Raw genomic sequence first — 963,653 nt, 5'->3', positions numbered from 1 at the left:
GAATTAATCAATCAAGAAAATTGAAGAGGAAAAGCCAATAAAGAAGACAATAAAAATAATATAGTAATAAAATAATATAATACAGGAAAACATACCAAAGGCTAGTCAATAATGAACACATTGTTAGTGGTGATGGTTAAAGCCAATAATAGTTCAAAGTGTTCTTATACAATGGCTCATGTGATATTCTACAAAAATGTAAAAACAATGTTTTTTATGATATTCTATGAATTAGCTCCCCACAAATGACATCACATACTTAATGTAAAGCTCTACACTTAGTTCCAAGTTATGGAGGTTCGGTTTAGAAAAAGAAACATGGTGACGATTTACCTTAAAATGACTCAAAGATCAAACTGTTCCGGTTATTCTTTACTCCCATCAGCGCATAGGTCACAAGAGTGCAGCCAATTCCTGGCTCAAGTTTACTTAGGATATGTAAGAAATTTGGTACTTTGATTACTTGTCATAGGAAAATGTATGGACAGAATGAGAAAAGCCTGAATGGTTCTAGCTATCAATCTTTTACTGTCAAAATGTATTTCACATTGGCTCTGTCTTTGTACTTGGCAGTAATGAACTGTGGTCTTCCTGGGCCTGCTGTTTAGGATGTGATGTGTCCCTATATAACTAAGCTGCTATTTTAATGTGATGAACATGTGTCCACTGGAGCTATTTGTAGACACAGAGGAAACAGGACATGTTGTCCTTTGTGTTTTTCAAATGCATCATGGGAATGTGTGCGGCTATGTTGAGAGCTAACTCTGCACTTAACACCTGGATCAGATTACTGCGATGTGAAGAGACAGAGAGAGACACAAAGATCAATGAGTGAATTATTCATCAATTCACTTTCTCCTGACTGTGTGTGTGTGTGTGTGTGTGTGTGTGTGTGTGTGTGTGTGTGTGTGTGTGTGTTATACTGTGATTGATCATTCCTGGAGACTGGATTGTTATCTGAGACTGTCCAGTGTCCTACAAGCTGCTGTGTCTTGTGTCCATGGCTAGTTAAGCTTGAAACGCACCCTCTTTCCTATGACCACATTGATTCTTTTGTTGTATTTCTTCAGTAAAGACAGTCAACCACTTCTTCCACTCCTCGCTTCTTTGCAATCTTCTGTTCATCTCTGTTTTTCATTAGTTCTCCCTTGCTGCTCTTCCCCTTCTCATTTCTTCCTTTTACTTTTGCGTCTCTGCTCTTCTTTTCTCCTTTCCTATCCTTCTTTGTCTCCTCTCATCATAACTCTATTTTCCCTCCTTTCTTCTCTTTTCAATTTATTGTCATATTGCTTAATTATGGTTTAAAGAGAAATGAAATTGAAGTTTATCCTAAATCGTTTTATGTAAGCAACAGCCAGTGGAAATTAACACTTCCTGCTTTCCTTATGATATGTTTATATTGCACAGCAACTATAATTTGATGATTGTCTATTATTTGAGACTTTATCATTCGAAGTTTATTTGAGAATTCATGTTATCAGGCTGTTTCTGCAACCACTATGCAGTTATAGCAGATTTAGTACACCAGTGCATCCCAGCTTTCATCACACTGTGAATAAGACCTACATTTCTGAACGTACAATAGTGAAATGGAGATATGAATATGAAACTTTTTGTATTCAGTAGCTTTTTTTAGCTGACTTCTTTTGCGGTCTGCAGGTAAGCTGCTTTTACCCAGGGTTTGACATTCACACACACTCACACACACAGTCCCACCTATAGTCTAATGTCCTTTGAACCCAGTTTATAACCTGGACTTGGGATTGGGATCAATGGTGCATTGCAGAGGCACACACACACGTATGCTCACACACAAACAAAGGTGGAAAGACCCATAACGCCAGCCTTTTTGATTCCTCTCTGGGCTTTCTGGCTCCCATCTCATTTCCTGCACCATTATTCACCCCACCAGTACTCCCAGTAGTGATGTGGTCATCTAAGCCTTTGAAGCAAAGCTCTTTACGACAGCCTTGTCCACTTTAGTGCTGCAGGTTTGTCATGCATTAACCTGCTGTGTAATGACCCATGGTTTCCGATTAGAGCCACAACACTGCAGGGTGCCATTGATCAAATCCAGAATGCTTGTGCATAGGTGACTTTTTTGGCAAAACTGTAGGGACATGCTGGGAGTGGAAGGTGATATAGATAATATCATGAGGGCAGTATAATGGTTCTCTCTTTCTCTTCTCTCTTCCTATATATTTATCCAGTAATTTGAATTGTTTGTTTGTTTTGTAACATCTTAGGCTATATTTTCTTCATGGATTTGGCCATAATTCCGTAATATTACTGTTGTGCTCGCCAAGTTCATTGCTGTGCTCAGGCAAGAAAAACTCCTTTAAAAAGAAATATAACGTCTGTATGTTGTAGACAGACTCACTTCCTCGTTCATCCTTTAACTAGTTCCTTCCGACATCAAGGCTCCAAACTCCTGTTGTACTGTTACTGCTTTGTTTCTACTACTGTGTACTCTTTGTAGCCATGAACAAGCTCCATCTGTTGGGATGATCATGGACATCCTGTCATAACAGCCTGCTCTCATTTCAAAGTCGTCAAATACCACTGCTTTTGCAGTGGTTTTGTCGTAGGATCTGTTCACTGGTGTGTAATAACATTGCGACTCACTTGACGCCATCCAGCAACGTTTCATGTGCACATGAAAGGTGCCTTTTGGCATTGTGCTCTCATGCCGAAAGCGGGCTGAGAACGGGCTGGACAGGTAGGAGAGAAGGTGAATCAAACAAACCCCAAACTTTCATGCATGAGTCTGGTGTTTGCTTCCCTTCTGAATGTGATGTTTTGTCACACAGACTTGTCCTGTAACTCTGCTGTGCTGGATGCAAATGTGGGTCGGCCTTTCTCCAGTTTACAGTCTACAGTTCCTGACAGAATAAGTAGTGTTTAGCAGTGCAACACCAGTGCTGTGTCTGTTTTACATGTATAGTTTTTTACGTGTATAGTTTTATATTGAAATGAATGTAATGGTTTGAAACAGCAATGCATAAATACCAACTGAAAGAAGAGCCATCAGAATATGTGCTGAATGCCACAGCAGTATTTATAGTGATGTAATCACTGAGCTTAGAATACATGAATGACCTTTGAACTTAAGTCAACAAAATGATTAAAATCAAATAAATAATGTGTAGCTCTACCTGTACTCCAGTCCAGAGAGTGATGGTGATGCACCCAGAGCTTTTTAGGAACTGCCCAAAAAACACCTCAGTTCAGCTGAGAAAGAAATCCTGTGTCAGAATCAGAATCATATTTTTGAAGCCTGCAATGAGGTGACCAATGTGCTGATGGAAGAAGAAAATAAAGGAGGAAGCGGTGTCAGAAGGAAGAAGGGTGGGGTGATACATTGGTAACAAAACATGGGATTGACCCCGGGAGCCCAGTGTTTGGTATTGTGTGAACCTGAGTGTCATTTGAGCATATGTTGTCACCATGTTTCATTTTCTAAACCTCATCACAGAAACTTGACTTGCGACTGTGACTCACAGGTAGATTAGGTTTGATTCCCGGCACCCCCAGGCAACATGTCAAAGTATCCTTGGGCAAGATACTCAAACCCAAATATTGCTCCAGATGCTGGGCCATCTGAGTGCGAGTATGTATGAGTGGTTCCTTAATAGCAGGTGGCACCTTGTACAGTAGCCTTAGCCACCAGTGTGTGCATGTGTGTGTGAATCAATGAATGTGACATGTAGTGTGAAAGCATGAAAAGGTTGAAAGAAAAGTACTATACAAGTGCAGTCCATTTACCATTTTAACCTGACCTCTATGACTTTACCTTATGTGTATGACTTCATTTAAGGTATGTTCTGTCATTTGTGGGTTGTCACACAAACAGTTGCCTTGATAATATACATACTAAAAGAAAAAAGCATGAAGAATTTGAACTTTCGACTGCTATTCGGAACAATGGGCCTCATTCACATCTTCAAAAGTTTTTTTCTGAAATTTGTTCTTAAGAAAAGTCTACATGTTACATGATGTGTGTGTTTTTTTTAAAGCCTTTTTGGGGGATTTTCCATTGATTTGATAGGACAGATACATATATTAGTGTGAAAGGGAGAGAGAGGCGAAGACATGCAGCAAAGAACCAAGGGTGCGATCGAACCTGCAGCCACTGTGGCGAGGACTCAGCCTTTGTACAAGGAGCGCCCGCTCTACCAGATGAGCCACTGGGTGCCCCTCATTATATTTTCTTAAACCTCACCTGTGTTCCTATAACAATGGATCCCACTGTCCTTGTAAGTTGACAATGCATGCCACTTCATCCTAATTAGCATTAACGCTCTACAGATCCCCATTAAAGACCATGAGACTGCAGTGCTGTGTGCACACTCAGAGACCTGAGATGAAGAAAAGTTGAAAGTCTGCAGAGGATAAAGCACTGCACTCCGAAAAGAAAAAAAAAAGGAAGCACATTTTGTTCTGTAATAGAGGTGCTCCTGCAGGAAGTGAATACCAAATCAGCTGTCACATTTAGTAGCATCAGGAGCAGATATGAAATCACACAAGAAGATGCCTGAGTTGCTAAAAATACACGTTAATGAACCACCCGACCTGCAAACTGCAAACTTTCTGCATTACAGCAGCACAGCTGAGGACAGAGACGAGCACCACAGAGTTGTCTATGACGTACGTGTGTGTGTATTGAGAGGTATACAGAGAGAGGAAGAGAGGATGAAGGCAGACAATGTCAGGCAGTGTGTCTATAAGATATTAATAACTTTCTCTGAGCGCTACTTTGTTACTCTGCCTTGCCCATGAGAACCACCCATGATATTTTCTAACATAATCAATCACTAACTATTAGACAGCATGGTTCCCATTTATATAACTTAACTGAGGTGTTTGTGTTGTGTTTATTTAAAAAGGCCATGATGCTTTTTTTAAATAATGAAAATAATGATGAAATCTTATAAATGATAAAAAACATTATTGTAATATAAATCTGACAATATTATACAGCTGTAGAAAATAATAATAATAATAATAATAATAATAATAATAATAACTTTATTTATATAGCACCTTTAAAAACACAGTTTACAAAGTGCTTTGACAAACAAGGCAACGCCAAGGCTGTAAGCCCCAGAAATGAAAACAATTAAAGTAATGCAATAATGCCGAGAAAAGGTAGACAAGAGTGAGGGCAGAATTAAGTAGGAGGTTTGAGGCAGGGACATATTAGAAAAATACAGTAACAGTAATGAGTAGTAACGATAGTAATAATGAGCAGGCTCAGGGCAGAGAAAGTAAAAAGATAAATTAGAAGCTAAAATTAAAAGAAGAGCTAAAGGACACAATAAAAAATAAAAGATTAATAAAAATACAAATAGAAAGAATTAAAAGACGACATCACATAAAGGCAAGTCTATAAAAATGGGTTTTAAGAAGTGATTTAAAAGAAGTCACCGAATCTGCCTTAAACACACTATCTCATTATTCTGCACATACATGTTAATACACAATGTGCATAAAAGTGTTCTTTTTTGTATGTAGATTCTATTGTTACCTAAGAACAAATCCCGAATAAGAAAACATTGATGAATGTCAGAATTGTCACTAAAACTGCATAAGTGGGTTTTAAGAAGACATTTCTTCCTAAGAACTATTGGTGATTGAGGTACTTAGATCTGTCTCACTTTTATTTTCAACAATATCCCACATGATTCAATGGTGGTAGATGGTAGATGCTTCTCAAAAGTTATGAAATCAGGCTGGTTGTTTGTTTGGATCCCTGGAGCAAAGAGAAATATGGGTTAAAGGTGAAATCACCCAAAGCAAACTGATGGAAACACAGGCTCTCTGTCTCTCTCTCTGAGAGAGGAGAAGAGGAAAAGGAAAAGAAAATCATATTCACTCTGTGACTGAAGATGTTTTTAGGCTGAATTAAAGCTCCGCAGATATCTGTTCTCCTGCTTCTCAAAACTCTATCCTTCCAAAGCAAGAAAAGATGAGACAAGCTGAGCTGTTTCAGTTTTTGCCTTGTTACTGTGTTTGTTGTCTGGCAGATGCTGTCGCTTTTTCAACATTAATATCAGTGCCATACAAGACCTGCTCCTCTGGAGAACAGTGCTGAAAGTTGCTGCCGGATTATTGTGAAACTAAACCACTGGCATTGATCGCAGTCAGAGGGAGAAAGCCGAGTCATTGTTTTTCGTTTCAAAAACGAATGGTATTTATCCAAAATGCACAAAAATCCAGAGTAGCTTTCTATGATAAAAGCCCAAAGTGACATTTTTATGATCATTTTTGGCATTCTGATGTTGGTATATTTCATCATGCAGCTGTAAACTGTGTCGTGGCTTTATTATTTTGGTTCGGCTGGAAGCGGAACACTGTGTTTTGGTCCCACTTTTGGATTTGCTGTGGACGCCAATTGGCAGCTCTGGTGCTGGATGATTTGCAATGCAGATCCTGTGTTTTTTCTTTCCCTCACACACACAAACAAATGAGCAGTGCCTGCTGCTGAGTCACATGGCTCAGTCTACCATGCATGCTGTTCCCCTGAAGCTTCCCACCATTTACTGAGCACTTTCTCAGGTTAATGTTCCAGTGCTGATCCCTGACAGCCTCAGACGACAGGGGAAGGAAGAAGAGAGGAACTGAGGATATGTGAGAAAGAAGGGGACCGTGTCAGAGATGAAATGAGGCCACTGCTCAGTCCCACTGGAATGTGTCTCACTCACAATCAGCTCAGTTTATATACACTTCTCTGTGGCTTTGAATGAAGCTCATGCTATGCCTGTCCTCTATATGCCAGAGGTCAAGGGACATCCTTTATTTCAAGGCCAATCCTGAAAGCTCCAAAAGCTGATATAGTGATCTGGAAGATTATGAGTCTACAGCCATGAAAGCAGCTCTGATACTCCTTTTCCATCAACATGGAAGCGGCCAACTTCATAATAAAAATGGGCTGGTTGGTCCATACTTGTTTTGTGATAAAAAAAAAAAAAAATCTGTACTTAATAGAGCAAAAGTTCATAGATGATCGATGTAATCCGTAATTTTGCTGTGATTGTTATGCATTGTGCAATGCCTTCCATGGATGGTACAATCTTGATGACATTGGCTCCACTCAAAACTGGTGGAAATGTGGGCCGGTTTACTAGATGGCACCAAGGTTCCAGGAATAATGAATGGAACCAATTCTGGAGCCAGGTCTAATTTTGTAGAAAAGGCGTATGGGAGGCTGTAAGTGTATGTCACAATAAGTCACAATTTGAACTACCTGCTAGTTTCACCATACTGACATACTTATAATGATAACATGGACAAATACAAAGCCACATTATTTTAGGAGCTAATAGAAAGTCTTTTCATTGGAGTTTTATCTTGTATAATTCCATGTAACAATTACATGTTTAAACAAGATGCTTTCAATACCAAAATCTTGTACTACTGCATACAAATTCTGCTTGCATATGCAGACATATGCAGAACTTGTGATATCTCTGGATTATCTCTTCAGGTTCTTTTTAGATGACAGCTATATTAGGTGGGCTTTGCTTCTTTGAGGCATGCTGGGTCGTTGGTCTGTGAAAATGTTGAATGCTGAGTGTTTAATAGAGTTCTCAGCTCAGTGCTGGCCCCATCGGTGTGTATTTTAGCACCGTCAGCACACGTGGCATTGCCTCCAACAGCCTGCATTCTTACGTTAATACGTGGCCCCTTTGGTTCTGGATGTTGACATGTAACGATTCCTAAAGTTTTTTTTTAAGTAATATTTGAATGACTGTGCCACTAACCACTAACAACCATTTATGTTATTCATTATCAGGCAGAAACTGGAGGGGGTTGGGGTGAAAATGCAGCAGTGGGGGCACAGAGGTCATCCAGGATGGGCCTGACCCCTGAACGCCTATTCTAAGTGGTGGCCCCAACCAGCTGACATTGCAATACTTAGAGCCCTGCATGGCTAGTAAAAGTAATGAGGAGTAATATGCAGGCTGATCTACTATGATGTGGTCTCTTATTTCATCTTTATGGCAGAATTTTCCCCCTCAGGCCGTCTGTTTCAGTTATGGTTTGACAGCTTGGCGTAGCGCCTAATAAATGTGCCGGCTATTTCACCACTGTGGAAGTGGCCATTGTTTTACTGGGGCCCAGAAGATGGAGAAGGTCCAACATCATTACCATTACCCTAAGGTGATCCCACACCAGCTGAATGAAGAATGACCTCATTGTTTCGCTACACTGTACATACAGTGTTCGGACACAACACGCAACCACTTGCTGTATGCTTTGGCCATAGAAACAGTTTGAGTGGGGACTTTCTCATGAAACACCCCCAACTGTTGAGGAGTCAAGTCACACTACATTATAAATTATGAAAGTCTTTTAAGCCATCATGTTGCATTATTACAGCATTATTTAAGGAAACCAAAAACAAACTTTCAGATCCATCACTCTCCATCTCAGTTTTAGCCTCACAAAGGCACCAAAGGTTGTACAATGACTCAGTATAGCAAGCTTCCTTTGTAACTTCCTGTAGCTCATGGTTTAGCAAGCTATACTTCTCTGATGGACAGCCATGGGATATGTAGTCCTCATTCAGTCCCAAACCTTTGAAATACTGAGGCACATTATGATGTGACTCACAACATCACAGAGTTACTGATGACAGTGACCTCAATGAAAATTTTTGTTACTGGAGGAAATCTATGCTACTCATGCGGACATAAGAGCGGACTTTGTGGGACAGAAAACCAAAATGATGAGCTAATAGAGGCTAAAATGCTAGCTAAAGGGGAACAGCAGAGATAATGTGGGTTCGTCACTACAGGTAGTTTATTCAATCCAGTGGTCTCTGGCCCCAAAGTTCATCTCTCCTCAGTTAGTTATAGTTGCTAATCTAGGGGGCTAATGTCCTGGTGTAGCCTTAGTCAAACTCAGACAAACATTTTAATTGAGTTACGTAAAATTTAAGTTGGCGAAGAAAACTGTAGGAGGCTCCTGCTGCTCCTTCTGAGGAGGTTCAAAAATCCTGTGGCTCAGGAGGTAGAGCAGGTCATCCAATAATCTGAATATTGACGAGTCGATCCCCAGATCCTCAAGGCTGTTTCAAAGTATCCTTGAGCAAAATACTGAACCCCAAATTGCTCCTGTTACATGTGATGTGTGATTTAGAAAAACTGAAAAGCAGGTAGCACCTCAGCCACCCGAGGGTCTGTTTTCAAATACCAACATAAATACAGATACCCCTCTTTCTATTAAACTCATTATATGTAATGCACAGCACGCACCACTAGAGCTCAGTCTCTGGTCTCTACTTGTGGAACAGGCAGCTGAGCTGAAAGCCACAGAAATACCTAGTGTTGGAAGAGAACAGGGTTGTAAACAGCCAGACACCAGCAGGCAGAGAGAGATTATTTTTTTTAACCAACTGGAGTTGGTGGTTTTTGCAACAGTGGAGATTACGAGCAATAGCAACCAAGATGGTTTGGTTGAGTTTTGCTTCTGTTGCATGTGAATGAAGTGTGCTTTATAATGAGTTAACAAGGCAATAAAGCCTCGTCAGACAGCTCAGTTCAAAAGTTGTACAGTTGTATTTCTAAGTTTAATAAGGAAAATAGATGTGAGAAAATTATTAACTTTTATTAACATTTTACTTACTTTTATTTACTTACATCGACACATACCGTATATCTTGGTGAAACTTAAGGTTAGTATGCAGGTATGAAATATTACATAATGCCAAAGCTCTTTGAGTGGTGGAACAACTAGACAAGCACTAAACAATTGCCATTTACCATCCATTAAACCAGGCTTCAAAATACTTGATTTTAAGTGCTTTAAGTTCTCCAAGGACCTTTATTGAAAATTACATTTTAGAGTAACACGCTACCTCATGCATACTTTTCTCTTTTGAAATGATTGTAAGATTTACACATACTAATCTGAACCATTGTTTATGTTGAAAGTATTGATTAGAGGAGCTTTAATCTTTAAAATGAGTAAAAAAATTCCATGGTCCCTGATGACACAATATAACACTAAAAGCAAAGACAACACAAAATACTGTATCAACATCAAAGTTTTACATCAAACTAATTTTGAACATACTGAGCCCTTGTTTGGTTGTCACTCAAATGAGAAAGTTGACTGGGACACGCCCAAAGATAGACTATCAGGAGGAGGTGTCATTCTCTTTGAGCTGCACATGCTGCTATTTTTAACAGATAGCTGAAACAACCAAGAGGTGGGAGAGAGAGAGCGAGGGAGAGAGAGAGAGAGAGAGAGAGAGAGAGACTTTGGGAGTCATATGACCTGCAGCTCATTCCAGAGATAGTGGTGGACAGAGCGCTCACTCTGAGCTCCCATCTGTTCTTACAGCAGAGCTGCAGAGCGTGTCAGGGATGCGTTGAAACACCATCAGAGGACTCTGAACAGATTTTTGGAGTATTGTCAATAATAACTATCACTGAAGGACATAACAACATATCACATTTGGGAAAACAGCTGAGTGACAATGCCAGAGGAGAAAGGTAATGGTGACCTTTAATAACCTTTAATAGGCTATTTTTGGTGTGTTAACCCACCTGCCTGAGGAGAGTCTGGAGCGAAGGATTTGCTTGTGTGAACCAGGACTTACCTATAACCATTTCAGCCCTGTCTTCTGTAGACTCCTTTACCACAGTAAATGATAGTTAACTATAATCTTCTCACAACTCAAAAATATGGAAATCATCATGAGTGTGTTTGTGGTTACAGCATGAATGTGTGTCTTTATAAGTCGTACTTTACCTGCAGCCAAACAGGCCTCCTATTATGTAACGGCAGTCAGAAGTGTACAGCACTTTCTGTTTGAATGTGGTGTGTGAATGTGAAGGACAACAACAAGCGTGCGGTAGCAGACTGAATGCTTATGCTGCAGATTGATGTGCTGCCTGCCTGACTGCAACATCCCTGGCAACATAAGTGTTGTCTTGGTCGCCTGCCTGCATCTCTAATACTGGGAGCTCAGCCATCTGGGCTGCTTACAAAAGGGTGAGGGCTAGTTGCTAAGAAGAAATCACTATGATATTCCTTCAATGATTCACAGTGTGTCTTTGCTGTTGCATAATGCAGTTGTAGTGACCTTTAAGGGCTTTCGTGTCTTTTAATTTCCTCTAAGCCTATTTCCATAATATATATTTTTATAGTAATTTATAGGTTTCAGGGTGAAGATAGGCTTTGATGTTGAGGATGTACTACATTGGTCATATTTTTTGGTTTAAAATAGTGTAAACATGGGTGTATTTAATGTGACAGAGAACAGAATTTGTTTGTGATTTAAGACAAAAATGCTGGCACCCATACACAGTTTGGCATGCACTGTTTACAGATCCCCTGCCAGTGGTGGGAGTATTTTGAAGTACTACTAGAATGTAAAATACTACATAATTGAAGTAAAAGTCCTGCATTAAAAATTAGGTAAAGTCAGATGTAGGGAGTGTTTGTTAGGGCAGTGGTGGCTGAGTCTTTGGGGACTCTGCTTCAGAACCTGGACGATCTCTGCTTCAACTCTTCGCATTAACAAATTATGGAGTGTGGACTAGGAGCTGGAGAGGTGGCAGCTCGCTTCTGGGCACTGCTAAGGTGCTCTGTAAGACACCAACCCCAAAAGGTGGGGCGACATCCTGTGAGCCTGCACCTCACTCTCACATCTCTCCATACATAATGAATGTGTACAGGTCCTGTTTGCAAATTATTGAATCAAATGATGGTGAAGGAATGACCCGCCTTACTCTCCCTGTGATTGGCTACAACTTGTTGCCTTTAGTGGTTGGTTTAGGCAGTAGGAGTGGGATTGGTTAGGGTAAGAATATCAGGGTAAACCAGTCTGAGGCAGAGTAAGGTAGTGCAAGGTGGGTCATTCCTTCACCATCCAAGGATTTGAAAAGTGCATCCTGTTTGTGCATGTGAATACTCAACAGTAGTAAAAAGTCAAACTTCCCCTTGCCAGATAAATAAAGTATATCTTTTTTTTTTTTTATAACTATGTTCAGCTAAGTTTTTATTTGTATTTTTTGGGGCATTTTTGCCTTTATTAGATAGGACAGATTAACAGTGTGAAAGGGGGAGAGAAAGGGGATGACATGCAGCAAAAGGCCACGAGCCAGACTCAAACGCGTTGCCGCTGCGGCAAGGACACTGCCTTCATTCATGGGGCACCCGCTTTATCCACTCAGCCACTGGACACCCCAAGTTTTTATTTTTTTGTATTAACGTAACTCTACAGAGGGCCAAGGTGAGAACAGAATTAAGAAAACCCAATTTCACTTCAATTAACTTTTGTAATGATGCTTATTGCTAAATCCAACCTTGGAATCCAACCTTCTTCAACAGTCCATTCAATTTGTATCCACAGTCATAGCATTTTTTTCTTTTAATTTGGTAATGTCGTTATTTATTTAATATTTCAGTTTTTGGGGGCCTCTGTGGATTGAACATTGCCAGAACGAGACAAGTTAACAGAAGCATGGAAATGCTACAGTTGATTCAGACATTTTATTAACAATAGCATGGCGGGGGGAGGGTTAAATGCTGAGACCATTTGAGACATTTTGGAACATTTTCTATTATTATAATTTTGGTCAAATTACATTAGAAAATATTTTGAAGTTTTTTTGTATGTTAGCAAGTTAATTGTTGTAAATTTTTGTTAAAACCATGAAAAATTCACGTTAACAGTATGTCTTGTACTAGTTGTAGTGAAGTAAAAAAACAAGATAATTTTCCCTGAACAAAACTAGGCTTAAAAAACCCCTTACCTGCAAAATGACCATGTTACCTTGAAATCATGAAGAAAACTGATTTTCTCACACGTTTGCATTGTGAGGGTGAACATTCTTCATGAATTGTATTAAACACCAAAATATATGTAAAACATTGGTTTACAAACTCTGACACAATTTGTACAGTATGATCCAAGTTTTATTTATCCAATTGTATGATCAATGCTTTCCAAACACATGCACTTTTGTTAAAATGTTATGATATAAAACACTTCTGCCTACAAATAGAGCACCCTGAGCATTCCTGAGCACACAAGTGTGTTTGAGCTTCACTTGGGCGAAGATCAAAGGTGTTCGGCTTTGCATGAGACTGTTTGTACTGATGTGTTTTAAATTGTGACGTTATAGTGAAAATGCTGTGTGTGGAAAGCACTGAGCATGTGATTGAATAAATGAGACTTCATAACACAGGGTGAGTACCTGATATACAAATGGTCATTTTGTGATGAAGTATTTTTTTAAATACTTGTATTTACTACTGTTGACCCTTACACACTTGCTTATGAAAAGTAGCACCTCTGTTGGTTCCAATAAACATATCACAAACATGGCCTCTCCTCTCCAGAGACTTGTCCTTGTTAAAGCTGATCCAATGTGAAGTTTGTGGCTGTGTGTTGGTGTCGAAATGTGGGGCCATGACAGGATTTTGTTCGGAGCAGACAGGCGTGTGATTGCTGCCTTCACAATGTGATGAAGCTTGTAAAGTTTGGTGATGAGGACATATCAGCGACACACTGACTCACCCACACGTACACATACAAACACACACACACGGGCCACGTGGTTCCATACTAAAAAACACACACGCTGTACATTGACATACTGGACAGCAACACATGCTTCAACATGGGGCGCTTTGCTTTCTATTTAAATATTTTGTCTTTAAATATGCTGCTGTGCACGTACACATGTACAGGTATATAGTCGAGACATTGAATCAGTGCACACAAACAAACACATGCTGCTTTAAGCGTTTGGCTGTGTATCAGTCTCAGCCAAGGACAGTGCATCCTGGCTGTGTGATGTCATGGCTGGCTGGCTGTCAGCAGTCAAAGCGACGCCCGTCACTATTCTGGACCTGCCAGTAAACAAACCATGTGTGTGTCCTCGTCACTGTACTAACATTACCCTGCTCACATTTTAGCTTTCAAAACACTGAAATCAAAATGTGTTATATTGCTCTTTGTTACATTAGTCATATTTATTTATTGCAATTCCTGGAAAATTTCTCACCAAGCTGCTCATTGCCTTTGTGCATGTTTTTGAAAGAAGTGAAGCAAGCTCAAGGTTTAAAACTTTAAATACTTATGAAAGGTGTCTAAATGCAGCACAAGAAAAGTGCTGTCGTTCCAGCTTTCAAAGGTTTAATTTACTACTCTCTCTGCAGTAGCAGATGAAACATTCAGCAGTGTGAGTAATGGGGTCTCTGTGTGTCCACTGCATAATGTCTCTTTGTGCACTTTAATGTCCTGTGGTTGTTGATAATGGTGTGTGTGTTGCACTGGCCTCTCTCCCCTAGGTGCAAAACCTGCAAAGGCATATGCGGCGGTTTGCACACCAGCTATGCTCAAACAGCTGACACAATGCTTTCTACAGACAGCCTCTATTGATACATCATGCTGTTTTTTTTTTTTACAACTCTTTCATTCCTTCCTACACTGGCCTTTGTGTTCCTCCCAATCAGCTGTGTTGCTGATGAGCAGTTATTAGATTAGCACTGCATCCTTCACACATTTATACAGGCGAGCAAACACATATGCACTGTAACATGCTCAGCTGTTCACTGGTTCTGCTGCATCACACTGTCATACAGCACTATCAGACAGACAGGTTCATCATGACAGCATCGTATCCACTTTCTCTTTTTTGTTTCCTTTTTATAAAAAGATGTTTTGCCATGTCATTGTCTCTGTCTCCATCCTTGTCTAAAAATTACTTCAGTCCCCAGGCTCATTCTGAAGTACTTCTTTTTGCTCTTGTGCTTGTTTCTGTCTCTCTCTCTCTCTCTCTCTCTCTCTCTCTCTGTGCCAAATCTCAGAGTGCCAGCTAACATAATCACATAAGAAAAAGGTTCTGTAAATCGACATTTTTGTTATGCTGGGAGTCACAAACTCCCAATTAAGTAAGTTAATGGGTAGGGGGGTTTGGGATTTTCTCTGATTCAGCCACAGCATCAGCAATAGTCCTGGATCTCAGTCTGCTGCGTTGGACAGGGTTTAGGTCAAGGTTCTGTGCATGCCAATGAAGTTCTTAGGGCTGTATTTAACCCAAGAATATCTTGATTGATCTCGATTGAAATTCCGCCTTCTTTTGAACCAATCGGTTGATGTGAGATTTAAAAAAAATTTGCCCGTTATCTCTAGGTGAACACAATGCACTGAGTTCACTCTTCCTGAGAGGGTTGTGTGTCCATCAAAGCATTTTTTTTCCTCTCGCTGGGTACAACATTAGCATTTGCACAAGGTGAGTAAACCCTGCATTTGGGCAAGTGGAATAAGTGGAATGCTTTGAGTGTGAAATAAATGTGATCACCAATGTAAAAATAAACTACTCACTGTACAATTTTACACCTGAGCTGCGTGTGTCACTCCGTCTCACCACTAAGCGTGGAACAGGACTGAAGAGATAAAATCTGATTCCTGGAAGGTGACTACGCTGCTTACTTTTAGCTATTCAAACTAATAGAAACCCATAAAATGTTAAGCGAAGTAATATTCTCACCCCTGTTTTCTTAAATAAACAGAAAAATACAACTGTACACCTTTTGAATTCAACTTTCTCTCGGTCACAGAAGACTGAGGCTTAATTGTCTTGTTTAGTCATCATAAAACACACTCCATTCCTACTTGACAGAAACAAAATAAAACACATAAAACACACCTAAACTGTTTTAGTTACTCTTCCTAGTAATCTAGTCAGTAAGACCACTGTTCCAACAATCACCAGCTCCAGTGTGTACCAATTGTATCCTTAATTCACCACGTTAGATGTAAAAAACGTGCTGTTATTCCCCATGGTTTCTCTCTGCCTGCTGTCCTCCGGCTGTTTTCAGTCCTGGAGCTTCTCCCTCCACCACTAGGTGTCACTGTGTCTTTCAGCTCAGCTGCCTGTCCCACCAGTAAAGATTGGAGACTGTGCTGTGGTGGGGCATGTGGTTCACCACATACAATGACTTTTTGTTATTTATGACTGTATTGAAAAACATACCTTTGGAATTTCTAAATATACTGTTATACTGTGGTAATGCCCAAACATACTTGACACTATAGAAGGTAACTCTGGGGTTGATGATGCCATCATAATGTTCCTAATCTTATATATCTGTGTTGGTCTACATGCAAGAGAGAAGCAAACTATTTTCAGTGCAGGAGCTAACATTAGCCATCCTGCCACTCCAACAAGAGCTCTGGTGCAATAGTATCCCTTTCAGAGGCTTTAGAATAAAATCTTCAACTGCAGTATCTTTTAGGAGACTTTGTGATAAATCCATCCAATGTATCCATTTTCTGATTAAAAATAAGGGTTGGAAAATGTGAAACAAGTGTTGAAAAACAACAGCTGTTTACCAGCTGGGAAAAGAAAGCTTTAGTGGACACACAGCCTTAACACCAGTGATTGTTTGACCAATAAGAATTTGGTTGGACAAGAGCATATTGACTAGCCAATCAAACAACCGACCAGAAATTTTCAGCCCTACTTCTACACCACACCAAAAAGCACATCTCTTTCTAGGGTTAGCTCTGGGTACAGGAGCTTTGTATTTCCATATTTTAGGTCATATAGAGAGGATCCAACTGGGGTTAAGACACAGCAGAGATGCTAATCCAATTTACTATCTGAAATCAAAAGAGGAATAATATGGTATTATTCTGATTGGACCTCATAGTGTTTGACTTGAGGCAGCTCTATGGAAATGTTCTAGTAGAACAGCTGCAGTACAACACGTGGGCTCATATCTGTGGGCTGTGTTTGACATCCATGTGGAACAAGTTTTCACTGAGTCATCTGTCACACTAGTGGCAGGAATCATATGTTTTAACACAAAGAGCACATTCATTAGAAAGCACACCAGTTTTCATGTCTTGTTTCACTTTGGGCCATTATTGAAAATTATGACCAATTTAATCATGTTGCAGTTACTATTCTGGTTACTGTTATAATAAATAATATTGTATAAGTAGTATTTTTTTAGCAGTAGCACCAGCAGTATTAGTGTATCCAGTTTCAAAACATGCTTAGTAGTTACTACTACAACTTACTTGGTAGTAAGTGAGTTTACTTGGTCCCACATCTCTCTGTTTATGCGGCATGCTCTTGTCTTTATAAGGACTGAACCAACAAGGGTGCACTGGTGTCATTTACCATGGAGGTCAGAGGTCAGCTTTCTGTAGTGCTTGACCTTAGGGTCAGAGATCAAATGCTGTTAAGCTCAGATTGCAGGTGTGACTGCACAGGTGGATGTCTTTGAGGTTAATGTTTATTCTGTGTGTATCTAAAGTGCTGTAGGACCTGTATTCAGTGAACTGGGCTTTTAGGCTCACTTCATGTCTTTTACTTGGCATCTACAAAATGTGTGATAATGGAGTGAGTTTTCTGGTGGGCTGTCAGACAGGAAACTCCTCAGCAGTGAAGTAATGACTGTATAAAGGCAGGGCCAGGTTTCAGCAGGCTCTTAAAAACGCAACAGGTTAATCATATTATCTAGGTGCAAGACCTGGACAGGATGTGAATACAACCAGTAAAAGAGTTTTTACTCTTAAATGTAGTTAACAGGCCTTTAAAATGTTCCTGGGCTAATATCTGCCATCCATGCACTTTGTTTCTTTGCCTCTTTGGGGATAAATTTGATATTATAGTAGCTTGACTTGAAAGAACCTCAAAACTTAATGGAAGTTGCAGACATTATATAAAGAGGAAAGATATGTCATTACATAAGTTCAAGCCATATAGCTAAGCAATGTTAAATCCAGATATTAGCATCAACAACGTAAAAGCAAATTTTCCAATTTACAATGGGAAAAAACGGAAATATACTATAGGTTTTTTTTTTTGATAATTTCTTTGCCAACTTTTTATTCATTGAGAAATTAAATAAAAAAGTGCATGACCTAGTTTTGTTTCTAATCAACTCATCCTTTGGGGCGCCTGGTGGCTCTCTCTCCGCCTTTCACACTCAAGCTGTCCTGTACATTAAAGGCAATAAAAGCCCCTAAAAAAAATCTTTAAAAAAAATCCTCATCCTTCAACTCCGAAGATGTAGCAGGATCAAAGACAAATGTAATTTTATAATAAATCCACCTTCTACCTTCTTAGTTTTTAGTGGATTCAGTATGTTGCAAAGGTGGCTAGTATATGTAGCATATGGTGTATAGTCCAAGAGCCACAGGTGAATGTATTAAGAGCCCTGGATACAGGGTTAAAAGCGGGCCCCATTCACTTCCATGAAAGTTGCTCAGTGGAAGCCAGCACAGCTCTACTTCTATGCGATGAAATTACCTGGATGATCAGCGCTGCTTCTGCGTCACTGGATCCATCGAGCATATGCACTAGAGACTTCCACCAACTGAGCCAGCCACTTCTGCTAACGTTAATGGGGATAAACTGATTAAATCTTGTGATTCTTAATGCTATCGGACCAAATGGCCCAAATCCTGATAGTGAAACAAGTAATTCTGGGGGGGGTTGTGACGCTCAAAAAGATTTATCCACTGCCTATGTAAATTTTTAGGTCCAATAGCATCATGTGATGAACTTGAGAGTTGTAATTACACTATTTTGCCTTTACGAAAATTTGCTTCAACGCCTGGCACGCTTCCTGGGGGCCTTGAGTCACTCAATAGTTCTGCCTGCATGTGACTCCGAAAGAAATTCTCCTTCTGAAACATTACAAAAAGACAACACACAGCATAATGTTCAATACAGTAGTTAGTAAGCTAGCAAGACAAATGTTGAACAGGGGCTTGATGCAAAATTCAGAGTGTATGAGTTGTCTGGAGATGGTATTCAACATGGAGGTGATTGGCTAGCATAGTGCTAACTCCAGAAACAGTGCTAAATAACGGCATCAGTGCTTACAAAGCTAACATCTTAACTGGGGTGGGGGGGCTGGGGCATGGGTGCTACACTACTGAGACACTGCCATCTTGATATCAGCAGCAGACTAACTGCTGTAGGAGTGCAGTGTAAAACGGCAGTGATGAGCTAGCTGGTGGGATATACACATGTGCTAACATGAATACACCAGCTTCTCTGTGGTTTACCACAACAAACCACAGAGAAGCTCAGATAACAACACACAGAGGAAGCGTGACTTCATTCACTGCTCAGGACTCCACTACTCCACTATATTTTTAAATAGCAAATAAGGGTTTGCTGCTATTCATGTTTTGAATGTCATTTACAGAAAGTTTAGTCTGTGATATATGTGTGAGGGCTAAGTCTTTGCTAATTAGCTTCACGTATTAGTATTAGTAATCCATGCCAATTTTATTGGGCTAGCTTCAGTGCATTTCAACACAAATTAGAAAGCAGTGATAGAAAGTTATTTTCTTCATTTGTTTTCATGTGTTTACTTATAAGAAAGTGACAATCCCCAAGGTCAACAGCTCAGCCGCCATGAAGTACTCATGCTGTGGTAATGTGAACATTTGGATACCTCACCCACTCCAATTGCCTCTGCAGATGGTTCACAGCAGGAATGCTGCAGAGAACCATGGGATCCCCGTGAGTTGAGGGAGCACTCTATTTTTAGGAGGTGCTATTGCATGGCCTCTTGAAATGGCATTTGACATATAACTGCATGTGTGTTTCACTGTTTTGTGGCCTATGGTTACTTTTTACATGTACCTTAAAAGACTATTTATGTTTAATTACCAACAAAGCTGTTGCAAGAGATACTGTAGAACTTTGTTTCTCAATTAGTTTAGCTGTCTGAGGTTCTCAACTTCAATCCCAGCAGCAAACACATGTTCTGTTGAAGTTGTTTTTTAGCCTTTCTCAATAATTGTTGGTCATTGAGTTGAATAAATGTATAGGTTCTTTCTAATGGTGAATCACAGAGAGATGCCGCATGTCTATGTTTGTGCAGTTGTATGGTATGTGTGTGCAGGTGGTAAACTGCAAACCTGTGACAACCTGGTCAGTGTGTGTTCCCAGAGGCTTCCAGTGGTGTGACTGTACGCAGCACAGACATGTAGTGTTGCATTGCTCAGATAGCTCCCTGCCTGGCTCCGACCTTTGGTACAACAAAATCAGTAGTGGCTGTCAGCCAGAGAACAGACACCAGCAAGGCTGATTGATGATATGGACAACTGGTCCTGGAGAAGACAGGGCACCGACATGGGTAAAGGGGTTGGGAAGAGAGAGGACTCCATGCTGCTGCGCACAGCACTGTCACTCTCTTTCCTACATCATAGAGAGGAAACACATTACCTGCATTCATCACCTATGTCCAACTGAATTATTTGCACTCCCTGTTTCCTTGACCTCCTCGACTTCATCTTTTTCATCAAAACTGTCTTCATTCTTTGTAAGCACAGAAATGATAAGGCATTTAGGGTTTAAACTTTGACCTTCATGCTACTAGTTTCTGAAAGGGCAGACATCCACTGATCATAATGTGCCTCTGATATGGAGGAGTGCACTTTTGTATTCACACACAATTCCAAAATAGATTTTTTCTTGCGTGCTTCATAATGGCGCCCTTTCTTTATGATGCGCTGCATGTGGGTTTTGTTTCAGTGACAATATGTCAGCATTAACATTAGCTAGAAAGCTAAGGTGACACTACATTAACAGATGGTTGACTACACAGTGAACAAGCTTATGGTACGGTGATAAAAGGACAACACTTACCAACAACATTCAATGTCCACCGGCTGATCTGCTTCCTCAGATGAGCTTTTCAGTTGTTTTTATGACAGTAGCCTGGCTAAAAGATTCTTTTTTCTGATTCTGATTCTGAAAAAAAAAAGGGCAATGACAACACCAGTGCCTTTCTGAAAGGTTAAGAACCTTTAAACTAGCAGTGCAGAGAATGGCCCCACAAACATGGCAGGCTGCTCTGAAAAAAAAGATGCAGGGTGCAGACGCCAACTCCCCATAGGGAACAATTGAAAAAAAAGAAGACTCTTGCACTGAGAAAAAAACATTAGGTGGACATAGGCCCTTGCCACATGCAAATCTCTGCCCAGCCAAAAACCCAGAAAGGACCATTGACTACATTAATAATGCATGTAGCTACTGTGATGTCACCCATTTGTTTGTGGACTTCCGTTTTAAAACTTTGAGTTTAGCATTTCGCCTGTCGTCATCTTGATTTTTGAAACAGAAGTTCTTGAGCTGTGGAAGAGTGAGAAGTGGATCTGACTAAAAGACTATTGCAACCAAGCCCCCAGGAAGTGTGCCAGGTGTTGATGCAAATTTTACATAGTGGCCAAAAGTGGAATTACACAGTCGGGGTCGGTCATGTGATGCCCACTTGTCCAGAAAGACTTCCCCCCATTGACATACATCGGGAAAGAGACATCTATAAATCAGTAAATATTTTTTTGTGAGTGTCAAACCCCCCCATGAAATGACTACTATCACTATCTAGATTTTAACCATCCAGTTCGATAATATTTGGAAAGTCTAAAAGACCAGCAAGATTAATTCTTCTAGACTGCAATTCAAGCTAGCCAAGTCGGTGGCTCTACAGGTGGAAGTTACCTGCTCTGGCACACTCGGTGTGTTTGGATGCGGTGAGTCTCTAGAGTGCATGCTGTATGCGCCAGTATATCTGGGTATTTTAAACAATTCTACACCCAGAAAAAGACGTTTTCTGCTTCATGCACCAATGAGCAGAGCTCATAAGAGTGAACAAGGCCCCGCCCCCATGGCTGTATCCAGACCTCACTGTAATAGAGTGGTGAAGGGATGACGTATTTTTGTAGGCCAACCAGGAAGTTGGCATTGCACTGGTTCCCTCGTCAAAAACCTTTATGGGATTTTTGAATGGGATTTTCAATTATTGCCAAAAGTAAGCTCTGTGACGAACACGCTTTATGATAAGTTTATGATACTTACAAGTTTTGTTCAACATGATAATCCTTGCAGATGAAAAACACTTTTGTGTATCTGAAGCGTAAATGAAATCGCCATAAGCAAAAAGCTATTGTTAGGCTATACATGAACTACATCCTGGTTGCACGACTCCAACGTCACCACTACAAACACTGTAAAAAGACGTTAAAACATGATTGAAAAATATTATAAACATATACTAAATCTACAAATTTGAGTGTGACTATATAAAGCTGTAAAGGCAGACAAGTGGGTTTAATAAGTTTCTGTGTCCATTATGATGATGTCTAATGTCCCATTTAGCCACTTGTCATTAACCACCTTTTTTAAGAAGAGTAAGATCTTAAAAAATTTTTAAAAAATGGGTTTAAGTGGACATATTTTATGTTGCAGAACAAAACTTCTAAATATATTTAGCATGTGTTAACCACAGACTTTATTTAACGCATTTTACTGAAAACCCATTCAAAAAACCCAAAGACTTTAAGATGAGGGAAGTGCTCAAGGTTAACGGACTTCCGCGTTTTAGGACTCATTACTTCACCACTCTATGCATTCATGGTAGCACTGCCTTGCAGACAGCCTGTCACTCTTAGCTGCCTAGCCCCTAAATATATGTAACTAAACAACTGTACCGTTTTCATGAATGGCAGAAAATTAGCCACAGAGACCAAAACGTTTTTTTTTTTTTTTACCAGGCTGTTAACATGTTTATTTTTGCTGTTAAGTTGGGCATTTTAACATGGGATCTGTGGCGAGTGTGGAGTCAGCCTCAAGTGGACATTGGAGCAACAGCAGCGTTGGCTTTTCAGCCATGGAAGTTGCTGCTTGAGAGAGACATGGGAGCAGCAAGTAGACATGGTTCGTGCAGTGCACTCATTATTAATTTAGTCAGCTAATTGTATCAAATATGAACAGCAAACTGCTCAACACTAACCCATACCCTCTGACAGATTATTGGTGCCTTATCACAGACCACCACAGAAGGTTACTTGCAGCCAGAATATCTGGAACAACTCACTGGACACTGGACTGGACTTCTACATATGGTCCAAAAGACCATCTCCTGTCTCCATCTCAACCCCACCCTCCTCTTCTGTTTGCTGTTTGAAGAGGAAGTAAAGACACTGGATCCCCCACAACAGGTGCAAGAGTACAGCAATGCACGCTGGGCCAGATCAGAAGGCAGAGCCCCTCCCTGCTCTCCTGGGAATACCAACCCCTGCTGCCACCCTCCTCCCCACCCTTTCTCCATTCTGGACTGTTGTCTTTTCCAGATGGTTGCAACCAACCCAGCCGCAGGCCTTTTTTAAGAGAACTCAAGACTTTCCCCTCCTAAATTCTTGTCTTTATTGGTTAGCATGCTCACATATCCGCTCAATAAAGGCCCACCTCCTACCCACAATCGAATCTATAGGCAACAATGTCCAAAATTCCTATTCTTGTCCTAATTCAATGTGAAAGTCAGCACATTTTTAAGCCAGAGATCAGATTGTAATCAAGACATATGGATTGGATAAAGTATCTCTGTGGATTTTAGCATCACCCAAAGAAAACTTCATGAATATATTTTGATTATGATTGTTAAACTCAAGAATGTTCAGCATCACCAAGGGACATTTTTCACTTTCTGTTTGAATCAAAATCAGATTATAGAATTAGACTTTTAAAAATCAGCGGCATAAGACAAATACAATGATGGAAGCTTATCATCCTAAAGAGATCTAAGGGGGGTTTGGGAGGCTGTGTCTGTTTTGGATACACAGGCTATAAAGCTGAAACATGGCTTTGTTCCCCACGGTTGATGAGAGGTTCTTGTAAAACTTACTGAGGAATGTGTTGCTCATGTAGCCCCGGATATGCTGCTGGCTGTTTTTACTCTCCTGTCAGTAACCCCCAGCCAGGCAGGTCACACATAGGCAAGTGCTTCTGTGGAAGCACTTTGGGAGAATTAGAATCCTAATTCTATTATAGAACACGACTCAAGAATATTAAATGGAGCGTGAGATTGACAGGCGGTTTAGCGCAATGTCAGCAGTGACGCACGTAGGATGATTGGGGTGAAGGGTAGCCTGAGCAGGAAAGCAAAGCTATTGATTTACTGGATCATCCGTGTGCCAACCCTCCCTGCTTCCTCTCGCTTTCTTTCTTTTCTTTCTTTTCTATTTCTGCTCTCTGGCAGTCATATTTAAGTCGTAATTGCTAATCAGTGACTCTAGGATCCTCATTGAGTGCTTATCCTTTTTACTGCTCACCACCTTGGATCTGTTGAACTGCACTACGCTAATCCCGTTGCCTCTCCGGGGCATTCTTGCTCCCTTGTTTCCTAACTTTCCCAGATCCTGGCTGCAACCCTGGCTGTGCCTGAACGTGGTGAAATCTGTGCTGGCGCTGTAACCCTGCCTTTGGTTGTGCTTGTGCTGTGGCTGCACCCGATACTGTACCCCACGCTTGCCCATCGTGGTCTTGTTCCTGGTTGCGCCGATGCCATGATCATGCCTTTGGACACCTCCCTATCAATATACGCATGAGAATCTTATCATCACCCACAATATCATCATAGAGTGCATTTGATAATTTCATACCTATCGTCATTGTAATATGACATGTGTATGTTTCCACTATTGCTGTGCCTCTCTCCCCCTCTGTCTTTCTCTTTCCTTTTTGCCCAGTTGTATTTTATTTGTTATTTACGACATCTATTGCACATCTGTCCGTCCTGGAAGAGGGATCTCTCATCATCCTCTGCCGCTCTTCCTGAGGTTTCTTCCTTTTTTTTATCCCAGTTACAGGGGCTCTTTTTTGGGAGTTTTTCCTTGGGTGATGTGAGGGTCTAAGGGCAGAGGGATGTCGTACACTGTAAAGCCCTCTGAGGCAAACCATGTTTTGTGATAATGGGCTCTATAAATAAAATTGACTTGACTTGACCAATGGTTACAAGTTTTTGGTTGTGACCAAAACAATTAGATTGTGATTTCAAGTGGATGAAATTACAGTGTGGCTGGGTTCAGCCTGAGCGATAGGGTGAGGAACTCTTATATCCTGCGGAAGCACGGAAGTAGAGCCACTTCTCCTTTGTATTGAAAGAGGCCAGTTCGGGCATCTGATCAGGCTGCTTTCTTGGCCACTTGCGTTAAAGGTGTTTTTGGCACATCCAACTGGTAGTTTTTCCCAGGGCAGACCCAGAACATGCTGGAGGGATTATATATCTGGATCAGGAGGAGCTGGAGAGTGTTGCTGGGGAGAGGGATGTCTGGGGTACTTAGCTCAGCCTGCTGCACCGGTGACCTGGCCCTCAATAAACAGATGAAAATTGATGGAGAAACTACACAAAAAATAATTAGTACCATCTTGGGATTGGATGACTGTAGCTATAATATAGCAATCTGCAACTTAGAGCAAATGTGTGTCAGAGTTGTAAAGTTTGGGGCCCAGTGGTCGGCCTCCATGCTCAGACCACACCCATGTCTAGACTCAGCCTTTATTTTGTTCTCAACCACACGCTGTAAAGTTGCAAGACTGCATCTTGCATGGTTGAGACATTATGGTGTTGAGACGTTATTGTGTTGTCTACAGACAGACACAAACACCTGACAAAGTACTTAAAGTGGCTTCTGTGTTTCTCTGGGACCACATTTTGCCATGGTAACACAAACACACACACACACAATTAGGCCTTCAGTTTGGTGTCAACTGCCAATATCTGTCCACAGACAGACAGACAGACACAGACAAACATAAATAGGCCTAAAAAAATACTCAAAACAACTTAGGTACATCCCATTTCCTTATCTCGCATCCATGTTTCCCTCACTCACGTCTCTTCCTTACGTCTTAGTCCAACCACAGGAGATGTGAGCGGAGGAGCTGAGGAGGAGATGTGAGGGAGAGACGAAACTTTAGACAAACAAGATGTCCTTTTCTCTGGAGCGTCACTTGAAGTGATGTCTGTTTCTGATGACAGCGGCAGCTGATCACAGCTGGATCAGCTGTCTGTTAGCTTTATTAACAGATGTACAAACTTCTGATGTACATATATATATATTATATATGTGTGTGTGTGTGTGTGTGCATATGCATATGTCTCTATTGATATTCTGATCTTAAACTAGTTATTTTACAGCCCAGAATATGATCATGGTGTCTTTGTAACACTGGAAATTATTTATTGAGAAATTGGCATGTCCTTATGTCCTTGGATCTTGATCGGTTTCCGGGTCAAGTGATCAAGGATAGAGGATGGAGGAGTCAAGGAGGGATACCCCTTGGATACCCCCTGGAATGTACCCCCTCTGCGGTGGTTCATCTACTCGGACCACATTTTACCATATTGACAGATACACGCACGCGCACACACACACACACACACACACACACACACACACACACACACACACACATACACACACACACACACACACTTTCGTTTTGTCTTTTATTTTATCAATTTTATCATGTGGTATGCTTGTAATGACAACATTGCACTATGTTACCTTTGGTGCAAAAACGCACAGTAGTGCCAGAGGAATAAATGATGAAGCCAAAACAGCACCTTTGCACTAAAATGTGCATACCTCAATGACTAAATAATTAACTTCAAATAACTTGTGGAATCTGAAGAAATATTTAGCTTATATTTATATATTTTAACTCATATTTTCACATCTTTAGGATCAAAATGTTGTGTGTTTTTATTTTATAGATCTGTTGAAAAACCCTGTCTGATTTTGTCTTCTTTAAATTTCAGAATTAGTTCAGAAATAGTTTTGTCAATAATTATGGTTTACTGACTTAAATAATCTTTTAGCTGAGGTTGCACAGCTTTTAGGGATATGAAGCATTGAAAGATACTCAAAGAAATGACATCACAATAAGCAATGCTTATTGCACTTACCTGTGTAGTCATCAGCGGACCAAAGGGTTAATAGCAGAAATTCAGTATTTTCTGTCATGTTTAATGTGTTTAGAAGGAAATCAATGATTTTGTGGCTAAATGTACATTTTATTTCCCTTATTATATAGTGCAGAGAAGCAGTTGCTTTAACCCTTTGGCTCCTGAGCAAATTGGCTTGATTTCTCCTAAGCTTTCCTAATTTTCTAAATCTACTTATTTCTTGCAATTTGTGAATTGTTTCTGATATTTATCATTGCTTTTTTCCCCATGATTTTGAAAGAAATCACACCAAGTGCCACAAGTTGTGAAAAGAGTTTTAAAGCAGTACAGGTTTCAAAGCGTTAATTGAACGTAAGTCAAAATATTTTGGCAATAAATCACCCAGTGAAATGAGCAAACCTGAAAGTCAGATGCCCACAGGAAAAAAAGGGGTCTTGGTAAGCCTCCAGCAAGTAGTTCTGTTTGGCTCACAGCTATTATCTCTCTCTCTCTCTCTCTCTCTCTCTCTCTCACACACACACACACACACACACACACGCACACACACTAAATCAATTCATTTGATTAACTCCCCTCTTTTGAGCCTAATTACCAGTAACCATGAGGCCTGATGAAACCAGTCTGATGACGCAAATGTTTCCTGAGAACACAAAAAGCCTTTTATTGGGTTGTCAGTGTGTGAGCGTATTCTGCCAGGGTTATGATGGAGGGGGAAAAAGGAGAGATTTTCTGATCATTCTGTTCGGATGGAGATGTGAGGCCCTTACATTTGTGTGATTTCCCTTAAGAAATGTCATTGTGCTCTGTGGGTTTTTCGATGTTATCACTTTTCTTGGCACAAACTCGCCTTCCTCTAAAGAAACACCAGAGTGAATGCTCAGAAAGGGACTGTGAACTTGTCAAGGTGATAACATTTATACAACATCAATATTCGACTTTCTAGGCTGTCCACTCTGTGTGTATGCATGCATATAAGTGTGTGTGTGTTTGTTTAGTTATACATCCATACTCACACACAAACCTGTCTACTCAGTCATATAGTGGGGACTTTCCAAAGTTGGTCCTCACAACTTAAATCATTAAATTTTACAGTTAAGACTAGGTTTAAATGCACTCTGTGAAAATCAGAGCATGTGAGTTATCTGGACTTTTTCAACATGCCGGTGGCTGAGCCGGTGGCTAGCAGCTAACAACACTAACTCCATAAACAATGCTGACCAACGGCAACAGGGCAGGGAGATCCAAGAGGCCTTAATGGTCTTGGTCCTAATTATTTTCTCCAATCTGCTTTTATCTTATGAGCCCTCTCGCAGTGGCATTTTAATAGTCCCCTCACTGTGTGAGGTACCAATCTGCTTGTATGAAAAGTGCTATACACATAAAGTCTGATTGATTAATTGATTGATAGATTGATTGATAGATTGAACAGAGTTAACCAGGGGGATGGAGTGTTGGTGGGAAGTTTCCACAACATGCTGTCCTGATATCAACATTTCTATTGTATGAGTGCAATGCAAAGAGACAGAGATGAGCTAGCCAGTGGAATACACACAACAACAAACCACAGAGAAGCTCGGATTTCGAAACATACACAGCAACATATTTTCATAGAATGGTTTGTATGATATCCTACACACACAACAGTTTTTATGATATCACACAAATTAGCATCCTAAGAATGACATTGCGTCCTTAATGTACATTTATGGAGGTTAGGTTTAGGAAAACAAACATGGTGAGGATGTACCTTTAAAATTATTCATATTTAACTCAAAGTTCACATTGTTCCAAACACATGTCTCCAGGGGAAAGTCAAGAATTTTTTCTACTTCCTTATATGGCTGCTCAGGACTGCCTCTTTTTTTACTCTCATCAGAACATAAGTCAATCGCAGCTTTCAAAATACATAATATGGTTGCATAACTTTATGTAGAAAAATGTACAGACAGTTCATGAGAGCAGCCTGCTCACAGAGGTAGCGTGACTGATTTAAAAGCTAATGTTAGGGTTAGGCATGTCGTGCTTAAGGTTATGGGGGTTAGGGTTAGAAGGCCTGGGTTAGGCATTAGGGGTTAGGGGGTTAGGGGGAAGGGGTAGGGGTAGGGTAGGGGTAGGTCGGTTATGGTGAATTAATGAATTTAAGAAACTGCACTGTCCCCTTAAGTGTGTGTGTGCATGTGAGTCAAACAAATAAAAAACTTTTTCCGAGTTGATATCCCAAGTGATGACCTGGATATATTTGGATTAAAGTAATGCTTTTTTGTACTGAAAAGTATAAAGATAGTGTTTGAAACCTAAAGATTCAATTGAGGACAAACATTCTGTATAAATAAAAGGGTCACAAATAAGTGTTTGGAGAGCCGGAGCTGATGCAGTTATTTTTGGATTAAAGCTACACACAGGAAATTTAGGTGTCAGATATTTCAATGACAAAAATATCCCCCTCAAAATATCCTGTGTTTTCCCAACCATTATTTTCTTTTCATAGTGGAATAGCTTTTAGAATATGTGAATTTAATTGCTGATTTACGTTCGTAGATCATGTCAATTCTAAGTGCTATTTTGTAGGCAACTTCACTAGCTTGAGTTTCTTGAAGATATTTCTCATCTCAATTATCATGACCTGGATGACTGAGAATCTTCACAAACATCATGTAAATTGTAGCACTTTAACTTTCCTCTTGAATATTCTTTAGTTTGGAGTGGCCCATCATAAAACATGGATATGAGGGAAACCCTGAAACAGGATATAACTCAATGTACTCATCAGATTCAGCATCATGTATCAAGACTGAAAATATTGGCACTTTTAATGTTGTGTTAAACTTGTATTATGTAATAGCAGATTTTATCCACTTTAACTTTGCATCAGTAGCCTTTACAGTTCTGGTAGGTCTGCATCTGAATGACTGGCTCATGGAAAGGGAGGGGGAGGATGAAGATGAAGGAGCAACTGAGAAAAAAATGATTTATAATGTGTAAAGCTGACCAAACTGTCCAGTAGATACTTTAAAGATTTATCACCAAATTCAACAAATCCAAACGTCACTTTGGCTGTTCTTGTCATTGTTTGTGACTCGATGTCCTCCTGAAATATATGCCTGTTACGAGAATAAGGTCTAAAATGGACCTCTCCCCGTCTCCATCTGCCTCCTGCAGTGTTTCAGCAGCAGGCTGTCCACAGCCCTCTGGAGCAGCAGAAGCAGAAGCAAGGAGGAGGAGGAGGAGGAGGAGGAGGAGGAGGACCTATCCCCTGTCAGAACTGTGGGAAGCCATGTAAAGGGGAGGCGCTGCGGGTCCAGAACAAACACTTCCACATCAAATGCTTTGCCTGTAAAGGTATGTAAGAGCCAGCTATCACCTCTCACCCCTGCACTCTCACCCCACGGCGCTCAACTCTCACCAGCTCAGAATAGACACAGACTGTCTGAGATTTAGGTTGTAAAGTAGTAAACATACCCTCTGAGGGAGATCAGCACTTTTTAAGGATGCATGGGACAATAGGTAATTATGGATCCTTTGTGAATGTTCAGCTGAAAAGTATCAATATCTGTATTTTTGTACATCAGACAAATTACTTAAAGAAGTAAATTAACCTTAACATGGGCCATTAAGGAAAAATCAAAGAGATGTAAACTTTTTTGACAGAAAAAAAGACACTAAAGTAGATATTGTACAAGTGGAGAAAAGGGGATTCAGTTTTTTCTTCTTTTTTTTTTTAAACGACATTAATGAAGATATTTCATTGTAAAAGAGAAGGTACTAATATGAAGCTTTTGAAGCAGACAAAAGAAGTGCAAAAAGATATACAATGCCAATTATAAAAACGTTGAGACGCTGTGTAAAATGCAAATAATGACATTATTTACTTTTTCGGGGACATCCCTGCTTATCGCAGCCAGACAATGAGACACATTGTTCACGTATTCCAACAACATGGCTTTATAGTAAAAGAGTGCAGCTACTAGCATGACCTGCATGCAGTGGAGACCTGATTCCCTCTAAACGTGTGGAGTTCGGTACAGTCGCTCTGATGCCAGCATAGAAAATTACAGCAAGTAGAAATAAGTAAGAGCACAAGTATTAAGAATATTAAATATAAAATAGAAATATAGTAAGTAGTATAGTAAAAAATAATTAGTTAACGATTAACAGAAATTAAACTTATATGTAAAGAATAAAATAAAGTATAAACATAAAGAAATACAGTAATAGACAATTGGCATTGATATGTGAGTAGCATATGAATATTTAAATTATAATATAGATAATGTGCCAAGTGTGTGAAATGTGTAAAATATGAATATATAATATATATGCTTCAATGCAAAGTATAAAACTCGTATGTAAGTTAAAAATATAAAAAATTGTGCAAATATATGTGCAATGCTACAATGAACAACACAGATATACATAAGTAAGAATAACAATAAGAATATATCTTTTACAGAAAGCATGTGGTAACTCAAGACATTTAAGGACATTAGGCAGTGCAGAATTGTTTAGCAGTGTAAGGAAGTGGAAAAAGTTGAAAAATTTCAGTTTAACTGGCGATAAAACTCTTAACAAAGAAAAGAATGATGGGTCAGAAAGTTTCCAGAAAAGCTCTAGGATTCCTCCTCACTTCCTCCAACAATACAAGTACAAACATCAATGAAGAGCTTGCTTGCAAAGTCCTGTAAACTGATGGAGACAATGTTAGGCCGTCTCTACTTGCTACCCTGAAAACAGTGACATGCACGAGAAAGGGCTGACAGAGGCAGCATCGCAAACTGCACCTGCACATTTCTTTGGCATTGAGTTTAATTTTTTTGTGATTTTTGAAACACATTCTCATCCCAAGTCGTCACCTTTCGCTGCTTTGTCAGTGGACCTGCACATCTACATATTATGCTCTAGGTATCCTTCTTCATTTGCTATTTATGCACATGCCAACCAATGTCAGGACGTCAACAAAAGCACATGATTAGGCAACAAAAGCACACGGCAACCAATGTCACCCAAAATCACATGGCTAAATTAGGCTTCAAAGGCATGGGTGGTTAGGTTTAGGTAACAGACGGACATAGTTAGGTTTAGGGAAAAGAAACTTAATGGTTTGGCTCTACAGAGGAACACCAAACTCCTGGGCAAAAGTCTGGGGTTTGTCGGACCCATCCACTAGCCCTCCAACCGGCACTATAGGAATTAGGACCGGTTGGAATTAGTAATTCGGGGTTCAGTATCTTGCCCAAGGATACTTTGACATGTGCAATGCTTCAATGAACAAGGATACTTTGACATGACATGACCTTCCGATTTGAGGACAATCCACTCTACCTCTGAGCCACAGCCGCCTCCAACTGACAACTGACATCGCCTTGCTCGGTAGCTTCTGGCCAGGGGCTTATTAAAACTCAAATGGTTCTGTCTAGCTGTGTTACAAACCGATGCCGCCTGACAGCATCATACCACCATGAAAGGTGGCTTTTGATGTCGGTATATTATGCCAAAAATTAGAACAGGCTGGATTTTTGACATGTAGCTGTACACCATTGGGCAATGTGCTAATTTTGAGCGGACAGAAAGCTGAAGAGTCCAAAACACAAGCAGCTATTTTTGCCAAGTAGTGGTCCATTATTGTTAAATCATTTGTAAAGTCTAAATATATTATTATTGATAGTTTGGCCTTAAGAGCAAGAGAGAAAACACTGATGGGTCAGTCAGGTCTGATTAGTTACAGAGAGTGGTGTGGATTACATTTTGTGTGTGTGTGTGTGTGTGTGTGTATTGTGTGTATGTGTGTGTGTATTTTGTGTGTGTGTGTGTGTGTGTGTGTGTGTGTGTGTGTGTGTGTGTATTTTGTGTGTATGAATGAGTATGTTTGAGAGAGGGTGTTGGTGTGTGAGTGTTTATTTCTGGTTGGGCGGCTGCAAGTGTCAGATGGTTGAAATGACTGGGCGTGGGGGTGCTGGATTTTTTTGCTCTCTACATGTGACTGTGCTTTATTGGAGTGTGTGTTTGTGCTCCTCCCAGCCCTGGCTCTCAGCACAAGCCTTGTGTCAGACCACTGTTGTTGTCAAAACATACTCCCGTTGCTAGACTACGGCTAGTGTCGCTACAGCGTCGGCAGCTTCCTGACTTTATGGCCTTTACTCTTAAACTGACCAGCAGACTCTCTGTCTGTACAGTCCTCCTCCTCCTCCTCCTCCTCCTCCTCATCCTCCTCAGACAGGCCTGAGTTTAAGCCCAGCTTGTAACAAAATGGAATGATCCTTTAACTGTAGGAGCTCCTTAGTAGAACAGCTGCTCTTAACTCTTGGAGAAGAGAGAAACAAGAGGTTGCTTGGTCAGCTAGCTATTAGAAAACAGCTCATACAGGTAAAGAGAGCTTATGTTGTGAGCCATCCCCAGAGGTGGAACGTTCTGTTCTGTACCTGTATACAACTGTACCAGAACTTTATGTCTGTTTTATGGAATCTGAATTGAAGGTCCAGTGTGCTGGATTTTGGGGGAGGAATGGCAGAAATGGAATTTAATATAATAAGTATGTTTTCTTTCATGTATAATCATGCGAAAATAAAAATGGTTGTGATCGTGACCTTAGAATGACAACTTGTAATGTGCACATGCTGTATACAGTGATCTAATCAGGTTTAATCATCTGGTCTGTTGGTTTTGGAATTATTCCTGTGGATACGTAATTCAGTGCCCAATAAAAACCTCCTGAACAATGAACACTGAAGAAATTCTAACCAGGAGAGGTTTCAGCTGGCTGTAGTCTGTAGTCCTATCTGCTAGAAGCCACTAAGTCTTCCCAAATCCAACACACTATTACTTTAAAGCCACTATATATGGAATTTGAAAATGTCTGTTTTTAGTCTCCTCCATGGTAAATTGTCCTCAGTGGTTATGAAAAAACACACTGTTCAAGACAGTAATACATGCAACTATTTTGTTTTAAGATACAGCCAACAATGTTTCACAATAATCAGCTTATTTTTAATTTGTCACTGCTCATTAAAGAGGCCTGATGGGAAGAAAATACCTAACTTTACATGACTTGACAGTGCGTTGTGGTTTAATATTATGCAGCTATTAAGGAATGGGACTCTAATGCCTGGGCTACACTGTATGTGCAAGCAGCACATGGGGGCAATATCGCTCAAGTGCTGTGGAGTGTAATGCTTGTGGTGTTTACACTGGCACCATTGTTGCTGTGGCGCTGCTGCAGAGCTGCTGTAACTACTGTATTTTTACAATAAAGAGCACAAACTTCACTCATTTATGAAGCTTTGCAGACACTGCATTGTCAGCAACGCAGTCCTGAAAATATTTTACACTAAAATGTCTTGTTTCAACAACTGAAGGGATTCTGTTGACAGCAACATTGTCAGAATGCTTTTATTTTGAAATGGAAACAGGAAAGGTTGAGTAAAACGGATATATTTGTATTTCTTCATCTCTGTGACAGATAAAGACATTTTGAACTGTAGTAGAAAGAGGCACAGTTTTTTTTTTGCTGATGACATTACGCGGCATGCAGAAAAAATCGGCATAACTTTGTTTCTTTAAAAATTAGCCATGATTGTTAGTTAGGTGAAAACACACGTACATGGGGCCCTAAAGTGTGTCACACTCACTACTTTGGCATCCGTATAGTAATATGAAATAAATAAATCAAGCAATCCTTAACGGGTCTCTGGCAGCAAGGCAACACATATAGTGTACAAAAGATGTCTCTCCTTACTTCATACCACCCCACTGCTCGTTTGGTTGTTACTGCGAAACCCCACCTCAGTGAGTTAGCAGCTTGCCTTGAATCAGTTTGAATATACAGAAGTTAGCATGCTACAACAGTCTCAGTTCATTGCAATGAAAACAATACCCGTAAAAATGGCTGCTGCTCTGACCATCCTGCTATGCCGAATAGAATGGGAATGTCAGTTATACTCTCATTGTGATTCTATAGTTTGAGTCTTCACACTGAGCTTTTATCTTTAACTTAAGAAGAAATAAGCAAATTATGGTAATTACACACCTCAGTTACAAATTACTCATTCAAAGTCATTAGGTGTTGATAGTTTACAGTCATTATTTCACAGTTGCTTGAGGTCATGATTAAAGGAACACAGAGCAGTTTTCTTCTGTGGGAAAAGTTGCTTGGCTGGTTTTCTAAAGAGACTAATTAGGAGGCGTAGGGCTGGATCATTTTATGTCAGCCATTCAGGAGATGTAAACAGTCAGAGGAGCTGCGCACTGCATGGCTGCTGCTCACTCCACCCACTTTACACAGAACATGCCCGGCCATTCCTCTTGTCCATTAATCCAAAGCATGAGTGCATTAATTGAAAATCAAACTGATCTGGGTTATTATCCTGATTACCCAAGGCCAGGGTGGGGAGTCTGGTATTAAAACATCCAGATGTGGACTGATGGGAATCTAAAAGTGCGGGATGGAAATAAGATAAATCTGAGCGGGCTTAGATGGCCCTATCTGCATTTCAGACCTGAACATCAAAGACATGAAAAGACATCTGACCCATAGTCAGCAGCCAACTCCAACACACTGTAGTGTTTTTTTTTCAACACAGTCTTTATGGATGTCAGATGTTAATAAAATCAGGTGAAATATCTTCCCCTTTACAGCCCATAAACACACACACTGTGTGAGGGTGTAGCTCACCTTTTCCCCACTGCACTCTATCAGAGATCTTAACATTAACCTGGAAGAGAATCAAGTCAATGACCCCTCACTAAACTACTGTATTACTGCCAATTACTACCAGTCTGGGTGTTAGCCAGCAGGCTAACATTGCCAGCTCTGAGGCTCCTGTAATTAACACCGGGCAGAGAGGAGGGCTGGATTCATACGAGTTAATGTTAGCCTCTTTAGCACTGGCCTCATATCAAGGTAGCTCTGCTCTGCTAATAGGAAACACAACCTCAGTTTGTAGCCACACACACAGTTAGCTGAAATTTTTAAGCCTCTGAAACCTGAATCAACATCTGTTTTTTGTGCTGACTCGGATGCTTTTCACAAGTTATTTAAATTTTTGAAACCTAAGCAAATTGGTTTGATTTCTTCGAAAACATGGAGGAGAAGGCAATAAGCATCATGACAAGAAATGTCGGAACAGAAAGAAATTAATAAAAGGGTGACAAGATCATGACCTGAAATTGTTTTATATAATCAGAGAAAATATCAAAAACTAAAAGAAAATTGCCAAGAAAACTATATTTAGAATTATAATTATACTACTTTTATATTTAAAAGGTATGTTACAGAAAAACATATTGATAGAAAAAAATGTCAAGGAAACTTTTTTTTTTATTTGTATAGTTATATATTTTAGAAATGATGGTGTTTTATTATTGTTTTTATATTATTACTGTAATATTTCATTGATTTTCAAGAATTTTGAGGGGTCACTTTTTTTTAGACATGCCCGGGGGCCAAAAAAAGGGCCCCGAGCACGTTTAATCACTTATTCATTAAGTGTATCTTGGCTTAGGCAAAAAAAAGTAAGACATGTTAGACCAAACTTCAAGAAGTACGTCACTGCTGGAACCGTGGTCTTTTCATTAAACTCAGATGTCTCTGGAGTAGAAAGACACAAATACCTTTGAAATTGGTGCTACGTGACCAGAGAAAAGAGTGAAAAAGGGTGTTTCTGTTCAAGAGACAGAACACCTTCAACTACCAGAATGCACCGCACCATGCCAGACCAATAAATGCTCCTGCTGGTGGGTGACATAATGCAAACTCGCACATTTGACAAAATAGTGGCCAGTTGGTAACAAACAAACAAAAACTGTATTCCAGTTAAATAGTGAAATAAGACATGTTTCCAAAAACATTGAGCTGAGAATCTTGATTTATATTTGATCAGTGCTGCTTACGTTTACTGTTTGATCAGATTTCGGTCCAAGTTTGAAAGAGAGAGAGGAGTAGGTGTGGATCTGCTTATATACTTTTTTGTGTTTGCAGTGGCAGCATGGGTGGTGGACAGTATGAAAATGCCTATGTACAGCTTGTAGCCTCTATAGCCCGAGAGCCAACGAAACTCCACGGAATGACATGTTTTGCATCATCCAGCAGAGCTTTGCTGGGGAGGAAACAGGGATATCTAGGCACTGGTTAGATTGAGGGGGGTCTACCACAGTTCATTGACACATACTACCCACATTATTATGATACAAAGATAGTTGTAAATTAGTGAAGTTTCCTTTGAAGGCACAAGAGGTTGGCAGATATTGTTTTTGGCTCTGTAATGTGACATATTTTAGACTAAATGCTTTCAAGCAAGTGCAATTTTCTGTATCTGCCCCCTAATTCAGGATAATCTTTTCATCTTTTTTTTTTTTTTAACATAATAGAATAAACCAAGAGGCAACCTACCAGTTGAATTAGGGACATTTGATATTTCAGGTGTGCTTTATTGGCATACAGTATTAATATTTCAACAAATAAACACAAACTGTTAAAATCCACTGGACCCATGATGGGACCATCAGGCGCCATAGGGTCCCATTTTAGATTAGAAGTGTTTGAATACAGTTCAAGTACACGCATTTGGAAGGTGGATTTATTGGCAAGCGGTGCCACTAAACTTGGGTACACATTACAGCAAGGTGCATCAAACAGTTTAAAAGTGAAAGTTTTTTTTTTTGTTTGTTTGTTTGTTTGTTTTCTAGGAATTTTGTAACTATTTCGTTGGAAAAAACAGTCTTACAACAAGGTCCATTTAGTGGTTGTACTGGACCTTTTGTTCATATTACATGGTCTTTATCAGCTGATGGACTTTGCTCATTTGCCATACCATATTACAAAATGTCCATTTTTTTCCAGTGTAACTGAATCATGGTTATCTTACTGTTACCCAGTCACCATTGTGTGATGTATTTAAAAATAATCCTACATTGCTTCTTTAAACTTTGGAGCATTTGATGAACACTAATTGCTGTTTTCATGTTAGCTGCTGTCAACAGCACGATGTGCGGTTAAGGAAGTGTGAGTTATTTAGGTCCCCACCGTGTCTCCATGTATCCTGTTATGTCTGCTTTAAGCTGACACCATCACTAGCAGACAGCTGCTGAGAAAACCACTAGCAAAACAACCTAGACAGACTTTGATTTATAATCTGCTTTTGCTTTGCTGCTGATGAAGAACCATCACATCATCCACATAGCACTGGAATACTCAAATGTGAAAATATGTTGTCACACCCGAATGTCATCAAGCCTGCCTGAAAACAATGAATATAGAGTGTAAGAGTTGGACTGGTGATGTTGAAAGACTCCTCCATATCAGACACACTCTCCCTCTGACCACATTCACAACACACCCTCACAAACAGGAGTGTTATCTTTTATTGCACTCTACTTGCTTTTCTTTAAAGCTGAAAATGGTTTTATTCATAAACTAGGTGTAGTTTGCCAAGCTAGAAAAACAGAAGACAGATGCACATCTTTTGGGAAAACAAGCTTTCTGCTTATAGAAATAGTTCATCTCTGCCTTGAGACAGTAAATGTTACTCGGAATTTGGCTCAGGATTCAGAAATCCTGAAGGTATGTTCAGTACTGTTATAAATGCAGGCACTCTTCTTTCTATATAGGGCATAGTTCGCATCAACAGAGCTCAGTGTCCACGCTTCAGACTTGAAGCTTCCAGTCAACAGTTGGATGTAAGTGTAAGCAGACAGTTAAACCGATATGGCGGTGTCTTTTACCATGAGGAGCAACTGTGAGCAAGCAACAAACCAACAGCTTCCCAGTTCATACATTACTGATATTTGCCATACTATACTATACTATACTATACTACATTTTGACTTACTATAAGTCGCACTGGTGCTTTGTGGTCACAAAATGCGACTAAATAATTGCCATTGGAACTCTGCAAATATAGACACACACCTCACCTGCTTACCCTACCAGTCATTAAATTTACAGCTCTCCAGTTCATATATTAATAGTGTTTGCAAATCGCAGTAGTGCTCCATGGTGGCAGAATGTGACTAAATAATCATAGTCTGGAGCTCTGCAAAAGCCCTGCTTTGTGTATGTGTCTGTGACAGGCAGAGAGCTGTAGGAGAGAGCAAGAGAACCAAAATGCTGGTGGCATATAAAAACGATGTGACACTTGATGTTCGCGATGGAGTCATTTTAAATATTGCACTCTGAAATTGCGAGGACTTTTAGCAAGAGAACTGCGGAAGCAAAACACCAGACCAAAACCAGTCACATCTTTGATTATAAGGGTGATCAAGACAATTGAGTAGTAGTCCATAGGCAGCCATTCATATTATGTCAAAGACCATCCTTGAACAGAGATAGTGGTGACTATTTCTCCTCCATATACTACAAATGTGAGTGAATGTCCAGATTAAGTTTATGCAATGAGACCTTACCATTTCTATTTGTTGAATGAAGACCATGAAATGTTGTTCAAATCTAGATTAATAATAAATATAATACTTTTAAAGAAAAGTTTAATCATGGCATTCTCAAAACTCATCCGCAAAACATAATCAACCTCTTAGAAAAATGGCGAGTGTTGTGTGATTTAACCAGATTTGTCAGTCGAGAAGCTCACATATTTGATCCATTATGTAGCTTTTACCTGCCATTCACGTTGTTTAATGTTTTAAAGTATGTTTTAAAGTACAGTTTTTGGGTCCAAAACCATGTTATGGCCATTGAATTTACCAATCAATGCTATTTTGCCTTTGAACAGAGGTATTGTAGAACTCTAAGAAATTTCAGACATGGAGTCAGTGAACCTGAAGAGAAAGTTAGAATGATTTTTACTATGTCAGGTGACATTCCAGCTTTGTCTGTTTGAAACAGTTGGCATTAATTTGAGGTTTTGACAGATTTATGGACTGCATTGTTTTTGTACAACTACCCAGCCTCAGTGTGTTTCTTCATGGAAGTCAGCTCAATAAACACACGCTGCTGGCCACATGTTGAGATCCTGATGGTTGGATCAGGGATGTTATAATAGCAGATGGTTGTGATGTTCTCAGTAGGGTGTTGGCTATTGGATTGTCTCCTTCTTGGAAGCCGGCTGACCAGAGCAGAGCCAGGGGGAATGTGTGTGTTCATCATTGGGCCAGGGGTGTTGACCTCACACACACGTGTTTGGGGGAAACGAAAGCATCAGCACAGGCCTGAGATGAGTTGAAGGGCTTTTTACATTCATTGCATATTGTGCATGATATATGTAGATGATTGCTATTTATTTTGTAAAGTTTATGGAAATTAAAGTTTTGTTGTTGTTGTTGTGGTTTGCACGGGCCTTTCCAGAGATTACCTGTGGTGTCTTTGCACAGTTTAGGTGCTCTTTTTGGCTGAATGAGTATCACTTCTACCAGTAGGCCTACCTAGAAACATTTGTTTAATCAGCTTACCACAGACTGGTTCCGGACCTCTGATTCACCCCCCAATTTGTTCAGTGATTCAAATGGTCTGGTCTGCGCTCATTGTCTGTACATCTGGAACTAGAATGAAAATAAGTTTAGTGTGCTATCCATGACATTTTGGTAGTTGGTGTGATTGGTTGCCCTCTTTCTAGATGCTCAGTCTTTTAAAGGATTATTAAAAAAAATGTGGGATGAGCTCAATTTGGGTTTTATCTCCGAATTAGATGTTTAAATAATCTGGATAAACTTTCATCTTGTTTACTCAAACTAGTATCTAATGAAAATGAAGAACATAAAACATAAAACCTCACAAGATTCACTTCTCACTGAAAATACTCATCTTCTAATAAGATAGTGCAGACCAGTGATTTAGACAATAGACAGACCTCTCCTGCCTGTTGCCTCATTGGAGGCCTGCTTGCAATTTAGCTCAAGTATAGCAGGACTCTGGACCACCGTGAGCCCATTTGACCTGTCAGAAGGATCAACCTTGATTTTTTTCTTTCATGTACAGTCCCATAGCTAGTCGGATCGATGCCAACAGGCTGAAAACTGGACAGTCAAGGTCATGGAATAGACTAGTGAATGACAACACCCCACACACCCCCCATCCCACCCCACACACATGCACATAGATGGTGAGTCATTGTAAACCATGAGGTGCAGTCAAGGTTGCACATTCATGGCAGAAAGCACATAGCACATGTATATTTAACCCTGCTCACACTCACACACGTGCACAGTGGAAGTCATTGTGAAACATGAGGTAGAGTCAAGGTCACACTCACGGAACGTAGCACATCTCTATTTTATATGACACCATGTCTGTCTGTAAATTGTGTCTCTTGAGGTGTATTTTTTTGAGAGACACAGTTTCTCAGGCTCTCTTTTACACACACACATACACACACACACACACACACACACACACACACACACACAATCACTGGGCAGGCTCTCTCAGTCATGCCTGTGCTGCGATTTAGATTTAGATTGTCAAAATTACATCTATCTTACCTTACATGTAAATTAAATTGTCTCCTGTATTTTTCTCCTCAGTAGAGGGCTGGGCTGATTATTATCCTCAAATTTGGCACAAATGTGCACTTGGACTTTGTGATGAAGTAATCACATTTTGCTGGTCAGTGTTCAAAGGTCATGATCACTGTGACCTTATTCATTCTTGTGAACACGATATGTCAAGAATGCCTTGAGGGAATTTCGTTAGATATGGCAAAAACATACATTTAGACTTAACAGTAAATTAGATTGATTAGATTGGTGGTCAAAGGTCAAAAGTCAGGGTCACTGTGACCTCGCTTCTGATTAATTCTCGTGAATTCGACAAAACAAGAAGGCCTTGAGGAAATTTCCTCAAATTTGGCACAAACACCCACACTTGGACTCAAGGATCAAGTGGTGAAAATTTTGTGGTCAATGTGACCTCACAAAACATGTTTTCACCCAGACTCAAGAATATATATGCTAAATGTGATAAAACTTCACACTAATGTCTTATAGGATAAAATTATGTTTTGTTTTGTTTTGAGTATTGATGTTTTATATCTAAAAGGTCAAAGGTCAACTTCACTGATCATTAAGGGTGTAAATCACTGGTTTCATCATGATATGATATTTTACATATTAATACTTTGGACCAGGATATGATATTTGCAGATATTACAAGTTTACCACGATAGGATTTCAGTTTGATTCGATTTAGGGGCCTGCGAATGATATGGATCGATATTATATTCTCATTTATGACAGTTGATTACAGGAGAAGCTGCCACCCCTGTCTTTGCTTTTGGCCAGAAAAAAAAAAAAAAACATATACATAACTGGAAATAATTAAAACTGGTTCATTCTGTTTGAAGACAAACTTTCCCCAAAATCCTCAAAACGTGGATTAACAACAAAATTATTTCACTTAAGTATAAAACTCAGTAGGATCATATACAAAACAACTGTCTTTTGTAGAGCACATTTCCCCCACATATTCATATGTTAACATTAGTAGCGTAAACCTATGGCATTTTACATTGCAGAAATTAGCTTAGCAGCTAGTGGGCTTTGCCCTTACTCATAACTCTACTAACCAGTTTACTATTATTTATGCTTTGTCCTACTCACCGCTGGTTTAAGCCCCTGCAGTTCCCGACAGAACAGCAAGGATGATTTTCAGTCTACATGCACATTTTTTCAGTCAACATTGCTGAAACAGAGTAGGTAACATAACGTTAGCAAAAAGTCAGTGAAGTGGCCGGCAGGTACATTGTGTTTCCTGAGTACGGCTTTTGTTTACATATGACGCGCACTGAAAATGAAACATTTCCGCACTGATGATTTATTCCTGTGTAAATAATAGAAATATATTCTCATCATCTTTCTCTTGGCTACTCGCCATCATCTGCCGGATGCTGTGTGACGGTGACACAGACTTTCAAAATAAGGGTGCGCCTCAAAGAGGATGATATGGCTCGATGTTTACACTTTGCATCAATGTTAGGTAATCGTTGCTCATTTAATCGATATATCGATACAGATCGATGGATCGTTACACCCCTGCTGATCATAATGTTTTGCAAAAAACACTTTTCTAGCCATCACTCAACATCATCTTTTGTGTGAGTTTTTTCTTAGGTTATGTCAGGGTCTAAGGGCAGAGGGATGTTGTACACTGTAAAGCCCTCTGAGGCAAACCGTGTTTTGTGATAATGGGCTTTATAAATAAAATTGACTTGACTTGACTTGACTTAACTGCAGAGCAGAAGGAGGACAAATTTGGTCAGATTGTGAATTGGTGACACTAGTCTTGGGTGTCCATCTTGAAACTGTGCAGACTATATCGACTTTCTGTGCTGGTGGGTTGACGATGTGAATGAAGCATCTGTATTTTTGAATTTGTAGCTTATTTGGAGCAACATGCATACTTGAAGCATTGCCAACTGTAATGGCTACAAATGAGTCTGGACAGACATGATACCCCAAATGTAACTGCCACTTGACTTGTTTGCAAAGACATAAAACAGTGAGGCGGTAGTTCTAGTTTGGTATAATGACACTTTTTGTTGATACCCTAACTTAAATGATATAATTTTTAACAAAACCTCTACAAAACCACTTTTTAAATTTTCAAATGTAGTAAAAGAGCTTAAATTTTTAGTGTTGTCTTAAGGCAAGCAGTCTCACAAAAGCACACGGGTAATGGCCTAAAAATGCTAAACTTTCATTTCAGTCTTTAATGTCTGTTTGGTCAAGTAAAGACAGAACTCACAGATTTGAGGTAAAGTTGATATAGTTAACATGTCAGCAAACTGTTGACAGTTTACACATCTATCAGACACAGAGTTGCAGCTGAAGAAATTCTCACACCACAAACAACTCCTTTTGCATTTACATAGCCATTTGATGAATTGTTCTGTGATGGCTAAGCTTACCACACAGCTCATACATGGCTACTCCTCCACAATCAGTTCACTCAATGCACACTCATTGTCTCAAGGCCTGTCCTCTACAACTTTATGAATCCCACCTTACAAAGATGGCGACAGCCAGTCGGGAGTTGGTCAGCCCGAGAGCAGTGATCATGAACTAACCAACTAATTATATTGACTTGTGGAAAATATGTTGTTTGGCGGGAGGCTTTCTTTTAAACTGAACAGAACTGAACTGAGAGACTGAATATGTGACTGTGCTTGAAAATATAAAACCACTGATTCAGCCACTTTCAGTATTAGTGAAGCATTACATCAGAAATCAGTATTTTGTAAAACAAATAAGATTACAAATCTGACGCTTGGTGCTCGGCACACATTTGGGTTGCTGCCAAAGTATTTAGTCTTGATACCCAGCTCTAGTTTCAGCTAAATTACTTGCATCATGTCCAAACCACTGAATCCATTTCTCTTTTCTCCATAGACCTTGTTTGTACATGAGTAAAAGAGATGCAACATATTTTATTTATCAATCAAACCAGAGCAAATCTGTTGCACATCCATCCATTCAGGCACGTAACATCCACACTAATTCTACATGCTGAACTGAAAAGTAAAAACTCTGGCCGTCAGATCCTCCAGTGCGGAGAAAGCAGATTCAGTTGAACAGTGAATTCCTCTGAGAGCCTATGAGTGCATTCACATTATGTAAGAGGCTTCATGGTGCATGAGATAAGCCTTCAGAGATGGAAGTAATCAGTTTCCTGTGAACTAATCTGCCTTCCAGCCTTGGAAAATGTTGTAGTCAAGTTCCTACTGCAGTGTAACCTTTATACCTTCTTAACAGTGGTAACCTGAGAAGCACCAGAACCCCACTTAGCACTGTCATTGCTTGTAATTATGCAGAATTAGAGGTGATCCTTTATTTTTTTCAAGATTTTCCTGGTTCTGAATCCACTTATCTACACTACTGGGCTGTTACAGAAAACCACAAGGTCTCCTGCCTTCAAAGAGCTCCAGAAACACACTCTGATTGGTTTAATCACACACTACCTACCACCCACACCCACAGTTCAAAAGTTCCAACCCTGCTGGGATTCATGGACGTTTTATCTCACTGAAGCAGTGTAGTCCACACGTTCTGTTATCATAAACTGAGTTTCTGGACAAAACGACAATTAGATGCATTGTGATCTCATTTGCAAACGATGCCAAGTGTGATGTTAGCACACACCCTCTGTTTTCGTGGACTTGAAATTGTTTTAAAAATAATGATGAAATCACTTCTTGAACATAACATTCACATGAATTTGAGAAGGGCTCAAAGCAGGTCCTAGTACTTTTGTACTACAGGATACAGATAGTGTGTCTGTAAGTTTACTGTTGCTTTGCTGAATTGTAAGTTGTCACTTTAACGCTGAGGATTGTATCCTGGTCAGGGTTGAAAGCCTTTTGGACACCAACTGTGTCCTGTAAAGACTGTATATAAAATGGATGACATGACAGCTTTCCAAAAGTGAAGCCTAAACATCTAGATTACCCCCTGGTGACTGGCTGCAGTAAGGGTCACACAAAACCTCTCTATGTTCAACACGTTCTCATCCCAGGTTGTCACTTTGCAGAGGACTCTCATATCTACATATTACGTTTTAGGTATCCTTCTGTGTCTGCTGTTTACGTTCTGGGATGCTTCTGTCATGATGTCAACACAAGCACAAGGTGGGATGATGCTGCACGTGGTTATGTTTAAGCAACAAAGAAAACAAACTCAAAAACCACACAACAAGGTAAAAACATAACAAAAATATAGTTTAATTTCAGGTGGGCTTTAATTCGACGGTAGAAGCTTAGAAACATTTCTGTGAGTAAAGAAAGAATTTATTAGAGGTGAGGATTTATCAGTTTCTGTGGTTGCCATTTGTTGAACAATTGTTTCTCCCAGAGCAAACTTCTCAGTTAAACCTGACTTCCAAATCCGACTCTGCTTCATTGCTTCAACCTCTCCCTGCCTTTCAACGCGTCCCACATGGATGAGGGATCAGGGAAGGACAGATAGGAGAGATTAGAGCAATGAGAAAGGGGTGAGAGGAAGACAACTTTGATGGTCTCCATTAGTGATGAAGGACAAAACTGAATGAGCGTCTTCTGTCTTCCTCTCACTTATGTAATGCACCCAGATGCACTTGTTGATATGCATTACAAGGTACTTTGTCAGTGACTTTGCCTTACTCTGTAGTGTATGCACTGTACTGCTACACTGCAGATGAAAACAGAATAGAATAGAATAATAAAGTCTGTAATGCTTTCTGCTGGGCTTAGCTCTATATATGACAAATGGGTTCCACCCTGAGCTTATACGGACTCAGCTGCTGAGCTTCTTAAGCAACTAATATAATACAGTATATTATAATTATATTATACTGTTGTATTGTATTATATATATAATACAGTAAGAAGAGGAGTGTATGTGCCAATTGGCAGCGCAGGTACAGATATGCAGAGACTGAAAGATGAGCTGATGAGAAGCTGCACTCTGAGAGAAAATCTTCTCCATCTCCTCCAGAACTCTGCTTGTCTTTCTACCGCACACAGCAGAGCTGTTTTTATATCTGTTGGTTCAAGTCCAAGTCAAATCTCAAGTATCTAACCATTCATGGCCTCAAGGTTTTTTAGTCAAGTCAAGTCAAGTCAGTTTTATTTATAGAGCCCATTATCACAAAATATGGTTTGCCTCAGAGGGCTTTACAGTGTACGACATCCCTCTGCCCTTAGACCTTCACATCACCCAAGGAAAAACTCCCAAAAAAGAACCCCTAACGGGGGAAAAAAAAAGGAAGAAACCTCAGGAAGAGCGGTAGAGGATGATGAGGGATCCCTCTTCCAGGAAGGGCAGACGAGCAATAGATGTCGTAAATAACAAATGAAATACAATCATGGCAAAAAAGGAAAGAGATAGAGAGAGGGGGAGAGAGGCACGGCAATAATAGAAACAGATGCATGTCATATTACAATAATGATAGGTGTGAAATTATTAATTGCACTCTATGATGATGTTGATAGAGATGATAACAGTCTCATGCATATGTTGAAAGGGAGGTGTCCAAAGGCAAGATCACAGCATCGGCGCAACCAGGACCAGACCACAATCAGGGCGAGCGGGGGGCACAGTATCAGTACAGCCACAGCACGAGCACAACCAAAGGCAGGGTCACAGCATCAGCACAGCTATCACCACGGTCAGGCACAGTCAAGGTTACGGCCAGGATCCAGGAAAACAAGGAAACAGGGGAGCAGGAATGCTCCCGAGAGGAAACAGGATAAGCGTAGTGCAATTCAACAGACCCAGGCTCTGTAATCGCGAGCCCCAGGTAGTGAGAGTACCACATGGCTATCACAGAGCTAAGCTAAGCTTGCAAATGGCAATGCAGTTAACAGACATGCATGATTTCCGATGGCGGCATTGAGAGAAGGAAAAGGAGCTCAGCGTATCAGAGGAAGTCCCCCGGCAGGTTAAACCTATGTCAGCCTAACTATGGGCTGGTCCAGGCAGCCTGAGCCAGCCCTAATTATAAGCTTTATCAAAGAGGATGGCCTTAAGTCTACCCTTAAAAGTTAGAACGGTGTCTGCCTCCCTGACCGAAACTGGAAGATGGTTCCATAGGAGAGGAGCATGGTAGCTGAAGGCTCTGGTTCCTATCCTACTTTTGGAAACTTTGGGAACCACAAGTAACCATGCTTTTTCAGAGTGCAGTGATCTTGAGGGTTGGTAAGGAACTATGAGCTGTGACAGATAGGATGGAGCCTGACCATTTAGAGCTTTGTAAGTAAGGAGGAGGATTTTAAATTCAATTCCTGGATTTCACAGGGAGCCAGTGCAGAGAAGCTAAAACAGGAGAAATATGATCCCTTTTCTTGCTTCCCGTTAAAACACGAGCAGCAGCGTTCTGCACCAGTTGGAGAGACCTAAGAGATTTGTTGGGGCAACCAAATAATAGGGAGTTACAGTAATCCAGTCTAGAGGTGACAAATGCATGTACTAATTTTTCAGCATCTGTTTGGGAAAGGATATGTCTAATTTTTGCGATGTTACGCAAGTGAAAGAAAGCCGTCCTTGAAGTTTGTTTTATATGGGAGGCAAAGGATAAATCCTGATCAAATAAAACTCCAAGGTTCCTTACAGTTGTGCTAGAAGCCAAGGTTTTGCCATCTAGAGAAATTACATTGTTGGAAAATGAGCTTCTGAGGTGTTTTGGGCCAAGAACAATAACTTCAGTTTTGTCTGAATTCAACATCAGGAAATTACAGCTCATCCAGGCTTTTACATCCTTAAGACATGTTTGAAGTCTAGATAGCTGATCAGTTTAATCTGGTTTCATAGATAGATATAATTGCGTATCATCAGCATAACAATGGAAATTTATAGAGTGTTTTCTAATTATGTTGCCTAGAGGAAGCATATACAAAGTGAAAAGGATTGGTCCAAGCACCGAACCTTGTGGCACTCCAAAGCAGACCTTTGTATGTGCGGAGGGTTGATCATTGACGTGAACAAATTGGGAACGATCTGATAAGTATGACTTAAACCAGGCTAGTGACGTTCCTTTAAGGCCAATTAAGTTGTCAAGTCTGTGCAGTAAGATTTGATGGTCAATGGTGTCAAATGCGGCACTGAGATCTAATAGGATTAAAACAGAGACCAGACCCGTGTCAGAAATAAGTCGTTATTAATTTTTACTAGTGCCGTCTCTGTACTATGATGAACTCTGAAGCCTGACTGAAAGTCCTCGAATAAACTGTTGTCTTGGAGAAAGTCACAGAGCTGATGAGCAACCACTCTCTCAAGGATTTTAGAAATAAAGGGGAGATTAGATATCAGTCTATAGTTAGCTAAAATCTCAGGATCGAGAGTGGGCTTCTTTAGAAGAGGTTTAATGACAGCTACTTTAAAAGACTGAGGTACATGGCCTGTTAATAAAGACGCATTGATTATATCTAATAAAAAGTTGTCTAATAAGGGCAAAACTTGGGGGGTCTAGCAGGCATGTTGATGGCTTAGATGCAGAAATCAAAGTATAGAGTTGATGAAGGTAATTAGGGGAGAAATGGTCCAGATAAATTTCAGGCCTTGCTGCCATATCCAGGCTATCTGAGTCCAGGGTCAGGTCAGTTGAGGGCAAGAGGTGATGGATTTTATCTCGAATAGTTACAATTTTATTATTAAAGAAATTCATAAAGTCGTCACTGCTTAGGGCCGAAGGAATACAAGGCTCTATGGAGCTGTGACTCTGAGTCAGCCTGGCTACAGTGTTGAAAAGAAACCTGGGATTGTTTTTGTTTTCCTCAATTAATGATGAATAGTTTGCCCTGGCATGGCGGAGGGCCTTCTTATACACTTTAAAACTGTCCAGCCAGACTGAATGGGACTCTTCCAGTTTGGTAGAACGCCAATGTCTTTCAAATTTTCGCGATGTTTGTTTCAATTTGCGAATCTGGAGGTTAAACCATGGAGCTAATTTTCTTTGTTTCATTATTTTCTTCTTGAAGGGTGCAACAGTGTCGAGAGCTGATCGCAGTGAGCCAGTAACATTATCGATGAGACAGTCAATTTGAGAATGACTTAAGTTAGTAGTAGTGTTCTCAGTCGCTGTAAGACATGGTAATGATGTCAAAGCAGAAGGAATTAGTTTCTTAAATTTAGCCACTGCTGAATCAGATAGACATCTAGAATAGTAGCTCTTACTGAGAGGCTTGTAGTCGAGTAATAAAAAATTGAAAGTTATTAAATAATGGTCTGACAGAGCAGGAATCTCAGGAAAGACTAATAAATCTGCAATATCGATGCCGTATGCAAGGACTAGATCGAGGGTGTGATTGTAGCGGTGGGTGGGTTTATGTACACACTGACTGAAGCCTATTAAAATCCAAAAGCGTGGAGAAAGCAGAACTAAGGCTATCACTATTAACATCCATGTGAATGTTAAAATCCCCTACAATAATAATTTTGTCTGATTTGAGCACTAAACCACTAAACTTGATATAAGCTCAGAGAATTCACATAGAAATTCAGAGTATGGGCCGGGGGCACGGTACACTATGACAAATAGAATTGGCTGAAGAGTTTTCCAGGATGGGTGAGAAAGACTAAGAAAAAGGCTTTCAAATGAATTATAGTTTAGCTTAGCCTTAGTGTGAATTGCTAAGCTTGAATCAAAAATAGCAGTGACTCCCCCTCCTCAGCCAGTGTCCCGTGCAACGTGACTATTTATATGACCAGGAGGAGTGGATTCATTCAGGCTAACATACTCTTCAGGACAAAGCCAGGTCTCAGTGAGGCATAATAAATCAATATGGTTATCCAATATTAAATCAGTGACTAAATGACCCTTGGTTGATAAGGATCTAACGTTCAAGAGTCCGCATTTAATTCTCCTGTTATGATGCTGTTTGACAGGAGATTAGTTAATTTTTATGAGATTTTCTTGTACAACTCCCCTTTTGTTTATTTTAGCTTTAAACAAATGAAGTGGTTGGGGGACAGGCACCGTTTTTTATAACATTTAGATTATGGGTGTGTGACTGTGCTAGAAGCTCAGAGAAGCGTGTAAGACTGCGACTCTGAAACCTGGTCCCAACTCTGGTTTGTCATGGCTTTGGGCCTCTAATAAAATCGGTCAGATTCTTAGAGAGTAGAGCGGCTCCATCCAAAGTGGGATGGATGCCGTCCCTCCGGATAAGACCAGGTTTCCCCCAAAAGGAGTGCCAATTATTAACGAAGCCCAACAAATAAACTACACTTGTTACAGGTACCACTAACACTGAAGGAGGCAGAGGAGTAACTAAACATCTGACACACTGAGCAGGAGAGAGCAGCAGAAGAGGGAGAGGAGCAAGGAGAAGCCATCGCTAACCAGAGCTAATGCTAATGAAGCTAACCGGCTAACAGTGAGAGAGCGGTTGTGAATACACAGGGGAAAACCGCTGAAAGGAGGAGACAGCTGTGAGTGATTAAGTAAAACTTATGTGAGTTTTCAGTCACACATAGATAAAAGCAGTCGAAGTAAGGAACAAGTTTAGAAGATTAGCTGTGAATCGCTCGTAGGAGCAGCTCAGAGACGCTACCAGAGGCACAGACAAGATGATGTAACACGCTTACCCGCAGTACGTCAGCACGTCGTCCAAAAAAAACAACTTTAGACAACTCAAATCAAGTCAAGACTGTAGTCTATCAGAGCAACTCAGATGGCAATCTTCTCTAGTAATTCAAAATAAGTCTAATAAGTTTCAAATAATTTGAATAATTTGAGGACACAAGTCAAGCCTAATGTCTGTCAGAGAAAATCCCAAGTCATATCCCCACTCATCCAACAAAAGTCAAAGTCAAGTCCTAAGGCCGTCAAAACTTGTCAAGTGAGATTTCAAGTCTTTCAAGACCAAAGAGTTCTATTTGGCATCTGAATCTGCCTCTCTCTCTGGGTATTTGGCTAACCATCTTTGTAAAGAGGGTTTGAGGAAGGTTCTATCATGAACTACATTCAGGTGGTTCCATGTTAAACAGGTGATAAATGTAGTGCTTTTAAACTTAAAAATGTCATGAATTTAACCTTTTATTTCTCATTTTGACAATGACCAAAGAGGTAATGACAATGTGCCCGTTTTGGGCCCATTTTTTAACTCATGTATCTTATCCATCCAGCTTTCCACCCTGCTGGTGTTTACTCCATCAGCACAGAGAATTATCTTTTCGTAGACAGGTTGCCAGACATCTAGACCGGATGTAAGGGAGCCGATAGCAGCCACTGGAAAGTATGTTGTCCACTTCCTGAGAAAACATTCCTGCTCGTATTGTTGTGGTTGTTTTATTAGCATGCCGTAACCCCTTCCAGGGCTTGATTAAAAAGTGAAATGGTCAACATCCTGGTTGTCCAACAAGTTGGTTAAAGTTTTTAACCAGATCAAGGGGTGGGAGAATTGGAATATTACACAACTATTGGGAAAATGTTGACATTTTAGTCAGAATACAGAATATTTCGGCCAAAAGTTGACCTTACACCACTTGAAATAGGCAGTTGTATGGCATAACCGCAAGAAATTGCCTTTACTGCTAGACAAATTGAAAAGCTGCCCATCACTTCAGGCTTTATACCTCCTGTACAGAAACATAACAGATTTAGAGCTGTTCTATTTACTGTTAACAAAACTGACTGAAACAAAGACATCCAGCAACAAACAATATACTTTGTGATGGCCAATATTTGAACCACATTAAATTGTGAATGGCTGTCAGTTTGTTTATATTTAATTCTAATTGTGTAAAAAGTAAAAATAATGAAGTAAATTATATAAAATGAGCCTGGTGTCATGATAATGAAGAGGGACTGTGAGAAGTCAGTGAAGTTATTGTCATGGTGGCCTACACAGTAGCCTACTCAAATCAGCAAAATGCATCCAGTTTTCATACGAAGACCTTTGCAGCTTGTAGAAACTTAGACTGGCTCAGGTGAGTCAGCGCGGCACAGTGTGTGATTTGTAAAGTGCTTAGTAATGATACAGAATGAGGATGTTGGAGGAGTTTAGTGAGGTGAACCTTGATGCAACCTCGGTGACCCAGGCCTTATAACACAGTGCACTGCACATGGTAAAGACAGGAAAGACCCTTTGTGGAAACATTCACAGTGACGCTCATAATAGTAATAGTGCAGTGTTTTTCAGAGGGGGGCAGGCATTGTCTTTAGCTCATAGCACTGTTGTACATTGGTAGAGTCTTACAGAGCTTCAAACCTGGCCATGGGGTGGAATCTCAGTCGACTGAGATAGTTTTAAGTTGAGCGGTTGTTCTTTTGTTTTGGGGTTTTTATTTGCGAGTCAACATGGTATGCAGTGTACTTCTAGGGACGTTTTGGCAGACTTTGCTGCAGAGTGATTACTCTTGACTTTCACGCCAGGTCCAGTTCTGTGTCCTTGCATCTGTCTTATTCTGGTGAATGACATATCTCAAGAACACCTTGAGGGAATGTTTTTAAATTTGTCACAATTGTTTACTTACTGTCAACAATTAATTGATTGGACTATGGTGGTCAAAGGTCAAGGTAACTGTGACCTTGTGTCTATCTTGCGAACTGATTAGAATAATATGTTTGAAGGTCAAAGGTGAAAGCCATACCTCATGACCTCATAAAACAAATTTTTAGCCATAACTCAAGAATTCATAGACTAAAATTTTACAAAAATGTGGAATTACATATAATTATGATGTTCTGACATTTTATATCCAAGAGGTCAAAGATCATCTTCACTGTGACATAATAAAGTACTGAAAAAACACTTTTCTGGCCATTATGCAATGTCATATCTCAGGACCTGAAGGAAAGACATTTGGTCAGATATTGAATTTGTGACACTGATCTTAGATGTCCACCTTGAACATGACTGTGGAGATCTTCTGTGCTGCTGGTGGAAGATGTGTGTGAAGCATCCTTCATCCTTTTTTACTGACAGATACAATAGTGTTTTTTTTTTTAACTTGCTATTTAGTGTCTTTACTGTCAACATTTCTGCGGTCAGTAGCAGTAGCAGCAGTACATCATTTACTTTGTTTCACTGGGCAGAAAGTGGGCCTCGGTTGCACTGCTGGTTGTAGCTTTCATTTTGTGTTGAATTGTTGAGTTGAGTTATGTGGCAGCATCATGGACAACAATTCACACCGAAAGCTTTCTGAGATCTGCGAAACCCTCCTTCACTCTGCCTGTAACAGTGCCTGGGTGTGTCTGAGCCTGTTCTTCGGAATGTGTGCACATCCTGCAGTATGTGTCAGGGCTGTGCATGATTTCATCCATGTTTTGTACACGTGTCTTCTCATACCTTCTCACATTCCTGCAAATGTGTGTGTTTGTGTGTGTGTGTTCTGAAAAGCATATGTAATGTGTGTGATCTCACCCACAAGCCACAAATGTCTCTTACCTCATACCCTCACACACCCCTGCAGGGGACTGTGTGTATGTGTGTGTGTGTGTGTGTGTGTGTGTGTGTGTGTGTGTGTGTGTGTGTGTGTGTGTGTGTGTGTGTGTGTGTGTGTGTGTGTGTGTGGTTCACTTAGCAGTTATGGAGCACAATACCAACTAATGCAAACACCTCTCATTTATCTTTGCTGTTGTGTTTTCCATTTAAAAAATGGAGGGAAGAGGAGTGGTAATGTTTTTGCTAAAGGAGTGGAAAAATATAGACTTCCCCTGAGGGCATGGCTGGTCTGTGATGTCATGTGGTTGCCAATGGTTACTGCATGTACACATTATGTGTTCAGGAGACGATGATCTAGGGTTCCTGTCATGTATTGTGAAGAGCCAGACAATAGACACAGTGCAGTCTTTACACACACATGCATATGCACACCCACATGCATGCTTGTATAATAATGCATCCATTATAAAAAGTGTGATGCTGTAGACTGTGTTAACATGCTCGAAAAACAGTCAAACATGTCAGATTGGCTCTGCTTACTAAAGAGCCTCCTCTTCTTTTTACTGCTTTTCAGTATTGGATAGTATGGAATTCATGTTGTCATTTAAGCACAGTCTAATAAACATACCACTACAGATTTTACTTTAGAAGAAAAGAGACACTAATGTGTGCATATCCAGTCAAAATACACACAGGTGCAGGACAAAACATGTATTTACTGCATAAAAATAGAAAAAGGTTGACACACTGTTAAACCCAATGGGCAATTTTTATTTTTTTCACAATGCATTGTTTCGATCTACAAGATCTCCCTCAAGATCTTTCGAGTGTGGGCGGCAATCAGCCAAAACTATTATCAACTGCTGAACAACAAAGAAGAGGGACAATAACTACAAACACCACAAGAGGGAGACTGCTTAGCCATCGTACCTCAGTAAACAGAAAAAACATTAAAAGTTCACAACCTTTGAAAAAAAGTATATTTTACAATGTTGAATGTATTTGTTTAAAAAAAAAAATCCACATAAATTATTGGGGACTATAGTCTGATGTGGACAAGATAAAATTTTACATTAACAAGAAAACAGCAAATAGTATATGCAGGTATATATATCAGGTCTCCGCACATACAGCATGGCAATGGTTTGTGTAAGGAAAAAAGGGGACAATATGTCAGGGGGGCGTTTATTCTTGGGCAGCATATGAAACAATCATGCCTAAAGAGCATTCTAAGAGTCTGTGTGCTAGCAGCTCTGGGAGGCTGCACTTTGATACAGTGGTGCATTCACCTTATATTCACTAGTAAGATACAAACATCATAAAAACACAAAAGGAAGACAATGAGAATTATTTAAGAACTCATAAAACACCTCCTTTTTGGAAGATGATGCTGGCAATGGCAACATGCAGTGTAGTTTTGCAGCAACTTGTTTTATTGTCACTAATAAACTAATTTTAGTTGATCTATGTGTGACAGAGCTCCAAACTCAATCTAAAAACTTCTCAAAAGGAGTCCTAGCTCAGGAGTCATTTACGGAAATTCTCACAACAACTCAGAGATGTGGTTGATGTGGTTGCTTGGTATGATGCATTCTTTTAAAGATGTGATTGGTTGTCACAGACACGCCTCTTTGTGAGCCCTCAAGGTGTGGACACCCAGTGTAAATAAAATGAACTGCATCACTATATGAGACTGAAAGGGCTTTTTGTGTGATCAAACTACAGAACTGCAACATTTTTAAAGTTGCAAATCTCTCATTGATTGATTCATTTTTGGCATCATATTGTTACTTTGTTGGTTGGCAGATGTGAGCGCATCTCTAGTGAGATCAACCACAAACATTCTCCCTGTACCCTCTAATCTGTGGCATTTCATTAAGTCATTCTCTTCCAGTGTTTCAAGAATATTTTTAAATGTATTCTGCAAAAACTATTCTCTATAATGTTTCCTCTTTGTCTTTTCACCTTTTTTCCCTTTGATTAAGAAAGTCTTAAGCCACTTAAAAGTCCCCCTCTTTACTCCTAAGACACTGTGTGAATGACCTTAACTTTTTACTATGATCTAGTCTTAACTTTCAGGAGAAATTCTAATAAAATGTGATAATTTTAAGAATTTTCTCAGATTTTTTGTCATTTTGTCAACTCTTTGCAGCAGGAAGCTTTGTGAATATGGCCCAAGATGCCTCTCCTCATTGTGGTCACGTTTTGCACAATGGCTTTGATTTTGGAATTAGCTTGAAGTCATTGTTGCACTGGAGGAATTTGAATTTTCTAGGTTTATTTTTTAAACATGTTCACTTATGAAATTTAATGATCCGTCCTCACTGTCCTTCCTTCCCTTCTTCTGTCCATCAATCTCTTTTCTCATTCTCTTTTCCCTCTCCTTACGATACGACTTCATCCTCCCTCCTTCCCCCTGTTCTTCCCTTCTTTTTATACAGTATGTGGTTCTGAACTGGCCCAGGGAGGCTTCTTTGTGCGGCAGGGTGAATACATCTGTACTCTGGACTACCAGCGACTGTACGGGACCCGCTGCTTCAGCTGCCAGGACTTCATCGAGGGGGAGGTGGTGTCTGCTCTGGGGAAGACCTACCACCCCCGTTGCTTTGTCTGTGCCTCCTGCAAGTAAGAAACAGGGATATGGGATTTATTGCATTCATGAGTTTAGCTGCTTCTTCACTCATAAGACATGCAAGTTATCTTTGACTTTTACAGCAGTGACTTGTGACAGGGTTGACCTCAAGTCGACATACAGGTATTATGAATTTGATGTTATAATGAAGCGTAGGGTGTGAGTGGGAGGTCAATAATACAGTGGAGAACATAGTTGGTCTTTTTTTTACCTATATATAAACATACTAAAAGTCAGTGGAACCAGTATGCCTTCTAAGGGTTTCTCCCAAACTATTCTCATTCCAAAGTGTCAAATACCGTTGTTTGGTCATTGTTATCCTTGTCAGACATCAACTAAAAAAGCCAACCTTTCAGGACAGTATTATAAGCCTCTGGACGGCGTCAATTGATAACAGTACAGGACAGTGATGGTTTGAAATACTGCCAGATGTTGTGCATGTTGAGCCAAACCATGATGGTTTTTTTTTTCAAGCCTATTCATGTGCTTTTGTTGCACGAGAATTGATCACGAGGTGTTTTTGCAAATGTTGTACATTTATACTGCAAAAGACTCTAAGCACCTAACAAGCAGAAACTGTACATTTGCTATGAGAAAATGAAACTGTGTTTTGAAAAGACACAACACATGTAACAGGTGTAAATTGACACGGCATCCCAGAACATCAACAACAGATGCACCCAGGATACCTAACGCATCACATGTATACGTCAAAAATCTACTGACCAAGCAGTGATATGTGAAGGTTGGGAATGACGATTATGATATTGCTCCAGTTTTTTGGTGCATAGTAAAGGTCTCAGTATGCCTCAAACTATGTGCTTCTCAGCTTGTGAAACAGCATTTAATTTTCATTTAAACATCAGAATTGTGGGGGCTGTTTGAATAAATCTGATGATCCCGTCCACTTCACTCAGTGATTAGTCAGCTGCGTGGAGGCAAGAAAGATCCTCTCTCTAAAGCTTAGTTTGCTTCATTTTTTTGAGGATCCTAGCAGCAACATTCTTTATGGGCTGAAGTTGGCTGACTTTTTGTTTATGTATCACTAATTAAATTAAACTCACACACACAACCTAACATGTGTATATGTGAGTATGATCAGTGTTGTTTCTCAGGCCTGGAAAGGTAATGAGAGTCTCTCTCAGGCAGGAATTCTAAGCGTGTGGTCAGTCAGTGCAGCCACTTAGCCCAGTCCCACAGCCAGTGTTAAGTGTCTTTTGAACTGGGGCTGGGTTTTCTGTGGGTGTGTGTGTAATCATACCTCTGTGATCCCCACACTGAACCTGAGATCAGAATGTTCCAGTGCAGCATTGGAGGTCTATAACGTGATCATCAAACTACAGCATTCCTCTTATAAAAAATATTGCTTTTGTGGTGGAAAACACACAGGCTTATTGTCCAGACTATTAAAATAGGGCTGAGAGAAAGAGAGCAATGCTGCCCTCAACTGTGTGTGTGTGTGTGTGTGTGTGTGTGTGTGTGTGTGTGTGCGTGTGTGTGTGCGTGTGTGTGTGTGCGTGTGTGTGTGGGTGTGTGTGTGTGTGTGTGTTTGTGTGGGTGTGTGGTGTGTATGTAGCCTCTGATATGCAAGTGCTACCTGACAATTCAACTAAAATTGCAACTATACATGTATTTACCTTAGTGGAGTGAACTGGAGTCACATGATGTATACTTGAGTCACAGACTTGTTTGCATTTTGTCTTTACCTGACAAAATCAAAAAAGACCTGCAACTGGTCTTGAACTTTTACACCACTGACTTGTGCCTTCACTTGCACTTGAGCCTTTTGACTTGACAGTACTTGACACCATCTCCTTAACCCAAAGAGTAAAATATATTTTTATTTAAAAACACAAAGTTGCTCATGGGGGAAAGGCATCTGAAACCAGCACGAGAAAAGTAATGTTACACCAGCTTTCAGTTTTTTTCTTAAATAATGTTCAAGTAATTTTTGTGTGCTTTTTACTATTTTTTTCTAATTTTTGAGTGATTTCTTCTTTCGTTGTCATTGCATTCTTCCCACATTTTTGAGAGAAATCAGGCCTCAGGTTTGAAAGGGTAAACATATAGTTAGTGAGCTCATGATGACAAATACACATTTTAAAAAGCATTCATGATTTTTGTAAATTTAACATTGGCATTACATTTGTTTAAGAGCACATTATGACTTTTAGGACCTAAAACTGGATGAACTTTCATCCATGCCGATACAGTGAGGTATCACAACAAAACACATCTAAAGCACAGTCGAATCAGTTTCAACTAAATATTATGTAACAATACAGACGCACTTTTTGAGTTGAGACTTCCTTTACACATAAGTCTGGGTGTTGCCCCTAAAATACACTTCTCCTGACCAAATATGATGTCACCAATGTGGTTTATTGGACACACTCCATACCTCTCTGCCAGTTTGGGAATGTGATTGGCCTGATTTGGGATACATGGTCATGTCAGCTCATTTAAGTGCGCTCCATTGGCTGATATGTGGCTGGATTTCTATGATTTGTTGTTTTATATTTTCATTTCTTTCTGCTCCATACATCCATGCCTCTCCACAGTGACACTGATAACATGCTGGTGATTAGCATATAATGTTCACCATGTTCACCATCTTAGGCATTTTATGCTTCAGTTCAAAATAGTTTATTTAAACACTAAATATTTATTTATTTATAACGTTTATTTGATAGGGACTATGTGAATAAACATAGTACAACTTCAGCCTGCTAGAAAAAAGCTGTAGTAACTGATGCCTCACGTATATTGCTAGTTCCCAACTCCTGTCCCTAGTTAGGCTTTTAGTGAGGAAAAGAAGAAAAAAAAAGGGGGAAAAAGAAGGTGATATCAAGTTTACATACAATAAAGTGAATTCAAATAAGTTTCAGATTAACACTAACCCTAAAATACTGCTGAGGCTGATGGGACTGTAAGAGGTTTTGCAGGTTCTCTGACCTGATAATAGCAATAGCACTCAATTTAAAGGGATTGCCACAGTTTCAAAACTCATCTGGAAGGAAGCACAAATATCTGAACCAAATTTCTATTCAGCATTCTATCTAGTGTTTGAGATATTTCAGTCTGAACATTACCTGTAGGCTTAAGGTGGCCCTTAAAAAGTCAGTGGATTACTGAAGTCATGGGAATCATCCTCTGGTCACAGTCAATGTCACATGTACAAAATGTCATAACATCAATTTAGAAATCCCACACATTGTCGTTTTGTTTTTATTGCACATAAATAAGGCAGAGGAAGTTAGAAAGCTTAAAACCTGACTTTTTGACTGTTTTACATGATGAACCTATAATCCGAGCCCAGTCTGCCTGGATGTCTTCCTCTGTCAGTAGCTGGCTGTGACATCAGCATGACAGTAGCTCTAATATCATATTAGCGAGCAGCAGGAAGCAGCACGTGGCAGCCAGTCAGAGCGCTGCTCTGCCAACACATCGTCACTCCTTATCTACTTGACTTGGTGACAGCAGCTATGCAGCAGCACAGACAAACAGCCACAAGACATTGTGTCATTGTAATGTCCCTCTCAACAGTGTAATGGCATTTGTCTCTTAAGGGATTTTGCAGGTGATTAAAAAAACGATGAACTAGAGACAGTGGAGGGGAAATGGCCTCTTCATTACTTCCTACCCCCTACTTCTGGCAGCCTCGCTCAGACCAACCTTCTCTTCTCTGATCTCAACTACACACCTGTAAAGATTTGTGACCTCATCTTGCACAGTTGTGACGCTATAGCGGTGATTAGACACATAAACAATTCACAGAGTGCTAAAAACCTGTCTTTAGGTGGGTTTCCATTAACCCTCAAATTGAAATTGCGGATATAAAATACGCCCAATGGAAACATGTCAATTTCGAAAAAAATGGAAACTTTTTTTGTCTTTTGTAGCTCACATGATGCTATGGCTATGTGCTTGTCAGTAGGAACTGGCTCCCTTGGCCTTACAAAGCTGCTGATCCACCTGAGACAGCTGTGTCCAGTGATAGTCTACATGTTGTTTCAGAGGTGTAGAATAACTTTGTAAGCTTTGAGAGCACAGAGCACATCAGTCAGCATCCTCTAATGCTCTAACAATCTGTCTGTTTTCTGTTTGCAGACAGCCGTTCCCCGCTGGTGACCGGGTGACATTTAATGGGAAGGAGTGTATCTGCCAAAAGTGTACCGAGCCTCTCCCTGCCAACAGCCCCGCACCCATACAGGCTGTCCATAGTCAGTACTCTGTTTCTGTCTGTCTCTCTTTGACTGTGTCTCAAAAGTGGACTTTTGCATCATGTACAGTATGATTTATCACAAGGCTCTTTGTCATAATTTTTTGTTTCATCCCTTAAGTTGGCATCTTTCTAAAATTATGTAATTCCACTTTCAGAAAACCAAATGTCCAGTGTTCAGTTCATCTTTATTTTATTTTTTTTGCATTGTAGAGGAAACTCTTCCACACAGAGAAAGTCAAGTCTCATTAAATCTCAGTATGTCCCGTCCTTCCTCTGCAGACTGCTGCGGCTGTGGGAAGGAGTTCAAGAATGAACAGTCTCTGGTAGCGTTGGACAAGCACTGGCACCTGGGCTGCTTCAAATGTAAAGTCTGCAACAAGGTGCTCAACGCTGAGTACATCAGCAAGTAAGTCAGTATGGCTGCCATACATGTTGTCAGATGATGAAAATATAATGTTGTTATCATATTTGGAGTGCTGCTGAGTGCTGTCAGCTGTAACACACTGCACAGAGGACTCTTCTGACAGATGTGTGTCCTGTGTTGTTCTGTCAGGGATGGAATCCCCTACTGTGAGATGGACTACCACGCCATGTTTGGCATCCAGTGTGAGAGCTGCAAGAAGTACATCACTGGCAAAGTCCTGGAGGTAACATCACACCACTGATGGCTGACATTCTACATTCATTTTAGCTTTGTTACTAAGTCAGCACATTCAGCTGAAAAGACGTGTGTTTACCAGCTGAAAGGGTCTGAAGAAAGACACAAGATGCTGTTGAATGTTATCATGAGAGGACAAGGTCCTTACCAACACTGAGGACTCAAAGTCAGGATATCTCATAGTTCTGCTTTGGTTTTCTTTGGATGCCTCCACACTGGCGATAGGAGGAACTGGAGGCATGATTTTTTCAGGTTGTCCGTCCATACATCCTGTTCTTGTGAAGATGTTGTCTCAAGAATGCCTTGAGGGAATTTCTTCAAATTTGGCACAAACATCCACCTGGACTCAAAGATGAGCTGATAAGAATTTGGTGGTCATAGGTCAAGGTCACTGTGACCTTGTGTGTCCATTCTTTTGAAAATTATATCTCAAGAAACAGCTTGTGGAATTGTACTCAAATTTGGCACAAACATTCATTTTGACTCAGTGATGAACTGATAAGATTTTGGTGGTCAGAGGTCAAGGGTCACTGTGACCTTGCACCCATCTCATTATGAGGATCACAATTTCTTAAGTACACACTTTGGGGGAATTTCTTTAAATCTGGCATAGGAACATAGAGAAAGGGAGATTTTGGATTTAGATTGTGCACAGAGGGAAGATGTGTGTGAAGCATCCATGTTACCACAGACATGGATGTAAACTTTAAGCAGAACTTGTGCACATTGATGTGTGGCATGCAAATGTGAGGCAGTAACTCTAGTTTCAGACTGTCAGACTTGTCAGAGCCAACTTTATGGAAGTGCAGCATTAAATTGTAGGCGTGCCCCTCTGAATGTAGTTCTTTCTGGGCTCTACCAATTCTGCGTAATTTCGCAGAATGTATGTTGTTATTTGACATTCTTCATATTTCTCCTTCTCACATTTCGACTGAGCAGATTCCAGCGCTGACCCTATTTCCCCAAAGTGAACATTAAAATTTCATCACATCTTATGCACTACTAATGCAGATACACGAAATGTTTCTAGAATTTGCAGCCCAGCTCTGCATTGACATCATCAGGAACATATTTTCCCTCTGAGTATGAAAAGAGTGGTGCAGAGGGCAGCTCCGCAAGGCTAACAGGGGGAGCTCTGCTCAGATCAACCATTCGTCCCTCTGTAGCCAGCTGTGCGTCAGTCCACAGGGGACAAGCAGCCAAACACAGCCTGCTCTGCTGCTGGGCCTGCTGGATATTCAGCACAATCTCTCTCTGTTCCTCTCTCTCTCTCTGTTTGTCTGTCTGTCTCTCTCTCTCTCTCCGGCTGTGGGATAATAGCTTTGGCCTCACTCTTCTCTGCACACATACATTTTACCTCTCCTTGCTATCTGTCCTGCTCTGTCCCTCGGGCAGGTCACCTGCTCAGTGTCACTCTCTGAGGTAGCACTCCATCTCTGTGTGCTGAAAACAAAGCCACACAGCTTCCTGTCCTCTTGTTGTAGAAAACATCTACAGCTACAGGAGAGATTACACACTCAGCTGTCTCTTTGGAACACATCAGTGTCCACTGCTTTACTTTTTTTTAACCCTTGAAATCTAGATATCAGTTTTGTTGTGCTGCATTCACACACCTTTCACAGGAATTTAAACTTTTAAACCCTGAGGAAGTTGGTTTGATTTATTTCGAAAACATGGGGAAAAAGGCAGTGAGCAACTTGGCAAGAAATGCTCCGTAAACTGCAAGAAATTAGTTGATTTAGCTCTTTAACTTTTTTGAACACAGTTTTTGTGTTCAAAAAAGCTTGGGAGAAATGTACAGAAAACTATATACGTAATGATCATAATTAGATTTTTAAAATATAAGGCTGCTATCTTATGATCTTCATGTGAGGCTTTTGTATATAGCTTGTTTGCAGACAGTCTGGACACAGTCAAGATCACAGGAGCTTCGAAATACCCATATGAGTCATATCACTATAAAATCTTGAGATAAGCAGGAGAACAATCAGGAGCAGGGCTGGCCTAATACACGTTACAGGGGCGTAGATTAATGTTCACAGAGGGCGGGGTTTAACATATGTGACATATGACGTAATATTGTAAGAATATGCGTCATATATTCTTACAATATATAAGAAGCAGGGGTGGGGCTTGTAAACGTGTAATAGGGGCATGGTCCTAATAATTGTAAGGGGTGCGGCTATAACAGTATATCAAGGGCAGGGCTTAGAAGACGTTACAGGGGCGGGGCTTAAATTATGTAAGAAAGGCGGAGCTTTTAAATGTGTAACTGGGGCGGGGATTAAAATACGTCAAAGGGGCATGGCTACGTGGCTGTCGATGTGTGTATATTTATACACACATCAACAGAGGGTATTAATCACTTATGATGCAGCATAGATTCTTAAAAATGCATGAAAATGATTACACTTTGCTTAACCCCAACAATGTAACAAATATGACGAAGCATAAATTATTATAAATGCATTAATATGTACCTCACTTTATTAAACACATACAATGATAACTTATGATACTGCATGGGCTGTTAAAGCACACTTTGAGTCCTTACTACAGCTGATTGTTGATGAGTGTATAGGAAAGTATAAGTATTTATAATGCAATGTAAGCCCCAGCATTCAACCTCTAGTTTATAAGTAGTCAGAGCATCCATAAAACCCTTGCAACTTATATTTCATTACAAGTCCCATCTAGAATGGTTTATGACTGTTGACATAGTGCTCAGTTAGTGTTATGCGTGCATATTACACACAAGAGTAAAGGTGTGACAGATTACACTGAACCATTCTTTGTCAGAAATCAAAATCAGATATGGAGATGTGATCGTCATTTCTCGTGTTTATAAGTCTCATGTTTGTATGGTCACCTGTAATATCTTTGTCTGTTAGAAGTCCTGTTTCGAATTGGTTGTATGAAAATGTTTATTGACATTCTTATCATGGTAAGCAGTGAGAAGTGTTTTTAGTAATACATAAATATGTTGCTCTGCTTAGTTGTAACTATAAAAACTCAGTATTGTTGTGCATGTTGTGAACCACTAGGAATGATGACGTCTTTTTTTTTCATGAGTTGAGGCCCAAATATAGTGTACAAACCCACTTATCTGTGTTCTGTGATACAATTGCGCCTAGTCACATTTATATTTACCATTCAAATAATGCCCATAGCTACAATGTACCACACACTACAGACTTATGTGCTTCAGTTCAACCTATAAGGTTAGTAAATAAAAGTGAAAGCAGTCAGGTATGATTGGTGAGTGGTTAAAAAAGGCACAATAAAACTGAGGAAGTGTGAGACAGGTAGGAGTCAGTGCAGTGGAATGTTTCTGAGAGAAGCAGTTTGTTGTTCTGCAGGGATGGAGGGATGGAGGGACTGACACGGGATACTCTCTTTGGGAGGAAAGAGGGATGAGAGAAGGAAGAGAAGAAAGCTTTTAGATAGGGGGTCTTGGAAGCTCCTATAGTGACCTGGGAACAACAGAGCTGCACTATGGGAACAAACAACAATCCCACTCTCTCACCCTCTCTCCTTCTTTCATTACATGGCACTCTCTCCTGCTCTCTCCTTTCATAATCTTCTCTCAGGTTCCTCTGTCTGCACAGAAACACAAACGCAAGAAATGAGACACAAGTTGCTCTCACTGCTGTGTTTGTGTGTGAATAACATCCTCCACTTGTGTTACTTACAGTGTTCTGTCAGGCTATCAGATGTATACTTAAGCAATATGTAGGACTTAAAAAAAGTCCTGCAAACTTAAAAAAAAAAAAATGTATATATATGTGTGTATATACAGTTAGCCTTCATCCCAGCATGCCATTTATTTTTGTAAAGAAAACTAAATGACATTGTTATTATTAAAGTCTTTTTTTCTTCTAAGATACAAACTTTATAAAAATCTTGCAGGTTAAGGGCACCTTAAAATGAACTATTTTCACAGAGCCCTTACTCTTTAAACAGCCTCATCCTGCATTAGAAAATAACACAGCTACACACCCAAATAGCTAACAGAACAATGGCCAAGCATCAGGGAGAAGAAAACACTGAATATGTCAGAAACAAAGAAAACTATTGAGTATGTATTATTGTATATAATAATAATTATTGTATATAATTAGATTATCAGGGAAACCCATCTGTGAAGCAGGACTGACAGGAAATAATCAGCTTAAAATTCATCACTTGTTTTACACAGACTTCCTTCAGTTGTTGTGTTTACTAATTGAGTTCTTCATACAGTTTATCAGTTGTTCTGTACTGTTTTTGTTCTGCATTAAATATGATATGAAATATCCACAAAATATATCACTTAGTCAGGGCTTGTTCCTTTTCTCAATAATATAAAAGGGGTCCCTTTTTAAGGAAAAAGGTTGGGAGCCACTGCTGTAAAGCCTCAAGTGGCTTATTTCTGTTATAAAATGTTACTACATATACCTGTCAATTTTTCATAAAATAAACACACAGCAACAACAACAAAATGCAATAATTTATTGGCAACAAATGATCATTCTTCTGCCATGTAAGGCTTTCTTTGTTTCTGTCACCAACATTTTTTTTTTTTTTTTTTTTTTTTTGTTCATTCGTTGAAAATCAGCATTGCATATTTCTGACTGGTCTGGTCCTGGTGGGTGATAAATAATTAATGGCCATTGCTCTCTTTAACCCAGCATCCCATATGACAGTAGGTGAGTATTTCACAACGTCTTGGAATTTGAGTAACGCAATCATAATCAAGAACCAGAACTGTCTGTTCTATACTTGTCCCTATAATGTCTACAGCACAAAGTCCATCAAGCAGCACTAAAAGCACCTGTACCTTTAAAGCGCGCGCGTGTGTGTGCTGAGTATTCTGCTTCTATTCTCCTGTCATTACCTCAACCCTTAAAAAAAAGAAAGATGGGTTTCGAGTTTATTTTGATGATATTAAATGAAACTTCATGCAAACTCATAAAAACATTAAATCAAGCTTTCTACGGTGTAATTCCTGTGAGAGATTCTGTGCTGGGCTGCACTTGGACACACTAACAGTGAGACTGAACATTCAAAATGTCATGACATTTGGTTGAGATCAAAGAATGTGCTTTGTGTGGATGTATGGAGTCAGTCGTCTGGAGCTGGCAGTGGTGGAGGAGGTTGAATTGAAGCTTTGCTGTTTGTGCCTCCATCTCTGGCTCTGTGGCTCATCGCTGTGGCATTTATTTATTGCTGTTTCCAGATATCACCTGTCAGTCAGTTAGTATTAGGAGGTGCTGTGGTGTCTCTTTCTTTGGATGTGCTGTTAGGCTCACTGCACTGTACCGGCATTATGGGGTTAACTTGCCAAAAGGTTGATTGCAGAGCACAGTGGTTTACATCAGCAATGAGAGCCAAGAAATTTAAACAACAGGCTGAGCAAAGACTCTCAGTTTCATATAACAGAATGATGGAAATGATTGTTCTCTGTAGGACAAGATAAGTAAGATCCCAACAATAAAAAGAGGTTTGAGGCATTGTCCATGAATGCTCATGTTATCTTACAATACACACCACTGTGAACTCACTTTGCACTTGACAAGATCAGTGGCAAATGTGCTCAAAGTTGAAACTTATTGAACTTTGAGACAGACATAAAATCTAAGATCTAAGATAACACTGGCTTGAACACTGTTCAGTGTTTTCACTATCTCCGTGAGAAAGCAGCTCATGTTGTTGCAAAGTTGATCATGTGTAGGTACCTCTGATTACTTTGTGTCATAGACCTAAAAAAAGCTAACTACATAGTTCTTATGATTGTTCTAGATAAGCTGCAAATGTGAAGCTTGTTAGTCTGAATGTTCAATTACAAGATTGTTCAATGATGTTTAAAAACACCTTTAAGATATTAACAACTAATTCAGAAAACTTTCAGAATCCCATTTGTGTTTTGTGGCAGGCTTTAATGGCTGTTGGTAGCTGCTGGACAATTCAGTATCGCCAGGAAGAGAATTTTTTCTTTTTATGCTTGAAGCAAAGTGCTTGTCAGATCATAACCATGTGTTCTCATCGGACGTGGCAATAAAATTTGCATTACTCTCGAGAGTAATGCTAGAATGCTTTGTTTTGACTCACTTCATACACAAGTTATGCACCACTAATTAACTGTTTTGTGAATTTAAAAGGCTACTGTTAATGGCTGTTTTTTTGGGTTGTGCTAACTTGATAGTACAACCAATTGCTGTAAAAAAGAGAAATGTTTTGTCAACTTACCAGACCTCCTCACTCACTTTCCTCCGAGTGAGTGGTCAATTAGGGAAAGTCCTGTGTTTTTTATGACTCCACCACCCCAACATTGGTCATGTGACAGTAACCATCCAAAATATGTCGGTAATGTACAAATTACTGGCTCATAATTACATTGGACACGTACAAATTTTGCTGTTTTACTTTATGTAGAAATAGTGCATGAGAATAGCCTGGGTATGTTTAACAGTACAAGTACCAGGTAATATAAAAGCTTGAACTGGATATGGACTGAGTTTCTGTTTTGTTGGATTAGCCGGTGAATCAGGTAATGGAAATATTTATTGTTTATTTTCCATTTTATTTCATATTAGAAAATGTCCCAAACAGAATTTGATGAAGGTTCACTTGTCTTGATGAAAGACTGGCCAAGTCTATGAAAAGCATAACGGATTTTCTTTGTGTGTGTGTGTGTGTGTGTGTGTGTGTGTGCACACGTGTGTGGTAGCCATGCCTGGATCTCCAAAATCCATTCCAATCTTCCAAATGGATCACCCATCTCACCTGGCTGTTTCTGCATTTACAAGCTGAGCATATTGACAAGGCATTAGAGAAAAGTCATTTTAAATGTGAGCAGATGCTCTGTATGTTATTGGATAAATAAAGAGGGAGCAAAAGCCTGACAGCTCATTGCAACCTCACCTGCCGCTCCATCACTTGGCTCTCCAAGCTCTTTATCACAGCTGTTTCAAAAACCCCAAACTCTGCAAGAGTCTCAGCCACAAACCTCGTACAGCTACAGCTGGTCAGCCAGGGTTTACCTCCCCAGTAAAACTTCCAATGACCAGCTTTCAAGTTCACCCCCCGCTATAATCATCCTCAGCCCCTCCTCTTCCTTGACTTATCAGTCCCTCAGGACATCGAATACAATTATTTTCCCTCACACAGCCTTGGATTGTGACAAAGGAAGGATCTGATTGTGGTGCTATCTCTTTTCCGGCCCTCTCATACTTTCCATGTTTTAATTTCAATTCAGTTCCAGCCTTTTTACACAAGGACTCAATATTTCTAAGTCAACTTCCTCTTTTCTCTGAGTCTCTGTCAATCATACCTGTCTCTGTTCAGTTTCACTTTGTTTAAAGAATGACTAATAAATCTACCTTATTCTTTTGGCATGGCCTCCACAACATGCTGCCAGTTTTCAAGCACATGACCTCTGTTTTTCTCCCAATAATACCTGGAACTGGAATCTCTCCGGTCAGTGGTCAGTTCTACATGTCTCTGGTTGCTCCCTTGCTCCATCTGGTCCAAATAAACATAACACAGGGTTGTTATTGAAGAAATAGGGTGTTGACGTCCTGTTCTCTGGTAGTATTCCATATTGAAATGAAGCAGCAAAGTGGAGGGACCTCTGAGGAATGGTGCGTAATCAGGCCGCTATTGGAAAGAGATGGGATGATTTTTGGGAGGCAGAGATCAACAGATATCACGTGACTGTTTTGCAAGAAAAAATTAATGACTTCTTTGCAAAAACCATTCATCTTGAGTCATTTAGTGAATTATCAAGTCCATAAATCACACAAGTTTTAAACAAGAAAATCTGCCAACAGAGTTTGATAATTCTACTTCATTCCAGTGATACATAACACAGCACAAAACAGAATATTAGTATTTAGAGTATTACCACTGAGAAACTGGAATGGTATTCAGATAACCCAACAGACTGATAGAATTGTTAACCCTTTGAAGCCTGCAGTGGCATCACTCTTCTTGGACTTCTTTAAGATGGCGTCACAAGTATTAAGACCTTTGAACCCTGAGCAAATTAGTGTGTTTCCTTTCAGAAACATGGGAAAAAGGCAATGTGCAACTGCATTACCAATGTTTTTGTAAGCAACAAGTAAATAGAAAAATATTTTTGAAAAAGAAAGGGAAAAAATATTTTATTATTACCTTTTTTTCTTTTTCTCTTTTTCTCATTACCTTCTTCCCATGTTTCTGAAAGAAATCAACCCAATTTGCTCAGGTTTCAAGGGTTAAAAAGGAGTGGTTTGGGGAAGAATATCTAGTTTTGGACGAAAGATTTGTTAGTCAAGTCAAGTCTATTTTATTTATGCCCATTATCACAAATCACAGTTTGCCTCAGAGAGCAACAGTACATTGCTCTGTCCTTACAACCTCACAGCAACCAAGGAAAAACTCGGTCCCTGGACTAGATAAAAAAATCTGGTCAAGAAAAATAGTATCTCAACCCAACTGCAACAGCAGAGGTGCCCTTGAATAAGGCACTTGGATGATTGCTCATTGTTGTTCAGGTCTTCATGAGTTCAAAGTGCTGGATCCCTAGCTTAAACCCAAAGGTTACCAAAAGCCGACAAGCATTCAGAAAATAACTGTTCAAAAACAAAGAAATACAATACAGAGGAACGCCCGATGCAGACCTGAACAGACTCGAGGATTATTAGACTGACACAGTCCCTAATATAAAAGAGAGAGCATAGTAACACTGGCAGCAGCACTTTGGACCAACTCTTGTCCCATGTTGGGTATGGGACTGATACAGAGAGAGAAACACAATGTTGAGCTCACATAATCAGGATAGTTGGACCAGGCGAGAGTATCAGTGATGATCACATATGAACCGTGTATTACCGACACATCCGTCCTCGCCTCATGCTGCCTCGTGGCTTCTTACTCAAACTCTAGATAACATATCAGAGCCCTCTAGCTCCTAAATGTCAAGCCATTTAATATCAAGTTAGTTGGAATGCTTTGATACCCTCCTCACTCTTGCACCACTCTCTGCACTGGATTCACCTGCAGTATTCCTTATTCATCACAAGTGCTCCACCTTGTGGCTAAACAACACACAACCTTTGTGTGGTGTCGTCAGTAGCTGGTGGCACTTGAATCAAGTTCTGCTAATTGGACTCTAAATTACAGTCAGCACTTCTGTGGTCTGATTATTCATGCTGCATCAGCATTTTAATAAGCTAATTATGACTTCTGTAGGACTGTGCCTTCAGACGCACGGAGTAAGGTTATGTATGTGTGTCTACATGTGTTGTCTGTGTTACATTGGTTTGTCCTTACATATGCAGGTACATTAAATTTCTATGATTCTCAAAGAACTGCTAATGATTCAGTTAGGCTATGAATGATAGTGTGGAAATTTATGGATCCCTTGGAGTCTGACAGTCTTCTGTGAAACTGGAGGAGCTTTGTCAAGTCTGATCAAATATTCTCAGATGATGTCACCAGGGTTATTGGACTAGAAGACTAGAGAAATTTAGCACAAAAACAAAAAACACAAACTTGTGGTGTGGAGTTTGAAAAATATAAGCCTTTCCCTGGCACGGAATGCCTTATGAAATGATGCATTCGAGTTGTTTGCATTTTTGGAAGTGTATGACACTATTTTTATACTAGGGATTAAAAGTCCAGATATCTGGGCTCTTTTGTTTCAACTCTAACCTTTCTTTTTTACCTTTCCCTTGTAAGTTTCCCGACTTTATCGAAGTATAATGCTTAAATGCATGAGCAGCCCTAAAAACACCAAAATGTATGCTACATGGTCATAAAATGTTCTTTTTTCCTACTCAACAGGCTGGAGAGAAGCACTACCACCCCACATGTGCCCGCTGTGCCCGCTGTGAGCAGATGTTTGCAGAGGGAGAAGAAATGTACCTGCAAGGTAAAAGCACTTCAAATCCCTTCAAGTCTGTTCTCTATCTGTAAGATATTTCAGTGACTTTGTGTGATTAACAATTGACTAATCTCTGATGTACCGATTACCTCTACACTTGCTATTAGTGTGTCATGGGACACAAACACTGGTCTGCTGGTGCAAAGTCCAGTGCTTGAACCTATCTACCGACCCTTCTACCTGCCCCTATTGGACTTTCTCGGTCTTTATACTGTGTCTGTTGCTCTGACCATCTAACAATAACATGGATGGGTTTGCATTGGTTTTAGTGTAAAGCCCACTGTGTATACATCATGTGATTTTGGGCTATCTCAGACAAAAGATGACCATTGTGATAGAAACATGCTGATATCTTTGGTCGTAGCTCTAAAACGGTGGTTCTAGGTCACACAGTGAGAGAGGTTCAGCTATTGTCAATGACAGCCTGGATCTGCAAATACTTACCAACCAACCAACAGAGATGCAGCATGACATGATGGATTCAGTAGAACTTGTCATTACACAGTCTGCATACGTCAAACTTGATGTTGTAATCAAGTTTATTAAGTTCCATGTCTCACAGTGGAGCTGCACTAAACTTTTAAGACTGCAAAAATCTCAGTCTTCAAAGGCTTAAGAGTGCATGGTGCATCTGTATCTGACAGTGAGGGCCACAGCCCATGCAGCACTTTATGACGGTGGCACGGAAATATTGATTGATTGATTGATGATTTCAAACTCTTACTATTTTATAACTTTTTCTCTTGGTGTCAGAAGATCTGAGATCATTGATATTGCTGTGCCATGCTAGAGGAAGATAGCCCCTCAGAATTCCTTACACTTATCAGGGCTATTCACGTCACCAGCAAACAGTACAGGGCTTTCATGAGGAGCATGCATGTATATGTAGTAGCCTATCTTAACACTTTAGAAAAAAGCCTTCTTTAAATCCTTCCCGCAATGCAAATGATACTCAAGCCACACGTCCATTATCCCATGCAATAAAAAAAGAAAAAAATAGGATATATAACTGAAAACCTCGCAGTGAAACAATTGGCGGCACACTGACGACACAGGTCAGCACAGAGAAACGAGTCATTCAGCTCATCTGGGGAAATGTTTGAAATGTCCGCACAATTATTGTACAGTGGTTTATTCTCTGTCATGCTGTAAATTAAGTCGTGGCAAAAAGAGGGATGCCAGGTGGCTATCCAGCGTGTCCGCACTCGGAGTTGCAACGACTGGTTGCTATCCGACTGTTGTCGCATTTGTCAATGATCTTATGGTCTCAGCGGGGCCAAAATGATGTTGACTAAAGTCGCTGCCTCAACAAGATTATTTGTAGGTTGTTGGGAAGACATCTGTACAGTTTCCCCCCACTTACACTTCCTGGTATTACTCAGCCTTCCGGTTTCTACTGAAATGTGTTCCGTTTTAAATGAAAATTTCCACTGTTTTTATGGGAGCATTTCACCAGTGTGTGTGTGTGTGTGTGTGTGTGTGTGTGTGTGTGTGTGTGTGTGTGTGTGTGTGTGAGAGAGAGGTTTTCACTTGTGTGCGTGTGTGGTTTTCAGTTGTATTTGTGTGTGTGTGTGTGTGTGTGTGTGTGTGTGTGTGTAAGGTTTTCACTTGTGTGCATGTGTGGTTTTCAGTTGTGTGTGTGTGTATGGTTTTCAGTTGTGTACGTGTGTGGTTTTCACTTGTGTGCGTGTGGTTTTCACTTGTGGGCATGTATGGTTTTCAGTTGTGTGTGTGGTTTTCAGTTGTGTGTCTGTGTGGTTTTCAGCTGTGTGCATGTATGGTTTTCAGTTGTGTGCATGCATGGTTTTCAGTTCTGTGTGTGAATGGTTTTCACTTGTGTGCGTGTATGATTTTCAGTTGTGTGTGTGTGTGTGTGTGTGTGGTTTTCAGTTGTGTGCATGTTTTTTTTCAGTTGTGTGCATGTATGGTTTTCAGTTGTGTGTGTGTGTGTGTGGTTTTCAGTTGTGTGCATGTATGTTTTCACTTGTGTGCGTGTATGGTTTTTCAGTGTGTGCACGTGTGGTTTTCACTTGTGTGCTGGAGGGGTTTTAGTTATGTGCATCTGTGGGTTTTTTTCAGTTGTGTTCGTGTGTGGTTTTCAGTTGTGTGTGTGTGGTTTTCACATATGTGCCTGTGTGGTTTTCACTTGTGTGCATGTGTGTTTTTCACTTGTGTGTGTGTGTGGTTTTCAGTTGTGTGTGTGCATGATATTGGTTTCATATGTGAATGTGCAAGGTAATTCTGAATAATGTTCCACACGGCCCCTCATACATGTGTGCGTGAGTCAACAAAACAGCTGGTGCTCTGCCATGAGTGCTCTTTTTAGTTTAAATGTTGTTAAACTGCTAGCTTCACTTGCCACTGTAATTGAATAGATTTAGTAATGAAGATAGCTTTATATAATCATGACAAAATGTCAGTGCAAGAAATGTTGAAATGAGTCATGCATGTAATTTGGAGTTTTGTTCATCTCATTTTGAGGAAAGGCTTATAAATAATGTGATTGGTTAAACAGATATAGATAATGGTACACTCGCTCATCCCCACTTCTGAATGGATGTGAAATGTTGGAAACAATCACAGTGTGACACTTTCTGTTTTTGTCTCTGTGTCTTCAGGATCTTCTATCTGGCATCCTCCATGCAGACAAGCAGCCAAGCAGGAGGAGAAGAGCAAGGTGAGGAGAGTGTACTGGCTTGCAGTTCTTGCACTGTACCAGAAAGCAATATATTGTTTCATACCACCAAGAAGTTTTAGTTTAAGGATGCTTTTAGACATTTTTCTGACAGCTTTTATCATATCTGGACTAGAAATTGGTGACCCCTGAGCCTCTCTCACACGGACACTTCTGCAGCCGTCCTCTGGATTCTGCATAGCATAAAACAGTATTGGACCAGTAATGCAAGCAGTGACGTGTTGGTATTTGGAATATTTACCAAAAGTCACCAGATTATTTCAACTATGATATGTTCAGTATGTCAATCCTTAAGCTAAATCAGTCCCTACAAGGAGGATGTGATTAACCAATCATGATGAAGAGAAGGACTTTACTTGACAGTTCGGGACAAATAATTGTCTTACCATTGCACCAGAACGCTGCAGCCTCACATCCAGTATCTGCCCTTCCTCCATCTCAAATCCTCATTCCTCATCATAACCCCTCTCCCTCCCAGAAGCAGGTGCGGATACAGCTCAATGATGGCTCAGAGCAACAGGTTGGTGCTCCTGTACATCCCTGCACCCCTTGAACCCCACTCAGCCCACAACCATCTGCTGCATGGGTTGATCTTAACCGTTGACACCATACTACTATATTTGCTTCATACTGAACAGCAGCCGCACCCACAGGCCACCTGCAATAAGGACCTGTGATTGGTCAGTGACTGATGATGCTGATCATCAGTCTGTGCATGCTCAGGGATCCTGCAACAAATAGAGATGAGTGATGTGTGTCAGCACTTGCATCTGCAGGATATATTAGATGTCTCTGAAGAGGGGAACACACACACACACACACAATTTGACAGACACAGCGGATGTTACTGATGATAATGCAGCACGTTGAAGATCAAAGTCACAGTGTTTTATTCTGAAGGGGAAAGTCCACTCTGTCTTCAAATTGTGTGCTTAAACAGTAGCTGACCGGTGCTGATGGTCCACGTCTGGCACAGCTTCACTAATAGCAACACTGTGTGAGACCTGTGTGCTGTTTAAACTTGATCAAATCAATTTGCTCTCTGGTGAACAAAACAACACTATTGCTGTCGCTGTGACGTTGCATCTGAAGTTAGTATCGTGAATGCAGTATCTTCAGAACACCTTGAGGGAATGTCTTTAACTTTGGCACAAACGTCCACTTGAACTCAGCAATGAACTGAGTAGAATTTGGTGGTCAAAGGTCAAGGTCACAGAGATGTTGTCTGTCTCCTCATGAACTCAATATCTAAAGAACACTTAAGTTTCCTCAAATTTGGCACAAATCTTCTCTTGTAATCAAGAATGAACCTATTAGAATTTTATGAGCAATGGTCAAAGGTTAAGGTCACTGTGACATTGTCTATCTCTTCGTAAACACATTATCCAAAGAATACCTTCATGTAATTTCTTTAAATTTGGCACAAACATCCACTTGGACTCAACAATGAACTGATTAGAATTTGTTGATCAAAGGTCAAAGATGAGGGTCACTGTGACGTTGCCCCATCTCCTTGTAAATGCGATAGCTAAAGAGCACTTTGAGGGAGTTTCCTCAATTGGACACAAACATCCACTTAGATTTAACAACAAACTGATTAGAATTTGATAGAAAAACTTCAAGGGTCACTGTGACCTTGCATCTTTCTCATTTTCATGAATGAAATATCTTAAAAGGGACTTGAGGGAGTTTCCTCAGATTTGGCACAAACATCCACTTGGGCTCAATAATGAACTGATTAGAATTTGCTGGTCTAAATGTCAAAGATCAAGGTTATTGACCTCATAAATATGTTTATGGCCATAACTCAAGAATATGAACAGATAAATATGGTGAAATAATGCTATTATAGTTGTATACTTTCACTATGACATCATAATATTCTGCCAAAACACTTTCTGGCCATTATGTTTTAAGTCGGGGACAGAAGGAGAGACATTTGCCCAGATACTCAATTGGTAATACTGATCTGCTGATGGTGGTGGTGGTGGTGGTGGTGGTGGTGGGGGGCATCCACATTTAAGCTGTAGTGCAACTTGAATGGTTCACAAAGGTGTACAATCACAAGGCAATAATTCTAGTTTAATTTTTTTGTGGTATTTTGTGGACAAAAAAAAATCTAATTTGTAAATTTAAAATTATAGTGAAAGAGTTAATGCATGACAAAAAAATAACTAACCAATGAACATGCAGCACTGGAAGGTGTTTAATGTGGTCACTTAAAGAAAAAAGTGGATTTGAAATGAAAATCAGAACCACATAATTCTTCACACAAGGCATGACCTGAAATAGATGAACAATTAATATGTACTAACTTCTCTCTCTCTTGCTCTCTGTCATCTCTGTCACCTCCCTAAACCTGTGTTGATCCAATATATTGAGGCATTATGGTGTATGTGTGTGTGTTTCAGGTGACCCGGACTTCATCTGAGAGCATCACCTCAATGCCAGCATCCAGCGCCTCAGGCTCTCCCAGCAGAGTCATCTATGTAAGACTGCAACACCTATATTCACCATCAGGGGCAGCAGCACATAGTTCAGCTTTTTCAGCAGCCTTCTCTATACAAATGATCAGGAGTAGTTGTTTTATACAGTTTTGTACAAGAGCATGTGTTGAAAACCACAAGGTTATGCATAAATGATGAATCTTCTCTCCGCTACCAGGCCAAACTAGGAGAGGAGATGCTAGACTACAAGGACCTGGCAGCCCTTCCAAAGACCAAGGCCATCTATAACATCGACAGGCCTGACATGCTGTCCTACTCTCCATACGTCAGCTACCCGTCTGAGGAGAGGCACTATGGAGAGGTAGAGCCTCACAGCTCTCAGAATTCCAGTACTTTCTTTGTCTCTACATTTTTAGAAGCATGTGTGCATACCATATTTATATATTATACAAGGGCAAATGTGAAAAGTGATGGAAGAAGTCATATTTATTAGTTAGGTGAGAATTGCAAAACCACCATGTAGAGATGCTCTATTATGTCTTGCATTCAGAACTTGTCAAAGCACAAGTGTTGTCAGCTAAACAGTGGCAGACTGAGGCTGTGCGAGGGGAACAGGCTGCATAAAGAAGGGCACCCAATGTGGCGCTGCATTGCATTTTCCCTACTGTGTGCTAAACTCATTATGCTGGATGGCCACTTTGTAAATTGTATATAAAAGCAGTGAAAAGATGTAAAATGCCAAAAGATGTAGCAGGATTAAGGGACGAATTTCAAATGTATTCTGATTTTTTAAACTACTCTTAAAAAATGACAAATAGATCTACCTCGTACCTTGAAAAGCAAACTTTTTTTGATCAGGGCCCCTCAAATCTGAACCTTGAACCACACAAAAAGGACATTTAGAAACAGCTTAACAAAAAATTAAGTCATTTAATGTAAAACATTTAAATTTAAATGACCTCAAACACATCTTTGGGATTTCTGTATCAACACTTTCTGTTTTTAATTAGCATGCAACAGTATTCATACCAAATATCTGCACTTGGCTAATGATCTAATTCTGGCCCGTAGCAGCTATTTTAATATATAACTCATTTGACTACATCCAACATATATTCTCGTTTGTTTATACATTATGTGTTGAAATCAGCGTGATGGTAATGTCTGTTTTTCCAAATGGTTTGATTGATCAAAAGACATTTCTCAGGTTTCAACACTTTTCTTTCTGGCGCATATGGAAACCTGACTCAACTGAGTGAACTCCCTTTTGTCTGCTTTTGTTGCATTTTACTTTTCATTGTCTCATCTTGCCATCCCTCCATCATTGACCCCCACTCTAACAACGAAGTCAGTTACAGTCATTCATCAACCCTGTGCTTCATTCTGTCTCACAGACACAGTCATTCCTGTGCAGTGCAGTCACACTCTCACAGCCCTGAGTCTGCATAGTCAACAGTGTACTTTAGGCTCACTTAATTCAGGTCATCCATCTGTCAGGGATGACCTCACAGTGGATGTGCTGACTCACTGACGCTAAGTGATCACTCTCATGGTTAACTCATAAGCTCTCATATGAGTTTGTCTTAATCATTGGCTCTCTCCCCCTCTTTATTTGCAGTCCCCCCAGCTTCTTTCTCCTACTCCTACTGAGGTATTATGATGCACCGTGTCTCACTGTCAGTGTAACACACCCTCCATCAGTGTAACATGCCTTCTGTGTGTGTGTGTGTGTGGTTGTGTGTGTTATTGTGTTGTTGTTGTGTTGTTATATTTGGGAACACTTGTTTGAATTAGGGGCTTGTTCAGGGGAATGAAGAGCTCTTACAGGTTTGATCTGTGTTTTAATGCCCCGTACAGAAGATTCTGTTTCAATTAACAGTCAGTTTAGTAAACCCACTGTTCATCACTAGGTTTCCACTAACTCTCAAATTGCACAAATTGAAATCGTGAATATAAAATATGCCTAATGGAAACATGTCAATTTTGAAATTACTCCCGTTTGTTGCAGAAAAAATTCATGCAAGGTGAGGTGGTATTTCAGGCAAATAGAAAAAGCCATATTTCGCAAAATTGCAAAGGACCTTTTATAGGTCACCAGGCTATGTGCTTGTCAGCAGGAACTGGCTCCCTCGGGCATGATGCAGCAAGCGCTACAAGAGGTGTTATAGCATCGCATAATTCTTCAAAAGTTGAGCAGATCATCCGAAAGTTTTGAATCCACAATTCCTCTGTGAAATCGTGGACTATCACCTCCCAGAAATCCCTCATATATGGCCACTCCCATGTATAAGAAGCTCACCTTTCCATTATCACTCCATAACACGCCTATGTGGCCTTGGATTGGAAATAATGACAGCTAGTAATAGCAATAGAAATAAAGCTGCTAATGTTTTGAACATAAATCACATTCCTTTTTGGGATGTTATCACCAGAGGAGAAGTCGCAGAACATCACTCAATGGTGCACAGTCATCTCACAATTGTATTTTCAATTTTATCGCATTTTGAAAATATCACTTTGAAAATATCACTTTGAAAAGTTTTTCGAAAATCTGTAATGGAAAACAGCCTACTGGCTTCAAAAACTGTGTTAACTCATGTTTGGAAACAGTCTGACTTTTTTTCTTTACTTTATGTGTTTATGTGTTTAGGGTGATGGGGAGAAGTCACCCCGTCAGCGGAGGCCCTCCAGCCCCAGCTCGAACAGCTCCCTGGGTGGCTATGGACGTTACACCCCATGCCGATCCCCCCAGAACTACAGCCGACCAGGTATTAGCCTCATACACATATGACTTAATATCCATATTTTGCTGTTCTTGTGTGAAATACCTCCAAGTTTGAGTTTGTATCCCATAATGTTTGAGGGATCACATCATCTTCCATGCATACTCTCTCTTCTTTTTCCTCTAATACCTCTTTTCCACCAAATTAGCTCTGGTTCTTGAACTGATTCAGGATTCTTGTAACCGTGGTGCTGTATTGCAATCAGCCTGCATTTCCTTCAGTTTTGAAGAGAACCAATTTTATCAAGGATGTATCATCAACGGAGGAAGATACACAGTTCTCAACATTACCCACAAACTTTTGTTCTGTCGTTATTGGTTTTATCCTAAAGCAAGCATGAACCAACTCTTAATGAGACCACAAAACACTTTTTTCTTTTTCTGATGATTTCTCACATAATGTCTTTATAGTTGCCCTCTTCATCTTCTATTTCCAACCTGCAGAATATGACCCGTTCACTGAGGTCATCAGGATTCGCACTTCAGGTCAATGAAAAGCTGCTGTATTTTGGTTCCAGCTAAGAACATATTTATTTTTGGTTGAAAAGCTCAGAATGGTTCAAAATTAGTTGCAGGAACCAGAACAAAACCAGTTCCACGTTATTGGAAAAGGGGTAGTTAGTGGAGAATAGGGAACAAGATGGTTTTGGGAAAAAAAATGGTTGCTTACTGTATTTAGGACAAAACATGTGCTGCAAACATTCCAAATGATTTACTACTTCCTGTATTTTGAGAGTATTTCCTGCCAGTGACCAAACCCAAAACCAGACATTAATTGGTATGGTCCTCTATGGCAACTCTTGCATTACACTGCCAAAAGCCATGATCTGATAATTATGTTCATTCTTGTTTGATACATTGTGTACAAGTACTAAAAAAACATTCACCTATCATTGCTTAAATTAAAATTATGTTTTTGGTGTCTCAGAAACACTTCTAAAAACTGAACTGACCTAGACTTACAAACATTTTGCTACATTCAAGGACTTTATAGTTAATGATGAAGCTTCCCGCACAGATTTGTCGGCAGAAAGGAGGATGTTTCTGGGACAGGAGGTGACAAAGCTGCTTTATGACGTACTAAACCACAGAGTAGAAGTTATTCTGTTATCTGTTTTACTGGCAAATGTTTAAAGGGGAAATTAACACAAAAATGAGAACATTTTTGTAGGCTTTACTTATACTGTATATGCAAATGTGGTGAATTATCTAGGTTATGTGTGCAGCAATAGTATGCAAAAATCAATGCATATCATAAATTTCATATTTCTAAATGTGCCATTTGAATAGTAGGCTGCCTTTACAATTGTATCCATTCACTTAGCATGTTTCTTGTGATCTGATTGGACATTCAGGGCCAGAGGTATACCTTGGCAGTAGACCCAGCAGCCAGGCCCGTGACTCCAGTTCCAACTCTTTACCTCCAACCCTCATGGGGTCCAATAAGCACCCCTCAATCTGGGCCAGGGACTTATCGTCCCTCCCTGTGTACTATTCTGCTGGAGCTGAAGGGGGCAGTGGTGGTGGTGGCAAGTGCTCACCCACACCAGTAGGTGGCAGTGCAGGCTTGTCTTATCAACTTAACCCCACCACCCTGGCCATGTTGCAACAGCACAACTACATCCCGTACTTCAGAGGTATCAAAGCACACTGAGACTGATACTTGGTCCAATACAGACAGTGGACGACTGTGTGGCTGGAATCATTGCTGCTGCCAAACCTTAGTTGTTCGCCTTTTCAAAAACTACCAAAAAGCTTGTATTTGAAAGGAGAGTCAAAGTGCCCCAAAAGTTGATTTCCAATGTGTACATAGAACAGAATTGACACAGAATAGATGCATACAAAATTGAATGTAGGATCAAAACCATTATGAAACAGGTTTCTCCACAGCAGCAAAGTGCCGGTCTTCTGTATTTGACTGAGACCAAAGGTCCTAAAGAATGGATTGCTGTGATACAACCACTGAACTGACCTCACTTGACATGGGCTGTGGTGAAGCACCAAATTAACCATGTGTTAGAAACTCACACTCTGGGTCTCTGGGTTCACCATAGACCAATGCGTCATAATGGGAAACAGAACGCCTGACTTGGTGCGTGCCACATTTTAGTCTGTAACTACTGTTTGATCACTTGTGAAGATTTATTTTCCTTAATTCCTGAACCAAAGCCATGAAAATGCTGATGCTGTTCACGATACCACACGTTCCTGAAATCAACATCACAAACCAGTACAGTGCACATTCCCCTTGCTTTCAATAAAAGGCTTATCCGGTACTTCATCTTCTCCCCATCCCCTGATCTCCCTCACCCCTCAGGGTTCAAACAGGACCCCCTACCTGACCTTAAACCTAGGACATCCCTGCATCTCAGTTTACCTCCTCCTAACGGTAAAACCACCAGTAGTCCTTTTCTTCTCTGTGTCTTCCCTCCCCTAGTGGAATGGTTAACAGGTTTTGTGATGTTGTCCGGTATCGTGGTGTTGTCAGGTTTCATGGGGTGCATCAAGGAACATTGGCAGGACCACTCAGAGTTCTCATTCTGCCTGCCCTGTCCAGATGTGTTTGTGGACGTGGTTGTTGTTGTGCATGGTTTAACTCGACCCTGATACATCTGGTATTAGGACAAAGGTTAGGGTTTAATTTTTGTGCTTGTTTGTTCCAATTGTTGACATAAGTGTTTGCCTGCCTTTGACATTTAATCTGCCCTGCTGTTTCTCCTGAATGATTGCTTGTTTGACCTTTTTTTCTTTGCTGTTAACCTTGTCTGGTCCTTGATGTGAATCCGAAGGAGAGGGCAGGATTTGTGTTTGATGACTGATAAAAAGACACATTGAGATTTTCAGGCAAGATGATGACAATGATTGGTTAAGTCTGTTGCTTTGGCAGAACTAGAAGTGAGTACGTTATCAGTTAAGGCATTCCTTGGAAAAAAATGTATTATTTTAACTGCGAACCGAGGAGATAAGATGCAGGGATTGGAAACACATTACAGAGACTGTGAACCTTGAACACAAGCCATTTACAAATGTCATCATCACTAATTGTACAACAGTAGAATTAGTAAAAATACATAATGACACAATTTAGAGGAAACTATAAAATTTTATTCTTATAACTAAATTTGTAAATAAGTTCTTTAAATGACCAAACAAACTCTAAAAACCCTGTGATGTTTTGTAAGCGTGGCTTTAAAAACAATTTTTGATTATTTGATCTATTTCTTAAATCAGTTAAACTCAATTTTATGAATAAAACCCATTATCACAAATAACAGTTTGCCTCAAAGCGATGTATAGCATATGACATCCCTCTGTCCTTAGACCATCACAATGTATAAGGAAAAACTTCCCACAAAACAACTTTGACAGGAGGAAAAAAATGGTAGGAAGAGCAAGTAAGGAGGGATACCTTTTCCAGAATGGAGAGAAATCCAATAGATTTTGTGTATAGGCATCAGGCAGGACCACGGCACCAGCATAACCACGACCCAAAATCCAGGGGCAGCCATGATCTGTAGACACCTGCGAGACAAGGAAGCACAAAGACCCCAGAGAACAAGCTGAGTTATAGCTGAGAAATAGGACATAAATGTTTGCAAATAGAGAGGAGCTCAGTGTAGGAAGTGCATAGGAAGTCCCCGGCAGACTAGAGCTGTGTCCCAATTCAAGGTCTGCATCCTTTGGAGGACGTAGTCTATGTGGTCTACGGAGGCACCGCATCAACAGTTGTTAAACAGGACAGTCTAGCCTTCGGAGAATTTCCTGGTTGCGTCACCGGATGTTCCCGCCATGGATTTATTATAAGGAAGTCTGGATACAGCCGTGTGGGCAGGGCCTCATTAATTCCTATGAGAGCTGCTCAGTGGCGCATGAAGCAGAGAAAACTCTTTTTCCGTCTTTAGAAAAGTGTAAAATACCCGGATCTACTGGCCCGTAAAGCATGCGTAGAAGTGATTAACGACAGCCGAACACGGCTGAGTGTACCTGAGCATTGACTCTGACTCACTGGCTCACTCAGACAGATGACCCGAGTGCTCGAAGCGAACAGCGCCGGTGCACGAGCATTGCTCTCGTAGTAGCTTAGCTTATTAGCAACAGCAGCTAATCGGCGGTATAACGACAGCGCTGTCGGTTTTAATCTTTACGTGATTATCAGATAATGGTATATTTATCTCTCTCTCTCTACACACACACACACACACATACAAACACATATACATACAACTCATCAGGGAATCATATCGTAATCATGACTGGAGAAATCAAATTAACAGAATCAGAACGTGTTGTGCACATAAAAAGGTAATAAAAGGTGGTGCCTTGGAAAAATGCCCCGTGTATTAATACACAGCTCAGCTTTAAGTAAATACTACGTTCAGTACCTTTTAGTAACTGTCACTAGTGCTCCACGCTGCTCACTGATTACTGGTAGTTTGAATACAGACCGCAGACTGTATATACAGTCTCTGATACAGACACGGTAAGACATCCATATTACAGGCTTTACAGCCAACAGCGTATGGATGTGTTGTAAGATGGTAAAAATGACGAATTACAGCAAAAATAGCCATTACTACGGCTGATACGAAGCCTGTGCTGTGTCAGAAACTCTTAGAGTTACATGTGCGTTCTCATGGTGGAGTCCCACAGGTCCGATGCGCATTCATTTTATGTCTGGAGAAACACAGAATTCCAAGTCTTTTTTTACGCCTTTAGGACTTAATGTTTTTAATAATGGCTATAAAAAATGCGTTCTGAAAAGTCAACATGTCTCAAAAAAAATGATCCAGTGATTTAAGGAGGTCTCTTTCCCAATGTTAACAAATGGGGAAAAGTCTTTCTGGGCCAGTGTGCATCACGTGACGCTGTAGTTCCACTTTTGGCCACTATGTAAATTTTGCTTCAAGGGGTGGTGCACTTCCTGGGGGCTTGGTTCCTGCCAGTTTTGCCAACTTGGCAACTTTAACGCTATATCTAGCGACTTTCCAAACCCCCTTGGCGACTTAATTTGTAAAAAGCGACCAGCGAAAAATCGAGTGACTTTTTTCTGGTAATTTGGGGAATGATTGTGTTGACAAAGCAAATATAACGACTTGTATTGACAAAGTTACAGCAAAAAGCATCTAACACATCCTGCTCCACGTTTCACATTACAACCAAGCTCACGAGAGCCAAGTACAGCAAGGGCGGCTGCCGTCTCCTTCTCTCCACTCACACAGCACTCATGCAGCCAGTCTGACCAGCAGCCCCACAGTCCCAACCTGCACCAGATTCCGTGACCGCTCTGACCGAGAGCTGCCAGCCCTGCAAATGAATCACGCATGTACAGCTTACGACCAATCACAGATGAAGATTTTGTACAGTTACAGCAGAGACGTTATTTTTTTGTTTAAATATTCTTTTTTTTTTAGTTTCACACCCCAAAATCCATCACACAGTTCACTCTGTCTCAGTAAGTCTCACTCACACACTCAGTCAGTTTCTTGTCCCCCTCCTCCTCTGGCCAAATATAAGCTACAAGACCACGTTTTTGTTTTGCTCTGCATTCATTAGGTCACTAAAAAAAAAAAAAAAAGCTAGCATTATAGTTATATGGCAAAAGAAACAAGCTTGTAAATACATAGTAGTAATAGTTTGTAAACTACCTGGTCAGCCTTTGCTATTAATTTTGCCTCTCTCAGAATTTCATATTATGCAAATTAGTTGATGATGTCATCTAGCTGCTTCTAGCAACTTTTGGGAGAGCCAATAGCGACTGTCCTTACAGAGGAGTTGGCAACAGTGGTTCCCGCCCTTACCCTCATGTCACAATTGATTTTTGCTGTCAAGGCTTGCCAGAGAGAGAGAGAAAGAGAGAGAGAGAGACAGCGAGAGAGAAAGAAAGAGGGGAAAAAAGCACTAAAACCAACAAAAGAAAGAAATGATGGAGCCAGAACTGTTGCTTTTATTTTTTGAATTTATATTTCACTGGAGGAGAAGGAGAAGCACCTCTGTTGGCTTCAGCAGCTGATTTATCTCCGGGCAGCAGAGCCTCGCTCAGCAGGTAGAGCACTCCTGGCAGCACAGTGTGGCACCGAGCTGTCTCTATATTTCCATAGCTAGTATGCTAGGTGATTACATGTTAGTAATACTAACGTCACATATTATAAAAAAAATTCTGAGTTAAATCTGTGAATTTTGTGAAATTGAAGGCCACGAAGGATAGTAGCGATGTATCCTCCAAACAGAGGTAAAAGAAGGCTGCATTTGTGGACTACATTTGAAGGAGCCTTCGAATTCGGACAGCCTTCGTGTAGCATTGTGACGTAATTGGCCTTCGAATGCAGCTTCCGAAGGATGCAGTCCATTAATTGGGACACAGTTTAGGCCTATTTCAGCTTAACTAGGTGCTGTTCCAAGGCAAGCCCTAACTATAGGCTTTATCAAAGAGGAAAGTCTTAAGTCTACTTTTAAATGTCAAACATTTGAAGTAGGGCTTTAACCTTAAAATTTGTCTTACCTTTACTGATCATTTTTCCACCTGTACTGTCCAAACAAAGATGTTTCCTCACATTACTTTAGTTTATGGCACGGTTACCCGTTTAGTGCAGCTCATTAGTTTTCCCCATTGTGTAAGTGAGCACAGCTTTAGTTATGGACAGGGTAAAAGGGCAAGCAATTATCTTATCACACAAGACTGTACAAAGCAAGGCCCATTGCATTCAGATGCTACATTTTGAATTGAAACAGGTCCTTACATTTGGAATTTACTTTTTTTCTTTTGTTTGTTTGATTTCTGTTTTTACAGTGTGGTATTTTAAATCTTGGATAAAAAGTAAGAGCCCTAATTCAGAGAGTGAAACCGTTCCTAGTACCAACAAAGTTCTTATGTAAGGTGAGAACTTTTGCCTGGAAAGACATTTCATTTATGTACTCTACCTTACAGTAGGAACACATTTTTCTAACATATGCCTGCTTGGATCTTTGCTGGTTAAAAGGAAGAGGTAGAGAGGGAAACAGCATGAGCTTCCACTCCCAACATTTGCACAGAAAATTATGAACACGCGGTGCAGGGTTTTGCAGGGTGGAGAGGCTCAGAGGGGAGTTCTCCAATGGGGAAGATGAAAGAGAAGAGAGGACAGAGGAATGAAATAGCCAGAGCAGGCCGAGTAGTAATTTGGGGTCTGGCTGCCAGTTGCAGTGGCATGAAAGGCAGTGTGCCACTGGACTGGTTTAGGCCCTAGTGGTTCCTAACACACCGTGAAGAGGACTATTTGTTTACATGCAACAGACTCTTGCTTTAATGAGCTATCAGGTTTCCTCAGAAAAGTCACTTTGGTAGGAAGACATTACTTAGATGTGTTCCCTAATACTTGTGTTGAGGGAAAGTTTGAGAAAGGACCTTGCAAAGATTAATAATGCATGTGTTTCGTCTGTTATATCTTGTTTTGTCAGTGGTTTTTGATGAATGATTGCCCTCCACCTTTTGTTGAATGTATAATATGTTGACATGAATTATAAGCCATCTCCTCCCTAAACTCCCCAAGCTTTCAACAATTCCTCCTTTAGCTCCAGATGTTTGATGGAGTACCTGCCCTACATTTAGACCTACACTTACACTACTTCGTTGTGTAGGTGTGTGGGCATGTGTGTGTGATTGTGTGTTTGTGTAGGAGATCACTCAGACCAGCACTAACAGCACTGCTCTGTATGTCAGTGATCTCATCCCCTTGCTCCCAGTTCACTGCCAATGGTTCCTCTGTGTCTGAAGGGAGGAGAGTGTGTGTTCAATCAGCTAACACTCTTGTTTCTTCCTCCAATCTCTGGATGTAGAGCATTTATCGCTTTTGGCCCTTATGGTGTCAGTGACTCCATCACCCAGCCTGCCTGTGATGTAACACAATAGGGTGGACCCTAGTTGTGATCATAGATATACAACACACACATGCATGCAGCCAGCAAACTCACACACAGCAAACACATCCAAACAGGACACATGTAATGTAAGCCTTAGACAGGATAACAGGTCACTTTTTGTCAAATTACATTGATACCAACACTTAATAAATGGACTGCACTTGTGTAGCGCTTTTCTAATCTCTTTGACCACTCAAAGTGCTTTCACACTACATGTCACATTCACCCATTCACACACAGATTCACACACTGGTGGCCGAGTCTACCGTACAAGGTGCCACCTGCTACTCAGTAACCATTCAAATGCACTCACACTCCAATGATGCAGCATTGGGAGCAATTTTGGGCAGCATCTTGCCCAAGGATACTTCAACATGTTGCCTGGAGGAGCTGGGTATCAAACCACTGACCCATTGATCAGAGGACGACCGCTCTACCTCTGAGCCATAGCCGCTCCCTCATATAATAACAAAATAAGATTATAATAATAAAAATTTAAAAAATCAGAAAGACTGTGACTTTGTAGTGTAAACTTTTATTTGATTAGAATATCCAGGATCATCCATCTCTTCCAGATAACTCATTGCTCTAGACCTAGTGTTACCACGAACATGACATATTAGATGTCATCTCTCTCTCTCATTTTATCCTATTAGACTTTTGTGTGAACTTTGTCATAACTAGTGATTGAGTTCCTACTGTTATGGCCAAAAACATGTCTCGTGTGGTAACAGTGATCTTGACCTTTGACCTTCAACAACAAAATTCCAACCAATACTTTCTTGAGTCCAAGTGGAAGTTTGTGCCAAATATGAGTGAATTCCCTGAAGGTGTTCTTGAGATACCAGTTTAACAAGAATGCTGCCCCAGTTGTGACTTTTAAGAAGCATGTTGATGTTTTGGAAGCAAAAGAGGCATGACGTCTATAATGTAACATTATATAAAAGTGGTAGCGTTCAAGATTCTACAGGATGATTTTTTGTGTCTCATCACTGAACTCCAGTAGTCCAATAAGATTAAAAAAAGGTAAGAACTTGTAACCAAAAACTGGAGTGTAAAAGAACCAGGTCTAGGCACTCAGGATGGTTTCAAAAGCAGAAAATGCCTTTAATTAATAGGGCTAGAAACGTTACAATTACACCAACGTGTATCAGCTCGCACCTTCTTCAGGGTCCATTGCACCAGTGGTTTAAGGGACACCAGAAGAGCTCCTGTTGTCTTCCTTTAGTCCGGCAGTATTCTTTACCAGAAAATCAGTGAATATGTTTCAGCAAAGTAAATATAATCACAGTGAATGGCTGGGTTATCAAGTCACCTGCATCAGTGTAATAATCACAGCTTGATATTTGAGTGTTATCAATATGCTTACCATAACACTGACTTTTTACCCCCCAACACCCACTGTTTCCTCCCAAACCCTTTCCCTTCTGCCTTTCATACCTAATGTACCCAACTCCATCCCCCACTGGAGGTAGTGAAAGTGGTCGGAGTACCCCCAGCTTATCCACCTATTCTGATGGCAAATCCCCTTCCTCTACTTCTACATACGTGGCTGCTCCCCGCCATTTCCACGTACCAGGTAGGCTATAACCGCAGAGCTTTGCTTGAAGCTCAACTTTAAATTTTTTCTACATCTGTACACATAGTTAGTGACTGGCTGTCACCAGTGATACGAAGGTGATTTACAAGGTAAGATTTGTCGGAGCTGGCCGGTGCTACGTTATGATGGGCCAGTCAGTGTTCAAGGGGCGGGACCTAAGAAGGGGTCAGGTCTTGTCAGAGTTTATTTTTCCGCTTTTGATAGAGACAGACTTTTGCACATGACTTGTTCAAGTCAGGACTAGAATTAGTCATACCTATGAGCGTAATTCTGAGTTAGAGAATATGAGTGTACATATTCTGAATTTGCTTAATCACTAATTTGTTCTCATTAATTTTATGGATTGTATTCTATATGTCTTTAGGACTCTTTTATTCTCAGTATCCCTACTTTTTTAAAGCATGTCTTCTTGTCACATTAATGATCTGTCATGAAATGAATAATTTAGAATTAGAATGACACTGCATTGAGACAGGTGTTGACAAAAGTATATCCCTCATGACATTCATTCCCACAGAGGAAAATCTGGAACAGGCCAGGAAAGTTCCCCACATGGGTGGTTTTATTATGAGTCATGTTTGTGCTGTGGTTTAATATGTGCCACTTGTTACCTAATAGTAACTCAACCCCCCACTTCTGGCTTGAGTGCCTCCTTCCTGGAATGTGAAGAAAATCTCAAAAATGGGCAGGGCTGGGAGGGGGCCAAGACACACCCAGTCACCCAGTTGTGCCACCTATCGATCCTCAGCACCTTCCTGCCCCCCACTCACAATAAGTAGTCAGCTGGTGAGGGGGTAGTGACAGGGTGGCGACAGGGGGGTCGGGCGGCGATGAGGGCATACTCCTGCTGTCAGGATCAGGCAATAGCAAAATTCAATTACAAAAGCAGGTATAAACCTTTAGAGGGCAGCCAAGGTGCATATTTATACACAATATGTATAATCTTAATAATTTGCTCTCAAATGTCAACATTTGGACCTTAATCTATCAATCGCACTGCTAAAAATATTCTTTAGTGATTGAAAATCACTTAAGAATATTAATACAAGATGATCGTGCGGTTTCTGATATTATTCTTCGACCGTCATTGAATTGTTCTGCACCAAATAACGCCCACACTTCAACAAAGAACAATTCATTGATATATTTGGACTATATTGCATGAATAATATCAAAGTGCTGATGTTTCTGCTGTGCAATATTAAAAATGAAAAATGTCTTGTGTTGAATCAAACTATACTGCAGCCCCGTTTTGCTTCTTCAAAATATCTCATCCCTCAATAACTGCTAACTCATGCTTATTTTTTCCCATTCTCTCTCTTTCTTTCTCTCCCTCCCATGTTGGCTTCTTCCATTTTCTTCCCTCTGCTACTGTTCACATCTTCAGAGACTCTGGTCAAAGATAATATCTATAGAAAACCCCCCATCTACAAACAGCATGGTACAGTCTACTTCCTGTTAACACTTCCCACTCTGGTCTGGTCTCTGCACGATGTGTTGCATGTTGCCTGTCTGTCATCTCAAGAGTACTGCACCCATTCTATGTTACAACCCAGACAAGTGCTCAGTCTATCAAGGTTGAACATTGACGAAATAGTTTAGATTTTTTGAAGTGTGGTTGTATGGGTTACTTATCCATAGTCAGTATATCAATTACCGTAAATGGACTGTACTTGTATAGCGCTCTTTAGTCTTATTGACCACTCAAAGTGCTTTCACACTACACTGTCACATTCACCCATTCACACACACACAGGGTGCTACCTGCTACTCAGTAATCATTCACATGGACTCACTCTCCAATGACGCGGCATCGGGAGCAATTTGGGGTTCAGCCCAAGGATACCTAGACATGTTGCACGGAGGAGCCAGGGATCGAACCACTGACCTTTTGATTAGAGGATGACCAGCTCTACCTCTGAGCCACAGCCGCCCCGATAGATGTCAGTCAGTAGACCCTAGTTTAGAGAAGCAGGTTGGGGCCTGACATGGAAGCTCAGCATTGTACTGCTGTGGAGGGGTCAGTAACAACATTTATTAGCCACCTAAAGAAGTCAACATCAGTTTCAATATGCACAATATCAAGAGTATTGTCAGGGCTTTACCTTACCTTCAGAGAAACCCACTCCGATCAGGTAGCTGTTAGAGCAGGGATACTTAAATTGCATTGCTTGTGAGCCACTTTTGCAAAATGACAGGAGGCCAGGGGCCAGTCACAGCAGCCCCATACATGTTTCTCGGATTTTAGTTAATTTCTAGGATTTTAGTTTGCTTCTTGAATTTTAGGACATCGGTAGGATTTTAGGATATAGCTAGGATTTTAGGAGATCGCTAGGATTTTAGGATATTTCTTGGATTTTAGGATATTTCTAGGATTTTAGGACATTTCTAGATGTTTAGGATATTTCTATGATTTTTGGACATTTCTAGGAAATGAGGACATCTCTACAATTTTAGGGCATTAGGGGCTTAGCTAGGACCTCTGTCGGTGGGTGTGGGGGAACCTCCACTTCCACTTTTATATTTGCTTGTTGTTTATTTCACTGATAAACAAGCTCTATTTCAGTGCTGTTCTATGGATTCTGGCACCGTATGTATACCAAAAGTACATAAAAATTGTCAGTATAAGTCACTTTATTCTTATTGTGAATAAGAAAAATGTTTGGAGGCCACCCTATCAGGGGCCCGATATGATATATATGATAAGCTGGGTGGATCACTGCTCTAGTAGTGCTATACTACAGAAGTATGTTTTGTTGGTGACCCATCCACCATAGTACAGCCTGCTTCTCTTAACAACTGACTGACACTTAATGTCTGTCATAAACTGACTATGGATCATACAACTCTCCCTCAAAAGATCTGAACTATCCCTTTAAGATTGTGGGCAACATTATGATAAAACAAACTAAAAAAATAAAACAGAATTTTTCAACACAAAAGTTTTGATCTAGGACAGCAGAGCATTGAGCCTCTGCAGGCTCAAACATTTCACTTGGTTGCATTTCTAACCACACCCTATCAGTGATGCTTTTCATTAGGTGACTCTGTGACATTACTGACTGGGGTGTTGCTAGAAAAGAGAGCTCTTCCCTCTAATGTTATTTTAGTATCTGATGTGACAATGCAACACAGCAACACTGGGACTATTCATTGTTATAATCCAACCCATTTGGGACCAGCTGTTGGATTTTGGGCTCTCAGTTGTTCATTAACCCACCTGGTTGCTGCATGTCTGCACTCATCTCACCAGCTCACTTGTTTTTCTGTAGTAGTGATGCTGTGACTGTGTCCACTGTGAGTGTTTGGGTATATGATTCACTTTGTATGGTGGCTGTGTTTTACAGATCACAGTTTCAGTGTCTTCTCCCTAACTGTTGTCTGCGTGTTGTAACTTGGTGCATGGTTTTCACTGTAGTTGCCCTCAGGGTGTGCGTGACAGGGTCACCTAAACACATCACAGATGATTCCAAGCAATTTTTATCAGTGATATCATCCAGAGAAATATTTATCTTTATGGAATATGACAAGTCAATCAGCTGCATATTGCATCTTCCTACAGATAAACTGGCTGTCAGCATGACAAGGTGTGTGCTGTCTTTCACAAAAAAAGGGAGAAAAAAATCTAGTTTATTTCAAGTATAGAGCATTTCTAACAGTGTCACCCTGGAGCTAAGGAATGGACTGCGCTGTCTTTTGTGGCAATGTGGCCCTTTGGTCAAGTTATGTGTTCCATGATAAGACAGACTTCACTGAAGTTATGCTCCTATTTAGTATGCGCTGTACATGCTAATGCTTTAACATGCAGTATGTTCGGTGATCATTTAGTTAACCCTTTAAACCCTAAGAATATTAGCTTGATTTCTTAGAAATAGAAAGCATAGAAAGCTGGCAATAAGCAAATTAACACTATACCCAAATATTAGTAAGAAATTAGTTAAAAGTTACAAGAAAATTACCAGAGATTAGCAACAAAAAAGAATGAAATGTCAAAGAACAAAAACAGGAAATGACCTAAAAAAAGGGCAAGAACATTTTGATAAAAAAAAAATATATTTTTCCTAACCTAATTTAAATATTTAATTTTAGCAACTATAAATATAGTTTATTAATTTATTTAAAAAATATATTATTCTCCCGCTCACTGTTTCTCTTTTTTTAAGCTAATTTTCAGGCCATATTCAAGTTACCTTTTACAATTTCTTTTTGTTTATTGATTTTAATTTTATGCCATATTGATAACTGCCTTTTTTTGCCACATTTTTTAAAGAAATCAAATTGATTTACTGAGGTTTCAAAGGTTTAAATGCCTGAAAAAAGGCATATGAATGCAGCAAATTGAAATTGATGTTGATCCTGCTTTCAAAGGGTTAAGATATCTTGCTCTGGTGACCAATGGGTCAGACTCCTTAAATGTCAGTGCAGCCTTCAGAGTACAATGTTGACACAAATGTTCGCAGTAGATAGCGTTTGCAGCTGATGACGTCATGGTCCGTTGTGATTTTTTTGTCCAGTTAATACTACAGTGCACATGATCCAGCACGTTAATATCTGACTGTTTTACAGCTTCTAGAACTTCCTGGCAGGATGGGGAGGATAGCAAGGTGGGTCTGTGTGTGTGTGTGTGTGTGTGTGTGTGTGTGTGTGCGTGCGTGCGTGTGTGTGTGCGTGTGTGTGTCTTTATCTGTCTCTTATCAAGTAACTTTCATGACCTTTACAAATACTGTACATCCATTTACTAATAAACTAACTCGTACTTTGCCATCATCCATCACTTCTTTCCATATTTCTGTCTGTCCTTCTCTCTATCTGTCTGTCTGTCTGTCTCTCTTGCTCTGTCTCTATATAGAGGACCAGTTGGATGATCTTAAAGAGTGAGATTGACGGACAGATGGGTCCAGAAGACCTGGACCCCCGTAAATCCACCTGCAGTCTGCCTACTGACACCTCCCAGCCTAGTGAGTTGCAAATCACAGGTTCAGTGTTCACAAGCATAACATGAGAATGGATAAAGATTTTTTTTTCAATTATCTTGGCAGATTTCCCCTACAATAAGTCTGCATCCTTACCCGGCTATGGAAGGAATGGCATATACAAGGTGAGCTGTCAGTTTGCCCCTGATTATCTCAACCACAACAATGTGCTCACAACTAAGATAAGTAGAGAAGTGGTTCAACTTTGGATGATGTTTATCACACACAATTTGTTTGCTTTTGTTTTCTCTTCCAAAAAAATTTGACTAATTTAGGGGCTTTACTAATCTGTCTCATCATTTGACCCTTTTGACTTATTTTTCCTGCATTTTGAGATCTTAGGAAGTAGTTAAAAGATTATCCAAACTAAAAGGAACACTGATCAGAGCTATTAATATAAATCACAACTGTAATGAACCATATTTTTTTCAAAACCCATCTTTTACCATATACAAATTGTAATCTAAACCTGTGAAAATCCTACCTGGCATCAGGATATACATATTTCCACCAGGCCAACCTCAGCTCCTTCCAAGGTGCTTGCAGACGGCAAAAATGAGGTAAAACACTCATTTATATGATGTTGGTAAAAAGTCAAATTATTGTGTTAGTCTGACTGACTTAGATAATACAGTTGGGGGAAATTTACTTTTTCATGTATACACCTTGATCGGACCTGAACTGGCCTAGGTGTTTTGGGCATGCTCCATAGTCCCCGTGCTATGCTTTGACCTGGAAGTCAAACAGCATTAATTCATAGAAGAAAGCCAGGAAAAACAGAAGAAGAAGAAAAAGAAGAAGAAGACGGGGAAAAGAAACTAAACAAGACATGTTTTACTCTTCGCCCATGGAACCTTTTTGCCATTGGCTACCTTGTTTGGTGTGTGACATAATAGGTCAACCTAAAGAAGGTCCAATAGCAACTAGCTGAAAGGGGGCATATCTCCACCTGTCGTGGCAGAGTTGGACATACTTCTGTCAACAGATGGATTCTCTCCCAATGCTTGTATACTGGGACAAGGATAGAAGCCCAATTAAATCGCTGATTAACTGTAGCTCCACTTAATTGTTCATCAAATCATACTGACTGACCCCAATGAACACCGACATGTGTAACAGTAAAGTCGTTCTATATACTCAAAGAGTCTCTAGAGTTTTCCCTATGTAATTTATTGTGGGGAATGGGGTGTGCCCATCACCAAACCCAGCACAGCCACTGATTAGAGGAGCTTTAAATATTTGGCTGCTTCATCAGTGAGAGCTGTCATTGATTGAGCTGTATGGAGGGTCTGATGTCGTGTTTGAGAACACCGGGCGGTGCTGTTCCTTATTCCAGCTCTTACCAACCCTGCTAAACTACATAAACCAGCCTTCATCCTGATAGTGTATGTTTAGACCACACTTTACTCCCCTGCACATCCACCAGCCCAGAAACTGTCCTAATGCCCCCTGGCTAGGGGGCATTAGTTTCAAAGTTAGTTTCAAAGTTAGTTAGTTTCAAAGTTTCAAAGTTTCCCTCCATTGAAAAAGAAAAACACCTTCACCAAGCTGTTCTCTCACAGTTTGAGTATCATATTTCACAGGGAAGGACAGGCAGACAAAACAGAATAGAAAAGGAAATTAAAGCTCAGGAGCCATGATGTATGTAGATGAATGTAGGGAAGGGTGATTTTTTTTTGGTCAAATGTGGAGCTAAGTAACATTATACATGCAATACACTTTATCTTTTTGTGCAAGCACATTACTCATATGCAGAACTAGAAAATACACTACCTGCAGAAAATGCATGTGAATACTGGGTGCTAATATACATTGCAATATTGCTAAAAATACAGAAATGTGAGATGAATTTCATGAAAAATATAAAAGCCCAAATGCATTGCAGTTCACTGCTGAAAAACCTGGAAGTTAACATGTGAGGCTGGCACTGTACCTAAAGAAGCTAGGAGCTGAAATACATCTCTGGAGAAGCTGGATGCTAAGCTGCAGTACGGTGTTAACATTTTTAAAGCGGTTTGATATTAAGCCAAACACTTGACCGGTTTACAGAATTTTACCAGGTGTCACTCAGAATCATTATGTTATACTGAGAAGCAGCTGCTAAATCAAGTAGGAAATCTGATAAAATGCTGTAAACCACTCTGGTCCAGTGTTAATATCAAACCAATCAGTCCAACCCTACACTGTAGTACAGCAGCTATCTATTAGTTGTAACTTTAAGCAGTATCATTTAGCCATTTACCACACTGACAGTGAATACTCACATGTCATATGCCTGAAATCTCAGTGTAAAGCATTGGTTAATAAACAGCAAAAAAGCTTTTCTGCATTTTCCTGTTTCTCATCTAATGTGACAGAATGCTTCTTTCCTCCAAAAGGGGCTCAGGCCTTGGCATTCGGCACGTGGTGATGCAATGCCATAAAGGTCCTGTTTTGCACAATGGATTTTTGAATGAGCTACATAACAAACATCCACAGGGATGTGAGTCACTACAGCAGCTGACTGAAAGTTAGTGTCTCTCCCCCCACATATCCATGAGTTTTGGGGCAGATCCTCAGAACGAGCATGAGTGTCTGTTATAATTTTGACCTTAATTATCAGTAGTCTGTCACTAGCATCATAGACTCCACCTTTAAGGTAATAAATGCAATCCCTTTGCCCGTTGTGCATTACTTTATGCCAAGATTATTCGACATTTAAGCAGTAATGGGGCTCTAAGTGACGTAAACTCACTATCAAAGTGATGTGTCACACTCACATTTATATTTGTCAGCCTAAAAGAATAGGAGCAAACGAAGGGCAAAGCAGCGACCAAAAGTTTCAGATGTATCTTGGCTTTAATGAGGACTGTTCTTGGCAAAATGGAGCAGGACATATGAAGAATGATCTAGCTGCTCTGTGTTTACATGTGTTTGTGCTCCTATAGGCTCCTGAGATGGTGGAGGATGAAGTGGACCCAGACTCCCAGAGCTGGGGAGGGATGAGAGGTGGGACTGAAAATAAATTAAATGTGTTTATCTCTTGTCTTTGTGCTGTTTAAGCTAAATTTAGTGGTTTGCAAGCTTTTTCAGTGTTGAAAGACGCATCAGCTAATTGCCAAAAATACATACAATGCAGTCTGCAGATATTTGGACAGCGAGACATTCTTAGCCTGTTGGCTCTACTCCAGCACTTTGGATACGAACGTCAGATGTTAAAGTTCTGACTTTAAGCTTTACAACTCAATGTTCATCATATCTTTGACTATCTGCTGCCCAGACACTTTCAGTGGGCAGGAACCCCCTCCCCCACACACACACAAAAAAAGACTACAATTTTGTGTGCACAGTGTTTCATAGTTTGACCTGCTGTTTCATACTGAGGAGAGCATCTTTACCAAAGTGCTTGGTCTTACATTGTGTCCTTAGCCTAGGTTGATTATCCTTGGCACAGCAGAGGCACTCAGCACATTATGGAAGCCACAAAGACAGTTTTTGATTCTGGCCTTGTTATTCCAAAGAAAGTTCTTCTTCAGCTCTGGAAAACATCAGAGATTCCCTCAGTATGGCACTGGTTTAACAACTTTCCACTTGGAGGGAATGAGGTTTGGATGTCATTGTAAAGATCTTGGCCCCCTTCACTGGAACCAAGTCCAAACCAAACTTGACACTTTTCTTATTACAAGTTGTAGAATCAGACTGTGCTGTACTTATTTCACACTTTATTCACATTTAATCTAGTTATGGATGTTTTTCTTGAAAATGCTATGCAGAAGTCAAAGTTACTTTTGTTCAGTGGTCATGGAAGTATTCAGATCCTTTACTAATACCAAAAGTACTAATACCAAACTGTGAAAATACTCTGTTATATGTAAAAGTTCTGCATTGAAAATTAGACTCAGGTAAAGCATGTAGGTAAAAAAAAAAAAACAAAACTCACAAAAAGATTCAAAATTATTTAAATTGCCAATTAATTTTCAAACATTTGGCAGATTGGTTGACTGACTAATCATTTCAGCTGTGCTATAAACTGTTTGGTCGTTTAATTTTTAACAAAACATCAAATTTATAAACTCTTATGTTTTTTAAATGCAAAAATCTTAATTTGTAAACCAAAGCTTTGAGTTTATTGTTGTGAAGTAAAAAGTTCAATATATCCCTCTGAAATTTTGTGGAGTACAAGTATAAATTGGTGGGAAAACAATAGACTTGAGTAAAGTAAAAGTTCCTCAAATTCATGCTTAATTGTAGCACTTGAGTAAATGAACTTGGTTTCCCCAACCACAGCTTTTGTTATCTAGGTTCTATGTGCATGATTTTGTACCTATGATTTTTTTTTTTTTTTAACAAAGAACCAGATATATTAATCATCTTTTGTACAGATGAATCAACCAGGAGCAGTTAATTTCCCTCCAAGTCTCAGATGAGCTCTGGCGTTAGTCACCAAAAGTTGTCCATACAGAAGAAAACAGCTCTCTTACTTCAAAATAACACTAGAATAACTTGACAACTATACTGGTGTAATGGGTCACAAATTCAATCCCAAAAGAGATTATCTATCTCTAGTTAATAGTATTAGCGAAAATCCCAAACTAACGTGAGACGGCCCGTGTCGTCCTTCCTTTAATTACAGATCTAAGGTCAGTTTACAATCCCTGATTACATTGTGAGCAGGCCTGCAGAGCCCTGCAGTTCTGGCTCCAGATCAGTTACAGTACCGGCGGTAACAGTGTAGAGCGGTGATGTCATTTTTCCAGCTGCAAAATTATTGGCATATGTTTACAAGTGTGTGTGTGTGTGTGTGTGTGTGTGTGTGTACAGTGCCAGCTGTTTCATAGGCAGACACAGAGTTGAAAGGATGCCAGCCTCATAACTGTGTGTGTGTGTGTGTGTGTGTATGTGTGTGTGTGTGTGTGTGTGTGTGTGTGTGTGTGTGTGTGTGTGTGTGTGTGTACGTGTGTGTGTGTGTGTGGTATTTGTAATGCTTTTGAATCTTTGAAACCCAATATTTCTGAGGAGGTTTGAGTCCACAAGGTGTGGTTTATTTTCAGGCTCTCGTGGTAGTTTTCATAATAGGTCTGCTATTTTAATAAAAACATGTTGTTCCACCACATTAATTCTCTCTTTCTCTTCTTTCCTCCCTCTCAGAATACAAGGTAAAATTTCCCTCATTTGTTAATGCTTTACAAATAATACTCTTGGCAGCTTTGTTTAAACAATGGATTATAATTGTATATCCCCACAATGCTTACTTTGTGTGTGCCAGATCTACCCTTATGAACTTCTGGCAGTGACACATAGAGTGAAAGTGAAGCTTCCCAGAGAAGTGGATCGCACCAGACTGGAGGTAAGCTCTCATCTTCTGCTCTGTTGTTTCCCTTCTCTGACCACAAGGCACTAAAAAGCATTGTGTTGAGTGACCTCAATCAGAGTTGTGCAGTTTGGGTAAAGCAGCCACACAGCCAAGCCACATAGGATTAAAGTACTATCCAAAGCATAGGGAGGTGAAATTTAATTTAAGAAGTTCATTTAAAAGTAGGTATGTGGACAGGGATGTTTTTAGTTAACATTTTGTTTTGAGCTGTCTTTCATGATTTTAATTAGGTAGGCCTCTAAAGGGCGCAGTCAGTTTGTTTCCATGCACAGTTTAGTGGAGCTTCGGTTGTAGCTCCTTGTCCCAGTATACAAGCAAAGAATCCAGTTATTAATCAAAGTATGTCTGACTCCACCATGGCAGTTGGAGATATGTCCAACAAAACTGACCATCAGTCAAACAACAATATCCTTTTTAGATGATTTTAATTCTGGGCCTGTGACAGCCACATGACGAATGCGTTTGAACCAACAGTCTTCTTGAAGACTGTCAGTCAGTTTTGTTGTACATTGCTTTTTGTGTCATGTACCTGGAAGAGTTTTTCAGTTGCGCTTGGGAGTGTGCTCCTTTTTTCCGTGTGAGGTGGAGGTATGTCCCCTTTCAGCTAGTTGCAATTAGATCCTCTTACTGTTGACAAGCAGTTAGCAAGCAGCAAAAAGGTTACATGTCCAACAGTAAAATATGGACTTTTTAACTTTTTGGCACTGTACATTTCTTATGTACTATAAGCTTTACTTGTACCTTCATCTTGTTTTGTTTTCTTCCTTTCTTCTTCTTCTTTTGTTTTTCTCAGCTTTCTTCTAAGAATTTTTGCTATTGCCTGGCGGGGGGGACTAGGGGGCATATAGGCCAGTTCAGTCGAGGCGTACACATGAAAAAGTGAATCCACCGTCAACCATTATCTAGGTGTGTTAGTCCATCTTCAAGAAATTTGTTTAGTACAATTTCAGGCGGACTAGCATGTTTACATGTATTTTAAAGGTCTAGTTTTAGTCAGGCTAACATAATAATTTGCTTTTTCCTAACATCATGTAACATGTAACATCATGAGTCTGAGCAGTTCTATGTCAAAAGTGAGTCCAGACACAAAATATAACCAGAGAACATCTTGCAATAGGATCACGGCCATGTTACAGCAATCTGCGACCTAAAATAAGAGTGTAGAATTTAGGTGGCAATGGGCCCTTCCATACCTCCCATCCCCTCCTCCTCCTTGTTATTTTTTTCTCTGTATGTTTTAAACCGTGCAAAATGAATAAATACAAAAATACAAATAGAAATACAGTCAGCTAGCCTCAGCCAAACACCTATAAAGTTCTTACACGGTTGTGACACGATCGCAGTGACAAAATCTGCCCACAGACAGACAGACAGACACTTGGCAAGATATTAAAAACCACTTCTGTTTTTGCTTATTCAGGTCCTCTCCTTTCCTGCTCCTTTTGAGTTGCTGGGAAATCAGCAACATATCTGACAAATGAGTGTTGATGACATCAACAAAAATTCCTGTCCCAAGTCCTAATAAAGATACAAGCAACTAAGAGTGCTAGCTTACAGTCCAAACGCTGCAATATCAGTACTGCAGAGTCCACTTTAAGAGTTTCTGGGTCATCACAAAGTCTGGCCTCTGGAGCAGGAACCTGTTGTAGAGCAGAAACTATAACCAAACCCATACAAAGTGTGAGAAAATGTTCCACAGTTCCTGCCGAGGAAAGAGACCACTAATTGCCCAATTTGCAGGTTCCCAGACATTCTTCATGTAATATGTTAGTGAACCGTGAGGATGATATTTAAATGGCTGATGATCATTCAGTGAGTTGCCCTGTCAGTAATGTAACCTACAATATGAATGCTCCAAAAGACTAAAGCATGCACATAAGATGTCTTGGGTCACTAAAGCTGCTTTTCGAGCTGTCTTTGGGTTCAATCTCAGCCTGTTCCACCTCTGGCCACACTCAGTGTGGCCGCAAGTGCCGCATCCTTGAAAGTTTAAAGTGATATGAGCAGTGTAGCAGTGGTTTAACAATCACAGGTTTACTGAGGGTTGAGTTATACTTTACCCTGCCTAAGTAAAGACTAAAACAATAAGAGTAGATCAGATAGAAAGGAAAGACAAAAATTCTAGTTATAATAACTTTGTTGTGTAACACTTTAAAAGAAATCTAAATTTAGCAGTATTATATATTGTATTCTGTCATTTTACTCACGTTATTATCCTGTCAGCATGGCAGGTAACAAATGAAAGAGTTATGGATGTTTTTCACTTCACATTCCTTCCTCTGTTGGTCAGAATGGAAACCAGGTGATTGGCTACCACACAGCAGTAACCTGCCTCTATCACTATTATCATAGCAACGCACAACTACTGTGCACAGTGCAACTTAAGCTTTACAATAACGTGCCAACTGCTTTTGTTCTGGGTCTTAATCAGTCCCATGCATGTTTTGTTCCATGGTATGTTTCTGACATTTACAGAGGAGTTATGTTTTCAACATGAGCCAAGCTGGGCTTTGGATAACAGTTTTGTTTGGAAGAACTTCTGAGGCACAGAGTTTGGTGTTTTAAACCTCAGTAGAGAATGCACTATAACGCCTGCTTTTGTTTGTGAACACAAACATGATCTTAAGATTAATTTCTTCAATGTGAGTTCAATGTAAGGGTAAGCTGCTACTGATTTACCGAACAGCAGACGTCCATCCATCCATCCATCCATCCATCCATTTTCTTCTGCTTATCCGGGGTTGGGTAGGGCAGCAGCCTAAGCAGGGAAGCCCAGACTTCCCTCTCCCCTGCCACTCTCCCAGGGGATCCCGAGGTATTCCAAGGCCAGCTGAGAGACATAGACTCTCCAGTGTGTTCTGGGTCTTCTGCAGGGTCTCATACCGGTGGGACGGGCCCTGAACACCTCACCGGAGAGGTGTCCGGGAGGCATCCTAATAAGATGCCCGAGCCACCTAATCTGGCACTTCTCAACGCAGAGGAGCAGTGGCTCTACTCTGAGCTCCTCCCGGATGACCGAGCTCCTCACCCTATCTCTAAGGGAGAGCCCAGCCACTCTACGGAGGAAGCTCATTTCGGCCGCTTGTACCCGCAATCTTGTTCCTTTGGTCACTACCCAAAACTCGTGACCATAGGTGAGGGTAGGAACGAAGAACGACTGGTAAATCGAGAGCTTTGCCTTTCGGCTCAGCTCTCTCTTCACCATGACAGATTGACGCAGAGTCCGCATTACTGCAGATGCTGCACCAATCCATCTGTCGATCTCCCGCTCCATCCTTCCCCAACTCTTGAACAAGACCCCAAGGTACTTAAACTCCTTCACTTAATGCAGGATCTCCTCCCCAATCTGGAGAGGGCACTCCACTCTTTTCTAGCTGAGAACCATGGCCTCGGATTTTGAGGTGCTGCTTCTCATCCCGGCCGCTTCACACTCGCAGTGACCCAATCCTGAGGTCACCAAACCGGACCCCCTCAACACCCTGATAGAAATTCTGTCCATAAAAGTTATGAACAGAGTCGGGGACAAAGGGCAGCCCTGACAGAGTCCAACCCTAACTGTAAACGAGTGCGGACCAAGCTCTGGCACCAGTCGTACAGGGAACGGACAGCCCGTATCAGGGGGTCCGATACCCCATATTCCCGGAGTACCCCTCACAGGACTCCCCGAGGGACACTGTTGAATGCCTTCTCCAAGTCCACAAGCGCATGTGGACTGGTTGGGCAAACTCCCATGCACCCTCAAGGATCCTGCCAAGGGTTCAGAGCTGGTCCACAGTTCCACGACCAGGACGAAAACCGCATTGTTAAGTTAAGAGAAGGATCACCATCGTGGCAGGAAGACGCTAATCTTGACTGCTGGTAGAAAGCAGTGTGTTAATCCTGGTCTCCAATCTCAAAGTGGAACCATCCATCCACCCTAAAGTCTAATTGATAGTGGTGTAAACACCATCACCAAACACCAAACAAGCAGTGAGGACAGTTTCTTAAAATTAGGACCTGCTTTATGTTTAATGTAGGACTTTTGCACTGAGTATATTTTCCTGCTGTGTTTTGCTTTGTCAGAGACACCTATCTCCTGAGGATTTCCAGCAGGTTTTCGGCATGACCCTGGAGCAGTTTGACCGTCTGGCTCTCTGGAAGAAGAACGACTTGAAGAAGAAGGCACGCCTATTTTAGACCGAAAAAAAAAAGCATCTCAACAAGCATCCGTCCTGTCTGGGAGGAAGCAGATAAAAAAAACCAACCCATTTGACATATCTATATATGCAGCACCATGATAACCCTACTTTCCACCTGTAAAACGCCATGCCATCTGCCTGTGATGCCACGGAGAGGCGCTCCGTTTGGGAACATTTTCACACTGTTGACTGACAACCTTTACAGAAGAGGACGAGGAGTTGCGTTTGCATGGCCTGTATTGATACTCCTTGCCTTCCGTGTGGTTTCTGCATCCTCCCCCACCCATTCCAATGCTTTCATACACCCTGCACTGTAAAATCTGACAGCTTGATTTTACTTTTAAATCTATGAAACTGATTGCTGCAAAAAAATGCAACTAACTATAACTAGTCGTCTTAATTTATGTTAACTTTTTTAAGTTTACTTAAAAAGTGATTTAATTAATTTTGTGAACTTCAAAATGAAAAGTTTAATTAAATTAATCTTTCTAAGTTTTAGCAACTTCAGTAAACCAAGTTTACTGTGCCTTATATTATATTCTTCTGGCTGCAAACTCAAATTTGTATTTTCTTAAACATGTTTAAGAAAAAAACACTTGTAGAGCTCCTAACTTCATTATTGGCAAAATCCTCTTTGTCAGGATAAGCTTAAGTCACACTAATTTGGTTTACTGAAGTTGCGAACACTTACAAAGAACAAGTTAATTTCACTTGCAACAACTTCACAATATTAAGTAAACACAGTTGTATTTAACAATTAAATATAAAGTTAACATAAATTAGAATTAATAGCTTTTCTTTTTTTCCTTTTGTAAAGATTATTTAAAGTAAGATCAACATGTCAGATTTCACATTGTGGCAAAACAGTTGCTTACAAATTACAAGCAAATTTTCATGCAGTCCTTCGCCCATAGCTCTGTGCCTCTGACTGGTTTCTGTGCGCCTTTTCCTACTCTGTTATTCTTATCTCACCTCTCTCTATCTCTGAGTTTTTCATTAGTTTGTTTTTATGATCTGACTGGTCTCTATATATCATCTGTTTGCTGCTCCGATTTTCTCTCTTGCTGTCTCTACATCATTTTATGTTTTCCTCCCTGCATTGACTGAAGCCAGTTAATTTTATTGAAAGCCCTGCCATTACATAAGGACAGTGAAGAAACTGCAGGCTTGTACACACTTACTGTTCAGGCATGTCAAGGCCAAAGAATGGGATAGGAAACAACTCCAGCTGTGATCTTTGTTTGCAAAAACTGTCAAAAAGCACCTCATCATACACTTTTGTTTTCAGTTTTCCTTCATGTTCTTTTCTATCAGAGAAGTTGGGAAAGACTAGCCGGGTTGTTTTGATACGCGGTTCCATATCTTCCACAAGCATCTCGTAAATCAGCACAGATAGCAGAGCACAGGCTGGATAGGGGCCACAACATGGCAGTGAATCACACATGGGAGGGGAGGATAAGGAGGGTCCCTGCACAAAGTATACAGTTTCAGGGTTTCAGGGTGTGCAAAGATGTCAAACATGCAGGACTGCCAGTGTGACATGCACTCACATCAACCAACAAATTAAATTATTTTTATAAGCTATTTTTGACTTCTGGAAAGGATCGTTAACCCTTTGAAAGCTGGAGCAACATAACTTTTCTTGTGCTGTGTTCAGATGCTTTCATAAATTTGAACCTTTTTACTTCTGAGCAAATTGGTGCAATTTCTTTGTAAAAATGGAAAATGAAGGCAATGAGCAACTTGGTAAGAAATGTTCCACAAATTGCAAGAAATTAGTAAATTCAGAAAATTATAAAAAAGCTAGGGGAAAAATATAATCATCATAATTACAAATTGAAAATTATGTTGCAGAATTATTATCATTTTTTAGCACTTTTTCCAAGTTTGTGCCTTTTTTTTTCTAAATTCAGGTAATTTTTTTAACTTACTTTTTACTGATTTCTTACTATTTTTTGGGTCATTTCGTTTTCCATTGCTAATTTCCTTCTTTTCATGTTTTTGACAAAAATCAAGCCAGTTTGCTCAGATTTCAAAGCGTTAAACAAATCATGAGATGCAGCTGAGAGACATCATGATTTAGTTGGCAGAAAGAAAAGCCCAAGCATACTTTGTTAAGCTTCACAGACCTGCAGCGGCACTTAAGCATAACAAGTGGGGTCTTGCTTGACTTCAACCTCATTACTCTCTAGGTGTGTCATATCCTCTCGGACAGAGATTTAACTCTTTCTGTGTCTGTTATATGAGAGCATTGCTGCGTACAGTAAAAGCTCCACTTAAGCTGAAGTCCATCAGCTTTGCTCGATGATTCCTGAACCGTACATGGATCAGTTTGCCAACCTACATACTGCAAGATGTGTGTGAGCATATACTGGACATATAGCAGATATATCTGTCTGTGTACAAGCCATGGTGTATAACTCTTTGGGCATGCATGAGGTTTGGAAAATGGGGTTTGTCCACTGACCTCAGATCAGAAATGTATGAAAATGTTATCATCAGTGTGGTTTGAGTGATTATTTTGTGGTTAAACTGAATCAAATGAAATGCCTGGGTCAGCTGCTTACATTAACCTGTGTTAGATATTTATTTAATAGCATTAAGGATGGGATTTTATTTTGAAAACATAAGGGTGTAGTTCAGTGACTAGTATCACAGAGAAGAGAGCTTTTGAAGAGAAACATATCAAATTTTGAGTTTAATCTGAGTGTCAATTTTACTCCTGTAAGTAACACACTAACTGTTGTTATAAAGCGTCATGTCCTCTTTCTAATATTCATCTGCTATTAAAGTGCTTTATCCAAAATACTGAGTCACTACGGCCTGGAGTGTTTGACTTTGTTCGATGAATGTCAAGTATTTATTACTGATGAAATGACAATACATTCAATCAAAGTGTGTAACATAGAGGTGTGTGGATATGTGTATGTCTCTGTAGCGGAGATAGCTGAGGCTGGAGGCTGGAGGCTGGAGGCTTGAGGCAGAGTGTTTTTGGTTGTTCCTCTGTATGTCTGTCCATCCAGCCAATTCTCATGAATGCGATAGCTTTAAAATGCTTTGACTAAGAAGGTCACTGTGACCTCACCTATCTTATTCTTGTGAACAGGATTTCTCAAGGGAACCTTGAGGGAATTTCTTCAAATTTGGCACATACGTTCAAGTGGACTTAAGGATGAACTGATTAGAATTTGGTGTTCCAAGGTCAAGGTCATGGTGACCTTGCATCCGTCTCATTGTCTTGAAGGCAATATCTGAAGATAGCTGTGAGTAAGTTTCCTAAAATGTAGCACAAATGTCCACTAAACCCCAAGAACAAACTTATCCAAATCTGGTGGTCAAAGGTCACCAAGACTTTATAAAATATGTTTTTGGCCCTAACTCAAGAATTAATTCAATTAAATTTCACACAAATATCCTGTACGATATAATGATGAAATTCTTACATTTCGTACACAAAAGGGTCAAAGGTCAAGTGTGACATCATAATGTTCTGCAAAACATTTTTTGTTTTCCTGCCATTCCTAAAATGTACATCTCAGAAACAGAAGAGAAGACATCTGGTCAGTTACTGACTTTGTGACTAGTCTTGGGTGTCCACCTTAAAACTGTGCTGATTGTAGAGATATTATGTTCCAAACACACACACAGATTAATAATGGATTTCTACTCTAAATACACTCATAAATCTTTCTTTTTTAATATTAAGGGACTTTATTATGTAGGATTTTTTCTCCAAATCAAATAAAAATCAAATATAAAAAATGACAAAAAATGGTCTGAACAGACCTTTTATCAACAAAATAATGTGAGATTATTTATATGGTTAACTCATACCAATTAATAAAGTGATGCTTTGAAACACATTGCATGTATTTGTTATTGCAAATCAAAATATCCTAAATCTCTGAAGTATTTTTGGGAAACATTATGTTGAAAACCTCCACTGATGACTATTCTGTGAGCATAATTCATTCAAATCTTTATATACAACTTGGGAAATCAACAGAGGGACACCCTTATTTTCAATTATGCTGAGCATGAACAAAGACATTAAAAACAATCCACATGCAAACAAATAGCAGTTAAAATAGAAATAAAATCATACAAAACAACAAACAAACAAAACAGCTAAAAATAAAACTACAGCATAACATATTTTTATGGTGTAGAAGTAGTATGAAGTATAGATAGAAGAAGTATAATTAAAAGCACTTAAAACACTCAAACAGCCGTAATCAATAAGTTGCATTTTAAAATGCCCATTCCTATGGACGCATATTTTTGAGAAATCCTGAGTAAAAGCTATAAATCTTAATCTGTGATATTAAATATGTGTCATTGATAGAATATCTCAAGTTTATGTTCAACACACTAAACAAAAGTGATGTACTTTAGCAATATAATTTATAGACTCTGCCTTGCATTTCCTCCTTTTCTCATGGTTGGCCATGCTTGTTAATAAAGGGGCAGTGTCTCTCCTGAAGTCCACTGTGGATGATGTAGAACACTATAATTAGCTTACAGATATCCCATCAAATAAGTCTGTGCATTTGGGTGGAGTCAGATCCTAGAAAATGTATGACCATTGGAATGAAAGGGGGATCTCAATGGACTAAATAAAGTAGAAACGTATCAGGACAACCTACTGACCTCTCTGCAACATGTGTGTCTGACTGTCTGGTTCTTAATCAATGGACCTATTTTTAGCAATGTTGCCATGTTTCCAGATGTCAGCAATTGCTTTGGTGAGCACAGTGTTACATCACTGATATCCAATGGTCAGACAACAAAAATAAAACCCATACACCAAAGTTTTAAGTTAAGAGAGTCTGTAAAACCCAGTCTGAGCTTGTTCAAACATGTTTAAAACTGTCATTAGAAAATCTGCCATGCTACAGATGTGTTTCTATACAGCAAAGCCCACAGTGGGAATGTAGCTAATGCGATGCTACATTACAGTGGGTTGTGAAGGACAACCCACCCAGACTGGATGACACAGGCAGAGAGACCTTTCATCTGTGAAGGCAAACAGGCCTCTGACCCTGAGACATGTAGACACCACTCACACTCTGTACTGTAACATTCACAGAGTGTAGTTCTTTAACCTTCACAGGGACAGAGTGCATAATATAATAAAATATATGGTAATTGTAGAAGAATGAATGTACATGTCACAAAACCACATTAATGAAAGTTTTTGTCTTTAGATCTGTGGTCTTGAAATATATTTCTGTAATCATTTGACATTTATTATCAATAAGCAAAAACAAAGCACAGTGTCTAGACAGTGGTCTAGTAAATGATTTTAGTTTTTATGGCTGATTTGTTTCTAAGTTGCAGAAATATGTTTGTCTTGTTATAATTCTAAAATTTAGTGTTGACTCTCATATGATATATTTTGGCTGGAATGACCTTTCTTGTAGGATTGTCATTTAAATAATGATCAGAAAATGAATTAAGAACACATGTAAATCCACAGAAATATTATTCAAAAATATTACTATTACTATTATGAAATGTTTTCTCGTCATGTTCTCTCGATGCAACTGGTTACTTTCAAGGCTTAATTTGTTTCTCTTTCATAATATCCTGCTTTAAAATCCTAATAACCACATTTTCATGAACTTGTTTTATCTAATTACAGTAAATCTAAACTGGATGTACTATTTCTTCGGGAAACTCCAACACGTTGCTTTCATCAAGGTTGTGTTTGGCTCAAGTGGCTGAACTCACACACAGTCTCCAGTTCTTAGTGTGTCCATGTCCTTTGCTGTACGATTGTAGTACTTTGCTTGTCTCTGTTGGTTATGTATGAGTGCTGCTTTAATGTCCATCACCTTTGGCCTCAAAAAACTCTCTCTGATGGGCAGCAGAGGCCTTGTCCTTCTACTTAAGAGCCTCTGTGCTAGACTTGCATTCAGCCCTTGTGTTGGGGTGTTCCTATGTTCCAGTATGGACCGGTATGGATCCTGTCCAGACATTTTTGTCTTCTTCATGAGCTGCTTGGCTGTCTTCACAGCTGATTCTGCCTTCCCGTTACTTTACGGGTAGCCAGGTGAGGACGTAATGTGAGTGAATTCCCAATTTTGGCTGAATTTTTGTTAACTCTCTGGACGAATACTGGGGCCCATTTTAAAAAATGACAACATCTGGAACCCCCTGTCTGGCAAAGTGTGCCATAACTGTGCTGGACATTGTGTCTGGGAGGTAATCAATTTCTCAAAAGTTGGAAAAGTAGTCCACTGTTATCAGATAGTCTCTGCCTTCAACACTAAAGAGGTCAGTACCCACTTTGTCTCTTTCTGCTGCTTACGATCTACTGACCTGCATATGTCACACATTGTCGCAAATGATTTCATGCGTTCATTCATGCCTGGCCAATAAATGCATTCTCTTGCCCTTTTCAAGCATTTTTCAATCCCCAGATGTAATGAGGGAATCCATTGGATGATGTCCGCCTGTAGTGATTCAGGGATGACAACTCTCTCTCCCCTGAAAACAAGTCCATCCTGGGTGCTCAGTTCATCCTGAAAGGAAAAGTAATGTATTATGCCAACAGGTACATCTTTCTTGTTTTGTTCCCACCCTTTCTGTATGGTGTTGATCAGGGTCTGCAGCTTTCTGTCTGTCTGTGTTGCAGCATGTACATCACTCAGCCTCTCTGCTAAGATTAGTACAAAAGCCATCATGCTCTGCTCAATGTGTTGGCCAGTAGCATGTCATGACCTGGAACGTAGGTGACATTTAGGTCATATTTTTGCAGTCTCAACAACATTCTCTGAAGTTGTTTCGATGTATTCCACAGTGGTTTTTTGATGTTATTTGCAAGTGGTTTGTCATCTGATTGTGCATTAACAGGTCGGCCATATGTATACTGATGGAACTTTTCCATTCCAAATACTACAGCGAGGCACTCTTTTTCAATCTGGTCATAACCCCTTTCTGCTGGTGTTAGTGCCCTGCTCCCATATGCCACAGGCCTGCCATTTTGTGTCAAAGCTGCTCCCAGCCCGGTTCCACTGGCGTCGCACTGCAGTGTCAGCTCCATCTCTGGCTCATAGTATTTTAAGACCAGTGTTATTTTGTCTTTTAATCTCTTGAAAGCACTCTCCTGCACATCAGACTACTCCCACAGACTCTCCTTGTGTGTGAGCTGCCTCAGTATCTCGCAGTCGTCTGTTCATAAAACTTGGCTAAATAGTTCACCATCCCAACCAGTCTCTGGACGCCTTTAACATCTGTAGGTGGTGGCATGTCTGTGATGGCTCAAACCTTCTCAGGAGCGGTTTTCAAACCCTCAGCTGTGAGAAGGTGTCCGATGTAAGGCACCTCCTGCTTTCTTGATGTTCCTCTCTCTGCTTCTCTGAAGGAACTGTCTGAGTTTGTTGTCATGGTCTAAGACTCACACTCTGCACTGTTTCACCTTCTCCTGTCATGAGAACATCATCCGCTATGATGTGGATGCCTGGCAAGCCTTCCAGTGCTAGCACCAGCTTGCCTTGAAAAACCTCTGGCGCTGGGCTGATACCAATTGGCAGCCTGAGCCATCTATATCTCCCAAAAGGTGTGGCAAAAGTAGTAAAGTAGCTTGATTCTGCTGCTAGCTTCATATGCCGGAATTCATGTTTTACATCACAAACAGTGAAAACTTGTGCCCTTTACATGTGTGGCAAAATATCATCTATAGTAGGCAATGGGAAATGGTTTCGTTTCAGAGCCCTGTTTAAGGGTCTTGGGTTGATGCACATTCTGGGCTTTCCATTTGGTTTCTGCACAGATACCATGCCACTTATCCAATCTGTACTGCAGTCAAATGGTGCAATAATCTCTCTGCCTAGAAGACTCTGTAGTTCTTCTCGTAGGGGTTTCATCATTTCTACAAGGACTCTTCGCTTTGGGAGTTTCGCAGGTTCGACAGTGGAGTCAGTGTCTATTTTGTACTCTCCTCCCAAACATCCATCCCCTGTGAACACATCCTTGAACTCCCGCTGGAAAGCATGAACCACCTCCACCACTTGTCCCTCTATAGTCTTGCTGTGCTCATGGGAGATTTCCATAGCTGTACACACCTGTAGGCATTTATCCAGAGTCAAACCATCCTCTCTGAGCAGTCTTTCTCTCCAACTCGAACTGTGTGTGCCACAAACGACCTTGATTTCTGCCAAAAAAAAAAGCGTTATCTTTCCATAGTCTCATTGATTTTAGGTGTGCAATGTTCATCAAACCTTGCCATCATAAGATCCACAGTCCTGTTTGCTGTACTCACACCGCTCATTAGCATTTTGCAGAGCTCTCTCCCACATTCCCCGATGAGGTAGTGAAATAGCATCACTCTGGCAGTCTCGTCCACGTCTGGCATTGCTAGTCCCATGTAAAGAGTAAGCTCCTCTCCATAATTTCCATCCATAATTTCCAAGATTTCGCCAGGTTGTTTGTGTCCATATCTCACTGTGCAGGCGGTTTTAATCCCTCCATGTCTCGCTCGTGAACACGTGTGTCTTATTCCACACTCTCGTCTGGACCGCGCCTCCATAGTTACGGTGTTTCACGCTGTAAATCAGCTGTTCGTCAGCTGGACCGCTGCCACCATTTTTCACTTTGCTCTGCCTCTTCCAGACTATACAAACTGGACGGTTGAGTATTACCCTTACTCACAGGGAACTTTATTCACTCTCTGCAACTCACTCTTATAATACAATCTTTCTTATCGCAGGTACACCAAGCCCCCAGGAAGTGCGCCACCCCCTGAAGCAAAATTTATATAGTGGCCGAAAGTGGAACTACTGCCTCATGGGATGCACACTGGCCCAGAAAGACTTTTCCCCATTTGTTAACATTGGGAAAGAGACCTCCTTAAATCACTGGATAATTTTTTTTGAGACATGTTGACTTTTTAGAACACATTTTTTTATAGCCATTATTAAAAAAATTAAGTGTGTTTCTCCAGACATAAAATGAATGCACATCGGACATGCGCGTGTAACTCTAAGAGTTTCTGACAGCACAGGCTTTGTACCGGCCGTAGTAATGGATATTTTTGCTGTAATTCATTATTTTTTTATCACAATTAATCATTTTTAAGATTTTACAACACATCCATACGCTGTTGGCTGTAAAGCCTGTAATATGGATGTCTTACCATGTCTGTATCAGAGACCGTATATACAGTCTACAGTCTGTATTCAAACTACCAGTAATCAGTGAGCAGTGCGGAGCTCTAGTGACAGTTACTAAAAGGTACTGAACGTAGTATTTTTTTTAAAGCTGAGCTGTGTAATACAACACGGGGCAACATTACAAGGCACCATCTTTTATTACCTTTTTATGGGCACAACACATTCCGATTCTGTTAATTTGATTTCTCCGGCCGAGATTACAAAATGATTCCCTGATGAGTTGTATGTATATGTGTGTGTGTGTGTAAAGAGAGATAAATATACTATTATCTGATAATCACATAAATATTAAAACAGACAGCACCGCTGTCATTATACCGCTGATTAGCTGCTGTTGCTAATAAGCTAAGCTACTAGGAGAGGAATAAGCCTGCACCGGCGCTGTTCACTTAGACCACTCAGGTCATCTGTGTGAGCGAGCCAGTGAGTCGGAGTCAATGCTCGGGTACACTCGGCCGTGTTCGGCTGTCGTTAATCACTTCTACGCATGCTCTATGGGCCTGTAGATCCGGGAATTTTACACTTTTCTAAACCTGGAAAACGAGTTTTCTCTGCTTCATGCGCCACTGAGCAGCCCTCATAGAAATGAATGAGGCCCCACCCACACGGCTGTATCCAGACTTCCTTATAATAAATCCATGAGGTACATCAACTGCGCATCTGCCGTGCTTCAACTAATGCAGTCCATGTGTAAACAACATTAATGGACAATCCCATTGTTACAGGTGACAGGCTCAACATCCTGATACTCTGGTACCACACCTGACTCAGTTTTTAGAACAATATGGAGACCTTGTAATTCATCTATAGATAGACAGGTAATTTGATAAAACCACTGATTCCAATATTCACCTGAATAAAGTTTTTGATCCACCCCATAAAGCCTTTGCGGCAATTCTTGATTAGTTTCAACTAAAAAAAAAAAAAAAGAAAAGAAAATAGGTAATTTAATATCCATATAAAATCATTTTCTGATGATTTATGCCATGGTTGATCTATGATAATTTGGACTGAAACTGTACAGGACAGGCGTGTGAAGGTGGGGAAGTTGGAAATACTACATCATGAATGAAGGCAGAGGGTCCCTCATAGCTCTGAACCAGACAAGACCCGCCTCCTGAAGCGCCGCCTCATATTAGTTGACTTAGGCGTCAGTCACTGCTGGGGGCTGACAGGCGCACCCGCCCTGCCTCTATTGTCACCGGCGCGAGAGGAATATTTATTCAACATGGAAAAGAAAAAGGCCGACGACAAAGGTAAGCTGCTGCTGCTGCTTTGAGATTCATTTTACTGCTTCACGTTTGACTCTGAGGTTGTCTGTTTGTTGGTTTTTAGTGTGGTTTGTTGTTGAAGAGCTTTTGGCCCGTCCTTTTGTGTGTGTGTGTGTGTGTGTGTGTGTGTGTGTGTGTGTGTGTGTGTGTGTGTGCTGACTCAGTTAAGGGATGGAGAGGATGCATGTTGGCTTTTATTTCATGTCCAAATGTAAACACTGGCCTATCTTGCATAGTATTAACTTATATTCTTGTGGGGACTTGTGTGTGAAGAGCTAGTCTGCAATGGTTTATAGTCCCCTTAGTGTAATTTGGTATTTTTATTGGTCTCATTAATAACCCCATGGTGTGATTACAGGTCTTCAGAAGGTCTGTGTGGGTTTTATTTTGCGACTTTTATGGTGAAAATATTGTCTGTGTATGTTAATAACATGATTCTATTACTACAATATCACTACAACACCTAATGACCATAACCAGGCTGTTTCATTTCATGATATTGTGTTCATGCATCTGACTCAAAATTGTGTTGATCAGATGCAGTTGGAGAGTACAGACTAAGTAGACAGTCAGTATAAGTCAGTCCAAAATACAGACGTGTCAGTGCTGAGAAGGGGACTCTAAGTGGTACAAAGGACCATGTTGTAGGAGAGGAGAGGACAGGAGGAGGAAGAGGAGTGTGATTAATTGGCAACCAGAGGGTGTGTGAAGCCCTGGGCTGGAGACTGCAGGCTGCTCCCAGCATCAGCTGGCCTGCAAAAGGAGGGGGAGGCAGGCAGCTGGGAGCTGGATCTCTGTCTGCTCCTCCTGCTGTGTCCTCTGTGACCCCCACACAACAGTGCACAAGGTCTTTATTGAGAGGAATTGGGAAAAATAAACACATTGAATGTATTGAGTCATTATGGATATCTTCATTTTTAGGACTTAATGACAATTTGTGAGGGTTTGCCAAGCCTTTGAGTGAGCCAAGCAACACCCCACCCCCCCTTGATTTAATGCAACAGACTGTGGATGGAGGAGGGTGTGCCAACAGCTCAAATCCAATTAGTCAAATACAATAGAACAAGCCAACAGCAAAAGCATGGGATGCAGAGTAATTAGACTGAAACTGTTGATAGCAATCAAAAAAATAAGACAATGAAAATGACTTCTGCAGCATTAGCACCATCAATGATTTTCATTAAGTGCCAGTTATTTTCTTCATTAAACAGTGAATCATTTGTTCTATGAAATGCCAGAAAACTTAAAATGAGAAATTAAAGTGTGCATCCCATCGTATATGAAGGTTGGCAATTAACTGACGAGTTTATACTGTATATGTAGGGGTTGTAACATCCGTAAACATAATAAGAGCCAGAAAACGTAAGAAACCACAAATGTAATACAAATCTGCAGCTTTTATTGTAATAATCCCATAAAGGTAATACATTTCCCACAAATGTAGTAGTTTCCGACAACAAATGTTATACAAAATTTCCTGCAAATGTCCAGAAAAGACTATATGATGTCTGCAAAAGATATCTATACTATGGACAGAAAAGACATCTATGTGATGTACAGAAAGGACATGTATGTGATGTACAGAAAAGACATCTATGTGACGTCCAGAACAAAAATCTATACGTCCAGAAATGACATCCATATGTTGCCTAGAAATGACATGTATACATTGTCCAGAAATGACATTACACTAGAAATTACATGTAAACACTTTCTAGAAAAGCCATTTATACGACGTCCAGAACAGACATCTATATGATGTCCAGAACAGACATCTAAACAACGTCCAGAAAATACAATTCCTTGTTATGTTTGTGGTAGGACTGAATCTTCAAAAACATTAATTCGCTGTCAGCTGAAGCTACCAACTACCAAGACTTTATATTATATATCATATCATCACTGATCATCTATAATTTAGGCAATCACTTATTGATATAATGATGAAATGATATAGTTTAGGCAATCATTTTAAGAAATGCAAAAGAAACAATATTCACCTGTTACAATATCAGGATGCCTGACGATAGACTGGAAGTATATTCGTCAAGGAAAATTAAAGTTTATTGGAGGGCAGGAAGTGGTGAAGTTTATTTTCTTCCTCTGCTTTAAGTCTGTGCAGACATAGTCAGACACTGCGACAGCGCCGCAATGGACAACTGCGGTCATTGCATTTAAAAGAAAATTGATGTGGAATGTCTGTATTGCAAGGTACAAGGTACAAGGTAGATTTTTGTCATTTTTCTTAAACGTAATTTAAGAAGAAATTAAATTAAAGTTGATCCCAAATCCTGCTACATCTTTTTGGCATTGAAGGAGGAGTTGAGTCTCACAGCCTGGGGAAAAAAGCTGCTCTGTAGTCTGGTGGATCTGCAGTAGATACTTTCTTTCTTTCTTTCTTTTCCCAGATGGCAGAAGGGTGGACAGACTGTGGCTGGGGTGGCTGCTATCCTTTGGGCTATGTGCAGACACCTCATTTCACCGAGGTCACTGATGCTCTGTAGATGGGAACCAGTGATGTTCTAGACAGTTGTAATCACCTGCTGTGAGGGCCTTTCTGTCCTGGACCATACACAAACCGTGCCAGTTTGTGTTGTTTCCAGTCAGTGTGCTTTCTATTGCTCCTCTGTAGAAGTTAACCAGGATCTTGCTCTGTAATTTAGCCTTCCTAAATTTCTTTAGGAAGTAGAGCCTTTTTTGTGCTTTTTTAACCTTGATGGTGATAGTGATAGTAATTCCAAGGAACCTATAGCTGTTCACCTGTTCCCCCTTAGCTCCACTGATGTAGACAGGGGTGTGTGTCTTCTGCTCCTTCTTTCTAAAATTAACAATCAGCTCCTTGGTTTTACTGACATTGAACAGTAGGTTGTTCTCTGTGCACCACTCTGCAAGATTGTTGATTTCTTTCCAGTATGAACTCTCAGCGTTGTTTATAATACGGCCAATGATGGTGGTGTCGTCTGCATACTCCGCAATTACTTGAGTCTTTGCCGATATTGACCATTTTAAGTGGTGGTGGCCTTGAAATTGGCGGTGGCAGCTGTCTCCAAAATTACTATGCAGGAAAAAACCTTTTGGATAATGATTTAGTTTTGTAGAATACTTTTTGGATGGTATATGTTCCATAGTCTCCACTTGTCATATACCTTAGCTGATTTGGCTCTGCCCTCAATATGAATTCTAAGAACTATTTACTTGTTCAGCCTTTTGTCTTTTAATATTCCTCCTTTATTGTGTGTGTGTGTGTGTGTGTGTGTGTGTGTGTGTGTGTGTGTGTGTGTGTCGCTGAGGTATTTCCTGGTTGCTTGGAAGGCCAGGCCAGTTTCACCACAGCCACTCAGTACGTGACAATGGACAATAGCAGGCAGACAGATTATATACATCCTGGTGGCTTGCAGAGAAAACAGAGCTGTGAGCCAGCAGTGTGACCTGCAGACACACAGAGGAGAGAGGAGCTCCAAGCCAGACAGGAAAGAGATAGGCTGAGACCAAAGGTTCAGTGGACACTTTGTAGTTCAAATGATGTTTTTGTTTTTTCCATCCTGTCTGGCATAAAGTGAGATTAGTGATATACTGTATTTTTGTGTGCACACGGATCATGTAGAATAGTTTATACGTTATGGTTTTATGTTTCCTATAGTCTTCGATGGACAAAAAATATTAGTAAATGTGGACAACTCTTTTCCAAATCCAAAAACTATGTTATCAGGTAAAACGTGTGGAGCTGCTCAATAGACAATGAATGGTGAGAGATGTTCTGGGTGATCCTGAGAGCAGATTGGGGAATACCCGGAGTGCATGGGAACATCTTCTGTTTCAGACCTGAGAACACATAACGGAAAAAAAAATCATTTAAGTATTAAAAAAAAGAAAACAAGCATTCTGTGGGTCCACAAAATCAGCCTTCCTTCCTTTGTCTATGGAGCAGCTCCACACTAAATACTAGATGACATCACAAGTTTGAGAGTTCCTGCTTTGGTTTCTGGCTTTGAGATCAAGTAGTTCACGTTCACACATATTGACTTAACTCTCCTAGGTCATAGAACTAACATATTGGAAATCTTCATTTAGGTGGTGTCCCTTTAATGTTGATATCATAGCAGAAAAAACAGGTGATCATTTAACACTGAAGCATATTTAAAGTTTGGGAATCTCTAACATTAGACAGCTTTGTTGAGCAGGCAAATCACCAAAATCACCATTTCACCATACAAAAACAAAACAACATATAAACATGCTAATTTACTGTATATCAGATCTGGTCAACCTCAAATATGTCAACATTATCAATGTAACAACAACATGCAGAAATTAACTAAGTGCTTAGTCATCTAAATATTAAACTCACAGCGGACAGCATGCTGCTAACAGACAAATAAATAAAGTGCAAAATCAACAGTGTGAGTTGTCAGGACAATCCCATTTAACTGTACTACTTGGACTGAATACAGTTGTGTTTATTTTGAACAGAGAAATATTTCATCCATAGCATGTTGAACAGTAGGCCTGGATATAATATTTTATACCTTCATACCTTACTGAAATTTCACAGGGTGCAGCGCTACCCTTTACCCCCCTTACTTTGAGTACATTACTGACTTTCATCTTTTTGGACAAATAAATACACAATAGAAACCCATAAAATGTTATGGAAAGTAATATGCTATTTTCCTTATTAAACAGAGAAATACAACTCTACACCTTTGAATTCAACTTTCTCTCAGTCACAGAAGACGGATGAGGATTAATCGCTTCATTAACTCATCATAAAACACACTTCAGTCAAACTCGGCAAAAACAAAACGAAAGTTATCTAAACTGTCTTGGTAACTCTCGCTAGTAATCTAGTTAGGAAGTCCACTGTTCCAACAATCACCAGCTGCGGTTTGGTTTAAATAAATCCTTAATTTACCAAGTTAAATGTAAAAAAACATGCTGTTATTCCCCACAGTCTATCTGCCTGCTGGCCGCCAGCTGTTTACAGTTCTGTAACTTCTCCTCCACCACTAGGTGTCACTGTGTCTTTCAGCTCAGCTGCCTGTTCCACCAGTAGAAACCACAGACTGAGTTTCGGTGGTGCCTGCTGTGCACTACATACAATGAGTTTGATAAAAAGAGGAGTGCCTGCATTTATAATGGAATTGAGAAACATACCTTTGGGAATTCTAAATAATCTGGTATACCATGATACTGTGATACCACCCAAGCCTGTTGAACAACATTGTACTAATTCGTCTAATATATAATTAGGTTTTTGTTTGTATTCACTTGTATTCTCTGGACCATCTGATAATCTCCCTGTAAATCTATTTTTCTCTATAGATCTAAGATAACCCACCATACACTCACAAACATGCTGCTGAAGTGACCTTGGTTATATCAGAGTTCAGATGGGGGAAAATCTCACTTTGAGTAACAACAAATTTTTATCGATAAATCAACATGAAATATTTGGTCTTGCAAAACTCTGTATTTACAGCCACAGGCTCTGAGTATGTTACATAAGCTTTGAGTTCTGACAGCTGGTTGCATTATTCTAAACCTGTCAATACATTTGGCCTTGCTGATGACATCATCACCACTGGACATCTGGCTCCAATGTGTGTGTGTTGAGATGTTATGGTAATAATGTGAGCTTAGGTTTCATGCACAGTCCCATTGTCAGTGTAGCCCATGATGTGTTCACTTAACAGCTGCTGCCCAAAATATTCTGAGTTCCATCATACAGAAAGAGGGATTATTTTATAGCCTAGTTCTCAAGTTGTAGCACTGTGGTGTTATTGTCAAAGTCCTAACATAAATAATTGGTATTACGGAACGTTTCTATTTTCACTGTAGCAAAGGGCACGAGGATTTCTGGGGTGCAAAAAACACAGACAGCACTTTATTGACAAAATTTTGTCCTCTGCTTGTGTTGCATGGATGTGTTTAGAGAACTGGATAGAGCATTGGATACAGGGCGCTGTTCTTTGAAATGTGAGTTGGTCAGGGGCGCATGAAGTCAGAGTGGTTAAACTGCTGCATATAAAAGTACCCAGATGATGCAGGGATGACTGGTACTACTCCTGCACTATGCGGGCCCATGGAGCAGGCGCACCAGAGACTTTTGATGCCCAAGCACTGCAGTGCATAATGGCTAACTTTTGTTAGCCAAATATCTAACTTCCAGTCTAGTGCTCTGCTTATTGATTGAGGCTAAATTTATTTAATCCTGGGGTGCAGTAGCTCACCTGATAGAGCGTCCACCCCATGTAAAAAGGCTATGTCCTTGCCGCAGCGGCCACAGGTTTGATTCTAGCCCACAGCCCTTTGCTGCATGTCCTCCAGTCTCTCCCCCTGTCAGGATACACCTGTGCTATCAAATAAAGGCAATAAAAAGCCCCCAAAACTCTTAAAAAAATAAATAAATAAAATTTAAAAAATAAATAAATATATATATATATATATATATATATATATATATATATATTCAATCACACAGTTCTACTAGACTTTCCAAATGTTCTCGGACCCAATGGATCAAATCCTGATAGTGTCGCTGGTTGTGAAGCTTAAAAAAAACAATCAACTGATTTACTGACATCTCTTTTCACCCTTTAAGTCAGTGGGAAAAAGGATTTTTGGGCCCCAGAGCATCATGTGATGGTGCAATTACAGTTTAGCCACAACAAAAATTGGCTTTACCAGCTCTCTATTTTGTAAAGTGTTTCACTGAGGGAGGAGCCCAAGCGCCCTCACACACACACACACACACACACACACACACACACACACACACACACACACACACACACACACATCAAGGATGGTTGTCATGATTCCTGCATTCTCCTCCTCCCCCTCCCTGCCAGTAACTTTCCACTCACCTTCCTCTGACCTGCTCTACCTGCTAGCCCCGCCCACTGCTGCAGCCTGCTCTCCCCACAGCTGCCGCTCATCAGCACTCTACCCGGTATTTAAGACACTCCAGCCCACACACTCATTGCCAGATCGTCCTCTGCAGCATGCATGTCTTTCCAGCACTCTCCAAACAGATCATCAAGTTTGTTTTTGTGTACCTTGACGACATCTTGATCTTCTCTCAATCCTGGCAAGACCATGTTCATCATGTCCAGACAGTCCTGCAACGCCTGCTACAGAATTCATTGTTCGTCAAGGCGGAGAAATGTGACTTCCACGCCGCCTCCGTCTCCTTCCTGGGCTACATCATTGGGCACAACCGGATGGAGATGGACCCCGCCAAAGTCTCTGCCGTCTCCGCCTGGCCTGTTCCTGACTCACGAAAACAACTCCAGCGCTTCCTGGGCTTTGCGAATTTCTACCGGAGATTCATCCGGGGCTACAGCACTGTGGCAGCGCCTCTCTCTGCACTCACCTCACCCAAGATCCCGTTTCGCTGGTCCCCGGCCGCTAACGAAGCTTTCCTGCATCTGAAAAAACGCTTCAGCTCGGCACCTATCCTCCTCATCCCTGACCCCGAGAAGCAGTTCGTGGTGGAAGTCGACGCCTCAGACGTTGGTGTGGGGGCCGTCCTTTCTCAACGCTCGGCCGACGACGGGAAGTTGCATCCCTGTGCCTTCTTCTCAAGACGTCTATCCCCGGCTGAGCGGAACTATGACATCGGGAACCAGGAGCTGCTGGCGGTGAAGCTGGCCCTGGAGGAGTGGCGCCACTGGCTGGAGGGTACCCAGGTTCTGTTCTTGGTTTGGACTGACCACAAGAACCTGGAATACATCAAGTCGGCCAAGAGACTGAATTCCCGCCAGGTCCGGTGGGCCCTGTTCTTTGCCCGGTTCCTCTTCACGCTCTCCTACAGACCTGGTTCCCGGAACGTCAAACCGGATGCGCTGTCCCGGCAGTTCCTGGTGGGGGAGGATGAGGAGGTTTCCCGTTCCGACAGCATTCTCCCTGCTTCCCGTCTCCTGGCCGCTCTCACCTGGGAGTTGGAGGAGCGGATCAAGACAGCACTGGAAGAACAACCGGGTCCCAGCTCCTGTCCACAGAACCGGCTGTTTGTGCCACAGGAATTCAGGTCTGAGGTTCTGCAGTGGGCCCACACATCCCGTCTGACCTGTCACCCAGGGGTCGCTCGGACTAGGGAGGTCCTGCAGCGACGCTTTTGGTGGGCTACTCTGGATCAAGACACCAAGAACTTTGTAAATGCCTGCCCGGTCTGCAACCAGAGCAAAACGCCTCGCCAAGCTCCTGCAGGCCTCCTGAAACCTCTCCCGGTCCCTCATCGCCCCTGGTCCCATCTCTCCTTGGACTTTGTCACCGGTCTGCCACTGTCAGACGGCAACACTGCAATCTTGACGGTGGTGGACCGGTTTAGCAAGATGGCTCACTTCATCGCTCTGCCCAAGCTCCCCTCCGCTAAAGAGACTGCAGAATTGATGCTGCTCCACGTCTTCCGTCTGCATGGCCTGCCTACTGACGTGGTGTTGGATCGAGGGCCTCAGTTTACGTCTGCATTCTGGAAGGAGTTCTGCCGCCTACTGGGGGCGTCCACCAGCCTGTCATCCGGATACCACCCCCAGTCCAACGGCCAGACAGAGCGAATGAACCAGCATATGGAGACCACTCTTCGCTGCAGGGCATCCAACCAACCCACTTCCTGGTCCTCCCAGCTCCTTTGGGTGGAATACGCCCACAACTCGTTGGTCAGTTCTGCCACCGGACTCACACCATTCCAGTGTGCTTATGGCTTCCAGCCTCCCCTGTTCCCGGCCCAAGAAATTGAGACTGCTTACCCGTCAGTGGATAACTTCATCTGCCGCTGTTGCCGAACCTGGTCCCAAGCCCGGTCTGCACTCCTGAAAACCGCCGCCCGTTACACCTCCTCTGCCAACCGTCGCCGCTCCCAGGCACCTCCATATCAGGTGGGACAGAAAGTATGGCTCTCCACCAAAGATCTTCCCCTGAGGGTGGAGTCCCGGAAGCTGGCTCCCAAGTTTGTTGGTCCCTTCCTGGTCGAGAAGGTGGTGAATGAGGTCGCGGTCCGTCTCAAGCTGCCCCGCTCCATGCGCATTCACCCGACCTTCCACGTCTCCAAGCTCAAGCCTGTCAGGGAGAGCGCTCTGCAGCCCGCCGCCCGGCCTCCTCCTCCTCGTCTCATCGATGGCGCCCCTAGCATTCACCGTTCGGCGCCTTCTTCGCTCTCGTCGCCGGGGACGTGGCCTGCAATACCTGGTGGACTGGGAGGGATACGGCCTGGAGGAGCGGTCCTGGGTCCCGGCTCGGCAGATCCTGGACGACCAGCTGATTGAAGACTTCCACCGTCGCCATCCTGATCAGCCCTCCCGTGCCGCTCCTGGAGGTGGGTCTTCTGTCTCTTCTCCTCCTCCTTCTCCAGTTCCCGGTCCATCTGGTTTGGGGTCCTGCACGAGGGGTCCCGACTCGCCGATGAGGGTTGTTCCGTCCTCGGACGATGACGACGACGACGACGGCGGCGGCGACGTTGTTTCCATGGGGTCCGAGGAGTTCTAGCCCTCCTCCTGGCCCCTCCGCCCGCCCGGTTTCGGTGTCCTTGGTTTGGGACGTCATGGGCCGTCCCTTGAGGGGGGGGGTCTGTCATGATTCCTGCATTCTCCTCCTCCCCCTCCCTGCCAGTAACTTTCCACTCACCTTCCTCTGACCTGCTCTACCTGCTAGCCCCGCCCACTGCTGCAGCCTGCTCTCCACACAGCTGCAGCTCATCAGCAATCTACCCGGTATTTAAGACACTCCAGCCCACACACTCATTGCCAGATCGTCCTCTGCAGCATGCATGTCTTTCCAGCACTCTCCAAACAGATCATCCGTTGCCGACTCTGCCTGTCCCCGACCTGCTCTCCTCGCCTGACTCCTCGTGAACCTACCTGCCTTCTGTCCCCGACCACGTGCTCAGTTTCGGCATTCCGGAAATCTGACGGATTCCCTGGTAAAGACCTCTCTGCTCTGCTTCGACGATTCTCCTGCCTGATCCCTGCTGGTACTGTTGTTTCCGTGGACGGACTTCCCGGTAATCAACCCTGCCTGCCCTCGACCACCTCTCCACTCGATCCCCGACAACGCCACACACGTGTTGTCGGCTCACGGAGCTACGGGGTTTCCTCGTCACCAGCCACAGTGGGTACAAGCTTCGTGTCTTCGCTTCGTGTGATTCCCAGAGACATAGCTAGGGCTCACAGCTCGAAGAACGAACTCTCAGTCTGTATCCTGTTTTCCATTCGTGTTGGTTTTAATAAAAGTTATTACCAACTGCCAGTGAAGTGTACTGTACTGCATCTGGGTCCTCCATACACCCGTTACAATGGTTATTTAAAGCCAGTAAATATAATCAGCCCAGTGCTAGATAAAGTGGGGGGAAAAATCCATCCATTCATCCAATGTGTCCCTTATGATTCTGAAATCCCACTAATTTGTGAGGGAAATGACTTTATTCTTTGATGTTGGTTTGCTGGACAAAAACTCCTGACAATGAAGGTCACTGATAAACCCCGCAGATATGTAGAAGAGGCCCTCTGAGATGCTAAGTCATCGACAAAAGTGAGGTAGTCAGCACTAGCAGCTAAATCCAGAGCAGACTGATTATGAAGCTCAGATGCAAAGGCCTTGATTAAAAAAAAGTATGTTTTAAGGTGTTTTGTTTAATAATTATATTGAAGCACTTAGATAAAAATACTGCACTGGTGTGTTATATGACATACACCGATCGACAGGTATATGGTGACATACATAAAGTATTGGGGGATGCATTATAATATCAGAACGTCGTATCAGCAGATATTGGCTTTTGGAACCGACATTCTGATTTCTGATTGTTTTTGTTTTTTTGTTGTTTGTTTGTTTTCATAGTTATTGTTAAAGTGAACATGTACAAAACATTAACTCCAACTTAAAGTATTTTTTTTTATTTTGCACAGTGAATTGATATTACATATACTGTAGTGGAAAGCATTGTATTTCATGTCTCCATCTGCTAGTGGGCCATCTTCATAAGAGTATGCAGAACATGATTTTAATTCCACAACAGAAGAGACCTGATGATCAGTAACATTAGGTGGGGAAAAACTGGATATATATTGATATCTGTATCTGTTATCTGCCAAATGAGTTGTTACATAACAGCATATCGGATATCGGCAAAATCCGAAAAACTCTTTGTTTTCAGGACTGCCCCTCCTCTGACCAACTTTTCACACTGCAGAGATTTCTATATTATATTATCATACTTTCTAGCGAAATGTCAAAATTGAATAAGCTGGGGTGCTGATGGCTGAGTGGATAAAGCAGGAGCCCCATGAATGAAGGCACTCAAGGCCCTTTGCTGCATGTCATCCCCACTCTCTCTCCCCCTTTCACACTATTGATCTGTCCTGTCTAATAAAAAGGCTAAAATGCCAAAAAAAATAATCTTAAATAAAAAAAAATGGATAAGCAAGAGATAAGCTGATATTTAAAAAATTAAAGCAGATTTCATGGGGCAGATTTCATAGCTTCTTTTTTCCCTCACCATCCCCATCGTCTTCCTTTTGTTCATCTCCTCCCTTTGTCTGCCCCACCCTCCAGCTCAGTGTTCATCCACTCAAACTGACTCTCCACTTTCCTTTTGTCTCTGTTTTCCTCTCCCCCCTCTCCTTCATACTGTATTTGTTTCCCTCTGTGGCTCCCTTTAGGCCAAAATTCCCCACCTGCTGTCTGTCTCCAGTCAATATCCTCCCCCTCTCTCGCTCTCACTCTCTTTCTCTCTTTTTCTTCGTCTCTCTGTTTTGTCTCTGTTTCTCTCTGTTTCCCACTCTCTCATTGTGTGCAAACCTCTCTCTACTGTCACAGGCCCAGGTGTTTGCCTGCAGGTGACGACACTGCCTGTATAGTCAGAAGTCATGAAGGAGGAGAACTCATTTGGGTAGTTGGTTGTGGTGTGCGTATGTGAGTGTGTGTGTCTGATTTACATTGGCACATGCACTTATACCTATTGGTGTTTTTATGTGACTTACTTGTGTTGTCATTCGTTACACTAAAGATGTTTTGGTAGATAGCAAACGTTAGATGTTACTTACCAGTCTAAAGAAACGTTGTGAGTTCAGCATCAAGTAGTAACTTTTGTTACTCTCCAAGAGCTGTCTCCAGCATTGGAAGCCACACCAATATTTACTTACTATGTCGCTTCTTTTCTTTGCCGAGGATTGTTGCTTCTTTTGGTTAGCTGCTAGTGATGGGGAGAACGCTCGTTTTCCTGGAGCTTCTGCCATCGTTGTATTTCTTACACACTTATTCACTGAGACTGTAACTTCAATCATTGACTCTGGTGTTGTGCCAGGACTGCTTCCCTGTCGATATGTGTTACCACTCCATCTAAACTTGACCCAGACTCTTAGCCCTAACTTTGACCACCAAAGGGGATGCTATGCATTAACAGGGAGGAGGCAGTATTTGACAGGGGGACACATTTTGTCACAACACTGGCTCAACTTGTTCATCCTCTCCTGCAGCACACTAGAGGCTACAGTGAGTCACTATCGCCCCTCAGGCCAGGAGGTATTATTACAGATTGGGAGGGCCTGTCTCTGGCTGTTTAGCAGAGAGATCTCTGCAGTACAATACATAGGCATGTTGGACATAACGTTAAATGTGTGACTTCTCCCACTGTTGATAGGGTTAGTTAATTTTTTGAATGTTTTTAACTAAAATTATGTCCAGATCTTACATAATGCACCTTTAAATAAACAGATCCCATATTATATGTGTCTATCATTAGCTAGCCAGTAAATTTCATCCTAATTATCATGGCACATGATATGGGACACATGCTATGACATTCTGATGTCAGCATGACTGGATAATGAAAATGAAAAGTATTAACGTGTATTACACAAAACTAACTTAACTCATATAAATGTGCACTCAGAGCACATTGTAACAATCCACCATGGACTCTGCACTTCCTGTTTTATTTTGTTAACTTTGGATTTTCCTTGTTTTTCTTAGTTTTAACAGACAAAGGTTTCATCATGCTGTGCACTGAGGGAAGTCATCATATTCTTGCTGCATCTTGTCTGTTCCTGCCACACAGCTGCTTCTTCAGCTGTGATGAAATAACTGCGCAGAGTTCACAGACGATCTGACATCAGAGGTCAAACATAATGATGAAGTCTGCTTCTAAATTTCAGTTACATAGCTGAGTAAGTCTTGGCCTGATACGGTCCCTGTGAACAGACAGGCTGTATGTGAATGCTGTGTCTGGATTTCTCTCTTTTTGCCTGTCAGAGCTTGTAAGGAGACAGACGAAATGCATGATTGCAATGCCTGTGTTACCAAGCCGAGGTTCTGAACTTCAAGTCGGGACACGGCTGGCATCTGCAGTGCACAGCTAATATGTTTGGATAGTTTAGCGTCTGTCAATACAAGTTCAGCAAACCATCAGTTCCTTTCTTTAGCTCACACTCTGCCCTCTCTCAGGGAGTATCAAACTTCAGTTTTTATTTATTTACTCTGACGAGGCATAAATCAGACACACTCTACACCCAGATAAAAAGGGAAAGGAGAGTTCATTTAAGTTAGAAAGTAAGTTGAGGATCTAGTAAATCATTTCAGTTTACAAAGGAAAAGCTTGCATTGGACTTTCAGTTTGAGGAGACTCTTCCTTATTACCCTTCACTGTAAGCTAATTTATACTAGTTGAGTCGCTGATATCCCACTGTATTATTCATTCATACCATTGTCAGTATCCCCTTTTTCCACAGAGATGGGGCTATAAGTTTACAAGGTCCCGTCTTTGTGCCATTTTTGTGGGGTTTTTTTACACAGAACCAAACAACAGCGATATCAAGCTCCTCCAGTATGTGATTTTAGACAGCATGCCGGCATCGCAAAACACAGCAGTTTCGACATAAACTGACTTGTCTGACATACAAGATTTATGCTGGCAGCATTTACTATACAATAACAATAACCAGTAACCTGTCAGTAGCAATCATTTAGCATTTCAGTTATATGGCGGCTAATCTTGACCTCTACTGGAGAGTAATTGTAGTATTTGTATTTGTCATTTTTAAAATACTTTTAAAGAACCCAAACAAGCTCAACCAAGCCCATATTAATACACATAACATAGAGTGTGTGTACAGACACAAACACATCCCTAGGCCCTACACCTAACACCACATATACCCCTCAGGAGATGAAAACATGATATAACAGGAACCTAAAAGCTGTTATGTATGACTGGAGTGTGTTGGCACTGGCTGCTTGTTGTGATCCTCCACTTCTTCAACAAGACACACAGAGCAGAAATCATTAGACAGATGAGGACTCGTGCTCTAAGGTAACATGGTGGTGCAGAGTGATTGTGTATGTTCTTGTAACTGTACAGAGATCGGATGCTTCTCAATGTACCTCGCAGAAGGTTGAAGAAAATGTTGTGACATTCCGCCTGTTCTCTCTCTGCAAGATAGTCTCAGAAGTGTGTATATGTTTTACAGTCGATTATTTTAGTTTTTCATTTGCCTGAAATGAGGATACGACTGTCTTTGGTATTCTAAATGGCTAAAAAAACATTAAGCAATATTTTTTATGTAGAATTCCTAAAAAGATTCAGTGATATGGCCTACACTCTAGGAAAAACATTTTAAGTGCTCTGGAGAACTTTTTTAGACCTTTTCTTGTTGTCTAAAGTTCTTTGGAGAACTGAATGCAAAACAATTTGTTCTTAAAGTCACACCTCAGCACTTCAGCACTTTGAAGAACACTTTGATGTTTAACAAGGTGTTTTTAAAGACATCTTCTTAAAGCTGATGATTGTAGTATCATGGTTGTTTATGTGCTGTTTCATTTCAGTTAATAGCAGGAATTTATCTAAAGCACCAAAGTGCTTTAGAAAACCTCTAGACAAAAGGTTCTTTGTTGAACCTAAAAAGAAGAACGTTTTAAGGTTCCACAATGAACCTAAACAGCTTAAAAAAAATGGGTTAATGGTTCTAACTTGAACCTTTATTTTAAGAGTGTACAGGCAGTAAATTATTATCACCACACAAGAAGGATATACAACTACGGTAATATATTAATATATTTATTTATGTCATAATTGTACATGTACATACACACACACACATGCACAAACAACAACAACATCAACACTAACTCACTGGAAAAGATAGATAGATAGATAGATAGATAGATAGATAGACAGATAGACAGATAGACAGATAGATAGATAGATAGATAGATAGATAGATAGATAGACAGATAGACAGATAGATAGCTAGATAGATAGATAGATAGATAGAAGTGAGAGTAGAAGTGTGTGTAAAGGCCGATCATGTCAAGAGATGTAACAGATGAATCCCCTGTGATGTGAGTCACTGTCTGAGGGGGTATGAGCTGCTTGCTTAGGTGTTCACAGGTTCACAGGGGAGTCTTTGTCTCACTCTTCCTCTGTCTTTCTCATCCACTCTATAAAATATGTCTGTCCATCGTCCCTACAGACGGTTTCTAAAAATTCACACTAAATAGCAGGGAGCACTCAGGCACAAACTGAACCCCACAGTCTGTCGTTTAACTGCAGCAACAGAAATAACTTGTTATAGTTACACAGCAGCAGCAGTTGCTGATACACAGTGTCACCTCTTATCGCCATGTGTTCTCCTCTCTTTATCTCTCCTGCATTCTGTTCTCACAGGGAGATACAACACTATAAAGTCATGATTAGAGACAGAATTATCCAAAATCTGGGCTAAAACACACACTCACACACATGCTCACACACACGCACACTCACACGCACACTCATACACACACCACAAACCTGACCACTAAGCCTCTCCCACATGTAAGCGATTGGGAGTAAGGGATGAGGAGATGGAGATAGAGAGATGAGAGAGCAATGGATGGCCTCAGCCACATCCAAGGAAAAGCAGAGAGAGAAAATTGGTGTGGCTTGGGTTTCATCCAAAGTAGATAGATTTAAAGAAAAGCGGATGGGTTTTTTTCTTTACTTATCTTGAAGGAGCAGTGTGATGCCAGCAGTTAGGGTGGTGTTCACCAGCTCCTGCTCAAAGCGGCTGTGCTGAATGATTCACACATGCTCAGTAAGGATAGGAATTGATACAGTTTTGTTGATACAGATGCCATTGTCAACTGTGCCCGTTCAACTTGACTACATGTACATCAACTCAACTTCTTTTTTTCCATTTAAAGGCTTTATTGGCATGAGAGCTTTAAAAAACAATTTTACCAAAGCATCAAAGTCTAACTCGACCAATATTTGGATTATATACAAATCAAACAAGCCAAAACACACATTAAGTAATAGGTAATAGGTAATAGGTATAATTAAAAAAGCAAATGTAGCCGCAAGCAGCAATTAGTAGTTATAAACAAAGTGGGGGAAAGTAACTTCAACTAGTTCAATTCTGGATGAGAAAGTGACATTAATCACATACTTCTCCCAACAATCACACTTTCAAACTTATGCAATTTGAGCAGCATCCATTGGATTCTAAGGAAACTTGACAGGTCTGTTTGAACATCTTTACACGTCTCCAGTGAGTTTCTTCAGGATTGGTTGAAGTGATCTTGAGTTATGAGCTAAAATATTATAGGCCACGCCCACTTGTACCAATAAATATGACACTATACTTTCCCCTAGAGCATGATGGTTTTTTAGGAACAAATAATAATAACAAACCGGCACAAACTCGATCAGGTAGGAGCCTTTCCAGCTTTAACCCTTATAATGAACATTTTACATGGACCAAGTTAACAGGCATCATGTGAAAAACTGATAATTAAAGGGTTAAAATTCTGATAATGAATGAATATACAATCTGACTAACTGATGTTGGTTGAAAGATTTAACTAGTTACATGATTTATATATATTATTTTTGTAGCAGTTTTTGCCTCTAAAGTAAGTGAGGAATAAAGTAAGTAATTAGGGCCCCAGCACCGACTGGTGCGAGGACCCTATTGAAATTGAAGGAATTCTTCTCTTTGAATTGCTTTTTTCAGGGCTTTAACATACTCAAAAACGCACCAAAATTTGCAAAATGCCTCAAGAGCGCCCCCTAGAAGACTTCAACAAAGGAGTCCGGTATGTATCATGTAGAGATACAAAAATTGGGAGGTGTCTGAAGCATCACATGACAAATAATTTTTTTCTGATTGAGCTTCTCCTACAGCTTTTGCTGGATTGACATCAAAATTTGTAAATCCTATCTTCAGGTGGGGGCGACCCTAGTTTGTGAATCATTTGAGTTTTCGTTTAATAGTGTGGACTTTATTAGGTCATGAAGTTATGTTTCGCCACCAAACAGGAAGTAGTTTTTAACCCCGTTGTACATGATCCAATCTGCATCAAACTTCACATGCTTGATGAGAGTCCCGCCTTGAACACATCTACATGATCATTTTAAGCTATAGTGAGAGTGCCACCTATTGGCACAGGAAAGTTTTAAAGTTTTAAACTAAGAGGTCCAGCTCCTAGCAGGTTGATTTGATTGATCTCAAAATTGTGTCAAAAAGTCTTTAAGAAGTTGATGCTTAAAAATGAATCATGTGAGTTAAATGGTGTTCCTGTGATGCCACGGCAAATTTTGATGCTGCAACATTACATAAAAAAGTGCCATAACTTGACCCCAGATGGTCAGATCTTAACCAAATTTCACTCATTTGTTGAGAGTCTGGGCCTGAAGACATCTGCAGTACAATTTTGAATCAAAATCATAGCGCCACCTAGTGGTAACAGGAAGTAACTTTTTTTACACTTCGATTTTTCCCCTGTAGCAGGATAACCCCAACAACCTCAAATTCACTTTGTATATTGCAAAGACCTTCATGATACACAGATATCAAAAGAATTTTCATCATTGCCATGGTAACGCATTAATCGCCATAAAACAGGAAGCACTTTTGAGGGCCATGGCATGCACCAAAACTCAAGTGTGGCAAAAGAGACATCAGAAGTCTTTAATTGTGATATCTGCTATGATTTTTTTGCATTGATGTGCTAGAATGTGCTCTGTAGCACCCCATACAAAATTTCAATGAAGCAGCCCCAGCGGACTGTTTCACTTAGAGCTACGGAACTTGGGAGGCATGTGTAGATGTAACGAAGTTAAAAATGCACTTCATTCTCAATATATATTTTCAATCTATATTTGAAAATTTTTAATTATTTTATTTAAACATTTTATTGGGTGTTTGTGAATTTTATCTCAATTAGTTGTTTTTATTTGTTGTTATTGTAATTTTCCTGTAGAAACTGCCTCTTTTTGCCCTTCATGGCTCCTGTACCTCCTGAGCTTCCGTAGCTCCTCCTCTCTGCCCTCACAATGCTGCTTCGCATTGATGAGGGTAAGTTGTGTGAGAAAATGCTCCGACATTATTTTGCTATTTACATGTTAAAATGAGCTATATAATCCGTAACCCTTGGTGTGTGGTGTTAACAGTTGTTAATATAATGATATACAGCCGATTTGTACTGTTCAGAACAGTTTTATTAGCAGTTTGCACGATGTTTTCATGTAACCGTTATTGCCATTATAGTAACCGTTGCAATACTGTGTACCGCCAGAAGTCACATCCTAATGTAGAGCAGGAGATTTTCCACCTTATTCATTGTTAAAAATTTGTTGTTTAGGAGCTGAGGTGCAGACAGATCAACAGAGGGCAAATTGTGTGTTTTGTGTCTTCTGCAGATATGTTTTTGTTTGATTTATGTTGTATTTTCTGTTGTTTCTGTTTAGTCCCCCCCTTCATCTGTGCATTTTTACCTTGTCCACCAGGTGTCACTGTTTGTTTCATGAATATACTCTTAAATGTTTTTGGGTGATTTGTTAAAATAATTAATTAGAAAATTCATGGTTTTCAGTCATATTTGGCCTGGCTTTGCAAATAATTTAATAAGCAATTTGTATATTATATTAATTACATATTTATATGTAATTTTATTGCATATGTATATATCGTTAATAGACAAAGACAATGCTGCTTCGCATTGATGAGGGAGCTGAGGTGCAGACAGATCAACAGAGGGCAAATTGTGTGTTTTGTGTCTTCTGCAGACCAAATTAAATTCTGGAAACCAGTCCCTGTGTCAGCCTTCATATGTGCCTTAGCCACGTCTGTTACATAACACCCCAAGACCTCCAAAAAAGCCTCTTGGAGCCATGCACTAAACCCAACAGAAAGTCCGCCATTTTAAATTTTGAATTCATATTTTTTTGTAATTTTAACCTTTGTATCTTAACCTACTTCTCCTACAGATTTCATCTGACAGCAGTATTTCCTAAAGTTGGTGATGTTAAATTGAGAGCCATTTTAGATTTCATCAAAAGCTGTTGCTGTTCTGACAATCTTCACCATAAAACAGTAAGTTGTGTTTGAGGGGCTAAGGATGCTTAAAAGCTCACGAAACTTGGCATACACATCAAAAGTCCTGAAATGTGATATTTGATATGATCTTTTTTGTTTTGATGTGCCAAAATGTAGCACCCCCTACTAATTTTCAACGAAGCAGCCCCCACGGACTGTTTAACCTAGAGCTATGAATCTTGGGAGGCATGTGTAACACACCAAGACCTACAGAAAAGCCTCTTGGAGCCATGCCCTAAACCCAAAAGAAAGTCAAACAATTTTAAATTTTAGTGCAATTTCTTTCTCTTTCTAGTAGAGCCAGACCGATTGTTTAATTTACTAATTATTTTTTTAAATTTATTTAGATCATCAGGGTAAAAGGAGAAATATTCTGTAATTTTTTTCCCATGCTTGTTGCTGTCAGTAACCGCAGATCAGCGCTGTAAGTGGCAGATCACAACACACACACACACACACACACACACACACACACACACACACCTGCTAAAGTGTCTTAGCACATCTCCACCCGCAGCACTACATGGAGGCAACACTAATTCACTACTATGTGCAGTGTTCCCCTTTCTCAGAGAGACATGGTCGCATCACTTGACGTCCTGCCAGTAGCCTCGACATGCGCGAGGTGCGAGGGCCCATCCATCGCTGCTTACAGCTTTAATTTGGATTTTTTTTTCTTAATCTGACACTGCAGGAACAAAAAAGCATCACTATTAAAGCTGTTGCTACCCAACAGTGCCTACCCATTCAGCAAAAATAACAAAAATTGCCAAAATATCCTAATAAACTAACTAACAAACTGACTGACTGATTAACTAATGTTAAGTAAGCAACTAACCAGCAAACTAACAAACCAACCAGCTCTTCAGTCACCCCAACCAATAAAATTAATTTCATCAAAGTGGACTACATTATTTTAGAGATTTGTATCTGCTGAGTCAATGTCGGAAACAAAGTGCAAAATCTGCTCACGTGTGATGTGTCGCTCCACTAGGCTACATTGCTACGTTGCTATAATTTATTTATTTATTTTTTTTTTCTTTAATTTAATTTGACACACAACTCTACGACAAAGAAGCACTTATAAAAATTGGGAAAAGTTGTGTGGGTTTGGACTGAATGCAGCAGACCGCTAGAGGATCTCCAGCATCCGCATATGCTGAGCGGCCAGTCAGACCAGAGGGGAGAAATGAAACCGAAAGTGCCGGACGGAGAGAGGGAGGAAAGCCTGCAACAGGGTGAGGCTAACCCGACTGGGACGAAGAGCTGTTCCTCTACCAAGCCTTCTTTTGGCTAATGTCTGGTCGCAGGAGAATAGAGATGTGATTGAGGCTCACTTAACAACAGGAGATCAGGTAATGCTTTGTGCATATCATCACAGAGACATGGTTAGCCCCTACTATCCCGGATCAAGCTGTTGCAATGGATGGGCAGACCTTGTTCAGAGCCAACAGGACACAAGATGCAAGATGATCATGCTAATTCAAAAAAATGCACTGCAGGAATTTAAACTTTGTTTTAAAAAATGCCTAATGAATCCTCCTTGTACCTTGCACATCTCAGCCTGAAGTCACAGTCTAAAAGGCTGATAGACGTGGAAGGTGTTAGATTTACATTGTGTCATCACATTTTTTCTGCGCTGCCTCATACACAGCTGTTATTCTCTTTGGGTGTTCAGTGTACATATCACACACGCACACACGCACACATGCACACGTGCTAATGCAAACATACACGCACACACAGACACACAGACACACAGACACAGACACACACACACATACACAAACAGAAGTTGCCTCCTAAACTGTAAAATAAAGAATGTAGATAATAAAAAGTAGAGGCATCATCTGACCCTTCAGTCACCCCTCTCCTGTCTCCTCGCAGCCACACAAATGCATCAATGTAGGTCAGACCACTGGCCTAGACTTGTTAACAGGCACACTATAAGGTCCTTGAATGCCTCACTCCAAACAACATCTGCTTCCCCTCACCCAACAGCTCCAAAGCTCCCTTTTGACTGGGAGAGGGTGTTTTAGAAATAATATTGATTTTTCAGGTGATCAGAGGCTCCAGTTGGGTGTGAGAGTAGTTTGTGTATTCCACTGCTGTTACAAAGTGAAACAAAGGCAGTTTTTTTTCACCTGGGAGCCTGGTGTTCACTTCACTTATTAATGTAGGGCCAAACTATGATGCTTGTTTCTAAAACTAATATTGTCCTGTTGTTGAACAAGGAAATAAACGTAAATACAAGGTGTTTTACCGATGTATGTTTATTTTGAATGAGATTGGATGAATCTAAAGAGGGGAAACTGTATAACTCCTGTGAAAACTGAAGTGTATTTTGAAAAGTCACAATACATATTACAGGCATAAATTGACATGCTGTCACGGAGCGTAACTAGCAGATGCTAGAGATACCGGGCATATCATATGTAGATGTAAAAGTCAAAGCAGCGATAGCTTATGACTGGGATGAGAATGTGTTGGTTTGGCACCTTGTAGGACACCTTTCACATTAGATTTAATAATTGTATTTATCATTGATCTAAAAAATATTGGCTAATTCAACTTTGAGGTACAGGCAGACTGTATATTTATCCCTAAACCACACAGATTCTAAACATACTATATAATTTGATTAGTTTTGTCCTCATATGGGGTTCCTTTGATTTTCCTTCACTTAGATCTTTTGTTCAGTGGTTTGCCTCATTGTCTTGCTCCACTGCCAGTGGGATTCTATAAGGGATATACGGCAGCTCTGCCTTGTTGTTTTAGTCTGATCACAGATAAAGGCTGTTTATTAAAAAGCCTGCAGGGTGAAGACACCAGAAGCAAGCATCACTCCCCCACACAGAAAGACTTTTAACCCTAATAACACCCAGGGAGACAAAGCAACACACAGCCAGCCCGGGACAAGACGCACACACACACGCGCACACACACACTCATACACACACACAAACACACACACACACACACACACACACACACACACACACACACACACACAAAGCTCAGCTCATACCTACTGCCTGTGCATTCCTTCACACCAGAATAGAAGTTTCTGTAAAGGCTGCAGCTACACTGACTGGATGGAATGTGATGAGGCACATTCATGCTGTGGTCAGAAACTCTTCCTGCCCACTGCTTTATGGGAATAAAAGGCCGGCCTGAATTTCTCTGGGTGTGTGTATAAAAGTGTGTGTGTGAGACGCAGGTGTTTATTGTAACTTCAGGTCTTCAGAACCTCAGATTTTCCTTTTCTCAGATTTCTCTTCTTTTATCTTTCTCTGTCCAACATTTTCTTCTTTTTTGACATTTCTACCTATGCGCACACCAACTTATTTAGGTTTGCCCTGTCCAGCTGTCCATTGGTGTGTGTGTTTGTGTGTATGTGCGTGCATGCGTGTGGTGTGTGTACATGTCTCATATCCAGTTCATACTGGAATTTCTTTTCTGTAGCTACTAGCAGTGTAGCATGTCTCTTTCTCTTGATATTCTTCCTTTTTTCTGTCATTTATTGTATTCTTCATATTTGGGGGGATGGAAACTTCATTACTTGTCTTTTGTTTTGCATGAAATTGGTGAAATATTATTAAACACTATTGAACATAATTTTCAAAACCAAAAACCAAATGTTCTACTTTAAATGAAAGCAATATAACTTTGGGTGAGGAAGAGAAGGAAGGAAAAGGGGAAATTTTCACTCAAGGCTGTTTAAACCCAATGGGTCATTGGTGACCATGAGAGGAAATGGCTTGTGACAGATTTATGTCACGTCCTGCTGCGCTGAGTCACTCATTAAATTTCACCAGCCATCTGTATGAGTCCATTCCTTGTTCTCAGCTGCTCATCCCTTATTCTCACAATGCTTTACTTCATAATTCAGTCACGACTGGCATCTGTAAAAATGCACCTTTCTTTTGTGCTGCCATGGGTGATTATGTTAAGAAAATATCTTTAAAATGGTGTTTCATTGCTTGAAGATGGCCGTTTAATAAAACAAGGCTATATGCAGTAGAAAGACACAAATACTTTTAAAATTGGCCTGAGAAAACAGAGAAAAAAAGGACGCTTTTGCTCATTCAGTTCACAGTCAACAGCTCTGGTGGACGCTCCTGCAGTCAGCATGCCAATGGCCAGCTCTTTCTCAATCCAAAGTCGTCATATACCGCTACTTTTGCAGTGCTTTTGGTGTAAGATCCCGACACCAAAAGTCACCTTTTGCGTCTGCATGATATGCTGCTGGATGTCATCAGCTGAGAATGTGGCCAAACCGAACTGTTTACAGTGTTGCCATACCCAGTGAATGGCTGGATGGTACCTGCTGTTTCATCATGATACACCGTCAGATGACGTCAGGTAGAAATGCTAGCGATAACAACATAATATAAGGAGCACAAAGGTCCCTTTATGGGGTGGTGGATGGATCCAATAAACCATGGATTTTCATGTGAGAGTCAGATGTTTCCTCCCCTTATGGATGTGGTGTTTTTTTCTGTATCTTACCATGTGCCCTTTTGTCTTAACCTAACCATCCCTGCCAGCATGAGTATTCAAAACATAACCAAGTGCAGTGTCATCCCACCATGTGCATTAGTTGAAATCAACTAATGCACATAACAGCAGACATATGTGTACAGTCAAGCAAAAACCAGGAACAAGTCGCCAAAGGGGCATTTTGAGTTATTTACAGTTTCTGAAAGTGTAGTTTCTAAGCTTTCCAATGATGTCTAACACATGGAAATCTGAAAATATTTAAAGAAGATGTGGCCATTTTAATGTAGGCACTCCTCAAACTAGTTTTGTGAGAAATCCATCCAAGTTTCTGAAAGACTCTCACCTACATGGGGAGCCAGGTAACAGTGGTTGCTCATTTGCATTACATTTACATAAATCCAACCCCCTACCGGTCTAGCTATCAGTGACATCTGGTAACCCACAGGACAGTCAATACTTTATTTATGTACCCATGGGTGTGTTATTCACACATTATTCAAGCACATTATCAGGTTGGTGTGTTATTCAAATAAATAGCAGATGCTCACAGTTTCAAAATACGTATCATTGCATTTTAAAATGACAATACTGAGCTAGCTAGCTAGATAACTTGGACATGACTGAAACTCACAGTGGATTATTAAAAGATAGCTTTAAGCATGAAAAACAGTTTGTAATCCCTGTATGTGACGTTGAATGAACTCTAACTTAACGTAGATAACTTGGACGTTAATGAAAACTCATCCCATAAGAAACTGAAAAGTATTCCTGCAGACTTAATTGCCTCTGATCAGATAACAAGTTTTGGGGTTCTTTCTTTTCATTGCAGGCTTCTTGGTGGATGTAGTCATCTCAGAAGTAACTACTGTACGCCTGTTCGCCTCAAGGTGTGCATTTATTCTCATGTCCTGCCACTCTCTTTCAGCTGCTAAAGAATTCATCTGTATGTTGTACACATATATACATGTGTGATATATATGTGTGTGTGTGTGTGTGTACCTGTGTAACCCTAATCCACCATGCACCATGAAATGCACTCTTGCATATACTTATTTGTCAAGTGTAGAGCTGTATTGTGGTATAAATTAAACCAATCTGAACTGTGTTGCTGTCTGACAGTGCTTTTCTTCTTCATTGGCATACCCACTGCAACAACACATTGAATCTATTCTCCTACTCCACTAATGTATGAGGGGTTGTGTGTCTGAAAAGAATGTATGTTCCCATACACCACCCAAATATTGTGTGAGAGGAAGACATGTTTTGAATTACTGAAATAACTCTTTAGTCAATCCCTTCATATAGCTTGTTTTTTTTCTGTAATTTAGAAGGAGAAGAGCCTTAGTGAGGTTTCAGTAATAACAAGAAGTAAAGGAGTTGAAGCTATTGATCAGATAGTGTTTCAGGGCTGAACACGCTTGGTTTTCCTAACATGAATCATGTGTCCTGATTTGGTCTTACATGGTCCCAGCTCTGTTGTGGGTTGGGTTTTTTAGCTCTCTTTCGTGTTCTTGTTGATCGCAGTAGCTGTATGGTGTCTAAGGTTAGATTTTTAGCTTTAAACTGGTGTTTCATTTTCTCAGTAATTCTTGGACGAGCAAGAAAGAAAGCTGTAGTGTGTACAAAAGAGAAGGGATGCCCAAATCTTCAAACATTAGTACTACTGCACTGAATCAGGATCTAAGGATTGCCTTGAAAATAATCTTCATTTCTGTGTGAAAAAAATTCAACCTCTGTATTGATCCTGTCTAGGGACAGTGAACATGGGCTTATAGGCTTATAGTGTTGCTCTGTGGCCTTAATTTGTATTTATTTTCTTGTTTTTGTGTGTGTGTGTGAGCAGGGTGAAAACTCAACATTTGTTTAAGTAGTTAGATCATTGGTCTCTGTAAAGGCTAATTGAAAAAGGCGGGCAGATTACACAAAACATGCAAACATTCTCTACGGGACACGAAAATAGTTTCAGCAGTCTAGCAGAAACAAACTGTAGCTCACACCAAAGATTCACCATTAGCTTCATGTTTTACTGCTGACTTGACGTCCAGCTCACCTGCCTGTCTCCGATACATGTAGCACTGTTTGTCCTGTATTGTGCCCACACAACAGACATGGCATCTTTATGTTTACCAGCTCTTTCTCATCTGCATTTCTTCAGGATCTGAGTCTTTTTTTCTCCCTGGGTGAAAGTTCAGGTTTGATTCTTTTGCTTTAAACTGCAAACTCAACTTGTGAAATAAACGCACAAAAAAAACTCTGACTCATTGTATATTTAGCCCTGTAAAGTAATAGTCTTTGTTGTGTTTAAGGGATAGGTGGATGAAGAAATTAATTTGTCTAACATGACTATATTTAAGTTGGTTACTTTTTGATTATTTACTCAGATGATTCATTACTTTTGTCGTTGGTTTTATTATAGTATCTCACAGGCATCAAAAATGGGTTCAAAGGCTAGAAGTAAATGAGGGTGCTAAACAGCTAGCCAAGCCCAGATCAAGTTTGCACTTTCAAATCAAAATTCATTGTTTTTATAAAAAAAAACTATTATTATATTTATAACATAATAATAATTATGAAACATGGAAGGATGGAGTCAGGTTGAAACACTGCCGGCAACAACATAAGGATTGCGAGGGCGTTTATGGGGTGGGCAGGAGAGGTTGAACAAACAACTGAAACAACAACAACAAACAACTGACTTTCACATGGGAGTCTGGTGTACGCATCCAGTCTGAATGTGAGGGTTTTTTTCTGCATCTTACGAGGTGCCTCCTATTCCTAAACCTAACCATCCGTGCCTGCATGTTTTTTATTGATGGTCCGCTTTGGTTGCCATGTGGTCATGTTGTTTATACATACATACATACATACATAGTTTATATGTGCAGCATAAATCCACCATGTCCAGTCGTTGACATCACATTAGTGCCATCCTGGAGAATAAACAGCTGACGAAGAAGGAAAACTAAAATGTCATATGTGGACGCAGATGACAAGGCGGCGCCATGTGACGAGTTGACGAGTATTAGAATATGTTGGATGAATAGTGAAAAGTTGATGATTAGACCCCATCATGGTGTGTATATTTAGGGGGTAGAGATGCTGTGGGTAATTTAGGAACATTTCCCCAGATGGTGGGGGTGGAGAGAGAGATGCTGACAGATGAGGATGATCGAATGAGGACCAGGACTGAGCAGCTGATGTGCTGAAGACTGGAGGTGAATGGGGAGAAGGGTCACATTTGTTTATCCTGAATTGACAGCAGCAGAGAGGAAAACAATTTGACAACAGTTAGTTAGTGACAGTTATTGCTGTGCCTACCATTATTGCTCCGCATCTCTCTCCCTCTCCCTTCCCCTCTCTCTTTCTGCTTCCTTTAAGTCATTACTGTATTTTGATTGTTATTTACAACATCTATTGCAAGTCTTTCCATTCTGGAACAGGGATCCCTCCTCAGTCACTCTTCCTGAGGTTTCTACCATTTTTTCCCCCCGTTACAGGGTTTTTTTGGGGGGAAAAATGGGCTATCATATGCTGTAAAGCCCTCTAAGGCAAACTGTGTTTTGTGATAATGGGCTTTATAAATTGAAATGCCATTTAATTATATTAAAACAAAGTGCAGGGGCCTTCTGGCATTAAATGTACACTATTGTGCTTAGAAGTGTATGTCATATTACATAAGAATAAGGCACTTGGCAATTGTAAATGCAAACAATAAAGGCTACTTTACACAAGTGGGTTCTAAACGCGACGGTAAATTTATTGATTGAAAAAACTCGACGTGTGCTCTCTGCTTGACTCATTGAAATGGCCCATCATTTCCCTGGACTTAACGAGTGACCGGCAAAAAGACGAATATTTAACATCTATTCTGTGTGATCATTGTGTAGTGACAGCATGAGCGCTGAGGGAGAGGCGACTATAAACAAACAAGGACACGTTAGCGTGTGGTGTTAAACTTATAGGCTATAATCGCCTCAGGTGTTGTTTATTGACAAACCAGGAGCCGCCCCACGGGCTGAGACACGTTAGGAGATTAATTATTCCCACAAAGTAATGATAACCATAAGTGTCTCCTATTATTATTGTGCGTCTGGCCCCAGCTCTAAAGCGGCTGGTCGTGTCAATTATAATGTAGCGGTGAGCCATCATTAAATAGCCTACCCCATGTTGAAGTTGTGAAAAGTTTAATCTCAACAGCCAAACTGCAGGTTTTCCTCCCTTATACTTGCTATAGCCTACCTATGTCATATTTTTATTTAATTAAGCAAGGGACTTCAGGTCATCTTCACTCACATCTTTTTTTTTTCTTTTTTTTTTTTTGTCGTGAGTGATGCTAGTCCTATCTTGCAAAGTCGTATGCTTGATGTGACTAGACAAATAGGTTGGTGAAATGTCGAGTCTGGGCCTGCATGTTATCACTAATATTGATCAAGGTTGTGGTATTTTTAAAATCATCCTGAAGGGCTTTGAAACTTCAACTGACACTGCCTTACCTTTTCTGCTGGATCAGCCACTGAAGCAGTCCTCTGTTTCTCCTCTGTGTCTGTGGCACTGCATGTAGAGGCTTCAGTGTTGATTGATTGGCTGTCACTGGCTCACTTGTGCCAAGTAGCCAATCAGTGAGGGATGTGCGTGGGACATTTTTACACAACCAAGAGAGTGGTGACTTCAGGCAGAGACGGCTGCATCAGAGCCGAAGGAGCGCATTTTAAAATACATTAATTAATTTTATCGGTTATCGGTGAAAAAAACGGCCGATGCCGATGATCGCAAAAATGCCGAATATTGGACGATATTATCGGCCAAGCCGATCGATCCCTAATATGTAATATTAGGGATTATTGGGATTCATGGGAGTGCACAGATCATTTGTTCATTTGTGCCACTTAAACATGTGAAGGCCAGTCAGTCATTTTCTGTAACCGCTTGTCCTGGTAAGGGTCGCGGGGGGCTGGAGCCAATCCCAGCTGTCATCGGGCGGAAGGCGGGGTCGACACATATAGACAAACAACCATACGTACTCACAGTCACAAGGGCAATTCAGAGTAACCAATTAACCTGAGCTGCATGTCTTTGGACTATGGGAGGAAGCCGGACACCCCGGAGAGAACCCACACAGACACGGGGAGAACATGCAAACTCCGCACAGAAGGGCCCCCGCCCAGACCGAACCCTGTTCCAACCAGGATTCGAACCAGGGACCCTCTTGCTGTGAGGCAACATTGCTAACCACAAAGCCACCGTGCCGCCCAACATGTGAAGGCATCTCATGTAAGTTCAGCTCCATTGGAAATGGTGGCTGAGACTGCGTGTCCTCTGTTCTCTGGAACAAAAGTACAGCCATGTGCCTTCAACTCCCAGGGTGCTTATCTTTTGCACCTTAGTGTGAGTTCCGTCCCATGGATCCATCTTGAAACATGATTGGCTTACTACTGCGACTCCCTGCAAGTCCACGAAGCTAGAAGAGATGCTTCCACTGATCTAGGTCGTGCTCCAGAACCTCTCCAGGGGAAGGTTGTGGAGGACCTGCTACCCCCTTTACCCCACTCTCAGACCTAAGCTCACAGCAGAAGCTGCAGCCTGGCCGTAGCTCTACTCTCAAGCCTACAGAGACCTTGAATAAGTTAGAAAGCCTGCAAACTAACTTCTCAACAACAAGGAGATTATAACCGAGTAAGCACCGAACTGTCAGGGCTAGTTGTAGGACCCAAAAGGAACACAGGGACCAGACAGAGTCTTTCAGAGGCTTTATTAGCACAAACGGAGCAATTCTCAGTCTCAACAATGTCAACAAGGATGAATGTCCACTTCGGTGATCCACCGAGCTGAACCTCAGAGCGGGCTGAACCAATGGCGTGGTTTGGGCAGGGAACCCACTGGAAGAGCAGAGCAGGTGAGTTGAGCAGAGCAGCCGAGTCCACTCCAACAATGGCGGATCTTGCTGGAGAGCAGGCTCGCTGAGTTCCTCCTCTTCTCGGGAAGCAGGAAGGAGGAAGGCGCAGATCAAACTCGGAGTCGTGATTCAGAAGGCAGGAGCAGGTTAGTTGGGGACAGGCAGAAATGGCAACAGGCAGGCAGGAACAGAACGCTGGATAGTCTCTCATCACAAAAAACAATCTGGCAATGAGAGTGAGACACAAGGCAGGTTATATAGCGGAAGAGGAAATGAGCAACAGGTGGAGGTGATTACCGCTGACGAGGGTGCAGCCAGGCAGAGGGAGAGAGAGAGGGAGGCACCGCAGGTGGATGAAGGAGGCTGCAGTGGAGCAGACGTGACACCGAGCTCTGTCTCTGTAAGGACACCAGGACTAGCCAGCCTCCTTGGATATCATTTTAACCTTTTGGGAATGGTGCCCAATGAAGTGATTTAATGTAAATTGTCACATTACTTAACATACAAACAAATAATTAATTTCTTATTTTTATTTTTTATAATTTATTTATATAAAAAAAATTATAATTATTTCTTTTTTAAGAAATTATTGTTTTATTAACAATTGGTGACCCTTTTCGAGGTAAAGTCCCAACAGTTGGCAACCACTGTGTGAGGTGTAATACCAACAAGTATACACACACAAATTGGGAAAAAAGTCAAATTGAAATATGCAGAAGCGATGAAGACAGAATGACGCCCAAAGTGCCTTCTATTAGTAAAATCAGGAAATATGTTTTGTACCACAGACTAAATAGGAGTTATTTGTTTCATTAGCCTTGCCTCCCTTGATTCCATCCTCCTTCATCCACCCTTCTTTCCCTCTACATTCATCCCTCACTGAGCCATGTGGCCTGTCAGAAGTCATGGTGTGTGTGTGTGTTTGTTTTTGTGTGTGGTTACGCGACATAATTTCACATCTGCTCCTGTTTGAACTGGCCACTGGATCTGTATTGTGTGCTTGTGTGTGTTTGGGTTGGTTCCATTCTGAGCATGTGGAAAAGCAGCCTGTCATAAAGACATCTGAGCGGAGGATGCTGACTTATACTATCATGTTCACATCAAGGACATAAACCAAGGAATACTTTAGAGTTTTGTGAATACAGAGCTGAAGTTGGGAAAGCTTTTTTTCTGTCTTTCGGTGCTTTAAGAGAATGTGTGGTTACTGCAGCAACTACAGCACAACTTTGTGGCAACCGAATACTTTTAAACATAGACTTCTAACAACCTGCACCTTACCCTACAAGTTGCTGCTAACAGCCTGTACTCCTCTCATCACATTATGCTGCAGAGTGGGTCACAGCTCAGAGTAGAAGGATAGTTTCCTGTATGTTTGTTTGGCCCACACTGGATAATAATCCTCGAGGGTGATGTCGCTCTAATGAAAGATTTGCTCTGCGTATTTTGATGTTTTAAACTCCAGGTGATAAGGTGTACATTCACGGGGATTCAGATAGCAGTAAAATTAACTCTGTGTGGTTGCTGTGGTTACAATGGTCACATGACAAGCAAGTTGTAGTATTGTTAATTGTTTTTCACAAGCTCATGTGAAATGTGCAGTGAAATGTAGAATGGCATACTCTTGAGGCTGTGCTAAGATGGCTAGTGTGCAATAAAGACAATGAAATATTGCAGCTGCTGCTCCTTCAGCAAGGTGGTTTTGCATTAAGTCACTTTCTTCTGTCACCATTTCATCATCCTGAGCAGGTCCCTTGCGGGGCTCAACAGAGGAATCATTGTCCTGGAAACACAGTGCCAGTTCTTTAGAGCTCACCACTTAGCTCTGCCCACCCTCTCCTTCCAATGTCAGTTTTTTTGCTAATCTTTTGTTTGTGTGTGTGTGTGTGTGTGTGTGTGTGTGTGTGTGTGTGTGTGTGTGTGTGTGTGTGTTTGTGTGTGTGTGTGTTTGTGTGTGTGTGTTCCTCTGTTCTTCATCGTCATTCTGTGTCCCCTCCAGTTTCATCATTAGGTCTGGGTGTCCAAAGCTTCAGCAATGTTTTTTCAATAGCCTTTTACTACTGTTTACTGTTTCAACCTGATGCTGACCTGCTGAATTTAATGCAGATACAACAGGTTCTGTAAAGTCAAGTCAATTTTTGTAATATATAATTATGTAAAGCTCATTATCAAAAAATCAATATTTGCCTCAGAGGGCTTTACAGCATACGACATCCCTCTGTCCTTAGACCCTCACATTGACGAAGGAAAAAGCTTGGAATGTGAACGAGCTGAAATATACACACTTTGACAGCTCCTCTGCTGCCTGAGCTTGGGATGCCCTCACCCTCTCATTATACTGTCTGTTTTCACCATCAGCTCCAACAACCTCTACAGTGATTTTTTAAAGCAGTTCAGCTCCCAACCAAGATTTAGAGAGCTCTCTTGAGTTTTTTTTTCAGTTAGGTGATGGGGGAGTTTAGGGTTAAAGGTCATTTTAAGGGTAAATAGCAGTCTTAGGTTGTAGAAAGCTGTTTTTAGGAGGGAGATGAAGCATTGTTTTTGATGCACTGAGGGCGACTGTACTTTGATGGGTTAGTTAGAGCTGCAGATTGTTTTAGTTTGGGGGGGATTTAAAGGTTTTTTGACAGTGTAGATGCCATTTTAGAGCTAATAATGAAGGAAAGGTTAGAGTTATTTGAGGGGGAGTTAAGGACTTAAGGCTTTGAAAGGCCTTAGTGTTATTTAAGGAGGACTTTTGACAGAAATGAAACCTCTGACTCAGATTACTTTTTAGAATAGTTCAAGATGTGGCGCTACTTTGGACTGGGAGGGGCTGAAGGGCTTTGTGCGATTGGTGGTGGAGTTAAGAGCAATCCTGAGAGTTAATGGGGGGCCGAGGGATAGTTTTGTCTGTTTTAAAAAAGAAAAAGTCCTAATGGGAGAATGGACTGGAGCCAGTGACCTTTAACCTCAAACACACAGACTTTCTTCACATTTAACCTTTACACTCTTATTCTGAGCACCACTCCCAGCTGTAAAGACAGAAGTAAAACATTTCAAACAGAGTTACTACACAGAAGTAACATGTAACTTGTAAAATGTTCTGTCTATAACAAAGTAAATGATATTCAATGTCAAACAAGAAGGATGGGAATTAAATGAAGTCAAACTGTACTATTTACAGTTCCCTCTACTCAGCAGGCTGACATCCATCTCTCCCCACATCTCTATTCCCCGCCTGATCAGGTAATTATCCTCCAAGTGGAGCTCCTCACTCTCACCTGGTAATTACAGGTGGACAGCATGCAGCCCTGTCATCCTTTAATGGAATATTCTTTTTGAGGGTTAGAGAGCTTTAAAGGTGAGGAGGAGCAGTTTGTACTTGATGCGGTGAGGGATGGGGAGCCAGTGGAGGTTCAGGAAGATGGGGGTGATTTGATTGTGGGAAGAGGGTTGAGTGAGGAGTCCAACAGCAGAGTTTTGGATGTATTGGAGTTTATTCAGAGCTTTGGAGGTGGAACCACAAAGAGTGCTGTTGGACGGGCAGTGACAAAGGCATGAATGAGGGTTTCAGCGGCTGAGAAGGAGAAAGATGGGCAGAGACGGGCAATGTTACAGAGGTGGAAGAATGCAGTTTTCGTAATATGATTAATGTGGGGTTCAAAGGTGAGGTTTTGTTGAAGATTACGCAGTGTTTGAGGATGTGAGTGGAGGGAGACAGGGTGGAGTTATCAATGGTGACGGAGAAGTGAGGGGACTTTGTGAGGGATTTTGGGCCAATAACAGTGAGTTCAGATTTGTCAACATGCTGCAAAGAAACAAAACACTTCAAAGTAAACAGTGTGATTAAACACTCACTCACTGTGAAAAGTCCTGCGTCCTTATTTGACTTAATTTCCCTGACAGGCCAGTCTGTCAGCATCTTGTCTGCTGTGGATCAGACTGCACACACAATCCTGTATGACCATATGGACACAGTCATATGACTAATCAAGCCTGCACACACACACACACACACACACAGAGAGAGAGAGACACACACACACACACACACACACACACACACACACACACACACACACACACACACACACACACACACAAAGAGCTCAGTGTCTCTGGTGAGGATGATGATAATAATGATGATGGGACTTCCAGACCTGGACACTAGAGCAGGCTCACTCCTCAACTGTGTCGCTTTGTGACTTGAGATTTATAATAGCTTGACGTCAACATCCCTTATACACTTCCCGTTTAGAAAGGTGAGCCTGCACTGTGTGTGTGTGTGTGTGTGTGTGTGTGTATGTGTGTGTGAGAGAGCGTGAACTAATACTTTTTACACTGCTATCACAGTGATATTTCATATCACTGTGATAGCACATACATAGCAGCACTCAAATACTGCTATGTATGTGTGGACAGACATAAATGTGCATTCTGCAAGGAAAACCAGCAGCAAAATCAGCAGGATTGGACAGCCAAACCACTATATTCAGAGCAAAGTACTGTCTACACACACTATTACATCCAAATGGTCACTTTGGGTGGTATTTTCTTATCCTGCTTATTGGTTTAACTGGACTGGACTTGCTGAGCCTCTACCATATGGAAAACAGGCACAAGCCAGATTTTGAAAGACACACGTTGCTAAATGATTGTGCTTTCTACTGGATGTGTTGGGAGAGCAACACACACGTTTGATGGCAGTGTTGATTCTCTGCAGCCTGTTGTAACACAGCCAGCAGGAGTCTGGGCTCCAGAGGAATTCCTCCAGTCCTCACCCACATTCCAGCCTGATAGCTCTGAAACGGAATACAGCACAGTATCTGTGTGTTCAAGCACTTTCCCTAAAGCCCACACACTCAGAATGCAAACATTTGACATTAGCAATATGTTATTAACAATAAATCAAGGCAGTGTTTTTATTCTTGGTCTATTTCCATTTTCCATTTCTTCCATTTTCTGCTCCTGTGTTCATTCTGTTATCTGTATGCTTTTGCAAAGAACGTGCAAGATTCAGCCATACAAAGATCCTGCCTCAAATGAAGTCCAAGATGACTCATTTAGCTCCATTTGTTTACAAGTCAGAATACAAAGAGGTCCAGACTGCAGTGGAGCCCAGCTCCAGCTGTTTCTTTGTTTGTGGGAGTTAGTACCGGAGAACCACATCTTCATGGAGCACAATAACCAGTGAGATACAGTAATAAGATACCACCGTTTTAAAGCCACGACCAAAGATAATGCCACGTTTCATTTTTTGTCTGGAGCAGCCTAAAATCACAGTGTATACTGGACTTCACTGTTTGACCACTGTTGTGACCTACATCTACCTACCAACCAATAGAAATGCCATGACTGCATCTACATTCTCCTCCTCCTCCTCCTCCTCCTCCAGTTCAGACTTTTTCTGACAAACATAAATGCCACTATAGTGAGGGCTTGACTTATGTTCGTTTTTATTCTTCTCTTACCATTACAGTGGCATAGATGGATGACGTACACTGACAACATTTTGTTCTGACATATTAATGTGGATTTATGTACATTATAGCCTGTGATTCAGCAGGCCTTATCATTGCACAGTCTGCATATATCAAATTTGATGTCGTACCTAAGTTTATTAGATCCATGTTGCACATTGTAGCTGCACTGAACATATAAGATTGCATAAATCTCACAGCCTGTAGGAGTTTAAGAAAGCTGATCTGGCCAGAGGTGTAATCTGGCTGCTACACTGAATACACTAGCCACAGAGTCCGCTACAGAGTGTGGTGGTCCCTCTTGGGCTTTGTGAGTTCCGACTGGAGATTTGCCGGGAACTGTACTAAGTTGGGGTCCCCCTCTATGTGCTAGCTGGGAACAGGAGGCCTTCTCTAGTTCTGTTGTTTGGCCAGTTATGGGGATGCAACCTGTGAGAATGCTTTGCACTGAAACAAATGTTGAGTCCCCCTCTGGTGTTGAGGTACGCAGATTGTAGTGAGCCTTCCTTTCGGGAGATGGACTGTGGTGATTGGGGGGGGCGGGGGCTGTCTTGTCACAAGAGGGTAAGGCACAGCGATGGACAGCAGCATATACAAACTATGGGGTCTGGCCATCTGAGCCTAATTTGGCTAGACTATAGTGCCATGATTTGGAGCTGGGCACATTGTTTGAAACCTTTTTTGATCTTTGCAACTGAAAAACATACAACTGTTAAATCTGACCCAGACAGTTTCCAGGTTGGATGAAAATAACCCTTGTATTTATGGAACATTCAGTCGGTCTCTCCTTCTCACTCTTTGAAAAAAGTTGTGGCTGCCAGGTTGGGTTTAGCATCCCATGCTTCTGGGGGAGCAGGGAATAATCTGACAACACAAAGGGGATGAGTTTGACTAAATGTAGAGGAATTGCTGGAAGTTGCCTGGTTGGGGAGCATGTGTTGAAGTTTGACCTTAAAGCAAAGTGGCTTACCTTTACCTTTAGATAGAAACATTATGCGGAAAAGCTATTGCTCAAACAATTCACAGCCTTCTGAATAACCTTTGTGTAAACTCAAACTTTAACAAGAACACACGCACGCAAGCATGCGAACGCGTGCGCACGCGCACACACACACACACACACACACACACACACACACACACACACACACACATTTGCATAGTTATTTTCTCATGAATGTACACAACCAAATCCAGATCCCTAACAGGTCTCTTCACCCTGTTTCACTTGCCAGTATGTGTGTGTGTGCATGTGTGACTGGAGAATGTGTATTTATGCGTGCTGAGAGGTGTGCAGGTTGGCTGCTGTTTTGACAGCCGTGTCTTTTTCTGGGAAGAGGGAAACACTGAATCAAAATACGCTGCCGACACAGTCCTTCCTTTTCATCCCCTTTGTTTTTGCTGCTCACACTTATGACCTTGCTCCATGTAAGTTGGTCCACTTTGCTGACTTGCTTTTAGCCCACTGTCATTGAGGTTCAGCTGGTAGTGTGTTTGAGATATTAGATATCCCTCAATGCCTTTCTCTGCTACCTAGCCTTCCTCGGTCTCTACACTCTCTCAGTGACCGACGGGGATCAAAAAGCAATCCATGCGTTTACAACCATTTAGCCAAATTATACCCAAATTAGCTTTATGCTACTGTAGTGTTTTCAGTTTTGAAACAGAAAGTGTGCCCATATAGTCAGAAAATTCCTCTCGGTGCTCTAATTGACATTTCTAACATCTTATTCTGTGGAGCAGCTCCAGACACTGTACTCAAAGATGTCATGAATTTGAGTTTTAGCACAATAGCTTTTGGATTCAGGAGGAAGTTGTTCTAATTTACTGTTTCTCTGGGCCGTCTTCGACCATAGGGATGGCATGTATGAGTCCTTTAAGGGTGCAGATTCAGCTTCCAAAGGCTGGAAAGAAATAGCATGACGCAACTGACTTGGTAAAAGGGGCTGATATGCATGCCGACGGGGTCATTGGGTTATGAGACACAGAAACAGAGGGATGTGGGAGTCAGGTGATCTGAATGAGGCACTTGGCAGACAGGGGGAGAATAGCAATAACGGTTGGTAAGATGTAAGAACTTGGGGAAGTTGGACTGTGGATGGAAGGCAGGACAGAAAGGCAGAATAATAATCACAACTGAGGAAGCCACTGTGATGGGCACTGACAAACACAAAATCATTCAATCAGTCCTAGTTGTAGTTCTTGTCAGAATTTGGTGTAGCCCTGCATCTTTGGTTTCCCATCAGCCCCTGACAGCACTCCACCCCACCAGAGGCTTTCCAAACAATTAAGACAAGGCTTGTTTTGCCTGGGATGACAATAGTTTTTGGTCAAGACTTCAGGCTTTTGCACAGTCTGTTTTTTTCCATTCAAGATTGTTGCATGTCTAGCTCTTGTGCATTCTTCAAATAGGTGCGACACCTGCGTTTTTATGAATACTATAAGTAACATCAGTCCTCACCATACATAGCAAAAAATCATTCTGTTTAAACATTTTAACCCCTTAAATGCCAGTTTTTATGATTAGAATTTGATTTTTATTTGAAAAAAAACCCACAAAAAGTGAATTTTTTTCCATCCCATACATGCAAAATGGATTATTTTTTTGGATGGGATTATCAGAGCCTGGGAGTGTTAAAGCCTGGCAGAAACATTGATTTTGATCCATTTTTGTTTTTGTGCAGTGTCACATTGTATAATAAGTGCAACACCTGTGTCCCTTAGTGTAAAACCTCCCAATAAAGACTGCCATAGAAATATTATATATTAATGTATTATTCCATTTAAAAAAAAAAAAAATATATTATTAACTTCAGTTCTCACCATAAATAGCAAATATTTGTTATCTGTTTCTGAATTTTAACCCCTTAAATGCCAGTTTTTGTGATTAGACCTGATTTTGTATGTACCTTTTACTGGCCTAATGCCTTACTTTGCTGTAGAAAAAAAATACACATTTTCTTTTAAGATTTAATTTAACAATAAAAAAAAGCAAAACATAAGAACAAGCTGATTATTAACAAGATTATTATTAGAACATTATAATTACAATTAATAATACAACAGAATTATTATTAGAACATTAGAATTTGGCCTGGTTCCAGGTCGGCTCTATCCCCAGCCAAAGCACCAAGGCATTATAGGCTGACACATCCAATATGTTGGCGAACAGCGATATGGGCCAGCGCCTTGTCATCCACCTGCAGTTATAGGTTCTGACAAGCTGCAAAAAAAGAAAAGAAGAAAATGAATAAATTAGTCCTATAAATTTTTTTCACATTATATATCATTCATTCTGTACCCGATATAAATGCAATAAATTAATGCACAGAATAAATAAAGCATGACATATTTAGCAGACATGCACTATAAATTAAATAATAAATAAATAAAAAATAAATACCTTATCCAAGTTGTCAACAGCCCCCTTGCAATAGGTGTAATCCAGTACAATTCTGGGCTTGTGGTGCTCTGCTTCCGAGACCGAGGCATCCTGGTGTTTTGAGCTGAGCAGAATGACGTTTTTTCCCCGCTTTGGGATATAGCTGACGGCCGTGGTGTTCTGGGTGAAGGCGCAGCGGGAGGAATGGCACTATCCAGGAGCTGCGGGGGTAGCTCCGGCCTGTTGTGACGGATGGTCCCGACCAAGGCCATCTTTCTCTCCCTCAGTAGCTCCATCGCCAGCTCAAAGGACGTGAAAAGATGATCGATGGGGATGGTGTGTCCACTGAGCCCCTCAGTCTGTCAGGTCCATCACCACCTGCTTGCCCTGCTGCTTCTCTGGTGGGGCGTGGGGGGTTGCTTTGTCCAAATACGGCTGCATGTTCCAGGCGTGCGCTGTGAAGACGTCGCAGCTTCAGACCATATTTTGCCAGTTTGCTTGGCATATACTGCCTGAAAGGACAGTGGCCTCTGAAGCCGACCAGTTGCTCGTCAACACAGACATGGGTTGAAAGCTGTTGGGAGCCGCACCAACCACTTGCTCCACACGGAGCCAGCTTGTCAGGGTTACGGGCCCGGCGTGCTGGTCGGATGAGCCGGACGTCGAAGCGGATGGTGTGGCTCAGCAGGTTGAACCTATTCTCCGGCATTGTGGCACGGAAGATGGGTCATCCTGTGTGTTCAACCCACAGGCTGCGAGTCGATTCACCATGTGTGCGAAACACACCAGCCAGGATGAGAAGTCTGATGTAGCCCCTGATTTCGGTGGCATTCACATCCCTCCAGTCACCACTGACACGCTGCCCCCTCCAGGTTGGTCATCCTCACAATAACCTGGATGATCTCATCCGTGACAAAAAATCAAAACCCCCAGGTTGGCTATCCCGGAGATGGCATAGCGTGTGATGCTGGGACGAGGGGTGCCAGCTGGCCGGTATTGGACTGTGTCCTTATTAGTGGGGGACCAGGTTATATCACTCCTCAGCTTCCATCCAGGTAAGGTCCCACACGCTGTGTCTTCCTCACAGCCCCCAGCACATACTCCACATCATCCTCTGTGTCTCCATCTGAGCTGACTTCATCGGAGCGGTCTTCCTCGTCCCCCAGCCCGAGGAGGCTGATGACTTGGGAAACGCTGTAGCTCCGTCTGCTCATCTTGACCAGGTAGGATGAAATGAGACCCCATCCAACAGACACATACATGTGTTTATCTGCGATTGCACCTGTGTCAACCTTTTGTTTTAGGTCACTTAGGTCACTGTGGGTAAACTGTTCAAGTCCCACAAGATGCAAGATATTTTTATTATTGACAGAGGGCATGTGTAAAGTTGTGTGTGTAGGTGCATGTGTAGTTCACCCCAAAATATACACCCTTAGCAAAATATATGTCATATGCATGAACACAACCAAAGTTATCCACAAAAAACAGTCCAAAAGGGTAAAAAAAAATACCCCAAGGGACACAGAAGGGCTAGAAATAAATCTGATCTCACAATCATGTTTGCAGACTGACTCCAAAACTTGAGTCCATCATAAAAAGTTTTTAGAACAGGTTTGATTGTCTGCATCTGTCATAAGCCTTGAGAGAGTTGTCTGACAAAGAGACAGTGAAGAAAATGTCACAGCAGAGGAGCGGAGTGTGCAGTATCCTTTCATAACTCAGATGGCTCACTTTTAACAGGTTGAAGAGTGTCATTCAGGTGGATGATGATGACAGGGAGGAGGATGAGGAACGCGCACACAGACAGAGAAAGTGAAAGTGTGGAGACAGAGAGGAGGACAGCTCAGTCTCTTCATGTAGCTGCGGTGCCAAATGCAAGATGCAGCCAGAACAAATAGAACAAATGCAATAAATAGAACAATACAACACATTGGATTCAGTGTACAAGGTTTCTGTGAGTAACTTTTTTCCATTTTTTGTAATATTGGTTTAATAATCACATCTGAAAAAAGATGTGACCAGACTCACTGCAAAAGGCCTCTGTGATGTCCTTTACAAAAATACATTTATTAATACATGTTATGGTACGAAGTTAAATAAACACTGCTGAAAAGAGCAAGTAGAAGTACTGATGTTTTGCTTGATTTTGACTTAGTGATTCATTGACAAACACCCTTGCACTCAAAGGAAAACTGTGAATTGCCAAAAAACAGGTACTGTCGTCACGTTAAAACTGTGGTGTTATTTGTGAAAAACTGCTCTCCCCTCGAACATTTATGCTAGGGATGCTCAGTTACTCTGTTCAACTGCATTTTCTGTTAATGTTTCTCTAATTTTGGTCTGATGTCGTTCTGGAGGAGAAAACTGAATTTCGCTCACAAAAAATTCTTCGTAAACACTGAAAAAAATAAAATTTTGTAAAAAAAAAAACAAAACAAAGGACATGATCTAAATTTCCTAAGAGGGACCAAGAGCAGAGCAGTAGTTTGCTGAAAAACAAGACAAGTTGATGACTAAGGCAGGGAGCGGTCATTACGGTATCTCAGTCTCTTTAATTTCATCTCAGTCAGAGGGCCAATCACTGATGTCACTGTTGACTTTTACAACAGAGCCAAACATCTATCCAACTGGAGATTTCACACACACACACACACACACACACACACACACACACACACACATACACACACACACTTGTATACACACAAAGAAGAGTTGCAGTACAAATGCTCTGACACTGTAATCCATCCATTCTTTCATCACTCATCTCTTTAACACACATGCTGAACACACACCCCCTCTCCATCATCATATCTCACCCTGATAAGAGTCTCATAGCTCTAGCAGAAATCCTCCCACTGGATTTCTTCACTGCAATTAACTGACGTTCAGGTCATGTGGCCTGCATACTGCCTTGCTGAGCAACACAATGAACAGGGCTGTGAGGAATGCCACCTTCTTCTGCCCATAAAAACAGCCTAAACGCAACCAGTTTCTTGTGTTTGAGAGTCACTAATGTCGGTCTCGCCTTATTATTTTCAGATCTGCAAAGTGAGTTTTAAGAGCTCAAATCCGGAGGGATTTAGGGTTCAGATTAGCCCACAGTTTATTTTCACTGGCATGTCTGAAGCAATTGTCTGTTCTTATTCCAAAGTCCACACTAAAGTGGTGCCCCTTTGACAGTGCTATAGGCATAACTGCAGAACGCCAAAAATTACCTTTCTCCTGTGCTTGAAACGCCGTGGACAGCATCATGTGACAAGGGGGCCGGACAGAACCAGTCGCAATGTTATTATATGCTGCCTCCAGCTTCTGTAGGATGGCAGGATGGCACATGCTGCATCTGCATGAAATGCAGCAGAATGGCATCAGATTAAAACACTACCAGTAGTGGTGGTGGATGGATCAAACAAACCCTGGACTTTCATGCAGGAGTCCTGTGTTTGCTTCCTGTTTTTTTTTTTTTATATTTAGTTTATTTACACATATCTAGAGATACATGTTTTTTTTTGGTATCTTTGTCACCTTTTTCACCCCTGATGACTTTGCACCCCTGTGTTTTCTTTAAAGACAGACTCAATGTGTTACAAATGTTAGTTTGCCAATGCACTAAGAATAAAACATACACCTAATTCACATTATTTCACATTTAAATTCAAACTCTTCTTCATCCACTTCTACACCGGCCACCAACACATACGGTACTTTAGCTTTAGGTATGCTTATATGCTTATAATTGTGTTGTTTTTTTTTGTGAATGAATGGAAAAGGACTTAAAAAGCACTGTCTGCTATGCTCAAGAAACTAAAATGTTTCTTTATAATATGAATGATACATACTAACAGGTAATAATACATACTTATACTATAGCATGAATAACACATAGCTAACTCTAATTGGTTCATTAGATTGCAAAAAAGCACTTTGTCTAGAGGTCACATTGCGATTCAAAACTGTTTGAATTTTTTTTCTTAATCTCTTTATTTTTAGGTTACTAGGAACAATCAGTGTGGCAGAATGGTCATTCAGAGAAAGCTGGATTCATACCTCAATGGGACTTTAACATAAGGATGATACAGTGGGACAGTAAAAAAGCTAGCAGAGCCTCAAAGCCACAGAAATTCTTTCCAATCCGGACAAAATGTCAATAAAATAAAATAAAGTTGCAATATGTTCACTACTGTGCACAATACATGCACACACACACACACACACACACACACACACACACACACACACACACACATACACACACACACAAATATTCTCTGCAGGGTGAGGTCAGTTACAGGAACATTATGGTGATTATCCTTTAGGGAAATACACTTTAACCATGCCATGCTGCAGTTCTCCTTTAACAGGAGGAACTGAAAGGTGAGCCGGGACATTATTCTTCCTCTCCATACTGTTCCCTCCCTCAGTATCAGGTTGCTCACTGAAAAAGTGCAGTCCCGAAGAAAGAAATGAAAAACACAGCATTCCCCTTCCCTTCCTCCTCCTCCTCCTCCTCCTCCTCCCCTCGTGGCAGATGGGATATTGAACTCAGAATGGCTCCTTCCCCCAGGGATGTGGGGAATCCACAGCTTATGGTAATTAAGTGTTATTCGGAAAGCTTGCCTCTTACTCTTCTTTATTGTTTCTTCACCTCTCCCCTGTATAAGGCAATTTGACTAAAGCTGGTTTAGAGCAGTTTGAAAGTGGTTTGAGGTTACAGGGTTAGAATTCTTCTTCAAGTTTCAAGTATAAAGTTAATTTCAAGAGGGCACTAATACATTCGTCCTTGATCCTGCTACATCTTTGGAGTTGAAGGTTGAGCTGATTAAAATCAGCAGCTTCTATGAAGATTCCATCAGGTTGGTTAGCCATGTTGCTGCTGATGGCATCATTCAATTCCTGCAGTGCATTTTTTGAAGTTGCATCAGAGTATTGTGTCTTGTCAGCTCCCAGCAAGTTCCGTCCATCCAGTGTAACAGTCCGATCCCGGATGTTCGGGGTTAACTATGTCTCTGTGAAGATGTGCACAGAGCTGTCTCTGATTTCCTGTTGCTGAGTGAGCCTCAATTGCATCTCATCCACTTTATTCTCCTGTGACTGGACATCAGCCAGAAGAAGGCTTGGTAGAGGAACTGCTCTCAGTCCAAGTTGGGTCAGCCTCGCCCTGATGCCACCTTTCCTCCCTCTCTTCTACTGGTGCTCGCCGCTTGGAGTATGCTGTTGATGGAGATCCTCTCACGACCTGCTGCATTCAGGCCAAACCCCACACAACTTTTCCTGATGTTGATAAGCGCTTCTCTATTGTAGAAAAGTCGTGATTCAGCAGAAGGGGCGATGGAGTGAAAAAAAAAATGCATGTGCTGCCGTCGTCATAGCACCAACAGATGCACATGCCGGCACAGATGGTTAGGATTAAAGGGAAGAGGCACATGGTAAGGTTTAGAAAAAATCATCACATTGAGACGGGAAACAAACACTGGAATCCTGCATGAAAGTCTGGGGTTTGTCGGACCCATCCATCCACCATCCCTCCCACCTGCCTTTTTGGTATCCTCATGCTCCTTATATTACACCACTACCAGCAGGGTATGAAAACACAGTGACTGGTTCTGTTCTCATGCAACCCTGTCCAGTGGCGTTTTCTGTCATGTGAAAGGTGCCTTTTGGCGTCGTGGACTTGCACCAGTTGTCAAATGGTGCTTCTTAATGAGTCCGGAATGAAAACGGGCAGGATATAGTCAAAAGCAGATTTTTAAAAAATCTTGAAATTTTGATTTCTAATATCACTAAAGACAATAAGCACTGAAACTGGGACCACTGTTGTCAGTCAGTCCTACTTCTCAGACTTTTCCAAAAGGCATTTTGTTATGAAGGCAAAAGTAGGGCAACTCTATGTCATTGTCATTGTATTCTAACTATTTCTTTATCCATATCTGTTGTTATACTGCTGTGTGTTTCATCCTCCTATCCTGAAAGTAACCTATATTCAAATGTTTATAAACTATATTTCCAAAAATAAGTATGAGCTAATGGAAAGCCACTTGTGACAGACTAACCATACACACAGAGTGGAGGAGGAGGAGGAGGAGGGAGGGAATAGCAAGAGGAAAAGTGGCCTTCAAGTGCACTCAGGTAATCTCATTTTGAGACTTGTGCATGTGCAATTGCTGTAAATACCCTGTGACAAAATGGAACATGTACTTTGAAAAAGGAGAAATGCAAACCAGACAAAAATAAGATGTATTCTTCTCCACAGTTAATATTATTACTTTTCACTTTTACTCATGTAACATTGTAATAGGTAACTTTAACCTCTACCAAAGTCATTTTCCATTATCTGTACTTGTACTCAGATATTGCTTTCATATACTTCATCCATAACTGTGGAGGCTATTTAGTTTGTGTATTAGGCCTATAAAACGGAATCAAACCAAATATTTCGTCTGACCCTTGATCAAGTTATAAATCCACAAACCAGGCAGGGAACTGTTTTTCTTCCGATTGTCTTTAAATGCAGCTCCAGTATCCATGGGACGAGGCAGTTTGCTGAGAGATTTGGAGAAATAGAGGGGAGGAGGGAGCGAGGGAAAGGAAACAGGGGAGGGAGGAGTAGGAGGAGAAAGATCTTGAAAAAAGTTTGAAAGGAACAGAGAGCTGTGTGAGTATGCGGCCTTGTTGAAAAGAACTAAGTGTTGGAGTCAAGTGAAAGAGCACAAACAGTTTTACAGTCTCTGTGTGTGTGTTTGTGTGTGTGTGTGTGTGTGTGTGTGGATTATACCGGTACCTGCTGCAGTGTGTCGTCGAGCGGATTCGATGAGTTTGACTTCACGATGAGGAGCGACCCCGTTCTGTTCACTTCCAACAGGGGTGAGTGGCTGTTTTTTCAACACCAAAACCTCTGTACCGTTATTTTCTTTTCTTTTTTTTAATTTATTTTTTGCTCATTTACAGTAATGCTTCCATAGGATATTAAAGCGCGTGACAGCAGTTTAAAGTGACTTTATTTATCTGCAGCTCCTCTCAGCGAGTATGAATCAATATCTACAAGTAAGGGCAGTGTTTCCATGAGCTGCTGTTAACATCTGGAGTTATCCTCTGTAACTGCTTAGTATCCTCACTTCATTCTGAGCTAATAGACAGTAACGGTATGGATTTGTGCTTACCTGTAGTTTTTATGTGGTATTTCATCGCATGAACTGTATTTGGAATATTAACTCTTTGAACCCAAATTTGTTTCAAAAACATGTGAAGTAAACTATGAGCAACGAAATAAAGAATGACCCTACAAAATAGCAAGAGATTAGTACAATACAGGAAAAGTACCTAGAAATTATAAAAAATTAAAAAATAAAAAAAATGATAAAAGAAGTTGAAAAACGTCAAAGAAATACCCTGGAAATGTGCTTCAATAATGTAATTTTTCTAACATAATTTTAAATTGGCAATTATGAAAAGAATTAATATAGTTTTTCCCTAGCTTTGTTTTTAATCCCCCAAGCCCCAAGACACATTTCTTGCAGGTTGTGGCACATTTCTCACCAAGTTGCACATTGCTTTACAATCATGTTTATAAAAGAAATCACATCAATTTGCTCAAAGGTTTAAAAAGCAGCACAAGGAAAGCAAAAGTGTAGGGTTAAACTTGTAGTTTATTTCCCAATGTTCTATAACATTAAGGTTTTTTCAAAGGGCTTAGTGTGTGAAAAGTAATGACTTAAATATACACCATTGTAAAACTGCAACGGTTTATCTGATATTTATCTCTGTTTAACATGTTTGACTTTTTCAGTAGGCTGTTTCTATCTGTGTTTTGTGCATCGCTCAAAGCCCGCGTGCACACACACTGGAAATACCTCATTAAGGTCAAACTTTATGTAGAGCACATTCACGAGACACCCAGATGATGTCTTGTCAGTGCTAAATCTGATGAGCCAGTGGTGAATGTCAGCTGAAAAGCCTCAAATGAGATTTTTTCCCCTCAAAGGATAATTTGTCCAGCAGAATGGGAGGGGCAGGAAGTTCAGGAGGAGAGACTGTGGAGAGACAGTTGGCTTTAGGCATTGTCGTTGAGGTTGTGGTCCATTGTCATGTGACTGTAGTATGGTCTTCACTCCAAACTCCATTCAATCACTTGGCAATTTAAATTTTGCCCAACCTACTTTATGCACAAATGCACTGCTCATAAAAGTGAAGAGAGATCTTTTATGTGTAGGATTAAGACCTTGTTTTATGAGCTGTGCTTTTGATGCAGGACTTTATTTGAAGTGAAACTTTTCAGCTCACTTCAGGCTACTCATTGCTGCTACCTACCACAGTAGAATCTGGTGGACGGAAGATTAACAGGAAAGCTGAAAAAACTTGCATGTCACATTGAAGAGCAGATGCTTTGTTTGGAAGTATCCAAGACAGATTTTATCTTGAGACTTCACTTCAAAATGGCAGAAATAGCAGTCATCAAATTGCATTATCTGACAGAATTTATGAATACAATATGCCAAGATTCATGTTACACCCCCCCACCCCCAAACTAACTAAACTTTGGGACACAGCCCACTGTATCTTTCCCCTGCTTTTCCAGCCTTGTAACCTGAAAAGCAAGTCTGGTTTTCATTACCTCAATGTAGCTAGACAACAGTATCAGATACATCAACAACGCATATTATGTTGAATGCTTCAGTGTAATATAAAATAAGGGATCAGCAGTTTTTTTTAAATGACTGTAAATAATGAAAGAATCTCTGCCTTTAGCATCTGCTTCATGGCTGAACTGTAAGGTATAAACTTGAGGGTTCTGTCCTTGTCCCCATATGACCTAGATTTAAAAAGAAACAAACTGTGACACTTAAGACCTGCTAGTTTACAGCAGCAGCAGGAAAAAGGTAAAGCTACATCAGTCAATCTAACTCATGAACACCTTTTTGGTTTTGGATTGGACTTTTAGGCTCACTTAAATATTTATTGGATAAAATAAATTGATAAACCTGTAAGACAGGGATACTCAACTTACTTTGCTTGGAGGGCACTTTTGCAAATTGGCAGGAGGCCAGGGACCAGTCTCAGCAGTCCCAAGCATGTTTCTATGATTTAAGTACATTTGTAAGATTTTAGGGTATTTCAAGAATTTGAGGATGTTTTTACAATTTTAAGGGCATTTTAGGGTTTTAGGAGGGATCCAGGATTTTATCATGTTTCTGGGATTTTAGGACCTTTCTATGATTTAAGGATGTTTGTAGGACTGAAGGACATTTCTGTGGTTTTAGCACAGTACTAGGATTGTAGAACATGTCTAGGATTTAAGGATTTGTCTGGGATTTTAGGACATTTCTAGGATTTTACAATGTTCCTAGGATTCCAGGACATGTCTAGGATTTCAGGACATTAGGGTCTTAGCTAGAATCTCCGTCAGGGTTTCCGGGGGATCCTCCACTTGCCCTTTTTTCATAAGCAAGCTCTATTTTGATGTTAGTTTGGGATTTTTTTATCATGAATTAGAAAATGGTCGGCCGGCCACCTAGCACCCTAGTGGGGGCCAGATTTGGCTTGAAGGGTCTAAGACCTACGTATTTTGTCCATGGGTAATACATAGTCTCTTACTTTCCCTGTGCAAGTCATAGTCCATCCACCTCAACAGCTTTAATTAATAAAAGTTATTGAAGTCCTGCCTTTCATCCACTTAGTTGATTTGCTATCAGATTTCCCAGCTCAACTGAAGCTGCCAGTGCCCAGTGTTCAGGTCAGCATTGGGGTAACTCCACACCACACCCAGAGGTTTCCTAACATGATCCTGGAATGACAACACAAATGCTACATATTTCCACTTTCTCCTGCTTGTAGCAGTGAATGCAATCCCTACAAAAACAGGGCCTCTTCTAGCAGCTGCGGGGTATCGGATACCCCGGCCGTGCTTCCCTGCCTGTCATTTGGTGAGGTTCTGACAGACATTTATTGTGTAGATTAGGGCTGGGTTAAACAATTATTTTTGTAATCGATTAATCTAGAAAACAGTTTTTCGATGCATTGATTAATCTAACGATTCATTTTTAAATCCGATTCGATTCGATTTCGATTCGATTATCTCCCCATAATTTGACCTATAAAGCAATTAATGCTAATTTATCTCCATGAATAAAAAACATATTTCTTCTTTCCAATATATTTTTATTATAAAGTTCAAAAATGAATTGTATTAAACAATACAACAATAAAGTGCACACAGTTGTAGTGCAATGGAATCTTATAATAAAAAAATAAAATAAAACTTTCTTTCAATAAATAAAACTGCAAAAAACACAATCTGAACCAACATCTTATCAACATAAAATAAATAAAAAATAACAGCAGCAGCTGCAACAGCTGCAATATACAAAACAACACAATGTGTGACAGCAGCAACTTAGCCTAATCATTTAAATCTGTGAAATAAATAACAAATAAATTCAAGTATTAGGCCTATTACAGTTAAGTGAACAGTAGTTTAACTTTTAGTAGTTACTGGAGCTCCCAGGACTTAACAAAGAATAATAAAATAAATAAAATTTTCTTTCAATAAATAAAACTGTTGCGCAAAAAACACAATCTGAATCAAAACAGAACCAAAAAAGTCGCTTGAACGCGGAGTCGGGTCTCTGTCTGTCCGATGCGCTGCCGTAACCAAACCAAAAAAACGCCAAAACAAATACGCTTCATTTGAAGGTTCTCCTCTAACAATTACAAACAAGGAAAGAAAAAAAGTTTAAAACTTACGGTGTCTTCTCCTCCACACAAGCTCCCGGGTGCCTCCTCTTAAGGTGCTGGTGTATCGCGGTAGTGCTTTTATGGTAAGCCATCTCTATCTTGCACAGGTCACAGACCACCGAATCGTTCCCTTTAGGTGTAAAGTGCTCTCATACTTTTGACATCTTATTACGACATCTTTTCTTCTCCCCCGACTCGCTGCTACTCGATGCCGCGGCCGCCGCCATTTTTTGATTCTGAGTGACGACGCATCGACGTGCAGTTCTTGCGTCGACGTATTTTCATCGTCCCAGCCCTAGTGTAGATGCATTGTAATCGCCTCCGAGCAGCACATGAGAATGTTGCAGATCATGTGTTAGTTTTGGATTTGGCTAAAGGTTTGACCAGTGTACGTTTATGACAGTCAATATTCAGCAATGTGATAGTTTCTAAACCTGGCTAGTTTACCCAAAGCAACAACACGTATAATACCTGTTAAGACCTTGGATTATACTTTTAGTTACCCTTGTACTCAGATAGCAGTGTAATGTTAAGCAGAAGTCATGGTTCAGATCATACTTCAGTTTGGAATCACAGTTTGGTGTGAGTTTGGTACAGTAGAAAGAAGAGGAAAGGCATGAGGATTTGTCTCTCTTCATTTATTGTAAACAGACAGTACTGCTTGTGTTAAAGACAGACACAATCTTCTTGCTTGGGATTGAATGGCTGTGGATCAACTGGTAGACCAGGTAGTCCTATAATTGGAAGGTTGACAGTTTGATCCCGAGCTCCCCAGCTGTCAAAGTATCCTTGGGCAAGAAACTGAACACCAAAATGCTCCTAATGGCTGCTCCATCGGTGTGTCTGAGTGAGTAAAAGCAGGTGCCACCATGTACGGTAGCCTCGTCCACCAGCGTGTGAATGTGTGTGTGAATGGGTGTATGTGATGTGTATTGAAAGTGCTTGGAGTGGTCAAATGGCTGGAAAAGCGCTTTACAGGTGCAGGTCCATTAAGGTAGCATTTTGCCCACTGGCAACCATGGTAGGCCTATACTTTAGAAAAAGGGACACTTGAAATGTAATTTGTGTAATACACTGTACAAACACTATAAGGCAACAGATCACAACAGGCAATAGAAGTGAAAAGCAACTCTTATGCTACGGATCTAAAAATACCAAAATACATGAACAATCAAACTTGTGCATTAAGTCAAGTCAAGTCAATTTTATGTATAAAGCCTATTATCACAAATCACAATTTGCCCCAGAGTTCTCAACAGCATACAGCATCCCTCTGCCCTCTGCTCTTGGAACCTTACAAAGACTAAGGTAAACCTCCCCCCAAACAAACCCTCTAAGATAGAAACCACAGGAAGAGCTACTGGGGAGGGATCCCTCTTCCAATGATAAAATTACAGTAGTATATGACAAAATAATACATAGGAAAGAGAGGGAGGGAGAGAGAGAGGTAGAGATGCACAGCAACAATGATAGCAACAATAAAATAACATATATCAATAGTAATAGAAATATGACTATTAATGAACGTAGTTTATGGTAGTATGTAGTATATTTTACATACATATTTTATATGTATTTGACAATAATAATTATGTGTGTATAGTAATAGTTGAGGTATGACTAATAATAATGGTAGTAGTAGTAGGCGTCGGGCAGGACCAGAACAGTGCAACCATGACCCATGATCCAGGCGCAGCTGCAATCCAAAAAATCTATGAGACAAGGGTATGCAAAGGCTCCGGAGAAGAAGCGGTGTTAGTGATATGCCGTAATAGGACCTAAATGTTTGCAAATGAAGAGGGAGATGAGCTCAGTGTATTATAAGAAGTCCCCAGCAGACTAAGCCTATGTCTGCATAACTAGGCGCTGGTCCAAGGCAGGCCTGAGCCATCCCTAACAAGAAGGAGTGTCGATTGGCACATCTGGGTGATGTCTTTGAATGTGCGGGAGCATTCACATACCCTACCACAACGTCCTTGTCTTGTACACAACTCTATCTATTGCTGGTGCAACTGACTAAGGGCGACTAATGAGCAGAACAGAAGTGCAATAGATGTTGAACACTAAAATAACAGTAGTAATAGCGAGAGAGAGAGAGAGAGAGAGAGTCAGGAAGAGCACTGGAGGAAGAGGCAGGGATGCACAACAACAATAATAACGATAAATGCCCGATAAAGTTCCACAAAAATGTAATCTGTAAGGAAGTTCTGCTCACATTCTGCCTCCAAGAATCAAAAAACCTCAGTGGTTCCATAAAAATGAACAAGTTGCAGTTCAAACTTTGCCGTTATTAAATCTGGTGGGTTTGAGCCCTGAAAAGGCCAATTTATGTACTGGTCTATTGGACCCTGTCACGCTTTCTCTTCCTTTCACTTGAGCTGGTGGTGGAAACACAGCAGGCCACTTAGGCGAGTCAAGAATCCCTTTCAGCAAGTCCTCACTCCAGATCTCTCCCATTTACAGGGTGCCATGTTTTGGGGGCAAAAATGCACAAGTGTTTAAGTGTTTATTGCCATTTATTATTGCCCCTTTTCCTCACGGAAACCCTGAGTTGAAGTGCAATTAATTAGGGTGTATGTGATGTGGGCAGAATGGCTACATGGTGTCACCGTTCTGGCCCACTTGGCCCATTTGGTTCTGCTTTGGAATTGGGGGCCACGCTCCCTCTCTGCCTTGTTCTAAAGGCCCATTTGCTCCAATAATGATTGAAGTTTAAAAGCTTTCACGTGTGAGCCCTGAGGTTTTGGTACGGTGGGGAAGACGGATCCCAGAAGTGAAGAGGAGAGATGAGGAAAAATGAGTTTGTAATCTCTCCTTCCATCCCTCCAAACCTCGCTTGTCAGTAAACTGGCATTGGGGAACAGAAACTTAAATTTTGGGTTGACTAATCATAGCCCTGCCGGCCTTCGCCCTCTGTTAGTATCCATCTGGAAAAACACAGAGAAAAGGAGGGTGATGTCAGGCCCACTGCTTAAATGCAACTGGCAGCCAGTCTACTAATTCAACATCATCAACCAAGTATTCACCTCTTCTGCCTCCAAATGTAAAAGTAACAGTTGAAATAATCCTCTTTAGTCATGATAGTTACCTTAATAATAATAGTAATTTAGGTCAATTAAGAGGGGATCATTTGTGATGAGCCTCAGCAGGCGCCTTTAATACACTTACTGTTGCAACAGGATGAGCCTGTTAGCTTGTTAGGCAGTCTGTCTGTCTTGGGTAAAGCTTTTAGGATTACATGAGCAAAGCTGGATTGGCAGTGTGCCATGATAGGGTTTGGTGTAGCTAATAAAGTGGGTGGGGGTGATGTGGGGAATGTGGGGGTTAACACAGCAAGAAGTCTGCCAGATTAAGGAACAAGAGACAACAACAAAGGAGAGGCTAAGGTATGGACAAATGGATGCACCTGTGAGCACATTTCCGTGCGTTCATGTGAATTTGTTTTTGTGGTATTCTGACTATTCTGAAAAGCACTATATAAGTCCTATCTATTATTATTATTATTATACACTTGTCTAGCCATTATCATTTAGCCACTAGGATTTGGAATCACCAGAGGTCCCATGCAAACCAATTAGGGCTGGGCGATATGGCTAAAACATAATATCACAATAGTTTGAGGCTATATTCTGATACACAGTTGTATTGTTCCTGTGATATTGACTATTATTAGTCTAAATAAACACAACAATATGCGTCGGTCTCCAACTTTATTCACCGTTTGTGCTATTACATCTGTCACTCTGGCGCACTTTGCTTACGTCATTCAAACACACAGCGGTTACCATAGCAACGTTCAGAATACTACATCTCCTTTCTTTTAAAAAAAATATAACGGTGAATGCAAATAGCTACAGCTGCCAACAATATTATAGCATTATCATTTCAAACCTTTTGAACTTAGTTTAGCTACTTCAAGGCAATTATATATGTATATATATATTTTTTTTTATCAAGGTGTATAGGCAGGATATAACTGAAACAGAACATGCCAGTAGTGAATTCAGTTTTTTTTTTTTCAACATTTCTGTAAACATTAGCAATACCACATATTATGTTTGCACTGTTAACTCTGGTATATTTTAACTGCAGGGTCAAATGAACACTTCTAACATTAACAACGTGGCATACTTTCACATTTGAATTTTTTATTTTTTTTTTTTCACAGGTCCAGTCTATCTCTTGGTTTCACTATGCGACCTGACTTAGTGATGGTGAAGTCCAGGGTTTCTTTTAGGCCTGTTTGACCCTCAGTGTCCTGCTGCCTAGTCATTGGCTCAGCATTCTCAGGATCAGGGTCACAAGTTGGTGCTCCTCGATCTGTGCTGTTTTCAGTCTTTACGAGGTGACGTTTGTTGCGTCTGAGCACATGACCTTCGTTTGTGAGGATGTTGTATGACCTCTCTGTGCCTGCTGAGTCTAGAACTGTTGCAGGCTTCCAGTTTCCACTTGGCAGCTGGAAATGGATTGTGGCTCCAGTTGGCAGGGCAGGCCGTGTCTTTGCAGTCCTGTCATAGTACAGTTTCTGTCGTATCTGACAGGTTTCCCTCCTGCTGCGAACTGTGCTGCGGCAGACAACCTCTGGTTCAAGTTGTTTGTCAGTGGTCGGGAGGATTGAACGCAGACGCCTGCTCATTAACAGCTGCGCTGGCGATTTCTGTCCATCAACGGGGGTGTTTCTGTATTCCAACAGACTCAGGTAGGGGTCTGTCCGCTGTGCGTGCGCCTTGTCCATGAGGGCTTTGGCTGTTTGGACAGTCCTTTCAGCTAACCCATTACTCTGTGGGTACAGTGGGTTACTTGTGATGTGCTCAAAGTCCCATGCACGAGCAAAGTCTTTGAACACTTGCGAGCTATAACAGGGTCCATTGTCGCTGATTAGTGTTTGTGGTACTCCGAACCTAGCAAACATGGCCTTGAGTTTTTTTATGACTGTGTTGGATGTGAGGCTGGTGATTTTTTCCACCTCAAAGTATCTGCTGTAGTAGTAAACAGCAACGATGTAGTCGATGTTGTTCCACATGAACAAATCTGTGGCGATCACCTGCCAAGGTCGCTCTGGAATAGGATGCGATATCATCGGCTCCTTTTGGATGGAGTTGCGTCGCTCCAGGCAGATGTTGCAGGATTCTACCAACGCCTCTATCTGTTTCCCCATTCCAGGCCAGAAAAGAACATCTCTTGCTCTTTGTTTACATTTCTCGATCCCTAAATGTCCTGTGTGAATGCGTGAAAGCATTTCTGCTCTGAGTGAGTGGGGCACGATGATTTTTTCCCCTTTTAGAAGGATGCCGTTTGTTTCTGATATCTCATCCCTGTGATTCCAGTATGCTGAAATTGCAGGCGGACATTTCTTGTGCGACTCGGGCCACCCTGACGTGATGACCTGCCTCAACATTGAGAGCTGCTCGTCTTGCGCTGTGGCGGCTCTGATCTCTGCCATTTTGTTGTCACTTACTGGTGCATTACTGATCACGGTATGTATTTGCAAGTCCATACCTTCACTCAGTGAGTTCTCACTGCACTCGATGGGCTTTCTGGAAAGTGTATCTGCGACTGGTATTTGTTTTCCGGGCTTATGTGTTATGATGATGTCGTACCGCTGTAGCTGCAGTATCATTCATTGCAGTCGTGGGGGAGCTGCTGCCAGAGGCTTTCGCATGATTGACTCCAGCGGTTTGTGGTCTGACTCGACAACCACCTGTCGGCCGTAGATGTACTGGTGAAACCGTTTGCATCCAAACAGCACTGCATACAATTCCTTTTCTATCTGAGCATAATTTTCTTCGGTCTCAGTTAGTGCTTTGGATGCGTATGCGACTGGTTTCTCTCCTTGGAGTAGCACAGCTCCCAGTCCACATTTTGATGCGTCAACCTGCAGCCTAACATCCTTTGTGTGGTCAAAGTATGCGAGTACAGGGCCAGGTTCCTGTGTCAGCAGGTCTTTTACTTGTTGAAAAGCAATGTCATGATTTGAGTCCCACACAAACTCATTGCTCTCTTTTAACAGTTGTCTGAGGGGAGCTGTTGTCTCCGAGAGTCTGGGGGCAAACCTGGAGAGGTAGGTGACCATGCCCAGTATGGTCTCCAGCTCTGCCTTGCTGTGTGGGGGGGCCATTTCTCTGATCGCCTTGACCTTGTTGGGGTCAGGCCGGATGCCTTCTCGTGTCAGTCTGTGACCAAAATAGCTCACCTCCGGCACACATATGATGCTCTTGTCCTCGTTGAGCTTTATCCCCTTCTCTCTAGTCCTCTCCAACGTGGCACGCAGGTTTGTGTCGTGCTCCTCCTTGGTGCGGCCATATACCAGGATGTCGTCCACAATAGCTGCGACGCCCTGAAGCCCTTCATAAGCCTCATCCACCCTTCTTTGAAACTCATCCTGTGCAGAAATGATTCCGAAAGGGAGTCGCTTGAACCTGTATCTGCCATAGATGGTGTTGAAGGTGGTCAGCAGGAATGACTCATGGCTTAGTTTGATTGTCCAATAGCTGGATCTGACATCTAGCACGCTGAAATATTGTGCTCCGGCTAGTCTCGGTGTGATGTCATCTAGAGTGGGAAGCGGATAGTGTGGTCTCTGTATGGCTTTGTTTAGGGGGCGAGGATCAAGGCACACCCCAAGCCTTCCAGTTTTGGGCTTTTCCACTGCCACTAAAGCGTTTACCCACTCAGTCGGCTCTGTCACTTTTTGGATAATGTCCATTTTCTCCATTTCATCCAGTTCATCCTTGAGCCTGCCGCGGAGAGCGTATGGGATGCGGCGGGGGGGGCACACCACTGGTGTAGCTGAGGGCTTGAGGTGAAGGATGCATTCTCCGGGAAATAGTCCAATGCCCTTGAACACATCGGCAAACTCTGTTGTGGTGCTTATGTGTGTTTCTGGCTGTACTTCGACTGTGTGTATCAGTTTGACTATGTTTAGGTCTAGACAGGCTCTCAGACCCAAAACAGGGGGAGCGTTTTTGACATATGCTATGTCAAAATCTAACATAGCTATTTCATTTTTGTATCTGCATGTTAGCTTGCAAGCCCCTTTAACTTTGAGCCTCTGTCCTCCATATCCTGAGATGACACTGTCTGATGGGCCTAACATTACACTTCCAAACATTTTGTGGAACATGTGTGCTGGTATCACATTAGCTTGAGCACCTGTGTCGGCTTTGAACATCAATTTGTGCCTCGCTTTGCCTATTTCTACTTCTGCAAATGCCTGTTCTCTGGCTGTGTTTGCATGTAGTTTTGTTATAGTGTCAATGTATAGCTCAGGTGATGTTTGCTCTGTGCAGTCTGAGACAGCATGCACTTTTTTGGGCTTAAATTTTGCCTGTCTCTGTGATGTTTGTGTCCTACAGACCTTAGCAAAATGGTTGAATTTCTTGCATTTGTTACATTGACGTCCTTTTGCTGGGCAGTCCTCTGTGCGGCTGTGCTCTCGCCCACATGCACCACACTCTCTGCTCCTAACGGCACTGTCACCGTCTGTCCCGATGGTTGTTTTGCGTCCATGGCGTGCTTGTTCGGTTTTAGTTATCAAGTCAGTTAAGTCAAGTCAGTTTTATTTATATAGCCCATTATCACAAAACATGGTTTGCCTCAGAGGGCTTTACAGTGTACGACATCAGTGTTCGTTATCCTCCTGCTAACTGCATGCACGGACTGACTAGCCACATTAGCAACAGGGCTAACCATTGTCTTTAACTGTTGCTGTGATAGCTCATGTGAACGAGCAATGTCAATAGCTTTCTCTAGCGTGAGGTCTGGACCGTGGCAAAGTAGCTTTTCACGTACTCTTGGTGAGTTTATGGCAAAAACAATGCGGTCCCTAATCATCTCGTCGCTATTGGGGTAACTGCAGTCTTTCACTAGCAGCCTTAGTTCAGTCACAAACTGATCAAAACTCTCATTTTCCCCTTGTGTCTTTTTGTGGAACTTATATCGTGCAAAAATTGGGTTTGCTTTTGGCGTCACATAGGCTTCAAACCTGTCGTAGTACGTCCTCAGCAGTTTCCTTTCCTCCGTTGTAAGAGTCCATGTGTTAAATACGTCGCGGCCTTTCTCACCGATCCAAAGTAGCAAATAGCTGCACTTCTCCTCCTCTTCTTTAGCATGTAGGGGACCCGAAAACATCAGCTCAACATGCTGGCGAAACTTCCTCCAAGTGTCGGGAAGGTTAGACGAATCCCAATCCATCCGTGGCGTGGGGACACCTGTACTGTCCATCTTCCATCGGCAGGTCGATGCGTACCAAGATTAACTGACACCATGTATTGTTCCTGTGATATTGACTATTATTAGTCTAAATAAACACAACAATATGCGTCGGTCTCCAACTTTATTCACCGTTCGTGCTATTACATCTGTCGCTCTGGCGCACCTTGCTTACGTCATTCAAACACACAGCGGTTACCATAGCAACGTTCAGAATACTACAACAGTTAGTATCTTGATATTTTGAAATCTCCTGTAAACTACAGAAGATTACTAAAATATTAAATTATTGAATGAACTGCAGTTACAATAAGGTTTAATAAAGTAACAACTGCTATGTAATAAACTTAAATAAAATATGTTATAATAAAGTTTATTAAATACTGTCATAATAAAGTTTATCAAAATACTGTTACTGAAAAGTTTATAAGACTACTGTTAAAATAAAGTTAAGTAAAGTACTATTATAATCCACTTGAATAACCTGTTGTTATAATTAAATAAATCAAAGCAGAACCACTGGTGCTTTTACTTTGAAGCACCCGGCTTGTCTCAGGCTGTAAGTATTTATGTTTTTGCCGAGAACTTGAGGCTTCTAGTCAACAGTTTGATGTCAGCAGTTAGGAGGGACTTAAAATGTTACTGTGGTACAGTTAAACAAAAGGGTTCATTCACTGTGGGCTGGAAATAAACTAACAGCTCTTCCAGTTCATATATTTTTGTGTTTGGGTCTTTGACAGGAGAGAGCCATAGGAGACAGTGAGAGAACTGAAATAACAAAGTGAGTCTCGTGATGGTGGTGAGTCTTGTGTTGGTGATTTAAAAAGTATTGGGAACATTTATACTCGCTGTTTGCAATATAGTCAAAATACATCCTACATGGAACAAGCTGCCATACAGTATATTCAATACATCGCCAACCCCAAATACTAACATGATACTTAAGTCATGGTACAATATTATTGCGATTTTAAATGTTTTGAATATGCTGAGTATTGTGATAATATATTTACATTGTACTGCAAATATGTCCCCACTGAAAAACTTAGAAAATAAAATAAATAAAAAAAATAAAAAACAACATTTACTCATAAAATTGCAATGTTGTATTGATATTTTTTTAAAAAAAATGTATATATTTGAAAAAAAATATACTCCAAAATTAAAATAAATGAAAAAATCACACTACTGTTTGCTGCTGACTTAGGAATGAAAAAAAGTTCAGACATTTGGACAGTGACGATTTGTTACCATTCTTGTTCGGAAAGAGGAGCTGATCAAAATGCTCTGAGGTCAGAGTGCTCCTCTGTACAGAGATGATGTCTCTCGCCATCGAGACAGCTCTTTCTGCTGAGCTACAGACTACACAGGTACCTTTTAGACAGCATGGCCAGCAAAGGATAGACTTGCTCATTTGTTTTCCACCAGCCTAGTGGGTCCTCTGTGAGAGGCAGCGTTGTGAACTCCTAGTTTCTTTTCACCTCCTCCTCAGCTATGGCAGATTTTAGTGGGACTCCAACATCCCCACAAGTGTGACAAAGAAGGCTGCTCCCACAGGACTTGCTCATCTTTGATGGTATGATGAGGGTTGGGGATCCTCTTCAGTGCAGCCAGGTTTTGGGCTTCTGGCTAAGAGACACACACACACACACACACACACACACACACACACACACACACACACACACACACACACACACACACACACACACACACACACAATCAGTCAGAGAGACATAGAGAGACTGAAAATAATTATGTAAAATATATCTTAACGTGTGCAGCAAATATGTTGTTTCTCATTCTTACAGCAAGGCAGTGGTAGCTGTATAATACTATTTTTGTTAATTTATCTTGAAGTTTTAGCTACATCTTTAGCACTAGGAATGCAGTATTAGTGCAGCAGGGATATATCTTTAGTGTTAAGAATATATTATACATGAACATTGACATGGTTTTCTACCTAAAGGTTATAGCTTCAGCAAACACTTGATGATATGTAGAGGGCATCTTCTTTTTTACTGCACTGGCATATTGCTTCTTGAGGTGTTTAATGTGGCTTTGGTTGATGTCTCTGATTAGCTCTGAGTCACTGATGTTGCCCTGTGTCTCAGGGAGCAGCTGTTTGAGCAGCAGTGCTATGAGTGATAGAGCAGGATTCTTTTCCTCAGACATCACAGTCGTCACCACTTGCATCGATTTCAGGGCCTGGACAGTTTCTTGGGTGCTCCCAATATCCATCTCATTCAGGGTGAAGATGTGCTACTCCTTCTCAAACATTAGTCCGTAGCTTGTCGATGAATGAATGAAACTTGTTCATCACCACATGACTAGCACTCTTTCTAATGACAAAATGTGCGTAAAATTGTTGAATACAGAATACACTTTTTTTAAAAAAATAAAATAAACACATGAAATTTAGGAAAAAATAAAACAATATGGAAAAAATGTAAACTGATTTAATAGGGCCTTACAACACATTAGATGTATATGGATGTGTATATAGCTGGAATCGAGTCTGTAGTTCATACACTGATAAACAAGAGAACTGTTAAGTCACATAAGGCTTAGCACTAATATCTCATTCAGTCTTGTAAATTAGCATAACAAACTCATAAAATGTCCTGGAAGGTATATTAAAGAATTACAACCAGTAACCTTCTGAACTCTGTTTCTCTCTTTCACCAAACTAAGACTAATATTAGTGTAACTGCCTTGTTAACTCATTCTAAAACACACTTTATATCAACTTGACAGATACAAAATAAAAATCACCAAAACTGTCTTTGTTAGTTTTTTTAGTATGTCCATTATTTTGACATTCACCAGCTCTGGTTTGGTTGCTAAAAACCCTTACAACAAGTTTGATGTAAAAATATGCTGTTTTTCCCTGCAGGCTCTCTTCTGTTGTTGACCGCTGACTGTTCACAGTCCTGTAACGTTGTCGCCACCTCTCAGTTATTTTTTTTGGCTCAGCTGGCTGCTCTTGCAGTAGAGACTGGCCTATGGTTGCATGTGCTGTGCAATACATACAATATAGCCTCAACACAGCCTTTCAGTATGAGTTTAACAGAAAGATGAACTTCTGTATTTTTGACCATATTGAAAATTATTTGGAGTGGGCTCTCTCATGTAACAGTCCATGGGACACGGTGTGTCTCTCTCTCCTAACACAGAAAACTGTCGCGATGAGAGCTTGTTGCTCCCTCAATGCACAGGTGAAGCTGTGACCCTACCTGACGGTCAAGCCATGAAGTGCACGGTCTCTCTATCACCCAAGCTCTGGAGCGCAAAGTGTTGGCAAGGTGTCTGTAATCAGGCCAACCAAAGCTGCGATTATTTGCTGTTGATTAATGGCAAAGCTCTGGAGTTCAGAAAATGGAATTTGGGACAGCCCTAAAAATGATATCTTAAGGATTTCTTAATACCCTGTTATTTATCATCATAAATACTTTATACTGTTTTAAATCAACATTAATGAAGAAACTGTAGTTAGTCTGGATTGGAAATTCACCCCATCATGGATTATGTCATCAGTTGCTAAATGAATGATCTCAGTAGGTTTGCAGCTCCCATAACCTCAGTAATCAAAGAGTTGTGTACAATGTGATGCTCATTTCTCTCACACCCAGGCTGCTACCATTCCCAGTCCCATCAGGAAAACCACGTCCTCTATTCCCAGCAGAAAAAAGAATCTAAAAGCTGGTGCTTCAGTACAGCTCCCCTCCTCCGCTTCACCCCATCTCCCTTTCCTTGGCCTGTGGTTTATAACTGAGCAGCCTCTAATTATCTGTTTAAAGAGATACCAAAGGGAACATCATCACTGTCCTTGCTGCTGGAGAAGCCCCTTTTCTCCCTCCCTGTTTCCTCCTCTTCTCTCATATCTTCTGTAAACCTCTGTCAGCACTGGCCTATACCTCCGTCTCTAACCCATACGTCTCCCTCCTCTTTCTTTAGATCAGGCTTTTGCAGATGTGTATTTGCGGTCAGGGGAACATCTGCTCATACAGTGAACCACCTGTGCTGTTCAATAGCAGTCAGCCCCGCTTTGTGATGTTCGTTGGGCATGTCCAACCCTCATAATTACAGACCTGAGGAATCGGGAGAGAGAACGACAGCTTGTCTTTCATCATAAACTAATGCAACATTGCCCTCCTTCTGATGTGTTCACAATTTTCCCTCTCTCCTCCAAGGCAAGGCTCTAAAAAGCCAATAGGAAACATTTATGCTGCCGATATTGCATGAGTTTTACAGCTTTTCACCATCAGTACAGACCAAATATAGTAGTATATAAAGTCGTTTTGCATTATAGCAGTAGAATATGTAGTAATAACTGTATCACTGCACTGTATCCCAACAGCAAATTAATGTCTGACTATAGCATGTGCATCACACAATGTGGCTTCTCTCTGTCCTCATTGAATCCATTATATATGCACCTCTATTACATCTCATAAACAAATCATGTGAATATCACCAACCTGCCCAGGGACTACGGGTGGAAAATAGCAATAAAACCTGGTACAGTGCATCTCTCCTTGTTTTATATAAGGTTCGTTTTTTATTATGCTATGTCCCTGTCTAAATAACATGACATATCATTACATTACATCAGCTATATAACAAGACCAGACTGGTCATTAGCTTTGGTGTAAAGTTCAGATTACCCAGAACTTAACAAAAGTACTTTAAGCGAGCTGTCATATTTGTCAACGTTGGAAACAGTGGATGTTTTCACTGATCAACCTGCGTGTGCCTGAAAGCTTATTTAAAAGTGTCCTTTGACAAATTAATGCTCTCCAGCGATGTCTTGCTGTATTTTGATGGCTCATTGGAGGCAGTAACCATGACGAGGCCAGACCATGAACCAACCTCAGTTAACAACTACCATCTTACTGTAACTCTAAACCTACATTGCAGTTAAGTTTCCCAGAAGCACAGAAGGTGCTCACTGACAATGATTTAGTGGTTGACTCATTAAATGGTTTGAGCCTCTAATTAATCTGTTGACTTCATCAGCAGGATGTTCTGCCTGGGAAAGACATCTATCACCTGCAACGAAGAAGCACAATACAGCTCAATTCAGCTTAGAAATAGAAAAAGTATTTGTACCTTGATGCCCTATTTTGTCTGGAACAGCAGATATAATTTCAGTTTTTAATTTGACCTGCCATGGCATGCAATAGAGACAATAGTGAGATGACATGCCATCTGCTGATCTGTCTTTTAATGTGAATTTTGGATGATCTGTAGCTTTACTGTAACACATTCTGACCTCTAATTGTATTCCTAAAATAACCACCCGAACGGGGCATGTGGTTCAGTACTGTATTTTCTTTGACTGAGAAGGTGTAGGAATCGAAGAGTGTTTCCTGGATCTGTCGCCCCAAAACCACTGATGCTGTTTTATTGGTTTTGCACAGATTAGACTACCGGTATGTTTATGGCAGTAAAACTCAGAAAAGCCATATTATTATAAGCTAACATGTTGTTGTCAGTGCAGTGCTCTCCTGACACTCTAAAAATCCCTGAGTGCATTATTGCAGTCTTTTTTTCTGATGTGTTTATTGAGCAAGTTAACATGGCAGTGCTGATAACAAAAAGATATATATTGTGCAGCCTTCGTTACCATCATGCATTGGGTAATGTTAACAGAAAGTGGCTGTGTCTGAAATTCCTCTATACTATGAAATGTTGTCGTGCTGTTTTGATCCCACTCCAGCTTGACTTAGCCCTTTGTTTCCATTACTTACTTCCATCTCTCCTCTCGTGCGCTGAGCTGAACTGCCAGTCGGAGTCATTTCATTCACCGACAGGCTGCGGCATTGATGCTGGCGATTCACCGTGCTGAATCTGTCAGAAAGAAAGCAGACAAATGTCAATGAGGGCCAACAATGTGGGACACACCGCAGCGACAAGGTCCATGAATGCTCATCGACGGCCCAACAATGATCATCGGTTTGGTGTGTTAGGGCCTTAATAGCCAGCTCTATCTTCAACAAGCTCTCTAAATACAAATTGAAAAATGCATTCAAAGGTAAAGACACATCCCTTCCTCACCGCATCACTTTTACGACAAAGCTCAAACTGAGTTCAAATAAATTCAAATAAATTTCATGTTACCCTGTCTAAACTTGAAAGGCTGACAGCCCTGTGATGTGGGGATTTGCCTCAGTACGTCTTGTTTGGATGTATGATGAAATGAGCAAAAATGCGTTAGGAAAATAAACAACCTTTCTCACTATGCTGCCAGTAATTTTTTTTAATTCTAAGAACTTCACTTTTGGTATTGTGTGTTTGTGGTCCAGCCAAGAGTCAGAGACCATCATGATGTTTGTAAACCCTCAGTTATCCAAGGAAACAAGAGCACATAATGAGTGACAGGAGGCACGGCTTCATGATGATGAGGCTTTGCAATTAGCAGGACACATATTTGTAAAAGAAACTGGATTTAACCAACTTTAGTCACATTTAACCCTTTGAAACCTGGATCAATGTCACTTTTCTTGTGGTGCACTTAGAAGTGTTTCTTTTTGATGTTCATGTAGTTTTTTAAATACATGTATGCTTTTCTTTACTGCTATATGTGTAAAAAATCATTTTTTGAGAGAAATCAAGCCAATTTGCTGAGATTTCAAAATTGTTAAAAAAGTATTTTATGTTGTGTGTGTGTGTGTGTGTGTGTGTGTGTGTGTGTGTGTGTGTGTGCATGTGTGTGCATGCGTGTGCATATGTGCGTGCGTATGGAGGCAGATCCCAATCTGAAAGCTTGTCAAATGCCCAGACTAAACATAGATACCTGAAATACACACACACACTCAGAGTGGAATAGCATCTGTCGTTGGGTTGTCAATCACAACAGCTGTATTCTGGGAAGAGAGCAGTAAACCCTCCTCTCTCCAACCTGGCTAAGCATTTTTGCACCGAAACAACAACTGAGCCACAAGGTCTCAAGTTCTCTCCAAGACCCAAACATCATCCACACATGCACGCACGCACGCACGCACGCACGCACACACACACACACACACACACACACACACACACACACACACACAGGAAAACCCCCTTTGTTCTGAGCTCCGGGAAGTTTCAATAGCTCACAGTGAAAACTAGGTATTTTAGCAGGTTTGTGTCTTTTTGTGTGTGTGGGTGTAAGGATGATCTGTTTTTTTAAGAGCTCCTATCATTAGTTTTGACACAGCCAATGTGGTTAGAGGCCAATTTAACAGCTAAGAATTTATCTGACTTAAGTATAATTGAAATAATATGTGGGAGACATGTTTGCAAATATCAGATCACTGATCAAAATGTGGTTTATCTTTAGCAAAAAATGTATTTGCACTATTCAACCCAAAGTATGCACAAAAGCATGCATATTCATGTTCAATGGAGTTGGAGTGAAGGATTGACAAAAAGAAGGAAAGAATAAAGTAAGCAGATGAGAGGTGAGCAGTTGAATGACAGACAGAGAGAGGGAGTGAGATTTTGAAGAAAGGGCGTAGGTGGTTTGTTAGCATGATGAGGTATTTTCTGCTCGCCCTTGGGCCCTGTTTAAAGGGTGGTCCATCTTGCTCAAGGCCACTTTATTCTTTCCCCTTTGGTGATGTGGAGTGCTTGCTCAAGGTTTTGATGACACAAACACATAGTTACGCCATGTGTCCACCAGAGCCACTTGGTCAACCTTTCACCAGATTTCAGAATCTGGCTGCAAGAATTTGCCACCATTCATCAGTATGGCCACAGCAGTAGTGAAGTTGACCAGTAATAATGGGCAGTAAGGCCCGGCTCTTGGTTGGTGTTCCATTTCACCCAAAAATCTTTAATAGGGATGAAGTAAAGGCTCTGTACAGGCCAGTCAAGTTCTTCCATTCCAAATAGAGAAACTGTATCTTTATGGAAGTGGCTCTGTGCACAGGGGCTATGTCATGTTGACACAGAACAGGGACAAACTGTTGGAAGAACACAGTCTAAAATGTCATTTTTCACTGTAGCAATAAGATGTCCCTTCATTGTTACTATTTGGCCATACCATGAAGAAAATGGTCCCAGACAAAAACTACACATGCACCTATCTATAGAAAGTACCTTTGTAATTGTTATCTGGTGGAAATGATGAGCAAAGCTACAGAAAAAAACACGAGTTTTTGTAAATCATAATTTTCCTTTAAAATCAGGTCATGAGTCTGACTTAAATTCAGAGTTCAAGGCAACTTACATCATGTCTCATTCCCTCTGTCTCTTTTTTTCTACCACATTTTGCGCATCACTCTTCCTAGCATGTTCACCTCTAACTCACTCCATACCTCCCTCTCCTTTCCTATCTCCTGTAGGATAATTAGATTATGTGGGGAATGTGTGAAAGCTGTGAAGGCTGTGAATGCAGTCACGGAGCTGCTGTCCAACACCCCAACGTCTGCTGCTGTCCAACACCCAAATGTCTGTTGCTGCTATCATAATGAATTATGGTTGTATTGGAAACTTATATAATCTCTCTTGGAGGATTCATTCTCGTAACACTGAGATATTCTGCTAAGAAAAGTTTTAGGAGGAATCTTCTCCACCATGTGCCAGCTAGCAGCAGTCTCACCTGCTGTTGGTTAACCATAGATACCTGTGTGATGGGCAGAGTGAAATATGATCAGATCTGGTTTTTAGACAAGTTTTGAAGAAGATCTAAGTTTGTTGCATCACCACATATACCTGGCAGAAAGGAGCAAGAACATCTAGTGCCTGATGAGAAGATTTATTGGTGTGTTCTAATCCTTAACCAAGGGTCCAATATGTGGTGGAGGGCTAGTTAGTTTTAGAAGACTGGGTCTGTACGGAATCAACCTCAACTTATGACAACATATCAGAGCTGCACATTTCTTGATATAGAAAAGTCATGACTTGTTGACTCTGAAGTAGAATGAAAGATTTTCTCCTGTAGCTCTTGAGTATACATATCACTGGTGCTCAGACTGCAGAGTAATCGACACCTACTGCTCACCGGACTTAGAGGCCATGACTGTCCAGTGCTGACCCTTCTACCTGCCACGTGAGCTAACAGTAGCCATTGTGACCGCTGTTTACATCGCTCCCTATGCTAATGTTAGCATGGCACTTGGCCAGCTTCAGCTCATGGTAACCAAACAACAGAGGGCTCATCCAGATGGCGTGCACATCATCGCAGGGGACTTTAAGAAGGCATGCCTCAAGTCTGTTCCCGCCAAATTCCACCAACATGTCAAGTGTGCAACCAGGGGAGAAAACACACTTGATTACGTTTATTCCAACATCAAGCATGCTTACAGAACGACCCCCCTCCCCCACCTTGGACTATCAGACCACCTCTCTCTGCTCCTCTTCCTGGCCTACACCCCCCTCAGGAGGCAAACAAAACCAGCCACCCAGACCATCAAAGCCTGGCCTGAAAATGCTCTTGCCCAGCTGCAGGACTGCTTTGCCTACACGGAGTGGAGCATTTTTGAAGATCAGGACCTGGACACATACACCGAGTCTGTCCTCTTCTACATCAGGTGCTGTGTAGAAAATGTCACAGAGGAAAGACACATCCGGGTCTTCCCAAACAAGAAGCCCTGGATGACAAATGAAGTCCAGACCCTGATCAGACCTCGAAACTCGGCCTTCAGGACGGGGGACAGAGCTTTCTATAGCACCACCAGAGCTGACCTGAGGAGGGGCATTAAACAGGCCAAGGACACGTACAAGAGGAAAGTGGAGGGATACCTGACGGACAACAACCCGCGACAGATGTGGAGGGGCATCCAGGCCCTAACCAACTACAAAGGCCAGCCCTCTCCCACATCCTCCAGCAGCAGCAGCACCCTGGCAGAGGAGCTGAACAGCTTCTTTGCCGGTGCTGACAGAGATCCTCACTAAGCTCTTTAACCTGTCCCTGACACATGCCATCGTCCCCACATGTTTGAAGGCCTCCACCATCGTCTCCATTCCCAAAAAACCTGCCATCCACAGTCTGAATGATTATAGACCCATTGCCCTGACGTCTGTAATCATGAAGTGCTTAGAGAGGTCAGTCTCCCAGCACATCAGAGACTACCTCCCTCCCTCCTTCGACCCACACCAATTTACATACAGGGCAAACTGGTCTACAGAGGATGCCATCGCTCTCACACTCCACACAGCGCTGACCCACCTGGAGAACAAGAAGAGCTACGTGAGGATGCTCTTTGTGGACTACAGCCCAGGGTTTAACATGATCATTTCGGACATTCTTTTCACCAAACTGCTTCAGCTGCAGATCCCCCTCCCCACCTGCATCTGGATTAAGAACTTCCTGTCGAGTCGCCCACAGTCTGTGAGACTCAGCCCTCACCACTCCTCCACACACACACAAAGCACCGGTTCCCCCAAGGCTGCGTTTTGAGCCCTCTACTGTACGCCCTCTGTACACCCACGACTGTTTTCCAACCCACCCAACCAACTGCATTATTAAATATGCAGATGACACCACCGTGGTTGGACTCATCCGTGATGAGGACGAGACAGCGTACAAGGCCGAGGTAGCAAAACTGTCACTCTGGTGCTCAGAGAACAACCTGACCCTGAATGTCCATAAGACCAAGGAACTTATAATGGACTTCAGGAAAAACAGACAGGACCACACCCCCCTCCTCATAAATGGAGAAGGGGTGGAAACTGTCACCACCTTCAGGTTTCTGGGCACCTACATCTCTGCTGACCTCTCCTGGACGTTCAACACCAAGGCCCTGGTGATGAAGGCTCAGCTGCGGCTACACTTCCTGCTTGTCCTCAGGAAGAACAACCTGGACAGGAAGCTGCTGCTGGCCTTCTATCACTCCTCTGTGGAGAGTGTCCTGACGTACTGTCTGGGTGTGTGGTACAAAAGCTCCACAGACATGGACAAGAACACAGTGCAGAGGGTCATAAAAACGGCAGAAAAGATCATTGGCTGCCCTCTGCCCAGCCTGAAACACATCTCCACATCCTGCCTCAGGAAAACCAAGGCCATCACAGGAGACCCCTCACACCCTGCCCACCCGCTGTTTGAAGTGATGCCCACCGGAAGGTGCTCCAGGTCAGCCAAGTCTCACACCAGCAGACTGACCGACAGCTTCTTCCCCTGGGCCATCAGGACTGCCAACAAACATGGATATATACACACAAATCACTCACAGATGGACTCACATAATACGCAACCCCCCTTTTTTTAACATTGTTTTTGTCGTCAAGCAGCACTTACTGGTAGTTTTCATGGCCTTGAAATAAGACTTGGAAGATATCATAGTATTATGGTATGTCAGATAAATCAGGTATTTAGAAATCCAGAAGGTATGCTGCTCGATACCATACCTCCTCTTTCTATTAAATTCATTGTCTTCACGCACCACCACAGCTCAGTCTCTAGTCTCTACTGGTGGAACAGGCAGCTGAGCTAAAAGACACCACAACATCTAGTGGTGGAGGAAGAAGTTATGGGACTGTAAACAGCTGGCAGTCAGCCGGCAGAGAGAGACTGTGGGGAATAAATGGTAAATGGTAAATGGACTATACTTGTATAGTGCTTTTCTAGTCTTATTGACCACTCAAAGCGTTTTAACACTACATGTCACATTCACCCATTCACACACTGGTGGCCGAGGCTACCATAAAAGGTGCCACCTGCTACTCAGTAATCATTCACACACACTCACACTCTGATGATGTAGCATCAGGAGCAATTTGGGGTTCAGTATCTTGACCAAGGATACTTTGACATGTTGTCCAGAGGAGCTGGGGATCGAACTGCTGACCTTCTGATTAGAGGATGACCCACTCTACCTCTGAGCCACAGCTGCCCCAATAACAGCATGTTTTTTTGCATCTAACTTGGTGAATTAAAGTCTGGGTAAAATGAATTCAGAATATTTGTACAACAAATTCTAAATGTTAAAAACTGGAGTTAGATGGTTTTTTCACCATTTTCCTGTTTTAAGATTTTTTGGGCAGGCCTAAAACCGTAGCTCGATGATGCAATGAAGCTATACTTAGCATAAACCCACCCCTGACAGTGTAGCAGTATAAAAATGAGAAGCATCATTAGCATAGTCCCTCAATTGGGACACGCTCCCAGCGGTTCAGATTGGAGAATACTGTGTATTTTTTCATGATTTTGAGACCTTTTACATACGTGGCAATTTTTTGGGTGATTCAAATTTGGTCAGGTGTGGGTTAGGGTTAGGGTTAGGGTTAATAACACATCTTTCTGTGATGTGACAAACTCAGAACGGACTTTACCTGGACTTTAAGGCTTCATTTCCAAACCAGATCTGGTGATTGTTGGAGCAGTGGACTTACTAACTAGATTATCAACAAGAGTAGCCAAGATGGTTTGGGTGAGTTTTACTTTTTCTGTTGAGTTTGAGTGTTTTTTTTATAAGTTATGCACCGTTAGAGCTGCACACATATACCATCTTCATCTGTGTTATGTTGTGATATTTTAGGCAGTTACACAAATATGTGACATTACCCTATCCTGTTGAAAATGTGTCAAAACATCGCTTGCAACATGTTTGGACTGCAATCAGTGTTTGTTTTCATTTATATAGAAGTTTCTTTATGTTATAGGTTAATGTGCTATGAGTAATTAATTTTGTGTAAAGCTAAATTTTGGTTTGAATTGAAGCATGTACGTTTGAGTAAGCATCCCCCTGCTGAAGTGCCCTTAAGCAAGACACTGAACTAGCTCTTGCCTTAAACTGTTACATTTATTTAGGGAGTCTTCCAGGAGCAAGTTAATATCACAGACACACACACTAAGAGGTAGGGTTGTACCCAACTCAGAATCATGCCAGTCAAATCGGATTTGGCTGTTCAATAGGAATATCTGACGATTTATTTTGTTTAAAAGTTTGAATGGGCTTCTTGGTATGCTCAGTGTGACAGGGGCAAGAGCCAGAGAGTTTGACTTTTTAAATTTCTGTGAGCTGTATATTCACCACTTTTAAGTAGAAGGTCTCTCCTCCTCTGAACCGTAGCCTGCATGTTTGCAGAGTAGCATGAATGTCAAGAGCCTCACTCCGCTGCAAAATCCGGGGACCAAAACATCCCCAGAAGTACACTGCACAAAAAAAAATCCACTGTTCAACTTAAATTGATCTCAGTTGACTGAGGGTCTGCGATGATTCGAACTTGCAGGAGGCAGCCCTACTAAAAGGCTTGCTAGCACAGCTAGAGGCTGTGACTGGATTTCATTAGTTCAGTAAATTTCCCATGTTGGCCGGGTTGTCACCCTGCCTTAGCTTAACTACTTTTAATTCCAACTCCCGCTGCTGCTTAGAGTGCGGGCCAGGGTAATATCAGTGTGATGCAGGGTTCTTTTAAAAAGAACATGGGAGCTCAGTTATACCTGACTTCACAGAGGTGCAATGCATAAATTATTATTAACTCCACCACTCCCTTCAATCTGCAGCTGCTTTCCAATTTGATTTTGTCACCTTTGATTGAATCTCTTGTTTACAATAAGCTGGAGTTGCACAAAAAACAGGCCAGGACCCGGGTTTGAGAGAGTTACTTGTTATCTGAGTGCCTTTGTCATGCTGTACAGAGAGCGTGGCAGCTCCTAGTCATGGTAATGAATTCCATGTGGTGCCAGTCGTATCACAACAGATAGCAGCAAGAAAGTGTAGACCAAGGCACAGTATAATACTGCATACACATACCTCAGCTTCTCCATATATTTGGACTCTCTGCCATTGTTTGGCTCTCTGCAGAGTGGCTGCGGTGTATTTTCCACTCATAGCTATAATTCAGCAGTAAAATGTCCATCAGGTCTGTCTCCCTGGCTGCCCACTTCTCTCTTTATAGAACTGGGTTTAGCTTTTGTTCAGTGTCTGTTTAATGTGGGATTACAGTGCAGGAGATAATTCAGTGTTATGACTGATTCATAAGAACACTGTGGCCTTTATTTGTGTGGTTAAGAGTAACAGCAGTTTTTAGCACATCCTGGTGGCTCTTGTGATCATGTCATTAGGTTATTAGCTGGTGGTATTAGGCTGCCATTCTTCACACATATGAGTTTGCATTATGTCAGTTAGCACCAGTTTCAAAATTATTTGCATCTCTCTACTGCAGAGACGTCTGAATTTTGACAAAAGGTCATCTATCCAGCAGTGAAATACTTCTTTACAGTCAAGTCAAGTCAGTTTTATTTATATAGCCCATTATCACAAAACATGGTTTGCCTCAGAGGGCTTTACAGTGTACGACATCCCTCTGCCCTTAGACCCTCACATCACCCAAGGAAAAACTCCCCAAAAAGAACCCCTGTAACAGGGAAAAAAAAGAGGAAGAAACCTCAGGAAGAGCGGTAGAGGATAGTGAGGGATCCCTCTTCCAGGACGGACAGACGAGCAATAGATGTTGTAAATAGCAAATGAAATACAATCATGGCAAAAAAGGAAAGAAAGAGAGAGGGGAGAGAGGGTGGGGGGTGGGGGGGGAGGCACAGCAATAATAGAAACAGATGCATGTCATATTACAATAATGGTAGGTGTGAAATTATTAATTGCACTCTATGATGATGTTGAGAGAGTTGATAACAGTCTCATGCATATGTGAAAGGGAGTTGTCCAAAGGCAAGATCACAGCATCGGTGCAACCAGGACCAGACCACGATCAGGGCGAGCGGGGGGCACAGAATCAGTACAGCCACAGCACGAGCACAACCAAAGGCAGGGTCGCAGCATCAGCACAGCTATCACCACGGTCAAGCACAGTCAAGGTTACGGCCAGGATCCAGGGAAACTAGGAAACAAGGGAACAGGAACACTCCCGAGAGGCAACAGGATTAGCGTAGTGCAGTTCAACAGACCCAGGCTCTGTAATCGCGAGCCCCAGGTAGTGAGAGTACCACATGGCTATCACAGAGCTAAGCTAAGCTTGCACATGGCAATGCAGTTAACAGACATGCATGATTTCTGATGGTGGCATTGAGAGAAGGAAAGGAGCTCAGCGTATCAGGGGAAGTCCCCCGGCAGGTTAAACCTATGTCAGCCTAACTATGGGCTGGTCCAGGCAGCCTGAGCCAGCCCTAATTATAAGCTTTATCAAAGAGGAAGGTCTTAAGTCTACCCTTAAAAGTTGAAACGGTGTCTGCCTCCCTGACCGAAAATGGAAGATGGTTCCATAGGAGAGGAGCATGGTAGCTGAAGGCTCTGGTTCCTAACCTACTTTTGGAAATTTTGGGAACCACAAGTAACCCTGTGTTTTCAGAGCGCAGTGATCTTGAGGGTTGGTAAGGAACTATGAGCTGTGACAGATAAGACGGAGCCTGACTATTTAGAGCTTTGTAAGTAAGGAGGAGGATTTTAAATTCAATCCTGGATTTCACAGGGAGCCAGTGCAGAGAAGCTAAAACAGGAGAAATATGATCCCTTTCTTGCTTCCCGTTAAAACACGAGCAGCAGCGTTCTGCACCAGTTGGAGAGACCTAAGAGATTTGTTGGGGCAACCAAATAATAGGGAATTACAGTAATCCAGTCTAGAGGTGACAAATGCATGTACTAATTTTTCAGCATCTGTTTGGGAAAGGATATGTCTAATTTTTGCAATGTTACGCAAGTGAAAGAAAGCCGTCCTTGAAGTTTGTTTTATATAGGAGGCAAAGGATAAATCCTGGTCAAATAAAACTCTGAGGTTCCTTACAGTTGTGCTAGAGACCAAGGTAATGCCATCTAGAGAAATTAAATTGTTGGAAAAGGAGCTTCTGAGGTGTTTTGGGCCAAGAACAATAACTTCAGTTTTGTCTGAATTCAACATCAGGAAATTACGGCTCATCCAGGCTTTTACATCCTTAAGACATGTTTGAAGTCTAGATAGCTGATCAGTTTCATCTGGTTTCATAGATAGATATAATTGCGTATCATCAGCATAACAATGGAAATTTAAGGAATGTTTTCTAATTATGTTGCCTAGAGGAAGCATATATAAAGTGAAAAGGATTGGTCCAAGCATCGAACCTTGTGGCACTCCAAAGCAGACCTTTGTATGTGCGGAGGGTTGATCATTGATGTGAACAAATTGGGAACGATCTGATAAGTATGACCTAAACCAGGCTAGTGACGTTCCTTTAAGGCCAATTGAGGTTTCAAGTCTGTGCAGTAAGATTTGATGGTCAATGGTGTCAAATGCAGCACTGAGATCTAATAGGATTAAAACAGAGACCAGACCTGTGTCAGAAGCGATAAATAAGTCGTTATTAATTTTTACTAGTGCCGTCTCTGTGCTATGATGAACTCTAAAGCCTGACTGAAAGTCCTCGAATAAACTGTTGTCTCGGAGAAAGTCACAGAGCTGATGAGCAACCACTCTCTCAAGGATTTTAGAAATAAAGGGGAGATTAGATATCGGTCTATAGTTAGCTAAAATCTCAGGATCGAGAGTGGGCTTCTTTAGAAGAGGTTTAATGACAGCTACTTTAAAAGACTGGGGTACATAACCTGTCAATAAAGACGCGTTGATTATATCTAATAAAAAGTTGTCTAATAAAGGTAAAACTTCCTTAAGGAGCTTAGTTGGGATGGGGTCTAGCAGGCATGTTGATGGCTTAGATGCAGAAACCAAAGTATAGAGTTGATGAAGGTCAATGGGGGAGAAATGGTCTAGATAAATTTCGGGCCTTGCTGTCATATTCAGGCTATCTGAGTTCGGGGTCGTTTACAGGATAACCTACATTTCAAAGCACTATGGAAGAAGAAAAGAAATCTTGCCGCTGCTGCCATGGAAGCAGAGGCAGCCAAAGCACACTCAACTGCACAGGAAAAGATGGAAATAAAGCTAGAAAAGGTACGCTTAAAGGCATCTGTGGATATGTTGAATAAAAGGAAGCAGCAGCTGCAGTTACAGCAGAAGCAGAGGCACTGGAGATAGCTGCTGATGTTGAAAGTGACTGACTTCGCTGTCTACATTTGAATTTTCTAAAATTATCACTCCCTCTAGCCAGGCCGCCAGCTTGGTCTGCATCGCAGGTATCCCAGCATGCTTTGTGCAGGAACTCAATTGCTTCCAATACAAAATTAATGGGAGTGGATTAGAGCCCGGCAGACATGGGATTTTTGAGACCGATACTGATTTTATGGTGGAAAAATTCAGTGATTACCAATAAGGCGACAGATTGGTGATTTTTTGAGCTGGAATGAAAATAGATAATTTCTATATGGATTGTGCACTGATTTTGCACCGATATGATTATGCAAAAGTACTTAGAAGGCTGCTTTCTTGAACAAACAACTTTTGTTAAACAATTTACTTATTGAACATTACACACAAACAAAAAATAATAAATAAAAATAACACAATCAGTACTGTATGTGTTCAGCATCAGTCTTCACTGACAATTCAAATGAAAAATATAAAAATAAAATACACGTCAGTACTGTATGGTCTTTGCTGACCATTTTAAAAAAATACTATAAAATAAATAGCTAAATATACATCAGTACTGTTCAGTATCAGACAATTGCTGACTATTGTAATACAGTCAGTCAATTAGGGGCAGGTTGTAAAACACGAAGCAGCTTCTCAGCATTTACACCTGCCAGGGCACAGACACTTTTTTTGCTATGACGATGGCAGTGCATGCACATGCAGCAGACAGTAGCTCCTCAAATCCTTTTTACTATATTTTTCTATTTTTTTTCCACTCCACGGCCCCTTCTGCTGGAGCATGACTTTTCTAAAATAGAGAAGCAATTATCAACATTGGTAAAAGCTATGTGAGGCTTGGACTGGATGCAGCAGGTCATGAGAGGAGAAACCAAACCGAAAGCACAGGACGAAGAGAGGGAGGAGAGCTGGCATCAGGGCGATGCTGACCTGACTGTGCCAAGAGCTGTTCCTCTACCAAGCCTTTTTCTGGCTAATGTCCGGTCGCGAGAGAATAAAGTGAATGAGATGTGATTGAGACTCACTCAGCAACGGGAGATCAGACACTGCTCTGTGCACATCTTTACAGAGACATTGTTAACCCCTAACATCCAGGATCAGGCTGTTGCACTGGATAGGCAGACCTTGTTGGGAGCCGACAGGACACAAGACTCTGATGCAAATTTGAAAATGCACTGCAAGAATTGATTGATGCCATCAGCAGCAACATGCCCATGCTGATCGATTCTTCATATTAGCTGTTGATTTTAATCAACTCATCATTCAGCTCCAAAGATGTAATAGGACCAAGGACAAAAGTAATTTTGTTTTTTAAACATTGTTTAAAAAATGACTAATAAATCTACCTTCTACCTCTTACCTTCTGTGCCAGACCTGGTCAAATGCGATTTATTAATTATAACAATGTATAGTTCTCCCCTTTTGTCAAGAATGTTGCTCCATCTCTGTGAGGAGGTTGCCGGTGCTGTGATTTGGTTGTTACATATTTGTACTCAGGGACAGAAATTAACACCAGGCAAGTGCCAATTATGGGTAGATTTTCTCTTTTAAGATTTCCTCTCTTTTATCTATATCTCAGAAGGTTATCCACCACACTAGTGGGCAAAAGTTTAGAGATTAATTGCAGAATTTCTATAGTTAATTGCAATTAATTGCACTTTCTTTTGCATGTTTTCACTTCCATTATTTTGCATTACAAAGCAGTTTTGAAGTCCATATTAACAAGGTAAAGCAAATCTTACCAGATTGTCTTGATAAGGAATCAAATGGCAGCAAAAAATTGCATGGGACTAGCATCAAGTGGGTATGTCTGTAAAGGGCAGACTCATGGGTACCAACAGAACCCATTTTCATTCAGCTATCTGGAGGCGAGAGGTTGTGACCCCTGTTAAATGGCCATGCAGTTTTTCCATCTCCAAAATGTAATCTCAATTTAGAGCGTTATTCCACCCGCATGACATGGTTGGTTCCACTGGATTCTTCGGGCCTTTTGATTTCATATGATAAGTATCATCACTGTGATCTGAAATTCATCCTGGTACAGCCTCTAAAAGACCTTAATCACATTGCAATTAATGTGGTAAAGCTGACAGCCCTAGTGTTTACCAAAATAGTCATATTATGAAAAACTATGCTGAGTCACTGCCATGCTTCGGTGTCATGAAGGCGTGCACAGCTCTGTTGCTCCTAAGCTGCTCCTGAGCAGCAAAACTTGACTGTCTTATGCTCCTCCTATTTTGCGGCACTGTTTACTGTTCAGGACATCAGCTGATCCGCTAAGCTATCACTTAAACAAAACAAAAATGTATATATGTTTGTAACAAATGTAACGATATGATACAACAATATATTTGGCTGGTGGAATTTCTTCATCTGTCAGCCACCTTGGCCGGTCAGTCAAAAAGTTACGTTCAGACACTGCTTGTACTTTCTTAGCTCATAAGCTCACCCTTTCCTAATGAATAAACCTGTAGACAAACCTAAATATTATCTGTGGAGCCTTGGTGAAAGAAAGTTGTTCACCTGACTGTTGAAGTACATAGCTGATGTGCAGAGCACAGTACAGTTTGTGGCTCACAAGAGAATTGGTGTACTTCATATTTCTGCACCTTGTTGTTGTGCGTTTGTTTTATTCTGGTTTATTTCTGTTTTATTACAACTTGGGTCTGATTTTCAAAATAATTTCCTCTTGAAATAAGACCAAGTTGGGATAGGAGTAAGTATGCCAAACTGGTACAAGTTATGAATGTAATGACATAAATTATCACATTTGCATGTAAAGACTTTGTGGTAGTCGACTTTATTTTTGAATTAAATGTTAAAAATTAAGACATTTTTTAAAAGGCATTGCATTTTCTGAAGGGTGCATATTGACTTGTTTTGGACTTAAAACAAAGTTAAGAACTTGTTGGCTTGACTGGGGACTTGGTCTCAGGGCTTCAGCATTCACTGTGTCCCTACCTCCCACCAGTTTCTGGCTGTAGTATACAACCTGTCTGATCATATGACTGCCTGTGCTAAACCTACAATTACTGTCAGCCAGGCCTTTGCATATTCAGTTCACTTTGAGCCCAGCCTTTTTTTTTTGTTTTCACAATTTATTTTTTTTCTGCCATAATTAAGCATCTATAGTTTGTGCCCTGTTCAACTTCATTAAATGCCTTTTCTTGCTTCTAGCAGTTAATGAGTTAAAGATTACTAATGTGTTTCTAACAGATGTGATAAATATCTTCAGTGTGTGAAATGCTAATGTATGTCCTGTGGTTGTGCTGCAGCGATGGAGGAGTTGGTTTGTGAGCTTCGTCTGTTCCTGGACCTGTTGGACAGGGAGTATCTGAGCGCTGGGGTTCGAGAGAAGAAGATGCACCTCTCCAACATCCTGCACAGAGTCCTCTCTGAAAAAGGTGAGATTACAAGTCACACTGCACCATGAAACTCTTCAGACACACTGTGGGGATACCTGGAGGTGGCAATTACATGATAAGATACCTGATAATACCTGTATTCAGTAATTTTCCAGCCCAGATCTTTTTGAAAGGTTCAGAGCTGTCACATGCTGAGAGGGTGAAGCTGTTGAATAAATGGGATCTCACTGTTAGAGTCGAGAAAACTAAAATAATTTCTAAAGGACAGATCTTTTGTTTGACTCTTGCCTTGGTATGTTCAACTCCACTATGTTAGCTGGAGATATGCCCCCTGTCAGCTAACTGCTATTGGACCTTTTTCTGGTTGACCTATTACGTCACATTCCAAACAAGTTAGCACACGGCTAACGGATTGCAGGTGGAATAGATAACTTTTCTGCACGTACATTACCTTTGTCTTACTTTGTTTTCTTCTCTTCTCTTCTGTTTTTTTTCAGTCGGACTAACACAATGATTTGACTTTTCCTAACATCATGTAAACATATTGAGCGATACAAATGCATTAGGTTTTGAGATGTCACATCGGACTCTGGTAAAATCTTTAAAGCAGTTTGCACACACAAACTAATAGCACTCGTTGAAGCTTCCAAAAAATGTACTGTAGTTTCATCATGTTAAACACTGCAGTGAAGAGACATGTCTTCCAGTCTATTTCAAACCTTATATCTTTTTGGATCTGCTGTCTCTCTTTGCCATTTTTACTGGTGCTGTTTAAGTCCCTTTAAGGTCAAAGGCAGATCTCTAAAAGACATTTCACTCTAGTTGATGTTTTTTTCTTAAATTAAGCAAGAGTATTGAGTTGAGTTGAGTGTGTTGACTTTTGAAAATTAGGCTCATCTGTATGAATTCAAGATTGTTGTTGTGCTGTAAATACTGTGATGGGTAAAATAAAATAATTTAATCAAATTTAAAAAAATTGAAATCATGAAAAAAGTACTTTCTTAATGTAAATGCAGAAGGTCAGTTTGTAATTTCATTTCCCAGTTTAGGTTTCACATTGTATACCAAAAAAAGTTTTACTGCTAGTGAAAATTAGAGTTGGAAATTAGAGATCTCATGCCTTAAGTAATGTCAAAGTGCCAACTTCAGTATGAGAATGAAATTGTAATGGTAGTTTTATAATTGTTCAACTGTAAGTTTTCATTTAGATTATTATCATACCTGAAATGGAAAATGAAATTTCAAATTAATTAAGTTCTTGGACAGTATTAGGAGAGTAAAAGTTGCATTTAAAGAGACTATAACCGAGCCATCATGAGTGCCATGCTATATTTGAAAGTAGAGTTTTTGCTTTTTGCTCACTCTTTGAACTTAAGTTCTTCCATTTAAGTTCTCATCAGCAGCATGATGTAAAGTGTAGTTTTGATGTTGACAGAAAACCACCTTCACACTGGCAAAGTAGCACTTCTTGTTGTAATGTCAGGGAGCAAATGTTGAGAACAAATTGATGTTTTATTTTATCCAGTTTGAAACTACTGAAATTTAAAATCCTTAATTTCAAAGTTCCTCCTTGCCGTGCCTGCTGCATATGTATAGTTGAGAACATTCTCTCATTTTCTGATCCTTGCTCCTCCCTCTCAGAGCCTTTATTCAAGACAGAGATCCACAGCGGTCTGCCGGCCCCACCTCAGATGCCCCTCCCTGAGATCCCTCACCCCTGGCTGGTAAGACTTCTTTCTTCAGCCCATGTCCTATAGTCTCACATAGCCACACTTGTCTCCACAGCGCTGTGTCAGTGCTAGGGAAAGGTCTGGAATCCCTACAGTCATCTTGGTGCAAAACAGTAGCACCCAGATAGTGAGATGGGAGAAGAATAGCTCATACCCATCATCTACATCTGGTGAATCTGACCACGTGACCTATGACCTTACAGTGCCTCAAGCTAAAGAGTTACCCAACAACATTTTGTCCTTCAGGGAACACCACAGTCCTTCATGCTTAGTTATGTCCTTTCATAGTCTTCTTTCAATTTTTAACCACACCCTATTGTATTGTATCATGAAGACACACGTGCATGTTGGGTTGCTGTATGTGTTTTGAACATCTGACTGAACAGAGGTGTCTCTCCATAACTCAAGTCAGTGCAAAATTACTGTGTTTCCGCTGCTCGCTCTTGTTCCTACTTTATAAGTTTGGCTCAGCCAAGCTGTAACTCTCAGGTTAACAACATAAAGTTTACTTATTGTCATGGCAACACTGATAAATTCTGATTTGAATGATGTAGTGCAATTCATTTGCCAGTCATAGAACAGTCTTGATTCATGGTCTACTTTCTAGCTATTTCCAGAGCTTTCAGTCACATCTCAAGGTCATTGTCATGATGGTGATGATGAAATTAGACTTAAGTCAGGATTACTTTTTCAAATCCTGCATTTTGCAAGCTGCGCAGTCAGAACTAGGTTACACAGATATGGTGCAGTCCTAAGTCTTATCCTTTTCAGGTTGCGGGAGGGCTGAACCTTCTGGCTGTGAGGTGAAAGAGTTAATCACTGCATCACCATGCTGCTTTTTTATAAGCTCAAGTTGCTGAACATTGTTCAATAATAAAATGTATCGTCCGTCCTCATTTTCTGAGCCTTTCTTAGATCAAGCTTTGTTTAACTTGTAACTTGTAATTCAATGTTGTGTTTATTTATCTGCAATATTTGCAAACAAAAAGTATCGAAAAACTGCTTTTACATTTATTGAGGAGCACATTACAGAAGTGTTGAGTAGCATTAGTAGCTAAATGTTGTAATGTGGATTGGTCAAGTCTGGCTGATCTGCTTAATAAGGTCAGTATTGGGACAGTACTGATCGCGCAAATCAGTATGTCCCGAGTCTAAACGCAAGCAGCTGATTTTAATCCATGGTTGAGGTTGAATACTCAGCCGAAGAATGAGTAAGTACAAACATCCCCCATCAGGTCAAGGAAAACATTCAAACACACATCTGGGATTTTTTAGTCACACAAATGTCTGATTTAGTGATACAGTGGGACATGAAAGCCTTATGTGTGTGTGTGTGTGTGTGTGTGCGCGCGCGTGTGTGTGTGTCTGGAAATCACAGTCGAGGTTTTCCTGGAAAACTAGCTGAGTCAGGAGGGTTGATGTATCGCTATTTGAGTTTGTCTATGTAGCAACCTTTGTGGTCTTGGTATTTGTCGCAGTTAAAGATGACGTTCTTGGCCGATTGTGATTTTTGACCCGCCTTGATATTCTGTCTTTCTAAGAACAATAAATGACAGCATGCACAATAATGGACCGAAACAGGAAAGGAAGTTGGAGACAATGAACAAGATAAAGTGCAGATGAAACTGTTTAACCCCTGTTTAGCGTGGTTTGAACGTGTCTAAAGCAGATCATGCTTAGAATGTTATGTTCAATAAAGCTGGCTGGGAAGTGCAGTTTGAATAGACAGGAGAGATGTGGCAGAGAAATGAAGAGTGTGGAGGAGGAAGAGACAGACGGCCTTGGCCACAGTCTGTCTGTGACCCGTCACGTCTCAGTGCTGAGCCAAACCAACATTCGCTGCAGAGCCTGTGGCTTTAGAAACTACATCAATGCTCCGTCAACCCCAAATCTTGTGGCAGCCATTTTGATTACTCATTGTTATATGAGGAATAACTAATCTGGAGTACTTTTGTGGAGATATAATGCCATTATAAATGTATAGTATTGTGAGAGTGTTATTACACTAATTGTAAATGACTCAATTATAATATAAAATGGATAGAACAGACAGGGTTTTTTGCAGTGCTCTTTTTGTGTAATAAACACAAAAGAGGAATAAATCAAATTGTACAGACCTCCATTACTGGTCTACTCAATGCGCAGTTGATGTGCAAACACTCCGTTACTTCCTGACCACCTCTGAAATGTATGGTGCAAGATATTGACAAAGCAAATATTATTTATTGTATAGTTCAATTCCATTTATTAATAAAGTTACAAATCGCAATTTGCCTGAGAGGGCTCTGCAACATACAAAATCCCTCTGTCCTTGGACCCTCACAGCGGATAAAAATAAAAAATGTTAGAAACCTCAGGAAGAGCATCTGAGAAGGGATCCCTCCTCCAGGATGGATAGGCGTGCAATATGTCTTGCTAACAAAACAGATCAACATAATAAAATTGATGAAATGATATAGAGAAAGAGAGAGAGATGCATAGCAACAGCAATAACAACTGTAACAATAAGAATAGAAATAATGATAATAGTTTATGATATTATATATATGCATATGTTAATATATGACAGCATATTTATATGACAATTATATCACATGTGTATACATACAGTAAAGGTATGATAATAATATATAATAATAATAATGGCAGTAGTAGTCAGCGTCAGGCAGGACCACAGTGACAGTGCAGCTGTCACTTACGATTCAGGCGCAACCTTGATCCAAGAAAACCTGCAAGACAAGGGTGCACAGAGACCCCGGAGAAGAAGCCGAGTTAGTGACACACAGTAATATGATATGAATGTTTGCAAACAAGAGATAGAGGGAGAAGGAGAGATGAGCTCACTGTATCATAGCAAGTCCCTCAGCAGACTAGGCCTATATCAGCCTAACTAGGGGCTGGACCAAGGTACGCCTGAGCCAGCCCTAACTATAGGCTTTATTAAAGATGAAAGTCATAAAAGAAAGTGGAGATGGTGTGTGCCTCCACTGAAAGATGGTTCCATAAAAGAGGAGTGTGGTAGCTGACGGCTCTGGCTTCCACCCTACTTTTGAAGACCTGAGGAACCACAGGTAAGCCTGTGTTCTCAGAGCACAGTGCTCCGGGAGGATAAAAGGGTACTATGAGCTCTGTAAGATATGATGGAGCCTGACCATTCAGAGCTTTGTAAGTGAGAAGAAGGCTTTTAAATTCAAGTCTGGTTTCACCAGAAGCCAATGCAGAGAAGCTAAAACAGGAGAAGATACATGATGTGCATAAACTAGCATGTTGCTGAGCACACAGAATTGTTTCCCAGGGTCAGACTTGTAGAGTCTTTGATACGCACACAGACACACACACACACACACACACACACACACACACAATAATGTCATTAGCGATCAAGAGACCCTGCAGGATATTGTTTAATCAACAGCAAGGGGGTCCTAAATGTAGCGACTTTCTCTGGTCATTTGGGGAATGACTGTGTTGGCAAAGCTCTGCAAAAAGCATCTAACATATCCAGCTCTGCGGTTCACATTACAACTGAGCTCACAAGAGCCGAGTACAGCGAGGGCGGCTGCTGTCTCCTCCTCCTCTGCGCTCTCACAGCACTCATGCAGCCAGTCTGACCAGCAGCCCCGCAGTCCCAACCTGCAGCGGACTCTGTGACCGCTCTGAGAGCTGCCTGCCCTGCAAATGAATCACGCGTGTACAGCTTACGACCAATCACAGATGATGATTTTGTACAGTTACAGCAGAGACGTTATGTTTTGTTTGAATATTCACTCTTAGTTTCACAACCCAAAATCCCTCATGCGGTTCACTCCGTCTTATTCGGTTCCTTGTCAATGTCCTCGTTCCTCTGGCCAAATATAAGCTACAAGACCACTAGTCACTAAAACAAGAAAAGAAAAAAGCTAAAGTTCTAGTTATATGGCAACAAAAATGTTAAGACATAAATACTTAGTTTGTAAACTACCTGGTCAGGCTTTCCTATTAGTTTTGCCTCTCTCTGAATTTTTTATTATGCAAATTAGTTGATTACATCATCTAGCTACTTCTAGCTATTTCCCTTACAGAACATGGATGTATGTTACAGAATAGCTGACAACACTGGAGATGAGGAAATACAAAAGTGTCTGTTTTACTCCAACTTCCTTGCTTCCCTTCAAAGCAGAAGCCCTCTGACTGTGTCTCTCTGGACAGAATCCCATCAGTTGCCGATACAATGCATTTTATTTTGAAACATTTACAGGACGGGGTACTCAGCTGTGCAGGAACTTAAGCAACTTAATAATTGATTGAAATTTATGCTTAAAAATATGAAAATACAGCACTCATAGCAGCAGGCAGCGATGTTGCAAAAAAGCACTAATTTTACTGTCAGATGTTTTGCTGAACTGCTAGATTTGAGGTTTGTTACTGAAACAAAGAGTAACTGTTTTGCTACTCCTTCTAAAAGTGACTTGAATTTGACATAGTTTTATTTATTTTGCTGTTGGATTGCTAAATGTAGATTGCACTACATTCCTTTTACTTGAATGGAACAAGCTCTTGCATTAATTTTATTTTGGAGACACTTTATATCAGACTGTAAAAAAAAGATTACCAGTTAAGACTGAGATATTTTTTGTTGGGGAATAATGCCTTGCAGTGTATACCCCGTCATGATTGAAGATGATTAAATAAAATATTGAAATATAAATGAAAAAGTTTTAAATGTTATTTACGGTAAATTTGTTGTTATATTAATCGAGTAATAAAAAAAAATATCGAAAAAATCGATAGATTAATCGGTTAATTGAAAAAATAATCGATTGATTAATCAGATTAATTAATTGACCCACCCTGTGGCCTTCTCCTTAGTGTGTGTGTGTGTGTGTGTATCAAAAAAGAAAAATAAGATTTATGTAGTACTACATTTGTAACCTATGTTAGTATAATTATTATTATTAATATTTTTTTATTATTATTGCTCCACATATTCATGGTCATCAAAGGACTTTTAAAAGAGAAAAGAAAATCATATTTATTTAACATTTTTTGAATATGATATTTTAAGCTTTAGCTCTGGTAAAAGACATCTCTTCATTCTGTTTTCAGTCAGGGGCTGACACATTCTCCTGAAAAGCTCCTTATAATCAATCATCAAATTATATCAGCTCACACACCTGCAGACAGTAAGGACAGCTCTTTTATCCGTTTCAAATCCAAAATGTTGCCATATTGGTGCAGTTTTAGTCTTTTTGATAGACCAACTCTGCCATGCCAACACCAGCTGCCTCAGCTCAGCAGTGAATTACACACCACCTTTATGACATTAGTTGCTCCATTAGTAAAACCCTACATGCATGAACATTATTATAATAACCATGCTGTCATATTGCCTGTTACAAACGCAATTTGAGTTTGATTAAGTGCTGTAACTTAGACTACTTTTGAATTGCCAGATACCTATGCCTAATGACAAGTGCCGATTCAACGGGTTTCTATAATCCAAACAGGTTTATGCTTGTACACCAGACCGGGCTGGCAAAACTACAAAATTGGGCCAGCTCTAGACCTCACACACACACACACACACACACACACACACACACACACACACACACACACACACACACACACACATTTTGTGTCATATATTTTTTGTATACAGAAATCATTTGACCAAATCATTTTGTCCAACAGTTAACTGTATTATTTCCTTACCAGACTACAGAAATAGCTACAATTTTCCCTCAGTGCTTTATTAAGTCACTGTGATCACATCATGTGTTAGAAAAAAATCTTGGCATTGTAAAAAGCCTTCAAAAGCACTTGAGTGTAGGAAAAAGTTGTGAAATAGGTTTTCCATTCGTGGCCCAGTTTCTCAGCGGGGACTTTTTCCAAAGAGTGTCAAAGCTGAAACAGTTCTGGCCCTCAGGATCAACCGGGCTGTGGGCATGTGTCACTTAGTAAAGTCCCACAGTTTATCACAGTTAAGACTTAATCAATCTCCAATTTGCCACTTATTTGATTTCCCCAGTGACAAATTGTTACGCTTTTCAACATGAACTGTTAAATAACCTAATTTCCTGTCTCAAGTCAATGAGACAATAGTGCTGATGTCACTGAATGGCTGGCTGTGGTTGACCAAGCCACAAAGTAGGGAAACCCCACTGAGGAATTAAGTCAAACATGAAAACAGATTCATCAGCACTAAACAGAGGCCAAAACATGTCATGCAACAAAGGTTTCTGAAGGCATGCTAAGGCAGACTGATTTAACTCAAACTGTGTGATTTAGAGCAACTCTCCCTGTGCATGCAGTCTACAGCTCGACAAAGCACAATGACACATTTACTTGCTACAATGTATTTCCCTTTCAGGCTACAAAAATCCAGCAGGCCTACATTTCTTCCAAATACAAAGCTGTTGGTCTACGGCCACCAACATGGCATGACTTGCAGTGTGTAAGAGGTGCTTCGGGAACATGGTGCATTCAAAGATGTCTCCAAACCACCACTGATACCAAACAATACAGAAGAGTGCATTTGAACTCCGTGTGGAGTATTGGCTGAATTTGAATATAAAGCTTGAGCTGAGACACGTATTTAACTTCAGAGGGGCTCAGAGAGGAGGGGGCTGTCTGATTCAAAATGAGAAGGGGAGGAAATTAATTCCAAATGGGACTCAGACTGCAGTGGATAACGCAACTTGGCTGGTGTGTATACAGGATATCCATCATATGAACACACTTCTGTACGCTGGTTGACTTGCGTAACGAGGGAGGGTCTGCTTGGGGGAAGGCGAGGGAGGAAAGGAGGAAAGGAGGAAAGGGTGGGGGGTGGCACCACTTTCCAGCATCAACACAGATGGAAATCATTTGTGTCTCAACAAGAGGACTGGTCCACATTCTCCTCGAGTGAAGCCAAAGTGGAGCCTTGCATAGCCCACAGGATGCAACTGATGATGTGACTGGAATACTGACATCAATTCAACTGTTGCAGAAAGCATTAGTGCTAAAACAATTAGTACAAATTTCAAAACATTCACTGGATGCAGCCTCTTAAACGTGAGGATTTGTTTCTGTTCTCTAGTTTATATCATCAAATGTTTTTTTTTTGCACCAAATGAAAAGTGGGATTCTTGCCAGTAAGAAGTGCAGGTAAACAGCTGTGTCATAACACAGAAAACTACCAGGAACTGATGTGGACTTTCAATGTTTTGCAGTTTTATATGAAGCTTGACAGTTGATCCCCAGGTGAAGCAGCATTTAGTTTGCCTATTCAAGGCAGGAATATTACACCAATATGCTGCCTCACCGTTTCGTATATAATGTATGATCACAGAAAGGGGGAACAGATTGGTCTCGCCTCTGAGACGGGAATGGAGGTAATGACAGCCCAGAAATGAGGTCTGTGTAAAACGTGAAGCTGGAAAGATGTGACCATGTAGGGTGAGTGTGACGATTTGATGGCATGTTTAGACAATAAGTTTTTGTATATTTTCTGAATTAATTTCTAATGCAACATAGTGAAAACATTCTCATTTCTCAACATGGCAGTTAAGCAGTAAAATAAGGGTGTGCAGGTTAATACTGTAATTGTGATTATTGGTGGAAAATAATTTCACTTAGCTGGACTTTTAGGCAGAATGATAGCACTCTGGGAGAAGTTTTGTCCTACGTGTCTGTGTGTGTGTTATGTTTAAGCAGTAGTGCCCAAGTTCCATCGATGTGACTTTTCACTCACTTCTAGAACAATGTATTGATGCCATTCCAGATACTTCCAAAGCTTTTCCAAAGCTGTTGAACCACTAGCTCCTACTGGCTCCAACCAGCTCTTATTGACCCACATTTACACCTCATTGTGAGGTGAGAGAAATGCAGGAAACACCCAACCCAATCTCTTATTTTTTTAGTACAGCCGGCAAGCTGGCATGTCCGCCAGTAACGGCACTCTGGTGAATATGCTTTTCCTGCAAAAGTGGGAGCGTGAAGAATGTAGCTTAAAATGAGAGTTGTGAGAAAGATTTTGTTTTGTCGGAGGTAACACTAGCATGGGTGGTTCATGTGTTGGAGGTGGAACACTTAGATGTATATCACAGAGGTTGCCAGGTCTTGAGCTTGGACCAGGCCTTGAGTCCTGCAGAGAGGGGATTTTTGTGTGTGTGCGTGTACACAGTATGTGTCTGTGAACACAGTATGTTTGTGTTAGCCTCCCCTAGTTTGGTTTGTCTTTTGTTTTCATGTCTGCCTTTTCCAGTGCTTTCTATGTTTCTGACTGTATGCTAGTGTGTCCGTTTGTGCAGTGTGAAGGGGGTCCTATGTCAAGAGTGTGTGTTTGCTAATCAGATGACATCTGGGTTGAGTTGCTCTCCCTCACAATGAAGCTTTCAGTTGTGCTGCTGGACAGCTGCCACTGTTGCAACCACTATGTGTATGCTGTGGTTTGCTATCACAAAACTGCAATTGATAACCCAGAATTATGAACAAAGAGTATGTCTGTGTATGTGAATAGTCGACATCATGCAATTGCTTTTTCTGATTAGATGCATCATTAGAGTGATTTTAACATACAAACAAGAGTGAAGACTCACTTGGAATATTGCATTCATTTTAAATGAAAGAAATATTCTTGAGTGACCGACTATAACTAGAAAATATAAATATCCTGTATGATATACATACTGTTTGCTCTTTGTGTTTTCTTCTCTTTCCTGCAGTCTGACATCAGTTCACAGCCCACTGACTTAGCCTGACCTCATGCTTAAGCTTTAAAAAATGTATTGTGGAAGGGATGTGCACACAGGTATCTGTCCACATCTTCGCCACTCTGCCCTTTCTATGCCTTTCTGTTTTATAGCAGGTCTCTAAAGGTTTGACAAGGATCATACCCTTGGATACTGTGCTTGAATAAGAAGAGGGCAATAGCTTAGTAGTAAGAGAAGTAGGTCAAGAAAATTGAAGGAGTAACACCCCCCTTTAAATATCTACCGGCCATGTGACTTTGAGCGTGGCACTTCACCTCCAGTTGCACCAGTAGGGAGGTGACCAAAGGCCAAAAGCAGAGGACTGTGGTTGCACTCTGGAGCTCCCAGATGTGAATGTGTCGAAACTTGAAGCTGGGTTTTTCTGGAAAAGAGCACAGGCCTCAGCAAACCCCACCTCAGGATAAATAAAGCCTTAAGCAAAACCTTTTTAGGGGGAACCGAAGATCCATGCAGCTTCTTCAGTTCAGAACTTTAGAGGCTTCTTTAGTTCTAAACTGAAGAAGCCGCTCAGATGAGAAGTGAAGCATGTTAAAGAAACTCAAGCAAGTCCAACTGCCTACAATATAGCACTTAGTAGGAAGCAGTTGAATTGTTGATTCTCTATGTATGAGCTGCTGAAATATTAGAAATACTATATGAACTCTGTTATGAAAAATTTCAAATAGTGTGTAAAAAAAGCAAAATAAATAAATACACCACATATGTAAACACTGTCATTCACCAGCACAGAACCGACCAAGTCACCAGTTAGGAGTCAAAACTGGTTTAATTTAGCAATGTTCACCCTCAAATAAAAATAAAAAATCTGCCATGATTGGCAGCAGCTGGGAAAATATGTGCTTCCACATTGGGTAATTTGCCAAAAATCATTGGAAATGTATTTTCCCTTTCCCTTTGTAGTTTGCTTCTCATAAAGGTGTGGCTTTCCTGTGTCCACTCAGTTTATCCATTCCGTCCCTTTGGCACGGTGACAGAGACATTTATTCATGTCCTCCTACGCAAGACAAAAATTGATACTTGGTATAAATGTTTTGATGTGAGTTTCAGGCCAGGGCAGAAGGAGCAGACAAACCTCCCATTTAAAGTCCAAACCAAGGTCAGGACTCCTTTACCACCACCTAATTACACATTATGACTGAGGAATTCTGACATTTCTGATATGCATCCATGCTCATGACCTGCACATGCTGCTGTTATTCTCCTTGTAGCAGAGCTTGAAACCCTTCATGTAATTGCTCATAGTGGGTTAAGAGTTCCATGGAGTACAACTTTTTCTTTACTTTTACCTCACAAATTTAACAAGAATAAAACTGAAGAAAACTCAAAAAGGCAAACACAAGTAGCACATAAACTATCCCTGTGTCTTCATGTATCAAAATGAATCAATAACTCATGGCAAATGTAATTGGAAAACCTTCAACAAATTTTAGTGACTTGCATGCTGTTAAAGCAAGATGGTGCTGCAGTTGCCTCAGTGTGTTGGTGTGCTCTGTTTTGTCCCACTTGTCTCTCATCATCATTGGAACTGACCATTTGCTAAACCCTGCCCCCTTGTGATGGTCCGTCAAGCTGTAGGGGCCAGCATGGAGCTTACATTGCAACTAACTCAACTCCTTAATGAAATATGTTCTCTCTGTCTGCAGAAAAAACAGGTTAAAAAGATAAAGTTAGAGGCTGAAGTCTAATTTACAGATCACAGTGTAAAAGTGAACCACCACATCATGGCGATTAAGACAGGAGAAAATGTCAATAAAAGGAAACTTTGCAAAAAGCCGACCAGCTGTCATCCCAGTGTGGTTTTTGGTCAACTAGTAAATCTGTCAGTAAAGATAATTTTGTGTGATCTTCAGTATTGTCTTTGTATTTTGCCTCCACAGTATATACTAGCACAGTATTTATTTCAGCTGTGTATATTACACCTCAGCAGTACATATTATACCTCACTTTCATGTCTTTATTTTAAGGGAGAATACCTGTTTTTAACAAGCCACACTGCCTCTCCCTTGTATGTTGTTATTGTATTATGTCACTTTAAATCTATGGTGTACGGTAGCTCTATGGGAGCACCCTCAATTTCGGTGTACCAGTACAATGACAATAAAGATTACTGTATAATTTTCACAAGGATAATTTAAGTTCCATTCAGTCTAATCTCCTTTGAGGCAGATGAAGGCAACTTTGTGAAGACTGACTGTGGAGAGCCTATCCAGGTCTGACCTTATGCTGGAGATCTTTGAAACATTTGAAGCTGATAAGACTTAAAGTGCAGAGAGATGATGACCTTTGTGTGGTGGCAGTTATGCAGTGTGTGTTTGTGGTGAGCAGAGGGGTGGTATGCATATGACCTCAGTGACCTCCTTTAAGTTTCAATGAGTTGCAGCATAATTGATGCACAGATGACATGATGGGGCCAGGCTGTTGTTTTGAGAAATGAAAGCAAAAAGACAGTAAGACTGTGAGTTTATTTGCGTGTCTGTGTGTGAACCCAGACACACTCTCCTCACCACGGTGCCTCTCAGCTCTGAGTCATTAAATAGCAGAGCAATAGGATCACATTCTCTCAAGCGTAATGTATTCTGTTGCATGCAGGGGAAAATGCTTACCCAAACAATCTGCTTCTGCATGATTATTAATGTTATTGTTGCTGAAAAGTCTTGGAGAGGAAGTCACTGTGATGCGAGATATGAAGCCGCAGACCTCGTATCAACAATCCTCCACCAGCAACACAAACAAGTCTACTTTCACGTCCACCTCACAAACCTGACATTGTTCTTTTCTGTTCGGCTGTCAAGTCTGCAGCTTTCATTGTTTGCACTTCTCTGCCTTCCCTTCCCTCTGTCTTCCTCTTGCGGGATTTTTTCTATTTTTAGGGCTTGGGTTAAGGAGCAGAAAGCTGGTAGAGCAGGAGCTCAGGAGGGCAGCATTTCCCTGCCAGAAAATGAGTTCACCCAAGTTGCAAAAAATATGATAAGGTTTCTGCTCGGGGCCACTCGACTTCTAGATGGCGGGAAGAGGAAGAGCATTAATGTATTGACTGTGACAAGAGACAGAGGAATAAGAAAGTCAATTTTGCATTCGGCAAAGTGAACTAGGAATACCATAGATTAGCAAAATGTAGAATGTAGTCCAGATCCAGACCAGGTGATGGTTCTATCCAGACCGTGTCCAACTTCTGATAAATTACATGAATAATTAACTTTATGGAGTGCTGTTTTTTTTCCGATACTGAACGTCTGACGGGCTCATCCAGTTAATGCAGCAGTAGCTATATATATATACACACACACACACACACACACACATCTATATATATATATGTATATATATATACATATATATACATATATACTGTATATATGTGTAGATAGATAGATAGGCAGATGGTTAGTCAACTCAATTTTATTTAAAAAGCCCATTATGACAAATCACAATTTGCCTCAGAGGGCTTTACAGCATACGACATCCCTATGTCCTTAGAACCTCACATCAATTAAGGATAGATAGATAGATAGATAGATAGATAGATAGATAGATAGATAGATAGATAGATAGATAGATGGATAGATAGATAGATAGATAGATAGATAGATAGATATACACAATGTACAGAGTGTACTGTAATATACTTAAAATATACTAAAATAATAATGATATATATGTATATATAATGAGAATTACACAGGAAGGAAGGAAGAAATATTAACTGTCACAGTTAACCCTGTTTCTTTTGAAAACATAAGGAAAAAGGCAATGAGCAACTTGGTAAGAAAAGTCTCACAAATTACAAGATATCATTAAAAGATTACAAGAAAAAAGAAAAGAAAAAAAGTTGTTTTTTTTTTTAATTGCCTTAATCGCTGGCTGACATTCCTGTCTCTAAGAGGCTGCAGCAGGCCAAGTTCATACTCACTTTTCAGTAAGGGAATAAACAACGCTACAAAGTTAGACAAAATTTTGACAGCATGGCCAGTTGATAGGAGCCCCTTGGCCTCTGACCTGCAGATATCTGAATGAAAAGGGGCTGTGTGGGTACCCATGAGTCTCCCCTTTACAGACATGCCCACTTTATGCTAATACCATGCAGTTCTTTTGCTGCCACTTGATTCCTAATCAAGACAATCTGGTAAGATTTGCTTTACGTGGTTAATATGGACTTCAAAACTGTTTTGAAATGCGAAATAATGGAATTTAAATAATTGTTTGACAGCTGTAAAAAATTACTTTAAAAAGGGAGAGAAAAAAACAGAGGGACATAGCCACAAAACCATATTTTTAATTTGTATATGTAATTCTAATCTCTGGCTAATTTTGGGCAATGTCTTGTGAAGTGGCTCATTGCCTTCTTTCCATGTTTCTGAAAGAAAGCAGACATATTTGCAGATGCATACTGCATGTAAAATTAAACTTAAGAAAACTATAGAATTAAATAATTAAATACATTGGAAAACAAAAATCTAACATTCTGCAAGCTTTTTAGGCCTATAAGAAAATGACAGTTCATTTCTGTAAAAAAGACTTGTTTAATCTTCTCTATTTTAAGGAAGCCTGTCACTGTGCTGTGACATGCACACACACACACACACACACACACACACACACACACACACACACACACACACACACACACACACACACACACACACACACACACACACACACACACACACACACCCTCTGTGCTTAGAAGTTGTTGAGGCTGCACGTCAGCCAAACTCTCTTATGAATGTTCCACGTTGTTAAAGCACAAGATGCTGACATCACTGCGCAGTGACGCCTGATTGGGTCAGCTGTAACAAATGGCCCATAGCACACAGACTTTCACAACAGTTACAGTTATAGAGTTTCTCCTCCTTAAAGCTGGCCTGGCAGTGGAAACTCTGCGATGCCACCAGTAAATAAACTGAAAAGAGGAATCACAGGGGTTTTCCATGAGAGGAAAGAAGTCAGGAGCCATCACAGGTCATGGTCCTTTCACAGACACTCACTGTCCAGTGTTTCCAGTGCAGTGGCGGCTGGTGAAAAATATTGTTGATGAAGCTGTAGTCGGCTTAGTCAGTTTCATTAACCATCCCAATACCATTTATCACAAACTTAAAGACACTGGTGCTCTGTGAAATAGTCACTGATTATTTAGTGCCAATAGTGAATAATTGAGGCTTTCTAACATAGAATAATAATCAGCATATTGCACAAACACACATTCTCCATTTGCATTTTAACCCTTCAGAAACTAGATCCATAACAGTTTTGTTGTGGTGCGTTCAGACGCCTTTCACCAGCATTTAAAGAAAATTGTTTTTTTTTAGCTTTTGAAAACATGGGAAAAGGCATAAAACAACGTGGCAAAAAATGTCTGGAAAAAAAGTGAAAGCTGACAATTGACTGAAAATTTGTTTTTAAAAAGGGGTAACAATATTTACAAAATTATCAAAGAAATTTTTTGGGGAGATAATTTTCTTGTTTTTTTTTCTTTTTTTGTTTGTTTATTTTTCCTTTACTATTTGTAATTTTTTACCTTTTTCTCGCTAAATTGTGGTCTATTTCTTAATAGCTTCTTATTGCCTTCTACCCATGTTTATGAAAGATCAATCAAGTCAATTTACACAGGTTTTAAAGGGTTAAACGAAAATGGTGAACAGCTGACTAATTTATTTTTACACCTAACATCTCTAAGAAAGGATGTCAACTGTTACCTTAGTGCCCCCTTGTGGTGGAGCTGTGCATCTGTGCAGCTGTGCTGTTTAACACATACAGAGGTGAGGTGACTAAAAGGTCAATGTAAGAGGTGCACCATCAGCTGGAAATTTGGTTGATATTTTCCAACGTGGCAGCCAGGCCACAAACTGTCTCATAGCACAGATAAACGGTACACAAAAGTATGTTTCTGATAACATTTGAGAAAAAAAATAGGCAATGCTGTAACAGAATCTTGATCTGTCTTGGCCCCATAGCAGTTTGATCACACACAAGCAGTGATGGACATGACGTGTTGATCTTATTTTTTCAAAGACTAGGAAACAGATTGCCTCGAAGTAAATATAACTATTTATCTTAATTTATGTTTACTTTATATCTAATTGTTAAGTTTACTTAAAATTTATTTGTATTTACTTAATTTTGTGAAGTTTTTGCAAAATGACAAGCTTCCAAGTTTTATCACCTTCAGTACACCAAGTTTACTAAGCTATAAATCTGTATATACATTGAGAAAAAAGAACTTCTAACTAACTCATTGGCCAAATTGTCTTTTTCATGATCAAGTTAAGTCAGACTAACTTGCTTTACAGAAGTTGCTAACACTGAGAAAGAACAAGGTCATTTCACTTGTAATTTTTAAGTTGCACCAACTTCACTAAATTAAATAAATACAGCTAAATGTTGTGATGTTGTTAAGATCAACTTATATTTTATTTTTTTGCAGCATAAGAGGAGGAAGGACACAATGTTTGTACAAACTGTTTGTCTCATGGACATCTTCAAGAAAATAGGGACAGTTTTAGCAAATATGGCACAATGTTGTTTTCATTGAAGTTATCATGATCTTGTGAAATCAGTGCCACAAAAATAAAAAAAAAATCTCATCTGATTTTGCCGACAGTTGGTGGATCAAAATTTCCAGAGTTTCTGATGACATAGAAAAACCATAGGAGGTCATCCGTATGCTTGTTCACAGTGTTCAGTGCAGGACTGTGAGACCTCCACCTTTTTGTGGAAGTTCTGGGAAGCGTGTGCCACCACTTGATCAGGCACAGTGGTTGCTTGAATGACCTGGAGAAGAAAAATACAAATCCTCCAAGGTCTGAGAAAAGAGAGTGATCGTGGCGATGTGTGATCTGTGCTGAGCTCTTTGACTTTAGTTTTCCACCAAATCTTTCAGAGATTTTGAAGAAGAGATCATATTTAATTTGAGCACGATTGAAACTCCATATCATCCGTACCTGGGTTCATTAACTCTAAAGTCAGGTGTCTCTATACCATCTCAGTCTGCTTGGGGCAATAAATGAATTGCCCTCAACACTTTTTTGTGAATTTTTCTGCTTGTAGATACCTGTTTTCCCTAAACACACTGTAATTTGCAGAAGTAAGAGAGCAACCTCCACCAAGCAAGCCTAAGGGCATTTGATCTGAGGTTTATATTGCACACAGTGCTACACAAATACACAATAGAAACCCACAAAATGTTAAGAAAGATAATATCTTCACAGCTATTTTCCTAATTAAACAGAGAAATACAATTCTACACCTTCTGAATTCAACTTTCTCTCACAGCAGACTGACTAGGCTTAATTGCCTCGTAAACTCATCATAAAACTCACCTCAAACTCAACAAAAACAAAATAAAACTCTCCCAAACCATCTTGGTTTCTCTTGTCAGTAATCTAGTTAGTAAGTCCACTGTTTCAATCACAAGGTCCGGTTTGGTCCAAATAAATCCTTAATTCACTGCCAGCTGTTTACAGTGCTGGAACTTCTCTCTCCACCACTAGGTGTTGCGGTGTCTCAGCTGCCTCTTCCATCAGAAGAGACCAGAGACTGAACGTAGTTTAATAGAATGAGGAGAACCTGTATTTATGACAGTATTGTATTTATTGACAGAGCTTCGAGATTTCTAAATACCCTGGTATACCGTGATACCACCTAGGCCTAGGAATCACTATAAATGGGTTGAAATTTCTTAAAATTTCTTTACTCATGGAATGTTGAGTTGTTGTAACAGTTCAAACATTAACGAATCAAAAGCAGATGAAGTGTTCAATAAAATATAAATTATAAGAACTGTTAAAGTGTCATTTCATGTGATGTGCTTTTGTTCCTGGTGCAGCCTCCAAACAGCGGCCCTCCTCCTCTGCCCAGCTCCTCTTTACCTGAGGGCTACTATGAGGAGGCGGTTCCTTTAAGTCCTGGGAAGGCTCCTGAATACATCACTGCCAGTGAGTGACAGATTAATTTACAATTCACATCACTTATATGATGCTCTTACTCATAGCTAAACATACAGACAGTAGTTAATGGACAAGCTTCTGAAATACAATTTTTTTTGTTACCATGTAATATAGTGATATAATGTATATAAGGCATTATATGTAAAACAATAGTAATAATAATAATTTATTATTAATTTGTTAAAAATAATAATTTGATTTTTTGCTTATACAGCACCTTTCAAAACTACAGTGCTTTACATTAAAACTAAACACATTTGTACAGAAAAGACAGAAAAAGGAAATTAAAACATTTGGCCATTGTGCAGGAGAGGAGAGAAGCCAAAAATGACTTATGGAGATATCTCCCCATTGAAATAACTATATTCATTCATTAAAGGAAAAACATAATAATTGTTCAAAATATTAAGACTATGAAACAACAAAAATTTGGTAAAAATGTAAAAATGACAAGAAGTTTGTATTTACAGGGTGAAATGCATTGGGAAGGAATTGATGAAGTGCTATGAGTCTTTGCAAATTAGATGCCAGTTTAGGAGAGACTTTAATGAAGACACTAACTCAGACGGCCTGATATCCTTGGGGCAGGTCGTACCAAGGCCTCGGGGCCCTGATTTCATTAGCTCTGTTGCCTTTAGTCCTCAGCCTGGACAAAAGACCTCTGCCTAGGGGTCTCATATTACACAATGGTTTACAAAAGATTAAAATGTGGAGCCTGCCTGGCCATGAAGAGAAAGTAATCTGTAAAATCTTAGAATCCATCCTGAAACAGACAGGGGGACTAGGGTCTGTTGGTTCTGGTTAAAAGACTAGCAGCTGAGTTCTGTACAGTCTATTGTTTTTGGAAAGAATTGTCAGTTTCCTTCTGCACCTCTCTCTTAGACTATGAGTCAGACGCCATGAGCAGTTCCTATGAGTCGTATGATGAGGAAGAGGAGGATGGAAAGGGCCAGAAGATGCGTCACCAGTGGCCGTCTGCAGAGGCGTCCATGGATCTGGTGAAGGACGCTCGGATCTGTGCGTTCCTGCTGCGAAAGAAACGCTTCGGCCAATGGACCAAACTCCTGTGCGTCATCAAAGATAACAAACTGCTGGTGAGGGACACTTTTGTACATGTTTGCACAGCCAGGCACAGTGTTTGTGTTTGGTTCATCCAGTTTAACTGTGGCCACCTTTTCTCTCTCAAGTGTTACAAGTCCTCCAAAGATCACACCCCTCAGATGGAGCTGACCCTGTCAGGCTGCAGCATCACTCACATCCCAAAAGACGGCAAGAAGAAGAAGCATGAACTGAAGATTGTTCACCAAGGGGCGGATGCGCTGGTGCTGGCCGTGCAGAGCAAAGAGCAGGCTGAGGAGTGGCTCAAGGTGACATAATCAATCCCAAAACTAATCTTGTATATTTTCTACTGTTCCTGCCATATTGTTAGCCTGGTGACCATCCTGATGACGTGAGCTCAACATTCTGTTTCCCATAACACTTTCAGTGGGCAGGAGTGCTGGCTTTGTCAGACAAACTCCTACAGCCAGACATTAGCACTAGCCTCCACTACACATAAATGTTGTTAGACAGCAACAGAAGATCTAAAAAATACAATTTATTTATATTTTCCCTTTGTATGTGACAACAATCCCCATGAGGTCGTCTTGATACATTGGCGTTGCAGCAAACTTCGGTCATTAATTAAACCAGTATACAGCTGTTTATTGATTGGCTAAGGCAAGCAGTAGTGAAAATCTACAAATCTCTGCAGCAGCCTAACTTTGCCCTTATGATTGCTGGCAAAAACAGTCTTTGCATATTTAGTCAGGTGGCTTGATATTGAAAACATATGAAACTGATAATACTAGAACAGTTGTCAGGGCCTGTAGTAGTTGGACTTTTTGGATTTTTATATTTTGTTGCTAGAACCACTTGGTGTTTAGCATTCACTTATCTGGTATTCCCCCTTTCATTGGTGTTTTTCTGCAGCTTTTTCCAATTTTTTGTCCTTCTCTCTGGAACTGGACCCAGAAGCATGAAACCTCAATAACAGTCATTCTTGCATTTCTTATTACCAATTTAGATCATGGAAATAAAGACTCCTTTCAGTGTTGCCCACCCTCGTTGAAACATCCAGCCTGTGTCCTCATGACAAAAGCGAAGTCACATGAGATTGCAAATATGAAATGGAAATGAAGGACAAAAAGAGGAAGAGCAGGTAAAGACTTAGGAGAAAAGGGAAGGGTCAGGAGGCCAGGTGAGGAGAAGGGAGGAGAAAATTACAGTAATGAAGAGAAGAACAAAGTGGGAAGAGGAGAAAAAAAGTACCTGATGGTTTTCAAAGGCCGCTAGTTACAGTAATGATTGTTCCAGATGTGTGCTAACACTGTGTTTTTGGAATACCCATCTCCATATTGTGTCCTTACTTCATTCTTTTTAACCTTCCCAATTCTTTTTTAATGCATTTCTCTTCATCTTCTCACTTTCCATCTTATTTTACCTCTTCTCCTGTTCACTTTCTGCTTCAGATTGACCTGATATTCCTTATCTTGGATTCAGTACGCTAACCTGATGTTAAAAAAAAGTCAAATTCTTGTATTAGTCTGACTAAAGCTGGAGTTAGTTAGTCCCACTTAATTAACACTTAGTTGAATTTCTTGAAGTCAGTCTAACACACCTATAATGTGGTTGGGGGTCAATTTACTCTTTCATGTACACTCTTAAACCAGACCTGAACTGGACTAGGTATTCTGAGCATGCTCCATAGTCCCTGCTTTGACCAGGAAGTCAAATAGTATAAATTAGTCGAAGAAAGTTGTGAAAAACCGAAGAATTAGAGGAAGGGAATTAAACAAAACAAGTAACATGTAGAGTACATGTGCAATGTACAGCACCAAAAAGTTAGCAGTGGAATTACTGTAAATCCCAGGGATGGGGCTTACTGTGTGATTAAAAGAATGGTTTGGATTTTTTGAAATGCTGCTGTATGAGGTACTTATCCATAGTCAGTGCATTACCTACAGTAGATGTCAGTTGACAAGCTCCTAGTTTGGAGAAGCAGGCAGGAGTACCACCACAGATGCTCTACTACGTACTGCTGTAGAATGAAGTTAGCAGCAAAACTTGTTTTAGCGACCTACCAAAAGGCCTTCCTAAAAATACTGGATCAGTTAAAGTGTACGCTATAGTAAGACTATTGTCACTGCTTCACCTTGCTGACAGACAGCATTTTCCTTTGGCACTACATTTTTTTACCTGTCGAACTTCCAGCTGTTTGGGTCAGAAAGTGCAGTTGCGCAATCACAGTGAACCAAAACCTTACATCAGCACTCCACCTGCAAGACTGATACACCTTGGAATTTGCTGTTAACATTCCTCTCAAGAGGATTATGTAAAACCAAATAAACGAGAGAGACCCTTGCTGGAGAGCACTGCTGTTCCCAACCATCAGGTAAAATAACGCTTAACGCCTACAAATAAATGAACAACTCATAAAACAACCAGTGAAGTGTGAAGCACTAACATGATTCAGACAGACCCTGAAGTGGAAGCAGTAGCTCTATGGGTCTGTGGGCACACATTGACCCACAGTTTACACACTTCTTTTCTTTCTTGACAGTTCTTTTTTTACCTCCAGTTTCCACAGAACTTTCCTCTCTCTCTTTCATTCTCTTTCTCTTTCAGCCCATGCAGTCTGCTTCTGTAGAAGTTCTTCTTCTGTAAACTCTGATTGATAAGGATATCCATTTGTTTCCACAGTGAACGGCATTTGGCTGTTGCTTTTGTTATTGTAATTGTCCTGTATTGTTGTCTCTTCCCTACAGCTGAAAGTCTGACCCATCAGCTGACCTGTGGTGTAGGCACAGCTGCGCTTATTTGTAGGCTCATAAGGTTGAGAAAATGTAGTGCCAAAGGAAAGCGCTGTCTGACAGTGGCGTAAAGCATTGAAAAAATATTCTCAATGAAGCCTGATAATGATCTTTTTGGGTAGACTTTTTTTAAATGGCTAAAATCTATTTTGCTGCTAACCTCTGTCTACAGCAGCACAGCTGTCATGCTGATACTCCTGTCTGCTTCTCCAAACAGGGAGCGTGCCGACTGCCATGTGCTGTTGGTAATACATTGACTATAGATAAGTACCTCATACAGCCCAACTTTAAATTATCCAAATTGTCTCTTTAAGGTGCCAACCAAAAACCGAAACAGCCCCCAGTCATCTCTACTGTGGGCTATTTCAAAGAAGTTAAAACAAAACATGAAGAAAAAGAAAAAGATATCCATTCACCCCAACAGAACGACAGTGACTGAAAGCATTGTCCATGGCCCTTTACTTTAATTTTCTTTCATAAATAGAGCAGCCATTCTGCACTCCTCTAGAATTCTGCAGAACAAACCACAACAATACACACACAATGATTTAAGAAAGACTTAGTTTTCATGCATCAACTGTGTGTGGTGAGTGCAGCCAAAGGCAAATGGTTCAAGCCAATAAAGCATAGAGAATGGTTTTTCATCATTTTCATGGAAATAATCAAAATAACTTCCAACAAAAAGCCCTATATTTGCTGTCACATGACTGAAGCTCTCACTATTGGTTAATAATAACGACTTAATCGTTTTTGTTTGTTTGTTGTTTGTTTTCCCTAAATAGATGTCAAATGAGTATAGGCATAAATACTTTTTAAACTATGTTGATTTGCTGTAACTGGAATCAGTTCTAGGATCTTCACTACACTTAAGTTAAAATAGTTCCATGTATGCAGGCTTAAAGCTAATTTTATAGCATAAACTTTGCAGTCCTGGGACCAACTCAGTGCAGCAATAACTGGCAAAAACCGGCACATATTTTTATTTGAAGTAGTGTTTTAGCACCCAAAACTACCACTCACAGCCTCACTAATTCCTCAAGTTTGATTTGTAATACATCATCAGACCCATTTAGCACCCAGCTCTAGCAGCATAGCTCTCCAGTGGAAGATAGACAAGATTTTGCAGTCTGACCCACTCTGCAGCCTCAAAACTGCTCTCTGAGCCAAACCCATGGAGCCACAGTCTGTCATTTCCCCCGTGCAGGCCAATTATGTTCCCTCCAAGCCAAAACCAGTGAGCTGAGGAGCTCTGCACAGCGAGAGAGCATTCAGAATGCTTGTGGACAAAGACGTGTGTGTGTGTGTGTGTGTGTGTGTGTGTGTGTGTGTGTGTGTGTGTGTGTGTGTGTGTGTGTCATAGAGTGCATCAGCAGTTGGTGGTTCAACTGAAATCTTCTTTCCCGCACCCGCCACTCATCTCCACCGTCACATCACACACCTAGGATTAGCAGATCTAATAATGGGTTGCCAGATCCGCCCAATGAGGTCACAATACTGCACACTGGCGCCCCGTCCAGAGCCCTTTAGATCCCATTTACCCCTGCTGCATCTTATTTCATAAGATTAAAGAGACATTTATTAGTATGATAAACCCCCTGGGATAAGCCATCTCGTTTTCAATTAGGGTCTCAACACAAACATATAGAAAATACAGTATATGATGCAAAAAACGCAATATAAAATACACAGACAAAAACTCTCCTAGGCTGGTCCACTCCAAAACTCACTGACTACCCCCAAAATGCCAAAATACATTTGGTAAGTAAATGTAATGACTGTGACATGCAGTGTAAAAAGCACTTTAAGTGGTCTGAAGACTAGAAAGTTGCCATACAAGTGCAGGTCCATCCATTACCATGCAGAACTTTAAAGGCATGTCTCCCAATTTCTTTAGAAATAATAACAACAAAGAAAAAAGGATACTGTGTATTCACTGGACCAGGGATCATCAGCAGAATTTTTCTAAAGTCCAGAACATTTCAAAGCAGATAGTGTGGGGTCTGGACTTCTATCATAATTAATTATTTAAATAATTATTGCTGAATAATATTGTATTATTTTAATAATAATAAAAATGCTTTTATTTATATTACTTATTTCTATTTATATGCTCTAATTTAGGTTTGTGGCCATTCTTGCAATAAGTATCAATAAATCAGTCGTCATTTTTTTGTCACATGGAGACAATACATGGAAACTCATAATTTTGTCCTTTTTGCGTCTTACATATTGTCTGATGCTTAATAATTGTCCATGATTCCGGATGTTTCTGGTAATCCAGATATATATCTATTATACGGCTGGGTCCAGACCTTTGAATCTGTCCCCCCACTAAATTAACTCTGACTGAGCACCATGGCACGTGCTTGAGCTACTGAACAAAAAGACGGTGGGCTCTTTGGACCAGCTCCTTATGTAGAAGAAGACAAAAACACAACAATGCTTATTTTCAGGTGATTATACTATACTGAAAGCTTAATTAGGAATATTATATTCCATTTCCTCCAACAGATGTCCTTAAGTCCTACACACTGGAACCTTGAACCATAAATGCTCTGTATTGATAGATTTTTAAGAATTCAATTGACATTGTAAAACTTGGTTGTGTCCAACGTGTGTAGCAGAAACCCCCTCCCTCCAGCAAACCCTACACAACATGCATGCTTTCTCTCCCTCCTGTTGTCACCCCATTGCATGCTCCCTGGCTGCTGTTCACTAACATGACGGCATTTGAAAGAGGAGGGAGTTTTTTATGCATGTGGCCTGCATTATCCCTGGCCTGCTTCCCAGGCTGAAGCAATGAGCCTCCTAAATATCTATCAATGGTGTAAGGAAATATTTTAGGATTTTTACACTTTCCCAGGTACACATGCTGGAGATCAGGATGTGTGTGAGTGGGGATGGTTTGCTTAATAGCCTTGATCAACACTAATGTAGTGTACGACATGAAAATTTGTACTATTCTTAGAATATCTTCCGAATTCTGCTTTGTCTCTGTTGTCACTTTCCAATGAGAGCTCCGATGCAATTTCAGCCTTTTCAGAGGATTTGTAATTGGAAAAGCATTGTCTTTCTGGAGACATTTTACAACAACAAAGTCCAATAATGAATATCTTCTGTGATTACATATCCATTCACTTGTGATGAAAGGAGTTGTCGTCATTACCCGTAAAAGCTTACCAAGTCCAAGAGGTTTCCCATGATGCATTGGATCAAGTCTGTAGACTAATCTAAGGCTGTGTTGTTGTGTCCAAGCATTTTTGTAGGGTGTATAATGAGCAATCTATGAATACACGCTGTATGTATAATATTTACTCCATAGACATAGAGATGGGCAGAAAGTATTACAGTGTAAAACAGTGCAGTATGTAGATATGTATACATGCACATTCATTACTTGGTCTATCCCTGGAAGTGGAGAGTGTGATGTGCCATTGCAGACAGGATCTGAATGGAAAGACTAACTTTTTAGACAAAAGTTTTTACATCTTTTTCCCCTGGCCATCGAGGCCAAGAAAGGCCTTTTTTTCTTTGGTATTTATGGTCATTCCACTATGTGATGCTGACATCACTACAGCATGCATACACTGATAGCCCAGTTTGTCCTGAAAAAAGATAGTATAATATGGTTGTGCATCCCATAGCTGAGGACAGCAGGTGGACCAAAACCCAGAGGGTGAGCAGCAGCAGCATGATCAGATCTTCTTCCCTCATGTTTTCCAGGTGATGAGAGAGGTGTGTGTTAATGGAGCTGTAGACTTGGATGGAGCTGGAGCTGGATCACCAGTGCACAAACCTGAACTGGAGAAGGTAAACACCCTGATAGACTGATAAGTGCTGTTATCCTCTTGTAGTGGTGGACACTGAGAGCTACATCAGAGCCCCCCACCCTGGCACAGCAATCACAAGGCCAGCCTAATGATTCATCTATAACATGCTGCACGTTTTTAACAATGTGCACTGCCATCCAACTGCTCTGTGTGTGTGTGTGTGTGTGTGTGCTCGTGGGTCCTCCCTCACTGTGTGTGTGTGTGTGTGTGTCTGTGTCTGTGTGTGTGTGTGTCTCTATGTGTGTGTGTGTGTGTGTGTGTGTGTGTGTGTGTGTGTGTGTGTGTGTGTGAGTATGTGTTATTGCCTTTGTCAGCTTGTCTTCTGTCAGGAAAGTACTGTTTTGTTCACTTTGTACCTCATGTGCATCTAATCTTCTTCTGTTTGCTCTTCCTGACTGCCAGAAGGCGTCATGTGACAGGCCAAGCTCTGATGGTGAAGCACCTCATGAGAATGGACACAGCGAGTGCAAGGACCAAGGTGAGAGTCCACTTAAAATGTCCAGAGGGACTTGTAAAGGTGTAAGGCTTTTTAAGGACTCAATAAGGGAATGATTGAAGCAAGACCCAGATATAATGCCATGAACCCGATGGAGTTCATTAAGATTATTTTACTGACAAATCATCTGTGTATCTGCATGACAATAAAAGGTAGCAGAGATGTCTAAATTAATATGTTCAGGGATTCAAAAAATTGACTCACATAGGAAAAGTTATTCGGATGGAGCCAAGGTGAGGCTCACAGTGTCCTTATTCAGGATCAGTGCATCAGAAAACCCCCACAAGAGTTAGAGATACAGCTATGTCATACAAGCACATAGAGCCACAGAGCCAGGGTCTCCATACATTTCATATATTGTTACAACTGTACATTTGCTTTGAGCCTTTTGTGTTGCCCTTTTGAGTATCGTATGTTTGTTGTAGTGAAATAAAAAATCCTTGCCCTTGGTCCTGAAACTCTTCAGCTTATTCAGTCCTGAAGGGAAAAATACTAATTCTGTGTCGATTCGGGGAACCGTGAGTGAGGGAGGACCCACGAGCAAACACACGGACAGGTTGACGGAAAAACAATCAATGTGTTTAATTAGGTAAATGATGTGGAAGGGAATGGTAGTGGGGGAAGGAAGCTGTAACCGCCACCGCCGTAACGTCCGCTGCCTCCTCCTGGTCAGGGAACAAGGGGGGTTGATAACCAAGACAAGCCATGAAAGGCAACATACCCGTGGCTTAGCAGAAGAGAGAGTTGTGGGCCTATTCAATCTATGGTACAAAGGTGTGCCAGGAAACAGGGTGGTGGGCAGCGACGCAACGCAGAGCCGCCTCCAGGTCCTGGTTAGCCCGCCCTGTCTGGCTGTTGGTCTGAGGATGGTATCCAGAAGAGAGGCTGGCTGCTGCGCCCACCGACTTGCAGAATGATCTCCACACCTGCGATGCAAACTGGGGACCACGATCTGACCTAATGTCCAAGGGTAATCCATGTAGCTTGAAAACATGTTCAACTAGCACATTGGCAGTGTCGAGAGCTGAGGGTAACTTCCGTAAAGGCACATAGTGAACAGATTTGGAGAAGCGATCAACAATAGTCAAAATCACCGTGTTACCCTCAGAGGGAGGCAAACCTGTGACAAAGTCCATGGCGATGTGGGACCAGGGACGACTAGGGATGGGCAGGGGGTGCAGCAAACCAGCCGGAGGACGATGAGAAGACCACCACAAACTCTCTGGTTTCCCTCTCCATACTGGGCCACCAGAACTGCTGACGCAGGAAGAGGAGTGTTCTCTTGGCTCCGGGGTGGCAGGTGAGTTAAGAAGAGTGACCCCACTGGAGAACAGGAGAACGGGCAGACTCAGGAATGAAAAGAAGGTTGGGGGGTCTATCTCCAGGGTTCGGTTGATCGTGCTGAGCCCGTCTCACCACCTCCTCAATCTCCCATTTAGCAGCGCCCACAATACAGGAAGCCGAAACGATGGGATCAGACTTGCAAGAGTCTGAGTGGGAAAAGTGAATCCTTGAAAGGGAGTCTGGTTTGGTGTTGCGGGTGCCAGAGCAGTAAGAGAGGGTGAAATGAAAACGACTGAGGAAAAGGGACCAGTGGGCTTGTCGGGGTTGAGGTGCTTAGTGTTACGAAGGTAGGCGAGATTTTTGTGAACCGTCCAGATGATGAAAGGGAGCTCGGAACCCTTCAGCCAGCGCCTCCACTCCTGCAGAGTTAACACCACCGCCAGCAGCTCTCTGTCGCTGACGTCGTAATTTCTCTCCTCTGGAGAGAGGCAACAAGAGAAGAACGCACAGGAATGGAGCTTCTGGGTCTTGGGATCTCTCTGGGAAAGGACCGCCCCCACACCAGTGTCAGAAGTGTTCACCTCCACCACAAATTGCAGGGACAGGTTGGGGGGCATAAGCACAGGGGTGCTAGTAAACAGTGACTTTAGTCATGTGAAGGTGAGATCCGCTTCAGGAGTCCAGGAGTATGGGATTTTAATTGAGGTGAGTTGGGTCAGAGGAGCGGCCATCTTGCTATAGTCGCGCATGAAGCAACGATAGAAATTGGCGAACCCAAGGAAGCATTGCAGTTCCTTACGGGAGGAGGGAGTGGGCCACTCTGTGACGGAGATCTTGGAGGGGTCCAGCTGCAGTTGCCCCTTGGCTATGATGTAGCCAAGAAAGCTGACTCAGGGGGAGTGGAATTCACAACTCTCGGGCTTTACGAAGAGTCGATCCTCGGAGAGCCTCTTTAACACCAGCCTCACGTGCTGCCTGTGTTCCTCCAAGGTGCGGGAGAAGATGAGGATGTCATCAAGACAGACAAACACAAACTGACCAATCATGTCTCTCAGGATGTCGTTCATCAGGGCCTGGAAAACAGCGGGCGCATTAGTCAAACCAAAGGGCATCTCCAGATACTTGAAGTGGCCAAGGGGAGTGTTGAATGCGGTCTTCCACTTGTCTCCTTCCTTGATGCGCACCAAATGGTAGGCGTTACAGAGGTCCAGCTCACTGAAGATTTGAGAGTGGCTGAGGGGAAGAGGATACTTATTTTTGATGGTAATATCGTTGAGACCGCGAAAATCAATACATGGGCGGAGGGAAGAGTCCTTCTTTTTAACAAAGAAGAAACCAGTGCCTAAAGGAGAGGAGGAGGGGCAAATGAGGCCCGCTTTCAGTGAGCCCTGGATATAGGACTCCATGGCCTCTCTCTCGGGACGTGAGAGGTTGTAAACACAGCTCATAGGAAGGGGGGCTCCGGGGAGGAGGTCTATGGCGCAGTCATTAGGGCGGTGAGGGGGTAGAGACAGGGCTAGCTCCTTGCTAAACATCGAAGCGAGGTCGAGATACTCAGGGGGCACTCAGGACAAATAAGGTGGGACTGGAGGAGATACTGAGTGGAAGTGGGCCGGTGATGCGGAGAGGAGACACAGGGAGTGGCATTGGAAGCTCCAGCCCGTGATGAGGTCTTTCAGTCAATCTGGGGGTTGTGGGCCTGGAGCCAAAGTAAACCTAAAACTACGGGAGTGAGGGGAGATGGGAGAATGAAAAAAACTGAATAGTCTCATGATGGTTACCTGACATGCTGAGGGAAATTGGGGAGGTGCAATGTGTGATGGAGGCGATCAGCCTGCCCCCCAAGGCGATAACCTTTTTAGGATTCTCCAGGGGCTCAAGGGGAAGACCTCTCCTTTCAGCCCAGTCAGCATCCATAAAGTTGTCATCGGCCCCTGAGAGGAGGTTTGGGTCAGCAGTGCGCTCTCTGTCACTGGTGTGTAGTGTAGTAAAACAACTCCACATTGGTTTCGAGTCACATGACATGAAAGCTTTTGCAAAAAATGCTGAATTGTCATAAATCTTAATATAAATTAGAAAATGCACTCAAATTAATTAAAAATGATCTTGCAGTCATGAGATACAGTGTCTTTTTAAAATCAGTAAATGTAATGTATTTCCATAGTTTTCAGCACATCAGTTTGAACTAGTATTCATTTGTAGATTCTGATTTGGGTACATTGTGTGTGTCTTTGGCGGGGGGGGGGTTGCAAATTGAACGTAATTTACAAAGACCTTTGACACCTACAAGGGTCTGATTAAACCAAATGCTGCTGATTCTAAACTTGTGGCTGTTGATAGAACAGTAATTCAGTGGCTCTTTCTCTTTCTTTTTCTGTTGCACAGTATTGTAAAATCATCCAAACATAACAAAAAAAACGTGTAACATCTCTCTTGGTAAATTCTCATGTCTAGATAATGACAGGAAGGAACATTAAGTCTTCAGGGGGCCTTCAAGTGGGATATTACACAGTGTTTTACCAATTACCCAGGATTCAATTCATATTCTCTGTGTCTCTGTCTCAGGAAAGGGAAAGAAGAACACAAAGTTGGAGCAAAAGACTGGGACAGTGGGGAAAGGGGCAGGGAAGAAGATCACTAAAATCATCGGGCTGGGTAAGAAGAAGCCGTCTACAGATGAGCAGACCTCGTCAGCTGAAGAAGACGTACCCACATGTGGTGAGACAAAAACATTCAACTCATTATCCTACGGGAATCAGTTTGCTTCAGATGAAGTTTGTCGTCTGAGAGAGAGAGGGGAAGCATGTGAGACAAAGGCCACCTGACCTACAAAACAAAATTGCAAAGAAGCAGAAACAAAGATGGCTGAATGAAAGATGGTCACAGAGAGGTCTTTGTTCTCTGAGAGTATGGTCAGTCAGATGAACAATAGAACAAAGGAAATGTGGGGATTGCAATCTATGAGTTTCAATGTGTTAAGAGTATGTTTAAGGCCAAATTCAAGATATATATGCACGATCTGTGTCTATCCTAATAGAGGCACCAGGTTTCTACGGAATAAAGCCAGGATAAGGCATTTTTCATTTCATGTCTTAAAGAAGTCAACTGTTTCCTGTGCTGGATAGTTTGACATAAAGTGTTTGATATGGTTAAGATCTGTGAAAAATGTTGTGACTTTTTTCCTCTGACTTTGCTTTGTTCGACAGGCTACCTGAACGTGTTGTCCAATAACCGCTGGAGGGAGCGCTGGTGCCGCCTAAAAGACAACCAGCTGCTGCTCCATAAGGACCGTGATGACCTGAAAAGCCACATCGCCTCGCTGCCCCTCCGAGGCTGCGAGGTCAGCCCCGGCCTCGATCACAAACACGCCTTTGCCTTCCGCTTGCTTCGTAATGGCCAGGAGGTGGCTGTGCTGGAGGTGAGCTGTGTTCCATTAATCCTGGTGACCTCCCAATGGTCTGTTTGATCTTGTGTATGAGTAGGTGTGTTTTTTCCTCTGTTGACTGTCAAACATTCATCGGGACAGACATGCCAGGGAATATATGAAAGCATAGTCATTAGTACAAGCAAACACTGCTTGTCATGTTTCCCTCTTATTCTCTGAGCTTCCATTATGTGGACAAACATCTACACCTGCCAGACACTTTTCTTTGCTTAGTGTTTTATGTTGTTGGTGTATATGAACTTTCTATTTTGCCGTTTTGTTTTAATGCCTCCGAGTCAGCGATAAGTATGTCCAGAGGCATTATGTTTTCAGCTTGTCTGTCCTTACATCTGCCCTTTTGTGAACACGGTATCTCAAGAACATCTTGAAATCAAATGCCAACTTCAATTTATCAATGAATTGATTTAATTTTGGTGGTCATAGGTCAAAGTTCAAGGTCGTTGTAACCTTGTTTGTGTCATTCTCGTGAATTCAGTATGTCAAGAACGTCTTTAGAGAATGTCTTCAAATGTGGCACAAAGATTTACCTCAACAATGAACTGATTAGAATTTGGTGGTCAAAGGTCATTGTGACCTTGTGTCTGTCTAATTTAGTAAACATGATGTCTCACGGAGGTCTTGGGGGAATTTCACCAAATTTGGCCAGACATCCAATTGGACAAGCTGATTGGCTCTTGGCCAAAAGTGGCAATAACTCAAGAATCCATTCGCTAATTATGACAAAATTGCACACTAATTTCTAACAGGATATATCAGGACATTTTATATCTGAAAGGTCAAAGGTCGACATCATCACTTTCGGCATAAAACACTTTTTTTGCCATTACTCAACATTATATCTCTGAAACAGAAAGAGAGACACTTGGTCAGATACTGGATTGGTGACACTGATCTGTAAACTGTGCTGATTGTAGAGATCTTCTGTGCTGCCAGGGGGAAGTTGTGTGGGAAGCATCCATGTTTTCACAGACATGGATGTAAATTGTAACAGAAACTTGACTGTGTGCAGAGGCATTAATTGTGGGGTGGTAATGGTAGTTTGATCCTCAAGTCATCCGCACGCAATCCTTTGCTGGATATTTGCTTCTATTTCCTTTCCCTTTAAAACTGCATCATTTCTAAGCCTTTGATGGATTATAATATGCAGGAGGTGGACTGTCCCTAAAACAACCCAAAAGAGCTCTAAATTTGAGAAAATTATATAAATGGGTCTTAAAATCCGTGATGAAATAAAACTCTTATCAAAACATTAGTTTAGATTGCACCTTGCTTTATCTAAAAGATGCAACAGGAATTTTCATTTTTTTATTATTTCATCATTAGGCTAATTCCTGTACCTTTATTCTTTTCCTCAAGGCCTCCTCCTCTGAGGAGATGGGTCGCTGGTTGGGGATTTTATTGGCTGAGACTGGCTCCACCACAGACCCAGCCACCCTGCACTATGACTACATTGACGTGGAGACCACCGCCAATGTCATCCAGCTGGCCAAACAGTCCTTCTGGTGAGGGACACCAGTCTCTCCAGTGATAAAAACCCAAACCTAAATTGTTGTGTGCGTGTGTGTGTTTCATTCAGATGGCTCATATCATGATTGTGTTTTTTTACATGGTGTCCTTTTCATAGTGACTGTCACAGTTGTGAAAAACATGATGTAAATGCTAAATATTCAGCTCTTACTGTAACTAAAGGAAATGACACAACAGCTTCTATTAATCCAAGGGAAGTGTCTGATTGTGTGTGTTTAAGCACTGTGACATAAAAATCTCATAGATGCACTTAATTTATGAAAATATTGAATTTGGATGTTTTCTGTTCCCAGTTTCACCAGTAAGCGTGCTGTCTCACCTAACCCATACCTGGATAACCCAGTCAATGGCTACGCCTGTCCCACTGGTATGGCTCTGCACTATGATGATGTGCCCATTAATGGAATGGTAAGAATACACCACCCATAACAAGTAAACTAAAGCCGTTTAAAACAGGAACCCATTAAGCTATTTTTCTCATTTTCAGCTAAAGTCTGTTGTGTTTCTTACTCTCTTTTGTTTCTACTGCTTTTCACTTTCCTGTGTAGCATTAAAGGTGCTACATGTAATATCTTTATTTCATAGGCATTATGTTTTAGGGTTATCTGTCCTGTTCTTGTGAATGTGTTATCTTGAAAATGCCTTAAAGGAATTTCTTCAGATTAGACACAAACGTTCACTTTGACTCAAAGATGAACTTCAACTTCAACTAGAGTTTAGTGGTCAAAGGTCAAGGTCACTGCAACCTCACAAAACATGTTTTTGACCGTAACTCGTGAATTGGAATGCTTATTTCACACAAATGTTTTATAAGATATAATGTTGAAGTGGTGATATTTTATACCCTGGGGTTAAGGTCAACTTCACTGTGACATCATAATGTTCTGTAGAAACACTTTTCTGGCTGTTACTCAAAGACATATCTCAGGAACAGAAGAGGAGACATTTGGTCAGATACTTAATTTGTGAAACTGATCTGTAAACTGTGCTGATTGTAGAGATATTCTGTGCTTCGAAGAGGAAGATATGTGTGAAGCATCCATGTTTTTACAGACATGGATGTAAACTGCATGTGTAAAGGGACCATCACACTTAGACACCTCGCTAGAAAAGCATTGCCAGCAAAACCATTGTTTCCCTATGGTACATGCGCACATGTCAGGCGCTCCTCTCTTGCTACTGTGCGACACGTTTTTCTGCCGGTTTTTTAAAAATATTAAATAATGTAAATATAAATAAATAATAATAATAATAATAATAATAATAATAATAATAATAATAAATATAAAATAATGTTAAAATATTTTTAACTTTTCAGCTCAAGAGTGGAACCACTTGTCAATGTTACTTTTGGCCATGTGCACACAGTATGCACACAGCCCCGCTCCAGTGTTGCTCCAGATTCACTTCCAAGGTGTATTTGCAGTGGCTGAGCCTGGTGCGATGTGTCTTGGTGTGATCGCTGCTTAATTTTAATGGTGTGTAGAGACACACAACCATGTAGCAGTAGTTTTAAATAAGAGTATAGAGTCACAGCTGTGCTCTGCTGGATACAGAGGCTGACTGCCTGAAAATGCCCAGGTCTTAAATGACACATGTAGCACCTTTACTCATATACTGCAACCAACTAACTCTATACTGCTATCATCGCTTTTGATCTTTTATGTATGTCTCTTTCCTTCTCATTCTCCTCTCCTCTCCTCTGCTCTCCTCTCCTCTCTCCTCTCCTGTCCTCTCTTCTCTCCTCTCTCCTCTCTCTGCTTGCTTGCATGCTTGAGTGCTCCCCTGAGGACCCGGAGGCGCAGTACTCCAGTCCCAGCACAGTGGGGTGCCAGCTGAAAAAGGAGATGTACTATGAGAACATGCCCTCACCCAAGCCGGACAGCCGCTATCCTCCCAAGCCTTCCTCTTGTACTTCCTCCACCTCTACCAGTCACTACAAAACCCCTGTTTCTAAAATCTCCTCTAAGTTCCTCAGTGCTGATACTAAAGCTAAAGCTGCTGCTCAGGTGACTAACACTCTGCTCACTAATCACTGCTGTCCTGTCCTCTAGTCTCATCAACCGCTCTATAATTCAGTCATTTGTGTCAGTGTACTTTCAGTGTTCCATCAGTGTGTCATTATTACAGGTCTCCCAACCCCAACTATCAAAACTGTTACACTGCATAAGGGCCTCGGTAACACTGAAACTTTGTTAAATATCTGTGACTTACTGAGGAGCCCAAACACAGCATTGTTTTCACACAAAACAACACTGGCTCTATGTTTAATTGAAAAGGCACCTGCTAGACACATGTTTAAGGTAAGATTTGTCTTTATTATATATTTACATATATAATGACAGAAGTAACAGCAGTTGCTGATCAAGTATTGTGAAATAAGATAAACTACAAATATACACCTCTGGCTGGTTTTAGGCTGAATTTAGGGGGAAGTGTGTCTGAAATGATGCGCAAAACATCAGGAATGTTTCTCTTTGATGGAACACTGTAGCTCTAAAACACGGTTGTACTTGGTTTGTATGTTTTACTTCATGTTAAGTGTTAGATAGTTTTTCAACTTTATAGTCATGAAATTGAAAAATGATCATTTATACATATTTAGGATTTTTGGTGTTAAAACTGTGAATAATTGACAACTATAACAGCTGTAATCATTATTGAAGTTACAGCAACCACTTTTACACAGAGATGGTGCTATAGGGCTGCAACGAAGTCCCTTCTTTATTCCGCCTTTGCATTTTTACACAGAACCAAACAACATCATTCCGGTATGTGATTATACACTGCATCACATCATCCCACAATCAAAAGAAGCGTGATGGGCATGACAATGCAACACAACACATGCGTCAGCAGCGATTTCTAACCAACAATAAACATGTCAATCAAAACCATTTGTTATATGGCTGCTGATCTCTTCCTCTGCTCAGATGGCAAAGAGCTCTTGTATATCATTGTTTTCCTTAATTTACAGATGCGGCCACTTTTATGAATATATAATGCATTATCAAAACATCACACCCATGGCCATGTCTTTCTGGCTTTGCTTTTTACACCGACCTTGTTTTGGAGCTGTTACCACCTCCAGTCATGATTCAAAGGAGAGACCACTCAATCCTCTTCACAATCAGATGTTATATGCATGATAGTCCCACTTTAAACAGGCTGGAAAAGCAGCTAGAAAATACTGTAAGTCTAGAAACCATATTCTAAGGCATAAACAAAGTAGTAATGACTGCAGTGTACTGTGGGCCATCACACACTGATTTATGTTGTTCTGTGCAGCCAGTTTGCAGCCAGAGAGCCTCTAGCTGAGAGGAGCCATTTGATGAACACTCCCGTAGATACAATATAAACATAATTGTCACCTAATTAGTTGTTTTAGCTATATAACTTGTCAGGAAAATCCATGCCTACAGAGCAACATTTTCTTTCATTCAGTCATGTTTGTGTCTACCTATAAGTCCAATATTTGCAGCTGTAGCAGAGCAAATGTATAATATATAATATAATATATAGTTATATACAGTATTTAGATATATAAATAAAACACTGAGCTGAAAGAGGCTTGAAAGCCTTGTGGAGATGAGAACTGCAGAGTTTCTGCAACAACCTTTAGTCCACATAAAAAATGTATTTACATTTGTTCATAGGGAAAATATCAAGATTGCAGCTGTAATGTGAGTTATGTTAGTAATGTCCGTCTGTCATTTATGCCATCCAAATGTTTTGGTGACACTTAACAGCCCTGCTGACACATTTTCTAGGGGGAATGTCCCAGATGATGAGTCCCCCTAAACCACTTTCCCACTGCAGAAAAAAAACCCCACTAACAACCGCTATCATCTAGCTTTTTAATGTATAATCAGCAATCACACCCAGGTCACATGACTCTGCAATAGACGTAGGTATTTATCCCCTCTGGCATTGATGGGAACACAACACCCAACAACACGTTAATTTTAGCCTCTTAAATGGCGAAATGCAATGACCAGCTGACACAAAATACAGTCCATCGTTTCCCAAGCAGCATTGAACCAAATTAGTCAGAACCAAGTTAAAAAGAGAGACAGAATAATTAAGATATATATAAAAAGAAGTAACCTCTGTTCAATTTTCACAGACCTCTAGCCATGCTGCTTTCTGCTGTTTACTGGTGGACCCGCCTGTGACACACAACATGACACACACACACACACACACACACACACAGACCTCACACCTAAAAAACAACACACACAGAAAGGTATATTTGTCTGCTCACAGAGCCATGTACAATCAATTACTTAGGCTTGAGGAATCCAATGCGCTTTTATTCTACATAATGATATAACTCGGGTTCATCACACAAGTATCAGCTTTTTAAAATACTGTATATCTGCAGTGTTTTCATAATCAAGATCAGCTTTGTTTGCTAAGCATTTTTTCCAGCCTATACAGCTTACTCTGATTATAAGAACACTGAGGCTATTCTGCTCTGGCTTTACTGGACAGCTTAGCAGATAGCTAACATCCTGTCCATAAAATAAAGACCCAGGAAACTGGAGTTGAGTTGAGTGCTTAAGTATGGATATCTTTCTTTTGTAAAACTGTGAAAACATGAAAAATATAATTACAAACGGCTCATACACATAAACATTGCAAATAACAAAATATAGCATAAAGCTGTTGCATAAGAAAATAAACAATCTCAAATAAGTACCATAAAGGCCCACTTAGCATCCAAGCTAATTTTAGCATTGTCCATTAAAGGCAGATGCTAATTTCAGTCAGCAGCTTTTACAACTCTACACAACTGAAAACACATAATTAGCCTTTCCATATGTGCGCTGCAGTATGAAGTTCCATGATACACACAAAAATATTTACAGACTTTGATCTTCAGAGAAGAAATGGTTGAAAAGTGGCAGGTAACTGCTACATGTGGTCTTAACATAAAGTGAAACTTAACTGAGCTACCTACGACAAGCAAAAAGGGACATAAAACATGAATGCATTACATTTTTACACCTTTAGGTGTTGCCACATGTCAATAAAGTGGGCCAGAACAGAGACTATAAAGTATTTTCAAAAGCTGGTACTTTTATGAAAAAAAAAAAACAAACAACAGCTTACATTGTCTATATAGTCAAGTGTTGTGCAGAAATTAAACTGCTGTCCTTTTAGCTGCATCATAATTATTAAGGTTAAGGGTTTGATTTGGTCCGATATTTGGGACTTTGTCCACATGTATGTACTTTATATACAATGCCATATTAACTTCTCTGATATATTTGACAATTCTCTCTCCTTGTGTATCCTTGTTGTCCAATCAGCTTAAGGGAAAGAAGGGGACAGGAAACAATGGGGTGGCACTAAAGCAGAAGGCGGAGTCAAAGAACCAGCCCAAAAAGAACGGAGTCAATGGGACCAATGGGACAGCTTCTCTTAGACGCAACAGCTCCAGTAAGTGACAACAGAAACTATGCTGACGGTTTACATTCTTTTTTTTGGAGGACTAAAGTGTTGATATCGGAAGAGCTCATCAGACTAATACAGGAAGACCAAGGACAGAAAATCGACTCTTCAGTTCTTCAAAAATCGAATCTGAATACCAGTTTTCCCTGTCATTTCTGTGTGCGCGTTAGTGTCAGACAGTCTCTGTCTGGTTCCCCAGCTTCACCACCACTGACTGCCTTCTAGCAAATCTCTGCTCCACAGCACTTTGGAAAAATGCAGGATTACAAGTTACAGTTGGTTTAAATAGGGGGGAGTAAATAACTGAAAAACTTAAAAGCTATGTTACCCTCGAGACAATTCTTCTGACGCACGTCAGCCAGACTCAAACCCCCTGCCAACGTTGAGGTAACGCTCAGACTGGGAGAAGGTGGAATGATTGGGAGAGGATGGAATGTGGTTGTGTTAATGTGTTAATGCTTGTGGTTCATAACAGTGTGTGTGTGTGTGTGTGTGTGTGTGTGTGTGTGTGTGTGTGTGTGTGTGTGTGTGTGTGTGTGTAATGTGTGAACGAGCAGGGTTGTAACCACTTGAGTAGCTCATCTTCCTTCAAGTGTTAGAATAGAAACACTGAATACATGTCATTTGGGATTTACGGTTTGCCACACTGTTCCATATTTCCAGTGTCAGATCAGTGTACTGAATGTGGAGATGTCAGTGGCGGTTTGAGGGAGTGATTTCTAATTAAATCATTCATATACATGCACATGCATACAAATGTTGGATGGTTCCCCTCAGTGTATTTTCCAGCTCTGTGGAATGAAGAACTGCTTCAGGCTGTGGCTGGGAGTTCACTGGGTTTCTGGGCAGTTCCCTGATGATAGAGCAGTTTTCATGCACATGTTGGTCTTGTCTTGGAAAACCTCTTCTTTTCAGACAATGAGGAGAATGCACAGGGGTCTTCGGGTGCTACATGACCAGAGACACAGAGAAAAGGAACTGTGGCACAGTTTTTTTCACTCTTTTCTCTGGTCTGTAGCACCAGTTTCAAAAAATCTTTGTGTCTTACTGCAGAGACAGCCTGGTTTTATGAAAACACCATCAGTCCAGCAGTGAAATACCACTTTAACCCAGTTTTGAATTCTTCACTGGACTTCACTTGATTTAAGTTTTAACAATTAACTATCCACAATTGCAAAACCTGAAACTTTGCCAGATCACATATTTGCAATTTTGCTGAAAGACTTTCTGAATATCGTATAAATTACACTTTGCTTATAAAAAACAAAAATAAACACAGAAGGGATCGGAAGTAATAGAATAATCAGTTTATTACAGCTTGAGAAGAAATTTTTACTCACCAAGTTGTGAGATTATCATCAAAAGAAAGTCGATGGAATAAGAAACTAAATGTTAAGCAGTAAGTCTCTGACGACTCTTGAGGGATGGCTCTGCCCTGCAAGAGTGGAGTTACATGACAGTTATGCCTTTCTAACAACATGGAAGTAGTTCCTTTCCAATTCCCACAACTTATGTCGAACTGTTAAGAGCTTTTCCACCAAACATAAATTGGTTTAGAACTGAAGAGTTGGTTCTCAGCTGGAACCAAAAAATAGCAATTTTTTAACCTTAAGCACAAACTAGGGCTGTCCCAAATACCAGAGCTTCTGCATTAATCAACAGCGAATAATTGATGGGTGGGATGACAGACACTGTGCTGACACCTTGCACCCCATAGCTTCTGTGGCGAGAGGGGGTGATGAGGTATAAAAGTTTTTGGTCAGATGATACACTAAACCGACAACGCCACCTGGGGAGTTTCACCCCAGGAAATAGGTTTCATCCAAATTCACCGTTAAGGCACGCAGTTCGTTTCACTCAAGGCAGGAGACACGTTTCTGTACAAACAAGCATGCTCTTTATTTTAACAGTCAATTTAAAACGCTAAAACACCACTCACACAGGGACAAATCAGGGGGGACTAATTTAAAGCTGAGGCTTACCGGGGTGCGTGGGCTACCGACTGATGCGGAGGATCCCCAATCAAACATATAAACACCCAAACACACACGTGACGGTCACACACAGCACACACTCTGTGAGGATACCCAAAACCCAAGGGAGCACGGCACACGAGAAAAGGGGGGGAAACCACGCCACCAGGTCACCACCGCCACCACCGGACCTCAGCAACTAAAGGGAAAACAAAAGTAAATTAGTGGGGTCGCAACAAAATTCAACAAACAAATATCCAAAAAAAATTATACAAATCAGAAACTAAACAACACAAACTACCAACCACAAACGAAAGAAATAAAGACAAATACTGAAAGAATATCCCTCTGCCCAACCAAAATGTCAAAACCCAAGAAATTAACAAATTAGGCCAGCAGGCAGAGAAACTAAATAAGTAATGAGAACAAAACAAAGAAATAAACAAATGTGGGGAGGGAGCTAACCCCACTATTCAATCACTGCATTCAAATTGTTAAAATGATGGAGATTAAAACCTTGCAAACAGGGAAAACAAAACAAAAGAAAACGGAAACAAAGCAACGCAGAAAACAAAATAAAACAGAGACAAAGCAGCAGCGGTCCCCCGTAGCTGGCGGCTATACGTCGCTTTAGTTCAAGCCGCAAACCCGGTCCGCCGGTGCTGACGTCACTCACGCACCATCGGCAGACGTCACTCAGGCACCATTAGCTGAGGAATAGGGATCTGAGGACCCGATAAATTTATCATCACTAAGTTTACATGTGCATAAGAAAGGCAAGGAATGCAGGAAGCTACCTACCAGTTAGCAGATCGACCACTATGACACACGCACACCAAAAGAAGAGAGAGAGGGTACCGCGCAGCTACCAGCGTCCACCTACAATCAGGCTAAAGTTAGCCGCGGTAATGACCAGTAACCGTGTAACAGGCAGAGAGGGAGACACTCACCACAGCAGGCCATTCAGGTGACACGCACACGAGCCTGGGAAGCACCAAGTCGGCCACTCTGCAGCACAACACACAATCATTAGCTCCATGCTACGTGAAAAGCAGCAGGTGAGCAGACAAGCCGCGTTACCTGTCCGAAGCAAAACGTCCGGTGCGGAAATGACATCACCCGTCAGGAACAGCGAAAGAGAGAGCTGGCAGGGAGGGATCACCCCTCTTATGGGTGAGGGCACCTCCGGTGGTTGGCTGTGCCATTGCCAATGAGGCATGACAACTCACAGCAGTCTGTGCTGCCACACTTCATTGTCAGGATGGGGGAGGGAGAGACCGTGTGCTTCATGACTTCACTGTCAGGTTGGAAGAGATCATAAGATGGTGAGAGAAAGACTCCGTAGGCCACAGAGCTTCAGTGTTAGCTATGACAGCTCCCGGTGTGCCTCCGACTGTTTGACAGCTTAACACTTAATAGTTTGTTAAGTTAAAACTACTCCGACAGTTATCAGTATAATAGTCTGTGTCCAGAGTTTTAAATTAATCTGTTAAATTTCTTTGTGCAATCTGAAATGATCATCTGCTCTGTGCTGCAGGACAGAGCTCCACTCAGGGTGAGCTGCAGGGGGCTCACGTGTTTGTGTTCCGGTGCTGCTCACACAACACCGAAATGGTTTGTCAATAAACGGTTAATAACCGTGTTCCTGTCACCATGTGTGTGACAGGCGCAGCAGCAGGATCTCAAACACTGAAATGGCATTCTTCCTCTGAAAAAAATTGTACATAAATGTACATATATATTTTTTAAAAATTCTGAATGCCTATATTGAAAACCAAATACCTACCCAATTAACGAATAGCTGAATATTTGGGTCCAGCCCTACTGCAAACTGAGGACACCAGTGGGTGTCAAGTGAAAAATCATCAGAACATAAAGAGTTTGCAGTGGTCTAGTGGGTTCATGGTTATTTTTTAATATCTGTGATTATAGAGCAAAATTTCTCAGATAATTACTGTAATCCACCACTTTGTTACTACTGTTTACTTGTGTTGTGCAATGCCCTCTGTTAATAACACATCCATGATTACTATTGTTCCATGCAAAACTTATGAAAATGTGGGGTGGTTCGCTGGATAGCACCTAGAGTCCAAGAATCCTGAACAGAGGCGGTTTACACACCAGGGCTAATTTGGTGGAAAATGGGTATGAGACACTGCTGAGGGTGGAACTTTCAGTTGCTAGCTTGTCTAGTTCTGCAGTACACAGGGATCACCATGTTTCTGCTGTCACCTTGATTTAGCTTCAACAAAAAGTACCATATCTCTGTGATTTAATACAACCAATGCAAACATTTTCAAAACAATGATTATGTACAAGCCCACCTCCCTCCACTATATGACTTTATACCCTTCATGAATACTTATGCAAACACAACTTCTTGTCTTTCCTCCAACATGAGTTACTTTATGTATTACAACTCTACACTCTCTGTCAAATTATTCTTTCAATTGTTGGTCTGTCATCTTGCAAGAAATACCAGATAAAAGAGGACAGCTCATTGCAATTCTAGTAAAAAGACAACAAACGTTACTGTCAATATCAGTCATCATATCCCACTGAAATGCATCTGTTGGAACTTTTTAAAATAACACATAAGACAACATCAACAAGCCCACAGTCACTGCACTTTGTGAGATTATTATCTCAGTCATGTGTTGGTCACCTTGCAGGAAGTAACCTCTTGGATTCAGCTTCTTCACACCAAATCTTTGTTGTGCAGGTGCAGACCAGTGTAAGTATGGGAAGAACCGTGTGGAGGCCGACGCCAAGAGGCTGCAGACCAAGGAGGAAGAGCTGATGAAGAAGAAGCAGGACATTAGGAACCATCTGACCCAGCTGAAAAAAGAGAGGAGAGACCTACGCACTGCGCTGGAGGCTGCTGCTGGTATGAACAGCTTCCATTTATGTTTGGTCTGAAATCTAAAGGAGCAGGAAAGTGAAGTGTTCTCCACACAACATCTCTCCAGCTCCCAGTTTATTAAAGTAACAAACACTCACAGAGAGTTTGTCTCCTCCTCCAATAGCCAAACGCTCGCATGCAGCGTTGTCAGAGCGACTGAAGAAGGTGGAGCAGGACTGCAAGCAGAGGGAGGAGGAGCGGGTAAACCTGGAGCTGGAGCTGACGGAGGTGAAGGAGAGCCTGAAGAAAGCCCTGAGTGGTGGGGTCACCCTGGGCCTCACCATTGAACCCAAAGCTAGCTCCTCTGGAGTCCAGGTCAGGAACACCTGCGACCTGTTTCATGTGTGCTGCTGTTATACTGCGGTCAAGTCAAGTCAAGTCAATTTTATTTATAGAGCCCATTATCACAAAACATGGTTTGCCTCAGAGGGCTTTACAGTGTACGACATCCCTCTGCCCTTAGACCCTCACATCACCCAAGGAAAAAGTCCGGAAATAGAACCCCTGTAACGGGGGAGAAAAAAAAGGAAGAAACCTCAGGAAGAGCGATAGAGGATGATAATTCTTCTCTGTGTGTGTGTGTGTGTGTGTGTGTGTGTGTGTACGTGTAGTCACCAGCGATGTTGCGTCGGACCCATGAATCTTCTCCATTCTCCAGCTGTGACACCAGTGACACAGAGTCCTGCTCCCTGCCGGTGAACAGCGCCTCTCTGCTGCGTCGGCAGCAGGGCAACCAGAAGGCGTCACCAGTTCGGGGACACGTCCTCAGGAAGGCCAAGGTCAGAGGTCACTCTGCAGACTGAGTGCGACTAGCTGTGTCGAAAAACTTTCTAATATCAGGCCAGTTGTGGCGGTCACAGCTGTAGGTAGATACTATCTTTCTATCTAGATAGACAGATAGATATATCTATATCTATAAACTGTGTGTGTATATATATATATATATGTGTGTGTGTGTGTGTGTGTGTGTGTGTGTGTGTGTCTCACTCTCTCATAGATATAAATGCACACAACCAAATAGCATAAATTATAGTTTGGTTTAAATTTAAAGTATGGTTTATTTTACTTCAAAAAATGTTTACCCTTTATTCTGAAAAAGTGACAGTGGTTAAACGTGTGTGTGTGTGTGTGTGTTTGTGTTTGTTTTGCAGGAATGGGAGCAGAAGAGTGGCACATAAACCAGCAGACCCTCACATCAGTCTGACCTTCATGTCTTTCTTCTTTAAAGAAATTGTTTATATATTTATTTGTTGATACTGTCAGAGCGTGTTGAGGAGCACACAAGCATCATTCACGTGAACATAACCGTCACTGGTTTTTAGTATGCTGTCAATAACACAACATACACATACAACCTTTTTAGTTTTATCATTGAGCATGCTGAGTGTACTAAATTGTGCAATTTGTGTTGTCCGCTGTACTTCCTTCTTGAGCAACCACATTCTTTTCCTTTTTGTTCAAATCTGTTTGACAGTTTGGGTTCAGAAAGGTCAAACCCAAGTATTTATTTGTAAATGTTAGAGGAAATACTAGCTTCCCTTTATTTATGCTGATATATTTAAAGTTTTTTTTTGTTGAATCCCATCCCTTAAACCGTTGATGGTTCTCATTCATGGCTGTCAGCATCAGCAAGCAAAGTGCCTCACAATAATCATTCCACACACCAGTTGAGGGACACTGCAGCTGCTCTGTCAGAAAAAACACAACAGACTGTGAGGTTCATCTATACTGCTGGGAGACAGTGTTAACATGTTTAACCCTTTGAAACCTGGATTGACATTATCGATATGATTATGATATTATTGACAGTATCCCAGGTCATTAACAATGATGTTAATTGTTTTTACTTTGTCACAGTCAGGACAGTGTAAGGACATTTTCACAAACAGAAAGTGATAAATTATGAAATTGATAAACCATGAAATATGTATTGTTTGAGTCCCTTGTCAACTTACTTACTACTTACTACTATGTTCTGTATCTGTGAGGGTGCTGAAGCTTCAAATGTCATTTTTTGACTGAAAAATGTTGTAAGAGTATTTCCACAAACACAAAGGATGCTGTTTTTGCACTCCTGTATTGAAATACAAATATGAGATCAGGTAAGGAGGACTCTTAAGATTACTTGTTACCTGTTATCAAGAAAATGAGAAATATCCTCCAAACAAGCCTGGCTCCAGACGTCTGAGCTGCTGCCCACATCTTTGATTTGGAGCTGTCTCACTGATATCTGTTTCCTCCTGGCTAGAAAAATCAACCAGTACAAGCTCCAGAGCTCCACTCATGAAACATGACACAAACATGAATAAGATGGAGGCAGCTCTACAACTGACAACTTCAACTTGATTTACGTAAATTCCCAATAGATGAAACAGATGGTGGTCGCTCTCTACTGATTGGTTAGGACCAAACCAGACTAAACCCACTTTAACATCAACTCAAAGTCAGACCACAGACTTTATATATAAAGATGGACAACGCATCCCCACTGACCTCCGCTATGGTTAAATGAAGGCAAAATATCCCGAATACAGCTGCTGACATTTTGCGCTGGTGTCATCATTTGAAACCAGAGTCTGCGCAGTAGCGATCTCCGCAGTCGAGGAGTTCCCAACAAAATCTCAAGCAGCTCAACTGAACACAAGTGCACAGATTGGCACACACAGCTTTCAATCATGGCTGAAAATCTCCTTTATGTAAAAGTAAATATCTAATTAAATTGATCATAAAAATTATCACTTGATCGTTGAAATGATCATTTTTTTTTATCAATTTCTCATCAGGGTGATGAGAACTACTATCAGTGACAGAAACTATCTTTGGGGAAAACATTTTCCGTGTACTTTGAGTTTTTAGTTTGGCCATGAAGAGGCGGGCTTCATGACCTGTACTGCAGACAGACACCAGGGAGCGATCCAGATGTTTTGGCTTCACTTTGGGGGAACTCCCATGTTGTCCATCTTTATATACAGTGTGTTTGTGTCAAACTGATAAAATAAGTAACTAGTGATTAGCTAATAGCTACAGATTTGGCAGGCAACTGCTAACTCAGTATTTAAAACTAGCAAATGAAATGTACCTAATCACCTGCCTCTAACTGAAACCTGCTGTGCCTCTTTAAATACTCCTTTGGTGTGATGATGATGATGGCTGTAATTAGGCTGCAGTAAGACTCTGGCATGGTGTGTGTGAGCATCTGCAAAGCAAGGCAGGTCAGGCTGAGGCGTGGCCCCCTTCAGATTTGGCATTCGCTGGAAATTTTGAAACCTCAACTGCTGTGGCTTACAATTAGTCCCTCATCCAAGAGCCTTGGTCCAGCTCCTCTGATCACGCCACTGCTTCACTGTAGCCCTGTCATCCCACTCTGTGTGTAGTGTGTGTGTGTGTGTGTGTGTGTGTGTGTGTGTGTGTGTGTGTGTGTGGGTACACTCTGAAAATGCCTCCATGGCACATTCCAAACCCATCAACATTACACTGACTGAAATAGAGGCACATGCTATAAACTCAAATTGCTGTTCTGTTAAATTAAAGACTGTGACACACACAGACATACACACACAAATATTACATTTTATGGTGCTTTTTTTCTGTTCCACTGCTCCCGCTGTGTTCTGCTTGTGGTCATGTTGATACTTAGTTATACCTGGTGCTTTTTTGGGATTGATTGTTGCTGCCAGTTTCTCCACATGCAACACATGGGCACCAACTGCTCCTCGCTCCTGTAAATATTTTGCATCCCGTTCTTGTTCTCAGAGTGATGCCCCATGAGTCTGCCAGCTGTAGCGTGTAGTCAGCATGTTAGGATAATGACAGCGTGTGGGGAGTTTTACAAAAAAGTATTTCGTTAAGTATTTACTTAATTCTGATACCCTTTTGGCTCAATGAGGCTTAGAACTAAGCAACATGTCTGATGTCAGGAAATGTGAACCTGCTGTACATAGCTATGTTTTTTGTGGGGGATGAGGGGTGGGGTGTGGGGGGTGTGGGGTGGGGTGGGGGTGTCTCTTATGCATCAGTGTTTATTTTTGCACCTTATACATTTTCTACTCTGTTGTATATCTCAGACAGTCTCCACCTCGGGGACAGACATGCTTGTTCATAAATGAATAAACCTTCTGACAAACAGCCTCACTGACTGTGTGCCTTATTGGAGGGTTCTAATGAATATTACTCAAAACAAAACTCTAAAATTGTCCCTTATATTTTTTTACTCACTTTACTCCTGTTGAGAAAAAGTTATGGAATTCCAACATATACATTTGTGGACATGTGGGCAAACTCCGTCCTCTGACGATGTGATGAAAGCTCTAGAGCAGCAACTAAATGGACCATGTGGTGGGATTGTTTTCCTTACTGTTCTTTCAAAAGAGTGGAACATTTAAGGCAGACTGAACAACACAGTGACAGCTCTTTCCTGCAGTCAGATATATCACGTCACTATCACATATACAGCAACATACTACAACATTGTAAGGTTAAAGATATTACTGATGAATCCCACTACACGTGTTACTCATGTGGACTACTTTTATTATATGTACATGTGCACATTTTATTTTTAGGATATTTCACACAAGTTACAGCATATGCATTATTACCTTATCTTTAAGACTGAAAAATTGAAAGAAACTGCATTGTCTTCTTATTGATGTGACTTATTCATATATATATATACAGAAATAAAAAGCCATTGTGCTTTGTCACATAGGAAACATTTCACATATGAATTCATGGTGAAATGCTTTAAATGTCCCTGCTGACAGTTTTCATGGGGATTCAAGAAAATACAGGGACAGAAACTTTGGCCCTCTGAGGATGCGTGGTTGACACTCTTTCTAGGTAAGGTACATTATTTGAAGTGATGTGATTGGTTTTCCTTTTGTGAGCGTGCGAGGTGTGGACACCCAGTGGAAATCAAATGAACATGGTCTGAGACTGTGAAAGTGTTGTTCATTGTTTGAGTGATCAAAGTGCTGATGGAGGCCTGAGGCAGTCATTTGTGCTGCAGTTACCAAATATAATAGTGTTGTGATCACTAATTTATATGGTTACAGCGTTGAGTTGGAAATGTGAGTGCATCTTTAATGAGGTTGACCACAAACAATCTTTCCACACCATCTGATGTGTATGTTGCATTAACTCACTGTCCTCCAGCATTTGGAGAATATTTCTTCAACCTCTTGTTTTTCTGCTGTTTTCTTCTATGTTTCAGAAACTCTTCAGCCTCTCTAAAGACCCCCTCTGTACTCCTAACAGTTTTTCACCTCAGGAGCTCTCTTGACAGCTAAGATGTTTTGTGAATTACTTTCATCTTTCTGACGATCTTTAAGGAGAAACTCTTTAAAAAACACAATTCTTCACAAGAATTTTCTTAACTTTTTCCACTAGGAAGCTTTGCGGCTCCAAGCCTCTCCTTTCGTCAAGTCGCTCTGTTGTACTATAATTATTACCAGCAGGGGCGGATTTAGTGATTTGGGGGCTTTGGGCCCCAGACAAACTGCCTTAAGTTTCCCTTTCTCTAACTGGGAATGTTGGTTTGTTATTGGCAGCTGTAGAAGACGTAGAACTACTCAAACACAGCAAAAGTTTAGGTCAAAGTCCTGCATTCAGTAGGGGTAGCCTGGTATCAGCACAGAGTACTTACATTTACCTGAAATTTCTGGTATTAGGTATATTACTGTGTGGGCCCTTTGAGTTGGGGGCCTAATAGTGAAGTCCACCCATGATTATTATAATTTTTCTCTTATTTTCTCATACAGGGTCCACCCAGCTATCATGCTGTTCTCTACATCCTCAATATAACTAATGTGGACTACAGCACAAATATGTATCTTTTCAAGTTTGCTCTCCCAGATTTAAAACATACAGTGGAACATACCATTATCAAATGAAACCCTAACCTTCCACTCTTTTACTTCATCGATCAATATATCATTTGAATATCCACTGTTAGCAGTGGATATTCAAATGATATATTGATCGCCAAACTGGAAATGTCCCCACTTTTCATTTCAGAAATGTGGTCACCTTACCTAATTTCAATTTGCCCAATTTGAGGGTTAATGGAATCCTGCCTATAGTGCACTGCATTTTGTCAAACTTCTCAGTGTGAATGCACTTGTGCACTCAAAAGCAAGTATAAGTGCACAAGCTTTAAATGACACCCATATTACTCTTGCACTCATACAAATACACGTCAGTTTGACTTATTTAAAAAAAATGCCTCTAGAACATGAAAGTGTCAACATGGGCACTCAAACGTCAAGATTTGGACCTGAACTGATCAACAAAATACACAAATACACATATATATTGGCTTTCAGCTGAAAAAAGTGCTCGGGGGGTTTAGCTTTTCAGCTATTAAACTTGTATCACCGTACTTTACACTGCATAACAAAGGACAAATTTGTACTTATAATTGTTCTCTGGGGTGAGTTTGTCCGTTTAAAGTCACATGTATTGTTAAATTATTGAAGAGGAAACAGGAATATTCAAAATCATTTTGTTTTGCACTTTTAATACATCTCCATACATACCTTTTCATGTGCAATAACAAAATAATTGGACAGCAAAACAGCTTAACCGTATGAGACGTAACAACAGCACAACAGCATGCCATCACTATGACTAAACCTTCACAAAATGCTTCACCTTTGTAATCCAAAATCTAGTTTTGTTTTTATTATAAAAGCTATAAACATTTCCATGACACAAAATACTGTACATTTCACAGGTCAGTTTTTTCTTTTTCCAATGTTTCTTACAAAACTACATACATTTGGAGACATACAGTACAGAAACTCCCTCTTACATATGCCCCCAATGGGATAATTCAATCTAATTGCAATATTTTCCTTTGAGACACTTACACCAAAACACACCATTTTTGGAACAATATAAAACATTTGGTTGCACATGCAGAATGACGCCACTATCCCAATCTGAAAAATAGTCCTTAAAAAAATCACAATCTGTAGGTTCTTGGAAGAAATAATCAAAGCAGACATCCAAACAAAGAGAACCATCAGTTGGCTGTGTGGTTTAAAGACTGGGCATTAAACTTTATGGGACACTGGGGACCTGATGGCCTTTGGAGCTGACCTCTGACCCCTCAGCTTTAAGGAAAAATGCCAGACTTAATGTTCAGACAACAAACAGTAAACCCACCACAGCTGATTGCATCCAGCTGCAGTTAGAACATGTTGGCCAGGAGTTAATGTGCAGGACAACACTTGAATGTGCAGGAGGAGACCCAGTAATGTTGGAAAGATGATCATCAATGTTTCCCACACAGCAGTTGGTGAGGAGTTCTCTAATCTAAGACCTAGAGTCAAGAGACTCAGCACAAGATGAGTTCATTGAAAAGCGCTTTGATGAAGCAGTTCTAATTATGTAAAGAGAAGGCTGGAAATACTTCAGCCCCCCTCCACTAAACATTTTTTTCTCATGTTTATGTCCCTATGTCTTCAGATATTTTTCTTATGTCAACATATTCCATGAAAAGACAAAGTTAATCCAACTTTCACTCAAACAGGATGAAATAGTGCATTTGTTGGGACAACTATCAGTCACAGGTTAGTGCACATTTGGTCCATTAGCAAGTGTGTATGGCAGGATGGTGAGTATGGGACTGAGTCCAAATAAACTACAGTGTTCATGGTGATGACAGAATGGATCTCCCAGTGCAACTCATAGTGACAGTGGTGGCTCAGAGGTAGAGTGGGTTGTTCTCTTAAAGGAGGGTCAGCAGTTCAATCCCTGGCTCCTCCAGGCAACATGTCAGAGTGTCTTTGTCAAAATATCATTCGGCAAGATACTGAACCCCAATTTGCTCCTGATGGCTGTTCCATCAGTGTGTGAGTACGTGTGAATGGTTGAAAACCTCAGGCACTTGTGTGTGAATGTGGCTTGTAGTGTGAAAGTGCTTTGAGTAATTGGATGACTTGAAAAAGCTCATGATGCAGTCATACATGTTTTGAACATACAATGGAAGTCGATGGCACAGAGAAAAAAGATAAACACACGTTTGATCATGGAAACAATTCATTGTCTTTTCATGGGATTTGTTGAAACATGAAATATCACAAGAGTTATCATTTAACAACAACTATAGTGTTTGACTTGTTCATGATTTGGAACTCCACATTGAGGAAATATGACTCGGTGTGACTGATGACCATAAGAGAACATCATCATCCTCCATAGCTGATCCATGAAGCTCTACTTTAAGGCAAAGCCTACTGCTGCACAACTAATGTTACTCATGACTTTCATTCACCCCCACCGACACCCCTTAAAGGGCAATTTTCCCTCAGTTACAGATGCAGTATTATGATTTATGAATCTCATACGGATGGAGTGATATATGATTTTATTGCGGAGTGGGATTAAAAACATCCTTATGAATTGTAATGTTTGGGATAATCATGAATATTGTGTCCAGCAGCAGCCAGACAGACTGCTAGGAAACCAACAATGACCAGGACTCTGCAAAAAAAAAGAGGCTGCGTGCACGCCAACCTCAACACACACTAAAGATCTTCCTGAAGCATCGACACATTTAAAATCCAAACGATGTTTGATGTTAAGTGAGGCAGAGAACAGCTGGCTGGATAGATCAGTGGTTCTGTAGACCAGTTCAGAGAACATCAGGCTCTCCACCACTAAGACCAACATTAAACCAACTTCACTGGCATCAGTAGCTACTAGCACTCAAGCTGGTGTGACAGTCATCCACTTCAGATTCAACAGAGCGACTTGAAATATCCTCCTGATCCTCACTTCTCTTCCACATACTTCCTGTTTGGAGTCACACTTGCAGTGATTTAAATGATTCATTTTGCCTCTGCCTATAATGACAGTTAACTGTAAATAATCATGAATATGTTGATCAAAGAGAATATATAGCAGGCTGATGTCAAAACGAAAATATATATAAAAAGGGGATTTTAAATTAGCTTTGAGGAATCTCAAAGTTTAAGCATTATATTAATTTAAATAAATGTATTTAATTTGCTTTTATTTAAAGCATTCAGGATCTCTGTGTGTAGCAACAGATGGAAGGCTGTGTGCACATGAAGAGGTCAGTCACACTGCTGCAGTTTGGAGATGGGACTGTGGAAACTCAAATGCATACAATAAGGAACACTGCCATGTGAGATAAAGAGGGGGAATATTAATAAACAATAGTCTTGGAATTGCAATTTAGCATTTGAGTTGAATTGGTTACACATTCATGGGCAGCAGAAGATTTGAAGCTTTGCCAAGTTGCACTGTTTGAGTGAATGTAAAGATTTTGGGACATATTCACAAAGTGGAGAGTTCATTGTTCGTACTCATTTCAGTGGTCGAACTAAAACTTACGTACAAAATAAATTAGAGCCCAACTAATACATGATTTCTGAAGTCAATATGTAAAGTGATATTTATTTTAAGACCAACATTTTGTCAGTCAGCTTTAATGACTTACCGTTTCTTTTTTTTTTACACAAAAGAGATTTCTGTATCTCACTGTGGTCTCATTTGGAATATGTAAGAAACTATCAGGATTTACCAACAAATGGAAAATTCAGAATTGTGACTGTCACTGTGTTGTTCAGTCTGCCTTTTTTCAGTTGAAAAACAAACTCTCCATCACCCTCTGCTGGACAGATGGTGAAACAACAACTCTGTACCTGCATAAAACTTTAATATTCTTTGGCATTTCTTTACTTACATTTCTTGTTCCTTATTGGATGACATCAGTGCTCAAACTGATAGAACAATGCTAAGCTACTAACAGCTCTATGTCAGCCTGTATCTGCGGGACCCTGATATTGAATGCCTTCACTTCAGAGAGCTAAACCATGGCTCAACCCTGCTGCTTCTTCTCCTTCCATTGTAGGCAGGAAGAAGGAAAAAAAATGTCAGAGAATTGAGAGTTTACTGAAGATTTATGACAATGTGTAGTAAAATAGGGCCTTGTAGGGAAACTTGAGGTTTTCTTGATGTGGGACTGTATGAGGTACTCCTCCACAGTATTACCTACATGGAGAGTAGATGGTTGATGGCACATTCCCAGTTTGGGGAAGCAGACAGGAGTACCACCACAGAAGCTAGGCCATGTACTGTGTAGATGGGGGGTTAACAGCAAAATGCACAGCCATATATACATATGTATATATATATATATATATATATATATACATATGTATATATATATATATATATATATATCAACAATTTCTGACCCGAAAAAGCTGACCTGTGGCCTCATACAGTGAACAGCACAGTGGCGCTTATGTGTAAATAATTTCTATGGTTGACAAAATGTAATGCCAAAGGAAAGGGCTGTCTGACGGCAAGGTAAGCAGGTAAAAATATTCTCAATCGAGCGTATAGAATCATTCAGTTTTTTGGGTAGGACTTTCTTGAGGTGGCTAAGTACCTTTTGCTGCATAGCTTAGCTTTCATGTAGGCCCTCATGTCTGCTTCGCCAAACAAGCAGTGTGCTGACTGCTGTCTGCTGTAGGTAATACACTGACCTCATACAGCCCCATCTCAAAAACTGTAAAATGTTAGACAATTCTCAAAGCTATCTCCTACTGTGTTAATGTGTCTTGCTTGTTGAACTGAAATAGCAAACAAAGTTTTGCCTTTCGTAAAAATCCTGAAAAACATTTACAACAAGAGTGAATATTTGTGTTACCCATCAGTACCACACTATCAAGTTTTCATCCAAAAAAACTACTTTTAAACATTTCCAGGAAATGTAATGTTCTCATTCGCATTTCTATTCAGCATAAACTAACTTTTGCAGTGTCCATGTTGGGACTTTAAATCTTAGATTAACCTGCTGCAATAACACTAAAATATCTCTGCAACTAGCAAACATTTGTTAGCATTTTAGTTCGTGTAGTAACAAGATGGATACAAAATACTATGAACCCACAGCGTTGTTTTTCACCGCTCTCCCTTTCCTAATGTGAAAATATAGGCTTCCTTTTGTTCTTAGCCCTGGTATAAAAATAAACTTTGTTTCCAGTGGTGCATTGTTTGTCTTTGCAATGTACATATACACATGGTCACCATGAAGGAAGCCAGTAGTTTCGTCCCACCTGGTGATTGTAGCAAACAGCTATCATCACTTTACTTCCTGACTACAGACAGATCACTACGAGGCGTCTCGGGATATCCAGCCACTCTCAGTGAGAAAGGTGAGGATGCGCTTTTTGAGGACCTTGTCCAGGTAGCTGGGCAGCCGGCTCTTTGCCGGAATGCCCTGCCTCTTCTGCAGGTGATCTTTGATGATGATTGTTTTGACAGTGAGGTAGCGTGCTGGGCTAAGGTTCAGAGAGTTACACAGCACCTTCTCTCTGTCCGACAGCAACTCAAAGCCCGTCAGATTCTCGATGGCCGTGAACTCACCATCTTTTCCTTCTTCTTTAATCCCAACTCCGACCCCCAACCCACCAGCGATACCTCCTCCTCCTCCAGCTCCACCCCCGAGTCCCATCCCAGAGCCGAGCCCGCCCCCTCCTCCGCTGCCCCGTTTGGAGGTGACCACACTTTTGTTCTCCTTGCGTTTCTCCCGTTTGTGGCGCGCTGCTTCATATTCAGCGGACTCTTCCAGGCGGGTGATGCCATTGCGGCGGTATCGCTGCAGCTCACGCACCTTGGCCCTCAGCACGCGCTCTTTGTGCATGTTCTCAAAAAAGTCCTCAAACTCCCGATGGGCCATGAACTGGCAGAGCCCCCGCAGTCTGACCCGCTGCTCCTTCTCCTCCTTGGTGATCTTTCTTTTGGGCGTGCTGGGAACAGGACCTGATCCCACTGCTGTCGTGGAACCTAAACCGATTGCACCACCACCAGTTCCTGCACCTCCAACACCACCAGCACTGCTTACAACTCCCAGCACTCCTGGCTTCTCCTTCTCCTTGTCCTTGTCTTTTTTGTCTCGGCCCAGGAAAGATGGTACCAAGTTGTAGTCTCGGGCGATGTTCTTACGCCGCTGGCGTTCTCTCAGCTTGCGCACGTACATATCCACATGGGCACGTTTCATTTCAATTTCCACATCCTCATCATCGTAGTTGACAGACAGCCCGCTGATGAGCTTCTCAGCGTCCTGGTCATATTCAATCTCATAGTCGTCACGTAGCGGCATGTATCCCAGCTGCTGCTGCTCAGCCAGGCTGATATCCAGTGGGGGGAGTGGTGTGGTGAGGCTCGGAGACAGAGGCCCCCCGCTCGGGCAGGTGTGGTCCGTCACCCGGTTGGGAATGCTGTCAGGGATGCAGGCTTTACCCAGGTTCCCGTGAATGTACATAGTGACGTAGTGTTCCATAACTTCCTGTGGAGTTCGGGATGCTCCAACGTGGGCAGCCATGTCCTCCTGAAAGACAACACGCAGGAAGTTGTTAATAATGAGCAGAGTGTAAGTGTGCGTTTCCTCTGGTTCCCCCACAGTCCAAAGACATCCAGGTTAGACTAACTGTCACCTTTAAATCCAACCGGTGACCTGCTGGGGGGGCAGGGGGTTGGCTCTCACCAAATGTCAGCTGGGAATGAAAACCTTTGACTTTGGGAGTGTTGGTTGGATAAAACTAGCAATCTGGGGATGTCACTCTGGGAAATTGTGATTTTTCTCCATTTCTATAAACATTTAATTATGAGGATCAGAAATGTAATATTTAAAATGTAATAATTATAATGAATTGATTATGTAATCTAGATCATCAGTGCACATCATGTCTGCTAAAAAAATGTGAAATTGTCAGCAAATATCTATCTATCTATCTCTCTATCTATCGATAATGAAGTTTACAATAATAAAGATAAACCTTTGAAACTGTGAGGTGTACCTTGGTTTAAGATTACCGGTTGCTTTTTTAATTGAAATCAGAAGAAAACAAAACAGGAAAAGCAAAATAGCATTTTTAAACAAGAACCAGTATAATGCCACAAAATTAGAAAATAAATATCAACAAAGTACCAAAAAACAAAAAAAAAAAACAACTACAAAACAACAAAAAATAATAATAATAGTGATGCATTTGGCAGCTATGAGTTCACATATCCAAAAAGGAGAGGGCTGAAGTAAAGAAAATTATTTAATCCCACCCCTTCTTTGTACTGAATGAATGACTAAATTAATACATATGTTTTATTTCTGTTTCTGGTCATTCGCGTGAAGCTCATGGAATTATTGAGACACAATAACTAACAAAACAAACATCCCTGCATGTTAACACACCATCATCCAACAACACAAAACATGTCAACCAAACACAAACACAAATATTACCTAAAAACAGCAAAAATACAGCAAATATACCAACACACACACACACACACAGCGCCCTAAACACATAACACACAACCAAACAAGACAAAATCTACATCTCCATCCATTCGTGCCAAACACTGTATTTTTGATCCACTTCATAATCCACAGTTTCTTCTTTCCAATGCATATAGAAGAAATTGTGCAGAAAATGCAAAACATTATGAAAAATGTATTTGATTAAAGCTCCATTCTCAATACCTTTCATGTCTAAGTCAGCAACATGAACTTTTTACAACAAAATCCTTAATCAAGATATACAGAAAAAGTATAGAATAAAATTAATTTTGCTTTCCAATTCATGTAGCTCACTATATATACAAACTTGTTCATCTTCAATCACACCTCTTTTGTCTTACAGTCTGAATATGTAGTTGCCACATCCTAACTGTGTGCAGAGTGCTCTCTGACTTTGAGGAATGAGTCACAATAACAAGCAGACCAGCAGAAGGTACAGAAAATATTTCATTCCTCTGTTGGATCTTTTTCATAATGTTCCAGACACTTAGAACACCAACCTGAACATGTCAGTTGCAAAAACAAGCACTTTAATATGACATATATTGAGGGTGGACAGCTGCCTGTAGGGATCACATGCAGCTTGTTTCTCGCTGTGTCTGCAGTGGTTTCTCTTAATACTGGACCAGTTTCTAAAACTGCCTCCATTAGTCTCTTAGTTAAAAAAAAAAAAATAAAACATCTAAAAATAGGATCCATGTTGCACAATACCATATCATTTCCCTTCAGGTTAAGTCAACTAAATAATGAATGATTGTTTACTTGGATTTATTTGGAGCTCTTCTTTTAAGGACATGCACATACTTCTTTCAATCTGTGCCATATTAGCCTCCATAGTTCCTTGCATTACACTTACATTTTTTAAAATTAAATACCTGCAAAGCTGAGCATTGCTTTACTATATATAGACGAAAATAATTATGAACTAACTAGAAAATTTATATTGCAATAACAAGAATGAAATGCTGCTGTAAAAACAAAATCAAAGACAGTGGTTTTCATAAAGCTTATGAAAAAGAATGTGATGTAGGTCATGAACTGTATTTATGAATATATAAGTAAACAGGTAGGCTCAGGGCAACACAGCTGTGTAACCTGCTTGCAGTAAAACGTACTGTAAGTAGTAGTTTCGTTGAGTTCCTCGTTAAAGATTTTGGTTTGTTCCCACAATTCGTATTTTCTTAATCTGTCTGTTTATTCTGTTTCAGTGTGTGTTCAATGACGTGTCTGCAATGAAAACGAATTTCCCATTTACTACATAATTACCTGAAAACGTTTAGTCACTACTAACTCATGTATTTGGTAACGCTACTGCTCGCCCCTTTTTCCTCAGTGACGCATCATTAACGCTTTATTGTGGCATCTAGTTTAATATTGTAAACGATATAAAAAATAAAAACGGTGGAGCTGTAAGAGTCATTAAGTTGACGCCTTGCCCGCATTTAATGCTCAGTCTTTCAGTTTTGACGACACTAAGCTACATGGAAAAACGGTCTGTCATAAAGGTCATTAAAGTTAGCGGGAAATTATCGTTTATAGCAAACTTTCACTGAGATATTTTCTCGGTAAGCTTTTTCAAACTCTGCTCTGTGAGCACACTGTGTGGTGTGGAGGGAAAATGAGTTTAGTAACTTAAAGCTGATGTACCCAGTTTCCAAATCCATATTGTTCGATAGCATCGAGCAGCGACTGCTCTTCCCTGCCAGTCCAGCCTCCCTCCGCCTCGGTCCCCCACAGAGAGAAGCGGCCGCCGTCGACCTGCTGATAGCCGTGCCATCTCCGGTGGTTCCCGATCTCCGCGCCCGCAGAGAAGCACTCCGGACACAGCTCGATGTCCGGGCAGTCGGTGCAGCGAAGCCGCAGGTTTGTAACATCTGCGAGGCAGTTAACGCAGTACTTCTTCCCCAGGTCGGCCATGTTGGCTGGCTCTTGCTTCTTGTTGTTGGAGACAGAAGTGCACGCATGCGCAGCGCGAATTTCACAGCGCAGCCGCCTTACAGCTTGCTCATTAATATTAATGAGCAGCGCCTCTGATTGGCTCTCGGTCCCAGTTTCCAGGACAACAGAAACCAAACCAACAGTGTCATTACTGAAGTACAGGAGCCCTATAGCTATAGGAACATTGAATAATGGTTTGGGGTATTCTTCTGCTATTGAAATGGATGAAGAATCAGGAAATGAGATGAAGACTGAAATACTGATGTCCGCAGATTTCTTCAGTGAGAAGGACAATACTCCTGCTCCTGTCAATATCAGTGAAAATGAAGGTGTCCCAACTGAAATGGTTGCGCTAGGTCATGATGAGGAAAATTCTGAAAGTATGAAAGCCGCTGAGGAAGCCCCTGCTGAAATAGCAGCCACCTCTGAGCCAGAGGAGAACAGAGGAAACAAGTTCCCTGCCGTTGATGACCTCACTATAACTGAAGACTTGTTTGTGAAGATGAAGGAGGACAATGGACAGCTAATGTTTCACGAGGAGAGTGTTGTTTTTGAAAACAGCAATGATGGTGATGGATCTCCCAGACTGCATCTGGAGACCCCAGAGAGACGGAACATCCGTCCTACACAGGAGGAAGACCAAGCTGAAGAAGAGGAGCCTGCTGCTGTTCGTATACACATAGACGATATTAACTATGAAGAATACATGCAGTTCCACCAGCAGTTGTGTGAGGACCGTGAGACCGCCAGCCTAAAGTGCAGCCTGCTGCACATCAAACTGGCTGAGTTGTTTAACAGGAAGGCCTGGGATGAGCCCCAGCTGGAGAGGGAGGTACCTGAATCAGAGCAGCTGCTGGAGTATGAGAGGAACATCAGCATCCTGACTGAAGTGAAGCAGCAGATCAGTGCGGACACAGTGACAGCTCAGCAGCAGGCAGAGGAGCTCAGGGTGAAGTTCCAGGAAAAGCTGGATAAGGTTGGTCTCATTGTCAGGACCTGTGCAGCTAGCTTTTACTTTGTTTTAAAATTAAATGCTTGGTATTTGGAAAAGTGACAACCTTGTAGTTGAAATGACTGAGATGGCATAGAATCTAAGTTTAAAAGTATTTTGGGTGGAGCAGGGACAATATACTCATCTGCCAGTACTAGTTTCTCACTAGTCTTAGGTGCCAGTGGATAGTCTTTGTATATGTTTTGAGATTTTTCTTAACTGCAATGCTACTTCGATTCTTATTTTCGATTTTTTAAAGTCTTATTTCATTGTTACTAAGTAAAATCTGACAAGTCGATATCAAAATAATCTTGGAACTGACCACCTTTACAAAGGAAAGTAAACTATAAATCTTGATTTATAGTATACTTTACATCAAAGTGTTACGTTTACTTGAAATGTAGCTGTATTAACTTAATTCCGTAAAGTTGTTTCAGCTTCAAAATGACAAGTGAAATTATCTTGTTCTATGTAGGTGTCAGCAACTTCAGCTCCAAGTTAGTGCGACTTAACTTGATCATGACAAAGAGGATTTTGCCAATAATGAAGTTAGGAGAGCTGTGAGTTCTGTTATGTTAACATGTTTATGAAAATACAAATATGAGTTTGCAACCAGCAGAATACAGATGAATAGCATAGCAGACTTTGTTTGCTAAAGTTGCTAGGCATAACTTAGAAAGATTGATTTAATTTAAATTGTACAGTCATCTCTGTCACTGTGTTTGTGACTTTGTACTTAGGCACTTGCCTGTATTTGCATGAATTGTTGCGATCACAATATTGCTAATATATATAATTAACTTATGGTCAAATTTTGCAAAAGGCCAAACTGGTGGCACCCACCGTTGACTGATTTAAAAATGATTTTGCACACGCAGTTCAACATTGTTAAGAAACAAGTGTGATGGTGGGACATTTTCTGGTTTATAGTCTGCTTTTTGTTATGCCACACTAATTGTTTTGCATTTGTGTGCTGAGCCAAGCCCTCTCTAAAGGCCAGTATCTTCAAAATGCAAAAAAATATTAACAACCTTTGGAAACTTTTAATAAGCTTGGTCCAATAATGATCCACAAAAGAGAAATCAGACCTACAGTTTATGAGATGTCCAAAATGTGTTTTTTAAAAAAATTAAAAATGCACTTGTGTTTTGAATTTCAAGTCAATCCCACCTACAGTGTGAGGAGATTGACCTTTCCAAAACTGAAATTTTAGGCCTTAATTGTAGTGTCCCCATCTAGCCGATCTGTGTCATATTTCTTGAGCAGAATTTGGACACAACTTCCAGCCATTAGTGAAAATTTCATGTGTCTATGTTTTATCATCTCACAGGAATTTGTGAAAACATTTTGGAAGAAATGACAGGGATTACTTTTTTGTCTGTATATTGTTAATTTTTAGGAAAACCCCACACAGTCCTTTAACATAAATAAACTAAACTGTTTTTCACCTCCATTAATGTGTAAAGATGGAAATGATGGAGTGCTCAGTAGCTAAGTTGGTAAAACAGATGCCCCATGTACAAACACTGTGTCCTTGCTGCAGCGGCCGTGGGTTTGATTCCAGCCTCGGCCCTTTGCTGCATGTCACTCACTCCCTCTCTCTTTCCCTCTCTCTCTCCCCCTGTCACACTAAAGATGTCCTGTTATCAAATAAAGGCAAAAAAGCCCCAAAAATAATCCTAAAAAATAATAATAAAGAAAAAGATGGAAATGGTGAAGTATTCTGTAATTAATATTAATACTGGATCTGGGCTGAGCCCCGGATGTCCTTAAGTCCTATAAAAACTTCTGATAATAACTAATAACTACATTAACTTTTACATTATGTTAATGAAACAAAGAAAAAAATAAGTTTTGAAACCAAATGGTCTTCATTCCCCTCTTGGGAAAAGGCATGGGCTGTACACATGTTGCTATGCAGTGAGCTGGGTAAAGGTGACATGCACACTGAACCATGTAGATATCGCTCCCACCTTGTAAATGGGAATGCATTATGACAAACAAAGAAAATCTGAAAAATGCAACTGAGAAGTCTGAAATAAATAGTGTAATTTGAAAACATGTAGAGAGTGTAGGATACCCTTAACTTAAATTACATCTGAAACATTTAACAAATCCTCAGACATGGCTCCTCAGATGCATCCTCATGATTGCACTCAGACATCTTGTTATTCAAAATATATTTAAGAACCCAGATTCGGGGAGCTGCACAGATGGGCACCATTGACTGTGTGTTATGGTGTCATCTTGGTCCGCAGGTGGAAAGTGAATGGCAAGTGTTTGTGGCACTGAAACAGGATGTGGCTGTGACAGTTCTCAGCCGACACCTGGGGAAAGAAGTTGCTCAGGCCAAAGTTGAGGTAACCCTGGCAACAGAGAAGCTTTTGCAGGACAAGCTGATCAAGGAGCACCTCAAGCACATCCAGCTGAGGATAAAGATCCACAGGCTGGAGACAGAGCTGCGTGAGGGGGTACAACATGCCAGAGACCCCATACAGCTGCAATTTGAGCAGCTGCAGGCTGAGAGGCTGGAGCTGAGGAAACACATTGAGAAGCAAAACGAGGAAGCTGTAAAGATGCAGAAAAAGATCAGCAGCAACGTAGAGGTAGGCTGAAGAATCCATAGATTGCTTCAAAGTATTTTTTGTTGTTGCTCCACAGCTGGTGGGGGGTGTTCAAAGGACTAAATACTTGAAAAGTGATGTAGTTTCAGGTTTCATGGTTAACCGATTAGCCAAGATTGCTTAATGAGTGATAAAGAAGTTGCCCGCGGACAACCGAGGGATCAAACCCTGGATCCTTGTTTTAAGAGATGTTTCCACAGCTGTAATTTCATTGGTAATTTGACAGCGATATTTCAGTGAGAAAGTCCCAAGATAGCAAGATAACAAGATAAAAGTGCAATACAAGTACAGTCCATTTACCATTTTACCATTTACCTTGTACCTTGTACCCTGTATGAAGGGAGAAGAGAGACAATGGCCAATGGCTCAGCTCAACCTGGTATGACAGGTTGAGCTGAGCAGTTTGTCAGACTACTGATATCAAATAAAATCTACAGTTAAAGGCTCAGTTAAAATCCTACAGTAAAGACAGCCATCATATTAAACAAAAAAATCTGTTAGTACTAACCATCTCATTCTTTTTTTGTCAGGACAGGGGCTGAATAATTCTCCAAATTTTGATTTTGGAGAAAGAAAAAGAGCATAGCTGTTTTAAATATGGTGTATGTAAACATTTCTGCTACTGGGGTCTCTAAACAGTAAGTATTGCTGGAAAACTTGAGAGTTGACAGCCAAATACTCTACTTTGGTTCTGCAAACAATTTGACCAATATTTGATTAATGTAGCCATCAAGATTGAATGAAAATGTTAACATGTTAAAACATGTTGGTTGTGTTCCTTATAAATAAAGAAATCCCACAAATCCCCCAAATTATTAGTGGGCTTTTATGACCCTAACACTAACCCTTTGGAAAATGTTGTTCCTCTGCCTCTTTTTCCTAAAGACTGGCCTGCATCACAGAATCTGATTTCAGATGTTAGCTTTGTATTTTCTCCTGCTCTATCAGCTCCTGTCCAATGTAAAGGAGAAGCTTTTCTGGGGTCAGTCGGAGGTCCAGGACAAGCGAGAGCAGCTGGCCTGGCTGGAGGCCATAGTGTCCAGGAAGAGGGACGTCCTGACCAGGACCAGGCAGGCACGCAGCGGCCTGCAGAGAGACAACCAGAGGTTGAAGGAGCAGCAGGGACTGCTGGGGAACAGGGCCCTGCTGCAGGACTTTGAGGCCACTGTGGATGCCTGCAACCGCCTGAAGGAACAGCGGGAGGGTCTGAAGGGCCTGCAAGCTGAGATGGTCTTCAGTTGTGGCAGACAGAAGAAGAAGCTAGAAACAATTAAATAAATGAATGGACAAATGAGTAAAATGAACATTTCAAGGTGCGATCAGACACAACATCAGCCAGAGAAAAAAAAACAGATTAAATAGACGATGGTCATCAGACATTACGACTGGCTGTTTTCATTTTTCATTTATTTAATTAAATCTCCATTTAATCAGACAGTCTCATTTAGATTAAGATCAGCCAAAGATCAACCCCTTAGAACAAGAAGCATTCAATAAAACACAATCAGCAAATCAGGAGCTGCACAGGAACAACACAACTACACAGTAACTACGCAGTTATAAGAAATGGTTTCAAGGATAATACAAACCATCAGATAAGAAAGCTTTAACATCTCTGACGGGAATGTAGGACTGTAAATTTGAGTGTAGCTTACAGTATATTCCATTTAAAAGTACCTGATCTGATCTAGTACCCGAAAGCAGCTCTGCCAACATGAGGGATGTCTGAGGATCAGTAGGTGTGGAGCGTGCACTGTCACTGTCAGATTTCATTGACATGAGTGATGTGAGGTAGTTTGGAAGTTTCAGCAGCAGAGCTTTATAAATGAATAACATAAGATGAAGAATAAAATGGTAAAGAACAAGAATTATAATAATAAAATTGCATTTTTAGTGTTCTAGAAAAAAATAAATGTAAACATTACCTGTCCTAAACAATTGAATAATGGCAAGGCTTAAGTTATTCTTTATTGTTCTTATTGTCAATAAATTCAATGGAAAGACTATATCACATCAGGGACAACTGCAGAATTATTAGCCAAATAAAGGGATGGGGAAAAAAGACCAAAGCCAACAGTATGTTGTGTTGTCTACTCAGTATCTTCTGACTTCTCAAGCCCATTCATTCCTACTGAAAATGTTTGTCTTTCGCAATGGCGCAAAAATCACATATATAGTTTGATTATTTAAAAAGGCTCAGCTGTTTATTATATCAACTGGTCACTACAGTTTTTATAAAAACAGACAGGAGGAAATGGTGCATTTGTTGGAGACTGTTTTCAGCGGGGGTATTAGTCCACAATGGATCGATCCTAGGTCCCGCTCCCCTTAGTTATTGTTGCTAGTTCAGACAAGACATGACCTAGATGGTCATCCTAAATTTCTGACACTGTCATAATTTGATCCCATGCTGTCTTCGATCACAAGACCGTGACAACGACCAATCATGAACTTCCCACTGTGCGATGTAAGAATGCTGTTTTCGAGCCACGACCAATGTTTGCTATGTTTTTGCCATCTCTTGCCTGAGACAGCCCAAAATATCCCAGTGTATACAGAGCTTAAATCACACTAAATCTAAAAATGTGTTTATCATGTTTGTGTGTTCAGATTTCACTGAGTTAGGTCACAGTCACTGTTGCAGCTGTCATGGTTTACCATGTTGGCTAAAGGGCTCAAAACTACAATTACCAACTTCCGTTGTTTTTCCCAACATGACACGGTATGCCTTTTGTTTCTCTCTGAGGCGAGAAGTGGATCAAGTTTTTATTTTTTGTCAAGATGTGTTTAAAAGTAAAAAAAAAACTAAACCAAGACATCTTTCAATGTTAATCAATTTATTCTGATACTGTGACAGTTTGGACAAAGGTCCATGAACATAATTATTCTAATTTACAGATAAAGGTATCTTTCTTAAGATTCCTCACCTCATTCACAGAACCAATTTTAAACTCACAATAAGGAAAGACAATTGAGGAGTTCAAGATTATTAGGATGAATACCAACAGTTCAGAATCCGCACTTCTCAATTTGTAGATGGATTTTACATCATGGCTGACCCACAAAGTCTCAAAATTAGAGGGGTTAATAATTTTTAAAAACCTTTTCTGCACCTCTCTCAGTTCAGATTTATGGTCGTGGGGGAAGACTTGAAAGCCTCGGATTTGGTCAAGTTTTGTTTTTAACAATTTCTGACAATGATGGACTGGATTGGATTGATGGCAGGCTGTAATTCTACAGTAAAGACTGTCCTGTGCCAGACAGAGTATAAGTGAAAATGTATCTGTTAAAAAGTGGTGGTCCAAATACAAAGTTCAGTTCAGTTGGATTCTCGTCTCTCTGACTCTCTTTGACCAGTCTGCTGTTCCTGAGCTCCTCCATCACTTAGGGCAACAATACAAATTCCACTTTGTGTGTTATAGCATCACTTCTAGTGGGCTTTGGCCACACCCACCAACGCTGGCCTGAGGGTACGACCGTGAAGCTTGTAGCCTACTTTGGTTACTATGGCAACAGTTCCAGGCTCTTTGCCCCCCACAGGCGCATGGAAGAGGGCCTCATGCTCGTAGGGGTCAAATTTCTGTCCATCTGGATTAAGCTTGACCAGGCCGTGCTTGGTGAAGACCTTTTGGATCTGGACCTCAGTCATTACCAGGCCGTCATACAGGTTCTTCAGGTGAGGGTTCTGGCTCGTGACCTCCTCCTTGGGCACGCTCTCTGTGGCCTTCTCCAGAATGTCAGCCACCTCCAGCAGGTCCTTACAGAAGCCCTGGATCCCTGGGAATGGAAGACAGTTTCAACAATATTCAGCATACTTTAAATCGCTGACTTTGTATCATAACTGATATCCATTTATAGTCTAGTCACTAGGCTTGCGGTATGTAATATATCATAGCTTCATACTTCCTGAAATTCCACTGGACTACACAGTGTTTGATGGTATAAATGTGTGGTGCTAGAGAATGAGCTCTGGTGGTGCATACTGTGCACTACATACAATAAGTGTAATAGAAAGAGGAGCACCTGTATTTATGACAGTATTGAAAACCAAACCTTCAGGATTTCTATTTTTTTTATCTTAAAATTGTTTTTACTGTAGCTAAATAAAACACACTGTTTGATATCTGATATCTATTAACAATACATTACACACATTTATTTAAAGTTCCTCTGATATCAGAAAGCTAGAAAGAAAACCTTAAAAGTTAAAGCTTCATTGTAAGGCTTATTGACAGGAATAAAAAAAAAGACCCATAATATAGTATAAAAGAATCCACACGTAAATTCTAGTATTTAAACAGTGCAAATTCATGATTTAAGTAAACAGCCAACCACCTCCTTAAGATGTGCTTTTATCAAAAAGACAGAAGTTGAAACATCCATTAGTTGGGAAATACAACTGCAGAATATCTTATCTAGATATTTTCTGCAGGATTTATCCATGACAAAGCCCATGTAAGCTGGTGGATCCTGTTGAAATATGGGAAAAAGGCGGGGCTAAAATGGGAGCGTATTTACCATATAATTTAGCATCTTCTATCATCTTCTGACTCCTTGTCCGGAGGTTTTCTGTGTCTGCTAAGGCCCGCTTATACTTTTCCTGGAAACACAGTAGAAATAGAAAGCCAGGGCTTAGAAAAGCAAAGACTCTGGCACATGGCCAAGACTGGAGGCATGACACCAAAAAAGGCTGTAAGGAGAAGAACTTCAGCAGAAGTGAAACTAACATAAACTTACTTTCAAATAAACTTAAAGTAAATGTGATTTCAGCAAGTAAAAGTACACATGCAAAAAGGTTTAAATGAATTCAAAAAATAATACAATTAATCATTAAAATAAATAAAAAGATAAAGTAGCAATTCCTCATACATACAAGGTAGATTTGTCATTTTTCTTAAACATGGTTTAAAAATAAATTAAATTAAAGTTGATCCTGAGGAGTCTCGCAGCCTGGGGAAAAAAGCTGCTCTCTATTCTGGTGGTTCTGCAGTGGATACTCTTGTATCTTTTCCCAGATAGCAGCAGGGTGAACAGACTGTGGCTGGGGTGGCTGCTGTTTTTTGGTATCCTTTGGGCTCTGTGCAGACACCTCACTTCGCTGAGGTCACTGATGCTCTGTAGATGGGAACCAGTGATGTTCTGGGCAGCTTTAATCATCCGCTGTAGAGCCTTTCTGTCCTGGGCCATACACGAACCATGCCAGTTGGTTATGTTTCCAGTCAGTATGCTTTCTATTGCTCCTCTGTAGAAGTTAACCAGGATCTTGCTCTGGAATTTAGCCTTCCTAAATTTCCATATGAAGTAGAGCCTTTTCTGTGCTTTTATAACCTGGGTGGTGATGTGCGATGACCAAGTAGGTTCTCAGTGATCGTAATTACAAGGAATCTATAGCTGTTCACCTACTCCACATAAGCTCCATTGATGCAGACAGGAGTGTCTTTGCCTCCTTTTTTCTAAAATCAACAATCAGCTGCTTGGTTTTGCTGACGTTGAGCAGTAGGTTGTTCTCTGTGCACCATGGACTCTCATCGTTGTTTGTAATACAGCCGATGATGGTGGTGTTGTCCGCATACTTCACAATAGAGTTCTCATGATGTCTGGAAGTGCAGTGTGAACAGGAGGGGGCTGAGCACCCAGCCCTGGGGGCGCTTTGGTGTTGAGCACTAATGTAGGGGAGGTAGGGCTGGGCAATATGAGAAAAGTCGAATCTTTTTTTCGGATCAGTTGAAATTGATATATATCACGATATACATTAAATCACTATTTCTGTCATCTTAAATGTTACCTTTTACTCCTAAGTGATATATGAAGATATCATGAGGTTAATTTTGGCTTCCATATTTATTTTCTGTCAGACGTTGAACGTGACAAAATATCCTGTAGAACAGGCATCACCAACTGGCGGTCAAGTTACTAAAATTTCCTACCAGCAAAGGTCCAAACCTCATACCTAAAATCAAGGAAGAGGAAGACACAGAGTGAGCAGAGCAGTAGGACTCAGCAGCAGGGAGCGTGGACAAGATGGGAGAACACACTGCATCGTGGGACCACCTGGTATAACATCACGCAGGCAGACTTCCATCGAGTCCGGTTCCTGGTGCAGGCAGTCTACGATGCCCTGCCAAGCACAGCAAACCTCCATGTCTGGGGGGAAGAGTGTGACTCCTTCCTGCCGGCTTTGCTGTGGAAGAGGCCCGTTAGAACATCTCCTTAGCAGCTGCCCAAAGGCTCTTGGGGATAGACCAGGTGCTAAAGGCAGTTGCTGAGAGCTTTGCCTCAGCCATCAGCACCATCACGTCTCAAAAAAGGCAGTCACCTTCATCAGAGCTGGAGAGAAGCCCCGGGCACAGGCAAAAACAACAACAGGCCTCCTCCACGCAGCCTCTGACTGGCAGCTGCAGGTCGACCTGGGTAAGCAGCTGAAGTTTCCACAGCACATAGCCCCAACATCACCCAAGCCAACAGCTTGCCAGCATTGCCAGTGAGAGAAAGGGTGAAAATAAGGTGATGTGCCTGTGGCCCAAGGCCCCCAAAACAATACATCTACCCCTGGCAATAGTAATGAGAGCTCAGCGCGAGCGGCTGGATGAGACACAGAGCAATGCGTCATGGTGTTTCTAAATAATTCCATCCAAAGTCAGATTAAACCTGAAACTAACACAAAGTAGTCTGTAGATTGCACTTTCCACCTCTGTAAATTTGGCTGTTTCAGAGACTTTGGTGCTGGAGAAGTTCCTCTCTGTTTGTCTGTCTCACTGCGCTGCTGTCAGAACATCAGGTGTTTGATCCTCAATAATGAAATGCTGTGATAGCACATACGACTCGGTTGTCAAACACTCAGCTGTATTTTAGTCAAAGCTGTTCGCAGTGGGACTATTTTTATTATCACTGGCTGATTGTGTTGTCCGTCAAACATGGCTGGAATGCATTCTATCGACATTCTATCGTCTACGTCTCATATTTCAATCAAAGAAAAGTTATTTCGTGATTGATACCGTTATTGTTTTATCGCCCAGCCCTAAAAGGACATGTGACTGCCAATCCGAACGCTCTGGGGTCTGCATGTGAGGAAGTCCAAATATCCAGTTGCAGAGTGTTGTACTTAAGTCCAGAGTGTTAAGTTTTCCAATCAGCTTCATGTGAGAGATTGTGTTGAATGCTGAGCTGAAGTCAACAAACAGCATCCTGATGTAGCTTTTCTTATTCTCCAAATGAGTGAAAACTGAGTGAAGAGCAGTATATATGGCATCCTCTCTGGATCTGTTAGTTCTGAAAGCATACTGGTGAGGGTTCAGGCTGACAGGGATGTTGTCTCTAATGTACTGGAGAACCAGTTTCTCAAAGCACTTTATCAGGATGGGGTAAGAGCCACAGGGTAGTAGTCATAAAGACAAGACACAGAAGACTTTTTAGCTACAGGAACAATGATGGCTGTCTTGAGGCAGGAAGGACTAGTGTCTTGTGAGAGTGAGATGTTAAAAATGTCAGTTATAACATTAACAAGCTGATCAGCACAAGTTTTTAGTACACGTCCAGGAATGTTGTCGGGGTGGCTGACTTGTTTATATTGACACTCAGCAAGAGTTTTCGCACATCTGCTGTGGTCACTGAGAGTGGCCGGTCCTCTGGAGGCGGAGTAGACTTCACAGCTGGGTTCTTATTGAGGACGTTTAAGGGAGCATAAAATGTGTTGAGCTCGTCCGGCAGCATGGCATCACACGTGACGGGGGCACTGACATTTTGGTCCCCTGTATATATGAGCTCTGGAACCATGATTTTTCTTTTTTTGCATTAAAATGACTTACTTGAAAGAAATAGTTGCAGATTAATTTTCCAATTAATCAACTAATTGTTTCAGATGCACATGTATATTTTAAATATTTTTGGTTTGTGTGAAAAAAATCTTAATTTTTTAAGTAATTATCCATTAATAGCAGTGGAGTACAAAGTACAATACTTCCTTCTTAAGTGTAATGGGGTAAAAGTGGAAAGTGGCATAAGATTAAGATAACCAAATAATGTAAAGGTAACTTCAGATTTGTACTTAAGTACAGTATTTGAGTGAATGTACTTCAGCTCTGGTCAGCAGAGGGACGATCAGCAACTGAAATCAAAATAACAGGGATCAATAGACCGAGTATAGTAGTATCCCTTTACCCCTGCAATTTAATAATCCAGTCATTATAATTCCTCTAAAACCCTCATCTAAATTTGATTAAATGATATTACTGCATGCTTAAATGTTCCTCAAATGTAAGTTTAAGTTTATTCAAAAATGTGTGGCCTGTGAAGTGAGATGTTTTTGTCTTATCTGCTCTGGACCACTCATAAAACTTTCTCTTATCCAGGAGAAAAGCAAAAACAAGAAAATATTGGTGAATCCCAAAAAGCAATGGGTACTAACAAAATGGGAACAAATCCTGGATACTAGTAAAAATAAGAGAAGATTTTTGTTAGTATATAGTTTCTTGCATTAGGCCCATTGTCCGCTTTATGTTATGAGGCCCATGTAAATGAACTACATTTAGTTATCATGTCTGTTGAATACTTTTGTAAAGGTGGTACAGATAAAACTAGGGTTAATTAATGGATGAAACCAATAAATCCTGCATTCAGAAATGAAGAGTGTTTGTTGTGTGCAGCCACACATCAACTGATTTCAATTTGAGCTAGGGGTCCACAGATTATCAGACTGGGCGATTAGCTGGGCGATATTTGGCATTTTGCCGATTATTTATATCTGTGTTTTACTTTAATGGTTGCTGAGAAAATTAATAAATTAAAAAGTGCAAGGAAAGCATCAGCATGGGAGGACTTTTATTTTGTTAAACCTCAGGGAACTAATTTTATTTATTCTTTTTTAAAACATTTTTTTTTAAGTTGCTGGAAACTTGCTGTCTATGATGTTGAATGTTTCAGTTTTGAATAAACATTTGTTGCTTGTTGTTTGTTGTTGGCATTTAAACAAAGTACTGTGAGTTTGTTATATTCCCAAGTCTAAATACTGACGGAAAGATCATCGGTCTCATTAACTAGTAATTATTAGTCACATAATGTCACTGAAAATCATTTGCATTTTTAGGATCAAGCACTGACATGACGGTAGAAGCTTGTATGCCAGTGAAGTTAACAGTGTCACTGTTTGGGTAGCTGTTCCACCTTGAATGCTACTGATTGTTGTTATGGTCATCAGGTAAAATTAGGGTCCAACAAAAAACACAAAATGTGAGTAATTCTTTAGACTACTGTCAGCAGAATAATGCAGTCACAGATCTGAAGCAATAATTATCTCCAAGCCTGGCGACCATGCTTCACTCTCAGACTTACTGTCATGTCCTTGAGCTGCACCTCCAGCTGGCTCTTCTCCTCCATCAGATGTTTCTCTGCTGCACTTTGCTCCGGCTTCTCTGCCTCCTCCTCTGGCCCCTGGCCATTCTTCTGCTGGGTGGCAGTGCATAACAACCGTGGAAACCTTCTGAGAGAGAGAGAGAAAGAAAGAAAGAGAAAGAGAAAGAGAGAAAGAAAGAGAAAGAGAAAGAGAGAGAGAGTGAGTATTTTTGAGTTTTGGACTGCTGGTTTGACAAAACAAAAGATCACCATGGGCAAAATTATTAGGTTTTTCAATTATTAGTTAGTTTTAGCTCTATCACCAGAGGTCCCACGATACCAAAGTCTCAATACAATATTACTGTGTTTTTAAACATGTTGCAATATACTGAGTATTGCCAAAATGTATATATTGCAACATATTGCTTTTTATTACCCCTTTTCCAAATGCAAATTATGTCCCCAAAGAAATCTTATTGGTTTTATCTGTTTAAATAAAGCATTCCAGCTGTTTATCTCACTTCAGTCATTTTTATTGCAAGCTACAAAAGCTTAACTTGTACTTGTAATACTGTCATTTATTTTTTGAAAAAATCATTACTTGGCATATGTGTATTGATATGATACTGCCACACAAAATTATTGCAATGCAATACTGTACTGACCCCCCACCCCCACGTCCCAAAACCACTAATTTAGTGGTAGTGTTACACAATGTTCATTCATCCGCTGCAAAGTTCAAATTCTGTTAAATTGCTCAGTGCTGTCTCAGAAACTGGTCCATTATAAACTGCATCAACATTCAAAACCGCAGTTACAGTAACAGCAAGAGCACTGCTTCCACAAAGAGTAAAAACTGAAGGATTACTGTACATGGTACAGCACTGAAAAATAAGTGTCCAACATGATATACTAAATTGTATGCTTATCTACAGTATTATTTACAGACAGGTGCAAAAGCTGAAATAAATTAATAAAGAAACAGCATGCAGGGTATGAAGGCTCAATGAATGCTTTGAGGATTATGAAAATGATGTGAATCACACACTATAAGATCTCAACACAACTCAATACCTATGGGAGAGTTTAGGTGAAGCCTTTGATCTCATCTGGAAGTACTATTATGTTTCCTCTCCAGAAGTCAGGGTATTTTGGTTGTTTGTCCAGACTTGCTAATTGATGGTATTAGACAGCTTAATGAACACAGCTGACTGTACTTACTAAGAATCTTATGCAACCATCCTCTGCATGATTCAGTGAGACATGTCCACTTAATTGTAGTCTGATAACAAGTGTAATATATTATATTATATTATGTGTAATTGTGTAGAATAGCCTATTTGCAGGGTTCCCACACATTTTCATTGACAAAATTTAACTTATCAATGACTTTCTATAGACCCATAATATTTGTTCTGACCCCACTTACCTCACCTTTTTCAGGTAACATCAGATTCAAGCTCACTTCAAAAATAATTTCAACATGTGGTAAGTGATGAGAAATCAAAGAAATGTAAATAATGGTAAACAAAACGTCACACGTCGATGCATGATAGGGTTACATTATGTTCACAGCTACAGAAAACAAAATTGCCATTATGTTCTTTTACGTGGAAGGATATCCATGAAAAGCTGCAACAATTTCATTACACATAACAACTTTCAATGATTTTTACTAATTCCATGACTTTGACAGGCCTGAAACATGTAACTGTGGAATTCCATGACTTTCTCCAGTTTTCAATGACCATGGGAACTCTGAATTTCACAATGAGTCAGCTTGTCATCATCCTTGAGTGGCCCGCAGAACAGTGTGGAGACATTACGCCAAACTTCAGTCGCAGATAAGACATTTCATGTCATGGAAGCTTTAAGCAAAATGTCACTAACGATTAAAGAAACATTAAATTATCAAATTTAGGAATGACGTTTGGTTTGGCATTATTTCCGTGTACGAGCAGAAACAGCACTAAAGGAAGTTAACGTATTGTGAAACGCATTTAAGCTGATATCAAAGAAATATATGAGAACACACACACACATACACGAGTCAAACTCCACAGAACAGTGTGAGCGATGTGTTAACACACTGAAGCAGCGTTACATCTCTCTCTTCACCATATGTCACGTGACGTAACTATCCTTCTGGTTAACAATGACAATGACGCGCACTACATACTCTTGTTCGTATTTAATTTAACTAAGACATCTCCAACACACACATACACACACACCGGTCTATACTGGTTTAAGGGTATATTTTCCGCATGAAGGTCAACATTACAGACCGTAGTCGGTCATGAAAGCTAACGTTGCTAGCTGCTGTTCGGTGATTCTGAGCTGTCAGGGGCTCCTGTCAAACCGAGCCAAGCGCTTCAGTAACGGCCACATTTTAGAAAAAGTAGTCGATACTTAAGTGTGTTACCTTCTGAGCGCAGGTGACGCTGTAAGCGAGTAGGTCTGTTTCACTGCACGAACACACCAGCTCGCCATTTTCACTGAGCTCCACTGTGCAGTTACAGGCTCCTTGTAACACACGCTGACGGGTCACACAAAGTTGATGGCAACCGTGTACGGGTTGAGCCAATCAGAAGTCAGTGTGAGGAACGCCTCTCCCCTTTTGACCAATCAGATTCAGAGAAGTGTTGACGTAGCCATAGTTTGGTTGAGTTAAAGTTAAAGGTGAAACCTACACATGTGAACTGCCAAAGGCACTGATGACAGTGCTTGCTTAGTAAAAAAAACTATCACACAGGAGGCCAGGGAGTTTTCAAGAACAGGAGAGAGTAAAACATTTGAAGTTTCTGGGTTTTTGGTTTGATGAAGGAATTAGGTGGGCTGTACATATTAGTGGACAAATCTAAAAAAGTACCTGATGTAATTAGGTGTTTTGTTGGAAGCAAGTAGGGGGCAGATAGAACAGCTTTAAAGGCCATACGTACTTTTTTTTTATAATAGCGCTCTTTCTATTTGCACTGGCCCTTTCCTGTATTTTAAATGCTACTCAGCAATTTCCCTGAGTATAGGTAAAGTTTCTTTACTGGGCCTGTCTGTTTTATGCTGCCAAGACCTTTTGCTGTCTGTAAAAGAAAAACAACTGAGCTGAGAGAGCTAAGCCGTAGCTAAAAGTTGAAGAGGCTAAAAAGCTCAGTAAATCAAGTTTAATCCAGAGACTGTATACATAATAGACACAGCCACTATCACATCACCCACTGTTTTGTGGACTGTCGTTTTGAAGCCTCGAGTTCAGCATTTTTGTTATCAAAATACAAAAAAAAAGTTTACATAATTGACATAGACCTACTATTATGTCTATGCCTAGTTCAGTTTCTTTTTCAAACAAAATAAGTTCTACCTCCTAAACATAAACCGCTTTCATTTTAGGGCATAAAGAATAATTCTGTCATTGTAATTTATTAAAAAAAAAAATGAATAAAAGAAAGAAAGGACAATAGGAATAATCATAAATAAATACCACAAATAGAAAGCAACCAGGGAGCTGGAGTAAATCATAATTTGACATAAGCGTCACAAGTTACTCTTGTGTTCCTTCGCAATAGTTAGCAATAGATAGCAACGCTATGTATGGTGATCAACCCAGTCCCATTTCAGTGCTCCTGAGGCACGCTCACTGGTAAGTTGATGAAATGACTACATTTTTGGACATTTTAATGCATAAGTATAACTGACATGACACTTATGTAGCCTGCTTTAGTTATTCTTATCTTGAGATAATTACGTAACTAGTTAATGTTGTGTTGACAGACTGTGTGGGGAAAAATACCTGTTGTGAACAATGACAAAGAGAAGAGCTGGCGAAGTTGGCTACTTTATTAGCAGGCAGGCAAAAAACAAATCTGCACTTCAGCAGCTCCTGGTGAACACTTGTGTATTGGCGCCCTCTATAGGCATTACCAAGTTACACCATAGTGCCCTCTAAACAGCAGATTAGATCAGAACAGATTCTTCTCAACATTTTATTTGCTATTTTTTTTTAAACACCACAGTTAGTGTTTAGTCAATACTAAAGTTACAGTGCTAATGTAACTTGGCTAGCTAGATGTCAGTTGACCTAACATTGCATTCATCTTAAATTAATAGTCCTTACTGGTTTTTGTTTGCCCACATAGTTAATATCCTCTTCTTCAATTTATTTAAGAGTTAGCAACATTTACTTGCGACCATATTAGTAGAAGCTACATATTAACTGGTAGCTTGCTCTACTAGATTTTATGGGTAAGGTTAGCTTTTATCTAGCTCAGTTATTTTAAGACAACTCAGTCATTACAGGTCAGCAGCATTTACATTCTTTTTACTGGCTGATCACAGTAAAAGAAAGTAAACCTGAATGTAACGAATTACTTCACATATTTTTCTGCTAAAGAGTTGACATGTTAAAGTACGGGAGACTTTGATGAGCTAGCAAACCAGCTATCTACAAACAGTTCACAAAGCAACAACAAATGTAACTGTCAGTTATGTCTGTAACATCCAAAATGTATTACTATGTCACTTAAATCATTGAGGAAGTTTTAAGATACATTCAGGACCTTATGTATTTGGACACCATTTCTGTTTCTGTAATCCCTATGAAATATAGGCTATGATATCCATCCATCCTACATTGTCGTCCGCTTATCCGAGGCCGGGTCGTGGGGGCAACAGACTGAGCAAAGCACTCCAGATGTCCCTCTCTCCAGCAATGCATTCCAGCTCCTTCTGGGGGACCCCGAGGTGTTTCCAGGCAGGTTGAGATATGTAATCCCTCCAGCGTGTTCGGGGTCTACCCCGGAACCTCCTACCAGTTGGACGTGCATCCTGATCTGATGCCCCAGCCACATCAACTGGCCCCTCGAGGGCCAGAAGCAGTGGCTCTACTCTAAGCTGCTCCCAGATGTCTGAGCTCCTCATCCTATTTCTAAGGCTGAACGCAGCAACCCTACAGAGGAAACTCATTTAGGCCGCGGGTATCCATGATCTCATTCTTCAAGCATCAGTTCATGACCATAGGTGAGGGTTGGAACATAGATGGACTGGTAAATCGAGACCTTCGCCTTCTGGTTCAGATCCTTCTTCACCACAACAGTCTGATGTTGCTCCTGCATTACTGCGGATACCATACCAACACGCTCCATTCTATCTTCACTCGTGAACAAGAGCCTGAGATACAGTACTTGAACTCCTTCTTGGGGCAGCACCTCACCCTCCACCCAGAGGGGGCAGTCCACCGTTTTTTCCAGCAGAGAACCATGACCTCAGATTTGGAGGTGCTGACTCTCATCCTGACCGCTTCACACTCGGCTGCAAACCACCTCAGTGTATGCTGAAGGTCATGGTGTGATGAAGCCAAATGAAACACATCATCTGCAGAGAGCAGAGATGCTATTCTGAGGTCCCCGAACCAGACCCCTTCCTCCCCCCAGCTGCTCCTTGAGATCCTGTCCATGAATATCACAAACGGAATTGTTGACAAGGAACAACCCTGGCGGAGGCCAACACCAACTGGGAACATGTTTGACTTTACGCCAATTATGCGGACACAGCTTTCTCTTTGGTCATACAGGGACTGGATGGCTCGTAGCAGTGACCCTGGCAACCCATATTCCGTCAGTACCCCCCACAGGACTTCCTGAGGGCACAGTCATAAGCCACGCAGGCTGCCATAAGCAGCGCAGGCTGCAGCGTATCATCCGCTCTGCTGAGAAGGTCATCGGCTGCAGTCTGCCTTCTCTCCAGGACCTGTACGCCTCCAGGACTCTGAGGCATGCAGGTAAGACTCCTCCCACCCTGGACACAAACTCTTTCAATCACTCCCCTCTGGCAGGAGGCTTCGGTCCATCAAGACCAGAACCTCACGCCACAAGAACAGTTTCTTCCCGTCTGCCACCGGCCTCATAAACAAGGCCCAGGTCCCCCACTGACGCACTCTCCTCATAGACTGTACGTTACATTAATGTGTTCATTAATGCACATCACCGACACTGCTGCTGGTCATGCGGCACATCCACACCATAAAATTGCACTCAAACCTGTATAAATGTGAATTTCAATGTAAATATCAATATATATCTTGCACTCCAAACATTCTTGTATATAACTTTAATTCCATGGTTCTGTTTCTTACACTGTTACACTGTTACTTGTGTTACTTGTTTTGTTTTGCACTGTAAGACTCGTACTTTTTATATTTTATATTTTATATTTTATATTTTATACTTGTATCTTCTATTTTATCTGTTTTCTTTTTCTATATTTATGTTGCACCAACCCACCAGAACAAATTCCTCGTATTGTGTTAACTATACCTGGCAATAAATCTTTTTCTGATTCTGATTCTGATTCTTCCACAAAGCGCATGTAGACTGGATGAGCAAACTCCTACGACCCCTACAGCACCCTCACATGGGTGAAAAGCTGATCCACTATTCCACAACCAGGATGGAACCAGCATTGTTCCTCCTGAATTTGAAGGTTCAGCAATCGGTTGGAGCCTCTTTTCCAGCACCCTGGAGTAGACTTTCCCTGGGAGACTGAGCAATGTGATAAGCCAGTAATTGGAGCACAAGCTCTGGTTCCGTTTTATAGAAATGGGAACCACCACCCTGGTCTGCCACTCCACAGGCACTATGCCTGACCTCCATGTGACACTGAATAGGCTGACCCTCGGCACTGTAGACTGGTTCTAGGGACATGGAACATCACCTCTCTGGTGGGGAAGGAACTGGAGCTGGTGCAGAAGGTGGAGCTGTACCAGCCAGATGTAGTTGGGGTCACCTCCATGCACAGCACTGGTTCTGGAGAGGGGCTGGACTCTCGTCTTTTCCAGAGTTGCCCAGGGTGAGAGGTGCTAGGCAGGTGTGGAGCTATGATATTAAATGGGGTTGAATATTTTGTATGTCAGCTGTATGATGATGTCATCTAAATTTGATTTATGGTATTCATGCATTTTTAAAACATTCCTCAAATATGAAACTTATTTTTCCTTATGTTGCACAACAATTTGTAGACTGTTAAAGCAAAATATTTTTTCGCTTATCTTAATCAGAATGCTCTCGACTACTTGTAAACTTTTGAGCAAAAACATTGGTGAATCCCAAAAACTGATCGGTACTAACAAAATAATAACAAAGCCTGGATACGAGCAAACATAAAAGAAATTTTTTTCATATATTGTTTCTTGCATGAGGCCCCTTAGCTTAAAAAAGTAAAATTTCAGCTTCTGTGTACAAAATCCAGGTAGTCTATTGTTAAATTATATAATTTAGCTGTTAGTATGTTGTTCATGTTACTTTTAATAAACTGGAAAAGCGTTATTGAAATGTTCTGTATTTCCATCAAACTGTTTTTAGCAGAACAGAGCAGACATTTAAAACGAAACAAATCATTCTACTTGTCAAAACCTTTAAAAATGGACTTGAGGTACAGCCATGGGTGATCTGGTGGGAAATCTTCATCTCCATCTGCTGCCGTAGCCGTTATTAACACTGCATAACCAAATACAAACGGCTGACTTCTCTGCTCTACCTGTCTCTACCGATGAGCTTCCCAATCTGAGTAGCACATGGGCGAGGTCAAGGTACGGGAATGTCACTACAACAAACACACCACATGCAGAACTGCATGATAACAGTTTGCGGACTTTTGTGTTTTAGAAAAGAAAAACAATCATCCTCTGACTTCACATCAAATGTAATGAGTAACAAGAGCCTTCATAGAAAGGTAGTGCAGTCAAAAGTACAATATTTGTCGTTCAAATGTGGTGGAGTCAAAGTAATAACTTTGAAAAAATTTTATATACTCAATATAATACAGATACTCAAAAACTGTACTTAAGTGCAGTACCTAAGTAAAATGTACCTTGTTACTTTCCACCACTGGTACACACACATATGTTGCCACGGATACATGCATACATTTACATACATACTTGAGTTGTGGCATTAGCTGAATAGCAGCAGGATAGATCAGAGAACTGTTGAATATACTTTATTGAACTTTTCATGTTTTTTTTCTTTTTTTGCAGAGCTGAATGTTGTTCCATTGTTATCTGTTGTGTAAGTAGATCGGAGATGTGAGGTATGGTTTTTGTTCTTATTTTCCATTTTAGCAGCTATGTTTTCTTTGTGACAGCTGGGGTTACAAGTAGAGGTATTGTGATTTGTGTTGAAAACAGGCTGAGTATATCCAGTTTGCTGTGTATGTAGACAGAGGGTGATAGTGGAATGTTACAACCAAGGAATGGGCAAAATTGGTGGTCCCAGAGATGAGAATTGGTGAACAGTGTCAGTGAGAGCATAGAGGTAATTATCACATGTTCAGTGTACACTGAGTGCTTATGTCTGATCTGGCGCATCCCATTATGCATCTTGTGCTGTGTCCTGTAAATGATCCTGTATAGCCTTATTTTGAAGATGTTTATGACAGATTTTATTCTAGAAGTGGTTATTGGGGTGGTAAAGACTTTTTCCCCATTTGTCTAAAAGAATGCCAAGTGCGTCAATAGAGTCTGTGGAAGATAATAGTTTATGCAGTTTCGAGCAGCACCCCCTGCAGGTAATTTGCTGGTAGTGCAGATGTTTGGGGATTGGGGCGCTAGTCCACCTGAGCTGATGAACCAGCTAGTTTACAAAACTGGGCTGTTCATTCTGCGTCATTCTCTGGCAACTCTATCTGCTCCAACCTGGTCCATTGCTTTGGTTGATTCTTCTTTTTTGGGCATGCAGCATCTTCATACACCATTTTCCATTCAACATTCAAAAAATATTTTCATTTTTGACCTTCATCCTTTTGTCTGAACTCTGAGCCAGTTCATGGCGAACTTTACTCAGCATAACATACCAAGTCAAGTCAAGTCAGTTTTATTTATATAGCCCATTATCACAAAACAAGGTTTGCCTCAGAGGGCTTTACAGTGTACGACATCCCTCTGCCCTTAGACCCTCACATCACCCAAGGAAAAACTCCCCAAAAAGAACCCCTGTAACGGGGACACCAGTACCAGTGCAGACCTGGTTCCTAACAATACTCAAAACCACACTAGAAAAAAAGTTCACAGTATATAAACCAGTCTGATAAAACCAACAGACATACAAGTTATGGGAGTGATTTATTCCAGGATGCAGGTTGAGTGCACTTGATGAGGTCACACAGTTATCAACAGGTCAAACAAACCCATTAGAAGGAGTAAAAGAATCAATGAAAAACAGTGTGGTCAAAATTACATGGTCGTGTCATCAGCTGTGAAACTCCACTATTATACTGGAATATCATAATTCCCACTTTCCCCTTTTTTAAGGTTAGGGGCACTGATATATGACAACACATCACTAATAAACTAAGAACAAGTTGAACATGAGCAGAATATGTACAAAAGTTGAATTAAGGTGTAAATCAGAACGAGTGACTGTGAGCTGCTGCCTGCCTATTAGATACAAGGCAAACTGAAGGGTGAAGTTAGTGCTGATGGTAGCATTGGTAGTCTGTGAAGGCCTTTCATCCAAAGACCTTTGGTTCAGAGTCTGTAGACTTGTTTAGTTGCTGTACAGTCTGTCTTGACAGCACCAGGTACATCATTAGTGCAATCAAAAAAACAAAGACTCCGCAAAAGGCAACTGAAACAGTAACCAGTGTTTACACGTACTGAGAAAATCTGGGTGTATCAAAAATATCCATATACATAGTCATTGTGCAGTTGTGAGTTACTTTAGAAGACAAGGAAATTATCTTCAGTTGACAATATAGACCATAAAATTATCTTGCTCATAAAATTACACAGAAAGTACCGAAAACAGGTTCATGTGAAGCAGGCAATGGGGTTAAGGAAACTGGAAACAGTGGGAATTCTTCAAATTCAGGAATCTCAGTGAACATTTGCTCAAAAACTAACTGCAGTGTATTTTGGTAGGAGTGTAAAACAAACACATGTCAAAGGGAATTTGTACAAAGTGGAGATTGTTCATATTTACACATTTACATACAACAAACCTAACCTTTAAGGAGACATGATTCCACTGTGGGCTATGCCTAATATAGGCTGATAACTTAAAATACATCAACTACACCATCCCTCCATGATGGCAACCTTTGTTTCCAGGGGAACAAGTCTGCTTTGACCCCTGATCCAGAGAGTGTGGGGAAGAAGAAGTGGAAGGGGCATACTGGTACAATACAACGGGAAGTGTCATTTAGCAGACTCATATCTGCTGTTTGAGGCACCATGGGACACACAATGAGTGCCTGTAAAGATGGTGCTGATTTAAAACATCCACTCAACAACTTCTGTAAATGTGTAAATTATAAATGGGTATGTATGCAGAGAGAGTCTAAAAATATGATGAATGCTTTGTTGATACACAGTGTATTCCAAAGAGGCTGAGTGCTCCAAGTACCTGTGAGTAGGAAATTCAGAAAACGAAACACTGCCCTCTTGTGTTTACATTTTACACTTGCATCGTACATTCTATTCTGAGACAATTATTGCCTGTGAAGAGAAAGTGCCAACCATCTGTGGGAAGAAAGGGAAAGATGGGGGGCGGGGGTTTGTTACCTTTCTTGTGCTGCTATCAGACACATTTCACACATTTTTAAGCCTTGTTCCCTGAGCATATTGGTCGATTTCTTTTAAAACATGGGAAAAAGGCAATGAGCAATTTAATAAGAAATGTTTCACAAATTTAAGCAAATTTGTACATTTAGAAAATTAATTTTAAAAAGCTAGGGAAAAATGCCCCCCCTCAAATGTTTTATGAGGTAAACACCGGATCCTAATCAATTCATTCTCTTGAGTCCAAGTGGACATTTGTGCCATATTTGAGGAAACCCCCTTGAGCCCATCTTTAGATATTGAGTTCATGTAAATAAGACAGATGGGAGACAGGTCACTATGACCATGACCTTTAAACACAAAATTCTTATCACCTCATTGGTGAGTCCAAGTGAATGTCTGTATCAGAGAATGAGAAGACTGCAATGTCACAGTAATCTTCACCTTTGACCACCAAAATCTAATCAGCTCATCCTTGAGTCCAAGTGCAACATTTAAAAAAAATTCACTCAAGGTTCTCTTCAGATCTTGCGTTTACAAGAATGAAATCTATCTGCCATCCACAAACTCAGGTCTCTTTCAGTCAGACCCCACAGACTGCTCCTACTGTACCATAGCATTATTGAACCAATCCTCCTGTACTGCACCTCCTGTTATTTCACAATGCTCACCCTCAGCAATAGAAACAAGCTACTGAAAATCACCAACATTTCTTCCAAAACAATTGATACCCCCCACTCCTATGACCACTACTAAAACTGCTCAAAAGCTACTAAAAAAAACCTATTGATTTAATCGTGTTACATAATTAATATATTTTAAGCACTGTTTTGAGGTCATTGCCCTTTTTGTCTTCTTTTTTATCAAATTTTTACTAATTTTCAGGTAATTTGCTTTTAGTTTTTACTAATTTTTGGGTAATTTCTTCTTTCTTTGCTCATTGTCTTCTTTCCATGTTTTTGAAAAAAAAAATCAAGCCAATTTACTCAGGTTTCAATTAGTTAATACACACTACCCTTATTGCTTGGAAATCATGTTAGCACACCTGCCTTTGGCCACCCACTACCTTTCAGTAGCTCAGTTCAGCCCTGTGACTGTGAAGATTACTGGAAACCAGTGCAGTGAGACATGCTGGCTGATTCAGAGTGTCTACAAGTAAGAGACAACATACACAAAGGTTGTCTTTGCAAAATAAAGACGTGAGAGTGTCCTGGGTGTAACACCAGCAAATACCCCCCCACCCCGAATAAAAAAAAAAAAATCCCACGCGCTGGAGAAGAAGGGTTGAGGAGGACTTGGTGTGGAGGTTGAACTGTCCAAGGAAAAAGACGAAAAGGAGAGCTGAGAGGAGGAAGGCGGAGTGGAGTCCCTGTGCTCGTTAGCCAGCTAGGCTAGCTCGTTAGCATGGTCATGGCAGCCATCAGCTGGTCAGGTAACTGTGCATTTCTCTGGAGTTGATGCTCAGGACCACACCAGAATGGTTACCTGGCAATAAGAGGAAAGTAGAAACAGCACACTGATGAACAAATGAGCAATGCTAAAGAATAAAAAGTCCAGATCAAAACACTGTGGGCAGAAATATTTTACAGTAAAATTTCTTTTACATTGATGCATCTATCAATTGGGATTCTAAGCGTCATATCATAGAGTACCACTTCTAAGACCTAGATGTGTCAAAAGCAAATCACCGCTGCTCAAACAATAAACCATTGTACATAAATGCATGCATACAAATTACAGCACATCATCTACATACAATCAAACAGATCAAGTGAGGGATGCACTGATGCCATTTTTTTAAAATACCAATAACAGATGCAAATATCTGAGGATGCCAACACTGTTAGATGGTCATTTATGCCTGTTTATCAATTTAGCTTTACCTGCCTCAAAATATTTATACCAGTAAACCATGGAACACAATTTCACTTCTACTACACACAAACCTACCACTTCATTTACTTTTTATTGTTTACATCTTCACAGCTATTAAACTCTAAGCCAATTCAATTCACTTTGAAAAGATGATCACAATGTTAGAAAAGCATGACCAGCCTAAACACATTGTTTTGTGGCTATGGCAAAATATCAGAGCTGGTTAATACAACCGTTCTCATTATAACTATCTTAAGCTATTACTTAATGATAAGATGACCTAATCATACAGGCTGATCAGCTGCAATCACATCCCTCCTTATGTATTATGCTTTAATTGTGATGATTTCTTTCCTACAATACTTATAGACTAAGTTATAGACTAGACAGTAGCAACACAAACACACAAATATTTGTTCAGCTGCCCATGCTCTTGATTTATTTCAGTAGGCCAAGATCTGCTCCTCTCATTACGATAACCTGTTTGGCAGCAATAATCATTAATATCATTACAAATCATATGTGAAGGGATACATTGCCTATTTTCTATGAGCTTTGCATCAAAACAATGTGGGTAGTATTTGTAGAACTGATGCAGAATGCTGCTGCATGTGTTCTAATGGGAACCAAGAAAGGGGACCATATTTCTCCTATTTTGCCTTCTTTGCACTTGCACCTTACAAAGGTCTACATGGTCAGGCAGCACTTGATCATGGTGATAGCTGTGCTGGTGCTGTGACCCTGCCTTTGGTCGTGCTCATGCTGTGGTTGCACTGATACTGTACCCCGGGCTCGCCCTGATCGTGGTCTTGGTTTTGCCACTAATGTGGTCCTGTCTGAAGCTACGCCTGTGTTGTGGGTCCTGACTGCACCAATGTTGTGATCGTGCTTGACACAACCCTCTACTGCCATTATTATGAGCCACGCCTCCATTATATGCATGGGACTCTTATCAACACCCACAATATTATTATAGAATGCATTTAATAATTTTACACCTATCGTTACTGTAATATGACATGCGTCTGTTTCCATTATTGCTATGCATCTCTCCCCCTCTCTTCTCTGAACTGTGGTAAACTTTTAACCAGTGCCTGGGTATCCCCGCTTCTCCACACTGCGAAACTCTGCCGGATGACACACATTAATGAAAAACACATTATATGGTGGAGTTTCACTGTCTCTCAGGGCCACCTTTGCTCAAACTACAGGCTGTACATCCACATCTTCGCATTACTTGCCACCCATGCTGCCATGGATGCAAAAAGTATAGACTCATTCAAGAGATAGACTCACCACTCTCTCTCTATCAAACTTGGACCAAAGTCTGATCAAACAGTAAGACTAGGCAGTGCTGATCAAATATAAATCAGGATTATGTTACTGCACTGCCTTTTTCTCTCCTAAAATGTTCTTAGAGACATGTTTTAGTGCCCTTTTTAGCTGGAATAGCGCAAGTTTATGAACAGGGAATAGGTGCCATACTGCTTCCTGCACAGTGAAAATGGAGGCCTAAAAAGCTTTGATCAAACAGTAAAACTTAGCAGCGCTGATCAAGTGTAAAGCAAAATTCTGTTATCGAGTTGCCTATTTCTCATCTCAAATCTTTTCAGACACACGCTTTAGCTAACTGTTTACCTGGCATACTGAGCCTATAAAAGATGTGGTGCTACTTATACAAGCACACATTTTGAGCTAAACTGTTGAAATGAATGAAAACCCAATAGTGGAATGAGTCATTTTGCAGGGGTGGCGACGAAAAAATAAATAAATCAATAAATTCATGCACTGACTTATAGATGTTGCTTTTCACAATGTACATTAAGTCTATTTGAAAAAGTATGTTTGGGCCCAATGACATCACATGTAGGACCTGGAAATTGCAGTATGGCCACTACAAAAATTAGGGCCAGGAAAGCAGCTCACCCTTGCACCCACTTGCGGTAGTGCTGCAAAAACAATCCCCTGTGGTCCAACAAGTATTTTCTCCATAAGCCATAGGTAAAATCTATGAACTGAGTGGGAACTTGTGGGTGGCACCAGCAAACAAACGCTTCTGAGCATATCCAGTGGGCTGCATAACCTGGATGTACACCTGAAAGATTAAAACCTATTTTTGGCGTATTTGCCAGGCAAGCAATTCTATCAGAATGAATAGTGTCATTCTGGCATCAAGGTATTATAAATCATTGTGCCCAACTGAGCAGGCTGTTCTCACAAACTGTACGTTTTACTACAAAGGATACTTTTGTAAACCCAGATTAGCGCATATCCCATGTATTTTATGCGAGCTGTGATCACACATTGGATCACAACCAATGAACTGACAAGAGTAAATGTAATGTAATTTTATTTAGACAGGGACAGTGCACAATAAAACATTAAACTTACATAAAACAAGGAGAGATTCATTGTACCAGGTTCTAGCAGAGCTGCTATTTTCCACCTGTCATTCCTGGGCAGAGCCTGGTGTCAGAGAACCTTACCGAACTACAGCATGTTGCACACTCACAATGTTCATACTGACAGCGTTGCTGCTGTGACGCTTCTGCAGGGCTCCTTGCTGCTATAAGTACTATATTTCCGCATTTCTGAAGTTGTGAAGCTCCTTGCATTGTTAAAAACACAGTCCAGCAAATGTTTCACAATAAAATGCCTCATGTCAACGACTGAGGGTTTTTTTGTCAGCAGAGATGTTGTCAGGACTTTTATTTTGAAAAAATTCAAGTGCAACAGATGTATTTGTATTTCCTCATCTCTGTGGCAGATAAAGACTTTTAAACTGTAATAAAAGGTGATATGGAGTCATTATAATTATCAAACCAACATTTTTACTGTTTACATTTCTTCCGGCTCGTCACTGCCGCCTCTTGCTGTGAGACTGGAATACGGCACATTCACAACTGAACAGGCATCACCAGTATTTTGTGTAGTTTAAAATTGTACCAGCGTATTTTGATATCAAAATGCCTACTTGCTATGTAAAATACATATAGGTCAGAAGGTCTGATATTTCATAGTAAATTTGCAAGTCCTGGGCTCATTATAAAATATCTAAGTAACTAATATTATCATTATTAATTAATTATTATAAATATCTAAATAAATAGTTAACCCCATACAGTGACATCATGTCTATGTCCATATCAGGATGGCACAATCGCATGATATGGCATATAATTATGATCTGATCTGAGTGTGCTTGCCAGTGTAGCTGATGACCATACAGTGCCTTGTAACCAACCTCGGAGGCAAAAGTAAAGATTTTTATGAGTTTCAAAGGCCTTTAGTAATAGCAGTGATAAGGATAAAAGGGGTTTCCTCCAGTACCTTAGTGTGTGTTAGCTGCTGGTGTTAGTGGCTTGAGTTAGTAGCAGTGGTTAGTGGTAGTCCTTATAAGGGAGCGGAAGGCGGGGCTACCTCCTGCGTTACCTAGAGTCTGTGAGTCAAGGTCGTCATCGATGAACTCCTCCCCCTGAATGATGTGCTGGGTGTCCTCGCTGTGATTGACAGGGCTGGTCATTTCCTGCTCCTTCTCATTGTGCATCTGGGCATAGACGTTGCGGTTGCCTGGGAGCTTCCTGAAAAACAGTGGAGGATAGGCATCCTCAGTCCTAAGCCAAGGACTGTGGGATTTGTTGTTTTCGTAAGATTCGGGCTGTAGTTTTGCACTGCATGGTTTAAATAAAGTGACTTTTTGGTGAATGTTTGTGCTCTGACACGGGGAGGTGCTGCTGCATTCCTAATGTGAAAAGAAAGCATGCAGTTACATAAGGTGCCATATACAGTAAATCATCAACCGTAAATTCTTATGCAGTCTACTAAGGTCAGGACTGCAGGCAGGTCAGTCTAGTACCTTCACTCTTTTACAATGGTAAATAGTAAATTGTAATGTCTAGTCTTATTGACCACTCAAAGCGCTTTAACACTATGTCACATTCACACCCATTCACACACACATTCACACCCTGGCTACCGTACAAGGTCATTCACACACACTCACACTCTGAGGACGCAGCATCGGGAGCAATTTAGGGTTCAGTATCTTGCCCAAGGATACTTCGACATGTTGCTCAGAGGAGCTGGGGATCGAACCGCTGACCTTCCGATTAGAGGACGACCCACTCTATCTCTGAGCCACAGCCTCCCTATGAACCCACGCTGTTGGAACAAGTACAGAGTATGTCTCATTGTCTTGTTGAAATAAGTAGGGATGTCCCTGAAAAGACGTCTGGACAGAAGCATATGTTGCTCCACAACCTGTATGTGGCTTTCAGCATCTGTCCCTTCACAGGTGTGAGAGTTAAAGCCTTTACACACTGAGTCTGTTTGTTTCGTCTGAAATTCTGACTAAAAATAAATACGACCTCATGTGTGCCAATCACGTTAGCACACCACTCAGAAACTTTGGTCCCTCTGTTTACTGAGAATGGTTTTCCAAAGTGTCATGAGCCCATGTAGTGATATTCTTTATATAATCAGATTAGTTTATAATTCACTGCAGTGTGGGGGTCCAAGGTCACAGGTATTTAATCGGAATGTTTCCATGCACAGTTAAGTGGAGCTACAGTTATAGCTCAAGTGAGCTATTTAATTGGACTACTGTCCTTGTCCCAGTACACAAGCACCAAGGGAGAATCCATTTATTGACAGAAGTATGTTTGAGATATGCTCACTTTAAGCTAGTTGCTATTGGACCTTCTTCTGGTTGACCTATTACAAACAACAAACAAACAAGTTAGCAAGCGGCTAACAGGTTGTATGTTTAAAAGCCTGGCACAGGGACTATGGAGCATGCACAGAATGCCTATGCCAGTTCAGGTCCAGTTAAGGCCTATGAGTAAATGAACCCCCAACCACATATTTTAGTGTGTTAGTCCTACTACCAGAATTTAAATTTAGTGCAGGCTCAGTCAGACTACCATGTTTGCATGTACTTCAAAAATCCAGTTTTTGTCGAACTAACTCAATAATTTGACTTTTCCTAACATCATGTTAACATACTGAATACTTATTTTCAGCCTTGTTCCTTAGCTGCAGAGATTTCTTCAGCTTATCCACATTTGATGATAGCGTGGATTGCAGACAGTGAAACCCTCAAAATCCTTGAAATTGTGCTTTAAGAAATGTTGTTCTGTGAAACTGTGAAAAACTGCATAGGCAAACAGTCCAACAAAGTCATCATCCTTGTTTGTGAACAATTGAGACTTCTGAGGATGCCCCATTTGTTCCTAATAACTAGTTACCAATTAACCTGTTTAAAGTAAAATGTTACAACCAGGTGTTTTTTTTTTTGCATTTAGCAATGTTCCTTGCTTTCGATGCCCCTGTCCCAATGTTTTTGGAACATGTTACAGCCATCAAGTTTAACAATAAAGTTTATCATTATTAAATATTATATTTCATATAGGTCAAAAAAGACTTTTTAATTGAAGTTTAAGACAATCTCCCAACTTTACTTATTTGTAATTATTTATTTAAACATTGGTAGGGATAATTCTGTCCACCCAAAGAATTTGTCGGGACATAAACCATCAATACAACACAAAAATTTGCTGCTGGCTTATAAACATTTTCTGTCATTGCAGTACATTTACTCTAAATACTTAATTTGCTCGTATTGATTAAACCACCTGTCTGGCAGCAGAGTGATGTTGGCCCTGATCACACGGTATGTTTTTTTTTATTTAACTGTTAATTGTGACTGTTGCCGGTTACATGGAGCTTTATGACTTTAGCAAATGAAGTCACCATGAGCAGAACAGAAAACAGCAGGTCTGGGGCGTTATTTGAGGTTTTAGTTTGTTTTCATTAATGTCAACTGTGTTGATGGTTTGTGTTCAGCTTGCTCATTTTTAACTTTGCACTGATATTATAGTTTTAACATCAACTTATCACCATCATTTATCAGTTTGAAGATACTCTATCTCCATACTTCTGAGATCAGAAAACACTGATTCACAGGACCACAGCTGTCTAATGGCTGGGATCATTAAAATTTGGTGGGCTAGAAACGACACCTAGATATTTTGGCGTAGCATCGCTTATATTCATTGGATGGGGAAAATGCTTCCATTTTCATTTTTGGTTAGATAGGGTGTGTTTTTTTGCTGTAGAGACTGGTCTAAATATAACACAAAAAGGTGCTGTTGATTTCTGGACTAACTGACATGCCACAGCTCTTTTACATGACCCGGCTCACCTTTTGAACTTGTACAGGATGAAAGAGCTGGTGGTGATGATGCTGATTAGAAAAATGATGGCTAGAGCCCACACACCCAGACCTCCTGCAGCTCCATGGTAGCCTGGGGTGATGATACACACAAACCAATAAAATGCATTGTATTTGGACAATACAAAAGTCATTTTAATTTAGAAAATGCTGCTATAAACAAATTCAGCGAGTAGAGTGAGAAAAACTGAGATCTTCAGTCAATACCTAAAGGAGTGAAGGGGCAGAATACTCGAAAAGATTTCCCTCCACATATAACAGGACCACTTTAATCTCAGTGATGGATGCTCAGGTGGATAAATAGCAAAGTATGACACAGACAGATTTAAACTGAATAAGATTTGAATTTGCTCTGGCACTAGGAAGGGAAAAGGCTCAGGAATCAAAGAACACTGAGGTAAAGCATCCATAAGAAAAGCTGCAGGTATGTGGTTCATAAATGCACCAGTCTCTGCTGCTGGAGCTGATGAGTCACTAGCAGTTAGACCTTGGAAATAAATCAATAACATGCAATTATCATTAAAAAGCAGACTACACGGGAAGTAATGCAAATAGCATCTCAGTATGAAGCACCTGCATTGGGGTCGGCCAGCATCACCAGCACTTGTAGACCTCCTCGCACCACAAAGCTCACATTGTTGTCGTTGAAGGCTTGTATGATGGCTGGAATACGCTGAGGAGAGAAAAATAGGTAAATATTTGTGAACAAGGCATCCCTCCACGCGTTTGTATGCCTCCGCACACCAAACAAGTTGCACTTTCAGTTTACATCCATGTCTGTGAAAACATGATGCTTCAAGCATCGAGGATGTATATAATAAGCATAGCAAGGTGGACATTTGTCTAAGTTGTATATATATTATATGTATACATGTATATGTTGTATGAGGTCACCTTGACCTCACAAATTTCCCCTCTCTGGACTAATAAAGGATGAGCTTATTTTATCTTTGACCACCAGATTTTAATCAGTTCATTCTTCAGTCCAAGAGGATGCCATCCATCCATTTTCTTCCGCTTATTCGGGGCCAGGTCGTGGGGGCAACAGGTGGAGCAGAACATTCCAGATGTCCCTCTCCCCAGCAACACTTTCCAGCTCGTCCTGGGGGACCCCAAGGCGTTTCCAAGCCAGAGGAGATATGTAATCCCTCCAGCGTGTTCTGGGTCTGCCCCGGGGCCTCCTACCAGTAGGACGTGCCCAAAACACCTCCCACGGGAGGTGCCCAGCAGGCATCCTAATCAGATGCCAAGACTGCCTTAACTGGCCACTTTTGATGTGAAGGAGCAGCAGCTCTACTCCAAGCTCCTCCTGAATGTCCGAGAACCTCACCCTATCTCTAAGGCTGAGCCAAGCCACCCTGCGGAAGAAACTCATTTCGGCTGCTTGTATTTGCAATCTCATTCTTTCGGTCACTACCCAGAGCTCATGACCATAAGTGGGATGGAACATAGATGGACTGGTAAATTGAGAGCTTCGCCTTCCGGCTCAATTCCGTCCGGTGGAGCGCCCACATTACTGCAGATGCTGCACCAAACTGCTTGTCCATCTCATGCTCCGTTTTACCCTTACTCATGAACAAGACCCCAAAATACTTGAACTCCTTCACTTGGGGCAACAACTCTCCCCCCACCCAGCGGGGACAGTCCACCGTTTTCCATCAGAGAATCAAGGCCTCAGTTTTGGAGGTGCTGACTCTCACCCCGATTGCTTCACACTCGGCTGCAAACCGCCCCAGTGCATGCTGAAGGTCATGGTGTGATGAAGCCAACAGAATCACATCATCTGCAAAAAGCAGAGATGCAATTCTGAGGTCCCCAAACCAGACCCCTTCCATCCCCTGGCTGCACCTTGAGATCTTGTCCATGAAAATCAAGATCAGGATCGGAGACAAGGGGCATCCCTCACAGAGGCCAACACCCACTGGGAACGTGTTTGACTTCACGCCAAGTATGCGGACACAGCTCTCAGTTTGCTTATACAGGGACTGGATGGCACGCAGCAGTGACCCCGGTACCCCGTAATTCCGTAACACCCCCCACAGAACACCCCGAGGGACACAGTCATAAGCCTTCTCCAAGTCCACAAAACACATGCAGACTTGATAGGCAAACTCCCAAGCCTTGCAAGGGTAAAGAGCTGGTCCGTTGTTTCATGACCAGGACAGAATCTGCATTGTTCCTCCTGAATCCAAGGTTCAATGACAGGTTGGAGCCTCTTTTCTAGCACCCTGGAGTAAACTTTCCCGGGAAGGCTGAGCAGTGTGATACCCTGATAATTAAAGCACACTCTGGTCCCCTCTTTTAAAAATTGGGACCAGTACCCAAGTCTGCCACTCCACAGGCACTGTTCCCAACCTCTGCGTGACACTGAAAAGGAGTGTCAGCCAAGACAACCCAACAATGTCCAGAGCCTTCAGCAATCTTATCCATACCTTGCACCTTGCCACCGAGAAGTTCTAAGAGGACGAAAAAGCCATTTTCAGATATTGCATTCATGAAAATGAGATGGTTGAAAGGTCACAGTGACCTTGACCATTAACCATCAAGATCAAATCATTACATCCTTGAGTCCACTCAAACGTTTGCGCCAAATTTTGAGATATTCCCTTTAAGGTGTACTTGAGATATCATGTTCACAAGGAGCAGACTAATGAGGTCACAGTGACATTGACTTATGACCACCAAAATCTAATCAGTACACCAAGTGAAGGTTTGTGCAAAATTTAAAGAGAAATTCCCTCAGGGGGTTGTTGAGGACTTTGATTATGTGTACAGCACACAAAATATAGTTTCATGTGCAGGCAGGACTCCTCATGATGAAGTTAAAGCATATTTGTTGCTGTAAGGATAACAGAGCAAAGTTTGACCCTTTTCATCTCAACTTTTCACCTACTGTCATATTTTTCATCCCACTACAGTTTGCAGGCCTGAAAATTTTTCAGAAAATAGGAAACTATTGTGAAAATAAAAAAAAATAGTGACTCTGTGTGCTCCAAAAGTTGTAACTTGTACAGCAAACAATAACTTGCTGCCTATGCTTTTCTGAGCATGTACGTACCTTGTCTCCAAACATGCTCCTCTTGGCTGGTTTGCTGTCCAGAGGGAGAATGTACAAGTCAGCCCTGGTGGGGAGGCCCGGCTTCACCACTGTCACCAGGGACTCCATAGGGACACCTGTGGTCTGAGGTCAGAGCTTTAAGGTCAGTCAAAACTTAAAGCTGCAATCAGCAATATTTTATATCAACAGTGAATCAAATGATACAACAATGAATCCAATGATAACATGTAATGCGACAGGGTCACTAGAGCTGTGGCTCTACCAAGCACTGTAGTTTAATTTGGTACACATTTTCTGCGTGTAAATGGACTGTACTTATATAGTGCTTTTCTAGTCTTTTCGACTACTCAAAGTGCTTTCACAGGACATTTCACATTCACTCATTCACTCAGTAATTGCAGAGGGTACCTTACAAGGTGCCACCTACTAGGTAGTAACCATTCATACGCATACACACTCTGATGACGTGGCATCGGGAGCAAATTGGGGTTTAGTATATGATACTTTGACATGAGGACATGAGGAGCCAGGGATCGAACTGCTGACCTTCCGATCAGAGGACGACAACTCAGTTGCCCTGTTTCCACAATGAAAAGCTGTGGATGGTATCAGTTGAACTGTTCCTTATCATTCCCATTTTTCGTCACTCCTCTGTTGGGGTACGTAGCACACTGATACTAAAAGGTAGAGCTTGAAACACTGCAGTCTGTACGCTCAGAGCTGAGCTGTGGCTGCTTTACCTGCTGCAGCAAAGATGCTCTATGTTTGCAGTAACCTAGACTGCACAAAAACTGTATTGCCGCACCTGTTTTTGCTCCAGATTTTTACAGGTTGAAGTTAGATTCATACTTTATTGTCCTCGGAGGAAAATAGTTTTCTCATCTAAGACTTTATGCACACAAATGACTGTCATGACAACCTTTTTAAAAAATTAATGCTACTGAACATTTGTTCTTTTCTAAGATAACCAATCCCCCTGACAGGTATCATGATGAGATTAAACAGCATGCTTACACAGGTGTGCCTTGGGACAGACAGAATAAAAGCATCCCAAAATCTGCAGTATATTATAAATTTTTGGACTTTTTTCGGGTTTTTTAGGATTCAACATGACACAAAGAAATAATTATTTCCATATCAGTTTGCTGTTTGATTTTTAACTCTGCTCCCCTGATTTTAGGAACCTGTTCCTAGGCTCATCTGGAGGCGTGCTCTAGGTGGAATAATATTTGACTTGTGGGTCTGCCCGAGGGATCCAAGGGTCCCCGACCTACAGAGTTTATGGCTGAACTTTTAAAAGACTTGCTGAGACTTGAGGGGAAACACAGGCTTGACAGGGCTCACCGTGCACTGCATGCTAAACCGAAGGAGGGTTAGCCACCACGGCTGATGGTCATCAGGGTAACATGACCCTGCCTGTCCATGCCTGTGCTAATGTGAAATTCACCCTGCTACTTCGCACATCACCATGACAAACAGCCAGATCCATAAGTTTGAGGACCTCTACCTGGCCTTGGAGTTCATCAACAAGCGAGTTAAGAGGAACCTGGATCCAGAGGATGACTAACTTTGGAGTTTACTGGCCCTCATTGAACTGGTTCGTGTTATTGAGGCTAACAGCTAATGACTGCATCCGCAGCATGTAATATCAGCTGTGTGCTGTACTGCTGCTGTCTCTGTTTACAGACTTGGGTACAGTATTGATTTTATGTTGATGATAACTATCTGTGCTTTACTCGGGGCATGTAGGTGCTGATTTTTTTTTTTCATTATTTGTTACTTAAAATGCCATTGCTGTCTCTGAAGAATATAGTATCTTTGAACTTTTTTTTATCTACGTGTGGGACCCACAGTGATGCTAGGCAGATTAATGGTAACCCCCCTATTTTCATTTAATATTATTTTTTTATACATGAAGCTACAGCTTTAATTCTCTACTGTGATGGTTAATGGTAGAAATGAGTGAAGTTCAGACAGGCACAGATGACAGCTAAAAGGGTCCTTTTGGGGGTATGGTGTAGAGGCGCGCATACGTCAGAGTGTGTGGACCGAGGAGGAACTGTGTCACGAGGCGAATGTGTTTTTGTTTTTTGCACCTGTACCTGAGACAGAAGACACATTAAAAAAACTTGTTAAAACTCATGCACGCTTGGAATCTCTTTCTGTCTGAGTGTGCAACATATGGCATCTTTCCGTTTCATAGTTTCTCCTTTTACTTTTTATATGACAGCTCATCTATACATTCCCTGAGGTTGTTTTGTAGTATGATTAAGCTACAGGTAACGGCAGTGTGGGGAGAGGTAGCACGCATCATTGTATGGATGCTTCTGCTAGAAAAGAAGGAAAGGGGGGCGTTTTGTTCCGAATTGGGGGGGTTGTTCTTTCAGTTAGTTCCAAGGGGGATTGGGTTGGTACCTATTCTATACTTTCAGATATATATGTGTTGTACTTACTGTGCTTATATAGGTGGAGTTATTTATTTATTTTTGTACTTTTTTTTCTGTTTCTTACATTCTTGTCACATGTTGAAATTTCTGCCTCCTGATTGCTCAACTTCAGAGATCACTGTCCAGTGTAGGTGGGAATATTAAGTTTGCTAGTTTGAACTGTAAAGGCCTAAACAATCCAATTAAACGTAAAGGTTTTGCATCATCTACTCCACCTTAATGCTCATATAATTTATTTGCAGGAAACTTATTTGAGAGTATAGATAATATAGACAATATTAGACTGAAAAAGGGCTAGGTCGGGTAACTATATTTTTCCTCCTTTTCCAGTAAATCAAGAAGTGTTGTGATTGTTTTACATAAATATATTGTCTTTGTTCATGTTAAAACAATCTCTGATTCTGCTAGTAGATTTGCATCATTTTAAGGCAACCCTTCTGTCTTCTTCTGGTTATTTTTCAACCTTTTGGACTGTTTCTTGTGGATAACTTTGGTTGTGAACATGCATATTGCGTACATTTTGCTAAAGGTGTGTATTTTGGGGTGAATTTTGGTATTTCAGGAAAAGAAAGTCTTTAACATAAAGTAACGAAAAAAGATTAAAATAAAAATCATACTGCAATAACAGTGTATTCAAAAAATATGTTTTAAATGGGAGTAAATGAGATAAAAAAATGCCGTAAGGGACACAGGTGTGACAATTTTATTTACACAATGCATTAAAATCCCTTCAAAATTGTGTTGTTTTTTTTTTGTTTCAACTAGATGGTGCCATTTTCTCATGTACATTTATCTACTGCAGAGAGGCCATGTCAACATTTTTCCATTATTATTATATCATGCACTGCAGGCCAATTCAAGAAATATCTAAAACTAAAATGATTTGAGTGTGTTCTAGGGATGTCATAATGTGGTGTGCATGTGTGTGTTGAGGAATTTGTGTGTGTGTGTGCATGTCTGTTTGTGTGTGTGTGTGTGTGTGTGTGTGTGTAGCCAAAACGCAGCCACTAAAATCTTGGGAAGTGCAATGTAAAATGATGAATGATGGATGAGACTTGCTTGTGAGTGTGTGTGTGTGTATGTATGTGTTGTGTGTGTAAATAATCAGCGTGTTATTGTTTGAAAAGTAAAAGTGTATTTTTGCTTTATTTCTAGAGCAAAGTAAGGTATTAGGCCAGTAAAACGTACACACAAATTCAGGTCTAATCACAAAATCTGGCATTTAAGGGGTTAAAATTCAGAAACATGATAAGTATTGGCTATTTATGGTGAGAACTGGAGTTACTAATACTATTCATAAAACAAAATTGAATGATACATTAATACATAATAATTCTATCGCATTCTTCATTGGGAGTTATTTTTTGCCCTAAGGGACACAGGCTCTAATAACCCCACCCCCCAAAAAATCAATTTTGCATGTATGGGATGAAAAATAATTCACTTTTGGTGTTTTTTGTTTTAAATAAAAATCCAGTTCTAATCACAAAAACTGGCAAGGGGTTAAAATTTAGAAACATAATGATTTTTTTTTATGTATGGTGAGAACGGCAGTTCAAAAAGTATTCATAAAAAGAAAAAAAATTGTAATGATACATTAAAACATAATATTTCTATGGCAGTCTTTATTAGGAATTATTTTTTGCCCTGAGGGACACAGCTGTCGCACTTATTTGAGGGATGCACAAGGGGTAAAGGAGGCTCTTGAAAATGTGTACGCTCCCAACTGGGACAATGAATCCTTTTTTAGACAGTTTTTTTCAATGCTACCAGATTTGTGCATATATAACTTAATTATGGGAGGGGTCTTTAACTGCTAGATAGATCCTTCTTCGTCCACCTCAGCTGCTCAGTCCAAATCAACCAAAGTGACTGAGGCCTTTATGAATGAGTTCAGTGTGGTTGACCCTTGGCATCTCTTTAATCCAGTTAAAAGACAACACTCATTTTTCTCGCATATTCACCTCACCAAAACTCACATAGACTTTTTTAGTGGACAACAAGCTGCTATCATCCATCTCTGACTATAAAGATGCTGTGTCGAACCATGCCTCTGTTTCCATGAATGTTTATTTCCAGAAATGTATTAATCCGAGACCACCATGGCACCTCAACACACATCTGCTGAACAACTTTGTCAACCTTGTCTCTAAGTGGATTGATTTCTTTTTTCAGGTTAACAAAGCTCCAGAGGTAAGAGCTTCTGGGCAACAATCAAGTCTTTTATAAGGGAATAAGATTATTTCTTACAAGGCCTATCAGAAAAAAAGTATGAAAGAGAAATAAGCCAAGCTTTCTCAGCACATAGCTCTTTTAGACTCTTTATATGCAACATCGAAACTGCTTGATTTTTATAAGGAGCGAATGTGTTTGCAAGCCAAATATGATCTTACCATGTCACGATACACCACTAAACTTTTACTCAATTCAAGATCCAAATTTCATAAACAAGGGGATAAGACTAGTAAACTACTGGCTCATCAGTTATGTCGAATATCTGCATCGCAGTTGAGCCCCTGAATTGAGACTGGTTCAGGAGTAACACTGATAAAACTTTTATGGAATTCTATAAGTTGCTGTACTCATCTGATTGCTCTCATGTTTTTACAGATCTGGTCTCCTTCTTCAATAAAATTAATACTCCTACTCTGGAGCAGAACCTGGCCAAGGAACTTGAATGTCCTATCACAGCAATTGAGCTTGAGGCTGCAGTGAAGTCATTGCAAAGTGGTAAAAGCCCTGGCCCAGATGGCTTTCCAGCCAAATTTTATAACACATTTTGGAAGCAGCTGGCCCTATACCTGTTAGAGATGTTTATTGAGTCTTTTAATATAGGCACACTCCCCCCAAGCTCTAAACCAGGCTTGTATTTTGCTGCTTTTAAAAAAGGGTAAAGATCCATTATTATGCGGTTCATATTGTCCCATTAGCCTGCTGAATGTTGATTTCAAATTGCTGTCAAAGGTGCTAGCCAGATGCTCAGAGGCCGCTCTACCTTCAATTATATCCCTAGACCAAACTGGGTTTATTAGGAGGAGGGTATGAGGCTATGGTATTACAAGGTATTTAATGTGGTTTATAATCCTTCCTCAACTGCTCTGCCAGAAGTCTTAATAACTCTGGATGCCGAGAAGTCATTTGACAGGGTAGAGCGGGCTTATTCATTTTTTATTTTGGGGAAATTTGGATTCATGGAAAAATTTGTTTCATGGGTAAAATTATTACATGCATCTCTACAGGCAGCTATTAGGACCAATTCTGAATACTTCCATTTATAGTGCTCTACAAGGCAGGGGTGCCCATTAAGCCCTCTTTTATTTGCCATTATGATGGAGCCTTTGTCCATCACTTTGCGGTCTCATCCTGATATCTGTGGAATAACCAGAAGTGTAGAGCTGAAGGTGGCCCTGTACGCAGATGATCTTCTGCTGCTTTTGTCCAACCTATCTCGTTCCATCCATGCAGCCCTTTCAGTCTTGGATGACTTAAGTAAAATTTCTGGATACAAACTAAATCTTTTGCAAAAGCGAGGGTTTGCTGTTAACAGGGAGGTAAGGGAGTACACACTTAAAAATTTACCATTTAAAATCTCTAGCTCTGGCTTTGTCTATCTTGGAGTGCATGTAGCTGACACAATGGTTGATCTTTATAAGAAAAATCTTCTCCCTTTGCTTACACAAATTAAACATGAATTTGAGCGATGGTCCCTCTTAAATCTGTGGCTGCTAGGATCAGTACTGTCAAAATGAATATTTTCCGCGCTTTTTATATTTATTCCGGTGTGTTCCGATCTTTATTCCTCTTGCATTTTTCTGTAAAAGTAGATAGTCTTATTCTGGATTTTATTTGGAACAAGAAGTCTCCGAGGTATGGCGGCTTGGTGGTGTGGTGGTTAGCAATGACGCCTCACAGCAAGAGGGTCTCTGTTCAAATCCAGGTTGGGGCAAAGTTCAGACCTTGGGGTGAACCTTAGGTTTGCACGTTCTCCCCATGTCTGCGTGGGTTCTCTCAGGTCTCCAGCTTCCTCCCACAGTCCAAAGACATGCGTGTCAGGTTAATTGGTGACTCTAAATTGCCGTAGGTGTGTAGGTGTGTGACTGGTTGTCTGTCTATATGTGTCAGCCCTGCGATAGTCTGGCGTACTGTCCAGAGTTGTAACCCGCCTCTTGCCCAATGACAGCTGGGAGAACTGATAGGCTCCAGCCCCCCCGTGACCCTTACAAGGACAAGTGGTTACAGACAATGAATGAATGAAAGTCTCCTAGGTTGCGCCACCAAGTCTTACAGGCCCAAAGCTTTGGGTGAAATGACACTACCTAATCTCTTGTACTATTATTGGGCAACGAAAATAAGGTTCAATATGAGGATATTGAGGCTCATTTGATAGCCTTGTTGTACTCACCTCTTCATTCTTCTACTTCTAGTTATACCAAAATGTGATAGTGGCCTTCTGCCTCAAAACTTCAATTTAGATGCCATTTCGGCCTGCAAACACACTCTGTCGGTGCTCCACTTGCAGCAAATCATATTTTTCCTTCATCTTTACTGGACAGTACTTTCTCTATATGGGCTAAGCTGGGCATAGGAACCTTAAGAGACTTGCATGTTGATTCTATATTTGCTTCTTTTCAACAATTGGTAAATAAGTTTTCGCTTTCTAAAGGACATTTTTTTCATGTATCTTCAGACTCGACATTCTGTCCTTAGCTCATTCCCAGAATTCCCTGTTTTTCCTAATCCCTTAGATTTTGAGGTGTTTCTGAGCCCCCCCCCTCATTGAGGGGGGCAATTTCTTCTATTTATTTAAATATTTTTAACCTTTGTTCAGGCTCCTCCAATGTACTGAAGACTGTTTGGGAGATAGAATTGGGAGAGATTATTCCTGATGAAGTTTGGGAAGAAATCTCAAAGAGGGTAAGCAGGTCTTCAGTTTGTGCTTGACAAAGTATCATGCAATGTTGGATCCTACATCGAGCTCATTATACTAAAGCTCGGCTTGCAAAAATATATGATACAGTGTCTCCTCTCTGTGAACAGTGCCAAAGAGCCACAGCAAATTACACACACATGTTTTGGAGCTGCCCTTCTCTGAATAGATTCTGTTTTGAAAACTTTGATACGTTGTCCAAGGTAACTGGGAGCGATATTGCTCCTAATGCCCAGATCTGTTTGGTGTGTGGCCTTTTCCACTTATTCTCTCTCTGCTGAAAGGACTTAATAGCATCCACAACTCTGCAGGCCAGGAGGTTAAAACTGTTAAAATGGAAATTCCCAGTGCCATCTACCTATACAAACTGGGTTAAGGAGGTGCTTTATTTTCTTAAAAGAAGTTAGGTTGACTCTGACTGGTAAGGCTGTATCATTTGGAAAGACCCGGAATCCTTATCTGTCTTATGTTTACAGCACAAGATGTCAGATTACTTGCTGAACTAAGCATAACAGTGATGTACTTAAGTGTGTTTTCTTTTTTGTTTGTCTGTTTTGTTTTTTTTTCTATTAACTTATTTATCTATGTAAGTTTGTTATTGTTATTATTTTTACTTACTGTTATTCATTTTTGTTATGTTTGCCATTTTGTCCTTTATTAAATAATTAATTTATTCTTTTTGTCATCTGTTTTCTTTTCACTGGTCTGCAGGAGTAGGTGCCAGGGCAAGGGGGTTGTTTGTATGTTGTTTGTTGAATTTAAACCAACAATTTACAAACAGATTATTGAATGAAAGAGCTGTTGTTATTTCCTATGTGAAAATGCAATAAACACAGTGTTAAAAAAAAAAAGAATTCTGGGATTGTGACATGTCTAATTTCCTCTCCTTGGTCCATTATTGTGACAGTGCATTATGAACACTAACTTAAGGAAAGCATAATTTTCAAACATCATCTTAAAGTCCTACCTTGACGAGTATTTTGGTGACCACCTGTCCAATGTCCTTTCTCCATTCTGGGATGTTTGGATTGAAGCGGTCCAGGTTGGAGCTGAAACTCAGAGGGATGACCTGGACGTTATCTGGAATAGAGCAGGGGAGTAATTATCGATCATCAAAGTGAATATTAGACTGGATCACTGCAGCAGTATAAAATAAGCCACAGATATTGCATATTGACTGCTGAAGATTTAACAGATGTAGGTTGAATGGACAAATTTGCAGTGATGGCTATCATCTTAGAGGGAACTTATGTGGATAGATCAGGACTTGGAGATGTGTATTGTTAGCATTAACAGATGGACACAGTTTCCCAAAACATGTACTGACATTGGGCATACAAGGATGCAGAAGAGTGTGGACAGGAAGCCAAATTAATTTGAGCAGAGGCAGACTGTGCAGTTACACTTAAAATAGATCACTGTATCTGAAGTGGATCCCAGACAGACAAAATTAACCTTCCTCTAGTGTTTCATACAACACTGTATTGATTAAAAGATTCTGACTTTCAAGGCTTCATAACCTCACTCTTGCTCTCCTTCATCCTGACACACCTTCCTGTACTCTTCGGTCTTCCTCCTCCATGCTTACTACACGTCCTGCCCAGAGCTTTCAGCCGTTCTGCCCCTCATGTTTGGAATTCTCTCCCACAAACCATCCTTGAAATCTCTCACTATTTTCAAATCTCACCTCAAAAATCACCTTTTAAAACTTGGGTATTCTCTGTAATTTACTGTTGTTGAACTTTTATGTATTTTTTTTTTTTTCACTTTATGGTAAATGGTAAATGGATTGTACTTGTGAAGCACTTTTCTAGTCTTATTGACCACTCAAAGCCCTTTCACACTACATTGTCACATTCACCCATTCACATACATTCACACACTAACGTACAAGGTGCCACCTGCTACTCAGTAATCATTCACACGCACTTGCACTCCGATGACACGGCATCGGGAGCAATCCGGGGTTCAGTATCTTGTCCAAGGATACTTTGACATGTTGCCCGGAGGAGCTGGTGATTGAACTGCTGCTTTTTGGATTAGAGGACAACTGTCTCTATCTCTGAGCCACAGCCACCACCAATATATATATTGTTTACTTTGTTTAGTGACATTTATGATATGTGATTTTATGGTGTTTAATTAGGGCCCAAGCAACTAGCGGTGCAAGGACACTCTTGGAATGCAAAGAATTATTATTTTTCTGCCAAATTAATAACATTTTTGGAGGCCTAAACATGCTCAAAGACTCATGAAAAGTGGTACGCTCATCTGGCCTGGCGAAAAATTTTGTAAATTGGTGGTTTCAGAAACTGTTGTGGCAAAGTGGCTCCACAGCGCCCCCTACCATGTAGGCCCAAAGCCCAGTTTAACCTACTTTTATGAAATTTGGTACACTTATATGTATCATGGCCAGATGCACAAAATTGATTTTGGGCCTTTTACTTTTGCCATCTTGTCCTACAGGATTAATCCTTAATCCTAACTTTTACAGTTTTCTCATGGCGAGGCGTACAATTTTGATGTCTCGCCATAAAACAGGAAATTGTTGTAACTGTTGTGTGTACTTCTACATGACAACTATTACAATTATTTATAGCGCCCCCTCCTGGCAACATGGAATGTCATGGAAATTACATGCTGTCTTCTTTGATGGACTGCTCCTACAGATTTTATCCGATTGACCTCAAAACTGGTGACAAAACCTTTAAGACCTTAATGATGCCTCCCTCTGAAGTATAGGTTTACCATGAACGCTGTTGCCATGGAGGCCCAGTGGTCTCCAAAGAGACAGTTGTTGTAACTTTACAGTTGTGTAGCTCTTTGTATGTTAAAGCCCTCAAAGAGGCAATTCATTTAAAAGAAAAAAAAAAAAAATAAATGAATGAATAAATAAAATAACTAAATAAATAAATAAATAAATACATAAATAAATAAATAATTCCTTCAGTTTCAAGAGGGTCCTTGCACCATTCAGTGCTCCGGCCCTAATAATTCCTTCGGTTGCAAGAGGGTCCTTGCACCGTTCAGTGCTCGGGCCCTAGTAATTCCTTCAGTTTCAAGAGGGTCCTTGCACCGTTCGGTGCTCGGGCCTTGATAATAATAACGAACGTCATAGGTTTGATAATGGTCCCGCCCTGAACACATTTCTATGACAAAATTACTAGTCATGATAGCACCACCTACTGGCCACAGGAAATAACTTTTTTTTATACTTTTATGAACTTGTCCTACACAATTAATCAGATCCAGTTGAAATTCTGGCTGTATGATCTTAAGACCTTCCCGATTGAAAGCTATCAAAGCTCTGTGCAAAACTTTTACAGTTTTCCCGCATCGGGCGTTGAATTTTGATGTTTCACAAGAAAACAGGACATTGTTGTAACTTTGGTGTACGTTGTCTGATCTGCTTGAAACCTCATTGGTTTTAAAAGAGTCCCTCCCTGAACACGTGTATGACAATATTCTGTAGTCGTAATAGCCCCACCTACTGGCATCAGGAAGTAAGGCTTGAGGTACAATTATCATTGGATTTACATGATATTTACATGGTTTGGTCTACAATGTCATCTTTGTGTACCAAGATGACATGGAATTTGTGTCCCCTCTGCTTCCACCTAACGGCTGCTGATAGTACTGCACCATGTGAAATAGTTCACTCTAGGGTCCAAACTCTCTGCATACATTATCCAGCTTTCACAAAAATTAATGATCACTTTAGCTGAAGTCCTACCAGTGCCCCAACAAATGTGGGTACAAGGGCCCTTTCATCGCTGCTTGCAGCTTTAATTAGGGCCTGCGCACCGAACAGTGCAAGGACCCTCTTGAAACAGAAGGAATTCTTATTATTATTAGGGCCCGAGCACCGAACGGTGCGAGGACCCTCTTGAAACTGAAGGAATTATTAGGGCCCAAGCAACAAATGGTGCAAGGACCCTCTTGCAACTGAAGGAATTATTAGGGCTTGTGCACTGAATGGTGCGAGGACCCTCTTCAAACTGAAGGAATTATTATAATTATTAACATTATTTTTTTTTCTCTCAAATTAATTGCCTCTTTGAGGGCTTTAACATACAAAGAGCTACAAAACTTCGGAGGCATGTGTAACAGCCCAAGACTTACAAAAAAAGTCACTTGGACCCATACCCTAAACCCAAAAGGAAGTCGGCCATTTTGAATTGAATGTGTAATTTTGGTGCATTTTTGGCCATTTTCAGGGGTCGCAATTTTTCGATCTACAGATTTCATCCGATTGACATCAAAATTAAAACATCCTCTGAGAAGGCCTGGGACATCAAAGTTATTACATTTGTGAGTTTTCATTACACCGTGTAGCCGTTATTGGGCCAAACATTTCCATGTCTTGCCATTAACCAGGAAGTAGTTTATAACTTTGAGAGACATGGTCCAATCTGCATCAAACTTCACAGTCTTGCCCTGAACACATCTACATGACAACCGTTACAATTACTTATAGCTCCCCCTACTGGCAACATGAAATGTCATGGAAAATTACACGCTCTCTTCTTTGATGGAATGCTCCTACAGATTGTATACGATTGACTTCAAATCTGGCGACAAAACCTTTAAGAACTTAATGATGCCTCCCTCTAAAGGTTTTCCATGAACGCCGTCACCATGAGGCCCAGTGGTTTCCGCCAAACAGGAAGTTGTTGTAACTTCACTTTGCATTAACCAGTTGGCCCCAAATTTCACATTTGTGATCACGCTGTAGCCCTGAACGCATTAACTTGTCATTGGAATATGATACTCGAGGCGCAACCTACTACAGGAAGTATGGCTCTCACACAATTATCCCTTCATTGACATTCAATTTACATGGTTTGGTGCACAAATGATGTTGACCAATATGATGTAGATTTTGTCTGGCCTCCAGGAAGAACTACACCATGTGAAATGTCTCAAACGAAGGTCCAAACTCTCCAGTCGGAGTCCCGCCAGTAGCCTCGACTTGCGTGTGGGTTAATTGCTGTTGTTTTTTGTTAGGTGACCTTGAGTGTCCTGAAAGGCACCCATAAATAAAATGTATTGTTATTATTATTATTTAAACAGTTGCTTCTTAAAAAAAACCCAAGTCCATCTGAAAAAACACAACAGTAGTAGATCAGGTCATATTATGTTCTAAGGCAACAGTGGAAAAAAGTCAGGCAGCAGATTTGACTCAGTCATGTCTGAATGAGTCAAAGACCAAGGATAGCTGGTAAAGCTGTCTTTTGTCAAACTTAGAAACTGACTTTGACAAATAAAGACCTTTCTTTAAAGTCCTCTTAAATACTTTTCAGAGCTCCTGCTGAATCCTTCCTTACTTCAGGGATTCATATGGACCTTGGCCCAGCACCTCTATCTTGAATACGTCACTGACTCGCCACACATGACATTAAAGCACACCCTTGTGTAATATTGCTTCATACATAAAGAGGTTAATTTTACACCAACTATCGTCCACAAAGACTCAAGGGGGAGGTTTTTGTGGTCATTTCCAAAAACATATGGTAAAGAAAGCAGCCAAGAAGCATACTACAAAGAAGTTATAGTTATATAAATCCCTTGGAGGACTCAAATTACCAAATCCTAAGTATTTCTGGGCTGCACAAATAAAACCTTTAACAGCATGGATTCTGGATTCTTCAAGTTTTTGTTGACTCAACACTGAAAAAGTTTGTGTGACACTTGGAACCCGAATGAGTGAATGCAACAGAGACACATTATAAAGAGTATTTCAGCACTCATACCAGATTCATAAAGGATTTTGTACCGTGACATAAAAGCAGAGTTTTTGAAAACAGTCAGAACATGGACTTACTATTTTACAACAACTATGTGGATTAACATTTCTTAACAGACTTTTATAATTAAAGTACTTTTTAACAAAACACACAGAATGGGAAGTCTTGGAGCTCACTCCAACTGGTGATTTCTTAATGAGGTTATAAAGAATAGTGACAAGAAAGTTATTTCATGTCAACTTTAATGGTAGCAAGTCTGGATAGAGATGTTAAATATTTTGTGTGTTTTTTATCATGAAAAAAGGACAAAACAATGAAACTTTATTTGTAATTCTAGCAACCTGTGTGGCCAGTGGATTACTTGAACCTTGATAAGAACATTCATGATTGTAAATTAAATTTAAATTAGATTTAAAATCTGTATAATGTACCATCATATCTGAAGAATTCCAGAAATCAACTGACAAAAAAACTCCACAAAAACAACATAAAAAGTGAAAAAATAAACAATAGCAAAAACAAACAAAAAAGAAAAAACAACTCAAAACAAAAAACACTTTCCATGGGCTACTGTTCATTGCAAAGGCAACAGCAGGGTGGGGCTTGGTTGGGCTACAGCCCTACTAGAAATTGTCTCAGCCACACCTTAGCCCTGCCATAGAACAACCAAGAAAAGTACCACATCAACTCCATTAATTTTCATCTGTTTGCCTGTACACTCTACTTTCCCACTGACAAGGTCCAACAGCGCCTCCACATCCTCACAGCGTAATTGTAGTGATGGTGACAGCTTCGCACATTCAATTGATCAGAGTTCAGGAGTAGAATTGCCCTTCATTCATTAAATTTCCTGGTTGGTCATCAATGTAAGATTATTAATGACTTGTGATCAGTGGGAAAGCTTGTACATGATGCGTCACTGACATCACTTGCATGTGGCTGCGCGTTAACTAGCTAACATTTACCGCTTACTGCCGTCAAAACTAGGTAGTGGCTAACTGAAATTAATTTGGAAAACTGAAATGTCAAAATGGACCGTCTCATTTTAAAACACCCCCGGACAGAAAATTTGCTGGGCATGTTGAATAATTTTTTTTTATCAACAACTGAGGAGGAACAGCACAGGGAGAAGCTTCCTCCACCTGCCAGAGCGAGTTTAAATATATATATTAAATATATATATATCTATATATCTATCTATCTATCTATCTATCTATATATATATATATATATATATATAATTTTTTTTTTTTTTTATTTATAAATATCTCTCTCTCTCTCATTTTGTGTGTGTGTGACACATGATTTAAAATGTGCCAGGTTTAGGGACCGGTGTGTGCCTAATTGCCTGCAGAGTAGACTGTCTGCGACTGTTGCGCTTGGAGTTGCATGTGAAAAAGGAGTCAGTGAAATCATCTCATAGTAATCATCTCAATTCGTGTATTATTTCAGTTTGTTGAGAGGGTGGTATTACTTTTCATGCAATTATATTGAAGTGTTGACATTGATTTGAGCCCCACCAGTGTATGGATTATCCCCACATTTATTTAGCCAAAAAATAAAAACTGTCTGCCGCTGCCACAAGTTCATTCCAATATTTAGTATATATTTGCTGCTGCATCAGCCTAAGTGAGGCTCTTGTAAGTGTCAGCGTTACCGTAGACTTGAACTGTCCTGGTATCCTGCACCATTGATCGGCCATTGGAAGCCTGGACAGTGACTGAAACCTCGCCCGTCTCTGGGAAACGAGTCAGCAGGCTATTCTGCAGAGTCAGTGTAGGCTACAGGAGAGAGTCACAACAGGTTGGCTGTTAGATCAGCTGTATGTACAGGGTGTGTTGCAATGTCTGGGATCATAAAATGGTTATCTTGATGACATGATGAAGTTCATCTCGCTGTGAAAGAAGTCTCTCCTACAAGCCATGAACCTACAGAGCATCATCATCTTTATCTGCAGCTCCCCCTAGCTTTACAGAGTTTAAATGACTTTCGGCTCATCGTTAGCTGTCTAGCTACAAATTTATTGTTTTGGTTCACTCTCAGCTGTCTTTTCAGCTGTTTCTAGAGAAAGATATAAAACCCTACTGAACACCACCTGCTCAGCAGCAAACAGCACATGGACAGAGTTAGCATCTAGCTGCTGAAACTAGTGGAACATTTGACAGTTTAACTTACGAGTATTTTCCTCAGGAGTTGGTTATGACTAAAAGCAAAGCCAGAGGAGAGAGGATAATGGACTTCTATTCATCATATGGACACAAACATGACTCCAAATGAATGATAATGCTCTCATTATCTACTGATTTATACATAGTAATTCTTGTTTTGCTAACATGTAAACTAAAACAACTTTATAGGGTGATAATATGTAAAAGTTGTGTTTTTAGCTTGTTTTGCTGCCCCCAAGTGGCTAAAAAGTAAACCAATGTTGCTTTATTATTGAATACATTCATAAAAAGAAGTGAATAAGTGAATAGAATTTGATCAGTGCCATAGAATGAAGTTTGCAGTGTGTCCTTTACCCGCAGGTTGTCTCCTATCCACCAGTAGAAGACAGACAAGTTGGCCTCAGTGGGAAGAACGATGGCTGTCAGATTGACCTCATGGTTTCTCTCTGTGATGGGAACCACTTCCAGGTGCACTTCCTGTAGAGGGGCTGTTAGAGAAAAAAACCCAAACAAGTCAAGTTCCAAATAAAGAAAAATATTGTAATGATGGATTTCTTTTCTAAGTACACTTGAAAATCATGAGCAAATGCATTAAAAAAAAGGATACTAATAATATATATACTTTTTTCTTTTTCTGTCCATTCAGATGGATGAAGAATTTTAACACAGAAATGGCATTAAAGTGAAAAGAGCAGACAGAAAAGCTTGCTGGTCATAATTTATTTTAGTTATTTTTGGCATACTGCATCTGACATACTATGTATTGCGACATACCAAAGCTTCTGGTTTACTATAGTGTGCATGGGTACAGACTGAAGCATGCCGTATGTTTCCTCTTTTACTCACGGTCGACCATGCTTGTTAAAACGGGGGCATGGCTTTACTGCAGTCCACTTTAGATGAGGTGGAACACTGTGATTGGCTTGTAGACGCTCAATCAAATAAGTCAGTGCATTTGGGTTGACTCAAATGACAGTAATCCTAGATCTAGACATTCTAGAAAAGTTTTAATATTGGAATAGATGGGGTATCTATCAAACCCACATAAAGAAAGCAGCTCTGAGTTTTAAAGCTGCAAAGAAATAGAGCTGACTTCTTAAAGGATAAGAAAAATTCCTGTGACTGAAACACCACAGATTTCCCATTTGCTAAAATCAGTGCCAGATATGGTAGGACAAAAATGTTCTCATGGTGTGAGATTCAAACCTGTCTCCTAAACAGCAATAGTGAGGGTTAAGACAGCTGAACATATCAAAGATGACTGAATCAACAGCAACAAGACTTTTCCATCATCTTTATATCTTCCAGGTGTCAAACAACATTTTGGTCAAAGGAGTAAGCAGGTTAGTGACATCCTGTGGGATATCTGGGTGCTAAAAACTACAGCTGGAGACAAGTACTGCGTTCCAAAAGTTGTCCAATATGCCCTCGCTCACTTCCCCTTGGCACTTGCCCTCAGGGGAATCCCCGCTGCCATCTTAAGGGCCACTCCAATAGTCTGAAAAACTGAAGTGGACTTGGTGTGATAGACCCTTGGAGGGCTGAGGAAGTGAGTGAACATTGATGGTCAAAGGTCTATATCACCCACAATGCATTGCAACTAGGCATGTGATATGATGCTTACTCATAAAAATCCACTTGTCTATTATATAATTAGTATAATTTATTGCAGTTGGGCTAATATGTATGAAAATTTGTTCTGTTCAGCTTGTGTGATTTCTGTATTTCCAACATTATTTGGAAATGCTGTTTTGCAAGATATCATAAACCCATTAACAATAACAGTAGCTAATAGTGCTAATCCTGCAACTGGTGGTCGATCCGTGATAGTCAGGCTGAAAGTGAACAAGGGCAGGTGTATTTCATTTCAGCGCCCCGCCAACTTTCCCTCCACTTTCCAATGGGCCTCCGTGTGATGTCAGCTGTTACTGACACAAAGTGGAAAAGTATGCGTGTGGTCTGACAAGTCCACATTTCAGATTTTTGTTGGAAAATCATGTACACCTTGTCCTCTGGGCTAAAGAGGAAAATGACCATCCAGACTGTTTACCAGCTCAAAGTTCAGAGCATCTTTGATGGTTTGCAGATGTGTTAGTGCCCATGGCATCATGGGTAATTTGCACATGTGTGAAGGTACCATGAATGCTGAAAGATACCATCAGGTTTTGGAGCAACATATGCTTCCATCCAGACAATGTTTTTTCCAGGGATGTCCCTGCTTATTCTAGCAAGAAAATACCAGGCCACATTGCCTGACTCCATAATAAAGAGTGCAGTTTCTAGACTGGCAGCAGTAGACCAGCAACTCATTTGTTCTGCAAAGTCAAATGACTTAAGTCAAGAGCCTGGGGGCTTTGAAATAACAGCTTCAGTAACAATAGCAAAGGGCTGTCTAACAGCGAGATAAAGTGGAGGAAATATTCTAAATCTAGTGGTACACTGTTACCTATGTTTTTAGGGCTGTTTTTTTATATGCCGCCGAAAACTAACCAATTTAACATTTAATCTGCAGTTTCATTTTAAGTATTTGACAAGAGGGTTTCTAAACCTGAAAGCAGAGGGGCAGCAACAGGGTAAGCAAGGTAAGCAATTGCCTAGGGCCCTGGACTGGAAGGGGGCCCCCAGAGACGGCTGACATTGGTCCATATCATGACAATATGATGGAGAGGGGGTTGCAGGGCCTCAAAGTTGCCTCTTGCCTAGGGCCCCCAGAGTGACTAGAAACGCCCCTGCCTGAAAGTTATTGTAAACAAACACTAATTTCTTCTCAGTTCAGAATGAAGGTGTTATTGAAACATCAGCAACAATCCCTAAGTGAGGTCCAGGCAGATAACAGAGGGCTGGGCAGTGAGATAACTGTTCTTCTACTGCCAACATTTGTTGAAAATATGAAAACAACATGTGCACAGTTGTCTAATAACCACATGAAGACACTGAGAGTCTGTAAGCTGACCTGTGACCTGGATGTACATGGTGGCCTCGTCGTGCCCTGCCATGTTCTCAGCCTTTACAGTGACCTTGTAAATGCCTGGATCTTTGTAGCGATGCTGGATGGGCTCATCTGTCACCGTCAGGTTCTGGTAGATGGCCCGCACCCCGTCACCAAGGTCCACCTGATACTTGGTGGTGCTGGTGTCACCCTGGCAGGAAAGAACCAGAACTTTCAGATTTTAAAGTGAATATGGAGGAGGAAAAGGGAAGAACTGCTAAGGAAGCAACCATCCTACCTGTTCCTGGTGGACAACGAATGTGATGTCATCACCAGGCGCCACGGCCAACATCTGACCCTTGATGCCCACCTGTAGTCCTTTAGGGGGCAGCAGAGGGCACTTGTGCTGTTTGGCGCTCTGCTGCTTGTTCAGCCCCCCTTCACACAAGTTCGAGATCATCTTCCTATAGCTTAGACACATCAGAGCCCAGGGCATTTTGAGAGGATGGAGGAGGGAAGACAGACGCATGTTGCTCTTTAAGTGTGAGATGAAAAGATAAATATTAATCTCATGATTGTCTTAGTAAAAAGACTGGAAGCAGGGACAAACAGCTGGTCTGATTCTGTCTACTGAAGGTCAACAATTACAGTTAGCAACAATTTCAAAACTCACGTAACATATTATATCTAACTTATTAAATCTTTTCACAAACAGAAATGTTAAACGCAATTTGTGGGTTTAGAGGAATTGCCCAAATTTTACTGTTCTCTGCTTTAAGTCTTTATGCTAAACTAGGCTAAGCACATACTCTGTAATTAGCTCATACACATAAAATTAACACCTACATGATGAATATCAATCTTGCCATCTCACTGGTGTTTGTTTCCCAAAAACAATTTAACTCGGTGTGTGTGTGTGTGTGTGTGTGTGTGTGTGTGTGTATGTGTGTGTACATGCGCAGACCCAGTGCTGGACTCGTAGGTCTGTCCTAGAAGGCAGTCTCTCAGTGGTGAATCTGGATCATGCCAGAAGTCAGCAAAGCAGCGATTGTCTTCCATGGTCGACCGTTCAAAACCATAGTCACTAAACACACAAAGATATGACTGCATAAACACTGACCTGCAAACTTAACACCATAACACTCAATATACATGCAAAATCAAATATGTTTTTTATGTAAACATTAATGTGAGCATAAAACATATGCTTGCATATGTAATGTATTATACATTTTATAAATATAATTAAATTTTCAAGACATAATACTCTACAAAATGAAAAATTAGTGGAAGCACTTGAGGCAATAGACATCAATAGCACATGTCCACAAGAGCATTTCTAGGCATGTGGGGTAGCGCTGCTTCTCAGTATTGCTTTCACTTGGACTTTCGAATGGACTAGCATAGCAGATCATCTAGAGACTTCTTACAACAATAACTCTGAAAATGTGAGGCACAAAATAAGCTAAGCAATGACTGAATCAAAACAACAAAAAACAACGCAGTACCAGAATGCATTGCACTGCCGAATTTAGTAACAAAAACCATCAAGTTTTTCCTCAGTAGATGGAAAGCAAACCCACATCATCAATAAATCTTATAGAACAAAATGTTCTTTAAAAAAGGATTGTTGAATAAGTACCCTTTTTCCCACAGAACCATTATTACCTTTGCATAGTTAGAAGCAAAGGGAGACCATTAAATCTAAATAATAGTCCTCGTTAAACATGTGAACTCAAGATAAATTCCGTAAGAATCATCAACTGGTAATTTCTCTTGGCAATTCTAAAAAATTTGCATGGCCTCATGTGAGATATTAGTATATAAAATGTTCACAACAACTGTTACCAAAAATAAATCCTTAGGAATATTGTTTTTTTTTTAGTTCTGACAGTCATTTTTCAGACATCAATGATATCCTTCAAGAGGTGGTAAAGTTCTTACAATATCTTTATCTGAACCACTGAGTAAGTTTGATGATCACAGCATTAAAGTTATAGGCTGCAATCAAAGTTCTTCCTTGTGGATTTACAAGGCTCTTGTGAATCTCAGAATGCAGGGGGGACAGGATGCTCCACTTTGAAAAATTCAAACTGAGCCTTTGATATCAACTTCAAATCTAAGGCTGTATTTAAGATTCTGTCTCGGTGGTGAACCGCTCTCTGGGGTTGTTAGATAATAACTTATATAAAGCATCATTATTTTATTGTCTCTCAGCCTCTGCAATATAATAAGTAGTATTTAATACCCCTATGGCACCCCTGTATCTCTGTCTTCTATCCATCTTTTCTTAACTCTTTTGTTCTTTAAGAGATTTACTGATGATGTGGGTTTGTGTTTTACATCTGAGGAAGAGCTCCATGGTTCCTTGTGACTACATTAATCATACTTACCCCACACTGAAAACAAAAAACAAAAACTACTTTTTGGATTTGTTGATATCTTTGAATGTGAGAGGAGATCTCTATATTTGGAAAAGATACTGACAGAAATGTAACCTTACATGCCCAAAGTAAGGCATTTCCTAAGGAAATGCTAGCCAACCCAGTTTCAGATCAGAGTTTATTAGCTGTATGTCTACAAAATCTATATGCTGAAGTGTCCATGTGGCTTTATACATGTCGGCCAAATGTGAAGCTGAAACTGCAAACATAAAGCAACTAACATGGATTATTATATCTACAGGACAATGCAAGGAAAGAAATCACAGTTCTGCTGCTCCCCTTAAACTCAGCGGTATGGACAGAGTCCCTCCTAACCGCAGAGGGTGGTGATATCATGAATCAGTCAGTGAAAAGATAAGCATATTGGATATATACTTGCAAGTCCTTGGAGCCACATAGGCTGAATGAGGCATTAGACTTGAGTCTGTTTTTGTAACTTGTTGTATGACTAACCTGTATTGTTTGTGTGTCTCCAGGTGACCTCATATGTTGGTAAAGTTGAGACACCAAACCCTCTCCTGGCACGACAGCTTTCCCTCCCTTCCATTATTAAGAGAGCTATATTTTATATCTACTTTGTAAATAACTGACCTCCTCCTACTGGGATGTTTTATGTTTTTTATATTTAATTTTTTTGTTTGTTTTTTAAAAAAAATATTTTCTACATAGAGGATTCAAACACATCTTTTCTGAGACATTTCTATGACTTTGAGGCAAATTTTAAAAACCATACATTCTCTGAAATGACCATCAATACTCCATATCTTTTTATCTTTTTTTATAAACTATATATACTACTTTAAATAAATAATGAATTCAGAAAGGGATAAGAACAGAATATTTAAATATAACTTAGGGACTAATTAATTTTCAAATATACAACACTCCTTCAACATATGTGTTCTTTTACAGGTACAAAATCCCATGACTTTTCCAAAACTTTTTATGGTGTATACTTACCCAAAACCTTTCCAGGTCTGGAAATTGACATTTGAAAATTCCAGGATTTTTCTAGGTTTTTCATGACCATAAAAACCCTGTATATGTATTTTTTCCTGCACTTTCTACCAGTGTTGATATGAGTATATTCATGAATTTTGTACTCAGTAATTATGGTATCCCTGTGGAAGTGTTTGTTGTTGTATTTTTACATTAACTGTATTTCCTCTCCTCATGAAATGTAATATTGACATTGAAATTAATTTTGCAAGGTAGAATTATATTGCATGACTTTTACCATTTTCCCCCCATTACAGGGTTTTTTTGGGGGGAGTTTTTCCTTAGTCGATGTAAGAATCTAAGGACAGAAGGATGTCATATGCTGCAAAGCCCTCTGAGGCAAATTGTGTGTGATTGGGTGTTGTAAAAAAAACTGAATTGAATTGAGTAGTGTTTAGGTTTTGTAGTGTCTCCTGTTTCATCCTCTGCTATTCAGCACGTAATTATTTTAAGTGGCCGATGCAATAAAGCCCACAGCAAATCTGATGAAGTGATGTGTAAGACACCTAGTTCACTCTTTCTTTTTTTTTATTTTATGCTGATAATAAAATGGAGTCAACCTGAGCATCATGGTGTGTGCTGGACCTTAATTTTACTTGATTCATGTGGGTGATCCTGCACCGGCTGGCACCTCAGAGAGAGGCAGGGCTGTGCACTGGGTTGAACGAAGTTTCATATTTGTTATCTTTGTGAGAGATTTTTAGGCAAGTTTGATCTCTGTGATAGGAGCAGCTATACATCCTGTGTATAAGGTTTGATGGTGTGGTGATTGTCCTTTTGACATGGTTCCACCTGGTGGTGTTTATCACTCTTTGGTTATCTGTTTGCCCTAAAGGGGTGCTATTTTTTCTATCAGTTCGTTGTTTTATTGTTTTATTGTTCATGTGTAATGTTCATTAAGATCTTGTTCCTTGTGGTGGTAGTGGAAGGTGACCGGGTATATAAGTCAGAGCTCATGTACTAAAAGTTTTTGATTCATCCCCCCGTGGTTGTATTTTCTTCAGAGAACTAAAAATTCTCCTATTTTTGGAAGAAATTTCTCTCACATTTCTTGATGACGAGGAGGGGATGGACGTGGGCCTAGACTGAAGGTAACTGCCGACCAGGGAAAGTTCCGCTCTGACAAACAGAGGACAGGATCCCGCCTGATGTCAGGAACTTGTGGTGGACAGCTGAGGCTCCATCTACTTTAATAAGTGAATACGGTGTTATGAATCAATCCTTTGTTGATGTTTGGAAACGTAGATAAACAGGGCACATAAATCCTTTGTGGTCTTGACTGTATTCTCACGGAATTCTTTTGTGGTAGTGAATGTTGTGTAACGCATAAATCCTTTGTGGTTGTTTATATTAGATATATTCACGTAATTCTTGAGTAGTAGTGAATATCACAAAAAGACAAAAAAAAGTGCCAGTCGCCCATATAATTCCTGTGTGGTTTGGGGACCAAAAAATTTAAAAAAAAAATAGAAATGGAACTAACATTTAAGAAATTCTACAGCACACTCAGCGTAGGGTGTCCCACTGAATAAAATTAGCGTATGAGTGGAAATATACAAAGATAAAAGAATAAGATTTGTGGAGATTCATTCAGTGTCTCATATACCGAGTGTATATTAATGAGGTGAATTGCTCGGAGCGAAAGTGTCATACAAACTACCTGGCTGAATTGAGTCACCCAAAGTTATTGTGTGTGTGATCAGGTCCAACCATAACCCTTATGGGATGATCAGAGTGTGTGTGAACTGTGTGTGAAAGATAAGCTCATTGAAAGTCAAAGCACATCTGTTCCAGTGAGTCAGTACACAAGAAAATATGGAAAAAAACAGGGAAATTAGAGAAATTATCTGACCCTCTCACAGGCCCTGCTAAAATAATGGCAGCAAAATGGGGACAAAGTGTGGCTGAAAAAGTTCCAATTTGGCACCATTTAACCCAGGGAGAGTTTCCTTAAGAGGCACACTAACCACAGATGGTTTAAGAAGGTGTAGAGTCATGATAGAAAATAAGGCAAAGGATAAGAAAGTAGGGAAGACAAAGATGGGTTGGCAAGTTTTTGAAAAGTGGGAATTAGAAGCAAAACTAAAAGAAGCCAAATCAGTAGCAGGTTTAATGGTAATGTATCTTAAAACCTGTCGCATCGGGAACCACCATGTGGCAGTGCATTTTGTTGATGACCTCTTGGTGTGCTCCCCTACACAAAGGGAAATTGACACAGTGTCATTGCCTTGTTTTCTGGCAGAAAATAGTCATAAAGTCTCAAAAGATCAGTGGCAACTTGTATCATAATCAGTCGGTTACCTTGGTCACATAATCACGTCAGAAGGTCAAAAGTTAGGTCTGGACCGCATCCAGGCAATTCTGGATGTTCCAAAACCAAAAGCTAAAAAACAAATTATGTATTGCTTGGGTTTAGCAGGCTATTTCTGTCCATGGATTCAAAATTTTGCGGAGATCTCCCAACCCCTGTAAGACATCACACATGGGGGACTACATTTGACCATGACTGACTAATAGGATAGGATATTATTCAAAATGCCTTATAACCACAGAGAGAGTGATGGTACCATGTTTAAGACTGTAGCAGCTACTACTGAAGCTGTTTTGGCCACAGCTGATATTGTTGCTATGTGTCCATTAACTGTGCATGTACAGCATGCTGTCCATTCCCTAATCCTTCAGGCAAAAAATGCTCATTTAACTCCAGCAAGACTTTTGCACTGGCAAAATATCCCACTAACCATGGGGCATGTCCAAACTTTCTGAAATTTTTATCTGATATGATTAAATGCAGATTTTTTTATGTCTGTATGTATGATTATGTCCTCCTTTATTTAGTTATAGTCTATATACCATTTATTATGCTGTATTGTACTACTTTTTTTCAGAAAGAATAATGCAGGAGATGTTATCTAAAGTCTGTTAAGTGTGTTCTTCATGTGCTCACCAGTTAAAGTCTCTCTCTGTGCACTGGCAGGGTTTGGTGGTCAGAGCTGATGTGTAGTTTTTTCCTTTGATGCAGAATGCCGTTTCCTTCCTTTTCCTGAAACTGCGCTCCTGGCCCATAATGCACTTCTCTCCCTGAGTTTGACCATGGAGAAATGAGAATTTAGTTTCAGATGAGCACACATGCACTGTAATATGTGTGTCTATACTGTAATTGTGTGTGTGTGTGTGTGTGTGTGTGTGTGTTTTACCTGCAAGTCAGTAAGCTGCCAGGACTGGTAATCAGATTCAATGCACCGACGGGGGAAAGACTGCCTGAAGTCCACCTTGACCAGCTCCCAGTCTGACCTGTAGCTGATGTGACCAAACACACTGCCAACAGAACACACACACATGATACAAAATTAACATATTAAACTTCTCCACATGTGGACATGTAGCTGTATGCACATTACAAATGTCAAATCTTATCACATTATGTTCAGACAGTTTCTAATCATGTTTTGTTGATAGAATCAGACTGGTCTGATAAGACAGCATGACTGATCTAGACACCAATTTAGAGTTTCAGTATCCAGATTCTGAATCTTTTATTAAATCTGTGAAATCACATTTTTAACAGGAAACAGAAAATATTCATCTCAATATATTTGTGCATTTACTTGTTCCTCACTGACCACAGGCGCTCCATTTTCTCATCCTCACTTGTTAACAAGACTTCAAGACAGCTGAACTCACTTGGGGCAAAAACTAAATCTCAACCAGGAGCAAAAAATTCAACCGTTTTCCAGATTTGGAGGCACTGGCTTCCAAGATTAAATATGATGCCTCCCTTTCTACAATTCTAGACGTTAAAGCATTTTTAGGCCTAAAATATCAAAAACTAAATTGAGACAATTTGACTAAGGATAGGCTAGTACCTCGTAAAGCAAAAGGCTATCTGCACTTGAAGAATTCACTCTTTTCAGTCAAATCAGCCACTGATGTAGATGCATGTTCATTTCTGTAGTACTGATGCCCAGAGCAGCAAAAAAAGACTAAAAGACTCAGTCATCAGAATTATAGATGCCTCTATAAGAACCAAATTTGTGATTTAACTGACCAGAAAGTATGTGTTATTCAAAATGTGTGCACTGGGTGTCACTGTGGTAGTGTCAGGGGCACAACAATATAGGTAGAAAGGTCACTGTTCCCTTCAAGTGTTTGACCAGCGGAAGATGTTTTGGTCAGACTGAAGTTGTGTGTTAGGTTTTTGATGAAAACAAAGAAATGGAACATTTATACACCCCTGTGCATGATGTTATGAATGAGTATTAATAAATGATTGTTCTGCAACTGCAGCGTGCGAATGTTTTTCTGGATACACACATAAAGAATGGGACACGTATCACTGAACCAAAGCAAGCGCGTCTACCAGGTAGGATTGGGTTAAATAGCTCAGGAATCCCTACTGCCTCATTGGCCGGTGGATCATAAGTCTTTGATATTCTGTCAGGTTTCTGTTCACGCGTTTGGGTCAACTTCCTGTTTTATTTTGACATGTGTTCTCATTGTGTTTAGTGCTACTTTTACTTCCTGAGTTTTCCTGCCTTTTTTGATTGCTTCATGTGTTTCACCTGTGTTTTGTTTCACTCACCTGTTTACAGTTAGTAATCAGCCCTTGTGTATTTAAAGCTCGGTGTTTCCTCCATTCAGTTGCCAGATTATCTTCAGTCACTTCAGTGTGTTCATGCTTTCCAGCCTTTCATTGTGTTTGCTTACCTGGTTCTTTGACCCTGTTTTTGGACTTTGCTACTTTTTGTGATTTCCCTGAATGGAGTTTTCTGCCTTCGCTGACTGCCTAGAAGTGTATGACCCCTGCTTTTTTCAGTAAAGATTTGTATGAGATAAACTGTGATTGGTGTTTGGTGCTTTTTTTCTGCATCTGAGTCCCGGTTTCGTACTAAAATGTTACAACGTCAACATTGCCATCAACAGGAGAGCTGCAGTTTTTTATGGGTTATAAAAGACTGTTTATATTTCTCAACTGATAACAATATATAATTCTTATATTCATTGGTCTGTCTCCATTTAAAAAATAATTTTGATAGATTTTAATTGCTGCATGACACTCAATAGAAGTGTTTTTGTTGTGCATGAACTGAATTAGGTGGTGTAAAAACTCAAAAAATGGATTCAGCTTAATTTCCTTGGCTAAATACTTGTGGAGACATCACTATAAGCCTACAATACAGTTTAATGTGGAAGATGACAACTTATCAACTCTCAAGCATGCAGGCTACCTAACATTGCTTGCTTATTAACTTCTTGATCATAATTAAATCTATCAAATTGGACCACTGCTCCTTTTAAAAAGGCCATCACAAGAAAGCAGTCTGTTATATTGCCTATGTGTATATAGATTTGTTGCAGTTGCATGCCTTTGTTGCAGGCATGCAAAAATGTAATGATCGCTAATAATAGCACGCTTGCTATGTTAGCTGTCATTGATTGCTTGCCACCAGAGGAAAAAAAAGAATATAAATGACTATAATTGAAACAAAAGACATGTCTTCTTGTGGGGGCCTTTCAAGAAGGAGCTATTAAAGTTGGTACAGTTTGATACACTTTAAAATCTGACAAATTGATTTAAGTTAAAATGACAAGTGCAATTATCGTGTTCTAAGTTGCAACAACTTCACAAAATTAAGTAAATATAACTGATTTTTAAGTTAAAAATTAGATATGAAGTAAACATAAATGAAACCAACAGTTATATTTACTTTTCTTTTTAAAGGCAATTGGTTTCCAAGACCGTTTTAAGATCAGCTATTCAGATTTTACACTGTTTGAGTAAATAATCAGGCAGTGTTAGCTAGCTCACTGGAAAGTTGATAAGTTATCTTCTTTCACATTAATCTGTATTACATCGGGAGATCTCAAGTTTAAAAAACCAAGATAAATAAGCCAAAGACACGCTTTACTTTTTACAGTTCCTCATGTAACTGAATTATTTTACACACAAGTTGTCCAGTTCATGTAAGACTAACTCAAACTCCTCACGTCGCAGTCTAGGATAAACAGTTTTGCAGAAGCAATGGATGAGGCTACAGAAAGAGTTTAATGGTTTAATTAGGAAAAATGGCTTACAAGCAGGAGCTCCAAGGCAGGCATGTTAACAGGTAGATCTCAAAGGCAGGAACACAAACACCTGGATAAAACTAAACTCTAGCTCATAAAACTGGAATGTGGGAAACTCTAATGAATAAACCAGCACTAAGAAAACACTATCACTGGAAGAACCACTGACAACTAACTGACAGAATAAAACGGGAGCACGTGGATAAAATACACAGGAGAGAAGGGTGATTGGACACAGGTGGAACTAATAACTCATGGAACACAGATGTGGTAAAAAAAAACAACAAAAAAACAGGCGGGAAACACACAAAGGCAGGAGGTTAAGCAAGACACAGCCCCAGCGTCAGGGGGTCAATTAGGGGGGCAATGCCCCCCCGCCCCTGCCTCCTTGCCCCCCCATTGGCTGTCAGAGGGGTAATGAGTTTTTTTTCCTGCTGAACAGTTTTTTGGGATGAGTCATAATTTGTGTGTCACATTGTATTAATTCATATTCAGTCAACTTAAATCAATAAAATTTAAAATACAAAAAAATATTTTAATATAATTTAATTCATGTCTCGGCTTGTGTCATGTGACGCGTACGTGCTGCTGCAAGTGATGCGCTGACGGTTGTTTACGTTCGCACGCACTGCCGTCTGGGAGCCGGAGGAGAAAAAAAAAAAGGAGCCAGAGGAGACGTGTAGGCTAATTAAAAACGGATATCGCAATGGACATTAGGAAATTTTTCCGACCACCGCCACAAATTTAAACTGCCTCTGGTAGGACAGAGCAGCAACCTGAGGCACGAGCGACAGCTGAGCAGGAGAACCGTATCCCCGTGGAGAAGGAGCTGGAGGAGCTAACAGCTAGTGAGCCGCCGCCGCTAGCTAGCGGTAGCAGCACAGACGCACAGCCCCCCCCCCCCAGCAGAGCACCAATCCCAGCTGCAGCCAGCTTTCCCAAGTACAAAGCCATGGTCACAGTGACCCTCCGGATGATTTAGGTGAGGACAAGCACGCTCAGATCATTCTGAAGAAGTTTCCCTCTCGCCTTTTCAAGAGGCAGAAACGCTCATTTGTTGCCCTGTGGTACAACCGTAGAGACTGGTTAGAATACAGTGTTAAAGCTGATGGTGCATTTTGTTTTGCATGTCGAAAGTTTGGAACTGTAGATTCTGTGTTCACGAAAACTGGCTATTGTGACTGGAAACACGCAGCAGAGAGAGGATTGCGCAAGCATGCAGCGTGTAAAGAACAGATGGAAAGTGTGGCAAAGTGGTAAGAGAGAGTGAAGAGGGCTGATTCAGGACAGGAGATTTCCACCCTTGTGAATGAAGGCCAACTAGCCAGAAATCAGTACTACATTGGTGCTATTATCGACATGTTACAGTTCCTGGCCATAAACTGATTGCCTCTCAGAGGGAGTGTGGAAGCATTTAATTCTCAAGGTGATGCAAGCTGTGGACTTTTTTTGTCATTGTTTGAGTACTCAGTGAGAAAAGACCCAGTGCTTGAGAAGATACTGCAAACAATCCCACAAAATGCTAGATATACATCACATGACATACAAAATGAACTACTTAAGATAATGAGTGACATTTTAACTGAAGAAATTGTACATGAAGTCAGTGATTCATGGTTTACCATTAAAGTTGATGGCACCCGCGACCCCACAGGCTGTGAAAACATTTCTATCGTGATCCGCTTTGTAGCAGAAGATTTGGAAGGTAGGGAGCGTTTGCTAACTATTGCTACTGCAGATGTGGGAGATGCCAAAACTCTTGCAAACACTATAATCACAGAGCTGCGCAGAGTTGGTTTAAGTACATCTAAAATTCTAAGTCAGGTGTATGACGGAGCATCTGTCATGTCCGGGAAGTATGGGGGGTTCAGAAGATACTGCAGGACACGCTCGCCAGAGAGATACCCTACGTCCATTGTTTTAATCATCAGCTACACCTAGTGGTGATAAATGCAATGTCGAGTGAGGGAGCAGTTGAGGACTTTTTTGGAGTTTGTGGGTCTCTCTACAAATTCATTAAGAAACCCACTGTTGCAGTCCACTATAAAGGAGACACACTAAAACGTCTGCTCGAACAGCGCTGGACTGGCCATCTAGCTACTGTCACAGTTGTGCTCAAGTCATTTGATGACATTTTCTCTCTGTTGTCAGAGATTGACAGCAATCGTGCCTTTGGAACTGACTTACGAATTGAGGCAGCAGGTCTGATTCAGGCTGTTTCAGAGCCAAGCTTTGAATTCATTGGACACTTTGTGCAGAAGATCTTGCAGCTGTTTGATGCCCCCAACAAAATGCTTCAGTCAGAACAAATGGATTTGCTCTCTGGGATGCGGTTAGTGAAAAGTGCATCTGAATGTGTTGCACAACTGCGCTCAGAAAGTGAGTTTAACAACATCATGGGACAGTGTAAAGAGACAGAAAGGCCGCAAAAGAGGAAGAGGACGGTTAAGAAAAGTCTTCAAGGATTTGTCGTTGAAGAGACCATTGGCCAGCAGCAGGGTGATACTGATGAGGGTGACACTGAACTGCGGAGATTATTCTTCAGCACCCTGGACGCGGTGGGGGAAGAAATAAGCAAGCGTTTCAGTGAACGCAACAGTGAGCTAATGACCGCACTTCAATCTCTGGACCCAGTGAAACTTTCCTTGATGTCAAACATGTAAAGCCCATTCTGACTTTATCAAGCACTGAAATCATTGTAGCTGAGTTTGTGGTTGCTCGTCACTTCCTCAAAACAAACATGACTGCCGACGATGAAACCTGGACAATATCATGGATTGTCAAGACATTCCACAGCGCACTGGAGGCCATGCCAAGTGTGATGACGGCCTTTAAACATGCTCTGAGCATCAACAGCAAGGTGTGAGAATTCTTTCTCTACTTTAAAAAGTGTTCTCACAGACAATGGACTCAGCATGCTGCACCAACGAAAAGCACATTTAGTGCAGCTGGCCTTTGAAAGAGACTTAACTAAAAGACTTGCTACTGAATGGTACGAAGCAGTAATGAAGAGGTTCAACTCTGGGAGACGCCGACTGCAGCTCTACTAAGTGGTGAGTAGAGAAGATATTTATTTAAAGGAGGTGTGATATTGTGATTGGTGTTGGTTGCACAACTGATTTTCATGTGCATATGAAGTGAAATTTGTGCTTGTCCCGGTAATAATAGACCATATAGATTAAGTACAGTATGTATGCATATATGTATGTGCAGATCTGTGGGAAAATCAACACTGCCCCCCCATGATCATCACATGCCCCCCTTATAATATGGTTCTGGAGCCGGGGCTGGCAAGACATAACACATGAAGTGAATATAACAAAATACAACAGGAAGCACTAAATACTGAAGGGAACTGAATACAACACAGAAAAACCCCAAACCTTAAAAACACACTTCTTATGCCTACTGAACATATAAAGGTAAAGTCTGAAGGCCTCTGGGTTGCAAAGCAGGACTGTGACACCTCTTTTGAGCATCCAGCAGCATTTATAGGCTTACTTAAACTCGAGACAGAATTTTTCTACTACAGACAGATCATAACTCAGCCCTGTCTCATTCTAAACTCATCAGAGACCCAACGTCCAGTGTGAGTTAAGAAAGAAGAGATGGGGGACTCGAGCTGGAACTGAACATCGGGCCAGGAGGAGACACTACAGGCCTGTCCTCCTGTCCTCCTGTCCGTCATTACGGGGAATGTAAGATCTCTTCCCAATAAGATGGACGAGTTGGCGGCGCTGACCTGGCATCAGAGGAATCGGGAGTGCAGCATCATGCTGTTTACAGAGACATTGCTAACCCTGCTAACCCCCATCCAATGTTACATTGGATGACTTCCACCTATTGGGGGTGGACAGGACAATGGAGAGTGGTAAGAGGAAAGGAGGAGGGCTGACTGTGTTTGTCAATGATTGATAGTATAACTCCCCAGACAACACACATACATCTCGCCGACGTCGGCCTCGGAACAGCACATCGGCCCCATATTTTTAACATCTCACAAGCATCGGCCTGTCTCAGTTAAATTGGCTTTGGGTCAGCCCACTACCAGAAGCAGCGACTGCGCACTGCACCAAGCTAATCTGGGCAGAGTTTCTTTCAGTCGACCCGGAGAGAAAGACATTGACTTCTTGCAGTGGGTTTAAGGTAAGCTGTTACTTGCGGTAAATTAACAAAAATATATATTTCATCTATTCTATGACGGTTGAGAAAAGTTGCTGGTAAGGCATGACTGGGTGTGCCATACTTCAGCATAGGTGAAGAGCCCATATGCCGGCTACCAAGTTTCGTTAGCCAGTTAGCTTGTTTAGCTAACGTTAACTATAATGGTATAAATTTTAATAATTTTACCAGTCAACGTATATGATTTAGCAAGCTACAATTGAAATGCGTTTCCAGTATATGAACATCTGTTAAGATATAATTTTAATTATTCTTAGCTAACGTTACCTAGGTAGTGATAACTTTCGTTTTTCCACTGGGAAATGTGTGAAGAGGTACCCAGAACTCCCTCTGTCATCCCGGGGAGGATATGCTTGGGACAAACAGAGTTGGGACGAACGTTTTTTTTTAAAATATATATACCGTACGCTCACTAGCAACCTGACCTCCTTCATGATTTCTGAAAGATGTCTGTCTCGTAATGAATGATTTATGATTAGGCTATGTAATTAAATTGAAGCTGATGCCGATGTTACGGCCGTCAAATAGTGTCACACACACATCGGAATTAAGCAATTAAAATATTAGTAGAATTGAGCTACCATCTAGGTGCTAATCATACAAGAGCAGTTTATCAGACGGATGCTAACGGCTGCAGTCCAGTCAGTTTTGCAGTAGTCTTCAGTCTGCTGACTGTCATAGAAACACTCACCTTATGTTAGATATGCAGCCATAGTCTTTAGCAAATCCCGTTAGTTAAAAGTAATAATCTGATGTTGAAATCAGCAGCTAGTTTGCTAAATAAACAAGCTGTCATTACATGATGTGTTCAAGGTCGACTCAATAATATGACTATCAGGCAAAGGTAAATAAAACGTTGTCATGTTGTGTTCAAAGTGGGCTCAGTGAAATGACGAACAGGCAAATCATTTTGTGTTCAAATGTAAAGTCAAGAAACAGAAAATAGCTGTGTTTCTACACATTAATGAGATAATTAAAGCAGATATTGAAAAGCAATATCTCTTACTCTGTTATCTGTTACTCTTCTGAGTAACTAATTACTTTCATAAGCAGTAATTTTTTTAGAGAAATAACTAGTAATTGTTACTACTAATTTTCAGTAACATGCCAAACATTAAGTTTAACTCATTCATTTGATTCCAAATGAAGATACACTGGTAAGAATTGCTTTAATATGTATACATACACAAACACACACACACACGGAACACATGTGTGTGTTTTTGAGAACTTACATTTTGTCTAATTCAGAAACACAGAGTAACTGTTAAATTTAAATTATATGTAGTCTTGAGAAAATCCCATGTTTGTGGGCCTAGTAACCCCCCTTGCACTTGGTCCTAATGCCACAAACACGGCTGGAAATAAGACAGTCACTAGATTAAAAACTATTCTTGTGGCTATAAGCACAGTTGTCTTTCCCTGGCGTGTCTATTTGTACATGATTATTTGAGAAGTAAGTAAAATACTGAAATTCTTCCAGTGGTGTTTTAATGTGCTGTATGTGTTCTTGTTTATCTCTCTCTTTTAAACAGGCTGCCTCTGTCTCCATCCTCCTTGGACTGCTCTCTCCTATGACTATCCTGGCCTGCTAGAAAGGTATATATCACACTTGTGCACATTAGAGTAGCATTGTTTATAACAGCATTATTAATTGATTGTGTTTTCTTGTTTTCATTCCCTGTTTAACTGTTTGTGAAGTATGGTAAATACACCCTCTTGCTGGATGTTGAAGTGAAAATCCAGGGCAAGGGTTAATCAGCAATTGGAGACCATCCAGTCCAGTTTAACTTGTGGCATCACGGCTGAAGATGTATTTATTGACGCCTGTAATGAATTCCCAATTTACGTTGAGGAGGACTTTATGGACTGTGAATCATTTTTTGCTGAGCCTGAGGATTTTGATGAATCTTTAGATTCTGATAACAATAGCTTAGATAGTGAAGAAGAGGAAGATAATTTGGAAACCAATTTGGCAACCTGGGCACTGGAAGAAAATGTAACACAGTGCATTAAATAAATTATTGAAAATTCTAAAGTGCCATCATCCATCACTGCCAGTTGATGTGAGAACGCTACTGAGGACTGCACGGTCAGAGTCAGTGGTTGTTAAGGAAAAGGCTGGTGGGACATACCACTACTTTGGAATCCTGAAGTCGATGAAGACCACTTTGGAGGAAAATAAGTGCTTCTTGGCCAATGGTGTTTGTCTAGAACTCCAAGTGAATGTGGAGGGGTTGCCAGTTTTTAAAAGCTCTTCCACACAATTTTGGCCCATTCTTGGAGTCATCAAGAACCTACCCAAGCATCAGCCATTTGTGATTGCACTTTTTTTTGGTACTGAGAAACCATCACTCAATGAATACCTTGAAGATTTTGTGGCTGAAGTTCTTGAGTTTGAGAAAGGATTTACATTCCAAGGAATCACTGTGAGGCTCCAACTGTGCTCCATGGTCTGTGATGCTCCAGCTCAAGCATTTATAAAGAATGTTAAAGGACACACAGGCTAATCGGGGTGTGAGAAATGCACGCAGGAGGGGGAATATGTGAACAATCGGGTGATATTCCCTCAAACTGATGCCTGCCTCCGCACTGACAAGGACTTCAAAGAAATGGCTGATGAAGGGCATCATCTTGGGTCATCACCTCTGGTTGCCACATCTTTGGGCATGGTCAGTGGGTTCCCATTAGATTACATGCATCTCGTTTGCCTGGATGTTATGAGGTGACTCTTGTACCTGTCGCTCAAGGGTCCTCTGGCTTGCAGGCTCCCTGGTTTACAGGTGAAGATGCTCTCTGAGAAGCTCCTAAAGGTCAGGACAAATGTACCTGAAGAGTTTGCACGAAGACCAAGATCCCTGAAGAAGGCAGACCGATGGAAAGCTTCCGAATTCCGCCAATTCCTGCTTTATACCAGTCCTGTGCTCCTTAAAGACTTCCTTCATTCTGCAGTGTACCAGCACTTCTTACTTCTTTTGTCGGAGTGTTCATACTGTCAAACAAGGCACTACTTGAGAAGTACACTGAGTATGCAAATAATGCTCCTGTGTTGTTAGTGCAGCACTTTGGGAAGCTGTATGGTGAGATGCACCTTTCCTACAATATGTAGAACCTTGTGCATATTGCACAAGATGTCTAGGTGCATGGGAACCTGGGATCCTTCAGGGCTTTCAAGTTTGAAAATTTTATGCAGAAGTTAAAAAGGCTCGTCAGGAAACCAGAATCTCCCTGCTGTCAGGTTGTGAGGAGGCTGTCGGAGAGAGCATTTGTACAAATGCAGAGAGAGGAAAGTTTAGGTGTAAAGTAAGAACACACATCTAGACTTCTGCCACCATTGTTTCACTGTGCACAACAGTACACCCAGTATAACACAGAGCTCTTCACCCTTAAACTGGATCATGTCAACAGCCATGTCTACATTCGGAGAAAGGCAGCAAAGATCATGAATATAATTGTTGAGAAGGAGGTATACCTGGTATACTCAACATTTGCCCAGCAAGAGTCCTTCTTTGAATATCCCACACCCTCCTCTACATTTGGCATACATTTAGTAGATGGTCTCTTGGATATGACACAACACTGCAAAATTGGACTAGTAGAAGGGAAGTTTTTCCTAATACCTCATGGAAGCCAATTTGTTGCTTTGCCTCTCATACATATTAACTGATCATTTAAACCCCATCCGACCCCACACCTGAACCATCCCCACCCTGCCCATCCACCATCTCTCAGCATCTTGTTTGTCCACCATCTTGTGTGTGTAATTATGTCTGTCTGACTGTCTGTCCCCCTTGTTGCTGCCTCTCTAACCACCAAGGGCTCATCCCCTAATCTGCCCCAATCTCCTTACCTGAACAGTAAGTAGTCACTTTAAGATATTTTTATCAGCCTACACTATCTTGTCATCATATTAACTGATTGTGTGATATTTTTCTGTTGTATGACATTATGCATCACACAAGAGTACCACCTGTGCCAGGTAGTATTTGTACCTACCAAACTAATTACTAATTCAAGTATACTTTTTTGTGTTCATTTTTTTGTATAAGGTCAATATGTACCCAATAGTGGTCTTTGAGGATGACAACAGAACTGGCCCAGTGGCAAAGGAGTGGTTTTCAGATGGGCTTGCTTGGTGGCCCACTTATCGGGACAAGTTAAAAATCCTAAGTAGTGTCCAAAGGAGGGTTGTCCCTCAACCAACAAAGGGCTGGAAGCAGTTTGCTGCACATGTGCTCTATGAATCAGGTAATTTTTTGTGTAGAGCCCTTACACAATTGAGTCCTATAGCTTCTGGTTTTGCTCTGATATTTTGATGTTGTTCTGATATAGTCAGTTGTTACTGTCATTACAGCTACCTTGTTTATAGTATAGTTGAATAAATGCTCAACATGCTAAATTTTGCTGACAGATTCAATTGAAAAAATACAAGCAAGTTGGGAAATGTCATGTGTGACATCAGATCTAAACACTGACAGAGCAAGAAATAACAGAAGTCAGACCATGAAACAAATAAGCACATATTTCTATATTGAATATTGAATCATCCTCATTTTAATCTCAATTTTGTCTCTATTACTCAAAATGTATATAACTTTCTTTTGCCTTGAGGGATATGTTGGCATACAGCTTTCTTTGTATTGCAACTGGTTATTCATTAAAATGAAAATTCTAATAATGGTTAATTTTTATATTTAGACCAAAACGTTTTAGAACACCATCATCCTCATCATCGTCATCACCTCTAATCAGAGGAAGATCCCCTTCCTGCACCTCCACCTCAAATGCTACCTCAACCACCCAAAACACCAAAAAGAGTTCATTGAGATCCTCCAAAAAACTCGACAACATCTTCTCCCTTACCAATGGTCATAAGACCAAAGAGCCAAGACGTCATCAGAGCTGGTAAGATTGACATAAGAGTTTGAACTTTGTGTTTTTAAGTCACATCAAACATGCCCAGGCCTCAATTTCCCACTCAGCCTGCTCCACCTTGCCATCAGATGACTCAACACTGCAAGTCATTTTTTTTATGCACACTCACTGGCCACTTCATCTGTATAATGTAATGCAAACCAATACAACAACTCTGCCATGATTTCCACTTAAACATAAAGAAGAATTATCTGCTTATAGTACACAGCATATTTTAGAGAAATTCAGAAAACATCAGAATTTACATACATTTTCACCAGACTTCCTTCAGCTGTCACTGTGTTGTATCAGTGAAAGATCTATAGTCTCCTAAAGACTTCCAGTGATAAAAACATGCTAGTTTTATCTTTTTTAAAAATATTTTCTTCAATTTAAAACAGTGAATTCACAGGCCCGACCAACGACCTCCAGCAGCTGCCATAGTCCAGCTCCAGCCTTGCAGGCTGTCAGCATGGAGTCTTCTCAAAGTAAGAGAGATGACATAGTGAAGATATGGCATATATTGAAAACTACACTGACCCAAGCATTTGTAATTATGTCTTTGTGAAAGAAGTGTGTGACCAACATAAATACATTTCTCATTTCAAGTCATGACATCAAATTTTAGGTAAGAATTTGAGGCCAGACCAGTAACAGACTCTCATCAAGAGCCAAGAGTCTTTCAAAAATTTTACATATTAGGCCTTTGAACTTAACCTAATACATGTGCAGAGTTAAGAGACTCCTAAACACAGATAAACTACAGATACTGAAACTAACAGTGTCATCACCAAAATGAGTTAATGATTTTTTAATTTTTTTTTTTGTCACAACAGTTAGTTGGCCAGATGAGGTGGAGGCACAGCATCTAACAGCATGGCATGATGAAGGACTTGGCTCTTCTGAACGTAAGCTGTCTGATTGATGTTTGGGGCTGTTGGACCTGTTTTCAGTGTTTACTGAAAGAAAAATGATGTATTCATTGAATGATAATTCAACCTGGCATTTACTGACCATGGCTTATTTTTGGTGTGAAACATGTTTAAAAAAATACACTGACTTTCTGCTGTACACCTCCCACACATTTATATTACATGTGCTCTGTTTGGCTCCACTGGACCACCTTAACTAGCACCACCAATATTACAGGTGTTGTGCAATCTGGCATGAATGTGTTGATAAAGTACTAAATAGTATGTATTTAGAAATGTGATTGAGCAGAGATAAATGGCAAATATTAACAATAAATGGTAGCTACTGTATTTTGCTGGTAACTGGGGTGTCCCTGTCTATGACTTTACATGGTCGAATCTGATTAATCAAGTCCTGCCTGTAGTCCCGATTGTATTTTTTTAATTGTTGAATGATTCACATATATATATATATATATATATATATATATATATATATCTTACTTTTTTACTTTGACATGTTTCGTCCACATCTGTTGCTATGATGTGGTTTGTCAGCCTTTTTTTTTTTTTGTGTGGTCTTCCTGTCTGATTTGACAAGATGTCCACACCCCCTGCCGTCTGACAGCTTCAGGACAGCATCCCAGGTATAGTGCAACATGTAAGCCCCCTCATCCCAGCCCAAAAGACAGTGAACTGGGATGAGGGGGCTTACATGTTGCCCTACACCTAAAATGTTGTCCTCAAGAGCCTGTTGGACAGCAGGGGGCGTGGTTGTCCTGTCAAACCAGACGGGACGACCGGGGCGAGCGCATTTTGCGTTCCTGTGTATGTTCCTGTATATTCATGTTACGTGATTTATATATTTTTTCTTTAACATATGTGCTCATTGTTTTTTTTTCTCCCTGTTGTAGGCTGTCAGGAGGAGAAACAGACTGTGGTCGGCCTTGATGTGTTCATGTTATTCACCGTCAAGTGTTGGAGTTCATTGAATAAAGTTTGCACGCTTCAATTTTGTCTCTTCATTGTACATACATGCACAAAATTAGGTTGCTGCATTTGAATGTCAAAATTAGGCTATTTTTCACTTCGGATTATAAAACATTTTCAATTTGAAAGGTCCGAACTAAATAAATATAGGTCGTGGTTGACAAGGCCTTCTGTAAAGTGGCAGGGCGCCACAGTTTTGATTAATTGTTCCAACATCATCTAGTGGGCGTTTTCGATTAAATGGCGATGTCTCGGAGACATAGTGGCAATTAGCAAACGCTCTCCCTGCTACGTTTGAGACTTAGATGTATGTATGCTATCTTGGTCTGGGCACACTGCTAACAAGGAACAACTTTGCTGTAAGGACATTGAGCTGTTTAAAAATCTGGATACAGCCATGGGGACTCGTTCATTCCTATGAGAGCTGCTCAGTGGCACATGAAGCAGAGGAAACTCTTTTTCCGGGTTTAGAAAAGTGTAAAATACCCGCATCTACTGGCCCATAGAGCATGTGTAGGACTTCCGGGTAAGGCAGCAAGATGAGTAGCAGCATAGTCTGAGAGCTCCCAGAGAGGTCGAGCATTTTCCCCATTTTTAGAGGATTCTTCACGCTGAGTTCACCATAATTATTATGGGGAAATACAAACTAAGGAAGACTAAGACCACGGTAAATATAAATAACGGACAAAAGCTGTCGGCACAGATGAAGTTGAATAACATGTGGCCATGGACATCCTGCACACTAGCATCAGTGCTATCCATACTGAAATAAAATATGAAAAAGGAGCTAAACGCCTTTTCAGTCAATCAAACAAGACATGAAGGAAGAACTTGGGAACTTTAAAGAAGAGGTCAACCAGAAACTGAGTGAGATCGGGGTAGAGCTGAAAAACACGGAGACCACGGTGGATGAAGTGGAGAGGCGTGAATAATAAAGAAAAGAAAAGAATATGTTTCGCTGAGGAAGGTGTTAAAAGAAAAGGGACTGAGGTTTCAAACACTGGCACTCGCTAAACTCCGAGTCTTTTGCAAAAGAGGCGACGGAGAACATGCAGAGGAGAGGGGTGCTGACAGCTTATGAAGAAACTAGCCAGTGCACAACACCTGTCGGCACTCCTCGGGCAGGCGCACCTGTGACACCCCGCAAGAGCCTGGGAGAGAGCTCCTGGGAGACACACGGACCCGCAAGACGCTGACGCTGAACTGCAGACATCGACCGAGCACGAGAAAAGCTCCAGAGGTTTCAATGCTCTCTAATCCATGAGGAAAACATAGTCTGAGATGCGACTGTGAGTATACAGTATAGTTAATGACTATCAAAAGAAAAGAAGAGAAAAGAGAATAAAAGAATGAAAAAAGAATTACTTTCTCTTGGACTTGCCTCTCTTTAAAACATAGACATACGGGTATGTAAGAGGCTTTAAAACAGCTTCTTGGGTTTAAATATTGTTCTGGTTCTTCGTATATGTTACATGGTGATAAGAGTAAGTGTTCTGTAAGTGTTCAATCCTGTGAGTAACCCACCTGTGTCTGATTCCCCTGCTCCCCTCCCCCAACCGGTTAGGGAGCTCTTTCTTCCTCCACCAGAGCATTATTCAGAGGATTTGGGTTCCTGCGGCCGCTTTTTACTTCAATGTTCCCTAGTATTTGATCAGCAACCATCTAGTTACCACTCAGATAAATCCCGTATTGCATATGTCATGAATTTATTACTGAGTAAAGCAGTGCAGTGGGCAGCTTTGTTCGGGGAGAGAGGGTCACCTATGTTGTTATCTTTTTTCAGATTTTTCTGTGGAACTTCGTAGGGTTTTTGATCACCCCGTTCAGGGCCAGGAGACCGCTAATCGGCTATTCTCCTTGCGCCAGGGCGTTAACTCAGCAGCCTCTTATTCTATAGATTTTTGGAATTTCTCTTCAGAAAGTGGGCGGGATGAGGTAGCTCTAATGGGGATTTTTCTCAGGGGGTTATCTGAGGAACTTAAGGATGAGTTAGCCTCCCGAGATGAGCCCACTTCCCTAGAGAATCTCATCGCCCTATCTATTCGTGTAGTTTATATAGTTTACCGTGGTTAAAAATTCATAACCCCCAACTGGCAAACTTACACCATCACAGGGTGGAGCCTTCAGTGTCACTCCCTTTGTCTCTGTTCAGCTTTCCCTGCTTCCTCCCACTCAGTTCCCTCTCTAGTCCCTCTAGATCTGTCCTCAGTTCCCCCGGAAAATCATGATTTGGCTACTGTCTTCGGTAAGGACTTGGTGCTCTCCCTACCCCCTTACTGTCCTTATGACTGTGCCATAGACCTCCTCCCTGGAGCTCCCCTGCCCTCCAGCCATTTGTACAACCTGTCACGCCCAGAAAGAGAGGCTATGGAAACCTACATTCAAGATTCTCTGCAGGCTGGTCTCATTCGCCCCTTCTCCTCTCTGTTAGGCGCGGGGTTCTTCTTTGTCAAAAACAAGGATTCCTCCCTCTGCCCGTGCATCGATTTCCGGGGATGAATGAGATCACTATTAAGAATAAAAATCCCTTGCCCCTCATTGATCCCTCATTTGAACTCCTGTGTCACGCTCAAATCTTCAGCAAACTCGATCTCCGGAATGCTTATCATCTCATCCGCATCGAGTAGGGTGACAAGTGGAAGACCGCCTTCAAGACTCCTCTCGGCCACTTTGAGTATCTGGTCATGCCATTTGGCCTCACCAACGCCCCTGCCATTTTTCAAGCTCTTATGAATGACGTGCTACAAGACATGCTAGGCCATTTTGTGTTTTTTTCTATCTGGATGACATTTTGATTTTTTCTCACTCGCTACAGGAGCATAAGCAACACGTGAGTCTGGTGTTGAAGAGGCTATTGGAGAATCTCTTGTTCATGAAACCAGAGAAGTACGAGTTTCACTCCCCCTCTGTAAGTTTTTTGGGTTATGTCATCGCTAAGGGCCAGCTTCAACCGGATCCGGCAAAGATTCAGGCGGTCACGGAGTGGCCCAAACCCACCTCATGGAAGGAGTTGCAGTGCTTCCTCAGATTCGCCAATTCTACCGCTGATTCATCTGTGACTATAGCAAGGTGGCTGCCCCCCTCACCTGTCTCACCTCCATAAAGACCTCCTTCGCTTGGAGTCAAGAAGCCGACCACACCTTCGCTCTCTTGAAATCCCTGTTTACCACTGCTCCTGTGTTGATTCACCCCAACCATCTCTTTTGTGGTCGAGGTGGTTGCCTCAGATGCAGAAACAACTAAATGATTTACTACATAAACTAAAAGAACCAGCGATCAAGCATATGGAACTTAATGACTCCCAACTATTAAATCAGATAACTGTGGCTAAACAAAATATAAACAAAATATATGACAGTTAAGAGGAGGTGAAAGCTAAATTTACTAAGCAAAGATGTTATGACAATGGGCCTAGAGCTAAAGAAACTTGGAGAATAACAGGATGAACGATCCATTCACAAAATCAAAGACCCACAATCCGGTAAATTGTGCCATAAACTAGAAGAAATACAACACTCCTTCGAAAATTACTATAAGAACCTGTACACACAATTGGAGGGTGCTGGATCCCCAAGTATTATAGGCTTTCTGAAATCATTAGATCTGCCATCCATTGGAACAGAGCAGAATAAAATAATGACGTCTGAAATTACAAAACAAGAATTGGATACAGCCATTTCGAGACTCAAAACTAACAAAGTACCAGGAGTGGATGGATATCCAGCGGAATGGTATAAAACATTCAGGGAGGTACTATCACAAGTGTTATTAAAATGCTTCAATTTCACACTTGCAGGGGGAGAAGTGCCAATATCCTTGAGAGGCAATAATCTCTGTCATCCCAAAGATGGGTAAAGAAAAATTTGACTGCAGTTCATACAGACCTATATCTATTTTAAATTTGGACTATCGATTATTTGCCTCAATAACTGCGAAAAGATTAGAAAATATAATTCCCGACATAATAGATGAAGATCAAACAGGAGCTCAAGAATAGAGAGACACAGGACAACATAAGATGGGCTCTACACTTAATGGACCATATGAGCAAAAGTAAAGACAAATCTATTGTTCTTAGCCTTGATGCGGAAAAGGCTTTTGATTCTCTTAATTGGCAATATTTATATTTAACATTGCAATGATTTGGCTTTAATAATTTGCTAATTCTTTTCTTAAAAAACTTATACTGCTTACCCAAAGCCAGAATAAAAATAAATGGCACTTTATCTAACCCTGCGGCACTTGAAAGAGGCTGTCGGCAAGGTTGCCCCCGAAGTCCAGCCCCATTTGCTTTTATTTATTGTGCCACTTGCACAAGCAATTAGAGAAGATCAAGGAATACAAGAAACTTGGATTAAGAACATTGAGTTTGCCTTTACGCAGATGATGTATTGATCACCCTTTCCCAAGCTGATTTGTGCTTACCTAAATTATTGTCCTTGTTGAAACATTTGGCCATTACTCTGGTTATAAATTAAATACACATAAAACACTAATCATCCCATATAACTATAGGCCTAAAGCACAAACATGCAATCTTTTTAATTGCAATTTGGACAATGACACTATTAAATTCTTGGGGATCAGAATTCCAAAAGATTTATCCAATATTTACACCACAAATTACTCGTCAATCACAAAAGAAATAAAGGCAGATTTAAACAGATAGACCTTACTACCACTGGACATGTACAATCAAACAGACATAATTAAGATGAACATTCTACCTCGACTACTTTTTCTCTTTCAATCAATACCCATAGAAATACCTCCAAAACAATTTGAGTGGAGAAGAATGTTTTCAGGATTTGTATGGAAGGGCCTAAAACCTAGGGTAAGATATAGCACACTGCAACTACCTAATGAAGAAGGGGGATTATCGCTGCCAAATATGGAGAATTATTATAAATCAGCACAACTGAGATATTTGATTTATGTGTGTAACCCATATTAGTGTGCTAAATGGAAAAACTTAGACTTAATCCAATTGGAAATACCCCTTGAGACACTACCTGGAGACAGAAGTCTGTATTTATTGGTAAAAGAAAACCTAAATTGTTGGACAAAACATCTTTAAACATTTGGTTTTGTGAATGTTGTAAATTAAAATTGGAAAATCATATCAAATTGTTACAATGGGTGGTACACAATAAAGACTTTAAACCGGCTCAAATGGACAGGCAACACAAATATTGGTCCTTTAAAGGTATTATTACATACTGTCTCATTTCTGACAAAGGGGGATTAGATAGCTTCCAAAAACGTAAAGATAACTATTACCTAGAAAATCAAGACTTCTACAGGTACCTTCAGGTTAGGGCTCACTTTAATAGTAATATAAAAACAACAAAAGAACGCAACACAGACTTGATTAACATTCTGATCGATGCATATGAATCTTAATTTAACAAAAAACTTATTGCTAGAATCTATTCATGTCTACAATCATACAATGGGAGCACCACACTTTATATCTTATCTTATCTTATCTTATCTTATCTTATCTTATCTTATCTTATCTTATCTTATCAAATACCAGCACTTTATCCCAATGCCAAAAAGCACCTTTTCAAAGGGTCAAAGGGTACAGACCCCATGCATATTTCTGTGCACCACTGCTCCACTGGCGCTGCTAGAGTGGGTGTGATGAAGCACCCGATTTGGAAAATGTTGTCCCCCTGTTAATAATGTGTGATGGCTGGCCTGCAAGTAGGCCTACATTTACTTAAGTACTTTACTTCAGTGCAAAATTGAGGTATTTGTACTTTATTTGAGTATTCCCATTTTATGCAGATTTATACTTTTACTCTTCATCTTAGAGGGAAATGTTTGACGTCTTACATCTCAACATTTGTCTGACAGCTAAGGGTACTGCTGAAACAACAGTAGATACTGGTATTACAATGTAATAAATGACTGTGCAAACTGGATGATTTGCAGCATCTGCAGATCAACATCTCTACATCATAACAACACCAAACACCCTGTAGACATCTAAAAAAAACATTGTAATCAGCAACAACCATTGTCATTAGAATCATTATCACTGTCAACATCATCATCATCATCATCATCATCATCATCATCATCATCATTTAGTCATACCAAGAATAACAACCAGCCAAGAGAGTAGCGTCAGTGCTCATATTGACTCTATTCCTATCCTTAATTCAAAAGAGAAATAGCTGTAAGGATGCAGCAGTACTTCCATCTCATACTCTGAACAGGGAGAAGTCTGAGCCGAGAGCCAGAAGGCAAATACTAACAAAAAAATATTGACAGGGAACATTTTTATGCAAGATTTTACTTTTCATACATTAACTACATTTCAATGATAATACTTAGATATGTTTATTGAAGTAAGGTTTTAAATTTAGAAGTTTTACTTGAAGTGGAGTAATTTCTTAGTGTAGCTCTCTAGCCAAGTAGAGGATCTGACTAATTTTTGTTTTTCTGCATATTCTGCAAGCTTTATTTATTGTGTTATAGCATGTGTTATTTGTTATATGAAATGTAAGATGTAACTGTATTTCTTATCTTTTTTGGCCACAATGGGCAGCAGAACAGTGTCTGCACAGATGTGCATCTAAATCCAAACAGTGACTGGCTTGAAAATAACGAGTGAACTCTCAGACCCGTGAGCATCTGGCTTTATCATCCATCTAGGGCAATGGCTTTCATGAGTTCACCCACAACTTCCAGTTTTTACAGATACAGGAGAACATTCAGTGCAAGACTCAGTCATGCACCACAAAGCACCACAGGATGCCATTCCCTCCTGTGGCCATCAAACTTGTGTGTTGACTTGAGTCAGTAGTCTGGCACTTGGACTATTCACCCATCAGCAAGTAAAAATCCATTACTGTTTATTATTCAACTGTGCAATAGGGATTTTAGGAACAATAATTCTTTGTAACAGTTTTAACCATGCGATAGTTATTTTGTGCAATACTCTTTGCAATCATTCAACTGAGCAATATTCTTAAGTATCCTAAATTATTCTGATCAACACTACCCTTGAATGTATCTAACATATGATGCATGTATTGCCCTTCTGTATTCTATTGTGTTGTCCACTGTAGCATAATGCACAGATTTTTAAAATATTCCAAATCCTTTATATACTTACTTGTAATTTAGCATAGGACACATATTTGTATTTTTTGTAATTATTTGCTTTACACACTTTACACACTTTTTACTTTTTTTTACATACTGGTGTGAAATTGAAGAATAATGCATATATTTATATGTATATATTTTATATATATTTTTATTCTATTTTATTTTATTTTATTTTACTTTAGTCTAGTTAAATTCTATTCTTCATTTAATTTTATATTTTTACTTTTTATATATTTTCATCATTCCCTATGCTATGTCATCAGAGCAACTAACCAATTCACCATTTCCTCCTGGGGATATATATATATATATATATATATATATATATATATATATATATATCTCCTTTATTTAACCAGGTAAAAGACTCACTGAGATTTAAAATCTCTTTTCCAAGAGTGACCTGGCCAAGAGGGCAACTTAAAACAAGTTAGTTTAAATGCATACCGTCTCATTTCAAATTAAACTTAAACTCGCATAAAAAAACCCCAAACAAACATAAACAACAAACAACAACAACAACAACAAAACAAAACAAACAAAAAAAGGTCATTGTTAAGTTTAGAAAAAAGATCACAGTTTAGGTTAAAATAAGTATGTCTTTCTTAATGTCGTGTCAAATTTTAGTTTTGATGCTAAAACTTCCTATCATTATTGTAGCTCCATATTGTAACAGCTGGCTTCCTGTAACATGTCATGTTTCTTATATAATGTAGTCAATGTCATCTCCCCCACACACATCATCTTTACCTACATCAGTTGCTGCTTTATATGTGGATTATAAATGTTCTTATGAATAAACTGTTCTTGCAATAAAATCAAACCGGAGCAAAACCTTGAAAAGTATTCCAGTTTCCCTCTTCATAGAGCTACAGTCTCTGTCCTCTCCACTAGATGGTGGTGTTTTACAGTGCAATACAGGAAATGTCTTATACATTCAGCTCAGTCAGAAGCAGACTGATGTGGCACAAGTCAAGTGCGTCAAATGACGCATGTTGCTTTGCTGTCGGTGTTACACATTCACCTCATCTGCATGACTAATGCTGACTTCCCTTTCTGTAGTTTCTCTTTGTTAATCTGAGAATCTGCTATTCTCCAGTCTGTTTTGTTGCAGTTCTAGCTCTCTGTCTTCAAAAAAACTTAATGTATCTCTTATTATGTCTTTTTTAGGCTTTCCTCTCAAAGGGTTAGTTTAATCAGTTACAAAAAGTAATATTTTTACAACAAAAACAATGTGTAGATTAACTCACATGGAGGTACTGGTGCTAAAATGAGGCGTGGGCCTCTACCCCCCCAACTCCCCCACCCCCCGTTTTATTTACCCATCAGGTACAGTTCACATAGCAGACTATCCATAGCAGCTTTGTTATATTTGGCCCAGAGACACACATTTATTTAGAAAAATAGGGAGGGCTGTGAGAGGACAGATCGCCAGACTACCACACCAACAAAAATTAAGCTTTTCTGTATGCAGTATTTATGAGTGGTCCAGACCTGTTTGGGTCATAGACAGCATCTACTTCATACCCGACGACTATTAAAATAAACACTTAAACAAAATGACTAATCATGATATTGGTTATGATTACTCATTTACACAGAGACTGGGTAATGTGTATGATTTCACTGGCAAGTTTTGGCATGGCATCTTATAGAGCTCAGAAACAGTAAAATCTCATTCTCACTTACGGCCTGTTTAGACCTGTGTTGGGGGTAACGAGTTACAAAGTAACGAATTACTGTAACGATATTACTTTTTTGGGTAACGAAGTAAAGTAACGCATTACTCTAAAAATATCGGTAACTACACTACTTTACTAGACTACAGGAACGCGCTTTCCTGCGTTACCTAGGCCGTGTTTGCCTGTGCTGTGTCTGTCTGTTTAAGTGGCGCAGGAATTATGTGCGTGCTGCAGCTGCTGTCTGTGTGCGTGCGCGACACGTGCTGCATAGAGAGGGGCGAGTGACGTTGCTGCCGGTACGAACAGGAGAGAGGGAAATGGAGACGGAGACTGAGACGGAGACGGAGACTGGGGGGTTCGGCCAGTAGCGATATTCCCACTACTTTCAGTTTATAGCTCGAAAGGACAAAAATATTTGAGTGAAATGCACTCTATGCCCAGGCGACAGGCTCCTTTCATGATGTTTGTCCTGTATCTACTCGGTAAATTAAGAAATGGGAAAGTAAAGTAATAAGTAGTGAAGTTACTTTTCAAATGCAGTAACTAGTAAAGTAATTTCATTACAATTTACAGAAGTAACTAGTAATAAGTAACTAATTACTTTTTTTGAGTAACTTCCCCAACACTGGTTTAGACCTGGCATCAACATGGATCTCATGTGATTTAATCTCAACTGGATAGCACTAAATACAGACGTTAACACCACCAAGGTGGTCTGGGATGCATCTGACCACTGTAGTATAATGGCAGCATAATGCCATCCTGATGCATCTCTGACAAGGAGATGCCACAGTACAGGACATGGTGGTTGTTTTGGTGACAGTGTGCTAATGCTCTGAAACATATCCATTTTATATTGGATTGGATTATTTAGGGTAGACTTACGACCTTCCTCTTTGATAAAGCTTATAATTAGGGCTCGCTCAGGTTGCCTGGATCAGCCCTTAGTTAGGCTGACATAGGTTTAATCTGCCAGGAGACTTTCTATAATACACTGAGCTCCTTTTTCCTTCTCTTGCTCCCTCCATCTGCAAATGCTCTTGTCTATCTATTGTCTATTGTCAATCATGCTCCCTTGCGTCATAGATTTCCAGGATCTTGGCTGCAATCTTGGCTGTGCCTGGATTGTGGTGATGGCTGTGCTGATGCTGTGACCCTGCCTTTGGCCATGCTTGTGCTGTGGCTACACTGATGCTGTACCTCCGGCTCGCCGTGATTGTGGTCTTGGTTGTGCTGGTGCTCTGGTCCTGTCTGAGGCTGCGCCTGTGTCATGGGCCTTTGCTCGATGCGACCATCTATTGACATTATTATACCTCCTGCCTCCACTGGTTAATATACGCAGTAATTTTACATCCATCACTACTGTTATATGATATGCTATTGTTTCAATTATTGCTGTGTATCTCTCCCCCTCTCTCTGTCTCTCTTCCCCTCTCTTTCTCTCTCTCTTTCCTTTTTGTCATTACTGTAATTTAATTGTTATTTACAACATCTATTGCATGTCTGTCCGTACTGGAAGAGGGATCCCTCCTCAGTCACTCTTCCTGAAGTTTCTACCATTTTTTTCCCCTGTTACAGGTTTTTTGGTGGGGAGTTTTTCCTCAGACGATGTGAGGGTTTAAGGTCAGAGGGAAGTCGTATGCTGTAAAGCCCTATGAGGCTGGCAGTAATGAGATCTGAACAAAAGTGGTCAGCTGGAGATGCATGATAGGCACAGGAGTCAACAGTGATGTGTCTCGGCTGTCGACGTGTTCAAATCACTGAAACGCATGTTAATACCAGGTCTGAACAGGCTAAAAGGGTGTTTATACAGATCCCTGTCTGAGGAAATGTCTTTTGATGCCCCTGATTGTTTAACATCACCTAGTATATAACATAATCACCTCCTCTTGATCACTTCCAAAGTCATGGTCTGCTTTTCTTTGAGAAAGAGATTTTTTTTGCTGTTGAAATTCATGCCGAACCTTTTTGCCAATGTTTTTATTCAACAGCAGGACAAATTCCCAGTTGAAAGTACAAAGTAAATTAAATTCACCTTCTTTGTGCAAGTATTTGAGAGGCAGCAAAAGTTTCAGACGTATATTTCTGAAAACCTCAACACATAATCAAAATCTGATTGGCTCGAAACCATGTGAGAAAATGTGTGTCTTGTAAAGGTGGTGATTTGACCTTTTATCCCTTGTGTTGCACTCAGTAAAATAATAACTGTTAACTTTAGTGTTAAAATGATCTCTGTTGCCTTTTTTATTAGTGCCTTTTCTAGTTCTGAGCAGCCACTCCAGAGAATAGGAGCTCTGATAGTGGACAAACAACACTCCAATCAGCTGAGTGAAAAGAAATCAACATTCAACATTTCAACATTCAACATTTTGAGGAAAATTTGTTTTTTCAAAGTTAGTTTTTTTTCCACACAATGAAGATGTACTAGCTATCAGATGTACTAGGTCTCATCCCATTGCAATCTCAGATTGCAGTATCAGACTGCAGCGGCAGCTACCATCCAGCCATTTGGCAGCATATAATAACACACAGATGGTTTTGGTTTTGTCTGGCTGCATTCTCTATCATGCAGAGGCAAAAGGTGACTTTCGGCACTGCAAAAGTGTCACTATTTTACGAGCTCAGAATGAGAGTGGGCTGTGTGACCTTTAATTTTTGTAGTATAAATGCTAATGCTGTCCTGATTGGTCTCCTACAAGGTATCATCAGTGCAGGACATGGTAGTTGTTTTAGTATAAGTGTGAACGTGATTACTGTGCGTGGGGAAGTAACAACATTTGAAGACAAGTTGCTAGATGGAGACACATGATCAGTGCAGGTGTGAACAGCGATGTGTCTCGGCCACCCACTTGTGTTCAGATCACCGAAACACATGCTAATACCAGGTCTTTACAGGCGCTGAGTTTCTTATCTGTTGACTGTGAATGTTTTGTGTGGAACCCTGGCAGAGGAGGTAGAGTTCAGCTAAATGGGGATCATGATAAGTTGGTACAGTGCAGAGTGCAAACGGTTTGTCAGGAGCAGAATCAGATGTTCTCATACAGCAGCATGTGCAGTATGAGCCCACTGAGAGTTTGTTCAGTCTCTGATATTTGACCAGCTGTCATGAGTGGTGGAACACCTCTGCTCCCCAACCTGTCCTTGGTGCTAAGTCACTGTTCAAAGACTTCATTATGGAATGGCAGGCGGCAGTATCAAAAATCGAAACTCAGTGGCGAGGAAATAGACCCTTGCTAATCTGTCAGACATGAGCTGCCCTCAACACCCCTCCCTGGCCACCGACCCTATCTTGCCAGAGACAGGTGTGTGTGTGTATGAGAATGTGTGTGTCTGGCTCATGGCAGGTAATTGTGAGTGAGTTTTCCAAGTTTTCAAATCTCTCTTTCTTTTGTGTGACTGCCTGACTCTGTGTATGTGTGTGTGTGTGTGTGTGTGTGTGTGTGTGTGTGGGTGTGTATATGATGTGCCTGTGTGTTTGCCCTTTTCAGCAGATTACTGCTGGAAGCCAGCCTTATCTCTGGGCCGTGGCCTGGAGTCTGAGATGATGTGACAAGTCCCACTCCAGCCGTGTGATGGAGAGATAGGAAAAAATAACTTTGAAGTTGTCAGGGTTTTTGCTTCACCAGGGGCCAGATGCATAAACCCACTAACACACAAAAACCAAGCGAAGCCTTTTCCCAAATAAAAAACATTACTGATAAAGGAGGAACTTGCAGTGAGAATGTGTGCATGTTATGCCTTCTTCAGGGCAGGCAAACACATGATTTTAGCTAAGATAGCTGCAGGTGAGATGATCAGGATCAGATAAAATATAAACTGAGAGATGGATAACAATGCTTGCAGGCTCTTTAGTTATATCACTGATTGTGTTATGTGGCTACTTTGCAGCTTGTAAGGCATCAATCAAAAGCACATTTCTAAAGTTAATTTTAAATAATTTATGAGTGATGAACTAATCATTATTTTAATTCACATCCATCTCCCTGTTTGTGATCGTATAATGTTATCATGTGAAGCTTTTTGTAAAGTCAGTTTCCACCATTGATCATCCCTCTGACGTCTAATGATAATAGTGGTGCTTGATATTTTAGCATCCTGATGGTTTGCAGAAATATAATGAGTTAGTAGTACGGATTCTGCAAATATCCACAGCCATGCGTAAAGACAACCATTTTGTTGGAGAACAACAACAATGCAACACAGCCGATAAAATTATTCTTTCTTTAATGTATTTCTTACTATAGTGGTGAAAGTATCAATATGCAAGGGGCATTTCTATATCCATTTATGCTCATTTGTGTGTGTTGAAATGAGGCTCATACCCATGCGCCCAGCACCACAATGATCTAAATTTATGACACAGAATCAGGCGTAAACATGGCTTTATAAATTCAACCCTCAGTGCTCAGTTTAAATTTAGTTTAGTAGTGAATCCACACAGTTTTATGCTTCTGGCTACAGAAGTAGAGTTAAGGACAGTAACATGCTGAATCAAAATTACGACAAAAGTAACAATACCAACACTAGAAGTCAGTTTGAGTGTTTTAAAACAAAACTAACAAAAAGTTTATCATGCCAGTGCTAAATGATGGGTTTGGATATTTAAGGTTAATTTCAATACAATATTAATGTTGTGTGTGTGTTGCAAAAATAATAGAATAATAATATTTATCATTCTTCCTTGGCCACACTGGTCCTGAATCAATACATCATGGCAAAACTACACTGTAAGGAATGGGGTGGACTATGAAAGGTTGTCTGTCTATATGTGCATATATGCAGACTCTACCTGCTCAGGTCTTTGGGGGTACAGGCCCCGCTCCTGAGGACTTTCTTTGACACTGTCGTGGCATCAGCCATTTTCTATGGAGTGGTCTGCTGGGACAGCAGCATCACGACTACAGACAGGTAAAGGCTTGACAGACTGATGCGGAAGGCCAGCTCTGTCCTAGGATGCTGGTGCAGTGCAGGTGGTGGGAGAAAGGAGGACGATCACCATGCTATCTTCCATGCTGGAGAATGACTCCCACCCCAAGCATTACACTCTGACTGCACTGGAAAGCTCCTTCAGTGACAGACTGCTCCATCCAAAGTGTGTGAAGGAGCACGACTGCAGGTCCTTCCTTCCTGCTGCTGTCAGACTGCACAATCAGCACTGCTCCAAGTAGACCACACTCACACACACACACACACACACACACACACACACACACACACACACACACACACCAGCTGGACTTATACCAAAAGTGCATTTTTTTCACAAGTACAATTATCCTCCATGTGCAATTGGTATATATATTGTTTGTGTATATATATATGTGTGTGTGTGTGTGTGTGTGTGTGTGTGTGTGTGTATTCCTCTAGACTTTTGAGTTGTTTGCACCTTGTAACTTTATGTTTTCACCTTGTAACTTTATGTTTTCACCTTCTGACTTTATGTTACTACTACTACTACTTTTTAAATATTTTTTACTATTATATTGTTCTTTTTATCCTGTACCTCATAGCTGCTGTAACACTGCAAATTTACCCACTGTGGGACTAATAAATGATTATCTTATCTTGCAGAGCTGTGGCAGACTACAATGCATCCCGGTAGTCTCACTTTTATTGCTGGAACATAACTTGTGCTATAAACCTTTATGTGATCACTGGGACAAAATAACCCACTTAATTTGGCTACATGTTGAAATCTCAAATTAGCTTTGACTGAAAATGCACTTTTCAAAGAATGTGGACTTCCATCCCTGTTTTGTATGTAAACATCCCCATTCATCCCCATTTCAGTGTGATCATGTTTTGACGGTATCATTTTAGAGACAATTTGCAGACCGGGAATGATTACTGCAACAACTCTTTCAACACATTTAACAGGATGTGAGAATTATTTTAAGATAGACTTGAAAAAATCTGAAACCATCCTTTAACATGGTGACCTTTGGCTTATGTTTTATAGTAAACAATTGAGCATGTTAACATGATAAACATGCTCACAGTTTGCATGTGAAACTGTTAACTATGTAACATTTAGCATGCTGCAAAGTCAATTGAGAGTGGAAATCAGCATTGTTTTTTTTTTCTTACCATACACTGAAGTGGTGGATAATGGACAGTTAAAGCCTGTTGCTTGTGCTAGTATAAGACTCGGGGAGGTTTTAAATGTCTGTGTGAAAACAGCTTGAATTCTTAAAATATTTCACTCTGGTATAAAAAGCGTTTGCCTGACTGATAGACAAAGGACTTAATTCCTTTAAATAACTGGTGTAGGCCAACTACCAATTACTTCTGTAATTATGTAATCAATCCAACTGAACGAACCTGCACAATGCACCCTGCCGGGCTGGTCTGAGCCTAGTGGAGACTGACAAACAGCCCAGTAAAGAGACAAAAAGAAAATGTACAAATACAGAGCAAAACAGGTCAACAGGAAATTGTTGTGGTGGGAGAGAAACTTGAGCTGCCTTGAATATAGTGTGCAGGCAGGCAGGGCTGCCCTGTTCGACCCTCTTAGACAGCTCGTTAGACACAAACAGATGGTGGAAGGAGGACGGAAAAGTTAGGCTACTAGAGAAATCGGAGATACTCTGGGTTTAATTTATATTTCCACAGCGATGTCTCAATCAAATACAAGACCAAAAGGAGTGGAGGCACCCATGGAAACTGCTTGTAATAATGATTTTTAAATCACTGTCACAACAAATCAAATTGGGTGTCTGCAAATAGTAGTGTTTGAATCAACAGGGAGAGACAGAACCTTTTACAGTAAAAAACTAGAAATCCCGCTATACCTCCACGTACCAGTCAAGTTGCACTTACAGTTTCCATCCATGTCTGTTAACACATGGATGCTTCACACACATCTTCCACCAGCAGCACAGAAGATCTCTACAATAAGCACAATGTCAAGATTAATATCAGCAATTCAGTGTCTGACCAAATGTCTCCCCTTCTGTTCCTGAGATATGATGATGACTAATGGCCAGAGGTTTTTTCTGCAGATCATTATGATGTCACAGTGAAGTTGACCTGTGATCTTTTGAATATAAAACGATATTACTTCACCATTTGATCTTATTTGACATTTGTGTACAATTTTTGCAAATGAAATCTTGAGTTATGGCCAAAAACACAAATGATTCTCATTTCACAGTTCATTCTTGAGTTCAAGTAGACTTCTTTGTCAAATTTCAGGATTTCAAGTCCCTCAAGGCCTTCTTCAGATATTGTGCTTAGGAGAATTAGATGGACACAAGGTCACAATGACATTGACTTTTGACCACCAAATTCTTTTTAGCTCTTTGTTAAGACTAGGTGAATGTCAAATTTGAAGAAATTCACCTATGATGATCCCTTACAACGAGACTGATGCAAGCTCACAGGGACCTTGACGTTTAATCACCAAATTCTAATCAGTTCAGTGTTGTGATTTTTTTGAGTAAAGAAATTTTCTCAAGGTGTTTTTAAGATATCACATTTACAAGAATGAGACAAATGCAAGGTCACAGTGACCTTGACCTCTGACCACCAAAATCCAATAACTTTATTTTTGTTAACTTTTATGTTTGATAAGTGAATGCTTGCGCCAAATTTGAAGAAAAAAAAATCCCTCATGGCATTCTTGATACATAATGTTCACGAGAATGAGACGGATGCAAAGTCACAGTGACCCTGACCACTGACCTCGTTCATGGCTATCACTGGTGCAGACACATAAAACCAAAGCCTTTTGCTGTTGCTACAATGCTCTCCAGACCTGGGAACAGATCAATCTCTGGGTATATTAATGATTAAAACTTTTTTGAATGTCACACACAAAGACAAAAATATTCACACATATTTTTGTTTTTTGTGACATTTAAAAAGCCAAACATATGCGGGATTAAATAAATCTCAGTTGTTATGGAGCTGGGCGCACGTACAACGTGGCTCATTTTAATTTCAACCGTGAACCATGAATGGATGTAGAAATGTCTTTAAACACCCCATTAAATATTGATAGTTCTGCTTGCTCCGTCCCTCAGATTCGTCAAAGAGAAATACAGCAAACCAGTAGTGCAATTTTACCGACTGTCTCGCATCACTTATAAGCTACTGTAATGGAAGCCAAGATTTGGGAGAATTTCAGCAGGCATTTAAAGCCTTCAGAATGATGAATTTCACTAAATGTATTTAGACTTTGAATTTAGTATTCCGACAATAGTCTGAACACTAAAAGTTTTTCCTTTTGAAATTGTGATGTCACTTACGTCATAACCAGGGTTTCATCCCCTGGCTCACTTAGGAGTCCATCAACGAACACAGAGGTGCTGGTGAAGTTGTGGATGGTCCACGTCCGTCCCTCATCAATACTGAACCTGTGGAGAAACAGGCAGTGTTCACAATCACACTGATAAAAGTCCCTTCGTCGTTTTTAAAACAGCCTAGCATTACAAGGTAAAAGGTACAAGATTTTTTGTCATTTTTCTTAAACGTGGTTTAAGAAGAAACGATATTGAAGTTGATCCTAAATTCTGCTACGTCTTTTTGGTGTCGAAGGAGGAGTTGAGGAGTCTCACAGTCTGGGGAAAGAGGCTGCTCCGTAGTCTGGTGGTTCGGCAGCAGATACTTCTGTATTTTTTTCCAGATGGCAGCAGGGTGAACAGACTGTGGCTCCTGTCTTTTGTATTCTTTGGGCGGTTTCGTTTTCGGATCTCCCCTCTGGTCTGACTGGCAGCTCTGTGTATGCCGTTTGTGCAGATCCTCTTGCAGTGTGCTGCATTCAGTCCAAGACCCACACAATTTTTCCCGATGTTGATGAATGCTTCTTTCCTACGATTGTAGGAAAGTCGTGCTTCAGCAGAAGGGGCCATGGAGTTGAAAAAAATAGAAAAATATAGCAAAAGTAGCAAGAATTTGAGGAGCTACTGGCTGCTGCATCTGCATGCACCACCATCGTCATAACAGAAATATAGAGTTAGTAATGACTATATTACAAACAACCCACTCCCTTGGAAACGACCATTTACTTAACACCACCTTGAAAATAATAAAACCTTTTAAGTGTTTGGACAGAGGTGTCTTTTTAAAAATGCCTTCTGGAAATTATAATCAGTAAAACGAGTAAATTACACAATGTGGTCATGTGCTAGAGCAGAACAATCTGATCCATCTGGCCAATTAGCATGTACAGTAGTAACCTAGCAGTACTTCGCATAACACTCAATGAGCACATTAATAACGATACATTACTTTGTTGGGTAACAGCAGGTTACAATTAGTGCACCTATTGTTTAATATTTCCCCACCATAGGGAAAGATGGATGGCCTTTTTAATTCGAGGAAGTTTATGTTACGTTACATTAGTTTATGTTACTGTGGATAGCATTGGCCAAATGCATTGGTTAGTCTGTCAGTCCTCCTACTTAAGGCCTTTTCTCTTGTAAGGTTAAAAGTAGGGTGAACCATATGTTTGAAAAAAGGCCACAGAATTGTTTAAGTAAAACAGCCAAAACATTAGACATTATGCATATTAAAGACCATTTTTTACATGATTCTCATTTCAAAATGAGTCAGCTGTGAATAGAAAAGAGTAAGTTGAAGACGTTTCCTCCAACGCCTGGAGCTACCATTAGCCAACTTAGCTTGCTATTTAGCTACAGCTTATAAAATATGGTTGCCATGTTTGTCATTCTAGACAGCAAAAACAACAAAAGGAGGATATGCCCATTACCATCAGTAAATGTAGTTTGTCATCTGATAGAAGTTACAAATTATCTAAATAGAGTGGTGAAGGGATGACATATTTGGCCATATGTAGGCCCACCAGGAAGTATGCATCACACTGGTTCCCTCCCTACCTTATGGGATTTTTGAATGGGATTTTCGGTTATCGCCAAAAATAAGCTCTCCGACGAACACAAGTTTATGAGATTTACACATTTTGTTTTGCATGATAATCTTCACAGATGAACACCACTTTTGTGTTTTTTGCAGCATAAATGAAATTTCCAGAAGCAAAAAGCTATTGTTATGCTATACACGAACCACAACGTGGTCGCACGACTTAAACGTCACCACTATAAGCACTGTAAAAACATGTTAAAACACGATCGAGAAATATCATAAATAGATAAATCTACAACTTTGAGTGCGACACTGTAAAGCTGTAAAGGCAGACAAGTGGATTTAATGAGTTTCTGTTTCCGGTACGATGACATCTAGCGTCCCCAACAAACACTCTAGTCCAATTTAGCCACTTGTTAGCAACTGCCTTTTTTAAGATGAGTTAAACCTTAAAAGTTACAAAATTGTGTTTAAGCGGACGTTTTTTATGTTGCAGAACAAAATGTCTAATTATGTTAAGCCTGTGTTAACCACAGACCTTATTAAGGGCATTTTACTGAAAACCCATTCAAATGAACCCATAGACTTTTAGACGAGGGAACATTTTAGGACTCATTACTTCACCACTCTATATCAGACTGAAACAGTTCTTTGAATCATCACATGAAATAGAGTAATATTTCCTGTGTAACAGTGGGCCTCTTTGGTACTTGTGTCACCATCAATCCAAACTCAAAATCAAGAGTAAAACAAAGCTGCATTCACAGACCCCTGCAGTCAACAGTGGCAGCAGTGCTGAGTAAATGTGACCACATGATGGAGATCAATAAGGGATCAATATGGAATCGAGCAGAGTGTGGCTGACACTGCAAGCTGTGTGGTGATGATGTTCTAACAAGGTCTCTTTACATGTGTAAATTCACATGCAATACCAAGAAATCTTTAAAAAGAAACTGCCCGATTGTCTCCTCATACACTTGAGGACAAAATTATTAGCCCCTTTATGAAATTTTAAGTTGTTTTCAAATTTTTCGCAAGTGTTGTTAACCAGATCAAGGAGTCTTTAACACAGCTTTTCCCAACATCCTAGTTTTATTTTGTATGCTTGCATTATTTTACTTTGCACACAGAAACAAAATTATTTCACAAAAACAAAAACTACCAGGGTCAAAATTATTATCCCTCCTGATGCTAATAGTCAATTGTTTATCCTTTTTGCTGGATAACAGCATGCAGTCGTTTGTTGTAGTTTGTAACAAGTCTCTGACACATCTCCTGAGGAATCCAAACCCATTCTTCCTTGGCAAATCTCTCAAGCTCCTCCAGATTTAATGGTCTTCTGCCATGGACCCTGGTCTTCAGTCCACCCCACAGATTTTCAATGGGATTCAAGTCAGGGCTTTGTGCAGGCCAGTCAATAACGTTCACTTTGGTCTTCTGGAGGTAGTATTTCACCAGGAGCGACATATGTTTCGGGTCGTTGTCATGTTGGAAGACAAAGCGACGACCCAGACCCAGTTTTGCTGCTGACTCCTTGAAGTTTTCTTTCAAAATCTTGACATATCCTTCTTTCTCAATGATTCCTTCAACCTTGACGAGATTCCCAGTTCCAGACGCACTGAAGAATCCCCACAGTATAATACTCCCACCACCATGTTTAACTGTGGGGACGGTGTTCTTGGGGTTATTCGCCTCCACCTTCTTTCTCCAAACATAAGCAACGTCTCTATGGCCAAAGAGCTATAGTTTGGTTTCATCTGACCAAAGGACACGTTTCCAGTATGCATAATCCTTCTCCAGACTGTCCTTAGCACACTTCAGTCTGGCTTGAAGGTGTCTCTTCTGTGAAGTGGAGTTTTTCTTGGCCTGCATCTTCGTAGTCCATTTCTTTGCAGGGCTCTAGTGACTGTCTTCTTTGACGCTACTATTCCTGACTTGGCTAGATTACTTGATTACAAGCTGTAAGCATTACAAAGTCAAAGCACATGATTGCACAACAATGGCTTGTGCTTTGGCTCAATGAAAAGGTCCATTCTTAAGAGGCCTGATAATATTGACCCTTGTAATTTGTCTTTTTTCTAAAATTATTCTGTTATTGTGTGCAAATAAAATTAATTTATGCTTTCTAAAGAAAGATAGTATGTTTAGTAGTGCTATGTTGAAAATCCCCTGCTCTGTTAAAAATGCACTTGGGAAAATTTTGAAAAAAACTTAAAATTTCATAGGGGGGCTAATAATTTTGTCCTCAACTGTACCTATGTTACATATGTAATTATGCTGAGACAGAAAGTTGTTGGGGAGAGATTTGGATAGCAGAGTTTTCCCACCTTTGCTTTTGAGTTTGGCCATTCAGAAATACTCATGAACAATTTTTCCTTCAGATGTGGTTGAACGTCAACATTCATCCATAAAGGCCTTTGTGTTTTTTCATTCTTATAATCTTAAGTCTAATAAAGCCAATAGGTAACACTTCCTTTTCTCAGTGGCTACTGATTAGTTTCCCTCAAGCAAAGCACTAAATCACCTATTTACTCCATAAGGCATCAGTGAGACAACTTCTGTTTCGTCATTCATCCAATTCCTCTGGCTAATATCCCAGGAATGAGGAGAAGTAGTAGTAGTATAATATGCATATCTTGTTATTCAGCGAGGATTAGATTCATACAGATTCAGGGGGCTGTATCTGCAATGAGACAATATCGATAAACTTCCTCATGGTCTTTTTCTTGCCATTCTCTGTGTGCTTGAAAAGAGATGGCAATAAATGTGGCATGGGAATTAGGTAGACGCCTCTCCCTTATCTCCTTGGTTCCAGTTGGCTGACAATCAGGCAACTAGGTAGGATATGCTCATACTCCGGTATTTGTTTTTGGTGAATCCCAGTTGAAGTCCTGCACTAGAAAGGTAGACTTGGAGAGAGGTAGACATTGGAGAGAGGCAACAGAATGCGAATTCATCGAACAGCTATTACCCAAAAAGTGATGAGCATCATGGCGGGCGGCCCAGGCTAAAGATTAGCTGCTGTTTATTCCTCCACCTCTGCACAGTTTATGCATTTTCCTGAGATACTACCACCCCGGGTGTGCTGCAGGGTCACAAAAACAGTCTCAAAATCAGGTACAAAGCATCATAAAGGCTGGAGGCCTCATTTAGAACCATCGCATATGCACAAAAAGGGCTTGAAATGTGTTAATGCACTTTCTAAGCATTAATTGGGATTTATATCTGTAATATGTGTTATATGTGTAATATGCTTCAGTTTAAGGAAAATCTGACCCATGTGTTCACACATCTGGAGACATTTTGGGAAACTGGCAACACAGATGGTGAGGTAGTAAATTGAAGGCAGATTGTAGAAATTAAATATGAGATGAATCATTATACGTCTAATGACGTCTCTTTTAAATTTACCTCTCACATATGTTACTTGAAGATCCACTTTAGAAACATTCACACACTGCAGTGTTATGTGTGATTGTGTTAATGAGACTTTGATTGATTTAGATATGTCATCTCAACTCTAAAATCGAATACCGCTCAATATCTCATCAGCACTGTCTCAACATCACATTCCCCCAACCTTTTATTTTCATTTTGTTATTTCCGCTCCTCTGTTTGATAAACTCAGTGCAGCAGCAAGATGTTTCCACTTGCTACATTTTGTCCTGTTTGCTGGCCATCAAATAGTATGTGCTTTCTAACCTCCTCCTCACCCACAAGCATCTTGATTCTGTGTCATTCTTTTTTTTGGTCCTCCCCTTGGTTGTTGCCATGATTCACTGTAAAGAAGTACTGATGTAGATGTCTATGCATCAACATTCATAAGGAGCTTCGCATTGACCATTTATGGTGGAAATTGGGACTGCAGAGGGTGGGATATGAGGCTGATCGATGTGTGGACAATTCCAAGTTGATTTGAGATTTAGAAGGAAGTTGCACACTGACAGGCATACGCAGATTTAGAAATCAGAGTATTTTTTGGTACACATACATTTCCTTCTTTGTACATACATACGCAAACATTTAGTGAGAATTCTTTGCTCTCTCTTAAGTGAGAAGTCTTATAAATTTGGCCCCTGGAGTCTCATTAATAAACATTGTGTACGCATAAAGCGAGGAAGGAAAGAGGCGTACGCCACTTCCCACGCAAAAGTTGCGATCTACAAAAAAACACTTGACAGGAGAATGTGCACACCTGTAGGGAAACTCTGACCCATGTGTCTGCATGGAGATGGGAAACTGATGGTGAGGTGGTAATTTGAAGCCAGATTGGGGGAATTTAATTTGAGAGAAATAATTATGTGAAAGCTACAATGAAGGATGCCTCTCACATTAAATTTCACCTCATGTCACATGTTACTTATAGATCCACTTTATCATAAACTGTCTGTCAAGCTCTTTAAATTATGTTTGTGCGAGTGCAGAGCAGACTGCTGGACTGTGCGCTGACACTCGGTCAGTTGTGAAGCAAAATACTCATTCAAACAGCATTCAACAACGGTAAAACAGAGTATCAATGGAGTTCAGTGATATCCTCTAATACTGTAAATAAATATCAGCCAGTACACATGTTATTTTCATGTAATTTTTGTGTGTAAAATGGCTGCAGTGACCATGACTGGGCGCGCACTTGACGCACAAGAGACACTGCTGTGACTGTCACAGACACTTTACCTTCTCCAGTCACCTCACCAGACACACCTTCACCACCTGTACATATGGGCCCTGTATAAAGTCTGGAAATAAAGCCAGTGACAGCTCTAGCACATTAATTATACTGCCTATACCGCTGGCTCATTACATTTACGAGGAGCTTTGCATTGACAATTTCTGGTTGAAGGTGGGTGTGTAGAGGGTGCGATATGAGGAGGATCCACCTACAGACAATTCCAAGTTGATTGGGATTTATAAAAGCAAATAGTGGACTTACAGATGTATGCATGTTTTTATAAATCTGAATTTTTATTTTTTTTTGGTCACGTGATGCATTCAGCCTGAGAGGATCGCTTTTGCCGACCTCCCGTCTCCTCAGCCGATAAAGTTCATTTTTAACGGATTAAACTTCATTTTCTTTTACTACATCTCCTGGAGAACATGACCGACGCTAAAGGGAACACTAACCCACGAGTTGCCTCCGCGTCACACGTTGCTGCGCGAACTCGTAAAGATAAAAAGCTACTCGTGGCTAACTCAGAAGCTAGCATGGATGATGGCGACAGCACGTCGTTTGAGGAAAACGTGGCTAACACAGTCTCCAAGACCGTTACTGAAAAGATCGGCGCTCTCATGGAACAGAAGTTTACAGAGCTATATTCAACTTTGGACAAACTGAGCAGCCGCGTTGAGGACAACACAAAGCGGATCACTGAGACTGAAAACCGCATTTCTGATGGAGAGGATCGCACATCTGCCCTGGAGAGCAAACTAGCAGATCTCGAAAAAAGGGTGAAGATATTAACCGACCGAGCCGAGGACAGCGAAAACAGAAGCCGCAGAGATAACATATGAATCATCGGCCTCAAGGAAGGTGCAGAAGGGAATCAGGCTGTCAGGTTTTTTGAGACCTGGCTTCCAGACACATTGGGGCTGGAGACCAAGCGAGGCTCGTTTAAAATCGACCGTGCGCATAGAGCCTCTGGCCCGCCGAAGAAAAATTACAACCGTCCTGTCATTATTAAGTTGCACAACTTTAGTGACAAACAACATATCCTTGCTGCCGTCCGGGAGAAAGGTGAGATCACCTACCAGGGAGACAAGATCCACATCCGCCAGGACCTATCATCCCAGGTGAGGGAGGCCCGGCACCAGTTCAACGGGGTATGTGAACGCCTCATTCAGAGAGGTCTGTGGTTCCTGATGCGCTACCCGGCCAGTTTATGCTTCACTTTGAATGGTAAGGAACACTCCTTCAAAAACCCGCGTGAAGCGGAGGATTTTCTGAGCAGGAGCGGTTAATTTCGGCACGGAATACTGACTATATGTAAGTGTTCTCACACTGTTTACACAGCAGTTAGTAATTGAACTTTTGCCTAATAGATGATGAGGAACAGACAACTGCAGTCTTTGTGCGACACAGGGAAGGCACCCCAGGAGATGAGTAACAGACAATTATTTTTCATAATGTGACTGACACCCTTCTCTTGGACTTGCTAAAAGTTGCTGTCAGCATTTGTTCTCTCTCGAATATGGTTTTTATTTAGATATTCTGGTCTGTACTGCATATTGATATTTTGGCTCTGGCCAACTCTTACCACAACTGCTGGTACGATTTTCGTTCCTTTAAAAAAAAAAGGGGGAACGAAAAGAATTATTATTTTGTTAATCAATATGCTTACTCTCCTTTTGTTATGGTCACATATGCTCAGATAAATTGCCTACGTTTTTTGTTTTTTTTTTCCTTTTTTTTTCTTTTTCCTCTTTCTTTCTTTCTCTCTGCGATTTAACTATTTAGAGACCACCGTTTAATCACAGTGTATGATTTATATTAGCTGCTGGCTGGGGGGCGGGGGGTAGCTGTGGAGAACGGGCTCCGGTAGTGGGATGGGTGTGGACATTCCTGCGGCTGACGTGCTCTTCTCCCTCACAGGTGGGAGGATACCTCTCTGCCTCACCTACCCTAAGAGTGTTTATGCCTTATTAAGGATGTTCCTTATTTTTGTTTCCTTGTTCGGAAGGCTCTATTATGTTCAGGGTTCTGAGCCACCGTTTAGAGTGGGGTTTTTACAGACAGCCTTATTTATTGTGTTTTTTTTATTTTTACAGTGTAGGTATAGCTCCAGTCCGTTACTGATTACCAGATCAGACATTGCCTTTTTTCATCCCAGTCTCATTAATATCTGCATAGAATACCTATAATTGTATGATGGGCTTAGATCTACATGAGTGATCTGAAGATTGTTTCACTTAATGTGAAGGGCATTAACCATGTCATCAAACGCCAGAAAATCCTATCCTTCCTTAAAAAAGAGAGATGCCAAATTGCTCTTCTCCAAGAAACCCACCTTTCAGACCTAGAGCATTTAAAACTGAGGAGAAGCTGGGTGGGCCAGGTGTTCTACTCTTCTCATAATTCCAAGAGTAGAGGAGTTGCAATTCTCCTACATCGCTCCCTGCCTTTTACTCTTGACAAAACAATATCAGATAAAGAGGGACGTTATGTAATTATGTCTGGCTATCTTTATGGAGAACATGTAGTTTTGGGGTGTGTATATGCCCCAACAATATATGAAGCCTCCTTCATTCCACAGCTTATTTCAGATTTAACATCATTTTCTTCTCCATATCTACTTTTAGGAGGTGACTTTAACTATACACCTAACCCAATTGTTGATTCATCCCCCCCAATCTACTCTCAACAAGAAAAGTGCAAAAATGGGTGAATTTTGTAAAGATTTAGATCTATATGATGCTTGGAGAGTGTTACAACCCCTAGATAGGGACTACACGTTTTTCTCAATCCCCCACCAGGTATTTTCTAGAATAGATTATTTTCTATCCTCAAGAACGATTCTGAGCAGAATATTGCACTGCACAATTGGTACCAAGTTCCTCTCTGATCACTCCCCTATTAGTATAACTGTCTCTCCTCCCTATAGAGATCCGGCTTACAGTCACTGGAGGTTCGACCCTACCCTACTAAGTAGCCATTCCTTCACTGAGTATATTAAATCTCAATGGCAGCAGTCCATTTCTTTAAATAAAACTCCAGATATTAGCCCTTCTACATGTGGGAAGCTGGTAAAGCATTTATACGTGGGGCTATTATATCTTATACATCAGCACAGAAAAAGGATGCCCTTAAAAGACAGTTGGATTTAGAGAAGACAATAGATGAACTAGAAGCCCAGTTTAAGAAATCTTATAGCAAAACTCTGTCGAAACAGCTGGATGCTGCTCGCTCTGCTCTAAACCAGCTCCTAACCAGGAAGGCGGAGGCACAGATCTTTTTTGCTAAACATAGACTATTTGAGTCAGGCAATAAACCAGGCCGATTGCTAGCCCGCCTTGCTCGTGGTAAGACCGAGCCTAACGTAATTCCTTCTCTTATAGACAGAAATGGGGCGAGATGTTTCAAATCATCTGATATAAATGAAGTAATGAAATTGTTTTATAAAGACCTCTATACCTCCGAATGCACATCCTCTTCCGATGCTAGAGCAAAATTTCTTAACAAGATAAAATTACCGTCTCTTTCAGACATACAGACAGCAGATTTATGTAAGCCTATTAGCAAGGAAGAAGTCTTACAAGCTCTTAAGGGAGGCAAGGCTCCAGGTCCGGACGGCTTCGGCCCGGAATATTACAAAACATTCAGTCAGGAACTAGTTGGTCCCCTAACAGACATGTATCTGGACTCCTTTAATAGGGGCTGTCTCCCCCCTACATTAAACACCGCTAATATCTCGGTTACTCTGAAGAGGGATAAGCCATCTGACATTTGTGGTTCCTATAGACCAATTAGTCTGATTTCTGTTGACAGTAAATTGTTGTCCAAACTCTTAGCCAGACGACTTGAGAAATTACTCTCCACACTTATAAATCCAGATTAGACGGGCTTTGTTCACGAACCTACTCAACCAGCAATGTGAGAAGGCTCTTGAACATTATACAGTTTACTTCACAAGGCAAGCGGAAGGCACTGGCTGTCTCTCTAGATGCAGAAAAGGCCTTCGATAGGGTTGAGTGGGGCTATTTATTTGATGTCTTGGGGAGATTTGGCCTAGGGGGGAACTTCCTTAAATGGATCCAAACCATATATCACTCACCTATAGCGGTTGTCATAACCAATGGTCGACGTTCCGAACCCTTTCCAAATAGCAAGGGGTGTCCGCCAGGGGTGCCCCCTCAGCCCGCTCCTCTTTGCCTTAGCGTTAGAACCATTAGCTGAAACTATCCGACTACACACCGATATAAAGGGAATAACTATAGGACATAAGGAACATAAAATTGCCTTATACGCAGACGATATCCTTGTGTTTTTGTCCGCTCCTCAACTATCAATTTCCACAATTATGGATATTTTCAATAGGTTTAGTTACATATCCGGCTATAAAATAAATTTCAACAAATCTGAAGCTATGCCACTGGGAACCCTAAATACCACAGATGTTCAGGAGAATTTCCCTTTCAGTTGGTCAAGATCTGGCTTTACTTATTTGGGAATAAAGGTGTTCCCAGATCTGAGAGATCTGCAAAAATTAAATTTTACCCCTATCTGTACCATAGTCAAGAGAGACCTGGAGCGTTGGCAGAACCTACCCCTGTCCCTGTTCGGTCGTATCAATCTCATTAAGATGAATGTGCTCCCTCGACTCTTATACCCCTTGCAAATGCTTCCACTGTATATATCCAAGAAAACTAACCTAGACTTAGAGAAGGCTTTTTCCAAATTTATCTGGCAGGGTAAAAAACCTAGGCAACGGCTTAAGATATTACAATCACATACAGACACGGGTGGTCTTTCTATGCCTAATACGTTGTTCTATAACTGGGCCTGCCATGTACGCCACCTCTGGCTGTGGTTACACTCATATATTAAAAGACAGACCTGTATTGACTCCTGGGCCTGTCACCCTCACTCCCCTTGGAGCTTAGTCACGTGTGAGGCAAAGAAGATAAATTCAGAAATAAAATGCAATCCTATTATTTACAACAGTATCAGGATATGGCATGACATCTCTAAATTCCTGGGAATAAGAAACGTGAAGTCCTTACTGTCTCCCATAACCCAAAACCCTGATTTTCCTACAGGTGTTAATTCACCTATATTCCTCTTTTGGAGGGACAGGGGAATTCATGTAATTGGAGATCTATTGAGAGATAATACATTACTTTCCTTCCAGCAATTACAAAACACATTCAATATCCCTAAGCACCATTTATTTGGCTATTTACAGATTAGACATTTTCTATCTTCACAGCCCATCTCTCTCTCTACTAACACCTCTTACAGTGATATTGAGAGATTTCTTCTAGAACGCAAAAACAGAAAACACTTTATAGCATCATTTTACACATTTTTGGGTTCGTCTGTCATATACCATGTACCAGACATCTCTCATAAATGGGAAAAAGACTTGAACAATGAATACATTGAGGATGACTGGCAGACAGCTATACGCCTGATCAAGTCCACATCTACTTGTAATCGGTTGAGAGAAACTCAATACAAGATACTTCACAGGTTGCATATCACTCCTGTCATTTTAAACAAAATTAATAATTCCATTTCTCCTCTGTGTATTAAGTGCAACTTAGAAAGGGGGACGTATTTCCACTACTTTTGGGAATGTAAACTGATTTCCAGATTTTGGACACTTATTTCAAAGGTAGTCAGTGGGATATTCAAAACAAAAATCAAGAAAGACCCTGGCGTTTTCCTTTTAGGCCTCCCCTCTAGGGATCTACATCTCACTGCATCACAGTATAAGCTCCTTGAAAAACTGCTTCTAGCTGCTCGAAAGTGTATACTGCAAAACTGGATCAAACCTCTTCCACCTAATATCACCCTTTGGTACAGAGAGATTTTTAGCATCCTCCCCCATGAAAGGCTGGAGGCTGTTGTAAAGGGTAAAGATGAGTTATTTTTAAAAGTTTGGACACCCTTCCTGGATTATATACCGGCAGACCTAAAAAATCTGCTAATGATGGGCAGACAGTTTTCTGAATGGAATAAGGCCTCTCCTATGCAGGGAAATAATGTGCAATAGGCTGCTGATGACTGGTTACCCTTAACTCTCAATTACATACCGCTGACTGGAAATAAATTAGGACTGTGATTATTATATTCCATTCCCCCCTTTTTTTTTTCTCCCTTTTTTCTTCCTTTTCTTCTATTAATATCTTTATTACTATTACTGTTATTGTTTTAGTCATTTTAGTCATTTTATCCATTTGCTTGTGTTCTATTACTATCATTATTTTTATTTTAATTATTATTATTATTTATTTATTATTTAATGTCATTAATATATTCTTAGTCAACTTAACTATTTTACATTTTTTCTTGTCTAATTTGTCTAATTTTGTATAACATGGGCTGTCGGGGGGTTCTGTATTGTTTTGTATAAAAAAAAAAAAAATCAATAAAATGTGTTTAAAAAAAAAATCTGAATATTTTTTGGCGCACGCCAATCATAATCAATTTGGCATAAAATAATTGCCACACAGTTAACTTTGAGGGTTTTTTTTAACTTAAAGGTCCAGGGCCAGGGGGCAGTTTCCACTTTTCCAACTTTGCTCTGACGTGGTAAAAGGATTAAAACTTTATAAAGAGCAGTTGAAATAACAACAATGACATAACTTATTCTCCTCTGCAGAGGCCTGTGGTTGCGCAGAGTGCCAGTACAACAATAGAGCTGCAGTGTGACAATAGAAGCAAGAGAGCCAGCTAATTAGAGCAGCCATCCAAAAGAGACATGTACTGAAATTAATGTGCAAAATACTAGAATAACATTGCTGTTCCATCAGTATTTTTTTGGCTTGAGAATAGTGCTTTCAGTCCTCAGAGCCTGAATATGTCGCTCTCACACAACACAGTTCTCTATAACAGAGCAGTAGAGAGAGAACGAATTAACACAGGTCATGAAAATTCTATACAAGGAGAGTTTCTGGCTCCAAAATGGAAGACTGGCAAGAGAGCGTTCTGGGATAACATTATGAGGTGATAGTGTGATAATGTGTTTTTTTATGTATAAAGGGCTACTTTGGGAAAAAACATAAAAGTAAAAAAACATGGGAAGAAGGAAATGAGCAATGAAAGAAGAAATGGACCTAAACTTAACTAGAAATTAGTAAGAAGAACAATAAAATTATCTGAAAATGTGTATAAATCTAAAAAAAAAAAAAAAAAAGAAAGAACTAAAAAAAAACTAAAAAGAAAGAAAGCAAATGCAAATTTATAACAATTCTGTAACTTAAATATGTATTGCCTCACTTTTTTCTTTTTTTCCCCCAGCTTTTTTGGATTTTTTGGATTGGAGCATTTCTCATCAATTTGCTTATTGCCTTTTGTCCATTGTTTTAGAAAGAAATGGCACCAATTTGCTCAGGGCTTGAATACTAGTAAAAGGTGTCTGAAAGCAACACAAGAAAAGTGAAGTCGCTTCTCCTTCTTTGGTGTCTGACTTTTGAGATGAGATGAGAATAACAATTTTTGAAATTTGTCCAGTATTGGACCATCAATACATCTACTAGAAGTGCTTGTTTTTGCCACTTAGTGTCTGACAACTTCTGCATGTGTCCACAGCCCTCAATGACTCTGTGTGAGATGTTTTCCACCACTCTTTCAACATCTTTGGGGTGATTTATTTAGCTGAGGCATGAAGGAGGGAAAATCTGAAGGACAACACTGTAGTGTTTTGCCCAGGGACAGATGAGGAAAAAGTCGTTTGATTTTGGTCTGTGATAACTGTTTTTTGAGTAGTCTCTTATCTGTTTTCTCATTATTTCATCTTTATTTATTAAGTTGGATGAGATAACATCTTGCTGAGCATAACATTGTCTCTATCAGCTGTGGGGAGAGAGAGGATATAGATGATTTTGAAGGTTACACTGCTGGACTAGTCTTTCTCCGTACAGTAAAATATATACAAAATTGGATAAGTGGAGGGGAAGCCGCAGCACTTCATGCACTCCCCATATTTGGGGTTTTATGAGTCAGTTCACCCAAATTACAGATGTTAGTAAGAAAATATGTTTTTTGATAATGACCTCTGTCTGATAGATGAATTATGAGACAGCGTACATTTTTCCATCCAGCTTTCGTTGGATACTTTTATCAGCAACCAAACAAAAGAATGTTTGATGTTTGATCCATTTGTTGTTTTGCAGACTGCAATTTTAAAATCTGGATCAGGTGATCAAAAAATTAACGTCTGCGAATGATGGGGGCTTAGCTTTGCAAAAATTAACTGATTTGTGCAGGATGTCCCATATTATGAGACAGATAATTCTTTCTGTCCAATCAGTGGTCGATGGTCCAAGAAATGTTTAGTTTTCGTAGAACTTTACCATGTATCCATAACTTTTTCAGGTGTCTGTCAAGTCAAGTGGAGTCCTGACATACTATGCAGTGGAAATGAACCACAACAGCAGGTGAGCCTGGAGATGCCCAGACAGTCCCTGTGTGTCCAAGACATACGTTTACATTTTATACTGCTTACTTTCATCTATTCTAGATGTTATTTGCTTTCTTCATTTTTAGCATTTTTATTCAAATTTCAGTGTTTACTTTTGCGTAATAATATATTTAATGTAATACATTTTGCAATTATACAATAATCTTATTTGGTTAAAGGATGTATTACAGCAGTAAGGTGGGCTACTGTTATAGTGACATGCTGGAGCAGTGATCTTACTTTAGTATCTTGAGGGGAATAGAAGTATCCTTGATGGCAACAATGACCCCACCGTGGTCCAAGTACAGGATGTGATGTTCTTCCTCGAAAACCTGTAAAGAAGTAACACAAAAAAGTTGTCAGTCCAAATTATGAAAAGCAAAACATTTCTGACAAATTATTGAAAAAGTAACATGGAAAATTGTACAAGTTATACTTTGTATAATTGGAATTTTTAAAATCTGGTCAGACTGTGTAACTTTGATGAGAGCAGAGGGAGAGTGTGGAGAAGGTTAAGAGGGAAACAGCAAAGAGGAAATAGAGAGAGGGGAAAAATGAAGGACAGAATGTACCTGTCTCCACGTCTTCCCACAGTCTGAGGTGATGTACATCTCTTCCTTATACTCTACCAGTTTGGAGCCAAGGTTACCTGAAGGAAAGGCAGAGATGAACATTTAATCAGGCAGGGGGTCTCATATGAGGCAGCAACATAAGAGTCAGAGAGAGGGGCAAACACAGAGATAAGGAGATTGATGACCAAACAGAGAGGAAGGCATACAGCAAGTCCAGGATTTTCTCTCTGAACTTTTTCGTTGCTTTACCTTTCTTTCAAAAGTAACAGTCTCTCCAGATTTCAGTCTGGGTTGACTTGGTGGCACCTGTAGTTACTGCTGGTAACAGCAGATGCAGTTTAACATTACAGCTCACAAAGTTCCGGGCCAGCAAAATAAACTATTGTTGTTTTAATATGAAAGTCAGGCAGTAATTGGGATTTTTTGCATCATTCTGTGATTTGATGCTGTACATGGCATCAAACAGCAGGACACAGTGACAGTTGAAGGTGTGCAGCTTGTTTTTTACCTGCTGTCAGAAACAAACAGGACAAAGTATTCACTAAGTAAAACTACTGGCGGTTCGATGAACCCATCGGCGTGTGTGTGTGAGAGCTCAAGCATGAAGCCGTCTGAGCCAACCACTGCACACACAGGAAGGAAGACGTCAAAAGCTCTCTCCACAGTAATAAATGAAGGTTTGTCTCTGGATGACTGGCTTGTAGTTCAGCCACACAGACTGTTTGCATATAATAGAATGATACTGTAGAGAATGCAGATAAAAACAAACCACACAGCTGGACACACGCACGTGCGCGCGCACACACACACACACAGACACACACACCTGTGTACTTCTTTATCTTTGTGAGGACCCTCATTGACATAATGCATTCCCCAATCCCCTTACCCGAATCTTACCTTACTATCACAACTAAATGCCTAACCCTAACTCCTACCCTAACCCCAACCTAACCCTAATTGCAGCCTGAACCCTAAAACCACTGTTAACCCTTAAACAGTCCTTTGAAGAAGTGAAGACCGGTCAAAATTTTAGTTACTCTCTACAAAGTAGGGAAGGAAGGGAGGAAGGTAGGAAGGGATGAAGAGACGATTAAAGAAATAGGAGGGAAATAAAAATTGTATTTTGTTCTTTAAATTCTTTAAGATGTAAAAAAAAAAAAAAAGACCTAGTATGCTCTATCTAGGTGGTGTGCATGTTACAAAGAATTGCTTTCTTTATTCATGAACAGCATGTACCTTTATTTTTACTTTCAATACTTAGTAACATTTTATATCATAAAATCACTTTTTTGTAATTAAGTATAGTAAACATCAAATACTTTGAGACGATGACTAAAACTTCTACCAAAAGTCATTTACTGGTCAGAAATCTGCACTTTTACTCAAGTTTGACTTTTAGGTGCTTCTTCCACCACTGAGCCGGACACACACAGTAATATACACATCAGGTATAATCAGCCCATAGTCCCCCTTTCACATTGGGTCTAGATTTGACCCACATCTTCCGGGTGAGTTTTTTTGTTTTGCTTGGGTTTGATTTTCTGTACAGTATAATTCTGTGTCCTGTCGGCAGTTTATTACTATATGCCACATCTCAATTGTTTCTGTCTTTATTTAAAGGAAAGTCCTGTTGCAGATTCTGTAGCCTACATCAATTAATAGTTAATTAACAGAGTGTAAAGAAGTCACCATTATCCTTCCGGCAGGTCAGTCTCAGTCTCAATGAATCATAAAACTTTGAGCTCACTTTTCAGTCCATATTATTCTGCAGACAAGAATAATGTAAAGTGAGAAAAACACTCTCTGTCTGTCTGTGTCCCACAAGCACAGCTGCCACTCTCTCTCCGTCTTTCTCATTCATTTCTTCTCCTTATCCTCTCTTTTCACTCAGGCTCCTCTGTGCAGGAACATCAGCCATCCTGGGACTTCTGCCTCTCTCTCCTGACTGTCAGTGCCTCCTTTCACATGTTGGATCTAGATCTTCGTCCGCCAGGAAATTCAACCTCTCCTCTGATTTGTCTCCCTTGTGAGCATGTTGTCCTTTTGTCTCCTACTCTGTGTATGTTTGCTCTGTTCTCCTGTCTGTGTGAATGGTAGAAGAGGGGAAGAGGGTCACACAGTCAAATAAAACTTTAAGTAAGACTCACCAGCACCCATGATGAGACCTGGAGCAGAGTCTTTGGTGTGGACAGTCCCAGACACGTAAGGGTTGTCCGCCCAGCGCAGGTGGAGATGTAGGTGACAGTCAGGCTGCAGAACAACAAACAGCAAACATGTAGAGATAATTTAATGTGAGGGTACACATTTAATCCTATCATATTCCATTTTCACTATCAAATAGACTATTTTACAGACATAATACAAGGCACTTGATTTACCACCTATGCCTACGCACACCAGTCAAGTTGCACTTACAGTTTCCATCCATATCTGTAAAAACATGAATGCTTCACACGCATCTTCTGCCTGGTAACACAGAAGATCTCTAAAATCAGCACAGTTTTAAGGTGTACACACAAGATTAGTGTCACTAACAAAGTATCTGAAAAAATGTCTCCCCTTCTGTTCCTTAGATAAGATGTTGAGTAATGTCCGAAAAAGAGTTTTTGCAGACCAGTATGATGCCACGGTGAAACTGACCTTTGACCTCTAAGATATAACATGTCATAACTTCATCACTTGTTAGATATTTGTGTGAAATTTGTCACAATTAGTGTTTGAATTCTTGAGTTATGGCCAAATCATGTGACCTTTGTCCTTTGACCACCAATTTCTGATTAGTTCATCTCTGACTCAAATTGGAGGTTTGTTCCAAATAAGAAAACAAAAAATCCCCAAGAAGTTCTTGAAATACAGTATCATGTTCACTAGAGTGGGGCACATAAGGTCAAAGTGAACTTGTAATTAGTGTAATTTGTTCATCCTTGACTAAAAATGAACAACTACGCCAAATTTGAAATAAAAAAAAAACATCCCTTGTGGTGTTTTTTTAGATATTCCTTTCACAAGGGTCACTCTGTGACCTTGACCACCAGAATGTAAGTAGTCCAAGTCCAGTTTGAGTCCAAGTGAATTTTTTTTCGCAAAATTTGAAAATTATCTTTCAAGGCATTGAGATATTGCATTCATATGCAATATGAATGCAATATCGAGGTCCTTAACCTTTGACGAGGTCCTTGACCTTTGACATATGACCACCAAAATCTAATTAGTTTTTCGTTAAGTCCAAGTGGGACATTAGTACTAAATTGGAAGGAAATCCCCCAAGGCGTTCTTGGGATATCGAGTAAGAGTATCGAAAACATAATACTTAAGTCCACATCCACCGCCCATGCAGTTGTATAAAAAGTAGCACTTCAGTGAAATGTTGGGTGAACTGAAGACACTCACTCACACTTAGCCATGTTTAATGAGTCTTCCCCCCTGATAATCCTGCTGCAAATACAGCTCAGCGTGGAGACTCGGGGCTCTTAATCACAATAAACTTGGGGAGAGATCTTTAATTGAAACTAATTAATTTCAAATGAGACTGGACTTTGAGCAGAACAAACATTTGTCAAAGACAGAGCTGCTCTGAATCCATTTGCTTTACTCTCAACAGGCAGAGCTGAACACAGTCCATTCTACTAACTATGATATTGTCTCTCACAAATAACACTAAAGTATGCAGATTATTTTGTATTTACCAGAAGGAGCATGTCATGACAATTTATCAGGAAACTGGAGTTGCAATGACACAGCAACAAAATACAGACCATCTTTTAGATTAAAATAAATGTCTTATGTCCCTTCTTCACACACTGACATTTCATCAAGACACCTCACCAAGATCTCCCCTGTCTCAATTTAAGGTGCACTATGCAGGATTTTCCTAAAAAGACAGAAGTTATCCCTCTTAGTAATCACTTGTGACCGACCCACTGTGTGGCCATGTGTGCATCTGCGGAGACTCTGCCCTCTGCCAGGTTTTTCTTCTTTCCTTCTTTTTTTGTGTTCAGGACATTGATGGGCATGTCCCCCCACAACATTCAAATAAGGCCAGGGCTTTATAAAAAGGTAGTGACCAGGTACCGTAAGCAGCAGGCAGCCAACAGACACAGAACCAGAGACTAGGACCTCTGTCCGGGTTGCAGGGCATCCTTTTAATGATAAACAAGCTCTATTTTGATGCTGTTTTTTGCACCTTACACCTTATGTATACTAGATTAACAAAAAAAATTCCCAGTTTGAATCATATTTTTTATTGTGAATTTGAAAATGGTTGGGGGGCCACCTAGTACCCTATTGGGCTAGCACGTGCAGAGGGAGGGGCGGAGGGTGCTGGAGCACCTGCCCCTTTTCCTCTCGATGCCCAAAGTGCCCTTTTGTCGAGTATGTGTGTGTGTATGTGGTTGCCCTCGGTCGGTCACATGATCCACGTAAACGTGCCCACACTTCGTCACTCACCGCCCAGACGTGCCCGTCTGGGCCAGACGTGCCCGGACGTGCCCGGTGGAGCCCTGTTCCTTCGTGCTGCTAATTATTTAACAGCTGATAGCCCAATGACTCCGGTGAGTAGGATGTGCAGCAATATTTGTTTGTGCACATCTGATGTATTCTTTCATTGAAAGATGACTGACAAAGTAAAGTGAGCATGAGCAAGTGAGTGTGTGCAACTGGGTTTACACACACTCACCTCTCATGAATGATAGCCGAGTTAATGACACATGCTGAGTCAGGCTTTTTTTTGTTTCTATATGTTTCTTTTGTCTTTGGCCGAGTGCATTAGAGAGATGTATAATTTTACTGTCAGTTGCAGTGGTTTTCCTGTGTTTGTAGAGGCAATGAGGCATAGGCTATACTGTATGTTATTTCAGTAAAACTATGCAATGTAGCCTACATATACAACAATAACAATAGTAATAATTAGAAGAATTTGAATTGTGATTTTCTCAACCTCTTGTTTAAACATATCAGTACACTACTTGTTTCTAGTTGTATACACACAAACTAAATATATTATGCATTAGTATAAAATGTAGTTTTATAAACTTTTATAACTTTGCTGTCAGTCAAACTGAATGAAAGCCCAAATACATCTAAATACATGATTTTTATATCATTAGATTCATTTTTACTTAATTATTAGTGCTGCGAATCCGCACCATGGAGCAATTTCATGTTGGTTATAGAGTATATGCCTTGAGAAGGTATGAAATGTCACTCTGTCTGTGTGTGTGTGTGTGTTTTATGTGCATCAGATTGTAGTTCATCTTCGTCATATTTCATTCTGCAGAGATGCCTCGCAAGGAGAGGACAGTGATGTATGTTGAGTCCATGTTCCATTCTTTACGAATATAGGTTGCTACCACTTAACCAGCTATACTGTAAGGTATGTTTCTCTATGGTGCTTCAAATACGTGCTCCATGTGCCCCGTTTAAACTTTGAGCACCTGCCCCTTCAAAGGTCTCTGCACGGCCCTGCTATTGGGGGCCAGATTTAGCCCTTGGGCCACAAGTTAAGTATCACTGCAGTAGATTCTGTGTGCGATAAAAACTAAAACATTTGTGTAAATCAGCTGGTATGTGTTAAGCAGTGAAATGTATCAGATGGCCCCGTCGGCTTTCCTCTGACCTTTGAGTGTCAGGATGTTTTTCTAAAGTATTAGCAGCTCATATTATCTTTGCTCATGTATTCACAGCCATGGCAATCTTATCTCAAGGTGAACACTTAATACCTGTTTGCTATTTATTGTGTATGAAATATATTGTGGTGCTTTCCAACACTGGATAAAATACACATTTTAGGCATTAATTAGGGCCAAAGCACCGAACAGTGCAAGGACCCTCTTGGAATGCAAGGAATTATAAGGGCCCGAGCTCTTGGGATGCAAGGAATTATTATTATTTTTCTTTCCAATGAATCACATTTTTGGAGTCTGAACATGCTTAAAAACTCATGAGAGTTGGTACGCTCTTCCGGCCTAGCGAAAAATTTTGTATTTTTGTGTGTTCGCAAACGGGCGTTGCATAATGGCTCGAGTAGCCCCTGTGACTGGTTTCATCTACAATTACGAAATTTGGAACATGTATGTATCATGTCCAGACTCTTTGGATCCCATCCCCCAAACCCAACAGGCAGTCAGCCATTTTGAATTGGATTTTTGGCAATTTCGGGCCTCATACTTTACAATCTTGTCCTACAGGATTCATCAGATGTACTCCAGAATTGGTGTGTCCATTGTCAACCCCTTGGTGATGAAAAGTTATCACAGGTCTGCACAAAACTTTTACAGTTTTCCTGTTTTTTGATATCTCGCCAAAACAGGAAATTGTTTTAACTTTAGTGTACATTGTCAATCTACATGAAACTTCATAGGTTTGATAAGGGTCCCGCCCTGAACACATCTGTATAACAAAATTCACTAGTTGTGATAGTGCCACCCAGTGGCCACAGGAAATAACTTTTTTTATACTTTTATCAACTTGGCCTACACAATTAATCTGATCCAGTTGAAATTCTGTTTGTAAGATCTTAAGGAATTATTATTTTTTTCTCCAATGAATCTGAGCGCCGAACGGTGTGAGGACCCTCTTGAAACTGAAGGAATTATTAGGGCCCAAACACTGATCGGTGCGAGGACCCTCTTGAGGCTCAAGGAATTCTTCTTCTTCTTCTAATTATTATTATTAGGGTCTGAGCATAGAATGGTGCGAGCACCCTCTTGAAACTGAAGGAATTATAAGGGCCCGAGCACCGTGCGAGGACCCTATTGAAATCCTTGGAATTATAGTTATTAGGGCCTGAGCACCGAATGGTGCGAGGATCCTCGTGAAACTGGAGGAATTCTTATTATTAGGGCCTGACCGCAGGGTGACCGCAAAGGCCCTCTTGAAACTGAAGGAATCATTAGGCACTGGACGGGTGCAAGGAACCTATTGAAACCCAAGCAATTCTTCTTCTTCTTCTTCTTCTTCTTCGTCTTCTTCTTCTTCTTCTTCTTCTTCTTCTTCTTCTTCTTCTTCCTATAAATGAATTACCTTTTTGGGGACTTCATCATACTCAAAAACTCATGAAAAACTCATGCCATTTTCAGGGGTCGTGTTTTTTACATCTTCTCCCACAGATTTCATCTGATTGACTTCTGAATTAATACATCTTCTCTGAAGGACTTGGTCATCAAAATTTAATTAAAATTAAATCTTCGCCACCAAAGACGAAGTTGTTGTACCTTCACTTTGCATCAACTGTTTGGTCCTAGTTTTACAGTTGTGATCAAGGTGCAGCCCTGAACACATCAACATGTCATTTAAGTATGATACTTAAGGTGCCACCAACTGGAAAAAGTAAGCCTCTTAACACAATTATACTTTGATTTCCATGACATTTACATGGATTGGTCTACAAATTATTTAGACCAAGATGACGCACAGTTTGTGTGTTATCTAGTGGCCACAGGAAGTATTACCCCACATGAATTATCTAACTGAAGGACTGAAACTCTCTGCCTGTTTGTTCTGACTTTCACTGAAATGAAAGATCATGGGACATCAAAAGTTATTCAATTTCTGAATTTTCATCACACCATGTGGGCGTGGTTAGGTTCTTCTTCTTCTTCTTCTTCTTATTATTATTATTATTATTATTAGGGCCCAAGCACCGAACGGTGTCAGTCATGAAACTTCATACTTATCAGGTCTGGTGAAAAATTTTATATTTTAATGGTCTCGTGCGTGGGTGGGAGGAAATGCATCAGTGGCACCCCCTATTGATTTTTTAGCAAAGCAGCCCCCACAGCACATTTTACCTAGAGCTGTGAAACTTTGGAGGCCTGTGTAACACCCTAAGATCTACAAAAAAGTCTCTTGAGGCCATACCATAAAACCAACAGGGCGTCGGCCATTTTGATTTGAAGTTTTAATGTTAGTATGTTTTTGGCCATTTTCAGGGGTCGTAATTTTTCAAACTTGACCTAGAGCTTTCATCAGATTTATTTCAAATATTTTGGCTACCGTCATAAGACCTTCATGAGTTTTCATCACACTGTGTGATCTGTATGAGGCATCTAATTTGCATGCTCTGCTATGAACCAGGAAGTAAACAGTAAGTGGTATGTAACTCTGCTGTAAATGGTCCAATCTGCCCCAGACTTCACATATTTGATAGGAGTCCCACTCTGAACACATCTATATGACAATTTTAAGCGATAATGAGAGCGCCACCTATTGGTACAGTAAAGGCAAAGTTTTACACTAAGCTCCTAGCAGGTTGACTCGATAGATCTCAAAATGGTTTCAAAAAATCCTTAAGACGTTGATGATGTTTGAAAATGAACTTCGCCCGCGATGGTCAGATCTTTATAAATTTCACAGATTTTATAAGAGTCCACTCCTGAAGACATCTGCAGTGCAATTTTGAATCTTAGTCATAGTGGCACCTATTGGTAGCAGGAAGTTACTTTTTTTAACTCTTTGATTTTTCCCTTGTAGCACGTTAACTCAAATACCCTCATATTCAATTACAATACTGTAAAGACCTTAATGATGCACAGAAATTAAACTTTTGAGTTTTCTTCAAATGCTGTTGCCCAAATTAAGCATTATTGACCATAAAACTGGAAGCACTTTTTTAGGGGCAAAGCATGCACCAAAACTCACCAAACGTGGCACACACATCCGAAGTCCTAAAATGCACTGATGTGCCAAAATGGCTCTGAAACGCCCCCTACAGATTTCAGTAAAGCAGCCCCTGTGGTACATTTCACCTAGAGCTACAAAACTTGGGAGCCATGTGTAACAGCCCAAGACCTACAAAAAAGCCTCTGGACCCATACCCTAAATCCAACAGGAAGTCGGCCATTTTGAATTGAATGAGCAATTTCGGCTTATTTTTGGCCATTTTCAGGGGTCGCAATTTTTTGATCTTCAAAAAAAAATTGATGGATCTATCTTCTATTATTTATTTATTTTTTTTTCTTTTTCTCTCAAATGAATTGCCTTTTTGGGGGCTTTAACATATTCAAAAACTCATGAGACTTTGCAGACTTATCAGGTCTGGTAAAAAGGATAAGACTTGCTCTCCCTCTACACTGTCTCTCTGTGAGGTGTAATGTATGGATGTCAGACTGCGGATGAATCATGCTCTTTGCTGTGAGGATTGACGATGTGAGCTGACCATGCATCAATTTTGTTGAGGTCATGTTCCAGGACACCACCCTCAGCGTAACTGTTGACATCAGTGAATTTGCTGTGTCTGTGGTGGATTTTATTTATAAAACAACAGAAGTAACTGCACCCAACCAGCATTACCAAAAGCAGCCCTGACGCTGTAAACACGCACAGCAGCTTGTCTGGACAACAATTATAAAGCAGCAGCCTTATATGGAAGAAAAACAGGATCATATCCCAATCCACAAGTTGAAGGAGCAGACAGGATCACAGGATTTGAACTTGCACCTTGTATGTTTTCATGTGATGCATAAATGATTGAAGATAAATGGAAGAGCTAAGCTGAGGATCTCACTCTCAGCCCTCAAAGCAAAATACTCATCCTTCCTTTTCTCACTTCTGGTTCACATTCTGAAGAGCCAGTCTCACAATTTGATGGCGCAAGGATGCAGTTGCATCACTTTTACACAGAGATGGAGCTATAGAGCAGTATCGAAGTTTCCTCTTCATACCACTGTAGCATTTTTGCACAGAGCCAAATGACGGCAGCATCATTCCACTTCAGTTTGTGATTACTCACTGCATCACAACATCCTACGATCAAAAGATCATTCCTCTTCTTTGAATGAGCCAATAATTGTTAACTTCTACAGCACACATAAACACGTCATCAAAACTTCACACCTCCTGACCCATGGTCATGTCTTTCTAGCTGTACATTTTACACAAAGCTCGTTTTGGGGCTGTTACTACGTCCATTCCCGTTCAGAGGTGAGAACACTTTGTCCACCCATTCTGCCATTGGATGTTATACAGAACAGCGAGGCAGCATAACGGCATGATATCCCAGCCTTGAACAGGCAGTGTGAATGCAACTAATGTGGGCAGATCCAAAGTCTGACCATTTTGATGTCTGCTCTATTTAAAAATATATATACTTTAGTAATAGTTTAGTATCACAGCTAGTTGATAAGACATACATAAACAAACAGACGCAAGCAGACTGACAGACAGAGACTGAAGATTATGTGTGATTAGAAAAGAGCAGAGCAGCAGAATTGTGTTTTACTCTATTACATCACTTCCGCAGCTTGTTCAACTATCACGTTTGTTAGTACAGAAAAAGTAAAGTAGGCCTAAAGCAAAAAGGCACCATGGTTTACTGACACCAAATTAAAGGAACCTGTATCATTATTGGCTCACATGTGAACGGTACCCCACCGTCCTCACAACTCTCTGTCTGTTTCCGTTACAGCTGAGCGGGAACCCACAGGCAGGTCTTCCAGCCCAAGTGTTTTATATGCACTCGTCATAGTGTGACTGACATGCACACCAGCTATACATAATATCTACTGCACATCTGTAGGGATCCCTCCTCAGTTGCTCTTCCGAAGGTTTCTAACATTGCTTTAACCCTGTTACAGGAGTTTTTTGGGGAGTTTTTAGTAGATGATGTGAGGTTCTAAGGGCAGAGGGATGTCGGATGCTAAAAAGCCCCCTGAGGCAAACTGTGTTTTGTGATAATGGGCTTTATAAATAAAACTGACTTGACTTCACTTGGCATCAGTGTCTGTTGCTAACCATGGACAGCTAAAAGTTTCCGGGTGGATCTTGCACTTGTAAGCTTTGCTTACACATGTTCAGCAATCTACACACCTCGTATTCTGCGTGCACCAGACCATGACCCCAAGATTGGAACAGTTTGACACAAATACACAAACTGCTACAGCCCTAAATACGCCACCTGCCAAAGTAGCTAGTAAAAGTTACTGTGTCATTGCAGTGGTGCTGAAGTCAAGCCCTGACACACAGTAATAATAACACATTCACTTTAAAGCTGCAAACTAAAGGCAGTTATGTCTCACACTGGAGTCCAATAGTGGAACTTACCACTTTGCAGCTGATGGGCTTGCCATTCATGTCAGTGGTGGGTGGTGTCAAGGGTTCCCAGGTTTGTCCTTTGTTGTAGGTAATGAGAGTTGTCATTTTGCCATCGATCTTCTGATTGGCCAGGAAGACTCCTTTGATGCCACGCACCTGGGAAACAGATAACAACAGCTAGAGTTAACTTTACAAAAAATCTGAAGTTCTCATTTGTGGCCACAAGTGGAAATTAGGCAAGGCAAGGCAGCTTTATCTGTATATACATTTACACATCTTTGTGTGGACATTTCATAAAACAGGGCAATTCAACGGGCTTTACAGATAAATTATATATATATATATAACATAATAAAGGATACAGATTTACAATAAAATAATGAAAAGACAATAATTAAAGGGTATAAACAATCACAAAATGATTTACAAGATATTAAAATAAAAACCACCATTAAAAATAGCAAGTGCAGATGAGAGGTGCAAATATAGATGTAAATGCAAATATATAAATATAAATAGAATGTGCCTGTTTAAAGGTCTGGTGAATGTTACTTCGAGGCTGAAAGGGCAACCACTGACATTTAAACTGCAATGCTGTTGAAGTTCAGCTCACTGAATCAATACTTTTTGTGGTGGTGAGGTTGCTATCTACAGACTTAAAGTACCCTATAGAGTTAAAACATTAAACAGTGAGATGATGATGAAGACAGCACACACAGAGAGATTTAGAGTGTGCCAGGCAGCATGTCAGACATGTCTCCATCTACAGACTCCCACAGGCTTCATGTTCTTTTTTCAGCACTTATGTTACAGAATGAATCGAGGTAGTTGTTTCAATCAAAGTACAGAAGGCTTCTTGTATTCGTTCTGGCCTATGAGCTCCCCTCCTTTCTGTCTTTACAGATGCAGCCACCTAGAATTTCCTGTTCCGTGATGGAGCCCAGGCCAATGTGAGCAGAGCCCTGCTGGGATCAGGCTGGTCTGTGGCTAGAGTGAGATCCCCATTGATGACATAAAGAACGTGGGGCTGACTCATAACAATCCCTGAGCGCTATGTGTGGAAACCAGCTGCAATGTTTTAATTTTTTATCCACCAGCAGTAGTGACAGCAGCTAAAGTGGTTTACTGCACCTGACATCAACTGACAATTCAGGAGTTCTTCCCATACAGAGCATGCTTTTAATGATTATTGTCATATCATGATCATATCGTGATGATCAGGTCATGAATATATTAATGCTGAAGCGTTTTATGAAACCCTGAGTGTGGGGGCATCTAAGAGATGCAGGATTGTACACTGATTAGAGGATTGATGGTTTGATCCCAGGCTCTTTCAGGCATATACATTAAAGAGAAGTTTGATTCACAGCTGTATTATCTAGGTGTGTTAGTCTGAAATTTTTCTGACATCAAGCCAACGTACTGAATGATATACAGTAAAAAAAAATTAAATTAAAAATGATGCACAGTAAGAAAAAAATGTGTGTGCAGACAATTTGCTGTGCAAACAGGCCAGGACTAACTGATGCTACCTTTTCTTTTTTTTTTTAAAACAAAGACAGGAATAATGTTAACATTTACAGTTAATAAAACATGCATTAGAGAGCTGATTATTCATTGTTATTTATCACCAATAAGAGGCCTATTCAGTCAATATAATTTATTTCACTTTGATTTGGCCAAAAACCAAAGTGACTTCCACGTGTCCTTCATTATGGGAAGGTGTCACTATACGGGCCTAAATGCAGTTCTAAAGTATAACATTTAAATCTGCTATATCTGCTATACCAGCTAGAAAGCCTCTGGATTAACAGAGCAAGCTGAGGACCACCTTCATGGTACCTGTTATGGTACCTTGGTCAAACTTGCTTCATCGTAACAAAGGAAATGAAAAAAGACAAAAACTGTGAGGCAGACTGTGTTTTTTTTTTTTTTTGTACTTTAAAGTTAGTAAAGTGAAATGTAAAATCAGCAGTGGTGGAAAAAGAATTCCAATCTTTTACTTTTCTTTTACTGAAACACTCTGTTTCAAGTTCAAGTCCTGCATTCAGAATTTTAATTCAAGTGAAAGTATTAAGTATAAAATGCTAAAAGTATGTGATAATTCAGAATGGGCAATATAATTTTTATATATATATTATTATTTTATTATTGGATTAAAATTATTCATTCATTAATGCATTGATCCCATAAATGTTGCAGCTGGTAAAGGTGGAACTCCCCTTAATTACTTTATATATGAGTGGGTCGTTTAATTAATAGTAATACATTATGCATATTTAGATTACTGATAAAAATACAAATAAACTAAAGTGAGTAACTAAAACTAAAGCTTTAAATAACTTGTGAAGTAAAAAAAAATAATATTAGCCTCTAAGATGAAGTAGACCTTAGTCTAAGGACAGAGGGATGCCCTATGCTCTTAAGCCCTCTGAGGCAAACTGTGATTTGTGACAATAGGCTTTATAAATGAAGCTGAATTGACTTGACTGATTGATTTTACTGAAGCTGCTCTTACACAGAGATTGCAACAAAGCCCCCCCTTTATACCACCCCTGCATTTTTACACAGAACCAAATGACGGCGCCATCATTCTCCCCCAATGTGTGATTATACACTGCATCACTCCATCCAGCAATCAAAAGAGGCATGACCAGCAAGATGTTTACCAGCAAGATATATCAAATGCTACACTAGCCTCAAGTGTAACATATAATATATGCATGTCCAACACTTTCTAAATAGTAATAAAGGCATAACATGTCAGTCTCATTGCATCTGATCTCATCCTCTGCTAGGAGGATAAGGAGCTCCAGAGTTCATTGTTGTCCCAGTTTGCAGACATTTATGGACGCTGTTCTTCTTTGTATTAGCTGCTAACTGCTAACAGCTGCCATAGTGTGGTCACCAACAAATCCGTCATCAACACATCACACCTCCCCACACATGATCATGTCTTCCAGATTTATGTTTCACACCTTGCTTCAGCACTGTTACTACTGTATGTCTTGTCCTGGCTGTGACACTTGATGACTTTGTCCCACCTTTCCGGGATTAGACATTACATAGAAAGGGGTGAGGTGCCGAGGTGGCGAGGCGGCGAAACAGTGTGATATTCCTGCCAGGCACTGTGAATGTGGCTTGTAATTACACTCCAGTAGGTAAAGAGTCCTCGGAGAGGACAGATCTTACATATAGACTGTGTTTGAATTTGGAATCAGTGTTTACAGGGCTAAATAATTACAAACAATATTCATTATGAAAGCAAAGTTTGGTTGCAGAGTACGCAATGGGGTCCTTGGCCATAACAATTCTTCTCTAGACCCCTCCCCAATGTGACCAGTGATGACATGTTTAGCCGCATGACATCACTCAACTGCTGGTTGTCGTGCTGGTGTCCAGCAAATGATGTGGGCTTCGTTAATAATTGGCACTCCTTTTGTGGGAAACCTGGTCTTATCCGAAGAGACGGCACCCATCCCACTTTGGATGGAGCTGCTCTCCTCTCCAGGAATCTGGCCGAGTTTATGAGAGGCCCAAAGCCATGACATCCCAGAGTTGGGACCAGAGTGCAGAGTCACTGTCTTACACGCTTCTCTGAGCTTCTAGCACAGTCACACACCTATAATGTAAATGTTATAAAAACGGTGTCTGTCTCCCGACCACATCATTTGTTTAACCGCACACCTGGCTCATACTCTGAATTTCTATCTGAATTAACATTCACATGGATATTTATAGTGATAGCCTTAGTTCTGCTTTCTCCACACTTTTGGATTCAACTGGCTTCAGTCAGTGTGTACATAAACCCACCGCTACAATCACACCCTCAATCTTGTCCTTGCATACGGCATCGATATTGAAGATTTATTAGTCTTTCCTGAGATTCCTGCTCTGTCAGACCATTATTTGAACTATTTATTATTTTAACTTTCAATTTTTTATTACTCAACTACAAGCCTCTCAGTAAGAGTTACTATTCTAGATGTGTATCTGATTCTGCAGTGGCTAAATTTAAGAAACTGATTCCTTCTGCACTGACATCACTACCATGTCTTACTGAGAATACTCTTACCAACTTAAGTCATTTTCAAATTGACTGTCTTGTTGGTAATGCTACTGGCTCACTGCAATCAGCTCTCGACACTGTTGCACCCATCAAGAAGAAAATAATGAAACAAAGAAAATTAGCTTCATGGTTTAACCTCCAGATCCGCAAATTGAAACATCGCGAAAATTTGAAAGACATTGGCGTTTAACCAACATGGAAGAGTTCTGTTTAGTCTGGCTGGACAGTCTTAAAGTCTATAAGAAGGCCCTCCGCCATGCCAGGGCAAACTATTACTCATCATTAATCGAGGAAAACAAAAACAATCCCATGTTTCTTTTCAGCACTGTAGCCAGGCTGACTCAGAGTCACAGCTCCATAGAGCCTTGTATTCCTTCGGCCCTAAGAAGTGACGACTTTATGAATTACTTTAATGATAAAATTATAACTATTCGAGATAAAATCCATCACCTCTTGCCCTTACCTGACCCGACCCTGGACACAGATAGCCTGGATATGGCAGCAAGGCCTGAAATTTAGTTGGACTGTTTCTCCCCCATTGACCGCCATCGACTCTACACTTTGATTTCTGCATCTTAGCCATCAACATGCCTGCTAGACCCCATCTCAACTAAGCTCCTTAAGGATGTTTTGCACTTATTGGACAACTCTTTATTAGATATGATCAATGCGTCTTTATTAACAGGCTATGTACCACAGTCCTTGAAGGTAGCTGTCATTAAACCTCTTCTAAAGAAGCCCACTCTCGATCCTGAGATTTTAGATTTTTATTTTTAAAATCTTTGAGAGAGTGGTTGCTCATCAACTCCGTGACTGTCTCCAAGATAATAGTTTATTCGAGGACTTTCAGTCAGGCTTTAGAGTTCATCATAGTACAGAGACGGCACTAGCAAAAATTAACAACGACTTATTTATTGCTTCTGATACAGGTCTGGTCTCTGTTTTAATCCTATTAGATCTCAGTGCCGCATTTGACACTATTGACCATCAAATCTTACTGCACAGACTGAAACACTTAATTGGCCTTAAAGGAATGGCACTAGCCTGGTTTAAGTCAAACTTATCAGATCGTTCCCAATTTGTTCACATCAATGATCAACCCTCCGCACATACTAAGGTCTGCTTCAGAGTGTCACAGGGTTCGGTGCTTGGACCAATCCTTTTTGCTTCATAAATGCTTCCTCTAGGCAACATAATTAGAAAACACTCTATAAATTTCCATTGTTATGCTGACGATATGCAATTATATCTATCTATGAAACCAGATGAAACTGATCAGCTATCTAGACTTCAAACTTTCAATGTCTTAAGGATGTAAAAGCCTGGATGAGCCGTAATTTCCTGATTTTGAATTCAGACAAAACTGAAGTAATTGTTCTTGGCCCCAAACACCTCAGAAGCTCTTTTTCCAACAATATAATTTCTCTAGATGGCATTACCTTAGCCTCTAGCACAATTGTACGGAACCTCTGAGTTTTACTTATTTGATGAAGATTCATCTTTTGCCTCCCATATAAAACAAACGTCAAGGACGGCTTTCTTTCACTTGCACAACATTGCAAAAATTAGACATATCCTGTCCCAAACAGATGCTGAAAAATTAGTACATGCATTTGTCACCTCTAGGCTGGATTACTGTAACTCCCTATTATTTGGTTGCCCAACAAATCTCTTAGGTCTTTCCAACTGGTGCAAAACGCTGCTGCTCGTGTTCTAACGGGAAGCAAGAAAGGGATTTTAGCTTCTTTGCACCGGCTCCCTGTGAAATCCAGGATTGAATTTAAAATCCTCCTCCTTACTTACAAAGCTCTAAATGGTCAGGCTCCATTCTATCTGTCGAAGCTCATAGTTCCTTACCAACCCTCAAGATCACTGCGCTCTGAAAATGCAGGGTTACTTGTGGTTCCCAAAGTTTCCAAAAGTAGGATAGGAACCAGAGCCTTCAGCTACCACTCTCCTCTCCTATGGAACCATCTTCCAGTTTCGGTCTGGGGAGCAGACACCATTTCAACTTTTAAGGATAGACTTAAGACCTTCCTCTTTGATAAAACTTATAATTAGGGCTGGCTCAGGTTGCCTGGACCAGCCCATTGTTAGACTGACATAGGTTTAACCTGCCGGGGGACTTCCTCTGATACGCTGAGCTCCTTTTCCTTCTCTCAATGCCACCATCGGAAAATCATGCACGTCTGTTTACTGCATTGCCGTTTGCAAGCTTAGCTTAGCCTCAGTAGTTTAGTTTAGCTTTACATCTGTGATAGCCATGTGGTACTGTCACTACCTGGGGCTCGCGATTACGGAGCCTGGGTCTGTTGAACTGCTCTACACTAATCCCGTTGCCTCTCGGGAGCATTCCTGCTCCCTTTATTCCTAGTTTTCCCAGATCCTGGCCGTAACCTTGGCTGTGCCTGACCGTGCTGTGGCTGTACTGATACTGTACCCCCCGCTTGCCCTGATCGTGGTCTGGTCCTGGTTGCACCGATGCTGTGATCTTGCCTTTGGACACCTCCCTATCAATATACGCATGAGACCCATCATCACCCTCAACATCATCATAGAGTGCAATTAATAATTTCAGGGCAGAGGGCAGAGGGCAGAGGGATGTCGTACACTGTAAAGCCCTCTGAGGCAAACCATTTTTTGTGATAATGGGCTCTATAAATAAAATTGACTTGACTTGACTTGACAATGACCCCACTCCTCCACCCCTTCTCACCTCAAGTATGTCGATGAGAACATTTTCCTCTGGCTGCTTGGTGCTGCGAACATTTTGCAGGACGATGGAGTAGTAGACGCCCTGGGGGTCAGACTGGTACAGGTTATACGTGTCTGACTGGTACCACTCCTGGATGGCAAGGAAGACCTGGCTCTCATCCGTACTGACTATCTGAACATCCTGGGGTAAAGATGGAGGGGTGGCGGGGGAAAGAGAAGAGCGAGACAGAGTCAGTAAGTGTTTTTTCAATCAGTGGTGTTGGGAATTAAAAAATAATAGTTAAAATAGAACAGAAAACTAGTGAAACTGAAAGAATCAACATGAAAATGAATTGTGAAAACAGATGACAGATGATGAGAGTTCAGTGAGATCATGAAAGAAACAACATATGGAGGCAAAAACAGGAAAAAGATATCTGACAATGAAAAACAGAAGAAGAGGAAAACAAGGGAAACTGTAAGCCAGAAAACATACAGAGCTACAGTCGGAGAAACAATTAGAAGAGATAACAGCTTATTATAATAATTGGTTTTGGCATCTTGGAAAACTTGTTAGGTGTTGTAGTCATAGCTGGAGAGCCTCCAATGCAAATGGCTTCATCACTCATAAAAGACTGTAACAACAGCGCAAAGAGCGACTCAGCACTTTCTCCACGTTAGTGATTACATTAACATAACATTTGAAGATAAAGCCATCAGAGTGCAGAAGAAGGTGTGCCTCTAATCACTGATACTCTGCCATCATGCTCAGAAAAAATTCTAAAGCTCAATTACCTTTAGATTTATGGTTGTGACTGAGGTATTGATGGCTGTGCACCGATTTTCATACTTATTAATATACTGTTTGTGAGTCACCCATGAAGCTGTGGGCATATTAATTATAATAAAAATTATGCTACAGTAAAAACTAAATATACCGCCCTGCAGTTGTATGCCTCCGTATACAAATCAATCTTCTCTTACAGTTTACATCCATGTCTGTGAAAACATGGATGCTTCAGACACATCTTCCCCCTGACAGCAAAGAATATCTCTACAAACAGCAAAGTGTCAAAATTTATGTCACTAATTCAGTATCTGACCGAATGTCTCCCCTTCTGTTCCTGAGATATAATCTAAAGTAATGGCCAAAAAGTGTTTTCTGTAGACCTTTGACCTTCTGGATGTAAAATCTCATCACTTTATCATCATATCCTATTAAAGATTTATATTAATTTCCTCAAGATCTTCTGGAGATATTATGTTCAAGAAGAATGGTATGGATGCAAGGTCAAATTGAGCCACCTCTGGGATTCACCAGTATTTTCCTACCTAAAATGTAAACATACCTTTTGTCTGAATACATAGCATATTTATATAGGCTTTGATAGACAAGCCAGAGATTGTCAGAAACAGATATGTTTGAAGAGAGTGATAAATGGCTAATCAGCTATGTCTGACTGCCAAGACATTCACAGAAGTTAGCTTAGGATCCAACACTGGAGTATCAGGGCCTTAAAGGAAACATCACTCCTCTCTCCATGATACACCACAAACATATTTCCCAAAAGGGGCGTGGCAGTATGCTGATTGCTAATGGTGGGCACGTACTCTTAAGTTATGAATAATTATGATTCACCAACATGCGCACAAGGGTAAGAACAAAATCATCCTGTATGCATGTGTCATAACTCAAATAATAATTCAAGTACATTTATGTTATTGTTCAGAGCAACAATGTTTCTACACACATATTAGTAAATATACCAATGTAGTTTGGTCAACAGGGGCTTCGTATAGCCTTAGCGTATTTTGTTTATTAGTTTAGTTTAGCTGAAGATGTTTTCCTGACAAATGAATGAGCTGAACACAGAATAACTCAAGTACTAGATATAAATATAACAAATAAGCAGTGGATTATGGATACATAATGTAATAGGTGAGACCCGAACGGTAAAGAGAGAAAAATTAAGGACATGACATAAATTAGACGCAATGTCTTTCTATTGACAACATTTCCTTCTGTATTTGTGTTGCTTAATATTTGTCTTGCAACTCTTGTCTCATGTACTGTCCCTGTAAAGTCTTAGAACTACCTAATGGGGAGATTTTGGATGTCCATGAAAGTTTGGTCTGGAAAAGTTTATGTGTAAATACAGTCCCCCAAACAGAGATCAAATGGCAATTCTACAATTACATGAGGCCCCTACAATTCTAAAAAAAAAGTGTAATATCATTGAAGCTCACTCCAGGTTTCTTTTAAATAAACTGCACTAAACTACATTATTAATTAACCCCTTCTCCTTGTAACATTTCAGAGACTCAGGCAGTAAAGCGTATTCATTTAATCAAAAAAAAAAGCCAGGTTTCCCCAGCATAATTGCCTCTTCAGTGAGCTCACCATCTCTCAGCAGCATTGACCTCACCTCCTCCCAGCACACTAACAGATCCCGTTAACCATGAAAATCCTTATCATGCCCCTCGCGCATTATTCACACTAAATTCTGCCCTTGATACAGTCGGCCCACACATTTTACCCCTAAGAAAGACTTCACTGGCTGCTGGGTCCACTCGGGTTTTTGTAACACACCCTTTTGAGGATAAGATCACTTTTTGGTAATTCTAAGCACATTCTCAAAAAGCCCTATTGTTAAAGCTGAAAAAAATGGTGCAAGTGGTTGCAAACTGAATATGATGATTGATCTGATGTAGTGCTGTGAAAAAGTAAAGAAACAAATCCTTTGTATCAGTTCTTTTTAGAGTTCAGGTTGCTTGATCCAACTCAGCTCATATCCTAGTTATTACCACTACTACTACTACTTGGAGCCCTTTTCTACCAACACTGGACCAGTTCCATCCTGGCTCCTACTAATTTTTAATTGTTCAGAGCATTTTGACTAAAAAGCTAGCTAGAACCAAAATGCAGCAGGTTTTCCATAACAGTAAAAGGAAGTTGTTAGCACTCACCGATAAGCATTAAATATTGTTTATTCACACACAGCAGGCAAAAAACGGACGTGTTTCGGCACTGAGCTTTCTTCAGCGTTATTGTGCCACTGTGGGTGTGACCCTTATCAAACAGAGACCCAATGCCAATCAGTCACCAGCTGGTGTAAATCAACACATGAATTCCAATAAACAATACAAAAGTTGTGAACAAATTCATAATATGTCCAAGGTCGCAGCAATTCAAACTATGTACATACTAGTATCCCCAGGCTGTTCTGCTGCACCACAATTGTCCCCTGCGGGGCCACTTGAGGTGCCCTCGAGTCTGCCATCGCTATCTGTTATTCGTCATATTTTTTTTTATTATTATTATGAGAAAGGGATTATTATTATTATAAGAAAGGGATAACAATAGTGTGGCTGCTGAAGCATCCACACTATTGTATTCCCTTTCTTTATTTAGTGTGGATTCTTCAGCAGTAGTTTTATGCCTTTTTCAGATGATTTCTGCGTTTATAATGGAGTCAAATGGAGACTGTCTTCAGCTGTATCTTTCAGCTTCAGAAACCTTGCAAATGTCAAAATGTTATTCTCTTCAAGGACATTTATGCCTAAAATATTAAACATTTATTATTCAAACCTGTTCAGTTGGCATCAACTTTTTGCTATAACACACTCTCGCAGTTCAACTTATAGCACTTTAAAGCAGTTCGGCTTTCATTTCTGCCAGTTTTTCAGATATTTCCCACAATTTGTAATATGTCTGCATTTCCAGCTCTATATTTCTGCATTTTCAAACATGCTCTCAAACTGATTTCAGCTATTAGCATCCACAAGCATGTTCCACAGGAAATGCATTTTCTAGTTATTATTTCACCTTTTGTATGTTTTTGGACCACTACTCTTTCTGCATACTTCGTCCAGTTTAAACCATTTAACGATCAAAACGTTCAGCTCGGACATTATCGCTATGACTTTTCTCATTTCTAAAAATTTTTACTTTTTAAAATATTAAACTTTTTCCAAAATGTTTCTCCTATATCAATGAATGGGAAATGTCTTCAACTGCTCTTCAACCCACTCCACTTTGAAAGCTTATTGCTTCCACATACTATAATCTAGAGACTCTATATAAACTTTAAACAGGTCCCAACAACTTCTACTATTCAGCATTTATTCAGCTCTTTTGCAGCTTTTACTGTTTTTGTGTTCTTGCGATTTAAGTTTTCTGCCTTTTTCAGACGATTTCTCCTTTTTTAATGTCAAATGGAGATGGAATGTTGGAGGTCAGAGCACGTGACATCACTAACGAGGTCCCACACTCTTTCTGTCTCTGCTCTTTCACAATACTTAATCAAGCTTTTTCTTCTTTTCTTTTTCTTGAGTGAAAAAGTACAGTGTAGAAATAATGGGGCCAGAAGTTTTTATTTTATTGTTTTTAATTTGTATTTTGCTGGAGGAAGAGGAGAAGCGCCTCCGTCAACGTCGGCGGCTGATTTATCACCGGCTGAGAGAGGACCATTGAGAACTAAACCTGTTATTTTAACCCACAGTAATGTTATCATTAGCTAGATAACAGTTAGGGGTAACTAGCATACCTGTATACATTCATTACTGTGAAGTGACATTAACACTAATCATATAAACTGTTGTGATGTCTTGTATTAGGGTTTTTATTTGTTTATTTATTAAATAAAATGCTGAGGTGTTGCTATGATGATCGCTATGATATTGAAATGTACATTGATGTCCAGTATTGTTTAGTTAATGTGCAATACATTCATTTCCACAGTGTATTTTGCTGTTTGTGTCACTTTATTTCTATTAATTAATATATTTCAAATTAATAAAGTGACTGATAACCTGATATTGATAATAAGAAAATCAGTTACTTTGATCAAGTGATCAACTAGCTTTCTCTCTTTCTGTGTATTTACATAGTCATTTAATAGACTGATAAGTGGATAGACAGATTAAGCATTATATATCTAAGCTCTAAAATTGACTTAACTTAACTTATTAATTTACATAGCTTTTGTTTAAATAACCATTTTTCATCCCCTGTTCTCCTCCTCTCCCAATCCAGACCAGACCCCTGTACAGCAGGATTAACCTGGCTGTTCCTGTGCTGGACAGGTTTTTTGAACAAGGTGACACCAGGCAGGACTTCAGACTGAGCAGAGTCTCTGGCAGTGCTGCTGGACCTTCTCCACCAGGAGCGGATACATGGATGGGGAGCCACAATAGAGACCTTGGTGTTCCTCTTCTGGCTGGCGAGTGGGGCGTCATACAGGGTGGTCTCCAGAGTGTTTGGGATGCCTCACTCCACTGTCCGCCGCATCGTCCACCGAGTTACTGAGGAGGTGGTGACTCTTTGCCACAAAGTCATCTGCTTCCTGAAGACTGCAGAAGACCTGGCAACAGTAACTTGTGGATTTGCAGGCCTGGCAAGACACAGAGCTTTTATAAAAGCTGCTAGAGCAATCGACGGCTGCCATGTCAAGATCAAGCCACAAAGTGGCCCTGATGGTCACTGTTACAAGAACAGGAAACTGTTTGCCTCAGTTATCCTGCAGGCAGTTTGTGACCATCAGGGCTGCTTCATAGACACGTACGTGGGCTGGCCGGGTTCGGTGCACGACTCCAGAGTGCTCCAGCACAGCCCACTGTACAGACAGGCCATCTACCCTCCTGCAGGGCATTTCATCCTCTCAGACGGCGGGTACCCGTGCCTCCAACACCCACTCCCCCTCATCACTCCCTACAAGCGGCTGGTACAAGGTGTAGGAACCCAGTGCTTCAGCAGCCATCATTGCAGGGCGCGCGCTATCATTGAGTGTGCCTTTGGAATGATGAAGACCAAGTTTCGCTCCATCTTCCTGCAAGTGCTGGAGGTGCACCATACCTTTGTGCCTCAGGTACGTCATCACTCAACAGGATTTCATTTTAATGGTGAAGTAGAGTAAATCAAAATTAATGAATTTTTTTTTTCATTTCAGGTCATAACAGCATGTGCCATTCTGCACAACATATGCCTCGGAGCAGGAGACATCATGGCCCCACAGGATGAGCTGCAGGACGACATGCCGGAGGATGAGGGGGAGAACGGGTTGGGGGCCGTCAGTGGTACTCTGTGGCAGGACCAGCTGGCTGCGGAGGTGTCTGCCTTGGAGGAGGTTCACTCCGACTCCATCTTTAGTCGGCAAGTAAAATAATTTGAAGGCTGAAGTGTTTTGTAGAGTGTTTTGTTTGTTGAAATAATTTGTGGTGGGATGTGCTTTGTCTAAATAAAGGGGTGAAGTAGTACTTTGTTTGCACTTTGTTTAATTCTCACCTCTATCTTAAAAAATTCTTAGTGACATGGCAGCCTTCGACAGCCCTGCAAATCCAGTTGATGGACGATGTGGTGGACAGTGGAAAAAAGCATCCTCTAACACACTCTGGAGACCACCCCAGGTGATGTCCCAAGGACAGACAGAAGACACCAGGGTCTTCATTGTGGCATCCCATCCAGTCCAGCAGCACTGCCAGGGACTCCTGCTCAGCTTACACTGTAAATAGTTTTATATTTTGATAAGTATTATGTTTTTTTGTTAAACACCAAATAATTTGATGATGTAATCTGTAGTCATTTCTGTTGTACTTTTGTAAATAATTGTACATTTTAAGACTGTCACCTTGTCAATGGCTAGAAATGTTCGGATTTTTGTAAATAAAAGAAAAAAAATCAATCCCAAGTCGTCCCTGAAAAGTCGCACTTGATGCCATTTGCAAACCATAAATGGTTAAGTTGTAAATACTAAATGAAATAGATAACGTGTTACAAAGTAACAATATTTTAATAAATACAACATAAAATCTTGAATGCGACAATGAACTCTACCAAAATAATTTCAACCAAAAACATAAACAATATAAAATAGAACTCAAATAATATTAACAAAAAAACAGTAAAAAAAAAAATAAATAAATAAATAAATCACAGCCTGTCCACCATTCTCTTGAGCAGAGAGAAGACCCCATCCATTCTCTCTCTGCTCTCCTGTGCTCTCCTCTCCTCTGCCACCCTCTGCAGCTTCATGTCCCCCTATAATCAAATTAAGGAGGCTATCCTCTCTCCTTCTCTTTCTCTTTCTCACTGGCCCTGGCTGGCTCTCCTCTTCCTCATCATCATCATCCTCATCCTCCTGGTCAGCCCCCATGGCACTTGGCCCTGGTGTGTCCTCAGGGATGGAGGCAATTAGGACAGGGGGAGCCATGGAAGGCCTCTGTCCTAACATCTCATCCATGAGGACAAACCAGGGCCAAGTTGCAGCGGTGAGCTTCCCGCTGACCCCCTTCCTGTCCCTGGATCTTTGCAATCTTAAGGCAAAGGAAATCAATCATGTCAACAGCAGCAATTTTCAGCAAGTCAATTTTATTTAAAAGGCCATTATTACAAATCACAGTTTGCCTCAGAGGGCTTTACAGCATAACAGAGTATTTATTAACTTGAATGTGTAAAACTAATATAATTTATTTTTGAAATCATCATCCAAACCTGTACATACTTTGTATTTTTTTTTTAGGTTGTCCCATTTTTTTTTGCCTGTTGGGGCTTGACCTTCCCCTCCAGGCCCATTTTTTCCAGGATTGTTCTTAACACAGAGAGAAGAAAGAGAAAAGGCAAACACATGATCAGAATAACAGGGATGAAAAGATTATTCATATAAAGGTGACATCAGGACAGGCACAAAATCTCTCAATTAAACATTTACATGATGCCCTTTGGTCTTTAGATTATTATTTTATTTTAGGCATTGTACAGTATTTGGGTTAATTTAAGTAACTTTAACATTCAATTTGTATATAATACAAAAGGGCTATTTATTATTGCCTTACCTCCATCTGACAGTGGCATTGTTTTTGGCCCCGGTGAACAAATGGCCGTTTTCACCACGCAGCTTTATGAAGCTTTCAGTTTGCTCCTTGCTCCTTAAAGCAAGATGAAATGTAAAGCATGACAAACAGAAAAGCTCTTTTGTCGCAAAAATATTTTTTTTTTCTTATGAATATTATTTTAATTATATTGTATTAATCTAATATTCATTGCAAACAGTTAACTAGACTTTACAGTTGCACAGTTTAAATCAAGCAGGACTCAAAACTTTAATCTTGGTCCATTTATATACCTAATATTATGAAGCATAAATAACATCTCCACAGTCACAAGACCATATAAGTCAACCTCTGGACATCTGACAAATGAAAGCGAAGCTTTTAAGGCTTTACATCCAAAGGCTGAGAGCTCCTGGTATCAAGCTAAATGGGCAGCAGAGCCTCACTCAGCAGGTGGAGCTCTCCTCTGCTGCAGGCAGTACTGTGGGGCTACAGCGCCGAGCTGGCTCTACCTTCACATAGCTAGCATGCTAGGTGGCTACATGTTAGCATTACTAACGTCATGTATTATAAAAGAAATTATAAGGTTTTAAGGTCCCTCAAAGTTTAACATATCTGGCGTTTAATTTTCAAATGAGTAAAAACCCAATACTTACATTTAAATGTGAAATCTACGCTCCAATCTCCACTCTGCTGCCATAATCACAAAGGAGTTTTGAAAATAGCCAGCACGCAAGAAATCTTGGGAAATGGAAGGCCGCGAAGGATAGTAGCGATGCATCCTCCAAAAAGAGGGAAAAGAAGGCCGCATTTGTGGGCTGCACAAAAATATAGCCTTCAAATTGCAACCAAATGCCTTTGCGCAGCGCTGTGACGTAATCGGCCTTCGAATGCAGCCTCCGTAGGATGCAGACCCTGAATTTGAACACAGCTACAGGTGCTTTAATCAGCAGGTCAGACCTCCATCAGCTCCACTTTGTTTCTGTAGTATTAATGCTACCACTGTCTGTCTCTCTCTCTCTCTTTGTCTGTCTCTCTGTCTTTCTGCCTGTCTCTGTCTTTCTCTCTCTCTCTCTCTGACTCTGTCTGTCCCTCTCGATCTGCATCTCTTTGTCTGTCTGTCTCTCTGTGTCATTCTATCTGTCTCTCTCTGCGTCTCTGTCTTTCTGTGTGTCTCTCTGACTCTGTCTCTCTTTCTCTTTGTGTCTGTCTCTATATCTCTCTTTTTGTCTGTCTGTCTTCCTATCTGTCTTTCAGTCTCTCTTTCTGCCTGTCTCTTTCTTTTTTTCTGTGTATTTTTGTCTGTCTCTGTCTTCCTCTCTCTCTGTATACCTTTTTGTCAGTCTCTGTCTTTCTACCTTTCTCTCTCTCTACATCTCTTTGTCTGTCTTTCTGTGTCTCTCTGTCTTTCTTACTCTCTGTGTCGAAAAACAGTGCCATGCTGATGTGTGCATGTCTTCCTCGATACACAGATGCCTCCTATAGTGAACAGATTCAAACTTCCAGAAATTTAAGTTTGAAATTCCTTCTTTGTGTCACTTTCAGACATCAGGTGCTTCTAATCAGCAGGTCAGACCTTCATCAGCTCCTGTCTGTCTCTCTATCTGTCTCTCTCTCTTCGTCTCTTTCTTTATCTCTTTTTTCTCTCTATCTGTCTCTTGCTCTCTACCTCTTTCTCTATTTCTCTGTCTGTCTCTGTCTCTCTTTTTTCTTCTCTGACTCTGTCTGTCTTTCTCTCTTTCTGTTGATCTTTCTTTCTCTCTCTCTGTCATTGTTGCTCTCTCTCTGTCTCACTGTGTGTCTCTCTGTCTGTCTCTCTGTCTCTCACAGTGTGTCTTTCTGCCTGTCTCTCCCTATGTCTCACTCTCTCTTTTTTCCTCTTTGTCCCAGTCTCTCGTTTTTTCTCTGTCTTTCTGTCAATCTTTGTGTCTTTCTCTCTCTCTCTCTCTCTGTCTGTCTCTCTGTCTGTCACTGTGTGTCTCTCTGCCTGTGGCTCTGTCTCTCACTGTGTGTCTCTCTGTCTCGCTCTCTCTCTCTCTATCTCACTGTCTGTCTCTGTCTCTATACTTCCACTATGATCAGATAAGGGTATTCGGGGGCTGATGGTGAATGCTATCAGATAGGACGGGTCTGTAATGCGCCTCTGTCTCCTCCTTTCTCTTTGTTTCTCCCTTTATGTCTCTGTCTCTCACTGTCTGTTTGTGTCTCTCTCTTTGTTTTTGTTTCTGTCTATCTATCATATACAGTGTATCTATAAATATGTCTCTGACTTTGGATTGCTGCTGTCAATAATGTGTTTTGCCAACTTTAAATTGATGCATTTTGTATTCAAAACACATAACACGTTTACTTAAGAAAAAAATAATAAAAAAATTCAAAATCACACCATTTATCATTGCCCAAAACTGTGACACAGGGGTATCAATGGAGTCACTCAGGGAGTCTCAAGGTGAAATATTTGTCCAGAAATGTCTTCAAATTAAATTAAAAAAAAAGAAAGAAAGAAAAGAAGTCACATCCCAGCCACACTTACTCTGATAAATGAAATACAGTCCCTGACCATTGTCAAAACAGTGTATTTGATATTTCTGCACACTGGAGTCCCCAAACACCAAAACAGAATTTTAATTGCAATATCAAATATACAAATAATTTTTGTAAAGTAAATTAGGTTATTGTATAGTATGGGCTATAAGATATAATATTGACAGGGCAAAAATGGTAACCAGAAGTACAGAAAAATAGAAGAAAATAGAAGCCCTCTCTTAGGTGTCTTTGTCTTTGTCTGTTTCTCTGTCTGCCTCATGTAATGCTCCTCGTGTGTGATAAAGTGTAGTGATAAAAGTACTGTAACCTTCTCTTCTTCCAGAACTACAACTACTACTACAATGGCTAACGCTCATGCTACTAATACTAGTAATACTATTTCTCCCTTACTTTCTGGTCAGCTGCTACCTCTGCCTGCTTTAAGCTACAGAAACCATTTTAATGTCAAAATATTATGCTCTTCAATTACATTTATGCCTCTTATTTTATTTTCTACATTTTATGCCTAAAATATCAAACATTGATTATTTTAAACTTTTCAGTCGACATCAACTTCTTCCTATGACTCTCTTGCAGTTCAACTTGGAGCTTCTTCACTTAAAGCAGTTCAGCTTTCATTTCTGCCAGTTTTTCAGATGCTTCGGTCAATTTGTAATACATCTCTGCATTTTTAGCAATAAATTCATGCATTTTCAGCAATAAATTCATGCATTTTCAAACATACTCTCAAACTGATTTCAGCTGCAGGAAATGCATTTTCTAGTTAGTTATCCAAATCTTTATTCTTATTTCACCATCTGTACGTTTTTCGCCAGCTAACTAGTTCTGCATACTTTGTGCTATTTAAACCATTCAACTATCAGAATGTTCAGCTTGTTCAGGACATTATTGCTCTGACTTTTCTCATTTCTACTCTTTGTATTTTTTAAAATATTAAGCTTTTTCTAAAACTTTTTTATCCCTTTTAAATGAATTTTTCAAATTCTCTTTAACCCACTTCTACTGCTTTCGCAGACTTTCAGCTAGAGACTCCATTTAACCATTTAACAGGTCACAAGGCCGTCAACTCTTTTGGTATGATTCAGCTCTTTTGTATCTTTTACGGTTTTTGAATTTTGCCGATTTAAGTTTTTTGCTCTTTTCAGACGATTTCTGCGTTTATAATGGAATCAAATGGAGATGGAATGTTGAGTTCAGAGCACGTGACATCACTAACGAGCTCTCGCACTCTGGATATCTCTGTCTCTGCTCTTTCACAAGAAATTCTCAAGCAGTCTTCTGCTGCTTACAGTTAAAGGTCTTCATACACAATTTATAGGAAAACTTGTTGAGGTCGGAAAGAACAAAATTTTCTAGTTAGGGTGTGGGAACCTATTACTATTCGGCGCAACACATACCCCACATGCATTAGCATTAAATGCATATACTAGTACACCCAGGCTCTTCTACTGCACCACAATTGGCCCCACAGTGGCCTCTTGTAGTCCCACTGTACCACAAGAGGCCACTACACCCATATACATATTACACATGCACTTCCACACATATGTGAAATATTCAGAAACATCTTTGTCACTCACTGTTGCTGCTATCAGTAGGATTGTCACAATAACAAATTTTGCTGTACGATATATTGTCCCAGAAATTTAAAATTATTGCCATTTTCAGATGATTTTAAACTAAAATAATGATGATGGCATAATAATGCAAGTACACCCTTTCAAAGTTCAATAAATTTCAATTTCTAAAGAATATTTAGATTGGAATTAGAAGACATTTTTAATATCAAAAATGAAAAAACAAAACAACCAAACTCAAACAACGGACTCTCAGTCCCTGTTAACAAAAATGCACTTGAATAAAAACAAAACACAACAAAAAATAAATAAAATGGAAATACAAACCAGACAAAACAAAAAATAAATAAATTGATTATCAGGTCTCTGTAAACAAAATTGTTCTTCATAAATAATATTAGGCTCAGACATAAAGAGCCATACAATCCTTAACAGGCAAAACAGGCAAAACTGCCGATTAGGACCTTTGTAAACAACATGTTCAAATGTCACAGGGTGAAATGAACTGCTTCAGTCATAGCCACTATGGTTTGTGTGTATTGATATTTGTTTGGATGTGTGTATTTTGCTCCCCTTTTTAATGTGTGTTTTTTTTGGTAGAGGTGGAGCAGTTTTGCTCATTGCATGGACTAAACCTTGTGGACATTGACTTGGATAGTTTGCCCCTTGTCACCTCCTTTGTTTCCCTGTGATTGGTAGTCAATTAAGACAGCGGGTATAAAACAGCTGGGGATCATTAGGTTGGGTCTCTCTCTGGGCGTGCCAACCTGTGAGTCGGGCGAGGTGGACAAGACAGCGTGCTGCTGCTGGGCTGTGCTGTGCCATGCTGTGACGAGACGCTGCTGCTGCTGTGACGAGACGCTGCTGCTGCTGTGATACTGTGATGAGCCAGATATCTCGATAAGTAAAGGAACGAAAACCCGCCTGATCTGTGTAGCGTGTGTGAGTGGGCTGCTAAGTGTTGTGGTGCCCATCAGTAATTGTGACTTGATTGTTGCAGCGATACGGATCGACGACGAGCGGAGTGACGGAAGCAGCGCAGAGACAAGAACAGCTGACAGCCTACACGCCGACGCCAGACCACGCCCCCTGCCACCGAACACTCGTTGCTAACGGACTGAGTATAAAAAAACTCTTGATGGACTAGACAGGAAGAAATGAGACGTTCAAGGACTATAGTACTTTTTAACCTCTTTTAATATTTTGTTAACTTAGTTATTTAATAACCTCTGCTCGGCTGACTTTTAGTAACTAAAACCCCTTGTTTTAAACCTTGTCTTTTTAAATAAATTGTAAAATTTGAACCTTCCTTTTGTGTCTGTGTTGGTGTGGCCCGGGGATATTAAGAACACTGTTTTGTCACAGCTTGTGACACAAACTTAACAACAAAACCACTCCATATAAATAAAAGCAGAAGCCTCAACAGGCCACATCCAAATCCATAGCTACTTCAGTCTGGCAGATTTCGAGCAAGAAATACCAACATCTTGACTCTGTGTGGCTTAAGGCAGGATCTCTCTGGAGTAGCAATGTTGCCAGCAGTGCTAAACATTCTTTCTGAGCTAGTGCTTGTTGCGCAAATGCACATGTATTTTTGAGCCAAGTTGGCCATCAAAGGATATCTTCTTTGATTGTCATGCCACCACATCAAGGGATTACAAGATGCATCAAGTGCAACTTCTTGGAGGAACTTGGTCAGCTCTGCATCAGCCTGCACTGTCATGGTGCATGCCTGCCTGCCTCCTCCTCCCCAGCTGCCAGTACTTTGACACTCACCCTCCCTCTGCTCCACTATACCTGCAAACCACGCCCACCTCCACAGCCTGCTCACCCCACAGCTGCAACTCGTCACCAATAAACCCAGCATATAAACCACTCCAGCACACTCACTCACTGCCAGATTGTTCTTCTGCACTATGCAAGACTTTCCAGCGTTCTTCTGCCAGATCTTCCGACGCCGACTCTGCCTGTCCCCGACCAACTCTCCTCGCCTGACTCCTTGTGTACCTACCTGCCTTCTGTCCCCGACCACATGCTCTGTTTCGGCGTCTCGGAACCCTGACTGCTCTCCTGGTAACGTCTCCTCTGCCTGGCTTCGACAATCCTTCTGCTCTCTCCTCATCGGTACTGCTGCCACCGCGGACTGCTTTCCTGGTTACGGAACTCCTGCCTGCCCTTGACTAGGTGCTGATTCTCATTCCAGCCGCTTCACAATCGGCTGCGAACCAATCCAGTGAGAGCTGGAGGTCACGGCCTGATGAAGCCAACAGGACCACATTATCTGCAAAAAGCAGGGACCCAATCCTGAGGTCACCGAACCGGATTCAGGAAGTGGACAGATAACCAATACCAATAATGATACATCCAAGTTTTTCCCTGCCTAAGTTTAGTGATCATGAAATCATTTTTAATGTGCAATTCACTTTGTAAATTGCAAAAAAAAAAAAAAAATCACTTTGTGATAATGGCAGGACGGCTGAATTCTGGCCATTTTCAGTATTTCATCTTAAAGCCAATATCTGATGATGTGCCAATGTTATTGTGCATCCCTAGTGTTAACAACAATTGGAAGCTTTTATATTTACATCATATTCACTGTTTAGGATAGTATTAGATTAGGTTAGAGTAGGTTTACAACAGTTTAGATTTATTTTAGGTCACATTATTTGTATAGTTTAGTTTGTTAGGTTAGTGTAAAGCACAGTAGGACAGTTATCAAGACAACATATTAATTTTGCCATTGTTAAAAGTTAAATACTGTTATTGAAATTAATATTTTTGCCAATTTTTTCTTATTTTGGGTATCCTTTACCACCTCTACATTTTTACGGTAAGTTACCTGAAACCTCTTTTCAAGACCAGTTCTTATAAATACGATATTTTTTTACACACATGGCACATGTTGTAGCCACTTCAGAACTTATCTAACTATATCACTGATACACTGTCACCCAGTCCAGAAATGTTCTTATTCAGTTTGTCTGAATGTTTTTTTAAAAAAAGGGGGGCTGCACAGTAGACAAAGATCCATGATTATTATCCACTAATAGACTTAACATTTTTTGTAAGAATTATATTTCATCATTGTTTTTGTTTTTTTTAAAGATGCCAAGGAAGGGGAAGAGATCCCAGGCCCAAAAAGTATGCTGGACAAGGCTCGACCTGGGAGATTCAGTGCTAATCAGTCCATCCAGTTTCAACAAACAGGTATCTAAGCACCCCTCCCTGAGCTACCACCTTATCGCGGTGGAGGGGTTTGCATGTCCCAGTGATCCTAGGAGCTCAGTTGTCGGGGGCTTCATGCCCCTGGTAGGGTCACCCATGGCAAACAGGTCCTAGGGGAGGGACCAGACAAAGTCTAGCTTACAAGACCCCTATGATGAAGACAACAAATGGTCCAGAGTTTCCCTCTCCCCGGACATGAGTCACCTGGGCCCCCCCCCCGGAGCCAGGCCTGGGGGTGGGGCTCGATGGCAAGCGCCTGGTGGCCAGGCCTTTACCCATGGGGCCCGGCCGGGCACAGCCCGAAGAGGTGACATGGGTCCTCCTTCCCGTGGGCTTACCACCCGTAGGAGGGGCCATAGGGGTCGGGTGCCATGTGAGCTGGGTGGCAGCCGAGGGCGGGGATCTTGGCCGTCCGATCCTCGGCTGCAGAAGCTAGCTCTGGGGGTGTGGAATTTCACCTCTCTGGTGGGGAAGGAGCCTGAGCTGGTGCGCAAGGTTGAGAAGTTCCGACTGGATATAGTCGGCCTCACCTCGACGCACAAGCGTGGGCTCCGGAACCAGTCTTCTCGAGAGGGGATGGACTCTCTTCCACTCTGGAGTTGCCACTGGTGAGAGGCTGTACGTTGGAGTTTACCCCGCTGAATGAGAGGGTAGCCTCCCTCCGCCTTTGGGTTGGGGGATGGATCCTGACTGTTGTTTGTGCCTATTGTCCAAACAGCAGTTCAGAGTATCCACCCTTTTTGGAGTCCTTAGAGGGGGTGCTGGAGAGTGCTCCTTCTGGGGACTCCCTCGTTCTGCTGGGGGACTTCAATGCTCACGTGGGCAATGACAGTGAGACCTGGAGGGGCGTGATCGGGAGGAATGCCCCCCCTGATCTGAACCCGAGTGGTGTTTTGTTATTGAACTTCTGTGCTCGCCACAGATTGTCCATAACAAACACCATGTTCAAGCATAAGGGTGTCCATATGTGCACTTGGCATCAGGACACCCTAGGCCGCAGTTCAATGATCGACTTTGTAGTCGTATCGTTGGACTTGCAGCTGTATGTCTTTGACACTCGGGTGAAGAGAGCTGTCAACCGACCACCACCTGGTGGTGAGTTGGCTCCGATGGTGGGGGAGGACGCCGGTCAGACCTGGCAGACCCAAATGCATTGTGAGGGTCTGCTGGGAACGTCTGGCAGAGTCTCCCATCAGAAAGAGCTTCAACTCCCACCCCTGGGAGAGCTTCGACCATGTCCTGGGGGAGGTGGGGGACATTGAGTCCGAGTGGGCCATGTTCTGTGCCTCCATTGCTGAGGCGGCCGACCCGTGCTGTGGCTGTAAGGTGGTCAGTGCCTGTCGGGGCGGCAACACTCAAACCCGCTGGTGGACCGGCACCCGGTAACCGGTAACCGCTGGTTACCGGGTGCCGTCAAGATGAAGAAGGAGTCCTATTGGGCCTTCTTGGCCTGTGGGACTGTTGGAGGCAGCAGACAGGTACCAACAGGCCAAGCGGAATGCAGCGGCGGCAGGGCGTGGGAGGAGTTCGGTGAGACCATGGAAAACGACTTCCGGACGGCTTCGAAGAGGTTTTGGATCACCATCCGGCGTCTCAGGAGAGGGAAGCGGTGCTCCGTCAACACTGTGTATGGTGGGGACGGGGCGCTGCTGACCTCGACTTGGGACATTGTGGATCAGTGGAACATTGCGTGGACATCGGGGGCAGTGCCCTTGGACTGGCAGACTAGGGTGGTAGTCCCTCTTTTTAAGAAGAGGGACCGGAGGGTGTGTTCCAACTACAGGGGGATCACACTCCTCAGCCTCCCTGGTAAGGTCTATTTGGGGGTACTAGAGAGGAGGGTCCGCCGGATAGTCGAACCCCGGATTCAGGAGGAGCAATGCGGTTTTCGCCGCGGTCATGGAACTGTGGACCAGCTCTGGACCCTTGGCAGGGTCCTTGAGGGTGCGTGGGAGTTTGCCCAACCAGTCCACATGTGCTTTGTGGACTTGGAGAAGGCATTTGACCGTGTCCCTTGGGGAGTCCTGTGGGGGGTTCTCCGGGAATATGGGGTTTCGGACTCCCTGTATGACCGGTGCCAGAGCTTGGTCCGCATTGCCAGCAGTAAGTTGAACTCGTTTCCGGTGAGGGTTGGACTCCGCCAGGGCTGTCCTTTGTCACCGATTCTGTTCATAACTTTTATGGACAGAATTTCTAGGCGCAGCCAGGGTGTTGAGGGGGTCCGGTTTGGTGACCTCAGGATTGGGTCTCTGCTCTTTGCAGATGATGTGGTCCTGTTCGCTTCATGAGGCCGTGACCTTCAGCTCTCACTGGATCGGTGTGCAGCCGAGTGTGAAGCGGCCGGGATGAGAATCAGCACCTCCAAATCCGAGGCCATGGTTCTCAGGGTGGAGTGCCCCCTCCAGATCGGGGATGAGATCCTGCCTCAAGTGGAGGAGTTTAAGTACCTAGGGGTCTTGTTCATGACTGAGGGAAGGATGGAGCAAGACATCGACAGGCGGATCTGCAGTCTGCAATGATGCGGCCTCTGCTCCGATCTGTCGTGGTGAAGAGAGAGCTGAGCCAAAAGGCAAAGCTCTCGATTTACCGGTCGATCATCGTTCCTACCCTCACCTATGGTCACGACCTTTGGGTAGTGACCGAAAGAACAAGATCGCGGGTACAAGCGGCCGAAATGAGTTTCCTCCGTAGGGTGGCTGGGCTCTCCCTTAGAGATAGGGTGAGAAGCTCGGTCATCCGGAGTAGAGCCGCTGCTCCTCCGCGTTGAGAAGAGCCAGATGAGGTGGCTCGGGCATCTAATTAGGATGCCTCCAGGACGCCTCCCTGGTGAGGTGTTCAGGGCACGTCCCACTGGTAGGAGGCCCCGGGGAAGACCCAGGACACGCTGGAGAGACTGTGTCTCACAGCTGGCCTGGGAACAACTCGGGATCCCCTGGGAAGAGCTGGATGAAGTGGCCGGGGAGAGGGAAGTCTGGGTTTCCTTTCTTAGGCTGCTGCCCCTGCGACCCGACCCCGGATAAGCGGAAGAAAATGGATGGATGGATGGAGGTATCTAAGCAATTCATACACAGCTTTCTGCTGCATTTCACACAATGGTGTGTGTGCAGTAAAAATACAATCTTTGTGTAAGTTCATACTGTAAGCTTCATAAACTTGGTGTTATACCATATCCAAAGGTTATAACACCTCCACCAGCCAAAATATGCTGGCATATGGAGAATGCACCCAGCCCCTCAAATTCTCCAGCAAACAAGGTGATTTTTTTTTTAGAACCAAACCTTGATATTTTAATTGGCAAGTGGCTACAGGGATTGACATCATGTAAAACTCTACTGAATAAATTTGTATCATGTGTCATCAGCTTCCCAGAGTACAGTCATATCCACAGCCAAGAAACAGCTGGATGACAAAAGATGCACCCTCCTGTTCTCGCTCTCCAGCTAAAGAGGTAGCTTTTTTTCATTACACAGAGGTACATCTATACAGTATTTATTGTCTTGAGTTAATTTTGCATCCTGTGTTAGCAGATGGCCCAACAACCAGCCCAAAAACAGACACCTTCAAGAAGCTTCTGGATAACGGATGCACCCATCAGCATTCATTGTCCACCTAAAAAGGCAGGCTTTTCTCTCTTGACAATTAAGACACAGGACAGAAACACTGTATATATTTCATACACATTAATGGCAACCCATCTTTAAAATATTCACAACCAAAATAGCAACAATTACAGTTAAAGAGACTTCATATTCTTCATAGTGGGGTTGTATGAGGTACTTATCCATAGTCAGTGTATCACATACCATACATGTCAGTTGGAAAAACCAAAATTTGGCAAAGTAGGCTCAAGTGTGACAGGAAAGCTAAGAAATATACTGCTGTGGATGGGGGTCGGCAAAACAGTTCCACCTAAAAACCTATCACTCAAGTGTATGCCATATTCACACTATTCCCCGCCTCACCTCCCCATCAGACTGTTACTGTGGAAAGTCTTCAGTTTCTCATCTATGCTTTTGTTAAAGCCACCAGACTTCATTAATAAAAACAGTAATTTTAGCTCCTTGAACAATGGAGTTTCTCCTCCACTGCTGCTTTGATCAGTTAGTTTGTGTTATTGTGTGACTTTGGTGAATTTATATGAACACTTTTAAAAGCCACAGTCACACATTAACACAAACACAATAACTCTGTGTGGCAGTGGTAATCCAGCAGCTCCTGTGTGCAGTGATGTTTAAAATGTTTTGGGTTTTTTTCAATGCAGTCAGCAAGGTAAAGCAGTAAATATTGTTTTTTTTTAGGTTGCTAAAATGGGTTGTGCTGCTGAGCCCTTCACAGCAGCAGATTACGTAGTTTTGTTGGCTTTAGCCTACTTAGCCAAACTGAGTCATGCCACAAACCATCTACTGTATGTAATATACTGCCTATGGATAAAAATCCCATACACCCCCACCACAAAATATCTAAACCATCCCTTTAAAGATATGAAAAGAAACTCCTACAAAGTCACCCCTGACTTAAGTACATGACAGCCCCTTAAAGGTACCTTGTGTGGGATTTAGGGACAACAACCAGGAGTAGAATATAATATATTGAAGCCATATTTATATATATGTAGTTTTCAGTTTTTTATCCCCCAAAGATATGAATAGTGGTTTCATACCTCATTTATGTACATAGGGGAAGGGTTTTCAGCCATAGATTCTGTCATGTACCAGCACGTCTCTACAGTAACTCATAACAGACAAACAAAATACTGGCTCTAGGTAAGGCCATTCACGTTTTTGTCAAGTCAAGTCAAGTCAATTTTATTTACAGAGCCCATTATCACAAAACATGGTTTGCCTCACAGGGCTTTACAGTGTACAGCATGAGGGATCCCTGTTCCAGGACAGACAGACGTGCAATAGATATCGTAAATAACAAATGAAATACAATAATGGCAAAAAGAGGGAAGGAGAGGGGGAAAGAGGGGGAGCGAGGGGGACAGAGGGGGAGAGAGGCACAGCAATAATAGAAACAGATGCATGTCATATTACAATAACAATAGGTGTGAAATTATTAATTGCACTCTATGATGATGTTGAGGGTGATGATGAGAGTCTCATGCATATGTTGATAGGGAGGTGTCCTAAAGGCAGGGTCACAACATCAGCACAGCTATCACCACGGTCAGGGACAGCCAAGGTTACGGCCAGGATCCAGGAAAACTAGGAATCAAGGGAGCAGAAATGCTCCCGAGAGGCAACGGGATTAGCGTAGTGCAGTTCAACAGACCCAGGCTCCGTAATCGCGAGCCCCAGGTAGTGACAGTACCACATGGCTATCACAGATGTAAAGCTAAGCTGAACTACTGAGGCTAAGTTAAGCTTGCAAACGGCAATGCAGTTAACATGCATGATTTTCCGGTGGCGGCATTGAGAGAAGGCAAAGGAGCTCAGCGTATCAGAGGAAGTCCCCCGGCAGGTTAAACCTATATCAGCCTAACTATGGGCTGGTGCAAGCAACTTGAGCCAGCCCTAATTATAAGCTTTATCAAAGAGGAAGGTCTTAAGTCTACCCTTAAAAGTTGAAAAGATGTCTGCCTTCCTGACCGAAACTGGAAGATGGTTCCATAGGAGAGGAGCATGGTAGCTGAAGGCTCTGGTTCCTATCCTACTTTTGGAAACTTTGGTAACCACAAGTAACCCTGCATTTCAGAGCGCAGTGATCTTGAGGGTTGGTAAGGAACTATGAGCTGCGACAGATAGGATGGAGTGGTCTTTGTGTTGGTCACCGTGGTAAACTGCCCCTCAGTGAGGAGAACTGTAGAAAAAACACTGATTTATTTAATTGTTTTTATTGTGAAACTGCTGTATTTGAGATCTCTGTGCATAATTCTTCTCAAGTTAAAACTTGAAGGTATGAATCACAGACAAAAAATGAGCAGAAATGGTCCTAAACAGTGTTTGAGAAACCTATTTTGAAACACAAAAGTGCTTCATTCAGTGTCCCTTTGGGAAGAAAAACACCTCAATTGATAATTTGCCTTCATGCTTGGCTCATTGGACAAGTTTCAGCTGGTTGAAATCTGCAATCCTCACTACTTGATACCGCTAAATCCTACACACTGTTCCTTTAAGCATAATGTTCAAAGCTAGACTGCACTTACAGCTACATATGTTGAAGAAACTTGTATTTTTGTGTGTGTAAGAAGAAAAACATAATTAATTAAATGTAGCAATAATATAATAGTAACAACAACAACAATGATAATAATAATGATAAAACCATCATACCACACATTCATCAGCTTCCCAACCTGGCACACGAAGAGCCACAGACTGAGGGGCACAGAAGCAAAACTCAAGGTTTTCAGTCTGTGAGGGCAACTCATTGTCAGAGTAATTGGAGATATGATGAATTCTCAAGAAATCATCAGTGCACCTGTATGGCTTTCACATTTCTGGCTTACCACAATGAAGGAACACGGTTCGCAACAGCCGACCTTGACAAAGTGCTTGAATGGGGTGATTCACTCTATGTAGGTATCAAAGCCGAGCTTCAGTTGTAGTTGAAATCAAACCTTTCAAGATGACAACCTGACAATAGAGGAGATGCCAAAGTAAGTTCTGACAGACAGAAATCTTGTGCAGATGTCCTCTGTGAGGTGTGGATACCTGACAGCTGAAGAAGAAGGCCTTGTTGGATGGTTGACTCTTGCCGAACAACTCCAGTGTCTGTCAACAGGTGTCAGCCATGCTTTACTCATGGTGTCTCCCCAGTGCATTGCAGTCTTCCGTGGCAGATCAGGACGGAATGGAGCATTTGACTCTCACTCAAGGAGTATAGCAGGTTTGCCCCGCCCTGATGGAACTGCAGTTATGCTGACGTTCACGTTCTATGAGTTTGTGCCTGTCATTACCGCAAACAAAGCTGTTATCACACAAACAGCGTTACGCGGATTCCCATGTTCAAGGAAAAGCAAAAGCAAGAGGTTCAAGAGGTACCACAGTGATCTTCATATTCAAAACAAAGAGAAACTATACATTGTCGGAAGATAGGAAACATAACCTGATTTTCAAAGGAGACAAAGAAAATATTGTACAAACAGGTACATCAGATCATGACTTCCAAAGCAGGAAAACAAAAAAAAAAAAACATAACCAACAGGTACAAGACAGATCCTGATTTTCAAAGCAAACAAAGAAAATACATAACCAACAGGTACTAGACAGATCCTGGTTTCCAAGCCAAAGAAAATACATAACCAACAGGTACAAGATAGATCCTGATTTTCAGAATCTACAAAGAAGACGCATGGCCCAGAGGTATGCATGTGACCAAGGATACTGGCAAAAACTCAAACAAAGTATCCAAACCAGGTATCACAGTGACTGTACACAGTATTCAGGCTGAGTCAATTCCGGTGCTGTACTCAGCACAAAAAAAAAAAAAAAAGTTGGCTTCCAATACTTTGTTGCAGTGTGCACTCAGAATAAAAAAGAAAAACAGAAATGTCGTAATCCCCCACCAGCATAGCTCTCAGCCTGAAGTTGAAGCCCAGCCTGTGATGAACACTGCGATGCAAGCTGCAGTGTCTTCATGCTCTGACAGAATTCGACATGGACCCACCCGTGTCTGCACAATGTGCCACAGGACTCTGTTTCCTAATCAAGTTAAGCACTGCAACAGGTCAAAATATGTCAAAAACAGTCATGTGGTAGCTGCATGCCTGACAGGAAAATATGTCCATGTTTGTGACACTGAATGTTCAGCCCCTTGTACCATTCCACCAGAGAGAAAGCAGGAGTGGATCTGCCACACATGACAGCCACCTGAAGAGAGGAAGCATGTCATCCATTTTGATCGCAAATAACCTGGAGCTGGCAGCAATCCCCCCAGAACTCGTTGAATTAAACATGCCCACCAGCGAAGCACAGCTGTTGCAGGTAAAACTAGAACAACACATCAAGTACAAAGGGCATCAGCACTTCTACACAGTCAACATGAAAAATGTGCTGGCTGCACTAGCAAAACTCAAAGAGATGCACTCACAATACAAATCCGTATCTATTGATGAAAATGCTACTTTCGATAGTCTCCCAGATGACCAGACAAATGATGCAGCGGAGACACACCTAGACTATCCAGATGCAAACACTGCACATGCTGAGCAGCCCATTCACCCAGAGGGACAAATGATGTCTGAGATGGAACCCATTGCAGATGCAAATAGTGAACAGGCCAACCAGTCCAAAAACCATGAGTAAGAAAAAGAGGAACTGAGACCTGGTCTCACCCTGGACACTTGCATGCCGCCAGCTGACATAGCGGAGGAAACTATCATATGGTGATGGTATATTCAGCAATGCACCGCCCAAGGAAACAGACCGGTTGGCTTCTTTTCCACACCAAAACTAGAAGCCATGTCTTTTCCAGTGCAGTTTCCAACCAGAGAGAACACACTAGATGAGGCCAGAAGAATTAAACTGTCCCCAAGCTTGTACTTCAGTGCAAGGCTGTTCTCTGTAGATACCCAGTTTGCAAATGACCAGACTTACCTATTCTTCTCGCAGTTTGTGACAGAAACACACTTGGCTACAAACAGCATGTCAATCCAACTGCGTAAAGGTAAAACAAGCACCACAGATGGACGCAAAATTTCCTGCAAGATGCTTCAAGATAAACAAGAGGTGGAAAGACTGATAACAAAGATGCAACATGCTTCATGCAACCTCTGAGAGGCACTCCAGCGTATTGGGAAAAAACAATGAAAGATCTCAATGCTATGGTCAGGCAGCTGAAATGAGATGGCCTGAGGTCATCGAGGTGATAAAAGCACAACAGGGTGAACATGTTGACTTTTCAGCACTTGACTGGAATGCAAAATGTGAGATTCTGCGAAGTAACCCTGTCACTGTAATGCGGATGTTTAAGAAAAGAGTTGATGCACTAATGACAGATCTAATCCTGTCACCTGCAGACCCCATAGGTGAAGCAGAGGATTACTTCTACCGAGTGGAGTTTCACGCCAGAGGAAGCCCACACATTCACTTGCTGGTTTGGGTCAAAGATGCACCTCGGTTTGGAGAAACCATGACTCGGAAGTTTATTGACAAATACATACCGGGCCAGATCCAAATGCTGATCCTGAGCTCCGAAAAAATGTGTTGGAGGTACAAGTTCACAGCCGAAACCACTCTAAATCATGTAAGAGAGGCATTGTGGTTTGCAGGTTCAGATTTCCAAAACTGCCCATGGAAAGAACTACCATCACCTACCCAGATTATGATGCCCCTGATGATGACGACAACAACACCATCAATGACAAGGATAAAAAAATAAAGCAAAACAGACAAGAAATTCAGAGGCAGGGGCAAAAAGTCCAAATCCAATAAAAGAACTCTTCAAAAAGAACAAAGGGAGGCCAAGGAAAAGCTGAAACAGTAAGGAATTTGCTCAGTGACCCAAAGCTCTCATCCTATGAGAGTACAGGAAATGTGTCAGTGATCTAATCAATGGAAACAGCATAATGCTAAAGTGTAAACCAAATGACAGTTGGGTCAATGGATACAATGCGGATTTGCTGAGAGCATGGTACACTAACATGGACATCCAGTATGTGCTTGACAAATACTGCTGTCTTGCATACATGATGTCATACGTGTCCAAGCACGTGTCCGGAACATGAGATGAATGAATTCCTCAATCAAGTCATTCAAGATGTGTGGAAACAAGATATGAATGAAAAAGATTAAATGAAGCATATAATGCAAGCATATGCTAAACACAGGGAGGTCGGCGCCCAAGAGTCTGTGCTATGGACATGCAGCTTGCCACTGAAAAAGTGTTCACACAATGTCATGTTCTTACAGACTGAGGAAAATGCAGTTAAGATGAGTCTGCCCATGGAGTGAAGTGTGAATGTCAGGAATACCAGAAAAGTATGCAGATAGACCTGCAACACCTGATTTTGAAGGCATGTGTTTGGTTGAATTTGCTTCACAGTACAGGACTCTCTATGGACAGCAAACTCAAAGCAAAAATGCCATTCCTCCTTTAAATAACAAAGACACGTTTAAAAAAGAACAGTAGGGAAGCCTGCCGTCATAAGGTTTTCCCGCTTTTCAGAGAAGAAACAACCAAAAAAGTTTTACAGGCGATTGCTGAAACTATATTTTCCACATAGATCAGACAACGACCTGAAAAGCCACGAGTGCCCGACATATCAGCAGTTCTACAAATACTATACAATACTACGGCTATGAAGTCAAAACCCTGGTTGATGCTGTGGAAGAACTTTATGAGTTTTCAATGCCTGGAGCACCTTTGCACCCGAGGTTAAAGTGGATCATTTGCCCAAGATCGAAGCTATGAATCCCAATGATTAAAATGAGAGAGACGATGTACCGGACTACCAAGTCAATTGTGACAACAGTCTAGCTGTACCAGCAATAAAGGCACCAAAGTTCAGCCCAGACTTTGTGAGAAAGTTGTACCAGAGCCTCAATAAAACACAGGCATCCATATTCTACAGTGTGTGTGAATGGTGCCTCAGGCGAGTCTAGGGCCATGATCCTGAACAGTTCTTCTTCTTTGTCTCAGGAGGAGCTGGCTGTGGAAAGTCCCATGTCATTAAGTGCATATATAAGGAGGCAACCAAGATTCTGCATCAACTCCCGAGATTCCGTGACCAAGCAGACATGTCCATGCCTGCAGTGCTACTCACAGCCTTCACTGGCACTGCATCATTTAAGATCTCAGGAAAAACTCGCGTACTCACCTCTGAGACCTTGAAAACACCACATAAAGGACTTGGAAATGCACTGGGTGAACTGTGAGCATTGCTATACAGTGCAGAAATTCTCATCATCGACAAAATATCCATGGTCTCCAAGGAGTTATTTGCCTATGTCTGCATTTGCCAAATACCACCACTTGGTAAAGCCAAACCACTGTGTATGTATGAGGAGGGTGTGCTCGACAACTTTCAAATAGTCAACTTGAGACAGATCATGCACCAGACAGATCTTGCTTTTGCAGAGCTCCTGAACAGGATCAGAACAAAGCAAACGACAGATGCACTCAGCAACAATGACAGAGCTTTGCTCACCCAGGCTATCATTGACATGAAAGACTCTTCACCTGATGCTCTGCACATCTTTGCAACTAACAACGAGGTTGATCAGCACAAATTTGCCACTGTTGCTGCTCTTCATTCTGATTTTGTTAACATCAAGGTAGAGGATCATACAAAAGACACCACCTCTAGGGAATTGAAACACTTGGGTTCTATCAAAGGCCAAAAAAGAGATTTATCTGACTGCATACAAGCTGCACCTGGAGTATGAGTTATGTTGATCAGGGATCTGGATGTTTAGGATGGAATTGTTAATGGGACATTTGGAACAATTGCAACATAGTGACAGGCGAGCAAAATGGAAAAGTGACTGTCAAGCTTCTTGGACTTGCACTTGACAACCCAACGGCAGGACAGAAATTCCACCAAACATGCAGAGCCTCTTGGACTCTTTGGACGTGATGAATCACCAGCCTGTCATTGTTTGTTGGGACTTTAATGAGGACCTTTTTCTGTAGAGGCAAAAAGGCTATACACTCCATTTCACTCCAGAGGCTACATCACAGCTGCAACATCTGATAAGCAGACACTGATTGATCACATTTACATATCCTAACCAGATGCCTGCCTCCAATCTGGTGTACTGCAAACATATTATAGTTACCACAATCTGGTTTACTGTGTTATAACTCAGTGATCACATTACCAGCCAATACATACTGTTGATATAGATGTTAAAAGTGCCAAATAAGGTGTCATTTTAATTTGCTGGGTACATTTTAATTTGTAAAATCATTTACATTTTTTTCCCCAAACATTTATTTAATTGTAAAATCATTTTCTGGTTAATAATATCATCTGCCAAGTGGGCTTTTACAAACCAGAACCATATTTGAAACTTTTGAAACTTTTCGTTTGAAAGACGACTCGTCGAGGAAAGTAGGTAGACTTGGCCGCTGCGCTGTTTTCACATGGAGGAGAGGACTTCTTCATCTGAACTGTGAGCCGGCGGTGCGGTTTCTCTCATGGGAGAAGAGGATTTTCATTGGCCGCAATGCACCTGAGCGTCAAACAGGCCTGCAACAAGGTTTTCTGGCGTAGTGACAGGGTGTGTGAGTGTGCGTGTGTGGGCCCACGTGAGTGTAAGATGTATTTTCGGTTATTAAGGGTCAGTTATTGAGTATTGAATCACTGAAGTATTCGGTTATACATTTGTAGTAAGCAACTGAAGGATGTATATTTTTCGGCAATTGCTCAGTGAATTTTGGTTTAGTCCAGAGGTCATTATTATTATCATTTTTTAAAGGGTTCTGTTGTTTTTTGGGAAAATATTTTTTTTCATTTTTTTTAATTTCATTTTAATTTAATGGGTAGATATTTCTGTTGCCGCAAAACTTTAAGTAAACCATATTTGTTTCATTTTATAAAGTTGTGTTGATGTCAGTTAGTAAGTTAGATCAGGTGTATTGGTCTGAAATATTTTTGAGTATCACCAAGAGTAATATCAGATTGATTAAAATAGGTAAACCTTCGGGTAGCTACCTCAACACAAAACGAACCCTAAATCACCCCTTTAGTCGGAACAGGCTCAGCAAAAACAGTATAGTGCGGCTACTAGGTAAACGAGCACTATGGCTCAACTACAGAACTGGTGCAAAAGCAAGGGCATTAACCCCCTATATGCCATATTGGTCAAGGATGTCCCAGAGAACACAGAGACTGACGTTCTGGAAGAAACACGGCAGTCCATAAAAGCTCTTGGGCGGGTGAAGGTCAGAGGAAGGATGTATGATCCTCAGTCTCAAAGCCTTACTGTCTTATGTGAATGCAGGGAGCAAGTAAACACAAAAGTCATCCCCCTGGATGTGTTACCCGAGGGTTGTGATTCACCATGGAGGATTTTTGGGCCTTCTGAGAAGGAAACTGTATCCAAGGCTGAGCAAATAAGAGACGACGCACGGGAGCTGCCAGAAGTCTCTGGTCTTTCTTTTCCATTCTAAGTGTCTACACCTGAAACCATTATTAGAGCAGTGGAAGACATAATGCAGAGAACTGGGAAACCTGTCAGTGACAATAATTCATTCAGGAGGTTGCAAACTTTCTCTGGTGTCCTCCCAACACCTCCTGGAGAAGAGCAGTTGGATAACTGGGTGGAGCAAGCTCGGCTGATGATAGGAGTATGACCGATCAGACAGAGGGAAGCAAACGAAAATTATGGAAAGTGTAAAGGGTCCTGTGCTAGAGATCCTGCAAGCTGTTTGCTTCAACGATCCAGATGCAACTTCTAAAGAGTACATTGATGTGATCGAGAATACTTTCGGCACCCCTGAAACAGGTGAAGAGCTATACTTTGCCTTTAGAATGCTAACTCTGCAACCAAGTGAGAGGCTTTCAGCAATTCTGAGAAGGATGGAAAGGGTTCTGAACAAGGTGGTCCAAAAGGGAGGTTTGCAACCTGCCTCTGCAGACAAAGCATGTCTTGACCAACTCATTAAAGGGGCCACCAGGTCTGACATGATGCTCCTAAACCTGAGGCTGAGAGAGTGAAGGGATCAACCACCTACATTTTTGCAGCTGTTGAATGAGATACGCACCGAAGAGGAGTATAAAGCCTCCCAGCGTAACTTGAATCCAGTCAAATCAGTACAGGTTAAGACTGTAACGTTACCAGCAGAGGCAGAAGTAAAAGATCTCAGAGTGGAGATACAAGGGTTGCAACTCACATCTTTGTCTATCGCTCAGTCTCATCCACCTCCTGCCCCAGAACCTGCAGTCAATACTGAGGCGGAAGCCCCAGAAGAAGGTAAAGACATTCAAGCATTAAAGAAAGAAGTTAAACAAAACTGAGGAAACAAGTCTTAATTTATGTCAGTCAATCCTACCACAGTGTTCAGAGACACACAACTCTGTCAAGATGCACTGCCCTTCACCTGTCGACAGAAAGCTTCATCTCAAAGAGACTCAAGTGACTTCTTCTGTTACCGCTGTGGTGAGGATGGGCATTTTGCCACTAAATGTAGTGTTGTGGAAAACTATCCAAAAGTGATACAGAAACTAATACGTGCTCAGTGACAACTTAAGATAAATCAAAGGGAAAGGGCTGACACAAGTGCAGTGAACACTGTAAATGCTGGTGTTAAGAGAAATGCTGTGGATGTGCAGGCAGGCAGCCTGCCAGAAGGGCTGTTGGACCACCCTCCACTGCTGATGTGAAAGTTGATGGCAAGCCTTGCACCGCTCTTCTAGGCAGTGGTTCTCAGGTGACGATCATTTTTGACAGCTGGTATGCTGAGCACCTGTCACACATACCCATACATCATGTCACTGACCTGAACCTCTGGGGCCTTAGTGAATCAGATAACAGCTATCCCTGCAGAGGTTACATCCAAGTTGATTTAGAGCTGATTTAGAGCCAAGCCAATTCCTGTCCTTGCCTGGGTGTTCCCTGACCCTCGTTGCTCAGACAACATTCCTGTGCTGGTTGGTACCAATGTTTGAAAGATTAGACCATACACAGCTAATGCAGAAGCTGAAGAACTGGGTAACATCCGGTCGCTGAGAGTATGTGTTTCAGAACAGAAGGTCCAGCACTCACCTGCCACAAAGCCACCCAGAGACAATCCTGGTGACAGCCCCGTGGCTGAGGTGAAGTGGTCTGGTCGGGGTCCTCTTGTCATTCCTGCGGATAGTGAGTTTATCACTACCTGTAAAGTAAAAGGGAAAGGTACCTTGGAAGTGTCCTTATTACAGAGCATGCACCTTAATCAGCTCTCCCTCCTAGTGTGTTGGTGGAGCCCACTGTCCTGTTCTCAAAAATGATGGACAAGAACAAGTTCCTGGTGTTGTTGTGGAATGACTCACTCAAGGCTACCTCCATCCCAATGAGCACAGTGATTGCACACGTCGTTGTAGCTGATATGGTGACTGAGATTGCAAGTTCAAAGACAGAGACTCCCCCAAAGATTGATTCGTCACTGTTTGATTTTGGAGACTCTCCCATTCCAAATGAGTGGAGACAAAGACTAAGACACAAACTCTCTGAGAGGTCCAGCATGTTCTCAACCGATGAATGGGATGTTTGATTAGCAAAGGGAGTCGAACATCATATGCGGCTATCTGATGAAACCCCATTCAGAGAACGGTCTCGCTGTATATCGCTGCTGATCTTGATGACCTTCGACGCCGCCTTCAAGGGCTCCTGGCAGCAGGGATAATAAAAAAATTGAGAAGTCCCTGTGCCTCACCTATTGTCCTGGCATGAAAGAAAAATGGACACTTGCGCATGTGTGTGGACTATAGAACACTGAACCGAAGAACAATCCCTGAGCAGTACACTGTGCCATGCATTGATGATGCATTGGACTGTTTGGGTGGAAGCAAGTGGTTTTCAGTGTTAGACTTGCACAGTGGTTATTATCAGATCCCAATGGCGGGAGAAGATAAAGAGAAAACCACTTTAATCTGCCCAGTGGGATTCTTTCAGTTTGAAAGAAAGCCTCAGGGGATCACAGGGCAACCTTTCAAAGACTTATGAAAAAGCCTGTTGGGAACATGCACATGCTTGAGGTCATTGTTTACCTGGATGATCTAATTGTGTTTGGGAAAACTCTGGAAGAGCACGAACAAAGACTCAAAGTGATCGACAGACTGGAAGAGGCTGGTTTGAAGTTGTCGATAGATAAAGTGTCAGTTCTGCTGGCCACAAGTAACGTATGTGGGACACATTGTGTCAGAGAGTGGGATTGCCACAGAACCAGGCAAAGTTGAAGCGGTAGTCCACTGGAAACAGCCCACTGATCTTCCATCCTTGCAGTCATTTTTAGGGTTGTGTGGGTACTACCGGCGCTTCATAAAGAACTACTCCATCATAGTCAGACCTCTTACTGAACTGTGTAAGGGTTACCCTCCCACCCAAAAGAAGAGGAAAGCAGGCAAGGTACCCGATAAGACGGTGGGATGAGTTGTGCATAGAGGCTCTAATGAACATCATTCACTGTCTCACCAATGCACCTGTCCTGGCTTTCGCTGACCCGTCCAAGCCTTATGTGCTACACATTGGTGCCAGTTTTCATGGTTTGGGAGCTGCGCTCAACCAAGAACACTTCGAAGGATTGAGACCAGTTGCTTTTGCTAGCAGGAAGCTCAGTTCTTCTGAGACTAATTACCCGGTGCACCAGCTTGAGTTCTTGGCGCTCAAATGGGCTGTGATCGATAAATTCTACAATTATCTGTATGGGGCCAGGTTTGTGGTGAGGACAGATAACAATCATCTAACGTACATCCTCACCACAGCCAAACTTAATGCAACTGGTCACCGTTGGCTTGCTGCTCTGTCAATGTACAATTTCACTCTCCAGTATCAGCCAGCAACATTGATGCTGACTCATTGTCACGCAACCCCCTTCCAGCTGATGGAGTGGAGTGACAAATATGCCCACTGAGAGTGTTAAAGCCCTCTGCCAGCAGCTCACCTGTGGGAAGCCATCTGAAGGTTCACTGAACTATGCAAAACCTTTAGGAATTTCTCCAGAGGTAATCTCAGAGTTTATGCTTTCCCCACTTGTCTGGATCTTGGGTGCTTGAGTCAGATTAGTAGAAAAGATCTAATCAGAGCTCAAGACGTAGACCCAGTGATCGCGCCAGTAAAGCAAGCAATTGGTGGTGGACACCCAATTCCCACTTTTAAGGGGAGAAGCGAGAAGCTAATAAATTGGTAATGATGGATGAACTGCTCTACAGAAGAATTGAGAGACTGTCTGGTACAGAGGTATATCAGTTAGTTGAGTGTATCGCCATGGTACTCAGATCCCTCCATGATGAGTCAGGACATCTGGGGGTAGAAAAGACAATTGAACTCATCAGAGACCAGTTCCCAAAATGGGAGCAGAGGTGGAGCAGTACGTAAAAAATTGTGGCCGGTGTGTCACACGAAAGATGCCCCCTCAGAGAGCTGCTCCTTTAAACCAGATAACCAGTAATGTTCCACTCAATCTGGTATGCATTGATTTTTTTGTCTCTTGAGCCAGATTCCCAAGGATTTGCCAATATCCATGTGGTAACTGATCATTTTACTTGTGTAGTGGTTATTAATAACTACATTAGAATTTGGATTTTTGCACTTGTTAAAGTAAAAGGGGCACCATTCTCCATTTAGGAGAAAATTAAAATAAATTATAACAGTTTCAAAACATGTCATCACTTTAATCAATCTCACAATCTGTACCATTTATCCTGTATACATTGATCTTGTTTCTCTCATGAAATAATATCCACAGACAACGACTTGGCAATAAATTAAATATTTTATTTAGGCTAATAAAATGATGAGTGAATAGACAAAGTAGTATGACATATAAAGAACAGTGAACAAATGAATTCAGGTGATGTAAATGATCAATTATGGATGATACTGGGTAGAAATTTGTGACTGTCTAAAGCGTGGATGTGCACTGAACGGTAAATTAGAATTTAGAAATTTGGCATTAAAGCCTAGCTATACGACATCAAATCTGATCAACAGAAGATGTTATTCTGCCTACTTTTACCGACTTGATTAGACTTCTCCGGGGAGGTCCATGTTGTCGCTTCACTCCAGTGGAGAGCTGCTGTGCGTCTTTCAGACGAGGTGACCCACTGAAAGGCGGCAGTGGTAGGGCAGGTGGAGTCGGTGTGCGGCGGCCTTTAACTGGCCTCAGTGTCCACCTCGGGGAACCAGTAAAAGTCTTTAAACAAAGTCTTTAAGGGCAGGCAACAGATGCTGATAGTTTGTGCAGCAGGTGCTGCTCCTAGATCCATGGCAGAGTTGACGGCGGATTGCGGAGTGTCCTTCTCAATTGAAACTCGCAGAATTAATCAAAGTAGTCCTGTTGGTCTGACAAAGTCACTTTAAATTATTAATTTGAGTTTACTTAAAACGAAAGGTCAGAGTGTCTGTACTGACCAAAAACTGGTATAAAGAAAAGCGTCAAAGAGATTTAAAATAAAATGGCTTCAAAAGTTAAAGTTCAGCAAAGCTCTGATAAGCAGTTGCGGCTCCTCTTGTAAAATTGAAGAAAAGAAAAAGGTGCAAGTGAGGATACACGAGAAGCGCCACGGTGAAAGAGGAAGTAGAAAGAAGCACGGAGCTGAGAGATCACTTTTAATCTATGAATTTTGGGGTGTGAATGGGAGGTGGGGTAGCAAACCTTCGCGCCAAGCGACTGCACATCTGGCATTTAGTTTGAGAGGACTTAATGTGATTTAGGAGACATTTATTTCTTGTAGCTTCTTTAGGATGAATTACTCAATTTGACCCGTTACATATAAAGTCACGTATCTCACCACCACTATGGTCCCATTGCAGTTATTATGAACACATGCTAGGAGACCTAAAGTCAACTATGAATGTAACACACAGCTTTGAAGATCCTTGGTTTGACCTTATTAAGTAATCACACATAACATAATGTTATCGATTGGACCATAAAGAATTTAGTAACTTAGATTAATTAATTACTTAGATAGATTAGATTAATTAATTACTTAGATAGGGGATTACTATTAAACATTATACAATAAATGCAAAACACAATAGAACTATAAAGTTGATTACGAAATTGTGCATAACTAAGGCCATTAGATGGCAGTATGGCTACATCACAGAAAAGGAATAAAATATGATTTTACCTAACTCCCTCAAACTAAATAATAAAGACATGGGAGTAGGTTCTACTTACTCATTAAAACACAAAGATGAACTTTGACCTACTAGGAGAAAGATTAGGGAACTAGGTTTACCTTAATTCACAAGTTTGTTCAAGTGGTCATGTTAAATGCTGGTCTTAACAAATGAATGTAGAATGAGTTTACAACATGTCCTGCCTTTGTCATCTCAGCAGGGGAGAACAGGACATGAGAGGGGAGAACGTGTTTGTTTGTTGGTGTATGTGTGGACTGAGACAACAAAGAAAGAGAGAGAGTGAGTAGACAGAAGATTACATTTCAGAATGAGGATCATCATTTGATCTTGTGGGCCCTTCTCAAATTCTTGGTAGGAATGTGTCTCCAGTCCTCTACACCAAACTTCAGTCCTTGTCAAAGACACGTGACAAACAATTGTTCTTGTAGGTCTGAATGACCTCAGGAGTTGATTTGGATGTCTTAACACCCTGGTGTGAACTGGAAGAGACCCTACGAAACTGTCTCTCATGGCAGTTTGAGTAGGAAAGCGTTAAAGGCTGACACTTTTAGTGGCTTAAAAGTAGAACCTGTTTGCAGATGTCAACAGGGGAGTCTCAACAAAGGTAATTTAGACCCCTCTGTTAACTCCTCTGGGTTAATAAAACAGTTTCTATTGACGTGTGCCCCATTTGTACAGGGAAAGTTGAGTTATGGAGTCTCCCAGAGGGAAAATTTAAAGACCACGCCAAGGCAGTGTACTACACTCAATACGGCCAGTTTTCCATCAAAAGATCAAAAAGCTGCCACTGTAGCCAAGATTCTGTGCGAGCGATACTTTGTGTACTATGGACTTCCTGCCCGGGTACATTCGGATCAAGGGCAGGATTTTGAAAGCAGACTGATCCAAGACCTCCTGGGAATGCTGGGGATCCGTAAGTCCAGAACATTGCCTTACCATCCTCAAGGAGATCCACAACCTGAGAGGTTTAACCGCACCCTCCTCTCTATGTTTGGCACTCTAGCTCCAAATCAGAAGCAGAAGTGGAGTCAGAACATCAGTATACAATTGCACCCATAACAAGGCAACTGGTTACTTAACTTATCTGCTAATGTTTGGGAGAGAAGCCCGTTTGCCTGTAGACATCTGTTTTGGAGTGTCTAATTGGGGTGAGAGGGGTGTGACTTACCAGCAGTATGTAACCAAACTGAGAACAGGTCTCCACAAAGCCTACAAACCCGCTACAGAAGCTGCCATGACAAGAGTCATAAGAGAAACAAAAAAGCGCATGACAGGCTGGTAAAAGAGCAAGTCTTGGAAGAAGGAGATCGTGTGTTACTGAGAAATTTCGGTGTCACAAGAAAGCATAAGCTGAAGGATAAATGGAGGTCAATGCCATACATTGTTGTGGGAAAAATGGCAAAACTCTCAGTTTACCAAGTGAAACCAGAGAGGGGAATGGGAGTGGTGAAAACAGTGCACCGAAACCATTGGCTATCTAGTTAGATTGTCTACAGATAGGGATGAACTAGAGCTGCCACAGAGGCCTGGAACAAGGTCACAGCAGAGACAGGTTCAAATTCCCCCACCAATTGTCAATAATGGAGATGACTCACTCTCTTTAAAGTCAGACTATGAAGTTGTTGATCCACCCAGACCACTGGGGCAAGGGTGGGGAGATCTGTTGTCACAGCCCAAGTTGTTCACAAGGCAGCAAAGTCAAGCACCTGATGAAGTCCAAGTAACTTCACCAGCCAGAAAAGTGACAGAAATTGATTGTGGAGACTGTGGACATTCCGGATGCTCATGTGCTTCCTATCGCTGATCTAGATGCAGACAGAGACTTAGAAGGGAGAGCAGATGTAAATGAGAATGAGGAGGATGAGATGCAAGTTGAACATTCAAAGACAGAGACAGAGAGAGACTCAGAACAGGGAGCAGAGGTAAATGTGAGCGAAGAATTGGAAGATGATGAGATCCTAGTTGAAAGCTCAAAGAGAGTGAAGAAGCCAGTGATAAGACTGAGTTACGATGAACTTGGAAAGCCATTCAACCAGCCCTTGACTGTTCTAAGCCACGGTGTATTGGTTGGAAGTGACACAGAGATTCAAGATACCTCCCATGCTGAACCATCTGGTCTCACTCTATGGCCTTGTGCTGTCATTGTTCTAACTCAAAACCCTCCAGACATTTCCAACCGATTCAGGTTATCTAATCTGTAGTTTGATGGGGACGTCAAAAAGTTTAGAAGAGGGAGGGTGTAGCCAGGGACGGTTTTTGCTATGGGCAATGTGGGCGACCGCCCAGGGCACAATCTATTTGGGGGCGCACGAGCGCCCTCAAAAAAAAAAAAAAAATTTTAAAAATAAAATAAAAAATAATAATAAAAATCGCCAGTTTTCTAGACTAATAACGCGCATTTCCACATCACGTTAGTGGAGTAGGTGCTGGGGCGCCCCTACTATCATGTCGACTTGCTGCTGAGAGTCATGTATACAGGTTGTGTGCGTCAGAAGAAAAGGGGGGAGACGGAGGGGGATCAACTCGCAGCTGCAGAGGTTGAGAACAGGTTGAGTCTCACTCTCAGGGGAAAAGCAAGGGGGGGGGCGAGGGATAGACTGACCTGTTATGATCCCAGGCCACACAACACAAACTTCTGCTCCCAAATACATTGTATTTCATTCATAAAATTATCATAGATATTATTAAATTTATTGGTTTTTGTGAAAATGTTAAAAAAAAAAAAAAGCCGGCACGAATCTGTGCCTGGCCTGCATCAACGTGAATTTGTTTACATCACGTCAATCTTGACTCTGGGGGTTTGACGGACGGAGAAGTTGATAATGTTAAGTCGAGTCAAGGGGACATGGACAAAAGACCGAAGAAACCATCAGGTGCACAGTTTAGAAAGAGAAGGAAAGAAGAAGAAGAGGAGAAACGGGCAAAAGATAAAGGTATGCAGGTCTCTATGAGTGACATTAATTGTACGTAATGAAACAGTAGCCTATACGCTATTTATTATCCTCTTGCTAATATGCTGCTACTACGACGACTGTATTTGGTTTTTAGCTTTGAAATTTGAGGCACGAAGTCATGCAATTAATTTCACCAATAGACTAGTTTGTGTTTGCAACACAAGTGCAAGTACACCTGGGCCTATTAGTCTGGGAATTTGGTAAACAATAGTACGTCGTGACTGAGGAATTTTTCATGCTATAGGTGGGTCTATGCTAACTTAAATAACTTGTATAACATTCATGTCAATATACATTGACATGATATTTTGTAAGCTTTATGTGATATAGCTTTTGAATAATTTGTAGTGTGTTATGCTTGGTTAAAAGGATGTTAACAAATGATCATGATTATGGCATTATTATGGTTTATTTTAATTGGGTAACTGATGCATGTTAAGTGTGATCCAACTTACATTATATCTTAATTGTAAATTCAGGGGCACTTCTGAAATATTTTGGAGCAGCTCCCACTGGCCAAAATGAGGAGCCATCTACCTCTGCAGCCACACAGGCCTCTGAGATGCTCATGCAATTTACATTGGTGTTTACTATATTTCTTTTATTTATCTTATTTTTTGAGATGCTCATGGAGTCTGAGGAGCTGTCTACCTCTGCAGCCACACAGGCCTCTGAGATGCTCCTGGAGTCTGATGAGGAAGAGCCATTTACCTCTGCAGCCACATCTTTGCAGGACTTGTCAGGTGTGTGTATGTGTGTGTTCGTCCGTGCATGTGTGGGGAGTGTATGTGTGCATTCTTGCATAACTTTTTACTTTTGTAAACACTATAAATGCTGCCAATAACAAATGATACTAAAACTAATGATAATACCATATGCTCTTTATTAGAAATGCTTCAACCAGAATCCCCACCAAATCCTGTGCCTGAGGATGAGCCTCTGTCTACTGACCCTGCTAATTGGCCTTCAGTCCGACTGACAGAATTCGGACACAGCTGGTTTGCAGAGGACCAAGTGAGGTACCGGCTGACTTTGTTTTCCCCAGGAATGAGGTGGATGGAAGAAGCTGCCATCACCAGTATTTCAAGAAGACATTAGTTAATGGTGAAAAGATTCCCAGAAGTTGGTTAGTGTATTCAGTGAATAACAACAGCCTTTACTGCTTCTGCTGCAAACTATTTTCTAAGAAGACAATTAACTTGACAAGCTCAGGCCTGACAGACTGGAAACATGCAAGTTATTTGCTCACCTCTCATGACAACAGTCCAGAACACCTCAACTCCATGAAAGTATGGAAAGAACTGGCAGTCAGGATAAAAAAGGGGGAAACAATTGATAACCAGGAGATGGCACTTCTAGAGGCTGAGATGATGAGATGGAGAGCAGTGTTGGCACGTTTGACTGCAATTGTGCAGTCTCTGGCAGTGAGAAATTTGGCACTAAGGGGGCGTACAGAAACGTTGTACACGCTATCTAATGGCAATTTCCTCAAAGAGGTAGAACTAATGGCACAGTTTGACCCAATAATGAAAGAGCACCTTAACCGTGTACAAAAAGCACCTCTGGTCACGCTAGCTACCTCAGTCACAGTATACAAAACGAACTAGCTGATTTGTTGAGCAGCAAGATAATATCAGAAATGGTGAGAGACATCAAGCAGGCAAAATATTTTTCTGTTATACTCGATTGCACGCCAGACATCAGTCACACCGAACAGCTGTCAGTTGTAATTCGTGTGATGTCACTGACAGAGCCCTGCATAAAGGAACATTTCATGGGGTTTTTGGAGGCAGAGGTATCAACAGGTCTGCATTTGGCATCTCTGATTCTAAAGAGATTAGAGGAGCTAAAAGTTTATTTTGAGGACTGCAGAGGACAAGCTTACGACAATGGGGCAAAGATGAAGGGGAAAAACAAAGGTGTTCAAGCCAGGCTTCTCCAAATGAATCTGAGAGCTCTTTTTGTGCCATGTGGGGCTCATACCCTGAATTTGGTTGTGGCCGATGCTGCTAAGGCTTCCACTGATGCCATGAATTACTTTGGCATCCTACACAAGCTTTTCACCCTGTTTTCAGCCTCCACTCAGAGATGGGCCATACTGAAAAAACATGTGGGCATCACTTTGAAGATGTGGACTGACACAAGGTGGGAGAGTAAAGTGATGAGTGTTGAGCCCCTGAGATATCAGGCAGCTGCTGTGAGAGAGGCACTGATTGAGGTGAGAGATAATCAGTGTTGGGGAAGTTACTCAAAAAAAGTAATTAGTTATTTATTACTAGTTATTTCTGTCAATTGTAATGAAATTACTTTACTAGTTACTGCATTTGAAAAGTAACTTCACTACTTATTACTTTACTTTCCCATTTCTTAATTTACCGAGTAGATACAGGACAGCAGTTGAAAGGAGCCTGTCGCCTGGGCATAGAGTGCATTTCACTCGAATATTTTTGTCCTTTCGAGCTATAAACTGAAAGAAGTGGGAATATCGCCACTGGCCGAACCTCCCAGTCTCCGTCTCCGTCTCCGTCTCAGTCTCCGTCTCCGTCTCAGTCTCCGTCTCCATTTCCCTCTCTCCTGTTCGTACCGGCAGCAACGTCACTCGCCCCTCTCTATGCAGCACGCGTCGTGCACGCACACAGACAGCAGCCGCAGCACGCACATAATTCCTGCACCACTTAAACAGACAGACACAGCACAGGCAAACACGGCCTAGGTAACGCAGGAAAGCGCGTTCCTGTAGTCTAGTAAAGTAGTGTAGTTACCGATATTTTTAGAGTAATGCGTTACTTTACTTCGTTATCCCAAAAAGTAATATCGTTACAGTAATTCGTTACTTTGTAACTCGTTACCCCCAACACTGGAGATAATACCAAAGACTCCATCATCAAGGTCGAGGCCCAGTCCTTGTCAGAGGAGGTGGGATCATACCGCTTCAGCATCTGCACAGTGGTGTGGTATGACATCTTGAGCCAGACACACCATGTGAGCAAGTTGATGCAGTCTCCCAGCATGCAAGTTGATGTGGCAGTCAGTCTTCTCAAAAAGATTGAGAAGGGTCTCCAAAGCTACAGGGCAACAGGCTTTGTGACGGCACAAATGTCAACGAAGGATATTTGTGAAGAAATTAATGTTGAGGCTGTTCTGCAACAAAAGAGGCTGAGGTCCACAAAGCGTCACTTTTCATATGAGGCAACTGATGAGCCTTTGAGTGATGCTCTGCAGAAGCTGGAGGTCACATTTTTCAATATTGTTGTTGATGCTGCAACTTCAGCCATTCAGGAGCGATTTTCCACATTGGAGAATGTGAGAGAGAAGTTTGGAGTGCTCTCTGATTTCCAAAGCCTCTCAGACAGTGAGTTGCAAAAACAATGTGAGACCCTACAAACAACACTGCACTTTAAGGGACACTCAGATGTGGATGGCAGAGAGCTTGTAAAGGAGCTGAAAAACTTGCCTGACCTCCCATCAAAGTCAATGACTCTGCTTGAGCTTCTGACCTTTATCCATGAGAAAGACCTCACACAAATCTACCCTAATCTGTGGACTGCTCTCAGAATTGGTCTGACCCTTCCAGTGACAGTAGCTGAAGCAGAGAGGAGCTTTTCCAAGCTGAAGCTCATAAAAACATACTTGAGGTCCACTATGTCAGGAGCATCTCTCTGGACTTGCCATCATCAGCATCAATCATATAATTGCACAACAGATTTCATATGATGATGTAATTGATGATTTTGCATCAAAGAAGGCCAGAAAAGTCAGGTTTTAGATTGCACTATACACCTGCACTTTCATGTGGTGAAGCACTACCTGATAGTAATCCAGTCACCCAGAACATATTTTAATGCCAAGTGTAAACAGGGTGAAAGACCCAGGTTGAAAAATCTGCTACAGTCTGAGCACTGAATTCAGATTATGTTAATTATTATTACTATTTTTTATTTATTTATTTTATTTTATTTATTTGCATTTGTGTGGTAAAGGATTTGTGCAATTTACATTGGTGTTTACTATATTTCTTTTATTTATCTTATTTTTTGTGTGATGAAGGATTTGTGCAATTTACATTGGTGTTTACTATATTTCTTTTATTTATCTTATTTTTTGTGTGATGAAGGATTTGAGCAATTTACATTGGTGTTGATATACTCCATTTCATTCATTTATCTTATTTTTTGTGTGATGAAGGATTTGTGCAATTTATATTGGTGTTTACTATATTTCTTTTATTTATCTTATTTTTTGTGTGATGAAGGATTTGTGCAATTTACATTGGTGTTTACTATATTTCTTTTATTTATCTTATTTTTTGTGTGATGAAGGATTTGAGCAATTTACATTGGTGTTGATATACTCCATTTCATTCATTTATCTTATTTTTTGTGTGATGAAGGATGTGTGCAATTCAGATTGATGTGTGCATACTATATTTCTTTCATTTATATTTTTTTGTGATGTAGGATTTGTGCGAATGACATTTGTTTTACATACTCTTTCATTTATTTATGTTATTGTGTTATCTATATTCTTGTAAACTTTTGTATTCAATAATATTGTTATAATATTGGGCGCAAAACTAGCCAGGACCGCCACTGGGTGTAGCCCCTGTGAGAAAATGAGGGGTTAAATAAAGGTAGTGCCTCATAAGGGAGGACAGACCTAATAATATAAGAAATGAAGCGAAATTAACATTGTTTTCATAACACTTAAGGTTGTTTTCATAACACTTAATAGAGACACAGTGAATATTAATAAATTCATGGAGATTTCAGTTAAAAAGAAGATAAATGCATCTTAAATTCATTTTAAAGGTAAATAGTAAAATATCGCGAGATTTGCATTCAGAGAAGTCATGTGGGTTTGTTCTATTGTTTTAGAGACGGACAACACAGCATGAAGCAGCAGCTAAGTTAGCACTGGGAAGAGTGCACTGTAATGAACAGAGTGTATTTTTAGTTGTACAAGAAATACTACCACGCTGTTCCTCATTAACAAGTGTATTGAGGTTAGTATTAGTGTGTATGTGTGTATTTTGGTCAACATAAAGTGGAGTTAAAAGACGACTCATCAGGGAAAGTAGGTAAACTTGGCCGCCACGGTCGTCTGGTTTCTTTGGTGAAGCCCGCCGAGGATTTACCCAGCTGAACTGTGAGTTTGCCTGGTGGCACTTTGGCGGTGTGGAGCAGAAGATTTCTTAAGTTGAACTGGGACTTTGTTCTTCTGCGGGGAAGAACGGAGGACTTCGTCAGCTGATCTGAGAGTCGGAAATGCTGCGCTGTTTTTGCATGGAGGAGAGGACTTCTTCATCTGAACTGTGAGCCGGGGGTGTGGTTTCTGGTTTTTTCATCGGCCACAACGCACCCGAGCCTCAAACAGGCCTGCAATGAGGTTTTCTGGTGTAGTGAGTGTGTGTGTGAGTGTGCGTGTGTGGGCCCATGTTAGTGTAGGAAGTATGTTCCGTTATTAAGGGTCATTGATTGAGTATTGACTCATTGAGGTATTCTGTTATACATTTGTAATAAGCAACTGATGGGTGCATATTTTTGCGGCAATTGCTCAGTGAGGTAATTTTGATTTAGTCCAGAGGTCATTATTATTATTATTATTATTATTATTTAAAGGGGTCTAAGTTGTGTTTTTTGTATTTTTTTATCATTCATTTTAATTTAAAGGGTAGATATTTGTGTTGCCGCAAAACATTAAGTAAACTATATTTGTTTCATTTTATAAAGTTGTCTGGTGTCAGTTAATAAGTTAGATCAGGTGTATTGGTCTGAAATATTTTTCGAGTATCACCAAGAGTAATATCAGATTGATTAAAATAGTAAACCTTCTGGTAGCTACCTAAACACAAAACAAACCCTAAATCACCCCATTAGTCTAGTGTGCAGTGGGGTGCGACATAATGTAGGGAAAACCTAAAGAGAACTGAGAGTTAGAATCTCTGAACACAAGTATAGTATCAGAAATGGAGATGAATAATCTCCTGTGGCTAGACATTTTAATTCTGCTGGCCATAGAGTTTGTACATTGAGGTTCATGGGCATGAGATTGTTAGGCCATTATTAAGAGGAGGGGATAGAGAAAAGAAACTTCTCCAGAGAGAAGCTTACTGGATACATTACCTACAAACTGAGTATCCAGGGGGCTTGAATGAGGAACTAAAGTTGTCCTGTTTTCTATGAGTTTTTATGTGAGACAACTATGTGAGACAACTACTTTATGTAACTTATCAGACAAGGTGTAGATTTATTAGAGAGGCTTAAAGTTTTGCATAGTAAATATAGGACACAGGTATTTTCTTGAGCTTATGCTCATAACAATTAAGGGGTCACTGACATAGTTTATCATGATCTATTTTCTATTTTTTAATGTTTAATGGTTCTACAGGATTGTGACGGATAGAGTAAATAGTGAGACATTTTTGTAAATATGTTTTTCCTGTAATTATATCCTACATTATATGTATTTGTATTGATTTAGAATATAGTTTGAATTGCTGCAACCTTGGTCATATTATGAAATTGTTCACTACTTTTGTATTGTTTATTGCAATTCACATGTTGATTTACACCAGCTAGTGACTGATTGGCATTGGGTCTCTGTTTAATAAGGGTCACACCCACAGTGCACAATAACACTGAAGAAAGCTCAGTGCTAAAACACTTAAGTTTTTTAGCTGCTGTGTGTGAATAAACAATTTAATGCTTATCGGTGAGTGCTGTGATCTTTGAGTCGGCACCCAAAACACTCCAAAAGATTTCTGAGTGAGCGCCCTATGTCTTTTGTTTCTATAGCAGGTTGTCCATGACCTGAAGTGTGAACAATGACCAGAGAGCATGTCATATTTTACAAGTTGGAAAGAGAAGATGGAGATGGAGATGGCAACTATCAGAAAAAAAGAGCGCCCATTAGTTTGTCCATGTTTATTTTTTGGGTAAAAACAAACCAAAAGTTTGCAGGTAGTCAATGTAAACTGATTTTCTGCTATTGTTTACCTCTGTTGGCAAAGTGTAACGCCCTCCATTGATGAGCCTTCCTTGATTACAATGGCTCCTCACAAAAGTGGTGGGAACATAAGCTCCTTTGCACCAAGGCACCAAGGGTCTGTAAATCTTGGACAGAATCATTAGAAGAACCATAGCCATTTTGGTGGAAAAGAGGCAATAGAGAGCTCAACACCAAAGGGGGCATCTAATCATTTTTTAGGAGTCACAAGTCCAAAGCCTTGGCACTCAAGTCCCAAGTTAAGTCCCAAGTTAGGTCCCAAGTTAAGACTGACAAGTCTTCCGCTAATGTAATGCCATTTTCACACAGAATAATATTACATTTAATTTACAAAAATCATAAATGCTTTGCAAAATATATTTTCATTATTTAAAACAAGTTGTTGGAATTCCACGTTTGTCATTTTCAACTAGCACATTTTGCATTCTGCAAGTTGTTTTTTGTTGACCGCTGCATACTTTGCATTGTGAGCAACATTTCTGGTATCTTCTTTTTTTTTTCAAAATGGTGCTCAGCAACATAGCATTAGTCCTCCATGGTTCTTGTCCTGCAGTGGGATGCTGTTAGATTAGTTCCAACAAAAGGGATCATCAGGCAGATTAAGTGCGACTTGCTGGGAATGTATGGCGTTGATGTTAGTTGGTACAGAAAATGAAGGCAAATGCATTTTCAGGTCAAAAGGTCAAGGTCAAGTCAAAAAGTAAAAGTCAAGTATTTTTAAGTCTAAGTGAAGTCACAAGTCATTGGTGATCAAGTCTAAATTGAGTTACAAGTCTTTGCTAAAATGCACATTTATTGCTAGAAATGTTATCAAAACGCAGTTTAATGATGAAACTATATTAAAATATTGCCCTTTCCATTAACAATAAAATTAATGTCGGCCTTTTTTTCCACAGAAAGGCACTTGGCAGTCACATGGTGTGAATGCAGGCCAATAGGAAAGAAAAGTCAAACAAACAAAAAATAAACATAGATATGTCACAATTTCAGAGCCTTTATAGTGAAAGCTCTGGACAGCATGGCGATTACACATTTTTGTGTGAGACTGAGTTCAAGAACTCCAACCTGAGTAAGACATTCTTGCTGACCACTGAAGCTGACTGTAACCTGTGGTTGCATGGTGTTACTGGGTTAAATAAAGTGTTAAAAACACAGAGAGGTAATTGCATCCTGGGTGGTAGAGAGCAAGAGACAAGATGGAAGCAGAAAAAACTGTAACCTGTGATTTCACAGCCCAGCTAGCTGTGTGTGTGTGTGTGTGTGTGTGTGTGTGTGTGTGTGGTTCATCTATATCTCAGGTCAGGTCTCTTAGGACAGAGGCAAACTGCTTTCTCTGATGGCCTCTGCATTTTTCATCCTCCACTCTTTCAATTATTCACTGTGGAAAAACATGGTGCTGGAAACAATCCCTCTCTCACCCATAAACACACACACACAAACACACCCTCCCACACACACGTACACACACACACATACACATACACACACATACACACAGACACACACACACACCTCCTTTTCTTGATTTATCTCTTACTTTATCCCTCTTTTCCTTCTCTATTTCTCTCCTGTCTCCCCTCCCCTCCCCCGGTTCGCTCAACCTAAAAGCTTTGCAACGAGTGACCTATCTGTTCACCCAAGTAAGAGGACACATGTAGAGAGAGAGGGAGACAAGAGACCAAGAGACACACAGAGTGTGTGCGTGTGTGTGTGTCTGTGTGTACATGTATGCAGGTAATTCAGTCCCTTTCACCTTTCTTGAGGATTACTGAGTTCTGTAAATTCTCTTTAGGTGGTGCATTGGACCCAGAGTAATTCTAAACATTTCCAGGAGAGAGAATGCGCCAGTGTGTGTGTGCATGCATATCTGCATTTGTGTGTATGTATTGGCGGAAAAAACACTCTACACAGTCCTCTCTGACAGTGACAGAGTGTCAATAGTAGTGATTGTCTTAAAGGTTTTGTTTTCTTAGTTGAAGCTGAAAGATACATGAGCTGTCTCCCTGGGCTATCCATTCAGTCAGCACACTTCAGTAGCACTCAGGCTGGTGTCATGCTAAAACTGCTTAAACGGCCCCCTGTGACACTCACATTGACAGCAGAACTTACATGTCTTATATATATGTATATCTATTTGAGTACAGCTGATTCATCGTCTTTGCATATGTCAGTGAGACGGGCTGCGACTAGATCAGTGCTGAGAGGTGAATATTTAATGTTAGCTATCGTGTATCAGGCCAGAATAAAGATTCACTTTGGTAGAGGTCCTGTATAACATCTGACACCAACAAAGAGGTGCTACATAGTGGTCTGTAAAGTAGCAGGTTGAGTGAGGACAAGGTATTTTCCCCTCAATTGCATGCATTAGTATTTGGGGTAGATGTAAAAGTAATTAAAGTTGTCAAGGATAGACAGAAAAGTCTTCATGGGCCACCAGTCAAACTGCCTCTTGGCACTACGTATTAACATGAAACTTTCTTTATGTGAAGTGGGGTCTTGCTGAAACACAGAACAAATTTGGAGGGAGGCAAGACCAGTGGGGGATATGTGCAGGGGTGGGTTCAACCAAGGGCCCCAGAATTGATCCCTGAGGCACACCCATAGCACCCGTAGCACATCATAGCTCATCATTTAAATTGACCCGCTCACTGTGTTTGGACCTGGCAACACATGTGTCTCAGATGATTTGATCAAAACTGGAGAGCACTAACAGCCACCAAGATGCATTTCTGATCTGATCACTTGAACCACTTGCCGAGGTGGTCTGGGACATTTTTGACCTCATGTGTTTTGTAGTAAAAATGCTAATGCCGTCCTGATGCATCTCTGACAAGGACCACATCATTACGCAGGATGGGGTGGTTGTTTTGGTGACAGTGCGCTAATGCACTGCACCTTACTCATTTTATATCCAGTTGGATGAAGTGTTGCATGACCATACATTGTTTTGCCCTGTGGAAAGAGACGTGTTGAATTCTGACAGCAAGATCTCCAGCTGTACTAACAGAACTGCTAGTATGAGTAGCAAGCAGCTACTTAGTAGCTAGCAAATGTGTGGATGTAATAACTGGGTATGGGGCAGTGATGAAATTTGAACACAAGCAGACTGCTGGAAACATATGACATACAGGCACAGGTGTGAACGGTGATGTGTCTTGGTTTTCCGCATGTGGTTGGATCACCAGAACGCATGCATATACCAAATATTCATAGAGCTTTGCAAGAAGAACACCATGATCCACAGTATCAACAACTCCCCCCTGACCAGTTTAGATTTCTTTTTCTTCAGGAGTTAGCAGTTTCCATTCAATGGTTAGATCTAAAACCAAACCACCTGAGATGCAGTTTGAAGAGTCGTTGTTAAGGCGGACTGTTAGTTAAGTTGTGTGTTGCTGTCTTTTTATTCTGTTGATGTGATAGGTACTATGCTAACTGTCTGTAATTACATTCCTCTGAGGACCACTTGTTTTGTAAGTAGGTTTTATTATTACTGTCTTCCCTGCTCTAAGGGAGAGCTCTTCAATAACAGATCTATTTGATATTGGACCAGACAAACCCCATACTCTTTGACTTTTAGACAGAGCAAATTGTTTTGAAGCAGGGATGATTGTATTGGGACCACTAGGCTGTCAGGTATGATTGTGTCACTGTGACAAATGTTGGGTGGGTGGAGTGCCCCTTAGCAGATTTTTGCTTTGGGCCCCTGTGATGTCAGGGCTAGCTCTGACTGTATTTGTAGTTAGCAGGAATGTTTGTTGCAGACATTTGACTGCCATGTACAGATATAGTTTTTTAATGCTGCGACGTTATAAGTTATTGATTTGTTTGTCATTGCATGATAAAATAGATGTGTGGCATGAGAGTGTGTGAAATGTGTCATTTTTGCAAGTCTTAGTGTCTGTATATGACTTGGCAGCACTGATGTTTAGTGTTTGTAGTTTAGTTTGAGGCGACAGCTGTAAAAGTCATCAAATTATTGTTACATTTTACCTTTGGCAGGGAGTACTTTGGAAACTTCATCTGGACAAACTCGTTGCGTCGATAGGAGACATAGTGCTTGGTTCGATTCCCTGTGGTGACCTGGAAAAACAAAATAAACCACACAGTCTCAACACAGCAATCTTTTCCTCGCAACAATCTGCAGACTACAGAAAAGTTCAAATTTTAAACTTTGATTCCGTTATGAGCTTGTGTTTTTTTTTTTATAGTTTTTCTACATTAATTTGCTCTTAATTTAAAGAAAAAAAACCCCACACACAGGTACATTAAAGTACAAGAAATGCATAAGTATGTGAACCACAGTTATAAAGATTTTTTTTAATTTTGTTATGTCGGTTTTTTTGTGCTGCGTTCAGATGCTTTTCAGAAGCATTTAACCTTTCAAACATGAGCAAGTTGTTTGATTTTTTGGTTTATAAGAATTCTATATTTAAAATTATGATATGGAAAAAGGTTTTTATTATTGTTTACAAATATATTTTATTTCAGTACATTTTATTTAGGTCATTTCCTATTTTGTATTCATTTATTGTTTTACTTTTTTTTTGTTAATTTTTTGGATGTCTTACTTTTTATAAATTGTGTTGTTAAATTTTTAGGTAATTTCTTGCTTCATGTTGCCTTATTTCCATTTTTTAAATAAACCAAGCCAGGTCCTTAGGTTTAAAAAAAAGAAAAAAAGTGAAAATTGATTTTGGAAAATTAATGTTATTGTTTCCAGCTAAAAAAAAACAACAGCAGCTGGTCCTGAAAGGAAAATATATTTTTTAAAAAAAAAAACTCCGTCATGCTGCACAGCCCTTGGTGTTCACACAAACTGTAACATGTAGGTAAAAGGCTGAGTCATGCTGCTCCCCTTCTGACAGTGATGATCATAATGCTTACAAGGTGCTGAAGCAGAATATCCAAACAGCTGAGGCTACGTTTTAGCAAAGGAAGCTTGGTGAAAGAGACAGCGCTGGTTACTGACAGTGATTTAAACAGGAATCAAATGCATCAGATCCCAGGTGATGGGCTTAGACGTCTACAGACCACTTTCTGAAACACACTTCCTGTCACCGTACATCTTTTTGTAATGTGAGAAGCACTAAAACTTCTAGAGCTGCTGTTTTCAAAATCTGACAGAGAACTTTACTTCAGAGCCTCTATTTTGGGCTTTGTGGAAAAGCTCTCGCTGTTGGATGTCTAAACCTCTATCATCTGTGTTCAGGTTATGATTACAACCACGGTTAGAGACTGAAAGAAACACACTAGCACTGCTTTTATAATGAAAAAGTGATGAAACAATGAAAGATATTTTTTATAAATGAGAGCTGCTGAAGGAAGTGCCATCAACCATGCTTTAAAAGGAACTCTGGCTGCGAGTGCTGATGAAGTGGGAAGAGAAAAAGTGTGTGTGTGTGTGTGTTTGTGTATGTATGTGTGTGTGTCTGTGTAGGTGAATGTGTGAGCTCCAAGGCTTAGCTTTAACTCTGCATACTGTATGTCTGTACAGCTGTAACATCCAATGAGCACCTCAGTCATTTGGTCGTCCCTTCAGAAAAACTCTCCATCGATGTCTCCACATACTCCTGCATCTTTCTTAAGGACATCTGCGTATGTTGATGTAGGATTTTCCTGTGAACGATGTCTCCTACAGCTAGCAAGGAGCTTCTGGTGTCTCTGGCAGTGACAGGCCAGTCTCATTCTTCTGGACGCTATTATCTTGCTTACCCTAGGCAGCTCGCCATACCGATTTATGATGGTGACATGCATGCCCTGGGTGACCATCAGTACTTTATGCAGCACTCTGGTGACACATCCATCCAGGGACTTCTGAAGGGTGGACTTCAGGGTCCAGCATTCATATCCACATTGGAGAACTCAGCTTTTTCTCAGTGACCGTAGAGATGCCTCTGCTTGGCTTACTGGGAGAAGACTTCCACACAATGGCCATACCCTTCAGAGCCTTACACCCAAGAGCCTTCCTCACTTAAATGTCCTGCTCTGTCAAGTCGATCCACAAGCCATCCAAGTCATTGCTTACTTTCAGAGCAGTACTTTTTGATGTCCTTAGAGGTGGATGGTCTGGAAAGGTGTTGTAGGTAATGATCACTGTTTTCTTGGCATTTAGCCTGAGGCCATCCATGGCTCAGTCTACACCCAGGCACCAGTGCTGCAAGGGGTCATCCTTTCTCCCTTTCTTCTGCAAACAGGGAGTGTGCTGACAGCCATCTGATATATGTTAAACACTTACTACAGATAGGTATCTCATACAGCCCCACTTCAAAAAATCCCAACTATGCCTTTAAGGATGGAAGAAGTGCATCTGCCCACTCTCACCACCTGGGGTCTGCCTGTCAGGAAGTTGAGGATCCACATGAACCACGAGGTGTTAAATCCCAGCTCATAAATAGTTTTTCAGACGAGGGTAGTGTTGTATGTGTATGTGTGCTATTTATGACTTTTTTTTTTTGCTTTTCTTTGTTTAATCTTTTTATTGAGCTATATCTGATGTTCAGATAGCATTTGAAGGAGAATAAATATTACAAATATTAACATATATTGCTCTAAGAGTTAGAATCTAGTTATTGCTCTAAGATTCTTCTTAAAACCCTGATTACTGCCTGCAGGTCTTTGTCTCAGACAATTGGCTCTAAATTGATGAAAATGTGGAGATTATGGTCATGTCCTCTGTCCATACATTTGTCCTAACATTTGATATCAATGGGTTAGTAATACTGGGAGTGCTGAGAGGATAATCCTTGGGGGATAACGGACCAGTCTATTGCTGCCTAATTAGGGTTTAATTCTTCCCACAGGCATAACACTCATGTATACACAAAATCACACACACTATATACATACACACACATTCACAAACATGCAGACAAACATCTACATGAGTTGATTATTTTTCCTGCTAAAGGAATAGTGCTGTGCTATATCAGCAGCTCATGTCTATCAAAAGCAAATAGTATTCAGCTCTCGGCCTCTCAAAGTGTACTGCACTTTACGGCATGGCAAGAATAATTCTGCTCACTGTCCCAAATAACAATTCTTTCCTATTTCAAGCCGATAGCACAGTATGTTATCTGAGCCTCAGATTTTATCAGCAAGCTGCAGCCTCAGTTGTATGTGCAAACACAGGGACAACTAAAGAAGCATGGGCAGATACAACAATGTGCAAATGCTGACTGATATATAACAGAGAAGCAGTTTGCAGACAGACAAGCTTCAAGGCACAACAGTGCAGTGTCATGATCACTAAATTCATCATGAGAAATGAGTATCATCAACAAACAAGAGCTGCTATTGTGACATAGACTTTACCCAGTACTTAATGAGATCACATGCGCAGTACTTAAGCCAGTACTTAATGAGATCATATGTGGTGTGCTCAGCCAACACGTTCTCATCCTAACTCGTCACATATTGCAGCTTTGTCAGTGGACTACTACCCATTACGAGTTAGGTATCCTTATGCATCTGCTGCTTATGCTCAGAGATGCTGTCACAGTGATGTCAACAAATGCACACGGCTGGATGACGCTGCATTTGATTATGTTCAGGCAACAACAATGGCATGGATGGTTAGGTTTTGGGGAAGGAGGCACACAGTAAGGTGAAAAAAGAAACAAAAGAAATAGATTCACATGGAAACCAAACACTGGACTCCCCCATCAATGTCCCACCCACCTGCCCTATGGGTGCCCTTGTGCATCTTACACTACATCATTACGGGTTCCATCCGGCTGCGTTCTTAAGTGATGCTGAAATGCTTCTACCAATGTTTGGGGGACTCTTAAAGCCTGATTTCATTTGATGCCTCCATTGAATGGCAATATCTGTTTGTTGTCCTGAAAAGGTTTGGCTTTCCACAACTCCTAACTTGTGTCAAAATATTAAATTGTTTGCCAACAGCTGTAGTACAGACAATATTATTTCTGACTATGTCCGGCTTTATAGTAGTCCCAGACAGAACTGCAGCCTTTCTACCTACCTGTTCGATTAAGCAATCAAGCCCCTAGCCATGGCTCCCAGAGCAGAGGACGCCATTCATGGCGTCACCCGAGGCAGTAAATCTCATAAGGTATTGCTTTCTGCAGATGACCCAATGTTTGGTAAATCCAACCTGAAAGAATCTATACAAAAACTATGGCTTACCCTGGATAACTTGGGTCACCTTACTGGTAACCTATACCACTCAAAGAGCTTGCTCTCCCAGTTAACTGAATGGACAGACTTCTCTAACTTGAATGTAATACATTTACTTACCTTGGAATCAAAGCCACTCATTCAGTGAGGGTGCTACATAACCTAACCTTAAAACAATACTGGAATGAACAAAACAATATTTCATAAACTCTTCAACATCGCCAAATTCATGAGCAAACTGCATTAATGCAGTTAAAAATCTTAATCTCATCATATATCTAGAACAACTAATAGAAAAAATATATATTTGGAGGTCCCCAAGAAGACAGGAGGATTGGGTTTTCCTATTTTTTCTGATACTACTGGGCTGCAAATATTGTAAAAGTTTGATAGTAAGTATCTACATACGAGGGATAAACAGGGCCCAGACTGGGTTCACATACAATCTTATCCAATCCTCTCCATCACAACATAACCGTAAAATGCAGTTAACAAACCCTGTGACCAAAACTTCACTTGAGATATACAGTGTTGCTTGAAAGTTTGTGAACCCTACAGACATGGTCACTGTTTTTGTAAAAAAAAACCCAAACATTAAAATAACCTTATTAAACGTACATTTAAGTCCCAATTTGTAAAGCACACCTTCCAAATAATGGGCACACACACAGAAAGAGAAAGGCTCCCCCTTTTGCAGCCATGACTTCAACCAAATGTCTTTGGTAACCACTAACCACTCTTGAATCTGCTTATGGGGATTTTTGCCCACTCCTCATTGCAGGACTCAGCCAGTTGAGAGAGGTTGGAGGGACATCTGGCATGTACAAACTTCTTCAGGTCTTGCCACAACATTTCAATTGGATTAAGGTACGGACTTTTACTGAGCCAATCCAGAGTACGAATCCTCTTTCTCTGAAGCCATTCCTTTGTAGTTTTGCTGGAATGCTTTGGGTCATTGCATAAGCCGTTTTCCTCCCAGCTTCTACTCCCTGATTGATGGCAGGAGATTCGAGTCAAGAACTGGTTGATAGACCTGAGAGTTCATGGTTCCCTGGATAATATGGAGTTGCCCAGATCCAGAATCAGAAAAGCAGCCGCAGACCTTCACATTTCCATCATGCTTCACTGTTGGGAAGAGGTTCTTTTCTTGATATGCAGTATTGGATTTTCTCCAAACATGGTGGTTTTGATTGTGAGAAAATAATTCTATTTTGGACTCATCTGTCCAGAGAATGGACTTCCAGAAGGCATCTGGTTTGTCCAAGTGCTCTCTAGCAAATGTAGCGGTTATTAATAACTACGTTAAAATTTGGATTTTGCACTCGTTAAAGTAAAAGGGGCACCATTCTCCATTCAGGAGAAAATTAAATCTTAAATTGTGACATGTCATTACTTTAATCAATCTCATAGTCTGTACCGTTTATTCTGTATACATTGATCTTGTTTCTCTCATGAAATAATATCCACAGACAACGACTAGGCGATAAATGAGGATAATTTATTTAGACTAATAAAATGAAGAGTAAATAGATGAAATAATATGACATATCAAAAAACAGAGAATACATAAAAGGGAACCTACGTGATGTATGTTCAGGTGATGTAAATAATTAATTATGGATGATAGTGGAGGAAATACGTGACCGTCTAAAACGTGGATGCTCACTGAACGGTGACGTAGAATTTAGAAATTTGGCATTAAAGCTTCGCTATACGACATCAACTCTGATCACTAGAAAATGTTATTCTGCCTACTTTTGTCGACTTGATTAGACTTCTCCGGGGAGGTCCAGGTCCTCGCGTCACTCCAGTGGAGACCTGCGGCGCGTCTTCCAGACGAGGTGACCCGCTGAAAGGCGGCGGCGGCTGGGCAGGTGGAGTCGGTGTGCGGCGGTCTTTAACTGGCCTCGGTGTTCGCCTCAGCGAACCGGTAAAAGTCTTTGAACAAAGTCCTTAAGGGCAGGCAACGGATGCTGATAGTTTGGGCAGCAGGTGTTGCTTCTAGATCCGTGGCAGAGTTGATGGCGAATCGCGGAGTGTCCTTCTCAATTAAAACTCGCAGAAATAATCAAAGTAATCCCACTGGTCTGAGGGAGTCACTTTAAATTATTAATTTGATTTTACTTAAAAACGAATTACCAAAAGTGTCTTTACTGACCAAAACTGGTATAAAGAAAAGCGTCACAGAGATTTAAAAGAAAATGGCTTCAAAGTTAAAGTTCAGCAAAGCTCTGGTGAGCTCGTTGCGGCTCCCGCCTTATAAAATTGAAGAAAAGAAAAGTTCTGAGCGCGGATGCACGAGACGAATCATGATAAAAGGAAGCGAAGAAAAAACTTCAGAAGAGAGAAGAGGAGAAGCCTTGAGAAGAGTGAGCTTAGAGAGAGAGAGAGACAGCGAGCTTGAGCTGACTTTAGAGAGAGAGTCACTCAGTTTTAATCTTTTGATTTGGGGGTGCGGATGGAGGGCGGAGTTAGCGAACTTTTGCACCGAGCGATCGCACATCTGGTATAAGTTTCTAAAAGACCTAATGTACTTTAGGAGACATTTATGTCTCTGAACTTTATAATAATTACGCGATCTAACCCGTGGTGTATAAATTCACGTATCTCCTCACCACTATAGTCTCATCACAGTAACTTCAAATGCATGTTAGGAGACCCAAAAGTAGTTTATAACGTAACACATGATTCTGAAGATCCTTTGCTCAATCTTGTGAAATATGTGACCACACATAACATAACATTGTACCATGGATCCTAAGAAACTTGGGATTACTTAGATATAGGATTACTTTTAACATTATACAATGAATTCAAAATACGATATAACTACAAAGTTGGTTACGAGCTTACTAATAACTAAGACCACTAGATGGCAGTATAGCTCCATTATAACAAAAGGGAATAAAACGTTCTTTACCTAACTCATTCAAATTACATGAGATGAAAAGAATGGGAGGTGCTCCTATCTGTTTACTGAAGCATGGAGACAACCTCACCCCCAGTCACAAAGATTAGGGAAGAAGGGAAATTTTAACTTACAACCTTGGTCCAAGTCATTCTGTCAGATGTTTATTACAACACAGGGTTATATAATGACTTTACCCAATGTTCGACCAGTTGGTCATCTCAGCAGGGGAGGCAATACGATGGTTGTTTGGTATTGCTTGGGTGATCAGGAGGTCGTTCAGATGCCTTACATCCTGTGGTATGCTGATGGGACCTTCGGAGTGCTTACCTTCCACCATATGTCAGGATGGAGGGTGTCAGATACTAACACTTTCCCGTGGCTTAAAAAGCCAGAGCGTGTTTAGACATCCCCAGGGAGTATAAGTTGTTAATTAACAACCCCCCTGTTGGATGTTTTGGGTTCGTAAAACAGTGTCTCTTGACGTGTCCCCCACTTGCCCAGGGGACATTGAGCTCTGGAGTTCCTCAGAGGGACAAATGTAATGACCACGCCAAGGCAGTCCACTACACAAAGTTGAGATGGGCAGCTTTGTTCTTTTTTGAGAGCAGAAGTATCCTTCTAGCAGCCCTCCCATGAATGTCATGGCGATTCAATTTTCGTGTGATTGTAGACGCATGCACATTTGTCCCAGATGCTAACAGAGAGGTCTGCAACTCTCTAGAGGTGATGTATGGGTTGGCCTTTACCCGATTTATTACTTTTCTGATCCTTCTGGGTGATAGTTTCGATGGGCGTCCACTTCTAGGAAGAGTAGCTGTCATGTTGAAGGCCCTCCATTCTCCCATCCACCGTTCCTGCACCTGACCTGACGGGGGTTCCCCCCGAATACCGGGACTTCAGTCTGGTGTTCAGTAAGGCTAAGGCCTCCTCCCTGCCTCCTCACAGACCCTATGACTGCGCCATTGACTTGTTGCCTGGGACCTCTCCCCCCAGAGGCCGTCTGTATTCCCTGTCCGCCCCTGAGAGAAAGGCCATGGAGGCCTACATAACAGACTCGCTGGCTGCAGGGATCATCTGACCTTCTTCTTCTCCTGCTGGTGCTGGATTCTTTTTTGTTGAGAAGAAGGACAAGACCCTCAGACCCTGCATTGATTACAGAGGGCTTAATTACATTACTGTTAAAAACAGATACCCCCTGCCTCTGTTGTCCTCCGCCTTTGAACCCCTACAGGGGGCCACCATCTTTACCAAACTGGACCTCCGCAACGCTTACCACCTGGTCCGTATCCGAGAGAGCGATGAATGGAAGACGGCTTTCAACACTCCAACTGGACATTACGAGTACCTGGTAATGCCCTTTGGCCTTACCAATGCCCCAGCCATCTTCCAGGCTCTGGTGAAAGATGTTTTGAGGGACATGCTCAATAAGTTTGTGTTCGTTTACCTTGGAGGATATCCTTATTTTTTCCCGGTCCCATGAAGAACATATTGGTCACGTCCAGTCCGTCCTGCAACAGCTCCTAGAAAACTCACTTTTTGTCAAGGCTGAGAAATGTGTGTTCCATGTCTCCTCGGTGCCATTTCTGGGTTTCATAGTGGGTGAGGGCAGCCTTCAAATGGACCCGTCCAAAGTCTCTGCTGTTGCCTCCTGGCCTGTTCCCGAGACCCGTAAACAGCTGCAGTGGTTGCTGGGTTTTGCTAACTTTTACCGCCGCTTTATCAGGAACTACAGTTCTGTGGCTGCTCCCCTCACTGCCCTTACCAGCTCCAAGGTCCCGTTCCGGTGGTCATCTGCAGCCGGGGAGGCATTCCGGAACCTGAAGGCCAGGTTCACCTCTGCTCCCATCCTCCAGACCCCTGACCCAGACCGGCAGTTCGTGGTGGAGGTGGACGCCTCGGACACAGGGATTGGGGCTGTCCTCTCTCAACGTGCTGCGTTGGACCAAAAGCTTCATCTCTGTGCCTTCTTCTCCTGTCGCCTGTCCCCTGCCGAGTGCAACTACGACATTGGGAACCGCGAACTGCTGGCGGTGAAGGAGGCCTTGGAGGAGTGGCGACACTGGCTGGAGGGAGCCAAGGAACCTTCCTGGTGTGGACCGACCACAAAAACCTAGAATATATCCGTTCTGCCAAGAGACTCAACTCCCGTCAGGCCCACTGGGCCCTCTTCACCCGTTTCCACTTCACCCTCTCCTACCGCCCAGGCTCCCGCAACGTCAAGCCCGACGCTCTGTCCCGACATTTCCAGAGGGAGGAAGACCCCGTCGATGGTCCTGCATCCATTCTTCCGTCTCCATGTGTCGTCGGCTCCCTCACCTGGGACATAGAGGAGAGGGTGAAGTCGGCCACCGAGGCTCAGCCGGGTCCCTGTTCCTGCCTCTCCAGTCGTCTGTACGTCCCTGAAACCCTGCGGTCGGAGGTCCTCCAGTGGTCCCACGCCTCCCGCTTCGCTTGTCACCCTGGCGCCAAATGCACTCTGGACATTATCCGCCGGCGGTTCTGGTGGGCTTCCATCGTGACTTTGTCAAAGCCTGTTCAGATCTGCAACCAACACAAGAGTTCCCACCAGGCCCCGGCAGGTCTCCTCCAGCCCCTTCCTATTCCACACTGTCCTTGGTCCCACATCGCCCTGGACTTTGTCACCGGGCTGCCCCCCTCTCACAGCCACACCACCATCCTCACAGTCATTGACAGATTCAGTAAAATGGTCCATTTCATCCCGCTCCCCAAGTTGCCCTCTGCCAAAGAAAAAGCCCAGCTTATGCTCCTCCATGTTTTCCAGCTCCATGGCATCCCAGTGGACGTGGTTTCGGACCGGGGACCGCCTTCTGGGGGGCCTCTGCCAGTCTGTCCTCCAGCTACCATCCCCAGTCCAACGGGCAGACGGAGAGGGCTAATCAATCCCATTCAACGGACCATCAGCCTGACTGCAGTCCGTCTCCGGCTTTCCTGCACCATGCGGATCCATCCCACATTCCACGTGTCCAAGCTCAAGCCAGTGCACGAAAGCCCGCTGTCCCCTATGGTGCCGCCTCCTCCTCCTCCTCACCTGGTCGACGGTTCCCCAGCGTACACTGTTCGACGCCTGGTCCGGTCTCGACGCTGTGGGAGGGGTCTCCAGTACCTTGTCGACTGGGAGGGATACAGCCTTGAAGAAAGGTCCTGGGTCCCATCCCGTCACATCCTGGATCCGGATCTCATCGCCGACTTCCATCGTCGCCACCCAGACATGCCTGATGGTTCTGCTGCTCTGCCACGGGATCGTCGCCCTCCTGCCGTGGATTCGTCCCAGCCTGACGTTCCTGAGGGGGAGGCCGTCGATGACGTTTCTGCCACCCCGGCGCCTGCCTCGGCCGGGTCGGACTCTCTGGGGTCCTGATCCTTCCGTCCTGTCTTTTCCCCCTCCTCCCGCCCTGCTTGGGTTTTTCTACTCTTTGTTGTTGGTGGTGGTTTTGTTTGTTTTGGGTTTGTCTGTTTTTTGGGGTTTTATTTCCGGTCTCAGCCTACATAACCTGCCCTGTGTCTCACCCTCAGTGCCAGATTGTTCTTTGTGATGAGAGACTTTCCAGCATACCATTCCTGCTTGCCTGCCTGTTGCCGACTCTGTCCGTCCCCGACTAACCTGCTTCGTCTCTGTCCCGGTGATCCGACCTGCCTTCCGATTCCCGACACTGAGTCTGATCTGTGCCTTCCTCCCTCCTGCTCCCTGACACGGGGAGGAATTCAGCGAGCCTGCTCTCTGGTGAGATCCGCCATCGTTGGGGTTGATTCCACTGCTCTGCTCGACTCACCTGCTCCGTTCTTCCAGTGGGTTCCCTGCCCGAACCACGTCACTAGTTCGGCCAGCTCTAAGGTTCGGCTCGGTGGATCACCGAAGTGGACTTTCTCTCCCGTAGACATTGTTGAGACTGAGATTATCTTCGTTTGTGCCAATAAAGCCCCTAAAAGACTCTGTCCTGCCTGTGTGCTGCATTTGGGTCCAGAAACTAGCCCTGACAGGTACCACTTATGTAACTGGTCTTAAATCAAATTACAGCATATTGAGACATCACCTTAATATGACATCCTGCACAGCTTTAAGTATTTTTAGTAGTTTAAAGTAAAACTGTAGGTAAGAAAAGCATTCTGATGAATGAAGCTTATTTAAGTGTAGTACCACAGATAGGGTCTGTATATACTGTACACTGTACCTGCTTTGTACCACTAATATTTACAGAAAGTCAAGGATTTACTTCTTTCAACAGAACTGAAAAACTGTTGTGGTAATATTTACCTTGACAAATATGTAGTCGTCCTGCACCAGCAGCGAGTTGTAGTCGATTTTGCCAAGAAACTGAGCCGTCACCATTTTATCCGAGCAGTTCTGAATAAGACAGGTGACATAAAGGTAACCTGCAGTGACACATAAACAAAAAAAAAGAAAGTGTTACTTTTAAAGTAAAGTAAAATGTCAAAACCAAAGTTCTTAAAAAATAAGACATAAACTAGAAATACCGTAATGCAGTTACAAATGCAGTTTACATTCATGTCTGTGAAAACATGGATGCTTCACACACATCTTCTCCCCAGCAGCACAGAGGATCTCTACAATCAGCACAGTGTAAAGGTAGGTAGGTTAAGATGTTCGGTTCACGAGAGTACACAAGGTCACAATGATCTTGGCCTGTGACTACCAAATTCCAATCAGTTCATTGATCATTGTTAAGTCTAAGTGGACATTTGTGTCAAATTTGAAATTCCTTTTCAGTGTTCTTGAGATATTGTGTTCACAAAAATGAGGTGGATGCATGGTCACAGTAACCTTGACCTTTGATCTATGACCACTAAAATGTGTTCAGCTCATTGCTCAGTCCAAGTGAACGTTTGTGCAGAATTTAAAATTCCCTTAAGATGAGATATTGTATTGTCAAGTATGAAACAGAAGATGTCATAGTGACTTTGACTTTGGCCAATGACTACTAAAATCTCATGAGTTCATCGTTGAGTCCAAGTAAACTTTTGTGCTAAATATGAAGAAATTTCCTTAAGGTGTTCTTGAGATATTACATTCACAAAAATGACACAGATGCAAGGTCACAGTGACCTTGAGCTTTGACCTATGACCAACAAAACTTTATCAGTTCATCCTTGAGTCCAAGTGGATGTTTGTATTCAATTTGAAGAAATTCACAAAAATGGGAAGGACAGATGGACTATGGCACGAAGACAGTGGTAGAAATGAGAAAACAAATAATTTTCCAAATACAAATATAAGTGATTTAAATTCAGTTTCCAGTGACACATATTCCTACCCATAGCTGTGAGAAAAATAAAAAGGACAACAAGCATGAAAGAAACTCCACCGATCTGTACTTGTATATGTACTGAACTAACATTTAAACATTACATTTCTGTTCTTGTAGTTAAAGATCTAAGACTCTTCTTCTGAGCAAAAAGATTAATTTCTCAGATCTGGTGGCAAAAATCCATGTTAGTGAGCACTCTATCTGCAACTGACTATGTGATTGATTTGATTTGATTTTTTGCCTCTAAGCAGTGATGACTTTATGAGTTTCTTTAATGATAAAATTATAACTATTAGAGATAGAATCCATCACCTCTTGCCCTTAACTGACCTGACCCCGGACTCAGGTAGCTTGGATATGGTGGCCAGGCCTGGAAGTTATTTGGACCATTTTTCCCCCATTGACCTTCACCGATCTAAGCCATCAACATGCCTGCTAGAGCCCATCCCAACTAGGCCACTTAAGGAAGCTTTACCTTTATTAGACAACTCTTTATTAGATATAATCAGTGTGTCTTTATTAACGGGCTATGTACCACAGTCCTTTAAAGTAGCTGTCATTAAACCTCTTCTAAAGAAGCCCACTCTCGATCCTGAGATTTTAGCTAACGATAGACCTATATCTAATATCCCCTTTATTTCTAAAATCCGTGAGAAAGTGGTTGCTCATCAACTCTGTGACTTTCTCCAAGATAATAATTTATTCGAGGACTTTCAGTCAGGCTTTTGACTTCATCATAGTACAGAGACGGCACTAGTAAAAATTAACAACGACTTACTGATTGCTTCTGATTCAGGTCTGGTCTCTGTTTTAATCCTTTTAGATCTCAGTGCCGGTTTGACACCATTGACCATCAAATCTTGCTGCACAGAATGGAACAGTTAATTGGCCTTAAAGGAACAGCACTAACCTGGTTTAAGTCATACTTATCAGATCGTTCCCAATTTGTTCACATCAATGACCAATCGTCGGCGCATACTAAGGTCTGCTTCGGGGTGCCACAGGGCCAAAGGATTGGTCAGTCCTTTACTTTATATATGTTTCCTCTAGGCAACGTAATTAGCAGCATTGTTATGCTGATGATACACAAATGTATCTATCTATGAAACCAGCTGAAAGTGATCAGCTCTCTAGACTTCAAACATGTCTTAAGGACGTAAAAGCCTGGATGAGCCATCATTTCTTGATGTTGAATTCAGACAAAACTGAAGTTATTTTTCTTGGCCCCAAACACCTCAGAAGCTCCTTTTTGAACAATGTGATTTCTCTAGATGGCATTACCTTGGCCTCTAGCACAACTGTAAGGAACCTCTGAGTTTTATTTGTTCAACATTTATTTTTTGCCTCCCATATAAAACAAACTTCAAGGACAGCTTTCTTTCCTTATCCTTATCCTATCCCAGACAGATGCTAAAAAAATGGTACATGCATTTGTCACCTCTAGGCTGGATTACTGTAATTCCCTATTATTTGGTTGCCCCAACAAATCACTTAGGTCACTCCAACTGGTGCAGAACGCTGCTGCATGTGTTCTAACGGGAACCAAGAAAAGGGACCATATTTCTCCTGTTTTAGCTTTGTTGCACTGGCTCCCGAAAAATCCAGGTTTGATTTTAAATCCTCCTTCTTACTTACAAAGCTCTAAATGGTCAGGCTCCATCCTATCTGTCGTAGCTCATAGTTCCTTACCAACCCTCTAGATCACTGCGCTCTGAAAATGCAGGATTACTTGTGGTTCCCAAAGCTTCCAAATGTAGGATAGGAACCACAGCCTTCAGTTACCATGCTCCTCTCTTATGGAACCATCTTCCTGTTTCGGTTAGGGAGGCAGACAGCGTTTCCACTTTCAAGGGTAGACTTAAGACCTTCCTCTTTGATAAAGTTTATAATTAGGGCTGGTTAAGGTTGTCTGGACCTGCCCATAGTGAGGCTGACATAGGTTTAACTTGCCGGGGGACTTTCTATAGGGATCAGAGAGCAGTGGGAACTAACACTGCTCTCTGACCTTTATATTTAAGACATAATATCAGTTTAGTGACCCTAGTTTCGTTAGTGTGTATATTCCTGGAGCACAAGTTTCTTGTGCTCAGTTGAAATCCCTGTCCTTGTGATGGGGAGGAGGGGGAGGTGGCAGAGCTTTCGGCCTGATCCGACGGGGGTGGTTTTGAGTCCTTTCAGACCTGCCACTCTGGCTCTGCTTCCTCTCTCTTTCTTTTCTATTACTGCTCTCTGGCACAAAATGGGGGAGCCCAAAATATGATTAAGGACACCTGTCATCCAGCTCATGCACTGTTCTTGCTTGTCCAATAATAAACACTATCTGAACAGTAGGGTCGGGGGGAAAATGGAATCACATAAGAATCTCGATTCTCATTTTTAATGATTCAGAATCAGAATCAGAATCAATTCAAAAATCCTAAACATAGATTATAGACTATATTTACTAAATATACTCTATTCTTAAGCCTCTAAAATTTTTATCATTTAGAAAAGTCCAAATTTTGAGACCGTTTGTCGGATCGCCTTACTTTTTTCGCCAGTGAAGGCTGCCGGCTGTGCTGCTCAGAGGGATGACTCCGATACATCAGAGCTCTTTTGGAAGACTTAGTATCTAGCCTGGGAATCTGGGTGTTTTTACGGGACCTTGTTCAATAAATACATAATGATAGATCCGATATTGGGTGTCTTCCATTCATATTTTATCCATATTTCGATAATAAAAGTACATTAGCATCGAAGCTAAATGCCATATTGGTTTCCTATGGTTCCATGGAGAGGTCAGAGGTTTGTTTCGGTCTTGTCCACTGATCGGAAGATGATCCAAAGCTTTGCATTCGCTTACATATGCCACATGTCATCTGGAGCAAACTGCATTGTGATTGGCTTAATCCTACTGTATCTATTGCTCTGTGTTATTGGTAGCACCTCGTGCATTAGAATAAACTCTGGTAGCTCCTATAATAATAATGAGACAAGGGTAAATTAGGAGACAGTCTAACAAGCAGGAGGGCCTCATATGGATGTAAACTCTGTGTTCATTGCAGGCAGAGCAGGCAGGAGAATCAGGCCCCTCTCTGAAGTGTTAGGAGTGTGATGTAGCCCTCTGCATCATCACAACAAGGAGCTGATTTGCAGAATGGATAGATAATAGGATACACAAACAACTACAAAAAAAAAACAAAAAACGATGACACTTTTTTTTGGAAGTGTTTCCATTTTTTGAAATATAATAATTACATTGTTTATTTTTTCACTTTCTGATTTCCAACACTTGGGAGAAAGGTTTTCTACAACAAAAAGGCTTGTACATAATGAAACCTCCATAATTTCATACACACTTTGCTTTCATAACATAATATGCCACTGGCAAAACAGACTGGAGTAGATCCTGAAATTACACCTCCTATATTTGAATTGGGAATTGATTTTGAATCAGAAATTGTTTTGAATCGAGAATCGATTCTAAATCGAATTGTGACCCCAAGAATTGAAACTGAATTGAATCATGAGATACTGAAAGATTCACACCCCTACTGAACATCAACTCACACACTGCCCATCTCAGAAACATCTTGTCTCCTCAGGCAGTTTGGCTGCTGAACAGTTAACGAATCTATACGCACTGCACACTGTTGCTTGTAGATTGTGTATAATGTAGGTAATGTGATTTATTTGTTGTTGTCTGGAGATGTGTGCTCTTAGTGTAGTTAGAGAGTGCTACTGAGCACAAGCATTTCATTGTAATTTTGTGTCCACGACAATAAACTTGAATTTGAAATTCAGTACAGATCAGCTCCTTCTCATGCCAAAGTCATTAATACCACAGCTTCTTCAGTAATTTTGACATATGATTCAGATGCCAAAAGCCACATTTCACTGCAGCATGATACACATGGTGTCAGCTAAGAACGTGGCCAGACAGAAACTGTTGTGTCTGTATGATATTATAATTGAAACGCTGCTGATAACAACGTTAGATAAGAATAAAAAAGGTCCCTTTAGGGCAGGCCGGAGGGGAAAGATCCAACAAACCCTGATCTTTCACCGGAGAGGTTGGTTTTCGCTTCCTGTATCAATGTGATGTTTTGTTTCTACACCTGACCATGTGCCTTCTTCCCTAATCCTAACCAGTCGTGCCAGCATGTGTGTTTGTTGATTTCCTGATGTTGGTTGCCACGTGCTGTTGTAACCAAATCATAAAGTGCTGCTTCATCCCACTATGTGCTTGTGTTGACACCACAGTAGCAGCATCCCAGAACATCAACAGCAGACCCAGAAGGATACTTAAAGCGCAATATGTAGACGTGGAAGTACACGTGTTTGTATCCTTGAAATATCTAGATATGTGAAAGACAAGGTGAACTTATTCCCTCAAATAAACTAAAGTAATGGCATCAATATGGCAAAATTTGGATGTGATGCTGATGGAGGTGTTACTTACTGACTAGGAGTGACACCATGCTGTTTCAAACTGAACTGTTTTTGGGCGCCCTGTTTCTGTATTTTTCTGTTACTCAATTTGTAAGTGCCATAATGGATAAGGCTAATTCTGGAGGATGAAATAAGGAGTTATCAATATGATACCTCCATCTTTCACTACAAAAACTAAAATAAGTGTCAACTGGCTGGAGGAAACTGAAAGGAACTGAGAGTAAATGACCATTGCTAATTATAAATCACTTGAATGTCATTTCTAGTAAATGTCACAAAATAAAGTGTGTTTTCTGTTTAAAAAGTACAGTGTAAGCTTCTCATCCATCTGTCGAGTGGTTATGTCTCCAGTTTAATCTGGAGAGCACAGCTATCACTATTGATATTCAACCAACAGCTGCATCAGCAACACTGCCTGTTGAAATTCACCTGTAATTCTCCTTTCAGAGATGAAAAGGTGTAAATAGAGAAACTGTTCACACAGACCCAGCTTGACAACCTGCAGCCATACACATGTGAGGTGATTTGTTGAGCAATGATTTGCTGTATCAGGCATGTGCTGCACAAACCCATGTTTTTATGTGACAATATCTGTTTTGACCTTTGATGCAATAAATCCTTTACATGTTCAACCTGACAGCCTGAAATGCATCTGGTCCAACAAAATGGGATTGTTATTGTTGTTAATTTTAACCTGATAATGTGCTGTTAAACAACAATAAAGTCACTGGGTGTCATAAATGAAATGTTAGTAAAGACGTGAATAGATTTGCACATAAAACTCTTTGGTCCTAAAAACCTGCACCGGATTCATGAATGCTGCATGTATGTTCATAAATGCCAATGGTAAATTGACAGCATGCTCCCACTAGTCAGAAGTTTGCATGAAAAAAGTTTGATGTGAAACAGGCAAAAATACACATAACACACACACACACACACACACACACACACACACACACAACAGCTACAGGAGGAGGCTACTCTCAGTCACAGCTGTCTGCTGCAGATGAGCGTATTGCTAGCATAATTTTTGAGACCTCTCTGTCACTGATAGAGTCAGCCACGTGGCAGTCAGCATCAGACTCACAGGGTAAGGTATTGTACTAACATGTTTGTTAAGTGTTAAGTGTACATTCTGACAGCCATCACTGACAACTCAGTGTTTGGTTTGTAATGTTGGTCTCGCAGTTTTGCTACTCAAACACAGTGTATCTGCATTCCTCATTTACACAAGCACGACAAGCAGTCAGAGGCAGATGTAGTCAAAAAATTAAGAGCCACTAAAATACTGATGAATGCCTAAATGCATGTAAATATCCTTCTGTGAATAGTTTGCACACAAAGTTGTTCTACGCATGTTTCATGAATGAGACCCATTATGTGTGTAAAGAAGTTTAAAAAAGTAATTTTCAACATCTCTATATATCAGTGGCACAGCATAAAAAACAGAGAATATAAACAGACACAATCAACTTCTGAAAGAATTCCCCTTCATATCAGTGAGTCTGTCTTCCTCATTGGCTCTGTGCTTTTGTCTCTGTGCCTCATCTTTGTTCCAGAGGTGTCTGCTCTAATAAATGAAAATGCTAATTTATCGAAAAGCCCGGACGGTTAATCAAAGCAGTTTATGGTCGAGAAAAAAAAACATTAGATTGAGCTAAGTGTTCAGTTCCAGCCCGTGGCTCACACTCCTTCATGTTACATGCTGGTCTCACAAACCTGCAAACACACACACACACACACACACACACACACACACACACACATTCCTGCACCTGTGAAACTCAGATAGTTTGAAAAAGATTTAAAGACTTTACAGTGACTTATAAATGAAAAAAGCCTGGGAAATCCTTTATACACTGTACTGACTATATGGTGCCCATTATGAACATTTCTTTACACCCAGTGGTGGATGAAGCAACTGGAAGCCATACTTGAGTAAAAGTACAGAGATCTTAAAATGACTTTGGTAGAAGTTAAAGTCACCTTTTATAATATCACTGAGTAAACGTTTCTAAGTATTTGATATTTACTGTACTGTAGTATCAAAAGTAATTTATATTACATGTAATCAGGTATTGAAAGTAAAAATACAAGTAATACTTTAAAAAAAGCAAGAGTTCAGAATTTTGAGAATTATTAAGTTTATTTCTTCAAAACAAACACCCCCTTAAAAATGGAGCCTCCATTAGATTTGAAGAAAAACAAGGTCTGTGTTTTCCCAGTTTTTTTGATAAAATCTAAGAATCCCCCACAGCTAATTTATAGGTAAATTTTCTGTCCCGTCTTACTTTTTTTGTCCCCTTTTTTCTTAATTCGTCTGTCTTTCTCTTCCTCCTTCCTTTCTTCCTCTCTTATTTCAAATTTTGTAGTAAATAACTAAAATGCTCAATAAAGGTAAAGAGGATAGAAATACAAAAACTCAAGTAAACTACAGATACTCCTCAAAAATACTCAATAAGTAAGTATTAATACTTACATTAGACCACTGTCTACAGACAAAACCTGGAGTTGTATGTGTGTGTAAGTGTGTATGTGTATGTGTGTGTGTGTAGGTTTGTGTGTAGGTTTTTTTTGTATACATTTATGTCCCCCTATCTGTCTCTGAACACACCTAACAGGAAGGTGTGTGACTGCATGCATGCGTGTATTGTCAGATGAAAAAGGTACACTTATACTTTCCTGCACATCAGTCCTCCTTATATTTGTCTATTTCATTAATACCATGACCCCTTCTGCTGAAGCATGACTTTTCTATGATAGAGTGGCACTTCACTACACTACATCAACATCCTGAGAAGTTGTGTGGGGGTTTAGACTGAATGTTGCCATTCGGACAGGAGGGGAGAAATGACACTGAAAGTGCCTGACTAAAACAGGGAGAAGAGTTGGTATCACGGTGAGGCTGGCCTGACTCGGAGGGGGAGCTGTACCAAGCCTACCAAGCCTTCTTTTGTCTAGTGTTTGATCGCAGGAGAGTGGAGTGGGAAATCTGGGACTGCTCTGCACACATCTTCAGAGAGACATGATTAACACCTGACATCCCAGATCAAGCTGTTGCACTGGATGGACTGACCTTATGGGTGCTATTTGGAAACTGATGCAAATTCAAAAAATGCACTGCAGGAATTGAACGATGCCATCAGCAGCAGCATCACCAAGCAACCGGATGGAATCTTCATATTAGCTGCTAATTTTAATCAACTCAACCTTCAACTGCAAAGATGTAGCAGGATCAAGGATAATTGTAAAATTACAATTATCCTTGATCCCGATGATCAAAATGACCAATAAATCTACCTTCTTAATGACACACACACAAACACACACACACACACACACACACACACGCACACACTCCCTGCTAGCCTCCCTGTACACATGACTCCCATTCCTCTGGAGTAGTGTCCCCCTCATCAAGCAGTTGTCCGGGTGCAGCCTCAACACACGACCACCAGCTCGGCCTTGGCAGGCTTCCAAGCGTCTTCAAAGACCCCTGGGTCCTCCTTCATATCACACCACAGTTTAACCTTGGGGATGCAATGTTTGACAGGAGGGTGCTGGGGGAACAGATTGGTTTGGCATGCCTGATTGCACCAGACCCCTCTCGACCAGCTATCTATTTGGGAAGCAAGGAGAGGAAGAGCGGGTAGGATGAGTAGGAGGAGAGGGGACCATGTGGTGCCACCCAACCCCAGAAAGAGCTCTCGTCCCTTGGCAGCTGGCCCAGACACAACCTCTCCTGCCCACTCTCCACCAACACAGGCAGTCTTGTTCAGGCTGACAGCCTAAACAGTGTGTGTGGCTTCAAAGACTGCCTGTCTCCTCCAGGGATTTTGGTTGTATTTTTCTCAAGGAGCAGTCTCAGCAGGAATAGTGTGGCACCGCAGAAAAAAAAAAAAAAAACTTCCTTCTTTTTCCTGACTTTGCCAGCTCAGTGTTACTTAGAGTGGGGGGGTTGAGGTTGGGAGACCCGAAAGACGAAAATCCACAACACACATATGCATTTACAAGCACAGATTCAAAAATAGACACTACTTCTATTACCCTGCTGGCCCTAAACCTGTCTAATCTGATATGATAATCCCAATATGCTGTTGTTGCTCTGCAGGCCCTTAATACCCTTCCTTACTTAAACCATAAACTTTCCATTAACCCCCATGCACACACAGAAACACACCCCACACACAACAAAGTCAAACATTCATCTCCTCAATGACCTGCTTTGACCATGCTAGCTATGCTAAGACCAGCACTGCCACAACATGCATAAAATAGCCTTTAAGTCTCAACCAGAGCATGAACCATGAAATCAAATGTAACTAGCTTTTGTTTTTGATAAGTGAACACACAGTTTGTTTAGACACCCACCATAGAAGAGGTTTCAGCCCGTTCGCATTCTGAAATTGTAAAACACTGCCACTTTGACAGTGCTTTTTCTGTAAGATCACCATGCTAAAAGCTTCCTTTCACGTGCACATGAAACACTGTTGGACTGCGTCACGTGAGAACACAGTCGAACAGTCATTTAGTGTTATTATACACCAGCGGATGGCCAGATTGCATGTGCCGCACCTGTGTGATACACAAATGAGTGGCATTGCTTGAGAATGAGGCTGCATGTAATCTGTCGCATCTGCATGAAATGCAGCAGGGTGGCATCAGGTTTTGGCGATGACAATGTTATTTAAGGAGTGTGAGGGTACCTACAGGGCAGGCAGGAGGGGCAGTGGATGAATCCAACAAACCTTGACCTTCATGCAAGAGTTAACATAGGTTAGTAAACAGTAGAAAGCAGCATGGAGGCTCGTGAAAATGTCACCGTAGTCACTTTTTTATATCTCTTATGTAGTCTCTGTCAAACTCAGTGCTAGCAAATTACTAGCAAACAGATGATAGTTTGTGGCGGCTTGTCATTACACTGTGCTAGCAAAAAGGGGTTAAAATTAACATGTCAGCGCCATAGTCATTGCCCATTGAAACCCATCTGAGCTTGAGCCAATAAATGTGACTTTGTGTGAAAAAGTTAACAAAAGCTGAACTCTGATGCTATCATGAATAAATACACAGATGACACATGAGAAGACCGAGCATCACTTTACCTCCACTTGTATCTTGCATTTCCATGTGCACCAGATCAGGGTCCACATCCACACCAGATATTGACCTGCATCACAGAGGAGAATGACATCAACCATTGGCATCTCTAAGTGGAAACATTACATTTAATCATTTATTAATCACTTACTTAGACTTAAGACCACATAACACCAATTTAAGATTTTAGACAAGGAAGCAGTCAAAAAACAAAATCTGGAATGTATTTTGTCTCATTTTTCAGTCCAGTATTCCGGAGAATTATGTTCATATTGTATGATTTTAAACCTCGGGATTTAACCCCCAAAGCCAATGCTCAGTGTTAAAATGGGAAGCGCCCTTTCACCCCTTTGAAAGTTGAGCAAATTGGTTTGATTTCTTCCAAAAAACAGGGCACTGAGCAGCTTAACAACAATGCCCCAAAAAATAGCATGACATTAGTATAAAGTTGTAAAAAACGTACCTAAAAACAAGCAAAAGAGAAAAGTAAAAAAACAAAAACAAACAACAAAATGATCTGCAAAAATTGCAGAATATTAAAAATATATGTGTTTTTTGTCTGTAAAATAAATTAAGCAATATCACACGAGAGGGAGTGATGTGCTCGTTTATCATCACGGTTGTGATTCGGTCGTAGGCACAAGGCCGTGGCACAGCACATGACCTCGAGTGTGATATTGCTTTTATACAACAGTTCGTCTTTTATTAGTCAATAGTAACTAGTGACAACAGATTATGATTTGTTTGTTTAATTCATGATTATTTTGGCTCCGCCAACACAAATAGTTCCGCAACTGCTGGATGTGACAACTGTTGCCTAGCAACACATAAACATTTTCCTGCAAGTTGCTTGCTAATCTGTGTTAGCTCAGTCTTTATGTTATGCACAGAGCAGATGCTTAGTATAATGAAAATTTATATCTGTGAAATCAGAGTCTGTCAACAGACACTTTGGCAGCCAGTGTGATTCAGATGAGTTAGTTAATCAGATATATCGTCGCAGCAGTGTGTGTCCGCTCACTGCCGGGATCTCCGTTACTTTGTATCAGACAGCGTGTGTGTCGGTGCCACTCAGGCTCTGCTGTGGATAGTGTCAGATGAGTGTGTCCCTGTCTCACTGCAAATCCTTGTAACACCGGTAACAGCTGGTTTACTCCCAGTGAACGAACGTTTACCAAAACCTGTCTGTCACAGCTGCCCCCTCCTGGGCTTCCTCATACATTTTGGTAACTCCAATGCATGTACAGTCAGCTCAAACCACACTTAAAAATTCCCGTCCTCTCTTGCTCACCCCCCACTCCCCACTCTCTTCTTCTCTTCTTTCTTAACCTGACCAGCTGACAGCTACGTGAACTGCGCCAGCTAGCTGTTTGAACCTATGCTTACACCATACTATAAACATATCTCACATTAAAAACATATCCCACTTTCGCTCTAACACTAATTAACAGATTTTGAACGGCCGTGAAGCAGAGTGATATATGCAGAGTTAACAGTCCCCAACTGTTGTATAATTTTAGATATACAATTTTCTAATAATTCTCCCCCCTTTTAAAAAACTATTTTTTAAAGTCATTTTATTTGTTACATTTTACTAATTGCTTGCAATTTGTGGGACATTTCTTGCCTTTTTTCTCCCTGTATTTGAAAGAAATCAAAGCAATTTTCTCAGGTTTCAAAGGCTTAATTTGCTTGTGGAAAGGCATCTGAATGCAGCACAAAAAACTGATGCTGAAGCAGGGTTAAGTAGTAAAGCAAACAGTTAAGAGGGGATGTTGTGGTGGTGGGTGTCATATAGTAGAAAGGATCTTAATTACAGCATGACAAAACATTTTTAAAAAGTTACTGAATGGAGGCTTTGCAGTATCCGCCAATATTAACTTGCTTGTCAGAGAATACAGATTCAATATGTAGTCCTAAATGCTGTTATTGTCATATCTTGAGTTCTCTGTTACTACATTATTATTACAGGCCTTTACAACATACAAGGCAACTTTATTGTCATTTTTCTGAAAGTAGTTTAAGAAGAAATGAAAGTCTCAGCCTGGGGAAAGAAGTTGCTTTGTAGTCTGGTGGCTCAGCAATGGATACTTCTGTATATTTTTCCAGATGGCAGCAGGGTGAACAGACTGTGGCTTGGGTGGCTGCTGTCTTTTAGTATTCTTTGGGCTCTGTGCAGGCACCTCACTTCACTGAGGCTACTGATGCTCTGTAGATGGGAACCAGTGATGTTCTGGGCAGTTTTAATCATCAGCTGTAGCTCCTTCTGGTCCTGGGCTGTGCACAAACCATGCCAATTGGTGATGTCAGTATTTGGCATTCGAGTCAGTATGCTTTCTATTGCTCCTCTTTAGAAGTTAGCCAGGATCTTGCTTTGGAATTTAGCTTTCCCAAGTTTCTGTAAGAAGTAGAGCCTTTTCTTTGCTTTTTTAACCTGGGTGGTGATGTGTGATGACCAAGATAGGTTCTCAGTGATAGTGATTCCAAGGAACCTATAGCTGCTCACCTGCTCCACTGATGTAGACAGGGGTGTGTGTCTTTGCCTCCTTCTTTCTAAAATCAACAATCAGCCCCTTGGTTTTGCTTATGTAACTGTAATTACTGCACATTATATTTTTAGGTTATTTTTATTACTTAAGTTATTGTGTAATTTTGTGTTTTTTTAATTAAGCAATACAGTACATATATTACTAATATATTTAAGTAATAATATTTTTACAGTATCATTGAGTTACTTGTTAATTATTATGTTATTGTCATTTATAGTATTTAGTATATTGTTTCATTTATATGTCCCTGTGCGCTTCCTTTTTTTTAAAGTAGTTATTGTATTCCCTTGTGTGAGTGAATTGGTTCCTACCTGCCCTTGTTTTGTGGGGACAGGTATTAGTGACGCACAGTGAGTGCCTCGTGTTGAACAAGGGATAGGGAAGTTGTGGTACCCCGAAGTTGATGCATGCTGTACTGTCTACCGTGTTGGCGAAGATTAAAAGAGAGAAACCATGATATATTGTAGCCCGCTTTATTACCCACAGCCCGGAAGAACTGGGGAACGCTAAAAGTCAAGAAAAGAGGGTTACACTTACGAGCAACAGGTTGTTCTCTGTGCACCACTCTGCAGGATTATTGAATTCCTCCTGGTATGAACTCTCATTGTTGTTTCCAGTACAACCAATTATAGTGGTGTCGTCCACATACTTCACAAAAGAGTTCTCCTGACATATGGGGGTGCAGTCATGGGTGTACAGTATGAACAGGAGGGGGCTGAGCTGAGTGTTAAGTTTTCCAATCAGCTTCATGGGAGAGACTGTGTTGAATGCTGAGTTGAAGTCAACAATCAGGATCCTGATGTGGCTGTTCTTATACTCCAGGTGAGTAAAGACTGAGTGAAGAGCACAAGATATATCAGATAGATATACCAGATATCCTCTGTTGATCTGTTGGTTCTGAAAGCATACTGGTGAGGGTCCAGGCTGGCAAATATATGCAGTGTGTGTCAAAAGAACATTGAAGAGCTAAATTAATTTAGACACCACAGTTTAAACTACTTTTTCTCAGCTCTACAAGTATTAAAATTGGCTTTTCCTTTATGTGTGCTTGAAAATGCTTTTTTTTTAACATGGTCTAGTCTACGCCTTTTAAAGATTTTACTACATTTGAGTAGTATTGAGTAGTAGTGGGAGTTACATCTGCAGTTTACAGCCCCAGTTTCATACCCTCCCGATTGGAACATAGTTTGCCACATGCTATTCTGAAGGGTACCTGGACTATAATATACATAAATCCCTATAGTATGAGGAACTGAGTGTGTAAATATCGGATGAACAATGGGAAGGGGCACTCAAAAGGGACCCCCCCGCCCCAATTATTGCAGTAATGCAATTATTTTGTAATTAGTGGTTATGTTGAAAATCTAATGGACAAACTTAAAAACTAGAATTACAGCCACACTGTTGTTTGTATCAGTATCTATTCAGTATCTGATCAAATGTCTCAACTTCTGTTCCAGATTTATAATGTTGAGATATGGCAAAAAACATTTTTTATGAGGTCACTGTAACAATGGCTTTTTACCCTTGACCACCAGGTCCTTGAGTCCAAGGGGACATTTTTGCCAAATTGAGGTAATTCCCTTATGGTCATCTTAAGATATTGCTTTTGGGACAATGAAACAGATGCAAGGTCACAGTGGCATTGATCTTTGAACAACAAATTCTAATTAGCTCACAGAGTCTAAGTGAATGTTTGTGTCAAATCTGGAAAAAGAACCCTCAAGGTGTTCTTGATATGTATCATTTTCAAAAGAGAGACAGATGCAAGGTCACCTTGATCTTGAGCTATGGCCACAAAAAATGTAAGCAGTTCACCTTTGACTCCACTTGAAGGTTTGTGCCAAATTTGAAGAATTTCTCTTAAGGTGTTCTTGATATATCGCTTTCACAAGAATGGGACAAATGAAAGGTCAGCTTGACCTTGAGCTTTACTGACCAAAATCCAAACAGTTTAGTTGAGTTTTTAAACCAATTAGATCTTATCCCACTGGCATATATTTATTTGCTGAATAAAATATTTAAAACTGAATATTGGACTCTGATGTACAGGGATTTAATCCTAGATTAAAGCATACACAGGCATGTCTTTTGTTTCACTTTGATTTAACAGATACCACAGTAAATACTCAGTTCTTCTTGAAAAGCACACTCAGATGTACTCAGCTCTGCCTAATTTGCTTAAAAACCTCCAGAACTGTAAACCCGCTTCTCCTTCTTCAAAGCCCACTTAAACACTCCACAGTACATTTACTGTGTGTGCCCCTCAGTTCATTTGATTACAACTGCACAGCGCAGTCTGTTAATTTCCCCCAGCCCAGTTACGAAGAGTACAGATTTAAAACCTCATTACTTCGCCTTTAAAGAGACTTTACGAGCAATTATCCTTCTGCGGAGGGATGAGGGAGCAAAGATGGATCACAGGAAGTGCTACAGGGGGACGCTTCAGTCTTTTTCAAGAGATCTATATGAGCAGATGACCTCTGTATTTCCGAGCACCACATGACTTCAGTCAGTCCTCCATCAATCCAGCTACCTCAGGGGCTTTACAGGTGACGATTCTGGTGCAGATTTATCTCTTTTATATTACATTTTACAACTCTCATTGTCATGACAGCTGATGATTTGTTGATAATGGGCTGTGGGACTGTTCAAAACAAAGCTGGACAACAAAATCACCTAAGGAGCTGGAATGTCCCCACAGGGTGCTGGATGGGTCCTTCAAATATTGGACCTTCAGCCACGAGGCCAGGTTTTGCTTCCCACATGAATGTTAAGCCAGACCATGACGTCTTTTGCCAAACCTGACCACGTACTGTTGTTGCCTAAACCTAACCATGTGTGTTTGTTACACAAGTAAAAGAAATATAAATGTGTTTTTGCCAACCCTGTAAGTTTATTTTGAAAAAGACTGTGTGTGTATATAATATATATATATATATATATATATATATATATATACTGAATGTAACAAGCACAAACTGTACATTTCCTGTCCTGTCCTATAAAATGTCACAATTTCAAAAGCTGAAGGAGATGTCATAAGATTTCAAAGAGATTCATCTAACTATTACAAGAGGGACATAAAAGCAGCCTTCAGAGCATAGAACCAAACAGCGTTTGATATTTTTGCCTGAAAAATTTCCTAAACTATCAAACAATACTGTAATATAATGCAATTGCAATAAAAACAATCTATACAGTGTATAGCATGATTTTATATCTATTAATCAGGATAAAAACACACTTTGCTTCTTAAACAGACGATATTACAAACTACACAGAAAACAACTTGGGCTTCTAAAGAATGACACTGCCATTTTTTTGTGAATCCCAATTCATACAGGACTAGTATTACCTGGGGACCTCTGGTAATTTGAAATAATTGCATAGCTCATCTGTCTAAATCCTGTGCAAATCTGCCATGTCTGTAATTTGTCATGTAAAAATCCCACTGGAAATTACCTTATTACCATATTTTGCTGTGATAATATTTGTCCTGTGTGTATCGGCATCTTGGTGTTGGCAAATATAAATGTTTTGACTACACTTTGGGTGCAGGAGACTTACTTCGCTTCACAACATGCAGAGACAGAAAGAGCAAACTCAAATCGAGCAGAAGAGAAAAATGCCACCAGAGGATGAGACAGATGTCGTGATATTGGGCCTCATGCAGCAACATTCTATTTTCTGTTCAGAGAAAAAATAAAAGAAGTCAACTCTAGCCACACCAAATGTTCTCAACATCCAAAGCTCTGACCCAGGTGTACTGAGTGATTATTTCCACTTCACCATATGTAACTATGAGCCTAGGTGTGGTGTGCAAAGACTCTAGCTTAAGCTAAAGAACTGGAGAGATGACACCAGACTGGTAACAGAAGAAGATCTTCTGCAGTGGTGAAACTGACGTACTGTAACATAAACAAAGTAAACAGGATTTCCACAGTTAAATAGCTCCCAAAGATGATGCCTTCTTTTTGTTTTGTTCTTATATAGAGAGTTCAGCACACAGTGTCACCACACTATTCTGACCAACATCCACACAACAAGAGCACTCTTAACAGTTACACAAAAGGCCTGTAATTCATGCAGTCACTGCACCCTGAAGAAGGCGCAAGCCGATAGGCGTTGGTGTATTTTGGTTTGGTGCAAGTTCCTGCCCGTTTTTTTAAGTATTCCCTTCAATGAGTACTGGTAGTTTGAGGGACTCCAGAAGCGCTCCTGTTGTCTTTCTTTTCAGGTCAAAATGCATAAGCAAATCATTGCATTTTGTTTTATTCATAATGAACAACATTTTGACTGCAACACTTTCAGTTTTGCTTCCACATATATTTATATGTTTCCATTTATATTTTTCCATTTATCGGTTGAAGTTAAAGACTTATGACTTTTTTATTCCCTAAATAGATATATTTCTCTAAAAGTTTGGTCGCAAATTTGTTAAAATCTGTGTCAGATTTTCCTCTTTCCTCTTCCCCATAGCGATTACATGCAAGGTTCTGCATACAGGCACATCCTGATTGGCTGGCTACTGTTATTTTCACTGGGCAACTGCTTGTTCTTCATTGGTGGAGAGTATGTGTTTTATGGAACTGAATGTGACTGGGATCTAAATCAAGTGGTAAATGGACCTGTACTTATAACACTTTTCTAGTCATTAGTTTACTTAAAGCTCCTTCACACTATGAGTCACATTCACCCATTCACAAACATACATTCACACACTGGTAGCTAAAGCCACTGTTCAAGATGTCAACTGCTTCTTAGATTTTTAACCATTTGTACACAATCTCACACCTGTGGAACAGCCACTGGGAGCAATTAGGGGTTTAGTATCATGCCCAAGGATACATCGACATGTTGACTGACCAGGGATCAAAATGCCAACCTCCAGATTAGTGGACAGTCTCCTCTACCTCTAAACTATACCCGCCCCAAATAAGTATCCTCCATCTCCTGATCTAACAATGGAAGGGAGGGAGGTGTGGGTGGAGATGAACAATCCTGCAGCTATTTCTCTCCAGCATTGTATCATGCTGTACACACTGAGCCACGCCCAGTTGATTTAATTTGATTTAAATCCCTTTGTCATATAATCTTACCCACATGTTTCATGCATCACATAACTGAAGATAAAGAATATCTGTTTCACTGTGACTTTTAGGCAGCACTTAAAGCAAGGCACTACCCTGCTGTGACCTTGGCAAGGAGTGAGGCAGAAGACACACATCTGAGGCTTTAACTCGCTAACATAAACATGAACTTGAATTAATCACAACTGTGGCTCCATTTAGCAGAAGGCTTAACTATTCGCAACAACTTTTCTCCATCTCTGACACACTCTGTCAATATTGACATGTGTTTTGTTTCCATTATTGTCAGAATCCCTTTCAGACTCTCTCTTTTTAATGAGTGTGTTTAAGTAGTTATTGCTAATGCTGAAATAGCAACTTTCTCTGCAGGATTCTCCACCATCAGTGCAAGGGGAACCTCCAAGGCCAATAGGAACGTCGTCTCTCTGAAATGACTTGTGATTGGCCAAAGTCTTTCGTCATGCACTACATTTTTGTTAGGGTGTAAACAGAGCCACGAGGAGTTGCAGAAGTCTTCACTTGAATACAAATATACTCAGAGGTTATTATGGGATTTGTGTCCAACCACAATACAAGTGCCTGCTTCAGTTTTAAAGTCACATTATGCTAACTCTAACCCTCTCTTTTTCTCTTCACCAAGTTACCACCTACAATGCTGAGGATGATTTGTGCATTACAGTTGGTGGTATAAATCACAAGTGTCTGGACTTGCTAACCAGCTCATTTGCTATTGGTGGGAAGAGAAACAAAATAACAGGAGCATGCTCCGTCTGACATTCAGAAGAGGAGAGACAGTGTACTTAATTGTTCTTAGATGCAGAACATTTAAGGTGTCATCCCAAATGCTGTAGATTGGACAGGAGGTGTAAAAATAAATAAAGATGAAAAAACAGGAAGAGGTAAAACAAAGAAAGTCCAAGAGAAGTCAGAGGACAGGAGCTTAAAAGGGAGAGATACAAGATGGAGGAGATAAGATGGTGAGAATCTGGAGGGGAAGCTTTGGAAGAATTAACTCTCAAGCAGTAAAATATGGCATGTGCTGTGAAAAGCCATATACCACTGGCTGCTGTGGGTACTTCTTCTGCCAGTGGGACGAAACAATCAAGAGATTCATCTATAAAAACGTTCCACTGCATAAACTCCAGCATTTATGACTGAAATCCAATTCAAATTTCTAATTCAAGCAGAAAATAGGGCAGGCGTTCTCTGAATTATGGTAAACATAAAAATAAATTATTAGCCTAATATCTGGGCCATAACTGCTGTATATATAATTTTATTGTTTGAGCAATATTGTGTAAATGGTAGCACAATGGGATCAGGATACAGTTAAAAAATAGAATGATTAACTGGAATGGAACTTATGTTTGACAAAGTGATTATTGTTTTATTCTACTGATGTTAGATTGCGCTGTGATGATAATCACGTTACAGGTGATTTAAATCTTAAACATTTTTGGAAACATGTCTTTTTGCCTTCTCTCTGAGAGTCAGATGATAGGTTTGATGCCACCCACATCTTTATTTTTTGGTAGCTTACAAGGAAATATAAAAAAAGGGACAGTTAATGACTAAGTGATGCAATGGTTCAAATTTTCCTTTAGCGCCAGACTTTTTGTGTCATATCACACTATAACTCATATCTTTGTTGTTTCAACTTTGACTAAAAAACCCTTTCTCAAAATTAAAAAATACACATTATGTTATTTTGATTGATGTTTTTATCTCATTGTCCTTGTTAGTGGTCCCAAAACAGGTCACCTACAAGTGCACAAATCAGGAGGCATATGAAACTTGCAAAGACTAAAACTGTCTCTTGGATCCATACCATCAACACAACATGAAGTGAGCCATTTTGAATTAACTGTACAATGTTAGTGTATTGTTTGCCATTTGCAGGGAACATTCTGAATTCACCGGAAACGAGTTCGACTTACTGCCGGCAATGCGGACCAAGCTCCAGCACCGGTCATACAGGGAACAGACAGCCCGTATCAGGGAGTCCGAAACCCCATATTCCCGGAGAACCCCCCACAGGACTCCCCGAGGGACACGGTCGAATGCCTTCTCCAAGTCCACAAAGCACATGTGGACTGGTTGGGCAAACTCCCAAGCACCCTCAATGTTCCTGCCAAGGGTCCAGAGCTGGTCCACAGTTCCACGACCGGGGCGAAAACCGCATTGCTCCTCCTGAATCCGGGGTTCGACTATCCGGCGGACCCTCCTCTCTAGTACCCCCGAATAGACCTTACCAGGGAGGCTGAGGAGTGTGATCCCCCTGTAGTTGGAACACACCCTCCGGTCCCCCTTCTTGAAAAGAGGGACCACCACCCCAGTCTGCCAGTCCAAGGGCACTGCCCCCGATGTCCACGCAATGTTGCAGAGTCGTGTCAGCCACGACAGCCCCACAACATCCAGGGCCTTGAGGAACTCCGGGCGGACCTCGTCCACCCCCGGGGCCCTGCCACCGAGGAGCTTTTTGACCACCTCGGTAACCTCAGCCCCAGAGATAGAGGAGCCCACCCCCGGGTCCCCAGGCCCTGCTTCCCCAACGGAAGGCATGTCGGTGGGATTGAGGAGGTCTTCGAAGTATTCCTTCCACCGATCCACAACGTCCCGAGTCGAGGTCAGCAGCGCCCCGTCGCCACCATAAACGGTGTTGACGGAGTACTGTTTCCCCCTCCTGAGACGCCGGATGGTGGTCCAGAACCTCTTCGAAGCCGTCCGGAAGTCGTTTTCCATGGCCTCGCCGAACTCCTCCCATGACCGGGTTTTCGCCTCGGCGACCACCGCCGCCGCACTATGCTTGGCCTGTCGGTACCTGTCTGCTGCCTCCGGAGTCCCACAGGCCAAGAAGGCCCGATAGGACTCCTTCTTCAACTTGACGGCACCCCTTACCGCCGGTGTCCACCAGCGGGTTCGGGTGTTGCTGCCCCGACAGGCACCAACCACCTTATGGCCACAGCACCGGTCAGCCGCCTCAGCAATGGAGGCACGGAACACGGCCCACTCGGACTCAATGTCCCCAGCCTCCCCCGGGACATGGTCGAAGCTCTTCCGGAGGTGGGAGTTGAAGCTCCTTCTGATGGGAGACTCTGCCAGACGTTCCCAGCAGACCATCACAATGCGTTTGGGTCTGCCAGGTCTGACCGGCGTCCTCCCCCACCATCGGAGCCAACTCACCACCAGGTGGTGATCGGTTGACAGCTCCGCCCCTCTCTTCACCCGAGTGTCCAAGACATACGGCCGCAAGTCCAACGATAGGACTACAAAGTCGATCATTGAACTGCGGCCTAGGGTGTCCTGAATCCAAGTGCGCATATGGACACCCTTATGCTTGAACATGGTGTTCGTTATGGACAATCTGTGGCGAAGTCCAATAACAAAACACCACTCGGGTTCAGATCGGGGGGGGCATTCCTCCCGATCACGCCCCTCCAGGTCTCACTGTCGTTGCCAACGTGAGCGTTGTAGTCCCCCAGCAGAACGAGGGAGTCCCCAGAAGGAGCACTCTCCAGCACCCCCTCTAAGGACTCCAAAAAGGGTGGATACTCTGAACTGCTGTTTGGACCATAGGCACAAACAACAGTCAGGATCCGTCCCCCAACCCAAAGGCGGAGGGAGGCTACCCTCTCATTCACCGGCGTAAACTCCAACGCACAGGCACCGAGCCGGGGGGCAATAAGTATTGCCACCCCTGCGCGGCGCCTCTCACCAGTGGCAACTCCAGAGTGGAAGAGAGTCCATCCCCTCTCAAGAAGACTGGTTCCGGAGCCCAAGCCATGCGTCGAGGTGAGGCCGACTATATCTAGTCGGAACTTCTCAACCTCGCGCACCAGCTCAGGCTCCTTCCCCACCAGAGAGGTGACATTCCACGTCCCCAGAGCAAGCTTCTGCAGCCGAGGATCGGACCGCCAAGGTCCCCGCCTTCGACTGCCGCCCAGCTCACACTGCACCCGACCCCTACGACCTCCTACGGGTGGTGAGCCCACGGGAAGGAGGTCCCATGTCACCTCTTTGGGCTGTGCCCGGCCAGGCCCCATGGGTAAAGGCCCGGCCATCAGGCGCTCGCCATCGAGCCCCACCCCCAGGTCTGGCTCCAGGGGGGGGGCCCCGGTGACCCGCGTCCGGGCGAGGGGAACTCTGAACCATTGATTGACATCATCATAGGGGTCTTGGGAGCTACACTTTGTCTGGTCCCTCCCCTAGGACCTGTTTGCCATGGATGACCCTACCAGGGGCATGAAGCCCCCGACAACTGAGCTCCTAGGATCACTGGGACACGCAAACCCCTCCACCACGATAAGGTGGTAGCTCAGGGAGGGGTTGGACTCCGCCAGGGCTGCCCTTTGTCGACGATTCTTTTCATAACTTTTATGGACAGAATTTCTAGGCGCAGCCAGGGTGTTGAGGGGGTACGGTTTGGTGACCTCAGGATTAGGTCTCTGCTCTTTGCAGATGATGTGGTCCTGTTGGCTTCATCGGGCCGCGACCTTCAGCTCTCACTGGATCGGTTCGCAGCCGAGTGTGAAGTGGCTGGAATGAGAATCAGCACCTCCAAATCCGAGACCATGGTTCTCAGCCGGAAAAGGGTGGCGTGCCCCCTCCGGATCGGGGATGAAGTCCTGCCCCAAGTGGAGGAGTTTAAGTACCTCGGGGTCTTGTTCACGAGTGGGGGAAGGATGGAACGGGAGATCGACAGGCGGATCGGTGCAGCGTCTGCAGTAATGTGGACTCTGCACCGGTCTGTCTTGGTGAAGAGGGAGCTGAGCCGAAAGGCAAAGCTCTCGATTTACCAGTCGATCTTCCTTCCTACCCTCACCTATGGTCATGAGCTTTGGGTAGTGACCGAAAGAACAAGATCGCGGGAACAAGCGGCCGAAATGAGTTTCCTCCGTAGGGTGGCTGGGCTCTCCCTTAGAGATAGGGTGAGAAGCTTGGTCATCCGGGAGGAGCTCGGAGTAGAGCCGCTGCTCCTCCGCATTGAGAAGAGCCAGATGAGGTGGCTTGGGCATCTAATTAGGATACCTCCAGGACGCCTCCCTGGTGAGGTGTTCAGGGCACGTCCCACCGGTAGGAGGCCCCGGGGAAGACCCAGGACACGCTGGAGAGACTAGGTCTCACAACTGGCCTGGGAACACCTCGGGGTCCCCCGGGAAGAGCTGGATGAAGTGGCCGGGGAGAGGGAAGTCTGGGTTTCCCTGCTTAGGCTGCTGCCCCCGCGACCCGACCCCAGATAAGCGGAAGAAAATGGATGGATGGATGGATTCTGAATTCAACGTATTAATCTAACATGCTAACATAATAACAAACAAAAAGTTGTCTTTTTGTCAAACCTATTTTGCACAACATGGTAGTTCAAATGGGTCAGGTTCTGAGCCTGTACCAGCATGTAAACAGTCTGGTCTGCTCCTCTTTTTACCATCTACAAAACATTGCTTATCTCAGACCTGTTGTCTCTAGAGCTGAACTAGAGATGATTATCCATGGGTTTGTGTCATCAAGGCACAACCCCTGTCCTTGTGTCTTTGCACTGGCTCCCAAACAAATTGAGGACCCAGTTTAAGATTCTTGTGATTATGTATAGAGTACTGCATGGTCAAGCACCTGCATATATCAATGAGCTGCTGAAGCCGTACAACACCAGCAAGACCCTGAGGTCCTCTGATCAGGGTCTGCTGGTTGTTCGTCACACAAGACTTAAAACCAAAGAAGACTGTACCTTTGAGGTTGCAGCTCCTAAACTTTGCAACTGTCTTCCTCTGGAATTGAGAACTGTGAACCCTGTGGACATTTTTAAAATGCAGCTGAAGACACATCTGTTTATACTTGCCTTTGTTTGATTTGCGTGTGTGTGTGTTTAATGTAATTATCTGTATTTAATATATTTTAATCTGATATGTAAAGGACTTTGTGACCTCTGCTCTTGAAAGGTGCTATGTAAATAAACTTTACTTTACTTACTTACTTTGTTACTTGCTTACCACCTAACTAGCACTAAGCACAAAAAACAGTCCAGGATGAGAATGTCATTAGCTCTACAGGTGGTCAAAGTGATTACATTTCATGGCAGTCACCCAGTAGTTGTCAAGATATTTTACTCAAAACTGCAACAGCAGACCTCGTGGAGGTGCAAAAGGAAGAGTGAGTGGATTTTCAGAGATACAGACATTCAGCCTGGACACCATTAATGTTTACTGGAATAATTTTTTGACAAACTGTTATAACCGTTTCTCGATATGCCCAATACTTTTGTGCAGCTCCATCTGCAGTGCTGGTTGAGAAGCACGATGATATCTTACCCAGTAAACCTCACTGTGACGATAGAACTGTTAAGACGCAGACACAGCACTTGACTGTCATTCATTGAGAAATAATTAGCATGTAATCCATCCTAAAAGGACATATTGTCTTTATAACATTTAATGAGCTTTAAAGGGATACTTGTATTAAAACAATGTGGGTAGTATGTGTAGATGAACGGTGGTAAACTTCCTCCTCCACTGGCCAAACTTCACCAAGTGACGTAAATGATGTAAATGACTTCATTTGGCAGAGTTTAGCTGGCTCTTGGGGCTGTTCCCGAAACTACAGGCTATATGTCTACGTTTTCGTAAGTGGGCGCCATCCTGTTCCTTGCACAGTAAAAACAGAGGCTGAGATCAAATGGTAAAAGTAGGCAGTTCAGATCAAATATAAACCAAAATTCTGTTGTTGAGGCTGGATTGCACCAACAAGGATTGGCTTTTAAATCATTGTTTAAATTTAAATTTTGTTGCATCAAACTTTAAAACTAGCATAAAATAATGTTTGTTAAACTGCTCTTTAAATCTTGGTTAAGCTTTTACTCTAAACCTAGATTAAATTTAATTCTGTTGCACCAAAACTTTAAACTGTGATGTAAGATTAAGTAAGAGTTTAAACTTTTTACAATGACTGCTTTTTCTAAAAAATATCGAGTTCCTTTAAAGAAGGTTGAGTGACAGACTCAATATACTCACCTTAGTCGATCCGTTAAAAGAGTAAGCGGGTGCTGCTGCCAACCCCTCCTCTCTTTTATACTAACTAGTTGCCAAGAGAATTTTTATTTGTTTATTTATTTATTATTTTAATATTTAAATAACACGTCCCTATTGATCAAACTCAGCTGAAATTCTGTATAAATAGACTTAACTAAACCAAGGTTAATTGTAAATGGTGTAAGAGATCTGCTTAATTTTAAATCTAGATTTACTTATTTTAAAACCTGATTTTACTAAACTCTGATTGGAGCTAATCTTAGATCAGATTAATCATTGTTGATGTACCCAGCTTGAGCTGCCTATTTTACAACTTAAATGTTTTTAGAAACACATTTAGCTCACTTTTTAACTGTAACACAAGATGCAGCTGGCCGCCTTTATGTTGAACATACAAGGCTGCATTTCGTCATCCACCAGTGGGAGCCTTAACTGGTCTGATGCATTCAAATAGTTGTTGTAATTTCCACCTTTTAAGCAAAAGCCAATGCCACAACCCTTTTTCTCTGTTTTCTCTGATCATGTAGCACCAATTTGCATCTTCCTGCATCTTCAGAGACACCTTAGTTTTATATATAAGGACCTTTCTTATATCGGTGAAATACTTTTAAAGCTGTTTCCTTTTTCCGTCTTGGTTAGGTTAGCTTAAACACATTCTGTCTCTAGTTCAACACACACATATAAGATGGATATTAAATCTTCTCATTGTTGTTAAAATGCTGAACTACTGCTTTAAGCACTCAACAGATGACTTTTTTATGTAACTTTACATAAATAGGAAGGCCTTTTGAGACACTCTGAGCATTGAGCTGGATCTTAAAGTCCTTGTTCATTGATAATGAGAAAATACAGTTGAACTGACCAGAACACTTTGTCCTTGGTCACTCGCTCCTGAAGAAAAGTCCACTTGCGACCCAGGTCTGTAGAGGCATAGAGCTGGGCACACAAAAAGAGAGAAGACCACAATTAGACAGCAAAACATAAACTCAAAGCATGTAGCATTAAATTATGAAGTCTAACCCGAGCCCTATTACCAGCTATATCCTTTACAATGGCGGATAAATCAAGTCTATTTGGATCACCCCAGTTCACCCAATCGAGCTACTGAATTTCATGCTTCACCAAGTTAAGACTGAGCCCAATGAATTATTAATTACAGCAAGTTTTGTGTATGTGTGACTGTGTGTGAGTTTTTCTAATATTTTATGAGCAGTGTGTATTGTGTGTGTGTATTGTGTGTGTGTGTGTGTTGCCCTTGCTTTTATGGCATTGATTCCACCCCTAATGAAAGCCTATTGATTCCTACACGAAAAGCATCCTTGAAGCCTGAAAAGCACACTGGAGCTGAGAAAATAATTTTACCACATAAACTTCCTCTACCATAAAGAAACACAACACAGCTTTACAAAACAGTTGTCACTAAGAGGTTCAGTTGTTAAAACAGTACATTCTGTCAAAATCTTTACATAACTAACAAGCTTTATATGAGCAAGATTGCTCAGGGTCATGAGAAAACACCAGTCATCAGTGATCAAACTTAATAGTACAGCACACTGCAGCTGCACATTTCTAGCTGTGAAAAACAAAAACTAAAGCTAACCTTGATAGAAATCTGTCCCTGCCCTCACAAACTTAATTTACCCATGCTGCTCAGCGTCCTCCCATCAATTTCCAGCTAAATGATTTCTTTGTTCTGTCTGAATGGATTCCTCACTTCCATATGCAGCCTGCCCATATGGAACAGATTAAAACCTAATTGAATTCCTTACTTAATTACATGTAAATTATTAAACTTAAAAGAGGAGCTGAGTTGGCTCAAACTTATGAACTACCAGACCTACTTTCCCACCTTGATGTCTCCAGCTCCATTTCCACTTGATAGCTAACTTTAACTTTTCAGTTAGGAGTTATGAGCTTTAAGAGTGTAGATGTATCCTTCTATTCACAGTTGAAAATGTGGAATGACACAGATCCATTAATCATTTTATTTGAGTTTTGAAATAATACACTGAAATACATTTTTTGAATTATTTTTTTGACATTTCCCCTCTATTTGACCGTCTGAAACACAGGTACAGAATCGGGGGTCACAAAACATTGACACTGTGATGATAATGTTTGTGTCATATTCAGTTTAAGAACATTTCCTCATTTTGTCGTTTTATGGGTGGCTGTGGCTCAGGTGGAAGAGTGAGTCATCCTCTAATCCCAAAGTCCTTGGGCAAGGTACTGAGTCCCAATTTGCTCCTGATGCTGCGTCATCGGAGTGTGCATGCGTATGAATGATTACTACCTAGTAGGTGGCACCTCTGCCACTACTGTGTGAATGTATGGGTGAATGGGTGAATGTGACATGTCCTGTGAAAGCACTTTAAGAGGTTGAAAGGACTAGAAAAGTACAGCTATACAAGTACAGTCCATTTGCCATTTACCATCTGAAAATACACCGTATACAGGCAGCGTTTCCCCTGGACACTGTCAAGTGGTGTATCATTCGTACACAACAGGTTCCAACCAGCAGTGTTCTCAACAGATGTCACCCATCCGCATTGTGCTGTCCAGCCGTCTGGCGGCGTATCATACAGATGGCATTTCGTGCTGGATTCTTATGCCAAAATCATTGTAAAAGCAGCAACATATGATGACTTTGGAATGAGAACAGGCTGGAATGTCTGGAATGCTAATTTTATCTTAGTAAATACACTGGTGAGTACAATGTGATTATAGCTGAAATAAATAATAACCAAAACCAGGAAAATATGCCCCACATTTTGACAAAACCATTATCTAACCATTATCCATTAGCATTACCCTTTAAGAGCACCTGAAGTATTGAACCAATGCGGTGGAATTAAGTGAGTTTCTTGTTCTGCTACTGCTGTGTTCAAAATTGAAACTGAATGGATTGCTGAGATGCACTGATAGCAGAGACGTCTTGCTGGTGTAACATCAGTGCTGTTTCCTTGTTCAGTCATTTATGTTGTGATACCCACCCTGCTCTCCTTGCAGTAGGCCAGGAGCTTGTCTTCTTCCTTCGGGTGGAAGATGAGCGTGTCGGGAATGAAGGCGATGGGCTGTCGCTGGAAGGAGGAGCCTTCATCTGTGCTGATAAACAGCATCTGATCCCGTTCATTAATGGACGAGCCTACCAGCACCACCTAAAAGGGAGACAGAGGAGGAAGCGAAGAAATCAGAGGTCAGAGTGTAATCTCCTGAGATGTATTTGTTGCTCAGTCAGCAGTCTGTGGAAGAAGCAAAGACAGTATCCTAATATCAATACTTGTGCATTTTGCAAGAGAAAACTGATGAATATAAATGCATGCATGCCCATGTATTTAAGGCCGTTCTCTGAACTATAAAAACTGTCCATCAAGCTTACAAGCTCCTTAGACTGAGGTGACACTATATTGATTATCTATTTAGAGTTTAATAGCTCATAAAGTGAAGACATTAAATGCTGGGCACAGCAGGACCTGCCAGCCCACCAATCATAATTATGTCCTAGACAGCCATAAGTAAGGCTACCAATAGGGTTGATCAATAGGAGGTAATGGGCCAGTCATATTCTTTAGGAGTTTGAGAGAGACGGGAAACTGTCCAATGACGGTTGTTTAATCTCATCACAGTGTTTGTCTATGGAATGTTTTATGCTTGAACCACAAATATGTCAAGCATGTGAAAAGTACAAGTTTGCTGTTGTTTTTCAGAGGTGGAATAGTCACAGCTTGAGGGATGCAGCAGTATAGCCTGTAGAGAAGGTATCATGTTTAAGTCATTATACATGAACTCAGGGCTAAAGCATAATTCAGTTTTTACCAAGAGCATGAAGATATGCAACACGTTCTCATCCCACATCGCCTCTTTGTCAGTAGACTTCTACAAATTCAAGCTAGGTATCCTGCTGCATCTGCTGTTGACAACAAATCGGGGCAACAACAGCACATGGTAAGGTTGAGAAAATAACATAATGGCTTGGCTCTGTATTCATACAGGAAGAGATCCCCGTTGTCAACACACTTTCATCGCAAGTCATCGCATGTTGCCGCTTTGCAGTGGACTTCCGCATCTAAATATTACGGTTTAGGTGTTTTTCTGCATCTGCTATTTATGTTTCAGGATGCCACTACTGTGATGTCAACACAAGCACATGGATTAGATGAGATGTGATTGAGGCTCACTCAGCAACGAGAGATCAGAGACTGCTCTGCGCACATAGTTTCCTTTTTTTTAAACTTGGTTTAAAAAATTACCAATAAATCTACCTTCTACCTTCTAAGTGAAGACCAGGCTCCTGCATGAAAGTCCAGGGCTTGTTGGATCTATCCACCACCCCTCCCATGCACTCTATAGGCACCCTTGTGCCCCCTATATTACATCTTAACCTGACAGGGCCTGTCCTGCAGCATTCTCAAGTGACCTCAATTTGGCCAGCATATCATAACATCTCGACCAGTTCTGTCTGGCTGAGTTCTCAGCTGATGCCTTCCAGCAGTGTATCATGCAGATGCAAAAGTTAGCTTTTTGTGTTGGGTTTTTACGCTCAAAGCACGGCAAATGTGGTAGCATCTGATGATTTCAGAATGAAAACAGGCTAGTCCTGGGTGAAAGTCCCCTCCTGCCCACCCAGTAGGGACCTTCATGCTTATTATAGTAAGTAGTTATTGGCATTGTTTGATTCTGACACCATTCAGTGGCATTTCATATGGCTACGACAGGTGCTGTCCATCCACATTATGAACCAATGGCCATATTACAAAGCAACATATTATACCACTGTTTAAGGTGGATTTTGGCTTCGGTGTCTGATAATGTGGCTGTATTTGATGACTTTAGAATGCGAGTTGGCTGACCTATGGAAACAAAAAATGTTCTGTTCAAACATTTGTGGATTCAACATCAGAGATTTCTGTATCATATGTATTTTTTACTCCACTAATTTCTCTGAGATTTCCAAACACATTTTTGCTTCTGAAATCTTGCTGTCTTTTCGCTCTGTTGTATCATAAAACCTTCAAATTCTCAGTCACATAACCTTGCCATTAAACACACATTGAGCTTGTGATGCTGTAGGTGAGTAATTATGTTATTATATTAAATAAATAAAATGAAATTAAATGCACTGAGACACACAAGCTAGTAAGTAAGCATGCACACATAAACACACAGATCCTTTTCAGTATTCCGTCATGAGTGCATAGCATGCCCCACATCGTACTGGCTGTACTGTGTGTGTGTGTGTGTGTGTTTGTGCAACTCTTGCTAGTTCTGAATACACTTCTTTGAGTAACATGGTCAATACGAAGCCTGGCGTTTGTTTGTCTGGCAGAGGAAGGCCTACAAGACAAACGGTGGAGTGATCAAAACAGAAAAGCAGGAGAGGAAACGCACAGAGGACTGGACAGTTTCTCTCAACATACAGTTCTTTCTTTTTATTTATGTTTTTGATGTCTGTAATTGAACTGAGAGCTGCCCACATTGTTTACTTTTGACAGCCGATTTACTAGAAGGTTCGTGGTTCAGTGCTTTGCTCAAGGGCATGTCAAGAGTATTTGCTGAGAGAAAGCAAAGATGTTGGCCTTTTTTCTTTCATAAAAAAAAATATATATATATATATATATATATATATATATATATATATATATATATATATATATATATATATATATATATATATACATATATACATGTAAATATATATTTAAAAAAACAACAGAAAATTAGCACAAAAAAAGGCAAGTTAAAAAGAAATGAAACAAACAAATAGAAAAAATAAAATAGAAGTGATCTGATAAAAAGCTAAAAAAAAAACAAGAAAAGAAAAATAACAACCTATAAACTAATTCTAAATATATAATTGATGATTATGAATATAGTTCTTTGGATAATTTTCCATAGCTTTTTAAAAAGATATATATTGCAATTTGAGGGAAGTTGCTCATTGCCTGTGGTCCCATGTTTTTTTTTATTCAAAGAAATCAAAACAAATTGCTCAGGGCTCAAAGTTTAAATAGTTGTGAACCATATCTGAATACTGCACAAGAAAAGGGATGTCGATCCAGGCTTTAAAGGGTTAAACAAAGTTCTTATGGCAGTCCTGCATTTATCATTATAGTTATTCAAAAAACATCAGATAATTTGCAAATATTCATAACACTTCACTGATTAATTTGTAAAGCATCTCAAATTGTAAATGAAAACTTTTTTGTAATTTATCATTTTCTATTCAATTTTGTATTACTGCTTAGTATTTTCATCTATTAGGCAATCTTTATTTTAATCTGTTTTATGCTTGATTATTGCTATTAAGGGGGAGGTATCTTTATAAGCATTTTTGGCTTCTTAACTCTCCTGCACAATGCTCAAACCCTTTTGAATTCCTACTGTCTTTTCTAAACATATATATGTGAAAATAAATAAACTAAAGTAAACACATGTAATCTGTAAGATGCTGATTGTAATAACTGAGTAATAGTAGAGTATAGTCACAAGTATTAACAAGCAGGAGACATACTGTAGGGCAATAGGGAATTTATTTACATGACAACATAGCAACATATTAGAATCTTTGAGACAATGTTTACTTTATTGAACATGTCTCATTGTGGTCCTCTCTCTCTCTCTCTCTCTCACACACACACACACACACACACACAGTCACTTCTGTCACCATTGGGGAAATTACACAGACTCACATTGATTTCTTGGAGCCTTACAGCAAACCATAATCATTACTTGCCTAATTCTACAATTCCTTACCACTGACATGAAAAATGACTCCATCCTCTTCTCCAGAATGTCTCATATTAATAGTTTTGCAAGGGCTTAAAGAGGGAACCTCTCAAGTCAGAGATGAAGCAGAGACTTGAGAAAAGGGAGAATAAATGGATGGAACATTATGTTTTTTGGTGCTAATGTTTTCTGTTCTTTTCTCACATATTCCATTTAGATCTACATGATGAGCCTCTCTCATATCATGGCTTTGGAACCAATAATATTAAGGACAGTACTGGTCAAAATGAATAACAGTATTGGTTTGAATCCAGCACAGATACCTTAAATGGTAAATGGACTATATTTGTTTAGTGCTTTTCTAGTCTTATTGACCACTCAAAGCGCTTTAACACTACATGTCACATTCACCCATTCACACACACATTCACACACTGGTGGCCGAGGCAACCTCAGTCAGTCAGTCATTTTCTGTAACCGCTTGTCCTCGTAAGGGTCGCGGGGGGGCTGGAGCCAATCCCAGCTGTCATCGGGCGGAAGGCGGGGTACACCCTGGACACCCTTCGCCAGACTATCGCAGGGCCGACACATATAGACGAACGACCATACACACTCACAATCACACCTAAGGGCAATTTAGAGTCATCAATTAACCTGAGCTGCATTGCTCAGGTGGACTGTGGGAGGAAGCCGGAGACCCCGGAGAGAACCCACGCGGACACGGGGAGAACATGCAAACTCCACACAGAAGGGCCCCCGCCCGGACCGAACCCCGTTCCAACCGGGATTCGAACCAGGGACCCTCTTGCTGTGAGGCAACAGTGCTAACCACAAAGCCACCGTGCCGCCCCCGAGGCAACCTGCTACTCAGTAATCATTCACACACATTCGCACTCCGATGACACAGCATCGGGGGCAATTTGGGGTTCAGTATGTTCAGACATGTTGCCCGGAGGCGCTAGGGATCGAACCACTGACCTCCCGATTGACCGAGCGACGACCCACTCTACCTCTGAGCCACACCTGCCCCTTTTAAATCATCACAAATATACTGAAAAAAAGGTCTGCATTGGAAAAAAGCTTGTGTGGATCTTAATACATTGCAGGACTGGACTCACCTGATGCAGTAATGTGACTTGTCAACAAGTGGCACTCTTGTCAATCTGTAAGCATGAAGCAAGCCTTTGAACCTTCATCCTAAAGCTGAAACTGGCCTTCAATCATCAATTCACAAAGAAGACTGGGAACTTTTTTTGAGGAGGCTACAAAAAGATGATTGGGGCAGGCAGACAGACGCTACATCGCACAAGTCATCATCCTCCATAAAAAAAAAAAGACTTTGATACATGCTTCCTCTGTAACCATTTCCTCTGAGTAATAACTCAAGCTTTGGGAAGCACACTGATGATATTGTGTGAGGCAGATAAAAGCCCGCTCTAAACTTCCTGTGTCTGGAGACTGTAGGGGTGTCACACATTAAGGGGACTTACAGAAACAAAACTGAGCTCTTTTGAGTCTGCAAAGGGTTTAAACACCAGTGTGGCTTTGCGGTGTGTACACTGAATCTGTGCCAGGCTTGATAATCTTTCGTTCACAGTCAGTCTGACAAAGGGAGCTGATCGTTGAGAACACACAAGTCCTGCTGTGTTGGCACATATCAGAGGGTATCAGCTCTATAATCTTTTATAAAACAACACAATCTACTTAGCAGCTTACAATAGTTGATGGAGGAGTGCTGGCATGCAGTTGCAGTTTAAAGCCAGACTGGAATTTGCTAAAGTGCATATTGACAAGCCACAATGCTTCTGGGAGAATGTCCTGACAGATGAGACAAAACTGGAACTTTTTGGCAAGTCACATCAGCTGTACCTTACCAGCTGTACAGACAAAAAAATGAAGCTTTCAAACAAAAGAACACCATGCCTACTGTGAAACATGAGGAGGCTCGATTATGTTTTGGAGCTGCTTTGCTGCACCTGGAACAGGGTGCCTTGAATCTGTGCAGGGTAGAATGAAATCTGAAGACTATCAAGGCATTCTGGAGAAGAATTTACTTCCTATTGTCAGAAAGCTCCATCTCAGTCGCAGATCATGGGTTCTCCAACAGGATAATGACCCAAAACACACAGCAAAAAGCACCCAAGAATGGCTAAGAACAAAACATTGGGCTATTCTGAAGTGGCCTCAATGAGCCCTGATCTAAATCCTGTTGAACATCTATGGAAAGAGCTGAAACAAGCAGTCTGGAGAGGGTACCCTTCAAACCTGAGACAGCTGGAGCTGGTCGCTCAGGAAGAGTGGGCTAAACTACCTGCAGACAGGTGCAAAAGTCTCACTGAGGGCTACAGAAAACTCTTGCTTGCAGTGATTGCCTCTGAAGGTTGCACAACAAAATATCAGGATAAAGGTCCCATCATTTTTGTCCATGCCATTTTCATTTGCTTTATTATTTTAAATATTCTGTTGAATCAAAAATTTAAAGCAATGTCTGATTTTCATTTAATATTTAATTAACAATAATGGATGCCACTTACTTTTGTCAGTGTCAAGTTATTTCAGACAAAATTGTGGGTTCTTCTATTTTTATGGAAGGGCACCAACAAATTTGTCCATGTCTGTAGGTATTGACTTATAATGCCTCATGGAATCATACATTATGGGCCGTTTTTACGAAGCTTCCTAGTACTATGAGTTGCTCCTGGTGATGAAATTCTAAAATTGTTATTTTCTCTCCTTTCTCCCCTTAAAGTTAAGACTAATTCCTGGTAAAAATAAAAGTTATTCACAAAGCATCTTAGCCCTAAAGAGAGCACCGAAGGTTAAAAAAAAAAGTGTTAGGTGAAGCAGGCAGGACTTTTAAGAGGCTTAAGAGTTTCTGAAGCAGAGTAGAAAACAACAGAAAGGCAAAAATGTTGGATGACAGTGAGTTAATGATATGACACAGATTAGGATAATGTTTGTGGTCAACCTCATTAGAGATGCGCTCACATCTCCCACCCATCACAATAACAACATCATGCGAGGTATATAAAGTGACTATCAACATTGAAATAACTTGCAACTGTAAAACTGCAACAGTGCAGCTGTGTGATCACACAAACAGCTCTGCAGTCTCATATTGTAAAGCAGTTCATTGCTTTTCCACTGGGCATCCATACCTTGCAGGCTCACAAGAGTCTGTGACAACCAATCACATTTGTTAAAAGAATGTTTCATACCCCACAACAGGGTCAACCACACCTACTCTAAAATAAAAGTTTCTGTCACTTCCTGCTCAGAGATGCTCTGAGAACTTTCCTAATCCACTCCTAAACTAGGACTCCTTGCTAGAAGTTGTTAGGCTACGTTAGGCTTCTTTTTCCCTGAATTAATCATATGAATCAGGTAACACCTCCACCTGATATTAATTTTAAATCACTACCACTAGCACCACTCACCAAATTACCATAACCAGGGTGACCGAGAATCTTTACCAACATGTAATGAAGGATGTGTCACTAATGGAGGCACAATGCACAACGAAAGTAAACAGTAGTAGCAAAATTGTGGAATGTTCTAAATGGTTCAAAATTAGGTGCAGGAACAGAACCAGTTCTATGCTGGTGGAACAGGATTATCACTCAGAATAGCTCTTTTAGTTTTATGAATACAGTGTTGTCATATCTGATTGACAAGATGGCAAAAAAACAAAATAAAAATAAGGCCCAAGTTGCAGTAAATCAGAAGAGTCCTTGCCTTTTCATTGACATTTGGGTCCACACGTAAACACCCATACACATGCATATTGGTAGCGGCTTGCATCTAGCAACTCCTAATGCAATTGCTTTTCACTTAATTGCCTATGTTAATTGCTTGGGTTCTAGTTTTCACTGTTAGCGGAAGTTGCGTGTGACAGCAGCTTACTCAGCTGTGGTCTGCTGGGAATCAAGACTTGGGAGAGCAGAGCAGTGTGGGAGCCCAGAGGACACCAGCAGACAGCATACAAGTTGTTTGAGGATAGGATGTTTGGCCTTTTCTATGGGTAGATTTCAAACATAAATACCTTTCTGGTATCAGAGGATGTGTAAGTATTAAAAAACTATCAAGAACCAAAACTTGGCATCAAACCTGATACATTTTGTAAACTTGTCTTTGATATGATAGTTCTTGATTAAAGACCCATTTCTGCAATTCTGTCTTGTGCACTCAACAGTTTGCAAGCAAACAATGATTGACTTCTGATTATTTCTGAGGTCAAGATTGAACTTTAAACTGATGGGTCATTAATATCATGTTTGGAAGAGAGGTTTTATAGTTTCTTGTGCAACGTTCTTTATTAAAAAACATCTTAACAAAATAATTCCACTCATGTCCAGTGCAGCCTCCCTTTTGTCAATATCCTCAATCAAACCAGTCTAAGGTTGGTATCAACAAAATATCACTCAAATAAGTTAGGATGATGGCTGTTCCATCAGTGTGTGAGTGCGTATGAATGTTTAAAGCCTGAGTAGCAGGTGGCACCTTGTAGCTTCGGTCACCAGTGTGTGAATGTGTGTGTTAATGGGTGAATGAATTTTAGCAAATTCTCATGCCGAAGTTGACAATCTCAATGCCAAAAGCCACCTGAGAACACAACTGGATAGAACTGGTCACAGTGTTATTAAACACTACCAGACGGCTGGACAGCCAGGTACTCAGAGCATGATTAAGCAGACTCTGAAGTCCACTGCAAAGAAGGTAGAAGGTAGATTTAAAACCAGCAGCTACTATGGAGATTCCATCCAGTTGATTGGTGATGCTACTGATGGCATTGTTCAATTCCTGCAGTGCATTTTTTGCATTTGCATCAAAGAATTGTGTCCAAATTGTTCACACGTCAGTCCATCCAATGCAACAGATAACAGAGCAGTCCCAGATGTCCCATTGCAGAGTGAGACCAAAAACACAACTTATCCACTTCACTCTCCTGCGATCAGATACTAGGCATAAGAAGGCTTGGCAGAGGAACAGCACCTGCTCCAAGTCAGGCCTCACCGTGATACCAACTCTTCTCCCTCCTTTCATTTGGCACTTTCAGTTTCATTTCTCCCCTACAGTCCGACAATTCAGTCCAAGCCCCACACAACATTTCCCGATGCTGATAAGTGCCACTCTATCATAGAAAAGTCGTGCTTCAGCAGAAGGGGCCATGGTGCTGAAAAACTGTTGCTGAATGAGCCTTAATCGCACCTCACCCACTTTTTTCTCCAGCGAGTGGACATGAGACAGAAGAAGGCTTGGAAGAGGAACAGGTCTTGGTCCAAGTCGGGTCAGTCTTTACATACACTGCAAGTGAGTTGTCTTGTTTCCTTTCTTAAAAATCACAAAAATTACACCTTTTCTCAAAGCCAGATACTGAGACAGAGATTATTGCTAGATTTTTAAAATTCCTGGTGGTCCTTGAACGCTTTATGGGCCACAAATGTTTTCTTCTAAAATCACTTGTCTCATTGAAAATGTCACCAAAAATACAGTTTGCCATTAGCAGATCCTGTGAAAAAACATGAAATATTTTCGAAAATCAGATAAAGATATGAAGTATTGTGTCCTACAAAAACATAGAGCACAAAAACAATTCATTTTAGGCAGATTATTATCATAATGTAACAGTCTGAGACAAAACCTAAACAATGCCAATGCTGCACTCTTCACTCGGACTGTCCTGTTGGGATTTAATCCTATATTATATCTTTCACCGTTACATGGAGACATATCAGCTCTACTGCACCAGTTGCTATTGGAATAACATTCGTTGTGGTTTTATTTATTGTGTATCATAAAGGGGCTTCATTTCACTTTTCATTGTGCACATCTGGGTTGTAAAATTACAATAAATGAACTTTGGAACTCTTTCTAAAGCAAACATAAATACAGCCATCCCTTACTTTTATAAAGCCCTTTGTAAATGGTGCCTTGTTTACTTATTTATGTGGCACCATAATTGGGAAGTCAATTTTCAGGTCAATTTTATTCATAAAGCCCATTATCACAAAACACGATTTGCCTCAGAGGGCTTTACAGCATATGAACAAATGTATTTTACATAGCAAGAGCATTTTGTTTTTCAGTGACCCCCCCCCCTTGATCTATCTCTCCACATCTTGACGTGTTCTATGTCTGATTGATGTTGTGTTTGCCTTGGCTTTCTCCTGCCACTCTCTGTTTCTCTCCCTCTCATTGATGGATTTCTCTGTCTTCTTCGCCCTGCCAGTATCTCCTTCTGCTCCCACTGAGTCTCCTCTGTATCAGTCTCTAACTGTTCATGATGGACGGCAGGTCTAGGCTTTCCATTAGAGGATGGAGACAATGATCAAACCTCGGGAAAGCTCTCTCTCCTTTTTTAATTACATTGCTCCATCAAGTATAGAGGAGGAGAGGAGAGTGAGAGGGAGGTGAGGACAAGAGGAACCTCACAGCAATTATTCTCCATTTAATTACAGAAAGTAAAAAACAATCTGCACCTCCTTGCCTTGAAGCTCTGTGTGTGTGTGTGTGTGTGTGTGTGTGTGTGTGTGATTGACAGCCTCACCATATAGGAACACACCTGAAAGACTCTTCTCTCTTACTGATGGCTGCCACTTGACAAGTGTGTCAACCGCCCACAGACACAAACGCACACACACACACACACACACACACACACACACACACACACACACACACACACACACACACACACACACCACAGTTATACTCTGTGGTACTGGGAGCATTCATCTCCATGACAGCTCTACTCTGGCAGGGGCCAACAACAGACAGCAACTGCTATATTTATTCACAAATTTAATATCTGACAATAAATGTGTCTGACGTCAGACAGAACTATCTAATTCAGAGACACTCTATAGAGTGAAATGCCTCCTTCAAGTTACTCATGATGGATAACATATTCACAGTCACACCTGACTGCTGTTATTCAATGATGATTTGATGACGATCTAGATATGTGTAGTTGATGTAAAGTATGGTGTAAAGTGTCTAGCCTGTTTTCATTTCAAAGTTAGCAAATACTGCCACTTTGCCAGTGATTTCAGCGTCAGACACTAATGCCAAAAGCCACCTTTAGCTTTTAGCGACAGTGTCTGACACATCATGATATGCATCAGTTTGTATTGTAGCTGGATGGAACGTCCCGTGATGGTGTGATATACCCACGCTCAACTAGATGGCACCAGGCATGTCAGTATGATATGCAGACAGGTGGTGTCAGTTCATAACATGGGCATGTCATACTACTGGATGGTGTCAGGTTGAAAAGTTGCCAATTATGATGTGATATAAGGTAGTGGTGTGGGCAAGAGGGGTGGTCAACAAACCCCAGACATTCACCTAGGAGCCCGGTGTATGCTTCCTGTATAAATAAGGTGCTGAACTATTAAGTTTTTTTTTCAAAACCTAACCAGATGACAAGATGACATCTTAAAGACATTTTTGATCAGTTACAGTCATGTTGGGCTGATTCATATGATTAATTCAGACTGATTTTAAGAAGTGGTTTATTCTGCCCTAGGTTTATCGCATAAATCTAAAAATAGACAACCACAGCCAGGCACTGGGTTTGACCCACTGCACTGGTCTGCGATCATTCACTCGATTCACTCGATTTCAGGGTCTCTGGCGATCAACACCAGAGACCCTGAAAACAACTCCTAAGTAATACTGCAACAAAATAATTCCACTGCCTGTTTTTCATTCCTGCTATCTCTCAGGGACTCTCATCATCTGTGCTTCTTCTTCATCTCCAAAATTCAACAGGGTCCTTTGTGGTTATCTTTAAAGAAAATGTGATGCCAGTTATGGCTGACTCAAGTTAACAGAGAAAGTCAAAGTTAGACACATCCGCCAAGTTTAGTTCAGAAATTGTTCTTCTGCAAAATGACTATTACATGGTGTTGAATTGAACTGTTTTAATGATAAAAGCTGGAATATGACTATGACTATGTTACGTATGATAATCAGTAGTGATCAATCAGGCTGCTGAAGCATGTCCCAAACCTGCCAGATCAGATTTTGGCAATGACACAGGCCCTGGTTAATTACAAACTGCCACTGCAACAAACACTTCAGACACAGAGAGAGACCCTCGCTGAGACAGAGTGAGACAGAGAGGGAGAGAGACAGACAGAGAGGGATAGATAGAGACAGAGAGGGAGAGCTGCAAACAGTTACTGCATGCAAAGGGTAGCAGGGCTGATGTGGGAGATAGCAGGCGCTAGAATGAGAAAAAAAGTTCAAACAAAATGTTAAAGACTCAGTCAAGACAACAAAATACAGAAAAAGGCCACAAGACAAAGGGTGAATCTGACTCATAGACTGCAATATTAAATATGGATATCTTTAGGCCTTAATAAAATGTAAACATGTGAGTTATATAACACCCCCACACCACCCCCACAGTTGTCATGAATGTTGAAATTAACTTTAGAGACTGAAACTGTCTTTTTGTACCAGGCTGTAAACATATTCATTTCTGCTGTAAGTTGGGCATTTTAACATGAGGGTCTTTACTTTAAGGATTGACTCTTTTGTTACCAGCCTCAAGTGGACATCAGACAAACACTTTTTGGTGCTTCCAAAGCATGTAACCATGTAGTAGAAAGCTTAAATACAAGTGTGAGCCTGAAAATGAGCAAACCAGGTCCTCTTTAACAACACTCTATTTATGTGGGCAAATTTCAACATTCACTCTCCTTTCAGATCTCTCTTTGGTTGCTTCCAACTCCTTAGAAAAAAAACTGCATCTTCAGCTGTTAAATATGCTCACCAGTCAGTCTCTAACTGTGTCTGTCTGAGCAGGTCATGTAAAGTGAATTTATTTGTTTATAGTTGTATGTGGTATGATAATGATGTGATGATAAGAATATTAATTAGTGCAGCTTGAAATGTCAGTATTTAGGGACACTGTACTTTAGGGACACTGTACTTGATGAATGCTAGTGATACAGAGACATACAACGAGAAGTGGAGGCACACAGAGAGACAATGAGTGAAATGTGAGCTTACAGTAGTCTGCCCCTGATTGGCACAATTAAAAAGCATTATGCTGCCAAGACCCTCTCATGCAACACATGCTGGTCTGCCAGCCCTGCCCTGTCAGCTCTGCCCAGCAAAATTCAATTACCACTTATCAGTGACAACAAGCACTGCTCTGACTGGCATACATATCTGTGATGCTGGACACACACTCACAGACACACACACACACACACACACAGGAGAGAGCTAGCTGAAGGCAGAATCAGACACAGATGCAGTAAATCCCAACACATCTCTGTGTTTGCTGCCGTCTCTCACCTATATGGGGCGCTGAGTTGTGCACTCTGAAAGAAACAGCAACATTTCTCTACATTTAGCTCTGAAATGTGACTAAAATGAGGTGTGAATTTTTCAGTCACTTTTTAATCACAGTTAGAGCAATATTTGCGAACTTTGTCAGATTTATTCTTTTGTGAAAAAATATGTTCAGGATCATGTCACTGTAAAATAAAATGTTTAAAATTAAATCTAAATGTTTAATATTAAGTCTAAATGTTATATGTTAAATCTAAATGTTAAATCTAGATGTTTAATTTTAAACCAAATGTTAAATATTAATTACAAATCTTAAAACTTTATGTCATGACTATAAATATTTAACTAATATGCAAATCCACACTGCACTTAGCAGAAGTACCAAAATAAGAGCTCAATGTATTGATGTTCTGTGTAAATGGTGACCAACAGATTGAGTTTTCATTCTGCAGTTCAACTCTGCCTCACTTCTGGCTTATATGAGAAACTTGACGTGATGAGAGTGGCCTGCACCTCGGGGGAGGCAGAGACGGACTCACTGTAGCAGCTGAATTCAGCTAACCTGCTAAACCAGCAAGGGCTCACACAGTGGGCGGCAGCGCTGGGTGTAACCCAGGGAGATGAGGTTTGCGCTGCAGTTTGTGACACATGGCCTCTTCTCTATTTATGGTCGGCTTGGAGTTATGGATGCATTGTCATGGATATGTTTGCAAGGCTGTGGGGTCGAGATGCATGCAAAAGAAAAGCCTCACGTTAATGGTCAGAAAGAGAGACACATCTGCTTTTAAACAATTTGACACACTTGGACAATTACAGGTTTTTGGATGAGCACAACTATTGCAGCGCTGGCATTTGTGTGAAGGGGGTTGAAGGAATGAATGAGGGGGTCTTTGTTCACATAGGCCAACAAGTTCAACACCAGTAAGAAACTGTAAAAAATGTCATATTCTCTATTGCTCTATGGATGATTGAGGCACCTAGCTAGCAAGACATTTCGGTTTGGTTTGGAGCGAGATAAACTTCATATTTTACATGGTCATTGTCCGGCACAAAAAAAAAACATGCACATGGTGGGATGATGCAGCCTATTACTGTGATGTCGCAGCATGCACAAAGCTGCATGGTCCCTATGTTTACACAACACCACAGACTGTCAGGATGGTTAGGTTTAGGCAAAAGAGATACATGGAAAGGTGTAGAAAACACACACACATCAACACCAGAAGCAAACTCCAGACTCCCACATGACAGTCAGTTGTTTTTGGGACCCACCTCCTCACCCTTCTTCCCTAGAAGCACTCCTTATTTTATATGGTTACTAGCAGTGTTAACACCGTACACAATCCTTCAGCATTTCCTGTATGCACAACTGGTTCCATCCAGCCATGTTCTCACATCACGCAGCCTGTGCTCATTGCATGTGAACGCACTCAGTGCCATTTGGCCCTCTGCCAACATATGATAACAACCCCATTGGTTCTGTTGAAGCACATTCTTATCTGTTGCCATCCAGCTGCGTTCTGGTTTGACGTGTCACGCAGAACAACTCTACTTGAAGATCGAGAACGGGTTGCACCGCAGTCATCCTGGAAAGGATTACATTAAAAATTTCAGCAAACCTTCAAAGGAGTCAAATCAAGTACTCAGGTGGAAATGTATCTGTCCCAGCAGAAGCAATTAGAGGAAAAATTAAATGTCACATAATGTTTAAAAAGTAAAAACACAGAGTGAACATGAATTTATGACGTGATTGTATGCCTCCGCTCACCCATCAAGACACACTTAAAGTTTGCATCCATGTCTGTGAAAACATGGATGCTTCACAAACAACCCACCCCCGACCTTGACTTTTAACCCCAAATATCTAATCAGTTAATCCTTGAGTCCAAGAGGACGTTTGTGCCAAAATTTATTAAAAAAAATTGAATGTGATCGTGAGATACAATTATCACAAAAATGAGACACATGAGGTCACATTGACTTTAACCTTTGACGTATGAACATCAAAATCATCATCAGTTCATCCTCAAGCTCAAATGAATGCTTGTGCCAAATTTGGAAAAAATTTACATACCCTGGACCTTCAAGTGTTCGCATCCCATCTGAATGTGATGTTTTTTTCTGCAGCTTTCCATGTACCTCTTTCCTCTAATCCTAACCATCTCTGCCATCATGTGCATCTGTTTGATCTAAACATAACCACATGCAGTGTAATCCCGCCACATGCATCTGTTGACATCACAGTGGTGCCATCCTAGAACATAAACAACAGACACAGAAGGATATCTATAACATAATAAATTGACGTGGAAGTCCACTGCAATGTGGCAACATGTGACATCTTGGGATGAGTGTGTTGCCTGTACAGATGCATTAAATGGAGATATCAGAGCTAGGGGGCTGCCCATGGACAGGTGCCCTGAGCAGTTGGAGGTTTAGTGCCTTGCTCAAGGGCATCTTGGGCAGTGTCTCAATGGCAAGCAAGAACCTCTCCATCTACCAGTCCATGTTGCACACTTGCACTGTGACCCTCTTGTTCCCAAGCCAAGTCCCTCTGGACTGAAGTGCCCCAAAATGTGCAAAATTATTGTTGTAATGTGAGTCTTTCCTCTGTCTTTGTCTGTCTGCCTCTACCATTTCAAATACTGGTACTGTAAAAGAACAAACAGCTACACGTTAAATTCCAAGTGGCAGCTCACTTTGCTGCAATGTTTCACGCCGCTGCTGTTGTGTGGTGCTGCTCTGTCTTGTCTGTACGTGTGCTGTCAGTGTCCTATTTTCACACCGTGTTATTATCCATTTATTTTTCCACTACATTAGAAAATGGATGTGTGGCATTAAAAGAAATGATATGTGTCAATGTGTGAGAGTTTGAAGCCCTGCTATATTATATTATATTATATTGTTTAATTTTTTAATTTAATTTTAATTATTAAATTAAAATTTTATTTTTTTATTGTTTAATAGACATTTCACACATCTGACTTAAGTCAGCAGCTGGAGGAGGCACTAAGCATGGTTGTTACATGTTTTTGCTAAATTGTGAATTTCTTTTTTTTATCCCATGATTCTGCAATATAGGGCTCCCAGTCAGCGGGTCATTTTACAATTACCTCAACTATATCTTAGCTACTTGAGGTACTAATTGCTACAAGGTCGATCCTCTGAGCTATAGAGAGCTCTCAGGATGAAATGACCACAGCTCTCAGCAACTCAAGTGCATTTGTGTTCACCTGATGCGTTTGAACAAGTTGAAAGTACACAAAGAGCTCTGAGCTTCACATTCAATCACAATTCAACCTGCCGGTTAGCAAAATGGACCTGAAATGAGCTCAAACAAAAACACAAGGGTGGATAATGATCTTAATTGCTGCAGAAAGGTTTGATTCTGTCTGCAACAAAAACCCATTAGCTCAATCATTTCACAACAGTGTTGCAGGACACTTCTATGGTGGAGATAATTGTTTTAAACAGATATGGAGTATTTAATTAGCTGGCTGACAGTGTTAAGGGAACAGTGTGATGTGAATCTACATTGATTTCCACTGTAGGATGTTAAAAAAAAGGTGTATTGTTGATTATGGGCAAGTCATATGCTACACTTCAGCTCACTTCCTAGGGATCAGACTCTAGTTTTTATTTTACTCCCATCTCTTCAGCAGGTTTTGCTTAATCATTCCGTCTTTTCCCTTCCTCTCTGTTAACGTCATTGTTATCCTGACTTATTTTGCTTTTTCATGCTGTCGTTTATTAGGGCCCGAGCACCGAATGGTGGGAGGACCCTCTTGAAACTGAAGGAATTATTATTAATTAAGGCCGAGCACTGAATGGTGCAAGGACCTTCTTGAAACTGAAGGAATTATTATTAGGGCCCGAGCACCGAACAGTGCAAGGATCCCCTTTGAAACTGAAGGAATTCTTTTTCTTATAATTATTATTAGTGCCCAAGTACTGAATGGTGCGAGGACCCTATCAAAATCCTTGGAATTATTAGGGCCTGAGCACCGAATGGTGCAAGGACCCTCTTAAAATCCTTGGAATTATTATTATTAGGGCCTGAGCATCGAATGGGTGCAAGGAACCTATAAAAATCCAAGGAATTATTAGGACCCGAGCACCGAATGGTGCGAGGACCGTTTTGAAACTGAAGGAATTATTATTAGGGCCTGAGCACTTGACTCGATTGATATCACTATTGTCTCAAAAAATCATTAAGATGTTGGTAAGGCTTGAAAATGAATATTGTACGTTTTCGTTGAATGGCGTTCACGTGACGCCACGGCAAATTTCGATGTTGCAACATGACACATGCACATTTGATAAGAGTCTAGGCCTGAACACATCTGCAGAACAAATTTGAATTACAGTCATAGCGCCGCCTAGTGGTAACAGGAAATTACTTTTTTTGCACTTTAATGTGTCTCCTGTAGCAGGTTCACCCGAGCAACCTCAAATGCTCTCATAACACTGCAGACTTTCATGATGCATAGAAAAAAACTTGTTGCCATAGTTGCGCACTATTCGGCATAAAACCGGATGCACTTTTGGAGGGTCAAGGCATGCACAAAAACACACCAAATGTGTCTAGATCCATCAGAAATCCTAAATTGTGATCTTGAGTGCCCCCTAGAAAATTTAAACGAAGCAGCCCCTGCAGACCGCTTAACCTAGAGCTACGAAACTTGAGAATCATGTTCAAAATTCCCAAGACCTACAAAAAAAGCCTCTTGGAGCCATGCCTTAGACCCAACGGGAAGTGCACTATTTTAATTTGAATTTTCATATTTTTGTAATTTTAGTGTCTTAAAACACTTGTCCTACAGATTTCATGTGATCGACTTCAAATTTGGACAAAATTATTTCCTAAAGTTATTGATGTTATATTGTGAGCCGTTTTTTATTTCATCAAACACGGTTGGCGTTCTGCTTCATACTTCGCCATAAAACAGGCAGTTGTGTTTGACGGACTAGAGGTGCTTAAAACCTCACAAAACCTGGCATACACATCAATAGTCCTATGATGTGTTATTTGATATAATTCTTTTTGCTGTGATGTGCCAAAATGTGCTCTGCAGCGTCACCTACTAATTTTCAATGAAGCAGCCCCCGCAAACCATTTAACCTAGAGCTGCAAAACTTAAGAAACTTGACCTACAAAAAAAGACCTACAAAAACGCCTCTTGGAGCCATGCCCTAAACCCAAGAGAAAGTCCAACATTTTCAATTTTAATTAAAAATTTGGGCAAGTTTTTGCCATTTCTGCTAGAGCCTGACTGATTTTTCTGTATACCTGTAGTATCATCTGATATGAGCCTTTTACAGACATAATGGGGCAAATCAGCCTTTGCACATATTTTTTTCCCAAATGAGCTGAAAGGAAAACTATGTTCACAGACCGTATAATGCAGAAAATGATGCTGGGTGGTTTTTAAATGGCTGCATTCTATAGTTGTCCAGCAAATAGAGCTCTTACTCCATTGTTTACACTAGCATATTATACCACATAGTGCTCTGCCACGGTCACACAGGCTTAATCCCTTTCCAAATGTATCACAACACATACACACAGATGGAGAGTCAGAGAGATATTCACACACCCCTTCTAAAATACTTCAAAAGTATCCAGACTTCACCATTACATGGAGGAAGCACTAATTAACCTAGAGATAGAAATTCAAAAACCTTGTTAAAACCCCATGACCTACAAAAAAACCTCTTGGAGCCAACTGATTTTTCAATATACTTATATTATCACCTAATATTAGCCTTTTACAGACATAATAGAGCAAAATTAGAATCTGCACAGATTTTTTCCCAAATTCTCTCTTCAGAAAACTCTGTTCACAGACCATACAAAGCAGTAAATGATACTGGGGTGCTTTTGAAATGGTTGCATTCTATACTGTGTCCAGCAGAATGCGCTCTTACCTTATTGTTGACACTACTCTCAGCACTGTAAATCACATGCACTACAGAGCAGCAGAATAGAGCACATACAGCCAAGGGACAATCACACAAGCTGGCTGCTTCCCTTTTTCACACCTCTCATATCTGCAGCTGTGTCTCATACACACACACACACACACACACACACACACGCACTTACTTACTGCTGTGCACAGTGCCTTTTTGAGGGCTTTAACATATTCAAAAAGTCATGAAACCTTGCAAACTTATCAAGTCTGGTGAAAAATTTGACATTTTAATGGTCTCGTGCGTGGGTGAGAGGAAATGTATCAGTTGCGCCCCCTACTGATTTTCAATGAAGTAGCCCCCGCAGCACTTGACCTAGAGCTGTAAAACCTTGGAGGCCTGTGCAACACCCCAATACCTACAAAAAAGTCTCTTGATGCCATATCATATCATTTTGATTTGACGTTGTAATTTTGGTGTATTTTTGGTCATTTTCAGGGGTCGAAATTTTTTTAAATTGTCCGAGAGCTTTCATCAGATTGACTTCAAATGTTATGGCTACCTTCATAAGATCTTTGACAGCAAAAGTTGTTCAAATCATGAGTTTTCATCACACCGTGTGTTCTGTATGAGGCATCTAATGTGCATGTTCTACCATGAATCAGGAAGTAAACAGGAAGTGTTATGTAACTCTGCTGTAAGTAGTCCAATATGACCCAAACTTCACGTTTGATAGGACTCCCGCCCTGACCACATCTATATGACAATTTTAAGCAATAATGAGAGCGCCACCTATTGGCACAAGAAAGGCAAAGTTTTACAGTAAGACATCCAGCTCCTAGCAGGTTGACTCAATTGATTTCAAAATGGTCTCAACAAATCTTTAAGATGTTGATGATGCTTGAAAATGAATATCGAGAGTTTTCGTTGAAAGGTGTTACCAAAGTCGGTTGGACATTTTCGATGTTTCAACATGACATCAAATACTGTTGTAACATCGCCCCAGGTGGTCAGATTTTTCCTAAAATGTGATATCTGATGTAATTCTTTTTGCACTGATGTGCCAAAATGGCTCTGTAGTGCCCCCTACAGATTTCAGTGAAGCAGCCCCTGTGGTACATTTCACCTAGAGCTACAAAACTTGGGAGGCATATGTAACAGCCCAAGACCTACATAATAGCCTCTTGGACCCATACCCTAAACCCACAGGAAGTCAGCCATTTTAAATTGAATTTGCAATTTTGGTGTATTTTTAGCCATTTTCAGGGGTCACAATTTCTCCTACAGATATAATCTGATTGACTTCAAAATCTAAACTTCCTCTCAGAAGGCCCTGGACATCAAAAGTTACATTTGTGAGTTTTTGTCACACCGTGTGGGCGTTACTGGGCCAAACATTTCCATGTCTCGCCATTAACCAGGAAGTAGTTTACAACTGAGGGACATGGTCAAATCTGCACCAAACGTCACATGTTTGATGACAGCCTTGCCCTGAACACATCTACATGACAACTGTTACCAAACTCTCTACATACTTTTTCCAACATTCACTGGATGATTGCATCACTCAGTGTCCCTACAGTAGCCTTGACTTGTGTGGGGGTGCAAGGGCCCATTCATCGCTGCTTGCAACTTTAGTTATTATTATTCCTTGAAATTAATTTGCTTTTAGAGGGCTTTAATATGCTTGAAAACTCATGAAACTTTGCAGCCTTGTCAAAACCGATGAACTTCTCGATATTTTATAGGTCTCAGGCTATAAAGGCAGGACCTATAAAATGGCTAATGGGAGCCCCCTAGACGCTTTCTACGGAGGAGCCCCCAAAGGCGGTTTCACCTACAACTACAAAAATTGGCAGACAAAAAAGTCTCTTGGACCCGTACCCTAAACCCAACAGGAAGTCGGCCAATTTGAATTGAAAGTGCAATTTTGGTGCATTTTCGACCTTTCAAAGGGGTCATAACTTTTAGAAGTAGTCCTACAGATTTCATCCTATTGACTCCAAAATTTAAACATCCTCTCAGAAGCCCTGGGACATCAAAAGTTATTAGATTCATGTGTTTTCATCACGTTGTGTGGGAGTTAATGGGCCAAACATTTCCATGTCTCACCATGAACCAGGAAGTAAATAGGAAGTAGTTTATAACTCTGAGGGACATGGTCCAATCTTCACCAAACTTCACAAGTTATTGTAACTATACTTTGCATCAACCGATTGGCCCCAGATTTTACAGGTGTGATCAAGGTGCAGCCCTGAACACATCAACATGTCCATTAAGTTTGTTAATCACAGTGCCACCAAGTGGAAAAAGTAAGTAAACCTCTTAACACAACTATACTTTGATTTACATGACATTTATATGGTTTGGTGTATAAATTATGTAGACCAAGATGACTTACATTTTGTGTGGTCTCTAGCTCCACCAGTGGCTAGTGGCCACAGGAAGTATTACCCAACATGAAATATCTAACTAAAGGATTGAAACTCTCTGCCTGCTTGTTCCGACTTTCACTGAAATGAAAGATCATGTGACGTCAAAAGATTTTCAATTTCTGAGTTTTCATCATACCATGTGGGTGTGGCTATGTTTTCAACTTCAATGTTTCGCCTTGAAAGAGGAAGTTGTACTAAACTCAGTCAGACATTGTCCAATCTGCTGAAAAGTTTTCATGCTTGATGAGAGTCCCGACCTGATCACATCTGCTTGGCTAATTTGACTTACCAGCATACCGCCACCTACTGGAAACGGGAATTTACATGATTTATATTTTTAGTTGCATCCCCTTACAGGTTGACCACATTTAACTCAAACTTGGTAACAAAAGCTGCTCGGGCCCACGCACTGAACGATGCGAGGAAACTCTTGAAACTGAAGGAATTCTTCTTATTAGGGCCCGAGCACCGAATGGTGCGAAGAGCGAGGACCCTTTTGAAACTGAAGGAATTATTATTATTATTATTATTATTATTACTTGTGAGAGCACCACCTATTGGCGCAGGAAAGACAAAGTTTTACACTAAGAGGTCCAGCTTCCAGCAGGTTGACTTGATTGATCTCAAAATTGTGTCAAAAAATCATTAAGATGTTGATGATGATGGAAAATAAATATTGAGTGGTTTCGTTGAATGGCGTTTCTGAGACACCACGGCGAATTTCGATGTTGCAACATGACATTAAAAACTGTCATAACTTGACCCCAGATGGTCAGATCTGAACAAGATTTCATACATGTGATGAGAGTCCAGGCCTGAAGACACCTGCAGTGGAATTTTGAATCACAGTCATAGCGCCACCTAGTGGCCACTGGAAGTTACTTTCTTTACTCTTTGATGTTTCCCAGATAGCAAGTTAACCCCAACGACCTCATATTCAGTCATAATACTGCAAAGACTTTCATGATACAGTGAAAAAATACTTTTATGATTTCATCACATGCTGTTGCCATGGTAACACACTGTTTGCCATAAAATAGAAAGCACTTTAAGAGGGGCAAGGCGTGCACGAAAACCCGCTGAATTTTTTTTAGATCCATCAGAAATCCTAAAATGTGATATCTGATATGATTTTTTCGAATTGATGTACCAAAATGGCTCTTGAGCACCCCCTAGAAAATTTCAACAAAGCCGCCCCCACAGACCGTTAAACCTAGAGCAATAAAACTTGGGAAATATGCGTAGGAGACCAAGACATACAAAAAAAGCCTCTAAACCCAACAGGAAGTCTGCCATTTTAATTTAAATTTCTTATAATTTTTGTAATTTTAGCCTCCGTTCAAAAATGATCTAGTCCTACAGATTTCTTTTAATCGACTTTGCATCCGGACCATAGTATTTCCTAAGTTGGCGATGTTATATTGCGACTAGTTTTTGATTTCATCAAATGCTGTTGCCATTCTCCCCTGTTCTACACCATAAAACAGGAAGTTGTGTTTGAGGGGCTAAGGATGCTTTAAAACTCACCATATACATGGCATATACATCAAAAGTCCTAAATTGTGACATTTGATTGTTTACATTCTCTCTGTGAGCACATGAGTAGCAGAGAGCAGGAGAATACACCAGATGCTGATGCTGTCAGTCAAGGGTTGTTTTCACGGTAAGCCACATTGAAATTCATACTGTTCAGTTAATGGCTTCATCATTTTGTGCACAGACAAGACGATCTATGGTGCCAGGGTGACGTGAGGAGAGGACTACTCACATGCCGACTTGCTATTTAGTGATTATTCGGACCCTCTCGGCGGCATTATGTTTGAAACGCACCAAGACACACATTTAGCAACGGATTTATATCACCAGGGAATAAGGAGGAAATATACTATCGGTTATTCCCGTGCCTGCTGCGCTCACTAAACACAGAGCACTTCTGTAAGAGGCAGATCATTACAGAGCAATTGCGCTTACTGAGGGACTGTTCTGTATTTATGGTGCAACTGCTATTTCGAGTATTGTTCCACTCTGTAGTTACACTATAAATCAAACAGAATACTCTTCCACCCTTCTCTGTCCCCACTGAAAGGGTTACTAACACGTACCAATTTTATTAATCATGATAAATGTGCGTGATCACTGTGCGTTGAAATAATGGTGAAAACTGACGGCAGGGTCTAAAAAAACACCCGTTGAGCACCAAATGTGATAAAATCTCTGGAGGTTATTCACCACACTGGCGAGTAAATATTTGTACCAAAATAGGCACATATTAAACTCTGCTTAGAGTCTCCAGTGCATTTTTAAGGGTGCATGGCTTTGTTGATCTGTGCCGGTGTCCTGCTGTCGGCAGCGTTATGCTTAAAAAGCACCAAGACACACATTTAGCAACAGATTTATATCACCAGGGAATAAGGAGGAAATAAACGACCGTTTATGTCTGTGCCTGCCGCGCTCACTAAACGCGGAACATCTCTGTAAGAGGCAGATGTAGCGTAATAACTACTGTAATAACTATGTTAGAATTTGGATTTTGCACTCGTTAAAGGGGCACCATTCTCCATTTAGGAGAAAATTAAATTTTAAATTATGACAGTTTTAAAACGTCATCACTTTAATCAATCTCACGATCTGTTCCGTTTATCCTGTATACATTGATCTTGTTTCTCTCATGAAATAATATCCACAGACAACAACTTGGCGATAAATGACATATTTTATTTAGGCTAATAAAATGATGAGTAAATAGAGGAAGTAGTATGACATAAATACGGACACTGAACAAATGAAAGGGAACCTAGGTGATGTATGTTGAGGTGATGTAAATGATTAATTATGGATGATAGTGGGTAGAAATATGTGACCGTCTAAAGCATGGATGCGTGCTGAATGTTTACTTAAAACGAATTGCAAAAGTGTCTTTACTGACCAAAAACTGGTATCAAGAAAAGCGTCAAAGAGATTTAAAAAGAAAATGGCTTCAAAAGTTAAAGTTCAGCAAATCTCTGGTGAGCTGTTGCGGCTTCTCTTATAAAATTGAAGAAAAGAAAAAGGGTGCAAGTGAGGATACATGAGAAGCGCCGTGGTGAAAGGGAAAGTAGAAAGAAGCGCTGAGCTGAGAACTCACTAACTTTAATTTATGAATTTTGGCGTGCGAATGGGAGGCGGGGTAGCGAACCTTCGTGCCGAGCGACGGCACATCTAGCGTTTAGTTTTGGAGGACCTAACATGATTTAGGAGACATTTATTTCTCGTAGCTACTTTGTGATGAATTACTCAATTTGACCCGTTACATATAAAGTCACGTATCTCATCACCACTATGGTGCTATTGCAGTAATTACAAACACATGCTAGGAGACCCAAAGGCAATTATAAATTTTAACACACAGCTTTGAAGATCCTTGGTTTGACCTTCTTAAGTAATCACACATAACATAACGTTATCCAATGGACCATAAAGAACTTAGTAATTACTTAAATATGGGATTACTGTTTAACATTATACAATAAATGCAAAACACGATTGAACTATAAAGTTGATTACATAACTACGCATAACTAAGGCCACTAGATGGCAGTATGGCTCCAATGAATAAAATGTGATTTTACTTAACTCCCTCAAATTAAATAATAAAGACATGGGAGTTGGTTCTACTTACTCATTAAAACACAGAGATGAACTTTGACCTACTCAGGAGAAAGATTAGGGAACTAGGTTTTCCTTAATTCACAATTTTGGACAAGTGGTCATGTTAAATGCTGGTCTTAAAAAAAGGATGTAGAATGAGTTTACAACATGTCCTGCCTTTGTCATCTCGGCAGGGGGGAAGAAGACATGAGAGGGGAGAATGTGTTTGTTTGTCAGTGTATGTGTGGACAAAGACAACAAAGACAGAGAGAGAGAGACAAAGGATTAAATTTCAGAATGAGGATCATCATTTGATCTTGTGGGCCCTTCTCAAATTCCTGGTAGGAACGTGTCTCCAGTCCTCTATACCAAACGTCAGGTTTTTGTGTCAAAGACAAGAGACAAATAATTGTTCTTGTAGGTCCAAATGACCTCAGGAGTTCATTTGGATGTCTTAACACCCTGGTGTGAACTGCGAAACTGTTATCTCTTATGGTATATGGCATCTTGAGCAGGAAAGCGTCAAAGGCTGACACTTTTAGTGGCTTAAAAGTAGAACCTGTTTGCAGATGTTAACTGGGGAGTCTCAACAAAGTTAATTTAGACCCCTCTGTTAACTCCTCTGGGTTCATAAAACAGTTTCTCTTGACGTGTCCCCCATTTGTACAGGGAAAGTTGAGCTCTGGAGTTCCCCAGAGGGAAAATGTAAAGACCACACCAAGGCAGTCCACTACACAGATCATAACAAAGCCATTCGGCTTATTAAGGGACTGTTCTGTAGCTGTCGCTCTATGGACATTTTGGGAAATGTTCCAGTCTGTAGTTACACTATAAATCAAACAGTGTACTCCTCCACTCGTCTCTGTCCCCACTGAGAGGGTCAGTAACACATACCAATTTTATTTATCATGATAAATGTGGGTGATCACTGTGCATTGATATCACGGTGAAAACTGACGGTGGGGTCTAAAAAAAACACCCACCGTGCACCAAATGTGATAAAATCTCTGGAGGTTATCCACCACACTGGCGAGTAAATATTTGTGCCAAAAGAGGCACATATTAACCCCTGCTTAGAGTCTCCAGTGCAACCTGTGCCGGTGTCCTGCTGTCGGCGGCGTTATGCTTAAAAAGCACCAAGACACACATTTAGCAATGGATTTATATCACCAGGGAATGAGGAAATACACAATCGTTTATGTCCGTGCCTGCCATGCTCATTAAACGCGGAACATCTCTGTAAGAGGCAGATCATAACAAAGCCATTCGGCTGATTAAGGGACTGTTCTGTAGCTGTTGCTCTACGGACATTTTGGGTAATGTTCCAGTCTGTAGTTACACTATAAATCAAATAGAATACTCCTCCATCCTTATCACATTTTTCTCTGACCTTACATTTATTGAAATAAATGTATTTGTGAGGGGAAGAAAGCTACTTATTATAATATGGATGGCTGGTAGATTTTTTTTTCTACCAGCCAAATTGGATGGTTAATCAAAAAGTTAATTGTGGACTCTGACCATCAGCTGTAGCGGGCAGCAGTTTATAATATTCCAAAATAACACAGGAAGCTGCTGTCATTTGACTTTGCATGGTCCAATCCATCTCAAAGTTCACATGCTGCCTAAGTGTCACAGCCTGAAGACATTTACAGTCAAAACTTTGTTATAGCTCCACCTACATACATCAGGAAAAAGGCATCTCCAGCCTCGGCGCTACTGTGACGAAACACTAATTCACTGCTGTGTGCAGTGTTGCCCTTTCTCAGTGACACGAGGTCGCATGAGTCGGCGTCCAGTGAGTAGCTCCGACGTGCGCAGAGGTGCGAGGGCCTGTTCATCGCTGCTTGCAACTTTAATTAGGACCCAAGCACCAAACAGTGAGAGGACCCTCTTGAAACTGAAAGAAGTATTATTATTATTATTATTATTCTCTCAAATGAATTGCCTTTTTGAGGGCTTTAACATATTCAAAAAGTCATGAAACTTTGCAGACTTATTAGGTCTGGTGAAAAATTTTAATTAATTTAATTAATTTATTTTAATGGTCTTGTGCGTGGGTGGGAGGAAATGTATCAGTTGCTCCCCCTACTGATTTTCAACAAAGCAGCCCCCGCAGCACATTTTACTTAGAACTATGAAACTTTGGAGGCCTGTGCAACACCCCAGTAACTACAAAAAAGTCTCTTGGGGCCATACCGTTAAACCAACAGGAAGCCAGCCATTTTGATTTGAAGTTGTAATTTTGGTGTATTTTTGGCCATTTTCAGGGGTCATAATCTTGAGAACTTGTTCTAGACCTTTCATCTGATTGACTTCAAATGTTATTGCTACCTTCATAAGATCTTTGACAGCAAAAGTCATTCAAATCATGAGTTTTCATCACACCGTGTGATCTGTATAAGGCATCTAATTTGCATGTTCTGCCATTAACCAGGATGGTGATGATGCTTGAAATGAATATTGAGAGTTTTCGTTGAAAGGCATTACCGAAGTCGGGTGGACAATTTTGATGTTATGACATGACATCAAAAACTGTTGTAACTTCGCCCCAAATGGACAGATATTTACAAATTTTCACAGATTTCATAAGAGTCCAGGCCTGAAGACATCTGCAGTGCAATTTTGAATCTTAGTTATAGCGCCACCTATTGGTAGCAGGAAGTTACTTTTTTTACTCTTTGATTTTTCCCCTGTAGCAGGTTAACTTAATTGACCTCATATCCAGTAAGAATACTGTAAAGATCTTCATGATGCACAGAAATGACACTTTTGAGTTTTCAACAAACGCTGTTGCCAAAGTTACGCATTATTCGCCATAAAAATGGCAGAACTGGCAGAGGCAAGGCATGCAAACTCACCAAACTTAGCACACATCAGAAGTCCTAAACTGTGATAATTGATCTGATTTTTTTTTCACTGATGTGCCAAATGGCTCTGTAGTGCCCCCTACAGATTTAAACGAAGCAGCCCCTGCAGTACATTTCACCTAGAGCTACAAAACTTGGGAGGCATGTGTAACAGCCCAAGATCTACAGAAAAGCCTCTTGGACCCATACCCTAAACACAACAGGAAGTCGGCCTTTTTGAATTGAATGTGCAATTTTGGCAGATTTTTGGCCATTTTCAAGGCTTGCAATTGTTCTCAATCTTGTCCCACAGATTTTATCCAATTGACTTTAAAATGCAAAAATCCTCTCAGAAGGCCTGGGACATCAAAAGTTATTACATTTGTGAGTTTTCGTCACACTGTGTAGTTGTTACTGGGCCAATCATTTCCATGTCTCAACTCTGAGGGACATGGTCCAGTCTTCACCAAACTTAACTCTGATGACTTGCCCTGAACATATCTACATGACAACCATTACTTTTAGCGCTCCCTACTGGCAACATGAAATGTCATGGAAATTACATGCTTTCTTCTTTGAGGAAATGCTCCTATAAGATTGACTTCAAATCTGGTCACAAAACCTTAATGACTCCCTCCGAAGTATAGTGATTGCATCACTCAGAGTCCCTACAGAAGCCTTGACTTGTGTGGGGATGCGAGGGCCCGTTCATCGCTGCTTACAGCTTTAATTATTATTATTATTAGGGCCGAGCATTGAACGGTGCTTCCAGGTGTTTGCTCATTGGTCCTCCTCTTGTTTATGGTACTCCGTACCGCAATGTAGTCTCCACCCAATCGAGCAACTGTAATGGAAGCGTTTCCTCCCACTTACTGTCTGTGACATCAATTAATGTCAAAACACTATTAAGCAGCATTTTAATCTGGATCTGTACCTCATACACTTACACAATGCAATGTAAAGGCTGCTGCTTTACACAAGCACTCTAATTACAAGGAGATCTGGATGGGAGGTGACAGGAAAGAGAGGATATTTCATTTCCGAACACAAATGGCTCACATTCACAGGCAGATAAGTAAGAAAAGGATGTATGGGAAGAAATAAAAGAGCAAAAAGAATGGGAGCTGTAGATTTCCTTGCACTGAGGCAGGAGGGAAGGGGCTAAGTGGGGAGTAGGAATGGAACTGACCAAGCATTTCGAAAACCATCACTTTAAAAGAAAAACTATGAGACATTTCCTGCTGACAAGCTCGCACCTGTGAGGAGATATGATGTGACCCGAGAGTAAAGACTTAATAAGAGGATATTCTACCCTTCGATCCTCATGATATGTCTTAAAAATAGAGCTCCTTAGAACTGTACAGCAGGACAACAGGATGACTAATACCACTATTATTTCTGCCTCACTCTTCTTAGATTGACTCACTTCCAGCTGTCTGTCTCTGCCACAAAATACTTCGGAGCTACCAAACTGAATGATGATGAAATATTCCCGTCTAGATCAAAAAATAAACTTCCATGCTGGAGGCCACAAATCATTCCTTTTCAATAAGCAGGGGGTGTGGTGTGCCAGAGTGTCTATATCTGTCTGGTGACTAATTTGCAAACTTTGGTAGAATATTGGGAATTTACAGTTCTAGGAATCCCTCCATTTTCCTGAGGCAACTGCAGCAGAAGCATGCCATTTTAAGACATGTTCAGCACAGAGCTCTAGAGATGACAATGTCTGGTGATCATTGCACCAGTGGTGCACAGCTGAAGCTTAAATATATATGCGTGTCCTCTCCAATATATCAATAAGGTTTATACAACGTCAGAAAGAGGCGATTCTTACCTTTCTACTGATATCAGTATTGATTTTTAAATTCCAAATATATAAGCAAATTAGGTCACGTTACAGGACTTCTACTAAGCCATTAGTTGTGGAAAAAGCCCCTCAAAGTTTGCAATGCAGTGGCTAAAAGATCCTTGACAGAGCCCAGTCACATTTGAACAGGAGCACATGTATTACTCCAGTGGGCAGTCTTGAGGTTAAAAAATACATTGAACATCTCAGAGACACTTCCTCTGTGGCCAGCAAGGTAACAAGCACACCCGACAACACATGGAGGGCCGAGTAAATAATGAATTGCGGTCTGTTTGATGACTGAAGATAGCATGCACAACTGGCAATGGACTTCACACATAATATTCACAACTTAAATGATTTTTTTTTACAAAAAACCATTTTGACTTTTTTGATCGGTGGACCTTATGGACTAAAGGAATACAAATAATGGATGAATGGATATTGGATCTTCAGAACAACCTCAGAGGTAGGGAGCCAGTCTTCTGTTTTCATTTCTTTTGTTTACCGTGACTGTAAATCTAAATTGTACAACATACTTTGGTGCTCATGGTTTCTGTATGTTGATCTGAGCAGTTGAATTGCAGAAAATCTAACTGAGCTGATAATGTTTAGCATGTCTTAAATGAAAAAGTTTAAAGATTTAACATTGCATTTCGATTCATGATGCTAAGCCGCCACTAACACTAATAATAAATTATTGTGCTTTGTCTTCCTGTGCTGGCCCTGGTCTCATCAATGCTCTGTCAGCACACAGCTGCTGGCCTGACTATGCGAAAGCCAGAAAAAGGAGAGAAAGGATTAGGTGGGAGTCACTGAAATGGCATTTAGTCTGACTCTGGCTGTTTGTTTGGTAATGGTCTGACCGGAGCTTAGATGAATCACCAGAAGCCTGCAGCATGGTGAGGTTATTAGAAAGAAGGTGGAGGGACAGGAGGAGGAGAAAGGTATGTGAAGGTGGCAGATTTTATTTGCCATACCTAATGGTAATTTCAAAATCGATGTATGTTAAAATTTTTGTGATGAATTGTAGGTATTGGGAATTATTTTCTCAAAATATAAAATGCCTACGTACAGTTACAGCAATGTCTAATGTTTGGCCAACTAGAAAACGTGTGGAATGCCGTTGGCGTGCAGACAGAACGACTTCCGCCCCCAGGACAACACACCTGCCACGCTCTCTCCCCATCTCTCTTTAAGGCCTCGGGCCTCCTTTGCTGTTGCAATATCTCTTAGAAGCATACAGACAGGTTTCAATGATGTCAGCTTGAAGTCAAGCAAACATGGACCGTGGGTTTTAAACAGATTTATGCTCAGAAAAAGCCCCAAACCCAGAAGGACCAGCACAAACAGCAGCCCTAGTAATGTAAGCATTAACATTGTTAATCCTCAGCCTTATCAGACAGGTAACAAAATGTTACAAAGGCCAGATAGCAATCCAAAGACAAGTTTCAAACTAACTGGCTCTCAGTATATCTGTGGCTCGAACTTAAAAATGGTGCTATGAGCTGCTAGATTTGTGAAATAGACAATGGTAAATGGACTGTACTTGTATAGCGCTTTTCTAGTCTTAGTGACCACTCAAAGCGCTTTCACACCACATTGTCACATTCACCCATTCACACACACATTCACACACTGCTGGCCGAGGCTACTGTACAAGGTGTCACTTGCTACTCAGCAATCATTCACACGCCTTACGATTAGAGGACGACCCATTCTACCTCTGAGCCACAGCCGCAACAGTGTTGTGCGTTTTACCAGCTGACGTTTTATACCAGCCTGTTCTCATTCCATCCTCAAGCCACCTTTGGCATTTGCATAATTTGCCGCTGGATGGCACCAGGAGCATGACACTCACTATAGGGTGGGTGGGAGCGGTGGTACATGGATCTAACAAACCGCATACTTTCATGCAGGAGCCTGTTATTTGCTTACCATCTGAATGTGATGTTTTTTTTCTACACCTTTCCATGTGCCTCTTTTGCCTAATCCTAACTATCTGTACATTTGTAGCCTAATCCTAACTATTCATGCCAGCATGGGCTTTTGCTGACATCCCAGAATTGGTTGCCATGTGCTTGTGTTGCATAAACATAACCTTGCCTAAACATAACCTTGCACAACGCAATCCCACCACTGCAAAACAGCAACATGCGACAACTTGAGATGAGAACGTGTTGGAATATATCTGGAGCTCAAACTTAACAACTGTGTGCACTAAACTTTAGGGCGGTGTGCCTTGTACAAGCCAACATTACAAACCTCACCACTCATGATGTTTCTCAATCAGCAAGGAAAGGGGGAGAATAGAGCATGGAGGCAAAGGAGAACAGAAAGCCAACAAAAGAGAAAGACTATGGACCAATAGTGGAAGCAAAACTTCTGCTTAGTAAAAGTACAAAAAAAAATTGCATCAAAATATACTCAAAGAACAAAAATAAAGGTCCCATTTCATACAGGCTATTGTATTACTGATTTATAATTTTTTTGTAAACTTCCAGCAGGTTCTCATCACCACTTTTGCAGTGCTTTCAGCGTAAGATCCCAAAGGCAAAAGCCACCTTACGCATCCGCATGATACGCTACTGGATGTTGTCATCTGAGAACACGGCCAGACAGAACTGTTTGTGTTGTTATTGTATGCTAACAGTCTGATGTCACAGCATGATATGTGGACAGTTGGTGTAAGTTGAGAAAGTGGCTGAACGGAACCTGTCTCATCCACATGATATGCCACTGGATGACATCAGGTTGAAACGCTGCTGGTAAAAATGTACTATAAGAAGCACAAAGGTCCCTGGAATTGCGAGAGTCTGGTGTTCACTGCCTGTGTGAATGTGATGCCTTTTTCTACACCTTACCATCATCCTCTTGTCCCTAGACCTAACCATCTGTGCCAGCATGCGCTTTTATCGTCCCGCAGTTGGTTGCCATGTGCTTGTGAAGAAGACGATCCAGACAAGAGATGTAAAATCTGTGGCACTGATTTAAGCAAACCAAAACAGATGACTAATCACTAATCACTTCAGTTAAAGGGTGAGCTGTTTCTTGCATCACTTGATGTCACATGATCAGCCATCATTACAACCTTGCTATACAGTCATATATGGTTCATGTGTGACAAAATAATCCCCAATTCATGGCTATACTTACTATCTTTTCAGGAGCTTTCAACTGCATATCACATCTTCAGCAACCAAGTTTCTACTGTGTTGAGTTCATGTCATATATGTAAGGGATAATAACATGAGGTGTCCATTGTATGTTTTCCGTGGCCAATGTGAAGGCATGAACTGCCCAACACACAACCATTAAAAACTGACAATAGATTACCTTGATGGGCATTTACCACAGAAATTAAAAGTGAGAATATTCATTTACATTTTTATTATCTTTGGAATCACAATCTAAAGTTTTTCACAAGCCAAAGCTTTGGAGTTTCCCTGGTAACTCCTGAAGGTTTATTTGATACCTGGAAAAATCATTACTGCCCTATAAGGTTCCTATGCAATGGAAAAATGATTTACTATTCCAGTAAATAGGACTAACCTTAGATAGGACTTTGCAACAGGTGAAGTTTTTGGTCCACTCAGCTCATAGAACTCTTCTTCTGTCCAGTCAGGTCACTGTCCCAAAATCATTATCAAGATTTTCACGAATGAACAATATGCCATGTGTAATGTTACATGGGCCATAGCCTGAAGTAGCTAACTGAATAGTAAATGTTACACATTACAAATGTGAACAAATGTGCACTTTTTCTGTTACATCACAGTGTGCCTCTCTGCACTGCAACAGGCCTCAATGATACTGCGGCACCACAGAATGTTGCAGTATACCTGATACTTTACATGACTGTATGCTATGTCGTTTAAACTGAGCACCAGCAGCTCTGCTGTAGCTGCTCAGCCATAAACTACTGATGAAGTGTGTGTGGGCTTCCTGGCATGCTGCTGCTGTTGTTGGCAAAAAGCTGTGTTCATATCTATTCTTCTTGGAACAGTGTGTCAGATTTCTGACTGTTAGCATGAACTCTTAACCTATAAAATACAGACAAGTGCTTCACTCACAGAAAAGCTGTAACTCACACAAATGAACCAAACAGGCCTAATAAAGACCAGTTGTGGAACAAGTATTACATCATACCATCACATAAAGTAAAAGTACCACTCTGTGAGAATACTTTGTCACATTTGAAAATGTTACTGACGTAAAAGTATATTGGGAAATATACTTAAAGTATTAAAAGTAAAGGATCCAATGCAGAAAAATCATAAAAACAAAACAACCAATAAACGTAAATGTAAAAAAATAAGAAAAAAAACATACCAAAATGAAAACAAGAAAATATCCAAAAAACCTCAAAATTACAAAAAAGAAAAATATAATATATATGTATATAAAAGAAAAACCACCCCAAAGTTAGCCAAAAAAAAATAAAACAACTGAAAAAAAAATCAAAATTATTTTTAAAAATGAAAAAAAGGGTAGTAGTTTTCAGTGAATCGAGTGATTGATTAATCAACTAATCAGCTGTACTTGTAAAAACTGCAAAAAAAAAAAAAATGGCTATTGGCAATTTAATCTACTACAAAGCATCAATTTTTTTAAATAGTCTTGTTATGTTGTTATGCAAAAAATTTTAGCTCATAAAGCATTCCGACAAATGTAGTGAGGTAAAATGTACAATAGTTCCCTCTGAAATGTAATGAAATAAATATACAGGTTGGCATGAAAAGAAAATACTCAAGTAAAGTACAGGTAGGCTACCTCAAATTTTGTTTGGAACTGCAGAACTTGAGTAAATGTACTTACATTCCACCATTGATAAACTCTGCTCATTTCTTACAGAAAGATACAGGTTATTATAGTCCAACACATCTTTTAAGGTACAAGCATCTATTTCTCTCTTTAAAGCTGTAATATATTTTGCTGTGCAGACGTACATATAATTTTATCATCTGAACGACTGCTATTACTTGTAATCATGTAACTGCTTTGTCAACATGGGTGTGAGTGTGTTTCTGAGAGGATAAGAATGGAAAACACACAGGAGCAGACAGGAGACAGTGACAGTGAGGGGACGGGAGGTGAAACTGACCACTCTGCTCTCTGAAATGGAATCTTGCATTGTTTTTTCAGAGATTCAGAACAGGCTCCTCCAAGTGGGTTTTCAACACCATCTGTTTTTTACTGACCCTTCATCCTTGAGTCTGGTAACACTGGCCCATCTCACCTCTCTCCCTCTCTTCTATTCCTCTCCACTCTGACAGATGAAATAATGAGGCAGCGGCAGCAGCAAGCTGCTTAATGCAGCAGGAGAGACATTACCGCGGACAGGCAAGGCCCCCACTGTTTGCAATACTAATTTTATTCCATCACGAGTGTCCATGTGTGAAAAGAAAAGATCTGTTTGTATCTTTCTTCTTCCCCTCCATCAGTGATCTGTTCACGTCTCGGGCTCACAATGACACCACAGCTCAAAGCTAGGTGCGGTCTAACATTTTCATCACATCGTGCAGGGTGCAGTTTAGTTTGGCTTGATGGACAGTGCAGTTCATGTTTTACAGACATGTCCTCAGGGGAGACCATCAAAAAATCTGTGAACAATAAATGGACTTTGAGCAAATGGATCAGCACCCTGCAGCTGCAACCACCAAGTCAAACAATTTAAAATCACACTGCAAAGGATTTTCTTTCAACAATAACTTTTGTCTTTCTTTCACACTTTCAGTTTGTCAGCCTCTGATGACTGAAATTTTGTTATACTGGGATATTGTGGGTATTGTGAGAGTGTATGAGCACACATAATGGATATATTTAACTTACTCATTCATTAGTCGATTGCGATGATTTACCAACAGATGTACATGCAACACAGACAGATGTAGCTACTAGCAAGTGAGTTCAAAAATGTGCTAAAAGAGAATTTTTCAGCTCGGAATTCAGTTTTTCAAAGACCTAATAAACAAGCTAATGAACCGCTGCTGTTACAGAACCAGCAGAAGATGGAGCTGCTTCCACTGCTGCCAACACACTTACGGAGCCTTTTCAGATGAAAGATTTTCACTTTCAGTCCAGGTTTTTTGGACATAAGGCTTTTCAAGATCATTAAACTCGGGCTGGTGGAAATGGCTTCATTATGTGAAAGACACACATGCAGCTATGTGCTCCATCAATGTCACCAGCTGGATTCTGTTTCACAGTACACACAAGAACCGCTCGTGGGTTGGTGCGCACGTAAGCAGTCTGCTCAGTCCAATATAGATCATGTAGCTACACACATTTTCTGATTTTGGTTTTCAGACACATAACATACAGGGGGAACTCAAAGTTCTCGCTTTATGTGTTTTCTTTGCTCCTTTGTCCTGACTGACCGCTTGGTCAGGCAGAACCTCTCCCACTCTCAGTTGACGTCTATGAATAGGCCATCTTCTGTGTAGTTATCTCTGTTGTCAGCCAAAGCTGAATACTCAATATAGGTTATTTTTCTTTACTATATAATACAGTTTTAGGGCAGCATGGTGGTGTTGTGGTAAGCACTGTTGCCTCACAGCAAGAGGGTTCCTGGTTCGAACCCAGGTTGGAATGGGGTTTGGTCCGTGGGCAGGGGCCCTTCTGTGCAGAGTTTGCATGTTCTCCCCGTGTCTCCAGCTTCCTCTATCATTCCAAAGACTTGCAGCTCAGGTTGATTGGTGACTCTAAATTGCCCTTAGGTGCTACTGTGAGTGTGAAAGGTTGTCTGTCTATATGTGTCAGCCCTGCGATAGTCTGGCGACCTGTCCAGGGTGTACTCCACCTCCGGCCCATCTGCGATTCTTGCAAGGACAAGCGGTTATGGAAAATGAATGAATGAATAATACCATTTTAAAATCAATGGCAATGAGTGGGTCTCACCTCCTGTATGGGAGGGAAGCCTGTGGTGGTGCATCCACCGGCATGCATCAGCTGTACTGGCACCTTAACTGAGGGGCCCTTTGTTCAGATTTAAGCAGGATGTCAGTGGTGGGCAGTTCTATAAGTGTTTCCTACACAACTGCAGCAAAGAGTGGTGTTCAGAATTTTAAGCATTTATGAAGAATTTTAGCAATAGTAAAAAAAACACAATTTGTATTGCAAAAAGCCCTTAGGTGCGACTGTGAGTGTGAAAGGTTGTCTGTCTATATGTGTCAGCCCTGCGATAGTCTGGCGACCTGTCCAGGGTGTACTCCACCTCCGGCCCATCTGCGATTCTTGCGAGGACATGCAGTTATGGAAAATGAATGAATGAATAATACCATTTTAAAATCTTTACCATTTAGAATATAATGAATTCAAAACAGGATTAAAATTGAATATTTAAATATAAGTCAGGCACTTTAAATCTTGTGATCTTTCAAGAAAAAATACAGTTTATTTTCTGTAAAAACATTTTTCACAGTTTCAAGAAGAAGACATTTGAAGAAGAACAAGAAGAACTACAAGATGCTGTATCATTGGAGTGTAAGTGTGTTTGAATAATTACTGAGTAGCAGGTGGCATCTTGTATGGTAGCCTCAGCCACCAACGTGTGAATGTGTGTGTGAATGGGTGTAGGTGACTTGTAGTGTGAAAGTGGTTTGAGTGGCCAAAAAGTCTAGTATAGTGCAAAGCAAGTACAGTAAGAGAGTCCTTGCATCAAATAGCAGGTTCGGCTGCATCTATGAAAACACACAAACAGCATCTGTAGCTGTCACTCTGTGTTAGAGGGAAGATAGATGGTCCAGTGTGCAATGCAGCAAATCCAGTTGTGAGCTGGCAGTGTGAGGCTCCAGTGCTGCGCTGTAGTAAACACTTGTTAGTGGATTACTGGAAATCAATGGCAATGAGTGGGTCTCACCTCCTGTATGGGAGGGAAGCCTGCGGTGGTGCATCCACCGGCATGCATCAGCTGTACAGGCACCTTAACTGAGGGGCCCTTTGTTCAGATTTAAGCAGGATGTCAGTGGTGGGCAGTTCTATAAGTGTTTCCCACACAACTGCAGCAAAGAGTGGTGTTCAGAATTTTAAGCATTTCTGAAGAATTTTAGCAATGGTAGAAAAACACAATTTGTATTGCAAAAACCTTAAAGACATTTGTAATGTATTCAATTCATTTGCAAGATGGTTGTTAACATTATAAACAAAATGCCTGTCGGAAATGTTCTTTGCTTTTTGCAGATATATTTTGTGGATCAAAAAATATACTTACAATATAAGGGGCAAAACAAACTGCTGTGTTACACTTTGTCAGGGATACGCAACATACATTTTCTCTGATAAACCAGGATTTAGCAACAATGTGCGTACTTCAGAGCTCTGCATCATCATTTATATATAGTTATATTGTATGCACATTTTCAACTTGTGCATGAAATACACAAGTGGAAAGACAGGGAAATTTCTAAAAGATACTTAATATAAAAATAAAAAGGAAGAGTTGACGTGACAAAAACAAGACACGACTGATTGCAGTGGAAACAGACACTATGACACAAAACATGATGTAATTCAAACATGTGACTTAAACACAGTGGCATGGCACGACTTTTCCACTAGGTGAGGCGACAGGCAACATTTGTATTTTGAAAGTATGGTGCCCCTGTTGGTTCACATGGTAGAAAAAAAACCCCTTTTGTGCAAAGGTTTAGTAGTCCGTGACCTCAGATTCCCAATGATAACAGAACTCCACAGGGAAATTAGAAAAGTTTTACTTTTCTAATTTTGGTGGCTATGCACCATACAGTGAATGTCATACATCCATTGTGTACAAGCCTTCTAAACTGGGAGCATAGTCAAGGTCAGTTAATAAAGGTGTGAAGTAATCAGTCTGCAGAAAAGAACCACTGACCAGCAGGCTTATTGAAATTCATGAGGAGCTTTGCGTTGATCATTTGTGGTAGAATGTGGGTGTAAGGGGCAGGAAGGGAGGCTGATACGTGGAGTTGATTTGGAATGTCTTTGATGGTGATAGTGTTCAGGGATGAATAGTCTCTCCTATTGCTGTTGCACTATTTGTTCACCTATAGTAACATTAATCGTTCGAAAATGAAATGTAGCAGCCTAGTTTTGAATGACAGGGTCCCTGCCAAAAAAACTAATAAAATTTTTTAAAAGTTTAAAAAAAAACTATTATTAACGCTCTCGCTCCATCCTTCCCTCACTCATGACCAAGACCCCGAGGTACTTAAACTCCTCCACTTGGGGCTGTATCTCATCCCTGATCTGGAGGGGGCACTCCACCCTTTTCCGGCTGAGAACAATGGCCTCGGATTTGGAGGTGCTGATTCTGCGAAAATCGCATTGCTCCTCCTGAATCCAGGGTTCGACCGTCCAGCGGACCCTCCTCTCTAGTACCCCTGAATAGACCTAACCAGGGAGGCTGAGGAGTGTGATCCCACTGTAGTTGGAACACACCCTTCGGTCCCCCTTCTTAAAAAGAGCGACCACCACCCCGGTCTGCCAGTCCAGAGGCACTGCCCCCAATGGTCATGCAATGTTGCAGAGTCGTGTCAACCACGACAGCCCCACAACATCTAGGGCCCTAAGGAACTCCGGGAGGACCTCATCCACCCCCGGGGCCAGCTCTCGATTTACCAATCAATCTTCGTTCCTAGCCTCACCTATGGTCACGAGCTTTGGGTAGTGACTGAAAGAACAAGGCCACGGGTACAAGCGGCCAAAATGAGCTTCCTCCGTAGGGTGGCTGGGCTCTCCCTTAGAGATAGGGTGAGAAGCTTGGTCATCTGGGAGGAGCTCGGAGTAGAGCCGCTGCTCGTCTGTGTTGAGAAGAGCCAGATGAGGTGGCTCGGGCATCTAATTAGGATGCCTCCCGTACGCCTCCCTGGTGAGATGTTCAGGGCACGTCCCACTGGTAGGAGGCCCCGGGGTAGACCCAGGAAAAGCTGGACGAAGTGGCCGGGAGAGGGAGGTCTGGGCTTCCCTGCTTAGGCTGCTGCCCTCGCAACCCGACTCCGGATAAGCGGAAGAAAATGGATGGATGGATGGATATTATTAATGCCTTGGCATCTGCCTACTGTACTTCTTCAGTGCTGTGGTCCCCTACAGTTTTAAAAAAAATGTGATGTTATATTTACAGATTTTTATCTCAGTATCTGAGTATTTGGGATCGTACTCCATAAGCCCTTGCTATAAAGTCAACAACCCTGAAAATTCTACTGATTAAATTTATCAATTGTGTTTTATCTGAGTGTCTTGTATAAGTTGCAATCGTATAAGAGGTGGTTTAGATTCTCTTCCCCCTGTTTGCATCCAATGGATCCATTTCCTTTGTTAAATTTTTCAGGGTACCACTTCGTCAACTCCGGTGTCCACGTTACTCCACCTGTCTTAATTCTTAAAATCAAACGCATTGTGACATGTTTCAGGTTCCGAAGTCTCTTGCATTTTTTCATCAAGTCTTTTTTCGTAAATTCATTTTCATTTGCAGTTTCGCATATTTGTCCTTTCTCTCTCTCTTTATTTCTTCTGTAGCAGTGGTCTATAATTTGTTTTTTATATTCGTTTGGATCCAGCCACCATTCTGCTTTTGTTCTTGCTGCCCATCTCATGCCGTTTGCTATCCAACTTATTCTCTTTCCTTTCCTGTTCGTGCAATCTGCTATCTTTATCGGATCTCCTGTAACTCTTGTTGATTCTGCCCATTTAGTCCTCTGCATCTTGCTGTAGCAGCTATCATTCCAAAAGGTGTTTATTTTCAGTTCCTCGCATGCTCTGGATCTTACGAAATTTTTCTTGTTGATCACTTTCTCTATCGCTGCTTCCACAACAGCTTTTAATATTATGGTCTCATACTACTAGTCTGTATGATAGATAACCAACACCAGGGAAGGCAGTCTGTAATAAGGATGAGGCAACTTCATTTCAGCCAACAATAGAGGACATGTTTCAGAAACAAAGAAAGTGGACAAACTCAGATGACAGGTCAAAACTAATGGAAAAACTAGTCATGGAGATGATAATCACTGACAACCAACCATTTACAGGGGTGTCTGATGTTGGCTTTAAGTGCCTCATGACTGCAGCAGAGCCACGATATGCACTGAAAAGTGAGAAGTATTACCGAACTGAAAAGCTGCAAGAAGTTTACAACAAGGTTGTGGACAAGATCAAAACCCTGATTCAACCAGAAAATGCTGGCTACTCCCTCTCCTTCACCACAGACTGCTGGTCTGGTGTGACAGAGTCTCTCATGAGCCTGACATGTCATTTCAATGACACTGAATGGACAAGAAAGGGTTGTCTTAAATACAAGAGTGATGCATGAAAGAGACATTCCTCAGTATGCTTGAGGACTGGAAGAAAAGCAAAGACCGTGTAGCACTAGTGCTTCGAGACAGCGGAGCAAATATTGTGAAGGGAATGAGGCTTACTGAGCTTCCAGACCTAAGCTGCACAGTGCACACCTTGCAACTTGTCATGAATGACGGTCTGTCAAGTCAAAGAGTCGTCACAGATGTCATTGCAATACTTAAGAAGTGTGACACACATTTCCACCACTCCATTCTGGCCAAACAGCGTTTGCAAAACATTCGGTGGGAACTTGGCCTGGCAGAGCACAACATAATCCAGGCTGTTTCAGTGAGGTGGAACTCAACACTCCACATACTGCAAAGGATGCTGAAGCAAAAGAGGGCGATTACCATCTACTGTGGTGAACATGGAGGTTTTGCTGGTCCCACTGCTCACTAGTAGGACCTTGTGTCCGATTTAATTGAAACTCTTCTTCCAATAGAGGAAGTGACACTTCAGGTGAGCCACAGCAACTCATCAGCATCCTGCATCATTCCATGCCTGACCGTGCTGAAGATGCTATTTCAGGATGATGAGGGGCCCTCCACAAAAGGCATCAGAACGCTCAGTCAAGCTATGAAGGACAGCCTGGACAAGCATTTCTCAAAAGTAGAAGGCACAAAAACTGTGGTGCTGGCCTGTCTCTTAGATCCTCGTTATAAGAGCCCACCATTCTCCTCTGCCATTACATTGAGCAAGACCAAAGGATGGTTGAAAGAGAAAGAGCACGTTTCCACACAACAGACCACTCAAGAAAAGGATGCTGCCACAGAAGGTGCCAGTATGGATGAGCATGCTGCTGCAGAGGAGGCCAGTGTGGAGGAGCACGCTGCTGTAGAGGAGGCCAGTGTGGAGGAGCAGGCTGCTGCATACTGAACACACCAGAATGACAGAAACACCCAAAAGGCAATGGAGAGAATATATATCCTTCCACAGCCGTGTTGATGAGATGTTCAGTTCTCTGCTGGCACCCCACCCTGGTGACCTGCTGGCCAGTAGCTGCATTGAGGATGAGCTACATCTGTACCTCAAGGAGCCAGTGATCGACAGGCGGAAAGGGGACCCACTCCAGTGGTAAAGACAGAATGAAGGGCGATTCAAGCGACTTGCAAAACAAGCAAGAAAGTTTCTTTGTGCACCACCCTCATCAGTCCCAAGTGAGCGCATCATCAGTGAAGTCTCTGCAATTTATGAGAGCAAGAGAAGCTGTGTCACTGGAGAGCACGCTAAACACCTTTGCTTTTTGCACCACAATCTGGTGCTGCTCAATTGGGACAACTATTGATTTGAGACTCACATTTCTATACAAATTTTTTTTAACTTTGTTTTATTTACTTTATAAAACTTCAGGAAGCTATTTATTTATTTAAATTTTCAGTTAACTTTATAAGACATGCTGCTGAACCTGGGAACCTCCTGCACTTTTTGTTTTTGTTTGAACTTAAAACAAAGACAAGTGAAAGATAAAATACCATTTCAGTTATATTGAAATTTTGGAAAACTATATTTACTGTACAAAACTTTTGGGAGCTATTTATTTGTTTGATTTTTCCTTTAACTTTAAAAGACATGCTGCTGAGTCTGGGAGCTCCTAGCACTTTCCGAAGAATTTTGAAACAAAGATGTTTATTTTCTAAGATAAAAACCTTTAACATGTTGCAAATCTGAAAAGCTGTTTAATAAACATATGCTTAAAGGCATTTAAAAGAAGCTAAGTGTTGGAGTTCGTAATATTTAGAATTTTGACGCCAATGTTTTCACTTTTACTGCAAATGTTATCGGCCTCCTTGACTACTAACAATTGGTATCAGTATTGGCCCTGAAAAAACCATATCAGTCCATCTCTAGTATTAACACTTCTAAAATATGATCTTCTTATTCTGGAGAGTGAAGCAAATAAAATGCAGTGGGAAAAAGTTATGGATAAAAATAAAGTCAATACTTATTTTGATGAAGTAATGTATATATCTGAGAGGCTTATTTGCAAGTTTAAAAAAGCAACTTTAACAGGAGATTGTCGTTACCTAAATGAGTCCATTCAAAAACCTATGAAGCAATGGCACCTGGCTCTGCCAACTGCAATGAGAAGCTGCTCAACAAAAAATAGCACATAAATTCAAAAAGTTGTTCCTTCTTTCTCCTTCTGTTCAAAGGTGTGCCAATAATTTGAAAGTTCCCGGTGTAGAGGCAGAAGAGCCAAGAGTGCATGTGCCATCACTTTCACACTACAACAAATAATTTAGATTGAATTCCTTTAATAGACAGACTTGCCATTACCTAAAAAACTCTTTCTCACAGGGTGCCCTCAGTGGGTAGAGCAGGTGCCCTAAACAGAGGCTTTTCTTTGCTGCAGGGACCACAGGTTTAATTCCAGCCTCAGCCCTTTGATACATGTCTTCCCCTCTCTCTCCCCCCCTTTTAAAACTGTCCTGTCACTTGCTACTACCTTAAAAAAAAAAAAACTCCATCATCAAGGGTAGTTGATTATGTGTGTAACAATTGGCCAATATTGGTAGCCCTCCTGTGTTTTCTAAAGATTTTGAATACATAGAATCTCACCAATAAATAAAGAATGTAGAATCAAATAATTATTTGCACCCATTTGAGTTTGGCTCCCATCCATATTATTCTACAGAAAACTACTAATTGCTTTATTATACACCAGCCAATTATAAGAAACAGGAACTGATTTTTTTTCAGTTTATTTTTGCTTTTATTGATAGAACAGCTGTAGAGTGATAGGGAAGGTGAAAGAGAGAGGGGGATGAAGTGGAGCAGAGGACCGTGGGTTGGACTTAAACCTGGACCACTGCAAAGGCCTCAGCCTGTATGGGGCACACACTCTGCCAGGTGAGCTAGAGGTCACCCTGAGACAGGGACTGATGGTAGGCCACACCTTTTCACTAGTCTTTACCTGTTTCTGTAATAATGTATATTTATGTGAGACTGAAAATTATACACACTGCAAAAATAGCAAAAAAAACATGGGAAAGGTGTGAACTGTGTGTGCTGTACAGGTAAAGCATGACTAATCGAAAAAGACTGCCGCAGCATATCGCAGGAAATGTTTGCAGCAGTCTGCCAGCTCTGTGCCTGATGGTGAGCTTCCCTCTGTCTCCCACCTGTGCCTGTTCACATGGATTTGCAGTAGTGTGTCTTGGAAAGCTTATTTTCTTGATACTGTTACAGTAACCTTCAGTTATAAAAAGCAATTCCATTTTTTTGAATTTATTTCAAAGGCACGTTGAACCTCACTGCAGAGAGATAGTTCATAAGAGCAAGTGTTTTACATGTGTTTTTGCAAAGCAGACTGTGGTACTTTTAATGTAGAATCCAGTCATGGCGTTGCAGTTCGCTCAAAGATAGAAACCTTTTTCTAAAACCCAATCCTCATATAAGTTACTCCTCTGGTCTTCAATCACCATGTATAAGCAGGTCTGTGGTGAAGGAGAGGGAGTAGCCAGCATTTTCTGTTTGAATCAGGAATAGCATGCTTCTCTGCTTATTTCTCTGGACATTAGCTTAGCATTGGCAACAAATATTAGCCAACCCCTGGTAAAAACCAAACATAATTAACACTCCTCAGCTACCAGGCACATCAGTTTACACACATTAGACTGCGAGGTTAAGTGGGTGTTCTTCACATGTGAGGGAAATCTTGAAACGTGTGTGTGTGTGTGTGTGCGTGCGTGCGTGTGTGTGTGTGTTGCATGGTTCTTGTTGGTTTCTTGTTTATCCTCCCAGGCATGTCATACAGTAGAGCAGAGTGGAGTAAATGAGGTGAGGAATGAGGGTGAATGGTTGCAGGGTGCAGGGTGCAGCTGGTTTAATCAGTCTAACTGTTACAATCACACACATTTCTCCCCTCCTTCACTCCTCCAGCACCCTCTCTTCTTTGTCATATTCTTGTTTTCTTCATCTCAATTCATTTTTCTACCTGACAAAGCTGACTCCTCTCTCCTGTCCTCACTTTTCCTTGTCTTTTTTCCCTTCAATATCCTTTTTTCTCCTCTCACATAACTTTTTCCTTAACCTAACCATCCGTGACTTTGATGCCCAATCCCAACAATCATGACAGTTTGCACTGTTGTTTGAGCATCGGGACCATGCCATGTCATCCCACCACACAATTTGTTGACATTACCGTAGTGGCATCCCAGAGAGTAAACAGCTGATGCACAAGGATACTTAAAACTTCAAAGGCTGACCAAGCATCACCATGTCATGAGTTTGGAGTGAGAATGTGTTGGACCATTCCATCTTTTTTTTCTTTTCTCTCTACTTTCTTTCTCCTCTCTTGTCTCCTCTTCTTTATTTTTCCTACATCCCTTCCTGCCTCCTGTTATCAGTCGATGTGAGGGTCTAAGGACAGAGGGATGCTGGGTGCTGTAAAGCCCTCTGAAGCAAATGTATTTTGTGATAATGGGCAAAGCTTTACAAATAAAATTGACTTGACTTGACTTATCTCTTTTCCTCTCCTTCCCTTTCTGAGCTTCTGTTTTTTCTTCTTGTTTTTCTTCTCCCCTTCTCTCCTCTTCCCCATCTTTCAGTTTTAGTCTTTCTTCATGTCAGAGTTGACTTAAAACTTCCCTCTTTGATAAAGCTTAAAGTTAGGACTGGCTCAGGCTTGCTTTAAAGACCAATAAAAAAAGGATTGTACAGATTTCAAAACATCAGTAAACTTACGGTATTTATAAATTTTTTTGTGTGTTCAAACCATTGAGCAGAACTGTAATTCTTCTATAGCCTGTCCTCTAATGCCTCCTCTCATCTCTTCTCTTATCCTCCCTCCATAAAAGGACCTGGTGTGTTTAATCAGCCTAATGATAATTAGAAGACTAACTCACAATCAAACAGTCATTATGTCAGATTGATCCTCCTGCCTGCACTCACTGACAGCAAACACCAACATCTGTGCACGAATAACACAGGGCAAAGACTCTTACTCTAAAAGTCTGGTTCACCTCCCATGAACCTCAACTCTTCTGGGCCTTGAAGTTATTCAGGAATGTTACATCATGAAGGATATTTCTGACAATTCTTAAAAATCATGAATTCTCAAGTACAATCAAAATGTCCACTAATAGCTCAGGACTTTGTTGACACAGGCAGACTGTAAATGAGGGCTTGCAGAAAGGTACACAGGAAAACATCTCCTCAAGTCTCATTCCATACATACATACATACTTCACCATTTTTCTATTGCTGTCAAGTTTCATACTTAAAGTCCTTCATGAAAAGGGAATGATTAAACCACGTAATGAGCTGAAAGGCTTTTGATGTAAAACATCAATGCAGGGAGAATTCAGTTTTATTCATGGAAGATTTACCACCAACAAACAAATAAAAAAACAGCACAGCAGAAGTGATCAAAGAACAGCACTCCTGCTTATGAGAAAAGCTGAGTGGTGAGTATAACATGACTGTAGTCTTCTCTGGAAGAACTAGCCAGACCAGCCAGACCACCAGACAGCATGTCATCAAGAAGTGTTGAGTTTGTATAACAGAAAGCAAAATCAACAGCGAATTAAAATGAGAGTGAATCAGAAGAAGGCTCTGTACTAAAATCCAGACAAACACTTAACTCCCATCTGTCATATAGGTGTGTTTAGAATAAAAGCATATAGTTCTCTCTGATGCAGGTAAATAAAGGAAAATGTATAGTAAGTCCCTTTATAAATTCATCACTTTAGTTCATAGAGTAGAAAAGATCGTTTGTACCTGCTGAAAAGCCAGAAATAAAATGTTTGTTTTTGGATCTGGCACAAAAGGTCCTAGTTATCCAACAAATAAATCTGTAACACATATCCAGTTAGTATTCTGATGACAGGACAGCTCCTACCAATAATTTCTAACTGACTCCTCTTTTGAGTTCATTAAAAATAAGTCATAAACTACAGTCTACAATCAGCCGCTTCACACTCGGCTGCGAACCGATCCAGTGAGAGCTGAAGGTCACGGCCTGATGAAGCCAAAAGGACCACATCATCTGCAAAGAGCAGAGACACAATCCTGAGGTCACCAAACCGGACCCACTCAACACCCTGGCTGCGCCTAGAAATTCTGTCCATAAAAGTTATGAACAGAATCGGTGACAAAGGGCAGCCCTGGTGGAGTCCAACCCTCACCGGAAACGAGTTCGACTTACTGCCGGCAATGCGGACCAAGCTCTGGCACCGGTCATACAAGGAACAGACAGCCCGTATCAGGGAGTCCGAAACCCCATATTCCCAGAGAACCCCCCACAGGACTCCCCGAGGGACACGGTCGAATGCCTTCTCCAAGTCCACAAAGCACATGTGGACTGGTTGGGCAAACTCCCAAGCACCCTCAAGGATCCTGCCAAGGGTCCAGCGCTGGTCCACAGTTCCACGACCGGGGCGAAAACCACATTGCTCCTCCTGAATCTGGGGTTCGACCCTCCTCTCTAGTACCCCCGAATAGACCTTGCCAGGGAGGCTGAGGAGTGTGAGCCCCCTGTAGTTGGAACACACCCTCCGGTCCCCCTTTTTAAAAAGAGGGACCACCACCCCAGTCTGCCAGTCCAAGGGCACTGCCCCCGATGTCCACACAATGTTGCAGAGTCGCGTCAGCCACGACAGCCCCACAACATCCAGGGCCTTGAGGAACTCCGGGCGGACCTCGTCCACCCCTGGGGCCCTGCCACCGAGGAGCTTTTTGACCGCCTCAGTAACATCAGCCCCAGAGATAGAGGTGCCCACCCCCGAGTCCCCAGGACCTGCTTCCTCACCGGAAGGCGTGTCGGTGGGATTGAGGAGGTCCTCGAAGTATTCCTTCCACCGATCCACAACGTCCCGAATCGAGGTCAGCAGCACCCCGTCCCCACCATACACAGTGTTGACGGAGCACCGCTTCCCCCTCCTGAGACGCCGGATGGTGGTCCAGAACCTCTTCGAAGCCGTCCTGGAAGTCGTTTTCCATGGCCTCGCCGAACTCCTCCCACGCCCGGGTTTTCACCTCGGCGACCGCCGCCGCCGCACTCTGCTTGGCCTGTCAGTACCTGTCTGCTGCCTCCGGAGTCCCACAGGCCAAGAAGGCCCAATAGGACTCCTTCTTCAGCTTATCGGCACCCCTTACCGCCGGTGTCCACCAGCGGGTTCGAGTGTTGCCGCCCCGACAGGCACCGGCCACCTTACGGCCACAGCACCGGTCGGCCACCTCAGCAATGGAGGGACGGAACATGGCCCACTCGGACTCAATGTCCCCCGCCTCCCCCGGGACATGGTCGAAGCTCTCCCGGAGGTGGGAGTTGAAGCTCTTTCTGACGGGAGACTCTGCCAGACGTTCCCAGCAGACCCTCACAATGCGTTTGGGTCTGCCAGGTCTGATCGGCATCCTCCCTCACCATCAGAGCCAACTCACCACCAGGTGGTGGTCGGTTCACAGCTCCGCCTGCTCTTCCTGAGCTCTCTGGGCTTCCTGCTGTACTGGGTACCTTCTCCACATCTCAACAAAGAGAAAAGGCAGTTATCTGGTGGGCTGGGATCTTTAATGATTCTCCTGGCCTTATTTTTGCTGCGACTGGTATAAACATTCTGTTTGCAGGTAGAGCAGCACCTATGGTGTGTTCAGCCACTGAACCGCTCTTCGGAGGGTCTTGTGGTTCTGTTCGGTGCTTGTTGAGTACCAGGCAGTGATTGTTCCCATCAGGATGCTCTTGATAGTGCAGGAGCACAAATTCCTCAGTATTTGGAGGGATACCAGGAATTTCCTCAGGGGTCTCAGGTATGTAGGGATGTAACTCAGCTTGACTTGTCTGAACAATACGCTCATTTTTTTTCTTTTGGAAAGTGGCCTCTGTAGTTTTACTGATTAACATGCACCAAACTGCCACATGTAGTTCAGACTGCAGAGCAGCATCTCCTAAACCTCTCACATTACTGGGGGCATGCTCCGTAGTTTGTGTTCATACTGTGAACTCTACAGGATGGTTGCATGAGCACTCTGACTGAACAGGAACAGAATCTGCTCTGTCGCTCCCTGTGATTACTGTATAATAGTGGTTCACAGTCCTTGTTCCCTTTGTGTCACAGTCAGTTTGTTGATGTAAGTCCTTCTTAAGACTTAAGTCTACAAAATCATTGAGCACAGTGTCAGGATTGTGTGAGGAGATCAGGTCTTTGCAAAGATCCTTACATTTAAAATAAGCTAATTAGGCAAATTTAGTTTGAAACAGATCCAGTGTAGATGTCACGGAGGAAAGTATATTGAAATTTTCTAACTGTGCACACAGTGTAATAAACTGTAAAATATAGTGTAAAAATATAATAAAATGTAAAATAAAAATTAAGGTAAAAAGAATTTAAATAAAAATATGTATTTGTGTGTATGAATGAAGCTGTATTCTTTTTTACATTACCCCAGTGCAGTTAACTGTGGCCTTAATGTATAATTTATCTCCACTACCCCTGTTTTTCTGACTTAATTTTCTCTTAGGCCTGATTGTTCTTTTCTTTTCAATCCTCCGTATTCTCTTTTCTCCTTTAATACCCCCTCCCCCCTTTTTCATACTCATTATATTTCTGTCTCTCACCATCCCCCCTCCTCCTGCTGCTCTTTCTTGGTGTGATTCAGACTGCAGATTAATAGACACCCATGTTTTAATCAAGTCAGCTGTGACACCCTGCAGGCCTCTCCTGCTGAACCTCAAGGCTTTTTGGAGGAGCGAAAGGGGAATATGAGAGAAGGTGAGATGAGGTTTGAGGAGATGGGGGTGGGGGGGTGACGTTGTCATTCTGGAGGAATCTGACAAGTGCATAATGCTCACCACTAGAGTGGGAGCCACTAGAGAGAGGGTAGATGAGGAGAGAAGGAGAGTGCCCAGCACTTAGGAGAAAGAGGATGATGGAGAGCAGGCTGTGGCGAATCATTTATGGTTATGTCACTGTATCTGTGTCAGGGTCACTTCTCATTTCTGAATTTGTGTGTTTGTGAGTGTGTGTGTGTGTGTGTGTGTGTGTGTGTGTGTGTGTATGTGCCAGTGCATTGAAGGAGTACAGTGGGTTATATAAATGGCCCTTTGTGACCATACAAACAGCTCAGAAGAATCCACAAATTCAAACTTCAAAAGCTTGGATTCATTACTGTAATTAGCAAACAAATGACTTCCAATAATGTGTCTAAATCACCCTCCGTGTCCAGCCTATTCTCATACCAAAGCCGTTTAATACTGTCACTTTTGCAGTGATTTTAGCATATGATGCTGATGCAAAAAGTTACCTTTCGCAGCTGCATGATACCCCACTGATGTCAGCTGAGAGTGCAGTCGAAGGGAACCTGTCACATCCACATGATATGCCATTGGAAGGCATCAGGTTGAAACACTGCTGATGACCTAATATAAGAAGCACAAAGGTCCCTATAGGGTCACCTTACCGTGTGCCTCCTTACCCTAATTCTAATGACTTTGTTGCCTAAACCTAGCCATTCATGCCAGCATGCATTTGTTGACATCCCTATGTTGGTTGCCATGTGCTTTTGTTGCCTAAACATAACCACCACAGCTTGACATCATGGAAGCAGCATCCTGGAACATAGATATAGAGATAGATTATAATATTTAGACAACTGCGAAGTGGCAACATGTGATGACTTGACTGATGAGAAAAAAAAATTCTCATAAATCTGCTAAGACAAATAAAAAAATGAGTTCTTGAGCACACTATTAAAGTGCATTTACAGGAGTTTGAAGCCCTCCAAGATCACAAGATAAGTCCAACTCGTCACCTTATTGTAAAAACCCAGTCATCTTCATATTTCCTCTCATCTCTTTACATCCACCCCCCCTGCCTGCTCTTCTTCACTCTCCCAAGATTGCAGTCTGTAAATAGGAATTTCAATACACATCTGCTCTGATCCCATAGGCAAGTCAATGTAGGCTTATCATTAAGCCAGACCCATCACTGACTTGATAGATGCACGCCCCCTCTCCTCCCCCCAACACCCACACTGGGCTCAGAGCCTGCTCTTACTGATGCTGTTTGGTTATAAATAAACAGAAGGGAGTGTGTGTGTGTGGGCAAGGCATCCACGTGGACTCAAACAGACAGTTGCCCATGTTTGGAAACTGAAACAAAAATAAACACCTTGTCAGTAACTTCAAGACTCAGATGACAAGTGCATTTGCATAAACACATTGTCTAACCCCTGCCTGCCACACATGCATACTCATACAGTACACACCCATACGCTGGGGAAATGATAGTGATCAAAGCAGACGTCCCACAGAGAATTTCCCAAAATGTGTGTCAAATGGCAGAGCACTCCTTCCTCCTTTGATTACCATGAGCTCCCTAATGACATCCCCTCTCTTTATCATTCCCTCCGATGTTTGGAGTCATTCACATGCAGTCCCACTACCTTTGTGCTGGGGGAAACTATCGCGGGGCTATTAAAGATTTAAACTTAGCTCTGAACAGTCCGACCAGGATGGGAGGGTGCCAGTGAGGGGCTTTGAGGGCTTGGGGGCATCTGTGTGGTGAATCCCCCCCCCCAAGTTAGACTCAGGGGCTGCTGCTCAGAATAATGTACATGCTGTGGCTGATGAAAAATCCAAAGGCACTACTGTGAGTGCTGTGAGAGAGAGGAGAGATGGAGAGGCCTTACGAGAGAAAGCTTTTTATTCAGGCTGGAAAATATCATGAAGGAATATGTTAGGAAGGAACGTATTATGAGTTTTATGAGTAAACAAGGACAATGAAGTCAGAGCCTCAAACATCCTTAGAATTATAGAGGCCCAAGGAGAGCCACTATTCAAAAGATTATTTTAAACATTCATCAAACTAAAATTACATTTTCATTTAGAGACTGAAGAAGCAAGTGGTGGGATGATGTCCTCTTACCACATTCACCACACAGAAAAACTAAATTTGAATTGCAATCTATTATTTATTGTAATACTAGCATTCCTGAGATTCCTATAAAGTGAATAAACCAATTAAAAAGTAGATTCAAATCAAAGTAAAAACTAGAATTAACACCCAATAGTTGTATGCATCCTTGCACCAGTCAAGTTCCTCTTACAGTTTGGATTTATGTCCGTGAAAACATGGAAGCTTCACACACATCTTCCCTGGGCAGCACAAAAGAGCTCTACAATAAGCAGTTTACAGATTAATGCCACCATATCAGTATCTGACCGAATGTTATGACATTGATATATGGCCAGAAAAAATATTTTATGCAGAATAATTTGATGTCACAGAGAAGGTGACCTTAGACCTTTTATATATAAAATCTTATAATTTCATTACTTTGTCAATTTTTGTGTTTGTGTGTAATTCGGGTATAGATTCTTGAATTATGGCCAGATACATATTTTGTGAGGAATTGTAATTGTAATTTTGACTTCTTTGTGAGACACACAACCTCCCACCGCCTCACCAAAATGTCAGACTCTTTGATTATAATTGTTAATTCAATTCCTTTGCATTTCAACCACGTGAGACACCCTTCCCTTCTGTCTCCTCATCAAGATTCAAATTCTTTTGTATTTTGAACTGTGATGTCTAGACGGTTTAACTCACACCTTAGGGGGTCGGTACCGATACCTGCAAGAGACAAAGAGTGCGAAGACACACCCTTGGATAAGGGGCCGAGGGGTGTGTTTCTCACACCTTAGGGGGTCGGTACCGATACCTGCAAGAGACAAAGGGGCGAATACACACCTTTGAATAAGGGGGCCGAGGGGTGTGTTTCTCCACAAGCATAAAATGTCCAGTTTTCCCCATGCTCGGGGTCTTTCTTCATCCTGACCGCTCACATGTTGATTGACCTTTTCTTTGCAAATAAAATAAAACCTTGTTGGCTGGCAGAAGTCTCTATTTCATTCTTCACCAGCAGAAGCAGCAGAGAATTTCCACCATAGGTCACAGTGACCTTGACCTTTGGGCTTCAACCACCAGATTCTAATTATTTGATCAGTGAGTCCAAGTGGAAATTTGTGCCAAATTTGAGGAAACTCCCTCAAAGTGTTCTTGAAATATCGACTTTATGGAAATGAGATAAATGAGGTCACAGTGACCGTGAACTATGACCACTAAATTCTATCATTTTAGTCATTGAGACTGTAATTGTTTGTGCCAAATTTGAAGAAATTCCATGAAGGTCTTCTTGAGATATCACTATCACGACAGTAAGACAAACTTAAGGTCACAATGACCTTGGCCTTTGACCACCAAAATCAAAACGTTCCCTGAGTTTAAGTGGATATTTGTATCAAATGTTAAGAAACTTCTTCAAGGAGTTCTTGCGATAACAGTTCACAAGAATGAGACAGACAAGGTAACAGTGACCTTGACAACTGACATACAACCACCAAAATCTAATCTAAGTTTGAAAAAAAGTTGAAACATCACAAGAATGGTACGTACCTGGAAACATAATGCCTACGGCCACAGCTGTCAGGCGTGGAGTCATAAAAAAGTTAATTTTGCTTGTAAAACTCAGAAACTCTGTAACATTTCATTTAAAATGGCTATACATTTTTTATGTTTTTGATTCCTGACAACCAACACAACTTTCCCTGCAGGCATCATGCAAACACACATGAGCCCAAACACATCTACAATTCTACAATTTCATTTAGCAGATGCTTTCTGGATCATCTGAAGAGGTTTGAATGAGCATGCAGGGAGGGCTGCCAGAGGAGAGTTGCAGTAGTCAATGCGTGAGATCACAAGAGCCTGAACCAGAAGCTGCGTGGCCTGTTGGGTCAGGAAGGGTCTGATCTTCCTGATGTTGTAGAGGGCATAACGACAAGACCGAGAAACTGAGGCCACATGAACCTTAAAGGTCAGCTGGTCATCAATCATGACACCCAGGTTTCTGGCTGAGTTTGTGGGCACAAGTAGGCTCGAGTCTAGTTGGACACTGATCCGAGGCTGAACAGATGGACAAGCTGGAAAGACCATGAGTTCGGTCTTAGACAGATTTAGCTGAAGGTGGCGTTCCTTCATCCATGTGGAGATATCAGCCAGACACGCTGATATCCGTGCTGAGACCGTTCTGTCATCAGGTGGAAAGGAGAGGAAGAGCTGAGTGTCATCAGCATAGCAGTGGCAGGAGAAACCATGGGAGCGGATCACTGCACCGAGTGAGGTGGTGTACAGAGAGAAGGGTAGGGGACCAAGCACCGACCCCTGAGGAACCCCTGTCGATAGGCCATGTGACCTAGACACCTCTCCTCGCCATGACACTCTGAAGGATCTGCCTGTGAGGTAGGACTTGAACCTCAATAGGACAGAACCTGAAATGCCGAGCTCAGAGAGTGTGGAGAGGAGGATTTGATGGTTCACCGTGTCAAAGGCAGCAGACAGGTCCAGCAGCAGTAGGACAGAGGATTGACCAGCAGCTCAAGCCAGTCTCAGTGACTCAGTGACTGACAGGAGTGCAGTCTCAGTGGAATGGTCACACCTGAAGACAGTATTTTCGACAGAAATGGTAGAAGTGAGACTGGCCTGTATTCAACCTGGGCGGGGTTGAGATTAGGCTTTTTGAGCAGTGGGGTGACATGGGCTTGCTTAAAAGTAGCAGGAAAAGTGCCAGTGTTTAGGGAGGAATTGACAATGTGTGTGACTGCAGGTTTGATAGTGGGCAGGATGGTCTGCAGTATGCGGGTGGGTATTGGATCGAGAGGATATGTTGTAGGTTTTGAGCTCAGAAGAAGTCTGGAGACCTCATCCTCGGTCAGAGGAGCAAAATCAGAATCAGAATCAGAATCAGAAAAAGATTTATTGCCAGGTATAGTTAACACAATACGAGGAATTTGTTCTGGTGGGTTGGTGCAACATAAATATAGAAAAAAAACAGATAAAATAGAAGATAGAAATATAAAATATAAAATATAAAAAGAACGAGTATAGCAGTGCAAAACAAAACAAGTAACACAAGTAACAGTGTAACAGTGCAAGAAACAGAACCATGGAATTAAAGTGTTATATACAAGAATGGTTGGAGTGCAAGATATATATTGATATTTACATTGAATTTCACATTTATACAGGTTTGAGTGCAGGGCTGGGCTGGTCAGGCTCAGAGAACTGGTTGCTGATTGCAGCCATCTTTTCAGTGAAAAAGGAGGCAAACATGTCTGGACAACCAGTAGAAAACCAGAGATGATGTCAAAATTTGTATTTACTTCAGAGTCATTTCAATGTCTCTCTGCTATCAAGAGCAGTGAGAGCAACGGTAGGCTACAGTTCTGTTGTAGTACACCAACTGCACAGTGACAATGGACAAGAGCTTTGGGATGAATAAAGATGAAGACAGTTAAAAGGAGAGCTAGAAAAAATAAATGACTCAAATTTGTGTAAGAGAAGTTGTGATGACAAGATGAACTGAAGGTCAGCTGTTTGCTTCTGGAAAAGATGTACTGATGGAGTTTACAGAGCAAAGACGGGGCTTTTCCTTTTGACTTTACTGTAGCTGATACATCTTTTCTTGTAGCCAGATGGAGTTCATTGAAAGTATGGCAAACAGCTCATCACCTTCCCAGGTTGTTTTCACTTGTTTCAGTCCTTATTTGTCCAAAAGTTTTTTACTGATACAGATATTCACTCTTTACTGTATTTTAGAGTAAATAAAGTTAAGTGTGTAGAGTGAACCCAATTGCAGCACAAATGAACCAGGTTTGTTGGATTACCAGTCTTTATCCAGCAGGTTAATGCAGGAAAACAGCTAACCACAAGATGCATCAGAGTAAAGCAGGCAAGTATGGCAGGATATGAACAGAGCAGACAGGGAATGAATGGGACTCGTGAGCTGGTTATTGTCCAAAAGTTCTGAAAAGGCCCAATGAGCGTGGTGGAGGGGAAATAGCACAAACTCACTGCACATTTTTTGAGAAGTTCCGACTAGATATAGTCGGCCTCACCTTGACACACAGCATGGGCTCCGGAGCCAGTCTTCTCGAGAGGGGTTGAACTCTCTTCCACTCTGGAGGTGGACTGGTAAGAGGCGCCCGGCAGTGGTGGCAATACTTATTGCCCTGTGGCCGTAAGGTGGTCGGTGCCTGTCGGGGCGGCAACACCCCAACCCGTTGGAGGACACCGGCAGTAAGGATTGCCGTCAAGCTGAAGAAGTCCTATTGGGCCTTCTTGGCCTGTGGGACTCCGGTGACAGCAGACAGGTACCGGCAGGCCAAACGGAGTGCAGCTACGGCAGTCACCGAGGCAAAAACCTGGGCATGGGAGGAGTTTGGTGAGGCCATGGAGAACGATTTCCAGACGACTTTGAAGAGGTTCTGAACCACCATCTGGCATCTCAGGAGGGGGAAGTTGTGCTCTGTCAACACTGTGAATGGTGGGGACAGGACGCTGCTGACCTCGACTCGGGACATCTTGGATTGGTGGAAGGAATACTTCCAAGACCTCCTCAATCCCACCGACACGCCTTCCAGTGAGGAAGCAGCGTCTGGAGACTTGGGGGTTGGCCCCCATCATCTCTGGGGTGAGGTTGCCGAGGTGGTCAAAAAGCTCCTCGGTGGCAGGGCCCCAGGGGTAGATGAGGTCTGACCGGAGTTCCTTAGGGCCCTGGATGGTGTGGGGCTGTCGTGGTTGACACAACTCTGCAACATTGCGTGGACATCGGGGGCAGTGCCTCTGGACTGGCAGACCGGGTTGGTGGTCCCTCTTTTTAAGAAGGGGGACCGGAGAGTGTGTTCCAACTACAGAGAGATCACACTCCTCAGCCTCCCTGGTAAGGTCTATTCGGGGGGACTAGAGAGGAGACTTCGCCGGACAGTCAAACCCCGGATTCAGGAGGAGCAATGTGGTTTTCGCCCCAGTCATGGAACTGTTGACCAGCTCTGGACCCTTGACAGGGTCCTTGAGGGTGCATGGGAGTTTGCCCAACCAGTCCACACGTGCTTTGTGGACTTGGAGAAGGCATTCGACCGTGTCCCTCGGAGAGTCCTGTGGGGGGTTCTCCGAGGAATATGGGGTTTCGGAGCCCTGATACGGGCCGTCCTTTTCCTGTATGACCGGTTCCAGAGCTTGGTCTGCATTGCCGGCAGTAAGTCGGACTCGTTTCCGGTGAGGGTTGGACTCTGCCAGGGCTGCCCTTTGTTACCGATTCTGTTCATAACTTTTATGGACAGAATTTCTAGGCGCAGCCAGGGTGTTGAGGGGGTCCGGTTTGGTGACCTCAGGATTGTGTCCCTGCTTTTGGCAGATGATGTGGTCCTGTTGGCTTTATCAGGCTGTGACCTCCAGCTCTCACTGGATCGGTGTGCAGCCGAGTGTGAAGCGGCCGGGATGAGAATCAGCACCTCCAAATCCGAGGCCATGGTTCTCAGCCGGAAAAGGGTGGAGTGCCCCCTCCAGATTGGGGATGAGATCCTGCCTCAAGTGGAGGAGTTTAAGTACCTCGGGGTCTTGTTCATGACTGAGGGAAGGATGGAGTGAGACATTGACAGGCGGATCTGCAGTCTGCAGTGATGCAGACTCTTGTTATAATACTGTGAAAGCACTTTTTTGTGATCCCACTGCTGCACTGTGACATGTTTACAGTTGCAATTTATCTTAGTGTTGTGCTCACTTTAATTCTGGCATTATATCATTACTGGGTGGAAGACGTGAGTGCATCTCAACCACAAACATCGTCCTTGCATCATCTAGTATCTGTCATCCAGTGTTTTGAGAATATTTCTCCAACCTCTTTGTCTTTCTGCTGTTTTCCTCTATGCTTCAGGAACTCTTAAGCCTCTTTAACACAGTTTTTCATCTTAAGGTCTAACACACTTTTTGAATGGGTGTTATGTTTGCCAGGATCTAGTCTTTCATTAAATGAAAAATCCTTAGAAAATGTCACAATTCTAAGAATTTCTTATAATTTTGTCACAAGGAGCAACTCTTTGTGCTAGTAAGCTTGAACATCATGAATGATGAATAAAAACACCAAGTGTACAAATCCATCATGCTTATAGTGAAATCTAAGGGTATTGACTGACAGTATTGACTTTGTTTGGACTCTCTATAGTGTGGACTGCAGGGTGAAGAGTAGGCCCATGTCAAATACCTGTGGATACTTGTGATTCCATTTGACTTTTATTCACTGCAGCAATTTGCTTGCAGTTACTTTGTGACCCACAAACAAATAAACATGTAGTTTAATTCACTCTGTCTGGACTGTAGGCAGGAAATACATTTGTCTACTTGTCTATAGTTCTGCTCTGTTTTATTGTCACAATGACTTATTACAAACAAATCAAGAGATTATTAAGTTATACGAGTTTACATGTAACTCATCAGCACTTCATGGAGCCACAGGGGACAGCCAGAGAAAGTTAGCTCTCGTGACTGACAGTCTTGTAGAACTTTACTGAACCTTAATGCTTACTGTATTTTCTGTGGAGACACAAGGAGCTGATGTGAAAATAGATGACGGTCAGCATTTTTGTTCCTGCTTGGATCTGGACTTCATATGTCATGGATAAACTCAGGAAGCTTGAAACAGAAAGGAGTAGTAAACTTTTGAGGAAATGTGATAGTTGCTTTATGGTTATTATGTCTTACTTTTTACTGATTAACTAGCAAAAAAAAAATGGACTTTTCACATGAAATTAACTGGACCACAGTTAGCTTAGAAGTGGAGTGACAGCATTGTTTGGTTTGGCTCACAGTAGTTCAACTAACAAGTTTCGCACCAGTGTAAATAAACTGAAAAAAATGGAAAACACACCAAATTGCATGTTAGTGTCTGCTGTAACCACAACAGAAACACTGTTAACTGCAACCTTTTTTTTTTTTTAGTCACCAAAACCAACTGACTGACTGACTGGTAAGTTTCAAAATGTAAAATAATTCAGCTTACAAAAATTGAAAGCAAGAATGTCCCAATCAGTATCTGGCCAATCAAGGCAGTTTTTATCCCTTTGGAACCTGAACAATGAGGAACTCAACAAGATATGGCCCAAAGATTAACTAGAAATTAGTAGAAAGTTACAAGAAAATTGGAATTAAGCAAAAACAAATAACAAAAAAACCAACAAGAAAATGACCCAAAAGGTACTGAAAAAATTATATATATATATATATATATATATGCTGTAATAAAATTATATTACAGAAATTATAATTATAAATACTGTTTTTTTTTCCTGGACACTTTACCAGGTCATTTTCTTGTCACCTTTCACTAATTACATACATACATTACAATTACATTAAATTACATACAGTACAATAGTTCTCAACACCGGAGCCCCCCAGGGCTGTATGCTCAGCCAGGCTCCTGTTCAGAGTCTACACCCATGAATGCACTCCCAGACATCAGGAGAACTCTATTGTAAAGTATGCGGACGACACCACCATCATTGGTCGTATTACAAACAACAAGAGTTCATACTGGGAGGAAATCAACAATCATGCAGAGTGGTGCACAGAGAACAACCTACTGCTCAACGTAAGTAAAACCAGAAGCTGATTTTTTATTTTAGAAAGAAGGCAAAGACACACACCCATGTCTACATCAGTGGAGCTGAGGTGGAGCAAGTGAATAGGTTATATATTATTAGGTTAGGTTAGGTTATTAGGTTAGGTTAGGTTATTAGGTTAGGTTAGGTTATTAGGTTAGGTTATTATAGGTTATATAATAGGTTCCTTGGAATTACTATCACTGAGAACCTATCATGGTCATCACACATCACCATCCAGGTTAAAAAAGCACAGAAAAGGCTCTACTTGCCACTGAAACATAGGAAGGCTAAATTACAGAGCAAAATCCTGGTTAACTTCAACAGAGGAGCAATGGAAAGCATAATAACTGGAAACATCACCAACTGGCATGGTTCGTGCACGGCCCAGGACAGAAAGGCCCTTACAGCGGGTGATCAAAACTTCCCAGAACATCACTGGTTCCCATCTACATAGCATCAGTGACCTCAATGAAGTGAGGTGTCTGCAAATAGCCCAAAGGAGACTGAAAGACAGAAGCCACCCCAGCCACAGTCTGTGCACCCTGCTGCGATCTGGAAAAAGATACAGAAATATTTGCTGCCGAACCACTAGACTACAGAACAGCTTCTTTCCCCAGGCTGTGAGAGTCCTCAACTCCTCTTCAGTGCCAAAAAGATATAGCAGGATTAAGAATCAACTTTAATTTTGTTTGTTCTTAAGCCACATTTAAAAAAAAAAAAAGACAATAAATTTACCTTATGCTTTTTACCTAATTTCTCACAATTTTTGGGAAATTTCTTGCCAAGTTGGTCACTGCCTTTTTCGCCATGTTTTTGAAAAAAATAAAATCAGTTTACTCATGTTTCAAAGGATTAAAGGTTCTGAAAGGCTTCTGAACACAGCACAAGAAAACTGATGTTGATCCAGGGTTAAAAGCGTTAACTGATCAGGATCGCACATATTGAGCTCTTTGAGCCTGATCTGATTGCACAGTGACACCTCACCTGCTGTGAAACACTGAACACCAAAAATGACAGCAAGTCGCAGTGTTATTTGCCAAAGTTACGAGCACTCGTTATAGCTCACTGTGAGAGTCTCTTGAGATAGACTGTTTTCTTTGGTGCATAGTGTTTTACTGTAGATGGAGGAGAGACAAACAGCGGTCTATCACATTCACGTCAGGCCCTCGTCAATTAAAGCTGCAAGCAGCGATGAACAGGCCCTCGCACCCCAACACGTCGGGGTACTGGTGGGACTCCAGCTAAAGAGGTAATTAATTTCTGTAAAAGTCTATAATATACGCAAAAGGTTTGGGCCCTGGAGTAAGCTATTGCATGTGATGTAGTACTTTCAGTGGCCACTAGTTGGCAGCAGAGGAGAGACAAATTCCATGTCATCTTTGTGCACATAAATTGTTGTACAAACCATGTAAATATCATGTAAATCCAATGATAATTGTCCCTCAATGCTTGCTTCCTGTTGCCAGTAGGTGGCGCTATTATGACTAGTGAATATTGTCTTACAGATGTGTTCAGGGTGGGACGCTAATGAAACCTATGAGGTTTCAAGCAGACTGGACAATGTACACCAAAGTTACAACAATTTCCTGTTGTACGACGAGACATCAAAATTGTACACTACATTACAGGAAAGCCGTACATTTTTTTGTGCAGACCACTGATGAATTTTAATCTGGAAGGTCTTAAGGTCATACAAACAGAATTTCAACTGGATCTGATTAATTCTGTAGGTGAAGTTATTAAAAGTATAAAAACATGTTATTTCCTGTGGCCACTAGGTGGCGCTATCATGACTAGTGAATATTGTTATACAGATGTGTTCAGGGCAGGACTATTATCAAAGCTCTGAAGTTTCAGGCAGATCGGACAACGTACACCAAAGTTACAGCAATTTCCTGTTGTATGGTGAGACATCAAAAGTCTACGCCACATAACAGTAAAACCATAGAAGTTTTGCACAGACTTGTGATAAATATTCATCACCAAGGGGTTGAGAATGGACACAACAATTCTGAGGTTGATCGGATGAATCCTGTGGGACAATATGGCAAAAGTAGGAGGCCCAAAATCGCCAAAAATCTGCACAAAATTCAAAATGGCTGATTTCCTGTTGGGTTTAGGGGGTGGGTCCAAAAGGCTTTTTTGTGCATCTGGGCATGATACATACGTGTGTCGAATTTCATAATTGTAGATGAAACTAGGGACTTTCATGAGTTTTTGAGCATGTTCAGACCTCCAGAAATGTGACTCTTGGGAGAGAAAAATAATAATTTCCTTGCATTCCAAGAGAGTCCTTGCACCATTCAGTGCTTGGCCCCTAATAAGAGTACGCTAATGTGATAATGTAATCTTTAGATGTAAAGATGACTAACTGTAATTGTACAGAGAACAAAAAAAAAAAAAATCCTCATTGGAGTACAGTTAATTCGAGAAACAAAGGCTCCAGTGTGTTAAACCCTGGAGAATATTTTCCTAAAGGGACAGAGAACGGGCAACGACCAACAGCGATGGGCCCAAAAAGGTTAAAAGGGTTTGATATTTTAGACTTTGATATTTTGTAAAAACTAAAATAAAGAAAAGCATTAACAGCTTGGACACAGGGTTCCTTTCTTCCTTATGAGCTGTTCGATTGCTATACATATAAAATTTAATGATTTGAATTACTTTAATCTACTTGAAGTACTTATATTGTCTAGGAAAATAAAGGCATCAGATCTGAACTCGATATCAGAAGATACTCTGTATTAAATGACTCAGATCAGGATCAGGGTCAAAAAACATTATCAGGACATCCCTAGTATCAGAGTTCCTAGCTGCATCAATCAGCCTAAAACTTACATTATGCTGTACTCTTGGAAATATTTAGAAATCAGCAAAAAGTTGATGTGTGATTGAAGTGTGTGATGAGTTGGTTTTTCTAATTATTGTTGTCACATAACAACACAGGCTCAGCAACTTAGGCTCAGTTCTTTAAAGACTGAATCAGGTAATGTAGTTCATTTTAGCTTGTACATTCAGTGTACATGTTTCTGTATGTATGAGTGCAGCTGGGCAGGTGTGTGTGTGTGTGTGTGTGTGTGTGTGTGTGTGTGTGAGAGAGTGTGGGTAAACCTGTGACTCATTCACATGCGTGTTGAATGTGATTGTATTCTTCACAGCAATCAGGCTGAAGATAATTGGATGTAGCATACCGTCACACAAAGTGTGTAATTTTCTTCACATCTGCCTCAAAAATATATAAACATGTGCCCCTTATCCTCCACTGGTGTCTGCGGTAATCTCAGCAAATCCCTTTAAATGAGTGATGCATAAAGTTTAGAGCTTGTTTTACTTCTGCAACCAGGAACGCATAAATAAAGCCATGAGCCTGAAAATACCATCCACAATAAATGCCATTTATAGTATGTCTTCTGTTATGTTGAACTGGACTAAACTTAGTTTATTTTTGATGTCACTGGAGTCAGCTTTTTATTTCTTTCAAGTGGTCTTATTTTAAAGCAGGTTATAATTACTGTGGAGCAGAAGGGAACATGAAAATGAGGGACCATAGCAAGGCCACACATAACAGCTATCAGCATGGACTGGAATAAACTTCTGTGACAATTAAACACCACATGCCTTATAAAGGTACAGTGAAAACTTCAAGGGGAGTTAGTAGCATATAGCAGTGGAAACTGCACATTGTAACCAGCTGAAACTTCTACAGTTAAAATACCTTCCGTGTTAGTTGTTGAGGAGGTTCAGCCCATTGTCTTTCCAAACTTCCTAAATACAGCCGTTTGGACAATGCTTTTGGCATGCAACCTGGATGCCTAAGCACCTTTTGTGTCAGAAAAAATGCCACTGGATGACATCAGTTTAGAACGTGGCTGGACAGAACTGGTCTTGGTGTTATTATATGCAGCCAGACGCCCAGAGAGAACCTGTAGCATCAATCATCCAATCATTTCTATTAAAGAAAAGTTATAGTGTTATTCAAATTGCACCAATTTTACTTTAAGATGTTTTGTTGGACTGCTAGATTTGAGGTTTGTTACTGTGACAAAAAGTAACTGTTTTGTCACTTCTCCTAAAAGTGACAAATTTTACATTGTTTTTTTTTTTTATTTTGCTGTTGGATTGCTAAATGTAGATTGCACTTCATTCCTTTTACTTGAATGGAACAAGCTCTTGCACTAATTTTATTTTGGAGACACTTTAAATCAGACTGTAAAACACAGATTACCAGTTAAAACTGAGCTATTTTTTGTTGGGGAATAATGCCCTGCAATGTGTACTCTGTCATAATTTAAGATGAGTGAATAAAATATTGAAATATAAATGGCAAATTTTAAAATGTTATTTTCGGTAAATTCGTTCTTATATTAATCGAGTAATAAAAAAATAATAGATCAATAAAAAAAGAAATCATAGATTAATCGATTAATGGAAGAAAAATAACTGATAGATAAATCGATAAAAAAATAATCATTAGGTGCAGCCCTTGTTACGATATCATATAAGGAGCATGAAGCCCCCTATAGGGCAGGCAGGAGGGGTGGTGGATGGGTCCAACAAACCCCAGACTTTAATGCAAGAGTCCAGTGATTGCTTCCTGTCTATATGTTGTTGTTTTTTCCTACACCTTACCATGTGCCAACGTCCTCTAATCTTAACCATCCAACCGTTAACCAACCATTAATATTTGAATAAAATAACAAGAATCCCTTACCATCGAACAAGTGGGATGAAAATGTGATTTTAAAAATGCTATTTGTTGTTTTCTTTATTAAATGGAGAATAAAATGGTGTCCCTGTCCAGTTACTCAGCCTTTCTTCCATTTGTTCAAGAGCAACACCTCTTTTCACATTCTACCTCTTTCTTTTCTGCGTCCTTCTTCACTACAATAGCCCTAATTCACTGGTGCATCTTCAGTGCTGGTGCAAAATTTGTTGCTATTGATTATTGTGGTAACAGGTCACAGCCACGGGGGGTGGTTGGAATTGAATTAAAAACACAAACATCAATCAGTTATTTTGTTGAGTTGAGGATACGGGTGGCACTTGGAATGAAAGACTTCTTAATACATTTTTTAGCTTCCAGAGAGACTTTCGTGCCTCCCAGAGCTCAGGAGCTCAGACTGGCTGAAGAGAGGATAGGAGCTCTCTGCTAAGATACTTCAACATGTTGACTGGAGGAGAAGGGGACTGAAATTCCAACCTTGTGATTAGTGGACAACTTGCTGCCTCAATGAGGCAACCGGATTTGCGTACACGGCTCTGCAGATCTTGTTAAGCTCTGTCAGAGTGCATGGGGGCTGGAGGTTATGGTCGTTTTTGGGTCTCTTCAGAGATGTTTTATTAGGTTTAATCTGGGCTCTGGGAGGAAAGGCCCAATGCCTGGATTCTTCCAGACATGACACTTAGAGCTGAGGCCAAACAGTTCAGTTACAATCCCTTGGATGCTTTTTGCAAACTCCAAGAGGACTTCCCTATATCTTTGTGTCACTGATTAGAGGCTTCTGCCTGGGCGCCCTGCCTTAAAGCCTAGATCGGTGGTGTTGCAGTGATGATTGTCCTTAATTAATAGGACAATCATCATCATCATCATCATCATCATCATAATAGGACAATCATTAGTTAATAGAAAAGAAAAATACAAAGAAGATTCAGTGACTTGAGGATGCAAAAGTAGTAAAATGCAGTATGGTAGCTTCTAAGACTGCTGTGAAAAAGAGCAATTAGAAAACAGGAGTATAAAAGATAGCTCTAAATCAAAGCAATCAATCTAAAATGTATGTCCCAATTTTAATTAGAAAAAAAAAGTCTCCCGCAGCAGCTTATCACCATCATAGAAAATTACAAATAATCAAATAGTAATTTGATGAACTGCCAAAATGTAACTGTTGTCTAGTTATATACTTTCAGCATTTCAGTGTCTGCTACTCAGCAAAAAGCAAATGAAACACCACTCTCCATCCCCAAAATTACGATTAAGGCTGCAGGGTTTTTTGGATTTCAACAGGACCAATGAAGTAGGCAGGCTTCCCCAGTGAAATGATGACATTTTTACCCCATTCCATTCTCAGTTTCTAACAAGAGGTTATTGTGAAGAAGGTTAATGACTGGCAAAACTGTTTTGTTAAATTAGTTTTAGTTATCAATACATTTTATTACTAACACTATTGAAAACTAAGCCTCAATAGGATGACTGATAAGTTTAATCAATACAGGACTGGAATCAGGGTTTCCTACACACTTTTTGTTTTTTTTTCTTTTTTTTTGTGGTGGGCCACCACAATTAAAAAATCTGCACAAATAGATTTTCTAGCACTATTGAAATATATAAATCGTGCAATTATTTATTGCACTACATCTTGGAGTGCAGGGCATACTGTTTTCATGTTTTCAGAGCTGTAGAGCACGTGACAGAGCAGCAGAACACCAGGCGTAGTGACAGTGAAACTTAGCCATTCATTGTGCTGCGTTTGCTTTCACTCAGTCTGTATTCATTCATCAATCTGATCCACAGATCAATTATCCACGCCACCACTCAAATTGCTGCTACCCCACCCATTCCCGGCATGAGCTACTGCCATACACAGGTTCTGATTCTGTGGTGAACACCCCCAGACCTACATATCTCCTCCTGAACAGGTTTTAAAGCTATAACATCACACTACTTCTGCTTCAAAGAGAAGTGAGATATGGTTACAAGGTTTATCTACTGTAATTTTACAATGTGGGATTGCACAATCGAATGCAAGTTGTAGTCTCTTTAAGCTACACTTAAAACAAACAAACCAAATAGAACCTTTTTATAATGAAATACTGAAGATGAGTGATGTGAATACCAATGCAATTGTTTTTCTTGTGGTAAATTTACAGTTAGAGCAGAAAAGACCATCAACCATGCTGACAGGGATGTCTTCAGGGATTTTGAGCCCCATGAAAACACATCACAATGGGCCCCACAGCCACATGCCACATGAATCCTGTGCAAATACTTTAATATAGCCACACCTCCAGAAACCTATCGACCCCCCCACACACACAGATTCAAAGCTTCAGGGATTTTGAGCCCCATGAAAACATATCACAATGGGCCCCACCGCCACATGCCACGCAAATCCTGTGCAAATACTTTAAAACAACCTCACCTCCAGAAACCTATCAACCCCCACACACATAGATTCAAAGCTCTAAATGACTCTCCTCCTGAAATATTTACTTATGATTTTTAAAATAAACACAAATACACTCATGCACGCTTGCTCGCAAGCACACACGTGCACACTTGCACACAGATAGACAGACAGATAGATAGATAGATAGATAGATATTTAGATAGATAGATAGATAGATAGATAGATATTTGATATTTGATATGATGCAGTATTGTATTATACAAATTATCTAGAATTGTCTCCACATTTACAAATAACAGCATTAACAACCAAACAGAATCATATGATATTCTATCATAACCTTGGGAGCTCATGTGATGATCATAGAAATAATATATTGTACAATTATGATACTTTGATAGGAATAATTCCTTATAATGAGTACTTTCACTTTTGATATTTCATGTACATTTTGCTGATGGTATTCAGTAACAGGACTCCAGAATCCAGGACTTTTTCTTTTAAGTGAGTATTTGTGGACTGTGGAATTTCTACTTTTACTTCAGTGAAAAAAATCTGAGTACTTCTTCCACTACTGGAAATGACATCATAACCAAAATCTCAGTTACCACCAACTGGCATGTGACCTAGAATGCTGCTCACATCTTCCTTCAGTTAGAGGTAAGGCTGGGTCATTGGTAGGGGTGGGGGTGTTGTATGGGGAGACGGATCTGCTGAGGATGAAGCTGCAAATGTACTTTGGCCTGATGAAGGAATGGACAGGGAAGACATGTTTAGTATGAGTATCCTTCTTAAAGTTTGGCTATATTGATTAAATGATGGTTAGGTGCAAATGTAAAAACTTTTCTGTGAAGATGTTAGCTAAAGGTTGGGAGGGAAATCCCACCCAACCTACTTCACTCTGGACTTAAGAGGTTAATTTCCACCACTCACAGTGACCCACTGGTCTTTGTGAAGAATTGGGTGACTTACTGTCGGCCTTTCTTTTCTCTCTCATGCTTCTTTGGAAGCATAGAGGCTCACTGGATGCTACTTTTTTTGTCATCCAAAACCAAGAAAGGAAAAAGAAACCATGAGTATTAGTCAGCACATTTTGAAGTAAAATTGAATTAAGAATAAAAAACAAATTCTTATTGTTCTCATATCTTTAATGGCCCCTGTCAGACATGGGCGGCGCCCCTACGTGCTGACCAGTCCTACAGAAATCTTGATAATTTAAAATACTAAAGAGCTGTGCTCATGTTTCAGACCTTAGTCTACAGTGATGCTGGGCCGGTAAGTTTCCTGCTATTTTCAAAAGCTTCTGACTCTCAAAAGGCCTCTTAAAATGACTCATCCTGCAATTTTTCTGACACAAACCGCCACAGTGCTTAGTGCTAGAATTCAAGGAATAAGCACTTCGGGCATAAGCAAGGAGTGTGTGTCCACAAAAGCAAGCAGACTTGGAACAATCTTACTTTGGCTCTTTGAAGAAACTTTCTATTATGTGAGAAGGCAGCAGTTGAGTCGAGCTGAGAAATGGATTCATCTTCTTTGTGTGGGATAACTGTAGCAAAGCAACACCATACCTCTGAAACAAATAACTTACTGGTGTGCGTGAAGGAATTGCAGCGACCACTTGCTATGACAAGAATTTGACATTTGTGATGTGGTGAGGACACAGAGGCTTCAGGCAGAGCTGACCAGGGTGCAGGTTTTCTCCATAGGGCAGTGCGTGGATGATTCCAACAAACCCCGGACCTTAATGTGTAAGTCCAGTGTTCCTTTCATGTCTGAATGTGATGTTTTTTTCTTACATCTCACCATGTGCCTCCTACCCCTAATCCCAAAAGTCCTTGCCTTGTTGCCTAACCATCTGTGCCAATATGTGTGTTTGTTTACATTCCATCACCATTGCCATGTGCATGTGTGCCTAAACATAGGCACATGCAGCATCATCCCACCATGTTCATTTTTTGACAATGCAGTCGTGCCATTTGGGAACATCAACAGTAGATGCAGAAGAAAACCTTAAATGTAATAAATAGATGCAGAAGTCCACTGCAAAGCGGCAACACGTAATAACTTGGAATAAGAATGTGTTGGATTGTCTCGCTACTGTTTGTAGCCCTGTTGACATCTTTCAGCCATATTGCTGTATTGTAATCTCATGGATAGGATATAACAGCAAATTTAAAATAAACTGGAACAATCCTTTTGGTTTGTCAAGATGTTGCAATCTGGGCTCCACAGTACAGTTGCCTCTGTAGAGTACTGCATGCTCTCAGAACATGCTAGCATTCACAGACCAATGTAAACATGGAGGAAGCTGTTAACCTCACTCTGCCTTGGTAGGCATAACAGCAGGAAGCTACGTTAAAAAGGGAAGCACAGCAGTGAAGGATGGCTGTGAGGATTGATGCTCGGAGGGAGGGAAGGATTACCAGCTAAGCGTTCAATCACCTGCTGCTTATGTAATTGGCGGTGAGGAAAAAGAAGAGCTTTATGCCTGCTACCAGTCTAGATCCACTCTGTTTCCACTCTCATAACCCTGGTCTCTGGGAGGTTGATAGATTTCCCAATAGAAGCCAAAAACATGGACATGACATACAATGCAAATCTTAAATATATCTTTACAGACCTTCGGACATTGTCACCTGCATATGTTTGCTTTACCTGAAGGAGATTCTAGTATGATAAAATCTCAGATGGTTTATTTGAAGATGGATATCTGCTCCCTGAGCTGAAACCGCCTGCTGAAAGAAAAGGGCTGTCTGGGTAGGTAAGGTCATGTTTTGTAAAACTGTGGGTTTCAGTCAGATTGAAGTTCTGTTATGTTAAATGTTTTTAACTGAAGTGCCTCTGATGTATCAGGTAGCAAGGTGAAAAAAATGTGACAATGTGAAAGGCATCGCTCATAATGATGATCCTACAGACTTTTATTCATGGCCCTCAGTTTTATGAAACTTCAAGTCGAGTTTTAGCTTTTTGTTTAGGTGTTCTGCTGCTACTTTATTGCTTTGTTTCCATCTTACCACTCTCAGAAGCCACATTTCCATTAAAAGTTTTCGGTATAGTGCCTTTGAAACAAAAATAACCACTACAAACAGGTACCTAAACTCTAGATCTGTTTAGCGTTGTCAGTATTTAGTGTGGTCTCTAACAAAAGAGAGACAGAGGGGTCAGAGTTTTCATTTAAATTTAAGGTAACAATACAAGTTGTCATCTGCCTGAAAAGTTGCTGTTAGTAAGCCCAGTGAATTCATTTTTTTCTCAGTCTCAGCTGCTGCTAGAGGCTGCAAAATATCCTTTGATTTTATTGTCAGAGTCCCAGTATAAAGAGTGGTTAAAGCAGCCACAGCTCAGCCCTGAGCACAGTGTTCATCCTCTACTGACCAATCAACAGACTGCAGCGTTTACATCTCCACCTTTAAGTACCAGATCAGTGTGCTAGGATCCCCAAGCAGAGGAAGGACCAAATTAGGACAGTTCCAAAGGTACCAAATGTACCATCCATAACTTTTCATTATGGAAAAGCCAGAAAATGTATACTGAACTAAACTGCTTAATGGAAATGCAACTAAAGTCTTGTTTTCAGCTACACAAGGCAGCTGGTTGCAAAGAAAAAGTCAGTGTCCACTAACTGCTTAGCAACCAGCAGACACATACAGCTAAAGACTAGTTGAGTCGGCCTTTCTAAGACATGGACACAAGCTGTGTTGTGGTGTCAGTTGTAGGTTTACAAGACTGAACATTCTTATTTAATGCTATTAAATCACTGTGTGCAGTGTTTGCAGTCCTATAAATCTCTGACAGTAAAATAAGAACTAAAATATCATCAGTCCTTTCTCAGTAGGCTTTGTCTGACCATTGTACATGCTAGTATTATGAAGATGTTTGTTTGGATGGAGCCGCTCTCCTATCTACGAATCGGGCCGAGTATATAGAAGCCCAAAGTCATGATATCCCAGAGTTGGGACCAGGGTGCACAGTCCCAGTCTTACACGCTTCTCTGAACTTCTAGCACAGTCACACACCCATAATGTAGATGTTATAAAAACGGTTTCTGTCCCCCTACCACTTAATTTGTTTCAATCTAAAATAAATAAAAGGGGAGTTGTACAAAAACATCTCAAAAATATAATACATCTCCTGTAAAACAGCATCATAACAGGAGAATTAAATGCTGTCTCTTAAACATTAGATCCCTATCAACCAAAGCTCTTTTAGTCACTGATTTAATATTGGACAATCATATTGATTTATTATGCCTCACTGAGACCGGGCCTTTTCCTGATGAGTATGTTAGCCTGAATGAATCCACTCCTCCTGGTCATGTAAATAGTCCCGTTGCGCGCAACACTGGCTGAGGAGGGGGAGTCGTGCTATTTTTGATTCAAGCTTAGCAATTCACCCTAAAGCTAAGCTAATCTATAGTTCATTTGAAAGCCTTTTCGTTTCTTACCCATCCTGGAAAACTCTACAGCCAATTCTATTTGTTATAGTGTACCGTGCCATCGGCCCATACTCTGAATTTCTGTCTGAGTTCTCTGAGCTTATATCAAGTTTGGTGCTTAAATCAGACAAAGTAATTATTGTGGGGGATTTTAACATTCACATGGATATTAATAGTGATAGCCTTAGTTCTGCTTTCTCCACATTTTTGGATTCACTTGGCTTCAGTCAGTGTGTACATAAACCCACCCATCGCTACAACCACCCTAGATCTTGTCCTAGCATACGGCATCGATATTGAAGATTTATTAGTCTTCCCACAAGAATCCTGCTCTGTCAGTTCATTATTTAATAACTTTCAATGCTTTATTACTCAACTACAAGCCTCTCAGCAAGACTTACTATTCTAGATGTCTATCTGATTCCGCAGTGGCTAAATTTAAGAAATTGATTCCTTCTGTATTGACATCATTACCATGTTTTACAGTGACTGAGAATACTCTTACTAACTTAAGTCATTCTCAAATTGACTGTCTCGTTTATAGTGCTACTGGCTCACTGCAATCAGCTCTCGACTCTGTTGCACCTTTCAAGAAGAAAATAATGAAACAAAGAAAATTAGCCCCATGGTTTAACCCCCAGATCCGCAAATTTAAACAAACATCACAAATATTTGAAAGAAATTAGTGTTCAACCAATCTTGGAGAGTCCCGTTTAGTCAGGCTTTATAGTCTTGAAATGCATAAGAAGGCCCTCCGCCATGCCAGGGCAAACTATTACTCATCATTAATTGAGGAAAATAAAAACAATCCCAGGTTTTTTTTTTCAATGCTGTAGCCAGGCTGACTCAGAGTCACAGCTCCATAGAGCCTTGTATTCCTTCGGCCCTAAGCAGTGATGACTTTATGAGTTTCTTTAATGATAAATTATTATTTAAATTTAATGAAAAATTATAACTATTAGAGATAGAATCCATCACCTCTTGCCCTTAACTGACCTGACCCCGGCAGGTAGCTTGGATATGGCAGCAAGGCCTGGATTTTATTTGGATCGTTTTTCCCCCATTGACCTTCACCGGCATGTTGACTAAGCCGTCAACATGCCTGCTAGACCCCATCCCAACTAGGCTACTTAAGGAAGCTTTACCCTTATTAGACAATTCTTTATTAGGTATAATCAATGCATCTTTATTAACAGGCCATGTACCACAGTCCTTTAAAGTAGCTGCCATTCAACCTTTTCTAAAGAAGCCCACTCTCGATCCCGAGATTTTAGCTAACTATAGATATCCTATATCCAATCTCCCCTTTATTTCTAAAATCCTTGAGAAAGTGGTTGCTCATCAACTCTGTGACTTTCTCCAAGATAATAGTTTATTCAGGGACTTTCAGTCAGCTCTAGACTTCATCATAGTACAGTGACGGCACTAGTAAAAATTAATAACGACTTACTGATTGCTTCTGATTCAGGTCTGGTCTCTGTTTTAATCCTTTTAGATCTCAGTGCCACTTTTGACACCACTGACCATCAATCTTGCTGCACAGAATGGAACAGTTAATTGGCCTTAAAGGAACAGCACTAACCTGGTTAAAATCTTACTTATCAGATCGTTCCCAATTTGTTCACATCAATGATCCATCCTCCTTGCATACTAAGGTCTGCTTCGGAACCACAAGGTTCTGTGCTTGGACCAATCCTTTTTACTTTATATATGCTTCCTCTAGGCAACATTATTGCTGACGATATGCAAATGTATCCATCCATGAAGCCAGATGAAACTGATCAGCTATCTAGACTTCAAACATGTCTTAAGGACGTAAGAGCCTGGATGAGCCGTAATTTCTTGATGTTGAATTCAAACAAAACTGAAGGTTTTGTTCTTGGCCCCAAACACCCCCGAAACTTTCTAACAATCTAATTTCTTTAGATGGCATTACCTTGGCCTCTAGCACATCTGTAAGGAACCTCAGAGTTTTATTTGATCAAGATTTATCTTTAGCCTCCCATATAAAACAAACATCACAAAAATTACATATCCTATGCCAGACAGATGCTGAAAAATTAGTACATGCATTTGTCACCTCTAGGCTGGATTATTGTAATTCCCTATTATTTGGTTGCCCCAACAAATCACTTAGGTCTCTCCAACTGGTACAGAATGCTGCTGCACATGTTCGAACAGGAACCAAGAAAAGGGAGCATATTTCTCCTGTTTTAGCTTCATTGCACAGGCTCCCTGAAAAATCCAGGATTGAATTTAAAATCCTCCTCCTTACTTACAAAGCTCTAAATGGTCAGGCACCATCCTATCTGTCGCAGCTCATAGTTCCTTACCAACCCTCAAAGTGGCTGGATTACTTGTGGTTCCAAATGTAGGATAGGAACCAGGGCCTTCAGGTACCATGCTCTTCTCTTATGGAACCATCTTCCAGTTTTGTTTAGGGAGGCAGACACCGTTTCCACTTTTAAGTGTAGACTTAAGACCTTCCTCTTTGATAAAGTTTATAATTAGGGCTGACTCAGGTTGCCCGGACCAGCCCATAGTTAGGCTGACATTGGTTTAACCTGCTGGGGGACTTTCTGTAGGGGTCAGAGAGCAGTGGGGACTAACACTGCTCTTTGACCTTTATATTTAAGCCATAATAGCTGATTCGTGACCCTAGTTTCGTTAGTGAGTATATTCCTGGAGCACAAGTTTCTTGTGCTCAGTTGAAATCCCTGTCCGTGTGATGGGGAGGAGGGGGAGGTGGCAGAGCTTTTGGCCCGATCTGGCAGGGATAGTTTTGAATCCGTTCAGACCTGCCACTCTGGCTCTGCTTCCTCTCTCTTTCTTTCTTTTCTATTACTGCTCTCTGGCATTCATATTTAAGTTGTAATTGCTGATCAGTGACTCTAGGGTCCTTATTGAGTGCTTATCCTTTTTACTGCTCACCACCTTGGGTCTGCTGAACTGCACTACGCTAATCCCGTTGCCTCTCTGTAGCATTCCTGCTCCCTTGTTTCCTAGCTTTCTCGGATCCTGCCCGCAACCCTGGCTGAGCCTGATCGTGGTGATATCTATGCTGGTGCTGTGACCATGCCTTTGGTTGTGCTTGTGCTGTGGCTGCACTGATACTGTACCCCCACCTCGCCCTGATCGTGGTCTTGGTCCTGGTTGCACCGATGCCGTGATCATGCCTTATGACATCTCCCTATCAATATATGCATGAGACTCTTATCAATACCCACAATGTCATCATAGAGTGCATTTGATAATTTCACACCTATCGTTATTGTAATATGACTTGCGACTTGACTTGAAACCATATCAGTGCTACATATTGAAGCAACAGATTTTGGCTGACATTATGGAACCTTCAGAAAAATAAAATGATTATGTATACAACCCATGCACACACACATTTCTTCCCATTAAACATTGTTACTTGATATTTTGTAGAGAGCATTAAAATTCTCTCCAACACACACCAAGCAGGACACATGATCTGACAAATCCCTCTGCACACCCTCGTACCAGGGGGGACTGGTGTCTAAATAAACATTGCAACAGTCTCCATGGGGATTAGCCTAATGTGCAGCGGTGTAGCACCAGTGGTAGGACGTTTTAATTGTCCCCTAAATTTAACACACAGCAATTTATTATCAAATGTCACGAATCTCATCATCCCTTCACACTTTCCGTTGCATTTTACAAATCAATGATGAAAAGCCCCCCGCAAATAAATTTTTCTTCACATAAACTTACCCTAAAAGCACCCTTCATCTCCTTGCACCACACACTAGCTAGCTACTTTATATGACAAAATGTATCTGATCACAAGTGTCCACACACATGTCATCTTACATCAGCGGAGGAAATTATTAGCCAATTAGGAATGATGAAAGCACGCAGCCTGGAGTCAGTGATTTCTGCCTGGGTGCAATAATGAAATATATCATTCTTACAGAAAGCTGAGAGGACGTGTTTCCTTGTATAAGCAATAGAGAAAATGCTTGAGGCTGGTGTAAAGAAATCCAAACAACAACTAGAGCCATTGATTGTTTCCCTCTACCTTTTAAATGTTGGAAATAATCAGTATACATCACCACAAGGGCTTCTCCCTGCCATTATGCCCATTTGGCAAGATGCACTTTTTTTGAAGTGAAATAAATGACTCAGTTTTAGAAGTCATTTATAACTCAACACTAGCCACATCCTCCAGAGGTGGCAGCCTAAAGAAGTGAGTCCTTCAATAGACCAAAAGACTAGAGTGAATCTGATTTAACTCTACAGATGTCAAAAAGACAGAATCAAACACTTTTAATGGTAAATCACCAACTAACTAGGCACAAAGTGAACAAGACTCAATAATCAACATATGGTAGACAGCCCAGGCAAATAGTAACAGTCTCTGAGAAATTACATTTATATACAGCTAATATGTAAGCAAGGAAATACCAACACATTCTTATCTCAAATCATCTCATATTGTGGCATTTTAACAAAAACACATGGTTAGGTTTAAGCAACAAAAGCATGTGGTTTAGAGAACAATGTCATGGTTTGGCTCTACAATAACATTGGAAGAGAACGGCAAGCTTCCAGGTGAAAGTCTGGGATTTGTTGAGCCAATCAACTGCCCCTCCTGCCTGCGCTATAGGGACATTCCAGCTCCTCATATTATATTTTTTTAGCAACAGTGCTCCAGCCAGACCCCATCCAGCAGCATATTAGGCAACAGCGTAGTGTCTAAGCAGAGCCTAGGCCATAGCTATTGTATCTATTTGATACAGAAGTATAAATCTATTTGATTTTGACGCAGAAGTATAAATCATGCCTCCCTTAATGAGGGCCAACGGGCTAGAAATACACTTTGTAGTTTGTGATGCCCACTGGATTACTTTTGCTATCAACACAGTTAGAAAATACACACTGTTTGGGTCAAATCTGATGTTTTTTGACATTTAACGGAAGTCAGAAAAGTCATCGAATTTTAGGCTCAAAGAGTGGCTTTTAGGGCACTCAGTACCATTCTTTAAGACTAAGATTTGATTATTTTTCCTAAAGTGACCTAAAATGCACAAAAATTTAAATATTTTTTGTACAAGTGCTAAAAATGTTGTACATTGAGTCTGTACCAGGTCAAATTTGACCCCCACCTATTGAGTTGATTTTAGATCCTCCAGTGTGGATCAAATCAAGGAAAATGGTAGCACATGCCATTCATGCACAAGCTATAAAAATACCTGAGCTGCCATTTTAGTGACTAAAAGACTGCAAAATAGGGTTACTGATTGTAAATGTGGGAAACACACTCATGCAAAGTTTCCTACCACAGATTCTGAAGACTAGTTTGCAGTAAGCAAGATTTTTTGTTTGTCTGTATGTTGGTTGGTGGGTTAACTGTTAGTTAATGTTCAGTTGATATTTAGTGGTTATAACTGGATAGTAGGTATGAGATTTTTTAGGATATAAAGTAGTATTGAGAATAGTGTATAATGATTATGAATGATTGTGAAATAAACCCTATATTTCCAGGAGTTCTAGCTATTTTTAGTTTCAATAAAATGTATTTAAATCATTGTGTCAATAATGTGTCGTAGTAGTAGTAGATAGTAGTAGTAATAGTAGAAGTTGTTGCTCCGTAGACGAATGATGAAAAACCTAAAAAATACACCCCCTGTGCTCTCTGAAACATGAATAAGCAACTCATCAACCATTTATTAATTTCAGATTGGCTATTTTGGCTATTTATACATTTTTAATAGATCTGTGGCTGAAAATTTGGCATAGACACTTGTTATGTTGCATCTCAAAAAGTCTGCAGCAACTCTTAAAGATAATGAAAGATTTTTCCTACCTGAGGAATGTTGAAGAAGACCAGAGAACAGGGCAGACATATAAAAGAAGCAGAAAAAAAGAGGCAAAAACATTAATTGGTCAAATAGTGTAACAAATCATCGCTCACCGCTCAGTTGAGGCTAATAGCTCAACTGATGAGAGTGAAGAGGTCCGAGGCATGAGAAAGGATTTCCTGTTTGTTTTCGTGATTTTCATATTCACTCAGCAGAGGGTCTGAAGCAGCCAGAGGCCACAGAGAGGAGAGCACTGCTATTCATCACTGGAAGTGCTGATCACTCATAAGATGAGATGAAAAGTCAATGAATGACTGAGATGTATGTGTTTCTGTGAATCGCTCTCCTTCTCTGCACTTAAGCTTTTTTGCTTTGGAATCCTTTGTTTTGTCATGACAGCTTCTTCACCATGGAAGGATAATATGACAAGGCACAAAGAAGGGTATAAATTCCTAAAGAGGTGTGTGTCATGCAAAGACAAGTGGGAGAGGGAGATTTGGAGACAGGGGGATATTTTTCAATAAAGAAAGAAAGGAAGGGGGTGTATTTTCAGGCATCTTTTATCTGGTTAGAATGATAACACTGCTAAAATAGGCATAAAACCCCTACCACCAATGCTTCATCTCAAGTGGAAATGCTTGACTCACTTTCAGAAAAACAGAAAAAGTGTTTTCATTCGTCTCCGATTCTTGATATATGAGAAAAGATGTCAGCATGAAAAAAGAAAGTGTTGCATCTAAGCAAGCTTTAAGTAATCATTCTTCTCAATTTCATTTGCACTCTGTGTGAAAACACAGTCTGTGTTCCAGAGATATGGGCAATATGGGATTGATAATATCAGAAACATAATCCTTATGTGGGATCAAATTAGCTCTTTTTTCCTTACATATTTTGTAATTTTTTCTATGAAGTTTTTACCATTTAGGATGGATTGATTTTTAGTTTTGGCACTACAACTTCCCAAGTCGTCACATATCTCTGTTTTGTCAGAGTACTTTCCTTCCTACTCATTACACTTAAGGTATCCTCCTGCATCTGCTGTTGACATTCCCAGACACCACAACAAAATAATCACAATAATAATGTCAGCAAAGGCACATGCATTTCGAAAAGATAAGAAAAGCATGTGGCAACCAACGCCAGGATGTCAACAAAAGCACATGGTTATGTTTAGGCAACAAAAGCACCTAGTTATTTTTTTTAAAAAAGGGGGGGTTATTATGTGCAAAAACTCTTGAAATTGAATACAGAGTTTTCTCAACATTTGGCAATCAAACGTAATATTTGTAGAGGATCATCTATGACATGTTGTCTGGTAAAAAGGATAAGCCTTCTTTAAGCCACTGTAACTCATCCAGACAAAGTTCAGCTAAAGTTCACCGTCAGCTGCAGTAACCTTCCTCCTTCCCTGTCCTCCCCAACATCACTCCATTACCCTCGGCACACAACCACCCTCAAATAGCCTCGTCTCCTCTAAAATATTTAATACAACACAGCCACCACTTGCCCTCAAAAGATGAAAAAAGTTTTGCAAACATTTGCACTTTTTTGACACTTTTTTGATCTTCCTTTCTGTATGTCACATGGCAGAGCTGTTTTCTAAGGTGGAGAAAGAAAAATGTTTCCATTTGAGCCTAGTAAGAATCATCAAACAGCTGAAAAAGCCATAAAAGAAACATTATTTTGCTGAAATACCTGAATCAAAATGTCACTAATAGATCATCATCTATTTTTGTCTTTATCCCAGAAATGTTACTATTCACCCAACATCAAAATCATCTAGCTTTGACTTTCTTGTGTTCTCTATATTTACTCCTCATTTCACTAACACTTTTTAAGCACATTCTCTGAGGAGAAGCAAAGTATTTCTGCCTGTCAAGACAAAGCATCCTGCGTGTGAAGCCGCACGCGAGTGTTGCAGTGACGCATCGACTGCAAAAACGGCAGTATTTGACGACAAATGACAACAGGCTGTCCCTATGTCACTATGAGTTTGCTATTTAGTGGTGCTCTCAGGATGTTTAGTGAGTATTATTTATTCCTATATAGGTGACTCAAAGTATCCCACAATGCAAAGTAAAAACAAGTGTACAACCAATGGTCACTGTCCAAGCACCATATCAGGCTTTTCTCATCCACTTAAGGTTTTCCTTCAAAAAGTAATGCACCAAAATTCATACATATCTACAAAAACATAAGACAGTAATTTGTATATAACCCCTGTATTTGGGAAGGCTGCGATCACATGACCAAAGCAATGACAGAGGTGAAGAAAAGAAAAGGAGGCAGTCCCTTCAGAGGGGAGGATGTGCTAAAGGATGGGTCACAAAACACAGGACTTTCTCCCAGGAGACTGGAGTTTGAAACTGTGTGAACATTGAGTCAAATTAAAATATAATGTCAACATGTTTTTTTCGTGGACCTAACCCCAGTGACTTTACCATATCTACGTAACACCATACTTTGATATCGTATAAACGATTGTGCGCATTTTTGTTGGATATCATACAAACTGTTGCATGAGGATACATTGACCTCACTGACAGATTATAGAGGTGCACATTAGGCAACAGCGTAGTGTCTAAGCAGAGCCTAGGCCATAGCTATTGTATCTATTTGATACAGAAGTATAAATCTATTTGATTTTGACGCAGAAGTATAAATCATGCCTCCCTTAATGAGTCTGCCCCTCATTAACTCCATCATCACAGGGGATCTCACTCTAGCCATGCACGGGCCAAAAACCAAGCAAGGTCCCAGTGGGGATACACCATGGATCTGCGTGGGACCTATTGTTGCCTAATCCTACCCATGGTAATGGTCCAAGTTAGTTGCCATGTGATGTTGTGTGAATATAAGGACCACACAGTGTCATCGCTCCATGTGCATTTGTTGACATTAGAGTAACCGCATCAGGGAGCGTAAACAGCTGATGCAGAAGGATAACTAAAATTTCATAAATAGAAGCAGAAGGTCACTGACATAGCAGCACCATGTGACAAGTTAGGATGAGAACATGTTGAAATGAGATGGCCAGGATGATGCTAAATTGTCTGCAATGATCTGACTGTTATTTTGATTAAACAAAGGCAGAAAAAAAACACTTGTTTTCATAGAGCGACATTAACAGATGATAGAAATGATCACCTATCTCCAAACCAGGGCAATGGCTATAAAAGATTAAATCGCAGCATTAATGCTTCCACTAGGCCATATGAAACCCCAGCTAATGAAGACATGCTGATTTAATGATCCATGCCCCTGTCTCACATAGAGCTGAGCTGACTTTGCCAGATTAATGGGCAACTCGACTACCACAAATGCCTAATAGTTCAGCACACAGTAGTTTGCTTTTTTTCTCTCATTTGTCTTATTGCTATTGTTCTGCTTCCTGTCTTGCTTACATCTCAGAGAATCCATCACAGCAGCAATTTAAGGTATTCAGTTCAGTTAGCTTTAACACTTTATTTTTTTTAATATATTTTTTGGCCATTTTTGCCTTTTAATTGATAGGACAGTCAAGTGTGAAAGGGGGAGAGAGAGAGGGGGTGACATGCAGCAAAGGGCCAAGGTTGGAATCGAACCCCCGGCTGCTGCAGCAGACTTAACATTTTCTATGTCAAAAAAGTCATTTATTTTGTTTGAAAAAACAAAAGGAACTTCACCTTAGAGTGTGCACAGTTGGAACAGCTATAAACTTTATCGTCTTCTAATATTGTCAGGCAACTGGTACATAGTACTACTTTTAGCCCCCAGAAAACTGCTTGTTTCTGAATATGGAAAACAGTTCTCAAATATATAACAAAAAAGCTTAGTGATTTCCAAACACTGATTGGCACTGTAGTTTTTCTCAATCAAGACCTTAGACCCTAAAGATTAATTTATATTTAGTGCACTCACAAGTGTGGTTCATTGACATAACGTGAACAACAATGGAGCTCTATGGCACAGAGAAAAAAAGATAAATCAGGTTTAAGAGACAGATAGTACTTATAAGTAGGATACAGTCATTGTTGGGTTTGGTCTTTTCATTTGTTTTTGATGTGTTTGGTGGATATTCCAACTCTCATCCAAAGTCATCACGTGTTGCTGCTTTGTCAGTGAACTTCAGCATCTAAATATTACTTTCTAGGTATCCCTCTGCATCTGCTGTTAATGTTCCAGGATGCTGCTACTGTGATGTCAATAAATGCACATGATGGGATGACGTGTACATGGTTATGTTTAGGCAACAAAAGCACATGGCAACCAAAGCTGGGACGTTTACAGATGCACATGGTGGCATGGTTAGGATTAGGGGATGGAGGCACATGGTAAGGTGTTGTAATAAAAAAATCACATTCAGGTTGGAAGAAAACACTGGACTCCTGCTTGAAAGTCTGGGGTTTCATGGAGCCATCCACCACTTCTCCAGCCCACCCCATAGCGATCCCCATGCTGCTTACATTACATCGTTACTGGCAGTGTTTCAACCTGTCGCTGCCCAGCAGTATATCATGCTGACATACCAGGTTTCGTCCATTTACATTCCTGTCTGTGTATCATGCTGCCACGGCAGGTACTGTCCGGCTGTCTGGTGTGGTCTGGTTGGTGTCAAGATCTTCCATTAAAATCACTGTGAAAATGGCGGTATTTGATGACTTCAGAATGAAAAATATATAATATTCCTCAATAAAGTTGCAGTGCTGTGAACTAAACACACAGAGCTATGCACCTACTAGTGTCTGGCAAAGAAGTACTGATCTTTAGCTAGGGGAGGATTGTTGTTATGGAAAAGAAGATCATGGTTAAGGTTAGTCAACGTAACACTTTCTTAAGGTTGGGGAAACACTGTAGCTATGGTTAATAAAAAGGGAAATGTCAAATATAGGTCTGTGGCTAAACATGAACTACAGCAGAAATGTGGGTATGCTTCACAGCCATTCATCACCTCAACGTCCACACCTTTATTTTCTACTTGCAATATATAGAGCAGGCTACATCCCACATTGGCTGTGAGTTCTAGCATTGAAGGTAAAATAGGAGGAATCCTCCAACAGTAATACTGAGCTGGGGTAACTGTTGGTTTCTGGGTGTGTGGACAAACAATGAAACTGTCATGTGTAGTCTGCTTGCTGCACAGTACATGGTGGAAACAGGGTTCATACACTGTGCACAGGGGTGAGGGTGTTAGTCCTATAACAGATCAATCCTATCATGTCTATGCCTACCTAAACCTGTGGAATATTGCTGTGGCAAGCTGCAGGTACAGTTCAGCCTGTAAATGGAGCTCAGCTATCCCCACAGTAAACAGACACCACTGTTCTCTCAATAACTGTACAAAATAGTTTACCTCGTAGTAGCACAGGTTGTATTGAAGGGAAATGTGTGTCTCTCATTGCTGAAAGAGAGTGACAAACAAAAACAGTAAGCCTAGGGGGAGAGAAATGTGAAATTGATCAAACAAAACTATTATCACCTGCCTAGACTCTGCTGTTCATTGTTCGCTTCAGCTCTACTGTCTGGCACCTACACAGCCAAATGAGGTGCTTTAAAAACAACTAACAAAGGCAATCTTGCCATCAGCTAAATGCTGATGAGTCTCCCCTGGTAATGAGACAATGAGAAAAAAATGATATGTCGAAAGCTTTTGTTGAAAAGACAAAAAGAACAGAGCTGCATTTATGAACTCTCAGCAGCAGGTTGCTCTTTCAAAAGAAGACTTAATGAATAGGTAAGAGTTAGGTCAAGTTACCTACCAGGACCATGTGTTCCTAAGGGATACTTAATAAGACATAACCAATAACAACTATAACAAATAAGTTTTAAAGCTGTTATATATCCCTGTGTGTGTCTTCAAGTCTACTCATTAAGTCAAACAACTAGCAAAAAGAGCTTCATAAATTGATATCTTTATGAAAACACAGCTCTTCGTCTTCGTCTCATTAGTTAGTTAGTTTCTTTGAGTGATTAAATGATATGTGGGGCAACATGAAACTCTAGCAGTTGGTGATGAGATCATATATAAAACACCCTGAAGAGATTGTTTCAATGCATGAGTCACAACGTGCAAATGAGGCGCAGGATGTTATGATGACTCATCAGCATCACAGTCATAAAGACTGATGATGGATGAGAGAAACGCCAGCCATGTACATTCTCTAAATGAGCCATCAACCACAGAAAAACTCAATTTGTGCTGCTTGTTTATAGTGTTACTTTGATCCGTTTCACTCAAAGGGCATCACAGCTTTTTCTATCAGCTGAGTGTTCATTAAGATAATGATGCTGAAGTGGAAAATATATTCAGTCCTGTCATTGATCGGTGTCTGTGTGAGCACGACAGCATGAGAGTCAAATTTCTTTTTGGCGATTTTTTAAATGTATTTTTTAATGTCATGTCATTATGCCTTTCCAAACATGATCACTAAACATGAAAATATCCTTATTCACCATGTTAACAACTAGAGCCTGCTTTGTAATGAGCTCTAAAATCAGTCTAATGAAAACTTATAAGGGGTACTCAGGTTTGGATGGTATCATGTAATTACAGTTTACCAGGGTATTTAGAAAACCCAAAGTTATGTTTTTCACTACGGTCATAAATACAGAAGCTCCTCTTTCTATCAAACTCAGTGTATGCAGTGCACGGCATGCACCACCAGAGCTCAGTCTCCGGTCTCGACTGGTGGAACAAGCAGCTGAGTTGAAAGACACAGAGACACCTAGTGGTAGAGAGAGAAGTTACAGGACTGTAAACTGCCAGCAGATAGAGAGAGACCATGGGGAATAACAGCATGTTTTGACAGCAGTGAGAATGCAGCTACTGACATCCCTCAAGAGGTTTTCACAGCTGGAAAGATGGGCATTTAATAAAACTAGGATGTCATTACAGCAGAAATATGCAAATACTTCTGAAAACTGTCAAACAATCTTCTGTTGAACTTTAATCCCTACCCCTTTCCCTAAAAGTTAAATAAAGACTCTTTTTGTTGGACATTGAACTGTTTCTGAGTACTTTTTTATTGTGAATCTTGAACCTCTAAATCCCCTGGGTTGCCACAATATATACACACATATATATGCACACATACATATATCAGGATCATCAGGATGGTCTAACCAGGCCAGTTGAATCCCAGCATTTGTTTGTGGCATCTGAAAAAACTTACACACACATATACTGTATATATATATATATATATATATATATATATATATATATATATATATATATATATATATATATATATATATATATATATATATATATATATATATATATATACACACACAGTATATAAGCATATGAGAAATATGCAGTGCAGTAACAGAATCTTGGTTTGTATAGAATCAGCACTGCTTAGTTTTACTGTTTGATCTCAGTTATTTTGGTCTCTGTTTTCACTGTGCAGGAAGCAGTATGGCACGCAATTCCTTTTCACAAACTCTTAGTAACAGAACCTTGTTATATATTGATCAGCACTGTCTAGTTTTACCGTTTCATTGCATTTTGGTTTGGAGAGGAGTTGGTCTGTCTCCTGCCCACTTCTATTGTCTTTATCTAGGCACTAGTTACATGAAGAGAAGTTTACTTCAGTTCATCGACTCACGTTGTAATTATACAAAACTGGTTGAAAATGGGCAAAATATCCCTTTAATGTAACATATCTTATCTTTAAACAAGATTTTGGAACAGGACAAATGAGAGATCAGAAGTGTAAAGCACTTGGATGTCTGTCATGGATAGAAAGCTGGTCGGTAGCTAATACTTGTGCAGCCTGAGCTCACCACTGAAGAGAAGAGACAGTAGTTGTGGAAAGTTGCAAGAGTCAATATTTGACATTAGCAGAGGATCAAATGAGCAACGTGGAAAATGTCACTCACAGAGAATTAATACTTCAATCTGCTTTATGGAGCATTTTAGCCAACATAATGGAGTACTGAACAGATATAAAGTATGATTTTCTTTTCTTTGTATTTCTCTTTATTCGTCTTTTAGCTGCACAGATGAAATAAGCGTAAAGACATTCACAGAAATACATCTCCAAATGAATGCTAATGTTTTTGTGTCTGCAATGGTCATACCATATCAGTCCGTTCCACTTTCCCCAGCAGCCAAAAGTAAACATTTTCAGCTTTAAGAGTATTCTGAGTCATGTTTCCAATGCCCTTTTTACACAGAGATGGCATTATAGGGCCACAATAAGGTCCTTCTTTGTGCCTCCTTTGCATTTTTAAACAGAACCAAACAACAGCAACATCAAGCTGATCCGGAGTGTGATTAAACACTTTGTGGACTTAAAAGGGGTGTGATGGCCATTATGACACAACAGCCTCGGCCTCTAGTCTGACATAAACATAAGTGTCAGCAGCATTTTTAAACACAATGACATAAAACAGTAATAATTATTTAGTCTCTGTTATATGGCAGTTGATCTGGTCCTCTGCTCGGAGGTTACGGAGCTCCTGAATCTCACTGTTTTCCCAGTTTGCGAACTTATGGCTGCTGTTCCTCTGCTTTCACTTAGCTGTTATATAACAGCTGTTTTTAAAATCTCCTGTGGTGGATCACACATATAACACCACGTCTAAACATCACTCTCGCCCCACCTAGGGTCACATCTTTCCAGCTTTACGCAGGCCTCATTACAACACTGTTATCATCTCCTGTCGCGGTGACCATTCTGTTCCCCTTTCCTGCAATTTGACATTATATACAGAAAGACGAGCCAACATAATGGATGGCGAAGTGTAATAGCAGCTTAAGTTGCGACTCAGTTTTACCACCTGTAAGGAAAAATTTTGCCTGCTTAGAAAAGAAACCTCTGGAAAATATGAAATAGGCCATAGGACACTGATAGTTTTTAGTTATGCAAACACCAGCCCTACACTGGTAAAATATATACATATATATATATATACTGAGATGTGTAGTCAGTGGTCAGATATCAAATGATCTTCAGTGACATGATGAACCCTGTGTTTCTTCCGGAACTGGCGCAATCTGATAAGAGCCTGTCACCAATAGCAATACCTCTGCCAATCATCTTTAAGCATTACCTCCAAACCCAATTAGCTTCAGAGTGCCCTCCTCTCAATCAATGACAGTAGAGAAGGCTGTCTGCCAATTTAAGCAAACAACTAATCCATCAGCCCGTCAGTCACTTTGAATCACATGCCAAGCAGGCAGTCTCATTACAAAAGATCCCTTGTCTCAGCAATGGTCTCAGCAAGTCAGAAACTTTATTTCACCTCAATAGGTCATTGAGGAAATTAAGTGCATTAAATCGGTTATATAAAGAACGGATGATCAATCCTGAGGTTACCAGCCTCATATTGACTGTTCCAAATGCATCTTGACAGTAGATGCTGTAGATGTGAACACAGCCACACACATTTATTCTTACACATATTTAAATTCCTTGGTCTTTTACTCCAAACTGGTGTTTGTAGACAATGAGAGCATGTGATGCAATCAAGCCAGACAGAAGCCTGACTACAGCCTGCAGACAACAGCACTGTCTGCAGGCTGTGGTCATCCTCTCTCCATCTCTGTCATACGCACACATTTACACACAGCTTAGACAAAAACAGCAGCTCTGTGTGTCCCCTCGCTGTGTGATTGTGCTTATCAGCCTCCTTAGCATGCCAGTGTGTCTGAATAAACACCTTGACTCCCACCTCCCTGATTTGCATCTGTACAGGAAGCTGTGTGTGCACAGGTCATATTTCTTTCTCTCTTACACAAACACACATATACACACAGACTATATCACATATGCACCACTGTGCACTGCTCACCATTCAACGAGCTTCACTTATTGCCTGTATGTTGAACACAAACTGCCACCACTCTGCTGTCTGTTAGGAAAAACCTCTCAGACATCCAAGAGAAGCTTCACAATGTAGACTGCACAAGTGAGCCACTAGGTTACGTGATCTGATAGGACACAGAGCATAGGGACTGACAGTCAGGACAGGACTGACTGTCATTTCCTTTCAGTGGTTATCCATATTAAAAGGGTTGTGTGGTGTCATAAATAATTTTGTGGTTCCATTTCCATAATTAGCTTCTCCTCATCCATGTTGTTGGTAATGATCTCTAAAAACCTCTGACCTGTTAATACAGGACTGGATACGCTCATTATGATGTTTTGTTAATGTAGTTAAGTGAAATACGATCAGACGTAAACACAGAGTGTTTTATTCTGAAAATTAACCAGGTGTTTTAATTTTGTGTTGCTGTCTGATTTCCTGTCTGTTCTGTGTTAAAATTGGGCTGAATCGATGCACAGTACTCCAGCGTCCGGCAAAAATAGGAGCCTTGCATATCTGATCTGCAAGCGTCTGTACTGCCAGAGTTGAGACGGAGTCAATCGGCAAGGCAGTGGATCCAGTGGAAGTAAACACACAGATTAGAGTGTGATCTATTTGCTCCATCTGCCGTGACGGATCAGAGTTGGACCGCACATGGAGCTGGTGGAAATTAGGGGTAACATTAAAGAAACATTTTGTAAAAGACCTTATGTTACCAGTTCTGCACAAAACATTCAAAAAACCTTCTTAGAATATTACAATCATAGCATCCCACTTCAGTCAACGTGTAACATTGTAGTAATGATCTGATAACACATATGATGACAATGACCAAAAGTGTTGCATATGAAAGTTACAAACAAAACATCACAATACATAGAACAAAGGTAGGAGGAAGTGATAGAATTGTTAAAAATCATTAGAAACTAGATTTACTGCCATGTGGTTAGTTGCACTTACAATTTACCAACATGTCTATGAAAACATTGATGCTTCACACACCCTGGCAGCACAGAAGATCTCTACAATCAGCAGTTTCAAGATTACTGTCACCAGTGCCTCTCCTTCTGTTCCTGACTTATAAGTAATGGCAAGAAAAGTCTTTCTGCAGAACATTATGATGTGCCCGCTGACCCTTTAACTTTTGGATATATAGAACTTTATCATTATATCCTGTTAGATATTTGTGTGAAATTTGAACACATGAATTCTTGAGTTATGGTCCAAAACATGTTTTTATGAGGTCACAGTGACCTTGACTTTAACCACTAGATTCTAATTAATTCAAATCTTAATCCAAGCAACCATTTTAGCTAAATTTACAAACTCTAAATCTAAATCTAAACCTAAATCTACCTGTAGAATTTTTACAAGGAAATTTGCTTGTAAGATGTGCAGACCAAGAAATTTCTAACCTATTTTAATACTGAGTTAAATGAAGACGGAAGTGAGCCGGTTTCAAAGGATTCAGCTAAGACTGATATTAAAAATGGGGCAATTTTTTTAAAGCAATCTTTAAGGATACCTGAGGTGACTCCATCAGGGTCTGGGATTTTAGCAGACAGCATTAACATAAAAAATGAAGACGACACAATCTTGCCCTGGATGAAAGGTGTCTCAAGCTCATTTCAGATCATCAGGAAGGGAGAGGATTTCCAGGCTATCAAAAAAAGTTTTCATAACATTGGCTTTTGCACTATTGTCAGAGTTATATAACATTGAATGAAAGACTTGAATTTATCACTGATTCATTTCTGGTCTGAGGTGATTTCTCCATTAACTGTGCAAATGAACAGATCCTCAGGATGAGTTGTTTGGTTTTGCTGGTTTCTGCTGCACTATTCTATTCTATTCTTAGGTCACTGACTTGCATTTTGTTTATAAGAGAGAAGTTGACACACTGTCTAAAGCATTTTATGTATAAGTCTGGTGAGGGGACAATTTGCATATTGTCTATCTAACGTGAAACTCTCATTAGGAATGTCTGTTTCTGCAGCAAGCATTTCTTGTTAAATACAACAAAATCAAACATATTTCTTCTTTCATGGCCTCCATTTAGTGCTTACAAATGCATCTGAGTGAAATATGAACAAGGGAGTGCTTTTTTTCAACAACAGTGGGTGTAATCTGTAATACTACCTTGTAAAATTTGAATTTGGCAACGCTGCTTTCAGAACACAAGGTGAATGGTCTGAGATTAAGATTATTTCTCAGGCACATGATTCAATTTAAGTCGAAAACTATTATCAATAAAAAAAAAGTATGTGTAACAATATGTATAACAGGTGCCATGAACAGGAGAGAAAAGGGATTACTCTCTATACTATGACCATATGTATATATATATATATATATATATATATATATATATATATATATATATATATATATATATATTTATATATATGTGTGTGTGTGTGTGTGTGTGTGTGTGTGTGTGTATATATCTGCCTGGAAAGTCCAGCTTTGTTTGGAAGTTTCACTGAAATGAACAAGTGATGGAGTCCTTTTTCATAGAGCTCAGCCATACATGCTTTGTACTTTGTATGTTGCTTCAGAACATCAAGGCTGTAAGCCTCATAAAACCTTTTTTTATTGTTGCTGTACTTCAGATTGCCATGTTTAAAGGCATTCTCATCTGGTATTGGTGGAAGCAATGGATAAACTGATGGGTTCTGTCTAATTCACAGAGTAAATGCACTGTTTGTGAAAAAATTCAACTAGCACCTGAGAGAAAAGGTGGTGGGCAGATGTTCTATGGACCTAGGTAAGTCACAATGCAGATTTTCCTTGCCATTAAGTTAAAATTTGTTGTTTTAAGCTAGCACAAGGCAAGTATCTTCAAATTGATCCAAGTGTGGTTGGTATCCTGTCAGTTTCCAAGGCAGTAATATATTCTTAGAAAAGTCCAGAATTTTTTAGCAGGTCACGGTATGTTAGCCTTGGCCACTAGTGTGTGAATGGGTGAATGAGACATGTAGTGTCAAAGCACTTTGAGTGATCAGATGACAAGCAAAGCACTATAGTGCAGTGCAGTCCATTTATCCCAATGAAATGGCTGTATAGTCTCTTCTCCCAAACATGGGCAGTCACCTCTAAGTGGCATACATCTGTGACCCAAAGCAGGACCAAGATGCAGATTTGCAGATAGCAAAGGAATGAACCCAGGGTTTCATTAATTTGTGGTGGGCTGCAACAATGAAGTCAGCCACCACCACAAATAGATTTTTGGAGCTTGACTCATTCAGGAGCGCCATTGGAATCCATATGCCATTCAGTTATTAAAGAAGAAGAAGACATGCTTTATTAATCTCTGAGAGGCTTGGGGCAGAGACAATGCGGCAGAAAGTCAGGTGCATTTTAAGTGCAACTTAACCATTCATTCTGCTAGGTCTAAAAGTTTACTTTCACTTATAAGAAGCTGCTACTCTCATCCATCAATGTGATCTGATCAGCTGTGAAAGGATTGATAGATCGGTTACCAAACACTGACAAACTGCTGCTGAGGACAAAAAGAACTCATGGACAGTTCCAGCTTCTGTGCTGCGTTCACTGACCTTCAAAAGTGCAGAAAATCAGTGAGATAACACAAAGGGACACACAAGCATTTAAAAGATGCCAAAACATTGACAACGACAGCTACTGCCACACATACAGTGTCACTGGGGTGGCTGTGGTTCAGAGACAGAGCTGGTCATTCTCTGATCGGAGGGTTGGGGGTTCAATCCCTGGCATCTCCAAGCAACAGTAACCAATTTGCTCCTTATGGTTGCTCAGTGTGTGAGTATGTGTAAATGATTCAAAACCTGAAAATAGTTTTTGACACCTAATATGAGGTGCCATTACCTCTCACACTGACATATTCACACATTCACACACACAACTGAAAACCATACACACACACAACTAAAATGCTCTTACACAAACAACTGAAACTAATACATTCACATACACACACAACTGAAATGATCTCGTACAACATATTGAAATCTGTGCGCGCGCACACACACACTATTGAAATGCTCTTGTAAAACATACTGAAATCGAGGCACACACACTTTTAAAATGCTCTCACACACCATACTGAAATCCACACACACACACTATTGAAATTGTCTTGCGCAATAATAATGTACTGAAATGCGTTCACATACACAGGCAAAATGCTCCTGTCATTTCAGTTGAAACGGGACACAGGCAGAGTCAACCTGGAAGGTAAACAGCATAAGCGTTCATGGGGAAGAGCCAGAACAGCTGTCATTTCTTTATTTGCCCCACAGGATGTCCACTCAACAGCCTACAAGTAATCTAGCTGAAGCAGCGACGTTTCTTAAAGGCATTTTGGCCTCAGTGGAGATTATTACAACTCTGTCAAATGCCACAGCAGCTGGGCAACAACCCATGGAGCTGAACGTGCTGGATAGCCACTTAGCATCGCTCATCCCTTCATGCCAGCAAAACAACATGCTGCCGTCAGCTGCAGCCTCAGACACACCACCATGTCCTGTGTGGACCCAAGCATCAGACTATGAGGGGCCGTGTGGGACATTATTCAGAATTACCTCTCACATTCACATATGAAACCAATATCATTCACACACACACAACTGAAAACCACACACCCACACACAACTGGAATGCTTTCACAAACACAACTGAAAACCATTCACACACACAACTGAAATCATTACACTCACACACAACTAAAAACCATACATGCACACAACTGAAAACCTTTCACACACACAACTGAAAACCATACAAGCATACTACTGAAAACCATGCACGCACACAACTGAAAACCACACACACACAACTGAAAACCATACACACACACAAGTGAAAACCACATGTGCACACAAGTGAAAACCACACACACACACACACACATACACCCACTTGTGAAATACTCCCATAAAAACAGCAGAAAATTTCATTTAAAAGAGAACACATTTCAGTAGAAACGGAACACATTTCTGTGGAAAACTGAAGGTGGAGTTAGACCAGGAAGTGTAAATGGGGGGAAACCACACGGATGTCTTCCCAACAACCTACAAATAATCTCGCTGAGGTAGTGACTTTACTCAAAACCATTTTGGCCTCGCTGACCTGCAGTGACCTGCAGACGCAACGGTCAGAGGGCACTAGAGCTCCCACTAACTATCCCTCAATTTTGATATTTAGTCAGGTTACACATTGCATAACTTTATTTACTAAAGTTGTAGAACATGTTGGGGAGCAAAAAAACAGGCGGAGAGTGGCGGTTTGGGTGCTAACATTGCTAGTAGCCTTAGCGAGGCTATTGAGCTAGCGTTAGCTGGACAACAAGGTAGCCTGGAAGCAGCAGTGACACGGGCCGATCAGGGAGCTATCGACGAAACGAGAAACATCGTAGATAGCTTGGAAAGGAAAGAGGAAGCTCACATTGAAACGGTCAAGGGGCTGGTCGCGAAAGTGGACCATGTACAAGCTGAGAAGGGAGCCATGAAAAGGGAAGTGGGTAACAACATCTCCGAACTGGAAAAGATGCACCTGAAATTTGCTTTGCTGGAGGACCAGGACCAGCAGAACAACATGAGAATTACAGGGATTGCGACTGGCAGAGAGGGCAGAGAGGGAGGGGATGCAATCTCTTTCCTACAAGACATGCTGCCAAAATTGACCCCTCTCACGGCGACTCCAAGATTCAAATAGAGCACACCCATAGGATCCGCAGTAACAAGAACAACAGCCAGGCTACCATGATATTCAAACTGCTCAGGTGCCAGGAATGCAATGCCATCCTACAAGGGGCCCGCAAGGTGAGGAAGAAAGCTCCCATACAGGACGCCGGGAGGCCAATACGGTTCTATGTGGATTACAGTGCATTCACGAGGGAGAGGAGGAAGGCGTATGGAGAGATGATGATGAAGCTGTAGAGAGAGGCATCCCAGCTTTTCTAATCTATCTGGCCACCCTGAGGATGACGATCAACAGTGAACAACTCACCTTCACCTCAGCGCAAGAGGCCGCACAGTTTCTGAGGAAGGAGGCCAGTAAGGGGCTGACAACGCTCCGCCAGCTGTTCACTATCAGCTTGGGGGATGCATCAAGACCTGAGGAGGACGACATGGAGCAGTCCGACATTTCGGATCAGCACAAATGATATCGGGGTCGATCAGCTGGTGCATTTGAGCATGATATCTACTATGATTCCCCAAGGAGGAAAAATGGACTTGTTGGGGACTAATGATAGTCAGAGGACCTCACAGCCACAGTAGGGGGCAGCTGCACAAGGTGTGATATGTTCGCAACAACCCCCGGACCCTGTTACAAAGTTAAGGTGGGAGAACTATATTTACCAGAATGTTTGTAATATTACTTTTGATTACTTAGAAGACCTGCCCCCATCTGATCGTACTGTTATTTTGTTATTCTGGGATGCCCTAGTTATGAAAATGTTTAATAATGTTTGTCAGATAAATAATCTTAGAGGGGATATTTATGTTTACCAAATATTATTCTGATTTATGGCCAGAATTGATGACGGAGGTCACAATAAGCACAGTTATGTGCCTATTTTTGTTTCCACCTGCACTTTACTTTGACTATCTTATTGTTTTGGATTGTTTTGGAAGTCATACTGGTCAGATCCACTGTTCGGGGGGGGGGTCTGGAGGGGCGCAGGGAGGAGGGGGCAGGGTGGATATCTCGGTTATGATTCTCACATCAGGGTTAAACCTTTTATTGTCACACCTAGAGCAATAGGTATCAATTTCGATAATGGTTAAGTTATCTATATTGACCTATAATGTCCGCGGTCTGAATGCAAAAGCTAAAAGAGTGAAATGTTTAGACTTGCTCTGTCGCAAGAATGTGGATGTAGCATTTATTCAAGAAACACACCTGATGGCGGAGGATGTATCACACTTTTAAAATAAGCAATATGAAATTGTACCTTCAGATTATGGTAGTTTTAACTCTAAGGGGATGGTCATCTTGACTAAAAGGAAGCTGGCCTTAGAGGTGGAAAAAATTAATAAAGGGACATCAGGTCGCATTGGCATATTTATGTACATCCACATATGGAAAAAGAAGCCTTTGTATCCGTATACGCACCAGCAGTTTTTGACCCTTTTTTTTTCCTGAACTTACCAAGGAGCTGCTGTCCTTATTAGATTATGAGCTGATTGTGGGAGGGGATATGAACGCAGTGTGCGACCTCAATTTAGATAGATCCACCTTGTCGGTTTCCTAAACCCAACGGGCAGCATCAGCTGCTCTTAATGCCATGATAGAGAATATTAACCTAGCCGATATGTGGCGCATTCAGAACGAGGGCATCAGAGACTATACATGCTTTTCCGTGTATCATAAATCACATTCCAGAATCGACTACTTTCTGCTCTCTTCAAGTCTGAAAATGGGCGTAGATTTAATACAGGTGCTGCTGGCAATACTACTGACAACAACCCGCTGTTGATGACAATAGATCTTAGTCACAGATTCAATAAAACACCAGATGGCGCTTTAATACGACGCTTCTGCAGGATGAGGTATCTGTAGCACAATTCTGGAAAAGGATTACAGAATTCATAGCTACTAATATAGGTACAGTAGATGATGCCTCATATATATGGGTGGCCAACAAGTGTTGTATTAAGGACTTTACATGCTCTTATGCATCTCACCTCAAAAAAGGTAGGAGCCACAGGATCTGCGAGTTAGAAAGAAAGTGACATATACTTGAGAAGCGGTTAAAGGATAAATACGCTAAATCGGTGGAAAAAGAACTGAGGGGAGTCAGGGTGGAGCTCAATGATCTGTTGAGGAGGTGTACGGAAATCAGGCAGAGCTATTATTTTGACGGAAGCAAACCAAGCAGGCTCTTGGTGCTGAAGCTTAAGCAAAGTGAATCCAGAGCATCAATCGATACCATCAAAACAGCTAATAATAAATTTACATCTGACCCAAAAGAGATAAATGTCGTGCTCTATTCTTTTTACAAGGACTTTTACAAATCAACGCTTAATTTTGATTCAGAGAAATGTAAGAAATTTCTGAGCAGTCTGGATTTGCCCACATTAGGGGAGCAGAAAGCAACAGATCTGGGTTGTCCCATATCCTTAAAGGAGTTGGAGACTGCGTTATATGACAAATAAAGGGAAATTGCCGGGCATACCACCAGAGCTCTTGCTACACTTCTGGGATATTTTGGGGCCAGTTTTGCGAGGGTCGATCCGATTAGCGGTTGAAAAAGGCTCTTTCCCTGCTCATACTAACACCGCCCTGATTTTGCTAATGCCTAAAAAAGGGACAGACAAAACTGATTGCGCCAATTACAGACCAGTTTCGTTAATTGACTCAGACAAGAAGCTATACTCTAAGGTGCTGGCATTACGTTTGGAGAGTACATGGACAAATTAATTCATAACGATCAGACTTGCACACAATTCATGAAATCCAACAATTAAAGGCTCGATGTGCGATACTGTCACTTGATACTGAAAAGGCATTTGATAGGCTCGAGTGGCAGTATCTGTGGGCAGTTCTGGAGAGATTTGGGTTAGGGAGAGGGTTTGTCAACATGATTTGTGTTTTATATGCCAACCCCACTGCCATGGTGTCCACGGGTGGCTTACACTCGAGCCCCTTTCCCATCCTTCGTGGGACTCGACAGGGGTGCGACCTCCCGCCAAGTTTATTTCTTCTCTCGTTAGAACCGCTAGCCCAACATCTGAGGGAGAACCGGGTCACTGCTCCTATTCGGATTAAATCCTCGTCGCATGCTATATTGGCCTTCGATGATGACGTACTTATCTACTTATTGGATATCGTAAAACAAATACCCTCTCTGTTAGCCACTATTGAAGACTTCAGGATGTTGCTATAAGATCAACTGGACGAAGTCAGCTCTGATGCCCCTGAAAGAACCCGCAAAAGCGGTAGTTTTGCCGTATGATATTCCCAATGAAACACAGATCATGTATTTGGGCATCCAGATTCAGTCTTCACTGCATAATATAGTAAGAACGAAATATGAGAACATCTTTATAAAGGTGGAACATGACATATATCTGTATGGACTAAATTACCAGCTTCACTGCAAAGTGTGTTAAAAATGTCTGTATTGTTTGACCCTGCCATGTGAAATTATACTTTCAATAAAACAGCTGTTCACAAAAAAAAGAACATTGACAAATGCGACAACAGACAGACAGCAACCAGTCATTGCAACTTCGACTGTAGACACGCTGGGCAGCCACCTGGCATACCTCTTTCATCAGGCCAGCAATATAAGGTAAGAGGAAGATAGCCACCAAGAAAGTGTCCTGTTGCTATAGTAACTCACTTACCGGAATGCTTGTGTAGCAGGATGAGGGTGGCGCTCTGCTCTGTCCTCTCGCTCCTTCTCTCTCTCTCTCTCTTTCTCCCGCTGCTGCCTTGATTGGAAGGCGGCGCTTGGAGTATATATGTGCTGGCGCACACCTGTCCCACATTCACCTCCTGAAAGCCAGTGGCGCGGTTCAGCTGGCGTGAGGCTGAAGCGTGGGATACGGGTCTGTTTTGGCGTCGGCTGGAACCTGGTACTCCGAAACTGCTTGAATGGTAAGCGCTGCCCCCCTTTTGCCCATCCAATCACTGGTGCTCACGGAGTATTTATTAGTGTTGTGTGTCTGCAGCGGGTGCATTGTCTGACTGACGGCGGATGATAGTGCTCACACTCTGCGTGGGATCGGCTCATTGCGGTGTTTGTTTTTCTCATCTGCGAGGTAGGCCTTTCTTCTGTTGCTGCTGCAGTTGTTTTGCTGAGCTGCGTTCTAGTAATGGTTGCATTTCTCTTTAATCCTAGCTCTCCGTGCAGCTGTAGAGCCATCAGCATCTCAGCTCCCAGTTTCCCACGCCAACTCATCGCCGGCCGCCACTCCTAACAGAGCTGCTGTTTTGTTTCACTGGTTCTTGTTATTGTTAACACGATTTGTTTTATCTGTGCTTTGTGTCCTTATTTTAATCCGCTGTTCTGATCAGCGTGGTTTATGCCATCAAAACCACACGGTGGCGTGGCCTGTTAGGCTGCCGATTCCGGCCTAGCTGGTCGTTGTGCGCAGTAGGCCTGAAAGTCTTTGGCCATCGCCTGTTTTATTGTTTGTGTATTGTCCACTGTTTTTTTGTCAACATAATCTCTTAAGTGTTATTTTGCATTTGACCTTGGTTCATTTCATTCTGTATTTTGCATTTTATTATGTTTGGTTAATTTTCTTTGAATATTTGATTAGATTAATTTTTGCTAGTATTTCTATTGCTGGGCTTGTAATTGCTTTGTGTTTTTTTTTTTGTGTTGAACAGGAGCTGTGGGCCCCCCCAGCGCGTGGCAGCCAGATCCCTTGGTGGTGGTATTCATTTGCAGTGAAGTGCACTCTGGGTGTCCCTGATTTTTTTCATGTGGTGTTTTACATAAAGCCTTTTCCCTGCTGGCTGCCCTGGTAAGCCCAAGCCCTAGTTCCTAAGGTTGTATATAGTTCTTCTTTCTTTTTTTGAGTTAGCCCAGCAAGAGCAAAAAAAAAAAACAGACTGTGTGAATCTTTTTTTTTTTAAGTAGTAGTAAGGACCATTTTAATTGTTGTTACAATAAAACCTGTTACACTTTGGAATCACGTCTCTAGCCATTCTTTGTGTAATCGGACCTGTGTGACCTTTTACCGGGTGTTCACTACATCAAACCCACTCAAACTAGTTCCTGGGGCGAAATACCCCAGGTGGCGTTGTCTGCACCTTTCTAGAAACTTACTGCCCTGCCACACTTGCATGCACAGCCAGAGAGGAGAGGAGGGAGAAGAAAAGACGCTTACTTAAACTACAGTATGACAGAATAAACCAATGAACAATTATTGTGTAGATATTTCGAACCTTTCCCCAGTTCATTTCACCAGTGTGTGTGAGTTTTTCAGTTATGTGTTCAGTTGTGTGTGTGTGGTTTTCAGTTGTATGCGTGTGTGGTTTTCACCTGTGTGCGTGTGTGGTTTTCACTTGTGTGCATGTATGGTTTTCAGTTGTGTGTGTGCATGCTTTTCAGTTGTGTACGTGTGTGGCTTTTCACTTGTGTGCGTGTATGGTTTTCAGTTGTGTGCGTTTGTGGTTTTCACTTGTGTGTGAGTGTAATGATTTCAGTTGTGTGTGTGAATGGTTTTCAGTTGTGTTTGCGAAAGCATTTCAGTTGTGTGTGTGTGTGTTGTTTTCAGTTGTGTGTGTGTGAATGATATTGGTTTCATATGTGAATGTGAGACGTAATTCTGAATAATGTCCCACACAGCCCCAGACATTGTGCTGCATTGTGTTAAATTGCATGCTGTCTGTCCACATTGCATCCATAATAATGGACCTCTGTCACATCACGTAGTCTAAACATTCCTTTATAGATCAGCAGTGCACTCAGAGCTCACTCAGAGACAGAACCACTGACAAGATGTTTGAGGGCTTACTTTCCCATTACTCATATTTACAACAGTGGGCCAACTATAGTGGGTAACTTATAGATATTATTGTTTTAGCTTCCACGCTACGTCATACCGTCATCTCCACTTTGTAATCCAAGCTAGTTATCTAGTTAGCTAGTTAGCATACCACAATATTCAACAATATTTACAAAAATATCCAGCTCCCGTGTGATCTCCCAGCCAGAACTAACTAGAATGAACAAACTTCATTGCTGCAATGCCTACATTCCAATCATGCCTAGTGCTGGGATGAGTCACTATAGCAAATTTAGCAGCATAGTCAAAAATACTAAGTAGTTATAGCACAAAAGAGCAAATTTAGCAGCAAACTAAAACTACTCAGCCCAGCACTGGTTCTGTCTCTGCTGTCTAAGAGCTCGAAAGTATTTCGAAAGTGTGTGTGCAGATGTCAGTATGTTTAGCGAGATCCTTTCTATAGTGTGCGTGCGTGCATTTCAGTATGTTGTGCGAGAGCATTTTGATAGTGAGTATGTATGGATGCCAGTATGTTGCGCAAGAGCATTTCAGTTGTTTGTGTAAGAGCATTTTAGTTGTATGTGTGCAAGCATTTCAGTTGTGTTTGTGCAAGCATTTCAGTTGTGTGTGTGTGGTTTTCAGTTGTGTGTGAGTGTAATAATTTCAGTTGTTTGTGTAAGAGCATTTTAGTTGTGTGTGTGCAAGCACAGTCCTCTTCAATCATCGGCAGGAATTTTCATGGGCACTTTAAACCGTGAGACATATACACAAACAATGCGAACACAGCCATTGTTATTGTTATGTTGTGAGTTAATGAATGTTACATGTGACATGTGACATTGACACTATAGAAGGGATCTCGCTAAACATACTGACATCTGCACACACACTTTTGAAATACTTTCGAGCTCTTAGACAGCAGAGACAGAACCAGTGCTGGGCTGAGTAGTTTTAGTTTGCTGCTAAATTTGCTCTTTTATGCTATAACTACTTAGTATTTTTGACTATGCTGCTAAATTTGCTATAGTGACTCAGCCCAGCACTAGGCATGATTGGAAGTGCTGTGTGAGTGGGGCGGCAGCCGAAGGACCTTGGCGGTCTGATCTTTGGCTGCAGAAGCTAGCTCTAGGGACGTGGAATGTCACCTCTCTGGTGGGGAAGGAGCCTGAGCTGGTGCGCGAGGTTGAGAAGTTCTGACTAGATATAGTTGGCCTCACCTCAACACATAGCATGGGCTCCAGAACCAGTCTTCTTGAGAGGGGTTGGACTCTCTTCAACTCTGGAGTTGCCACTGGTGAGAGGCGCCGGGCAGGGGTGGCAAAACTTGTTGCCCCCTAGCTCGGTGCCTGTATGTTTGAGTTTACCCCGGACGATCCTGACTGTTGTTTGTGCCTATGGTCCAAACGGCAGTTCAGAGTATCCACCCTTTTTGGAGTCCTTAGAGGGGGTGCTGGACAGTGCTCCTTCTGCAGACTCCCTCGTTCTGCTAGGGGACTTCAACACTCATGTTGGCAATGACAGTGAGACCTGGAGGGGTGTGATCGGGAGGAATGGCCTCCTCGATCTGAACCCGAGTGATGTTTTGTTATTGGACTTCTGTGCTCGCCACAGATTGTCCATAACAAACACCATGTTCAAGCATCAGGGTGTCCATATGTGCACTTGGCATCAGGACACCCTAGGCCACAGTTTGATGATCGACTTTGTAGTCGTGTCGTCAGACTTGCAGCTGCATGTCTTGGACACTCGGGTGAAGACAGGGGCGGAGCTGTCAACTGATCACCACTTGGTGGTAAGTTGGCACCAATGGTGGGGGAGGACGCTGGTCAGACCTGGTAGACCCAAACTCATTGTGAGGGTCTGCTGGGAACGTCTGGCAGAGTCTCCCATCTGAGCTTGGTCTGCATTGCCGGCAGTAAGTCAAACTCGTTTCCGGTGTGGGTTGGACTCCGCCAGGGCTGCCTTTTGTCACAGATTCTGTTCATAACTTTTATGGACAGAATCTCTAGGCTCAGCCAGGGTGTTGAGGGGTTCCAGTTTGGTGACCTCAGGTTTGGGTCGCTGCTTTTCGCAGATGATGTGGTTCTGTTGGCTTCATCAGGCTGTGACCTTCAGCTCTCACTGGATTGGTTGGCAGCCGAGTGTGAAGCAGCCAGGATGAGAATCAACACCTCCAAATCTGAGGCCATGGTTCTCAGCTGGAAAAGGGTGGAGTGCCCTCTCCAGATAGGGGAGGAGATCCTGCCCCGAGTGGAGGAGTTTAAGTACCTCAGGCTCTTGTTCACGAGTGAGAGAAGGATGGAGCGGGAGATCGACAGGCGGACTGGTGCAGCGTCTGCAGTAATGCGGACTCTGCACCGATCTGTCGAGGGGAAGAGGGAGCTGAGCCAAAAGGCAAAGCTCTTGAGTTACTGGTCGAACTTCATTCCTACCCTCACCTATGGTCGCGAGCTTTGTGTAGTGGCCGAAAGAACAAGATCGCGGGTACAAGCGGCTGAAATGAGCTTCCTCCGTAGGGTGGCTGGGCTCGGTCACTCGGTGGGTGAGAAGCTCGGTCATCCGGGAGGAGCTCAGAGTAGAGCCCCTGCTCCTCCAGGGAGATAAGGTGGCTCGGGCATCTAATTAGCAGCATTTATTTAGGATTGCCTCCCGGGCGCCTCCCTGGTGAGGTGTTCAGGGCATGACCACCAGTAGGAGGCCTTGCGCCTAGGAATGCCTCTGGATCCCCTGTGAGGAGCTGGACGAAGTGGGTGGGCAGAGGGAAGTCTGGGCTTCCCTGATTAGGCTGCTGCCCCTGCGACCTGACCCCGGATAAGCGGAAGAAACTAGATGGATGGATGGATGGATGGATGGATGGACATGTAGTGTGAAAGCACTTTGAATTTACCATTAATTAAGACTCAGCTATGAAGTCTACTCTGCCCCCAGAGGACCAACCACTCTCAGTAACCACAGCAGATGTGAGAAAACTCCTGCTGTGAAGAAACATAAATAAGTTTGCTGATCCAGATAATATTACTGACCGTGTATGAAAAACATATGCTGATCAGCTAGCTGCTGTTATGGTAGATAATTCAATTTTAGAGACTTGACCCAAATTTGATTCCTTATTAACTAAGCAACACTTAACATTGTGCAGCAACAAATTTAACTGATTGAGAATTATTTGAGAAATTTCCATGGAAGCTGTGTTCAAAAGTTTTAGATAGAACAATACTTGTTCGTAACTTCTTTCATATATATGAAACGCAAAACACATACTGTGGCACAGAACACACTGTTTACTGTCAGAATACAGCATATAAATTCTCCAATACAGTATTAGGATGCAGCTGTAGTCTTGTGCAATGCATATTAAAGACAAACAGATTTATTCAAGAACTAAATACGACACCACAGGCTCCATGTCCTGTTTGTTTATGGGAGGTATACAGAGTTATCTTAATTTAACTTGATGGATATGTAATACACTATATAAGCTGTAGTACCATTACAATGCAGTTGGTTTCTCCCCCCATTTGTCTTCCAGGTTGTCACAGTCATCATAAACAGTAAGTACTACAGACACATTTACACTCTCTCACACACAGGCACTCAGCTTAGCCTTGCATCTGTGATAGCCATGTGGGACTGTCGCTACCTGGGACTCGTAATTACGGAGCCCAGGTCTGTTAAACTGCACTACGCTAATTCCGTTGCCTCTCCGAGGCATTCCTGCTCCCTTTTTCCTAGTTTTCCTGGATCCTGGCCACAACCTTGGCTGTGCCTGACCGTGGTGATAGCCGTGCTGGTGCTGTGACCCTGCCTTTGGTCGTGCTCGTGCTGTGGCTGCACTGATACTGTACCCCCTGCTCGCCCTGACTGTGGTCTTGGTACTGGTTGTGCTGATGCCATGATCATGCCTTTGGACCCATCCCTATCAATATACACGAGACTCTTTTCAACACCCACAATATCATCATAGAGTGCATTTAATAATTTCACACCTATCGTTATTGTAATATGACATGCGTATGTTTCCATTATTGCTCTGCCTCTCTCCCTCTCTCTTTCTCTTTCCCCTCTGCCACGACTGTATTTCATTCCTTATTTACGGCATCTATTGCACGTCTGTCCATCCTGGAAGAGGTATCCCTCATCATCCTCTGCCGCTCTTCCTGTGCCCCCCGTACACTAATTCATACATTCATTTGAATTTGTGGTTCAGGGCGATTTTTAAAAATGAAAATCGCGATTTTCACCTCTGCCAAACGTTCCCAAAAAAGACACAGTCTTTTCATTCATTTGGAACTGGATTCGGTTTTGTGGCATCAGATTCTTCTTTGTTTTAAGGCTGTTGCAACTAAAGACAGCAGCCTGACCATTTTGTTTCAACGTCTCAAACCGAGGCAACAGCCGAGGGGGAAAGATAAAGATAAACTTTATTGTCTTACCCAATCAGTGACAGAAATTCTCATTTGAAAAGGCTCCAACAAAAAATACAACACATTATTAAACACAGTAAAGACACATTCAAACTCGAAAAGTACAGATATTAAAAAGCAGCAGCAGATAAAAATATATAGTGTAGTATCTATTTCATTTTGTTCAGGGTGGTTTTGCAGAGGGAATTATACATTTTTTGCAGGTGTTTTTGCGGGCCAGTGGGACTTTGTAGCATCTGGCAGCAATTGTAAGGAGTGATGGAGGGGGTGAGAGCAGTCCTCTGTGATCAGGGTGGCTTTCCTGATCACAGAGCGGTTATACAGTTCAGAGAGAGAAGTTTGTGGTGAACCAATGATTTTGCTGGCCTGATTAACAATAATTTAGAGTTTAGTTTTGTGTTTGGTGGAGAGGGAGCTTTACCAGGATGAAATGTTATAAGTGAGGATGGATTCAACAAGTGAAATGTAAACCAGGGTTAAAATGTCTCTACTGACATTAAATGTCCTCAGTTTCCTCAGCAGGTGGAGGCGCTGTTGTGCTTTTTTATACACAGAATCAGCATGATGTGAAAAAGACAGGTTGGTGTCCATCTCTGTTCCTCGATATCTAAAAACCTCCACCTGCTCGACAGACTGACCCTGAATACTGTGCAGTGTAAAAAGGGGTGTCAAAGATCTACCTCTGCCCCCACAGCACAACTCCTTTGTTTTTTTAGATGATAAGCTATAGAGAGTTGTTCTCAAAGGCTTGGGCCAGATTATGGACTGCCTGCTGATACCGGGTCAGTGCAGTGTTATCAGGCAGGTGAGCCACCAGACATTAGTGGAAGCATTTTTCCCTGCCCTCTCCCAGTGTCCTCCTGGCCTCCCATCTCTCCTGTATTTATACCGATTTAGAGCCCACGACCACGCGTGTAATCTCCACGGAGGACCGTGGGTCACATCTGCCCCAATATATGAAAGAGGGAAATTTGACAGTGTGTGTGTGTGATATTTACACACAGAAAAGGCTTAAGTGTATACACTTAAGCCTTGGTATTGGCTCTACTCTTTTTTATTTAACAGAGTGGAGGAGGATAGGGTGAGGCACTTAGTTATAAGCCTTTCATCCTTGATATTTCTGTGCCTTGGCAGCTCAATAATTGGTCTCCCCAAGCATCTATGACAATATTCAGCTGAACTGATTGGCCCACCAGCCTGCAACAGAGAACCAACCTCAATTTATAGCCAGGATCTTCATTTGCCTTTGATTAAGTGTTTATCTCGCTGGGGAGGAAAAAGACCCGCTATCATTATGATGCAAATGCAAACCTCCCTGATCTTCACCTAACACACTCCCCTCACCTCCATCCCTTTCCCTGTCTCTGCCCTCTTTCACTGGGCTATTGACTTGGTGAAACAAATTCAGTTTTACTGGTGCCTGTCAAATCAGCAGAGGATAAATAATGTTTTTTTATGTGTCAAAAACTGGAAGGACAGAGCGTCTGCTCTGCCCTTATTCCCATGAGTCTCCCTGCTGGCAAAGAGAAGCATGATGACAGCCGCAGCCAGAGGTTAAAGCACCAATTAGCCACAGTAAATGAAGCTTGATTAGCCTCCACTAAGTTTCTGCCCCTCTTTCTCTCTCACTTCCTTCCTTCACACATCTCTTCCAATACCGCTCACATGTTAACCTGGGTGACCACTAAAAGTCAGAGACAAATAGAGATGCTTGACAGAGACTGACAATGAACAGAACATCAGTAATGTTTATAAGAGTTATACCTAATGAACAAAAACAAACACTGAGACCTGGCTGCCCAGGGCGTTCATTTTGTCCAGTCAGACAGAGACAGAATGCTTCTCTTCACATGCTGTGAGAGATCATTGCTTCAAACCACAGTTACACTGACGTACAGTGTTCACTGGCTTTATTGGCATTGCCTGTTCAGACAGGACATCTTGTATGTTATGACTGGGGTGCTCTAAAGCCCAGACCCATTTCAAAGTCTGACAGTGTGGGTGAGACTCTATAATAGAGGTTCCTTGTATTTGTTTACATTTGGCCAGTTTTGTACCAATAAAATATTGTTGTGGCAACACAGCCCTTACTCATTTCGAAATCGTCAAATTCTGCTGCTTTTGCAGTTCTTTGGGTGTAAGATCCTGACATCCAAAGCCACCTTTTGCATCTACATGATACAGCATGAACAGCACCTACCATGGCGCCAGTTGAGAACACGGCCAGACGGAACCTATCGTGTTAGCATGATTCACAACAGAACAACGCCAGGTTGAAACACTGCAGGTAAGGACATAATATGAGAACCACTAAGGTCCTTACAGAGTGGGTTGGAGGGACAGTGGATAGATTGAACAAACCCCAGACTTTCATCTGAGAGTCCAGTGTTTGTTTCCCATCTGAATGTGATGTTTTTTTTCTACACCTTACCCAGTGCTTCCCTACCCTAATCTTAAGCATTCGTGCCAGCACGTGAGTTTGTTGACCTCCCAGCATTGGTTGCCATGTACTTTTGTTGTCCTAACATAACTACGTGGAGCATCATTCCACCATGTGCTTGAGTTGACATCACAGCAGGCACCCCACAACATCAAGCCCCAGGCTTTGAGACACCTCAACTCCTCCTTCAACGCCGAAAGCTGGATTTACGATTTCAAATCACCTTAAATTTCATTTCTTCTTAAACTAAATCTTAGAAAAATTACAATAAAGTTACCCTGTACCCTAGAAAAGCAGCAACATGTGACGACTTGGGATGAGAATGTTTTTGCCACACCAAAATGATGTGAAATACGTCATTTGGTGGAGTTTTGCTTCTGAGGGAGGAGGGATATCTTGGCACTGGTAAGATGAAGTTTAACACAGTTAATCTACAGATACTACCCACATTGTTTTGATACAAAGCTGGTTTAACATCAGCAAAGTATCCATTTAAGCTCTAGACAGACTGGACCTATTAAACCACTAACAATTTGCTGGCTGTATGTAGCTCAGAACATTTATTACCATAGAGAGTCCTTTGAAGTGGAACGGATCGGTACATCTGTGAAGACAGTCACTGACTCATGCCACTGCCAGAATTTAATAATGTGGTTAGCTCAGAGGTTGTTGGCATTTCCTGTAGCAAAGGGGATTTGGAAACAGTGACAAGCAGGAAGCAGTCCCAGTCCCAGTCTCAAATGATGTCACACAATGAGGTACAGTTGATGTGCAGTGAAATCTGGTCTGCAGTTGCCTTCTTGGTCCAATGCCTGGCAACTGCACACCAGATTTCACCACGCATGCGCTATTTCCCAATTATTTGACATCATTAAGACCGTGACTTATTCTCTTTCCACCCTCTTTAGATAGCAGAAGGAAGGGAGAAAGTCAGGAAAAATCAGCAGCTCATTTGCAGGCTCATAGCCACAGTCTACATCCGGTGAGTTTGACTAATTAGAACATGATGGAAACATGAGGGAAAAGGGCCCATGCGCTTGTGCGTCTCCGTCAGCACAGACTTGGCACAGCGCTCCCTGACATATTTGCAATTTTTTGCACTCACTTTGCAACAAATTGGTCGAACTTCAGCTGCTGATGAGAGGAAATAGAGATCTTCACAGAGACCTGGGTGTGCGACCTGATACCGAACTCTGCACTGCAGCTGGCAGGATACCAACTCTTCAGAGCGGATCGAGGCGCACAACTTTACGGCAAAACAGGGTGGAGGAATCTGATTTTATGTCAACAGTAGCTGGTGTAGTGATGTGTCAGTGATTCAAAAGCATTGTTCTTCTGGTTTGGAAATGTTTTTCATTCACTGCAAAACTTTTTATTCTCCCCGTGAATTCGCTTCATTCATTCTGGTTGGTGTTTACATTCCACGGCAGGCCAACATGCACAAGGCACAGCTCGCACTTGCCAATCAGATACAGGTTGTGGAGCGGACATACCAAGACTCCTTAGTTGTTGTGCTTGGGGACTTTAACAAAGGGAATTTGAGTCACAAACTTCCAAAATATAGACAGTTTATTAAATGTCTGACCAGAGAGGGGAGTGTTTTGGATCACTGTTACATCACCATCAGCAACGTGTATCACCCTGTCCCCCGCGCTGCACTGGGTCACCCCGACCACGTTATTGTTCATTAGATTCCTGCATACAGGTAGAAATTAAAGCTCTGCAAACCTGAGGCCATCAACACCATGGACCAGTGCAGCTGTGGAGGATTTAATGGTGTGCATGGCCTGTCCTGACTGGGATACTTTCACGACTGCTACAAACAGTCTGGATGAGTACACAGAGGCTGTGATGTCATTCATCAGCTTTTGCCGGGAATTGTGTGTAACATCACGCACTACGGTGAGTTACAACAACAACGAGCCCTGGTTCACAGCCAAATTCAGACGGTTAAGGCAGACAAAGGAGGAGGCATTCAAGAGTGGGGACAAGGAGGGCTATAAAAAAGTTAAATACACCAGTAGTTCACAGACAGAGACACTGGCTCAGTCTGGAAGGGCCTCAGACAGCTCACCAGCTACAAGCCCCAAACCCCCACTCCATGAATGCCTTGCCAACGACCTGAATGAGTTTTACTGTCGCTTTGAAAGACAATGGGTCAGTCCTGAAACCATCCCCCATTATGACTCTACTTCACAACTCACAACCCCTGTCACCCCCACCACAGCAGGGGCCCAGGTCTCAGCATGACCATCCATCCCAGCTACCCCCTCCCCCCTAGCCTCAGCAACACATCTGTCCATCCTAGAGAGATATTTTAATGAGATCATCAGGAGACAGAATCCCCGCAAAGCCGCTGGACCTGTCGCTGTCTCCTTTGTTTACAGACATTTTTAACACTTCACTGAGACATGCCATGTGCCAACCTGCTTTAAGGCCTCCACCATTATCCCTGTCCCCATTATCCCTGTCTGTAGTCTCCTGACTACAGACCTGTCGCCTTGACCTCTGTGGTGATGAAGTCCTTTGAGCGCCGTGTACTGTCACACCTAAAACTCATCATGTACCCTCTTCTGGACCCCCTGCAGTTCATCTACAAGTTGGAGGTTGACCGTCTGATCTGGTGCGGCGAGAAAAACCTAGAGCTTAATGGTCTGAAGACAGTGAAGATGGTTGTGGATTTCAGAAGGATCACTGCTGCCCCCACCCCCATCACCCTCTGTGACTCTCCAGTTTCCACTATGGAGTCCTTCCACCTCCTGGGGACCATCATCAGCCAAGGCCCCGAGTGGGAGCTGAACATCAGCCCCCTCATCAAGAAAGCATAGCAGGGGTGCCTGATGGCTCAGTGGATAGAGCAGTACCCCATGTGTCCTTGCTGCAGCGGCCGCGGGTTTGAATCCAGCCTCGGCCCTTTGCTGCATGTCTCCCCCTCTCTCTCTGCCCCTTTCACACTCACACTTTCCTGTCAATTAAAGGCAATAAAGCCCCAAAAAATAATCTTTAAAAAAAGAAAGCATAGCAGAGGATGTACTTCCTGTGGCAGCTGAAGAAATTCAACCAAGAAGAAATTCAATTCAGAAGTCAATGATGGTGCACTTCTACACAGCCATCATTGAGTCCATCCTCACCTCCTCCATCACAGTCTGGTACACTGCAGCCACGGCGAGGTAAAAGAACAGGCTGCAGCGTATCATCCACGCTGCAGAGAGTGTGATTGGCTGCCACCTGCTATCTCTCCATGACCTGTACGCCTCCAGGGCCCCGAGGCGTGCAGGTAGAACTGTGGCCGACCCCTCTCACCCAGGACACAAACGAGACACTCCCCTCTGGCAGAAGGCTGCGGTCCATCAGGACTAAAACCTTAAGATTCAAGAACAGTTTCTTCCCTACTGCTGTCATCATCATAAACAATACTCCGGCTAAATAAGTTTTTGTGCATTACATTAACGCACACTGGACTGGATTTCTTTAAATGCACACTGTCAGTTAACTTATTCATTTAGACTGTAGATATTTGCACTGTAAAACCAACTTCTTCACATCTGTATTTCCTCCATTGCACCTTTTGTACATACATTTTGTGTTCTTTATATTCTGTTTTTTCATTTTATATTTTCAAATTGCTTCTATATTTTTTATCTCTTACACTATTTAAATTCAATATTTTTATTCTTCCTTTATGTTAATTTTTTTTTGCACCAAAACACCAAGTCAAATTCTATGTATATGTAAATGTACTTGGCAATAAAACTAGATTCTAATTCTAATTATTTTTTATAGCTTTTTGAGGCTAGCTACAGCATATAGCATACACTCTGTGGATTTCAAGAGCTGCAACAGTTTCTGTCTATCTCTGACACTGCAAGATCCCCAGTCTTTGTGAGATCCAGTCTTAATACAAAGATGGCGGCGCGTGCAGACGCAGTGTTCCTCTCATTTACTTCTGTGCACAAGTACACCGGTCAGTTTCTGCTACACATCAACAGAATGGTGCAGTACATGTTTTTGGATAATGCACAAGTGGAGACACTCAAAGAATTACTTTGCCGACCTGCTATGCTATGACCCCCCATCTGTGAACAGCAGACAGCCCACCCAGACAGTTTTGTCATCCTTGCGGGTGAATTTAATCATGCAAACCTTAAGACTGTCTTTCCAAAAGCACACCAGCATGTTGACTTCCCAACAAGAGGGAGCAACACCTTGGAATTGGTTTACACAACCCACAAAGGCACATACAAGGATTCCCCCCTCCCCCACATTGGACTCTCTGACCACATCACTGTTATGCTAAAACCAGCATACAGGTTGAGGGTGAAAGTCACCAAACTCGGTCTGAAGCAGATACAGGTGCGGCCAGAGGGGTCCTCCCATGCACTTCAAGACTGCTTTGACACTACAGACTGGGAAATGTTCAAACAGGCAGCCACTTACAACAATCACACAGGCATTGAGGAGTACACAGACACTGTTAATTCTTACATCAACAAACGCATCGATGATGTAACCGGCACAAGAACCAACATCACCCGACCAAACCAAAAGCCATGGCTGACAGGTGAGGTCTACAGGCTGCTGAGGGCCAGAAACGCTGCCTTTAGAGCTGGGGATGCTACTGGTCTGAGAACAGTGAGAGCCAACCTGTCCAGCGGCATCAGGAAAGCAAATACACAATAAGGCTAACCTGTGATTTCAAAGATAGCAGCACATCAGTGAGCACCTCTCCTGGACAACCAACACTGCATCACTTGTGAAGACAGCACAGCCTCTACTTCCTCCACAAATTGAAGAGAGCAAGAGCCCCTCCACCCATCATGTGCACCTTCTACCGCGGCACCATTGAGAGCATCCTGACCAGCTACATCACTGTGTGGAGCTGCGCTGACTAATATCAAAAAACCCTGCAGCACATAGTGAACACCACACTGCACCACATTGTACACATGTGAATACAGAATGTCTATATGTCCATAACATATGTTCGTCTGTCAGTTTGTACTGTAGATACACCATGTCTATATTTTCTTTCTTTCTATTGCCCAATTATTTAATTTTTTTTAGCTTTTTTCTTTTTGTTTTTTTTTCTCTTTTTGTCCTTTTACTATTTGCACTGTGGGCACTGAGAAACGCAATTTCAATACCTGTATGTCTAAAAAACATGTCAGAATTGACAATAAAATTGACTTTGACTTTGACTGTGACTAATTCTGTGGCTAAAAACTCAGAATTGTCAATTCGGTCTTCTAACATCTACATTTTAAAAGTATTGTAGTGTATGGTAGACATTAATCACTTATGATGCGACATCTATTCTTATAAATGCATGAAAATGATTGCACTTATCACCAACAACGAATCATTATGATGAAGCATAAATGATTATAAATGCATCAATATGTACCTCACTTTACTAAACACATACATTGATAACTTATGATACAGCATGGGCTGTTAAAGCACACTGTGAGTCCTCACTACAGTCAATTGTTGATGTGTGAACAAGTGAGCATAAATATTTATAATGCATTATAAGCCCCAGCATTCAACCTCTAGTTTATAACAAGTCAAGAGCATCTATACGACCCTTGCCACTTGACTATGAGTCAGATCTATAAATAAATTCACTATGCATTAATTCATATTGCATTATAGATGTGGTCTTCATTGAAAGTGTTACCAAACTTTTTTTGTGCAGTTAAGAAAGTTTAACAATTTTTTTCTGTCTCCGTCTTTTTCTAATGTGATCGACAATATGCACATTAAAATACATATATGGAAACTTGTAGTTCATCATGGTGGAGGGGGTGCTCAGCATTGTTCATGATGGCGAGCAGTTTTTTAAGTGTCCTCCTCTCCACCACAATCTCCACGGTCTCCAGCCTGAAACCCACCACAGAGCCAGCTTTCTTAATGATTTTATTAAGTCTGTTGGTGTCACTGGCTCTGATGCTGCTACCCCAACAAACAGCAGCGAAGAAGATGGCACTGGAGACAACAGACTGGTAGAAGATCTCCAACATCTTGCTGCACACGTTGAAGGATCGTAGCTTCCTCAGGAGAGTCTGCTCATCCCCTTCTTGTACACAGCGTCAGTGTTAGATTTCCAGTCCAGTCTGTTGTTGATCACCACACCCAGATATTTGTAGGCCTCCACCTCCTCCACAGTCTCCCCCCGGATCTGTAAAGGTTGTGACGACGTCCTCTTCTTCCTGAAGTCGATCACCATCTCTCTAGTCTTGTTAACATTCAGCCTCAGGTGATTTTGTTCAGACCGCTCCACAAAGTTGTCCACCCGAGGCCTGTACTCCCCCTCCTCTCCCTCTCTTATACACTCAACAACAAGTCATCAGAAAATTTCTGCAGGTGGCATGACTCTGAGTCGTACTGGAAATCAGTGGTGTATAACGTGAAGAGGAAAGGCAAGAGCACAGTCCCCTGCGGAGCTCCTGTATCACTGACCACCACATCAGACACGACACTGCCCAGACAGACAAACTGTGGCCTGCCTGTCAAGTAGTCAGTAATCCAGGAGGAGATCACAGAGCCACTAACACCCATCCCCCGCAGCTTCTCACCCAGCAGCACTGGCTGGATGGTGTTGAAAGCACTGGAGAAATCAAAGAATGTGATCCTCACAGTGCCTCCTCCACCATCCAGATGCAAATGAGCTCGTTGCAGCAGGTAGATGATGGCGTCATCGACTCCAACATGGGGCTGATAGGCAAATTGCAGAGGGTCCAACAAAGTCCTCACCTATGGCCTCAGCTGGGCTAAGACCAGTCTCTCCAGTACCTTTATCACGTGAGACATGAGAGCCACTGGTCGATGGTCCGACAGGTCAGGTGAAGTCGACTTCTTGGGGACAGGAACCAGGCATGACATCTTCCACAGCAGTGGGACTCGCTGCTGACTCAGGCTCAGGTTGTAGATGTAGCTCAGCACAGATGACAGTTGGCTGGCGCAGGTCCTCAGGATCCGGGGGGTGATGCCATCAGGGCCTGCAGCCTTCCGCAGGTGAAGTCTCTCTAGCTGTCTCTGAACCTGGCCTGTAGTCACGGTCATGCAGGTGCTGTCCTCTGTGGATGAGGAGGAGGAGAGGAGCTGAGCTGGAGAGTGAGGGGGGAGGGGCTGAGGCAATTGGGACAGTGTAGGTGTGTGGGGGGCTGAAAGTATGGAGGGGGCGACAGACCGTGAGCTGAACCGATTAAAAAACTAGTTCAACTGGTTTGCTCTCTCCAGGCTCCCTGATGGCTGTCTGTTCGTCCCCTTAAGCCCAGTGATGTGCTTCATCCCAGTCCATACATCCCTCACACTGTTCTGCTGGAGCTTGGCCTCCAGCTTCCTCCTATAATTGTCTTTGCAAATCCTCAGCATCTTCTTGAGGTCATGCTGGACTCTCCTCAGTTCCTCTCTGTCTCCAGACCTAAAAGCCCTCTTCTTTTTGTTAAGAAGTTCTTTCAGGTCACTGGTGATCCATGGCTTGTTGTTCGGAAAGCAGTGTACTGTCCAGGCTGGCATGGTGGTGTCTTCACAGAATCTGATGTAATCTGTGATGCAGACAGCCATGTTATCAATGTCCTCCCCATGTGGCTCACAGAGCACTTCCCAGTCTGTCATCTCAAAGCAAACCTGAAGTGCTTCAGCAGCCTGGGTGTCCACCTCCTCACCGTTCTAGTGTGAACAGGCTGCCTTCTCACCACAGGGATGTACTTTGGAGATAACAGAACCAAGTTGTGATCTGATCTGCCAAGGGGGGGAAGGGCTGTGACACTGTATGCTTCTCTGGCGCTAGCATACAGGAGATCCAGTGTTTTGTCGCCTCTGGTGGGGCAGTCATACAACATACTGGTGGAAGTTAGGTAGAGTTTTGTCCAGTGATGCATGGTTAAAATCTCCTGTAATGATCATAAATGCATCAGGATGTTGTTCTTGCAGCTTTGCAGCAGCGGAGCAGATGACATCACAGGCCCCAGCTGCATCAGCTGATGGTGGAATGTAAACAGCGATGCAGCGACAATGGTGGATGCAAACTCTCTCAGCAAATAATAAGGGCGCATTCCCACAGCAAGCAGTTCAATGTCCAGGCTGCAGAGACGTTCCTTCACATGTACATGCCCGGGATTACACCATCTCTCACTCACATACAGTGCAATCCCTCCTCCTTTCTTCTTGCCGCTGCCAATCACATCTCTGTCTGCCCGACCAGCAGTAAAGCTGGGTATTGCAACGCTGCTGTACGGAATGTGAGAGTGTAGCCAAGTTTCCGTGAAGCACAGAAAATTACACTCACAATATTCCCTCTGGGTCTTGACCAGCGCCCCGAGTTCGTCCATCTTATTTCCAAGAGACCTTGCGTTTCCCATAATGATCGCCGGGACCGCCGGCCTGCGTCTTCTCCTCTTCTCCCTCCGTCTGGCTTCGGCTCTGCACCCCCGACGTCTCCTCCGTATCTCCTCTGGGATCACAGGCCTAGCTCCGGGCAGCAGTGCAGGTCTACACAGTGCGATCAGCTGATCACGTGACTAAACAATACCACCGCTACTGTTAGCAGCATTCTCTGCTACAAAGAGTAATAAAAGTAGCAGAAATACCAGGAGAAAAGTAGAAAAACTTAGTCCGACCATTGTCACTGTGGTTGTGCAAGTGATAAAGAAAAGACACACTAAAAACAAGAAGACAAACCTAACAAAAGAGCGAGAAAACAAAGAACACGTCGGAAGCTGCTGCTACAGGCTAAAGGGAAGTTTATACAGCAGAGCCGCTCTCTGGTGGGAGATGTTGCAGCATATATATATATCCTTTATTAAACCAGGTGAAAGACTCGCTGAGATATAAAATCTCTTTTCCAAGGGTGACCTCGCCAAGAGGGCAGCTTAAAACAAGGCTGCAACAATACAGACAGACAAATAGTACTATCAATCAAATACAGCTATCACACAATACAAAGAGCAAGCATAATCTCCAGTTAAAATATTTTCTCAAACTTTTAAAAGTGACTTACATTCCCCCATAATGATCAGCTCATACAGTTTTAGGTCCTTCTGTAAGTTATTCCAAGTGGAGAGGCCAACAAATTTAAAAGCTTTTTTGCCAAGTTCTGTGCAAACCTTAGACCGACATCAAAAGAATACTGTGAGAGCAAGCCCAAGTAGACTCTTACATATAAAAACCAACCTGTGTGAGAGCCTGCAAACAGACAGAGAAGGCCAATTAGCAGCAGCGTACAATGTACAGTCATGTACGCGGTACTCACAGCCAGTAATGAAACGTATAGCACAATGGCAAACAGTGTCCAATTTCTTTAGGCAATGATAATGTGCATTCATAAAAAGCAGATCCCCATAATCCAACAAAGGTTAAAATGTTGCCAAAATCAAGCATTGCCTTGATTTAAGAAGGAAACAGGATTAATTTCTCAAAAAGAAACTTAATTTGAGCTTTAGATTAGAAACAAGGTTATCAGTGTGGGGTTTGAATGACAAAGTTTGGTCAATAATAATACCAAGATACTAATAAGTGACTTTCGATTTGTCTGCATTTAAAACAAGCTTGAGTTGAGTCAGATGCGTGTGAACAACATCAAAGTCAGACTGCAGAAATGTTAGAGTTTTGGCTGCTGTGGGAGACGAACAGTAGATATGGTGTCATCTGCATAAAAGTGGAAAGCAGCATGTGATAAATTGACACAAAGATTATTCACATATATGGTGAACAACAGTGGACCTTCTATGGAGCCCTGGGGCACGCCTTTTGATATAGGGAGGAAGGCAGAAGACCCAGCAAACTGGACACACTGTGTTCTATCAGACAAGTAATTTGTGAACCAACTCACAGCATGAACAGATATTATAGAGCCTATCTACCAGGATGACATGATCGACTGTGTCAAAAGCTTTTGACAGGTCAAGAAAAAGAGTAGCACAATATTTTTTGCAGTCTAGTGCATCAATGATATCATTAACCACTTTAACAGTAGCAGTTGTTGTGCTGCGTTTTTTCGTAAACCCAGACTGATGCAGTGACAGAGTATTATTTGTGTCTGAAAAATCTTTCAATTCACTAACAAGCTTCTCAAGTACTTTTGCTAAAACATAGAAACTTAGAGATTGGCCTGCAGTTATTAATGTGATGAGATCCCCTCCCTTCAACAAAGGTAGAACATATGCAGATTTCCATCAGGACCTGCAGATTGGTTTGAGTCCAGTTGTTTCCAGACTCTGTAAACCTGAAGCCATGTAAAATTAAACCCTTGAACCATGGTAGTAGTTTGGGGTGGTGGAGGAGGAGGCCTATGCTCATTAGGCTGAGTTATATTCCTATGGGAGGACTCAAACAAGGAGACAGATGAAACAAAATGTTCATTAAAACAATGGAGGATAGCAGATTTATCAGTTATAGTATGTGAGTCTTTCACAATGCAGGCTGGCAACTCATTAGTAACCAAATTTCCAAAAGAGGTTTTTATTGTTTTCCAGAATGTCTTGGGTTCATCCAAATGGGACAAATGGGGCTTGTTTATTTATAATATCAGTCATGCCCAATGCCCTCTGAATGCATTGCACAGGGCATTGGGCAGCATCACAGCAGGGACTCAGGTCTGGACACAGACAGCCGCATGTTTATTATGCATCGACTTCTCATGGTAGCAGTACTACACCTCCTCTTTTTTCTTTCTTGAGAGTGACACAAAAGAGGGGGGAGAGAACAGGGATGATACGCAGCAAAGAGCTGCAAGCTGGAATTGAACCTGGGCCACTGCAAAGCACTCAGCCGCTCTACTCATTGAGCTAAAGGCCGCCCCCACCTCATCTTTTTTTGTACTTGATGCTTCCTGTTCACCACAGTTTATGCAGTTACATGCACCTCAGCTGAATATGAGACATTAGAATCACCCAGTACCACTAGAAACCACAAGACTCTAAAAAAACTTAACCAGGCAGAACCCTGACGGAGCACACCCCAGTCAATGTGCCTCAGTCATCTAAATGTGATACCTTAATAACAAAAAAAAATTTGTGAAAAAAATGTTTTAAAACTAAATGAGGAATATCTGAGCGGAAAACCACAAGGGCAAATCTTAATGCTGCCCTAGCCAATGTACTCAGTACAACATATATCAACACAACCTCTGTAAGAAAGGGGGGTAATAAACCCTTTGAAACCTGAGCAAATAGGCTTGATTTCTTTCCAATCTTTCTTTTCGATCTTCGTTCCTACCCTCACCTATGGTCACGAGCTTTGGGTAGTGACCGAAAGAACTAGATCGCGGGTACAAGCGGCCGAAATGAGTTTCCTCCGTAGGGTGGCTGGGCTCTCCCTTAGGGATAGGGTGAGAAGCTCGGTCATCCGGGAGGAGCTCGGAGTAGAGCCGCTGCTCCTCCGCATTGAGAAGAGCCAGATGAGGTGGCTCGGGCATCTAATTAGGATGCCTCCAGGACGCCTCCCTGGTGAGGTGTTCAGGGCACGTCCCACCGGTAGGAGGCCCCGGGGAAGACCCAGGACACGCTGGAGAGACTACGTCTCTCAGCTGGCCTGGGAACGCCTCGGGGTCCCCCGGGAAGAGCTGGATGAAGTGGCCGGGGAGAGGGAAGTCTGGGTTTCCCTGCTTAGGCTGCTGCCCCCGCGACCCGACCCCGGATAAGCGGAAGAAAATGGATGGATGGATTCTTTCCAATAATGTGGGAAAAAGGGAATAAGCAACACAAATGGCTCAGAAATTAGCAAGACATTGGTGTAAACTTACATGTAAATTACCTGGAGAAACACGTTAAAACTTTAACAACAAATACATGAGAAGTTAGAAGAAGTTTTGTCACATTTAACTCTGACTGTAACATTGTTAAAGGTCATTGCATTTGTATTTGGCATGGTTATATATTGACACTGTGCGATGCAAAGTCTTAAAGTCCCCACAAACTTTAACCTAAAACATTTGACTTTAGTGTTATTTTATCTTAGTGTTGTTAGTAAGAGTGTCTGGATCTGGCTTTAAATGCAGCATCATCAGAGTTCTATAATACTTTAGAATATAAGTGACAGTGAAGAACAGGGAAAGATAAGAATGTAAAACCGTCCAAAGGGCCCTATACTTTTAGACTGACACATTTGTTATTTGGACATTCAGCACTCATGTTTGGAAAGTAGCAGGTGATCTGGTGCCCTTTAGCGTACCCGTTAGGCTGTAGAATAAGGTGTGGTCAGACATTCTTCCTACTTTGAGAATGGTGCAGTATTTTTGTTGCTATTTGAAGAGTGCATTATTCCGTACACTGCCTGGTACACGTACAGGGATATTGGGCTGGGCTTCTGTTGAAGGAAATAATACATCATTAATGAGGACATATTAATGACATTCTGTAAAATGTGAACATAGCTCAGAGCAGAGCAGAGCTGCTGTCCGACTTGTCATTAGAGCAATAATTGCTGTGATTCTGTGACACAGACCAAATTGAAAATCAGAAAAGTATCCCATTAAGAGAGACAATGGGCAACATTCAGCAACATTTTCTCAAATTTCTCTTAAACTTTATCTTGAATTTCTGGTATAAGAAAATATAAGAGAATATATATAAGAGAAGTCAACTCCAGAATCACCAAACATTCTCAACCATCCAAATCTCCCCTGACAAGGTGTGCTCAATGATGAATCCCACGTGAACATAATTATTCTATTAGTACAGGTAATGCACCCTAAACATTATATAAAGAGAGGTGTGGTGCCATGTGCAAGGACTCTGGCACATACTCAAGACCGGAGACATGCCAATAAAAAAGGTTGCAAGAAGAAGAACTAATAGGGCCTAATATTAAATAGTAAAGTAAATGTAAAAAGTAAATGTGATTATTTTTTAACTAATTATTTAATTAGTAAAAGTAAAAGCACATATGTAAAAAGGTTAAAATAGATTTAATAACTCAAAACAATTAAAAGAATTTCAAGAAAAAGCAGCTAGTCCTCAAACAAGCAGTATATGCACAGTAACTGAAATTCCAGTAATTGAGATCAAAGCATCAAGTAAAGTTTCATTTCTTTAGCCCTGAAATGTAATAATCCATTATCTAGAATCAGTGAACTTGCCATGAAATGTCCTGCATATTGCAAGAAATTTTCAGATATCGAAAAATATTTTTTTAAAAAGCTAGTGAAAAATGTCCACAAAACTAGTTTTCTAATCATCATAATTAAACATTTAGAAATATTTTACAGAATTACTGTAATTTTTAAGTACTTTTTTGTGGTCAGTTTTTGTTTTGTTTGTTTAGTTGATATATATATATATATATATATATATATATATATATATATAGATATTAATTTTCCCATTGTTTTTTGTTTGTTTTGGGGTTTATTTTGATAATTTTCAGGTAATTTTCTTACTTTAGTACTTTTTTTGCACTAATTTTGTGCTATTTTTCCTTAAAGTACTCATTGCCTTCTTCCCATGTTTTAGAAAGCCAATTTACTCAGGTTTCAACCTTATCTAATCAAATCTTTTTTAGTTCATTTAAAATGAAGAATGTGAGGCAATTAAGAGGAATGTGAAATGTATGAGTTCTGATTGATCTGAATTATTGATTTCCAAGGCTGCCAGGGAGCAGTTCATGTTTCAGCCATGAGCTGCAGAGGATAAGAGAGCTGTCTCGCTTTGCTCTGTTGTTAGCTCTGCCAGTCATCCTCGTAGCTCACATTCATCTCCATTCGATATGCTGTCACTGTTCCATTCTTGTTCACAGAAACCTATCCCTGAGCTCATTACCCTGCCAGCACGCACGCACGCATGCACGCACACACACACACACACACACACACACACACACAGCAGAACCAGAGACCCTGGTGCACCAATGCATGAAAAAAAACATATTTTTGTTTCATTATTAATTTGCTTATTTATTCATAGCATCAATAAAACATGGCGATGGGTCTGTGGACTGACAGAGCATTACTGCATCAAATGAGGATCAGCAAACTGGGCTTGAAAGAAATCACACTTCTCACAAATTGCCTGGTGTTTTGTTCACAACACCTGGGTTAGCATTGCAGCAGATCATGATAGGCAAAGCAGATCACACAGTGGCCCTCATTTATCAAACCAGCATACAAACCAGCGCAGATCCAAGTGCAGAAATTATCTTTTGACACAGTTCACGTGTGATTCACAGTAGAGGAACAACCGGTTATTGATAAATGCAGCCACTGAAAACCAGCGTCATTTACATTTTCCACCCCCAATACATTCTGTCTTTAGAGGCCTCAACCGAAGAGTTTAGGACATGGAGAGGTATAATACGGCCAAGAGGAGAAATTTCTCTGAGATGGAAAGAGAAATTCTGTTTTTTAGGTCCAGTTTAACCATCTGGTTCTGTGTCACTGCTGCAAAGTGGCATCACAGAAAGTCTGTGATGCCACTTTGCATATGTGCATGTGCATATGTGCTGACCTACATATATTAATATTATTCACCTATCTATTATAATATACTGATACTGTTATAGTATTCACATTGAAGCATATAACTGAACCCGAACGTGGAGGCCATGGATGCCTTTGTAACAGGTAGATGGCAGATTAGAAGGCCCTTTCCAGCAGCTGCTGGGAGCTTCTGAAAAAGTTTCCAGATTCATCAGGCAAAAACAGGCAAAAACAAGTACCTGCAGCACACAGTGCAGGACAAATACCTGCTGCAGTGCATCAATTATTTCTTAGTTGTGATTATTCATTAATAATCACAAAAGAGGATGCACCACAATTAAACAGTAACACACGGTCAACAATATGAGTGATGATTTGTCCATATTGGTCAGCTAATTTTAGAACAGTGTCTAATGCACTTACTTGGTAGAGGGAGCAGCACTAAGCAGCCAGCAGCAGCAGCAATTAACTGAATTAATTACTGGCTTGACATTCAGATGACTCATAAATATTCTCAAATTCTTAGCAGCTATCATAGCATCATTATCTAGCTTTGCTTGATTTTAACTGAGATAGCTGCTACAAATGAAATGTTTTCACACAAATTGCCTTTTATTTATAAAAGAAGACATACCTCTGCATTTGGATCTATTTTCCTTCTCTGCTCTTAGGTTTGAACTGTAGTGTATTATGCTCAGTTTCTTAAAGTTCCTAATTTGGTCAGGCAAAGAGGCCTCGAAGTTAGTGGTCTAGGGATGTTTAGGCCTGGAAGACAAATGTGTAGAATACTGGCGCCAGGCTAGAAGTAATATGGAATAAGGCTCCTTCCAAATAAGGAGATACTTGTGGGGTTTTGTGATTGATCACAGCAGGTAAAGAGTTGCTTTACGGACAAATGTATTTGATGCCTGTACGTATATAAGAGACTTGCATGAGCTGAAAGGGAGAGATTCGTATTGGTCCTGAATCCTCTCCCAGGCAGACCATGGGGCCTGGTGGATGCTGAACTTTGCTGCAATAAATTGATTATTATGCAACCGAGTCGGTGTCCGCGGAGGTTTCTTCACCTTCCACACATCATTGCTACTTAAAGAGAAACAACTACAGAACCTTTTTCTTATGAAGAAAAAAAAGAAATTTAAATGTAGATAACCTATTTGTTGACACTTGTCAGTCAGGCCTCTCTCTCTCTCTCTCTCCCACTCTCTCTCTCTCTCTCTCTGACCTGAAATGCACATCAGTAACTCATCCCTGGCTTCTACTTTCAATACACAGCACTGTCAGTGCTTATGGTGCAGACAGGGTCAGGGCCAGGTCAAATGATAAGGAACAATAGGGGCGCTGAGCTTGTTATTATTTCTCTCTTTATATTTTCATTTGTTACTTAATTTGAGAGAATGTCACTTGTTAAGAGGAACTGCTCTACAGCAGGGCCCACCAAGAAGGACCACATAGCCAAATCCTGTTATGACCTTTGATTTGACACATCAAATGATAATTGAGAAAAACAGACATGGACATTATCCCCAACTAGTCTCAATGCATACAATATATATCTGTTGTTATGAAGTAGGTATTTCATGTCTAGTGAGTTTCAAACTTAAAATGTTAAAAGTGTGCAAAACACATGGTCTCTTTTGGTAAGAAGTTGCATAGGTCACTCCTGGAAAAGAGATTTTAAATCTCAATGAATCTTTTACCTTGGTAAATAAAGGTCATATGTAGTTGTTTTACACTGACATCAGTCATGTGACATAGCAAATTTAAATTTTTTAACCAAAAACATGATTTTTTTTTCTAGTAGTGCGTATATACAGAGGATGGGAGAGTCAGGAGTTTGCTTCCTTTCTGAAAGTGAAGTGGTTTTTTTTTTCTACACCTCACCATGTGCCTCTTGTGTGTAAACCTAACCATTCATGACTTTGTTGCCTAATCCTAACCATCTTGAGGGTCTGCATGAGGGTCCCACCATGTGAATTTGTTGACATCACAGTAACAGCATCCTGAAGCATAAACAGCTGATGCATAAGGATACCTAAAACATCATGAGTAGACGTGGGAGGTACTGACAGAATGGCACTATGTAACAGATGACGGATGACAACGTGTTGGGGTATCGAATGAAGTACTCGATTGGTATTATCATTTTTTAAATCATACCCATCCCTAAGACTGCATTGTTCAGCATTAGAAGCACTACAAGGGAGAGGAGGAATCTGTTTGCTTGTTTTTTTCCCACAGGCTATCTGTTTTGTGTACTTCAAGGTGGCAGTTTCAGCAAATATGATTTTTTTTTAAAGTTACCAACTTAAGCTTTAACATAGGTGACAAAGGTTCTTTTCCTGAGTCCACCTGTGAATCAATGTTATTTTTTTATAAGCATGACTATCATCATTCTCTAACCTTAACAGTATTATTGTAGCCACGACAAGGAAGACCTATTATTTTTATTTAAAGGCGAAGTGTGTCAAATTAAAGAAATTAAATTTAATGGTGTCTAACAGTAAACTTTGGTATGATGCTGTGGGCAGCTAGTCCAACACATGCTAATGTGAAGTTGGCTTTTCTCGAATAACTTTAAGATCCAGACATTCAGGAGGTTGTCACCAAAGCTGAATTATCCACTAAGGTCTCTTCCTCTCCATTCTCCTTCTCCATCTCTCATTCTAAGGTCCAGAGAACACAGCAATTCCTATTTTCCGGTCATTATCAGTTAAAGAAAACATACTTACTATATCATATTCTCTTTCTGCCCCCTAAATCTTATACACTGGTCCTTTAACCAAACCTTGACCATTGTGTTATGTCATAAAACAGATTTCTAATGATTTTGTAAGACACTGACAAACAAATTTCAACTGCTGATAGAGCGTCAGATGAGAAAACCCTATGTGTCTGTCTTATGGGCACTGACAAACATTGTGTTTTGCTGTTATTTGTTTGATTTTGGACACAGCTGTCTCGCTTTAAGGTATTCGATCAGATGTTCAGATTTGTTTTAGTGTTTGAAGTGAGAAGACTGAATGGGAAACAAACAATCCACTCTCTTGTGCAGTGTGTCCCCGTTCTAAATTTCACACAGTACAGCCATGTTCGTACACTCAGCAGGCACAAAGAGTAGCAGACATGCATCCAGTCTCAGCTCTGCTGTGGATTAAGATACACACACTGCAATCACACACTCAAACACCAAGGAGGCACTAACATTTGCAGGGAGATACAGTATATCATCTTTATCCCCTTCTGCCAATAACCCCCCCCCCACACACACACACACACACACTCACATTTGCAAATTAACACTCTTCTGCTGTTTATCATCTGATTCAATTAAAGCGGTGGAGGCAAAGGGATCAGAGCTTGTGGGACAGCATTTTAAATGGCCACAAAACAAATGAGCTGAGGTTCAGCTACTGACATTTAATGAGAGCAATGGGGCTCCTTTTTTCTGCCAGCCACAGAATACCAGCCATTGCCTTTTTTGTCTGTTGCTCATTTTTTTCTCTCTAAATTTCATTTTCTGTCATTCTGTCTCCTCCCATCACTGTCTTTCAGAGCAGTCTCATGATGGCAAATGTTAAAGTTACGCTGGTAAACTGTTCTGTCTGATCACTTTCCTACCCTGCCATTATGTTTATTCATCTTTCATCGCTTTATTCTTGGTCTCCCGGTCCTGGAAAAAGAAATGTACCAAACATGAATCACTGGTTGTCATTTATTCTGCAGTTTGGAAGTGCAGACTGCTTGTGTTACATTTTGGAATATAACATGAATGGAGCCAATAAAGCCAATGGACTTTAAATCCAAGAATGCATTTTTGTGAGCCTTGACCATAAAACTATGCAACCGTCACATACAAACAAATTTAACAACCCTATCAAAAGCTTTGAATGATAAAAGACACTTACACTTACAGTGTTATAAGCAAGTTCACCCTTCACATCAGCTGAATTTTTTCCATCCAGTCCCATTAGGTTGATTAAACCAAGGTTTATCAATCATTTAACCCAGATCAGAATTATCCAGATTTTGTCATCCGTTCTTTTCATATCCCAGGCAAAATTGTGGGTTTTGTCTCCATTTTTAGAAGCATTTTCAGACCAATACAGTGTCTAACCAAATGTCTCCTTCTGTTTCTGAGATATGATGAGTAATGGTTAGGAAAGTGTTTTTGCAGAATACCATGTCAAAGACGTTTGACCTCTTGGATATAAAATGTCAGCACTTCATCATTATATCCCATTAGATGTTTGTGTGAAATTTTAGCTACGAATTCTTGAGTTATGGGCAAAGTTATGTTTTATGAGGTGACATTGACCCTGACCTTTATAATGAGTTGATTCTTGAGTCCAAGTGTGCCAAACTTGGGCTCACAAAATGAGACAGTCGCAAGTTTATAGTGACCTTGGCCTTTCAGCTATGACCACAAAATTTTAATATTTCATCTTTAAGTCCAAGTGAACATTTGTGCCAAATGAAATTTCTTCAAAATGACAATGAGATATAGTATTGACAAGAATATGACAGATGTGAGGTCCCAGTGACTTAGACCTTTGACCTATAGTCACATAAATGTAGACACTTCATTGTTCAATCCAAGTGAAGAAAAAGTAAAATTATTCAGGTACAGTGATACTCCAACATGCCAAACCAGCAGAATTTATAAAAAAGATGGAGACACAGACCCTGGAATAAAAGGCTGGGGAATTTAAACAGCAGAGAGAGTTCAGCTGACTGCACAGCTGTCCCTGGCAATGCAAGTCAATAGAAACAGTGATCTTTGACCGGAGTAATGTTTTCCAAAAATGGCTCAGAGGCTTTAGATTATATTTCACAGTTTTATGCAACCAGACACAAGTTTTGACCATAAAAACAGCAAAGGCACATTTTGAAGTTATAAATGTATGAAGTCTGCTGTTTAGACAATTTATTCACTGAGCCTGTGGTTGGACAGTGATGGGAGTCTGTAGATACAGTTGCCCCTGGAGCATTCATCAGCATTACCCTGCATAATGACCTATGTGCTTTTCATTTAGGAACAACAGAGGATCTAGTGTGGACTATGAGAGAAATAAAACAAATAAGCCTGACCCCTAATTTTCACCAGATCCATGTGCGGTCCGGCTCCGCTTATTCATGGCAGACTGAGCAAATATATTACACTCTAGTCTATGTGTTAATTTCCACTGGCGCTGCGGATCAACCCCATCCCAGCTCCAGCATTCCAGACACTTACAGATCAGATATGCAAGGCTCCTGTTTTTGCCGGACGCCAGAGCACTTCGCATAAATTCAGCCAAATTTAACATAGAGCAGACAGGAAATCAGACAGGGATACAACATTAAAACATCCGGTTAATTTTAAGAATAAAACACTCTGTGTTTACATCAGCAATATGTCACAATGAGAGGATTCAGGCCTGGAGACAAAAGGTGAGACATTTTCAGAGGTCACTACCGACAATACGTACAAAAAGATGCTAATTATGGAGATGGGAAACCACAAAAATGATTTATGATACCACACAACCTTTTTATAGGGACAGCCATAGAAAAAAAATGGCATAGAACAACTTATTGTGAGTTATGGGAGTGAATGGAGTTATTACTTCTTCTGTACTGATATAATGCCTGTGATTCTGTAATTACCGCGGTAATTCCTCGGCCTCGCCACTCCAGCTGACTCAAATTGCAACTAGCGGGAATTGGCGGATGAGGGAGCGCAGAGCAAAACCGCACCTGAGCCGTAACAGAAATCCTGGGTCGGAGTAAAATCATTTCATTGTAATACTGGTAATGGGGCGCCAATTATGTTGTATAAGTTGTGCACTCTGAAAGAAACAGCAACATTTCCCCACGTTTAGTTCTAAAATATGATTAAAAATAGGTGTGAATTTTTTCGAAGTTACGTTTTAATCACATTTAGAGCAATATTTATAAACTTTTTCGTTAAAAAATATGTTCACTGATTATGTCAGTGAGATAAAAATGTTATGATACCAGTTATGATAAAAATTAAATCTAAATGTTAAATATTACATCGAAATGTTACATGTTAAATCTTAAATCTTAATGTTATATGTTAAATATTAAATCTAAATACATGTTAAATCTAAATGTTAAATATTAAATGTAAATGTTATATGTTAAAGCTAAATGTTATATATAAAGGTTAAGTATTAAATGTAAATGTTATATCCTAAATCAAAATGTTTAATCTTAAATCTAAATGTAATATGTTATACCTAAATGTTATATATTTAAATGTTATATGTTTAATCTAAAACTTAAATCTAAATGTTAAATATTAAATGTAACATTTAGCTTTAATTTTAAACATTTTTATTTAACAGTGACCTTATCTTAAATGTTAAAGTTTGCAAATATTGCTCTAAGTGTGGTTAAAAGATGGGACAGATGCGCCGGGAGAAGAAAAGACGGTATAAACCCTGTATACCGTCTGTCATCATGGGGAACGTGAGATCTCTCCCTAATAAGATGGACGAGCTAACGGCGCTAACCAGGCTGCAGAGGGAGTACCGGGAGTGCAGCATTATGTGCTTCACAGAGACGTGGCTGAATGAACTTTCACCGGACTCACACGTCATGCTGGACGGGTTTCAACTGGTGAGAGCAGACAGGAAAGCTGAGGAGAGCGGTAAGAGGAAAGGAGGGGGCTTGGCGATGTTTGTGAACGACAAATGGTGTAACCCGGGACACATCAGGGTGAAGGAGCAGTTCTGCAGCAGGGACATTGAGATGCTAGCGGTTAGCATCCGACCGTACTACCTCCCGAGGGAATTCTCGCACATTATCACGATAACAGTGTACATCCCTCCGTCGGCCGACGCTGCTGCTGCCTGCGAGACTCTTCACACCACAGTGTCTAAGTTTCAGACATCCCATCCCCAGTCACTTCAATCATGCTTCCCTCTCCTCCACTCTCCCAACCTTCACCCAGTATGTTAAATGCCACACCAGAGACAATAGAACCTTGGACCTACTGTATGCAAATACCAAGGATGCATACAGCTCATCACCCCTTCCCCCGCTGGGTCGTTCTGACCACAACCTGGTTCGTCTGTCCCCTGCATACATTCCAATGGTGAATAAACAACCACCCACCAAGAAGTATGTACGGTGCTGGTCTGAGGAGACCAGCATGGCACTGAGGGACTGCTTCAACACCACGGACTGGGATGTGCTGTGTGAACCTCACGGGGACGACATAGACAGCCTGACCACATGCATCACAGACTATATCAACTTCTGTGTGGAAAACACTGTGCCTACCAGGAGGGTACAGTGTTTTCCCAACAGCAAACCATGGGTGACACCAGAACTGAGAGCCCTGCTGAACCAGAAGAGGAGGGTTTTCAAATCTGGTGACAGCGAAGAGCTGAGGAGGGTGCAGAGGGAGCTGAAGAGGGAGATACGAAGGGGCAAGGATAGCTACAGGAGGAAGCTGGAGGAGCGCCTCGAGGGGGGCAACACCAGAGAGGTCTGGAGGGGCCTGAAAACCATTTCTGGCCACTCCAAGGACAGTGGAAGGGGCTCAGAATCTGGAGACCAGAACTGGGCCAACGAGTTAAATTTGTTTTTTAACAGATTTGACTCCACCACTTTACCCTCCCCCACCCACCAAAGCCCTGACCGGTCTGGGCATTCACACCTCCGCCACCCCCCTCCCCCCGTGTCACCTCAGACACCAACAGCCCCCCTCACACCATGTCACCACCCTCCACCCCCTACCAGACAGATCCACACACTCCGCCCCCGTCCACACTCAGCTGGAGCCACACCACAGCTCCACCCCCCGCCTCTCCATTACTGCTGACCAGGTGAGGAGGGAGCTCAGGAGGACAAAGTCAAGCCACTCAAGGAAAGCCACTGGCCCTGATGACATCAACTCCAGACTGCTTAAAGACTGTGCAGATCAGTTCTGTGGAATTATTCTGCATATCTTTAACCTGAGCCTCAGTCTGGAGAAGGTGCCACTCCTCTGGAAAACCTCCTGTGTGGTCCCTATTCCAAAGACTTCGCACCCCAGGGAGCCCAACCACTTCAGGCCAGTGGCTTTAACCTCTCACCTGATGAAGACCATGGAGAGGATTGTTCTCACCCACCTCCGGCACCTGGTGAGCAGCGAGAGGGACCCCCTGCAGTTCGCGTACAGGCTGGGCATCGGTGTGGACGACGCCGTCATCTACCTGCTGCACCGGTCACTTTCGCACCTGGAGGGCCCCGGGAGCACTGTGAGAGTCATGTTCTTTGACTTCTCCAGTGCTTTCAACACCATCCAGCCTGCCCTGCTCAGGGGAAAGCTGGAGGGAGCCGGGGTCGACCGTCACCTGGCTGCATGGACCATCGACTACCTCACCAACAGACCGCAGTATGTGAGGCTCAGCGACTGTGTGTCGAATGTGGTAGTCTGCAGCATGGGGGCTCCACAGGGTACAGTGCTCTCCCCGTTCCTGTTTACTCTGTACACATCAGACTTCACCCACAACACTGACAGCTGCCACATCCAGAAGTTCTCTGATGACACAGCCATCGTTGGATGTGTGTCAGAGGGGGACGAGCTGGAGTACAGGGAGGTCATCACCTCCTTTGTCTGCTGGTGCGAACGGAACCACCTGAGCATCAACGCCAGCAAGACAAAGGAGGTGGTGATTGACTTCAGGAGGAGACCACCTCAGCCTGTACCGGTGAACATCCAGGGCCTGGACATTGAGATTGTGGAGAAGTACAGGTACCTGGGTGTTCACCTCAACAACAAACTGGACTGGGCACACAATACAGATGTCCTGTACAGGAAGGGCCAGAGTCGTCTCCACCTGTTGAGGAGACTGAGGTCCTTCGGTGTGAGCAGGACTCTGTTAAGGACATTTTATGACTCGGTGGTGGCATCAGCCATCTCCTATGCTGTGGTCTGCTGGGGCAGTGGAAGCACAGAGCGGGACAGGAAGAGGCTGAACAAGCTGGTCAGGAGGTCCGGCTCAGTCTTGGACTGTCCCCTGGACTCCATCGAGGAGGTGGGTGAGAGGAGGATGTTGGCCAAGCTGACATCCATCATGGACAACCCCTCTCACCCCCTTGATGAGACTGTGGGAGACCTGTGCAGCTCCTTCAGCAGCAGACTGCGGTACCCACGCTGCAGGAAGGAACGCTACCGCAGGTTCTTCCTTCCATCGGCCATCAGGCTATACAACACCAGCCTGAGCCAACAATAACCTGGACTCACTACAATAAAAAGTTGCACTCTCTGACTTTTGTATTTACAACCTGTACATTTTTTTTCCTTGATACATGTTTGCACTATTGTATATTTTATATTTTATATTTTGTATATATTGATATTTTTATAAATTTTTTTCTGTACACACGGCTGCTGTGACAAGTGAATTTCCCACAAGTGGGATAAATAAACGTGTCTAAGTCTAAGTCTAAGTCTAAGTCTAAAAAGCGACTAAAAAATCCACACCTCTTTCTGATCATGTTTTAGAACTTAATGTGGAAAATGTTGCTGTTTCTTTCAGAGTGCACAACTTTACAATCAACGCCCCATAGCTGGTTTGAACATGAATAATGGTCAGCTGTTGGAACTGGCTGTTAGATATTTGATCTATTAATACCTTTCACTGATTGGAGTTATGAGTGTTAAAAACAGCAGTAATATTGGTAATGAGGTCGAGGAACAAGCTGCTCATGTTTTCTTAACAGACGCAGGATTAATGGTTGTTTTGATGATGATCTGAAGTGTGGTGAGGCAGAGAGGTGTAGCAGGTGTAGACTAGTTGCAGAGCATAAGTTCCAACAGCTCTGGCTACTCCCAATCAGCCAGAAAAGAGGGTGGAAGAGCAAGGCCCACTCATACTCCAGCACCACAGAGAAAACCATGGATACATTTATACACTGCATAGTTAGACTACTTTTTTAATTTTTAACTAATTTTTCTGTTAAAATCCAAATTGACACAAAGAAACGGCTGACAGTAATCAAATATTGCTCAAATATTGATCACATCTCCTGGTTTTGAAACACCTTATTTTTGATTCTGATTTTATCCTACTTGGATAATTATGATCTGGATTAAATGTTTTCAAGTACTGGGTTCACCTGATTCTTGATTACATTCCCTTGACTTGTGACTTTCAGTATACAGGTCAGGGCGAGCCACCCAGAAGGGCAGAAAAGTCAGATGCAGGTGTTTTTCAGTAGCTAATCAGTTCTCACCATAATCCAAGAGCTGGCTGGCAGAGAATCATGAGATTTCATTAGCTGTAGTGGGCGGTCATGGGGGTTGCTTATGAGGCATGCTTACACTCAACACATTGTAAAATCAACCATCAAAATTACATGGTGTAACCGGTCGCTAATAGAATGAACCTTCAGAGGTAAAAGTGTCGCTAACATACAGACAAAGAGACAACTATGTTGCATTGATGCTGATGGTCCTTTACAGAGACGCACCCTATGCATCAGGAAACCTTCATCACTTCATCAATACATATCCATTCTGAAGGTGTAAAGTGTGTGTGTGAATCTAGGTAGATATCTGGAGGTAGAATTGCCTCTGCAGCAGGAGGTGGGTGAGGGATCTCCATGGTCCCCCTCTTCATTTGCCCTCTTTCCTTTAAGCCAATATTCTCCCTCAATGGCTGGGGGAACTTTTTCTGAATCTATTTTAAAAAAAGCGTTGGACTCTTATCATCAGGTCATGTTGATCAAAGTCATCCAGGAAATATGGACTTTTTGGGAGTACATATGTAATAACCTGAGGTTAGGTATTGGACTTAGGCAGTAATATTTCATCCCTTCATACCTTCCTGAAATTTCACCGGTATACTGTATATGATGGTGTAAGTGTGCAGGGCTAACACCCGAACCCCTCTTTTAACTTAGTCGCCTGTTCCACCAGTAGAGACCCTAGACTGAGCTCTGGTGGTGCATGCGGTGCACTACATACAATGAGTTTAATAGAAAGAAGAGTGTCTTTATGATAGTATTAAAAAACATAACTTAAGGATTTCTAAATACTATTGAATATCGTCATACCGTGATAATGCCCAAAATAACATTCAACCTGTCAGCTGTATCAATCTCTCTCTGCAACGAGACTGACAGGTCACCTCCTCATTACTTTATACCTCCTTCCCACAAATCCCCCAGCTCAGTCTGGGAAGGCGACTTCACATCATCACCTCGGCTTTGCTCTTCCTTCTTTCTCCCTCCCTTCATCCCTCTGCCTCCTCCTTGCCACACCCTGTTGTTCCAACTTTAAAGGGTTTGATGTGAAGACTGAACAGGAGTCTAAGCTGAGGTGACAGTTTGGTGTCACTGGCAGGCGTGAAGTCAGTTTGAGAAATGTCTAAGTGTTGGATGTGAAGGTGGTTACCGCTGGACTGAGTATGAACATAATGGATGACTGGCTTTAAACACCATCTGTGAGCTGTCGAGCTGTCTGGCTCAAACATGCCCTGCATGTTGGCCTGTATTAGATTCAAAAGTTGAGACACTCTCCCATCGAGACAGTTTAGATCTGTTATTTGAAGTTCATCCTTTCATTTGGGTCACCTGCACCTCCACACTTCGAGGAAAACTGAAAAATAAGGCAGGCTGAGGATGAGTCACAGTGCTCAGACATGTGATAGCAGGATAAGGTTTTGCATTCTGATCATACATCTTATAAATGTATTTATGGCTTGTGACTAACAATTTCTAATGATTAATAAAACATTTCATCATGCTCATAGATCAGTCATAAGCCATTAAAGGGAAATGTTACTGGTTTTCCACCAGGAGCCCCTCGTGACAGCGTCACTGGGAACTCTCCACTTGTGCGAGGAGCAGAGATCTACCAGATGATGCGAAAACGTCATTTTGCATCATTGATGGCGTTTCAACATATTACATATTACAGCAGAGTCCTGTGTGGGTGCTAGGCCTCCCAACACCTGGGAGCAGGCAGCCAAGGGGTTGTGCTGTGTGCACCACTGGTGACTTAGTGGCATTTGCTTATGATACTGAACACCGAGTTATTTCACCTCATAATGTTGTGAAGTTTGCTAATATTTGTCAGTACCAAACTTATGTGACGCTGCTGTTGACAGTTATCCGCATGGAAACCATCATGCCATGTGTTTCCTGAGTAGCACAAACAACCACGTTTTCTTTTTTTTCTCTTTTTGTTAACACGATGATGTGATATGAAGTTAAAGACAGTGCTTTCTTTCAAGGCCTTAAATGCCGGTAATTTCCTTTGATGTTTTGCTTCTATGGCTTTTAAAACAATAGAATTAGTGACAAACAGTCTAGGAAGGACAGGGTAGGCAGTGCCCATATCACATCATATAAACCAATAAAATATAATCAAGCAAACTCTTATTTGAAATAATACTGTCTATTATTGTGATTTCTATATTTAATTTGTATATTACTTCGATAGTTAAGACGCTAGGATGAGAAATGTAGCAGTTATGCATAATCAAATACCAAATAATTGTGAGAAAAGCAGTGTCGCAGACATCTCAGAGCTGTATGATTTTGCAAAATTGGCTTTTCAAAGCAAAAAAGAAATTATAGCAAGACATAATATCTATAATATAATATGATATCGAAAAGTTGCCTAGATCTACAGACTGATGAGTCAGTATAGATTTATGTTCGACTTCATAGTAAAGTGACCTGTGATTTGATTGTTGCCAACTAGACAGTTGGTTGCTGTGCTATAATAAAGGCTAGAGATGGCTGCATTCGTATTCTGAACGTCGACTACTGGTGCTCAGCATATAGTTCACACCCTGTTATTTTGTATACCGCTCTTGGACCGTATGTGAATCCTATGTCAGTGCTGAAGTATGATTAAAATCAGACTGAGAGTCAATTTTCTGCTTCTTGTTTTCAGAAGGTAATTTTTCACTGACTTTTTAACAACAAAAACGTTGTCCTATCAATGACTTCTGACTGATTTATGATCTTTAGTAAATAATTAATTAATCAATTAATTAATTAGATATTTAAATTGTTAAAGGCTGCATGATAGAGAGTCAACCTGAAAGGGACAATATAAAAAAAGTATTGATCAGCTGTGGTCAGGGAGGAAATGGACAACACTGAGTGGGTGGTTTATTTTTAATGAAAAGCAATTATTGGACTAATGTGTGCCAATTGATATATTGATTCAGCCTCAGCTTCATCTCAGCACAAGGGTTATGTTTGCTGTTGCAGCTCTTTGTTGCAGAAGGGACTGCTAGAAAACAGGAGACTTGTTTGCTTTTTCTTACCACTTCACTTTACTGTATGACAGGTATGTGTGTTTGTGTGTGAAGTTTATCAGTATAAAGCAGCTTTGGACAGCATTGTCTTGCTGTTAGAATCGTCCACAATTCCTCATAAATCATTGTAGACTGATATACTGACAATTCTGCTTTAATCACATATGATGTTACTTTTAGTGCCCATTTTGGTTGGACAGTGTTTGAATGAAAGACATTTCCTCATATTTTAAGCATGATTACATTTCTTTCAGCACATCTGCAGCAAGTATTCAAATGTAACACAGGCACGAAATTTGGGACTACTTCAGTTGTATTGTAATTGACATTACTATTACATGACATTACTATTATGCAGCTCAAGGGGGCCTGCCCACGGGCTATAACAAAGTAAGATTACATTGTGCTATAAATATAGCAGCCATTCAATGCCGTATATGGCATGCCACATATCACCAGAAAGCTAAGATTATTGTGATATGATTATTTTGACCATTTCAAGATACAACCACCACAGCAGGGTTTAAACTACTTATATCAGAAAAACAAACAATCGAAACTTGCAAGAAAAAGTGTAACTCACATATAATGGTTTAGGATTATCCACACATCAATGATATTCCAACAAAAACTGTTGCGATACACTCCCAGAGGTCAAGAAGATCAAATCCTGTAAAATATTTAGTCCAGGCACATTATAACACCAATAAATATCCAGGGAAGTCCTTTGCATCATTTCAGACGCTCTGGTAAATGTATAATAATTTTTCTCTATTTTCTGTGTTAATCCTCTTATGGATGCAAGCAATGCTGGTCCAAGGGGATCAAAATGGTGACAGGGATCTCCTCTTGTGATTGACATTTCGTTTGAGTCAATGTGAGCTTCTGTATACAGTTTAGAGACTGCTAAAGCCTATGAGGGCCTGCAATGAAAGTAGGGGCCTGCCTCTCTTTGGGGGTGCAGAGAGCCCACCAGTTGCAACCAATTGTGCTGATGATTGACGTTTTATTTAGCCAATGAAATTCTGAAGACGGGGATATGCTAGTTCATGGGGTTGGTCTCAGCAGAAGAGAGGGAATCCCCTGAATAGGGTGACAGTCAGCTTGTGCGCTCTGGTGTGTTTCATGCGTCATTGTCAGAGCACATCTGTTTTGAGTGTGTTTTGGTAGCTTGGATAAGACCACATGGCCTAAAATTTATTTGGACCGTTTTTCTCCCATTTACCTTCACCGACTCTCTAATTTGATTTCCGCATCCAAGCCATCAACATGCCTGTTAGACCCCATCCTAACTAGGCTACTTAAGGAAGTTTTACCGCTAGGGGACAATTCTTTATTAGATATAATCAATGTGTCTTTATTAAAGGGCTATGCACCACAGTCCTTTAAAGTAGCTGTCATTAAACCCCTTCTAAAGAAGCCCACTCTCAATCCAGAGGTTTTAGCTAACTATAGACCAATATCTAATCTCCCCTTTATTTCTAAACTCCTTGAGAAAATGGGCACATCAACTTTGTGACTTTCTCCAAGATAATAGTTTATTAAAGGACTTTCAGTCAGGTTTCAGAGTTCATCATAATACAGAGACAGCACAAGTAAAAATTACTAACAACTTATTGATTGCCTCTGATAAAGGTCTGGTCTCTGTCTTAATCCTATTAGATCTCAGCACCGCATTTGACACTATTGACCATCAAATCTTACTGCACAGACTGGAACACTTAATTGGCCTTAAAGGAACAGCACTAAGTTGGTTTAAATTAGACTCATCAGATCCTTCCCAGTTTGTTCACATCAATTATCAATCCTCCGTGAATACTAAGGTCTGCTTCGGAGTGCCACAAGGTTCTGTGCTTGGACCAATCCTTTTTACTTTATATATGCTTCCCCTAAGCAACATAATTACAAATCACTCTTTTAAATTTCCATTGTTATGCTGATGATATGCAGCTGTATCTATCTATGAAACCAGATAAAACTAATCAGTTATCTAGACTTCAAACATGTCTTGAGGACATAAAAGCCTGCATGAGCTATAATTTCTTGATGCTGAATTCAGACAATACCGAAGTTATTGTTCTTGGCCCCAAACACCTCAGAAACTCCTTTTCTAAGGATGTAATTTGTAATTTTAATGTAATTTCTCTAGATGGCAAGCACAACTGTAAGGAATCTCAGTTTTATTCGATCAAGATCTATCTTTTGCCTCCCATGAACAAACTTAGGACTGCTTTCTTTCACTTGTATAACACCGCAAAACTTATATACATACTACATATCCTGTCCCCAACAGATACCGAAAAATCAGCACACGTGTTTTTTTCTCTAGGTTGGATTACTGTAACTCCCTATTATTCGGTTGCCCCAACAAATCTCTAAGGTCTCTCCAGCTGGTGCAGAACATTGCTGCACGTGTTCTAACAGGAACCAAGAAAATGGACCATATTTCTCCTCCATCCTATCTGTCCCAGCTCATAGTTCCTTACCGACCCTCAAGATCACTACGCTGTGAAAATGCAGGGTCACTTAATAAAAAAAAGTTTTATTTAATGTGTTTACACTTAAATGTAAACATGTAACTCAATGACAAAAGCACTTACAGTGATTCTGATTCGATTGGGGATACAACTTCAGAGTGTTACCTTTCAGATGAGACCATGCAAGTTCATGTACTAAAAATGATACAAGAACAGCTCTCAGTTTACTTTGGATATATCTTGATCAGTCGTTTTAGGTTTATTTTACAGGAGTGACACACTGGTCATTCCAGAGGTTTAGAAACTTTAGACTTTAGATCATTTATCATGATTAATAAACCATTGATTGTTTTTTAAACTGCACTTGAAATCATTACAATGTCTGGTAGTTTTTCATTGAACTGCGAGATGCATGCAGATCTGCAGGGGCAGGGCCTTTCCAAAATTGAATTCTTGGGCCTTTATTGCAGAGCTACCTTCAGATTGGGAATATATTTCTAGGTCAGCATGTACACACAACCTCCAATCAGTGAAAATTCCCTGTACTATATACAATGTAACATTTCACAGGAATTTGCCATTTCTGAAAACAGATACACATATACATAAAAAGAGCAAAAGAAGAGTGAATGGAGATGAGAAAAACAAAGAGACAGTGGAAAGAAAGCCAGTGAAATCACAAAGCCAGAGGGATACAAGAGAAAGTGAGATAGAGAAAAAGAGTGAGAAAAATAAATTAAGTCTTCACCTCAAGTATTATTACTAACTCATCTGATCAAATTAAGCTAATAATCAGACTCTGTGTAGCTAATTTGCGAATCCTAGGATTGCAAAATAATGTATTTACTCTGCAAATGATTGGTTTACCCTGACATCCTTACTCTAACCCTAACCAATCTCACTCGTCTTGCCTAATCATAACCAATCCAACCAATGAAGGCAACAAGTACTAGCCACTCATAGGAAAAGTAGGGCTAGTCAGTCGTTAGGTCATTCCCAGGATTCGCAAATTAAATATGTACATTTAAGCATTATTACACTTTAGGGTTTTCCCCATATTCATTTGTGCATGACAATGATGTGGTCAGGACCAAGGAGCTTGCAAGCACTGCGATTATAAAACTATTACCAACAAAATAAAAATGTAAAATCAAAATATATTCATGTTTTGAGGCAGTTAGCTCTTAAAATAAAAAGCTTTAGCGACTGTTACCTCCATTTTTATGGAAACAAACAAATTCTGACAAATACCTGGAAAACCATCAGTCAGGTCAGTAGAATCCTATATGAAATGAAACATGGCTTACTACTTCCGCAAGTAGGTCGGACCTTAGTAACGACCTAGCAACAGACACATTTTCTAGTCCCTCTTCAGTCCGCTGGCCAACTTGTGCTGTTACTTTCAAGGGGTTTCATCGAGGGGTTTCCCAAACTAAATAAATACACCAGATGTAAACACAGAATTGCTCAGATTGCTCCGTATTGTTTCGACTAAGATATCTACAGACTAAAAATCATTTTCCATATACAGATTTAGCGATTACACCTGCAAACTTTACCCGTATTTTTAAGCTAGTAGCTCCATGTCATGGCACAACTGATAGAGGATGCCAGAGGATGACAAAAATTTCCAATAACTCAAGAACAAGGTAAAGTCCAAAAGTCACCATTACTGAAAAACGTTAGAGATATCATTTCCAGAATGTATAAAATGTTGTTATCTAGCGACCAACCAAAAAGCCATATTTCCCATCATGCCCAGATCTGGACTAACTGGTTTTTAGTTTGCAGATAAGTTTGCTGTTTTTTGGTCATACACACTTTTTTGTCAGTGTTTATACACATCTGTGAAGAACATGGGCATGGTGGTTTATGCTGATTAATGTTGTTTTTGTGTTAGTTTACAGTTTACAGCATTAGTGAGGTGGCCGTTACTTTTATTTTGTTCTTCCGTATTTACAGTCACATCGTTTTCATTATCAATATAGTGATATTCCCCCTACTGGCATTACTATTACTGGGGTAATAATTTCATGTCTCCTGGAGGTAGGATTCAGAAATGGCAGAGTAATCTTCTTGGTGCTGAGGCAGGTGTGCTTTAATAAAGCAATATCACACGAGAGGGAGTAATGTTGTGCAAGTAATGTGGTGTAAGCACGGGTTCAGACATCTAGTTCTCATCCTGCTAGACCCCATCCCAACTAAGCTCCTTAAGGAAGTTTTACCTTTATTAGACAACTTTTTATTAGATATAATCAACGCGTCTTTATTGACAGGTTATGTACCCCAGTCTTTTAAAGTAGCTGTCATTAAACCTCTTCTAGAAGCCACTCTCGATCCTGAGATTTTAGCTAACTATAGACCGATATCTAATCTCCCCTTTATTTCTAAAATCTTTGAGAGAGTGGTTGCTCATCAGCTCTGTGACTTTCTCCGAGACAACAGTTTATTCGAGGACTTTCAGTCAGGCTTTAGAGTTCATCATAGCACAGAGACGGCACTAGTAAAAATTAATAACGACTTATTTATAAGCTTCTACAGGTCTGATCTCTGTTTTAATCCTATTAGATCTCAGTGCTGCATTTGACACCATTGACCATCAAATCTTACTGCACAGACTTGAAACCTCAATTGGCCTTAAAGGAACGTCACTAGCCTGGTTTAAGTCATACTTATCAGATCGTTCCCAATTTGTTCACATCAATGACCAACCCTCCGCACATACAAAGGTCTGCTTTGGAGTGCCACAAGGTTCGGTGCTTGGACCAATCCTTTTCACTTTATATATGCTTCCTCTAGGCAACATAATTAGAAAACATTCCTTAAATTTCCATTGTTATGCTGATGATACGCAATTATATCTATCTATGAAACCAGATGAAACTGATCAGCTATCTAGACTTCAAACATGTCTTAAGGATGTAAAAGCCTGGATGAGCCGTAATTTCCTGATGTTGAATTCAGACCAAAACTGAAGTTATTGTTCTTATTTAAAACACCTCAAGCTCCTTTTCCAACAATTTAATTTTCTCTAGATGGCATTACCTTGGCCTCTAGCACAACTGTAAGGAACCTCGGGAGTTTTGTTGACCAGGATTTATCCTTTGCCTCCCATATAAAACAAACTTCAAGGGCGGCTTTCTTTCACTTGCGTAACATCATAAAAAATTAGACATATCCTATCCCAAACAGATGCTGAAAAATTAGTACATGCATTTGTCACCTCTAGGCTGGATTACTGTAATTCCCTATTATTTGGTTGCCCAAACAAATCTCTTAGGTCTCTCCAACTGGTGCAGAAACGCTGCTGCTGCATTGTTTTAGCAGGAAGCAAGAAAGGGATCATATTTCTCCTGTTTGCTTCTCTGCACTGGCTCCCTGAAATCCAGGTTGAATTTAAAATCCTCCTCCTTACTTACAAAGCTCTAAATGGTCAGGCTCCATCCTATCTGTCACAGCTCATAGTTCCTTACCAACCCTCAAGATCACTGCGCTCTGAAAGCATGGGGTTGCTTGTGGTTCCCAAAATTTCAAAATTAGGTTAGGAACCAGAGCCTTCAGCTTCTATGCTCCTCTCCTATGGAACCATCTTCCATTTTCGGTCAGGGAGGCAGACACCGTTTCAACTTTTAAGGGTGGGCAGACCTTCCTCTTTGATAAAGCTTATAATTAGGGCTGGCTCAGGCTGCCTGGACCAGCCATGATTAGGCTGACATAGGTTTAACCTGCCGGAGGACTTCCTCTGATATGCTGAGCTCCTTTCCTTCTCTCAATGCATATCAGAAATCATGCATGTCTGTTTACTGCATTGCCATGTGCAAGCTTAGCTTAGCTCTGTGATAGCCATGTGGTACTCTCACTCCCTGGGGCTCGCGATTACAGAGCCTGGGTCTGTTGAACTGCCTCGCTAATCCTGTTGCCTCTTGAGCGTTCCTGCTCCCTTGTTTCCCTAGTTTCCCTGGATCCTGGCCGTAACCTTGACTGTGTACTGACCGTGGTGATAGCTGTGCTGATGCATGCGACCCTGCCTTTAGTTGTGCTGGGTGCTGTGGCTGTACTGATTCTGTGCCCCAGCTCGCCTGATCGTGGTCTGGTCCTGGTTGCGCCGATGCTGTGATCTTGCCTTTGTACAACTCCCTTTCACATATGCATGAGACTGTTATCATCTCTATCAACATCATCATAGAGAGCAATTACTAATTTCACACCTACCATTATTGTAATATGACATGCATCTGTTTCTATTATTCTGTGCCCCCCCCTCTCCCCCCCCTCCCCCTCTCTTTCTCTTTCCTTTTTGCCATGATTGTATTTCACTTGCTATTTCGACATCTATTGCTCGTCTGTCCGTCCTGGAAGAGGATCCTCACTATCCTCTACCGCTCTTCCTGAGGTTTCTTCCTCTTTTTTTTCCCCGTTACAGGGGTTCTTTTTGGGGAGTTTTTCCTTGGGTGATGTGAGGGTCTAAGGGCAGAGGGATGTCGTACACTGTAAAGCCCTCTGAGGCAAACCATGTTTTGTGATAATGGGCTATATAAATAAAACTGACTTGACTTGACTTGATTAGTTGGCGCTGATCAAGTAGCTGTCAGTTGGTCAAGTTGAGGAAGGATTATCTTCGACCGAAGGATTATCTATGACCAAATCACAGCCCTGATGATATATGAGCACAACGCCCCTGCCTCTCATGTGATATTGCTTAACTATACAACAGTTCCAACCAAGCAATTTGATTGGTCGAGAGGGATTCCATGAGTGCTGATATGGGAGTACAGCATCACTGAAACTGGTGACTTAACTGCATGTATCACACAGCTTTTCAAAACGTGTTAATTAGTGTAAGAGTGAAAGTGGGATGTTGTTTTTAAAGTGGGATTTGTATAAAGTATAGTGTAAGCATAGGTTCAAACAGCTAGTTGGTGCTCTTCACGTAGCATTGTAGTTCCTAAAAGTTATGAGGAAGCCCAGGAGAGAGCAGCTGGGACAGATGGGGTTTTGGTAAATCGTTATTCACTGGGGGTTACCAGCTGTCACAGATGTTACAAGGATGTGCAGTGAGACAGGGACACACTTGTCTCCGCAACCGCACACCAACCACAGCCTCAAAAAATATTATTAATTGAACAAACAAATCACAATCTGTTGCCGCTTGTTAGTGTTAACAAATAAAAGGCACATGTAGAACTGTTGTATAAAAGCAATATCACACTCGAGGTCATGTGTTGTGCTGTATATCACCATGGCTGTGATTCAGTCCTCGAAGATAATCACAGCCATGATGATATACAAGCACAACATCACTCCCTCTCGTGTGATATTGCTTTATTTGAGCATGTTCTAAAAGACTTCGGGACCAATCAGATTGCTTCGGATCTACTTGTTGTATAATTTACATTTGAACATCTTGTTCTCCCATATTGATGAGGGTTGGGGGGTTTTCTGAAAGTGGTACCAGTTCCTAAAAGATGCCTGAATGATATTTTAAAAAAAACATGATAAGTGCTAACAAAGGTGTCGCCAGTAGGTGGCAGTATGTCATCAGAAGGCCACGTATAAAGTAAATGTTGTAACAGTGTGGAAGTTACGTGAGAGTTATCCAGCGGGAGCTGAGGAATAAACAGCTAGCTGAAGCTAGCATAAAGTTCTAAATTATGTTTATTAATGTATAAACAAGAACTTTACATGGTACCAGGAGTCGGGTGAAGAAAGAGGAGCAACACAACAAGATGGATGCAGTAAAACCGCCAGGTCCGTTGAAACTGACTGGAAACGTGGATGCAAATTGGAGGACTTTCAAACAGCATTTCCAGCTGTATATTGCGGCAGTCGGAGTGGATCAACGAGCAGAGGGAAGAAAAATAGCCATGCTGCTCACGGTCGCTGGCCCAGAAGCAATAGAAGTCTTCAACACGTTTGTGTTTGCTCAACCTGACGACAAAGACAAGTTTGACGAGGTCGTGAAGAAATGTGATGAGCACTGCCTGTCAAAGAAAAATGAAACGTACGAGAGGTACATCTTTCGCTCACGCTTACAGCACCAGGGTGAGTCATTTGATAATTTTCTCACCGACCTTAAGATTAAAGCACAGTCCTGTAATTTTGGCGATCTCAGAGACTCTATGATTAGAGATCAGATTGTTTTTGGGACTAATGAGAAAAAGCTCCAGGAGAAACTATTGAGGGAGACAGACCTCACGTTGGACAGCGCTATAAAAATATGCCACGCCAGTGAGCTTGCAGGTACTGACTTTCAGAGAGCCTGCGCAAGGAGCAGCATACCAAGAAAACGAACCAGTGAACGCCGTGACAGTGAAAGGAAAACAACAGAGCAAAAGTAAAAGCAATGACAATCGGAACAAAACCAGGGATAGAGAGATGTTCAACTGCAAAAGATGTGGTGAGAAACACGGACCTAGACAATGTCCTGCCTATGGAAAAATGTGTGCAAAATGCAAGGGACAAAATCATTTTGCCAGAATGTCTCTCAAAGAAGGGACAGGGCGGGCACACAGTGCAGGAAGACACAGATGACAGTGATGATTTGAGTGAAACATTTTTCATAAAGATGGTGTCACATGATGAAGATGTTAACACACCGTCATCAAGAGCAGATGATACAGTCCAGACTGTTAATTCAGTAACTGAAGATAAATGGACTGCTCCACTGTTAATGGGACTATTGTAACATTTAAGATTGACACAGGGGCCAAAGCTAATTTGATCAGTGAGGAAGATTTCAGGGCACTGACAGAGAAGCCTAGAAAATTCACAGAAAAAGTCACACCCCTGAAGGCTTATAATAATCAGCCAATACAAACAAAAGGTGGATGCAGACTGAAGGTGACAGCTAAAGGCAAACAGCATAACCTGTTGTTCACCATTGTGCCTAATGGACATGAGTCACTCTTAGGAGACAAGGCATCTGAGGACCTAGGTCTAGTAAAGAGGATTTATCAGATAAACACAGACAACATGAAAATAGTCAAACAAGACAAAAGACTGGAACACCAACAGTGCCAGGGAGCCACAGACATTGTGGAAAAGTTTCATTCTGTTTTCAAAGGACATGGGACATTACCTTACACTTACAAAATTCAGCTCAAGGACGATGCCAAGCCTGTAGTGCATGCCCCAAGGAGAGTGCCAGCACCACTGAGAGCTGGCTTGAAAAAAGAGCTGCAAAGGATGACTCAAATGGGTGTCATTGAGAGAGTGGAAGAACCCACAGACTGGGTGAACTCCATCACATGTGTCAAGAAGAAGACTACAGGTGCCATAAGAGTCTGCCTTGATCCCAAAGATCTAAATGAAAACATTAAAAGAGAGCATTATCAGATCCCAAAACGAGAAGAGATAATGAGTGAAATGGCAGGCAAGTTTTTTAGCAAATTAGATGCTTCACATGGGTTCTGGCAGCTGAGGCTGGACCCAGAAAGCAGCAAATACACCACCTTTAACACGCCATTTGGACATTACTGTTTCCTGAGGCTCCCATTTGGCATCAAATCAGCACCAGAGATCTTCCACAGAGCAATGGAGTCCGTAATTGAGGGTCTGGAAGGCACCAGAGTGTATACAGATGACTTGGTTGTTTGGGGAACAACACAACAGCAGCATGACGAAAGACTGGAGAAACTCTTACAGAGAATAAAAAAAAGTGGACTAAAACTAAACAGGGACAAGTGTCTCTTCAGTGTCACAGAGATGACCTTCTTGGGAGACAAGGTCACAAGTGAAGGGGTGGAACCTGACCAGTCAAAAGTGCAAGCCATATTGGACATGCCTGCCCCCACTGACAAAAAGGGTGTCTTGCGAGCCATGGGAATGATCAACTTCCTGGGCAAGTTCATCCCTAATCTTACTGCCAAGACAGCATGCCTCAGAGAGTTGCTACAGCACAACACAGTGTTTGAGTGGACAGCACGACATGAGAAAGAGTGGAAAAAATTAAAGGAAACTGTAACCACTGAGCCAGTCCTCACATTCTTTGATCCATCAAAACCAACAAAAATCTCCACTGATGCCTCGAAAGATGGCTTGGGAGCCGTACTGCTCCAGATGCATGAAGATAACTGGCAGCCTGTGGCATATGCGTCTCGATCAATGACAGAGACTGAGCAACGCTATGCTCAAATTCAAAAAGAGACTTTGGGCTTAGTGTTTGGGTGTGGAAAGTTTCACAGTTATGTGTACGGACTGCCAACCTTTACAGCAGAGACTGACCACAAACCGCTTATCTCAATCAGAAAAAAGAACCTCAATGACATGTCACCCAGAATCCAGCGCATGATGATGGCGTTGCAGTGTTATGACTTTGACCTCATTTACACACCAGGAAAACACATTGTACTGGCAGACACTTTGTCACGAGCACCAGCACCAAGCAGTGACGTGCTGGTCAGCCCTGTGTCTGATGATGCTGAAACACATGTAAACATGGTGACTGCTTCTCTCCCAACATCAGATGTCATGCCGCAGCAAATTGTGCAGGAGACAGCAAAAGATTTGCTGCTGCAAAAGGTGACCCACCATATCCAAAATGGATGGTCAAGAGGAGACTGCCCAGGGTTCTACCCTGTGAGCGCAGGTTTGTGTACAGCTAATGGACTGCTGCTGAGACAAAACAGAATTGTCATCCCACAATCCATGCGCCAAGACATGCTTCAGCGCATCCACGAGGGACATCTGGGAGTGGAGAAATGTAAAAGGAGAGCAAGAGAAATGGTTTATTGGCCAGGCATCAACAAAGACATAGAGGAAATGATGCAGAAATGTGAAACATGTCTCAAGCTTCACTACAAACAAACAAAGGAGCCAATGCTTGTTGCAGAGCTACCCACTGCACCATGGCAAAAAGTAGGCACTGACTTATTTCATCTGCATGGCAAGGACTATCTTCTGGTGATTGACTATTATTCTAACTATCCAGAAGTTGCACAGCTTTCCAGTACATCAGCACAGTCTGTCATCACACACATGAAAGGGTTTTTCTCCAGACATGGAATTCCACAGTGTGTAGTCAGTGACAACGGTCCACAGCATGACTGTAGTGAATTTCATGAGTTTGCAAAGCAATATGGATTTAAACATGTCACCTCCAGTCCCTTGTATCCACAGGCAAATGGACAGGCGGAAAAGGGGGTCCAGATTGTAAAGAGACTGTTAAAAAAGGCAAGAGAGGGTAAAGCTGACCCTTACTTGGCTTTACTGAGCTACCGGGCTACACCTCTGGAGTGTGGAGCATCCCCTGCTGAGCTGCTCATGTGTCGTAAGCTGCGCACCACACTTCCATGCATTCAAACAAAAAATGACAACAAATCCAACCACGAGCTGACTGACAGAAGGATGAGACTTAAGCACAGACAAAAGATGAACTATGACAAAACGGCAAGGGTTCTGGAACCTCTGCAGGAAAAGGATGCTGTGAGGATTGAAGGCCCTGAGATGTGGGACAGAAAAGCAACAGTCCTCAGTGAAGTAGGACCCAGGTCATTTGTTGTTAGAACGGAGAATGGACAAATGTTAAGAAGAAACAGGAGGAGTCTGTTAAAGACTCAGGACATTGAGAGTCAGACAGAGGAGACAGGGTCTGAACAAGAAGGTGTTACACCAGCTATGCACCACAATGAGCCTCCTTCACCTCCCCCAGTGACTGTCACACTCAGAAGGTCTACCAGACGGAAGAAGTCTCCTGAGAGGCTCATAGAACAAGGATGAATTGTTCAACTGATAAACTGTGGAAGAAAGATGTTGATATTGTAGCACTGTTTTTTTTTTAAAAAAAGAGTTAATACTTGTGCTGAATTTGATATGTTGTGAGTTATTGATGTGTTATTGACTGCTGCAGCTGTGTAAAGTGTGAAGAGCTATTCAGTATTGCAGTGTTCAAGGCTCATTTGGTCTGACCAGGGAGATTTATGTAATTTTGAAATACATGGAAAAGCTAGAAGCAAGAATATATTTTATTTTGCACTGTGTTCATATGTTTGGCCACAGAGAAAAGCTTAGTGCTGAGAAGTGTAGTTTGTTGTGCTATTTATGACATGTGAATGTTCAGACTGTTGAGATTTACAGAATAACAGTACAGTACTTAAAGAGTTGTGATTGATGTTATTCTCACCTGTTTGGAAGGGGGATGTAATGATAAGTGCTAACAAAGGTGTCGCCAGTAGGTGGCAGTATGTCATCAGGAGGCCACATATAAAGTAAATGTCGTAACAGGAAGTGTGGAAGTTACGTGAGAGTTATCCAGCGGGAGCTGAGGAATAAACAGCTAGCTGAAGCTAGCATAAAGTTCTAAATTATGTTTATTAATGTATAAACAAGAACTTTACAAGTGATAATAAAGAACAGCTTTTTTATTGCAAAGGTAAATTTGAACTTGAAATTTGACTTAAGTATACTTAAATCTGTAAATATTAATACATAAAAAACACTGTTAACAAATCCACCTCATAAGTAAAACCTCAACTTCAACTCAACTACAGTAATTTAACATTCATAATATTAACAGTACTGATAACAGCAAAATACATTTTGAGTTTAGATCAGTAACCTTCTTCCTTACTCAGGAGGGACTCGACAGCCAGATATTTCTCTATTATCTCTTGTGAGCAGCTGAGACTGTCACTACAATGACAATTGCTGGTCCACCTTAAAAGTCCACCTTAAGAAAGCCTGGTCAGGTTCCATGACAGGCTAACTTAGCTTGCCAACTTTGGGGCTATCCTTCACATTGATCAGCAGGTGGAAGGCAAGACACGGGAGCTTTGCCTGGGTCTTTAGGAGTTGTAGCATTTACTCACAGACATGTAGCCCAAACTGTTAACACACTGCAAAAGCTTCAAAGTCTTCTGCAGCCTCACTGCACACAAACATGATGATAGATGCTGTATTTAAAGAAAGTGTTACTTAGAAAAACAGTTTTTCATCATTGACTTCTTGAAGTCACATATAAAGGCCCCCACTAAGTGACAGCAGCAAGAACAGAAAAACAATATAGGACACACACTAATCTAGCCTTTTACCAACCCTCACCAATCAGCACCTTACCATGTGCCTCCTTCCCCAAATCCTAACCATACATGCCAGCATGTGCGTTTGTTGACATTCTGGCATGTGCTGTTGTTGCTGAAACATAACCATGTGAAGAATCATTCTTCCATGTGCACTTGTTGACACAACATAAAAAGCAACAAACTTATTAATTCTCTAAATTAATAAGAGAAACAAATTAATAAAGTGAAATATAAGTATCACTGTGTGTCTGCATGATCAGGAAAACTGATCATGTCAAGGCTCCAATTCTGGGGGCAAAGTGGCATATGTGCATCGTGTATTTTTGAAATGCAGATCAGAATTGGAGAAAATAAGCTGGGAAATCTTTTCCAACATATGTTCAGTCTCATGGAACATGTCTTACATTTTCTGAGCCATATATGTCACACTCATGAGGCCCACACATTCAAATGCCATTTCAAAATAAAATATAGCCTATCTGACACTATGCAAAGTAGTGAAGCAGGTCTGACAACAAATTGACAGCTCGGAGACAGACTGAAGGCTGTGGTGTTTTGCTCTCTGTGTACTGTACTCATCTAATGTTTTAATATTTCCTGTGAAACCAGCTTGAGACAGATGAGAGTAAAAGGTGATATATGTGTTCAGTAGGCTGTTTCAAGGGAAAACAAGCACACACACATTTGTAGCTAATCAGTCACACTAACATTCCTCCATCATTGACACTTTTGTCTATGTTGTGTATGTTTGTATGCACGTGTGTTTAAACTCTGTCATTTTGTGAACATATTATTCCAAGCGCATCACCAAAAAAAAGACTAAAAAAAGATTGCCCACTCAAGGAAGGCTTGTATATTCTCCCCGTGTCTGCGTGGGTTCTCTCTGGGGCCTCCGGCTTCCTCCCACATTCCAAAGACATGCAGGTCAGGTTGATCGGTGACTCTAAATTGCCCTTAGGTGTGACTGTGAGCGTGTAAGGTTATGTGTGTATATATGTGTCGGCCCTGCAATAGTTTGACGACCTGTCCAGGGTGTTATACTGGTTTTATCCTGAATGACCATACCTTTGCATAATAATTGATACTTCATCACTTAATTTGTCTAACTTTGATTGCACAAGCGCCATATTAGCTTTTTATATCCTTGACGAGGCAGATTGTAGCTATTTTCCTAAATCACAGTTACAGTAGGAAAGGATCTCTCCAAGGCTGGTGTGGGTAGGGGAAACAAAAGCAAAAGTACACACACATCCAATCCAAACTTGTAACAGGTGCTGAACCAAACATGAATAAATAGTAAAAAGGCAAAACATGGCTTGCACACTGCAGAGCTCCAGTTATCACTTATTTAATGCACCTGTTTCGTTGTGCAAACGGGCATGTGAATGCTGTATTAGGACACATTTTACCACCACACTGGTGGGGCCACTGCAGCCCCCAATTGTGGGGCATTCAGAGAAGAGGAGTCAATTGGCCTATTAAATAAGCGAGGACATTGTCATGCTGCATATCATTCGATTCTGGTGGATCTTGACAAGCTATCTGGCTTAGCCACTTCTACCTAGACCACACAGTATTCACAAGTCCAAAGTTTGTGAAAGTTTGTACAGTTTTTGTACACTCCCTAGACATTGCACATGATCACATAACAATACTTGGAATTTATTTATTTCACTATCTACACAAATGACCCCTCAAAAGAATCCTTAGAAGCTAATGAGCATTCCAGCAGTGTATCACAGAGCACAGTACAAAGATTCAAAGATCATCAAGGAAACAAAAACATCAGACTGTGCCTTCCCTGACTTTTTTGTGTGTCAAAACTTGTGTCTGGTCACATAAAATTATTAGAAATGAATAATCCACACTTCTCTGCCTCTTAACAGTCCATGCTAGTCAGAAATCATGGCGTCAATAGGTTTAAATGGGTTAAATGGCTGGGGGGGCTGTGACATCATGGAAATTTACTAAGAAAGGGTTATGTCTTTCCCATGGCCTTTCATTGCTCCATGTCTCTATCTGCCATCCAAAAATATGTGTCTGCATATTGTAGCCTCCTGACCCCATTAAAGGCCAATTCAGTGCATTTATTATGTTTTTCTATGAGTGGAAATATGAAAAGCAGTGTTAGTGACTGATTTTTCTCAATAAATCCAAAAACTGTTGTTTTTAGATGGGTTTAATAATATCTGGAAGCCAAATCGGGTGCACAATTGTACTTAAAAAATGCTGATTTCAAGATCTTACCTAAAAATTTCTTTACTTAAAGAAACACCCTAACCTTGGCCTTTGATGTCCAGATGCTGATCAGTTCATTCTTGAGGCTAAGTAGGCATTTGTGCCCAATGTGAGGAAACTCTCTAAATGCCAAATTTAGATATTGTGTTCAAAAGAATAAGACAGATGCAAGCTCACAGTGACCTTGACCTTTAAACATCAAATTCTAATTAGCTCATTGTTGAGACCAAGTGAATGTTCAAATTTGAAGAATTTCCCTCAAGGTGATCTTGAAATATTGCTTATACAAGAATTAGATGAATGCAAGGTCAGTGTGACCTTGACCTTTTACAACCAAAATCCAGTCAATTTGTCCTTGAGTTTTTTTAATAATTTTTTGCCAAGTTTTAAAGAAATTTCCTCAAGGTGTTCTTGAAATATATTCACAAGAATGGGTTTGGACATATATGTAGGAATAGATGGAAGGACAGACAAGCTGTGATCATAATTCCTCCAGCTTATGGAGGCATAAAATTCAACACAATGTAAACAAGTTAGTGCTGGTTTCTCAGCAAAAGTATTTTAATATCAGTTCAACTTAAAAGAATAAGGACTATAAAAGAATGGTCTGTAAATGTAACATACGTAACCAGATTTAATCTAGCTCTGACACTGTTTTTTTCTGAAATCTTCTATGCCTTCTCTATATCTATGCTGGGAAGCCATTGTTTATTCCTTGCTTGCCTTGGGTGTCTTAACAAGTACAGCCAGGCAAATTTATCAATTTATATTCAGTGCCACTTGCAGTCAGAAGAAGAGTACAGAAGAAAAAGATCAATTTTCTAGTTTTAGATCTAGGCTTTCATCACATCTCTATGTCTCTCTGTCTTTTCTTTAATTCTCTTTCACCCTGGGTTTCTGCTCTCCTCTCTCCTGCCATGGAATTGGGGAGAGATAAGTGAAAAATTTAAAGAAGGAAGCTGGAAGGTGGTAAAAGGGTACAGTGTGTGTGCTTGCGTGTGTGTGAGAGAGTGAGGAAGAATCAGAAGAAAACAATAGTGAGACTGTGTTTGAAAAAAATATGCTGAAACAATACCACTGTTAGGTATATTGCCCATTACTGTCTTTTTGTTAATGTAATCATTTGCAAATTCTTCATAGGGTTTGTACCACCTTTGTCGCTCTCTCCGACTAATATATTCTGAAAGAATTGAACCCACAGGAAGCTTAGGTAAACACAAGTTGATAAAAACACAAACAGCGCTGTGTGAGCAAAACACTGCTACAGAGAAAATGTTAGTTTAGTTGTTATGTTTAGTTGTTGATGTTAGTTTAATGAGCAGCAAAAGTGCTGCTGTAAGCAAAAATAAATATCTCATGGATCATTTAAATATTCATTGTGAAATTCCAACATGTCAAGTTGTCACCGATTGCCACTTTGCAGTGGACTGAATTTACATACTATGCTCTAAGTATGATTCTGTGTCTGCTGTTTGATGTTCCAGGATGCCATTACCATGATGTCAACACAAGCACTTGGTGGGATGATGCTACACATGGTTATGTTTAGGTAAGAAAAGCACATGGCAACTAAGGCAGGGATGTCAACAAATGCACATGCTGGCACGAATACTTAGGATTAGGGGAAGGAGACACATAGTAAGATGTAGAAAAAATATATCATTCACATGGGAAAAGCCCCAGAGTACCACGTGAAAGTCTGGGGCTTGTTGGACCCATTCGCCATGCTGCCTCCAACCCTACTGCGCCCTCACACTCCTTATATTACACTTTTACTATACTACTATACTACCAATATCACGCAGTTCTGCCACGTTTTGAAGTGTCACTACCCAGAGCTCATGACCATAGGTGAGGGTGGGAACGTGACAGTCTGACACAACTCCCACATCACTGCTGAAGCCGTGCAAAATCGCCTGATCATCTCACGCTCTATTCTACTACTCATGAACAAGTCCCACTGGGAAAAAGTCATGAGGCAGTCAATGAGGGTTTGTAGGATTGGGCAATGGATAGGCATGTAGTGCATTCAACTATAACAGGCCTAAGTTCACATCCTATCCCAAACCTAGAACTCTTTTAATAAAAGTATGAAATGCTCAAGTAAGATGTTGGTGAGCCCTAGCTGAACCTGGTGTCCCTGTATACTAGACAGTTAAAGCGGATAACCAGATAAGCGGACAAGTTCAAATCGAGTTAAGCTGCTTCAGAAAAAAAAAAGAAAAAAAAAAGAATTACACTTACACTTATGTCAGTCTCGCTCTGAAACACAAATCCTAATCCGTAAATTACTAATGCAGATAACAGATAATATACCTGCCTGGGGATGAGGGATTAAAATCAGCTGGAGCTCTGTGTCTGCACATTACCTCAACACTTAATTAGGGCCCAAACACCTAACAGTGCAGGGACCCTCTTGGAATGCAAGGAATTATTATTAGGGCCCAAGCACCGCATGGTGCAGGAACCCTCTTGAAATGCAAGGAATTATTATTATTACTTTGCCTGAGATGGTCAGATCTTTACAAATTTCACAGATTTGATAAGAGTCCAGGCCTGAAGCGCCCCCTACTGGCAACATGAAATGTCATAGAAATTACACGCTTTCTTCTTTGATGGACTGCTCCTACAGATTTTATCTGATTAACTTCATATCTGGTGACAAAAGCTTTAAGACCTTAATGATGCCTCCCTCTGAAATATAGGTTTTCCATGAACACTGTCACCATGAGGCCCAGTGGTTGCTGCCAAACACAAAGTTGTTGTAACTTCACTTTGCACAGCTCGATTGGCCCCAGATTTCACAGTTGTGGTCAGGGTACAGCCCTTAACACATCAACATGTCCTTCAACTATGATACTACCTGCGCTACCTGCTGGCAACAGGAAGTAAGGCTCGTAACACAACTATCCTTTGATTTACATGAAATTTACATGTTTTGGGCTACAAATGATGTAGATCAAGATTACATAGATTTTGTGTGTCTAAAGCAAGTAATTCACCATGTGAAATATCTCACTAAAGGGTCCAAATTCTCTGCCTACTTTTTCCGACTTTCACTGAAATGGATGATTGCGTCACTCAGAATCCCGCCTGTAGCCTCCACTTGCGTGGTGGTGCAAGGGCCCGTTCATGGCTGCTTGCAGCTTTAATTATTATTATTAGGACCTGAGCACCAAGTGCCAGGACCCTCTTGAAACTGAAGGAATTATTATTATTAAAATTTTTCAAATAAATTGTCTTTTTGAGGGCTTTATCATATTCCAAAAACTCATGAAACTTTGCAGACTTATCAGGTCTGGTGAAAATTTAAATATTTTAATGGCCTCGTGCCTGGGTGGGAGGAAATGTATTGGTGGCGCCCCCTACAGATTTTCAATGAAGCAGCCCCCGCAGCACATTTTACCTAGAGCTTTGAACCTTTGGAGGCCTGTTTAACACCCCAAGACCTACAAAAACGTCTCTTGGGGCCATACCTTAAAATCAACAGGAAGTTGGCCATTTTGATTTAAAGTTTTAATTCTGGTCTATTTTTGGCCATTTTCAGGGGTCGTAATTTTTAGAACTTGTCGTAATGCTGTTGCCAAAGTTATGCATTATTCGCCATAAAAATGGAAGCACTTTTTGAGAGGCAAGGCATGCACCAAAACTCACCAAACTTAGCACACACATCAGAAGTCCTAAAATGTGATATTTGATATGATTTTTTTTGCACTGATGTGCCAAAATGGCTCTGTCGTGCCCCCTACAGATTTCAACGAAGCAGCCCCTGCAGTACATTTCATCTAAAGCTACAAAACTTGGGAGGCATGTGTAACAGCCCAAGACCTACAAAAAAGCCCATTGGACTCATACCCTAAACCCAACAGGAAGTCAGCCATTCCTCCAGATTTCATCCAATTGACTTCAAAATTTAAATATCCTCTCAGAAGGCCTGGGACATCAAAAGTTACAACATTTCCGTAGATTTTGTGTGTCCAGAGGAAGTAATTGACCATGTGAAATATCTCACTCAAGGGTTCAAACTCTCTGCGTACTTTTTCTGACTTTCACTGAAATGGATGATTGCGTCACTCAGAATCCCGCCTGTAGCCTTGACTTGAATGCCCATACTTTTACTCATATTAAACATGTGCTGATTGAAGCTTAAACAGGTGTCTCCATCCTTCAGAAGTCATCACAGAAAACTCATTCTATCAATAGTCTATCTGAAATTGCAGAAAATGTTCTACATCATAGGGATTTCACGTGAGCATAATGTTGCCACATCTGAATATTTGGCCTTTCCCTTTGGAGCTTTGAACTTCCACTCACTCGGACCGGCTACCAGATCACCAAGATGAAGCCAGCTGACCTGAAGCCTCTGCACGCCATCCTGTTCGACAGACCCGGAAAGATGGCCACCTTAAAGAAGAACCTGCGTCTGTTTAACGGCTTCCCTTTTGATGCCGACAGCGAACAGTACTCCAAAAAACGAGAAAAACTCAAAATAGAAGAATAGAAGAACTCAAATTTCATCAACACCAAACTGAAAGTCGTCTGTATGTCTGTATTATCATTCGGTCCAATGCTCTTCATCCCATTATTTTTCTTTTTAAAAACCTTTGTACTCATTAGTGAATGTACACACCCCTTTTTTTTGGAATTGCTGTTTTCTGGCTCTGTCTTTTCAATCTCAGCTGGTGACTCAAGCCATTTTTTTTCAGCAGTCCAAGGAATTGTTACTCTCTGGTATATGTGCACTGAAGTGGTTGGATATAATTGATTAATATTAATGGAAGCTGTATATGAGTAGTTCGTCCAAAAATACTTTTTACGGTGGCAAAACTTCATTAATAAATCCAAGGGTGATTAAATCATAATGCACATTGCTCTTTAAACATGGTCTCCATCTGTTTTGAATTTTCAACAGAGCTTACAAATAGGGGAAATGCTCCAAGGTGGCAGTTCTGTATCAGCTGCTGTCGGATAAAAACTTTTTTTAAAATCCAGCACTCACATGATTGCATATAAAGGATGAGGGTCTTGAACTTCGTTCAGACTGCCAGCCCAAATCCAATTTTTGTCATATTCAGATTGAATCCAGATTTATTTAAGAAGTCTGAATAACCACATGACATCCACAGATGCGTCTTCAGTCCGGACACTCTGGTCATTCAAATCAAATATCAGTGTCCTTCACCTCACTCGCAGCATGACACACAACGACCGACTTGATGACAATACGGTGGCGGTGGAGTCCGCCGTGAGTGCAGCCTGAAACAGTGCAATTTGCGACACTCGCCTCAGTCGTTGTGTCTGTCTGGTGCAGCGGAGGAGTTCAGCACCGCGACTTGACAATGCAGTGTTGGAGTATGTAAGTATGTAACCTAAATGTCTGTAACTGAACAATGATTCCAGCTAAAGTGTGATTATAATGCTGGGATAAGGTAAGATAGAGAACAAGTTTTATGTGACATGAGCCCTTGAGGCTCTGTCCAAGCAAGGCTAGAATTGTTATGTAACTGCAAGAATGCTGCAGTAAGAATGCTGAAACTGCCGTTAGAAGAACTGAAATGCAACTGTATTAGTCATTTAGGGGTGCCATGTGAAGGTCGCCCGTATGCAGAGACAAAAAAGGAAGTATGTCATGTATATGTGAGACAAGAAAGGTGTGGGTGTCTGGTTTCTGTGAGTGTGTTTGACAGGACTTGCAGGAATGAAAAACAACTCCTAATAAGGCATTGTGTTAGGGGGGGTACAGCAGAATGATTGGTGTTGACCAATCTAGAGAAGACCCTTGAGAAGAGCCAGATAGATAGATAGATAGATAGATATACTTTATTGATCTCAAAACTGAGATATTGGGGTGTAGCAGCGCCATGCAGTAACAACAAGAGAATAAAGAGCACACATTATTAATAGAATATAAAGGAATACGCTTAAGAAAACTAAAAAACTAAGAGACTGTACATATATACATATATACATGTGTAACGTGCGGAACAGTATCTGAATAAATAAAAATAACGTCAGCAGTGTAGAGTGACATGGAGCTAAGACCAGAGTTTAAAGAACAGACAGAGGTGAGTTATTGTACAGGTGGATGGCTTGTGGCAGGAAAGATTTCCTGTATCTGTCCTTTCGACAGCGAAGCTGAATCAGTCTGTTGGAGAAGGTGCTCCGCTGTCGGTCCAGTGTGCGGTGGAGGGGGTGCTCAGCATTGTTCATAATGGCGAGCAGTTTTTTAAGTGTCCTCCTCTCCACCACAGTCTCCATGGTCTCCAGCCTGAAACCCACCACAGAGCCAGCTTTCTTAATGATTTTATGAAGTCTGTTGGTGTCACTGGCTCTGATGCTGCTACCCCAACAAACAGCAGCGAAGAAGATGGCACTGGAGACAACAGACTGGTAGAAGATCTCCAACATCTTGCTGCACACATTGAAGGATCGTAGCTTCCTCAGGAAGTAGAGTCTGCTCATCCCCTTCTTGTACACAGCATCAGTGTTAGATTTCCAGTCCAGTCTGTTGTTGATCACCACACCCAGATATTTGTAGGCCTCCACCTCCTCCACAGTCTCCCCCAGGATCTGTAAAGGTTGTGACGACGTCCTCTTCTTCCTGAAGTCGATCACCATCTCTCTGGTCTTGTTAACATTCAGCCTCAGGTGGTTATGTTCAGACCACTCCACAAAGTTGTCCACCAGAGACCTGTACTCCCCCTCCTCTCCCTCTCTTATACACCCAACAACCACCGAGTCATCAGAAAATTTCTGCAAGTGGCATGACTCGGAGTCGTACTGGAAATCAGTGGTGTATAACGTGAAGAGGAAAGGCGAGAGCACAGTCCCCTGCAGAGCTCCTGTATCACTGACCACCACATCAGACACGACACTGCCCAGACGGACAAACTGTGGCCTGCCTGTCAAGTAGTCAGTAATCCAGGAGATCACAGAGCCACTAACACCCATCCCTCGCAGCTTCTCACCCAGCAGCACTGGCTGGATGGTGTATCTGATGTAATCTGTGATGCAGACAGCCATGTTATCAATGTCCTCCCCATGTGGCTCACAGAGCACTTCCCAGTCTGTCATCTCAAAGCAAACCTGAAGTGCTTCAGCAGCCTCCGGTGTCCACCTCCTCACCGTTCTAGTGTGAACAGGCTGCCTTCTCACCACAGGGATGTACTTTGGAGATAACAGAACCAAGTTGTGATCTGATCTGCCAAGGGGGGGAAGGGCTGTGACACTGTATGCTTCTCTGGCATTAGCATACAGGAGATCCAGTGTTTTGTCGCCTCTGGTGGGGCAGTCAACATACTGGTGGAAGTTAGGTAGAGTTTTGTCCAGTGATGCATGGTTAAAATCTCCTGTAATGATCATAAATGCATCAGGATGTTGTTCTTGCAGCTTTGCAGCGGCGGAGCAGATGACATCACAGGCCCCAGCTGCATCAGCTGACGGTGGAATGTAAACAGCGATCACAATGGTGGACGCAAACTCTCTCGGCAAATAATAAGGGCGCATTCCCACAGCAAGCAGTTCAGTGTCCGGGCTGCAGAGACATTCCTTCACATGTACATGCCCGGGATTACACCATCTCTCACTCACATACAGTGCAATTGTCGTTGTTTCCTAAGCAGCAATGATGTGTAGACAATGAAGAAACCTCCGCTGACACTGACTTAGTTGCATAATAATCAATTTATTACAACAAAGTTCAGCATCCACCAGGCACCATGGTCTGCCTGGGAGAGGATTCGGGACCAATGTGAACCTCTCTCTCTTACAGCTCATGCATGTGTCTTATATAGGTACAAGCATCTACAGATCTATCAGTAAACATTCCTTCACCCATTGTGTTCACTCACAAAAACCCCAAGGGGACACATTCCATGTAATTTAAGCCGGGTGTCCATACTCCAGCCATCAGACCCCAAGGCCTAACCATCCCTTAACCTTTGATCTCAAGATAAGAACCATATAAACAGAGCATAATACACCTCACAATCCCTCCTCCTTTCTTCTTGCCACTGCCAATCACATCTCTGTCCGCTCGAACAACAGTAAAGCCGGGTATCGCAACGCTGCTGTCCAGAATGTGAGAGTGTAGCCAAGTTTCCGTGAAGCACAGAAAACTACACTCACGGTATTCCCTCTGTGTCTTGACCAGCGCCCCGAGTTCGTCCATCTTATTTCCAAGAGACCTTGCGTTTCCCATAATGATCGCCGGGACCGCCGGCCTGCGTCTTCTCCCTCCGTCTGGCTCCGGCTCTGCACCCCCGGCATCTCCTCCGTATCTCCTCCGGGATCACAGGCCTAGCTCCAGGCAGCAGCGCAGGTCTACACAGCGCGATCAGCTGATCACAAGAGTAAACAATGCCACCGCTACTGTTAGCAACACTCTCTGCTACAAAAAGTAATAAAAGTAGCAGAAGTACCAGGAGAAAAGTAGAAAAACTTAGTCCGACCATTGTCACTGTGGTTGTGCAAGTGAATAAAGAAAATACACACTAAAAACAAGAAGATAAACCTAACAAAGAGCGAGAAAACAAAGAACACGACGGGAGCTGTTGCTACAGGCTGCCTCCTTGCCAAGCGCCATATAACGAGGGGATCCAATCAGAGGGAGACAACACCTCCATGCACATTTCCTCATTGTAAATAGTATAAAATACTGGATCAGGGAAAGACAGGTTGTCAGAATGCAGGCTGACTCGCTGATGTTATCGGCTAGGGAGAGGCATTTCTGATCCAGAGCTCTGTAACTGCTCATTGCTTGCTTGAGAAGATTCACTAAACGGTTTGAATTCAAAATTCTAAATTCTGTGTGGACATTCAGTTATTTACTGTTTATTGAGTTGCCTTTCAGAATTCTGAACATAGCACTCACCCTGGGAGGGTGAGAGTTTTCTACTTCTATTTGGGTAATGAGATGTGTCTCCATTTTCTGCTGCTCATACTTCCGTTTTGATTATCTGTGTCACCAGTGCACGTACGTTGTTACCACAGCAACCCATGCAGTTAGGTCAGTCAGTACAGACTGGACGCCACAAATCCGATCTGATGCAGAATGGTCCCTCTGTTTGCTCTGAAATGGAATTAATGAAGCCATTAAAACCACACCCTCTGGGACCCCCCTTTGTAGTTCTTGTTATGTAGCCATTTTACCAAAACTTCAAAGGCTGAAAGAGATTTGAAGCATAAGGATAAGAGTACTAAAGAGTCAGTTAATAAAGTGCCTAAAGTCCTACTTTGCTCCTTAATGTTGAAAAAGATGTTTCAGGCTGAGCCCTTTACTGAAACAAACAGCCCATACAGATCAGACAGGTTCCTACATAATAGGAACTCTACCTTCAACCTCTAACAACTTTTAAATATGAATTTAAACAAAGGAGCACCCACTGAGCTTGTTAGACTCTCACTTGACACCAGGATGGCATTTGATCAGACTGGGGCTAGTTATTTGAAGTTCTCAATAGATTAAATTTGAATTCATTTACAACAAACTCATAGCTAAAATCCTCATAAACCAGACAATATCCTTCCCCTTTAACTTGCATAAAAGGACAAGACAAGGGTGCCTCTCTTCCTCTCTGATCTTCACCCTGGCCATTGAACTGCTATCCCAAACAATCAGATTGGAACCTCATATACATGGTTATCCCACCAAAGGAACAACCAACAGTATATCACTGTATGCAGACAACATCCTTGTAACACAGCCACACACCACTATCTCACATCTTTTATAGACAAAATCAATCCATTCAGAACCTTTTCAGTTTACAGAATTAGCTGTACCAAAAGTAACGTGAATAATTAAGCACACCGGAATAATTTAAAATTTAAAATCTCCCCAGTGCAATTTACCAATTTATGGATTGAAGTCACAAAGCAAAACTATTGCCTTTTCCAAGCTTTCTCTCTCTGATAGTAAAACTAAAAATCAAATTATCACCCTGAGAAACTCTCCCAAACTCTTTAATTGGGAGAATTTTCAATTTCCAATTTTCAAATACTAACAACCTCTCATAGTGCCTTTTCTGCGGGGACAGAAAGCCAAAAAGCATCTCTGCAGGCCAAAGCTTGAGAGAGGATTTGTTGAATTTTGCTTGATTTGTAATTATATTTAAACTTCGGCACACAGGACACATTGCATCTGTATGCTGCATGTTCACTCTCGTGTCACCACAGACACGAGAGTCCACCACAGGTCCGCATTGCAACAACAACAACAACAAGTGGGCAGCTCCACAGCAACATATACTCAAAAAATTTTCCTATTGTTACATCCTCTCTCTTTTGAGTTTTCTCCCACTTTTCAGATATAATAGTTATAACAACTCAAAGTTGTTCAGTTACTAATATGTAAAAATGTTATAGCTCCTCTGTCAAGTAAAATGTATCATTACAGCTCAAATACAAACATTGGCTGAGTAAACATTCTTGAAAATTGCACTTAACCATTTTAAGCACTGTTAAAAACATAAAGTAATTCATAACCACTTTAGCATTTGTTAGACAACTAACTTCAGAACATTTTTTTCTTTTTTCACCTTTCCACCCCAAAGTCCATTAGTGCCACTCATCACTTATTATTATTTTTTTCTTTCAAGACACAAATTCCTTGTAGTGTTGTGGCTTCACTACTGTCTGACCAGACCTGGTGGTAACTGATGTATTACTGGTCTTCATGACTGTGTCTCTCCCAGAGACAGTGTGTGGGGGAGCAGTCTCTGAGTGACTGGCGTCATCAGTCATTGTGTCAGTGACCTCACAGAGGCCTGTTCTCAGTGCACGTCTCAGGTGTCTCAGATTTCACCACCATCCGAGTCCATCTGTACTTCGTAGGACCTTGCATCAATTTGCTTTTGCACTCTGCCAGCTCTCCAGACAGTAATAGGTTCAAATGGCTGTACTCTTACACAATCACCTGGTTTCAGCGTGTCTAAGTCTCTGGCTGATCTGTCATAGTAGGTGCACTGACGTTGTAGGAGCCTTATTATTTTTTTATCTTCTGTTGTATGTAATTACTTCCTCCAAACGCTAGGGGGGTGTATTGGTTTGGTATTGCCGGAAGACATTTAATCCAGAGAGTATCAGTAACAGGGGTTGCACTTGGGTGGAAGCAATCAGTTTTTGACTGTGCTCAGGGAAGATCGCCGTGTTTTCGTTATACTTTAAGTTCTTTATAAAGTGCCAGATTATAGATGTGATAAGTGCCGGATTATTGATGTGATGGCGGAACGACGAATAAACACGTGTGATGAGGAACCTGTGAGCCTGGACTGTCTTTTCCGAGTACACGTCGAAACAACAGTAGCCCAATTAGCAGCCGGTAGCGGCTAAAAGTATAGGACTTAGCCACTACATTTAAGTCAAAAACTGCTTCGTTTACATCGTCGGAAGCTGCCTGTTGCCTGATTGGAGGCCAACGAGGATCACCGCCGGATAACCGACCTGCCGTGTGTGGAAAACACCTCACAGCATCGGTCTCCCTCACGCTGATGGAGGCTACACCGGAGCTATTGGAGCTACCGGGACGCCAAGCATCAGCAGGCGGGACGTCAAACCACCTATGCCGGCCAACGTTTGGGGGTATGTGCAGCGCTGACACAATTTAAGAATGGCCATTGTAGATTCGTGTGCACACGTGATTATGAAGCGTAAATCCAATGCATTGGTGCCAACCGTCGTAAACAGTGCGCGAAACGTTGCTTTATTTGCGGATGTAATTAACTTTTGAGTGGACTTCCGTAAGCCACAAATAAACATGGAAGAGGAAAACGCGCAACCTTGCGACGCGCTCGCGGATGATAAACTATTGGGGACTGAGACTGAAGTTAATAGGGGTGTGGGAGAAGCGGGCGCTGTAACAAAGCGCACCGTTAAATTAACACCCAAAGCTTTAATGGAAAAAACAGACAATTTACAAAAGGAAAGAAAGACTAAACTAACCAAGCTGTCTCACCTAAAAAATACGATTGTTGATCTGATGAATGATAGAGGCTATGTCAATGAGGTGAAATGTACGTTTAATGGGTATAATGCTCTGTGTGATGAAACAAGAAATGTGCATGTGACATTGTTGGGGTTATTACCTAAAGATGAGGCAGCAAAACATGAAACATGGTACAAAGCAAAAATGTTGAATGTCAATGATTTCATTGCTAATGTGAATAAGTGGTTGGCTGAAACGCTAAGCAGCATTGCTGCTAATGTTGATGGTGATGGTAATGGTGACAATGAGAAGGAGGAAATCTATGTTGAGCCACATGACAGCATTTCAAATGTTCAGTCAAATGTCTCTGGTAAACAATCAAGTCATAAAAGTTTCAAAAGCAACAGATCTTATACATCATCTGCACGCATCAGGGCAGAGGCAGAGAAAGCTGCACTCATGGCACGTGCTGCCGCTTTAAAGGAAAAGCATGCTTTGGAGGAGCAGACAGAGTCTTTGAGGAGGAAAAAGGAGCAACTTGAGTTGGCCACTGAAATAGCAGCTTCTGCCGCTAAGCTAGCGGTACTCCAAGCCAGTGACAACAGTATGTTGGGCAGACAATCCAATGGAATGGAGTCATATTTCAGGAAAAAGGCCAAACTTAAAGAAACATCTTCAACGGTCAATCCATGTGGCATAAAATATGAACCACAGCCTGTGCAGACCTCACAGCAGCATTTGTCTCTTCAATCAGAGCAACACAATACTCAGCCAATGGAAAAGGCGATTGCATCCGAATTCCACAGGAGTGCTGTTCGCTGTAGTAAACAGGATGGTGTCAAATACAAACAAAATACGCAAACAATACCTAAGTCAACTTTGGATCCCCAGCAGCGGCAAACAGAAGCTCAAAACATTCAGTGCTCTCTATCGGCTCATGTCAACAATCAAGCATCCGGTGATCTCTATGGGTTGCTACAACGTCAAAATGAGATAACCACGCTTCTTGTTCAAATGCAAAACTCCCAGTTTCTACCTCAACGGGAAATTCCAGTCTTCGATGGAGATCCTTTGCAGTTTAAATCGTTCATAAAAGCATTTGAGCACTGTGTGGAAGCAAAAACTAAGGAGATTGCTTGTATTACCTTGAGCAGTTTACTAAAGGACAACCCAAAAATCTTGTACGTAGCTGTCTTCATATGGCTCCAGAGAGAGGGTACACTGTTGCCAAAAGTCTGCTTGAGGAGCATTTTGGAAATGGATTAAAGGTGACTGCAGCCTATATGGAGAAAGTCATTGGATGGCCAAGTGTCAGGTCTGAAGATGTTAAAGGACTCCAAACGTATGCACTTTATTTGCATGAATGTGCAAATGCTATGGAGGAACTGCAATACATGGAAGAACTAAACATGCCATCAAACATGAAAATTGTGATTCAGAAACTACCATACAAACTCAGGGAAAAATGGAGAGTAAAAGCATGTGACATTTTGGACAGAGAAAATCAAAGAGCTTGTTTCATCGACATTGTCAAGTTTATTGAGCACCAGGTCAGAATTGCTTCGGATCCAGTCTTTGGTGACATACAGGACACCCCACTTGGTAAAGGGGGACTCAAAAGCAGTCTCAAGCCAAACCACAGTTCAAACGAAACAGTTTTGCAACTCATGTAAGTATTACTGACGAGTGTAATGCCGATGCCCGGAAGAGTGATAAAGTTCAAAAGGAACTTATTCCCTCCCCAAAACCAAACCCTATTTCCTGCCAGTATTGTGAGCGCGGACATGTATTGGATCGATGTCTGCAACTTGGACAGAAGGCACACAGGGAAAAATTTAACTTTCTAAAGGAGAAAGGTCTGTGTTTTGCTTGCTTGTGTACAGGACACGTCAGCAAAAATTGTGACAGACGCCTTATTTGCAGACAATGCAACCAAACTCATCCCAGCCTTCTACATATTGAAAAAAGGGAAAAGGTTACTCATGAAGATACAGAATTGGCAAAGAAAATACCGGAGAACTGCCCAACGACATCAACTTGTGGTCATACAGGGGCTGGCCACAGTAATGGTATTCTTCCCATCTTACCTGTTCAAGTGAAGTGCACAAAGGAAAATAATGTGATTGAAACTTATGCTTTTCTGGATCCAGGAAGCACAGGCACCTTCTGTTCTGAAAGACTAGCAAAAAGATTGAACACAGAAGGGCGAAAGGCTAAAATTCAACTACGTACCATGGGTCATAATAAGGCAGTACCAAGCTCCATTATTAATGGCCTGGAAATCTCAGACTTTTCTGGCAAGCACTTCCATGAACTCCCTGATGTGTTTACCCAGAAAGAGATGCCTGTATCTACAGCCAACGTTATCAGTAAAGACGAACTGACTAAGTGGCCTTACCTCAAAGGTATTCATATTCCTCATATAAAGGCTGAGGTTGACCTGTTAATCGGCACCAATGCCTCCAAGTTAATGGAACCATGGGAGGTGATTAACAGTCATGGAGATGGACCATATGCTGTCAAAACCCTATTGGGATGGGTGATTAATGGTCCATTACAAGGAAACTATGACAGGCAAAGCGAAAGTGGTTATCCTACCGTAACTGTCAATCGAACTGTTGTTGACCGGATTGAGGAGTTATTGGTCAACCAATACAGCCATGACTTCAATGAGATAACCTCTGAAGACAAAGAAGAAATGTCAAGAGAGGAAAGGAAATTTGTTGAAATTGTAGAAAACTCTATTCAGCTCAAAGAAGGGCACTACAAAATGAAACTGCCTTTCAAGATAGAAAATGTCACCATGCCAAACAACCTCTGTGTTGCCAAACAACGTCTTTGTGGACTAAGAAAGAAATTCCAGAGGGATGCTAGTTTTCATAGAGAGTATACTAACCTTCTCTCAGATATCATTAGCAAAGGCTATGCTGAACAGGTGCCACAACATCAACATGTAAAACAGGAAGGAAAGGTATGGTATATACCTCACCATGGAGTGTACCATCCAAGGAAAGGTACACTACGAGTTGTATTTGACTGTGGCGCAGAATTCAAAGGCGTCTCTCTCAACAGTCAACTTCTCCAGGGCCCGAACCTGACCAGCTCATTGGTTGGAGTCTTGATGCGGTTTAGACAGGAACCTGTGGCTATAATGGCCGACATACAAGCCATGTTCCACCAAGTCCAGGTGGTGGAGGAACATGTAGACTTCTTATGATTTCTGTGGTGGCCTGAAGGTGACTTGAACCAGGACCTTGCAGAATACCGCATGACTGTGCATCTATTTGGGGCTGTATCTTCACCCAGCTGTTCATGCTTTGCTCTCAGGAAGACAGCAGAGGATAATCAAACCAACTTTCCAGCCGAAGTGATCGAAACAGTGAAAAGAAACTTCTATATGGATGACCTCCTCAAGAGCACGCTTTCAGAAGAGGATGCTATCATCATGGTTAAGAACCTCATCACTGTCTGCCAGAAAGGAGGATTTAATCTCACAAAATGGATCAGCAAAAGTCGGAAAGTGCTGCGAAGCATCCCAGAAGAACACAAGTCCAAGAACTTGTTTGAACTCGATCTGGACAGAGACAAGCTACCAATGGAGAGAGCTTTAGGTCTGCAATGGTGCATTGAGACTGACACTTTCAAGTTCAGACTGAAAATTAAGGAACAGCCCCACAAGCGCGGCATGTTATCCATGATCAGTTCTATCTATGATCCGTTGGGATTCCTAGCACCTCTCGTACTCCCTGGTAAGCGGCTATTGCAGGAGCTATGTAGACAAAAATGTGATTGGGATGACCAAATACCTCAACCTTTTCTTCAGAAATGGAATGGGTGGCTGGCGGACCTTCAAAGGGTGGCCGACTTCAGGGTCAGCAGGTGTATTAAGCCTGAAGGGTTTGGAAGGATCGCAAGTGCTCAGATGCATCACTTCTCTGATGCTAGTGAAAGTGGATATGGCATGGTTACCTACCTCAGAATGCAGAATACTGAGAAAATGGTTCACGTTGCTTTCTTGTTTGGTAAAGCAAGAGTGGCTCCGCTGAAGCCTATCACGATACCTCGTCTAGAACTCACGGCCGCTGTTGTTGCTGTTAGAGTCGACAAAATGCTTCACTCAGAGCTGCAGCTTCCCTTGAAGAAATCGCACTTCTGGACTGACAGCACATCAGTTCTAAAATACATTAAAAATGAGGACAAAAGGTTCCAAACCTTTGTTGCAAACAGGATATCCACTATAAGGGACCATGCAGATGTTACACAGTGGAGATACATTCCCACAGCACAAAACCCTGCTGATGATGCTTCAAGAGGATTGAAGGCAGAAAGTCTGGCAAACCAACGATGGATTGAAAGTCCCATTTTTCTGTGGGAGTCAGAAGAAAGGTGGCCAGCATCAGTAGTGGATTTCAGTGTCTCGACCGATGACCCAGAGATCAAACGCAATCTCATGGTAAATGCAACCATTGCTCAACCTGTAAACGCCACTTCTCAGTTGGTGGCATATTTCTCTAGTTGGCAAAGGTTAAAGGCTGCAGTTGCTTGGATGCTGAAACTGAAAGAAACTCTTCTGAAGCTGAGTAAGAAAAGAAAACAGTTGCAGCTGGCAAGTGCAAATCAATCACCATTATTGGATGTGTCTAAAGAAATGCAAGTTTTTAAGGCTTCACTTGGAAATCAAAGCTTGTCACTGGAAGATCTATCAGAGACTGAAACATCGTTAATTTTCTTCTGCCAGAGAGAGAGATTCCATGATGAAATCTGCGCATTAACATCCAGCAAATCAGAAGTAAAAAAGAGCAGCACCATCTACAAGCTGGATCCAATCCTAGAAGGTTTGCTGAGAGTTGGAGGACGACTGAATAAAGCAGCTATGCCCGAGGATTTAAAACATCCCCTCATCTTATCCAAAGACCAACACATCTCAAACCTCATTCTCCGCCACTTTCATGAACAACTTGGCCATGGAGGCAGAAATCACGTACTTTCCACTGTAAGAAAAAGATATTGGATCACAAACGCTAATTCGGCAGTAAGGAAAATCATATCAAGATGCAGTTTCTGCAGGCGCTACAGAGGAAAGGCTGGTGAACAAAAAATGGCAGACCTGCCCAGAGAGAGAATTGTCCCTGATCTCCCTCCATTCACTAATGTTGGCGTGGATTATTTCGGTCCAATTGATGTTAAAAGAGAACGTAACATTGTGAAACGTTATGGGGTTATCTTCACTTGCATGGCAAGTCGGGCGGTTCACCTGGAAATGGCATACTCTCTTGATACAAACTCATGCATCAACGCTTTGCGAAGATTTATTTGTCGGAGAGGGCAAGTTTCTCATATGAGATCAGATAATGGCACTAACTTTGTAGGGGCCGAAAGAGAACTAAGAGGAGCCTTAGCTTCTTTAGATCAAACCCTCAAAGTAAAATCTTTGTCACAAAGGGGAATTAAATGGAGTTTCAACCCACCTACTGGATCGCATCACGGTGGTGTGTGGGAGCGCATTATTCGGATGATCAAAAGGGTTCTGATGTCAGTTCTCCGTCAACAAAGCTTGGATGATGAGGGCTTTCAAACTGTGCTCTGTGAAGTGGAAGCAATGCTGAACGATCGCCCTATCACAAAATTGTCTGAAGATCCAAATGACCTTGAAGCTTTAACCCCAAATCATTTGCTTGTAATGAAAGGGAAACCAGTTCTACCTCCAGGACTCTTTGAAGAGTGACCTATATGCAAGGAGAAGATGGAAACAAATCCAATATATTGCCGACCTCTTCTGGAAGAGATGGGTCCATGAGTATCTACCCTTGTTGCAAGAACGACAAAAATGGACAAAGGAAAAAAGGAGTTTCTTGCCAGGGGACATTGTCGTCATTGTGGACCATACAGCACCACGTGGATCATGGATGCTCGGAAGAATACTGAAAACCTTTGCTGATAAAAAAGGTCTGGTGCGCTCTGTTCAACTGCAGACAAAAACAAATATTATTGAACGACCTGTGACTAAAATCTGTCTTTTGTGTGAAGCTACAGATTAATGAACGATGTCGTGTTGGGTATTGACTGTAGATTATGTAAGGAAACACTGCATGAGTCATTAATGCCTGCATTTTTTTTTTTGAAGTAGGATTTTGTTTTGTATTTTATGGCTCTTTAGAAATTTTGGTTTAGAATTGCTTTGTCTTCTGCCATAGCAATTAGGGGCTGGTGTGTAGGAGCCATTTTATTTTATTTTATTTTCTGTTGTATGTAATTACTTCCTCCAAACGCTAGGGGGGTGTATTGGTTTGGTATTGCCGGAAGACATTTAATCCAGAGAGTATCAGTAATAGGGGTTGCACTTGGGTGGAAGCAATCAGTTTTTGACTGTGCTCAGGGAAGATCGCCGTGTTTTCGTTATACTTTAAATTCTTTATAAAGTGCCGGATTATAGATGTGATAAGTGCCGGATTATTGATGTGATGGCGGAACGACGAATAAACACGTGTGATGAGGAACCTGTGAGCCTGGACCGTCTTTTCCGAGTACACGTCGAAACAACAGTAGCCCAATTAGCAGCCGGTAGCGGCTAAAAGTATAGGACTTAGCCACGACAGACGTTGTTTTGATTTTCAGATCCTGTTGTGCCCATACGACTTTTGGCTGAAGAAGACTTGTTTTTGTGGGAAGTAGTGTTCTGGTATGACGGCTGAGTAGTCTTTGTGCTGGACTGGTTCCCAGGCTCTGTGATGGCCTTTTGCGGTGGTCCAGAAGTGCAAGATAAGGGTCCTGACCAGCAGCTTTTGCTTTGAGCATGAGTCGCTTTGCTGTCTTCATGGCTGACTCAGCTTTGCCGTTACTCTGAGGGTAGTCTGGTGATGAGGTCTTATGTTGGAATTCCCACAGTCGGCTGAACTTCTGGGACTCTTGTGATGCATATTGTGGTCCATTGTCTGATATGACTGAATAGGGGAAACCTTGGCGGGCAAAGTGTGCTTTCAGTTTCTTTATCACTGTAGTAGACTTTGTATCAGACAGATAATCCACCTCCCAAAAAATTTGAATAAAAATCTTAAGTGATGAGGTAATCATGTTGTCAAATGAAAAGCGGTCAGTGCCCATGGTCTCCTTGGCATGTCATGTGGGAGTAGTGTCTCTTTTTGCTGTTTGAGCATGAGTGCCACGCCCAAACCTGTGTCTGAGGCGTCACACTGCACAGTAAGTTCTTTATCTTAGTTGCAATACTTTAACACAAGAGCATTTGCAATGGTCTCTTTCAGTTTGAGGAACGCTTTCTCATGTTGCGCTGTCCATTACCACTCACAGTCTTTGTGTGTCAGCTGTGTCAGCACCTCACACTGGTCTGAGAGGTGTGGGCAGAACTTGGCCAGGTAATTTGTCATACCCAGCAGCCTCTGAACTGCTTTCGCATCTGTCAGTTTCAGAGTCTGTGTGATGGCACACACCTTTTCTGGATCTATTGTTAGTCCATTAGCTGTCAGGAGGTGTCCAATGTATGCAGCCTCCTTTTGTCTCAGTCTGAAGTTGTCTGCATTCAATTTGATGATCTTTTGTTTGCATCGGTTCAGAAACAGTCTGTTTTTCATCATGATTATGCTCAGTTGCCTCTTGTGTCTCACCTTGACCTGTGATCAACACATCATCTGTGATGATGCACAGACAAGGTAGGTCCTCCAGAGGTTGTGTGAGCTTTCTCTGAAAGATCTCAGGAGCTGTACTTATCCCCATTGGCATCGTTAGCCATCTGTCCCATCCAAAAGGGGTAGCAAATGTTGTCAGGTAACTGGACTCCTCTTTGAACTTGATATGCCAGAAACTGCTTTTGACGTTACGCACACTAAAAACCTGAGCTTTAGACAGATCCAACCCTCTGAGCCCTAAGCCGTTTTTACCTTGTTTTGGTTCGACTGGACTTTTTGTGTAATAATGCACTTAAAACCTCAGTCTCTCAGTGCACAATGAAGTTAAATACTTCTTTTTTTCAGGGCAGCCTGGGCTGCAGTGATGTCACTTGAACTTACAAATAGTTATGAGACCATAAAGACAAAAGAAAAAACAAGACGGAAATTGAATTTTACAGATCTTTAGTGATAAATCACCCAAAAGTATGATGCACAAGCTGTTTTGCTGTAGAAAACCTTTCTCCCAAGTGTTGGAAATCAGAAAGTGAAAAAAAATAAACATTAAAACTATTATAGTTCAAAAAATGGACACACTTGTTTTGCAGTTGTTTGTGTGTCCAATTATCTGTGCCATTCTGCAAAGCAGCTCCTCTCTGTGATGACGCAGAGGGCCACATGGAACTCCTGACACTTCAGAGAGGGGTCTGATACTCCTGCCTGCTCTGCCTGCAGTGAACACAGAGTTTACATCTGGCCTCATCAGGCTGCTTGTTAGACTGCTGTTTGTTAGACTGTCTCCCAATTTACCCTTGTCTCATTATTATTATCATTATTATTATTATGAATATACTTTTGTATAGTTTGTAGTTTTATTTAAACTTTGGCACACAGGTCACATTGCATCTCTATGCTGCATGTTCACTCTTGTGTGTCACCACAGAAACAGGTCCATGTTGCAACAACAACAACAACAACAACAACAACAACAACAACAACAACAACAACAACAGGTGGGCAGCTCTGCTGCAACATATACTCAAGCAATCAAACAAAGCTAGCAATCAAACAAAGCTATTCTTACAGGATTAGCCCTCCCAGATGTTGTGGTCTCTTACTGAGCCTAAAACTTTGACTTTATGGCTGGATACCTCAGCGCCATCACCTCCCTGTCTATAGATGGAACAGGAGGACTGGTACCTGTACTTCATAACTGCAATCCTCCATCTATGACAAATAAGCTGTAATATAATAAACCTTTTTTTCATTATTTGATTTGTATTTGAAAACAAATCAAGTCTGATGTTAATCTTCAACCAATATCTATTGCTCTACCCACTGCAAAAAACCTCATGGAGACCTACTGTATCTGTGTGGAGTAAAATATGCACTGTTTGTATGTGTGACATATATAAGTCTTTGCTTTCCTTACACAGCTACAGAACAAACATAGACTAGGAAGTAACTATTTCTGCTGTCTAAAGTCAGGGATTACATACAAAAAACTCTTAAAAGGTTTTGAGACGAAACACATTCAACATTAGATAATATTCTGACATGGTCACCTACTAAAAGTAAGTCTACATCTCATATCTATAATACTATTTTATTATGAATCTCTCTTTTCCCTGTAACCTACAAATCCAAGTGAGATGAGGAATTTGGAGAACCAAGTCAAGATGACCTATGGGAAAAGAGTATTGAGAATATGCATATGTTTTTAAATAAAAAAACATAGGTTCTCATCCAGTTACGAATTGTACACAGGCTCCACTACCACAAAACAAACAAACAACAAACAAAAAAAATCCCTATGTAACATATATCCAAAGTGGTCACCTATGTGCAATAAATGCTAAACTTTGGTTGCAACCCTCCTTTGTGGTTTTTCTCTATGCCCCAAGGTCTAATCTTTCTGGTCAGATGTTTATAACATTGTATCTGAGGATATGAACACTGCTATTGAAATCCATGTAAAACCCATGTATTTGGCAGATTTGAAATGAAAGATGATTAGTATAGGTCTGGGTATCATGGTTTAAATCTGGTTGGACATTGGCAATGCATCCCTTTAAGACAAAGGCAGATGCCATTAGTTTTTTTTTTGTTTGTTTTGTTTTGTTTTGTTTTGTTTTTTTTACTGCTTATCTCTTCCACCCAAATGGTAGTGTGTAGGTGGTATGGCATGTCCTGTTATGTTATTTGGTATCTCCACTCTAAATCTGGGGGGTATTGTGGGTCTGTGAAAGCGATGCAGAGATAATCATTGTCTTCCAGAATGTGGTGCAGTGAATAACCAGACATGTCTTAATGTCTCATTAAAGGAGAGTTCCTTTGTGTGAGTGATGTGCTACAACAAACAATATTTATCTTTCTGAGGATTATTGTGATGTGTCAGTTCCCTAAGAGGATGCCTGCTGACTGGAGCTCAAGAACTCGGATGGTGGCTCTCTGAGCTTGATGGCAGTTCTGTAGGTAATTGCTAAAGTAGAGATGTTATGGGGGTGTTCTAAGTTACAGATAAATGGTGCTGCAGGATACCAAAATAGGTGCTTTCAAAGTGCTTGTCTGAAAAAAATATGATCTAAACAGAGAACAGATTTAGATAAGCCAATAATAGAACTGTCTCCAGCTGTATTGCCACACTGAGACATAAATCTAGATAGTCAGGAGCAGTCTTGTTCAGTTAGTACCATAAACAAAAGTTAAAACAACAACACGTTGTCGTCCCATGTCATCACATTTTCCAGCTTTGTCAGTGGACTCACACGTCTACATATTACGCTCCAGCTATGGTTCCTCCATCTGCTCTTTACATTCTGGGATGTCAACAAATGCACATGGTGGAACGTCGCTGCACGTGGTTGTGTTTAGGCTACAACTGAACATGGCAACCAATACCAGAACACAAACAAACACACATGCTGGCAGGGATGGTTTGGTTTATGCAGCAAAGTCATGGATAGTAAGGATTAGATGAAGGAAGCATATGGGTAAGGTAAAGAAAAAAACATCACATTTAAACAGGCAGTAAGCATCAGAGTCAACCTGATATCGCCCAGGATGCATACAATTACTAGGTGTAAACAGGGCCAGCATCGAGGGAAGCTTTGACATTAAAAGGTATTGATTCTGTTAGTGGCATTGATGATTCAGTATAGATTTGTCTAAGATTTGGTATGTGTTGTAGATGCCCACTCTTTTGTGGACATATATCCAAACTTATAGTAGTAGTAGTTAAGAAATAAAAGCTTGATCTCTGACTTTATTTCTGTGATGGCTAGTAAAGATCAAACAGTTTAGAGAGAATGCTTTTGGTCTATAATCACTTTTAACACATACTTAAACCTTCATTTACACCTCACACCGAGCACTCAACAACAAAGAAACAGACTTGTTGAAACACTTGCCCAGCTAACGGCCCTTGAGACACTCAAGTGTTAGAGAAAACTGCTTAGGGAGAGTGCGCAGAGCCTCGAGTCTCAAAGTTTATTTATGACTCGACTGGCGTTGATATGTGTCAAGGGTCCCTTGGAGCCCTCAGCTGCAAAGGGCATTGAACAGATCTTTAATGGTGCTCTCAATGAAGTCATGAAGAGGGAGATAGAGACAATGACAGTGTCTCTGTCTGAATACTTACCTCTTTCTAATTGCCTCAAGTACTGTTGATTATCCAAGGCCCAAAGACACCTTTCCCTGTGATCTCAATGTGTGTAATCCCCTCAAAGTTTAAAGACCCTCCTGTTTGCTGTTTACCGTCAGATTAGCAGCTCTGATCAAACTGTGCTCACATGTGTGTGTGTGTGTGTTTGGGGGGCGGGGGGGCAACTAATGAATGTGATCTCTCATAATTTGGATGCTGAAAAGGAGGTAAACAAATGACAACAGTGATATTTAGTTAGAGGGATCAAAGTATTTTGCAAACAACTCTGCAGACAAAATCTACATACACTGTAAACCCGAACAGTACTACAAACTCATAACTATTGCAGGCAACTAAATCAAAGTGGGCTAATTAGTTCACCCGACACTGAAACATTAAGCATTCTTAATGAATAATCTCGTTTTGATTTCACATGGCTTAATATGTCTAAGTGAACACTATCACTTAACTTGAAAGGTCAAAGTTAACAGCCGTACGTCAGGGGACGTAACGTCTGATGTCACTAAACCCAACCGTTCAGGGCACGTATGAAGAAAATTCAAGATGGCTGGACCTTAGCGAAGGATGCGAACAAAGGAGGAAAAACATTCTTATTCATCGAAAAAACCTGCACAACAACGCACATTTTTCGCCGTGCTGTTGCAAAATTGTGTTATTATCTGTGTTTTGTGTTCCGGGACCCCGACTTCAGGATTTGAAAGTTTTGCCCGCGCGAACTGGTGAGTACAAGTTCGGCAAAAGTTCGGCAAAAGTTCAATACATACAGTTAACTTTTGTTAGACGCTGAATATATGTAATGAAGTTACATGTTACGATATTACACATATTTCCAACTGGTTTAAACTAAAGCTTTCTTAGTAATTATCTTCAGTGGCGTTACTGTCGTCAACTTAAGGCCCGTGGAAAGAGCAGTTATTTGCCTTAAAAAATATGCAGAGGACGACTTGTTTCAAATATCGGTGAAATGTTTTAATGAAAGCAGTTGCTGGATATGTGAAAGTTTATTTTTTATTCGACATGGCATAAAATCACAATATGTTGAAAAGGGCTGTCTAACAAAGTTGCCCTTGGCAATAAAGCATTGACAAAATAATACATACTACACATAATCACTTACATCTTAAAGCAACATTAAATTGTTTGTGCTCTCTGTTATGTTATAGTACCATAGAGCAGTTGGATATGACCAGTTTGTCATTCTGAGCAACAGTGTTGGTGAGTAAAGTATTTGTTTATTTAAAAACACCATTTGATTATGACGTTCATCATGATTTGGAAATAAATTACATTTGTTTAATCTCTCCCTGCTGGATTTGTGTGATCGCTTCTGCACCAGTTCAAGGTATGTGCAAAATTTATCGTGATTGACTGCAAACCCATCTGCACCAACTCCCAACTTTGTAGTTACCTTTTTTCTTTCTTTTTTTTTTGGTTACCTATTTTGATGTTTGTCTGAATTATATGTAGCAGGAGTAAATGGATTGGAAGTGCAAGCTGTGCACTGTATCCTTGGACACACGTGCAAACTTATTTAGGCATTATCAATTGCACCATAACCACTTCTCAAGAGTCAGCCCTCTACCATGTCTGTACAGTGACTGCATTTGTACTTTCCAGTCATTTAATGCAGTTAAAGCTCATTTGTCACGGTTTCATAGTGATACAGGCAGAATAAATGTGACTGATGGATCACAGTCAGGAAGGGCATTTTTTACATGTCCCTTGTGTGGCGTTAAGCAGACATTTTCTGAGGCATCACTATTTTCTCATTTAAGGAGTCATTTAAGAAATCATGAGGTGGTAGTATGTCCATACAGTAATTGCAGTTACAGTACAAATGCGTACTCGTCTTTCAATGCACACAAAAGCCAAAACCATGCAGGTAGTTCAGATTTTAATATGAACATTGTTTGTTCAGAAAATAATGGTACACCAGACACACCTGCTGGTGAAAATGTTGAGGAGGGACCTGCTCAGTGTGAGAGCATTGACACCTTTGACCCTGTTGAGGTGGAGAGTCAGTGTGACACAGACACTTTAAGAGTGCAGCTGCATCAAAGTTTAGCATCACTATTCTTAAAGATGAAAACAATTCTTCATGTGTCTGGCCTGGTAACTCAGGACATAGTGGAACATCTGACACAAATATTTTCCCTGTCCCAGCCTCTAGTCAAACAATCTATTAGAGAAGTCTTAGAACATCATGACATCTCTGCCAGTGAAAATACTCTAGATGACGTAGTTACTGCTGTTCTGGAAAGCAACATTCTTGTAAATGCCACAGCTAAAGGTAGAGAGTTATCTTCAACTAAAAGAAGGAAAACATTTGTTGAGAAAAACTACCCTGTGGTGAAGCCTGTAGAGTATGTGCTGGAGCCAGGACACACAGGAGTCAATGTTCCTATTCTTGACATGATTCAGAAAATGTTTAAACATACAGACATTCTGGACAAAATTCAAGAAACAAAGATGTCACAGGAAGGTCATTTCATGAGCCACCAAGATGGCTCATACTATAAGGAGAATGAATTATTCTCTTCCTCAGATGATCTAAAGCTATCACTCCTTTTGTACATCGATGATCTTGAAATAGCAAACCCACTTGGAACATCACGGAAGATCCATAAACTATGTTCAGTCTACTGGGTATTTGCTGATCTGCCGAGTAAATATAGATCATCATTGCATGTGCTTCAGTTAGCAGCATTATGTAAGGTGTCTGACGTTCAGCGGTTTGGATATGAAAGATTGTTTGGTCCTCTGTTACGAGACATCCAAACTCTTGAGCAAGACAGTGTTTTTATTGAGTCCATTGGTAAAGCGGTAAAGGGAACAGTCTTGTGTGTCGTGGCTGATAATCTTGCAGCTCATGCATTAGCAGGATTTACAAAGTGTTTCAGAGCTCAATATATTTGTAGATTCTGCACAGCTACCAAAGACCAAATTCAGACTCATGATGTTGGGAGTGGAGAATTCAGTGTGCGGACAAAAGCCAGTCATGATGTTGATGTTGATGCTGCACTGCATGGGGTTACTCAGGGTCAGAGTGGTGTTCAGGGAGACTGTGTTCTGCAGCAGGGTCTACAGTATTTTCATACAGTCACAGGTTTCCCACCAGATGTCCTGCACGATCTTCTTGAGGGCATTGTGCCTGTAGAGCTTGCGCTGTGTATTGGGAAAATGATCCATCATAAATACTTCACCCTGGAGTATTTAAACAGAAAAATTGTCTCATTCCCTTACAAGCACACAGACAAGGTTGACAGACCTCAGCCTATCCCAAAGACCTTCACTGTCAAGAACACGATTGGTGGCAATGGCCATGAAAATGCTACTTTGCTCAGACTACTCCCATTGATCATTTGTAGTAAAGTTCCAGAAGAGGATGGAGCATGGAGTGTAGTCATGGATTTGAAAGACATAGTAGAGCTGATGATTTGCCCAGTGTTTACGGATGAATCCATCCAGTATCTGCAAATGAAGATACAGGATCATAGACAGATGCTGCTGGAAGTTTTTCCTGATTTCACACTCAGACCAAAGCATCACTACACTGAGCACTACCCTGACCTCATACGTTGTTTTGGACCTCTTGTCCACATGTGGACAATGAGATTTAAGGGAAAACACCGCTTTTTCAAGCGTGTGGTACATGACACACAAAACTTCAAGAATGTTTTAAAAACACTAGCAAACAGACACCAACACATGATGGCATACTCTCTCAGTGCCCCGTCCTTCTTCAAACCTCACCAGCAGACATCAAGCGTCTCGTCTGTGATGGTATCAGGGCTTCCTGATGTTGCAAAGGCATATGGTGAACACATGACAGACAGCAGCATGATTTACAGCACATCGGTTGTCAATGTTGATGGAACTGATTATGGCGTGGAGATGTTTGTGTCTGTGGGACAGGAGGGAGGATTGCCTCAGTTTTGCAAAATTGAACAGATTCTCCTTGTCAATAACCAGATTGTCTTTCTTTGCAAGAGACACACATCATATTACATTGAGCATCTGCGATCGTATGAACCTTCACCAGGGAACTTGACTGTCCACCTTTTAAAAGAGCTCAATGACACATTGCCTCTCTCTGCATACAGAACAGATGGAAGACTGTTCTTAACACCAAAACGGTTCATATTACTACACTGAAATTTCTGCTCATTTAAGGTATATGGCTAATAACTTTGTTCAAAGATGATTCTTAATCACAATCAAACTAACTCCATTTGCTGTTTTCTTTTTTGTTACAGTACATCAACACATGTCAAGATATGGCTGCTCCGCAGAAGTTTATGCTCCGTGTATGTCTTGCAACAGATGTCTTGCAACAGATGTTGCCATGAAGCTCATTCTAATTGAGCGACCACAGTCAGTAGATGAGCTCAAGAATGTAATGCAAGAGAAGTTTAAGCCAAGGCTGGACTGTGACTTTACCCTTCAATATGAGGATCCTGACTTCAATGGACAGCTCAGTGTTCTTATGGATATTCAGGAGCTCCCTAAAAAAGGTACACTGAAAGTGGTGAGATCTGAAAGCGATGTATCCTCCACTGGAAGCTCCGATACAGACATTCTGCCACATGTCCCTTTAAGACAGCGTCAGAAGAATTGGCCAGATTGTTTCCCTGTGCCAACTTTTTCTTATGAAGTTGAGCATGCATGTGCACAGGGAAATGCTGCCTTTGAAAGTTCTGGGAAGACACTGAAATTAACCAGAGCCCAAAAACACAATATCCTGGAAAACATGGCTGAAACAATGTACAACTTCAAGCCATATCCACATGACAAGGAAGTGGGTATGGCTGCTGAAGCTCTAATAGCAGCTCATCCATGCCTCAGAGAACCTGGAAGTAAAAATGGATGGTATGGATGGAAGGTGGCCTTGAAGTTCAAGATGGGGAATTATCGGACTAAGTTGGCCAGATCTGGTTGTGTGGATGTCTCCGTCAATGCAGGCAAGAGGAGCCGAACCAACCCTGAAAATGATCATCCCCATTCCAACATCAAAAGAGCCAGAAGAGCTGAGGTGAATTACCTCCCCAACTTTCCCAGGGGAGAGAATGAGGCAACTTTGGAGGAAATGAGAGAACAAATCATACAAGAGATTGAAAAGACTGAGAGAGACCAGATACTGATTGAAAAGCTCATGCACACAACCTTTGCCCTTCGCCGGCAACACATTGTTCAAGGAAGTCCACAAGTGAGGGAATACCTGGAGAACTGGCCGGCCTTGCGAATGCAGTCACAGGTAAATATACAGTATATTGTGTTTTAATTAGTAATAATTAATAAAAGTAATTGATATTTAACATTTCATGTAGAAAATATTTGACAACTCCACATTGTTTTTACACCTAAATATTTATTTGTGTACAGGTGTTTGCAGAGTTCTACCGCATTACAAACGTGAATCTACGCAACCAGTTTTACTGTGAGCTTGACCGATACACACCAAAACTAGTTGCACTGTATCGACAGAAGTCCTCAAGGACTGGAAAGGGAGCAGAGGCACTGCGAGAGAGGCTGAGAATTTATGACTTGGAGGTAAGTTTATGTTTGATTTGTGTCCATGGGGACAATGCTGATCATATAATGTGTTGTCATTACAGATTACAAATATTGGCTAACAATTTGTAATTGTTTTGTGATGCCTTGATAGTAGTCAGTCATCCTGCTGAATCATAGATGGTTTACTATTTTTAACATAACTGAAGCATTACATTGTTATACCAGTGACACGGACTGAGTATGCTAGCAAAATATTTCTATAATAATGTTTTTTTCTCTCAATCTAGGAAGAACATGACATCAACATGCGACGCACTCTGGCTCTTCGTGCACTCCCAGTGTATCTCCGAGAGGATGACACTGACTTCTACAAAACCTGTAATGTAAGTATGAATATTATGTGCAGTGGTGCCACTCAGCCAAATATATTTGTAAAAATGAACGGAGAACCCTGCCATTGTTTCTATTTTATTTTCATTGCATTTCAATACATGCTCAAATTTGATGTTTAATTTTTTCTTTGCTTTCTTTGTTTTGTTTTTCTGGGTTTTTAATATATTATTATCATAATGAAAATAAGGAATAATATATTTTGGCTCTACAAACAGGGACTGTGCTACATCCCTCTGGAATTGATTTTTTTTGTGTTTTGCAGGGTGAAGATGAGATGGAGACCACTGACACACCGCTAGCGCTCCTCTCTGTGGTCCCTGACTCCACTGGTTCCATCAGCTTTAGCCCTGAGAGCATATCCATTGTGATAGAGGATGAAGTTGTTATTAGCGAGCTTCCCAGGTTGGCCGATGCATTTGTGGTGCTTCTTGGTTTAATCTATGCATTACACTTAGATTATCCAAAGAAACTCACTCACACATTCACATTCATCCAGAAAGTGCTAATGTGTCTGGACGATAACAAACCACTGAAACCATGCCTACTCTCCCTGAAAAATGATTTGTTAAAGGAATAAACAAGCTGAGAAATGCATGGCTGCTCAGTGCAGGTATGCATAAATGTGATTCATGTCAACAACATTATTACAGCCATGTTGTTCTGTTGTTCATTCTTAGATGTGTCTGATATTATAAAGATGTCTGTTAAAATGTTGAAAGCACTTTTGCGTATGCCCAGTGGGCTTTTTCGAACTTTAGAATGAGAGGTACATTTTTTGTTTATTTTGTTGTACTGCCTCCTTGACCTCATTGATTAGTATGCCTTCATTGTTAATGGCAATTCAATTTTTTATTTATTTATTTATATTATATTTTCTTTGATTTATTGTGTTTTATTCTGTTTTATTTGGTATGTTTTTCATTTTCCTCATTTGCACAATTTTAGATGTTTATGCTGCTACCTTTATAAGATATGTTTGTTTTTTTTTGGTTTTTTGTTTTGATAAAGTATAGTGCAGAGAAGGGAAAGTTTGTTCATCCCCAATGATTCAAAATAGGCTGCTAAAAATATATATTTGTAAAAAAAAAGTTTGACTCCAGGTGTTGCACTTGAATGTTATTTGACATTTCACAGTTTTACTAAGACTGATATATTGTTCTGAAAAGAAAAAAAAAATAAAATGTAACAGTTGGTAATGCCTTTTTAAAAGGTATGTTTTAAGGTGCTGTTTTATGCCTTGTACATCTTGTACATTTTAAGTTGGCAAGTGGTAAATATTTTGAGTTCATTAAGGTGTAATATTTTGAGTAGATACTATTGATGTAATACATTGTGTACAGTTAATTTTTTCAAGTGTATGTAATTTAGTTTTTATAAGTATCATTCAATCAAATCATTTAAGTATGAAGAAGACATAAATATTAAGTTACAGGAATTTAAAAAATATATATTGAACTTAGAATATAGATTGAGTCAACTGAACACATATTTTTTAAGTATAGTGTAACTCAAAAAAAAAACACACACACACACACACACACACACAACCTACAGCCACTGCCATTTACACACACTTCACCTAAACACAGCAATTCCTGCCAGAAGCATCAAACCTCAGCTTCCATCACTCCCCTCTTGCCAGGCCTGGATGTGTGTTCAAGTAGCAGCTTGATCCCTAGCTCACATTACCAGACACCCTACTGTCACAACACACACCGCCAGTCACTCTCTTTACCCTTCTTCTCCTTCTCTTTACCCTTATGACTTCATTCCAGTGTAATAAAATGCTCTCATACTGTCTGGCACTCTACTGTCCTGAGTGTGTGTGTGTGCGTGTGTGTGTGTGTGTGTGTGTGTGTGTGTGTGTGTGTGTGTGTGTGTGTGAGTGTGTGTGTGTGTGTGTGTGTGTGTATGCATGTGCGCACATGTGACTGGAGCAGAAAGTGACAGAAGTGACAACATTTAATCTCCATCTATCTTTTCATTGATTGGGAGAACCTTGGATCTCGGTGACAACACCTGCCAATAAGACGGGCCATAACAGTCCATACGTATCTCAACATCAGTCATTGCTGTATCTCTATTCAGCTTTTTTGTGTTCAGTAGGTGCTTCAGTGGGTGTATTAAATACTGATAAATTTATAAATTTGAAATATAAGAGTATTTTTAATAACAAAGATACTTTACTTGCAATAACCACAAGTGTTCACTACCCTTAAGTATATCTCAGCTGGCATGCACAGATATTGTATTTGACATTTTTTTTCATTTTTTAAAAAAAAAATTTTATTGTGCAATATGACATTACAGTGACAATACAGGACAGACAGAAAACAGGTGTGAATAACAAACAGCAACAGATTTTGTATGTGTGTGTGTGTGTGTGTGTGTGTGTGTGTGATTTGAGAGTAAGAAAGACAGTAATATATAATATAATAGTAGTAATAGATATTATAATCGTCAGACATGGAGATGGAGATGAGTATACAGAAGGAAAAAATAAATACATAAAGAAAATAACATAAGTAACAACAACAACAATAATGATAATAATAATAATAATAATAAAAATAATAAAAATAATAAAAATAATAATAATAATAATAATAATAATAAAAATAATAATAATAATAATGAGGGTGGAAGAGAAGGGAGGAAATGGGGGTCTTTATGAGATGAGATGTGATGCCTCATGTCCCTACCCACCCACACATGACCAGCCTGCCCCCAACACCCCGGACCCCCCCAACCCCAGCGTGCCCCAGACTGTGTGTGGCACAACACCTTACCCTATGTCTAGATGTATATGTAGTCTTCTATCATTATTTCATTTTTTTAATCCATTGTATTTATTTATCTATTTTATTTGTATATTAATGTATATATATATATATATATATATATATATATATATTCTTTTTATTTTTTATTTTTTTATTTTTTTAAATTTTATTTTAATGAGATTTAATGAGTCTTTTAAGTGGTATGTGGTGCATTAAAACCGAGGAGATGGGTTGTTATGAACTGGCATTGTGTCCCCTTTCCTCTACCTAAACTAGTGTGTTGTGCATCAAAAAGGTGATGTGCCACCTGAAAACAGTCCAGGGCGGGGAATTTTGGGTGGGGTGAGGGGTGGAGGGGACCACAGGCCGTGGCCCAGCAAGCGTGACCCAGCAGGGACCAGAGTGGTATTAGTAAGTATAAATAAATAAATATATATATATATAAGTATAGTAAGTAAGTATATAAGTATATAAATATTAATAAATGTTAATCATGTTAATCATAATAGTTATAGTAATAACAATGGTTGTATCAATTACCCCACCACCCCCAAATAAATAAATAAATAGACAAATAAACAAACAAATATATAAATAGTGATCACAATGAATGGGAGTGAAGGTTACAGAGGCTGTAGTAATTGATGTAATAATAGTTTGTTGTAGGTGATGATTGTAAGAAAGTGATGAATGGTTGCCAGATAGTGTCATGATTATTGTCGGAGGAGTTTGTATTTTCTAAGGAGATATAACAATTTGTAAATATGTGTCCAGTGGTTATTGGTCATCAGGCAGAAGAAGAAAGATAAATTGTATAAGACATTTAAAAAAAAAACATAGGTACAGGAAGTTTAAAAACAAATGTTTTTATTGAATCATTGATATCAAAGTTTTACCTGGTGACAAGGCTGAGTATGTTTTGGTAAATCATACATTTGCAAATTCAAAGAGAGCTTTAATCAGTCCAAAGTGTCAATTAATCAAAAGACAGTTTTATGTAGGCTTGGGTGAAGTGAACCTATAAGTAAATGGATAGCTTCTAGAAAGCTATTTTCTATTATTCAAACACACACTTACAGCACATGCACAAGTCACCCATTTTCTCACACAGATTTATACACTGATGGTTGAGGCTACTGCATAAGGTGACACTTGCTCGTCAGCTAAACATTCTCACACACACACGACAGCAGGGCATGTAGATGTAGCAGCCTGTAGCTCCTTGATCCTTGCTACTTTTTTACTATATTTTTCGACACCATGTCCCCCTCTGCTTAAGCTCGACTTTTCTACGACAGAGAAGCACTTATCAACATTGGGAAAAGTTGTGTGGGGTTTGGACTGAAGGATCCCCACCAATGGCATACGCCGAGTGGCCTGTCAGACCAGAGGGGAGAAACGAAACCAAAAGCACCAGACAAAGAGTGGGAGGAGAGCTGGCATCAGGGTGAGGCTGACCTGCTTTGGACCGAGAGCTGTTCCTCTTCCAAGCCTTTTTCTGGCTAACATCTGGTTGCAGGAGAATAATGTGGATGAGAAGTGACTCACTCAGCAGTGGGAGATCAGAGACTGCTCTGTGCTCATCTTCACAGAGACATGGTTAACCCCTAACATGCCGAATCAAGCTATTGCTCTGGAAGGGCAGACTTTGTTCCGAGTAGACAGGTCACAAGACTCCAGTAAGAGGAGAGAGGAGGGCCTTGTGTTTATATAAATGATGCTTGGTGCTCAAACGTAGTTAAAGTGGATGGACTGTGCTCATCAGATGTTGAGTTTTTGGTGCTAAGATGTTGTCCATATTATCTGCCCAGATAATTCACCAGTGTTTTTATTGTTGCTGTACACATTTCCCCAAATGCAAATTTAAACAATGCATTGCAGGAATTGTATGTTGCCATCGGCAGCAACATCACCAAGCAACCAGATGGAGTCTTTATAGTAGCTGGTGATTTTTATAAAAAAAACTTGTCTTACCTAAAATCAACCAGCATGTCCAGATCCCCACCAGAGGAAGAAATATCCTTGACCATGTGTATACAAATATTCTTGACAACTGCAAAGCCCTCCCACACCCTCATTTTGGCCTGCCAGATCATATTTCTCTGCTCCGTCTGCCAGGATATTGCCAGCTGATAAATAGGATCAAACCAACAGTTAAAAAGTGTGGACAGATGAAGCCACAGCAGCTCTATGGGACTGTTTTATGCGAAGAGATTGGCAAATGTTTAAAGATGCTGCCACTCAAGATAACAAGATCAGTCTTGAAGCATATGCATCTTCATATCAGCAAATGTGTTGATGACGTGGTGATCACAAATATGGTGAGATCATTCCCCAACCAGAAAGCCTTGATGAATGGAAAGGTGAAGGCTCTTCTCAGAGCAAAAAAAGCTGCCTTTCATTCAGGGGACAAGGACTCATATACAATTGCCAGAGCACAACTGAGAGCTGTCATCAAAGAGGCTAAGAGGAGACATCAGCAGAGACTGAAGAGAGACCTCAAAAGCAACAGCACTAAAAATACGTGGCAGGCGATTCAAAATGTCACAGGCTACAAAATCAGGAGCACCCGCATCATATGTGAGGTCACGCTGCTGGAGAAACTGAACACATTTTATGGTCGCTTTGACCTCCTCAATAGGACTGAGCTAGTCTACTCCGCCTCCAGAGGACAGGCCACTTTCAGTGACCACAGCAGATGTAAGAAAACTCCTGCTGAGAGTGAATATAAACAAGTTCACAGGCCCAGACAACATTCCTAGATGCATACTAAAAACTTGTGCTGATCAGCTAGTTATTCTTATAACTGACATTTTTAACATCTCACTCTCACAAGAGCCTGTTACCTCCTGCCTCAAGACAGCCATCATCATTCCTGTACCTAAAAAGTCTGCTGTATCTTGTCTTAATGACTGCCACCCTGTTGCTCTTGACCCCATCCTGATGAAGTGCTTTGAGAAACTGGTTCTCCAGCACATTAAAAACAACATCCCTGCCAGCCTGGACCCTCATCAGCATGCTTTCAGAACCAACAGATCTACAGAGGATGCCCTATCTACTGTTCGTCACTCACTCTTCACTCACCTGGAGAATAACAGCAGGATGCTGTTTGTTGACTTCAGCTCAGCATTCAACACAATCTCTCCCATGAAACTGATTGGAAAACTTAACACTGTGGGCTTCAGTACAGCTGGAAACTGGACTTCCTCACATGCAGACATCAGAAAGCTCGAAATGGCAGTCACAGCTCGACATTAGTGCTTAACACCAGAACCCCCCAGGAGTCCCCTCCTGTTCACGCTGTACACCGATGCCAGGAAGAAGGGGTGCACAGAGAACAACCTACCGCTCAACCAAGGAGCTGATTGCTGATTTTAGAAGGAAGGAGGCAAAGACAGACACCCTTGTATATATCAGTGGAGCTCAGTGGGTGTTGGCCTCCACCAGGGTTGTCCCTGATCTCAAGGCACAGCCAGGAGGAGGAAGGGGTCCAGTTTGGGGACTTCAAAATTGCATCTCTGCTTTTTGCAGATGATGTAGTTCTGTTGGCTTCATCACACTGTAGTGGACTGCCTTGGACTGGTATCTGTAATCTCCTTTTCTGAAGGGTCAATTCTAGGTCTTGAGTTCCCTTATACAAGTGGGGGACACGTCAAGAGACACTGCTTTACGCACCTAAAACATCCAACAGGAGGTTGTTAAGTAACTTAACTTATACCCCCTGGGGATGTCTGCAAACACTCCCTGTCTTTGAGACCACAGCAAAGGGCCAGTGTCTGGCACCCTCCACCCTGACATATGGTGGGAAGAAAAACACTCCGAAGGCCCCATCAGCATATCACAGGAGGCAAGGTGTCTGAATGACCTCCTGGGATCACCCAAGCAATACTGACCAACCCTCGTATTGCCTCCCCTGCTGAGATCACCAACTGGTCAAACATTGGGTAAAGCCATTATACAACCCTGTGCTGTGATTAACATCTGACAAAGTATCTTGGACCAAGGTTGTAAGTTAAAATTTCACCTTTTCCTCAACCTTTATGACTGGGGGTGAGGTTGTCTCCATGCTTCAGTGAACAGATAGGAGCACCTCCCATTCTTTTTTATCTCATGCAATTTGAATGAGTTAGGTAAAGTAAGTTTTATTCTTTTTTTTTCTCTTTAATGGAGCTATACTGCCATCTAGTGGCCTTAGTTATTAGTGAGTTTGTAACCAACTTTGTAGTTACGTCTTGTTTTGTATTCATTGTATAATGATAGAGGAAATGGTAATTATATATCCAAATAATCACCAAGTTGTTAGAACTAATGGTATGAATGTGATGTTATGTATGGTCATCTATCCAATTGAACAAGAAGGCTTTTAGAGTCATGTGTTATATTACGAATTGCTCTGTAAGATCTTCTAACAAGTATTGGAATTGACTGTGATGAGGTCATAGTGGTGATGAGATGCGTGAATTCACACACGAAGGACTAGATCGCGTATTTCATCATAAAGTACCGAGAAATAGACGTCTCCTAAATTGCATTAAATATTTCATAAGAATAGAAATGCCAGATGCGCGATCGCTCAGTGTGAAGGCTCGCTAAACCCCGCCTCCTATTCGCACGTCCCAAAAGTTCAGAGATAAAAACTGAGTGAGAGCTCAGCCAACTCCCTTCTTTTACTTTTCTTTTCTTTGACGGATCCGTTTTTCAACTCTTCACTCGATTCTCGCTCACCCAAAGTTTACTTTTGTTCCAAGAGTTTACAAGAAGAACCGCAACTGCACGTTAAGACGTTGAATCGTAACTTTCTAAGTTTTTCCCTTTTTCTTTTTAACGTTCGTTTTTTTTATCGCCTTTTTAGTCAGCAAAGACGTTTTGTTTATTTCATCTCAATTAAGCTCAAGATAATAGTCCAAAGTAACTCCGTCAGGCCAACGGGACTACTCTTTGATTACTACTGCGAGTTTAATTGAAGAAGGACATTCCGCGATCCGCCGTCAACTCTGCCACGGATCTGAAGGCAACTACTGCTGTACAAAATTGTCAGCATCCGCAGCCTGCCCTTAAAGACTTTGTTCAAAGACTTTTACCGGTTCGCTGAAGTAACACTGAGGCCAGTTAAAATCCGCGCACACCGACTCCATCACCCCTGCCGCCCGCCTTTCAGTGGGTCACCTGCGTCTGGAAGACAGCGCAGCAACCCTCTACCCGAACAAGCGACGATCTGGGCCTCCCAGGAGAAGTCTGTTCAAGTCGGCAAAAGTAGGCAAAACAACATTTTCTAACAATCAGAGTTGATGTCGTATAGCGATGTTCTAATTAAATTACGGAATATTAAATTACTGTTCAGCGAGCATCCCCGCTCTATAAGAATACACGTCTCTCCCCACTATCATCTATAATTAATTGTTTACATCACCTGAATACAAGTTACATTACCTCATTCCCTTTTCTTGATTTAACCTCATTTATATGCCATATTTCTTATTCTGTTTTATTATCACTTTATATAGTAGAAATAAAAAGGCTTCACTTTCGCCAAGTCGTTGTCTGTGAATATTATTTCATGAGAGAAACAAGATCAATGTATACAGGATAAACTGTACGGATTGTGAGACTGATTAGAATGATGACATGTTATAACACTGTCATGATTTAAGATAATTTTTTTCTGAATGGAGAATGGTGCCCCTTTTACTTTAACGAGTGCAAAGTCCAAATTTTTACGTAGTTATTAATATCCGCTACAACACCCTGATCTTCAGCATGCACTGGGATGGTTTGCGGCTGAGTGTGAAGCAGTTGGGATCAGAAAAGAGTCAGCACTTCCAAATCTGAGGCCTTGATTCACTGCCGGAAAACAGTGGATTGTCCCCTCTGGGTGGGGGGAGAGGTGTTGCCCCAAGCAAGGAGTTCAAGTATCTCGGGGTCTTGTTCACAAGTGAGGGTAGAACGGAGCGATCCACTGTACCGTTGTGGTGAAGAAGGAGTTGAGCCAGAAAGCGAAGCTCTCAATTTACCAGTCCATCTATGTTCCAACCCTCAACTATGGTCATGAGCTCTAGGTAGTGACCGAAAGAATGACATCGCGGATACAAGTGGCCAAAATGAGTTTCCCCTGGATGGTGGCTGGGCTCAGCCTTAAAGATAGGGTAAGTGGCTTGGACGCTCGGAATAGAGCCACTGCTCCTTCACATCAAAAAGGGACCAGTTGAGGTGGTTCGGGCATCTGATTAGGATGCCTCCTGGGCGCCTCCCATTGGAGGTGTTCCGGTCATGTCCTACTGGTAGGAGGCCCCCAGGGAAGACCCAGCATATGCTGGAGGAATTACATATCGCGTCTGGTCTGGGAATGCCTTGGGGTCCCCCAGGACGCGCTGGAAAGCGCTGCTGGTGAGAGACACGTCTGGAATGTTCTGCTCCGCCTGTTGCCCCCGTGACCCTGTCCCGGATAAGCGACAGAAAATGGATGGATGGATGGATGGATGGAAAATGGTTAACAGCACACAGCATAAGTTCAAGTCAGAGCCAGGAGAGGTCGGCCTATTATCAGCACAATGTTCTTACATTTATCTGAAGTTTGTTTAAGATTGAGCTTTTCATTCTTACATAATTAGTCCTGTTAGATCTCAGTGCTGCATTTGACACTATTGACCATCACATCTTACTGCACAGACTGGTACATTTAATTGGCCTTAAAGGAACGGCACTAGGCTGGTTTAAATCATACTTATCAGATCGTTCCCAGTTTGTTCACATCAATGTTCAATCCTCTGTGCATACTAAGGTCTGTTTCGGAGTGCCACAAGGTTCTGTGCTTGGACCAGTCCTTTTTACTTTATATATGCTTCCCCTAGGCAACATAATTAGAAATCACTTGCTGTAAATTTCCATTGTTATGCTGATGATACACAACTGTATCTATCTATGAAAACAGATGAAACTGATCAGTTATCTAGACTTAAAACATGTTTTGAGAACATAAAAGCCGAGATGACCTGTAATTTCTTGGTGTTGAATTCAGACAAGCTGAAGTTATTGTTCTTGGCCCCAAACACCTCAGAAACTCCTTTTCTAAGGATATAATTTCTCTAGATGCCTTGCCCTCTAGCACAACTGTAAGGAACCTCAGAGTTTTTTTCAATCAAAATCTGTCTTTTGCCTCTCATATAAAACAAACTTCTAGGACTGCTTTCTTTCAGTGGCGTAACATTGCAAAAATTAGACATATCCTGTCCCAAATAGACACCTAAAAATTAGTACACGCATTTGTTACTTCTAGGCTGGATTACTGTAACTCCATATTATCTGGTTGCCCCAACTCTTAGGTCTCTCCAACTGGTGCAGAATGCTGCTACACGTGTTCAAACAAGAACCAAGAAAAGGGATCATATTTCTCCTGTTTTAGCTTCTTTGCACAAGCTCCCTGTAAAATCCAGAATTCAAAGCTCATAGTTCCCTACCAACCCTCAAGACCACTGCGCTCTGAAAATGCAGGGTTACTTGAGGTTCCCATAGTCTCCAAAAGAGGATGGGAGCTAGAGCCTTCAGTTACCACGCTCCTCTTTTATGGAATCATCTTCCAGTTTCAGTCAGGGAGGCAGACACCGTTTACACTTTCAAGGATAGACTTAAAACCTTCCTCTTTGATAAAGCATATAATTAGGGCTGGCTCAGGTTGCCTGGACCAGCCCCTAGTTAGGGACTCTCTATGATGTACTGAGCTCCTTTTTCCTACTCTTGCTCCCTCCATCTGCAAATGCTCATATCTGTTTATTGCATTCCTGCTCCCTTGTTTGCTAGTTTTCCCAGATCCTGGCTGCAGTCTTAGCTGTGCCTGATTGTGGTGATAGCTGTGCTGGTGCTGTGACCCTGCCTTCAGTCATACTCGTGCTGCACTGATACTGTAACCCCGGCTTGCCCTGATCGTGGTCTTGGTTTTAACATTGCTGTGGTCGTGTCCAAGGCTACGCCCGTGTTGTGGGTCCTAGTTACACCGATGCTGTGATCGTGCTTGACACAACCTTCTAGTGCCATTAATATGAGTCACGCCTCCACTATCAATATACGCATGGGACTTTTATGAACGCCCACAATAATAATATGATATAATAATAATAATAACAATAATAATAATAATAATAATAATAATAATAATAATAACAATAATAATAATAATAATAATAATATGATATGCATTTGTTACCATTATTGCTGTGCATCTCTCCCCCTCTCCCCTTTTCTCTTCCCCTCTCTCTTTCTCTTTCGTTTTTGTCATTATTATAATTCAATTGTTTTTTACAACATGTATTGTACATCTGTCCATCCTGGAAGACGGATCACTCATCATCCTCTGCCGCTCTTCCTGAGGTTTCTTCTTTTTTTCCCCTCATTTCAGGGGTTCTTTTTCTAGAGTTTTTCCTTAGGTGATGTGAGGAACTAAGGGCAGAGGGATGTACGCTGTAAAGCCCTCTGAGGCAAACCATGTTTTGTGATAATCCAAATCCAAATCCAAATCCAACTTTATTTATAAAGCACTTTAAAACAACCACAGTGGACCAAAGTGCTGTACAGAAGTAAAATACAAGACAGATTAAAAGACATAAAACAAGAACAAATATGTATATACACACGTGCACATACATACACATACATATACATACATATATACATATATATATACATATATATACATATATACATACATATAAATAAATAAAATGAGCAATAAAATAAAATAACAATACATTCAACATCTCACATGATGCTAAAAAGCCAGGGAGAAGAGATGTGTTTTAAGATGGGATTTAAAAACAGACAGAGAGGAGGCCTGTCTGATGTGTAGAGGCAGATCATTCCATAGTTTAGGAGCTGCTACAGCAAAAGCACGGTCACCTTTGAGCTTACGCTTAGTTTTAGGTACACTCAGGAGCAGCTGATCAGCTGACCTGAGAGAGCGGAGGGGTGTGTAAGGCTGCAGCAGTTCAGAGAGGTAGGGGGGAGCGAGACCATTTAGGGATTTAAAAGTAAATAAAAGAATTTTAAAGCTGATCCTAAAATGTATGGGCAACCAGTGAAGTGAGGCTAAAATGGGGGAAATGTGCTCGTGCTTACGTGTGCCAGTTAATGTGCCAGCCTAGTGGTCACAAAGGCGTGGATTACTGTTTCAAAGTGCTGCCTTGAAAGAATTGGTTTAATTTTGGCAAGTTGCCTCAACTGGAAGAAGCTCGACTTAACAACCGAACTGATTTGACAATCGAGCTTGAGATCAGCATCCACTTTAAACCCAAGATTTGTGACGGTTGGCTTGATGAACTGGGCCAAGGAACCCAGATCTACAGGGGGGGGCCCAGTGGTGCCACCAAAAACCATCACCTCTGTCTTTTCCTCATTAAAATTTAAAAAGTTTAAAGCCATCCATGCCTTTATGTCATCTAGACACCTGAGTAGCGGTTTGACAGAATAGGAATCTTTCTTTTTGAGAGGGACATAAATCTGACTGTCATCCGCGTAACAGTGGAAGGAAATACCATGCTTCCTCAGTATGGAACCAAGTGGAAGCAAGTAGAGCGAGAAAAGAAGTGGCCCTAAAACTGAGCCCTGTGGGACCCCACATGAGAGACGAGAAGAGGAGGACACAGAGTCACCAAGGCTGACACAAAAGGTTCGATCAGCCAAGTATGACCTGAACCAGTCCAGTGCTACACTCCTGATACCCACCCATTGTTTCAAACGAGAGATTAAAACCTCATGGTCCACTGTGTCAAATGCAGCAGTTAAATCTAAAAGCACAAGAATAACACAGTCACCAGAGTCAGTGGCTAAAAAAATATCATTAAAAACTAGTGCTGGGCATAGATTAATTTTTTTAATCTAGATTAATCTCACTGCAATCCTGTAGTTAATCTAGATTAATCTAGATTAAAATTATAGATTTGAATTTTGCCAAAGACATTCAAAATAATATCTATCTATCTAAATGATGAAAATGCATCAAAAAATGCTTGAGAAAGCTGTTCTACTATAATATTTGGTAAAGAAAAATAATGTTCCATAAGATTTACTTTGGTGTTTAACTTTTTTTTATTTTGTTAAACACAGACATTTAGGAACACAGGTTCTGTCTCCATGTGGAAAAAGCTTTTTCCTGCTAACTGGAATGAACAGCAGAGGGCGCAGCCTCTGATAACATGACCCTAACTGAACTGTGGGCCTACATTAGAGGTCATGAAGAAGACCATTAACAGTCAGCAGCTTTGTGACACGGCTTGAGCCAATCACTCCAATCACTCAGGCAGACCAGCTTCTGCCTTGTTCACGCCCCCTCCGCGTAATTCGACCAGGTATACATCCGCGCTTAAACAACAAAGCGAAATTGGTGCCTTGCTCACTGTATAGACCCAACTTAGTGAATAGTTTATCGCCCGATAATTTCCTTATCGCGCGATAAGAACCCCGCGTTAACGCAGCACGTTAACGCCGTTAACGGCCCAGCACTATTAAAAACTCTTAAAAGAGCTGATTCGGTGCTGTGCAAGGTTTTAAAACCCGATTGGAAGACCTCAAGTATTTTGTGCTCTTCCAGAAAAACCATTAATTGGCTGCAAACTATCTTCTCAAGGATTTTTGACATAAAAGGCAATTTAGAGATAGGCCTGTAATTTGAAAGAACAGTAGTATCTTGTCGAGGTTTTTTAATAAAAGGTTGTACTACTGCATGTTTGAATTTTTAGGGACCATCCATGAGGACAACCTACTATTGATAAGTGTCAGGACAGAGGACCCTATTGTGGGGAGAACTTCTTTAAAAAGTCGAGGTGGGACCACATCATTTGGAGAACCTGAGGGCTTCAACTGACCAACAGTCTTCTGTAACAAGGACAGAGTCACGGGTTCAAACCTGTCAAAGACAGCAGAGCAGGATACAGAGACTGAAGTGTCATACGCAGAGGATGAGATTAAAGCCCTAGTGGAGGCAACCTTATCAATGAAAAAGTGAAGAAAGTTTTCACACAGAGCAGGGGAGGACTCCATACAGACAGTCTGTGTGGCATTAAGAACAGAATCAATGGTCTTAAACAAGACACGAGGCTTATGACAGTTTGACAGAATAATATCAGAAAAATGTTTTCTTTTAGCATCTTTCACAGTTGTTTGATAATGACGCCAGCAGTCTCTTAAAATTTGAAATGACACCTGCAGTTTGTCCTTTTTCCACTTTCGTTCAGCTCTACGGCACTCGCGTCTGACAGCACGGGTTGTGTCATTCAGCCAGGGTTCAGATTTAATCCTAGGCTGCCTGTTTTTTAACGGAGCCACGGTGTCTAAAACGGATTGGCAGGTGGAATGAAACCATGAGCTGAGCTCCTCCGTATCGTTGTCCAGACACTCAGTGACACAGTTATGAGTCTGACTAAAAACGGCCAAGAACTGAACAGCAGTGGAAGGGTTAATAATGCGACAGCGTCTGGCAGCAGCGCGAGGTTTAACTGTATTACAGGCAAGAGCAACCTCAAATACTACAGGCATATGATCCGAAAACACTGCGTCACAAACCTCTTAGTTAAAAACAGGTAAACCAAAAGATAAAACAAGATCAAGTGTGTGTCCGCGTTCTTGTGTGGGACCAGACACAGACTGCACAAGATTAAAAGAGTCAATGAGGCTTAAAAAGTCCTTTGCCATTGGCTTATCAGGACAACACACATGAACATTAAAATCCCCAACAATAAGGACACGGTCATATTTAGGCATGATTTCAGCCAGGAAATCAGAGAACTCAGTTAAAAAGTCCTTATTGTATTTGGGAGGCCGATAGACCACTGCACACAACACAGTGTGAGAGCGACAAACTTCAAACAGGCTCAGTTCAAAGCTGGTGAACAAGGATGGAAACGATAGCTGCTTACATTTATAGTGATTCTTAAAAACAGTGGCAGTTCCTCCACCTCGGCCCGACGTCCGCGGGGAGTTAAAATAGCAGCAGTTCTGGGGTAAAAGTTCGGTGAAAGCGCTGGACTCACCAACACTCAGCCAGGTCTCAGTCACACAGAGAAAGTCCAATCCTCGGGACGTGAAGAAATCCTGAAGAACAAAAGTTTTATTCGCTAGCGATCTAGCGTTTACCAGGCCAAACCTGACACGAACCGGCGGCTCCGCGGCGTCAGCTGTCCGGGGAGCCCAACTCAGAGGCCGCAGGTTACACAGATTCACTCGGCACCGGCGGGGACGGGGAGAGCGGGGGGCGCGGGACTGGAACACCTCATCCGGGCCGACAACAGGCCAAGAAGCAAAGACGCGAGGCATCGCTCCAAACGGGGGTCCAGGAAGCCGTAGAAGAACGCGCCATGCAGGCCTTCAGCCTCACCAGCTGACCGCTGCGTTTACCTCGGCGGCGGGGGCGCTTACGCCAGTGAGGTGGAGCTAGGGTGTGGCAAAGGTGAGCTGGAATCCCAGATAAAAATGGGGGCAAAGTTTTGTGTCCAGTATCATCCCACTTCACCAGATCTTGGGTAGTAAGACGAATATCCAACAGTGTTTGGCGATCGTACACCAGTAGAGAGTTGACATTGTAAGTAACAAGTGACAGAAACAGCACAAACACACACAATGCTGGCAGAGACAGACGGCAGGCCACACACACAGGCGCCATCTTCAGGTCTTTATGAAGGAGGGAAAATAGGTTGGCTCAGGTCCAACTGTTTGGTAGTGCCCAGAGGTCTATATAATGGGCTATACAAATAAAATTGACTTGGCTTGAAATAATTCTGGATAATTTAATAGATAATAATTCATCATATGTTTATTACAGTGTAACATACCATGGTCAAATGAAATTGTAAATGCCCTCCTTTTTTATTTCTTAGAAAATAACATTTGATAATTTAATGATATATTGACTGCCAAGTTGGAAATTTCAGTTCCCAGTTTTTGTTTATGAAATCTGGTCACCTCATAGCCTACTTCAGTACAGTACTTAAATAAATGTAATTGGCAACTCTTATACTCAGGCCACATAAATGTTTGGGCTGGATCACAGCTATGCATTTCATTCATTTCCTCTGGTTCCCAACCTGAAGGTTTCGATCCAACAGTGGGTCGCCAAAGCTTCCCAGGGGTTCATGAGGCCCTCTTTGTTTTAAAGGCTGTTAAAAACATAATAAAATAAAATAAAACAAAATAAAATAAAATAAGTATGATAATTAAATGCTATTGTATTTTTAAAGTTAAAATTAATGTTTAAAATATGCCTTTTTTAATCTCATGGAGCACTGTGAGGAACTAAACACAAGCTGTACTCAGAATCTCTACTTAACAGCCTCATCCTGTCGTAGAAAAGATCAAGGAAAACTGATCTGATTAAATGTTCACAGGAAATAATCAGCACAAAATTAACATAATTGCCAATTTAACACAAACGTCCTGCACTTAAGCATTTGGGTAATTTGTAGAGTTTATCAGTTGTTCTTTAATGTTAACGTTATGAATTTAACATAATATAAAATATTCCTAAAATACGTCATCAGTTTATTCAATGAGAGTAAAGAAGTCCCTGAAGGAAGTCCAGCCATATACTAAGTTTTAACCTAGTCTTGTTTGAAATCGCATCAAGATGTCTTGTAATTCCACCCAGCCTGCCTTTGGAAGAATTCATTCAGGCCTCCAACTCACATTTCAAAACAGAACCCTAAAGCAAAGCTTTGCAGTTTTCCATCTAAAACTGTCAGTTGTAGAGGAGCAAATCAGCATTGCATTTCAGCGACCTTATAAACAAAACAGATATTTAAAAGTCTTTGGATCCTCCTACCTTTTTTTTGTTGGTTGGGCAGATATAGAAGCTGGTCACCACAATTGTTGTCCCTGGCATCAGATTGAGTTTGGTGTAGGTGGTTCCATAGTCAGTAGACCTGAAAGCAGGAGACACAAACATGATTTATAACTGTTGTGCAGCAATGGGTAGTGGTCGGGCATATTGAGGAGCAAGAAGAAAGCCTAATAGCTATCCTAGACATAGCAATGGAGAAATGTTAGGAAAGGGAAGGAGACGAATAATCAGAAAAGAAGAAGGGGAGAATGACGAAGTTCAATGAAAACACAAGAAACTTGTGCTTCAAGACAGTCTAAAGATAAAAAAGAAGAAGGGGAGGTTGACGAAGAGGAAAAGTACGAAGAGTAGGAATACATTTTTTTTTAAGTCCATGAGGATCCATCAATAAAACTTTCAGGGCAAAAATATCATTAATCCTTGAAATACCTTTGAAATCATGTGTTTCTAATGCACACAGCACAATGTCTTTTTGGCTTTTTACACAGATTGATTGATCGATACATGAAAAAAGATGTTTAAAGTTGCTATTTTGCCATTGACTGCTATAGGCTACATGATGGCAGAATATAAAATGCTGTTGGAGATTTATTCAGTGAGAATTTGCAGTAGCTGTTTACAATAATATTTACAGTGACACATTTTGATGCACTGTGGGCTCAATTTTTGATCATTTGAAAATGTATGTGTAGGACAGATGCTGTGAACTCAGTCTGGTGGTAACTGAGCAAAAATGTGGGGGGAGATAGGTTAAATTAGTTTTACAGCTTTTGATAACAACAGAGTGATGGACTTCAAAATTTGCTCTAGGTTGGATTTTTAAAAAGTGTCTTCCCAGTCAGACCTACAGTTTAGTGAAGATGAAAAGCCTTAGGGCATACAGGTGATTAGTTATGAATTTTAAAGTTTTGACCTTTAAACAGTCGTCGTAGTGCCACCGTCAGGACTACTGACCCCCAATTCCTGTTGGGGAGGTTTAGCATAGGACTGGACCTACGTCTGAAGTTTGGTTTATTTTCATGCATGAGATACACACAAAAGGCATGGTATGGTATGGTATAAAAGTATAAACGTTTAGAATGACCTCTTAAAGTGCTTGCTGCACATACAACATGTAAAATTACATTTTTGGACTTTCCTTGGTTCTACTTCACCAAACCTATCTTGCATTCTAAACTAACAGCAGCTCCATGAATAAACTTTGTGTTGGCAAAGGGAGATTAAATCAGTAAAATGCTGTGGAGAGGGCGGCCTGCTAATTCTCTCAAACTGCCCCAAAGGCATCATATCAGCTCTCTGTTACCATATTACCACTCTGTGGTCCGTGGTCTGAGCCCAGTGACAAATCAAAAAGGCTGGATAACCTGTCACTACCACAACAATGCTAAAACAGCCTCAGGCTAGCAATAAAGTACTGGCCAATCCCTGGCAGCTTTAAGAGCAGGTATTGGGTACTGTGTGTGCTGAGATTAATTGCTAGCTGCTGGATTGTTTTTCCAGTACACCTCAGTAACACCCATCAAGCGGAGTGAAGGTGAATGTTTGTGACAGGTTTTTAAAAACGGCGCAGGTTGCAGCTCAGCAAGGCTTAGGAAAGATGACTACTCATGGATAATTTATGTCTCAAATTCCTTTCAGGAATATACATATGTACATATTTGGGAGGACTAATGCAGTGTTAAGAAAGAAACTGAATTTCACTGAGTTCAAAGAGGTTAAAGGATGCTGATGTAACTTCTTCTGCGGGAATACTCAACTTGTTTTGCTTGGGGGCCACTTTTGCAAAATGACAGGAGGCCAGGGGCAAGTTGCAGCAACCCCATACATGTTTCTAGGTTTTTAGGACATTTCTCTGACTGTAGGGCATTTTTGGACTTTAGGGTGTTTCTAGGATTAGAGGAAATTTCTATGACTTTAGGGAGTTTCTATGATTTTATGATGCTTCTAGGAGATTAGGACATTTCTCTGATTTAAGACATTAGCGTCTTAGCTAGGACCTCTGTTGGGGGGTGTGGGAGATCCTTCACTGGTCCTTTTTTTTTAATAAACAAGCTCTAGATTTTGTTGTATGCACTCTGAAAACTCATGTCGACTTAAAGTACAAGCATAATGCCCAGTGTGAATCATTTTATTTTTATTAAATTTTTAATTAATTTAATTTAATAATTTAATTATTGTGCTGCATTTGCTTCTACTAGTGTGCAGATTTTAAAAGCTTTCTGGGCAATATTTTGAAAGCAATCCACCAGAGAGGAAAGGAGATGCTGCAGCATTTAGCTGAGGGTTGATGGTTCAACAGGAGGGAGCCTGAAAGAACAGGTCCTGATGAAAGAGAATGATGAGCTAGCACGTCAGCCTGGTTAAAGATGAGAGGATTCATTCCTTTGCACAGTGGGACATCAACCACTGACAGATACACACACAATGGGGCACATACACACTCTAAACCCCGCCAAGCCATTCAGCAATCAGCTCTCCCACAGCGTTCTGATGCAGCTGGAGAAAATGGAGTGGCATAGCAGGGGTGAGCCATTTCTCTGCAGTGAGCTGGCAAGTGTTTTCATCTTCCTCACTGGCCTGTGTGCAGTGTTTAACCTGGGATCACTTGGAGGACATGGGCAGATTTAATGCTGATGGCTAAGTTAGCAGCCACAGCTCAGTGCTTATCAAAAAACCACACTTGTGGATGGTGTGCAGGCCTGATGTGCAGAGACTGGGAGGCTGCATTTTCATGGTGTGATTTCAAAAACCACGCTGAACAGTCACATTCAATTCTAATGAGTTCAGAGGAAGATAAACATTTTCAATTTTTGAGTGTGGTTCATATCTTTTTTATTCTTTTTGTTAAACACACTACAGGGGCATAACCATGATTATTACTCTTGGTCAGCAGTTAAAAAACATGCCAAATCATTTATCAATGTATAACATACATTTTGTGACTGCTTCCTTACCTTGCATGCAGATATTTGTTTTGTTTCATACCAATAGATATATTATTATCAATTTACAGAGACTTAAATCTTCTTGTAATGCAAAATACCAACAATTCAAACTGGGAAGAGCCTATTATAATATGATTATCATTTTTTAAATATTATCATTATTATTTATTTCCCAATAAGTGGAAACTTCAAAGTAAATCGAGTAGGTGGTGGTAATGTGTGCAGTGTGTAGCTTCGCTGTCTCTCTTGCTCTCTCTCTGTTTATCAATATTACTACTATTGATATTACTACTACTAGGGGAGTGTGAACTCTGTACCAGGGAGCAATTGGTGTGAGTCCACGTGCGTGCACACACACATACACACATACACACACCCATAGGGCTTACAGTTAGCATCACATAGCAAATGATTATCAATTGCCTTAATGACAGAGTTGAGCTGTTTCAGTGTGGGTGAGAGTTTGTTAGGACCATTAAATGGCCCAGTGTCTGGTGTCAGCAACTGCTGCTGTGTTAGCTTGTGCTAACCAGGCAGATGGTGAACTGAATATTGGGAGAGCATTTTATAAACAGTCCTTCAGTGCTGCACGTAACCTGTAACATAGATGGTAGCAACAGCACATTTGCAGATTTTTCTAATGTTTATTTTCAATTTATGGTTTAATATGCTAATTAAAGCCTAGTTGTTCAAGAAATGGAATTCATATTGCACTTGGTGTCCATTGCAGACAATTTATGATTCTGTTCCTACATAAGATTTTGTTGTGAGTTCTTAAGTACTCTGTAATAATTTGTTTATGTCATCCTCTGTGCTTATTTCCTTCATATTCATCCTGCACGTTTTTGTACTTATTTATTAATATAGTTTATTTTGCACAGTTATCTTGCTATTTTGCTATCCCTTTGCTGCTGCAATGTTGGAAATTTCCCCACTGTGGGACTAATAAAGGATTATCTTATCTTATCTTAATGCAAGTACTCAAATATGGAAAATACATAAAATGCCCCTATCATACACAGTGCAGCTGTATACACCCCATGAGTTCATAGAAGAACTATAATGGCTGTCAAAACACAGCATGGCTGTAAACAAAACATCACCTGATGATATAATAACAGGACTGTCGCCGCCTTCGGCTCTGTCAGCACTTATCCAATTTGAAACAGCAACGATGAATGGGAAAAGAGCTACACTCGGGTCATCGCCTCTACTGACCAATGTTGTAACTTCATCACTCACTGTGATGGACAGACTGCTGTATTGAGGACTTTGCCCTCTGGAGTCCAGCCAAAAACATTAATTACTACAGCCTTAACTGTATCTAACATGAAAGTAGTGACTGTGTGGAAGGGAGCAAATTACTCAGAAAACCTCCTGTAAAATTAACCTAAGACGGTTGTCCAAGACGTACCCAAATTAAACTGAGAGCTGTTCTTGTTTCATTTTTAGTACATGAACTTGCATGGTCTCATTTAAAAGGTAAAACTCTAAAGTTTTATCCCCAACAGTCAGAATCTCTGCATGTGCTTTTTTCATTGAGTTACATAAGTGTAAACACACTAAAATAACACATGTTTTTATCCTTGCCCAGTTTCTTCCATGGTCCCCTGTTTTGGTAAAAAGTCTCCCATTTTTAAATGCTTCAATGTACAGTCATAATTTTGGGCTCTACTGAAAGCTGCCATTTAGAGGTATCCTCTCAAGTATAAATATACACCATCAGTATTACTCATTCAGAGTAACAGAAGCATAAAAACATTAAAAGGTATTTTTGTAACTTTGTGCACAAACGCTCCATATAAAAAATAGTAAAAATAAGAGTTGTAGTTTAAAACAAGTTTATTTCAAAAGTAAAGCACAGCAAACTTTTTACATATCATCACATGTACATATTCACAGCAAACCTTCAGTGAACTATTTACACAGTATTTCTCTCTCTATATATATATACATACATATATATATGAATATACAGTATACACAGCGGCACATCACAGATAGAGCACTTTAGTGGTGTCTTCATCCCGCAGTACCTCTTTGTAGAGTGGAGGGATGGCTCCTCCTCTGATGAATTACTGTCCTGCTCTTCCATTGTGTGTGGCCACTTGCTTGCAGGGGCAGAAGTACCTGGCTCCCAGGTAATGCGCTTATCTGTCGAAATATACAGTTATAACACAAAAATACCTTATAAAAGCAGTTATACGTCGAGACACAAGCATGAAAAACAAATAGAAATAGTAACACTAACTATCCCACCTCCCCTCTCCATTACAGGTCCCTTCGGTAAAAAAAACAAAAAAAAAACAAAAAAAAAACAACACACAATTCACAATTCAAATTAAAGCTTATTTTTGTCGAAATATACAGCAATACACACACATAAAGATATAATATAATAAAATACTCACTTGTCAAGGGTGATAATCCTCTCCATCCATCAATAGCTCCTCCGCCACTGAGGCGTGAGATTCTTCTGTCCTGAGAAAACTGAACACTGGACTAATTGCTCTCGCATCGACCACAGTATATTTTGTTTTAGGAGTTTTTTTGGCCATATTCACTCTTTTTCTCAACAAAACACACTCAAAACAGATGCACTCTGACAATAGCACATGAAGCGCACCGGAGTGCACCAGCTGACTTTCCTGTCACGCAGGGGGTTCCCCCTCTTCTACTGTGACCAACTCCATGAACCACCATATGCCTGTGTTCAGAATTTTGTTGGCTAAATGAAACGTCAATCATCAGCATACTCAGTTGCAACTGATGGGCTTTCTACACCCCCAAAGAGAGGCAGGCCCCTTGTTCCTTGCAGGCACTCATTGACTTTAGCAGTCTCTAAACTTTATACAGAAGCTCACATTGGCTCAAACAAAATGTCAATCACAAGAGGAGATCCCAGTCACCATTTTGATACCGCGGGACTGGCATTTCATGCATGCATATGAGGATTATCACAGAAAATACAGCAAAAATATTGTACATTTACTGGATGGTCTGAAATGATGCTAAGGGTGTATCTGGATATTTATTGATGTTATAATGTGCCTGGACTAAATATTTTACTGGATTTGATCTTCTGGATCTCTGGGAGTGTATCACAGCTGTTTTTGTTCCAATATTATTGACATGTGGTGATCCTAAACCACCGTCTTGCAAGTTGCGATTGTTTGTTTTTCTGATTTAAGTGGTTATAGAACCTGCTGTGGTGGTTGTATCTTGACACAGCCAAAATACATCAAATCACAAGATTCACAGCTTTCTGGTGATATGCGGCATGCCATATAGCGCAATGAATGGCTGCTCTATTAATAGCACAATGTAATCCTGATGTGTTAGGGCCCATGGCGGGCCCCTTCCTTTGTATCAGGATAAAGTACGGTATATGTACTGTATCATTTGCAGTTGCTGAGATAAATCATAAAGCATGGTGTAGACTTTTGTGACAGGATTCAGTTGTAAAACACGGATTGCTTATTTAACCCAGTGTTAACACAGTATTGCCATTATTGTAGTAAAACTTACTGGACTGTCCTTTTACATTTACTACATACTATATACATACTATATAAGAAATACTAAAAACTAAATATTTTTGGATAATTAAAAATAATCTCATTAATTCACCAACATGCTTAGACCACTGATCAGCACAGACTGTCGGGGTATGCACATCGACTATATTGCTATAATTAACATTGTTTGGAACAAACAAGTGGTAATCTATGTTTAACCAACAGGTCTGTAAAGTCTTCACCCTATAACACACCCTTCATTAGCAGGACCGTGGCCATGTTCAGGGGAGGCCTTACGCCCAGAGACACATTTCATCATCTAGACTTTGGACACTAGATGCCCTATCTCTCTGTCCTCACTGTCACACCACGGTTCTGTTACCAGTGAAAATTACTCAAACCAAAAACAGCTGATACCAGAGAGGAGACAGAAGCTGCACATTTCAGTGAATGATGAAGTCTTTTTTTCACTTTTTGTTGGTGAGGTTTTTGTTCCTTTCTTTTTTGCATTTTTTTTCTTGTTTGGGGGGGGTATTGACCGGCTATCACTAATAAGGCTAAATTAGAGATTAGCTTGGGGTTGCTGTGGAAGGTCAGCAGTAATGATGGTGAGCTAATATGAGAGCTCATTTTGCATGATGGTGAGCTAATATGAGAGCTCATTTTGCACTGTCCGCTGTCCAGACCTTTGGATTCATAGGCTGGTTGGGAGCTATTGTAGATTTATGAGGAGTAATTGAGTGTGGGGAAGATGAGAGGAGAGGGGGGAGTGCAGGGAGGAGGAGAGGGGAGAAGGGGTTGGAATAATTTGGGGTGAGAAAGTGTTGTCTACTCTCTGCAGAGCCCTGACGCCCTGCCCCCGTTGCTCATTTATTCAGAATTAAGTATAAACTGAATGAGTCACATGTCCAAATCACACCAAAATCCACATCCCATATCATTGGGACCCCAATAATGCACTCATCAAATGAATAATTGGTTCCTGAGAAATGCGTAGGACATACTTGTAGCGGTTATTAATAACTACGTTAAAATTTGAACTTTGCACTCATTAAAGTAAAAGGGGCACCATTCTCGCCGCGGCAAAAGGAAGCGAAAGGAAGCCTGAAGAGAAGCCTGAAGAGGCTTGAAGAGTGAAACAAAAAGAAGCAAAAAGTGAAGAGCAGAAGACTTGAGAAGAGAGACGAGAGAAGAGCTTGAGAAGAGAGAGTCTGAGCTGAGCTCACTCAGTTTTTATCTTTCAATTTGGGGTGCGGATGGAAGGCGGAGTTAGCGAACTTTTGCGCCGAGCGATTGCACATCTGGCATTAGTTTCTAAAAGACCTAATGTAATTTAGGAGACATTTATTTCTCTGTATTTTATGACGAATTACGCGATCTAACCCGTTGTGTATAAATTCACGTATCTCATCATCACTATAGTCTCATCACAGTAATTTCAAATACATGTTAGGAGATCTAAAGGCAATTTATAACGTAACACATGACTCTGAAGATCCTTTGCTCAATTCTGTTAAATGACCACACATAACATAACATTGTACCATGGATTCTAACAAACTTGATGATTACTTAGATATAGGATTACTCTTTAACATTATACAATGAATGCAAAATAAGATGTAACTATAAAGTAAAGGTTACGAGATTACTGATAATTAAGGTCACTAGATGGCAATAGGGCTCCATCACAAAAAAGGGAATAAAACATGCTTTTACCTAAATCATTCAAATTAAATTAAAAAAAAGAATGGGAGTTGGCCCTACTTCTTCATCAAAGCACATAGACAAACTCTTACCTACAAAGAGAAGGATTAGAGAATTAACTTTAACTCGCAACCTTGGTCCAAGCGATTCTGTCAGATGTTAGTCTCAACACAGGGATGTATAATGACTTTACAACATGTCCTGCCTTTTGTCATCTCAGCAAGGGGGGCAATGAATGACTGTTGCTTCATATGCCTGAGTGACCCCAGGAGGTCATTCAGATGTCTTACATCCTGTTGTATGCTGGATGTGGCCTCCAGAATGCCTACCTCCCACAGCATCTTGTGATGGAAAGGGTCAAGTACTGACACTTCCTGTGGCTTAAGAGCAGAATGTGTTTGCAGATGCCTACATGGAGTATCATTTAAGTTAATTAACAACCCTCTGTTGGATGTTTTGGGTTCATAAAACAGTGTCTCTTGACGTGGCCCCACTTGCCTAGGGGACTTTGAGCTCTGGAGTTCCTCAGAGGGAAAATGTAATGACCACGCCAAGGCAGTCCACTACATACTATATAAGAAATACTAAAAACTAAATATTTTTGGATAAATATACATACATACACACATACAAATGTTGGGATTCCCGTCTATACATCTGGCGAACGTCCGCTCCTTGGCAAATAAAATGGATGAGTTGCTGCTTCTCAGCGTAAAAGCAGGGGACATTAGCAGATCCGCGCCCTGTGTTTCACTGAAACCTGGCTCAGTGAACACATCCCAAACAGCGCACTACGGCTGCCGGGCTTCCAGCTGTTCCGAGCGGACCGCATCTCAGAGCTGTCGGGGAAAACAAGGGGAGGAGGAATCTGCTTCTATATAAACGAAGGTTGGTGTAAAGATGTCACAGTGTTGAAGAAGTCGTGCAGCCCTCACCTAGAAACACTCTTCATAAACTGCAGACCATTTTATTCACCGCGGGAGTTTTCCTCGTTTGTTCTGGTCGGAGTGTACATCTCACCTCAGGCCTGTGTAACTAACGTGTTACAACAACTGGCCGACCAGATAACAGGCGTGGAGAAACAACATCGAACTCCTTCATCATCATTCAGGGGATTTTAATGGCGAACCTCACCCCACGAACTCCCAAAATACAGGCAGCACATCAAGTGTCCCACCAGGGACACAAACATTCTGGACCACTGTTACACAGTTATATAAGGCGGCTTATCGCTTTGTCCCCGTGCAGCTTTAGGTCTCTCTGATCACTGTCTGCTTCATCTCATCCCCACATACAGGCAGAAATTAAAAACTTCCAAACCTGTGGTGAGGACAGTGAAGGAAAATGGACAACAGAGTCAAAAGCTGGAGTTACAGGCCTGCTTTGACTGCACTGATTGGGGGGTGTTTGAAGCTGCAACCACTGACCTGAGCGAACTGACTGACACTGTGACATCATACATCAGTTTTGTGAGGACATGTGTGCAGACCAAGTCCTTCTGCACATACAGTAACAATAAGCCATAGTTCACTGCCAACCTGAGAAGCTGCGTCAGATCAAGAGGAGGCCTACAGAAGTGGGGACCGGGCCATGTACAGGCAAGCCAGGAATCAGCTGACCAAGGAGATCAAAGTAGCTAAGAGGAGCTACAGTGAGAGGCTGAAAAATCGCCTCTCAGCCAGCGACTCTGCGTCAGCGTGGAAAAGCTTGCGGCACCTAACCAACTACAGAGGCCCATCCCCCCACCCTGTAGAAAACCCCAGACTGGCCAACGACCTCAACAACTTCTACTGCAGGTTTGAACAGCAACCTTTCACACCTCTCACCCCCACAAAAGGACTACCTGCACCCCCATCCCCCTACCTCGACATCCTGCCTGCTAACAATCTGGGAGGGGGATGTGGTCAGCCTGTTCCACAAACAGAAGATCAGGAAGGCTCAGGACCTGACTCTGTGTCTCCCTCCTGCCTGAGAGCTGTGCTGACCAGCTGGGCGCCCATCTTCACCGGATCTTTAACGATCCCTGGAGCTGTGTGAAGTGCCCTCCTGCTTCAAGCGCTCCATCATCATCCCAGTCCCCAAAAGCCCTCCATCACAGGATTTAATGACTTCAGGCCCGTCGCTTTGACATCCGTGGTCATGAAATCCTTTGAGAAGCTAGTGTTAGCAGAGCCACCTGAAGGCCATTACAGGCCTTGCTGGATCCCCTACCCAGTTGCCTATCGGGCAAACAGGTCGTGAGATGATGCAGTCAACATGGGACTCCACTACATCCTGCAACACCTCGACACCCCTGGGTCAGGGTAATGCAAGAGATCCTGTTTGTGGACTTCAGCTCAGCCCTTTAACACCATTATCCCGAAATCCTCCACCACAAGCTCTCCCAGCTCACAGTGCCTGCCTCCACCTGCCAGTGGATCATCAGCTTCCTGACTGACAGGTGGCAGCAGGTGAGCTGGGCAGCATCATGTCGAGCACCGGTCCATCAGCACCAGTGCCCCCCAGGGGTGTGTCCTGTCTCGCTTCTGCTCTTCTCCCTCTACACTACTGACTGCACCTCAGGGACCCGTCTGTAGAAACTCCTGAAGTTCATTGTGAGGCGACACCACCGTCATCGGTCTAATCCGGGATGGTGATGAGTCTGCTACAGACAGGAGGTGGAGCAGCCTGGTCCACTGGTGCAGTCTGAATTTCCTGGAGCTGAACCCGCTCAAGACTGTGGAGATGACAGTGGACTTCAGGAGAAACCCACCCACACTCTCCCCCCCTCACCATCCTCAATAACACAGTGTCTACTGTGGACACTTTTAAGTTTCTGGGAACCACAATCTCCCAGAATCTGAAGTGGTCCTCCCACATTGACACAGTCCGGAAAAAGGCCCAGCAAAGGTTTATACTTCCTCGACAGCTCAGGAAGTTTAACCTGCCACAAGGAAACTGCTGATCATCTTCTACACTGCCATCATTCAGTCTGTCCTGTGCACAGCCATCACTGTCTGGTTTGGATCTGCCACCAGACAGGACAGGATGAACTGCAGCGAACAATCAGAACTGCAGAGACAATCATTGGGGCCGACCTGCCCCTCCATCCAGGACCTTTACCACGGTCCAGGATCAGAAGCAGGGCAGGCACCATCTCTGCAGACCCATCACACCAGTCTAAACTGTTCGAACTCCTCCCCTCTGGAAGGCGTTACAGAGCACTGTATGCCAAGACCACCAGACACAAAGACAGTTTCTACCCCAGGCTGTCACTCTGATGAACTGTAAATAGTCAGAGTGTCAGGAGAACAACAACAAACAACAAATATAAAATATATATATATATATATATATATTCATACTACCTCATGCACAGTGGTTTTTGCACTAACTGTATATTTTTGAATTACATACTGTACATTTTGTATATATTCCCTATCTCTTCCTTTTGTAAATACAATTACATGTCTATGTCTGTCTTTTTTTCTATTTTTCTTATCCCTAACTTATTTCCCTCCCCTGTACTGTGAGCATTGCCAACCCGGAAAAAATTCCTTGTTCCTCATTTGTTGAACTTGGCCAATAAACGTGATTCTGATTCTGATTCTGATTCTGATGATTTGCTCATTTGTGCAACTTTAACTAGACATGTAAAGGCACTTCCAGTAAGTCCAGCTCCAGTGGAAAATGGTGGCTGCATGTCCTTTGTTCTCTGAAACAATGGGACAGCCATGTGCCTCAATCCCCAGGGTATTTCACCTTTTGCACCTTAGGTTTAGTCCCTCCCCATGGACTTATCTCCAGACATGATTTGTTCACCACTGAGACCCCCAAGGATGTCACCAAGCCAAGAAGAGAAGCATCTGCTATTCCTCTAGCTCCTGCTCCCAAAGTTCCTCCAAGGAAGGTTGCCGGTCTGGAAGACCCATGCTGCCCTTCCCCTCTTCCACACCTAAGCTCACACCAGGAGCTGCAGCCTTGTCTCAGTTCTACTTTCCCAGCCTCAAGAGACTAAAGAAGTTAAAAAGTCACAGCTAAGTTGCGAAAAGGAGAACAAAACTGAGATAGCACTGAACTGCTATCACACAGGACCGACCAGCCTCCTCCTGGATCCTTGGAACTGCACACAAGTGATTGAACCAGAACTGCTTTTCTTCAGCCAGCAAAGCAAAGAACTGGATTTAGTTTATTCATGCCTTGCCATGTCTTGCATGCAACTAAACACCCCTTTTACTAACCAAGGCACCTTATATACATAACAGATCCATACACACACTCATAAATTGCCTCTCAAAAGAAGCACACAGAGGAACTTCAAGTTCCCGCCCTTTCTTTGTTCCTTTGTCTGAGCAACCACATGGTCAGCTAAGGCCTTCTCTGCTCTGTGGCCATCTTTGATTCAGCATCTTGAATACGGCATCTTGTCGTTGCTTCTGTTGTTCACCTCTGCCTCCAACATACAACACACCAACACACACCTTCTCTTTGTCTCTCTCTCTCTCTCTTTACACATCCACACTTGTGTGTATATATATATATATATATATATATATATATATATATATATATATATATTAGTACTTAGGATACATAGTGTGTTTGTTTTGTTTTGCTTTCTTTTTGAATAAATGTATTTTGGAATCACATTTGCTGTCTGCTTAATATTGTACAGAAGTGAGTAAATGACCATTTACTGTGTCAGGAGCTCCGAAATCCTTCACTCTAATTTTGGTCAAAATTATTCATTTAATTATAGATCAGAGTTCCAAATGGATAATTTAGTGTACTTTGAGACTGATTTTATTGATTGGCTATCATTTTTCCCTTTCCAGGAATATAATATAAATTAAGTCATATTATTTAACATAATTAATACATATTTTCTAATAATTATCAGTTATTTCTGATAGCCATACTTTAACAATTGATGACCTTTTGCGTTAGGCCTGATCACATAAAGGGTTGCCCCTTGTTAAAGTCGAATCCCTATTCAAAGATTCCTCACTTTATAATTATATAAACAAAGACTTACCACAAAGTTACCACAGACACAAATCATTTGGAAGGGAACATACAGCTGAAATTATAACAGTCGAAGGACATCAATCACTAAAACAGTGAAGTATAGAGGACGGGTGAACAGGAAAGTGGACATGGAAATGTCAGTAAGAGAGGATGTGACAGAGACAGACACTGCAAGTGAAATTGTATTTTCCTTGATACATGTGACAAAACATAAAGTGGAGGGACTTCAGAGTAATGAGAGGTGCTGAATCAGATTTAATGTCCCAATATGTCATGGTTGCTCAGGCACTTGACGTCTAAGGGTAAAAAAATTGAGATTGTCCACAGGATGAGGGATAAGACAGAATACCAAGATACAGTAAGGGAGCTATTATGTAAGGATATGAGGCAGGTTTCGAAATAATTTCTGATGAATCCACCTTAAGGTCTTCAAAACGTTACCTGGTGATGTTTAATGATAAAGACATGACAGATGGGACACCCAGTGACTCAGCGGATAGAGCAGCTGCCCCATGTATGGCAGCTGTGTCCTTGGCGCAGCAGCTACAGGTTTGATTCCGTCCTTGGCTCTTTGCTGCATGTCATCCCCTCTCTCTGTCCCCCCTTTTACAGTTAACGTGTACAATAGAATAAAGGCGTAAAAAGCCCAAAAACAATCTTAAGTGTATCCTTCAAGGCATGTCAAGAACTAAGCTTACACTCTATAATGAGTTCAAACACAGTAAATGATAGAGCAAAGCAGTGGGTTGGTAAACTGAAACTGAGGCTGGCAGATGCTGTCAGTCTGAGTCTGGCCTGAGCAGCCAGATGACCAGACTGTCCCTGGGAGCCCAAATAGCAATCGAGGGGCAGTTGGGAAGGAAGCCAGAGCCCCCTGACAAAACAGAGAATTGAGCCGTATCTGCCTGTGGAGAATGTGTCAGAGATTTTGATCATCTGTAAAACGTGCTGCACTGCCATAGGGCTATGAGGTTGAGAAAATCTGCAATGTATTACGACACAGCTTCTCTGCTGACAAGAGTGTTTAATTATGAGATGAATTTGCTTTCTTGCCAAGGTATCACTCACTGGGGTTTTAGCTGCATCCAAAAGGAATTTGTGCCAGAGCAGGTTAAAGCTTATAACTTGCCTATCTCTCCCAGCAGGAGATAGGAGCTTTAGATAACAGAAAAGATACTATTTGTGAAAAGTGCTGAAATAAGGCTGCTATTAGCATTAAAGCTAATATACAGAGGTTACAAGCGAAGCATCATAAATACCAACATGTTCTCACGTCATCACATGTTGCCACTTTGCAGTGGACTTCCATGTCTACATATTATGCTTCAGGTGTCCTTGTGTATCTGTGTTGATATTCTGGAATGCTGGTACACTGACATCAATACAACAAAAGCAACAAAGTCAAGGATGGTTAGGACCAGGGGAAGGAGGCACATGGTAAGGTGTAGAAAAAAACATCACATTCAGTTAGGAAGCGAACACAGGACTCCCACATAAAAGTCAGGTGGCTTTTGGTGTTGCGATTTCATGCCAAAGTTACTGTCAGGGTGATATTTTTATGAATTCGGAATAAGAACGGGTTGGAAATAGATTCTCAACTCAACTCATCACATGTTGCCATTTTGCAGAGGGTTTTACATATAACATTTTAAGTATCCTTCTGCATTTGCGCTGTACGTTCTGGGATGTCGATACTGTGATGTCAACAAATGCACAAAGTGGGACAACACAACCACATGGCAACTAACGCCGGAATATCAGCAAGCACACATGTTGGCACAGATGGTTAGGATTAGGGAAAGGAGGTACATGGTAAGGTGTATAAAAAAACTTGACATTTACATGGGATGCAAACACTGGACTTCCATGTGAGAGTCTGTGGTTTGGGGGATCCATCCACCACCCCTGGTGTCCCATACATAATGTCATAGCATTTCAACAGGTTCTATCTGGCAGCGTTCTTAACTGACTCCCCATGCACATATCATATGAACGCAGCAAGTGCTGTATGGCCATCAGCTGGCTTATAATAAAGTAGTAACATGTTCTGTTCAGCCGTGTTCTCACCTGATGCTGTCCAGTACTGTTTCATGCTCATGCAAAAGGTGCCTTTTGCCGTCATGAACTTTCACCAAAAGCACTGTCAAAGTGGCGTTATTGTACGAGTTCAAAATGAACGGGCTAAAATACCACCTTACACATTATGCTTTCAACAAGTGCGGTCACACATTATGCTTTTAAATGGTATTGGTTAAGAAATACAATTTCATCACACAGCTCTGTGAGGCTGAGACAATAAGATCTGATGCTAAGGAAAGGGGGGTGCTTCTGTGTGCTTCATACATGGACAGGTCATCGATACTGACCTATTTCTAACCTGTATCTCCCTTTAAAAATGACCACTCTGCTTGACTGGAGCAGGCAACAACCTTTTTTTTAGTTCCTGACTTCAACAGCAGTGCACTGGTTATGGATGACAAAGTTTAGGGAGTCTCAGGTGTGCCCTGGACAAAGGCTTGATGGCCATCTTCTTTGGTCTAAATGTGTTGCACTTGACTGTTGTCTTCCAGAGATTCCATATGTTGCCATCAGAGAAGCTTCAGAATAGTTTTAAGGCAAAAACATTTGAAGATGCCTGTGGGAATGTTTCCCTTGCTACTGCGCCATTCTTTCAAGACATTTGTGGCCCTGTGGCAATCTGGCAGTGACAGTCACAAAGACAGACTAACAGATTTTAACACTCAGTCTAAGTGTGAATGCTCCTCAGTTGTGAATATCTCCAGAAAATGGCCACTATGCAGAGTTCACATAGGAAGTTTTAAGCTCTGTCCATCTGAGAAGCAAAAAGACGATTGCTGGACTTCTCATGCCCTTGGGATGACAGTAACAAAGGTGTCAATCACACTGGTCACAACTCATTAAAAGGCAAACAAATCACAGTGACTACAGAAAAGTGTTATGGTTGACAGGCTCATGACAGACGAAGAGAGAAAACTGTTCACAACTGCTTGGTGTTCTGATTAGCGCTACTGTCTACCAAACAAACTGTTTACATGAAAACTTGGGTTATCCAGAAGACCAAGGGCTATGTTTTTGGAGAGAGATACAGCTGTTGATTTATTTATATGTAATCATTCAGCTCTGAGAGCATTGGGTAATTAAGGGCTATCAAGGGTTGGGTTGCAGTGGCTTGGCTCAGCAAGGTAGCCCAGATGTCCCCCTCTGCAGCAACGATCTCCATCTCTTCAGTGGGATCTTGAGATATCCCCACACCAGATGAGATATTAGACCCTCCAGCCTGTAGTAGGCCTGCTCCTGGTCTCTTCCCAGCTGGATGTGTTTACAAAGCCTCTACTTTGAAGTCTGCAGGAGGGACCCAGATCAGATGCCTGAACCACCTAAACTGGTGACATGAAGCAGTGATGCTACTCTGTCAGTTTGTTTACATTCCACTGTTTTGACACAAGAACTATCTGTACATCTAAAGACCATGATGAGTTAGAGAGAGTGTTTTTGGTCATTTACATGAACTGATGCTTCAGTCACCAAACACCAAAAGCCATCTCTCATGGCTGTATGATGCACCACTAGGCATTGTCACCTGTGATTGTGGCCAGCCAGAACAATTCACGGTGTGATGATATGTCACCAGTCTCACTCCAAAGATGTCACATGGTGATGGTCGGCCGGAAACTGTCCATGTAAACCTAAGACATTTTAGGTATCCTCGCCAGAGTGTTCAGAGTGAGAATGGGTTGGGTAACCACGTAATATTAAGGAGCGTAACTGTGCTAATTGGGTGTGTGGTTGGGGAGGGGGAGTATGGAGTTGGCATCCTGTGTGTGTTTTCTACACTTGACCATGTGGCTTTACCTAAACCTTACCATCCATGACTGCCAAATCCAAACTATCATGAAAGTCTGCAATGTTTTGTAAACATAGGGACCGTGCCGCTTCATCCCACCACACATGCATTTGTTGACACCACGGTAACAGGCTGCGTCATCCCACCACGTGAGAATGTGTTGCACCAGATGGCCAGATGACATCTGCCATGGCAGAATGACATGCTGCTGGATGGCATCAGGTTGAAACACTGGTGGTAACAAAGTAATATAAGGAATACAAAGGTCGTTGTAAGGCCGAGGGGAGGGATGATGGATGGCTCCGACAAACCCAGGAAGTTTATCCTGGTGGTTGGTGTTCTGTCTTAATGTGATATTGTTTGTTTTTTATTTATTTTTTAAACCTAACCATATTCCCTTTTTGCCTTAACCTAACAACGCGTGCCTTTGTTGCCTAATCCTAAGCATGTGCTTTCGTATATGTTTTATGTATATGTAAGTGCTTCCTACATTGCTAGTAGTCTGAGCAGGAAGTTAGCCAGGATCCAGTGATGCATGCTCAGTAAGTACTTCACAGAAACGGAGAGTCTCCTGAAGCTGCCAAAACCACAGGAGCAGAGTTATCAGAAGCAGAGTGCTGCTGCCATTTGAGAAGCTGCTTATGGAAGTCCCGACAGTTCTTCTTGCATATATTTTTACTGTTCACATAACATTATCCATGAATGAGTCTACAGAAGGAAAAAAACAGGTATGCCAAGGTACAATAATCAATTCACATCACAAAGTGTTCGACAGGGGAGCACTCTTATGGCGCATTTCCACTACATGGTGCCAGCTCTACTCAACTCTATACTACTCGCCTTTAGTATCACGTACTTTTCTGGGGAGTTGTTTTCCATTAGACGATAGTACCACCTCAGTGTAGCTGGTTGTCATAGCGACGCTGTGGGACACTGCCATGACACCAGTTTCAACGCGACACACACATAAGCACAGGGTTCGAATTACATAGTGGCTTTCAGGGAAGCCCCATTTTCCAGTGCACGCCCCTTCTACAACATATAACATTCATAAAGTGTACGGCAGTGCGTGGTCAATGATAAATGGTAAATGGACTGTAATTATATATCATTTCTATTCTTAATGACCACTCAAAGCACTTTCACACTACATGTCATATTCACACACACATTCACATACTGGTGGCCAAGGTTACCATACAAGGTGCCACCTGCTAGTCAGTAATCATACACACGCACTCACACTAAGATGACGCGGCATCAGGAGCACTTCTGGGTTCAGTATCTTGCCCAAGGATGCTTTGACATGTTGCCTGTAGGAGCCAGGGATCAAACCACTGATCTTCCAATTAGAGGACGACCCACTCTACCTCTGAGCCCACAGACTTACTGTGAATTACATTCTACTAATACGACTGTAAGCAGTCACTGCCAGTTACATTTCCTCTCTATATCTCTGTACAGTCTGTTGGATGATAAGGAGTTCAGGTGACTACATAAATGCAGGAAATTGACTGCAGCACAGCTTCATGCACAGATGGCCGCAGCAGGGACAGACACAGAAGTTAAATAGTGGAAACAGACGTTTTTTATACAATCAATAACACAAAAGTGAACAATTTTTTATAGCTTCTTCGGAATGTCTCAAGGGAGGCTTTCAGGGGATCCGAGCCCCCATCAGCTCCTTTGTAATTCGAACTATGCATACACACAGACTCGCATTCCCTGGATACACTTATCAGCCAGCAAGGTGAGGAACGTTTTCATTTCCTTGAGCGACCACGACATGATCTTTCTGGTTGCCATTTTGGGAAAGAAAGAAAATTATACAAAAGTGCAGCTGCTACAATAGGTTTGCTTTTTGTGCTGTTCATGGAAATTACATGTGTGCCGCACATTGGTGATGCACTGACCAATCAGTGGTCTGCAGTGTGTCCACATCATCTCAAGGAAGCTTGATACATTACACTTGCAGTACATTGCTAGGATTCTCCTTTTTAACTGTTTTCAAGTAGAAGTTTGTCTTAAGAGAGGTGCAGGAATGGTTTTGCTAGTAACACCCATAAATATGATATATGTGAGTATATACAAAACACTGTTTTACCAGGAGTTATAACCATACTCCCTGGATCCCATCAGCAAGATTTTATGGCTCTCCCAGTGAGTGTAATTAGCAAACATGAAAACTAAATTCAGTACAAACTGGTATCCTTGAGAGAATTCAGTCCTTCTGCACACGTCCAGGATACTTGAATGTAAAAAGAGAGAAATCTTGATACCATAACAAGCACTACACCAGACACACACACTCACACAAACATTGCAAACTTTTCCCTTTAGCACAAGACCAGCTGCCCTGGCCTACTTATGTGGGTAGCATCTGTGAGCGTTTCAGAAGTGGAGCGTCCTGCCAGCTGATACTGTGGTTACTTCCTCATTTTGCATTTTGTTGTGGTAATTTTTCCTTGATTTTTGTGATTCTATGTGGCTGAGTAGGCTACACATATAAATGCTTTCCCTGTCTGTCTGTTTAAATTCTGTTTGTTGATGTTTGCACTTTGTTGTGCTGCAGCCTACAGTCCAGCCACGAATGACATAGATCAAAGAATTTTGGCCAAGTTTCAGTCAAATAACACGCTCATCTTGATGATTGAAGATTTGTAAATGTTTTAGTTAAAAAACATATCCATCTTAATAATTGTATAGATGAAAAAAATAATTATAAACAAAATAGACATGTAAAGATTTTAACTGGGTTTTTGTTAGAAATACAGTGCTTCTTATAATGAACTTTCTGTCTATTTCATGTACATTGGCTGTTATCAGGAGTGTAGTAGGTTGAAAATGCTACATGTATATTTTTTTATTGAAACAGACACCCCCCTAATTTTTTTGTTGAATATGTGAATTAATCTAACTCGGTTTATACAGTTTTGACATCGCGTCAATACTGCAATATGTCAGTAGATGGCACTGTAACGCCACTGTGGATCCATTAGGGAGACTCTAGATATTTGCCCTGCTCATGCGCAGCTCAGTATTAAACGAGCACTGGCTGGAGCAAGACACTAACTTTTGGTCCTCTCTCTTATTAATCCACAGGTATGTTCAAACTTGCTTTTCTATGATCAGTTTTGCTTAACGCCTAATGCCAGTGCATTAAAACATGTTTGGTAGAGTTTTGATATGGTTTTGAGATGTATTTTGAGCACAGACAGGTTGTTTTTGCCAGTTTGTGTCCTGGCCGCGGCTGCCATCTTGTCTAATTACCTCCGTGAGTTTCTGTTTTCCACAGTATTTTCACAAGTGTAAGTTACAGACATTAGCTTGAGGTAACATAAGAAAACGTGTTGCAAACATTGTTTTTAAGTTAAAGCCAGTTCGGCGAGAGTAAATTCGGGAGTCGCCATATGCAAATTAGTTTCACTTCCAGTCGCTCGTTAACAAGTCATCATCGCGCCAAATTGTCAGACAGTTAAGTGCAAGGCTAAGACAGTGTTATGTAAATGTTGCACAAAGGTTTTGTACCCATTATATCAGTGTTGTATGAGTGTTATTGTATTGTATGTGTTAAAGTATGAGTGAGCATGGGTATTTGAGTTAAGTAAATGTGTGTTTTTTTAGTAGTATTATTTTTGTACAGTTTCATGTTTTAGTTGAGCCAATTCTTATTTATGTGAAATATAATTTAAATTATTTTGAATTCATGTGTACATAATTTACTTTAGACCTTATGTTTATCTGGTTTATTGTCAATTGGATTTTTACATTGATTTTCTTTGTGTAACTTATTTTAGTGTGAATGTGAAAAATGAACTTTAAAGCAACATATTTCAGACAGCTGACATGACTGAGATGTAACTGAGTTTTATGCAGTTTATTCAGTATTAAACGAGCACTGGCTGGAGCAAGACGCTAACTTTTGGTCCTCTCTCTTATTAATCCACAGTCCAGACTTTTGTTTTATGGGCTACACAGTGCACCCTTGCCTGTGTAACCTTTGCTGCCGGTCCAGATTTCCCCTAGGTCTGGCGCCGGTAACAGGAGCATTAATTCTCCTGTAGGATAGAATACTGGTGGTGGCTGGTTGAAGGAGAAGGAGCAGTTACAATCAATGTAACATTTTAGTTATGTTAAACATGATCCTGAGTCCATGCACAGCGTTTTTTTTTTTTTGAAAATTGACCAAATGCAACGTTGCATGACTTCCTGCCTGCTACAATTTGCTCTGTGCGGCTTGACACGGCTGCTGTCCATGTCCAGCAAAAATAGACTCTCAGCGTATTTTACACAGAGCAGAGCGGCAAGCTGCTTCTTGGACACTGCTGAGACATTCTGAAGTGCGCCCGGTGGAATAACGAGAATTTGACTAGAATGCTCTGGAGGCTGTGCCGTGACTGCAACATGCCGTTGACGGACCCAGTGGAATTTAAGGGTAAGTCTGAGCTGCTATGATGACTTTCACGATCTAATGGTAATGGTAAATTGTCCTACACTTGTATAGCACTTTTCTAGTTGTGCGGCCACTCAAAGCACTTTCACACTACTCACGTTTACCCATTCATACACTGTGGCGGTTCTGGGGAGGGGCCAACAGGGGCCAGTGCCCCTGTAGCACTGATTCTGGACCCCCCTGTGGCCCCCCCTCCGAACGTAGATTATACAGTAGCGCTGAGTCGCCGACGCCGAAGGTGGAACTAAAGTGCATGGCTTAACATTCTAGTCGGACCCTTTAGTGCGCTGCACTACTGAAAACAGACGAGCGCGAACACGTAAAACAACCCGTAGAGAAGCTGTCCGAAGATTACCACGACAACGAACGCTATTATATTGTCAAGGTAAGACTTCTGGTAAAGAGATGTTGTTTGCTAACCTTATGAATTATAATAGCAGCGTGCCAGAACACCAGGTGCTAATGCCAGCTTAAGTTGATTGTATGGTTCTAGCTCACGTTAGTTACCCTTAACGTACGTTACCACAACACAAAACCAAGCAAGCCTGCAACAGTGGGGTTGCTGAAGTGTAATTCCTCTTCATTGCTTTTTGTCTGTAGTTAAAAATGAAGAGAAAAAAGGACATTACGTCCTATTTCTACACGAAAAAGACACAAAATGATGCAGACATTGAGACAGAGCCAGATGATGGTGGTGAGAGAGCTGAAGAGGAGCAAGTTGAGAGCGACAGAGAGGGAGAGTCAGAGGACATGGGAGACACTGATTTTCAGAGAGAGGGCACAGAGCAGCAAAGAGAGACAGATGAAGATCCTGAGAGTGAGGAAGCTGAGACTGAGATGCAAGCGGAGGGTGAGACACAGACAGAGAATATATGTGCATCTACAAGCACTGGACCATCAGGTATGTGATGCTGAAAAGAACACTATCCTGTTTTGTGTGTGTAACTTTTTTTATAACCCTTTTTATTTTAATGTTTATTTAACAGGAACAATAAATAAGACATTGCTTTTTAAAATTGGGAAAATTATATGCATGTAAAACATCTAGCTTCAGTGTATTTGCAATTCACCAAAACCGCAGAATACAGTTGCTGTAATAGTAGGGCAGCTTAAGACTGTCCCACAAGACCTGCACCTATATGAATCTCTTAGCAGCACTTAATTCAGTACTACTGTGACTATTATACTGTTTTTCATTGTCACTGTAACGTTATGACTGCAATGGTCTAACAAGTTTTATGAAAATAAAAAGTCAAATAAGATTTCGAATCTTTGTCTTTTTTGCCGCGGGTTTAATGTGCCCCTCTATCAAAACCCCTGGCCCCAGCCAGGCCCCCTCAGTGAAATTGGTCTAGAACTGCCACTGTTCATACACACATTCATACTCAGTTTTTAAACATTCATACACATTTACATACAGTTGGAACAGCCAACAGGAACAGTTTGGGGAGCCGGGGATTGAACCTCCAGCCTTTTGATTAGAGGACGGACCACTCTATCTCTGAGACACAGTTGCCCCAAACAAAGTCTTCCTCTGTGATGAAGATTTTCCTCAAGATTCATCAAAGACTCATCCATAACACTAACGTTATGCAGGTGTAGTGTTTATTAATAACTAAGTTAGAATTTGGGTTTTACACTCTTTAAAGTAAAAGGGGCACCATTCTCTATTTAGGAGAAAATTAAATATTAAATTATGGCAGTTTCAAAACATGTCATCATTTTAATCAATCTCACAATCTGTACCGTTTATTCGGGCTAGTAAAATGATGAGTAAATAGAGGAAGTAGTATGACATATAAAGGACAGTGAACAAATGAAAAGGAACCTAAGTGATGTGTGTTCAGGTGATGTAAATGATTAATTATGGATGATAGTGGCTTGAAATATGTGACCGTCTAAAACGTGGATGCGTGCTGAATGGTGAATTAGAATTTAGAAATTTGCCATTAAAGCTTCGCTATACGACATCAACTCTGATCACTAGAAGATGCTATTCTGTCTACTTTTGCTGACTTGATTAGACTTCTCTGGGGAGGTCCAGGTCGTCCCTTCACTCCAGTGAAGGGCTGCTGTGCGTTTAGTTTTAGAGGACCTAACGTGATTTCGGAGACATTTATTTCTCGTAGCTACTTTGTGATAAATTACTCAATTTGACCCGTTACATATAAAGTCACGTATCTCATCACCACTATAGTCCCATTGCAGTAATTACAAACACATGCTAGGAGACCTAAAGGCAACTATGAATGTAACACACAGCTTTGAAGATCGTTGGTTTGACCTTATTAAGTAATCACACATAACATAACATTATCCAACAGACTACAAAGAATTTAGTAATTACTTAAATATGGGATTACTGTTTAAACATTATACAATAAATGCAAAACACGATTGAACTATAAAGTTGATTACGAAATTACACATAACTAAGGCCACTAGATGGCAGTATGGCTTCATCACAGAAAAGGAATAAAAAATGATTTTACCTAACTCCCTCAAATTAAATAATAAAGACATGGGAGTTTGTTCTACTTACTCATTAAAACACAGAGATAAACCTTGATGTACTAGGAGAAAGATAAGGGAACTAGGTTTACCTTAATTCACAATTTCGTCCAAGTGGTCATGTTTAATGCTGGTCTTAATAAAAGAATGTAGAATGAGTTTACAACATGTCCTGCATTTGTCATCTCAGCAGGGGGGAAGAGGATATGAGAGTGGAAAACGTGTTTGTTTGTCGGTGTATGTGTGGACTGAGACAACAAAGAAAGACAGAGAGAGAGAGAGACAGAGGTAGACAGAGGATTAAATTTCAGAATGAGGATCATTATCACAAGATTAAATAATCTTGCGGGCCCTTCTCAAATTCTTGGTAGGAATGCGTTTCCAGTCCTCTACACCAAACTTCAGGCCTTGTGTCAAAGACGAACGATTGTTCTTGTAGGTCCGAATGACCTCAAGGAGTTCATTTGGATGTCTTAACACCCTGGTGTGAACTGGAAGAGACCCCACGAAACTGTTATCTCTCATGGCATCTTGAACAGGAAAGAATCAAAGGCTGACACTTTTTGTGGCTTAAAAGCAGAACCTGTTTGCAGATGTTAACTGGGGAGTCTCAACAAAGTTAATTTAGAACCCTCTGTTAACTCCTCTGGGTTCATAAAACAGTTTCTCTTGATGTGTTCCCCATTTGTACAGGGAAAGTTGAGCTCTGGAGTTTCCCAGAGGAAAAATGTAAAGACCGTGCCAAGGCAGTCCACTACACAGGGCCCCAGATTCACTTTTCACATTGGTTGCACTAATGTGACCAACTTTTTCATTTAGGCACAGCAGCTCATAGTTGCGGTGAACCCAAACTTTTTATCCCACAATCACATTTTAAGCATGACCTTTTTGTCAGTTGCCATACACATTGGTCATTTCATAACATATACTCTGAATGATTATACAAAGAATTGTGAACTTAACATTTTTTTTCACCCAGCACATGTGCCACAGAGTCATTTTCTGTAACCGCTTGTCCTCGTAAGGGTCGCGGGGGGGGCCGGAGCCAATCCCAGCTGTCATCGGGCGGAAGGCGGGGTACACCCTGGACAGTTCGCCAAAAAAATGTTACTGAAAATGAATATTAGTTATTATATTATTATCTTCCCTTCTTTGTGAAATAAAGGTTGCATGTAGTACAGAGAGAGAGAGAGTGTGAGAGAGAAAGACTTTGGTTATGAAGCTCAGAGCATGTGCGTGCATGTGTGTTGTTGACGTCCTGGTGTTTGTTGCCAAGTGCTTGTGTTTCCTAAACATGACTACATGCAGCATCATCCCACCATGTGTATTTGTTAACATCACAGTATTGGCATCCCAGAACATGCACAGCCAAAACTTTCTCATCCCAACTCATCACATGGTGCCGCTCTGTCAGTGACCTTTAGCATCTACTTATAACATTTCAGGTATCCTTCTGCATCAGCTGTTTGTTCAGGGATGCCGTTACCATGGTGTCAACAAAAGCACATGGTGGGATGAGGCAGCATGATCCTCAAGTTTACACAACACAGCACATGGCAACTAAGGTAGACCAAAGTCACAGATGGTTAGGTGTAGGCAAAAGAGGCACGTGCTAAGATGTAGAAAAAAAACTCACATCCACAGTGAAAGTGAGGTGAACTCGGGACTCCTGCCTGAAAGTCAGTTGTTTGTAGGACCAGTTCACTGCCCCTCCCAGTGCCCCTCCTTCTGCATTTCATCCATTTAAGTGGGGTGGGTTGGTTTTTTTGTTGTTGTCGTTGTTTTGACTGGATCTTCTTATATCTATATCACATGTATTTTCTAACGTCTAAAAAGTCAGTATGTTTAAATGAATAAAAAACTGAATGACAAAAAATAAAATAAAAAATGTTGCATTAAAAAAAAGAATTCATGCGGTCAAGAAATCAGGTTTTTCCAGCAGAAATATGGCTATGTAACCATGTAAAGAAGTAGAAGAACAGTCTTTCTGCTCTAATGTGGTTAAGTTCTGACTAAACCTCTTCTGCTTGCTGTTTTCAGCTCAACGGAGCCCCTTCCCCCTCTACCCACTTCTTCTCTGCAGCGGCCATGCTGTGCCCTCCATACACCCCTGTCCCAGCTGAAGAGGAGAGAGGGTAGTAAATGGGGACATTTGTCGAGATGACATGTCCATCAGCACCCTTAGGGACACACACCCAACTCAGCACGACATTAGTGTGTTTGTGTAGTTGAATCTGTAAAGTTTAGATCTTGTGTTTTGCATGTAAAGTGAAGAAGAGTGAGCAGAAATGAGCAGAAGAGCCTCTCCTCTCTGCCACTCTACGGTGCAACAGAGGAAGTGCAAGGGCAACAGAATACACTCCAGCTTAATTGCTTTTACTGGAAATCTAGAAAGATGTGTTTTTCTTTCTCTCCTCAGGCATTTGGAAAATACTCATCACTCTCACCCCAAAAAGCCAATTACCGATTTCATCTAGGTGATTACGGAGAGAGAAAATACTCACATACTAGAGGTGTTACCCAGACATTCATCAAAAGGAACACTATAAAGACAGATAAGGTTTTCACTGTTCTTGCTGTTTTAAGCCTTAAAGATATATTCCAAGTTACTAGCCCAAGGTACATCCAAGGAGTTTCACAGGTTTCCTTGTTGTTCTCAATGTACTTATTTAGGAATACACAACAAATGAAGGACAACAACAAAGCTGACCAAAAGTGATAAAACCTTTGGCTGTTAAATAGAAGTTGAAAGATGAGGACTTTATGGCTTTGACTGGCTGCATAAACAGATTCTTTAGGCAAGCTTCGGCTCTAAAAAACTCCCTTAGATCATGCATGGAGTACCTCAAGTAACTCAAAGTACAAGCTTTGAAAGTACTAGGCCTCACAGAATATTCGTGCAGGTGGCGGCTTAGTTTTGGAACCTTTTTAGTTTTGGAGCCACTCAGTGGCACTTTAATGTTCTTTGGTGACTGGATGGCTTCATTCACCTCTTCCATTGGAGCCATAACCTCCACTAACAGTTGCAGTGTGAAATAAAAATGAAATCTCCCCAGCTGTTCATAGAAGCCATTGCTCTTGTGGCCAATGTCACCCTTTGAATTTTTGGCGAAATCATTTAAGTAACTTACCAAACTCTTGTAGTTTTCTAGCACAGGCGTCACACTGCTGACTCTCATTTTCCAGCATGTGGGCCAAAGCGCATACAAGCTGTTCTCACATGCATGTCTGCAATATGAGCCAAACCATGCCAGTCTTTAAGAGGACTCTCTGATGTTAATGAGATCTTTCACAACATCCATCGTGTCTCTGCAAGTTTTTAGTTTTGCAAGAGCATCCTGAAAGGCAGGGTTCATGTTGTAGGCATAAACATAGTGCATAAATATAGCTTTCTCTTGACTGTCTTGCCGCATGCTTGTAAACCAAATGTGCACCCAGCTATGTTCATGGCTACCATCATAACATTGGCCTCTGCAGTCAGACCACTACAAACTCGATATAATCAGTACGTCCTTATAGAACAGAAAACAGAGTGCCAGAGGAGGTTGATTCAATTTCATAAAATCTGAGGATTTTCAAAAATCCTCAATACTGTTGAGATCCTGGTCTACATACCTTAGAGAGATCATTATCTGCTGCCATTGTGTGATGTCAGTAGTCTAATCCAGTATCACAGAAAACAATTTTGCCTCCTTGATTTCTGACACAATTTGTCTCAAAATGTAAAAAGCCAGCATTTTGATAATCTAGTTTTGAATCTCGTGAGAAGTACTTAATTTTTTTTTCTTTTCAGCTGGCCTGCAAGATACTTGTGTAACACCCACTAACATAATAACAGCCCAAACATGTAATACAAATCTGCAGCTTTTAATGTAATAATCCCACAAATACAATAAATTCCCTATAAAGTTGCCCACTACAAATGTAATACGATTTGTTACATTTGTGGGAAGGTGAAAATCTTCAGCTTTCAAAATTGTAATTACTTCACACAGATGTAATATGGAAATGAAAAATGATGTTTGTAGTCGTTGTTTGTTAATTTACTTATACACCTGCCAATGGGCTCCAGTCAGCTCTTATGTATCAGGGTTTGGGCTGTATATTAACAAGTCTACCTTCTACCCACTCTTCCACTTTCTCTGTCACTCTCTCTCACTCTCTTTCAAACACTGATGTTACTGTTTTAATTTTGTAAGAAATGTAACATACTTTGCTATATTATTTAAATGTGAAGTGCATAGGCAGAAATCACGGAGGGACATCTGGTTCTGGACATGTTGCTGCTGTTGGCATTATTCAATTCCTACAGTGCATTTTTTAAAATTTGCATCAGAGTCTTGTGTCCTTATGGCTCCGAACAAGTTCCTTCTATCCAGTGCAACAGCTTGATCTGAGATGTAAGGGGTTAATCATGTCCCTATGAGGATGTGCGCAGAGCAGTCTCTGATATCCCATTGCTAAGTGAGCCTCAATTGCATCTTATCTACTCTATCGTCGGGTAAGCCTTGCCCTGATGCTGGCTGTCCTCCCTCTCCTCATCCTGCGCTTTTGGTTTTGTTTCTCCCTCTGGTCTGATTGGCCACTCGCTGTATGCTAATGGTAGGGAACCTCTTGCGGTCTGCTGCACTCCCACACAATTTTTCCAGATGTTGATAGGTGCTTTTCTTATTTTCAATCTTTAGAAAGAAAAAAATATTATAAAAATGTATGGTTGAGTTTAACATTTAAATAAAATATGTTTGCATATCAATATATCAAAATATGAGTATGTATTTCTATCAGTCTTGCATTCTTTTAAATAATGAAAGCAAAACATTCTCAAGATTACAGACAATCTGACCACTGAAAATTCTACAATTCTACAATTCTACAATTTCATTTAGCAGATGCTTTTACCCAAAGCGACGTACAACACAAGCAAGAATTTAGACTTAAGGAAAAAACCCTTAGTAAGTGCAAAAAGTGCTTCAGGTGTGATTGGTCACAGGTATTGCCGTCTAGTGGCAGAAGAAGTGCTGCACACCCCGATCTCATAGCAGTCTCAGCATCTGAGATTCAGCAATCTCAGTATCACTACTTACGATGACAATCAACATACAACATCACACAACTTTGTCAGTGCTAGATAATCATTAAGTGCTGGGTTTTGGACCATCTGACTTACTCTACCCCAAAGAGCAAAGAGGAGAAGAGTCAGGTTAAGTGCCTAGGTGTTCTCGGAACAATTGAGTTTTCAATTGTCTCTTAAAAGTAGAAAGGGACTCAGCAGAACGCACAGAGTCTGGAAGTTTGTTCCACCATTTGGGAACAACAGAAGAGAAGAGTCTGGCTAGAGATTTAGAGCCGTGCTAGGCTGGAAGCACCAGGCGTCTTTCGCATGCAGAGCGTAGTGGGCGAGAAGGAGAGTAGACCTGGATCAGGGATTCCAGGTAGGCTGGAGCAGTTCTTGTGATTGTTTTGTAAGCCAAGAGAAGTGCTTTGAGGCCAATAGGCCCCATCTAGTATACAACAGAATGTAAGACACCTAAATGACCTCCTGGGGTCACTCAGGCATGCGAAGTAACAGTCATTCATTACCTCCAGTCTCAGTACCTCAATTCCCCCCTGCTGAGATGACAAAGGTAGGACATGTTGTAAATTCATTTATGCATTCTTGTGTTGAGACTAACATCTGACAGAGTCGCTTGGAACAAGGTTGTGAGTTAAGTTTAACTTAATTCCCTAATCTTTCTCTTTGTAGGTACGTAAGAGTTTGTCTCTGTGCTTTAATGAACAAGTGGGACCAACTCCCATTCTTTTATCATTTAATTTGAATGAGTTGGGTAAAAGCATGTTTCATTCCCTTTTTGTGATGGAGCCATACTGCCATCTAGTGGCCTTAGTTATCAGTAATCTCATAACCAACATTACAGTTATATCTTATTCTGCATTCATTGTATAATGTTAGAAGGTAATCCTATATCTAAGTAGTTACCAAGTTCGTTAGAATCCATGGGATAATTTTATGTTGTGTGGTCATTTAACAGAATTGAGCCAAGGATCTTCAGAGTCATGTGTTACGTTATAAATTGCCTTTAGGTCTCCTAACGTGTTTGAAATTACTGTGATGAGACTATAGTGTTGATGAGATACGTGAATTTGAACACAATGGGTTAGATCGCGTAATTCGTCATGTCTCCTAAATTACATTAGGTCTTTTAGAAACTAATGCCAGATGTGCGATCTCTTGGCGCTAAAGTTCGCTAACCCCGCCTTCGATTCACACCCCAAATTCAGAGATAAAAACTTAGTGAGCTCTCAGCTCAGGGCTTCTTTCTACTCTCCCTTTCACCGCAGTGCTTTTTCCTACTTTCCCTTTTACCCCGTTGCTTCTTGTGTATCCGCGCTTGCACTTTTTTCTTTTTTTCAATTTTATAAGTGGAGCCGCAACAGCTCACCAGAGCTTTGCTGAACTTTAACTTTTGAAGCCATTTTCTTTTTAAATCTCTTTGACACTTTTCTTTATACCAGTTTTTGGTCAGTAAAGACACTCTCACATTACTTCTTAAGTCAATTCAAATTAATAATTCAAAGTGACTTTGTCAGCCCAACGGGACTACTTTCGAGTTTTATTGAGAAGGACACTCCGCGATCAGCCGTCAACTCTGCCACGGATCTAGAAGCAACACCTGCTGCAAAAACTATCAGCATCCGTTGCCTGCCCTTAAAGACTTTGTTTAAAGACTTTTACCGGTTCGCCAAGGCGAACACTGAGGCCAGTTAAAGACCGCCGCACACCGACTCCACCTGCCCAGCCGCCGCCACCTTTCAGCGGGTCACCTCGTTTGGAAGACGCGCCACAGCTCTCCACTGGAGTGAAGCGACGACCTGGACCTCCCCGGAGAAGTCTAATCAAGTCGGCTAAACTAGGCAGAATAACATGTTCTAGTGATCAGAGTTGATGTCGTATAGCGAAGCTTTAATGCCAAATTTCTAAATTCTAATTCACCGTTCAGTGCACATGCCCGATTTAGACGGTCACGTATTTCTACCCACTAATTAATCATTTACATCACCTGAACATATATCACTTAGGTTTCGTTTCATTTGTTCACTGTCCTTTATATGTCATACTACTTCCTCTACTTACTCATCATTTTATTAGCCTAAATAAAATATTTCATTTATTGTCAAGTCGTTGTCTTTGGATATTGTTTCATTAGAGAAACAAGATCAATGTATACAGGATAAACGGTACAGATTGTGAGACTGATTTAAGTGATGACATGTTTTGAAACTGTCGTAATATAAAATTTAATTCTCTCCTAAATGGAGAATGGTGCCCCTTTTACCTTTACGAGTGCAAAATCCAAATTCTAACGTAGTTATTGATAACCGCTACATAATAAACAGAATTTTTCATTTTCATATTGTATTTGTTGGAAGTTATTACAATTTCGAAAGCTGAAGATTCTTACCTTCCCACAAACGTAACAAATAAGTGCAATACATTTGCAGGACATTACGTGTTAAGTTTGTCATAGGCAACTGCTATTACTTTTGTGGGAAATTTATTACATTTGTGGGATTATTACATTAAAAGCTACAGATTTGTATCACATTTGTGGTTTATTATGTTTGTGGGCTATTATTACGTTGGAGAATGTTACACACTCATTATTAAGTGATCTTAGTTGGATGATCTGCATTCAGTTAGAAATAAAGTCTGCATGTCCTCTGATGGCCATGCCCTCGCTGTCCAAGCAGATTCAGCGTCAGGAAGATGGAGAGTAAAGCATCTCTCACCTGAACAATATCCTTCCTTTTCTGGTCAGAGACATGCTGAAGAACATTCATCCTGCATACTAAACATGTGTACTTGGGAACAGCTTAGAGATGTAGTACTGTGATTTTTCATGTGCTTGGAATTTCTCTGGTTCTTTCCTGAAGTTTTGGCAGGGACGGTTTTTGCTATGGGCAATGTGGGCGACCGCCCAGGGCGCAATCTATTTGGGGGCGCACGAGCACCCGCAAAATAAATAAATAAATAAATAAATAAATAAATGAATAAATAAATAAAAATCGCAAGTTTTCTACCGTTCATTTCCATGTCACGTTAGTGGAGTAGGTGCGGGGCGCCCTTACTATCATGTCAACTTTCTGCTGAGAGTCATGTCTACAGGTTGTGTGCGTCAGAAGAAAAGGCAGCAGGGAGACAGGAGGGCGATCAACTCACAACTGCAGAGGTTGTGAGCAGGTTGAGTTTAACTCTCAGAGGAAAAGCAAGGAGGGGGGTGAGGGATAAACTGACCTATTATGATCCCAGCTGCTTCCAAATAAATTGTATTTCATTCATAAAATTAACATAGATACTACTAAAAACTGCCACAACTGTCGGGTTTTTACTGGAACTCACTTTAATGTCTGACCGCATTAAATCCGTCAAGCGTCTGCATAACTCTCAATACGCAATACAGAGCTTCCGCTCAGAACTACTTCCTGTTGCAGTTCTTTCAACATAAGAGCATGTTGGAATATGCTGAACACCACATGGGCGTTTGACGGAGGGAAAAGGTGATGATGTTAAATTGAGTCAAGGGTGTATCATGGATAAAAGACCAAAGAAACCATCAGATGTCCAGTTCAGAAAGAAAGGGAAAGAAGAGGAGGAGAAACGCTCAAAAGATAAAAGGTATGCAGGTCGAGTGACATTAATTGTACGTAATGAAACAGTAGCTTATACGCTATTTATTATCCTCTTGCTAATATGCTGCTACTTAGCCACAGAAGACGACTGTATTTGGTTTTTAGCTCTGCTGAACTAGCAACTATTAAAATTTGAGGCATTATGCTTAGATAATACGATGTTAATGGATGACTTTTTTTGGGGGGGGGTTAGGGTTAGGGTTAGGGTGGGCGCAAAACTACCCAGGACCGCCTCTGAGTTTTGGTATCCATCACAAATAAAGACTCCCTCTCTTTTAGTGGAAAATGTCAACAGTTTTCATTCATCACATGTCTGGCAAACTTTAGCCAGTAGTAGGCAGTTAGTCACTTCTCTCTGAAGTGTCTTGTAGTTGAACTGTTCTCCTCCAGATCCCTCCCCTGATACATGGGAGTGGGGCCAGTTGTGACAGTGTCACAGCCGCTGTACTCAGCTTCCATGCTCCAGGAGGCACTGTTGTCACATGGGGGATAGCAGCTGGGGCCTTTTTAGCAGGTATACTCAATTCCCTTATTGGATCTCTGATAACTTTGCTGCCTATATCAGCAGTGATCTGGCTGAAGTAAACAGTGGCATAGTGCTAGTATCAAGTTCATGGGGTTCACCCTGTCAGTCACTTTGCCAACCACAGAAATGTCTGGAATATTCACGCTTTACAGTCGTTGGCTGTGAGAGCAGGGGGTGTCTTTAACTTTGAGGGGGCATGAAACCCAATGCCCCTCCATAGATGTCCAATATAACCAATACCTCCTTTTGGTTTTGGTAATTTTGGTCTCACTGTAACTCCTAAGTTTTGTCATGGTTGTTGCCATTAGTGTAATATCTGGTATACTTCATTTCTGTTATGCTTTGTCTTTGGGGGCGGGAGGGTAATGGGAGAAAACATGGAAAAAATGGAAGAATGCTTGGGTCCTCTGTGATTTATATGCCTTAAATTGTTCTCCCTATGATATATATATATATATATATATATATATATATATATATATATATATATATATATATATATATAAATTTGCCACTTCTCATCAAACCTTTGCTTTTGGTGTACGTTTGCAATGCCTAAAGACACCTTTCACATACACATGACGCCCCTGAATGGCATCAGGTAAGAGGAAAGCTTGACAGAACTGATCGAGGTGTTATAATATGACGGCAGAGGGCCAGACAGCGCCTGCCACGTTCGCCTGATATGCGCACAGGCAGCATCACTTGAAAACGCAGCCTAACAGCATCTGCTGCATCCACATGAAATGTGGCAGGATGGTGTCAGACTGTATAAAAAAAAGGAGTGTCAGGGCACCTATAGGGCAGGCAGAGGGGTGGCTGATAGGTGGAACAAACCCCAGACTTTAATGAAGGATTCTGGTGTTCGCTTCCTGTCTTAACATTATGGGCTCTATTTAGACTATCTGTAGCTCATGATCTAAAGCACATGGCGCAAATGCATTTAGGGCGAGCCCAAGTCCATTTTGCTAGTTAATCTGGGAGCTAACTGCGGCGCACGGTGCAAAGGGGCTGTATTTAGACTTAGGGGTTGTGTTTTTCGAAGGAACGTAAATTAACCAATCTTGCAAAATCTAGATGGCGGAAGTGGCGAGTTACAGAAGCAAGAGGTTTTCTGCTGAAGAAACCGATCTGCTTGTGCATGAGGTGAAGGCATGCAAATTACGTATGCAGCAATATCCACCAAAAGCAGAAGAGGTAATGCAGGCATGGGAGGGTGTGGCATTGCAGGTTTCATCATTTTCTGGAACCTCCAGAATAGCCTTTCAATTTAGAAAAAGATACAATGATGTGTGGAGGAGGGGTAAACAAAAGCTCGCTGCTCAGCATAAAAATCAAGCATGAATGGGAGGAGGACCATCTATGCCATCAGAAGACACGAACTGAGGACATTGCAGCCTCCGCCCTTTGTGCTGAGAGCATTGAGTGATTTGTTGGATTGGAGGCGAGCATGCAAGGTAATACAATGATTAATAATAAATCACTTTGTGCATTTATGTACACAGTCATTCCTGTGCCCTTCTTAGATTTAAGAACAGCAGCCTCTGCATTTAGTGAAAAAAACTTTTATTAGTGTGTCAAGCAACAAAATATCTGATGTTGTCTTCTTTTATTTTTAAATACTTTCTGTATATTTTAGAATTTATTTAAGTAAATTTTGGAGACTGTGGTTTCAGTTCATTTTTATTTTTTAGTTTTAATAGAGTTGACTATAATATTTTCTTTTACCAAACCCAAGAATTAAGATAAAAGTTCCCTGTACAGAGTAGAAATATAATGATATTATACTTTCATATCATGATTATCATGACTAAAATTATTGCAATAATCAAAATTATCACGATAATATTGAACTGTGTTGCAAAATGTTTATAAAGTACTGATACACACATACACACACAATCATAGGATGTTTTCAGAAAGGGAAGGGATGGGCTGCATGTTCAACAGTGCTGCGTCTGTAGGAGATTGTTGCGGCCAACTTTGGTTGATGCATTACAGTCTGACAGTCAGTGTCCAGAATTAACCTTTTTAATTGACTGGCCAATTTGGCTGGTAGAAATTTACCTGCCAAGCATTTTTTTTTTGATAAATGATAAATTGCCTTTTTTGTTTCACATATATATTTGTTTCAGTAAATTTATTTGAAGCAATAATGAATGCAGAGCTCTAAAGTAAAAGTATTGATTATATTGAACAGCACATCACCACAGCCTCTGTGTGTAAATAAGTTCCCTCTGGTGAGCTGTGATGCAGTGTATCTGTCTAAGGCTTTTATTGTGAAAGGTAAGAATGGAAGAAGTGGAGCGACTGCACTGTCAGTGTGACAGGACAAAAGAGATTGCCATCTTGGTTCAAACTGTAGGGCCTCCGTTTTAATATCTTATAACCTTCATAAGGATGCACACAGCATTAGCTGCCTGCAGACCGGCGGCTGGTCATACTTTAGTGGATCAGCTGATGTCTCGTATGATAGACAGTGCCACAGAACTAGTAGCACTCGAGACGGTCAGGTCAGGCTTTGCTGCATTGTGCAGGTGTGTGTGTGTGAGTGTGTGCACACACACAGAGACAGCACAGGGCCAGCTGCACAGAGCTTCGGAGCTGTGCATTACTTAAATGCAGCAAAGACTCTCAGCAGAGTTTTATACATGACCATTTTGGCATAAACATTTACCTGCCAGTGTGGCAGGTAACCTTCCAAGATTTACTTGCATTTGGTGCTCGACAGGTCTTAATTTTGGACCTCACCAACAATTTTTTAATTTCAAAGCACAGTAATCACACATGGTTATCATAATAATTCAAATTTGAATTATATTACTAACTGTATGGGAATGTTACCATGATTAGTGTGATAACCACTAACCACCACCTTACATTCCTCGTACAAAGCCAGTCAGAATGCTTACTAGGTTAAGATGGCACAGCTCTTCTGCCAGCTGATCCCTCAGTGCCCGTGCTACACCTGGCATATTTGGGTTGACTGGAATCATTCTGTAATGTTCTCTCATTCACTGCCAAGAGACATCCATGACGCATGGCAATGTTATGCAACACACAACATGCCACAAAGACATGCCACAAAGAATGCTTTTGTATTATAAAGTTCCACCTGACCTATTCAAACATGTTAATCACACCTAAGCGCATGTTGGTATCTGAATAATCTGCCCTTTAAATAGAAAGAAAGCTGTGTGCAGCCTTGCGCCAAACGTAAGATGGAGCCCTATGTTTTTGCCGTGCCATCATGTGCATTTGTTTACATTTTGGTGCTTGTTGCAATGTGCTTATGTTGTCTAAAGATAATGATGTTCGGAATCACCCCACCATGTGCATGTTTTGACATCACTGCAGTGGCACCGTGGAACATGAAGAACAGATGCAGAGAGATACTTGAAGTGTAATATGTAGATGAGATGTAGATGTAGATGACTTGGGATGAGAACGTGTTGCAGGACGATACTGAAGATCCCTAAAAACTGCACTATACCAAACAGAATGTTTAAGCCTCTTGTTTGGTAAAGCTTGTTTGTGTCTAATGATTTGAGTTTAGAGAAGACTGGGCCAGTTGTACAGATCTTAAGCCATGCTTGTGGCAGTGTAGGTAGGTCAGAATAAATTGGTGTAAACATGCTAGGTACTTCCTGCTAGACATCAGCACATTGATCTTTGTTAGCATTTTAGCATTTTTACATTAGATTTCAGCTCAAAGGACCATTGAGAAGAAGAGCCTCTAGCATGGCTGTAGAGCCTAATGGGATCTAAACATGAGGCAAATTGTAAATTGTCACCTTCCTAATACTTCTATGTGACCTTTTTGTTGGCACAAATCAACGGATACAGCCAATATCTGGCACTAGAAAGCTGACTCAAAAGTTTCAAACACTCTTTATTAATTTTCATAACAGCAGCACTATCGCCTCACTCTGTTCTTTGTATTTTTTCCATGAGAAAACACCAACCAGAATTACAAAAATTTATCAAAACTTTGCAAAATAGCAACACATCAAATAAGTGCTCACAAGTAAATATTTTCAGAACTTACCAGGTTGTTCTTCATGAATCCCTGAGCCCTCTCTCTGTTTGTTTTGTCTCTGTATAGTGCTGACGCTGAGTTACAGAGTTATGGATGCAACATTGTTTTGTTCCCATTCTTGGTAACATGAGGATAATCGCAACTATGTCTTAATGCTGATAAGCCTTCAAGATACCGCATTATGCACATTTTTCACTCAAGATGAAAATTTTATCCACACAAATTGGCAGATAGCACAAATTCTGCATCTTTGCATAATTTGTGCCACATTCTTTGTGCCATCTGGTGCAAATCTGTGTTCATTCACATCTTTGCATTGACTTTGTATGAAATCTCCCTACACAAAATGCCTGCATAGCAATTGCTGTGAACACACAACGTGTTCTCATCAGATATTGCTGCTTAGCAGTTGACTCCCATGTCTACATATTACAATTTAGGTATCTCTCTGCATCTGCTATTTATGTTCCAAGATGCCACCGCCATGATGTCAACAGAAGTACATGGTGGGATGACGCGGCAAATATTTATGTTTACACAACAACAGCACATGACAACCAACACTGAAAAGTCAACAAATACACATGCTGGCACGGATATTTAGGGTTAGGAGAAGGATGTGAGTATGTAGAAAAAGGGGTAGAGAAGGGGTGGGGGGTGTGGGGGCACATGCAGCAGAGCGCAATGGCTGAAACTGAACCTGCAACTGCTGCAGTGAGAATACAACCTCTGTATATGGGGCACTGCTGTATCCACTGATCCAGAGCGCCCCTCCATGCCCCGTTCTGCTGAAGCATCACTTTTTGATGATAGAGAAGCACTAATCAGCATCTGGAAATTTGTGTGGGATTTGGACTGAATGCAGCAGACCACGAGAGGATCCCCACCAATGGCATGCACCGAGCAGCCAGTCAGACCAGTGGGGAGAAACAAAACTGAAAGTGCCAGACGAAGAGAGGGGGTAGAGCCAACATTAGGGTGAGGCTGACCTGACTTGGACAGAGAGCTGTTCCTCTACCAAGCCTTCTTCTGGCTAATGTATTGTCGCAGGAGACAGGAGTGGATGAGATGTGATTGAGGCTCACTCAGCAGCACTTTACACATCTTCACAGAGACAGGACTAACCCCGAACATCCCAGATCAAGCTGTTGCACTGTATGGGTGGACCTTGTTCCAGTGTTGCACAGTATACCTACACTAGAAAGTATTGTGGTACCCAACTGTTCACCACGATACAGTATCACATTTTATTAATACTGATACCTTTTGAATGGCAGTGTTTTAAAAAGAGTCATGTTTCTCCGCTTGCTACAGTGAGGCTCTGTGTGTGTACGTGCTGTTCAGCGCTCTGTTTTCACTCCCTGCAGGCGGAGGGTGCGTGTGGGTTTTTGCTGTTGCAAGCTATGCTGGTACTCCCACCATTGTGTGTTTGTTGTCATGGTGAGCTGCAGAGCGAGCGGCTACTAAAGTTTCAGACACTTGTCTTGCCGACCGTCCAGAAGTTGTTGACAAAGCAGACGCACGGAGCTAAAATAGTATTATTCACTTACACTGCCAACAGTCAGGGTGACCCCACGGACAACAAAAAGCACGTCTATAAGATCAAAGCATCCACAGCATCTCACAGACAGAAATGCAGACCTGATTAATGGATTCAAAGAGTGACACGTTCGCTACCAAATGTGATAAATACAATTATATGCCCCCGTACCTAGGTACATTAATGCAGGATTTCAGTTAAAAGGTAATTTATACAGTAACAATGTTAATAAATTGATTACAAAACAGATCAATTGTAGTGTAAATACCTATCCTCTGCCGTCCCCTTTTAAAGCCTTTCATTCCTGTCCTGTCAGGACTGTCATCTTATATATTTCATTACTTTTACACTCCGTGTTTACGTCTGATCGTATTTTATTTTTAAAAAAAAGGTCAAAATGAGCAGATCCAGGCCTGGATTCAACAGGTCAGAGGTTTTCGCAGGTTACTACCAACAACATGGCGAAGAGAAGCTAATAATGGAGGTAGAAAACCACAAAATTATTTATGACACCACACATCCTTTTATAAGGACAACCATAGAATGGAAATGGTGTGGAGCAACTTATTGGGAGTTATGGGAGTGAATGGACGTCACTATAATTAATCCACGGAATGAATGGAGTTATTACTTCTTCTTCTGTACTGATATAATGCGTGTGAATCTGTAATTACCGCGAGAACTCCTCGGTCTCGCCACTCCAGCTGATCTGGCAGCGCTGCGCTGTGCTGGACTCAAGACGCAACTGGTGGGGATTGATGGATGATGGAGCACGGAGCAAAACTGCAGAGGAGCCATAACGCAACGCACATGAAAGTGGTGGAAATCTTTTTGTCTCATTTGGCTGTAGTGTCTAATGGGCCAGTCAAAAAGTGAGCATCGTGAGTGTCGTGTGATGCTGAGGGACAGATTACCAAAGATGGCGCATAAAATATTACCATACAGTCAGTGGTATGAGCTATAATTGTCTAAAATGGCTTGAATGACCATAGCATGCATTCCATTGGACTTAATTGTCCTGTGGACACAGTAAAATGGGACTAATCTGTAACTGTGTGCAGTGTTGCAGTGATGACAACTGCACACAGACTAGATTAGTTTTGTGGGTTTTTGTTTTTTATTATGGATTTTGCCAGAAAATAAGACCAGCTTATATGACTTGCCAGTCATACTTTCTGTTCCAACATTTTACAGATGCTAGGTATATCCTAAAGAGATGTTGAATATTCCCCGGGAATATTTCTGTGTTTGGTTGGCGAACTCACAAGTGTCAAGTAGCAGTTATAGCTCTATGATCGGAGTCCTAAAGAGGGTACAAGAGAAGCACAACATGTTTCATCAGTTTTACCTATTTCCTTTTAACCTTCAGTGTTGTCGCCTAAAATATTTGGCAGCTTAAGTAGCAAAAAATGGAGCAAGGGACTGTCTGAAAAGCAGTATTTGGGTAAATGGATAAATGTCCTTGGATTTTAGTGCAGGTGATAAGCCTAGCCTTGTCACGTTTAGGCTCATGTGATTTGAGTTTCAGTATCTAAACTCTTTTCTGCCACTACAGGATACATGGATTTGATTTATTTCACTGTGAAAAAACAGTAACAGTGTCTATGAAGCCCATGTCTATAATTTATTAATATGCTGTATAATCATAATTATAAGCACTCATGGTTATCTGCAATGCTTAATAAAAATAGGCATAACTCATTATGATGTCATTGTCTATAATTAATTATGAACATACTTATAATGTGTTATAGTGTGCAAATATTTCAAAGTCACTATCAGTAGTCTTTGTTTGCCTTAAGTAGAATAGGATGAGTCAATGCAAGAACAGCACATAATATGTTGTAAAATGTATTGTTTGAACAGGAATGTACATACAGTACAAACTTTGCAAGAATGAATATTCGAAACAACACTTAATTTTTTATCTCAATTTGGAGACAATAATACAGATATGAGCATGAAGATGGAAGATTGTCTTCTGTATTCTTCAACTTTGATTCTGAAGCATAACTTCTCCCCAGATCAACAAGGGAGATTGAGAGAGACAGGGAGCAAGCGAGCAGCAGAATGAATAAAGAGAGTGAATGGTGGTTATGTCAATTAAGCAGTTATTTACACGAACAAAACAGTGTTTTCTGATTGTGTCACAATGGTAAAACTCTAGAGAAACCTTGCGTCATTTCACATTGGAAGGAGTTTTCAGAATAAAACATTGAATATTATGGATTTGGAGACATAAGTAACACTACTTTTAAGCTACAGAATGATAACTCTTGCTATAAAGTATTCTAAATATTCATAAATGCTTATAACTATATGCACACTATAACACATTATAAGTATGTCAATAATTCACTTTAGACATTGGCATCAGTTATGATTATGTTATGTTATGATTCTTTTTATAAGGCATTATAAATAACCATGAGTGCTTATAATTATGATTGTACATCACGGTAGCGGCATTATGATGCATAGTATGTATGCTCATAATGTGTTATAATGCATTATAGACATGGGCTTCATAGAAAGTGTTGCCAAAAAAAACATAAGGTTGCTGTGCTGCAACGCATTTATTTACTCTGTAACAGTCTTTACTTTTTTACACAGTGCTTTGTAGTTTTAACCTGTTGGGGGCTGCAGAGTTGCAAGCAAAGAAAGAGAGAGAGAGAGAGGGAGAGAGCTGCGGTTGATCATAATTGATGTGTTTTGCTTCAGGCATGCTGAAGCAGACGAGTCATGCCATAACCATGTCCCATGTACTTTGCCTGTTTGTTTGTTATCATGCATTTCTCTTTCTTTGCAAGAGTGTAAAGCCAAGTTCACAACAAAGATTTGCAATGAGATGAGTTGAAACATGCAACTACTTGAATGCATTGTTCTGCAACATTCTAGAAACCTGCCATTTTAGACCAATTTAATCAGACAAGAGAGTACATCATCTCCATAGTGACAACTCAGTGTGCTTTCATTCTAATTTCCAGCTTTTCAGGTTTGTTTAGCAACTTGGATTTAATTTGTAGCTTCTTAAAATGTGTATTGGGATAGTGAGATTGCAACCCATTCTTATTCCGAAGTCATCAAATACCGCCATTTTCGCAGTGTTTTTGGTGTAACATCCCGATGTCAAAAGCCACCTTTTGCATCATTATACGCCGTTTGACGTTGTCAGCTGGGAACGTTGCCTGACTGAACCCTTTGCAGTGCTTTACATCAGCAGAAGACAACAGCATGATTTCTGGACAGTTCGTTTCGGTTGAGAATGCGGCTGACTTTGGGAACCACAGGTAACCCTGCGTTTTCAGAGCGCAGTGATCATGAGGGTTGGTAGGAAACTATGAGCTGCGACAGATAGGATGGAGCCTGACCATTTAGAGCTTTGCAAGTAAGGAGGAAGATTTTAAATTCAATTCTGGATTTTACAGGGAGCCAGTGCAAAGAAGGTTAAACAGGAGATATATGATCCCTTTTCTTGGTATCGTTACAACACGTGCAGCAGCATTCTGCACCAGTTGGAGAGACCTAAGGGTTTTGTTGGGGCAACCAGATAATAGGGAGTTACAGTAATCCAGCCTAGAAGCAACAAAAGCGTGTACTAATTTTTCAGTATCTGTTTGGGATAGGAAATTTTTTGCAATGTTACGCAAGTGACAGTAAGTAGTCTTAGAAGTTTGTTTTATATGAGAGGCAAAAGATAGATTTTGATCGAATAAAACTCTGAGGTTCCTTACAGTTTTGCTAGAAGCCAATGTAATGCAATCTAGAGAAATAACTAGATCAGTTCACTGATCAGTTTCATCTGGTTTCATAGATAGATACAGTTGTGTGTAATCAGCATATCAATTGAAATTTACAGAGTGATTTCTAATCATGTTGCCCTAGGGGAAGCATATATAAAGTAAAAAAGATTGGTCTAAGCAGAGAACCTTGTGGCACTCTGACCACCGATGTGAAAAAACTGGGGACGATCTGATACGTATGATTTAATCCAGTTTAGTGCCGTTCCTTTAAGGCCAATTAAGGGTTCCAGTCTCTAAGAGTCTGTGGTGTGATGGTTAGCACTGATGCCTCACAGCAAGAGGGTCCCCGGTTGGAATCCAGGTTGGAGCAAGGTCTTTCTGTGCAGAGTTTGCATGTTCTCCCCATGTCTGAGTGGGTGGAGTGGTGACTCTAAATTGCCCATAGGTGTGCATGTGAGTGTGACTAGTTGTCTGTCTATATGTGTCAGCCCTGGGATAGTCTGGCGACCTGTCCAGGGTGTACCCCGCCCAATGACAGCTTGGCTAGGCTCCAGCCCCCCTGCCACCCTTACAAGGACAGGTGTTACGGACAGTGAAACAAGCGGTTACAGACAATTAATGTTGTCAAATGCGGCACTGAGATCTAATAGGACTAAAACAGAGACCAGACCTTTATTGGAGGCAGTCAGTAAGTCATTAGTAATTTTTACTAGTGCCGTCTCTGAACAGTGATGAACTCTAAAACCTGTTCTCTAAAAGTCAGGTCAAGTTGATTAGCAACCATTTTTTCAAAGATTTTAGAAATAAAGGGGAGATTAGATATCTGTCTATAGTTTGCTAAAACCTCTGGATCGAGGGTGGGCTTCTTTAGAAGGAGTTTGATGTCAGCTACTTAAAAAGACTGTGATACATAGCCCGTTAATAAAGACGCATTGATTATATCTAACAAAGAGTTGTCAATTAAGGGTAGTTGGGATGGGGTCTAACAGGCATGTTGATGGCTTGGATGCAGAAATCAATGTAGAGAGTCGGTGAAGGTCAATGTGGGAAAAACAGTCAAAATAAATATCAGGCTTTACTGCCATATCCAAGTTACCTGTGTCTGAGGTCAGGTCGCTTGAGGGCAAGAGGTGATGAATTGTATCTCTTATCTGCAAACTGCAAGGGAGTCAACAGCTGATCGCAGTAAGCCAGTAGCACTATCAACAAGACAATACATTTGAGAATTACTTAAATTAATAAAAGTGTATTTGTAATTGTATTTGTAATTTAGCTACTGCGCCATCAAACAGACATCTAGTACAGTAACTCTTGCTGAGAGGCGTGTAATCGAGTGATAAAAAATCAAAAGTTATAAAATAATGGTCTGACAGAGCGAGATTCTCAGGGAAGGCCGTTCAATTTCAATGCCGTATGAAAGGACAAGATCTAGGGTGTTTACTGAAGCCCAATGTGTTAAGTTTTCCGATCAGTTCATTTTTCAAAATACATTAGTGATGGTTATGTGTAGGCCCAGAAACATGTTACTGCAACCAGAATGGCTTTACAGTGTTTAGGAATTCGGTGGCAAATGGATCAGAAAGGTCAGAAATGTGAATGTTAAAGTCACCAGCTAAAATAATTCTATTGCAACAAAGGACAAATAATAGAAATCAGAAAATTCTTTTAGCAAGTCTGTTGTAGATCTAGGAGGATGATAGACCATATGGTGGGGGTGTCACACTTAATTCTAGTTATAACCTCAGAACTACAGACATTTGACACCTTAATGGGGTTGCCTTTAAATCGTGAAACACAGCAGCTAAACCTCCACCGTGGCCTTTTAATCTGGGCTGACTAATACGATTGTAGCAGAGAGAATCTGAGTTAGAGGCTGCAGACTGCAGCCTCTCCAAAAAGTAGGTCAGCTCCTCCCTTTTCCCAACCCCCCTAAATTGGCAGCCTACTTAAGACACCTGTGGCATGAAGGCAGCCTTTCTTTTTGTCTGTGCCTGGAGGCTGCCACATGGTCATGTCTCTGAGGTGGGTAATGTGGCCTGGAGGTCATTTTAAACTTTTATCTTGAGAAGTGACTTTTATTCTAACAGAAGCATTGTGTGCATACATTGTGTTTGTGTCTGTTGTGCACTGATGGCCTGGTCGTTGTGGTGTCCATTAAAATGGATTTGAGGTTTGTTAACTTTTTTAACAATGTTTAACTTCCACAAACCACACAAAATGTGTTAACATCGTGTTTGCCTCTTTTGTAGCGGTGAATTGTTCCAGACTGATTGAAGGACATCAGGGTAATTGTAGTACCTGCTCAGACACAATCAGCTGCTGTTTTGTTTTGTTCCGTTTGTTCTGTTGAGATGAGTGTTTGTCTTAGGTTTGGTTTTGTAAGTGCTATTAAAATTTTCCCTTTTAGCTTGAACCAACTGGTTTAATACAGTTTTAACCGTTTCTTTAGTAACATTTCCTTTCTTCTCCCTTACAGTGCAGTGGTTGCTGGCTAGCGGTGGAGGCTAGGCACTCGGGGTGGTTCCCAGCACCTTTCTGTTGTAGTGATAAGGGCACTGGGACACAATAGTCTGCACCTGTTTGCTGTGAGTTCACGAGTGGTGGGTAAGTGCACTCCTGGGACACTTCCTTTGGTAGTTTGCCTCCCCCTTGCTAGCTTCCACTCACTCCCCCTTCCCTTTTTTTTTTTTTTTGATAGTTTCAATAATTCACTTTGGAAGTGTTTTTATTAATTGAAAAGAGTTATTGTTAAGAGAATAAATTGTAATAAATTTTCATACATCCTACTGTGATTTTGACCTGCATTCATTGCTCATTACTAATTCCTTCTTTTCCCTCCACAGACACTTCCAGTTTAAAATTATTTTTGCTTAAATAATTAATAATAAATAAATCCTGATTTGCTTTTGAACCACGTCTCTGTCTTTTAGTGCTTGAACCTGTGTTTGCCTTACTGCTTAGAACTGGGTAAAACTCCTTGGGTGAAAGTCCCTAGGTGGTGTTGTCTGGCTTGCAATTTGTATCATTCTGTTACAGCCCCTTTATAATATAAAAGTACCCACCACCACGTTGCCACATTCTGGCGTTGTCGGCAGGGTCTACTGTAAAAGCAGAGACGTGTGTTCTTTTTTTATTCTGTATGCCAGTTGGTTCATTTTAAAACAATTAAGCATTGTTAGGGTTGATCAGTATTTTAGAAAACAGACAAAACAGCAGCTGATTCCACAGGCATCCCAAGCTTCAAGCGACCCCTCCCTGTTAGCCTCACCGGCCCTGGGTCTCCTCCTCCATCATGGCAGAAGAATTGAACCAGTTAAAGGAATTGGTGGCTCAACTTCAAGCTGAAAACCGGCTGATGCGAGAACGAGAAGCGGCACCCAGTACTAGTGCTGCATCAGTCAGTCACTCTTCTAATCAGCCCCCCTCTTCCAATGCCCCACTAGTTTAGCGACTGGTTTATGTCCCTAGGGACAGGAAATGTCCCATGTTTAGGGGTAGCACTGGTCTTAGCATTTCAGAATGGTTAGAGGAGGTTAAAGCCTGCATGCATGTACGTCATTTGTCTAGCGCTGACAAGGCTCTTTTATGATCATTTGGAGGGTGAGGCTAGAGAGGAAATCAAATATCGATCTAGAGAGGAGAGGGAGGATCCAGATAAAGTCCTTGATATTTTGCAGGAGTTGTATGGATGTTCTAAATGTTATGTTTCTCCGCACGAAAACTTTTTCTCGAGAAAGCAACAGGAGGGAGAGACACTCCAGGAATTTTCACACGCTTTAATGTGTTTGATGGACAAAATTGTAACCAATGCTCCTAATGGCCTTCCAAGTTCTGGTGTTTTACTCCGTGACCAGATTGTTGAGCATGTTTTTGATTTGTACCCTTCGCAGGGAATTAAAACAGCTAATCCGGCATCAACCTAATGCCACAATGCTTGTTGTCCTTATTGAGGCCATCAGGTGGGAGCGGGAGGGAACACCAGGGGGTGCCAGAGGCCGGAGCCACTCTGTCCCATCGGCTACAGGTTTCCAGTTTTCTCAGACAGGGGGTCCTCATTCAGGGTCAGGTAACCCAGACTTTGGTTTTAAATTAAAAGAATTGAAGCAAATGTTAAAAATGCAACAAGAACAGCTAAACCAACTAAGCAGTTGTTTAAATGCACTTCAGCATGCCCCCAGGCCAACTTTCAATAAAAGTAAACAGTCTGTTATTTGCCGCAGGTGTCAGAAACCTGGTCACTTTGCAAGGGAGTGTGATGGGGAGAGAGTTAGGCCACTAGCTAATCCAGCCCCACCTGTTACTACTACCTCTAACCATAGATAGTCTTACCAAAACCAGCAATCGGGAAACTTTCACCCCTTGAACTGCTGAGCCAAAGTTCAGGTGGGGGCCTTGTTGGCTCAGAGCTCGGTGCAGAGAAATCCGTCACTATGCCAGAGTTGTCAGCTTGTCCTCACATAACTGTTTTAATTGGTGGGATTTGAGTGCCATGTTTAGTTGACACAGGTTCCATGGTGTCCACTATAACCGAATCTTTCTTTGTGCAGAACTTTGCTCCTTGGGGGGGAAGAGCTAAAGTCATGCCACTGGCTACAACTGAAGGCTGCCAATGGGCTAGAAATACCGTATGTAGGTTATCTTGAGCTTGACGTTGAGCTTTGCGACAAGGTAATGACAAAGCGTGGGGTGCTGGTTGTTAAAGACCCCCCAGGTCACTCCTCTTCCTCACCAGGTATCCTAGGTATGAACATTCTTAAATCATGTTATAAAGAGTTGTTTGTACACCATGGTCCTGCTCTTTTTGATTTGCCCTCTGTGTTACAGGCCCCCAGTCCACTCCAAAAAGCCCTACAGCAGTGTCACCAAGCCCAGGCCACTGCACCCCCTGAACGCTCAGGCAGAGTTAGAGTGAAGGGTAGGCGGTTTTTCAGAGTTCCTGGCGGTAGCATGAAGCTAGTGGCTGCCACCTGCTTCCAGCAGCATTTGAGTAATGATGTCTTGTTCGAACCTCTGAGTGACGGGTTACCTGCAGGTTTACTGGCCTCTCCAGCTCTCGTTTGACCAACAAGAGGTACAGTTTACATTCCGATTGTCAATGTAGGAGGTAGTGATGTTGTGCTTTACCCAAGGACTGTGATATGCACGATAAGTCATGCTAAGATAGTGAGTTTACCCACAGGGGTCTCGGAGATTGAGGGACTTACCTCGGCTAGAGTGTCTTCTCAGACAATCTCCGGCTCAGTGCAGGAGAAAATTAATGCTGTTGCTTTGCCGACCCTGTCAGAGCATGATCAGTGTCAGGTTAGAGCCCTTTTGCAGGAACACAGCAGTGTATTTTCAGCTCATGATGGAGACTTAGGCTGTACTAACCTGATTTCTCACGATATTCCTTTACTGGATGAGACACCAATACGACAGAGGTATAGGCGCATTCCTCCCTCAGCGTATGATGCTGTTAAAGCCCATATTCACCAGCTTCTCGAGTCACACGTTATCAGGGAAAGTAGCAGCCCCTTCGCTTCTCCCATAGTCCTCGTCAGGAAGAAGGATGGCACTCTTCGGCTGTGTGTGGACTACAGGCTGCTTAACAGCAAGACGCGGAAGGATGCCTTCCCCCTGCCCAGGATCGAGGAGTCCCTGGATGCCCTCTCTGGAGCTCGCTGGTTCTCCAACCTAGACCTGGCTAGTGGGTACAATCAAGTGCCGGTAACTGAAAAGGACAAAATGAAAACTGCTTTTTGTACACTATTTGGCCTTTTTGAGTGGAATAGAATGCCTTTTGGACTTTGCAAAGCACCAAGTACATTTCAGAGACTCATGGAAAGGATTTTTGGAGCTTAAAATTACCAGTCCTTGTTATTATACCTTGATGACATTTATTTTCTCTTCCACTGTAGCCCAACACATGGAGCGTCTCGATTCAGTGCTGGGACGGCTGAAGCAAGAGAATCTCAAGGCAAAGCTGGAGAAATGCTGCTTCTTCAAGGAGGAGGTTGGTTACCTGAAGCAAGAGAATCTCAAGGCAAAGCTGGAGAAATGCTGCTTCTTCAAGGAGGAGGTTGGTTACCTAGGCCATGTGATCTCGAAAGAGGGGGTGGCTACTGATCTTCGTCAGATTGAAACAGTCTCCAACTGGAAAAGGCCTACTAATGTCACTGAGTTGCAGTCATTTTTGGGGTTTGCCAGCTACTATAGACGTTTCGTCGGTGGTTTCGCTAAGCTGGCAGCCCCTCTTCACAGGCTGGTCGCTGAGCTGAGAGGTACCAAAAACCGCAGAAAATCTGAGCAGCCTCTAATGGCTGCATGGACTGAGGAGTGTGAAGAGAGCTTTGAAGGTCTTAAGTGCCACCTTGTGGAAGCACCAGTGCTGGCCTATGCCAATTTCTCACTGCCCTTCATCCTGGAAGTGGATGCCAGCCACAGTAGGTTGGGAGCCGTTCTTTCCCAGGAGCAGGACGGTAAGATCCGGCCAATAGCATATGCCAGCCGTGGCCTTACGCCAACAGAACGCAATATGAACAATTACAGTTCTGTGAAGCTTGAATTTTTGGCTCTTAAATGGGCCATGACTGAAAAATTCAAAGAATATCTGTTGGGTCAGAAATGCATTGTTTATACTGACAACAACCCCCTAAGTCACCTCTCAACAGCAAAGTTGGGTGCCGTGGAACAACGTTGGGCATCAGAACTATAATCAAAGTTGGCGAGTTCTGTACTTACAGACCTGGAAAAAGCAATGGAAATGCTGATGCCCTTTCACGACAGTACTAACCTGCATCAGTCACAGCTGACAATCTGGCACCTGGCACCCGTCTTCCACAGGCCATCCAGGGAGTATCAAATCCAGTACCCGAGGTAACGCAGAATACCATATCTGTATTTCCAAGTCATTCTGTTACTGATCTCCATGCTCTACAGGCGGCTGACTCTGTAATCCGTGACTTCTTGATGTTTTGGACTCGCAGGAGAGCCCCAGATGCAGCAGAGCGACGTGCACTGTCCAAATAGGCCCTAGCACTGGTAAAACTCTGGGATTGGCTTGTGGAGCAAGATGGAGTGTTATACCATAAGGTCTTCCAACCCGATGGGGATGAGGTACTCCAGCTGGTCCTGCCCTCCTCACTGAAAACCCAGGTCTTGCATCAGCTACACAACAAGCATGGCCACCAGGGGGTGGATCGGACCACCAGTTTAGTGTGGCAGAGGTGCTACTGGCCGGGCATGCACCAGGATGTCAAGTGCTGGTGTCAAGAGTGTGAAAGGTGTCAGGTTGCCAAGGACACTCAGCCAACAATTCGCACGTTCATGGGTCACCTCCTCGCTGCTCGTCCAAACCAGATCCTGGCAGTGGACTTCACCTTGTTGGAGCCTTCTAAAAATGGTATGGAAAATGTGTTGGTAATGACAGATGTCTTTTCTAAATACACTCTGGCGGTCCCCACCAAGGACCAACGTGCAACAACTATGGCTAAAACATTAGTAAATGAGTGGTTCTGCAAGTTCGGTGTGCCCAGCCGCATTCACTCCGACAAGGGTCGAAATTTTGAGAGTGACCTAATTCAACAGTTGCGCACCTTGTATGGCATCAAAAAGACTCATACTACACTTTACCATCCTGAAGGAAATGGCCAGTGTGAGAGGTTTAATAGGACCCTGCACGACCTTCTTCGCACATTGCCTACAACGAAAAGAGGGACTGGTCATCTTATCTGCCTCAAGTGGTGTTTTCGTACAACACAACAGTTCATCAATCTACTGGTGAGTCCCATTCTTCTTAATGTTTGGTCAAGATCCCCTGTGACCTGTCGACTTTCTTCTCGGAAGAGCCCCAGTCCCAGTAGCAGGAAGTACACAAGACTGGATTCTGGAGCATCAAACCAGACTCCGGCTGGCTTTTGAAGGAGCCACAGAGCATCTGCAAGCTGCTGCAAATTGCCGCAAAACACGTCATGATGAAAAGGTGAAGGATTCCTCCCTGCAAGTTGGACAGCTGGTGTACCTCAAGGATGTGGGCATCAGGAGGCGCCATAAGATCCAGAATGTGTGGAGCTCTGTATTGTACGAGGTTGTAAAGGCCCCCCAGGGAGGTGGATCTGTATACACCATTGCTCCATTGGATGACTCCAGTAAAGTAAAGCATATTCACCGCACCTTACTGAAAAGTTGCCCTCAATGTACCGTGGGGGACAAAGGCACCGATACCTGCCCACCTGAGGATGTGGTATCCCGTCCCTTGGCAGAAGACTCATTAGACGAGGATTTGTGTGTAATCCTGCCAGAATCCACTCAAACTCATGTGCCTGTGAATCTTTCATGCCCACAGATTGATGTTGCTCCAGCCCCTATACCTCAGCCTGATTCTTCAGTGCCCTCTACATCTTCAGGCGGGCCGTCACGGGCTTGGCCCCCACTTCACCAGGCAGGGAACCAACAGGAAGCTGAGCCTGAAGCGGTGAGGAGGTCCAATAGGTCGACAGCTGGAAGGCACACAAATGTTCACCGCCTCCCCCAGGCTGTGGGGAGCAGGGCAATTGGGGCTGCGAACTCCCAGGTACCTGTATCTAATATTTTTAGACCTTGGCAATAATTAAACAATCGCTGAGTCGGCGATTCAAAAAGTAGGGGGAGATTGTAGCAGAGAGAATCTGAGAATCTCTCCAAAAAGTAGGTCAGCTCCTCCCCTTTCCCAACCCCCCTAAATTGGCAGCCTAACTTAAGACACCTGTGGCATGAAGGCTGCCTTTCTCTTTGTCTGTGCCTGGTGGCTGCCACATGGTCATGTCTCTGAGGTGGGTAATGTGGCCTGGAGGTCATTTTAGACTTTTATCTTGAGTAGTGACTTTTATTTTAACAGAAGCATTGTGTGCATACATTGTGTTTATGTTTAATAGTTTACTGTCTGTTGTGCACTGATGGCCTGGTTGTTGTGGTGTCCATTAAAATGGATTTGAGGTTTGTTAACTTTTTTAACAATGTTTAACTTCCACAAACCACACAAAATGTGTTAACATCGTGTTTGCCTCTTTTGTAGTGGTGAATTGTTCCAGACTGATTGAAAGACATCAGGGTAATTGTAGTACCTGCTCAGACACAATCAGCTGCTGTTTTGTTTTGGGCTGTTTTGTTTTGTTCTGTTTGTTCTGTTGAGATGAGTGTTTGTCTTAGGTTTGGTTTTGTAAGTGCTATTAAAATTTTCCCTTTTAGCTTGAACCAACTGGTTTAATACAGTTTTAACCGTTTCTTTAGTAACATTTCCTTTCTTCTCCCTTACAGTGCAGTGGTTGCTGGCTAGCGGTGGAGGCTAGGCACTCGGGGTGGTTCCCAGCACCTTTCTGTTGTAGTGATAAGGGCACTGGGACACGATAGTCTGCACCTGTTTGCTGTGAGTTCACGAGTGGTGGGTAAGTGCACTCCTGGGACACTTCCTTTGGTAGTTTGCCTCCCCCTTGCTAGCTTCCACTCACTCCCCCTTCCCTTTTTTTTTTGATAGTTTCAATAATTCACTTTGGAAGTGTTTTTATTAATTGAAAAGAGTTATTGTTAAGAGAATAAATTGTAATAAATTTTCATACATCCTACCGTAATTTTGACCCGCATTCATTGCTCATTACTAATTCCTTCTTTTCCCTCCACAGACACTTCCAGTTTAAAATTATTTTTGCTTAAATAATTAATAATAATAATAATTAATAAATAAATCCTGATTTGCTTTTGAACCACGTCTCTGTCTTTTAGTGCTTGAACCTGTGTTTGCCTTACTGCTTAGAACTGGGTAAAACTCCTTGGGTGAAAGTCCCTAGGTGGCGTTGTCTGGCTTGCAATTTGTATCATTCTGTTACAGCCCCTTTATAATATAAATGTACCCACCACCACGTTGCCACACAATCATAAAATGGGGAACACAATTTGCACACCTTACAGCCATCCCCAGACTGCAACCATGTTTCTGTCAAGAGCATAAAATCAATCTGAGCATCTTTATCTTATATGGTCTATGTGCTGATGTACTGCGGAAGGCATGTTACCTCACTTCCGGTGCATCTTTGTTTGTCTGGTAGCGTCTCTGTGCTGCTCCTGCGAGCAATTCACAGCTAATGTTCTAATTTACTCCTTACTTCAGCTGCTTTTTGTTTGCCTGTGATTGAAACTCACTCAACCGGTTAGCTACGCCAATTGGAGGTCACTAAAATTACCAGAGTCAGTGTGTACATGTGCAAAAAACAACGTTGGACACTGTAACCTTCTCTGGACCCCTCCCCAATCTGACCAGTGATCACATGTTTAGCCGCATGTCATCATTCAACCACTGGCTGTCGAGTTGGTGTCAAGCAAATGATATGGGCTTTGTAGATAATTGGCATTCTTTTTAGGTAAAAACTTGGTCTTATCAGGAGGGATGGCATCCATCCCACTTTGGATGTAGCAGCTCCCCTCTCTAGGAATCTGGCTGAGCTTATTAAAGGATCAAAGCCATGACGATCCAGAATTGGGACCAGGGGGCAGAGTCACAGTCTTACATGCTTCTCTGAGCTTCCTCTTGTACAGTCACATACAAATAGTGTAATAAAAATGGTGTTTGGCCCCCGACCACTCAAATTATTTAAATCTAAAATAAACAAAAGGGGGAGTTGTACAAGAAAATCTAACAAAACTTAACACATCTGCTGACAAAGAGCATCATATCAGGAGAAGTAAATGCAGACCTTTATACATTAGATCTATATCATCTAAAGCTCTTTCAGTCAATGATTTAATATTCAGATAATCATATTGATTTATTTTGCCTCATGGAGACCTGGCTGTGTCCTGATAACTATGTTAGCCTGAATGAGTCCACTCCCCCTGGTCATATCAATAGTCTTTAAATACTCTTTTATTAATTTAAGTAATTCTCAAATTTGTTGTATATATGAAATTCACTGACTCTCTACATTGATTTCTGCATCCAAGCCATCAACATGCCTGTTAGACCCCATCCCAACTAGGCTACTTAAGGAAGTTTTACCCTTAATTGACAACTGTTTGTTAGATATAATCAATGTATCTTGATTAACAAGCTATGTACCACAGTCCCTTAAGTCATTTAACCCCTTCTAAAGAGGCCCATTCTCAATCGTTTAGCAAACTATAGACAGATATCTAATCTCCCCTTTATTTATAAAATCCTTGAGAAAGTGGTTGCTAAATAACTTTGTGACTTTCTCCAAGATAATAGTTTATTTGAGGACTTTCAGTGAGGTTTCAGAATACATCATAGTACAGAGACGGCACTAGTAAAAATTACAAATGACTTATTGATCGCCTCTGATAAAGGTCTCGTCTCTGTCTATTCGGATGCCCCAAGAAGTCCCTGAAGTCTCCCAACTACTGCAGAAAGCTGCTGCACATGTTCTAACAGGAACCAAGAAAAGGGATCATATTTCTCCTGTTTTAGCTTCTCTGCACTGGCTCCCTGTAAAATCCAGAACTGAATTTAAAATCCTCCTACTTACTTGCAAAGCTCTTAATGGTCAGACTCCATCTTATCTGTCCCAGCTCATAGTTCCCTATCAACCCTCGAGATCACTGCACTCTGAAAATGCAGGGTTAATGTGGTTTCCAAAGTCCAGTCCTTCCAGTTTTGGTCCAGAAGGCAGACAATGTTTCCACTTCTAAGCGTAGACTTAAGACCTTCCTCTTTGATAAAGTGTGTAATTCGGGGTGGCTCAGGTTGCCTGGACCAGCCCCTAGTTAGGCTGACACATTTAATCTGCCAGGGGACTTTCTATAATACACTGAGCTCCTTTTTCCTTCTCTTGCTCCATTTGCAAACACTCATGTCTGTTAACAGTATTATGCTAACTTAATCGTCTCTCCGGAGCATTTGTGCTCCTTTGGTGGTCTGTCCATCTTTCCCTCTCTCTCGATTTCTTTTTTGTCATTATTGTAATTTAATTGTTATTTCTAACATCTATTGCATGCTGCTCTTACTTTTCTTTCAATTTTTTTTCTACGTTACAGGGTTTTTTTGGGGGAGTCTTTCCTTAGACGATGAGAAGGCCTAAGCACAGAGGGATGTCGTACGCTGTAAAGCCCTCTGAGGCAAACTGTGTTTTTCAATAATTGGCTTTATAAATGAAATTAACTTGACTTGACTTGATTAGAAATTATGAAATCACTCAAAATAAAGGTATTTGTAGAGACAACTCTGGTATTACAAAGATAGAGTTTAACTGAGGTAAATTTAAGTACAGGGCTAGAATAAACTGTAGGGAACAGCATGACACTTAATAAGTTTGACACAACAGATCTTGTAGGCCATACACAAAGCAATCTTGCTCATCCTTACTGGTATATTTAAAATGTCAACAGTGGGTTCTGAGCCCATTAAATAATGTTGTACTATTAAAGGTGGAACTACAATGATAGGGACAAGGACCTGGGGGGCATCAATTACCGATAGGCCTATCAACAATCATGTGTGGTTGATGTGAACCACTAGGTGTGGTGGTGCGAGCATGTTGTATGCCATATACCAGGTTTCCTGCTAGCATTTGGTTGCCAGATTTGATGGGATACAGCCTGTCTGACTCGAAAAGATGCTGTCTGTCCCAGAAAATATTGACTTTGTCCATAAAGCAAAGCCATTGGGAGTTGCAGATAGAGGAGAGCCAGGTGCTTAAGCTGAGCAGCCTGGAGAAATGCCCCATTCCATGGCCACAGTTGGGAGTGGGACTACAGATCAAGACACTGCAGTGGGAGTTTTTCATGGTGACAAAAAGACGGAGAAAGTCAGATTTTAGTACTCATTTGTACCTGTGGAAAACGACCTTATCAATGCCTGGATGGGATTTTACAGTGTCAGGGAATTTTTCCACAAGGTGGTGTCAGGGAATGATAGTGCGTAACCCCCCTTTATTCTCATGTTCCTCATGATTGAGTCTCCCATTATGAGGGTTGACGACGGAGCTGGCTGATGCCCACAGAGGGGGTGTACAGTCGTCTCTCTGACTGCCCTTCTGCCGTGGGAGGAATCAGATGGAACCATTTGCCAAGGATGGTTGAGGTCCAGGGGATGACATGGGTGGACTTCTTGGACAGGATAGCAGCTGCTTTGACACCACCATCTGTGATGAGGACTGTGGCAGAGGGTGGAGGGTCTCCTCGGGCTGACAAGGGCAAAGAAGCTCAGCCTGGGATGGACCTCCTGAGCATCTGTTTACGGCCTCCTGCCGAATCCTATGGCAGTTTTTCATTGTGGACGAGTGAGCTTCCCAGCCAGCAATGGCTGCAGGTGGAGGAGGCATGGGAGTTAACAATTAATATATGATGGTATGTGTCTTTCAGCTCAGCTGCTTGTGCCACCAGTAGAGACCAGAGACTCAGCTCTGGTGGTACCTGCTGTGCACTACAAGTTATCATACTGCAGCTTTGCAGTGGACTTCTGCATCTACATATTACACTCTAGGTATCCCAGTTCCGGAATGCTGCAACTGTGATGACAAACAAAATCACATGGTGGGATTGTGCTGCCCATGGACACATTTAGGCAACAACAGTACATGGCAACCAACGTCAACAAACACACATGATAGCATGGAGGGTCAGGGTTAGGGGAGGGAGACACATGGTAAGGTGTAGAAAAAAAACCTTAACAGCTGTCACCCTATAAACACACACACACACACACACACCAATTGTATACAGTACAGTGGCTATATGTAGCTTTTCTACAGTATGCTCCCAATCACCTGTGATCTGTATCTGTTATCATGTATCATATTTATCAATCAATGTTAGAGTGCATCTCTAAGTGTTGTGTTTTAATCAGGTTCATCTCAAATTTGGATGCAACCTCCACCAGATACCTTTTATTAGAGTTTGCTAAAGTACAACCATCCACAACTACAAGAGATAATATGCATGACAATGAAGGGCATCCAACTTCCTATGTTCATTCATTGTCTACATGCAACAATGGGCTAATCTTCATTAAACCCTCATACCTTCAGTGAGAGCAGATTGTGTGTGAAATCCACTTACTCTCTACTATTAATATCTCCACTGAGCATGAAGGAGAGGAGACATCATTAAAATGGTGCTGGAAGGATTTGACCCATAGCTAGCAGGGGTGCTGGTAATGGCAGGAGCCTTACAGCAGAACTCGGCATTTCATCCAGTACATGTGTAGTTAATGGTGCAAAAGAAGTCATTGTGGTACAAAGAGACTGGCGAGGCTAGGCTGATCCTCATGTCAATGCGCTGTTGTGTGGGAGGCAAAAGGAAAGCCTTATATCATGTACTTTATTTTAATATATAATGCTCTGATGTAAGACTTTTCTCATTCTACTCACACAACAGTGACGGCGTTTATACATGTGGGAGAGTATTCCTGGTACAATTAACTTTTTATCAACTACTTTCACTTTATAGTTTCCCCTTTACAGACTTTGGCTGCAGCAGCTGGGGCCATCCAGGGAATTAGTACAAATTATTGAAATTTTTGATAAAAAAAACATGAAAATGTATAATGTGTAATAAATTAAATTATATCAATAAAGCATTACAGTGAAATTATTTTCTGTAGTTGACAACATAACAGCTTTAATTTGTGTCACCATTTCAAAATTTTGCAAATTCTTTTTTTTTTTTTTTGTTTTCCCTCAAATATATATTTTAAAGAAGATCATGTGTTTGGGGAAAAAACTGTGACTATTGGCAATTTTTCTACAAACTGAAAAAAAATGCAGATCTTTTTTCGTGGGTTTCGTTTGTAGAATTCAGCTTTGGAGTGCATGTGCTCTTTAAAAATCCCCCAAACCCCCCCAAAATTTCCGACGGTCCTTAAACACATTATTGGGGACACTAAAATTATGTTTGAAAAGAGTTTAAATCTTAGATGTCTGAAAAACGCTGGGCAAGTGTGCCAAGCGAAATATGTATATTTTGAGTCCTTAAAAAATAATGGAAAGGTTTTTAAATTGTGTCCATGAAAATGTGTGGGAACATTGGCCATCTCATTCATTTTATTTCATGTGTTTCATCCTCACAGAGGAGGTCAAGTTCCATCATCAGAATGGGCCTATAAATCTATACAACTGACATGGACAGGATTGATTTATACCAATGATCTGCTACCCCTGGTTAGGCAAATAAAACTACATAAGGGTGGGTGAAGATTCAGGTCATGGTCAAAAGTAACTAACATTAGCTGCTGGTTGGAAACAGGATGCAAACTGCAGTCTCCAGTGTCAAAGTCCTACAATTTGCCACCCAACAATCCGCCCTAACTTTTGCCTAAGACTATGTTTTCACTCCTCCTTTGCCACTGAAAAAAGATAGCCATACTTATGATTCTAAGTGATTACTTTTAAAAAATTCTTTTAAAAAAAGTATATATATATATATATTATATAGCACTGGCAGTTGGGCATTTTTTTTGTTTGTTTGTTCATTTTTCAGAATGCCAAGAGTTGAAAAATGTTTAATTGTGGATCAAAACAATGCGCTAGTAACTGTCACTTCAGCCATTCAATCACAGTGGAGGAGGAACAAACAGCCTACTGCAAAGACAAACCATCACATCTGACTTGTACGAGTGCTGGACAACAACAACAGCAACAATAGAAAAGAAATCTGTTAATGTAAAATATAGCCTATTCTATTTTCCCTGAACCCAAACAGACTGGCAGTCCAGCCTCTCTTCCTGCATGCTTCAGCCTTCCTCTCATCCAGAGCAATTACATGTTTACTTCTGCAGATATTCCATGCAACCAGATGCAACCAGAGCTTTTTGGCTGCAAAAAATGCTTTTGAAGTTCTGTCATTTTCGTGCTAAGCACCTAGCATTTCCAGCTGGAAAAAAATGCTCTGGTGAACACGGCCCCTTATTCTCATCATTAATCTCATACAAAGAGGAGACATAAATTGTACCAGATTTAGCTACTAGAACTAATATGTGCCTCATAAAATTCCATGTGACAAATAATTTATTGATTGATTAATTTCTTCTTGAAGTTCCTCTGCAGGTAGACTTCCAACAGTGATATGAAGGGGCTTGTAAGCACCGTTGCAGAATCAGAAGACAAGATCAAAAACTTCAAGACACACAGATTAAAGTAAAGCAAAAGAGAAAGAACTATCACAGGGCCGATGGGAGGCAGAGGCCAAAGAGAAAAGCCAAAGAGAAAGGCCAAAGCAGTGGAGTGTATGTGTGTGTGTGTGTGTGTGTGTGTGTGTGTGTGTGTGTGAGAGAGAGAGAGAGAGAGAGACTGTGTGAGTGAGTGAGTGAGTGAGTGAGTTACTGCCAGAAAGAGTAATGTAAAAGGGGTGGAGGAAGTAAGGCTGGGCAGGGAGGTTAAGTGAATTCCATCAGTGAGTTGTGTCTCTGGCAGAATCACAGACCAAGTCCGGTGAAGTCTGACTGCACCACTATGTGCACAAATAACACACACATTAAACACAACATCAAAATATGCTGCCTGACAGCCAGTAAAGATCTATCTATGTGTGCACATAGAAGGAGGGCAACTGCTGCTTCAAACAACAATCATATAATTCAATGACTTCTTGGGTTATATACATGTAAAGGAGTACTTGAAATATTCATACCCGATACCCGTTACTGACAATCTTGAGCATGAAAGTAGAGCAAGTACTGCACAGGTGTTACTAATAATATTGACAAGGACTCTGCTCTCATCAAGTGTTCCAGTAAACCTTGACAGTGTGAGAGAGTGAAACTGAAGCAGCAAAATGGAATTCAGCCACCATTCAGTGATTACTTAAATCAAAGTCATGTGTGAGCAGAGAGTACAGCACAGTACTCAGAACGCAGCCCTGGGGTGCTCTGGTGTTCAGGATGAGGGTGAAAGAGGTGAGCCTGCCCACTCTCACCATCTGGGGTCTGCCTGTCAGGTAGTCGAGGATCCACATGCACAGTGGGGTGTTGAATCCCAGCTCCTTGAGCTCTGTGGCCAGCCTGGTGGGAACTATGATGATAAACCCTGAACTGTAGTCAATGAACATCAGTATCACACAACTCCCTTCCTTTAGGTGAGATAGGGTGGTGTGGAGGATGTGTGCTATGATGCCTTCCATTGATCTGTTGGGATGGTAGGCAAATTGTAGTGTGCTGGGTGATAGCAAGCAAATGTAATCCTTCACCTGATCTAAAGGTTTTTATTAATCAACCTCAGGTAGGTTACCTGTTTGCTGTGTATATTGTGTTGTTACAATGTACAACACAATATATACATAAGAATATATACGATATGTGCAACTAATGTTGAATATACTTTCAAGAGTAAGAAGAATAGGTTACTACATAATAAAATAATTGTACATAATAATGCTATAGTTGAATGATTGCATTATTGCACAGTTGAGACAGTATAAATAAATGTGCCTCTACTAATAAATATTTAATAAAAATTCAATTCTAATTGTAGATGGGTAAATTAAGTCGAAGTGTTGGTCTATTGAACTAGAGCGTCTGACATTCTGGGGGAGGCTTTGCACAGTTTGATGGCTACAGGCAGTAATATGACTTCCTTTATGGTGCATCTCTCTCTAAATACTTAGTGTGGGGAGGTTGATACTGCAAAATGTTTTATGTTACATAGTGTTATTATTCAAAAAATAACAACACAGATGCCAGTGTAATTCAAAACCCTGATGAGGACAAGCAACATAACTTATTAGCAAGTGATAGAGCTAGTGCTTGGCTAGCTCATACGGTGACAGTTAACAGAACTCTTCATTTAGCAGCAATACTGCTAGTGCCAACGCTGTTTCACCAAGGTGGCTTTAATTTATCTCTTATCAGGCTTTAATTAAGTATATCTGTGCTGTAAATCCTGGTCTTGTATTTCGGATAGCAGGGGGTCAACAACCAAACAGGGTTTTAAAGCCTGTGAGTCCAACCAGTCTGTGAGAACTGAAGAAGCCTCACAGATGAGAGATGAAACATCTTCAAGAAACTCAAGTAAGTCCAATTGTTTACAATATACAAGGAAACAAGGTTACTTGTCCTATTTCTTAAACATAGTTTAAGAAGAAATGAAATTTAAGGTGATCCTAAATCCTGCTACATATTTTGGTGTCGAAGCAGGTGTCGAGGAGTCTCACAGCCTGGGGAAAGAAGCTGCTCTGTAGTCTGGTGGTTCAGCAGCGAATACCTCTGTACCTTTTCCAGATGGCAACAGGGTGAACAGACTGTGGCTGGGGTGGGCTGCTGTCTTTCAGTATCCTTTGGGCTCTGTGCAGACACCTCACTTCACCGAGGTCACTGATGCTCTGTAGATGGGAACCAGTGATGTTCTGGGCAGTTTTAATCCCCCGCAGTAGAGCCTCCCTGTCCTGGGCCATGCACGAACCATGTCAGCTGGTGATGTTTTCAGTCAGTATGCTTTCTATTGCTCCTCTGTAGAAGTTAACCAGGATCTTGCTCTGGAATTTAGCCTTCCTAAGTTTCCGTAGCAAGTAGAGCCTTTTCTGTGCTTTTTTAACCTGGGTGGTGATGTGTGATGACCAAGAGAGGTTCTCAGTGAGAATAATGCCAAAGAAACCTAGAGAGGGAGGGAGCAGTGATGCTGTCCTTTGGACTGAAGGATGGCTGACATGTCAGGAGAAAGTTTGGTGGTTGAGACACGAAGGACTTCACAGAGATGGCTATCAGTCATTCTGGTTCTCTGTCTGCTTTGATGAGGCACTGCTTTATGAAATCACCGTCTGAGAACGGTTTGCCGTGCTGGGCAATTGGTTTAGCGACTTCATAGCTTGCTGTTGTGGCGTTTTCCTGTATTTTGTTAGCACGGAAAAAAAAACTGTTGTTGAGCTTGTAGGCTAGCTGCCATTTGCTTGACTTTTTGTGTTCATTTGGCACCGGTGTACAATGTGTAGCTCTGATGTTTGGTCTCATTGTGCCGACGGACATTATACTCTTTCATCACAGCAACATCTTCATTGCAAATCAAACAGACACACTTTCCGTTGATTTCTTTGAAGAAATATTCATTTTCCCACCATGTTTGAAATCTTCTACACTCACTTGCTATTTTGCGTTTCTTCGGTGCTGCCATTTCTGGTGACTCACGGTAAAAGTTTTTCTTTGCTTAATTTTGTTTAGTGGAGAAGCACCGTTTCTGTGGCTGGCTCCATCTAGTGTTGAAACTAAGAAGTGCAATAGAGATGAGCTCAAGCTTCTTGTGTGGGCCGCAGTTGGCCGTAGTTTGGACACCCCTGGCATATAAGGTCCAGTGTCCAATTGCAGAGTGTTGTACTGAAAGCCTAGCGTGTTAAGTTTTCCAATCATCTACATGGGAGAGATTGTGTTGAATGCTGAGTTGAAGTCAAGAAACAGCATCCTGATGTAGCTGTTCTTATTCTTTAGGTGAGCGAAGACTGAGTGAAGAGCAGTAGATATATCTGTATATATATATATATATATATATATATATGGATCTGTTGGTTCTGAAAGCATACTGAGGGTCCATGCTGGCAGAGATGCTGTCTTTGGTGTGCTGGAGAACCAATTTCTCAAAGCACTTCATCAGGATGGGGGTCAGAGCCACAGAGTGATAGTCATTAAGACTAGACACAGCAGAGGTTTTTGGGTACAGGAATGATTATGGCTGTCTTGAGGCAGGAGGGAACAGTATCTTGTGGGAGAGAGATTTTAAAAATGTCAGTTATAATATTAACAAGCTGAACAGCACAAGGTTTTAGTTCTCGTCCTGGAATGTTGTCTGGGCCTGCGTACTTGTTTGTATTCACTCTCAGCAGGAGTTGCCTCACATCTGCTGTGGTCACTGAGAGTGGCTGGTCCTCTGGAGGCGGAGTAGTCTTTACAGTTGAGTCCTTATTAGAGTCCACTTAGAGTTCTCTAGAAAACATTGTCTAAACATTGTTTGGACAATGAAGTCGGAATGTTATTTTGAGAATATTCTCTGAAAATTGTTTAAACATGCTCTGAGCATTCTTTACAGTATGTCCTTTGACCTTGTTTGAACCTTGTTTAGAGAATGTTCTTAGTGCAGCGTTCCTAGCCCTAGAGAGGCTCGGGGCCAGGGTCAAGACGATGAGGTCATTTGCCTGCTGATGAGGACAAGCGACATAATAACTTGTTAGCAGGCAATAGCACTAGTGCTTGACTAGCTCATATGGTGACATTTAATAGAGTTCTTCAGATAGCGGCAATACTGCCAGTGCCAATGTTGTACCACTCAGGTGGCTTTCATGTATCTCAGGCTTAATGAAGTGTGTTTTAAATCCAGTCTTTTGTCTTTTATATCAGATTGCTGCTATGGATTATAGATGTTAGGCCTGTAAATGCTTAAATCAATATGGAATCACTCTCAGTAATGGGTAGGAGGAAGCAATGGGGACAGTCCAAAGGAAAGTTTCTGGGGACAAGTTTTGTTCACAGTCCAACCCTACTTACCTCCATAGAGATGAAGTGCTTAATTCAAGAGGTAGTTCCGACCAAAGCAATTTGATTAGATGAGATGCATTCCATGAGGGCTGATATTTAATACAACATCACAGGGACTTTTAACTCTGCATGTATTACTCTGCTTCACAGGTGTTCTAAACCATTAATTAAGCATACATTAATGGTAGGTAGTTATCTAACTTAACTGTAGATTTGAGTGAGGAAATCCCATCTGACCGGTAGCTCACTCGTAAATCACCTGAGCAAAATTCGACTTGATGAAAAAATAATTCTACCTGCAGCCAGGTGCAATGTCCAGCCTCTGGTTTAACGCTGTATTCCTGGGAGTAAAGCAGCTTTCAAAGATGTTACAGTGTGAGGTGTGACAGGGACACACTTGTCTTAACATCAACCACAGCCTGAGAGCCACCAACAAGCAGATTATCTGATACAGGACTCAAGATGACAGAAATCATGGCAGTAAGTGGATACATGCTGGAGGGATGTACTGTCTGATCAAACTAACTCATCTGAATCACACAGGCTACCAAAGTGACTGTTAATAGACACCTTTCACAGGAAAAGCACAGATAAATGTTCATGATACTAAGCAACTGCGCACTGTTCACTAATAAAGGGTGCTTGTAGAAGTGGTGAATATCAACAATATCACACTCAAGGTCGTACTGTACGGCTGTGATTATCTTCAGCACTCAGTCTGCTGCCTCGTGTCTAGAACTCAATCACAGCTATGATGATATACAGTACAACAGAACTCCCTCTTATTTCATATTGCTCAATTATAAAACAGTTCCGACCAAGCAATTTGATTGGTCAAGAGGCATTCCATGAGTGATGATATATAGTCCAACATCAATGGGACTGTGAACTTTTCGCGATGCATGCATCACTCTGCTTTACAGCTGTTGTACAATGTTCGTTAGGCTCACACTAATGGTCGGTGGTTATATAATGTTACCACAGATTGTATCAGTGTTTGAATAGCGAGGAAATCCCATCTGACTGGCATCATCACTCAAAAAATAGATGGGTTTTGCTAAACCGCCAACTCGAGAGGATGCACATCACAGCAGTGAGTGGACACATGCTGGAGCGACGTAATACTGTCTGATCAAACTATCTCATCTAAATCACACTGGCCACCACAGTGTCTGTTAACAGACTGTTATTTCACTGAAAGCACAGAGATAAATGTTTATGTTACGAAGCAGCTGGTCTGTGCATAACATGAAGACCGAGCTTCCATAGATTGGCAAGCAGTGTGCAGGAAAATGTTTATGTGTTGCTAGGCAACAGCTGTCACATCCAGCAATTGCGGAACTATTTGTGTCAGTGGAGCCAAAAAAATCATTAATTAAACAAAAAAAAAAAATATCTATTGTCACTTATTACTGTTAACTAAAAAAGACATTTGTAGAACTGTTGTAGAAAAGCAATATCACACTCGAAGTCATAATGGTGGACTGTATATCATCATACCAACCGGCCGATTGCCTCCAACTGAATCACAGCTGTGATGATATATGGTACAATATCACTCCCTCTCGTGTGATATTGCTTAATTGAACAGCAGGTTAAGGATTTCATTTGCCTACCATTCCTCCAACGTCGCTGATCGTTGTGTAAAGAAAGTTCTGCAGACAACTTTCAGAGAACGTTCTTTTGAAAACATTGTCTAAATGTCTAAATGCTTTCTGAAGAACATTCTCTGGAAGTTGTCTGACTTTGTTCATCTTTAAACATTGTTTGGATGTTTTCTGGACATTTTCAAGAAAAATGTCTCAACATTGCTTAAAAATTGTTATCTGAAATGTTTAGTTAATTCCAGGCATAATTTAATACAATTCAAAACAGTATATTATTCTGAAGACAGACTGCATAATTTTTTTCCTAATGTTTCCAACCTATGTAGCAAGTGTGAAGAGGCAGATGGGACGTTAACACAAAGTTTTTGGACATACATTTGGTTATAAGTTGTTCATTGTTTGTGTTTTTTCTGATTCTGATTCTGATTCTGATTCTTGAAGTGTGTATTTGAATGTCTCTTGCCTTTGAGAAGAACTGGGACCCTAACCCACTAGTTGCTGTCCTAGGTGCCATGAGTGTGTACCTTTTGGCAGACAAACATGAAACTCAGGCCATCTCTTTTGGTATGGTTGTCACAAAGAAACGTATTCTACTTATCTGGAAGTCAGACTGCATACCAACATATGATATGCGGTTAAGAAAATTGATGAATGTATTGTACTTAGAAAGGTTAAGGTTCTCAAATAATAACAAGACTCAAAGAGCCCTCAACTAGCGTATCTCAAGGGTTGTAGATTGTAATAAACTGAGAGTGTAATAGTAAACCCTATGTTGCTGTGTAGATATATCTTATTTAACTGTGAATGTTAAGTCCAGCACCGTTTTATTATTATTATTATTATTTATTTATTTTCTATCTGCAAAGAATTTTGTGGATGAGATGGTTAAGTGATGGACTGAGTGTTTGTTCTATGTTTAAGATCCTAAAATGAAGGTTTAAAAAAAATATAGGATTGTTCTTTAGTGAATGTTGTCTGAACATTGTTTAAAAAACATTATATAAACTTTTTTTTAATTATGTTTTAAAAATTCTCTGAGTATTCGTTTTAGAATGTTCCATGAAGGTTTTTAGACAACGTTCTCTGATGTTTTTTTAATTTTCTGAACGTTCTTCAGACAATGTTGTCTGAATGTTTTCATTTTCTGAGCAGTCTCCAGTAAAGTGTTTTGAGAAAACATGGTCTGAATTTTGTTTAAAAAACATTATCTTAGCGTTTTTTTAGAGAACGTTCTCTGAATATTTTAGTCTGAGAATTCTTTTAAAAACATTGTTTGAAAAATGTTCTCTGAACATTCTTTTGACAAAATTATCTGAATGTTTATTTAGACAATGTTGTCTGACCATTCTTGAAATACCATACTCAGAGTGTACTCTGTCTGAATGTTTTTTAAAGAACAATCTGTTGTAGTTGTTTTTTATCAACAAACCAAATTTTCCTCCAAAGCCAAGCATAAAACTTAAGATTTTTTTTTCTCGGGGTTCACCCTTTACCTCAAAAAAGTCAGACAGAATTGTGGCAAGGTTTGACTTCAGTAAAAGTTCAGTAAGCGCTAAATTAGTTATTATGCTGTTGTAACCCCATAAGTGTTGTCAGTTACACTTGAAAACAAATGATAAGATAAGAAGAAATTTGTCTTGGACAACCGAGAAACCCAGGCCACATGGCCATACAAATACACAGTCAAACTACAACACTACTACTACATTGGATTACTGGTTTGTAATTTTTTTTAATTAAAAATCAAGGTGACAGATCCATATTTGAAGTTAACAAAGAAAGTGACTAGTAGATATACACTGTAAAATGTAATTGTATATCTTACTTAGAATAAAAAGTGCCCTTAACTCATTTCAGCTTACTCTGTTGACTCTCCTCACTTAAACTTAGTGAAGACAACTTTCTACTGAGGCAAGTAAACAAACTTGTCAGCTGCAAGTTACCTTTACTTAGAAGTATGAGAGAGCAAGAAGCGTCTGCAAAACCCGGAGAGACTCGGCAGTGTCCGGCAGTTTCCGGCAGTATTCGGAATCTCTCATTGAATACACATGCGCAGTTGCTCACCCCAACCCTCAGTAAGCGGGAAGAGACATGAGAGACGGTTGATGCACAGTGTCACGGTAAGTTTAACTGGTTTTAAACGTAGCAAACGTATAGTCGGTATTTTTGTCGTGTAATTTATTCGTTAGTCCAAGTTTGGAAGTGAACTTTATGTTTAGCTAACGTGTAAAGATCAACGTTAGCATGTGAAAGCTAACGTTAACGTTAGCATGTGAGCGCTCAAGTTAACCAGCCCTTCAGGTAATGATAACATTACACGTGCAAAAATGTCACGAACAGCAACATAAGAAACAGAGTCCATATTTTTCATAACGGTAAAAAGCAAAAACTTTTGAATTAAAGAGTGTAGAGATGCAACTATCAACTATTTTCATTACAGACTAATCTGTTGAGTATTTTATTTTCTGCATTAATCAATTGTTTGTTTTCTCCTGAAAATTGTTTGGAGAAAAAAAACTCACTGCTTCCCAAAAGCCCAATATGACGTCCTCACATCTGAAACCATAATATATATTCACATTTATGATGCTTGGGGGGGCATTCTGAAAATTATATTCTGTACAGCCCTAATCTGTGCTTGTGCTACGAGTTAATAACAGTTTAACTGATTGGTTTTGTTGTTTCTTTTGTAGGTTTCTGAGGCCAGACACCTAGCTATGCATTGGAAGTGTAAGTAATGCATGTTTTCTTCTGAAAAGAGGGCTCAACTATTCTGCTTAAAACATGGAAGCTATGCCAGAACTACTCCAATTCCATGCCTCCACACAGATTGTCTGTGTTCATTCAAGTCATTTAATGCCCTAAAAGTGCATCTAACAAGAAATCACTCCTATGAAGTACATGATGGGCAGATGAGTGGAGCTGATGAAATACCTGTGATATTCAATTGTCCCCTTTGCAATTTTGAAGAACCCTGCACAGAACAAATTTTTTTTCCCATTTGCGCCAACATCTTAAAAATAAGGAAACTGTGAAGTGTCCATATGAAAACTGCATTTTTGAGAGCAATGTCTACTCAACATTTAATGCTCATAAAAGCAAAGAGCATCGGCTTCCCAGTCAGAAGCATTTGAAGCCTGACATTGCCTTGCGCAGCACACCTCACAATTCAGATCCAGATGTGTCACAAGATGTACAAGAAGTTGAGGATTTTTCTAGTGATCCTACAGACCAAGAAGAAAATGAAGAAGGTCAAATCGAAAATTTGGATCACTTACAACATCAACTTGAGCATAATTTAGCCTCACTCTTTCTGAAACTGCAGGCAGTCTTGCATTTATCTGATATGGCAGTACAGGAGGTAATTCAACAACTAAATCAGCTTGTTCTTCTCTCAGAGCCCCTTTTGCATAATGCCATTCAGCAAATTCTCAATGAACATGGTGTCAGTGACAATTCAGTAGTGAGAAAGATTGTGAATGCTGTCAAAGAGAATAACTTGTTCTTGAAAATGACTGATGCTGGCCAGTCACTCTCCACAGCCAGTATAAGAGCCTCATATTTTCAGAGAGAATTTCCTATGGTCATGCCAGTTGAATACAAGCTTGAAAAAGACCTACAGTCACTCTCTTATGTGCCAATTTTGAAAATGTTACAAAAACTATTAAACAGAGCTGATGTTCTGGATAAAATTCTCACACATGAGTGCACCGTTGATGGATTCAACACTTACAGAGATGGCACACACTATCGTGGGAATGATTTTTTTAAGACTGAGACCTTAAGGATTGTGCTTGGCCTTTACATTGATGAGTTTGAGATAGCCAATCCTCTGGGCACCTCCAAAAAGAAACACAAACTGTGTGGTATTTATTGGGTTCTTGCCAATCTTCCCTCAAAACATCGCTCCTGTCTCCACTCCATTCAGCTAGCAATATTATGCAGAGCAAGTGCAATCAAACAGCATGGCTATGCAGCTGTCCTTCACCCACTTCTTCAAGACCTGGTGACTCTTGAAAAACATGGTGTCTATGTTGAGCAGTTAGGCGAGTGTGTGAAGGGAACTGTGCTCTATGTGTCAGCCGATAACCTAGGTGCTCATTCTTTCGCTGGCTTTCAGGAGAGTTTCACGGTGGAGCACCCCTGTCGATTTTGCATGGTGAAGAGGAGTGACATCCAGCAAAGGGAGGTCCGATCAGGAGGATTTGAGGGGAGAACCTGCCAGGAGCATGACAGGCAAGTTTCTCAAGTTTTAGAGAATCCCAATCTGGTGAAAGAGTATGGTGTGAAAGGTCCTTGTGTTTTAAGCGACAATTTGGAACATTTCCACACTGTCACCGGGTTTCCACCTGACATAATGCATGACCTCTTGGAAGGTATCATCCCTGTTGAGATGTCTTTGTGCATTAATGACTTGATCTCTAAGAAGTACATCACCCTTGAGTCCTTGAACAAAGTCATCAAACAGTTTCCCTACAAATTCCCTTACAGGCCTGATCATCCTCAGATTATCCCAGCCACATTTGCTTCTAGAGGTACGATTGGCGGTAACAGCCACGAAAACTGGGCTCTCACAAGACTTCTTCCACTCATGATTGGTTTTGATGTCCCAGAGAATGATCCAACATGGGAAATTTTAATGCTTTTGAAGGACATCTTAGAACTGTTAGCATCATTCAGACTAACAGAAGATTCTCTTGACTTCCTTGATGCAAAGATCTCAGAGCACAGAGGTTTACTTTTAACAGTATTTCCTCACTTCACATTGCGCCCAAAGCACCATTTTGTGGAACACTATCCACAGTTGATGAGGATGTATGGGCCACTCAGAGATATGTGGACAATGCGCTTTGAAGGAAAGCATAAATTCTTCAAACAAGTCATTCACAACACAAAAAACTTCAAAAACGTCCCACAAACTCTGGCTGTCCGGCATCAGAGAATGATGGCATACCATGTGGACTCCTCCTCATTTTTCAAGCCATCTATCCAAATGGACAAGGTGACACTTTCTTTGGTTTCATCTTTACCTGAGAATATTCAGAACTTGTTGAAACAGAGGTATGCATCTCAGAACACTTTCCTTGCAGCCTCATCTGTGAGCGTTGATGGCATCAAATACAGTCCAGATATGATTGTGTCTGTTGGTGCTTGTTCATGCCTACCTGAGTTTAGGCAAATTCACAACATCCTTGTCATTAACAGTGACGTTTTGTTTCTGTGCAAACATATGACATCATGGTATAATGAGCATCTGTGTTCTTATGAGCTATGCAGTCATGTGTCACCAATGTCTGTCAACATGCTCTCTGATCTGAATGACCCTTTTCCTCTTGCAGCCTACAGAATCAGGGGCAGAACATTTGTTACCCTTAGACATTATATTTTGTGCTGATTGGATGCTGAAGATTTTGATGTCAAGTGTCATGAAGTAACTAAACTGATTTTTTATGGTATTTTTTTAATCTACTGTAGAATCACATCGAACAATGGAGATGAGGACTACACTAAGAATAATTGTCCATGACAGTGACATCAGGAAAATTACACTCACTGGGAAACCACAGACACTTGACTCACTTGTTGAACAGCTTGAGGAGAAGCTGGGCCTTCAGTACAAATTCTCCCTGCAGTATGAGGATCCTGATTTTAATAATGCCCTCGTCAACCTCACTGACATTACTGACCTGCCTGACAAACCCACGCTGAAGATAATTGCTCTGGTTCCAACCCCACACCAAGCACCGCCAGCACAGTTGACACAGAGATCCTCTCTGTTTCCTCCTCTGAAAGTTGGTCATCCCTTGCTCGGTCTCCATGGCCAGACACCTTTGAAATTCCTTATTTTCCTGTGGACATCGAGTACAGACTACGCCAGGGGAATCTTCTGTATATGAGAGACAAGACATACCTGCAAGTACCCAGGGACATGAAGCATGAGATACTTGAAAAACTTGCAGAGGCAATTTACAGCTTCAAGGCGTATCCCTCTGATCAAGAATTCAATGATGTTGCAACTGCGCTGATTCAAAAACATCCATGCCTCACTGAACCAGGCTCTGTGAATGGATGTAACAGCTGGAAAAATAGCCTAAAATTTAAAATGGGAAACTACCGCACCAAACTGCGTCGAGCTGGATGTACAGATGTGGCCGCAAATCAAGGGAAGAGAAAAGGCCAAGCTCCGCAGAGAAGCGTCAAAAGACCAAAACGATTTGAAATCAATTTTCTACCCAACTTCCCTGATGGTGAAGATGAGACCAGTATGGAGTCCAAACAAAAGCAACTTGTAGAGGAAATGAAGAAACGTCGTCCAACTGCTGCTCTGGTGACCAAAATCATGGACACTACTTTTGCCTTGAGAAGACAAGAGTTGGTGAACTTGGAGCCTCCAGTAAAAGACATAATGGAAAGGTGGCCAGCACTCTTTACAGAGGGTCAGGTAATTTAAAACTCTCCCTAGCTTTTATCCATTTTAGTTCTCTTTTAATTCATTATTTGTCATATCTTTGATAAACTTACAGAATTTGCTTCAGCGTCCTGCCAGTGAAAAGTAGTCCTAAGATTTTAAAGATCCCCTCCAAACATGTTTTAGGATGTATTTAAAATATCTACTTTGAATAATAATTTGTTTTTTTCCACAAAGTAAACAGACAATTATCGTGGAAAAAATCCTTAGAATTATATCTACTCCCTCTCATTGAAATCCCAATATTTTCTGCAGATGAATGTGCAAAACCACCTTTCATTGTCAAACTCTGTACAGTGAAGCCCAAACATTCAATTCAAACAGGAACAATAAGAGAAACATTTTTGAGTGGAGGGTGACTTCATGATTTTAGAAATTGATCTTTGTAAATCCGAGTGTCTCATCAAAAAGTAACAAAACACTTAATAACTGTGCGTTCACACCAAAAGAGGCAAAGATGCCGGAAGTCAATTCATTTTCAATGAGAGCCTGGCGTCCTGAGTGGCCAAAGCATCAACCGAAAAACACACAGAAAAATAGCGGATACACACACACACACACACACACATAGAGAGAAACGTGCACACACACACATAGAGAGAGAGAGACCGCCTGAAGAAGCTAACGAGCAAGCAGCGCTATGCTGTTGTCAAGAAGTCCGCTTTGCGGCTCCTTTAAAATGACAACTTTGACATCAGTCACATGAAAAGCGTCTAAAGTAGCAAAAATATTTTGCCGCTATAGACGCTGTCCTCTTTCTCGCGCACCCTCGGGCGTCTTTGCCGCCTTTGCCGCTTTTGGTGTGAACACACAGTAACAGAGAGAGGAAACAGTATTGCACTGGCCTCAAAAGATTAGATACAGATTCCTGATTTTTTTGTTATTCTTTTATGTTGGTCCAGTATGATGACATTTTGAATACTAATTTGTCATACTTTTCCTTTAGATTCTGGCAGAGTTCTGTCGCTTGTCAAGCAAAAACTTGAATACAGAATTCTTCAAAGAACTTGACAAATACACTCCTCGCTTCTTCGAGATTTTCAAGACCAAGGGGGGAAGTGTTGGCCAGGAGTGATATGTGTTTGTGATTTTTCAGAGTACAGATGTTACTGCAAAACGAACAGCAGTCCTCCGTGGCCTTCCTGTCATCCTTGGAGATGAGAGCCGAGACTTCTTCAAGACTTGCTTTGTAAGTCGCCTTTATTGCTGAGTTTTTATTCCACATCACAGGATGTCCACTCTGGTACCCTCTCAAAAAAGTTTCAAATTTACCCTTAAGGACATAAATGTCCCCTCACAACAACTGCTCTAAATATTTATCAGATTAATATTTTTTTCAGATTTTTTTTCACAGATCTTTCAGCCTACCAATCTGTTCTTTTCAGAAATACTAAATATTTATTGGCAATTTATTTTTTTGTTACTGTGGAATGCACTTTTTCAGTTTGTTTGAATCTAACTTGTTAAACTGCAGTTTACATATGATCCCAAAAAATAATCGGTGACTAGTTGATTACTAAAATAATCGTTTGTGGCAGCCCTAATCCTCATGAATGTATTAAACAATCTGTTAATTATTTATGCATGTGCCATATTTACTTGAATATCTAATATCAGAATATAGCTTACTTTTAGTGGCTGTCTTGTGTTTTCTGCCATACAAAATTAAGGTGACATCTGATATGTAATTGGGGCTGTATTGCTGCTATTGGTTTTAGGACAGCGATGACCCATGCTTGTCTCACATCGCCATTGGAATCCTGACCATTGTTCCTGAGGAAGAACCCATGTCCCTTGACTCACTGCACCTTCAGTCTTCAGGTACCGCAATCATTTTGGAAGGAAGAGTTGTGATGGATGACCTTGATAATCTTCCATATGCCATGTGCTTGCTCTTTGGACTCACATACGCCCTGAATTTGGAGTATCCTCAACAAATGAAGAACACCTTTGACTTCATCCAAAGGGTGCTTCTCTCACTTGGACATAAGTCACTTTAACCAAAAATACAATCACTTAAAAATATTCTCATGCAGTGAATGTAATCACAGTGTGAATGCGATGTGACATCTTGGGTCACATTGAAACCTTTACCCTTATTGGAAAGGTGATATTTTTTTCTTGTTAAATCCTTTTCTGTGAGAGGGAGCCTCATCACCCTTTCAGACCACTGAATGGTTTTATTTTCTTATGGAGAAACGTGAACACTACTTTCCTTGTTTTTTGCTTTTGTTTTCCCTTTTGTAACATGATTGTTCTTTAGCCGGTTATCTCTGACTTAATATCTGTTGAAAGTCAATGTCTAGTGCAGTTCTAAACTCATCCACTAAGAATTTAAAACAGTAAGCTCTGAGCAGTTTTTAGTGGGAGCTGTCTCAAACATCAGAATTACAGTTGCAGATTCAGTTAAAATATTGATTTTATTTTGCAGTCATGCAATAAGTGGCTTGGAAACAGAGTTGAGCTATATCTGCTGTTCACTGTTGATGTTAAGATAAATGTTATGCCCTGTAATTGACTATTGAGTTTATAGTTCACACCATAGTCAACAGAGATATGTAAGCAGGGAGTCTCAGAGTTTTAATGACTGAGGGATGTTTTAGGGACTCAATATTAGATTGAAGGGTGCCCAAAAAAAAAGCCATGTGTCACTTTTTTCTGAAAAAGTTAGTTTTTATATTACATACTTAACTTCCTCGTAATTTTACATGTTTTTATGACTTTTTGGCAACTTCCTGCAATTTTTGCCTCATGGTGTGATTTGGCCTTTTTCCCTTTGTATGTAATACAAAGAGCAACTTTTGCCAGTGGGGTTAAAAGCCAAAAAAGTTTGTTTTAACTGTTAATTAAAAACTGCATTTCATCTCACCTTTACTCAGTGGGTCAGAAAGGTTTAAGAACCCCTGTATGTAAGCTAAACTAAAGTACTTTTCAACATGGATTCTATTTTCCACGTGTTCTGAACAAAAAAGTTAAATTATTAAACTTTGTTTTCCATTTAATATGTTGTCTGTCTTTGTTTCAATAGCTTATCAGTTGAAGTTCAGCTTACTTGAACATATCAAGGCAATCAGTTTCCTGATATTTTTCTAGTAATGTGAATGCTTAAACTTGTAAGGAAAACTTATTTTTACGAGTAAAGCTTAAATAGCATAACTCACAAGTTTAAGTAGTCAAAATTGACATTTTACAGTCAACCTAACTTATAATTTTGAGTTATATGTACTCTAGTTTACTGCCATTATCTGAGTTGTCTGAATTTAAATTTTATAGTCAACTTAACTAATGATTTTGAGTTAACTTCACTTAAGTTGACTGCCATTATCTAAGTTGTCTAAACAGTTATTTTCAGTTTTAACAACTTAAAATTAGTTATCTACTTTACTTGGGAATTTTGAGGCAATTGGTTTCCTGACTTTTTTTAAGTAAAGTGAACTTATTAAAATTTACAGTGTATGGGAGTAGCACAAAGGTGCAATTGTCAGCTTTGGACACAAAAGGTTAAGGTCAATGGTATTTTGCTCAAAGATACTTCAGTAGAGTTGTTTGAACCCTTTGCTGCCTAAAGGCTGCCTTGGTTGCACACATCGGATCCTCCAATAAAATCAAGCCTTGTGTGGCTAAAATGAAAGCTAATCAAATCAATCTCACAACTTCACCCTGTGGTTTGTTGCTTCCAGAGCATGGCCTCAGTTTCACTAAAAAGCTGTTGCTTCTCAATTACAAAACAAAACTGGACCAAATAACAAGCAGTCCCAACTACATCAACTCAACTAATGCCACTTCACTCTACAGCCTTTCAGAATAATGAAGTTATGACAAATTTTTTAAGCCTTTAATAATGCTATATAATAATATAATATATAATAAGTACAGCAGGGGTGGGGCATAGCTTCCAACTGCGGTCCTCTGTGGTATGGCAGTCCATTCTCATTCCGAAGCTGCTTTGACAGTGCTTTTGGTATAAGTTTGTGATTCTTTTGCATTCACATGAAACACCACTGGATGATGTCAGGTGACAACATGGCCAGACAGAACCAATCATGGTGTTATTATACACCGGCAGCAGACGGACAGCACCTACCGCATCTGCATAAAACATGGCAAGATGGTGTCAGGTTGACACTCGACTAGTCACAACATGATATAAGGATCGGGACAAACCCAAGCCCTTCATGCAGGAGTTCTGTGTTTACTTCCCATCTGAATGTGATGTTTGCTTTCTACACCTTACCATGTGCCTACTTCCCCTAATCCTCTGTGGCAGCATTTGCATTTGTTGACGTTGTGGTGTTGGTTGCTGTGTGCTTGTAATGTCTAAATATAACCACATGTGACGTAATCCCACCATATGCTTCAGTAGGGTTCGCCCTTTTCTTCCTTGCTTGCACACATCATATCCTCTCATATGACCAAGCCTGTGTGGCAAAAGTGGCAGCTGACATCACGGTAGTGACATCACAGTAGTGGCATCCCAGAATGTAAACAGCAGACGCAGAAGGACACCTAAAGCATTATAAATAGACGCAGAAGTGCACATCAAAATTGTAACATGAGATGTCTTGGGATGACAAGTCATCTCATGTTGCAATTTAAGTTCAATTCTTCCTGACAAGCATTTGATTGCCTCATTAGCTATGACTGAAATATCTCTGAAGATCCAAAGGGATTTGAATCAAGATCTTAACCCAATCCAGCCATGTAAAAGTGCACAGTGGATGATAATAGAAGACATGAAACTCATACGGCCGATGTTAGTTGACAGGGTGGCCGGATGGAGCGGGTCATATGCACATGACACACTGAAGGATAGCATCAGGTAGTAATGCTGCTGGTAGTCACAAGTGCACCTATAGGATGTGCAGGTGGGAAGGTGGGTAGGTCCAACAAACAACCTTTGTTGGCTAATCCCAACCATCATGACAGTCTGTGCAGTTGTGTAAACATAGGGACTGAGCTGCTTCATCCCACCATGTGCATTTTGACATCATGGCAACGTACTGCATTCCTACCATGATGTCATCTCACCATGTGCATTTATTCACATCACAGTAAAGGATTCCCAGAATGTAAACAGCTAACGCAGAAGGATACCTAAAATGTCATAGGCTGATGCAAAAGGTCCTGACAGAGCAGCACCACATGACAAGCTTGGACTGAGAACATGTTTTAATCAGTATTTGTCTCATAATGGATTCTTTAGTGAACATCTTTTCACCTTAAACAAACAGTACACTGGTGCTTTTTCCATCTCTCCTGCAGTAATTATATTCCAGAAAATTTACACCGATGATGGCTTCTTTATCTGACTTTGATGGCAGGTTTTGGATTTCTAAGCCAGAAGCTGTACTGACAGTCTGACTGAACCTGAGCTGCCTCTCACAGCTTCCTGTGGACTGTCTGCTTAATTTCAAAGATAAATCCAACAGACCCTGACCTCAGCTCACAAACAGGTATACTCAGGTATACACACTGTCCCGTCCACATAAACAGCCCAAAGATAGTGAATAAAATGTATAATCTGCAATAAAAATGCAGATTAACAATGTTCTACATTGTTTACAATTGCAGATAATTGATGTCTGGCCCGGGCGCAAAAATCTTTCCCCATAGACTCCCGTTATGAGTTTGACATGCACAATTCACTTGTCTTTAATACAAGAGGACATAGGGGGATTTGGGTTAGCTGTGCCCTTGCTAACACCCTGGCTGACAATGTATAGTACTCTTACACACCACCGGTCTGCCACCCAGCATGTGGCAAGGAACGTGAGATTTATTCAACTACCTGCCTGCCATAAAAACCACCAAGCGACTGACATTGAGTGCAGAGAGTAGAGTATTTAGCTAGCAAGCATCAGCGAGTCACAGAGAGAACTGAGAAACAGAGAAAATGGAGAAAGATAATTCAGTGATGTCACTTAAAACAACACCGTTCAAGAGAACACTGCAGGAAAAACTGAGTGAAAGAACTTGGACCAAATCAGCCGAACATCTTAATTAGACAGCGGTCCCAACACAGAAGAAGGAAATCTTTTTCGTGAATGTGTTTTCAGAGGACTGGTGTATTTTGTGGCATCATTAGATACAGCTGTTCATGAGCATCTTCAGCCTGCCACTGTGTTTAAGGGGACATCCAAAACAGCACAGAATGAACTCCTTGACTGCATGTTAGCAGTTTTAAGAGCAATCATTATTGAGGAAACTTGACATGCAGACTGTGTATCAATCCAGGCTGATAAAACAATGGATATCTCAACTCAGTGTCAGCTGGTTCTTGTGGTCTGCTACATAGTACTTCTGGATAGGTTGAGCTTCATTCTCCCCAATGACCAGAAGAGCAAGCTCATATCCTAGGCCTATGATGGTGCCAGTGTCATGAGAGGAACCACAGGTGATGTACAGAAAAAGGTGAGTGATATGTATAACTGCTATGCTCAACAGCTTAACTTCCTCATGCAGCAGGTGACATCCCACATCCCAAAAGTTGGTCAATTCTTCTCTGACCTGGCTGGATTCTCAGGATTTTTTCAACCAGTGTGCTTGACAGAATGGTGGCACACAGACTCCCAAGAGCAAGCAGAATGAGATGGAACTTCCACAGCCGTGCTGTGAATACTGTGTTCAAGCATAAAGATGACCCTCTTCTGTGCTTTTGATTCAACCACTGTGCAAGAAGCTGAAAGGTTTGTGAGACTTCTGGAGGATGATATGTTCTGCTTTTTCCTGGAGATTTTCCACCGCATTATGCCTCATATAAACATTCTTTGAAGCCAGCTCCAGAAGAGGTCCATTAACTCAGTCTTTGTCCACACATTGATGCAGCAGTTTACAGACAGCATGCAGAGGATCAGGTAAATACATTTGTATGTGGCACTGTTAAACCCTTGTGCATCCTTGTCGAAAAAAACCTCACACTCAGTACTATAGGACAAAAAATATCCAAGTCATATACTGCAAGAATATTACTACGTATTAATATTGTTTTCCTATTTCACTGAATTACATCTTTTTGAAACCAGCATCAGTCCTAATTAACTGTTTAGGACGGATTAAAGATTAACTCTTTAATGCCCAGTTTACTGACATTTTGCCACTGTTGTTTTTTGTGAAGAAAAGACATAAACTTAGTTATTATCCATATACTTAATCTTATTGAAAAATATTTAGGAACATCACAGTCTATGATGTATCATTGAGTAACAACATTGCTTTTGAGCCATTATTGGTTTTTTTTTTGTGGGATTAAAAATAACCTCACACTCAAATGTCCACATGATAAGAATGTAATCAGAATATTTCAATTAATATTAACAATAATATGTTATGTTAATATGCACCATGCATGATCAACCTATCAATGCAACATTTCTTGTTAGTTTTCTTGACAACTAAAGCTATTTTTTTCTCTGCTGGGGCTGCTCAGACACTTCATACCTACTCTCTGTGGAAAACATCGAAGCAGCCTAACTCAGCAGTAGCTGATGAGACGCCTGATGATGAAATTATTAAAAAAAACAAACATACATATATATATATATATATATATATATATATATATTCTAGTCAGTGCTTGTTATCCCACCCAGCATGCCTCAGAACATCTCATCAGTGGCTCACCGCTCTGCTCCGTGTGACATATGCAGCAAGTCTTTTTTTGCCAGACATGGACAGCAACCGCATCAAGCCGACAGAGCAGATCGTACCAGGCAGGAAGTCAAGCAGCATTGCATCCAGTCAATTTTCAAAATAAAATGCCTTGCATGGTCTTGGGGTCATGTTTAACTTGGCTAAACATTACATCGACTGTATTTGCTCCCTCTCCTTCCAGCAGCCCTCTGTATTCTCTCCAGCAGCAGGATTAATGCTCGTGAACAGTCACTATACATGAAATAGACAAAAAGTAGATCCTAATTAACAATGGCACTGAAAAAAAAAATCCTCCCAGTTAATGCTGTATTTAATCCTCTTAATAATCTTACAAAAATCTCCATTTTAGGACTCTTAAAGTGCTGGATTTGTGTGGACGTCAGGCCAAAGTGTAGCAATAGTTATGCATTTTAAAATTAAGCTGTAGTAATATGGGCATGGCCTAAGAGTGTAGTGTGGGCCTTTTACAATTTTTCTATCACAATGATGTATTACATAGTGTTTTCATGCGACCAAAATTATGACTTCGATACGATACCAATATTGAAACAATACCACAGCATAGACCTAAAACACCAGGAAAAGAGGATAGGTATTGACACTACATGAGAGCGTTTTACTATCAGTATATTCACATTATTATTGTAGAAATGAAGATTTAATGGATATCTGCCATTAAGCCATCATTTTTTTCTTATCTTGAGAAGTCAAGAAAATGCTATGTTTAAACTCCACACAAAAGGAAGCTATTATGCAAGGGATTTTTACTGAAGGGATTTCTTGAATTAGTTGATTACAAGCAGCAACTAATCCTTGATTCCTTACTCTATCAGATGAAATTAATTCTTTGGGTGTTTTTATCAATAAAAAAAAACTGAAAATAATTTAATGACAGTTGAAACTTCAAAATTAAAACATGAAATAAAAATTATTAAAATCATGAAAAAAATTAATGTTAGTTTCAGTAGTATAATAATTTAATTTGATAGCCTATTAAAACAATACACAAAAATGACAGTAACTGTAAGTCTGGCACTTTGTGATCACAAAAGCTCAAACCCAGTGATGTAATGTGGCTAAGTAGATTTACTTACACTGTACTTAAGTACAGTTTTTAGGTACTTGTTTACTTAAGTAGTTCCTTTTGCTGCTACTTTATACTTCACTCCACTACATTTATCTGATAACTTAAGTTACTCATACTTTACTTTACAAGGGGGCTCACATTGACATGCTTGTTTAACTTTTTCTAGATGCGTATAGATGTGTTAATTATTTCAGTATTATTGAAGTTAAGTTTAGAAGGTCTAGAAGGAGATAAGAGAATAGCTCCTGGCTTATGAGGGGAGCAGTCGTCCTTTTCTAATAGAAGCCAATTATGAGAAACGGTAGAGGGATGGAAATAAAACTTCCAGACCCAGACATTTACAACTGTAGTAGCAAATGAAATTGGGCTGGGCAAATCCTCCCTCAGACTTTATTTGCATAAGTAAATCTTTTTCATTCTTGGACATTTGTGTTTCAAGGAAACTGATATTAGCTCTTGATATTTTCTAGTAACCTGTATACCTAAGTAGGTGAACTTGTTAGGAGTCACTTTAAATAGAAATATATTTAATACATCTGGGTCATGCATTCTGACAGGCATGAGCTCTGTCCCAATTAATACAGTAACTCGAGATGCTACCAAAAACATTAATTGTCATCCATATCTGCAGAATGCTTAACTTTGGATTTGTCATGAATATTATATATGTCATTATATATCATCTGCATATAATGAAATCTTGTTTTGTGTTCTATCTGTGTCATATTCATAAATAAGAGGCTCGGTACATATTTCACCAGCAAGAGGTTCTACTGCTAATGCAAATAGCAGTGGTGAGAGCGGACAGCCTAGTTGCATCCCCCTGTGTAATTCAAATTCAGCAACTCTGCGACTTTTATAAATTACATGTAATACATTTGATAAAATGCTCCCTTAATTTAAATTTGTTAGGTACACCAAAATAATAATTCCATTTGACCTGCAGCAGAGATAAAGGATGGAATGAGCCCACTTATTGAGTATCTTTACCCTTCTTAGGAATTACAGTTAAGACTGCTTCGTACATAGTTTGTGGGAATTCTTCCTTCTCTAGTGCATAAGTAAACATTTTATGCAGGATTGGAATGTCAAATGTTAAAAATTTTGTGGTACAGCCGTCGGGCCCAAGTGCTTTGGCGTTCTTTAGTTATTTTAACTGAAAGCTATACTTCTTCTAAGGTTATGGCTTTATTTAGGGAATCTCTGTCTTCTTGGATAAGAGACAGAATGTTACAGCTATTTAAAATGTTTGTCATGGAGGTAGACCTGGAGCGATATAGTTCGTTATAAAATTTTGAAAATCTATAGTTAATTTGGAGTTGTGGAGCAAATATCTTGTATTACTTTTAATACTTTGGATAGTGCAATCGTTTTCAGTTTTTCTAAGTTGCCGTGACAGCAGTCTATGTGGATTTTCTCCATATTCAAAAAAAGTTTGTTTCATATACAAGAATGATATAGTTATCTTGGAGGTGGGAATTTTATTATATTTATACTTTAGTGACGGGATCTTCCTGTATAATTCTCTGGAAGGGTTTTGGATTTAAAAAAAATGTCGAATCTGTGAATCTGCTGCTCCAAATTTTGTAATTTTTCTTTATTACAAGGCCTCCCAAGAGATTATATGCCCTCTCAAAAAAGTTTAATAGTATCCCATAGTAGTAATGATGAAACATTGGGGCCATTATTGATCACATAAAAAGTCTTTATATGGTTTTCTAACGTAGTACAGAAATTTGGGTCTGCCATAAGTAAAGGATTTAGTCAACATCTGTTATGTTTAGTAGTGTTCTCCAACTGTACTGTAAGAGAGAGGGCTGCATGATCACAAATTGTTATGGGATAATATTTTACATTCTGTTTGTTAGGAAGCAATTTAGTGTCAACAAAGAAAGAATCAATCCTACTATATGTATTATGTACTGAAGAGAAGAACAAATATTTTCGGCCGGTAGGGGATTATGACCTAACAAATTTCTAGTAAGTTTGAATTCTTGATGAAAGAGGTGAGTAATTCAGCTGTCTTTGCCTTCCACAGGTTTAGTTGTGATGACTTGTCTAGATATGGATCTAACACACAATTAAGGTCACCTCCTATTATCATATTAGTCTGCAGTGTGGATGATGATAAAAATGAAAAAAAATTGTTGTAAAATGTAGGGTTATCAAAATTGGGGCCAAAAATATTTACTAAGATTACCAGACAGAAATATAATTCAACAGTAATAGGAGAAACCTACTCTGATTGTCAGCAATTGTATCTGTATCCTTGATGGGGACATTTTTCCTGAAAAGTATGGTAATCCCCCATTCTTTGGTGGAAAAGGAAGAGTGGAAAGTGCCTTATCCACCTGCATCTAAGTCTAGATGCATTGCTTGTATGAACATAACATCAACATAGATTTAATTCTTTTAACAGGGTTATTAAAACCTCTAACATTGACTAACAGCAGAAGGAACCAAATCATATTAGCTTTCTCTGTATGTGAGCTGAAGTCATGTTGTAGTGTTGTGGGTCACATAGTCCATGGCATCCTTAGTGTCAGGAAATCTCCTTTCCTCTTTACCATGGAGTGTCACTCTCGGCCGAGCGATATATATGAATTCGTATTTCGCACCCAGTATACCGTGCAGTGTGCTTCTCACGTCTGTGAATGATGCCTGCTTCTTGGAGACTAAGAGGGTGTAGTCAGGGAGCCACATAGATGGTGAGTGATACTCCCAGCCTGTCGCGATCGTTGGAGAATTTCCTCACACTCATCATAATAATAATACTTTGTTACTATGGCTCTCGGGGGTTTATCCAACTCTCTGCTCGGGTGAAGTGATATGTGTGCCTGGTCCAAAACAGGAGTTTTCTCCAAACGGAGTGTTTCTTTCAGCAATTTGGCGATCAAGTTTTTGATGTTTGAGCTCTATTTCTCCTCTGGTTTTCTTATAGTCACTGTGGCATGATGAAGGAGTAGGTCACGTTTCCGAAGAGCTCCTGCATTTTTGCCTTAATTTCACACTAAAAGCCATTTAATCCAGGTATTTATTTGTCCCAAACCAATGGTGAACAATTGCTAACAATAAACTGATAAAGGAGGTGAAAAAGTGCTGAAATTCCAACTACCAGAGCCGGAACCCAGGAAAAAGAGAGACAGCACGCCGCCATGCTCCACCTCCACAACAGAAAATAACACAATGATTCTAGACGCCATCGCTTCACTGAAGGTGGATAACTTTATCATGCAAGACATCTTTGCCACCATAGACATCCAGATAATGAAGGTAACAACTACTCTCCGGGCAGAGTTCACTTCTCAACAAGCCATAACTGAGGCCGCCATCACCTGGCTACAAGCTACCCTCGGTGCTACTGTAACAGAGCTTTAGAAAAGCGCAACACACATGTCAGACCTAACGACTGATCTCCAAAAAAAGTCATGCAACTCTCTTTCCTGGTGAAAATCCTTGAGGATAAATATGAAGGAAAGAAACAATGTGCGGATTATAGGTTCCAATATTTTAAATGTGAGGATCTACTGTTCTTTGTTGTTTGGGAATGTAAATAGAAATGTGATGTTCTGACCAGTCACCTAAAGAGAACAAGCACTTCGCACTTTGGAAAACTATGACAGTTAATTTTTTCACTTTTATACTTGTGAAATAAAAAATTGTTTGCATATTCTTAATTTCTTCTTTTTAATAAAGGAAATGGAGATCTGATATTAAGGATTTTAATGTGGTAATTATATTTTTTCTGTATATATCAGACACACAAAGTGTCAACCAGATTATTTATTATGGTGAGATAAATTCAGATTCACTGGTAACATTTTATACTTTTATCTGTATTTTATTGTCAGTGTTTGCTCAGCAAGTGCTTGGATGTACCATCCATCCATCAATCCATCCATCCATCCATTTTCTTAAGCTTATCTTGGGCTGGGTCGTGGGGGCAACAGGCGAAGCAGAACATTACTTCACGCTGAGTTTGTGGACATAGCTCTCACTTTGGCTATACAGGGACTGGATGGCTCGCAGCAGCAACATAGTCATAAGCCTTCTCCAAATCCACAAAACACCTGTAGACCGGACAGGCAAACTCCCACAACCCCTCCAGCAGCCTTGCAAGGGTAAAGAGCTGATTCACTGTTCCATGACCACGATGAAACCTGCATTGTTACTCCTGAATCTGGGGTTCAACAATCTGTTGGCTCCTCCTCTCCAGCACCCTGGACTAAACTTTCTTTTGAACTAGGACCACTCGGATTCTATGTCCCTAACCTCCCCCGGGATGCACAAAAAGTGCCTCTGGAGGTGTGAGTTGACGACCTGCCAAGCAGATGTCCCAGTTCACCCTCACTACATGTTTGGGTTTACCGAGTCTGTCCAGCAGTCTCCTCCACCACCTGATCCAACTCACTACCAGGTGGTTATCAGTTGACAGCTCTGCCCCTCTTTTCACCTGAGTATCCAAGACATAAGGCCGCAGATTGGATGATACGTCCACAAAGTCGATCATTGATCTTTCGCCTAGTGAGTTCTGGTACACTCATTAGTACACTTATGTGACCCTACACTTGAACATGGTGTGCGTTATGGACAATCCATGACTAGCACAGAAGTCCAATAACAAAACATGACTCGGGTTCAGATCGGGCAGGCCCTTCCTCCTAATCATGCCCCTTCAGGTTTCTACATCATTGCCCACGTGAGCATTGAAGTCCCCCAGGTAAACATGGAGTCCACAGTTGGCACCCTTTCCAGGACACCACCCAGAGACTCCAAGAAGGCCGGGTACTCCAAAGTGCTGTTTGGTGCATAAGCACTCACACCCGCCCTGCACGATGACCCTACCAGGAGCTAGCGCTCCCGACAACACACCTCCCAGGATCAGAGGGACTCACAAATCAACCCACCATGTTAAGGTGGTGATTCCCAGTGGGGCTTTGGCGTACCCTACTGGTGATACATGATAGCACCTCTGTCAAATGGTTGTTCACATACTATAAATTAAATTTTTTGTTCCTGCATTACTGACACTATTTTTTGGTTAACTAAAAAAGTGTACCCACCCGGAAGTAAAATTCATCAGCTGCCACTGGTGCATAACATGCAGCGGAGAGTGGTGATCAACATCTATGCACTGCATCACCATAGCCTACTATGACGCACTGAGCGTCATACTCTGTCAGATCACATAGTTACAGATTTAAAAGGAGCTTTAGGATGTTGAAGAGAGGACAACAAGCTGCCAGAGTGAGCCATTAATGCAGAGAAAAGGCTTTTGTCATGGCTGTTTTTTTCTTTGTGTAATTCAGGCAGGCATGCCAAAATTTGTTTTGGCCCTGGCACTACAAATTGGAAATGTTTGAAGAGTAATACCTGAAATGAAGATCAGTGATGGTTTGATTGTGGTTGAGGCACTAAAAAGTTAACGTGTGTACTGCAAGTGTGTCAGGATCATTCACCATACTGGTGTCCTCTTGAAAAAAAAAGCAAGTTGTTCATTTATCACCAAGAGATAGGCTACACTATATTTATCAGTTGCATATCTTTACCCTGAGTTGATGTGATTCTGTATAATCAATCTTTACACCAAATGTGCACAGTTTTCCATGTTTGTGAGTTTGTTGTCTGTTCATCTCTACACTGTAACTGATATCACCAGGAGAATATACAATATATATATACAGTATATAGGGTCTGCATGGACAGTATTAGGTTTAACAATGTTTGATGAAAGACAGAGGCTAAAAAACCCAGCTAGCATGGATGTTATTATTATTATCAACTTTAATCAACTGAAATGATGAAAAAAAAAGTGCGCTCTCATTCTGAAGTCATCACATACTGCCACTTTGATAGTGCTTTCAGCTTATGACAGATGCCTAAAGTCACCTCCCACGTCCCCATGATATGCCTCTTAACGGCATCAGCTGAGAACACGGCCAGACAAAACCGATCTCTGTGTTGTTTCATGCTGCCAGACATGAAACTGGATGGCACCTGCTGCTTATACATGATTCATCAAAGACTGGTATCAGGTTGAAACGCTGATGCTAGTACCAAAATATCAGGACTGCCAGGGTGCCTATGTAGGGTGCAGGTAGGGGCGGTGGACGAGTCCAGCAAACCCCGGATGTTCATGTAGGCGTTGAACGTTCACTTTTCATCTATTTGCAATATTTGTTTGTTTTTTTACACTTTACCATGTTCCTCCTTTCCCTAATCATAACTATCCATGCCAGCATTGGCCTCTGTTGTCATTGGTTGCAGTGTGCAGCATCATCCCACCATGCGCTTGTGTTGACATCAAGGTAGCAGCATCCCGCAACAAAGCCAGCAGACACAGAAAGATACCTTGTGTGAAATATGTAGACACAGAAGTCCACTGCAAAGTGACAGCATGTAGGAGTTGGAATGAGAACATGTTGGGATGTTGGGATGAGAACGTGTTGGAAAACACAGTGGAAGAGCAGTGTAAATTTAGTTTTGCAGGTCAGTTTTGGTTTGTGAAGAAAATAATATGAATAATATGAATGACCCATGAAGTGGTTGGTTGAAGGGATCCAGAGGAGTGTTGCAGAGCTGAGCAAAGCTTTTCCCTTTTGCTCAGCATGTTTGACTTTTTTAAATTAATAAATGTATTAAATAATCAATAAATCAGAATTGTTTCATTTGACTAATTAAATCCACCAATTGCTGTAGCCACACAAGGATGCACAAGGATCTTTATGTGTTCTTTAAAAAACAGTGCAATGTTGAAAAAAAATGCATGAAATAGCTGTGATGAACTGATGGAGAGTCCTAAAAAAAAGGAAATTTAAAAAGAGGGAGGAAGAGAAGTGGACATAGAGTAACAAGAGTTAAACATCTCCAAACCAGGGCTTCCTGGTTCTAATGCAGTTTGAATAACCTCAAAATGAGCCTGTTGTGCACAGGTTATTTTTTAAAAAGTTATTCCTTCTATCCTTTCCTGATGTCACTATCCCTAAAAACAGTTTACAGCTTCTCCTCATGGATCCCAGTCATTTCTCAAGCTAGATGAGATGGATAGTCTCTCCAGCATGATCTGGATCTGGTTCTAGGAGGCATCCTAATCAGATGTCTGAACCAGCTCAACTAGATCCTTTTCAAAGCAAAGAGCAGCAGCTCCCACCATATGTCTGAGCTCCTAGCCTTAAAAGTCATGTTTCACAGTATGAAATATGTAAACAAGGTGGCAGTATGGAATAAGTGGACAGTTTATGTTCACACTGTCACTGGCTTGGACCCCAGGCAGGATATCTAACCCGGGAGGCCAATGGGAAAAGCCCGTCAGCCAACATGTCGCCAGCATGCCATCACTATCCATTTCTCAATTAAAAATATGCTGAGGGTGAGCTAGACTTGGCTCAGTTGGGGGTCCAAATGCCTGAGATCACAATTTTCTTCCAGTCGGCAGGAAGAGAGAAAGCATAAGCATTGGACTAAGAGGATTAGCACAAATCCTTGCTGTTTTTTTCTTTTTCTGTGGGTTAAAGAGGAGCCAAATCAGAGCAAAATGTCCCTGCCAGCTGCCAAATGAGCATTATGCAATATCTCTCTTGTCTAGGGTTTTGGAGCTTTTTGTTTTCCTGAAAGGCGTCTTGTTCAGAGATGAAAATCCAAGTGATATGGGGGCCACAATAATGTGCTTCAGATCACCTCAGCAATGCAGATGAATCTTAAGTTTCTTCAAAGTCAAATCTCAATGACAACAATCAATCCATTCATGCTGCGCTGTGTTCTCCACATGCACTGTGGCGCTGCCTCTGCTGTGGCAGTGGAGTCCAGTTTGTTTCAGGAGCAATCCCTGTCAGACTCCATCCACTTGGAAGTTAACAAGCTGTCCTCCCTTTATACTTTGCCTCTCCCCCCTCTCTGAAGCATTAAGAATGCTGAGAGGGGAAAGGCATTAACCTTGAGTGTCTGCGCTCTAGCCATGCACAGGCCACCAGAGAGAAACAGGGAAATATTCCAAACCAAAAGGACAGGCTCGGAGTCAGAATACAGTAGATGGTGGAAAGAACGGAGAAAGTACAAATCTTAGATTCATATCAGAACCAGAATCAGCTTCGTTGGCCAACTATGTGAACACACAGAAGTCATTTGGCTCTGTTTTTCTTTGGTCTCAATGTACATGTAAAAGAAATGGACATAGGAACTAAAACAAGAACAACAAAGCTAAACAAGGTTTACATTTAACTTATATGTACAGACATAATCATTACAATGCAAACACTGAAATTAAACAGTAGGACAGTGGTGCAATGAAGTCCAAAGGGTGCTGTAATAAATGTAATGAATTTACACTACAGTGTGCTTTGGTTGATATTGACAGTAATCAAGTTTACAAAGAAACAAAGAAACTTTGCATTTTACCTATAAAATGTACATAATTCACACAGGCAGTGGATGTTCCAAGTTGTCACATATTGTTACTTTACAGTGGATTTTCGCATCTACATTCTAGATGACCCTCTGTGTGTTACTTACATTTCACAATGCTGTTACCATGATTTTCGGCAAACAACAGCACATAGTAACCAATTTCACCATACTGCCATGTATGGTCAGGATTAGGGGAAGGGGGCACAAAGTAAGGTGTAGAATAATCCCCCATCACATTCAGATGGAAACAGAAACTAGACTCCCACGTGAAATTCCGGGGCTTGCTGGACCCATTCACCTCTCTTCCTGCCTGACCTATAGGCGTCCATTTGCTCCTTTTATAATGTCATTACTGACAGCCTTTCAACCTGACGCTGTTATGAGCCGTATCATGTGGAGGCGCCAGGTTCTGTCTGGCTGTGTTCTCAAGCCACCTGTTAATAATAACTAACAAAATAACATTTTTTTTTTTTTTTTATTATTTAACTTCTTTATTGACTTTTCATTACAAATGCAAATGCACAACTAGTATGTACATATAAGCATTGCAAACAAGATTAAGTCAACACTTTAAGAAAAATAAAGCAAACTTGACAATAAAAAGCAAAAGAAGGAATAAAAAAACTTAAAAGAAAAAAAAATTAAAGATAAATAAGGTGCCCATTCTTGACAGTTAAATTCATCACAAAACAATGTTACATGACATGTCTATTCCTTGAACCTACATGGATATAAGGTACATGGGGGAGTGTACAGGTATTAGCCATTATGATCATCACTTTCCAATCATTTCCAAATAAGGAGCCCATACCTTCAAGAAGAGATCTAAATTATTATTAATCTTATAAATAAGTTGTTCAAAATAAGCTATCTTGGTTAGTTCATCTCTCCATTCCTTAAAACTGATCTTTTCTTTTGACTTCCAGTGTCTCAAGACTACCCTGTTTACTGTTGCGAGAGCTAGTTTCAGCCATATGCACTTTTGTGTGGATAGGCTGGATTTCCTCGGCAAGATACCCAAAATACATAATGCTGGCCCCTCTCTGAACTCTACCTTCAGTACTTTATTGATACATTGGATAACAGCCACCCAGAGGTTGTACACCATCTCACATTCATAGAACATATGTACCAGTGTGCCCCTTTCCTTCTCACATCTCCAACATTTATCGTTCTCCCTAAGTCCCAACCTAGACATTTTTGCAGGAGTCCAGTAGTTCCTATTCAATATTCTGAATAAAATCAGCCGTGTCTGCATGTCTCGGGCTATAGTGTACCAGGCCCGAACTGTTTCCTCCCAGACCTCCCAGTCAATAGGTGCCCTAAGGTCTTTTTCCCATGCTAGCTTAACACCTTGGTAGTTTGGGGGTTGATGTTTTCTAAACATGTCATAAAATCTGGATGGGATAGGGATATCATATTTAGATATACATTGTTCAAAGGAGATTAAATGTTTCCCGTCAAATAAATCCTCCAGTACCACTACCCCTGCTTTCACCCAGTTTTCTCACATGACTGATTTTTTGTTAATTTTCAATGACTTATTATACCATATTGATGATCCCATAGTGTGGTAACAGTTCAAATAGCATGCCTGGTGGGCCCATCTCCAACTTTCTCTAGAAAATGCCAACACAGGATTTCTGTAGGGTACATCACCTCCTGTCTGAGTGAGGAAAGCTTGCACTGAGAAGGGCTCTATCAACTCTTTCTCTTTTGCCAGGCAGGAGCACAGACCTCTGACATATTTGACTTAGATAGCTGACTGAGACTGAAGGCATGGTGATACCAATCTATTCTTGGGCATCCTAGACCACCTTCCTCTACTGATGCATATAGTTTCTTTTTATTAAAAGCAGGCTTCTTCCCCATCCACAAGAAGCCACTTATGGCCCTATTAAATCTAGACAGAAGGGGGAGTGGGAAGTCCAAAGGTAGCATGCTTGTTATATAATTAATCTGTGGTATTATAATCATCTTCACTAAATTTATCTTTCCAGTTAATGATAAACTTAATTTTGACCAGTTTTGTAGATTACTTTCAATTTTTTGGATAAGGGGCAGTAGATTTAAATTCATTACATCTTTTAATCCTGGGGTAATCATGATCCCTAAGTAGACCAATCCAGATGGGAGCCATTTAAATTGCCAATTATTACAAATACTGGGAGGGCATATTTTGGACATAGGCATTGCTTCAGATTTCGACCAGTTGATCTTTTAACCTGATATACGAGAAAAAGAACTAATCATGGATAAAATATTAGGCACTGCAATTTCTGAGTTACTTGACAGGACTAGGATGTCATCTGCATATAATAAAAGTTTATGTTCTTTTTGCCCTGAAACAATGCCTTTAATATCAACATGGTTCCTAATTGCTGAGTCTAGGGGTTCCAAAGCCAATGCAAAGATCAAGGGAGAAAGGGGACAACCCTGTCGGGTCCCACGTGATAGTCTAAAAGGGTTAGAAATATTCCCATTCGTGAGGACAGCTGCCTTTGGACTTCTATACAACAATTTCACCCATTTAATATATATATCACCCACATCAAACCTCTCAAGAATTGCAAATAGATACTCCCATTCCACTCTATCAAAAGCTTTCTCTGCGTCCAGAGAGAAAGCCACAACCAGTTCCATCTTGTTCCTTGTTTGCCATACCAAATGTAACAATCTGCGCAAGTTATCTGCTGAGGATCGCCCCTTAACAAATCCCACCTGATCAGGGTGGATCAAGGTAGGGAGGCACACCTCTAGTCTTAGTGCCAATATCTTAGCCAAAATCTCTCCACGTTAATTAGGGATACTGGTCTATAGCTCCCACAATGCTGTGGGTCTTTGCCCTTCTTATGTACGTATCAATGTTATTATTGCATTCTGCATACTCTCCGGCAGGCTTCCCCTCTGGAACGCATCCTGAAAGACAGTAAGAAGTCTCGGGGCCAACAGGTCAGAAAATGACTTATAGAAGTCTGCGGGAAATCCGTCCCCCCGCAGGAGACTTCCCAGCACTAAGACATCTAATTGCTTGTTGAACCTCTCCCAGTGTGATGCATGCCCCCAGCCTCTCTCTAGCCAATTCAGTTAGTGCCGGTAAAGTAGCCCTAGACAGAAAATTTTGAAATTCACTCCTATCCCAAGAATCCTGTGATGTATATAAATTTTGATAAAATAATTGGAAAGCGTTTGAGCTTGTTGTTGTTTCACCCTTTGAGCCAATAATTTCCCTGCCCTTTCACCCTGTTCATAATATTTTTGCCTACACCTAAACAATGAAAATTCTGCTTTTCTCTGCATAATAGTGTTTAATTCAAATTTTGCCTTACTTAAATTAGCCAATAATTTCTGGTCTCCTCTATCTGTATATTCCCTCTCTAGGTCTTTTATTTCTGTTTCTAATTTAGAAAGTTGATCAGATGCCTGTTTTTTTTTTTAGAAATGATGAATGTTGTATTAACCTGGCCCTTAAGTATGCCTTAAAAGCATCCCATACCACACCTGGATCATCCACTGTACCCTCATTAATTTCCCAATAATCTAATATTTGTTGTTGTATAAACTGACATGAATTTTCATTTTGGAGCTGAGATGTATTCAATCTCCAACGGGTAGAACGCCCCTCACTCTCACTCTTAAATCTCAAAGTCATATCTACAGGACCATGATTAGTAATAACAATATTACCAATAGAAGTCTGCTCCACTATTGGTACAAGTTGCTTTGATATCAAAAAGTAATCGATCCTAGAATATGATGCATGGGGATTAGAAAAAAAAAGTATATTCCCTCTCCTAAGGATGCATGAGCCTCCATACATCAACAAGACCAAGTTCCTCTGAAACAGTATCGATAGCTATCTGGGATTTCTGAATATTTCTAGATCTACCTGCATTGCCTGATCTATCTAATGTATTATGCCTTACTTGATTGAAATCGTCTCCAATTATAATATTAGTATTTCCCATACTCTGTATTACTACATGTAGGTTATAGAAAAACTCTGGAGAGTCTGTGTTAGGGGCGTATATATTTACTAATGAGCATCTCCTGCCCATTAGGTCCACATCAATTGCAACCCATCTTCCCTCTGTATCTGATTTCTGGTCATACACTTTAATGGTCACAGTTTTGCGAATCAAAATAATAACCCCTCGCTTATTGGATGAAAATGTACTGTAAAAAATCTGACCAACCCAGTCCCTCTGTAGCTTTTTGGATTCTGTTGTATCTAAATGCGTCTCTTGTAGGAGGGCAATATCCGCCCTCTTTTGTTTAAGATATATATATATATATATATATATATATATATATATATATATATATATATATATATATATATATATATATATCAGAAGTTTTTTTTTCCTTTTCGTGGCTAGGTTAGCTCCCTTTACATTCCAAGCAACTATTTTTAATGTTCCTGTCATGTTATAGATTGCTCTGTGTTTATAATGTAAGTTGGCTGTGATGAATAACCAGGGAAATGAGAATGTGCTAAAGAATCATGACAAAAAATAAAAAGAACAAAAAACACCAGCAACTGACAGACCAACCTAGCCAACTGGCCCAGGTTTACTGTCATTTGGAACCTTAAAAAACAACAACAACAAAAACAACCGACCATAATAGGTCCGTGAGACTATGAGTGCCCGGCTGCTAAGCACTCCATCACCCTTCTTGCAATATGCATTTTATACCCTTTGGGCATCTCAAGCAGCCACGATAGAATAACATTAACATTACTCACTACCCCTTTCCTGTATAAGTTGAATAGGCTACTTCATTATTCAGTTATCTTATCAACCCCACACCAATAACCAAACATAGTGTCAATAAACAAAAAATAATAATAAATGAAAACGACCCAGCTGAGGCACTCATCCATAATATACAAGTCTGCACTGTGCTGCTAGCAGTCACCAAAATGTCCAAATAATATAAACCTGTCTTTGTCCCACTTTTGAATATTAAATATATTTTCTATGCTAAACTTGAGTAAAACTTAAAACATTGTACTGTGCAGACATTATGAAGCGCTAAACAGTCCTGTGGGATATTGTGTCTTCAGGTAAGAAGTCCTGCGGGTGTGGGGGATAACCATTTTTCACCTATAACTTTTGTCTTTCGGTCCATTGATCAATACTACACCTTATACACTGAAATCCAATACTCCAGGGGGTTGTGTTGCCTTCTATCTCGCTCTAGTGGCAGCTTGATGGCTCAACACAATGTCAGCGTAATGTGGAGATGAAAGCCTTTGCCTCCGCAGGTGTAGTGAAAAGATGACGCTTGTTATTTATGTAACGGGTGTATGGAGGACCCAGATGCAGTACAGTACACTTCACTGGCGGTTGGTAATAACTTTTATTATAACCAACACGAATGGAAAACAGGATACATACTGAGAGTTCGTTCTTCGAGCTGTGAGCCCTAGCAATGTCTCTGGGAATCACACGAAGCGAAGACACGAAGCATGTACCCAACGTGGCTGGTGACGAGGAAACCCCGTAGCTCCGTGAGCCGACAACACGTGTGTGAGCGTTGTCGGGGATCGAGCGGAGAGGTGGTCGAGGGCAGGCAGGGATTCGGTTACCGGGAAGTCCGTCCACGGAAACAACAGTACCAGCACGGATCAGGCAGGAGAATCGTCGAAACAGAGCGGAGAGGTCTTTACCAGGGAATCCGTCAGATTTCCGGAATGCCGAAACTAAGCACGTGGTCAGGGACAGAAGGCAGGTAGGTTCACGAGGAGTCAGGCGAGGAGAGCAGGTCGGGGACAGGCAGAGTCGGCAACGGGTGATCTGTTTGGAGAGTGCTGGAAAGACATGCATGCTGCAGAGGACGATCTGGCAATGTGTGTGTGGGCTGGAGTGTCTTAAATACCGGGTTGATTGCTGATGAGCTGCAGCTGTGGGGAGAGCAGGCTGCAGCAGTGGGCGGGGCTAGCAGGTAGAGCAGGTCAGAGGAAGGTGAGTGGAATTTTACTTGCAGTGAGGGGGAGGAGATGCAGGAACCATGACAATTTACTGTGATCCGCAAGGTATCTGGATACAGCATTGCATATGACACATCCTTCATGCTGCGGAGTTGGCGTTTGACTTCATCATATTTTTTGCGCTTCTGTATCTCTGGATAAGTCCTGGCTGAAGTAGATGCGCTGGCCCTTCCACTCAATGTTTCCCTTTCCACGTGCGGCACGCAGCACCGCCTCTCTCGCGCTGAATCGGAGAAATTAAACCAGAATGTGCAGGCTAAATCTTGCGTCTGTGTTCGGCCTGGGTCCGCATCTGTGCGCTCTTTCGATTTCCAGGCCCCTGCCAACATCCATGCCCAGGCATCCCTCCAACAGTGTGCACACAAACGTCTCCATGTCCCTTGTCTCTGAGTTTTCCATGACACCAACTATGCAAACGTTGTTCCGGCGTCCTGCGTCCTCCAAATAATTGACTCTCTCCTGGAGTTGTTCCACAGTTTTCCTGTCTTGGTTAACCGTTTTCTCCCTCGCGTAACATCCGTCTTCCAAGTTGGAGATGCAAGTTTCAGCCTCAGTGATTCTTCCTCCAAGCTGTTGAACCGTGGTCTGCAGACAAACCAAACTCCCTTTCACTCCACCAATATCAGTCGCGATACCTTGTAGCATGGTCTTGATGCTAGCTAGCTCAGTGGCAACATCAGCCTATTCCTCCGATGAAGCTACCTCTTTTCCATCTTTCTTCTCCCCCCGCATGGTTGGTTTCTTGTCAGGCATGTTCCCGAGTTGTTCCAGTTAGTGTTAGACTTCTATGTGGGTATTTTATGAAATGATGAAATGAAAGGTGGCTTTTGGCAACAGAATCGCGCATAAAAGCACTGTCAAAGTGGTTGTGTTTGAGGACTTCAGAATGAGAATGAGCTGGGTTATGGCACAGGGATTGTTCCTGACACTATGTGACTGGGGTTGAGTGGTCACCAGAGAGATGGCCTGTGGAAAGGAATTGTTTTTGTGTCCGCCCTGCATAAACGTAACCAGCCAATGAAGATGTACCTGTACAGATTAAAATACAGTTTTTAGGAGCGATTACTGCGCTTAACATGGCCAAAAGTTGAACTGTGTGAAATGAAACATGCAATATGCAATATATACCAGTGCAATGAAAAGTCTTGTATGTGTGGTGTGATATGTTTTTTTCCCTTTTTTAGACTTCATTCAGGAAATGTAGTGGAGGAAAAGTGAAAGTTTGCAGATGTTGTGGTCTGATATTTGGCTGTGTTTTGTTATGCGGGTGTCTGACTTTTCTCTCCCTGTCTTTGCAGAGTGAGCACCGAGGGGCGGGGCGATCTCCTGGAGCACAGGGCGCCCGGTACACCTGCAGCTTGTTCCGCCCAAATTGGCTGGCTTTATAAGCCACACTCCCTTTGTCTCCTGTGCCGGATGATTCCCCAGTGTTTCAGCGTCTCGCTTGTGCTTCCTGCGATCTCCTGCCTCTTGCCTCGTGTTCCGCTCCTGCCTTTTGTTAGTGATCGTAAGTTTTGGGTGCATAGTCACAGTTTACTTTGTCGTTTTTAGATCTGCTGTTTTTCCCATCTTGATGGTGATTTTTAGGTCGCTCCTTTTTGTTGTTACTTTTCCCTTCGGATGATTTTTTGTTGATCCTTTTCTCGTAATTTGTTTCTGTGTACCGCTTCCGGATTTGTAATAAAAGACTTTTTTGTTGATACTCTGCAACTGGGTCCTGGCGTTTGTGACTGACCGTAACAGCAAAAACACAAATATCCCAGTACAGTACAGATACTCCTAAAAAAGACTTAATTACTGTAACGAAGTATTATTACTTCATACCACTGGTCAATGTCACACATATACAAAAAGACATAATTTATGCTACTGCCCACTGTCATGGTTTTAAAGCTAGTGTTATCAGATTTTTGGTCTCCAAATGGCTATAAATGCACACATTTAGAGAAGGAAATCAGAAAATTTTCCTCCTTGCCCCCAAACCGCTCTTGCAAACTCAGTTTTTGGACCTCCGTATTTCTAAAAGCCTGTGCGTAGCCCTGCCTATAGAAAGCAGTTTGTAAACTGTGGCAGAGTGTAACAGTGATGGCATTGACCGTCATGCATGTGCTAAGGTTCATCACATCTGCCCACCCAGTGGGATGCTGAGGCTACTGCACAAGTGCTGCATGCAAAGGTGGTTCGCCAGCCTCCAAAGAAGCATGAGGAATGCTCAGTTAGGAGTATCTGGCGATCTGACTAAAACCCAGTGTACACAAATGATAACCATCTTGGAAGAAACGTGGTAATATCTTTTGTCGTGGCTCTGAAATGGTGGTCCTACATCGCACAGTGGGAGAAGTGCAAGGATGGCTGTTGTCATGATTGTCAAAGACAGCCTGGGATAAATATAGAAAGTGACAAAAATTTGGGATGAGAATCTCACTGAGTGACAGCTGTTACAACCTACATCCACTATCCAGCCAACAGAAATGCAGCATGAAATGATGCACTGACCAGTGCGACACTGCTAAAAGCTAATACTTACTTTGAGCTCTCGTTGCAAAACAGCCATGCCAAGTTGACCTTTTTTCCCTAGCCATGACCGAGTCCACATTCTCCTCCTCCTCCTCTTAAATTTTTCTCAACACAGAAATGCCACTATAGCGAGGGCCCTTGATTGGTTTGTTTACATTTTTCTCTACCACTACAGCAGAGTAGATGAATGACACATGCAGACGTCCTGTTTCCCAGGACATGTCCTATTTTCACATCTGTCCCATCTGTTGTTTTTTTATAAAATGATGAAAATGTCCTGGTTTTTATTGTTTTTCACTGGGCCACTAAATTGACCGGCACTAGGGCACTATGCACCTGCAGTGCTGCATGTAATCCCTGAGAGGCTGCCGTGTGGCCGGCTCGCTTTACACTCACAGCGAGCAAGCAGACAGCCATCCGAGCACTTCTGCAACATGCCGAAGCGCAAATGTACATTTACCCATGACTTGCAGAAAAAATTCCTGACCGAAAGTCCCATTCGGGACAAGTGGGAGGCTGCGTGCACCGTGTGCAAATCTGGTGCATATGTTTCAGTGTCCAATGGGGATGCCAGTGATCTTACAGCTCACACAGACACCAAAAAACATAAAAAGGCTTTGCGAAGTGAGAGTAATTCAACAGAGTTGACAGAGTTCTTTGTTAGACCTGGAAAAACAGACGATCCTGTGAATGCAGCGGAGGTGTCACGATCCCTGCTCCTCTCCCCCTTCTCAGTACTTTTCCATTCACTCTTCCTCTGCTCCCTCTACCTGCTGACCACGCCCACCCTGCCTGCTCTGCTCACTCACCTCCAGCTGCAACTCATCAGTAATCAACCCAGTATATAAGCCTGCCACACACACACACACTCGTTGCCAGATTGTTCCTTCGCATTATGCAAGACTCTCCAGCATTCTCCTGCCAGATCTCTGAAAGCCGACCCTGCCTGTTCCTGACCTGCTCTCTTCGCCTGATCCCCGGTAAACCTACCTGTCTTCTGTCCCCGATCACGAGTTCTGTTTTGGCGTCCCTGATCTGCTTCGCTGGTAAAGACCTCTCCGCCTGGCCCCGACGATCCTCCTGGTCCATCCCCATCGGTACCGCTGCATCATCGGACTGCTCACTCGGTTTCGGAACCTCCGCCTGTCCCCGACCACGCTTCCGCCTTCTCCTCGACGGTAACTCCACACGTGCTGTCGAGCTGTTGGGCTACGGGGTTTCCTCCGCATCCACGCCGAGTGACGTAAGCTTCGGTTCGTTGCTTCGATATCCCTCCAGAGACTTTGTTGTGGGTTCCAACCCGAAGAACGAACTGTGTGCTGAATTACCTCATCTTGCTTCGTGTTTGAATTGTGCTGGTCTGAATAAAAGTCATTACCAACTAGTCCTGTTTACCGTTGTACTGCATCTGGGTCCGTACCACACCCGTTACAGGAGGGTGCATTGGCATTTCATATCGTGAAACACCACAACAGCTACAGATCCAAGGATTGCACTGGCGCATTGCTAAAAAAGGCATTCCCAGATTCTGACACTGCCAAAAAGCTTAAGAGTGCCCACACTAAGACCGAAGCCATTGTGAATGGTGTTTTAGCCCCCCACTCTGTTGAAGTTGCACATGAATCACTGAAAGAAATCCAGTATTGTGGTATTTGTACCACAGGGTAGTAACCACGGAGCAGTGAAAATATTCCCCATCATAATCCAATACTTTGATTGGAAGAAGGGCGGTGTGCAAACAAAATTAATTGAGGTGAAAGACACACCTAATGAGACAGCAGAAACCATTGCAAATTATCTCACTGAAACACTGGCAGAAAACAATTTGTCTGAAAAACACATTGCATTTACTGGAGACAATTGCAACACAAATTTTGGTGCAATTGTCTCCAGTAAATGCAATGTGTTTTTCAGACAATGTGTTTGCAAATTTGAAGAGGTTGCTGCAGAACAAGCCTGATTGGTGTGGGTTGCCCAGCACATATATATTGTATAACTGTGTCCATCGTGGGGCAGACACAATAGACGTTGAACTTGAGAATATCATTTTAAAATCTACCACATTTACACTGTGCTCACTGAGAACCTGAAGGAGGACTGTGATTTTGTTGACATTAAGTACAGGAGGATGCTTTCTCACAGCAAGACAAGGTGGCTGTTGTTGTTCCCAGGCATTTAGAGGATGCTACAGATGTTTCCTTCTTTAAAGGCTTTCTTTCTGTCTCAGCAAAAGCCACCCATAGTGATCAAGAAGTTTTTTGAAAATGACTTCAGTGAGATCTCCCTGTGGCACATGCACTCACTCATGTCTGTGTTCCACACCCACATTCAACAAATGGAAAAGGAGAACATCATGGAGGTGAAGAAAATATTAAAAAGCATCCACAACATTCTTTTTGAACGTAAGAGCAACAATTTCATGTCCCTTAAAGTTAAGGGACTACTGGCAGAAAAAGGCAGAGATGGACTTGGTGATGGCTGTGACAAGTTCTGTGCTGATGTGCAAGGCCTGTACAGTGCATGTTGGGAGTATCTGGAAAAGTGGATGACTCCCATGGAAGAGTTCTCAACATTTATGTGGATGGACATGAGTGGGCCACTAGATTGGAATGATGTGGAGGCCTGCATCAAGTACCTCAGAGAGAAGGGGGTGCCAATTGATGATGTCAAGTGTTTTGACCAGATTGCCATTCTGAAGAAATTCATAGAAAGTTGCAACAGTGTTGAGGAGTTCATTGGCCTGCAGGTACACCAGAAATGGACCAAATATTTTGAGAAGGCCAAAAACATTGCATGCTTCTCAGAACTTTCTCACTGATGCAGAACTAGTGGAAAAAGGAGAGGAACCAGCTCTCTGTTGAGTCATTGAAAGGGATTCTATTTGTGCAATACAACTTCAAAGACACTTCTTGCAGAGACTTGCATGCCTTTTTTTCAGCAACAAAAACGGCTGGGAAAGATCAGAATCAGAATCAGAAAAAGATTTATTGCCAGGTATAGTTAACACAATACGAGGAATTTGTTCTTGTGGGTTGGTGCAACATAAATATAGAAAAAGAAAACAGATAAAATAGAAGATACAAATATAAAATATAAAATATAAAATATAAAAAGTACGAGTCAGCTCTACAGCAAAATATAGAGGGGCAAACAAGGAGGACAAGGAGGAAAAATAGGATGAAGAGGAAAACAAGGATGAAGAAGAAAATTAAAGATACAGGTATGTATTTTTGTTAGTTTTTGTAAGTTTGTGAGAGCTATTTTTGTTGAAGTTGGATTGCTAATATTGCAGAGGTGTTTTTTAGTTATTATTTATTTATTTATTTTTATAATACAGAAGAGACATTATTTCTATCATTATTTCATGCGTTATTTTTTAAACTTGTCATAATAAAACATGTTGAGTAACCTCTGAGAAGCCTATATGAATTTGTGTCTTTGGTTATAGATAGTATTTGGTAATATAACAATTTTCTATCAATACAGAGGAGGCATACTTTAAATGTATTGAAATTATAAGGCATCTTTGAATAAACTTCGAGTATCATTTGAGTATCTCATTGCCAGGCCAAGTGTCCTGGTTTTCGGTAATCAGAATATGGTCACCCTAACATTTTGTTCATGCATGTTGACGTCCATGGATGAAGGTCATAGCCTGCAATTCAGTAGATTTATCATTGCATTGTCTGCACACATCAAACTTGATGTCATACCCAAGTTTAAGATTTTTGTTGCTGTGTAGCTGCACTATACTTACAAGACTGCAAAAATCTCACAGTCTGCAGGAGGCTTAACACGTGTTGAAAGAAACATTGCTGGGACGGGTAACCTTATGTTACAGTAACTCAGTTAAACAGGGTAAGGTTATGTTGCTCCAACCTGTTCTCATTCCAACCTCGTCAAATAGTGCCACTCTGACAGTGCTTTCGGCGTATGAGTGTGACACCAAGAGCTACCTTCTGTGTCCACATGCAACGCACATGAACGTGTCAGATGATAACACAGCCGGTTGCTATCATACACTGGCAGACAGCCAGATGGCAGCGGGCGCGTCCATATGCAACGCACACGGGTACCTGGGTGCAGGTAATAACGTTGCCAGTATCCACGTAATATAAGCAGCACGGGGCAGGCAGGTGGGGATGCGGATGGGTCCCACAAACATCGGATTTTTGTGCAGGTTTTCAGAGTTTGCACTCTGTGTCAATGTGTGTTTGTTCTTTTTCTACATCTCACCATGTGCTTCTTTTGCCTAAACCTAATCATCTGTGATTTTGGTGCCTAAGGGGCAGTGCTGCTTTATCCCACCACAGCTGCATTTGTTGACATCACTTGTACTTTTGTAACAGGCTTTGTCATCCCACCATGATGTCATCCCGCCACGTGCATTTGTTGACATGACAGAAAAAGGCACCCCAAGCGTAAACAGCTGACACACAAGAACGTTATAGGTTGACGGGAAAGGTCCAGCTCTGGCTCAGTTAAACAGAGTTACACTTCATTGCTGTTGCTCAGTTAAACAAAGTAAAAATATGTTTCTGTAACCCAATAAAATAAGGTAACATTGTTGCAGCTTGGTTTAACAAGGTAATGTTATTAAAGTAAAAGTCCGAGTGACAGTGACTGAAAACAATAATGTTTATCGCATGTAACAAAGTACTAGTAACCAAACATGTGGTCAAGGATGCTCCTCAGTAGCCTAGTCTGTAATTTGCCATTGCAGACTACAAAATTAGATGACCAAACATTTAGGTGCAGTGTTGCTGAGTGCGCCCTATGCAGAGGATTCCCTATTCCAGAAAGCAAAAGTAGGAAAGTTGTATATTGATGTCCATTTTATATTTACTCCACCCATCTTTACACCATGTCCACACTGGATGTGAAGTGCTACAAAGCTGTCAGCAGTCTCTTGGCCTTACCACAAGAGGCACATTTCTCTGTGCCGGTTGGCAAGTGATTCTCCTCTCCTTATTTTATCAGAGATCTGTGTGTGTGTGTGTGTGTGTGTGTGTGTGTGTGTGTATGTGTGTGTGTCTGCTCGTCTCTCTGGCTTTCTTCAGACCCAACAGACAAATATGTGGAAGCACAAGATGCAATTTTATCATTTATTATAGTAAAATCATTTATATCATATCGTATATCATATTTAAAGTGGGTCGTCCTCTAATTGGAAGGTCGATCCCAGGCTCCTCCGGGCAACATGTTGAAGTATCCTTGGGCAAGATACTGAACCCCAAATCGCTCCAGATGCCGCGTCATCGGAGTGTGCATGTGTATCAATGGTTACTACCTAGTAGGTGGCACCTTGTACGATAACCTCGGCCACCACTGTGTGAATGTGTGTGTGAATGGGTGAATGTGACATGTCCTGTAAAAGCACTTTGAATGGTCAAAAAGACTAGAAAAGCACTATACAAGTACAGTCCATTTACCATATACCATACTGGTGTGAACGGGTGCTTTGCAGCGCTTCTGCATCCAGTGTGGACCCGATATTAGGGTTCATTTGGAGCTAAGAAATAAGTCCTAGCACAGAAACTATATCTGTTCACAACTTGCAATCTGCTTTGAGGCAACACAAAAATGAGTCACTGAAATGGATATTTGTTGTAGGGCATAAGAAACCAATATGAAAACAGGGGAAAGTCACAGAGGGAGGATTAGTAGACCATCTCAGGCCATAAGCCGAGCCAAATGCAGCTTTAATTAAAACACCATTAAAAACTCTTCCCCTCCCTTACGTGCCAATAAGAAAAGCTGGCGCTCCAACTCTATTAAGTAGAGCAAAGCTCCTTTCTTCAGCCTAAAATTTTGTAAAGTCATCTTAGTCATTTCATCGAAGAACAGTCCTTTTTGTCCTCCCTGGTGGGCTTTCCACATTCTCTTGTTGTGTCAGTCAGTGTTGTGTGGTTTAATTTGCTTTTTTTTTTAAATTTGAAGTGAATGAACATAAGTAGCAATCATAAGTTGCTTAGACTATCTGGGCAAAGAAAAAAAAAACTATGGCCCAGCAGTCAAATATTATTAAATTCTCCTGTCAGATGCAATTTTGATTTCCCACTCTGTATTTACACAGCCGACAGCTTCTAAATTAATGCATTACACACGGTACTCCTGGCCTGAGTGCTGCTGCTGTTGTTATTGTTGTTGCTTGCTGCAGTTTGTAGTCATGGTGACTGCAAAGGACAGACAGGGACGGTGTTTGCTGTAGGAGGTGGCAAAAGGCACCTGCAGCAGCTAGGCATCTGAGGAAACCCAGTTTGTGAGTAGTCAGAGTATGGCTCATTTCAGCCTCTGATCAGCCACCATCTCCAGGTAGTGTGTGTTTTAGAGTAGGGTGGGTGAATTCTGGTAATTCTGGTAAGTGTGAGTGGCAGTCTTGAAAAAAGGCCATATTCCATTTTTTATTGCGATAGCCAGTGGTGATAGAGCCTAGCCTAGTTCCTTTCACACTCTTATCTTGAGCAACACTGAAATTCCAGATACAAAGTTTTCTATGTAGGAGAGTCACAAGTGAGACAACTGAGTGGCTGGCACTCATAGAGGAGGAGAGTGGCTCTGACCATGCTGCCCTTCATCTGCCACTATGAAAGCTCTCATGCAGCAGTTCATCCTTGACACTCACACCTTCCTTTTCTTTGCTTTCTCACTCAATAATTCCGTCTCTCTCTTACAAAGGTATGAAGGGTAAAAAAAAACATAAATAAAGAGCTGTAGATACTCTGCTTCAACTATATATATATTCTGCTTCGACTATTTTCAGTATTCAGCCACTGTGAAATTAGGTCTTAAACGACATAATTTCCTTTTTTTTTCATGCATACAATATACAGTATATTCATGTATGCACAACCCACAAGATACATCTGATTAATATAAACCATATTAATAAAAAATGCAGCACATAGATATTTAAATGATACTACAAACTGTCGGGAAATTTTAAAAAGAAGCTCATTGTAGACTTAGACCATTTGTAGAATAAAATCAAAGACATAAAAGCATAGACTTTTAAATTATCATTTGTTTGTAAAGGTTTTAATCCAAAGCTATCTTCAAGTAAAATGGTGTAGTGCCTAGCGTGCAAACCATCCCCTGGCATGGAGACAAGATTTACCACTCTAACAACTTCAGAGCAGGATATTTGGGTCTGACCTGGCCTCTACTAAAACAGAGAAATCTCCAAACTGTATGGGCCTCATTTGGTTTGTTTTAAGCTGCGGCAATGTGTTATTTATTTTAGCTGACACTATGCTCACTGTCTGTGCCTCTTGGCGCACACAGGGATATTATGGGGCGACAAATTCTGAAGTTAAAATGGGGAAGTAAGTAAGTAGCAGACACACACAAGTCTGTGACAACATCGCTATGGTAACAAGCGTATGAAAACATCTCCATGGCAACACGGCAGTAATGTAGCTGTTCATGCTGTTGCTGTGTCGCTCGTAGTGTGAACACAGCATCACACAATGTAGGCTTAATTTAAAAATCAATCTAATAACTTAACTTAATAATTTGGCCCCACAATATATCAGTAAGGAGTATTTCAGCCATAGAAAGAGGGTCCTTACGCAAAACTAGGCTGTCTCTGCAGTAGAAAGACAAAAATCCTTTTAAAATTAGAGCTACATGACCAGAAAAAAAGAGGGAAAGTGAATGTGGCTTTACTCAAAGGATAAAAAACCTACAACGAAGACTGCATTTGAATGTATTTGAATGGGGTGCAGCTCCACGGCTGACCCTGTGTTTCACCTGTTGGTCTGGCTTTGTTTGTAATACTGTGGATTATCTGTGATTATATGTGATTGATTGGACACAGCATTTTATGTGAAATAAAGATGAATTTTGGTATGATACTATGGCTTGCCTGGTGCCTCTTTTCGTTATTGAAGGATGAAGGATGGAAAAAGTCTTGGCATCCTCTCCTACACGCTCAAGTATCTGCTGTTGCTTAGACCTCCAGCACAACACCAGGACACTTTCATTTGAGTATACTGGACAAACATCCAGTGAGTAAGGAATAATTTAAAGTAAAGAGGATCAAGAAGTAGACTGAGAGAAAGATGAAAGAGACACGACAGCAAACACCCATTGCCAGTAATAACGTTTTCTAATGTCCGATCTTTAAGCAACAAATTGAATGAACTGATGCCGAAGGTTCAGTATGACAGTGAATTTAGGCAAAGCAACCTCAGAGAGCTGGCTAAAAGAGGGGACGTCAGATTCAAATCTGACCGGTTATGATAAGTGTAGGGGACAAATCAAAATCACAGAAAACAATCAGGAGATTGATCAGGAGAAGGTCTGCACCCTTGGTTATGAAATACTGGTGTTCTCCTTTCGACCCTTTTATCTACCGAGAGAATTTGGTCACATCACTATCGCATTAACCTATGCACTAGGGCCAGACTTTGAGGGGGCGGTGACCAGGATTGCAGAAAGCTACAACAACTCACTCGCTCAATCAGCTGATCAACCGTTTTTTGTCCTGGGGAATGTCAACTCTTGTGACCTGTCCAGTCACCTGCCCACACAAAAGCAGTATCTGGACTGCCCTACCCGTCTAACGCGTACCCTGGATAAGTGTTTTGACAATAAACAAGATGCCTATAAATCCGCCGTATAGGGAAATCGGATCACAACATTTATACATCTACTCCTACAATATAGGGCAAAGCTGAAACGAGAAAAAACAGTGACGAAGAATATACAACTATACAACAATACAACTAACTAACTTGATCCAAAGATGGTCAAAAATCTGTGAAATATACCTTTAAGGGAGCAGCGCTATACCGCACTGGGGGCACAAAAAGATGATATCTTGAGTTCAGCTGCACAGATTTTTTTTATGTCAGCTGTAACTAGTCTGAGAAGCATTCAGACAAACCAAATACTGGCTCACATTTTTGCATCAGCCACCATAGTGAGCATCCACTTCACAATGAGCAGCATCAGAAAAACAGGAAAGTGCTTTATTCATTCAATCGTTATGACCCTCAGCCCACCCCTTAGTTGCAGATATTGGGAAGCAATGCAGCAGTAACATAGTGGACGGCAAGCAGAAACAAACCTCCGTGCACAGAAATTGATGATGATTCTCTTGACATGACCAAAAGTTATTTGCATTTACTGTCAATGTGAAGTGAGTTACCTCTGGAGTACTTCAAGTTTCAAATACCACCTGCTGGCAAAACACACAACTGATGCAGAGCCCTCCTCCCCCTTGCCAAAGGCAGACCACGCTAAATAGTTTACAGCAGACCTGCACTTTATGCAGGTTGCCAGACAGTGGAACACTGAACATAAAGTCAGTGCACTGACCACTAACAATGCATGCAACATGATTGCAGCTGCCAGGCTGTTCCCGGTCAAGTATGTGCCCTGTGTCGTACTAGCCTTCAATGAGCAATCACAGTTTTTCTACAGAAATATGCTGAAGTTCATTAATTTTCTCATTTTTACTGGTTTTACCTCTGCTGTTCTTATTTATGTAAGTATTGTATTGTTTGTATCATTCTTGTGGAATTCAAATTATTTTTACTTATGTCTACCTCATGTTGTTCTAAAGTAATTTTCTACTCAGAGTGGGTGCAATACATATACAGGGGCTGATGCAATACTATAGTCGACGCTTGTGGCAGATGCAATACTATAGTCAACGCTTGTGACTACTTTGACTTTTTATTTACATTTTTTGTCTCTCTGTTGTGTCATTTGGATGTACAATATCTGGAGCATGCTGTGATTGCAGTTTTTGTGTGGCAGTGATGCCCAAGACAAATTTCCCCCTGGAAATTTATTTTAAGTTTCTCTTTCAGCATGTTTTTTGAACATGCAGTACCTTTGAGGTTATTCTGGAGAATCTTCTGGAAAGTAAAGGTCGTTATTCTGGATTGTTGCAGTAATAATAATAATACCTACACTTGCATAAAGTAAGCATATTTGTTCATTCCAATATTGATAAAAGTACAAAAACTTGAAAAATAACCCTTTAAGGTAAATTTACAGACAGATTAAAAAAAAAAAGTGATACATTTGCGAGTATGCAGTGGTTAAAAATGAGACTTGGTTTCTAAGTGGGAGAAACTTCCGTGGATAATTCAGCTCCCAATGCACACTAGAGGAACTTTAACCAGGAGAAGTTTCACCTGGGTACAATCTGCAATCCTAATCGCCAAATGGTACTAAATCTTACACATCGCTCCTTCAAACAATATTTCAGAGCTGCATTTATGCCATGTATAGTGACACTGTCCCATGAAGGATACATGAAAATTACTTTAGTTATTGGCCAATTCAATGTGTAATGAATTAAAAGGATTGATTGATTGACTATTATATTTGACAAATACCAATTATAATAACTATGTAATTTTTCTATTGGATGTCTACAATTCTACAATTTCATTTAGCAGACGCTTTTATCCAAAGCGGCGTACAACACAAGCAAGAATTTAGACTTTGTGTGTACATTTGTGGGAAGGTGAAAATCTTCAGCTTTCAAAATTGTAATTACTTCACACAGATGTAATATGGAAATGAAAAATGATGTTTGTAGTCACTGTTGTTTGTTAATTTACTTATACACCTGCCAATGGGCTCCAGTCAGCTCTTATGTATCAGGGTTTGGGCTGTATATTAACAAGTCTACCTTCTACCCACTCTTCCACTTTCTCTGTCACTCTCTCTCGCTCTCTTTCAAAAACTGATGAAACTGTTTTAATTTTGTAAGAAATGTAACATACTTTGCTATATTATTTAAATGTGAAGTGCATAGGCAGAAATCACGGAGGGACATCTGGTTCTGGACATGTTGCTGTTGTTGGCATTATTCAATTCCTACAGTGCATTTTTTAAAATTTGCATCAGAGTCTTGTGTCCTGACGGCTCCGAACAAGTTCCTTCTATCCAGTGCAACAGCTTGATCTGAGATGTAAGGGGTTAATCATGTCCCTGTGAGGATGTGCGCAGAGCAGTCTCTGATATCCCATTGCTAAGTGAGCCTCAATTGCATCTTATCTACTCTATCGTCGGGTCAGCCTCGCCCTGATGCTGGCTGTCCTCCCTCTCCTCATCCTGCGCTTTTGGTTTTGTTTCTCCCTCTGGTCTGACTGGCCACTCGCTGTATGCTAATGGTAGGGAACCTCTTGCGGTCTGCTGCACTCCCACACAATTTTTCCAGATGTTGATAGGTGCTTTTCTTATTTTCAATCTTTAGAAAGAATAAAATATTATAAAAATGTATGGTTGAGTTTAACATTTAAATAAAATATGTTTGCATATCAAAAGCCAAAATATGAGTATGTATTTCTATCAGTCTTGCATTCTTTTAAATAATGAAAGCAAAACATTTCTCAAGATTACAGACAATCTGACCACTGAAAATTCTACAATTCTACAACTCTACAATTTCATTTGGCAGACACTTTTACCCAAAGCGATGTACAACACAAGCAAGAATTTAGACTTAAGGAAAAAACCCTTAGTAAGTGCAAGAAGTGCTTCAGGTGTGATTGGTCACAGGTATTGCCGTCTAGTGGCAGAAGAAGTGCCGCACAGCCCCCCCCCTTTTTTTTTTTTCTGGAAACCAAAGTAATAATCAGTAGCGATCTCAGCATCTGAGATTCAACAATCTCAGTATCACTACTTACGATGACAATCAACATACAACATCACACAACTTTGTCAGTGCTAGATAATCATTAGGTGCTGGGTTTTGGACCATCAGACTTACTCTACCCCAAAGGGCAAAGAGGAGAAGAGTCAGGTTAAGTGCCTAGGTGTTCTCGGAACAATTGAGTTTTCAATTGTCTCTTAAAAGTAGAAAGGGACTCAGCAGAACGCACAGAGTTTGGAAGTTTGTTCCACCATTTGGGAACAACAGAAGAGAAGAGTCTGGCTAGAGATTTAGAGCCGTGCTGGGCTGGAAGCACCAGGCGTCTTTCGCATGCAGAGCGTAGTGGGCGAGAAGGAGAGTAGACCTGGATCAGGGATTCCAAGTAGGCTGGAGCAGTTCTTGTGATTGTTTTGTAAGCCAAGAGAAGTGCTTTGAATTTGATTCTGGCTGCCACTGGAAGCCAGTGAAGAAAGATTAGCATGTATTAGGATGTATTATATTTGCTGTGTAATATGGCATTCGGCAAACATAAAAGCGTAGAAATATAAAGCATGGTTTGAAGGAATTATACCCCATGTCATATTCAAGTAAACTTCATCTGTGATGTGAAACACTGCAATGGCAAAAAACAACAAACAAACACACACACACAAACACACACACACACACACACACAAAGACCGTAATTCTGGGGGGTTAAGACCTACTTTGGCTGTTAGCCACAATTCTCAATACTGCTGTAAGATGAGATTTATATATATATATGACTGATATGAGAGATGCATCGTGTGTTCAGTTGAGTTGAGTTGTGGTCGTGCTGTTGCAACGGACATTAACAATAGACAAAGAAACTAATGAGAAATCCCCATGCTTTTCTTACCCACAGCCCTTAGGTAATTCAACATTTAAAGTTAAGGCTGGAAGAAGGCAGCCTTACACTACTTAACTATAACTAGCGCCAGTGTTACAATTTAACCATCTTTGCACATCTGTTCCTCACTAACCAGCACACTGGACCCTCTACTATACTCAACTCATGGCCTGGGTGCCAAATCTGGCCCCTGACAGGGTGTCACACTGGGACTTTTTTGTATTTTTAATGTAAATAAACTATTCTGTTTATAAAATAAAATAAAATAAAATAAAATAAAATACACTGTCAGTAGAGGAATCTGAATGCCCTAAAATCCAGAAAACGCCATACCTACCTTTGGAGCTTGACTGTAAAATAGTAGTGTTTTATAGAGCAGAGGGTGAGAGAGCGTTTTTCAAATTTCAAACATCTAGTGGGAAACACGCTAAAACAGTTTTTCTCTTCCTTTTCAAAACCACTACTATGGCATAACTTGTCTGAAAGCATTCCTGGGTACAAGCCATGTGTGTGAATATTGTTTATGATTATGACCTCCACATGAGGCACCACTGCGCAGGTCGTTGCTTCATGTGTCGTATACCCGACTGCATAAAACAAAAAGACAAAAACACAATTATGTGCGACTGTAATAAGACCTGCTTTTCTACTCACTGCTTTAATGCACACAAATCACCAAAATATCACCCTAAAGCTGATAAGTGGCTCAGTAAATGTGATACCAGTAAAAAGTGTCTGAGGTGCAAATTGACATACTACAAGCCTATCACACTCAAAGGGGCTGCGCACAAAGGGGCTGCGCACAAGTGCGCATGTAAAAAGTGCCCTATATGCAGCGAGAAAATAGCAGAGGATGATGACAGTCACTTGTGTTACTTGCAACCGTTGAAACCAGAAGAAAAGCATTCTGACAAGTATGTTTTTTTACAATTTCAAAACATATGTATTAACATATGTTTTGAAATTGTAAAAAAGGCTAGCATATTCCCTCTTATGTCAGCACAGAAACTTTTAAAAGTTTCTCTGGCAAAAAATGGGGTTCTTGGGGCTTTGATTGTGTTAAACAATTTTTCCAACATTTCAGAAGAAAAAAATATGCCAAATATGTTTTCATCACTCACAATGCCAAAGGTTTTGACGGTTATCTGCTTCTCAGTTATTTAGTTTATCAAGGTATAACCCCTGACATAATCATGCAAGGCAGCAGGTTCTACATTTTGAAGACCAGACATTCCATCAAATTTACTTTGACTCTCTCTCATTTGTGACACTGCGTCTATCACAGATGCCAAAAGCCTTGGGGTTTGCCTCTAAACTCAAAAGTGCTGAGGACTGTTTATGTTAAGGACAGTAAATTGTTTTGAGTTGTTTGTTTGTTGTTTACTGCTCTTCTAAAGTGATTCTGCTGTGAAATCGTGTTTTATTTCTGAGTTAACGTCACTTCCGGAAGTGACGGCAGAAAACCGGAAGTGACGGTAGAAAACCGGAAGTACACAAACGGGCAGCCGGCAGATCGTTTTTTTAGTGTTTTCTACAACTTTCTCCGTCATCTTACATGCCTATTAAGACGCATTGTCTGTAAGTATGTGTTCTTGAGGTCTATATTGATGCTGAGAATGTATTATTTTACGAGTTACGGACGAAATTTACATGTTTATTCTGTAATGCATTGTGTTGCAGTTTCACACCGTGGTTCAGTAAAGGATCCAAAATAAGTCCTGGCTTCAACTGGCTTTATTGAATCCTGTGTTTAACTGACTGGGTATCCGCTGGTGAGACCAGTACAGTGAAAAGACAGCCATACAATAGGCTGTGAAGAAAGGAGAGCCTGCTAAGATTTGTCACGCATCGTGTTGTCAGCAAGCTAAGTTTCTGTTGCCACATCTGCCACCATTATGCCTTTGAGCCACTGTGATGATGCAGCCCAGCACGACGATAAACAGTCCACGTCATCTAAATCAAGAAAATCAAACGGATCAAAATGGTCTTCAGTCTCTAGTTCCAACATGATGGTTGTCCAAGCAAGGGCAAAAGCAGAAGGAGCTAAAGATTGAAACGGCTCGCCTTCAAGCCACTCTGGAAGCCATGCAAGAGGAAAAAGAAATTAATGCTGCCATAGCTGAAGCTGAAATACTGGAAGCAGGCCTGTTGGAATCAGAATGTAAGTTGCATAAAAGTGCACCTTTACCCGTCCCTCTTGACCAACGGCTTCAGCGCACTGCTGACTATGTGCATGATCAAGCCCACGTCAAATCCATCTACCAGCCACCTAGAACGGATGACAAAAGCATTACTTTCTATCCGCTCCCAGTTGTCCGTCAAACGGCATGCGAACCTGATGCTAGTCAACATAATCAACTCTACCAGGCTCCAGGTGGATTCCCCTCTCAGCAGCCGGCTGCTCCAAGGCAGCAGTGGCATGGTGTCCAGAATGCAGGACACGGCTCTCAGCTTAGATCCTCTCAGCCTGGTCCCTTTCAGTCCGAGCAGCAGTATGAAGATGGTCACTGGGAGCCACGTAGACAACGGCCAGTCGCTTACCAGCCCTACTACGATTCTCCTGTACCCACCAACCAAGGTACTCAAAGCACTACGCTTGACCTCATCAAATGCATGGCCCGTTTGCAGCTAGTATCTACCGGGTTAACTGTCTTCGATGACAAACCAGAAAATTATTGGGCGTGGAAATCATCCTTCCAGGGGGCCACTGCCGACTTGGACCTGTCGCCAAGAGAAGAGCTCGACATGCTCATCAAGTGGCTTGGGAAACAATCATCCGAGCATGCCCGCAGGATAAAGGCCGTAAATATGAGAGACCCATCTTGAGGCTTGAGGATGGTATGGGAAAGGCTGGAAGAAACGTACGGATCACCTGAAGCCATCGAACATACTCTCTTCTCCAAGCTAGAGAACTTTCCGAAGGTGTCATATAAGGACCTACACAAATTGAGAGAGCTGGCGGACCTGATGATGGAGGTGGAAGCCGCAAAATTGGATGGCGTATTGACTGGGCTCTCGTACCTAGATACCTCAAGAGGGGTCCACCCGATCGTGGGGAAGCTCCCATTCGGCATACAGGACAAGTGGAAATCAGTGGGTTCAAAGTATAAGTTCCAACATAATGTTCCCTTCCCTCCTTTCAGTGTGTTTGTTGACTTCATCTGCAATGAGGCTAGAACACAGACAGATCCTAGCTTCAACACTACGCCCTTCCAGTCGACGCCTGCAAAAAAAGAGAGACAGGACAAGAATGTTTGGACGCCTGTAGCAGTCCAGAAGACCCAAGTGTCATCTACGGAGAAAAGAGGGAATCAGCAAAGGGATATTGATCTTGCCAAACATTGTCCTATCCACGACAAGCCTCATTTGCTAAAGAAGTGCAGGACCTTCAGAGAGAAGAATTACGAAGACCGCAAGCAGTTCCTAAAAGACCACTCTATATGTTTCCGGTGCTGCTCGTCCACAAGCCACTTCGCCAAGGATTGCCAAGCGGACATACAATGCAGGGAATGCGAAAGCACTCGGCACGTTTCAGCACTCCACCCAGGCCCGGCTCCTTCAAGGTCAAGGTCAGACCCTCCTGCCTCAGAGAATGGCGGGGAGACCAACGAACCTGACGATGACGAGGTTACCTCTAAGTGCACCGAAGTGTGTGGCGACAGAGTGAGCGAAAGAGCATGCTCAAAGATATGCCTTGTTAACGTGTTCCCCGAAGGACATTATGAAGAATCGAAACGCATGTATGCCATCCTAGACGACCAAAGTAATCGGTCTTTGGCCCGGTCAGAATTCTTCAAGCTTTTCAACATCACAGGAGACTCACAACCGTACACGCTGAAGACATGCGCAGGACTGAAGCAAACGGCCGGCCGAAGGGCCAGCGGGTTCATGGTCGAATCAGTGGATGGAAAGATCAGTCTCCCACTTCCAACGCTTCTGGAATGCAACCAGGTCCCTAACAACCGCACAGAGATCCCCACTCCAAACGCAGCACTCCATCACAGCCACCTGAAATCCATCGTCAAAGCCATTCCTCCCCTTGATTCAGAGGCTAACATCCTTTTGCTGTTGGGAAGAGATGTATTGCGAGTGCATAAGGTGCGGGAACAGATCAACGGTCCTCATGACACCCCCTTCGCTCAAAGACTTGACTTGGGGTGGGTCATCGTTGGAGATGTGTGTCTTGGGGGAGCACACAGGCCGTCTCAAGTGAACGCCTTCAAGACCACAGTTTTGGAAAATGGCCGCCCCACTTACCTTGAGCCATGTACCAGCAAGGTCCAAGTCAAGGAGAACTTCAACTGCCAGCCCCTCAGTACAGCCCAAATCACACGTCGCTCACTAACACATGCCGGAGAGAGTCTGGGCCAGTCAGTCTTCCTTCAGTCGGTCAAAGACCATCAACTTGCGCCATCCATGGAGGATTTGAGCTTTCTTCAGCTAATGGAGGAAGAGTGCTATCAAGACAGCTCAAACAGCTGGGTCGCCCCTCTGCCCTTTCGTTCGCCAAGGAGATGGCTACCCAACAACCGAGACTACGCCTGCCATCGCCTCTCTTCACTTTGCCGAACTCTGGAAAGGCGACCAAAGATGAGGGCCCAGTACTTTGACTTTATGAAGAAGCTGCTCAACAACAAGCATGCCGAAATTGCTCCACCACTCCCTGCTGGCCAAGAGTGTTGGTACCTTCCATCATTTGGAGTCTATCATCCCAGGAAGCCGGAGCAAATCCGAGTGGTCTTCGACTCAAGTGCTCCCTTTGAGGGAGTTTCTCTGAACGACGTGTTGCTTACTGGGCCCGATCTAAACAACAGCCTGCTGGGCGTGCTCCTGAGGTTCAGGAAAGATCTGGTGGCTGTCACTGCGGACATTGAACACATGTTCCATTGCTTCATGGTACGAGAAGACCACAGGGATTATCTGCGCTTCTTGTGGTACCGCGACAACGATCCAAGCCAAGGTATCATAGACTACAGAATGCGTGTGCATGTTTTTGGCAACAGCCCATCTCCCGCAGTTGCAGTCTATGGTCTCAGAAGAGCAGCCAAGCGAGGAGAGGTAGAGTTTGGCAGTGATGCCAGACAATACGTGGAGCGAGATTTCTACGTGGACGACGGGCTCAAGTCATTTTCTACAGAAGAGGACGCTATCAGCATCATCAAACAAGCTCAGGAAATGCTTGCTGCGTCTAACCTTCGCCTCCACATAATATAGCTTCCCACAGACCTGCAGTCATCGAGGCCTTTCCTTTCGAGGACCGTGCCAAAGAGATTAAAGACTTGAACCTCCTTACCGACGATCTCCCTTTACAGCGGAGTCTTGGAGTGTCTTGGAACATCACTACAGACACATTCTCCTTTCAGATCTCAGACGACGAGAAGCCATACACCAGAAGAGGAGTTTTATCAATGGTCAACAGCCTGTATGATCCCCTTGGCTTTTTGGCTCCCGTCACCATATGAGGCAGACTTTTACTCAGAGAGCTCTCTAAGCAAGCCGAGGACTGGGACTCGTCGCTCCCTCATGAAATGGAAGGGGAATGGGCAGCGTGGAAAACCTCCCTCCTAGATCTTCAGGAGCTTCAGATACCACGGCCTTACTCATCATTCCCACTCTGTAATGCTCAAGACAAGGAGCTATTTGTGTTCTGTGATGCCTCTGTTAAGGCCATTTCAGCAGTGGCTTATCTGAAACTAACCACTGAAGATGGAAGGAGTGAAGTCAGCTTTGTCTTCGGGAAGGCCAGGTTGGCACCTCAACCAGAGATTACTGTTCCAAGGTTGGAGCTATGTGCGGCAGTCCTCGCAGTTGAAATCGCAGAACTGGTGGTGGAAGAGATGGATATGGAACTCGACCGCATCACATACGTCACTGACAGCAAAGTTGTGTTGGGGTATATTCATAATCAAGCAAGGCGGTTCTACGTCTATGTGAATAACAGAGTCCAGCGGATTCGACAGACCTCATCCCCAGACCAGTGGCGATATGTTCCCATGGAACACAACCCAGCTGACCATGGGTCCAGGTCAGTTGCTGCAGCCTCCCTGAGCACCACAACTTGGTTGTCTGGACCACCTTTTCTCCGGAACCCATCTTCAGACTTCTCCGAACTTGAGGAACCCTTTGACCTCCTCAACCTTCACGCTGATGCTGAGGTATGTCCATTGATCACAGCAACAGCCAAAGACGTTTCAAATGAGGGGGCCGCATTACACAGTCGGGACTGGGAACAGATGAAACCAACCCCATCATCATCCCAGGTAAACATCATTTGGCAACTCTGCTTGTGCGTCAATATCATCACGCTGTGAAGCACCAAGGTAGACATTTTACGGAAGGAGCCATCCATGCTGCCGGATTCTGGATTGTTGGGGCCAAAAGGTGCATCACAAGTCTTCTCTTCAAGTGTGTTACCTGCAAGAAGCTTCGTGGTAAGACAGAGCACCAACAGATGGCCGATCTTCCAGCAGAGCGACTTCAAGCAGCACCACCCTTCACCTATGTGGGTGTCGACATCTTCGGGCCATGGGAAGTGGTTTCACGCCGCACCAGAGGTGGTCACGCCGACAGCAAACGATGGGCTGCATTATTCTGCTGCATGTGTACGAGGGCTGTACATATAGAAGTCATTGAGAGTATGAGTGCCAGCAGCTTCATAAACGCCCTCAGAAGATTCTTCGCTATTCGAGGCCCAGCGAAACAGATCTACTCACACCATGGCACTAATTTTGTTGGTGCATGCCACGAGTTGAACATGGACGCCTCAAGTTGCAGTTCGGTTGTCTTGGAGAAGTATCTTCAGAGTCAGCAGTGCAAATGGGTGTTCAACCCGCCCCATTCATCTCATATGGGCGGCGTATGGGAGCGGATGATTGGGATCGCCCGCCGCATCCTCGACAGCATGCTCCTCCAGAATGCACGGTCTCGTCTCACGCATGAAGTGCTGACGACATTCATGGCTGAGGTCACAGCAGTGATTAACTCAAGACCCCTCATTCCTGTGTCCTCGGACCCAGAAGCACCATTAATTCTGACTCCAGCTGTACTGCTGACCCAGAAAACCGGCACTCTTCCTCCTCCGCCTGGAGATTTTGGGAAAGTGGAACTCCTTAAAGAGGAATGGAAACGTGTTCAGAGTCTAGCAGAGACGTTTTGGAACAGGTGGCGTCGAGAGTACCTGAGCACGCTGCAGTATCGTAGTATAAGTGGCAAGACAACAGGCCCAATCTGAAAGAGGGAGACGTGGTCTTGTTGAAGGACAACCAGGCCAAACGGATTGAGTGGCCGATGGCCATCATTGTGAAGGCTTCACCAAGCAAAGACGGGAAGGTGAGAAAGGTGGACATTAGAGTCTCCAGAGACGGAACCCAGAAAGTTCTCTCTCGACCTGTCACTGAACTGGTTGTCCTTCTGTCTCCTGAGGACTCTTAAGTGAAAGATGAACTTAAGTGGGGTCGTTCAAGGACCCCAGGCGGGGAGTGTTAAGGACAGTAAATTGTTTTGAGTTGTTTGTTTGTTGTTTACTGCTCTTCTAAAGTGATTCTGCTGTGAAATCGTGTTTTATTTCTGAGTTAACGTCAGAAAACCGGAAGTACACAAACGGGCAGCCGGCAGATCGTTTTTTTTAGTGTTTTATTTCTGAATTATTAAATTAATTCACAGAAAACCGGAAGTGATGGCAGAAAACCGGAAGTACACAAACGGGCAGTCGGCAGATCGTTTTTGAGTGTTTTCTACAACTTTCTCCGTCATCTTACATGCCTATTAAGACGCATTGTCTGTAAGTATGTGTTCTTGAGGTCTATATTGATGCTGAGAATGTATTATTTTACGAGGTACGGCCGAAATTTACATGTTTATTCTGTAATGCATTGTGTTGCAGTTTCACACCGTGGTTCAGTAAAGGATCCAAAACAAGTCCTGGCTTCAACTGGCTTTATTGAATCCTGTGTTTAACTGACTGGGTAGCCGCTGGTGAGACCAGTACAGTTTAAGTAAAGGTTACTTTCCCCATGTTTTTATCTCTGAGAAGCATTTAAATTATGTTGGTTCCTACCCAGCCCCTGAAGCCTACGGTGTAGAACGCATGTCAGAGATTGAAAAGCAAGAATTTGAAGCGTGGTATGCAACCAAAACCAGCAGAATTTTAATTTCAAAAAAGAAGTGATAGCTTTGTGTGATAACGAGACCAAAATTTTGGCCAAAGCATGTTCAAAGTTTGGTAGCAAGTTCATTGTAGAGACCAGTGTTGATCCTTTTAGCTGTATTACAATGCCTCAGCCTGCATGAAAGTTTTCAAATCAAATTTCCTCCCACCCAACACATTGGCCATCCCCTCACCTGACAATTACCATCGGCAAACTAAGAGGTATTCAGATGCAGGCATCCAGTGGCTAGAATGGGTGTCACACAATAAAAACGTTCTCATTCAGCGTGCTGTAAACTTGGTGGAGAAAAAGCTGCGGCAGTACGGTAGACGGTTACGCAGAAATTGACGGCGTTAAAAGAGTGTGGGAATTTCTCGGTTGCTTCTATCATGGGTGCCCGTAATGTTTCTCATCTGTCGAAGTCAACCCACTAACAGGTACCACTTTTGAAGTGCTACACTCCGCCTGTCTTTGATTACAAAACTTGCAATGAATGGAAAATGTTGTGGTCGAGTTTATCTGGGAGCATGAATGGATTCAAATGAAAAATTCTGATCAGTGTTTGAATGACTTTCTTCAGCAATACCGCGCTCCTCAGCCTTTGATAACCCGCGATGCCCTGTTTAACGGTAGGACCTGTCCTGCTCGTCTTAGGTACACTGTTGGCACACATGAGCAGATTCACTATGTAGATGTTACATTACTCTACCCTTACGTTAACACCAGCTCTGATTACCATATTGGTCACCCTGAGCTAATTTTGAGAGATTTCAAAGACCCGCAATTGTACTTTGGCGTGATTAAAGCCGTTGTGCATCCACCCCAAGGGCTTTATCTGCCGGTATTACCTTACAGAAATAGCCTGGGAAAATTGGTCTTTACCCTCTGTCGTACATGCGCAGACAAAAACAACCAGAGTGGTCCCTGCATGCACAGTGATGATGAGAGGGCCTTATTTGGCAGCTGGGCAACCCCTGAGTTTTTGATGGCTCTAGATAGAGGATACAGAGTGGGTGAAATTTCTGAAGTTTGGCATTTTGAGTAAAAAAGCAGCTCTATCTATCTCTATCTGACTACATCAAAACATTTTTAAACAAGAGGCATCTGGCTACTCAGCAGACACCCTAGATGAGGAGAGCAGAGAAAAACATATTGCAGATTACCTCACTAACCAGGGCATTCAATTAGATTGTGAAAAAATCTGTCCTGACCCTGCCAAAAGACAAATGTCCAAACTCTGTCTCAACAGTTTCTGGGGTAAGTTTCTCCAGAGAACCAACCTAAGGCAAGCCACCCTTGTCAAAAAACCTGAAGAGTTTTCAAAGTTTTTCTTCTCAGAGCAGTACGACATCAAATACTTTGCATTTCTGAACGGCGAGGTAGCTATGGTGCAGTGGCAACACACAGACAGGTACAGAGTACCTTCAGGCAATGTGAAAAATGTTTTTATTGCCACCATTACCATAACCTATGCACGTTTAACACTGTACCGTAACATGGAGATGATGGCCGCTCCCGAGCGAATTTTGTACTATCACACTGATTCTCTAATTTACCTGCTCAGACAGGGTGAGACCCCTCTTCCAACAGTTAACTACTTAGGACAGCTGACCAACGAGTTGGACGGTGAATTTATTACAGAGTTTGCAGCCGCACGACCCAAGTCTATGCCTATAAAACAAAATCAGGTAAAGCTGTGCTGCATGTTTAGGGACAGACCCATAACAGCTGCTAAAAGATTAACTTTGACAGGGTTAAACAACTGGTAGAGGGTTACATACAAGATCCAACCAGGGGGACGCTATTACAGCGCCTCAGCAAAACATTGTCAGGGATAAAAAGGCTTCAGATTGGAAAATATGTCACTTCAGAAAAAGTTTAGAGTAGTGTATGACAGTCACACTGAGCCCTTTGGCTTTTGATCTCAAGCTCTGAATCTCTTGTGATTGTAAATATTGTATTTTTGGATTAAACTGTTGTTTTTTTCTATTTTGATTGATTTTTTTTTGTTTTATTGTTGTTTGTTTTTGTTTAGATATATATTTTTCTGTTCCAATTTCTTTTAAAAGATGATCTAATAGCATAACTGAAAGAATACATGTTTTTCTATTGTGATTGAAAATATTGTATTTTAGGATTAAACTGCTGATTTATTTTTTTCTATTGTGATTGTAAATACTGTATTTTTGGATTGAACTCTGCTGATTTGTTTTTTCTATATTGATTGTAAATACTGCGTTTTTGGATTGAACTGCTGCTTTTTCTATTTTGTTTAAAAAGAAAATTATTTGTCAAAAAAGTTCTGGAAAACTGTTTGCATGTAATGAATGTTGTTCCTGATAATATTGTATGGATTTATACTTCTTTTCAACCAATAAAAATAAAAGGGCTACCTGATTCTTTTGAAGATGAAACCCTTTTTCCCTCTGACTTCACACACTAGGTTATTTTAGACTACCTCATCTTTCAAGCTTCCAATCATCCACAGGTGGTGAGAATTTTCATCCAATACCATCATCACAGAAACATGAGCGTCATCATGCTCACCCAGAATGTTTTTCATCAGGGCAAATTTAGCTGCACCTTAAGTCTCAATTGTAACTACCTATTGCTGTTTAAAAATCTGTGAGATAAAATGCAAATGAATACTCTAGCTCAACAAATGTTTCCCTCCAGAAAAAAATATTTTTAATTAATTTTTGAGGACGTTACCAGGCAACCGCACTCTTACTTAATGATGGACTTGACTCATCATTGTCCAGACCAGTTCAGACTGAGAACAGGGATACTACCTGGTGAGTGGCCTGCTGTGTATCTGCCCAAATCTTAACCATCATGCCAAGCACGCGCATGAAGAGAAATGCCCCCTTACTTAAAGTTTTAGCTCACGCCACACCCAAGAAGCACAAGGATATTTTAAGAGGTTGCTACTCAGATCTTATCCAGTCTTTGTCCGAGATTGCTCTTAATTCTTTAAAGGGAAACATTCCTCTCTCTTGCCAACAGTATCAAAAACTCAAAAGACAAAAGAAATTGCTCAGGTTGCTGGCTGACAAGAAAATTAGTCTGAAGCATAAACAGGGTGCATTGCAGCAAACAGGGGGTTTTCTCTTTCCTCTGCTTACAGCAGCAGTTCCTATAATAGGACAGTTAATAGCAGGACTGGTCAGAAAATCAGATTAACCTCAAATGAAGATGGCTTTCAAGACAGTGCAGAAAATGTTTTTGGTTTCGCCTCAGCTGTTAAACCATCTGACTCGAACTGCCTCAGCAACGAGCAGCAACAACAACAACATCAGACAAACCGCCGAACATGATTTAGATTTGAGAATGAAAGAAATTTTAGAGGAGCAAGGAGTCAGTCCTTATGAAAAGATGAAAAAGGTACAATTCTCTACTGCAGTGTTACCTTAATCTCATCAAACAAGTGCAGAACGAAGTACACCGCTTGACTTTGACTCTACTGCAAGATGAATTAAAACATGCAGAATCAGAAGAGGAAAAACAACCTAGCGAAGAGGAAGTGGCGATATTGAAAAACCTTCCTGTTCATGATCGTAAAAATGTAGAGTATGTATTGAATAAACTACCTGAAGCTCAGAGGGGGTGGACTCCCAGAGGAGAGTTTATTTAGAGGTAGAGCGGTCAGAGGTTCCCATATGATCGACCTGTCAAACACCTAACAGGTTCCTATAAGAAATCCAATGCCCCCTCACCCAGAGGCTGGACCCCATTTCTTGAAACTTTCTGAACTGAATATTCCAGAGACCTCTGTTTCTAACCCGCATGCTTGAGAGCAATTCAGAAAACTAAAATACCAAGGACAAGTGCTCATGGAGGATGATGATGAGCTTCCTCCTCACAGAAACAATGTAGCAAAAAGAAGAAGAAAAGAAAGGTGTCCAGTGTGCCATGGCTAGGGTTTTCCCCATAATATTGCATGATTGAAGCAATGTAATATTATTAAAAAGACTCTGTAATGTCGGATGATGTTTTTTATTCTGTATGATTTTATTAAATTCAATAAAACATGATTAAGATACATGTTTTGCTTTTTTTTTTTTTACATCTCACAGTCTATGACAGTCTATGACAATCTTTAAACAGATGTAATGAACATGACAGTTGGTCACAAAACCTTGTGCAGGGAGGTAAAAAACACTGCTGATATTTTTCAACAAAGTCTGACACTATCACATCATTTTTTATCACATTGTCTGAGGTGCGAGATATGAAGAACAGAAGAACTGGTACTTCCCGGCTTTTATATCAGACGGATGAGGGGAGTTTTTAGGACCGGGACCACATGTGAACCATTCAACGGCTTTTAAACCTAAAATGTACGCCACTGGGGGGGAAAAAAACGCACTTGATGGCAACCACTACCCGTCCATCGAAACACATTTTTTAAGGGGACTTGTAAGCAACACATTTATTTGTCTCAAAATGATTTCTTTATCATCGTAATAGCCTTCTTCAAATATTTTTCTGTGGATGGTTAATGTGCTATCGTAATAGGTAAATTTTTGGGGTATGTGTTCGTCGAACTCTGGAACTCTGTGCTCCAAAGTGCATTGGCGCAACCAGGACCAAGACCACAATCACAGCAAGCGGGGGTACAGTATCAGTGCAGCCACAGCACGAGCACAACTAAAGGCATGGTCACAGTGCCAGCACAGCTATCACCATGATCAGGCACAGCCAGAGTTGCAGCCAGGATCCAGGAAAACTAGGAAACAAGGGAGCAGCAATGCTCCGGAGAGGCAACGGGATTAGCGTAGTGCAGTTCAACAGACCTAAAGCGGTGAGCAGTAAAAAGGATAAGCACTCAATGAGGATCCTAGAGTCACTGATCAGCAATTATGACTTAAATATGAATGCCAGAGAGCAGTAATTGAAAAGAAAGAAAGAGAGAGGAAGCAGAGCCAGAGTGGCAGGTCTGAACAGACTCAAACCCACCCCACCGGATCCGGCCGAAAGCTCTGCCACCTCCCCCTCCTCCCCATCACACGGACGGGGATTTCAACTGAGCACAAGAAACTTGTGCTCCAGGAATATAAACACTAACGGAACATGGGTCACTAAACTGCTATTATGGCTTAAATAAAGGTCAGAGAGCAGTGTTAGTCCCCACTGCTCTCTGACCCCTATAGAAAGTCCCCCAGCAAGTTAAACCTATGTCAGCCTAACTATGGGCTGGTCCAGGCAACCTGAGCCAGCCCTAATTATAAACTTTATCAAAGAGGAAGGTCATAAGTCTACCCTTAAAAGTGGAAATGGTGTCTGCCTCCCTAACCGAAACAGGAAGATGGTTCCATAAGAGAGGAGCATGGTAGCTGTAGGCTCTGGTTCCTATCCTACATTTGGAAACTTTGGGAACCACAAGTAATTCTGCATTTTCAGAGCGCAGTGATCTTGAGGGTTGGTGAGGAACTATGAGCTGCAACAGATAGGATGGAGCCTGACCATTTAGAGCTTTGTAAGTAAGGAGGAGGATTTTAAATCCAATCCTGGATTTTACAGGGAGCCAGTGAAACGAAACTAAAGCAGGAGAAATACGGTCCCTTTTCTTGGTTCCCGTTAGAACACGTGCAGCAGCTTTCTGCGCCAGTTGGAGCTGAGTGATTTGTTGGAACAACTGAATAATAGTAAATTACATTTATCAAGCCTAGAGGTGACAAATACAAGTACTAATTTTTCATCATCTGTCTGGGATAGGATATGTCTAATTTTTGCGATGTTACGTTGAAGTTTGTTTTATGTGGGAGGCAAAAGATAAATCTTGATCAAACAAAACTCTGAGGTTGCTTACAGATGTGCTAGAGTCCAAGGTAATACCATCTAGAGAAATTACATTGTTAGAAAGGGAGTTTCTGAGGTGGGCAGAGAACAATAACTTCATTTTTGTCTGAATTCAATATTAAGAAATTACGACTCATCCAGGCTTTTACGTCCTTGTTTGAAGTCTAGATAGCTGATCAGTGTCATCTGGTTTCATTGATAGATTCATTTGGGTATCATCAGCATAACAATAAAAAATTATAGTATTTTCTAATAATGTTGCCTAGAGGAATATAAAAAGTAAAAAGGATTGGTCCAAGCACAGAACCTCGTGCACTCCGAAGCAGACCTTAGTATGCACAGAGGATTAATCATTGATGTGAACATATTGGGAAGGGTCTGATAAGTAAGATTTAAACGAGGTTAGTGCTGTTCTTTCAAGGCCAATTAACTGTTCCATTCTGTGAAGCAATATTTGATGGTCAGTCGTGTCAAAAGCGGCACTGAGATCTAAAAGGATTAAAACAGAGACCAGACCTGAATCAGAAGCAATCAGTAAGTCGTTATTAATTTTTACCAGTGCCGTCTCTGTACTATGATGAAGTCTAAAGCCTGACTGAAAGTCCTCGAATAAACTATTATCTTGGAGAAAGTCACAGAGTTGATGAGCAACCACTTTCTCAAGGATTTTAGAAATAAAGGGGGGATTTGATATCGGTCTATAGTTAGCTAAAATCTCACGATCGAGAGTGTTAAGTCAAGTCAAGTCAATTTTATTTGTAGAGCCCATTATCACAAAACGTGGTGTGCAGGGTGGACAGACATGCAATAGATGTCGTTAATAACAAATGAAATACAATTGTGGCAAAAAGGAAAGGGGGGGGGGGCTGCAATAATGTAAACAGATGCATGTCATAATACAATAACGATAGGTATGAAATTATCAAATGCACTCTATGATGATATTGTGGGTCACTGTGAAAGTGTGACAGGGTCAGTGTGATGGGGGTTTTTATGCATGTTTTAATAATACTTTTCTGCATGTTTTAGTTTATTCATCTATTGTGCTTTTAAGTTGTTGTGCTAGTTTTATGGGATTGTTTTTATTGTGCAGTGAGTATTTTTGCATGCAGTGTTGTCTTTTCCCATCGCCCCTGAAAGCAGCGGACACTGACCAACCCCCAGGCAGCAATCAGTGAATGAACAACCGCTGTGGCGTGCAGAAGGGGAAAAGGTGAAAAGAGGAAAGCGGAAGACACGAGCGGGAGGGAGGACAAAGCGACCACGAGAGCCAGTAAAGGCTGCGGTGACCCGACGGAACGCACAGCCGAGGCGACAAAGACACCGGAGCCTGAAGCGTCTCGCCCGTTTGGCGAGAGTACTCCAGCCTGGGTCAGTAGTTTGACTACCACCCAGGAAATCTGTGAGTAATTTTTTTACCTTGTGTGCGGCGGGTACTGGAGGGCCGGCTGCGGGGCCAGGCAAGGGTGTGATTTTGGGGCTGTTCAGTGTCACCACGGTACTGGCTCTGGTTTATTTACTTCCCCAGGACGACCGGAGCAGTAGAGGAGGTGCTGCGGGGAGAGAGCGGTCGGGAGCTGCTGCAGTTCAGGGAGGAAAGGTCTGCTAAGGACTCTGCGGCCACAAGCGTCACACATGGGCAAGCGACTCCACTGGAAGGGGCAGCGATAAAGGGGTACTGAAAAGGACTTGACAGACTTTTTTAGGCATCATCTGTGTTCTTTTACCACCATGATTTTATTGTAATAAATCCGCTAACATCTACCCTTGGTGTTGTTTTCTAACTCTGCTCACCCCTGATTTAAAGAACCTTTAGCCTTTTAGAGTCCTAGGGCTCTGCAAATCCCTAGGTGGCGTTGTTATTTTTTTATATCCTTTTAACATTTTTAATTGGTTTTAAATTCTTATTTAAGTCTTATTGGTTAATTAAAGGGTCAACTAGTGGACTCCTGACTCCTGGCCACGCAACAAAAGGACTGTGGTACATAGGCCATTAATAAAGACGCATTGATTATATCTAATAAAAAATTGGGTAAAGCTTGCTTTAGTAGCCTAGTTGGGATGGGGACTAGCACGCATGTTGATGGCTTAGATGCAGAAAAAGTAGAGAGTCGGCGAAGGTCAATGAGGGAAAAACAGTCCAAATAAATTCCAGGCCTTGCTGCCATACCCAAGCCTTGAGTCCGGGGTCAGGTCAGTTAAGGGCAAGAGGTGATGGATTCTATCTCGAATAGTTATAATTTTATCATTAAAGAAACTCATAAAGTAATCATTGCTTAGAGCTGAAGGAATACAAGGCTCTATGGAGTTGTGACTCTGAGTCAGCCTGGCTACAGTGTTGAAAGGAAACCTGGGATTGTTTTTATTTTTTCTCAATTAATGATGAGTAATAGTTTGCTCTGGCATGGCGGATAGCCTTCTTTTACATTTTAAGACTATCCAGCCAGACTAAACGGGACTCTCAGAGGTTGGTTGAACGTGAAAGTCTTTCAAATTTTCGCAATATTTGTATCATTTGTTCATTGTTTTCTTCTTGAAAGGTGCAACAGAGTCGAGAGCTGACCACAGTGAGCCAGTAGCACTATCAACAAGACAATCAATTTGAGCATGCCTTAACTTAGTAAGAGTATTCTCAGTCACTCACTGTAAGACATGGTAATGATGTCAATGCAGAAGGAATCCTTTTCTTAAATTTAGCCACTGCTGAATCAGATAGACATCTAGAATAGTAACTCTTGCTGAGAGGCTTGTAGTCGAGTAATAAAAAATTTAAAATTATGAAATAATGGTCTGACAGAGCGGGATTCTCGGGAAAGACTAATAAATCTTCAATATCGATGCCGTATGCTAGGACAAGATCGAGGGTGTGATTGTAGCAGTGGGTTTATGTTCACACTGACTGAAGCCAATTGAATCCAAAAGCGTGGAGAAAGCAGGACTATCACTATTAATATCCATGTGAATGTTAAAATCCCCTATGATAATTACTTAAGCACCTGATTTAAGCACCAAACTTGATATAAGCTCAGAGAATTCAGATTTCATAAATTCAGAGTATGGGCCGGGGGCCCGGTACACTCTAACAAATAGAACTGCTGTAGAGTTTTCCAGGATGGGTAAGAAAGGAAAAGGCTTTCAAATGAACTATAGTTTAGCTTAGCTTTAGGGTAAATTGCTAAGCTTGAATCAAAAACAACAGCGACTCCCCCTCCACGGCCAGTGTCATGCACAACATGACTATTTATATGACCAGCAGGAGTGGATTCATTCAGGCTAACATACTCTTCAGGACAAAGCCAGGTCTCAGTGAGGCATAATAAATCAATATGATTATGCGATATTAAATCAGTGACTAAAAGAGCTTTGGTTGATAGGGATCTAATGTTTAAGAGTCTGCATTTAATTCTCCTCTTATGATGCTGTTTGACATGAGTTAGTAGTTTTATGAGTTTCTTTGTACAACTCCCCTTTTATTTATTTTAGATTTAAACAAATGAAGTGGTCAGGGGAACAGACACCGTTTTATAACATTTACATTATGGGTGTGTGACTTTGCTAGAAGTTCAGAGAAGCATGTAAATCAGCAACTCTGCACCCTGGTCCCAACTCTGGGATGTCATGGCTTTGGGCTTCAAATAAACTCGGCCAGATTCCTAGATAGGAAAGCAGGTCCATCCAGAGTCACTGATGATTATCAATATATGCATGGGACTGTTATCAACACCACAATATTATGATAGAGTCCATTTAGGGATTTTATAACTATCGTTATTGTAATATAACATCTCTCCCCCTCTCTTCCCCTCTCCCTTTCCCTTTCCTTTTTGTCATAATTGTAATTCAATTGTTATTTACCACATCTATTGCATGTCTGTCCATCCTGGAAGAGGGATCCCTCATCATCCTCTGCCGTTCTTCCTGAAGTTTCTTCCTCTTTTTCTTGTACTTACTGATTTTGATGACCAATGCACATTTTTCAGCAAGCCTCAGTATCTAATCAATAAAATGGATAATTTGTCAGTTTCGTAAAACTACTCGCAGCACTGATATATTTTCAGCACCTTCGCATTGTATGGTTATTATCTGGACAGACTTAGAAATCTAAACCTACTTGGTTACCTACAGGGTTAAAGGAAATAAACCTTGACTGTTGGTTGGAGATGGCGCTAACAACACGAACTTTATAAAAAATTCAAGCTATTTCCACTTTTGCTATGTAGGAAGTCATAATTTACAGTACCACGAGACATCGTATGTCAGAAAACTTCTATCATATTTTTCTGGAGCTTTAAATCATATCTGATCAGTTCAGTGACTGAATCCTTTAAAAATGACCTCTCATGGAAAGTTGCAGGAGGTCATTGTTTGCAAAGTTCTGTTGAAATAGATCTAAAATAACAACCACAATAGCTAGATCATTCATTCTGTTTGAAGCAGAAGGGCTGCTGTCTTTCTTATCTTCACATCATGAACATATTTTGTCTTATCTTACGTGCTGTGCAAACATGGTATTTTGCCTAATTATACTGGTATACCTAAAACATTCATTCTTTTTGCTGTAGTAAGCTAAGGCTTCCATCTTCAGTATCATCACATTGTATGCTCTAAATGATGTTATTGCACTCACCTGTGGTGAGAAAATGTGCCAAAGGAATGAATGATGAATCCACCAATACCTTTGCACATATCTCAAACACTAAATGATGTAAATAGTTTAAATAACTTGAGGGAAAATATTTTGTTGCTACACTTAAAAATCTTTTGGATCAATATGTTTTGTGTTTTTATTTAGTCAGGGTTTTTTTTATGTCACAATTTCAATACTTTCATCAATTATTATGGCTTATTGACTTACATAATGTCTGGGTTCTACAGATTTTCAGGAAACATTTGAAGATAATCCAATAAGTGACATCACAATAAGAAAAATGCATCAATATAGGCACTGGTAGACCATTTCTACTGCAGAGTTCAAAAGGTTAACACCATTGTTCCATTCAGGCTCATGACTAAGCTCAAGGAATTGCAATTAACACCTCATTGTGCATGTTGATGACTTAGTGACAGGTGGTTCCCAGGGCGTAAGAGTGTGCTAACACACTTCCCCCACCCTCATCCTGAACACCAGAGCACCCCAGGACTGCATCTTGACCTCTAAAATCCCCATATACACATGACTGTGTGGCCACTTCGAACACAACAACACAGCAGGCGGCGGGTTTAATCACAAACAACAATGAAACAACCTGACGGAAGTATAGGACCTGCCCTGCTAATGTCAAAACAACAACCAACTTTTAAATGTCTGCAGAACTGACAAGATGATTGTGGACTTTGGGAAGAAAGTTGGAGGGAACTACTACCTCCTTATTAATACCAACAGGTGCCCAGTACAGAGCTTGGACAGCTTCAAGTAGCTTGATATCCACATCACCAGGGGTGACCTATTTTCCTGCAGGATCAAGAAAATGACAAGGAACATCACATCCTGGTGTGGAACCAGCACCAAAAAGGGGCCTCAATGCCCTGCAGAGAGTGATTTGTTCAGCTGAACATACTGCAGGCACCCTGCACGAATGTTTATACCAGATGCTGCAAGAATAAGGTCAGGATAGCCATTAAAGAACCAAACCATGGGTATTGTGAGCTTTACTTATTGACAAGCCTTTTTAGACCACTGCTGATCTTACAAGGCCTAAGTTCATTAAATCAGTTGCCCTGAAAAAACTTTTCTCCTCTCTGTGCCATTAAGTTTCCCCTTATGTGAAACCTGGCATGTTGATCCATGCCGCTTGACATCTTCCTCTCTCTTCCTTGTTTGATCTTACAGCCCTGGGAGTTCAAAGCCTAGGCCAGTGGATTGTGACTGTCCACATGCCACACCAAGCTGACAGCTACAAGGGTCTAAGATATACCCCACAGATAATACCAACCAAGACATGATCACAGGTCCTCTTGGAAACATGTTAATTTCATGGTAATATCTGCATCTGGACAATGATACCATGGCCAACCAGCTATCTTTTTCCATGTCTGATTATTAGATTTAATTCCCATTGGATTCAACCATTTGTGTGTGCGTGTGTGTGTGCGTGTGTGTGTGTGTGTGTGTGTGTGTGTGTGTGTGTGTGCATTATTCATACACTGTAACAATTAAAACATCACAAGGGAAGAGGAAAAATATGTACATTATTCATATCTGTCCTTCAGGGAGACATCCAGTCTGAGCAAATTAGAGGCTGAAGCTTTGAAGCCATACAGCCCTCAGTGAGGTGAACGGCATATATTAAGCGGCACCATCACACTCGTTTTGTTACGTTCGAATGCCTTCGAGTTAATTTTAGCTACTGGTATGAGCCCTGTCTTGTCTATTAAAAAAAAAAAGATTAGTCTATAACATAACTGAGTCTTCTTCCACCCACTCATCTAGACGAAGGTTAGCCTCAACTAAAAAAGCAGTACCCCAGGATCTGGTAGGAAGTGAATGTAGAACAAAGAAGACATTATTATTCTATTAGAATGTCTGTATGTTTTGGCAAAGCATCTTTGTGACATAGAGGAGGCTCTGCCAGCCAGACTTGACCCCTCTCCCTGGCACTGCCAGGGCCCGCTGTCCTGCCCTGTGCCACACTGATATGCTATCTGTCCAAACAGATGCCTACTCTTGGCCTCCAGCACCACTCTGTGGTCCCCCACTTAATTCGTAGCTGCCTGCTGATGTTTTGTTGGCCCTGGCACTCTTTACCACTCCTTATGGAAGCATAGCAGAGTGATAACAGAGACCTGCTATAACCTCACTGCTAAAGGGAAGCTGCTTACTGATTAAAGGTCTGCATTCATCTAAGGACCGACGTGACATTAAGACTTCTAACAAGGGAAAACATGGTGTAAATGTTTGGCCTACCTCCACAGTGAGCTCTCCAACACCTTGGTGGAGTCAGCGTGGTAGTACTTGGTCAGGATTAGGATAACCTGCAAGACAAGTTGGAGGAGAGAGATACATTTTATTCTACTACACAAGAGAAGAAGTGATTAGTGCAGTGGTTCTTAAATTAGGACACAGGTCCCCTAGTGAGGGTGAAGAGCCAATTTGTAAATTGAAGTCAGAATAACACTGTTTGTGAGCGGACAATATACAAACATGAGTGCCTTGATGCTAGTTATCTTGCTAACCTGAGGCTAAGCCATTTCTATTTCTTATGGGCATTGGATCAAATGACTATGTGTAATGTGAAAGATGTTGTTTCTGAATAGAGCTGCAAAAAAATCGAAATAGAAATAATAATAAAACAAACATTTTTTTTCCTCCCATCACTTTGCTCAAAAACAGATCTTTATTGACAACAGTGCAAAAAGAAAACAGGTGGTTGCTTGAACATCCCTGAGCTGTCAAAATAATATTAAATTATAAATAATAAATAACTACATGTTATCCCATGTTATCTAGTTAGAGCATGCACAGTGCCCACCTGAGCAGCGCTTGTCAGGAGTGTCTCGGGCCGCTTTCGTTTTGGATGCTGGGTCATAACCATCGTGCTCCTCACTTTTGCATATTTTGCAGCTAACACACGTCCTTGTTTTGCATAATATGAAGTGCTCCCAAAATTTTGAAATTTTCGTACGCAAAAATCTGCCTCCATTATGCTTCTACAAAACACCGGCTTCTACCATCTGCATTTGACATAATCAGTCCCGTGACACAGCGAGTGGCGTATATATTCGAGCAACACAGCAACTCGATATTGATTGTGTATTATATGTATTGATTTTATTTGTTGCCAACACATTTTAATAATCAATTATAATCGATTTTATCGATTCATTGTTGCAGCCCTACTTCTAATACAAAGCATTTTAACATATTTTATGTTATTTTGGTTTTACTGCTGGTCCATTTGCAAGAAATTAGTAGATTTAGATTTTTTTAAGCATGGGAGAATTGTCCAGAAAACCATATTTATAACCACAAAATTATTATTTATATTTATTCTTTTATTTGTTTTACTGATTTTTAGTTTGTTTGGGTTTTTTTGTAAATTTCTTATACTTTCTTGCTAATTTTGGGGTAATTCCATCTGAAGTTGTTCATTGTCTTATCCCCATGTTTTTTTGAAATCAAACCAATTTGATCAATGCCCTGAAGATCCTTTAACATTTCTCTTCTTTAGTTTCTTTTAAGGAAAGAAAAAAATGCATTTGGGCACCAAGAGTTTAAGAGATTTAAAAGGTTTTAAATTGTTATTTTAAAGCCTCATTGGTCAACCAATAGACCTGCAGGAATATGGCCAGTGTTTGGCATTCTTCTTCGCATTTTTCAAATAAAGGTATCCATGAGGGAACTCCATCTGCACTGCTGCTGATTTTTATGCTGAGTATTGTTTGAGGGAGCTTGGAGAAACCATTATGCTGAACAAATAATGGTCTTGTTTGCCACTTTGATTGTAGAGAGAGCTTATAGTGCCTCTCCCAGTGTTCCTTCTAGCTTACTTTGTACAAGCAAAAGTATGAATCCTGCTTTAACACATTTCTCTTGGGGTGATTTGATTATAAATCTTTATTTAAGGGTTAGGTTTAGGGTTATTACAACATTTTACAACAATTAAATATTAAAGTCAAGTCAATAATAACAATAATTCACTATATAAATAAATAAATAAATAAATAATTGAAGGGATGCATTATTCATATGACCAAGACATCTTGGTCTGGGGCACAAACCCCATGTGTGTACACTGGATCAGAGACTCTTCTTGTCTTTCATATTTCTGAGATCTCCTATTCTTGACAGCTAGGTCTGCTGGGATTTGCGTTGCCATGGCAAAAGTGTGAGTGGGTCAGGCAGCACAGTGGAGCCTAGAGGTGACTGACAGGCTGGCTTGCAGTTCTAGGTAGTGGAATGAGGGAAAATCCTAGGCCTGCCTTTAGGCAGATGGGAGTTGACTGGCCGAGGGTCCTGTGTAGAGACAGCTGCCAACAGCAGGCCATGCTGAAGGTGACTGCTCCCAGGGAGACAAGCTGCAGACTCTGTGCATGCAGGATATTCCTGATAGATCTTAATGTGGAAATCAAGCATGGCCTGTAACACCACATTCTCTGTAGTGACTTCCAGAGCAAGTGCATTGAATGTTTACTATCAAGGTGGCCTCTGAGAAAATGAAACATAGCTACAGGTTTGGGAGGTATACATTAACTTGATTTCTTTGTCAGATAGGTTGAAAGCTGTGCTGTCTTACTCAGCTGACTCAATAAAATACTTTGCTGCAGGCCCAAATATTTTCTCAAATATGGTTTCCTGTAAGGACATAAGCCTAATAAAATCTAGTATAAAGTCATGCCCAAGGCTTTTACATCGCCTCCTTGTGTCAGGGCAAGGGCAAACAAGATGCTACAGGCCATACTTGTAGCTTTCAGCTGCAGTTAGAAAAAGAAACCTTAGGCATATTCCTTTGGCTGATGCTGGTCAGGTCTTCGACTGTGTCTTAAAGGGGCAATGAGTAAGATATGAAAATAAGTTTTTAATTTATTTTTTTATTTTAATTTCTTATTTAAAAAAAAAAATCATACATGAGCTTTCATTATCATTATCAAGAACTGACAGTGTTGACGATATGTTAAAGATGTCTTTGTGTATTATTGAAGAGATATCTACTCAAATTAGCATGCTAAATCAGCTTGTGCCAGTCCATCCTGTCTGATACCACTTCTACCTCTAGAGGCGATAGTGAGTCATTGTAGCCTCCCCTTTGTCCAACATGAGAGGACAAAGCAGTACAGCTGCCCTGGGGTCTTGTTAATCACGTTAGTTCTTTAAATTTTGGATGCTTTTTCAGCTTTTTCACCTCTGACAATTTTAGAGTCAAGAAATCAACTGTGTAGTTTTAATCAAATGTAGCTTTACCACAAATGATGACAAGGTCTAATTTCCTGCTATTGCAGTGTGGTATAGCTTTAGTCCTCTTGCTTGTGAAGTATTTTGTGGGCCCTACCTGATTGCTCTTCACCCCTTGAGCTGGGCTGTACAGCCTTTATCCACCTGATTGGTGAATCTTTGGTTTCCATGGAGGGCTGGCTAGGCCTGCTCTTCTTCAGAGGTTTGGAAAGTTCGCTGTACAGGAAGGCATTGAAAGTTTATTATGTTTTTACTAACTCCACTCAATCTTTTTATGCTGCTGTATTTACTATTTATATTATATAAAATGTGTACATTATATTCCTATTTGTTTACTCTGCGTTTCCAGGTGTTTATATTTCATACTATTCATACTATTACTAAAGCTCACACTGTATTTATTGTATTTATTTACTGTATTTATTTATAAATAGACTGAGGCCTCTATTTATTGGCATATTGATTTGTACCCTTACTGTTAATTATATTAATATTTTATATATGTATAAAATTTATATATATGTGCTACGTATCACACGTATACTATACTATACTCCATATACTGTACTATAGATTATACATATACATATTAGCTAATGATGACGATGGCAGCGCATAGATGTAGCAGCCTGCAGCTCCTCAAATCCTTGCTACTTTTGCTATATTTTGCTATATTTTACTATTTTTTCGACACTATGCCCCCTTCTGCTGAAGCACAAGAAGCAGAAGCAGTTATCAACAAAGCTGTGTTGGGTTGGGACTGAATGCAGCAGACCATGACAGGATCCCCACAAATGGCATAAGCCGAGCCGCCAGTCAGACCAGAGAGGGAAAATGAAACCAAAAGCACGGGAAGAAGAAAGGGAGGAGAGCCAGTATAAGGACAAAGGTTGACCCCAAATTTGACGGAGAACTGTTCCTCTACCAAGCCTTCTTCTGGCTAATGTCTGGTCGCATAAGAGTGGACTGGCTGAGTTGCAATTGAGGCTCACTCAGCAACGGGAGCTCATGGACTGCTCCACGCACATCTTCACAGAGACATGGTTTACCCCTAACATCCCGGACCAAGCTATTGCACTGGATGGGCAGAGCTTGTTGGGAGCCATAAGGACAAAAGACTCTGATGCAAATTCAAAAAATGCACTGCAAGTATTGTATGATGCCGTCAGAAGCAACATGTCTAAGTGCCCACTCTAATCTCTTTTACACCACATGTCATTGTGTCATTGTGGCCGAGGATACCATATATGGTGCCACCTGCTACTCAGCTTAAACACACTCACACACCAATGCCACAACCTACAGGAGCAGTATGAGGTTCAGTATCTTACAAGAGTTGGTGAAAGTGTAGGGTCCCACCTCTAGAACAATTTAGCACAAAGCAACCCAAACTCAGGACTTCCAACTCTTGTGGAGCTTGACTTCCAAAGATGTTTATGGAGTTCAGAAAACCATAACAGAGGACATATCCCAGAGTAGCAACCTGGCTGTCCCGGGAAGATAGCCGCAGTAGCAGCTCTGACTGATACACAATTTCTCTGCCTCTAACTGGCAAAAAAAAAAAAAAAACTCTTTGCTGAACAACATTGGGAAAAATTGTGTGGGGTTTGGACTGGATGCAGCACTCTGCAAGAGGATCTGCACAAACAGCCTACGCCGAGCTGCCAGTCAGACCAGAGGAGAGAAACAAAACCAAAAGCACAGGATGAGGGAGTAGAGCTGGCATCAGAGTAAGACTGACCCGCCTTGGACTGAGAGCTGTTCCTCTACCAAGCCTTCTTCTGGCTAATGTCCACTTGCAGGAGAAAAAATTGGATGAGATGCAATTGAGGCCCACTCAGCAACGGGAGATCAGAGACTGCTCTGCGCACATCTTCACAGAGACATTTTTAACTCCTGACATCCCAGATCAAGCTGTTGCACTGGATGGGTGGACCTTATTCAGAGCAGACAGGTCACAAGACTCCGGTAAAGGAGAGGAGGAGGGCACTGTGTTTATATAAATTATTCTTGGTGCTCAAACGTAATTAGTGGATGGACTGTGCTCACCAGATGTTTTTATTGTTGCTGTATACATACCCCGAGATGCAAATTCAAAAAATGCACTGCAGAAATGTATGATGCCATCAGCAGCAACATCACCAAGCAACTGGATAGAATTCTCACACAATAACTAGTGATTTTAATCAAAGCCCTTTAAGAGAGAGTCACGTCATCTGGAAGTAACATTAATTGTAAGCAGCGCAGTTACACCAGAGAAGACCATTTATGATGGGCTTTAGAAGGGTAAGATGTCTAAAGAATCGTTTTTAAGATGTCTAAAGAATCATTTTTTTTTATATTATCAGCATATTTTAGGTAAATAAACATGTGTAAAGCATGATATTGGATTATCCCCCGCTAAATTAGTAGATTTAAGAAGCAATATCAGATATGCTAACAGAGTAGGCTGACCTTAGTACACTGCACTTTATATATTTTACACATATCGTTAGCCATAAACACCCTGTTAATTTAAAATGCCCTGCTCATAAATAATTTCATCTTTCATTGAGGCATTAAAGGAGATAAAAGGCTTGTGTAATTTATTTTACAGGTGTGAGTTACATGTCAGCTTTGTTAAATATAACATGGTGCTTGATAGCAGATGTCTATATTATGTTACAGCTCAGCTGATTTTCCAAACAAGTAAGTAATACAAAAAATGTATTACTTTTTTTTTTTACCTTACCTTTCTTTTTATTCTGTTTCTCTACTTCAAATACTCAAAGTCTTCACGCACTTCAGTCTATTTTCTGGTTATAAAATTAATTGAGATAAATCCCTCCTCATTCCTTTAAATGCCCCTGCAAAACACCTCACTTTACCAGGCATTCAACATATTCAATGGCATGACTCCGCATTTACATATCTAGGCATAATTGTGACCAATTTCTCAGATATATCACTGGAAAATTACAATAAACTTAAAACGGAGATTGTATCGGACATTCAGAGGTGGTCTGATCTCAAGATGTCATTGCAAGGCAGAATTGCAATACTGAAAATGAATGTACTCGGCCAACTAAATTTCCTGTTCTCTATGATCCCTATGCCTCCACCACCTACAGTGCCTTGCGAAAGTATTCGGCCCCCTTGAACCTTTCAACCTTTCACCACATTTCAGGCTTCAAACATAAAGAAATAAAATTTTAATTTTTTGTCAAGAATCAACAACAAGTGGGACACAATCGTGAAGTGGAACGAAATTTATTGGACAATTTAAACTTTTTTAACAAATAAAAAACTGAAAAGTGGGGCGTGCAATATTATTCGGCCCCTTTACTTTCAATGCAGCAAACTCACTCCAGAAGTTCAGTGAGGATCTCTGAATGATCCAATGTTGTCCTAAATGACTGATGATGATAAATAGAATCCACCTGTGTGTAATCAAGTCTCCGTATAAATGCACCTGCTCTGTGATAGTCTCAGGGTTCTGTTTAAAGCGCAGAGAGCATCATGAAGACCAAGGAACACACCAGGCAGGTCCGAGATACTGTTGTGGAGAAGTTTAAAGCCGGATTTGGATACAAAAAGATTTCCCAAGCTTTAAACATCTCAAGGAGCACTGTGCAAGCAATCATATTGAAATGGAAGGAGTATCAGACCACTGCAAATCTACCAAGACCCGGCCGTCCCTCCAAACTTTCATCTCAAACAAGGAGAAAACTGATCAGAGATGCAGCCAAGAGGCCCATGATCACTCTGGATGAACTGCAGAGATCTACAGCTGAGGTAGGAGAGTCTGTCCATTGGACAACAATCAGTCGTACACTGCACAAATCTGGCCTTTATGGAAGAGTGGCAAGAAGAAAGCCATTTCTCAAAGATATCCATAAAAAGTCTCGTTTAAAGTTTGCCACAAGCCACCTGGGAGACACACCAAACATGTGGAAGAAGGTGCTCTGGTCAGATGAAACCAAAATCGAACTTTTTGGCCACAATGCAAAACGATATGTTTGGCGTAAAAGCAATACAGCTCATCACCCTGAACACACCATCCCCACTGTCAAACATGGTGGTGGCAGCATCATGGTTTGGGCCTGCTTTTCTTCAGCAGGGACAGGGAAGATGGTTAAAATTGACGGGAAGATGGATGGAGCCAAATACAGGACCATTCTGGAAGAAAACCTGTTGGAGTCTGCACAAGACCTGAGACTGGGACGGAGATTTATCTTCCAACAGGACAATGATCCAAAACATAAAGCCAAATCTACAATGGAATGGTTCACAAATAAACGTATCCAGGTGTTAGAATGGCCAAGTCAAAGTCCAGACCTGAATCCAATCGAGAATCTGTGGAAAGAGCTGAAGACTGCTGTTCACAAACGCTCTCCATCCAACCTCACTGAGCTCGAGCTGTTTTGCAAGGAAGAATGGGCAAGAATTTCAGTCTCTCGATGTGCAAAACTGATAGAAACATACCCCAAGCGACTTGCAGCTGTAATTGGAGCAAAAGGTGGCGCTACAAAGTATTAACGCAAGGGGGCCAAATAATATTGCACGCCTCACTTTTCAGTTTTTATTTGTTACAAAAGTTTAAATTACTCAATAAATTTCATTCCACTTCACGATTGTGTCCCACTTGTTGTTGTTTCTTGACAAAAAATTTAAATTTGATATCTTTATGTTTGAAGCCTGAAATGTGGCGAAAGGTTGCAAGGTTCAAGGGGGCCGAATACTTTCGCAAGGCACTGTAAATACTTTTATGAACCACAGTCCCTGGCCACTAAATTCAAATGGAATGATAAAAGAGCTTGTATTCGCCTACACACGTTACAGCGACCAAAACACTCTGGAGGCTTGGCAGTACCTGACTTTGAATTATACCACTCGTCATTTCAAGTAAAGCAATTGGCAATTGATGTAATGAGAAGGCTGTCACACCCTGGCGTCAGATAGAGAAAGAGATGGTAAAACCACATAAGATAAGAGATATACTATTCTGTGGGTTGAAGGCTAGATCTGTCTGTAGAGGGTTTGGGCCAATCATTGGCCACTGCTTAAAAATTTGGTTTGCTGTCCAGAAATATATGGGATGTAACATAAAGCCCTGTGACCACTCTCCTGTTTGGTATAACTACAATTTACTACAGCATTCAGGTCCTTACTTTAATGACAGTTGGGCTTCTGGAGGAATTCACATTCTTCAAGATTAGTATAACAGAAATGGCTTGATTCACTCCAGGTGCTCAAAGAACGTTATACTGTCCCTGGATTTCCTTGGTTCTTGTATTTTCAGCTGAGATCTGCAATCCGTGCCCATGGATTTCCATGGGATTCACCTTTACCCTCTCATCCGTTAGACACTTGGATTCCTCTCAAACACCCTCTACTGGATTAGTGTCCATTAACTACAATGGTCTGCTCTCTAAGGGTGTTAAACCTTTGGAAGTGATCAGTTCTTGGAACCGTGAACAATGTGGGACAATATTTGGACCAGCATACCCATTTCATCAAAAAATCCAGCACATCAATTTATTCATTACAAGTTTGTGCACAAATTTTATGCCACACCATACAGAAGCTTTACAATGAAACTGACAGATGATCCCAAATGTACAAAATGTGATCAGAACATTGTTGGCACATACCTTCATGTTTTTTGGGATTGCCCCTCTGTGTCTGGCCTCTGGTCCAAGGTGCATAGTTGCCTTGAAAATATTTTGGGAGTTCCCATTCCTATGCATCCCTCCCTACCTCTTTTCAATGATGACTCCATTCTTAGTGGCAATACCAGATTGGCACATAGGAAAATTATATTTGCAGGACTGACTGCTGCTAAGACGACTATAATACACTCGTGGTTTTCCCCAGACCCTCCATCGGCGAAAGAATGGCTTAACCACTTTAGAGACATTGCTCTGTTAGAAAGGTCACTGGCTGTCATACATAAAGCGCAAGCTTCTACTGTACAGGCCTGGGATGCTCTATCGGTTCTCTTTCAGACATAACTTTGTTTGCTCGCATATAAGGTGTTACTGTGAATTAATGTGTCTGATTTCGTAGGTCAGCTTATTTCCTGCCCTCTACTTCTCCTCTTTCTTTTTCTGTGTATATATATATATATACTGTATATATGTTCTTACTTTTTCGTTAAAAAGTCTTAAACATAGTGCCATTGCAAAGCTTTTATTTGAATGAAATAAGATACTGTACAATATTACTCAATATTAGCGAGTAATGCATTACACAAATTTTGCATTACTTTCACCAAAATGACTTCAGAAGAATGCCTAAGCATTATAAAATGTAAGAAGGTCATGCTGTTTCAAAGCGGGGTTATAAAAGCACAGAAAGCTCAAGTTTAATGCAGTACATTAACATATAAATCCAGCAGAGGGCAATATTACACAGCCTAATGAAGGCTCTCCTCTGGAGCGCAGATCTGACTAATTCATGCATTCACATGCAGAGGTTTACACTTTGTGATGACATAGAACAATGCCTAGAAGCCTAGACCTTTTTAAACAAAGGAATAAGCTTGGTCACAGGGATGAGCAGGCTGACAAAGGATCAAAGTCTGATTAATTATTAAAAAAGGATCAATATTTGTAGGCCTATTACATGAAACACTGGAGACAAATGCTGAGGTAAGCACAGCAAAAGCTAATTTCAATGCAAGTAATTCTCTGTGATAACTTCTCATAACTAACAAAGTTCCATAACTGAAGTTGGGAAACAAACACGCCTCATCTTCCAGATGTGCATGCGTAGCCCCTTTCTCTACTTGCCTGGATCATCCCCATGCAGCACAGCAAAGCATGGTGGAGACTACAGGAGGACACCACAAAAGACAGGGCACATACCAACTGCTTGATGTGCTGTTTATATTTCTGAGTTTATTAGATATTAATTTAATTAATTAATGGCAGTTAGTAAGTCAGTAGAAAGACAAAGATAAATAAGATCCACGTATATATATATATATATATATATATATATATATAAGCAATAAACAGCAACCTGCTCCTTTGCCATGGTAAGTGTAAAATAATAATAACTATATATGTCATATCCACATCACTTATATATGTACTATGTAATTATATATTTTTCATATAAAAGTACTATATATACTATATATATGTGTGTATGTGTGTGTGCTGTTTATATTTCTGAGTTTATTAGATATTAATTTAATTAATTAATGGCAATTAGTAAGTCAGTAGAAAGACAAAGATAAATAAGATCCACGTATATATATATAAGCAATAAACAGCAACCTGCTCCTTTACCATGGTAAGTGTAAAATAATAATAACTATATATGTCATATCCACATCACTTATATATGTACTATGTAATTATATATTTTTCATATAAAAGTACTATATATACTATATATATGTGTGTGTGTGTGTGTGTGTGTGTGTGTGTGTGTGTGTGTGTGTGTAGTGTAGTGTATATAGATTTTATATATTTTGTATTTAAAATATTTTTTTTTTGTATTTTAATCATATTTAAGCCTTATTTAGCACTCAATCACTTTTTTCTATTGCCTCTGGTTGCTGAAATGTTTGAACCTCTTGAGTGTGAGATTAATCAGTCTAATCTAACCCTAGCTGTTAACGTTAATCTTCAGATATAAGCATGTTTTACTTCAAAAAACAATATAATAATGTAGCGGTTTAAATAGGGCATTTATTAATTAATTAGTAATTAAAATTACTAATTAATTAATAAATCAATACCAAAATACATATCCAAAACTCATAATTCAAAATTATGACTCAGAAAAATGAATTGGTATAAATACGAAGTGGAGATATCTGACTCAACTTCAGCTATCACGAACAATACGTTTACATTAAAAATTAGAGTTTAAAAACTTCTGAGCAGCACCCACTAAAATAGAAACGTTGAGAGCCCATTTTGCCTTATAAACTTATCTAGTCTGATAATTTGAAGGTAGCTCCAGAGTTCTTTTTCCAAGTGTACAGGGACTTGACATTATACACACACACATCACAAGATCAAGTAAGGTTTATTAAAACTACTCACTACACAGCAAAACTACTCCTAGAAAGACTACAAATGAATGAATTTAAGAAAAAGTATAAATGATAAAACAGTGAATACAGCAAAGACACAAAGTGACTAAATGAACAACAAAGTCACAAATGCAGCAACAATAAAATGAGGGAATAAAAACCAGTGAGGAACTGAATTAGATGTGACATCTGGACTTGATCAGGTGCACTGAAGTAGTGGAAGATGATCAAGCAGATGAAAAGGTAAGATTAAAGAAAGGTCAATGTCAAGCATCGATCAACAGCAGAGACGCAACATATCCCATAAAACATTAAAGGACAAGATAAAGAAGAGGCCTGATCAAAGAATAACCCATAATTTTGTTAATGGGAGATCCTAACCTTGGTCTAACACTTCCTATGTGTCCCTATCATTTAAGAGCATCAACCCCATAAAAGCACAGGAAAGATTGTTTCACCTTCCTCAGAAGTCTCGATGCCAGGGGAAAGCTTCACTCTGGAAAGTTGCAGTGTGACCTTTGAGAGGACACTGGACGGGCAGCTCGGTTACACTCGTGTGGTTCCGGTGGCTGGCTTCGGTCTGTTTGAACATTGCAAACTCAGCTTGAGTTTTATTCCTCCATCTCTCTCTCTACATGAACAGCTGGGTCATCTTCTGACACCTCATGTGGCTGAGATGAGATCATGATGACAGCTTATGAGGCTTTGTCTCATTCGAAGTCTCTCTTTGTTTCACAGTCTCTAAAGCATGGTACAACACTCTCCAACTGGATACTGGACTTCCTCACATGCAGACCCCAGAGAGCTTGAATTGGCAGTCACACCTCCTTTGCATTGGTGCCTAATACTGGAGCCCACCAGGGCTGTTCGTACACTGTACACCCATGACTGCACTCCCAGATATCAGGAGAACTCTATTGTATAACAAACAATGATGAGAGTTCATAGGAAAGGAGGAAATTAACAATCTTGCAGAGTGGTGCACAGAGAACAACCTACTGCTCAATGTCATTAAAACCAAGGAGCTGATTGTTGATTTTAGAAAAAAAGGAGGCAAAGACACACTCCTGTCTATATCAGTGTAGTTGAGGTGGAGCAGGTGAACAGTTATAGGTTCCTTGGAATTACTATCACTGAGAACCTATCTTGGTCATCACACATCACCACCCAGGTTAAAAAACACAGAGAAGGCTCTACTTGCTATGGAAACTTAGGAAGGCCAAATTCCAGAGCAAGATCCTGGTTAACTTCTACCGAGGAGCAATAGAAAGCATACTGACTGGAAACATCACAAACTGGCATGGTTCATGCACAGCCCAGGACAGGAAGGCTGTACAGCAGGTGATTAAAACTGCCCAGAACATCACTGGTTCCCATCTACAGAGCATCAGTGACCTCGGTGAACTGAGGTGTCTGCACAGAGCCCAAAGGATACTGAAAGACAGCAGCCACCCTAGGCCACAGCCTTTTTACCCTGCTGCCATCTGGGAAAAGATACAGAGGGATCCGCTGTTGAACCACCAGACTACAGAGCAGCTTCTTTCCCCAGGCTGTGAGATTCCTCAACTCCTCCTTGTAGCAGGATTTAGGATCAACTTAAATTTTATTTCTTAAACCATGTTTAAAAAAAATGGCAATAAATCTACCTTGTACCTTGTACCTTGAGTTGGTCAGTATTCATATCTGAATTGTGATCAAGCCACTGTATGACGCCCTCTGAGTCATGCAGCATGGGCCAAGTGTTTCCCAATTGGCCGCTGGCCAACTGTGACTCAACTGGTGTCACTGGTAACAGGCTGTCCACCTCTGCACAGCTTCTTTTACCTCATGAAATACTGGGGCAAAGCTGGGCAGGCAGGAACAGCATTGGCCCATTGATGCAAGGACTTGCTCTACTATGCTTCACACTTCGCCCTTGTGCCTCACAGACCAATCTCAGTTTCTTCTTCTTCAGCTTTACATCTGACATCATCAATTCCTGAAGTTGTTTGGGTAAAAAATGTTACTGATAGATACAATGGATACGGATCAACAGCAGTGATGACTGCACTGACCAAAAATATGACAAATTATCCATCAACCTTTTTTTCTATGACAAAAACAAAACATTGATGAGCTAAAAATAGATCTTGACAATAAAAACTATGATGAAATCTATTTTTCATTTCCATTGACAAGACAAGATGAGATGAAAATGTTAGTGGTGAACTATTGGACATTCAAATGAGAGGATAAGAGAACAGAAAAGTCAACTGCAGCTGAGCATTAATTATGTTCTAACGCTGTATGAACAACAGTAAGAGATTGGGGTGCAGACTGAGTGTAAACTCCAGTAAATAGTCCAGTAAATAGTCCGCAGCAGCATCAGTTGTACGATTTGTAAGCTGGGGTTCAGCAATAAAAAAAACAACATTAAAACGTAGTATATGGCTGGGCTTTGCACAGAGGTTCCCAACCTTTTTCCTTCAGGGACTTCTATACTATCATTCATTAAACTGATGATATATTTTAGGGAAATTTCATAGTATATTCATAACAGCCAATGGGGAAACAGCAACATCACACCATCAGCCACACCAACCAATGATGCTAACTATCACTCACTCATTCACTCACTCACTCACTCACGTTGTGAGTTAAGTGTTGGCTGGGCCCCCATGCTGCAGTCCTGCCAATGATTGGCCGTGTGTGTCTGACTGTGGATGGTGAAGCTGTTAGATCGATTTGTGGAGTTAGTTAGCGTGGAGCAGTGAGCTGTGAAGGACTTTGCCTGGTGTAAAGCTGTTCAGACAGAAACTTCCCAGAGAAGAAACTTTTCCTGGAGAGCTGAGCAACAACTCAACATCTGACAGCAACTGGAATCGTAACCGAGACCAACACCGACACGGAAGCTGGCCGACAGTGAGTCTGAAGTAGACAGCAGAGACCAAAACAAAAAAAAAGTCCAAGAGGCCAGATTTTTTTTGTGCAACAAAGTCAAAAAGATCCAATACAGATGCTGCTAATTTTTTGAAAATTATTGAAAACAGTTTTTGTAGATCTATTTCATTTTGTGTTTATTTAAAAGGGACAAAGCATATTAATGAACATCACTATAAAATTCAAACGTAATTATGCCAGAGTTAGCAGGAATGTCTAACAGATTCAGAGTTGCTCGGTTTGCCAAATGTACAGAGTACGAAGGAATTTGATTACTTCTGCTCTAATTGTGATCACGGTTGTTGGAATCTACATTCAATGCTGAGGCCAGGGTGGGGAAATAGTTCTCAACAGGCTGAAAACATTAAAACCCAAATCGAATTGACCTGTGTGAGTTGAAGCCCGAACCTGCCCTGTCCAAAATCATCACATAAAATACTGAGCTCAAGCTTGACCATGCCTGACCCTACCAAAAAGCACTAGCTGGCTTCAAACACCCAGGACACACCATCTGTGTGGTGGAGCAAGCCACGCATGTCTCCAGCAGAAAAGGGCCCCGCTTGGATGATTACTGTCTCTCCATACTGTTTTTTCCCCCAAAAGCCCCCTGCTCCGGTCAGGAAGAAGGACAAAGAGCCCAGTTCAGAGTCTGGCTGCACATCCTGCATCTCTAACTGCAGAGGTGTTGTTTGATGCTGAAATGGGAGATGATATCAATCAATCGATCCATCAATCAAGATATAATACCATAACTTATGTTGAATTAACATTTTAAATAAAAAAAAGTGGAATAAATTAAGCACAGTGTGCTCACTTTTTAATACTTTGTATTTATTGATGTTATTTTTGTTTTTTTATTTTTAAGCTTTTTTCCATGGCCCAGGTCCTCCTCAACCCAACAAATCAGCACACATTTTTGGCCCTTGGCCTTGGCCAACCCATATTGGTTTTCAGGCCCTGTTGGGCTTGTGTTGAGAGTGAGAAGTCTAAGTTGCACTACCTGACTTGACTTGTAAAATGTTGGAAATATGCAACAGAACAACTTGAAAAATTATACAAAACACATCAATTGACAGTATGGGTCATTTAGTCTTTGCATTATATTGCATCAGTGCATGCATGTTCCACGTCCCAGTGCTGCCTTAGAAAAGCAGCACACATTCCACATTAATAAAAATAGAATACTCTGCACCCTCTTAACAGCTGGCTTCCTTCCTTGAACACAAAATGCATTTGGCCTGCTTGTTACAATTAAGCCCTGTATACAATGCAAATATACAATTATTGCTTTCTAAATGTGTTGCTTATTAAATGACATGCTCTGTCTGAAAGATATAAAAGGAGAAAGAAACTGTGCCTGTAAGTCAGCCCATCAGTCTCATGAGATTGAGGTATGCAGCATTTATCCAAATGTGGATGCCAATAAAATATTCCGTCTCTCTACCTACACTCAGTCTGTCTTCAAGACCTTAATCTGTCCGATTGGTAAATTATTTTTCTTTGGGGAAGAAGTGAACAGGGCAAGGATGTATTCAGCCATAAATCACTACTGGCAGGAGTCAGGGGAGCATTTCTTTGGCCACATTGACAAAAACTGCTGAACAGCAAAGAAGCCATATTCCACTATTTCCTCTGGTCTATAGAGCAGTGTGTTAAGATCACGACTTGGCAGCTTTTACCCACAGCTCATTTGCCATAATCGGGCATAATCGGCACAGGTAAAGAATCCGACCTGTGCCCTAAGAAAAAAACCCTCTTTTTTAGGAATTGTAATGTCATGCCAGTCAGTTGAAAAAAAAGATATGATGGTGAATAATGACCAGAAGTGTTTGTACAGAACATTATGATGTTTTTGTTGACCTTTGAACTCTGCAAATACACATAGTGCATCTTCCGCCTGTTAAAACAAGCTTTATTAACTAATGTTTCACATATAGAGATTATAGCTATAGCTAGCTTCCAACTCATGTCCATAGTTAGGCTTTTAGTAAAGAGAAAGAAGAAATAAAGGAGAAGCTATCAAGGTTGCATAACATTTAATAACACCTATGGTAAAAATAAGACAAAAAATGAATATTTACACCAAGATGCATAGAAATACAACATAAAGTTACAGTTAAAATAAATAAATAAAATTAGCTAAAAAATAACATAAAATAAAATAATGAAAAGACACATATATCAATGTTACATACAGTTACAACAGTCAACCATAAGACATTATAAAAGAGTTAGAAATGCTCACATCTCAGATTTTGCTTTGTTCCTGAGATATTGCATTCACACGAATTGGCCAGAAGGACGGACAAACAAAACAATGGACAGATGGATGGACAGAAGTACAGACATACGATCGGACGGACAACCAGCAGAGAGCAGGCACAAAAAGTCTCCATATCCTGTGTTAGCCTTAAACTAACTGTTGCAGAATAAGTACTGTTATGCTGAAGCCATCTTGTTATGCAGATCCACAGATTATCCACATCATCAGCCTCTGTGGGTTTCTTGTTAGGCCAAAAAGCGTTTATTGGGGAAACGTCAACAGGGTGGTCAGGACCCATGGATGACTTCATACAAGAGCTACAAGAGAGGCCATTGAGAGACAAGCTCACAGCGGAACTCCAGCTCAACCATTGTTTGTACCCCAAGACATTCCCATCATCTGTGAGTCAATGGAGCACTATCAATCAGCTATTGAGGACACAGAGGGGGATAGCATTAAAGACAGAAAGAGACAAAATGGAAATAGAGACAGACAGACTCAGAGGCTCTGGAGAAAGAATGTTCTTATTCATTTTTGAAGTGAAATACAAGTACTCCATCGAAGTGTGTTACACCCCCCCCCACCCCACCCCATTCCTCCAGGCATTTCACATTCTCCAGAAACAGTCTAAAACTCTAAACTCTAAAACTTTGCATGGACAGATCCTGCCCTGCGTATCCATTTCTTTGACTTGATGTTTCAAAACTTTTGAGAATTGATAGGTTTTTTTTTTAAATATGCTGCCATGTAGATATAAGTTTTCAATAATAAAGTCATTTTAATGCATTTTTTTTAGCCTCCTATTTGAATGTAGTTAGGATAGCTAAGCTCTATATGATTCTCAAGAAATGTCCCAGGCTGTTCTTTGAGGTGCAAGTAGCAGACAACGCAGTTACCTCTACAACCTCATGCTGCACTCATACTGTGTTGGAATAATCTGGAAAATGAGTTCTCCATTGTATTTGACTCACTTGATCTATTTCTTTTGCTCTTTATTAACAATGTATGGTTAAAATGCTCTGAGCAATAAAATACAATACCTGTTCTTTGTAGCTGCTAGATGCAGCAAAATTTATCACTTAAAGTTATTACCTAAACTACAAAAAAGCTTGTTAAACACCAGCCTGTTCTCATTCTGAACCTGTAAATAGCACCACTTTAACAGTGCTTTTGGCATAAGTTTGCAACGCCAAAAGGCACCTTTCGCATGCCCATGAAACACCACTGGACGGCGTCATGTGAGAAGGTAGCTGAACAGAACTGGTCATGGTGTGAAACACTGCCAGTGATGACATAATAAAGGGCATGATGGATGGGTCCCACAAACCCTGGACTTTCATGCTGGAGTGTGATGTTTGCTTCCTGTCTGAATGTGATCATTTTTGTTGATGTTTTGCGGTTTTATTTCTGCTGTGCAAGCAAATAAATACTAAAATACTAAAATGCTTCCACAGCTTGTTTGTGTTTGTTATAGTAAGGATGTTTGCAAATGTTTTTTTTCCCACCATGTTCTACGATTACGTTAGCTCAACATCGTTTGCAAAACGCGTGGTATTTGCTGACGTGGCTAGCGGCTAGAAACAGGAAGGTCTCAGGTGGACAGCATATTTTCTCTTTTGGGAGCTGTTTCATCCATTTTCAGTTGCAAAGCTCTTGGAGGCTTGCGACTGCATTGACATAATGAGGGTATATTTACCCAAAACAATAGAGTATATCAGTTTGAACATTAAAAATCTTTGGACTGTATTTGATGAGTATTGGTAGAAAGGAATAATGAATCATTGCATTCTGTTTCTATTTTAGGTTTTACTTAGCAGAGAGTCTCTGCAAAAAATGAATAAGTAAATAAATAAAGATAATAATAATAATAATAATAATAATAATAATAATAATAATAATAATAATAATAATAGGAAGAAGAAGAAGAAATACTGCCACTGCCACAAACTCACCCCTAAATTCCACAAAGTCCATCAATGGCACGTTACGGCCGCAGCACAGCCTCCGGAGCTGGTTGATGCTTGTTATTCCACTAAATTGGATCACTGAATTTATTTGTACTGATCTGTATAGCTATCAAGATGGGCCTTTTTTTTTTTGGACTAAAAAACAGCCAAAATTCTCTGATCTGCTTTGCCATGGCTGGAGTGCAGGCTACAGCCCAACAAGTGCCATGGTAGAATCACTAAAATCAAGGAAAAATGACCACAAAATCAAGGAAAAAATGTAGAAATAAGCACAATCTCATAGGGTCTACAGTATCAGCTGACAGGACGCTCTGCTTCTGAAATGCTTAAGAGACACTCTTAGAGGGATATGGAGCCGCGTGGAGGACAGAGCAAAACCGCGCCGCAGCCGTAACGCACTGGACATGCTGCTGGTGGAATCCCAGGGTAAGAGTGGTTCATAATGATTGGGAGGGATTACTATGGTACGGATCTATAGCTTGTTTTTTTGGAAAATCTTGCATATTACCGTATATTTTTAAACCTTGACATGAAATCAACAATGTATATGGCTGGATACCACTAAAGGTTAGTAAAAAACACTTGTTTGTAAACTGAGTAAACCAACCCTGTAAAGTGTGTCAAAAATGCAATATGTCCTTATTCCAAATATAAAACCTTTACTGGTTATTCAGAGGACATTTTGTTGCCTCTGCATCCCTGTCCTTGCTTGCTCAGGCACACATATACACACGCTTGTATAAAATAAAATGCTTCATTCATCCTAATAGGTCCCCATTACCTCAATCCATCCCATTCAATGGCCACACTAATGTTTCAGGACACCAGCCACCACTAGTCACATCTAAGTTGAGGTCATTTTTGTGTTGAACCTTTAGCATGCTTTTCGTCTGAGGCCAGCCAGTGACCCACACACTCGTTACCATTTTAACAGAAACTTCAGATTGCCACCATTCATTTGACTGCTCAGGCAGAGAGGAGAGAGGGGCAATTACATGGACCTTTGCCTCTGCTTGCCTTTTTCTCTGTCCACACACAAAGCTTGTGCTGACTTCACTTGCAAGAGTCTATCTACTCAGGTGATGTGTAAGCACATCTAGTACAGAGTGGCTCCTTGGGATAGAACTTTAATCAAATAATTACATTATTGAAGAATTTCTCCTTACAATTAAGAGTAGGTCCTGATGAAAATATTACTCCCAGAATCTTTCACATGCACTCACACTCCAATGACGCAGCATTGGGAGCAATTTGCGGGTCAGTATCTTGCCCAAAGATACTTCGACATGTTGCCCGGAGGAGCCAGGGATTGCTTGCTGACCTTCCGATTAGAGGACCCACTCGTCCTCTAATCTAAAGGTCTCTGAGATGCTCTGACATGCTACTACTATGATGTCAACAAAAAAGGCCTGTTTACTTCATGTTTGATCTGAAAGTGTAATATCCAGATATTTCCTTTTTGAACCAAACCCTTTCACAACTCACCTCCCCACTTTTCCAATTCACCTATCTTTTGTCATTTTCTTTCCTCTTCTAAGTTGAACGGGTCTTTTCATCTTTCTTTTTGATTGCCACACTCTCTTAAGTCTGCATTTTTCTTTGTGTTTTCTAGCTTCTTCTGTTCTCCCATGAATATCCGAGCAATGGCTATAATTGGGCTCTGATCAAACTGGCAGCCTGTTTTCCAAGGAAGAGACTGGAACATATAGGACTGCTGATCTGCGCACAAATACAAGTGCATCCTTTTCTGATACTCTTAAATTATGGGGTGCATCCACAACAGGTTATTTTACTGTAATTCCACTGCAATACCAAAATCATCAACACAGATTTATCCATAAACCATTTGCCCATGCAAACATATTTTCCTGGACGTGGAAATGTGAGGATGATTTTGCCTGTGGAGACTCCAGTAGACTGACAATGTTCAATTCGTCAACTAATTGGACCGACAGGACTGAGAGAGCTGAATTCCTTAGATGTGTAATAATCCACTGCTGGGAGCCTGACACCTTTGGGACGGAGAGAGAGAGAGAGAGAAAGAGAGAGGGAGAGAGAGAGTGTGTGTGTTTGGTTGATGGGATGACACTACATGTGGTTATATTTAATTATGTATGTTTGTTATAAATCCAACCCTGATGACATCACTATGATGTCATCAGGGTTGAATGGCTGAATGTGACTTGTAATGTGAAAGCACTTTAAAAGTTTGAACAACAAAAAAAGCACTACAGGTGCAGGTTCATGACACCATCATGGGTTATTTTTTCAGACATGACAAATCTCATGTAAGGCCACAGAAGACATACACCTGTTCTCATGGACTGAGTCCTTCTTTCCATTACTAGTCAAATAGTAAAATTATGAGTAAAAGAGTTCTACCTTAATAGGAGTAATGAGGTCTGATATGCTATGTTGTCATCCATAAGCAGAGTGAGGGAGCTTTCTTGGTGTTTTTATAAAGAATCTGTGGATAAAATATTCACTTATTACCTGTTTAATTTCAACACATAATAGCACACAGCTCTGTGTTCTTTGTGTCTGTCCTGGCTTCATTTGCTGTAACGGTGGTATGGAAGAGGCTCCTGTCCTGGCTCAGGCTTCATTCTTTTCAGTGAATACAGCTGCTTGCCACAGCTGTTGCCTCTGCATTATCATAATCCCGGTCCTTCCTTTGTCTTTCCTCCTCCTCCTGACATTTCTGTTTGTTTTTGCTTTGTCTTAAACACCCATTGGCAGCTCTTTCATAACTCCGTTTCTCTTGACCTCATGCTCATATATGTAAAGGACACTTTGTACCCCACTCTCAAAGAAAACAAAGTCTAAGACCACATGTCCTTAATAAACGCCACTTTAGGCATTGGAGTGATTATTTTGTGAATGTGCATTAGGTAAGTGGAGGAGAGTGTGACAAGTATTGAATGCAAAGCACACTGTCTCAACACTCAGCTCGTCTCCTTTTATAGCATCATCTCAGTTAATCTGTCAAACATTGTCTCTTGTAGGAGAAATCTTCTGTGTGGAGTTTGCATTTTCTCCCCGTGTCAGCATGGGGCTTTTTCTGGGTACTCCGGCTTCCTCCCACTTTGACATCAGGTCAGGTTAATTTGTGACTCTAAATTGGCCATAGGTGAGAATGCAAGTGTGAATGGTTGTCTGTCTCTATGTGACAGCCCTGTGATAGTCTGGCGACCTGTCCAGGGTGTACCCAGAGCCCTTTAAGTCATGTCATCACCATTTACTCCAATGGACTGTTTTTTAACAGCAATGGCGGAACATGGAGCATCTCAATAGTTGCTAATCGGAAGTACCTTTAATTGCTAGCAACACAGTGGAGTTGCAGCAGAGAAGACTATCTGTGATGGGCTTTAACTGGGTCAGACATCTAAAGAATCATTTTTTATATTATCAGCATATTTTAGCTAAATTAACATGTGCATTAAAGCATGATATTAGATTATCCCCCACTGAATAAGTAGATTATGAATATGATATGCTAACAGAGTAGGCTAATTTAGGACACAGTACTGTATATACTGTATTGTTAGCCAATAACAGCCTGTTAATTTAAAATGTCCTGCTCTTGAATAATTTCAGCTAACATAGGGAGTTAAAGGGGAGAAAAGGCTTGTGTAATTTATTTTACAGGTCAGTGTAAGTTAAATGTCAGCTTTGTTAAAGAAAACATGGTGCTTGATTGCAGAGTGCTATTTTGTGGTACATAAGTTTTGATATGGATTAAGAGTGCATATTTAAGACATCTAAAGAGAATGTAAAAAAAACTGTAAACATAAACATAATTTAAGGGTGAATGTTTTTAGCTTTGTTATTCTGTTGATTCAATTTGTCTATCTTATGTTACAGCTTAGCTGATTTTCCACTGATGGCAAAGGGAGGGAAGGTGAAAGACCTGAATGAGATCAAAGGGTAAGTCATTTAGAAAAATTAAACATACTAGCCTTAAATTGTTACAATACTGTCTTATATTATTAATCATGCTAAATGATTAGCATATTATGGGTTTATATATGTAATGTTGTTATTGTATATTGGTAACTTACAATAGGAGCACTAAGTGCTGGAGGAACAGCTATGGATGAAGTGCTATGTGATGGAGGATGCTGCAGATCAGTGCTGAGTGGACCTTTGTGGAAGCGAAAACTTAACACAGTAATGTTTCAAATAGTTCCAGCAATAAGGAATCATACTTACATGATAGCCTGTTATACTTCATTTTATATTAATGATAGAAGTAATTCTACAGGATATATAATATACACTGTTGGGTAAGTTACTTTAAAAATGTTATACAAAGCATATTAGTAGTTAGCTTTTATTTGAATGAAATAAGTTACTGTACAATATTACTCTCTGTGGGGAGAAATACATTACATACATACATACAAATTTTCCATTACTTTCACCAAAATGATCTCAGAAGAATGACTAGGCATTACAAAATGTAAGAATACACCTTTTTAAACAAGGAAAAAGCTTGGTCACAGGGAGGAGCAGGCTGACAAAGGATCAAAGTCTGATACATTTTTAAAAAAGGATCAATATGTGTAGGCCTATCATATGAAACACTATAGACAAATTCTGAGGTTACCACAGCAAAAGCTAACTTCAAAGCGAGTAATTCACGATGATAACTTAACACAAATAACAAAGTTCCATAACTGAAGATGAGGAACAAACACGCCTCATCTTCCAAAGTGGTTTCCCACCCAGGCCTATAAAGGCCTAAACCTCTCTCCTGTCCTTTTCTCCCTCTCTCTTTCAGCCAAAGAGCTACACGGGACAGTAAATCATAATCATTACATTATTAAGAATTATTAAGGATTTCACTGCTTTTGACTACTATACAAGACTGACGTCAGTATTTAAAAAACAATAAATAGCAACCTGCTCCCTTACCATGGAAAGGTAAGTCTATAATATGTCAGCATAACCATATATGTCATATCCACATCACTCATATATACAATACACTGTAAGCAATTGCTGTAAATTTACAGCCAATTTTCAACAGTAAAATACTGTTTTGATGTTTAACAGTTTAGTACTGTAATATGCAATGCATTGTGGGCTTCTTAATATGGAGCAACAGGACAGAGGCCGTAAACGGTATGCTGCTGTTTTAAATAACGGTATACTACAGTATTTTGGGGAAATTTTCCGGAAGAGGACTGCAGAACGCACCATGTGCTACATATCATCTGTCTTCATCACAACAATTCTGATCTTGCATCTACAAAATTAAATGGTAAGTCAAAATCTTTTTTCTTTGCCTCTGGGGGAGCTATCTTATTTATAGGCCTACTGCCAAGAAAGTTTGATATAACACTCAGGAGTTTGTCTAGCTGTATGTAAGCTATCAGTGCTTTCTATCTATTTGAATAGGGTAGCCGGAACAATATTCTACTATGGGATATTTCTTTGTCTTGTTGTAGTTGTTGTTGTTTAATCTTGGTTAACAATAATATACAAAGCTGAATCTTCATCCTAGGAGCAGCACTTCTTAACGAGAGGTCCCCATCGGCCGGTGGAGCAAGCAGGAAAATAGCATTACATGAAGTCAATGGAATAATTATATGTTGTCCGGCGGTTAAGGATTTACTTTGTCCAAGTCAGGATCACCTAGAGGTATAGTTTTGGTGAATTTTATTTTGTTTGTGTCAACTCTTAATGAAGTGTATTTTACAATGAGTTAATGGAAGATAGTTCAGTTTAAAAAAGAAACTTGAATCCTCTTGGCTTGTAGGGTTGATTTTCCATTTAAAAAATTGTTGTGAAAATAGTGACTCTCTAGACTCTTTATACATTTTTTTTATTTCTTTGTCACTGTGTGCTTTACATATTCTAACATAAGTTCTCCCAGCACTGTGATTTGTCAAACCGTTTTGCATCAGCTGTAGCTTTTCTTTCATAATCTTATCATTGTACCTCATTTAAGGTAAAAAAAAAAATTCAGTATTCAGTATTATATTTCCTTTTGAAATAAATCATTTTGAATCTCTCTAAGTTTTTATTGCTTATTTTGCACAATATTCACAATAATGCTTAAGCAACTGTCTGTAGAATATTGAAGTTCTAATATTGATTGCATGCATTCAAGATTGATATTTTAGGAAACTGCTAAGCTAAATTGTTGTATTATCTACTATGCCTGTCTAAAGTAAACTTAAACACAATATTATTGTAATTTCTAAATAAGAAACTAAGAAATATGTTGCATTTATTTTTGGTGTATTAGACTGTAAAATCATTTAACAGTGTGAATACAGAAATACACTGCATATCTGGTTTACAGACTACTACTGTAAAGTCAATTCATGGATGAATACTGTAAAAATAACGGTATATTGCTGGCATCTCTGCTGCCAGCTCTTTACTGTAAATCATAGAAATACAGAAATATACCGTTTTTTTGTTTTACGGTCTACTACTGTAAAATCAATTTACGGATGAATACCGTAAAAATAACAGTAAAGAGCTGGCGTCTCTGCTGCCAGCTCTTTACTGTTATTTTACAGGAAAATTATTTACAGTGTATGTAATTATAAATTTTACATAAAAAGTACTATATATATATATATATAATTTTTCTTAACCCTTATTTAGCACTCAGTCGCTAATTTTTCTGTTGCCTCTGACTCTTGAGCTGCTGAAATATGTGAAGGTTAATAAAGTGAGATTAATAAAGTGTAATCTAACTCTAGCTGTTAACATTAATCATTAATAATCATTAATAATCATTAATCATTAATACATTAATTACAATATAATAATAAAACTACATACTATGGTCTCCATGTATATTGTAAATCAGTGCAGTTTGCAGACTGCTATTTAGCAAAAACCGTAGTTTTGTCTCTCCTCATTGTGTATTCAAATGGCCCGCCAGAGACTTCCGGGAGCTATTTGGAGCCTCAATGAGTCACGTGACGCCCAAGCATTTTGAACGTCCTTTGTCATTACTCTGTTCTAGTGCAACCCTTGAGTGAACAAATGGTTACAGACAATGAACAAATGAATGAATTAAGTCTTTCTTTCTGCCTGTCAGTGCTTGTATCTGTACCTCACATGATTCCCAGCTTGGGTTGTTTAAGACTGCCAATGTCTCTTTATTGTGATTTGAATGGGGAGCAGCTTCAACACAACCTGAAGGGACTGACTTTAGAGGAAATACTACAACTTGCTTCCTACTAGAGAACTGGAATGGACATCAGTTTGGAAAAAATTGTTGACTATGTCCCACATTATTCCACAATGTTGCATTGATGAGCTGACTAATCACATGGAAGAGCAGACTGAAGTTTTCACGTTGCATTGCTGACAAGTTACAACAACAATAAAAAGAAAACAGAGGGTGAAAAAGGTAGTTCCTTTATCTCTGATGGGAGCACAAAAGGCTGTGTTGTGGAGTTCCTATGTGTTGGGAGCTGTACCTCGGGACTATTTGCTGATATTTGCAGCTTCTGCCACAAGCCACTAACCCAATTTTCATTATCAGCACAAAATTCAGTTGAGAAAGCGTTTTCTGTATGAAACAAAAAGAACAAAAAAAAGTGTCTCCAGTTTCGTTTTCTATTCCTCCATGAGCCCTCAGAATACATTCCTATTCCTTCTTGCTTTACTTTAGCTCACTTTATCCAAGACAAAGCTTCAGTACTTTCTACACAACAGCTGACAAGTGCTAAATTGGCTTCAGTGGTTTTTGTTCATTATAAAACATTCATTCATTCAGTTTCTGGAACCGCTTGTCCTTGTAAGGGTCGCGGGGGGGCTGGAGCCTATCCCAGCTGTCATGGGGTGGAAGGCGGGGCACACCCTGGACAGGTCGCCAGACAATCGCAGGGCCGACACATATAGCCAGATAACCTTTCACGCTCACAGTCACACCTCAACCAGACCTGCATGTCTTTGGACTGTGGGAGGAAGCCGGAGACCCTGGAGAGAACCCACGCAGACACGGGGAGAACATGCAAACTCCGCACAGAAGGGCCCCCGCCCCCGGACCGAACCCCGGCTTTTGAACCAAGGACCCTCTTGCTATGAGGCAACAGTGCTAACCACGACGCCACCGTGCCGCTCATTATAAAATTCCCTTTGTGAAAAAAAAAGTGATTTGGGGTAAAATAAATCAAACTGAATTTACTCTTAGGTTTTCAAAGACAGGGGCCATTTAAAGAAAGTGGTCTGTGATTCTTTGTCCCAAGAAACCTCTGCATGAGTGCTGACTTGCCCCATACACATATAGTCAAAGTCAAGTCAAGTCAATTTTATTTATGTAGCCCCAAAGCACAAAGAATGTTTCCCTAATAATCCAATTAGGTTATGAAAATGATACCTTGGAATGCTCAGATACAGTTTTTGTTTTTTTGGGGGGGGGGGTTTGCAGTTTTTTACCATTTGTGTGAAGACATTTTATTTGTACTAGCTATCGCAGTTAAAATCAAGCAAAGCTAGACAATGATGCTATGATAGCTGCTAAGAATTTAAGAATGTTTATAAATCATCTGAATGTCAAGCTAGTAATTTATATAGTTCATTGCTGCTACTGCTGCTGCTGCTGCTGCTGCTGCTGCTGGCTGCTCAGTGCTGCTCCTTCTACCTAGTAAGTGCATTAGACACTGTGCTGAAATTAGCTCACCAATAAGGACAAATAATTACTCATACTGTTGGGCATGTGTAGCTTATGTAGTTTAATTGTAGTGCATCCTTTTTTTATTTTATCAATGAATGATCACTACTAAAAAATAATCGATGCACTGCAGCAGGTGTTTGTACTACACTGTCTGCTGCAGGTACATGCTTTTGCCTGTGCGGTAATCAGCTAATGTACTCTACAACTGTCCAGATGCACTCTGGAAACGTTTGCAGACGCTGTTAGAGTTGTTGGAGAGGGGCCATCTAATCTGCTATTTACACACTCTGAAGTGTGTAAATGTAGTCAATTATTTATAGTCTCTGATTAACTGCTGTGTTATCATTATTATTTTTGTTTTTCTTGTTATTAGTGAATATTAAATCTTGTTACAAATTAAATGCAGGTCTTAGTCCAATTAAGTTAGTTTTTACAGTGCCTGCTTAACATGAAGTAGAATGAAACAACAGACTTAATGCAGTAGTCTAACAGTAAGGAATTACTGTATGTTTGAATCTAGCAGTTGGTCAGGCAGCAGACACCACCAGCATTACCACCAGCCATCTTTGTTGTGTAAATCCCAGTGTCTCTGATATACTGCAGTGTTATTAGTATTATCACTTAATGTTCCAGTTAAACCTTGTTACTTGTTGTGATGGGTGTTTGGGGGAATCAGATCCTAATCTTGCCAAGGACACCAAAATGGCTAGAGCCAGCGCTGCATGCACAGCCAATGAGTAGCCTATCAAGAGGTGGCCCCTGCCCTCTGCACAAAAATCAAATTGTGGCATGGCATTAGGACAGCTTCAAATCCTGCAACAGTCGAGAGGTGAACAGCAGATGCTTGCAGTCTTTCACTTCAACGACAGCAGTGCAGATGGCAGTTTTGGGTTTTTTTGTGGGTCAAGTTGCAACTCATTCCTGTGGTACTGTGGTACTACCTGCACATCTCATCCATAAACATGCTGTTTCACTTCTGTCTGATCTTGGAAAGACACAGCTGGGGTGAAAATATTGGAGGATGACTTTTAGCACCTTGCACATTTCCTTTAATTTCTGCAGCTGCTCTTTGTTCTCACACAGTTCGACCCTTAACATATCCATGTACATGAAAAACACATAGGCAGGGGTGCAGTTAAGCATTGTGCGTGTTTCAACTGTCACAAGCACTCTAATGTAATGTTACAGACTGTAGGATTAAAAATAAGGTGGTAAACAGGTAAAATGAAGTAAACAAGCTGTCATTTATAATAAAAATGTTAATAAATGTGAACAAAAATCAAGACTTTCAGAAATAATAATTAACTTTTGAAGTCATGATTTTATTACCATGCTTACAAGTAAATTCTAAATACAGCTGTGGCTTAGAGGTAGAGTGGTTGGTCCTCTAATCGGAAGGTCAGCAGTTTTAGACCCAGCTCCTCCACGCAACATGCTGAAGTATACATGGACAAGATACTAAACCCCAAATTGCTCCCGATGCTGCGTCATTGGTGTGTGCATGCTTATGAATGGTTACTACCTAGTAGTTGGCACCTTGTACGGTAGTCTCTGCCACCACTGTGTGAATGTGTGTGTGAATGGGTGAATGTGACATGTCCCGTGACAGCGCTTTGAGTGGAAGACACAGCACGTGAGGTTTGTGCATGTGAACTAATGTAATTGTGATTTGAATTTGAATGTCCTCATTAACAAAAAAAAAGTAGTAAATTGTCAAATTTGTGGAATTTCCTCAAACCAGAGTTGGACCCTAAGCAGGCCAAAGTTATTTAAGCCTATCAATATGGGGGCCATAATAACTGCAAAGGTACCAAAAGCATTGCTAGTGGCAGAAATTCTAGCACAGTGGACTCTATAAATGTTTTTGGAAAATACATAAAAAAGAAAGCTTTTTTTAAAATCAATCTTCCCTGCTGTCTCGTATTGATGATAGATTAGAGGTATGATGATGACGATGGTGATGATGATTAATGCATCAGGCGAATGACTGGGTCCATACAACATATGATTACTGTCAGCCCCACAGCTAGCAGGCATTTGTACTGTGTGGCGAATGAGTATGGTCAATTATAATTGCCATTGTGGGCAAAGATGATCATGTCAGGTGATGCAACAATAATTTTTACTGGTGCCATGGTATGGTTTAATACATCATTAATTACATTTTACTTAGACCTTGTATATTTGTATATATATGTATATGTATATTGTGTGGATATATATATATATAGTATGCCAGATAATTTTAACACTTGACAGGTGTGGACAGATTTTATGACCAGGATAATGTCACAACCGTGCAAAATGCAGCCACGAAAACTTAAGGTAAGTAGTTGAGATTTGGTCTTATAGAGGGTTCTGCAGGAAAACAGGGTGCCGGGGTTGCCCTGTATGACTAAAGTGAGAGCTGTGTCTGCATACTCGGAATAAAGTCACACACGTTCCCAGTTGTTGTCTCCGATTCTATTCATGATTTTCATGGACAGGATCTCAAGGCATAGCCGGGGGGAGGAAGGGGTCCGGTGTGGGGACCTCAGAATTGCATCTCTGCTCTTTGCGGATGATGTGGTTCTGTTGGCCTCATTACACCATGACCTCCAGGATGCACTGGGGCAGTTTGCAGCCAAGTGTGGAGCGGTCAGGATGAGGGTCAGCACCTCCAACTCTGAGGCCATGGTTCTATGCCAGAAAACTGTCCCATCTGGGTGAGGGGGAGAGTTGCTAGCCCAAGTGAAGGACTTCAAGTATCTCAGGGGCTTGTTCATGAGTGGGGGTGGAATGGAGCGTGAGATGGACAGGTGGTGTGGTGCGGCATCTGTAGTAATGCAGGAGTTGCACCGGACTGTCGTGGTGAGCTGAGCTGGAAGACAAAGCTCTCGATTTACTAGTCAATCTATGCCTCACCTATGGTCATTAGCTCTGGGCAGTGACCAAAAGAATTAGATCGTGGATACAAGAGGACAAAATTAGTTTCCTCTGCAGGGTGGCTGGGCTCAGCCTTAGAGATAGAGTGAGGCGCTCGGACATCCATATGTCTGCTCTTCAATTTCTAATTTGGCGCTATGCTAAATGTTCAGGTGCATGTGTGGTCTAACTGATATTAGCTGCTAAAGCTGACAGAGGACTGTAATGAGCTAACTGAACTAACAGAAGAACTGACCAAGGTTGAGATAAATCAGAACAATTAAACTATACTTGGTAGCTTGTTTTTTTTTTCTTTTTCCCACTTTTGTAATGCCAGTAAGTACAGAGGTCGACAAAAGAACAGTAGCACTTTACAATATACAGGGCAGTATGTGTCGAAAACTGTCAAGCAAGGGCATTTCTATGATTTGAGGAAATTTGTGATGTAGCCTGGACCTCTTAAAGGAGGTCTGGGAGGATTCCCTCTCGAAAGTGAAGTCTCTGAAATGTCATGAAGTTTAATCACCACGCCTCTGGAGGCAATGGAGCATTTTAACACAGTTTTTATGACAGAGCTCTGCATAATATTTGTTTTCTCCTTCTTTGGACTTTATTTTTAGGGAGCAGTTCCAGAAACAAATGGCCTTTATCATCACAAGGCTTTAAAAGGAAACAGTCACCAAAGTAATTCACAAGCAACAGATTGAAAACTTCTGTGACAACCTTTTTGGTCTCTACAGTACCCACCTTTATCCATGTAAGATCAAATCAAAGACAATGAAGATTACGTATTGAATGCAGACATCATGCTGGCTCTTAACACCACATCCCTGTAGAATTTCAGGCAAATATAATCACTATATTAAAAAAAGAGTGCATGCTTGCTATAAGAAAGACTCCTGTCTGCATATAGCCATATGTGATGACAGAGACAGAGACAAAAAGAGGAAGATGATTGGAGGAAGAACAAAAGAGGAAACAGAATACGGGGAAAGGGGCATGAAACACAAAATGCATACCAAACTGAGAAAGACAATATGTGAGAGAAATGTTTTAAATGCTAAATTGATATATTAATTCACTTTGCACCTTTCTTGTTTCTACACTAGAGCTAATAAATTCCAAATTGATGATCAGTTTGGAATACACAACAATGTCCAAAAATGTGACAAGCAGATGCATGCACTAAAAAGCTATTTCAACTCTTTCTTTTAATTGACACTGTGGCCAAATTTGGTCCTTAATGTCATGCCATAAGGTGCAGCAGCCTGGGGTGAAATTGAACAGACAGAGGAGAAATTGTTGTGCATGAAGACAGTAGCAGGGCTCATGTTCTGAATGAAACATAAAAAATGTATGTGAGGCCTTATCTCTCAGCAGAATAACAAAGAGCGTCTGGTTTGCGACCCAGTGCTTCGCCACCAGCTGGACAGCAGCCTGCTGGTTATCTCCCCTGACATGCCCTGTCCTGCTCCATATCAAAGTCTGGGAGATGGCCTCTGCCTGCTGAGTGCTGTTTGAGCTGCTCATTTCTACAGCATATCTATTTTTCCAGCATAGAAATTCTCCCAGTGTCTTATATTGCCCAGTTCGTTAGACTATTGGATCAATCTGCCAAACAATGAAAGAAAACTAAAGCTTGAATTACTTGTCTGATAGTTTGTTGTATCTAATATTTTGCACATCTCTTAATTACAAACAGAATGTTTCCTATTTTGGTTACCACATTCTGTATGTGTTTGGCCCATAGAATATAAGTAAAGATGGACAACGTGCCCCCACTTACCCCCGCTATGCTGTAGTGAGGTTAAAATATCCCGAGTATGAGTTTTGCCATCTTGCGAGGGTGATGTCACTGGGAGCCCTGCATCTGCGCAATAACGCTATCTGCGGTGGGGGAGTTCCCACCCAAACACCCTTTCAATCATGAGCAGCTCCATTGAATGTGAGCGCACGGATTGGCTGTCACAACTTTCAGTCATGGCGGAAAAGCCCCCTTTTGTATCATCTAATAACTCATTAAAACCGAACTTATCATGAAAACAACACAACACAAACATCAGGGTGATGAGAACTACCTTCAGTGACAAAAAACATCTTCAGGAAGAATTTATTTGGCATGTACTTTGAGTTTTTAATTCAGCCTATGTTAGTGAATGGTCATTCACTAACATGGTTTTAGGACCTGGACTACAGTCAGACACCAGGGAGCAAACGAGATTGAATAACCTCTTTGCTGTCATGTCATCCATCTTTATATACAGTCTATGGTTTGGCCCCTGTTTAGCTATTTTCTATGTGTAACCAAGGGACTAAACGGCCCACCATACATTAAGTGACGCCTTTGCTGCACTTGTGTAAAGGTAATGTGGTATAGTAATTAAGTTGATGTTTACTTATTCATTGTTATTATTGTAAAACTTAATAAATATGTTGTTAATATTTTCGCCTTTTTAGGAGTTTTTGTTAGTAGTGGTTTTACTGCTTACAGACTGTAAATTGTAATAGGGGAAAAGGGGCCTGTATTTTATTGTCATGTATTTTGTAAACCAACTGTTTATGGGGCAACAGAGGAAGAGGAGTCTCTGATAATGTTGCAAGTGTCTTTCTGCCTGTAACAGAAAGGATGAGTTGCTTTACCCAAGCAGGTGTGAGATCCCTGGGTGGAGGTTCTTCCTTTTGTTGTGGGTGGGTGGGGGGTGTTTGTGAGTGCTGTCTTGGGTAGATGGTGTGAGAGTCCTAAAACACGGAAGTCTGTTAGCATTTTTGCACTTGTCTCAGTAAAATGCCTTAAATAAGGTCTGTCATTAGCACAGATGTTAGACATTTTATTTTGCAAGATATAATATGTCTGTATAAACCCAAATTTTTGAACTTTTAAGGTTTAATGTGTCTTTAAAAATGCGGTTGCTAACAAGTGGCTAAATCAGACTTCAGCGTTTATCAGGGACGTTAGACGTCATCATACCGGACACAGATACTCATTAAACCCACTCGCACGCCTTTATAGCTTAACAGCAACAGTTGCGCTTGAGCTTATAGATTTATCTGTTTTGATATTTATTGATTCTTTCGACGCTACCAGGAGAGAGTTTCGTAGAAAAATAACCGTGCTAAATCAAATCAGAAGTTGAACGATTCGGGGTGGTGATATTTAAGTCATGCGCAACCACAATATGGTTCGTTTATAGCCTAACAATAGCTTTTTGCTTCTGGGAATTTCATTTACGTTTCAAAACACACTAAAGTGGTGTTCATCTGTGGAGATTTTAATGCTGAACAAAACGTATTGGCATCACAAATGTGTATTCGTCACAGAGATTTTTTTTGGAGATAATTGAAAATCCCATGCAAAAATCCCATAAGGTTTTTGACAAGGGAACCAGTGCGATGCTCACTTCCAGGTTGGCCTACAAAAAATATGTAATTTCTTCACCACTGTGTGGATGACTTCTCTCTGCCTCTGGGTTTCCCTGGCACCATTCCCCTTGTACAGTTAATACTGTTGTAGAAATATTTAGAGACTTCAAACATACGTTTGTAATCAGGGATGGTTTTTGCTATGGGCAATGTGGGCGACCGCCCAGGGCGCAATCTATTTGGGGGCGCACGAGCACCCGCAAAATAAATAAATAAATAAAAATCGCAAGTTTTCTACCGCTCATTTCCATGTCACGTTAGTGGAGTAGGTGCGGGCGCCCTTACTATCATGTCAACTTTCTGCTGAGAGTCATGTCTACAGGTTGTGTGCGTCAGAAGAAAAGGCAGCAGGGAGACAGGAGGGCGATCAACTCACAACTGCAGAGGCTGTGAGCAGGCTGAGTTTAACTCACAGCAAGGAGGGGGGTGAGGGATAGACTGACCTGTTATGATCCCAGCTGCTTCCAAATAAATTGTATTTCATTCATAAAATTAACATAGATACTTTTACATTTATTGCGCTATGTGAAAATGTAAAAACTGCAACAACTGTCGGGTTTTTACTGGAACTCACTTTAATGTCTGACCGCATTAAATCCGTCAAGCGTCTGCATAACTCTCAATACGCAATACAGAGCTTCCGCTCAGAACTACTTCCTGTTGCAGTTCTTTCAACATAAGAGCATGTTGGAATATGCTGAACATCACCACATGGGCGTTTGACGGAGGGAAAAGGTGATGATGTTAAATTGAGTCAAGGGTGTATCATGGACAAAAGACCAAAGAAACCATCAGATGTCCAGTTCAGAAAGAAAGGGAAAGAAGAAGAGGAGGAATGCTCCAAAGATAAAAGGTATGCAGGTCGAGTGACGTTAATTGTACGTAATGAAACAGTAGCTTATACGCTATTTATTATCCTCTTGCTAATATGCTGCTACTTAGCCACAGAAGACGACTGTATTTGGTTTTTAGCTCTGCTGAACTAGCAACTATTCAAATTTGAGGCATTATGCTTAGATAATACGATGTTAATGGATGACTTTTTTTGGGTGGGGTGGGGGGGTTCGCCCAGGGCGCAAAACTACCCAGGACCGCCTCCGTTTGTAATAAAGGCATGTTTTGTTTTTTTTTTTTAAACTTGCCTCCCTTTTGTTTGTGCCTATGGTCCAAACAGCAGCTCAGAGTATCCACCCTTTTTGGAGTCCTTAGAGGGGTTGCTGGAGAGTGCTCCTTCTTGGGATTCCCCTGTTCTGCTGGGGGACTTCAATGCTCACGTTGGCAGCGACAGTGAGACCTGGAGGGGCGTGATCGGGAGGACCCCCGATCTGAACCCAAGTGGTGGTGGGACCCCCGGATACGGGCCGTCCGTTCCCTGTACGACTGGTGGTCGGCATTGCCGGTCAAATTCATTTCCAGTGAGGGTTGGACTCCGCCAGGGCTGCCCTTTGTTCGACTCATAACTTTTACAGACAGAATTTCTAGGCGTAGCCAGGGTGTTGGGGGTGGGGGGGGGGGTCCGGTTTGGTGACCTCAGGATTGGGGCGCTGCTTTTTGCAGATGATGTGGTCCTGTTGGCTTCATCAGGCCGTGACCTTCAGCTCTCACTGGATCGGTTCGCAGCCATGTGTGAAGCAGCTGGGATGAGAATCACCACCTCCACATCCATGGTTCTCAGCCGGAAAAGGTTGGAGTGCCCTCTCCAGATCGGGGAAGAGATCCTGCCTCAAGTGGAGGAGTTTAAGTATCTCAGGGTCTTGTTCACGACTGAGGGAAGGATGGAGCGGGAGATCGACAGGCGGATCGGTGCAGCATCTGCAGTGATGCAGACTCTGCACCGATCTGTCATGGTGAAGAGGGAGCTGAGCCGAAAGGCAAAGCTCTCAATTTACTGATCAGCCTTCATTCCTACCCTCACCTACAAACAAAAACAATCCCAGGTTTCTTTTCAACACTGTAGCCAGGTTGACTCAGAGTCACAGCTCCATAGAGCCCTGTATTCCTTCGGCCCTAAGCAGTGACGACTTTATGAATTTCTTTAATAATAAAATCATAACTATTCGAGATAAAATCCATCACCTCTTACCCTCAACTGACCTGACCCCGAACTCAGATAGCCTGAATATGGCAGCAAGGCCCGAAATTTATCTAGACCATTTCTCCCCCATTGACCTTCATCAACTCTATACTTTGGTTTCTGCATCTAAGCCATCAACATGCCTGCTAGACCCCATCCCAACTAAGCTTAAGGAAGTTTTACCTTTATTAGACAACTTTTTATTAGATATAATCAACACGTCTTTATTGACAGGTTATGTACCCCAGTCTTTTAAAGTAGCTGTCATTAAACCTCTTCTAAAGAAGCCCACTCTCGATCCTGAGATTTTAGCTAACTATAGACCGATAACTAATCTCCCCTTCATTTCTAAAATCCTTGAGAGTGGTTGCTCATCAGCTCTGTGACTTTCTCCAAGACAACAGTTTATTCGAGGACTTTCAGTCAGGCTTTAGAGTTCATCATAGCACAGAGACGGCACTAGTAAAAATTAATAACGACTTATTTATCGCTTCTGACACGGGTCTGGTCTCTGTTTTAATCCTATTAGATCTCAGTGCTGCATTTGACACCATTGACCATCAAATCTTACTGCACAGACTTGAAACCTCACTTGGCCTTAAAGGAACGTCACTAGCCTGGTTTAAGTCATACTTATCAGATGGTTCCCAATTTGTTCACATCAATGATCAACCCTCCGCACATACAAAGGTCTGCTTTGGAGTGCCACAAGGTTCGGTGCTTGGACCAATCCTTTTCACTTTATATATGCTTCCTCTAGGCAACATAATTAGAAAACATTCCTTAAATTTCCATTGTTATGCTGATGATACGCAATTATATCTATCTATGAAACCAGATGAAACTGATCAGCTATCTAGACTTTAAACATGTCTTAAGGATGTAAAAGCCTGGATGAGCCGTAATTTCCTGATGTTGAATTCAGACAAAACTGAAGTTATTGTTCTTGGCCCAAAACACCTCAGAAGCTCCTTTTCCAACAATGTAATTTCTCTAAATGGCATTACCTTGGCCTCTAGCACAACTGTAAGGAACCTCGGAGTTTAATTTGATCAGGATTTATCCTTTGCCTCCCATATAAAACAAACTTCAAGGACGGCTTTCTTTCACTTGCGTAACATTGCAAAAATTAGACATATCCTATCCCAAACAGATGCTGAAAAATTAGTACATGCATTTGTCACCTCTAGGCTGGATTACTGTAATTCCCTATTATTTGGTTGCCCCAACAAATCTCTTAGGTCTCTCCAACTGGTGCAGAACGCTTTTAACAGGTTAACGTGTTTTAACAGGAAGCAAGAAAAGGGATCATATTTCTCCTGTTTTAGCTTCTCTGCACTGGCTCCCTGTGAAATCCAGGATTGAATTTAAAATCCTCCTCCTTACTTACAAAGCTCTAAATGGTCAGGCTCCGTCTTATCTGTCACAGCTCATAGTTCCTTACCAACCCTCAAGATCACTGTGCTCTGAAAACGCAGGGTTACTTGTGGTTCCCAAAATTTCCAAAAGTAGGTTAGGAACCAGAGCCTTCAGCTACCATGCTCCTCTCCTATGGAACCATCTTCCATTTTCGGTCAGGGAGGCAGACACCGTTTCAACTTTTAAGGGTAGACTTAAGACCTTCCTCTTTGATAAAGCTTATAATTAGGCTGGCCCTGCCAGGGGACTTCCCCTGATACGCTGAGCTCCTTTCCTTCTCTCAATGCCGCCATCAGAAATCATGCATGTCTGTTAACTGCATTGCCATGTGCAAGCTTAGCTTAGCTCTGTGATAGCCATGTGGTACTCTCACTACCTGGGGCTCGCGATTACAGAGCCTGGGTCTGTTGAACTGCACTACGCTAATCCTGTTGCCTCTCGGGAGCGTTCCTGCTCCCTTGTTTCCTAGTTTCCCTGGATCCTGGCCGTAACCTTGACTGTGCCTGACCGTGGTGATAGCTGTGCTGATTCTGTGATCCTGCCTTTGGTTGTGCTCGTGCTGTGGCTGTACTGATTCTGTGCCCCCCGCTCGCCCTGATAGTGGTCTGGTCCTGGTTGCGCCGATGCTGTGATCTTGCCTTTGGACAACTCCCTTTCAACATATGCATGAGACTGTTATCATCTCTCTCAACATCATCATAGAGAGCAGTTACTAATTTCACACCTACCATTATTGTAATATGACATGCATCTGTTTCTATTATTGCTGTGCCCACACACACCACCACCCTCTCTCCCCCTCTCTCTTTCTCTTTCCTTTTTTGCCATGATTGTATTTCATTTGCTATTTACGACATCTATTGCTCGTCTGTCCGTCCTGGAAGAGGGATCCCTCACTATCCTCTACCGCTCTTCCTGAGGTTTCTTCCTCTTTTTTTTCCCTGTTACAGGGGTTCTTTTTGGGGAGTTTTTCCTTGGGTGATGTGAGGGTCCAAGGGCAGAGGGATGTCGTACACTGTAAAGCCCTCTGAGGCAAACCATGTTTTGTGATAATGGGCTATATAAATAAAACTGACTTGACATATGGTCACAAGCTTTGGGTAGTGCCCAAGAGAACAAGATCGTGGGTACAAGCGGCCAAAATGAGCTTCCACCGTAGGGTGGCTGGGCTCTCCCTTAGAGATAGGGTGAGACGCTCAGTCATCTGGGAGGAGCTCGGAGTAGAGCAGCTGCTCCTCCACGTTGAGAAGACCCAGATGAGGTGGCTCGGGCATCTAATTTGGATGCCTCCTGGATGCCCTACCTGGCGAGGTGTTCAAGGCACGTTCCACTGGTAGGAGGCCCTGGGAAAGACCAAGGACACATTGGAGAGACTATGTCTCCCAGCTGGCCTGGGAACGCCTTGGGATACCCTGGGAAGAGCTGGACAAAGTGGCAGGGAGGAGGGAAGTCTGGGCTTCTCTGCTTAAGCTGCTGCCCCTACAACCCGACCCCGGATAAGCAGTAGAAAATGGATGGATGGATGGATTCTTAAATAAAATTGATTACATTGGAAACTTGAAAGCTACGTCTCTGCCCCATCTCTATGAAAAAGAGCCTGTGTATTTTGTGTGTGATATCTGAATTAAATTCCAAAGGTGCCTCGATTACAATTGCTAACAACCAAGTCTGGCCTCTTCTATGATCTCTTCTATGATTAATTTTTTTTTCTTAATTATTAAAATTTTCCTATATTATTAAAATGAACCAGTCATCATTGTTGGAAAAGTAAGATCTAACCTGTTCATACACAATTCTTTCCATTACCTTACTCAGAATACTTATAGGTTGACTATTGGATTTGGAAAATGGATTTGGAGGCTTTATTTTCATAGCAACTTTAATCAAAGCAGTCCAAAGAATCCATGTATACCTCATTTCAGGCTCACACCTTCATTTTATGGCTTTAATTTGAAAAACAAAAAAAATAAACTTCTCCATTTTTGTATTCTTTGCTTTTGTTGGGCAGACACATTTTGTATCCTGAACCTCAGTAATTTTCTTTACAGACACATCTGTAAAAACAAGATCTTTTTGCTGCCAAAATCACTTACAAAACCAAATGCCCTATAGTGTTAAACTCTCAGCACACTCAGTAGATACTGAGATTTCCAGATTTGTTGTGGCTCAGAGCTAAACGCTTAAATTCCACTTCAGCATGATAATCTCATGTAAACTGGGGAGTTTGTGTCTGCAGGGCAGTAATATTGTTTCACTCTCTCTGCTTTTTTTACCACTCTACTAATGTTATGTGGGAGAATGTACAACTGATCCAAGGCTCCTGCATCAGAGAGAAACTGTTTGATTCAGATTAGCTGAGGCCTGCTTGTAATTACTTATCATTTACCAGATGTAGCTAGAGTGAAAGATGGCTGTGAGGGCTTATTATGGGCTGTCCAACAGCAGTGATTGGGCTCTGGCATTGCCACGGCTGTAGCTTGTCCTGACCTCAGTGAATTATTCTTTCTCTTCTTGTCTTTTTGGTATGCAGCCATTCTGCCGTTCTCCCTTTGTGCTATTTTATTTGTGAGGAAGAGCAAGTGGGTGGGTTAGAGACAGAGAGAGAAAAAGAGGGGAGGTGAAGGAATAGCAACACAGCAGGCTATGAGGAGGAGGACGAAGACAAATATGATGATGTTCTCAGAAATGGTAAAAGAGAAGATATATTTGAGAGAAACAAATCTTAAAAAGAGGGGGGAAAAGCTCAATCCTGAATAGTGCCTTTGGAAAAATAGGATTTGGCGAGGCAGTCAGGAGGCAGAAAATGAATAAAAGGGGTGACGGGGTGTATAAAGTGGAATGGGGGGGAGGGGTATACTGGGAGACCATCCCAGGTTGCTGCTCCTGCCTCTGTGTCCGCTAGTGGAGGCCCTCTCTCACCTAATCTGCTAATCTGACACTTCCAGAGACCAGGCTTGTACACATTAGAAACCCATATGCCTGAGTATGAACTCTCACACACACACACACACACACACACACACCAGACACAAACACGAGAAGAGACTCATTACCAACATTAATCAAATAGACTGAAGGCGCACACATAATTACACATATAAACAAACACTTACACCAAACCACCAAATTAACATCTTCACGCATACTTTGAAATACACACACACACACACACACACACACACAATGTTAATTGTTGTTTGTACCCTGCAGTCAGAAGTGTGTCTTTATGTATGTATGCATTGCTTTACCTATACAATGTAGAGTAAACAAGACAAGCTGGTCTGGTGTGTTATTTGCAACAAATGGCTCATTTTTAAATTACAGTAGCCTGTGGTATTGACTGTGAATCTAAGTGGCCCCATTAAGGTTGAAATAAACTAATTCAATCTGGAAATCTAATTGTAGGACGCAGTTGTGGAATTTAGTGGGGTTCATTTGAAGCTATATTTAGCTCAGACTGTTCCACCTGTACATTATGTTCATGTTCTTTACTTGAGGAAAGGAGTGCAAGAGATTCATACCTCCTGTGGAGGGCCATAGACACTGGCTTTGTAATTGCAGCATATATCCCTCAAAAAGCCCATTTCAGCTTGATTGAACCTACAAAAACACAGATAATCAGAATACCTGTGAAATCTGTAAAATATTGTCATTGTCACAAATATATACACAAATATTTTGCAGCAGGCAGGGACAGGTTTTTGCTCTTTCACTCTTAAAAAATATTAATTTTCAATTAAATTTATTCAATCACCATCGACACCCCCATTATCCAGAGGATATACATTTTAAGTTAAATAGCTCTAATAATATTATTTAAGATGCTAATTGTACTATTTTATGCAACAACCAGAATTCAAATATATCTAAGAAAACATGTTGATAACAGCAAGTGTATTTTTTTTTATATAACATCCCACCCTAAGCAACTTACATCTTGATTTTTAATGCTGTGCATACATTGCGGATCCCACTCTGTCCTTTTTCCTGGATCTGAACAACTCTTTCTACAGCAAAGTAGAGGTGGACCGGCTGCTTTCCACAGTGCCTGGCATATTCAAAAAGCAGACCGAGACAATTTCCTGTATGTTTCACAGTCTAGGTCTGCAACGTTAGTATCAGTGGTAGATACAAGATTCAGAAGATGGCACATACACTTGTGATGCCGTGGGAGTTGATATTCAAGGCCTGTGTCATCACTCAAAATAGCAGCAACTTCTTAAAACTCCACCTCTTCATCATCATGATCTTCTGGAGAATTCTCATCCTGTGCAGAATAATTCTTCTGTGCTGAGGCATGTTCTTCACTTTTGCCATAAACATGACACACCTTAAGGAAGTTTGAGCCATTGACTGTTGTTGTCATGATCATCTTTTCCCTGATCTGATACTCTGAATGTATTTCTTCTAATGCTGCAACAAGAACATCAAATGTGTGAGGGCCTTTCATGTGTGGAGGAGGAATTCAGTTTCCTGCAGCTCTCTATGCAGTCTGTGTAATGCTGTAGCTTGTTGGTGTGAATGCACTGTTGGAAAAAAAAGCTGAGAAAAACACATTTGTATCAAAAGGAACTGGCATTTTTGCAAATTAACAGACTAATGAGCTGAAGAAAACTGCCTTGAACAAAGGTAAACTTGTGGTTTGTCAAAATTTTGATAAAAAGTATTATTTTTAATTTTTTATCTCATATTTATGATTTTAATCTCATATTGATGACTTTATAACTCATAATTCTGACTTTTTAACTCATTACACTATATAATATATATATTTATATTAATCACTTTTCAGCTAATAATTATGGCTTCAAGCTTATGAACATTTGTCATAATTCTGACTTTTATCTCTTTTTTTAATTCAATAATTTTGACTTTTCAGCTCTTATTTCTAAATTTTCTCAAAACATTTGGTGGGCCAAATTAATGCTTATTAAAGCCAAAGCCAACAAAGCCGCTGTTTCCAACTAGCATTATAACCACTCTAGGCATAATCAGTGATATTAAAGATATGCCAGACACACATTAATGGTACTATATTGCCGATAACAACGAAACATTAAATGTTGTGTAAAATCACATTTGTGGCAGTGTTGCAGAAGTGTTTGGGCACATAGCACACCCTTACCACAGACTTAACTATGTCTCAGCAGTTTGCAAATTATAATAGAGCTTTAAACATAAAATCTAAGTGGCACAGTCAGTTGTTGATTCTTTCTGTAAGCATACTGCCTTGCTCTTGTGAGTTAGTTTAGCTAACTAGCAGGACAGTCATTGCTAACCTAGCTAATTACTTACCATAACATTTTCTTAGATTCCATGTGCCATTTTTGAAGCTCCAGACTTCCACAGACAAAGTGGGCAGCGCATAATATGACTGCTGTTCCTCCTCATTTGTAAGGAAGAGAGTCTTTTTGTTGGGCCAGGGATGTACGTTTTCCTCTGAAGATGACGCAGCCATTTTCTTCAGCTGTTGGTGATGGTGAGAGCTAAGCAGGAGCTGACGCTATCTAGGTCGCGCGGTCAGAGAATCGCTGTGTAGGAGCCCAGCTAAGTGTAAAAAACTATTAAATTAATATAAATTATAGACAAGTTAAAGTGGCAGATGTATAGCCTAATGTAACAAAGTAGAAGTACTTTTTTCCATCATAAATGTAACAGAGTATTATGCAAAAAAATATTCTCTGATGTACAGTTTTTCTATAAAATTACTCAAGTACATGTAACAGACTAAATGTAACGTGTTACTACCCACCTCTGGTAAGGAGGTGATGTGTTAATGGGAGGCTTCATTGGGCCTGGGTTGTAGTTAATCAGGGGTCGATGTGAGCATGCTGAGGCTAAGAAGTTGCTGGAGGATTACTGAGCCTATTAACACTGTAAGCACCATGCTTATCAGCAAAGACTATCATTCAGGATGATACCATTTCAATATGAGAAGATGGTTGTGAACTGACGTTCTGGATTTCAACGAATTTCAAATGGATAACATAGCCAAAGGGCCCAAGAATATTCGATATTAATATTGGAAACACCTTTTCATATTTATTTGCTTCTGATTTGTAGAAATCATTGAGCAAACATGCAGATGCACCTGTCCTCTTGCACAACTAAAATATGTGCATAAACGTTTATCAGAATGCCAGCTCTTTAAAGCAGTGCCTAAACATCGCAAACAAGGTTGTTTTTTTCTTTTTTCTTTTTTGGCCTGAGGCTTATAAACTAGTTGATTCAAAGAATAACAGATCAAATTCTCACATGTGAAAAGCAGGTAACAGCAAATGTTTGGTATTTTTGTTTGAAACTGGCTAAAATGATTCATTGATTATAAAAACATCTGCAAATTAATCACATTTTTTGTCAGTCAACTAATCTATTAATCCACGCAGCACTGCTTTATTGGCATTTAAGCAATCACTGTTATAGGCTTATGTTTCACCAGGAAGCTTAAAACAAAAAATGGAAGCAAACCAAACTTCACATTATTCAGTGTGTGTGGACACAGCAACAAACAAGTCATAGAAGCAGGACTAAAACGCCAAATTAGAAAGAGTTACCAACAACTGAGCAAATTGTCTTGATTTTCTTCAAAAACATGCCTTTTTCCCATGTTTATATACTTGTGAGAGGTGCCCAAAAGCAGCACTAGAAAAGTGATGTCCTTCCAGGTTTTGAAGCATTATAAAGTAATTTTCTACCATACTTGTTGTCACACTAGTACATTTCTATAATTTACTAAAATATGCTCAGTGATTTTCTCCCATACTTGTTGTCACACTAGTACATCTCTTAAATTTACTTAAATATGCTTAACCAGACGATTGCTGATAAATAACTTCACCAACACTAGAGTGGACAGCAACTAATGGCTACAGCTTTATACCATGTTACAAATATAAAGATAATAACCTTCAAACAAACATTTACTTTCACTCCTCATGTTTCTGCATATATGATCTAAACTCTGCATCCCATGCACTAAAATTTTAGCAGTCTTTCCGAAATCTGACACCACAAGAATGCAGTTGGAAATGCTGCAGCTAAATGACCTGTCTGTGGTTTCTGGTCAGCTACAAGACAAAGGAGTGTTGGTGCTGTTTCAGCATTGTAGGGTAACATTATGTAAATGAAAATATACCAAACACTTATCAGATTTCTATCAGTTGTTTTCAATATCAATCGATCAACAACATTTAAGTGAAAATTAATTGCATGTGTATGTGCCTTGTTCAAAAATCTGTAAGGTTTACATATATGCCCAGAGTAATGTCATGGGTTTCTTATTGATTGGAATTAGTCATGTAAGTAAATATGGGCTGGTGCGTATAGAACATATGAACCTGTGGCGGCATGCACAGTGAGGCGTATGTGTCTCTACCTGTGTGCATGTGTTTATTTTTCTGTGTATGGGCTGTGTGTGTTTATACGTGAGTGAATGTCTCATATGCATCAATGCATGTTTAAAAAGGTCATCTTTAACCAGGCTGCCGTTGCGGCCGGCAGACAGAGTCTGAGAAGAGCACACTAAACTTCCTCCTTGCATTAGCATAACAATAAAGAAACCCACATATTTATCTCCTGCTCCCACTACAGTAATCACTTATTTACCTCCTCCTCCTCCTCGGGGCTGTTTCATGACCTTGAACACAGCCATACACCTGTGTGTAAGTGTGTGTGAATAAAAGGCTGAGACTGAGCTTTTGTTATCCTGTTTCTGTATGTGAGTGTGTGTGAATACCAGCCTATGTTAACATCCAAACCTGCCCCACAAAAGCTGCTGTCCTGTCTTTAACGGTCACTGCTGCACAAGCAAATTCACACACACACACACACACACACACACACACACACTCTCTCTCTATCTCAAAAACAAAAAAAAAAAAAAAAACAAGTGAATAATAAAAAAAAAAAAACGTGTCAGAAATGAGGCAGCCAGCAAGTCGAGCTTGTTCCAACTGGCTGGGCAATGGTTGAAGGTTATCCCAGCTAACAAACATATCATGCCTACTATGGGAGCACACACACACGCACACACACACACACACACACACACACACACACACACACACACACACACACAAAGGTGTTAAAACCCATACAGCATTTCAGACAATAGTGTGTAACCTTCAATTCTGTGGCAGTTAAATAAAAGATGCAACAAACTAAATGAGTTTTTGATATTTGGCGCATTGCCAAGGCAGCTGAGGGGCTTGCAGATGTATAATAATTGTAACAAATACCAGAATGGGATAAAAGTAAATGTACCAAAAGCCAAATATGCAATGAGAGCAGAATAGGGTTTCAATTAAACAAAAACTTCTGTGTAGGCTATGCTACTCTAAGGCAGAAATGAATACTTCAGTGTTTTAATTTCATTTTAATTGAAATTTCTCAAGGCTTTAAGTAGTGCATATTTAAGTGTGTGGCTGCTTGATTGACAGGCACACACAAGTCAGATCCATCCCTGGTTTCTCCACAGCCCCATCCTCTCATCCAAATATGGTCACTTCTGACTCCAAAAACAATAAGATGGTAATAGCAGCAATGTCGAACTTGGGTGATGTTATGGTGGCTATGCCCATTTTTTCTGCAGTCCATTATCTCACCCCTCTCTGTGGTGGTAGACTTTTTGCCCTGCCTACAAGTGTGGCCATGTAGCACAGCAATTGTCCCTTTTCCCTTTGGATGTGTTTGGATGAGATCCTGTTATGCTGATTGTTAGAAAATGATCACATGCTTTTATGTTGAAAACGTATTTTTCTCAGCCTGTCTGTGCTGCGCTACCTGTATTCACTCTCTGAAATATTGTTTTAGCACATCTCTTTTCCATTGCATACATTGCATGTCTGTCTGCCCTGGGAGAAGGATCCCTCCTCAGCTGAAATTTCCAACATCCATTAAATAATTCCTCCACTCAGTGTCTATGGAGCAACTCCTTACTTTATACCCTACATCACAAGTTTAACACTTACTTATGTTATATGGCTTTAAGAGAAAGTAGCTCATTTTTACAAGTACTGATTGAACTTTCCTAGCCCATGCAAATAACCTATTGGAATTCTTAATTTAGGTAGTATTCCGTTTTAAAGGGTTTTGGAGGAAGGGGGATTTTTTCCTTATCCACTGTGAGGGTCCAAGGACAGATGGATGTCGTATCTTATGAAGGCTTCTGGGGCAAATTGTGATTTGTTATATTGGGCATTATAAATGAAAGTGAATTGAAACTGAACTCTCACTTTTGATGAGTGCAGCTCAGAAATGACAGATTTTGTTATGTTGTGGACAACGCACAGTGCTGTGCCGAAAGCAAAACAATGTACCACTGTGGATGAGGGTTAGCAGCAAAACGTAATTTATCCAAAAAAATTAATATCACTTTTAAAGGACACTATATTGAGAATATTTTCCCCACTTTACCTTGCCGTAAGACAACATTTGGTTACATTGTAACCTTGGTTATCTGGGCAAAGAGACTTCTTTGCAAAAGCAGCTCCCTGCTGTCAGGGTGTGTGGATACCTCTTTAAGGGCCATGGATATGCCCTATAGTTCATCTATAAAGCAGCTGTGATGGCATGGAATTAATGATTCGACCAGTGACAGGTGTTTGATTGGAACTGTCTCCATCAACCTAACTGCTGCTCGAAGAATCAGGTCACAATGTAACTATACGTCCTATATCATATTGAGACTATTTATCTACTCATTAATTACAAATAATTACATACCACCCATCTGACAAGAACCTGCAGAACGAATGTTTCCCCTACATTATATTGCGAGGGTGCCCCGCCCCCGGAATGAGCGCCAATTCACAACAGAAGTCATCCAAGGTCACTTTTCATATAGAATAGATCTAGATTGTGTTTTTTACTGAACAAATTAAATATACTTATGTTATTCATCTAATTTATGTTAGTCTCTGCTGTGTTGCAGTCAATTCTCCTCCACTCTTATGTAGCACAAAAGGAAACAAAGGAAGAAGACAGATGAGATAAAACAGTCTGGTGATGAACTGTGTTACTGTGAACTGACCTGGTGATCATTATGTTGTAGGTCAAAACTCACAAACTTAGTGCGCACTGTCTGTGGTGCACAGTCAGTGCACACTCTGTGTCCTGTTGTTTACTGAACATCCAACATGCAGCAGCTGGTTAGAGAGTTAATAATGAAAATGCACAGACTAGTTGTTCTTTTGTTATACTAAAGGTGCCTGAATACAGACTGTGTGCAAGCTGCCTGTGCATTTTGATACTACTATGGCTCTAGCTGCACATTCACATCCAAACCCAAGAGACTGAGCCCAAGAGATTGATTTAACTACTTTAAACTACTGACAGAAATGACTAGGTCTAATCACATTTTTCCGATCACAGCTGATAGATAGATCGCAGCAGACTGACAGCATAATGCAGTGTCACAGGCAAACAGCAGCTTTTCCTTTCAGTGCCACAGCGTCTGAACAGTAAAATGTTAAGGAGGGGGAAGTTATTCTTCAGACTTCTACAGAAGACTTTGTTTTAGTCTCAGTTTTAGTCAGACTTTAGATGGAATTCTTTATATATAAGACGATGCGTCTTACATGTTGTGTTATGTTAGTCTCTGCTGTGTTGCTGTCAATTCTCCTCCGCTCTTGCTTATGTAGCACAAAAGGAAACAAAGGAAGAAGACAGATGAGATAAAGGAGAGCTTCAGTGTGTGAAGCAAAATGGAATGTATAAGAAATTACCCACTTAAACATGAGAGCAAATAAGGTGGTTTTGTGCCAGCCTAGAGCCAATCACAAAGATTAGATGGCTTGCAGAGTTGAGGAGAGCTCAGTTTGCCAGTCATGACAAGTATTACTCAGCCTGTAAAAAACACTGTAGCTCTGGAGGAGCCTCAGGTAAAAAAAAAAAAAAAAAAAACCCCTGATAAGGCTTATGTCTTGGCAAGAAGTTGAGAATCAAGTCTTATTTCAAGAGAGGCAGGTCAAGTGTAGCAGATGAATGGATTGCACTTGTATAGCGTTTTCTAGCGTCTTCTGACCACTCAAAAGCGCTTTCACACTACAAGTCACATTCACCCATTCACATACATATACACAAACTGGTGGCCACCATATAAAGTGCCACCTGCTACTCAGTAACCATTCAGACTCACTTGAACAGGACATGGCGCAAGCGCTTCACCTGGTGTGTTTATATTCAAAGTCAATGCAAAGATGCAGACACCGGCAATTCACGCCGAGTGCTGCAATGGCTGCGATGGATGCGATACGTGATGCGATTGACGTGAAAATGCATAAACCGTATTTGCAGCGAGAAATACTGTAAAGTTACATGGTAAGCTCTGAAATTACACCTTTGTCTAGCTAGTTTCCTTGAGTTGCTTCTTAGCAAATTGCTCTTAGAAATTTAAGTTGGTCTGATACTGTGGAAAGTAAATAACAGAGGGCCCGTAATGTGCTGCCATGACAGTTTGATAAATAAAGAGTTAGTTCACTCTGGTTCAGGGCATGGAGCATGCATGTTTACATCCAGCTTTCTGTTGTATTTCATTGCAAACTGCGTTAGCCATTAGCTGCCTTTCTAGCCAACTTAAGCGCAGCTACAGCTGCTGAGGGTGAATTTTTGCGAGTTTCAAAATGCGCCAAAAATAAACAAGCAACCATATAAAAGCGAGTCACCCGACGCAAAAAAATGTTTCATGTTTGGTGTGAACGCAAAGTTACACTCTAATGGCGCAGCATGGGGAGCAATTTGGAGTCCAATATCTTGCCCAAGGATACTTCTACATGTGGACTGGAAGAGGCTGGAAATATTTTTTTTTAATGAAAATGCACAAATTCAGGTGTTCATTAAAAAGTAACAGAAGCTAGAATCAAATGGGGATTTTTTAGTCTATAAAAACAGAGGATGTGTTCTTTATCTTGATGCATTCATTGTTTATGCATTCATTGTTTATTTATTTATATATTTATTTATTTGTTTATTTATTTAACCAGCCGATCGCAGTTTGTTAGAGCTAGCAAGCACATTTCATCCTCCTTATTTGTTAACACCAGGGCCCCCAAGGGTGTGTGCTTAGTCCTCTGCTCTACACACTCTTCACACATGACTGCTCCCCCTCCTCTCCATCAAATCGCTAAGTTAAATTTGCCGACGACACGACAGTGCTCGGTCTCATCTCTAATATTAACAAGACCGCAAATGGAAAGAAGGTAGAATACCTAGCGGCAGGGTATAATAAGCACAACTTGGCCCTTAACACAAAAAAGACCAAGGAAATAATAGTGGACTTCCGCAGGACTGGACAGCTCAGCCACTCTTCATTGACAACGAGGAGAAAGTCTCAAGCTTCAGGTTCCTAGGTCTGACTGTGACGGAAGACTGTCTTGGGGCAAGAACATCACATCAGCCATAGGAAAGGCCCAGCACACCTTTTTACCTAAGGAACCTGAAAAGAGCTAAACTCCCCCAGAGTTGACTGACATATGGACTGTTAGTGTGGTTTTCCAGCTGCACTGAAGCAGAACAGAGGGCTCTTCAGAAAGTGATGAGATCAGCAGTGAAAATCATTGGGACCAGCCTCCCAGAGATTGCCTCCCGTTGCCTGCGCCGAGTGCACAACATCATCCTCCAGGACCAATCACACCCAGCACACCACCTGTTCTATCTTCTACTCTCTGGGAGGAAATTCTGATCCAGCCATTCTAAAACCACCAGACTGGCCCACAGCTTCTACCCCCAAGCAAGGCACCAGGCTGCTGAATGAACAACCCCATCCTTCTGTCCCCCTGCTGGGTTTCACACGTAGCACCTCACCTACCACACAACCAAAATAAGTGTGAACTGGACTTTGCATTGCTGCAGCACCCACATCACACTCCTCCTTGTAAATGTAAAATTTCATATTTCTTTTGAAATATGTATTTTTGTGCCTTGATTTTTATTTGTAATTAAATTTATTTATGTCAAATTGCTTATTTTATTTATTGTTATGATTTATGACTCAGTTAATAAGAGCATGAAAATAAGGGAGAAAAAAAGCCTTTTCCTGTAGAACTGAGCTTAGTGGCTGCCCACTGTACACACAGCTTACCTCTGATTGTGCCACAGTGCTGTTTCCTGTCCCATTATCCCACAACCCAGAACATAGTACACACATAAAAATCACACAGGCTTCACAAGGTTTACATCCTAAACAGTGTTTCAGGTCCAAAATAAGTCATTATGGAATCAGCAAAAGTGGCAACATAAGGTTAACTTCACCGGACCACTCTCCTTCTTCCTGGTGTCTGTCCTCCCCAGCCTCTGTTTTCTCTTTTCTCATCTCATCATTTACCTGTGTCCCTTGCCTTCCCTTCCCAAGCTGGTGAGGAAATCAGTCACTGATTCGTCGATTCTCTCTGTAGCAGAAGAGTTCTTAACCTCAACCAGTTCCTCCTTGCCAAGATTCAGTGGTTTGTAAGTCTGTGTGGAGAGAGTATGAGTTTGTGTGTGTGTGAGTGTGTGTGTGTTCAAATAGGAGTTCAAACAAAGGGGGATGACAAACATCTTCCTCTTTCTTTTTCTAAAGATAGAGTCCTTTCTCATGTTTTTTTTCTTTCTCACTTTCTATTTATCAATCACACACACACACACACACAGACACTCTGATTCTGTTGCCTGTGTTATTGTTGTTAGTGAGCCCCTCTGTCTATGGATATTTCTAATGATAGGGCTGGGTAAGTTGTGCTACTGTTATTAAGATTTTACAGGATGCGAACACACTCACACACGCACACTAACACAGGCCTGTCATTGTCCTGTCACAGTCACAAGCTATTTTTGGAAACCTTTCCCACAGGCTTCAGTGCAAATGCCTCCCTCTTTCTCTTCCCACAGCACCCGTCAACCTTCTGTCGTCCTCTGTCACCATGCCAGCCAATCAGAGTCTTCTCTGAGTGGCTCTAGCAGGAAGTAAAGCTAACAGCCCACCAATCAACTAATAACTACTCTCTGCAGCAAGACGTTGATGAGGGTCATTGTGCCTGTGGATGCAGTACTAATGGTATAATTATGGCTTGATTACATGAAAACACTTTGCTGTGATATGGGACCGGCTAGTTGGCCATGTACACACATAGCAGGAAAATAAAAAAAGGGTCCTTATTTATAATGGGATTGTGCTTCATGTATAGATTTTTTTTAATGAAGAGGATGCACTGCACAATCACTGTAAGGTAAATGTAATCATATGGAAGTAGAGATTGTTTAAACAAACTGGACTGTGAAAAGTAAAATACATGACAATGACAAGCTCCATGTGTAATGCTAAGCTGCCACAAATGAGCTACCTCAAAGGCCTTAGGAAGTGACTCTTAGTTACATTGTAGACTTCATTAAATTGAGGGGAAGAGAGGCTAAATAAGAATCATAGAAGCCAAGTCATGCAAAGATAAAATATCCCAACAATACAAAAAACACAAAACAACCTATTTTTGAGTTGTTGAAAGCACACAGAGAAACAGGACCTTCCTCGTCCGCCTGATATGTGAACATGTGGTGTTACTTGAGAATGCAGAAGCAAGGAAACCCGTCACGTGCACATGAAATGCAACAAGACAGCATTTGGTTATAACACTGCCGGTAACATCATAAGGGCGGGTGGGGCACCGGATGGTGGATGAGTGGATGATTATGCAAGAGTCCAATGTTTCCTTCTGTTTGTCTGTGTTTTTTATACCTTACTATGTGCCTCCTTCCAAACCATCCATGACTTTGTCCCCTAATCCTTACTATCCTGCCAGCATGTGCATTTGCAGACGTCCCAGCAATGGTTGCCCCATGTGGTGTTACTGTGTAAACATAACCATATGCAGTGTCAACCCACCATGTGTATTTGTTGACATCATGGTAGCAGCATCCCTGAATGCGAAGAGCAGATGCAGAAGGATATCTAAAACGTAATATTTAGACACAGAAGCCCACTGCAAAGCTGCAATATGTGACAACTTCAGATGAAAACATGTTGTGGTCATTTTCTTTCAGCAGTGTGTACACCAATGTCACCTGGGGGTGTTCCAGAAAGGAGGTTCAACAAACTCTCAGTCTAACCCTGAACTCTGAGTTGACTTACTCTGACATGGGAAAATCTGAGTATTCGATTCCAGAACAGCTGATTTGAATTTGTTCAATCAACTCAATGAGCCTATATTTAGAAAGAAAAGTAACACCATTGCAGCAGCTAAGGAGAGCGAAGAGGCATGAGAGAAAACTAACACCATTGCAGTAGCTAAGGAGAGAGAAGTGGCATGGGAGAAAATTGCTGCCCATGTCAATGCATAAGTTTGAATGCACTTGTCCATTGACTTAACATTAACCCACACTTTTTAAAAATTGTAGCATGCATGTGAAAACGAGGTGGATTAAATAAATTCTGATTTTCATTTAGGTGCAATCCCACAAGGGAAAATTGAACTTGGAAGCAACTGAAAAATAAAATATAAAAACATCATTCACAAAGCTAAGGCATATTTTGCGATGCTATGATCGTAGGCCTATCTCACATTGGTTTTATTCATATTTGATGTAGGCTGTTAAACATTCAGTGTCTATTTTAACATCTACTAATTTAAACCCCAAAAGAATGCTGTTTCAACACAAATACAAGGTACAAGGTAAATGTATTATCATTTTTCTTAAATGCGGTTTAAGAGGAAATTAAATTAAACTTGACCCTAAGTCCTGCTATATCTTTTTGGCATTGAAAGAGAAGTTGAGCAGTCTCACAGCCTGGGGAAAGAAGCTGCTTGGTATTCTGGTGGTTCAGCAGTGGATACTTCTTATCTTTTTTTTCCAGATGGGAGCAGGGTAGACTGACTGTGGCTATGGTGGCTGCTGTCTTACAGTATTCTTTGGTCTCTGTGCAGACACCTCACTTTACCGAGGGCACTGATGCTCTGTAGATGGGAACCAGTGATGTTCTGAGCAGTTTTAATCACCCACTGTAGATCTTTCAGTAGAAGTTAACCAAGATCTTACTCTGGAATTTGGCCTTCCTAAGTTTCCGTACGAAGTAGAGCATTTTCTGTGCTATTTTAACCAGAGTGGTGATGTGTGTTCACAGTGATAGTTGTTCCAAGTAATCTATAGCTGTTCACCTGCTCCACCTCAGCTCCACTGATGTAGACAGGAGTGTGTCTTTTTATCCTTCTTTCTAAAATCAACAATCAGCCCCTTGGTTTTATTGACATTGAGCAGTAGGTTGTTCTCTGTGCGCCACTCTGCAAGATTGTTGATTTCCTCCCGGTATGAACTCTCATCATTGTTTGTCATATGACCAATGATGGTGGTGTCGTCCACATACTTCACAATAGAATTCTCCTGATGTCTGGGAGTCATGGGTGTACAGCATGAACAGGAGGGGGCTGAGCACACAGCCCTGGGGGACTCCGGTGTTGAGCACTAATGTAGAGGAGGTGTGACTGCCAATCCTAACTCTCCGGGGGCTGCATGTGAGGAAGTCCAGTATCCAGTTGCAGAGTGTTGTGCTGAAGCCCAGAGTGTTTAGTTTTCCAGTCAGCTTCATGGGAGTGATTTGGGAATGATTGTGTTGAATGTTGAGTTGAAGTCAACAAATGGCATCCTGATGTAGCTCTTCTTATTCTCCAGATGAGTGAAGACTGAGTGATGCACAGTAGATATGGCATCCTCTGTGGATCTGTTGGTTCTGAAAGCATACTGGCAAGGGTCCATGCTGGCAGGGATGTTGTCTTTGATGTGCTGGAGAACCAGTTTCTCAAAGTACTTCATCAGGATGGGGTTAAGAGCCACAGGGCGGTAATAATTAAGACTACACACGGCAGACTTTTTAGGTACAGGGACGATGATGGCTGTCTTGAGGCAGGAGGCAACAACCTCTTGTTAAAAATGTCAGTTGTAACATAAACAAGCTAATCAGCAGAAGTTTTTAGTACATGTCCAGGAATGTTGGTGGAGCTGTGGTCACTGAGAGTGGCTAGTCCTCTGGAGGCAGAGTAGACTTCACAGCTGAATCCTTCTTGAGCAGGTCAAAGCCAGCATAAAATGTGTTCAGCTCTTTTGGCAACATGGCCTCACATATAATGTGGGTGCTCCTGCTTTTGTAGCCTGTGACATTTTGAATCGCCTGCCACATATCTTTAGTGCTGTTGCTGCTGAGGTCTCTGTATATGTAATGTATACAGCAACAATAAAAGCACTGGCGAATTCTCTGGACAGATAATACGGATGACATCTTAGCACCAACAAATCAAAATTTGGTGAGCACAGTCCATCCACTTTAACTGCGTTTGAACACCAACCATCATTTATATAAACACAAAGCCCTCCACCTCTCCTCTTACCGGAGTCTTGCGACCTGTCTGCTCTGATCAAAGTCTGCCCATCCAGTGCAAAAGCTTGATCCGGGATGTTAGTGGTTAAGCAAGTCTCTGTGAAGATGTGCGCAGAGCAGTCTCTGATCTCCCGTTGCTGGGTGAGCCTCTCATCCATTTTATTCCCTTGCGACCAGACATTAGCCAGAAGAAGGCTTGGTAGCGGAACAACTCTCAGTCCAAGGCAAGTCAGCCTTGGACTCCCACCCTCGCCACCCTGATGCTGGCACTTTTGCTTTCGGTTCTAACTGGCAGCTTGTGCAGATCCTCTCACAGTCTGCTGCATTCAGTCCTAGACCCACCCCAGGGGCCACGGAGTTGGGAAAAAAAAAAGGAAAATATAGCAAAAGTATCACGATGTTGAGGAACTACTGGCTGCTGCATCTGCATGTGCCACTGTCGTCATAGCAAATGTTCTCTCGTCTATGTCCTCATGATGTTATGACAACGGCAGGCCATGTAGATGCAGCAGCCAGTAGCTCCTCAAATCCTTGCTACCTTTTCGCTATATTTTCCATCACCATGGCCCCTTCTGCTCATGTCCGTGGTGTGTGAGGTGTGTGAGGCCAGAGAATTAAGATAAATTGAGATAAATGATTGAGTGTAATGATGTGTAATGGTACCGCTAACAGATATTCATCGTAGAATGAGAGCATATCCAATCAAGATCTGAAAATCCTCTCCCCACGCAAGACATTGCATAATAATTCTGCTTCGATATCTATCAGATTGCAAAGATACAGACAACCCATGTCTGACAGCTTGCTTTAGGAGTGAGGACAGGTAGAAACTCAGGGTTTCATATTATGAAACCCTGAGTTTCTCTGCCACTGACCATGTTATGTTCGCAGAGTCAGTTACCATGGTGAGTGACTCAGAGTTTGACTTAACTCTTTCTGACCTGATAACACAGATGTTCCCTTATGTCAGGGTTAACATACTTTTTCACATAATCTGCTTTCTGGAATACACACCTGTGCCACATTGAAGGACATACTTAGCTGATGTCAACCGATGTCCATCACAGGCAATGCTGAAGGACCAAACCATGACCACCTAGGGGTTAAAAACCACACAATACAATGGCAGAGGCCCTGGCCCTCCCCATGTGTCTGTATCTATAGTTTCTGTTAAAGCTGTAGTCTATATTCCCAACACAATTAGCAGGTCCACACGGATCTTTTAAACACAGGTATGCCCGCTAAATGGCTGTATTCCCACTGCTACTGAACTCAACATTGGAGAGTGAGTCGGCCTTTCTGTCAGCTGTTGATAAAGAGTTGGAGGCATTTGACCCAGGTGTGAATGCCAATTGTACGCATTCCCATTGCGTTAAAAAGCCAGTTATTAGTGGGTGCTAACAGGTTCTTTGTCCATTGGGAACGAGGCTTATGACAAGGGGTGAGCCGGCAGACCAAAACAGCAGAACCCACAGCCTATACAAGCATACGTGTAATTTGGAAGGAAAAAATGTGAGGTCTTCTGTGCCAAGTAAAATATTTTATACTAAGTTGTGTTAGTCAAGTTAAGTCAAGTCAGTCAATTTTATTTATAAAGCCCATTATCACAAAACATGGTTTGCGTCAGAGGGCTTTACAGCATACAACATCCCTCTGCCCTTCGCCCCTCACATCACCTAAGTAAAAATCCCAAAAAATAAAGGGGGGGGGGGGTTAGTGAAGAAACCTCAGGAAGAGTGGCAGAGGATGATGAGTGATCCCTGTTCCAGGATGGACAGACGTTCCCTCTCTGCGGAGTTACGTGTCACAGATAATGAATTGAGATAAACCTTTGTTTTACCCTGTGAAAAATGTGTGCACATGTCTACAAATGAAGACCAAGCTATCCTGTGACATATGTTGATTGACCATGTGCTTTTGAATTTTGCCTAACAAATCCAAACTCTTCTTCAAAGCCTGTTCAGAAAAAGTTGGGTTGTTTGACAACTAAAATATGCTGACACCTGATTTTCAACACTCATTGGTAAAAACAGACCCTTCCTGCAGATTTGTAATTGCCTGTGCTGCAATAGACTGTAATCATTTTGGCATCCCCACTGTTACAAACCACAACAAAACAATTCAGAAAAAGGTAAAATAAAAATATAAAAATAAAATTGCTGATGTTGCTTCTTCCATGTAAATCATTAACTGGCTTTTTTAATTAAAGAGGTTTAGGTGGTGTGCTACATGATGCTATGATCGGCTTCACCTCTGATTTATGACTCTGTACCTGACAATATTATAGGAGATGATACGGGGAGATATTTTGATTGTGTTCACTGTAATATCTTATTTGATGCTCTGACTGACTGGGAAAATTTTAAAAAAATATTTTCTTTTGATTTTAATGCTCAGGGGAAGCCAATGCACACTCGTCTTAAATCTCAACATCTTGTATGGTCCAGCGTATAAGACAGTTAACTGATCGATTCAAGATGTAAACAAACACCACGAGTAAAATAAAAAAATGAATAAAAATAAAATAATGGTCCTGCAAAATGTATTCAAGCAACCCCAGTGTAAGTTCACTTACGTGCAGCCCCTACAAGAATAATTTCAGCTTCAACTGTAGATCCTTGTGCTGTAAAGTCCCTGCACTGCAGTAGGACATCTTAAACTATGATGCTAAAGTGTCAGTTATGGACGGTGTCAATTTCTGCTCATTACCTCATGTATAATGTAATGTAATGCAATGAAATGTAGTGGGTTAAACACAAGTCTTTTCAAAATTAACTTCCTCACACTAATGCCCAGGCCACACTGCATGCGTGAGCAGCTAATGATGGCATCCTTGCCAAACTCCTGTGGCTTGCATAATTGTGGTGTCCACTGGCAGCACTGGCACTGGCAGCACTGTTGCTACTGCAGAGCTGCCTGCTTTTCTAACGATTGTATATCCACAGTTAAAAGCACATACTCCATTCATTTATTAAGCTGTGCAAGCTACTGCATTGTCAAAAACACAGTCCCGCAAATGTTTCACATTAAAATGCCTTCATACTAGCCGCCTCTTAGGCGACAAGGATGTTGTTAATGCCATTGCCAGTGAGGAGGACAACCCATGCCAGGCCCAGGAGGACCAGCCTGAGACTAGCACGAAAGCGGGAGTTCGAGACATAAAAAAAGCAGAAAAAGCAGCTCTGAACACAACAGGTGTGTGCAAAACCTTCAAGAGTGACCAACAACGAAGCAGAAAATGCATAATGTTTGCAGATGAAGGGAGTGTGCCTACAGAAAATGAAACCAAGAAATTTCAAGTGAAGACATTTAATGTTGTCATTGACAAATTATGAGCTGCCTTGATCATCGCCTGTCTGTCTACAAAGACTTGAGAGATACAGATTGGAGTTTTATTCAAGTCAGAAACAACAAGCACCAGTGAGATCACAAAAAAGCAGATGCTTTAATCAGTTCATATCCATCAGACTTAAACAGCGGCTTTGCCAATGAGCTCATTCAGTTCAGATCATTTATGTGTGAACAGGCCAGGTCTCCATCAAAGATGCTAAACATCATGTTGGAACTTGACTTGCAATGAGCTTTCCCCAATGTATATGTTGCCTTGAAGATGTTTCTCACTTCGCCAGTGACAAAGTTTGAAGGAAAGCGTTCCTTTACCCACATGGCAAAAATTAAAAATGAACTGAGAACAAAAATGAATCAAAAACATTTGAAAACCCTGAAGAACCCTTTATCAATATTGGCTATTGAGTCAGAACTTGTCAGAAGCCTGGACATTACTAATGTGGTAGAGGAGTTTTCAAGGAGAAAGGCCAAAAAGAAAACCATGGCATAAGGTAGGCCTACTTCCACATTCTCACAAATTATAGTGTACCCTAATTTTCTAAAAGTAATAATCATTCTGAATCATGAAATTTAATGGTGGAGATGGCATGTCATGTGCTTGTATATACCATTTAGTCTCACAATGTAGGTAATAATGCATTGATATTGTTGCTGCTTGCCAAGGACAGCGTTACTGCAAATATGTTGTGTAAATCCTGTATGAGTGTTTCTATGTATTTTTACGATTATGCATCCTCCATAGTTAGTTTGAGACTCTATGTCAACCTCAAGTAAAGTGCTACAAATATATAGTGAAGTCTTAGTGCCTGCAAGTTGACCATAGATACCTGAGATGGACCAGTGCCAGCAAATTTAGTCACACAAACACATTCCTCACTTCTCAGAATAACCTTAGTTCCTGATGTTAGAATTTGATCCCAACCATCTACGTCATGACAACTGCATAAATACCACTGTCTTTTCTCTGTTTGTCAAACGGTCACTTGCATGTTTCCTTTGTTCCTGTGTCGACCCAAGTGCTTGTAATAAACCTTTCCTAATTGAAGCTTCAACCAGTGTCTCTGCTCCTCAATTCCACCACAGAATATCATCCTATCAGTGACAGATAAGATCTACAGATGTCGTCATTTAGGTTGTGATCAGCAGCTGCGGCCTATGATCACAAACAAAATCTTTGTTGTAAATCCTGTATAAACTACAGGTGTTTCCACAGACTGTCATCCATGCAATAATCTGTAACAGTAGCATCACAGTTCAGTGCGTGCGTGTTTTTGTCTGTGCACTGGAGGGATGGTGTGGTGTGTGGTGGGGTGGGGTGAGGTGGCATTTAGGGGGGGCTCCCAAGACTTATGGCCTAGGGGCCTCATGTATTCTAAATCCAGGGCTGAGAGGATGCCATATCTCTTCACTCAGTCTTCACTCACCTGGAGAATAAGAACAACTACATCAGCATGCTGTGACATCAGCTCAGCATTCATCTCCCATGAAGTTAATTGGTAAACTTAACATGCTAGGCTTTCAGTATAACACTCTGCAACCGGATTTCAGATTGGCAGTCACACTTCCTCTACATTAGTGCTCAACACCAGAGCCCCCCAGGGCTGTGTGCTCAGCCCCCTCCTGTTCACAATGTACACCCATGACTGCACTCCCAGAAAGAACTCTATAGTGAAGTATGTGGATGACACCACGATCATTGGCCGCATTATAAAAAACGACGAGAGTTCAAACTGAGAGCAAATCAACAATCTTGCAGAGTGGTGCACACAGAACAACTGCTCAACGTCAGAAGAACAAAGGAGCTGATTGTTGATTTTAGAAAGATGGAGGCAAAGACACACACCCCTGGCTACATCAGTGGAGCTGAGGTGGAGCAGTTGAACAGCAAAAGGTCCCTTGGAATTACCATCACTGAGAACCTATCTTGGTCATCACACATCACCACTCTGGTTAAAATAGCACAGAAAATGCTCTACTTCGTACGGAAAACTTAGGAAGGCTACATTTCAGAGCAAGATCCTGGTTAACGTCTACAGAGGAGCAATAGAAAACATCAGGAACTGGCATGGTTCGTGCACAGCCCAGGACAGGAAGGCTCTACAGCGGGTGACATCACTGGTACCAGTCTACAGAGAACCAGTGACCTCGGTGAAGTGAGGTGTCTGCACAGAGCCCAAAGGACACTGAAAGACAGCACCCATCCCAGCCATAGTCTGTTCATCCTGCTGCCATCTGGGAAAAAATCTAAGATTCATAAACTCCTCCTTCGACACCAAAAGAAGTAGCAGGATTTAGGGACTACTTTTAATTTAATTTTTTTTATTTAAAAAAAAAAAGATTAATAAATGTACCTTGTACCCTAATGTTCCTTAACCCTACCCTGCCCCTTCCCTATGAGTCTTTCTCCAACTTACATTACACATACAAAAAGTTAGTTGCATATGCATTATAGAATAAATGAATAAATTAACTTTTTTTAGAAAGTATGAATACAAATTCATATAATATTTCTAGCTAAGCTGAGTGCATTCTCCCTTTCCTTAAGCATAACATGCCCTGCACCATTCATCCTAGCAACAAAGAGCTCCACAGTTAAAACCTCAATTTGTCACAGACTGCTCTCCCCCTCTCCTGCTCTGCCGCTCAGCCACACCCCTCATCAGCTTTACTGCTTCCACCTGCTGCTGTCACCTGCTCACCATCTCCAATCAAACCAGTATATATGCAGCTCCACTCCGCTCACTCTTTGCCAGATTGTCTTCGCTCTCATGCCTGACTCTACAGCACTTGTTCCTGGACTGCTTACCTGGTATCGACCCGACTCACCTCGGACCTTTGCTTCATGTCTCAGCCCCGGTAAATCCACCAGCCTTCTGTCCCCGACTACGAGTTTTGCCTGCCTGCTTTCTGTTCCTCGTCTGCCTGTGGCTGGTTGGGACTCAGCCTGTTCCTATTTAGCCCAAAGACCCACTTTGTCAGCTTCACCTCGCCAGCTCCTCTCCTCTGGTGCCATCAGCCTCGCTAACTCCATCTCAAGGTCCGGATCCACTCCCAGCCCTCATCTGAACCACTTTCCAGGAAAACTTCAATCTGCAGTGAGTTTGTGCTATTTTCTCTCCACCACACTTGAGCCTTTTGAGAACTTTTGGACAATTACATGCTCACAAGTCCCACACTTTGTCTGCCTCCCCTGTTGGTCTTGTGGTAACCTGCCTGTCTACCACATGGGAGACCTGGGTTCAAATCCTGCCATACTGGCCTGCTCTACTCTGATGCATCTTGTGGTTAGCTGCTGAATAAAGACTGTTAAACAAACCTGGTTCATTTGTGCTGCAATTGGGTTCACTCTACATCCGTTCCACAATTGAAGAATAAACCCACTGTTGAATAGAGTGTGTGGTGGTTGCCACCTACACGGCAATATCTTTTTAGCAACCGTGCATGCTGATAGCCATAGCCATAGGGTGCAATATAGGCCAAATTTCACATTTGCCTCTCTCACACACACAGGGGTGTGGTTTTGGGGGGGAAAAGTGGGACTGACTACTCAGGGCCCCTGTGGGGAGAGGGGCCCTTAATGGGCCTGAAATAAGAGTTATTTTTTCTTTTTTTTTCTCTCTCGAAGTTATAACTGCAATAACTAAGATTGTTTGTTTGAGAAAAAATAAATATTAAGAATTCCTGTCTGGAAAAAAAATGAGTCTTTCTCAGAGGCCCCTGTCACCCCCATTAAATGCACAAAATGGTTTAGTCCGCCCTGTGCTGGTCGGCTAGATTGATCTGTCAGCAGTGTTTCCTTGACTGTCCAAACCCCCCTGGCGACTGAATTTGTCGAAAGCGATCAGCAACAAATCTAGCTACTTGTACTGACAAAGCTTCAGCAAGAAGCATCTAACACATCCCGCTCAGCAGTTCACATTACAACCAAACTCAGAGCTGGGTACAGTGAGGACGGCTGCCGTCTCCTCCTCATCACTCTCACAGCACTCATGCAGCCAGTCTGCCCAGCAGCCTCGCAGTCCTGACCTGCAGCAGACTCTGAGTCTGCTCTGAGGCGTTACGTTTTTGTTTAAATATTCACTCTTTTTTTTTTTTTTAGTTTCACACCCCAAAACCCCTCACACAGTTCACTTTGTCTCAGTCAGTCTCACTCACACAATCAGTTTCTTGTTCCTCTCCTCCTCTGGCCAAATATTTGCTACAAGACCACATTTTTGTTTTGCTCTGCATTCATTAGGTCACTAAAAAAACCAAAAAGCTAACATAGTTATATGGCAACAAAAACAAGCTTGTAAATATATAGTTTGTAAACTAGCTGGTCAGCCTTTTCAATAAGTTTTGCCTCTCTCAGAATTTCATAATATGCAAATTAGTTGATGTCATCTAACAACTTCCAGCAACTTTTGGGAGAGCCAATAGCGACTTCCCTTACAGAGGAGTTGGCAATGCTGTCTGTCAGCAGTCAGTCACGCATGAGAGTGAGTGATGTTGCAGGTTGCAGCACCATGTCTCCCCCCAATAAATGAAGTCAGGGTATCAAAAAAGGAAAGAAAGCAAGCTTCATATGACATAGCTGACTCTGCACTAGCTATAAAATCCTGCTAATGCCTTACAAACATGGTCTATTTAATTTCAAGTAGGATAATTTCCATTAGTGTTAAAGAAGTAAACTAAGAACGGAGGGGAATAATTCCAATTTTAGGGTCATAGCATCAAGTGCGGCTGAATCCAATTGAAAGCAAACTGTAGTTTAGGTTTTCAGAGTTTTTTCACTTTGAGGGGTTAGATTATACCAAATAAATCCAAGTCAAGTCACTTGGCTTAAAATAATCTTGTTTAATGAGGTGGGCAGTCTGAAGGACAATATTGTTCGTGGGAGGCAGGTAAAAAGCAGATGCTTTTTATTGCTATGTAAAAGCAGTGAAATTTGGGAAATTGTTGGGTTTTTTTTTTGGTATTTTGAGTGCGGTTAAACATAAAGGCCTCTAGTAACCTTTATTGTGTACTCCAAACAGACAGCAGGGATGTAATGTTAATGTTAAAATGTGTCTCTGTGTTTGTAAAAATAAATATCAAATCTTGCTGAAGAAATATTAGATTAACTCGTGATTATTTTTCCACAATTTTCAGGGGTGTATAACAAAGTTATAGTTATTTATTGCTTTTAATGGGTAATGCAGGTGTGGTTAGAATAATTGTGCAGGGTTGGCTTGGGTGATAATGGGGCCCAATGAGATATGTTGTCAAGGGGCCCAGAATTCCTGGTGACACCCCTGCAGACACACAAAAAAAGCTCTCACACACCAACATTTGCCTCTCACACAAAAAAATATCTCACACAAAAAACCCTCTCACAGTCATCAAAATAGCTCTCATACACACCAAAAAAGCTCTCTCACACACCAAAAAACCTCTCACACACAAAAAACCCTCTTACACTCACACCTCTAGGATGGATTACATTATTTGGTTGTCCCAACAAATCTCTTAGGTCTCTCCACCTGGTGCAGAAAGCCACTGCTCGTATTCTAACGGGAAGCAAGAAAAGGGATCATATTTCTCCTGTTTTAGCTTCTTCACACTGGCTCCCTGTGAAATCCAGGATTGAATTTAAAATCCTCCTCCTTACTTACAAAGCTCTAAATGGTCAGGCTCCATCCTATCTGTCGCAGCTCATAGTTCCTTACCAACCCTCAAGATCACTGCGCTCTGAAAATGCAGGGTTACTTGTGGTTCCCAAAGTTTCCAAAAGTAGGATAGGAACCAGAGCCTTCAGCTACCGTGCTCCTCTCCTGTGGAACCATCACCCAGTTTCGGTCAGGGAGGCAGACACCGTTTCAACTTTTAAGGGTAGACTTAAGACCTTCCTCTTTGATAAAGCTTATAATTAGGGCTGGCTCAGGTTGCCTGGACCAGCCCATAGTTAGGCTGACATAGGTTTAACCTGCGGGGACTTCCTATGATACGCTGAGCTCCTTTTCCTTCTCTCAATGCCACCATCAGAAAATCATGCATGTCTGTTAACTACATTGCCATTTGCAAGCTTAGCTTAGCCTCAGTAGTTTAGCTTAGCCTTATATCTGTAATAGCCATGTGGTACTGTCAATACCTGGGGCTCGCAATTACGGAGCCTGGGTCTGTTGAGCTGCACTACGCTAATCCTGTTGCCTCTCGGGAGCATTCCTGCTCCCTTGCTTCCTAGTTTTCCCGGATCCTGGCTGTAACCTTGACTGTGCCTGACCGTGGTGATAGCTGTGCTGATGCTGCGACCCTGCCTTTGGTTGTCCTTGTGCTTTGGCTGTACTGATACTGTGCCCCCTGCTCGCCCTGATTGTGGTCTGGTCCTGGTTGCGCCGATGCTGTGATCTTGCCTTGACACCTCCCTATCAACATGTGCATGAGACTCTTATCACCCTCAACATCCTCATAGAGTGCAATTAATAATTTCACACCTATCGTTATTGTAATATGACATGCATCTGTTTCTATTACTGCTGTGCCTCTCTCCCCCTCTCCTCGCCTCTCTCGATGATTGTATTTCATTTGTTATTTACGACATCTATTGCACATCTGTCCGTCCTGGTAGAGGGATCCCTCATCATCCTCTACCACTCTTCCTGAGGTTACACTGTAAAGCCCTCTGAGGCAAACCATGTTTTGTGATAATGGGCTCTATAAATAAAATTGACTTGACTTGACACAAAAAACCAAACAAAAAGTATATGGAACAGTCTGTCTGAGACCTCTTTTTGTTTCAATGAGAGGCAAAAGTTGTGTGTGAAACATGGATCTATTATAAATCTGGATACAGCCTTGGGGCAGGGCCTCGTTCATTCCTATGAGAGCTCCTCAGTGGTGCATGAAGCAGAGAAAACTCTTTTTCCGGGTTTAGAAAAGTGTAAAATACCCGGATCTACTGGCCCATAGAACACGCGTAGAAGTGATTAACGACAGCCAAACGTGGCCAAGTGTGGCCGAGTGCACCCAAGCACTGACTCCATCTCACTGGCTCGCTCACACAGATGACCTGAGTGCTCGAAGCGAACAGCGCCTGTTTACGAGCATTCCTCTCATAGTAGCTTAGCTTATTAGCAACAGCTGCAAATTGACGGTATAACAACAGCGGTGCCGTCGGTTTTAATATTTACATAATAATCAGATAATATCTATCACTCCATACACACGCGCGCACACACACATATACATACAACTGTATGTGAACACATAAAAAAATTATCCAGTGATTTAAGGACGTCTCTTTCCCAATGTTAGGCAAATGGGGAAAAGTCTTTCTGGGCCAGTGTGCATCACGTGACAGTGAAATCCACTTTCGGCCACTATGTAAATTTTGCTTCAGAGCGTGGCGCACTTCCTGGGGGCTTGGGCTTGACAGGCAGCCACTGGTTGGAATCACACCTGGGCCGCTGCAAAGGCCTCAGCATAGGGGGAGCACACTCTAGCAGGTGAGCAAGAGGCCGCACCTCCATTTTCATTTTTGAGCTTCCTTTGACATACAACTTATGCCTCTCACTGAGCCAAAAAGAGGTCTCACACAGTCAAGATTGGCTTGCATACTCTTTTAAAAAAAAATGTGGTGTGTATGTGAGAGTTTAATGTGTGTGCAAGAGCTTTTTGTGTGTTTGAGAAAGCTATATTTGTGTGTTTGAGAGCTTTTTTGTTTGTGTGTGAGATTTTTTTTGTGTGAGACTTTTTTTGCGTGTGTGTGAGAGAGCTTTTTTTGTGTGTGTGAAAGGCAAATGTGATTTATGGCCTATACAGCACCCCATACATAGCAGCCTTTGACAACAGTTAAAGTTCTGCTTTGAATCATCATTTAGTAGCATACATACTGAATGCAGTCAATTTAAGATGGACATTTTGTAATTTGTTCCCAAAAAATTTTAACTGCTGGACACACATGAAGTCCCAAATTGATTTAAATCACACAGGGTATAGTTTGGAGAAGTAGATATATTAATTACATATTGTTGCTTTGGCATCAAATCTTCATTTCAGTAAACAGGCAAAAACTCAAAAATGTGGATGAATGCAAATATTTGGGTGTTACCCTTAGCTTTAAAAATCATGTTAAAAAGCTGGGTAACACACTGAAATTTGACCTCGCAAACCTTAAACACATAAGAAACTCTCTCACTGTTGAGGCATCTAATATCTATTTAAATGCAATAATTCTCCCACATTTTTTGTACTGCGTGACAAGTTAGTCTTAGGCATGTAAAACAAGACAACTTGAATCATTATATAAAAGGGCCCTTAAGGTACACAAAAATCGCATCAGCATCACCTCTGTCATATACTCACCAAATATATTTTAAATTTTGAAAATGTAATAATGCACTCAAATCTTTGCCTACTCTTTAAAATCATTTATTATACTGCTGCTCCTCCTTTAAGAACATTCTACACTCAGCTCAGAAAAAACAACAAGAGTTACTTGGCTAGCCACCATGGGAGAGTGCAGTATTCCAAAATGCAAGACTTCGTTGGGAAAATCATCTTTTTCTTTTGTAGCCATAAATCAGTGAAACACTCTTCCCACAGAACTAATAACATGTACCAACTTTCAGATCTTTTAATGTTGAACTAAATGTTGGATACTGTCACAGCAAACCTGCACAACTGTGGGGGAGGCCCAGGATTTGGGATTGTATAGCATTATGCATATCTATTTTTAATTTTTTTTTATCTTGAGTGTATTTGTGAATGTTGGGGGGTAGGAGAGGGGAAACTGGTTTTAGGATGTGGGAAATGATTGTGCCCTCATATATACATAATTTTATAGCTGCAATTTGTCATACATTTAACATTTGTCTTGATTAGGGGGGTGGGATATGGGGATAATGTTTGTAAAATTTTATGAACTGATGTTTTGTATTTTATTTAATCAAATTCATTTATGTATTTATTTATTCCACCAACCTGCCCAGGGACTACAGGTGGAAAAGCAGCTCTGCTACAACCTGGTACAATGCATCTCTCCTTGTTTTATATAAGGTTGATGTTTCATTGTGCACTGTCCCTGTTTCAATAAAATTACATTACATTAAATAAGTCTGATATATGAAATTCAGGTCTGTTAATTTATGATTCAAGTTGTTGTTAATACACCAATCAGAGTTTGTGTGTGTGTGCTCCAACAAAGTACTATAGATTAATGAAACCTGTCAATTAGGTAATTCTGACAGTTTAATTAATTCATTATTGGATGTATTAACAAGTTGGCTGTCACTTAAGATATTTGCAGCCTGCATAGCAGAGTGTAAATGCAGCTATATGAAGGAGCTCAATGACATGGATGATATATTTCCTTTAAATCCAGAAAGCTTCTTAAATCCATGTCATTTGTGTCTCCTAAGCTATGTATACCTGAATTATACCATTGAGGAGAGATAAAATATTGTCCTCCAGATTTGAATAAGTTATTCTAAAATACTGGTGTATTAGCATGTCACTGTGACAATTTTTTTGTGGAAAATTTTGAATTGTGTAGGTTATTATTTGAGCATACCTCAGTCTGCAATTTCTACCAGAGAGGCCTGTAAATAAAAGCCTAGTTTAACCTCTAAATGCCACATATCGCTAATATTAGAGTGTTGGATTTGAATGCTATTTGTTTTCATTCAGTGGTCATATTCTAGACCTTGAATTAGAATAATGTGAAATTAAAAAAGAAAAGAAATTCTATTGCTGTAAATGATCTCACACAATATAGTTGCTGAACTAGTTCCCTGTAGCCTCATGAATCATTCAGTGAAAGCATCTGATGAATTGAATGCACAATGACACATCTATTTTTTCAGCTGTTTAAAAAATAATGGGGGTCCCTGTCGATTGTGTACACATACTATTCAATATATTAGAATTGACCACCATGATGTTAGAAACACATCTACTAAACAGGTGCCCACTTCCTGTGTCAAAACTGAATGCGCTGATAAGGAGAGGTGCAATTTGTTACAATTTCATTATCTCAGAAGAAGTGCTTTCATAAATTGTTTTATACATTTTATCTGGCTTGCAACTTAAGAGGCACGTAAGCACGGATTTCCAAATGCAAACACATGCACAAACTCACGGTGCTATTCTCTGTCTTGTTAGGTGATAAGATTGCAATAGCCTGGTGTCCCCTGACCTCATCTTGTCTGAGCCATCCAGATAGAGAAAAAGAGAAGATTAGAGTACAGTGAGAGGCCAGAGGGGAGTCACTGCTTACATCCACAACAACACTGGCCTCTCACACAGGCTTTATGACCTACTACATTATACGGCCTGTCACTCCTCATGTTGGTATTATTAGATAACAGGCTGTAGCAGGGAAATGGCTAACAGCTTGCTGTCCAACTCAATATTTTATTGATCCCCAAAAGAAAATTCACTTTCAGTACTGCCACCAAAGAGAGGTCAAAGATGGTATGAGGGACACAATAGAATATTTGGAGCTGGTAAATTGTTTGAGTTTTGCTAATAGATACCTAAACATTAGCTATACACCATTATCACCAAGATAAAGGAAACAATGTCTTAAGTAGTAAGACTATGTAACACATAAAAGACAATACACAGGCTGTTGACACTTCAGTTCTTCCCCTCAACTCAATCCCATTCATCCCTAAACCCCTCACTTTGCAATGTTCTTTGTTGGTAAAAATCTTAACTTAAAAATAATCTAGACTAAACTTCTTAATATAATTTTTAATAGTTTTGTGACTAATCCACATTGACTAATCCACATTTCAAAGTAAACTAAAAAAAGTATGAAGGAGTTTAATTTGCATGAATGTCATTAAAATGTTGACTACTACTCATCATGTGGAACATTTGAAAGCCTGTTAAAAAAGCTGACATTTGTTAGAGGATGGTGAATAAATAGGAGTTGAAGGGTGTATGTTATGTATGTTGAATGTGGTTGAAATATTGAATAATATCCAGAAAATACACAGAACAGTGTCTTCAGTGTATTGGTTTAGGTTCAAAAATGCTTACAGAGCAGCAGGTTGTATGATTTTGTCTATAGAATGTGTCAAATCCTGTGTGTGCGTGTCTGTGTCTGTGTCTGGATCTGTGTCAGAATGTTGGTGTGTCCAGCAGGTCCCACGGGAACAGTCACTGCTGGGTAAGGTGCTGGATCTGCCTGTTAATGTTTGCCCTGGCAAGAAAAAGAGAAAAAAAAGAGAAATGTTTGGGAGGCTGTCTGCTCTGACAGTTGGTCTCCCTCACTCTAGCTGTGGGCATTCTCTGCCATAGGGAGCAATGATAAATCTTAATTTTGGCACTTTAACAAAGTTTCAAACAAGTTTCAATATTTCAAAAACTATAAAAGATATTTACAAGTTATATCATATTTGTAGGAAAGGCATGATGTGGAATATTTTAAAGGTGTAATGAAATTTTTACATGAAAGTATGACAGAGGAGAAGGGTTTTGAAAATGCTTGAAAAAAGTTTGAACATGCCACCCATACATTTTGAATGGGGAAAAATGCCCAAAATATTTCAGAAGGTATGAATGATATGAAGAAGCTGAATGAAAGCAGTCGGTTCATAAATGGGCTGAATATTTTGAAGTTTGAATGTATGTTGAATGAAGTGCCAAAGTTTGCTTGCTTCTCATTCACACCCAATAAGCAGAAGAAGCAAAATAATAAAGAATTTTGCAGTAGAAGAACATAGGTTGTGAATGCTATGCATTTACACCCAATTACTTACTAGATGATGATGGAGATTAAGGCAGAAGTGAGGAGGGCCTCTCTGCTGCTAAAGAGTTGCAGGCCTGAATATGTATATGGAATGTAGTAATGCTGTGTTGCAGTTTTTACGAAGATGGTTATATGACCCTGTGGGAGTACAGCTTCGTATCTGGGTTGATAAGGTTCTACTTTAGCCTGCAGCTAACAAAGCAAATGCTCTCCCAGTGAGCAGTTGGGGAGATCGAGAAAATTTGGGAGTGGGTGGGAACAGGCTGCTACTGAAAATGTCTGTATATACCCACAAACATAAGTCCATATCACATACACAAAATTGAGATGGCAAAAGGAAGGATTAGCTAGAGATACCCACAGAATGATTCTCAAAGGTTTTTTATGTTGTTTGCAACATTAGGGTGGGTTTTTTTTTTTATTTTGTTTTGTTTTTTTTTTCAACTCCAAAACATGAAGTCTGAAAATGTCATTACGCTATCAAACATTTGTCATTTGAACCGCCTTTATTCAATGTTGTTACCCTTTAAGAGGATATTTGGCCTCGCAGCAAGGCACCAGTGAATGCACAGATGCTACACAAAGTCAGACATGTGCTATCATAATCAATCTTCATCTCCCCTTAATCATACACACACACACACACACACACACACACACACACACACACACACTGTACACCTCATTCTCTGCCACCATCCTTCTCCCCCCATGTGGAGCTAATTAAGTTACAGAGTTGTTGTTAATTAATTACTAGCCCATGCTAAAGGCCCCTACTCATTTGGGCAATAATGATGTCCTCATATTGTTACTGTCTAAGGAGCACCTTTGGTTCAGGTTAAGGGAGTGTGGGATGCATCTGCATGTGTGTATGTTGCAGGTGTGCTGGTATTATAATAAGCAAGTGAAGTGCAAATGTCAGGAGTGGTATCATGAGTATAAGTAAGTATGATATCTACAAGGAGAGCAGAGAGGAAGGTTGATATAGAGATTCAAAGCTTTTGTTTTTTTTTAATTTGCTCTCCTGATTCTGCTGCTGATGATTAATTCAACACCACTTCTACAAGAACCCAAAGCTTTCCTTCACTCAGTGCCAGATTATCCCATCGCTACATATTGTAACTTATTGTAATTGGCAGAACTACGTCTATGACTTTGTGCTTTACCTGCAAGGTCTTTGAGCTACATCTTAACCTTCATTGTCCTTGTTTTCATATACCTTACCTGTCTCTCAACTCACCATCAGCCACATCTGCCAGCCTGCGTGCCATTCTTCTCTAATCAATAAAACCATCAAATTCCTCCTCAGGCTCTGAGTCCACCTCTGGGTCCTAAACATCCCTGTACTCTTAGACCCTCACATTGCCTAAGGAAAAACTCCCCAAAAAGAACCCCTGAAACGGGGGGCTGGAAGAAACCTCAGGAAAGAGCGGCAGAGGATGATGAGAGCTCTGTCTTCCAGGATGGACAGATGTGCAATAGATGTAATAAATAACAGTTGAATTACAATAATGACAAAAAGGAAAGAGAAAGAGAGGGGGGAAGAGTGCTAACGTAACAGAATAATCTGGTCACAATGGACCCCGCAGATTTGGACTCATTCCACCAAGCCCTTGCCTCCAAAGGACGAATGATCCGACACCATAAACAAAACCTCCAGGAAATTATGGAAACCCTCCGTGGACTCCACACTTATGGTTGGAACACAACTATCTAAGGTAACCACTCAACTCACCTTGTCTGCTGCCACTGACCTTGCCCCTTCTGCGGCTCTCCCTAGCCCGCCCGCACTGTCTCCATCTCGTTCTATTCCACGCTCCACCTGCCTCCTCCTATTCTCCCCGGGAGCTCTTTATCTCCATACCTCAACGTCACTTGGGGGACCTGGGAGCATGTGGGGCAGTTTTGTTAAATTGTGCTTTATATTTTGAGCAACAGCTTTTAACCTAACTCATCAGTTTTTCAAGCCCTAGTAAACAATGTTCTCAGAGAGATGCTCATTTAGTTCATCTTCGTTTCCCTGGACGATATCCTGAACTTCTCTCATGATATCAAGGAACAACATGTCTGTCTTGTCCTGAAGAGGCTTTTGGAGAACAAACTCTTCGTAAAGGCTGAAAGGTGTGAATTCCATGCTTCAGCTGACAGTTTTCTTGACTTCATCATTGAGCAAGGGCAAATAAAGACAGATACAGCCAGGATTCAGGCAGTGTCAGACTGCCCAACATCCTCTACCCAAAAAACAGCTCCAATGTTTCCTAGACATCGCCAACTTTTACAGACGCTTCATTCAGTACTACAGCAGAGTGGCAGCTCCCATACCCACCTCACCTCAACTTCCTCCCCTTTCTCCTGGACCACTGAGGCTGAGACAGCGTCTCTCTGCCTGAAGAATGTGTTCACCTCAGCCCTCGTTCTAGAGTAGGTGCCTTTCCTCTCAGCGTTCCCCCAAGGACAACAAACTCCATTCCTGTGCCTTCTTTTCTCTGCACCTGTCCCTGGTAAAGAGGAATTATGGTGTTGGCAATCGGGAGCTGCTAGCTGTAGTGCTAGCTCACCAGGAGTGGAGGCACTGGCGTGACAGTCAGCGTTGGTTGTAATGTCCTCATGTACAATCTTAACAAGGTGCTACAACATGCCACCATGTGCATTTGTAGACATCATAAACAGTTTAGGCAGAAGGATACCTAAAACATCATAAGTAGACACAAAGGTCACTGACAGAGCAACACTATGTGACGAGTTGGGATGAGAACATGTTGTTCTTTCCTAGCTCAGTCTGTGCACTAGGAGCAGACAGCAGACTAAATCTAAAAAGATTGCATACTGTAGCTACAGTCAGGTCTCAATAAAATTGCAAATGTAAGATAAGTTTTACCCAGGCTTTGTACATGAACAAACAGTACAGTGATTTGTTGCTTTTGCACCCTTATGCTGTAGGCAAACAATCCACATGTTGAACAGCCATTATGAAGGTCCATGAAAAGTTAAATAAACCTACAGGTTCATAGTCTTTAAAAAGGGAGTTGAAAAAGGCCCCAAACACATTTTCACTATTTCATGGGTTACTTTGGCCATGTATACTACACCTCCAAACTGTCACCCATTCAGAGGCAGTTAAAGAAACATCAACATTTTCTTCCTTCAAAAGCCAAAATCTATAGGAGGCATATAGCTTTATATTACATTGAATGTTACTACTGCAGCTGTATTTTCATCTTTAGCCTTTGTGTCCAGCTTTTGTCTCGCTGGAGGCTAGTCATGGATGTAAAAGAAAACTGGATACAGTGTCGTAGGTGGCCTCTGTTCATTCCTGTGAGAGTTGGTCAGTGGTCGATAAAGCCAAAATAGTTCAACAACCATTTGAGTATTAAATTACCTAGATTATTTGCAGATGATAAGCACTACTTCTGCACTGTGCAGCCCACAGAGCAGGCGCATTAAAGCCTTTCACTGGCCAAGCTAGCTACTTCTGGTTAAGTGCCCTATTAACTTAAATGGGGATAATTATTCAATCATGCAGCCCTTCTAGATTTTCCAAATGTTATCAGATTGAATGGATTAAATCCTGATAGTGAAACTAATCATTTCACGGGGTTGGTGGTGCTAAAGAAAATTCAGCCAATGATATACAGGTGTCTCTTTTGCCATGTAAGTCATTGGGAGGCTGTCTTTTTGGGCCACATGACATCACATGACAGGGTAATTACATTGTTTGGCCAAAACAAATTGGCTTCAAAGCCTGGCCCTGATGGTAGTGCATGCAGTCTAGTGTCATTACCTGCCATTTTGAGTGCAGCAGTAACGAGCACCACTGTTTGAAATGACGTGATGTCTTGCTAAAAAAGAACAGGTTTTGCTTTGTTTTTGTTTGTTGGTCTCGAATAGTGATAGTGGTCTTCAGTGGTCTGTAGCTTGACAGCTGACTTCTCTAGGTCATATGCCATTCACCATCCTCTCCACATCCACACTCAGCTTATAGACATGTAATTGTAACTACTTCACGTTAGAAACAATGATATGACACGTATAAAACATACAAACATCATGTATTTATGGTTTGCAGAAATGTACAATGCCAACTTGCCTGATATGAAAAAACCAAATGTGCCCCTGGCCCTTCTATGTTCTGGTCATGCCCTTGCATAGTTTAATCTTCCAAATCTCTTGAATCTTACAATGTCCCATCCAGCCTAACCCTTTGACTGCTGTCACACCTATTATTTGTTTGTGTGTGTGTGTGTGTGTGTGTGTGTGTGTGTTTACAACTTCATGTTTTCTATCACAAGAACACAGAAATCTGAATGTTTGTAAATATGACATGATTGTTATCCTGTCCCACCCCACCCTCCCTCTAGGTGAATGGATGAATGAATGATGAATGGAAACATGTAAATTAATAATAATAAAACTTATAAAACACTATGATATATTGAAAACAACAACAATAAACCAAAATAAATAATAACACCTATGGTATTAAAGGCGCAGTCAGACTTTAATCCAATATACTTTTTGTCAAATTTAGCAAATATATTATCCCCCCATTCTGTTCTGTCTACTTTAATAAAAATCTGGTGTTCATACACAGCCCTGGCTCTGTAAATGGGAAACAAACAAAGTGGCTCAGACCAAGCTTCACAACACTATTGTAACCATAGCAACAGGGATTGTTCATGTCATGATCCTTCAGCACATTCTTACTCAAATTTTAGTTCAAATCTATTCAAACTTTAGTTCAAATCTATTCAAACTTGGCCTAATTATTTTTAAATAATTATTACTGCCTCTTTTTTTTAAGCAACAACAGCATACAACACATTGCCTAATCAGAAACTAATAAAACATATTTTAATTTTATTATTCATATTATTAATTTCTATAACGTGACAACTGTTGTCATCATGTCAGGTCAAAGTGCAAAAGGCTGAGTTCAGGTCAGTGCATAAGGTGGACTTTTGGCAGTTGCTGGAGGAGCTAAACTATGTCATAAAAGAGAATTTCAGATTTTTTTGGTTCCAAAAACCCCAAATCTACAAAATTTGACGCTGACAAAGAAGACGCTCGGTCAAGTTGCTGCACAACCAGCAACTTGCTGCATGACCATTGACTCATCCCTAATCAGCAGGTCATACACTGAATACAAAACAATGCAAATGTTACACCAGCATCGTCAGTAAACTCATACTGGATTTTTGCATAATTTAGTTGTGGGTTTGAGCCAAACAACAGCATTCAAATATGCATGTGTATATTAAATGGATTTTGTTCATTTGTTTTAGCATAATAAGAACACAGTAACAGTTACACTGTTGGTGTAACTGACTGGTGTCTCTTTTGGAGTGACTTTAGTTTGCAAACAAAAAAGGCAAGAGCTTTGAAGAAAAAATGCGTTTTACGTTATGAGTTGTGTGTGAGACTTTGATAAATAAACAGTCAGATAGACTTAAGACAATGGCTGTATTATCAGTAGGCTAAATAATCTCAGTGCTTTTAAAATAATTGTGTAGGATTTCTTAGGAGAAGTAACATAAACACATTGCATTTGATGTAAATAAAAAAAGAAAGAAAATAGTTTAAATCAATGGACAAGTAACAGCCCAGAGACACCCAAATTATGCTCAATGGTAGACTCAGTTCTTAAAACAGTGAGCCTTCTTCGCGACTTTACACATGATGTAACTTAGTCAGTCAGTCCATCACAAGGCATGACAGGAAATGGGGCATTGCCACAGCATGGCCTACAGTCTAAAATCTTTAAAATGAGGGTGATCGTGAATAAAATGAGGATTAACTGAAACAGACTGGCCTAAATCAAAAAATCTACTGTCTTTTTAGGACAGCAAAAATAGTGACTTTTTGTAGTTTAAATATTATCACAATCTATAATTAAATTACAAAAATAAATGAATACATTTAAAAGCGAGGTGTTTTCTTATTGTGTGTGTGCGCGCGCGTGCGCGCGTGCTTGATGGGGGGGGCTTGATTATAATGAGCGAAAAAAACCAACATTAAAACATAACATAAGAATGATTTGATTTGGGGGGAGATTTGCTGCCCTTTTATCAACTGTAGCTCTTTTACAGTTATGTCCTGCCTTGAGTTGATGTAGTCTACACACCCACAGAGATCCAACTTGACCTTTACTATTATTGTTGTTGTTGTTGTTTTTATTTTTACTCTGTAGATGTCCTCCAGCCAAGGCCCATATTTGACATGTCTCTCTGGGTGCTGTGTCAAAGGCTCTGTAGTAGTGGTGAGTATTACTGTTTATTTGCTTTTGTTGGTTTACTGGATGTGTTTAAACAAGAATTAATGGATTTGTCAGCATGATGATGATGATGATGATATTATTTTCAAAAATATTGTGAGTAATAATAATTGCTGTAAGTCCTACTGTCTTTAAGGTTCTAGTGTTCGTCCTTTTGTTGAAACTATTCTGGAGAAGTGTTTTTAATAATTAGGCCTTGTCCACACAAGCCTGGGTTATTTTGCAACCGTGAACATGTGTTCCCGGTTTTATTCTTCTGTCCACAAGCAACCGTGTCTTTGGAACAAAAAACGGAGTTCAGGATGAAGTTTTCGACCCAGTTGGGTTTCAGTGTAAAGGGTGTTCAGTCGCTGTGCAAAGTAGGTCAGAATTGCTTCACCATTATAAATTCAAACACCCACATTTTGGACGCACCATACGTTATCCGTTTTAAATGTCCCTGTACATTTAAGACATGGAATGCTTTAATTGTACATCAAAATAGAGTGCATTCCACACAAGATAATCAGGCACTAAAAGAGTTGTCTGTTTTCAGCTGTCACTTGTGTGTATGCAAAAATTTAGCTAATGAAAGGGAGTTTTTTGTTCATATCAACACACATCTGAAGAAAAATGAAAATGTACGTCGCATGTTTGTTGGCTGTAGTTTTCAAACCAGTATTTATGGAACCTTTAAGTCTCATAAAAGTCGCCGACACACACCTCACACATTAGCTGATTTTTTGCCAGGTATTGTCAAAACAACTACAATACCATCTCCACCAGTAGATGATTTGTTTGCTGATAGCCAGGACGAGGAGTGTGTGTTAGAGGAAGTTTCTGATTCTTCACAAGATCAACACAACACACTTTGTGCTATTGAGCAGCAGCTTGCAGCAGCCTTACTAAAGTTGGAATATTTAGTCCACGTGCCAGGTACAGCAATTGATGATTTTTTACAAGAACTTTACTATTTGATAAACACAGCATCAGTCGCACTATCTAGAGGTGTTGTGTCTGATATCCTTAAGCATCACAACCTACAAGTTGATGACGCTGTAGTTACAGAAATCACCACAGCAGTTTGCTCATCTAACCCTGTTCTAAAAGCAATTGAAAAAGGTGGCCCTCTTAGTATTTCATATCAACGTAAACAATTTTATAAGGAAAAATTCTGTGTTGTGGAACCCGTTACTTACCTACTTGATCGCAAAAAGAAGCACACCTTTCAGTATGTTCCACTGTTGAAATCTTTGCAGCAAATTTTAAATAATAAGGCCATTCTTGATAAGACTATTAAAAATCATAGAGGACAGCAGGACATTGAACTTGACCCATCTCTTGAATTCAGGTCCCCTGAAGATGGTTTGCACTTTAAGGAAAACAGCTCCCTAAATACAGATGAGTTACGGATATCTTTATGTGGACGATTTTGAGACCTGCAATCCCCTAGGCACCTCAAAACACAAGCTTTGTGGTGTTTACTGGATACTAGGTAACCTGCCACCAGGCTCCCACTCATCTTTATCATCTATTTATCTTGCAGTGCTTTGCAAAAGTTGTGATGTAAAAACATATGGTTATAAAGCAGTCTTGGAACCCCTTCTTCAAGATCTTAAAATTCTTGAGGACCATGGTGTGTATGTACCTTTATTAGGTAAGTCTCTTAACACTAGAACTACCAAGGCAGTCATTTTGACTGCTTTCAAAATTTGCGACATCATAACTTGGTTTAAAAAAAACTATGTACCAATAGGACCCTGACTTTTCCTAAATGTGTGTATATTTTATTCTAACATTGTTTTATCATTAAAATTTCAAAACACAAAAGAGATCTGAGTATTACTACCTCGAATGACCATAGCAGTCAAATTGACTGCATGTTTTTTACAGGGGGTGTCATATTTCACTATTTGCTACATTTTCCCGCTCTTTCTCCTGCTCTATTGTCTGTTTGTTTTTTATGCTCTGTGAAGCTAAAACCTAGTTATAGCTTCACTCTAAACCCAAGAGAGACAAAAATGACAAGTAGAAAGAAAATGTCTGTTATGGAGGCTTTAGCCTTGCTCCAGAGTCTTGATGAGGAAGAATCCGACGGAGGAGCAGGTTCAGAGAGTGATGTCTCTGGTGTTTGGAAGAAGCTTCATCTAGCTCTGAGAGTGATTCAGAAATCATTTCAGAGATGCCCACTAGCAAAAAAAGACGACTGGAAACATCGAATTCCACACTTGCTGACGTCCCATCTGCTAATTTTCAAGGTATGAGGCCTACAGGAGGACTCCTTATTATCATCATTATTATTAAGCTATTGTTTGCTATAATGCATATTTCTGTAATGTAAGCCTGTGCTAGTTTTATGTGATCTTGTGAGCCTTTAGCCTTAGCCTTAGCCTTTATTTAGGTATTGCAGGGGGCCTCCAAATAATTTACAAAACAGCATGATTTTCTGATAGACAGCTTTTTGGTCTATCAAGTGTGCCATAAATTGGAAAAGGCCTGATAAGATGAATATTCCATGAAATAAAACTAATTAGGCTATAATGTTTTGGTGACAGTGGAACATCCTGAAACTTCAGCGGCACCTACTGTGTTAACCACAAGAGCACTCAGCCCGCCATTGGATGAAGAAGCTGTCCCACAACCCTCAGCACAGAGGCATGAAACAGCGAAAGATGGCACAGTGTGGACGGTAATACAGTCAGGTGAAAACAGCGGAAGGCGTCAGAGTCACAATGTCCTTTCAGAAGCTGCAGGCCCCACAGCACATGCCAAACGCAACATTGAAGATGCCCTCACCTCTTTTCTGTGTTTGGTTGATGATTCCATGCTGAAACACATCAGGGCCTGCACCGTTGCTGAGGCACATAGAGTCAGAGGGGAAAGTTCATGGGATATGACTGTTGATGAGCTAAAGGCCTTCGTTGCTCTAATCTACGTTCGTGGTGCACAAGGTGGAAAAGGCCTGGACTTGGGGAGCTTTTGGTCAGCTGACTGGGGCTGTGCATTTTTCAAGAAGAACATGTCCCGAAACAGATTTCAGGAAATCTTACGATTCCTGCGTTTTGACAAAAAGGAGACCAGACGCACACGTCTGCAGGAGAACAAGTTTGCCCTGGTATCTGAAGTTTGGGAGAGATTTGTCCAGAACTGCATCACTTGCTACAAACCAGGTGCTGATATAACTGTTGATGAGCAGCTCTTCCCAACAAAAGCAAGGTGCAGCTTCATCCAGTATATAGCTAGCAAACCTGACAAATTTGGTATCAAGTTCTGGCTTGCTGCTGATGTTGATACCAAATATATGCTGAATGCTGCGCCATATCTGGGCAAAGATGAGACACGGAGGCCAGGACAGCGACTGGGAGACAGTGTGGTGTTGAAATTGGCTAAGCCTTTCCTGGGGAAGGGGAGAAACATCACGACTGATAACTTCTTTACTTCCCTTGAACTTGCCAAGGCACTAAAGGCCCAGAAAACCAGCCTGGTTGGTACGGTAAATAAGAGCAGACGAGAGCTTCCTCCATCTGTAAAGGAGCAAAGGGCCCTGCACACTACAGAGGTGCTGAAATGTGACAGTGCAACCCTAACAGTCTATCAGTGCAAACCAAGGAAAAATGTCTCCATTCTAAGCACTGTCCACACAGCTGTCAACATCACAGGTGGCCACAAGGCCAAACCAGAGACTGTTACATACTACAACAGAACCAAGGTTGGAGTAGATGTGCTTGATCAAATGGCGAGGAAATACTCAGTGAAAGCACCTACACGAAGATGGCCATTGGCGGTCTTTTATAATATTCTTGACCTGGCTGCCATAAATGCTTCGATCCTGTTCAAGAAATGCACCGATGAGATGATGTCACGGAGGAACTTCATACTGCGACTCGCAAATGAACTTCGCTCCGGACACATGACAGCGAAAGCCAGACAAATGATGGTGCGAGAGCCCCGGTTGGAGCAGCAGAAGATGGAGAGGAGAAGGCAGTGCCAAGTGCAAAGAAAGTGTAAGAAAAACAAAGCAAAGGATACTTGTGTCAAATGTCACAAGGTAGTGTGCGGGAGCTGCACATGGAAGGTACAGGTTACCTGTGCTGACTGTGAGTGATTGTGAGCCATAAGCAAAACTTGGCATCATAACAGCAGAGTGTCTTCAGCTGGCTGGCAGCCATCACAGCATTTTAGAATCTTCATAATAGTTAACATTTTTCATTGTTAAGGTCTAATGATAACACCAACCTATTTTGAAAGCAGGATACATTTGTTTTTATTTCACAGAGAAAATGGTTGCAGTTCGAGTTTGCCTGTGTAATTGCAGAGAAGTTATGTTGTGTCAATTAAATAAATAAAACACTGATTCATTATAGTTTTCATTTAGTGTCTTGATGTGTTTTTTACCTATTCCACCAATTTATTCTTAGATGTTTTTAATGATAATCCAAATTATAATCAAATAATGTCCGAGCAGTCAAAATGACTGCTATGGTCATTCTAGTAGTTGCAGAATTCTGGTAGACCGAGTGTTAAAGGTACAGTGCTGATTGAGTATTGTGGCTGACAACTTAGGAGCGCATAGTATTGCAGGGTTCATAGAAAATTTTTCTGGTGATTACGTCTGTCGCTTTTGCACAGCAAAGAGTTGTGATTTCAGGAATCAATATGTTGCTTCTGGTGTTTTCAGCCTTAGAACTAGAGATGGCGATGCAGATCATGTAAAATCGTCTAGTGAGAAGGATACACATTGCTTTGGTGTTAAGAGAGAGTGCATTTTTACCAAAACTCTTTCTCATTTTCATGTTGTCTCTGGTTTTCCGCCCGATGTAGCTCATGATGTTTTTGAGGGTATTGTGCCCGTTGAACTGGCCCACTGCTTGGCATTAATGATATCAAAGAAGTTATTTACATTAGATGAACTGAATAAAGCTATACTGACTTTTCCTTACAAATGGTCGGACAAAACAAACAAGCCACATATTGTACCACAGAGTTTCCTGGGTCGGAAAAATATTGGTGGCAACGCTCATGAAAACTGGAGCCTACTGAGGTTTCTCCCATTTGTGATTGGCCCCCTTGTCCCAGAAAATGAGCCAGCATGGCTTGTTTTGATGGATTTAAAAGATATTGTGCAGTTAGTTGTTGCTCCTGTGCATACAGATGAATCCATCTCATACCTTGAAAGCAAAATCATTGAGCACAGACAGCGGTACCAAGACCTGTTCCCTGGTGTCAGACTTCTACCCAAACACCACTATCTAGAACACTACCCGCAGATGATAAGGTGTTTTGGCCCTCCAATCACAGTTTGGACAATCCGATTTGAATCCAAACACAGTTTCTTAAAGGACATTGTTAAACACACAAGTTGCTTCAAGAATGTACCACTCACTTTGGCTTCAAAACATCAAATGATGATTGCATTTCACATAAACTCACCATCTTATGGTAAATCTTGCCTAGATGTATCTAGTGTGTCCATAGTTCCAGTTGATGTATTGAAGGAGGAAGTAGCTGCAGCTATAACGCTAAAATCCCCTTGCACATCTGAAGTGCATCTTGCTAAGAATGCAGCAAGTAATGGCATAGCCTACAGCAATGGCGTGATAGGTGCCCACGGATCAGAGTTCGCTGAAATTATTCAGATGTGTGTAATAAATGAGATGTTGTTCCTCATTGTGAAAGTGCTGTGTGGGTGGTACACACACTACAGAGCCTTTGAGCTAAGCTTGTCACCATCCAGTGAAGTAAAACTTCTGGCACTGAGTGAACTCACTGACCCCTATCCACTGGCCTCTTACACGGTTGGATAAAGCCATATGGTGAGCTTAAAGAGGAAGATCAGCATAAAAGGTTGGTTAACCACCAAAATGGTGATTAATTCTAGGGCTGAACAATGAATCACAATAAGATATACTTTCAGTCCTAAGTAATTGCTCGTTTTATACACACATTTGGTGATGGGGGTACTGCATGCTGAGGGTGTTTTCTTTTATTTTTTTTGTTTGTTTTTTCTCACAAGACATTTGCCTTTGGAGTCTGTCACTCTGCCTGCCTGTGTATCATCACATCTATGCTGTTTCACCCAATTTCTCTGAAATCTCGGTGTATTGTCCACTGTATTGTCCATTGTCTCTGTCCATTATAGGTCATACTGTATTGCATGTCATACTAATTGTTGTGGGTCACATCCTAGGCTCCTCATTTCTATCCACCTCTGTCTAGTTTTCAGGATGAACTTTAAGCTGGTACAGATGGATTTTATCAGCTATAGTGGTTGGGCAAATTACATAATGAAAGTGTGACTAGAATCAATTCTCTGGCCAAGTGGTCATACTATATCTGAGTAAAGTGAAAACAAGAAACCTAACATGTTTGCATCAATTATTGTATTGATAGAAGAAAAATACTGTGATTAACAAAAAATTTAAATCTTTTTTTTTTTTTACAGACTGAGACATAGAAGAATGAATACCCCAGCACTTCTCAAAGTGAAAACAGCAGCCAAAGGATGACTTTCCAAAATGGACTCCCTGGATCTGTTAATGAACTTGTTGATGAGGTACAAAGACAATGTGGACTTGACTTTCAGTTCAGACTTCAGTTTATGGATGCACTCTTTGGAAATGAGTTCATGAACCTCACTTCAATGGATGAAGTACAGGATAGAGGGATCGCTCCCTTGATGAATCTTCATCCCTGTCCAGTGGATGTGTTGACACCGACATACTCTCCTCACTGGAGTCAGAGTCATCCAGCTCTCGGTCATCTTGGCCGAGCATGTTTCGTGTTCCTCAGTTTAGTTATGATGTCGAGTTGAAACTTGAGCAGGGCAATGCAGCTTACAGGGAAAAGGGTATATTGTTCATTCCGGATCCTAAACTGAAGTCCAACATTCTTGAGGGCCTAGTGCAAGAAATTGTTCGGTACAAACTTTATGCTTCTGACAAAGACTTTAACACGGTTGGAGAGGCTCTAATCTCAAAGCATCCTTGCCTGACTGAGAAAGGCTCCCTCTCAGGATACGCTGGATGGAAATGCAGTTTAAAGAACAAACTGGCAATCTACCGCACTCACCTAAGAAAGCTTGGGTGTCCTGAGGTGACAATAAACTCTCTCAAGCACAAACCAGAGGGCAAATCAAGTCCTGCTTTTGGCATTAAAAAACCAAGAAGGTCTGAAGTGAACCACTGCCCCCCTTATCCTACTGGAGAATCTGAGAAGAGTCTTGAGAGTATGAGAATGGAGCTGGTTTCAGATGTTAAGAAGAAGAACAACAGGGAGGCAGTAAGGATGAAAATGGAGAAGACGTTTGCATATAGGAGAAAGGAAGTGGTTTGCGACACACCAATGATAAAAGACTTCCAGGCAAGATGGCCAGCACTTTTTGAAGTAGGCGAGGTATGTGATTTATGATTCTCTGTCTCTCTCTCTCTCTCTCTCTCTCACACACACACACACACACTCTCACACTCTCACACTCTCTTTTTCTAATGAATGCTTTTCTAAATTGTTGCCACATCGCATGTTGATGTCTCTAATCATTCTCATTTTCAGATTAATGCTGAATTCAAGCGGATCACAACAATGCCCCTGCAGTCCAGATTTCTATCTCAATTAGATGTTCACTCTGAGAAACTGATCAAACTTTTTAAAAACAGAGGAGGACAGATAGGCAGACGCCTAGTGGGCATCATGGCACCCATGGATGAAGTAAGTACACTTTCTGGGGTGGGGGTGTAACAGTTGATTGAGTGTCTTCAAAGACAAAAACTACATCTAGTTGACTTGATTCATCCCCAGAGATGCCTTTTACCTGGACAAATGAGAATTCACACAGACATGAACTCAAATAAAACAACTTGTGCTTCTGCTTTTCTGCCTTAGGATGATGATGTGGACCTGGGAAGAGAATGTGTCATAAAGGCACTCTGCATTTACCTGAACGAGGACCCGGAGAATCTATTGAGAGAGTATGTGGTAAGTATTACTTAGGTTTATTATGTTGAGATGTTAACTTTCATATTTGTATAAGCTTTAAATGAGACATTATGACCCTTTTCTACAAATTAAAATAGTTCCCAGGTGTCTTAATGACATGTTTGTGACATGCTTTGGTCAAAATGCCCCAAGGATCAAACATCACAGCTATTTTTTCATCCGCTCAAAACTGCCCTGTTCAGAATGGCTGGTTTTAGTGTCTGTACCTTTTTTAAATGCAAATGAAACACTGCTTACCCCTTTCTACCAGTTCACAGGTAGGGGTGGTGTTATGCAAATTTCAGACTAATTACATAACTGTCAGACAACCAGGGAACAGCTCTTAACACTGCATGGATTTCAACCTCAGGAGCCTGCACATTAAAGATTTTTTTTGTCAAATATCACATTTTGTGGGCCGGAAGGCAAGACAAACAATGTTAAAGAGCCTTCAAAAAGTGATACTTCTATAACATATCATCTTTAAAACATCTACTCATTGTAATTACTTGACAGTCAGCTAACTTGTAAGATAATATGGTAGTGATCTTAATATTAATGTGTGTCTTTGCGTGTGGGTTTGAGCCTGTGCATGTAATGTTGTAACACTTGATGCTTTTTTGTGCATTGTACAGGCAGCAGACGAATCCCTCCTCCAGGAGTCCATTGAGGAAACCACTATGGGTATATACGTCTGGAAACACAGAGATGCCAGCAAAAAACCAGAGGACATTGGCGTTGTCCTTGAGTCCCAGATTGTGCTGCAGGATTTGGACAATGTTCCCTTAGCTGCTGCCATGTTGTTTGGCCTGATTTATTGTTTGAACTTAAACTACCCTGGTGAACTCAAGTACACCTTTGAAGTACTGCAGAAGGTGGTCATGGAGCTTGAAGGCAATACACTGTCCAAAAAAGCCCAAGTCCTGAAGAACAGACTTTATCAGTGAACTGGCTATACAGGCTCAACAGCTTGATTTCTTGCAAGACGTTCATCATTTCACCTACCTCTTCCAGTTGTTGGACTTTTCTTTTGTGTGGGTGGGAGGCTTTTTTTTTGCCTTTCTTAAATGGAACTGTAAGAGGACCCCCCATTTTGAGAGTTTGGGGTGATTTTTGTTTACTGTGAATACTGGTAGTTGGAAACAAGCCACTATAATTGTTTCAGTGTTTCACATTATGCAACATTTACATGTCATGTGGTCATGGGCAGGATGTGTGCTGAGTACCATAGAGTGAAAGGACAGGTGTATATTCAAGCGAAAATTCTCTCCGTGTCAGTGTGTCGTATGACGAGTTTTAATGTGTGGTCACTGTAGCTTTGGCTTCAGGTCCTAGTTCACCAATAATGTTCTGTCTTTGTTGGGTAAAAAAAAATGCTATCCAACTTGTTTGCTGGTAATACTTTATGCAATATTTCATCTACCTCTAATAATTGTTTCATTTATCTGGGCAGGTGAGGGGCTTTTTCCCCTACTATTATTATTTTTATTGAACTGAAATAGATTCCTACTCCCATTTTGTAGAGTTTGGGGTGATTTTGTCGAGACTGTAAACACTGATACACACTCACACACTCTCATACTCTCACACACACACCCACACACTGTATTTTCAACACTGCAATTTCTTTTTTTTTTTAACCACTGAACCTCCTTAAAGATGTTAACTACAGTATTACAACTACATCTTGAAACAATGTTCTAATAAATATTAATCGAAATTTTCAAATAGTGTTTATCTTTCCATTGAATTGTCAATATAATGTGATTTACTGTACATATTAGATTACCCAGTTAGTACACAGAAAGTTGTATTTTGAGTAGTTATGAATGGTTATTATGCACTGTCTGGAATTAATTATAGATATGTTGGTCTATTGCCACATGTGCTTGCTTATTTTTAGTGAATGTAGGTAAAAGATTTGGCTGCATTAAGTGGGGGTGGGAGTATAGAAATTAATTTCTTAAATTACAAATCAGCTTATGAAAGTAATTAAATATTTAAAGTAGGACCAAACTTAATAGTGTCTGATTTACCTGTGAAAGTTAGGTTAGCTTCACGCAAAAAAATCATGTTTATCCAGCCGATGATAATTAAATATCATACACATTAAAGAAAAGTGTTCATTTAACATAAAAAAAATCAGTCAGTTTAGCGTAAGACAAGCTAATATACTTAAAATAAAAGAAATATTTTGAATTAATAAAAGAAAGTCATGTTGTTTTAACAAGTCATAATTTAATGTACAGAGCATAAAGTTATAAATTCGAGCAAACATAACTTTAATATGTGCAACCGATGTACATGTTTTTTTTATGTAAATCCAACAGACTTTTTTTTTCAGTGTATTATTGTGTGCAGTTGTATTTGTACCTCCATTAATCGCTGATATAGGATATTGCTGTTTGAGCTGTAGTGCAAGTGCCTGCTCTGTTACCATATTCATAGTAAGTTTGTCTGGATTTAAACTTTGGAATAACATTTTTTTTTTTCCTTGTAGGGATCTAACGTAGTTGAGTAAGCGTGTTTTTTAATCTATTGTAGCAATTCAGAGTTAGCTTCTTATTCATAATTTAGAACATTTTCTATTTCTGTATAAAATATAAGAAATTATTTGTCCCCTGACATATGCCTTCAGATATTGCCACAGAGTGCTATGGAAACATCTGGGGTATCATGTATTTCCAGAAAGAAATCTGTTCACGAAAGAAAATTTTAAACTATTTACTTGAGAACATGCTCGAACCTAAGTGCCATATATGCTTGGAGGCTGTGTTTTCTGAAAATATTTTGTCAATTTGGATTGGATTATGATATGGCAGAACTATGTCATGGTATTGACCACTGGAAATAAAATGCAGTAATTTCTTGTCAATGACAAAAGGAGATCATAACACACACGCTTGGAAAAATGCAAGTCTGCCCTTGCTGCTGATAGTAGTAACAGTTGTAATAACTCATTATCCCAACCTAAATTAAATGCATTAACAACAGATGGAAGAAAGAAAGTAAATGGGGGTATAAAGGGGGGACGAATGGCAAAAAGCTCCATTAAAGGTCCACTGAGTGCTGTCATGATCACGGCTGTAAATACAAAGGAAAGTGAGCATGAGGTATTTTATGACTCCTGACACGTATGGTAAATGTTACCCTTTAGCAGGGACGAGCTGCTGGAGAGGATGTGGGGAACAAAAAGCACACCACACATGTGCTTATGGTGTCATATACTGAAACAATTGTAGGAAGATGTTGGGAAAACTATATATATATTTTTTTATTAAAAAATACTTTTTGATTTAAAAGCATCTTTAAAACTAGAAAACTGGTTGGGTATTAATCTACTGGAAACAATAAAACTGGCTGATAGAAACCTCTTTAATATATTGCGTAACTGCTTTAAAGCAAGAGACGAGAACATGGAAACAGTCAAATTCACCAAATTTGAACTCAGGGATATCAGCAATAGAACAAATTCTAGAGATAGAAGAATTAACGTTTACAATTAGAGACCAAAAAAAAAATGGAACAAGGTGTATCCAAAACATAGAATTTACAAACTGTTTTGTTATTTTTTTGCCTTGCACAAAATAGTAAAGTAGGTAGCCTACATTCCTACTCTCCTCCTATAGCCAAGCCTTCCCCAAACCCAACAACCCTACTTACCCTGTCCTACCACTTTTTCTTTTCCCTTTTTGTCTTTTTTCTTTTTTTCTTATTGTTTTCTATTATTTTTATGTATTTATGTATTGGTTCATTTCATCTCTTGAATTGTTTTTCTTGTGTTTTTTGCCTATTTTTGTTAGTTGTTGGTTTGTGCAAATTTCCTTATCTTTCTTAGCTTTGTTGGTTTGTGTAAATATTTTTGTGTTTGAGCCTCTTAGTTATCCTTATTAATTTAATTGTTAAAACAAATATGAAAATGTGCAGTGGACTGAAGTGTAATGTAAACAAATTGCCTGGAAGAGACTGAAAGAACTATTGCAATAAAGAAAAAAAAATTTAAAAATAAAAAAAAAAGCTGTGAATACTCATGGCGGGGTAAAGACTTGGCTCTCCAGTTGCCAGTCAGAACTAAATGAGAACATACAAATCAATGAAAAAGAGGTACAGAATGGAGCCAGGGCAGGGCAAGCAGTCTATCAAGTTACAAGCTAATGAGTTTTATTGTGCTTGCTAAGTACTCAATTCCTGAGTAATATCCAGCTGAGTATTGTATGTCACAGTCCAGGCTGTGACATCATCACACTTCTCTGCCTGTTCCCTTATGTTTCCTCCATTTCATGTTTTCCTAGTGTTTTCCCCTGTCTGTTGGGTGTGTGTTTTTTCTTGTCTATCTTTTAGTGTGAATTAGAGGCGTGGCTTCACTGCTCCACTGACACTGTTGCGCAGCTGTTTCTTTTCACTCAACAATCCTACAAGAACTCCAGGGCTGTGGTCGAATACCTCTTTTTGCTAAGGAAGGTTCCTAACTGAGTCAGATGAATAGGTTGTACCTGAGCGGCTACCATAATAAAAGTTGTTCAAATTCTCCTAATATTAAGGAAAGGGGCATCAATGCTTACTTTATGATCTCCTTTAGCATAGGATACACTGGAGCATCCTTTACCAAAGGTGTAGTGGTTATTTCTTTATATTTCTTATTTCTATTTCTATTTCTATTTCTATATTTCTTTCTTCTTCTGCAAAGTAGTCTTGACGCTCTACATTATTAAAAAATCCAAGATGTTCAGAAAATAATGAATCTTTTATCACAAAATAAAAAATTATCAAAAGGCTCAGGATGCCATGACATAATAAAATAAGGATTGTAAAGATAAACTAAATATTTCTTTGAGAGGAGCAGGATTCTTGTAAATGAGGTCAAAAGACTGACCTCCTGTTTCAGCCACACCCTTTAGGCTACATCCTGGGCCTTTATAGCTTTTTTCCTCCCATCTCAGTTCCTCCCATTTTAGACTCCAGTCACAGCATCTGATTAAGAGACCCTAACTTGATGGAACGCAGATTTGATATCTGCCATAAGTGCTATGGGTTCCAGTCTAAAACTGAGCAGGGCTCCAACTAATGAGTTAGTTAGGTTAGGGCCTTGCAAAAGTTCAGAGTTTAGGGATGCACCACAGTCAAACACCACCCCGAGGGTTTTCTTCTTGGGGTGGTAGACTCCATGATGTAGAATGTACCAGGTTCTTCCTCTGATATGTTCAACTTCTTCCAGTGGAACCACCTCTGCATATCCTGTGGCTAAAACATCACTAAGAAAGTCTATATACTCATTTTGGAAAGATTCATTTCTCTTGAACCTTATTTTTAGGCTCAGGAGACATTGCATGGCAATATGGCGGTTATTAAGCATTTGCACATCATCTTTCCTGAAGGGTACAGTATAGTGTAGAGTCATTTGCAATCTGGATCAACCTTTTGTCTTCTAGTGACATTTCCTGCTTTTCCTCCAATGCGTTTTCATTAAAGCCATGATTGTACTGACTGATCGGCAGTTTTTCCAGGTTTGCTACAGAGATCCTATTTACTGTGGCAGAGTAACAGTCATTGGAAGAACTGGGTTCTCCACCTAGGGGTCCATTGATCATCCATCCTACCAGGGTCTTCACTGAGGATTCTATGATTTCCCAGGGTTCTATGATTTTAGGTGCATTGGATCCTATTAGCAGCTCAATGTTGCTGTCTATCTCTGGGATGTTGACCTTTTGCAGGTATGGCCACTTAGCAAGATCCTTCTTTCTTGGTATATTGTCAGCAGTTACAGGCATTTCCTTTTGTGTGAATGCATCAGGTATCTGTATAAAATTGTTCTCATCAACTCCTGAAACTTCCAGATCTTGCTTTGGTTTACTTGCGAATGGCTCAACATGCAGGACACCAGGGTGCTGTTCGGAACACACTGAACACATTAGTTTTTTCTTACAATATTTGCTAATGGGGCCCTGCTGTAGACAGCCAAAGCAAATTCCTTCCCTTTTAAGAAGTTAATTTTCTCCTTATTTATATAACCTCTTAACCTCTATCTGGGTTCATGTGAAGACAACTTCTGACAAGATCTCTAGGGAGGCCACTAGTGTACTGATCAAGGAAGTACAATCTATCTGCACTACTGTCAGTCTTGAGCTCAATTGCATGCTCAAAGGCTCTAAAAAATGATCTGTACAACAAAATGTCACCACTGAAGATTGGGACTTCTTTACATGGGAGATTAGACAGTTGTTGCTTCACGAGAATCGATGTTATATCATTTTGACTTTGGAGTATATTTGTGAGTTTGTCGTAACCCAAATTGCTCTGTGAAGTTGTTGTGGCTTCGTTAGGGACCTGTGTAGATACAATGGAAGTTGTTAATAGATCCTCTGTTAAAGGATTTAGAGGACTTGATGTTTGAACTGAGCTTGTTTTCTTGTTTTCTGATTGTGTAAGGATAGGTTGGAAGTAGACACCATCTTTGGGGTTTGTACCATAGAAAGAGCTTTATATGCTTTGTCTAAGGAAAGAAATTCATTGTCTACTGTATTGTTTTTAGCTGACATTTCTTCCAGGTAATCATTCATTGAATCTTTACCTTCATTTTGTTGTGTTTTGGCAGGTGGTTGAGCTGGTGACTCTGATACCAGGCCTGGCTGTTTCTCCACAGTTGGAGGGTGTGTGGCCTGTGGGTCCTCAGCAGACATGAGGACTGTAAGCTTCTGTGATGAGGCTGCCAACAGTGTTTTCAGCTCCAGGGCTTCATGTTGCTGCTTCAGTGATTTCACTGCTTTGTTTAATGCCTCCTCATTTTCCTCTAGATCTTGTTTTTCTTTCAGAGTGGCCACCTTAACCATAAGAGCTGCACTTTCTGCTTCTGCCCAAATCCTTGCAGATGTAACAGAGGAGGCACTAGAGCTGGATCCAAGACTAGAAGCCTATGGTACACTGTCATGAAATTCACCAGTTTTCAGTCAGCCACTCAGACACAGAAGAAAGAAAAATATTAATTTCAGCCATTTTAGGTTCAAACCATTCATTCACATTTATCTTCACTTGCCTCTTTTTCTGTCGAAAGATCACGATAGGCTGCATGTGCAGGTCTAAGTCTTTCAACATTTCTGTATATTTAAGAAGGTTTTCTTTAACTTCATGCACACATAATGCATCTTCCATAAGTTCAATCGGTATATTTTTCCTTCTAGCTAAATGTGCAAGTTTTTCTTTTCTAACATTTCTTAATTTGGTTGCATGTTCACTTTCCTCCATTTCTGTGCCTGTGTTCAAGATCATAGACTCGAATTCCTCCTCTTCACTTTGTTTCATAGTGTGAGCCATGTTTGTTAATTCTTTGTCCAGACATTATCCAAACCATCCAATAATCCACTCCTATTGCAGACTCCATAAGGTTTGAACAATCTCTCAATAAAATCCACTCCTATGCAGATTTCCTTTGTTTCCTTGATTCTGTTTCTCTGTGTGTGAAATACATAGAAGGGAGTACATACCATGCTTCCAAAAAATCAGGCCATGTGTTCACCATCCAGCTCTGCATGTGCCATTCAGGCCTACTCTTTGTTGTCAGAGTTCCTCCTTTGTTTGCTTGATGATGTCCTAGTGTCCTTAAGCTTCATGAAAGGAGTCTTTTGACTTGTTGTAGTGGTTATTTCTTTATATTTCTTACCACAAGATGTTCAAAAAAAAAATAATCTTTTATTACAAAATAAAATATGATCAAAAGGCTCAGGATGCCATGACATAATAAAATAAGGATTGTAAAAATAAACTAAATATTCCTTTGAGAGGAGCAGGGTTCTGGTAAATGAGCTCAAAAGACTGTCCTCCTGCTCTAGCCACATCCTTCAGGCTGCATCCTGGGCCTTTATGGCTTTTTTCTTCCCATCTCAGTTCCTCCAATCTCAGACTCCAGCCATAGGATAAAACAATATCAATATTTGGCTCCTACGAAAGGAAAGGAGAGAATCCACCCCACAATTCTTTGTGGCGACAACTTTTAAAATGACGCGCGACATTGGCCGTTATTTGCAGAATCAGCTGTTTCATGACATCACAGATCCACAGTCATTTTCCCAAAGTCATATGAGGATTCATGAGGATTATTTTTGAGGGGAAAGGAGGGTGAGTGTGAGCAACCATCTCGTGTGACAACGTTACATTTCACTTCCGTGACTGGGAGCGTATTTTCCTTTTTATTTTAATTCTCACCTTGGTAATGATGTAATATTGTCACCGGGTTGTCCTCATTTAGACTTCATAACGTGCATTCAACAACATGGCGAGTATGCACAAAACAAAGTAGGCATGATTAAGATAATAACAATAACATAATAATATTAATAATAATAATTATAGTCACAATCATAATATTGACACTCAGAGTTTATGGTGCGCTTTTGAAGACCCACGTTACAAAAGACTTGAAGAAGGCAGCAAATAAAGTTTTTAAAAGAAAACACAAATAAAACAATTACGAAAAAAAACTTTTTTACATAAAAACCAATCCAGTGAGGATGTGCTTTTTGTGGTCCATCATGTGAACACTGTAGTTTCATCACAGCAGACCCACATGAACAAACGCCATCGCATCATCACAGAGCCGAGGAGAAGTGCAGTCGGATTCTCTAAACACTGCGATCATCTTTTCCTAAGTCCTTATGAATTCTCCTTCACATCTTTCCTTGACCTTGTGACGTTTTCTCTAGAGGTTAAGAAAAAGTGATTAGGAAAGGAGATTATTTGAACTTTTCGACCGCAGCCCAGGCTTTCCTCCACTCAGCACTAGATTATCCCTTTGCCACATGTGGTATTGTAATCGGCTGAACCAAGTTTATGATTTGTGTTTTAACGATTTGCGATCTAACCTTCATTTTCCTTGTTCTCAGATACCTTGCCTCGCCCAAGAACGTCTTGCCCAAACCCTGATCTAAGGATCCTGTCTCTCAACTTCGAGCCACGTCTGCCTGCCTGCCTGTCCCTCCTTTGCTCCTCCAACCTGCTGCAATATCCACACTGCCTGCCTGCCAGTCTTCAGTTATCAATAAAACCATTCAATTACTCTTCAGTCTCTGAATCTGCTTCTGGGTCAAAAACAATTTAAAGTGCTGATGTAACATTGTAAAGTTTTAGAACAAGGTCATAGCTCTTCGGTATAATAACCACCTTTGGGTGGAAGGACTCAGGTAGATTTATTGGTCATTTTTTAAACCAAGTTTAAAAAAACAAAATTACTTGTGTGTCCTTGATCCTGCTACATGTTTGGAGTTAAAGGATGAGTTGATTAAAATAGCTACTATAGAAATTCCATCCAGTTCTTTGGGCATGCTGCTGCTAGTGACATCATTCAATTCCTGCAGTGCATTTTTTTTAATTTGCATCAGAGTCTTGTGTCCAAATGGCTCCCACCAGGGTCCGCTCCAGTGGACCATTTTTTCACAGCAGCGGCGGAACGTGGAGCTTTTAAATAGTTCCCGGAAGTAGCATTAATTGCTAGCAGCGCAGTGGAGTTGCAGCAGAGAGGACCATTTGTGATAGGCTTTTAAAGTTAAGACATCTAAAGAATTGTTTTTTTTTTTTTTATATCATCAGCATATTTTAGCTTAATTAGCATGTGCATTAAAGCATGATATTGGATTATCTACCGCTAAATTAGTGGATTTACGAAGCAATAACAGATATGCTAACAGAGTAAACTAACATTAGCACACTGTACTGTGTATACTGTACACATATCGTTGGCCACTAACTGCCTGTTAATTTAAATTGTCCTGCTCTTAATAATTAATTTAATTTATTGTAAAAACTATTACTGTAAACAGAAATATAATTTGAGGGTGAATGTTTTTAGCTTTGTGAAACTTTATATATATTTATTTTAGATATTTAACCTTGATATTTAACATTTACCCTTATCTAGCACTCAGTCGCTTTTTTTCTATTGCCTCTGATTCTTGAGCTGCTGAAAAATGTGAGGCTCCGTAGTGTAAGATTAATCAATTTAATCTAACCATAGTTGTTATATTTAATCTGGAAATATTAGCATGTTTTACTTTAAAAAACAAGATAATAATGAAACTACATACAATGCATTCCGTGTATATTGTAAATCATTGTAATCAAATGGCCCGCCAGACACTTCTGGGAACTATTCAAAGCCTTCATGAGTCACGTGATACCCGAGCTTTTTGAACTTCTGTTGTCATTACTCTGTTTATTCTAGTACAGTAGCTCCCACAAGGTCAGTCCATCCAGTTCATCAAAGAAACCATTTTGATTTTGAAAGGAATCAAACCAATTTTTTTCACATTTCAAAGGGTTAAAGTACCTCAGTTGAGTGAATTAATTGACTTTACTTCCCATCATTGGTCAATGTTCATAATACAAATACATTGAGGTTAATACTGCTCTACGCAGTGGGAAGCCATAACAACAACAACAGGCCAGTATGGCTTCAGCTCAGCTTGCAACAATTTAGGCCTAGCAATCTCCACAAAGACTGAAGTACTCTACCAACCCGCTTCCTACACTCAGTCCACTACCTTTGGAAATGATCAAAAGGTTGCAGCCGCATCAAGCAGGAGACAGAACTAAGGTCTACCAGGCCATATCTTCTATATTGGACAGTCTACTAGTGCCATGTTAGGAAACTAAATCATGTCCAGCTGAGCTGACAGAGTAAAATGCTGAGGACAAGTGGCAGGGCAGAATCCCTGACACTAAAGTCCTCAGTAAGGCCAATGATCCCAGCATACCTATCCTGCTTACAAAGGCACTGCTCAGATGGACTGTGATCAGAGACTGCCTAAATAAGTCTTTGTTGTTGATCTGAAATATGACAACCAATTGCAAAGTCCCAAAGCACTTCAAGGATATCCTGAAAACTTCCTTAACAGCTTTGGATTTGACCTGAAAATCTAAGAACCACTTGTTCAGGAGCGACCTGTCTGAAGAAAAGAAGTCCAAGAAGAAGCTCCCACAGTAGCAGTGCAAAAGAAGGACATTTGGCTGCACCCCAAGCTCTACATCCTCCCTGACCGGTTCAACATTTTTCCAGTCCCCTCTCACTTCTGCTAACTTTCTGTTGTTCATCTATTTGTACAAATATTGGTTGTGTTTTTTGTAATTGGCATTACATAGTGATGGCACTAGCTATGGGTCACTTATCAGGATGAGGAAATCAACTCACCACTCTCAGCCTGCATACTCTGCTGCCTGGCTAGTTGGGGTGTTCAAATCTTAACATTTGTATGTATCATGCAAATTTAATGATCTTGGGTTTTAGTTCTCAAAAGAAAAGAGAGTAAAGAGAGAGAGAGAAAAGGAAAAGCTTTTAACACAACACATTCCCAATTGGACCAGTCATCAAGGAGAACTACTGAAGGTCAGGCTGTAGTTGTACAATTAACACTGACAAAAGCTGAAACAGTTACTCAGCTGACTGGAAGAAAATTAACCCTAAATGAAATCATTTCTTATTTAAATTTATATATCATGTTAAAATCCAAGACAAAAAAATGCTCATTGAGGAGTTCCAGTCGAGATCCGGTATGTAGTGGCTACACTAGTCTCGCTCTCCCGCTATCTTTTTAAAGAACACTACGCTTTCAACACCCCGATGCTTCAAAATACTCCGTGTCGACAAGCAAGTGAGTAAATCGACAAGATGACTTCTAAAACAGCTAAAAACACGAAAAAAGACGACGCTATAAAAGACTACACTCCTGCCGCATGTGGTAGCCCGTGTGTCGCTAGCATAGCCAGCCTGCTAGAAGAACACAGGGCAGCGATTTCAACCGAGTTTAAAACGGCTTTCACGTCTCTGGAGGAGAAACTGGTTAAAACCGAGGCCACTGTAGAAGACCATGACCGACACATCGCTTCAGTTGAGACCAGCGCTAACATTTTGGAACAGAGGATGGGCATGCTGGAGAAGAAGTGTGCGGCGCTAGCCGATAGCAACACCAAGCTAGCAGCTAAGGCAGCTGATCTAGAGGGCCGGAGCCGGAGGAATAACATAAGAATCATCGGCTTACCGGAGTCTATCGAGGGTCCCCGACCTACGGCCTTCTTTTCGGATCTACTTGTTGAGATATTTGGCAGACAAACATTGCAGTCTCCCCCTGAGCTGGATAGGGCACATAGAGCACTCACTGCCAGGCCGCCTCCAGGAGGAAAGCCACGGGCTGTCATCATCCGCTTTCACCGCTACCAAACGAGAGAGCTGGTCATCCGAGAGGCCCGCAAACAGCGCAGTAAACTTCAGTTCCAGGGGAAGCCGATCCGGATCTTCGAGGACTACACTCCTGAGGTCCTTGAGCAGCGCACAAGATACCGTGAAGTCATGTCGAGCCTTTACAATCTGGGTCTGAAGCCATCTCTGCTGTTCCCAGCTAGGCTAATGATCACGCTGAAAGATGGGTCTCGTAAAGGATTCTCATCTCCCGCAGAAGCCTCCGGCTTCGTGGACTCTTATCAACGGGAATCGCCAACTCATCCTGACATGCCACGAACCGAAGCCGAAGACTGAGAATGGTCACGGTTGGTGAATTACCCGGTCTCACCCTTTATATTAAAACCACAGGGAACTCTTATGTATGGAGGCCCTAACAGGTAAACACCTCGGACACTTATCTGTATTCTGTTTAGGGCGACTTATAAGATAAGTGGATGGGGCTGGCTGTTAAGAGCCAACTTTACTGATGCCGTTTGGCGTCATACATGTTCACTGTTAAGATTAAGTTCATTCAGGAGTTGTTTCAGTGATTTTCTGTTGAGTCTGTTTCATTACATGTCTGATTACACAGGAATATTTGTTGATGGCTAGTTTAAAGCAACATGGTGGAACTAAATATTACCATGCCACTATCTCTGCACCTCATGAAGCAAAAATCTGTTAAGGGGCCTCTCCCCTCTCCCTTTTTTTTTTTTTTAATTATTATTTTTTATCTATTTATTTATTTATTTATTTATTTATTTATTTTATTTTTTTTTTTTCTTTTATTTTCTTTTATTTATTTATTTATTTATTTTTTATTTTATTTTCAGTCATTTTTCTCCATCCACGTGACAATTTTAAGGCATCCTACATGTAATTGCTTAATAATTTCCTCAAATATTTTTCTCTACAGCAATGCCCAACCATTTGTTTTTTTTTGTTTTTGTTTTTTTTCCCTCATATGTATGTGTGCATGTCTGTGTATGTACGTGTATGTATGTGCACATGTCTGCGTATGTGTATGTGTGTTTCTGTATGTGTATGCATATCTATTTTTTTTATTTTATTTTATTTTTTTTATTCATTTATTTATTTTATTTAAATTCTTCATTTGTTCCGGTAAGGCTCTGGTACTATGCAGTCATGTTAAGACTGCCCTCATGAGGCGTTATACATTCAACTAAATTGCTTCACTGTTATATAACGTTGTTAACATAATAATAAGACACTGTTTCTAGTTCATGCTAATAATGGGGTTACAGTAGCCACACATGGGAACCGAGACTTTGTGAAATGGTGGGAGACTAGACTAAGGTTAGTTAGAGAGTGCCAATGTGCTTGGGAAAAAGATGCTATGTAGGTACCATGGGATTAAAAGGGAGGGAGGATGGGAGGTGGGATGGGACGGAATGGGAAGGGCAGAAGCGGTTAGGTAGGACAACTACATACATTTACTGCTTTGACTTGAACTTTTGTCTTTTTCATCATTTTTCTTTAACTTTTTGTTTGTTTGTTTTATTTACCTGCTATAATTTTCCTTTACTGTTTTGCCAGGTTGCTCTTATTGTACTACTGATTCGAGGCAACATACACCACGTATCATGCTATGACTAGCACGACTAACGCAGGGGCGAGCGGCGGACAGGTGGTAAGGATTATCTCGTTGAATGTTGGTGGCATGAACGCAGCAATTAAGCGCACAAAGATCTTCTCACACATTCAGAGCCTAAAAGCAGATATAATGCTTCTTCAAGAGACACATTTACTTAACACTGATCACCAGAGGCTTTGTAGACCCTGGATAGGACAGATATTTCATTCAAGATTCAACCAGAAAACAAGGGGTGCAGCCATACTAATTAGGAAAAATGTTCTTTTTACCCCTGAAGATGTCTCCGCAGATACGAATGGCCGCTATATTATTGTGTCTGGCACACTATACCAGAAACCCGTCATTCTTGTCTCAGTTTATGCCCCTAATTGGGATGACCACGCTTTTATGAAAACTTTTTTATCCTCTCTCCCAAACTTAAACTCTCACGCATTAATAATGGGAGGAGATATGAACTGTGTCATAGACCCCCTGCTCGATAAGTCTAGCCCCAAAAATACAGTACCTTCCAAAATGGCTCGGACTCTCTCTGCTTTCATGGAACAATACGGGTACGTTGACCCATGGAGATTTTTGAACCCTTCGGCAAAGCAATACTCTTTCCTTTCGCATGTACACCGGACCTACTCGCGCATCGACTATTTCCTCATTGACAAGACTTTCATCTCTTCCATAGTCTCCACTCAATATTCGTCAATAGCTGCATCAGATCATTCTTCTGTAATTCTTGATCTCCGATTTGGATTGAAACATAAGAGTTTCAGGTCTTGGCGCTTTGATACCCTTTTATTATCCAACTCCGACTTCTGCAAACAGATCTCTGAAGCCATTGACTTTTTTCTGGAGACTAATAAAACAGAAGACACACCTCCTACGTTGCTATGGGAAACTTTGAAGGCTTTTATCAGAGGCAAAATTATCTCTTACACAGCTCATGCTAGCAGGTGCCGCAGAGTACGGCAGAAGGAATTAGAAGACTCTATTGCCAATATAGATGCCCAACATTCAATCAACCAGTCACCCGATCTTTATAAGGAGAGATTGAAACTTCAAACTGAACTTGACCTTTTGTCAACAAAAGAGGCTGAAAAATTATTACTACATTCTCGAGGCATGTTTTACGAATCGGGGGATAAAGCCGGCCGCCTACTTGCCCAACAGCTGAAATCTAGGAACGCTTCAAACCAGATAACACAAATTCGTAATAACACAGGTACAATTACCTCTGACCCTGGTGAGATTAACCATGCCTTCAGGGAATTTTACTCCCAGCTTTACACTTCAGAGTCCCCGAGCAATGGGATTCAAATGTCACAATTCTTTGCGCAGATAGACATACCAAAAATATCATCAGAAGATCAGCAACTACTTGATAGCCCCTTAAAACTTTCAGAGATTACAGAAGCAATTAGATCGGTGCACAACGAAAAATCCCCTGGGCCTGACGGGTTTCCAGTGGAATTTTACAAAAAATTTTCAAAGAAATTGGCCCCACTATTGCTAGACATTTCAACAATCGCACCAGCAGGGTGCCTTGCCACCCACTCTTGCACAGGCTTCTATTTCTTTAATCCTTAAGAAAGGCAAAGATCCCCTTAATTGTTCATCGTACCGTCCAATATCGCTTTTATCAGTTGATGTTAAAATTCTTGCCAAGGTATTTGCCCATCGTTTAGAATCTATCGTACCCTCAATCATATCTGAAGACCAGACAGGGTTTATTAGGCAGCAACACTCATTCACAAATATACGACTGCTACTCAACGTCATCCACACTCAGTCTTCTCCCTCAGACTCAGAAATAGTCATATCCCTTGATGCCGAGAAGGCCTTCGACAGGGTGGAGTGGACTTACCTGTTCTCCACACTGAGAAGGTTCGGCTTCGGGGACAGCTTTGTTTCCTGGATTCGTTTGCTCTATACTTCTCCTCAAGCATCTGTATGCACAAATACTCATCGTTCTAAATTTTTCCCGCTCTCCCGTGGTACACGGCAGGGGTGTCCGCTCTCCCCACTTTTATTTGCAATTGCCATTGAGCCACTTTCAATAGCGCTGAAATCCGAAACAAGATTCCTGGGTATCCAGAGGTGGGGAAGGGAACATAAAGTTTCATTATATGCAGACGATCTACTCCTGTTTGTGCGCAACCCAGAATCTAGTATACCACATATAATGTCAATTCTGAACTCCTTTGAGACATTCTCTGGGTACAAGTTGAACACTCAAAAAAGTGAATGCTTCCCCATTAACCAAGCAGCCTTATCAATGTCAACATCTTCTATTCCATTTCACTTCTCTACACCGTGGTTCAAATACTTAGGCGTTTTTATTACCCGGTCCATTCGCACCTTAAAAGAACGGAATTTTACAGCCCTAACAGAGAAAATGAAGACAGACCTACAAAAGTGGGGCCACTTGCCCCTCTCTTTGGCGGGGAGGGTACAGACAATTAAGATGAATGTATTACCAAGGTATTTATATGTTTTCCAATGCATTCCCGTCTTCCTACCCAGATCATTTTTTAAGACCGTCGACTCCATTATCTCCACATTCATATGGGCGGGCAAGAACCCTAGAGCCTGTAGAACCTTTCTACAGCGGAGTAGACCATTGGGAGGACTGGACTTACCCAATTTCCAATGTTATTATTGGGCTGCAAACATGCATAGGCTGCTGCTATGGTTCACCTCCCCACAGAGCAGCTGGTGCCAACTTGAGACTGCCTCTTGTATCTCCTCTTCACCACAGGCTCTGGCATGTAGCACCTTACCCACCCATTTCTCACAGTACACGGCTAACCCTATTGTTACTGCCACTTTGAAGATAAGGGCACAAATAAGGCGGCATTTTAAGTGGTCCACTCTCCCACAGTCCACCCCTATCTGAAATTATCACCTCTTTTTACCAGCTAGTATTGATCCAAGGTTCGCATCTCTTGCTGAAAGGGGCCTACGATGTTTGGAGAACCTGTATGTGGATGGGTCTTTCGCTAGTTTCAATCAATTACGTGCCACTTATGGGCTAAACCAGTCTGACTTTTTCAGATACTTTCAATTGCGGGACTTTGTGAGGACACAGTCACCAACATTTCCTCAAATCCTGCCTCCCAGTGGCTTAGATCATATATTATCTGCTGACACCCTGTCTAAGGGGCATATCTCATATTTATATGAACTTGTTTTGCCAACTAGTGAATTCATGGTTGAGAAAATTAAAGCAGACTGGGAAAGCGAATTGCAGATTAACCTTTCTGATCAGTTCTGGGGGAAGGCTTTAGAAGCTGTGAACTCATCGTCCTCTTGCGCTCGGCTTAGCCTAATTCAGTTTAAAGTGCTACACAGGGTTCACTATAGCAAAGCCAAACTTTCCAAAATTTACCCAGATACAGTAGTGGATAGATGTAGTAGATGCTCACTCTCCCCATGTGACTTAACGCACATGTTTTGGCTGTGCCCCAAACTGGTTGGGTTTTGGGAATCATTCTTTTAGACGGTCTCAGAAATATTACAGATCCAGATTCCACCATCCCCCCACATAGCTATTTTTGGGAGACCGGAGGACAGTTACACTATGACAAGAAGCCAAATGAATGTAACCGCCTTCACCTCACTAACCGCACGCAGGAGAATTTTATTACAATGAAAATCATCCCTACCCCCATCTTTTAAATCCTGGATAGGTGATGTTATGTCCTTCCTAAAGCTGGAAAAAATCAAATTTTCTTTGAGAGGGTCATCCGATAGATTTTACTCTCATTGGCAACCACTGATTAGCTATTTAGATCGACTTCCTGCAGGAGAACTTTCTCAGTAATGTTATGTTCCAATCCTGTCTGCTGTCTTGCCAACTATTTGATGAACTGCTGCCTGTTTGCCGCCCGTCCCATCCTGTCCTGTCCCCCGCCTTCATCTCATGCACCTGTATGGAGGTGGGAGCCATAATAGGTGGTGTACCAGAAGTCCTGGCCTCTATAGTCATTTATATATTTGTTATTTGCTCATTTAACTTTTTTATTTTTTTATTTTTTTTATTTTATTTATATATTTATTTATTCATTTATTTATTTATTTCTATTTATTTATTTATTATTATTATTATTATTATTATTCTTTTTAAAACTCTAAGTCTGTTCTACTTTTTATACTGCACTGGTATTTTATGGGATAGAAAAATGGGGGAAAAAGTGGAGAATGCCTATGTTCGATGCTCTTGTGTTGTATACTATTCTGTTGCATTTTCCTGAATAAAATATGGCAAAAAAAAAAAAAAAATGCTCATTGAAACCAGTGGCAGCGCATGCCATAGGCATTATAGGTGGCTGCCCAGGGCACTATCCTGATGGGGGTGCCAAAATTAGCCCAGAAAAACGTTCAAGTGAGTCATAATCTAAACCTTGCCTGATGCCTGGGTCAAGTGGACATTAGAAGATTTTTTTTCTGGTTGTTAACAGCACACATTACCCAGCTATCAGCCGAAAAGCCATTTGAATAAATAGAAGATATGCCTTCTTCCTCCTCTTTAACCAACCCATCTAATGCATCTACCTCATAAACTACTGCTACACCACTGAGAGGAGTGTATGTGGAGAGAAATAAAATGGAAAAAAAAAAAAAAAAAATTGGTGTCTAAATCAGCTGGAAGAGAGCTCATTAGTGTTACCTCTAAGCAGCCAGTGGCCACAACTATTTAGTTGTAAATCATTGTAAGGTTACATTGATTTACAATTCAGTAAAAATTAGTATTAGACAAATGTGAATTGTAACATTCTCATGATGTGTTCAATGTAATCTTGTAAAATGTAATGTTATGGACAGTGAATGAATGAAAAACATAAAGAACAACATTGGAATCAGCATGGGAGAAATGTACAGTAGGAGGACACCTGCAGGGGGCAGTGAATAACGTGAATGTCCTGGAAAAATTGGGAGGGTTCGCAAGTATGGCTGACATAGTTATCAGCATTGGTGTACATAAACCTGTGTTAGCTGAGGCAGCATTACTGTAAGAAGTGCCAACAGTATGGACCCACTGTTTCTCTCTATATCCTTTTAAATATTGGCCAGCTTAAGACAACACTCCCAGCGCTAATCTTCACACACCTCTTATCTATTCACAGCAGACTGAGCTAGAAAAGAACGACAACCACTGTGGAGGCAGAGAATAAGGAGAAGCAAAACAGATCGAGGGAGAAGAAGATGAAAGGGTGGAGGAAGAGACAGCTAGGGAGATGATGAGTACAAGAGAAACAGACTGTAGACTGAGCCTGTATGACTGCAGAAAGCCATCACAGAGATCTTAGATGTTAATAGTACTCTGTGGATAGAGTTTGGAAGTTTAATATTTTTTCATAAAGCTTCTACTCGTTGGAATGTTCACTGTATGTCTGCCTGGCTAACCCAACAATGCTTACCTCGAACACACATAGGTCTTTTAAGTCAGTTCATCCACTGCCCAGTCTTATACAGTAAAGTGCTTTGAATTGTGATGGCAAAATAATCAATGACAAAGTAGGGGAAAATAAGCCACTTAATTGGAGATACTTTTGACCTTCAGCTATTACCTCAGACAGAGGTTGTCATGACGGTCAGAAGATAGATAGAACCAGAGTCTACCCCAATCAACATGACATCCTGCTGCTCTTCATGGTATTTTTAGGCAAGACAACACGCAGCATCACCGCAAACAATGCTGTGTAAGTAAGTCATTTAGACTTAAATTGAAAGAGCTGCTTGTTTTTTTACTGACAATGGGGGCGAGATAATTTCATGCTCCAAGTGACTGCAATGAGGCGTGATGATGTCACCAGATTTAACAAAATGCTTGAAACCAGTTGCATTGTATGCTGTGTCTTGAGACTGCGCAAAATGACAGTTCAAGATGTTATCCCCACAGATTCTTACAGCATTTAATATACAGATAAGGGATAGAGAATATTTCAGACAGAACAGCTGACAGAACAACTTAAGAAAAACATTTCAGTCAAAATGCATTTCTGTAAATTCGAAGTTACAGCAGTGACTCCTCAGATGGTTCACAAAGAGGATTTAATACACTGCAAGCCAGGTTAAGATTTGAAAGGATTTTAATTAAATTGTATTTGGAAAACAATGATAATGAAGATGTGACCCCACCCATTCTCTGGGATGCATTAAAAGCAGTGTTGAGGGGCAAAATAATAGCCATCTCCTCATATGAGAAGAAAATTAAGGAGCAAAAACTCAAAAAATTAGAAGAGGATCTGAAGAGACTACAGAAAGAACACGCAAAGTCTCACAAAGATGACGACAAATGTAAGATTAAAGAATTAAAAAAAGAATAAGCAACGGCAACCAGATTGATGCCTTTCTGGCCCAGGTGAATCTTCCAAATATCACTGATGAACAAAATGGAAAATTAATATCTAAAATAACAAAGGAAGAAATTCAAACAGCAATTAGGAGAATGAAAGTGGGCAAGTCTCCAGGGACAGATGGTTTTTCCACAGAATGGTACAAAATAATGCAAGACCAACTAATTCCAACATTACTAAAAACATTGAACTGGATTTTGGAGAACAAAAATATCCCCCCCTCATGGAGGGAGGCAATGATTTCAATCATACCTAAGGAGGGGAAAGATAAATTGGAGTGTGGAAATTATCGTCCTGTAAGTCTTCTAAATAATGACTATAAACTATTCACCTCCATATTATCCAAACGAATTGAATTATTATTACCAATATTAATACACAAGGACCAGACTGGCTTTGTCAGACAAAGACAGACCCAAGATAACATCAGGAAAACACTGCACGTTATGAGACAAGTCACACATCAAAAACTGGAGACACTGATATTAAGTTTGGACGCTGAGAAAGCATTTGACTCAGTGAGGTGGTCTTTCTTATATAAAGTACTTTCGAAATTTGGCTTCCATACAACTATAATTGACACGTTTGCAGCACTATATAACAAACCAACAGCTAGAATCAAAATCAATGGAAACTTAATTGATTCATTTACTTTAGAAAGAGGAACGAGACAGGGGTGTTGTGCGTCACCGCTCCTCTTCGCCTTGTTTATAGAACCTATGAGTCAACTCATCAGGCAGAGGAATGATATAAAGGGGGTAACAATGCCATCTGGGGAACAAAAACTGGCCCTATTCGTCGATGATTTATTGATAAGTATAACACAACCTACTCAGACACTCCCAAATCTGATGAAATTGTTCGAGAAATTTGGTTTTGTTTCTGGTTATAAAATTAATATTAATAAAACCCAAGCATTAACATTTAATTATGACCCTCCACCTTCAATTAAGATCATGTACAATTGGAAATGGGATGCTGAATCCATTAATTATTTGGGTGTCTCATTACCTAGGGACTTCACGAAACTGTATAACATAAATTATGGCCCACTAAACTCAAAGATAAAAACTGACATACAAAGATGGAACATTATTCCCTTTTTAAGTTTAAGTTCCCGGATAGATTCAATCAAGATGAATATTCTTCCACGAATGTTGTACCCTTTTCAATGTTTACCAGTTAAAATACCATTTAAACAGTTCCTAGAGTGGGACAGATTAATAGCGAGGTATCTGTGGCAAGGGAAAAGGGCCAGAATCAAATTTAAAACATTGCAATTAAGAAAAGAAAAAGGGGGAATGGGGCTTCCCTGCCTACAGGATTACTACCATGCAGCTCAGTTGAGGCCTTTAGTCTGCCTATGCTCACCTACATACACTGCAGCATGGAAGGAAATTGAAGGAACGATGGTAAAGGGAATTCCAATAACAGCTTTATTGAGTGACAATAAATTACAAGAGGAACAGGAGATCCCAGAGGACTCTATAACAAGCACCTTCCTGAAGTCCTGGCAGGAAATAGTCAAAATTTGCAGATTAAAAGACACATCTAAGATTATGAGGTGGTGTGCCTATGACTCGGACTTTACGCCAAATAAAACCGATGGCAGATTTAAGACATGGATCACAAAAGGTTTAACTACCTATTATTCATTTGTCCACAAGGGGGCATTTCAGAGTTTTGAGGCCCTACAGAAAGATCATGGTCTAGGGAGAGATGATTTTTATAGGTACCTGCAGGTGAGACATTATTATAACAAAAATATTAAAGAGGCGTTAAGAAAAGATGAACCAGGGTTCATGGAGGTATTCTTATCATTAATTAAGTCCAGATCTTGCAACAAAATTATCTCCAAATTATATAATGCCATACAATTGTCCAAACCAGAGAATACAGAATACATAAAGAGGAAATGGGAAGCGGAAATAAGTATAATTATTACACAGGAGAGCTGGGAGAAAATATGTCAATTACAATGGATCTCAACCGGGTCAAACACTTGGCGGGAGTTCTGTTGGCAAAGTATAACAAGATTTTTAATCACACCCAGTCAGAAACGTCATCAGGGTAGCGGAGATGCTTGTTGGAGACTCTGTGGGTCTAATGGAGCCAACCACTTCCATATTTTTTGGGACTGTCAAGTAATAAAATCCTACTGGGAAGAGATCCACAAACATATTAAAAATATATTTAATGTGAACATCCCATTAAAATGTGAAACTATGTTCTTGGGAAATATAACGTTTGAACATGGAACATAAAAGACAAAAAACTGCTGACCATACTGTTGGCAGCCAGTAAGAAATGTGTCACTAGGAAATGGTTAAAAGTGGAATCTCCCACCATCGACGAATGGATTGAAATTGTTTATGAGATTTATGTTATGGAGAAGATTTCTTTTTCCCTCAAGGTTGAGAATGAAAATTTTTATAAGATCTGGACCAAATGGACTGAGTATGTAAAAGCAATCAGAGCTGATTTTATCTGATTATACTTATGCTTTGTGTGAACCCATCCTCTTTTATTTATTTATTTTTTTTTTTGTGAACAGAGTGAGTATTGACTACATGTAGGGGTGCGCTCCCCGGTTTTCTTGTTTTTGTGTTATTACTCCCGCCTAGAATGGTTTGGGTCCGTGGGAGAAAGCTCCAGAAGGGCAGTGTATACAACATCACTGTATCTTTGACAAACTGAGTTAATGTATGCATGAAATGGTGTATGTGATGGATGTCTGCCTTTCTGAATAAAAAGATAATTTCAAAAAAAAAAAAAGATTTGAAAGGATTCAGCTGCTTGGACATTGAAGATTCATAGTAGAGCACTGCAACATAGCTCATTCAATCTCTTGTAACAAGTGCTTTATGCAACCTCAGGGGCACCCTTATCCTCTTCCAATCCTTAAGTAAATTAATTACTATGTGTTAATTACAGCCAGTACACCTGAGCCCCTGGGCTGTCAGGGCAGAGGTTTAATCAAACACCAGTGACAGTCATTAGCTTCATTATTAAGCCTCCGAAAGCCAAATGCCAATGGAGAGTCTGTATGAATTGGCAGCATCTGGAGAATCAAAAAAACCTCATAACACCCCAGTACACATCCCTCAGGTGATAGACACCATGGGATGTTTTTTTTTGTTTATTTGTTTGTTTTATTTTTTCTCTTGCCTTTATTTGACACGCTTGTAGAGTGAGAGAGACAGACCTGCATCATAGGACCACAGGCTGAAATCAAACCTGGGGCCGCTGCAGCAAAGGACACAACCTCTGCACATAAGGCACCTGCTCCAGGTGAGCTATTGGTGCCACTGTGCATATCATCGCTGTCCAATGAAAAACACATATCTCCCAAATTTGTTTCTTTAGGAGCATGAAAGAACTGTTTTTCTCATAAACTGATTTAAAACATAAACCCAGAACACTGTAATTGGACACATTTAAGACCTGAAATGAAACTGTATGTTTACAGAGTCATCAGTGACCCAGTTAATACTTCGGACGGACTTACGTGCATTTTTGTGAGCTGTAGTGGACATACAATTTTTTTAATAATGTTTTCCAATGACATCTGGTTATTACAAATCTTAAATCTCCTGGTTTATGTCCCACTAAGTTAGTAAACTATCGATAGCAGGCTATCCTACATTTCCAAACAGCACATCCCTAATCAAAGCTTTTTCTTGGCATTTTATCTTGAAATCCGGATAATCCAAAGGCCAATAGTCATTTAATATTCACATGCACGTATCAGTCTGACTTGGTTCAAGGAAATCATGGCACTTATTGGCTATCCTTGGCTTAAAACCTAATGTTATTTATCCAAAGCTATATTTGTGAACTCCCATCATAATTTCTCTGTTTCTATATAACACTTAAGTACTTTTGTAGTTCACGAACATGACAAATCATCTGATACACAGGTGATGTTAGTGGAGGTTGACTGCAGCAAAATCCATGTTGGATTGAAAGAAATTATCAGTGTCAACAGAAAGGAAAAAGAGTACTACTGTTATCCATCTAACAGCCATACAAAGACATGGTGTGTACTGGCTGGCTAATGTTAGCTAGTGTTTAGGGATTGATTGAGAGATTGATTTGTAAAGAACGAAAATACGCAAACTACTCCAAATGACAATCATGAATGACTGTGAACTAGTGCAAACTTAAATACAGCTGTTAAACAATAAGTTTATGGTTATACTTTACCTTGTCTGCAAACAAAACTGGCAAGTGATTATCAGCTTCCAACTTCCACAGACACTATTCTCCAACAAAAGAGGGCTGGGTGTTAGAGATGCTGGAGGGAGATACGCACTCTGATTAACACTTCTCGCAACCAGAAGAGATAGGCGTTGAATAGATAACGTAAAAATCGGTCAAAATCATCAGAAGTGAAGATATGTGAATGATTATGCAAATTTATCAATTTGCATAATCATTCACATATCTTCACTGCAAATTAAATTAAACTAAAATTGGAAACAAAAGATCAAAGCATTGACATCCTCTATATGAAAAAGATTAAAATATGAATCTTTCAAAAGCGATCCAACTCTCTGAAAAACAAATTCACATCAGGAAATAACAAAATTAAACATACAAAACAATATACATATTTAGGTTTTGAACATCAGTTCCACAAACTTTAGAATGGCTGTGAATGAGCTAGAAGAGAAGGGAAGTAGTGCTTTCTGCGCCATCAAAAGAAAAATTCCTTTTGATATCCCCATTAATATCTTAAAATCCTAAATACAGTAACAGACCCAATAATATTATATGACAGTTAAGTCTGGGGTCCACTTATCAGCCACAAACTCCCAAAATGGGAAAAACACCCACTAGAAGCCCTGCATGCAGATTTATATGAAAATATACTTGGAGTTCATAGACACACCACCAGTAATGCATGCAGAGCAGAACTTGTCATTTCCCTCTTATAATTATCCCATTAATGTCTGTAGTGGAATTTCAAAAAAGAACATATCAGTTGGAAATTTTCAAATCAGTAGAGTATGAGGCTACAGCACCTGTTTTTCCTTACATATTTTTTTTTTTTTTTAGTATTTAGTCACAAGGGTTTTCTTGTTTTTTGATTTTCCATGAAAACAAAACCCAAAACAAGAGGTTAGGAGTATCAGATCTTAATAATTTTTCATACACACATTGTCCAGACTCTTATAATACAGATTTTAAAAGAAAAATCATAATTAATTGATTTTTCTTGCTCCAATTTGACACTGTGCACAGTACAGAGGCATTTTACAATGTATTTCTATGGGATTTTAAATAGGGTTTTTAATGGGAATAAAATATGTTTAGACTCACAGTCTTTCACACGTACTTAATATCACTCACTAACTCTCTCTTTCACACACACACACACACACACACACACACAAACACACACAAACACACCCAAGTCAGACACTTTTTGACAAACATCTTTGGTCTTTGAAATGCAGGTGCAGGTGCAGCAAACATATCCAATTTGTTCCAGTTCTGCTGGCCTCTGTCAGTGTTGATGAGAGGCACATGTAGAGAGGTGCTGTTAGATACTGTAGATCAGACAAATTTTAAAAAAAGATTCAGTTTTTAAGCTGATTAACACATGTTAACACACTCTAAGAAAGGATTCTGGAGGTTAGTTAGTATGACTTAAAAACATGAGCTTTTTCAGCATAAAAAATACAATTTGTTACATGTCCATTGTTTTATTAAGTTGATAACTTGTTTCAATAAGTTGATCAAAATTATAAATGAAGAAAGTTGTCTTAACTCAGAAATATATAGATTTTGCATAAGCATTTCTGCCTTCTCTTAACAAGGAAAAGTATTAAGTTAATGAAACTTAATATTGTATTATAATATTAAGTTAGTGCAGCTTCCTATCACGTGTGGATGTATTAAAGCAGAGAACCTGACCAGTGGCCATTTTATGCTGCCAGACTGCGCCAGCAACAGCCAGGGAGAGACCGCGAGGACTGAAGGTCAGGGTTGGATTCACTTTACTTGGTGAGTAAATATATATTTTTTTTATTTTCTTAATTTTATGTGCAACAGCAAATAACTATCAGCGCTCAGTCCAGTTACACAACACTAAAATTGAAATGTCCGCCGCGTGCTTTGTCCTCAGCTTTTAGCTAGCTAGTTAGCTAATGTCTTCAAAGTAACTTAACTTTTAAAGTTAGAAGTGCATTGGAGTCAGCTATAAAGTGCCTAAACTTGCGGTCTCAGAACTGCTGCGGGCATGAATCTTCAGCCCTCATGTTTGCAGACACATGTATGGCATTGTGAGGAATATGTTGTGGAAAGGTGCTAGCCGTTAGCCGCTAACGCTAATAATGATAAATGAACAGAGAAGCGCCAGCCATTAACCGTTTTTTTGTTTTTAGCCGTTAGCCGTTAACGCCTAGCTAGTTATGTCTTCAAAGTAACTTTTAACGTTAGAAGCGCATTGGAGTTGGCTATAAAGTGCCTAAACTTGCGGTCTCAGAACTGCTGCGGGCATGAATCTTCAGCCCTCATGTTTGCAGACACATGTATGGCATTGTGAGGAATATGTTGTGGAAAGGTGCTAGCCGTTAGCCGCTAACGCTAATAATGATAAATGAACAGAGAAGCGGCAGCCATTAACCGTTTTTTTGTTTTTAGCCGTTAGCCGTTAACGCCTAGCTAGTTATGTCTTCAAAGTAACTTTTAACGTTAGAAGCGCATTGGAGTTGGCTATAAGGTGCTTAAACTTGCGGTCTCAGAACTGCTGCGGGCATGAATCTTCAGCCCTCGTGTTTGCAGACACATGTATGGCATGGTGAGGAATATGTTAGCCGCTAACGCTAATAATGATAAATGTGCCAAGCGCCAGCCGTTAGCCGTTTTTTTTAGCCGTTAGCCGTTAATGCGTCTTGTTGTTTACAACTCCTTCTGGGTAGAAAACCAGCACATAATCATGTTTTCCACATTACTATCACTGTTTAGACAAATTTGAAATGATTGAAGAAACATTACTATTTCTGTGTGCACGAGCAAAGTAGTTTTGTGGTGTTATGCGTGGTATTTATTCAGTTTTGGGGGATCACAGTGTTAAGAAAGCATCAGTGGCTCAGCTGGCCTAGCAGGCAAAGCTAATGGCAGTAGCAAAGCTAATATCAGGACGTCAGCTGTTAAAACCCTCCTGTTGTTAGACACGAAATTAAACTACTTCAGTTGGCTCAACCTTGTCGTAGCTAAGCTATCCACTGGAAAAAATATTTATAGTTATATAGTAATAATATATAGTTTATTGAGTCACTGAGCTATTAAAGTGACACAGGTAATGGTTAACCCTGCCAATTTACCATAACCATGACTAATTACAAAAACGTGCACACTGAAATAGTAATGTTTGTTCAGTAATTGGTTTTATCGATATAACCAACATCCGATTATTCTAAACGGTGATATAGTGATGTGAAAAATGAGATAAATATAGGAAACTTGTCAGACAGTATTGTTCTCATGCTGGTTTTCTACCCGGAAGTATGTGTAAACAACAAGGCCATTCGTTCTTTAATCTGAAAAGCTCTCTTGTTAGATGTTAACCGCTGATGTTAAAGACGATCTTGCAGTGGAAACATGGTTTGTGCGGCACATTAGGCTCTATATGGATTTAGCTTATGTAACTTAGTCTTTTTAATATTTGGCTTTAACGTTACAGTCTCAGCCGAATTACATTAATATTTATCTGCAAATTAAAATTGAGCTAAATTGATAGTTAGGTCAGCAACATGCTGTATGTGGGTCGTTTGACATGCATAACAACTTAAACATTAAACCTAGAACAAATGTAGGTCATATATTTCAGATTTAAATGGCTGTATGTTGATGTTTAAACTAGCATTGTCAAAGATAAAGCATATGATTAATCTAACCCCGTGCAAAAGCATTTCCACTGCAATCACAGTAGTAATACAATTAATCAGTTAATTTTTTAAATTATATGACTGCTGTACTTTAAAAATTGTTTTTATGTTAAAAATTGGTTAATTAAAAGAAAATAATATTCCCCACATGCACTCTGCAAATGTACACTGAGAGCCAACACCACATTAAATAAGTTACAGCCCCTGAAAATAAAATTAAGGGCCGTGTTTTCAAACCTTGAATATGGCAAAGAATATTAATCTTTTTTTATTGAACGGTTAATATTTTCTGCAAATAAAACCAGAGAAACCGATGATTTGGCAATGATCTCTTTAATTTTTTTCTGTAGGTTAGTAATAAGCTATTTATTTTGATCACATAACCATTTCTGGTATGACATGATTCTAACTGTGTTTTTTCTTCTTGTTTTTCAGAAACAGGAGAATTGGTCACAACATCCAGTTAGGAAAGCAACATTTCCCAACAACGGTTCGGAAAGCAACATTAAAACATCATATGTACAGCAAGTTATTACTACAAGACTACTGCTACCTAAAATCTAAGTTCAAATAAACAACTTTCATTTTTAAAATGAATTGGACCTGTAAAATTTGCAAATTTGAAACACCAAGGAAGACTGACCTATTAAAGCATTACAGACTTAGACATGGCCATGCTTGTCTTTATTGGGAGTGTTAGTGCTCATTTAAAACATGGGGCAGCCTGCGAACCCATTTGTCAAGAAGCCATTCGACCCGTGAGACAGTGATACACACAGAAGTACTGTCTTTTAAATGTCCATGTTGCTCTTTAAACACCATCTCCACAGAAAAAGAATATTTTGAGCACATTGGCCGCCATTTAAAAAAACAGGAAACTGTGTCTTGTGTTTTTGAAAATTGTCCTTTCAAAACTAACATTTATGGAACGATTGCCGCTCATAGGAGTCGGAAACACAATCCACACTCACTGGATGACTTAAAGTCTGAACTTTTGCAGAGGCATGTCAATCCCTTAAATGCAGGGGATGATCCTGGTGTTGATGAGGATACTGAGAGTGCAGTGAGTGAAGAGCCTAAAGATGAGGAAATGAGAGAATTGCCTGACTTGATAGAGAAAAAAGTAGCCCACCTGCTGCTGAAAATGGAAAGCATATTTAATGTACCGCAAAGGTGTATTAATGAGTTAGTGGAAGAACTGCACATTATTTCTTCATCAGCTTCAGGACCTATTTTAAAAGGGATTATACAGTCACGTTTACAGAAGCATAATTGTGAGGTTGATGATTTGATTATCTCAGAGATGGTGACAGACCTATGTGAGTGCAACCCAACTACATTAGCTCTTGGGAGTAATGGTCCTCTTTCCACCTCCTACAAAAGAAAAGAGTATTTCAAGGAGCATTTTTTCGTGGTGGAACCCATAGAATATTTGCTCAGTGCCAGGGAGCAGTACCCATTTTGAAGTCCTTACATGAGGTTTTGAAGAAAAAAGAGATGCAGGATTTCCTCACACACAGTTGTGAAGTAAACAGCAGTTCTGAAACTCAATACAAGTCATTTCATGATGGCACACACTTTAAAAACAATACACTGCTATCAGAAAACAACCCTGCCATTTCTCTCATTCTGTATGTGGATGATTTTGAAGTATGTAATCCACTTGGCACATCAAGAAAAAAGCACAAAATAACTGCTGTATATTGGGTCTTAGCTAATGTGCCACCTCTGCTCAGATCCTCGCTGACATCAATCTACCTTGCCATTCTCTGCAAGGATGATGACATAAAAAAGTTTGGCTATAGTGCTGTGTTAGAGCCACTGCTAAAAGATCTTGCCAGCCTAGAAGAAGAAGGACTGTACATTCCTTCATTAGGCAAACAAGTCATAGGTACTGTGTATTGTGTTATTGCAGATAACCTCGGCGCCCACTCCATTGGAGGATTTGTGGAGAGCTTCTCAAGTACACATGTCTGCAGGTTCTGTCTTGGAGAAAGATCCCAGTTCCAAGTAAGTGAAGTTAGAACTGGAGCATTTTATCCCAGAACCACACAAGAACACAGAGAGCATATCCAGACAGCACAAGGAGATAATGGTCAATCTCATTGCTGTGGGGTAAAGAGACAGTGCCGACTCACTGAAAAACTAAAACATTTTGATGTTTTATCTGGCTACCCACCTGATTTGTTACATGACCTCTTTGAAGATATTGTACCTTTAGAATTAGCACTGTGCCTAAATGCCTTAATCAAAGGGAAATATTTCACGCTTGATGAATTAAATAAACTAATTAAAGAGTTCCCATACCGATGGGCAGATAAAACAGATGCACCACAACCAGTTCCAGCGACATTTGCTGCAAGAAAAACTGTGGGTGGGAATGCCCATGAAAATTGGGCTTTGCTTCGCCTCCTACCCCTCATAGTTGGAGAAAGAATTCCAGAGAATGAACCGACATGGCAGGTCCTTCTGAATCTTAAGGACATAGTAGAACTTGTCCTTTCTCCTGTTCATACAGACTCAACTATTTGTTTCCTTGACAGCAAGATTTCTGAGCATCGGCACAGATTCCTGAAGGCTTTTCCTCAGGACAAACTTATTCCGAAGCATCATTTTTTGGAGCATTACCCACAGCTGATAAAGGCTTTTGGTCCTCTTGTGTCTCTGTGGACTATGCGCTTTGAAGCTAAACACAGCTTTTTCAAGCGTGTAGTAAGGCATACTCACAGCTTCCAAAACATATTGCTGTCTCTTGCAGTGAAACATCAGTGAATGATAGCATACCAATTCAGATAGCTGTTGTTAATGGGAAGGTCGGCTTCATTGTGAAATGTTTAAATGCATGGTATATTGAACATCTTGGAAGCTATGAGCTTGAAAATACAAGAAGTGTTAAAGTGATTGAGCCAAGTGAGTTGTCTGACGTCTTCCCAATGGCAGCATACACTGTTGCAGGGAAGCGTATGGTGACACTGAAGTGCAACATTTACATACCATAAATGGCAAAGTGGTAATTACAGTACACCTTGTCATTTGTTTGACTTTACCCACAAGACCTGATAAGACTACCATGCAGATGCCAAAAAAAGTAATGAGTAGTTGGAACTATGAGCTCCATATATTTAGAGAAGGTGAAATGTCATAGTTGTGGCTTTTTTGTGAATTTATCACATCATTTTAATCCACGGGAATTTCCTAATCTCTGTAATTTTACTTTGATTACATTGTGCTTCAGTGAAATTCATTAAGAAACTTAAAAATTGCTGTCATCCTACTCTTGTCATTTGCCAGGGAAAAAATGTCTGTAAACAGATATATAATGGGCAGGATTTGTAGAAGTTTAATTTTGGACAAAAATAAGTGAGAAAATGTCAGTCTAATGGAAAAGCTAATTTCTTGAAGTAATGAGCAGCATAGTACCTTCCTGTATGCTGGTTAATGTTGCAAATTTGATAAAGACCAAATCCAATGCTTGTATCAAATAAATTTCAATGTTAGTACTCTCCTCTGATACTGAGTGTTTACGAGATGTGTCTGCATGGATTCTATAACTTAAATTTAAGGGAATCGTTCATTATTTCCTCGCCCTCATGCTGATGGAAGTTCAGGTGAATTTTTTTAATCCATGAAATACTCATAGGGATTCAGAGGAAAACAGATTACAGCATTCATCCAATTGTGACAACCTAAAGAATGAAATTGTGATTACCAAAAAAATGTTAAATTACTCAAAATAGAAACATAAAAATGCCCTCAAACTGCTTGTTTGCCTTAATCAAAGTATTCTGAAGCGTCCATGCAGAGTTGAAAAGATGTAATTTACTTTTTTTTTTTGGCCAAAATCTACACTGTTGCTGCACACCTCAGAGCTGCGCACGTGTGCACAGTCCTCACACACCAATCAAGTAAGCTGTGAGCTAGGATGTACAATGAGGCTTTAGTATAAAATCACGGTGTAAATAACGTCTTTTCAAGTCAACTCTGCATGTAGAGGCTTGAGGAGATGTATATGAAAGCACATGAGCAGTTTGAATGAATTTTTGTTTTTATTTTGTGAAATTTAAAATTTTTTGGTTGTCACGATTCAGATCTTTTTTTGTGGAAGAAGGCTCCAAGTTGTTCCTCTGAATCTCCAGAAAGATTTTATGGCTTCAAAAAAAGTTGCTCGACCTGCCACCAGCATAAGTGTGAGTATATGACAGATTTTTCATTGAAATGGAACAATTCTTTAAGTGATGTGTGTTCACATACAGATGCTCCAATGTCTCAAGCCAAACTTCGGATCATTCTTCAGGACCATGACATACGCAAACTGGACTTGCCTCATGGAATCCCTGAAACTGTGGAAGAACTTGAGTCTATTGTGAGAGAGACATTCAAGCTTGATGGTAACTTCACTTTGCATTATAAGGATGCAGATTTTGGAGAGGAATATTTTTCCCTTTCCTCAACAAGAGACATCAAGGACAAGGACTGTTAAGGTGGTTCACATTGTTGAACCTCCCACATTTACTGTGACCTTCACTGATGTGGAGTATCCTGCTGAAAGTGCATCAGAGACCTCCATCACAAGCCCAGATGCTGCCTCAGTTAATTCCTCAGAGATTTCCATCTGTTCTTCTACCAGCGCTGGCTCTTCTGGATCACAGGATACAGTGATACTTCCATCCTCTGAACATGAGCGTTCACAGCGTTGGCCGACTGAATTCCCAATACCTCGCTTTGCCTACGACACAGAGCTTGTGCTTGCCGCAGGAAATGAAGCTTTCAAGAAAGATGGAATTCAGCTCAACTTTACCACAATTCTTCCAGACATCCTTGAGAAACTGGCAGAGAGCATGTTTCAGTATGTTGCCTACCCAACAAACGCGCATAGAGCTGATGTTGCTGAGGCACTGATTCGCAAGCATCCTTGCCTAAAAGAGCCAGGATCGTATAATGGAAGCTATGGATGGCAACAAAGACTAAAATATAAAATGGGCAACTATAGATCTAAATTGAAAAGGCTTGGATGTCCTGAACTTGAGGTGAACACTCAAAAAGAAAGAAGCGTGGACATGAGAAAGCACCAGCAAAGAATATCAAAAAGCCAAGAAAGGCAGAGGTGAACTTTCTTCCTCCTCACCCACAAGGAGAAACAGAAAAAAGTTTGGAACATGAGAGAGTGGATCTCCTTAGTGAAGTAAAGAAGAGGAACAACCGTCAGATCATCAGTGAAAAAATGGCAAAAACATTCTCATTTCACAGACAGCAAGTTGTCAATGAAGCACCACCAGTCAGTGACTTAAAAGACCGATGGCCTGCTCTTTTCAGTGCCGCCCAGGTAAATATTTTTTCATGCTATGGTTTACATTATGTGCTATATTGAAATCAATTTCACTACATTAACAAATTGCGCTTTTTTTATTTGTGCCTTTTTATTTTTATACAGATAAACAAAGAATTCAGAAGAATCACTACAGTTAACTTGGAGACAACATTTATGGCAAAACTGGACGAGTACACCCCGAGGATAATGTCTTTTGTGTCGTCAAGAGGAGGGGCTGCAAGAGTGGCTATTCAGCGCATAATGAAGATGCTGCAAGAGGTATGAATGTACATAATGTGGTTCATATCAAATAGAACCCCCCCCACACACTTCCTCCCCTCCTCTTCCCGTTTCTCTCTTTCTCTCCACTGCTCCTCCTGCTTGTCTCCTTTTCCTCCTCTTCTCCTGTTCCTTCCACTCCTCATCCTCTCCTCCATCCTCCTTTTGTTCCTCTTTGTCCCGCTCTTCTTCTCTTCCTTTTCCTCCTCTTCTCTCTTCCTCCTCCTTTTCTCCTCATGCTTCACAACCAAAACTCAAAATCTTACAAAGAACATTTGTCATATTTCTTGTCAAAATGTCTCATTGCTCTTAAAATGAAGACATTACCTAAAAGTAAGCTGTTTATGACTTGTTTCCAAGTTAAATTTCACCCATTTCAAGCAAATTTTTCACTTGAAATAAGTATAAAAAAAATCTGCCACTGGAACAAGGGTTTGTAACAAGAAAATAAATCTTATTTCACTGGCAGATTTTGCTTGAAAAAAGTGAAATTTCACTTGGAAACAAGTCATAAACAACTTCATTTTCAGGTAATGTCTTTAAGTGTAGTGAGACATTTTGACTAGAAATGACAAATATTCTTGGTAAGATTTTGAGTTTTTGCAGTGTTCCCTAATCCTTTCTTCAGTTTCCTCTCCTTGTCCCCATCCTCCTCTCTTTGTCCTCCTGCTCCTATTCTCCTCTATTCCTCCTTCTTTTCTCCTCCCCCTCCTCCTCATCTTCACTTCCTCCTCCGTCCTTGTCTGTTCCTGGTCCCCTCCATTTCCTCCCCTCCTCCTCTTCTTCTTCCTCCTCCCCTTCTCCTCATCTTCACTTCCTCCTCTCTCCTTGTCTGCTCCTGGTCCCCTCCATTTCCTCCCCTCCTCCTCTTCTCTTCTTCCTCATCCTCTTCTCCTCGTGCTTTTCTCACCCTCTCCCTCTTTCACATGTCATTGTCCTCCTTTTTTGTTGTTTTAGTTTTGAAAAATCATCAGTAAAAATGTGTGTGCACCCTGGTTAGACATCCTTCCTCATGGAGAAGTAGTTTAACATTTTTTGTTTTATTCACAGGATGATTCTGTGGAAGTGAGGAGAGAGGTTGCGATCCGTGGACTGGTGGTGTACCTCGGAGAAAAGGAGGAGAATCTCTTTAAAGAGCAGTTGGTAGGTAAATCCGACACAGAAAAACTATACTTTGTGTTAGTCTTGTTTTTGATTGTTACTCGTGTATTTAATTCTGACATTGATTCTGACCTATTTATGCTAGGTTGATGGAGATCTCACCACCGAAGTTTTGGGGATCATTGTAACCAGAGGTGCCACATCTGATCCAGCCAGCGCACGGATTGTGATCGAGGGAACAGAAGTCCTGGAAGACGTAGACGTACCCAGAGCCTGTGCCTTGCTAATGGGGCTGATCTACTCACTCAATCTCAGCTACCCGAAGGAACTGAAAAACACTTTTGAAGTGTTTCAAAAGGTGTTCCTTGAGCTGGATGGTCTGAAAGCAAGTCCGAAGGTAATGTCTCTGAAAAGTAAACTGCTGCACTAAAAAATGTGAAGACAGTCCACTTATTGAGCTGGAAATGTTGCATTTATGTTTATACATCGTGTACTTTTGTAAAGTTTTTGCTGTATACACTACTTTTGCTGTATGCACTTCAGTTTAGGTTTTTCAGAATATTTAAAGTACTTGAAGTACACGTTTACACCTGAAGTACACTTGAAGTTTAAAGTTTACTTGAAGTAAAAGTTAATGTCTCAGGTAAAGTCTTAAGTAAACTGTTGTGCTAAAAATGTGAAGAATTAGGCTGTCCACTAATTCAGCAGGAAATGTCGCATATGTTTTATACATTGCATCTGTACACTTGTAAAGTTTTACTGTATACACTTTATTCTGTACAAGTTCAGTACATTTAATACATAATGCACAAACCAGCTTCAAGTATACTCAAGTAGTACTTAAGTACATTATACTGTAAGTATATTTTTCACAAGGTGAACTGAGTGAATGTTGATCAGATGGTTTCTGTTCTTCAAGTGCTGACATATTTTGCACCGAAACAGGATATTTAGGCTGGGCTGTAGCCCATATGCAACCATGTCTTTCACCTGATATTGCTGGTTGATGGCAATAAAAAATGTTATTGATATTGAAGTTGGTTTCAATAAATACATTTTGACAGTAAAACTGGAATTGCCATGTCTAATTTTTTCTTACTCAAGTGAAATAAGTTACTTATACTCAATAAAATTGAGGTAACAATTTGCATGGACTTTTCTGAGTAGAAACAAAGTAAAATAAAGGAGTTATAGCAACTTAAATAGAGTAATTTGACCATTTATTAACATTAAATCTTTGATATGAAAATTGAGTTGGTTCAACATAATTAAGCTTGTAGAGGACAAAATAAATCATGTTGGTTGTACTAAACTAATTGTGTTAGTGCAGCTATAACAGTCTCATTGCAAATACTCAATAATGGCTTTGTTGGAATTTCTTAAAAAGATAAATGCAAATTGTTACAACAATTTTTTTAAGTTGAGCCAGTGTAATTTTCTTTAGAGTGCAGTTGCACCTGCAGCTGCATTTCAAAGACCAAAGATGTTTTTCAACAAGCATATGACTTTGGGTTTTGATTCTTTGTGTGTGTGTCTAGGATTGGAAGACTGTGAGTCTAAAGAGAAATTTTATTCCCACTTAAAACCCCATAGAAAATGCCTCTATGCCGTGCACAATGTCACACTGAATCATTATTAATGAATTATCTTTTTTAAAAAAAAAAATAAAATCTGTATTGTAAGAGTCTGGACAATCTGAGAATGAAAAATTATTGAGATCCGATACTCCTAACCTATTGTTTTGAATGTGTAATCAAACAAAGGTCAGTAGTTCCTACGTATTCTTATGGGGTCGTAAACCCCATAAGGATACATGGGAATCCATGGTCATCGGACCATGTTTCTCATAATTTCTCCCTAACAACACATTGGAAAATCTATTTTATAATTTGTTCTTACTTCAGTCTATCTGGTTATTAAGTGCATGAATGTTTTGAACATGCTGTCATGTGAACCTTGTGTTCCACTAGGGTTTATAGGAAAAGTGATAAAATTACTAACCCTATGTACTATACTAACTATACTAACGACTAAAAATAGTATGTTACAGAAATGGCTGTATCTCAAAAACTATAAGGACCTATATTACATATTTGGTACCACTGGACTCAGAGCAACTTAAATTTAAATAATTTGTTATTTGTACCAGTGTATGTATAATATTAAGCATAAAAAAAATAGTGCTAAAGTTATTTTTGTATTTTTTTTTTTCATCTTTCAACTTTGTCTATCAATTAAGGCATGATAAATTTCAGATATTGAAAATTTTGATTTTGACACTTAACACAGAAAATTTCATGTTTCTATCTCTAACAGAAAAATATCTATAGGGCTTTTACTTAACATACTAAATATAGTAGTAAGGTCGTAAATGAGTTCATATTCAAAAGAGCATGGCTCCAAGAGGCTTTTTTTTGTTGGTCTTGAGGTGTTACACATGCCTCCAAAGTCTAGGTAAAACATGCTGCAGGGGCTGCTTTGTTGAAATTTTCTAGGATGCGCAACAGAGCCAATTTGGCACATCAAAGCAAGGTAATTATATCAAATATCACATTTTAGATGGGGCACCTGGAGGCTCAGTGGATAGAGCAGGCACCCCATATATAGAGGCTTTGTCCTTGCCGCAGTGGCCTCAGGTTCTATTTCGGCCTTGGCACTTTGCTGCATGTCACTGCCTCTCTCTCACCCCATTTCACACTTGTGCTGTCCTGTCAATTAAAGGCAAAAACGCCTTGATGTGTGTGCCAAGTTTTGTGAGCTTTTAAGTATCCTTAGACCCTTAAACACAGCTTCCTGTTTTATGGTGAAGAATGAGTTACCACGTTTGATGAAATCTAAAAGGGCACGCAATTTAATATCACCAACTTCTGGAGATACTGCAGACTCAGGGAGGCCAGGCTGTATTCAATCTGTCATCAAAGAGAGGTCGAGACTGAATCTAACTTCCTACTATACTGTGACAAATACAATGATTAAAGAGAACATTTCTTTGAAAAAATGAACAAAATATATCCTGGGTTTATCCATTTACCACATCTTCAGAAACTGCCTTATACATGTGGTGAGAAAAGTCTGTGCAGTTTTAACTGCAAAATATGTGAAATATTGTCATAAACAAAGAGAAACAAGCTCCACAGTAAATGTTTCTATGTAACTAAAATAGAATGTATATAATATTTGTCTAAAATATATTTTTGTAATGTATGTCATAATTTAATAATCAGTTATTTTGCTTTAGCAACAATGTAGCAAACATTTATGCCAATAAAGCCCATTTGAATTTGAATTTGAGTTTGAGAGCGTTAGATAGTGAGGCTAAATGGCATTCGGTAAAAGACCTCCCGCCAATAATTCCCTCCTGTATTCCTCTCTGTGTTTGTGCTGAGACAGCTTTTCTATCTGTCTCAGCTGACTGGGGTGACAGATTCCTCATTTGCTGAGGTCTGACACGGTCTCACCGTTCACACATTATATTCTTTTGCACATGATACATTGAACATCCAAGCAGGAGCTACAAGTGCATGGTTTTATTCCTATTAGCATATTCATATTGTTAAAGCATCAGCAGGACTGCAGGTAGTGTTGCCTCTTTTGAAATACAGGGTGTATTATTCATGTAAGATACTTCCACTTTGTACATGTCTTCTTCTCTCTCTCTCTTTCTCAATTTCTTCAATTGTCACAGTTGACTGGTTCCAGCTCCTACCCTCAAGCGAACACACTAAAAAACTAAACAGTTTCTCCATTTACATGCAGGGCGGGATACAATGTAATTCACATATGTTTACACACACTGAGGACAAGACTCTACACAAACATCTCAAGGTTGGATTCACGCAATTGCGGCAAGTCTTTGTCCACAACAATCACTGTCAGGATAAAGCAGGAGGAATCAAAATGCTTCCGTGCTCAAACAGATAGAATGTGTTGGTAAGAAAGCAATGATGTCCTGCACATTGGCAGAAACTGTTGCCTCTACAATGATATCACATGCGAAAAGGGAAAGGATTCCTTTTCTTTAGGGTGCTATGCATGATCATAACTCCACATGGGTGTGAACATGTCCTTTTCTGCTCAAATGTGAGGTTAGAGGAGAGGAGTGATGACACTCCTGAGAGTTGTAAATTTGTGAAGTGGAGGAAGGAGTACCCAGCAGACAAAAGGAAACCACAGGAAATGATTCCACCTACATTGGCCAACAGTTTTTTTCCCTTCAGGTGTTTTCACATGACAGGCACAGGGAGCACTATGCCCCCCCGCCAACAGTTGAACAAACCGGTCATTTTACAAAACTTCACATTACATAGCTTATAAGCAAGATTATTTTAGCATCTGAGCACTTGGAGGGATCCCCTTCAGCATCATGAAATCACATCAATCAAACCTGAAAAATGTCTTCAAGCATTTTTGTGGGTTAGCTGTAATTACCTATGGCCCTCAAGGTCCCTCGCACTAGGCAGGCTATTAGAGGGAGCCCTTTCACCTTCTACAAAGAGCCAGTTTCTCAAGTGAAGTTTATCACAGGGGATTGAAGGTGCCTTGTAGGAGTTCCTCAAAGTGTTCCTTCTACCTCTCAGTAATATCTCAAGTCCGGGTCAACAGTTCTCCTTCCCTGCTAAGCATAGCTCGAGTCAAGCCCTGCATCCCCCTCCAGAGACGTCTCAAGGTTTGCCAGAACTTCGTAGAGGCTGACCAAAAGTCCTTATCCATAGCCTCCCTGAGCTCCTCCCACACCCAAGTTTTTTGCTTTGGTGATCGCCTCAGCAGTCCTTCTGGCCAGCTGGTACCTATCTGCTGCGTCAGGAGACCCCTTGGCCAACAAAATTTCTGTCTGCAGTCCTGTACTTAATATTCACTTGCAAAATATTTAATTTTGCACTTTCACAATTTTTAAAATCACCCCAAGGGCCATTTAAAATTTGTCTGAGGGCAATTATTGACCCCCGTGCTGGGAAGTCCAGCATGGGAGCCAGTCCTAAGCAATCCTGAGATCTCTTGAGCAAGGCACCGCCACTGTCACGCCGACATCTACTACGTACTCACAACCTTAGTTTTTCTACAGTCCTAAGTATAGCTTCAACTACAATAAAACTGAAGCAAACCGGATTTGAAATTGAAGCACAGTTCATCTGTTGTTTGTGGGAGAAACTGACAGCCTTTCCACACTATATGTGTCTTTACCTTAAACCCTGGAAAGTTCTGATTGGAGGATAATGGAAGAAGACCAAGAATGGCTGGGCTGTGGCTATATTTTTGCAGTTGATAAGCTTGATGACTGTCTGCACACCTGTTGCATTCCCCTGATCACTCAGCCCTGTTGTAAGTTAATTCACCTTACATTCAAAATTATAAGACTGCAAAATTAAAAAATAATTTATATGTAAAACTATATAACATACAATTGTATTGCATATAGCAACCTGCTCCACACCTCCAGTTGATTCCCATGTGTGTTCAGTTCTATTCATTACATACAAAACAGTAGTTTAACTCCACCACAAACAGTGAATGTCACAGACAGTGTTAAGTTTCCAAGGCATTGAGAAACATTTGGCACAGTCTCCCATCTGATCTTTACTTTGTCTCTTCTTCACACAAAATGTCACACAAACAACAGCTATTTTCAGCACAGTCCAGACCATGGTTCAATAAAGCACCATGGATTACATATGGCTTTGAGCTATTCCAAATCACCACTCAAAAGGTTGAAAAAGTGGTGAGAGCAACTATGTATATATTTCCAGACTAAATAAGACCGAAAAAGTGCATACTATAAAGATCTACAATGTCTAAAAGATAAGAAAACCACGGCAAAGATATTCTTTTTCCAGGATGTTTTCCATCAGGTCCATAGCACGAGTAGAACGTTGCATATAAATGAATAAAATGCATGATAATTTTAAGAAGTTTTCAAGGAGGAGCTTGGTTTTTTCAACTTAGATGACACACCTGGATGAGTAAGAACAGTGAGCCTTTGCAGATTTTCATACAAGAATACACTCTGCCTCTGCAAGTGTTACTCACACAGCGTGACATGCAGTGGCGGTCAAAGGGGGGGGCGAGCGGGGCACTGGCACCGGGTGGCACTTTGCGAAGAGCAATGATGAGAAAAAAAATGCAGGCGAGCCCAAAACACACACACAATAAAAAAAAAGCACCCCCTTGCTTGCAAATGGTGCAGCGGCTGCCGCCCCGAAAACATGAGATCAACCAGGCAGTCTCTCCACGTTATGTTCGCCCCGCTCACCCCCACGAGGAGCAGCAGGAGCAGCACACCGGTGTGTCGCGTGTCACACGCGGCGTGTGTGTAATGGTCAACCAATCAGCCTTTAGCCTGCCTGGCGGCGCCTGCGCTCGCATCATTAGCGCTGTATCAAGCATCAAAACATAAACTAACAACAAAACTAGTTGTGTTACACAAGCAGCATCATGTCCAAAAGAAAAAGAATAAAGCTGTCAGGATTCCAATACAGAAAAAAGAAGAAAGAAGAGGAGGAAAAACGGGAAAAAGATAAAGGTGATGTTAGGTTTTGTATTTATACATGTAACGTTATTAGCTGAGACTAATGTTACCTGAGCTAACCCACTGCTAGCTGAGCAAACGTCAAAGTCTTGCTGTAGCCTGTGTTTGTTTGTTTGTTCTCAAGTCAAACCTTAAACCCCTGCGGCATCTGTGATTCTCAAACTCTAGCAGTGATTCTTAACCAACCAAGACAAGCAAGGAACTCCCCCCCAGTTTGCTATGAATTGGGCTACTTAGGCTACCAACTCCATTTAATGGCATTTCTATCCCCAATTTATAGAACTGTTTTTTATAGGTTGGTTGATTTGAGTCCTATATATCCTAATTGCTTTTTGACTCTTACTATATTTCAATGCAAATTCAGGGGCAATTCTGAAATATTTGGGAGGACAGTCCAGTGGCCAGGGTGAAGGATCTGGATCTACCCAGGACCCAGCCACACAGCCTGGTACTTCACATCAAGTTCAGCTCATATCTGAGGAAAATGATGCTGAAGATTCACCAGGTATGAATATCATCGTGTGCGTGCTAGTTGAGTTTATATAAGTTGAGTGATTGCTGAGTGATTGCTGATCTGATTACTGAATACTGTTTATTTTATTAAAATAAACAATGGGGGCACCCCATTGGTCTGCCCAGGGTGCCAAACTAGCTAGGACCGCCACTGGTGACATGACATCTCATCAACCTTAACAGCTGCCTGCTATTTTGGGGACAGATGCAGTTATTTGTCCCTCCACAAAAAGCTAAGGATGGATTGCTTTTAGTGTATGTAGATATTTGCAATACAGGTGAATGCCAGAAACAAAGAGCCTGGCATTGCCATTTCAATACACAATTACTATATTCAAATTCAACATTTGTCAAACTGGACACAACTTATGAGGGCTTGTTTGAAAGAAAATATGTTAACAGAGGGTGTGTGATGATGTTTTCCAACCAGTCTATCACCTTTCCTCTTTTACTCCCATTCTTCCAGGATCACATTCCCCTCAGACGTGAACAGTCTGCCATCTGGCTCTTCTGCATTTGGTTTTGCAGCTTTTCAGGCTGAATCTGACCCCTGTAGACAAGTTCACAATGGGCATTCAGTCTTCTACAGGATGTGCATCCATTTAAGGGTCAACTCACAAAGCTCTACACAACAGCTCATAAAGTGGACCAGCCCTACTGGATTCAGAGGGCTCACATGGAAGGCAGCAGCAGAACAGAGTAGGCCAGAGCACATTTTGATTAGATAATTTCAATGTCTCTTATTCTTGATAGCAAAATGCTTATTACTTTATGAAATATTTTATTATTTCTTTATTCTTAATACTTTTTGTTCAGTTTTGGTCGGTGAAAAGTCATTAGTCAACTTTTAGTCATTACTTCAAGTAAATGAACCAATTCAAATACAGACTAATACAGGTATCAGGACTTGGAATTAAGGTGACAGGTCGTATCAGTTGTTAATAATGTAGTTTAGACATTGTTTTTATAACTACAAATAATTTCACACACATTTACAATCTTACATTTACATTTTTTTTTTAGACAGGTTTTCAAGAAGTATTTCACTGATATAAAGTCCTCACATAGAACTAGTCTGTCTCTGCAGTAGAAAGATGAATATTTTTGATATTGGTGCTACATGACCAGGAAAATCGGAAAGAAAGGACACTTATGCTCAAGAGATAGAAAACTTACAACTACCAGAATGCGGCATGCCACAACAGACCAATAAATGTTGCCTTAATTGGGGATGTCACTAACAGACTGGTCTGTGAGAAAAATATGGTGGCCAGTGTTCTCGTGTTACAGTTAAACAGTAAGCTAAAGCATCTCTCTGAAAATATTTGATGACAAGTGTGCAACTCAGTAACAGAATCCTGGTTTATATTTGTTCAACACTGCTAGTTGTACCGTTTGATTTCTGTGTTTTTAGCCTCCGGAAGGATGGTGCACACTTCCTGTTGTTGAATACTCTGGTAGCTTGCTTGACGTGCTGACGTATTGCGGGTAAGCGTGTTACATCACTTCCGGTGCATGTTGCCTGTGCCTCTGGTAGCGTCTCTGAGCTGCTCATACCAGCGATTCTCAGCTTATTTTCTAAACTTGTTCCTTACTTCGACTGCTTTTATCTGTCTGTGACTGAAAACTCACATAAGTTTTACTTAATCACTCACAGCTGTCTCCTCCTCTCAGCGGTTTTCCCTGTGTATTCACAACCGCTCTCTCGCTGTTAGCCGGTTAGCTTTGTTAGCATTAGGTCTGGTTAGCGATGGCTTCTAACTGCTCCTCTCCCTCTTCTGCTCTCTCCTGCTAAGTGTGTCAGATGTTTAGTTACTCCTCTGCCTCCTTCAGTGTTAGTGGTACCTGTAACAAGTGTAGTTTATTTGCTGCGCTGGAGGCATAGCATAGCCTCTGCTAGCTGTCCCCCAGCAACCCCCGTGCAGCCGGGAGGCTGGGTGACTGTCCGAGCGAAGCATAGTAAGCCGAAGCCCACGGTACACCCCCCCCCCCTTCACGTTTCAAATAAGTACTCCCCGCTCAATCACACACCGACCAAGGACACAACCCTGGTCATTGGTAGCTCTATTTTGCGAAACGTGAAGTTAGTGACACCAGCGGCCATAGTCAAATGTATCCCTGGGGCCAGAGCGGGCGACGTCAAGTCAAATTTGAAGCTGCTGGCTAAGGCTAAACGTAAATACAGTAAGATTGTTATTCACGTTGGCGGCAATGACACCCGGTTACGCCAATCGGAGGTCACTAAAATTAACATAGAGTCAGTGTGTGAGTACGCCAAGACGATGTCGGACACCGTAATCTTCTCTGGACCCCTCCCCAATGTGACCAGTGATGACATGTTTAGCCGCATGTCAGCACTCAACCGCTGGTTGTTGTGGTGGTGTCCAGCAAATGATGTGGGCTTCGTTAATAATTGGCACTCCTTTTGTGGGAAACCTGGTCTTGTCCGGAGGGACGGCATCCATCCCACTTTGGATGGAGCCGCTCTACTCTCTAAGAATCTGACCAATTTTATTAGAGGCCCAAAGCCATGACAAACCAGAGTTGGGACCAAGTTTCAGAGTCGCAGTTTTACATGCTTCTCTGAGCTTCTAGCACAGTCACACACCTATAATGTAAATGTGATAAAAACAGTGTCTGTCCCCCGACCACTTCATTTGTTTAAAGCTAAAATAAACAAAAGGGGAGTTGTACAAGAAAATCTCATAAAAATTAACTCATCTCCTGTCAAGCAGCATCATAACAGGAGAATTAAATGCAGACTCTTGAACGTTAGATCCTTATCAACCAAGGGTCATTTAGTCACTGATTTAATATTGGATAATCATATTGATTTATTATGCCTCACTGAGACCTGGCTTTGTCCTGAAGAGTACGTTAGCCTGAATGAATCCACTCCTCCTGGTCATATAAATAGTCACGTTGCACGGGACACTGGCCGAGGAGGGGGAGTCACTGCTATTTTTGATTCAAGCTTAGCAATTCACACTGAGGCTAAGCTAAACTATAATTCATTTGAAAGCCTTTTTCTTAGTCTTCCTCACCCATCCTGGAAAACTCAACAGCCAATTCTATTTGTCATAGTGTACCGTGCCCCCGGCCCATACTCTGAATTTCTATGTGAATTCTCTGAGCTTATATCAAGTTTAGTGCTCAAATCAGACAAAATTATTTTCGTAGGGGATTTTAACATTCACATGGATGTTAATAGTGATAGCCTTAGTTCTGCTTTCTCCACGCTTTTGGATTCAATAGGCTTCAGTCAGTGTGTACATAAACCCACCCACCGCTACAATCACACCCTCGATCTAGTCCTTGCATACGGCATCGATATTGCAGATTTATTAGTCTTTCCTGAGATTCCTGCTCTGTCAGACCATTATTTAATAACTTTCAATTTTTTATTACTTGACTACAAGCCTCTCAGTAAGAGCTACTATTCTAGATGTCTATCTGATTCAGCAGTGGCTAAATTTAAGAAACTAATTCCTTCTGCTTTGACATCATTACCATGTCTTACAGCGACTGAGAACACTACTACTAACTTAAGTCCTTCTCAAATTGACTGTCTCATCGATAATGCTACTGGCTCACTGCGATCAGCTCTCGTCACTGTTGCACCCGTCAAGAAGAAAATAATGAAACAAAGAAAATTAGCTCCATGGTTTAACCTCCAGATTCGCAAATTGAAACAAACATCGCGAAAATTTGAAAGACACTGGCGTTCTATCAAACTGGAAGAGTCCCGTTCAGTCTGGCTGGACAGTCTTAAAGTGTATAAGAAGGCCCTCCGCCATGCCAGGGCAAACTATTCATCATTAATCAGGAAAACAAAAACAATCCCTGGTTTCTTTTCAACACTGTAGCCAGGCTGATTCAGAGTCACAGCTCCATAGAGCCTTGTATTCCTTCGGCCCAAAGCAGTGACGGCTTTATCAATTTCTTTAATAATAAAATTGTAACTATTCGTGATAAAGTCCATCACCTCTTGCCCTCAACTGACCTGACCCCAGACTCAGATAGCGTGGATGTGGCAGCAAGGCCTGAAATTTATCTGGACCATTTCTCCCCTGTTGACCTTCATCAACTCTATACTTTGATTTCTGCATCTAAGCCATCAACATGCCTGCTAGACCCCATCCCAACTAAGCTCCTTAAGGAAGTTTTGCCCTTATTAGACAACTTTTTATTAGATATAATCAATGCGTCTTTATTAACAGGCCATGTACCTCAGTCTTTTAAAGTAGCTGTCATTAAACCTCTTCTAAAGAACCCCACTCTCGATCCTGAGATTTTAGCTAACTATAGACCGATATCTAATCTCCCCTTTATTTCTAAAATCCTTGAGAGTAGTTGCTCATCAGCTCTGTGACTTTCTCCAAGACAACAGTTTATTCGAGGACTTTCAGTCAGGCTTCAGAGTTCATCATAGTACAGAGACGACACTAGTAAAAATTAATAACGACTTATTTATCGCTTCTGACACGGGTCTGGTCTCTGTTTTAATCCTATTAGATCTCAGTGCCACATTTGACACCATTGACCATCAAATCTTACTGCACAGACTTGAAAACTTAATTGACCTTAAAGGAACGTCACTAGCCTGGTTTAAGTCATACTTATCAGATCGTTCCCAATTTGTTCACGTCAATGATCAACCCTCCGCACATACAAAGGTCTGCTTTGGAGTGCCACAAGGTTCGGTGCTTGGACCAATCCTTTTCACTTTATATATGCTACCTCTAGGCAACATAATTAGAAAACACAATAAATTTCCATTGTTATGCTGATGATACGCAGTTATATCTGTCTATGAAACCAGATGAAACTGATCAGCTATCTAGACTTCAAACATGTCTTAAGGATGTAAAAGCCTGGATGAGCCGTAATTTCCTGATGTTGAATTCAGACAAAACTGAAGTTATTGTTCTTGGCCCAAAACACCTCAGAAGCTCCTTTTCCAACAATGTAATTTCTCTAGATGGCATTACCTTGGCCTCTAGCACAACTGTAAGGAACCTCGGAGTTTTATTTGATCAGGATTTATCCTTTGCCTCCCATATAAAACAAACTTCAAGGACGGCTTTCTTTCACTTAAGTAACATCGCAAAAATTAGACATATCCTTTCCCAAACAGATGCTGAAAAATTTGTACATGCATTTGTCACCTCTAGGCTGGATTACTGTAACTCCCTATTATTTGGTTGCCCAAACAAATCTCTTAGGTCTCTCCAACTGGTGCAGAACGCTGCTGCTCGTGTTTTAACAGGAAGCAAGAAAAGGGATCATATTTCTCCTGTTTTAGCTTCTCTGCACTGGCTCCCTGTGAAATCCAGGATTGAATTTAAAATCCTCCTCCTTACTTACAAAGCTCTAAATGGTCAGGCTCCATCCTATCTGTCACAGCTCATAGTTCCTTACCAACCCTCAAGATCACTGCGCTCTGAAAATGCAGGGTTACTTGTGGTTCCCAAAGTTTCCAAAAGTAGGATAGGAACCAGAGCCTTCAGCTACCATGCTCCTCTCCTATGGAACCATCTTCCAGTTTCGGTCAGGGAGGCAGACACCATTCTAACTTTTAAGGGTAGACTTAAGACCATCCTCTTTGATAAAGCTTATAATTGGGGCTGGCTCAGGCTACCTGGACCAGCCCATAGTTAGGCTGACATAGGTTTAACCTGCCGGGGGACTTCCTCTGATACACTGAGCTCCTTTTCCTTCTCTCAATGCCGCCATCGGAAATCATGCATGTCTGTTAACTGCATTGCCATTTGCAAGCTTAGCTTAGCTCTGTGATAGCCATGTGGTACTCTCACTACCTGGGGCTCGCAATTACAGAGCCTGGGTCTGTTGAATTGCACAACGCTAATACTGTTGCCTCTCGGGAGCAGGAATGCTCCCGTTTCCTAGTTTTCCTGGAACCTGGCCGTAACCTTGACTGTGCCTGACCGTGGTGATAGCTGTGCTGATGCTGCGACCATGCCTTTGGTTGTGCTTGTGCTGTGGCTGTACTGATACTGTGCCCCCCGCTCGCCCTGATTGTGGTCTGGTCCTGGTTGCGCCGATGCTGTGATCTTGCCTTTGGACACCTCCCTTTCAACATATGCATGAGACTGTTATCATCTCCCTCAACATCATCATAGAGTGCAATTAATAATTTCACACCTACCATTATTGTAATATGACATGCATCTGTTTCTATTATTGCTGTGCCTCTCTCCCTCTCTCTCCCCCTCTCTCTTTCTCTTTCCTTTTTTGCCATGATTGTATTTCATTTGGTATTTACGACATCTATTGCTCGTCTGTCCGTCCTGGAAGAGGGATCCCTCATCATCCTCTACCTCTCTTCCCTAGGTTTCTTCCTTTTTTCCCCCCGTTAGGGGTTCTTTTTTGGGAGTTTTTCCTTCGGGTCAAATGGCAGAGGGATGTCGTACACTGTAAAGCCCTCTGAGGCAAACCATGTTTTGTGATAATGGGCTCTATAAATAAAACTGACTTGACTTGACTTGACTGTTCGCAAAAACACGCTATCACAGCTAAACAGAGCACTAACATATGTTTCTGTTAACATTTTACAAGAGAAATAGGCAGTGGAGTAACACTGTATTATCTATTGCCTGTTACCTGACTGCCTACTGCCTAATGTTGAGTCCCTGACAAATCCGCCTTCCTGTGTTTGAATGCCTGCCTGCTTGTAAGCTGTTATATACCTGCTTTTACAATAAATTACTGCTTGTATGTGTTTAGGTCCTTTCATTGTTGCCACTCTCCCTAACTATTGTGACAATTGCTTTGCCTGCTGCCTGCTGAGGTTGAAAACAACGCTGTAAGAACAACGAGGAGGGTGGGAATCTTTAGGCCCCTCAGGATTCCCTTCCATTATGATTCAGAGGGGTATGATGCAAATAATAAACCACTGTAATTTTGTTGACATCCCAGCCTTGGTTGCCATATGTTTGTGCTGTCTAAATTTAACCACATGCCGCATCATCCTTCAATGTGCATTTGTTGACATCATGGTAGCATCACAGCAAGCGCAGAAAGATAACTAAAATTTAATATGTAGATGGGAAAGTCTACTGCAAAACAACTATAGTGTCAACTTGGGGAACTACAGCAACAACTTGGGATGAGAATGTGCTGAATATCTGTATGTGAGGGCAAAATCTACTGTTTATAGAAATGACTGACAGCACATAAATGCAGGTACTTTAGACTGTCCTGAGTTACAAACACATATCCAACTAGGATTTAGATTCTGACCAACAGTGAACCTCTGCTAATTAATGTGCGTGTTACGGACTGAATGAATGAGGACATGAAGCAGTATGTGTGGCTCTGTCAGAGGGACAAGAGAGAAACTTGGGGTTTGTTGAAGAAAACCTGCCAGCAAGCAGAGCTTCAGAGTCAGTTACCATGGTCATTCACTCTGAGTTTAATGGTTAACCTAAGTTTTCACTACACCACAGGAGTCCATTCTTAAGTTTTGAGAGCCAAGAGTTTGAGCTGTCACACACACAAATACACAGGCTAACACATACTCTGCAGTCATTGGCCTCTTCATAGCTATTAACTAGTCAGTACATTGACTGAATGCACACAGTGCAGAAAGTAGTACAAGTAAATCTCAGCTTAAATCCAGCATTTACACTCAAGTTCACCTATATATATATAGATGCACCCCCCCCCACCAGCCTTTCTCTCCAACACATTCTCAAGATGCCACTACCGTAATGTCAACGCAAGAACATGGTTGGATTACGCTGCACAAGGTTATGTTTAGGCAACAACAGCACATGGCAACCAACACCAGGACATCAACAAACATATATGCTGGCATGGATAGTTATGATTAGGGGAAGGATGCACATGGTAAGGTGTAGAAAAAAACACATTCAGACATTGTTACCAGCAGCACTTCAACCTGTCCTCCAGGTATCATGCAGACACGGCAGGTGGTGTCCAGGCTTCCACAGGCATATTATCATATTATCTTATTATCATATAACACTGCGACTGGTTCTGCTTGGCTGTGTTCTCAGTTTATGTCATCCAGCAGGAAACATGTAGGTGGCTTTTGGCATTGGGATCTTGAGCACTGCAAAGCAGTGGTATTGGACAACTTCAGAATGAGAACAGGCTGATTGATTATAAAAACTCACACTCACTATAGTCTCCCTCTTGTCCCACCTCATTGTTCATGCCCATGCAGCGTCTTGATTGGTGTCATAGGTGGGTGGACTTCAGCATAGTCATCCCACCAAAACATCCTGTCTGTGACAGCTCTGCCATGGGAAAAAGAGCCATTTGATCCCTTAGCCTCCTCTGTGGCAGAGCCAGCATGTTTGTTATTGCAATTGGAACTCTTTTTTAAACTGAGACAGAAAAGGGTGGAGAGACAGAGAGGTGGAGGACTGAAAGGGCATCGAAAGCCTCTTTGGTATAGAGGTTTAATGTATATATATGTATTATATATATATATGTAAATACAGGCAGTGCTCGAGTAATGAGATTCTCCACTTTGCTTAAATCCAAGGCCCCTCAGCACCTGAGGAGGACAAACAAACCCTGTTTTCAATGCTCTTGCATACACACATGCACACACACACTTTCATACACAAAATATTTGCCTGTTTCTTCCTTTACTACCCTTCTCTCCATTAATTTAGAAGCCAGTTTCTGCGCAAACTGCCAAAAACACATGTGAACAACAGTAGGGCAATAGAAGCATGCGGAGGAAAGCTTGTTTGCCTTTTTCTTAATTTATTGTGTGTATTCAGCAAATCAACTGGATCCTTCCTCTCTTTCTGTTGATAATCCTCTTTTTGATTATCATTCTTTTCTTTTCATTTGCCTCTGAAAACAACATTTGCTGCTACCAGAGACTGGATTTTCTTTCTTTCTCTGGAAGACATCTGTAAAGTTGCTTTTGCTAAGTCCGTGTTGTTTTGAGCGATGATTGTGGGCCATTTATGTCTTTGTTTCTGTGTGTTAAGGTCTTTGTCTTAAATGGTAAATGGACTGTTTTCTAGTGACCACTCAAAGTGTCACATTCACCGTTTCACACACTGGTGGCCAAAGCTACCTTACAAGGTGCCACCTACTACTCAGTAACCATTCATACGAATGCACACCCAAATGACACAGCATCGGGAGCAATTTGGGGCTTAGTATCTTGCCCAAGGATACATCGACATGTTGCCTGGAGGAGCCAGGGATCAAACCGCAGATTTTCCGGTTAGAGGATGACCTGCTCTACCCCTGAGACATAGCCGCCTGTGTTGTATACATGACGTCATTACAAATCAGGTGTCAGGTAAATGTCAGGATGACAATGTGATTTTCCTTAACAGTTTCAGAAGTGGCAGTCTGTAAACTACTCAAGTACCCGTTACTCTCCAAAAAAACATCATGATGTCATGATGATGAACAGTAGGGCTTATTCCTGCACACATATTACAACCCAAAAATCCACGAGCATATCCTAAATAATCAGCCCTTCTGGTGGAAGACAGAAAAGCATGTGTATAATGCTCAACGGTTGCAGTTTTAAACAATAGTTAATGTTGTTAAAACTGTCACACACATGTGGGGTTTAGAGGAAAGACCATGGTTTGGCTTGGAATAACTTAAACGTCCTGCAGCTTGATGTATCTCATATGACTTCACTGCAAAAATGGCCTGTCAAATTTAAGGCCAAACACCCTAGATTTAAGCATACTTGCACTTAAAAGAAGCAAATTTGGCTGCCAGTGCAGTAAGCAAATTTTGCTTGTTAAGATGTCTTAAAACCAGTAAAACTGTGTGACTCTCATTATAGCCCATAAAATCTTGAAATAATCAAATAATCAAAAACACTAATTTCAAGCAATTTATTTAAGCCTAGTTATTGCAAAACAAACCTATTATAACTCAAAACTAGTACTTTTTTTACTATCAAATTACTAAAAATTAGAGGTAGTTGATGCTTAGAAGCTAGTTGATTTTACAGCTTATCATGCAGTTACTTTTAAGGACCACAAGTATGTTCCAATCAAGTACAACCTCCATGATGTTCTGGAGTTGAGCTCTTAAGCTTGTGATAAGGTCTCTTGGTGTTACCACTACGTCTGGGCAATCTATCAATATGTTAGTATTGTGAAATGAGATTAATGTGGTGATATGACATAAATATCAATATTGAGGCATACAGTGAAAGATGTTGTGATATTTGACTTTGTCTATATCACTCAGCCACTTGGTGTGTAAGAGCTGTTCATGTTTGCATGTGTACTGTTTCATGGATTGTTTGTAACAGTTTGGTGTGATATTTGAAAAGCATCACAACCACAGAAATTAAGAAATATTGTTCTTTGTTCAATACTGTTCTTGCCATTTTTTAAAATTGTATACAAAAACCAAAAAGGCATTTGTACATAGACATCCCTCTTGCTTAATGAAATATGTGTGACAGTCAATAAAAGCGACGTAAACAATTTAAGCCTCACTGTTTGAATGCAACTTTACCAGCTGGGAAAATGTTAACCACAGAGCTGATGCTTGAAATTAGATGTTTTTGTCTGGACATACTAGTGCTTAAAATAAGGTTTCTATAGACCTGAAGTGGAAGTTTCCAGACTTGTCTCCTGTATCTAGTTAAAAATAACTCAGAAAAAGACAAAGATGCTTAACAAGACCAGGCAAGTGATATTTACTTGAATTAAGTCAAATGATCTTTCCTAGTCAGCACTAGATAATCCATTTATACTTAAAACAAGACTAACTAGATTTTTTAATCTAAATATAAGATTATTACACTTGGTTATCTCTGAAGTTTTTGCAGTGTTAATCATGTGACAAATAACTCAATCTTGAATTTTGGTTTTTATACATGACACAAGGTGTCCTGAATGAAAGTCCCATGTTTATTTGACCCATCCACCACCTCTTCTTCAATCCCACTCAGCAGACTTTGTCACTATTTATACTACATCACCTGACTTTCTCCTTTGCACAAGAGGTCAGCACCAAACAATAAATGTAAATATGGGTCATAATTGTTCTTTATACTATGTGTATTTTGGAGAACAGTTTCTCCAAAGATATGTGTGATCTATTAAACCAAGAATACCCCTTTTCAGCAAAATAATAATGTGTAAGCAGTTTTTTTTAAACAATGGAAAACCTGCTCAAAATCAACCAGTAAAACACAGCAGACCAGTATGTTTTTTTTTAAAAAAGCTCTTTTAGGACCTCTAGACTTTAACTGGCTTTAAAGTCAAGCATGAAAGTTCAAGCAATATGTGACCACTTGGGATGAGAACGTGTTGCTACTGCCTACTTAAAAAGATGCATGCCACCAGCCCACTGATTCACACTTCAATAAGTGGAGCACCATTTGTGTGCTGGTTTTGTGAGGCTGCTGCAGCTGATACAACTGTTCCTGTAATAGAACCTATACTATATATTGAGTCTGTTGCCATAACACTAAGTAAGCTGTAGATATTTACAGTATGGCTTTCTCTGAGGAAAGTCTGCAAAGAAGCTTTTTTAATGACATCATCTGATAAGATATTTGGTCACTGTCAGACCTGACCTTGTTTTTGTACCCAGAAGCCTGTGCTCTGTGAAGAATAGCTGCTGAGCTATTCTACCAGTAACATCAGAGCAGGGGGTCTAGTGCACAACTGAAGAAAACTCTATCATTTATGATGAAGCTTGACGCTGTATCCCTCTTTGCTGTCTATGTGTTCATGAATTTGTGCTGCTGTGCCACTGTGTCTGTCCCTGTTAGTCCCATACCAGTGGTCCATGGAAAGAGGACATTCTTTTCTGCAGTGTTACAGCCTTGTTCAACAAATTCCCCCAACTTCCTCTCTGTGCAACTCTTTCTCACAGCTTCAAAGCCAACTCTCTCTATCCACTCTTCCTCCTCCAGTTCTCCAGCCAGTCAAAAACACCCAGTAACTGCCATTCAAACAAAAAGAACACAATGCCTGATCGCTTTAAATGAAAAGTATTTTTTGAGGCTACTTTGCATTGAGTTTGCATACTTCCTCTCTGCATTGAAATGGTTGCTCTGCTGAGGTTTTGATTGTCAAAATAGAAAAAAAGTTTATCTTTATCTTTTGCATTTTTGTTCCTCTTTCCCTCATAAATACTCTAAATGAGGGCAGCCAGTTGCAAAAAGTTTTCTTGATATCCCAGTCAACAGCTGACACTAGCTCAACAAACAGCATGTTTTGACACAGTGGGTGGGGAGTATGTGTGTTGTAGAAAAGGAGTGTTTTAGTTTTGGCTTGTGTCTCTCTACATCCATATCAATGGCTGCCAGAATCCCCATGACCTCATTCTCATTAGCACTGCTTCAACTTAAAAGAGCTTGGCTGTGGTTCATCAACGAGGTGCACCTGTCTTGAATGGATGACATCCACTGCATAAAGATTGTTGGTCACCACAAAAAGCGTGCATAAAGATGCTCACGTGTAAACATGGTGAATGATTATGCAAACGCCTTGAAGGTCTCTTGAATTAATTTAACTTACATTGTCTCACCAAATTTGAGTGGTGCACCTTGGAGAAATCCAGCTATGTGGACTGTTAATGTAGATTTTCTATTCTAATTAATATCATGAGTTGACAGTGTTGTCCCTGTTGTTTCAGCTGCTTTCTGTAAGCCTTTTAGAATGAATAAATTAGAGTTTGTGTGTTTCTGACCTTAGCAGTCGGGAAAAAAAGAAAGAAATCATTAGGCCTGCTGCTGGGTAAAAAGAAGATAAAATGCAGGGTGATGAAAAGGTTCCTTACTTGAAAATCTCTCACCCAGAGAGGGGATTATCTGTCCAAAATATCTCCATTTTCAAGGCTCATTACTTTCTATCTCCTGTTCTTTGTTGGGGGAATCTCCATATCTCTAGCTGGCCTCCTCTGATTTTTATGCTCTGTCACATGAAGCTTTACCTCGTGTTGAGATCCATCTTAATTGGGAGTTGGCAGCAGACCCTCAGCTTAACTCCCACCATGAACCTCTTTCTCTGACCTATGACCCTGCTATATGCCAAGACTGCATTGCAAAACACAAAAGCTTTATTTGCGTATTCAGGCCATCACCACTAGCATGGGTGAAAATGCATGATGTGAAATTTTAGAGGTAATGACTTATTATGCAAGTGATGCTTAATGTGTGAAATGTGTATTGACTGTGATTTACCCATTGACACCTGCACAAAATGAGAGTCTAAATGGTGTGACCTCCATTACAACCATCACTACTCCTATGAAAAACGATAGTGGTTGCTGTCCCTGTTGTTACCAGATACACAGAAATAATTAATTGGCAAAGTTATACAAGAGAATTGATATGCAGATTAATTTCCCTAAGTAAGTGTAAGTGTATAACAAATAAGTCAGGGCTGTTTCATTCCACTGTGAACATCACCTTCCTGTATTTTGCTGTGCTTCTGTTGTAAAAGACATCCTCTGCTTTCTTTTTCAATTTGAGAGACAATTAGCGGGGCAAGGTAGAGCCCTGTGTCAGGGTGCAAGTCATCTCAGTGTGTCAGAGAGATTGAATTTCCCATGAAACTGTGATTGGCTGTGATGTGGTTTCCAGCATTGGGGGCAGCCAATCCTCCAACGTGGTGCTGGTGATCAGGCGGGTGAGCAAAGTGCAGTGATGGTGAGTCACAACAGCTGCAAAGGCAAGTGTGCTCACACATTACATCACACTCAACATACACACAAAGGAAGAAACACCTATGTGGTGACAGGCTTCTGTGAAACGGAACCCCAGAGAGTCACAATCACACACTTCTTGCAGACTGCCCCCAACTGCTTGTTTGCGTGTGACTTCAGAGCATACTGCGTGCACATGTCGGTACAATTAGTGTGTTGTTGTTGTTTTATATATATATATATATATATATATATATATATATATATATATATATATATATATATATATATATATCATTTATTTATTTATTTATTTATTTTTTTAAATGACTATTCCTGTCTAGGTGAATGCTTGCCTACCCGTATACTCTTGCCCTGAATCCACTGCTCTCTCGACCATTACATTTACTTTTCTTTGTCGTCAACATGCCACTGCAGAAAGCTGATATAATTTACACATGTATGAATAAGTCTCGACAGGCTAATGCCTGAGAACTCGTCCCCCATATTGGATAATTGCTGTTGGAGGCACTTGTTCACAAGTGCTTATGATTGTCGTTGTTGTACAAGTTTATTCATTCATTAGGATAAACCCCCAGTGAACCACCTCGTTTCTGAGGGGGTCCTATAAACATACAAACATACAGAAATGAACAACAAGAAACAAAACAAAGACGTAGAGGAAAAAAGAAAAAGAAGAGAAAGTGAAAAAAAACCCATCAACAATTAAAGTGAAACAACACAACAAAAATTAGCTCAAAATCATTACAGAAAAATAGATAAATAAATTAATGTACACAACCTCTTAATGGCCACGAAGAGGCCATGAACAAATAATAGATGTATTATCATTATTATTATTATTATTATTATTATTACTATTATTATTATTATTATGTGTACCCCGCCTTCCGCTCATTGACAGCTGGGATTGGCTCCAGCTCCCCATGACCCTTGCGAGAACAAGTAGTTACGGACGATGATTGAATGAATGAATATGTCTTACACACATACATACACATGTATACATAAATATAAACAAATAGATTATAATATGTCATTTCTAAAACGTAGCTCCTCTGAAACATGAACAGTTTAACCTAAAATAAGAAGACAGACCATTTTTAAATATGTGAAATGATGTTGATGAACATATATTTGCAGGCAAATTATTCCAATCTAAAGGTGCTTTGTACTTGAATGTTCTCTTGCCAATTGTTTTTCTAACTGTAGGGATGAAGAAGAGTTGTGTGGAATGCCTTAAATGATAGGATAAGGAACAGGTAACTAAAAGTTGTTGTTAATAAGTTGTTCAGTCTTAGAAATGTTTCTTAGTGTCCTGTATCTTTTCCAATCAGCATTTTCCCTTGTTGCTGGAATTTTGCCCAAGCCTGATTCCTCTGCCTAAAGAGACTTACAAGCTCAGCACTAACCAAGGGTAGGTGTCTGCCCTGACTTTTGAAATTTTCCAGGGAGCATGCTTGTCAATAACTTGAGTGATTTCAGAGAGTAAAAAGTCCCAGGCATCCTGAACATTGGGTATTAATTGGTATCTATCCAAATCAATGGAAAATCATTTAAATTAAATCATTTATAAATAGAACATTCATTTTCTTATGCTGTCTAATTTTGATTAATTTCAGAGATGACTTGGGAATTTTCATCTTCCATACACAGTATATGACGAGTGGTCACCGAAGCCGTCTGACAAAACACCAGCTTTAATATGTCTGTCAGGATGGGTGACAAGTATCCAGTCTAGTTAAGACTGACATGTTGGGGTGATTTGCGTAGGTTCCTTAATATTGAAATCACCTAAAATAATGTGTTGAGTTTAGATTTTCAAAGTTATTTTTATCTTTAGCGGAAGAATTATCCAACCAATTTTTATTGAAATCACCTAAAATAATCAGCTTATTTTTACATGAGATAGAATCGATGGTGCAGATTAAACAGTTGGAGGACTGTTTAAATTGGAGGATTAAAGAAACATTCAAAGTATAACTGTTCAACTGTAGGTGTAATTAGCTTAGACACTATGTTAAAACCCCAACCCCCCTGCCAAGAGCCATGGTTGGCTCTATATAATACATAATTTACAAGTTTGATTTCATTGTCAGTGATGTTACTACTGAGCCAAGTTCCAGACAGTGTAATAATGTCAGGATTATTTTGAGAGACCCAAGCATGAAGAAAATCAATTTTTGGCAAGATTTCTGATATTCAGATGGATAATTTTTAAGCCTTTAATACTATCCAGTTTCAAAATTGGAGTTTATGGGAGCCAACATTATTAGGAGATAAGAGGCAGGCTACTGTAAACAAAAAATATAAGAGGGTTAATAGGGGTTTAAGTGATAAAACAACAAAGCAGAATAAACAAAAAAGCAAAAGTACAAAACAGACAAAGAAGAAAGCTAACACAAAATCAGACACAGCAGCTCCAGCCAACACAAACCAAGGACATCTCTCTGACAAGGCCAAGTCACAACAATATGAGCAGAGACCATTAACAGTCAACACAAAGCTCTGTCTGGATAGAGGAAATGGTAACAGTAGCTCGTAAAGAAAATAAATTATCTAATCAATTACTTAGGTAGTTAAAAGAATAATATAAATTAAGAGAGAAAAAAATCAGTAATTTCTTTATATTACCAGGTAATTACTATTTAATTATGGGTCTGGAAAATAAAGCATTACCCACATTGCTGATATGCTTCGAGAGCTTTCTGAATTATTATGGTCCTATATAAAATCACTGCCTTCACCAAAGAAGATATGCAGAACACTTATTTTCTTCATGTGAAGGAGAAAGGGCCTGTTTGGTATAAAAAGAACTAACAGCTACTGTAGGAGCTGAAAATTAGCTGAACATAGCAAGGGATCATAATAGGGTTTTACAAAAGAGAAAGAAAAACAGTCTGATACTGACAGGATGACACTTAATACTAATTCATTTATAATGTCGATATGGAATGTTTAACATACATGATGATCCAGTTCCCACTGTCTATGGTTATAATTGCAAAATTGCTTCAGTGTACTGAGAGTATTGCATAAATTTGATCATCACTGTCATTACATGGGCTTCACAACTTTAATGCTTTTGATTTTGTGAAGTAAATCAGCAAATGTGTGATGCATACCAAACACATCAAATATGCATCAATTTCATCACAGAAATGTATCTTTAATAAATTGCATATAATTTAATATAATAAAAATCCTAGAGAAAAAATGCAATGGTCCAAAGTCCAAACCAACCATCTGCATTAAATGACACAGTTATTTCTATTTGATACACATTGTTAGAGAGTGCCTTCCTAAACCACTATAAATTACAGTTACAAAAATGATTTATACTCTATGACTGATTTCTGATCTGTCACGGCTATGGTTAAAGTTAAGTTAGGTCTACATGCAAAATCTACTTAATTAGAGTTGGAGGAACAGTGTGGTTGGGGCTGAATAAATGGTTAGGGAAATATGGAAATGATCATGGTTAACAGAAGTCAACTTTGACTGTCAATAGACAATGGACATTAACAGAGGTATCCCATATCAAGGTCAACACTTTGTAGACCCATGCATCCACCTTGATCACCTTCTAAGTTTTTAAGGAGTATAACCATGTTACGCTACTGTTTGACAGACAAAGGTTCTCGTTCTCATTCTCTTGTGAGGACAGTCTTCAAGCACCTTTTCCATTTGTGTCCAGCCATGGAAAAACCAGGAACAATTCACCTGAGGGGCATTTTGAGTTATTTACAGATTCTGTGTATGTAGTTTCTAAGCTTTCCAACAATGTCTAACGCATGGAAACCTTATAATATTTAAAGAAGATGTGGCCATTTAAAGGTAGGCACTTCTCAAACTAGTTTTGTGAGAAATCCAGCCTCAAAGTTTCTGAAAGATTCTCACCTACCTGGGGAGCCAGGTAACAGTGGCTGCTCATTTGCATCACATTTACATAAATTCAACCCCATACCAATCAAGCTATCAGTGAAATCTGTTAAACCACAGGACAGTCAATACTTTATTCATGCACCCATGGATGTGTTATTCTTGCACCCAAAGGTGTTATTTACCCATGGGTGTGTTATTCACACATTATTCAAGCACATTATCAGGTTGGTGTGTTATTCAAATTAATAGCAGATGCTCACAGTTTCGATGTGTTAATGAAACTCACAGTGGATTTTAAAAGATAGCTTCTAGCATGAAAATCAGTTTGTAATCCCCGTATGTGAATACGAAGGAACACTAACATAACATAGATAACTTGGACGTTAATGAAAACTTACCCCATGAGAAACTGAAAAGACTCATTGCCTCCCATCAGATAACAAGTATGTACAGTATGTAAGTATGTACAACATACATCCGTACGTTGCACATAAGCTCTTGAGAAAGTTTGCGGCTACACAACTGTGTACCAAGGAGAGAATTCTCCTTTTTTCCTCCGTAGCATTTTGCTCTTGTCGATTTCTTCAGTTTCATCTTCTAGTTCAGGTTCAGAATCAAAAGTGAGATCGGCGTCGGCATGACCAGAACGTCTGGCTTCTTAAAGAAGTACTGCCACAGATTTGCGATGTGACAGCCCCAATTTAGTTCTTTTTAGATTTTAACCTGCATATTCTGCAAAAAAAAATTAAAATCACTAATTAAAAAAAAGATTTTTCTTTGTTTACACGACTTGTGCCGGGCCGACTTGTTGCTGGTTTTCTGGTGGCGGGTCACATTTATCTGCTCATTTTCCAGCATCTACAAAGCACAGATGGATGTATTTCGGAATATTTACAGTATGTTTGGCTCAGAAGTAGAACGGGTTGTCCTATAATCAGAAGGTCAGCCTTTCGATCCTCAGCTCCTCCAGTCAACATGTCGTAGTATTCTTGGGCAAGATACTAAATCCTAGCTCCCAATGCTGCATTATAGAAGCATGTGAATGTGTGTGTGAATGGGTGAATATGACATGTAGTGTAGTGAGTGGTCAAAAAAGACTAGAAAAGGGCTATATAAGTCCATTTACCATTGAAACAACACAACTATGATTACATGTTACATGACATTCTGAATATATGAACAAACTATGCAACCACTCTGTGAGTTAACTGGATTTTTTTTACTCTCCTCAGCCAATTATAAGCACACAATGTGTTATATCTGTATCTGCTCAATTGTCTCACTTTTGTGGAAGATGGAATCTGAATATACCCTGGTCCCTAGTGAGGGATGGGGTCCTGATGAGGGGGTTTAATAGAAACTGGGATGGCTTAGCACCAAGGGAAGACGATCCAATCTCTAGCTGTGTTGCTGTGAAGGTGAATTACTGGAAGAACCCTGCTGGGCAGCATTTTACAATTCCTAGTCGCTGCAGGGAGGCACATCTCACTCCATCCCCTAGAATACATATTAAACAAAAACAAAAACTTTTTCCTGAACCAAATATTTTTAGCCTGTATATATGTTATCCCCGTATAATTATGGTAAGGCTAAATCTTCTAAACCCTGTAATTTTAATATCTGGAACAACAATGAACTCATGCTCAGTAAAACAAACAGTACCATAAGAGGAGTTAAGTCAGACAGTGTCTTGGATGTCCAAGCAGATGAGGCGCTTTCTTTTGAGACACAGCCTACCAACTATGAATCCTAGCATGTGCCAACAAGTTACACACACAGTCAACATAGACTTGCCCTCTCCTAAATCTGGCCAAGTCAATCTACTAGTAATACACACACACACTTTTCTTATACAGATACAGCACTGCAGGAACAAACATACAAAATGCTAAGCTGCCAGCAGACTCGTAGGATAAACCAGCTCGTTCTCATTCTTAACTTGTCAAATACCACCCCTTTGACAGTGCTTTTGGTATAAAGTCTGCATGCCAAAAGCCACCTTTGCATCCACAAGATATGCTACTGAAGGATGTCAGGTGAGAACGCAGCTGGACAGAACAAGTTGGTGTTATTACAGGCCACTGGACAGCTGGACGGCACCTGCCATGGCAGGACAGTGTCAGTTTGAAACATTGTTGGTAACACTTGATAGAAAAAAAAACTTTGTACATCTACTTCCAAACAGGTGAGTAGGAGAGGGGCATACAGAACACAACTTAAAGAAAAACTCCTGCATGCTGTCTAACTTGCAAAAATGATTGATTTAATGCAATGTTTTGGTACTAGACCCTCATCGGGAAAAGGGGGCAGTGGATGGGTCCAACAAACCACAGACATTTATGCTTAAGTCCAGACTCCACCGCAAAGCGGCAATAGGCGATGACTTGTTTGCTTTCTGTCTGAATGTGATGTTTTTTCTACACCTTACCATGTGCATCCTTCCTCTAATCCTAAACATCTGTGCCAGCATGTGCATTTGTTGACATGCCAGTGTTGGTTGCCATGTACTTTTGTTGCCTAAACATAACCATTATTTCAACCGTTATCAATAACTGATAATTTCCAGCTTCTCATGGCCAATAAGATACCGATAACTGATAATTTCTTTTTGTTTGTTTTTAATTACCTGAGTGTATGAAAGGCTGAGATGTAGTGAGTACAGATGAATTTAACATAATTGCTCTGACATAACCAAGTATAATTGACACCACTACAGTTAACACAACAAAAATAAGAACAGTTCTGACTCTTCAAATTGACTTTTTTTTCAAATGAAATGCTCTGACAATCTATCAAATCAGAGTAACAATAAATTGTATGACTCAGTAAAAATATAAAAGCTTTTATACAACCAAAAGCCTATGGCTGCTTAGTCTGCAGATAAAACACTGATGAATGCAGATATATAGTGGACTGCTGTGCTCAAAAAAGAAATAGCTTCCATAGAACATAAAGCCTATCCTAAAGCCCACACTGCTGACTGTGACAACATGTTTTCTACTGATCTAGCAGTAGGACGTCAGGCGCAGCATATGCAGTGTGCAGTACTGGCGGAGCAAAACCATGGGCAACACGGGCGATTTTCGAAGCAATTAATGCTAATTATTATCAGCTCTATTTATCAGCTAAAAAATCTATTATGAATTATCATTATGACATGACACAAGTCCCATTATCGGGTCCTCATCCCTAATAACCATATGCAGTGTCATCCCATCATGTGCATTTGATGACATCACAGTAGCAGCATTACAAAATGTAAAGAGCAGATGCAGAGGGATATGTAATATGTAGATGCGGAAGTCCACTGCAAACCTGCAATATGTGATGACCTGGGATGTCAACATCTTGATGTTTTTATTTAGCTGCCAGGCGGCCAGCATCCACCTGGCATCATAAAACACTTCATTAAACTGTCTCACAAAAGTGGCACGTTGCTCTGTCTACCTTCCCCAAGTTCTTTTTGGCAAGGCAACAATTGCATCAAAGTGGCAAATTCAACCTAACACAAAGTGATGAGTTGTTCCTCTACCAAGCCTTCTTCTTGCTGGAGAATAAAATGGATGGGATGCGATTGAGGCTCACTCAGTAATGGGAGGTCAGACACTGCTCTGAGCACATACAGAGAGACATGGTTAACCCCTAACATCCCGGATCAAAATGTTGCACTGGATGGGCGGACCTTGTTCAGAGCAGACAGGTCACAAGACTCCAGTAAGAGGAGAGGAGGAGGGCTTTGTGTTTATATAAATGATGCTTGGTGCTCAAATGCAATTAAGTGGATGGGCTGTGCTCACCAGATGTTGAGTTTTTGGTGCTAAGATGTCATCCATATTATCTGGCCAGAGAATTCACCAGTGTTTTAATTGTGGCTGTATACGTTCCCCAAGATGCAAATTCAAAAAATGCACTGCAGGAATTGTATGATGCCATCAGCAGCAACATCACCAAGCAACTGCATGAACTGTGTATGCATGCATGTTTACATGTGTGTTGTTGCATCATAATTTTAAATAAATCTATTATTGGAAATAATAACCTAATATCCTAAAATGTCTGTCAACCTGAAATATTTTAATCACTTGTTCATACTTTAATGTACATATTAAAGGCCCCATGTATAAACTTTTTAAATGATCTCTAAAATTATTGTAATGACTGACTGTTTCTAGTCAAAGGAAATCCCAGTGGTAATTGATGCAGTCTGTGTGTTGCTTTCAGGCCAATGTTCTGAATGTCAGATCTTTGGGGTAGTCAGTGTATTTGGTGGTTAGGAGGTAGAGCAGGTTATTCTTTAATTCAAGGGTTGGTTTCGATCCCCAGCTCCTCCAGTCAACATGTCAACATATCCATGGGCAAAATACTGAACCCCAAAATTGCTTCTGATGGCTGTTCCATCAGTGTGTGAGTGCATGTGAATGTATAAAAATAAACTGAGTAGCAAGTGGCACCATGTACTGTAGCCTCTGCACATAATATAATTTAAATGTTTAATTTCTTTAATAGTCTTTCTCAAGCCACACAGTCAGGCAATAGGACGCTGAAATATACTTCTTAGCATGTCCTTTTTTTTTTTATACACACACACATTCACAAAATGAGGGGGATAGAACACATCAGCCATAGCACGGCACCCCTGTAGCAGTTTGGGAGTTCAGTGCCTTGCTCAAGGGCATAAGGGCATTGCCCAGAAGGCAAATTGGCACTTCTCTAATTGCCCAGTTTTTTAACAAACTGTGGGCATTACAAGCAGAGGCTGTGAGTTATCATCAAAGTTTATACATACTAATAATGGTTTTAAAAAATAATTTTGATTCAAGGTGCAATCTTTTCATTAAGATTTCTCATGGTCTTCATCATCATGTCATCATGTAAATTTCTGTAGTTGTCAAGAAAAAATAGAGTGGTCCTTGAGTTTTCTTTTATTTCATTTTAGTTTAGTTTAGTCAAAAAGGGGTTGTGGAGTTTGAAAAACATGCCCATGTAACAGTTAAAGGAAAATGATAAGACGCAATTGGCTTACATTATGTTAAGTCTCGGCTGCAGTATTTTCGGAGCTTAAAGCAAAATTAAAATCGAGGTTAAAATCCTGGAATCTCGACATTTGCCTAATTAAAGCTTTTATATTTACTTTTGGGACCATAAGGTGTCTGGTTGCACTTTTATTTGAAAATGTTTCTGCATCTCAGCAAAAGCAATGGATTCATTATGCATGCACAGACAAAGAAAAGAACCTTGACTTTACAACCTATGCTCTTATAGTGATATTATCATTAGCCTGCCATGTTTTTTGATTTATCCCCCCACTGTTTTCATTATAAAGACTCTACATGTTCAGCTAAGTTAGGGCATGTACACTATTGCTTTCATCATTCATACCTTTCATACTCTCAAAAAATCACATTAAAATGAAATGAAAATTTAAATTTTTGCACACTTTTTCATGCATTATCTTTTCATTTATACTTTCAGCTAAAAACTCCATGCAACATTTAAATTGGTTCACATTTATCCCATCAACAAGGCTGCCCAAGATCTATAATTTTTTTCAGTTTATATTTAAATTGGTTGAAAAGTCCTTTAGATACCTGGGCGTGGTTGCGACTAGGTCTTTCCCTGACTGGTTTAAGTTAAATGTCCCGTCCCATCTCCATTTATACCTGGCAGGGAGTTTGTGCTGCACAACAAACATTCCCGCCAAATTTTTATTTCCTTTTCAATGCATTCCCATTGTGATTAACAATTTTTTAGACAACTTGATAGAGAAATCACCCATTTTATTTGGAACTAGACAGGAGACATCTGTCTGTTGGATAGCTCATTTTAATTATGGAGTCATAATGGCATTGTAAAAATGAAAGATTTTTGTGTTGATGACACCTTCCCTTCTATTGAAAGACTACACAATAAATTCAGTCTGTCACAAACAAATTGTCTTCGATTTCTACAAATTTATTATTATATTATATCAAATACAAACACTTTTCCCAGCGCACCTGATGGCACCCAGATGGACCCTTCATAATTTCATCCATATCCATTTATATTTTAAGTTAGATATATCCTTAATCTGCTTAGGATGAGGACTTGAGGGTTAGTTTAACAGAGGAGCAATGGATGGGGCACAAAGAGGTGTGAACTCAGCATATATTTGTGCTAGGTATTGTCTTTATACAATTCAAAGTGTTGCATCATCTTCACCTTTCAAAAGTCAAGTTTTCTAATATGGATCCTCTGGTTGTCCCCTGTGAGGTATCTCCTGCCTCTTTTAGGCATGTGTTCTGGCTGTGCCCAAAAGTATCCAGTTTTTGTAACTCAGCATTTAAAACTGTGTGATACGCTAGGACACATATTATATCCTGACCAGTGTTGGCTATATTTGGGGTAGTGGGAGAGGTCAGTAAGCTACTTTTAGAGGACTCACTTCGACTGTGGCAAGTTTCATAACCCTTTTAGCGTACAGCTTGATTCTACTAAACTGGAAACAGGCACAACCTTCCACTTACACTTCATTGATCAAAGATTTTATGCAACTTAAACTGGAAAAAACTCAGATTCACTCTTATATGTTCAATTAAGATATTCCATAAGACTTGACAGTCCCTGAGTATGCACAGGCTAGGTAATAGTATCCTTTTAACTCTTTGCTATAACAACTGAATAAGACCTATTGTAAGATGTCAATAATCCCCACATAAAGGAGCCTTGTACCTGTAGTAATATTTACACCGTTAATTTAATCTTTACACCTCTGCACCAATCAGTGTGAGAGAGCAGAGGTTCATTTCCATCTTTTCCAAGTTACATCCAGGGAAAGCCCCTGGACCAGATGGTCTCAAGGGTCATGTACTGAAGGAATGTGCAACCCCAGTTGGGCCATGTGGTGGCTCAGCTTTTTCAGTTGTTTCTGACATCTAGCTTCACCCCAAAGGCCTGGAAGAAGACAGCCATAATCCCTGTACCTAAAAAGCCGATTTTAGACCTGTTGCACTCGCCTCCATCCTCTGCAAATGCATGGAGAGGGTGGTCGCTGCGGACTTCAGCACTATGGTAAGTGAGAGCTTGGACCAACTGTAGGTTAAGTGAGGATTTGAGGATGCCAGCCTAACCCCTCTGGACACAGTGGCAAAGCAAGTTGACTTTCCTACGATTTTATTTATGTATTTCTCATCTGCTTTTAATACAGTAAACACAAACATACTTCTGCACCACCTCCAGGAACTACAAGTCAACACAACACTGGTTTTATGGATTAGGAATTTCCTAAAAGACAGACCACAACATGTTTTAAGCAATGGTTTTAAATCCAGTGATATCGTTTTAAATACTGGGGTTCTGCAGGGGTGTGTCTTGTCACCCACCCTCTTCTCCATATACACAAACAAAATAAGCTGTAATGGTAATGGGTTGACAATCATTAAGTATGCAGGTGACATGGCTGTGGTTGCCTGTCTGACAGACGAGAGCTCCCTGTCCACATACAGGCATTATGTGAACACCATGACCCTCTGGTTTAGGAACAGCTCATTGGAGTTGAACATCTCAAAAACCAAGGAGCTATGTTGTGGGGGGCATAGAGCACCTGTACTACACACCCCTCTCCCTGGGTCGCTCATTCTGGAAGGGCAGGTGGTGGAACAGGTCAATGTCTTTCGGTACCTGGGTACTAAGATTGACAACACACAGATAGCACCTACAAGAGAGCGCAGCAGCGATTGTTCCTCCTGAGGAGGCTGAAGAGCTTTAATGTCAGACAGGACATCCTAAATACAGTATATCAGTCACTAATTGAATCAGTCCTCACATTCAGCATCATATCCTGGTATAGCTTTCTCACTGAAGAGGACAAGAAAAAACTCACTCGGATCATCAAACATGCAGCTGAAATCACTGGCACCACACAAATCCATCCGTCTGAACTTTACAGCCATGCAGCAGAGTGGAAGGCAGTCTGCATCACTGAGGATCCCTCACACCCCCTTCACTCTTCATTTCAGCTGCTCCCCTCAGGCAGCTACTTCAGAGTACCTCTTGCCAAAAAAAGAATCTACAAGTACTCGTTTATTCCTACTGCAACAGGCATCTAAAAAAAGACAAAGATAAATACTACTTTGACCTGCTTTGCACCCATGCTTTTAATAACTTATTGAACTTTTAGTATGTTTTAATGTGCGTCTCATGGATGTGAATGTTATATTTTTGAGCTTTTAAACAAAGGTGATATTCTGTCACTATGTGATAGACAATAAAGTTTTCTTGATTCTTGATTCTTGATCTATATGTCCTGTTGTTCTTTATGTGTCTTTAAATGTGAATTGTCAAATCAAATAATTTGTACTTCATCATTATATCCTATCTATGTGAAATTTTGTCATCATTAGCATCAGAATTCTTGAGTTATGGGAAAAAACATGTTTTGTGAGGTAACAGTGACCTTGATCTTTGACCCTCGATCACATAATTCTAATCAGATTATTCTTGACTCCAAGTGAATGTTTTTGCAAAATTTGAGGAAACGCCCTCAAGCCCTACTTAAGATACGTGCTCACGAGACAGACTTAGGGTCACAGTCACCTTGGCTGTTAACCACGGAATTTTAATCAGTTTATTATTAAGTCTACTAGTTTGTGTCAAATTTGAAAAAGATCCCTCAAGGTGCTCTTGATATACTGTGTTCACCTGAGTGTTTATTTTAGAAGGACGGAGTCAAAGACACTAGGGCTGGGGTGACGCATCGACGTAATCGACGTAATTGATTACGGAAATATGTCGTGCATCGACGCAGCCCACACCATGAGAATGTGAGCTGCGTCGATCATGTTATTTTTGTTTTGCTCGTGTATCAAGTTAGATCGTGCACAGTGCCTGCCCGAGCAGCGCTTGTCAGGCTCATCTGAACTGCGTGTCAGCTGCAGCACACCTAGAGAAGCGGTTGCTCGCCGTTTTTTTTTTTAAGTGTAATGCTCACATTTGTTGACCACCAGTATACCACTATGTACTGCAGTTTAAAGTCTCTCTCTGTCACAGAGATGAGGAAATACGAAGATGTTTTACTTCAACTTCCTTGCTTCCCTTTCAAAACAAAAGCTATCTGTCTGTGTCTCTGTGGACAGAATGCCATCAGTCTCTGATACAATGCATTTTATTTTGAAACATTAATAGGATGGGGTTGTCAGCTGTGCAGGAGCTTGTATAACTTCATAAATGAGAGGAATATGTGCTTATAAATCTGAAAATACAGTACTCATATCAGTAGGCAGCGGTATGCCTTAAGGTTAAAGCTGGACTATTTTGATGCAGAAAGAATGTACTGGTTATAATTATTTCTGTTAGAGAAAAGTTATAGTGTTTTTCAAATTGCATTAATTTTAATGTAAGATGTTTGTTGGACTGTTAGATTTCAGGTTTGTTACTGAAACAAAGAGTAACTGTTTTGTTACTCCTCCCAAAGGTAACTTGAATTTTACATTGTGTTATTTATTTTGCTGTTGGATTGCTAAATGTAGATTGCACTACTCTCCTTTTACTTGAATGGAACAAGCTCTTGCATTAATTTTATATTGGAGTGACTTTATATCAGACTGTAAAACACAGATTACCAGTTAAGACTGGGCTATCTTTTGTTGGGGAATAATGCCCTGCAGCGTTTTAAAATGTTATTTTCTGTATATTTGTTGTTATATTAATCGAGTAAAAAATTAATGGATAGATTAATTGATTAATTGATAAAATAATTGATAGATTAATCGATAAATAAATAATAGTTAGGTGCAGCCCTAAAAGACACACACCCCTGTCTACATCAGTGGAGCTGAGGTGGAGCAAATGAACAGCTACAGTATAGGTTCCTTGGAATTACTATCACTGAGAACCTATCTTGATCATCACACATCCACATCTAGGTTAAAAAAGCACAGAAAAAGGCTCTACTTCCTACAGAAACTTAGGAAGGCTTAATTCCAGAACAAGATCATAGTTAACTTCTACAGAGGAGCAATAGAAAATATACTGACTGGAAACATCACAAGCTGGCATGGTTTGTGCACGTCAGGACAGGAAGGCTCTACAGCAGGTGATTAAAACTGCCCAGAACATCTACAGCACATTCCATCTACAGAGCATCAGTGACCTCGATGAAGTAAGGTATCTGCACAGAGCCCAAAGCATACTGAAAGACAGCAGCTACCCCAGCCACAGTCAGTTCACCCTGCTGCCATCTGGAAAAAGATACAGAAGTACCCACTGCTGAAACACCAGCCGACCTAGCAGCTTCTTTCCCTAGGCTTTGAGACTCCTCAACTCCTCCTTCAATGCCAAAAGATGTAGCAGGATTTAGGATCACCTTAAATTTCATTTCTTCTTAAACTACATTTAAGAAAAATTACAATAAAATTAGCTTGTACCTTGTACAAGAATGAGACAGATGAGGTCAAATTGACTTTGACCTTTGATCTATGACCACCAAAATCAAGTCACTTCATCCTTGAGTCCAAGCCGAGGTGTACTAAATTTGAAGAAATTTTTAGACATTCTTCACATATCACGTTTTAATGAGAGTGGGATGGACGGACAGGTGGATGGGCAGACACCCCAAAAACATAATGCCTCTGGCCTTAGCTATCCCTGGAGCAGAGGCATAATGATGAAACAAGAGAGGAAACAGAGATTCACTTCTCCCACCCATAAATCTATGTGGCACCCATAAATGTCAGCCTTAGGGAAATCGAATGTCACCATTTGTCTGTGTTTATTAGTAACCCTAACCCTAACCCCTTAGATGAACTCAGTCTCATTGACCTTTTAGAAAACATACCCACGCCAAATTAATTGAGGGTATGTTAGATTCCTACAGCTGGCAGAGCCTGAGAGCTATGATTCTTGCAGACTCATAGCCTCCATGAAAAATAAAAAACAGGTGATGGATGTGAATGGAGAAATTTGGCATGAGACTGGCCAAAGTCCATTGTGAGAACATCATTTTTTATTACTTAAATGACTGGTCATAAATGCTAAATGAGAACTAGAATCCACAAGTCATTATTGAATTGGAGTGCCTTTCCCTAAAATGACTGCGGAAAGTTTGTATGTGTGCATTAGGAAAGATTAAACTGAAATCAAAATACATTTTTACCACACAAACCATTATATCCTCTGTGTTTCTTGTGTATTTAATTACAAAATAAATAAATAATTGGATGTGCTGGTAGGCTATGTGCTGTGTAAGGCTGGTAAATTCTAATCAGATTAAGGAAATGTTGGGATTGCCAGTGAAAGAAGTACTCAAAACTTTTTTTGTCTGAAAGTAAAACTATTGATAACTATTAATAGTAAAAAATCCTAATAGTGCACAGTAAAGGTCCTGCATCCAATTTTTAATTGTGAAAAAATGAATGAAAAACATATACTCAGGCATAATCAGCGCAATGCACTCAAATTGACTTCACTACCATTTAAGTTGAAGTTTTCACTTCAAATGTAATGCTGGATAGTTACAATAATAATAATATTATTCATATTAATTCATATTATTATTTTTATGAGACAAAGTCTGAATTTAATTTAGGTAACCAGTAATACGTCTCTTCATAATGTTTTCCTCTGAGGTAGAAGCACACAGTAATAAATATACGGTTGAGGTTTTTTTGACTTTTGAGGCCTTTTGTTTGTTATTTTGCTGTACAAATTAGAAAATCAACATATTTTGATATTTTTCATTTATGAAAATTGTAATAAATCTATAGCCTTTTGGGCCTCAGGAATTAGGGAAGAGCAGTGTTGATTGTAAAGCTTTTTGTCTGAGTGGTTCTCAAGAAAACCACAGGTCCGTTCTAAACAGGAATGTTTTGAATGGGCACTGCACTAATGCTATAGTAATAACTAGAATCAACTGCAGCAGTAGCCAGTGCAGTTGTGCATTAACATAGCCTTTCACTATGCTATTTATGTTATTTAAAAAGGACCAGTATTTGAATGATTCTATGAACCATTGTGATCATGTTGATCAAAATGGTCAACCCATAAGGTGTCATGGACCATGACAGTATTAATTTAGCTTAATCTTTCAAGCAACAATAAGCCATAAAATTGTTGATAAGTCACCATTATTTGAACAAGAACAATTACAAGTACCAAAAGCCCTACCCCTTCAGACCTTAGCCGATGTACTGTATATTAACAACAGTGGAAAAAAATAAATCCTTGGGGAGCTACATTACCCTATGTAGTCTCTCCAACAATCTGCAGTAACTATTGCTGTGATTTAATCAAGCAATTTAACAAAGCTCATTAATTTGAACACGATATACAAAGACTAACAACAATACTAATAGCATGTAAAAGTGCTTAGGTGACATTTACCCACCTGAAAGAATAATTGGAAAGCAAATATTGAGTTGGATGGTCTTCAGTGGTGTTACTGGTGTTACAAATACAGTGCATGCCAACAGCTTGCCTTTATCCTCAAAATATAGGCCACAGTACTTATATGTATCAGGTGGGTGGTTATATGTGACAGCCCACATGAGAACAGTTCCGAAAACAATTTTTACTGATTCACTGCACAATATAATAAAATTCTGATATAGTGAAAAGACCAGTGCCTTTGTCAATGTCAATACAACTGTGAGAACTTTATTTGGTTTTCGGGGTTACTAGGATCTAGATTGTGTCCATTATCACGTCAGTTCAATGGGATAGGACAGTTTAACCAATTGTTGTTAACCACTTTTTTTAAATTACTGCCACAGCAGTTTTGTTCCCAGTAATCTACACATCTGCCAACTTTGGTGCATTTATCGCGAAATCATCAATGATTATGATATATTGAGCTATGCCGCCTGCCTACTACACTATCGTTGAAGAGTAGGGCTGGGGTGATTCTTCATCGTAACTACTAATACGAACATTTGTAAATCTAAAAAACCTACATCGGCGAGTTCCAATCCACCCGGTCCATAGTCTGTTGCCATCAGGGAAGAGATAAAAGACCTCCATTACTCCTCCTCCATAACACATACACACTCAAACACTGACCCATTGCTGCTATTCACCAATTTAAGCACATGCACTTTATTATGCAATAGCTTGAGCCACCATGCACTTTTAACCCACTGCTGCCATTAGGTTCTTGATATAATATAGACACATTTTGTATTATCATAATTATAATTTACGCTTAGAGTTATTAAGGTACTGTTTCATCTCATCATTGTGGTTTTACCTTGTTTTTATCTTGTCTTTGTGTTATAACTTTCATTTCATGTTTTATCATGTGTATGTACAGTTGTCAGCCTGACAGTGACCAGACATAAGTAAGCTGTATATCTACAATGAGAAAAAAAGGGTATTATGTCTTCTGTCAGAGCCTGAGCCCATGGCAAACAAGTTGCGACATACATGGTTCCCCTCTAAGTCGACATAGTACAGGCTGCACCCAGGCAATGCATGGATTCCCCAGGAAAGCATATGCTGCAGCAATGGGTTGCAGGCAGCAACATAGATTTATTCCAAGAGTACAGCTACTATGCATTTGTTCTTTTCTAAATTTGCCGTTTTTAAGAGAATATTGAATTTATTTGAATGTTAATGAGACAAGTTTTTTATATTTATTTGGGGATAAATTAATTGTTATATTAATGGAGTGATGAAAAATAGCATTAGAATAATGGATAAATTAGTTATTATATTAATTAACTTTTTTTTTAAAAAGTTCAACTAATTGAGAAAAATAACTGATAGGTGCAGCCCTATGTTAGAGTAATCCGTGTTTAACAAATCAATCCTGTGCCCCTCTTGTGCAATAAATATGAACATGCTTTGTAAATTCACAAGACTGCTGGCCAATGAAATTCAGCTTTTTCATGCTCTTGCTGCTTTTTGGATCCAAGTTGTCCAGAAGCTTTAAATTCTCTCTGCCTTGCATGGATTGACAGGTTACCTGCAAATGTAATCATTTTCAGTATTTACCTACCAATTTGAAACCCTGACAAAATGGGTCTACTGGCTGTTTCATTGTCAATTCGTATTCTTTTACGTAATTTCATTTTTTCTAGTCTCTTTTTCTTCTTGCAGTGACTGCCAGTCAAACAGTGTTGTGTTACAGTGACAAAAAGGCTCTGATTGCAAGTGATGTCCCTGCCAGACACCACCACTGAAATCCCCCAGGCGTCAGTCAATATCCATCACAAAGACTGCTCTTGTTTACATGATGTAGCTGCTCTTACTTGACCTGGCTCTGAGAAAATATCACTCTAATATTTACTATAATATTCACTCCAACTAATCACTGAAATATCCCTAACCCGATCCTTTCTGTGCTGAATTCAGTGTTCCAGGAACAGCCTATATTTTTTCAGATATGCTGCTGACATCACTGCTCTATCCCTTGTTGAACTGGGGCTTATTTTTTTGTGATGGTCATCTCTCTGAAATCTACTTTGGTGCTACTAACAGGTATTAGCATAAGTGTAAAAAGAATAGCACATTAAAACTACTACATCCACTATTGTGTGAGCCACATCGCGTTTCAAGCCACACACACACACAACAATGCAAAATTCATGGATGAAAAGCTCCATCAATATTTAAGTCATGGCTTACTGTGACTGAGCACTGAGCTGTCAGGTTAGTGTGTGCTTTGTCTCTAAACTGGCTCTGTGTGCTAATAGCTTCCTTGGACTTGTGGATGTTATCATACACAGTGGCATGAGTGGTTATTATTATAAAATGGTTCACTTACACATTTGTTACTATTTTGATGATGTTCAATTGAACATCATCAAAATAGTAACAAATCTAATAGGAACAAATAACATAGATAATATATTTCGCTCTGAAAGTAGCAATGCTCCTGTGCAACAAACTGTAAATAGACAACAATTCTCCTGACCTGGGCCACAATGTGATGTAATGGAAGTCTGGGGCAACAATGTTCATGTTTGTTGGTAGGGTCCTTGGTATGAAAATGCTTTAAAGTCTTTTACCAAAGCTCGTACCTGACAACATGTCCAGCTGAACCACCCAAATGTGTTTTGGGTTTTTTAATTAAAAAAAAAAAAAAAAAACACCCACACGCTGCATATGAAAGCCGCGCAGCATGCGTCTGCAGCGACAGTGAGAACAATAACTTGTTCCTGGTAATGTGTGCTATGGCTGTTGCGATTGGTGGTGGAAGGTGACAAAGAGTATGATAGGGATGGTACATAAACCGACGGATCGTGACAGGACGGGGCGACGAGGGTATAGGCTACTCACGCTGCTGTTCTCTCCTGTCCAGTGGACCATCGCCTGGTTGTGGGTCGCATCCCCTTTGAGCACGAACGAGCTGCTGAGCAGGGACATTTGTTTTTCCCGGGACAGCGCTCTCCTGAAGCGGGGTGAGCTCTCCCTGCTGACTGCTTCCTCGCCACTGTCTGTCGGTAAGCCCGGCGGGGAGCCTCCCTCTCCGCCGCCCATGTCAAATGTACGATCCTCTCCTCCGCGCCGGTTTAAAGCCCCGCTGTCACAGCGCACCGGTCCCGACAATGCAAGCGAGGCCGAGACGATCAACAGAAATACGCAGAGGTGGTCAGCGGCGGAGAACGGTCCTTTGGGGCGCTGAGATGCCATATTTTGCGCCGTGGTAGCGCCCAGTATCGTGGAGACTGATGGAAGAGACTGCTGATGCTTGTGAGAGATAGATAGGTGTATACTGTTAGCCGAGAGAGAAAGAGTGAGGAGGGAGGGAGGGGAGCTCCAGCGAAAGCAGACAGAGGGAGCAACGTGGACGTGTCTCTGTGCCAAGCAGGATCCACAGCACGGCGCAGCGGTGCCATCTGCTGTCCTACACCTGCAGTACCCTGCGACTGAATTCAGTCCAACCTTCTTAATTGCCCCCTCATGAGGAAATCGCATTTTAAATATATCTCAATGACGTATTTCAAATCAAAAGACATTGGCCTAAGTTTCTCTGACTGGTTTAACATTTTATATGGAGCCTGGAACTATGTATGGGTTTCCAGTTTTCTCTGTTGCTTTGGCACAACCAAAAAGGGACTGTCATCAAGCCAGCATCTACATTGAAAAAGATTATCTAAATTATCCCCTAACAGCAGGGGTATTCAACAAAAATTCAGAGGGGTCCAGTTGCTAAAATTTCCTCCCAGAGGTTCAAACGTTATACCTAAAATCAATATCACAATTAATTGAACATTTTTACCTCAATTACGATTAATGAACAATTATTTTGCTTTTTGCCTTTTCATTTTTTGTGGTTAGTTTTTTGCCCTCATAGTTCACTGACACAGTTTCATTTGACCATGGAGTGTAATAAACATATGATTTATTATTATGTATTAAACTGTCCAGCATTATATAAAGTCAATTTTAAACAAACTCCAGGTAAGTTTAAGCATGTTGTGCTGATAATAGGCAAACCTCTCTTGACTGCAGGAGTCAAGACTAAGTTAAAACCTAGTAAATGGCTGGACCATGTACAGGGAGTTCTGTACTGTCATTAAGTAACCTGAATATATTTTAGGGATATATCATATTATATTAAGCAAAAGGTTAAAAATAATTCAATGTGCCTGTGGCCCCAGGCCCTCAAACCACTACATCTGCCCCTGGCAATAATTATGAGAGCCCAGCACAAGCGGCTGGATGGTGGTGTGAGGAGAAGCTCTGCTTTCGCTGTGCTGCTGTCGGACCATCAGCTGTTTGAACTGCAATATTGAAATGCTGCCCTGTTAATAATAATCTGTGCCTGAGGTATGTTTCACGTACGTACAAACTGACAGATAGCTAACAACAGGACTCAGAGAAAGTCGAACACGGCAGTGAGTTCAAGATGATGTGATTTCTTTTTCTACTCTCTTTTCTCTTTTTTGTAAAACTGAAACAAATACTAAATATCGATTTTTAACTTTCACAAATTAACAATGTAGTTCACTTTTTTTACCCAAACATAAATCAATTACAACTTATTTAAATGTACATTTGCAAAAAACACAGGAAAAGTGACACAACAAGCAAAGGCTCTCCAAGACACAAATGCATAAGAAAACAGGAAAGGAGCTTTCTGTCTGACCCATGGATCTATTATGAATCTGGATACAGCCGTGGGGGCCAAGCCTCATTCATTTCTATGAGAGCTGCTCAGTGGCCCATGAAGCCATGGATGTATTATAAGGAAGTCTGGATACAGCCGTGGGGGCGGGGCCTCATTCATTTCTATGAGAGCTGCTCAGTGCGGCTCAGTGGTGCATAAAGCAGAGAAAACTCTTTTTCCGGGTTTAGAAAAGTGTAAAATACCCGGATCTACTGGCCCATAGAGCATGCGTAGAAGTGATTAACAACAGCCGAAAGCGGCCAAGTGTATCCGAGCACTGACTCCGACTCACTGACTCGCTCACACAGATGACCAGAGTGCTCGAAGCAAACAGTGCCGGTGCACAAGCATTCCTCTCGTAGTAGCTTAGCTCATTAGCAACAGCAGCTAATCGGCGGTATAATGACAGCAGTGCTGTCGGTTTTAATATTTACATGATTATCAGATAATATCTATCTCTCTTTACACACACACACACATACACACACATACACATTCAACTCATCAGGGAATCATATCGTAATCAAACAGAATTGGAATGTGTTGTGCCCATAAAAAGGTAATAAAAGGTGGGGCCTTGTAATATTGCCCCGTGTTGTATTATACAGCTCAACTTTAAAAAATACTATGTTCAATACCTTTCAGTAACTGTCTCTAGTGCTCCGCGCTGCTCACTGATAACCGATAGTTTGAATACAGACCGCAGACTGTATATACTGTCTCTGATACAGACACGGTAAGACATCCATATTACAGGCTTTACAGCCAACAGCGTATGGATGTGTTGTAAAATGGTAAAAATTATGAATTGTGATCAAAAAATGATGAATTACAGCAAAAATATCCATTACCACGGCCGGTACGAAGTCTGTGCTATGTCAGAAACTCTTAGAGTTACATGCGCGTTCTCACGGTAGAGTCCCGCGGGTCCGATGCGTGTTCATTTTATGTCTGGAGAAACACCGAATTCCAAATCTTTATTCGGAAAATAGCGCATTTTACGTCTTTAGGACTTAATGTTTTTAATAATGGCTATAAAAAAAAATGCGTTCTGAAAAGTCAACATGTCTCAAAAAAATTATCCAGTGATTTAAGGAGGTCTCTTTCCCAATGTTAACAAATCATGGATGTACATATTATAAGGAAGTCTGGATACAGCCGTGGGGGCGGGGCCTCATTCATTTCTATGAGAGCTGCTCAGTGGCGCATGAAGCAGAGAAAACTCTTTTTCTGGGTTTAGAAAAGTGTAAAATACCTGGATCTACTGGCCCATAGAGCATGCGTGGAAGTGATTAACGACAGCCGAACGCAGCCGAGTGTACCCGAGCACTGACTCCGACTCACTGGCTCGCTCACACAGATGACCAGGGTGCTTGAAGCGAACAGCGCCGGTGCACGAGCAACGAGCATTCCTCTCGTAGTAGCTTAGTTTATTAGCAACAGCATCTAATCGGCGGTATAACGACAGCGCTGTCGGTTTTAATCTTTACGTGATTATCAGATAATGGTATATTTATCTCTCTCTCTCTACACACACACACACACACATACACACACATATACATACAACTCATCAGGGAATCATATGGTAATCTCGACCGGAGAAATCAATTTAACAGAATCGGAACGTGTCGTGCCCATAAAAAGGTAATAAAAGGTGCTGCTTGTAATATTGCCCCGAGTTTTATTACACAGCTCAACTTTTAAAAATACTACATTCAGTACCTTTAAGTAACTGTCTCTAGTGCTCCGCTGCTCACTGAAAACCGGTAGTTTGAATACAGGCCGCAGACCGTATATACGGTCTCTGATACAGACACGGTAAGATGTCCATATTACAGCTTTACAGCCAGCAGCATATGGATGTGATGTAAACTGGTAAAAATGATGAATTGTGAATAGAAAACTGATGAATTACAGCAAAAATATCCATTACTACAGCCGGTATGAAGCCTGTGCTGTCAGAAACTCTTAGAGTTACATGCGCATTCACGCGGTAGAGTCCCGCAGGTCCGATGCGTGTTCATTTTATGTCTGGAGAAATGTCCAAATTCCAAATCTTGATTCAGGAAATAGCACATTTTACGTCTTTAGGATTTAATTTTTTTAATAATGGCCATAAAAAATGCATTCTGAAAAGTCAACATGTCTCAAAAAAAATTATCCAGTGATTTAAGGAGGTCTCTTTCCCAATGTTAACAAATGGAGAAAAGTCTTTCTGGGCCAGTGTGCATCACATGACGCTGTAGTTCCACTTTCGGCCACTATGTAAATTTTGCTTCAGAGGGTGGCGCACTTCCTGGGGGCTTGTAACAAATGGGGAAAAGTCTTTCTGGGCCAAGTGTGCATCACATGACTCTGTAGTTCCACTTTCAGCCACTATGTAAATTTTGCTTTAGAGGGTGGCGCACTTTCTGGGGGCTTGCTTTCTCCTGCTTGTCTCCCTGAACTATAAGTCACATGATCTGAACTGACCACTCTGGAAACATTCTGGTGTTCTTACTGTAATTTCAACAAACTACCACAAGATGTTACTAAAATGCTAAATATGAAGGCTATAGAATGTGTGCCATGGCAATATTCTACAGTCAAAGTCGTTCACTGCACTGACTATTCAACACTTCTGCTGTTGCAGTGTTTTGGTGTAAGATTTGCTTTAGTGTCATGAGAGAGTGAGACTGACGGTGAGAGCCTGTGTCACACACCAGGAGCTTGAGAGTTGGCAACTCTGAAAAATGTGTTAAAATGCAGAACAACACTTAATGTTAGACTAAGTCACAAAGCAAAGGGGAGCTGCTTTCTCTGGAGCTGCACCCACTGATCATAAACATATCCTCCCTCTGCAGCTCCGCTCAGACTCGGGGATGAAAGTGCTGTTGATAGTTTGTGAATCTTCCGATTGCCACGGATTAAAAGACAGCTCAACAGAGAATTCTGTCTTTGTAAGACATAATATTCTCTTTAGTTTCAATCAGTGTCTGATTTTCTTCTTCTTTTTATAACAGCAGCGCCACTAGTTGATTAAAATCAGCAGTTACTATGATGATTTGTGGTTGTTTCAGAAATCAAAACGGAGCTGATAGAGTATAGTTACAACACAATATGACTGTATTAAAGACTTGTCAGTGTACAGATTAGAGTAGTCACGGAGCACAAAGTGATGGGGTCGCCAGCCAGCGATCAAATCCACCTACTTTACCACTCCTCCCCTATCTTATAGCCTAACCAGTCTTTTCCCCTCTCTCTCTCCTAACAGGCCGGAAACCCCCTCCTTGCTTACACAACAACCATGACTTTTGCCATATGAGGCTCTCTCCTAACTCAATTCTGGGAAGCGTCTGGCACAGTATCCTGTCACCAAAACAGTCGCTTCTCTCCTAACTACACACATTGTTATTCACATTCCTTAGCTAGTTATTTCTAATGGTCACATAGAGTTCAGAGAGAGTCTATCCATGTGCATGAGTTTTGTTATTCAGTTATGTATCTCAGTACATCCCCTATGCTTTGGTCACTTATTAAGGAGACCATGAAGTATTAAACATGGCATGGATTATATAGATTATAAATTACCCCGACATTTCCTATTTAAAATCTACCACATAATCCCCCCTTCAGGACCTCCTACTCAGTCCCAATAAGTCCCCTTAACTACTTAGACTGCACTCATGCACAAGGAAACACTCCTACTATCTGTAGATGATTCTAACTCTGACAATAATCTATAACAGAAACTGTTAATTAAACTTACCACATGTGACATGCATATACATATATATGTGTAATTATACCAGGAATACATGAGCAAATTCTGTATCATAAGAGACAGTTAAATTGCTTACCCCATCACAGGCATTCATTCCAAATAAGGGAGAAAACCTGCACAAGCGGGAAAAATTCCCTTTTGACCCTCTGGCTGTCACTCTGTCAAATAGGAGCAGTCACCCAATGGCTTGCAATGAATCCTGTCTACAATATGACAGTGAAATTAACATTTAAAACATAACACAAACAACTGTCAGTGTGTAAACTGTGGGTAGCTCAAAGTCAGCACTTGCATTCCTGTAAATAACAAGCATATATGGTATGTGTAGTCATCTGGATTATATGTGTACATATGTGCCTATGATTATATATGAAAAATTATACAACATGCTATGTGTATAAGATTCCTTACTCTACTGTTATACTAAGATGGAGTATGTGTGAAGCGTATGTCTTCCCAGCACCACTATGAAGCCCCCCTGTGTGGCATTATTATCAATCATTCAGTGTGTACATGGTACGATAAAGGGATAAGACATCTGGAGCATATCCTCCAAGGCAGTAACTTCATTCCATTTAATGAGCTGGTAGCACTATATGGTATTAACAAGAACAAATTTCTGGAATATCTTCAACTTAAATCCATAATTCAGGCAAGGTTTAACCTTAGCCAATTGAACTTAGAGCTGCCACCAATAATAACAGATTTTCTAAAGCTCTCACCTCCAAAATTACTTTCCAAAATTAATTTATTATTATTTAAAACAGATCTAACAGTCTCTCCTCCAATCTCCAAATGGGAGAAAGATTTATCCATCAACACAGACCCAAATTTTTGGATGCAAATTTGTTCATATACCTTCAAAATGACCCAAAGCGCCAACTTACAACTCATACAGTACAAGGTTCTTCCACAGAACACACTACACAGGACAAAGGATGTTCAAGATGGGCCTTACACATAGAAACGTCTGTTTGAACTGCACGGATGGCCCATTAGATACGTATATGCATGCTGTTTGGCTTTGTACACCGGTCAACATATTTTGGCAAAAGATTTGTGAAGACCTATCAACATGTCTAGGACACCCCATCCCTGCCTCCCCCTCACTTTGTTTGCTAGGTGATCTCAATAACATCAATATGGACACTAACAAATTCTACATGCTCCTTGTGTGGGGCCTCTGCCTCCTCGGTGTGGGGGGTGCTCTGGGGGTTGGGGGGTTGGTGGCCCTTGGGCCCTGCCTGGGCTGCCTCGCTGGTGCGGGTGGGTCTGGGGCTTTGGGGCCTGGTGGCCTGGGGTGGCGGGTCGGTGCCTGCTGTGGCGTCTCGGGACAGGCGTGCCCCCGGGTGCTCCGAGGGATGGGGATGGGGGGGCATGTTGGGTGTCTGGGGGTGGTGGGCCCCCTGCTTAGTCGGGCTGGCCGCCCGGGCGTGGGTGGGTACATGATGTCCCGGCTCCGGGCCCCTGGCTGGGAGCTTGCCGTGCACGGGGGGTCAGTGTCCTCCTGGCCTGCTCCCGCATGGGTGGTGGGCCTCCGGCAGGGGCAGGGTGGGGGTCTCCCACTGCCTCTCTCCCTGGCCCTGCAGGGCTGGGCCAGGGGGTCTGTGGTCTGGGGAGTGGCGTCAGTTCTGCTGCGGGGGTGTCGCCGGTGGCTCTGGGATGGTGGTCGGCCTCTCTGTGCGGGACTGGGCTGGGTGGTTGCTTGGGCCCTGGTGCTGTGTGGCGGTTGTCCTGCCGGGGGTTTGGGTAGCTCTGGGATGGTCTGGACACTGTCTGCGCCTGTGGAGGGTTTGGCTTCTGGCTGGGCTGGGGGCCTGCTCTCCCCGGTCTCCCTGGGGTTTCGCCCCTGGCTGGGGTGGGGGTGGGGGTGGGGGGCCGCTGTGGCCCCCCGCCGTCTTCCCCAGGGGGTATATGGGTTGGCCCGGGGGCGGTGGGCTGGGTCGTCATGGTGGGCCGTGGCCCGCCCCGTTGGGGCCAGGGGTTGGGGGGCCTCTGGCCTCTCTGGTGCGTGGCAGGCTCCCCGCTGGGGGTCGGGGCGGGTCTCGGGTTGGTGGGGCCCTGTGGCTATGGGCTCAGATCGTGCAGGGGTTGGTGGCCTTGGGCTGGGCCAGGGGCCTCCTGTCCCTTGGGGGTGTTGCCTCTGTGTTCCCTTGCTTGTTCCCCCTTGGGTGGGGCGCGTGGCTGTCTCTAGGGCACGTGGTGTTGGGTCTGTCGTGCTCTGGTGGCTTGGGTCTTGGCCTGCTTGCCCCGGGAGTTTGCCCCCCGCCCTCCTCAATTACAAACCACATCCAATGACAAACCCTCACACACACACACACACACACACACACACAGCACACAACTGTTATACAATCACACACATACAACAGTTACAAATATGGAGGTTATCCATGTCAAGGTTATGTTGGGTAAGTATTTATGCAGTCTGTTTTTTTTTTTTGTTTGTTTGTTGTTGTTTTTTTTAAATTTATTTATTATTTACTTCATTTATTTATTATTTACTTTATTCTATTTAATTTTCTTTTTTTTCTTCTCTCTCATTACTTACTTATTTATTTATTTTTTCTTTTCCTCTTTTTTTACTCGTTTCCTGCCTGCTTCCACCGTTAATACTTGCAGCTGTCATCATTGTAGTTAGCATTGTTGTCATCGTTTTCATTGTCGTTGTTGTTGTTATTGTTGCTGTTGTTTTTGTTGTCTCTTGTGTCTTCCCATCCCCTCTGTGTCCCCCAACCTCTCTCTTTTCTCTCTTCCTATCCACTCTAATGTTGTGCTGTCCGGTAGCCTTGCCAATAAATCTCAGTACGGACTGCAACAGGAAGAAGTATGTCAGACTCCTCCTTTGCAGAGCAAATCTGTTATGGCACCTCAAGGCATCCAGACCTCTCATACTGCATGTCTAAGCTGCTGAACAGGACAGGACAAAAAAAAAAAATCATTCGGTGTCTGGCTCTTCAGGCTCTTTTGCCCAAAAGTCTAATGGTAACTTGGGACGTTATTTGTTGGAGGAGGGCGCCGTTTCACGTTTCACCTCACTCATCATGTCTTTGTCACGTTCCACTACACTGTTTGTAGCGGTTATTAATAACTACGTTAGAAATTGGATTTTGCACTTATTAAAGTAAAAGAGGCACCATTCTCCATTTAGGAGAGAATTAAATTTTAAATTATGACAGTTTCAAAATATGTCATTACTTTAATCAATCTCACAATCTGTACCATTTAGCTTGTATACATTGATCTTGTTTCTCTCATGAAATAATATAACACAGACAATGACTTGGCGATAAATTAAATATTTTATTTAGGCTAATAAAATGATGAGTAAATAGAGAAAGTAGTATGACATATAAAGGACAGTGAACAAATGAAAGGGAACCTAAGTGATGTATGTTCAGGTGATGTAAATGATTAATCATGGATGATAGTGGGTGGAAATGACCGTCTACAGCGTGGATGCGCACTGAACAGTAAATTAGAATTTAGAAATTTCGCATTAAAGCTTAGCTATACAACATCAACTCTGATCACTAAAAGATGTTATTCTGCCTACTTTGCCGACTTGATTAGACTTCTCCGGGGAGGTCCAGGTCGTCGCTTCACTCCAGCGGAGAGCTGCTGAGCGTCTTCCAGACGAGGTGACCCGCTGAAAGGCGGCAGCGGCGGCCGGGCAGGTGGAGTTGGTATGCAGCGGTCTTTAACTGGCCTCGGTGTCCACCTCGGCGAACCGGTAAAAGTCTTTAAACAAAGTCTTTAAGGGCAGGCAACAGATGCTGATAGTTTGTACAGCAGGTGTTGCTTCTAGATCTGTGGAAGAGTTGGCGGCTGATCGCGGAGTGTCCTTCTCAATTAAAACTCGCAGAAATAATCAAAAGTAGTCCCGTTGGGCTGACAAAGTCACTTTAAATTATTAATTTGAGTTTACTTAAAAAGTAATGCCAGAGTGTCTTTACTGACCAAAAACTGGTATAAAGAAAAATGTCAAAGAGATTTAAAAAAAGAAAATGGCTTCAAAAGTTAAAGTTCAGCAAAGCTCTGGTGAGCTGTTGCGGCTCCACTTATAAAATTGAAGAAAAGAAAAAGGTGCGAGCGCGGATATACACTAGAAGAGCCACGGTGAAAGGGAGAATAGAAAGAAGTGAAAGAAGAACTAGAAGTGAAAGGAGCACTGAGCTTAGAGCTCACTAAGTTTTTATCTCTGAATTTGGGGTGCGAATGGAAGGCGGGGTTCGTGAACTTTCGCGCCAAGCAATCACACATCTGGCATTAGTTTCTAAAAGACCTAATGTAATTTAGGAGACATGACGAATTACGCGATCTTATCCGTTGTGTGTAAATTCACGTATCTCATCACCATTATAGTCTCATCACACTAATTTCAAACACGTTAGGAGACCTAAAGGCAATTTATTACGTAACACACAACACTGAGGATCCTTGGCTCAATTCTGTTAAATGACCACACATAAAATTATCCCATGGATTCTAACAAACTTGGTAATTACTTAGACATAGGATTATCTTCTAACATTATACAATGAATGCAAAATAAGATAAAACTCTAAAGTTGGTTACGAGATTACTGATAACTAAGGCCACTAGATGGAAGTATGGCTCCATCACAAAAAGGGAATAAAACATGCTTTTACCCAACTCATTCAAATTAAATGATAAAAGAATGGGACTTGGTCCTACGTATTCATCAAAGCACAGAAACAAACTCTTACCTACAAAGAGAAAGATTAGGGAATTAAGTTAAACTTAACTCACAACCTTGGTCCAAGTGGTCATGTTAAATGCTGGTCTTAACAAATGAATGTAGAATGAGTTTACAACATGTCCTGCCTTTGTCATCTCAGCAGGGGAGAACAGGACATGAGAGGGGAGAACATGTTTGTTTGTCAGTGTATGTGTGGACTGAGACAACAAAGAGAAAGAGAGAGAGAGAGGTAGACAAAGGATTAAATTTCAGAATGAGGATCATCATTTACATCTTGTGGGCCCTTCTGAAATTCTTGGTAGGAACATGTCTCCAGTCCTATACCAAACTTCAGTCTTTGTGTCAAAGACAAGAGACAAACGATTGTTCTTGTAGGTCCGAATGACCTCGGGAATTCATTTGGATGTCTTAACACCCTGGTGTGAACTGGAAGAGACCCCACAAAACTGTTATCTCTCATGGCATCTTGAGCAGGAAAGCGTTGAAGACTGACACTTTTAGTGGCTTAAAAGCAGAACGTGTTTTGCAGATGTCCACAGGGAGTCTCAGTTAAGTTTATAAACAACCCTCTGTTGGATGCTTTGGGTTCGTAAAACAGTGTCTCTTAACGTGTTCCCCATTTGTACAGGGAAAGTTGAGCTCTGGAATTCCTCAGAGGGCAAATGTAAAGACCATGCCAAGGCAGTCCACTACACGCTTTGCTTACGGGGCAGCATTCGGCGTATACCCCGAAACGAATAGCAATCGTAGGTGCTCTTCATTAGTGCTCCAGAAACCAAACATCTTTCCTTTAATATCCATAGGCTCAAGAGAAGCTGAGACACACATACTTAACATTGCATGATGGGTCTAGTTACATCAAGCGAAACACAGCTCCAATGTCAGATCCCTCCTCACTGTCCTCACTGTCATCCTCAAGGGGATCAAAAGGTTTGGTCAGATTGGTCAGATCATATTGGCTTCCTATCTTTTCTCCTGTCTGAGCTATGTGACAATGCAAGCCAGCAACTATGATGGATCTCAATACCGGCACGCAACAACACATTACCGGACCCACAACCAAAAGAGAAATTAACACCGTCACACCTAGCTTTATCAACTGCGAACCCCATTTGCCAACCATATCCTCCAACCATGTCATCCAATCAGCGTCAACCCCTGCATTGCTCTGAACCTAGTTCCTGAGTCCTTTTAGTTTGCTCATAGCTCAATCTGTTAATTTTCTTGGCTGACAGATAATCTGCATATGATGAAATACGAAGGAATCCCAGAAAGAGCACCACACTCTCATTCCTCCGATCAGAATCTCATCCCTAGCTCTTTCCTATTCACACTCCCCCCAGCTGTACTGTGTATTTAGCAAATACAACTGATCAGGCCTCGCCTTGGTGCAAATATAACAATTTGTACTGCCATTCACTCGTCCTGAATACTTCACCCAATTATACCAGATACCGGTTTTATGAGCTGCTGGGATTGTTCCTCTGGGACCGTGGCTTCCTGCAAAGAAGAAACCCGAGCAGAAATGGTCTTGTGTATAACAGACATTTGTCATACATATGCCTTCATGTCCTCTGACATCTGATCTAACAATGGGCCTTTTGTGGTTTTATACACAGGAGAAGGCATAGGTTGGCCTGTAATCATTTCATGCAGTGTTAGTTTCAAACTTCTATTTGCACTCCTACTGTAGGCCATAAGAGCAATAGGCAGGGCATCTACCTAGTTCAAGCCTGTGCATCTACACATTTTCAGTAGTTTATTTTTTAGAACTCCAGTAGCTCTTTTTACCATTCCCTGGCTTTGGGGGTGATATATACACCCCAGCCACTGTTTTATGCCTAGTTTTTGCAAAATACATTTTACTGTTTTGTCGACAACCTCTTTGCCATTATCTGAGCTTACTACCACTAACATGTACCTCCTTGTACAGGTTTGATCATGTTGACGAGGTCCATTACCAGATGTTTAAATGGTCCTTCCGGAACTGGAATGTGCCCAGCTGGAGGCATTACACTACGCTGAATATTACTCTTTAAACATGTTTCACAACAGCTCAGGTCCTTGAGTGTGATCTGTTCTTTCAGATCAAATGCATGCGCCATCATTATGGCTGTTGGGTCCGCAGCGGTGGCCATCATAGCAGCCTCATCTGCCTTTGCGTTCCCTGCAGACACCCAAGTACCATCTTTCTTATGAGCAGCACACTTCACAATGGCCAATGCCTTTGGTTTTATCATGGCTGTTAATAACCTCACAACTGGTCGCAATGCTGGATTGGGGAGCCGTCAGCCTTTCGAAATCCTCTCCCCTTCCAAGCTACTCCAAACAGGTGACACACCTGAGCATTAGCTGAATCAGTGATGGTCACTGCCTTGTATTTTCCTAATTCACAAGCACTCGTGAGAGTCTTTAGCTATGCTAACTGAGCAGAACACGGCTGTGTACAGTTCTCTGTCTGCACAACCTTCAATTCTCCGTCCTCACGCTGCACCACCACATACCCTGGTTTCAAACCATCATTATCTCTGTAGCAGGATCCATCCACAAACAATGTAATTTCTGCCAGGTGTAGCACTCAAGTCGGCACAAAGCTTAGCTCAGCCTCTGCGACAGTCATGAGGCTCCCTTTCATCAGGGAGAGGAATGAGTTCAGCTGGACTTTTCACCTAACACACCTCAATCATAACGTCTGGATACAGTCAATGATACTCAGTCAAACGCTGAGGTGACAACACAAATCTCCCCTGCTCAATCAAATTTGACAGTTTGCGGTGACACAAAATAGTCACTGGATATCCCATCGTTCGGCTAGACGCCTTTTCATAGAGCGTGTGAGCTGCTGCCAAATAGTGATAGCACTCTGGAAACCCCATCTTGACCGGCGACAAGGCAAGCGAGTAGTAAGCCGTAGGTTGGGCACACGAGCAGATTCCTGTCTTCTGAGCCAACATTTTGCAAGTGTGACCCTGCCTACATGCCACATACAGTTGAAAAGGCTGTGAGCACGATTATCGCCATAGTTAAATGTGTCAATATCTATGACGGAAAATCATGATGCTTATTTAGTAGCTGCTGTGTCACTTCTCAGCCGAGCCTTCTTTATTATCCTTCTTTATTTCTCAGCCTCTGTAATCCAGTTGTTTTTAATGTTAGCAAGAAAAGCCATAATTGTAAAGTGGGTTGGAGAGGACCCCCCTTGTACCTCTGTGTGGAAATCTCTGATCTCAGAGGTTGTGACTCTAGAAAAACTTGAACATTATATCAGTGGAAGTACTCATCTTTTTTCTGCAGAAATGGAGGAAGCCACTTCTGCAGAGAAGCCACTTCTGCAGAACATTTGGGAGTTGATTATAACCTGGACTTAAATGTGTGATATGATGGTCAATTGCCATATTTTTGAATAAGGAACAAAGGGCATGGGTTTCATTCATATTTTATATTTATTGATGTATTTCATTGCATAATATAGGATACTGCACAAGTGTTGTGCATTATTTCTATTTCTTTGTGCTATTAATGCCACAAGCTTCTTCATCATATGGACCAGTCCCGCAGCATTGTTCCTGTAATATGTTTGTTTAATGTGTACTGTTTTAGCATTTGTGCTGTAAAAACAAAAAATGTAATAAACAGAATTTACAAAAAAAAGTGGTATGGCATTTTGAAAAAAAAATTAAAAAACAAAAAAGGGACTTAAGTGTCTTTTATTTTGGCATAGGTGAGGGCTTTTATTATAGTAATTTGTATTTATTTATTCTACAATCTTTCAATAAAAAAAATCATGTTGCAGGGAAGGTTGCAATTGGGAATAACATTTATTATAGCTTCTGATAGGGTCAAGATGAAAAACAAAAAGTCACACCCCAGCCACTCCCTCATCTGATGAATAAGGAGGGTATGGGTCACACTGGCAGAGAAAGAGGGCGAGGAAGAGGACCAAGCTGTGTGTTTGTAGTTCAGCTAACAAGGAAGATAAGTAACTCCACTGTGCTAGCCAATGTGTTTTTAGGTCTATAAAATCCTTTAAAATCGCTGTATGCAGGGTTCAAATTACGGGAGAGCCAGGGGGAGCTTGGCTGCCCTTAAGGGCGCACCAGCCCCTTCTGCAAGTAACACAGCTGCACCCTTCTGTCATCCATAGTGGTCACAGACGCGCTCCAAGGCCTCCAATCCACAGTTTTTCAAACACTACTACTAAATGCCTGGATGCGTTTAGTAGTAGTGTTCAGGTCAGTGAAGATTCCTCACATGCTTAGAAGGAAATCCTTTTTTGATAGATTTATTTAGTACCTCCGCCAAGTAGCTTACTCTGTGCACAAAACGGAGAAGTTCTGGGCATCTGACTGCTTGAGCATGATTCTACAGAACTTGCCATCTGGTAAGCCTGAGTGAATTTCGTCTCAACGTCACTTGGCCCTTTCATCAAGGCCTCCAGCCGGACAGGGATTTGATTTGCAATCAGCCATAATGATGTATGGCCTTCAAGATTATCTGTCATTGTTAAAAAAATGTGTCAATTTGGTTAACGCAACCTATGAGAACTGTCTGTTTTAGTGTACAGCCACCTATCAGAATTACCTCAGCACCTACACTGATACAGGAAGCTATCCATTCTTATAGACATTTGTAGCTGACAAAGTTACTGTAGGTCAGAGAATGACCTACAGTAACTAAAAGGATGACCTCGGCAACCCCTCAGAATGACCTGCTCCACCTATCAGAACAACCTACTCCATCAGAATAATCAGAATTACTAACTGACATATGCCACCTATCATGATAACCTACTCAACCCACTCCACCTACCAGAATGACCTACTCCACAAATCAAATTGACTTACGCTACATATCAGAATGACCTACTCCACCTTTCAAAATTGATCTACTCAACCCATCTGAATGACCTACTCCTTCAATCAGAATGATCCACTCCAACTATCAGACTGACCGACTCCACAATCAGAACGACCTACCTCGCCAATCAGAATGATCTACTCCAATCTGAATGTAAATATCCACCCATCTAGTCCACATACTCCACCCATCAACCTGAACTATGCCACCTATAACCTACTCAACCCTCTAAACCCACCACAATGATATACTCCACCCACAAGAATGACCTACTCCTCCAATCAGAAAGACCTACTCCACATTTCAGAATGACCTACACCTATCGTAATGACCTACTCCTACTCATCAGAATGACATACTCCACCCATCATAATGACCTACTCCACCCATCATAATGACCTATTCCACCCATCAAATTGACTTGCACCACCTTTCAGGATAACTTACTACACCTATCAGAATGACCCACTCAACCTATTAGAATGACATATTCACCCATCAGAATGACCTACTCCCCCAATCACAGTGACCTGCTCCGACTATCAGGCTGACCTACTACACAATCAGAATTATAATTCCACCCATCAGAATGACCTACTCCACCCTTCAGAGTTATCCACTCCACCTATGAGAATGACCTACTCCACCCATCCAAATGACCTGCTCCACCCTTCAGAGTGACCATCGCCACTTATCAGAATGACCTACTTAGTAATACTAATTGGATCACTTTAGTTGTCATTAATCGCAAAAGTGGATTTTCAGTGGCTTTTTACTGAAAGCTGTCCTATTTGCCCAGAATCAGTTAGAAACACATTTATGTGCCACAAATGTGAAAATAGATTAATATGATGATCCTCAAGACAGCATCAGCCCCTTCCAAACTAGTCACATTTTGAATATGTACTGCGTCATTAAAATAAAATAAAATTAAATTAAAGCTACCTGGCTGACCACCATCCATATGTAATAGAAACATTATCAAATATAAATGTGTTAAAATGGGGAAAAAATCACACAAAGTATGTCTTAAAAATCAATGGAAGTAATTGTGTAGTATGTCAAAAAATGTCAAAAATTAAAAAATCAAAAATTTGAAAAGTTATGGGATAGTATGTCGTCAGCAAGCAGAGGATCATAGTAGAGTATGTCATCAAAATCAGAAAAGAAATCCTAGAATAATTCCCCCTTAAAATAAATAAAAACAAAAAGTCTTTGTAAAGTGTCATAAAAATAGAAACAAAAGTCAAAATATAGCATGTCATTAAAAGAGGAAAAATTTCATTATGTAGTATTTCCTAACAATCAGAAAAGTATATCACAAGTATATCATAAAATGCAAAAATTCTGATAGTGTAGTTAGTGTGTATTAAAAAATGCAAAATATAATGTCATATTACAGTATGTCTTAAAAATAAAAAGAAATTGTAGTTTAGCATTTGATAGAAACATTATACTATGGCACAATATAAAAATGAAAAAAGTAATAGTAATCATAGCCTGGTATGACATTACAGTACTGGACAACTTGTGGTGTAGTAAAAAGAAAAAAACCATCACTGTGTGGTACGCTATAAACATAAAATTAAAAAATCTGAAAAAAGTCCTGGTATAGTATGAAATTAAAATATTACACAATAGTACATCACAAGACATCACATTGCAAAACTGCCCACTGCACATACTGCTAAATGTCGTCTCCTGTAGTTAGCTATACTTTAAAGTATGTCTTAAATGTAAAATGTAAAAGTAATTAAACAAAAATATTTTTTTCAAATAAATAAATACATGTATCAATATGTCATCAAAATCAGAAATAGTCCTTGTTATAGTATGTCATAAAAACAAAAATAAAAGTCAGACTAAATTGTCATAAAAAAAGGAAAAAAAGTTGAGTATGCCACAAGAAAACTGAAAAAAGTCATGCAATAATTAATCATAGAGGGCGAAAAAATCTCATAAAAAAAGAAGAAACATTAAATGTCATGTTATTGTATGTCTCCATAATGCAAAAACAAACCAAAAAAATCACCATAGTATGGTATGTCAAACATACATTCTTAAAAAAAAGTCCTAGTATGGTATAAAATGAAAACGGAAAAAATGAAAAAAAAAAAATAGTATATTACAAAAATGGAAAAAAGTCAATGTATGATGTCAACAAATTTAAAACATCAAAATATAGTAGGTCATCACACTGCAAAAAGTCTTTGTATAGTATGCCTTAAAATAAAAACTCAGTGAAGTATGGTAGAGAAACATTATATTACAGTATGACATAAAATGTAAAAAGTCATTATAAAGGATGTCTTAAAAATGCAAAACAAAAAAGAAGTAATAACAATAATTATGCCATGGCAACAAAATGTTAAAATATTTTTAAAATATAGAATTAGTACCTTATTGTATTTGTTTATAACTACAATACTACATTTTATAGTTTCTAAGGAGCTGTTTTTGTTTTGTATTCTTTAAAGCTCCACTTACAGCTCCATCATTATTTAAAGCTAAAAAATATCATTATGCTGTTTAATATTTTTTAATTTAATTAATATTAAATTAATTTAAATCACAAAAAATTAAAAACTTTTTTAAAAAAAAAAAATACAATCTCTCTGGCATTTAAATGTTTTGCCTTATCAGTTTTGCAGCACCTCTTCCCCCTCATAAAAAACGAACACTCCCTACAAACTAACCTTACAAAAATAAATATAGCTTCCACATCTGCTACACCTCAATGTTAAATTATGCTTCTAGTATGTTAAAGTAGCTCACCTTGTCATCCTCAATAACAGGAGATGGATAAACCCCTGAAACCACGCCTATCTGGTTGCTATGAGGACGGCAGCGCATTTAGATGCAGCAGCCAGTAGCTCAGCAAATCCTTGCTACTTTTTTGCTGTATTTTGTCCTTTTTTCGACACCATGAACCCCCTGCTGAAGCGCGACTTTTCTATGACAGAAAAGCACTTATCAACATCAGGAAAAGTTGTGTGGGTTTTGGACTGAACTCCACACACTACAAGAGGATCCCCATCGGTGGCAAGTGCCCAGAGTCAGACCAGAGGGGAGAAACGAAACCGAAAGCCGAATGTAGAAGGATCAAGGACAAAAGTAATTAAAAAAAAACAAAAAAGACCGATATATCTCTGTGCGCGAATTCTGCTTGCACTTCAAAGTTAATGAGCACTTAATGGGCGCTTAAGGTGCCACACCCTCAAGTGAATTTGGGCCTGTGCTTTTTCTTCCAGTGCTGTTACAGAGGATCTGCAGGGTCTTTTCCATCTCCTGTTATTAAGGATGACAAGGTGAGCAACTAAAATTACTAGAAGCAGTCATTTAACACTGAGGCATTGCAGATCTCGCCATAAAAAACTTTCACTCTCTAAGCTATATATCCATGCTAAATTTAGCCCTGTTCATTGAAAGCTAGCAGCACATGGTGTCTAGGCTCAACATGGCTAATGTTAGCAAAGATGTTGTTACCATGTATTGGCATTGTCTTTGCACTAGCTTAAAAACAAAGCCTTCAAAATGCAACAGTGTTAATGCCAGACGCTCACAATTAGGATTGCAAAATTCTTGGAATTTTCAAAGTCGGTAAGTTTCCATGGGAATTAATGTGAGTTTATGGGTATAAACCTGGAATTTAGTAAATTGAAAGTTGGCCTTTTAACAGGGATTTTAAATATTGTTAGGGAAAATATATTTTAGCATGATCTTGACTCAAACAAACAGATTTCATGCAAGTACACTTGAGAATAGAGTGGAGAAGTAATGAGTCCTAAAACGCGAAGTCTGTTAGCCTTTTAGCACCTCCGGTTCCCTCGTCTTGAAGTCTATGTTTTTTTTTAACGGGTTTTTGGTAAAATGCCTTAAATAAGGCCTGTGATTAACAGGCAAATTATATTTAGACGTTTTGTTCTGGGCGGCACGGTGGCTTTGTGGTTAGCACTGTTGCCTCACAGCAAGAGGGTCCCTGATTCAAATCTCGGTTGGAACAGGGGTCAGTTCAGGCTTCTGTGCGGAGTTTGCGTGTTCTCCCCGTGTCTGCGTGGGTTCTCTCTGGGGTCTCCGGCTTCCTCCCACAGTCCAAAGACATGCAGCTCAGGTTAATTGGTGACTCTAAATTGCCCTTAGGTGTGACTGTGAGCATGTGTGGTTGTCTGTCTATATGTGTCAGCCCTGCGATGGTCTGGCAACATGTAAAGTCAAAATCTGCTCATAATCCTCACTGTATGACAGTTATTGACCAAAAAACACCTTTTCTATCGTATTAATCCATTTTCACACGTTTCTTAGACATGTGAGCGTCTGTCTATATGTGTCGACCCTACGATGGTCTGGCAAACTGTCCAGGGTGTACCCCGCCTTCTGCCCGATGACAGCTGGGATTGGCTCCAGATTGTCTAGTTAGACTGATGTTTTTCTGCTTTTTATGACATACTAAATATATATTGTAATATGTCATGAAAAAAAAAATGTGATTATATATAATGTCAGGGCTAGTGACTGGACCCAAATGCAACACACAGGCTTGACAGAGTCTTTCAGAGGCTTTATTCGCAGAAGCAAGATAGTTCACAATCACCAAACGGAAGAAAGTCCACTTCGGTGACTCACCGAGCTGAACCTCAGAACGGGCCGAACCAATGACGTGGTTCAGGCAGGGGACCCACCGGGAGAGCAGAGCTGGTGAGTTGAGCAGCACAGATGAAATCACTCCAGCAATGGTGGAACTCTCTGGAGAGCAGGCTCGCTGAGTGCCTTTTCTTCTCAGGGAGAAGGAAGGTGGAAGGCGCAGATCAAACTCAGTGTCGAGAATCAGAAGGCAGGTCGGATCACCGGGGCAGAGACAGAGCAGGTTAGTCGGGGACGGACAGAGTTGGCAACAGGCAGGCAGGCAGGCAGGAACAGAATGCTGGAAAGTCTGTCATCAGGTAGAACAATCTGGCACTGAGGGTGAGACACAGGGCAGGTTATATAGGTGGGGACAGGAAATGAGCAACAGATGGAGGTGGTTACTGCTGACGAGGGTGCAGCCAGGCAGAGGGAGAGAGAGAGGGAAGCACTGCAGGTGGAAGAAATCAGGCTGATTAGGAGAGAGGTGTGGGAGAGGCTGCAGAGGAGCAGACATGACAGAGGCCGTATCCCTCCCAGTCAACAAGGTACTGGAGACCCCTCCCACGGCGTCGAGACCGGACCAGGCGTCGAACAGTGTACGCTGGGGAACCGTCAACCAGGCGAGGAGGAGGAGGAGGAGGTGGCACCACAGGGGACAGCGGGCTTTCATGCACTGGCTTGAGCTTGGACACGTGGAAGGTGGGATGGATCCGCATGGTGCGGGAAAGCCAGAGACGGACTGCAGTTGGGCTGATGATCCGTTGAATAGGGAATGGACCGACGAACCTGGGTGCCAGCTTTCGGGAGTCGACTCGGAGGGGAAGATCTTGGGTCGACAGCCAGACCTTCTGGCCCAATTGGTAGTCCGGAGCCGGAGATCGTCGACGGTTGGCAGCAGAGGCGCACTGCTGGACAGAGCATTGGAGGGCGGCATGCGCTCGAACCCAGGTTCGTCGGCAACGGCGGATGAAGGTCTGGACGGAAGGGCAGGCAGACTCTCTCGCCAAAGAAGGAAACGGGTGGCTGGTAACTGTAGGCACACTGGAAGGAAGAGAGGCCAGTGGCAGAGCTGGGCAGAGAATTGTGGGCATACTCGATCCAGGGGAGCTGCTGAGACCAGGAGGAGGGATCCTGCGAGACCACACACCGAAGGGCCATCTCCAGACTCTGATTAACCCTCTCCGTCTGCCCGTTGGACTGGGGGTGGTAGCCTGAGGACAGACTGGCAGAGGCCCCCAGAAGGCTGCAGAACTCCCTCCAGAAGACCGAGGAGAATTGGGGTCCCCAGTCTGAAACCACATCCACCGGGATGCCATGGAGCCGGAAAACATGGAGGAGCATCAGCTGGGCCGTCTCCTTGGCAGAGGGCAACTTGGGGAGCG

At 41.0% G+C, this 963,653-nt stretch overlaps 9 protein-coding genes, 1 long non-coding RNA gene and 1 pseudogene across 29 annotated transcripts; 8 read left to right on the top strand and 3 right to left on the bottom strand.

The window, feature by feature from the left end:
* Positions 1-10,283: 10,283 nt before the first annotated feature.
* ablim2 (actin binding LIM protein family, member 2) lies at positions 10,284-105,707 on the top strand. Of its 14 annotated transcripts, XM_042511934.2 has the most exons (23): positions 10,284-10,502; positions 29,911-30,090; positions 55,991-56,174; positions 60,292-60,404; positions 60,686-60,812; positions 60,960-61,053; positions 70,872-70,959; positions 73,590-73,648; positions 74,145-74,186; positions 76,078-76,155; positions 76,331-76,474; positions 77,732-77,764; positions 78,764-78,881; positions 80,251-80,532; positions 88,263-88,370; positions 89,779-89,832; positions 92,958-92,995; positions 93,241-93,349; positions 93,431-93,489; positions 96,292-96,352; positions 98,492-98,499; positions 98,610-98,690; positions 102,780-105,707. In XM_042511934.2, the coding sequence occupies exons 1-23, from the start codon at positions 10,487-10,489 to the stop codon at positions 102,891-102,893; spliced, it is 2,190 nt and encodes a 729-aa protein (XP_042367868.2). In that variant the 5' UTR covers positions 10,284-10,486; the 3' UTR covers positions 102,894-105,707. The 14 variants fall into 14 exon arrangements, with proteins under 14 accessions (XP_042367868.2, XP_087929284.1, XP_087929283.1 ...); XM_088073158.1 differs by lacking the exons at positions 98,610-98,690; positions 102,780-105,707 and adding an exon at positions 79,340-79,381 and having other exon boundaries at positions 74,151-74,186; positions 96,292-98,558; XM_088073157.1 differs by lacking the exons at positions 98,610-98,690; positions 102,780-105,707 and adding an exon at positions 79,340-79,381 and having other exon boundaries at positions 74,148-74,186; positions 96,292-98,558.
* A 7,540-nt stretch (positions 105,708-113,247) lies between these two features.
* afap1 (actin filament associated protein 1) lies at positions 113,248-236,246 on the top strand. 4 transcript variants are annotated; one of them, XM_088073969.1, is made up of 19 exons: positions 158,467-158,583; positions 158,719-158,792; positions 191,054-191,182; positions 192,785-192,867; positions 209,434-209,542; positions 210,437-210,648; positions 210,742-210,921; positions 217,129-217,215; positions 217,638-217,713; positions 221,581-221,733; positions 222,222-222,433; positions 223,817-223,962; positions 224,281-224,395; positions 225,766-225,996; positions 229,306-229,435; positions 234,143-234,307; positions 234,447-234,637; positions 234,934-235,101; positions 235,474-236,246. In XM_088073969.1, the coding sequence occupies exons 2-19, from the start codon at positions 158,756-158,758 to the stop codon at positions 235,498-235,500; spliced, it is 2,451 nt and encodes an 816-aa protein (XP_087930095.1). In that variant the 5' UTR covers positions 158,467-158,583; positions 158,719-158,755; the 3' UTR covers positions 235,501-236,246. The 4 variants fall into 4 exon arrangements, with proteins under 4 accessions (XP_087930097.1, XP_087930095.1, XP_087930096.1 ...); XM_088073971.1 differs by lacking the exons at positions 158,467-158,583; positions 158,719-158,792 and adding an exon at positions 113,248-113,327; XM_088073970.1 differs by lacking the exon at positions 158,467-158,583 and having other exon boundaries at positions 158,608-158,792; positions 217,641-217,713.
* LOC148185576 (uncharacterized) lies at positions 180,889-182,374 on the top strand. The gene is made up of 2 exons (XM_088074015.1): positions 180,889-181,187; positions 181,249-182,374. The coding sequence occupies exons 1-2, from the start codon at positions 180,889-180,891 to the stop codon at positions 182,066-182,068; spliced, it is 1,119 nt and encodes a 372-aa protein (XP_087930141.1). The 3' UTR covers positions 182,069-182,374.
* A 4,573-nt stretch (positions 236,247-240,819) lies between the features above and the next one.
* On the bottom strand, positions 240,820-249,610 carry tada2b (transcriptional adaptor 2B). Its single transcript, XM_042512226.2, has 2 exons — positions 249,309-249,610; positions 240,820-246,692 (listed from the first exon to the last, which is right to left on the bottom strand). Exons 1-2 carry the CDS (start codon positions 249,576-249,578, stop codon positions 245,475-245,477), a joined length of 1,488 nt encoding a protein of 495 aa, XP_042368160.1. The 5' UTR covers positions 249,579-249,610; the 3' UTR covers positions 240,820-245,474.
* Positions 249,611-256,034: 6,424 nt separating this feature from the next.
* grpel1 (GrpE-like 1, mitochondrial) lies at positions 256,035-265,125 on the bottom strand. Of its 2 annotated transcripts, none has more exons than XM_042512483.2 (4): positions 264,967-265,125; positions 262,542-262,689; positions 257,733-257,814; positions 256,035-256,991 (listed from the first exon to the last, which is right to left on the bottom strand). In XM_042512483.2, the coding sequence occupies exons 1-4, from the start codon at positions 265,032-265,034 to the stop codon at positions 256,645-256,647; spliced, it is 645 nt and encodes a 214-aa protein (XP_042368417.1). In that variant the 5' UTR covers positions 265,035-265,125; the 3' UTR covers positions 256,035-256,644. The 2 variants fall into 2 exon arrangements, with proteins under 2 accessions (XP_042368417.1, XP_042368418.1); XM_042512484.2 differs by having other exon boundaries at positions 262,542-262,686; positions 264,967-265,120.
* A 6,503-nt stretch (positions 265,126-271,628) lies between these two features.
* sorcs2 (sortilin-related VPS10 domain containing receptor 2) lies at positions 271,629-942,952 on the bottom strand. 3 transcript variants are annotated; one of them, XM_088073963.1, is made up of 27 exons: positions 942,469-942,952; positions 784,619-784,686; positions 654,571-654,670; positions 460,479-460,643; positions 458,348-458,421; positions 442,830-442,894; positions 432,282-432,400; positions 420,952-421,041; positions 373,112-373,291; positions 366,336-366,482; positions 357,446-357,548; positions 355,296-355,372; positions 354,964-355,055; positions 340,030-340,137; positions 309,108-309,228; positions 308,858-308,991; positions 303,432-303,551; positions 302,766-302,937; positions 302,492-302,678; positions 299,893-300,026; positions 299,028-299,151; positions 292,591-292,703; positions 284,250-284,372; positions 281,765-281,864; positions 281,162-281,264; positions 278,290-278,585; positions 271,629-274,569 (listed from the first exon to the last, which is right to left on the bottom strand). In XM_088073963.1, the coding sequence occupies exons 1-26, from the start codon at positions 942,820-942,822 to the stop codon at positions 278,327-278,329; spliced, it is 3,432 nt and encodes a 1,143-aa protein (XP_087930089.1). In that variant the 5' UTR covers positions 942,823-942,952; the 3' UTR covers positions 271,629-274,569; positions 278,290-278,326. The 3 variants fall into 3 exon arrangements, with proteins under 3 accessions (XP_087930089.1, XP_087930090.1, XP_087930091.1); XM_088073964.1 differs by having other exon boundaries at positions 278,392-278,540; positions 942,469-942,946; XM_088073965.1 differs by having other exon boundaries at positions 278,392-278,585; positions 942,469-942,876.
* LOC148185575 (uncharacterized) lies at positions 378,354-379,599 on the top strand. Its single transcript, XM_088074014.1, has 3 exons — positions 378,354-378,956; positions 379,038-379,240; positions 379,395-379,599. Exons 1-3 carry the CDS (start codon positions 378,354-378,356, stop codon positions 379,597-379,599), a joined length of 1,011 nt encoding a protein of 336 aa, XP_087930140.1.
* On the top strand, positions 721,229-723,386 carry LOC148185574 (uncharacterized). The gene is made up of 3 exons (XR_015775761.1): positions 721,229-721,270; positions 721,844-721,880; positions 723,271-723,386. It is a non-coding gene; the product is annotated as an uncharacterized LOC148185574 (long non-coding RNA).
* LOC148185573 (sterile alpha motif domain-containing protein 3-like) lies at positions 724,448-728,777 on the top strand. Its single transcript, XM_088073603.1, is given in 3 exon segments — positions 724,448-725,592; positions 726,566-726,808; positions 727,338-728,777. Coding segments are annotated over 3 exon segments (1,113 nt in total). The 5' UTR covers positions 724,448-725,043; the 3' UTR covers positions 727,659-728,777.
* Positions 864,985-868,893, top strand: LOC148185572 (uncharacterized). Its single transcript, XM_088073653.1, has 3 exons — positions 864,985-867,292; positions 867,449-867,604; positions 868,507-868,893. Exons 1-3 carry the CDS (start codon positions 866,672-866,674, stop codon positions 868,816-868,818), a joined length of 1,089 nt encoding a protein of 362 aa, XP_087929779.1. The 5' UTR covers positions 864,985-866,671; the 3' UTR covers positions 868,819-868,893.
* Positions 900,910-906,970, top strand: LOC148185571 (uncharacterized; annotated as a pseudogene).
* Positions 942,953-963,653: the final 20,701 nt, after the last annotated feature.

Source organism: Plectropomus leopardus, chromosome 23 (assembly GCF_026936395.1).
Source record: "Plectropomus leopardus strain MGB_pleo_1.0 chromosome 23, ASM2693639v1, whole genome shotgun sequence".
Classification (NCBI taxonomy): domain Eukaryota; kingdom Metazoa; phylum Chordata; class Actinopteri; order Perciformes; family Serranidae; genus Plectropomus; species Plectropomus leopardus.
Note: the sequence above shows the minus strand (reverse complement) of the source record. Positions and strands in the feature narration are given on the sequence as shown.

Excerpts from the sequence above, each read along its gene's own strand:
- ablim2 (XM_042511934.2), top strand. Across the intron at positions 73,649-74,144 it reads AGCAGGAGGAGAAGAGCAAG|AAGCAGGTGCGGATACAGCT; the intron begins GTGAGGAGAGTG and ends TCTCCCTCCCAG. Across the intron at positions 78,882-80,250 it reads CCAGAACTACAGCCGACCAG|GGCCAGAGGTATACCTTGGC; the intron begins GTATTAGCCTCA and ends TTGGACATTCAG.
- sorcs2 (XM_088073963.1), bottom strand. The coding sequence starts at position 942,822 with ATGGCATCTCAGCGCCCCAAAGGACCGTTCTCCGCCGCTGACCACCTC. Across the intron at positions 355,373-357,445 it reads AGGTCTCATCATGGGTGCTG|GTAACCTTGGCTCCAAACTG; the intron begins GTGAGTCTTACT and ends CCTTTCCTTCAG. Across the intron at positions 302,679-302,765 it reads TCGTTGTCCACCAGGAACAG|GGTGACACCAGCACCACCAA; the intron begins GTAGGATGGTTG and ends CTTTCCTGCCAG.
- grpel1 (XM_042512483.2), bottom strand. The coding sequence starts at position 265,034 with ATGGCGAGCTGGTGTGTTCGTGCAGTGAAACAGACCTACTCGCTTACA. Across the intron at positions 257,815-262,541 it reads TGCAGCTCAAGGACATGACA|GAAAAGTATAAGCGGGCCTT; the intron begins GTAAGTCTGAGA and ends CTGTGTTTCCAG. Across the intron at positions 256,992-257,732 it reads AGAAGATGCTAAATTATATG|GGATCCAGGGCTTCTGTAAG; the intron begins GTAAATACGCTC and ends TTCCATTCCCAG.
- tada2b (XM_042512226.2), bottom strand. The coding sequence starts at position 249,578 with ATGGCCGACCTGGGGAAGAAGTACTGCGTTAACTGCCTCGCAGATGTT. Across the intron at positions 246,693-249,308 it reads AATATGGATTTGGAAACTGG|GAGGACATGGCTGCCCACGT; the intron begins GTACATCAGCTT and ends GTTGTCTTTCAG.
- afap1 (XM_088073969.1), top strand. The coding sequence starts at position 158,756 with ATGAGGAGCGACCCCGTTCTGTTCACTTCCAACAGGG. Across the intron at positions 210,649-210,741 it reads TCAAAGATAACAAACTGCTG|TGTTACAAGTCCTCCAAAGA; the intron begins GTGAGGGACACT and ends TTCTCTCTCAAG. Across the intron at positions 221,734-222,221 it reads AGAAGACGTACCCACATGTG|GCTACCTGAACGTGTTGTCC; the intron begins GTGAGACAAAAA and ends TTTGTTCGACAG.
- LOC148185576 (XM_088074015.1), top strand. The coding sequence starts at position 180,889 with ATGAAGTGCTTAGAGAGGTCAGTCTCCCAGCACATCAGAGACTACCTC. Across the intron at positions 181,188-181,248 it reads TTCCTGTCGAGTCGCCCACA|GCTGCGTTTTGAGCCCTCTA; the intron begins GTCTGTGAGACT and ends GGTTCCCCCAAG.
- LOC148185572 (XM_088073653.1), top strand. The coding sequence starts at position 866,672 with ATGTTTCGTGTTCCTCAGTTTAGTTATGATGTCGAGTTGAAACTTGAG. Across the intron at positions 867,293-867,448 it reads CACTTTTTGAAGTAGGCGAG|ATTAATGCTGAATTCAAGCG; the intron begins GTATGTGATTTA and ends TCTCATTTTCAG. Across the intron at positions 867,605-868,506 it reads TCATGGCACCCATGGATGAA|GCAGCAGACGAATCCCTCCT; the intron begins GTAAGTACACTT and ends TGCATTGTACAG.
- LOC148185575 (XM_088074014.1), top strand. The coding sequence starts at position 378,354 with ATGCCTCACTCCACTGTCCGCCGCATCGTCCACCGAGTTACTGAGGAG. Across the intron at positions 378,957-379,037 it reads ACCATACCTTTGTGCCTCAG|GTCATAACAGCATGTGCCAT; the intron begins GTACGTCATCAC and ends TTTTCATTTCAG. Across the intron at positions 379,241-379,394 it reads TCCGACTCCATCTTTAGTCG|TGACATGGCAGCCTTCGACA; the intron begins GCAAGTAAAATA and ends AAAAATTCTTAG.